The sequence below is a fragment of the Ovis aries genome, chromosome 1, assembly GCF_016772045.2.
Source record: "Ovis aries strain OAR_USU_Benz2616 breed Rambouillet chromosome 1, ARS-UI_Ramb_v3.0, whole genome shotgun sequence".
In the NCBI taxonomy this organism is placed as follows: domain Eukaryota; kingdom Metazoa; phylum Chordata; class Mammalia; order Artiodactyla; family Bovidae; genus Ovis; species Ovis aries.
The window spans coordinates 135852207-137005639 of NC_056054.1; the positions used below are offsets into that span (position 1 = coordinate 135852207).

The 1153433-nt window shown below is 37.0% G+C and overlaps 1 protein-coding gene and 2 pseudogenes across 2 annotated transcripts; all 3 read right to left on the reverse strand.

Annotated features, from left to right (window-relative positions):
- Nucleotides 1–130164: 130164 nt before the first annotated feature.
- On the reverse strand, nucleotides 130165–130866 carry LOC101114740 (MOB-like protein phocein; annotated as a pseudogene).
- A 66655-nt stretch (nucleotides 130867–197521) lies between these two features.
- Nucleotides 197522–804580, reverse strand: NCAM2 (neural cell adhesion molecule 2). Of its 2 annotated transcripts, XM_042230005.2 has the most exons (18): nucleotides 804344–804580; nucleotides 453244–453318; nucleotides 449115–449321; nucleotides 446770–446913; nucleotides 434899–435036; nucleotides 390429–390546; nucleotides 384455–384615; nucleotides 381825–381970; nucleotides 354544–354694; nucleotides 311287–311474; nucleotides 307073–307169; nucleotides 289365–289538; nucleotides 266863–266982; nucleotides 262178–262299; nucleotides 246512–246692; nucleotides 214267–214471; nucleotides 209704–209823; nucleotides 197522–203021 (listed from the first exon to the last, which is right to left on the reverse strand). In XM_042230005.2, exons 1-18 carry the CDS (start codon nucleotides 804396–804398, stop codon nucleotides 202910–202912), a joined length of 2514 nt encoding a protein of 837 aa, XP_042085939.1. In that variant the 5' UTR covers nucleotides 804399–804580; the 3' UTR covers nucleotides 197522–202909. The 2 variants fall into 2 exon arrangements, with proteins under 2 accessions (XP_042085939.1, XP_042085942.1); XM_042230008.2 differs by lacking the exons at nucleotides 197522–203021; nucleotides 209704–209823; nucleotides 214267–214471 and adding an exon at nucleotides 234331–240386.
- A 246794-nt stretch (nucleotides 804581–1051374) lies between these two features.
- Nucleotides 1051375–1053165, reverse strand: LOC101120215 (ribosomal protein S6 kinase beta-1-like; annotated as a pseudogene).
- Nucleotides 1053166–1153433: the final 100268 nt, after the last annotated feature.

Genomic DNA, 1153433 nt, shown 5'->3' on the forward strand with positions numbered 1-1153433 from the left:
ATAGATTAAAGATCTAAATGTAAGACCAGAAATTATAAAACTCCTAGAGGAGAACATAGGCAAAACACTCTCAGACATAAATCACAGCAGGATCCTCTATGACCCACCTCCCAGAATACTGGAAATAAAAGCAAAAATTAAAAAAAATGGGACCTAATTAAAATTAAAAGCTTCTGCACAACAAAGGAAAACTATAAGCAAGGTGAAAAGACAGCCTTCTGAATGGGAGAAAATAATAGCAATTGAAGCAACTGACAAACAACTAATCTCAAAAACATACAAGCAACTCCTGCAGCTCAATTCCAGAAAAATAAATGACCCAATCAAAAAATGGGCAAAAGAACTAAACAGACAGTCTCCAAAGAAGACATGCGGATGGCTAACAAACCCATGAAAAGATGCTCAACATCACTCATTATTAGAGAAATGCAAATCAAGACCACAATGAGGTACCATTTCATGCCAGTCAGAATGGCTGCGATCCAAAAGTCTACAAGCAATAGATGCTGGAGAGGGTGTGGAGAAAAGGGAACCCTCTTACACTGTTGGTGGGAATGCAAACTAGTACAGCCACTATGGAGAACAGTGTGGAGATTCCTTAAAAAATTGCAAATAGAACTGTCTTATGACCCAGCAATCCCACTGCTGGGCATACACACTGAGGAAACCAGAATTGAAAGAGACACATGTACCCCAATGTTCATCGCAGCACTGTTTATAATAGCCAGGATATGGAAGCAACCTAGATGTCCATCAGCAGATGAATGGATAAGAAAGCTGTGGTACATATACACAATGGAGTATTACTCATCCATTAAAAAGAATACATTTGAATCAGTTCTAATGAGATGGATGAAACTGGAGCCAATTATACAGAGTGAAGTAAGCCAGAAAGAAAAACACCAATACAATATACCAACACATATACATGGAATTTAGAAAGATGGTAATTATAACCCTGTATGTGAGACAGCAAAAGAGACACAGATGTATAGAAAAGACTTTTGGACTCTGTGGGAGAGGGAGAGGGTGGGATGAATTGGGAGAATGGCATTGAAACATGTATACTATCATGTAAGAAATGAATCGCCAGTCTAGGTTCGATACACGATGCTTGGGGCTGGTGCACTGGGATGACCCAGAGAGATGATATGAGGAGGGCGGTGGGAGGGGGTTCAGGATTGGGAACTCATGTACACCCATGGTGGATTCATGTCAATGTATGACAAAACCAATACAGTATTGTAAAGTAAAAAAAAAAAATAATTAATTTTAAAAAAAGATGTGAAAAGTTTCTGGATGTGTTTCAAAGGTAGATTAGATAGGATTTGCTGATGGACAAGACAGGTAACAAGAGATTTTTAAAAAGGGTGCAAGATTTGTAACATAAGGAATTAGAAGAATAAAATTACCCTACTTTTTTTTTTTCTTTAGCATCAGTGTTAGAAGGTTTTTTTTTGGACACACTAATTTTAGATATCTCTTAGCTTTCCAAGTAGAGTGGATATTGCAAATAGTCTTCCTGATATATTAACATGGATTTGGAGAGAGATTCAGGTTAGGGTTAAACACTTGGGAGTGCTCAGCGAATAGGTGGTACATCTGTATCTGTTTATTGACTATGCCAAAGCCTTTGACTGTGTGGATCTCAATAAACTTTGGAAAATTCTGAAAGAGATGGGAATACCAGACCACCTGACCAGCCTCTTGAGAAACTTGTATGCAGGTCAAAAAGCAACAGTTACAACTGCACATGGAACAACAGACTGGTTCCAAATAGGGAAAGGAGTACGTCAAGGCTGTATATTGTCACCCTGCTTATTTAACTTCTATGCAGAGTACATCATGAGAAACGCTGGGCTGGAGGAATCACAAGCTGGAATCAAGATTGCCGGGAGAAATATCAATAACCTCAGATATGCAGATAATACCACCCTTATGGCAGAAAGTGAAGAAGAACTAAAGAGCCTCTTGATGAAAGTGAAAGAGAACAGTGAAAATGTTGGCTTAAAACTCAACATTCAGAGAACTAAGATCATGCATCTGGCCCCATCACTTCAAGGAAAAAAGATGGGGAACAGTGGAAACAGTGGCTGACTTTATTTTGGGGGGCTCCAAAATCACTACAGATGGTGCTTGCAGCCATGAAATTAAAAGACACTTACTCCTTCGAACTGTGGTATTGTAGAAGACTCTTGAGTGTCCCTTGGACTGCAAGGAGTTTCAGGCAGTCCATTCTAAAGGAGATCAGTCCTGGGTGTTCATTGGAAGGACTGATGCTAAAGCTGAAGTTCCAGTACTTTGGCCACCTCGTGGGAAGTGTTGACTCATTGGAATAGAGTCTGATGCTGGGAGAGATTGGGGGCAGGAGGAGAAGGGGACAACAGAGAATGAGATGGTTGTATGGCATCGCCGACTTGATGGACATGAGTTTGAATAAACTCCGGGAGTTGGTGATAGACAGGGAGGCCTGGCATGCTGTGATTATGGGGTTGCAAAGACTCGGACACGACTGAGCAACTGAACTGTACTGAACTGAACTGAACTGAAATGATACTCACCTTGTGGGCAAATGGGTGACCTTGGTGGTCAGAGAGTATAGAAGTTCTCTTCCTGTCACTCAATTATCACAGTGAAATAGGAAATAAGGTAATTTTCTGTGAGTAAGAATGATGGAGAAGTTTAGGGACTTTTGATAAGAGGCTTGTTGTCATTTTTTGTCTCTAAGTCATATCTGACTAGGACCCCCGTGAACTGCACCACCAAGGCTTCCCTGGAGTTTACTCAAACTCACGTCCATTCAGGGATGCCATCCAACCATCTCATTCTGTCTCCTACATTATTCTCCATATCTGTGTCTCTATTTCTGCTTTGCAAATAAGATCTAGAGATATATTATTGATACTATGTATAAAAATATAACTAATGAGAACATACAATACCCCACAGAGAACTCTACTTAATCCACTGTCACCTGAATGGGAAGGAAGTCCAAAATGGAAGGGATATACATATGAGTATTAACTGATTCAATTTTCTGTCCAGTAGAAACTAACACAACACTGTAAAGCAACTATATTCAAATAAAAATTAATTTTAAATAAAATAAGATGTGCTTTCCCTCCAAATTTCCTTGAAAATTGAAATATCCCTCTTTTGCAGACTGTTTCAGTTGAAAGACGGCATAAAAGAATAAAGAGAGACACCAAACTTTCTGTCTCCTTTTTTTCAGCTCCTCCCTCATTTCACCTCAAAGACTCATTTTATGAGACTGGAAACCTAAAAGCAGCTTGCCTAGGGGTCAGGGTATAATAATTATCCTTTATTTGTACCCCTGACTCTTTTTTTTTTCTTTCTGAACACCCTTGATGATGCTAGTTCATGATAATTGAATCAAATTGAACTGTAATTTTAAATGTCACACTGAACCTAATTTAATGTAGTAATTAAAATGACATATAGCTTCATCATTTTTCACTTGTTCAATTTAGATACCCTCCTCATTCTCACTTTTACTGAATGCCTTACACTTGCCACTATGCTTAGCAGACAGGAGGACACTACTGAGAAGTTATGTGAGATTCTTTTCCTCAGGACATTTACAATGTTAATGGGGAGAGAAGAAATGTATGCTTAAGATTTTTCAAACCACTGTCAAATTTCTGTACAATAATAAAGTCTAGAGAATTACATTTTTGGTGTAGATGAGTTTAGTTTAAACAGTGTCAGTTAAATGATATCAGATGATGGAAAGGCATTCAAATGGAAAAGCCCTGCAGGCAGCTGAAAATGCGGGAATGATGCTCAGAGAATGATGAAAATGAGAGGTACCGATGAATACAATATAATACAATACCTACTGCATACAAGTGGGTGGATTTTAAAGAAGCTCATCTATATAGAGAAACAAAAAATGAGTAGGGATGAAAATGACTGAACAAATTTGAGAACTTTGAGTCTAACCATGGATGAGACCATGACTCTACACTATTTTATATGGGCTATGGTACAAATCATTTGCCTTCACTGAGAGTCTGTTTCTTCTTTAAGTAGTAAAATACAGCAAATCCATTTTGAGAAGGTATAAAATAGCTGAAAGTTGTCAAGCGATAAAACAAGTATCGACTACCAACACCATCAAAAGAGTGACAGAATATTCTGTTAAACAAATAAACATAAGTTTACTGGTGCTACTGCAATGAGAGAGTCTGTGCATTGTCTCAGAAGGGTATATTCTGGGAAGGATATTCATAGGATTTGGAGGTCCAATATAAAGTAGATTATTTCAGGTCTTTCAAAGAAGGATAGTAATTTCATTTGGGCAAAGATTGTGACATACTAATTTAAAATTAATGGACACAGTGAGGTATGGTTCTTGATAAGTACAAATGTTTTTCAATAATCAGGTGTTTGGCCAGGTTAGCAATCTATTGTCTGCTGGGAGATTCAATTGCCCAAAGGAGGTAACTGCTTGGGGGAAAATAGCTTGTAAGAACTTCCTGAATAAAAGCAAAATTGTTGATTGCTTATTTTCCCAGGTAAAAATTTCTGGACTGAATACATAAGTCATGCACCTTGCCTTTAACTCAGTAAGACTGAGTTTGAACTTCTGACCTCCAGAAATGTGAGAAAATGCATTATTTGTGTTATTGGAAGCCAGTATGTTCCCGCAAACTTGTTATAGCAGTTATAGGAATGTAAACAGCTTTCGAGCTCTTCATGCATCAGAGCGGAAACCAGATGTCCCAAAGAGAGCTTTATTTCTCTTCATGTTAGGTATACTTTCCCAATGAGTCACTTCTTTGCATCAGGTGGCCAAAATATTGGAGTTTAAGCTTCAGCTGGGAAAGATTGAAGTCAGGAAGAGAAGGGGATGACAGAGGATGAGATGGTTGGATGGCATCACTGACTTGATGGACATGAGTTTGAGCAAGCTCTGAGAGTTGGTGATGTTGCTGATGGACAGGGAAGCCTGGTGTGCTGCAGTCCATGGGGTCGCAAAGAGTCAGACATGACTGAGTGACTGAACTGAACTAAGTATACTTGGCTCTTGTAGAGGGAGGGTAGCATTTGGAACCTAGTAGGAGCATAAGAGGGATGTGTTTATTTATCTATTTATTTGCTGTGCTGGGTCTTTGTTGTCATGCAGGCTTTACTCTAGTTGCTGTGAGTGGGGGCTATTCTGTTATTGAGGGCCGTGGGCTTCTCACTGTGGTGGCTTTTCTTGGTGTTAAGCATGGGCTCTAGGGTTCATGGGCTCAGTATTTTTGGCACACATGCTCAGGACTTGCAGTTCCTGGGCTCTGAGCACTGGCTCAGTAGTTGTGGTGCACAGGTTTAGTTGCTCCAAGGCATGTGGGATCTTCCCAGACTAGGGATCGAACCCACATCTCCTTTTTTGCCAAGTGGATCCTCTTCCACTGAGCAGTCAGGGAAGTCCGATGGGAAATATTTCTACAAGGTTTTTCAACTTTCACTGCGTATATAGAATTACTCAGAGAACCAAAACAAAACGCAATAAGCAGATAGAATGCCAAAAATACCCTCACAAAATTTCAATCCCTTGGTTAGCCTATCAAATACTCATTAAGTTACTTCTGTAAAAGGAGGTGAACAGAAGAAGATGACCTTGGATTGTATAAGTGGGTCTAGTATAATTACTTGGGCCTCCTGATTGGAAGAAGAAAGAGGAGAGTCAGATGGGTGACAAGGTGGAGGGAAGAAAGGCGAGAAAGGGAAAGTCAGAGAGCTCTGAGCATGGGAAAGATGCAGTTCAGTCTTATGAACTTTGGTGACGGAGTAAATGCATCAGAAAGCAGGAAATATGGGTGGACTCTAGAATCTGGGAGCAGTCCACATTTTATAGCCTGCAAAGACACAAGCACCTCAGTTCACATCTGCACGGAATTGAATTCTGACACAACCTTCATGAGCAAGGAGTTTTTCCACAGAATTTCCAGATATGAACACATACTTGCTGCCATACTTGCATTGGCCTTGTGAGCTCTGCCAGAAGGACCAGCCAAGTCACACTATACCTGCACTTCTGATGAACAGAACCATGAGAAAATAGCTTTGTATTGTTTTAAACTGCTAAGCTTGCAGTCGTCTCTTTTAGCCACAGTAGAAAAGTAATACACAAGCAAACAAAAAACCCGACTCCCATCCCAGATCAATTCAAATAGATCTGTTGGTAGAAGCTTGGATTTTTTTTTTTTTTTTTTTTTTTTTTTTTTTTTTAGAAAACTCTCAGTTAGTTTGCTTAAATAGTGAGAACTGTGGCTAAGGTAACCAAAGAGTCCTGCCCTGGCCATGAACTTTTCTGGTTTGGACACTGTAAGTCCCTTGTCCTGGTAAAGCTCTTACTGTTGGACAGGGACATTTGGTCAACCCAAAAACCTTCCTAAGTGAAGCCAAAGCCATATAGATAACGTGAAAAAGATACTTTGAGAATTCTACCTTTTAAATATCCTGAAAATTTCTTTTCAAATAGTTTATTTCAAAATGAGTCATATAAATTTTTGTTCTCTTTTCCTGGATGATAGTCATTTCAATGCTGAACTTCTGCTTTCTTAAGCATTTCACGTGGGCGCCTGAAACCTAACTAACTGCTGCTGCTAAGTCGCTTCAGTCGTGTCCGACTCTGTGCGACCCCATAGACGGCAGCCCACCGGGCTCCGCCGTCCCTGGGATTCTCCAGACAAGAACACTGGAGTGGAGTGCCATTGCCTTCTCCAATGCATGAAAGTGAAAAGTGAAAGTGAAGTCACACAGTTGTGTCCGACTCTTCGTGACCCCATGGACTGCAGCCTACCAGGCTCCTCCGTCCATGGGATTTTCCAGGCAAGAGTACTGGAGTGGGGTGCCATTGCCTTCTCCGAAACCTAACTAAACCTTTCACCAAATATATTTTGTATCCTTTCAGAAAGTTCAGCATTGTCATTTGCACACTTTTTATCAGCCATTATGGGTTGGAATCATTTGTACCATGCTGGGCATTTCTATATATAATATCTAAAGTAAACTAAAAGTGTAGACCTCTTCATGTTGCCTTGAATCCTGGTTCATACATTTGTGAATTGTTCTTACATGATCTGAAGGAAAATAAAAATTCAGTGTTGGTAGATATGTATGGACTATTTGTACAGTATAATGTTAATATGTCCATCTTTTTTCATTTTGAGGAAACTGAACAAATTGTACTTTATCTTAAATATAAGTAGTCACTCATTTGTACTCAATTCATCCTCAAAAATCATTTTTTAAGAACAGCAGCATATCATAAAAATAATTATTTCCAGCTACCCATATCATGTGCCCCCTCAATAATATCAATTTTTATGTTTTCTATTAAAATCCTCTTCCTAGTCATAGTCAAAGAAGCAAAGCATTTATTTAACTTCATTGTAGATTTTTCAGGGGAAAAACACACACAGATCGTAATGCAAAATTACTTGATATTACTAAATATATCTTCAGCATGCAAATGACAAATATATTGATTTAAAAGTTTACATGTTTACCTACTTAAATAAAATTAGGAGAAAAGAATCATAAATTGGAGTAATTAATAGGTCAAATTGCTGATAAATGGTATAATCTAAATAAAATAAATATTAAAGAGCCAGTTGTATGGGAATGTACTGTTAGAATTTTTTCATTGAAAAAATAACTAAGGAAATATTAGAAAGTCAAGTTGTTTTTGCTAGAGCCACCATATAAAGCTTTGGCTAGAAGAATTATAGGAAGGGAGGGAAAGATGGCGGAGGAATAGGACGGGAAGACCACTTTCTCCCTCACAAATTCCTCAAAAGAACATTTCAACGCTGAGCAAACTCCACAAAACAACTTCTGTAGGCTGGCAGAGGACATCAGGCAACCAGAAAAGCAGACCATTGTCTTCAAAAACAGATTTTTAACCTTTGCTCTTAGGTATTTGTTGTCAATTTTGTACATTTAAAAACCCAAACTTCACTACCCAAGTTTACCTGAGAGCAAGATTACTGGCTTGACCACTCTCTCCGCCTCTGGACTCTCCTTTTTCCCCACCAGGTGGCCTCTGTCTCTTTTCTCCCCCATCTCTTCTCTATCCAACTCTGTGAATCTCTGGGTGTTCCAGACGGTGGAGAACACCTAAGGAACTGGTTACTGGCAGGATTTGTCTCTCTCCTTCTCATTCCTCTCTCTTATCCTCCTGGTCACCTCTGTCTACTTCCTCCCTCTCCTCTGCCCCGTATAACTCTGTAAATACCTCTGAGCGGTCCAGACTATAGAGAGCACATAAGGAAGTGACTACTGGCTAGCTTGCTCTCTCCTCTTTTTATCTCACCACATCTCATTCCAGTTACCTCTAACTACCCCCTCCATCTTCTCTTCTCCTTGTAACTCACTGAACCTCTCTGAGTATCCCTCAATGTGGAGAAACTTTTCATCTTTAACCTAGATGTTTTATCATTGGTGCTGTATAGATGGAGAAGTCTAGAGGCTACTGTAAAAATAAAACTGAAAACCAGAAGCAGGAGGCTTAAATCCAAAGCCTGAAAACATTAGAGAACTCTTGAATTCAGGGAGCATTAAGCAATAGTAGCTCATCAAATGCCTTCATACCTACACTGAAACCAAGCTCCACCCAAGGACCAACAAGTTCCAAAACAAGACATACCACACAAATTCTCCAGCAACACAGGAACACTCCCCTGAGCTTCAATATACAGGCAGCTCAAAATTATCCCCAAACCTTTGATGTCTCATAACCCATTACGGGTCACTCCACTGAACTCCAGAGAGAAGAAACCCAGCTCCACCCACCAAAACTCCAACACAAGCCTCCCTAACCAGGAAACCTTGACAAGCCACTGATAGAACCCCACCCAAAGTGAGGAAGCTCCATAATAAAGAGAACTCCACAAATTATCAGAATATAAAAAGGCCACCGCAAACGCAGCAATATAGCCAAGATGAAGAGACAGAGGAATACTCAGCAGGTAAAGGAACAGGAGAGTTGCCCACCAAACCAAACAAAAGAGGAAGAAGTAGGGAATCTACCGGAGAAGGAATTCCGAATATTGATAGTGAAAATGATCCAAAATCTTGAAATCAAAATGGAATCACAGATAAACAGCCTAGAGACAAGGATTGAGAAGATGCAAGAAAGGTTTAACAAGGACCTAGAAGAAATAAAAAAGAGTCAAAATTTAATGAATAATGCAATAAATGAGATCAGAAACACTCTGGAGGCAACAAATAGTAGAATAACGGAGGCAGAAGATAGGATTAGTGAAATAGAAGATAGAATGGTAGAAATAAATGAATCAGAGAGGAAACAAGAAAAATGAATTAAAAGAAATGAGGACAATCTCAGAGACCTCCAGGACAATATGAAACGCTCCAACATTCGAATTATAGGAGTCCCAGAAGAAGAAGACAGAAAGAAAAATCATGAGAAAATCCTTGAGGAGATAATAGTTGAAAACTTCCCTAAAATGGGGAAGGAAATAATCACCCAAGTCCAAGAAACACAGAGAGTTCCAAATAGGATAAACCCAAGGCGAAACACTCCAAGACACATATTAATCAAATTAACAAAGATCAAACACAAAGAACAAATATTAAAAGCAGCAAGGGAAAAACAACAAATAACACACAAGGGGATTCCCATAAGGATAACAGCTGATCTTTCAATAGAAACTCTTCAGGCCAGGAGGGAATGGCAAGACATACTTAAAGTGATGAAAGACAATAACCTACAGCCCAGATTACTGTACCCAGCAAGGATCTCATTCAAATACGAAGGAGAAATCAAAAGCTTTACAGACAAGCAAAAGCTGAGAGAATTCAGCACCACCAAACCAGCTCTCCAACAATTCTAAAGGATATTCTCTAGAAAGGAAACACGAAAAGGGTGTATAAACCCGAACCCCAAACAACAAAGTAAATGGTAACAGGATCATACTTATCAATAATTACCTTAAACGTAAATGGGTTGAACGCCCCAACCAAAAGACAAAGACTGGCCGAATGGATACAAAAACAAGACCCCTCTATATGCTGTTTACAAGAGACCCACCTCAAAACAGGGGACACATACAGACTGAAAGTGAAGGGCTGGAAAAAGATATACCACGCAAATAGAGACCAAAAGAAAGCAGGAGTGGCAATACTCATATCCGATAAAATAGACTTTAAAACAAAGGCTGTGAAAAGAGACAAAGAAGGCCACTACATAATGATCAAAGGAACAATCCAAGAAGAAGATATAACAATTATAAATATATATGCACCCAATATAGGAGCACCGCAATATGTAAGACAAATGCTAACAAGTATGAAAGGGGAAATCAACAATAACACAATAATAGTGGGAGACTTTAATACCCCACTCACACCTATGGACAGATCAACTAAACAGAAAATTAACAAAGAAACACAAACTTTAAATGATACATTAGATCAGTTAGACCTAATTGATATCTATAGGACATTTCACCCCAAAACAATGAATTTCACCTTTTTTTCAAATGCTCATGGAACCTTCTCCAGGATAGATCACATCCTGGGCCATAAATCTAAACTTGATAAATTCAAAAAAATCGAAATCATTCCAAGCATCTGTTCTGACCATAATGCATTAAGATTAGATCTCAATTACAGGAGAAAAACTATTAAAAATTCCAACATATGGAGGTTGAACAACACACTTCTGAATAACCAACAAATCACAGAAGAAATCAAAAAGAAATCAAAATATGCATAGAAACGAATGAAAATGAAAACACAACAACCCAAAACCTGTGGGACACTATGAAAGCAGTGCTAAGAGGAAAGTTCATAGCAATACAGGCATACCTCAAGAAACAAGAAAAAAGTCAAATAAATAACCTAACTCTACAACTAAAGCAACTAGAAAAGGAAGAATTGGAGAACCCCAGAGTTAGTAGAAGGAAAGAAAACTTAAAAATTAGGGCAGAAATAAATGCAAAAGAAACAAAAGAGACCATAGCAAAAATCAACACAGCCAAAAGCTGGTTCTTAGAAAGGATAAATAAAACTGACAAACCATTAGCCAGACTCATCAAGAAGCAAAGAGAGAAAAATCAAATCAATAAAATTAGAAATGAAAATGGAGAGATCACAACAGACAACACAGAAATACAAAGGATCATAAGAGACTACTATCAGCAGTTGTATGCCAATAAAATGGACAACATGGAAGAAATGGACAAATTCTTAGAAAAGTACAATTTTCCAAAACTGAACCAGGAAGAAATAGAAAATCTTAACAGACCCATCACAAGCACGGAAATTGAAACTGTAATCAGAAATCTTCCAGCAAACAAAAGCCCAGGACCAGATGGCTTCACAGCTGAATTCTACCAAAAATTTCGAGAAGAGCTAACACCTATCCTACTCAAACTCTTCCAGAAAATTGCAGAGGAAGGTAAACTTCCAAACTCATTCTATGAGGCCACCATCACCCTAATACCAAAACCTGACAAAGATGTCACAAAAAAAGAAAACTACAGGCCAATATCACTGATGAACAGAGATGCAAAAATCCTCAACAAAATTCTAGCAATCAGAATCCAACAACACATTAAAAAGATCATACACCATGACCAAGTGGGCTTTATCCCAGGGATGCAAGGATTCTTCAATATCCGCAAATCAATCAATGTAATTCACCACATTAACAAATTGAAAAATAAAAACCATATGATTATCTCAATAGATGCAGAGAAGGCCTTTGACAAAATTCAACATCCATTTATGATAAAAACTCTCCAGAAAGCAGGAATAGAAGGAACATACCTCAACATAATAAAAGCTATCTATGACAAACCCCCAGCAAACATTATCCTCAATGGTGAAAAATTGAAAGCATTTCCCTAAAGTCAGGAATAAGACAAGGGTGTCCACTTTCACCGCTACTATTCAACATAGTTCTGGAAGTTTTGGCCACAGCAATCAGAGCAGAAAAAGAAATAAAAGGAATCCAAATTGGAAAAGAAGAAGTAAAACTCTCACTGTTTGCAGATGACATGATCTTCTACATGGAAAACCCTAAAGACTCCACCAGAAAATTACTAGAGCTAATCAATGAATATAGTAAAGTTGCAGGATATAAAATCAACACACAGAAATCCCTTGCATTCCTATACACGAATAATGAGAAAGTAGAAAAAGAAATTAAGGAAACAATTCCATTCACCATTGCAATGAAAAGAATAAAATACTTAGGAATATATCTACCTAAAGAAACTAAAGACCTATATATAGAAAACTATAAAACACTGATGAAAGAAATCAAAGAGGACACTAATAGATGGAGAAATATACCATGTTCATGGATCGGAAGAATCAATATAGTGAAAATGAGTATACTACCCAAAGCAATTTACAAATTGAATGCAATCCTTATCAAGCTTCCAGCCACATTTTTCACAGAACTAGAACAAATAATTTCAAGATTTGTATGGAAATACAAAAAACCTCGAATAGCCAAAGCAATCTTGAGAAAGAAGAATGGAACTGGAGGAATCAACTTGCCTGACTTCAGGCTCTACTACAAAGCCACAGTCATCAAGACAGTATGGTACTGGCACAAAGACAGACATATAGATCAATGGAACAAAATAGAAAGCCCAGAGATAAATCCACACACCTATGGACACCTTATCTTTGACAAAGGAGGCAAGAATATACAATGGAGTAAAGACAATCTCTTTAACAAGTGGTGCTGGGAAAACTGGTCAACCACTTGTAAAAGAATGAAACTAGATCGCTTTCTGACACCACACACAAAAATAAACTCAAAATGGATTAAAGATCTAAATGTAAGATCAGAAACTATAAAACTCCTAGAGGAGAACATAGGCAAAACACTCTCAGACATAAATCACAGCAGGATCCTCTATGATCCACCTCCCAGAATTCTGGAAATAAAAGCAAAAATAAACAAATGGGATCTAATTAAAATTAAAAGCTTCTGCACAACAAAGGAAAATATAAGCAAGGTGAAAAGACAGCCTTCTGAATGGGAGAAAATAATAGCAAATGAAGCAACTGACAAACAACTAATCTCAAAAGTATACAAGCAACTCCTGCAGCTCAATTCCAGAAAAATAAACGACCCAATCAAAAAATGGGCCAAAGAACTAAATAGACATTTCTCCAAAGAAGACATACGAATGGCTAACGAACACATGAAAAGATGCTCAACATCACTCATTATTAGAGAAATGCAAATCAAAACCACAATGAGGTACCACTTCACACCAGTCAGAATGGCTGCGATCCAAAAATCTGCAAGCAATAAATGCTGGAGAGGGTGTGGAGAAAAGGGAACCCTCCTACACTGTTGGTGGGAATGCAAACTAGTACAGCCACTATGGAGAACAGTGTGGAGATTCCTTAAAAAATTGCAAATAGAACTACCTTATGACCCAGCAATCCCACTGCTGGGCATACACACCAAGGAAACCAGAATTGAAAGAGACACATGTACCCCAATGTTCATCGCAGCACTGTTTATAATAGCCAGGACATGGAAACAACCTAGATGTCCATCAGCAGATGAATGGATAAGAAAGCTGTGGTACATATACACATTGAAGTATTACTTAGCCATTAAAAAGAATACATTTGAATCAGTTCTGATGAGATGGATGAAACTGGAGCCAATTATACAGAGTGAAGTAAGCCAGAAAGAAAAACACCAATACAGTATACTAACACATATATATGGAATTTAGGAAGAATGCAATGACGACCCTGTATGCAAGACAAGAAAAAAGACACAGATGTGTATAACGGACTTTTGGACTCAGAGGGAGAGGGAGAGGGTGGGATGATTTGGGAGAATGGGAATTCTAACATGTATACTATCATGTAAGAATTGAATCGCCAGTCTATGTCTGACGCAGGATGCAGCATGCTTGGGGCTGGTGCATGGGGATGACCTAGAGAGATGTTATGGGGAGGGAAGTGGTAGGGGGGTTCATGTTTGAGAACGCATGTAAGAATTAAAGATTTTAAAATTTAAAAAATAAAAAACTGGAAAAAAAAAAGAAGAAGAAGAATTATAGGCACCAAAGTTAGTATACCAAAGCTTCCTTTTTCTTTGGATATACCTTAATTTATTTTTACTTCATTACATTTTGGTTAGATTTCAGCAATCAATAATATTTCACATAAAAGTCCTTAAGGCATAATATATGCATCAAAAATTGTTATACTTCTTATTAAATAGTAACTTTTTTTCAAATTTCTGTTCTATTTTTATATTTTATGCTTACTCTTTGGAAGAGTGAAACAGGAGGTTAGGACTTATATTTGTCTTAATGTTGTAGCCTTCTTCATGTATAAATAAATGATCATTTTGGCTAAATTAATTTTTAGCTCAGGGAAATATAAATATAGGGTGGATATGAATATCCTGTATTATTTTTACCAAAATCTCCCCTCTAGCCTCAATTTAGATTGAATAAATCTTGTCTTTCTAAAAACTACTTCCAAAAATACTGCAACGTTTTTTCTTGAAGAACATTTTTTATTGCACACTTAAGTACTTTATGAACATTTCAAGCATTTTTTTTCTACCTCAGGGAGAATCATATAAAGTTAATATCATCTTATCAATATTATTCACACTTCTAACCACTCTCTAAATTTAGTATTTTAGATTAAGTTGGATTTCCCATGCATGTTTCTACAATGACATGTCCAAATGAACCTGAAAATATTTGATTTGTTCATTGTGATCAGCTTGGTCAAATTGCCAGACTGAATCTAATATGAATAAATTGGACTTTGTTAACCCTATCCAGCTTCCCAGGTGGTGCAGTGGTAAAGAATCCATCTGTCAATGCATGAGATGCAGGAGGCTCGGGTTCTATCCTTGGGTCCCTAAAATCCTCTGGATGAGGGCATGGCAACCGAGTTCCTCTATTCTTGCCTGGAAAATTACATGGACAGAGGAGCCTAGTGGGCTACAGTCCATGAGATGGCAGAGTCAAACACAACTTGGTGAGCACACACACACACACACACACACACTCAAATCCTTATCCATCACTTTGGTTATCTCAAAAGCAAGGCTTGTGAAATTTGAAAACATGCAAATTTTGAGTCACCCATTGTGGTAGAGGTTTACATAGGGATACCTAGGTGTTATGTCTTTGAGAAAACCTCTCACCTTAAGTGTGGTGGAATCTGTGAGTTGAGTGAGGTGGAATCAAGTGAGTTGATCCTGCCAAGAGAATGAAAGGATGGTCACTCTTATGACTGGGACATGTTATATAAGACTCCATCCTCCAGTCTTGAAGAAGTAAATTGTCATGAAGTCTGAGTTTGATGAGATGCCATATGACAGGAAATCACATGGGTGGTCTCTGGGCACAAAAAACAGCTCCCAGCTGACAACCAGTGTAGAAAGCAAGGAGATTAACTCTACCAATAATCACATAAGCCTGGAACAGGACCCCAAGCTCTGTCTTAGAAGAGGGATCCCCACCTTCAGAGAGGAATTTAGCCTTATTGAAACTTTGATTACAGGAGTGACCCTCACAGAGGGCACACACACACATAAAACATATATACGTGCATGCTCAGTCGAGTTTGACTCTTTGAAAGCCCATGGACCTGGGTATCCTGCATTCTCAGAAGGATTCCTTACCATGTGAGCTGCTTGGGAAATGTGTGTGTGTGTGTGTGTGTGTGTGTGTGTGTGTGTGTGTGTGTGTGTGTGTGTGTGTGTGTGTATTGACCCATGTTGGATTCATGGGTCAGGAAGATCCCCTGGAGAAAGAAACGGAAATACACTCCACTATTCTTGCCTGGAGAATCCCATGGACAGAGGAACCTGGCGGGCTACAGTCCAAGGGGTTGCAAAGAATCAGATAGGACTGAGCAACTCACACATCCACTTTCATATATATATATGTCATATATATATATATAATATATATAAATATATACATATATACATATTAAATATACCTAATTCTGTAGTTGCAAAACACAGAAACCAAAATTGGGTATATTAAGCAAGCAAACAAAGTTAAGTGTATGTACTGGCACATAGAAGTCATACAGAAATTAAAGAACTGTGTCATATTACAAAAAGAAATTGAATGAAGTCAAAGGACAGACACCTAACAGAAACCAACAGACAGTCAATATTCAGTGCCCCTATTAGTATTAATCAACTCTAACTTAACAGTGTCTGTGTTGCTCAACTCAAGATCCAGAGGAGTGTAAGGTATCTTGACACTTCCCATCAGGACACTGTTCATTACATGTGTGATGGTGAAGAGGGTGGTAATTCACAAAGCTAAATTAGTATGAATACTCAGAAAAAAGAAATAAAAAGTCAAACTGAAGTGGTTTTAGCAGCTACAACAGATGTCTGCTACATGTATAATATTATATTAATGGCTTATTAGTATTTCGCTTAAGAGATTACTTATCAATCACTTTGTTCTGAACATTAGCTGCTTTCTGATTTCTGTCATTTGGTAAAGCATTGTGATTATTATACTAGTAGCTAAGACTTTTTAAGACATCTCCAATGTGCTAGTTCAATAGAATGTAAACCTGGTTGACTCCAAGATGAAGATGACGGAGTAAAAGGACATGTGCTCATCTTCTCCTGCAAGAACTCCAAAATTACAGCTCACTGCTGAACAACCACTGAAAGGAGAATGTTGGATCCTACCAAAAACCATACCCTACACCAAAGTTTCCCTTTTCAGGAGAAGCAAGATGGTAGGAGAGGTGAAATCGCATTTAGAATCAAACCTCATTTCTGCCAGAGATGCTCAGAGGCATCAAACAAAACCTTATGTGCATCAGAAACCAGTGATCCCACAGAGACTGAGCTAAACCTGTGTTGGAGTCTTCTGCAGAGGTATGGGTCAGCAGTCGCCTGCCACAGGGACAGGGGCTCTGGATGAAGTAGACCTGCGGCATAAACCCTCTAGGAGGCAGTCGCCATTAACCCCACCATAGAGCCGCCAGAACTTACACAAGACTGGGGAAATGGACTCTTGGAGGGCACAAACAAAACCTTGTGCACAACAGGACCCAGGAGAAAGGAGCAGTGACCCCACAAGAGACTGACCCAGATTTGCTCATGAGTGTCCAGGAGTCTCCTGAAGAGGCGAGGGTCAGGCGTGGCCTGCTGCAGGGTTGGGGGCACTGAGGGCAGCAGTGTGTGCCTGGGACATTTTGCAGGAGGTTGCCATTATTTTCATTACCTCGACCATAAAACTATGGTCTCAGGTCAAACAACACGGAGGGAGCACAGCCTTGACCAACAATAGAAAATTGAATTGAATTAAAGATTTACTGAGCATGGCTCTGTCCATCAGAACAGGACCCAGTTTCCCCTTGAGTCAGTCTCTCCCATCAGGAAGCTTCCATAAGCCTCTTATCACCTCCAGCAGGAGGCAGACAGAATGAAAGCCACAATCACAGAAAATTAACCAATCTTATTACATGGACCATAGCCTTGTCTAATTCAATGAAACTATGAGCCATGCTGTGTAGGGCCACCCAAGACGAACAGGCCATGGTGGAGAGTTCTGACAGAACGTGGTCCACTGGAGAAAAGAATGATAATCCACTTCAGGTTTCTTGCCTTGAGAACCCCATGAACAGTATGAAAAGGAGAAAAGATAGGACACTGAAAGAGAACTCCCCAGGTCAGTATGTGCCCAATATTCTACTTGAGATCAGTGGAGAAATAACTGCAGAGAAAATGAATAGATGGAACCAAAGCAAAAACAACACCCACTTGTGGATGTGAAAGGTGATGGAAGAAAAGTCCAATGATATAAAGAGCGATATTGAATAGAAACCTGGAATGTTAGGTCCATGAATCAAGGCAAATTGAAAGTGGTCAAACAGGAGATGGCAAGAGTGAACATCGTCATTTAATAATTTGTGACCTAAAATGGACTGGAATAGGTGAATTTAGCTCAGATGACCATTATACCTACTACTGTGGGCAAGAATCCCTTAGAAGAAATGGACCAGATATAATAGTCAAAAAAAGAGCCAAAATGCAGTATTTGGATGCTGTCTCAAAAATTACTGAATGATCTCTGTGTGTATCCAAGGCAAACCACTCAATATTATAGTAATCCAAGTCTATGCCCTGACCAGTAATGCTAAAAAGCTGAAGTTGAATGCTTCTATAGAAAACTACAAGACCTTCTAGAAATAACACACAAAGATGAAGTATTTTTCATTATAGGGGACTGAAATGCAAAGTAGGAAGTCAAGAAACACCTGGAGTAACAGGCAAAGTTGGCCTTGGAGGACAAAATGAAGCAGGTCAGAGGCTAACAGAATTGCCCAAGAGAACACATTGGTCATAGCAAACACCCTCTTCCAACAACACAAGAGAAGACTCTACACATGGACATCAGCAGATGGTCAATATCAAAATCAGATTGATTATATGCTTTGAAGCCAAAGATGGAGAAACTTTATATGGTCAGAAAAACATGACTGGGAGCTGACTGTGACTCAGATTATGACTCCTTATTGCAAAATTCAGACTTAAATGGAAGAAAGTAGGGAAAACCACTAGACCATTCAAATATGACCAAAATCAAATCCCTTACAATTATACAGTGAAAGTGACAAATAGATTCAAGATTTAAATCTGATAGACAAATGCCTAAAGACCAAAGGACAGAGGTTTGTGACATTGCACAGGAGGCAGTGACTAAGACCATCCCCTAAAAAAAGCAATGCAAAAAGGTAAAGTGGATGCCTGAGGAGGCCTTACAAATAGCTGAGAAAAGAAGAGGCTCAAAAGGCAAAGGAGAAACAGAGATATACCCATTGGAATGCAGAGTTCTGAAGAATAGCAAGGAGAGATAAGAAAGCCTTCCTCAGTGATCAATGCAAAGAAATACAGGACACAAATAGAATGGGAAAGAACAGAGATTTTTTCAAGAAAATTAGAGATATAAAGGGAACATTTCATGTATAGATGGGCACAATAAAGTACAGAAATGGTATGAATCTAACAGAAGCAGAAGATATTGAGAAGAGGTGGCAAAAATACCCACAAGAACTATACAATAATCATCTTCATGACCCAGTAAAATTGAATCAAATATCCTGGAATGGAAAGTCAAGTGAGCCTCAGGAAGCATCACTTCAAAAAAAAAAAAAAAAGCTAGTGGAGGTAATGGAAATCCAGTTGAGCTACATCAAATCCTCAAAGATGATGCTGTGAAAGTGCTGCATTCAATATGCCAGCAAATTTGGAAATCTCAGAAGTGTTCACAGGACTGTAAAAGTCTGTTTACATTCCAGTCCTAAAGAAAGGCAATGCCAAAGAATGCTCAAACTACCTCACAGTTGCACTCATCTCACTCACTAGCAAAGTAATGCTCAAAATTCTCCAACCCAGGCTTCAACAGTACATGAACCAAGCACCTCCAGATGTTCAAACTGGATTTAGAAAAGGCAGAGGAACCAGAGATCAAATTGCCAACATCCATTGGATCATCAAAAAAGTGAGAGTTCCAGAAAAACATCTAATTCTGCTTTATTGTCTATGACAAAGGCATTGAATATGTGGGTCACAATAAACTATGGTACCTCCTGAAAGAGATGTGATCACCTGACCTGCCTCCTAAGAAAACTATATGCAGGTTAGGAAGCAACAGTTAGAACTGGACATGGAACAACAGACTGGTTCCAAGTAGGAAAAGGAGTACGTCAAGGCTGTATATTGTCTCCCTGTTTATTTAACTTATATGCAGAGTACATCATGAGAAACATTGGACTGGAGGAAGCAGAAGCTGGAATCAAGATTGCTGGGAGAAATATCAATAACCTCAGATATGCAGATGACACCACACCTATGGCAGAAAGCAACAAAGAACTAAAAAGCCTCTTAATGAAACTGAAAGAGAGTGAAAAAGTTGGCTTAATACTCAACATTCAGAAAGCTAAGTTCATGGCATCCAGTCCCATCACTTCATGGAAAATAGATTGGGAAACGATGGAAACAATGACACGCTTTATTTTTATGGGCTCCAAAATCACTGCAGATGGTGACTGCAGCCATGAAATTAATACATGCTTGCTCCTTGGAAGAAAGTTATGACCAACCTAGACAGCATATTAAAAAAGCAGAGACACTGCCAACAGAGGTCCATGTAGTCAAAGCTGTGGTTTTTCCAGTAGTCGTGTATGGATAAGAAAGTTGGACTCTAAAGAAAGGCTTGCTGCTGATAAGTCGCTTCAGTCGTGTCCGACTCTGTGCAACCCCATAGACGGCAGCCCACCAGGCTCCCCCGTCCCTGGGATTCTCCAGGCAAGAGCACTGGAGTGGGTTGCCTTTTCCTTCTCCAATGCATGAAAGTGAAAAGTGAAAGTGAAGTCGGTCAGTCGTGTACGACTCTTAGCGACCCCATGGACTGCAGCCCACCAGGCTCCTCTGTCCATGGGATGTTCCAGGCAAGAGTACTGGAGTGGGGTGCCATTGCCTTCTCCGAAGAAAGGCTTAGCAACGAAAAATCGATGCTTTTTAACTGTGGTGTTGGAGAAGACTCTTGAGAGTCCTTTAGACTGCAAGGAGATCCAATCAGTCCACCCTAAAGGAAATCAGTCCTGAATATTCATTGAAAGTACTGATGCTGAAGCGGAAACTCCAATACTTTGGCTACCTGGACACAGAATGGTCTGATTTGAAAAGACCCTGATGCCGTGAAAGATTGAAGGCAGGAAGAGAAGGGGACGACAGAGGATGAGATGGTTGGATGGCATCACTGGCTCTAGGGACATGAGTTTGAGTAAGCTCCAGGAGTTGGTGATGGACAGGGAAGCCTGACATGCTGCAGTCTATGGAGTTGCAAAGAGTCAGACACAACCGAGCGACTCAACTGAATTGAACTGAAACTTTTTTTTAGCTATATGTTCATCAGAAGTTTTATATCAATTTAAACTTCAACCATTATTTCAAAGTACTAGGTATTTTCTAAACTTTTGAGACATTTCTTGTTTTGCTTCATTGCTATTGTATTTTCATTTCTTGGACCAGCAAATAGATTAAAAATTCGGATGGCTAGTCATAATAAGTTTTTCTATTATCCATTATCTGGCCTACTCATAGCTCAATTTTTCCACTAGAAAGTTATCTTTTATTTATGTATTTTAAGAGGCCTTTAAATATTTTGGTTAACTCTTTGTATCTCAGATATTAACATTGCAATTATTTCTAAGAATTTATTGTTTCCTCTTTACCATTTCTTATAGTGTATTGCATCATACAGAAGCTTTGCACTTATACATAATTAAACTGTTAAGCATTGCTTTCATAATTTCTGCCTTTTGTTACTATTTAGTTTGGTTTCTGTATGGAATCAGGTTGGTCTATGTTTTGTTTTCAGTGACTAACTGGTTGCACCTGTGTGATCCATCCACTCTAATATTATATTTGAGATATTATATTTATCATGTCTCACTTTTATTGTATATACTGGGTTAGAGAATTATCAGATACCTGAACACATATAGGATCTAGAATATTCACCGTTGAACTCCTTCCACTTCCAGAGTGTCAAAAAGAAGGCGTTTCCCCAGTGTTCAATTGCTCTCCACTGCCATGTTTGCCATTCCTTTCTACCACCATGTTGAGGTGGAGGGGAAAGCTGGTTCTTTATATCCTTGTTATCTTCTTGTGGACTTCCCTGGTGGCTTAAACAGTAAAGAGTCTGCCTGCAATGTAGGAGACCTGGGTTCAAGGCCTGGGCTGAGAAGATATCCTGGAGAAAGAAATGGGAACCCATTACAGTATTTGTAAGTGTATTAACATCAAAAGACACAAAATTACTCTTCTGCTGATCAGATTCAGCAGTTTGATGGGAAAAAGCAGTTTCTGAAGTTCTGGCAAAACAAATGAAAAGACTAGTTGCTGAAGCCCTGGCAATAAAACAATAGTTGCTAGGGTCCTGGCAATAAATACTAAGTGAAGCCTGTAGTTTATGCACCCTCTTGGGCGTACATAGATGAAACTGAACACCGTATCAAGTCTACAGATTGTTTGCTTAACTTTTCCTTAATGTAAAAAGGGCTGTGTACCATCAAGCTTAAACCCTGAGAATGGAGAAGTTGGTTTGCCCTCAAGAAATTCAACACGTTTTCCTGTTTGTCTGCTGGCAAAGTGTTCTTGACAACCATGCCATTTTCTTCAAAGGGACACTTCCACTGCCTAAAAGGAATATTGATGACCAAAACTTTACCTGAAGGCTTGACCAAGCTTCACTCAACTTTATAAAACTAATTCCAGATTGCTTTTACTTACTTCCCTGGTGGCTCAGATGGTAAAGCATCTGTCTGCAATGTGGGAGACCTGGGTTAGATCCCTGGGTTGGGAAGATTCTCTGGAGAAGGAAATGGCAACCCACTCCAGTACTCTTGCCTAGAAAATCCCATGGATGGAGGAGCCTGGTGTCCATGGGGTCCCAGAATCGGACATGACTGAGCAACTTCACTTCCAGTATTTTTGCATGGAAAATCCCATGGATGGAAGAGCTTGGCAGGCTACAGTCTATGGTGTTGCAAAGAGTTGGACATGACTGAGAGACTTCACTTTCTTTTAGTTTCCTGCCTGAAATATACAGACATTGTCACATGGTGATGTCATTGGTATTTCAAACTCAAGTGTCCCAAAATGAACTCTTGGTTCCTGAATGCTATTTCCAATCACCTGAAAAGCATTTTTATTTTCCTACAGTGATATTTTCATTTTCCAGACTTCCTGTTGAAATTGGAACTCAACATTAGATAACATGTAGTAATAACCAATTAATATTATAGTATCCACTCCAAATTCAGTCTAACTTATGTAATACCAAAACTCTTAGTGTAACTTTATTTTAAAATCCACTTCTCAATATTTAATGGTATATACAAAAGTGAATTTTTGTAGGCTGAACATTAAGTGATCAAAATTTTTCTGTTGATTTTTATTATATATTTAAAGGTAAATAGATAACAAATTTTAAATGACCATAATAGATAACATTTTGTAACTATTTATTATGATGGAATTGACTATATTTCAGTGCTTTATTCCCCTAAACTCTTATCTGAATAAAGATATGCTACAAGGAAATCTTGTGAAATAGCATATCTGTTACCTACAGCTAAGATACTGACAGAGTGCTTTCAGCATAGTAAGCTGCATTCTAGATCTGATTTGTAAAGATTTGAAAGTACTTGAACAACAACAGTCACAGACAAACCAACATATGAACTTCTTTGAATGATATTTATTTTTTAAAAATATGGATGTAATCACTTTCATTGTGCAAAAGTTATAGAAATTTGGACATTTAAACATTAATGAAGAGCTTGAATACAGTTTAGACACCATGTAATCCGAGGTATCATAAAATAAACAACTGAATTTTTGAGTTTTTCTTGATATTATAATAGAAACATAGATATATTTTTAGAAATTTATTCTTAAAAGGTAATTATAGTAAAATTGGAAATTATTCAAATCATTTCAATATATTTTTGCAAATAAGAAAAAGTATTAGGTTACCAAAATTAATAAAAAATATAAAGTTGTCATACAGTTTTTTAATGTAAAAACAAAGCTATAATATTTTACTCATAAATCTACATTAATGCCAGATACATTTTTTAAAAGAAATACCATCTAATTTCTTTCTATGAACCAATATCTGTCTTATCCTACAGTTTGGCAGATTCATTATATAAGTCAGGTTTTTCTGGTAATTAATGGTTGGCTTTGCCTTTGTGATTTCCCATAGTTATAACAGCAGTGATATTTTTTCAGACTACACTTCAGAGTCTTGCTAACAAGAATGAAGTGTTTTTTTTTTTTTTTTTTTTTTATCCCTGTGCAGTCTTTTCTTCTTTTACTCTCACACAACAGCACTTGATTTACAGTGAAAACTGTGAAACAACAAGTGAGCCAGTTTTGGAATCAGAGATCTTGATTTACGCCCTGGCACTTTTTACCTAAAAAGCGATCTCTGGTGGAAGGAGCATAGCACAGTGAATTGAACCTGGGCCTTGGAGGCAGCATGAATGCATTCAAACTCCAGTGATATCTGTTTATAGCTGCACATACTTGGCAGGTTACTTAATCTCCTTGAACTTTGGTTATTATTCTGCAAAACAGTGATTGATGTTTTATGCGCATCACTGCTCAGCATTTTACCCAGGAAAACTTTCTGTTATAAAAGACCAGACTCCCCCTAAAAAAAGTTCTCAGAAAATGTTAGGTGTTAGTCATTTCCCTCACTCTTGCACTTCAATTGCTCATTTACACCTAAATTTTCTCTATATGTATGTCACCATGCCCAGTTGCCCACTGACATCCTCTCAGGATTACAACTGCAGTCTTGTCCCCTCTAGCAAAGATGATGCTTCTTGAATTCTCATTTTCAAAAGAGAAGCATTTGCATTTCTATTTGCTACATCCTCCATAACCTTCCCCCAATTACAGCTCATATTGTGGTGTTGGAGAAGACTCTTGAGATTCCCTTGGACTGCAAGGAGATCCAACCAGTCCATTCTAAAGGAGATCAGCCCTGGGATTTCTTTGGAAGGAATGATGCTAAAGCTGAAATGCCAGTACTTTGGCCACCTCATGTGAAGAGTTGACTCATTGGAAAAGACTCTGATGCTGGGAGGGATTGAGGGCAGGAGGAGAAGGGGATGGAAGAGGGTGAGATGACTGGATGGCATCACCGACTAGATGGAAGTGAGTTTGAGTGAACTCCAGGAGTTGGTGATGGACAGGGAGGCCCGACTTGCTCTGATTCATGGGGTCACAAAGAGTCAGACACAACTGAGGGACTGAACTAACTAATTCAGTTGGTTGTACTCTCATTTCTATCCTATCAAGTTCTGTAAAGTTTTTGTTCCATACTAAATCCATAGCTATGTTTATAAGACCATGACATGATTCTGCTTTCCTGGTAGCTTAGCTGGTAAAGAATCCACCTACTATGCAGGAGACCCCAGTTTGATTCCTGGGTTAAGAAGGTCCTATGGAGAACAGATAGGCTACCACTTCAATATTCCTGAGCTTCCCTGGTGCCTCAGATGGTAAAGAAACCGCTCACAATGTGGGATACCTAGGTTCAATCCCTAGGTTGGGAAGATTCTCTGGAGGAAGGCATGGCAACCCACTCCAGTATTCTTGCCTGGAGAATCACCATGGACAGAGGAGCCTGGCTGGCTACAGTCCTGCTAATGGAAAACTCTCACTTCTTCTAGGACTATGAGTTGATTTGATGGTGAGCAGGAATTTTCCTGGTTACATTTTTGTATCCAGTGTCATAACTCCTGTGTCATCATGGAGAACATTTATGACACCAAGTTTAGGTTATATCTCAACTTTGTTTAGCCCCCACATTTCTCTGGGCTTTTCCCAGTGGCTCAGAGGTAAAGAATCTGCCTGCAATGCAGGAGTTGCGGGAGACACAGTTTCCACCTCTAGGTTGGGAAAATCCCCTGGAGGAGAGCACAGCCATCCACTCCAGTATTCTTGCCTGGAGAATCCCATGGACAGAGGAGCCTGGCAGGCTACAGCTCATGGGTGTCACAAAGAGTCTGATGGGACTGAAATAACTTAGCAAGCATGAAAGCACACATGCTTCTTTAATCAATGCCCAAGATTTCCAGAATACTCAGCCATGTATCATCTACCATTGATACTCCATTTTTACCAAGAAACCTTAATTTACACAAATTGAAACATCTGGGGATTTTATGCTCTACTTTCCTGAGTGTATCTCTTTGTCCTGTGTTGCCATTTTCATTATAAAATGTTCATTCTTTTTCTATCCTCACACTGGATCAGTTGTTTGGAGGGATATAGAAATATAGGTCAAGTAATTTCTCCAGGGATCTTGAGAGGCTTTGCTCTGCTCTCTTCTAGCCTCCGGTGTTACTGATGAAACACCTGATGAAAAATGATTGTTGTCACTACTTAAAGTATTTGGTTTTCTCTCTGGCTTGTGTAAATCTGTTGGTCACTAAGTTGTTGGAAATTTCTCAGTGCTGTATATTGACCAGGGGCTTTTGTTATTGTTTCAGTAACTATTTTGAACAATCAATAGGCCATTTCCATCAGAGGCACATATTCTTATTCAGTGTTGGGGGAAAAATCTTCTATTAATGCTTGATATTCTTTTCTCTTCTGATTTCTATTTCTCTGCTTTAGTAAATATCTTGTCTGATATTGAATCTCTTTATTTGATCCCTTCTGTCTCTTATCTTTTACTATCTATATCTCTCATCCCTTTCTCTCTCTCTTGTTTCCCGCCCCTCATCCCCCAAATCTAGGAGTCTTTATTGGCTTCCTTTTCCAACTCTTTGTTTATGTTATTGGTCATTTTAGTGAACTGAAAAAAATTTTTTGTTGTTGTTGTTTGTTGCTATTTTTCTTTACTTCTTGTTGAACAGTGCTGTCTTTGTTTCATAGATGCAGTATCTTCAATCACTCTCAAGATAGTATTAATCTTTTCTTCCCCTAATTATATTCTCTTCCTCAATTTTTTTCTAATAACACTAAATTGAAATTTCCCATTCATTCTTTCTAGTTTTTCTTTTCCATATTCTCAAATATTTATGCCTTTTGTTTACCACCTTACATTTTAGAATAAGGTTATAGGTCTGTAAGTGGATAGATAGCTGGACATTTTTCTGAGGGGCTTTTATATTTCTGGAATATTCAGGTAGGAAATAAAATAGATGGAGATAAACGCTCCATTTATAAGTTTTTAATTAACCCCTATGATTTTGGCCTCATTTTTCACAACCGAGATGTTTGGGTGGCACCACCAACTCGATGGACATGAGTTTGAGCAAACTCCAGGAGATGGTGATGGACAGGGATGCCTGGTGTACTGCAGTCCATGGTGTCACAAAGAGTCAGACATGACTGAGCGACTGAACAACAACTCACAACCGCAACACAGGGAATTTGCTTCTGCTTCATCTAGAAGTTCCCTCAATTTTATTGGCAGTATTATTTCCCTCTTCTGAACAGATTTCCCATATCTGAACATATTCAAACTATGGCTTTCTTTTCCCTTTTGTCTTTGTTTTCAGTCAATAATCTTTGACCTTCTTTTAATTTCTTTTATTTGTTTAAAATCTCTATATTATTCCCTAAGCCATACACTGATTTCACAACTCTGTTTTACTTATTCCTTTCTGTTATTTTAATAAATTTTAGAAAAATAAAATGAATGCAAGTTTTCAATGAAGCATTCAGACTTAGTTTCTGAGGATTTAGAAATGTTAAATATGAAGTTAGGCATGAGCAATGGTGGGCGGCCTCCCAGAAAAGGATGTAAACTATCTAAATCCCATTCCAGATAGCTCAGGAGAGCTCACAGATAGGCTACAAAATAACCACAGAGACTTTTCCAACTCCTGCACATGCGTCCTAGGCACACAGTTGGATACAAACTAACCACAGGGGTTTCCTCAAGTAAGCTTAGGCAGCAAGGAGCCCTTTAAGGGTTCATAAATAGTCTATACATATACACATCTGATTGTAACAGACCGAATTATGGGAAGCCATGCACAACAGAACCTGTTGTTATGCAACTTGCCCACTGTCAATTGGCCTTGAGACTATGCTTATTTGCATTCCGTTACTTGACTGGTGGTCAGTACAAGCCCTATTTTGCACAGGGCACAATCAAAGGGAGCAGACTGGAAGCCAAGACAGATCCTTACATCAACAACGCCATTGGGGTTGGCTTGCTCCCATGTCTTGGGAGTGTCTATTTAACAAAAAATTTGTCTGCTTGAGCTGCAACTGAGCTGTAACTCCTCTTATTTTAAACACTTTGGTCGGTTGTTACAATTTTTTGTTGTGATGAGACAAGAACCCAGGGAGAGGAATAAACCAACTGGATAGAAATAAAACAAAAGGGGGGGCAGGATATTTTATTTGGGTACAGAATTTTACATTTTCATGCTCTACAGTGATACTCCCTGAAAGGTGATTCCTGTTGCAACTGCCTAGAAATCTTACACAGCAGATACATGTCTGGCTCCTCCTGGCTTTTGCTATGTGTAAGGCCAGACCCCGGGGCCATGATGAGCCACCCCTCCTCTCTCCCGCCGGCGAGAAGGTCCCTAATGGAAGGATCCTCCCAGATCCCGGGGACCAAGGACAGCACATTTCACAAGCTAAAGCCGCCCCACCACAGCCACGTAGAAGGACTTATCAGCCCGCGGGACACCTCGGTCTAACAACCTATCTGAACCCCCGTTCACTAACCATACACTTTTTGGGTGATCTAGCCTAACTATCCCCCACAACGAATGCATATAAACCACTCCCCAGCACAGTTCAGGTGCAGACTTCCTCAACCTGCCTGGTTCAGGTCCAGGAACCCCACCCGGTAGCGCTTCGCCATTTAAAAGCCTATTAGACACTCTTTTGGTGTCCTGGTCGTCTTTTACCTAACATTTGGGGCCCAACATGGGGCTCGAGGCTAGGGCCCATCCCACGACAAGCAGGATTTGCGGCCCCCCTTGGGTCTGGCCTGTGCCGGACCAGGTCACCCCATCATCCCTCCAGGACCATTCAACCATCTGGCAGGATACAGGGTAAGTTCCATCGGTTGGTTTCTGGGGGTTGTTGCTCCCATGGCGACTATTCCTAGGGTTCTAGGTCCCTTTAAATCGCGGCCATGGCCGGACCCCTCCTCTGCAGGTCAGGCCTGCTATTCCTCAGTGCCAGTCAACTCGGAGACATCCGTCTTGGCTGAGTGGCCCTCTCCTCACCTCACTGGGTTGACGGCCTGTTCAGGGATGCCTGACTGGACCACTCCCAGACCCACTAATGATTGGTCCAGGACCTTCATTTCATATTCGCCATGGGGGCACCTGCCTCCAAGGCCAATGAACCCTGGTCTACAGCACTAGAATGTTTACTCGCCAACCTCAGAATTCTACATATCTCTGGAGAAATTCACTCCAAACGCTTAACCTTCCTTTGTTCTGAGGCATGGCCCTAGTGTTCTTTGGATAACGGCTCACAATGGCTGCCAACCAGAACTTTTGATTTTAACATCCTCCATGATTTAGATAATTACTGCCGGAGGATGGGAAAATGGTCTGAAATACCCTAAGTACAGGCTCTCTGGCTGTTGTGCTCCTGTCCCACCCTATGTACCTACCTGCTGTTCCCCTTCTGAAATTCTCCTAACCATGGCTCTCCCTAGCCCTACACCACCAAGGAGGCCATCAGTGGCTCACCCAGGGACAACTTAGGCAGAAACTTCTGCCCTCACAGTGCCTCCAGAAGACCTGGTGGCCCCCCACCTTACACTCCAGTCTCTGCTACTTCCTCCACCTCCCCCACCCCTGCCTCACCAATCTCCCCCACACCAACTTCCTCTCTATCGCCCTCACCAATTCCCTCCATGTCCTCCCCTCCTCCATCGTCCTCACAGCCCAGCTGTCCTGTGACTACACCTCTCACCACGCCCTTGGCTCCACCTCAATATCCACCCCTTCCTCCATGCCCACCCATTTCTGACTCACACACAAGATCTCAGACCACTCCCAATCTGCCGCCAGCTCCCCTGCTTCCTCTCTGCCAGGTGGCCAGCCCGGAGGGTTTCACCCATGTCCATGTTCCCTTTTCACTCCAAGACCTTGCCCATATCGAAGAGTGGCTAGGCTCCTACTCAGCCAACCCCTCCAACTACATCAAAAAACTTTACCCAGCTGTCTCGGTCTTACTCCCTCACTTGGCAAGATGTATTTGTCATCCTGGGGTTCACTACTACCCCAGAAGAAAGAAAGGCCATTTGGGGTGCAGCAAGAGTGGTAGCAGACCGAAGACACCTAGCCAACCCACCAGGCCCTGGCTGGCCACCTGGAACGGCTGCTATTCCAGACATAGACCCAGACTGGGACTATCAAGAGGGACAAAGAGGGAGAGCCAACATTCGATACATGGTAGAATGCCTATTGGAGGGAATAGAGACCACCTCCCTCAAGGTAGTAAACCTACTTAAACTAAATGAAGTAACCCAGGGCCCTGATGAGAACCCAGCAGCCTTTCTTAACAGACTGACAGAGGCTCTCACCACCTATACCTGGATTGCCCCAGATTCTCCGGTGGGGATCACCATCCTAGCCAGCTGTTTTATAACCCAATCAGCTTCAGACATCAGAAAAAAAAAACCCTCCAAGGCTGAGGATGTGCCTCAGACCCCCCTCTAAGACCTGGTAAAAATGGCCTTTAAGGTTTACAGTGCCCAAGAGGAAGCCACCAAATCCAGCTGCAAGGCAAGGTTTAAACAAAAAGCCGAACTCCAGGCTAACCTCCTTGAGAAACACATCCAGGCACTGGTAGCAGCCCTGCAGCTGGCCACAGGACAAAAGGTGGGTCCCCAGAAGCCACCACTGGGAGCCTGCTTCAAATGCGGTCATGAGGGCCACTGAGCCCGCCAATGCCCAAACCCCCGGCCCCCGACAATGCCATGCCCTTGATGCAAACAACCGGGACATTGGGTGAGTGATTGTCCCCGGGAGACTTAGGCCCCAGTCTTATCGGGCCGAGGTCTGGGCTCCCAAAAGGACATTTCCTCCCCACACCCCACCTTGGAACTTCTCTCCTTTGATGAAGATTGACAGCGCCCAGACTCGGGGACCCCCATAACCCAAGCCAAGCCCAGGGTAATGCTTCAAGTGGTGGGTAAGTCTATCAATTTCTTGATAGATATAGGTCCTACTTACTCGGTCCTTCCCTCCTTTGGGGGCACCTTGTATCCTTCCCAGGAATTAGTGGTAGGTATAGATGGCATGTCTTCACGACCCTGGCAGACTAGGCCACAGCCCTGTCAGCTTGATCACTTCTTGTTCGCACACTCTTTTCTGATAATCCCTTCATGCCCCCACTCCCCTGCTGGGGCAGGACATTTTAGCTGAGCTTAGGGCCACTATTCACCTACCTCTTTCACTTTCCCAGTCTCTCACTTTGACCCTATTCCTCCTCTGCTCCCCTGAGGCTCCAGTTGTCGACCCTAACATCTGGGACACTGAAATCCCTCTGGTAGCAACCCATCACACCCCCATCCTGATTAAACTACGTGATCCTTCCCACTTCCCAAGCCGCCCTCAATTCCCCATCTCTCAAACTCACCTACGTGGTCTTAAACCAATCACAGACCGTCTCTTAGGCCAGGGCCTCCTAGTCCCCACGACCTCGACCTGCAATACCCCCATTCTCCCAGTGCAGAAAACTTCTGGCAGCTACCGATTGATCCAGGACCTTCGACTGATAAATGAGGCCATAATCCTTGCTCATCCGATTGTCCCCAATCCTTGTACCTTGCTTTCTGACATCCCTAGCAGTATGACTCACTTTACTGTCATAGACCTCAAAGATGCCTTCTTCACTATTCCCTTACACTCAGACTGCCAGTTCCTCTTTGCTTTCACATGGACTGACCCAGAAGCCCGACAGTCCTTCCAGCTAACATGGACCGTCCTCCCCCACAGGTTTAGAGACAGCCCCCATTTTTTTGGCCAGGCTCTGGCCCAGGATCTGGCTACATGCCCTTTGTCCCCTAGTGTCCTCTTACAGTACGTGGATGACCTTCTGCTCTGCAGCCCCTCACAAGCTCTCTCTCAGACACATACCACAACTCTTCTTAACTTCCTTAGCTCTAAAGGATACCGAGCATCTCAACAAAAAGCCCAACTCACCCAGACCTCTGTAACTTACCTAGGTCTAAAGATTACCCTGACAACTAAGGCTGTAACTGCTGACAGACTCAGCCTTTCCGAGACCTCTGCCCACTTTCCACTGGGAAACAAATCTTGTCCTTTTTGGGGTTAACTGTATTCTTCTGGCACTGGGTCCCCAACTATGCTTCACTGGCTAAATGCCTCTACACAGCCTTAAAAGACACCCCTACTGGACCGCTCTCTTCAGAAACAGAGATCCAAAAGGCTTTCTACAACCTCCACTCAGCTTTGCTGTCCTCTTCCCCACTTTTCCTGCCCAATCCCAACCTCCCCTATCACCTGTATACTGATGAAAAGGGGGCATAGCCTTTGGAGCCCTCATACAGCCTGTGGGCCCTGAAATGCTGCCAGTGGCATATTTCTCCAAACAATAGACGCCACCACCCGGGAATGGTTCCCCTGCCTATGCGCCCTGGCAGCAGCAGCTTCTCTATATGCAGATGCAAAAAAGCTAATTCTAGATCAACCCCTAACTATATTCTCACCACACCACCTGGCTGACCTCCTGGCTTCCAAATTCCTGTCAGAACTTAGCGACTCTCGGCTCCAACAATTCCACCTGGTCTTTCCGGATAACCCTCAGGTTACTTTGGGCCTCAGATCCCAGCTAAACCCCTTATCTTCTCTCCCCCCGCTTCCAACCTATCCTTCAGGCAAAGACACAGGACCTTACTCATGCATAGAGGTCCTAGACACTCACCCAACCACCCCAAAACCTTTTTGCTACTCCACTACAAAACCCAGACCTCAAGCTATTTGTAGATGGCAGTTCAAAAGGAGACCCTAATGGTCACCAGGCTGCTGCATATGCAGTTGTGACCATTAATGACATCCTTGAGGTTTGCCCACTGCTGGAGGGAACCACCTTCCAAAAGGCAGAATTAATAGCGCTCACTAGAGCCTTACACCTGGCAAAGGGAAAATGGGTTAACATCTATACTGACTCCAAACATGCCTTTTTGATTGTACATTCGCATTCAGCTATTTGGAGAGAGAGAGGGGATTCCTCACCACCAAGGGATCATCCATCTCTAATGCCCCCCTAATCGCCAAGCTCCTGGAGGCCATCTCACAGCCCACTCAGGTAGCCATCCTACACTGCAAAGGACATCAGACAACACACAACACAGTTTTCCTAGGCAACAATAAGGCTGACCAGGTGGCCAGACAGATAGCCTTACAGCAGGGGCCTCTGCCTGTACTATTTCTTAAGAACTCCCTTACACCTAACTATTCAAAGGCCAAAATGGAGGCCCTCCTCTCACAGGAGGGTGCTTCCAAACACCCCCCAGGATGGATCACGCTTCACAACAAACTAGCCCTACCCGAAAAACAGGCAATGTCCATTATCACCCAGATCCATGACTCTTTACACATTGGGCCCTGCGCACTCTTGACCTTCCTTAGCCCTTTCTTTTCCCCATTACATCTCTGACCTACCATTCAGGCAGTCCATCATCGCTGCCTAATCTGTGCCAAGACCTCTCCTCAAGGAGGACTCAAGCCACCAAAAGAAACTCACCAGTTGAGGGGACACCTGCCAGGACAGGATTGGCAGATAGACTTTATCACATGCCTAGACATCGGACCTTCCAGTATATGATGGTCTGTGTTGACACTTTTTCTGGATAGGTAGAAGTATTCCCCACTGCCCAGGAGACACCCGATACCATCGCCAACACTCTCTTAACATGCCTCATTCCATGGTTCGGGCTCCCCAACTCCATCCAGTCTGATAACGAGCCCACCTGTGTTTCTCAAACCACTCAGCAAATAGGCGAGGCTTTAAACATTTCTTGGTACTTACATGTCCCATACAGGCCTCAGTCTTCAGGCAAGGTAGAATGGGTTAACGGCATCCTTAAGGCTCATCTGACCAGGTTAATGGCAGAACTTCGTCTCTCCTGGGTGCATCTCCTGCCAGCAGCCCTGACCCGCATACGGACAACTCCTCATGCCAAGACAGGCTTGACACCTTTTGAACTGCTGTACGATAGGCCATATCTACTGACCAACCTTCTGGATCCCTCAACCCCCACTCTGGGGACTTACTTGCTCTATTTCACCCTCCTGAGGTACCTACTCAGAGAACATGCTGACTGTGTCCTCCTTCAACCTGTCGGAGACCATAACCAGGCGATCCTGTCCCCTGCTTTGGCACCAGGAGATCAGGTCCTCCTAAAAACTTTGACACCTCAACCCCTTCAGCCCCGGTGGACTGGGCCTTTCACGGTGGTCCTCACCACCCCTATAGCAGCCAAACTGTGGGGATACAAGTCCTGGTACCACATCACACAGCTCAAGTGGGCTCCACTACATAGCCTCCCTCCTCCCAAACCCCTGAAGACTTACACCTCTAAAATCTTGGGACCTACCAAGATCACCATTACTAAGACATCCTAGCCTCCTGCCAGTGAGTGACACGCCCCATCCAATGCTTGTCTGGCCTCATCATCTGTGGCTGTTGCCAATCACAGTTCTGGCCATACTCTTCGCCATTGGACTGGCTGTCACAGCCCTCCAGGACTGGCTGCTCACACTTCGACTTTCATTGGCCCTTGCTTATCTTATTATCTGTTCACTACTCCTGGGGTGTTACTCCGTTGGGGCAGCCTGACCTGGCCATATGTCTCTCACCCTAGCCTACCTTGAAGACTTTATCTTGGCCCTACTACAGGACCTTTGGCTGGCTACCCCAATCACCGACTGTGACTCTTTCATTCAGGCAATTTCTGATCTGCACTTACAGAGGACCTTACTCCTTTTTACAGAATCCCAAATTAACTTCTTCTCTTTTATCACTCTCCTAATATCATAACTAAACATGCTCTTGTCACTATTCCTTCTGGCCATGATGGGCGGGACAACCTATACCCTGCCCCCGGGGCTGCACCGAAGGAGACCGCTGGGAAACTGGGTTCACAGCCTACACTTATGTCCACCAAGACTGTTATGCCTCACCCGCCCAGCCGTGCTCCCATGGGGATAAATGGTTTTCGATGGCTAGGAGCCTTGGGACTGCCAAATCAAGCTCAGTTTCTAACTGCTATAAACCTAGGGGCAAAGATCTCTGTTTCACCATGCAAACTCACTACGGAATGACAGACAGGAAGGGGGCCCAAGATCAGAGGCGAGAACAAATCCACCATAAGGTCCAACAGTACCTCATAAAGTTGGCGACTGAAGCCTCTGATCCACAGCATGAGCCCAACAAACTCCTAGACCAAGTTCATCAGGCCCTCAAACCCCTAGATTTTCCATCCCAAATTTTCACCAGCCTCAATGACACCTATCAGACCCTGACTGAAACCTCACCAAACCTGTCATGTTGGCTTTGTCTTCCCTTGAGACCTTGACCCTCCCTTGCCCAACCGATCCCCAGGATATGGATAAAGGCCCAAAATCTCACTCAAAATGCCACAGAAGTAACCTTGCCAATGGGGCCCTTGACCACTGAGTTACTGTACCTACCAGCCAATGCCTCTTGTGTTCTGGCCAACGACACCTCATTAACCACAGTGGCCTGTGATGGCTCAAGACAAGACCCCCATCCCCAAACCCTCCAATATGTGGAAAACCTGGGATATTCTTTCTCTGTAATCAAACCACCTTATTACAATGTTTTCCACCCAACTGGACTCAGCCGTGCACCCCAATCTTTCTTACTCCCTCTCTGACCATTCTGACACCACAGGCGATGGAAGACCAGATCCAGCCAACCTGCCACCGCCGGAGGGCATTAGCTGCAGCTCCCCAGCTCCTCAGAGGAGGTTTATTCATGGCCTTAGGACTGGGGGTGGGAGGATTGGGATCAGCCATGCAATTCTACTATAAGCTGTCCACAGACCTCAACTGAGACCTGGACAAGGTGGTGGATTCCCTAATGGCATTACAAACCCAGATAACCTCTCTGGCAGCAGTGGCTCTCCAAAATCGAAGGTCTAATGGCTGAAAAAGGGGGAACCTGTCAGTTCCTAAGGGAAGACTGTTGTTTTTTTCGTTAATGCCTTGGGGATAGTCCAAAACAAGGTCCGTGAGCTGAGAAAGAGCATCAGACTTAGGTAGGCCGAGTCAGACGGTTTCGATTTCTTGGGTTGGTGGAAGCCGTCTTGGGAAAAATGGCTTCTCCTGCTTCTCGGGCCTCTAGCAGCCTTGCTCCTCATCCTGTCGATAGGACCTTGTATTTTTCAGATCATCCTCCAGAGGATCAGGGAGCTAACCCAGATGGCTACCGGACAGATGGTGATGGTGGCCGCATACTCCAGACTCCCATCCAGAGACCCTGAGGCCCCCTAAAGGTCACCAGGATCTGGCCACAACCCTCAGCCCCAATGACGCCCCAGTTCAGCAGGAAGTAGTCAGAAGTGATAATGGCACTCCTTATCCTATCAAAAGGGTCAAAATGTAAGGCCGGACCCTGGGGACATGATGAGCCACCCCTTCTCTCTCCCGCTGGTGAGAAGATCCCTAATGGGAGGATCCTCCCAGATCCTGGGGACCAATGACAGCACATTTCACCGGCTAAAGCCGTCCCACCCCTGCCACATAGAAGGACCTATCAGCCCACGGGACACCTCGGCCTAACAACCTATCTGAACCCCTATTCACTAACCATACCCTTTTTGGGTGATCTAGCCTGACCATACCCCACAACGAACGCATATAAACCACTCCCCAGCACAGTCCAGGCACGGACTTCCTCGACCTGCATCGTTCAGGTCCGGGAACCCTGCCTGGTAGTGATTTGCCATTAAAAAGCCTGTTAGACACACTTTTGGTGTCCTGGTCATCTTTTACCTAACACTATATCTTCTGAGAGAAGTCAGACCACAATTTCCAGAGAGAAAACTCTGAGCACCATTGACTTAAAGCAAAATAAAACTAGTCCAGGGGCCTCAACTAACAGTTAAACTTGAAAATCTCTGGACATAAAGATTATTTTATTTTTTTCTGTTCAGCCAATTCTTATTGAAATACATTTGTGTCCTCCACTGCTTTGCCCAATATTTAGCTGGTTGGCACATTTTCAGAGTTCTAAATATCAAGTCAAATGGAAGGAGTAATGTTGAAAAAGGGATGTTAAATATTTCTTCTACCTCCATTCCAGTGTGCCCCAAAGACTTGTTGAAGTAAGCCTATTCGCTATTTCCAGATAAGAGCCTTTTTATTTAAGCTATCACATGCCCTGCTTTTTTGCCTCTGTTTGAAAATCTGTACTGTTTCTTATTTGAGATTATCTTACTACAAGAAGGCAGGAAACCCTTTCAGAATAAGCTTTAATTATTTACATGTTGTTTGTTGTTGTTGTTTAGTCTCTGAGTAGTGTCCAATTCTTTGCAACCCCATGGACTGTAGCCTGCCAGTTTAATCTGTCCATTGAATTTCCCAAGCAAGAATACTAGAGTGGGTTTCCATTTACTTCTCCAGGGAATCTTATCAACCTAGGGACTGAACTTGCATCTTTTGCCTTGTCAAGGGGACTCTTTACCACTGACCAACGTGGAAAGCCTGTAATTACTGATATATCCAACTCATTTAAAATGGACTCTTCTTGTAGTTTTAGTTGGCTTTGCTATTTAAAAAAAATTCTACAAATCACTCTTTTATTCCATAAATATTCTATAAAACCTCTAACCTAAATATTTTATATCAAAATGGTTTTCAAAGAACACCCCTCTTCATATCTGTGGATGTTCACAAAAGACCAAACCAGCAGTAAGCTATCAGGTAAACGCTTAAGAACACTAAACCAAAATTGCTTACAAACTTGGAAACAACAACGTGATGATTCTGAAATATGGACCCATGGTAAGCTGAAATGCTAAAACTGTATGAGGCATAAGATGGGAGGTCAAAGGAAGAAGAAGAGACTCAGTGGGTAGACAGGTGTAAATATGGAAAGTGGCAATTGGGCATCAACCTCATTCTTCCTCTCTCATAATTTAATTGATTAGCATTTGGCAACTTGATCCAATCACAAGATTATACTAAACTCTGAAACAACTTTTTGATGCTTCCTGTGCTCACCTCACCAAAGCAAAAAACAAAACAAAACAAACAAACAAAAAAAAAAACCTAGTTGTGGATGTGACTGGTGATGGAAGTAAAGTCTGATGCTATAAAAAAGCAGTATTGCATAGGAACCTGGAATGACTGGTCCATGAATCAAGACAAATTGGAAGTGGTCAAACAGGAGATGGCAAGAGTGAACATCGACATTTTAGAAATCAGTGAATTAAATGAACTAGAACGGGTGAATTTAACTCAGATGACCATTATATGTACTATTATGGGCAAGAATCCCTTAGAAGAAATGGAGTAGTCATCATAGTCAACAAAAGAGTCCAAAATGCAGTATTGGATGCAATCTCAAAAACGACAGAATAATCTGTGTTCATTTCCAAGGCAAACCATTCAGTATTACAGTAATCCAAGTCTATGCCCTGACCAGCAGTACTAAAGAAGTTGAAGTTGAATGTTTCTATGAAGATCTACAAAACCCTTTAGAACTAACACCCAGAAAAGATGTCTTTTTCATTATAGGGGATTGGAATGCAAAACTAGGAAGTCAAGAGATACCTAGAGTAACAGGCAAATTTGGCCTTGGAGTGCAAAATGGAGCAGGGCAAAGGCTAACAGAGTTTTCCAAGAGAACACACTGGTCATAGCAAATATCTTCTTCCAACAACACAAGAGAAGACTCTACACATGGACATCACCAGATGGTCAATACCAAAATCAGATTGATTATATTCTTTGAAGCCTAAGATGGATAAGCTCTATACACTCAGCAAAAAATAGACTGAGAGCTGATTATGGCTCAGATCATGAACACCTTATTGCCAAATTCAGATGTAAATTGAAGAAAGTAGGGAAAACCACCAGAACATTCCAATATGACCTAAGTCAAATCTCTTATGATTATACAGTAGAAGTCAGAAATAGATTCAAGGCATTAGATCTGAGATACAGAGTGCTTGAAGAATTATGGATGGAGGTTTGTGACATTGTACAGAAGGCAAAGATCAAGACCATCTTCAGGAAAAATAAATGCAAAAAGGCAAAATGGTTGTCTGATGGGGACTTACAAATAGCTGAGAAAATAAGAGAAGCTAAAGGGAAAGTAGAAAAGGAAAGATATACCTATTTAAATGCAGAATTCCAAAGAATACCAAGGAGAGATAAGAGAACCTTCCTCAGAGATCAATGCAAAGAAATAGAGGAAAACAAAATAATAGGAAAGAGAAGAGATCTCTCAAGAAAATTAGAGATACTAAGGGACTATTTCATGCAATGCTGGGCACAATAAAGGACAGAACTTATACGGACCTAACAGAAGCAGAAGATATTAAAAAGAGGTGGCAAGAATACACACAAGAATTATACAAAAATGATCTTCATCACCCAGATAACCACGATGGTGTGATCACTCACCTAGAGCCAAACATCCTGGAATGGGAAGTCAAGTGGGCCTTAGAAAGCATCATTATCAATAAACCTAGCGGAGATGATGGAATTCCAGTTGAGCTATTTCAAATCCTGAAAGACGATGCTGTGAAAGTGCTGCACTCAATATGCCAGCAAATATGGAAAACTCAGCAGTGGCCACAGGACTAAAAAAGGTCAGTTTTCATTCCAGTCCAAAAGAAAGGCAATGCAAAAGAATACTCAAACTATCTCACAAGTGAGCTCATCTCACATGCTACCAAAATAATGTTCAAAATTCTCCAAGCCAGGCTTCAACAGTACATGAAACATGAAATACCATATATACAGGTGTTTTTAGAAAGGGCAGAGGAACCAGAGATCAAATAGCCAACATCTGTTGGGTCATGGAAAAAGCAAAGAGTTCCAGGAAAACATATACTTCTGCTTTATTGGCTATGCCAAAATCTTTGACCATGTGGATCACAATAAGCTGTGGAAAATTCTGAAAGAGATGGGAATACTAGACCACCTGACCTGCCTCCTGAGAAAACTGTATGCAGGTCAAGAAGCAACAGTTAGAACTGGACATGGAAAAATCTCTGGTTCCTAACTGGGAAAGGACTACTTAGAGGTTGCATATTGTCACCCTGCTTATTTAACTTATATGCATATGTGAACTGTGAACTTCCAGATGTTCAAGCTGGTTTTAGAAAAGGCAGAGGAACCAGAGATCAAATTGCCAACATCCGCTGGATCATGGAAAAGCAAGAGAGTTCCAGAAAAACATCTTTTTTCTGCTTTATTAACTATGCCAAAGCCTTTGACTGTGTGGACCACAATAAATTGTGGAAAAATTCTTCAAGAGATGGGAATACAGACCACCTGACCTGCCTCTTGAGAAATCTGTATGCAGGTCAGGAAGCAGCAGTTAGAACTGGACATGGAACAACAGACTGGTTCCAAAAGGAAAAGGAGTACATCAAGGCTGTATATTGTCACCCTGCTTATTTAACTTATATGCAGAGTACATCATGAGAAATGCTGGGCTGGAAGAAACACAAGCTGGAATCAAAACTGCCAGGAGAAATATCAATAACCTCAGATATGCAGATGACACCACCCTTATGGCAGAAAGCCAAGAAGAACTAAAGAGCCTCATGATGAAAGTGAAAGAGGAGAGTGAAAAGTTGATTTAAAACTCAACATTCAGAAACGAAGATCATGGCATCAGGTCCCATCACTTCATGGGAAATACATGGGGAAACAGTGTCAGACTTTATTTTTTTAGGCTCCCAAATCACTGCAGATGGTGACTGTAGCCATGAAATTAAAAGACACTTGCTCCTTGGAAGTAAAGTTATGATCAACCTAGACAATGTATTAAAAAGCAGAGACATTATTTTGCCAACAGAATGTCTGTCTCATCAAAGGCATGGTTTTCCCAGTAGTCTTATATGGATATGAAAGTTGGACTATAAAGAAAGCTGAGCACAGAAGAATTGATGCTTTTGGACTATGGTATTGGAGAATACTCTTGGGAGATCCTTGAACTGTAAGGAGATCAACCAGTCTTCCTAAAGGAAATCAGTCCTAAATATTCGTTGGAAGGACTAATGCTGAAGCTGAAACTCCGGTACTTTTGCCACCTGATGCAATGAACTGATTCACTAGAAAAGACCCTGATGCTGGGAACAATTGAAGGCAGGAGGAGAAGGTGATCACAGAGGATGAGATGGTTGGATGCAATCACTGATTCTATGGACATGAGTTTGAGTAGACTCTAGGAGTTGGTGATGGACAAGGAAGCCCGGAGTGCTGCAGTCCATGTGGTCACAAAGAGTCGGACACGACTGAGCAACTGAACTTAACTGTGCTCACCCCTATCATCTCTTTAAAACACCTTATGTTTGAAGATCCACTTAATTTTTTCTATAGAGCCTCTTTCAATGATTTTAATGTGCAAACGCCTGTCCTCTGAAGTCCTATGCATGCGTGCATGCTAAATCATGTCCAACTTTTGGCAACTCTGTGGACTGTATAGTCTTTCAGGCTCCTCTCTCCGTGGGATTCTCCAGGCAAGAATACTGGAGTGCGGTGCCATGCCCTTTTCCAGGGGATCTTCCCAATCCAGTGATAGAACTCTGTTACATCTCCTGCATTGGCAGGTAGATTCTTATCAATTGCTCCACCTGGAAGCCCCCTGAAATCCTGTAATTCATATTAAACACAGAGTTTAACTTATCCCTTTTTTAATATGTGTCATATTTTTAGAATCATATATACTTAGTCTTCCAAATAGAAAGATAGCTTCACTAAGACAATGTCTTTTTCCACGTTTCTTTGTATTAATATATGTAACATGGAGTGCTAAATACTGAAGATTTATGGATTCATCAAATCGAAGACCTACTTCTCTTCATATCCACCGTAACAGCATGTGCTTGATAAGCTGTAGTTATTACAAATAGAGTTAAGCCTTTAAGATTTTCCATGTGTCCTGTAAACCTTTTCAATGTTCTGGTTATGTTTATGTGCAGTGCTTTCTTTCACAGAAAGTCAAAAGCTCTGCGTATACAGCCAGTTGAGGCTAAATGAGCAAAAAAGAATGCTGGCTTTGGAAACTTGTACAGAGTAGGGACAATGCATGGTGAGGCCCAAGTGAAGTTGTAGCCATGGCTTTCTGTTTCTTTCCATGCCCATTTCCGAAGAGGATGCAGGATCTTCCAGTCTTCAAGTCTAAATTCTTGTCCATTTTCACCCATTTCTGTATCTGCTTCAATGTTTCCTGCAAACCAATTCTCTATTCCCAGTTGCGTCAAGTTGTTGTATATATTGTTTCAGTGTCATATAAATGCAAAATAAAATTTACTACCTCACACATTAATTTCTTAACTTTCATCTTTCTTTTTGTTTATTTGAAGCAAAACCCTAGAATTAAAATCAAAGATATAAAACTTCAATAATATTTTAATCTTTTATTTTGTTTTTCTCAAAGAATATTCCCCACAAACTCTTTTGTGAAATATTTAATCATACACCTAAATGGAAAAAACATCCTTGATTAATAGTATTAGAAACTCTCATTTTTGTCAATTTTGATTTTTTACCTTCCCTCTCCCCCTGGCCTATGGACTGTATGGGAACATGGTTTATGATCCTTCAATTCTAAGTCTGTATATCACTTATTCCAGGGAGAACTGTCATATCCTTCAGCATTTATAACTTATGCTTGCCTGATTTTCCTGCTAATAAAAGACTACAGAGATTATTATCATAGTAGGCTCAGCTTTCCACTTTCTATATCCCATGCTGACAAAATGGTTTCGTAATTTGCATATAACCAATCAAAACAAGGGAGAAAACAGACATATCCTAAAGCAAACGAGTGAAAACTGAGCATGAGAGTAGACTATTTGTTACCTGCTTTAAAACAGGCTGCTAATTTTCATCACTAGTCTCCCTGATAGCCCAGTTGGTAAAGAACCCTCCTGCAATCCAGGAGACCCTAGTTCAATTCCTGAGTTGGGAAGATCCCCTGGAGAAGAAATAGACTACCCACTCCAGTATTCTTGGGCTTTCCTTGTAGCTCAGCTGGTAAAGAACCCACCTGCAATGCAGGAGACCCTGGTTTGATTCCTGAATTGGGAAGATCCCCTGGAGAAGAGAAAGTCTACCCACTTCAGTATTCTGGCCTAGGGAATTCTATATAGTCCATGGAGTTGCAAAGGGTTGGACATGACTAAGTGATTTTCTCTTTCACTTCAGTCTCCCTGAACACTATTTTCAGGATTATCCATTCTTGCTTATTTCACATACTCACTGACATCATATCTCTATATGGATATAAATGTTTGGGGATTCCAGTTCCCATTTTATTATACTAACATTTTTACTACCTTCCAATAATCTTTAGTCAGGATAGAACTTTCCCCAGGTGTATAAATAGAGGAAATAGCAAGTATATGGAGGGTTGGCTTTAAATGTTTCCCAAGTTCCTTATAAAAGTCTTGACATTATTTGAAAATTATATGAAGTATGTTTATATTTTTAGGCATTATTTTTCAGTAGTCTAAAGAAAGGCTATGCCAAAGAATGCTCAAACTACCGCAAAATTACACTCATCTCACATGCTAGTAAAGTAATGCTTAAAATTCTCCAAGCCAGGCTTCAGCAATATGTGAACTGTGAACTTCCAGAGGTTCAAGTTGGTTTTAGAAAAGGCAGAGGAACCAGAGATCAAATTGCCAACATCTGCTGGATCATGGAAAAATCAAGAGAGTTCCAGAAAAAACAACATCTATTTCTGCTTTATTGACTATGCCAAAGCCTTTGACTGTGTGGATCATAAGAAACTGTGGAAAATTCTGAAAGTGATGGGAATACCAGACCACCTGACCTGCCTCTTGAGAAATCTGTATGCAGGTCAGGAAGCAACATTTAAAACTGGACATGGAACAACAGACTGGTTCCAAATAGGAAAAGGAGTACGTCAAGCCTGTATATTGTCACCCTGCTTCTTTAATTTCTATGCAGATTACATTATGAGAAACGCTGGACTGGAAGAAGCACAAGCTGGAATCAAGATTGCCGGGAGAAATATCAGTAACCTCAGATACGCCGATGACACCACCCTTATGGCAGAAAGTGAAGAGGAACAAAAGCCTCTTGATGAAAGTGAAAGAGGAGAGTGAAAAAGTTGGCCTAAAGCTCAACATTCAGAAAACGAAGATCATGGCATCAGGTCCCATCACTTCATGGGAAATAGATGGGGAAACAGTGGAAACACTGTCAGACTTTATTTTGAGGGGCTACAAAATCACTGCAGATGGTGATTGCAACCATGAAATTAAAAGACGCTTACTCCTTGGAAGAAAAGTTATGACCAATTTTGTTAATGTCTGTAGAGTTTATGCTTCACTAAATTATTTAAATAACACAAAATGTTTAAAAAATGAACTCTTTCTACCTTTGACAAATGACTGATAAGTTTACTCCATGTCAGTGTCTGTCATTGATTTACTCAAAGTGATGAGCATTCACGTTTGCCAACACTAAATCCATGTATTAAATTATTTGTTAAAAGCTACTAGAAAAGAGAGGGAAAGCACTTATGGATGTTGATCATGTGCCTTTCTAACCAAGCTTGCTTGATTTGTAATTATTCCTCTTATTTGTATTATTTTTTTCACTAAGATTGAAATTTTTCTGCAAAACGTGGTTTATTTATCTCAGTGCCCTTCATGTACTTTTTATGTCACTCATCAAAATGTGATTTGCCTTGTAATATCCATATGATCTTTGCTTGTAAGAAATGAGTTGATCTGCATTGGAGGCAGATGCTTTAACCTCTGAGCCACAGGAAGCCCAGAAAAACAATAGACAGCATTTTGACTTCCCAGGTACCAAGTACTTCTTCACATTTTCAGACCACTTGTTGGCTGTTGTGTCATAGTTATGGATTTTAAATGCTGGGTCCCAGAAGCATAATGCTCTTACAACTTATATCCAAGGCCTAAATGTTTCTCAGACATCCCTGACAATGTTTTGATTCCATTGGTTTCTTTTTGGAAAAAGTAGTTACAAGATTAACTTCACTAGCTGAGATAATACATTTGTTCTGCAACCTGTAAAAAAAAAAAAAAAAAAAAAAAAAAGCAGAGATATTACTGTGCCAACTAAGGTCTGTCTAGTCAAGGCTATGGCTTTTCCTGTGGTCATGTATGGATGTGAGAGTTGGACTGTGAAGAAGACTGAGCACTGAAGAATTGATGCTTTTGAACTGTGGTATTTGAGAAGACTCTTGAGAGTCCCTTGGACTGCAAGGAGATCCAACCAGTCCATTCTGAAGGAGACCAGCCCTGGGATTTCTTTGGAAGGAATGATGCTAAAGCTGAAACTCCAGTACTTCGGCCACCTCATGTGAAGAGCTGACTCATTAGAAAAGACTCTGATGCTGGGAGGGATTGGGGGCAGGAGGAGAAGTGGACGACAGAGGATGAGATGGCTGGATGGCATCAGGGACTCGATGGATGTGAGTCTGAGTGACCTCTGGGAGCTGGTGATGGGCAGGGAGGCCTGGTGTGCTGCGATTCATGGGGTTGCAAAGAGTCGGACACGACTGAGTAACTGAACTGACCTGAACTGAAAGTCACTGCAGATGGTGACTGCAGCCATAATATTAAAAGACACACCTTGAAAGAAAAGCTATGACAAACCTAGACAACATATTGAAAAGCAGATGTGAAGAGCTGACTCATTAGAAAAGACCCTGATGCTGGGAAAGTTTGAAAGCAGGAGAAGGGGATGACAAAGGATGAGATGGCTGGATGGCATCACTGACTCAATGGATATGAGTTTGAGCAAGTTCCAAGAGATGGTGAAGGACAGGGAAGGTTTGCATGCTGCAGTCCATGGGGTTACAAGCAGTCAAACACAACTGAGTGACCAGACAACAGCAACAACAATGGGTAAGTAAAGTCATCAACAAGATTTGAATTTCAGCTTTATTGGACACTGAAAACAAATATGTGTTCTAGAAAGCAGATATTTTTACAATTATCCTTAACTGTCCAAAAAAGATTATCTTTGCACAAATTCCGTATAATTTCCTTTTATTTTTATATTCTTCTCGACCGAAAAAATGTTTATCTGAGTGTGCCAGCACCTTGTTTTATTTCCTTTTTTTTTTTTTTTTTCTTTTTGCAGTCTAGCTGTTCTGGCTACATCATTAGCTACATCAATTGGGCAAAAATGGTAATTTTATAAATAAGTTGATACTACGGAAAACCCTATACTGTAACACATCATTAGTAAATACATACTTAAGTTTCTTAGACAATTAGTAAATGCTAATAATCACATATGTTTAGATCTTTTTTTTTTTTCAAGGAAAAAAAGTCATGCCATCATTAATCTTAATTATGTAAGGATTTAAGTACATCATAAAAAACACTCAAGTGTTTTTAAATTATAATTATAAACACACAGCATCTCTCTCTCTTGCTAGAATGATCATAATTTCATAGCAACCAAGTTCTACTTTCCAATGTTTCTCCTTTGAATCACTCAAAGCAAAATTGGTACAGCAGGAAGGATTTTGTTTGTCTTTTTAACATTGTTCTCTCCTGCATTGGGTCATGTTTAATTTCTTCACACCTCTGTTTGAAAAATCAGATTCCTATTTCAAGGGTAAGAGAAAAACCCTGAAGGATTGTGTTTGTTTTCCAGCTATGTAAGACACGTTTAATCTTCAGGTTTCTACAAGTTCAACATGACAATGGAATATAAAACACAAGGATTTTAGATCTTCATAAGAATGTTGATTTCACAATTTTTTTTTGTTTTCCTTAATGACATAAAATATTTATTAAAATCAGAGTTTAATTTTTGTATTAGCCATGTGTTCCAACAAGATAGAATTTCCAGACCAAGTTTATTTTTTCATTTATTCCCCTCTCCCAAAGGCAGCTCCTGGAAAACTACTGTGCCCTTAGAAGTCAGCCTACATAATTGAAGACAAGTGGTGTAAATAATTTGCCCTGCAGAAGTAAAACTAAAAGATAGCATGTTAAATCTTTTTAGTTCCAATTACTAGCTAACACTGATATTAAATTACAGAGCTCAAGGTTTCTGAAATAAACTTAGAAGTATAGTTGGAATGCAATGCCATGTGTGAGATGTGAAATCTAAATCATTATTCTGTCAAGATATAGATTTAGTGATTGAATATGTATGTGATCAATTTTTTGCCCTGGTTGAACTTCAGCCTTATGAGAACTAAGTATTGGCTCAGATTTCTCCAAGAAATACAGTGTGAGTATTTAGGCCAGAATTAATAATCACCCTAATTTTTAACTTCTCTGAAGAGGCATTCATCTCATCTATGAATGAAACACCTTTTAACTTAAATGGGTATGAAAAGATCAGAAAAGGCATACGGGTGCACGAAAGAGGATTACAGGGGATGAAATGGCATGCTGGGTTAATTCGGTGGTCGGAATTAAGATAACTTTTCTTTTTTTATCCTTTTCAGTACTACCTTGACATATCCATGATTATTTAAAAAATAATAGAAAGGTAAGATAAAATTCCATGGATGGAGGAGCCTGGTGGGCTGCTATCCATGGGGTCGCTAAGAGTCGGACACTGAGCAATTTCACTTTCACTTTTCACTTTCATGAATTGGAGAAGGAAATGGCAACCCACTCCAGTGTTCTTGCCTGGAGAGTCCCAGGGACGGGGGAGCCTGGTGGGCTGCCATCTATGGGGTCGTACAGAGTCGGACACGACTGAAGCGACTTAGCAGCAGCAGCAGCAGCAAGATAGATGAATGAAGGTAGATTTTATATAATGGTAGCATGATTGAGCACAAGATTCATGTATAATGAAACCTACATGGATATATGTTGTTATTTATCATATACAGAGAAAATATTTGTATAATGACATTTCCAATATTCTATTTCTCTATTAGAGATTAATTAATAAAATAGTAAACTATGGATCAGTGAAAGAGAATGGTTTCTGAAGTCAAATACGGTTATGATTCATGCTGCAATTACTTGATTCATCAACATTAGCATTTTATATAACTTCTTAAGGATTTCTGAACTAAAATGTCAAAGGTATAGTTAAAATGTAATCCACATACATCCTGGACAACAGTGTAAGTTTTCAACGTAATTTAGTTGTCTTTACTGATTAACCTTCCTTTGAGGAATAACAATTGTCACTTACCATAAAAGCAGCTTGGCTAATGATTCATTCCAGAATCAGGTGCAGGGATATCCCTGGTGGTCCAGTGGTTAAGATTGCCTTCCAGTGCAGCATGTGTGAGTTTGATCCCTGGTCAAGAAGCTAAGATCCCACATGCCTTGCAGACAAAATGTCAGTATAAATAGAAGTAGTGTTGTAACAAATTAATAAAAACTTTAAAATTGGTCCACATTAAAAAAAATCTTAAGAAAAAAAAAATATATATATATATATATATATTTTAGTTGCAGAGTCCTACTGAGGGTCTCCTTTAAATGACATAAATGTACACTCTGATCCTGGACACCAGCAATCCCTACTGTGTGCCTGGTCTTAAATTAAATGTGCACATGACATGATCTTTGGCACTGGCGCTCCCAATAAAGCAGTTGCTAATATTTTGTGATCTGACCGTCTCTGAAATGGGATAACAAGCAAATAGCAAGGTGTTCTAGAAAACAAAACAAAACACTGGCTACCTTTGCACTAGACATACTTATCACATGGCTTGTATTAAGCATTGTTATGCAGAAAATTTTGTCTAAAAGATTTTGAAGGTCAATAAAACAGTAGTGTATAAAAAGATGTCTTCATTACTAAAGTAAACTGATTATATGCTTGCGAGAGCAGACGATTTGCTTACATATTGCCTGGTGTGATACTCAGCAAATGTGTGATTGAAAATCCTGGGTCAAGATTCAAAATGGAGATGATTGCTTTAGAAGAAAAATGGGATCTGGCATAATGCTTTTCTGATGGTGTTTTTAGGATTAATGAATTTCCACTGTGAGTGGCTCTGTTAGCCTTTTCACTATCAGATACAACACCTGTATTGAAGTCAAGAAATACCTGGAGTAACAGGCAAATTTGGCCTTGGAATGCGGAATGAAGCAGGGCAAAGACTAACAGAGTTTTGCCAAGAAAATGCACTGGTCATGGCAAACACCCTCTTCCAACAAAACAAGAGAAGACTCTACACATGGACATCACCAGACGGTCAACACCGAAATCAGATTGATTATATTCTTTGCAGCCAAAGATGGAGAAGCTCTATACAGTCAACAAAAACAAGACCAGGAGCTGACTGTGGCTCAGATCACTAACTCCTTATTACCAAATTCAGACTTAAATTGAAGAAAGTAGGAAAACTGCTAGACCATTCAGGTATGATCTAAATCAAATCCCTTATGATTATACAGTGGAAGTGAGAAATAGATTTAAGGGCCTAGATCTGATACATAGAGTGCCTGATGAACTATGGAATGACGTTCGTGACATTGTACAGAAGACAGGGATCAAGAGCATCCCCATGGAAAAGAAATGCAAAAAAGCAAAATGGCTCTCTGAGAAGGCCTTACAAATAGCTGTGAAAAGAAGAGAAGTGAGCAACAAAGGAGAAAAGGAAAGATATAAGCATCTGAATGCAGAATTCCAAAGAATAGCAAGAAGAGATAAGAAAGCCTTCTTCACCAATCAATGCAAAGAAATAGAGGAAAACAACAGAATGGGAAAGACTAGAGATATCTTTAAGAAAATTAGAGATACCAAGGGAACATTTCATGCAAAGATAGGTACAATAAAAGACAGAAATAGTATGGACCTAAGAGAAGCAGAAGATATTAAGAAGACGTGGCAAGAATACATGGAAGAACTGTACAATCATGACCCAGATAATCAGGATGGTGTGATCACTCATCTAGAGCCAGACATCCTGGAATGTGAAGTCAAGTGGGCCTTAGAAAGCATCACTATGAACAAAGCTAGTGGAGGTGATGGAATTCCAGGTGAGCTATTTCAGATCCTGAAAGATGATGCTGTGAAAGTGCTACACTCAATATGCCAGCAAATTTGGAAAATTGAACAGTGGCCACAGGACTAGAAAAGGTCAGTTTTCATTCCAATTCCAAACAAAGGCAATGACAAAGAATGCTCAAACTACCGCACAATTGCATTCATCTCACATGCTAGTAAAGTAATGCTCAAAATTCTCCAAGCCAGGCTTCAGCAATATGTGAACCGTGAATTTCCAGAGGTTCAAGCTGGTTTTTGAAATGGCAGAGGAACCAGAGATCAAATTGCCAACATCCGCTGGATCATGGAAAAGCAAGAGAGTTCCAGAAAAACATCTATTTCTGCTTCATTGACTATCCCAAAGCCTTTGACTGTGTGGATCACAATAAACTGCTGAAAATTCTTAGACAGATGGGAATATCAGACCACCTGACCTGCCTCTTGAGAAATCTGTATGCAGGCCAGGAAGCAACAGTTAGAACTGGACATGGAACAACACACTGGTTCCAAATAGGAAAAAGAGTACGTCAAGGATGTATATTGTCACTCTGCGTATTTATCTTATGTGCAGACTACATCATGAGAAACGCTGGACTGGAAGAAACACAAGCTGGAATCAAGATTGCCAGGAGAAATATCAATAACCTCAGATATGCAGATGACACCACCCTTATGGCAGAAAGTGAAGAGCAACTAAAAAGTCTCTTGATGAAAGTGAAAGAGGAGAGTGAAAAAGTTGGCTTAAAGCTCAACATTCAGAAAACGAAGTTCATGGCATCTGGTCCCATCACTTCATGGGAAATAGATGGGGAAACAGTGGAAACACGGTCAGACTTTATTTTTGCAGGACACCCAAATCACTGCAGATGGTGACTGCAGCCATGAAATTAAAAGACACTTACGACTTGGAAGAAAAGTTATAACCAACCTAGATAACATATTTAAAAGCAGAGGCATTACTTTGCTGACTAAGGTCCATCTAGTCAAGGCTATGGTTTTTCCAGTAGTCATGTATAGATGTGAGAGTTGGACTGTGAAGAAGGCTGAGGGCCGAAAAATTGATGCTTTTGAACTGTGGTGTTGGAGAAAACTCTTGAGAGTCCCTTGGACTGCAAGGAGATCCAATCAGTCCATTCTGAAGGAGATCAGCCCTGGGATTTCTTTGGAAGGAATGATGCTAAAGCTGAAACTTCAGTACTTTGACCACCTCATGCAAAGAGTTGACTCATTGGAAAAGACCCTTATGCTGGGAGGTATTGGGGGCAGGAGGAGAAGGGGATGACCGAGGATGAGATGGCTGGATGGCATCACTGACTCGATGGACATGAATCTGGGTGATCTCCGGGAGTTGGTAATGGGCAGGGAGGCCTGGCATGCTGCGATTCGTGGGGTCGAAACAGTCGGACATGACTGAGCTACTGAACTGAACTAAAATAAACTCATCTTTCCTGTCCTTGGTGCTTCTCACATATGCCTATGAAGTCCTGAACCTGCATCCATCATGATTCTTCTGATGCATCAACTTTGTTCCAACTTTGAGAAATCTGTATGAAGGTCAGGAAGCAACAGTTATAACTGGACATGGAACAACAGACTGGTTCCAAATAGGAAAAGGAGTACATCAAGGTTGCATATTGTCACCCTGCTTATTTAACTTATATGTAGAGTACATCATGAGAAATGCTGGCCTGGATGAAACAAAATCTGGAATCAAGATTGCCAGGAGAAATATCAATAACCTCAGATATACAGATGACAGCACCCTATGGAAGAAAGTGAAGAACTAAAGAGCCTCTTGCCAAAAGTGAAGGAGGATAGTGAAAAAGTTGGCTTAAAGCTCAACATTCAGATAACAAAGATCATGGCATCTGTTCCCAACAGTGAAGTCAGTCAGCCATGTCCGACTCTTTGTGACCCCGTGGACTATAGCTTACCAGGCTCCTCTGTCCATGGGATTTTCCAGGCAATAGCACTGGAGTAGATTGCCATTTCCTTCTCCAGGGGATCTTCCCAACCCAGGGATTGAACCCGGGTCTCCCGCATTGTAGACAGGCGCTTTACCATCTGAGCCACCAGGGAAGCCCAATACTTCATGGCAAATAAATGGAGAAACAGTGAAAACAGTGACAGATTTTATTTCTCTGGGCTCAAAAATCACTGCAGAGGATGACTGCGGCCATGAAATTAAAAGACACTTACTTCTTGGAAGAAAAGGTATGACCAACCTCCTGCTACATCACTTCAGTCGTGTCTGACTCTATGCGACCCCATACACAGCAACCCATCAGGCTCCGCCATCCCTGGGATTCTCCAGGCAAAAACACTGGAGTGGGTTGCCATTTCCTTCTCCAGTGACCAACCTAGACAGCATATTAAAAAGAAGAGACATTGCTTTTCCAATATAAGTCCATCTATTCAAGGTTTTTCCAGTAGTCATGTATGGATGTGAGAGTTGGACTATAAAGAAAGCCGAGCACCAAAGAATTGATGCTTTTAAACAGTAGTGTTGGAGAAGACTCTTGAGAGTCCCTTGGACTGCAAGGAGATCAAGCCAGTCAGTCATAAAGGAAATCAGTCCTGAATATTCAGAACTGTTGCTGAAGCTGAAGCTGTAATAATTTGGCCACCTGATGGGAAGAACTGACTCATTGGAAAAGATCCTGATGCTGGGAAAGATTGAAGGTGGGAGGAGAAGGGGACAAGAGAGGATGATACGGTTGGATGGCATCACCAACTCAATGGATATGAGTTTGAGCAAGCTCCAGGAGTTGATAGACATGGAAGCCTGGCATGCTGCAGTCCCTGGGGTCGCAAAGAGTTGGACACGACTGAGAGACTGAACTGAACTGAACTGAAGATTATGGATCTTTGGATGAAAAAAAAGTATGTGTGTGCTAAGTTGCTTAAGTTGTGTCTGACTCTATGTGACCCTGTGGACTGGGATTCTCCAGTAGCGCCCAGAGTAGCCCCCAGACTCCTCTGTCCATGGGATTCTCCAGGCAAGAATACTGGAATGGGTTGCCATGCCCTCCTCCAGGGGATCTTCCCAACCCAGGGACTGAACCCACATCTTTTATGTCTCCTAAATTGCCAGGTAGATTGATAGCTTATAGTGGACGATGTCTGATTCTTGATCTCCGAAGAAGGGGATTCAGCTTTGGGACGAGGGACCAGACTTGATCATTCAAGAGCTTTCGTGTAGCAGAGTTTTATTAAAGTGCGAAAAGGGACAAAGAATGCTTCTGACATAGACATCAGAAGGGGGGCAGAGAGTGACTCACTTGCTAGTCTTTAGCAAGGGAATTAAATACTTTTAAAATTGGTTATTACAATAAATCAAAAGAATGTCTCAAGGTTGTAAAGGTTTTACTAGACCCACTCCCATAATTTACATTTTAAGTTAACAGGATTAGCCAGAAGGTTTCAGGAAGGAGAAACTGTCCTCAAGCAAGATACATTGTTGTTATGTAATCTTTCAGTTCAGTTCATTTCAGTCACTCAGTCATATGTGACTCTTAGCGACCCCATGGACTGCAGCACGCCAGGCCTCCCTGTCCATCACTAACTCCTGGAGTTTACTCAAACTCATGTCCATTGAGTCGGTGATGCCATCTAATCTTCTCATTCTTTGTAGTCCCCTTCTCCTCTTGCCCTTCTCCTCTTTCCCAGCATCAGGGTCTTTTCAATGAGTCAGCTCCAGAGTTTAAACTGAGTTGTTTGTTGTGTAATCATCAGTTAAACAACAACAACAAAAAAAAACATTTTAAGTGACTAAGACTAAGAAATGTAGAGGAAAAAGAAAATGTTTGTCCTTTCCTCCTCCTTGAGAATTCCAGACCCCTACCTCCTCCTTGAGAGTCCCAGACCCCTTTCTCCTCCTTGGGAACCCCAGACTTCTTATCAACCTGCCTATAAATTGACTCTCCCACTAGTGCCACCTGGGAAGCCCAATGAGAGAAGCACCCCAATCCTAACCGAACCTAGTGGATAAAACAATTGACTAACATTCAAGAAAAACATCTAGCAAAATTGTCCCTCCTTCAAGTAAACAGAGCATTTGGGGATGGGGAGAAGCAGTTCTCAAAGAATAGATATAGTCAACATTTACTCTCTATTGTTAGCTCTTTTCTCAAGGAAAATGCATTTTCACCAGAACTTATCTAAACCTTCAAAAATCTAACATCTTATTGATGTTACAATAATATGGAATACAGCATCAAATTTGTGTCACCAAGTATCACTACAACATTAAATTTGTAACAAAGGAACTGCTTCCCACACCCCTTATGTTCTGCTACCAGAACACCTCTGTCAAATGATAATAAAAATCACATGCTTTATGAAGTTTTGATGACTAAATAGTTTAAATTAGGTTAAGTTCTTAGCCCAGCACAATATAAATGCTAGGTAAATCCTATTTATCATTAATAATTAGTTCATAAGACACACGGAGATTGAAAATTTAAATTATTCAGATTGCTGTGACATGGCTGTTTTCTTTAATATATGACATCATGGCCTGGATTTTTCATGATTATTGCATATCATGATTTTAATATTATTATATGATTGCTTACAGTTTCTCCTTTTCTTTCCAATAACAATCATAAAAACCATAGTCCCTTAGATATTTTAAGCACAATGGTTGTGCAAAACATCAGAATCTAGTCCCCCAAATCAGTAAGGAAGTCATATCTTAACTTTAATTTTTTAAATTGATTTATTTGACTGCATTAAAAGTCTTAGTTGTGGCACATGGGATCTTCATTACATCATGTGGGTCTTTCACTGAGAAAGCTCAGAACTTACTTTTGGCAAACATGGGCTTCAGTAGTTGTGGAGCGCTGGCTTACTTGCTCCAAGGCATGCTGGGGCTTAGTTTCCTGACGAGGGATCAAACCTGTGTCCTCTGCATGGCAAGGCAGAGTCTTAACCACTGGGCTACCAGACAAGTCCCTTAACTTTAATTTTAAGAGGAGATCTTTGACTATGATAATTCACGTATTACTTACCCCATTTGACAGATACCCATTTAAATGGAGACCTAACTTGTCTACAAATACAAAACAGGTCATGCAACAGGGAAACTACCTCTTTATTTTAGGATCAACTTTGGATCTTTCATCAGCTCTTTTGCAACTATCACTTGATGGTAAAAGAAAAAAAAAAAAAAAACAGCTGATGTTTAAAAATTGCCCTAGATGAAAAGCATTCAGGGTGGGCAAGGTGAAAATCAAGAGCTTGTGAATACATTATAGGCTGAAAGAATTTTTGGAAACTATCTCCAAGTATGTCTAATGCACAATTTCTAAAGTGAATAAAAGTTTGAAATAAGCTTTAAATAAGATGTTGAGAAGATGTAAGAAGTGCAGCTACTTTAATCTTAATCAATGCAACTTGTGATGAGGTAATGAAGAGCAGGCAATCAGTCAGAACCCAATCTACCCAAATGAAATCTCAAACAACAGCAGAGGATATATTTGTGTGTGTGTGTGTGTGTGTGTGTGTGTGTGTGTGTGTTTTACTTTAGTTTGTGTTAAGAGAAATGGGCAATGTAAGTGCTATGCAGATTTAATGTGCTAATGAAATCAATTCATCAAGTTTTAAATTATGTAGGAAATTAAAATAAGAAACTGTTCTGTACACAAAAGAGACTGCATCCCCAAGAGCATAACCAGCCTTGGTAAAGAGCAGCCACAACAAATTTTAGATAAGCTTAAAAAAAAAAAAAGTTATATATCAGCTAAATCTAAAGACTTCTCTCTCTCTCTCTCTTTTTTTTAAGTTCCCCAGTGAATCTTTGAAATTTTTACTTAAAAATTCCTCAGCATGGAAATCTGGAAGAAACAGCCAAGAGATCCATTGTGAAACTACATGGGAGCTTGTTGATGTTCTAATCAGTCATCTGCCACCTTGCTTTTGGGTGCTGTTGAGATATCTGGATACATTCAAGGGTATTTGAGAACAGACAGTTCACGAGAATTGATTTCCAAAGTAAAGAGTCCCATCTTTTATACTGAGAGCCTTTGATGGAGCTTTGGGTCCTAATTTTCTACACTCTGTAACTGCTCCAACTTGTGAAAAAAAACAAACAAACAAAAAAAAAACCTCATTCAGCTTTAAAGTTAAAGTGCTGATTGTTACAGAATATCACACATCTACAAGGCATCACTAGAGGGATGCCAGGCTCCTCTGTGAATGGGATTTCCCAGGGAAGAATACTGAAATGAGTTGACATTTCCTTTTGCAGGAGATCTTCCCAACCCAGGGATCAAACCTTTGTCTCCTGCAAGTCTCCTACATTGGCAGACAGATTCTTTACTATTCAGCCACTGGGGAATATATTTATGTATTTACACTCTCAAATGTGTTTGATTTTTAAAAAATGATGAAGACAAAGAAGATGAAAAAGACCAGGACATATATAAATATCAATTATAAAGAAGTGGTTAGGTTGAATAAACTGTTGGAGACCTCATGATCACAACAGAAATTAAAATAAGTAATTAACATTAAGCAATGAATGAAATTTTGCTTTCTCTACAGCTTATTTCTTTCTAGCCAACATTTCTATTTTAGTTGAAGTTTATAGAATACATCTGCATATACTTAAAGTGCCTAGACCAATCTCTGCCTCCTGCTCTAAGAAGGAAAGGCAATTTGAAAAGTACTGGTGTATAAATGTAGATACTCCAAAGCAAATGAAATGCAGTAGAAACACAAAGACTGGAAATACTTAGTTTCATTTCTGTAGAATTATTGTCAAACACAGACTGTCCTTAACTTAACTATGATTCCATTTACCACTTCTTCTTCTTCTTCTTTTTTTTTTTTAACTTTATGATGGAGCAAAAGCAATATGCATTCAGTATAAACTGTGTTCCAAATTTTGGATTTTGATCTTTACCCAGGTTAGCTGTGTGGAGTCCAGTCCTCTCTTGTGATGTTGAGTATCTGCAGGAGTCACAGTTCCCACTCAGCCACATAGTCATGAGGGTACACAACTAATACACTTACCACTACTTTGCAGTCAGACAACCATTCTGTTTTTTCACTTTCAGTACAGTACTCAATAAATTACATGAAATACTTAACTGTTTTTTAGTCACTAAGTCATGTCCTACTCTTTTGCAACCCCATGGACTGTAGCTCACCAGGCTCCTCTGTTCATGGGATTTTCCAGGCAAGAATACTGAAGTGGATTACCATTTTCTTCTCCAGGTGATCTTTCCCATCCAGGATGGAACACTTGTCTCCTTCTTGGCAGGAGATTCTTTACCACTGAACCACTACGGAAGCCCATGATACTTAACATTTTATTACAAAATATGCTTTGTATTAGGTGTTGATACCCAACTATATGCTAATCTCAGTATTCTGAGCTTGTTTAAGGTAGGCTAGGCTAAGTTACGGGAGAAGGTGATGGCACCCCACTCCAGTACTCTTGCCTGGAAAATCCCATGGATGGAGGAGCCTGTGGGCTGCACTCCATGGGGTCACGAAGAGTGGGACATGAGTGAACGACTTCATTTTCACTTTTCACTTTCATGCATTGGAGAAGGAAATGGTAACCCACTCCAGTGTTCTTGCCTGGAGAATCCCAGGGACGGGGGAGCCTGGTGGGCTGCCGTCTATGGGGTTGCACAGAGTTGGACACAACTGAAGCGACTTAGCAGCAGCAGCAGCCTAAACTATGATGTGGAGTAGGTTAGGTGTATTAACTGCATTTTTTATTTACTAATAATTTTAAATTAATATGTGTTTATCAGGGGCTTCCTAAGTGGTACTAATGGTAAAGAACATGCTTGCCAGTACAAGAGACATAAGATACATATGTTCGATCCCTGGGTCAGGAAGATCGCCTGGAGAAGGAAATGGCAACCCACTCCAGTATTCTTACCTGGAGAATGCCATGGACAGAGGAGCCTAGAGGTCTACAGTTCATGTCATTGCAAAGAGTCAAACATGATTGAAGCAGTTTATTGGGGCTTCCCAGGTGGAACTAGTGTTAATAAAACTGTCTGCTAATGCAAGTAAACATAAGAGATACGGGTTCATTCCCTGCATTGGGAAGATCCCCTCGAGGAGGAAATGGCAATCCACTCCTGTATTCTTGCCTGGAGAATTTCATGGATAGAGGAGCCTGGCAGGCTACAGTCCATACGGTCAGAAAGAGTCAGACATGACTGTTATGATTTAGCACGAGTTTATCAGACCTTAGTTCATGGGGTAGCAGAGTCAGACACACCTGAGAGGCTAAGCACAGCACAGCAGCACCCTATTATAAGTAGGAGGAGATCCATAGTGTTAACACAGATAAATAAATGGTGTGATTTAAATAACCTCAGTTATTTACGGTAACCACGAGTTTTAACTCTTGCCCAATAATTACACACACACACACACACACACACACACACACACACACACACACACACGCCTGCTTGCTTCTACAGTAGTAAAATAGTAAAACAATGAAAGTGATACATAAGCACATTATGAAAGAGATTTCAGTAATGTCTGACATTTATATTCAAACTTTCTTTCTAAATGATTGGTATGTTTTTTATATAATGTATGCATAGCAGGTGTTTCAACCTCTAAAAAAGAAGCTGCACTGAAGTGGAAATAAAGTAATTTTTCTGCTTCGAAAACTAGGCATATTTTTATTTAAGGGGAGAAGAGTAATTTTTGCAACCAAAGTAGAAATGCAGAGGCAACATAGGGTTTGTCTTTTAATTATTGATAATGGACCTGAGAGGTTAATTTTCCAAGGCCTAGATAGCTTGCAAGCCATTTAATCAATATTTGTATGTAAACTTTTTTTTTAAGTTTTGTTTAAAGACTGTTTTGAATGTGTTGAGGTATATAATTAAAGTTAAATATAAAAAAATAACAGATGGTTGTCTGAATCACAAACTTATCATTCATGTATTAGCCTGTAGTATTTTTTTCTTTTTGCTTCAGTTCTATTTTTATATTTTTTTTAGTGAGAAAAAAATCAGAGGTTAGTAAAATAATGTGAAACCTTAAGTTATAACCTTTTAACTGAAATGATCATTTTTATATTATTGATGAATTATGGTAGTAAGATGCATTTAGGTTTGTGAAGGACCAAAATCAACTCCTATTGTATTTGAATTCACTATGCTATTACATATGCCTAAAACTAAGATTTTAGAATCTTTCAAAAAAATAATAGAAATGTTATAAGAACTCAATTGGTTTTACCAAGCAAATAACAGAATCTTTCATTGAAGCAGGTAAACAACATGGAATTTGGGGTTTAGGAGTTAACATATTGCTATATTTGCTAGGAGCATGAAAACAAGAGAAAGTTTTAAAGCTAATAATAAAGATGATTTTAAGATTATGAATACATTAATGTCATAAATAAGAAGTAAATACAGCTTAAACCAAAAAAGTCTTGTCTCGTGTTTTTATGTTCATAAATGTTCAGTTCAGTTTCTCAGTCATGTATGACTCCTTGCAATCCTATGAACTACAGCCCTCCAGGCTTCCCAGTCCATCAACAACTCCTGGAGCTTGTTCAAACTCATGCCCATTGAGTCGGTGATGCCATCCAACCATTTCATCCTCTGTTGTCCCCTTCTCCTCCTGCCTTCTGTCTTTCCCAGCACCAGGGTCTTTTCCAATGAGTCAGTTCTTCACATCAGGTGGCCAAAGTATTGGACCTTCAGCTTCAGCATCAGTCCTTCCAATGAATATTCAAGACTGATTTCATTTAGGACGGACTGCTTTTCTCTCCTTTCATTCTAAGGGACTCCCAGGAGATTTTCTCCAACACCACATTTCGAAGCATCAATTCTTTGGTGATCAGCTTTCTTTATGGTCCAACCATTACATCTGTATATGACTACTGGCAAAACCATAGCTTTGACTAGATGGACCTTTGTTGGCAAAGTAATGTCTCTGCTTTTTAATATGCTGTCTAGGTTGGCCATAACTTCTCCAAAGAGCAAGCGTCTTTTAATTTCGTGGCTGTAGTCACCATCTACAGTGATTTTGGAGCCCCCCAAAATAAAGTTTCTCACTGTTTCGATTGTTTCCCTATTTATTTGCCATGAAGTGATGGGACCAGATGCCATGATCTTAGTTTCCTGAAGGTTGAGTTTTAGGCCAACTTTTTTACTTTCCTCGTTCACTTTCATCAAGAGACTCTTCAGTTCCTCTTTGCTTTCTGCCATAAAGGTGGTGTTGTCTGCATATCTGAGGTTATTGACATTTTTCCCAGCAATCTTGATTACAGCTTGTGCTTCATCCAGCCCCACATTTCACATGATGTACTCTGCATATAAGTTAAATAAGCTGATGCACTCTGTCCATAAATGTAGACAAGGATAAAAGATAATATAATGTTTAAGTTATTTATTTTGAATCTTTTTTTTATTAAACTTTTTATTTTTACTTTATAATACTGTATTGGTTTTGCCATATATTGACATGAATCCACCACGGATGTACATGCGATCCCAAACATGAACCCCCCCCCCGCCCACTTCCCTCCCCACAACATCCCTCTGGGTCATCCCCGTGCACCAGCCACAAGCATGCTGTATCCTTCATCGGACATAGACTGGTGATTCGATTCTTACTTGATAGTATACATGTTTCAATGCCATTCTCCCAAATCATCCCACCTTCTCCCTCTCCCTCTCCCTCCGAGTCCAAAAGTCCGCTATACACATCTGTGTCTTTTTTGCTGTCTTGCATACAGGGTCATCATTGACATCTGTCTAAATTCCATATATATGTGTTAGTATGCTGTATTGGTGTTTTTCTTTCTGGTTTACTTCACTCTGTATAATAGGCTCCAGTTTCATCCATCTCATCAGAACTGATTCAAATGTATTCTTTTTAACCACTGAGTAATACTCCATCGTGTATAGGTACCACTGTTTTCTTATCCATTCATCTGCTGATGGACATCTAGGTTGTTTCCATGTCTTGGCTATTATAAACAATGCTGTGATAAACATTGGGATACATGTGTCTCTTTCAATTCTGGTTTCCTTGGTGTGTATGCCCAGCAGGGGGATTGCTGGGTCATATGGCAATTCTATTTGCAATTTTTTAAGGAATCTCCACACTGTTCTCCATAGTGGTTGTACTAGTTTGCATTCCCACCAACAGTGTAGGAGGGTTTCCTTTTCTCCACACCCTCTCCAGCATTTATTGCTTGCAGATTTTTGGATCACAGACATTCTGACTGGTGTGAAGTGGTACCTCATTGTGGTTTTGATTTGCATTTCTCTAATAATGAGTGATGTTGAGCACCTTTTCATGTGTTTGTTAGCCATCCATATGTCTTCTTTGGAGAAATGTCTATTTAGTTCTTCGGCCCATTTTTTGATTGGGTTGTTTATTTTTTGGGAATTGAGTTGCATAAGTTGCTTGTATATTTTTGAGACTAGTTGTTTGTCAGTTGTTTCATTTGCTATTATTTTCTCCCATTCAGAAGGCTGTCTTTTCACCTTGCTTATATTTTCCTTTGTTGTGCAGAAGCTTTTAATTTTAATTAGATCCCATTTGTTTATTTTTGCTTTTATTTCCAGAATTCTGGGAGGTGCATCATAGAGGATCCTGCTGTGATTTATGTCGGAGAGTGTTTTGCCTATATTCTCCTCTAGGGGTTTTATAGTTTCTGGTCTTACATTTAGATCTTTAATCCATTTTGAGTTTATTTTTGTGTGCGGTGTCAGAAAGTGATCTAGTTTCATTCTTTTACAAGTGGTTGACCAGTTTTCCCAGCACCACTTGTTAAAGAGATTGTCTTTACTCCATTGTATATTCTTGCCTCCTTTGTCAAAGATAAGGTGTCCATATGTGTGTGGATTTATCTCTGGGCTTTCTATTTTGTTCCATTGATCTATATGTCTGTCTTTGTGCCAGTACCATACTGTTTTGATGACTGTGGCTGTGTAGTAGAGCCTGAAGTCAGGCAAGTTAATTCCTCCAGTTCCATTCTTCTTTCTCAAGATTGCTTTGGCTATTCAAGGTTTTTTTGTATTTCCATACAAATCTTTGAATTATTTGTTCTAGTTCTGTGAAAAATGTGGCTGGTAGCTTGATAGGGATTGCATTGAATTTGTAAATTGCTTTGGGTAGTATACTCATTTTCACTATATTGATTCTTCCAACCCATGAACATGAATCTTAAGATAACAGTAAACATTAGATGAAGGCAGCCTATTTCTCCTTCCTTGACTTGAAATGGTAAATCTTTGCTATAGCTTTTACTCAAAGATTAAATTTTGAGCAGAGTTTTGCCCACACTTGTATCTGCTGAGTCAGTGATGCTATCTAACCATCTCATTCTCTGTCTCCTTCTTCTCCTACTGCCCTCCTCAATCTTCCCCAGCATCAGGGTCTTTTCCAATGACCTTATGCACATAGTAGGTGACTAATCAGTCTCAAGTGAATTTCATCCCCTCCAATGTTAATAAATTTACCACAAGCTCTCACATATCTCCTCCACGTGAGCCTCACAACTCGGTAAGGACATACACCATTATTTCATTGTACAGATGAAGAAGCTGAATCTCAGAGGAGGGGAAATGACTAGATCAAGATGAGAGGCTGACCTGAGACTTGGACCCTGGTTCGAGCCACTTGAATTCAGCAAGGTTTCCCCTGAGCTGTTTATCAGGATCTTAGCTCCTTCTCCACATCTCTGAATCTGCTCTAACTATCTTCTCACAGGGAGAAGGAATTTCAAACACCCGAATGCCTGAACAAGCTGGAGATCGTACCCAGCCTCCATCATTCTGGTTAGAGTCAGAGAGACCACACAGCCAGGATTCCCTTTGGGCAGGGAAAAGTCCTTTTCCCCAGAGTCTAGGATTCGCTGGCTTAGAACCATGACCCCCACCTCACCCCCGCCTACTCTGCCTAAGCAAAGAATCTTGAAGTCCATGATAAATGTGGATGGAGTAGGGACAGGAAATAAACACAAATTCTTCATTCCCAATAGATTGTCTCACCGACAGGGAAGTGGGTTTTATACACCAAGAGCCTATTACCCCATGTGAGGGAAACGGAGAAAAGATCTCACATTTGATATTTCAACCAAAGAGCATGCGGCATGATTGCAGGAAGAAAGCTAGGGTTCCCACTATGATGATTCTCCCTAAATTAGTTTATACATTTAATATGATTCCAGTAAAAATACCAACAATTATTTTCTTTCTTTCTTTCTTTCTTTTTTTTTAACTGTGGGAGAGTCATTAGGGTAGTATTAGCTAATTGAAAATTCCGGGGGAAAAAACCATGAGCAGTGGTGGGAATGAGAAAGAAGGCTGCCAAAATCCAACAGGTATTAAGGCTTTGGGAAAAAAAAAAAAAAGCACCAAATTAGATGTAAAGCAAAGCATCCATGAGATGAGTATGTTCATATAGTCTATTCTCTTTATTCACGACAGTTATGTTTTATGAAATTGCATATGTGCATACTTAATCACTCAGTCATGTTCTACTCTTTGTGATCCCATGAAATACTATAATCCACCAGGCTCCTCTATACACGGAATCCTCTAGGCAAAAATATTGGAATGGGTAGCCATTCCCTTCTCCAGGGGATCTTCCTGACTCAGGGATCAAACCCAAGTCTGTTGCACTGCAGGCAGTTTCGTTACTGTTTGTGTCACTTACGAAGTCACTATTTAGCAAATATTGCTCATTGCTTCCAGAGAAAATGCAGATTCAGGTTGCTGTGAGACTCTGTCACAACATTTTCATCAACCTTGTATATAACCTTGTTTTATGCATATTTCTGTTTAAAGACACTTCATTTAATATACATTGCTGACTCATTAACACTGAACTCAGGGCTAAGAGCCACATACTTCATGCCAGAATAAAGCTTATCTAACACACATATTTTCTCAAGACGGCACATCACAGTCTTCTTGCACTTAGGAAAATTAGACAGCACTTTAATACTACATTTACGGGTGATTTTAAACAGATAAATCAATGACACAAACAAAAGATGCATAAAATGCATCACTAAATAGACCTCAAAAGGACACTTCTTTAAAGTATGAGAGTTGAAACTAGAAACCAGCAAGTACCCTTCTTCCATATCAGCTGGGAAGGTGGATTTTAGACAACTCTTTTTTTTTTTTTTTTTTTAACTGCTCTGAACATGTTTGAAAGTGCTCAGAATATGGGTTTGGGTGTTACATATCAATTTTAGCAAGAAGGCAAGTTGTAAATACACAACTTATAGACAATGAGGATTGACTGTATCTCTCCCTCTATGCCACCAGTCTCTGATAGTAGAGCTCCAAATGTCACTGAACCAAATAAGTCTTCCCACCCACTTCTGGAGTAAAGCCAATCTCCTGACATCATGAGGTGGTAGTGAAAGACAGTGCAGTGGTTATTTCAAGGTCAAGCAAGGAGCATGGTTGGCTAATGCTCAAAAGACCCAAACTCCTGGATGTATTTCAGAAACGTGTTTTTAAAAGCAATGTGAGGGGAAAAGCTGCAGGTTGTGTGCTCATCTTGTGCAGAAATCTCTGACTGGTTGATGGTGATGTCTTAGGGGTTAACATCACCAACCATCAGGATCCAGTTAGTCTAGGGGTTATGAGTTGGTCTAGGGTTATAACTGAATAATGACCACATATATTCAGTTACTTCTCCATCTGGTGGAGGTTTCAATATTTGCAAAACAACTCAAGAACATACTTCTGACACAGTTGTTTTTTTTTTTTTTTTTTTTTTTTTTTTTTTTTTTTTTTTTTTTTTTTATGTCTTACAGATAGGAACCAACGAATCTGCCTCTACTATATGACTGATCTATTGTTAAAATGTTACCAGTTCTCTTGGCCCAAAGGCTAACTTTTGTTACTACATGTTCACATTCTTCTTATCATTTGTGACCCAGGGGAGTCCTGGGAGAGTAGTTTTTTCTACAAACAAGAGGCAAGTGGAGGGCATGGTGTGAGTGGAAGGGGAGGTGTCTGTTTCAGAAAGTTTCCCATGGGGTCCCCGCTCAGTTCCACAATGATACTAGCCAGATAGTGTTTATGTGAATTTCAAAGCACTTGAAAGATTTCACAGTTTTAGAAAGTGAAAAACATGGGAAATCCCAGGGACAGAGGAGCCTGCAGGGTTATAGCCCATGGGATGGCAAAAAGCTGGACACAATTTAGGAACTAGAAAACAACAGTAATATCATTGATAAAGTTTAAAAACCATTAACAACAAAAACTAAGGTATATATCTATAAATGTTTTTCATATCTAAATTAGATAGGAAGTTTTATATATATATGTATATATATATATATATATATATATTTCTTTTTGTTTTTGTTTTTATTAGAGGTCAAGAAATGGAACGATTATGGAACAACCGACCTAAAACTTGTACTTCTGGCCCATAGCAGGTCTGTGGGTGAAATCAATAATTATGGTATTAAATTGGGGCTACCATTTCTACCTGACTGGTAGTAAATCTATTTGGTAGAGACCATCAAGGAGACTGCAAAAAAATACTTTTGAACTCATTATTGCACAAGTTTTCCTTTTTCAAACTGGCAAGAGCTAAAGTCATAATATACTAGAGTCCTCTGGTAGGGAAATTTCCTAAGCAAGTGCCTATTAACTTATTAAGATACCTGTGTATATTCACAGACCGCTGATTTTAAAGAGATTCTTAAAGTCCAGGTATCACTGTATAATCAGTTTTCAAAGTGACTGGTGCACCCTTAAATATGAGTATAAAACAAGTCAGGGATATTACTAAAATCTGTTAGCAGAATCTTGGGGACATGAAAATCATTTCTGAGTTATTTATAATCCTTAATAAAATTTTAGGAAATAAAGGAGCATGGGGGATTGTAAGTGGTGAATTTAAGGGGCAAAGAAAATTCCATTTGGGGATAACATAAAATACAAAGAAGCGACTGTAAAAGAAAAAATAACCTTTTTAAAAATGTTCAAAGATTCTTTGAAAAAATATCTTTTAATATTCCAAAGAGATTATGAAACATAAAATTCATAGATATGGTGGAAGGAACAAAGGAGATGAAAGTGAATGGGGGAGTTTCCAGTTAATCAAGGTAGTTTTGACCACATGTGGTGACCTCCTATCCTACTCAGTGCTGAAATACAGAAAGGAATTTTCCAAAAAGTGAAAGTCAATATGTACAAACTCTAATGGAATTTCAAATTGTTTTCTTTTTTGAAGTCAACTGACTTAGATAAAAGAAAGAGACAATCTCAGAGTGAACTGATTCCATCAAAGCCCCCAAAGATTCAACACTTGTAGGCATCAGGTAGTCTGAAAACAGGATAGAAGACAGGGGCTTCCTTCAAGCTGAGATTAAAAGAGAAATATAGAGGGCTCTGGAACTGTGCTCCCCAAACATTTTTAACATGAGGGACTGATTTTGTGGAAGATAATTTGTCCATGGACTGGAATGGGTGGAGTGAGGGGAATGGTTTCAGGATGATTTAAGTACATTACATTTATTGTGCCCTTTATTTATATTATTATTACATCAGCTCCACCTCAGATCATCAGACATTAGATCCTGGAGGTTGGTGACCCCTGTACTAGAAAGATCAAGAAAGGAAACTGAAAAGATGTCAGATATATTTGAGCATTTGGAAAATAATATTAATTCCCTGGTAGTTCAGTTCGTAAAGAATCTGCCTACAGTGCAGGAGACCTGGGTTCAATCTCTGAGCCAGAAAGATCCCCTGAAGGATGAAATGGCGATCCACTCCAGTATTCTTGCCTAGAAAATCCCATGGATAGAGGACCCCTGGTGGGCTACAGTCCATGAGGTTGCAAAAGAGATGAACACTACTTAGTGACTAAAGAAAAAAAAAAAAAAGAAAGTCGTTCAGTCGTGTCCAATTCTTTGCGACCCCATGGACTGTAGCCTACCAGGCTCTTCCGTCCATGGGATTTTCCAGGCAAGAATACTGGATTGGGTTGCCATTTCCTTCTCCAGGAGAGCTTCCTGACCCAGGGATTGAACCCAGGTCTCCCGCATTGTAGGCAGATTCTTTACCATCTGAGCCACCAAGGAAGTCACCACCACAAAAAGTGTTTGACAAGTTGGAATGAACAGATAAGTGAAACCTATATGATTAGAAAAATTGAATTTTAATTATAAGCCTATGTGACTTATTGGGGGTTAACATTGACAGAGTCTAAATATTTACATAGTCCAAGGAAATACTGGCTCATAATTAGACCACAGATTAAAATTCTACCTAAATTTTGGATAGAGGTAGGTTCAGTTCAGTTCAGTTCAGTCACTCAGTCGTGTCCAACTCTTTGTGACCCCATGAATCACATCACGCCAGGCCTCCATGTCCATCACCAAATCCCGGAGTTCACTCAGACTCACATCCATCGAGTCCCTGATGCCATCCAGCCATCTCATCCTCGGGGTTCCCCTTCTCCTCCTGCCCTCAATCCCTCCCAGAATCAGAGTCTTTTCCAATGAGTCAACTCTTCACATGAGGTGGCCAAAGTACTGGAGTTTCAGCTTTAGCATCATTCCTTCCAAAGCAGTCCCAGGGCTGATCTCCTTCAGAATGGACTGGTTGGATCTCCTTGCAGTCCAAGGGACTCTCAAGAGTCTTCTCCAACACCACAGTTCAAAAGCATCAATTCTTAGGCTCTCAGCCTTCTTCACAGTCCAACTCTCACATCCATACATGACCACAGGAAAAACCATAGCCTTGACTAGACGGACCTTAGTCAGCAAAGTAATGTCTCTGCTTTTGAATATACTGTCTAGGTTTGTCATAACTTTTCTTCCAAAGAGTAAGAGTATTTTAATTTCATGGCAGCAGTCACCATCTACAGTGATTTTAGAGCCCCCCAAAATAAAGTCTGACACTGTTTCCACTGTTGTAAGGAGCTATCCTCAAATAACTTAATAGGAGGACAACAATATCTGAAACTTACCATTTAAGATGAGATATCAGAAACACTGGCTTCCCTGGTGGCTCAGATGGTAAAACTCCCCTGAAATGCAAGAGACCTGGGATTGATTTCTGGGTTGGGAAGGTCCCCTGGAGAGGAGAATGGCTACCCAATCCAGTATTCTTGTCTGAGGAATACCATGGACAGAGGAGCCTGGAAGGTTATGGCCCACAGTGTCACAAAGAGTTGGATAGTACTAAGCGATTAATATACTTTAACACCAGAAACATATTATGCAGAAATGTGGAGTTAATATAGAAAAATAAGATGAAACATTTTAAAGATTTTTTTTTTTTTTTTTTTTTTTTTTACTGCTAGAAGCCTTGGATGGAAAGAAGCAAAAACAGAACACACAAGAGGAAAAAAAAATGTTTTTACTATAAAACTTGAATGTGTTACTGTGTTAAAATAAGGATGAAAGAAAACCAATAATGTCAGGATGGGGATTTGGGCAATTGCCTGTGATTCATGATTCATGATATCACTGACACAATTTTATAGGCCCAGTGGCAGGACAACAACCTAGTCTTCATCTATCTATCTATCTATCTATCTATGTCCTCCATTTAGGGCTTCCCCGATGACTCAGTGGTAAAAGACTCCATCTGCCAAGTAGAAGACACAGGTTCAACCCTGGGTTGGGAAGATCCCCTGGAGGAATCTCAACCTGGAGGAAATGGCAACCTACTTCAGTATTCTTGCCTGAAAAACTCAAATGACAGGGGAGCCTGGCGGGCTAGAGTCAATAGGGTCACAAAGACTGAGAAACGGCACACACACACATTCTGCATTTTACACTTCTTTCAGTTTCAGTTCTGAATTCCATTGTTTGGCTATGAGTGCCCCTAAAGCATTTTCCAGCTGCTACCACTGCTAAATTAAGTCCGTTCTATTTTGTAAAACTCTTTTTTCCTACATTAGGTCTCTGTTACATAAATTTGGACTTAAAACTTCCCACTACATATTTTTCCCTTAGCATGCGCCATCTCAAATGTCCTTTTAAAATATTTCCTCTTCATTGCATCTTAAACAGCACTCAGGTTTCTGTTCTAATCATTCCTAAAAGCCCTCTTGGACCAGTTCAATCCTCAAATGACTATCCCTCCTATGGAAATCAGGGCTCTTTCAGGGGCTTGTATCATAAATCCAATTCAAACCAGTTTAAGGATAAAAGGAACTGATTTATCAGCTGGCATCCCTGGAAAAATCTAGGAGTGGAAGAGACTCTAGGCACAGTTGGATCCAGGAATACCTCTCTCTACACCTCTCAACACTGCATTCCTTAGTCATAGAAGGCTCTCCTTAACTGAGAGGCAATGATGGGCAGAAAGATCTTCACAGGTTCATCCTACCAGCCTGTAACCCCCACAAAGACAGTTCCATTTGCATTGTTACAGCAGGAAGCAGATTTTCACATGGACTGAGGGGGGAAAAGGTGCATTCCCCAAGTTCAGTTCAGTCGCTCAGTCGTGTCCAACTCTTTGTGACTCCATGAATCGCAGCACACCAGGCCTCCCTGTCCATCACCAACTCCAAGAGTTCACTCAAACTCACGTCCATCGAGTTGGTGATGGCATCCAGCCATCTCATCCTCTGTCGACCCCTTCTCCCCCTGCCCCCAATCCCTCCCAGCATCAGAGTCTTTTCCAGTGAGTCAACTCTTTGCATGAAGTGGCCAAAGTACTATAGTTTCAGCTTCAGCATCAGTCCTTCCAAAGAACACCCAGAACTGATCTCCTTTAGAATGGACTGGTTGTATCTCCTTGCAGTCCAAGGGACTCTCAAGTCTTCTCCAACACCAAGGGAATGCTGCAAAAAACGAATTTCTACCATAGGCCCTTTGTGTGTAGATGTAGATGCCGTGTGCCCAGTTGTGTCTGACTCTTTGGGACCCTGTGGAATGTAGTACCCCAGGCTCCTCTGTCCATGGAGATTTCCCAGGCAAGAATACTGGAGCAGAATACCATTTCATCCTACAGGGGATCTTCCCAACCCAGGGATCAAACCCAAGTTTCCTGTATCTCCTGCATTGCAGGCAGACTCTTTACCTGATAAGGTCCTCCAGGCTGCTGTATTTCTGGTCTATAGCCTCTGACAGTTAGCATTTACCTTATATCGCTGTAATTACTTTGTATCCACCCACATATGTTTACGAATGCATATGTGTTTTCTCACCTAACACAGTAGGCTACATTTTATAGCTATTTTATTTTAATATTCAGTAATCAATCCAGTGATCTGTGCCTAATAAGGGTTCAATAAACATTTGTGAGTAATGCCAAATTATAGAGAAGGATGTCTAGTAATTAATGAGTATATGTTTTGCCAACTTGTATGTGATGGGGAGGTTTTTAATACATATCACATCTCAGTATAAGGATCGGTTTAAAGAAATGTTATGTACAGAAAGTCTAACCTGTTAGGCTGTGGCTCTATTCTCCTAAGAAACAAAAATGGATTTAGTTTGTCACACTGCATATACACAGGCAGAAAGTAATTCTGACCTTATGCAACCATAGTGCATGGTATTTGTGAAACCAAAAGTTTTGAAGAAACACATCATCTAATAAACGAAAATGGTGGTGACATTTTATAGCTTAAATGTGAAGTGAAAGGGCATTTCACCAACATTCATGATGTTCTAAAAACAAAGGAAATTACATTGTATAGAATGCATTAAGCAGCCAACCCGTGTTTCTCCACATTGTTGATTATTCATGAAGCCTCTGGATAGGTCTCAGCTGGCTCATACATTGCCCTGCCCTGCTCAACTCTGCACACAGTTTAGTGGCCTGCTCTCACTTGATCACATCAAAGCAGCCCCCTTCTCCCTCCAATTTGGCCTGAACCACCTCTGTGACTTCTGAAGCCTCCTCACAGCTCAAGGATCTCGGACTCTGCCTTTAGCTGAGACCCAAGTTGCTCTTCATCCTAGGCTCTGCTGTGAACCTGAACCAGGAGTTGGGCATAGGCTGAAAGCTCTTAGATTCTACGGCCTGCAGGAAAGGTATCAATAGACCTGGAGGAGACAGAAATGCAGAAGCTGTCTCACATGAGATTGATAATCAAGCTGATACATGATTGGGATAAAGTGGGAAAGAGACTGAAAGAGCAGGGAGACTGTGTGGCCATTGAGTAGAGGGACTTGGATCACCATTCATGAAGTGGCCTTGTGGCATTCAGTATGCTGTGGATGTTTGAAAAGTGTCTGGGAATTCTGGAGACTCATGACATGATGACATTAAACTTTTTAAGACTAATGGATTGCCAGCTTATGTGTCTTGGGTTTTAAAACTTACTCAGTTCAACTCATAGCCTTAGAGAATGAACTTATGATTGCCAGGGGGAATAATGGGGGGAAGAAATAGTTAGAGAATTTGCAATTGTCAACTAAAAAATACAGTCACAACCTGAAAGTAGAGTTATTTTGTTCAGTGAGAATGTTTAGAACTCCAAGCCTGGGAGACAGCATCTCAGTAGCTCTGAAAAAACTGTTCTAAGGAGGCAGGAGGGGAAGTTGGGCTTTATATGAGTTTGCAACAAAGGGAACAGGCAGTCTGAGCATTATAGATCGGGTACCAAATTAAGTAATTTAGCATTGTATGCATGAGAAGATGCAAGCCTCTGGGCTCAGTGAATTCATTGCTTTCATATATTCCTCAGCTATCTGCGGCCACATCCAGTTTCTTTGTTCACCTTAAGGAGTGGTAGATGGCTACTCCTTGTATTTCCCCAGCTCCTCTGCAATCACCATTGGGGGGTGGCAGCATCCATTGGATCCCAGTTTGGGGAGACTCTGTTCATGTTTGGAGGCCAGAAATTGCTGATGGGTTTGACAGTTATAGTATATTGATATGGTGGGAGATACTTCCATTTCACATGATCAGCATTGTACACACTGCTATATTGAAAATGGATAAACAACAAGGTCCTCCTGTATAGAACAGGGAATTATGCTCAATGTAATGTGGCAGTATGGATGGGAGGAGAGTTTGGGGAGAATGGATGGTCAGAAAGGGTGGTGGGAGGAGATACCCCTCATCCAAGGTAAGGAACAGCAGCCGTGCTTTACTGGAGCAGCCATGAAGAAATACCCCACACCCAAGGTAAGAGAAACCCAAGTAAGATGGTAGGTGTTGCAAGAGGGCGCCAGAGGGCAGACACACTGAAGCCATACTCACAGAAAACTAGTCATTCTAATCACACTAGGACCACAGCCTTATCTATCTCAATGAAACTAAACCATGCCCACGGGGCAACCCAAGACAGGAGGGTCATGTTGGAAAGGTCTGACAGAATGTGGTCCACTGGAGAAGGGAATGACAAACCACTTCAGTATTCTTGCCTTGAGAACCCCATGAACAGTATGAAAAGGCAAAATGGTAAGATACTGAAAGAGGTACTCCCCAGGTCAGTAGGTGCCCAATATGCTATTGGAGGTCAGTGGAGAAATATCTCCAGAAAGAATGAAGGGATGGAGCCAAAGCAAAAACAATACCCAGCTGTGGATGTGACTGGTGAGAGAAACAAGGTCTGAATCTGTAAAGGGCAATATTGCATAGGAACATGGAATGTTAGGTCCATGAATCAAAGCAAATTGGAAGTGGTCAAACAAGAGATGGCAAGGGTGAACGCTGACATTCTAGGAATCAGCGAACTAAAATGGACTGGAATGTGTGAATTTAACTTAGATGATCATTATATCTATTACTGTGGGCAGGATCCCTCAGAAGAAATGGAGTAGCCATAATGGTCAACAAAAGAGTCTGAAATGCAGTACTTGGATGCAATCTCAAAAACGACTGAATGATTTCTGTTCATCTCCACGGCAAACCATTCAATATCACAGTAATCCAAGTCTATACCCCAACCAGTAATTCAGAAGTAGCTGAAGTTGAAGGGTTCTGTGAAGACCTACAAGACCTTTTAGAACTTACACCCCCCAAAAAAATAATAAAATAAAAAAATAAAATAAAATAAAAATAAAAGAACCAACACCCAAAAAAGATGTCCTTTTCATTATAGGGGACTGGAATGCAAAAGTAGGAAGTCAAGAAACACCTGGAGTAACAGGCAAATTTGGCCTTGGAATGCAGAATGAAGCAGGGCAAAGAATAATAGACATTTGCCAAGAAAATGCACTGGTCATAGCAAACACCCTCTTCCAACAACACAAGAGAAGACTCTACACATGGACATCACCAGATGGTCAACACTGAAATCAGATTGATTATATTATTGGCAGCCAAAGATGGAGAAGCTCTATACAATCAACTAAAACAAGACCAGGAGCTGACTGTGGCTCAGATCATGAAATCCTTATTACTAAATTTAGACTTAAATTGAAGAAAGCAGGGAAAACCTCTAGACCATTCAGGTATGACCTAAATCAAATCCCTTACAGTGGAAGTGAGAAATAGATTTAAGAGCCTAGATCTGATAGATAGAGTGCCTGATGAACTATGGAATGAGGTTTGTGACATTGTACAGGAGAAAGGGATCGAGACTATCCCCATGGAAAAGAAATGAAAAAAAGCAAATGGCCGTCTTGAGAAGCCTTACAAATAGCTATGAAAAGAAGAGAAGTGAAAAGCCAAGGAGAAAAGGAAGGATATAAGCATCTGAATGCAGAGTTCCAAAGAATAGCAAGAAGAGATAAGAAAGCCTTCTTTACCGATCAATGTAAAGAAATAGAGGAAAACAACAGAATGGGAAAGACTAGAAATCTCTTTAAGAAAATTAGAGATACCAAGGGAACATTTCATGCAAAGATGGGCTCGATAAAGGACAGAAATGGTATGAACATAACAGAAACAGAGGATATTAAGAAGAGATGGCAAGAATACACAGAAGAACTGTACAAAAAGATCTTCACAACCCGGATAATCAGGATGGTGTGATCACTAATCTAGAGCCAGACATCCTGGAATGTGAAGTCAAGTGGACCTTAGAAAGCATCACTAAAAACAAAGGTAGTGGAGGTGATGGAATTCCAGTTGGACTATTTCAAATCCTGAAAGATAATGCTGTGAAAGTGCTACACTCAATATGCCAACTAATTTGGAAAACTCAGCAGTGGCCATAGGACTGGAAAAGGTCAGTTTTCATTCCAATCCCTAAGAAAGGCAATGCCAAAGAATGCTCAAACTACCGCACAATTGCACTCATCTCACACGCTAGTAAAGTAATGCTCAAAATTCTCCAAGCCAGGCTTCAGCAATATGTGAACCATGAACTTCCAGATGTTCAAGCTGGTTTTAGAAAAGGCAGAGGAACCAGAGATCAAATTGCCAACATCTGCTGGATCATGGAAATAGCAAGAGAGTTCTAGAAAAACATCTATTTCTGCTTTATTGACTATGCCAGGCCTTTGACTGTGGATCACAATAAACTGTTGAAAATTCTGAAAGAGATGGGAATACCAGACCACCTGACCTGACTCTTGAGAAATCTGTATGCAGGCAAGGAAGCAACAGTTGGAACAACAGACTGGTTCCAAATAGGAAAAGGAGTACGTCAAGGCTGTATATTTTCACCCTGCTAATTAAACTTACATGCAAAGTACATCATGAGAAACGCTGGACTGGAAGAAACACAAGCTGGAATCACGATTGCCGGGAGAAATATCAATAACCTCTGATATGAAGATGGCACCACCCTTATGGCAGAAAGTGAAGAGGAGCTAAAAAGCCTCTTGATGAAAGTGAAAGAGGATCGTGAAAAAGTTGGCTTAAAGCTCAACATTCAGAACATGAAGATCATGGCATCTGGTCCCATCACTTCTGGGAAATAGATGGGGAAACAGTGGAAACACTGTCAGACTTTATTTGGGGGGGCTCTAAAATCATTGCAGATGGTGATTGCAGCCATGAAATTAAAAGGCGCTTACTCCTTGGAAGAAAAGCTATGAGCAACCTTGATAGTATATTCAAAAGCAAAGACATTACTTTGCTAACTAAAGTCCGTCTAGTCAAGGCTTCCCCTGGAGAAGCAAATGGCAACTCACTCCAGTATTCTTGCCTGGAAAATCCCATGGACAGAGGAGCCTGGTAGGTTACAGTCCATGGAGTCGCAAAGAGTCGGACATGACTGAGCGACTTCACTCACTCACTCACAGTCAACGCTATAGTTTTTCCAGTAGTCATGTATGGATGTGAGAGTTGGACTGTGAAGAAGGCTGAGCACAGAAGAATTGATGCTTTTGAACTATGGTGTTGGAAAAGACTCTTGAGAGTCCCTTGGACTGCAAGGAGATCCAACCAGTCCATTCTGAAGGAGATCAGCCCTGGGATTTCTTTGGAAGGAATGATGCTAAAGCTGAAACTCCAGTACTTTGGCCACCTCATGTTAAGAGTTGACTCATTGGAAAAGACTCTGATGCTGGGAGGAACTGAGGGCAGGAGGAATTAGGGGCAGGTGGAGAAGGGGACGACCGAGGATGAGATGGCTGGACGGCATCACTGATTCGGTGGATGTGAGTCTGAGTGACCTCCAGAATTTGGTGATGGACAGGGAGGCCTGGCTTGCTGCGATTTTTGGGGTTGCAAAGAATTGAATATGGCTGAGCCACTGAACTGAACTGAACTGAACTGAACTGGTTGCATGTATATGAATGGCTGAGTCCCTTTGCATTCCACTTAAAACTATCACAACATTGTTAATCAACTATATTGCAATTTAAAAGTCATACAAAACATTAACATAGGAATACTTATTAATATAATTGCTTTTGTTATTATTTAGTTGCTAAATCATGTACAACTCTAAGCGACCCCATGGACTATAGCCCTCCAGGCTCTCTGTTCATGGGATTTTCTAGACAAAAATCCTGGAATGGGTTGCCATTTTCTACTGCAGGGGATCTTCCTAACCCAGGGATTAAATCCATGTCTCCTGGACTAGGAGGCACAGTCTTTACCACTGAGCCACCAGAGCACCCCAATAATTGCTTGAACTTAAAAACAAATAAATAAAATTTTCTCAGTTCAAATATCTAGTACAGCACACATCCAAGATATAAACTACATAAACTGAAATTCTTTGGGTTCCTCAGTATGGGCATTTCTAGCTTATATGTTTCTGGTATTCATGAGTTTCCTATTTACACTCTACTGTTCAAAGTGAGAGTTGTCATTTCTTTAAGTTTTTGTTGGAGTATAGTTGATTTACAATGTTGTGTTAGTTTCAGGTGTACAGCAAAATGAATCAGTGACACATATACATAAATTCACTCCTTTTTTCCCAAGATTCTTCTTGCATGTAGGCTGTTACAAAGCATTGAATAGAGTTCCCTGTGCTCTACAATAAGTGCTTATTAGCAATATGTTTTATATGTTGTTGTTGTTGTTCAGTCACCACATCTGACTCTTCAAGACCCCATGGACTGCAGCATGCCCAGAGTTTGCTCAAATTCATGTCCATTGAATCAGTGATTTTATATGCAGGAGTGTTTATATGTCAATTCCAATCTCCCAATTTACGCCTCCCTTATCCTCTGGCAGATTTAAATTTGTTTTTTATACCTTTAACTTTACTCTGCTTTGTAGATAAGTTCATGTGTACCCTTTTTTAGATTCTGCATATAATACCTGTAATTTGAATCAGTTCATGAAGTGGATGAAACTGGAGCCTATTATACAGAGTGAAGTAAGCCAGAAAGAAAAATACCAATACAGTATACTAATGTATATATATGGAATTTAGAAAGATGGTAATGATAACCCTGTATGCGAGACACAGATAGCAAAAGAGACACAGATGTATAGAACAGTCTTTTGGACTCTGTGGGAGAGGGCAAGGGTGGAATGATTTGGGAGAATGGCATTGAAACATGTATGATATCATCTAAGAAATGAATCGCCAGTCCAGGTTCGATGCAAGATACAGGATGCTTGGAGCTGGTGCACTGGGATGACCCAGAGGGATGGTACAGGGAGGGAGGTGGGAGGGGGGTTCAGGATGAGGAACATGCATACACCCATGGCAGATTCATGTTGATGTATGGCAAAACCAATACAATATTTTAAAGTAATTAGTCTCCAATTAAAAAAAATAAATTTAAATTTAAAAAATTACTTAGATATAAACCTAACAAAAGATGTGAAAGGAAGACCTATAGACTGAAAATTATAAAGCACAGTTTAGAGAAATTAAGTAATACTTAAATAAATGGAGAGATAAACGTGTTCCTAGATATGAAGATTCAATATTAAGATGTCAGTCTTCCCCAAATTTATACATGGATTCAATGCAATTCCAAATAATATTCTTATGAACTTTGTTTTTTAATAAAATTACAAGATAATTCTAAAATTCACATGGAAATGTAGTTTTTACAATGCTTTTTGAGAGTATATACTTCATATAAGTAAAAGACTTTATTAAGATGTTTAGTGTTTAAAACTGGCACACTTATGACCAATTTTCCAACATTTCCAGGCCATTTATGATGCACAGTTAACCTCCAAGCTGGGAAATAAAGAACTGTATTTTATTTTCTTTATCTACAGATTCTGAAATGAGTCTATTATAGTGGTGGTGGTGGTTTAGTAGCTAAGTCATGTCTGACTCTTGCAACCCCATGGATTGTAGCCTGCCAGGCTCCTCTGTCCATGGGATTCTCCAGGCAAGAATACTGGAGTGGGCTGCCATTTCCTTCTCCAAGGGATCTTCCCATCCCAGGGACTGAACCCAGGTCTTCTACATTGCAGGTGAGTCTATTATATGAATTTGTAAACTACTTTTGACAATTTTTATGCCTATATTTGTGTTATCTTCTATTTTACAAATGTTTAAAATACGTCTATTTTCTTAATAATACATCAATTCTTTTCCTTCATTTTCTAAAAGTAACCCACGATGTCACTATAACACATATCTAACTGAAAGCCTACTATACACAAGTGTGTGTCCACATTTTTCACTGCATGATTTGCCTTAAGTTGTATGTTCTTCTAAGGTGCTATACAGAATCATTTAAATACATTTTTATTCTTGTGAAATCATGCACATAAGAATAAAAAATATATGAAACACTAAATAAAAAAGTATAAATCTCAAAAAAAACCTTGTAATTTTGAACATGAAAAGGTGTCTTTAGACAAAATCTGTACCAAAAAATAGATGTTTCTAGGAAAAAGGTCTGACCCTATGATTCTATAGAAGTTATTTGGATGCTCCCTTGTTTCTTCAAGTGGAGAGGATCTAAGAATCTCTCTTCAGTTGACCTCATAGATTAAATATGGATAAACCATTAAGATTATAGAATTTTTTTAAAAAAGCTTTAGTGATGATAAATCTCTAGATAAGGAGTTGGTGATTGACAGGGAGGCCTGGCATGCTGCAATTCATGGAGTCACAAAGAGTTGGACACGACTGAGTGACTGAACTGAACTGAACGATAAATCTTAAGGGTACACCACCACTAACAGCAGCTAACATATTGATACTCTTTATATGACAAATACTAGTCTTAGCAAATGATGCCTTCAAACTGATTCAGGCTTACTTTATGAAATAAATATGATAACCCACATTTCACACTTAATGAAATTGAAATTGGAAGAGGTTAAGTAAGTTTAAAAAAAATAAACTTTTTTGAGCAATTTTAGAGTCACAGAAAAATTTTGCAAGAAATATAGAGAGTTCACATATACCCCCATACACCAAATGTCCATAATTCACCCTTGGTATTGTAAATTATAAGGATTTTGAAAACTGTATAAAACCAGGCACACATCATTGAAGTATTATAGAATGGCACAGCTGCACTGCAATGAAAATCCTATGTATTCTGCTTATTCAACCCTCCCTCCTCTCAGGTCCCTAGCAACAATTAATCTTTTTACCTCCTCCATCAGTTCAGTTCAGTTCAGTTCAGCTCAGTCGCTCAGTAGTGTCTGACTGTTTGCAACCCCATGAATCGCAGCACTCCAGGCCTCCTTGTCCATCACCAAATACTGGAGTTCACTCAGACTCACACCCATCAAGTCCCTGATGCCATCCAGCCATCTCATCCTCGGGCGTCCCCTTCTCCTCCTGCTCCCAATCCCTCCCAGGATCAGAGTCTTTTCCAATGAGTCAACTCTTCACATGAGGTGGCCAAAGTACTGGAGCTTCAGCTTTAGCATCATTCCTTCCAAAGAAATCCCAGGGATGATCTCCTTTAGAATGGACTGGTTGGATCTCCTTGCAGTCCAAGGGACTCTCAAGAGTCTTTTCCAACTCTACAGTTCAAAAGCATTAATTCTTCTGTGCTCAGCCTTCTTCACAGTCCAACTCTCACATCCATACATGACCACAGGAAAAACTATAGCCTTGACTAGACAGAACTCAGTCGCAAAGTAATGTCTCTGCTTTTGAATATGCTATCTAAGATGGTCATAACTTTTCTTCCAAGGAGTAAGCATCTTTTAATTTCATGGCTGCAGTCATCATCTGCAATGAATTTGGAGCCCCCCAAAATAAAGTCTGACACTGTTTCTACTGTTTCCCCATGACACTGTTTCTACTGTTTCCCCATCTATTTCCCATGAAGTGATGGGACCGGATGCCATGATCTTAGTTTTCTGAATGTTGAGCTTTAAGTCAACTTTTCGCTCTCCTCTTTCACTTTCATCAAGAGGCTTTTTAGCTCCTCTTCACTTTCTGCCATAAGGGTGGTGTCATCAGCATATCTGAGGTTATTGATATTTCTCCCGGCAATCTTGATTCCAGCTTGTGTTTCTTCCAGTCTAGCGTTTCTCATGATGTATTCTGCATAGAAGTTAATAAGCAAGGTGACAATATACAGCCTTGACGCACTCCTTTTCCTATTTGGAACCAGTCTGTTGTTCCATGTCCAGTTCTAACTGTTGCTTCCTGACCTGCATACAGATTTCTCAAGGGGCAGGTTAGGTGGTCTGGTATTCCCATTTCTTTCAGAATTTTACACAGTTTGTTGTGATCCATTTTGCCTTTTTAGAATGTCATATAACTGGAATCATATGTATGTGGCCTTTACAGATTGGCTTCTTTCAGTGAGTAAAATTAATTTACGTTTCCTCCAAGTGTATTCATGACTTTATAGCTAATTTCTTTTCAACACTGCATAAAATTTCATTGTCTGAATGTACTACAGGGTATTTGTCCACCCCTCTACAGAAGGACATCCTGCTTTCTTTCAAGTTTTGACAATTATGAATAAAGTTGCTACAAATATTTATGTTTAGGCTTTTGTGTGGACATAAGCTTTCAATTCATTTGAGTAGGTAAACACCAAGGAGCTTGATTGCTGGATCATATAATAAGAGTACACTTAGCTTTGTAAGAAACTGCTGAACTGTCTTCCAAAGTAGCTGTACCACTTTTTGTCCCCACCAGCAATGAAATAGAGTTCTTGTTGTTAAATAACAGCTTAACTTACCCAATTTCACAAGCTAATACATGGCTGATGTAGTACATGAATCCGGCATTTGGTATTTGGTTGACTGGCCTCAGATATTAAAGGAAAAACAAAACAAAACAAGGTATAGATATATTACCTTTAACTCCCACCCCCTTCCCCAATACACATATATACAATACAGGACAAACTTACTCAAGCTCAGAGCTTAATGACAATTTCAGAAATTACTCCCTTGCCCAGTTGGAATAGACTAGAAAACCCTATAATTGTATCACAAGAACAAGATAAGAGATATTCCTTACAGAATGTCACTAAACCAATGTCACTATACTCTACAGTATCATGTCCAATATATATGCAAATTCACTGCAGATGGTGACTGCAGCCATGAAATGAGATGACATTTGCTTCTTGGCAGGAGAGCTATGACAAACCTAGACAGCGTGTTAAAAAGTAGAGACACTATTCTTCTTGGACAAAGGTCCAAGTACTCAAGACAACGGTCTTCCCAGTAGTCATGTATGGTTGTGAGAACTGGACCATAATGAAGGTGGAGCACTGAAGAATTGATGCCTTTTAACTGTGGTGCTAGAGAAGACTCTCAAGAGTTCTTTGGACATCAAGGAGATCAAACCAGTCAATCTTAAGAGAAATCAACACTGAACATCCATTGGAAGGACTGGTGCTGAGCTGAAATGCCAATATTTTGGCCATCCGATGCAAAAAGCTGACTCATTGGATAAGTCCCTGATCCTGGAAAAGATTGAGGGCAGAAGGAGAAGAAGGCATCAGAGGATGAGATATCTGGATACCAGCACTGATGCAATGGACATGAACTCGAGCAAACTTCGGGAGATGGTGAGGGACAGAGAGGCCTGGCATGCTGTAGTCCATGAGGCTGCAAAGAGTCGGGCATGACGGGGACTGAACAACAACAAAATATATGAAAATACTTAGGAAATAAAATTACAGCTTCAAAAACTTCTGCTAATCACGTAAAGTAGGGCTTTTATGATTTTATTAGTAATCAAGGAGGAACTTGAGATGAACTGACTTAAAGAAAGAGCTTGAACGTGCTAAATGTCCATTGATAGATGAATGAATAAAGATGTGACATGTATATACAATGGAATATTAGTTAGCCATAAAAAGAAAAATAATGTCATTTGTAGCAACATGAATGAACAACAATAAGGACAATAACCAATACGGTTGTTGATTATCATACCAAGTAAAGGAAGCTTGACAGAGAAAGACAAATATCATGTGATATTACTTAGAAGTGGTATGTTAAAATGGAACAAATAAGAACTTTTTATAAAACGGAAATATACTCTCAGACATAGAAAACAAACTTATAGTTACCAAAGGGAAAAAGGGAGGAGAGATAAATTAGAAATTTGGGATTAAGAGATGCACACTATAATATATAAAATAGATAACAATGACTTACTATATAGCACAGGCATACTAAGTCACTTTAGTCATAACTGACTCTATGCAACCCAATGGACTGTAGCCCACCAGTCTCCTGTGTCCATGGGATTTGCCAAGCAAGAATACTGGAGTGGGTTGCCATGCCCTCCACCAGGGAATCTTTTCAACTCAGGGATTGAACACATGGCTCCTGCATTGCAGATGGATTCTTTACCACTGAGCCACTGGGGAAGCAGGACCTGTATTCAGTATCTTGTAATAACTTATATTCTTTGCAACCAAAGATGGAGAAGCTCTATACAGTCAGCAAAAACAAGACCAGGAGCTGACTGTGGCTTTGATCATAAACTCCTTATTGCAAAATTGAAGAAAGTGGAGAAAACCACTAGATCATTCAGGTATGACCTAAATCAAATCCCTTATGACTATACAGTGGAAGTGAGAAGTAGATTTAAGGGACTAGAACTGATAGACAGAGTGCCTGATGAACTATGGATGGAGGCTCATGACATTGTACAGGAGACAGGGATCAAGACCATCCCCAACAAAAAGAAGTGCAAAAAAACCAAAATGGCTGTCTGAGGAGGCCTTACAGATAGCTGTGAAAAGACGGAAAGCAAAAAGCAAAGGAGAAAAGGAAAGATATAACCATTTGAATGCAGAGCTCCGAAGAGTAGCAAGGACAGATAAGAAAACCTTCCTCAGCGATCAATGCAAAGAAATAGAGGAAAACAATAGAATGGGAAAGACTAAAGATCTCTTCAAGAAAATTAGAGATACCAAGGGAACATTTCATGCAAAGATGGGCTCAATAAAGGACAGAAATGGTAGGGACATAACAGAAGCAGAAGATATTAAGAAGACGTGGCAAGAATACATAGAGGAACTATTAAAAAAAAGAAGAAGAAGAAGAAGAAGATCTTCACAACCCAGATAATCATGATGTTCTGATGACTCAACTAGAGCCAGACATCCTGGAATGTGAAGTCAAGTGGGCTTTAGGAAGCATCACTATGAACAAAGCCAGTGGAGGTGATGGAATTACAGTTGAGCTACTTTAAACCCAGAAAGATGATGCTGTGAAAGTGCTACACTCAATATGCCAGCAAATATGAAAAACTCAGCAGTGGCCACAGGACTAGAAAAGGTCAGTTTTCATTCCAATCCCAAAGAAAGGCAATGCCAAAGAATGCTCAAACTACTGCACAATTGCACTCATCTTAACATGCTAGTAAAGTACTGCTTAAAATTCTCCAAGCTAGGCTTCAACAATTTGTGAAACGTGAACTTCCAGATGTTCAAGCTGGTTTTAGAAAAGGCAGAGGAACCAGAGATCAAATTGCCAACATCTGCTGGATCATCAAAAAAGGAAGAGAGTTCCAGAAAAACATCTATTTCTGCTTTATTGACTATGCCAAAGCCTTTGACTGTGTGGATCACAATAAACTATTGAAAATTCTGAAAGAGATGGGCATACCAGACCACTTGACCTGCCTCTTGAGAAATCTGTATGCAGGTCAGGAAGCAACAGTTAGAACTGGACATGGAATAACAGACTGGTTCCAAATAGGAAAAGGAGTACGTCAAGGTTGCATACTGTTACCATGTTTATTTAACTTATATACAGAGTACATCATGAGAAACGCTGGGCTGGAAGAAGCACAAACTGGAATCAAGATTGCTGGGAGAAATATTAATAACCTCACATATGCAGATGACACCACCCTTATGGCAGAAAAGGAAGAAGAACTAAAGAGCCTCTTGATGAAAGTGAAAGAAGAGAGTGAAAAAGGTAGCTTAAATCTCAATATTCAGAAAACTAAGATCATGGCATCCGGTCCCATCACTTCATGGCAGATTGATGAGGAAACAGTGGTTGACTTTATTTTTTGAGACTCCAAAATCACTGCAGATTGTGACTGCAGCAATGAAATTAAAAGATGCTTACTCCTTGGAGGGAAAGTTATGACCAACCTAGATAGCATATTAAAAACCAACGAAAAAAATAAAATACTTAGGAATATATCTACCTAAAGAAACTAAAGACCTATATATAGAAGATCAATGGAACAAAATAGAAAGCCAGAGATAAATCCACACATATATGGACACCTTATCTTTGACAAAGGAGGCAAGAATATACAATGGAGTAAAGACAATCTCTTTAACAAGTGGTGCTGGGAAAACTGGTCAACCACTTGTAAAAGAATGAAACTAGATCACTTTCTAATACCGCACACAAAAATAAACTCAAAATGGATTAAAGATCTAAATGTAAGATCAGAAACTATAAAACTCCTAGAGGAGAACATAGGCAAAACACTCTCAGACATAAATCACAGCAGGATCCTCTATGATCCACCTCCCAGAATTCTGGAAATAAAAGCAAAAATAAACAAATGGGATCTAATTAAAATTAAAAGCTTCTGCACAACAAAGGAAAATATAAGCAAGGTGAAAAGACAGCCTTCTGAATGGGAGAAAATAATAGCAAATGAAGCAACTGACAAACAACTAATCTCAAAAATATACAAGCAACTCATGCAGCTCAATTCCAGAAAAATAAACGACCCAATCAAAAAATGGGCCAAAGAACTAAATAGACATTTCTCCAAAGAAGACATACTGATGGCTAACAAACACATGAAAAGATGCTCAACATCACTCATTATCAGAGAGATGCAAATCAAAACCACAATGAGGTACCACTTCACACCAGTCAGAATGGCTGCGATCCAAAAATCTGCAAGCAATAAATGCTGGAGAGGGTGTGGAGCAAAGGGAACCCTCCTACACTGTTGGTGGGAATGCAAACTAGTACAGCCACTATGGAGAACAGTGTGGAGATTCCTTAAAACATTGCAAATAGAACTACCTTATGACCCAGCAATCCCACTTCTGGGCGTACACACCGAGGAAACCAGAATTGAAAGAGACACATGTACCCCAATGTTCATCGCAGCACTGTTTATAATAGCCAGGACATGGAAACAACCTAGATGTCCATCAGCAGATGAATGGATAAGAAAACAGTGGTACATATACACAATGGAGTATTACTCAGCCGTTAAAAAGAATTCATTTGAATCAGTTCTGATGAGATGGATGAAACTGGAGCTAATTATACAGAGTGAAGTAAGCCAGAAAGAAAAACACCAATACAGTATACTAACACATATATATGGAATTTAGGAAGATGGCAATGACGACCCTGTATGCAAGACACAGATGTGTATAACGGACTTTTGGACTCAGAGGGAGAGGGAGAGGGTGGGATGATTTGGGAGAATGGCATTCTAACATGTATACTATCATGTAAGAATTGAATCGCCAATCTATGTCTGATGCAGGGTGCAGCATGCTTGGGGCTGGTGCATGGGGATGACCCAGAGAGATGTTGTGGCGAGGGAGGTGGGAGGGGGGTTCATGTTTGGGAACGCATGTAAGAATTAAAGATTTTAAAATTTAAAAAAAAAAAAAAAAACAAACCAAAGACATTACTCTGCCAACAAAGGTCCATCTAGTCAAAGCTATGGTTTTTTCCAGTGGTTATGTATGGATGTGAGAGTTGGGCTATAAAGAAAGCTGAGCACAGAAGAATTGATGCTTTCGAACTGCGGTGTTGGAGAAGACTCTTGAGAGTCCCTTGGACTGTAAAGAAATCCAGATAGTCCATTCTAAAGGAGATCAATCCTGGGTGTTCACTGGAAGGACTGATGTTGAGGCTGAAACTCCAATACTTTGGCCATTTGATGCAAAGAGCTGACTCATTGAAAAAGACCCTGATGCTGGGAAAGATTGAGGGCAGGAGGAGAAGGGGATAACAGAGGATGGGATGGTTCGATAGCATAATCAACTCAATGCACATGGGTTTAGGTGGGCTCCAGGAGGTGTTGATGGACAGGGAGATCTGGCGTGCTGTGGTTCATGGGGTCACAAAGAGTCAGACATGACTGAGAGACTGAACTGAACTGAACTGAACTGAATAACTTACAATGGAAAAGTATTTATTTATGTATATATAAATACATTTTTATATAGTAAAATGTTAGATGCATGTACAGTGAATGAACTAAGCTGACCTATAATAGAAAGGAGTCTGTGCGTGTGCGTGTGGTATGTGCATTTATATGTATAACTGAATCACTTTGCTGTACACCTGAAACATTGTAATCAACTCAGCTTCAATAAAGAAAAAAGAAAGTTTTAAATATCTAACACTGATTTATGATTTTGAAAGAAAAACAGATTAGAAGGAATAACTAGAAACATTCAGATTGCCTTTCTTTGGTCTACGCAGAACTGTGCCAAAAAAGTGTTTTTGAATATATGCACCATCATAAATATTTTATAAAGCCTTTTCACTCACTTTTTTTTTCATTTTTTGTTTTTATACTTTTGACTTGTTAACAATATAGCCCATGACAATTGAGGAAGAACTATAAAAATGGTTCTTGTCTTCTCACCTCTCTTCATTTTCCCAACATGGAAATATAGATAAATTTTCAAGGGAAAAAATAAGTATATGTCTGTTATGATGTTTAAGAACACAATAAATTCCAAAGGTAACCCCATTGGACCTCCACTCACCAATAATCGTGTACTCCAATACAGAAAATAACTAATATTTGGAGGGCTCTTTGAAAACTGACTTAATATAATATGATTGTTGATGTCTCTTTGCCGTTTCTAGCTTGTGCTAGATAATTGAGCTCTATGGCAACTTCTCACTCTCTGTAAGAACTGAGAAATAAAAGACAATGTCTCATTCCCAGGATTTCTTTCTCACACTAGAAAGTTGGCTTGGGCCTATTCTTGTTTGGGCTTTCCTGGTGGCATAGTGGTAAAACATCCACCTGCCAGTGGAGAAGATGCAAGAGACACAAGTTTGATCCCTGGGTCAGGAAGATCCCCTGAATGAGAAAATGGCAACCCACTCCAGTATTCTCGGTGAGATAATCCCATGGACAGAGGAGCCTGCCAGGCTATATTCCATGGGGTCACAAACAGTTTGACATGACTGAGTTCACACAAACATACACACATACAATTTCTGGTTTATACCTTTCCTCCCAGCATTTATCCTGGATTTTTCACCTTTTAATAAAGCAGTGTTATTAGTGGTTGCATTAAATAAGAGAAGGACTTCCCTGGTGGCTCAGATGGTAAAGCATCTGTCTACAATGCAGGGGACCCAGGTTCGATCCCTGGGTCAGGAAGATCCCCTGGAGAAAGAAATGGAAATCCACTCCAGTACTATTTCCTGGAAAATCCCATGGACAGAGGAGCTTGGTAGACTACAGTCCATGGGGTCGCAAAGAGTCAGACACAACTGAGCGACTTCACTAAATAAGAGAAGGAGGTTTTGGTAGAATGTCACTAGCATTCCAATTCATTCCGAATTCTCCTTTAGTGATATAAGGTCTATGTACAGTGAATGATCAAAGTTAACCAATAGCTGAATTTCATCATGACCAGCAATGACCTATCACTCTTCCCATAAGTTTCCAGTGGCAAGACACATAAGGCTTCCTTTTTAAGCCAGAGAGTTGCACAATTGCTTATAAATTATAAAATTGCACCATATAGATTTAAATAGACAAAGAAGACTTTCTTCAGGACTATTGCAATAGGGGAGAGAGATTGAGCTCAACTCCACTGAAAACAATAGGCAGGAATGTTTCTAAGCATTCGCAAACGTGACAAAGTACTGGAGGGAATTAAGGAGCAGGTGGCATCTGTGGCTGCTAATTGTCTGTTATTGCAAGTTAGGATCCTATTCTCCCACAGAGACTGAGAGGCAGGGGCACTGTCTTTCTTGATGATTACGTTTCAAAGGAATGGCTCCCAGGTCTTTGGCAAAATATTCCTAGGCTGTGAAACTGGCAAGAGTCTATGAGAAGATTTACATCTCAAAGAGGCTGGGATAGAATTACAACAGAAAGTAAAGTAAATGCTTTAAGAAGAGGTAGGTCAAAGGCTTAAAGTCAGGAAGAAACCCTGCGGAAAGATTAGTCAAACTGACACAAACATTAACTCCATGTTTGTCAAAATAAAAGTGCAGTTAGACATGAGTAACCAGGAATGGCCAATGCCCTTTAGTCTGTGTCACTAGAGGGAAAAGTGTGCATTGCTACTTCCTTACCTGGCTACTTGGTATCAGAGCTAATTTTACTGTTGCTTATGGCCCAGATGGTGACCTGCACCAAGGTACCAGGCCATCAGTCGTGAGGTCAGTAAGAAGCATGACAAAGTGTGGGAAATAGAGATTGAATAGTCCTGACATAGAGCATATACAGAGCAATTCATATACTCGATATAAATGTTGATGTTCAATGAAAGTTTGATTTCTGAATTTCCATGTCTCAAAAAAGTTAAAAGCAAATTTGTAACTTGTACCAAATATCTGTTGACATTTTCCATTTACCATAGGCAAGTGATGAAACTATGGGCTTTGAAAAAAACAAAACAACAAAACTGGAAGGCAAAAATTTACTAGAGAATCACAAACAGCTCTTCAAAACTGAGTTAGCTATTTTGAGAAGTTATAGCTGAAGATGTCAATACACCACTACAGACTGTAATTTACTTACGTTATGAAGCATGATATTTTATTTCAACTAAATGCTGGTTCTTAAATAGCTAAGTCCACTTATAGCCAATTCCAGGCTTTCCTAAACATACATAAAGAATGAGGATAGGATTTATGTTTTTAATTGGGTAAATTTACTTTTACTTTCCAGTGTTACACATTCGAGAAAATGTAGAATTTTATATTGCCTAATTTAATTTTTAAATTAAAAATGCAAATAAAAAGAATATGTCAAATCTTGAACTGCAAATATTTTACCAAAGAAAGATATTCTTTTCAAGAAAAATATAGTAACTTTGAAAATATTGGGGCTGAAATAGATACTCACTTTAATATCAGAAACAAAAATTTCAGCACATTTGCTTTACTCAGAAGTTACCCATTACATCAGCAACTCTAGCTACAGTTTTTCTCAGTTGAAAACGGAATGATCTGCAGAGAATAACCATACATCAGTTAGATTTTCCTGCATAATAGAAAGCCACCTTAAGTAAACAGTAGTTTAAAATAGTAGTTATTTTGTTTAGCTTGAGATTCTGCCTTTGGCAGACTTAGCTAATTTCTTTGAGATGTGCTCATACAGTTGTTGTCAGCTAATGAAGTAGCTCAGACTTCCCAGGTGTCTCAGTGATAAACAATCTGCCTGCCAATGCAAGAGATGTGGGCTCTGTTCCTAGGTCAGGAAGATGCCCTGGAGAAGGAAATGGCAATCTACTCTAGGTTTCTTGCCTGGAAATTCCATGGACAGAGGAGCCTGGTGGGCAATAGTCCACAGAGTTACAAAAGAGACACAACTTAGTGATTAAAATAACGACAGCAATGAAGTGGTTGAGGCTAGACAACCTATGACAGCCTCCCCCACATGTTTGTAAGTTGCCTCAGTGTCAGCTGGACTAATGAGGATGAGGCTGTCACTTGTCCACATCATCCAACAAACTAGCTTGGGCTCATTAAAATGGTCTCTAAAATAATTTCCTGTCTCAATCCATTCAGGTGCTATAAAAAATACCACAGATGTTACATATTTGAAGAATGCTTTGAGTATATATATATATATATATTTTTTAAGTGGGAAAAGTAATAGCAAACAAAATTAAATATATATTTGAATAAAGTTCAAATATGCATTTGAAAAAAATGAATGTTTGTAAACAGGAACGTTTACATCTGAAAGGGGACCCATACATAGATAGATAGATATAATCCATTAATAGAATATATCATAATATATTAATATGATATACTAAGTATAAAACAAACTATATTAATATGCAATTATTAGATGTTGTAATAAGAGATAATCTCTTATAACTACATGATGGTGGAGTCAAAGGATGTGCATTCATCCTCTCCTGCAAGAACTCCAAAATTACAACTTGCTACTGAACAACCATGTAAAGGGGAACGTTGGATCCCACCAAGAAAAGATATCCCAAGTCCAAGAGCAAAGGAGAAGCCCCAGCAAGATGGTAAGAGTGGCAAAATCAAGAAACCCCATACCTACCAGAGATGCTTAGAGGCCTCATATAAAACCTTGTACACCCAGAGACCCCACAGAGACTGACCCAGACCTGTGTTGGAGTCTTCGGCAAAGATACAGGTCAGCAGTATCCTGCCACGGGGCAGGGTCTCCGGGTGCAGCAGACCCGTAGCATAAGCCCTCTTGGAAGAGGTTGCCATTAATCCCACCATAGAGCCACCAAGCAGATGACCCACAAACTGCAGAACAATTTTACCAATTAAGTTCTCACACTGTTAAGAAAGTTCTAGGACCCACAACAGATTTCCCAACCTGGGAATCTGGCAAAGGGACTGAGATGGTGGTTTCATCACTAAGTTGTATCCGAATCTTGCAACCCCAGGGACTGTAGCCTGCCAGGATCCTCTGTCCATGGGATTCTCCAGGCAAGAATACTGGAGTGGGTTGTCATTTCCTTCTCCAAGGGATTTTCCCTAACCCAAATCAAACCCAGGTCTCCTGCATTACAGAGAGATTCTTTACTGATTGAGCTATGAGGAAAGCCAACATCTCTTTGGAAATCCATAATATATCAATTCTGGCTGAAGCCCATAACCCTTGGGTAGTATAATCCAAGTTCATTGGAAAACTTCATTCTTCCCAGATACAACTACAAATATACAGATTTTCCTTTGTTTTAATACACAAAGGGGGTTATCTCTAGAGTGTGGCCCTGGAATCCAGACCAGACAATTTGTTCACACCAGAACCCAGAAGAAAGGAGCAGTAACCCCACAAAAGACTGATCCAGACTGGCCCATGAGTGTCCAGAAGTCTCTGGCAGAGTCATGGGTCAATGGTGGCCTGCTTCAGGGTTGGGGGCACTGAGTGTGGCAGTGTGTGCATGGGACTTTTTGAAAAAGATTGCTGTTGTCTTCATTACCTCTACCATAGTTTGGTCTCAGGTCAAACAACAGGGAGAGAAAACAATCCTGCCCATCAAAAGAAAATTGGATTAATGACTACTGAACATGGCTCTGCCCATCAGAACAAGACACAGTTTCCCATACAGTAAGTCTCTCCCAACAGAAAGCATCCATAAGCCTCTTATCCTTATCCACTGAGGTCCGACAGAATGAAAACCACAATCACAGAAAACTAAACAAACTGATCATATGGGCCACAGCCTTGTGTAACTCAATGAAACTATGAGCCATGCAGGGCCACCCAATTCAGACAGGTCATGGTGGAGAGTTCTGACAAGATGTGGTCCACTGGAGAAAGGAATGGCAAACCACTTCAATATTCTTACCTTGAGAACCCCATGAACAGTATGAAAGGCAAAAAGATAGGACACTGAAAGATGAACTCCCCAGGTCATAGGTGCCCATTATGCTCCTGGAGAAAAGTGGAGAAATAACTCCTGAAAGAATGACAAGACCCAGCCAAAGCCAAAACAATGCCCAATTGTGGATGCGACTGGTAATGGAAGTAGTCAAATGCTATCAGAGCAATATTGCATAGGAACCTGGAATGTTAGGTCCATGAATCAAGGTAAATTAGAAGTGGGCAAACAGAAGATGGCAAGAGTGAACATCGAGATTTTAGGAATCAATGAACTAAAAGGGACTGGAATGGGCAATTTCATTCAGATAAGACTTATGTCTACTACTGTGGGCAAGAATCACTTCGAAGAAATGGAGTAGAGCTCATGGTCAATGATAGAAACTGAAACAGTACTTGGATGCAACCTCAAAAACGACAGAATGATCTCTGTTTGTTTCCAAGGCAAACTATTCAATATCAGAGTAATCCAAATCTACGCCCAAACTAGTAATGCTGAAGAACCTGCAGTTCTATGAAGATCAACAAGATCTTCTAGAACTAGCATCCAGAAACAGATATCCTTTTCATCATAGAGGACTGGGATGAAAATGTAGGAAGTCAAGAGATACGTGGGGTAACAGGCAAATTTGGCCTTGGAGTACAAAATGAAGCAGGGCAAAAGCTAATAGTTTTCTCAAGAGAATGCACTGGTCAGAGCAAACACTCTCTTCCAACAACACAAGAGAAGACTCTATACATGCACATCACCAGATGATCAATACCAAAATCAGATTGATAATATTCTTTGAAGCCAAAGATGGAGAAGCTCTATACAGTAAGCAAAAACAAGATCAGGAAGTGACTATGGCTCAGATCATGAACATCTTATTGCCAAATTCAGACTTAAAGTGAAGAAAGTAGGGAAAACCACTTGACCATTCAGGTATGCCCTAAATCAAATCCCTTACAATTATACAGTGGAAGTGACAAATATATTCAAATAATTAGATCTGTTAGAGTGCCTGAAGAACTATGGGCAGAGGTTCATGACATTGTATAGGAGAGTGATCAAGACCATCCTCAAGAAAAAGAAATGCAAAAAGGCAAAATGGTTGCCTAAGGAGGCCTTACAAATAGCTGAGAAAAGAAGAGAAGCTAAAGGCAAAGGAGAAATGGAAAGATATACCCATTTGGATGCAGAGTTCCAAAGAATAGCAAGGAGAGTTAAGAAAGCCTACCTCAGTGATCAATGCAAAGTAGAGGAAAACAACAGAATGGGAAAGACTAGAGATCTTTTCAAGAAAATTAGAGATACCAAGGGAATATTTCATGCAAATATAGACACAATAAAGGACAGTAATTGTATGGACCTAAAAGAAGTAGAAGATATTAAGAAGTGGTGGCAAGAATACACAGAAGAACTGTACAAAAAATATCTTCATGACCCAGATAACCACCATGGTGTGATCACTCACCTAGACACAGGCATCTGGAATTCAAAGTCAAGTGGCCCTTAGGAAGCATCACTATGAACAAAGCTAGTGGAGGTGATGGAATTCCAGTTGAGCTATTTCAAATCTAAAAGATGGTGCTATGAAAGTGCTGCACTCAATACGCCAACAAATTTGGAAAACTCAGCAGTGGCCATAGGACTGGAAAAGGTCCGTTTTCATTCCGATCCCAAAGAAAGGCAATGCCAAAAATTGCTCAACCTACTGCACAATTGCTCTCATCTCACATGCTAGCAAAGTAATGCTCAAAATTCTCCAAGCCAGGCTTCAACAGAATGTGAACCATGAACTTCCAGATGTTCAAGCTGGTTTTAGAAGACGCAGAGGAACCAAATGGCCAACATTGTTGGATCACCGAAAAAGCAAGAGATGTTCACAAAGCATCTACTTCTGTGCTATTAACTACACAAAACCTTTAACTAACTTGTAGCCCTATACATGACTGAGGTATTAGAACCCATCACTGCTTGAAAAAACAAAACAAAACAAAAAAAGCTAAGGTCATGGCCTCTGGTCACACCATTTCATGGCAAATAGAAGGAGAAAAAGTGGAAATAGTGACAGATTTTATTTTCTTGGGCTCCAAAATTTCTGTGGACTGTGACTGCAGCCATGGAATTAAAAGAGGTCTGCTCCTTGGAAGAAAAGCTATGACAAACCTAGAAAACATATTAAAAAACAAAGACATCATTTTGCCAACAAAGGTATGTATAGCCAAAGCTATAGTTTTTCTAGTAGCCCTGAACAGATATGAAATCTGGACTAAAGAAGGCTGAGCGCTGAAGAACTGATGCTTTAAAATTGTGGTGCTGGAGAAGACTCTTGAGAGTCCCTTGGAGAGTATGGAGAGCACCAGTAAATCCTAAAGGTAATAAATCCTGAATATTCATTGGACTGATACTAAACACAGACTGATACTGAAGTTGAAGCTCAAAAACCTTGGCCACTGGATGTGAAGAGCCAACTAACTCATTGGAAAAGACCCTGATCATGGGAAAGACTGAAGCCAAAAGGAAAAGTGGTGGCAGAGGAAGAGATAGTTAGATAGTAACACCAACTCAATGGATTTGAATCTGTGAAAACTCCAGGAGATAGTGGAGGACAGGGGAACCTGGTGTGATGCAGTCCACAGGATCCCAAAGAATTGGACAAGACTTAGCAATTAAACAACAAACAACAAAACAGCAACTGGTATTCCAGGAAATAAATTTGAGATATCATCAAAATGCTGTACCTCTAGTTAATAAATAATGAAATTTGATAGTAAACCATGAACTTTGAAGTACACCATTGAATCCACTTTAGATCCTTTTGAATATTTTTCCACATAAAATATATAGTCAATCATTTAGACTCAAGTATAAATTGAAAGAGTTACAACAAAGTTGAACTGTGACTTAGATAACCAAGCTGACCACATTGGAAAAGTGCTCTCCATGTATTGTATTGTCTTTAAAAATGGGTATTTAGAATATTGATCAAGTGACAGCTTGTGAAAATTTATGCATATCTCTGTATTGAAATTATAACAGCTAGGCTCCTGACTGAAAGTAATGAGGGTTTCCAAGAGGTCTGTGTTGTTCCTTCTCTATATACCCTTGTCAGTTTCATAGTCTTTCATATGAGTCAGAAAAGACAAGACCGGGAGCTGGCTGTGGCTCAGATCATGCCACATTATTATTGCCAAATTCAGACCTAAATTGAAGAAAGTAGGGAAAACCACTAGACCATTCAGGTATGACCTAATCCCTTACAATTATACAGTGGAAGTGAGAAATAGATTTAAGGGACTAGATCAGATAGACAGAGTGCCCGATGAACTATGGATGGACATTTGTGACACTGTACAGGATACAGGCATCAAGCCCATCCCCAAGAAAAAGAAATGCAAGAAAGAAAAATGGCTGTCTGAGGATGCCTTACAAATATCTGTGAAAAGAAGAGAAGCAAAAGGCGAAGGAGAAAAGGAAAGATATAAGCATCTGAATGCAGAGTTCCAAAGAATAGCAAGGAGAGATAAGACAGCTTTCCTCAGTGATCAGTACAAAGAAAGAGAGGGAAACAATAAAATGGGGAAGACTAAACACCTCTTCAAGAAAGTTATAGATCAAGGGAACATTTCATGGAAAGATGGGCTCAATAAAGGACAGAAATGGTATAGACCTAACACAAGAAGATATTAAGAAGAGGTGGCAAGAATATACAGAAGAACTGTACAAAAAAGATCTTTATGATCCAGATAATCACAATGGTGTGATCACTAACCTAGAGCCAAACATCCTCGAATTTGAAGTCAAGAGGGCCTTAGGAAGCATCACTAAAAACAAAGCTAGTGGAGGTGATGGAATTACAGTTGAGCTACTTCATATCCTAAAAGATGATGCTATGAAAGGGCTGCACTCAATATGCCAGCAAATTTGGAAAACTCAGCCAGCAGTGGCCACAGGACTGGAAAAGGTCAGTTTTCATTCCAATTCCTAAGAAAGGCAACAAATGCTCAACCTACCACAAAATTGCACTCGTCTCACACGCTGTTAAAGTAATGCACAAAATTATCCAGCCAGGCTTCAGCAATATGTGAACCGTGAAATTCCAGATGTTCAAGCTGGTTTTAGAAAAGGCAGAAGAACCAGAGATCAAATTGCCAACATCCGCTGGATCATGGAAAAAGCAAGAGAGTTCCAGGAAAACATCTATTTCTGCTTTATTGACTATGCCAAAGCCTTTGACTGTGTGGATCAAAATAAATTGTGGAAAATTCTAAAAGAGTTTGGAATACAAGACCACCTGACCTTCCTCTTGAGAAATCTGTATGCAGGTCAGGAAGCAACAGTTAGAACTGGACATGGAACAACAGACTGGCTCCAAATTGGAAAGGGAGTACGTCAAGGCTGTACATCGTCACCCTGCTTATTTAACTTCTATGCAGAGCACATCATGAGAAATGCTGGGCTGGAGGAAGCACAGGCTGGCATCAAGATTGCCAGGAGAAATATCAATAATCTCAGATATGCAGATGACACCACCCTTATGGCAGAAAGGGAAGAGGAACTAAACAGCCTCTTGATGAAAGTGAAAGAGGAGAGTGAAAAAGTTGGCTTAAAGCTCAACATTCAGAAAGCTGAGATCATGGCATCCAATCCCATCACTTCATGGCAAATAGATGGGGAAATAGTGGAAACAGTGGCTGACTTTATTTTGGGGGGCTCCAAAATCACTGCAGATGTTGACTGCAACTAGGAAATTTAAATTACTCCTTGAAAGGAAAGTTATGACCAACCTAGACAGTATATTCAAAAGCAGAGGCATTACTTTGCCAACAAAGGTCCATCTAGTCAAGGATATGGGAAAAGCAAATGCTACTCCAATATTCTTGCCTGGAGAATCCTGTGGAGAGTGGAGCCTGGAGGGCTTCAGTCCATAAGGTAGCACAGAATTGGACACACCTGAAGTGACTTAGCATGCATGAGTGCATTGGAGAAGAAAATGGCAACCCACTACAGTATTCTTGCCTGGAGAAACCCATGGACAGAGGAGCCTGGTGGGCTGCCATCTATGGGGTTCCAAAGAGTCAGACACGACTGAAGTGACTTAGCAGCAGCAGTCAAGGCTATGGTTTTTCCAGTAGTCATGTATGGATGTGAGAGTTGGACTATAAAGCACTGAAGAATTGATGCTTTTGAACTGTGGTGTTGGAGAAGACTCTTGAGAGTCCCTTCGACTACAGAGATCCAACCAGTCCATCCTAAAGGAGATCAGTCCTGAATATTCATTGGAAGGACTAATGTTGAAACTGAAACTCCAATACTCTGATCACTTGATGCAAAGAGCTGACTCATTTGAAAAGACCCTGATGTTGGGAAAGATTGAGGGCAGAAGGAAAAGGGGATGACAGAGAATGAGATGGTTGGATGGCACCACCAACTCAATGGACATGGGTTTGGGTGGACTCTGGGAGTTGGTGATGGACAGGAAGGCCTGGCATGCTGTGGTCCATGGGTCGCAAAGAGTCGGATATGACTGAGTGACTGAACTGAACTGAACTGAACTGATGTGGTTTCTGTACATAAAATTCACACCTTGGACTTATGTAACGAAATAGTGATTCCTAAGCTCAGTTTGAATGCTGAACTATGTTTATCAATATTCCGAGACAGTTTATGATGGAATAGTTTGTTGAGCTCCTGTTAATGGTCTTGTGTCTGAACCATTTGTAATTACAATAAAGTGAAATACGTCTGTATTATACACCCAGTTGTAATCAAACATTTTTTATAAAACATTCAGAAAACGAAGATCATGGCATCTAGTCCCATCACTTCATGGGAAATAGATGGGGAAACAGTGGAAACAGTGTCAGACTGTATTTTTGGGGGCTCCAAAATCACTGCAGATGGTGACTGCAGCCATGAAATTAAAAGACTCTTACTCCTTGGAAGAAAAGTTATGACCAACCTAAATAGTATATTCAAAAGCAGAGACATTACTTCGCCAACAAAGGTCTGTCTAGTCAAGGCTATGGTTTTTCCCGTGTCATGTATGGATGTGAGAGTTGGACTGTGAAGAAGGCTGAGCACTGAAGAATTGATGTTTTTAAACTGTGGTGTTGGAGAAGACTCTTGAGAGTCCCTTGGACTGCAAGGAGATCCAACTAGTCCATTCTGAAGGAGATCAGCCCTGGGATTTCTTTGGAAGGAATGATGCTAAAGCTGAAACTCCAGTACTTTGGCCACCTCATGCGAAGAGTTGACTCATTGGAAAAGACTCTGATGCTGGGAGGGATTGAGGGCAGGAGGAGAAGGGGACGACCGAGGATAAGATGGCTGGATGGCATCACTGACTCAATGGATGTGAATTTGAGTGAACTCTGGGAGTTGGTCATGGACAGGGAGGCCTGGCATGCTGCAATTCATAGGGTCACAAAGAGTCGGATATGACTGAGCAACTGAACTGAACTGAACATAAGGTCACAGCAATAGCTTAAAGACATTAAGAAATGTACCATATTTCTTCAACAAATTCAAAACTACCGTAAAAATATTTTAGAGTCTGTAAATTCCCCAATTTTATATTTACTTTCTATTATATTCTATATTTATGTATAAAGATAAAATTATTTAAAATTCTAACAGCGAATAGATATTATACTTCTTGTTAGCCTGTTGTGTTTTACGAAGCTTTTAACATTGACCCAGAACAGTACAGTTCTTAAGCTCCATTCAGTTCAGGTGTTTCTTTAGTCCTCTAAATGAAATGTTCCTGTTTTGAATATTAAGAAACTTTCATTTATCTGCAATTATTCCAATAACTTTGTCCTTTGTTGTGATTTTCAAACTGTTTTGTTGATATGTGAGCTCTTTAGTGTTGCTTCACTGTTTTCAAACCACCTTCCCCATCTCCATGCCCAGAAAAAAGTAGATTTTCCCTCTGTCCGCCCACATTTGTACAAGATCAGTTCCAGTTTTAATGGTTTCAGAGAGAACTGGACTTCTGCATAACTCTTTACTAAGGGGCAAAAAAAAAAAAAAAGATGTGAGTTTATACTGCTAAAACCGGGTTTGCAATACAATTTTCTAGAATATAGCATGTCAACTGCTAATGCAGGGAATTGGAAATATAGAAAATTTACCTAGTTTATTTACACTTGTCATCATTAAGAGTCAAAACCTCTTGACTTACTGTCAACTGCAAAGCCACAGTCATTACATAATGAAATTACAAGGCACCCTTTTTCAAAAATTGCTTATAATTTCAAAACAGTGGCAGCATAAAAATAACATAAAAACATGAGCTGTGTGTGCTGTGCTAAGTCATTTCAGTTGTGTCCAACTCTTTGTGACCCTATGGACTGTAGCCCACCAGGCTCTTCTGCCCATAGGATTCTTCAGGTAAAAGTACTAGAGTGGAATGTCATTTCTTACTCCAGGGGATCTTCCTAACCCAGAAATTGAATCGGCATCTCTTGTGTCTTCTGCTCTGGCAATTGGGTTCTTTATCACTAGCACCACTTGGGAAGCCATCAAAACATGAGCAAGGCCCTCTAAAAGTTTGCACAAGTTGCAGACCCATGAAGCCCATCTGCCTTGACCAGAAGGAGAACGCTTGCATATTGGTATTTTAAATTATTATTATTTGAAACTGTTTAAAATAGTCTTTTCCAGCTAGGATGAATTATAGAAGTCTTTGGTAAACAAATAAAATCAGTCATTCAAGTATAGTTCTTTATTGAGACCTGTGCCCCTGCAACTCACGCAGGAAGATATGAACCACATCATGCGTCTTGGAGCGCCAGCACAGCACGATGTTGACAATAAACTGGAAGGAGAAAGAGGTCATTTATCAGCCAGCTTTGGCAAATTGCCTCTTTAAAATTCTCAGTTCCTTAGCTGCAATAAATATCCATGTTTTCAACCTCTAGAATTGTAAAAGAGAGTTGTAGCCCATTTGGAGGTGACTTCTTTGTTAAAAGTAAGATGACTCATAGATAGCCCTAACAGGAATAAAACCCCAGCTACTAAAATGAGCAGGATGATCATTGCTTGTTCTAGAAGGATAGAAGGATCACCCTGTTAGGAAGCAACTGTGTCAATAGGGACTTTAATTAAACTGAAGTCATTCTAGTTTAGTAGATATTCAGCTAGGGAAATCATTGCCAAAGGAAGCTTTTGAACATGCTTGAAAACTAGAAAGGGTGTAAAAAAACTTAACTAGGGCTTCTGGGTAGGTGGTATTCAACATTGTTTTCTCTGTCCCTGTAGGTAATATAGTGTCTGTAATAAATAAGACATTACACATATATGGTCTTATAAAACAAATAGAAAATATGACATATTTAAGTATTGTAGCTTTTCTTAACTGTCATTTTTAAATCAAAGGATATATGTATGTACTATTATCAAAGTATAATTATAACTAAACAGAGTTCAAATCATGAAAGTTTTCGACTCCCACACCAGTTTCTATGAGCAGTAAATTAATATTGTGGAACAGTATTCAATTAACTCACAAATTTTACGCAATTATTATATTCAAGACATTTTGAAGGAAATATAAAATGGCTAAAGCTATGGTCTCTGATATCAAGGAACAAACACTATTTGTAGGTGAGATAGTGAGATATCCTTTGATTTAAAAATAACAGTTAAGAAAGGCTATTATATGTAAGTACATCATATTTTCTATTTATTTTATGACTATAATATGTACATGTATATAATTTATTATTTATTACAGACTCTAAATTAGTTACAAGAACACAGAAAACTAGTGTTTAATACCACCTATGCAGAAACCCAAGTTAAGCTTTTGTACACTCTTCCTATTTAATAAGCACATTCAGAATCTTTCTTTGGCAATGAATATTAGTGAAAATATGAGGTTAATATCAGTGTATATAACTGTTGTAAATGCACTTGAATATTATTCAAGTAACAGCAACCATGTCATGTCATGGCAGAGAACATATGGAATTGCTGAAGAATTCACCATGAAAGGAGAATCCAGGTATGCTTCACAATGAATTAGGTGTTGGAAAGTAAAGATAATTTAGACCTAGGAAAGGAAAATCAAATTCTAAATACAGAGAAAAGAGAACAGCTCTGTAAAGGCACAGATACAACAATGTTTGACACATACAGAAATTATACACCCAGCTTTAAGGACCAAGGCAGCTTTGCTATAGGCATGTATGAGTTATTACAAGTTGTATCTTGTTATTCCTTTCTTAGTCTCTCACAGTTGTTGTATGGTGCATTCTGTATGAAAAGACTTAAAGAAATTTATGGAGAAGGGAAAAAAGGTAATCAGTTCATAATACGGATCACTCTGTGATGAGCATAGGCGTTTTTAATTCAATTTATATTGTTTAAATCTGAATCTCTCTTTAGCAGATATCCAAGGGGTAAAGGTCATTTAGCATGGTGTAGTTAGCTACAATGACATTTTAAATTATTCATTAATCAAATCATTTAAGATGCTTTAAAATATGTTCTTTGACAGTTATATGGTTTCATAAATGCTTTCACTCTTGTAAAATCTTATTGTTCCATTTATTCATTCTCCAGTGCCATTCTAAAACAATATGATGAGACCTGAGGAAGAATCACTTAAGAGTTGGTTCTGGAAGTTCAAACACATTGCTTCTGGGTAGATAGGGTTTTGTTTAATTTGTTTGTTTATACTGAGTTATCGTAACATATTCTATGAGAACTGAATAAAACCTCCAAGATTTAAGAGATTGGAAGGAAAGTTATGACCAACCTAGATAGCATATTAAAAAGCAGGGACATTACTTTGCCAGCAAAGGTCCATCTAGTCAAGGCTATGGTTTTTCCAGTGGTCATGTATGGATGTGAGAGTTAGATTGTGAAAATAGCTGAGTGCTGAAGAATTGATGCTTTTTAACTGTGGTGTTGGAGAAGACTCTTGAGAGTCCCTTGGACTGCAAGGAGTCTAACCAGTTCATTCTAAAGGAGATCAGCCCTGGGTGTTCATTGGAAGGACTAATGCTAAAGCTGAAACTCCAATACTTTGGCCACCTCATGTGAAGAGTTGACTCATTGGAAAACATTCTGATGCTGGGAGGGATTGGGGGCAGGAGGAGAAGGGGATGACAGAGGATGAGATGGCTGGATAGCATCACCGACTATATGGACATGAATTTGAGTGAACTCCAGGAGTTGGTGATGGACAAGGGAGGCCTGGCATGCTGTGATTCACAGGGTTGCAAAAGAGTCAGACAAGACTGAGCAACTGAACTGAACTGAACTGAATACAACTTTTGGACACTGATCAACTTTTAAATATTCAAGTGTGAAATTTGGACTCACCTTCATGATTCAGCTTGTTTGTACCTTGGAAATTCAAATTAATTTTAATGTTTAGTTATGTTAAGTAAATCTTTTCCATAAAGGGGATTATTGGGTTTTTTTGTTTGTTTGTTTCTTTGTTTTGTTTTGTTTTTACTAGTAAAGCCAGTTATGAATGAAATTCCCTGAAATGGAGGCTTGAGTTATAATACCGTTAATTCAATGAGGGTGGGAAGAAAATAGAAATTTAAGATTTTAGTTTGAACAGCTCTTGAGATTTTCTTTAATAAAGATAAGGGAAACTGAAAGAGAAGTGAATTAAAAATAGAGAGAATATGGTGGCTCAGAAGGTAAAGAATCCACCTGCATAGCGGGAGACCTGGATTTGATCCCTGGGTTGGGAAGATCCCCTGGAGGAGGACATGGCAACCCACTCCAGTATTCTTGCCTAGAGAATCCCATGGACAGAGGAGCCTGATGGGCTACAGTCCATGGGGTTGCAATGAGTCAGACAGGACTGGAAGACTAAGCACACACAAAATGAGATCGCAATTGTCATTCCATGGCTAAATTGTATCTGACTCTTTGCAACCCCATGGACTGCAGCATGCAAGACTTCTGTGTCCTCCACTATCTCCTGGAGTTTACTCAAACTCATGTCCATTGAGTCAGTGATGCCATCCAACCATCTTATTCTTTGCCACCCACTTCTCCCTGAAGACACAGTAGCACATATTGAATTTAAATTTCTTAGGGACATCAAGTTGGAAATATTAAAAAGGAAACGTTTGAAAAGGATTATGAATAGTTTTTAAATGAGTATGTGATATGAATAAACAAGTAAATGAATAACTATACCTTTAGATTTCTGGACAGATTTTATAACCTTCAGTATGAAGACAGAGTTGAGACTATGAGATTAGATCATCAAGTAGATCATGAAAAGAAATATGAGAGGACTAACAAAATTGAACCTGAAGAATATCAGCAAATTCTATGTGTGAGAAGAATAAGAGCAATTGATCCTGAGAATGAACAGCCAGAAAAAAAGGAGGAGAATCAAAGTAAAGGATGCTTCAGGAACTAAGAGGCATCAAATAATATGAGAATACAAAGTCACTGAGCTTAGTCCTTGCATACTTGATCTCAAAGTATCTTTAGAATACTGAAATAAAAGAAAAATCATTTTATTTGGATGCATAATTAAGCAAAATATTTTTGTGAAATTAAAAAACAACAGTGTATATGCTATCTCATATTGGTTAATTGGGGCTTTTACTAACTAAGTTTATTTTCATCTTCTTGTGCTCTATCCATCCACATCTATTTTTTCTTAGCCAAACCTAACCACTATTCCCAGCTGCCAGTGGTACAAGTCCTGGTTTAAATTTGAGAGCTGACTTATAGCTAAAAATGAACAGAGACTTGGGAAAATGTTTAACTTTAAGCACATGTAAGGAACTGGAATTTAATTTTAAACTATGAACCACAAATATTTATGTTTCCATAGTGTATAACACCCCAGGGAGACTAAGAGAATCGTATAATTAATGGCTATGGTCCTTAAACACAGCTATCCTATGGCTGCTGTCATTGGAATTGCCAGGAAAGTTTTGACTAAACACTGAGTCTGTAAATTCAAACAGACAAATCCAATTAGATGAGGCTATGGAAAATGTGCTGACAAGGAGAAATCTGTACACATTATGGGTTTAAGTTTTCAGTTCACCACTCTGGAGTGACGTAGATCAATTTTGTTGCCAAGCCTAAATTCCCTTATATGTGATACCCAGGATAATACCTTACCCACCAACCTCACACAGTTGCTGAAAAGCAAAATGTGTGGTATTATTTCAGTATATTGGGAGCATCTCTGGTGTGAAAACAGGCTCCTAAATTTATATCTGTGTACCATGATTATCAAAAAAGCTTAATATGTTTTTTATTTTATTTATTTATGATTTATATCTCATTTTTTAATTTTTTAATTTTTTTAAAATTTAAATTGAAAATCACTCAGCTGTGTCTGACTCTGTAACCCCATGGACTACATAGTCCATGGAAATGTCTAGATCAGAATGCTGGAGTGGGTAGCCTTTCCCTTCTCCAGGGGATCTTTCCAACTCAGGGATCAAACACAGGACTTCCGCCTTGCAGGTGGATTCTTTACCCGCTGAACCACAAGGGTGTGTGGTAAACTATTTTCTGTATCATAATGTAACAAGCTTACCATTTCTAGGACAAAACAAAAACAAAAACAAGTTGAGACAATCCTGGTTAAAAGTTTCTTTTGCAAGACAACATGATGGAATATGAAGATTCAAGCCCTAATTGTCTCACAGAAACATCAAAAAATAACCATAGTCTCACTGTACTAACCTTACAGGAAAACAGTTAAAAGTGAAAGTCGATCAGTCCTGTCCAACTCTTTGTGACCTCATGGACTAGTTCATGGGATTCTCCAGGCCAGAACATTGGAGTGTGTTGCCTTTCCCTTCTTCAGGAGATCTTCCCAACCCAAGGATCAAACCCAGGTCTCCCACACAGCAGGCAGATACTTTACTAGCTGAGCCACAGAGGTCTATAACAGTTAAGGCTTCTCAGGTGGCTTGGTGGTAAAGAATCTCCCTGCAAATGCAAAAGACACAGGAGACAATAGCAAACTTTGTATCATTCCTACTAACCTTGAAAGTGAAGTTACTCAGTCCTGTCCCACTCTTTGTGACCCCCTGGATGATACAGTCCATGGAATTCTCCTGGCCAGAATACTGGAGTGGGTAGCCTTTCCCTTCTCCAGAGGATCTTCTGAACCCAGGGATTGAACTCAGGTCTCCCGCATTGCAGGCAGATTCTTTACCAGATAAGCCACAAAGGAAGCCCAACTCACCTTGCCTCACAAATATTTACACACCAATGTTCACAGGAGCATTATTTTCAATAGCCAAAAAAAGTGGAAACAGCCTTAATGTCCATGAATAGATGAATAGATAAACCAGTGTGATATAGACATACTATTGAATATTTACCGTTAAAAATCAACACAATTCTGATCTATGTTTCAACATGGATATACCTTGAAAACATACCAAGTGAGTTAAGACAGATACAAATGACAATTATTGTATGATTCCACTTACAAGATACCAAGAACAGCCAAATTCAAAGAGAACAAAAGTACAATGAGGGTCTCCCTGGTGGCTCATTGGTAAAGAATCAGCTTACCAATACAGGGGACTTGGGTTCAATCCCTGGCCCAGGAAGATTCCACATGCAGAGGCAACTAAACCCTGGCACCACAACTACAGGGTACGTGCCTTTAGTCTGTGAGCCTTAAGAGGAGCCATCGCAATGAGAAGCTTATGCACCGCAATTAGAAAGTAGCCCCACTCCATTTGCCACAACCAGAGAAAGCAGGCATGCAGTAATGAAAACCCAGCACAACCAAAATAGGACAAAAAAAGTACAGTGGGGTTACCAGGGCCTGCCAGAAGAGGGAATGAGGAGTTACTGTTCAATGGGAACAGACCTTCAGTTTGGAATGAAAATTTTCTCAAGGTGGATAGTGGGGAGGTAAATGCACAATGCAAGTGCACTTAATGAGACTTAATTGTATAAATGTCTAGAATTATGTATATGTTATCACACAAAAACCTCTCTAGTTTACTTTTTCTTTTAAACTGTTAGTGCTCCCTCATTGAACAGTAGAAGTTTATCATGTAGACCTATTAATAATAAGAGGGAAAAAGTCACCAGTCATTTTTAATTCACTGAGTGGGTATTAATATTTGGCTCAGCAGTAAAGAATCTGCCTGCAAATGCAGGAGATGCAGGTCGATCCCTGAGTTGGGAAGATTGCGCAGAGAAGGAAATGGCAACCCACTTCAGTATTCTTGCTTGGGAAATTCCATGGAAAGAGAAGCCTGGTGGGCTACAGATCACAGGGTTGCAAAGAGTCAGACACAGACTTAGCAACTAAACAAGAGTAAAAGGAATTTTAACATTTCCCATTACATTCTGTTAGGGAAAATAAAACTGCAAAAGTATATAAATGCTTTATTTTGTTTTCAATAAAAATGGCTCATGAGTATCATAGAAAATATTAATTAGCTGTTATCTTTTGGCTTTATAAATTAATATTTATGAAATATCCAAACACAAAACATTTTATTCTAAATATTTTTAAGTTCAAATTAGAAATATTATCATATTTGAAATTTAGCATATTTTAAGTTTTTCAGTGTATTTCCAAATACTGGATACATTTTCTTAACAGTGGAAATTCATTCTTACTATAACTGCAAGTAATAAATGTTTCAAGCCAAAACAACTTATAATAATTGAAAGCTGTTCAAATATTTTAGTATAATTTTTAATGCTACAACCATGGCCGAATAGGAAACATGGACCTCAGATGATTAAGCAAAATGAAAATTATATATATGATTAAGTCATAACTCAGGAAGTTATTAGTGTTTTTAAATATTTTATTACCCAGGTTGCTCAGAATTTATTTAAACAGATTTCAATGATTAGAACATTCATTTCAACAAACTTGCTTTTGAAAACTGTTTAGACTGGAAAGTGGGCTTCCTTCGTTGCACAGCTGGTAAAGACTCTGCCTGCAATGCGGGAGACCTGGGTTCAATCCCTGGGTTGGGAAAATTCCCTGGAGAAGAGAAAGACTACCCACTCCAGTATTCTGGCCCAGAGAATTCCATGGACTGTATATTCCATGGGGTCACAAAGAGTCAAACACGACTGAATGACTTTCACTAGACTGAAAATTAGCATTTATAATATCATGGATATATTGCCATAAAAGTGAGTAGACATAATTGACTGAAAATACATTTAAAGTTTTTAAACAATAAATCAAAATATAACAGAAAATGGCTTAAAAAGCTTATGGCAAATTAAAGAACACTAATTTCCTCTGTCAGTTAAAAATTACCATAAAATTTGTTGTTATTTAGTCATTAAGTTGACTCTTTTGTGACCCCACAGCCTATAGCCCACCAGGCTCCTCTGTCCCTGAGATTTCCCAGGCAAGAATCCTGGAGTGGGTTGCCATTTCCTCCTTCAGGGGATCTTCCTGACCCAGAGATCAAACGGGAGTTTCTTGCCTTGACAGGTGGATTCTTTACCACTGAATCACCAAGGAAACCCTTACCATTAAATAAAAGCCTACAAATAATGAGTATTCTTTATTGACTGCTTCATCATTTTGATCAACTTGTTTTCAGCCAAATTATTTTCTACAAATTTAGTTTCCACTGATTCTCTTGGAGTTGGTAGTTGTGCAGAAGAGTCTAGACATTTTAACAGCTAGTGGTGGTGATGGTTGAAGATGAGCTATTTCATAAGTCAGAGTTTTTCTTTTTGAGAGGTAATTTCTAAGATTAAATTTTGTGAGATGCTTGGAGTTATTTTAAGGACTTAAAGATCTGAACCCACCTTCATGAAGTCAGGACAGAACTCAAGGAATGAAAAAACATAGGATTTTTTTTCAAATGGGGTTTGAAACCTTAAACTTATGAGTAGCAGTACATTTAGTGTACTGTGAATATGTCCATGAATCTTCTAACCTAAAGCCATGGCCCAAAGGACACAAATTCTGTCACTTCATGCTTTCCTCCCTCTTCAGATGATCTGAGGCATAAATCTTCATCTATTCTGTACCACATCAAATGAACACTGTGGTTTTTCTGTTGTTGAATTCCAGGTTTTGTTTCAAGCTCAGTCTAGTTCTTGTTCCTCCCCTTCCCCCAGCCCTTCCCTCTCTCTGTCTCTCTCCATCTCTTTCACCCCGCCCAACCTCTCTCTCTCTCACACACACACATGTACATGTACATTTCTTTACCTGACCCTCCACCATGTTTTCTGTCCAACCCGAGGACAGCTGAAGAGAGGTACCCAAACTACTGATATCTCTATTTCACTCTAGAAGTAAAGGATTTTCTTTTCAAGAACAATAGCTAAGTAGACCTTGGCTAAGACACAAACAGGAAAGTTAAGGTCCAGAATTTACAGAAGTTATGCCAGGCTCCTCTGTCTACCGGATTCTCCAGGCAAGAATATTTGAGTGATTTGCCATGCTGTGCTCTCCTCCAGGGGCTCTTCCCAGCACAGGGACTGAACCCATGTCTCTTACATCTCTTGCACTAGCAGGTGGGTTCGTACCACAAGCACCACCTGGGAAGCCAAGGATTAAGCATAGGCTGGTATAAACTACAAACTTCATTTTCTGAGGTGGTAAGTATTCTGTTGATTCTGTACCATTCCATTAGAGTGATGTTTACTGTATTTATTTCTTTTGTTTCTCTCTTCTCTGTTCCAAAATGGAATTATCAGGTCAATAAAACTTCAGATACTGTCAGGGAGCAGTTAACAGGAGGCTTCCTGTGTGCTGTTTTGGATCTGTCAGGAACCCTCTGTTCCTTATTAATTCCTGAATATTCAGGAATTATGAGGAGAGGCAAGCCTCTCCCAGGGCTGAGGGATACAGGCATTTCCTTCCTTAGTTTTTCAGTACGATGTTAAGTACCCTCTTCCTTCTTGTGAACCATATGGTAAAAGTGATTGTTTACAACTCTCTCTCTTTAATATGGATTACCTATGTTTTGTAAGTCTGGAATTTTAATCTTTATCTTTGCTGAAAATAACTGCAGTATATATGCCTGCCCACACCATGTTGATTAAAATGCCTTTGCTCCATCAGAGCTTTGGTCCCTGTGTCTTTCTTGCTTTCTCTCCCTCTCTCTCTTTTTCAGGCTGATCCCCTGGAGTGCAGAGGCTCTCTGACTTCACTTTCCTGCCCTGGCTTCCAAGACCCTCTCAAGAAGGTGCTGTGAGCCCTCACCCCATCGAGAGGGCACCTGAGGCCTCTGTAAACAAAGTAAGCCCCATGCCAGGAGCTTTATTGGCTTTCTCCATAAACCAAGGAATATCAGCCTCTTTCTCTCTCCTTTACTGTCTTATCGGTTGATTCCGGACCACCAGGTTCCAGTCCATTAAAGGACCTCAACAAAATACCACCAGGAACTCTTAGGAAAAATTTTCTAAGGCATCAGTTCAGTAGGTTCAGTCACTCAGTCATGTCCGACTCTTTCTGACCCCACGGACTGCAGCAGGCCAGCCCTCATGTCCACCACAAACCCCCGGAGTTTACCCAAACTCATTCCCATTGAGTCTGTGATGCCATCCAAACATCTTATCCTCTGTCATTCCCTTCTCCTCCTGCCCTCAACCTTTCCCAGCATCAGGGTCTTTTCCAATGAATTAGTTCTTCACATCAAGTGGCCAAAGTATTGGAGTTTCAGCTTCAACATCAGTCCTTCCAATGAATATTCAGGACTGATCTCCTTTAAGATGGACTAGTTGGATCTCCTTGCAGTACAAGGGACTCTCAAGAGTGTTCTCCAACACCACAGTTCAAAAGCGTGAATTCTTCAGCACTCAGCCTTCTTTATTTTTTTTTTTTTAGTTTTTTATTTTTAAATTTTAAAATCTTTAATTCTTACATGCATTCCCAAACATGAAAGTCCAGCTCTTACATCCATACATGACTACTGGAAAAACCATAGCTTTGACTAAGTGGACCTTTGCTGGCAAAGTAATGTTTCTCCTTTTCAATATGGTATCTAGGTTGGGCATAACTTTTCTTCCAAGGAATAATCGTCTTTCAATTTCATGGCTGCAGTTACCATCTGTAGTGATTTTGGAGCCCAAAAAAGTAAAGTCAGCAACTGTTTCCACTGTTTCCCCATCTATTTTCCATGAAGTGATCTTAGTGTTCAGAATGTTGAGCTGTAAGCCAACTTCTTTACTTTCCTCTTTTACATCTCTGTATAAGTTTAAGGCATACAGCATGATGGTTTGATTTACAAATATTGTGAAATGATTATCACAATAGTTGCAGCTAGAATCCATCTTCTCAAATAGATGCATTAAGCAAAAAGAAGAAAAATTCCTCCTTGTAATGAAAACTCTTAGTATTCACTCTCTTAACAACTTTCCTATATATTATACAGTAGTGTTTGCTATGGTCATCATGTTGTGTATTACTATTCCTTAGTACTTATTAATCTTATACCTAGAAATTTGTAACTTTTGACCACTTCATCCCACTCCCTTTTCCCCAACCCTCTAACCTTGGTAATCACAAGTCTGATACCTTTACAAATGCCACTGTATGTGGGCTGTTGATTGACATATGTAGTTTTCTGTGTGCTCTGGTGAGGCCCCCTGGTTGGACAGGCTGAAGACTTTGTTCAGTGATGAGCTGGACTATCAGTGATTCCCCACCTAGGTATAGAAGGATAAGCAGCTCCAAAGCTGGGAAAACTCTATTCTCATTGTCTTAACTCAAGCTGACCCACACCTCAAGGTCCTGGAGTGAAACTAATTTTCAGAGCAGAGTCAGCGTCCCTGACTTTGTTCCAAAAAGTGTTAGCTCTGTCTACCCATCTCTCCCAGGTGGTGCTGCCAAAGCAAGATCACAGGTGACTGGTTGGATGCCTGGGTCAAGAAGATCCCCTGTAGGAGGAAATGGCAACCCACTCTAGTATTCTTGCTTGGGAAATCCCATGGACAGAGGAGCCTGGTGGGCTATGGCCCATGAGGTCACAAAGAGTCAGACACAACTGAGCAATGGAGCATGCATGCACCCACCTCTCAGTGTGAGTGCTGATGGCTGCATAGGGTTGTCCCCACTCTTCTGGTCAGACAGACACTCTCCATAGCAGGTGGGGGCACATATCAGCCTTCTTGACTAGGTGGGAGGGAGAAAGGCTTCTCTGGGATAGTCTCATTTTCCCAAACAGGCTTTTCAGATGGAAGAGGCCAGGTGCTACCCTCAGTTCTTAATTAACCCTCCTTTCTGTGTGTGTAGCTCAGGAACATTCCATGCCAGCCCTGACTTTGCTCCAGGATCCATTCGGCTCTGCATGCCCACCACTTGGTACCACTGGTTAGTGCAGCTGGTTACCAGAAGGGGTTAGAAGACATTCCCCACAACAAATGAAGCTATGCTGCAGCTCCTGGCCTGGCTTTAGTGCCAGCAAAACTCATCAGAGCATCAGAATTAGGCAGATCTGCACCTCATGAAGTCTCCTGGTCAGAATGTGCTCTTGTTCTGTAAATGAACAAAGCCACTGGCCAGGACATGGGCATTGCAGGTGTGAACTTTGTCTGTCAAATACCTGTGCTGATTTTTGCAAGCCCTTTCTTCTTTCTCCATCATAGTCAGATTCCTAGTGGTTGAGTCCCAATATTCCCCAGTAATTCCAGTGGTGTGAGATCAGAGTATGGACTCCAGCCAAGTGATCCACAGTGTTGCAAAATCTGGTTGTTCCCCTGGGATCTCTTTTCCTACTGGAGAAGCAGGAGGCTTGGGGAGACCTCTCCATATGGTGCAATGCTGGCCTAGGGGAAGACAATGAGGTCAACATGTAACCAGCCCTCTTACCTTCTAAGTGCAGTCTGTCTGGGTCCCTGAGTTGTAACAGGGTACCTCAGCCTCACCCTCACATCCTAGGATTCTCTCACTGATGTCTTGTTTTTGCACAATTGTTAGTTGTTCTTCTGAAGGGTAGAAAAATCAGGAAGGAACAAGTACATCACCATTGTGGTAATGTCACGAATCCATAAACATTTGACGATCTAACCATATCAACCAAAATATTGAAGAATAGAAAAACCTAGGTATTTATATACACACAGTTTGTTTAAAATAAAAAAGAAAATTTTCAATTGTCCTATATGAGTAGGTGGTTTAAAATATATTGCTTATTCATTTATCTAGTCAGTAAAATGAACATCATTATTAAACCAGTAAATGAATAACAGTAAGAGGAGATATAACTTTCATGTCTATATATTTACTGAAAAACAGCTACCACTTATAGCACCTGAACATTACTAAGATTATATGCTATCCCATTTAATGCCATTTCAAAATAATTCTATAGAATTTGTAAGTTCCTAATGACATTAATTAATTTTTTTTTTTTTTTGGCTCCAAAGTCACTGTAGATGGTGACGGCAGCCAAGAAATTAAAATTACTTTTGCTCCTTGGAAGAAAAGCTATAACAACTTAGATAGCATATTAAAAAGCAGAGACATTACTTTGCCAACAAGGGTTCATACAGTCAAAGCTATGGTTTTTCCAGTAGTCATGTATGGATGTGAGACTTGGACCATAAAGAAAACTGACAGTGAAGAACTGATGCTTTTAAACTGGTGTTGGAGACCCTTGAGAGCCCTTTGGACAGCAAGAAGCTCAAACAAGTCAATCCTAAATGAAATCAGTCCTGAATATTCATTGGAAGGACTGACACTGAAGCTCCAATACTTTGGCCAACAGATGCAAAGAACTGACACATTTGAAAAGACCCTGACGCTGGGAAAGATTGAAGCCAGGAGGAGAAGGGGATGACAGAGGATGAGACGGTTGTATGGCATCACTGATTGATTAATATGAGTTTGAGCAGGCTCCAGGATTTGGTGATGGACAGGGGAGGCTGGCGTGATGCAGTTCATGGGGTCACAAAGAGTCAGACATGACTGAGAGACTGAACTGAATTGAATGACATTAATAATAATAGATATTATAATGCATCTTATAAGAAGATGGTAATTAAATGTACAGGATATTTTAAATATAATTTTAGATATCATGAAATCTGGGTCCAGTAACTGGCTTTGAACCTTTCTTTTGGCATGATGTTAATTAAGCCTGTAACAAGCTTACATGTAATTTAATTTAAATTACCAGATCTATTTGAATTGTGCTAGAATAAGAGTCTTTATTTGGGTTGCCTATGGTTGCCACAGAATTCTATGTTTTCTGCCAGTTCTAGTTACCTTTCTGGAGATAGTGGCACTTTTGTGTCTTTCATGAACTAGAGACTACTTGAAAACATGTTTTGAAAAGCCACTCAAGGACTATGGCCATACAATTGAGTCTGGAGTGGAATTTCAGTGGCCTTTCACACTACACTTCCTATTCAGTCACTTTACACTCTTCTCAGGCTCTATGGATCTATTTTGTTATGTGCAGAGAAAAGGTAGTAAGTAATCTATTCCACATATTTTGTTAAAAATAATAATATCATAAGTATGGATTAGGATGGACTGCAAATTCCTAGGACACTTACCTACAGATGGAGAGGGATGGGATTCTTCTTAACTATTCCTTCAATAGCTTGACATTTTCTATAAATTGAGTTTTATTGTCTTGCTTTGGCTAGTACAACAAAATTTCAACCTTAACATCCAATTCTCTGATTCTTCTGATGTTTTATAATCTTGTGATTCAGTAGGTTTGACAATAAAGGGCTTTCACTTTTATTTCTGAAATTCAGAATGCTCTAAGCACTAAAATAGTTTTAGAGCTCATTTAGAAACCAAATTTGATCCAAAGTGAGTGAATTTTGTAGTCTTATTATACTGTATTTAATATAAATGTTTGTTTTGTTTAAAAATAATGTATTATCCTGGAACTTGCTAGAACTACAAAATGTATTCTTTATGCATTCTAATAACACCCTAAAGTCTGAAAAAATCTTTATTTTACAATCTGGTACTAAAATTTTGATAATAGTTTGTGGAACTCTTGGTTACTTCCCCCTTCATGGATCACAGCCTTGTCATGTTAAAGGGCCTTGTGCAACTCAGTGAGGCTATGAACCATACCATGTAGGGCCACCCAAGGTGGACAGGTCATAGAGGAGAATTCTGACAAAATATGGCCCACTGACAGAAAGCAAAGAGAAACTAAAGAGCCTCTTGATGAGGATGAAAAGGAGAGTGAAAAAGCTGACTTAAAATTCAACATTCAAAAACTAAGACCTTGGCATCCCATGCCATCACTTAATGGCATACAGAGGGAAGAAAACTAGAACCAGTTATAGATTTTATTTCCTTGGGCTCCAAAATCACTACAGACAGTGATTGCAGTCATAAAATTAAAAGATGCTTGTTCTTTGGAAGGATAACTATGACAAAATTATATAGTGTATGAAAACGCAGAAACATCACTACTGAAAAAGGTCCATATAGTCAAAGCTATGGTTTTTCTAGTGGTCATGTACAGATGTCAAAGTTGAACCATAAAGAAGGCTGAGCACTGAAGAATTGATGCTTTTGAACCATGGTGTTGGAGAAGACTCCTGAGAGTCCCTCAGACTGCAAGAAGATCAAACCCATCCATCCTAAAGGAAAACAATCCTGAATATTCATTGGAAGTACTGTTGCTGAAGCTGAAACTCCACTACTTGGCCACCTTATGTGAAGAGCAGATTCATTGGGAAAGATCCTGAACTTGGGAAAGACTGAAGGCAGTAGGAGCAGGCAACGACAGAGGATGAGATGAATGGATAACACCACCAACTCAATGGACATGAACCTGGGCAAACTCTGGAAGATAGAGAAAGACAGGGAAGCCTGGCATGCTGTCATCTATGGGGTCACAAAGCATCAAACACGATTTAGCAACTGAACAACATTGGTTGTTGGTTTTTACCTCTGTGACTGTTTAAGCTAAAATTTATCTCTTTCATCTGTTATTATTTTACTTATTTTTCTGGTTAAACTTTCTCTGTGTGTCTCAGTGGAATCCTTTCCTGAATCAATTCTCTGATGTCTGCACCCCTGCCCCTGAATGCATTAGCTGTTGCTGTATCACTAACATGGAATTCTGGTTGGGGTGGAGGGGGGCAGTGGCAGCGGGGTAAAGCAGAAGTCTTTTATTATCATTTGTGTATCTGTAAATTGATCGGGTGCTCAGCAGATTTAACATGGTCTCTGCTTCTCACTGTAGCTCTGTAAGTAAGATGAGGAGGCCCATATTCTGCCTGCAGTGTACGAGACAACTCAGTTCCCTGGTCCTTCATCTTCCTTGAGGAACTTGCAGGAAGATCTCCTATGGTCTTCTCAGGTTGATGCAGAAGTGCAAAAAGCAAAGACTTACAAATAACCTAGAGGTATGGAGGAAGCAGGTATTAGAAGGAGATTAAAGTAGAAATGACAGCAGCACATGATTGAGTCTGATTGATTTTTAAATATTAAATTTCTGCTTTTGTGTTCCATCCCATATACCCTTATATCTTTTGGAGTGTACAGGAATTCATAATGGCTTGGATGGCCACTGGTTCTGGGAAAATGAGCACTGAAAATTATCACATAAATTAAAAGACTGAATAGCATACACACTAAGTTTCTTCAGTTCAGTTCAGTCGCTCAGTCGTGTCCGACTTTTTGCGACCCCACGAATCGCAGCACTCCAGGCCTCCCTGTCCATCACCAACTGCTGGAGCTCACTCAGACTCACGTCCATCGAGTCCGTGATGTCATCCAGCCATCTCATCCTCTGTTGTCCACTTTTCCTACTGCCCCCAATCCCTCCCGCCCCCAATCCCTCCCAGCACCAGAGCCTTTTCCAATGAGTCAACTCTTCTCATGAGGTGGCCAAACTACTGGAGTTTCAGCTTTAGCATCATTCCTTCCAAAGAAATCCCAGGGATAATCTCCTTCAGAATGGACTGGTTGGATCTCCTTGCAGTCCAAGGGACTCTCAAGAGTCTTCTCCAACACCACAGTTCAAAAGCATCAATTCTTCGGCCCTCAGCCTTCTTCACAGTCCAACTCTCACATCCATACATGACCACTGTAAAAATCATAGCCTTGACTAGACCGACCTTAGTCGGCAAAGTAACATCTCTGCTTTTGAATATACTATCTAGGTTGGTCATAACCTTTCTTCCAAGGAGTAAGCGTCTTTTAATTTCATGGCTGCAGTCACCATCTGCAGTGATTTTGGAGCCCAAAAAAATACAGTCTGACACTGTTTTTACTGTTTCCCCATCTATTTCCCATGAAGTGATGGGACCGGATGCCATGATCTTCGTTTTCTGAATGTTGAGCTTTAAGCCAACTTTTTCACTCTCCTCTTTCACTTTCGTTAAGAGGCTTTTTAGTTCCTCTTCACTTTCTGCCATAAGGGTGGTGTCATCTGCATATCTGAGGTTATTGATATTTCTCCAGGCAATCTTGATTCCAGCTTGTGTTTCTTCTAGTCCAGCAATTGTCATGATGTACTCTGCATATAAGTTAAATAAGCAGGGTGCCAATATACAGTGATAATAAGGATGACAATAAGTTGCTTCAGTTCTGTCCAACTCTGTGCGATGCTGTGGACTGTAGCTTGTCAGGCTTCTCTGTCTATGGGATTCTCCAGGCAACAATACTGAAGCGGGTTGCCATTCCCTACTCCAGGGGATCTTCCTGACCCAGGGATCAAAGCCACATCTTTTACGTCTGCTGAATTGGCAGGGGAGTTATTTACTACTAGCACTACCTGGGAAGCCCCCAAATCAATGTTACCCTATTATAATCAATCCCCACTATTGGAAATAAAGACATAATCAGATTTTCTCTATCTAAATACACACTTTCTAATATGACCATTGTAAATACTTCTCCCAAGTTTACACAATGGAAATTTATTTTTCATTAAAATTCTTCCAAGTAAGAAACAAGTATTGATTGCATTCTGAGGGTCAGTTTCATATATCATAGGCAAATTGCATATAAGAACACAGTCATTGAGCATATATAATACAGTTTTTAATTTTAAATATCCCATTGTTTCCCTCTATTTTAAATGCATTTCAATACTTTATTTGCTTAAAGCCTACTCAAAGATTTGCAATTTTTCAGTCGTATGAAATTTAATTTTTGCATTTGGAAGTGCAAAGTAATAAACACTTTCAATTAGAATTATTCAGAAACTGTATGTAATAATTATTTAGTATGGAAAAATCTGCAATTGGTTTCAAGTGATTTAAGAATTACTTTTTCACGTTTTGAAAAATGAAGTCTCATTTCATTTCACAGGGTTTCAAAATCTGTATTTCTTCAAATGAAATTCCCCAAATTATCAACTGGAGCATTTGTTAAAGGTGGAGATACCCACTCTCTTCTCTAGCCTTCTGGAGAGGGAATTATAATTCCCTGGTGTTCCCTGGAAACTGGGGTTCTTCAGCGTTTTGAGTAATTTAGTGGTTCTTAATTGAATTAATGCTAGAGGGCTCTGGAAGCTACATAATTCAAACTGTTTTTGCTTAAAGCTACACATTTGCTGGGTGAAATAAATGTACCATTGTTGTTTCAAATAAAACAAATGCTAATTAAATCAAAGAAAGACTGCATAATGATTTTATCTTTATGAAAATTACCTTTCTCCAAATGTATTTATAATTGCAATAATAGTAAAATGAGACTTAAAGTTAAATAATCAATTCTGCCATCATAATACATAATACAGCTGTGTCTACAAAAGTTGTCAATCATTCAGAGAAGTTTTGCTTATTTGTCAGCAATTCATCCAAATTGGGCTAAACCATAAAGATGTTAAGAAGAACTATGTGAATAAAGAAACCTCTTTTTATCTTAATATTTTTTACTTTTTATAGATAAAACATCTCTATAGCAAAATATGAGAATGAAAACTCACTGAAGTTCAGTAATTAAGTTGAAACCTCTGATAATTTTTTTTTTTTATGTAAAACTATAATGTTAACTCAGAAAAGGCATCAAGTGTTCAGCTCTCTGATTTGGAACAGTAGATAAGATTAAAAATGTTAGTGAAGTAATTGAGCTGATACTTTTCCATTTAGGGCACATGGATTAGTGATTTCCACAAATGGCAAAATGATTAAGAACAATTGTATAAAGAAAATGTCAAGAAAATGGGGTTAACCTACAGTATAGCCCTTAGGGACAGCTATAAATAATGGTTTCTGCTGCTCAGTTAATTACAGTGAAGCATGACCATCAATTTTTGTTTTTACCATCTTTTCAGGAGAAAATCAAAAGCAATCCTTTTCCTCTTAATTCCCCTCCTTATTTTCTTTTCCACTTGAAACAGCAAAAAAAAAAAAAAAAGTATCAGAAAATCTTTAATAATTGTCACATATGACATTAAAGTTTTATTATGATTTTTTGGGGGGTTGCCAATGTTATTGCAGTGTGGATATTATGCATTCTCATCCCTTTTTACTAGAATCACAGAATAAAATACTTCTAAGTTAAAGAAGAAGAATATCCATATTAATCTTTGTCAAACAGCTTATATAAAATTAAAGGGGCTATTTTCTGGTATGAATTGTAGTTGAATGAATATTCTCTTTTTTCTGTCTTCAGGAACTTCCTTTTTTCCTTAACTGAAGTCCACCTCCTGACCCCAAGCCTACTGAAATCCTGCAACAAAAAGTGACTACCAGTGAAATGCACAAACAGAGGCAATGGAGCTCAGGGAATGTGTTTAAGGTTACAAGACATCTCTGATCCTTCAGTGAGGACTCAGTGACCTGGAAATTTGGTTTCACTTATGTTTTGCTTGAGCGCTTTGCAGGTGGAGCAGTGGTGAAGAATCTGCCTGCCAATCCAGGAGACACAGATTCAATCCTGGGTCAGGAAAATCCCCTGGAGGAGGAAATGGCAACCCACTCCAGTATTCTTGCCTGGGAAATCCCATGGACAGAGGACCCTGGTGGGGCTATACTGTTCATGGGGCTGCATAGAGTTGGATATCACCGAGGAACTGGGCACACACTCATTTTTTGCTTGCTCTATAGAAACTTATACTAAGTAAAGAGAAATTGAGATGTAACTAAAGAAGTTTATTAACTTTGGAGATATCTCTTTTTTCCTGTAATTTATTTTTTGAAAAGATATATTAGTATTAACTGTGCTGTTTTCATATGGCTTCTAAGGTAAAAAAAACTGAACAACTCACTGAAATTAAGCAGTTTAGAGACTTCAGTACTAGAATATCTTGTATTACAATGGTTATGTGTTAGGACATGACAGAAGTAACTAATCTGAGATAAAGGTCACGTAAAACACACATCTTCTCAGATGTACAGTGATAAGAGGTGGAGATGCATTGTCAAACATGTGATGCCTTCTGTTCTTATTGGAGAAACTGGGATGTGCTGGAGTTGTAAATAACAGCTTGGCACAAAATCTTAAAGAATCCAACTCATTCCTTTCAAAAATCAGCACAGACTGGAAAGGTGACTTTAACAACTTTAAAATATCTTTTGTGTTGAACTTCATTATGTTAAATTTTTTTAGTTCCTACTTTACATAATGATTAACAGAAATAGTCTCAGCAAAATTAATTGGAAGACTTCCTTCCTTTAAAAGTAGTAAACATCAGCTGCAAGTCTAACAATTGGGCAATAACAGCTTTCAAAGGGAAAATGATAAACAACTGAGACTTGGGGGCCGGCTGCAAAGACAAAGTGAATTTACTGGCAGCAGGTTGAGTCCAAGACTGGCTGTGAATGTGAGGAGCAGAATGTGTCCTATGAGCATACTCAGCATTCATAGCAGATGCATTACACTCTAGGACTCATCCCCTTCCCTTTTGTATCTAACAAACAAGTGACTGAAAGAATTTTATAGTATGGAAAACTCTTAAAGGAAGGAAGGAAGGAAGAAGAAAATGGAACATGAGTGATTGACCACTACAGTCCCAATTATTTCTCCAGAAAAAAATAAATAAATGGGTTTACTTGGGATCAGCAAAGAAATGGAACTCAGGGTCTACATGCATGGCAAGCCACATGTCATTCTCCAGTGAGGTAAAGAGAAGAATTCTTGTAGAGAAGGCAAAAAGAAGTTGGGAGGGCATGGTAAACAAAGACTGCATTGAAGAGTTGAGAGTTTGAAGCATAGTAGATTTTCAATGGCTGAACTGGAACAATATCATCAGCTGAACTCTTGGTAGGAATGAAGGATCTTCTTCCTTTGGGGCTCTGCTACTGTATTAGGGAGCACTTCTCAGGTGGGGCTAACAGTAAAGAACCCACCTGTCAATACAGGAAATGTAAGACTTGGATTCAATCCCCGGATCGGGATGATCTCCTGGAGGAGGGCATGGCAACCCACTCCAGCATTCTTGCCTAGAGAATCCCTAGGACAGAGCAGCCTGGAAGGCTGCAGTCCATAGGGTCACACAGAGTCTGACATGACTGAAGTGACTTACTACACAGGCATTGTCTTAGGGTGAGAGAACTCCCCCTCCTGGCCTCTTGACTCTATTTTAGTTGACATTTCTGTTTATTAATTTTCACAAAAGAAAGGGAGAATGCAAGAAGGAAAGGAAGGAAAGACAGGTGTCATGTGTGTGTGTTAGTTGCTTACTCATATCCGACTCTTTGCAGCCCCATAGACTGTAGCCCACCGGGCCCCTCCATCCATGGGATTCTCCAGGCAAGATCACCGGAGTGGGTTGTCATTTCCTTCTCCAAAAGGAACTATAGAAAGAAAGAAAGTGAAGTCGCTCAGTAGTGTCTGACTCTTTGCGACCCCATGGACTGTAGCCTACCAGGCTCCTCCATCCATGGAATTTTCCAGGCAAGAGTACTGGAGTGGGTTGCCATTTCCTTCTCCAACAGATGTCATAATTAAGCATAAATGTCCTGTGGCATAGACTTGAGTTGGGACTCTGGAGTTGGAAACTCTTTGCCCCAAGGACAAGCCACTTAATTATTCTGTAAAGTTTCTCATTTTAAATGAGACTGACTGAATATCTCTACATTTTAAAAAATTGAACATTCTTTACTATCCTTCAGTTCTACTCCCAATGCTTTCCCTATCTTGCTATCTAGGCTCAGAGATGAGAGACTAACCCTCTTTAGATGTTGCTTTCTTCTTCTGTAATCAAGGGTTGAGTAACCAGTTATCAAGACTTTCAGATCATCAGAATCACTTGCAGTACTGATTAGAAATACTGAGTCCTTAACCCAAGGCTACTTTGAAACAGTATTTGGGAAGTCAGGAAAAGCTTGTGATTCAACTTTTTCTTTGGATACAAATTCCAGTCTCCACATGGCAACATTAGAATCCCGGCAGAAAAGATGCTCATTTTAACCATGTATTTGTGATATTTATCTCAAATCTATTCAACCTTGATCTGCTAAAGTGATACCAATGGTTCATCTTTAACAAATACTGCAAGTAATTTCAAGGAGGTTTAAGGAATAGAAAACACTTGGTTTGATGTCTTCTTAGTCATAATCATGGCAAAAAGATAATTTCCAGAGTACTCAATGTTGTGATATTTTGGAGTGGCATTTGTCTTTAGCAAATAAGGGTGATGCTCTCAGAGATTTTAAGTGGTTGAGTTGGGCTAACACCAGATGCTCATAAAACTGACCTTTTCCTTCTTCTCTGCTGTTTGTAGATGAGACAGTTAAGGTGGGGAGAAAGAAAAAAAGAATGCTTAAAATTATTGAGGCCATTAGGTGGTCATTATTATAGTTTCAAATATCAATATTTCTGGTTATTCTTCTGGAACATAGTAGGATTGTCTTTTTCTGGATGAAATTAAGTAGGGTCACATGATTTGCTTTAGACAAAGTAATCAGAAATGGCATGAGCGTATGTGTGTGTGTGTTTTCTGTCCTGAGATTTGAGGAGTCAGTATTCTTTTCTGTCCTTTTTTTTTTTTTTTTTTTTTTTGGCCATTTAACTAGACTTTTAGGATCTTAGTAGCTTTACTAGGGATAGAAGCTGGGCCCCATAAGTGTAAGTGCAAGGTCCTAACCACTGGACTGCCTGGGAGTCCCCAAGTGTTCTTTTCAATTCTAATTGGTAACAAGATGACAAGCCAGGGCTAGTACTTTCTGTTGTCTTTACCACATGTAGTAACTGAGGGCTTCTCTAGAGGAAAAATGCCTCATGCAAGCTCAAAATTTTTGAACCTCAGCTCTCTGGTACCATGTCTGACAATACCTTAGTGGACTTCAATCATTATGCACATGTTGATGTTTGGAAATTTCACTGTATGAAGTCAGAAAAATGCACAAATATACTCACAGAGAGAATGTATTTACAAAGTGCCACCAGATATGCTTGCTTTGTCCAGAGTAAGCATGAAATAGAATATGGGTTTTCTTCTCTCAGTTATTTATTCATTAATTCCATAATATTTATTGTGTTGCATCTTTCAGCTTCTTGAACTTGTTGCTGAACTAAGACTCCTTGCCTCAGGGAGCTTATGTTCTAGTGGAGAGAGACACCCAATAAATAGTAAGTCTAATAGCAATACGTGAACCGTGAACTCCCTGATGTTCAAGCTGGTCCCATCACTTCATTTGAAATAGATGGGGAAACAGTGGAAACAGTGTCAGACTTTATTTGGGGGGGCTCCAAAATCACTGCAGATGGTGACTGCAGCCATGAAATTAAAAGACTCTTACTCCTTGGAAGAAAAGTTATGACCAACCTAGATAGTATATTGAAAAGCAGAGACATTACTTTGCCGACTAAGGTCCCTCTAGTCAAGGCTATGGTTTTTCCTGTGGTCATGTATGCATGTGAGAGTTGGACTGTGAAGAAGGCTGAGCGCCGAAGAATTGATGCTTTTGAACTGTGGTGTTGGAGAAGACTCTTGAGAGTCCCTTGGACTGTAAGGAGATCCAATCAGTCCATTCTGAAGGAGATCAACCCTGGGATTTCTTTGGAAGGAATGATGCTAAAGCTGAAACTCCAGTAGTTTGGCCACCTCATGAGAAGAGTTGACTCATTGGAAAAGACTCTGATGCTGGGAGGGAGTGGGGGCAGGAGGAGAAGGGGACGCCCAAGGATGAGATAGCTGTATGGCATCACGGACTCGATGGACGTGAGTCTGAGTGAACTCCAGGAGATGGTGATGGACAGGGAGGAATCGCGTGCTGCGATTCATGGGGTAGCAAAAAGTCAGACACGACTGAGTGACTGAACTGAACTGAATCAGTAAATTGTGTAGCATGTTGAAACTGACAAGTGCTATTAAAAAATGGGAAAAGTGAAACAGAATTAGGGGGAAAGAGTAGCATGATCTGTAGTTGGAGAGCAAGTAGCAGCATTAAATTACTAGTTTAGGTAGATTCCTTTGAGAAAAAGTGATCTGAGACAAGACAAGAAGGAGCTGAGGGAATTAGGTGAGCACAAGTCTTTTAGAAATAGTGTTCCCAACAGAAAGGGCATCTAAAACAGATGCCCTACAGTATTCTGCATTTCTGATCAGTAGATTAGCAAGAGATAAGGTCAGGGAATTAACAGTGGGTCTTAAGGCCCTTGTATGAAGTCTATTTCTTACTTTGATTGAAATGAGACTTGATTGCAAACTTTTAAACAGAAAAATGACATGATCTGACTTAAATGTTTGAAGAATTAATGGCAGGTTTCAAAATAATATGCAATATAGAAGGAAAGGGAAGGAACAGGGAGACCATTTGTCATGCAATTGCAGTAATGCAGACAAGAGATTATGGTGGCTCAGGACAAGAAGGTAATGGTGGACCAGGGTTAGGCAAGTCTCACTTTCCTTCCTCTATGCCTTGGAAGAAAAAATGAAAGATGAGAAAATAAAAGTAATGACCGATATGCAATCCATATTTTTTTAATAATAAAAATGTTTTTGATCTGGAAAGTTTTAGAGAGAAATAAAACACCTATTAGTCCACCTGTGTGATAAACTATTCCAGAATCAAATGAAGTATTGCATACCACTATTCAATGACAGTCCCCTACCACTGCACCTAGAAGAAGCCATTTTGGTATTTACAGATACATGCACAAACCATACATAAGCTTAATTCATCTATTTTTAGATTTTATATGTGATATCCTACTACATAGTAAGCAGATAAATATTAGATATCATTTTTTTAAATATTTTAATTTTTTAGAATTGTCCATGTTTTTAATGCAACTCTAGTTCCTTTGTTTTAGTTACACTCTTTTATTCCATTGTATGAATATAATTTATCGATTTTGGTGATCATGGAATTTTAGAAAATGGAATTCAAGGAAATGAGCATTAAAATAGTAAAACCACAATACATCCTTGGTAACATGTTTTGTGAAATGTTTTCAAAATTAAAATGTTTAAAAATTTAGCAATAATTAAAATCTAGCAATACTAAGCAGAGCATTAAGTTATGGTAATTATCAAAACTACTGGGTAGAAATTTTAAAGTGGTACCACTACTTAAGGCCAAATTTTGTATAATTTATAAAATCAAAGATTTACATACTATAACTCTCTCTATATATATGTATAATATATATTTGGTTTTATATAGTACCAACATTGTTAAACTCAAAGAATCCAAATTATCCCCTGTCCTCAAACTGTGACAGATTATTCAAGCAAACCAGTGACAGAACAGGTCATAGGGTATGCACATGATGCACATGCTCTAAAGCCAGCTTCTGGGCAGGGCTAACAGTGCTGTGGTGTCAGCATGTCTAGTAGTATTCTTTCAAACTTAAAATAGAAATACCATATGAACTGCAGCCTCACTCCTGGCCATAGGCCGAGAGAAAACAATAGTTTGAAAAGATATGTGCACCCTAGTGTTCATTGCAGCACTGTTTACAAATTGATAGAACATGAAAGGAAACTAAATGTGTTCCAGCAGAGGAATGGATACTGAAGATGTGACACTATACACAATGGAATACTACTCAGCCACCAAAAGGAACAAAATAATGCCATGACATTTATAGTTCATGTTATTTTGAAACCTGCCATTAGTTTTTCAAACATTTAAGCCAGATCATGTCATTTTTCTGTTTAAAAGTTTGCAATCAGCTCCCCAAATGGATTGTCGTAATGAGTGAAGTAAGTCAAACAGAAAGACAAATATCATGTGAACTTATTTGCAAAACTGACATAGAATTACAGACATGGAAAACAAACTTAGATTAAAGGGAAAAACTGGGGTGGGTAAACTGGGAGATTGGGACTGACATATACATATTACTGTATGTAGATAATTAATAAGAACCTACTCTATAGCACAGGGAACTTTACTCAATATCCCCTAATGGCTTTTATGAGGAAAAAACATCTAAGAAAAAAGAAAGAGTGACTATATGAATATGCATAACTAATTCACTTTGCTATATACTTGAACCTAACACAACATTGTAAATCAACTATACTCCACTAAAAATTAGCAACAAAAGAAAAGAAAAAAAAAAAAAGCCTAATGTGCTGAGGTAAAAGATTCTTACTTGTTCAAAGGTTCCCTCTTTCAAAAGAGAGATGGTCAACTCTGGGACAAGAGACCTTGGGCAGGCCTAGTGCTACTTCCTGTCCCCAGGGAGGTGGTTCACAGGAGTCTCCCTTCAGAGAAGGGAGAGATTTGCAGGAGTTGCTCTTCCAGTTCTTCCTGCCTCCTACCAGAACTGAATTCAGCCAACAGCTCCTTAACAGAGGAGCATATGCAGAGAGTGTAGATATGCCTGAGATGGATGGCACACTCCCACTGGGCCAGCTGGTTCTGATGAGAAAACAAGAGAGCAACAGGATGGGTAAGGTGCCCTTCACCAACAGCCATGGGGCAGACATGCTAGGGGTCATCAGATCTTCAAACTAGACTTCCAGGAAGTCAGGCAAGGATCACTTCAATTCAATTCAGTCACTCAGTCATGTCCTACTCTTTGCGACCCCATGGATCGCAGCACACCAGGCCTCCTTGTCCATCACCAACTCCTGGAGTTCACTCAGACTCACGTCCATCGAGTCCGTGATGCCATCCAGCCATCTCACCCTCTATTGTCCCCTTCTCCTCCTGCCCCCAATCCCTCCCAGCATCAGAGTCTTTTCCAATGAGTCAACACTTCACATGAGGTGGCCAAAGTACTGGAGTTTCAGCTTTAGCATCATTCTTTCCAAAGAAATTCCAGGGATGATCTCCTTCAGAATGGACTGGTTGGATCTTCTTGCGGTCCAAGGGATACTCAAGAGTCTTCTCCAACACCACAGTTCAAAAGCATAAATTCTTCAGTGCTTAGCTTTCTTCATAGTCCAACTCTCTCTCCATACATGACCACCAGAAAAACCATAGCCTTGACTAGACAGATCTTTGTTGGTAAAGTAATGTCTCTGCTTTTCAATATGCTATCTAGGTTGGTCATAACTTTTCTTCCAATGAGTAAGCGTTTTTTAATTTCATGGCTGCAGTAACCATCTGCAATGATTTTGGAGTCCAAAATAATAAAGTCTGACACTGTTTCTACTGTTTCCCCATCTATTTCCCATGAAGTGATGACTAGCAGATATCTATATCTATCTATCTATCTATCTTTCTATCTATCTATCTGTATACAATTAAACTTTCACACAGAAGCACATGAAGAAATATACAATATTGTCCACTGAAGCTTCTTTATTATAGCAAACCATTAAAACTCTCCTAAATATCCTTTGACAGAAGATTCCATCTACAATAACTTTAATAATGGAAGCTTAAGATGGAAATATGGACAAAAGCTATACATCACAGGGAGAAGAAACAGTAAGGAAAGGCATAAAACTAAAAAAAAAAAAAAATAGAGAATATCTTGAAAGAATCCATGTCAGTTAGAATGTGAGATTTATAAAGGATATAATATGTGCTATATCTGTGAAAGGCTGATTAACATCAAATCATGGAAGGCTTTGCAGAGCATGGACAAAAATGCATGCTTTTGTATATGGAGTTGTTTTGTTATTCTGTCACTAAGTCATTTCTGACTCTTTGTGACACCATGGAATGCAGTAAGGCAGGCTTCCCTGTCTTTCACCATCTCCTGGAGTTTGCTCAAACCCATGTCTATTGAGTCAGTGATGCCATCCAGCCATCTCATCCTCTGTCACCCCCTTCTGGTCCTGCGATATATGGAGTTCAGTTCAGTTCAGTCACTCTGCCGTGTCTGAATCATTGCAATCCAATGAACCACAGCACACCAGGCCTCCCGGTCCATCACCAACTCACTGAGTTCACCCAAACTCATGTCCATTGAGTCGGTGATGCCATCGAACCATCTCATCCTATGTCATCCCCTTCTCCTCCTACCCTCAATCTTTCCCAGCATCAGGGTCTTTTCAAGTGAGTCAGCTCTTCGCATCAGGTAGCCAAAGTATTGGAGTTTCAGCTTCAACATCAGTCCTACCAATGAACACCCAGGATTGATCTCTTTTAGGATGGACTGGTTGGATCTCCTTGCAGTCCAGGGGACTCTCAAGAGTCTTCTCCAACACCACAGTTCAAAAGCATTAACTCTTCGGTGCTCAGCTTTCTTTATAGTCCAAGTCTCACATCCATACATGACCACTGGAAAAACCATAGCCTTAACTAGAAGGACTTTTGTTGACAAAGTAATGTCTCTGCTTTTCAATATGCTGTCTAGTTTGGTCATAATTTTCCTTCCAAGGAGTATATATCTTTTAAAATCATGGCTACAATCACCATCTACAGTGATTTTGGAGCCCAGGAAAATAAAGTCAGCCACTGTTTCCACTGTTTCCCCCTCTATTTCCCATGAAGTGATGGGACCGGATGCCATGATCTTCGTTTTCTGAATGTTGAGCTTTAAGCCAACTTTTTCACTCTCCTCTTTCACTTTCATCAAGAGGCTCTTTAGTTCTTCTTCTCTTTCTGCCATAAGGGTGGTGTCATTTGCATATCTGAGGTTATTGATATTTCTCCTGGCAATCTTGTTACCAGCTTGTGCTTCCTGCAGCCCACTGTTTCTCATGATATATACTGCATATCAGTTTAATAAGCATGGTGACAATATACAACCTTGACATACTCCTTTTCCTATTTGAAACAAGTCTGTTTTTCCATGTCCAGTTCTAAATGTTGCATCCTGACCTGTATACAGATTTCTCAAGAGGCAGGTCAGGTGGTCTGGTATTCTCATCTTTTTCAGAATTTTCCACAGTTTATTGTGGTCGACACAGTCAAAGGTTTTGGCATAGTTAATAAAGCAGAAATATATGTTTTTCTGGAACTCTCTTGCTTTTTTGATGATCCAGTGGATGTTGGCAACTTGATCTCTGGTTCTTCTGCTTTTGCTAAAATCAGCTTGAATATCTGGAAGTTCATGGTTCACGTACTGCTGAAGCCTGGCTTGGAGAATTTTGAGCGTTACTTTACTAGCATGTGAGATGAGTGCAATTGTGCGGTAGTTTGAGCATTCTTTGGCATTGCCTTTCTTTGGGATTGGAATGAAAACTGACCTTTTTCAGTCCTGTGGCCACTGCTGAGTTTTCCAAGTTTGCTGGCATATTGAATGTAGCACTTTCAAAGCATCATCTTTCAGGATCTGAAATAGCTCAACTGGAATTCCATCACTTCTACTAGCTTTGTTTGTAGTGGTGCTTCCTAAGGCCCACTTGACTTCACATTCCAGGATGTCTGGCTCTAAGCGAGTGATCACACCATTGTGTGATCTATCCATATATGGAGAGTGAGTAATAAAAGCAGTGAGTCCATAAAAATCACAGACAAAATTAAGGCATATCTATTCATATCTTAAAGCAAGAAGAGCCATAATATACACTAGTGAACAAGTACATTTGTAATGTAGTGTCACTTTAAGAGCACTAGTGTATTAACACATATATATGGAATCCAGAAACTAGTACTGATGATCCAATTTGCAGGGCAAGAATAGATATGCAGACCTAGAGAACAGACTTCTGAACACAACGGGGAAGGTAGGGTGGGACGAATTGAGAGTGTAGTGTTGACATATATACACTACCATGTGTAAAACAGGCCACTATTGGGAAGCTGCTGTACAGCACCAGAAGCTCAGCTCCGCGTTCTGTGATGACCTAGAGTGTTTGGATGAGGGCTGGTCTGGGAGGGAGAATCAAGAGGAAGGGATGTATGTATACATACAGCTTATTCACGCTGTTGTACAGTGGAAACTAGCACAGTATTGTAAAGAAATTGTAGTCCAATTTTGAAAAAATGCACTAGTATAAACCCAAGCTCCCTGGAAAGAAAGCTATTACAAAACTAGTCACCGTATTATAAAGCACAGATATCACTTTGCCAACAAAGGTCTGTACAGTCAAAACTATGGTTTTCTCTGTCGTGTACGGATGGGAAACTTAGACCATGAAAAAGGCTGAGCATTGATACTTTTTTTTTTTTTTCAAGAAAAAAAATTTTATTTCCCCATTAACACCAAGTCATATTATTCAAAATGTGTTTCAGAATACTTAGCCAGATCACCAAATCCCAGCCACTGCCTTAATTCAAATGTTCACTAATATAGTCAAGCAGCAGAAATCCGCTGAGACTTTTATACAGACAGACAAGCTACATTGCTATATATAATTTACTAACTTGGTTTAGTTTCTCGATATTTAGCAAGTTTGTGTAACAATTACTATTCCCATTGGTTCATAGTTACATTAATATAAAAACATAATTTCAAAGCTAATATTCCTTTCACTGTGAATATATAACTTCTTAAAGATAGTGTGGATTGGGACAAAATAATGACAGGCTGCTTAAATAGCATTGTTCAAAGCCAGATACCCTGGCATGATCAGAAAGCATAAATAGATATACAAACTCTCAGGATGCCACTATTTTCCACGTTTTTGCAACACATACTTATAGTATGGTATGAATTATTTCCTCCAACTTGAAAAAAATAAGATTACTACATTTTAATCTTCATTTCAAAATAACTCATTCAAATGAAAAAGAAGTTCATTTGTTAATTCTGTTCAAAAGATGGATTTAAATGTTTTCTTCACTACATGTACAAATTTTTTTTAACCTAAGTGTCTCATTACAACCAGTTCAGCAATAACACCTCTAGTGCTTTGTTAGAAAACTGCTTTCAGTAGGTACGATTGTAAAATCTATGGTTGAATCCTTCTTAAGACACTGAATTATAACCAGGTCCAAAAAATGTATGAGCATTCAACAATGCCTTTGAAACCTGTGAATTACTGCAAAAAAATTTTACATGTCCATATAATTTAAACATAAACTTTGTGGAGAAGGGGTGTAAAATAAATACTATAGTATTTTTCAACTCTATTTAAGTGCTGCCTAAATGGTTAGATGTGAAGATTAATATTACTAACATTATTAGTCAAACTATTTCAAAGACTGTTTTCCAAGTAGTGAGAACAAATTTGCAAAGCAAAGATAAGTAAGAGCCTATGCCAATGCATTTTTTCCTGTAGTGTAATGTAATTGCTAATATGAGGTATAATCTGTAAGCAATTAATACAAATATAAATAGGTATAAGTCACCACTAAATCACAGTCTGGTGAAAAGCTTCTCAGGTATGTAGTTTGAGGAGGGAGTTAAGGGACATGGAGAGAAGGGAAGGACAGGGCAGGTTTCCACTGGGAACATCATTTACACTCTTTATCATTATCACTATCTTGTATGTAACCATCTACTAATGCAGAAAGGTAAATCTTTTCTAAGTATGCTGGTCTAGAATATACTTTGTATAGCATAGTAAGATTACTTAAGTTTTACTGATGCTTTATTTGCATTTGTACTTGGATATACACATAATTATATGTATATCAAAAACTATAAACAGAATTTAAAAACACTTTTATCTCATTTTAGAAAACTTATTTAGATAGAACTATGTGCTATAGAATTTACTAGACTATCTAAACTCAGGTATAAAACCAAAGGAAAATATTACTATGTCTTTAGTATAAATGGTTTGTGTGAAACCTCAAGCTCACTCATCTTTTTATAGATGTGTTTATTTGATGAGGATTGTGATCCAATGATTGTTTAGCAGCAATTTTACCAAACTGTAAATTCTTTTATTAACAGGCATTATAAACATAATACTAATCTTATTTAAAAACCATGAGTGCCATACCAGTGAATATACAGCTCATGAATAACTTAAAAAGTATTTTCCATTTTAAAAGGCAACACTCAGCATACAGAAACCTATACTAAACAAAGAAGCTATAATATGGATACATGATTGATGTGTCTAAAATGATATATATATACAGTACACAATTAATGTGATCAGTACATTTTTTTTCTATATGATTCCCTTCATGCTTCACTTTCCCCAGAAACTGAATTCTGAACTTCTTCTAAAATTGGTATAATCAGGTTATCCTTGGACATCAAATTATATTTCATCACAAATTTAGTAAACTGATGACACAAAAATATTTCATTTTCATAGTCATCAAATATCTGCCAGTGATAAAAATAAGCATGTGAAAATATTCTGTAAATCCTACGGCATACTGATCCTAGTTTTGCTACAGATGATTCCTTTATGCTAACTCTGCTGGGAAAATATTTACTGCTATTCAGAAAACATGCAGCACCATCAAGTGTGTGTCTAGTGTAGTCTATAGCAGGACACTCTTTCGGTGTTTTATGAGCTGCACAAAGAAAAATTCACTGTTCAGTTGCCGTCATCTGAGTGCATGTATCTGGATGGCATTCACTCTGAAGTTTGACAGCAAGTCCGTCTAGCTCAAGACAGAATTGCCTTAAATGTTCATAATTCCATACACCTTCATCTTGGCCTTCAGGTGGTTCAAGAATTTTGTAAATATTGGAACAATCTGCTCTTATGTTCTGTTGAATATACTGCTGAACAGCAAGTGTACCGTCCATTTCATCAAAGGATTCATCAGGCCAATTATATAAATCCTGAGCCTTGGTACCCGGCCGGTTGTGCCTCAGCACAGCCGTCCCCTCCGCCATGACCATAGTGCCAGAGTCTGGACGGCTGGAGTCAGTACCCGGATGTAGGGGACTGCTGCCTGCCAGAATTGATACTTTTGAATTGCGGTGCTGGAAAAGACTCTTGAGAGTCCCCTAGACTTAAAGGAGATCAAATCAGTCAATCCTAAAAGGAAATCAACCGTGAATAGTCATTGGAAGGACTGATGCTGAAGCTGACGCTCCAAACTTTGGACCCTGATACAAAACCCGACTTATTGGAAAAGACCCTGAGGCTGGGAATGACTGAACACAAAAGCAGACAATGGTACCAGAGGATGAGACGCTTAGATAGTATCACTTACTGAGTGGACATAAATTTGAGCAAACTCTGGGAGAAAGTAGAGGACAGAGGAGTGTGGCGTGCCACAGTACATGAGGTTGCAAAGAGTCGGACACGACTTAGTGACTAAACAACAAGAAATAAAACCAAGAGGGTCTTAGTACTAAGTTTTATGCAATGATCTACCAGGTAAAAGAAATGAAAGTGAATGTCACTCAGTTGAGTCCGATTCTTTGCGATCCCCTGGACTATACAGTCTATGAAATTCTTCAGGCGAGAGTACTGGAGTGGGTAGCCTTTCTCTTCTCCAGGGGATCTTCCCAATCAGGGATCGAACCCAGGTCTTTCGCATTGCAGGCAGATTCTTTACCAGCTGAGTCACAAGGGAAGCCCAAAAGAAATGAAAGTAATTTTAAAGGAGCACATGGCCAGTGCAGTGGATGAGAGGATGATATCTTAGACAGCAATGGCTAAAATCCTGGGGCTTCTGACCTTTGTGATGGACTTTGCTCATGGTGTGATACACATATATTTGCAGCTTGATAGTCTCCCCTGCTTAGAAAAAAGTAGAGGAGACATCTGCTGAAATCATGAATACCTTGTTTACCAAACTCAGTAACAAGAAAAGTCTGCTATAGCTCAGCTGCTATTGTCCTGCCCTAATTAGAAAATAATATCTGATTTCATGGGAAATCAAGAAAACAATGGCTTGAAATACCGAAATGGAAAGCCTCCATCAAGAGTGATTTCAAGCACGATTGTTCGAGCCCTCTCTATTTCATTTGAGTAACAAAAGGGTCATAATCAGAGAAGTGGATATGGATTTTATTTTCTTGGAAACAAAGTAGTTAAGATCTGAATGAAAATATTATGCCAACACTAAGCTTCATCAAAAACAGTATTAAACATTGGGAAACATCTGTTAACATATTCCCAATATGTTTAAAATATTTTCTTTGACATTTAGCCAAATATGTCTTTTGCTGATTTTTTATTTTTTGCAAGTTAGATCAGAGCCAATATTCATATGATCAACAAATATGTTCCCATATGCTTTACAAAATGCTTCATTTTTTAGTAGAATGTAATATGAATTTAATAGTATTAAACATGACTTAAGAAGGCATAAATCACTATCATGACTATTGTTAAAAGTCATTTATCAAGCTTGCATCCACAGAGTTGCTCTCTTGTTGTTGGTGTTGTTGAGTTGCTAAGTTGTGTCTAACTTTTTGTAACTCTATGGATTGTATCAGGCCAGTCCTCCCTGTCCCTCACCATCTCCCAAGATTCACCCAATTTCATGCCCATTGAATAGGTGATGCCATCCAAGCATCTCATCCTCTGCTGCCCTCTTCTCCTCCTGCCTTCAGTCTTTCCCAGCGTCAGGGTCTTTTCCAATCAATTGGTTGTTCCAATGCCCTGTTGTGTACTGCATGAGTTGTAGTACACTTTAACGATTGAAGATTAATGACCATACAACTAACAAGCAAACAAAGAAGGAAGCTCTTTTGGCCAGGAAAAAAAAACATATATATATATGTATGTATATATATATATATATACACATACATATATATATATATAAAGGTAATGAGACTAAAGGTTAAGAAATCAATAAAGTCTAATTGAAAGTCAATGTGCTTTATACAACAATTAAATTCAAGTTCCACCAACTTCTAATGTGTTTGGTATCACTTTCCTTTTTGTCAAGGGAGAGAAGCAGGCCAAAGGAGTAGAAGATTCAAATATAGATATCTTTGACTTAAAACTTCACACCAATGTCAAAATATATCAGTCTAGAGGTGTTTGAAGCTATCTGCACATCTGAGTCCTTTGGTCGTGGAGACTAATCTTGCAACAACTCCCTCTTACATTTGAGACTTTAAACCAACACCTTCCCAAATCCATTCCCTTCCCTTACCAAATTTACATTCTTACAATGTCGGTTCCACATGCAGATTGCTGAATTTGTTGTTCATTCACCAAGTTGTGTCTGACTCTTTGCAACCTCATAGACTGTGGCATGCCATGATACTCTGTCCTCCACTATCTCTTGAAGTTTGCTCAAATTCATGTTCATTGAGTTGGTGATGTTGTATAACGATTTCATCCTCTGACACCACCTTCTCCTTTTGTGCTCAATCTTTCCAGCATCAAGGTCTTTTCTAATGAGGGGACTCTTCACATCAGGTGGCCAAAGGATTGAAGCTTCAGCTTCAGCATCAGTCCTTCCAATGAATATTCAGGGTTAGTTTCCTTTAGGATTGATTGATTTGATCTCCTTGCTGCCCAAGACACTCTCAAGAGTCTTCTCCAGCACCACAATTTGAAAGCATTTATTCTTCGGCACTCAGCCTTCTTTATGGTCCAACTCTCACACCCATACATGACTATTGGAAAAACTATAGCTTTGACTATACAGATCTTTGCAGCAAAGTGAAGTCTCTACTTTTTTATACTCTGTCTAGTTTTTTTTTTTTTTTGCATGTTTTTGTAGTTTTTTTAAAATTTAATTTAATTTTTAAATATAACTTTATAAATTAAAATAAATAAATTTATATTAAAATTAAATTAAATTAAATTTTAAAAACTACAAAAAATGCAAAAACAAACAAATAAATTTATATTAAAAATTAAATTAAATTTTTAAAACTACAAAAAAATGCAAAACCAAAAAAAAACTAGACAGAGTATGAAAAAGTAGAGACCTCACTTTGCTGTCAAAGATCTGTATAGTCAAAGCTATAGTTTTTCCAGTAGTCATGTATGGGTGTGAGAGTTGGACCATAAAGATGGCTGAGTGCCGAAGAATAAATGCTTTCAAATTGTGGTGCTGGAGAAGACTCTTGAGAGTGTCTTGGGCAGCAAGGAGATCAAATCAATCAATCCTTTGGCCACCTGATGTGAAGAGTCACTCACATATTAAAATTTATTTATTTTAATATGGCTTCCCTGGTGGCTCAGAGGTTAAAGCATCTGCCTGCGATTTGGGAGACCTGGGTTTGATCCCTGGGTCGGGAAGATCCCCTGGAGAAGGAAATGGCAACCCACTTGAGTACTCTTGCCTGGAGAATTCCAGGGACGGAGGAGCCTGGTGGGCTATAGTCCATGGGGTCACAAAGAGTCAGACACGACTGAACGGGCTTCACTTTCACTTTTGCTTTCATTTATTTTAATTGTAGGCTTTCCACCAAAGGAGCAAAGGTCTTTTACTTTCATGGCTGCAGTCACCTTCTGCATTGATGTGGGAGCCCAAGAAAATAAAATCTGTCACTGCTTGGCCCTTTCCCCTTTTGTTTGTCATGAAATGATGGGACTGGATGCCATAATTTTAGTTTTATAAATAATGTTGAATTTCAAGCCAGATACAGCCAAAATTTTGCAAAATGTAGCTATAGCATAGGACAAGCAATTTAGCAGGTTTCAAGCACCAATGATTGATTCTAATGCAAGGTGACCTATGAGTCAAGTTTGGAAAACACTTTTTTCTCAGAAGACTTCTTTGATTTCTCAAGCCTAGCAAAACCATACTTTTTTATATTCACATATCACACTCTCTGAATATTTATTTATCATCTCCATCACATTATTACTGTGACAATCCATTGACTCATCAGTCCCCTTGACCGAGTTTCAATATTCTTAAAGCAAAGATGTATGTTATTAGTCTTTGCTGACTCAGAAGTTAATTCAGTTCTTGGGATACAGTAGATGATGAATAACTGTCTGAATGAATGAATGATAAATGCCATATACAAATGCCATTGATAAATGGCTGGTTGACAGAATGAGTGAATGTTTCTATCAATTTTACCAGTCAGGTTCTGTGTTATAGACTCAACTCATTGGTTGAATGAGAAGCGTAATTAATTAAAAGTATGTTAGATGGCAAGAGAGTTACAGAAAAACATATAATTCTACTTTATTGACTATGCCAAAGTCTTTGACTATGTGGGTCACAATAAACTGTGGAAAAGTCTGAAACAGACGGGCATACCAGACCACCTGACCTGCTTCTTGAAAAACGTGTATGCAGGTCAAGAAGCAACAGTTAGAAATGAACATGGAACAACAGACTGGTTCCAAATAGGGAAAAGAGTACTTCAAGGCTGTATATTGTCACCCTGCTTATTTAACTTATATGCAGGGTACATCATGAGAAACGCTGGGCTGGAGGAAGCACAAGTTGGAATCAAGATTGCCGGGAGAAATATCAATAACCTCAGATATGCAGATGACACCACCGTTATGACAGAAAGGGAAGAAGAACTAAAGAGCCTCTTGATGAAAGTGAAAGTGGAGAGTGAAAAAGTTGGCTTAAAGCTCAACATTCAGAAAACGAAGATCATGGCATCTGGTCCCATCACTTCATGGCAAATAGATGGGAAACAGGGGAAACAGTGGCTGACTTTATTTTCCTGGGTTCCAAAATCACTGCAGATGGTGATTGCAGCCATGAAATTAAAAGATGTTTTCTCCTTAGAAGGAAAGTTATGACCAATCTAGACAGCATATTGAAAAGCAGAGACATTACTTTGCCAACAAAGGTCCGTCTAGTCAAGGCTACAGTTTTTCCAGTAGTCATGTATGGATGTGAGACTTGGACTATAAAGAAAGCTGAGTGCCAAAGAATTGATGCTTTTGAACTGTGGTGTTGGAGAAGACTCTTGAGAGTCCCCTGGACTGCAAGGAGATCCAACCAGTCCATCATAAAGGAGATCAATCCTGGCTGTTCATTGGAGGGACTGATGTTGAAGCGAAACTCCAATACTTTGGCCACCTGATGAGCAAAGTTGACTCATTGGAAAAGACCCTGATGCTGGGAAAGATTGAGGGCTGTAGGAGAAGGGGACAACAGAGGATGAGATGGCTGGATGGCATCACCGACTTGATGGACATGGGTTTGGGTGGACTCCGGGAGTTCATGATGAACAGGGAGGCTTGGAGTGCTGCGTTTCACGGGGTTGCAAAGAGTTGGACATGACTGAGTGACTGAACTGAACTGAACTGAACTGATGGCATGTAGAATTGTTCTGAAGTCTCAAAAAAGGACTGATGCTCTGCATCTAAGAAAAAGATGTGAAAAAAAAAATTTCTTTGAAACCACTGTTGATGTTATTACCTCTACAAATTAGCATTTAGTACAAGGAACTTGACTGCTCTGTGATCCCAACTGTCCCACACAAATGCTGCTTCGGAGTCAGGAATTTGACCTTTAATATTGTTGTAATACTAACATTTAAGACAAGTCTACATTGCTTGGTCCGGCAAGAGAATGACTTCAGTTTTGTGTTATCATCTGATTGGGGAAACATTAGGCTGCATGCCCACAACCTGACTGCAAGAAAGGCTGGGACATTGAATTATTTCTCTTCTATGTTGAATAGCATAATAGCTTAAACAAACATAAGAAGGCTAATCAGAGATGATAGGCATGTAACACACATCCACTGTATCAATCAAAAATTTTCACACCTAATATGTATGACATTGCATCAGAATGGAGGTGGGCGGGAGAATCCTCTTTACATTGAAAAGCTCAGGATCCACTCCGCTCAGTAATTGCAGTGGGTTTAAGTGGGTTTGCAGTGTTGAATTTTAGAACATCTATATATTAATGAATTGACACATTTGGATAATCATAAGATGAAATAAATCCTCCAAAACTTTTTGATTAACTTTAGGAAATAAATTTGAGTGGCAAGTTGGTATATAAGGGTAAAGCTCTTTCTTGTCTCCTGATAGTATTCATAAAAAGGTGAAAATAAAAACTTGGAAAGTGACAATAAAATTTTATTGCTAGAATGAACTTATTGGTATGGAAATAAAAGTCATCTGAAAGTTATTTAAAAGGAAGAAGATTGGAATACCATATCTTCACAAGGACAAGAAAATACTAAAACCTAACAGAGAGTGTAACATCCACAGAGCTTTTCTGGATAAAATTTAAAATGTAGCCACAGCAATGATACAAAGTTTCATATACCATATTTTAGTTCACACACATCAATATGTTATATGTTAAATTGATATGTAATACATTCCTAAATATCTATAACCAATACTCATGAAGGTAAGAAGATTCACCATTTGCTGAAATATTTTTTCTATTTTTTATTGTAGTAAAATCCACATAGCACTTACTATTTTAAGCACAAAGTTTATTGGCATTAATTACATTCATAGTTATGCAAATAGTCCCTATCCATCTCCAGAACTTTTTTATCCTTCACAATTGAAACTCCCTTCATTAAACACTAACTCCCATTCTCTTCTCCCTGCAGTCCCTGATAACCACCATTCTACTTCCCTTCTCTATGAATTTGACTATTCCAGACAACCTCATATAGATGGAATCATACAATAGTTTTCATTTTGTGACTGGCTTATTTCACTTGGCATAATGTGTTCAAAATTCATTCCTGTTGTAGTATGTGTCCTGAGTTGAAATCTCTCTGAGAAAATCCATGCCAATTTTCCTAGAAGCCACGGAAATATTCAAAATAAAAGGTATGCTTCATTCTCAACAAAGCTGCAAGTCATGCTGACATATATATGCTTTCTGAACCTCATATAAAACCACCTTGTATCATTCTGTCCCTCAAATAATTACAAACTATGTATAATAATAATAAGTGCATATGTGAAATTGGACTTCCCCGGTGGCTCAGCAGATAAAGAATCCATCTGCAATGCAGGAGACACAGGAGATACGTGTTTAATCCCTGGATGGGGAAGATCCCCAATTATGTCATCAAATGATTTAAAACTGTGTTTAATAAGAATAAGTTTAAACTTTTCATAATTAGAATTTAAAACAATCTCATCTTTGTTGGTCCCACATTTGTATTAATCAACAAAGTCTCTTGCTTCTGCTATTATATTTTTACTTTCTCCATTTTCAGTCTCCTCAATCATCTCCATATAGCAGCCATAGTAACCTTTTAAAAATAAACTGAATTATGTCACAGACACTATGGAAAACTGTACAGAGATTTCTCAAGAAATTAAAACTAGAGCTCCATATGATCCAGCAATTTCATTTCTGGGTATTTCCCCCCGAAATAAGAAAATTAATTTAACAAGTTATGTGTATAGCAATGTTCACTGCAGCACTATTTCTTATAGCCAAGATGTGGAAACAACCTGCATCCACGGACAGACAAATGGGTAAAGAAGTGGATATATATATATTTATGTAACCACACTTCTCTCTTTCTCTCTCTCTCTCTCTCTATATATATATATATATAACCAAATGTTAGTCAAAATAATTAATGAAATCTTGCCATTTGTGACAACATTCATGGCCTAGGGGTTATTATGCTAAGTGAAATAAGTTAGGAAGAAAAATATATATGATCTTGCCTATATGTGAAATGTAAAGAAGTCAAACAAAAGAACATAATAGACTCATACATATAGAGACGAAATTGGTAGTTGCCAGAGGAGTGGGCATGAGGGGTTGAGGAAGCAAATAAAGAGGATATAGAGGTACAAACATCCTATATGAAATAAATAAGCTATAGGGATGTAATATACATCATAAGGAACATGGTCTATAATATTATAATGTCTGTATGGGCACACATGGTTACTAGACTTATAATGGTAATCATTTTACAATATATGCAAATGTCAAATCAGGTACTATACATGAAACTAACAAAATGTTGTATGTCAGCTATACTTCAATTTAAAAAAAGAATAATTTTACCCATTAACTTAATATCTAAGTGCATCTATATCCTCTTGGAATAACACAGAACTTCTTACCTTGATCTTCAGGGCTCTATATGAACTAGCATCTTCTCCCCTCCCCAGATTTATCTCTTGACTCAGTTCATTCACTTCCCTCCAGTAGCCCTTCAGGGATGCAAGCCTTCACTCATCTCTCAGACTTTGCCCTTCTATTTCCCTGGCATGCTCATTCTTAAATTCTACCTAAATTCCTATCCCTCTTTGTTTCTTTACAGAGCACCTGGTTGTTCTTTTCCATTACTGTATTTATTGCAATTTCACATTTCTTACTTGTTTATTAGTTAAAAATATGTGCCAGGCACCATGTCGTTTTTGTTTATTACCATATAGCCAGGACTTAGCATGGAGCCTGGAAGACAGCAGACACTCCGTGAACACTGATTAAATGGATGAGTGAGTGATGTCATGCAATGAAGTTGAAGGATAATTTTTCTTTACCACATGTATCTGACAATAAGTGAATAAAATCTCATGTAGTTACTGAAACTTCTGGGGTTGTCTCAGGCTGCAGATCCCTTTAACTTACTCACATGTGAAGCCAAGAGGTGTGCATTCCTCATTACCCTTGCCTTAAAGTTGTTTACAGTCACGGGTAATGATTTTCTTATTGTGCAGAAAGTTGCTACCATTGGAAATCAGGTTTAGACGTTTCCATGGCTCTGTTTTATGCCCTAAAGTAAAACCATGAGTCAAATAAGTAGCCTGATATTTAACAGTAGAAGGAAGAATATAAGAGGGAAAAAAAAAAAAAGATTCATGTTAAAAAAGATCAGATAAAGTCTTTTGTTTTGTTTAAGAAACAACAATTTCAACGAATTTGGTTCCAATTCTGACTCTTAACTGCTTTGTAAAAGTTAAGAGTATTTTGTGACTTTGCTGCCTCCAATATTAAATGAAATTGCAAGTCTTACTGGAGCTACCTTCTTATATTGCTGATCATTTTTTTTTTTAACTGCACATTTTAAAGCACTTTACAAATACATTATGATATTAGCGGTAGCAAATCCACCAGTCAAAGCAGGAGGTGCAGGTTTAATCCCTAGTCTCTGAAGATCTCACATTCTGGGAGCAACTAAACCCATGCACCGTCACTACTGAGCTTGTTCTGTAGAGCCCTGGAACTGCAATTACTAAAGCCCACATGCCTAGAGGCCATGCTCTGCAACAAGAGAAGCAATGACAAGAAGCTTGTATACCACAACTAGAGAATAGATCCCACTTGCTGCAACTAGAGAAAAAGCCCCACAGCAATGAAGACCACCACAGCCAATAAATAAATAAATAAATAAAATACAGCAGAGAAGGCAATGGCATCCCACTCCAGTACTCTTGCCTGGGAAATCCTATGGACAGGGGAGCTGGGTAGGCTAAAGTCCATGGGGCCGCTAAGAGTTGGACACAACTGAATGACTTCACTTTCACTTTCCACTTTCATGCATTGGAGAAGGAACTGGCAATCCACTCCAGTGTTCTTGCCTGGAGAATCCCAGGGACAGAGGAGCTTGGTGGGCTTCCGTCTATGGGGTCGCACAGAGTTGGACACGACTGATGTGACTTAGCAGCAGCAGCTGCAGGAAATTTACAGAAAGAATGCATACATGTGAATTTTTAAAGGGTAACACTGTCAAATGAGGAAACCTTTATAGGTTTATTAAAGAGGTAAATAGGTTAATTCATTGATTTTGCTGTTAAATTATCTCAGATAGTAGCTGACAGTAGTGGCCACATTGTTTTTTACATGCTCTATTTCACAATATAATTCCCAGTTTTCCATTCTACTGAGAATTATGCGGACTGTTTTTCATTAAAATCATGGCATATTTTGATTTTCCACTTAAGTTTTCCAGGGAGAGCATGGCTCTGAGACCAGCCGTTTATGCTGCACTCCCCCTTGAGAAGCACCACTATTAATTGGAACAAAAATGTTTCAACAGCAAATGTCACTGAATCTCTCAGGATGTTTTAAGCTTCTGCAGCAATGAGAAAAAACAAAGCAAGTCATGGCTGCTTTATCTGGAAGACCTATGGAAATAAGAGGAATCTTCAATTTTGCCAACATGTTACAAACAGCCTGAGCACTTTGAATTCACCCATTAATAGCATTTACTTCATGTCTTTTATGATGTGTCAGGTGTTTAGCCTAGTTAGAAGGATACAAAGATGAGCAAGTAATCCATCCCTGTGGAAAATACTGTCCACAGAGAAGAAAGACCATACTAAGTCAAAGGACAATGTGATAAGTGGCAAAGGGGAGAATACAAAGTGTTGTTTGCACACCAGAGGGGATAAATCTGCTTTAAGGAATTAGGACACATGGACTAGTTAGCTATTGCTGTAAACTGATCACTCCAAAGTTTATGGCTTAAATCAACAAGGATTATTTAGCTCTCAAGTTTGCAAAACAGCTAGCAAGTGGCCTTGTCACATGTCTGTGGTAGGATATGCTAATCTTGGCTGGGCTACTACATACTCAAGGTCTCAACTGAAAAACTGAGCTGCCTCAGTCCTATCTGGTCCATGTGGTCACTCACCCTTCAGACAGTAAGCCCAGACTTGTTTACATGGTTGTCATATAAGGGGACAAAAAGAATCAGAAATATGAAAGAACTCTTAAAACCTAGACGTGGAACAGAGATTGTATCACATTCACTGTGCTGTGCTTAGTTTCTCAGTAGTGTCTGATTCTTTGCAGCTCCATGGACTATGGCCCTTCAAGCCCCTCTGTCCATGGGATTCTCTAGGCAAGAATATTGGAGTGGGTTGCCATGCCCTCCTCCAGGGGATCCTCCCAACCCAGGGACAACATCCTATTAACCCAAGCACATTTCAGGCCCAGCTCAGACCGGAAAGGGTAGAAAAATGGACTATCTCTTGATGCAAAGAGATGCAGAGACATGCAGCAAAGGAGCATGGATACAAGGAAGGCAATAATTACTGCCATCCTTGCAAAAAATATGCTAAAACAGATACTAAATACCAAGTGATTTTGACCTGTGTCTTGAAATTAGCCTATGAATTAAAGGAGGGAAGGACATTCGTTGATGTAACTAAGGATAGGGGATATTTTCTGAGTTTAATGTTTTCTAGAGTCTTTCAATTCTTCACCATGCCAGCACCATTAAGACTATAATTATAGAGGCTTCCCTGGTGGCTCAGATGGTAAAGAATCCCCCGGCCATGCAGGACACCCAGATTCAATCCCTGGGCCAGGAAGATCCCCTGGAGAAGGAACTGGTAACCCACTCTAGTATTCTTGTCTGGGAAATCCCATGGATAGAGTAGCCTGGCCAGCTACAGTTCATGGGGTCACAAAGAGTCAGATACGACTGAGTGACTTTCACTTTCATATATAATTATTTTGCTAGAAAATGTTGATAAACTAGACATTATTTTTAGCCCAGACTTGTTTACATGGTTATCACAAAAGGGGCAAAAATAATCAGAAATATGAAAGAACTCTTGAAACCTAAACATGGAACTGACATCGCATCATATCCGCCGTGCTGCACTGAGTTGCTAAGTACTGTCTGACTCTTTGAAACCCCATGGACTGTAGCCCTCTAGGCTCCTCTGTCCATGGGGATTCTCCAGGCAAGAATACTCTAGAGGGTTTCCATGCCCTACTCCAAGGGATCTTCCTAACCCAGGAGTTGAACCCACATCTCCTGTGTCTCCTGCCTTGTCAGGTGGGGGTCTTTACCACTAGCACCACCTGGGAAGCCCCACTATCTTATCGCTTGCAGTCAAAGTAAAGATCTGCTGACCTAGATCTCACAATGGCTACTTTACTAATACCATCTATTTTCCAATCCCTCACCACAAAACTCTTCTCTGTAAGAGCTGAAGGGATTCCTGTGCAAAAACTTGACTCCTTCTGTTTACTCAATTACTGACAAATTCATTCAAGGTCATTGTTTTTTGTTTATATTATTCAAGGCTTTGATAACCCACCCAACATCTTTCTAGAAATTCAAATTATTACATAGCCTAAAGTTGATTTTTCAAGATACAATACACACCTTAGCACTGCTAGTATTAGCATTAGATGGATGGTAAGAAAGTTAGAATGGAACACTGAATGAGATTATTAGAAAAGTAAATTCAAGATAACTTGCAAAGGGCCTTGTTTAACACTCTAAGAAATTTTTCCTTCTTTCTGGAAAAAAAAGTTTAATATTATTACCATCTATGTGAATACAAAGATGAAATGTTATCTGACAATGGAATAAAATTCACAATCTCTTGAAATTCAGAAGGAAAAAAAAAAGCAATATTATAGCATCAGAGACCTGACAGTTTGTTTTAAAAATATAACTAGAAGTGTTGATGAATGGCGTCTACAATGTAGATAATATCCAAGTCTGAATAAGATAATCAGGAAGTAAAATATAGCAGTGAAAATGGACACAAGGAAAGATTGCATAAGTATGTGCTCTTACTTTCTTATAACATGAAGGAATTTCATAAAACCGAAATAACACATATGTATGCCTTAGTTCAATTTATACGTATTTAAAAGCTGTCACATCAAAACTTTCCAAATTATATTTAATTCGGTATTTTCATTCAAGTGTAAGATGACAGCAAAGCTTATATTCATGATTTATATCTTATAGAAATTATTTACAATTATATAAATTGTCATTCAAATAAAATTTGTACCTGATATGACAAAAATGGTCTAAATTACTGCTTATGACTTTTTATTTTACATATTTGTTTTCTGTTATTGAAGATCAAAGTGAAAGTGAAGTTGCTCAGTCATGTCCGACTCTTTGTGACCCCGTGGACTGTAGCCCTCTAGGCTCCTCCATCCATGGGATTCTCCAGGCAAGAATACTGGAGTGGGTTGCCATTTCCTTCTCCAAAGTAAACATCTAATTGTATTATATTAACAAAGATACAATTTATTATTATGAATTTAAAAAAAAAATCTTGGTTAATTTGTCTGTCACGTATTGCAATGTTATAATTAGTCAATTTAAATTGAGGAATGAATAAGAATAGTTTTTATACTTTGAAACACAGCAGTCAATAAATGTTTTTTTATACAAAACTACAGAGATTGTATATAGTTTATAAAGTAGAAAAAATTCTAAACTAAAACAAACATGCATAAATTTATTTTAATATCACAAATAAATATTTTATAATAATCTATATTCATTAAATAAATATAATATTAGAATTATAATGGATAATATGATACCACACATTTTAAAGTATATATATATAATATCCTAAAGATTTATAATTGTCTTACTTTAATATTATATCAATATATTATGTCAAACTAGTTTTCAACAAAAATAAACTAACTTAAAGTAAAATGAAAAAGAATAACATCCTTGGAACTAAAAATTTCTGGGCAACAGTTAGTTTTCCAGCAGATTCAAATATCATTGGGTTTTATAAATTCGTTCTAAAAAAGAAAAACTTAGGAATTCTCTACTTTAAACTTTCATAAGGTAGAGCATATTTAAGCATAATACATCATTTTCAGAAATAAGACTTTAACTTTGGGACAAAGAAACTAATTAAAAACTAGAATAATTGATTACAAATAACTTTAAGAAAGTGAAATATATGTCAGTGGGAAGGGGATAGATTAAACAAGGAACATGACTAGCATACATCAGTACTTGAAAGTGTGAATATACAGAAAGGTTAGTTAGGTTCACTTAGAAAATGAAAAACTACCATCAGAATGCACAACTAAGTCAATGATTTACTAAATAAATGTTTCTTTAACATCTATTATGTGGTAGTCTTGGACTTATTTTCTCACTGAAGAGGCAGATAAGCTTTACTCCTCTAGGTAATAAGTGCCCTGAAATGTAATTCTTTAAATGATGGAGAAGTAGTATTAATAGGACCACCTCAAGCTAACTCACATGTAACTGAAGTATTTAAACATAAATTAGGAGTTAGCCATAACTGAAACAAATGAAAACAATAGTTTTGCTTTGCCAACATAAAATATAATAGAATCAATGTATTGATTAAGAAAATTAATATGATTCCCTTTCAAAGACTTTTCTAGCTTAACTAATACTTTTCTAGCTCAACTAAATCCAGGAATTATTTTATATCTAAATTAAGAATAATATTTATAGATATTTGTATTTGTTAAAATATAAAATTTACGGAAGGAATTTTGTGATTTCACTTAAAACCTCATTTTATTTTTATTTATTATTATTATTATTATTATTTTACTTTACAATATTATATTGGTTTTGCCACACATCAACATGAATCTGCCATGGGTGTACACGTGTTCGCAATCCCGAACCCCCCTCCCGCCTTCCCACCCCACACGATCCCTCCAGGTCATCCCAGTGCACCAGCCCCTAGCATCCTGCACCCTGCATCGAACCTAGACTGGTGATTTGTTTCTTACATGATATTATACATGTTTCTATGCCATTCTCCCAAATCATCCCACCTCTCCCTCTCCCACAGAGTACAAAAGACTGTTCTATACATCTGTGTCTCTTTTGCTGTCTCACATACAGGATTATCATTAATAGCTTGGTTGAAGCATCTTAAAAGTTAAACTAATTAGTAATTGGAGTTACTCTCAGTCCCCATTGCACATCTAGAATGTAAAAGTTTAAATATTGGCTCATCTGTCTTCTCTACTGGGTATTCACTTCAAGAAGTCTCTGTAAACTATAAGTTGTCAGAGAGATTGCTACACCAATTGACAGTAAATGCTATTGAATATATTCATGAATGATTACAGAAATGAATGAGCGAATAAACTATGACCTCTGTCCTATATAGCCAGGAAAAGGAAGGCCTCTAACATCTTTAAACAGCACAGTATCAATATACCTATGCTTTACTGCAATAACACTTCCCTAGTTTTTAAAAAGCAAATTATGCAAAATTCCCCAAGGTGGACAAATGCACAGTGTCATATGGTTGTTGTTGCTTAGTTGGAAAGTCGAGACCAACTCTTTTGTTACCCTATGGACTATAGCTTGTCAGGCCCCTATGTTCATGGGATTTCCCAAGCAAGAATACTGGAGCAGGTTGCCATTTCCATCTTCAGGGGATCTTCCTGATGCAAGGACTGAACCCAAATTTCCTGCATTGGAAAGTGGATTATTTACCACTGAACCACCAGGGAATATGTATACATATGAAAATCAGAGTGTAAGTCGCTCAGTCATGTCTGACTCTTTGTGACCCAATGTACTATACAGTCCATGGAATTCTCCAGGCCAGAATAATGGAGTGGGTAGCCGTTGGCTTCTCCAGGGGATCTTCACATCCCAGGGATCGAACCCAGGTCTCCCGCACTGAGGGCAGATTCTTTATCAGTTGAGCCACTAGGGAAGCCCAAGAGTACTGGAATGGGTAGCCTATCCCTTCTCCAGAGGATCTTCCTGACCCAGGAATTGAACCGGGCTCTCCTGCATTGTGGGTGGATTCTTTACCAGCTGAGCTACCAGGGATGCTGCTGGTAGCTATACACATATAGTTTCCCAGGTCCCAGGACTCACTTCCCAGGGGGTCACAAAGATCCCCTGGAGGAAGGCAAGGCAAGCCAATCCAGGGTTCTTGCCTGCAGAATCCCATGGACAGAGAAGCCTAGAGGGCTGGCAGCACATGGGATTCCAAAGAACTGGACACTACAGAAGTGACTTAGCATACATATATGTATGTGTGTATCTATCTATCTATATATATCTATATCTATATCTATATATCTATATATATATATATATATATATATTTGCCAAAGACTACTAAAATAAAAAGAATAAACCTTTCATGCAGTAAGAATTCAAGATAGCCACTGTATGGCAGAAGGTTAAAAGGCAGGAGACTACTTCACACTTTTTCTTACACTGTTACAGGTCCTCATTCTATACATGGATAAAAGCCAAGCTAACTTCAGTCATGTCCTAATTTGTCAAGTAATTTTTAGATCCACAGAGAAAGAAGGCACTGTTACTTACAAATACACGAACTTTAAAAGATTGGATAGTAATATATATTATTGAAGGATATAAAATTTGGCAATGTGAGAAGCACCAGGAAATTAAGCCAAATACATATGGATTTAAAAAGACATTTATATATAAATATATGACTTCTCAGGTGGCACTAGTGGTATAGAATCCACCTTCCAATGCAGGAAACCCAGGAGATGCCCGTTCAATCCTGGTGTTGGGAAGATCAGCTGGAGGAGAAAATGGCAACCCACTCCAGTATTCTTGCTTGAAGAATCCTGTGGACAGAGGGACCTGGTGAGCTACAGTCCATGGGGTCACAATGAGTTGTACAGGACTGAAACAATGCAGCATGCACAAGCACAGACACACAGACACACACACAGACACACACACACAGACACACACACACACATATATAAAACATGGAAGGCAGAATAAACAAGGTCAACTATGCATCTGAAGGTGTATTGAAGGACATTCTTTGAAAACAAGTCAGCTAAATACTATAAAACTTACATTTATTGAAAAAAAGATTCATACATATCTGAAAAGAAGAAAATCCATGATATTTGTTCAAAGGGATAAGCGAGTTTAACATTAAGGAAAATAGAGTATTTGTTAGTGGAAATTTATATTGTTGGAATCTGTAACATAAAATTCTACTGATTGTGGAAGGATGAAAATATTATTCATCATTCTTTCCTTTCAGTTCAGTTCAGTTCAGTTGCTCAGTCGTGTCTGACTCTTTGCAACCCCATGAATTATAGCATGCCAGGCCTCCCTGTCCATCACCAACTCCCGGAGTTCCCTCAGACTCACGTCCATCGAGTCAGTGATGCCATCCAGCCATCTCATCCTCGGTCGTCCCCTTCTCCTCCTGCCCCCAATCCCTCCCAGCACCAGAGCCTTTTCCAATGAGTCAACTCTTTGCATGAGGTGGCCGAAGTACTGGGGTTTCAGCTTTAGCATCATTCCTTCCAAAGAAATCCCAGGGCTGGTCTCCTTCAGAATGGACTGGTTGGGTCTCCTTGCAGTCCAAGGGACTCTCAAGAGTCTTCTCCAACACCACAGTTAAGTTCCACATGCTTATAGCACATTTTGATTAAGCTGTAATAACATTAGATTTGGACTGAATTACAGTCTTCCAACACTGACTTTCAGGGGCTCTAGCTTGCAGACAACAGAGTGTGGGATTTCTCAGCTTCAATAATTGTGTGAATCAATTCCTTGTAATAAATTTCTTCTGAGGTATGTATCCTATTGGTTCTTTTTCTCTAGACAACCCTGACTAATACAAGGAGTGATCATTATGCCACTTCCATTGATTCTGGTTATTCCATCTAGTTCTTCTAATAGAAGACCACAATCCCTAAATTCATATTTTAATTTCTTTCTTTTAGTCTCAAAAATTTTGACTTACAGGGATCCAAAAAGTATCTTTTAAAAGCAAGTTTAATTAGATAAATTTTATATAACATATAAATCATCCACTTAAAGGCTATAAGTTAATGTTTTTAACATATCACAGTTATACAGTTATCACAACGATCTAATTTTAAGATATATTTGTCACTCCAAGGAGCTTCTCAGTTGGCATTAGTGGTAAAGAACCTGCTTGCCAATGCAGGAGACACAAGAGATGAAGGTCTGACCCCTGGGTTGGGCAGGTGCCCCAGAGAAGAACATGGCAACCCACTCCAGTATTCTTGCCTGGAGAACCCCATGGACAGAGGAGACTGCCAGGCTCTAGTCCATTGGGTCGCAAAGAGTAGGACACAACTGAATGACTGAGCACACACTCCTTGTCACTCCAGTATGAAACCTCATATGTGTTAGCAGTTGCTCCCTGTCTTCTGTCCATCTTCTACAAACTCCTAGCCCTGGGAAATCACCAGTCTACTTTCTCTATATATATGTTTGCCTATTCTGGACATTTCAGATTAATTATACCCTATAATGTCATCTGTTGTGTCTGGATTTTTTTTCACTTAGCATAATATTTCAGGGTTTATTCTTATTGAAGACTCTATTTGTACTTTATTTCTTTTTGTTGATAAATGATACCTTTGTATGGCTAGATCACATTTTATTTATCCATTTGTAAATTAATAAAATTTAGATTGTTTCAACTTTTGGGCCTTTGTGCATAATGCTGCTGTAAGCATTCATGTGGCCTTCCCTGGTGGCTCAAATCGTAGCAATGTGCTAGCAGTCTGCTAGCAATGTGATCGACCCAGATTTGATTCCTGGGTCTGGCAGATTTCTTGGAGAAGGGAATGATTACCCACTCCAGTGTTCTTGCCTGAAGAGTTCCATGCACAGAGGAGCCTGGTGGGCTTCAATCCATGGAGTCATAAAAAGCCAAACACAACTGAGCAACTAGCACTATCAAACCCCAAACTTTCATGTAGAAGTTTTTGTGTGGATATATGATCATGTCTCTTGTTATTGCCTTGGAGTGAAATTGAGAGGCAGTAACTATGCTTAACCACTCGAGGAAATATCGAAATGTTTTCTAAAACAGTCTGATTTCTAAAGTTTTCTCTTTTCTTTTTACATTCCCACAAGGAGTGAATGAGGATAATAATTTTTCCAGATATTCACTGCTGCTGCTGCTGCTAAACTGTGTCAGTCGTGTCTGACTCTGTGCGACCCCATAGACGGCAGCCCTCTAGGCTCTGCCGTCCCTGAGATTCTCCAGGCAAGAACACTGGAGTGGGTTGCCATTTCCTTTTCCAATGCATGAAAATGAGAAGTGAAAATGAAGTTGCTCAGTCATGTACGACTCTTTGCGACCCCATGAACTGCAGCCTACCAGGCTCCTCCATCCATGGGATATTCCAGGTGAGAGTACTGGAGTCGGGTGCCATTGCCTTCTCCAAGATATTCACTAAACCTTGTTATTATCTACCTTTGACTAAAAGCTTCTTAGAAGACATAAAACACCATTTCAAGGAGCCTTTAATTTACACTTCCTTATTTACTAATAATGGTTTGTGTTTATTAGCTAGTTGTACACCTTCTTTGGAGAAATTTCTATTCTGATTTTTTGTTCATTTTTAATTGGATTATTTCTACTATTGAGTTGTACTTTTTATATTCTAGATATAAATCTTGTATCAGATCATGAATTTTAAATGATTACTCCTGTTTTGTGGGTTACCTTGATAGTATTCTTGTAGCACAAAAATTAGTAACTATAATGTAACACAATTTTATATTTTTTTCTCTTGTCACTTTGTGCTTTTGGTGTCATATCTAACAAACCATTGCTTAACTCAAAGTCATGAACATTTACTATTAAGCTTTTCTCTAAGATCTGTAGCTTCCATCACAATAAGCTTTGGGTGGAGGGGTAGGTTGTGATCAAATGCCACAGACACTGTCTATTTTAACTATGACATAACAGATTTTCTTGAATAATTGTTTTCCATTTGGTGTCTGCCCTTAGCATCATTTCTGGTGACTTTGAATTGTTTATGATTTTCACCTGTTAGATGATTGTTTAGCTGAGAGTGTGGACTGAGTTCCTCACATAGCAGTTCTGGAAGTTCCATCCCCTAAAAAGATACAAATTTAAATGAACTTGATAAATTTTTCACTACCCTTCTATAATCTCAGGATCATAACATTCTTAAAGATACTTAAAATTATATCCATTCGATTTCAGGATAACTTGATATGTTATTAATGGTCCATTATGGTAATCAATAGGGTGATTTCAAATCAGTAAAGTTAGACAATGCTTTCTGTTTCATTTACATTTGCTAATTTTTATGTTCTTTCTTCGGAGAAGGCAATGGCACCCCACTCCAGTACTCTTGCCTGAAAAAGCCCATGGACTGAGGAACCTGGTAGGCTGCAGTCCATGAGGTCGCTAGTAGTCGGACATGACTGAGTGACTTCACTTTCACTTTTCACTTTCATGCATTGGAAAAGGAAATGGCAACCCACTCCAGTGTTCTTGCCTGGAGAATCCCAGGGACAGGGGAGCCTGGTCGGCTGCCGTCTATGGGGTCACACAGAGTTGGACAAGACTGAAGTGACTTAGCAGCAGCAGCAGCATGTTCTTTCTTGACACAATAAATTAGTCAGTGACAATAAAAAATTAATTAGCAATATTTAGCAGAATGAATTCTAATATCTTCAACTTCATGAACATGTTGGTTAATAGTTTTGTAAGTGTGTTTCCTTATGGACTCAAGATCTTTTCATAGTCACTGTAAGTTAAATAAGTTCAATCAATATTTTCATCTAAAATAGTCTCCACTTGGCCTATATGATAATCTGTTAATTTAATCTCTGAGTCTTCCATATGATCCAACTAAATTTGAGTTGTTTTTTTCTCTGACACAGAAATTTATTTTAAGCTTACTTTGAACATTTAAACTCCAAATATGATGAATCCATTTCTCTAAGGGACCATGATTCCATTTAGTGGAAAAATAGTATTGAAGAATAAGAATCTATACACTTGGATAAATCATGGGGTTAAAATTTCTCCTGGGACTTTACAATGAATATGGCTAGAAAAATATGATTTTAATTTTATTTTATTTTATAAATTAAAAGGACACATACTACAAGTAAAAGGACACAATTCTGCTTAAATTCTTGATTCTTTACTTGCACTTCTCCTCAAAGTCAGTTTAAAATAGATGACCAAGAGTAAGAGGCAGTTTTTCCTCTGAGTCTACTTAATAAGCAAAATAATTTTTTGTGTGTGTTGTAAAAGTTCACCAGCCAATATAATTCCAGTGAAACTCAAAGAAATAAAAGGCTGAAAAAATGAAAAATGAAAAAAAAAAGAGCTTAACCAGTTGCAGATTTCCAAAATGCCTAGCACAAACTGCTAAATAAATCAATGTAGTTCTTAAAGAATTCTTAACAATCAGAATTATTAAACTGCAGTATATTTCTTCATGATGAGTGTACAATCTGTGTCCAATATCCTTCTGAGTTATTGAAGCTTCTCCTGAGAAAATATGACTAAAGACATTTACAAATATTAAAAAAGAACAATGTGTTCAAAAGCAAAGGCTCGGATAAAGTATTGGACAGAGAGTGTTTATCAGCCGTTAATATCTATGACTAGCATTTCAGTTTAAATCAAGAAAATTTATCTGGAAAAAAGAACACTTTAAAAATCAAATTACATTGGAATTATTTACTCCAAATATTCATATAAAATATATATCACTGAAATGAAGATTTGCAGTAGCACAGGAAATAATTATTACTGTGATTGCTCTTTCTTATACTTGCATTTTGTAATAAAATTTGCCTCAATTGTTGTCTGATGGAGGCTGCAACAGATGTGCTCCTGAAGGTTCTTAAAACATATGAGGTTCCTGGGGGTTAATTTCTGCTTCCATGGAAACTACCCCGGTGTGCCCCAGTTTTAAATGATTTCCTGCAGTCTGACACCTGGAGGCACCTGCTCAAAGAAACATTTTTCTTTGGGCTGGAGCAACATACAAAAGGAGAAAAAAGTTTCATGTTTGTCTTCCCTTGCATTGAATATGCCAGTTAACATTTTCAATTTTGAGGAAATGATTTCTTTGGAATATATTGAGGTATGATTTTTTTAAAGTCATTTACATGCTTAGCAGACCTAGTAGTTTATGAACATCTCTTGTGACATGTTAGAGATAAGCTCTGCCCACTGATAAAATAATCACCAGTGGGTCATTTGTTCAATGATTAATTTGTTTGGCAAGTGTTAAAAATTTGATAGGTTTACAGGATAAGAAGAAATGAAGACACAGATGCTGACTCTAAGAATCTAGCAATCCATTTGGAAAACAGATCTATAAAAATCTAAGACAACCTGGGAAGTTCAATGAGAACTAAATATACCAGGTAATTTGTGGGTGTGAGTGTTCAGAAATTATACATTATCAAGCACGGAGAGGAACCAAGCCTGGAGACCTCTTTAGGGCAAGTTAGGGGCTAAAGGAGCAGTGAGAGAGTGAATAAGACATGGAGAAGAGAAAAATTTTTTCTATCTAGATAAGTGTAGGATTTGACAAATTATCTGGAATTGTAGAAATAGAAACTACAACTGAGGGAGTTTAAAAGATGCCTGAAGATACTAATAAAATGGAGGGTCACATAGTTGTATATTATGACATTTAGCTCATATTTTGTAGGTGAAGGGGAGTCCTGAAAGCTTTACAGCAGAAAAAAAAAAATACTGAGATTCCAATTTTTTTGAAAATGGCTCTGTGATGGGAACTCTGAAAGTAAAGGATAGAGGGATTTCCCTGGTCGTCCAGAAGTTAAGCCATTGAAGCCAAAGCAAGGGGAGTGAGTTTGATCCCTGGTCAGGGAAGTAAGATCCCACATGCCTCACAGCCAAAAAACCAAAACAGAAAATCACACAGAAACACTACTGTAACAAGTTCAATGAAGATTATAAATATGGTCCACATCAAAAAAAGATTTAAAGAAAAATAATGAAGGGGATAGAGAGGGGGGCTACTGTAGGGTTTTAGAGCAGTAAACACGAAAGCTTGAAACAACATAATGAATAGAGGAATGCAGAGGAGAAAAATGTAAACCTCTACATTAAAAAAAAAGATTTGGTCATGATTTGTAGTATGGCAGAAATATCAATTAACACCATTAGTTCTCCCAGAACTAATGTTCTATTAGATCACCAGCAATTCCAACAACTGAAAGACCAGTACTGTATTGGATAGGATGAGTTTGAGATGCCTGGGGGTTACCCAGGTAGAGGTGACCAATAGGAAGTTTTGTATCAGAGTCTGACATATAAGGATGCTACAGAGTTAGACAAACAGACTTAGGGCTCCCCCACTTATAGGGAGTTACTAAATTAAAGCAACACAGTAACTCAACATAAATGAGTAGACAAAATGATAATGAGTGTGTATAGGATCCAGAGAATGTTAAAATAGCCATTCTGCTCCTCCTATGGATGAAGTTAGTACAAACAAGTAAAACAGGTCTCAAACTTGTGATGAAAAAATATGGAATTGCTGAGAGTTCAGTGGCAACAAGAGGTCTTGGGATTATCATAGTTTATAAATAATGCATAGCATATATATGAAAATCATGTCTTTCTTTTTCCATTCTACCTTTAATCTCATTCACAGAAGTGATTTATGTTAATGGTATTGGTTTTCATTAACTTAGGTGGATAATTTTATGACTACTCTTCCATTTCTTAAAGGTTAATATATAACCTTTAGTAAGGATACACTAACATCCCTCAATAAAAGATGATCAAATTAGCACCTGAGTCTATTTTTCTGCTTCCAATTTTTATGCTTCATGTTCTCAAAGAGTAAGTTATTTATATATTTTCCTAAAATTATAATCAAGAGTCTGTTCCCATCAATAGATTGTTTTAAACAGTAAAAACATATCACTGACATCACAATACTGGAATTATATAAATATTTATTACTTTAAAATCAAACTATATGATTAGATCCATAGGAACAGAAACAAAAGCTTCAAACTTATATCACTTAGAGGAAAATATTTCAAATATATTTAAAATAGATCCAGATTCACTTTATGAGTTATGGAATGGTGACACAAATCAGAGCAATTAACTCACTATTTAATTCATTGCTTTTATTATTTTCCCACATCACACTTCTGCTTTTTAATGTTTACTCTGAATTGACATGTTTTTCAGTCCTGCCTAGAAAAGAATAACTGTTTCTTTCAGTGTTCTGTGCCACAGTTAATCCAGCAGTCTAGTGTCTACTTATTCCTATTTTACTCAAAATTTCAAAAAATCTGGGTCAGCATCCTCACAAAAGGATAAAAGCCAATGCTCTTCTACAGTATCTTACTGGGCTGCAGAGGCTGGAAATTTAAAAACAACAAAATCAACAAAAATATAAATTGTCTAAATTCCCTTGCAATTTGGGGTCTACATGTTTTTATGTCAGCTGATTGGGCAAAAAAGGCTGGTTCTCAAGCCTTCATTTTGCCGATGTGAGTTGTGGCATGGCTATACTTGCTCTAATACTTTAGTTCATATGATGGTCTCAAAATCCTTGGATCATAGCAAGGGAGTGTGTGCCTGGGGTCAGTACATCAAGGCTGTGTTTTGTCACCCTGCTTATTTAACTTATATGCAGAGTACATCATGAGAAACGCTGGGCTGGAGAAAGAAGAAGCTGGAATCAAGATTGCTGGGAGAAAAATCAATAACCTCAGATATGCAGATGACACCACCCTTATGGCAGAAAGGGAAGAAGAGTTAAAGAGCCTCTTGATGAAAGTGAAAGAAGAGAATGAAAAAGTTGGCTTAAAGCTCAACATTCAGAAAACGAAGATCATGGCATCTGGTCCCATCTCTTCATGGCAAATAGATAGGGAAACAGCGGAAACTGTGGCTAATTTTATTTTTCTGGGCTCCAAAATCACTGCGGATGGTGATTGCAGCCATGAAATTAAAAGACACTTACTCCTTGGAAGGAAAGTTATGACCAACCTAGACAGCATATTAAAAAGCAGAGACATTATTTTACCAACAAAGGTCCATCTAGTCAAGGCTATGGTTTTTCCAATAGTCATGTATGGATGTGAGAGTTGGACTATAAAGAAAGCTGAGCATCAAAGAATTGATGCTTTTGAACTGTGGTGCTGGAGAAGACCCTTGAGAGTCCCTTGGACTGCAATAGGATCCAACTAGTCCATTCTAAAGGAGATCGGTCCTGGGTGTTCATTGGTAGGACTGATGTTGAAGCTGAAATTCCAATATTTGGCCACCTGATGCCGAGAGCCGACTCATTTGAAAAGACCCTGATGATGGGAAAAATTGAGGGCATGAGGAGAAGGGAATGACAGATGATGAAATGGGTGGATGGCATCACCAACACAATGGACATGGGTTTGGGTGGACTCTGGGAGTTGGTGATGGACAGGGAGGCCTGGTGTGCTGCAGTTCATGGGGTTGCAGAGCCAGACATGACTGAGAGACAGAACTGAACTGAACTGAATTGAATATCTCATCTATAAATATTCATGTATTTTATTAACAATTATGAAACATGTAGAGCTAAAAGTGTACATATTACTATGAATAGCTATACCTTTTTAATGTTTCTTTTGCATAATATGGATTTAATATTTATTTATTAAAATATATGTACCATATATTTCTCACTATGAAATCAATGTTGAAGCTCTGATAGAATTTAATAGGGAAATAGTAAACTTATATATACACAGTCTGATACTAGTGACTTATACTCCATGCTAAATTTGACACTTCAGACTATTAAGACTATGTTCCATTGTCAATTTATTCATCATTTAAATACAGTATCTGGACAGTTGCTGGAGGCATATTCAATACCCAAGACTGTTTTAATTAAATGTTAATGATTAATTTTGTCTAAAAAATTATGTCAGAATACTGATTTGAAAGACATAATTTGGTTAAAATATTTCACTGGATATTGTCAATGCTGTTTTTAGGAAAACATCACCTACTCTATAGTATGTTTGTTTATTTTTCCTTGTTTTCACCGACATGAAATTTGGGTTTAGAGAATACAGGTCAACATAAAAATCTTACCACGTGATAGAGTCCTTGTATTGTACATAATTTCACACTTAATATTAATTTTTAGGTATACACAAAAACATATCTTAACAAGTTTCAGAAATTGTAATAAGGGAATTAGAGACATAACAAAAGATTTTACAAGAACTTTGAATAGAAGCTAATTCTTATTAATGATTTTCTCTGGTTCACAGTACTCCAGTTTCAAGGTTGAGCATGACAAGCTGATTAAATAAGGCTCACACATTAATATGACACATGAACACACACATGCAAACACAAAATGAAGTGGCTTCTAAGAGGCTCAATTTTCTATAAAGATTAACTCCTTTATGTTAAAATTGTATTTCTTAAGTTTAATGAAATCCTATTTCTAAATGTTATGCTGGAAAAAGACTGCTTCAAGAAGAATGTGTATGTGTGTGTGTGTGTGTGTGTGTGTGTGCATGCTCAGTTGTGTCTGACTCTTTGTGATTCCATGAACTGTATCCTGCCAGGTTCCTTTGTCTATGGAATTTTCTAAGCAAGAATATTGGAACAGGTTTCCATTTCCTCTCCAAGGCATCTTCCCAACCCAGAGATTGAACCCACATTTTTTGCATCTCCTGCACTGGCAGGCATGTTCTTTACCAGCTGAGCCACCAACTTGTACTTAAAGGGATATGTGTGTGTGTGTTCAGTTGCTAAGTCATGTCCGACTCATTGCTATCCCATGAACTGTAGCCCACCAGGCTCCTCTGTCCATGAGATTTTCCAGCCAAGAATACTGGAGTGGGTTGCCATTTCCAACTCCAGAGGATCTTCTTGAACCAGGGATTGAAACTGTGTCTCCATGTCTCCTGCATTGGCAGGTGTGTGCTTTACCACTGAGCCACCTGAGAAGTCCATTCAAAGGGATGTAAAACTTAGTAAATGAAGATATTGTAAAGTCCGTGTCAAATAAGCAAAGCCACATTTAACATCGTTAATGTTTATTTCTCCAGTTTGGGTATGGTAAAAGCTATGTGGAGTAGGAGACCTGGAGATAGATAGAAGCTTATCAGGAAGGATATTACTAAAGATGGAATGCTTCAATTAAAATTTTTCTGCATTAGACTTGCTTAGTCTTTGTACAGTTACAGCCTCAAACTATTCATGAATAAAAGAATGGCTGAAATCATGCCATATGTAGGAACACATCTATGTCCCAACAAAGATTACAACTACTTAGGTTCCACGTCAGAAAAATACATTAAATATATTGATACAGAAAGGAACAAGAGCAGGTGTGTGTGTGTGTCTGTGTGTCTGTGTGTGTGGACTGTGAAAATGAGTATAATTGGGCAGGAAGGTGAAAAGGGGAGAATGTCTGAGTGACTCCACAATGTGCTATTATACTCACAGATTCATTAGAAGGCACATAATATACTTGTCAAAATGAACTAAAAAATTCCTCTCGGCCCCCAGGATGCTTTAATGACACATGATATTGGTGAAGCAGTTGTGGTCTTAACTAAGAAGAGTTTCTCTATCCAGCGTAACCAGTTTACCATTGGATCATCATCAAAATGAAGGATGTTAATCAAGCAGAGTTATTATATTGAATACTGGTTTCCATCTGATTATACACAATTAAATAAAACCACACATGGCATTTTCCTACCAAAATCACGAAAAGACGCCATTTCCAGAATAATGCACATTTAAAGGTCACATATCCTCTGAAAGAAGAATGCATAATTTAAATCTGCCTGGGAGCAGCTGGAACTTGCCCTCTAGCTATGTAAACATATTTTCATTTTAATATTTACTCAAGTATTCATTATGCATGGTTAATCCCACATTTAATCTCTTTCCTCCTTAAAATTGCCCATGCCATTTCTGAAAATACTGAGTGATTCTATTTTGAAGGATGTTTGGGATTTATAAAAACTATTACTATTGAAAGAGAGTAAAGAGAAAAAACTGTTGTACTTAGTGATTGAACTTTTGTAGTTTTTAATTTTCATACTTGGGCCTGTATTAGTTCAGTTAGTGTGTATGTACCATAGCTACACAGTACATGCTTTATGTCAAGATATATTCCAAAAGATTAATAACCTTTCACTTTTCTTTAGATTTTTTTTCAGTTGATGATCTTCCAATCCTTGTGGGAAATTTTGCATACATAGCACCAAGTGAAACAGAATAATATTGTGGTGGTGGTGGTGGTTGTTCAGTCGCCAAGCCGTGTCTGACTCTTTCTGACCCCCTTGGGCTGCAGCACATCAGGCTTCACTGTCCCTTACCACCTCCCAGAGTTTGCCCAAGCTCATATCCATTGAATCAGTGATGTCATCCAACCATTTCATCTTCTGTCACCCTCTTCTTCTCCCTTCAACCTTTTCCAACATCAGGGTCTTTCCCAATGTGTTGTCTCTTCGCATCAGGTGGCCAAGTATTGGAGATTCAGTTTTAGCATCAGTCCTTCCAGTGAATATTCAGGGTTGATTTCCTTTTAGTATTGAAGGGTTTGATCTCTTTGTTGTCCAAGGGACTCTCAAGAGCCTACTCCAGCACCACAGTTCAAAAGCATCAATTCTTTGGGGTCTGCTTTCTTTATGGTACATGCAATTAAACTGACAGCTAAAGGAGAAAACTCAGTATCATAAACGTACAATGACCTAAAAAAGCTATTGAACTAAACTCTATTGAGCACTTACTATGAAGCAGAGTATCTGCTATGCAATTTCTGTAAGATAATCCTATTTAAACTCGGCAGTACTTTTTTGAGATCAGGTTTTAATACCCCTATTTCAAGGGACTGAAGAAACTGGAACTTGGAAGGTCTAACATGTGTCTGTGAACACACAGCTAAAATACAGAGCAATAAAGGCTTTCTACTACAAGGATATCTAACCAGTCCATTCTAAAGGAGATCAGCCCTGGATGCTCTTTGGAAGGAATGATGCTAAAGCTGAAACTCCAGTACTTTGGCCAGGTGAAGAGTTGACTCATTGGAAAAGACTCTGATGCTGGGAAGGATTGGGGGCAGGAGGAGAAGGGGACGACAGAGGATGAGATGGCTGGATGGCATCACCAACTCAATGGACGTGAGTTTGAGTGAACTCTGGGAGTTGGTGATGGACAGGGAAGCCTGGCATGCTGCAATTCATGGGGTCGCAAAGAGTCAGACACAACTGAGCGACGGAACTGAACTGAACTGAATTCACCAGATCTGCCCTCTCTGCCTGGGAAGATTCCCAAGATTTTGCAGAAGTTCTTGAGAATGTATGACTGTTTTGACTAATGGGCTATGAGGCAAAGTAGCTCGTGTCAGTTTTACTGGAAGTTACCACATTTTCTTTCACTGGTGCTGTAGCCACTGATACAATAAGATGATATAGCAGGGCTATATATAGCCCTCTAACCCTGAGCTGTAGTAGACTGCTGTGAAGATCCACAGGGCTGGAACTTCAGAGTACACTGGTTAAGCCGCAGTCTAGTGTGTCTGACTTGACTAAAATATAAAAAGGAAATTAGTACCTTTTCCTGGTATCAGTAAATAACAAAGAGAAAAGTCATCTTACAGAATGAGCTTTCTTTTTCTTTTTTTTAAATACAGCATCCCATGTGCTGTGCTCAGTCGCTTCAGTCATGTCCAACTCTTTGTGACCTATGGACTGTAGCCCTCCAGGCTCCTCTGTCCATGAGATTCTCCAGGCAAGAATACTGGAGTGGGCTGCTGTACCCTCCTCCAGGTGAGCTTCCCAACCCAAGGATCAAATCCATATCTCCAGTGTCTCCTGCATTTCAAACAGTTTCTTTATCCACTGAGCCACCTGGGAAGCATGCAACATTTCATGGTAGAGTAAAAACTATCTTCTCATAGAAATTTAAGCTTGAATTAATTTAAATAACAAAATTTAAATTTTATGTACAAAAAAGGTCTTAATGACCTGGATAACCATGATGGTGTGGTCACTCAACTAGAGCCAGACATACAGGAGTGTGAAGTCAAATGGGCTTTAGGAAGCATTACCATGAACACAGCTAGTATAGTTGATAGAATTCCAGCTGAGTTACTTCAAATCCTAAAAGATGATGCTGGTAGAGTGCACAGTCAATATACCAGCAGATTTGGGATACTCAGCAATGGCCACAGGACTGGAAAATATGTTTTCATTCCAATCTCAAAGAAGTGTAATGCCAAAAAATGTTCAAGTTCAGTGGAGTTCAGTCACTCAGTCATGTCCGACTCTTTGCAACCCCATGAATTGCAGCACGCCAGGCCTCCCTCTCCATCACCAACTCCTAGAGTTCACTGAAACTGCTGTCCATTGAGTAGGTGATGCCATCCAGCCATCTCATCCTGTGTTGTCCCCTTCTCCTCCTGCCCCCAACCCCTCCCAGCATCAGACTCTTTTCCAATGAGTCTACACTTCACATGAGGCGGCCAACGTATTGGCGTTTCAGCTTCAGCATCATTCCCTCCAAAGAACACCCAGGACTGATCTCCTTTAGAATGGACTGGTTGGATCTCCTTGCAGTCCAAGGGACTCTCAAGAGTCTTCTCCCACAACACAGTGCAAAAGTATCAATTCTTGACCACTCAGTTTTCTTCACAGTCCAACTCTCACTCCATACATGACTACTGGAAAAACCATAACCTTGACTAGACGGACCTTAGTCCTCAAAGTAATGTCTCTGCTTTTGAATATGCTAACTAGGTTGGCCATAACTTTCCTTCCAAGGAGTAAGCATCTTTTAATTTCATGGCTGCAACCACAATCTGCAGTGATTTTGGAGACCAAAAAAATAAAGTCTGACACTGTTTCCACTCTTTCCCCATCTATTTCCCATGAAGTGATGGGACTGGATGCCATGATCTTAGTTATCTGAATGTTGAGCTTTAATCCAACTTATTCACTCTCCTCTTTCACTTTCATCAAGAGGCGTTTTAGTTCTTCTTCCCTTTCTGCCATAAGGGTGGTGTCACCTGCATATCTGAGGTTGTTGATGTTTCTCCTGGCAATCTTGATTCCAGCTTGTGCTTCTTCCAGCTCAGCATTTCTCATGATGTACTCTGCATATAAGTTAAATAAGCAGGGTGACAATATACAGCCTTGAGTTACTGCTTTTCCTATTTGGAACCAGTCTGTTGTTCCATGTCCAGTTCTAACTGTTGCTTCCTGACCTGCATACAGGTTTCTCAAGAGGCAGGTCAAGTGGTCTGGTATGCCCATCTCTTTCAGAATTTTCCACAGTTTATTGTGATCCACACAGTCAAAGGCTTTGGCATAGTCAATAAAGCAGAAATAGATGTTTTTCTGGAACTCTCTTGCTTTTTCGATGATCCAGCAGATGTTGGCAATTTGATCTCTGATTCCTCTGCCTTTTCTAAAACCAGCTTGAACATCAAGAAGTTCAAGGTTCACATATTGCTGAAGCCTGGCTTGGAGAATTTTAAGCAGTACTTTACTAGCATGTGAGATGAGTGCAATTGTGCAGTAGTTTGAGCATTCTTTGTTATTGCCTTTCTTTGGGATTGGAATGAAAACTGACCTTTTCCAGTCCTGTGGCCACTGCTGAGTTTTCCAAATTTGTTGGCATATTGAGTGCAGCACTTTCATAGCATCATCTTTCGGGATTTGAAATAGCTCCAGAATTCCATCACCTCCACTAGCTTTGTTTGTGTGATGCTTTCTAAGGCCCACTTGACTTCACATTTCAGGATGTCTGGCTCTAGGTGAGTGATTACACCATCGTGATTATCTGGGTCATGAAACTCTTTTTTGCACAGTTCTTCTATGTATTCTTGTCATCTCTTCTTAATATCTTCTGCTTCTGTTAGGTCCAAACTATTTCTGTCTTTTATCAAGCTCATCTTTGCATGAAATATGTCCTTAGTATCTCTAATTTTCTTGAAGAGATCTCTAGTCTTTCCATTCTGTGGTTTCCTCTATTTCTTTGCGTTGATTGCTGAAGAAGGCTTTCTTATCTCTCTTTGCTATTCTTTGGAACGCTGCATTGAGACGCTTATATCTTTCCTTTTCTCCTTTGCTTTTGGCCTCTCTTTTTTTCACAGCTATTTGTAAGGCCTCTCCAGACAGCCGTTTTACTTTTTTGCATTTAATTTCCATGGGGATGGTCTTGATCCCTGTCTCCTGTACAATGTCATGAACCTTTGTCCATAGTTCATCAGGCACTCTGTCTATCAGATCTAGTCCCATAAATCTATTTCTCATTTCCAATGTATAATCATAAAGAATTTGATTTAGGTCATACATGAATGGTCTAGCAGTTTTCCCTGCTTTCTTCAATTTAAGTCTGAATTTGGCAATAAGGAGTTCATGATCTGGGCCACAGTCATCTCCTGGTCTTGTTTTTGCTGACTGTATAGAGCTTCTCCATCTTTGGCTGCAAAGAATATAATCAATCTGATTTCAGTGTTGACCATCTGGTGATGTCCATGTGTAAAGTCTTCTCTTGTGTTGTTGGAAGAGGGTGTTTGCTATGACCAGTGCGTTCTCTTGGCTAAACTCTATTAGCCTTCACCCTGCTTCATTCTGTATTCCAAGGCCGAATTTTCCCATTACCCCAGGTGTTTCTTGACTTCCTACTTTTGCATTCCAGTCCCCTATAATGAAAAGGACATCTTTTCTGGGTGTTAGTTCTGAAAGGTCTTGTAGGTCTTCGTAGAAAAGTTCAACTTCAGCTTCTTCGGCATTACTGGTTGGGGCATAGGCTTGGATTACTGTGATATTGAATGGTTTGCCTTGGAAATGAACAGAGATCATTCTGTTGTTTCTGAGATTGCATCCAAGTACTGCATTTTGGACTCTTTTGTTGAGCATTATGGCTACTCCATTTCTTCTAAAGGATTTCTGCCCACAGTATTAGATATGATGGTTATCCGAGTTAAATTCACCCATTCCAGTCCATTTTAGTTCACTGATTCCTCGAATGTCGACGTTCACTCTTGCCATCTCCTGTTTGACCACTTCCAATTTGCCTTGATTTAGGGACCTAACATTCCAGGTTCTTATGTAATATTGCTCATTACACCATCAGACCTTGCTTCTATTCCCAGTCACATCCACAACTGGGTACTGTTTTTGCTTTGGCTCCATCCCTTCATTCTTTCTGGAGTTATTTCTCCACTGATCTCCAGTAGCATATTGGGCACCTACCAACCCAGGGAGTTCCCCTTTACTGCTGCTGCTGCTGCTGCTAAGTTGCTTCAGTCGTGTCCGACTCTTCATGACCCCATGGACTGCAGCCTACCAGGCTCCTCTGTCCATGGGATTTTCCAGGCAAGAGTACTGGAGTGGGGTGCCATTGCCTTCTCCAGTTCCCCTTTAAGTATCCTATCATTTTATCTTTTCATACTGTTCATGGGGTTCTCAAGGCAACAATACTGAAGTGTTTTGCCATTCTCTTCTCTAGTGGACCCCATTCTGTCAGACCTCTCCACCATGATCTGACCGTCTTGGGTGGTCCCACATGGCATGGCTTAGTTTCATTGAGTTAGACAAGGCTGTGGTCCATGTGATTAGGTTGACTAGTTTTCTGTGATTATGAGTTCAGTATGTCTGCACTCTGATGCCTCATGCAACACCTACTGTCTTATGTAGGTTTCTTTTACCTTGGATGTGTGGTATCTCTTCACAGCTGCTGCAGCAAAGCACAGCCGCTGCTCCTATCTTGGACAAGAGGCATCTCCTCACCGCCACCCCTCCTGACCTTGAATGTGGAATGGATCCTCTCAGCCCCCCTGCACCTGCGCAGCCACTGCTCCTTGGACGTGGGGTTCAAAGAATGTCAAACTACTGATCAATTGTGTTTATTTAACATTCTAGCAAGATACTGATCTGAATCTTTCAAGCTAGGTTTCAACAGTACATGAACTGAGAACTTCCAGATGTATAAGCTAGATATAAAAGAGGCAGAGGGACGAGAAATTTATTTGTCAACATGTTGGATCATAGAAAATGCAAGGAAATTCCCACAAGACATCTATTTCTGCTTCATTGACTATGCTAAAGCCTTTGACTATGTGGATCACATAAAACTGTGGATAATTCTTAAAGAGACGGAATACCAGATCACTTTACCTGCCTCCTTAGAAGATCAAAAAGCAACAGTTAGAATCAGATAAGGAACATCGGACTGTTTCAAAATCGGGAAAGGAGTACGTTGAGGCTATATATTGTCACCTGCTTATATAAATTCTATGCAGAGTACGTCATGCGAAATGAGGGGCTGGATGAATCACAGACTAGAATCAAAATTGCCTGGAGAAATGTCAACAACCTCAGATATGCAGATAATACCACCCTAATGGCATAAATCAAAGATGAACTAAAGAACCTCTTGATGAAGGTAAAAGAGGACAGTGAAAATGCTGACTTAAAACTCAACATTCAAAAAACTAAGACCATGGTATTGGTCCCATCACATCATGCAAATAGATGGAGAAAAAATGGAAACAATGGCAGATTTTATTTTCTTGGTCTCCACAATCATTGAAGATGGTGACTGCGGCCATAAAATTAAAAGACACTTGCTTCTTGATAGAAAAGCTATGACAAACATAGACAGCATATTAAAAAGCAGAGACATCGCTTTGCTGACAAAGATCTGTATAGTCAAAGATATGGTTTTTCCAGTAGTCATGTACAGATGTGAGAGCAGGACTATAAAGAATGTTGAGAGTGGAAGAATTGATGCTTTTGAACTGATGCTAGAGAAGACTCTTGAGAGTCCATTGGACAGCAAGGAGATCAAACCAGTCAATCCTCAATGGAATAAACTGTGACTATCCATTGGAAGGACTGATGCTAAAGCTGAAGCTCCACTACCAATGGCCACCTGATGCAAAGAGCCAACTCATTGGAAAAGACCCTGATGCTGGGAAAGGATTGAGGGCAGGAAGAAAGGGGGCAACAGAGGATGCGATGGTTGGATGGCATCATCAACTGAATGGACGTGAATTTGAGCCAACTTCAGGAGACAATCAAGGACTCAGAACCCTGGCATGCTTCAGTCCATGGGGTCTCAGAGTCAGATGTGACTGAAGCTACTTAGCATACACACATGCACAAGTGTTCAATAATCATACATGGCTAGGGGGTCCTATAATTGAATGGCACAGAACATTCCCAGTATCACTGACAATGTAAAATAGTATGAGAGGCTGATTCTTTATTTACTCTATCATTCTAAATACAGGTAGTCACTCCATTGCTAGGTGGACATTGAAATAGATGGCCTCTGAAATTCTCTTGAGCCATAAATCCTTTGAAAAAGTACTATGTACAATCACTAAATAAAGCTGTCTGGGGAAAAAAAAAAGAAAATTATTTGGGTTCTCTTTCCAAACATTTCCTTGGCTTTTTGAAAATATATATTTAAACATTGAATATCACTATGTGATATCTACTTTTGCTGGGAAATGCTGAAATTTATCGAGTTTCCCAAGTAATACAAAATTACAAATAACTACTCATGTTGGTGGTGCACATGTGCTCAGATGCACTCATTCTACTTTCTGTCCACTGGCATCTCTGCTAATAGAATTTCACTGCAGGTGGAAAGAAAAGATGGCAAGCAGACATAGCTCTTTTTAATTAAAGCAAAATCTCAAAAGATTTGTTTCTTATTACTGCTCCTAAATCTAAGTAGGGGACTTTCTTTTTCTTCATGTGATAGAAGAAGGGAAAACAAATTGAACACGGAAAAGACAACATAAATGGAGAATGAGAAACTTTCTGAGCTAAAGCAAAAACAAATAAGACATGAGTACTTTTGTAACACTGAGCCACTTTGAGAAGCTATCTTAGCCAAAGAATCAAGGTTTTTAAACTTTCTTCTTTATCCAGTTTTCTGTCTCAGTTACAAGCTAAGAAATAAACTTGAAGAAATTAATATCTTAAGAAAGCTCTGAAAAAAAATTTCTCAGTGTTGCAGCTTCAAGTTTTACAAGTGTCCATCTTTATCAAGAAAAACTGGACTCTTATGAAATCCATTTAAGTAATACCTGGGGAAATACCAGCAGCTCTTTCCTTCTCAATCCATGAGAGTGTAAATGAGGAAAAAATGAGCACTGGATCCCACTTTTATTCTATGATCAAATATAGTCTTGTACCATACATGATAGCTGTATTTTTTTTCTCCTGACTAGTCTTATTATTTTTAATTAGAAACCAATGTTGCATTGGTTTCTACCATACAACAACTTGAATCAATCATATTTATACATATGCCCCTTCCTCTTGAAACTCCCTCTCACCCTCCATCCCATCCCACTGCTCTAGGTTGTCATGAAGAACAGGCTTGAACTCTCCTCTTGGTGTTACACAGCACCTTCCTACTAGCTAGTAATTTTGCATATGGTAATATATGAATTTCAGTGCTATTCTCTCAAATCTTCCCACCCTTTCCTTACCCCACTGTATGCACAAGTCTGTTCTCTATGTCCGAGTCTCTGTTCCTGCCCTGAAAACAGGTTCACAAATACCGTTTTTTCTAGATTCCATTTTTATGTGTTAATATACTATATTTGTTTTTCTCTTTCTGACAACTTTACTCTGTATAACAGGATCTGCGTTCAAACACCTCACTAGAACCAACTTAAATTAATTCTTTTTTATGACTAAGTAATATTTAATTGCATATATGTATCAAAACTTTTTTATCCATTCATCTGTCACTTAACATCTAGATTGCTTCCATGTCTGGATATTGTAAATAGTGCTTCAATGAACATTGGGATACATGTGTCTTTTTGAACTATAGTTTTTTTCAGGGTATATGCCTAGTACTGGGATTACTGGGTCATATGGTAATTTTGACATAGGCAAAAGAGCAGAAATAGATGTTTCTCTGGAACTGTCTGCTTTTTCTATGATCCAGCGGATGTTGGCAATTTGATCACTGGTTCCTCTGCATTTTCTAAAACCAGCTTGAACATCAGGAAGTTCAAGGTTCACATATTGCTGAAGCCTGGCTTGGAGAATTTTAAGCACTGTTTTCCTAGCATGTGAGATGAGTGCAACTGTGCAGCAGTTTGAGCATTCTTTGGCATTACCTTACTTTGGGATTGGAATGAAAACTGACCTTTTCCAGTCCTGTGGCCACTGCTGAGTTTTCCAAATTTGCTGGCATATTGAGTGTAGCACTTTCACAGCATCATCCTTCAGGATGTGAAATAGCTCAACTGGAATTCTATCACCTCCACTAGCTTTGTTTGTAGTGATGCTTTCTAAGGGCCACTTGACTTCACATTCCAGGATGTCTGGCTCTAGGTGAGTGATCACACCATCATGATTATCTGGATCGTGAATGTCTTTTTTGTACAGTTCTTCTGTGTATTCTTGCAACCTCTTCTTAATACTTTCTATTTCTGTTAGGTCCATACCATTTCTGTCCTTTATCGAGCCCATCTTTGCATGAAATGTTCCCTTGGTATCTCTAATTTTCTCAAAGAGATCTCTAGTCTTTCCCATTCTGTTGTTTTCCTCTATTTCTTTGCATTTGTCTCTGAGGAAGGCTTTCTTATCTCTTCCAGCTATTCTTTGGAACTCTGCATTCAGATGCTTATATCTTTCCTTTTCTCCTTTGCATATAGGTTTCACTTGAGAAACCTATATGCAGATCAGGAAGCAACAGTTAGAACTGGACAAGGAACAGACTGGTTCCAAATAAGAAAAGGAATATGTCAAGGCTGCATATTGTCACCCTGCTCATTTAATTTATATGCAGAGTACATCATGAGATTAAATGCTGGGCTGGAAGAAGCACAAGCTGGAATCAAGATTGCTGGGGGAAATACCAATAACCTCAGATATGCAGATGACACCACCTTTATGGCAGAAAGTAAAGAGAAACTAAAAAGCCTCTTGATGAAAATGAAAGAGGAGAGTAAAAAGTTGGCTTAAAACTCAAGATTCAGAAAACTAACATCATGGCATCTGGTCCCATTGAAGTGAAGTGAAATGAAGTCACTCAGTCATGTCCGACTCTTTGCGACCCCGGGGACTGTAGCCTACCAGGCTCCTCAGTCCACGGAATTCTCCAGGCTGGAATGTTGGAGTGGATTGCCATTTCCTTCTCCAGGGAATCTTCCCAACCCAGAGATCGAACCTGGGTCTTCCACGTTACAGGCAGATGCTTTACCATCTGAGCCACCAAGGAAGCTTCTGGTCCCATTACTTCATGGCAAATAGATGGAGACAGTGGAAACAGTGTCAGACTTTATCTTTTTGGGGACTCCAAAATCACTGCAGATGGTGATTGCAGTAATGAAATTAAAAGACACTACTCCTTTGAAGGAAAGTTATGACCAACCTAGATAGCATATTGAAAAGCAAAGACATTACTTTGCCAACAAAGGTCCATCTAGTCCAGGCTATGGTTTTTCCAGTGGTCATGTATGGATGTGAGAGTTGGACTGTGAAGAAAGCTGAGCACTGAAGAATTGATGCTTTTGAACTGTGGTGTTGGAGAAGAATCTTAAGAGTCCCTTGGACTGCAAGGAGATCTAACCAGTCCATTCTAAAGGAGATCAGTCCTGGGTGTTCATTGGAAGGACTGATGCTGAAGCTGAAATACTTGGGCCACCTGATGCAAAGAGTTGACTCATTGGAAAAGACCTTGAGGCTTGGAGGGATTGGGTGGGGGAGAAGAAGGGGACAACAGAGGATGAGATGACTGGATGGATATGGAGATGACTCTATGGATATGAGTCTGAGTGAACTTTGGGAGTTGGTGATGGACAGGGAGGCCTGGTGTGCTGCGATTCATGGTGTCTCAAAGAGTCGGACACGACTGAGCAACGGAACTGAACTGAACTAAACTGAATATAAACGAGGACGTGAAGCACTTTTTCATGTGTTTATTGACCATCTATATGTCTTCTTTGGAGAAATGTCTCAAGGAAGATGTACAGCTGGCCAATAAACACATGAAAACATGTTCAAGGTGATCCATTCCTGACCCCTGATCAGTGATGCGCCAAGGGAGAGGGGCAATGGGAAAAATCTGTCCTGTCTCAAGGAGATTTTAATCACTGACTTTGTTTGGAACTGTCCATATATAATGATAGAAATAACACATTTTAACTGGCTTTCTTATATATATTTTTTATTCCCTATGGAAAACTTGTCCCCTAATTGTCTGCACAACAGGCATATCACTCACCAACCCACCCACATCAGTGGCACATGTATTGGGCTATATCTATGGAGAAGTTCAAATATTTACATTTCTTATAGCAAATCTATGATCTTATGAAAATTAATAGCATTTTCCTTTTATAATAAGACTCTTCTTTTTCTATTTAAGTTTGTGAAATAACTTCTTTCCATTCTTTAAATAACTTTCAATTTAGTATCATGTTGCTGCTATCATTGTTGTTCAGTCAATAAGTGATGTCTTACTGCATCCCCATGGATTGCAGCATGTCATAGTCCCCTCTCCTTCACTATTTTCTGGAGTTTGCTCAAATTCATATCCTTTGAGTCATTGATGCTTATTTAACCATCCCATCCTCTCCCATCCCCTTCTCCTTTTGCCTTCAGTCTTTCCCAGCATCAGGGTCTTTGCAAATGAGTCAGCTCCTCAAATCAAGTGGCCAAATTATTGGAGTTTCAGCTTCAGCATCAGTCCTTTAAATGGCTATTCAGGGTTGATTTCCTTTAAGATTGACTGGTTTGGTCTCCTTCCAATCCAAAGGACACTTGAGCGTCTTCTCCAGTACAATTCAAAAGCACCAAATTTTTGGTGCTCACTCTTCTTCCTGGTCAAACTGTCACATTCATATATGACCACTAGAAAAACCACACCTTTGGACCTTTGGCAACAAAAAATGGTGTCTCTGCTTTTTAATATCCTGTCTAGGTTTGTCATAGCTTTCCTGGCAAGCAGCAATTGTCTTTTAATTTCATGGCTGCATTTGCCACCACAGTGATTTTGGAGCCCAAGAATTTAGTGTTATATATCCTATGAAATACTTTTCTTTTTTTTTTTTTGATCTATTCAGTACTTCCTTAGTTATTTTTTGTGTGTTTATCCTAATATTCTTTTGGGTATAGTTGGTATAAAATATGCTAGAAAAAGTAAGGATACATTATTTTATGAGCCAGTGTCAATAAATTTTAAAGAAATTAATTTTTTTAATTAAAAAAAAAACCTAATAGCAGGCTGAGGATGAAATGAAAATAAAACTAGACCAAAACCTTTGAAATGCTAATGTTTACCCTGAGGCTGTTTAAAAACACCATGTTAAGTAATACAGGTAAAAAATAGTTGATAATACTCCAACAGAATATATATGAAATTCAGAAGAGATGAAATTTTATTCAAGTCAATTATTTTTATGAGAAAAAATAGATTAGAGGGAAAACTAAGGATGGAAAATATATAACAGTAATTCACTTTAAATTGAAAAGGTCAGAGGTAGGAATGTTCAATTATTTTCCATTAAATACAAGATATCAAATTGACTGCCATTGAGATCAAGTAATATCTCATCTTTTTTTTTTCCTGCTTTACTTGAGCTTTATCATTGCATCCACACCATTTCAGATTCATTATTATAGTTCCCAATCTATCAATCCTAAGTAAAATGAGAAGTGCAATCAAAACAGTCACCGATATAGACTTCCTGATTCATAAACTTTTTGAATGAAGGAGAACAACTCAGAAAGCACCATGTTGCATTCTATGAAAATGGAAAAAATGGGTCTAATGATTAACCACAAGGTGAAAAAATTATTCAATAGGTGAATAATCAAAAGTTTGTGATAAACAATCACTTTCTTCTCAACTGCATGTTTTCCTTGCCCTCTCTTTCTACCCTGTCAGGAATTCACAATTCTATTAATCATAGTACACCCATAAAGCAGAGATTTGAATACACTTTATAATTTCAGTCATCTTCTTCGAGGTTCAGCGCACACACAAAAAATTATAAACTAGAACACTATAGACCACAGAAAAGAAATAAATACTGAGGCGTATAGAATTACTGAGTTAACTTTTTTGAGATGTTATTGCTGATATAATCAATGGCACTTGGAAAGATTTTGATCACTTTATCTTAGGAATTTAATATAATATTGGCAACTGTTTGATGGCTGGTGCATAATGTGGAACTGCATTTATTAAGTACTGAAATAAATATTCCTGAGTATATATCAAAATAGATAATAGGAGAAACTGAGCAGCAGAATATAGTGATCCAGAGAATAAAGAACATGATATTTGCTAGAACTGATTTTAAATTCTAGCTTGGCAGATTATTTCTGTGTAATGCTGTAATACATTTAACTCTTCCAAGTGCTCGTTTCAGAATCAGGAGACTTGAGTTCGATCCCTGGGTCAGGAAGATCCCTTGGAGACGGAAACTGCACCAACTCCAGCAATCTTGCCTAGAGAATTCTATGACAGAGGAACCTTGTGGGCTACAGTCCACGGGGTCTCAAGAGTCTGATTCAACTCAGCAACTAAACCACCACCAACAGTGTGAAGATATCATTATGTCTCATAGGATTTTACTGAGCATTGAACTTACTACTGTACACAAAGTGCCCCTTATATGTTTCTAAAATGTTTTAGGAAGCTGTACATTTTTGGCATATATGAGTTATTGTTTTGGAAATGTGCAGCAATCTTAAAAAAAAAAGAGTATCAAGACAGTTTTCATCAGATAGATATAAAGTTCATAATCAAAACATGGTCTTGGGATTTTTGTATTTGCAGCTGTGTATGAGCCCCTGTGTAGCAAGTAAAAGTACAATCATATTATATTTTACTGTTTAAGTAGATTTCATTGTAGTTTAAATTCAGAAGGAAAAAAAAGTGGAAAATGTAAGAGGTCTACATTACCTAAAAGTGCAAACAAGTATAGGCATAATGATCTAAAACAAAGCAAAATAAACCAAAATAATATAAATAAACAAAAAAGCAAGATGCAAAACATTTACCTTTCAAGTAGACTTTTACCCAACTGTGGTTCTTTTACTTAGTAACTTGTAACCATTCTTTTGCATACATACTCAGTCACTTCTCTGTCCATGGGATCCTCTCCAGGCAAGAATATTGGAGCGGGTTGCCATGTCCTCCTTCAGAGGATCTTCCAGACCCAGGGATCAAACACTTGTCATCTTTGTCTCCTGCACTGCAGGTGGATTCTTTACCACTGCACCACCAGGGAAGCACCATTCTTCTGTAGAAGAAGTAAATGATGGATTTCCATGGAGGTCTAGTGGTTAATACTCCACCCTTTCACTGGATGGAGCATGGGTTCCATTCTTGTTTAGAGAACTAAGATCCCATGTGTGGCATGGATGGAAACAAAAGGTAGTAAATAATGTATAATCACTGCATTTGATGAATTAAGACCTTTTTAATATAGTTCTTCTGTGTATTCTTGCCATCTCTTCTTAATCTCTTCTGCTTCTGTTAGGTCCTCGCTGTTTGCCTTTCTGTTCTCTGGAGCTTTGCATTCATTATTCTTTCTCCTTTGCCTTTTGTGTTTCTTTCTCCCTCATCTATTTGAAAGGCCTCCTCAGATAGCCACTTTGCCTTCTTGCATTTATTTTTTTTCCGTTGGGATGGTTTTGGTTATTGCCTTCTGTATGATGTTACAGACCTCCATCCAGAGTTTTTCAGGCATTCTGTCTACCAGATATAATCCCTTGAATCTATTTGTCACCTCCACTGTATAGTTATAAGGAATTTGATTTGTCATACCTGAATGGTCTAGTGTTTTTCACTACTTTCTTCAACTTAAGCCTGAAGAAGGATAATATCACTGAGTCAAATTTTATTGACATTGCAATTTTGCTTGTAATTAATGCATTTGTTTGGTCTTATATATAGGAGGACTTCCCTGGTGGCTCAGACGGTTGTGTCTGCCTACAATGTGGGAGACCAGGGTTCAATAAGAAACTTAAACCTTCACATTATTATTCATTGAATATACATGGCTATGCAAATAATATTGAATAAAATGTTAACATTAATCTTCAAAATTTTGGTGTATAGACAAATCATCTTCTAATAATATTTGAGGTAATTACATAATATCATAATTGATTTTCACCACATTGAAAAGCTATGTAAAGTGAGGATATTAAATGGTTATATTTGTTAGTTTTTGTTTATTTTTTATTTTTTAAAATATAAATTTATTTAATTGGAGGTTAATTACTTTACAATATTGTATTGGCTTTGCCATACATCAACATGAATCCACCACAGGTATACATGTGTTCCCCATCCTGAATCCCCCACCCTCCTCCCTCCCCATACCATCCCTCTGGGGCATCCCAGTGCACCAGCCCCAAACATCCAGTATCATGCATCGAACCTGGATTGGTGATTCATTTCATATATGATATTATACATGTTTCAATGCCATTCTCCCAAATCATCTCACCCTCTCCCTCTCCCACAGAGTCCAAAAGACTGTTCTATACATCTGTGTCTCTTTTGTTGTGTCACATACAGGGTTATCGTTACCATCTTCCTAAATTCCATATATATGTGTTAGTATACTGTATTGGTGTTTTTCTTTCTGGCTTACTTCACTCTGTATAATAGGCTCCAGTTTCATCCATCTCATTAGAACTGATTCTAATGTATTCTTTTTAATGGCTGAGTAATACTCCATTGTGCATATGTACCACAGCTTCCTTATCCATTCATCTGCTGATGGACATCTAGGTTGCTTCCATGTCCTGACTATTAGAAACAGTGCTGCGATGAACATTGGGGTACACATGTCTCTTTCAATTCTGGTTTCTCGGTGTGTATGCCCAGAGTGGGATTGCTGGGTCATAAGGCAGGTCTATTTCCAGTTTTTTAAGGAATCTCCACACTGTTCTTCATAGTGGCTGTACTAGTTTGCATTCCCACCAACAGTGTAAGAGGGTCCCCTTTTCTCCACACCCTCTCCAGCATTTATTGCTTGTAGACTTCTGGATCACAGCCATTCTGACTGGAGTGAAATGGTACCTCATTGTGGTTTTGATTTGCTTTTAATCAAATGAGTGATGTTGAGCATCTTTTCATGTGTTTGTTAGCCATCTGTATGTCTTCTTTGGAGAAATGTCTATTTAGTTCTTTGGCCCATTTTTTGATTGGGTCGTTTATTGTTTAGATTGACCTCTCTGTCATCAGCAATGTTTTTCTCACATTATGTTTCTGTGGCATAAAGTTGAAGAAGAAAAAAGAAGGATACTTTCCCTTTTTATAAATAAAAATAATATTTATAACATTTCCCTTATCTTTTGAATAATTGGGTAGAAGGACAAAGAGATACTGTATAATAATAAGATATTTATTGTATATTCTGATTATAAAAACAGGAAGGAAGCTAAATGGGTCCATTTTACAATTGTCGTGTGAAATGTGCTTACAATTTAGGTAAAGTACACAATAACAGGCAGGAAAGAAGATTTTGAGGGAGATAAAAACAGAGATGTTAAAAATAGAGAAGACAGACAGCAAAGGACTGGTCAAGATTTGTCTAATAAAATAAAATTAGAGGAGAGAGAAAGAGGAATATGTGAGGAAGGAAGCCAGAGGGACCAAAGGGAAGGAAAAGAATAATCTATTTATTTATTCTTTACTTCACTCAGTAATGTAGCATGTGATCTACTACTTTACCAAGAACATATGGAGGACTCCCATCATAGTCCAGTGGTTGAGAATCCACCAGGCAATGCAAAGGACATACATTTGATCCCTGGTCTGGGAAGATTCCACATGCCTGAGGGCATTTAAGCCTGAGCTCTAGACCTGTGCTCCACGACAAAAGTCCCTGTAATGAGAAGCCTGAGCAATGCAACTAGAGAGTATACTACAAGTGGAGAAAGCGCTTGGGCAATAAAGAAGACCCAGCATAGCCAAAAATAAATAAATGTATACAAATCATTTTTATAAAAAGGAACATACCAAGCTCTGGTGCCACCTCTGATTCAGATGTTGGGCATGTAATAGGGAAGACACTGAACACTTTGCTTAGTCTAGTAGAAGAGATAAAAATAGTGAACAAATGTGCTTAAACATATCATTAGTTTTTGTAGCTCTAAAAGAAAACAGGGCTCATACTCTTGTAACTACTGCTCAATGAATGTAAGTTTGCACCATCAGGTATGAAAAGAATGTATAGAAAACTAAGCCTTAGAGTTTATCTACCTTTATTCTGTAATCACACAGTAAAGTAGTTTATTATTTTCTGCACTTACATCTTGAGATTTTTTTTTTGTTGTTTTTTAGTTTAGGTTTTTTTTTTTTTTTCAGTTTAGGGCAGAAACAGATGTGTTAATGATTTCACTGGAGATAAAATGTATTGCACATGCTAATATTCTTTTGCATTTTCCTTTGAATCATTCAAATTATAGTACTGAGCATTATACAAAGGGCTTAGGATAGCTGTTTTTATTATATGTCAGAGTTTATACTTAAACTACAATTTTAGTTGCTTTTTCTTGGAGATGGTGATTTATGCCACCACTTCTGAAAATTTATTTGGGATTAATTATAATATAACTTTTATGGTCATTTTATTATCAAATTAAATATTATGATCTAGTTTGATCTTTGTGGAGATATTATCCAATAAAAATCTTGAGATGAACAATAATGTGAGTGTATTTAATACCACAGAGCCATTCACTTTAAATGGTTAAAATGGTAAATTTAGCTTTACGTATATTTTGCCACAATATTAAAGAAAAGACAAAAGAAATCCTAATATATGAGAATGTAAAGAGAAGATTACTGTATATACTATATGAGAACGTAAAGAGAAGATTTCTGTATAAATTCCCTGATTTTAGCTTTCTTTCCTAATCTCTTAGAGTCATGGTCCTCTATTATGTCTAGGACACATTTAAGAATCTCTCTGGGCAAATAATGTTTTCTTTGTGTACATGAGCAAGCATATACAATTTCATTAAATAAAGATTTCTTGTGGAAGACAAAACAAATCATCAATCAGACAAAAACTATGTCATTCAAAATGAACAACTCCTCTTTTTATCCAAGTTATTTTATTCAAGGAATCAGAACCAGATAAATTTTTTTTAAAAAGGGATATAATTCAAAAAGATATATGCACCCTATGTTCATGCAGGCTACTTACAATAGCCAGGAAGTTACCTCTATGTCCATCAGCAGAGGAATGGATGAGGAAGATGTGGTACATACGCACAGCGGACTATTACTCAGCCATAGGCTTCCCAGATGGGTCAGTGTTAAAGAACCCACCTGCCAATGTAGGAAATGTAAGAGACATAGATTCGATCTCGGGGTCAGGAAGCTGTCCTGGAGGAGGAAATGGCAACCTACTCCAGTATTCTTACCTGCAAAATCCCATGGACAGAGGAACCTAGTGGGTATTAATCCATGATGTTACAAAGAGTCGCACACTACTGAGCAACTAAGCATGTATCCATTAGTCAGCCATAAAAACAAACAAAATTATGCCATTTGCACAGGCTGTCATATAGAGTAACGAAAGTCAGGGGGAGAAAAACAAATGTATACTACTGCATATACATGGAATCTATAAAAGTGATACAGATAATCTTATTTGCAATGCAGAAATAGAGACATAAACATAGAGAACAAACATGTGGATACCCAGGGGGAAAGGCTGGAACCTGGGAGTGAGATGAATCGGGAGAGTTCTGAGCCAGGCCATCCAGAATGGAAAGGAGATTTACAGATAGAAAGGAGATGAACATTTTGGCCACAAGCAAGGGCTTCCCTGGTGGCTCAGATTGTAAAAATCTGCCTGCAATGTGGAGATGCAGGTTCAAACCCTGGATAGGTAAGATCCCCTGGAGAAGGAAGTGGCAATCCACTCCAGTACTTTTGTCTAGAGAATTCCATGGATAGAGGAGCTTGATGGGCTACAGTCCACAAGGCTGCAGAGTCAGACACAACTGAGTGACTAACAGTTTCACTTATTTTCAAGATTGTGAGAGGATCTTTGGGTTAGGCCATGAGAACAGTGATTCCCTCATGAATGGAACATATAGTGATGAGGACAAGGAGCTCAGAAGAGACTGGAAGGGGATTAAACAGCTTTGCATGTATTAACCTGTGGTGTGTGGAACTGGTCCTGCGGGCTACCACGGAAAGGATGAAAATGGACAGGCTGAACTATGAAGGTTATTGTCCTTGAAATTGGATCTCTTCCAAATGAGCTCACTGTTGGCACTAGAAATAATGTACTTGGTTTGCTATTGAGCACATCTGCAGGATAAGCACTATGGGCAATGTGAGTGTGCTCATTCAGTTTCTCCATAGAGTAAAAGCCTGTCTCTGGGCTTAAGAATGTTCTGGCTGAGTGACAGTATGGAGACATATAAAGTGTAAGAACACAACAGGTATTTGATTTTACTGGTGACCTTCTAATCCACAAGCAATATCCATTTGAAAGCATATAACTGGAGCCAGGAAGCAGCTATACGATAATTTTTAAAACATCTTTTTGTTCTTTTAGAATTGCAAATCCAGAAAGGCTAAGAATTCAAGCAGCATAATTATCTTTTAAATATTTCAATTTTGGTATAATGTATGTTGAGGCAAAAAAAATGTTATGGTTCATAATACAAGTATACTCTCCCTCAACTTCAATCCTATCTTAGGATGTCCTTTATTTAGAGTAAAAAAAAAAAAAAATTAATAGTAAAACCTTAATGACTCATCCCATGTTCATGATCATTTGTGGCCATTATAGCATAGGTCACTCCCAGCTTCCATCATTATCAGAATGTTAAAGACACTGCTGGGGGCTTCTCATTGCCATTTGCTTAACATCCATTTATTATTTACCACTAGGGACATCACAGATGGCCCAATATCCTTCCAATATTCTTTAATGAAGAATGATCATTATTTTTATGGGTCCTCCTAGGGTACCCTATCTGTGAGTAAATAGCTACTGGAAGAGAAATTGTATTTGGTGAGTGGTTAGCAATTGACCACACCTCACAAAGAAATCTGTGAAGTTAAACAGACTATCCAGACTCTTTAAACTTTAATTTACCAGGGAAGATTGGAGATAATGAGTTAGAGTATAGAGATAAGGTGTACAGATAAATAAATGTGAAAGCACTTTGTTACATTACTTAGGACTATTTAGGATACAGATGACAAAAGACCTTACTCAAATTGGCTTATGCTAAGGAATGTGTTGCCTTCTACAACTGAAAATTCCTAAGAAAAGAATGACTTTAAGGTCATTAAATTTGTTTTCTCTTCACTTGAGTCTGTTTCTCTGGGTTACTTCCTTTTCAGACATAAAACTTCATGTGGTTGCAAGGTTGCTGCCTGGCTTTTGGGGATAACATCCACATTTAATAGGAAAGAGTACTTACCCTGATGCGTGCAGGTGTGCTAAGTCACTTCAAACATGTCTGACTCTTTGAAACCCTGTGAACTTTAGTTCACCAGGCTCCTCTGTCTATGGGATTCTCCAGGCAAGAATATTGGAGTAGGTTACCATTTGCTTTTCCAGAGTATCTTCCGAAGGATCGAAACCGTGTTTCTTATGTCTCCTACACTGTTGGTGAGAATGTAAATTGGTAACAGACACTGTAGAGAACAGTGTGGAGGTTCCTTAAAAAATTGAAAACAGAGCTGCCATATGATCCAACAATCCCACTCCCAGACATACATTCAGAAAAAATATGGATTCAAAAAGACACATTCACTCCAACATTCATTGTCATGCTATTTAGAAAATTCAAAACATGGAAGTAAGCTAAAAGTGCAACAAAGGAATGGATAAAATATATATATATATATATATATATATATGTGTATATATACATATATATATATACATATATATAAATATAAATGACTGTTAAACAATAAAATGAATGAAATAATGCCTTTTGCAGCAATATGGATGAACCTAGAGATAATCATATTAAATGGAGTGAATCACAGAAAAATAAATGTCATATGATATCATCTATATGTGGAATCTAAAAAAGTGAAACCAATGAAGTTATTTACAAAACAGAAGTAGACTCATAGAGAAAACACAAAATTATGGTTACCAAAGGGATAATGGTATGGGGGGGGGGTAAATTAGGAGTTTGGGATTAACTATATATACATTACTGTGTGTATATGTATATAGTACAAATATATGAATCAAAGTATCCAGTATGCTACTGGAGAAGAGCAGAGGTCAATGGCTTATAGCTCCAGAAAGAATAAAGCAATTGGGCCAAAGCACTACTGTATATAAAATAGGTAATCAGCAAGGTCCTATTATGTAACACAGAGAATTATATTCATTATCTTATAATTACTTAAAATTGAAAGAATCTGTAAAAAAAAAAAAAATACATATATGCATAACTGAGGCCCTTCCCTGGTAGCTCAGCTGGTAAAGAATCTGGCTACAATGCAGGAGACCTCAGTTTGATTCCTGGGTCGAGAAGACTCCCTGGAGTAGGGATAGGCTACCTACTCCAGTATTCCTGGGCTTCCCTGGTGGCTAAGATAGCAAAGAATCTACCTTCAGCATGGGAGACCCGGGTTCAGTCCGTGAGTTGGAAATATCCCATGGAGAAGGGAACGACAACCCACTCCAGTATTCATGACTGGAGAATCCCCATGAACCGAGGAACCTGGCAAGCTAGAGTCCATGATGTTGCAAAGAGTCAGACACAACTGAGCGACTAAGCACAGCACAGCATGCATAAGTGAATCATATTTACGTATGACTGAAATTAACATAACACTGTACATTATGTATACTTCAATCTTAAAAAGTTTAATAAAATAAATATTATAAAGATATAGATTTTTCACTAATATTTTGATCTAGGCCCAAGAAAACTCTTAAAGCATGATGTTCTTAAGAGAATCTTTTTTCCTTAAACTTCACACACAATGCATATTATAATTTCCAGTTCTGCTTTTTAAAGTATAGTATTTAAATAAACGCAAAATAATCTGATGGTGCAATTCTTATTTGTAAACATTTTTCCCTATAATTTTACTGTTGTCACCCATACTTGTGTCAATGATTTTTTTTTTTTTAAGACACTCATAGAGCATGGTTGTCTTCTTTTCCTAAAGCATATGCAAAGTACTCCCTCCTGAAATCACAGCCTTATCATGGTCAAGGGGCTTGTGTAATTCAGTGAAGCTGTGAGCCGTATCGTGTAGGGCCACCCAAGATGGAGGTCATAGTGAAGAGTTCTGACAAAACATGGTCCACTGGAGGTCAGTTCAGTTCAGTCAATCAGTCATGCCCAATTCTTTGCTACTCCATGGACTGCCTCACGCCAGGCTTCGCTGTCCATCATCAACTCCTGGAGCTTCCTCATACTCATGATCATTGAGTCGGTTGTGCCATCCAACCATCTCATCCTCTGTCATCCCCTTCTCCCACCTCAATCCTTCCCAGCATCAGGGTCTTTTCAAATGAGTCAGCTCTTTGCATCAGGGTGCCAAAGTATTGGAGTTTCAGCTTCAGCATCGATCCTTTCAATGAATATGCAGGACTGATTTCCTTTAAGATGGACTGGTTGAATCTCCTTGCTACCCAAGGGACTCTCAAGAGTCTTCTCCAACACCACAGTTCAAAAGAATTAATTCTTTAGCACTCAGTTTTCTTTATAGGACTATAAAGACACTCTCACATCCATACATGACTATTGGGAAATCCATAAGATTGACAAGACAGACCTTTGTTGGCAAAGTAATGTCTCTGCTTTCTAATATGCTGTCTAGGTTGGTCATAACTTTTCTTCCAAGGAGCAAGCATTTTTTTTTTTAATTTCATGGCTGTAGTCACCATCTGCTGTGATTTTGGAACCCAAAACAATAAAGTCTGTCACTGCTTCCATTGTTTCCCCATCTATTTACCATATAGTGATGGGACCAGATGTCATGATCTTAGTTTTATGAATGTTGAGTTTTAAGCCAGCTTTTTCACTCTCTAGCTTTTTTCACTTTCATCAAGAGGCTCTTTAGTTCTTCTTCACTTTCTGCCATAAGAGTGGTGTCATACGTATATCTGAGGTTTTTGATATTTCTACCGGCAATATCTGGGAGACTGCCCCTGGAGGTAGGAATGGCAAACCACTCCAGCATTCTTGCCACGAGAACCCCATGAACAGTATGAAAAGGCAAAAAGATATGATACCAGAAAATGAGCTCCCCAGGTCACAAGGTGTCCAGTATGCTACTGGAGAAGAGTGGAGAGCAATGGCTTATAGCTCCAGAAAGAATAAAACAATTGGGTCAAAGCAGAAATGACACTCAGTTGTGGCTGTGTCTGGTGGTGAAAGTAAAGTCCATTGCCATAAAGAACAATATTCCATAGGAACTGGGAATGGGAAGTCCATGAATCAACATAAATTGGATGCAGTGAAGCAGGAGGTTGCAAGAGTGAACACTGACATTTTAGGAATCAGTGAAGTAAAATGGACTGGAAAGGATGAATTTAATTTAGATGATCATTATATTTACTACTGTGGACTAGAATCCCTTAGAAGAAATGGAGTAGCCCTTATAATCAACAAAATAGTCCAAAATGCAGTTCTGGGGTGGAATGTCAAAAATGACAGAATAATCTGGGTTGGTTTCCAAGGTAAATTGTTCAATATCTCAGTAATCCCAGTCTGTATGTGGGTCAAGAAGCAACAGTTAGAACAGGATATGCAGCAACTGATTGGTTTAAAATTGGGAAAGGAGTACAACAAAGCTCTATATTTTCATGCTGTTTATTTAATTTATATGCAGAGTACATCTTGCAAAATGCCAGGATGGATGGAATCAAGCTAGAATCAAGATTGCCAGGGGAAATGTTAAAAGCTCAGATATGCAGATGTACCACTCTAATGGCATAAAGTGAAGAGGAATTAAAGAGCCTCTTGATGGATGAAAGAGGGGAGTGAAGACTGGAGAAGATTTTTGAGATGCCCTTGGACTGCAAGATCAATCCAGTCAATCCTAATAGAAATCAACCCTTATTATTCATTGGAAGGGTTGATGCTGAAGCTCCAATTCTTTGGCCACCTGGTTTCAAGAGCCAACTCCTTTGAAAAGATGATGCTGGGAAAGATTGAAGGCAAAAGGAGAAGGGGGTGGCAGAGGATGAAATGGTTAGATAGTATCCCAGACTCAATGGACATGAATTTGAGCAAACTCCGGGAGATTGTGAAGGACAGGAGAGCCTGGCATGCTGCAGTCCGTGGGACTGCAAAGAGTTGGACACAACTTCAGTTCATTTCACTTCAGTCTCTCAGTTGTATCTGATTCTTTGTGACCCCATGGACTGCAGCACCCCCGACTTCCCTGTCCATCACCAACTCCCAGAGCTTCCTCAAATTCATGTCCATTTGAGTCAGTGATGCCATTCAACCATCTCATGCTCTGTCACCCCCTTCTCCTTCCACTTTCAATCATTTCCAGCTCAGAGTCTTTTCAAATGAGTCAGTTCTTCACATCAGGTGGCCAAAGTATTGGAGCTTCAACTTCAGCATCAGTCCTTCCAACGAATATTCAGGACGGATTATCTTTAGGATGGACTGGACTCCTTGATGTCCATGGGACTCTCAAGAGTCTTCTACAGCATCACAGTTCAAAAGCATAAATTTTACAGTGCTCAGCTTTCTTTATAGTCCAACTCTCACATCCATACATGACTACTGGAAAAACCATAACTTTGACTAGATGGACATTTGGTGGCAATGTCTCTGCTTTTTAATATGTTACACTGGTCATAACATTTCTTCCAAGGAGCAAACGTCTTTTAATTTCATGGCTGCAGTCACCATCTGCAGTGATTTGGGAGCCCAAAAACATAACTTAGCAACTCCTAAGTTATTTTTCCCTTCAATCTTTCCCAGCATCAGGGTCTTTTTCAGGGAGCTGGCTCTTTGAACCAGGTGGCCAAAGAACTGGAGCTTCAGCATCAATCCTTTTGATGAATATTCAGACACAATTTAGTGATTGTAAAACAACAATCCAAAGTAAGTAGATTTCATGTTTATTTTCCTTCAAGTTATATAACTATATAACTTATAGTTATGTGTTTCATTTTGTAGTGAGAATGTGTAAAATCAAATTTCTTAGCAAATTTGTGGTATATAATACACATAGTACTGTTGACCATAACCATAATTCTCTGAGTTAGACTTCCATAACTTATTTATATTCTGATTACAAGTTTGCATGCTTTGACCAACATATTCTCACTTTCCCCAAGCCTTTATAACATCATTCTACTCTCTTGTTTCTAAAAGTTCAGCTTTTGTAGATTCTATATATAACTGAAGTTACATTATCTGTCTTTTTGTCTTATTTCATTTAGCCTAATGCTCTAAAGGTCTATCCATGTAATTTTCAAATGGCAAAATACCCTTTTTCATAACTGAATAATATTTCTTTCTGTGTGTACACATCTGTGTGTGTACACATGCAATCACCGATTGGCAGATGCTTAGGTCGTTTCCATATTTTGGTTTTTTCAACTCAATGACAAAGCCAAAAATCTGACTAAAGAACAGCATCGGAAATGAACAGACATTTCTCTGGTGGAGACATGCAAATGGCCAAAAGGTACATGAAAGATGTTCAACATCACTAACAATCAAGAAATTGCAAATCAAAACCAAAATGAGATATTATCTCACATCCATTAGCATGGCTGTCATCAAGAAGAGAAGAGATAACAAATATTAGCAAGAATATGGAGAAGAAGGAAGTCTTGTGCCCTCGCTGTTGGTGGAACGTAAATTGATTCTGCCACTGTGGAAAAGAGTAAAAGATTTCTTAGAAAATTAAAAATGAAACTACCTTATGATCAGCAATTCCACTTCTGAGTATATATACAAAGGGAATGAAAATGGTATTGAAAAGATAGCTTCACTCTCGTGTAGTGTTATTCACAATAGTTCATTTATTTCATCAGTAGCTAAGGTAATGACTGTCTTAATATTAGACAAAGCAGGTTTTAGAGAAGAGTTTTACCAAGGGTAAGTAGGGTCTTTTCATAATGATAAAGGGGAAAATTCATCTATAAGACTTAATAAACCTAAACATTTCTATATCTAATAACGAGCTTCAAAACAAAAGCAGCAAAAACTGATAAGACTACAAGAAAAAAATAGTTAAATTCACGACTATGGTTAGAGATTTTAACATTATTCTCTGAATAATTGATAGAACCAGGAGACAGAAAATCACTAAAGATATAGAACACTCAAATAGCATTATCAACCAAATTGACATAATTCACATTCATAGAACACATCACAAAACTACAGCAGAAAACACATTCTTTTAAAATTTAAATGAAACATTTGCAAAGATAGATGATATTCTGGGTTGTAAGGCAAGTTTCAGTAAATTGAAAAGTATTCAAGTTATACAAAATGTGTTTTTTGAATCTATTTTGTTTATTCATTCTCCTGTTAACATAAAATTAAAAACCACAGATATTTCTCAATTTATAAGGTATAGGATATTTAAAGATCTAGGTAAGTGATAAAATGGCTAATTTTAAATCCCCAAGAACATGGATTATTTTAAATATATGTCTTTAGATCAGTGACTTATGAATGCTTGTGTGGGTGTATGCTAAGTTGCTTCAGTCCTGTTCGACTCTTTGTGACCCTGTGGACTGTAGCCCACCTAACTCCTCTGTCTATGGGATCCTAGGCAAGAATACTGAATTGGGTTGCCATGCTCTTCTCCAAGGAAATCTTCCCAACCTAGGAATTGAACCTGTGTCTCCTGCAACTCATGCATTGCAGGTAGATTCTTTACTGCCGAGCCACCGGGGAAGCCCAGCTTATAAATAACCTCTGCTAAATAGGAGGAGATGGAATAGTGGTAATAAGAAAAATAAAGAATTTTCCCCGTTTAAAAATTACTGATTTTCTATTTAAAAGTAATCAGTAAATCAGAAAGGGAAAAACAAATGTCATATATTAATGCATATACATGGATTCTAGAAAAACAGCGCAGATGAATCTATTTTCAAGATAGGAATAGAGATGCAGATATAGAGAATGGACATGTAGACAAGGTGAATTGGAAGAGTAACATTGACATATACATACTACCATGTGTAAAACAGGTAGTGAGTGGGAAGTTGCTCTGTAACATAGGGAGCTCACTTTCATACTCTGTGAAGACCCAGAGGGGTGAGATGGGGAGGCAGAGGGAGGCTCAAGAAGGAGGGGGTATATGTATAAATAAAGCTGATTATGTTGTGCAGTAGAAACTAACACAACATTGCAAAGCAAGGATACTCCAACAAAAAAATAAAAATAACAAACAAAAGTAATCAGAATTTCATATACTCATAGACTGAAGAATTAGACTCAATGTTCCTTACCACTGTGGAGTGAAATCAAGGTAAGTGATTATCCAAATAAGTTTTACTTGACAGTGATACTTTTTTCTCTGACTTTTAAAATTGCAGAACTTTAATGTTTTTTCTATAATGCTATTCCTTATATTTATTATATGCACATATTTTACCCTTATAATACTTAAGTATATCAAAATTAATTATATTTTTAAATTGTATAGTGATTCTTATAATATTGCTTTATCACCAAGTCCATTGTATGTATTAAACTAGTCATGCTCTAAGATTAATTTTAAACTTTATCAATCTACATCAATATGTAATGCTTTAATGAAGAAAATGGAATGAGTAATTGATTTGAATTTGAATTTTGTTTCTGTGACTTTCCAGATTTATAAACCAATAAAAGTAATTTCATCATTCTCCTTATCAGAATTTTAGTTATAAAAATAATAGGAATGAATGATAACATATCTTATATAAATGTGCATTATTTTATATTACTATAATTACTTTTTATATTCTATGATTTTCTAATTGTGGAAACTCTATCTATTGTGACTTTTATATATTTGACCCATTTCACTACTTGGGCGGATTCTGTTTTATTTGTTGCCGTTAATAAAACATACTTTTTGGTGAAATAGTCTCACATTGACTCAGTTCAGTTCAGTCACTCAGTTGTGTCTGACTCTTTGCAGCCCCATGGACTGCAGCACGCCAGGCCTCCCTGTCCATCACCAACTCCAGGAGTTCACTCACGCTCACATCCGTCCAGTCAGTGATGTCATCCAGGCATCTCAGCCTCTGTTATCCCCTTTTCCTCCTGCCCCCAATCCCTCCCAGCATCAGGGTCTTTTCCAATGAGTCAGCTGTTTGCATCAGGTGGTCAAAGTATTGGAGTTTCAGCTTCAAAATCAGTCCTACCAATAAACATTTAGGATTGATCCTTAGGATGCTGGTTGAATCTCCTTGCAGTCCAAGGATTCTCAAGAGTCTTCTCCAATACCTCAGTTCAAAAGCATTAATTTTACAGTGCTCAGCTTTCTTTGCAGTCCAACTCTCACAACCATACATGACTACTGCAAAAACCACAGCTTGAATAAATGGACCTTTGTTGGAAAAATAATGCTGCTGTGTTTTAATATGCTGTCTAGATTGGTCATAAGTTTCCTTCCAAGGAGCAAGCATCTTTTAATTTCATGGCTGCAGTTAACATATGCAGTGATTTTGGAGCCCCCCAAAATAAAGTCTGCCACTGTTTCCCCATCTATTTGCCATAAAGTGATGGGATCCGATGCCATGATCTTAGTTTTCTGAATGTTGAGCTTTAAGCCAAAATTTTTACTCTCCTTTCTCACTCTCATCAAGAGGTTCTTTAGTTCTTCTTCACTTTCTGCCATAAGGGTGGTGTCATTTGCTTATCTGAGGTTATTGATATTTCTCCCAGCAATCTTAATTCCAGCGTGTGCTTCATCCAGTCCTCGGTAGTCAGAAAATTTTCAAGCTGTTGTCTATATTAACAAGAGTTATGAAAGCAAAGGATTGATAAATATTTGCACATTGGAACTCATGCTCTGAAATACCTCCTTTTGAAAGCTATTCACCACATTCTAAAGACCTTTGAATTTTACTGCAGAATAACTTGAGGTAATATGGTAAAAAGCCTAGTGGATGAGAGATCATCATCCACAATACAGTTTCTTGCAATTCCATTTTATTGCAAGTGTTTAGCTGACCTCCAGATATCAATGAGGCAGAAACAAAACAAAAAAACTCTGCCAAGTCAACATACAAAATTCAGTTCAGTTCAGTTCAGTCGCTAGTCATGTCCGACTCTTTGGACCCCATAAATCACAGCACGCCAGGCCTCCCTGTCCATCACCAAATCCCGGAGTTCACTCAGACTCATGTCCATCGAGTCAGTGATGCCATCCAGCCATCTCAGCCTGTTGTCTCCTTCTCCTCCTGCCCCCAATCCCTCCCAGCATCAGAGTCTTTTCCAATGAGTCAACTCTTCACATCAGGTGGCCAAAGTACTGGAGTTTCAGCTTTAGCATCATTCTTTCCAAAGAAATCCCAGGGATGATCTCCTTCAGAATGGACTGGCTGGATCTCCTTGCAGTCCAAGGGACTCTCTCGAGTCTTCTCCAACACCACAGTTCAAAAGCATCAATTCTTCAGTGCTCAGCCTTCTTCACAGTCCAACTCTCACATCCATACATGACTACTGGAAAAACCATACCCTTGACTAGATGGACCTTAGTCAGCAAAGTAATGTCTCTGCTTTTGAATAGGCTATCTAGGTTGGTCATAACTTTTCTTCCATGTAGTAAGAATCTTTTAATTTCATGGCTGCAGTCATCATCTGCAGTGATTTTGGAGCTCAAAAAGATAAAGTCTGACACTGTTTCCGCTGTTTCCCCATCTATTTCCCATGAAGTGATGGGACCAGATGCCATGATCTTTGTTTTCTGAATGTTGAGCTTTAAGCCAGCTTTTCACTATACACTTTTATTTTCATCAAGAGACTTTTTTGTTCCTCTTCACTTTCTGCCATACAAAATGATAATATGATAAAATAGGACATTATATTTTGCAATGGTTTCTTACATAGATTGCTTAGCAGAATAGCGGTTCCTAAAGTATACCCAGATTCTAATCTCCAAAACATTCAAATATATTGCCTTACAATACCTTACATTAAAAAAAAAAAAGAAAGAAAGAAAGAAAGAAACTTTGCAGACTTAATTAAAAACCATGAGGAGGAGATATTATGTTGGATTCTCCAAATGGATCTAATGAGGCTGAAAGTTGTGAGTCAGAGGAGGATGTATGTTGACAGAAGCAGAGGCCCAAGTAGTGCAATTGCCGGCTTTTGCAACGTTTATGCTATGGACTGAATATCTGTAGTCCCTAAAAATTCATGAGTTGAAATCTAATCCGTAATGTGATGGTACTTGGAAGTGAAGCCTTTGGGGTATAGAGTTAGATTAGATCATGAATATGGGGCTGTCATAATGAGATTAGTGCCCTCCTAAAAAAGATGAGAAACAGGAAAAAACTCTCTCCCCCTTTCACCAAGGAAAGATCATGTGAAAATACGACTGAGAAGAAGGTCTTCAACATGAACCCAACCGTATTCATATGTTGATGTTAGGGTTCTATTAGGGAACCTCCCACCTTGGCCAGGCCTGTTTGCATGAGTTGTATCACAACAGGAGGACCTGATAAGGAACATGATGCTGCCCTGGAAAAGTAACCAGAATTCAGGACTGACCTAAAGAAGATGACTAATCTCCCTGAGTCTTTCTTATTGGAAACCATCTTGGCTAAGAGATGCATGCAGTGCCAGGGAAGACCCTGAGTCAGACTACTAGTCAAGCAATGTAATTGGTCAGAGACAATCCAGAAACTAACCATAAAATCTGGGATTTCAAGCCAGGTCACAGAGCAGTTCTCCTGGGTTCCCTAACCCTACTGCACTCTACCCAATCACTCCTACTTAATAAAGCCTTTTGCTTTGTCAGCATGTGTGTCTCATCAGACAATTCATTTCCAAGTGTTTTTGACTTTAGCCCAATGAGGTCCATGTCAGAGTCTGACTTCAAGAATTGTAAAATAATAATTTGTGATTTGTATGCGACTAACTTCTTATCCTTTCTTTGAGCAGCAATAGGAAACTAATACCAACAAAACACAGAAAAGGGGAAACAGAAAGTTATACACCACAAATGAAATACCATTGTAACTAAAAACCCCAAATTTCTGTCTTGGCTTTCTGACTTGGTAGCAGATAGAGGCCTGCATGAAGGTAAGGAGACTGCTGGTGAAGTCTACTAGAATAGTGAGGAAATTTCTACTAGAGACTATAGACAAAGAAAACCACATTTTGTATAGGCAGAACACTTAGAAAATGTGTTGCCTGTGATAAATCAGAAAACAGAAAATGTAACAAGTTGAGTCTATGAATCTCTCAGATTCATGGGCAGCATATTGAAGTGGTAATTGTCTTTTTTTTCTTCTCAGGTATAATAATTTGTTGCAAGAGAGAGACATGATAAAGAAATTTTAGAGCAATATTTAGAGGGGTATTTTTCTTTCACACAATTTTTTCTCTCACTTCCATACTTTCCAGCTGTCAAAAGTTTCTCAGAGTAATACATAACATAAGGATAAAGATCAAAATCAGAGCATTACTAGCAAAACGTTGTCCTGAGATGAAAAGTCAAATCAAGGGCAACCAGTCTTTAGGTAACAGAAATTTAAGGAAGTGTTGTATAAAGTTTCTTAATTGGACAAGTGAGCTTTTAAGAATCTTAAGAGAATTTGTAATTCATCCCATTTTGCATCACATTATAAAGATGGACCATCTTAAAGAGATTTGTAAGTGGGAATTTTGTGTTATGTGGTGGATTACAATTTAACATATATAAAAATCACTGTTTTTAAAGGACTTGTATCAAATTGAACTTAATGGAATTCGACAGTGTAAATGCAAATAGATTTCTGCTGCTGCTGCTGCTAAGTCACTTCAGTCCTGTCTGACTCTGCAACCCATAGACGGCAGCCCACCAGGCTCCCCCGTCCCTGGGATTCTCCAGGCAAGAACACTGGAGTGGGTTGCCATTTCCTTCTCCAATACATGAAAATGAAAAGTGAAAGGGAAGTCTTTCAGTCGTGTCTGACTCTTCACGACCCCATGGACTGCAGCCTACCAGGCTCCTCCACCCATGGGATTTTCCAGCCAAGAGTACTGGAGTGGGGTGCCATTGCCTTCGCAGAAATAGATTTCTAGGGCTAAATAAATCTAGTCAGGAAGCAGGCCGAGAAATTTACTCATGCAATCACACATCATTTACTATAGAAAAACAAAGATAGCAAAAATCACCCTAAGAGTCCTTGAGAAATACAATATTAGTAACCACTCCCAGGGAGTAGAAACAGGTCTTACTGAAGGAAAATCTTCTATAGTGGCCAAAGAGGAGGATTACATTTCTTTCTGAATTTACCATGAGGTTAGGTCAGGACCTAAACCCATGTTAAGTATATGATGAAAATACATTTATTACACCTTACCTACCAAATATCATATCTTAGTCTAGCCTACCTTGCTGCTGCTGCTGTTTAGTCATTAAGTTATATCTAAATCTTTGTGACCCCAGGGACTATAGCCCTCCAGGCTCCTCTGTCTATGGGATTTCCCAGGCAAGAATACTGGAGTAGGTTTCTATTTTCTTCTCCAAGGGATCTTCCCTACGTAGGGATTGAACCCATGTCTCCTGCTTGGCAGGAAGATTCTTTGTTACTGAGTTTCCCAGGAATCCTTAATCTACCTTAAATGTGCTTAAAATGTTTACATGAGCCTGTGTGCCAGCATGTGTGCTAAGTCGCTTCAGTTGTGTCCAACTCTGTGTGAGCCTAGGGACCATAGCCCACCAAGCTCTTCTGTCCAGGGGATTCTCCAGGCCAGAATACTAGAGTGGGATGCCATGCCCTTCTCCAAGGGATCTTCCCAACCTAGGGATGGATCCCATGACTTTTATGCCTCCTTCACTGGCAGGCATGTTCTTTACCACCTGGGGAGCCCTTGCATGAGCCTACACTTGGGTAAAGTCATTCAATACATCATGGTTTGTCTCTAAAGGTTATGAAATAGCTGACTAACACAGTGCTGAAATATGGCAGCTAGAGAGATAATCATTTTTTTGTTTCTTTCATTCTGTGTGGTAGCCTAAAGAACTTCATAAACATCATCTCAGTAAATCCTTACATTGACTCTTGGAGATAAATTTTACTTAGTTTGACATTACTATTTTATTGATGAGAAAGTCAAGTCCTAAATTTTCATATAAATTGCTCAGCGTGAGCGATAGATGGTAAGAATTGGGAAGTAGACCCAGATATATTCTAATTCCAATATCTGGATTCTTATTTGTTTTCTATTATTACTTCAATGATCTAAGTTCTATTCCAATTGTCATTTAATGGAAAACTATTTTCTCATCTTTTTTTTCCCCCTCCTGGTGAGTGAAAACGTGAATTTCTTGATTTTTGTGTTAGTGAAAATTAAATTTATGCTTTTAAGAAGGTGGTTCTTTTAGAATTGGTAAAGGAGTTTCACACAGTCTAACTTGATTATAAAGCCTTTATGACTCCCATTGAGTGTTCCAGAGTATATTTTTCACCCCTGTTTACAAAGTTTGGTTCCTTGCTTACAAATAAATTGACTATTTTTTTTCTCCCAATCAATGCATCAAAGTTTATTTAAATAAAACTGAAACTTCCTTCTAAAACTTGCCATTTATAAAAGACTATTCCAAGAGAATTTGCAATGACTTGATCTCCAAATGTGATAGTATAAAATGTTTTGGATACACTTTAGTAATACTCATTATTCTGCATATTCTTTTTTGAGTCTTGCCATTTAGTCTCAGACACTGATCATGCTTATGATAAACAACAGGAAGATAAAGTGACCACAGATTTGCCATGGCAAAGTAGCTTAATTTCATAACTGCATGAAATTAAGAGCCATGCCATGCAGGGTCACCCAAGATGGACAGATCTTAGTGAAAAGTTCTGATGAAACATGGTTCACTGGAGAAGGAAATGGCAACTTACTCCAGTATTCTTGCCTGGAGAACCAGAATGTGTCTGGTGTTGAAAGTAAAGTCTGATGCTATAAAAACAATATTGAGATTGTTATTTCCAGCATAAGAACCTGTAATATTATGTCTGTGAATCAAGGTATATTGGACATAGTCAAGCAGGAATAGCAAAAGTGAACATTAACATCTTAGGAATCAGTGAACCAAAATGGACAAGAATGAGTGAATTTATTTCAGATGACCATTCTGTCTACTCCTGTGGATGAGAATCCCTTAGAGAAATAGAATAGCCCTCTTTGTTAGCAAAAGAGTCCAAAATGCAGTGTTTGTGTGCAATTTCAAAAATGATAGAATGATCTTGGTTCATTTCCATGGCAAACTACTCAATATCACTGTAATCCAAGTTATGCTCCAACCACTGATGCTGAAAAAGCTGAAGTTCAGCAGTTCTACAAGGACCAACAACACCTTCTAAAACTAATCTTTCTCCCTCTGAAAAAGATATCATTTTCATCATAGGGGATTGGAATGAAAAAGTAGAAAGTCAAGAGACATTTGGAATAACAGACAAGTTTGGCCTTGGAGTACAAAATGAAGCAGGGAAAAACTAACAGAGTTTTAACAAGAGAACATGTTGGTCATAGCAAATCCTCTTTTCCAACAGCGTAAGATTCTACACATGGACTTCACTAGATGGCCAATACCAAATTCAGTTTGATTATTTCCTTTGCAGCTAAAGATGGAAAATTCTATTCAGGAAGCAAAAACAAGACCTAGAGATGACTGTGACTCAGATTATGAGCTCCTTATTGCAAAACCCAGGCTTAAATTGAACAAAGAAGGGAAAACTGCTAGTCCATTCAGGTATGATCTAAATCAAACCCCTAATGGTTATAAAGTGAAGGTGATAAATAAATTCTAGGGATTAGATCTGATAAACAAGTTGCCTGAAGAACTATGAATGGAAGTTCATAACACTGTACAGGAGGAAGTGACCAAAACCATCCTAAAGGAAAAGCAATGCAATAAGGCAAAGTGGTTGTCTGAGCCTTAACAAATAGCTGAAGAAGGGAGAAAAGCAAAAGGCAAGGGAGAAAGGGGAAAATATACTCAACTGAATGCAGAGTTCCAGAGAATAGCAAGAAGAGGTAAGAAAGACTTCTTAAATAAACAATGCATGGAAGAACGGAAAAAAAGAAAGAGAATGGGAAAGACTACAGATCTTGTCAAGAAAATTAGAGATCAAAGGAACATTTCATGCAAGGATGGGCATTATAAAGGAAAGAAACAATAAAGACCTAAGAGGAATGGAAAAAAATTAAGAAGAGATGGAAAGGATATTTAGAACTCAAAAAAAAGTCCTAATGACCGGGATAACCACAATGATGTGGTCACTCACCTCGAGTCAGACATCCTGGGGTGTGAAGTCAAATGGGCCTTAGGAAGCATTACTACAAACAAAGCTAATGGAGGTGGACGAATTCCATTTCATCTACTTAAAACCATAAAGATGAGGCTGTTGAAGAGCTGCACTTAAAATGTCAGAAAATTCAGAAAACACAGCATAGACTGGAAAAGGTCAGTTTTCATTCCAATTCTAAAGAAGAGCAATGCCAAAGAATGCTCAAATTACCATATTCTTTTTATTTAATTTAAGGGAAACAGTGGAAACAGTGTCAGACTTTATCTTTTTGGGCTCCAAAATCACTGCAGATGGTGACTGCAGCCATGAAATTAAAAGACGCTTACTCCTTGGAAGAAAAGTTATGACCAACCTAGACAGCATATTTAAAAGCAGAGACATTACTTTGCCAACAAAGGTCCGTTTAGTTAAGGCTATGGTTTTTCCAGTGGTCATGTGTAGATGCGAGAGTTGAAGTGTGATGATAGCTGAGCGCCGAAGAATTGATGCTTTTGAGCTGTGGTGTTGGAGAAGACTCTTGAGAGTCCCTTGGACTGCAAGGAGATCCAACCAGTCCATTCTGAAGGAGATCAGCCCTGGGATTTCTTTGGAAAGAATGATGCTAAAGCTGAAACTCCAGTACTTTGGCCACCTCATGCGAAGAGTTGACTCATTGGAAAAGACTCCGATGCTGGGAGGGATTGGGGGCAGGAGGAGAAGGGGACGACAGAGGATGAGATGGCTGGATGGCATAATCCAACTCGATGGACGTAAGAGTGCAAAAGGTGACTTAACACTCACCATTAAGGAATCTTAGATCATTGCATTCAGTCCCATCACTTCATTGCAAATAGATAGGGGGAAAGTGGAAGCAGTGATTGATTGTCTTTACTGGGGCTCCAAAATCACTGGGGATAGTGACAGTAGCCATGCCATTAAGAGACACTTGATCCTTGGAAGAAAAGCTGTGACAAACCTAGACAGCATATTAGAAAGCAGAGACATTGCTTTGTCTACAAAGGTCCATATAGTCAAAGCTATGGTTTATCCAGTGGTCATATACAGATGTTAGAGTTGCACCATAAAGAAGGCTGAGCACTTAAGAATTGATGTTTTCAACCCTGGTTCTGGAGAAGACACTTGAGAGTCCCTTGAAATGCAAGGAGATCAAACAAGTCAATACTAAAAGAAATTAATCCTGAATATTTATTGGAAGGACTGATGCTCAAGCTGAAGCTCCAATACATAGACCACCTGATGGGAAGAGATGACTCATTGGAAAAGACCCTGATGCTAGGAAAGATTGAAGACAGAAAGAGTAGGGGGCAACAAAGGATGAGATGGTTGGATAGCATCATCGAGTAAATGGACATGAGTTTAAGCAAATTTGGGAGATACTGAAAGACAGAGAAGCCTCAAATTCTAAAAGACACCACTGCTAAAGTGCTGCACTCAATATGCAAGGGAATTTGGAAGACTCAGTAGTGGCCACAGAATTGGAAAAGGTCAGTTTTCATTTCAATCCCAAAGAAAGGCAATGCCAAAAAACGTCCAAACTACCACACAATTGCACTCATCTCACACTCTAAAAAAGTAGTGCTCAAAATTCTCCAAGATAGGCTTCACCAGAATGTGAGCTGAGAAATTCCAGATGTTCAAGCTGGATTTAGAAAAGGCAGAGGAACCAGTGATCAAATTGTCAACATCCATTGAATCATAGAAAAAGCAAGAAAATTCCAGAAAAAAAAATCTATTTCTGCTTTATTGACTATGCCAAAGCATTTTACTGTGTGGATCCCAACAAACTAGAAAATTCTTAAAGAGATGGGAATACCAGACCACCTTACCTGCCTCTTGAGAAATCTGTATGCAGGTCAAGAAGCAACTTCTGAATGGGAGAAAATAATAGCAAATGAAGCAACTGACAAACAACTAATCTCAAAAATATACAAGCAACTTATGCAGCTCAATTCCAGAAAAATAAACGACCCAATCAAAAAATGGGCCAAAGAACTAAATAGACATTTCTCCAAAGAAGACATACAGATGGCTAACAAACACATGAAAAGATGCTCAACGTCACTCATTATCAGAGAAATGCAAATCAAGACCACAATGAGATACCACTTCACACCAGTCAGAATGGCTGCGATCCAAAAGTCTGCAAGAAATAAATGCTGGAGAGGGTGTGGAGAAAAGGGAACCCTCTTACACTGTTGGTGGGAATGCAAACTAGTACAGCCACTATGGAGAACAGTGTGGAGATTCCTTAAAAAATTGCAAATAGACCTGCCTTATGACCCAGCAATCCCACTGTTGGGCAAACACACTGAGGAAAGCAGAATAGAAAGAGACACATGTACCCCAAAGTTCATGGCAGCACTGTTTATAATAGCCAGGACATGGAAACAACCTAGATGTCCATCAGCAGATGAATGGATAAGAAAGCTGTGGGACATATACACAATGGAGTATTACTCAGCTATTAAAAAGAATACATTTGAATCAGTTCTGATGAGATGGATGAAACTGGAGCCTATTATACAGAGTGAAGTAAGCCAGAAAGAAAAACACCAATACAGTATACTAACACATATATATGGAATTTAGAAAGATAGTAATGATGACCCTGTATGTGAGACAGCAAAAGAGACACAGATGTATAGAGCAGACTTTTGGACTCAGAGGGAGAGGGAGAGGGTGGGATGGTTTGGGAGAATGGCATTGAAACATGTATACTATCATGTAAGAAATGAATTGCCAGTCTATGTTCGATGCAAGATGCAGGATGCTTGGGGGCTGGTGCACGGGGATGATCTGGAGGGATGATGTGGGGTGGGAGGTGGGAGGGGGGGTTCATGTTTGGGAACTCATGTACACCCGTGGCAGATTCATGTCAATGTATGGCAAAACCAATACAGTATTGTAAAGTAAAATAAAGTAAAAATAAAAAGTAAAAAGTAAAATAAAATAAAAAGCAGCGCGAAAAAAAGAAACAATACAAAATTTAAATGTTCCCATTTTTTCACCCTTCAAAGCTTATGTAATGCTACTTTTATTATATATACATATATATGTATATGTATGTGTGTGTGTGTGTGTGTGTGTGTGTGTATGTTTAACCAATTTGTAAAGCTTATATTGAAAATTATCCCTTGTGAAAGTTTGGTCTTTTTTTTTCATTTTAAGAATGAATTAAATTTAGTTTTAAAAAGAAAATTAAAGAAAATACTTTGTTAAAACTTGTGAGCAATGATTAACTTTTTTTATAACTCACAAAGTCCTAAAAAAATGATCAACATGAGAAATAAAATCGTGACATGAACTGGAACCCTTATCTCTAAGGTGACTTTTTACCAAGTACATATCAAATTTCTATGTGCCTCAGAAGTACTGTGATGACTTGTTAAAAAGACAGGCTTCTGGGCCCCTCTCCCAGATTATTCTGATTTTTTAGGGTCATGGTGGGGTCCAAAAGTTTACATTTTTAATATGTTCCCAGGTGGTGTCAATGCTACTGGTCTAGGGACCATGGTTTGAGATTCACTGCTCTTACCAAGTGTTTATTCATTACATTCTCTGACTGGACAAGGCATAGAAGCCAAAAGATTGACTCAGGATAAGGCAAGATGACAGAAAGCATTTTCTTCTTTTGAATGTATAGAGATAGGTCTGGGAACCTCTTTCAAAAAAAAAAATGTGTAAAGTCATAAGCTCATTCATTGCAAGATACTATTCAAAATAAACATAAATGCAACACTTTATTAAAGTAAAAGTATTTTTACTATTAATATACAAATGGTGAAGAGTGACAATTTTGATATACTGTAAGCCATACTTTCAATGTCTTTCATAAATACAAAACTTCAACATTTGCAGTATAATTTTTACAGTTTAGACATATATACACAGCATTTCATAGGGACATACTCTATTGAAACAAAAAGAAAACTTTGTGGTCGCTAACTTAACAATATAGAATTTGAATGGTATATATAAGTTAAAGAAAATAAAAGGCAGCATGTTTTAATGCATACTGAACACAGCATAGAATTCACATACCAAAAAATAAGATTCTTTTTTAAACTTTATTTCTAAGTTTACAGATGCCTAACAGAGTTTAGAGGCAAATGCTCAACCATGAGCATCCCTTCAAAACTTGGAATAGATACGTTTTCTCTTTAACAGTACCATTTATTTTACACAATGCCTGTTTTTCTCTAAAATAACTCCTATTTGCAAAGTTGAATCATAGGTTCTACTTATATTAACTCTCTTCTGTGGGTTTCTGTAAGTTTGCTCCTTCACATCACTATTATTGGCCTTAATTTTTATCTGTACAGTCTTCCTTGTCCTTGCTCCAACACCTCACATGACGGTCCTTCTTACCTACTCCTGGTGTCAGAGCTCAGTTTGCCTTTCTGAATTCTTTCAGTTCTTTGTTTCATCTGATTTCCAATGTTTGGTTGTGATTGAAATGCTCCAATAGTCAATACTTCATTTTTCCAAGGAAGGCTAAGACCAGATGCTAAAAGATATATGCTTTAATTTTAGGAAAACGATTAAAATAAGTGGCAATATTAACTTTGTATGGGCAATTTTTATATTAACTATTAAGAACATCATGTGGTTAAAATCCTGAAAATATTTAAGAAATTACAGTAGTGGTACCAACTAATGTAGTTAAGGTATCAGTAAAATCCTATAGTGAATAATAAAATATTTTTCTAAGGATATTAAATATGTTTACTAAATAAATATTAAATGTTGCATATGAGTCTAAGAGAAGAAATTATTAGCATTCTGTGTAATGTTGTTAAATAGCTGCATCTAATGGGAAAATACAATTTTTAAAAAGGAAGAAGAGGAACTTGGAAGGAAATCATATTTGTTCAGCAATTGCTACGTATAGGCTCAGTTACATGTGTAATCATTCCATCTCAACATTATTAAGCCTGTAAGTAGAAGACATTTTTGAGAGATTTTCACTTTAGGATTGAAGTGTTTCATTTCTGTGAGCCTTCCACAGTTGAATTTTGGCATATGCTAACACATCCATATGCGATTTCAGTGTGAAAGACAATGCAATAATGATTCAAAGGGTTAATATCAAGATGCAAATATTTTCTTTCTAAAGATGAATAATGCAATCCATCTTATTTAAAAAGTGTAATTTCATCTACTTATAAAGTCTGTTGAATAAGCTCTTTGGATATGATTATGAAAAAGAACCCATGAGGTATTGAAATTGAGCATTTACATTATTCTTCATGAAAAACAACATTGCAAATTTAATATGTAATTGTAATATGCTATTTCAGTATTTCCTAAAATTAAGAAATTGAGATTGTTCTTTCTACCAATTCAGTTGTAGATATTTTCATCAATGATTATCTTATCATCAACAATGAAGGATGATTTATGATCCCCAGTCAAATATATAACAGGAATAATGTAGACCCAAGTGACACCATAATAATTTACCCTATTTTAAATAGAAGTCTGTTGTCTTTGTTTCACAACTAGTAAAACTCAATTTCAACAATATCTAGAATGTATTTATTGTCTAGAACAATGATACAGAACAATCTAAGTATGTTTTATGTGTGTATTAAAAGAATTGCTTTAACAGGAGTGGAACTAAGTTGCACAGAATAATTTGTTTTACTGAGATTTTGTATTCAAGGTGAAGTAGCCTGAACTGAGCTTATTCACTAAATATAGATAAGACAGTATCATTCAAGTGTCATAGATATAAGCAAAATATATCAATAGAGATTGCAGTTCTTTTTTCTTTTAATAAAGTTCATGTTAATCCAAAGGCACAAATACCTCTTAATTATTTAAAATAAGAAGCATAAACTTAAGGTATGAATATAAAGTTACAATTAATTGTTGGCATTCAAATAAATAATTTGATTAATAAAAATCTTCTATTTATATAAATGTTTAATTCAAAGACCAAGATTCATGTAAACGTTTCTGGATCACATAGCCTTTGAAAAAATGCTTTTGTAGGTATTAGTAGTAAAAAATGAAGGAAAAAATGAAAAGCATTACATTAATATTAATGTGAGATGTTAGAATCAATTGAATGGCCATAAGTCAATCCACAAAAATAATAAATAAATCTTTAGAAATTAAAAATTTTAAATTTCTTTGCAGATCATTATAAAGTACATTGACACATTAATTTTTGCCAGTTTTAAAAACAAAATACATGCTAAAATGCTAATATTACTTTTCTCTCTTATATGTCATTGAATATAGATTGTCATTGCCTAATTGCACATAACCTATCAAGAAATACCAGATTTTTAAGAGATATTTTTGCTTCTTTGTTTAAAATATCACAGCATTCCAATTATTTAACACTACCTATATTCAGTTCAATCTTTTGACATTTTTACTAACATTTAAGAGTGCTCTCAGACATTAAAAATAATGTTTATACAGATGTATGGATATGTTTAGTTGAGAAAAAGAATGAAAAATAAACAGATCATTTCAGGTCTACTCATATTTTAAAATTTACTACAAACCAGCTCTCATTTTGAAACTTTTACAAGTAGGGTCATTTGGAGTATTCCATTGAAATGCTTAAAAAAAAAAGAAAGGAAAAATAAAGGTTTATCACAGTATAACCTTGCTGTCGCAGGGCATGGATTTCAAGGACAAGAGATAAGGATCACTCAGACAATTGAAACAATGCACTTGAAACAGTCTGTTTACAATTAGTTTCAGATTATCTGTTAACTTCAGATCATCACTCCACATTGATGGCAAAAAATTTAACAGCCTACATATTTATATATAATGTACTTATATATATATATAAAATAAGCATTTAATCAAACTGCTTTATGGTGAAAAGTCCAAAGAAATGACAGAATCGGAACTTTCAGACTGAGGAAACAAAAATATGTGTTCTTTATTATGATTTCTCTGCTCTTGAAGTATAGCACAGATATCACAAGCATAAACATGCTAAACTGCTTTCTTAGTTTTTCTAATTCTTTCACTGTGTTTACTTTAATACCATGTAGCCCTACCCTGGAAAAATGAGCATCCATGCCGATTGCTTCATGGACACTCTGCTAAGCCCAGTTACTCTGCACAAACTAATTCAAGTATTTTTTTTTTTCTTAGTTTTATCACATTGATACAAAAGGGAAATCAAAAGAAAAAGAAAGTAAAATAAAGCAAAGAGATGATCAGAAAAGCATAACTTAAACAGCAACAGTCAAATTCATCAAGAGATGAGTTGGATAATTCCTACTCAAATTCTTAGGTAGGCACAGGAAGATTTTTTTCTTAAGGATGTGCCTGAAAGGATAGCAAGGAGAGATTCCTGCATCGTATAACCCTGTACACTACGGCAAGGACACGGTGGAGAATTAGTGCCTGAACATGCAAATGGGCACCTTCTGTCCTCTAATAACTACAGTTTTGGAGAGTTAGTTGTCTCTCCTAAGTTGACAGTTTTAAGCACTTTGTAAATAAAAGTGTTCATGAGTGATGTTAGTATTACACTTAATATTTGTCAAATGATCCCCGTAGAGAAATACCCTAAAATAGCAGTATCACTCTCCACTGTTAAGACTTTCCTCCAATGTTCTATTGGTCTGCATTTCCTAACCTATTATATTTAAGCTTCACCACCTGAAACACGAAAGGTTATGAATGTGATGGGGCCTAAAGAAACCTTTGGCTCTCTAGGGTAAGAAATAACCTAAAACTTGCTCCCATTTGGTATGTCTACTTATAATCATAAATACATATTTTTAACCTCATATATAAGTGAGAAGTATGTTTCAGCCTTTTACCTCTGGGAGCTTGCATAGCTTGGAAGTTAATATTTATTTATTCTGGTATATATTACTAATAAGTAATATTAGAAAATTTGCGTTGATTATCTAAGGAATTTCTTGAACCAAAATTGTTTATCAAAATCTTAAAATGACTTCTAGCTACCACATCCAGAATAAAAACACATAGTGGCAATTTAATCACTTATCACGGACACTTTTATGGCAATGTTTAAATGTTAATTTCTCCATAATTTAACCACTAAGGATTTTAAGTTCCATTAGCCAATTACATATAATGGTTGGCCTATAACACTTGGAAAATGAATTTTTAAAGAGAGATTATCTAAAATAATGGGAAAAATGTATCTGAGATTATGATTTGAAGTATTTAAACACTAAAGACATTTTTTGATTAAAATTAGTTTAAAAAGTAAAAGATAACCACATATATCACATTTATAAATATATCAAGACAACATTGATATTGTTCCCATTTCAGTTTACTTTATTTGAAGCTGAGGGCAGAAATCAATATTATTTCACTTGTAATACATTTTCATTGTGTGTAATCCATTATGAGTGAATGTGGCATCTATAAGAGATAGAGATTTATGGAATCTTTCTAATCTAATTTTACATACAACTAATATTCGTTCAAATGGGTAACAATTTTGATCTGGCACTTCAGTCTATTAAAAATCAACATTGAAGTAGCACTGTAATTATAACTTAAAAATAATTTTCCAAAGTGTCTCTCAATATTTAACATCTGCTAAAGATAACTAGCTCCTTCAAGCCTAAATTCCCTGAAGTTCTCTGGATGAAAAGTGTAATCTTAAGTATTTTCATCTTAAACTGAAATCCACTTTAATAATCTATATGCCCAAAATTGTACTAAAAAACATGCAGGGCTTTTTTATACATTTAGCTCATAAAGCTTTTGTTTTGCTTTTTCTTAAGCTCTTATTTGTGGAGAGGTTGTGGTAGGAAATACACTTCTGAAGAAATAGAGCATTTCACCTATATAATAAATTGCAGTACTTCAATCATAGAGTCAATTGAATACACAAGAGTTGGTGCCAGTCAGGTCTCTATTGAAATTCATAACAAAATAAGCAACAACAGTACAACAATAACAACAAAAGGAAATGGACCATGGGCAGGAATATTGGATCTTATGTATACGTGTACAAGCTATTCCAAGCTAGAAGTTTCCCAAGAAATTAAGGTCAGTGGAATAGTTTTGGTCATAGGGTCACTGCAATCCAAATGCTCTTTGTAGCATTCATCATTCAAGACTGTAATCTTCCTGTTACGCTTTGCTGTCGTCTTCTTTTGATTGAATGATGTCATTAGAAACCTTAATTTCTATCGTTTCTGGATTTAGGACTTCTTTCCCATTTTCTTCTTTTAAAGGCAATTTTCTGGAAGAGAATATAAAAATAATAGACAATTGGCTAAGGCACTTTAAGTGATATCCTTAAACATATAAGTTGTTTTGTAGAAGGAAATGGAGTACAATTAGGTGGCTCAGATGGTAAAGAATCTGCCTGCAATGTGGGAGACTGGGATTCAATCCCTGGGTTGAGATGACTCCCTGGAGAAGGGAATGGTAACCCACTCCAGCATTCTTGCCTAGAGAATTCCAGGGACAGAGGAGTCTGGTAGGCTACAATGCATGGTGTCACAAACAGTGGACATGACTAAATGACTAACACACACACACATATTAGAATGAATTTTTTTAAAAAGTCAGGTTTGCTAAAGTAATAATTAAGTTACAAATAGAATTCACCTCTGTGACTTTAACCTCACCATTGTATGGAATAATGATACTGTGCTAGTTCCTCTGGGATGTATTTGCAATTTATATATATATATCTGAATGAGAAGAGAAAGCCACTGTCTTCTGAAAGTCAAAGCTATTACATGAAAACCAAACAATCAAAAGTAAGTCATTTCATTGCTGGAAGTGAAGTATCATCTATCTTAAAACTATTAGGTCAGGCTCTCTTTTATGATTATTATAAATAGTGCATTTAGAATTCTTCTTGTCTGTTTTCTCCAAGAACTGAAAATATCAATCATAAAGGAGTATAAAAACAATGAGCTATTTCTAGCAGCAAAATATACAGAAATTTAGAGCTTAAACAGGAGTGCAGCAAGATGTTTAATATCAATATATCTCTAACAGAAGTATTTATTACACTTGTAATTAATCAGTGTTTTCAACTAACTCTTGGATGGTGTATTTTTGTATATATATATTTATTCATTAGTTATGTTTATGTTAAATTATATTTTTAAAGATTACTGATAATTTTGTTATTTTTATGTTGAGTATTTTTTTTCTTTAATTGAGAATCAGAATAATTATTAAATTATCTTGCTTTGATTTTGTTTTGTTTTCTTTCAAAATATAGCCCTGTTCTATATAAGGGCATTTTCCTAGCCAGTTTTCATACACACCACTATATCATAGTAAGTGTTAACTAACAGGTAGGAAGTTGCTTTGTTGTATAATATTTTGCTTATTGAAAAGATTTCTGATTTCTGAAGGGGAGTGTACAGAACCCACCCTAAAAAGCTGCCTCAAGAGTCAACTTCAAATTAGAGTGAAATAATCCCTAACTGAAGTCATTAAAAAGGGCCTGAAGATTTAAACCAAAATTAAAGCTTCAGAGCAGTACTACCTGTGTCTAAATATTATTATTATTATTTTGCCCCTTGAGTGAAGATAAAGGGGGTTTATAAAAAAGTCATTTTCTTTAGCTGTGACAACACTCAGCCTTTGACTTAGAGACGCCTAAATCAAATTTCTCTCCAAGAGAATACTAGCTAGTAAAGAAAAATGATTTTTTTTTTAAACAATAAAATGTAAATGTCATTTTGGAGAGCAACATTTAAAGAATAAAGTGATCACCCTGATTTTGGCAGTATCAAATATTTTCAATTGTTATTGTTATTCAATCAACAAGTCATGTCCAACTCTTCACAACCCCATGGACTACAGCATGTCAGGCTTTCCTGTCCATCACCATCTCCTGGAGTTTGCCCAAGTTGCCGTCATTTGCCGGGGGCCAGCGTGAGGAACTCCGCCCATGGCAAAGGTCATGAGGAAGGAGGCTTGACATACGCAAAGGCGTGATCAAGCCTCAGGAAACCCCCTGTTCCCGAGCATCTACCCCAAAACCAGAATCTGTTTTATGCTCTCACCTACACTTCTGACTTTACGGGGGGCTCTCCCCATAACCATTTCTCTCGGAGAAGGAGTAAACGTGCAGCTCCAAGGCAATAAAAATTCCTGGGCGTGACAGGAGTGTTTCAGCTTACAGACTCCTCTGAAGGTTATCTAGCCTGCCTGTATAGGTTCGTCCGGCCACATGTGATTGTTTACAGCCTCCCAATCTGAGAGGCATGAGATGTTTTAGACTTACTAAAGGCAAATTCTTTTGGGGAGTTAGAAATTATTAGTATAGTGGGTTGGTTAGGAATTATATTGGTGAAGGATTTTTCATTTGTTGTGTCAATAATTGCTGCTAATTCCCTCCCCTGGGTGGGACAAGGATGTCTCAGGTCAAACCTCTTTGCTGACAGACTAGCTTGTGTGACAGGATTATCCATACTCCTGCCACATGATTGTTTACTACCTCTCAACCATGAACAGCACAGAGAGTTTTGGAGTATTTTGAGAGTCTTAATTAGCATAGGGCTTTTCCTTCTTTTGAGTCAATGATTGCTGCCAGGCTTCCATATCCTTAGGCACCTGGGAATATATTAATCAATGTATCTGGAATATAGAAAAGGAAATATAGTAGTTTTTGATGTTAGCAATACTAGACTTTTTGAGTTAATGGATTTTCACTTTTGTAATAGATCACTGTACTTTGTTATAAATCACTGTGTCCTTGCTATGTAAAAATGTAACTTGATCACTATCTTAAGACTAAATAGATCTTAAGGGGAACATTGGTGGAAGGATTTTCGTTTGTTGGGCTGATGTTTGCTGCTAAATCTCCATACTCCCTGCCCTTATAATGAATATAACTAGCATATAGGAGAAATAAGCATTAACATTTAAGATTAATCATGCTAACCTTGGGTTGAAAAAATTCCTTTCTTGATTCTAACTCACTACACCCTCACCCTATAGGAATGTAACTTTATTTGGAGGATGGTGCCTGGTTTAAGAAAAAACACCCTTGGAAGAAATAAGTTTTTTGGTTATCAGAAAGAAAGGATCATAAAATCCCTAAGGCCTTTTTATGTGAAGCACCTGATTTTGATAAAGGTCAGGACTGCTGACCCCCGCGTGACTCTGTGTTCATCCCTTTATGTAACAAAAGGTATATAAGCAAACCCAAAAATAAAGAAATCGGATCAGTTTCCAGAAAGACTGATACCCCCATGTCGTTCTTTCTTGCTCCTCGTTTTTCTGGCTGAATTCCCATCTGGAACATGGATGCTATTCCACGTAATCCAAGTTATTCAGCCTCTTTTTCTCCACTAATCTTCCTACTACACTATCCATTTCTAATCTTTCTATATATCTGTAATTAAATATGTATTTTTCCAAGGACGCAGACTCCATCCCCACCTTCGAATCACCCTGGATCCACCAGGGCTGGACCCCGGCAGTCATTGAATCGGTGATGCCATCCAACCATCAAATATTTTCAATTGTTATTGTTATTCAATCAACAAGTCGTGTCCAACTCTTCAAACTCCTTGGACTACAGCATGTCAGGCTTTCCTGTCCATCACCATCTCCTGGAGTTTGCCCAAGTTGCCATCATTGAATTGGTGATGCCATCCAACCATCTCATCCTCTGTCATCCTCTTCTCCTTCTGTCTTCAGTTTTTGCCAACATCAGAGTCTTTTCCAATAAGTCAGCTGTTGGCATTAGGTGGCCAAAGTATTGAGGGTTCAACTTCAACATCAGTTCTTCCAATGAATATTTAGGGTTGGTTTCCTTTAGGAGTGACTGGATTTATCTCCTTGCTGTCCAAGGACTCTCCAGAGTCTTCTCCAGCAACACAGTTGGAAAGCATCAATTTTTCAGTACTCTGCCTTCTTTACTGTCCAGTTCTCACATCCGTATATGACTACTGGAAAGACCATTGCTTGACTATCTTCACCTTTGTTGGCAAAACGATGTCTCTAATTTTTAACACACTGTCTAGGTTTGTCATAGCTTTCCTATGAAGTTAGAAGCAATTGTCTAATTGCTTAGATATTTGCAGTGGTTTTAGAGCACAAAAGACAAAATCTGTCACTGCTTCCACCTTTTCCCCTTCTATTTGCCATGAAGTGATGAGACCAGATGCCATGACCTTAGTTTTGTTTTGTTTTGTTTTTTCAATAATGAGTTTTAAGCTGACTCTTTTACTCTACTCCTTCACCCTCATCTGGAGACTCTTTCGGCTTTCTGTCATTAAAGTGGTATCCCAGCAATCAAACTGAGTTTCATCCAGCCCAGCATTTTGCATGATTGTATACTGCATGTAAGTTAAATAAGCAGGTGACAACCGCCTTGATGTACTGTTTCCCCAGTTTTGAACCAGTTTGTTGTTCCATGTCTGTTGTACCTTCCCCCTTGATTTTCACTTCTCTTTTTCTTCAGCTTTCTGTAGAGCCTGCTCAGACAACCACTTCGCCTTCTTGCATTTCTTTTTCTTTGGAATGGTTTTGTTTGCTGCCTCCTGTACAATATTACAAACCTCTGTCCAAAGTTCTTCAGGCACTCTGTTTACTAGATCTAATCCTTTGAATCTATTCATCACCCCCATTGTATATTCATAGGGGATTTAATTTAAGCTATACCTGACTGGCCTAGTAGTTTTCCCTACTTTCTTTAGTTTAAGCCTGAATTTTGCTATGAGGAGCTGATGATCTGAGCCACAGTCAACTCTAGGTCTTGTTTTTGCTGACTATATTCAGCTACTCCATCTTCAGCTAAAGAATGTAATTATTCTGATTTCACATTGACCATTTGGTGAGGTCCATGTGTATAGTTGTCTCTTGTGTGGTTGTAAAAGGGTGTTTGCTATAATCAGTTCTGTTATATATAGCTGTATATAGTTCTGTTATATATTTTGTTCTCTTGGCAGAATTCTGTTAGCCTTTGCTCTGCTTCATTTTTTACTCCAAGGTCAAACATCACAGATATTTCTTGACTTCCTACTTTTGCCTTCTAATCCCCTATGATGAATAGCACATCTTTTTTTGGTGTCAGTTCTAGGAAGTCTCCCAGGTCTTCTAGAACTGATTAACTTCAGCTTCTTTGGCATCAGTGGTTGGGGCATAAACTTGGATTACTATGATGTTGAATGGTTTGCCTTGGTAACAAACCAAGGCTATTCTGTCATTTTTGAGGTAATACCAAGAACTGCATTTTTCATTATTTTGTTTATTATAAGGGCTACTCCATTTATTCCTTTGGATTCTTGCCCACAGGTGTAGATGTGATGGTCACCTGAATTAAATTCGCCCATTCCTGTCCATTTTACTTCACTGATTCCTAAGATAATGTTTATTTTTCCCCTGTCCTGCTCGACCATGACCAATTTGACTTGCATGGACCTAACATTCCAGGTTCATATGCAATACGGTTCTTTGTGGCATCAGATTTTCTGGAGCTGTTAGTAGCTGTCCTCCAGTCTCCCCAGCAGTACACTGGACACCTTACGACCTGGGGGGTTATCTTTCAGTGTCATACTTTTTTGCCTCTTATACAGTCCATGGGGTTCCCATGCTAGTATATTGGAGTGGTTTGCCATTCCTTCCAGTGGATCAAGTTTTGTCAGAACATTTCACTATGACTGGTCCATCTTGGGTGGCCCTACATGGTGTGGCTCATATTTTCATTGAGTTATGCAAGCCCCTTCATCACGGCAAGGGAAATATATTCAGTTGAATACCACTGTTATTACTTTCTAATAATACCTTTGTTTCTAAACATTTTAACCTTTATATTCATGAACATCATCTTTGCACATGTCCACTTTTGTGGGTTTAGCTGAAGTATTAATCATGGTTTTAATCAAGTTCTGATGGGTGCAGAATTAAGTAAATAACATAACTTTGAATGGAGACCAAGCATCATTGAAATATAGATTATTTAACAGCATCTCTTCTTCTTGACAAATATACATTTAAAAAATAGACTTGTGTTTATTTCACACTATTAATTTCTATTTTACAACTGTGTATTCATAGTCAGAGCAGTAACTAATTTCTTGACATATTTTTATTTCAGTAAAATCAATCACATTTTGAAAGCACCACTTTCTTAAACAGCAAGACCAGTTCAGGAAAGTCCAAATATGAACCATACTTCCATTATTTTGATATATTTGCATAAATTTATTAATATTTATTTATTTATTTATTTTAATGGGTGCATGTGTGTTCCCCATCCTGAACTCCCCCTCCCACCACCTTCCTCATCCCATCCCTCTGGGTGATCCCAGTGCACCAGCCCCAGGCATCTTGTATCATGCATTGAAGTTGGACTGGCGATTTGTTTCACATATGATAATATACATGTTTCAATGCCAATACAAATTTTATGTGAAATATCTCAATTTTGATATTCACATGTACTTTCATTGAAGAAGAAACATAATTTTTAAAATGTTATAACACATATATATGGAATTTAGAAAGATGGTAATGATAACCCTTAATGCGAGACAGCAAAAGAGACACAGATGTAAGGAACAGACTTTTGGACTCTGTGGGAGAGGGAGAGGGTGGGATGATTTGGGAGAATGGCATTGAAACGTGTATACTATCGTGTAAGAGACGAATCGCTAGTCTAGTTTTGATACAGGATACAGGATGCCTGGGGCTGGTGCACTGCGATGACCCAGAGAGATGATATGGGGAGGGTGGTGGGAGGGGGGTTCAGGGTTGGGAACTCATGTACACCTGTGGTGGATTCATGTCAATGTATGGCAAAACCAATACAGTATTGTAAAGTAAAAAAATAAAATTTAAATTAATAAAAGGTTATTTGTCAATACATGCTATTGATAATGATAATGTGATAGTCAGTTTACAAATATTTATCCAAAAATAATTAAGGATTTCAAGATACATACTCAGGTTCTGTTAGTGGTGTGGTTTCATTTGGCTCATTTACTGGGCTCCCATCTTCATGATTAGTAATTCTTTCATCCTCTGTTCTCATCTCCACTATTGGTTCTTTTGATCCATCTTTCCTAGAAAAATAAAGAAAAATAAAATCTTACCTATAAAATGCAAGAGTGGATGCATTATGGAACATAGCTAAAAATCTCCACAAAATCTCATCACCCTTTAAATAAATCCAATGCGGCTAGAATGGAATATTTACTAAGAATCTTGTTCCCATTGAAATTTATCTAGCCAAATATTGTTCAAAAAAAAAAAATGGAAAGAAGAAATTCCATTTTGTCCAGAATTATTTTCAACAAAACTGTGTTAAATATTCCACAAAATAATTCAAATTTAAAATTTGATCATTCACTTCTGGGAAATAAATAAAAATATTTTGACACATAAAATTCATGACATGAGGTATCTGGGTATAATTCCCTTTTCCCATGTGGTAACAAAGGGGGCTGGATTTGGGTATCCCTGTTCACGCATGTTGAAAAGCAAATTACACACACACGGGGGTGCAGTTGGTAAAGAATCCACCTGCCAATGCAGGAGACAAAAGAGCCATGGCTTTGATCCCTGGGTCTGGAAGGAACCCTTGAGAAAGGAACACTCCAGTGTTCTTGCCTGGAGAATTCCATGGACAGAGTCTGGCCGGCCCTAGTCCATGGGGTTACAGAGCCAGACACAACCGAGCACACATGCACTAGAACACACACTCATATACACACACTGCTAGTCACCTGCTATTGTTTTTTATATTTTATTGCTTTATTTTTTTTTTACAACTTGCTTATATAAATCTGATTAGGTAAATTCTCTTCTAAAAAGTGAACATTTACACAAAACTTTCTTATTTATTTACCTATTTGATTTTTTAAAAAGCAAAATGTGTTTCCCATCAGAGTAACAAGCCAATACCAGGGACTAGTTTGTTTTTCCTTACATTTATATCTCTGAAACTTAGATGTGCATGTGCTAAGTTGCTTCAGTCGTGTCTGCCTCTTTGCAACCCTATGTTCAGTAGCCTGCCAGGCTCCTCTGTCCATGGGATTCTCCAGGCAAGAATACTGGAGTGGGTTGCCATTCCCTTCTGCAAGGGATCTTCCTGACCCAGGGATCGAATCTGTGTCTCTTATATTTGCATTGGCAAGAGCATTCTTTACCACTAGCGCCAAAGTGCCTGGTTATCTAGGTGTTCAATAGTATTTGCTATTGCAAATCAATGCTTGGGTAAATGAGAGTATGCATGTAGTTTGAGAAAATAGTAATCATTAGCCAGTTTATAAGATAAACTGAGAATTTAAGATAAATGCTAATTTACAATAAAAGCCAAATAATGGAATATTCTAGTTTACACAAATGCTATCTTGCATACTATCGACTTTCTCATTTTTTCTGCAATATAAAATTCTTCAAATAAAGATGCTCTAAGTGTGTAGTTAATGTGTTTTGTAATGAATATACTCAGTCTTATAACTTCTGATCACATCAAAAGACTAGTCTAAGAATGCTTGAGATCATGTTTAGAAAATATTACATATTCAATAAATCAAATTAATTATATCCTATCTGTCATTGAGATTTTCTATATATTTTTCAGTTGAAACAATGACTTTTTGAAAAATTTAAAAACTTTTTCCCTAATGCAGGGAAAATCATGATTTTAAAAGCTATGATGGACAACAAGAATGGAATGAACCATGTGCTTTCATCTTTCCAAGACTTTAAGATTAATCGATCTCAGCAGGAATTACAAACAGAAGTGTTGGTGGATAAACCACCAATTAATAAAGTCAAACAGAAGCAAACGACAGAGCTGGGATAGATCTGCTTGTTTTGCACGTGGTCACCAACATCCTTCTAGACAAGTAAGACAAAACAAGAGGTTCTTTCTGATTTCTCTCTTGCTATCACCTCAAAGTCAAATCAGCTCCCAGTAGTTGGCTATACCTCATCTATATCTGGATGGTATACTCGTTCATATGTCTATATTCTACTATCTTGGTACAGAAGACCATCTCTTTCCACCTGAAATATTTAAAGATTCTCCTATCTATTCTCCTTGACTTTATATCTTTCCTTTACACCTACCAACCTTCCAGTAATCCATTCTTCAAAGCAACTAAATAAATCTTTACAAAATAATTAAAAAACTAATTCACTTTCTATTTAAAAAATATTTAACCCAACAAGATTTAATCCCTTTGTACTCAGATAATTCTCCTAACTAATATTGGTACCAGTGTCTTTACCTGTCTTACTCCACTCAGATCTACTTCGTGCTTAACATAGCTCATTCCTGCCTTAACAGCCTCTGTACTATTGTTGCACCTGATTAGAATGCTCTTCCTCTTGATCATTATATTTGTGACTCTTGATCACTCACTCTTCAGTTTAGTTTCACCTCCAGCTAGAGGTCTTTAGTGACTGAAACTCTAGTAGCAGTATACCATTCTGTTTTTCTTTATTTTTTAGTGCTGTCACTAAAAATAGTTTCAATTTTAGCATTTATTATCTGTATTCTTACATCAAAATGTGAATTCCATGTGAATAAAATTCTTGTGTTTTGTTCACCACTTTATCCCTAGGTTGTATGGCAGTGCTTGTTACCTAATACTTGTTCCATTTAGTTAATAGTAGAGCAGTGGCACCCCACTCCAGTACTCTTGCCTGGAAAATTCCATGGACGGATCAGCCTGCTGGGCTGCAGTCCATGGGGTTACTAAGGGTCGAACACGACTGAGCGACTTCACTTTCACTTTTCACTTTCATGCATTGGAGAAGGAAATGGCAACCCACTCCAGTGTTCTTGCCTGGAGAATCCCAGGGACGGGGGAGCCTGGTGGGCTGCCACCCATGGGGTCGCACAGAGTCGGACACGACTGAAGCGACTTAGCAGCAGCAGCAGCAGAGCAAGAATGAGTATATACAAAATTCAGTTTTGAGTCATGTGTGCATATATATGTATCATGTGTATATAATATATGTATAATTATGTTAAATAGTATGTTGTTTTCTGTATATGGGAAAATGAACTAAAGTTAAATTTGGTGATACATTTCTTTAGTTAATCAGGCAATTTAAAAGTACAGCAAGTTATGAGAAAGTGTATGTTTCTATGAGGATAGCAAGAGATAGTGAATAGGAATAGATCTCATTGTATTCAATATGTCATATGTTCATTATTCTTTCAAGCATTAAAATAGTCTAATTTCATTTTGTTCTTTGCTATCCACTCTGTCCAACAACTAAGCAGGTGACACTTTGGGATATTTAAACTAATTTTTTAACTGAAAATGTGTACTATTCATTTTATTATCCCTTTCAGTTCAGTTCAGTTCAGTCGCTCAGTCGTGTCCGACTCTGTGACCCCATGAATCGCAGCACGCCAGGCCTCCCTGTCCATCACCAACTCCCGGAGTTCACTTGGACTCGCGTCCATCGAGTCAGTGATGCCATCCAGCCATCTCATCCTCGGTTGTCCCCTTCTTCTCCTGTCCCCAATCCCTCCCAGCATCAAAGTCTTCTCCAATGAGTCAACTCTTCCCATGAGGTGGCCAAAGTACTGGAGTTTCAGCTTTAGCATCATTCCTTCCAAAGAAATCCAGGGTTGATCTCCTTCCGAATGGACTGGTTGGCTCTCCTTGCAGTCCAAGGGACTCTCAAAAGTCTTCTCCAACACCACAAAAGGTGAAAATATTCCTTACATAATATCTATAATAAATGGTCATAGATGAAATGCCTGCTGCTGCTGCTGCTAAGTCGCTTCAGTCATGTCCAACTCTGTGCGACCCCAAAGAGGGAAGCCCACCAGGCTCCCCCGTCCCTGGGATTCTCCAGGCAAGAACACTGGAGTGGGTTGCCATTTCCTTCTCCAGTGCATGAAAGTGAAAGTGAAGTCACTCAGTCGTGTTTGACTCTTAGTGACCCCATGGACTGCAGCTTACCAGGCTCCTCCATCCATGGGATTTTCCAGGCAAGAGTACAGGAGTGGGGTGCCACTGCCTTCTCCAAGATGAAATGCCTAGTAAGTGTGAAATGGGTTTGGAGATTAAAAGTAAAACAAAGCAGTGCAGCCATGCAAAAATGAATTCTCCTCTATCCTTAAGTCTAAGAAATAATGCATGAAACCATAAAATGCCTAAATATATGAATCAAGAATGAATTGAAATGACTCAACAATAAAATGAAATGAATCACTGACAAATAGAACACCATGAATGAATTCTAAAACATTATGTTGAATGAAAGAAGCCAGACACATATCAAGTTTTATAAGAGCTAAAAGTTATCTATGGTGAAAAAAATCAGAATAGTAGTTGCATGGGAGAGAGGGAGTTACCTGGAATAGTGTGGTCTTGTCTGGGTAGGAACATGAGAGAACTTTTGAAGTTGATGCTAATATGGAACATTTTTTTGCATATCACTCAGAGTTTTACATAAAGAAAATGTAAATTTTGAACTCCTTGTAGTGATATAAAAAGTCTTTCATTACTGTGACACAGATGTCTGATACTCACAGGTATGCAGCTTTTCCTTCTTCAAGTTCTTTACTTTTACCACTGGAGCCACTTTTCTTCCCACACATTCTCCTGGTGATACACATCAATAACCCACACTGTCGAATAAAGAAGCAGCTGACATCTGTTACCACCAGGATTAGCAAGAGTGCGGCGACTCCCAGACCAATGACTGCTCCAAGCCCAAGACCATTAAAAAGGGTGTCTTAAAAATAAAAGAAAATAATTGTATTAAACCTCAAGTTAGAAAAGATTATACCGTTATTTTTAAAAAGAAATCATCTTATCTGAGAAATATTCAACTTAAGAGACAAGAAAATATCTTTACTAGCACACGTCAATTTCATGAGCTATTGTCTGGTTTTCAAACAATGTTTTAAGCAACTGACATGTTAGAATTTGAAATATCCTTTACAAATTTTCTTCAGAAAAAACACTCTAACTCTAGTTTACAGTATACTTCTTGATTACCTTTGGGGAAGATAATGAATATTTTATTATAACCCTAATTGTACTCTACAAGAAAGTTAGAGTCATTTTTAAGATCATCACTTTGTTCAAAGAAAAAAAAATGTAATCAATACTCCTGTAAGAGATGTGTTAAATAGATGTTCTATTTGGAATAATGTTAGTTTTAAGACTTAGTCTTGAAATGATGCTATAGCACTTTGCTTTGACAGAGGATACACTTTAAAATATCAGCCTGGAAATATTTCAAAAATCATCATTTTTATCAGAATGCAACTGCTTTTCAATGTGTTAGTTTCTGCTGTACAACAATGTGAATCAGTCATATGTGTACATACATCCTGTCCTTTTTGAGCCTCCCTCCCACTACCCCTGTCTGGCCCCTCTACGTCATCACAGAACAGAGCTAAGCTCCCTGTGCTATACAGCAACTTCCCACTGGCTACGTGCTAATATTTTACACGTGGTAGTGTGGATATGTCAGTGGTACTCTCTCAATTTGTTCCATCCTCTCCTCCATCCTTCTGTGTCCACAAGTTCATTCTCTACATCTACATCTCTATTCCTGTTCTGCATCATTTTAGAATAAAATATTTACTTGTATTTTTCCAGTTAATAGTTTAACAAATCACATTAGACCAGAGGCAAACTTTAACAGAGTTGTGAGCTTTCTGAAGTCATATCCATGATGGACTCAATGGACATGAGTTTGAGTAAGCTCTGGGAGTTGGTGATGGACAGGGAAGCCAGGCATGCTGCAGTCCATGGGGTCACAAAGAGTTGAACATGACTGAGCAACTGAACTGACTGGCTGAAGTCATATCATGAAAAGGTAGGGAAAGATGGGAGGCACTTTTTCATGACATGTGGTTGGAGGAAATTCCACAAGTCATACACAAAGGATTCATGAAAGAGGTGATAGAGAATAGGGTGGAATAGACTGACTAACAGAGTAGAAATAGCAAGAGGGATAATGCAGCAAAAATGAATCAAATATTATATGCCTGTAGTTGAATATGAAGGGCAATTCCTCAACTATAACAATGCAGATAGGAAAGAGAGCATAACGGAAAGATAGAAGATTAAACTGGAGATATGTGTTATCTAGAGGTAAAAAACAGAAGCATATGACAGTTACATAAAATTGTTCAAAATGACCATGATGATGTTAAAATTTGCCTATATAACATTATAAACATAATTATCATTTTAAATGATAAAATACATTTACCACTCAGTATCACAATAGCATGCTCAATCTGTGAGTGGTGTGCAATTCAAGTGACAGATACAGAAGCAAATTTGGGTTTTGAGAAAACTACTTCTGAAAAAAATATATATGCAAAATAAAGATTTTCTAAGTCATATTTTTAAAGTTAGGTCTAATATATTTTAACCACAATTGAAGAAATTGTGATCCAAAGGAACTGATATAAGAGTTCTTATGTTGAATTTTCTACTAACAGGCCAGTCTTGAATATATCACACCTGTCTGAATACTAGTTTATTTTTCTGAATTTCATATCTAAATTTTTTTTTCAGGAAATACATATTATTTATATATCCATAACAGGCTTGCCTTGTGGCTCAGTGGTATACTATAGAATCTGCCTGCCAATTCAGGAGACACAGGTTTGATCCCTGGGTTGGGGAGATTCCCTGGAGGAGGAAATGGCAACCCACTCCACTGCTCTTTCCTGGGAAATCCCATGGACAAAGGAGTCTCGAGGATTACAGTTAATGAGGTCACAAAAGAGGGATACTTAGTAACTAAACAATAACAACATATTTCTTAACACTCCCAGAGTTTGCAGGTAGAGTCATAAAAATCCTTCTGTGACATGGTGCCTGGCACTTACTCAGGCGACCTCATGGTTCACCTGTGTTGCTGCTGCTGCTGCTCCTGAGTCGCTTCAGTTGTGTCCGACTCTGTGTGACCCCATAGACAGCAGCCCACCAGGCTTCCCCGTCCCTGGGATTCTCCAGGCAAGAACACTGGAGTGGGTTGGATTTCCTTCTCCAGTGCATGAAAGTGAAAAGTGCAAGTGAAGTCTCTCAGTCGTGTTTGACTCTTAGTGACCCCATGGACTGCAACCCACCAGGCTCCTCCATCCACGGGATTCTCCAGGCAAGAGTTCTGGAGTGGGTGCCATCACCTGTGCTAGAACACAGATATTCCTGTACAGCATCCTGTGTTGTTGCAAATAAGAATTCTTTAACCACAGAATCAACAAACCTGAAACTCACATGCCTTTAAAAATTGTCATTTTGATTACAATTATTTTATTTCCCATAATTAGAAACAGGCAATAGAAACACAGTGTTGGAGGAAAAAAAATTTTCATGCCTTTTCAGAATCTCCTTCCCCCATCGAAGTTTACATGCTATTTAGATGGTTTTAGTGTAGAAAAATTGCCTAGTGCGAATCCAGAGACATTATTAACTTTGAGGGAACTATTCTCTTATCATATGAACCCACTTTAAGGAAAAACTAGAGAAACAAAATATTTTTCAGCCATGGGAATTTGGTATTTTTTTCATGTAAAGTTTCAATATACAAATGGACAATGAGATTCCAAATATTATTTTAAAATTTTCAAAGATGTATCTGTATGCACTATTAAAAAACCTAGTACCTCATGCTAGAAAAATAATGTAACAAGAAAACTAGGTTTTGTTTCAGCACTTTAAACAATTATATTTTTCTTTCATTATTCCTTTTCAAATATAAATGATCCTCACCAGAATCTACTGTTACAATAAAGACATTTCCTTATGAGAGATCTTTGATTTTATGTAAAGCAAAAATATGTTTTTCAGTGTTAATTTTAATTACTTTGGATTTGCCTCACATGATTCAACCACCAAAGTTCAGACAAGAAGAGTAAAAAAATAACGATTTGATTGAGTGTAAGCCCCTGTGGATATAGTGACTCAAATGGACATTTGAACTTCAATTACTTCTTTCCTACTTCATTTAGATTCCTCTCACATGCATACCTAGTCAAAGTTTTAGGCAATGAATCCCACAGCTCAATGATGATATATCTGGTCAATGACATAAATCCCCATTTACTATTTTTAAAATGTGAAGACTTTTGCTTTGTTAGAAAAGGCACTGAATCTGGCATCAGAAAATCCTGCTTCCATCACTTACTCCTCCATATCCTTTGTTGAGTCAGTTAACTTTTCTCTAAGGCTGAGATGCCTCTTTATTGAAAATGGGGACACTTTGGAAAACAATCTCTACAAACTAAGCCATGAAGTTGTTGGAAAGACTTGTGAATATAATAATGTATTTAAATCACAAGGTAAAAATTTAACAAGTATCATTATTATTATCACAAAATTCTGTGGAAATGCAGTTTTGGTGAAAAAATTGACTGTTTGAAATTAAATTAGTTCAATAAATATATTTCTTCATCAGCAAACTTCAGAATCTCTTGTTAAGCATTGATTATTCTTCTGAGAATACAGTCACTGTTTTGAAATGACTTAGTTTTAGCTAGTTAGCTTTTAAATGATAAATATTTTATTTGTGACCTTTTTAGTATTAAACCAGTATATTGATCTGCTTAATTCCTGAGTTCAAAAAAGTGCTTAGAAACATTATATTTATAAAGCATCTTACAGTGGGGGAATAGTGACCTTAAGAGTTATTACTTTTTTCCTAGAGAAATGAAGTTATACCTTTTTAACTAATGATTACAAAGTTGGATGACTACGTAAAGTTACTTTTTAAGAAAAACTAAATATATATTTTGTCACTGCAAGGAATAGGCATGGATATCAAATAGGTTTATGTAATAAATATTTAATTACATTCTTTGGTGAAAGCTTTTTTTAGCTTAACAATATATTTCAGTTCAGTTTAGTTCAGTCGCTCAGTTGTGTCTGACTTTTTGCAACCCCATGAATCGCAGCATGCCAGGCCTCCCTGTCCATCACCAACAATATATTTAAATGTTTATATTTTCTCATATTCCATGAAGTTAAGCTATAATAATTATGAAAGCTAAATTTCCTTATATTTTCCTTCTTTCTTTTGCTACCAACTTGGTCTATTGTAGAAGTTCACTTATTTCTCTGGACTTCTCACAGAGTCATTACCATATATAGCATTGCATCAGTAGGATTTGGGGACTAGGAATGATTTATGTCCTTAGCAACATACAAAAAATCTTTATAAGTAAATTATGGTTTTAATTACTTAATACATTGAAACTAAGCATGACAATCATTTAAAGGATTTTAAAGATATCTTTTCTTTTTAGCTTCCCAGAATACTTACATATGTGCTTTATGACTTAAGTTTTATTTAACTCCATTACGAAAACAAAAATATTTTCAGGTTTCCACATTACAAGATAACCCTTAATATTCGATCTGTAGAACTGAAGACTATTTATTTAGCCAGAAGGCATGGCAACCCACTCCAATATTCTTGCCTGGAGAATCCATGGACAGAGGAGCCTGGCAGGCGACAGTCCATAGGGTCTCGAAGAGTCGCACAGAACTGAAGCAACTTAGTGCATATATATATATATATATATATATATATATATATATATATATGCCACACTGCATGGCTTCTGGGATCCTAGTTCCTGAACCAGGGATTGAACCCAAACCATGGCAATGAAAGCACCGAATCCTAATGACTAGACCAATAGGAAACTTCTCAGTTTTATGTTTTTTTTAATACCTTGTTTAAGTCAAGATTTTACTCAGCATTAAATGGGAAAAGGAAATGGCAAGCTACTCCAATATTCTTGTCTGGAGAATCCTGTGGACAGAGGAGGTTGGAGGGCTGCTGTCCATTGGGTGGCACAGAGTCGGACACGACTTAAAATGCATGCATGCATTGGAAAAGGAGATGGCAACCCACTCCAATATTCTTGTCTGGAGAATCCCAGGGACAGAGGAGCCTGATGGGCTGCCATCTCTGGGGTCGCAGAGTCAGACACAACTGAAGTGACTTAGCAGCAGCAGCAGCAGCATCAAATAGTCAAAAGATAGTAATAAAACTAGTGAATAAATTAAAATGTGTAATTTGCTTGCATAAACATGTCAATATTCATTTTTTCTATGCTACTAGTAGAAAAACAACTATTTAAAAGTGGTAAAAAAATGCAAATAATTATTTCTTGCTTTTCTGTATTTTTCTTGAATCCTTGTTTTCAGATTTTTTTTTTTTTTGGTGTTCTTTTATATTTCTCTTTGAAAAGGGATTTCATGTTAGAATTAATAACATATAAATAATTTAGGTGTCAAAAATTCAAACATCTATTAGTACATACATATTTTATTATTGGAAGCAAATATGAGAATCAGCCTAAGAGAAGTTTTAAACAACCCTCCAAGCTGCACCCCCCATACTGTGAAAGCTAGAAATTGCCTAACTAAACCAATATGTAGCCCAAGAGCTTATGTAATTGCAATTTAATAGTCATCAAAATATAAAATCAAAACACTTAAATATGGGGAAAAAATCACAGCTGTCATATGCATGATTTTTTCATATTTCTGTTGCAGAAATTAGCTTACTGCTAAAAGCACTTAAATAATTTTCCATGAAATATTGTTTGATGCTAATACTTAAAAAAAAACAGTACATTTTATTTATAAAAGTACCATTGCGTTTAGATTCTTAAGTAGTTCAGTTTTTTATTTAACTCTCTATAGGTTGAGAATTACTTTTAGATTAGAAATTTGTGATAAAAATATAGAGAAAAAACTAAAAAAAATTTAAATGGTGATTAATTTAAATTTAAATGGTCCTAAATGGAGATTTGGTTGTTGCACCCAGAATAGTGGTAACTATTTTCATAAATGATAGTGCTAAATATACCCTGAGGTAGGAAATGGCAATCCACTTCAGTATTTTTGCCTGAAAAATCCATGGACAGAGGAGCCTGGTGGGCTACAGTCCATGGGATTGCAAAGAGACAAATATGACTGTGCAACTGAGCACACACACATTGATAAATACAGTTGAGTGTACAAAAGACTACAAGGAAAATGTTTGTTGTTCATCATGACCTTGAACAAATACTAATCTCTTCTACAATAGAGGTAGGTCTATTTGTCTCCTGTTTACACATTCTTCCTTCATTTTGCCTAGTGCATCATTTTCATATATCAAATGATTTATGGAAAACCTGTGTATAAATCTATACGCACATATGTTTCATCCTATGTGGAAAGAGAAGGAGCAGCCTGCTTTCTACATTTGAGCTCCTTCTAACCTGTCTTGGGGGACTTCCCTGGTAGTCCAGTGGTTAATACTCTGAGCTTCTATTGCTGTGGGGAAAGTCCCATCCCTGGCTTGGGAGCTAAGATCCTGAATCTTAGAAGAAAACAAACAAAGAAAACAAACAAAGAAAACAAGCTGTGTTGGTCAGCAACTCAGCTAATTTAAAATCAGACTTCTGGATTATTTGTAGACTTTTGTGTCTATATAGTTTCATTTTTTTTTTTTTTAAAGAACTATTAATTCACTTAGACTTCACAAACCTTCACTGAGTGCTTCAAAATTAGTTCAGCATTAGAGGGGTTTCCTGATATGTACTAAAAGGGATTAAAACTAACGTAAGTCTTTAGGCTTAACATACATTGATTGAAGTTCAGTTTTATTTATGAAGCATAAGTTTCCCTAATTTAATTTCATTCATTGGATTCTGTAAAACACAACAAAGGACCCAAAGGTAAGATTTTTAGATTAAGAAGGACCTAGAGTAATCTTCATGCATTATAAAAGGTACACTCTGGGGTAATATATATTTTAAATTAAAATCTATTAGATGAAAACATAGGCAGAGCATTCATTGACATAATTCACAGAAAGATTCTCTTTGACCCACCTCCTAGAGTAATGGGAATAAAAACAAAAGTAAACTAATGGGACCTAATTGAATTTAAAAGCTTTCGCACAGCAAAGGAAACTGTAAATGAGATGAAAAGATAACTCTGAGAATGGAAGAAAATAATAGCAAAAGAAGCAACTGACAAAGGATTAATCTCCAAAATAAACAAGGAGCTCATTATCAGAAAAACAAACAACCTAGTCAAAAAATATGTGGAAGATCTAGACTGACATTTCTCAAAAGAAGAAAAACAGATGGTCAACAAACATGAAAAGATGAGCAACATTGTTTATTAATAAAGAAAATCTAAACAAAATTACAATGAGGTATCATCTACACCAGTGAGAATGGCCATAATAGAAACATCTATCTATCTATCTATCTATCTATCTATCTATCTATAGATATATATATATATATATAAAATGCTGGAGAACCTGTGGAGAAAGGGGCTTCCCTGGTGGCTTAGTGGTAAAGAATCTATCTGCCAGTGCAGGAACCACAGGTAAGATGCCTGAGACAGGAAGATCTCCTGGAGAAGGAAATGGCAACTTACTCTAGTATTCTTGTCTGGGAAATCCCATGGACAGAGGAACCTGGCATGCTACCGTCCATGGAGTTGCAGAGTTGGACACAACTTAGCCACTAAACAACAATGCTTGCACTGTAGGTGGAAATGTAAATTGATACAGCCACTATGGAGAACAGTATGGAGGCTCCTTTAAAAACTAAAAATAAAACTACCATATGATCCAGCAATTCCATTACCAGGCATATACCCTGAGAAAACCATAATTCAAAAAGACACATGCACACCAATGCCCATTGCAGCACTACTGACAATAACCAGGACATGGAAGCAACCTAGATGTCCATTGGCAGAGGAATGAATGAAGAAGTTGTGATATATATATATATATATATATATATGTATATACATATATATATATATATAATGGAATATTCAGTTCAGTTCAGTTGCTCAGTCGTGTCCGACTCTTTGCGACCCCATGAATCGCAGCACACCAGGCCTCCCTGTCCATCACCATCTCCTGGAGTTCACTCAAACTCACGTCCATTGAGTCAGATGATGCCATCCAGCCATCTCATCCTCTGTCGTCCCCTTTTCCTCCTGCCCCCAATTCCCCCCCAGCATCAGAGTCTTTTCCAATGAACCAACTCTTCACATGAGGTGGCCAAAGTACTGGAGTTTCAGCTTTAGCATCATTCCTTCCAAAGAACACCCAGGGCTGATCTCCTTCAGAATGGACTGGTTGGATCTCCTTGTGGTCCAAGGGACTCTCAAGAGTCTTACTCAGTCATAAAAGGAACAAATGTGAGTCAGTTGAAATGAGGTGGATGAACCTAGAGCCTGTTACACAGAGTGAAGTGAGAAAGAGAAAAGCAAATATTTCATGTTAACACATATATATGAAGTCTAGGAAAATGGTGCTGATGATCCTATTTTCAGGGCAGGAATAGTCACAGATGTAGGGAATGGACTTGTGGACAGAGCAGGGGATGAAGAGAGTGGGAAGAATGGAGAGAGCAGCACTGAAATATATACATTACCATGTGTAAAATAGACAGATGGTGGGAAGTTGTGGTATAGCATTGGGAGAACAGCCTGGTGCTCTGTGACAACCTAGAGGGGTGAGATGGGAGTGGATGGGAAGGAGGCTCCAGAGAGAGGATATATGTATACTTCTGGCTGCTTCACACTGTCAAATGGCAGAAACAACACAGCACTGTAAAGCAATTATCCTACAGTTAAAAGTAAAAAACTTTACAAAGCATACCTAATATTCTAATTAAAAAGTGAACTTAAGATTTCATATAGTTTCTTGCTCTGTTATTTAGATTGTTGCTTTCCAAAATCACTTGTCATTCATATACCTGGAAATTGATCTTAAATTGATTATTTGGTGTTCTGTGATATTTTTCCAGGATCCCTCAAAATCAACAAAGGGTAGGAAAATATAGCAAAAAGAGCTAAAGTATAGAAACAAGATTAAGGTCTAGACTATGTCAACAGAAAAAAAAAAGTATTTTTAAAAGACTTAAAAATGTTGATAAACTGTATAGCTTTATCAACAGTGGCGATATTGAAAATGAAGTATGATCACAGTATTGCCCACTATAGATTAAGCTGAAACCTTTACATTTTTAACATAATCCACTCAAGAAAGATAATAATCTTTTCAATCCTGAGGAGTTGGGTAGAGAAAAGTTGTATTTATAAGACAATTTCCTATTGGGAATACCTAACTTGCTAAAGAGAACTTAAATTAGATATGTTTTGTCTTTAGGTTTGATAGTTTTCTCTCAGTTATATTCAATGAGGAATCAGGCATATTCATAGAAAATACCATTATTATGTACTTTAGATTTTTAGAAAAATGATTCCAAGTATCTACTTTTGTATATTTGAGACATGACTTCTGCAAGTGTAATCACAAGTAGAAAAAACAATGAAGACTCTTATTCAAGCATGTTATAAAATTCACTATTAAAGGGTAAACTTTTGAAACGACTGATATAACAAACTAAGAACAATGTCCCACTCTTTTTTCATTTCTCCACATACCACAGTTTTCTTCTATGTCATGACCATGGGTTTCCTGTATTCATACTGACTGTTGTTAATCCCTGAACTGATGGATCCATTCCATTTAATGTTTCTTAATTTTTTAATTGGAGGAAAATTGTTTTAGATGCTGTGTTTGTTTTTGCCATATAATTGATCCATTCAATTTGAATTCACATTTGATAAACCTGTTTGGAGGGGTGAATTTGCCTTTAGAATCGGACCCCATTCCTGCCAGGGACACTCAGAGGGCTCAGGCAGGTGTTGTGTGCCTGGGACCTGGGAACCCCATGGAAACTGGGACAGAACTGTGCTTGAGAGTCTCCTGTGGAGGTATGGGTCAGTGGAGGACTGCGGCAAGGATAGGGCAACATGAGAAATGCTGGGCTGGATGAAGCACAAGCTGGAATCAAGGTTGCAGAGAGAAATATCAATAACCTTAGATATGCAGATGACACCATCCATATGGCAGAAAGCACAGAACTAAAGAGCCTCTTGAAAGTTAAAGAGGAAAGTGAAAAAGTTGGCTTAGAGCTCAACATTCATAAAACTAAGATCATGGCATCCAGTCCCATCACTTCATGGCAAATAGATGGGGAAACAGTGGAAACAGTGACATACTTTATTTTGGGGGCTCCCAAATCACTGCAGATGGTGACTGCAGCCATGAAATTAAAAGACGCTTACTCCTTGGAAGGAAAGTTATAACCAACCTAGTCAGCATATTAAAAAGCAGAGACATTAGTTTGCCAACAAAGGTCTGTCTCGTCAAGGCTATGGTTTTCCCAGTATTCATGTATGGATGTGAGAGTTGAACTTAAAGAAAGCTGAGCTCCAAAGAATTGATGCTTTTGAGCTATGGTGTTGGAGACGACTCTTGAGAGTCCCTTGGATTGCAAGTAGATCCAACCAGTCCATCCTAAAGGAAATCAATCCTGAATATTCATTGGAAAGACTGATGTTGCAGCTGAAACTCCAATACTTTGGCTACCTTATGGGAAGAACTGACTCATTTGAAAGGACCCTGATGCTGGAAAGATTGAAGGCTGGAGGAGAAGAGGACAACAGAGGATGACATGGCTGGATGGCATCACCAACTCAATGGACATGAGTTTGAGTAACTCCAGGAGTTGGTGATAGACAGGGAGGCCTGGTGTGCTGCAGTCCATGGGGTCACAAAGAGTCAGACACAACTGAGGAACTGAACTGAACTGAACTGAAGCCTGTTTGAGACAAATGTTTGAAATTCGGAGGTTTTTAATGTCTGATCAATTTGTCTTTAATTGTATTAAATAAAAAGAAAGAAAGAATCACTGCAAACTATAACAGCAAGGGTGACTAAACATATCAATTTCTATTAATCCAAAATGTTTTAAAAATTCAAACAAACTCAAGAGCTACTACGATTGGAATTTATACTCTCTCTCCAATCCAAGCCACATTTTTCGTTGCTTCTCCATACAAACAGAGGACTTGCCAGGTAGCTCAGTTGGTGAAGAAACTGCCTGCAATGCTGGAGACCTGTGTTCAATCCCTGGATTAGGAAGATCCCAGGGAGTAGGGAATTGCAACCCACTCCAGTATTTTTGCCTGGAGAATCACATGGACAGAGGAGGTTCGCAAGCTATATAGTTCATGGGGTCGCAAAGAGTCAGACATGACTGAGTGACTAACACACACACACACGACCAGAGAAAAATTGAATATCTCCTCCTGTGACACGTGCTTTTATTTTAAAATAACTTTATAACATATTCATCTTTTGAGAAAAATGTAATGTACATTTACAAAATATAAAAATACAAGAAATTGAATTTATAGAAAATAAACATTGATGGAAATTATTTTCATCTCCACCATTTTGTGGCCAACACACTACAAATGGAAATATCTCAGTCACACTTTTATTCTATTTAATTATTAATGAAATATCGACAATAATTTCCATATAACCTAGCTAAAATGTTCTTTGATAATCATATATGAAGGAACTTTGGGAATTCCAAAACACTGTAGAAATATTACTTTACAAACCTGATGGCTCAGATGGTAAAGTATGTGCCTGTACTGCACGAGACCCAGGTTTGAACCCTGGGTCAGGAAGATCCCCTGGAGAAGGAAATGGCAACCCACTTCAGTATTCTTGCCTGGGAAATCTCAGGGAGAGAGGAGCCTGATGGGCTACAGTCCATGGGGTCACAAAGAGTTGGATATGACTGAGTGAATAACACAAATGACCACTTTGTTTACAGCAAACTTATTACTCATCACTTGTTTATAGTATCTTCTTTTTTTTTTAAATTCATGTTGATCTGTGGCAAAACCAATACAATGTTGCAAAGTAAAATAATAATAATAATAATAATAAAAGTATCTTCTTTTAAAAAATTAGGATTTCTCTTCTTTTACCCCAATCTTCCTAGATTTCAGCAAGTATAAGTACTTTAATATTGCTAGCATACATGAAGTATGGTGCATAAAATAACTGTAAATAAATGTTTATATTTTACATGTATTTTTTACTATTTTTGATAAACTATTCATTAGGCCTAAGGTTTCGGTATATTTTCATTCTTCCAGTTACAGATGTGCATATCACTGTGACTAAAACTTAAGAAGTTTTTTAGTTTAATATTATTTTTAAATTTTTTCATTATTTGTATAATAAATTTACCATTTTGATCATTGCCTTACTTCTATATGTCAAATTAAAATCTTTCCCAGTCTTTGAAAGTCTGATGTCAAAATTAAAAAAAAATAAAGATAATTATTGATAATGCTCTTATTGACAGTGTTATCTGACAGATATCTGTTATTGACAGATAACACTGAACTCTGCTCAGTTTGTGAACAAATATATATATATATATAATATATATTGTATAGATATATGCATATTTCCTAGATGGCACAGTGGTAAAGAATCAGCCTACCAATGCCAGAGACACAAGAGGCATGGGTTCAATCCCTGAGTCAGGAAGATATCGTGGAGGAGGAAATGGCAACCCCCTACAGTATTCTTGCCTAAGAAATATGTATTCTCTTCATTTTTGTCTACTTTAGCTCACCATTAGTTTTGAGGTTCTGAATTACATTTACTGTTATTTTTATAGTTAAGGTTATTTTGCACAATATTTTAAACATGTAAATATCCATTTAAATAAAATAATAAGATTAAATCTCTTAAAAGTTCATTTTAATATGAAGTGGATCAAAGTTTCCTTCATTTTAAATTATGACTATACTTTCTTTGTGTTCTAATCATTTACTCTGTAATATCAGTTCTTTTTGGACAATTCTTGTTAATAGTATTTATGAGATAAAGTAATTACATCATTCAGCTTTTTGACAAAATGTGGTCATTAGCAACTTTTTCAGTTCAGTTCAATTCAGTTCAGTCGCTCAGTCATATCAATCCCTTTGCCACCCCCCACCCCCCGCCCACCCCGCCATGGACTGCAACATGCCAGGCTTCCCTTTCCATCAGCAATCCTGGAGCTTACTCAAACTCATGTCCGTGGAGTGCCCTTAAATGTTCACTTTATTCTGATATTCAATTGCTTATTGAACTAGTTGTACAAAACCTGTGTGGGTACAGTGTTCTATCTTACATGTTTTCCAGGGTATGATTTAAAGGAAAAACGTATATAAGGTTATATCTGTGCTGGCTGTGAAGAGAGTATTATCATCAGTGAAGATAAACATGCAGTCTTTTATAAAGGATTGCATTTCAGGCAAATAATATTGGAATTTTAAAAGGGTAAAATCTTAAAAATATCTTAAAAATAAAAACTGTTAGAAACTTGAAAAATGTACATACTTGTATGTAATTACACCAATTTTTAAGTGTTTTGGGACATGTCTGAGGGATTTTTAGCTTTTAGGATCACACAGAGGTAATTAGATGTGTTTTAAATGAACACATATTGAGTTCATTGGAGCTCTTTATATATCTAGAAACATACTATAAAAGTCATGCTGGAGGTCAGTAGTTACATGGAAGTTTATATTGCATGGGATTTTCTAGCTTTCTGGTTCTTTGATAAAACCCTTTGTAGTATTCCTCATTAAGTTAGGAATTGAAAATTTTCAGATTTTAAATGATATAAGCAAAATTCACCAATAATCTTTCAACATTACTCAAACATATCAATAAAGCCCTGTGCCATTGTTTACATATGTTTTAAAAGGAAAAGGAAAGTGAAGTTGCTCAGTTGTTTCCGATTCTTTGCCTACACACCTTTGTGCATGGGATTTTCCAGGCAAGAGTACTGGAGTGGGTTTCCTTTGCCTTCTCCGGGGGATCTTCCTGACCCAGGGATCAAACCCGGGTCTCCTGCATTGCAGGCAGACTGTTTACCTTCTGAGCCACCAAGGAAGTTCTCATAGGTTTTAAGTCTTCAGGTTATTTTTGGTACATCTTAAAAAGGTAGTCTTGTCTTTCTTGGGTGTAATCAGTTAAGCAATAATGATGTAGACAACTTATTACCTACAAGTAAATTTATTTTCATACAATATTTTGGAGGGGAAGATTGTATTTTACTATTCTTAATACTGTCTATTTTCTAGTCGTTTTGATTTTTCTGTCAAAATGATATTACATGTATAATGATTTTTTAGATGCATAAATATAATGCTAATCTACAATTTCCTTTCAAGTCCCTATTCTCTACTAATAGGAGAGGTTTGGAAGAAGATAGTATCAAGAGGTAGCACTGATAAATCAGACGTATTTTTTAAACTAAGTAACTGATTTGAGGCAAGAAAAAGCAGTTAATTGAGGATAATTGGTTTAGTAATGGAAAGGAAATTATAAATATACTTTACTATGCAAATTAATTAAAATTTGTAAAACCCTACACTCTTTTCTAAAAGTATATATGTTTATTTATGTATACATGTAAATATATATTTATATATTATATATATGTACATTTACAAAGTAGGATTGTGAATGGCATGCTTTTTCAAAATATTTTCTAGTCCTTTATATCATACAAGTTATGGTTTAGCCAAGTAATAAATTGGTCAAAGACATATGATCATCCTATGTGATAGTCATATGACATGATTATCATAATGCTATTAAAGAATTCTATCAAATTGTTGTGAGACTAAAATAAGAAAAAGGCAAAGGACTCTCTTCACTGGGAGTTATTAGTGTATTGATAGGGGTGAGTGAAAATGCTTTTCTAGTGGTGTAACATACTGTGACCTGCGAAAATAGGTGGAAGAAGCATGTAAGCTGATGGTTAGTAGTCAAGGAAGGCATGATAGAGAAGATAACTTCTGACATGACACTGTGATGATGAGCCCATTTCAGTCAGAACATAATATGAGCAAAGAAGGAGATATATGAAAATATACAGTATAACCTGAAGTTAGCAGATATTTATGGATATTAGGGATTTGATATTGGGGGTAATTGGTGGAAGATACTGATTAAGTGATAAACTATGAGGTTAAAAAATGAACCTTTCAATTGAATAGATAAATGAATAAATAAATCAACTAAAACAAAATAATCACCACCACCACCAAAACCTAACTGATCTTTTCTTAAAAGATGGTAGGAAGAGACTAGAAACACATAGACAAGGAAATAGAGCCTGTTGCAATGGTTGCGGGGGGTGGCTAGTAGAGGCTTGGGCTACAGCGCTAAAATGTCCATCCAGCCTTCCCTCTCTCTTATTCCATACCTTTTTCTATAGTGCATATATACATGTCAATACCTGCCTGATGTTTGGATTAAAGAAGCTAGAAGATAGTCAGTCTCATATTGCGATTAGTGATTTAATTCACATTAGATAATGTAGGGACTTCCTACATTATCTGTAGGGACCTCCCTGGTGGTCCAGTGGTTATGACTTCATCTTCCAATGCAGAAGGTACAGGAAGCTAAGGCCCCACATGCCTCATAGCCGACAAAGATAAATAGATAAAACAGAATCACTATTGTAACAAATTTAATAAATACTTTAAAAATGGTCTACATCAAAAAATATAAAAAGTAGACACTGTATAAGATAAATTAAACTATATTTTGTATTATATATGTATATACCTACATATATACCATGAATTATAATTAGTATGGGCTTCCCTAGTGGTTCAGATGGTAAACAGTTTGCCTGTATACTTATTCTATATACTTTTAATTAGAATGACATTTCAAGTGATGCATAATTTTGACCAATTTTTAAATATCTATCCAATCTCCCTTAAGGTTTTAGTATCTATCTTTTCTAAATTTAAAACAATTCTGTGTAAAAAGTGAATAATCTAAAATACAAAAAGTATTCTTCTTCTATGAGAATGCTGATGGAAACATCAAATTTTATGAGTTAAGGTAACATGTTTTAATGTAAGAAAGGAAATTAAAGAATAAAATAATTGCATTAATTTTGAAAAAAAAAAAAAACTTGGCTAAAAGAAATAGTAGATACCAGCATTTTTCTGATAAATATTTCAAATAACTAAAAACTTAGTAATGAATATTTTATAATTGTTGAAAACCTGGTACAAATATAAATCATGGGAAATTGTGAAATATCTAAAGCATTTGCATAGCAGAATATCTATGCTCCTATCTACACTGACATTTCAAACTGCTAATTATGTTGGAAGGAGACCACCGGCCACAAAATCCTGTCTAAAAAATGGATAGTAATATAAAATATTTTTCTATATGATAATTATTCAAAGTGCTATATTTGAAGTTTATTCTTACCTCACACACTCTATAATTTCTTCATATTCAGTTTAAATCTTATGGTATATGTTCAATTTACTTTCATGGAATTAATTTTGTTATTTCACATAAGACAGTGAAGCTTTTATTGGTTAGTAGAAAAGGGAGCTTCTTAGAATGATATCAATATGATCAAAACAGATATTGATCTGTTAAAAAAAAGTGTTAAAAAAAGTGAGTAGTTTAAATTTTAGGTCCTTGGTTCACTCATTAAATGGCCAATTTCATTGTTTCTTTTAATATTAAGAGTATTCCCTATATTTAAAACAAGGAGATTAAATTTTCTTTACACAAACAAAATATATTTTTTTCTTAAAGACTATATTACAAAATTGAAGTACATTTGTACAAGAATAAACTAGAGCTTCCCAGGTGACTCAGGGGTAAAGAATCCACTTGCCAAGAAGTAGATAGAGATTTGATCCTTGCATTGGGAAGATTCCCTGTAGAAGGAAATGGCAACTCACTCCAGTATTCTTGGCTGGGAGATCCTATGAACAGAGGAGCCTGGCAGACTAAATAGTTCTTGGGGTAGCAAGTAGTTGGACATGACTTAGTAACTAAAGAGCAGGAGCATCAATATAAAACTACACTTGATGATTTACAAATTGTTTATTGAAATTCCAGACAGTTTAACCTATTTATTATAAAATTCTTAAATATACATACTTTTGAATTTTCTAAATTTATAAAACAATAAATGCAAAATGTGAACAAATATATGAATGATATTATCATTTTTAAGGAATTTATAACCTATTAATTTTACAAAATTTCCATTTTCACATGTATTTTAATGTGTCTTAGAGACTTCCTTTTCTGCATCAGGGTTAAAAAAAAAAACAAACTAAGCTACATTATTAAAAGGAAACATTCTAAACATGTAGGGCCAGTTATTATTGCACACTGCATCTGAATGACTATATTGTATACCATCAACTATAAAACAGAAGTGTAGGTTTTCACTAAGAAAAATAGAGACAAACGTTATTTATTTCATTTGGTGTAAGGATAAAACATGGAACATCCAGGCAATGGAATATCATTCAATACTACAAAGAAATGAACATGAAAAGATACAGAGGCACATGAAAAGATATAGGAGGAATTTTAGAGGTACATTACTAAGTGAGATAAGCCAATCTGAAAAGATTACTTACTGTATGATTCCATCTATATGACACTACAGAAAACGCAAAACTATGAACATCAGTGGTTGTCAGGGATTAGCAGAGAGACAGGAGTGAGAAGGCAGGCAGAGGACAGAAGATTTTTAGGGCACTGGAACTATTTTGTATGATACCATAATGGTGAATACATGTCATTATATATTCATCAAAACCTATAGAATCTGCAAAACCAAGAGTAACACTTAATACAAACTCTGGATAAAAAATGATGTCTCAATGTAGGTTCATTGATGGTAACAAAGGTACCACTCTGCATGATTATAGTGGAGGAGGCTATGCATATATCAAGATAAGAGGTATATAAGAACTTGGTACATTACTCTCAATTTTGGTGCAAAGTTGAAACTATCCTAGAAAACAAAGTATATTTAAGAGCTGGAAAAAAGTTAATATTTTAAAATCTTAATGGGAATGGTTAATAGGCCTGAATCAACTGAGAATGTCTATAATTACATTTATGTCCTTTAATAACTACCAAAATGTGACATACTAAGTTATGAGTAACACACAGGCAAGTCAATCATTTTCAATTTCCTATGTTTGTATGAGGAAATCTATATAAACCATACTGAATAGTGTTGTAGAGAAATATTTCTCTTTCCTTAAGTAAACTTTCCTTCATATCTGAGCCATTTGATGGAAGAGTAAGTCTCAGGATAGTATATGAAAATCCAATTAATTGTTATTCTGTTTTCCATCAATAAGTACCAAAAAGCATACTATTTTTCTTGTAATTTTTCAAGAGCATCAGTGAATTTTGCATTTAGTCCTTCAGGTAATGTACATATCCAGTTCAGCGTGATGAAATTATATAGAAGCAAAGGTAAATGGAAATTTGTCATTCAGAGATTCTTCAAACCAAAAATGCTAGTTTGAAGAAATAATTTTTAGCTCTGTTTTAACCACATTTAAACAAATAAAATATTATATTCTAATATGATTTTTAAAATAATTTTTCTCTTGTAATAATAAATGAGAAATCAGTAAAGAAGCAAGCATATAGCCAATGTGCAAATTATGTATTGAAGTTGCTTATTTAGATTTTAAAAATGAAAAGGATAGATGTTGAAATGGAAATATCTATTTTAGTTTTAATTAGACAGTAAAAATATTATTTTATATAAAGATAATATTATTTATTTCTACCAAAAATATAAATAAGTCATTTTAAAAATGTTTTAGACAATGTATAAAAATCAGAAAATAATAAAATTTAACTTGATATGCTAAGACTAAATACACCATGTGAGTTTATTACACTGATCATGAGAATAAATGAAGCTTTATGTATAAGTTGAAGTGAGAAATATAACAGCAGCTTAAGAGAAGTACCAGGACTACTGGAAGGCATGGTGGTCAGTTAATACACAGCCTTTCCTTTGCCAGAAAATTTTTCCTATGGTCCAATCAAGAAGTCAAAGGAAGCAGGTCAAATCTAGAAGATCATATAAGTAACAGACAAGAGATTTAGATATACCTCCTTTCAGTGTAATTTGATAAAACAAACAAACAAGGAAAACAGAATATGAGTAACCCTCAGATTGTTGCTATAATAAGATAATGGTGTTTGATTAGAATGCTAGAATATATTTGCTTAAATATTTTTAGATTCCTTAGTGGCCCCCCAAAATAAAGTAACATAAATCTAACCAGGTAATATAAAATTACTGTGACAGTCGCTATGAAAATGTTCAAATACCCCCAGATACTTCCCATTTGATACCATATCATTTTTAAGGAGCTTCGGGAAAAACAAAAACAAGAACAGAAAAAAAAAAATCAGCTTACCTCTTTCTGTCTCCCAATATATAAAACTTCTATAACTATTTCATCAACTGAAAGAAGTTAAGCATTGTAACAAAATATAGATATTATAATTTTCATTTTAAAACATATGAAACATTTTAATGAGTGGTCTTTAAGACATATATTTGGGAGAAGGCTGTTCTGGATAAAGGAAGATTAAGCATGCCTTAAAATAATGCAAATCTTGAAAATGAGTATTTTCCTTTTTGTAATTTCTACACTATTTAATTTTTAACTGGCAATCCAACAACTGACTGTTTGTAAGAGAGAAATATATATGCATGTGTTACCATACATTTATTACTTTGAGATATTGAATCTGATCAAGTTAGAAATGAAAACACACAAGACAGAAAAGGTTTGTACCAGTAATAAAGAAAACACATATAGCAAAGGTTTTCCTCAGTTTTCTTTATTACGACAATGGAGACACAGAAGTACAGAAAATAAAATGACATTTAATATACTATGAAACTCATGCATAGGATTACACATAGTGCTGGATATTATGTCACAGGTTTTAAATAAGAGATGATATTGAGGATAATACATATATAACATACATTTTATTTTAAGAAAATAAGCTATGATGAAAACAAATGCAATTAAAATGATCAGAAATAGTCACTTTAAAACAGAACTGTTATATATAAAATCAATGTTAAGATGTGAGATAAAAATATTCTTGAAAGAAGTTCATGAATTATGGATATTCTTTAAAAACAGTCATTTTTAATTTCTTACTTTTGAGGGGAAAAAAGGATTTACCAGAGATTTATTTCACAGTGCCCATTTAGTACATAGATAAATATTGCATAATTTAAAAGTTATGTTATCTCTGAATATTACGGTTTATAACTATATTTCCATTCCTTAAAAATGGAGTGATAAAGAATAACTAAATTCAATTTGAACATACATAAATAAAGAAATTTTACAATGTACCTAGGCTTAATACAACCAATATTAGATTAGTTCATACTTAAAATTTAATTACAGTTGAATGAGTATATCTTTAAAAAGTAGGTGGAATAATAGTCTACAACAAAGACACGAGGACATCAGTTGCAATTCAAATCACCTCAGATTCACTACTAGCACTTTTGAACATATGTGTTTTTCCTAGCTATTTTGTTTTTCAATTTTGCTAACTAGTAGTTAAAAACTAATATTCTAGAATAATCCACTCTTTCTGTAACATTTAAGGACAGGTATTTTAGGCTTCCAATTACTTAGTTAATAACCATGAAGGAGGGGAGGATGACTACCAGAGATCCTTATCTGATTCATAATCTTGGGTAAGATAAAGAAACTAAAGGTGTTTGGAAAATAAAGCATTGACATGAGATTCTCATCTCTGATTTATTTCAGAACAATGAAATTAGATTGAATCCATTCTCCTACCAAAATACTGAGATGCTATTTACTTTTAAATCATTATGTGTTATAGCAAATCTTTTAGTACCACATAGTAAAAAGAGATACTACATATATCAGCATAAATCATATGACTGATTCATGTTGATGTATGGCAGAAACCAACAAAATATTTAAAGTAATTATCTTTCAACTAGAAATAAATAATTAAAAAAATTAAAGATGTTAACTCTAGAAAATTACTCTAGTTTAGATGGTGGCTGGGCAGAAAATATGTTAATTAGATGTTTGAAACTTTTTCCCTTTAGTTAAGACCTAATATTTAGTGTTAATATCTTCTGAATTCTAAGATTATCAAGTATTAATAGTGATTAAATACTACTTCATTTTAATGACATAATCAGCTGATTTAAATATAGGCTTTTTACCAATTTCAATTTATATTGAAATTATTTCAGGGTAATTTGTAGAATATTCATATCTCCAATCATTTGAAAATAAATGTAATCTACCCATTCAATGCATTAACTTTGTTTAAGGTTTTATGACATATATACATACCACAAATTCTGAAATTTAAAATTTAACAGCAATTAACAGAAAAGGAACAGAAGGACTGCATCTTACTTATACATGGCCAGAAATTGAGAGGGAAAAAGAGAGAGTAGGAAGGAAGGGAGGAAGGGAGAGAGAGAGAATAGTATAAAGAAAAATTAAGAAGGAAGAATGAAAGGAAATAAAACCAAGTAAGTAAAAGCTTACTTGATTTGTACTTATTCAAAAGTGGGTTAAAGGATACTACATTATGTCTCATAGATTTGAGCCATAATAAAATACGTAAAATGACAAATTTAGGTATGAACTTTTCATCTAGTATCTTTATTCAGTGAATGGAATTCTAATATATAAGGGCTATGAAATATGTAAATGATAATATTTAATTTAGGTAATGTCCTAAAAGGTTATTTATTTAAAACTCTTAATGCTGTTAATATCATAATCAAAAACAAATAGTTGGAGAGTTTTAGATAATTTTATGATTAGAGATGTTGCTTAACTACTACAAACTGAAAATATATACAATATTAGTTATTTTTGAAAGGTAGATACAAACATTTTTACCCTACTGCATTAGTGATGCAAATATTCATCTTGAATTGTTAAAATCATTTGTAATCTAAAAACTGCATTGTTTTATTCTTAGTGTAGGTATATCATGAATAAAAAGAATGCTTTTCATATATCTGAAAGTACCCATCCAGATCTAAAAGTTCTTGGCCTAATTCCTCCTCAAATATTTTATTTTGTCAATATAAATGAAAAATCATAAATCCACCTGTCCAGATTAAAAAAACATTGTAGAATTTTCCTTACTTAAATGATAATTTAAATTAAATGTAATTAATGGGGATTATTAAATAGAAAATATGAGTTGTATAATCATCTCCAAATTGTATAACCTATGAACTACTATGCATACTTGTAATTTTAATTGTTAATTTTAAAAGAAATGCTGAATGCCCAGTCAAAATTATGTGCAATTTGTGCAATTATTTTTACATAACTAACATATACATGTTAATCCAATCTCTAGAATTTATTTATTTATTTACATTGTTAAACCCTTGAGATACTTTAAGCTAATAAAAAAAATTTAAGAAAAATGAAGTCGTTAAGAATTTCAATTGTGTTCATATCTACGAGCAAAGAACGCACACAAGTATATAAGTACACTTGCATAATAATGTGGCTATAGGGTTTATAAAATGTTTTTATTCTCAATGAATAGTAGTATTAGAACAGAAAAGCCAAAAATGAAAATTAACTTAAGGCTCTCCCATGTAAGACAATATTTTTCATAGGAAAGGTTTTATTGCTGCCTCCTAGGCATAATCTGTTAACATATTTAAAATGTAGTTTGATGGGCCTTACAGCTATCAGATAAATAATTAGAGCTTGAATTGGGGTTGAGAGAGCAGTAGGGATAAATCATAAATGGTAAAAGAAGATAAACTTGGAAAGGGTTGGAAGAAGAAAAATGATTTCAAGTTTATACAAAAAATTAATCAGGAGGCTCTATGTGCAAATAATGGTAACTATGCATAAGCAAATCAACCTAACTTTATAACTGGTATAATATGGTCTAAACAAACTGTTAAAATGATCTAACATTTGATGATACAATACATACAACAATGAACATAGGTACATATTTCTGATTATATATAATGAATAACATAAAACTCACCTTACACACAAGCTCATATTTATACATTTAGGCACATAATTTTATTTAAAAATCCACTGGATTTAAAAAAAATTGGATGATGCTAGGAGAATTTTTATATCTTGTTTACCAATAACACATTTCCTTAGATCTACAGCAGATTCCAATTAGATGAAACATACTGTCAGTTAGACTTGATGGTTGTACATAACAAAGGTAAAACTCAAGTAATAAAAAATATAATTCAGCAACATTTACATTTATTACAATGCAAAATAACAATCTGACAAGGTAATTTATACTCTCTAAGGTTTCACTTTTTGAAATGCAACAGCTGTATTGCTTATAGTTTTGTGCTCTCCTATTTCTTATAGACATAAGGCAAAGCACAGGGTTTATATTTTAAGATGTCTTGAGAATATTTTTTAACTTACACAAGTCTTAGAACTGTAAAATAACTGTTCATCTAAGAATAGAAACTTGGCCAAATAATAAATACCTTATTAATTTCAGGATTAATATCTTGACTTGGACTTAGATATTTAAAAAACATAAATGAACAACTCAAGTGTAAGTAATTCTGCTAAGATATTAGAATTTTAATTTTAGTTTTTTTTCTGACCTGTCCAAATATCAGTTTAAGTATCATGTAAGCTAGACTGAGTGTTCTTCATATCACTGTTGGTGACTTTGAATTATAGATTATAAAATTTAAAAAAAAATCAACTCTGTTATCTTACTAAAGACATATTACATGTTCTCCACAAAAGTATTTTGTAATCAGGTACTATATCAAGATAAATTTTATGACTTTATTATGGAAATATTTATAATATTGGCAAGATCCAGTCAGGTTATAACAAATGGAAAAATTTGTTCATGCAAGTGTTACTGGAACTCCTTTCTTTCCTAGCACTTGCTACATATCAGTAGTCAACACATCTGCAAGTCTTATCCAAATCCATGGAATGTAAGATGCAATCATGGAGTGTAGTATAAAATTATAGTTAGTTTTTCAATACACAGAAACACTGGTTATTTTAATTTTAAAAACTAGAACATTTCCAATAAATAGGTTAAATTCCAACAATGCATGCATTGGTAGGAGGATATACCTTTGTCTCAGCAGGGGAGAAGGAAGTGTGTTTAACTTGTAAATGGGTCACTTCTGCATTCTTAAGGTTTGCTGTTAGCTCAGAAGAAAGAAATACAGCAGGGGACAGTGAAGAGTTTGGAAAGATAAATTACAGAAAACAGACTACCAACAGTTGGTCCACTTTTGCATCTTATATAATAGGATCCTGTAAGTATTTCACTGAAGACATAAAAACAATAAATACAACAAAACAAATTGTTTTTGATGAATGAATCTCAAAGCCCAGAAATCATCATTTGATTTACCATGTGAGCCATTGTCATTCTTGTTAATATATGTAAATTTGATTTCCCCCTAATTGTCTTGAATACTTAGTAAGAATTCCTTGCCAGAGTGTAGCTGGGAGTAAAAAACACAAAATACTTTTTTTCTCATTTTGTAGTGAATGAAATGTGAAAATCAAAATCATTGCTCATGCTACTTCATCAAATCCAGCCTCCTCTCAGTGCTGGAATCTAGTAACATGTCCTCATCTCAATTTCATCTTCAGGAAAGTAGTGGCTAAAACATTTTTTCCCCTCTGATCTTGCAAAGAAACTGACTCAGGTTTTCAGGAAAAAGTAAGATTTTATGTTAGAACATGAATACTTGATGTTACCTCAAAACATAATTCAAACCTAGTACACAGGTTTTAAAATAAAATCTACTTTAACTTACTATTTACTTTGGGACAAATGCAGAAAGGTAGTTTTATTTAATGAAAACTAAAAGTCTAGATTTTTGGTATTCAAATTGAAGAAATGAATCTGGTTCACTTTAATTCCTTATGATATTTTATGTCAATAAGAGGAAAATCAAGCAGCACATAGGACATACACATTTAATGTAATAAAAGCTATCAGGTTTATGTGTTATATAAATAGTAAACACTATGAAATATTATGTTTATAAAGTTCTAAACCCTACATTTAAAGGAATAACAATCAAGTCGATATGAAAGAGCCACAATTCTACATCACAAAATTTCTATTTATATAATATTTGGCCATGGATATTGAGTTATATTTGTAAAATAATCAAATGAAAGAAGATTAGATATAGCAAATGCTTAAGTTCCAAATGGACTTCTGCGGTGGCTCAGACAGATGGTAAAGAGTTCCCTTGCAAAGCAAGAGACCAGGGTTCGATCGCTGGGTCAAAAAGACCTCTTGGAGAAGGGAATGGCTACCCACTCCAGTATTCTTGCCTGGAAAATTTCATGGACAGAGTCTGGTGGGCTATACAGATCATGGGGTCACAAAGAGTCAGACACAGCTGAGTGACTAGCACTTTCATTTTTAAGTTCAAATGAAAGTGACATGATCTTTAACAAGGCCAACTTTAGAAATTAAAAAAAGTTGAGAATGAAACAAATTACTCTGTGAACTAGTACTTGAAAGAAACAATCTTGGTTCAATGTCCTCCTGTGATTTCCTGACAAATTGTATACTTTAAAGGTCAACAATTTGGGGTAGGGAAAAAAGGGTCACTATTCGTGGGTAAGGATACATGCATATTTAGTCGGACGTTAGAAAATACTTTATTGCAACTTTAGATTAGCCTTGTAAGTTTTCAGGGCAAAAAAAGGAAATATGATATAGCAACATTAAAACATGAAAGACAAACTTATGACTATAATGAAAGAAAACGCAGCAGCATTCAGCTGCCATGACTGGCTTCCATTTTCGCCTTTATTCTCTTCACAGCATTTATCTGTATGATGAAAATTATTTTTGAAAGTAGAACAAGAAAAAAATAATTAAGGAAAAAGAGTAGAGTTACAAACATGAAAATAAAGGAAAAGAAAAAAGTGACAGTAGGAAAGAAAAAAGGAGAAAATAATTAATACAAGATGTACACAAAGCTACTACCAATTACCTACAAAAAAATATTTTGATACAAGGCAAAGAACAAAAAAATCTAGTATAAAATACTTCTAAATATTTGTCACATATTAAAAATATAACTGAGGCTCAATATTAATAATGTTTATTTCACATAACATAGACATTAGTCGTATCATTGATTTCTCCAATGTGAACATTGTAGATATTTTTTACTGAAGATACAATGACTAGTCCAGTCAATCCACGGTGTCCCTGGTAAATTCACACTAGTACTTAAATATGAACCTCATCATATTCTGTAATGTTTGCTAATAGTACTTTTTTGCTGTAATATTTTCTTAGAAAACACATTTAATAAGAAGAGTTATATTTTAATAATGAATGAAGTACCAAGAAATATAATTAAAAGTATAAGTTCATGCAAAGAAAATTTGAAAAATAGAAGTGAGGAACATTAATTCAACTGGCCATAGGTACACATGACATATATGTTACTGTTGCTCATTTAAAATAATTTTGAGAAACAAGGATAATGAAAATAACTTATAGAAATTTATTTTTATATTATATGCAAAACCAAATAAATATTGTCTTGAACGTATCATTAGTATTTAGACTTGGCTGAGATTTCCACATTGTTAAAATGAAGTTCTTACCCATTAACTGAACTTCAATCTCACCATTATTTTAGAATTTCTTTTTATTCTAAAACAATCATAACCTTAAGAAAACATTTTAGTATTTGCCATAAACTTGAATATTTCATTTTCTGTTCATGTTATTTGGAGATGAAATATATACTAGTCTTGTTGAAAGTAGAGTTGAATGCCATTAAATAATTTCACTCTATAGTTTATTATATATATAATCAAAAAGTTGATTATAATAAAAACTAACTGAAGAAATGTTGGCAATATATTTATTGGTGATGATTTATGTCACTTCTCTATATGGATGGAATTATGTGTCACCAAATTATATTGAGTCAATGTAAATATTAAACAGGTCTTCAATTCATAGTAACAAGAAAAGAAAAATGAAGCAGTTGCTAAAGGGTACTAAGGTGGTTTTTGGTTTTGGGAATTTTTGGTTAAACAAAAAATATTAATCATGGTGTAAAGCCAAAGGAAATTGTGAAAAATATTTTCAGAGTAATTTTATTACTAAGAATTTTTAAGGCATTAGATTATAGCCATTCTAGCACATTAGGAATATTTTTAGCCATTGAAATTACTGAGGAAATCAATAAATATCATTTTATCAGTCTCTAGTTCCATAGAAGGTTTTGTAGTCAGTTTTACAAGAGTAATTTGTCATCACTACCAAATATTTTCAATGTTTATAAAATAAACTGAGATAGAATTATGCAATATGAATATCCCAAATTGATTGTGGTTGTTATTTTGCACACTTTTTATGTGAATCAAGGAACACAGCATTCAAAATAAACGCATATTTAATAAGTCAGAATAGGAAAATATCACTAATCATGAAACATTAAAAATATCTGAACCATAAGCTATGGACTGATGCAGTGTCCACTAAAATACATACATAGAAAAGCCACTATTATGAATAGAATGTATTACATATGGATGTAAGGTAAGCCTATTGTTTAAAAATAGTCCCTCAGTCCAACAAATAAATATACTGTAGATTTAGCTTGTTGCTTTACTCAAAGAGTTAAATATATCTGAATGTACATAAACAATGGGTTTTTTAATTCAAAGTCTGTACAGTTTATTTTGACAGTCTATAATGCATGCTATTTAAAATACAAATTAAAACTGAATAAAATTCTAAATTTCATATATTTTCCAGATAAATAAGACAAGATTTGCTAGTTTATTATATATAACTGATTTTAAATGTTTGAATTTATAATGTGTATTTTAAAATTGAATAAGAAATTATATGAGTAATTATACTGAAAGTATATAAATACATTTTTCCCTATTTTGCTGACACATAATTTTAACTCTACAGTATTTCGTGGGTTTAAAGGCTCCCTAGTCTACCATCAACCATCACAGCTTCTAAAATTGCCCCAAGAATTGTCCTAGGGCTAAATCAAACAATTCTTGAAAAATAAGGGTATATCTTTTATCTGTCTTTCCATGAGACCTTAGTAGTCTCTGGATTCAGTAACAAAAATTATACATTATTTTGTGAGATATTTATAGATAAAATAAATATTTTATTGCTTCCCCTTTTCCAGTAAGCTGCTGTATCAGCTGTACAGTTTAGAGCGCATGAATTCTATCTCCTACCTTCTCAGATGGTTTTGTCTGTACATCTGTGACTTTCCTTGACTGACTGATCTCTTTCATCAGCTGTATAACATGCTCTAGCCTTTTTTATCATAAAAGTCCTAACACTGATATTTTCCCCACTCTACTCACCTTCATAAAAAAACTTCTTGAAACCCTTAAATTAACATGGAGTCTATACCTGCTAACTTTCCACAAGATCCTCAGCCCATTCCCACCTAATTTCTCTCCCCAAAATTTCAGCACAGCTGTAAACAGACTTCACATTTCTTTCAACTGAATTTTGTTAACCTTTCAGTAGCTTCTGGAGGGACAAATGTGATTGATAACTTTTCTTCTGGAAATATGACTCTCTCTTAACTTCCAAGATATTACAGCCTTGTGTTTTTCCAAGAACTCTATGACATCTTAGTCTCATTGGGGGTGGGGTGGGGCTGCTTTCCTCTTCATGTATATTACAGTTCCCTGAGATGCAGCTATTAACACTCTATTATTCTACAATAACTCAACAACCACCCTGTGAATACCAATGCTGTACCAGTCACCCTTCTAGGTACTGGGAAGCACTTATGAGTATCATAGACCAGTTATTTTTCATAAGGTATAGATATTACTCACTGTATGGTTTTATCCCCACACAGGCCTAAATACCTGTCACTCTTAAGGCTGACAACATCACAGTGCATATTTCCAAGTCATGGCTGTCTTCTCATCTCCATACACACATAACTAACATCTATTTGACATTTTTAAGTTAATGAATAACGAACTGATCTTATGTTTGATTTTTATTCTAAAAATCCTGCTCTGTTTATAAGATTCTTTACTTGCAGAAATGATAACAACGTTAGAGTTGTCCAAGCAAGAAACTCAAAAGTCATCAATATCTACTGAATCCACTGTTTTAAATAGGCAGGTTAGTCCACATCTACAGTGTGCCTGGAATTTATTCAATGTTTTCTCTCTCTCTCTCTCTTTTTTTTTTTTTTTACTGTAACCACATTTTTTTTTAAAGTATTCATGTTCATCCATCTCTTGCCTCTACCAAGATGAACAAGATTAATCTGTGTAAAATGTTCATATGCTCATATAATTTCTCTGCTTCAGATGATTTCTTATGACTTTCAGGATCTGTTTTATTTATATGGTTTTTAGAAGATTTTGGATTATATAGGTCACAGATACCTCTGAATTCTTATTTTTGTTCACACACTTCCAGGTTCTTTTCCAGCCATGCTTTTGCTAGGTCTTAAAGCAAATCAATATTTTTTTTTCCCCCCTCAAAAACTTCTTTCTTTCCTTTGAAGGCTCACTCCATACAAGTTTCTTTCAGAAAGTCACTTTCCAAGGGAATCCTTTATTAACCCCCATCTAACTCTATACACTAGCTAAACTTGCCAGAGACTTTCCTGGCAGCATATTGCACCAGCATATCTTAGTTGTAATTACTTGGTGGTTATTCTAATTCTTGATTTATGTCTATCTTCCTTCTGTATTGTACAGTCTTTGAGTACAGGAGCCAGTTTCATACTTTTCACAGATAATTTCTCTGTACACATCACAATACTTTTCACAAAGCAAGACCCTAATAAATACCTGGAATGAATGAATGAATAAATCTTAATCTCATTGCAGAACCAGAAGAAACTAGTGTAGAGGTTAGGAAATATGCATCAAGAGAAGCTAAATGACATGAGCAAAGTTCAAACTATAAATTGTTTTCCTTCTAGGCAGTGCTTGCAAACTGACTTTCCAAAATCGAAATAAAAATTTTTATAGTAAATGCATTATAGCATACTTTACTTGTTTCTCTGCGTACATATATACGTTACATATATATACACACACACACACACATATATATATATACACATATATATATATTCTGTCTTTATTTACTTTTTGGATTATACTTACTATTCATTTTATTTACAACAGTGTCTTATAAAATAGCATAGCAAGAACTCTGGGAGTATAATGTAACCTGCCTGAAATCTTTTTTTTTCTTTTTTTACAGTTTGTGTTTTATCTATAAAATATAACTAAAACACTGCCTTTCATTTCATAAAATATTCATTTTAATCTTGATAAAAGTAATTATTCTCCCCAAGTATATGAGCTAAATTAAAAACGTACAGGGATGAATTTCACTCTTGCAATCTTCCTTTGAAGATTCTAACTCAGATTAAGAATCATATTTATATCATGGTCTGATATCTTCATAGAGGATAATTACTACAAATGTAATTCCTTTTAACTGTAGTAGCAGTTATTGATGTTTAAAACTCACAGAAACAACAAACTTGATAGTTCATTCAACCATTATTCTTATTTAGGTGTATCGTCTTAAAGGACATAGAATTTGTCATATGGTTTAAAGCAGCTCTGATCTTAAACAAATACTTTAACTTCTCAAAACTGTATCTGTAAAATTAGGATAGCTCTTCCTTGCTCAACTCAGATTCAGGAATAAAATGAAGTCATAAATGCAGAAGTACTTTATAAATTATAAAAAGTGCCACTACAATATAAGATATCCAGCTATCCATATTATTTCTAGATACTTCCAACTTTCTAATTTCAAGTTATAATTGGAAATACTTGTTAATTATGTAATACAAAGCTATGATATAAATAAATGTTAAACTAAGCAATAGTAGTTACTTTTTAATAGATTATTGACTAAATCTTTCAATTGAAAAATGATGTATAACAAATCCATACCAATGAAATTCATATTAATTTGAAATTGCGAGAGTATTGAATAACATGATTGAACTGACAAATTTTATGTTTTCCAGTCTCAAAAATATTAGGCAATAATACTGATACTCGATTATAATATGACTTAAATAAGTCATGTTTATGAATATACAGTTCTGATGTCTCATTGATATATAAAAATATATGTGTATATATACATGTATGTATAGAATTTACCATTAAATATTAAATATAATATGTAAAAGAACAATTAATATTAAAATATGACCAATATGACAATTCATTGACAGAGTTAACTGACTTAGTCAGGACAAATTCTCCACCTCTATAGCATGTATCTGAAAAAAAAAATTGATATACCTTCTACAGATTTTGATAACATCACTAACATAAAATGATGTAAGCACTATTAACTATTAAAAGTAGTCACCAGTGTGCTGAGCCTGCCAGTGATGAGTGGCCTGAAACATTTTGAGCTTCTTTGAAACTCTATTCACTGTCCTTTCTAAGGGGTATCTGTGGTTGTTTCTGCCTCATTGTGTGATAGAGTTTATCTTTCCAAACACAACTTGCTTGGTCAGGCATGAATAGGCTCATCATTATCTTTGGCTGTATCTCTAAGTGGAGGACTGGGCCCCTGTATTTGGCAGAGAAGTTTTCTCCTTTGTAAAAGCTTTTTCTGGGCTCAAATAATATTTTTCATGTTGATTTTCAACAGTTTCTTTTACCCTCTAACCTCCCCTTCTGCTCATTCTCTCTCTACCACTTCAACCACTAAAGTCTAAAATTTTCAAAGTGCATTTACAAATGAACCAATCTTTCTAGCAACAGTAATTGAGAAATTGTAATTAAGACATGTAAATAACCATGACTAAAACATAGAATGTTACTTCCTGCTATAAAATTATGTTTTCAATATCAAGAAAAAAATCCAGAAGTGTTATAAAAGATACTATCATATTTCCTTTTAGCCTATGAAGGCACATGGTTTGCTTACCTTTAATAATGTTGGGCTTAGGAGGCATGCTGAATTCATAGACTGTTGGTTCTGAATATCCCAATCTATTGGCAGCTGTAATTTGAACTTCATATCCCATTGTCCACTGTAGATGCTCCAAAATAATGTGGTCTTTATTTCCTTGCACTTTTTTCTCTAGCCACTGATCTTCTTTATCTTTCTGCAAAGTCGATACAAACATATTTTGTAAATATCCATGCACTAAAGTTGTGATCATTAAAAAAATAATTTATCTTGAAATGGAGTGAGTGAGTTTAATAAAATCAAAAAAGGTTATTTCCTCTTTCACTGAGATAAATTAAACTGTATATAGATGAAGTTGTTTCTAAGGTTTTTCCCCACTAAATATTTAATGCTTTTTAAATTTGCTGAAGAGTGTTGATTCATAATTAATACTTGACTATTCAAATGATAATTTACCTCCATTAAGAGTTTTTAAAATTTCACATATACTGATTGCTATTTATTCACTTTGTTGATTATTAATAATTATATAAATAGGAACTATAAAATACTATATATAGAAAAAGCTTAATATGTCCATTTAAATAATTACCAGATGCTATTGTTTGGGGCACATGGGAGGAGGTGTATTAAAAATAAAATTTGGATTTTTTAAATAGATTAAAATTTTAACCATCATTTTTAATACTATGTTTTAGACTTATAATGAAACAACATGTGACAAAAATTATTACCCTTAAATAGATTATTAGAATAAGAAAATAAAAAATAATATCCTATTCTTGAACATTCTACACTTAAATCCTGAATCTTTTTCTAAAATAAATGTTTTGGACATATTTGAATTACCGTTTATTTGAAAAAAATACTATGACTATAGTCACAAATAATTGAAATAATATATGGATTAAGCTATCTTTAACAATGCATTCAGTTGTGCCGTGTGTTAACAATCTGAACACAGGTTAAGTGTTGAAACGGTAATCTCTCTGCTACTCTCCCTCACCTCTATTACAGAAACAAGGAGAGCAGCTGCCTCTGTTTACTTTCATGAGGAAATATAAGGAAAACTGAGTGATTATGCATTCCAGGGCATTAAGAATCATTACCACTTAACAACTAGTTAATTAGCATTAAAGAGAAAGTAGTTCTCTAGCGTGTGTGTCACTCAGTTGTTCCGACTCTTTGCAACTCTTGGCCTGTATTCTGTCAGGCTCCTCTTTCCATGGAATTTTCCAAGCAAGAATACTGGAGTGGGTGGCCATTTCCTTCTCTGGTGATCTTCTCAACCCAAGGATAGAACCCACATCGCTTGCATCTCCTGCATTGGCAGGCAGATTCTTTACCACTAGCGCCACTTGGGAAGCCCTATTTCTATAATAGCTATACAGAGTTGAAATGATATTTTCTGAAATCACATATCTAATAATCCATTACTGCAAGTGAAAATCTCAATTTACCAGAATTGCAATTATAAATACACTGTAACCTAGCCACAATGATAGATAGATATATAGACAGAGTAACAGATCCATTGATTGATCCTTTTTTAACCTCACAGCTCAATCATTATTTAATTTTGAGCCAATATTTTACAATATTTATTTGACTAGAAAAAATAATAACATTTTCTACATTTATGGTGAAAACTGAGGATTTATTATCTAAAATCAAATTTTGGAAGTTAAATTCATTATTGCATTAAATTGACAGTATCAATGATACAAATATGAAGTATCCTTCAAAGGGAGATAAGACTTCATTACAGCTTTAGTACCATTCAAAGATTCTCTTTTCTTTATAATTGTTTTTGGTTCTGCAGAACTTTTATTATAAAGGAAATCATCTGGTCTCTTTTATTGTTTCATCTAAAACAGGAGATATTACTCCCCTCCCCACAGTGAGGCCAATGACTTTGGACAAGCACTTAGAATTATCATATAAACAAGGGGTATGTTCCTTTGCTTTTAAGACTTATAAATCAATTAGACTAGGCTGGTGTCCAGTGTTATAAAGTGTATTGGAAAAGCCATTGGAAAACAACAATTTGGGCCAGAAAACTTTGCAACTCATCTAAGCCACTAAATGACTAGTAAATTTAAGGAAGGATCCTAGGTGCATTTTTTAAGTGTTTGGGACAACTGTATCACTAGCCATGATTACCCCAACATCTGCTTTCTTCATCATTCATTTGTCAATTATTCAGTCTTTAGTACGGTAATGAGACTGTTCTAGAAATATGAAGACAATAGTTAGCAAGAATGTTCAGCACTTATTTCAGACTTTACAAACCAGCACAGAAGGAGGACATGAAGTCTGAAAAACAAGAAGGTGTTTTGTGAGTATATATTAATAACAGGAAGGATTAAGAGAGTCCAGGAACCAGGAAGGTTTTCTCAGGGGAGGTAATGTCAACTGAATAGGAAATAAGAAATTCCAGTTCCATTTTTCTTTTCATTCTTCCTCATTGAGTTAATGAAGATGTGATTCCTTCACAGAAGTTTTAAAATTGCAAAAATAGGCACAACGATTAAAAACCTCAGAAATATGCAGAACCACTTGGAGATGCAAAAATAGCCACTTTACGTTTATTGTTATAAGTATTGACAAAAAAAAAGAAGCCTACAAAAATCTCCACTTAAAAGTAACTTTAGATCATATATGACACATGACTTATAAACACAAACATACATATACAGCACATAAAATACATATAAAATATTTGATATATTATAAATTGTATGTATACACAATTCAGAGAGGACAAGGTGAGAAATAGGAAGACTAAAGAATTAGATAAGGATAAAGGTTACACAAAGCAGTAGAGAGTAGCCCCAGTGGGCATCCTCTTACCCAATAATTCAGTACAAATTCTATTTAACTGTGAAATACTGGTGAAAGTGAGTATTTGTGTGGAAATTTGGAGTTGAATTTTGTTTTGGATTTGAATGGAGATGTAGGAGAAAGAGCCAGAAAATAAGCCAGAAGCTGATATCTTGATTACCCCAAGATACCATTCATTATTCAGAAGGATGAATAGGCTTCATGTCCTTTAGGTAATCTTCCAAAAATATTTCTGAAAACTGAGCGTTTGAAGTGAAACTTCCAGATCATTCCAAGACAGGCTGATAGACTTTTAAATCACCAATCACTTAACTCTCAATTGTTGAGGTTCTTAATATGATGAATTAAAAGCCCTTCCATCATTTTAGATAGTTGGACTGATGGCCTAAAGGAACCAAAAGGAGCTCTAATATTTTCCCCAATTTAAATTAATTTCATTTTTCATTCACCATTAGACAACGAGTGTTTTTAATCCCTTAATTGTTATTCATAGGGAATACAGAAAAAATAAAGTGGGTGTTACCAAATACTCCCCTAGGCATCAAAATCTCATTTATGCATTTGTAGAGTGCCTGATTTACAGAATTTAAATGCCTAGGGAACAATTTAAGATAATCTAGTTGCAAACGTTCCCTTAGGTAATTTAATGTGATGATTTGCTGAATAGAGCTATTATTAATAAGCCAATTAAAAGTTGAAGGGCAGCTACTAAAAAAAATGGTCATTTACTTTGATATAGCTTCTCTTAAGCAATCTTTTTTGTCAAAACATAGGCAGCAGGGCCATATGACAATTAAGGAGACACTTTAAAAGTGATTATAAAATCATAATATCAGTAAATAGATATCAGTTGTAACTTCTCCCTTTTCATTTTCTAATTTTATTGATTTGAGTCCTCTCCCCTCTCCCCCTTTATTTTGGATGAGTATGGCCAAAGATTTATTGATTTCACTTATCTTCTCAAGGAACTGGCTTTTAGTTTCATTGGTCTTGGTTATTGTTTTCTTATCTCTATTTCATTTATTTCTGCCCTGATCTTTATGATTTCTTTCCTTCTACTAACTTTGGGTTTGTTTATTCTACTTTCTTTAATTACTTTAGGAGTAAGGTTAAATTGCTTAATTGAGAGATTTCTTTTTTCCTAAGGTAAGATTGTGTTGCAATAAACTTCCCTCTTAGAACTACTTTTGCTGTGTCAAATAAATTTTAGATACCCAACTGACTGCAGAATTTTAAAGAACAGCAAGGAGAGATAACAAAACCTTCTTAATGAACCATGCAAAGAAACAGAGGAAAAAAATAAGAATGGGAAAGACTTGAATCTCTTCAAGAAAATTGGAAATACCAAGGGAATATTCTGTAAGAATGAAAGATTTTAAAATTAAAAAAATAAATAACTAAAAAAAAATAAAAAATAAATAGAACTGTAAAAAAAAAAAAAAAAAGGACAGAAACGACAAGGACCTAACAGAGGAAGAAGAGATTAAGAAGTGGTGGCAAGGATATACAGAACTATACCAAAAAGGTATTAATGATCCAGATAACCATGATGGTGTGGTCACTCACCTAAGCCAGACAATCCTGGCAGTGAAGTCAAGTGGGCCTTAGAAAGCATCACTATGGACAAAGTTAATGTAGGTGATGCAATACCAGCTGAGCTATTTCAAATCCTAAAAGATGATGCTGGTGAAGTGGTGCACTCAAAATACCAGCAAATATGGAAATCTCAGCAGTGGCCAAAGGATTGGAAAAAATCAGTTTTCATTTTAATTCCAAAGAAGGGCAATCAGAGAACATTCAAACTACTGCACAATTGTGCTCATTACACATAATAACAAGGTAATGCTCAAAATCCCTCAAGCTAGGCTTCAACAGTATGTAAATCAAAGGGGGGTTCAGGATGGGGAACACGTGTACACCCATGCCAGATTCATGTTGATGTATGGCAAAACCAATATAATATTGTAAAGTAATTAGCCTCCAATTAAAATAAATAAATTTATATTAAAAAATAAAAAAAAAAGAAATTCCAGATGCACAAGCTGGATTTAGAAAAGGGAGAGGAACTAGAGATCAAATTGCCAACATTCTTTGGATCACAGAAAAAGCAAGGGAATTCCAGAAAAATACCTACTTCTGCTTCATTGGCATGCTAAAACCTTTGACTGTGTGGATCACATAAACTGTGAACATTTTTAAAGAGATGGGAATACCAGGCCACCTAACCTGCCTCCCGAGAAACCTGTATGCAGGTCAAGAAGCAACAGTTAGAACTGGACATGGAAAAACAGATTGGTTCCAAATAGAAGAAGGTGTACATCAAGGCTGTATATTGTCACCCTGTTTATTTAAATTCTATGCAGAGTGTATCACGCAAAATGCTGGGCTGGATGACTCACAAGCTGGAATCAAGACTGCAGAGAAATATCAATAACCTCAGATAGGCAGGTGATACCACCCTTAAGTGAAGAAGAACTAAAAAGCTTCTTTTTTTTTTTAACCATTTATCATTTATTATTATTTTTTTTTCACTTTACAATATTGTATTGGTTTTGCCATACATCAACATGAATCCATGAAAGTGAAAGAGGAAAGTGAAAAAGTTGGCTTAAAGCTCAACATTCAGAAAACTAAGATCATGGCATCTGGTCCCATCACTTCATGGCAAATAGATGGGGAAACAGTGAAAACAATGGTTGACTATCTTTCTGGGCTCCAAAATCACTGCAGATGGTGACTGCAGCCATGAAATTAAGAGACGTTTACTCCTTGGAAGGAAAGTTATGACCAACCTAGACAGCATATTAAAAAGCAGACATTACTTTGTTAACAAAGGTTCATCTAGTCAAGGCTATAGTTTTCCAGTAGTCATGTATGGATGTGAGAGTTGGACTATAAAGAAAGCTGAGTGCTGAAAGATTGATGCTTTTGACACGTGGTGTTGGAGAAGACTCTTGAGAATCCCTTGGACTGCAAGGAGATCAAACCAGTCCATCCTAAAGGAAATCAGTCCTGGGTGTTCATTGGAAGGACTGATGTTGAAGCTGAAACTCTAATACCTTGGCCACCTGATGTGAAGGGCTGACTCATTTGAAAAGACCCTGATGCTGGGAAAGATTGAGGGCAGGAGGAGAAGGGGACAACAAAGGATGAGATGGTTTGATGGCATCACTGACTCAGTGGACATTAGTTTGGGTAAACTCTGGGAGTTGGTGATGGACAGGGAGGCCTGGCATGCTGCACTTCATGGGATCACAAAGAATCAGACATGACTGAGGACTGAACTGAACTGATGGTTTTTCCAGCAGTCATGAACGATGTGAGGGTTGGATTATAAAGGACGCTGAATGTTGAAGAATTGATGTTTTTGAATTGTGGTGCTGGAGAAGACTCTTGAAAGTACCTTGGACTGCAAGGAGATCAAACCAGTCAATCCTAAAGGAAATCAACCCTGAATATTCACTGGAAGGAATGATGCCAAAGCTGAAGCTCCAATACTTTGGCCACCTGACACAAAGTGTTGACTCACTGGAAAACACCCTGATGGTGGGAAAGATTGAGGGTGAGGGGAGAAAGGGATGACAAATGATGGTATGATTGGATGGCATCACTGACTCAATGGACATGAGTTTGAGCAAACTCTGGGAGATCGTAAAGAACAGGAAAACCATGGTGTTTCAAAGAATTGGACACCACTTAGCGATTGAATAACAACATAGATTTTGTATAGTCATGTTTCATTGTAATTTCTTTCTAATTAATTGTTTATTTATTTCTTCTTTCTTACAAGGAAGCATCACCTCACACTGGTCAGAATGGCCATCATTAAAAAAAAAAAAATCTACAAACAATGAACACTTGAGAGGGTGTGGAGAAAAGAGAGCTCACCTACACTTTCAGTAGGAATGTAAATTGGTAAAGCCAATTGGGAGAACAGTAAAAAGATCCTTAAAAAACTAAAAATACAGCTACCCTATCATCCATCAATCCCCCTTCTGAGCATATATCAGAAGAAACACATGCTTTGAAAAGATACATGCACCTTAAAGTTCACCACAGCACTATTCAAAATATCCAGGACATAGAAGCAACCTAAACATCCATCAACAGAGAATAAAGATTTGGTGTGTGTGCTCACTCTCTCAATTGTGTCTGTCTGTTTCCTACCCCATGGACTGTAGCCTGTTAGGCTCTTCTTTCCATGCAATTTCCCAGGCAAGAATACGGGAGTGAGTTGCCATTTCCTATTCCAGAGGATCTTGTCTACCTAGGGATTGAACCCACATGCCTTGTGTATCCTGCATTGTGCCACCTGGGAAGCTCAAAGATGTGGTACATATGCACAGTGGAATATCACTCAGCGATAAAAGAGAATGAACTAATGTCATTGCAGCAACATGGACGGACTTGGATATCACCATACTGAGTGAATAGTTCAGATAGAAAAAGAGACATCTCCTATGATATTGCTTATATATGGAATCTAAAAGATAGTACAAATGAATCTATTTAAAAAACAGTAAGTCACTGATGAAAACAAACTTACGGTTATGAGGGCCATAAAGGAGGAGAGAGGGATAAATTGGGAGATGGGATTGACATACAGGCACTACTACATATAAAACATATAATAAGAACCTACTGTAGAGCACAAGGAACTCTACTCAACTCTCTGTAAAAATATTAGTATTTAGGGAAAGATTTGCCGTCATCTGTATAGAGAGCAGATTGAAGGAGACATAGAGGGTCTTGGCTTTATTATTTATGGACTTGACTTGTTATTCTTTGACTGTTTTTATTCATAATGAGAAATCCACTAAGCTTCTTTTGAAAGTATCAGAATGTATATTGTCAATATCATCTTAAATAAAGGCTGAATAATTATGAAAGGGAAGGACAACAGGTGAGGTGAGCTCCTACTAACGATTAATGTTAAACTCCCTGTGATTCCAATGCGTTTCCATTTAAAATTTTGTGTTCTTGTGCAAGGCACCTTCTGACTCCTGGACTTCCTGGTACTTGTATGACTTTATAGAAGGCTCAAAATTCTCTGAAGCTCTGCTTGGTACTCTGAATGTGAGTGGTGATTTAGCAATCTGGATAATTTATAAACACACATACACACCTACACACACACAGACACAGACACAAACACACACATTCCACTGTGACTGGGAAAGATGTAAGGTTTAGAAGTTTTTAGGAGTTTTAGGTTCTAACCCCCTTTTAAGTATTATTATAGCTGATTTAAACTGCTTTTCTTTCAGGTACTGAAGCTTGGTGAATTTTTGTATATTGGACTCTATGTATTTCTACTCTCCATCATTCAGGTACGTCTTGAGGGAAAAATAAGTTCTAATTTTTCCTATTCATCACCTTCTGTGTTTTCACATTCGAAGAAAATTCACACAGTAAAAGTTTTTTACCCTTATATTTAGTATTTCTTGTATTTATTAATCTAGATACAGGATCATTTATAATAGCATGACATAGACCAACTTATACATTGAGTCGTCAATATACATATTCATTCAGACAATTAGTCTATTTGATGCTATCACTACAAGGATGATTACAAATCATTATTTTCACTAGCAGCAAAGAAAAAAATACTCAAAAAAGTTTAGGACTTCTTTGGGGAGAAATATCAATAACCTCTGATATGCAGATGACACCACCCTTATGGCAGAGAGTGAAGAGGAGCTAAAGAGCCTCTTGATGAAAGTGAAACGGGAGAGTGAAAAAGTTGGCTTAAAGCTCAACATTCAGAAAACGAAGCTCATGGCATCCGGTCCCATCACTTCATGGGAAATAGACGGGAAACAGTGGAAACAGTGTCAGACTTTATTTCTCTGGGATCCAAAATCACTGCAGATGGTGACTGCAGCCATGAAATTAAAAGATACTTACTCCTTAGAAGGAAAGTTATGACCAACCTAGATAGCATATTGAAAAGCAGAGACATTACTTTGCAAACAAAGGCCCATCTAGTCAAGGCTATGGTTTTTCCAGCGGTCATGTATGGATGTGAGAGTTGGACTGTGAAGAAAGCTGAGAGCTGAAGAATTGATGCTTTTGAACTGTGGTGTTGGAGAAGACTCTTGAGAGTCCCTTGGACTGCAAGGAGATCTAACCAGTCCATTCAAAAGGAGATCAGTCCTGGGTGTTCATTGAAAGGAGCGATGCTAAAGCTGAAACTCCAGTACTTTGGCCACCTCATGTGAAGAGTTGGCTCATTGGAAAAACTTTGATTCTGGGAGGGATTGGGCATAGGAGGAGAAGGGGATGACAGAGGATGAGATGGCTGAATGGAATCACCCACTCAATGGGCATGAGTTTGAGTAAACTCTGGGATTTGGTGATGGACAGGGAGGCCTGGTGTGCTGTGATTCATGGGGTTGCAAAGAGTCAGACATGACTGAGTGACTGAACTGGAACTGGAACTGGAATGTCCATAGCTTTTCAATGGTTGAAAATATTTCAAACGTAACTGGATGGCTTTAAATAAATGTCAGTATGCACACCTAAATATAATTAAACCTACAAATTAGTTACTACCAAATTATTTATAATTGATTATAAAATAAGTTCTCTGAACAATAAAATCTCAATTCTACTTATTATTTTAATACTTTTTCAAAGTTATCTTTTTTCCCCCTATGGCCATTGAGATACTTAGTCAGGATTAAGAAGGTCAATTATGACCTAGAAACATATGCTACAGCATTGTTGCTAGTCCCTAAAGTATATTCCTCAAAACTGATGTTATGTTACGAATTTTATATAGCCATTCTTAGATCAGGCAATTTTTAAATTTACCAAAATTAAGTGATAGTTAGGATATGATACCTATCATCCAGTTAGAAAAGTGAAAAACTGATGAAAGCATATAAAAAAAACTTACCTAATTATGTAGAGTTTTATTGACACTGCAATATGAAGTAGATAAAAATATTCTGTACTTGAAATGACTACTTTAATTTTTCTATACACATTATGACATTAATGTTTGTCTTCATTTTCCAAATACATTGTTTAATCTCACTGACTTATTAGAGATGTTAATTTTCACAAAGGGTCCATGGAAACATCTAATTCTGTTTTTATTTCTCTAGTTCTGTTCTCATAAATTCTGTCTTCTTAATAGGCCACTGAACAAAGTTGTGTGGTGAGTAGCCACAACTTTCTCCAGGAAATCATCCCAATCCAGTGTTTGAACCCAACCTAGTCTCCTGCATTGCAGGCAGATTCTTACCATCTGAACCACCAGGGAAGCCCCTCTATCTACTAGAGGACAATATATAATGTTTCTTGATTCATTATCTATAGGAAGTTAAACATTCTCTATATTACAATATTATTGGTCTTCCTGTTCCAGTTAAAGGCAGGTGTAAATATTCAGATATGATGTCTGCTATAAGTCAACACTCACATAAGGTATGTATTATATGCATTTTGTTGTTCCTAGATTATAAAACATATAGTCCTGTGCACAGGAGAGTTGAAAGATAGGGTCAAAGAAGCAGTCAAGTAAAAATCATAAATATGTTCCTTACTTTCTGAATTTACCAATTTAATTTCCCTATAGGCGGTCCAATTAAAAAATCTATTGCATATAGCTTAATAAAATTTCAAATTGTTCAACTGCTCTTTACTCCACTGTGGAATTCATTCATTTTGAGGAACTAATATTAATAGATGAAATGGCTTAGAATCATACAAAGAAAAGAGATAATTAAGCTATTTTTGAAATAGTTATTATTTCAGTATAAGTGCAAATGTCAAGGCAAATACTGCTACACATTTAGTGACCTAATTTTGAACATGTAAGTTTTTAACATGAAAAGTGACCTATGGAGAAAGAAAATGTGGAAAAAATTATTTCTTCCCAAGTTGGGATATTATTTAACCACATGAATATAACTTTATACCAGATTTTAGAATTTTCAATTGGACCTGCAGAGTATGATTGTATGCAGGACGGAGGAGGTGGTAAAGGGAAGGGAAGAAAAACATAGTGATATGGAGATTATATTAGTGTTTTGGAGTGCAAGGCATGTGTGCATGGTCAGTCACTACTGAGTCCTGTCTGACTCTTTGCGACCCCATGGACTGTAGCTCACCAGGCTCCTCTATCCATGGGGCTCTCCAGGCAAGAATACTGGAGTGGATTGCCATTTCCTTCTCCAGGGGATCGTCTCAGCCCAGGGATCAAAACTTCACATCTCTCGGGTTTCCTTCATCGGCAGGTAGATTCTTTACCTCTGCGTCACCTGGGAAACCCATAGAAGGCATACCACTAAATGATTTGGTAAAGATGAAGGGAAAGAGAATGGCTGTTTTTGGAGGCAAAGTAGATAGGTAAGCTGAGTTAAAATGGGAGAGTGGTTGAGGAGACAATATAATCTCTGCAGGCATATTTAAACTCAGCCTTTACTGTCGCAAAATTGTCTCTGACTATAGACTCACGTTTTGTTCGCACTGATACTCATGACTAAGCCATTCAAATTCTGTAAGTTTCAGTTTGTCCATTTAAAACTGTCAGAAAATGTCATTTTATATATGATTATATATTTTTCTGCTTTTTTTTTGACCTAAAAGTTAGCAATAACTTCCTTGTAATACAAAGGGTGTGAGGAATTACTGTTACAAATCTTACCATAAAAGCCCAATTTCCTTAATAAAGCAGTGTTGTCTGCTAAAATACCTGTAGGCTTTAGTGTAGTAACCCAGTGACTGATTATTAGTCAATTATTGCTTTGTTAAAATTATGCTAACAATCATTTCAATTATGATCTTTAAAAAGAGATCTATGAATTTTGGTAGTTATAAACAGCTGGATAATGCAAATTAAGAGTAAGTATATGGTGATGAAAGGTATGGCTAGGAGCAATGAGATGGAATTGAGGAAGAACTAAAACTTTCATTTATTGTCAAAGTAAACTCACATATTGAGTAAATAGGCAAAAGCAGGGCATTGCTAATACTAGGTTGGTTGGGGATAGGTGGGGAAACAAACGTTAAACAATGGAAGCTAGAGATTTACTACTGAAAGAGAAAACAAAACAAAACTTGTGCTTGTTCAAATCTTAATCTGAGTTACATCAACTACGTATAAAGGTAAAATACCCTGATTACTACTGTAAATTTGAATCTCTAAAAATTTTCTAGTCTTATTATACTTAATACTATACTTACTGTGTCCATGTATGTTTTGCACATAACTTCTCACAGAACTAATTCTAATCTTCCTTAAGGAAATGACAATACATTTTGGCAGCATTTTAAACGGCAATTTATGTTTTCAAATATATACATATATTTTCCTTTGAATGTCTATTTCCATTTTGTGAATCTTATTGGCTCTAAACAGATATAGTAATACTCTAATGAACATTTTTGGTTTCAAATACTTGCAATAGAGTGAGTGGGGTTGGGAGACGCAACACATACTGTAATGGGTGGTTGAGTTCTGGATAGCCCACTGTAATGCATCCAAAGTGCCAATAGTGTGTCTTTTTAGATATATAGGATTCACAACAGACAGCATTGCTATAGATTAAATTATGTATACCCCATCATATTAATATGTTAAAGTTCTAACCTCCCATGTGATTCTATTAAGAGATGTAGCCTTTAAAGAGGTAATTACGCTTACATGAGGTTCTTAGGATGGAGTCCTAATCCAAAACGACTTATATTTGCATAAAAAGAGGAAGAAGTACTTTCATAAAAAGAGGAAGAGATGTGTGCACACAGAAAAAAAGGCCATGTGAAGACACAACAAGTAGGTAGCCATCTACAAGCCAAGCAGATAGGCCTCAGGAGAAACGAATCTGCTGACACTTTGATCTTGTACTTCCAGACTTCGTAACTGTGAGAAAACACATTTGTGTTGCTAAAGCCACTTGGTCTGCATCATTTTGTTATGATAGCCCTAGCAGATTAATACAGCCTTTATAATGAGAAAGATAATTAACAGTATGTTGACAATGCCAATGTTTAGCTGACCCACCTCCCAGATATAATACTTTTCATTTATTGATGGTCATGAGCCATATTCTATCTAATGAGACATAATTCTAATTCTGCTTGATGTAGCTTTTGAAAACTGTGTAGAGTCTGCTGGAAAAACAAATTCATCTTAAACAGCTTGTTGCTCCTTTTCATCCTTTCGCTCTCTTCATGTTCTAAATGGAGATGTGTGGGCAACATCTTAGTACACAATATAATCTATATGAAGACAAAAGCCAGCATGCTAAGGATGAAAGAACATAAGGGAAAGCAATTTGCACGTTTGACTGTATAGCTGAACAAAATCATAGCATTCGAAAAATATACATGCTATGTAATATAAAACTACTAATAGAGGAAGAAAAGATATAATCTGAAGTCACATTTGCTATCATCAGTCAGAATTAATGATTCTGGTTAAACTCAATAAAACATTTGTGCTTTTTCGAGTATCAACTCTTTAGATAGCCAAGCATAGCTTTTAGTTTTAGGTAGAAATTATACATACACAGAGTACTTTAAACATATTTTTACAACTTACTGAATTTCTGAGTTTGCCATGGGATTTTATTGAGGTTATCTATAAGTTCTTACCATCCATCTGTATTTTTCATCATAAATTTTGGGGGGCACAATGGTAGGCTACAATCTGCATTCATGTTCTTTTATCCCAGTTTAATTCCACTAATTTAAGCCTGTGACCCTTACATACAGACTTTCACTTTCAAAGAGTTTCCAGATTGCCAAGTAAGAATAACCAAAAAACTGGATTTGACTACTAAGATACCATTAGAATCAGAGAGAAACTAGTGAGCCACTCAGAGTTGTTTTGGAATGGGGGCACGGAGCTTCCATAGCAGATTAGCCATAAGACACACATAGCTGTTCATCATCCCCAGTATGAAACCTACAACAGAGAGAGGTCCTGGGAAGGGGATATCAATCAGAAATTTAAAAGCTTGAACTGAAGTCTAAACTTAAATATTGACATAAGCCACTCAAAATTAAACTCCCTTTTTTCCTACCTTTCAAAATTTAGATGTTTGAATTTAAAAGCAACAATATTATAACTTAGAAAATTGTGGATTTGTGGGAAAACAGTTAAAAATTCATCTACCTACTGCTGCTGCTAAGTCACTTCAGTCGTGTCCGACTCTGTGTGACCCCATAGATGGCAGCCCACCATGCTCCCCCCTCACTGGGATTCTCCAGGCAAGAACACTGGAGTGAGTACTATCAAGGAGCAATTGCACTGTTTTTAAAATATAATGTACTTGGAAAGTAGTAATAAGTTCAGTAAACATAAGCATGAAATTGAGACATTATGGGGCTAATCATAAACATTACTAACAGAAGGCAGAAAATTAAATTATAAATAATACACTCACTTAAATTTCCAAAGTATGCCTGATGTAGCAAAAAAGGGGGGATAATTTTCAACCTGTTTTGTAAGGGCACCATTACACTGACAACACAAAGCAAATACAAAAATGTCATCATGCCAACTAGGAAGCTAGATAAACTTTTAAATTTCGTGTAACACTTCAAAAATTACAAGAAATGAGCAGGTGATATAAATATAAAAGGATGTATATGAATTAAAAATGATAGTAGCATATGCATTTGAATAGGAAATAGGCTTAGGGGAACTTATTAAACACACTAAAGTGAATTTTGAAAGGGCGAAAAGGAAAACAAATAAATAGAATTGATATGCTATTATGGGGATAATCATGTTGCTGTTTAGTCGCTAAGTCATGTCTGACTTTTTGCAACCCCATGAACTGTAGCCCACCAGGCTCCACTGTCCATGAGATTCTCCAGGCAAGAATACTGGAGTAGGTTGCCATTTCCTTCAGGGGATCTTCCCAACCCAGGGATTGAATCTGCATCTCCTGCCTTAGATAGATTCTTTACCACTGAGCCAGGGATAATAATAACCATTAGTAAATAAACTTCACATAATTTAATATAAAATTGTGTTCCACCTTTCAACATATTCCACACTAAATACTCAATGCTTCTTATGGTAAAGCTGTTAACAGAAATCACCTCTAGTGAACTTCGGTATTATTTTTCAGATGAAGGTAGAGTCCATCAGGTGACTTTTCCATCACTCTGTAAAACAAGAGATCCTTCATTCCCTATATAGATGACAAGTCCCATGGCAGCTTTGAGTTGTCCAAAATCCCATATTAGTTAGTGCTAACTAAACTTGAAGAAATCTATTCCCTCTTTCTCAAGTTAAATGTGGCCATTATTTGCTAAATGCTGATTAGAGTGATTTATTTTTTACAATCCATTTAAATAGTAAGGGTACTTTGAGTTAATAAAATTTTAGTAATTCATAAAATTTAATTATGAAGTAATTTTGAGGTATAAATCCTACCTGAAGTAACTAAAGTTGAAAAAATAGCTTAGTGTGAAGTTACTAAAATCAAGTAGAATGGAAGGTGAAATATTCTGCTAAACTCAGAAAGAAAGGGAAAAATTATATCTCATTTCTGAAAAGTAGCTAAGATTAAAAAAATCACAATATGAATACCATGGCAAGAAATGAACAACATGAGATTTAGAAACCACATGAACACCATGTTATTTTGATTACCTATGCTTAGGTTTTATGAAAATAAGCAAACATTCTATAATATGTAATGATGAATTTCAGAAATGGAAAATTAGCATTTGAATTCCTATGAGAACTGTATACATTGTTTAAGAACAATGTATTTAATATGTATTTACTTCTGATATATCTATGAATTCATGAAAATTTAATGCAATTTGAAAATATCACAAAATTATAATAAACAGGGTACTTACACTTCTATATTTCACGATGTATTCTAAAATAGGGGCTCCGCCATCATCCTGTTTGGTGATACTTAGCTTAAAGCTCTTCCCACTGCTTGGCTGTCCATGTATGGATGGAGGACTCGGTTCACCTATATAAGCAATATAACATTCTTGATATTGGCACACATTTCATAGATGTAGAGATACTGTATTTTAATAAAAAAATACAGTCATATAACAAAATGTATAATATCATCCTGTGTTTACCATTTTCTATTTGTCCTTTGTTGTAATATAACTTTTGGCTCTCTTTTATCCATCCAAGAAACACCAACATTCATAAATCTAGAAGTATCATGCGAAAATTGTGAAATCTCAGAATCATATATATCATTTATACTGATGGGCAAAGGCTCTAAGAATAGAACTCACCGCATTACACAAGCCTTAAGCTTTATTTCTTGTATTGATAGCATACTATCATTTATTTTTCTAATATAAGTTTAATTTGTAAACATTTGTAAATATGTATTAACATAAACATATTAAGTCATAAAGCTATCTAAAATATATACCTACCAGAAATATAATAAATTAGCAATTTTTCATCTCTTCTAATGGACATTTTTAAGCTAGCTATTAATTTGAATAAATAAATTTTATGGTATCCAAACTATACATGGATTTCAAAGTTTTTTTTAAATTCTCACTTTATGAAAATACTAACTTTGGTGTTATTCTTCACACAAAGATGGTCTTATAATAAATATAATATGTTTAATATGAACAGAGTTCCACAGAAGTGGAAAAGGATCAGCATTAGTGTGAATATATAATGAAATGAGATGATTTATATGCTGTTAACATACTATGTTTTCTGTATATAAATTTAAGCTTCTATAAAAAAAGTACAAACATCTTAAAAGGATTCAATAAGAGAATATGAGAAAGACTAAATATGAAGAGTGGAGTTGCTGAGGATTATAAGCAGAGAAAGGATAGCTCTGTTAAAATGAGGTTAAGTCATTCTAGGGTAATTTTAGTCAGGAGGTAGGGTTTTGAGTCAAGATCTATTTGCAGAGGTCCTGGTGAAAAAGAGACACTGAAAAAGACTCTGGCATCAGGAATGGAGAATAAACAACATATCTGACATTTTATGATAACCAACAGAAAAGACTTGGTCATAAATTAAGACAATTATTGCAGTCAATTTGACTGCCCTAACATAAATATATAATAAGCAGAGGATTGCATAGATTGTCGTCCCAAACACTCTCCCAATAACATGAGAAGACTCTACACATGGACATCACCAGATGGTCAATACCGAAATCAGATTTATTATATTCTTTACAGCCAAAGATGGAGAAACTCTATACAGTCAGCAAAAGCAAGACCAGGAGCTGACTGTGGCTCAGATCATGAACTCCTTATTGCTAAATTCAGACTGAAATGGAAGAAAGTAGGGAGAACCACTAGACCATTCAGGTATGAACTAAATCAAATCCCTTATGATCATACAGTAGAAGTGACAAGTAGATACAAGGGATTAGATCTAATAGACAGAGTGCCTGAAGAACTATGGAGGGAGGTTTGTGACATTGTACAGGAGGCAGGGATCAAGACCATCCTCAAGAAAAAGATAGTAAAAAAGCCAAATGGTTGTCTGAGGAGATCTTACAAATAGCTGAGGAAACAAGACAAGCAAAAGGCAAAGGAGAAAAAAAAAAGATATACCCATTTGAATGCAGAGCTCCAAAGAATAGCAAGAAGAGATAAGAAAGCCTTCTTCAGTGATCACTGCAAGAAATAGAGGAAAACAATAGGATGAGAAAGACTAGAGATCTCTTCAAGAAAATTAGAGATATGAAGAGAACTTTTCATCTAAAGATGGACATAATAAAGGACAGACATGGTATAGACCTAACAGAAGCAGAAAATGTTAAGAAGAGGGGGCAAGAATACACAGAAGGACTATACAAAAAAGATCTTCATGACGCAGATAACCATGATGGTGTGATCACTCACCTAGAGCCAGACATCCTGGAATGTGAAGTCAAGTGGGCCTTAGGAAGCATGAATTCAAACAAAGCTAGTGGAGGTGATGGAATTCCAGTTGAGCCATTTCAAATCCTAAAAGATGATGCTGTGAACATGCTGCATTCAATATGCCAGCAAATTTGGAAAACTCAGCAGTGGCCACAGGACTGGAAAAGGTCAGTTTTCATTCCAATCCCAAAGAAAGGCAAACCCAAAGAATGTTCAAACTACCGCACAATTGCACTCATGTTACACACATAGCAAAGTAATGCTCAAAATTCTCCAAGCCAGACTTCAACAGTATGTGAACCAGGAAATTCCAGATGTTCAATCTGGATTTAGAAAAGGCAGAGGAACCAGAGATCAAATTGCCAACATCAGTTAGATCATCAAAAAAGTGAGAGACTTCCACAAAAACATCTACTTATGCTTTATTTACTACCCCAAGTTCTTTGACTCTGTGGATCATGACAAACTGTGGAAAATTCTAAAACAGATGGGCATACCAGACCACCTGACCTGCTTCCTTTGAAATCTATATACAGGTCAAGAAGCAAGAGTTAGAACTGGACATGGAACAATAGACTGGTTCTAAATTGAGAAAGGATTATGTCTAGACTGTATATTGTCACCCTGCTTATTTAACTTATATGCAGAGTACATCATGAGAAATGCTGGACTGGATGAAGCACAAGCTGGAATCAAGATTGCCAGGAGAAATGTCAATAACCTCAGATATGCAGATGAGACCACCCTCATGGCAGAAAGTGAAGAAGAACTAAAGACCCTCTGGATGAAAGTCAAAGAGGAGAGTGAAAAAGTTGGCTTAAAGCTCAACATTCAGAAAACTAAGATCATGGCATCTGGTCCCAACACTTCGTGGGGAAACAATGAAAACAGTGAGAGACCTTATTTTGGGGGGCTCCAAAATCACTGCAGATGGTGACTGAAGCCATGAAATTAAAAGACATTTGTTCCTTGGAAGAAAAGCCATGAACAACCTAGACAGAATTTTAAAAAGCAGAGACATTACTTTGCCAGCAAGGTCCATCTTGTCAAAGCTATAGTTTTTCCGGTAGTCATGTATGGATGTGAGAAGAATTGATGCTTTTGAACTGTGGTGTTGAAAAAGACTTTTGAGAATCCCTTGGACTGCAAAGAGATCCAAGCAATCCATCCTAAAGAAAATCAATCCTGAATATTCATCGGAAGGACCAATGCTGAAGCTGAAACTCCAATACTTTGGCCACCTGATGTGAGGAACTGACTCATTGGTAAAGATCCTGATGCTGGGAAAGATTGAAGGCAGGAGAAGATAGGGATGACAGAGGATGAGATGGTGGATGGCATCACCGCCTCAATGGACATGAGCATGAGACAGCTCGGGAGTTGGTGATGGATATGGAAGCCTGATGTACAGCAGTCCAAAGGGTCACACAGAGTCTGACACAACTGAGCAACTGAACTGAACTGATGCATAGATTATATAATGGTGTTTGCTCTGTCACACTCAATTTTCTCATATTTTTTAACAGTTTATTCAACATAAAGGAAATCTATACTATTTTTTAAATTTTTATTTTTAATTTATTTTGCTTTACAATACTGTATTGGTTTTGCCATACATTGACATGAATCCGTCCCGGGTGTACATGAGTTCCCAATCCTGAACCCCCCCTCCCACCTCCCTCCCCATATCATCTCTCTGGATCATCCCCATGCACCAGCCCCAAGCGTCCTGTATCCGGTATCGAACCTAGACTGGCGATTCATTTCTTACATGACAGTATACATGTTTCAATGCCATTCTCCCAAATCATCCCACCCTCTCCCTCTCCCACAGAGTCCAAAAGACTGTTCTATACATCTGTGTCTCTTTTGCTGTCTCGCATAGAGGGTTATCATTACCATCTTTCTGAATTCCATATATATGTGTTAGTATACTATATTGGTGTTTTTCTTTCTGGCTTACTTCACTCTGTATAATAGGCTCCAGTTTCATCCACCTCATTAGAACTGATTCAAATGTATTCTTTTTAATGGCTGAGTAATACTCCATTGTGTGTATGTACCACAGCTTTCTTATCTATTCATCTGCTGATGGACATCTAGGTTGTTTCCATGTCCTGGCTATTAGAAACAGTGCTGCGATGAACATTGGGGTACACGTGTCTCTTTAAGTGCAGTTAAACACTCCAAAACAGGATAGTAATAAGAAGGGGGATTCAGCAGTTATTCTTTTCCTGCGGTCACCATTGCAATGAATTAATTTAGTGGTGCCTTTTTCTCATACTTAGGGTCTATGTAATCCATGGAATACAGGCAATGGTAATGCTTCAGCAAAACAGAATGTTAAATTTATTGCACAGATACTTTTTTACTCTCTCTTTGAATATAGACTGAGCACTACAATCTAATTAATCAGACTGAAAAAGTAAGACACTTTCCTGATGGGAACAAATTTACTGTATATATTGCAGTGTGCCTTTTTCTCCTTGCTTCAGAACAAAGTTACTTTTTGTAAGTCTGACATGCCACCATCTTCAGCAGCCACTTCAACAAAGACATAATTCACTTTCTCAAAGTGTTGAAATGTCTCCCTGTATTTTAGTATCCCATTTAAGTTTGCAAGGAAGAGAATGACAACAGAGAGCAAAACACAGATTACTTACGGACTGGTAATGTTTGGAAAATTTCTATTTTACTATAGTCTCCTTGTCCTTTTCCATTTACAGCTGCAACCCTGATTTCATATGTTGTATTTGGTTCCAGATTGCTCAAAACAACCATTGCTAAAAGAAAAAAAGATATGTCTATGATTAATACATTTTAATAAGTAAAACAAATCAAACTATTATAAAGTTGAGTGGAACAGTATCACTGAATTAATTTTTCCACGAAATATCTGAATAGCGTAAGAGCTATACATAAATGGAAAATGATTTGTGGGCAATTGTCTTCTTCATCTCTATTTTAACTTTTTACCCAGATGCAATAACTTTCAAAGAAGAAAATTAATAGTTCCTTTCATGATACTTACATTCACAAAGTAGAAAATAAAAGATATTTTCTTTCATTTTTTCAATATTCAAGAATAAAAAGGATTTAAATAAAACATCTTTACTGAATGCGCCTCAAATATTTTGTCTATCCTAATGAAAGCTAAGATGTGTATTTATTGATCTATATCTTGTACTTTCATGTTCAGTTCAGTTCAGTTCAGTCACTCAGTCATGTCCGACTCTTTGCAACCCCATGAATCGCAGCACGCCAGGCCTCCCTGTCCATCACCAACTCCCGGAGTTCACTCAGACTCGCGTCCATTGAGTCAGTGATGCCATCCAGGCATCTCATCCTCTGTCGTCCCCTTCTTCTTCTGCCCCAAATCCCTCCCAGCATCAAAGTCTTTTCCAATGAGTCAACTCTTTGCATGAGGTGGCCAAAGTATCGGAGTTTCAGCTTTAGCATCATTCCTTCCAAAAAATCCCAGGGTTGATCTCCTTCAGAATGGACTGGTTGGATCTCCTGGCAGTCCAAGGGACTCTCACGAGCCTTCTCCTTGCTTGGGGCTGGTGCACGGTGATGACCCAGAGAGATGTTATGGAGAGGGAAGTGCGGGGGGGGGTTCATGTTTGGGAATGCATGTACACCCATGGTGGATTCATGTCAATGTATGGCAAAACCAATACAGTATTGTAAAGTAAAATAAAGTAAAAATAAATAAATAAATATTTTTTTTTTAAAAGTCTTCTCCAACACCACAGTGCAAAAGCATCAATTCTTCAGTGCTCAGCCTTCTACACAGTCCAAGTCTCACATCCATACATGATTACTGGAAAAACCATAGCCTTGACTAGACGGACCTTAGTCGGCAAAGTGATGTCTCTGCTTTTCAATATGCTATCTAGGTTGGTCATCACTTTTCTTCCAAGGAGTAAGCGTCTTTTAATATCATGGCTGCAATCACCATCTGCAGTGATTTTGGAGCCCAAAAATATAAAGTCTGGCACTGTTTCCCCATCTGTTTCCCTTGAAGTGATGGGACCAGATGCCATGATCTTCGTTTTCTGAATGTTGAGCTTTAAGCCAACTTTTTCACTCTCCTCTTTTACTTTCATCAAGAGGCTTTTTAGTTCCTCTTCACTTTCTGCCATAAGGGTGGTGTCATCTGCAATCTGAGGTTATTGATATTTCTCCCGGCAATCTTGATTCCAGCTTGTGTTTCTTCCAGTCCAGCATTTCTCATGTTAGGATGTTTCAAATCATAATACACCCACTCCCAGCAAACCTCATGTTATAGCAGAAATCCGCAGAGGAATGCTGCATCATTCATAGTCCTGGATTGTAAATATTTCTTGTGAATAAGTCATTGAAACTAATATTCTCTTTGAACCTCAGACTGACTTTCTCCAACCTCTTATACATAAGCCACAATAAAATATTCAATATCAATCAATGAATATATAGGTGAGTGGTATAGAGTTTATTGGAGATATGAAATTCAATATTTAGAAGTCTGATCTCCAGTATAAGATATTTGAGTCATGTCAAAGAAGTGTCATTCAGCCGATGGTTATAAAAGTGGCTCATTTGCTTGATAACCTCAAATCAAATCAAATTATTTTAATGCTAGCTTGAAGCCTGTCATCTCTCATATTTTTCTCTGAATTTCTTCTTGAGTATTTACCATACCAGCCCTGGATACAACACAACACAAAGGAGAAGAAAGAATCTGAAAAAGTACAGGCATATAAAATTTTATCAGAAATATTCCCTGGGTCATGACAGTCCTTTTAATTTGCCAGAAGGTTTTAAATACATTTGCAGATTTCAAAATTTTGCATCTTTACAAATACCTTTGGTGGAACTAATAAAATTCCATAGTTGCCTCTATCCTTACTGCTTTTGCTAAACAGAGTAAACATTAAAAAGCAGATGTGGAAATGCCTTGATGACCAATCAAAAGGAAGTTATGTCTGGTTTACATAATAACTTAAAGTCAAATGTGCAGTCAAATGTGCTCAGTCACTCGGTTGTGTCTGACTCTTTGTGACCCCATGGACTGTAGCCTGCCAGCCTCCTTTGTCCATGGGATTTTTCCATGGGATTTTCCTGGTAAGAATACAGGAGTGGGTTGCTGTTTTCTCGTCCCCACTCAGGGCTTGTACCGGCATCTCCTGTGTCTCCTGCATTGCAGGTGGGTTCTTCACTATTATGCCAGTGGGAAAACCTCAAAGTCAAATGATCAATTCATAATAGAAAATATAATCAATCATAAAAGATTAAATCATGAGTAATCAGGCACATATCTGTAAGACTATTAACATGAACAATGACTGAAGATGAGACAAAATGAATAAAATCCCAATATAGTTTATTAACCTGTTTTTGATAATTACATTATAATATATATTCACTAGATGACATTTTTCATTTTAGGTTGAATGAATATACTTAGAGAATTTGATACTTCTTGTGCTCCCTTCTTTTCTGCAATATTATCATATATACTAGATAAGGGTTAATGGCAAAAATATGGTTAAGATATCAACCAGACAGATATTAATCCAGTATAGATGTTTTAAAATCATTCAAAAGAATACATTTTCCATAATGAAATTTCCATTTTTATTTCTCATTTTCTCTACTGGGTAAGAAAACTGCACTTGCTTTAGAGAGCACACAGCCTTGTGAAAACCTCAGATGAAAACACACAGTGTCAAAGTTAAAGGAGGCCAACTGAGAAAAACCGGATTAGCAGGGGAATCCAACTGATTAGAAGCTGCAAGGATAAATTGGAAAGTCAGCCTTGAATTCAGTTACTTCCGAAAGGATTTTTTAGGAAACCCAAACACAGTTGGCTGGTGAGCTGGCTTCAGAGAAATATCAGCCCAAGAAAAAGAATTCATTTGCAATAAAGAAATGGTTAGTGGGAGATGAAACTGGTCATGGAAATGGAAAAGGACTCAAACTAAGAGTTAGGCAGCTGAAATGCTAAGAACTTCGAGTCCCACTGAGTTTAAGAGAGAAAGCTTCTGCTCAAGATCTGCATAAGAAGGAATTTAAAAGTTAAAATTGTGTCATATTTTATCATTTAATAAGCTAAAATATAGCAAATTTAAAATCAAAGTGGGACTTCCCCAGTGGCTCAGTTGAAAAATAATCTGCCTGCAATGCAGGAGACCCAAGTTCCATCCCTGGGTGAGGAAGATACCCTGGAGAAGGGAATGGTGACCCATTCCAGTATTCTACCTGGAGAATTCCATGACAGATCTGGCAGGCTACAGTCCATGAGACTGCAAATAGTTGGACATGACTGAGCAACTAACACGTTCAAAATCAAAATCAAAGTAAGCTAGACCTGCAGAGATTAATGCTTTATAAAAGTGAGTTTAGTTTTCAGGGGTTGTAACAAAAATGCATGGGCCCTTGGACAATCAGTAATGTCACAGAGTAGTTTGTGTTTGTAGCATGGAGACTTATGAGAGACTAGTGCAGAAACTAGCCAGGTTGTAATAACATTTGTAGTAAGACATTTAGTGATGCAGGCTTTAGATGCATGAAAGAAGTCCCATGGCTCTGGATATGATTCCACCACTGACTGAGGTTCAACCAAGTCTTAGGGCTGAGTTTTTCATCTCAACTTCTAAATCAAAACACTTTTATTAAGTTTTATAGAGACAAAAGTATAAAAAATTAGTTGAAAGTAGGTGTAGATTGGACTTCCCAGGTGGCTCAGATGGTAAAGAATCTGCCTGCATTGCAGGAGACCCAGATTTGATCCCTGGTGGGAAAGACCCCTGGCTAAGGGGATGCTACCCACTCTATTCCATTGTTGCCTGGAGAACACCATGGACAGAGGAGCCTGGTGGGCTACAGTCATAGTGATACTTATAAACATTTACACATATAATCTATATACAGAGTATACTACACAAGAATATAGGAAAGTTTGCCATAGATGCTTTTACTGCTACAGACAACTTTGGTATGCAATGTGTTCTCCATATTCTATGATGTAAAGATGCAGCCACTTACCATTGTTTTATTTATTTATTTTTGGCTGCACTCCACGGCAAGAGGATCTTAATTCCCTGGCCAGCAATCCAACCCATACCACCTGCAGGGGAAGCATGGAGTCTTAACCACTGGACCACCAGGGAATTCCTTTACCATTGTTTTAAAATCACAAGTTTAACTAACACAGCTGTGAGGGACTGGTAATGCTTATATTCAATTGTTTGTCTTTATACAAACAAGAAAAGCAACAGAATTTAAATCACACAATTTTAATTCCAAATGCAATTTGTCATTTCTTCAGAAGCCTGGAGGTCAGACTATTCATCTTTGTAGATTAAAAATGAATAACAATAGTGTTATCAAAGAATCAGAGCATATCAAATTAAGGAAAAAGCTGATATTACTTGGATTAAATACTTGAAGCCCATCTCCTACTACCCACCCCATAACTACACACATTAAAAAAAGGTACCCTACATGAATGATCTGAATGATTTGAGTAAAAGCTCTTTGTGGCTTGGATTGTCAGCATTCCTCTTCCTCTCATATTTCATAGAGATCGTGAGGCACTTTGAGTACCTCTCTACTTCTGCCATAGGGAGACTCATTTCTTGAATCACAGAATGATCAATTCACAATTGATTTTATCCATGTTGCTCTTATTAATATTTTTGTTTTCTGTGCTAAGACTCTTTTCTAATAACTGAATTTCACAGCAGAGCAATTTGAGGAGGAGAGAAGCAACAAGGGTACAATGATGGTGAGCAGTTATTACAACACTGGGCTAAAGGTAAAGCAGAGGGGGAGGCCTTTTATAGAGGACTTTGCAAATTATAGGGGAGCGACATGGAAGTAAACCGGTTAAAGCCAGTTTTGTCAAGTTTATATACAACAAGTCAGTCTGTTTTTGAGTTCTGACTCTAAAGGTTTTGGTACAATAACCCTTATTATGAGGCTTATTAACATTGTGTGAACATAAGGATTACTGTGTGAAACTGAAAGAACTCCATAAGTTGGGGCTCATTTAAAGAGAGGGAAAGGTAAGGATTCAGGGGAGGCAAAGCCTGTGTCTGTAATTTGACTTGTCTTTCTTAAATGAGAGGATATATATGTTAAATTGTCCATAATTTACTGACGTATTATCAAACATAAGGTTTCTGAATACACAAGGTAGGGCTTGAAAGCAAACCACCACTTGAAATACAAAGACCTTGTACTCTATAATAGAGCCCCTCAAATTATGAAGTTAGTTAATGAAAGACTTTCTTTTCCCCAGTGTGTCCATACAATAGAATAACAGAACCACAAACTAAGGTGTGGGATGGGTTCTTTCTCTATAATTTATTCAAAATTCAAACTCAAAAATTAGGTGAAAGTAGGTCTAGATTACAAACCACTAAAAGTTCTCTAAGGACAAATGGCAAACATTTAAGTCTTTCATAGTTATATTCATGCTGATTTAGAACCATAATGCAATTCTTCTGAAAATTATAAACAACCATGAATTCTCCTTTGACATGGCAACAAGGGCAAGTTCTATAAAAACGCTGGTTTCTCTCACTAATGTAATGTTTCTGATTGATTTAAATATAACTGTATTTTATAAATGGCCATTTTGTTATCTGGCTATAAATGTAAGGAGTTCAGCAAATACATGGCAATAATGTATTGAGATACACTAAAAAACAGTGACATTTTAACTGACAAATGAAAGGAAAATAGAACTTTTTAAACATTATTTTTACAAGTATGGAAATGATATTACTAGAGAGAAAAATTTGATTTGTAGTCTCTAAGAAGAGAATTGAGTTTTATTAAAAGAAGTTGAACAAAATATATTTTGTTTAGAAAATGGATTGTCAGTTCCTCCCTTTGGCTGTCAAGAGAAGCAGAGGCTATTGAATATTTACAACTCTCAGAGTGAGGTAAATTACATGTTAATATTTACAAACTAATTAGGTTTAGCAAAAGTCTAAAGTTAGATGAAAATTTAACCTTACTCTCTTCACTCTCTTAAACCCCAGATCTCTCCATGGGTTTTTTGTCCATGGGTCATTCAATGTAGAGATAAGGACTCCCTTGGTGTAGAACTGCTGTATCATCCATCTAACATAGAATTGTTCAGGTTATCACAAACTTGGAAAACATCAGATAGCCTGAACAATCACAAAGCTTGTCTAGGATAGAACTGATCATTCCAAATTTCACCTGCTCTTAATCTCCTCAGATAAATCTGTAAATATAATGAAATCCCCAGAGTTCCTCATCTGAGATTCAACTTTTGTTGTGTAAACAGTTAAAATAAGAAACAAGACAAGATAGCTTTTTTTGGAGAGAGAAAATTGTCTTACTCCTTTCTGCAGAAGTTTACAACAGGTTTGAATAAAAATAAAAGTAATGTTTTAACATTTATTTCCATAATGCCTAATTTTGACCTCAGTTATTCTTTACATACATGAAAATAATACATTGGGATTATTCACTATTAATGCAAAATGTCTTCAAGTTTTCTTAAGTGGTTTATGCAAATACTCATCTCAGTTCAACTATATTTTCATGTATTCTTGAAAGTATACATTTCATTTTTGCACAAATTATATAGTCTTTAAAGATTCCGTCAGTAGCAAAAGAATATGATCTCACTTTTTAAAACTATCTTAAAGATTTTTACAGATCATAATATATAAGTTGTTTAAATACATCCTATGGGCTTCCCAGGTGACACAGCAGAGTCAAAAGAACCTATCTGTCAATACAAGAGACAAAGATGTGGGTTTGATCCCTGGTTCGGGAAGATTCCCTGGTGTAGGAAATGGCAACCTACTCCAAAATTCTTACTTGGGAAATTCCATGGACAGAGTAGTCTGGTGGGCTATGGGGTTGCAAAGAGTTGGACATGACTGAGCATGCACAGATATAAATATATATACTATTAATATAAATAAGTATAGGGATATATTATTTATAATAAATAATTCAAATGAATATATTCCTTGATGAAGAGTAGAAAGAAAAAGTAAATAATCATGTACTATTTGTGTTGGGCTTTAACTAAAACAATATATTGATGACACTATTTTAAAACCACAGCTCATCATTTCTGAATTTATTTAAGTTTCTTCTTTCCTGTACTGCTTTTCATGTTCTTTTTCACTGTGAGCATAAACGATGCATAAAAACAATAAAACAATTTAACAATTGTCTTGAATTAAATAGCTTCTCCTTGAAATATACTTTTTGCTAAAACCTTGTTTAAAATAAAGAATAATTTCACCAAAATTATTTTCATAAACTATTCATAATTTTTACATTTAAAATATAATACTTCTTACCACGTAGAAATTATTCATCTAATGGAGTTTGACTGATTTTCTTTAGGATCCACTTAGTATATAAATGATGATAGATAAATAATTACCAAAATTTATCTTCTATAATCTAAAGTAATAGTTTTTTATAAAATACCCATTAGAAGTATCTTGAATAACTAAAAGTAATCAGAATATTATTTTTTTCATTCACAAATATGCTAATTTCCCAAAATATCTGAACAAAATTACGTTTTTATGTTATAAACTTTTTTGTTTTTCTCCTTTTTTGCGGGGGGAAGGATTTAGGAGCTGAAGTTAAAGCTTTTGTAACTAAATGTCCCTCTCTGCACCATGGCTATAAAAACTCAAAGCCACATTTTAGCTATTTAACCTCTTAATAAATGTTATTAAGTCTGTCTAGTCAAAGCTATGTTTTTTCCAGTAGTCATATATGGATGTGAGAGTTGGACTATAAAGAAAGCTGAGTGCCTAAAAATTGATGCTTTTGAACTGTGGTGTTGGAGAAGATTCTTGAGAGTCCCTTGGACTACAAGGAGATCCAACCAGCCAATCCAAAAGGAAATCAGTCCTGAATATTCATTGGAAGGACTGATGCTGAAGCTGAAGCTCCAATATTTTGGCCACCTGATGCAAAGAACTGACAAACTGGAAAAGACTCTGATCCTGGGAAAGACTAGGTAGGAGGAGAAGGGGACAACAGAGGAAGAGATGGTTGGATGGCATCACCAACTCAATGGACATGAGTTTGAGCAAGCTCTAGGAGTTGTTGATGAACAGGGAAGCCTGGTGTGCTGCAGTCCATGGGGTCTCAAAGAGTTGGACACAACTGAGTGACTGAACTGAATCGAATAACAATTATACATATTTTTTATGTTATCAATTATGCCTTCTACTTTGGATTCTGAATGCTTTACTGAGAGAAGCTTTCTATTGTAAGATTCTTATGGCCAGAACACATAGCACACATATTGTATGCATTGTCTCTTGCCCTCACAGAGCCTACATATTTCAAATGCATAATGAGAAGGCAATAAAGAGTTTTTGAATTGACATTTTAAAACATATGCTAAATAAAAGCTTACTTAAAAACTGATCCTAAACAGACATTTTCTAAATCTACACTTGTTATCCTTGATCCCTAGTTTATTCAATTTATTCTTGCATTACTGAACATTTAAAGAACATTTTACTTCCTCAAATAAAATGGTTTGTTTTTTCAAAGAATCCACCACTCAAATTCTATTTGATGATATATGATTGTATACCTAGACAAGTCCAGATCTGTTGTATCCTTCATTTCACAGATAAATAAATGCGGGCTCAGAGGATCAAACAGTCAAGAAGTAGCAAAGTGTGGATTCTATCTTAAAGCTTTGCATTGTCCCACGCAATCTCAGACTGTAAAATCAGAGTTCAGAAAATCACTGCAACCAAGGAATCCAAAAAGTCCTCATAAACTCAAAAGTGAGGAAAATGTATCCTCTCTCAAAGACATGGGGCTCCCCTGATAACTCAACTGGTAAAAAATCCACCTGTAATGCAGGAGACCCCAGTTCGATTCCTGGGTCGGGAAGATTCACTGGAGAAGGGATAGGGTACCCACTCCAGTATCCTTGGGCTTCCCCTGTGGCTCAGCTTGTAAAGAATCCACCTGCAATGTGGGAGACCTGGGTTCAATTCCTGGGTTGGGAAGATCACCTGGAAAAGGGAAAGGCTACCCACTCCAGTATTCTGGTCTGGAAAATTCCATGAACAATGTAGTCCATGGGGTCACAAAGAATCAGACACGACTGACTGACTTTCACTTTCACTCAAAGACATTAATTACATATAAAAGTAAAAACTATACAAAGAGTAATTCTGCATATACTTTTCTTCCAAGATTTAAGCTATTAGAAGGCATAACATTTCTCAGAATATTTTACTTAGTTATGTATTTCTAGGACTTTCAAATGTGGACCTAGTGTTAAAGAACCCTCCTGCCAATGCAGGAGATGTAAGATGTGGGTCCAATCCCTAGGTCAGGAAAATTCCCTGAAGGAGGGCAAGAAAACCCTCTCCAGTATTCTTGCCTGGAGAATCCCATGGACAGAGGAGCCTGGTGGGCTACAGCCCATAGTTTTGCAGACAGTTGGACACAACTGAGGCGACTTTGCATACAGACATGCATGTATTTCTGGATCCTCACTAGAATAAACAATGTAAATCCATACTGATGATCTTCACATATTCTCAGCACTGTAAGATGGACACAACTCAGTGATTTTTCCTATAGTTCACAGGAACACATTGCGATTACAGTAAGATGCAATAATGAAAGATTCAGAATAAAGTCAGATTGAACAATCTGATTATTAAGAGTTCTTAAGTTTCTCACTGCAGGAAAAAAGACATTTCCTTCTGCCTATGGTGCATTTTGGGCAACTTGTTCTTTCAGTTTTATGTATTTTTAAAACACTAAATTAGTTTAGTTTATATACCATATATATAACCTTATATACCAAGGTTCCTAGACACATTTCCAAATGAGGAATGAACTGATCTTACTCTATCATTTATATTCTTATTTATCCACACACCAAACCACAAGACAATCCAGAAATTCCCCCCAGAAAGTGAGCGAGATTCTGAATCTATTCACCATGTGCAGCTTGGGGAGTTTGTCTCCCCCAGAGTTTTTAGTTTTTCTAAATTCTTTATTCCTCCATATTCAAGGAAGTTATATACTATTATTTTAAACTCATATTAATATTCAAAGTTTTTCCTAGAGAGGCTTTGCTTTTCTCCACACTGAATTCAGATATCCCCTTCATTTCTAATCAATTGCTTGCTATTTTTGAATTGTGTACATTTCTTTTTGAATTATGGCTTGCTCAGGATATGTTCCTTAGTACGATTGCTGGCTCATACAGAATTTTTAGTTTTTAAAGGAACCTCCACAATGTTCTCCATAGTTGTATCCATAGTAGTTGTATCAATTTACATTCTCACCAACAGTGCAAGAGAATTCCCTTTGTTCCACACCCTCACCAATGTTTATTGTTTGTAGATTTTTTGAAGATGGCCATTCAGACAAGTGTATGACCATACCTCATTGTAGCTTTGCTCTGCATTTCTCTAATAATGAGAAACGTTGAGCATCTTTTCATGTGTTTGTTGGCCATTTGTATATTTTATTTGGAGAAATGTCTGTTTAGGTCCTCCACCCATTTTTGACTGGGTTACTTGCTGTTTTTGGGTTGTTTTTTTTTTTTTAATAGGAAGCTGCATGAGGTTGTTGTATATTTTGGAGATTAATCCTTTGCCAGTTACTTCATTTGCAAATATTACTCCCATTCTGAGGGTTGTCCTTTCATCTTCTTTGTGGGTTCCTTTGCTGTACAAAGCTTTTAAGTTTAATTAGGTCTTATTTGTTTATATTTTCATTACTGTGGGAAATGGGTCAAAAAGGATCTTGCTGTGATTTATGCCAAAGAATATTCTGCTTGTTTTCTTGTAAGAGTTTTATAGTGGTTGCCTCACATTTAGATCTTTAATCCATTTTGAAATTAGTTTTGTGTAAGGTGTTAGGAAGTGTTCTAATTTCATTCTTTTACAGGTAGCTGTCCAGTTTTCCCAGAACCACTTGCTAAAGAAATTTTGTTTTCTCCATTGAATATTTTTGCCTCCTTTGTCATAGATTAACTGACCATAAATGTGTGGGTTTATTTTTGAGGTCTCTACCCTATTCCATTGGTTTTTATATCTGTTTCATGCCAGTACCATAGCGTTTTGATTACTGATGGTTTCTCATAAAACTAAAACTAGAAATTCCATATGATCCAGCATCCATTCCTAGGAATATGGCAGAAAAAAACCCCAAAACTATAATTAGAAAAGATACATGCACTTCAATATTCATAGCAGCATTATTTACAGTTGCCAAGATATGGAAGCAACATAAGTGTTCATTAACAGGTGAATGGATAAAGAAGATGTGGTGCACACACACACACACACACACACACACACTGAAATACTACTCAGTCATAAAAAATGAAAACTTGCTATATACAGCATCATGGGTGGACTTGGAGGGTATTATGCTGATTGAAATATGTCAGACAGAGAAAGGCAAATATTGCATGATAGCACTGATAGTGGAAGACAAAAATCACAACATGCTAGTGAATACAATAAAAGAGGCACAGCCCCACAGATATAAAGAACAGCTAGTGGTTATCAGTGGGGAGAAGGAAGGGTGAGGAGCAATAAAGGGATAGGTGATTAAGAAGTATAAAATATTTTGTATAAAAAATACATTACACAACACGAGGAATATAGCTAATATTTAATAGCATGTATTAATGATTTATAACCTTTAAAAGTCATGAATCACTACATTGTATACCTGTAAAATATAATGTTACACATAAGTTATAGACCCAGAGATAAATTCATGCACCTATGGACACCTTATCTTTGACAAAGGAGGCAAGAACATACAATGGAGAAAAGACAATCTCTTTAACAAGTGGTGCTGGGAAAACTGGTCAACCACCAATGAAACTAGATCACTTTCTAACACCACACACAAAAATAAACTCAAAATGGATTAAACATCTAAATGTAAGACCAGAAACTATAAGACTCCTAGAGGAGAACATAGGCAAAACACTCTCTGACATAAATTACAGCAGTATCCTCTATGACCCACCTCCCAGAATATTGGAAATAAAAGCAAAAATAAACAAATGGGACCTAATTAAAATCAAAAGCTTCTTCACAACAAAGGAAACTATAAGCAAGGTGAAAAGACAGCCTTCAGAATGGGAGAAAATAATAGCAAATGAAGCAACTGACAAAGAATTAATCTCAAAAATATACAAGCAACTCCTGCAGCTCAATTCCAGAAAAATAAATGACCCAATCAAAAAATGGGCCAGAGACTAAACAGACATTTCTCCAAAGAAGACATTCAGATGGCTAACAAACACATGAAAAGATGCTCAACGTCACTCATTATCAGAGAAATGCAAATCAAAACCACAATAAGGTACCATTTCACGCCAGTCAGAATGTCTGTGATACAAAAGTCTACAAGCAATAAATGCTGGAGAGGGTGTGGAGAAAAGGGAACCCTCTTACACTGTTGGTGGGAATGCAAACTAGTACAGCCACTATGGAGAACAGTGTGGAGATTCCTTGAAAAACTGGAAATAGAACTATCTTCTGACCCAGCAATCCCACTGCTGGGCATACACACCAAGGAAACCAGAATTGAAAGAGACACATGTACCCCAATGTTCGTCGCAGCACTGTTTCTAATAGCCAGGACATGGAAGCAACCTAGATGAATGGATAAGAAAGCAGTGGTACATGTACACAATGGAGTATTACTCAGCCATTAAAAAGAATACATTAGAATCAGTTCTAATGAGGTGGATGAAACTGTAGCCTATTATACAGAGTGAAGTAAGCCAGAAAGGAAAACGCCAATACAGTATACTAACACATATATATGGAATTTAGAAAGATGGTAATGATAATCCTGTATGCAAGACAGCAAAAGAGACACAGATGTAGAGACCAGTCTTTTGGACTCTGTGGGAGAGGGAGAGGGTGGGATGATTTGCGAGAATGGCATTGAAACATGTATAATATCATATATGAAATGAATTTCCAGTCCAGGTTCGATGCAAGATACAGGATGCTCAGGGTTGGTACACTGGGATGACCCAGAGGGATGGTACGGGGAGGGGGTTTCAGGATGGGGAACATGTGTACACCCGTGGCAGATTCATGTTGATGTATGGCAAAACCAATACAATACTGTAAAGTAATTAGCCTCCAATTAAAATAAATACATTTATATTAAAAAAATATAATAAAATAAAAAGTTCTTTTCATGTGTTTCTGTGTCAAATCAGGGATCAGTTGTGGAAATCAAGATCTTTCATGTTGATGTGTGGCAAAACGAATACATAATTGTAAAGTAAAAAATAATAATAATAAATAAATAAATAAAAATTAAACAAACAAACAAAAAAAGATTTTTGGCAAAATATTACAAGTGAAAGCAGCTTTGTGAAATACATTCCTTTCTCTGCCATGTGAAAAACATGCTGACCCTTGACATGGCAAAATCACCAGATTATGCACAGGCGTGATCTATCACTAAGATTTCCTTGCTTCTCTAATGATAAGTGAGGCAATAGCAGCAGCACATGTCATTCAGTGGTTTAATGATGCCTTTGTATGAAGAGGCATCTTCATATATGATATGAAGGCATCTTCACATATGGGAGGAAAATTAGGAATAATTAAAACCACTTTTTAAGGCTTCCTTGATAGCTCAGTTGGTAAAAAATCCGCCTGCAGTGCAGGAGACTTGGTTTGATCCTTGGGATGGACAGATTCCCTGGAGAAGGGAAAGGGTACCCACTCCAGTATTCTGGCCTGGAGAATTCCATGGATTGTATAGTCCATGGGGTCGCAAAGAGTCGGACACGACCGAGTGACTTTCACTTGACTTCACTTCTAGCCCACTTTTTAGAGGAAGGTAAACAACTACCTCAATTTTCTCAATAGTCTACTATGGCTATACTTTAAATATGTCTAATATTTTAAAATCCTATAATATATATTTTAAAAATATTAGTAGGTACCATGACAATTTATTAATATAAATGGAATTAGGTTTTATAGGATGGATAAGTACATAGCATTAGTTGTCAGAAGAGCCTGTGTAGTCAACAGAAACTGCAAAGCAAGATGAAACAACCAACTTGCTTAAGTGGTTTTATTTATTATAATTCATTTTCATGAAAAGTGAAAGTGTTAGTTGCTCAGTTTTGTCTGACATTTTGCGACCCCACAGGCAATAGCCCACCAAGCCGCTTTGTCCATGGAATTCTCCAGACAAGAATACTGGAATGGGTTGCCATTTCCTTCTCCAGGGAATCTTCCCAACCCAGGGATCGAACCCAGGTCTTCCACATTGCAGACAAGCTCCTTACCATCTGAGCCACACTGGCAGATGTTTAGAAATAGTTAATAACATAATTTTATTTTATTATAAACAAACAGTAATTACATGATGCATTAATTCATCTTAGGTGATATGGAATATTGATAGGTTCACACATTAGGGTATACAAGTTCTCAAATGTGTGGTCAAGATGGAAAGATGATTCATGTCTTAATATTTATATTATGAGGTAATTAGCTGGCAGGCAGAGACTGGTATAAGCTAGACTTATTAAAGATATGCAAAAGAATATAAAATATTTCTACTAAAAGATAATGAAATAAATTTGTACAAATAAGTTCAAGTTTATATTGGTATGTGAAGGATGGACAAAAAAGAGTGAAATTCAAGCATGACCAAAGAAAGTAGAATGTGTGGACAAGTGGACAAGTGGACAAGTAGAACAAGTGGACTGGTTTTGATGTGCCAAGTGTTTGTTTGCGGGAATGTTATGTGATTAAGAAGAAAAGACACAAAAAGCACACATAAACACCTAATACATATTTGCATATGTATATATGTATACATAGTATTATTGATCATTTACTAAATATGATTATTTGAATTATGTTTTATATCATTCGTTTGGAGAAATGGAATTATTTTTCAGATTACTTTTATGCACCCTAATGACTGATCTTTTACATATCTTGGAATGTGAGCATCCTATTTTAATGTCACTGATATATGCAATAGTGAGTTTTTAAAATGACATTGACAAAAATCAAAGCAGAACACTATTAGTTCAAATGTTAATCAGACCTTGATGTAGAAAACTGGAGGACATAAGATAGCACCAGTAACACAAAATAAGAACATTATCTCCATGGTCCACAGATGATATTAAATTGCTGAGAAGCAGAGCAGTGTCAGTCTCTGAAATCACTTCTAATGATAGTCCAAGGTGTTCATCCTCCTTAGGAGGATGGTACTATAGAAGAAGGCATTAGAACCTTTCCAACAAAAGAATCTTGAGCCATTTAGTTTACAAAAGTAAAGGTCTATACTCTCTTTAAACTATCAGTATATTTATAAACAATAATAGAAAAATACTGTTCATTATATTTTAATAATAAAAATCAAATAATTTTAACAGAGTGAAATATTTTGGTGCATGATTTCAAAAAGTTTAGGGGAACAAAATTTAGATGTCTTCTGAAGGCCCCAATCGTTTAAGTTCACTATCCAAATAATCATGATGCTTAGGCCACAGGGATTGCTCACTGAATTAATAAGAATTTGTAAGCCATATTCCAGTGAAGACTTTATTTACACTGCATTCTAACATATCCAGAAGACTGTATGTTTGAGCAGAAATTGGTTCTATTTTTTTTAAGTTTCTAGGCTCTATGGATACTTTCATCAGCCTGTGGATTAAATTCCTATAAAATATTCATGAAATATTCATGTTTCTTTTCTCACTCCCCACATTTTTTCTGTATATATTAATTCCATTTCTTCATAATCTTTATTTCTGTGATTCATAAAATTATAACCACACACAAAAGCTCATTAATTTTACATAAAAAATTTAAAAAACTTATTTGTATAAAAACTCTCTCATTACAGTAGAGACAAGGCTGAGTACAGAATTTTGTATGAATTTGTCTCTTCATCCTGACATACGTGAGGAAATTTCTAGCAGACAAGGAATTTTACTTAACACTGCTATTTCACGCAATTTTCCTCTTAGCTTAGTTCCCTCTAAACTTTGTTCTACATAGTTTAAATTCATTAAGATTGCAATTATATATAAATTTGTAATTTAGTTTGAGTTCTTTTTATAAGCACAATGGAAATCGTCCAAGATATTCTTGTTTTGAATTTTAACATACAGAAGTCTTTCCACTACATGCAAATTAGAACAGATTTCCTTTCAGTTAAAATATGAAATTACTGTGAATTACTTTTTTCTTTCTTTCTTTGCAATTCATAAGAGTTTACTGCACTTGCATGTAACATAGACAGATGGTTTTTGCAGTCAGTTTCTCTTATGCCTTTCACCACTGAAATATAGCCATTTAGAAATGATAGCCACTTTTCTTTAGGTATATTTATGTTGGAAAGAGTAGAATTATAAAAAGTATTTCCTGAAGAGAATCTTAAAAAAGTATTGGAGCTTTTTAAGTTTTAAAAATCTGCAACAGTTTGCTGCTGCTGCTGCTAAGTCACTTCAGTCGTGTCTGACTCTGTGCGACTCCGTAGACAGCAGGCCACCAGGCTCCCCCGTCCCTGGGATTCTCCAGGCAAGAACACTGGAGTGGGTTGCCATTTCCTTCTCCAATGCATGAAAGTGAAAAGTGAAAGTGAAGACGCTCAGTCGTATCCAACTCTTAGTGACCCCATGGACTGTAGCCTACCAGGCTCCTCTGTCCATGGGATTTTCCAGGCAAGAGTACTGGAGTGGGTTGCCACTGCTAGAGCTAACACTAATGCTCATTTTAAATAATTTCTAAAATTGTGAAATTGAATAGTATACGTGGAGGGAAATCAAGTTTTGCTCAGGCAATTGCAAGTAATACAGATTCAAAGAAGCACTGGAATAAAAACTGTAAAGTGTAATTTGGAATGATGTCAAAATATATTTTAGCTATTGAGAAACTAGAAGATTATTTAAGCAAAAACAAGCAAACAAACCAAAGAACCCCTTTAGATCCATTTCTCACAAGTGGTAGGCAAAGAAGTTTGTTGAGAAATGGTATATTACAGCATTTCAAACATGAACTAGCTATCATAGATTCATGTCACTGGATCACACGAACCCTTTACTCAATGATTATGAAAGATATCTGTTAACATATCATAAAAGAAAAGAAAATATATAGTAATATGAATTTCAAGAACATACACAGAAACGAAAAAAACACAAAGATAAGAGGGAAAAAAGGAAATTCATTTTTAAAGTTAAAATAAACCACTGTGTATATGGTTTGAAAGAAGCAGAGACAGAAAAGACCTAAAAGTATGCTCACATTATATTCAGGGATATATTCTGAGGTGCTCCAAAAATATATATATATATAAAGGGAAGTTTTTAAGTAGCAAAAACATATTAATGATTTCGTTATTTTTAATGGTACCACAACATAACATAGAAAATTCCTCATAAATTTAGGAATGTGACAATTTAGATAACATCATAATATGGCAAAATGCATTTGAAGAAATACGTGTATGGGATTAATTTTGTTGAATTATTATGTTCATTCTCATTATTTTTATCCTATATTTTAAATAATCATTGGTATTTTAAAATACTAACAAAAGCAGAGAGGTTTCATACTCAACAATGACCATGGAAGAAATTTTTATATTTAATAGCATTAATAAAATGTTTCCACTAACGATAACTATGGGTTTTACATTCAGATTGAAAGATGCCTAATCTGTACATTTTCATTAAAAATTAATTGACAATTTAACAGAATCATGGCCTCTTACAATATTATGTATGCTGCAGACATAGCATTATACATATACAATATGTTCCTCCATCACCAATGAAGAATCCAGCTGTTGAACAAACTAATCACAGGGCTGAGAAGCCCTGTCTTTGTAAACAACACCAAGTGGTTTTTTCTCTCACTTTTTAGTATACACATCTAGACAAGGATCACCAAATATTTGAGAAAAGTTTCCAGTGTGAATGACAGAGAATAAAATAAATAAAAACAACAACAAAATAAGTCTACGAGAAAACCAGGCAGCAGAAACAACTTTGACAACAGACTACCATGAAGGATTTAGAAATTTTAAAATTGATAACAAACTAAAAAATATAAATGCTAAAGTGAAAAAAATATATAGTAGGACAGTACTAATCTTCAATCTACTTCAATTTAAGCTTCTATTCAAAACAGTTTGCTAATCTATCAGACGTAGATTTATATGTTATAAATCCAAACAAATACTTCAAACAAAACAATTTTGGAAATTATGTTTATTAAATGCTACTTTTCAAAGAAGAAAATGGCTTTTTCTACCATATAAATTGATTTTTTCTTTCAAATTTTAATTAAAACAGATCTTTCACTAACACTAAAACCTGTATAAAAAGCTTTGAATTATATGTAACATGAAGCATGCACATAATCTTAACTGTAATGTTTACAAACTAAATACTTTAATGTTAAAATTGCCATCAATAAATTAAAATATACACAATGAAATTGCATCCTGCAAAGCCACATTTAAAGTTCAATGGAACTATGCAATGAAAGGATTGAAAAATCCAACCAGGTATTTATCTTAAAATTATAGTCAATTATTATATCCCTTGATTAGTGAAAAAGGCAATAACTTGCAAAAGTAAAAGTTTCAATGAATTTTTATTTAGAACATGCTCTTATGTTCAAATAAAACTTATCTCCCTTATTTTCAGTAACAAAGGGAAATTCTACTATAAGCTTAGACCTAAATAAAGCAAAGTGTATAATAATTTTGGTTTACACTGGAAGGACTTCTGTGTGTGAGTCTAGCTGTGATTTTATGTGTGTTTCTAAACATTTCACAAATCAATAGAAATAGATTATGCTATTTGAGAGAATTATTTTCTTCTCTGTTAAAAAGAGCTTGATATTTTAAAATATTAATTTTTCATTTTCAGCTTGAAGACTGAAAATTGAGTAGCAAGTTTGCAAGATTATTATTTTCTCTTCATTTGTGCCCAATGAGGTATATGTAACACAAAATGTTAAATGATATGGTAATGAGTATGTCATGTAGCCCTCCCAGTCAAAAAGTCTTACTCCACCTGTAATACATGATTTTCACCCAAAATTAAATATTAGGATGACTCACACTCCATATCTGAATAGTTCAGTTTTTGATATCTGATTTGCTCATAATTCTGTTTCGAAAATTAGTTTTGTGTCACAGCAATGATTGGGATGATCAGTAAGGGTTTAGTTAAGCCTTGAAGAAGAATATAATAGGTCCAGTCTTCAATTGCCCTCTAAGCCAGATGCAGAGTGAGCAACTGAAATTCACAGAAGATTAATTAATAAGTCATTTAGAATCACAATCTACTAACAGGAAATTTCCTACTGAATGACATTACAATCAAGCAAGAGCTGATATTTATGTCTAGGTGACTTCCCTGGTGGCTCAGATGGTAAAGCATCTGCCTACAAAGCAGGAGACCCAGGTTCGATCCCCAAGTTGGGAAGATCCTCTGGAGAAGGAAATGGCAACCCACTCCAGTATTTTGCCTGGAAAATCCCATGGACGGAGGAGCACTGTAGGCTACAGTCCATGGGATTGCAAAGAGTCGGACACGACTGAGCGACTTCACTTCCACTTTCACGATGATATTGGCAATTGGAATCAGATACATGAATAGTATATAATGTATTGTAGATACACGGAAATGTAACTAAACAGACACTAAACTAATGTAAATTAGAAGAAAACCACTCTGAGGGCAAAAAGATGCAGTAGCTGAAATGTTCATGACCATATGTACCTACCTTTATACAGATAAACCTAAATCAATCTTCTAAGAAATGCCTCAAAGGCAATGAGTACGATTGTGTTCATAAAAATCTCAAAGTTTAAGATGAATGATTAGCGCAAATTATAAAACAAATATACAGTAATATCATTTTTTCATTATTCAAAAATATGAGTCCCTTAAAACATCTTCAAAGTAGATAAATACTTTACAATGGAAAACAATTTAAAAAATAATGCTAAATAAGATTGCAAATTCTGAGGTTTGTGTATACACATATTCATAACTTTACATAGATACATACATTACAGATTTTATTACGTCTCATAATTCAACAAAATTTTGAGGTCTATGAAATGAAATCAGCCTTTTAAATTTTATTTTAAATAGATACATGATAAAGAGGATATTATAGTAAGTATGGACATTTCAGCTAAGACGCCTGGGTGTAACTCAGACAGAAGATAGTTAGGGTTTGCCACAGGTGCAGACACGACTGAGTGACTGTCACTCATGCCTATATTAAAATATAAATGCAATATAATGTAAGAAATATACAGGTCCTTTCTTGCCACTCATTCTGGGGAAGAGAGAATTTTGCTTGAAATCACGTCCAAAGCAGGTGTGATTGTGAGAGGATATTGTAGATTGGCCACGGTATAAAAATAATTCTGGGCATTTTTAGAAGCACCTAAACTTGTCTAGTGATGAAAATGTGAGCAAGATTGAAGTATCCCTTTTAAAATAAACTGTAGCGACTCAATGAAATATGTGTGCTTAAGGCAGAATGTTTAAGTCTAAACTATCTCGTATATTCTAAAAGTCAAATTATTGATGCAAACTTTATAGCAAACATAACCATCATTATGCATCCCACATTTCATATTTCTATTAGTATAAAGCATTTGCTATTCTGATCTTATGCTATTTTATATCTTTACCATATCTTTATGAAAATGGTACATCTCCTTGCTAAAGGAAGAACAAATGCCAGACACATATTCTAGATTGCTAGGGTTGGTAATCCCAGTGGGATTACCCAGCTTGTGGAGGGTCTGGCAATGTAAATATTCTGCCAAGTGCAATTTCTATGATGTCCAGACTTGACATTTCTTGTCTTCATATCTGTGCCAACTCAACACAGGTGAGTCTAGAGTGATTTTATCTGTTCTGTCTCCATTGTTTACTAGGACACCGTCACAGGAAGGTTCATACCTTTTATAGAAACCTTAAACCATACATGTTAGGGTCAAGGCAGAGCCAGCAGAGGGAAACTATTCAACAATACTTTCTTTACTATTTTACACTATCTTTTAGGGCCACAAGATGTTATTCTATGTCCCAGTTGTATGTATGTGTATAAGTCCCTCAGTCGTGTCTGAGTCTGCGACCCCATGGACTGTTGCCTGCCAGGCCCAACTGTCCATGGAATTCTCCAGGCAAGAACACTGGAGTGGATTGCCGTTCTATTCTTCAGGGCATCTTCCCCATTGAGGATTGGAACCTGGGTCTCCTGCATTGCAGGCAGATTCTTTACTATCTGAGCCACCAGGGAAGCACTATATCCCAATTAACAGAGGCCCAGTCTGTTAATTTACTATTGTTTCCTATTTAGTTTCTTCTCCTAATAATGGCAGAAATATCACACATTCACATGATGAAATTCTACATAAGTGGAAAGAAGTGTTGTAAACTGTTTCAATTTCTCAGATTTAGCTAATTCTATTAATCAAAATGTCATGACTCTCAGGAAAAATCTGAGTTTTTCAAACATAATTTTGAAGTAAATGTTAGCATGCGAGGTCAAGTTGTATAGGTGCCTTCATAAGTATATATGCAAGGCATCTATATTTTACAGTATGACTTCCATACCTACTTGTGAAAGAAATATTAATAAATGAAATTTGATAACTGATAATATTCAGCTTTCAAGTGTAACATGTCACCAATTTCTTTTCCAACACCCAAATTTTAAATACAAACTTTTTCCCCTTGGAATTAAACTTTGGTGATTTTTCTCAATTCTTATTTTTTAAATCTTAGTTTTGGCCATACCACGCAGCTCATGAAATCTTAGTTCCCCAACAAGTGACTGAACTCCAGGCTATGGCAGTGGAAGTGTTGAGTCCTAACCACTGGACCTCTGGAGAATTCCTAAAACTCTTTAAACTTTACTAAAGATGGAAAATTTTCTACTCTTTATTAATAAATTCTGAAGAAGAACAGGACAGTGGGAAAGTCTCCCCATCCTATCTCATTAAAATAAAAATAGCACATTGAAGGGAAAATTAAAAGCTAATCATACAGGTATATTGAAGATGAGCTTGGATTAACCAACATGCTTTGAAATCATTGACTCACTTTGAACTCCATGGGAGCGTACTATTTTCCAGGTTTCTGATGCCACTTCTTTGACATCCACTTGATAGTGATTAATAGGCACACCTCCATGGGAGTCCGGCTTGCTGAAAGAAACCTTGGCTGTGGTCTGTGACAGCTCTATAATCTTCACTCCATAGGGACTTGATGGAACATCTACAAAGGAATAAAAACAAAGGAAATATAACCCAGGTAATGTGGATGGCCATTATCAAGATTTATGGTGCTCTGAGAACTAGGAATAAAGGAAAATTGCTGCCTCTCTGACTTAATATATTTGAATTACAAAGCTTACACAAACCACTGAATGATCTCTTCAAATTATAGGAAAGTACACACTAATTCATGTTTATTACTGTAGAAAATAGTCAATTCAATACCAAATTTCATTTATTAAGGGAATAGTTTTACTTCTGTCTTTACTATCCAATATAAGCATTTTATTTCCATTCAAGAAAAACAAGTTCATGAGTGTGTGTGCGTGTGTGTGTGTGTGTGTGAGAGAGAGAGAGACAAGACAGGTGAAAGTAAAATATAAGAAAACTAGATTTTATTGAATTATTAACATAAATAATTATCTTCAGTGAAAATGTGAGATTTATTTTTGTTTATAAAAATTATATTAAATAATTGGGCAAATTTTAGAGAAATTATCATTATGAAATAAATAAAACTAAACATGGATGATTTAAGGTTTTGAGGGGTCTGAAACAGTTGAAACTAACCTTAACGAAATGATACACTTGAGTGACTTGGACAGTAATGCAAAAAAAAAAAAAAAAGAAAAGCAAACACTCATATGTGCCAGTGACTCTTCTAGATTATCCCATATCAGTTTTTTTATCCTGTATCATTTAACAACAGGGATTGTTCTAGATCCTTTGTTTCAAAAATTCTATTGAAGTGTAGGTGATTTACAGTGTTGTGTTTAATTTCTGCTATACAGTAAAGTGATTCAGTTATAAAAAAAGAAAACTTTAAACTATCTTTTAAAATTTCCCTTATGGCTGTACTAGTTTGCATTCCCACCAACAGTGTAGGAGGGTTCCCTTTTCTCCACACCCTCTCCAGCATTTATTACTTGCAGATTTTTGGATCGCAGCCATTCTGACTGGTGTGAAGTGGTACCTCATTGTGGTTTTGATTTGCATTTCTCTAATAATGAGTGATGTTGAGCATCTTTTCATGTGTTTGTTAGCCATCCGTATGTCTTCTTTGGAGAAATGTCTATTTAGTTCTTTGGCCCATTTTTTGATTGGGTCGTTTATTTTTCTGGAATTGAGCTGCAGAAGTTGCTTGTATATTTTTGAGATTAGTTGTTTGTCAGTTGCTTCATTTGCTATTATTTTCTCCCATTCAGAAGGCTGTCTTTTCACCTTGCTTATATTTTCCTTTGTTGTGCAGAAGCTTTTAATTTTAATTAGATCCCATTTGTTTATTTTTGCTTTTATTTCCAGAATTCTGGGAGGTGGATCATAGAGGATCCTGCTGTGATTTATGTCTGAGAGTGTTTTGCCTATGTTCTCCTCTAGGAGTTTTATAGTTTCTGATCTTACATTTAGATCTTTAATCCATTTTGAGTTTATTTTTGTGTGCGGTGTTAGAAAGTGATCTAGTTTCATTCTTTTACAAGTGGTTGACCAGTTTTCCCAGCACCACTTGTTAAAGAGATTGTCTTTACTCCATTGTATATTCTTGCCTAAAAAATTGCAAATAGAACTACCTTATGACCCAGCAATCCCACTTCTGGGCATACACACCAAGGAAACCAGAATTGAAAGAGACACATGTACCCCAATGTTCATCGCAGCACTGTTTATAATAGCCAGGACATGGAAACAACCTAGATGTCCATCAGCAGATGAATGGATAAGAAAGCTGTGGTACATATACACAATGGAGTATTACTCAGCAGTTAAAAAGAATTCATTTGAATCAGTTCTGATGAGATGGATGAAACTGGAGCCGATTATACAGAGTGAAGTAAGCCAGAAAGAAAAACACCAATACAGTATACTAACACATATATATGGAATTTAGGAAGATGGCAATGACGACCCTGTATGCAAAACAGGGAAAGAGACACAGATGTGTATAACGGACATTTGGACTCAGAGGGAGAGGGAGAGGGTGGGATGATTTGGGAGAATGACATTCTAACATGTATACTATCATGTGAATTGAATCGCCAGTCTATGTCTGACGCAGGATGCAGCATGCTTGGGGCTGGTGCATGGGGATGACCCAGAAAGATGTTATGGGGAGGGAGGTGGGAGGGGGGTTCATGTTTGGGAATGCATGTAAGAATTAAAGATTTTAAAATTTAAAAAATAAAAAACTAAAATTAAAAAAAAATTTCCCTTATGAATCATTTAATTAAAATAATGTTACATATTTAAGTTTTAATCCTTTAGTTCAGGTATTTACATTTGAATCCCTGCAATTAAAAGAAACAGTTACAAAATCTTTTATCTGTGTGCTTTTTTAAAATTTTTTTTAATTTTTATTTTTACTTAATTTTATTTATTTATTTATTTATTTAGTTTTACAGTGTTTTTTTTTTAATTTTTATTTATTTATTTATTTATTTTTAGTTTTTTATTTTTTAAATTTTAAAATCTTTAATTCTTACATGCGTTCCCAAACATGAACCCCCCTCCCACCTCCCTCCCCATAACATCTCTCTGGGTCATCCCCATGCACCAGCCCCAAGCATGCTGCATCCTGCGTCAGACATAGACTGGCGATTCAATTCACATGATAGTATACATGTTAGAATGTCATTCTCCCAAATCATCCCACCCTTTCCCTCTCCCTCTGAGTCCAAATGTCCGTTATACACATCTGTGTCTCTTTCCCTGTCTTGCATACAGGGTCGTCATTGCCATCTTCCTAAATTCCATATATATGTGTTAGTATACTGTACTGGTGTTTTTCTTTTTGGCTTACTTCACTCTGTATAATTGGCTCCAGTTTCATCCATCTCATCAGAACTGATTCAAATGAATTCTTTTTAACGGCTGAGTAATACTCCATTGTGTATATGTACCACAGCTTTCTTATCCATTCATCTGCTGATGGACATCTAGGTTGTTTCCATGTCCTGGCTATTATAAACAGTGCTGCGATGAACATTGGGGTACATGTGTCTCTTTCAATTCTGGTTTCCTTGGTGTGTATGCCCAGAAGTGGGATTGCTGGGTCATAAGGTAGTTCTATTTGCAATTTTTTAAGGAATCTCCACACTGTTCTCCATAGTGGCTGTACTAGTTTGCATTCCCACCAACAGTGTAGGAGGGTTCCTTTACTTAATTTTAATTTACAATACTGTATTGGTTTTGCCATACATTGACATGAATCCACCACGGGTGTACATGCGTTCCCAAACATGAACCCCCCCTCCCACCTCCCTCCCCATAACATCTTCCTGGGTCATCCCCGTGCACCAGCCCCAAGCATGCTGTATCCTGAATCGGACATAGACTGGCGATTCGTTTCCTACATGATAGTATACATCTGTGTGCTTTTGTAATAATCCTTTACTCATATTACTTCAAACTCAAGAAGATACCCTTGAGCAGATACTTTAGGGTGAAACTTCACTTTATTTTCTAGTACACAAAGCCTTGTAAAGAATTATCTGAAAGGCCAAACAAGCAACAGGAGAGTGTAAAAGAGCAAAAAGTTTTGATGAGGAAATCAATGAAACCTCTGCTCTGAAAACATGAGCAATTAGAGACATGTTAAACATTAAAGGAATTTCTCTCTGTCCCTTCTGTCTCTCAGTCTCCATCTTTCTTCAATATCACATTTGAAAAAAAATCATAAAGATTAGAAATATATACAATTTAGGTAAATTATATATAGGTATTTTATGAATATGTAAATTAAGTGCATAGTTCCATCTCAGGAATCAACTTTACAAAAAGAAAATCACTTGATTGAAAATAATGCAGTAAATATAAATTTTTGTTTCAGTATAATCAAACATTCATATAAAAGTCTCTAATGGCTGTCGAGAGTCAAATGTGCCTTATTTGCTAGAGTTAAAAGGGAGCACTATAGATCACATAAAACTACGTCTTACAAATGACACTGGACAAGAGCCATGAGGTCAGGTTTATGGCCTTTTGGATATTAATATTGTAACAAAATGCAACAGTGTACATTTCAGCTCTAATTAGTGATTGCAAATTATTTGACAGTCCTATGAAGTGCATTATACTAAAACTCTAAGGTTCAGGAATAAATATGCAGAATATGGATACATTCCAATATAATTTTGCAGGGCTTCCCTGGTGGCTTAGATGGTAAAGCAAAGTTTCTTTAATTGCTAGATTATAACCAAAGTTTCTTTTCATCTGCAGATTTGATCTAAAGTTTGCAGAAGAGGGAAAACACACACACATTGATTGTTCCACATAAGACTGACCGCATGTTGAGTGACTCTGTAACATTAGGATTAAATTGGGAATCACAGCAATAACATTTAGTTTGATGACACATTTCAAAAGAAAAGGCTTTAAGTACTAGTGGAGGCTGGAAGAGCTTCCCAGGTGGTTCAGAGGTAAAGAATCTGCCTGCCAATGCAGAAGGCGTAGGTTTGTTCCCTGAGTCAGGAAGATCCCCTGGAGTAGGAAATGGTAATCTGCTCCAGTATTCTTGCCTGGAAAATCCCATGGACAGAGGAGCCTGGTGGGATACTGCCCAGAGGTCACAAAGAGTTGGACATAACTGAGAGACTGAGCACACATGCAGAGAGAGAGGAGGGATACTTCTGGGCTCCCACCTTTGACCCTATGGTATGTTCACAGTTTGGGGTTCTTACGCTAAGTACAGAAGTATGCACCATTTGCTAAGCTGTATACTCTGACATGGTACACCAACTGAACCTTTAATCTTAACATAAATGTACCATCACAAAAGTAGAGGTGAGTGGGTATCTTTTCTGTCTATTCTCAGACCTCTTGACTCTTAGCTTGGTTTTCATTTATATTTATTTTTTGTTGGCCTCTTCTTTCTGTTACCTGACTAAAAAGAAAAGTGTGCTTGTAATTTGAAGCTCTAAAATCTTTTTTTAGATAAAATCTGATTTTATATGTCCAACCACCTACTGACTACTAAATTACGAATTTCTTGAGGAAAGGGAAAAATTATTTGCTATACACAATTTATACATGCAAGCATATATACATACATATATACACAGATATACTGTTGAAAAAAGTGATGGGCTATACTCAGGCCTCAGGAAATATATGATAAATTACAATTTTCATCAATTAAAAATATGATACAGAGGTACAGACTTTGGCCAAGTAAATAGTGCCTGACATCTAAACTAACACCTCTAATTCTTCTCTCCACTTTCTCAATTGTTTCATAATCACATTTATTCTTGATCCTACCTCTGATATGCACATCAGCATTAGTCACAAAGTTATTTTTATTTTATTTCAATTCTTGAGAAAATTCTGGGAGATGGTGAAGGGCAGGGAAGCCTGGCGTGCTACAGTCCTTGGTGTCTCAAAGACTCAGATAACACTTAGTGACTGAACAACAAAATCTTTTCATTTCTGCTTGCACTGTGAACTCCAAAGCCCATGCCCCATATGCTTCTTCCTGAAATGCCATTAGTGGCTCTCAGCTTCCTCTTCTATTGGACAGCCCACCAAGTTTGAATCCATATGGCATGGAAATGCAAAATCAATACTTCTAAAGCACCACTCTGATCATGTTACTTTCCTGAGGAGATATTCAGGAGCTTCCTCCTCTTTACAACCTCAAACTTATGCTTTTCTGTCTGGCTTTCTAAATCCTGAAATATTTTTGAGAATAGTTGTTTGTCAGTTGCTTCATTTGCTATTATTTTCTCCAGTTCTGAAGGCTGTCTTTTCACCTTGCTTATAGTTTCCTTTGTTGTGCAGAAGCTTTTAAGTTTAATTAGGTCCCATTTATTTATTTTTGCTTTTATTTCCAATATTCTGGGAGGTGGGTCATAGAGGATCCTGCTGTGATTTATGTCAGAGAGTGTTTTGCCTATGTTCTCCTCTAGGAGTTTTATAGTTTCTGGTCTTACATTTAGATCTTTAATCCATTTTGAGTTTATTTTTGTGTGCAGTGTTAGAAAGTGATCTAGTTTCATTCATTTACAAGTGGTTGACCAGTTTTCTCAGCACCACTTGTTAAAGAGATTGTCTTTAATCTATTGTATATTCTTGCCTCCTTTGTCAAAGATAAGGTGTCCATAGGTGTGTGGATTTATCTCTGGGCTTTCTATTTTGTTCCATTGATCTATATTTCTGTCTTTGTGCCAGTACCATACTGTCTTGATGACTGTGGCTTTGTAGTAGAGCCTGAAGTCAGGCAGGTTGATTCCTCCAGTTCCATTCTTCTTTCTCAAGATTGCTTTAGCTATTTGAGTTTTTTTTTTTTTTTTTTTTTATTTCCATACAAATTGTGAAATTATTTGTTCTAGCACTGGGAAAAATACCATTGGTAGCTTGATAGGAATTGGATTGAATCTATAGATTGCTTTGAAAAGATGCTCAACATTACTCATTATCAGAGAAATGCAAATCAAAACCACAGTGAGGTACCATTTCACGCCAGTTAGAATGGTTGTGATACAAAAGTCTACAAGCAATAAATACTGGAGATGGTGTGGAGAAAAGAGAACCCTCTTAAACTGTTGGTGGGAATGCAAACTAGTAGAGCCACTATGGAGAACAGTGTGGAAATTCATTAAAAAACTGGAAATAGAACTGCCTTCTGACCCAGCAATCCCACTGCTGGGCATACACACTGAGGAAACCAGAATTGAAAGAGACACATGTACCCCAATGTTCATTGCAGCACTGTTTATAATAGCCAGGACATGGAAAAAATCTAGATGTCCATCAGCTGATGAATGGATAAGAAAGCAGTGGTACATACACACAATGGAGTATTACTCAGCCATTAAAAGAATATATTAGAATCAGTTCTAATGAGGTGGATGAAACCAGAGCCGATTATACAGAGTGAAGTAAGCCAGAAAGAAAAACAGCAATACAGTATACTAACACATATATATGGAATTTAGAAAGATGGTAATGATAACCCTGTATGTGAGACAGCAAAAGAGACACAGATGTATAGAACAGTCTTTTGGACTCTGTAGGAGAGGGAGAGGGTGGGATGATTTGGGAGAATAGCATTGAAACATGTATACTATCATATACGAAACGAATCGCCAGTGCAGGTTCGATGCATGATACTGGATGCTTGTGGCTAGTGCACTGAGACGACCCTCTAGAGGGATGGTACTGGAAGGGAGGAGGGAGGTGGGGTTCGGGATGGGGAACACGTGTATAACCTGTGGTGGATTCATGGTGATATATGGCAAAACCAATACAATATTGTTAAGTAATTAACCTCCAATTAAAATAAATAAATTTATATTAAAAAAGAAAAGATCCTGAAATATCTAACCTCATTGGGTGTATTCAAGCAGATCATATTTTAAAAAATGATCAAACACAACCCACTGTTTCAAATAGGGAATGTGGATGTTGAATTTCATCCACAATACTCCTATCACTGTTAGCGTAGTTTTGTAAATTAGTTCTTAGATCCTTCCATCTCAATAACTAAAGAATGCCACCTATCACTGAATGAATAAAAAGGATAATTGTACAAACACTTTATTTATATTTACTTTTCCTTTTCATCTCTTCTAGTACCAACATAGAATTGGGTGAAGCGCCAGGATATATATCATCAGAATTTATAAGTCCAAAGTCTGGTCTTTTGTCAGCTGCAACCTTGGACATGTCTGTTAATCTTTTCCACAGTCAGTATTTTTCTCCCCAAAATGGAGATTAGAATAACGTCCACACTAGGGATGTTACTTGCATTAAGCAATAAAAAACATGTAAACCAGAACTTGAAATATATTAATAATAAGCCCTTAGTAAATATTAGTCATCATAGTTTTGCCATCCTTCCCTGATAACCACATTCTTACTATCACTTTATTTTGTATCCACTGACATCTTTCAATATTCAGTCAAGTGGTAGGTAAAAGATACAATACTGAGATTCAGCTTAGAAATTTTTGCTGTTATTTTGTATCCACTGACATCTTTCAATATTCAGTCAAGTGGTAGGTAAAAGATACAATACTGAGATTCAGCTTAGAAATTTTTGCTGTGTATAGTAGCAAAGAGTTGGTGTCACAGTCCAGGAGTCACACAGGGACCGTCTGTGAAGTTGATGTATGATTCTAGGCAAATAAAACTCATTTAGTATCAGTTTTATTTTAAACAAAATATTAATAATAACAGCATTAAAGTTGCTGTTGTGCAGGTAAATTAATGGGGATATACATCACAGGGTATTTACAAATATCATTCCACTTACCCTTTCTTTAAAACAGCTCTCAGTGTCTAAATAACACTGACGTAAATTTTGATATTTATGCATATGTCTAAAGTCACATGGTTTGATGGCTTGATGGTTTGATCAAAGTATAAAGGAGAAAACATAAAAAATCTTTCTTGGTAATCATTTATATGTTGTAACAGGTAAAGGAATAATAAGAGGAGTTGCTTCTCTGAATTTAATTCTGATAAAATAAAACAATACAATTAAATAAAAAGGAACTAGTAAGTAAAGTGAGAGTATAAACAACCTGGTTAATAACAAAGAGGGCAATAAGCAGATATATATGTGCATGCATATCTATATACACATATATAGATATACATGCACATATATACATACAGATATGTATAGATATACATACACATAGATATTTGGAAACAAATTCAAAACAATACATCAAATATTATGTTCCCCTGCCTAACAACAAAACAGCATCCTAAAATGAATATACTCCCTATAAAACAGAATCTTGAAAGCACATGCCCCAAGATATTCATGAGGAGGAAAAGAAGAATATAATGTACTTACAAAGGATATCTTAGATAAGTAAATGTTTTAAAAACATTTTCAACTTGATGATGAATCATGAGATTAAAAAACAGTATTTCTTCAGGAGTCAGGATAATGTAGGGGCTTATAGAAATCATCCTGTTTGTTCACTCAAATTGTACCCTATCACTTCTGGATTCATGGGCGTCCAACCTCTGATTTTTCCAAGGCCAGACCCTTCATCTCGGAATGCTATTACTTTTACTTTTCTGCAGAACACTGTCATCAGGGAGCTCTTCTCTTCCTTTTATTTTTCTTCCTTTTATTTTTCTCTTCCTTTTATTTTCCTCTCTTTTTCTCTGTCCTGTTACGATGAATTAAAAAGATCTCTCAATGGACAAATTTTCTGCAGTTCTACTCTCTTCTCAGACAACAAGCTCTTCATCAGCTTCCCTACCACAAAACTTAGCTGCTTTGAGTTTCTACCCCAACATCTTTACTTCTGAAACTTTGGTTTCCTGGATTGCTGGGAAGATGGCAATTAAGATACAGTGGTTCAGAGACATTGACTCATCTCTTTCCCCAGCAGTGAGGGGAAACTCACTTAGATCAATCAGAACAATTTGGTATTTGTCAATCTTGTAAGATTTTTTAGATATTTTTTTCTAAATATTTGTAATCAATCTTTCTAAAATGGTGTTTGAATCCTTATCTCAAATACTTTCTAACGATACCCCTCCTCCATTTCTTTCACTATGCTATTCCTCTTCACCAAAAAAAAAAAAAAAATGGAAGGCTAAAACCTTTATTCCCTAGGTTCATTTGCTGCTATGGTTGTTATCATTATAGAGGCATTTAGGATGAGTGGCACATCTTCGTGGTTTAACATGCTGAACCAGTGTGAGTGCCATTCCTATTCTTCTGAGCAGGTGCATGTGGATAAGAGGACATACAGATGTGGATTACAGAAGAACCTGGACTCCTTACTCCACAGTCTATTCAATTTCTGGTGCCAGGGGCTGTGAAATCAATAGAAGGGTAGCTTGACTGCAGAGTTTCTTGACCTCTGATGAGCAGTTGTAGAGTTGACTTTGGACCTCACTTGAGGTATATTAAGACCTTGAAGTCATGCCTTCCCTCTCCCCTGCTTCTCAAATAATTTTATAACCATCCATGTCTCCATATTAAAGTATTAACTCCTGGTTTATTTATCAGTCTCTATCTGACAAAAGTCCCAAATGTTAAGGGAATTCTTATATAAAGAATTGAGTTTCCTAGATTTAGTAAGACCCTGCCATGCAGACTGTATATATCAACTGCACTCACCTCAAGGATAATGCTGAAATGGGTTTCATCTGATTCGGCTCTGAGTGGCCACATTATTTACAATAAATTTTATATATTTTTCCTATTTCAAGTGTGAGGTTAATCTAACATTATACCCAATCTATAGCACATCTGAAACTGCAAATTCCTAATTTCTTTATCCATCTTGTTTGCTTCAAATGCCAAATAAAATCATTATTCTATTGATCTTTTAACATCATTTGATCACATATGTTTAAAATTTTCTCCTCACAGGTAGTGACACTAAACTTCTGAATAATTGTTTTCAATTTTATTTGCTAATTTACTTCCTAAAAATATTATTTTTTTACTTTACAATATTGTATTGGTTTTGCCACACATCAACATGAATCTGCCACAGGTGTACACATGTTCCCAATCCCAAACCCCCTCCCTCGTCCCTCTTCCCTCCCCGTACCATCCCTCTGGGTCATCCCAGTGCACCAGCCCCAAGCAACCTGTACCCTGCATCGAACATAAACTGGAGATTTGTTTCTTATATGATATTATACACGTTTCAATGCCATTCTCCCAAATCATCCCACCCTCTCCCTCTCCCGCAGAGTCCAAAAGATTGTTCTATACATCTGTGTCTCTTTTGTTGTCTCACATACAGGGTTATTGTTACCATCTTTCTAAATTCCATATATATGCGTTAGTATACTGTATTGGTATTTTTCTTTCTGGCTTACTTCACTCTGTATAATCGATTACAGTTTCATCCACCTCATTAGAACTGATTCAAATGTATTTTTTTAATGGCTGAGTAATATTCCATTGTGTATATATACCACAGCTAACTGTCAGTTAAACTACAGCCTGGAGGGCTGCAGTCCATGGGGTTGCAAAGAGTCAAACACGACAGAGCAACTAAGCACATACACACAACTATGACTCATAAGCAAATCAAGCGAAGCATTTTGAACCCTTTATACATTCAATAATTCATCTAAGTCTACGATAAGCCAGATAATTTTCGAAGACAAAAGTTTACCATATAGTATAGGAAAAAAGAGAAAGATGTAGATTTTTCAGGCTAGATATCCCAAAACTGATTATGTAAGAGAAACTTACATATTAAATATTACATATTCAGCTCAGTTCAGTTCAGTGCAGTCGCTCAGTCATGTCCGACTCTGCGACCCCATGAATTGCAGCACACCAGGCCTCTCTGTTCATCACCATCTCCCAGAGTTCACTCAAACTCATGTCCATTGAGTCGGTCATGCCATCCAGCCATCTCATTCTGTCGTCCCCTTTTCCTCCTGCCCCAATCCCTCCCAGCATCAGAGTCTTTTCCAATGAGTCAACTCTTTGCATGAGGTGGCCAAAGTACTGGAGTTTCAGCTTTAGCATCATTCTTGCCAAAGAACACCCAGGGCTGATCTCTTTCAGAATGGACTGGTTGGAACTCCTTGCAGTCCATGGGACTCTCAAGAGTCTTCTCCAACACCACAGTTCAAAAGCATCAATTCTTAGGCACTCAGCTTTCTTCACAGTCCAACTCACATCCATACATGACCACTGGAAAAACCATACCCTTGACTAGACGGACATTAGTTGGCAAAGTAATGTCTTTGCTTTTGAATATGCTATCTAGGTTGGTCATAACTTTTCTTCCAAAGAGTAAGCGTCTTTTAATTTCATGGCTGCAGTCACCATCTGCAGTGATTTTGGAGCCCAAAAAGATAAAGTCTGACACTTTTTCCACTGTTTCCCCATCTATTTCCCATGAAGTGACGGGACCAGATGCCATGATTTTAGTTTTCTGAATGTTGAGATTTAAGCCAACTTTTTCACTCTCCTCTTTCACTTTCATCAAGAGGCTTTTTTGGTTCTTCTTCACTTTCTGCCATAAGGGTGGTGTCATCTGCATATCTGAGGTTATTGATATTTCTCCCGGTAATCTTCATTCCAGCTTGTGCTTCTTCCAGTCCAGCGTTTCATGGCATCTGGTCATATCACTTCATGGCAAATAGATGGGGAAACAGTGAAAACAGTGGCTACTTTACTTTTCTGGGCTCTAAAATCACTGAATATGGTGATTGCAGCCATGAAATTAAAAGACGCTTACTCCTTGGTAGGAAAGTTATGACCAACATACATAGCCTATTCAAAAGCAGAGACATTACTTTGCCAACAAAGGTCCGTTTAGTCAAGGCTATAGTTTTCCAGTGGTCATGTATGGATTTGAGAGCTCTTCTGTGAAGAAAGGTGAGCACTGAAGAATTGATGCTTTTGAACTGTGGTTTTGGAGAAGACTCTTGAGAGTCCCTTGGACTGTAAGGAGATCCAACCAGTCCATCCTAAAGGAGATCAGTCCTTGGTGTTCATTGAAAGGACTGATGTTGAAGCTGAATCTCCAATACTTTGGCCACCTGATGTGAAGAGCTGACTCATTTGAAAAGACCCTGATGCTGGGAAAGATTATGGCAGGAGGAAAAGGGGACGACAGAAGATGAGATAGTTGGATGGTGTCACCGACTCAATGGACATGGGTTTGGGTGGACTCTGGGAATTGGTGATGGACAATGAGGCCTGGCATGCTGCAGTTCATGCAGTCACAATGAGTCAGACACGACTGAGAGACTGAGCTGAAGAGAAACTTAGTTTTATATTTAGCTGAAGAAAGTGTGTTTTCCAACAAACTGATTTCAAGCTGCTTTCACATTTTATGGAACAAAGGTCTAGATAAAATGTAGTCTAGGTACAAGGGCAAGTAGATTGACTATAATTACATATCAACAGAATTCTGTCCAATTGATCCAACTTAACCTGTAAGAAGGTATCTATTCTTGAAAATGACTTGAATCGACTGAACCATGACATAGATGAAAATACAAATGACTGCTTCATGGTATTTGTGAATTAAATGAATCTGAGAAAGAAAGCAAAATACTGGATTTGAGAAGATCTCAGTAGGTTAAAAGGATGAGCTCAAATGGACAAGATGAAATTTAATAGGGATAAGTACAGAGTCCTGAACTGAGGTTAAACCAAATCAGTTGTTAAGCATAGCACAGAAGATCTCAGTAGGTCTCCTAGTATTAGCTTGTGTGATAAAAGGAGGTAGGAAAAGTCTTGAAGGAATAAAGTGGCAAATCAAGTGAAATTTATGAATTGTTTTATAAAATACAATGTCCATAATAACATTGGAGTATTACTCAGCCATTAAAAAGAATACATTTGAATCAGTTCTAATGAGATGGATGAAACTGGAGCTGATTATACAGAGCGAAGTAAGCCAGAAAGAAAAACACCAATACAGCCTACTAACACATATATGTGGAATTTAGAAAGATGGCAATGATGACCCTGTATGCAAGACAGCAAAAGAGACACAGATGTGTAGAGCGGAGTTTTGGACTCAGAGGGAGAGGAAGAGGGTAGGATGATTTGGGAGAATGGCATTGAAACATGTATACTATCATGTAAGAAACGAATCGCCAGTCTATGTCCGATGCAGGATACAGGATGCTTGTGGCTGGTGCACAGGGATGACCCAGAGAGATGTTATAGGAAGGGAGGTGGGAGGGGGGTTCATGTTTGGGAACGCATGTACACCCATGGTGGATTCATGTCAATGTATGGCAAAACCAATACACTATTGTAAAGTAAAATGAAGTAAAAATAAAAATTTAAAATTAAAAAAAATACAATGTCCATAATAAATAAGATTGTTATCCCATTATCAGATACTACTGTGCATTCATCATCTATGATGTCCTAGAATTAGCCAGTTTTAAAAAGAGACCTAGCTACTCTCAGCTGCTGTTATTTTTCAGTTGCTAAGTCATGTCCAAATCTTTGTGACCCCAAGGATTGCAGCTCACCAGGCTTCCCTGTCCACTATTTCCTGGAGTTTGCTCAAATTCATGGCCATTGAGTCAGTGACTCTACATAATTATCTCATATCTGCTACCATTTCCATCATTTGCCTTCAGTCTTTCCCAGAATAAGGGTCTTTTTCCATTGAGTGCAGTCTTCGCATCAGGTGACCAAAGTATTGGAGCTTTAGCTTCAGCATCAGTCCTTACAATGTATATTTTGGGTTGATTTCCTTTAGGATTGCCTGGTTTGATCTCCTTGCTGTCCAAGGGATTCTCAAGAGTTTCTCCAGCACCACAATTCAAAAGTATCAAATTTTGGTGCTCAGCCTTCTTTATGGTCTAACTCTCACATTCGTACTTGACTACTGGAAAAACCATAGCTTTGACTACACTCATAGTGAAGAATGTTACTTAGAAACTAAGAACTGGCTGCTAAGTGTGCTGTTTTGTTATTGGGATGTTGTAGCTCTCAAGTTCTCTCAGTGTGTAGAATTATCTTAAAAATTCTTTTCTAAATCACATTCCTGGCAAAACGAAGCTCCCTGTAGAAGCGATTGAACACACACACATCCCTCCACTTCTTTTCTCTATCCAGCTATGTACACAAGACCAGAGTACCCCCAATACTCAATCATCAGCTCTGGATCATTCTAATTTTTGCATTTACTGATCTCTTCCACAAAGGTGACATAATTATATTGGTTTTATTAGCCATGCTAGGTTAGTCACACTAACCCTACAAACTGTAGAAATTAATCATTCATCACTGCCCCCATTGTTTTATTGAAAACTCTCCATATTCTGATCAAGCTCCCATAGTCTTCTCTAGGTTGCTGTCTCTGTCTTACAACAGGCACATACTTTCACTGAGCCTGAGCTCCAACACCTCACACTGAACAAATGAAAACCATTTAACTCCATTCACTACATTCAGTGTCAAACATCATATGCTGGGTTGCCATGCCCTACCCCATCCACATAAAAATACCCACTTTGCTCAGATGTGAAAAATGTAAGTGAAAGTGTTAGTCACTCAGTTGTGTCTGACTCTGCGACCCCATGGACTGTAGCCCACCAGGCTCCTCCTTCCATGGAACTCTCCAGGCAAGAAAACTGCAGTGGATTGTCTCCATTTCCTTTCAGGGGATATTCCCAACCCAGGGGTTGAACCTGGGTCTCCTGCATTGCAGGCAAATTGATTATCATCTGAGCCACCAGGGAAGCCAGATGTAGGACTAAATTATTCAGGAGGGGGAAAAAAAGAAGGAAGGAAAGGAAGAATAGAGAATATATATTTGAAATAAAAAATGTAGCTTTTTCTTTTCTCACTGTATATGTAGTACAAAATTTCACCCTAATTTGCCTGCTTTATCATTTTTTAGGAGCAAAGTAATATGTTACAGGGTAAAATACAGTAAGTCAAATGATCTTGATGTTTTACCTGGTCAAATTGGCCAATGAAATATTAAACTGTGGTATTAAAAATATTTTGAAATATTTCAACTTCTATATAATGTTTCTCATAATATTTTATTTAAAATCAAATTATACATTCAGTGTTTGAACTCTGTAGGAAAGACTAAACATTATAAGCATTACATAAAGGAATCTCATCAAAGGAATTATATTTATTAATGTTGATACATAGATGTATGTTTCCTATCCAAGACACAGTGTCCAATTCATTTTTATATGTTCATAATAATTTCTGTTGAATGAATCTTTTTCTGACACAAAGTTTTAGCATCTTTTCATCACAAAATTTTGGAATATGAGGATAACTGGAGCATTTGAATTATATTTCCAATAACATAATAACTCATCATGAATACATATTTTCTAATTTTATCTTGTTAGTTGCTCAGTCAGGTTTGACTCAATATGATTCCATGCTTTTTAATTATAGTTGGAAAGAGGGAAACTCACTAATTTCATATCTTCATTAGAAGGATATGTATAAAATATAACGAAAATATTACTGTGAGTAATATGACATATGAAATTACATAGATATTATGTAATGAATTAAATAAGACGTTAAATCTCATCAGCATAATGTTTTATATTTCATAGTTTCTTGAATTATGAATTTCCAAAAAATAAAAAAAAATTTTAAAAGGTCATTTATCAAGTTCTACCTTATAGAAAATGGGGTCATTTTTCAAAAAAGCAATATATAATAGTATATCAATGTTAATATATTTATATTATATTAACTATAATATATATAGCAATCATATGTCTAGCTATTATTTATAAACAGTTTCTACAAGGACAATTGCCTAATTTTCTAAAGCTTGGAATTAACGTGAGTAGTGGATGCTTCTCATTACTACAATTAATACTTAAATTTATTATAAATGAATTTGATGTGATTTAACACATTTCATTTTCCAGAATTTAGTTTGCTTGTACAAAGATTTATTCATATGACTAACTGCATGCAGTCTATTTCCAATGATTTTCACTGAGATTAGTTTTCTAATGACTTCCTGGTAGACAGTACACATTGGTTTATATTCTCCCTTATTTCAAAATTTACTGTCTCTTTTCCTTTCTATCTTAACTCCCTCTAATCTTAACTTTTTCCTTATCATTTCTTTCCCTAAAACTTTTCCACAGAATCCTTCTCTTCCTTTATCCATAATGTAGTAAAATAAAACTTGAATTGGAGAAGAGCAGGTTTTCCAGTTACATAATAATTTGATTATTATTAGCTTCATAACTTTTAAATTTCCCTTTTGATCTTCACAACTAATGACTTTCAGATATATTTATGTATCAAAAGAAATACTTCGTTAATGATATAAAATTGCAGTTATATATAATTTAATTTTTATTTGAAAAAGTTTTAAAATATTTTCATGGAGGTTATTTATTCTATTAAAATATAATGTTACAGTGATTTTCTGATATTTCCCTACCTGGAACTAGAAGATAATAAATTATATTTACATCATCTGAATTTTACAAATTATAAAAATGGATATTTCCAGATTTCTAATCAGTCTTGTACTAATGGCAAAATCTATATGTGTTTACATATACACACAAATATAAATATATATAATATAAATACAAATAAAAACATAGCTAGATTTCTAGTTAAGGTAAACTTTAACCTGTACGATATTTTACCTATATATTTTAAACTTTAAGGGAAGAACTGGAATGTTTTTATATATACAAAATTAAACATATTTCAGCAAGTTACATAACTCTAAATTTTAACAATAAAGTTACTATTTTTCTTTCAATTTTAGAATTTAAAACATTAATTTTAATTTCTTTAAAGATATATTTATTGCTAGTTTTTGACAAGACTGTTACTTTATGTGAATATAGTTTGATTTCTTAAGACATATGTTTCCTAACACTTTTGTATATAAAGTTGGGGAAATCAGAATCAGAATGAAAATTAATCTTGATTAGTGAATACGATCTAAGTCCTCACTGTATCATATAGAACTGTTACAATTTTTTAAGCATTAGTTCTGTCTTTGTCATAGTAACCTGTATCAGGATTATGAAAATATAAAAATTATTTACTGCAGGAAATATTTTATGAGACATCAGAAATTACTACATTATACTTACCAGCCAAAGCAAGAATATACTCTTGAAATCTTGTTCCTATACGATTAGTAGCTGTGCAATTATATCGTCCAAAGTCATTATCAGATGTAGGTGCAATCTAAAATAATTATAATAATAAAAGTTTCACAATTTTAGAACAATATCACAGATGTTTTAAAATAGTCTCTAGCATCACTGTCATCTTCATATATATAGTTACTGACAACAACTTGCCATAACTCTTTTTATGTATCAAGTAAGCATTCTCTCTTTTTAAGATACAAGCCATAGTTTTGTACCATCCATGTGTGTCCATGCGCTTAGGTGCTCAGTCCTGTTCAACTCTTTGTGACCCCATGGGCTCTAACCCACCATAGGACCAGGTAAATTACAGTTAGTCTATCAATTTATTAAGTAGATAAATACTACCATTTTGTTACATATATTCAAGTGAAAAATCATCAGATATTTATATATATAAAGTTCAGAAAATAGTACAGTTTGAAAAATATGTATTCTGCAAATGCTACAAACGACTTTGAAAATAGGAATCTTGTAACAAAAGCATTGTTAACTCTGTTTTCTACCTTGCTGTCTTCGATCAGGCAACTTTAAAGTTTAAGAAAGGTTCAAAATACCACAGCTTTCTCTTCCTCTTATGATTTTATTAAGCATAAAATATTAAGAAAGGGTGAGGATCTATTTAAAATAAAAATCTTTCAGGAAGGTATTTTTCAAGAAAATATTTCCCTGTGTACCAATCCCTGTTAGCAGGTACATTATCTTGATATCTAATAACATATCTTGCCCCTATTGCTGTTCAATTCCTATCATTTTCTTTCAGTTTAGGTGGAAAATAGTTGACCTCAGTCCTTACACACTTGAAATCCATAATTAAGTTAACCTTCTGGGATTCTATGTTGAACAGTGGGACCAACCCTGTAATTCTAATGTACCAAAATTCTGAAGTATCAATTCAGAAAAGAGATTTGGTGATCGTAAAGATATAATTTTCAATTCCAGGAACTATTATTAAGAGAGAATAAGCGTACAATAGAGTTGCTGTTAATTTCAAGTCTATCTCAAAAGGGGAAAATGGTTTTGTGATAATGGGAGGCTATTAACTAAAAGTGCAATTTGGAGGCCCATTGAAGATGATAATTCTGAAAGGGTACAAAAAGCAGTGTCATTCATCTTCTAGTCAGGTGTCCATCTAGGAATAGATCATAGCTTTAAGGACTAGAAGCTTTAACAGCTCATATATAAGTACTTTTAAGTGACTAAAATATTCATTTTTCATACATTCAGGTTATAATAAACTAGGTTAATTTAACTAGAAAATAATTTTACTACTCAGAAAGTTTACAAGGCTCAGTTCAGCTTTGATTTTATGTTCCTGGGAGTTCACTTATCAAAAGACAAAGGCTTTGTAATTCTAGCTGAAATAAGTAATTTCTTTATCATGCTCTATGATTAACAAATAGAGAAACTATCCTTAGTAGCACAGTCTATTAAAAAATCACAGATCAGACAACTGGAAATCATGTCCCCTCCAGCCTATTTAGTGTAGTCAAGGAAAGCAGTAGAGTCCAATAAGTGCTTTTTAAAAGTTCAATGCCAACAAAGTGAAATAATAGATAATTTTATCAAAATGTATAATAATATATAACAAAGGTATATAATTCATGTTTATTTAATATATATTCATATTAACTATGTTTAATGTATAAAATGTTACTTATATTTATTCAATAAGTACTAGAAATATCTACTTAGGATACTACTTCTTTATATTTTAATATGCAGTTAAAATAATTTAACTTTACTTCAGATGTTGGGCCTTGATAGAATATAATAAAATATCAAGTGTAGTTTTGAACACCAAAATATAAACTGAGAGAACAATGTTAATAAAGGAATTTGTAAGCTCTTTCCTAAACACTAAAGGGCAGAATATTATTCTAGTCTACCTATTAGAAACTTTCTGAATCAAATTTTCTCATATATTAAAAAGCTGTCCTATTACCTCAGGGGAATACCTAGGGAAAACAAATGACCAAATATGTAAGGCCTTGAGAAATACATTTATTGGCAAGAACCAAAAGGATTTATAGAATGTTTTGTTATTTTTAAAAATTCACATTAAAAAATGAACATATGTATATAATCAAAGTAAAAATTTGTTAATTCAAGGAATCTACTATTAACCAGATTATTATTAATTGTAAAATTTATTTTCATTTTTATATGTTCTTAAGTATTAGCAATTATGTAACTACTATAATAATTTATAGAGAAAAATCATTATAATGTACATCCTAAGGAACTATGTATGCTACTAATTCAAAATTAGTAACATTATTACTGCTTCTTCTTATTGTTGTTATTGTTATTTTGGTTTAGTGTTTTAAGTTGTTTTTGTTACACATCTGTATCATCTATTCAGGATTTAAACTTAATTTTTGAAAACAGTATACACATAGAAAGTTTATGCTCAAGGTCAGTGCCCTAAGAAACAGATTCCTTGGCTATGTCTGAACAAAAATTGCTTAGTTTTCACTTTTGCATTGAAAGAAATGGCATTCTGGCAGAAATGACATGAGAACTTTATATTAATAAAATATTTAAATATCAATTTATAAATTGTTGCTCATATCAACTATGGAGAATTATGAGCTATTTCAGAAACTGAAAAGTGGCAAGATGAAGTAAAGCTGAAATTACAGATTAGTCTGTCATTTAAACATGAACGTAAATCTACCTGTTATGGACTGAATCATGGCTATTGACAAAAATCAAGTTCTGAAACCCTAATCTCTAATGTGACTATATTTGGAGGTAGGGACTTTAAGAAGGCAAAGGAGATCACAAGAGTGGGGCCTGGTATCCTTATAAGAAGAAAAGACACTGGAGCATTTTCTCTTCTTTCTCTGCCTACACTGAGGGAAGGTTATATGAGTAACAGTGAGAAGACACCCATCTGCAAACCAAGGAGAGACTTGCAATAAACCAGTCCTTCTGGCACCTAGCTATTGGACTTTTAGCTTCCAGAAATGTGTGAAAAAATAGTTTCTATATTTTAAGCCACCCAGTCTATGTTATTTTGTTATGGCAGCCCTATCACACTAATACACTGTCCGAAACCTAACCTCAGTTTTCTACTATGGTTAAATATTAAAAATTGCAGTTGAATCTGGTCAAAAGTCTTTGTGAAACTGAGTTCTCTGTCAGTTTTCCAATAAATACTTCTAATACAGATACCAAAAAAAAAATGTATTTGAAATAGATTTAGACAAAGTGTTCTGATAATCAGTCAATTATCCAAATGTTTGGTGGAAGTAATATTGAAATCACTCCATCAAACAAATGTTTTACTAAGTCAAGTTACTAGGTAAAAGAGTTAACAGGGCACCAGTGAGAACACTTTTAAGTTAATGCAATAAAGATATCAAATGTTATTGTAAAACAAGCATTATTAAAATTTATATATATTGAACTAGTAGAGAAAATATAGCATCTTTCTAGCTAAGCGTGCCATTTAAGAAAGATTCTCAATTGTTATGAAAGCATCATAAATTAGAAGGACTGATGACCATTGTCATAGACTTAGATAAACGTTGGAAATTGATATACAAACATAATCTACAATTAATAAATAAAAGATACTGTATTCAAACATAATTTAAAGGCCAGGTACTCAGCAGTATAAAAACAATTATCTTCAATCTTAATGTAAAATATAAAATGAAATGAGGCAATGAACAAGCAAATGTGGTTTATTTAGGAACTTGTACATATGTTGCCAGCAGATAGCATTTATATATGCCAGTCTAGGAAGCAGGACGATGTAATCACAAACTCAATGCCTAGTAGCAACACTGAAATTTAACTTTTGGCCCTCAATAACTGACAAACTATTCATTCTCCCTACTTTTTCCTGATACAATTGTTTTTTTTTCAAATATAAATTCATGAAAAATAATGACTTTTGCTATATAGCCATATATCTAGATAATTAGCCCATAAAGTAAATAGTGAGACACTAACCATTAATCGACAATGACCCAAATGCATAAAATTTCTCTTTAAGCAAATAAATATATACAATATGGTATATGTATATTATAGGATAGAATTATAAATAATAATTTATATATCAAGATATTTAAATATATTCTAAAATAGTAGATAACTGCCAAAATAATACAATTTGTTGATATATAATGAAGACTTACCTCTAATATTATTTTTCTCCCTGTACTATATGTCTTTAAATTAGTAGTGTTTTTAGCTGGCAAGACTAATTTCTCTCTTCTCCAATGGACTGACGCTGGTGGATTCGATTTCACATCACAGCTTATATTTATTGGATTTCCTTCCCAAGAGTAATAAATTGTTTGATTTGATATAAACTTGGGAGCATCTGTAAAGCAATATAATATAATATTATAGACCTTTTCTTTAAGATAGTCATTTAATTAGTATAAACAATAGTAATCATTATTGACTACAAAGAAAGCCATAGTAATTCTAATTGCATGTATTTAATATGTGATATCAGAATTCATGAAAAGATATCATTTGATTGATCCATCAAATCATTTTAATATAAAGTATTCAAAGTTGGCCAATTATTAAAATATGAAATATTAACACACAGTTTTTTGCTTTTAATAATCTGACAAAAATTTCCATCCAATAAGTTAATGGCTCTCTACATATGTGAAATATATTTCTGAAACAACTTTCATTATAAGTGGGAGTTTTGGATAAAACTTAATAAAATCTATAGTCATATCATTTTTCAGCTTTGGCTTAGTTATACAATTTCTCCTATAAAAAACATAAAGCAGACATAAAATTTAAATTGAAATGGCAATGTCACAACAAATATTTCCTAAAATGTCTTTTCCAGTATTAAATAAGCAGGTATGTTTTAAATTAATCAACAATAGTTAATTTGAATCTTAGCTCCTATAATGCTATTTCAATTTTCAGGCCCCTACACCAGACCACTATAATTATAGGTGAAAGAAACAGGAAAAAAATTATATTATTTCATTGTAAAAACCTAATTGCAAAACCTAGTTGTGCTACATAGACATGTTTTTGTTTTGTTCCATTCTAGAAGTATGATGGAGTCCAAATGCCAATCAACTATGACTTTTCTGAGTCTCAATAGATTGACTGTATAATTGAAAGGATTCATACTAACAATTTTTCATAAAAAACATAATCCTAAAATAAGTGCTAAGATTATGGCATCCAGTTCCATAGCTTCATGGTAAATTGATGGTGAAACAATGGAAACAGTGACAGACTTTATTTTCCTGGGCTCCAAAATCACTGCAGATGGTAACTGCAGCCACAAAAGGGACATTTGCTCCTTTGAAGAAAAACTATGACAACCTAGATAGCATATTAAAAAGAAGAGACATTACTTTACCAACAAAGGTCTGTATAGTCAATAATACGTTTTTTTTCCAGTAGTAATATATGGATGTGAGTTGGACCATAAAGAAAACAGAGCACCAAAGAATTGATGCTTTTGAACCATGATGTTGGAGAAGACTCTTGAGAGTCCCTTAGACAGCAAAGGGATCAAACCAGTCAATCCTAAAGGAAATTAGTACTGAATATTCATTTGAAGGACTGATACTGAAGCTGAAGCACCAATACTTTGGCCACCTGAAGCAAAGAACTGACTCACTGGAGAAGACCTCGATGCTGGGAAAGATTTAGAGCAGGGGGAGAAGGGGATGACAGAATCTGAGATGGTTGGATGGCTTCACTGACTTGATGGACATGACTTTGAGTAAGCTCCAGAAGTTAGTGATGGACAGGGAAGCCTGGTGTGCTGCAGCTCATGGGGTTGCAAAGAGTTGGATTTGACTGAGAAACTAAACTGAACTGAAACAGATGCTAGCTAAAATGCTGCTGATATATTTGTTGTTGTTGTTTCTGGTATTTAAACTGATTATTCTTGTTACTAATATTAACTACTTAGAACTTATTATTCATGATAAGTTATTAATTGAAAATTGTACAAATTAAAAGTTTTGCTTTACTACTCAAATTATTTAATAATGACCTGCTCCCAATTTTGTTATATCAACAGATTATATATCAGATATGTGATGTAAGAATTACAATTTCTGGTACAACTGCACAGATAATTATTTAAATATTCTTGTCCTATCTATGTTTTACTGTATGTTTTTAATGCCAACATCATATATAAGGATGAAATTCTTATCGAATACTTTCTATATGACAGTAAGCTTATACATTTTATTTTATTTACTTTTTTAAATAACCTATGAGGAAGGTGTTATTCTGTTATTAAGAATGAGGGCAGTGGAGTAAGGGCTATCAAGCTTATTCTAGTACTAAGTTGTAGGTATGGGATGATCTGGGGTAATTTTAACCAGGGTCAGTTGAATTTCTATTCAACCCAGGAACAGATTTATAATATCAAGTACTAGAAACATTTTGGTTATGTAGACTTTATCATACGTTACTGAAGAGAAAAAAAAATGGGACAATTCCTCAGGAACACAAAAGCCTTAAGATTCTGCAGTGCACTCTTAAATATCTCTCCAGAGATAAGAAGTATAAGCATTATCAAATGTTAATATAAAGGACTTTTAGCACATTGTTTTAATAACAAAGTTCAAAACAACTTAATGGCTCTCAAAAGAGGACTGGATAAATAATGACTCATATTGGCATTTTGCTAAATATTACAGACATATCTGCTTGTGGTTTTCCCTCCCCTTGCAATGTGCCTGCCCTTCCCTCTACCTGGCTGCCTTCAAAACTAAGCTCACACTAACTTAACATTGCTTTTCCACAACATTCAGTTGTGGGTTAGGTTCACTACTTTGTGTTCCCACAGATTCTATACTTTCCCTCATTTTGGTAGTAGGAAATTGAATTGTTAGGAAGGAAGTTACGCATGAGCAATGAGGGATGGCCTGGCTGAAGATGATGCATGTTGGTCTCTGAAACCCACCCCAGACACACCCAAGAGAATGCACAGGTATGCTACAAAACAACCAGAGATAATTCTCCAACTCCTGCATGTGGACCCTAGGCACACAGTGGATGCAACCTAATCACAAAGGCTTCTCCAAGTAACCTTTCATAGCAAGGAGCCCATTAAGGGTTCATAAATATTCTACATCTGATTATAACAGACTGAGCAGGCCTTCCCTGGTGGCTCAGATGGTAAAGAATCTTTCAGCAATGTGGGAGACCCAGGTTTGATCCCTGGCTTGGAAAGATCCCCTGGAGGAGAGAATGGCGACCCACTCCAGTGTTCTTGCCTGGAGAATCCCATGGACAGAAGAGCCTGTAGGGCTACAGTTCATGGGGTCACAAAGAGTCAGACATGACTGAGCAACTAACACGTAACAGATGAATATGGGAAGACATAGACAACAGAGCCTGCTGTTATATAACTTGCAATTTTATCAATCGGTCTTGAGCATATGCCCATTTGTATTCCCTATCATTGATTGGTAGTGGGTACAAGCCCTATTTTGCACAGGGCATAACCAAAAGGAGGAGACTAGAAGTATAAAAAGAGGGGAGCCAAGAGGGAAAAGAGGAGGACTCCTTTGGGGCAAGCATGCTCGTATATGCTGGAAGTGTCTGTCTAATAAAAGATCTGTCTGTTTGAGCTGAAGTGAGCTGTAATCTGTATGTTGTTTTAAAACCTTTAGTCTGGCATTTCACATTTTGTTGCAATGAGGCAAGAACCAATAAACAGAAATTAACTGACCTGACAGAATGACCTATATGATTACTTCTCTACCAAGTGGTCTAAATCTTTTGGGTTTAACAGACAAAGAATATATGGTGTTTATATATATATATACATATAAAACTCAGCCTTAAAAGAGAATGAAATGTTGCCATCTGTAACAACTTGGATGAACCTAGAGGATATTGTGCTAAGTGAACTAAGTCAGTCAGAGAAAGACAAATACTATGTGACTTCACTTACATGTGAAATCTGAGAAAGAAAATGAACAAACATAACAAAAATAGAAATAGGCTCATAGATACAGAAAACAATTTGTCAGTTGTTGCAGGGAGGAGGTTGGAGAGATGGGCAAAATAGGGGGAGGAGATCAAAAGAACGTACTTCCAGTTATAATAAGTATCAGGGGTGTAATATATGGATGGCCTTTGGAATATAGGCAATAATTTACTAATAATTTATATGGGATAGCTAGAATTATCCTGGTGATCATTTCCTAATGCATAAAAATGACAAATCACTATGCTGTACAGTGAAACTAATAAAATGTAGGTCAATTTTACTTTAATAAAAAAGATTTGTCTTGGTCACGCCAACATACCTGATGGCTTATAAAATGTAAGATGCTTACTTGGTTCTCAAAAACTACACACCAAATTTACTGGATATTGTCAGTAAATTTAACCCAATGGTTCAGTTAAAATGAACATAAGGTATTTTGAAGGAGAGAGGGAAAAAAATTTTTTTTTCATGACCTGGGAAGATTCAGTGAAAAATCTAAGAATATATTTGGGGTGTAACTGTAAGAGAAGACAAGCTTCCTGATATTTAAAGTCAAAAGCTAAGTCTATATCCATTTCTATATCTATCTCTATCTATAAAATATTTTATTACTTGTTAATATATATGAAATATAATCTCTTTGTAATTATAATATTCTAGGGAGAGGTTTATAAATAGTATATTTGTATGTACATATAGCCCAATATGAAAATCGCAGATTAATATAACTATTAACACCTGACTTACAGTCTACTCCATCCAAAATATAGCATCTGTGTGTATGTATATTATATTATTATAATTTAGCCATAAACTTTGGGCATGATTTGACTACCTTATAAAAGTGAGCAATTGCCACTAATTGCTTGCCTGATGATCTCAGTGGGAATTTAATTTGGAATTACTGATGCTGAATGCAAACGTGCTACAGGAAATATATGCTATGCTAAAAGCCACATTTTAAAATGTATTTGAGGTATGAGGCAGGAAAATATTGATAAATCCTATCTATAATAAAACAGAAACTAAATCCCTGTACATTGTATGTTATGCAAATGTCAAGACAGTAGCAAGGCAGCAGTATTCACTGGCATAGGACTGGCATGTTAATGAAATTGAACAGTTGGTATGGGGCAGCTTTCTGAAAAAGGATGTGACTGGCTGAGGCAACACATGAAGACATTAGGCTAAAATATTTAGCCATATCTCATGATGATAATCAAATAAAAAATTTTAATTTTCAGAAAATTAGGGCTTTCACATCATGAAAGGCTTCAAATGTTGTACAGAGGAAATGACTTATGACAGCTAAAAAATTAGAGGAAGCGAAGGGAATATTTCATGAGTAGAACTGTGGAAAGATGAGACTTGATAATTTACAGACAAATAGAAAAAAAGACAGGAATGGACCAATTTTCACCTTGAAGTTGCATTCTTTGCATTTTGTGTTAATTCATGACTACATGAAATGTAAAATTCTGGAAGCATCTCTTAAGGCATTGTATGTTCCCTCAATCATATTAACATTTGAATTAAAATATTTTACAAACGATAATGAATAGAAATACTTCATCAGAAGAATACAGTTTTCATTTGAGCAGAGTTGACAAGAAAAATAAGAGAAACCTGAATAGTGACAAATTGAAATATGTCATTCATTGGATAGGAAGGTAAAGACTTTCTTTCAATGAGAAGCAAGGGAAGTGACAAAAGTGCCCTCCTTGCTAAAGCTTTAGTCAGACTTACATAGAACCCACTTATATGATCTTTGTTCTTAGCTCTGTCTCTGATTTACCTTTAAAAGGGAGTGCTGCTAAGTCAGTTTAGTGAGACTCCTTCCACCCTTGATAGCTGATTACTTTCAATATCTGGTCAGGTTCCTTAATGTATATGTCTATAGCCTGCTTTTAGAAGAACCTTATTAGGTCAGTTTAGCAAGAATTGTATTCTCCTTGAAATTTAATCAAGTTCTTCTCAATAATTTTTGATCCATTGACTCCTGTCACTCTGCTTCATTGGCTATAAATCCCTACTTGTCCTTGTACTCAGAGTTCTGTTTAATCTTCCTCCTTCATTGCAACAGTCTTGACCTGTACTGCAAGAGTTTTGAATAAAGTTTTCCTTACAATTTCTAGCAAGTGTCAGAATAATTTATCTTTGAAAAAAAGAAAGCATACTCTCAAGAAAGGTAATTAAAAAAGATAACTACTTTCTTCTTTTTAAGAGGCGATGACAAAGACAGATCTGAAGCAAACAGACATTGATCTGTTTTCTGTAATTTTGTACATATAAAGTGTTACAGTTATAAGTATTTTTTAAATGAATCACATGCAAAAAGTATACCCAGTCAAACATTCAGACAAGGAAAGATGGAAGATTTATACCCAACTTTGTGAATTCACCAAGTTGTCATTGCAAGAAAAGAGATGCTTGTATGCATAATATCTAAATGTGAACCAAGCTAAACTTGCAACACTTTTGTGCATAGGATCACTATAAATTCTGCAGAATTGGGACAGATCTTATGGAATCTAGTATCCGGAAATGAACATAAGAATCATCTGCAAATCTTTATTCTATATATGAGAAACCTTGTTCTGGGGTACTGGGGAGCATGATGGAAGAGTCAAGACCACAATCTCTACGTGTGTGCTCAGTCATGTTAGTCATGTCCGACTCCGTGTGATCCCATTGACTGCAGCCCACCAAACTCATTCTTCCACAGCATTTTCCAGGCAAGAATACTGGAATGGGTTCAGTTCAATTCAATTCAGTCACTCAGTCATGTCTGACTCTTTGCGACCCATGAATCGCAGCACACCAGGTCTCCCTGTCCATCACTATCTTCCAGAGTTCACTCAGACTCACGTCCATCGAGACCGTGATGCCATCCAGCCATCTCATCCTGGGTCGTCCCCTTCTCTTCCTGCCCCCAATCCCTCTCAGAATCAAGTCATTTCCAATGAGTCAACTTTTCACATGAGGTGGCCAAAGTACTGGAGTTTCAGCTTTAGCATCATTCCTTCCAAAGAAATCCTAGGGTTGATCTCCTTCAGAATGGACTGGTTGGGTCTCCTTGCAGTCCAAGGGACTCTCAAGAGTCTTCTCCAACACCACAGTTCAAAAGCATCAATTCTTCAGCGCTCAGCCTTCTTCACAGTCCAACTCTCACATCCATACATGACCAAAGGAAAAACCATAGTCTTGACTAGACGGACATTAGTTGGCAAAGTAATGTCTCTGCTTTTGAATATATTATCTAGGTTGGTCATAACTTTCCTTCCAAGGAGTAAGCGTCTTTTAATTTCATGGCTGCAGTCACCATCTGCAGTGATTTTGGAGCCCAAAAAAATAAAGTCTGACACTCTTTCTACTGTTTCCTCATCTATTTCCCATGAAGTGATGGGACCAGATGCCATGATCTTCGTTTTCGAATGTTGAGCTTTAAGCCAACTTTTTCACTCTCCTCTTTCACTTTCATCAGGAGGCTTTTTAGCTCCTCTTCACTTTCTGCCATAAGGGTGGTGTCATCTGCATATCTGAGGTTATTGATATTTCTCCCGCCAATCTTGATTCCAGCTTGTGTTTCTTCCAGTCCAGCGTTTCTCCTGATGTACTCTGCATATAAGTTAAATAAGCAGGGTGACAATATACAGCCTTGACATACTCCTTTTCCTATTTGGAACCAGTCTGTTGTTCCATGTCCAGTTCTAACTGTTGCTTCCTGACCTGCATACAGATTTCTCAAGAGGCAGGTCAGGTGGTCTGTATTCCCATCTCTTTCAGAATTTTCCACAGTTTATTGTGATCCACACAGTCAAAGGCTTTGGCATAGTCAATAAAGTAGAAAGAGATGTTTTTTTCTGGAACTCTTTTGCTTTCCCATGATCCAGCAGATGTTGGCAATTTGATCTCTTGTTCCTCTGCTTTTTCTAAAACCAGCTTGAACATCAGGAAGTTCACGGTTCACGTATTGCTGAAGTCTGGCTTGGAGAAATTTGAGCATTACTTTACTAGCATGTGAGATGAGTGCAATTATGCGGTAGTTTGAGCATTCTTTTGCATTGCCTTTCTTTGGAATTGGAATGAAAACTGACCTTTTCCAGTCCTGCGGCCACTGCTGAGTTTTCCAAATTTGCTGGCATATTGAGTGCAGCACTTTCACAGCATCATCTTTCAGGATTTAAAACATCTACCAGAATTTCATCACCTCCACTAGTTTTGCTTGTAGTGATGCCTTCTAAGGCCCACTTGACTTCACATGCCAAGATGTCTGGCTCTAGATTAGTGATAACATCATCATGATTATCTGGGTCATGAAGATCTTTTTTGTACAGTTCTGTGTATTCTTGCCACCTCTTCTTAATATCTTCTGCTTCTGTTAGGTCCATAGCAATTCTGTCCTTTATCGAGCCCATCTTTGCATGAAATGTTCCCTTGGTATCTCTAATTTTCTTGAAGAGATCTCTAGTCTTTACCATTCTGTTGTTTTCCTCAATTTCTTTGCATTGATCACTGAAGAAGGCTTTCTTATCTCTTCTTGCTATTCTTTGGAACTCTGCATTCAGATGCTTATATCTTTTCTTTTCTCCTTTGCTGTTCACCTCTCTTCTTTTCACAGCTATTTGTAAGGCCTCCCCAGACAGCCTTTTTGCTTTTTTGCATTTCTTTTCCATGGGGATGTTCTTGATCCCCGTCTCCTGTACAATGTCACGAACTTCTGTCCATAGTTCATCAGGCATTCTATCTATGAGATCTAGGCCCTTAAATCTATTTCTCACTTCCACTGTATAATCATAAGGGATTTGATTTAGGTCATACTTGAACGGTCTAGCGGTTTTCCCTGCTTTCTTCAATTTAAGTCTGAATTTGGCAATAAGGAGTTCATGATCTGAGCCACAGTCAGCTCCTGGTCTTGTTTTTGTTGACTGTACAGAGCTTCTCCATCTTTGGCTGCAAAGAATATAATCAAACTGATTTTGGTGTCGACCAGCTGGTGATGTCCATGTGTAGAGTCTTCTCTCGTGTTGTTGGAAAAGGGTGTTTGCTATGACTAGTGCATTTTCTTGGTAAAACTTTATGAGTCTTTGCCCTGCTTCATTCCGCATTCCAAGGCCAAATTTGCCTGTTACTCCAGGTGTTTCTTGACGTCCTACTTTAGCATTCCTGTCCTCTATAATGAAAAGGACATCTTTTCTGGGTGTTCTAAAAGATCTTGTAGCTCTTCATAAGACAGTTCAACTTCAGTTTGTTCACCGTTACTGGTTGGGGCATAGACTTGGATAACTGTGATATTGAGTGGTTTGCCTTGGAGACGAACAGAGATCATTCTGTTGTTTGAGATTGCATCCAAGTACTGCGGTTCCAACTCTTTTGTTGATCATGATGGGTACTCCATTTCTTCTGAGGAATTCCTGCCCGCAGGCGGGCTCGCGGCCCGGCTCACTAAGCGCAGGCGGCTGCGGCCCGGCTCACTAAGCGCAGGCGGCTGCGGGCCGGCTCACTAAGCGCAGGCGGCTGCGGGCCGGCTCACTAAGCGCAGGCGGCTGCGGCCCGGCTCACTAAGCGCAGGCGGCTGCGGCCCGGCTCACTAAGCGCAGGCGGCTGCGGCCCGGCTCACTAAGCGCAGGCGGCTGCGGGCCGGCTCACTAAGCGCAGGCGGCTGCGGGCCGGCTCACTAAGCGCAGGCGGCTGCGGGCCGGCTCACTAAGCGCAGGCGGCTGCGGGCCGGCTCACTAAGCGCAGGCGGCTGCGGGCCGGCTCACTAAGCGCAGGCGGCTGCGGGCCGGCTCACTAAGCGTGGCCGAGAGGAGCTACCCCACGTCTGAGGTCAGGGGCAGCGGCCTAGAGTACCAGGCTGTGATGGCGCAGGAACGGCTGAGAGGAGCTACCCTGCATCTGAGGTCAGCGGTGGCGGCTGGGAGGAGCTACCCCACGTCTGAGGTCAGGGGCGATGGCCGAGTCTGAGGTCAGCGTGGTGGCGTCAAGGAGCTACCCTGCGTCCGAGGCCAGGGGCGACTGGGAGAAGCCACAAGCCACCTTGTGCCCGAGGCCAGGGGCGGTGACCTTGAGGAGCCACCCATGCCCGAGGCCAGGGCCGGGGGCGGGAGGAGCAACCCGAGGAGCGGTGGCTGCACAGGCACAGGAGGGCCTAGAGGAGCTATCCCACGTTGAAGGTCAGGAACGGTGGTGGTACGGAGATACCCCTCGTCCAAGGTAAGGAGCAGTGGCTGTGGTTTGCTAGAGCAGCCGTGAAGAGATATCCCATGCCAAGGTACGAGAAACCCAAGTAAGATGGTAAGTGTTGCAAGAGGGCATCAGAGGGCAGACAAACTGAAACCATACTCACAGAAAACTAGTCAATCTAATCACACTAGGACCACAGCCTTGTCTAACTCAATGAAACCAAGCCATGCCTGCCGGGCAACCCAAGATGGGCGGGTGATGGTGGAGAGGCCTGACAGAACGTGGTCCACTGGAAAAGGGAATGGCAAGCCACTTCAATATTCTTGCTTGAGAACTCCATGAACAGTATAAAAAGGCAAAATGATAGGATACCAAAAGAGGAACTCCCCAGGTCATTAGGTGCCCAATATGCTACTGGAGATCAGTGGAGAAATATCTCCAGAAAGAATGAAGGGAAGGAACCAAAGCAAAAACACTATCCAGTTTTGCATGTGACTGGTGATAGAAGCAAGATCTGATGCTGTAAAGAGCAATATTGCATAGGAACCTGGAATGTCAGGTCCCTGAATCAAGGCAAATTGGAAGTGGTCAAACCAGAGATGGCAAGGGTGAACGTCGACATTCTAGGAATCAGTGAACTAAGATGGACTGGAATGGGTGAATTTAACTCAGATGACCATTACATTTGGAGTGGGTTGCCATTTCCTTATCCGGGGGATCTTCCTGACCCAGGGATTGAACCTGGGTCTCCTACATTGTAGGCAGATGCTTTACCATCTGAGCGACCAGGGAAGCCCAGACCACAATCTTTGGGTTTTTATATTCCTTTCATGAAACAAGACTTCTATGCCAATTACTATATTATCAATGATGAATATATTATCAGAGATTAGTTTCTATTTATCATTAACAATGTTACTCAACACTGGAATTCATGTTTGAAGTGATAATACCAAGTAATAACCAAGGAAGCATTTTATTATGTCTTTTATATGTATTTAAGCAATAAAATAAATATACAGATCAGAATGATTTTAGTGAAAATCATGGCATATTAGTACCTTCACTTATTTTTAGGTAATGCCAAGAATGTGAGATCATTAAAATGAGCACTTTTCCAATTTCCATGCTGATGGACATGAAGCTAACATGTAAGAAGAAATATATTCTGAGGAATGCCAGTCATTTCCCCACTATGGATTTTATGGCTAGAATGTTTTAGCAAACTACTCTTGAATAAATAGTTATTAGATAAAAACTCAGGAAATTCATCTGAAAAATATCAACACCCTCAGATATGCAGATGATACCACTTCAATGGAAGAAATGCAAAGGAACTAAAGAGTCTTGATGAGTGTGAAAGAGGACACTGAAAAAGTTGGCTTAAAACTCAACATTCAAAAACCTAAGATCATAGCATCTGGTCCCATCACCTCATGGCAAACAGATGGGGAAAAATTGAAACAGTGACAGATGTTATATTCTTGGGCTCCCAAATCACTGTGAACAGTCACTGTAGCCATGAAATTAAAAGACTCTTGCTCCCTGGAAGGAAACTCTGACAAACCTAGACAACTTATTAAAAAGCAGGGACATCTCTTTGCCAACAAAGGTCTATATAGTCAAAGCTATGGTTTTTCCAGTAGTCACGAATGGATGTGAGAGTTGGACTATAAAGAAAGCTGAATGCTGAACAGTTAAAGCTTTTTTGAATTGTGCTGGAGAAGATTCTTGAGATTTCATTAGACAGCAAGGAGATCAAATCCATCAATCCCTAAAGGGAATCAGTCCTTAATATTCATTGGAAGGACTGATGCTGAGGCTGAAGCCCCAGTACTTTGACCAACTGATGCAAAGAGTCTACTTATTCAAAAAGACCCTGATACTGGAAAAGATTGAAGGCAGGAGGAGAAGGGGACAACAGAGGATGAGATGGTAGGATGGCATCACCTCCGTGATAGACATGAGTTTAAGCAAACTCCAGAGACTGTGAACAACAGGAAACCTGGTGTACTGAAGTTCATGGGTTTGCAAGATTTGGACAAAACTTAGCGAGTGGAGAACAATAACAATTATATACTTCATAAAATTAATTTGGCTACTGCTTATATACAGATGTTTATTTCAAAGTTAATTTTAAGATAGTGCTGTGTAGCTTTCTTGTAAGAAATGTATGAATATGCTAACTCACAGTGTGTGCATGCTATGTTGCTTCAGTCATATTCAGCTCTGTGAAACCCTACAGACTGTAATCTGCCAGGCTCCTCTGTCCATAGAACTTTATATATAGGAATACTGGAGTGGAATTCCATGCCTTCCTTCAGTGGATCTTAGCAACCTAGGTATTGAATGGAGTAGCTTATGTCTCCTACATTAGCGGGCAGATTCTTTATCACTAGTGACACATAGGAAGGCCAACTCACAGTACTTTGCTCTAACCTTGACAGGTTAGTTCTTGCATTAAAAAAAAAAAAAAAAAAGCCCAAAATAAGTGGAAGTTACCAGCAGACATCTCAATAAAGAACAAATTTCATTCCCAAATGGGAATATTTACTAATACCTTAAAATACAATTGCCTTTTAAAACACTTCTTAATTTTATTTTCAAGGCTGTATATTGTCACCCTGCTTATTTAACTTCTATGCAGAGTACATCTTGAGAAACACTGGGCTGGAAGAAGCACAAGCTGGAATCAAGATTGCTGGGAGAAATACCAATAACCTCAGATATGCAGATGACAACACCCTTATGGCAGAAAGTGAAGAAAAACTAAAAAGCTTCATGATGAAAGTGAAAGAGGAGAGTGAAAAAGTTGGCTTAAAGCTCAATATTCAGAAAATGAAGATCATGGCATCTGGTCCCATCACTTCATGGGAAATAGATGGGGAAACAGTGGGAACAGTGTCAGACTTTATTTTTTTGCACTCCAAAATCACTGCAGATGGTGACTGCAGCCATGAAATTAAAAGACGCTTACTCCTTGGAAGGAAAGTTATGACCAACCTAGACAGCCTATTCAAAAGCAGAGACATTACTTTGCCAACAAAGGTCCATCTAGTCAAGGCTATGGTTTTCCAGTAGTCATGTATGGATGTTGGAGTTAAATTGTGAAGAAAGCTGAGCAACAGAGAATTGATGCTTTTGAACTGTGGTGTTGGAGAAGACTCTTGAGTGTCCCTTGGACTGAAAGGAGATCCATTCTAAAGGAGATCAGTCCTGGGTGTTCTTTGGAAGGAATGATGCTGAAGCTGAAACTCCAATAATCTGGCCACCACATGCAAAGAGTTGACTCATTGGAAAAGACTCTGATGCTGGGAGGGATTGGGGGCAGGAAGAGAAGGAGACGACAGAGGATGAGATGGCTGGATAGCATCACCAACTCTATAGACATGTTTGGGTGAACTCTGGGAGCTGGTGATAGACAGGGAGGCCTGGTGTGCTGCAACCCATGGAGTCGCAAAGAGTCAGAAATGACTGAGCAACTGAACTGAACTGAATTTTATTTTCATTTAAAATGTATTTACCATATAATTTTTATATCAGAAAAATTCACAGGAATTTCCCAAATAGAGCTTAGTGTTCAACTCCCTAATATGATACTGATAAATTAACTCACTTGTTATCACTTTCCAAATAATTGTTGAAACATTATGATATGAAAATATATTACATTGCTTCCATCATTGCTTTTTCTAACATGTACTGGGGGTTGCCAATTTGAGTATGTGTCCTCATATTTGAACCTGATATCACAGTTTATAGATATCATGCCATATTTCATATGTATTTTTCCTGTATATATACTACCTCTAATAAAAAATATTCTAGAATATAATGAAGACTAAGGGGATTTTGTTAATAAAAACATCATACATAGGTTATAGCTATGTACTATACTAAACATAACTGCCAATACTAAATATAACTGCCAAAAATATCTTCCATATTCTAAAAATGTCAAATATGAATACTGATATGTTTGCCATTCTGTTCTTTCTCAACAGTGAAATTTTAATTTTGATTCTTTCATGTGTGTGTGCTGCTAAGTCACTTCAGTCGTGTCCGACTCTGTGTGACCCCATAGACGGCAGCCCACCAGGCTCTCCCGTCCCTGGGATTCTCCAGGCAAGAAAACCGGAGTGGGTTGCCATTTCCTTCTCCAATGTATGAAAGTGAAAAGTGAAAGTGAAGTCGTTCAGTCGTGTCTGACCCTCAGTGACCCCATGGACTGCAGCCTTCCAGGCTCCTCCGTCCATGGGATTTTCCAGGCAAGAGTACTGGAGTGGGGTGCCATTGCTTTCTCCAGTGAAAGGGTATGCTGCTAAGTCTCTTCAGTCGTGTCTGACTTTGTGCGACCCCATAGTCGGAAACCCACCAGGCTCCCCTGTCCCTGGGATTCTCCAGGCAAGAACACCGGAGTGGGTTGCCGTGTGTGTGTGTGTGTATATATATATATATGTTCATGTATGTGAATATATTGTTCAGTCATAAGTCATGTCCTGTTGAGATCCCATGGACTGCAGCACACCCTGTTTCCCTATTCTTTACTGTTTTCTGGAGTTTGTTCAAACTCATGTCCATTGAATTGATGATGGCATCCAGTCATCTCATTTTTTGCCACCACCTTCTCCTTGTCTTTCGCAGCATCAGGGTCTTTTCCAGTAAGTTGGCTCTTTGCATATATGAATATATATTCACTCTTATGTGTCTTCCTTGGTGGCTCAGAGAGTAAAGCATCTGCCTGAAATGCAGGAGACCTGGATTCGATCCCTGGGTTGGGAAGATTGCTTGGAGAAGGAAATGGCAACCCACTCTAGTACTCTTGCCTGGAGAATCCCATGGCTAGAGGAGCGCGGTAGGCTACAGAGACAACGGAGCAACTTCACTTCCACTTTCACTCTCTCCTGGACACATATATACATCACTTTAGTTGGACACGACTCAGTGACTTCACTTTCATTTTTCACTTTCATGCATTGGAGAAGGAAATGGCAACCCATTCCAGTGTTCTTGCCTGGAGAATCCCAGGGATGACAGAGCCTGGTGGGCTACTGTATATGGGGTTGCACAGAGTCGGACATGACTGAAGCGACTTAGCAGCAGCAGCAGCAGCAGCAGGGAAATTTTCAGTTTTATTATCAAGAAACAGTAGGTATTCAAAATTTAATTGTAAGAAAGCTTAATTTCAATTAAAAATTGAGTCACTGCACAATAAGTAATATGCTTTATAGTTTAAAAAAATCAGTAGTGTACTTTTTCTTATGTTCTCAAGAGAACAATGCTCATCTTTAATTTTGACAGCATTGTGTCACCATATATTATACTTGATCCCTTAAATAATGTCCCTATTTTTATTTAAATGTCTAGACTAGATGTTATCTCTAAAGTGAAAGTGAAGTCGCTCAGTCGTGTCCGACTGTTTGCTTTCACTAAATGCAATTCCGTTTTGCTACAAAACTTACTCCTACAAAATCAGTTTAAAGTTTAGTATACTTTATAGAATGTTCAAAATAATTTGCACTTTGTTTGTGCTTTGGTTTTATTTGGTGTGATATTTTAACTATCAGTCATTTCAAACTGCCATGGTAAGGTGCCTTGCAAAAAGAAACATTAAAATTTTTCTAAATATTAATGATAGAACCGATTGCACATCACTAGTCAGAATAATATAATAGTTTATAGCTACTGATACTAAGCCATTAGCAAATGTTGGAGGTAGTTGCTTAGGTAGAAAAGTTCTGTCCCCTGGCTATTCCCAAGATCATATTTTGAGCTTGTTGTAGAAAGGAATCAGATGCCTAAGGCTTCCTCTTAAAGATTCTGAATGTTCACCTCTGGGAAGGGTAGCCACTGCACTAATTATACAGAATTATTACTGTGTGTCTGCTTTATGATAAGCAATTTTTAAATGGGGGAATTCTTGCCAACAGGGAATCCTTTCTAGTGGCTCAGGCAGATGCAAAACCAAATAATTCTACCACAAGGCTCTGCGATTGAACAACAAAATACCTGAAGGCAAAACACAGTTCAGCAGAAAGTAGAATAGGTAAGCTTTCTGTCTCAAAAGGTATTAGCAATGACAGCAGTTACGAAGTACAGGGGATTCACATGGAAAGATTCCCCAAAGAGGATGAACTTTAACCTCTAATATTTGCAAGCATATCAAGTTCATAGAGCACAGTGCTTGTCAAAAGTTTTACAAAAAGAATCTGGACATACATACACACAATAGTGGAAGAATTATTTACACTGGAACACAGAATTTTACGGTTGTTGTTTACAAGCAAAATATTGTACTGGAATCCTTTAAGCTAGGCTTCAACAGTACATGAACCGAGAACTTCCAGATATACAAGCTGAATTTAGAAAAAGTAGAGGAATTAGAGGTCAAATTGCCAGTATCTATTGGATCACAGAAAAAGCAAGAACATTATAGGAAGAAGAAGAAGAAAAAAAAAAAACACACCTATTTGTGCTTCATGGACTAAATGAAAGCCTCTGTGTGAACTAAAATAAACTGTGGAAAATTCTTACAGAGAAGGGAATACCAGACTACTTAACCTACTTCCTGAGAAACCTGTATACAGGTCAAGAAGCAACTGTTAGAACTGGACATGGAAAAATGAACTGGTTCAAAATTAAAAAAGGAGTGTGTCAAGGCTGCATGTTGTCCCCCTGCTTATTTAATGTATATGCAGAGTACATCATGAAAAATGCTGCGCTGGATGAATCATACACTGGAATCAAGATTGGTGGGAGAAATACCAATAAACTCAGATATGCAGATGACACCACCCTTACGGCAGAAAGTGAAGAGGAACTAAAACACCTCCTGATGAAGCTGAAAGGAAAGTAAGTAAGCTGGCTTAAAACTCAACATTCTAAAAAAACTAAGATCATCACATCCAGCTCCATCACTTCATGGCAGGTGGGTGGGAAAACAATCACAACAGTGAAATTTTATTTTTGGGGGGGCTCCAAAATTAGTACAGACAGCGACTGCAGCCATGAAATTAAAAAACACTTGCACCTTGGGAAAAAAAGCTGTGACAAAACTAGACAGTGTATTAAAAGAAGAGATCCTTTAACAAATAAAGGTCTGTATAGTCAAAGCTATCGTTTTTCCAGTAGTTACGTACGGCTGTGAGAGTTGAGCCATAAAGAAGGCTGAGCACCAAAGAACTGATGCTTTTGAACTATGATCCTGGATAAGACTCTTGAGAGTCCCTTGGATAGCAAGGAGATCAAACCAGTCAATCCTAAAGGAAATCAACACTGAATATTCTTTTGAAGGAATGATGCTGAAGCTGAAGCTCCAGTACTTTGGCCACCTGACACGAAGTGCAGAATCTTGGAAAAGACCCTGTTGCTGGGAGAGATTGAGGGCAGGAGGAGAAGGGAGCAACAGAGGGTGAGATGGTTGGATGGCATCTGACTCGATGGACATGAGTTTCAACAAACTCCGGGAGATAGTGAAGAACAGGGAAGCCTGGCATGCTGCCATTCATGGGGCTCAAAGGGTCTGACACAACTGAATGACTGAGAAACAACAAACAACCGTATTGGAAATAGCTTCAGGCTTGCCATTGAATTGAATTTCCAATTCTGCCAGATAGCAAAGACGTAACCTTCATTTTCTGTTTATTAATTTGGACTTTGGGTTTTCTTTTGTACTTTATTTATAGAATTATTGAATTGAACTGGTTTCCTTAATCTCTGAGAGTTCACAAACATAGAAAACATGAACCTAGGACAAATTTTTAAAAGGTAGAGGAGAGTTTTAATATTTAACACATATTGGTAAATATTACCTTTGACAGTGAACCATATAAAAGCTAACATTTGCTTTTGGCTAGAATTTTATAAAATTCTTCCCTGGTGGCTCAGATGGTAAAGTGCCTGCCTTCAATGTGGGAGACATGGGTTTGATCCCTGAGTTGGGAAGATCCCCTGTAGAAGGAATTGGCAACCTACTCCAGTACTCTTGCCTGGAAAATCCCTGGGACAGAGGAGCCTGGTAGACTACAGTCCAGGGGGCAGCAGAGTCAGACACGACTGAGCGAATTCACTTGGTTATGCTAACTATTCTTGTTTTTAAAAGCCTCTGGTAGTTTAATATATACATATTAAACATGTATTTATATATATGTACTCACATATATACATTATATAGAGAAATTACATTGAATATAAGTAATAGTCATGAATATGTAATGAAAATGAAGACTAATCTTGCTTTTATAAATATTATTTTCATAAGTCAATATCTTAAAATCACAAAATTCACAAGAGAAAACTAACACAAGAGGTCCTAGGTGGCAATGGCAATGATATTGAAAAATAGATTATCTTTAGGCTTTCATAGATTAATAAAAATCTGCATTTTAATTCGCAGACTGTAAGAAGGAGATTTTTGTAAAACTGGATATAAAAGGAATACAGATTTTTTAAAAATCAAGAAACTATGTTCTCCTAGATATCATCACAATGAAAAGATGTAAGGACACATTATTTGGATTTAATTAAATGGCAGCTGTATAGGTCAGAGTATTTTGACAGTGCTTATATCCATTAACTTCAGTTGCTCAGTCACGTCTCTTTGAGACCCCATGGACTGCAGCATGCTGGGTTTCCCTGTCCATCATCAACTTCCGGAGCTTGCTCAAATTCATGTCCATCAAGCCGGTGATGCCATCCAACCACCTCATTCTCTGTTGTCCATTGCATCGACTGAATCTCTGATTTAAATTTGCCAGCCTAAGAAGAAACTGCAAAACTTGCCAGGATCTGAATTTGTTAACTTCCTCAAAGTTGGAATTAGATAACTCATATCCTAGGCATAACAGGAGGCATCAAAGCAATTTTTAAGACTGCTTCAGACTTGATGTTGAGTTACTCCTGTTTTGATGACTGCCCTGTCTTTTCATTCCTTTCTTTTCCTTTCATTTACTCTCCTCTCCTTTCCTTTCTTTCCATTTGCATTCGTCTCCTTCACCTCTTTCTCTGCTTCTCTCTCTCCTCTTACTGGCTTCTTTTGTGGCTCAGCTGGTAAAGAATCTGCCTGCAATGCAGAAGACCTGGGTTTCTATCCCTGGGTTGGGAAGATACTCTGGAAAATGGAAAGGCTACCCACTCCAGTATTAGCTGAACACACAATACAGTCATCACTGTACCTGACAATTACTTGCTTAACACAAGAATTTCACTTTCTCTGTCATTTTCTCTCAGTCTCTGAAGTCTTTTTTTTTTTTTCCTGAACATGTTTTTTTTTTGGTGATTGGTACCTGTGACCTGATTTTAGTCTCACTTCTTGCTGAATGAGACTAAATCTTGCTAGCTGGATTCTTGAATTCTGCCTGCTCTTGGGAAAGCCAGAGCTCTTGAGAAAGCCAGAGCTGATCACAAAACACAACCCAGATTATGAGAACTGAAATATAAAAAGCTTTATCTTGAATTTTGAAAGGCTCGTGATTAATTGAGTTTCCCATAGTTCGGTTGGTATAAAATTCGCCTGCAATGCAGGTGAAAGTGAAAGTGAAGTCGCTCAGTCGTGTCCGACTCTTTGCGACCCCATGGACCCCTACCAGGCTTTTCCGTCCATGGGATTTTCCAGGCAAGAGTACTGGAGTTGGTTGCCATTTCCTTCTGCAGGGGATCTTCCCGACCCAGGGATCGAACCCAGGTCTTGTGCATTGCAGGCAGATGCTTTTATCTCTGAGCCACCAGGGAATCAATGCAGGTGACCCCAGTTCAATTCCTGGGTTGGAGAAGGGAAAGGCTACCCACTCCAGTACTCTGGCCTGGAGAATTCCATGGACTCTATAGTCCATGGGGTTGCAAAGAGTTGGACATGACTAAGCAACTTTCACTTTCACTTCATGATTAATAAAATAGGGCAACTCACTATACAACCTCACTATATGTAATTCTTTCCATTTTGTGAATAAAAAGCTTATTAGGGTAAGCTTTAAAAACAATGAAAAACAAATTAAGTCTTAAAATCGTATTGTTAGCATAATATGTATTGTCCTGGTAAAACAACAAAATTACTATTGCCAGTATGTGTGGTTCTTAAAATATTAAATCAAATATTAAATTAAATTAAAATTTGAAAATTTTATATCACGAATATTAGATTTTAAGAACCACACATACTAACAACAACAATTTTATTGTGTAATAGAATATTCTATTTCAAAAGCTTTCCTCACCATAAATCTAAGTATATAAAGATATCATTTTCTTCCCTTCATGCCACTATTTTATCCCAGGTCAAGGCCATATTCATTACCTAGTGAATTTTAGAAGCCCTGTTCTAACTGGCTTACTGGCCTACTAGCTTCTATTTCAAGATAATGTTACTATGCTACTTAAACCTTTCCAAAAGTTCTCATCATACCCCTTAAGTCAAAAACTTCTTGATGATGTACAAAGTTCAACATTAGCTGGCCTGTACCTACTTCTGTGACCTTGTATCCATCAGGTTAACTGTATCCCTTAAACTCTAACCATTCATAGCTCTTTCAGGCTTTCAGCCTTTTGTATTATCAGTCCCATCTGTCTAATCACTTTCTTATATATTTCATCTCAATGCAGTTGCATGCCTTCATTCTACATAATTAAAATGTAAGTTCCATGACAGTAAAGATGATGTTGGTTTTTGCTGTACAGCACCTGAATTTATATCTGACACTCAGTAGGTACTCAGTAAGTAATAGTTAATTGAATTAATTAAAACCTAGGACATATATGTATTTTTAGACAGTAGCACTCCATTTAACAAAGGAAGAAGGTGTTTGCTTGGCTTTCCTAAAATCACAGAACTTAGTACTTCAATCCTCTTTTAAGTCTATAGTAATGCATTGCTTTTCACAGATTCTTATTGTCTATTTTGTGAAGAGGTCAGCCCTTTAAGTAAGCTAAGAATTAACTGCACATTTTTTTGTGTGTGATAAGTAATATAAATGCTTCTTAAGAATAATCTAAAATACCTTGACTTTTTTTTTCAGTGATTGAATTTTCTCATTTGATTTATGCTGAGGGAAACTACCAAGGGAATTAAAACTAATATATCCTTTGGCACATGTAGAGGATAATTCAATTAATAATTTCATATATCTGGTTCTACTGTATGTTCACTCAATGGAAAATCAGCTATGGCAATTAACTGGATTCAATTCATGGTATCATGGGAATTCTAATGGCTCCATGGAATACTAAATTAGATGTGTGCTTATTGCAACTAACCATAGCACTGGGTGTGCATTTGCTGTGCTCAATTTGAGCAGTCAAGTTATGCATAAATCTCAGCATATTTTATAACTCTGGAGTCATAAGCATCATTTATATTGAGATACCTGTGTCTTTTTAGAATATGCTGTGTTCTAATTTGACTGTTGTGTCAAAGGAGTCGGACACAACTGAGCAATAAACAACAACAGTGATTGAACATAAGAAAATTTTGATCATAAGTGAGATGAATTAATCCTCTTTCTACTATTGTTATTCTTTCTTTTGTCCAAATCTGTCTCTTCCTTAAATCATACATACAAATATTAATAAGTATTGTACTGCCTGTGGCTGGTCTGTTCCCTATTGCTGCTTTATATAATTGACATCTCCAGAAAAGGCTACACCATTTTATATTATATTATTATTATGCACAATTTCACATATAAATTTAGGATAGAAGCTTAAGTGAATCTCATAAGAATTTCTGAGTGATCAAAGGAAGGAAGACTGGTCATACAGATATAGCAGTGTTAAAGTTGTTTACAAATAACAATGATAGTAATCTCCTCAGTGTCTGATTTAGCATTAGCACATTCTGTAACTTATGTAATTTGTGTTTATTTATGTCAAACAAATTTAAAGTTTGTCAACATTACTAGAATTGAAAAGAAAACTATCAAGTTAAATACAAACTCTTTATCTGGTGACGTACTTTGATGTCTAGTTTGTTGAGTTTATATGTGGTTAAAAATAGCTCAAAAATGTAATTCACTTCTTAAACTCTCCAGGTCTATCAAACCCTTGACTTTAAAAAAACTAAAAGCAAATGAAAGCATTTCCACTTTTATATGTTAAGACCTTGAACTTGAATTCTAGAATGCTGCTCATCTGATATATAATGAAATAACTGGGTCAAGAAAATAGAAAACAAAGAAAACTCAGTATTGTTGCCAGCATCATCATCACCATTCTAATAAAAACAGTGAAATAATGATGATGATAATGGTTAAAATGGTACATATGACTGGCCACTCATTATTTTAAGTATGTTATATAAAAAGCAAATTTAACTGCAATAACATCACATTATGTCGCAAGGAGATCCAACCAGTCCATTCTGAAGGAGATCAGCCCTGGGATTTCTTTGGAAGGAATGATGCTAAAGCTGAAACTCCAGTACTTTGGCCACCTCATGCAAAGAGTTGACTCATTGGAAAAGACTCTGATGCTGGGAGGGATTGGGGGCAGGAGGAGAAGGGGACAACAGAGGGTGAGATGGCTGGATGGCATCACCAACTCTATAGACATGAGTTTGGGTGAACTCCGGGAGCTGGTGATGGACAGGGAGGCCTGGCGGGCTGCGATTCATGGGGTCACAAAGGGTCGGACACGACTGAGCGACTGAACTGAACTAAACTGAATGTCTCATTATTATCATCATTCAACCTTTGTATTTATCCCCTTTTAACTGAAATACTGAAAAGTTAGGAATTATATAATCCTTTTCTACACCCATTTAAGTCTCTTAATTGAAAACTGAGAATTGGTAACAAGTTGTCATATATCTATAACTTTTGAACAACCACAGTATTATTTAATAAGACCTAGATCACAAAGATCACAATTTTTTTCTGATTAACTACTGTTTATACATTTTATATTTTAACGTGTACTTAATTAGAATATTTTTTACTTAAAGAGATGTAAACTATTATTAAAATATAAGATTTTTTTTTACTTAATAGAGCAAAACAACTTGAGCCAGATAGAATAAATAAAGCAATTCAAATTATGATTAGAATTAAAGCCTATGTGATATATTTAAGAGCATTTGAATCATAGTGAATAAAACCAAAAAATATATAGCTTCTCTGAAAATAATATTTTATTTTATGAGTTTCTCCTTTTAGACAGTATTTTTTGACCTAACAAAATGTCTGTACTCTTTTTTTTTAATCTAGCATATTTTAAGTATTAGTAACTATTAGTTTAGTCCATGAATATACCAATAAATATAAAACGTCTGTACTATACTATTATGCACAGATTTACATTATACATTGTTGAGTTTTATAATAATATTAATGCTTTTTAATTAATTGAAAAGTATATAGAAGCAAGAACCCATTGTAAACTACAGCCTGTAAGAAAAATACCATAGGTAACAAAATTTAATCAAGAAAGAATTTTTGTAACTTTATGCTTATTTTAAAAAATATTGTCAGTTTAATTAAATAAGCAACCACATAGTCTTTCAGTCACTAACAATTCTAATTTACCAAATGAACAAATCTATGAAAGTGATTTTGATTTCTCAGAATAGAATTCCAAATATAGATAAAAACATGGTAAAGATTTTAGGATATCTATTACATGCAAAAACATTTTTTGGGATTTTCCCAAGAGCTTCTGAAAAATCAGAAATATGTGTTTCTTTTTTTCTTCAGAAAAAGAAAGTCACTAGAAACAATTAAGTTTGTCTCTGTGGATATTTTATTATAGCAGAAAGGTTTTTACTTGTCCTAAGAAGGAATAGCTAGTTGTGCAAAATCAAAACATTTTAAATAAAATTTTACATAAGTGTATATATACTCTAATGAAAATTTTTACTTGGTTTATTAGGGTATGATCTGGAATTTTTACATATCTAATTCTTATTTTTGAGTAAAGATCTAAAAATATATCTTTTTATGATAATTAAGCAAGCATAATGAGAAATATTGCTCAGGAAGATAAAAATGTTTAAATCAATTGTTTTAGCCTTTAGAGTATTTGAAACAAAAATTAATCATTTTATAAACTATGAGAAAAATACAGACAAACAGAAAAGTATGAAAAATAGCTTGTCTTTCATGGTATTGGGCTGATTGCATTGACAATTACTCTTTTTTACCTCAAAAGGGCAGACAGACTAAAAACCTCCATCAGAGGACAGACAGCCTGAAAACCACAATCACAGAAAACTAACCAATCTAATTACATGGACCACAGCCTTGTTAACTCAATGAAACTATGACCATGCCATGTAGGGCCATCCAAGATGGAAGGGTCATGGTGGAGAGATCTGACAACACGTGGTCCACTGGAGAAGTGAATGGCAAATAAGTTCTGTATTCTTGCCTGGAGAGCCCCATGAACAGTATGAAAAGGTAAAAAGATACAACACAGGAGGAAGAACTCCACAGGTTGGTAGGTGCACAATATCTGCTACTGGAGGTCAGTGGAGAAATAATTCCAGAAAGAATGAAGAAACGGAACCAAAGGATAAAAAACACTGAATTGTGGATATGATTGGTGATGAAAGCAAGCTCTGATGCTGTAAAGAGCAATATTTCATAGGAAACTGGAATGTTAGGTCCATGAATCAAGGCAAACTGGAAGTGGTCAAACAGGAGATGGAAAGAGTGAACATCGACATTTTAGGAATCAGAGATCTAAAAAGGAGTGCAATAGATGAATTTAACTCAGATGACGATTGTATCTACTACTATATCTATTCTTGTGGGCAAGAATCCCTTAGAAGAGATGGAGTAACCATCATAGTCAACAAAAGAGTTCGAAATGCAGTACTTGAATGCAGTTTCAAAAACTACAGAATAATCTCTGTTCGTTTCCAAGGCAAAGCATTCAATATCACGGTAATGCATCTAAGCCTAAAAGATGATGCTGAGAAAGTGCTGCACTCAATATGTTAAAATTTTGAAAACTCAGCAGTGGCCACAGGACTGGAAAAGGTCAGTTTTCATTCCAATCCCAAAAAAAGGTAATGCCAAAGAATGCTCAAATGACTGCACAATTGCACTCATCTTACATGCTAGTAAAGTAATGCTCAAAATTCTCCAACCCAGGCTTCAGCAGTACATAAACCATGAACTTCCAGATGTTCAAGCTGGTTTTAGAAAAGGCAGAGGAACCAGAGATCAAATTGCCAACGTCCCCTGGATCATCAAAAAAGCTAGACAGTTCCATAAAAACATCTACTTCTGCTTTATTGACTATGCCAAAGCCTTCAATAGTGTGGATCACAATAAACTGTGGAAGATTCTGAAAGAGATGGGAATACAGGACCAACTGACATGCCTCTTGAGAAACTCGTATGCAGGTCAGTAAGCAACAGTTAGAACTGGATATGAAATGACAGACTGGTTCCAAATTGGCAAAGGAGTATGTCAAGGCTGTATATTGTCACCCTGCTTATTTAACTTATATGCAGAGTACATCATGAGAAACGCTGGGCTGGAGGAAGCACAAGCTGGAATCAAGATTGCCATGAGAACTATCAATAACCTCAGATATGCAGATAACACAACCCTTATGGCAGAAAGTGAAGAATAACTAAAGAGCCTCTAGACCAAAGTGAAAGAGGAGACTGAAAAAGTTGGCTTAAAACTCAGCATTCAGAAAACTAAGATCATGGCATCTGGTCCCAACACTTCATGGGAAATAGATGGGGAAACAGTGGAAACAATGGCTGACTTTATTTTTCTGGGCTCCAAAATCACTGCAGATGGTGATTGCAGCCATGAAATTAAAAGACACTTACTCCTTGGAAGGAAAGTTATGACCAACCTAAACAGCATATTAAAAAGCTGTCTAAAAATGTTGACATTACCTTGTCAACAGAGGTCTATCTAGTGAAAGCTATGGTTTTTCCATTAGTCATATATGAATGTGAGAGTTGGATTATAAAGAAAGCTGAGCACTGAAAATTTGATGCTTTTGAACTGTGGTGTTGGAGAAAACTGTTGAGAGTCCCTTGGACTGTATGGAGATCCAACCAATCCATGCTAAAGGAGATCAGTCCTGGGTGTTCATTGGAAGGACTGATGTTGAAAAGCTGAAACTCCAATACTTTGGTCACCTGGTGAGAAGAGTTGACTCATTGCAAAAGACCCTGATTTGGGGAAAGATTGAGGGTAGGAGGAGAAGGGGATGACAGAGGATGAGATTGTTGGATGGTAACACTGACTCAGTGGACATGAGTTTGGGTGGACTCCAGGAGTTGGTGATGGACAGGGAGGCCTGGCATGCTGAGGTTCATGGGATCACAAAGAGTCAGATGACTGAGTGACTGAATTGACTGAATCCAGTCTATGAACCAATCTGTAATGCTGCATGAGATGAAGTTGAATGGTTCTGTTAGGACCTACAAGTTCTTCTAGAACTAACACCCAAAAAAGATTTCCTTTTCATTATAGGGGATTGGAATGCAATGTAGGAAGTTAGGAAATACATAGAGTAACAGGCCAATTTGGCCTTGGTGTACAGAATGAAGCAGGGCAAAGGCTAATAGTTTTGCCAAGAGAAAGCACTGGTCATAGAAAATACCCTTTCCCAACAACACAAGAGAAGACTCTAAACATGGACATCACCAGATGGACAACATTGAACCCAGATGGATTATATTGTTTGCAGCGAGAGCTGCAGTCAGCAAATACCATCTGTAAAAACAAGACTGGGAGCTGACTGGGGCACAGACAATGAACTCTTTATGGCCAAGTGAGACATAAATGAAGAATGCAGGGAAAACCACTAGACCATTTAGGTATGACCTAAATCAAATTCCTTAGGACTATACAGTGAAAGTCAGAAACAGATTTAAGGGACTAGATCTGATAGACAGAGTGCCTGAAGAACTATGGACAGAGGTTCGTGAAACTGTATGGGAGACAGGGATCAAGACTATCCCCAAGAGAAAAGAAATACACAAAGGAAAATGACTGTCTAAGGAGGCCTTACAAATAGCTGTGAAAAGAAGAGAGGCAAAAAGCAAAGGAGAAAAGGAAAAATATACCCATTTGAATGCAGAGTTCCAAAGAACAGCAAGGAGAGATAAGAAAGCTGTGCTGAGTGATCAATGCAAAGACATAGAGAACAATAGAAGGGGAAAGGCTAGGGAGCTCTTCAAGAAAATTAGAGATACTAAGGGAATATTTCATGCAAAGATGGGCCAATAAAGGACAGAAATCATATGGACCTAAGAGAAGCAGAAGATATTAAGAAGAGGTGGCAAAAATACACAGAAGAACTATGCAAAACAGATCTTAGCAACCCAGATAATCAAGATGGTGTGATCACTCACCTAGAGCCAGACATCCTGGAGTGTGAAGTCAAGTGGGCCTTAGGAAGCATCACTACAAAGTTAGTGGAGGTGATGGAATTCTACTTGAGCTATTTCAAATCCTAAAAGATGATGCTGTGAAAGTGCTGCACTCAATATGCCAGCAAATTTGGAAAACTCAGCAGTGGCCATAGGACTGGAAAAGGTCAGTTTTCATTTCAATCCCAAAGAAAGGCAATGCCAAACAATGCTCAAACTACCACACAATTGCCCTTATATCACACGCTAGCAAAGTAATGCTCAAAATTCTCCAAGTCAGGCTTCAACAATATGTGAACCATGAACTTCCAGATGTTCAAATTGGTTTTAGAAAAGGCAGAGGAATCAGAGATCAAATTGCCAACATCCGCTAGATCATCATAAAAGCAAAAGAGTTCCAGGAAAACATCTATTTCTGCTTTGTTGACTATGCCAAAGCCTTTGACTGTGTGGATCACAGAAAACTGTGGAAAATTCTGAAAGTGATGGGAATACAAAACCACCTGACCTGCTTCTTGAGAAACCTGTATGTAGGTCAGGAAGCAACAGTTAGAACTGGATGTGGAACAACAGACTGGTTCCAAATAGGAAAGGAGTACTTCAAGGCTATATATTGTCACCCTGCTTATTCAAATTCTATGCAGAGTACATAATAAGAAATGCTGGGCTGGATGAAGCACAGGATGGATCAAGACTGCCAGGAGATAAATCAATAACCTCAGATATGCAAATGACATCACCCTTAATGCAGAAAGTGAAGAAGAACTAAATAGCCTCTTAATGATAGTGAAAGGAGACTGAAAAAGTTGGCTTAAAGCTCAACATTCAGAAAACTAAGATCATGGCCTCTGGTCCTATCCCTTTAGGGCAAATAGATGGGGAAACAGTGGAAATAGTGGTAGACTTTATTTTGGGGGCTCCAAAATCACCACAGATGGTGATTTCAGCCATGAAATTAAAAGATGCTTACTCCTTAGAAGAAAAGTTCTGATCAAACTAGAGAGCATATTAAAAAGCAGAGACATTACTTTGCCAACAGAGGTCCATCTAGTTAAGGCTATGGTTTTTCCAGTAGTCATGTATGGATGTGAGTTGGACTATAAAGAAAGCTGAGCTTTGAAGAATTGATGCTTTTGAATGGTGGTGTTGGAGAAGATTCTTGAGTGTCCCTTGGATTGAAAGGAGATCCAACCAGTGCATCCTAAAGGAAATCAGTCCTGAACAATCATTCGAAGGACTGATGTTGAAGCTGAATCTACAATTTTGCGCCACCTGATGTGAAGAACTGACTCATTTGAAAAGATCCTGTTGCTGGGAAAGATTGACGGCGGGAGAAAGGGACAACAGAGGATGAGATGATTGGATGGCATTAGTGACTTAATGGCGGAGAAGGCAAAAGCATCCCACTCCAGTACTCTTGCCTGGAAAATCCCATGGACGGAGGAGCCTGGTAGGCTGTAGTCCATGGGGTTGCTGAGGGTCGGACACGACTGAGTCACTTCACTTTCACTTTTCACTTTTATGCATTGGAGAAGGAAATGGCAACCCACTCCAGTGTTCTTGCCTGGAGAATCCCAGGGACAGGGAAGCCTGGTAGGCTGCCATCTATGGGGTCGCACAGAGTCGGACACGACTGAAGTGACTTAGCAGTTACTTAATGGACATGAGTTTGAGTAAATTCTGGGAGTTGTTGATGGACAGGCAGGCCTGGCATGCTGCAGTCCATGGGGTTGCAAAGAGTCAGACACAACTTCTTGACTGAACCGAACTGAACTGGACCTCAAAAGATATTTTAGTAGGCCTAAGTAAACAAAATGTCCCTAAACAAAGAGGATTGTCATTGAATTATTAATATTTCTATATAACAAGAACTCTTTGAAATTCCACTTATGAAGTATTTTAAGATAACTATAGTGCTAATAATAGTCATTTAAAGAGGTTATTTACTGTTACTAAGACTTCATCACAGGGGCAGAAACAGTTTGACAGTAATACTAAAGGAGTGTATGATCCCCTGGTGGCTCAGACGGTAAAATGTCTGCCAACAATGTGGGTGATCCGGGTTCAATCCCTGAGTTGGGAAGATCCTCTGGAGAAGGAAATGGTAACCCACTCCAGTACTCTTGCCTGGAAAATCCCATGGACGGGAGAGTCTGGTAGGCTACAGTCCACAGGGTCGCAAAGAGTCGGACACGACTGAGCGACTTCACTAAAGCAGAGGGGACATTTTACTCAAGATGACCATATAAATATATCCCACAAAATAAAGGGGCATGTTTGAATAAATAGAGTAAGTCAAATGAGCCATATAGCTTTTAAAATTATATAGATACTGAATCATTATTATCTGATTCTCAGGTTCCACTTCTTTAAGATATCATGATAATTTCACTTTTCTGAGAGGATTTTTCTCTATTACTGCTCAGTTGTATAATCGCTATGATACATATTTAACTATATGTGCATTAAATTATGTCAGGTTTTCTAAGCAGTTTCAAATAAGTAGATCCCAGCTTCCTAGACATTTTGCAAAATTTTGTGCTCTTTTAATCTTTTCACATCTTAGGAAAACAATGTTAATACATTGCTTCTAGTGTTATATAATAATTATTATGAAACCAAGCAATTATTATGATGTTTCTTAAATGAAGATACACAAATATTATTTCCTTCTTTAATGTCTTTAGAACAATCTATTATAAATTATATTTTTTCTTATTCCATATGTGATAATTACATAAGCAGGTCTAACACAACTTAGAGAAATGTGTTAACATACCTATTCTCAAAACAGAAATATTGTTTTAAAATTAACTACCTGAAATTTCATTCATAGGCATGAACCTCTGATATAGCTTGTTTGACTCAGCCAGTATTCTCTCCGGAAGCCCTCCAGGTATAACAGGAGTGCATTTCCCTGATGGATGGATGTTAGTTAGGATTAACCACATGACTTTTTCAATGTGAGAGGAGCAAATGCCTGAAACTTACTTTTTTTATTGAGTTGTGCTCTTTTGCTTCTGCCATCACCATGGTATAGTTTCCTCCCTGTAGTTGCCACCTCTTGAATCTGGTTTCAGGTGTTACTGGACCCTAACATGGAGTTAAGCATCGCTGCTTGCAGTAGTGCCCCCTATTCAGGATCAGCTGGTTCCAGTTGAGCAAGAGAATTATTAATTCATGTCACTGAGTTTTGGAGTGTTTACTATGTATATGTATTGTGACATTAGCTGATGATGTATCTAACCACATGGCTTTTTTTTTTTTTCTTTCTCCTGAGCCATTTTTGTTGATTCTCATATATTTTGCTACTTGGTTTTGTTTATCACTGGTTTCCATTGCTAGAATGTAAGGTCCATAGAGTCTATTTTTTTGTTCATTATAATTCTACATTCTCAACACCTGTAAAAGTGCTTGGTGTGTAGTACGTGCCTGATAAATATTATTGAATGAAAGAACGTAATTAAAATTTGAACTTTAGTATGCTTAAACTTAGGCTTCCTTGGTGGCTCAGTGGCAAAGAATCCACCTGATTAGGCAGAAGATCAGGGTTCAGTCCTTAGTTTGGGAAGATACCTTGGAGGAATGAAATGGCCAATATTCTTCCCTGGGAAATCCCATGGACAGATGAGCCTGCCCAGCTACTGTCCATAGGGCTCAAAAGGGACAGACACACTCATCAAGTAAACAACAATGATTAAATTCATAAAATAATAAATTTAGAGCAAATTCATCCTATTTACACAAGAAAAAACTGAAGCTTTGGTAATTTAAATCACTTAACAAATGTCCTAGGATTAGACCTAGTAGATCCATTAAAATCTAAGAATAGCTCCTATTACTATGACTTTAAATATTATTCTAGCAAAGTCCAATATATTAAAAAGAAAAATTGCTAGCAAGTTTACACCATCACCTCTTTTTTGGGTGTTAGTTCTAAAAGGCATTGTAGGTCTTCATAGAACCGTTCAGCTTCAGCTTCTTCAGGATTACTGGTTGGGGCATAGACTTGGATCACCGTGATACTGAATGGTTTGCCTTGGAACCGAACAGAGATCATTCTGTCATTTTTGAGATTACATCCAAGTACTGCCTTTCAGACTCTTTTTGTTGACCATGATGGCTACTCCATCTCTTCTAAGGGATTCCTGCCCACAGTAGAAGATATAATGGTCATCTGAGTTAAATTCACTCATTCCAGTCCATTTTAGTTCACTGATTCCTAGAATGTTGACGTTCACTCTTGTCATCTCCTGTTTGACCACTTCCAATTTGCCTTGATTCATGGACCTAACATTCCAGGTTCCTATGCAATATTGCTCTTTACAGCATTGGACCTTGCTTCTATCACCAGTCACATCCACAACTGGGTATTGTTTTTGCTTTGGCTCCACCCTTTCATTCTTTCTGGAAATATTTCTCCACTGACCTCTTGTTTTGAAGGACAAAAAGATGTCCTTCTTGTTATAGGGGACTGAAATGCAAAACTAGGAAGTCAAGAAACACTTGGAGTAACAGAAAAATTTGGCCTTGGGATACGGAATGAAACAGGGCAAAGGCTAATACAGTTTTACCAAGAGAATGCACTGGTCATACAAACACCATCTTCCAACAACACAAGAGAAAACTCTACACATGGACATCACCAGATGGTCAACACCAAAATCAGAATGATTATATTCTTTGCAGCCCAAGATGGAGAATCTCTATACAGTCAGCAAAAACAAGACTGGGACCTGACTGTGGCTCAGATCATGAACTCCTTATTGCCAAATTCAGACTTAAATTGAAGAAAGGATGGAAAACCACTAGACCATTCAGCTATGACCTAAATCAAACCCCTTATGATTATATAGTTTAAGTGAGAAATAGATTTAAGGAACTAGATCTGATAGAGTGCCTGATGACACTCAGAGTCTGTGACACTGTACAGGAGACAGGGATAAAGACCATCCCTTGGAAAAGAAATGCAAAAAAGTAAAATGGCTGTCTGAGGAGGCCTTACAAACAGCTGTGAAAAGAAGAGAAGTGAATATTGTAAAGTAATTAACCTCCAATTAAATAAATTTATATAAAAAAAGAAAAGGAGAAAAGGAAAGATATTCCATTTGAATGCAGAGTGCAAAAGAATAGCAAGGAGAGATAAGAAAGCCTGCCTCATCAATCAAAGTAAAGAAATAAGAGGAAAACAATAGAATGGGAAAAACTAGAGATCTCTTCAAGAAAATTGGAGATACCAAGGGAACATTTCATTGAAAAATGAGCTCAATAAAGGACAGAAATGGTATGGACCTAACAGAAGCAGAAGATATTAAGAGGAGGTGGCAAGAACACACAGAAAAACTGTAAAAAAAAGATCTTCATGACTAAGATAATCATGATGGTGTGGTCACTCACCTAGAGCCAGACATCCTGGAATATGAAGTCAAATGGGCCTTAGAAAGCATTACTACAAACAAAGCTAGTGGAGGTGATGGAATTCCAGTTGAGCTATTTCAAATCCTAAAATATAATGCTGTGAAAGTGCTGCACTCAATATGCCAGCAAATTCGGAAAACTCAGCAGTGGCCACAGGACTGGAAAAGGTCAGTTTTCATTCCAATCCCAAAGAAAGACAATGCCAAAGAATGCTCAAACTACCACACAATTGCACTCATCTCACACGCTAGTAAAGTAAACCTCAAAATTCTCCAAACCAGGCTTCAACAATACATGAACCGTGAACTTCCTGATGTTCAAGCTGGTTTTAGAAAAGGCAGAGGAACCAGAGCTCAAATTGTCAACATCCGCTGGATCATCGAAAAAGCAAGAGAGTTCCAAAAAAACATCTATTTCTGCTTTATTGACTATGCCAAAGCCTTTGACTGTGTGGATCACAATAAACTGTGGAAAATTCTTCAAGACATGGGAATACCAGACCACCTGACCTGCCTCTTGAGAAACCTATATGCAGGTCAGGAAGCAACAGTTAGAAGTGGACATGGAATAACAGACTGGTTCCAAATAGGAAAAGAAGTATGTCAAGGATGTATATTGTCACCCTGCTTATTTAACTTATATTCAGTGTCATCATGAGAAATGTTGGGCTGGAAGAAGCACAAGTTGGAATCAAGATTGCCAGTAGAAATATCAATAACCTCAGATATGCAGATGACACCACCCTTACGGCAGAAAGTGAAGAGGAACTCAAAAGCCTCTTGATGAAAGTGAAAGAGGAGAGTGAAAAAGTTGGCTTAAAGCTCAACATTCAGAAAACGAAGTTCATGGCATCTGGTTCCATCACTTCATGGGAAATAGATGGAGAAACAATGGAAACAATGGCTGACTTTATTTTTCTGGGCTCCCAAATCACTGCAGATGGTGAATGCAGCCATGAAATTAAAAGACGCTTACTCCTTGGAAGGAAAGTTATGACCAACCTAGAGAACATATTAAAAAGCAGAGATATCACTTTGCCAACAAAGGTCCGTCTAGTCAAGGCTATGGTTTTTACAGTGGTCATGTATGGATGTGAGAGTTGGACTGTGAAGAAAGCTGAGCGCCGAAGAATTGATGCTTTTGAACTGTGGTGTTGGAGAAGACTCTTGAGAGTCCCTTGGACTGCAAGGAGATCCAACCAGTCCATCCTAAAGGAGATCAGTCCTGGATATTCATTGGAAGGACTGATGCTGAGGCTGAAACTCCAGTACTTTGGCCACCTCATGCGAAGAGTTGACTCACTGAAAAATAGCCAATGCTGGGAGGGATTCTGAACAGGAGGAGAAGGTGATGACAGAGGATGAGATGGCTGGATGGCATCACCGACTTGATGCACATGAGTTTGCGTGAACTCTGGGATTTGGTGATGAACAAGGAGGCCTGACGTGCTGCAATTCATGGGGTTGCAAAGAGTTGGACACGACTGCGTGACTGACCTGAACTTACACCATCACATACTGTGAGCTGGCTTAATATCAACCATACTTGGATAGTAGAAAAACAAATGCTTGTCCTTGCATTTGCTCTACTGAAATTCAACCCCAAAATTCTGATTTAGGGCCACAGAATTCTGGCTGATTCAATTCAAATTGTTGGACTTGTATTTTTTCAAGAATTAGGTACCTTAACTTTGATGATCATGCTATTCTAGACTGAGGTATTTATTATTAAGATATAATAAATCCAAGAATACAAACCTACTAGCACCACACCCTAAGAAGGAGGAGGTGGGGGGGCACTGTTATGGACTGAAGATCAGTGTTTCCATAAAATTCACATATTCCAATGTGATGGGATTAGGAAGTGTGTCTTTGGAGAGGTGATTAGAAATAGATGAGGTCATAGGTTGGAGCTCCTGTACCCCAAAGAGTTAGGAGAGAGATTTTTCCTCTTGTTCTACTCTCCATCATAGGAGGATAGAACCAGAAGACAGTGATCTGCATTTGGAAAAGGTCCTCACCAGAGCCCAACCATGCTGGCTCCCTGATCTTGGATTTCCAGTCTCCAGAACTGTGAGAAACTGATTTCTGTTTCTCATAAGTCACCCGGTCTATGGCACTTTATTATAGCAGTTCAAACAGACTAAGCCAGGCTGTAAGCAGTCTACCACAAGGTCTTGCCCTATTTTTCAGGATCTTCAGGATGACAAAACCCAGTGATACCCAGTGAAGGATTGGAAAGATGTGATCTTAAGGTAAAGCCTGGTCCTGTAAAGTTCTATCCGCAATGTGGTTTTCTCTGTCAAACACACAAAGTTCATTCCTATGAATGAATTTTGTGTCTCCTCCAAATGGGCATGTTGATCCCTAATCCTCCATGTGATAGTGCTTAAAGGTGGGGTCTTTACAGTAACTAATTTTAGATGAAGTCATAAGAGTAGAACCCCCATCATGGGATTAATGCCCTTAAAGAAAGATGATGAGAGGGGAGGTGTCTCTTTTTCTGTATGAAGGAAAGGCCATGTGATGATAACGTGCAAAAGAGCGCTCACCAGGAACTCGACCATTATGGGCTTTCTAGCTTCCAGATCGTGAGAAATAAAAGTTTCTGCTAAAGCCACCCAGCTTAAGATATTTCATTATAGCTGCACAAACTAGGACATTCACTGTACCAGGAGAACTGAGATCACTGAGACAAGTTCTTCATTCCAAGGAAGGGCAGAAAAATGTGATGAAGGTAGAATTTGATATTTCTGGACCATTAACTTAAGCAGGTGCCAAGAGGTAGCGATAAATCCAGTAGCTACACAAAATGACTATTTCATTTGTTTGTTTGATATTTGTTCATATCTAAGATGTATCTTTTCAAGGGTCAAATATTTTCTAAAATTCTTTAACAACTTTTTATCATCATAATTTCTAAAGTATATTTTCACAAGATTTAATCTGCATCAATTATATCTGTCAGAAATAGATACAAACGTGATAAAACTAGAATAAGTTATGGTATCTGTACACATAAAGAATGCTAGATATTTAAAGTTTTCACAGAGGGTCCATGTAAAGTCTGGGTTAAAAAATACAGATGACCAGTAAAATGATTTTTTTCACCTTTCTTTCTCTTCTTATTTTCTTATCTTCTGGCTGTAGGCATAAACTTTATATTTCTTTCAGATGTTGTCACTGAAATTCTGATGTTGGGTATAAAATCTAAGTAGTTGCTGGCATTAGAACCAAATTACTTCTATAAGTGAGCCATCTTCTTTAAAGTTTGAACAATTTAAATGTATTATGGTGAGCACACAGGGTAGGTTCATAAGACAAGATTTTAATCACAGATATAAAATGCCTGTCTGCTATACACAAGGAGCTTTTGTAATTTCTATTTGCTTATTGAGATGCTATCTTTAAATGTAAAAGTCATGGTCACACCTTACCTACTTCATCCAGTACATGTAACAGAGAATACTACCAGAATTAGTTATTTTGAGTGATTGCAAATCTTGAGGAAATAATTGTGATACAATAAATGGAATAGATATGGAAGTAATATAAGTCTGTATTAAAAGATTAATTAATCTCTCTATATCCTTAAGAGTCTTCTGATATAGCTAACAAATTTTATACAGGAGAAAATACATTTAAATATTGCTATTATCTCTAACAAGAAATAAAATCAGGTGCAGAGAGCTCAATGATAATAAAATACAAATAAAAAAGTCAATATTTTGTAACAGGCATTGTTACCATGTAACTGTTAAATTAAATTTGTCACACAAAATAATTAAATCTAATTAACAGATAATACATAATGAGTACCTAGTCACAAAATTTAATGATACTCTAATTGTAATCAAACATGTTATGTAATTGGTGCTTATTGTGTTCAGCTACATATCACACGCCTGTTATCTCCTGTGTTTTATAAATTGGAACTCTAGTTTAACTCTTGCTTCTTAGAAAGGGTAATGCCTTTGGAATATTGAAAATGAACTGGTAGGATGCCAAGGAGTCTGCTTAAACTGAAACACAAAAGAGGTTTTGAGCAACAACAAAAAAAAGATGTAATCTATACACCTTCTAAGTTTAGTATTACTATAATAAATGTGGTTGGTATCAAATTATAAATGGCTCAATTCTTTTCCACTCATTCTTACAATATTACAATTTAGTTTCTTGAATCACATAGTAATGACTATTTTGGTAAAATGTTTGTGACAATGTATAATTTCTTTGTAATGTTTATAATTGTATACTGTTTTGAATCAAAGATGGAGACTGGAAATATTCTTCTTATTTCTAAAATGTAAATATTTATTCACATTAATAACTTCTGATGGCATTACAGTCCTTTGAATTATATTAAAGAGCTTCTCGATGAGGGTGAAAAAAACTAAGATCACGGCATCCTGTCCCATCACTTCTTGACAAATAGAAGGGGAAAAGGTGGAAGCAGTGACATATATTATTTTCTTGGGCTTCAAAATCACTGCAGATAGTGATTGCACCCTTGAAATTAGACACTTGCTATTTGGAAGGAAAGCTATGACAAATCCAGACAGAATTTTGAAAAGCTTTGCTGACAAAGGTCTGTCTAGTCAAAGCTATGGTTTTTACAGTAGTCATGTACAGATGTGAGTGTTGAACCATAAAGAAGGCTGAGCGCTGAAGAATTCATGCTTTTGAACTGTGCTGTTTGAGAAGACTCTTGAGAGTTCCTAAGACAGCATGGAGATCAAATCAGTCAATTCCAAAGGAAATCAACCCTGAATATTCATTGGAAGGACTCATGCTGAAGTTGAAACTTCAATTATCTGGCTACCTAATGCAAAGAGTCAACTCACTGGAAAAGACCCTGACACTGGGAAAGATGGAAGGCAAAAGGAGAAGTAGGTGGCAGAGAATGAAATGATTAGATAGCATCACCAACCCAATCGACATGAAATTGAACAAACTCCAGGAAGTAGTGAAGGACAGAGGAGCCTGGTGTGCTGCAGTCCACGCGGTTGCAAAGAGTCGGACATAACCTGGCAACTGAACCACAACAGACAAATGACAATTTAATGGCATTTACTATGTTCCTGAAAAGTGAAAGTGAAGTCGCTCAGTCGTGTCCGACTCTTTGGGACCCCGTGGACTGCAGCCAACCAGGCTTCTCCGTCCATGGGATTCTCCAGTCAAGAATACTGGAATGGGTTACCATTTCCTTCTCTGGGGATCTTCCCAACCCAGGGACTGAACCCCGGTCTCCTGCATTGGAGGCAGATGCTTTAACCTCTGAGCCAACAGGGAAGTTTCTACTACATGAAAAAAATATGAACTTTAGCAATTAATGACATAAGGTGAATAATTATTTTATTTTCTATCTAAGTATAAATTTATCTTTTACTAGAATATGCATTTTTGCTAAGTTGCTTCAGTCATGTCCGACTCTTTGAGATCCTATGGACTGTGGCCCATGAGGCGGCTCCTCTGTCCTTGGGATTCTCCAGGCAAGAATAGTAGAGTGGGTTGCCATGCTCTCCTCCAGGGGATCTTCTCCACCCAGGTATTGAACTTGAGTCTCTTTTGCATCTCATTCAGTCTCCTGAAGTGGCAGGTGGGTTCTTACAACTAGTGCCACCTGGAAAGCCCCTACTAGAATATAACTAACCATAAATAAATTTTAAATATATAACTAACCATAAATAAATTTTCACCATAATATTCATCCATTTTAAAACATTTTTTTTCAGGATTCAGTTTTAATAAATTATACTAAGTACCTAGAGGGTAATAATCTCATATGCCTGCCACAGAGTAGAGGTTGGGCACATACATGGGCACATTTATATATTGCTATGAACCTAAAATTCTTAAATGTATCATAAATTTTCAAAAGTGAGCTGGACTTTTAACATTGTGGAATTAAAGAGTAAATTTTATTGTGAAAAATAGAACATTTGAGTAAAGCATATAAAGAAATACTATAAGAATCTGGGTTAATCAAAGAGGAATCTAGACTTCCAGAGATTTTCAACTCATGTGTAATAGATATTTAGAAGAAACTGATCATGGGAAGAAAACAAGAGGCCCCGGCTTAGATATAGGATGTGTATGTTAAATCCACAAGCAAAAGACCTCTCATTTGAAGACTGAGAAAAAGAAAATATGTCAATAGAATGCATGACTCAAGTTTGATAGTGTGTTTATTAATCTTAAGTATAAATATTTTCATTTGCTTTACATGAAATTCAGCCTTAATCAGAAGAATTATTCCCTTGCCAGGCTCCTCTGTCCATGGGATTCCCCAGGCAAGAATACTCAAATGGGTTGCCATTTCCTTCTCCAGGGGATCTTCCTGACCCAGGGATAGATCCCAAGTCTCTTATATCTCCTGCATTGGAAGGTGGGTTCTTTACCACTAGCACCACCTGGGAAGCCCTTGTAGGTAAAAGAAACTATTAAAAATCTGAATATCTAACTCTAAACCTCAGCTAAAGCCATTTATTGATTTAAAACACAGTGCAGAGCTTACTGAATCTCAGTTCCCTGACCAGGTATTGACCCAAGGCCATGGTGCTCCAAACCACTAGACCCCATCTCACAATTTAGAATTTGAAATAATTCACATACCTAGAACTTACTATATCTTTCAGGTAGATTTCGTATGAGTACAGATAAAAATATCAAATTAAATAAAATTGACTACATAGAAGATTGATACACTGAATTAGAAAAAGGAACTTAACTTCTTCTTAGGCCTTTGCAATTGAACAATCTTTTATCATGGTAATGGTTTATTTAAAGCTGTGTGTGTGTGTGTGTGTGTGTGTGTGTGTGTGTGTGTGTATCTGAGTTGTTCAGTCATGTTCCACTCTGCAACCCCATGGACTGTAGCCCTGCCAGGCTCCTTTTTCCATGGAATTCTCTTTCCAGGCAAGAATACTGGAGTGGGTTGTCATTCTCTTCTGTAGGGGATCTTCCCCACTCAGGGATCGAATCCAGGTCTCCCACATTACAGGCAGATTCTTTACCAGCTGAGCCAATATGATTATAAAAAGTAAGAGTAAAATTTGACAAAAAAATTATGAATGGAAGAAATAAATTAAAAATTGCTGTCTGGGCATGCCAATGATAGCCCAACTCCCCTACTGGTAATAATTAAAAAGACTGGAAATGGCACAAATCAAACAAAACAATAACAACAGCACTACCCTAAGGCTTCTATAGAGGGAGCAAAACAAAACTGGGGTTGTGGAGGGGAATGAAAACTAGTTTCATTGTTGTTTTTTTTTGTTTGTTTTGTTTTGTTTTTTTTTCCAGCCTTATTGCTATGTCTAGAGGGAAGGTGTTAGATAAGGAGTTTCAAAGCGATTCTGGACATAAAACACATCCAGAAATATAGAGGTACTCTGGAAAGAAGCCAATACAGATTGAATAGTATGGGGATTATCCTAGACAAGAGTCAGAGAGGAGATGCCATAATTCTGGGTATAAAACCACAGGATACTCAGCCTAAACTCTGAGCTCTACACACTTAGAACAGATACGCAATGCATAGCAAAGACATTAAGAAATCAACTGAGATTTGAATAACTGATTACAGGAGACAACACGGAACTCAGGGGTGACTATCTACTTAAAACACTTTTTTCCAGATGGTTGTTGAGATCCACAGTCTGCACAGGACAATATTTATAGTATCCATGACAAAATGCCATATTTCTCAACATTCCATGAACCAGGAGAATATGAACAATTCTAAAGGGAAAAGACAATTATCATATGCACACTCCAAGATACCTCAAATGTTACAACTATTAAATATTTATTTTAGAGCAGCATTTAACTATGTCCAATGAGGTAAACAAAAATATATACAGAATAAAAGTTATATAGGAAATCTCAGCAGAGAAACAAAAAATACAAAATAGAAAAAAAATATTTTTAGAGCTAAAAAATTGATATCTTAAATAAAACAAAAAATTCACTGAATGGACTCAGTAGCAGTAAGGAGATTATCAGCAGAGAATCAGTTAACTTTAAAAGCAAACAACAGATATTGTCTAATCTAAAGAATAGTGAAACATAAGATTCATAACACTGAACAATGTCTCAGATATCTTTGAGTCAAAAAGTCTATATGTTTGTAGTTAAAAGTCCTAGAGATGAGAAAGAGATTAGAACAGAATAAATATTTATAGATTTTAAACTGTCAAATATATTGACAAATGCAAATTTACAGATTCAAGAAATTCAGTATACCTCAAACAGGATAAACGCAAAGAAAACCACATTTAGACATATCCTAGTCAAAATTATAAGCAACAAGATGAAGAAAATAAATTGAACTCAGCTTTAGAAAAATGACACATGGCATAAAAGTGATAAATAAATCAAATTGCCATGGATTTATCATCAGAATCCAAGGAGGCTAGAAGACAGAGGAACCTCATCTTTAAAGAAATGACAACCCAGAATTCCCTCCCTCTCTATCATTCCTGAAAAAAATCATCAGGAATGATAGAGAGGGAGAACATTTTCAGATGAAAATAATAATAATAATAAATAATAGATGATATCCCCAACAGTCATGCTCTACAATAAATGGGAAAAAAATATCCTTAGACTGGAGGACAATAATATTAGAGGAAAATCTGGATCTGTAAGGATAGAGGAAGACAAAAAAGAAATTATAAAAACATGAGTAAATAATATTTCTCCCTTTCAAGTTCCTTAATATATCTATAATTTATTAAAATAATTTCTGGTGAGAGTCTCAATTAAAATGAATATGGATATAATGCATATGACATCAAACATTTTTTTAAAAGATCAGTGTGGAGTACTTGTAAAGGCATCTGTATTGTTGCAAAGCTTTTACATTTAATATAAAGTGTCAGATTATTAACTCTGAGAGAGCCTGAATAGCTACTTGTACATAAGACAAAATACACCTAGTCAGGAATTAGTGGAGAAAATGAATCATTCATGAGGAAGACATACATTAGAGAGAGAAAAATGATCCACCAAAGATAAGCACAGCCTGAACCTTTGAGCACATTAATTCACATGGGCCAAGGAACTGTGCAGCTGTGACTAAATTAAGGATGTTGGGTTGAGAATATTATCCTGGGTTATCCAATGTGGGTCCAACGAAATGGCAGGCAAGTCAAAGATAGAGACAGTGTGAGGAAGGAAGCAGAATCAAAGTCACGTGATGGAATATGGGACTCATTCTACCATTACTGGCTTTGAAGATGGAAGGAGATTGCAAGTTAAGAAAAGTGGGCATATTCTAGAAACTGTAGAGCCTCCACAAAGAAATACAACCCTACAAATACTTGATTTTATCCCAGTAAGAATAATTTCTGACCTATAATATCAAGAGTTTAAAATAATATATGTTATTGTTTACAGCAAGTAAATTCATGTTCACTGGTTATATCAACAACAGGACACTAAGAAGATACAGACTATAAATGTATATTATGTCACTGAGCCTCAAAATACACAAAATGCAAAAATAATTAAAGAGAGAGAAAAAAGTTCACAAATATGATAGAGGATTTTAACAACCATCACTCTAATAGAACAAATTTGGTGAATACATAGAAGATTTAAAGAACATACATGTGTTTTAAGTACATATTATGTATTCACTAGACAGATAATATGCCGGGACATTAAACAAACCTCAGTAAATACAACAATAATCAAAATCATATAGAGAATATTTTTTGAAGCAAAACGGAATTATAAATTAGTAACAGTAAAATATCTAGGGGAATGCTAAATATCTGAAGGCTAAACATATTCTCACAAATAATATTGACCAATGATGAAATAATCTATAAAATATAAATTATTTTCAACTGAAAGCCAAGAGAAACACAATAAATCACTATTTGTGGGATGCAGTTAAAGTACTGCTTAGAGAACAATTCCAGAAAAAGCTGAATAAACTGATATGTAAGCTTTTAAAAGTAAAGGAGGACTGCACCTGTGATCAAAAACAACTTGAATTTGGTTTACAATCAGTCATTGCAAAACAGAGTATCCTAAATACTGTATTTTAAATATTATACAATAATTTATGAGGATGTGAAATAATTCAACAAAATTTGAATGAGAAATGAAATTCTCACTACATACACGAAACACAGGACCAATAATATTAAGAATAAACAGATAAAAATCTAAGGAGATGTTGATCAATTACTGATAACTAACATAGTTCTGTTTACATTGTGATTTAGGCTAAACGTTCCATTAAAAAGTAACAATTTTTACTGTAAGCAGTATCAAGACTATTACATACAGTCAAATCTATATTGTGAAATCTCCCATAACCTCCACTAGATGTCTCTAATAACTTGACTTTGGCTACATTCCTTCTAATGTTATATAGGAAATACTGCAACATGAACTACACCTGTGTTTTGATTTTCCTACAAAACTTAATGTTTTTCAAAGAAGAAAAAAGTTGTCTTAATACACAACTGAAAAAATTAAAATAACTTACATTCAATATCAAGGTACATGCTCTTTTGGTGCCCTCCAATTCTACTTGCAGCTTCACAGTCGTATCTCCCTGAATCTGACAAGTCCACATCTTTAATGTGCAGTGAAGAACTTCCATGCTGCCCTTTGACTTCGATACGTCCGTCTGGGCTCTGTTCATATTGATTTGGGAAAAAAGGAAGATTTTATGCTTATTTTGTGTAAAATGATGATGAAACATATTGCATTTATCATTGATATAACATTTCAAAATAAACTCTTAACTGTATTCAGTTTTTTACTTCAAAAAAGCACTGTTCCCATATTTATACTTTACTGGTTTTAGCTTATCCATTTTAGGGACACTGACATGCACATAATAAAAACATGTTTTATCAACCTTTATATTTAGCATGCTCTTTGCTTTTTAGACTTTCACTTGCTTTTTATAAAGCTTGTATGTTCTTCTAGGGACTTCCCAGGTGGCGCAAGGATTTTGTTGTTGGCTTTCCGTTGTGTTCTTTGCAAACAGCAAAATGACAACAATGCGTATTTAATTCTGGCTACAGCTTACCAGCAAAAATACCTCTGCCGTACTTTAGTTTCTTATTTTACCACATAAGGAGAATGTACCAAGATGTATGACAATTAAAGAATATAAAAGGAATTTATAGTTTTTATTTTTGAATGAATGCAACAGTATTGCTTATAAACATAATTGGTACCATATGCATCACAGATACACGAATAAAAGCACTGTATTCTTAGGAAGTCATTGGAAACAATATGGAAAGATTACTCACATACTCGACAAGTATGACTCAAGTCAAGCAATTACTTATAATCCTATAGTCTATAGATTGTATTTCAAATAAGAATTATTGTGTGTAACATAATTAGCATATCCAGAATTGTTTTCTTAAATCATGTAAATACCTTAATAACACACATATTAAAACAGAGGTAGCTTATTCAGTCAATTTTACTTTGTACTGTCAAGATATACAGTGGACTTTTAACACTTCATAATTCATTGAAGATATCTGCTCTATCATTCTACCATTATCAAATTGATTCTTTTTAATATTTAAGGCTTTAGTGTTCAATAGAATATTGTATGTCATTCAATTGAAATATGTATCTTATATACACAGTATAATGGTTGTATATTTTTGTATATGACAGATTCAAATAAATTTCAATATGTGTTTACTTTGCATTATTAAAATGATGTTTAGTCATTTTTCTTTATTAATATCAAAAGACTATACTTTTTCATGGCTTGTGGGATCTTGTTTCTTCCACTGGGGATCAAACCCAGAGCCACAGAAGTGAAAGCCTGCTTCTTTATCACCAGATCACCAGGGAAGTCCTTCACTGGACTCCTTTAAAGGCCTTTTCAAACATGTTGATTGGGGCACAATATGGTTACTTTTTTTACTTTGTAATTCTATATGTGAATGCAATCATTAAATAATCCCATTAATTACTGATAATTTATTATTTGAGAAATAGTCATCAAAAATAAAGAAATAAGCAAAAGCATATTAGGGATGCAACTTAGGCCAAAATTTCTTAGTCAAAAATATGTTCCCCACCTTCCAAGTATTGCTAAAGAAATAGTACGGTGAAGTTTTCAATCTGAAGGGCATTCTATTCTGCTAATTTTTAAGATGTTCAGCTGCTAAACCCATTTACTTAATTAAAAGAAAATGCAAGTATTCATGGAAGTTAAAAATCAGAATGAATGAATAATTGGCCAAAGGAAAATGGCCAATTGTTATACAAGGTGCTGTTTCCTAACTAGAAAAATATCCTTTGGCCTTTATTGCACCTCTATTCTTTGTTAATTCCCTGGTAGCTCATTTGGTAAAGTGTGTCTTTAGTGCAGGAGACTTGGGTTCAATCCCTAGGTTGGGAAGATCCCCTGGAGAAGGGCATGGCAACCCATTCCAGTTTTCTTGCCTGGAGAATGCCCACGGACAGAAGAGCCTAGTGGCCTACAGTCCATGCGGTCACACAAGTCGGACACGACTTAGCAACTAAACCACCACCACCATTCATTGCTAAATTCTTTTGAATTTGCCTTCCTTTCTTTTGTGCTGACTTCCCTTGGCTTTCAGGACACCCACATGATCCTGATTTTTCTCCCAGTTTTAGTTGTAGCCTCCTTTGTTTTGGATTTGATTACAGCCTCCTCACTTCCTTGAGGTCTCTGTATTCTGGCCTGGACTCTAGAGCTTTTTCATTTGAGCACTCTTAGCCCTGACCACATCTACGCAGAGATCGCTAGTCACTCTTTCTCCCTCAGGGTCCTTCTTTCCCTGGAGCTTCAGAAATAAGATACATCACATGCAGGGAAAGTCCATTTGATACAGATCTCAAACCAGCATGTGTAGATGAATGTATCACACCCACCCAGCATCACCTGCCCTCTCCCAGGTATCTTTCTTTCTATGAATGATATTAATACTAATTATTTTCCATGCCTCATGCTATACCATGTTTTAATTCTTGCATCAGTTGCTGAACCTTCATTCATCTATTTATATTCTAAGTAATGATACATCTCAGTTTAACATCTTGCTTGACATTACATTTCCAATTTTCAGGAACTGTGTTCCCCTAGACATATCTGCTTTCTCCCTCTCCATTCAGAGTTTCAGTTGTGCTGCTGAGTTGGAAGGATATTGACAGGCGTCTCTTGATTTCAGAGAAAACAATCACACTCAGGAAAGAATGTGACCAAAAAAACCTCCCTGACTCTGCAAAATTCTACAACATTATGTTATTTCCTATGTTTCTTTTAGCAGAAAAATCATTCCAGCTGCAGAAATTATTTCTTGTGAAACTTAAAATAAGGCTCTTTTTAAAAAGCAAACTTTTATTTCTCGTAACTACTTTATGATGGTTTCACCACCAGAAATTTTCTATAATTACACATAATATTATATTGCCTCCACCAACTCCTTAGCCTGATGTTGATGGACTTCCATATGGCATTATCTTTCTGTTTAAGGACACCTTACAATTTGGGTATTAGTAATTTGGGTTCTAATCAATTTGAACTACTTATATTGCGATGAATATCCTGTGCTGTCTTTCTCTAAGCATCTTTCACATATCTGTCTCTAATCTTTCCCCCTTTAGCTCTTCCATGTGGCAGAATTCTACCATCACTCTTTCCATTTCTTAGCCAAATATAAATTTATATTCATAATCCCTCATTGACTACTGTGTGTGTGTGTGTGTGTATAATAATCTTTGAAATCAGTGCATTTCTTAGGACACATTGTTTATTCTGGTTTTATCTGAAACTTTGGATTTTATCCTGCAGGTTGATATTTCAGTTGTACAAATGCAAAACATTTTAATGACACTTCATATGAAACTCACCTGGACTAGCATCTATGACAGAATTGATACATTCTAATTTGTATAAGGCAAATTAACTAATAGTGAAATATACATATAATTGTATAAAGGAAATGTAATTCTTCAGCTATTCTTTACTATGGACGAAAAATTTTGTACTCAATATATTTATTAGAATGTAGATAAGATACATTATTAATAATGTAAAACATCCTTCTTTCATTAGGGAAAATATGGTCTTTCTGCACATTAAAAAGTAAATTTACCCACCTTAAAAATAAACAGGTCCTTTCGTTATCACCTGTTATAAATGATATAGCTTTGACTTGTGGATAACTATTCATGTAAATTAGCATGCTATTAATATTGGTAAAAATGGTAGCATTTAAAATACTAAGGCAGCCAGTATGCCCTATCTTTTTTGTTTCTCATACTCATGTGTTAAACTGTTTTAGAATCATTGACATTTTAGAGAAAATTGGGGATCCTGTCACTTAGTTACTCAACATTTTTATCTATGTTTGCAATTGTTTTACAATAAGCAACAGTATATCTGAAATTAACAGAAATTTAGGAAGAATATAATTTGTTCTATTTCTGGAAGGAGTGTGATTCCCTGAGAAATAAGTCATTTTCAGAGCTGGCATTGTCTCTGTAATAATGCACAATATGCATTTGACTAGAAGACCAAAGTCATTTCTTCTCATTTCATATACCAAAGGGCATCTGTCTCTCTGTGCTACAAAAATATATTATACTTTTATGAAAGAAAATTCATTTATATCTTGGCTTTGATTCACCACCTACAGAAGATTCATTTAAGACATCAGATATTTGACTAAGACAAGTTAATTGGTATATTAGCTGTTCATGTAGTATTTTCAGTTTCTATCACTGCATTAAGATGATTGGAAAGTAAAGTGTCTGACTGTACATTATTCTTTCAATCTTTTACAAAAAGATACTCTCAGAAATTTGACTTGATATTATATCTTTTGCCTTTCTGAAGGTCAACTTAAGAACTGCTTGCTTGTATAGTATTTCAGTATTTTTATAAAATGATAATTCATAGTGCTTATTGTCCTTTCATTGACCTCTTAATCAAATATCTATGTGAAAACTATTATCTTGAGTTTAGTACAAAATAAATATTTTGTTGTATATTTTAACTGTTTTACATTTTAAATTACATAACATATATCATGGTTGCTATGCTAATGCTAAGTCACTTCAGTCGTGTCTGACTCTGTGCGACCCCAGAAGGCAGCCCACCAGGCTCCTCCATCCCTGGGATTTTCCAGGCAAGAACACTGTAGTGGGTTGCCATTTCCTTCTCCAGTGCAGGAAAGTGAAAAGTGAAAGTGAAGTCGCTCAGTCGTGCCCAACCCTCAGCAACCCCATGGACTGCAGCCCACCAGGCTCCTCCGTCCATGGGATTTTCCAGGTAAGAGTACTGGAGCGGGGTGCCATTGCCTTCTCCGCTATCATGGTTACTTTGTAGCTTTACTTGACTAGATTTCACTGCCAAATTTAGAATTCAGTTGCAGCAAACAATACATCTGAGTTGGTCAGAATTCCCTTCTTTCTTCCTCACATTTAGCCTTTGAATGTTTTTAGGGTCATTGACACTTTTGGCCTTTTGCAAAATGGTGGTTCATGTCAGTTACTCAACATTTTTTTGTATGTGTGCAATTGTTCTACAATAAGTGTCCAGGCACTGAGGATACAAGCTGAGCAAAACAGAATAATTTCCACCTTTAGTAGAATTTAACTTTAACTGATAAGACAGATATCATTTTAAAAGTAAAATACAAATAAAATGAAAAATACCACAGGTTCACTGTGGGGATGTTATCAAAGGGGTGGGTTAGAGTCAGAGGTATATTCCTTGAGACACTGAAGTGTGGAATGGAATCTGGAAATGGTGAAAGAGGCAGCGGTGTAGAGAGAATTCAGTGCTGTAGAGAGAATATGGCATGAGAAGGCTTCTGGAAAAACTGAGAGAAGACAGCAGGTGTAGAGAAAAGGCTGAGAGCACATGGGATCCCCTGACATTGGAGGCTGACAGAGAACCTGTGGAGCACCCAAGACACACAGATGCACAACAAGTTTTTACCTTTTGGTTACATACTATTTTTTCTCATTATATGATATGCATTTTTTCGGGGGTGGGTGGATTTTTTATTATATATTCTGTTTGTATTATTTTTAATTGCATTCCATTGCATCTCTATTGCATGTAAATTAAATTAAATTTCAAATATGTAGAGGTAGCAGCAAGACATAACTGTTAAATGCATAAGAAAGAAAGACTCTTTCCAAAGGTCATTGGAATTAATTTATGCAAACTAACTTCTCAAAATCATAGGATTCCTATGTTTACTCTTAGTATTAAGGTCTCTTTCCTCTGGGCTTGATCCAACCTTCCTAATTTTATTCCTATTTTCATATCATGAAATAAATTTATGTACATTTACCCTTCCTCTAAGGAGGGTAAACTGATGAAATAAAGAGTAATATGTCCAGGAAAATTTAACTTATAGTTTCTTCACTGGTCATAGAGGTCAAAGGCCTTGTTGGTTTTATACAAATATAAACTCTGTGTTACTATTCAATGGCTTTAAATCTGTGGGTACTAATAATTATTTATCACATTTCCAAAATTTATATATTACTTAAAGTTATATTAAGTATTCCAACTGTATTTCTATATCACTGTTATTTATTATGGTTATTCATTGTGACTGGAGTTCTAAGCAAATAAATTAGAATAAAAGAAATGTGCTTGTAGTATAGCTGATCATACTCTGGCAATGCTTTTGCTTACTCTGAATGACAAGATACCTACTTTTATCAAATCCAAAGATAACACAACAACATATTTGATGGCAAGATTTTTCAGAAAATTCAGGACATAGGAATTCAGGACAAGCCATAAGTGTGGGGCTAGTGCAGAAAGCCAGTAGGAAAATCCCACAGATTCAAGCTACTGATCCATGTAAAATTTCATTGCTTTCTACAAGGTTAACAAACTATGAAAAACAGGATGATCACTACTGTTTTTGATAATCATTGCTTTTTCCAATTTTTTCTGTATATCCTTCATAATGGAAAAGAGCAAAGTAACAACAACTGCTTATTAAAAAATGAGTAAGGGATAAAGAAGCCAAGAAGATATTAAAATCTAAAAGTTATATCCTATTTGAGCTAAATTTTAGTTTCAGGGCACACAACACTGCAAAGATAGAAAGAAGATCTAAAAGAATGAGGCACATTATACACTGAAATCCTTCCTATTCAACAATTTATTATAAGATGGTCAGAGATATTGTAATGGTTTATGTACATAATTGAACTTGTGAACATTGATATCACATGCTTACACTGTACTGCTCTGAAAGTAATGTAATAACTAAAATGTGAACTCCTTTATTGCAAGGATTTGAATAAATGAAAAGTTTGTTTTAAAGTTTTTTAAATTCAGATTTTAAAATGTTTTTCTCTGTAACATAAACTTAACCAATTAGAAAACAGATCAAACGCAATACTAAAAATACTATAATTGGAATAGCATAATATTGATAATGATTGAAGCTGCAATAGAATGTGAGATTTCATTATACCATTCTCCCATCTTTGTTTCAAATTTGCATCACACAATTTATCACGGAAATTTTCAAACAACATAACCAAGATGGAATGTGTCCCTTTATTTTTGTCAGTTGTTAGAACATACAAAGCAAATCAGAACCCAAATTAAAGTCCAGAGCATACTGTTGCAGACTAGTCACAAATCCACAGATTTCTGTATTGAAAGCCAGTGAGGTTTTGCTGTAATTATTTTGCAGTATTTATCACAGTGCAGCTTGGCTTACACACAGTACATAACTTTTGCTGCTTTCCCCTAGGTCTGATTAGAATTAAACTTGAGGATGAGATGGCTGGATGGCATCACCGACTCGATGCACACGAGTACGCGTGAACTCCAGGAGTTGGTGATGGACAGGGAGGCCTGGTGTGCTGTGATTCACGGGGTCGCAAAGAGTCAGACTTGACTGAGCGACTGAACTGACTGACTGACTGAAGTTTGCGTAGGCTCAGTGCAAGACATGTGATTAATGTTATTACAATCAGTGATGTAGTTAGTGACCAGTGTCTAAGTGGTATGGCAATCTTGTTCAAATTATAGACAAATGAAAGATCTTTGAAAAGCAATATCCAACAGGAAAAAGTACAATAATGTTAAGTGAGATGTTTTAAAAGTGCCTGACGCATAATATATATTCAATAAATTTAAAAATAGTCATTATCCTCTCCCAATAGCATATCTTTATGTAAATCCCTACAACATGCTCAATAATGGAAAAACTTCAGTATGAAGAAATACAAAATATTTGGGGAACATTATTTCTGCTCTATCTAATGAGACAAATGAGGACCCTGTACTGAGCATTCTTTGGCCACAACTCACTGGAAGCATGAAAAAGACACATGACTGCTCTCAGTGTACATAGGTCTTTTTCCTGCCTGTTTCATTTGAATAAATTGTATTTTTCTCTTTGATTTTACTAGACATTTCTTCTGCAGTATCTAATCTTCTGTTAATCCAATCTAATCTTTATGTTTTTTTTTAATCTCTAGAATTTTGATTTATTCTTTTATGCTGTTATGTTTCTCTGTATTATGTTCATGCTTTCCAGCTACCTTGTATACATATGCAGTATATGTATTAAAAGAAAAAGGATATGTGAATGTTCCTATCTACTAATACTGTCAACTTTGTCAATGGATCTGTTTCTTTTGATTGATTTAGCTTTTTTCCCCTAATATGGGTTATATTTTCATGTACTTTGTATACCTCATGATTTTTATTAGATGTCACACACTGTGAATTTTATGCTTTGAGTGATATAAGTATTATAGAAATTTAGTGATATGATACATTATATATATAAATATATATATGATCTCTTTCATGAGATATTATTAAATTATTTGAAAACAATTTTATTCTTATGAGACTTTTAAACTTTGCTAGGCAAGCTGGGGACAGTCTTTAAAGACTAATTCGATTACATTACTAAAGCAACCCACTCCAGGATTCCCGTGGTTCTTTCTGTGGCCTTGCAGTTTCCTCATGTACACACACACACACACACACACACTTATCAGTATTCAGCTGAAGACTCTTGGGGAAAGCGCTGAAGATCTCTGGAGCTCTCTCTGTGTAAATTTCTTCTCCACAGAGCTCCCTCTCTCTGGTACCCCATTCTGTGATTTCTAGCACCCTTAATTATTCAAACTCAAAGTCAACACTGGCTCCTCAACTAGGAGAAAAGAGCCAGACTCTTCATCCTTGTGCAGCAGCCTGGAAACTCTTGACATAGAATACTTGTACAGTCACAGGGCTCATGTCATTTGTTTCTCTTCTCCCATGGATCAATATGTAATCCATCACGATATAAATTTTGTCTGTTGTCATTGTTAAAAGTCAGAGTATAAATCAAGGCTTTCTTCATCCAATATGCCTGGAAATATGAATTCTAACAAGTATTTTAAATTGTCACTAGTCCCACACTTAACATCAGAAAATGCAAGGAATATACCACTAGTGACAACATTTTGTCACATATATGCAAATTCTTATGGTATACAACACATTGCTATTTACAGCATTGTTTTTACCAGCCATACATCACAGAGTAGAATACTACTTGGCAATGTGTGTGTACATTTTTCCTTCTTTTAAAAACTCATATCATTTCAAATATATATTAAATATATACATCACTGTATATATAAGAAATACTATAAAAATAATGTGTACAATTACTGTCATATGCATTGGCAGTGTTATAGCAAATATACACTCTGTTTTAATGCACAGCTATGCTGAACGACTCATATATTTTACTTCAGTGCCTCATAACTACATTTTAGGTAGGAGGCTCAAGAAGATAAAAAGTATTTCTCAGCTCTGTGCTGAACTCTTCTCAGTTGTATTAGAGTATAACAATTATGGAATTAATGAAATCACTTTATTAGAAACGCTATATATAATACATGCACACAAATACTAAAAACTAATAAGTATAAACAAAAATATCAAAAACAGTTTCATCAAATCCTTTCAGTAAATAGACACAGAAGCAAGATACCTCTTACAGATGACTAAAAATTAAAATTTTGTATAGCATACATGAACTTTGGATTTAATTTGTTTGTTTTGTGATAAAGTATCTCTTCATAAAGAAAAGACAAATTAAAAAAATTATGTATATACAAACTCAACTATTTATGATTGCTAGAAGCCTTCAATTAAAAGAGAAGATACTCTCTAGAAAGGATCTAAGTTATCAAGATAATAAAATAATGCATAGCAGAAAGGGAGTTGCAAATGGTAACAAAATTTATTTCTTTACCAAAGGCAAAAAGATGTATTAAGACAGTGTCAAAGTATGGAATGAATGAATTAATGCTACAACCCTAAACCATAGAAAGGAAAAGATACAACATGGACTTTGTCAGAAACATTAACAGACTATTATATTTCTATATTATATTCTTTTATTAAAAAAGAAAATTATGTCTCACACAGGTCTGTGATGAATATTTACATTGATATATATCAAAATTAGATGATAAAAATTTACAGATGTTATCATTAAAGGGGAGCATGGTGGAAACAGAGAGACAAGAAGCAGAGATGATCTGGGAAATTATATTACCTTTACTACAAGAAACAAAAGTGGCACCCCTCAAGAAGTTTCTGTGTGCTGGGATATGCAGATATGGAATGTTTAGTAAACAATTTTATTACAGGGCAGATTGTTGTAAATATTATAAGAAGGTATTGGAATAGTATAATACAATGTGATATCTCAAGGTGCTGATCAGAACAGCAGTTAGACTTGTTTTATCTGACACAGAAAGAGGAGATCCAACTCTTTATGGTATACATAGGAAAAGTGTGCCATTTAATTGCTTGCTAACCTCCTGCCTCTATAAAATTAGTCTATGGAAATTCCTTAATTATCACCTTTTCTATCACTTGGCCACAGAGTATATTTTAGTTTAAATAAGCAAATGATGTATGAAGTAATCAGAATATTATATCAGTTTATTCAAATGTTTGGTGGCTGAGAGGTTAAAGTGTCTGCCTGCAATGCAGGAGACCAGGGTTTGATCCCTGGATTGGGAAGATCCCCTGGAGAAGGAAATGGCAACCCACTCCAATATTCTTGCCTGGAGAATCTCATGGACAGAGGAGAATGGTGGGCTACAGTCCATGGGGTCGCAAAGAGTCGGACATGACTGAGTGACTTCACTTTCACTTTCGCTTATTCAAATGTTTATCACTTTGTATGCTACTATTACTTTAGCATTCTGTTTTTCCTTTAAAATTTTTGCCCCAATAGATTCACAGCTCCTATGACTTGGCTAGATGCAGTGAACTTCAGAATTGAATGCAAGTATTCATATAGTAAGTCAGTTCTACTATTCTGTACATAGTTTAATTTCTTATCCAGTTTCAGATTTTGTAATTAAAAGAATAGTGTTCTACAATTTATACTTAGTTTACCTGAAGAACTCAGCAATTAATCTAGACATCAGTTCAGTTCAGTCACTCAGTCGTGTCCGACTCTGTGATACCCAGAGTTAAAAACCAATAGGCTTATCATAGAGACTTCAGTTTGGCAGTTAAGGACTCTCTCAGCAAACTCAAACATATTGCATACCACAATTAGTACATCAAAGACTTGTGATAGCTTTCTCTACATTTACAACTCACAGTGTACATTCGAAGTTGTAGATGGATAAAGTACATACACTATTGAAAATCTTCCAGCACCCCAGGATTGATGGAGGAAAAGTGAAGAAATCTTACTAGGATTAAATTAATTGATTTTAATAGTAGGACTTGAGGAAAAAATGAAGGCAATAGAGATTTGAAGAGTGACCTATCATGTTGGGGGCTTCCCAGGTAGCTCAGAAGGTAAAAAAAAAAAAAAAAATTCAGCCTACAATATGGGAGACCCAGGTTCGATCTCTGCGTCAGGATATACCCTGAAGAAAGGAATGGCAACCCACTCTAGTATTCTTGCCTAAAGAATTCCATTGACAGAGGAGCCTGATGGGCTGCAGTCTAAGTGATCGCAAAGAGTCAGACATGAGTGAGCAACTAACACACACATATGCTATCATGTAGAGCAGTGTAGGTAATAAAAGGGTTTTCCAAATGATATCAGAAGCTATTGGAGGCTTCTGAACAACAGAGTGATATTATCCAGCTTATTTCCAGTGGACCAATTTCACTATTTTAATAAGAATAACAAGGGGCAAGGGTGAATGCATTAAAACCTTTATAAAGTTTTTTGCAATAATCTTGGCAAATAATTTGGAGGAGGGCATGACAACCCACTCTGGTATTGCCTGAAGAATCTCATGGACAGAGAAATATGGTGGGCTATGGTTCACAGGGTCAGAGAGACATCTGAAGTGATTTAACATGAATGCAGGCAAATAATTATGCTGGCTTGGAGCAGGGCAGTAACAGTTGGGTTTTGAGAAATGATCACAATTTTAATATATTTAAAATAAGAATAACAGGACTGACAAAATTTGAATGTATGTATTATAATAAATAAAAGTCAAAAGATTACACAAAAAATTTTAGACTAGAATACTAGAAGGAAGGAATCACCATTTAATGAGATTGGGATGACCAAGGAAAATACAGAACTAGAGACAATGTACGGAGCTGGGTCGGGTAGTTATTTAATGTGCAAATGTAGCTACTTGGTAGACGACTGGATACAGACAACTAGGGTTTAGTTGAAAGGCTCCTGCTTAAAATTTGGATTTTTTTGAATCCAGTTGGTAACTAAAGGCATGAGACAAAATGAATAAGTCAAGGGAATAAATAGTTATATGAGATAGGAATCCAATAACAAACCCCAATTTAGAGCCCTAGATAATTTAGAGGTCAATTAGAAGACCAAGACTGATGAGTGAAAAAACAGGAAAGTATACCATAAGCCAGAGCTTCCCAGGTGGCACTAGAGGTAAAGAACCCGTGACTCAATGCAGGAGACAGGAGACGCAGGTTCAATCCCTGTATCTGGAAGATCCCCTGGAGGAAGGCATGGCAACCCATTCCAGTATTTTTGCCTGGAGAATGTCATGGACAGAGGATCCTGGCAGGATATAGTCCATAGGGTTGCAAAGAGTTGGATACAACTGAAGCAACTTTGCATGCATGCATGAATACCATAAGTCAAAGTCTATGCAACAAGCAGAAAGGATTATTTAATTGGATCAATGCTTCTCTTAGGTAAACAAGTAAAATTAGGTTTCCTAATTTGTGACAAAATTTAGAGAAGTGAATGTTATTAGTAACAAGCTTTCCAAAGAGCTTTTGTGGAGTCACATGATCAAAGCCAGACTAGACTATATTCAAGAGGTAATTCTAGGAAGAATTTAGAGAGAACAGGATTAAACAACCTTTTCAAGAGATTTTCTATCAATAGAGGCTCAGCTCAGATGAGATCTGGAAGCCAAATATGATAGTTACTGGGTTGGCTAAAAAGTTTGCTCAGGTTTTTTATAACATCTTACAGAAAAATTCAAAACAACTTTCTGGCCAATCCAATATCTGTCTGTCTACATATATATACAGACTTAAAATATATACTCATATATGAAGGGTGGGCTTCCCTAGTAGCTCAGATGATAAAGCGTCTGCCTCCAATATAGGTGACCCAGGTTTGATCCCTGGGTCTGGAAGATCGCCTGGAGAAAGAACTGGCAACCCTCTCCAGTATTCTTGCCTGGAAAATCCCAAGAACAGAGGAGCTTGGCAGGCCACAGTCAATGCAGTCACAAAGAGTGGGACACGACTGAGTGACTAACACTTTCACTTTCATATGAAGGATATATGTACCGTTACCGAAACTGTGCATTTCATACCCATGACTCATTTATTTTGGAACTGGAAGTTTGCAGCTCTTAATGTCCCTATTTATTTATTCCCCACACACCAAATCCCCTGTTCATTCTCTATATCTTTAAGTCTGTCTCTGCTTTGTTATGTTTGCTCATTTGAATTGTTTTTTAGATTCCACATATAGGTGAATTAGTAGTTTTGTCTTTCTACGTCTGAATTATTTCTGTTAGCATAATGCCCTCTAGGACCATACATGGTGGCAGGATTTCATTCTTTTTTTAATGACTGAAAAATATATATATGTCATGTCTTCTTTATCTATGTATAGACTGATGGACACTTAGGGTGCCTCTGTACCTTGGCTCTTGTAAATAAAGGTGCAATTAAGCTAGGGATGTTTATATCTTTTTGAATTGCTATTTACATTTTCTCACCATCAAAGAGTCAGACATGATTAGCAACTAAACAACTACTATTACATTTTCTGTGAATGAATACTCAGTAGTGGAATTGTATATCATGTCATATATCATATAGTAGTTACATTTTTAGGTTTCTGAGGATTCTACACAGATTTCCATAGTGGATGCACCAATTTACATTCACACCAACAGTGTACAAGGGCTCCCTTTTCTATACATCTTCGCCAACACTTGATATTTGTTGCTTTTTGATAATAGCCATTCCAAAAGGTGTGAGGTTATGTGTCACTGTGGTTTTGATTTGGATTTCTCTGATGATTGGTTATGTTGAGCATCTTTTCATATGCCCGTTTACCATCTGCATAGGAGTACGTCAAGACTATATATTGTAACCCTACTTATTTAATTTTTATACAGAGTACATCATGAAAAATGTCAGGCAGGATGAATCACAAGCTGGAATCAAGATGGCTAGGAGAAATATCAACAACCTCAGATATGCAGATAATACCACTCTAAAAGCAGAAAGGGAGGAGGAACTAAAGATCCCCTTGATGAGGGTGAGAGGAGTGAAAAAGCTAGCTTAAAACCCATTATTCAAAAAACTAAGATCATGGCATCCAGTCCCATTACTTCATGGTAAACAGGTGGGGAAAAATGGAAACAGTGACAGATTTTATTTTGGGGAGCTCGAAAATCACTGTGGACATTGACTGCAGCCATGAAATTAAAAGGCATTTGCTCCTTGGAAGAAAAGCCATGACAAACATAGATGGCTTATTACAAAACAGAGATACTTCTTTGCCAACAAAAGTCTGTAAAGTCAAAGCTAGGGTTTTTCCAGTAGTAATGTACAAATGTGAGAAGTGGACCATAAAGAAGGTGGAGATTGAAGAATAGATGCTTTCAAACTATGATGCTGAAGAAGACTCTTTAGAGTTCCTTGGACTGTGAGGAGATCAAATCAGCCAATCGTAAAGGAAATGAACCCTGAATATTCATTGGAGGACTGATGCTAAATCTTAAGCTCCAATCTTCTGGCGACATGACACTAAGAGCTGACTCATTGGAAAACACTTTGATGCTGGGAAAAAATGAAGGCAAAAGGAGAAGAGGGCAGGAGAGGATGACATGGTTGGGTAGCATCACCAACTCAGTGGACATGAATTTGAGCAAACTCTGGGAGATAGTGAAGGACAGGGAAGCCTGGTGTGCTGCAGTCCATGGGGTCACAAAGAGTTGGACATGACTTTGTGACTGAACAGCAATATGTTTTTTCCCAGCAGTAAAGTACAAATGTGAAAGTTGGACCATATAAAAGGCCAAGTACTGAAGAATTGAAGCTTTCTAATTGTGGTGCTGGAGAAGACTCTTTAGAATCCCTTGGACTTCAAGGAGATCAAATCAGTCAATCAAAGGAAAGTAACCTTGAACATTCATTGGAAGTATTGATGTTGAAGCTGAATCGCCAATAATTTGGCCACCTGCTGAGAAGAGCTGACTCATTGGAAAAGAGCCTGATGCTGGGAATGATTGAGGGCAGAAGTAGATGGCAGAAAATGAGGCAGTTGGATAGCATCACCGATTCAATGGACAGGGTGCTCTGAAGTTGATGTTGGCCCACTATAGGGTGGTGTTGGATCCAAGGGTGGCTGTATAACTAGGTAATACCTTAATATGGGTACAGATTATAACTGGATTTATTGTGGAGATAAACTGCTGAGTCACAATCCTGTATAACAGAACCTCACATAGTATGAAAGGTCAAATATTAATATATTTTAAAAATAAGAAAATTCACAGAAAAAGAGTTCATATTTAGATTCGTAGTTACCAGAGGCAGTGGTGGATTAAGGCAGTCAAAAGACAAACTTCCAGTTATGAAGTAAACAAGTATTAAGAATGTATGATACAACATGATAAATATAATTAATACTACTATAAGTTATATATGCTATATATAACATATATATTTATACATATATAAATTTATATTTAAATGAATATATATGAATATAGTTATATATATATATATATACATATATATATATATATATATAGAGAGAGAGAGAGAGCGCACACATCGCTGACTCAATGGACAAAATTTGAGCAAACTCCAAGAGACAGTGGAGGATAGAGGAACCTGGCAGGCTATAGTCTATGGGGTCACAAATAGCTGAACGCAACAACGGAACAACAATCAAATGCTATATGTGAACATCGAGAGTGCAGTTCTATCAGTTCTCATCACAAGGAAACATTTTTTCAATTTCTTTAATTTTATTTATATCTGAGATATTGGATGTTCCCTAAACTTACTGTGATAATTACTTCATGATGTACACAAGCCAAATAATTATGCTGTATATCTTAAACTTACACAGTGTTTTATGGCAATTATGCCTCAATAAAACTAGAAGAAAAAATAAAATTGGAAATACAGGAAAAAAGATATGCAAGAATGTTTATATCCATTTCATGTAGAATATATATCATAGATATATTCTATGTATAAATTATATCATTTAATCTACATACTATATTCTATAATATATATGTGTGAGCTGCTCAGTCATGTCCAACTCTTTCAGAACCCATGGACTCTAACCAGCTGGGCTCCCCTGTCCATGGAATTCTCTAGCAAAGAATACTGGAGTGGGTAGTCATTGTCTTCTCCAGGAGATCTTCCCAACCAAGGGAACGAATTTGGTCTCCCACTTTGTGGGCAGATTATTTACCATCTGAGCTACCAGGGAATAATGCATATTAAAGTAACAATGAAATAGTTTTCAATGTTGATGGGAAAAATAAGGTGGTGAGTAAAAAAAAAAAAAGTTGGGAAAAGATAAATTATTGTGCTAATATCTATGGTATGTTAGAGAGGCTGGAACTACTATCTACATTAAAAACTTGAATATTACATTCATGGTAATGTAAAGGTTCACCTACACATGATGTAGATGCAATCATAGGAACTGGTTACAGTGTTCTTTTGATTGTTTTTATTAGGAAATGAGGAACCAGTTTAACAGCTGAGCTTTCTTAGGACAGAGGAAGTTTGTGAACTTGAGCGTGGAGGAAATATATGAGGTAGTTGCCAAGAAAATATGGGCTGAGTACTGAAAAACAGACACAGCATGCATTAAGCTATGGGTCACAGTTTTAAAGGGAGATCATTCAGAATGATTCCAGCTAAGTTTAGCTGTCCTCCAATACGTGTGGTATAGGCACTGAGGTTACTTAAAGGATGACTGGTATTTTTCTGGAAATAGTTTTCAAAGAAAAAAAAAAGATTGAGGAATGTATATATGGTAATGATTATAACAGACAATGAAATTTAAGCTGGGGAATAAAAGAAGTGAATAGAGTGGGTGATTTGAGCCAGGGAAAAGATGATAGAATCCATAGATATTAAGACTACATCATTTCTATGTATTTGATAGACTATAAATATGATTTTCTTACCATCAAATATGAATTTAAAAAAATTAGGCATCCAAGAATGAAGAGCTTGGAAAGTTGGATAAGAACTTCTATGGGTTAAAAAACAACAGCAATGATGGTGCTTTAAGACACAGATCATGACAGTATATAATAGCCAAGGAAGAGTCTCCTAACAGGGATTTTTCCCTCAGTAAACACAACTACTTGATATATGACTCAACATAGTTATTACTGAAGATCTTGAATATATTTTATTTAAATTTATTATTTGCTAATCCATGACTCAAAAGTAATGATGGGATTATAATAACTGTGCTAAAGTACTTTTCATTAATATATATTCAATTTTACAAATTAATTATGTGACTAGCATTTTTTTATACATTTGTTTTTGCTTCATGCTTAAAATTGACAATACAAATTTATCAAATGTATTTTTTGCAAGTTCCTTACTAGAATGTTTACTGAAATATTTTCAGATATCTATGTCTAATTGTCCAAATGTAAAGCAATTCATTCAAATTTATTTCATTTTGTTCTTGAACTTACTATCTTCCACTAAAATATTTCATAAATAAATCAAAGTTACATTTACTGGGAAATTTGTTATTTTTGTTGTCTATGGATATTCACTGAAATCTACATATTTCTTTGTTACTAGATTATTTTATATTTTCCTCAATGGTATAGATTCTTTCAAAAGATAAAGTAAATAACACATGAAATTTAAAACAGAATATGGCATTCACAAGAAAACATAATAATATTTTCTGTTATAAAGACAAAGAGAACTAACTTTCAGTATGTAAATAATTTTTTCCCAGAATAATCATGGTAAAATTGTTAACTAATATATTATCCTATGAAAAATATAAGTTTCTTTCTGCTAGAAATACTTATATATATTTTAAAGTAGCCATTCATTAATAAATACTTAAAAAAAAGAAAAATGATATTTTATTTTTTAATTGTTTCCTAGAATTTCCTCAAAAAAAATTTTTTAATTACATGTTGGACTTATGACTAGTCATCTTGCATACTTTTTGTTTGAGGTGTGAGCTGGAAAAGAAACTTCAGAAAGTTGTAAATGATTGAAAACCCACTTCTCAACAAGCTCAGAAGCATCCCAGGAAGATTTCCAATATGCCTAATTATATTCTACTATCTACATCAGATGGGGAAAAGAAGTATCCATTTGCCTACTGCCCAGCAGGGATCTACAATACTGCTCTCAGAGCACTACAATGAAAAAATGCATTAGGATGATTTTTAAAATGTCACTCAAATATAAAATCCTTCAAAAAAGCCCATTATCTGTGGAAAGACAAAAAAATACAGGCATTAAAATCTGCAGGTGCCAGAAGCAAGCTCTTTAGCATTCTTCTCTACAATCAGAAACTTTTCTTTTTCCAATGTAAAGACATTACCAAAGTAATCTTAGCTTTTCTTATAATTGAGTTGTACAGATGAGCTATATGGAAGGAAACTGCAAACACATTGCCTCATAGCTTAAGTTATTATAAAATCATAAACTGAAGAATTAGTAAATATCTGAATTTTAAAAAGTATTAGCATGGAAATAAAAAGTATATCTTAAAATATATGATTATCTACTGACTCAAGAGAAAGATGTACAGAATAGTGAAATGCTAAAGATTTATTTTATCCATCATGGAACTTAAAAATGAATCAACTTACCTAAAGTCACAGAGTAGGTAAATGGCAAATCCAGAAACTGAAATAATCACTGTTGCAACTACCATAATTTCAATTAAATAAGTCATTTTATTTGAAATGGGGATACAATTCAAATATATTTGAAATTCATGAGCTATACAAACAAATTATTTTCATATTTCTTATTCTATATATAGCTGTATTGGATATCTAGATTACATGAATTTCAGTGTTGGTGTGTATTTCCATGTGTGTGTATGGGGGGGTTGTGATGAAAGAAATATAGTCAGTTGAAAGGTAGAGGTTCTCCACAGGGTGCCCACACAAGAGCAATTTTGGGGAGTTTCAAAATAAAGCTCTCTAATCACTGTCAGGGATGCTGTAAAAATACTTAGGAACTGGAGTTCCTGGTCACAGCAAACACCTTCTTCCAAGACACAAGAGACTACTCTACACATGGACATCACCAGATGGTTAATACTGAATTCAAATTAATTATATTCTTGGCAGATGAAGATGGATAAGCTTTATACAGTCAGCAAAAACAAGACTGGGAGCTGACTGTGGCTCAGATTATGAACTCCTTATTGAAAAATTCAGACTTAAATTGAAGAAAGGAGGGGAAAACCACTAGGTCATTCATGTATGACCTAATATAAATCTCTTATGATTATACACTGGAAGTGAAAAATAGATTCCAGGGATTAGATCTGATAGAGTGCCAGAAGAACTATGGATGGAGCTTCATGACATTGCAAGGAGGTGGTGATCAAAACAATCCCCAAGAAAAAGAAATGGAAAAAGACAAAGTGGTTGTCTGAATAGGCCTTACAAATAGCTGAGAAAAGAAGAGAAACAAAAGGCAAAGGAGAAAAGGAAAGATATACCCATTTGAATGCAGAGTTCCAAAGAATAGCAAGGAGAGATAAAAAAGCCTTCCTCCGTGATCAATGCAAAGAAATAGAGGAAAACAATAGAATGGCAAAGACTAGAGATCTCTTCAAGAAAATTAGAGATACCAAGGAAACATTTCATGCAAAGATGGGCACAATGAAGGACAGAAATGGTATGGACCTAACAGAAGAAGAAGATATTAAAAAGAGGTGATAAGAATACCCATAAGAACTATACAAAAAAGATCTTCATGACCCAGATAAGCACCATGGTATGATCACTCGCGTAGAGTCAGATATCCTGGAGTGTGAAATCAAGTGAGGAAGCATCACTATGAACAAAGCTAGTGGAGGTGATGGAATTCCAGTTGAGCTATTTCAAATCCTAAAAGATGATGCTGTGAAACTGCTGAACTCAATATGCCAGCAAATTTGGAAACCTCAACAGTGGCCACAGGATTGGAAAAGGTCAGTTTTTATTCCAACCTCAAAGAAGTGAAAGTGAAGTCACTCAGTCATGTCCAACTCTTTGCCACCCCATGGACTATAGCCTACCAAGCTCCACCATCCATGGGATTTTCCAGGAAAGAGTAGTGGAGTGGGTTGCCATTTCCTTTTCCAGAGGAGCTTCCCAACCCAGGGATTGAACCCAGTCTCCCACATTGTAGGCAGACACTTTTACCATCTAAGCTACCAGGGAAGTCCAAAGAAAGGCAATGCCAAAGAATGTTCAAACTACTGCAGAAATGCACTCATCTCACACACTAGCAAAGTAATGCTCAAAATTCTCCAAGCAAGGCTTCAACAGTACATGAACTGAGAACTTCCAGATATTCCAGCTGGTTTTAGGAATGGCAGAGGAACCAGAGATCAAATTGCCAACTTAACGCTGGAACATCGAAAAAGCAAGAGAATTCCAGAAAAAGCATCTACTTCTGCTTCACTGGCTATGCTAAAGCCTTTGACTGTGTGGATCACAACAAATTATGGAAGATTCTTAAAGAGATGGGAATACCAGATCACCTTACCTGCCTCCTGAGAAACCTGTATGCAAGTTAAGAAGCAATAGTTTAAACATGACATGGAACAATGAACTGGTTCCAAACTGGGAAAGGAGTACAACGACAAGGCTGTGCATTGTCATCATGCTTAAATGCAGAATACATCATGAGAAATGTCAGGCTGGATGAAGCACAAGCTGGAATCAAGATTGCTGGGAGAAATATCAATAACCTCAGATGCAGATGCCACCGCCTTTATAGCAGAAAGCGAAGAGGGACTAAAGAGCCTCTTGATGAAGGTGAAAGAAGAGAGTGGAAAAAGCTGTCTTAAAATTCAACAGTCCAAAAACAAAAATGGCATCCAATCCCATCACTTCATGGGAAAGAGATGGAGAAACAATGGAAACAGTGACAGACTTTATTTTCTTGGGCTCCAAAATCATTGCAGATGGTGACTGCAGCATGAAATTAAAACACACTTGCCTCTTGGAAGATAAGCCATGACAAACCTAGGCAGCATATTAAAAAACAAAACATCACTTCACTAAAAGTCCATATAGTCAAAGCTATAATTTTTCCAGTAGTCAGATGTGGATGTGAGAGCTGGACTATAAAGAAGGCTGAGCACCAAAGGCTGAACTTTTGAAGTGGGGGTTTGCAGAAGACTCTTGAAAGTCCCTTGGATTTCAAAGGAATCAAACCAGTCAACCCTAAAGGAAATCATTCCTGAATATTCATTTGAAGGACTGATGTTGAAGCTGAAGCTCCAATATTTTGGACACCTGATGTGAAGAGCTGACTCATTAGAAAAGACTGGAATGCTGGGCAAGATCAAAGGCTAGAAGAGAAGGGGATGACAGAGGATGATATGGTTGGATGGTATCACCGACTCAATGGACATGAATTTCAGCAAGCTCTGGGTGATGGTGAAGTATAGGGAAGCCTGGTGAGCTGCAGTCCATGGGGCCACAAAGAGTGAGACAAGACTGAATAATATGGCATAGTTCAAAGTCTGAAAGAGAGACTTAGACATTTTCCAGGAAGAAAGGTTCAGACAGGTACACATGTATACATCTCTTTATGTGATTCTGATGTACAACCTTGGTTCAGTACCTCTCACCCTTTCCCCTGATTATTAACTCAAATTTAAATATCACAACAAGGAAGAATATCAGGGTAAAAAATATTATTTAAGATTTTCTTATATAATGTAATGTCAAATGAAAGAATTTTCTTTTAGACATTGATAATCATACAAACTGTGATACAGAAATTCATGGGAATGGAATTCTATCACTTGGAATTTAACACATTTCATTATCTATAATCCCTGATTCTTGGAAAGTCTCTGCAATTTTGTAACTTCCATTCACTCTTTTGTCATACAGTAAGCAATAGGTCTAGTTCAACCAGACATGGCTGTCTTTAAAATATTTGAACAACCATATCATGATTGTTTTTTTCCAATTATTTAGTAAAACATTTTTGCTGGTTTTATCTGTCCCTAGTTGTTGTTATTGTTGCTTTTTATCAATCTTAATATCAGGCACTAAGAATTGCCTATAATTACACACTAGAATGCATCGTCAGGATTTGGTAAAGAAATATAACTAAAATTTCTTATAAACATATTGGTACAAAAATTTTGCAAATTATAATTACTTACAAGGTACATTAAAAATACTTATGAACTGTTTGTTATTATTAAAGATGATGCTATAAATGTTACCATATTTCAGTTTTTCATTTCACTGCAGGTTTTATAATAAAGTGCAGATATTTAAAACACTGCTCTCTTTCTTAAATCAGTAATTGTGGATTTCGCAGTCTCATTTTGTAAATTCTATTTAAAGAGATAAAAGAAGTTGAAAATCTTAAGTTGTTTTCTATAATACAAAGGTGTTGCAGATTATACCATTAACTTTTTTTGTTTCTTTTTAAATCAGTATAAGCAGTTTTCATCAACCTAAACAAATTTAAAGGAGGTAGTCTGAACATGATATATTTTCTAAAATGCACCAGTGAAGAGGCCTGTCAGAAGAATAAGCTGAACTAAGTCTGTGATAGCACAGAAAAATATGCCAAAGCTATGTCTGGAGGCTGTAGAAGTCCACTTATATACTTAAAATTTCTATTTTGATGTGAAATTTCACATTTCAAAATTGCATATTCATAAGTGAAACACTACTAATTTTAAATATGCCTTGATTCCTCTCCTGAATAGTATGCACTATGAAGCAGAAAGTATTTTTTTTTACACTGCTGTATTCTTTGTGCATAGGATAGTACATGGAAACATAAAAGCCCTCAATAAAAGATGCTGATGGTTCTTAAAAGAACTTGCGTAAATGGTACAAGAAACATTAGCAATGGAAATTTCTGTTAGTTTAAAGATTATTTTACTGTTTACATTTTATTAAATGTAATTTTCAAGAACTCATATTTGCTTTAGAATGAAAAAATGAGGAAATACAAAAAGGCTAATATAATCTTCATATTTTATATAAATAAAAAATTAAGAATTTTTAGTAGATATTTTCAAATAATGTAAAAAACTCACTCCATTATCCTTTGCCATCCATTAAAAGTGGTTTATATAAATAAATCATTTAAAACCATTCTAGAAGTTTCCTTAGGTCCAAAGATGTACCTACTCAAAAAATAATATCCTAGAGTATAAAATAATAATGAACACAATAGTAAAATTATCAATGTCTTTATGCTAAGAATTTAATTTGTTATAAAATTTAAAACATATTATTCAAGTGGTTGTAGCAAAGAACTGTCTCTCTTTACGGTTTCTAGAAATCCCTTTTCTCTTGGTATTTTATTCTGCAAGAACATTTGAAGCATGGTACAGATCATAGTGCCTCAATTCATGGAGAAAAATACTTGCCACTTTTCTACAATCAAATTAGAAGCACTTTGGTACAACTATGACTTCTGCATATAAGTATAAAGATAACTGTTAAAGTGTATATTTATACTTTGTATTGTTTATTTTTAATCTTAAATGAGAGTTTAAATACATCAATTTATTTGAAGGAATAGAAAGCAATCTGGACTTAAAGAACTGAAGTTAACAGTGAATCAGTAAGTAGGGTTGTTTTCTTTGAAACAGAATAAAACACAGTTTTCAAATAAGTGCAAAAGAACAGATAATCCTATTATTTTAATCACAAAGTTTGAGCTGATCTAAACACAGGCTATGGAACAAAATAGAAAGCCCAGAGATAAATCCACACACATATGGACACCTTATCTTTGACAAAGGAGGCAAGAATATACAATGGAGTAAAGACAATCTCTTTAACAAGTGGTGCTGGGAAAACTGGTCAACCACCTGTAAAAGAATGAAACTAGATCACTTTCTAACACCGCACACAAAAATAAACTCAAAATGGATTAAAGATCTAAATGTAAGATCAGAAACTATAAAACTCCTAGAGGAGAACATAGGCAAAACACTCTCAGACATAAATCACAGCAGGATCCTCTATGATCCACCTCCCAGAATGCTGGAAATAAAAGCAAAAATAAACAAATGGGATCTAATTAAAATTAAAAGCTTCTGCACAACAAAGGAAAATATAAGCAAGGTGAAAAGACAGCCTTCTGAATGGGAGAAAATAATAGCAAATGAAGCAACTGACAAACAACTAATCTCGAAAATATACAAGCAACTTCTGCAGCTCAACTCCAGAAAAATAAACGACCCAATCAAAAAATGGGCCAAAGAACTAAATAGACATTTCTCCAAAGAAGACATACGGATGGCTAACAAACACATGAAAAGATGCTCAACATCACTCATTATTAGAGAAATGCAAATCAAAACCACAATGAGGTACCACTTCACACCAGTCAGAATGGCTGCGATCCAAAAATCTGCAAGCAATAAATGCTGGAGAGGGTGTGGAGAAAAGGGAACCCTCCTACACTGTTGGTGGGAATGCAAACTAGTACAGTGGAGAACAGTGTGGAGATTCCTTAAAAAATTGCAAATAGAACTACCTTATGACCCAACAATCCCACTTCTGGGCATACACACCGAGGAAACCAGAATTGAAAGAGACACATGTACCCCAATGTTCATCGCAGCACTGTTTATAATAGCCAGGACATGGAAACAACCTAGATGTCCATCAGCAGATGAATGGATAAGAAAGCAGTGGTACATATACACAATGGAGTATTACTCAGCCGTTAAAAAGAATTCATTTGAATCAATTCTGATGAGATGGATGAAACTGGAGCCGATTATACAGAGTGAAGTAAGCCAGAAAGAAAAACACCAATACAGTATACTAACACATATATATGGAATTTAGGAAGATGGCAATGACGACCCTGTATGCAAGACAGGGAAAGAGACACAGATGTGTATAATGGACTTTTGGACTCAGAGGGAGAGGGAGAGGGTGGGATGATTTGGGAGAATGACATTCTAACATGTATACTATCATGTGAATTGAATCGCCAGTCTATGTCTGACGCAGGATGCAGCATGCTTGGGGCTGGTGCATGGGGATGACCCAGAAAGATGTTATGGGGAGGGATGTGGGAGGGGGGTTCATGTTTGGGAATGCATGTAAGAATTAAAGATTTTAAAATTTAAAAAATAAAAAACTAAAAAAAATAAATAAATAAATAAACACAGGCTATGATCAGCATTTCATATTTTACTTCAGCAAAATAAAAATAGGTTATTTTTGAAGTTAAATCACTATTTTTTTCCTAATTTAATACAAATTTAAGTTTATTTTGGCCACATTTGCAGGCATGTGAGATCTTAGGTACTGACCAGGTATCAAACTCACACACACTTCATTGGAAGCCCAGAATCTTAACTACCAGTCAGGGAAATTCCACTATATTTATTGAGTTTATTGACATCATTTTGAAGGATCATTTGGTGTCAAGGACTGAAATTAAATGAGTTTTTGCTACTAAGATTTGTGAACTTTCTACCTATTAATTAATAATGTAGTATATTTATTTACTAGAGGGAAGTGATTGACCTCACAAATAGAAATATCTCCCCAAGGCAGGGATCAAATCCAGGTCTCCCAAATTGCAGGCAGATACTTTACCAGCTGAGCCACAAGGGAAGCCCAAGAATACTAGAGTGGGTAGCCTATCCCTTCTCCAGCAGATCTTCCTAACCCAGGAATAGAACTGGGGTCTCCTGCATTGCAGGTGGATTCTTTACCAACTGAGCTATAAGGCAAGCAAATTAAAAGAGTTTTTGTTACTAAGATTTGTGAACTTTCTACCCATTAATTAACAATGTAGCATATTTATTTACTGTAGGGAAGTGCTTGACCTCACAAATAGAAGAAAGGCAAATAGGGTTTGTTCTCAAAATTTCATAGCCAAACTTTGTATCATGTTAAATTGATGCAAGTTTAAAATAAGTGTTTTAAAACTACGGTGTAGGTACCAGTAAAGGTGTACATGCTAAGTACGAAATAGCATGTTCAAAAAATGTTTGATACAGGATACAGGATGCTTGGGGCTGGTGCACGGGGATGATCCAGAGAGATGATATGGGGTGGGAGGTGGGAGGGGGGTTCAGAATTGGGAACTCATGTACACCCGTGGCTGATTCATGTCAATGTATGGCAAAACCAATACAGTATTGTAAAGTAAAATATAAAATAAAATAAGCAGAGACATTCCTTTGCCAACAAAGGTCTGTCTAGTCAAGGCTATGGTTTTTCCTGTGGTCATGTGTGGATGTGAGAGTTGGACTGTGAAGAAGGCTGAGCGCCAAAGAATTGATGCTTTGAACTGTGGTGTTGGAGAAGACTCTTGAGAGTCGACTGGACTGTAAGGAGTTCCAACCAGTCCATTCTGAAGGAGATCAGCCCTGGGATTTCTTTGGAAGGAATGATGCTAAAGCTGAAACTCCAGTACTTTGGCCACCTCATGCGAAGAGTTGACTCATTGGAAAAGACTCTGATGCTGGGAGGGATTGGGGGCAGGAGGAGAAGGGGACAACAGAGAATGAGATGGCTGGATGGCATCACCGACTAGATGGACATGAATTTGAGTGAACTCCAGGAGTTGGTGATGGACAGGGAGGCCTGGCGTGCTGCAATTCATGGGGTCGCAAAGAGTCAGACATGACTGAGTGACTGAACTGAACTGAATGCACAAAGAAAATATGAAAGAGTTAAGAGTTAAATGACAACCAGGATTTTGTGAATTTAAATTATTTTCATTTTCATAGTACAAGGTAGAGGAATTGAAATTGCAGTAAGGTATTTTATGGATTCAGTGTTTACCAAAAGTTTGTATGTAGGAAAATTTAACAATTTAAAATTTTGTCTTAACGAGAAACTTATTTAATATTAAAATTAGACATTTTTCTCACGAATTTATTTTTAGGTTGACTGTGATAGTTGTCTTTTCAAAAATAAATCATTCTTGCATTTCTACAAGTTACTTGGTGAAATGGAGATCAATATGAGATTTAATTATATATAAAACACTGCAAATACAATGCTTTTGAAAATCACTGTATATTAAATTGCTGTTACCTTATCACCTTCAGAAAAAGTAATGCCATCCACTGCTCTTTTCCAGGTGATTGCTGGAATAGGCTCCCCTTCTGCTTCACATATCAGTGTGACTTGACCATTCTCATATGTAGTCTCATTTTTAAGTTGTATTATGTGAGGCTGTACTGTAAAAAATATATACATTACTCAATCTGTATTAAAAGAAAAAATTATTATTCATAGTGGGCATTTGAGTACACAATAGCACAGTATTAAATTGTTAACTTTGCAGTTGTTATAGTGCCATGCTTGCTTTATAAGACTGCCAGGAGAACTGCAAATTATAGGAGAAATAGCTTTACAAATAATGTTCATAGATTACAATTATAAAAATAATTTGAAGTGGTTTAGAAACCAATAGGCAAAAAGAATTCTTTCCAAGATTTTGCTAATTAAAGATATTTAATTTTTTCCTCTTAAAGCTACAAAATTAAAATGTCCTCTTAAAACCACAAATGTACTATGTATGTGTGTCTGTGTATGACATTTGCTTTTGTAGTGATTATCTCTTAAACTTTCAAAACAATATCACAAAATGGGGGGAAATAGTGACTGTACCCTTAATATATAGTAAGTATAACTATGTACAATACTTAAAAAACTTAACAAGTAAATATATATACATACTAGTTATCTTTATTATTATGGTTGATTTATTTTGCCCCTAGATTGCCTTAATATTATTAGACATAATAGATAATTATTTCTTTATAGTTATTATAGCTATAAAACCAAACCCTCATGTTTACTAAGATCAATTATATTAATATTAAAAACATGTCCCTTAACAAATTTACATATGCCAAAGAGCTTTAAAATTTTAAACTCTGTATTGTCAGTATTTCTTAGGCTTTTATTTGTTTGAACATAAAAGTGATAAAAGCACATGTTACTTCAGAGCAAGTAACAGGTTTTTTTTAAAATCATTAAGTGTAATCAGTTATGAAATATATGTATGTTGTTCTTAATCTTAGAAAATTAAATTCTTGATATCAAAAACAGGACATATATAATTTTATAAATTCAATGTTTATTCCATTTACTTTAATGGTTTTAGCTTTATTTCCATTATATATGAATGATTTTGTACCAAACACAATATCAATCTGTTCACTGTTACTATGCAAAGTAATTACAACAGTCAAGTAGCATATCATTTTTCCTTCATTATTTTCTATTTAAAAGGTAAAAAAAAAATATTAGAAGCCTTTTGCCTTTGTTCTTACTCAGTGTCACTTAAATTTTAATAATTTACTAAACAGTATTTCATATAAGCTCATTGAGATCGATTAAGATTATCCTTTGAAATTATCTCAAAGTCTATCATTTCTAATTATTAATTTAGTTTATACTAAGTCACATTTAGCATTGTATATTTTAAAAAGAATATTTTCTTAAGTGGGAAATACTACTTGAATAAATTATATGTTTTCTATAATTTTAATAAGTTTAAGAATTATTAGAAATAACATACTCTTTATTCTATGTGAACAATTTTCTCCTTGTTCATAGCTTTGCTGATTTCTCATTATTAAAGATATTTGTGTAATCACATCTAAGCATGACCCTTCTGAGCAACTTTCCAACATCATGATCTCCAAAATAACAGCCCTTTTTAGATTGATCTAGTTTCACATTCTTCTTAGAACATCTTATCATTCTAATTTTACTTTAACATATTTTGGTATATTCTTTACTGTCTGTCCTACTAAACTAGAATATAGGCTTCATGAAAATCTCCCTGGTACAGGAAATATTTCTATTACAGCTATTCAAGGACCAACTGGCCAAGGGTATGTCCACAGGTGTATACCATTCATTTTTTGGTCTAAACAGTATTGCTGCATCTGTCAAATGCAAAAACGGGTCCCTTCTACTCTTCAAAATATTCCTTCCTTCCTGCCCCTCTCATTGTTCAGAAAGTGTTGTGATAACAACATTGCTAAAAATGGAGAAAACACACTAAATATCAGTAATGCATATAAATCTTCATGTTTGTGTTTTAAAGAGAATAATCATATTCTAAATACCCACCACCAAAATCTTTTCCTTGTACAAATATAATATAAGCTAAATCAATAATTAAAAATAAATACATTGATTATTGTACTTTCTATAAGTTCCATAAAGAAAGGAATATGGCTCTAATGTGGAAGATATTTATATTGCATGTCCTTTTAATAAAATGAAAAGGGAATATTTAATCATGGTTACAGGTCAATATTCCTAATTACAGCCTTTTGAATGAACTCTCGAAGTATATTAAAAGTATAACTGAACCCAACATGTGTCATTTAAACATTTATGAAGAATAACCCACAGATAAAATAGATTTCGTTATGTACAATTTTAATGAATTTTCTTCCAGCCTCTGCTATGAGTTCATCAAGTATTTTATAAAAGTTTACATTGTAATCTCATATAATTCTTAAATAAATCTATCTGGTAGCTGCAATTTTAAAATATATTTTAGAGGAGAAAAAACTAAAACATAGGTTTAGAAATTAATTTAATTATAAGTAGCTCGTATAAGCGACAGAGACTTTCCCAGTTTGTCTCAGACCTTCCTCTAGAGATTACAGGTTTAACTACTGTGCTATAATACTTACCAAAGACTTGGAGAAGCACCTGTTTTTCATCTTCTCCTGCCTTATTTGTGGCCTTGCAGACATAAGGGCCCCCATCACTATTGATTATGTTCCTGACAGTGAGTTCTGTATTGCTTCCTCTCAATGAGTACTTTTCATTTTCTTCAATGAACTTGCCATTCCTAAAGAAGAAAACAGAGGTTGATCTTCATAAATTTGAGTTCATTTTTCAGGAGCAGGTCACACTTCGCATTTTGGCCTATAATGGTCAATCACTTCATGGCTACTGTCATTGATACATAAAGCTATATTCCAATTAAACTTATACATTTATTAGCTCAAGAAAATTTAATGCATAAGTAGTAACATTATACTTGAAAGTTGCTTTGACTTTAGAGTCAAGAATAACATTTGAGTTGTGTTGAAATCTTGGGCAAAAAGCACTCTCTTTCATTTCATAGTTGATTATTAGCAAAAATAAAAATAAAAAAGCTTTATTCTGGTTAGTCAACACTTATCTATGAAGTATATTTATTTACTAAGTTACAGGGACACAATAGACTTCCCCAGTGGCTCAGGGGTAAAGAATCTGCTTTCAGTGCAGGAGATGCACGCTCGATCCCTACATTGGGAAGATCCCCAGGAGAAGGAAATGACAATCAACTTTCACTGCACTATTCTTGTCTGGAATATCCCATGAACAGTGGAGACTGGTGGGCTACAGTCCAAGGGGTTGCAAAGCAATCAGACATGACTTAGTGACTAACCAACAACAAGTATAAAAATTTAGGATCTCCCTTTAGGTGTTACTTCCTTGGTGGTTCAGACGATAAGTAGTCTGCCTGCAATGCAGGAGACCTGGGCTCAAATCCCTGAGTTGGGAAGATCTCCTGGAGAAGGAAAGGCTACCCACTCCAGTATTCTTGTCTAGAGAATCCCATGAACGGAGGAGCCTGGCAAGTTACAGTCCATTGCATCACAAAGAGTCGGGCATGACTGAGCAACTTCACTTTGGGAGTAGGGAGATTTACCTGTCCATATGAGTTTAAACTAAAAAGGGAATGTATAAAAGGATTATTAAAATATTTCCTAGAAAGAAACAATATTTTTCTGATATTCTAAATGATCTTTTCAGTGAATTCTAGTTCTGCTTTCTAGAAAGTACTGCCATATATCTTAATCTTTATTTTCTATGACACAAAAACATCAATTTTTCTAGTTTTTATTGACATGTCTAAATATACCACAAAATCTGCAAAATATTCACAAGTGGTATACAACATTGGGCAAATACTAAATGGCAAATGTATACAGTACTCTGCAATTTTATGCTTTTTCATAAATTTCAGTAATCAAACATTTTCAAGCATGAATAATGACAAGATTTCAGCATTTTTGTCTAGAATTTTATGTACAGATAGCACTTTCACCCCAATTCTTAATCTAGTCGATAAAGAAGTATTCATTTGTATCATCATCATTTAGAAGTTTTAGCAATTTGTGGCTTAAGACTCACTTTCTTTCTCTTATCAACCTGGATAAATACAATTAGCCCGTACATGTGCACTCTCCCTCCCATTCTCATTCACAGATGAGAGAACTAAACATTTAAGTATGATTTCCCCACCCCTCAATCCACAGATGAAAAGGCTTAGGTTTACACAGTATTATAAACAGCACGTTAACTAAATTCTAGTGTTTTTTATGATAAAGGGATTTTTCTCTACTTTATGTGAAATACTGTTCTAAAGGTTTGAAATATAGCAGATGAGTGGGACAAAGCCACTTATCTTGAAGAATTCATAATCTGACTGGCAGTAATAGAGGGTAATACAGATCCCATCAGTGCATTTATTCATAACTTTGTGTGTGTGCTGGGAGGTGTGAGGGACTTATTATAATAGAAGAAAAAGAAAAAGATGATGGCTGGAATACTCTGGGAATTTTCTTGGGGAAAATTCCATGATCTAGGCTTTGACATGAATGGGTAGGTCTTAAAGAATTTAAAGCAGTCAATTTGTAAAGATTAGGGCTCTCAGGGCCAGTGCACTGGGATAACTCTGAGGAATGGGATGGGCAGGGAGGTGGGAGGGGGGTTCAGGATGGGGGACACATGTACACCCATGGCTGACTCATGTCAATGTATGGCAAAAATCACTACAATATTATAAAGTAATTAGCCTCCAATTAAAATAAATTAATTAATTTTTAAAAAGAGATCATATTTCCTTAAAGAGTTCAATCTAAAAATTTATTAAAGAATAATAATTCAGGCAATGGTTCTAATTGTGTCTCTCCCAATAAACCTATTATATAGAAAGTAGTCACTGTTATCCAAAGTGCATTTCTGTAAAATGTCTATGTCTGGAAAAAAACAAACAAACTCCCAGTGGATTCTGAAAGATTATTTCATGGGCACATCCTCTGAAACTCTGACTGCTTCTCAAAATGCCACTTTTTCAGGCAAAAGAAAGAAGGGGTAAAGATTAGGGGCTAAATGGCAGTGATAAAGAAGGGAGAATCATTCTACTTTTGACTGTAATGGAGTAACAAGAACCATAGTTACCTTCTCATTATAAACAACATGAACATTTGACGCAGAGGTTAAATAACATTTTCAGCCTTGGTCAACAGGTAGCATATGACAGTGACCTCTGAAGATCACCAAAACTTACTACCTGAAGACAGTTTCTAAGAAAGAGGCTGTTCAGAGAAGAGGAACCCAAACAGAGCCAGACAGGGTCTCTGAAGCGTAGTGGAAGAGAGAGTTCTCAGCTGGGGGAAGTTAAAGTGACTAGAATTTACAGGTTTAAAAAAAAAAAAAAAAGAAGAAGAAAAATGTGAGAAGGCGGCACAAGAGAGGAGTGAAGAATTTGTAGAGGTTTCCCAATCAATCTTCTTAAAAATTTTTATTGGAATGTAGTTGATTTACAATGTCGTGCTACAGTGTATGCAAGTAAGGCCTCCCCAGACTAAGGTAAGAACCACTGGAATAAAAAAGGCACAGTAATACCAGGAGCTTACCAAAGACCAGGAAGAATTTGCATTCCTACCATCCAGAGTAGAAAGACCTCCTAAAACACAAGGTATTAAATTGCCTCCTTACAAGAATATTGCTTTAGTAATGAAGCCAAATTAATCTTATACTGAAAGGTTGTATCCATCTAAAAGAACTTAAAAGCAAATCTCAAGAAGATCAACTTCTCCCAAGTCACTTAACTCCATCCAAAGCTAAAGTAAAAAAAGAAAAGAAAAGAAGAGAAAATATCCAGCACTTGAAAACATAAAACTCTCTACCTGGCACCCGATATAAATTGACAGGATGGTAAACAGGTAGGAAAATATGACCTATAATAAGTAAAAAAAAAAAATCAACAAGTATAAAAGATTCAGAAAAGACACAGATGATACAATTAGTAGACAAGATCATTTAAATAGCTTTTAAATACATTCTATATATAGAAGGAAGACATATATGAGCATGGTAAGAGTGGAATGGAAAACAAACAAAAAAGGCCTCCAGCAAACTTACAGACATAAAAAGTAGAATGATGAAAAACACTCTGGTGGGATTAAGAGCATATTAGACATTACAAGAGGGTTCATTCTAAGGACTGCAAGGTTGTTTTAATATTTGAAAATCCATGGAATACACCAATTAGAACAGCTAACAATAAAAATCCATATGGTATTCTCAGAAGAAGAAACATTGGAGTGGAAATGAAGAAAGTGATATTTAGAGTTTCTATTTTTATTTCCACTTTGGTTTTTATGTCGCCAAGTGCTTCTGGTTCTCTTTGTGAAAAATTTTATTTTTCTTCAATCAGTTCAGTTCAGTTCATTTCAGGCGCTCAGTTGTGTCCGACTCTTTGTGACCCCATGAATTGCAGCACACCAGGCCTCCCTGTCCGTCACCAACTTCAATGCTTGATCTTAAATTACCTTCTTTACTGACTTCACTCACACTTCTTGGAGATAGTATCACTATGCAATAGGCAGTCTGGATTTTTCTCTCTGTGCTGCTGCCCTAAGGCTTTTTACAATTTTTTTCACAAAAACAACATGTATGTGAAAGTGTTAGTCACTCAGTCATGTCCAACTCTTTGCAACCCCATGGACTCTTCTGTCCCTCCAGGCTCTTCTGTCCATGGGATAAGGATACTGGATTGGGTTGCCATGCCCTCCTCTAGGGGATCTTCCCAACATAGGGATCGAACCCGTGTCTCTTGTGGTTCCTACATTCCAGGTGGATTCCTTACCGTTGAACTACCAGGGAAGCCCAAACATTTCTATATACACAGATAAATATGTTGCAGTAAAAACTTCCCTCTGATACCAATTTTACCTCCTTTAAGAATACTACCATGTATTCCAATTCTCCCACTGTATAATATATATCCAGCAATTAGAATATTTATTTTATTCAATTCAAATGTTGAGAGTAATACCATATGAAAAAAAATGGAGATGCAAAACTATGGAGTTAAGTTATTCAATTATAGTAGCTTCTGATTCATTCTAGACTGCATAATTATTATATTTTCACATACATATGAGAATTTTGAACTAATGTTAAACTTAAGAAAAAAATCTAAACCAAAAGGCAGTCTCTCCAGAAAGATAAAATGATGAGAATAAGATTCTAAAATGATATTTGTTCATTGTAATGAAGGATCCGAGAGCTTTTCCTTGCTGTGGTTAGATCTAATATTGACTGTTAAAAAATTAGAAACCATTAGAAACCAGAAGTCTCTGAGAAACATGATAATTATCTGGGGTGAATATATTAACATTTGATGTAGAATCACTTTAAAAATATCAACAGTGTGTCTGAAAGGAATATTGTCTGCAAAGAAAATCTAAAAACACCTGTCTGAAGAAATATCTTGTTTATTGCTATCTGCTATTTTAAATGGTTAAATAAAGATTTGAAACCTGAAGATAATATCAGTAAATGCTCAGAAAGTAATGAAAAATAGTTTTGAATTTCAATTATTCTCCTTAAAATCTTTTTTTTTAAATCTATTCCTTCTTATGGGCACTTTTGTCAACTTGAATATATTTTTCTAATTATTTTCTTGAAGCTATTCTATAGTATATGATTTATAACATGATATTTATAGATTTGCTTCAGTAGTGACCTTAATTAATAGCTAATACATGTTTAAAAGACTCCATTTTTAAACTTTCATTGTCTCCATTTTAACAGTGTGAGTCACAACCTAAAAGAATGGAATATTTTCATATCTGTTCAATGTTAACTGAAATCAAATAGAATTTAAAAATTCAGAAAATATATAAAAGTGAATTGTAAAACAACAGATTTAGAAAAGATAATTTATTCATTTGAACTTATTTACATAACATTAAATTTATTATAATTTAGTTCTAGAAAATTACATTTATCTGTCATAATATGGTATGCAAACAAAACATACAATTATGTTTGTGTGGGTTAATCACTCAGTTGTGTCTGACGCTTTGCAATCGCATGGACTGTTGTCCACCAGGCTCCTCTGTCCATGGGATTCTCCAGGCAAGAGTACTAGAGTTGGTAATCATTCCCTTCTTCAGGGATCTTCCCGACCCAGGGATCGAACCCAGGTCTTCCACATTGCAGGCCGACTCTTTACTGTCTGAGCTATCAGGGGCATACAACAGTGGCATCTTACTAGATTTCCCACTTCTTGGTACTCTCTAGTAGTAACACTAAAATGGCTGAATCAGTTACAGGGCTCCTGGATCCATTTTAGGCAGAAACATGCCTGTTAGATAGACTGACCAGAGCTATGAATGCAGCCTTTGACTTGTATTAAATCACTATGTTGCTCTCTTCAACAATTTAACCAACTGAACTGGAAACAGAAACCTCATCATTTTTTAAATGAAATTCAAAAATAATGGTTTCCTTCCAGACAAAATGATAAGATTCTAAGTGTTTTCCTGGAAGCCTGACCATGGACACAAGGCAGGGGAGTGTGGGTACATAACCTACCTGTACCAGGAGATGGTGGGCTCAGGAGAGCCTGAGGCCCTGCAGGAAAATGTCATTTCTTCTCCTCTCTCCGCTGTGGCATTAAAGGATTTCTGAGGCATTGTGATCACTGGTGGCACTGAAAAACAGATGAAGGTACATTAAATAGAGATGAAAAATAGTTTACCAACATCATTGAGACTGTTTCAACATTGCCTTTTTTTTTTAAAGCTAAGCTTTAAAATTTGATAGCTCACCTCTGTACTTAAATCAAGAGAACTGACTTGACTGCATAGAAAAATGACTTTAAAATCACTAATCTGCCTTCTAATGTACAATAATTAGATAATTCATTGTAATGCTGTTTTACTACTTTTAATCTATCAAATAAGACTAAAAATAAATTAGATATTTTAGAAAAAAATAAACATATGTATTTATATATACACATGCTTTTATGAATTATTACTTACAAAAAGACAGACAATACCACCCTGGCTTACATCAATACTGTAATCTACTTGGAGCATAAATGGATTTCCTATTTGGGTTCTCATTGGTGTATGTAATTCTATAAGCAATCATTCACAGCTTCAAGACAGGGCTTTCAAATTAAGTGTCAAACCATAATGTTCCCTCTGATTAACCACACTTAATTTCTTTAAACAACTATAGAACATTTTATGAAGAGAGACTGCTTAATCCATAGAGAGTATGAAATAGATTTTCATGAACAATTCAATTTTAAAATTAAGCTTCCCCAATTTCTAACTAATTACATTGCAAAAACTGTATATGTTGCACATTTTGAACATGTTGAACCTGTTACTGAAATGCATTGTTTGAAGTAAACAAATCAATGCCATCCATAACAGAAGCTAAGTTTCAAAGTAAAACATAAATTTTTATTTAATGTACACTTTCATGATTTTCAATTGAACATGGTGAAACATTTCTAAAATTAATTATTTAATATGTTTGATTTTTACTATCCAAACAACCTGACCAGACAGGCATTTAGATGTGTGATGATAATTACATATTTCTACAATAGCATTCAGGTCATCATTGATGCTACATTATTATAACTGATGACAGGGATAGGAACTGTTACATATCTTAGTAATTATGCACATTAAATCAAATTTCTGTCTTTATGAGTTTAAATACAAGGTACATGACCTGACATGCTGTCTGTAAACTAACATAAAAATTACTAGCATTAAAATAAGATGGATTTTTTTTTTCAGATGTTAACTCTGCATTTTAAGTCATTGAGATTTAACTTTTTGTATCCTGTTTTCTTCTCTTATAATTATAGGAGAAAACAGTTTAATCAACGTTAAATGCTTTTCCTTTTGTTATTTATAAATGTAACAGCAAGGACACTATATTTTTATTATAACAATAAAGATTTTTAGCCCTTAAAGAATTATGATGAAAATGAACTATTTAACACAAATTCTCTCTGTAGGAAAATATTTATGTAGATAGAAACATTTTCAAATGGAGAATCATATTTTAGTTCTTGTCCAGTTACTGTTACTAATCTAAATAAGTTATTCTTTATCATAACCTTCTTCTCTATAAAGTCAACTGTATATGCTGAATGATCTCTCAGAATTAACAAATCTTAATCTCTGTGTTTTATGATACAGTAGCTTCATTAATGGTATATGTGTTCTTATTTGTAGTGCAGATTAGCAGAAAAATATTAACATTGCATATTTAGATATTTTGAGGTACTCTGAAGAATAATTCTAGAACCATTTGGAAGGAAAACATGCAATAAAATCTGCAGAGGTTTTTACTAGCTCAGATGCCAAGATACTCCAGCAGTTTGTTAGCTCCTGTTTAGACTGATCAGCATTTTTATGTATATTTACTTATGCTTCTGAATTCACTGTTGAGCTGGATTAAGTACTTTTAAAAGAGAAAACAAGTATATTTCATATGAATTTACGTTTTTCTTGCAAGGTCAGCACCTACACTATTTTAACTTTTTTAAAATGTCTTTTTTGGTATAGGGCTACATATGAAAAATTCAGTTTTAATAACTTTACCAAGATTTATATTCTGTATCTGTCAAGTACCTGGAGAAGGGCATGGCAACCCACTCCAGTATTCAGGTCTGGAGAATTCCATGGACAGAGGAACCGGGCAAGCCCTGTTCTTGGGGTTGCAAAGAGTCGGACACAACTAGGTGACAAATACAAACATGCATCCATTAAGTAGTCAATTATTCCTAAGTTTCTCCTTTCATACTTTAGCTTCAAGAAACATTGGAATGTGTAGAGAAATAACTCTATAACTTATGTACATGTAGACTTTGATTCACCTTAACATTACAGTTTTCCTCATTCGCTACTTATGTATCAAAGATATCATTAATTTGATATCTCAATTCCCTTTCATCAACAGAAGAATCTAGCTAGTCTAGTCCACTCTTCTTCTGTGTCTTGCAGTCTTTGTCTCCACCCACTTTCCCTCAAGTACTTTTGGAAGATAACGGATATGGTATTAACTGTGAAATACTTGTATAGTCCTAGTTAACCAATACAATAATTCCTCCAATTTTATTCAGGATAAGGATAACAAACCTCATTCTACCATATGTCAGGATACCAACTCTTTTCTAAATTATTATTTGGATATGTCCTAAATATATATTAAAAGTATATTCACAGGTACATGCTCCATCTGGCAGAGGACTAGTATCTTAAGACTCAGCCTTTTATAAATTACTTTTTCTTGTTTATAATTTTTAAGGTTCTGTGACTTAGACACTCACACAAGAGAGTACTTGGGGAAGACAGCAGAGGAGGAAGCAATAGGCATCTGTCTGCACACCTACACAACTGCAGGATCTTTCTGATGTAACTATCTGGGAACTGCCAGGTCTACATATGCTTGCAACTTCTAGACAAAGACATGGAAGGTAATTCTTGGTTCAGTTCAGGTCAGTTCAGTCGCTCAGTCATGTCCAACTCTTTGCGACCCCATGAATCACAGCACACCAGGCCTCCCTGTCCATCAACAACTCCCTGAGTTCACTCAAACTCATGTTCATCGAGTTGGTGATGCCATCCAGCCATCTCATCCTCCCCAATCCCTCCCAGCATCAGAGTCTTTTCCAATGAATGAACTCTTCGCATGAGGTGGCCAAAGTACTGGAGTTTCAGCTTTAGCATCATTCTTTCCAAAAGAAATCCCAGGGCTGATCTCCTTTAGAATGGATTGGTTGGATCTCCTTGCAGTCCAAGGGGACTCTCAAGAGTCTTCAACACCACAGTTCAAAAGCATCAATTCTTCGGCGCTCAGCTTTCTTCACAATCCAACTCTCACATCCATACATAACCACAGGAAAAACCATAGCCTTGACTAGACGGACCTTTGTGTTGGCAAAGTAATGTCTCTGCTTTTAAATATGCTATCTAGATTGGTCATAACTTTTCTTCCAAGGAGCAAGGGTCTTTTAATTTCATGGCTGCAATCACCATCTGCAGTGATTCTGGGGCCCCAAAAAAATAAAGTCTGACACTGTTTCCACTGTTTCCCCATCTATTTCCCATGAAGTGATGGGACCAGATGCCATGATCTTCATTTTCTGAATGTTGAGCTTTAACCTAACTTTTTCTCTCTCCTCTTTCACTTTCATCAAGAGGCTTTTTAGCTCCTCTTCACTTTCTGCCATAAGGGTGTCATCTGCATATCTGAGGTTATTGATATTTCTCCCGGCAATCTTGATTCCAACTTATGCTTCTTCCAGTCCAGTGTTTCTCATGATGTACTCTGCATATAAGTTAAACAAGCAGGGTGACAATATACAGCCTTGACGTACTCCTTTTCCTATTTGGAACCAGTCTGTTGTTCCATGTCCAGTTCTAACTGTTGCTTCCTGACCTGCATATAGGTTTCTCAAGAGGCAGATCAGGTGGTCTGGTATTCCCATCTCTTGAAGAATCTTCCACAGTTTATTGTGATCCACACAGTCACCACTGATCAATTTCTGTTGTACGCGCACAGAAGCAGCTACCTATCACCCTTCCCATCTGAGGCAGGCAGCTGTACACACATTTCTGGCATAAGTTGCACATAAAAAGCCAGGATAGGAAAAAAAGAAAATCAAGGATCTGTGCACTAATCCCTGACTGAGACTTTTGATCACAGAGGTGAAGATAATAAAGAGGCAGTGGCCATTGTTGTTAAACCTCCCACATCGGTTGTGGAATCCTGGGATTAATTAACTGGCATCCTTTAATTCTTCCCTTTTCTTTTCTTTTTTTTTTAAAAAATCCCTTTGCAGTGGGTGCTAATTCACTTCATTTCAGTTCAGTTCAGTCACTTAGTCATGTCCAACTCTTTGTGACCCCATGAACCTCAGCACACCAGGCCTCCCTGTCCATCACCAACTCCTGGAGTTTACCCAAACTCATGTCCATTAAATCGGTGATTCCATTCAACCATCTCATCTTCTGTTGTCCCCTTCTGTTCCTGTCCTCAAACTTTCCCAGAATCAGGGTCTTTTCAGATGAGTCAGCCCTTCGCATGAGGTGGCCAAAGTACTGGAGTTTCAGCTTCAACATCAGTCCTTCCAGTGAACACCCAGGACTGATCTCTCCTTTAGGATGGACTGGTAAGATCCTGCAGTCCAAGGGACTCTGAAGAATCTTCCCCAGCACCACAGTTCAAAAGCATCAATTCTTCGGCACTTAGCTTTCTTTATAGTCCAACTCACATCCATACATGACTACTGGAAAAACCATAGCCTTGACTAGACAGACCTTTGTTGACAAAGTAATTTTTCTGCTTTTTAATATGCTGTCCAAGTTGGTCATATGCAACTCTTTGTTACACTATTGACAGTAGCCCTCCAGGCTCCACAGTCTATGAGATTCTCCAAGCAAAAATACTAGAGTGGATTGTCGTGCCCTCCTCCAGGGGATCTTCCCATGTCTCTTATGCTTCTGGCATTGGCAGGCAGGTTCTTTACCACAAGCATCACCTGGCCAGATAGTAAAGACTGGGACAATCAAAAACAACTCCATATAATGGACATATTAGAAAGTGACCATGCATGTTGGTGGCTTAGATGGTAAAAAATCTGCTTGCAATGCAGGAGACCCATGTTCAATCCCTGGGTGGGGAAGATCCCCTGGAAAAGGAAATGGCAACCCACTCCAGTATTCTTGCCTGGAGAATTCCGAGGACAGAGAAGCCTGGAGGGCTATAATCCATTGGGTCATAAAAAGTTGGACACGAATGAGTAAGTAACACTTTCAAGCATGTTCCGGGAAAGGTGCAGGTTTAGAAAATACCAGAGGTTACCTTAAATTTATCTCAGTTTGATCTTTGTTTGATCAGAGACACACTTTGATAATAATAACAATGAAGAAATCAGTCACAGTAAACCCTGTGATTGAGAAAGAATCTGATTTCCATGTGCTGTGTTAAGTCACTTCAGTCATGTCTGACTCTTTGTGACTCAATGGATTGTAGCTCGCCAGACTTCTCTGTCCATGAGATTCTTCAGGCAAGAGTACAGGAGTGGTTTGCCATGCCCTTCTCCAGGGGACCTTCCCAGACCATAGATTGAATCCACATCTCTTACATTTCCTGTGTTGGCAGGCAGGTTTTTTACCACTAGTTCCACCATAGTAAACACTTATTATATTCAAACGTCCAATTTTCAGCAAAAATATCACAAGGCATGCAAAGAAACAAGAAAGTATGGCACATTAAAAGGAAAAAGTAAATCAATAGAAATTGTCCCTGAAAAAGACCTGAGGGCAGATATATTAATAAAGACTTTCAAATAACCATCTTAATAATGCTCAAACAACTAAAAGAAGAATTGGAGAAACTCAAGAAAGCAATGAATGAAGAAAATGGAAATACCTATATATAGAAAACCTTTTAAAAATTGACTAAAAGAAATACTGAAACTTAAAATGACAATCACTGAAATAAAAGATTCAACAGAGGGATTCACAGGCAAATGGGAGCAAACAGAAGAATCAGTGAATATGAAATAAGGTAATGAAAGTTCTTGGATATGAGCAACATAAACACAAAAGATTGAAGAAAAGTGATTACAACTGAAGAGACTGGTGGGATATAACCAAGTAGACCAACAATCACATGGTAGGAGTCTCAGAAGGGAAGTGGGAGAAAAAAGGACACACTGAATAATTGAAAGAATTATGGCTTAAAACTTTAGCCATGAGTATAAAACTAAAATGAATTCAAAGAGGACCCAGACAAGATACATTATAATGGAATTTTCAAAAGGCAAAGAGAAAATCTTAGAAAGCAGTAAGAGAGGAGCGACTCATCACATACAAGGGATCCTGAATAATTATTAGCAGATTTTGCATCTAAAACTTTGGAGGACAGGTGACAGTGGGTGGATATATTTTAAGTGCTAAAAGGAAAAAAAAAATCTGTTAACCAAGAAATCTAGATCCTGGAAAACTGTCTTTCAACAGTGAGGAGAAATCAAGACATTCCAGATAAGTAAAAGCTGAGGGAGTTTTTTACTACTAGACCTGCCTTACAAGAAATGCTTAAGGGATAAAGCCCACTTGGTCATGGTGTATGATCTTTTTAATGTGTTGTTGGATTCTGATTGCTAGAATTTTGTTGAGGACTTTTGCATCTATGTTCATCAGTGATATCGGCCTGTAGTTTCCTTTTTTTGTGGCATCTTTGTCAGGTTTTGGTATTAGGGTGATGGTGGCCTCATAGAATGAATTTGGAAGTTTGCCTTCCTCTGCAATTTTCTGGAAGAGTTTGAGTAGGATAGGTGTTAGCTCTTCTCGAAATTTTTGGTAGAATTCAGCTGTGAAGCCGTCTGGACCTGGGCTTTTGTTTGCTGGAAGATTTCTGATTACAGTTTCAATTTCCGTGCTTGTGATGGGTCTGTTAAGATTTTCTATTTCTTCCTGGTTCAGTTTTGGAAAGTTTTACTTTTCTAAGAATTTGTCCATTTCTTCCACGTTGTCCATTTTATTGGCATATAACTGCTGATAGTAGTCTCTTATGATCTTTTGTATTTCTGTGTTGTCTGTTGTGATCTCTCCATTTTCATTTCTAATTTTATTGATTTGATTTTTCTCTCTTTGTTTCTTGATGAGTCTGGCTAATGGTTTGTCAATTTTATTTATCCTTTCAAAGAACCAGCTTTGGGCTTTGTTGATTTTTGCTATGGTCTCTTTGTTTCTTTTGCATTTATTTCTGCCCTAATTTTTAAGATTTTTTTCCTTACACTAGCTCTGGGGTTCTCCATTTCTTCCTTTTCTAGTTGCTTTAGGTGTAGAGTTAGGTTATTTATTTGACTTTTTTCTTGTTTCTTGAGGTATGCCTGTATTGATATGAACTTTCCTCTTAGTACTGCTTTTATAGTGTCCCACAGGTTTTGGGTTGTTGTGTTTTAATTTTCATTTATTTCTATGCATATTTTGACTTCTTTTTTGATTTCTTCTGTGATTTGTTGGTTATTCAGAAGTGTGTTGTTCAGCCTCCATATGTTGGAATTTTTAATAGTGTTTCTCCTGTAATTGAGATCTAATCTTAATGCATTATCGTCAGAAAAGATGCTTGGAATGATTTCAATTTTTTGAATTTATCAAGGTTAGATTTATGGCCCAGGATGTGATCTATCCTGGAAAAGTTTCCATGAGCACTTGAGAAAAAGGTGAAATTCATTGTTTTGGGTTGAAATATCCTATAGATATCAATTAGGTCTAACCAGTCTAATGTATCATTTAAAGTTTGCATTTCTTTGTTAATTTTCTGTTTAGTTGATCTGTCCATAGGTGTGAGGGGTATTAAAGTCTCCCACTATTATTGTGTTATTGTTAATTTCCCCTTTCATACTTGTTAGCATTTGTCTTACATATTGCGGTGCTCCTATGTTGGGAGCACCAACAAAATACATTTATAATTTTTATATCTTCTTCTTTGGGCTTTATCCCAGGGATGCAAGGATTCTTCAATATCCACAAATCAACCAATGTAATTCACAACATTAACAAATTGAAAAATAAAAGCCATATGATTATCTCAATAGATGCAGAGAAGGCCTTTGACAAAATTCAACATCGATTTATGATACAAACTCTCCAGAAAGCAGGAATAGAAGGAACATACCTCAACATAATAAGAGCTATATATGACAAACCCACAGCAAACATTATCCTCAATGGTGAAAAATTGAAAGCATTTCCCTAAAGTCAGGAACAAGACAAGGGTGCCCACTTTCACCGCTACTATTCAACATAGTTATGGAAGTTTTGGCGACAGCAATCAGAGCAGAAAAAGAAATAAAAAGAATCCAAATTGGAAAAGAAGTAAAACTCTCACTGTTTGCAGATGACATGATCCTTTACATAGAAAACCCTAAAGACTCCACCAGAAAATTACTAGAGCTAATCAATGAATATAGTAAAGTTGCAGGATATAAAATCAACACACAGAAATCCCTTACATTCCTATACACTAATAATGAGAAAGTAGAAAAAGAAATTAAGGAAACAATTCCATTCACCATTGCATTGAAAAGAATACAATACCTAGGAATGTATCTACCTAAAGAAACTAAAGACCTATATATAGAAAACTATAAAACACTGATGAAAGAAATCAAAGAGGACGCTAATAGATAGAGAAATATACCGTGTTCATGGATCGGAAGAATCAGTATAGTGAAAATGAGTACTACCAAAGCAATCTACAGATTCAATGCAATCCCTATCAAGCTACTAGCAGTATTTTTCACAGAACTAGAATAAATAATTTCACAATTTGTATGGAAACACAAAAAACCTCGAATAGCCAAAGCAATCTTGAGAAAGAAGAATGGAACTGGAGGAATCAACTTGCCTGACTTCAGGCTCTACTACAAAGCCACAGTCATCAAGACAGTATGGTACTGGCACAAAGACAGAAATATAGATCAATGGAACAAAATAGAAAGCCCAGAGATAAATCCACACACCTATGGACACCTTATCTTTGACAAAGGAGGCAAGAATATACAATGAAGTAAAGACAATCTCTTTAACAAGTGGTGCTGGGAAAACTGGTCAACCACTTGTAAATGAATGAAACTAGATCACTTTCTAACACCGCACACAAAAATAAACTCAAAATGGATTAAAGATCTAAATGTAAGACCAGAAACTATACAACTCCTAGAGGAGAACATAGGCAAAACACTCTCTGACATAAATCACAGCAGGATCCTCTATGATCCACCTCCCAGAATTCTGGAAATAAAAGCAAAAATAAACCAATGGGATCTAATTAAAATTAAAAGCTTCTGCACAACAAAGGAAACTATAAGCAAGGTGAAAAGACAGCCTTCTGAATGGGAGAAAATAGTAGCAAATGAAGCAACTGACAAACAACTAACCTCAAAAATATACAAGCAACTTATGCAGCTCAATTCCAGAAAAATAAACAACCCAATCAAAAAATGGGCCAAAGAACTAAGTAGACATTTCTCCAAAGAAGACATACAGATGGCTAACAAACACATGAAAAGATGCTCAACATCAGTCATTATTAGGGAAATGCAAATCAAGACCACAATGAGGTACCACTTCACACCAGTCCTAATGGCTGTGATCCAAAAGTCTGCAAGCAATAAATGCTGGAGAGGGTGTGGAGAAAAGGGAACCCTCTTACACTGTTGGTGGGAATGCAAACTGGTACAGCCACTATGGAGAACAGTGTGGAGACTCCTTAAAAAATTGCAAATAGAACTGCCTTATGACCCAGCAATCCCACTGCTGGGCATACACACTGAGGAAATCAGAATAGAAAGAGACACATGTACTCCAATGTTCATTGCAGCACTGTTTATAATAGCCAGGACATGGAAACAACCTAGATGTCCATCAGCAGATGAATGGATAAGAAAGCTCTGGTACATATACACAATGGAGTATTACTCAGCCATTAAAAAGAATACATTTGAATCAGTTCTAATGAGATGGATGAAACTGGAGTCGATTATACAAAGTGAAGTAAGCCAGAAAGAAAAACACCAATACAGCATACTAACACATATATATGGAATTTAGAAAGATGGTAATGATGACCCTGTATGTGAGACAGCAAAAGAGACACAGATGTGTAGAGCGGACTTTTGGCCTCAGAGGGAGATGGTGGGATGATTTGGGAGAATGGAATTGAAACATGTATACTATCATGTAAGAAACTAATTGTCAGTCTATGTCTGATGCAGGATACAGGATACTTGGGGCTGGTGATCCAGAGAGATGATACGGGGTGGGAGGTGGAAGGGGGGTTCATGTTTGGGAACTCATGTACACCTGTGGTGGATTCATGTCAATGTATGGCAAAACCAATACAGTATTGTAAAGTAAAATAAAATAAAAGTTAAAATTAAAAAAAAAAAAAGAAAGAAATGCTTAAGGGAATCCTTCAAGCTGAAACAAAAGGACACTAGAAAGCAATTTAAAGGCATATGACAAAATGAAGAACTCAATATAAGTAAACATATGGGCAATAAAAAGGCCAGTACTACTCTAATGGAAGTTTATAACTGTACTTTTCTTTTCTGTAAGACTTAAGAGACTAATACATTTTTAAAAAATATTAATATAATTTTAACAGTGTTTTATAATTGGACTTTTTCAGTTCCCCTTTTGGGACACAAAAGATATAATTTTTGATACCAACAACCAAAAACAATAGAGTTAAGCTGTAAAGGAGCAGAATTTTATGGTATTGAAGTTAAGCTAGCTAAATTTAAGTTAGAGTGTTATAACTTTAGGACATTAAGTGCAGCACCACCAATAACCATAAAGAAAACAGATACAAAATATATACTAAAGGAAATGAGAAAGTCATTTTAAAATTTCCCTGCAAAAAACAATTAAACAAGAAGACAGTAATGTAGGAAACAAGATAAAAAATTTATAAGACATTCAGGAAACAAATAAAAAAGACAAAATTACTTCCATCCCCATCAATAATTATTTTAAATATAAATGTATTAAACTCTCCAATAAACATACAGAGATTGACAGAATGGCTAAAAACTGATAAAGTTATGTCCAAACTATAAGAGATTCAGTGTCAATGTGAAGACACAAATAGACTGTCAACAGAGATAGACATGACAGCCATAAAGAGCAGGGGTGACTACCCAAATAAACAAAATAGACTTTAAACAAATTCTCTTTCTAAGAATTTGTCCATTTCTTCCCAGTTATCCATTTTTTTGGCATATAGCTGCTCATAGTAGTCTCTTATGATCATTTGTATTTCTGTGTTATCTGTTGTAACATTTACTTTTTCATTTCTACTTTTATTAATTTGAGTCTTCTTTTTCTTGATGAGGCTAGTTAACGATTTCTGAATTTTGTTTATCTTCTCAAAGTACCATCTTTTAATTTTATTGATCTTTGCTATGTCTCCTTCATTTCCTTTTCATGTATTTCTGCTTTTATTTTCATGATTTCTTTCCTTCTACTACCTTTTTTATGTTGTTGTTCTTTTTGTTCTACTTGCTTTATGTGTAAAGTTAGGTTGTGTAATTGATGGCTCTCTTGTTTCTTAACGTAAGCTTGTATTGATATGAACTTCAATCTTAGTACTACTTTTACTGTATCTCATAGGTTTTGAGTTTTCATTGTCATTTGTTTCTAGGCATATTGTGATTTCCTTCTTAATTTCTTCAGTGAACCCGTTGGTTATTTAGAGGTGTGCTGTTTAGCCTCCATCTGTTTGTGTTTTTTATAGTTTTTCCCCCTCCAGTTGATATCTAACCTTACAGCATTGTGATCAGAAGAGATGCTTGAAGTGATTTAAATTTTAAAAAAATTTACTAAGGCTTGATTTGTGGCCCAAGATCTGATCTATCCTGAAGAATGTTTCATGTGCACTTGAGAATAAATTAAATCTATTGTTTATAGGTGAAATGCCCTTTGACAAAATTCAACATACATGTTTGATAAAATCTCTCTAGAAAGTAGGTATTGAAGGGACATACTTCAACATAATAAAGGCTGTATATGACAAAGCCACAGCAAACATTTTTATCAATGGTAAAGAACTGAAAGCATTTCCTCTAAAATCAGGAACAAGATAAGGGTGTCCACACTCACAATTATTACTGAACAGTTTTGGAAGTCCTAGCCTCAGCAAACAGGAAAAAAGAAAACAGCAATCCAGATAGGAAAAGGAGAAGTAAAACCCATGCTGTTTGCAGATTCTCTACACAGAAAACACTAAATATGCCATCAGAAAATTATTAGAGCTAATCAATGAGTATAGTTAAGTGACAGAATATAAAATTAATACACAGGAATCCCTTGCATCCATACACACTAGCAATGATAAAATCAAAAAGAGAAATTAAGGAAACAATCACATTCACCATTGCAAAAAAAAGAATAAAATAATTAGCTATAAATTTACATAAAGAGACAAAAGACCTGTGTGCAGGAAACTATAAGACACTGATTAAAAAATCAAAAATGACATAAACAGATAGAGAGATATACTATGTTTTTGAATTGGAAGAATCAATATAGTGAAGATGACTACACTACCCAAAGCAACCTGTACGTTCAATGCAAACCCTATAAAACCACCAATGGTATTTTTTCACAGAACTAGAATAAATAACTTAAAAATTTGTATGGAAGCACAAAAGATCTTGTATAGCCAGAGTAATCTTGATAAAGAAGAATAGAACTATTGGAATCAACCTTCCTGATTTCAGATGATACTACAAAGCTACTCATCAAGACAGTATGGTACTGGCACAAAGACCGAAATATAGACCAATGGAACAAGATAGAGAGTCCAGAGATAAATCCATGCACCTAAAGACAACTTATCCTAGACAAAGGAAGCAAAAACATACAATGGAGAAAGACAGTCCCTTCAACAAGTTATGCTGAGAAAACTGGTCAACATGTAAAACAACAAAAACAGAACACTTCCTAACAACATACACCAAAATAAATTCAAAATGGATTAAAGTCCTAAACATAAAACCAGAAACTATAAACCTCTTGGAGAAAAACAAAGGCAGAATAAATCAGAGCAAGATCCAATATGAGACTCTCAGAGTAACAGAAATAAAAACAAATGGGACCTAATTAAACTTAAAAGTGTTTGTAAATGAATAAAACTAAAAGCAAAGTGAAAAGAAAATCCTCAGAATAGGATAACATAATAGCAAATAAAACAACTGACAAAGAATTTTCCTCCAAAACATATAAGTTCATGCAGCTCAATACCAGAAAAACAAAGAAACAAATAAAAAAGTGGGCAGGAAACCCACACAGACATTTCTTCAAGGAAAACATAAACACATGCCAAGATGGTCAGCATCACTCACTATTCAGTTCAGTTCAGTCGCTCAGTCATGTCCGACTCTTTGCGACTCCATGAATTGCAGCACGCCAGGCCTCCCTGTCCATCATCAACTCCCAGAGTTCACCCAAACTCATGTCCATCGAGACGGTGATGCCATCCAGCCATCTCATCCTCTGTCGTCTCCTTCTCCTCCTGCCCCAATCCCTCCCAGCATTCTCTAGTAGCATATTGGGCACCTACTGACCTGGGGAGTTCCTCTTTCAGTATCCTATCATTTTGCCTTTTCATACTGTTCATGGGGTTCTCAAGGCAAGAATACTGAAGTGGTTTGCCATTCCCTTCTCCAGTGGACCACATTCTGTCAGACCTCTCCACCATGACCTGCCCGTCTTGGGTTTCCCCACGGGCATGGCTTAGTTTCATTGAGTTAGACAAGGCTGTGATCCTAGTGTGATTAGATTGACAAGTTTTCTGTGAGTATGGTTTCAGTGTGTCTGCCCAGAGAAATGCAAATCAAAACTACAATGAGGTCTTATCGTACACTGGGCAGAATGGCCATCATGAAAAAAGTCTGCAAACAATAAATGCTGGAGAGTGTGTGGAAAAAAGAGAATACTCATATTTGTGGGAATGCAAACTGATTAAAGCACTATGGAGAACAGTATGGAGATTCTTAAAAAACTAGAAATAAAAATACCATATGACACATCAATCCCACTACTGGGCATATGCCCTGAGGAAACATAATTGAAAAAGACCCATGTATCCAGTGTTCATTGCAGCACTATTTACAATAGCTAGGACAAAGAGGCAACCAATGACGGATGAATGGATAAGGAAGCTGAGGTACATATACACAATGGAATATTACTCTGCTATAAAAAGGAATACATTTGAGTCAGTTCTAATTAGGCAGATGAACCTAGAGCCTGTTATACAGAGTGATGTAAGTTAGAAAGATAAAGACAAATATTGTATAGTAAGTCATGTATATGGAATCTAGAAAGGCAGTATCAGTGATCTACGGGTAGGGTAGCAAAGGACACAGACATAAAGAAGAGACTTCTGAATACAGTGGGGGAAGGAAAGGGTGCTATGACTTGAGAGAATAGCACTGAAACATAAAAAATTACTATATGTAACATAGACAACCAGTGGTAGATTGGTGTATGAGGCAGAGAACCCTAAGCCATTGCTCTGTGACAACCTAAAGAAATGGGGTGGAGAGAGGGGTGGGAGGGGGATTCAAGAGGGAGGGGACACATATATACATATTCTTGATTGATGTTGATGTATGGCGAAAACCATCACAATATTATAAAGAGACTATCCCCCAGTATGGACCTAACAGAAAAAGAAGATATTAAGAAGAGGTGGCAAGAATACACAGAACTATATGATAAAGGCCTTAATGACCCAGATAACCATGATGGTGTCATCAGAGCATAAAATCAAGTGTGCCTTAGGAAGCATCACTATGAACAGAGCTAGTGGATATAATGGAATTCCAGTTGACATGTTGCAAATCCAAAAAGATAATGCTGTGAAAGTGCTACACTGAATATCCCAGCAAATTTGGAAATCTCAGTAGTGACCACAAGACTGGACAAGATCAGCTTCATTCCAATCCCAAGATGGGAACTGTCAAAGAATGCTCAAACTCCCACACAACTGTACTCATTTCACATGCTTGCAAAGTAATGCTTAAAATCCTTCAAGTTACAATTCAACAGTACCTGGACTGAGAACTTCTAGATGTACAATATGGATTTAGAAAAGGCAGAGGTACGAGAGATCAAATTTCCAACATTCATTGGATCATAGAAAAAGCAAGGGAACTCCAGAAATATACCTACTTCTGCTTCATAGACTATGCTGAAGCCTTTGACTATGTGGATCACAACAAACTGGAAAATTCTTAAAGAGATGGGAATACCAGACTAACTTATTTGTCTCCTGAGAAACCTGTATGCAAGCCAAGAAGCAACAGTTAGAACTGGATATGGAACAACAGACTGGTTCAAAATTGGGAAAGGAGTATGTCAAGGCTGTATGTTGTCACCCTGCTTATTTAACTTATGCGCATTTTATCCAAAAATAAGATTGAACACATTTCTCAAGAGCATACAGGACATTTTCCAGGATAGCCCATATGTTATACCACAAAATAATCTTAAACTAAGAGAACAGAACAACAACAACAAAAAAAAACCCTCAATCCAAGCTAGCAGAAGACAGTTAATAATAACGATTAGATTAAAATTAAAAAAAAAAAAACAGAATACAAAAATAGATAATATTAATGAAATCAAAAGTTGGTTGACTATTAAAATCAACAAAATTGAGAAAATTTTAGCTTAGATGAACTAGTAAAAAAAGATAAAACTCAAAAGATTAAGATCAGAAATGAAAATGATATTCTAAAGGATTAAAAAAGGGCTTTAAGAGAAGACTATAAAGAAATGTATGCCAACATACTGAATACCCTTGGAAGAAATAGACAAATTTGTAGAAACACAGCATATAAAAAACAAATCATGAGGAAGTTGGTAATTGAGCACACATATATCTAGAAATGTAATTGAATCAGTAATGAAAACTATTCTGACTAAGTAAAGCCCTAGGCCTTCTGGCTTTACTGATGAGTACTAACAAATATTTTAAAAAGAACACCAGTTGAAAGTGAAAGAGGAAAGTAAAAAATTTGGCTTAAATCTCAACATTCAGTAAACTAAGATCATGGCATCCAGTCCCATCACTTCATGCCAAAGAGATGGAGAAACAGTGGAAACAGTGACAGGAGGCTGTCACTGTTTGGGGGCTCCAAAATCACTGCAGATAGTGATGGCAGCCATGAAGTTAAAAGATGCTTACTCCTTGAAAGGAATGTTATGGCCAACCTAGAGAGCATATTAAAAAGCAGAGACATTACTTCCCAACAAAGGTCCATCTAGTCAAGGCTATGCTTTTTCCAGTAGTCATGTATGGATGAGAGTTGAACTATAAAGAAAGCTAAGTGCCAAATAATTGATGCTGTTGAATTGTGGTGTTGGAAAAGACCCTTGAGAGTCCCTTGGACATCAAGGAGATACAACCAGTCCATCCTAAAGGAAAACAGTCCTGAGTGTTTATTGGAAAGACTGATGTTGAAGCTGAAACTGCAATACTTTGGCCACCTGGTGAAAAACGCTGACTCATTTGAAAAGACCCTGATGCTGGGAAAGATTAAAGGCAGGAGAAGGAGATGACAGAGTGCCAGGGTCCAGCCCCGGTGGATCCAGGGAATTCGAAGGGTGGACGACGTTGGCTTGAGAAAAACTTATTTATTGATTGATATAAGATTAGATTAGGAAGAAATAGTGTAGTAGGAGAATTAAGTGGAGGAAGAGGGCTGAACAGCTTGGATTACGCAGAAGATCAATAAAATTCCAGACAAAGAATTTGTACCATCTACATTGGGCGCTCGCTTGAATATCTAAGGGTGCCTCGCCTTAGGCTCCCTTTCGCGCCAGTCTTAACAGCCAGGGCAAGTAAGTAGACTTGGCAAGCCTCCACGCCTCAGATGGAAATTCAGCCTGAAATTAAAGTAAAGAGCAGAGGGAGGGAAAGGGAGAGAAAAAGAGAGAGAGAGACATGGGGGAAACCAGTCCAGCGACTGGCTCCATCCTCTATTGTTCAGAAGGCCTTTTATACTTTTGATAAAACATGGAGATCAATGGGTAACACAAAGTTATGCAGCGTTAGCAGTCCAGACTCTTATCAAAACCAGGGTTTTCTCTCTGCATACCTAATTGTATACACAAGTCTTAGGTAATTCACATCATCTTCCAGCCAAAAGGGCCAATTAACATTTTACAGCCTTTTTTCTGATAAGGGTTTGTCAACCAGAAGACTTATTTGTGTTGATCTTCCCAAGGTCTGGTGCCACTCTCAGAAAGCACTAAATAAAGTTACATTCTTACACAGCAAAGATATAACAACTTATAACAAGTAGAGGGAGTACAGTGATTTACAGCAAAAGAGAAGCAATTAACTCAAAAGTCTAGTGTTGCTAACATCAAAACTACTATGTATCTTTTTCTACATCCTGCTTACATTGAGTAACATCCTTCCAGGTGCCTAAAAGATAAAGCATATGGAGGTCTGGCAGCAGTCATTGAGTCAACAGTGAAAACCCTCTACCAATATAATGCTTAACTCTTTAGAAAAGGCTCTGTATCTTTAAGATGCTTTTAAGCTTTATCCATCTCGTGGTTGGGGGGCTGTAAGCAATTCACAAGCTGTAAGAGGTCTGGGGAACCTGTTAGGCAAGCGAGAGAGCTATCAGAGGGGTTTTAACTGAAACATCCCTTTCAAATGCAGAAGACTAAAGCCCTTAGTTGACTTTTTCCAGAGAATATTAGAAAAGTGGAAAAGCAGAGCACAAAAGCCGGCAGATTCTTATTTTTGAGGGGGTGGATGCTCAGGAAATTCCAGGGGGAAAACCTGAGGTCTGATTAGCCTTGCCATCAGAGCTCTTGCCGCATGACCTTGTCACGGGTGGAATTCCTCACGCTAGCTTAATATGAATATTAAGACAAAGAGGCTTACAGAAAATAAGGAGTATCTCTTAAGACATATGGATTGTAAAGATCTTTAAGATGATTCAACTTCTACAATCCAATTAAATATTGGTAAAATATTGACTCTAAGTTAAAGCGAAGTGAATGTCGCTCAGTGGTGTCTGATACTTTGCAATCCCATGGACTATACAGTCCAAGGAATTCTCCTGGCCAGAATACTGGGGTGGGTAGCCTTTCTCTTTTCTAGGGGATCTTTCCAACCCAGGGATTGAACCTGGGTATCCCCACATTGCAGGCGCATTCTTTACCAGCTGAGCTACAAGGGAAGCCCAAGAATACTGGTGTGGGTAGCCTATCCCTTCTCTAGCAGATCTTCCTGATGCAGGAATCGAACTGGGATCCCCTGCATTGCAGGTGGATTCTTTACCAACTGACCTGGAATATCACATTCACAAGAGAAAGCACAATCACACAAAGCAAAGAAAAAAATTATAGATACAAGCACAACAGATAATATAGGAAACCAAAAAATATTCACAAAACCCAGAAGGTGGCAGAGAATGGGCTACAGAAGAATGGAAAACAGAAAGAACAAACTGAAAATAAACCAAAAACAAAAATTAAGTGTAACTGGTCTAATCTCATGAATCAAATAACGTATACTATCTGAATGAATAAAGTAATCATCTCTATATTCTCTATAAGAAAAACACTTAAATATAATAATATAGGCAGATTAAAAATAAAATAATGGATAAATATATACAACCAAACACTAGCCCAAAGAAAGTTGGAGTGGCTATAAATATCAAAGAAAGTACATATAGTAGCAAATAAAATTCCAGTATCAAAGGGGGATATTTCATAGTGATAAAAGAGTTGATTTATCAAAAAAAAAAAAAAAGAAAAAGAAAAGAAAGAGACAATCTTCCATATGTATTCACCCCACAAAAGAGCTGTAAAATATATGAAGCAAAAAATGACAGAATGGAAATAAGAATTAGATGAATTCACAATCACACTTTGTGACTTCTAATCTAAGAAACTAGAAAAAGAATACAATAAACTCATACCAAGGAAAAGGAAAATAATTCTACAAATAAGAATGGGTATCAATAAAACAAAAAAAAAAAAAAAAGAAAAAAATGGAGAATTTAAAGACACCAACAAATATTCTTTCCCAAAATTCAATATAATTAATAAACCATAGGAAGACCAGCAGGATAAAAGAAGAGATGACACCAACTGCCAATATCAGAAATCAAAAAAGGTATTTCACTACAGATGCAACAGTCGACTAAAGGATTTTTTTTTTAAAGGAGTAATACAGACAGCTCTACGTACACAAATTCAACAATGTTGAAGAGATGGAATACTTCCTTGAAAAATTACAAATTACTGAAACTAACTCAAGATGAAACAGTTATCTCAAATATTTTTGTAAACACTAAAAGTACATAATATGTGGTTAAAAGCCTTCTAGAAACATCTATAGAACTGGATGGCTTATCCAGTGAACTTTATGAAAAATTTAAAGAAAAAATACAATTTGTACACAATCTCTTTAAAAAACACACGAGGGAATATTTCTTGACTAATTTTATGAGGGTGGGATTATAAGGATAAATTAATAAAAGACAGTGTAGGAAAAGAAAACCATAATAAACAAAGCAATAACACTCATTTAAGAAAGCACAAATGGTTCACTGAAATTTTAGAAAAAAGTCCTGCAATATGTGTATACAAAGAAAATACATGACCACCAAGTGGAGTTTATTCTGTGAAATGTAAAAGTGGCACAATACTAAAAAAAAAAAAAATCAATGAACAAAATTACTTTAAGAGTTTAAAGAAGAAAAAACATTCAATAATGTGAAGTGATACTGAGAAAACATTTACCAAAATTCAACATCCATTCAAGATAATTACTCTTCACAAACCATGAATGGAAAATATTTCTTTATCCTGATAAATGATATCTTGCCAAAAACTTCCAGTGCTTACTCCTTGGAAGGAAAGTTATGACCAACCTAGACAGCATATTAAAATACAGAGACATTACCTTGTCAACAAGGGTCCACCTAGTCAAGGCTATGGTTTTTCCAGTAGTCATGTATGTATGTGAGAGTTGGACTATAAAGAAAGCTGAGTGCTGAAGAATTGATGGTTTTGAACTGTCCTGTTGGAGAAGACTCTTTAGAGTCCCTTGGACTACAAAGAGATACAACCAGTCCATCCTAAAGTAGATCAGTCCTGGGTGTTCATTGGAGGGACTGTTGAAGCTGAAACTCCAAAATTTGGGCACCTGATGCGAAAAGCTGGATCATTTGAAAAGATTATGATACTGGGAAAGATTGAGAACAGGAGGAGAAGGGGATGACAGAGGATAACATGGTTGGATGGCATCGCCAACTCAATGGACATGGGTTTGGGTGAACTCTGGAAGTTGGTGATAGACAGGGAGGCCTGGCATGCTGCAGTTCATGGTGTTGCAAAGAGTCGGACATGACTGGAGTGACTGAACTGAACTGAACAGATCACATGCAAGTAAAAGAGTGAATATTGTATTTCTAGAACTGGGAACAAGTAAGGAAGTCCTCACTCAATACCCCGATAAAACACCATCCTGGAAGGTTATTACAGTAAGATAAAGACATAAGAATAACAAGCATAAAGTTAGAAAGGAATAAATAACTTTAGCAACATTTGCAGATGCCTTGTTGTTTTTACTGAAAATCTAAGAATCTAAAAGAAATTCCTAGAAATGAAAATTTTATGCAACATAGTCACAGAATATACAAAAAGATGCCGAAAACAGCACTATTTCTATATGCATACTTTCAAGAAACACTAAAATCAAAACTCTTTAAAAAAATCAATAGTTCCCAAAACATAATGCTTAGAACACGTTTAATCAAACAAAACTCATGTACTAGTCAGAATATTGAAAACTACCAAAAGTCAAATGAGGAAGCAAATACACATAATACATTAATAAATGGAGAGATATACCCTGTTCATATACTTGTATAAAAAAAAGTTTCAAATTTTCCAAATTTGATATCAAGGCTAAAGAATTTTAACTAACGTCTTACCAGTATATTGTTTCGTAGACTACCATGTTCTAAAGTTTAAACAGAAGGAAAATAAATTATAATTTCCAAAATGTTTTTGTAAAACATGAGTAAAGTCATAGAAATCCTACCAACTGATTTTGAGATATGGGTAAATTTATGATATTTAGGGCAGTGTGATAGTATTACAGGGGTAGACACATAGATTAGTGGAATGAAGAAGTCCAGAAATAGATGCTTACAAACAGGAAAAGGAGTATGTCAAGGCTGTATTGTCAGCAGCTGCGTTAGGCATTACTGACAAAGTGGAGGCATGGCCCAAACCCCTTCTCCTCATCTCGCAGGCATGGTCCCAGGATGAAGGAGTTAGGCCTTGTGATTCTGACTTGTTCTTTCCTTTCTTCAGTTGAGTTGGCTGGGAAGAATGTTAAGGTGCTTGCGAGAGGCATGAGAAAGCACAAAGCCTTCTGCCCTTGTGCCCAGAAAGTAATCTATAAAGTAACCACTGACATTTGTTCAAGGATCTTTACAGAGAATGTTCCAGGATTAGCATGTAGGCTGCAGCTTCAGGCCATGGGAAGGATTGTTATCTGAGACCTGTTTGTGAGGGAAATATTTATGGCAAAAGAAGTTTGCTGAGTTTAGGGTTTAGGAATAATTAAGAATAGCTAGAAGCTTTTTTAGGAGATGGTGATCTTAAGATGCTAGGGGCAAACAGGATTTAGAAAGATAAGAAATAAACTGAGGAATGTAGCATGAGTTACAATGTAATCACAAGTTAAGTATAGGACACTTATAGTATCTATAAGAAATAGATGATAGATAGTAAAGCCGATTCTGAGAGAATCGCTGAAGGAGGAACTCTGTAGGACAACAATGATTTCTGGAGACAGTAAATCTGGGTGGGGGAAACTGAAAATGTCTAACCTCTGACCTAATCCTTTTGTCAAAGTATAAAAGAGAACCTGAAGCTTTAATAAACATGTAGTTCCATACCATGAGTCAGAGGCTACATCATCATCTGCCAACACTGCTCAGCCCTTTAGGCTGATTCCCTGGCTTCTGGAGCTGGACTCTGGCACTGTATATTGTCACCCTGCTTATTTAACTTACATGCAGAGTAAATCATGAGAAACGCTGGGCTGGAGGAAGCACGAGCTGGAATCAAGACTGCTGGGAGAAATACTAATAAATTCAGATATGCAGATAACACCATGCTTATGGCAGGCAGTGAAGAAGAACTAAAGAGCCTCTTGATGAAAGTGAAATAGGAAAGGGAAAAGTCTTTAAGCTCAACATTCAGAAAACAAAGATCACGGCATTTGGTTCCATCATTTCATGGCAAATAGATGGAGAAACAGTGGGAACAGTGACAGACTTTATTTTGGGGGGCTCCAAAATCACTGCAGATGGTGATTGCAGCCATAAAATTAAAAGATGCTTACTCCTTGGAAGGAAAGTTATGACCAAACTAGATAATATATTCAAAAGCAGAGACATTACTTTGCCAACAAAGGTCCGTCTAGGTCAACGCTATGGTTTTTCCATGTGTGGATGTGAGAGTTGGAGTATAAAGAAACCTGAGTGCCAATGAATTGATGGTTTTGCACTGTAGTGTTGGATAAAACTCTTGAGAGTCCTTTGGACAGCAAGGAGATCCAACCAGTCCATGCTAAAGGAGATCAATCCTGAGTGTTCATTGGAAGGACTGATGTTGAAGCTGAAACTCCAATTCTTTGGCCACCTGATGCGAAAGGCTGACTCATTTGAAAGATCCTTATGCTGAGAAAGATTGAAGGAGGGAGAAGGGGATGACAGAGGATGAGATGGTTGGATGGCTTCACTGACTCAATGGACATGAGTTTCAGTAAACTACGAGAGTTGGTGATGGACAGGGAGGCCTGGCATGCTGCCATGGTCCATGGGGTCACAAAGAGTTGGACACTACTGAGCAACTGAACTGAACTGAACTGAACAATACAACTATGCTTTGAAAGGTTTTTTTTTTTTTTTTTTAAGTGTGAAGGCAATTTAATGGAGAAAGGATAGTCCTCTAATGATTTTTCAACAATTGGTTAAATCAGCACTTTCCTTTAACTCAGATGGTAAATAATCTGCCTGCAATCTCTGCATCAGGGAGGACTTTTGAAGAAGGGAATGGCAATCCACTTCAGTATTCTTGCCTGGAGAATCCTTTGGACAGAGGAGCCTGGAGGGCTATAGTCCATGAGGTCACAAAGAGTTGGATATAGCTGAGAGATTATTACTACTACTACTATATAAACAGGTGAACTGGAGCATAGAACTTAATTTTTATACTAAAGTTAATCCCAAATAGATCAAAGACCTAAAGTTATAACATAAAAGTATAAAACGTTTAGAAGAAACTTGAAAGAAAAGTCTTTGTAACTTGGGGTCAGAAGATGATGTCTTATACATGGCAACAAAGACAGATGTTTTTGAATCTTGTAACTGAGACCTGGTGCAGTTAAAATAAAAAAGAACAAATATTTTAAAACTACTCCAAAATCTACATAAGGCAGAAATAGAAGAAAAGGTGAACCAAGCACAGATAAGAAAAACATAAAACAAATAACAAGACTTAAATCTAACTAAATCAATAAGATAATTCATGTAAATTATTTAAATATTTCAATACAAAAGCAGTTGCGACTTTGGCATAAGTTCTCTTGGAGGTAGTTGTCATCATTAATCCCACCACAGAGCCACCAAGCAGATGACCCACAAACTGGAGAGCAATTATACCAAAGAAGTTCTTGCACTGCTGTGACAGTTCTAGGACCTACAGCAGCTTTCCCAACCCTGGGATCCAGAAAACGGACTAAGAACTCCCATGAAATTTGACGTTGAAGGCCAGTGGGATTTGATTAAAGAACTTCCACAGAACCGGGAAACAGACTCTTGGAGGGCACAGAAAAACCCTGTGTATGTACTAGGGCCCAGGAGAAAGGAGCAGTGACCCCACAAGAGACTGAGCCAGACATGTGTGAGTGTCCAGGAGTCTCCGGTGGAGATGTGAGTTGAAAGTGACCTGCTGAGTGGTCAGAGCCACTAACTACAACAGTCACGGGAAGCCCAGCATGCTGGCGTATGTCCTCTGGAAGGAGGTTTCCATCATGGCCATTACCCCTACCATAGTTTGGCCTCAGGCCGAACTACAGGGAGGGAACACAGCCCTTCCCAACAATAGAAAATTAGATTAAGGATTTACTCAGCATGGTCCTGTCCATCAGAACAAGATCCAAATTCCCCCACAGCCAGTCCCTCCTTCAAGAAGCTTCCAGAAGTTTCCTATCCTTCAGAGGGCACACAAAATGAAAACCACAATTACAGAAAATGAACTAAACTGATCACATCGTTCACAGTCTTGTTTAACTCAATGAAACTATCAGACATGCCATGGAGGGCCACCCAAGATTGATGAGTTGTGGTGGAGAGTTCTGACAAAACCTGGTCTACAGGAGAAGCAAATGGCAAACCACTTCAGTATTCTTGCCTTGAGAACCTCATGAAGAGTATGAAAATGCAAAAAGACATGACACTGAAAGATGAATTCCCCAGGTCGACAGGTGCTCAATATGCTACTGAAGAAGAAAGGAGAATAAGCTCCAGAAAGAATGAAGAGGCTGAGCCAAAGTGAAAAATATGCCCCGTTGTGGATGTGACTGGTGATGGAAGTAAAGTTGATGCTGTAAAAAACAATACTACATAGGAACCTGGAATGTTAGGTCCATGAATCCAAGGTATATTGAAAGTGGTCAAACAATAGACAGAAAGAGTGAACATCAACATTTTAGGAATCAGTGAACCAAAAAGGACTGGAAAGGATGTATTTATTTCATACGACCATTATATCTACTGCTGTGGACAAGAATCCCTTAGAAGAAATGGAGTAGCCATCATAGTCAACAAGAGAGTCCAAAATTCAGTACTTGGTTGCAATCTTAAAACGACAGAATGATCTCTGTTCATTTCCAAGGCTAACCATTCAATATCACTGTAATCCAAGACTATGACCCAATCAGTAATGCTGAAGAAGCTGAACAGTTTCATGAAGACCTAGAAGACCTTCTAGAAATAATACCAAAAAAAGATGTTCTTTTCATCAAAGGGGACAGGAATGCAAAATTCAGAAATCAACAGACACATAGAGTATAGGTAAGTTTGGCCTTGGAGTACAAAATTAAGCAGGATAAAAGGTAACTGAATTTTGCCAAGAGAATGTATTGGTCACAGCAAATACCCTCTTCCAACAACATAAAAGATTACTCTACACATGGACATCACCAGATGGTCATTACCAAAATCAGACTGATGATATTCTTTGCAGCCAACAATGGAGAAACTCTGTACAGTCAGCAAAAATAAGACGGGAAGCTGGCTGTGACTCAGATCATGAACTCCTTATTGCAAATTGAATAAAGTAGCAAAGACCTACTTCAGATATGACCTAAATCAAATCCCTTACAATTATACAGTGGAAATGACAAATAGATTAAAGGGATTAGATAAGATAAAGTGCTGGAAGATCTATGGACAGAGGTTCATAACATTGTACAGGAAGTGGTGATCAAAACCATTACCAAGAAGAAATACACAAAGGCATAATGGTTGTCTGAAGAGGCCTTACAAATAGCTGTGTAAAGAATAGATTCAAAAGGCAAAGGAGAAAAAGAATGATATACCTACCTGAATGCAGTGTTCCAAAGAATAGCAAGAAGAGAAAAGAAAGCCTTCCTAAGTAAAAAATGAAAAGAAATGGAGGAAATTAAAAGAATGGGAAAGACTAGAGAACTCTTCAAGAAAATTAGAGATACCAAGGTAACATTTCATGCAAAGATGAGCATAATTAAGGACAAAAACGATATGGATGTAACAGAAGCAAAATAAAAAGAGATGGCAAAATTAAGCAAAATTAAGAGATGGCAAGAATAAACAGAAGAACTATACAAAAAAGATAATAATGACACAGATATTCGTGATGGTGAGATCACACCTGGAGCCAGACATCCTGGAATGCAAAGTCAAGCGGGCTATAGGAAGCATCACTACAAACAAAGCTAGTAGAGGAGATAGAATTCCTGTTGAGCTATTTCAAATCCTAAAAGATGATGCTGTGAAAGTGCTGAACTCAATATGCCAGCAAATTTGGAAAACTTAGCATTGGCCATGGGACTAGAAAAGGTCAGTTTTCATTCCAATCCCTAAGAAAGGCAATGCCAAAAACTGTTCAAACTATTGCACAATTGTACTCATCTCACACACTAGCAAAGTGATGCTCAAAATTCTCCAGGGCAGGTTTCAACAGTATGTACACTGTGAATTTCCAGATGTTCAAGCTGGATTCAGAAAAAGCAAAGGAATCAGAGATCAAATTGGCAACATTCGTTGAATCATCGGAAAAGCAAGAGAGTTCCAGAAAAACATCTATTTCTGCTTTATTGACTATACCAAAGCCTTTGACTGTGTGTATCACAACACAGTGGAAAATTCTTCAAGAGATGGGGATACCAGACTACCTTACCTGACTCCATAGAAATCTGTATGCAGGTCAAGAATCAACAGTTAGAACTGGACATGGAACAACAGACTGCTTCCAAATAGGGAAAGGAGTACGTCATGGCTATATATTGTCACCCTGCTTATTTAACTTATATGAAGAGTACATCATGTGAAATGCAGGAGACCTTGGTTCAATCCATGGTTTAGAAAGATCCCCTGGAGAAGGGTAAGGCTACCCACTCCAGTAATCAGGCCTGGAGAAATCCATGGACTGTATTGTTCATGGGGTCACAAAGAGTCAGACAAGGCTGAGTGATTTTCACTATCAGGACTCCCATGGTGGGAGAATGGACATGCATTAAAGCAAGAGAAGTAATTCTAATTCTCTTTTTAATGCATTTACTCATTTGTGTGTGTGTGTGTGTGTGTGTGTGTGTGTATGTGTGTAGGTATGTGTGTGTATTATAATTATCCAGTAAACAGTTCAGAAATGTATAGAAAAGATGGCCAGCAAATTAAGCGAGTTAATAGAGATGTCATGAGGTATTATAATAAAATCAAGGTAGCTATTGGGAGGTTAATTAAAAGTAAGATTTTAGGCATTTGGAAAGCTTACCTGAAGATTCAGTAAAGAGCAGGTATAAACAGATATAAATACATTGAAAAATGTTGAATAGAAACCAGTAGTACATCAATGTTTGGTCGATAAGTGAAGTCAGTGATTGGAAAGAGGATATGAAGTCATGGAGCAATATTTCTCTCAAATTATCAACCGGACCTACTTGCGAATTAACCCACATTCTCATCCAATTTTGATTCATTTCTTCCAGGCTCAGCATAAAATATATCCTCTTTATGTTCAAGGTAAATCTTTCTTACAAATATTCTAACAGTGCAGTCACTTCCTCTGTTCTTTAACTCAACTTTGCAATTTTTTCTATTTAGTAGTTGATTCGAATAAGCTGAGGTAATAGGTGCTGTTCCTTCAATACTCTTCTTATTCAAGTGACTGTACATGAACATTTATTCATTAAGTCATTGCAGCCTGAATGTTACCCAAACCACGCAAAGGCTATTGTTTACCATAATGTCTTCTGTAAACTTAAATTGCCAAATCCATCATATATATTTCAGTTCAGTCCTTATTGATCACTTCTGCTTACATTTACTACTTTGGAAGCCTAGAATCCACATTAAAATCTTTGAATTAAGCCTTTATTGCTCTTATATCTGTGATACACTTGGAAACACAGTACTTTGTTTCAAACACTACTTGCCTATATATTCCTCTGCATTTCTTTATGTTTTAGCACAGGCTCTACTTACCACTGATTTTAACTCATCCCCTCTCCCTGCCTCCATCCTTCTGTTTTTAGGTTTCCTGCTTCTAAATGGCAGCTCATCAAGGTCCATAGCCCTCCATGATCTGGTCCCTTCTGCTTAGCATCTACATCTCCACCTAAATTCCAAACTACTGATTAATACCACCATCACTCTCTCCCCAAGATATCAAATCCAGTAACAGTTAAACTCTTAGTTCCTTCACATCCTAAACTCTTTGTTTTGCCAGGTGATATTTTGTCTGTAATATATTTCCTCTATTTGTTCCACAAAATAATACTTTTAAATAATTAAATGTACTTATTTTTAATTGAAGAATAATTGGTCTACAATATTGTATTGATTTCTGCTAATCATCAATACAAATTAGCCATAAGTATACCTATATCCCCTTCCTCTTGAGCCTCCCTCCCATCTCCCACCCCTCTAGGTTGTCACAGAGCCCTGGTTTGAGTTCCCTGAGTCACACAGCAAATTCCCACTTGCTACATATTTTGCATATGGTAGTTTTTCATCAACAGATTTCTTGAGCTACAGTAGGTGCCCTTCTTATAAAACAGGCTGTTAAAAATGCACTTATTGGAGAGAACAAGATGGTGGAGGACTAGGTGGATGTGGAGTACATCTGTCTCCATTAATACACCAGGAATACACCTTCAGACACAGAAGTGCATGCAGAACACCAGCTGAGAGTGGACAGGAGTACCTGCCCAGGAGTAAAGAATATACAGAACCATGCAAAACTCAGTAGTAGGAAGGAACTAGAGAGAAAAACAGGAGTGTTACTAGACTGGACATGCTCTTGGTGGGTGGGGGAACTGGAGCAGGGGTCTGATCCCCACACTGGGGTAATTGTCTGAGTCAGAGGAGAAACAGTCAAGGCTGAAAGTGAAACAGTTGATCTTTAGCAGCCTACATCGAATGAGAATCAAGACAGTCCTTGTCATAGCCATACATACCCCTGACAGGGACACAGGTGCCCTAGAAGGCACAGTGGTTGGGAGCTGGAGCTTAGGGATTGTGGAGCAATCCGAGGGCGAGGGCTGCTGTTGACTGTGGAGAGAGGGACTGAGAGGATGTGAGGGAGGAGACTGCGGTGGGAAATGCCTGTGGAGGAAAGCCAGGCAGCCATAGAAGAAGGTGATGCTGCTGAGTCATCTGCAGGGGGGTGGCACCATCACTATAACTTCTTCTCTCCCCACATGCCAGCATCAGCAGCAGCTGAACAGTAGAAAGCCTGGCCCATCAAGCGCCTGATGAACAGAACTACAGAGTAGGACTGCAGCCAGTGAGCCCCTTTAATGCCTGATGAGCTGAACAACAGAGAAGGACCCCAGGCAACGGAGCCCTCTAAGTGCCTGAACAGGTGGAGCTACGGAGAAAGACTAACCAAAGAGGCTTTCTGATTACCAGCTACCAGAGGCTAAAAAAAAAAAAAAAAAAAAAAAGACTCTAATAGGGCCGTAACTCCAGAGCCTAAGGCTGTCCATGTCCCTGTGCACTTGGTGCAGCCAGGGTCCCCGCAACCCAAGCAGCTGCATCACCTTCATGCTCAACCCTCACAGGGGCAGAGCTGCCACAGTGAGGAAAAAAAAAAAAAAAAGTTTTGCACCTATGCATACGGGGTCACTTTGGTCATATCTACCTCTTTGTGACCCTGCGGATTGTTGCCTGCCAGGCTTCTCTGTCATGGGGGTTTGCCAGGCAAGAATACTGGAGCGTACTGGCCAATACTGGTTGTCATACCCTTCTAAAGCACTATATTTACCACCTCCCAATCTGCCAACTCTCCTGAGTACCTGGTGCTGCCAGAACCACTGTGACCCAAGCAGCTGCATCACCTCCACAACCAGCCCTCACTGGGGCAGACCCAAGTCCTCCAGGGAAGCCTCAGGAGCAAACCACAGTGGCCGACCCCACATGCAGAAGTGGAAATGAAACTACAATTAAAACCCAGGGGCAGTGAATATAAAGAAGACCTCAAACCTTCCCACCAGTTGTACAAGCTGCAGATTAAATCCACAAGATCAACTAGGCAGACTCTGTGTATTCGAAATATATAAAAGGACAGTGAGAGCTCCCAAAAATAAAACAGACTAGTTTTGATAGCTGTGGACAATGGAGGCTAGAACACACAGGAATTGACCAGATTAGAATCTGAGCTGCCCACACAGAAGGTCCAGAGTCCAGCACAGTGTTCGAAGGCATTTTAGGAAGTTGAGGTGAACTGTGACTCCCAGCAAGGAAAGGATCCTGACAGCAGTGATTCAAGAAAAACATTTATTATTCTTATGGTTTGACTTGTTCTGAAGTTCCTTTGGAATTTTTTTTCTTTTCTTTTCTATTTATCCCCCCCCCCACACACACACACATACCCTGATTGTAGTTGTCAATTTTATTGTAACTATGAGGTCTAATTAGGCTTTTCAGTTTTATTTTTTAATCAAACTTTTCATTGTTATAAATTTCTGCCTCTACTTTGGGCTTTTGCAGTTCTGTGAAGCTTTCCGTTTTTTTTGCTTCTTTCCTCTTCTTCTTCTTCTTCTTTTTTTTCCCTCTCTCTTTATTTAAACCTATTATTTTTTTCAATATTTATACCTTTTTTGGCTTTTCCTACTGTTCTTTTCCCCTTGCAGTTAATTTTAATGTATATAAATCTTCTTTATCTACCCTTCTTTTGCATATCTATTAATTATTTCTTCTCTTTATTTCCTTTCTTCTCAACATATTTGTTACTTTTGTTTTCATTGCTTTATTCCCCAGTTGGCACCTTGCTTTAGTTTTGTTTTCCAGTTTGTGCTTTAGTTAGTTTTGTTCTTAGCTGGTAGGTATATTTTTTGGTTTCCTTTGTTCATGGGGTCCTATTGTACCTTATTTTTGTTGCACTGTGTTGGTTTTGCTTATGGATGTATATGTATATGTGTATATCCCATTATTTTAATTGATATTTGCCTGATTTTGTAACTGCCATTCATCTGGGTTTCATCTTTAGCTTCTCGTTTTTGGGTATGTGTTTTAATCTCACTTAATGCCATAACAAACCACTTGTGGAATCTTCCTTCCTGACCAGAGATCAAGACCTGAGCCTTTGGAGTGGGAACATTGACTCCAAGATCCTAGACTACCAGAGAAATAGCCCTAGGGAGTATCAAATAGTGAGAACTCACACAAAGGATACCACTGGAATAAAAGACCCAGCATCACCTAACCACCAGCAGCACCCTGTATCTAAGCAACAAATAAAACAAAAATACAAACCCAATCATCAACAGACAAGATTACCACCTCACTCAGCCTTGCCCATCAGAGGAAAAACAAAACAAAAACAAATAAACAAAAGTAGCATAAATCTCACCCTATATGAAGTTTACACAAACCACTGCACCAACCTTAGGGGTGTAGAAACTAAAAGGAAGAAAGAATTCAACCTTGAAGCCTAAGAAAAGGAAACCTAAAACACAATAAGTTTAAAAAAATAATGAAAAGGCAGAGAAACACTGCACAATTGAAGGAACAAACTAGAAATATAGAAGTCCAAATAAATGAAGAGGATATAGGCAAACTACCTGAAAAAGAATTCAGAATAACGATAGTAAAGATGATCAAAAACGTTGAAAACAGAATGAAGAAAATGTACAAATCAATTAACAAAGACCTAGAAGAATTAAAGAATAAACATACAGAGACAAACAACAAAATTACTGAAATTAAAAAAAAAAAAAAACTCTAGAAGGAATCAATAACAGAATATCTGAAGCAGAAGAACGATTCAGTGAGCTGGAAGGTAAAATGGTGGCAATAACTTCTGAAAAGTAGAGTAAAGTAAAAGGAATGAAAAGAACAGAGGATAGTCTCAGAGACCTCTGGGATAATATCAAACACTCCAACATTAGAATTATAGACGTCCCAGAAGAGAAAGAGAAAAAGAAATGTTATAAGAAAAATTTTGAATAGATTATGCCTGAAATTTTCCCCAACATGGAAATGGAAATAGTCAATCAAGTCCAAGAGCCACAAAGAGTCTCACACGGGATAAACCCAAGGAGAAACAAATCAAGACACATACTAATCAAGCAAACAAAGATTAAACAGAAAGAAAGAACATTAAATGCAGCAAGGGAAAAGCAACAAGTAATATACAAGGGAAATCCCATACAGTTAACAACTGATCTTTCAGCAGAAACTTTGCAGGCCATGGGGAATGGCAGGATATATTTAAAGTACCGAAAGGGGAAAATCTACAACCAAGATTACTGTACCCAGCAAGAATCTCATTCAAAACGGATGGAGAAATCAAAAGCTTTTCAGACAGGCAAAAATTAAGAGAACTCAGTAACAACAAACCAGCTTTACAACATATGTTAAAAGGGCATATTGTTAAGAAATACAAGAGAAGAAAAAGATCTAAAAAATCAAACCCTGAACAATTAAGAAAATGGCCATAGGAGCATATATATCAATAATTACTTTAAATGTAAATGGATTAAATGCTCCAACCAAAAGACACAGATTGGCTGAATGGATACAAAAACTAGACAAATATGTATACTGTCTACAAGAAATACATTTCATACCTAAAGACACATACAGACTGAAAGTAAGAGGATGGAAACATATATTCCATTCAAATGGAAAGCAAAAGAAAGCTGGAGTATCAATCCTTGTATCAGACAAAATAGATTTTAAAATAAAGAATATTACAAGAGATAAGGAGGGATACTACATAATGATCAAGGATCAATCCAAGAGGAAGACATAGTAATTGTAAATATCTATGCACCCAACATAGGAGCACCTCAATACATAAGACAAACACTAACAGACATAAAAAGAGAAATTGACAGTAACACAATAATAGTAATAGACTCACCCCACTCACAGCAATGGACAGATCATCAAAATGGAAAATTAATAAGGAAAACAAGTCTTAAATGATACACTAGATGAAATGGTTCTCATTGATATCTTCAGGACATTCCAATGCAGAAGAACACACCTTCTCAAGTGCATATAGAACATTCTCCAGGACAGACCATATCATGGCTCACAAATCAAACCTCAGTAAATGTAAGAAAATTGAAATTGTATCAAGCATCTTCTCCAACTACAACACTATGAGACTATATATCAACTACATGAAAAAAACTGTAAGAAACACAAACACATGGAAATTAAACAATATATTTCTAAATAACCAATAGGTTACTGAAGAAATCAAAAGGGAAATAAAAAAAATTTTAAAAACAAATGACAATTAAAACATGATAACTCAAAACCTATATGATACAGCAAAAGCAGCTCTAAGAGGGAAGTATACAGAATACAAGCCTACCTCAAGAAACAAGAAAAATATAATAGACAACCCAATTTTACACCTAAAACAACTGGAAAAAGAAAAACAAAAACCCCCCAAAATTAGAAGAAGGAAATAAATCATAAAGATCAGAGCAAAAATAAGAGAAAAAGCAATGGAAGAAACAATAGTAAAGATTAATAAAACGAAAAGCTGATTCTTTGAGAAGACAAAATTGACAAACCTTTAGCCACACTCATCAAGGAAAAAAGAGAGAAGAATCAGATCAAGAAAATTAGAAGTTAAAAAGGAGAGGTTACAACAGACAACACAGAAATACAAAGGCTTATAAGAGATTATTATGAACAACTATATGGCAATAAAATGGATAACCTGAAGAAATGGACAGATTCTTAGAAAAGTTCAGTCTTCGAAGCCTGAACCAGGAAGAAATAGAAATTATGAACAACCCAATTGCAAGCACTGAAATTGATGCTGTGATCAAAAATCTCCCAAAAAACTAAAGCTCAGGATCAGATGGCTTCACAGGAAAATTCTATCAAACATTTAGAGAAGAGCTAATGCCTATCTTTCTAAAACTCTTTCAAAAAATTGCAGAGAAAGGAACACTTTCAAACTCATTCTATGAGGCCACCATCGCCTGATACCAAAACCAAAACTACACACAAAAAAGAAAACTACAGGCCAATACCACCGACAACCATAGATGCAAAAATCCTCAACAAAATTTTAGCAAACAATTCAGCAACACATCAAAAACTCATACACCATGATCAAGTTGGGTTTGTTCAAAGAATGCAAGGAATCTTCAGTATACACAAATCAATCAGTGTGATATACCATGTTAACACATTGAAAGATAAAAACTATATGATAATCTCAATAGATGCAGAAAAAGCCTTTGATAAAATTCAGCACCTATTTATGATTAAAACTCTTCGAAAAATGGTCATAGAAGGGACCTAACTCAACATAGTAAAGGCCATATATGATACCGCAGCTGCTGCCAACTCACTTCAGTCATGTCTGACTCTGTGCGACCCCACAGGTGGCAGCCTGCCAGGCTCCCCCATCCCTGGGATTCTCCAGGCAAGAACACTGGAGTGGGTTGCCATTTCCTTCTCCAGTGCATGAAAGTGAAAAGCGAAAGTAAAGTCATTCAGTCATGTCTGACTCTTAGCAGCCCCATGGACTGCAGCCTACCAGGCTCCTCCATCCATGCGATTTTCCAGGCAAGAGTACTGGAGTGGGTTACCACTGCCTTCTCCCATATACGATAACCACTGCCTTCTCCCATATATGATAAACCTACAGCAAACATTATTCTCAATGTTGAAAACTGAAAGCACTCCCTCTAAGATCAGGAGCAAGACAAGGGTGTCCATTTTTATCACTATTATTCAACATAGTTTTGGAAGTCCTAGCTATAGGAATCAGAGAAGAAAAAGAAATAAAATGAAACCAGACCAGAAAAAAAAAAAAATTAAAGCTCTCACTGTTTGCGGATGACGAGATACTGTACATAGAAAATCCTAAAGATGCTATCAGAAAATTACTAGAGCTAATCAGTGAATTTAGCAAAGTCACAGGATACAAAATCAATGCACAGAAATCACTTGCATGTCTATATACTAACAATCAGAATACATGGAAGAACTGTACAAAAGAGATCTTCACGACCCAGATAATCATGATGAAGTAACCACTAATTCAGAGCCAGAAATCTTGGAATGTGAAGTCAAGTGAGCCTTAGAAAGCATCACTACGAGCAAAGCTAGTGGAGGTGACGGAATTCCAGTTGAGCTGTTTCAAATCCTGAAAGATGATGATGTGAAAGTGCTGCACTCAATATGCCAGCAAATTTGGAAAACTCAGCAGTGGCCGCAGGACTGCAAAAGGTCAGTTTTCATCCCAATTCCAAAGAAAGGCAATGCAAAAGAATGCTTAAACTACCGCACAATTGCACTCATCTCACATGCTAGTAAAGTAATGCTCAAAATTATCCAAGCCAGGCTTCAGCAGCACATGAACTGTGAACTCCCTGATGTTCAAGCTGGTTTTAGAAAAGGCAGAGGAACTAGAGATCAAATTGCCAACATCCGCTGGATCATCGAAAAAGCAACAGAGTTCCAGAAAAACATCTATTTCTGCTTTACTGACTATGCCAAAGCCTTTGACTGTGTGGATCACAGTAAACTGTGGAAAATTCTGAGAGAGATGGGAATACCAGACCATCTGACCTGCCTCTTGAGAAATTTGTATGCAGGTCAGGAAGCAACAGTTAGAACTGGACATGGAACAACAGACTGATTCCAAATACGAAAAGGAGTATGTCAAGGCTGTATATTGTCACCCTGCTTATTTAACTTATATGCAGAGTACATCATGAGAAACGCTGGACTGGAAGAAACACAAGGTGGAATCAAGATTGCCAGGAGAAATATCAATAACCTCAGATATGCAGATGACACCACCCTAATGGCAGAAAGTGAAGAGGAACTAAAAAGCCTCTTGATGAAAGTGAAAGAGGAGAGTAAAAAAGTTGGCTTTTAAGCTCAACATTCAGAAAACGAAGATCATGGCATCTGGTCCCATCACTTCATGGGAAGATTCGGAAACAGTGGAAACAGTGTCAGACTTTATTTTTGGGGGCTCCAAAATCACTGCAGATGGTGACTGCAGCCATAAAATTAAAAGATGCTTGCTCCTTGGAAGAAAAGTTATGACCAACCTAGATAGTATATTCAAAAGCAGAGACATTACTTTGCTGACTAAGGTCCGTGTAGTCAAGGCTATGGTTTTTCCTTTGGTCATGTGTGGATGTGAGAGTTGGACTGTGAAGAAGGCTGAGGGCTGAAGAATTGTTGCTTTTGAACTGTGGTGTTGGAGAAGACTCCTGAGAGTCCATTGAACTGCAAGGAGATCCAGCCAGTCCATTCTGAAGATCAACCCTGGGATTTCTTTGGAAGGAATGATGCTAAAGCTGAAACTCCAGTACTTTGGCCACCTCATGAGAAGAGTTGACTCATTGGAAGAAACTCTGATGCTGGGAGGGATTGGGAGCAGGAGGAGAAGGGGACGACCAAGGATGAGATGGCTGGATGGCATCATGGACTTGATGGACGTGAGTCAGTGAACTCCGGGAGATGGTTATGGACAGGGAGGCCTGGTGTGCTATGATTCTTGGGGTCGCAAAGAGTTGGACATGACTGAGCGACTGAACTGAACTGAACTGAACTGAACACTCAGAAAGAGAAATCAAGGAATCGATCCCATTCACCATTGCAACAAAAGAATTAAATATCTAGCAATAAACTTATCTAAGGAGACAAAATAATTGTACACAGAAAATTATAAGGCACTGATGAAAGAAATAAAAGATGACATAAACAGATGAAGAGATAACCCATGTTTCTGGATAGGAAGAATCAATATTGTGAAAATGACTATACTACTAAATGCAACCTACAGATTCAATGCGATCCCTACCAAATTACCAATGGCATTTTTCACAGAAGTGAAACAAAAAATTTTACAATTCAGATGGAAATACAAAAGACCCCGAATAGCCAAAGCAGTCTTGAGAAAGAAGAATGGAGCTGGAGGAATCAACCTTCCTGACTTCAGATTGTACTACAAAGCTACAGTCATCAAGACAGTATGGTACTGGCACAAAAACAGAAATATAGACCAAAGAAAAAAGACAGAAAGCCCAAAAATAAACCCATACACCTATGGGTATCTTATTTTTGACAAAAGAGGCAAGGATATACAATGGCGGGAAAAACAGTCTCTTAAATAAATGGTGCTGGGAAAATTGGAAAGCTACATGTAAAAGAATGAAATTAGGACACTTCTTAACACCATACACAAAGATATGCATTATAGATCTGAATGTTAGACCAGAATCTATAAAACTCTTAAAGGAAAACATAGGCAGAGCATTTGATGACATAAATCAAAGTAAGATCCTCTATGACCCACCTCCTAGAGTAATGGCAATAAAAACAAAAGTAAACAAGTGGGACCATATTAAACTTCAAAGCTTTTGCACAGCAAAGGAAACTATAAGCAAGGTGAAAAGATATCACACAGAATGGGAGAAAATAATAGTAAATGAAACAGCTGCCAAAGAATTAATTTCCAAAATATACAAGGAGCTCATACAACTCAATCAAAAGTGAGGAAAAGACCTAAATAGACATTTCTCCAAAGAAGACATGCAGATGGTTAACAAACACAAGAAAAGATGCTAAATATCACTCATTATTAGAGAAATGCAAATGAAAACTGCAATGAGATATCACCTCACAGCAATCAGAATGGCCATCATCAAAAAGTCTACAAACAATAAATGCTGGAGAGGGTGTGGAGAAAAGGGAATGCTCTTGTATTATTTGTAGGAATGTAAACTGATCCAGCCACTATGAAAGACGGTATAGAGATTCCTTAAAAAACTAGGAATAAAACCACCATATGATCCAGGAATCCCACTCGTAGGCATATACCCTGAGGTAACCAAAATTGAAAAAGACACATGTATTCCATTGTTCTTTGCAGCACTATTTACAATAGCTAGAACATAGAAGCAACCTAGATGTCCATAGATAGATGAATGGATAAAAAAGTTGTCATACATATACACAATGGTATGTTTGTCATAGAAAGGAATGAATTTGAGTCAGTTCTAAAGAAGTGGATGAACCTAGAGCCTATTATACAGAGTGGAGTAAGTTAGAAAGAGAAATATAAATATAATATACTAATGCATATATACAGAATCTAGAAAAATGGCACCAAAGAATTTATTTTCAGGGCAGCAGTGGAGAAACAGACATAGAAAATAGACTTATAGACATGGGGAGAGGGGAGGAGAGGGTGAGATGTGTGGAGAGAGCAACAAGGAAACTTACATTACCATATATAAAATAGATAGCTCACAGGAATTTGCTGTATGGCTCAAGAAACTCAAACAGGGGCTCTGTATCAACCTAGAGGGGTGGGATGGGGAGGGAGATGGGAGGGAAGTTCAAAAAGGAGGGGATATATGTATAACTACAGCTGCCGCTGCTGCTACTAAGTCGCTTCAGTCATGTCTGACTCTGTGCCACCCTATAGACGGCAGCCCACCACGCTCCCCCATCCCTGGGATTCTCCAGGCAAGAACTATGGCTGAAGTTTGACAGAAAAAGCCAATTCATGTTGAGGTTTGACAGTAAACAACAAAATTCTGTAAACCGATTATCCTTTAATTAAAAAATCAATAAATGTTTTAAAATGTACTTATTATATGCTTTTGAATTCAGCAGCTCCATAAATAATAAGGAACCTTACGAAAGTTGATTATTTTAAATTTTTGAGATAAATTTATAAGTGCCTTGAGGGAAATACTGCTCTATTAGATCTGTTAGTATTCTAAGCATAACAAAGTATGAAAAATCTAGCCAGCACATCTCCTTTAAATGTTGAATAAATATATAAAGACAATATAAAATAACACTGAAACTACAGTCAAAAATATTCAGTTGAATTACCCATATATTAATATGTTAATTTAAAAATCTATTGGAGATGATCACCATTGGGGAGTCTAAGATGTCTGATGTGTACTCAGGGAAGTAATTTCAGACGTACATCTAGGTCAGACAGTATTTAAATTGCTTAAGGAGGAAAAAGCCACCGACATTGCATATGTCTGCTTTTCTGTGATAACAGAAGACTTTAAAATCTCAGGGCTTAACAATGTGCTTTATTTCTGATCTATGGTATGTGTTTGCACCTGCAGATCAGCTGTGACTCAGCTTCACACATCTTCATGATGCTGTAGGTAAATAAGTCCCTATTACAGTCATGCTAGCTGCAGGGCTTCCCTTGTGGCTCAGCTGGTAAAGAATCTACCTACAATGCGGGAGACCTGGGTTCAATCCCTGGGTTGGGAAGATCCCCTGGAAAAAGGAAAGGCTATCTACTCCAATATTCTGACCTGGAGAATTCCATGGACTGTGTGGTCCATGGGGTTGCAAAGAGTCAGACAGGACTGAGCAACTTTCACTTTCACTTAGCTTCATGGCAGGAGGAAAGCCCAAGAGAAGTAACATGTGATTCATCTTGAAGCTTGATTTCAGTACAGTGTATATTACATTTACTTGTATTCCCATAGCGAGAGAAAGTCACATCATCAGTTGGGTTTAGCTGCTTAAACCTTCTACTGGAAGCATCACACTTCACGTGGCAATGAGCAGTGGTGTAAAACCTCTTAAAGGGAGGCGAGATAAATACTTGTGAAAAACTATACATAGGCACTGCAAAATATAGTAAAAACTTCATAGAGGGAGTTAAGAAAAAAAAAAGATCCTTAATATCTGGTGTTGCTGAAAAGGAGTACGTCAAGGCTATATATTGTCACCCTGCTTATTTAACTTATATGCAGAGTACATCATGAGAAACGCTGGACTGGAAGAAGCACAAGCTGGAATCAAGATTGCTGGGAGAAATATCAATAACCTCAGATATGCAGATGACACCACCCTAATGGCAGAAAGTGAAGAGGAGCTAAAGGGCCTCTTGATGAAAGTGAAGGAGGAGAGTGAAAAAGTTGGCCTGAAGCTCAATATTCAGAAAATGAAGATCATGGCATCTGGTCCCATCACTTCATGGGAAATAGATTCGGAAACAGTGGAAACAGTGTCAGTCTTTATTTTTTGGTGCTCCAAAATCACTGCAGATGGTGACTGCAGCCATAAAATTAAAAGATACTTGCTCCTTGGAAGAAAAGTTATGACCAACCTAGATAGTATATTCAAAAGCAGAGACATTACTTTGCTGACTAAGGTCCATCTAGTCAAGGCTATGGTTTTTCCTGTGGTCGTGTGTGGATGTGAGAGTTGGACTGTGAAGAAGGCTGAGCACTGAAGAATTGATGCTTTTGAACTGTGGTGTTGGAGAAGACTCTTGAGAGTCCCTTGGACTGCAAGGATATCCAGCCAGTCCATTCTGAAGGAGATCAACCCTGGGATTTCTTTGGAAGGAATGATGCTAAAGCTGAAACTCTAGTACTTTGGCCACCTCATGAGAAGAGTTGACTCATTGGAAGAAACTCTGATGCTGGGAGGGATTGGGGGCAGGAGGAGAAGGGGACGTCCGAGGATGAGATGGCTGGATGGCATCACGGACTCGATGGACGTGAGTCTGAGTGAACTCCGGGAGATGGTGATGGACAGGGAGGCCTGGCGTGCTGCGATTCATGGGGTCGCAAAGAGTCAGACACGACTGAGCAACTGAACTGAACTGAATTGTTAATGTGTTGGAAGAGGAAAAAATGCAAGGGAAAATCTGCAAAGAGTCAACATCAGAGCAAAGAGAAGACCTTCTTCCGGAACCAGGACTTGGCAAGAAATCAGTGAATGTGAAGAAACTGTTGACTGGAATATTTGGTTGGAACTTCAATATACTTTAAGGTAAAAGGTCCTCAATGAATTTTATCAAGGATAAAATAATTTTACCAAGGATAAAAATTAGTAGCAAATAAGAGAGAGGCATGCATTATAAATTGGAGAGAAAAAGTATATAATTCATCAAATACTATAATTGAACAAAAATAAGATAATGTGAATAAAATTAGGAATAATCTTTATTTTATTACTAATTTATGCAACTTCAAAGTTTTGATTGAAACAACTTCAAGGGATTTTATAACAGGTAAATAATATACATGTTTCAATGCCATTCTCCCAGGGGATTCATGCTGATGTGTGGCAAAACCAATACAATATTGTAAAGTAAAGCAAAAAAATAATAATAATAAATTAATTAATTAAAAATGAATAAATAATAAAGGATAGTTTTAGAGAGGGCTCAAGCTTTAAAAGGAGCTGGTAAGCAGGGCAGAGTCAATATGACTGGAGAAGAATGATTTTTCTGACTGTATAAAAAGGCAAAATGTGAGAGAAAAGCACAGTCATCTCGTGGCATTAGTCAATGCATTCCCTTGAAAGGGTCCAACTGAATCATCCAGGAGCTAAATAAATCAATGGTTGATTTTGTGAACCCTTATTTTGGAAAACAGTGGTTCCGGTAATTCTAAGATATGGGAGCTTGTGGCCATAACAGGGAAATATGACTAATAAGAAGAATTGGAGATAAAGTGATGTTCAAGCAAAGAAGGTCAGATTAGTATGTGAGAAGAAAAGTAGGATGTGGAAGAAGGGTGATTAATTTGGAGAAGGTCAGTGTGATGCAGTCACAAAAGGACATTACATACATGATTGATGTGAACTGCACAAAAGAACACGTGTATTCTTTTGTGTCCAGTATTTACATCTTTACGAGACCTGGACTAATAAGTGTAGATAAAGAAATAAACATTCTAGTTTGAATGTAGATCATGATGGACTTGATGATTCAAACTTTGTTAACTGGACCCACTCGTACCCAAAGAATCCTTCCTTTAAAATAAATGCCATCACATTAAAACTATTACAGATAATTTAATGTGGAAATAGAACATTCGTAAATGTATTAAAAGAAATTACAACAGCAGAATAGACAATAAAAGCTTAATATGCTACATCTTCCAGATGACATTTCCTTTTGATTGTAAGTCTCAAAATAGTGTTTTAATATAAAAATATATGCATATTACATATGTGCACAGTTTCTCAGACATGTCCAACTCTTAGCAGCCCCATGGACTGTATGTAGCCTGCCAGGCTTCTCTGTCCATGGGATTTTCCAGGCAAGAATACTGATGTGGATTTCCATTTCCTACTCTAGAAATTTACATAAACATACATATATAACATGGGCTTCCCAGGTGGCTTATTGGTTAAAAAAAAAAAAAAAAAAAACACCTGCCAACACAGAAGCTGCAGGAGATGTAGGTTCAGTCCTTGGGTCTGGAAGATCCCCTGGAAGAGGAAAGGGCAACCCAACTCCAGTATTTTTGCTGGGATAACTCCATGGACATAGGAGTCAGGTGGGCTATAGTCCGTGGTGTCATAAAGAGTCAGACACAACTAAGTCTCAGCATATACACACAAATATATAACATACAATCATAGTACATATTTATATAGTGTTTCCTATAAACTTAGTCCTTTAAAAAATTTACATGTCTTAATGTTATAACCCCCATTTTCATAAGAATATACTGAGCACAAGGTCTTGCCCATGACAAAAAACACAAAATTTCCTACCTTAAATTCTTTCAGAAACAAAGCACAGTAGACAGTTAAGTCAACTAATTAAGAAACTAAATAGCCACTTAAGTTACCTTTGCTGATTGCATATAATAAAGAGAGAAAGGTATTAGAAATGCTCATAAATAAAAATATGAAAATATAGATATATATTAATATAGAGAGATACAAACATAGTACACATCTACATATTTAAACATATTCTTCATCTTCACTAAAATCTTCCTCAAAACCTCCACTGACTATAGTAGTCACAATAAATAATAGATTTTGCACATTAAAAAAAAGGCTCTGAATATCTTCTCTTGAAAGGCCTGGCACTTTGGCCTCATCCTAGAGCATGTGCAGTTTCTACCTACTTCCCTAGTTTCTGCTTGGTCTGTTCCATTATTTTATCCATGAAATTGAAAGTGAAAATGCCAGTCACTCAGTTGTGTTTGACTCTTTGTGACTGCATGGACTGAAGCCTGCCAGGCCCCTCTGTTCATGGAATTCTCCAGGCAAGAATACTGGAGTGGGTAGCCATTCCCTTCTCCAGGAGATCTTTCCAACCCAGGAAGGGAATCTAGGTCTCCTAAATATCAATTAATTACAGACTTACAGAAGAAGAGAAAAAATCAGTGATTTAATATTCTTTTTATCTTTCAGCATGAAATCTGTGGTTAAACTACTTTCACTCCAGGAAAGGAAAAACCAAATAACTCTTTTTGATCTACTCCTGGTGTTGTTTCCAAATCTCTTAAAAAAAAAAAAAAAAAGTGGAGAGATAGCTCATGGTGGAAGGGGCATAGGATAAGGAAGAAGACATTGATTAATTTTTCAGTCTCTCAGTTTTGTCCATTCCAAAAGGAATAAGTTACATTTTGGTTATAGATTATGTGATTATGGTTGTTTCTAACTCAGTTTAAAAGACCTGAATTTGTTCAGAACAAATCAAAGTACATTTGTGTAGTGTTACTAATAGAATTTCCATTTAGCTAAAGCACAGGTTACCCAGACTGAATGATTAGGGAAGGTAGTTGATGATCAGCTTCCTATAGGAAGCATAGACACAGCTTCCTATACCATAAAGAATGTTTCTGATTTTGTCTTGAAAGTAAAGGGAAATACTGATAATAAATATTTGAAGGTTGGTAAGATAGAAAAGTTGAAATTGTAAGATTAAGAACAGAGAAAACAAATAGCGGTCACTCAAGAAAAATTAAAAAAAATAATTGGAAAGGGCAGCACTCTTATGGAAAGCATGATAGGAAAAGTAGTGTATATTTTATAGATGTTAAAGAAATACAGTGTGTACCTTGGTGACCCATTAGAATCTCAAAGTGGAGATAATTAGGATAACATTAACATATTACTGGCCTCACAGAATAGTATGTTAATGCAAGCAGGCCGTGTAGTAAAAAGAAGCCAAATTTGGAGGAAGAGATGTCATCTTGATGTCAAAAATTTAGTTATTAATGTCCATTAAGATCCCAAAGGGTAACAATGCATTTACTTATACATTAGGGAAAACCTGTAAATACTGTCAATTGGATTAGTTTAAGCATGTAACCCCTGTAATTTAGAATCAAAATCTAGTATCACACTTTACTATATTTCATTTGACATTCTTTCAACAACTTTAAAACCAGCAAAAGGCAACTACTCCCTTATAGACTCTTTGTAAAAGAGGATAACAATATTAAGTAAGTCACAGATCTTGCCCTTAAGGGGCTTTCCAAGTGACACTAGTGGTAAAGAACCTGCCTGCCAGTGAAGGAGACATAAGAGACGAGAGTTCAATCCCTAGGTTGGGAAGATCCCTTAGAGGAAGGCATGCCAACCCACAATCTATTCCAGTATTCTTGTCTAGAGAATCTCTTGTCTAGAGAATCTCATGGTTAGAGATGACTGGAGGGCTACAGTCCATAGGGTTGCAAACAGTCAGGCACAACTGAAGTGACTTAGCATGCATGCTTGCCCTTGAGGCTATAGTGCAGCAACAGATGCTATATTATAGGTGATGCAACTTCCTCCAGGGATAGCAGAGGTTTATCAGTCTTAAGTGCTGTGTTGCTCTTTTAATAAACACATTGCTAAATGCAACAATAAAATACATACAAATTATTCTCTGCTTACCATTAACAATAACAATGATATCACGGAAGTCAATTTCTCCCCTAGCCTCCACTCTTCCTTCACACCTGTATATACCTTCATCACTTTTATTGATGTTGAGAATCTGCAGATTATTGTTGGCTAACATAGCGAACCGATCTGGAAAGAAAGCAAAGAGGAGGAAACGATATCAGTAAAAGTCCAGCATGCTCTAAATTGTTAAGTATTAAAATATGGCACTTGTCTGACACTATCCAACTTTTCATCAACAAACAAATTTCAATTTGAAAGTAAAATGTAATTTCATGACTTCGATTTTTCCACTCTACAACTGCCTTGTTACACCTTTTTGTGAAAATACATTCAAGAGTTTATTTCCACATAAAATGGTTAAGCTATTATTTTCCCCTTGGTACTCTGAATGCAGATAAGATACACAAAATAACAAAGCTGAGGGATTAGATATTACAGACAAGAAGATATTCTGACTGCAAATATATATCAACTTGGGGATGGAAATGGGTTAGAGAATTGATTGAATATCCTTCCTCACACAATAATTAAACCAATAATTGCACATACCCTGAGAGGAAGCTAAATATGTAATAATATTCAAGTCAGGTAGAGGACATATAAAATGATCATATCTCAGATTTATTTGAAAGATTTTTTTCTAAATACAAGATAATCCATTTTAGGAAGGAATAGATTAGACTTCATTACTTTTATCTTAAGATTCCATTTTATGAGTGAGGGTATGCACATGCATATGTACAAAAATAGCTGTTACGGGGCATGCATTAGGTGATTGCTTGAAGTATTCTGGCTAGCCTAAGCAGCATCTCAGCCTGACCATATTTTCCATAATGCCTAGTCTTAAGTTTTTACTCATCATAATTTTGCTGCAGTCTTAAGAACTTTTCCCTTGTTATCAAGTAGAGAACATTATTCTATTCTATTCTATTTTGAAACATGTTATAAAGGCAATATCTTAAATTTCAGTAATTAATTCATCCATAGATAACATCAGACATGATGTTTGCTAAGTACTGTATTTGAGCACATTGGTGGATAAGAGAAACACATCCTTGACCCTCTTGGACCTTTTGGTAAAGCAGAAATACCTTTAAGATACCAACCTATGGATATCTACTGTTAAAGAGTACTTCTGGGGGGCTCTTCCAGTATTTATTACTCTTCCCCTATTTTCTGGGTTAATAGAAATGTTAGGACAAACAAAGAAGTCACATGAGAATGCAGTTTCCCAGCCTCCCTCAACCTGGATCACTGAATGAATGCAATGGGTACAATGCTTGTCTCTCATCCTACAACCCATTGGATTTCACATGAGTAAGAACTGCTGTGATACGAAACAATTCATATTTGGGGTTCATTTTTCATAGCAATTCCTTAAGTCATAGTAGAAGTTTGGGATTTAAATACAAATAAGGAAATTATTAGACTATATTAAAACAGGTAAGAATGTGGTAATTGATTGTCTAAAAGACAGGTAATAAGGAATGAAAATTTGGAGATTCTGAAGCTGCCTCAGAGACAAAATACCAATTATTAAGCTACATATACATAATTTTCAGCTCAGAAGGTATAAACTTTCCCAAAATATCTATTTCATCTTTTGTTTGACCTTGAAATGACATACAAAAACGTTTATACTGATGCTTTTTCCTGGGAAATTTTCTCACCAAAGAAGAGACTGGAGAGAAAGGCAATCAGCAGGAAATACGACTTATAGTAAGGACTTGAGGAACTCAGAACTCCTAAAACTTCATGACATTCCAAAGAAAATTAAAAAAAAAAATATTATATTCAAGTGTGTTGCTGGAAATTAGAATGAGACCTATACAAAGTAGATGTTAATGACCCAGACAACCACAATGGTGTGATCACTCACCTTGAGCCAGACATCCTGGAATGTGAAGTCAAGCGGGCCTTAGGAAGTATCACTATGAACAAAGCTAGTGGAGATGATGGAATTCCAGTTGAGCTATTTCATATCCTAAAAGATGATGTTGTGAAACTGCTGCACTCAACATGTCAGCAAATTTGGAAAAGTCAGCAGTGGCCACAGGAATGGAAAAGGTCAGTTTTCATTTCAATCCCAAAGAAAGGCAATGACAAAGAATGCTCAAACTACCACACAACTGCACTCATCTCACACGCTAGCAAAGTAAAGCTCAAAATTCTCAAACAGAGGCTTCAACAGTATGTGAACTGTGAACTCCCAGATGTTCAAGCTGGATTTAGAAAAGGGAGAGGGACAAGAGATCAAATTGCCATCATCTGCTGGATCATAGGAAAAGGAAGAGAATTTCAGAAAAACATCTACTTCTGCTTCACTGACTAGGCTAAAGGCTTTGACTGTGTGGATCACAATAAACTATGGAAAATTCTTAAAGAGATGGGAATACCAGACCACCTTACCTGGCTCCATAAAATCTGTATGCCAGTTAAGCAACAGTTAGAACCAGGCATGGAACGATGGACTGGTTCCAAATAGGGAAAGGAGTATGTCAAGGCTGTATACTGTCACCCTGCTTATTTAACTTACATGAGAGTATATCAAGCAAAATGCTGAGCTGGATGAAGCACAAGCTAGAATTAAGATTGTGGGAGAAATATTAATAACCTCAGATACGCAGAATGACACCACCCTTATGGCAGAAAGCAACAAGGAACTAAAGAACCTCTTAACTAAAGTGAAAGAGGAGAGTGCAAAAGCTGGTCTACAACTCAACATTCAAAAAACTAAGATCATGGCATCTGGTCCCATCACTTCACGCCACATAGTTGGGGAAACAATGGAAACAGTGTCACACTTTATTTTCTTGGGCTCCAAAATCACTGCAGATGGTGACTGCAGCCATAAAATTAAAAGACATTTGCTCCTTGGAAGAAAAGCTATGACCAACCTAGACAGCATAGTAAAAGGCAGAGCCATTACTTTGCCAAGAAAGGTCCATCTAGTCAAAGCTATGGTTTCTCCAGTAGTTATGTATGGATGTAAGAGTTGGACCATAAAGAAAGCTGAGTGCCACAGAATTGATGCTTTTGAACTGTAGAGTTGGAGAAGACTCTTTGAGAGTCCCTTGGACTGCAAGGAGATCAGACCATTCAATCCTAAAGGAAATCAGTCCTGACTATTCATTGGAAGGACTGATGATGAAGCTAAAGCTCCAATACTATGATCATCTGATGTAAAGAGCCTACTCATTAGAAAAGAGCCTGATGCTGGGAAAGATTGATGGCAGGAGGAGGAAGGGATGGCAGAGGATGAGATGGTTGGATGACATTATCTACTAGATGGACGTGAGTCTGAGAAAGCTCCATTTAGTGATGGAATGGGAAGCCTGGCATGCTGCAGTCCATGTGGTCATAAAGAGTCAGACACGACTGAGTGACTGAACTGAACTGAACAAAAGATGTTTGAAGAAAGCACTACTTGAGTCATTCATGTGTAACTGGATATCAGGAGTATTTAACTATTAAAGACGATCTATTTGTTTCATTTACAGACTTCCAAACATTCATTAATGCAGAAAGGAAATAAAGGAAATCATAATATTCAATAAGGTCTCTGCTTGATGTTTCTTTAAGCAGGTTATTTTATAAGTCCCCTTTTCTTCTCATTCTACAGCAACTGAATGGTTTGCCACATCTACATTTATGCCTTCAATCAATATTTTGATGATTCACAGTTTTTCTTCAGACCAGATGATTCCTATGATTCCAGAATTGTTTGAGTCATCTAGATATATACACTTAGAAGAAATGTAAATAATTCAGTTTCAGTATGTGAAAAATTTGGGTATCTCCACCTAAAATTACTCCCCATCTCTGTCTTTAGAGATTTTTACATTGAGCTAGATGCCCAAGGCAAATTCTTTGAATCATCTTTGATTTCCCCAGTACCCTCAATCTGCATACCCAATTAAATCCATATCCTATCACTTCTCCCTTTACCACTCCTTAGTCTAAAATTTCCTTTTCCCTCAGCAATTATTTCATTCAGATTTGAACAACTCTCATTGCTTGAAGCTTTGCCTTGATTCTCATCCATTTTCCTCACTGAAGCACTAAATGTCCTTCTCAATACATATTAGCTCATGTCACTGTCTTAATTAAAACCCTCTAGTGATGTCACCTTTTTATAAATTCTAAAAGCCTCAATAGAGATGTCAAGGCCATGTTGAAATGGCTCAAACTTCTCTTCCAGATTTCTTTCCTATTAGTCTTTACTTACAAATCCTAGTTGTATTTATCTATTATAAGTATTCTCGTTGCACTTATTTGTAGTTTAGTTATAATGAACTTAATTCAGTTCTGGAACATGCCACTCATGCTTTCACCTCTGAGCTACTGCATATGTGTTCTCTCCATTTGAAAAGTCCCCACCAGTCTTTAGTTGTTTAATACCTTTTCATCTTTAAAGGTTGCTTTTTACTGTCAGCAGGCATTTTGAATACTTCCCTCTGCCCTAACTGATTCAAGTGCTCTTTCCTTATCCTCTATCACCATACTTTCCTTATCATATACTTCAACAATCTTGTTTTCACAATTTATCCACTGATACTTTTATAAGAGCACTAAAATATTAAGGGCACTAGACTAGTTCATCTTTTTAACTATGAATCACCATCACTTAGGACAATAGATGAAACATAATAGGTGGAAAATTACTGTTGGATGACTTTTTATTAATATACTGGGAGTAGATTTCATATTTTTTTTCTGAGCAAGGTGATTTTATCCATGGCTTTTGATGCAAAAATGGTATTTTATTAGAGAATGTTCAAAGCATATAGGAAGTTTCAGAGATAGCTTTTGGAATGGCTAAGATTGAATGGGCAACTCTGACAGCATACTTTTCCATCAGGATTGACACTAAAAGTCAAGATATTCAACTTTCTAAAAAATGTGACACTATCACTTTAAAACCTAAATGCTTGGATTTTCTAGCATATGGATTTCTTTCAACAAACAACATGGAACACCTTCACTTCAAGTAGTCTGTGGGAGTATTACTTCTGCATATTTGTCAAAAGGCTGCTATCAAAAGCATGGTTAATAAATCAACATTTCCAAACCTTCATTGTTTCATATGGAGCATTTACACTTTACTCCTGTGGCATGTTAAGGCTTCAGAAAGTTATCTGGACATATTGCATTATTCTAAATCCTCATATATGTTCCATACATGATTATAAACCTAAATTTATTTCATTGGTTTTGTTAAAAGAATCACACATATATAAAAATCTGAAGAATATTACTTCTTATAAATTCACTATAAATGTAAAAATTGTTCAATAATGAAATATGTGGCAAGTTTCTTAAATATTAAAAGATTAGAAAAGTGTGTCCATCTTCACCATTCCCCTACATCCTTTCATCCCAAAGTAATACCAAATTTTATAACTCTAAAAAAAAATTCTACATTACTTTCCATGAAACTCAGTGTTAAGTTTCTATGTTTAACTCATTCCCAAGATATAGCAAATCAATGAGAAGGAACAAGAAAAATATACATCATTTACTGAGTTAAATAATATTACTGAGTTAAATATATTTACTGATATAAAGTTAAATTTCTTCATTCACTTAACAAATATTTACATGTCTGTTTTATTTAAAATTGTAAACATTGTTCAAAATGCATTTAATAGGGGAGATATATATGTGTGTGTATACATATATATATATATATATATACTTATGGACCATAGAGAAGGTTGGGCACCAACGAATTGATGCTTTCTAAGTGCGATGCTGGACAAGACTCTTGAGAGTCCCTTGGACAGCAAGGAGATCCAACGAGTCAATCCTACAGGAAATCAACCCTGAGTATTTATTAGAAGGACTGACGCTAAAGCTGAAGCTCCAATACTTTGGCCACCTGATGCAAAAAGCCAACTCACTGGAAAAGACCCTGATGTTGGGAAAGACTGAAGGCACGAGAAGGGGACAATAGAGGATGAGATGGTTGCATGGCATTACCAACGCAATGGACATGAGATTTAGCAAACTCTGGGAGAGAGTGAAGGACGGGAAAGTCTGTCATGCTGCAATCCATGGGGTACAAAGAATCAGACATGACTTAATGACTGAATAACAATGGTGGCTGATTCACATTGTGTGTAAGGCAGAAACCAACATAACAGCGTAAAGCAATTACCCTCCAATTAAAAAATATTTCAAAAATGTTTTAATTTAAATTTATTTAAATTAAAAAAGGATATAATAATTTATTAAGAATATGAATTATGTAGAGAGCAGTTAGAAAAGCTGTTCAAAGCTTTCAGTTCAGTCAGTTCAGTCACTCAATCCTGTCTGGCTCTTTGCGACCCCAGGGACTGTAGCACACCAGGCCTCCCTGTCCATCACCAACTCCCAGAACCTATTTAAGCTTATGTCCATCATGTCAGTGATGCCATCCAACCATCTCATCCTCTGTCATCCCTTTTTCCTACTACCTTCAATCTTTCCAAGCATCAGGGTCTTTTCTACTGAGTCAGTTCTTTGCATCAGGTTGGCAATGTATTGGGATTTCAGCTTCAGCATCAGTCCTTCCAATGAACAGTCAGGAGTGATCTCCTTTAGGATTGACTGGCTGTATCTCCTTGCAGTCCAAGGGACTCTCAAGAGTCTTCTCCAACACCACAGTTCAAAAGCCAAGGAAAGTGTGGAGCCATGATGGAATTCCAGCCTCACATCATTTCACCATGGGGTACTGGGAAAATGTATAAGCATAGCATAGAGGCATCAGCCCTCCATCCGTAGTATACTTGACCATCAATCTTTGCTTTGAGGCTTTCCCCTTATGTGTATTAAAAAAAAAACAAAACTCATTTTCAAAACCTTTTATAATTAAAATGTACCATATAAATATGTATACTTGAAGCCTAAGGTTAACTAATCTGAAAATGTTTAGACAATGTCATTTAACTGCTATAAAAGTATTACTTTCTTTATTATTGAGGGGGAAAAAAAGCAGAAAATATAGAGTTTACTCATGCAATTTCATTAGTAAAATCTAAAGCAGTCTGAGGTCAGAGGTGATGGCCGGGGGGAGATACCTCACGCCCTAGGCCAGGGAGAGCGGCCAGGAGGAGCCACCCTTAGTCCGAGGCTGGGGGCAGTGCCCAAGGTCAGGGAGGCGACCGGGAGGAGCAACCCCATGCCCAAGGAGTGGTGACTGCAGGGCGTGGGAGGGCCTAGAGGAGCCATCCCATGCTGAAGGTCAGGAAGGGCGGCGGGAGGAGGTGCCCTTCATCCAAGGTAAGGAGCGGTGGCTGTGCTTTGCTGGAGCAGCTGTGAAGAGATACCCCATGGCCAAAAAAGAGAAACCCAAGTAAAATGGTAGGTGTTGCAAGAGGGCATCAGAGAGCAGGCACACTGAAACCATACTCACAGAAATCTAGTCAATCTAATCACACTAGGACCACAGCCTTGTCTAACTCAATGAGACTAAGCCATGCCCGAGGGGCAACCCAAGACAGGCGGGTCATGGTGGAGAAGTCTGATAGAATGTGGTCCACTGGAGAAGGGAATGGCAAACCACTTCAGTGTTCTTGCCTTGAGAATTGCATGAACAGTATGAAAAGGCAAAATGATAGGATACTGAAAGAGATACTCCCCAGGTCAGTAGGTGCCCAGTATGCTACTGGAGGTCAGTGGAGAAATAAATCCAGAAAGAATGAAGGGATAGAGCCAAAGCAAAAACAATACCCAGCTGTGGATGTGACTGGCGATAGAAGCAAGGTCCGATACTGTAAAGAGCAATATTGCATAGGAACCTGGAAGCAAATTGGAAGTGGTCAAACAGGACATGGCAAGAGTGAACGTCGACATTCTAGGAATCACCGAACTAAAATGGACTGGAATGGGTGAATTTAACTCAGATGACCATTATATCTACTACTGCAGGCAGGAATCCCTCAGAAGAAATGGAGTAGCCATCATGGTCAACAAGAGTCCGAAATGCAGTACTTGGATGCAATCTCAAAAACGACAGAATGATCTCTGTTTGTTTCCAAGGCAAACCATTCAATATCACAGTTATCCAAGTCTATGCCCCAACCAGTAACACTGAAGAAGCTGAAGTTGAATGGTTCTATGAAGACCTACAAGACCTTGTATAACTAACACCCACAGAAGATGTCCTGTTCATTATAGGGGACAGGAATGCAAAAGTAGGAAGTCAAGAAACACCTGGAGTAACAGGCAAATTTGGTCTTGGAATGTGGAATGAAGCAGGGCAAAGACTAACAGAGTTTTGTCAAGATAATGCAGTGGTCATAGCAAACACCCTCTTCCAACAACACGAGAGAAGACTCTACACATGGACATCATCAGATGGTCAACACTGAAATCAGATTGATTATATTCTCTGCAGCCAAAGATGAAGAAGCTCTATATAGTCAACAAAAACAAGACCAGGAGCTGACTGTGGCTCAGATCATGAACTCCTTATTACCAAATTCAGACTGAAATTGAAGGAAGCAGGGAAAGCCGCTAGACCATTCAAGTATGACCTAAATCAAATCCCTTATGATTATACAGTGGAAGTGGGAAATAGATTTAAGGGAAGATCTGATAGATAGAGTGCCTGATGAACTTTGGAATGAGGTTAGTGACACTGTACAGGAGACAGGGATCAAGACCATCTCCATGGAAAAGAAAGGCAAAAAAGCAAAATGGCTGTGTGGGGAAGCCTTACAAATAGCTGTGAAAAGAAGAGAAGTGAAAAGCCAAAGAGAAAAGGAAAGATATAAACATCTGAATGCAGAGTTCCAAAGAATAACAGTAAGGGATAAGAAAGCCTTCTTCAGCAATCAATGCAAAGAAATAGAGGAAAACAACAGTATGGGAAAGACTAGAGATCTCTTCAAGAAAATTAGAGATATCAAAGGAAACATTTCATGCAAAGATGGGCTTGATAAAGGACAGAAATGGTATGGACCTAATAGAAGCAGAAGATATTAAGAAGAGACGGCAAGAATACACAGAAGAACTGTACAAAAAGGATCTTCATGACCCGAATAATCACGATGGTGTGATCACGATGGTGTCTGCTTTGCCAGACATCTTGGAATGTGAAGTCAAGTGGGCCTTAGAAAGCATCACTACGAACAAAGCTAGTGGAGGTGATGGAATTCCAGTTGAGCTGTTTCAAATCCTGAAAGATGATGCTGTGAAAGTGCTGCACTCAATATGCCAGCAAATTTGGAAAACTCAGCAGTGGCCACAGGACTGGAAAAGGTCAGTTTTCATTCCAATCCCAAAGAAAGGCAATGCCAAAGAATGCTCAAAAGAATGCACAATTGCACTCATCTCACATGCTAGTAAATTAATGCTCAAAATTCTCCAAGCTAGGATTCAGCAATATGTGAACTGTGAACTTCCTGATGTTCAAGCTGGTTTTAGAAAAGGCAGAGGAACCAGAGATCAAATTGCCAACATCCTCTGGATCATGGAAAAGGCAAGAGAGTTCCAGAAAAAACATCTATTTCTGCTTTATTGACTATGCCAAAGCCTTTGACTGTGTGGATCACAAGAAACTGTGGAAAATTCTTCAAGAGATGGGAATACCAGACCAGCTGACCTGCCTCTTGAGAAATCTGTATGCAGGTCAGGAAGCAACAGTTAGAACTGGACATGAAACAACAGACTGGTTCCAAATAGGAAAAGGAGTACGTCAAGGCTGTATATTGTCACCCTGCTTATTTAACTTATATGCAGAGTACATCATGAGAAATGCTGGACTGGGGGAATTGCAAGCTGGAATCAAGATTGCTGGGAGAAATATCAATAACCTCAGATATGCAGATGACACCACCCTAATGGCAGAAAGTGAAGAGGAACTAAAAAGCCTCTTGATGAAAGTGAAAGAGGAGAGTGAAAAAGTTGGCTTAAAGCTCAACATTCAGAAAACGAATATCATGGCATCCGGTCCCATCACTTCATGGGAAATAGATGGAGAAACAGTGGAAACAGTGTCAGATTTTATTTTGGGGGGCTCCAAAATCACTGCGGATGGTGACTGCAGCCATGAAATTAAAAGACACTTACTCCTTGGAAGAAAAGTTATGACCAACCTAGATAGCATATTCAAAAGCAGAGACATTACTTTGTCAACTAATGTCCGTCTAGTCAAGGCTATGGTTTTTCCTGTGGTCATGTATGGATGTTCAGAGTTGGACTGTGAGGAAGGCTGAGCACCAAAGAATTGATGCTTTTGAACTGTGGTTCTGGAGAAGAGTCTTGAGAGTCCCTTCGCCTGCTAGGAGATCCAACCAGTCCATTCGGAAGGAGATCAACCCTGGCATTTCTTTGGAAGGAATGATGCTAAAGCTGAAACTCCAGTACTTTGGCCACCTCATGCAAAGAGTTGACTCATTGGAAAAGATTTTGATGCTGGAAGGGATTGGGGGCAGGAGAAGAAGGGGACGACCGAGGATGAGATGGCTGGATGGCATCACTGACTGGAGGGACGCGAGTCTGTGTGACCTCTGGGAGTTGGTGGTGGACAGGGAGGCCTGGTGTGCTGCAATTCATGGGGTCGCAAAGAGTCGGACACGACTGAGCCACTGAACTGAACTGAACTAAACTGAGCTGAAAGCAGTTATCTGAAAATAAACATATGTCTAATTGACTTATGACAATAGAAAAAAGTTTTAGTCAGTAACTAACAAGCAGTGAAAATGGCACACCCATAAAAATTCTCTAAAATTAAAAAATAAATTGACAATAGTAATCATGAAATATTCTCTGTACATATTCAAAACCAGAAACTATCTACTTTCTCTCCTTTATGCTGTAGAAGTTTCATTCCTTAGAATCATAAAACAAAGACATCCAAGATAGAAAGTACTGAATATTTTAAAAGATTCAATTATTTTGTACCTCTCTGCAATGCAGGTGCAATGAAAAATATTCTAAATTGAAAATACTCCCAATTCACAATGGTAAAATAGCATAATGTAAGCAAATTATGCATTCAATTCCAGATGTCATATTATTCTGGAATTTTAGCTCAGTCTGAATCATAATCATGAAGACAATTGGAATGAATGTACTTTTCTTACAATTATCCACATGTATCTTACCATAATATTTAGAATATGTAGGTGTCTTTGAAAGAACAGTGCCAGAAAAACTAATAGGACCCATTTAGATATATTTTCAGCTTACATATAATTAGCCTGTGGGATCAAGTCTGAATTATAAAATATATAATTTTAATAGATCAGGATAGATTCCTTTATTTATTCAGTATCTTTGAACTTGGGCTTTCCTGGTGCTCAGATGGAAAGGAATCTGCCTGCAATGCAGGAGATCCCTGTTCGATTGAGGAAGATCCTCACTCAGGGAATGGCAACCCACTATCTCGTATTCTTGCCTGGAGAAATCCATGGATGGAGAAGCCTGGCAGACTAAAGTCCATGGGTCACAAATAGTTGGACACAACTGAGTGACTATCAATTTCACATTCTTGAACTGTTTATATATAAATTTTTCTTGACTAGAGCAGGGGTCAGGAAACTTTTTCTGTCATCTCCAGAAAGTAACTATTGTGGGCCAAGCCATCTGTGTCACAGTTGTTCAACTTTGTACCAAAGTAGCCATAGACCATATGTAATGATTGGGTTTGGCTGCACCTCCATAACACCTTAATAAAACAGCAGAGGGGTTGAATTGAGCCTAGGGCCATAGTTTGCCAACCCCTAGTTTAGAGCTCTGATGTTCCCTAAACAGTTGTTTGATACTTAGGGTCAATCCAATTGCTATGTTTACTCAAGCAGATTCAGTCTTCTTTAAAAAAATTGCAATATTGTTAGAACATATAACTTAGGGAGTTACCAAAATACTAACTGTCGGATATAGCGGTGACTTCCTCATTATGATATAACCAGCTGACGACAGGTGCGGGTGAGCTGCTGACTCGGCAAACTACTTCTGCATTCTCCCCTTGTTTGAACTCTTGAGGAGATACCACTTCTCTGAAAGTGAGTTTTTCTGTATAAGAAAGTAAAATAAACCAAAGAAGTATTATTGCTCATTCCCCTCAATAACATATTTCAGAATCCTTGTTTATGGATGCTGTGATAAAATAATTAGGTAAATTTAGATCACTTAAAATTTTACCAGACCATCTGATTCTCCTACCCGATAAATTCCCACCTCACTGAGAATAAAGTCCAAAGTCTTTATATTGCTATACAAGGTCCTGTATGAATTGGAGTCTACCTCATAATTTTTTTTAAAATAATTTTATTATGATAAATATATACAATATAAAATTTACCATCTTAACCCTTCTTAAGGGCATAGTTCAGTGGTATTCTCTTTTATTATTTTTTTTGCATATAATTTTTTTTATTTTTTTAATTTTAAAATCTTTGATTCTTACATGCATTCCCAAACATGAACCCCCCTCCCACCTCCCTCCCCATAACATCTCTCTGGTTTATAATAGCCAGGACATGAAAACAACCTAGATGTCCATCAGCAGATGAATGGATAAGAAAGCCGTGGTACATATACACAATGGAGTATTACTCAGCCGTTAAAAATAATTCATTTGAATCAGTTCTGATGAGATGGATGAAACTGGAGCCGATTATACCTCATAATTTTTGATCCTGATTTTTCTTCTCTCCTCCTAATCTCTACTCCAGGGAGTTCCTTGAACCCTCCAGATTTGTTCTCACTCTTGGGCATTTGCACTCTCTTAAATTCCAACAAATTTTTTGCCCAGTCTCCACATACAAAATAGGATTCTATAGCATATATATCTAGCATTTATACATTAGTTTTAGCTTCCTTTTTGTCTTCGGTTTCTACCTACTAAAATGTTAGCACCAAGTGGGCAGTGACATTTTCTGTTTTAGTCACTAATGAGTCTTTAAGAATTAGAATATTGTTTGCCATATAGTAGACATCCATAAGTGTATCAAATGAAGGCATGGATGTGGATATTTATGCTTAATAAGAAATTTTCACAAAGGTAATTCACTGTTCTTGCTAAGAAAAAAAAATTACCTTTACAAATAAAACACCAGGAATTTTCCTTTGTATCATTTCAAATGACCCTTCTTTCCAGATACTAGTCTATGAAATTATGTTTTCCATTTAGTTTTTTGTAATTTATGAAATTACTACAGCAAATGGGCATATAAAGAAGTAAAACATCCTTCTCTGAGGAGTTTAGAAGCTAAGAGGAGGGAGGAAAAAAGGTCAAATCAGGACAAACGACAACAATGTTCCAATAGATTGTTGTCATCTTAAGAGGAAGTATTGCTCTGGCACTCTTTTGGCTCTTTGTTCAACACAGCTGTAAAGAAGACATAACTTATGCACTAGCATTGTAAAACTTTTATAGTTTTTCACTGGTATAAACGCTAACTACCACAAATTAATTGCACGGTAATATTCTAGGCACATTGTGCATGAATTAATGTAGTCCTCAAAGCAACTCTATGTATGATGTAAGTACTACTATTATACCCATTTTATAAATGGAAATTGAAAACAGAGAGGGTATCCAATTGCTCAGGACCACAGAAATAAGTGATGGAACCTGGTTTCAAAACCAGGGAATCAATGATCTTCAGTTTTTTTAAGGATTCCTAAAAATAGGAATGAGGAATTAATCAATTTCAAGTCATAAAATGAGGTGTAAGTGTAGAAAACCTTGTTAATGAAAACACCTGGAGCTAAGAATCTGGTGGGAAATTATTCTTATTTATATGAGTTTTCAACTTTTTCTCTGTCTAAAGTCTATCAACTGATCCTTCCCCAGTTCTCATTCTAGACTGGTCACTGCTATCACACAGGATATTTTCTCTAGTCATGAGCTTTTAAAGTGAAAAAAGCATTCCAAATAAGTTCTGTAACACTAAATAAACTGTTGTCTATTACCTAACAGATTGTTAATGGAATCGGAAAACTAAAACTTTTTCATCTCTATTATTTACCCAATAGAATTGGCTCCATCTATATATTTATAATCCACTGCAACATTTTATCTATCTTATTTTAGAGATGTACTATGGTAAAATATAAATAAGCTGATATCTGTAAAAGTCTTATTATTACATTGTCCAGCACAAAGTTAGTTCTCAATGGGTACTAGCTTCTATTGTTAAGTGTATTTCAATTTGAATTTTTATAATAATTTATAATTTCAATCAATAAAACATAAATACATGACTTACGGTAAATTTCCAAAACGACTGTAGCTTCTTGTGTCTGTCCTTTGGCATCTGTTGCTTGGCAACGATATATCCCTGCATCTTCTATATTTGCATTGTAGATGGTTAATCTTGATCTAATACCTTCCTTTTGCACTGATACCCTCTGTGTTGAAATTATCTTCTCCCCTTGAGGATTATACCAATCTATACTTTCAGGTTCACCAATTGCTGCAGAGAGCCATAGAAAAGAAATGCTTGAAAATATGTTTCAAGTGTTTGTTTTGATATTGGCATTTACTATTATGTAACAACTTTAACAATGTAGAAAAAAAATGTAAACAGAAGACTCAAAATCTGAAAATCTTACAAAATTGAAAGTAAACACAAATGCTAGCACACATGTTCATCCTTATTTATCCAACACTGAGAATTAAATCTCGTCTGAGTAAGCAAAACCCATAGGAAATGGGTTTTCCAGTATGGTATTTAAGCTATGATAAGAGTAAATTTGGGGCTTCCCAGATGGCTCAGTGCTAAAGAATCTACCTGCAATGGAGGAGTCAAGGTTCAGTGACTGGATCAGGAAGATTCCCTGGAGAAGGGCATGGCAACCCACTCCAGTATTCTTGCCTAGAGAATCCTATGGACAGAGAAGCATGGCGAGCTACAGCCCATAGGGTTGTAAACAGTTGGACACTACTGAAGCTACTTAGCACTTACATAGTGTAAACTTTACCACAATGATCTATGGATTATTATTATCATAACAAGTACTGAAACTGGCTTGGCAACTGAGTCCAAATAACAGTTCATTTGATAGACATGTGTGTGCCTGTTTGCATCTGACTCTTTAAGACCCCATGGACTGTAGCCCACCAGGCTCCTCTGTTTGTGGTATTTCCCGGGCAAGAATAATGGAGTGTGTTGTCATTTCCTTCTCCAGGGGTCCTTCCCAACCCAGTAACTGAACCTGCATCTCTTGTGTCTCCTGCATTGGCAGGCAGATTGTTTACCCACTGAGCCATCTCCAGTAGACATAATCTAAATTGAAACACGATTATGAACATGCTTTCATCTGCTCAATTCTTTCTGATAGAGTCAGGAAATAGCACTCTCCCCACCATACAGCAGAGCTCATAAAAATGTAAATCTTCTATAAAATAAACTTTGGCTTTTGTTAACAGAATTTTGAATTAATCTCTCAAGTTGTTAAACTTGTATAGATAAGGCCAATGACTATTTTTCAAATGAATCTCTAATCTTCTCTTTTCCCAACTGAAATGAGTAATTTCATCAGTTGATTCTAAAACTGCTAACCATTTAATCATATGATAATTAGAATGTATTGAAACGATACTTATGGTGGTAGGCAATTACAGCCAAATCATTACAGGGTAAACATTTATTTAAGTTTTCCAATTCAGAATCTAGGTTATTATCCTCTTCATAAAAGCTGAAGCTTCCCATGTTTACTTTTAGACACCAAAAGGATGTATTTCACCTAATTGCTTGTGAGATAATTTGTGGAAGCAGCATGCACTATTAACTCAAAAGTATTGGGGAAAAATGCATAAAGTTAACTAACATCTTTTGGGAACTTTTTGAAGAAAATTGTTCCCTCTCATTCTCTTTTTCCCCAAAAAATGGCTTTAGAAACAAATTATCTTTCTTCCTATATCAAATTGGATATGATGAAGAAAAAAGTATGAAAGAAGTTTAGTTAAATTTTGAATAATCTTAGTTATGTTATATTCAGTTTTTCTAAATAGAACCATAAAACCATAGTAGTTACAGGGTAACTCATTTGGGGGAGGTACTTGCTTTAATTCCCTCTTCTTCCATCATGAATTGACAAAGGAATCATTTAAATGGGTATTTCTTTAAATTTGAGAAATACAAAATCCTCATTTTATACAGTGAATTATATAGGATATTTCTGTGAAATATTTTGAACATTTTAATTCTTAATGATATGGAAAAAATCATTATCATGGAGAGTTTATTCTGGATTTTCATAGTACAATCATAATTCTTTCTTTTTTTGGCAAATCCAATAAATAGTGATTCCCAATAAAAATGTCCATGTTATATTGCTGATAATACTGGGCTAGTGGGAAAATTAATAAATAGAACTAAATTTCTTTTCCTGAAAAGGTAACATAAAAATTCATACATGTGACACATTTGTGCTCATTTCTGTGAGGATATGACTGAGCTCTGCTGAGTCTTGGGACCTGGGACCCTTTCACTGAAATGCTTGCACCTGAAAAAATGTCTCCTAGAGTAACAGAATACAAAGAAACTATAAGGGACTAAAAGTAACTACAAGCACGTGCAGTTGCAGCAAATTGCGAACAAGATGCATAAAGACCAAATTCCAACTGCTACTTTTGAGGGAGTAAAAGCAGGGCACTACACATGACACCTGCATAGTGTATGACCTAGGCTACCTCTCTACAGTGACCCAGAAATTCACACCTACCCTCAAACCATTTAAAGGACCAGCTCACCCCACCTCAGAGAGCAAGCAAGGAAACTGTCACTCGTTTTCATATCCTAGTGTGTAGCAGAATTCGGGATAAAGCCCTGTTTGAATTTCTCATCTGGCCTCTTACCAATTTCTATTGACTAGAGTCAAAAAACCCAGTTCCATAACATGAGCACCTTCTAGTTCAATCTGAAGACATAGTTTTAGATGTCTCAGTGCAGGAAATTTTAGAATCATATCAATATATCACCACTGTGATAGAAAAATATATACAAGTGTTCTGATTTGTATAGGTTTCCCACATCTTTATTTTTAGATTTTTGCTTTACTAGTGCATTTAAGGTAAATAAGGTTTCTTCCAGGACAACAGTACAGCTCTTGGTTAATTTTCATTATATAAAAGGAAAAAAAAGAGTGCTTTATTAGTTTGCCTACTACTAAGAGCCAAACAGTAACACTGGATGACGTTAATTCATATTCTTAAATTATCTGTTAATTTAACTTATGAATTATCTATAGAAGCAATACATCATATGATTTATATTATAAAGATAATGCAAATCCAAGAAAATAATACAATGGATTGTATTTTTAAGTTCATAAAGATGATGCAAATCCAAGAATATAATAAAATTTGATTTTATTTTCAAATTCATTTTTTTAAACAATTTCATTTTTCTGTGGTTTTGTGATACAGCTGAGCTGGATGTGTGCATGTGTGCATTTGTGCATATAAAGTATGGATAAAGTTTAGAAACAAAGAGTTATATTTTTATGCCAAAGCTGTGTTGATATTAAAAAAAAAAAAAGATACTGAACCAATCTCTCCCTTACTTTCTGTTTTCCCATTTGCAAATATACAACAACATGTATCAACAGACCTATCAATTTAGACCTTTAAGAAGGCAAATTTATGAAGAACCAAGGCCTTTATTAGAGATTCATATGAATTGATAAGATTTTTAGATACTTTATTATAATTGCTTATATTTTTATTAATTGCAATAGTGAATTACATAAGTCATGCTATTCTCAAGACAACTTTTATAATGCATTTTGTCAGAAATACATATTCAATTCAGTTTTATAATTGCTAAATTATAATCATGAAAGAAAACAATTTTAAAATGTATTAAAACACAATTTGGCACTACATGAATATTTTAAAACTTTATATATGAAGTCCTTTATGCATGAAAATTAGTATTATCTATCTAAATAGCTGTGTTCATTTGTGAGTTTTACATATTGAATAAAAATTTGTTGCTTAAGTAGAACCATATAATTTCCCATAGGCATTATGATATATTTCTAAACAAAATGATTCAATTATAACATATAAATTTATTCTAATATTACTATTTAGAGGGAAATATTTACATTTATTTAAAAGTTATCATGCATACATTATATTTTCTAAGTTATCTTCAAAACAGTTTGTTTGACAGTCAAGATTAGTAACTGGAAAGTAATAAATAAAATTCATAGTGCTTAATATGTAAAATGTGCTTATTAACAATTTTCCAACCATTATAAGTCCAATGATAATATACAATTTTATTTCTAGAGAACTGATATTTTAACTATTAAATTACTCAGTATATTATATAACTAACTGAAGAATGAAACAAGCTATCTGAAAATATTTGTAGAAATACATACCTGTACATGTGAAGAATTTAGATTCACCCACACTAAGCTCTACTTTGCTAAGTGAAATTGTCACTTGAAGAAGAGCTGAAAGAAAATATTTGAGTAAAATTAATTTTCCTTTTAGACATGAATGCTAAAATATTAACACATCATGTCTATATCACATGATCTAAACAGCAATTATTTATCCTTTCATGCTTTTATTACCTGCAAAGAGAAATGAAAGTTTACAAAACACAATCTAACAAATTATACCCATTATATCACTATGCACTTTACAACCAGGGCAAATAGAAGACATATTCAGGCTCTGTTGAAATTTTGAGAAAATTCATACTCAGACAACTGTTCCATATTCACAGGCTAGGCCTTACGTGTGCTACCAGATTGGGCAACAGCTAGAGAAAATTTTTGCTCAAAATTTGGAAACTTGCTTAAAAAGAGTACACCCTACACTGCTATTACAATAATTAAAACTATAAGTGAAGTACTTTTTGACTAACTGCTAAAATATTTCCATGAAAGAAAACAAACATGTGGAAGAGAGGGGATACTAAATAAAGAGAGGGGAATAAGCTTTTTCCTTTCTTTCCCCCCACAAAATAAATAAGTTAATTGAAGTAACCAGAGAAATGGTAATAAAATAGAGAAGATATTCAAAAAGTTTATTGTCAGATTTGGAATAAAACATGTATGCTATCATGTAAGAAACGAATCGCCAGTCTACGTTAGACACAGGATAAAGGAGGCTTGGGGCTGGTGCACAGGGATGATCCAGAGAGATGATATGGGGCGGGAAGTGGGAGGGGGGTTCAGGACTGGGAACTCATGTACACCCATGGCTGATTCAAGTCAATGTATGGCAAAACCAATACAGTATTATAAAGCAAAATAAAGTCAAAATAAAAATTAAAAAAAAAGATATAGGTAGCAAGTAATCACATGAAAAGGGGCTTGACCTCATTAGTCATTGGGAAAATGCAAATCAAAACTACAATGAGAAACGACACACACACACACACACACAAAAAAAAGCTGAATATTCTAAGATCAGAAGATAATTAAAATTATGCTTTAACATAAATTATAAGATTTATGTTTATAATAATATGTCAAGACAGTGTGACCATGCCCTAAAACACTGTTCCACCATCCTTTGCTCCCAGAAATGCATAGCTAACCTTTTCAGAAAAAGAACTGACTCCAAAAAGATCCTGATGCTGGGGAAGATTGAAAGATTGAGGGCAGAAGGAGAAGGGGGTGACAGAGAATAAAATGGTTGGATGGCATCACTGACTGGATGGACATTTTGAACAAACTCCAGCAGTTGGTGATGGACAGGGAAGCCTATTGTGCTGCAGTCCATGGGGTCCCAGAGTCAGACGCAACTGAACTGAACTGAACTGAACTGAACCTTTTCAGGAAAGTAATGGTGCTTCAAGGAAAAAAATAATAATAATAATGAAGAAAACTTTGAAAATTAGAGTATAAGCCTACATTGGGGATTTGTGGATCATAGTAACTGAAAGGCTCAAAGATTGCAGAGGATGGATCCAAGCTTGCTGAGAAGAGGGGATGCTACAGAACATCACCAAACACTGGACCAGAATAAGATTCACCCTTAGTGTTAAGAAGGGTATAGAATAAACTAGCCCACTGGCAAAAGGAAACGACCAGGATAGTTGGCTCTTTTGGCCTGTGTAAAGGAAAAATGTTTCTCCTTAAAGAGGTTAACCATGGTTCTACCATATCCTAGATTTGGAATTTTGAAATTGTAAATACATGTTCTTTGGGAAACCCCAAGCTGAAAATTAACTTATAAAGCTGTTTCATATATAGGGCTCAGGGCTACAAGGCAGAAACAAACACAAAATCCCTTCATAATCAGTCCCGACTCCAGAAGATTTTCATAAATGAACCTCTCTTCAAACTTAATTCACACTATGACATTATAAAATACATGGTGAAATAAGGTACTATGAGCATGAGTTAGTTGAAATAACCTAGAGGATAAATATATCCATGAAATTTAAGAAAAAATATATTAGACTAAGGATGTAACTAACATACCTATGTTGACAATGTTTAAAGAAAATGTGAAATCAAAAATATGAGAAAGGAAGAAAATATTTATCAGCCAAAACTTGTCATACATGTTATTTAAACTCTTTAAAATAATTCCTTGTATGTCCCATACATGATTGATGAATCCTTTTTCTGGAAAACTACCTGAGAAACAGGATGGGCTACATAGCTCTCTTCTCTCCTGTCAGTCTTGGTCCATTTTTATTAATAATTTCATCAACACTCAGAGAGTACTTATATGATAGGTGCTCAAAAAGTGTTCTAGTAAGTCTAATATTTCAGAGAGAAACATGTTAAGAAGAACAAAGAATCAGAATAGGAAGAAAATTGGAAGAACCAAGGAAGTGTGTTAGTCATTCAGTCAAGTCTGACTCTCTGTGATCCCATGACCTGTAGCTGGCAAGGTTCCTCTGTCCCTGGGATTTCCCAGGCAAGAATACTGGAGTGCCATTTCCTTCTTCAAGGGATCTTTCAGACCCAGTGTTCGAATGCAGGTACCCTGCATTGGAGGTGGATACTTTACTGTCTGAGCCACCAGGGAAGCCCCGAATGAAGGAACAAGAGAGTATCTATTATAAACATTGTCAATTCTAGTGAGAATTGACAGAAGAAGACTTTTTCTTTGGAGAATTAACTAATCCCCAATGAGGACAATAGAATCAAACTGTAGACAAAGTTAAGGAATTTGAGATTGGCCTCTTAAGAAATTATATCTGTAGAAATGTGTAGAGTTTGAGGGGATCCACAATTCTGGACATGGGACTTTACAAACTGGGAAAGGTTTACTCATACCTATGGATAGAGATAGAAAAAAAGGTGATATGATTGGAAGAAGGGAATTGTAATTTTTCTTATTCTCTTTTCACTACTTATACTTGCTCCTTTTAGATATCATCTTATTTCATGACACCAATTTCCTTTTCTCTTTGGTTCTCCAGTCTATGCTTTCCCGTAGTTGAAACTTACAATTTCTAATTCTCAACAAGCATTCAGTTGAATAGCATATTTTAATTTTAAATTCTCCATGTTCAAAATGAACACTTAACCCTTGCATCAACAATTGCTAACTGTTGACTATTCAATTTTTGGTCATCACCAATCAATTGTAAAGTCTTAGATATATAACCTCTGAAATATTACTTGTATGCATTCTTGTTTATTTCCAACACTGTTTCCCTAATGCATGCACTCACTTATTTGTAACCTGAGATATGTCTTCTAATCTGAGAGAGTGATGTATCAAATTCTGTATTTCTTTTTCTGACATATCTCTTCAATGTTTCTCCCCATGAGAATTTCCTCAGGTTGCTGCAAGTGTACATTTCAAAAACTGTTTAATTTCACCTGCCTACTCAAAAATCTCCAAAGTGCATTTGTTTTATTCAGTTAATTAGTTATCGTGTACATTTTAATTGAAAGAAAACTAATTTTTCCAAGTTTATTTCCAACTGTTCCTAAATACTTTTGCAGCTGTAGACAACTACAATTAACCATCCTCCATTTCCCCACTGACTCACACTTCCTCACCAGTGTACTTTTGTGCAAACTATTTCCTTTGCCATCTCCCTTTCTCTAATCTCCACATGGCTGGCAACATTCTATCTTCAAAATAAAACTAAAGTATCAATAACTTTTCAAGATATTCTTAGATAGTTCCATTTATAACATCAACAAATAAATGTCTTTGATCCAGAAGCATGTTCACTAAACGAAGGAAATGTATATTGTTGATAATGATATGTGTGTTGGAGAAGATTCTTGAGAGTTCCTTGGACTGTAAGGGGATCCAACCAGTCCATCCTAAAGATCAGTCCTGGGTGTTCATTGGAAGGACTGATGTTGGAGCTGAAACTCCAATACTTTGGCCACCTCATGCAAAGAGCTAACTCATTGGAAAAGACCCTGATGCTGGGAAAGATTGAGGGCAGGAGGAGAAGGGGACGACAGAGGATGAGATGTTTGGATGGCATCACCAACTCAATGGACATGGGTTTAGGTGGACTCCAGGAGTTGGTGATGGACAAGGAGGCCTGAAGTGCTACGGTTCATGCGGTTGCAGAGTCAGACATGACTGAGCAACTGAACTGAGTATGTGTGTTAATTGCTCAGTTGTGTCTGACTCTTGTGACCCCAAGGATTGTAGCCAGCCAGGCTCCTCTGTCCATGGGATTTTCCAAGGAAGAATATTGGAGTGGATTGCCATTTCCTCCTCCAGGGGATCTTCCCAACCCTGGGATCGAACCTTCATCTCCTGTGTCTCTTGCATTGCAGGCATATTCTTTACCCACTGAGCCATCAAGGAACTCTTCTCTACTATATTTAAATGTAAACTTATAGAAGGGAAAGCTCATCACTCTCACTTATATTTCTCCTAAAGTGATAATATATATAAATGCATGGCAGAATAATGAAAATACATTTCACCAAGAGTTTATCCTACACTGGGTACAGAACACTGACAGTACTGACAATGTAAAATTTTCGAATCACTTCACCAACTTAAATTGAGTTTAAAGATATTAGAATTTTTGAGAAATGCCAATTCTTACTTAAGCAATTTCCAGTTTGATCTTTGGAGCTTACAGAAAAGACAAAACTTGAAAGATGCAGCCATTTTAAAAGCCAAACAATACACAATGGAGTATTACTCAGCCGTAAAAAAGAATTCATTTGAATCAGTTCTGATGAGATGGATGAAACTGGAGCCGATTATACAGAGTGAAGTAAGCCAGAAAGAAAAACACCAATACAGTATACTAACACATATATATGGAATTTAGGAAGATGGCAATGACGACCCTGTATGCAAGACAGGAAAGAGACACAGATGTGTATAACGGACCTTTGGACTCAGAGGGAGAGGGAGAGGGTGGGATGATTGGGGAGAATGACATTCTAACATGTATACTATCATGTAAGAATTGAATCGCCAGTCTATGTCTGACGCAGGATGCAGCATGCTTGGGGCTGGTGCATGGGGATGACCCAGAGAGATGTTATGGGGAGGGAGGTGGGAGGGGGGTTCATGCTTGGGAACGCATGTAAGAATTAAAGATATTAAAATTAAAAAAATTAAAAACTAAAAAAAATAAAAAATAAAAAAAAATAAATTTAAAAAAAAAAAAGCCAAACACATGTAGGCATTTAAAAAGTTCTGAACAATTTTACACAGATTTGCTAATGGGTATAATAAATAACATATTCATTGCAATAAAATGTAATTAATCTTGAAATTGATTCGTTAATTTATATTAAAACACATGGTTAATTTTCATTCTATACAAACTATCAATTCATCCATTAATCAAGACCATATTTTTATGGACATTTTGGTGACTGGGCACATTGGCTATAAATCAGGGAATAAAAGTATATAATAAAAAGACAACACATAATTCTCTAGTTTAATAAATTTCTGAAAGGCTGAAAGTGAAAGTGAAGTTGCTCAGTCGTGTCCGACTCTTTGTGACCCCATGGACTGTAGCCTACCAGGCTCCTCCATCCATGGGATTCTCCAGGCAGGAATACTGGAGTGGGTTGCCATTTCCTTCTCCAGGGGATCTTCCTGACCCAGGGATCGAACCCAGGTCCCCCACATTGCAGGCAGATGCTTTAACCTCTGAACCACCAGGGAATCCTGAAAGGCTAGATTTACTCTAATTGACCCCCACAGATACATTAAAACATGTGCAGATTAGGAAAAAGCTTGAAGAACTAAAAATTAAGGTCATGCCTTAATCATTGTTCTAGATTGCCAGGAGCCACCACGGGATATCCCACCCATGACAAAAGTCATGTGGAAGAGAACTGTTAAGCAAGGCTTCAGAACTCAAGGGGTTCCCTAGGCTTTGGAGCATTTACCCCCAAACCAGAATCTGTCTGTTTCACTATTCCATGACTTTCACCAACTCCTCTGACATTAACAGGGGGCTATTCCTGACCACCTTTCTCTGGAAAAAATTAACTTAGGGCTATAGCTAATAAGTCTCTTGGACATGAGAAAAATATTTCAAATCAAACTGCTCTGTTAGCATTATAGCTTGCTTGGCAGGTATATCCAGACTCTCGCAGCTATGCATATGATTATTTACAGCCTCCCAACTGTGAGAGGCACAGAAAGCCTAAAACATAGAGCCTTTCAAAGGGTTAAAAGTTATTAGAGTAGTGTTAATGTAGGATTTCATTATTGGGCCAATGCTTGTTGCTAAGTTCCCATATCTCTTATCCACTGTGCACGTGGGAGTGCATTAGTTAACATAGTTAGAAAATAAGAAAAACAAGTGTAGCCTTAAAATTAACCACATCAGACTTTTGAGCTAATTGGTTCTTTCTTGTAACTCACTACACCTTTGCTCCGAGAAAAATGTAACTTATTTAATACTTTTTGAGGCTGACATAGATTAAACATATAAGAAAAAACATTTCAAGGAAAAATAGGTTTTTTGGTTAAACAGCCTTTATCAAAAGAGGGTCATAAAATGTTCACAGGCCTTCAAGGCCAAAAGACAACGTACACAATATTGTTTTTGAGAAAGGTTTGCGAAGTAATCCTGGTTTTGATAAAGACAAAACAGATGTAATGTTTGGGCTGACTCTGTATGACTTTGCATCTTTCATTTCCCTCCATGTATAAGACAAGGTATAAAAGTACCTTTTAAAAATAAAGCTATTGGGCCTTGCTTGAAGAAGCTTGGTCACCCCGTGTTTTTCTTTTTTTTGCTCTTTTTTTCTCTTACTTGCTTTTTCAGACTGCTCCCTTGGAGCATAGAGGCTCCCTGCGTTCACTTATCTGCCCGGGTTTCTAAGACCTGAACGGGAAGACGTTCTGCGTCTTCACTCCCTCGGGAGACTGGGAAGGCACCTTTGGCCTCCGCGAACAGGGCAAACTTCTTGTCTCGAAGTTTTATTGGCTTTCTATGTAAACCAAGAAATATCAGCCTCTTTCTCTCTTCTATTTTCTTATCGACAACAATCTTTCCTTCTCTCTTTCTAAATCATCCGCTGACGCCATTTTTCCTTCAGGTTCCCCTGGATCCTGCGGGGGCTGGACCCCGACACTAGATATTCAACATCATTTTTGGTGACCATTCTTGACCTATGGTTACCTCCCCCAGAGGAAGATACAAATGGTACAAAATGACCTTCCCCAGAGTCTTTGCACCTAAATGCCAGAAGAAAATGAAATAATCTTCTAATGACAATGTTGTGTTCAGAGAAAACTGGTCAGGATTGATATATTTATATCTATCCAGTTAACTTCACCTTCATTTCTGGTATTTCAATTTAGGCACTAAAAATAAATAAATAATGAGAGTTGATAGCGAAATAGGGTCTTTATGTCATTCGAAAAAAAAAAAAAACCACTAAATATTTGAAATTAAAATATTTGTTTAGGTTTGAGTGGAATTTGAGTAATAAAATGGCATTCACTGATGCTGAAAAATCCAATCTGGATATTTTACTCTTCTTATGTATTGGGAATAGGTGTAATACCTTTGAAGAAATTGAGAAAGGTATAATGTTACATAGATTGATTCACTTGATATAAGCAACATTATTGAGTAAATGACAGAATTACTTAACAATCAATCATAATTTTGTATTAAAATTGGTATTGGATAGTCAGAATGCCAGTGTTCACATGAGAGTCTCATTTAAAGTAAGAAAACATTTTATACTCACAGCCTGAAGAATGCATTCATGACAAATATGTCTTTTTTGAACTACCCTCAAATAAGGAAATGCAGTACTATCTTAAATGTAGAATTGGGTAAACTAAAAATTATTTGCCAAAATCAGTAAGTATTTATTGAATACATGCATTTTGAAAATCACTCTTTTAAGATGCTTCGGTACATAAAATAATGTCATAGTTTCTAATGTCAAAGTATTTCTACTTTATTTGGTAAGGCAAAAATGCTACATAAAAAGAAGAATGGTAAAACAAGATGATGTGTATCAATTATGGCCATTATGACATTTATGGTAAAGAAGGATGCATAGGACAATAAAACTGGGGGTGGCGGGGAAAGCTGGAGTAGATATTGTAATAGAAGGACAGAAAGAGGATAGCCACTCCAAGTAAGAAATACATGTTGGTGGACATTCCAGTTAAGGCAAAAATGTTCAAGGGGTATTCAGGGAATAATTGTTGTTGTTCAGTCACTAAGTTGTGTCTCACTCTTTGCCACCCCATGGACTGCAGCATACCAGGCTTCCCTGTCCTTCACTATTTCCTGGAGTTTGTTCAAATTCATTTCCGTTGTGTTGGAGACGCTATCCAACCATCTCATCTTCTGTTGCCTCTTTCTCCTCTTTCCTTAAATCTTTCCAAGCATCAGTGTCTTTCCAAATAGTATATCAATATAGATGAAGTTGATCTCATGTAGAATTATGGTCATATATTATAATTGGAGAAATAATTTTGAAAGTACATTAGAGGATCTCAAAAGCCATGATAAAAATTCTGGACATATTTTTGTCATTATTTGTAAATAGAAACAAAATTGGCATTTAGTAAAGATTAGTCAGAAGATAGAATAATTGACAACTGAATTTCAAGGAAAAGCACTTTACGGTATATTATGATGAATATTGCGTTGACTGTTGGTAAAGAACACAGAAAGGTAGGAAAGGATGGAACAACAACAAAGAAATCAAAATAAGAATTACCTCCCGATCAACTAGAACATTACTGAAAATGGAAAAAAAGTAAAAATGTTAAGGTTTTCTACTTCAGTGAAACAAGCATCAACAACATGAAAAAGAATTTCAGGAGAAGAACTAATGGAAGGGAAAATATGGAGAAATAATTTTTATCATAAATGAAAATTACTCCTCAAAATAGAACCTAGACAACATTTTAGGAAAAATTAATGTTATCATAACAAAGTTTAAGTGAATATTTGCAATTTAAGTAAGCATGCATATTAAATAGCAGATATTCAAAGAAAATTTTCTCAGTTTACAGAAGTAAAATATAATGAAGTCATTGGCATTTCTAAGATCCATCAAGGGACCAAGAGAGCCTGTTGCAATTTGATACAATATTTAACAGTGACATTTAAATGGCCAGTTTATTACCTGCTGAAATTTTAAAACTGACAATTTACTCTCCCACATGCCTGACACAAAGCACAGTTAGATTCACTCAAAATTCTAACAGAGAGGCACAGATAACTTAAGGCACTGATTTATCTTAGAAGGATGACTTGTATCATTTTCAAGCAAGCAATTTTTTCCCCAAGCTTTCACATCAAGGGGCTTCCCTCATAGCTCAATTGGTAAAGAATCCGCCTGCAATGCAGGATACCCCAGTTCAATTCCTGGATTGGGAAGATCCACTGGAGAAGGAATAGGCTATCCACTCCAGTATTCTTGTGCTTCCCTTGTGGCTCAGCTGGTAAGAATCCACCTGCAGTGTGGGAAACCTGGGTTCAGTCCCTGCGTTGGGAAGATCCCCTGGAAAAGGGAAAGGCTACTAACTCCAGTATTCTGGCCTGGAGAATCCATGGACTTTATAGTCCATGGAGTAGCAAAGAGTCAGACACAACTGAGCGACTTTCACTTTAACTTTCCACATCAAGGGAGTTAACAGAACTAAGATATCTAATAACTATATAATCTTTCAAAGAGTCTTATTCTTATGATTTAAAAGAAGGAACATTTAAATTATTGATTAAATCAAATGAAAATGATTTCCTCATTTTTCATTAAAATCATTTTTAAATTGTATCCACTTTGAGCATTATGCCTATAACTTATTAATTATTTACTTTTTATTACTGAATTTTCATGTCAATATATTAAAGCCATCTATGTATGATCTTGTTGATTCACTTAAATTGCTACAATGTTTGTGAAAACTCAGAACTTTTGGAACACTTAAAAGAGAAATATTCTATCATCAAACATTTTAGGAATTTTGATGGCTGTGAACATTTGATCAAAACTTTTTTTTTTTTGATAAATGTTTCACCTAAGTTTACCAAGACAAAGGTAAACACTTTAGTGTAATTCCTTTCCATCACTGTGCTTTTTTCATATTTGAGCTCAAGTGTCTTCAATATTCCTATATTAATTTAGTAAAATAAATATCTCCGTTGTTAGATCATGTGAATCTTTTTAAGAGCAACTGGTCAACCTGCTTAATGATTCTTTTTCTATTGACTTCTTCCTGTTAAGCTATAGACACTACAGTTTTCATTCTAAAAAAAAAAAAACAATAAATGAAAAAAAAATAAGAGAGTCAAATATAAAAAGAAAGCCCTTCTTGTCTCTCAGATTACTATGGTATATTCTACTTTGTTTCATTACATTAATTTTCCAAGAAAGGAAAAAAGAAAATAAAATAAAGAAAAACAATCAAGGTCGCCATTTTTTATTCTAAGACAAGTTACTTTTTACTTCATATTCAACTAATAAGCTTGCTGTTCCTAAGGTCAAACATAAACTTCTAATTTTCAAATCCAGTAACAATTTTCAGATTTCATTTTTTATTTGATTTAATAAAGGATGAGATACTGCTATGTGTGTGTGTTTTTTTTTCTTCTGTCCTATTCTTTGATCCCTTATTTTTGGCTCACTTTACTGATTATGGTACTTCTATCTCAGTCTTTTTGGTTATTACACTGCTTTTTACCATATATGCCTTAAATATTTGGTTTCTGAGTTATCTCTTATTTTATTTTCTTGGAATTCTGTATACCTTCTTCAGCTGTGAGTATATTGCTTACTATGTATGGAACACTAGTTTAAGCAGTGTACCTAAAATACCCCCACTTAATCCTTAAACAGTTCTATTAAGTTGATATTCATTCCTATTATAAAGTAGAGGCAAAGGATGGTGACACGGCTTACTCAAGGTCACTCATCCAATATATATGGTGAAGTCAATTTGAATCCAATGTCTGTGATCTGAACTACTTCCTATACCTTTCATATATTAAAAAAAAATGCCCAGTATAATTGAGCCTATTATAAGCCCTCAAACAAATATCAGCTTCTTATCTCCCACCATTCTGTCTTCTATATATTGATTATAGATAAAATTTGTATGTATATGTATTATTTCCCTATTATCAATTTTAAGGTATAGAAACACATTTGCTACTAACTATTATACTTCTTTACTTAAAAAAACATATTTATCAAAGGCAGCATTTTAATCTCAGGATATACTGTCTTATGTCATACATTATCTCTACTGTAAGTTTTGCTATTTTTATCTACTGAATCTATCTACTGAAGACTCTCAAGAGTCTTCTCCAACACCACAGTTCAAAAGAACTGATGCTTTTGAACTGTGATGTTGGAGAAGACTCTTAAGAGTCCCTTGGACTGCAAGTAGATCCAACCAGTCTACCTAAAGGAGCTCAGTCCTGAGTGTTCATTGGAAGGACTAATGTTGAAGCTGAAACTCCAATACTTTGGCCACCTGATGCGAAGAGCTGACTCATTGGAAAGGCTCTAATGCTGGGAAAGCTTGAGGGCAGGAGGAGAAGGGGACGACAGAGGATGAGATAGTTGGATGGCATCACTGACTCAGTGGACATGGGTTTGGGTAGACTCTGGCAGTTCGTGATGGATAGGGAGGCCTGGTGTGTTGCAGTTCATGGGGTCACAAAGAGTCAGACACGACTGAGTGACTGAACTGAACTGAACTATAAGTTTTGCTATTTTTATCCACTGAATCTATTTTGCCAGAAAAAAAAGAAAATAAACAAACAAAGAGAGATATCCAAGATCCTCTTATCCTTGCCACTCATAAACAGAAAATTGAACCAGTTCAACTCACTCTTCCTTTAATTATCTCCCAAATCTGCTTCTGTTTTGCATCCTCACTGCTTTAGTTTTAATGTCTTACCACTGCTAGCTTAGTCTAGTGAGTAGTCTGTGGCTACATTCCACGTTGCAATGGTTGTTTTTATTTGATTCTGGTCCCATCCCTGAAAATCCTGATTCACTATATCTGGTGTAGGGCCTAAGATTTTCTATTTTAAGTAGCCTCCATGTGCTTACCATTGTTATGGTGAATGTAGGTCCAAGTCCAAAACCACTGACCTCAATTAGGAACTTGCTTATAATATAGGATATTCAATTTTATCTCATACTGAATGAACCATAATCTATAAAATGAGAAAACTGTTCCATGTGTACATTAAGATATGGTCAATACTGGATTGTGAAAATCCAACATGTTTAATCTTCCTGTTGAGTAGGATAAAATCCAAACTCTTTCACACTTGTCATGTAAGTTATTTAACAAGCTGTACATGATCTAATTTTATTCAATTTTATTTTCTGACAGTTTCCAAGTACAGGATCAAAACCAAATCAAAACAAAACACACACAATAGGCAACCATCAAGAAATTTTGTAAATAGGGTCTATTTTCCTATTTATATATTTATTTCTAAATTATTCTTCTTATTCAATAGAGCCCTTCTTCTTCGTAATTGTAATAGGGCAATCTTATTACTTTCCATCAAAACCTTATTTGAGTGCTCCTCCAGGAGCAAATCAAACTTTTCATTGCCTGCTCAAATCTTATAGTATTTCCTCTTAGAGCACCTAAAATATTTTACTGGAATGTATTAATAAGAATTTTATAATTATTAGTAAGTATAAATTCTTCATATGCAGCTATATAAATATAACTTGAACAAGAGACTATAAAAACACTATATTCCCTTATAACAAAGACATTATATTCCTTTATTCAAGTTAACGTATTGCTATTTTATTTAAAATGAATGTAAAACCAAGGAAGGCTGTTGTGAGTTTCTGTACCATTCCCCAGTAGCAATTAACATATACTCAATTTTTTTTCATACATCTATTTCTCCAGGGGACTATATGTCACAAGAGAAATCCATTACAATTACTGGGAAATAAAAATAGAATCCGTGTAATGAAGACTAACTTTTTTCCTTTGTGTTTTATTCTAGTTTCACCTGCTCATAGGATGCCCTTTGTAGAGGTCATGCACCTGGCACTTCAGATAGGAATTCCCCATGTGAAGTTTCTGCACCCAACACTTTAGCTTCCATGATCCTGTGCAGAAATGTTGCCCCCAACACTTTGATCTAGAACGCCCTGAGCAACATAGGTGTGCCCAATAGACAAGAACACCACTCTTCTCCCCTAATGACAAGAATCCTACAAAGCATCCCTGCCAATGAACTTTTGGGAAGAGTGTATACTCTAAAGCAGGAGTCCCCAACCCACTGGTCCACAGCATTTTAGGAACCAAGCCACACAGCAGGAACTGACTGGTGTGGAAATAAGTAAAGCTTCATCTGCCACTCTCCATCATTCCCCCATGGCTCACACTACTGCCATCAAGAAGGAACTCTTGCTGGGGACAACTCATTGGAGGTTTGGGGGAGAGGACTGGTAACAAATTTTTGATGACTCAGGTGGGACTGACTGTGGCTCTTCTCCCTGCACCCACCCTCTAGACTCCAGACATGCTCAGGCCTCAGAGGGAGGATGGCTAAGGCTTTGGCACTTGGATGCCTCCTATTTTGGTCACTGAAGAATCCACTAATAGTTCAGTGCTTATTCCAAATTTCCCAAACCAGCAATCTTACTTGTGTCAAATCCTATAGTATTTGCATACCAACAAATCACTCTCTTTCCTCGGTAGTTCTAAATTAAATCATTTTACGATCAGAACTGCAATGTCAAAGACAAAAGAAATGGGGTGACATTCCTTGTCTAGGTTTTTATGCCTTCTTATATCAGAATGCAGGGCTTGAAAAGGGACATGGTCTCTCCTCCACTGAGATGATAGCAAAGACTAAGCCTCTACCAGTCGTTGACCTGCTCCCTTTCTGGTATGAAGGGAGTTCCTTTCATACCAGCCCCCTTCTCCCAGAATGCAGTCCAGAAAGTACATGAAGTGGGAATAATTACCAGCCAGTGTCCAACAACCTACGGAAAATATTCCCCTTAAGGTAGGTCCCTGATAGAGAAGGGCTCATCCACATACCTATCCCATTTACCACTTCTGATTTGTATGCCCAGAAAAGTCATATTGAGGTGTTGAGGGAAGAAAAGCGTATCTGCATCTGATTAGAGGAAACTTTCATAAACATGACCCCACCTGGGCTGAGATTCAGAGCCTCCTAAATGCACTGCTAACAGGGGAAGAAAAGGTCATAACATTTTGAAATGCCCAAGGGGAAACAGACAAAAAGAACAGAAACAATGAAGGCCATGCCATTTACAGACCAGAGAATCAAGCAGTCCCAGATAACGAACCCAACTGGGACCACCTAGACAATGGATAAAGGGAAAGAAGACAGAGGTTGGCTTATTACAAAGACACTGTCTAAAGGGAATCTAGGCAGCAGGGGAAAAAAAAATCCTGCTAATTGGAAAAAGAAAAAGGAAATCAATCAGGAGCCAATGGAAAACCCTTCAGTATTCCTAGAAAGCTAAAGAAATGCCTCTGAATCTATACCACTGACCTTTAGTCATTGGAAGGGAATGCCATCCTGAAGTCCTATGTTATTTCCAAAATATTAAAGACAAACTTCAGAAACGAAATTCAATCAGACACTCCTATCTTTTGCCTGGTGGAGGTCACCTACCAAGTGTTTAACAGCTGAGACATAGAGGAGAAAAAGTCAGAGGATAAAAATTAGAGGCAAGCCTGCCTACTGGCAGTTGATGGTTGGCATGGGAATCTGAACTAACCACCCACAGAGACTCTCATCTACAGTGAGGGACCCTCAATTCCCATCAAGGAATAGCCAGTCAAGGAAACTATGACCCAATCAGAGTGTCACATGTAAACAAGAGGGACACTGGAAGGAAGAATTCCCTCATCACCCACAAAGGGGAATGGAAACAGCAGATTCTAGCCACTATCCTTAAAGTCATATGTGCCATGTGCTCAGTCATTTCCGGCTCTTTGCGACCCCCATGGACTGTCACCTGCCAGGATCCTCTGTCCACTGAATTTTCCAGGCAAGAATACTGCAGTGGATTGCCATTTCCTACTCCAGGGAATCTTCTCTAAGAGTGATCACACCAGAGTCTCCTGGATCTCCTGCATTGCAGGTGGATTCTTTACCTGCTGAACCATGGGAGAAGCCCCAAAGTAGGATGGTCCTCAAAGTCAGATGGTCCAAATAGATGGAGAATAATTGGACCAAGAGGCTCCTGAGTTAGCACTCCAACTGACCCCCCAAAGAGCCCAGAATGACATTTGACATAGAGAGAAAATCTGTCAAATTCTTAGTCAACTTAGTCAACACTGGTGCCACTTACTTGGTTATCAACAACAGATCAGACAAACTCTGTTACAAGCGTTGTGAGCCATTAGGAAGCAAATTAGATGAACACATCCTCACCCATTCCTTCCCATATGTTCCCTAATGCCCTATACCCCTGCTAGAAGGGCTATATTATATAAATTGGAAGTTAATATTCACCTATTGGGAGATAAACTAAAGATTGGTGTTCCCCTAGACATGGGACACAAGATGATAATGTTAATGGCCAAGGACAAACCTCTCAGGACAAAGCAAGTTGATCTCACAGGAGTAAATCCCAAAGTCTGAGTCTAGGGATGGGTAGGAAAAACTATGGAAGCTCTTGTGATAGTCCATGGAGTATCTCTATGATAGTCTATTTAAAACCTGGACATATGACCCAAGAGAAAACAGTACACTGTCCATTGAGAGGCTTTACTGATCGCTGCCCCTGTTATACAGGGCCTAATTAATTGACCAGGGTCTTATTAGACCATGCCAATCATCCAATAAAACCCTCATTTGCCCCATAGAAAAACCCAATGGGGTATACTGGATGATACTGGACCACAAGGCAGTCAATTAAGCTACCAAAATATACATTCAGTAGTTCCCAATCATTATACCCTGCTGGCCTCTCTACTGTCCACCAGGACCTGGTGTTCTGTATTAAGTTTAAAACATGCTTTTTTCTATAGTTAATTAACAACACTGTTGCAAAGTCCTGCCACAAAGGTTCAAAAACTCACTCACTGTCTTTGAGGAAATTTTTAGCTAAAGATGACCTAAAACTGAGTTCCCTCACCCAGTATGTAGATGAAATTATGACCATCAATCTCACTAAGGAGATCTCTGACAAAAATGCTGTAACTGCTCTGAACCACCTAGCTAATGAAGGATATAGGGTGGCCAAGAAAAAGACCCAAACACTACAAACTAGGATGATCCATGAAGGTTTCATTTCCACAGAAGGTCAGAGAAGCCTAACCCAAGAAAGGAATATCTTTTCAGGCTCACACCTCCTAAAGCTAGCAGACAGGATTTCCAGGGGATGGCTGAGTTTTGACACATCTGGAACCCTAACTATGATCTAATAGTTAGGTCGCTATAGGAAAAGTTGAAAGGAAAGGATGATGATCCTTTTTGAATGAAATTCCAAATGTGAAAGGACCTTACAAGAATTTTTTAAAAAAAAAAGCCATTAATTTCAGTTATTCTGCAGATCAAAACTAAAATGAGGTATCATTTCACATTTGTCAGGATGACCATCATCAAAAAGATCTACAAACAATAAATGCTAGAGAGGGTGTGGAGAAAAGGGAACCCCCTCGCACTGTTGGTAGGAATTTAAATTGATCCAACCACTATGGAGAACACTATGGAGGTTCCTTACAAAAACTAAGAATTAAACTATCGTATGACCCAGCAACCCCACTACTGGGCAAATATCCTGAGAAAATCACAGTTAAAAAAGAAACATGTATCCCAATGTTTACTGTAGCACTATTTACAATAGCTAGGACATAGAATCAACATAGATCTCCACTGACAGATGATCATATAAATAAGATGTGGTACATATATACCATTACTCAGATATAAAAAGGAAGGAAATTGGGTCATTTGTAGTGATGTGGGTTTATACCCAGTATGTCATACAGAGTAAAGTAGGTCAGAAAGACAACAACAAACATCATGCATATTAATACATGTATTTGAAATTTAGAAAAATGGTACTGGTCAACCTTATTTACAGGACAGGAACAGAGATGGAGAGAATGGACCTGTGGACATGGCAGAAAGGAAAGGGAGCAGTGTCGACATATATATTCTACTATGTTTAAAATAGATAGCTAGTTAGAAGTTGCTGTACAGTACAGGGAGCTCAGTCAGTGCTCTGTGAGAATCTAAGGGGTGGGGTGGGTGTGGGGTGGGAGGGAGGCTCAAGAGGGAAGGCATATATATACATGGCACCCCACTCCAGTACTCTTGCCTGGAAAATCCCATGGATGGAGAAGCCTCATAGGCTGCAGTCCATGGGGTCGCTAAGATTCAGATACTACTGGACGACTTCACTTTCACTTTTCACTTTCATGCACTGGAGGATATGGCACCCCACTCCAGTGTTCTTGCCTGGAGAATCCCAGCGACAGGGGAGCCTGGTGGGCTGCAGTCTATGGGTTCGCACAGAGTTGGACAGGACTGAAGTGACTTAGCAGCATAGCAGATTCACGTTGTTATTTGGCAGAAACTAATATAAAATTGTAAAGCAATTATAGTCCAATTTAAAAAAAATAAATAAATTTAAAAGCCATTACTTCAGGTCCCTTCCCTGGCCCTCCCATATTTAGCTTAATCCTTTGACCAAAAAAATCACCAAAATGTGACCAGGAAGACAGAGCCCCAGCACTGAACCTCCACGTCAGGGCACTCTTTTCTATAGGCAAAGATCACAAATATATTCATTTTTAGAAAAAAAAAAAGGCATCTGATCATTACTCTAGCTAATATTTGGCCCATGCACCCTAAATTGTCTGATGAACTTTGTCTCCAAAAAGCTTGACAAATGGTGGTTGCTCATTTAGGGTTGCACAGAGTTGGACACAACTTAAGTGACTTAGCAGCAGCAGCAGCAGAAATACAAACATCTAGGGCTGAGGTCTGCTGATAATGAAAGCATCAAATGGCACCTGGGGAGAACTTCCATTCCTATACCTGGTGTTATGACGACCCCTGAAATCAACAGGGAACAGTTACAGAAGAGGAACTTTCATCCCTTAAGAATGAGGAACAGGACAAAAGACAGAAGGGATCTGTCCATGGAAAAGCCCATTAACAATTCCCAGGGAATAAAAGCAGAATCTGGGTAATAAAACCAAGTCTAACCTTTCTCTCTCTCTCTCTCTTTTTTTTTTTTCCTTTGTGCTTAGTTATAGTTTCTCTTGCTTATAGTGCCTTGCATACAGAGGGCTCGCCCCTCGCCTTTCAGACCAGAGTTCTTTCTGCTATAAGGACTGACCTCTCAGCTCAGGAACCAGATTTAAAACCTGCCCAGGACTTTCAATCCAAGATGGCAGCAGTGGGTTTTGTATAAGGACTCTGTGCCTGGCACTGTGATCTGGGGTCTGAGCTGTCCACGGCTGAAATGGCCTCAGGAGATTTCCATCCCCTCCTCTCACTGGTGAGATCTCTACAAAGCAGCTCCACCAACAGCCTGTGGGGAGAGCCAGTGCTCTAGTGTGCTAAGTGCTTGCTAAGTCACTTCAGTAGTGCCTGACTCTATGCAACCCTATGCATCATAGCCCACCAGGCTCCTCCGTCTATGGGATTGTCCAGGCAAGAATTCTGGAGTGGATTGCCATGCCCTCCTCCAGGGGTCCAATCTGTGTCTCTTAGGTCTCCTGCACTGGCAGGAAGCTTCTTTACCACTGGTGCAACGCAGGAAGCCCCGGATGCTCTAAAGCAGGTATCTAATGTCTGATGCTCTGAAGTGGAGCTGATGTAATAAAAACAGAAATAGAGTGCACAGTAAATGTAACACACTTGAGTCACCCTGAATACATACCCCTCGACCCTGTCTATGGAAAAATTTCCTTCCACAAAATCAGCCCCTGGTGCCAGTAAGATTGGGGACAGCTTCTCTAGAGCACAAGTCCACACCACTCCATTCTCTGATCAGAGAATAAAATGCTCCCCTTTACATCTGAACCAAAATCAATCTTCTAGTGGGGCAAGTAACATGAGGCAGAAAGAGCCTTGCTAGGCACTGACTTGGGAAAGCGGACAACATATATACTCTCAGAAAAAGAGAACATGTCTTATCCATCTTTGTCCATCCACCCAGCATAGGATCTGGAAGATGGTCCATGCTTAAAATATATGTGCATAAATGAAGTGATACCACGGCAAACAAACAAAAAACGCTGAAAAATTTCTTATTCATATCACTCCATGAATGTTTCTGTTGCTTGAATCCAATAAAGAGCAACTTTAAGTTCGTGTTATTCTCAGTAGTCTATTTTTATTTTTGAGAATGTATATCTTGCTAAATTTATTTTTAAAATTTGTATATATTAGATTAGAGATATATTAAGTGACTTTAGAATAAAAAGTTCTGTTACCATGCATTGTTTAATAATGCATTGTTCATGTATTGTTTGCTTCGAATTCAAACACACTTTTCACATATAAATATAAAAATGCATAAAATGTCATCCAAATGACTGCTACTCAAAAACTAACAGTTTTTCAAAAGAGGCTATGTGAATGAAAATAAAGGGCAAATATGGTAAAAAGAAAGAAGCAACAAAAATTGAAGATGAGAAGCAACAAATATGTCAAAAAATGATGAGCTTGGGAAGACCAAAATGGTGGAGCAAAATATTTATGATCAATGCAGTCTCATCTGTCCCTGAACCATAGTGCTGGATGAAAATCAATTTCCTACATATTAAAAATCTCCCACATATCAAGAACTTTAAAACCTGGGCTTACTAAGAAATTAAAGTGAGTACATAAAAACAGGATAATGAAGTGAAGTTTATGCTGATTTGAATATAATTTTGTTTTGAAAACAAAAAAAAATCATTTTTTCTTAAAGTACATTGTTTGGAATTAAATAGCATGCCATAAGTTAGGAAGGAGATATAGAATTTAAAACTCCAAACAATTTAGATAATTTTATTGCATAGAAATGCTCAGTAAAATAATATATTAATAAAAATAGAATAACTGTACATGACACTTTAACAGTTATAACACAGGAAGCAATAAGACCACTTGTCCCGTATTTTAAAATCAGTCCTTTTCATTAATTCATTTAAAGTAAATGAACATAGAAAATATCCTTTTATGTCAATCAGCCTGGAGGATGTTCTCTGAGTGATGAGTGAAGCAATTTGTGCTCACATGTTAGTGAGGCCTGCAGTCCATAATAAGACCAGGAAGAGCTCACTCATCACTTATTTTGAGTGTGACACTTAATTAAAACTAAAATATTGTGAAGTGGTAGCTAAGTCCAAGTTCTACATCCAATCCAAGTTTATTTCAACAGACACTCACTTAGACATGTAAGTTATTAGCTGCCTGATGAAACCAGCAAAGAACATCAGGCAAATTTTGAATCACTGCTAACATTATGCATTAATAAATTAAATTATGGGAGAGTGTTTGCACTGGAATTAGTTCCTATGTCTCTGGATGCCTACATAAGGGCTTTGTCTACTCCAAGTGTGTGAAGTTTCTCTCCAGTTTAAGGCTAGCTTAAATCTTATTCATAAGCCTGACAAATCAGAATTCAAACATCTGTTATACAACAGTTCAGCCAGAATATTTTGCCTCCCTGAGTGATACTATAGCAAGAACTATTCAAACATTACCTTGTTTGCCAGCCTACCTTGATATACATTGTCAGAAAATGTGAAACCCATCAGCCTATTGCAAATGCTACTATGAAATAGTGCAGAAAAAAATGAAAAAAAAAAAAAAAACCTTCCTCAGTTTTAGGAACAAAAATGTTTTAAAGCAGAAGCACTAAAATGAGAAGCCAATGAAAGATATCACCCTTAATGTGAGAGGATACCAATTTCCTCTGCGTAGTGCAAATCATAAAACTCCTAGAACATGTGCACATTATGTAATGAGTCCAAAATATTTCTACACGCTTCTTTGAAGTAATCCATTTTGAAAAAACAGTACAAGGCATGAGCCATATTTTTGTTTTTAAAATTTTCAATAGCACCTGGTAACAATGAATTACAAGAATAAGATTGATGTTTATAATTCAAAGATATATGCAATGATTTATTCATTGAGTTGTTCACTCAGTAAACATGTATGGAAATACTAAGTCGATTTGCTTGAACACATACATAAAGTTTGCTGTTATATAACTACATTGATAATATTTCACAAGGCTGAAATATTTCCACTTTCATGAAATAAGAGGTTGATATATTTAAAAAGCCAACAGCAGTCCTATTTCTTAGGCTTCCAAGTCCATTGTAGCATAACTATATTTTATGGCCAGGGGCATTTATACTTAGTTTAATACTAAATACTACAAAAATAAGCATATTTTACAAGAGATGTATATAGAGAGATATGAAGGTAATACTGGAGAAATTTTAAAAGGGCAAATTAGTTTTGATGGTTAAATATAGATAAAATCTTTCTTCCTCCAGTAAAAGCATTTTGGGATCTGAGAATCTTATATTATTATATCCTAAAGGTGCCGATAGTATTTCTATTGCAGCAATCCCAGGTTATAGGTGAGAAGAGGAACCAGAAGGTTTATGTGTTTCTGATCTTCAGGATAATTCAGAGGTGGATTTATGCTTTGACTACTAATCTCAAGCCTGAACTAACCTGGGATTAAACCTGGGTTTCCCATACTGCAGGTAGACCTTTACCATCTGACCCACCAGGGAAGCCCATGCATGCTAAGTTGCATCAGTCATATCTCAACTCTGTGCGACCCTATGGACTATAATCTGCCAGGCTCCTCTGTCTGTGGGATTCTCCACACGAGAGTATTGGAGTGGATTGCCATGCCCTCCTCCATGGGATCTTCCTGACCCAAGAATGGAACCTGCACCTCTTATGTCTCCTGCATTGGCAGCTGGGTTCTTTACCACTAGTGCCATCTGATTTTAGATCTCCAAAATTCTTGTGCTATTCTGTTGAAGAATTTGAGGGTAGGAGCATGTTGGTTCAGTTCAGTTCAGTTCAGTCGCTCAGTCATGTCTGACTCTTTGCAACCCCATGAATTGCAGCATGCCAGGCCTCCCTGTGCATCACCATCTCCCAGAGTTCACTCAAACTCATGTCCATCGAGTCGGTGATGCCATCCAGCCATCTCATCCTCTGTCGTCCCCTTCTCCTCCTGCCCCCAATCCCTCCCAACATTGGAGTCTTTTCCAATGAGTCAACTTTTTGCATGAGTCTATGGTTTTCCATAATATCTGGAAGTTTACGTCCACCAAATATGTGTGAGGATAGCTGGCTCATAAAAATCAACAGTTATGTACTCTCTCTGTTATATCTCTTGTTCCGGAATTCTTTTTTTTTTTTTTTATTTTCTGTACCATACCATTTAGTCTAGTAAAAATTTTTAAGATAGTGTTAGGTTTCTCATGTCCTTACAGCCTCAGATAGCTAACAAACTGCTATAATTACAGCTCAAAGATTCCCAAGGCCACATTGCCTGGCTGCAGAAATTCCTGAAGTTTCTGTCTCCCACACAGAACAGGGGATAAAATCATGTGAACCGTTTACCTCACTCTCTACTTCTCTGGCAGAAGGGAGTGTTTGGATGTCAGTTCTGTGATTACTCCAGCGACGAGCTTTTGTTGCTAATCTCCAGAGAAATTTGGTTGCATTCCAACTCAATCCATCACTTAATTTTACAAGCCAAAGTACTTGCAGTTTAATTGCAATCCCAGGCAAGTGTTTTCTTTTTTCATGACTTGTTTAACTAAAAGACTGAAACAGTGCAAAGTTCTCTTCTTACATACACAAAGCTTATAATAATGACCTGCAGGACTGGCCATCTTAAATCACCACAGAGCTCCACTCTACTTTAGCAGCTTGATTAAAAAGATGAATGGTTGCAGGTTCAATTCAGGAAAGTCAAGGAAAGGAACATATAATGACCTCTTCAAAGATGGCCTTGACAAAGAACACAGGACTATTCCTTGTCTAGTTTTAATGAATACACACCACTCAAGGTCACTACCCTTTCTGTAATGTTTCCTGGAGCTTGACTTGCAAGGTATTAGAGTCTCAACTGGATGATGATTATGGGTATATCTAATGCACAAGCATGACTTCTAAATGTTCTTTAACAAGTTAGTACTTAAATCTCTAGGCTAGCAACTACTGAATATATACTTGAAAAATGTTGTAAATTTTTCTTTTTTTTTTTTAAATTTTAAAATCTTTAATTCTTACATGCATTCCCAAACATGAACCCCCCTCCCACCTCCCTCCCCAGAACATCTTTCTGGGTCATCCCCATGCACCAGCCCCAAGCATGCTGCATCCTGCGTCAGACATAGACTGGCGATTCAATTCACATGATAGTATACATGTTAGAATGTCATTCTCCCAAATCATCCCACCCTCTCCCTCTCCCTCTGAGTCCAAAAGTCCGTTATACACAGCTGTGTCTCTTTCCCTGTCTTGCATACAGGGTCGTCATTGCCATCTTCCTAAATTCCATATATATGTGTTAGTATACTGTATTGGTGTTTTTCTTTCTGGCTTACTTCACTCTGTATAATCGGCTCCAGTTTCATCCATCTCATCAGAACTGATTCAAATGAATTCTTTTTAACGGCTGAGTAATACTCCATTGTGTATATGTACCACAGCTTTCTTATCCATTCATCTGCTAATGGACATCTAGGTTGTTTCCATGTCCTGGCTATTATAAACAGTGCTGCAATGAACATTGGGGTACATGTGTCTCTTTCAATTCTGGTTTCCTCGGTGTGTATGCCCAGAAGTGGGATTGCTGGGTCATAAGGTAGTTCTATTTGCAATTTTTAAGGAATCTCCACACTGTTCTCCATAGTGGCTGTACTAGTTTGCATTCCCACCAACAGTGTAGGAGGGTTCCCTTTTCTCCACACCCTCTCCAGCATTTATTGCTTGCAGATTTTTGGATCGCAGCCATTCTGACTGGTGTGAAGTGGTACCTCATTGTGGTTTTGATTTGCATTTCTCTAATAATGAGTGATGTTGAGCATCTTTTCATGTGTTTGTTAGCCATCCGTATTGGGAAAACTGGTCAACCACTTGTAAAAGAATGAAACTAGATCACTTTCTAACACCGCACACAAAAATAAACTCAAAATGGATTAAAGATCTAAATGTAAGATCAGAAACTATAAAACTCCTAGAGGAGAACATAGGCAAAACACTCTCAGACATAAATCACAGCAGGATCCTCTATGATCCACCTCCCAGAATGCTGGAAATAAAAGCAAAAATAAACAAATGGGATCTAATTAAAATTAAAAGCTTCTGCACAACAAAGGAAAATATAAGCAAGGTGAAAAGACAGCCATCTGAATGGGAGAAAATAATAGCAAATGAAGCAACTGACAAACAACTAATCTCAAAAATATACAAGCAACTTCTGCAGCTCAACTCCAGAAAAATAAACGACCCAATCAAAAAATGGGCCAAAGAACTAAATAGACATTTCTCCAAAGAAGACATACGGATGGCTAAATTTTTCTTTAGATTAGACTTTGGTGAGCCTCTAGTCTCTGCGTTTGGATGTATAGTCCTTGAGGAATGCACCTCATTATATACAGGTGGAACTTTACAACAACAACATGTGAAGAAAGGATTCTGTCTCAGTATCCTAATGTGGGAGACTCCAATAACCAAGGATATCCAACCGTTCATTTTGTTTGCGAGATCTCTGCAGTCCATCATCAACATTATGCCATCCAGGTAAAATAATTTACCTCAATATGCAAGGAAAAGGACTAGTGTGGTTCCCAGTAACATCTATTGTGTTCTAATATTTGAAAATATTATTTCTGTCTCCCCCCGCCCCGCCATATTAAGCTACCTTTAGGTGAACTGAATGTGTTTGTGCCCCCTCCAATATTTATATGTTGAAATCCTAATTCCCAATAAGACGGTAGTAGGAAGCAGGGCCTTTGGTGATCAATCAGGTCATGAGAGTGGCACCTTCCTGATGGCATTAGTGACCATAGAAAAGGCAGCCCAAATAATTCTCTTACTTTCTTTCCATCATATGAAGATACATCAAATAGGCAGTATGCAATCTGGAAGAGAGACCTCATCAGACCAGATCAGGCTGGAATCCTGATCTTGGACTTTCAGCGTCTAAAACAATAAGGAATAAACATTTCTTGTTTAAGCCACCCAGTGTCCAGTACTTTGTTACAGTAGCTGGAACTAAGACATACCCTAACCCAGTGAACCTACACTACTGAAAGTATGGCTTCAAACATGGGCTGAGGTAGGGCCATACAGTTATATTAAGGAAGCAGTTACCCCAATGTCAATCATTACCATGTTTAAGGGCAACGTTTTCAATGAAACAATATTCTGGGGGAAAGGCAATTGCTGAAGGAGTCTGGCATCTTGGAATATCTAGGCTTCATTGCCAGAGCCTGGAGTAGGCAGGGTATAGCTCAGCCTACGCAAATGCAATGGGCACCACATACATGTATGGGAACCAGCTAAATGGTAAGGACCATTCTAGTTAGTAGGATTACCTCTGAAGAAATGAAACAAGAGATCACTGCCTTTGTAAAGTTTACATTCTAGAAAGAGTGACAGGCAGCTGAACTTGTAAAATAAGTAAATTATATATTAGAATGTTATTGGTGCTATGGAAAAATGGGAATGCATAACATATTATCAAAAATACCTTGACAGAGTGTTAGAGTCAAATACTTCCAAAGGCTTCTTGTCATATAAGCTGAAACACCATAGGTTAAAGGATATGACATAATGGTAGCAGTGGATTACTCCCTCCCAGACACAGGGCTGAAATGAAGATGCAGATGTAAGTGGTGATATCTTAGGGCGTTCACATCATAGTGAAGGCTTGTTTGATTAAAACAGCCATCTTTAGATCCTAGGAGGGAAAGTTGTTAGCAAAGAATACCAGCAGCTATCTTCAGTCTCTTTAATAATTAGGGCACACTTCACAAAAAGGTCTTAGACCTATAGTAAGCTATGGTGGGTTGTAATATAGACATGCATCTGATATCAGTTCTAAGACTAAGACCAGTCCCAAAAGGCATAAGGGTATATTACAACCTCAGCTTTAAAATGACTATAGGATACAAATTTTTCCACTGTGTGCTAGCCATGTTGTCAATATCATTCTGATAGCTTGGAGTTTGTTCTATCCAATATTTCACCAAACTTTTCTTGAAATGTCTATTATAACACACACACACACACACACACACACACACACACACACAAACTCTTACCAAAGGAGAGACTGAAGGCACACAGGTTGGGAATAACATCTGTCTCTTTACATATCAGATATACAAACCAACCTTGTCACAGATGCAGGATCTATCACTCTGACTCAGGAGAAATCACAGAAATGGTCCTCTTATTCTAACACCCTGCACACACTTCGTGTGTGTTTACCCTGCTTTAGAGATAACTTGCTCTTAACTCCAAACAGACAGCTGAAGAAGTGAAGTATATCACATAGTAGAAAAGGGCAAACTTCAGCAAATGGCATGGTCAGAAAGTTATAGTCCAGATTGATTGGTTATGTTACAGTCTTTAAAATCAACCTCTTTCCAAAAGACCCTCCAGACGAAGGGACGTGAGGGAAAAGATATCACAATTGGTTAACATGCCATTTTCTGACCATGGATACCCACGACCTAGCTGGCAAATAAAAATTCAAGCCACAAAAACAGCCTCAGTTACAATAGGCAATTGGCCTAGATTCTTAAGACATAGTTAAGAGTTATTGGGAGTCTAGGCTGTAGCATCAGTCTCAAGCAAGAAAACCTAGCTAATAAGAAAATAAAACACAATAAAAAAGGAAATAACATTTTGGACTACTATGATTTTCAGACTCCTGCAGTTGAACCCTTTTCTTGACACAAGCTTTTGATCAGTGCTTTTGGTATGACTAAACTTTATATTCTTCTTTTTGATTCTTTGCCTTGGGCATCCTGCCAAAGTTTTGGATTTTATAATCCCAATATGTTTTAAAATTTCTTATATCTTCACATGAGAATCAATATATTTCTCTGAGGTATGGTGTCAAAACTTGCACTCATAACTACTAATAACTCTCACAAATCTCAGCCAATGGCCTAGAATCCCAGTACCTAAGCTCATTGCTTGATATCTACAAGTTCAAGATACTGTCATTAAGTTTTAATAATTTACTGGTATAAAAACACAGTAGCTTTCTAAAGATTGGTTGTTTTTAGGATGATTTTTTTAATGGTATTTATTAAAGACTTACCATGTAAAGAATAAATTGTTAAGATTGCTTAAAAAAAAAAAAACAGCTTGAGCTTGAATTAAGTAATTGGTATTAGTTCATCCACCTCACCATTATTAAGTGAAGGATACATCATAAAATGAAATATTCACACTTTATTAGGATCCTTTGTAAAACAATAGCATGAACAGATTCTGTGTTTCTGGTCATTCTCTTTGAAAGCAAAATTAAGTTTTAAAAAGAGGAAGAAAATGATGAGATGATACTTAAACTAATTTATCTGAGAACATGAGACATAACCAGCCATATTAATATTCAGGAAAGAAAATAAAGGGAAGGAGGGGGAAAAAAGGGCACAATCAAAGTATGATATCAGTAAAAAGAAGTTCATATTAATATTAACAGTATTGTGGACTGATTATAGAAGAAGCAGTGCAATAATCTAGTTATTCAGCAATCAGAACTGCAGAGAAGGAAAAAAATGCCCCTGCTGCTAAGTCACTTCAGTCATGTCCGACTCTGTGTGACCCCACAGACGGCAGCCCACCAGGCTCTGCCGTCCCTGGGATTCTCCAGGCAAGAACACTGGAATGGGTTGCCATTTCCTTCTTCATTGCGTGAAAGTGCAAAGTGAAAGTGAAGTCGCTCAGTCGCGTCCTACTCGTAGTGACCCCATGGATTGCAGCCTACCAGGCTCCTCCATCCATGGGATTTTCCAGGCAAGAGTGCTAGAGTGGCTTGCCATTGCCTTCTCGAAAAATGCCCCTAGAACATGGAAAAATTAGAATCAAGAATACAAAGAATGGGGTGGAAAGGTCAGTTTTTTCCAGTGGTTTTGGACATTAGGAGATTTGACAATTTAGAGCCAGACTGTGTTAATACTTCTTATGCCATAAATAGGTTGACGATCTATATACATACGTGTATGTGATACAGACTAAGTAGAAGTCTTGGACCTGGCTTAGCAGCAGGAAAACAATATTCCTGCAGGGAGAGAAAATGGGAAAGAAAGGGAGGAAAGGAATGGGAAAGAGAAGAAAAAGGAAGAGAAAAGCTTTGGAAGTTTGACAGCAGATGACTTCATTTCATTTTAATTTTGGCTACTAGTTACCCAGTATAATTTCATAAGTGTTTATGAACACAAAGTGTACAGGAATGGGAATTTGTATTTGTTACACTGCTTGATACAAAACACATGATATTTAAGTTATTAAGCAAAATTATTTATGTCACTCTTTTTTGTTTTGTGTTGGATCTTATTTATTTATTTTAAATTTTTCCTGTGTTAATTCTTGGGCGTGGGGTAGCTCTTCTTGGCCACCACCCCTGACCTCGTGCATGGGGTAGCTCCTCTCGGCACTCTATTCAGAAGGTACAAAATGCACGAGCAGGTAACTATGGGTCAAATGGGCTCTAAGTCCGGCGGGCTGAGAGGAGCTGCCCCAGAGCAGGGCTGCACTTTGCTGGAGACTCATGAAGAGATACTCCACATCTAAGGTAAGAGAGACCCAAGTGAGATGGTAGTCATGAGAGAGGGTATCAGAGAGCAGACAGACAAACCACAATCACAGACAATTAGTCAATCTGATCACATGGACCACAGCCTTGTCTAACTAAATGAAAGTAAGCCATGCTGTGTGGGGCCACCCAAGACGGACGGGTCATGGTGGAGAGGCCTGACAGAATGTAGTCCACTGGAGATGGGAATGGCAAACCACTTCAGCATTCTTGCCTTGAGAACCCCATGAGCAGTATGAAAATGAAAAAGATAGGACACTGAAAGATGAACTCCCCAGGTCAGTAGGTGCCCAATATGCTACTGGAGATCAGTGGATAAATAACTCCAGAAAGAATGAAGGGATCGAGCTAAGGCAAAAACAATACTGAGTTGCAGATGGGATTGGTGATAGAAGCAAGGTATGATGCTGTAAAGAGCAATATTGCATAGGAACCTGGAATGTTAGGTCCATGAATCAAGGCAAATTGGAAGTGGTCAAACAGGAGATGACAAGAGTGAGCATCAAAATTCTAGGAATCAGTGAACTAAGATGGACTGGAATTGGTGAATTTAAGTAGGATAACCATTATATCTACTACTAATTCTAGGAGGCATGAATCCCTTAGAAAAAATGGAGTAGCCATCGTAGTCGACAAAAGAGTCCAAAATGCACTACTTGGATGCAACCTCAAAAATGACAGAATGATCTCTGTTCATTTCCAAGGCAAATCATTTAATATCACAGTTATCCAAGTCTATGCCTCAACCAGTAATGCTGAAGAAGCTGAAGTGGAACAGTTCTATGAAGACCTACAGGACCTTCTAGAAATAACACCCCCAAAAGATGTCCTTTTCATTATAGGGGACTGGAATGTAAAAGTCGGAAGTCAAGAAACAAATGGAGTAATAGGCAAATTTGGCCTTGGAGTACAGAATGAATCAGGGCAAAGGCTAATAGAGTTCTGCCAGGAGAACTCACTGGTCATAGCAAACACCCTCTTCCAAAAACACAAGAGAAGACTCTACACATGGACATCACCAGCTGGTCAACACTGAAATAGACTGATTACATTCTTTGCAGCCAAAGATGGAGAAGCTCTATACAGTCAGCAAAAACAAGACCAGGAGCTGACTGTGGCTCGAATCATGAACTCCTTATTGCCAAATTCAAATTGAAATTGAAGAAAGTAGGGAAAACCACTAGACCATTCATGTATAACCTAAATCAAATACCTTATAACTATACAGTGGAAGTGAGAAATAGATTTAAGGAACTAAATCTGATAGACAGAGTGCCTGATAAACTATGGACGGAGGTTCATGACATTGCACAGGAGACAAGAATCAAGACTATACAAAAGAAAAAGAAATGCAAAAAAAAAAAGCAAAATGGCTGTCTGAGGAGGGCTTACAAATAGCTGTGAAAAGAAGAGAAGTGAAAAGCAAAGGAGAAAAGGAAAGGTATACCCATTTGAATGCAGAGGTTCAAAGAATAGCAAGGAGAGATAAGAAAGCCTCCCTCAGTGATCAATGCAAAGAAATAGAGAAAAAAAAATAGAATGGGAAAGACTACAGATCTCTTCAAGAAAATTAGAGATAGTGATAGTGAAAAGGAGAGTGAAAAGTTGGCTTAAAACTCAACATGCAGAAAACAAAGATCATGGCATCTGGTCCCATCACTTCATGAAAATAGATGTGGAAACAGTTGAAACACTGGCTGACTTTATTTTTCTAGGCTCCAAAATCACTGCAGATGGTGACTGCAGCCATAAAATTAAAAGACACTTACTCCTTGGGAGGAAAGCTATGACCAACCTAGGCAGCATATTTAAAAGCAGAGACATTACTTTGCCAACAAAGGTCTGTCTAGTAGAGGCTACATTTTTTCCAGTGGTCATGTATGGATGTGAGAATTGGACTATAAAGAAACCTGAGAGCAGAAGAATTGATGCTTTTGAACTGTGGTGTTGGAGAAGACTCTTGCAAGTCCCTTGGACTGCAAGGAGATCCAAACAGTCCATCCTAAAGGAAATCAGTCCTGAGTGTTCTTTGGAAGGAATGATGTTGAAGCTGAAACTCCATACTTTGGCCACCTGATGCGAAGAGCTGACTCATTGGAAAAGACCCTGATGCTGGGAAAGGTTGAGGGCAGGAGGAGAAGAGGACAACAGAAGATGAGATGGTTGGATGGCATCACCAACTCAACAGACATGGGTTTGGGTGGACTCCGGGTGTTGGTGATGGACAGGAAGGCCTGGCGTGCTGCACCTCACAGGGTCACAAAGAGTCGGACACAACTGAGCGACGGAACTAAAATGAACTGAACTGAACTATGTAACTCTCTTTAGTTTGTTTCAGTCTCTTCTATAATCCGAGGCTTCCTTTCTGTTTTTTTTCTCTAAATAATATATTTAGATAGCAGGCAAAGCAAAGACAGAGTCAAAGGATGATATATTTATCTTTTTAAGAATATTTCTAAGCTAATGTATGTTAGAGAGAGTTAGCACTTAGCTTGTTTTTTTAACAATTTTCTTTTTATTTAGTCCAAATTTTCTTTTTTAAAAAATATAAATTGATTTATTTTAATTGGAGGTTAATTACTTTACAGAAAGCTTTATTGAGTGACATATAATTTTAAAAAATCACAGTGCATTAATTATTTTTCCCATGAGATGGCATAGTTGAGACAGGTGTTCAAAAGAATCATGTACTTGGCTTAATCTAATTCTGCACCTGTGGAAAACATATTATTTCATAAGCAATAAGAAATTACTATTATGTAATATTAGGATAACTCTAGAGAAGTATCTAGGATCAAACCTTTGTGTAAATGAAATACAACTGTATCAGAAAGGGAATTTATTATTTTTATATCTAAAATAATCCTAATTATTATACTGGATAAAATTGAATATACTTAATAACATTCACAGATTAAGTGAAAAATTGAAGTTGAAATTTTCTATCAGAGATTACAAATAGATACTCTACGGTAGAGAATGGCCATTAGAAATGTTTTGTTTGAGGTGGATGAAACTGGAGCCTATTATACAGAGTGAAGTAAGCCAGAAAGAAAAATACCAATACAGTATACCAACACATATATATGGAATTTAGAAAGATGGTAATGATAACCCTCTATGTGAGATAGCAAAAGAGACACAGATGTATAGAACGGACTCTTAGACTCTGTGGGAGAGGGAGAGGGGGGGATGATTTGGGAGAATGGCATTGAAACATGTATATTATCAGGTAAGAAATGAATCGCCAGTTTAGGTTTGATACAGGATACAGGATGCTTGGGGCTGGTGCACAGGGATGATCCAGAGAGATGATATGGGGTAGGATGTGGGAGGAGGGTTCAGGATTGAGAACCCATGTACACCCATGGCTGATTCATGTCAATGTATGGCAAAACCAATACAGTATCGTAAAGCAAAATAAAGTAAAAATAAAAATTTAAAAAAAAAGAAATGTTATGTTTGGTCCACCATACCATTAAAAAATGAATCTGAATGTCTTGGGAGAGGTCATTCATACTCAGGTTTTCAAGATTTCTATCTTTCTTCACTCATGTTTCATAGCAGGGTCTGTATAATCATTAAACTTCCTGACCCATGTGTTTTTTTTATGTTAATACAATGTCTGCTTATTTCTTTTTCTTTGTTAGAAACAAAAATGTGAGAAAGAAAATGATGGATCATTACTTGCATATATTTTAAATAATTCTTTGCATCAAATGAAAACATAAAATGTGGCATATGCCATCACATTATATACAAAAATAAGTGGATTTTTTTTTCCAATTTGCTAATGAGAAGTAGCAGTAAAACTCCAGGGTAAAGTAAAAGTCTCCCTGGGCAGTATGCAGTGATCAGGGCCAAAGTACTTGTATCAAAATTGCTGAAAATAAAATTTTTCCTAGCATCCATTTAGATTTTTGGCAATTCAAAGTCTACTTCCTTCCTTTATAAGCTTTGTCTTGCCCAATTAGCTTTCAATGGTGCTTGAAATTCCCACTTGAAATGCCTTATGTTGACCTGTCCATTTTAATCAAGTTAAATACTACCTGGGAGGAAGATATATTAGCTATCACTTAGGCACAAATTAGTCTATGTGAACCTATTACTGCACATTATCAACTAACACAAAAGAGAGCCTTCAGACACTGGTTCTTAAAATCATTCAAATGCTGGGTCATGGAGAGGCATGGTACATTTGGTAGAAAACCATACAATATTAATCTTTACTCTTAAAACCATCAAATATATATGGTTGTGTCAAATCCATATTGTTTTATTCTGCAATCCAATGCAAGTAACAGGAATCATAGACAAATAATAGGAAAATTTTCAAGTATGAACTTTTGCCCAATTTGAATTTTAACAATTGCTATAATATTTTACCTATAGAAAACAATTAATTATTATTTTCTTCAAATACACTACATTATAGTCCTTAAGAATGGGGGATAAAATAAATCTGTAAATTGAGTGTTAAAGTACTCTATTTTTTTGTCCCTACTAAACTATCTTTTGTAAGACAGATCACCATTTAGGTAAAAATTAATCCATAAGCAAAGAAAATACAAATTTATCAAATGTATGTGTTGGCTGTAGGATACATCTGAATTTGAGAAGTGTGAAAAATGTTCATAATACAACTGAAGATGAAGCTACTAATGAACAGTTCTGATTATTTGTCATGGTTGGCCAAATAAGAAGGGGGCTGAGGTGAGTAATTTTTTAGTATCTTGGAAATATAGAAGCTCTTCTGAACCACCATTCTATGAAAGAATTAAGCACTGGTGCCCTAAGGCATTGTATGCAATATATTAACTTCTTTCTTAAGCATCAAGAATGGTATTAGCTAGATACCATGCTTGAGAGAATTACTCAAATAATATTGTACAAAATTTTATTCTCTTGCGGAATCCCAGTTGAAAAATATGGCGTACTGGGTTACTAAAGAAAGTATTAGTCTCAGATGTAGAATAAAATCTACATTTAAAAAAAATTACCTCCTAAGTAAAATTATTCTATCAGTTTCATTTATTATTACTATTCTTTACCACATATTTGGGAAAGATAAAGGGAGATAGAAGATTTTGAGAAAATAAAGGCTTTCTCAGAAATGACCATTATCTGACCTTCTATTCACAGACTCAATCAACCCAGTAGATAGCTAGGCATTTATATTAGTTTCTGAAAAGGCTTCATTTTCCAAGTAGACTATATGTTACCATCTAAGATGAAATACAGTTTGATCAAAGTCTTAATTTCTTTTTTTTCCTGCTTATTTTTTAGTATAAATTTATTTAATTGGAGGCTAGTTACTTTTCAATACTGTATTGGCTTTGCCGTACATCACCATGAATCCGCCATGGGTGTACACGTGTTCCCCATCCTGAATCCCCCTCCACCCCCTCCCCATCCCATCCCTCTGGGTCATCCCAGTGCACCAGCCCCAAGCATCTTGGATCATGCATCGAACCTGAACTGGCGATTCGTTTCACCTATGATAATATACATGTTTCAATGCCATTCTCCCAAATCATCCCACCCTTGCCCTCTCCTACAGAGTCCAAAAGACTGTTCTATGCGTCTGTGTCTCTTTTGCTGTCTTGCATACAGGGTTATCGTTACCATCTTTCAAATTCCATATATATGTGTTAGTATAGTGTATCGGTGTTTTCCTTTCTGGCTTACTTCACTCTGTATAATAGAGAAAACAACATTCTGGTAGATGAAGTAAGCCATCACCTTAGGGGACTCTATATATTTGTAAGAGAGCAAACATGACAACAGACCCTGTGAATCAAGGAACGTTTAGAAGAACACTGAAAGATTACCAAGGGAAAATGTAAAGTTACAAAAAGCAAAATAATATTCTTTAGATGGTGAAAGGATACTGACAACTAACACATTAAACGGAAAGAAAGCAAAGTGACTTAGCGATCTAATTTCAGTTATAATTACACATCTCTTTAGTCTAAGAAAGACTGCTGTTTTATGAGATGTAAAGTCAAAACTCAGGGAAGAACAAAGCATACAGACCAGAAAATCAGTTAAACTCTCACCTCCTGAGGATTTACACTCTAAAATGAAAATAATATTGCCTTTCTTCACCGCAGGGAACTCCATACACACAAGACAAATGATAATTTCTATTTAATTGCATTAACAAAAGATTTCTCTCAATACAGGTGCCTTTTCCTTTTCATTACTTCATTCTGTCATCCCTCTATTTATTCCCTCCACAATTTGAGGACTGTAAAGTCAGTTTAAACACATATTTAAAAAAATAAGAGAGAGATGGTGAGTGGGGATACCTATTGTGAAGTAATAAGCATTAGCAGAACAAATTTGTCCTCAAAGTTAATCAAATTGAACTGGACAATCGAAGAAAAAAAGTGTGAATAAGAATGAATTTGCATTTATCCTACTTTATACTTTAATACTGTAATTATATGGCAGTATGAATCTACATAGAGCTAGCACTGGTTATGATAAACAATATGATTACATAGTTACTCATTCCATTTAATGCAGAGTTGCTCAGGGGATAAAAAAATAATTTATCAGAAATTACAGGGTAGTTATATTTCACTTTCACAGTAATTATTTTAGGAATACCTAGATAGATTTTCATTCATCAAAAGCACAGTTAGTGAAATGCAGATTTTCCAGAATGAAACAGATTTTAACTTTTAAGTTAAACTGAAAGATTCATTTTCAATTTTCTTCCTGTCTGTAACAAGTTCCTCAAACTCTGATACAGTGGTAGAACAATGAAAAGTGACCATTATACAAAGATTGGTCATATACTAGATAAGTGGCCTTAAAATAAAACTCCCTAAACTCAAATAAAGTTTGTATCCATTGTACTCCAACAGATAGAAGTCAAGACATGCATCTTTCAATTCAATAAAATTTTAATGCATGTGTTTGATGTTTAATCAATGACATTAACAAATACTGTAGCAATTTTGTAGTGTGGAAGATAAAATACAAGACAGGAGAATTCAATCACAGAATTGCTAACTTTAGGCAGACAAGCTAAAGTGGTTCACATGGAGGATAACAATGATGGTGTCACTAAATGTACAAGCTATTAAACATACTGGAAATATCAGTCAACGCAAGACATCCACCAAAAGTTTTTAAAAAGGGTATTTCTGAAATTAAAAAAAAAAAAGAAACAAATACTGAGTAAGAAACTTAAGTTGGACAAATAACTTTTTATGGATTCATTCTGTTCCTTGTAATTCAATATAATTATTGTGAGTATCCCAAAAAGGGTAGGAAATATCAAACAGGTGACAAGAAAAATCTTGCAGATTTATGTGAAATCAGTGCAAAAAATTAAGTTTATGTTACAACTAATTTATATAAGGACTTTGCTTGTGGCTCAGCCGGTAAAGAATAGACTTTCAACGTGGGAGACTTGGGTTCGATCCCTGGGTTGGGAAGATTCCCTGGAGAAGGGAAAGGCTACCCACTCCAGTATCTTGGCCTGGAGAATTCCTGAACAGTATAGTCCATGGGTTGTCAAAGAGTTAGATATGACTGAATGACTTTTACTGAATTTATATAAAAGGACAGCTTCCTTCATTATATACATATATGAATTTATTATAGATTATGCAGAGTACATCATGAAAAATGCCAGGCTGGATTAAACACAAGCTGGAATCAAGATTTCCGGGGGAAACATCAAAAACCTCAGATATGCAGATGACACCAAACTTATGGTAGAAAGTGAAGAAGAACTAAAGAGCCTCTTGATGAAAGTAAATGAGGAGAGTGAAAAAGTTGGCTTAAAATTAAACACTCAGAAAACTAAGATCATGGAATCTGGTCCCATCACTTCATGGGAAGCGTGGAGAATAATAGATGGGGAAACAGTGGAAACAGTGACAGACTTTATTTTTCTGGACTCCAAAATCACTGCAGATGGTGATTGCAGCCATGAAATTAAAAGACACTTGCTCCTTGGAAGAAAAGTTATGACCAATCTAGACAGCATATTAAAAAGCAGAGACATTACTTTGCCAACAAAGGTCTGTCTAGTGAAAGCTACGGTTTTTCCAGTAATCATGTATGGATGTGAGAGTCGGACTATAAAGAAAGTTGAGCACCAAAGAATTGACGCTTTTGAACTGTGGTGTTAGAGAAGACTCGAGAATCCCTTGGACAGCAAGGAGATCCAACCAGGCTATCCTAAAGAAAATCAGTTCTGAATATTCATTGGAAGGACTGATGCTAAATCTGAAACTCCAATACTTTGGCCACCTGATGCTGGAAAAGATTGAAGGCAGGAGGAGAAGGGAACAAAAAAGCATGAGATGGTTGTATGGCATCCCTGACTCAATGGGAATGAGTTTGAGTAAACTCTGGAAGTTGGTGATGGACAGGGAAGCCTGGCATGCTGCAGTCCATGGGGTCAGAAAGAGTTAGAAATGACTGAGCAACTGAATGGAACTGAACTGAATTATATATCTTTCTATTTACAAAGCTATTTGTATCTTTCCATATTTCTACTTCTCTCATCAATCATGCATCTATTTATCCCTCATTTTCTATACTATTGTTTCATATCAAATTATCCAAACAAAATATCTTAATATGATAGATATTTAACCAAAATTTTCTAGGATTAAGAATTAATGAGGGATTTAGCTGGGTCATTTTGACCAAGGTATATCTTGATGTTGTTATCAGGATGTCACTTGGATGATTCACTTCCAAAATCACTTAACCACATGGCTGGAGGCAGGAAATCCCAATTACTGGTAACATGAAGTCCTTCACAGGCTACTTGTGTGCCCCTACACTGTGGCAGCTAACTTCCCCAAAATGAGGGATCTCAGAGAAAGTAAGTGAAGAGGAAGCCTAAGTGCCTTTTTGTCATCTAGTTTCCAAAATAGCACAGTATCTTTTCAGCTTTATTCTGCTTGCTAGAAGTGAGTCATTAAGTATAAACCACTTTAAAAGAGAGAGTATTTTGCTCCATCACTTAAAAGAACTATTAAAAATGTATGGGCATATTTAAAAGTCAGCACATCCACCATCTGCCTACTCAAATATCACCTCCTACCTTCTACCTACTTACCATTCTTCCTTTCTTATGTCTCTCAAACTATCCACTATTTACCTATCTTATTATCTTCTTGTCTTTATATCTTTCATCTACCATCCCCCTAAATTCCTTTAGGAAGAAAGTAAATGAGGGTCTCATAGGAAAGAAATGTGAGAAATGTGTTCAGTTCCTCAGTTCAGTTCAGTTCAGTCGCTCAGTCGTGTCTGACTCTTTGCGACCCCATGAATTGCAGCATGCCAGGCCTCCCTGTCTATCAACTCCCAGAGTTCACCCAAACTCATGTACATCGAGTCGGTGATACCATCCAGCCATCTCATCCTCTGTTGTCCCCTTCTCTTGCCCTCAATCCCTCCCAGCATCAGAGTCTTTTCCAATGAGTCAACTCTTCGCATGAGGTAGCCAAAGTATTGGAGTTTCAGCTTTAGCATCAGTCCTTCCAAAGAACACCCAGGGCTGATCTCCTTTAGACTGGACTGGTTGGATCTCCTTGTAGTCCAAGGGACTCTCAAGAGTCTTCTCCAACACCACAGTTCAAAAGCATCAATTCTTCGGCACTCAGCTTTCTTCACAGTCTAACTCTCACATCCATACATGACCACTGGAAAAACCATAGCCTTGACTAGATGGACCTTTGTTCCCAAAGTAATGTCTCTGCTTTTGAATATGCTATCTAGGTTGGTCATAACTGTCCTCCCGAGGAGTAAGTGTCTTTTAATTTCATGGCTGCAATCACCATCTGCAGTGATTTTGGAGCCCAAAAAAACTGTTTCCAGTGTTTCCCCACCTATTTCCCATTAAGTGATGGGACCAGATGCCATGATCTTAGTTTTCTGAAATTTGAGCTTTAAGCCAACATTTTTACTCTCCTCTTTCAATTTCATCAAGAGGCCTTTTTGATCCTCTTCATTTTCTGCCATATGGGTGGTCTCATCTGCATATCTGAGGTTATTGTCAGCAATCTTAATTCCAGCTCATGCTTCTTCTAGCCGAGTCTCAGTTGTGTCCAACTTCTTGTGGCTTCATGGACTGTGGCCCACAAAGCTCATTTGTCCATGAAATTTACCAGGAAGGAATACTGGGGTGGGATGCCATTTTCTACTCCAGGAGATCTTTACCATCCAGGGATTAAACTCATCTCTTCTGTCTCCTGCATTGACAGGTGGAATCTTTACCACTAGTGTCACAATAAAAGTATAAAATAAATAATCTATGATCCCTGATATGTGCAACATAATTTTAAGAAAGTGGTAAAGTGAAACACTAAGCACATATTTAAAGAAGCAATGTCTGGTAATCTGGAACAAAGGAAAGAGATAATGTGACCAATTAATCTTCATGTCTTTTCCTAACAATCTTAATAAAGAAATGGCATATCCAGGCACTGTAACTTTGTCATTCTTATATCTCTCTGGGTGACGAAGCAACATCTAACGAACACCCAAAAACAGGGAATAATGTACAATTATGTTAAAGGACTGGACATGCATGGAACAACAAACTTCTTCCAAATAGGAAAAGGAGTATGTCAAGGTTGTATATTGTCACCCTGCTTATGTAACTTATATGCAGAGTATATTATAAGAAATGGTGGGTTGGAGTAAGTACAAGCTGGAATCAAGGTTGCCAGGAGAAATATCTATAACCTCAGATATGCAGATGACACCAACCTTATGGCAGAAAGTGAAGAAGAACTAAAGAGGCTCTTGATGAAAGTGAAAGAGGAGAGTGAAAAAGTTGGCTTAAAGTGCAAAATTCAGAAAACTAAGATCATGGCATCTCGTCTCATCACTTCATGGCAAATAGATGGGTAAACAGTGGAAACAGTGGCTGACTTTATTTTTCTGGGCTCCAAAATCACTACAGATGGTGATTGCAGCCATGAAATTAAAAGATGCTTACTCCTTGGAAGGAAAGTTATGACGAACCTAGACAGCATATTAAAAAGCAGAGACATTACTTTGCCAAAAAATATCTGTCTAGTGAAGGCTACGGTTTTTCCAGTGGTCATGTATGGATGTGAGAGTTGGACTATAAAGTAAGCTGAGCACCAAAGAATTTATGCTTTTGAACTGTGGTGTTGGAGAAGACTCTTGAGAGTCCCTTGGACTGCAAGGAGATCCTACCAGTCCATTCTAAAGGAGATCAGCCCTGGGTGTTCTTTGGAAGGACTGATGCTAAAGCTGAAACTCCAATACTTTGGCCACCTCATGAGAAGAATTGACTCATTGGAAAAGACTCTGATGCTGGGAGGGATTGGGGGCAGGAGGAGAAGGGGACAACAGAGGATGAGATGGCTGGATGGCATCACTGACTCGATGGACGTGAGTCTGGGTGAACTCCGGATGTTGGTGATGGACAGGAAGGCCTGTCATGCTCTGGTTCATGGGGTTGCTAACAGTCGGACATGACTGAGCAACTGAACAGAACTGAATGTTAAAGGAAAAGGCACATTCGTGTTTTCAAATAACTTAGAAAAAATAAAACAACATGATGGTTCAGACATTTAATATGCACTATTTCTACGAGGTGTACTTTCCTAAGAGACTGAGTATTCTCAAATTATTTTAAATGGACACTGCAGAATTTTGATGACTTCTTGCTCTGCTTGTCACTAAAGACACAAATTACTTGTCATGGATTCAACTGAAAAAAGAGAAGTTGGGGAAACAGTTAATAAATAAATTTCACAGATATCACACTGAAATACTATGTAGAGTGTGTCCTTTGTGACATTTAAATATAACATTGGGATTTTATATGGAGGATATATGTAAATTTAATTTCAATATTTTCCAGCATCAGGGTCTTTCCCAATGAGTTTGCACTTCGCATAGGTGACCAAACTAGTAAAACTTTTGTTTCAGCATCAATCCTTCCAGTGAATATTCAAGGTTGATTTCCTTTAGGATTGACTGGCTTGATCTCCTTGTTGTCCTAGGGACTCCCAAGAGTATTCTCCAGCACTATAGTTCGAAAGTATCAAATCTTTGGTGCTCAGCCTTTTTTATTGTTCAGGTCTCACAACCAAACATGACTACTGGAAAAATCATAGCTTTAACTACACGGACATTGTAAGCATAGCAATATCTCTGCTTTTTAATATGCTGTCTAAATTTGTCATTGTTTTCTTCCAAGGAGCATGTGTCTTTTAATTTCAGGGCTGCAGTCAACATGCAAGTGATTTTGAAGCCCAAGAAAATTAAGTCTGTCCTGTTTCCAATTGATTCCTCATCTATTTGCCATGTAATGATGGGACTGGGTACCGTGATCTTAATTTTGAATACTGATTTTTAAGACAACATTTTCATTCCTCTCTTTCACCTTCATCAATAGGCTCTTTAGTTCCTTTTTACTTTTTGCCATAAGGGTGGTGTCATCTGCATATCTGCGGTTAATATTTCTCCCAGCAATCTTGATTCCAGCTTGTGGTTCATCCAGTCCAGCATTTCATGTGATGTAATCTGCATAGAAGCTAAATAGTCCAAATGACAATATACAGCCTTGACATACTCCGCTCCAAATTTGGAATCAGTCTGTTGTTCCATGTCCAGTACCAACTGTTGCTTCTTGACCTAAATACAGGTTTCACAGGAAGGAGGTAAGGTGGTCTGGTATTCCCATCTCTTTATGAATTTTCCACAGTTTGCTGTGATATACACAGTCAAAGGCTTTAGTGTACCCAATGAAGCAGAATTAAATGTTTTTTTTTCTGGGATTCTCTAGCTTTTTTGATGATCCAGTGGATGTTGGCAACTTGATCTCTGGTTCCTTTGCCTTTTCTAAATCCAGTTTGTACATGTGGAAGTTCTCAGTTCTGGTACTGTTTTTTGAAGCCTAGCTTTAAGGATTGTGAGCATTAATTTGCTAGCATGTGAAATGAATGCAATTGTGTGGTAATTTGAACATTCTTTGGCATTATCTCTCTTTGGGATTGGAATGAATACTGGCCTTCTTCAGTCCTGTGGCAACCAGTGAACTTTCTAAATTTACTGCCATTTTGAATGAAGCACTTTAATAGCATTATCTTTTAGGATTTGAAATAGTTCAGCTGGAATTCCATCACCTCCTCTAGCTTTGTTTATAGTGATGGCTTCCAAGGGCTCACTTGACTTCACACTCCAAGATATCTGGCTCTAGGTGAGTAATCACACCATCGCGGTTTTTTGGGACATTAAGATATTTTTTGTATGGTTCTTCTGTGTATTTTTGCCACCTCTTGTTAATATTGTCTGCTTCTGTTAGGTCCATACCATTTCTATCCTTTATTGAGTCCATCTTTGCATGAAATGTTCCCTTAGTATCTCTAATTTTCTTGAAGAGATCTCTAGCCTTTCCCATTCTACTGTTTTCCTCCATTTCTTTGAATTGTTCACCTTTTTATATCTCTTTGTTATTCTTTGGAACTCTGCATTCAGATGAGTCTATCTTTTCTTTTCTCTGTTGCCTCCTTTAGCTCCTCTTCATTTATCAGCTATTTGTAAAGCCTCCTCAGACAATCATTTTCCTTTTTTCCATTTCTTTTTCATGGGGATGGTTTTGATCAACACGTCCTGTACAGCGTTATGAACCTCCACCCGCAGATCTTCGGGCACTTTGTCTATCAGATATAATCCCTTGGATCTATTTGTTACTTCCACTGTATAATTGTAACAGATTTGATTTAGGTCATACCAAAATGGCCTAGTGGTGTTCCTTACATTCAGTGTAAGTCTGAATTTGGCAATAAGGAGTTCATGATCTGAGACACAATCAACTCCTGGTCTTGTTTTTGCTGACTGTACAGAGTTTCTCCATCTTCAGTACAAATAATATAATCAATCTGATTTTGGTACTGACCATTTGGTGATGTCCATGTGTAGTCACCTCTTGTGCTGTTGGAAGAGGGTGTTTGCTATAGCCAGTGCTTTCTCTTGGCAAAACTCTGTTAGCCTTTGCCCTGCCTCATTTTGTACTCCAAGGTCAAACTTCCCTGGTACTCCGTGTATCTCTTGATTTCCTACTTTTGCATTCCAGTTCCCTATGGTGAAAAGGACTTGTTTTTGTTTTGTTTTTGTTTTTGTTTTGGTGTTAGTTCTAGAAGATCTTATAGGTCTTCACAGAACCATTCAACTTCAGCTTCTTCAGCATTAGTGGTTGGGCATATTCTTGGATTACTGTGATATTTAATGGTTTGTCTTGGAAACAAACAGAGATCATTCTGTCATTTTTGAGATTGCAACCAAGTACTGCATTTTGGACTCTTTTGTTGACTATGAGGGATACTCCATTTCTTCTAAGGGATTCTTGCCCACAGTAGTAGATATAATTGCCATCTGAATTAAATTCACCCATTTCGGTCCATTTTAGTTCACTGATTCCTAAAATGTTGCTGTTCACTCTTGCCATCTCCTGTTTGAGCACTTTCAATTTACCTTCATTCCTGGACCTAACATTACAGGTTCCTATGCAACATCGTTCTTTACAGCACTGAAATTTACTTTCACCACAGACACATCCACAAATGGGCATTAATTCCACTTTGGTTCAGCCTTTTCATTCCTTCTGGAGCTATTTGTCTGCTCTTCTCCAGAAGCATGTTGGACATCTACCAACCTGGGGCATTCATCTTTCAGTCTTTCAGTATGGTATCTTTTTGCCTTTTCATACTATTCATGGCAGAACAGAAGGACATGTGCTCATCCTCTCCTGTGAGAACACTAAAATTTCAACTAGCTGCTGAAGAACCATTGACAGGAGAATGTTGGAACCCACCAAAAAATAAAATAAATAAGATACGCCATGACCAAAGGCAAAGAGGAAGCCACAACAAGAAAATAGGAGGAACACAATCATGTTTAAAATCAAACTCATACCTGCCAGGGACTCTTGGAGGGCACAAACAAAACCTTGTCTGTATAGGACTGAGGGAAGGAAGCAGTGACCCCCACAAGAGACTGAGCCAGAACTGCCTTTGAGTGAGGGTCTCCTATGGAGTCATGAGTTAGCAGTGGCCTGCTGCAGGGGCAGAAGTTCTGGCAACAGCAGTCCTAGGAGGCACAGCAGATGGCATAAGTCCTACTGAAGGAGGTCGCCATTAGCCCCAGTATAGAGCCACCAGGAGGGCGACTCACAAAGTAGAAAACAATTATACCAATGAAGTTCTCACACTGTTGTGAAAGTTTTAGGCTCCACAACTGATGTCACAACCTGGGCATCCTGAAAAGGGACTGAGTATCCCCAAGGAATCTGACTTTGAAGGTCAGCAGGATTTGATTAAAGAACTTCTACAAGGACTGGAGAAACAAAGACTCTTGGAAGGCACAATCAAAACCCCGTGCACACCAGAACCCAGAGAAAGGAACTGTAATCCCACAAGAGACTGAGCTAGACTTGCCTAGGTGTGCTTGGGACTCTCTGGTGGAGGCCTGGGTCTACAGTGGTCTGCCGTGGGGTCAGGGGCACTGATTACAGCAGTTCTGGAAGGCCTGGCTTGCTGGGATAAGTCCTCTGGAAGGAGGTCAGCATTACTTCCATTACCCTTACCATAGGGGAAAACAGCCCCACCCATCAGAAGAAAATTGTATTAAAGACTTACTGAGCATAGCCATGCCCACCAGAAAAAGATCTAGTTTTCCTCACAGCCAGTTCCTCCCACCAGGAAGCTTTCACAAGCGTCTTATCCTCATTCATCAGAGGGCAGACAGAATGAAAATCATAGTCACACAAAACTAATCAAACTGATCACATGGACCACAACCTTGCCTAACTCAATGAAACTATGAGCCATGACATGCAGGGCCACCCAAGACAGACAGGTCATGGTGGAGAGTTCTGACAAAACGTAGTCCACTGGAGAAGTGAATGGGAAACTACTTCAGCATTCTTGACTTGAGAACACCATGAACAGTATGAAAAGTCAAAGCTAGCCAACCATAATACAGAGAACAGCTTTGAAAACTCGACAGTAAAATAAATCCTCATTAGTTGGTTAGCTCAAGCATGTCTGTACTTCTTAAAACCCCAAAAGGGTAATATAGCACCAAACACATTTCCATTAGTAGTATTTGAACCTCTTCTAAACTTTATGAGCTATAATATTTCTCCTACAAAGAATTAATAGCATTTTATGATTTTTTAAAAAGGTGTAACTCTGTTTCTCAAATGGCCTGGAACATACGTATATGTTCTAAATGATTTCTTCTTGTGGTTCTAAGACTTTTGCTATATTGAGAGAAATACTGAATTTCTAGGATTTTGAATTTCATACAATCATTGCCTGAACTGACAGTAAATATTTCCTTTAAAAACAACAACAACAACAACAAAAAAAAACCTTGGAAACATCTGATTAATGGGTTTTCTGTTATCTCTTTTAAGAGTCCCTGCTTTATCTCTAAAATATCTCTGTGTATGAAGCAGTAATTTAACTATTTATGATATCTTAGCTGATAGTTCGTTTAGTATTATTGCCTTATTTATTTAAATAAGAGAGTTTGAAATACACAGGGAAAATTATCTTTCTGCATATGTTGTCTTGAGTCCTTTCTTCTGCTGTTCTCATTTCTTTCCTGATTGCCAAAGCATCGTTCACTTCCTATACACTTCTAGATGGTGATTCCAAAAGCCTCAAACTCTTACTTAAATATCAGAAACAATAATCAGTAAGATCTGTTGATATATTTCTGACATATTGTTCTTATATTCCTGTCACCCAATATAGTTCCAGTATTCAATGGGTACACAACAATTGTACTATAATGACTGAGTGAATGAATGAATTTCTACAGTCTTTTTCTGAGATCCATTATTTTAATATTTTTTACATCTTCATTTAATGATATTAGCTTTCAAGCTCTCAATCTAGATTTTAAAACAGCCCTTAGTTTTACAATTAGCAACATTTTTTCTTCATTCTTTGCACCATCAATTAATGTAGACACTAACCAAGTAATGAAGTCAGTGTTGGAAACCTCAGGGCCAAATTTTATTGATCACAAATTTATTGATCAAATGTATTGATCAACATACCCTAAGCAGATACTGATCAACATGATGCTCTCAGGTATATAAGTTTTTCTACCAATACACAGATTATGTTTGAAAAATTAAAACAGAATCTTTACTTCAGTTCTTTAAATTACCTGGAATAAACCCTTTACAACCTGGCGCATGCTTCACATGAATGAATTTGGCAAGATTTCCCAGACAGCTTGTCATTAGAGACCTAGCCACCATCTGCCCTACTGCAGTGGGGTAAAGCACTTGTAATGTGAACTGAATAAATCTAGGTTACAGCTTGAATTCCCTCACATCCCTGATGAACTGAGCCAAATTAATTAGCATACATGCATTTTAATTCCCAAAGTTATACAATATTCAAAGTCACATCTATATGCTATATATGTCATAGGAGTACTTAATAGTTTAAGTAAATAGGACCAACATACATAAACAGTGAAAATACTACACAATCTTTTATCATCATTTAGAATGGCATAGTTAAGGTCTTTTCTCATGGAAAAATCATGAGAAACCTATGACTATTTTATAAACTGTTTTATAAACAATTTCCAAAAGCACAAGATATTTTTTAAATGCCACTTTTTGCCGTTGTCATTGTTTTTTCTGACATTTTAAATGTTAGGTGACATTTTGTAACCAAAGTTATTTGGGACACACAATAGTCCAAAGTGTATTTTGTATTTATTGATAATACTATTCAGAGAATATTATTCTTATCAAAATACTTTCATATCCTTTATTATAGTTTGTTTTCATCAAATAACTATAATATTGTTACATAAGACACCTAGTCCCAGGAATTTTAACTGTATCATGATGATATTATGAAATTTATTTGGTACTTACTTGTGCCATTCAAAAATTTTTATAAACATTAACTCAACTAATCAGCATGACCCTATGAAATCAATATAATTATCCCCGTTTTAAAGATAAGAATCAGTTCACAAAGGATAGATATCATGCCCCAGTTCACTATAAACCCTTAGTAAGTCATGCTATTTTCCTTGACTTAAGGTCATAGTTGATCTGAAGTGGTATGTAGATTCCCTGATACATCACAGGATTGATGGGAAAATATGACATAGTAGATATAAAGATATAAGTTGATAAACTATTATAAATAGCACAATTTTCCAGAAGAATAAATTGTCAGGCAAACAAGTTGGGTGGTTTCTCCAGAGACAACTGGATAATTAGTGACAGAATCAGAATCTGAATTCAATTTGAGTACTCCCACCACACCGATCTGGCTCTCAGGTAAAGTAGAAAAAGAAAACAGCCTTTCCAATGGCTGCCTAAGCAACAGTGTAGGAAAAAAATCTATTTTTCCAGGGTGAAGAGGAGGGATTCATGTGGAATGCAGAAAATATCAAATTAATCTGTTTTGCATGCTAATATTATTTTAGTTAAAACATCTTAAGGTTTGGGGAATTGACATTTATGCTTTTGAACATTACTTTTTAAGTTTGCATGCCACCATCAATGGGAATAGTTTAAATTCATGAATGGCTGTTAAGAAATCTATTGGGCACTTGATACATTCTCTTATAAAACAGTTTTAATTTTGATCTTGCCTTTAATCTTTCCTTAGTAAAGGCATTTTTGCAACATTAAAAATATATTAAGAAAATATTTCAGAAAATGGTGTCCATTTCCTTTGTTGTGGCCGCACCTTGAGGACTGCAGAATGTTAGTTACCTGACCAGGGTTAGAACCCATGAACCTTACATGGACAGAGTCAACCACTTGGCCACCAGGGAAGTCCCAGAAGATGGTGCTGTAATCTTAACAAATGCCTTGCACAAATATTGTTCTGTTGTGTTTCCTATTGCAAAAAGCCACTTCTTTTAGGAAAACCAAAAGATTTATGGTTATATCTCAAAATGCTAAATAGTTATTTTCTCAAAAAATATATTTATTTCAAACATTTTGTGTGTTTTTTATGTCTGCATGTGTCTGTGTGACAAACAAATACAGCTAAAATTTTTCTTAAGGTAATTGCTGTTTGCAAGGGGAAAAATGTGAGCATACATAACATAATTGCTATTGTTGCTGCTGTTTAGTTGCTAATTCATGCCTGACTCTTTGCGACCCCATGGACTGATTCCCTGGAGGAGGAAGTGGCAACCCACTCCATTATTCTTGCCTGGGAAATCCTATGGACAGAGGAGCCTAGCAGACTACAGCCCATGGGGTTGCAAAGAATCTGACCAGACTTAGCGATTATCACTCACTACTATATATGTAGGCTTCCCAGGTGGCGCCAGTGGTAAAGAACCTGCCTGCTGATGTAGGAGGCTTAGGAGATACTGACTCAATCTCTGTTGGGAAGATCCCCTGGAGAAGGGCATGGCAACTCAGTCCAATATTCTTCCCTGAAAAATTCTGTGGACAGAGGGCTAAGGGCCACAGTCCACTGGGTCGCAAAAAGAGGGACAATACTGAAGTGGCTTAGTACACATGCATATATATACACACACACACACACACATATATATACATATACACACATATATATACGCATATATGTATACACACACACACACAAACACATACCTATATATGCTTTAAAGGTCTCTCTGACCTTAATCTATAAAATGCTGTTCCACAACATGCATCTAAATTAAATTAGATGGTCTGTGTGATACTAGCAAATTCAGTGCTTAAAATCAGAAAGTTTTACACTTTACTAACACCACCCTAATGCTGAACAATCACAATACTGAACCATTACAAAGAATATCTAATGATTTCTTCAAAGGAAGATAATTAATTTTTATGAACATTAGCTGCTTGAAAAGCGTAATATCCTACATGGATTATGAGCAACACTGTTGCATACCATTTTCTCCCTCAAACACATTTTCTGCCTCTTAAAATATTTCTGCTCCAGATGTCTCTCTGGATGAGCATCGCCTGAAGATAGCTGTGGTGGCATGCTCTCTCCCTGTTCATACAGAAACATTTTATTCTTTTTAAAAAAAAATATGGGTTGCAAATGCCTAAGGGAAAAATTCATCACCAGCCCTTTGAGTATTGGGTTTGCCCAACATCTGAATTTTCAGTTTGCATAAATGTTTAATTTGAAAAATAAACATTCTAGAGGCAAAGAAAAAGGAGATGAGAAAGCTCTCTGTCCCTCTCTGTCTTGTACAATGCCAAACCCTGAGATGACTGGTCAATAAATGCTGTCAACATTAGGAAATAGTCTCATATGAAGGAAATTGGGAATCTAATTTCACTTATTTTCACTGTATCTAGAGATTACAAATGCTCCCATTATCTGTTGTAATGACCCACCATTGGGAATTGCTCTTAGAAGATCATGCCATGCGATTGAAGCCTTTATCAGTATTATAATATGAGAAGCTGCTACTTTGTAGCCCTAGGAAATTGAAGTAAACAACTCTCTGAATTTCCAGTGGATTATGTTAGGGGAAAATGGCCATCTTATTACAAGTCTTTACAAGAAAGAATATTGCCTTCATGTTTGTACTAAAACAATAAAGCTTCAAATTTTGCATATTTTACCCTCTTGAAAAGGGCTTAGATGTAAGCATGAGTTAAGAAATGCTAATGTCAAGAGGGAAAAATACTGAAATGCCTCCATTTTATTCAATTGAAAACAGAAACTGCCTCCTAAAATTAAATTTACGGTTTGAAACGAAAGTAGTTATGATTCTAAACATTTCTATGATTTCACCTCGCTCTGCTTTCTTATTTTCATATATGATGATACAGTCCTCTCCTATAGTGTCTTCATATAACAAATAAATTCTACTCCAAAATTAAATGCTATTTCAAAATTTCTGATAAACACTTTCAGAAGAACACTCGGCTAAGAAAAAACTGAATTTAAATATTTTGACAGGAAAATATGATGTAAACCAAGCAGTTTTCTTATGTTTTGTCCCAACGATGAATTTTTATTGCTGATTTCTATCTACACTGAATGAAGGTAACTGATATCTATTCTGTAAATTTATCATAGTAATGTGGTTTTTAGTTTTAAGGAATAAAATGCATTGAAAACATATTTCAAAGGATTTTATTCAAATAGAAGTTTTTTCAAAGGCCCTGTTGTGTTCTTTTTGTATCTGTAATTAAGCATTTAAGAATGTCTAAAACTAAATATGAATACTGCTTTTAAAAAACCCACTTAAACCATAACTATATTGCATGCTTTGATGAATAAAGTTTATTTTTTCATTAATGCTCTTCATTAGGATAATATAAAAAAGCGTGTTAGTTGCTCAGTCATATCTGACTTTTTGTGACCCCATGAACTGTAGCTTGTCAGGTTTCTCTGCCCATGGAATTCTCCAGGCAAGAATACAGGAGTGGGTAGTCATTTCCTTCTCCAAGCAATCTTTCTAATCTTGGGATCGAACCCTGGTCTCCTACACTACAAGTGAATTATTTATCATCTGATAACCTAGGGGAAACAGTACAGCAAATTGAATTTACCTTTAACTAAAATTTCTTAAAAGGCAAGTCTCAAATTAATTTGGAGAACAGTAAACCTTGAACTGACAGCTGCCCCAAAAGAACATGGGCTTTGATGAGGAGGAAAAAATGTATATAAAATAGATGCTGTTAATCTGGGAGACAAATTTTACTTAAATACAAGCTTAGGGCTGTGAATTTAGCTAAAAGATCATTTAAATGGAGACTTGTTCAGAGGTTGGGAAGTTGATTTTAACAAGAATTGAAAATTCTACTTTGAGTTGAAATGTTAGAAAGAGAGCAGTCACAATGTTCAAATTATGCCATCATTTGCTATGGAATATTTAAATATGCTGAGAGTTTTAGGTTCTACCTTATTTATTGCCACAGAGAGTAGCCAGGGTAGAACTTTTCTTCAGAAGATAAAATTATATGAAACCTTAAAAAATGTGAAACCACAGTGACAGTATGAGCTGATCCCTCAGGGGTCCCTGCAGGATTAAACCCTCTCCTAAATGGGCTTCCTGACTAATGAAAGGATTATGGAATTAGGCAGTCATGCCCATTACAGCTGTATTATTTCTGCTCATTCTCCTGAAATTCCAACTATGTGCCCCCAGAAATAGGATTAAATATCATTCAGCAATGAATGACTCAGAAAGCAGAGAAACCAGGGTTTGAAATATAAATAATGAATAGGAGTCTCACGTTAATAGGTTTGTTCTTAAGGAAAACAAAACAAAAAGTAGAGAATCACTAAAAATGGACAAATAGCATACAGAAATTGTGTTAAAACAAGATTGTCTGCTTAACTCTAATTTTCTATCCTAAAAACTTCCAACTCTGGCAAAGTGCCTAAGTTAAAGATTCTGTTGCTATTCTGATATTATGCATGATAGGGAAACATGAAGGCTCCAGATTTCTTAAACGTGCACACACACAGACACAGTGAAATGATGCCTGTGGATATTACTTTATTATTATGTATGTGTTATTAGTTTATCAGACATATTGTGACCAAAACAATCTTGAATAAAGCATCTTATAAACACTACAGTGCCATAGCTAAAATCCAAAATTCTGGAGTTTAATAGACTTTATTTTGAAAATGCTTACAAAAGTAGAAAACAATTGCCTTTCAATAGTTTATATCAGTAATTACATTATATGAGAACGGTACCCAGATAAAATTTGATCTTAGTTGCTGTAAAGAAATAAGCAAGTTTCATAAGTGAAGATAAAGCTAAGTATAAATATAAAAATATAATAAATTATTTTGAAAATCTCATTTATCAAAATTGACAGTTTTATGTATTAATGGTGCTAATATTTTAGATATTAAAAATCTCTGAAAAGTATATTTTTATAAAGGATCATTGCGGAAACAGAGAGTCATCTTCACTTTATATTTTAATTGACTTAGCAACTGCTTGTTTTTCATTTATCTAAATAAATCTTCATATTTTAGATCCTTTATGTCTACTGACTTTATTGAAATTCTCTCTCATGGGAAAGAGAACCCATGAAGTTGCTTAATATCTATCTTCAAATGAATACTAGGAATCATAAAAGGGAACTGAGTTCAATCTCATTTTCTTTTACTTACAAATTGTTATGAGGAAATCATTATGTAAGAAAAGTATGTTTGTTGTTTAAGAGAATTGTTGTTGTTGTTGTTGCTCATTCGCTAAGTCATTTCCAACTGTTTGTGACCCCATGGACTGTAGCACACCAGGCTCTTCCCAAAGATGGCTCAAATTCATGTCCATTGTCTCCCAAAGATGGCTCAAATTCATGTCCATTGGGTCAGTGATGCTATCATCTCATCCTCTGCTGCCCTCTTCTTTTCCCTTCAATCTTTTCAGCATCAGGGTCTTTTCCAGTGAGTCAGTTCTATACATCAGGAGGCCACAGTACTGGAGCTTCAGCCTCAGCATCAGTCTTTCCAATGAATATTCAGGGTTGATTTCCTTTAGGGTTGACTCCTCTGATCTCCCTGCTATCCAAGAGTCTTCTCCAGGACCACAATTTGAAAGCATCAATTCTTTGGTGCTTAGCCTTCTTTATGGTCCAGCTCTCACATCCACATGGGACTACTGGAAAAATAATAGTTTTGACTACATGTATATTTTTCAGTTTTGTTTAGTTTTAGAGGATAATTCTTTTAAAAGCAAGCACTCTTTCATAGTGTTTAATTTGCACAAATTTGATCATGATTTTGTGAAATCAATATACAAATCCCTTTCACATTTACAAGGAAACATTGATAGCTGTGAAAAAAATCAATCATTCAAGTCTTTAAGAGGAGCATAGCATATCTTTCATCTAATGCATTTATTGATTAAAATACATTTATCGATGGCTATGAATTTCTCACAATGGACTATTGAAAGATGATACAATTCATGCTCTCCAAATTCAATGATTCAGTAGAGAATATGTTCCTAAATATCTAGACTATATATGACCATGATCAACGCCAAAAGAGAATGGTAATATCTCTCCAGGTTTCAAAGACAGAGAAAACTTTACTTTCATTGGGGGGGGTGGGGGGGGGGGGCGGTGGTATGGGACAATAAAGGAAGCTTCATGGAGGAAACAGGATTTCATCACAGCAAGTTACAATGAGGACAGTGAACAAAGTCCAAGAGAAAGCAACATTCACAGTATTTCTGTTCATGTTGATTTGATATGTTAAGAATGGTGATAGTTGTTGGATTTCTTTCTTTTTTTTTTAAACATAGACCATTTTTAAAGTCTTCATTGAATTTGTTACAATATTGCTTCTGTTTCATATTTTGTTTTTTTGGCCATGAAGCATGTAGTATCTTGAAACTTCCCAACCAGGGACTGAACTCACACCCTCTGCATTGGAAAGCTAAGTCTTAACCACTGGACTGCCTGGGAATTCCCAGATGCTTAATTTCTTTTAAGCATTCATTAACTTGATAAGTGCAGATTATGAGCCTTTGAGATCTCAGAAAAGAAAATAATTATAAAGCCTTATAATAAGTATATTACTGCACATGTACACACACAATAATAGAAATTGTTTGAAGACATATAACAAAGGGACTTGATTTAATCCAGTAAATACAGAGTTTGGTGATGGCTGGTCCTCAGAGGTATGACCCTCTGAACTGAGATCTGAATGTAGAGTAGAAATGAACTAAGCAAATAAACAGTTGTGGGGAGACAGAGGAGTGAATTTTCTGCTCAAATCTAGAATCTGAGCTACTGGACAAAGCTGTATCTACATCAAGTATAATTTATAATTATGTGAGTTCATAAATTCCATTAATCATATAACCAGTTTTATTTGAATTTTCTGTTACATTCAGTATAAAGGTCCTAATTAACTTAGAAGTATACCGACCACTTGACTCACTTCTTTTTAATTTACAATTTTAGATCTCTCTGGAGAGTGTCACAATTAATTAATTTAATGTAAGAGAATTTTTAGAAATAATCAAATGGTCTAGGTGCATCTAATGATGTAATTTTTCAATATCCAGCAATTTAATTTACAAATAAAATAATAATTAATTTAAATATTATTCAATCAGAGAAGAAGTGAATAAATCTTGGACTTAATTCTCTTGAAAACTTCTTGAATATTTCAATCCTAGGTACTTCTTACTTGTCAAAACTGAACTACAGAAATATTAATATTTCATTAGGGCTTCCCTGGTAAATCAGATGGTAAAGAATCTGCCCACAATGTAGGAGACCTGGGTTTGACCTGTGGGTCAGGAAAATCCCCTGGAGAAGGAAATGGCAACCCACTCCAGTATTCTTGCCTAGAGAATCCCATGAACAGAGGAGCCTGGTGGGCTACAGTCCATGGGGTTGCAAAGAGTCAGACACTATTGAGCGACTAAGCACAATATTTCATTAAGTTCTTACAAAAACATAATTGGTAAAAATAATAATAATAATAATAAAGCTTTGTTTATGTCTGTTACCAAAGCAGTTCAATACTTCATCTCTTTTCCTGTGTACCTGTCATAATATTACCTAAGACAAATGATTGAATAATTGGTGTCCCATTTTGATTTGATATCCTATTTTAACTTACTAGATGGATATGTGGAAATACTTGGAAACTATTTTGCTATAAAGTTTTACTTTTAAAATTGAAATTCACTATAGAAGTTAATAAACATAGAAATTATAAAAATACAATATGGAACTAACATATCATTAGCTGCTGTTTACTTATTTTGTGTGTGCTTGTGTGTGTGTGTGTGTGTGTGTGTGTGTGTGTTAGTCACTCAGTTGTGTCCGACTCTTTGCGATTCCATGGACTGTAGCCTATCATGTTCCTCTGTGCATGGGATTCTCTAGGCAAGAATACTGGAGTGGGTTGCATTCCCTTCTTCAAATTTACTTATTACTGAATTTCTATTTGAATTGGAAAACAACTGGCTGAGCAATTTATCATTCATTTAAATTCTCAGCTGAGTAATAGCAATAATGAACTGTTGGTCAGACATTTCCTGTAAGGTAGTAACTGTATAGATCAAGGATTTTTAACTCTGCTTAAAAGCTCCTACTACTTCGACACTCATTAAGATTTAGATAAACCTTGGGCTAACAGGTCAAGGGAAAAAATGCACATATATTTCACACCACAGATAATGTGCAAATGAGAAATGTCATCACTGGACAGAGTTATTATAAAGTTGAAAATCAGCATCTTCACAGACTGTTTTAACAGAAAAATTTTTCCTTAGGGTGAAAAACACTTCAGTGCTTTCTAGGAAAAAATAAATCATTCATATTCAAATTCAAATTTCTTACATATACATATGCTCATTTAAACAATATGTCATTTCATATCTTTTGTTCTTACGTAAAGACTTCCATGATCCTGCCTCGAAATTGTTTAATATTTCCATTCAGTTCAGTTCAGTTCAGTCGCTCAGTCATGTCCGACTCTCTGCGACCCCATGAATCACAGCACACCAGGCCTCCCTGTCCATAACCATCTCCCGGAGTTCACTCAAACTCATGTCCATTGAATCAGTGATGCCATCCAGCCATCTCATCCTCGGTCATCCCCTTTTCCTCTTGCCCCCACTCCCTCCCAGCATCAGAGGCTTTTCCAATGAGTCAACTCTTCGCATGAGGTGGCCAAAGTACTGGAGTTTCAGCTTTAGCATCATTCCCTCCAAAGAACACCCAGGGCTGATCTCCTTTAGAATGGACTGGTTGGATCTGCTTGTAGTCCAAGGGAATCTCAAGAGTCATCTCCAACACCACAGTTCAAAAGCATCAGTTCTTTGACACTCAGATTTTTACAGTTCAGCTCTCAAATCCATACATGACTACTGGAAAAACCATAGCTTTGACTAGATAGACCTTTGTTGGCAAAGTAATGTCTCTGCTTTTGAATATGCTGTCTAGGTTGGTCATAGATTTTCTTAAAGGAGCAAGCATCTTTTAATTTCATGGCTGCAGTCACCATCTGCAGTGACTTCGGAGCCCAGAAAAATAAAGTCAGCCACTTTTTCCACTGTTTCCCCATCTATTTCCCATGAAGTGATGGGACCAGATACCATGATCTTCGTTTTCTGAATGTTGGGTTTTAAGTCAACTTTTTCACTTTCCTCTTTCACTTTCATCAAGAGGCTCTTTAACTCTTCTTCAGTTTCTACCATAAGGGTGGTGTCATCTGCATATCTGAGGTTATTGATATTTCTCCTGGCAATCTTGATTCCAGCTTGTGCTTCTTCCAGCCCAGCGTTTCTCATGATGTACTCTACATGTAAGTTAAATAAGCAGGGTGACACTATACAGCCTTGATGTACTCCTTTTCCTATTTGGAACCAGTCTGTTGTTCCATGTCCAGTTCTAACTGTTGCTTCCTGACCTGTTTCTTTCTCCTATCATTATACATTTTAGCCCATTTTCTTATTGCTTGTTTTCCTTGTTATACTGCAGATTTCATGAGAGCAGGACCCTTATCTTGTTCCTTCACTAATCATGGTAACTACTGGACAAGGTGTTAATAAATGCACAGATAATTACTGTAGGAAAGCCCAATATACATTTTATTCAAATGGTAATTTTTAATTTTTCCAATATTAATAAATTTGCTTTAGACTAATATTAGTAAAACATCTATGACTACTTTATAGAACTACTCAATATTCCTTCACTAAGGTTTGCATATCAATGTAATATTAATAATTAGCAGGAAAATGTTATGAAGTAATATGAAAGAGTGAATACCTCATTCTATAAAATAGTAAACCTACACATAAAATTAATCAGAAAATGTGTATATGAAAATTATGAATCTATATACTATTACAGTGTATACTTTCCATTACTCGACATAGAAATTATAACTTATTTTAGAAGGCTGGGTGTGTATATAGAAAATAATATTCAGTATGGTCACCAGATTTAACTTCTATTACTGAATACCAAAAAAAAAAAAAAAGCATTTTTTACTTTTGGTTGCTATTTCTACATTGCAAAAAGAATATGTATCATGATTCAAGTTAATAATTTCATGAAAAAAGTAGAACACATAACTTCTTGCAGTGTTACATTTTATTCTCATCCATGGATGGTAATGTCAAAACTTTATTTGTAAGCACAAAGCACATTGAGACAATTGCACTTTAATTTAAGTTCATCTGATATCAGTATTATGATAATAAAAAGAAAACCCTAATATACTGATTTTTATCCAAACAATAAAATTACTTTCATATTGATCATTTCAAGAATTAATCTGATTAAAATATCTATGTAGAAATAAGTGAAGTGAAAGTCACTCAGTTGTGTCTGACTCTTTGCAACCCCATGGACAATACAGTTCATGCAATTCTCCAGGCCAGAATACTGGATTGGGTAGTCTTTCCCTTCTCCAGGGTATTTTCCAAACCCAGGGATTGATGCCATGTTAAAGGAGGTAGACAAAAGTACTTTTTGACCAATAAAATAAAAATTTTGAAATCAAATCCTGGTAACTCAATTTTGAATGCAATTAAGCTGAAACAAAATATAAACTGGAATTTCTATGAAAAACAAAATGATAGAATACCTTTTGTTATTGAAGTTATCAGTAGGAAGTTTCTATAGAAGAGAAAGTCAGCTTTCTTCCTGACTGTGAGCAATTTGTCATGGGATTACACAGATCATAAGGGAGAAGGTATTAAAACCAAAACTAAGTATAAAGACTTCTCTAGTGGCACAGTGGATAAGAATTCAGGTGTCAATGCAGGGGACACCATTTGATCCCTGGTCCAGGAAGATCCCACAGGCTATGAAGCCAGTCAGTAAGCCTGAGTGCCACAGCTACTGAGGCCCACGCTCCCAAATAAGAGAAACCACCCCACCGACCACAATAAGTTAACGCATCACAATGATGAGTAGAACCAACTCCCTGCAACTAGAGAAAGCTCACATGCCACCAACAAAGACCCAATGAAGTCAAATAAATCATAAATTAAGAAATAAATAATAAAATGAATAAATAAATCTAAGCAGGCCTGTTTAAAAAACAAAAAAATAGTCTAGAAGGAAGTCATGGAAAAAACCAAATACTTCTCAGACTTAACTGAGACCAGAAAAAACTAATTCCCAGAAAAGAAAGTTAGCTAATATTTTAGCATTAGCAACTAAATAGATCTTTATACCTAATAGGAAAAGTAAGGATATAAGAACTTTCAGAATAATACCATAAATCCTCAGAGTATGGTAGTTTTCAGGTATCTAAGAATCAACATATGTGATAAAACTTTATCATCAAAGATACCAAAGGCTTTTGGAATGCTTTAAGTCCAAGTTGAATACAAAACATGAGTTAGTTGATTGTAAGATTAGTGACGAAAAGGATCTTATGGGAGATTGAAATAATCACCTAGTCATGATTTTAAAAGTTAAAATCTCTTTTAAAATCTTTGAAAACTAATGCTTACACTTCATTTAAAAAAATGCAACCTGCAACATGGGAGTAAATATGTGCAAACCACATATCAGATAAAGGGTTAATATCCAAAATATACAAGGAATTTATATAACTCAATAGCAAAAACATATACACACAAGTAATAAAACAATTGAAAAAAAATGACCAAAAGACTTAAGGCATTTTTCCAAAGACCAACAGATACATGAAAAAGTGCTCAGCATTATTAATCACCAAGGAAATATGAAATATTGCCTCACATTTATAAAGATGTATATTTTCATTAAGACAAGAGAGAAGAAATGTTGGTGAGGATATGGAGAAAAGGGAACACTTATACAGTGTTGGTGAGAATACAAACTGAGACAGCTACTATGGAAAATATTCTGAAGGTTCCTCAAGAGATTAAAAATGAAACTGCAATATGAACCAGCAATTTCACTTCTGAACACATACCCACAAGAAATAAAATACGTGTTTCAAAGATACATGTGCACTTCCATGTTCATAGCTGTATTATTCACAATAGCCAAGATATGGAAACATTCTAAGTGTCCCTAGATGAATGAATGGAAAAATAAATATTTGAGATATACACATAGTTAGATAGATATACACTTGTGAATATATCTATAGGTACACAATTGGAATATTATTCATTCTTTAAAAAGAAGGAGAGCCTGACATTTATGACAACATGGATGACCTGGAGTGTATTACACTAAATGAAATAAGCCAGACAGAGAAAGACATACATTATTGATCTTATTTTATGTGAAATCCTACACAAACCAGACTCAGAGAAACAGAGTAGAATCGTGGTTACCAGGGACTGGAAGTAAGAGAAATGGGATGGAGGTGGTAAGAACCTACAAGCTTTCACATATAAGAAAAATAAGATCTGAGGATCTAATATATAACATGGCAGCAAGAGCTGATATTGCTCTAATTTAATTGAACTTTTTTAAGATAGTAAAACTTAAATATCCTCAAAAAAGGTAAATGTATGAGGTGATGAGGAAATTAACTCAATGGAGTTAATTGATATTCCTTGGATAGTATATATCAAATAATCACTTTGTATACTTTAAATACCTTACAATTTTGCCAATTATACTCCAGCAAATCTGGGGGGAAATATGCATGTAATATATGCTTAAATATATAATAATTATTAGTCCTGTTAATGGATATCATTCTCCCCATAACAAATTCAATTTGCCTAACATTATTGATGGAGAAGGCAAAGGCACCCCACTCCAGTATGCTTGCCTGGAAAATCCCATGGATGGAGGAGCCTGGTAGGCTGCAGTCCATGGGGTCACTAAGAGTCGGACATGACTGAGCGACTTCACTTTGACTTTTCACTTTCATGTATTGGAGAAGGAAATAGCAATCCACTCCAGTATTCTTGCCTAGAGAATCCCAGGGATGGGGAAGCCTGGTGGGCTGCCATCTGTGGGGTTGCACAGAGTCGGACACGACTGAAGAGACTTAGCAGCAGCAGCAGCAACATAATTGATTAGATTTTCAAAACATCTAGACTCCATTTACCAGAAAAGCAAACAACCCTTCAGGTATCAAACATATGACTGCTACCAAGTGGCAGTTAAGTGGCAAACATTGCTGTTAGGATCAGACATAAGAATTACTGACTGAGTCTTCTAACAGGAGATATGAAAGTTCTTAGTTCAGACACTTTAGAGTGCGAATCTTAATTTTATAATTAATAGATTTCTTGTTCTTAATTCATTAATCTCAGCTTATTTCCCAGTGATAACTTAAATATGAGTGTGTATATATTTCCTTTAATCATTTTTCACATTTATGCCACGTAATTTGAGTGTAATAAAAATTTTAATTTTCATGAGTGGTTTGTATTTAAGTAATGATAGTATTGCTTGGGCTTCCCTGGTGGCTCAGACTGTAAACAATTTGCCTGTAATGCAGGACACCTGGATTCAACCCCTGGGTTGGAAAGATCTCTGAAGAAGGGAATTCCAACTCACTACCCTATTCTTGCCTGGAGAATTCCATGGACCGAGGAGCCTGATGGGCTACAGTATCAGTTCAGTTCAGTAGCACAGCTGTGTCTGATTCTTTGTGACCCCACGGACTTCAGCACACCAGGGTTCCCTGTCCATAACTAACTCCCGAAGCCTACTCAAACTCATGTCCATCATGTCAGTGATACCATCCAACCATCTCATCCTCTGTCGACCTCTTCTCCTCCTGCCTTCAATATTTCCCAGCATCAGGGTCTTTTCAAATGAGTCACTTCTTTACATCAGGTGGCCAAACTTTTGGAGTTTCAGCTTCAAACATCAGTTCTTCCAATGAATATTCAGGACTGATTTCCTTTAGGATAGATTGGTTGTATCTCCTTGCAGTTCAAGGGACTCTCAAGAGTCTTCTCCAACACCACAGTTCAAAAGCATCAATTCTTCAGCACTTAGCTTTCTTTATAGTCAGGATTTTCCTGACCCAAGTATTAAACTGAACCTGCTTCTCCTTCATTGGCAGGTGGATTCTTCACCACTACCACCATCAGGAAAGCCCATGAATCAAGTAGCATCATAGAATTTAGTGCAAGGGAAGTGGTGAAATAATTGAAAACTATACAATTGAAAACTATACAATTATCTTTAAGTTTAAGCATATAGTAAGAATGAAGTAGATATCCATAGTCATATTTTGGAGTCCCTTGGGCATCAAGGAGATCAAACCAGTCAATTCTAAAGGAAATCAACCCTGAATATTCATTGGAAAGACTGATGCTAAAGCTGAAGCTCCAATCCTTTGGCCACCTGATGCGAAGAGCTGACTCAATGGATGAAACTCTGATGTTGAGAGATTGTGGGCAGAGGAGAAGGGAGTTACAGAGGATAAGATGGTCGGATGGCACTACTGACTCAATGGACATGAGTTCAAGCAAATTCTGAGAGACAGGGAAGGACAGAGAAGCCTGCTGCAGTCCATGCAGTTGCAGAGTTGGACACGACTTTACAACAAGAAAATTCCCGAAGAAGCTTAAAAACTGAAAGCTCTGAGGGGAACAGTCAATTACAAGTGAACAAATGAACAAAGTTGGTTTTCATAGCAATATAAGAACAGTCATCACTATACTCAGTCTGTGTTGTTTATGTAGGCATAGAAATACATTTAAAATGTGTATGAAGATGTTAAATGTTAATTATATCCCTCCCAATAAGGTTAGATACTTAAAGCAACAGACAGTAGTTTTTTTTTTTTTGGTTCTATTTTGTGTTTCTTTGTTTTTTGAAGTCTTCACCCACTAATAGATGGAAAAGAATCATGCAAAGATATAGATATCATTTTGGTTGAAAACAATATGAATCTCATAATATCAATAAATGATATATTTTCTTGATAGTTCCTCAATCAAAACAATTCTATATGAGACTGACTTCAGTGGATAAATGTTTTTAAGTTTTCAGAAACATGTGTTAAGCAAATATTCTCCTAAATTTTGCTCTTTTAATAACAGCAATAGTTAAGCCACGAAAAAATGCATAAAACATTGTAGTTATTAATTAGTAATAGTTCATAATAATATACATTCATGCTATAGTATAGCATCACAGTAAAAATAACCCAAGTCTTTGGCATATATACTTCATTTTATAGTCTGCTATTTTCCCCAAAAGCAAATAGCTCAAACTGTTTTCCCAGGAAGTAGATGCTAATGATACATATATTCTTGTAAGTTTTTTGTCAGAACTTTGCCCATTAAATCATAAAGGAAAGAACTGTCATATAAATTATAAAGTAGATCAATTTACTAAGCAATACTTTGGATGTTCCATGAACATCTCTTTTTTATGAAAAGTTCTGTTAAATTTACTGCCCCTTAGTCTACTAAATCAGCTCCATAGCTGCAAAAGTTAGGGAACCAGGTACTCTTAGCATTGTACTTTTACATTTTTCTTAGTGCTTACCAATATACCACTTCTAGGTTTTTAGCAACGATTAATTTCCAGTCACTTCTCTTGCCATCATTCTTAACTGCTTGGCAATTTTATGAGTGTGTCAAAATTCTAACATCCAGAACACATTGGAGTAATGTCCTCAAAAATTATTCTATAATTGCACAAATTATTACCACATATCTCTCTCATTTATTTTGCTGTAATGAAATGTCTTCTGTTCACCTACAACTACGGACATAAAGTTTGGAAGCATGCCCTGTCCATGGCTCTGATCTTCACAGGTCATAACAGGAATGTAATTGAACCAAAAGCTAAATACATTGTATGCACTATGTATGTTCACCTCTCCAAACAAAGCTTTCATTGAAGCTGTGATTTTCTTATTTTCTGGTTCTGACATCACTTGGAAATGCTTTAGAGTATAATAAATTTCAATTGTGATAAAATTATTAAAGATAGACTATAGCAAAATATCACAAAAAGCGTTAGCTGCTCAGTCATGTCTGACTCTGTGACCCCATGGATTGTAGCCCACCAGGCTTCTCTGTCCATGAAATTCTCCAGGCAAGAATACTGGAGCGGGTAACCATTTCCTTCTCCAGGGGATCTTGCTGACTCAGGGATTGAAGCCTGGTCTCCTGTATTGTAGGCAGATTCTTTACTATTGGCCATCATGGAAGCACCCATAGGACTATATTTGCAACACATGTTTTACAAGGATGAATAGGACAAATCTGGTATATTTTTCAAGAGTGAGATAAAGGGAGAGTTGGAAAGAAAGGAATAGCTGGGAAAGAAGAAATATCACAGAATAATATTTTTATTTTTAGGATCAAAAGACATTGTGATTCAGTGGCTCTTAAATATCTTTAGGTCTCAGGCTTGATTTCATGATCTAGTAGATAGCTCAGCTGGTAAAGAATCCGCCTGCAATGCAGGAGACCCCAGTTCAATTCCTGGGTCAGGAAGATCCGCAGAGAAGGGATAGGTTACCCACTCCAGTATTATTGGGCTTCTCTAATGGGTCATATTGTAAAGAATCCACCTGCAATGCTGCAGACCTGGGTTTATTGCCTTGGTTGCAGAGATCCCCTGGAGAAGGGACCAGTGACTGATGCCAGCATTGTCGCCTTCAGAATTCCATGGGATATAGTCTATGGTATCTCAAAGAATTGGACACAACTAAGCAACTTTCACTTTCAGAGTCATAAATGAAACAAATAACAGAGACAGAGACAGAGGGGATGAGAGAGACAGAAAGGGATAGAGAGAGAATTGTTTTAAAAATCTTTTAAAAGATATATAGATGAAATAACCATAAAGGATATTCTAATTTATTAATTTTCACCATTACTATTATCACTGTTAATATTTTGCCAAATAATGGCATTTAATGACAACAAATAAAGACCAATTAATTCACTCTTATCTAGCACTTCATGGCACTTAGACAAATTAACTAAAATCTGTGCTTTAGTTTGTGTGTTAAACCACCTCAGTCATGTCTGACTCTTTGCAACCCTATGGACTGTAGCCCTCTAGGCTCCTCTGTCCATGGGATTCTCCAGGCAAGAAAACTGGAGTGGGTTCCCATTACAGATTATTCATTAGTAAACAGGGGCAATAATAATTACATAATACTTATATATATATATATATATATATATATATATATATGTTTCAAATAAATCACTATATATCTAAAGCTCATAGAACAGTTTCCTAGCACATAATACATACTCAACAGTATTAGACAAATCAGTTTCTGCTATTGTTATACAGACTTTGGTTTCATTTCCAAAACCCCGACCACGTGGTTATTCAGATAATAAAAATACACTGATTGGTAAACACATCTGGGATAGTTTATTTAATTTGGGGGCATTAAAAATCCTTATGACTTTTATATCCTCAGTCCAATAACAATGACTAATATGAGAATGAATTCACTAAGTATTTACTGAGCTAGTTGGAATAGATTTGTATACATTATGAAGAAATGATATTCAGATGCAGAGTAAAAGAGATAATGAGATAAGAGCTTTGCTCTAGAGACAGACTATCAGAATGCTATTGCCAGATGTACCACTTCACAGCTACATGCCCTTGGGCGAGTTACTTGACACTTTTGACTCTCATTTGTAGGAGCTGCAACGTAGGGTTTTATGAGGATTAAATAAATATGTACATGCAAATTATTTAGAAATGCCCATAGTATATAAATCCTGGAGAAGGAAATGGCAACCCACTCCAGTATCCTCGCCTGGAAAATCCCATGGACACAGGAGCCTGATAGGCTACAGTCCATGGGGCTGCAAAGAGTCGGACACAACTGAGCAACTTCACTTTCTTTCTTTTTTAGTACAGAAAGGGCTTCCCTTGTGGCTCACCTGGTAAAGAATCCATCTGCAATGCAGGAGACCTGGGTTTGATGTCTGCGTTGGGAAGATCCCCCGGAGAAGGGACAGGCTACCCACTCCAGTATTCTGGCCTGGAGAATTCCATGGTCTTTATAGTCCACGGGGTCACAAAGAGTTGGACATGACTGAGCTACTCTCACATAGTACAGAAAATCTAATAAAAATTTATTTACTAATATTATAATGCTTAAAATGTCATCTAATCAATTTTTAAAATAAAAATGATAGCTTCTTACAATTGTTTTATACTTCATTATCTATTACCAATGGTATTTGAGGTATAATTTTGACATGAACAAAGTCACAACATATATGGAAATATGTCTATATGTTTAAGTTGTTAGAATTTATATTAACTGACCTAGCTAATGAAACATAGGTCATTAAGACAGTAAAATAATTATGCATTTGAGAATGCATTAAAGTATACTTCACTATTTTAAAATTAACTTGGCCATTAACTTGGTCCTTCAGTTGTGTCCAAATCTCTGGGACACCAAGGACTATAGACTTCATGGAATTCTCTAGGCCAGAATACTGAAGTGGGTAGCCTATCCCTTGTCTAGCAGATCTTCCTAATCCAGGAATAGAACCAGGGTCTCCTGTATTGTGAGCAGATTCTTTACCAGCTGAACTATCAGGGAAGCCCAAATAATATCTAATATTTAAAATACACACAAAAAAGTTTAAAACTTATTTTAACTTAGGATGAAAACTTACTTGTATTAAGCTTAAAGTATACTAATGGAATGCTTCAAGTATAAAGTAAGGAATAAAAATATGAAACATAGTTCTGACTCAGTATATATTATCCATATTATTCTCTTTAAAAAAAAAACAACAATGTACTAGTATTCTAGTAGATACAATTTTGTTTATCACTATCTCTTCTCTTTTTGTCCTTCTCTGGATGAAAAATTATCCCAAAGATAAGGTTCCTGTGAATTTTAAATCATTATAACTGGGCTCAAACACATCTTTATTAATCAAAATAGGAACCATTATTATCAACATATGTTTACAAATGAGAATAAATTTATTTCTGTAGTGAAAAAATCCATGCTTTAGGATTCAAAGAATTTTTATAAATCATTTTATGCCTCTTGCTAGTTGTGGAAGTGTTTTCCCTTCAAAAAGTTGCCAGCATGCTTAAAGAAATGCTAGTCAGTTGACGAGAGGTCATGTGAACATGGAGGATGAGGAAAACTTCTGTAGCCCAATTCATTAAACTTTTAAAGTGTTGGTTGTGTGAGATGAGGTTGAGAATTGTTGTGGAGAACTGGGTCTTTTCTTGACCAATGTCAGCTGCAGGAGTTGCAATTTTTGGTGCATCTCATCGATTTGCTGAGCATACTTCTCAGATGTAATGGTTTCACTGGGATTCAGAATGTGGTAGTGAATTAGACAGGCAGCAGACCACCAAACAGTGACCAGGACCATTTTTTGGTGCAAGTTTGGCTTTAGGAAGTGCTTGGAACGTCTTCTCAGTCCAACCACTGAGTTGGTGATTGCCTGTTGTCTATAAAACCCACTTTTTGTAGCACATCACAATCTGATTGAGAATGGTTCATTGTTATTGCATAGAATAAGAGAAGATGACACTTCAAAATGACTTTTTTTTTTTGATGTGCTGTCAGCTCATGAGACACCCACTTATTGAGCATTTCACCTTTCCAATTTGCTTCAAATGCCAAATGACCTTAGAATAGTCAACACTGAGTTCTTTGGCAACTTCCCGTGTAGTTGAAAGAGGATCAGCTTCAGTGATCTTCTCCACTGGTCATTGTCAAGTTTTGATGGCCTGCTACTACACTCCTCATCTTCAAGGGTCTTATCTCCTTTGCAAAACATGATGAACCACTCATCTGCACTCTATATTTGTTAGCAGTTTCTGGGTCAAATGCATGGTTGATGTTGGGAGTTGCCTCCACTGCTTCATGGCTCATTTTGAACTCAAGAAAACTGCTTGAATTCACTTTTTGTCTAACATCATTTCCCTGGTCTAAAATAAATGTAAAATAAACAGTAAGTAATGAGTCATTAGCAAAATAACTAAGTGAGAAATGTGCATTAAAAAGATGTATACATAACCACATTTATTTAAGAGTATATTTCTTAATATACCCAGAGCATGCTTGGGGCTGGTGCATGGGGATAACCCAGAGAGATGTTATGGGGAGGGAGGTGGGAGGGGGGTTCATGTTTGGGAATGCATGTAAGAATTAAAGATTTTAAAATTTAAAAAATAAAAAAAAATAAATAAATAAAAATTAAAAATTAAAAAAAAAAGAGTATATTTCTATATCAAGGGACTTTCCTGATGGCTATAGAGGTAACAAACTCCCCTGTCAATGCATGAGACATAAGAGACATGGATTCAGTCCCTAGGTTAGGAAGATTCCCTGCAGGAAGGCATGACAATCCACTCCAGTATTCTTGCCTTGATAATCCCCATGGACAGAAGAGCCTGGCAGGTTAGAGTCCATAGGATCACAAATAGATGAACATGATGGAATCAACTAAGCACAAATGCACAAATTTCCATATCAAACAGCAAATTTCAGCAACACAAAACCACAATTACTTTCAGTTAAGTTCAGTCACTCAGTCGAGTCTGACTCTGCGACCCCATGGACTGCAGCATGACAGGCCTCAATGTCCATCACCAACTCCCGAAGCCTACTCAAACTCATGTCCATTGAGTCAGTGATGCCATCTAGCCATCTCATCCTTTGTTGTCCTCTTCTTCTTTCACCTTGAATCTTTCCAAGCATCAGGCTCTTTTCAAATGAGTCAGTTCTTCACATCAGGTGGCCAAAGTAGTATAGTTTCGGCTTCAGCATTAGTCTTTCCAGTGAATGTTCAGAACTGATTTCCTGTAGGATGGACTGGTTGGATCTCCTTGCAGTCCAAGGGACTCTCAAGGTTCTTCTCCAACACCACAGTTCAAAAGCATCAGTTCTTTGGTTCTCAGCTTTCTTTACAATCCAACTCTCAAATCCATACATGACTACTGGAAAAACCATATCTTTGACTAGACGGACCTTTGTTGGCAAAGTAATGTCTCTCCTTTTTAATATGCTATCGAGGTTGGTCATAACTTTTCTTCCAAGGAGCAAGTGTCTTTGAATTTCATGGCTGGAGTCACCATCTGCTGTGATTTTGGAGCCCCCAAATAAAGTCTGACACCATTTCCCCTCTATTTGCCATGAGGTGATGGGACCAGATGCCATGATCTTAGTTTTCTGAATGCTGAATTTTAAGCCAACTTTTTCCCTCTCCTCTTTCACTTTCATCAAGAGGCTCTTTAGTTCTTCTTTGCATTCTGCCATAAGGGTGGTGTCATCTGCATATCTGAGATTGCTGGTTTTCCTCCTGGCAATCTTGATTCCACCTTGTGCTTCATCTAGCCCAGTGTTTCTAATGATGTACTCTGCATATAAATTAAATAAGCAGGGTGACAATATACAGCCTTGACGTATTTCTTTTCCTATTTGGAACCATTCTGTTGTTCCATGTCCAGTTCTAACTGAGGCTTCCAGACCTGCATGCAAATTTCTCAAGAGGCAGGCCAGGTGGTCTGGTATTCCCATCTCTTTCAGAATTTTCCACAGTTTGTTGTAGTCCACACAGTCAAAGGCTTTGGCATAGTCAATAAAGCAGAAGTAAATAACATTGAGGGAACACAGCCCTACTCATCAACAGAAAATTGGATTAAAGATTATTGAACATGGCCCTGCCCATCAGAACAATTTCCGCCTGGCCCCATTTCCCCCTCAGTCAGTCTCTCCCATCAGGAAGCTTCCATAAGCCTCTTACCCTTCTCCATCAGACAGCAGACAGACTGAAAACCACAATGACAGGAAACTAACCAACCTGATCACATGGAACACAGCCTTGTCTAACTCAGTGAAACTGTGAACCATGGTCTGTAGGGCCACCCAAGATGGATGGGTCATAGTGGAGAGTTCTGACAAAATGTGGTTCATTGGAGAAGGGGATTGCAAACCACTTCAGCATTCTTGCCTTGAGAACCCCATGTAATTATTTTTGCACCAGCCTAATACAAAGACTTGCACAGTTTGATAGTTGATGTGGTCCTGACCCTTGTCCTAAGTTTGGGGAGCACAACATGATCTGTGTTTAACCTCCTGTTGACTTTCTCTGTCCCAGGTGACTTCTGAAGGGCAAGGCCTGTATAATGGACAGCCAAGCAGAGAGCTCTTTCAGCCACTGGCTGGCTAGGGTGGCAATATATTACTTGGAAGTTTTCTAAAGTTTTGGGCATAAAAGATAAAGATGTCATTGGATAGTTTATTCTGGATAGAAAGTGCAAAGTTATTTTTAAAACTATCATTGCAATGGATAAAGGGTGTTCTAGGGTTTGTGAATTCATATGAAAATGTCCAAATCTATCTGACAAAAAACTATAGCTCTGACACGGAATTATGAGATTGTCATGTCTAAAGTGATTGAACTATAGTTTTCAAAGTTCCAAATGTTCTATGGTTTATTTTTTTTCAAATATACATTTTATTTTGTCTTTGAGCAGGCTTTTATTTCTGAATTACAATAACAAATATAGATATGTCCAGATGGTCCTAGGCAAATTCACAGTAAGTTCATCAGGGCATTTCTTTCTTGTTATTCTCAAGGTTAGATGGAGTTTTATATATCTTTATTTCTGGAATACATACAGTATCCTGCTGCTACTGCTAAGTCGCTTCAATCGTATACAACTCTGTGTGACCCATAGATGGCAGCCCACCAGGCTGCCCTGTTCCTGAGATTCTCAAGGCAAGAATAGTGGAGTAGGTTGCCATTTCCTTTACCAATGCATGAAAGTGAAAAGTGAAAGTGGAGTCGTTCAGTTGTGTCTGACTCTCTGCGACACCATGGACTGCAGCCTACCAGGTTCCTCTGTCCATGGGATTTTCTAGGCAAGAGTTCTGAAGTGGGGTGCCATTGCCTTCTCCGACATACAGTATACCAGGTAGCATTTAGTTTGCAAAACTTCCTGTCCTAAAATTCTCATGTTCTCTTACTTCTTGAACTTTGAAGTTAAAATTATATTTGGAATTTCTAGTGTGTTATTCTAAACTGTATTTACAAAGTATTAAGCCTTCAGTTCAGTTCAGTTGCTCAGTCGTGTCCGACTCTTTGCAACCCCATGAATCACAGCACCCCAAGCCTCCCTGTCCATCACCAACTCCTGGAGTTCACTCAGACTCACGTCCATCGAGTCAGTGATGCCATCCAGCCATCTCATCCTCTGTCGTCCCCTTCTCCTCCTGCCCTCAATCCCTCCCAGCATCAGAGTCTTCTCCAATGAGTCAACTCTTCACATGAGCTGGCCAAAGTAATGGAGTGTCAGCTTTAGCATCAGTCCTTCCAAAGAACATCCAGGACTAATCTCCTTTAGAATGGACTGGTTGTATCTCCTTGCAGTCCAAGGGACTCTCAAAAGTCTTTTCCAACACCACATTTCAAAAGCATCGATTCTTCGGCACTCAGCTTTCTTCACAGCCCAACTCTCACATCCATACATGACTACTGGAAAAACCATAGCCTTGACTAGACGGATCTTTGTTGGCAAAGTAATGTCTCTGCTTTTCAATATGCTAATTAGGTTGGTCATAACTTCCCTTCCAATGAGTAAGCGTCTTTTAATTTCATGGCTTCAATCACCATCTGCAGTGATTTTGGAGCCCTAGGCCATGTATATTAACATGTCTTATGGACACCTGTTTTTCAGTTTCTCTCTGTGTTATCTATTAGAAAATCCTAAAAGTATATTAAATGTCACTATGAATGTATCCCTATAAATTATCAAGTGCTATGACCTTATTAGGAGTCAAGATTGGAATATTGTTTTAGAAGCTAACCATATTGGAGACTCACTTCAATTTGATTTGCCATATATTTTATAATTTTAATTTTAAATGAATTTATGGCAAAAAATTAAAAATTAAACAGAATATATTACAAAAAGGGATTTTAAAGAAAATAAGTAGAGTTACTGATAGTATCAGTGTTATAATATGCATAAGTATTCTGACATTGTAATAATATATTGTTTAAAATCATTTTAGTTAACTAATACACTAAAGTAAAAAGGGCCAACTATGACTTCAACTTACAATGTGAGCATGAGTGACTTTATAAACATTCCTAAATGTGAATTTCATCAACTTCAGAATAAGTAATGCATGCAAGATTCAGTTCAGTTCAGTTGCTCAGTCGTGTCCGACTCTTTGCAACCCCATGAATCGCAGCACACCAGGCCTCCCTGTCCATCACCAACTCCCGGAGTTCACTCAGACTCACGTCCATCAAGTCAGTGATGCAATCCAGGCATCTCATCCTCTGTCGTTCCCTTCTCCTCCTGCCCCCAATCCCTCTCAGCATCAGAGCCTTCTCCAATGAGTCAACTCTTCGCATGAGGTGGCCAAAGTACTGGATTTTCAGCTTCAGCATCTTTGAATATGCCAAAGCCTTTGACTGTGTGGATCACAATAAACTGTGGAACATTCTGAAAGAGATGGGAATATCAGACCACCTGACCTGACTCTTGAGAAACTTATATGCAGGTCAGGAAGCAACAGTTAGAACTGGACATGGAACAACAGACTGGTTCCAAATAGGAAAAGGAGTACGTCAAGGCTGTATATTGTCACCCTGCTTATTTAACTTACATGCAGAGTACAACATGAGAAACGCTGGACTGGAAGAAGCACAAGCTGGAATCAAGATTGCCGGGAGAAATATCAATAACCTCAGATATGCAGATGACACCACCCTTATGGCAGAAAGTGAAGAGGAACTCAAAAGCCTCTTGATGAAAGTGAAAGTGGAGAGTGGAAAAACTGGCTTAAAGCTCAACATTCAGAAAACGAAGATCATGGCTTCTGGTCCCATCACTTCATGGGAAACAGATGGGGAAACAGTGAAACAGTGACAGAATTTATTATTTTGGGCTCCAGAATCACTGCAGATGGTGATTGCAGCCATGAAATTGAAAGACACTTACTCATTGGAAGAAAAGTTATGACCAACCTAGACAGCATATTTATAAGCAGAGACATTACTTTGCCAACAAAGGTCCATCTAGTCAAGGCTATGGTTTTTCCAGTGGTCATATATGGATGTGAGAGTTGGACTGTGAAGAAAGCTGAGCACTGAAGCATTGATGCTTTTGAACTGTGGTGTTGGAGAAGACTTTTGAGAGTCCCTTGGACTGCAAGGAGATCCAACCAGTCCATTCTGAAGGAGATCAGCCCTGGGATTTCTTTGGAGAGAATGATGCTGAAGCTGAAACTCCAGTACTTTTGATTAGTGTAAGTAATTTCCAGAATTGTTTAAATGCTTTCCCCTGTTGTGTAAAGGAGCTGGCCTTTCATAGATTCCACTACAATAATGAACAAGAGTTCTTCTTATATTTCTATCATAGTTGATAAAGATATTTATATTCCTATCACTTTAATTTAAAGATAATAAGCAAGGAACTTTCTATTTCATCATCAGCTTTAATCACTTTAAATGTCTTTAAGAGAAATTACATTATTGATAATATTTTCATATATAAGATTCAAATTTATTAATTTTCCAAGAAGCTTCTCAAGATAAGGGTGTCTTTCCAGGTTCAGTCTTTGACTACTATTCATATATTAAATATAGAACTTTTCTAAATGCTGTATCTGTATAAATGCTAACCTTATTTTCACTTTGGGGGTTTAATTAAAAATTAAAACATAAAATGAGGGCTGTTCAGTAAATTTTATGAGTAAAGCTACATGTGCTGTGCTAAGTCTCTTCAGTCACGTCCAACTCTTTGTGAGCCTATGGACTGTAGCCTGCTAGGCTCCTCTGCCTTGAGATTCTCCAGGCAAGAATACCATTTCATTCTCCAGAGGATCTTCCTGATCGAAGGATCGAACCTCCTGTGTCCCCAGCATCTCTTAAGTCTCCTGCCCTGGCATACAGGTACTTTACCACTAGCGATATACACAATAGGTAAAATTACATATGACCTCTAAAACATATTTAGCACATATTTATACATGTTTCTTCAAATACTCCATGTATTTTTACCATAAACTATTTACAGTAGTTCCTTGGTGAAGTACATTTTTTAAAAAATATGAACAATAAAAGAACAATATCTAAATATTTGCTTATAGACTGCCCAGAATATGTTTAAACATTACATATTGCAGGTACAACTAAGCCATCTTAAGCACAATAAAATCTGAAGTTGAATAGGAAGGGGTCACATTCTATGCCAGTCACAGTGAGTAGGATTACTTTTCTCTTTTGGAGAAATTCATTTCCTATTCACAGATGAATACAAATGTGAAAAGCCCATCCTCATGTCTTTAAAGGCTTTGCAGTATCTGATAACACCCATGGGCGGGGGAATTTTGTCTTTGACTTTCTGGGCTGACTCTCAAATTGTTGCACATTTGTGTGCCTGGATTGAAAACTCAGTGTTAGTGGCTTCATAAGAAAAGAACTTCCAGAGCTACTCTGATAATAGATGTTCTAGGGAGCTCTGAACCTGTCACTCCTCCAACCCTGTCATGCACTGTGTTCAGTGATTGCTTTCTCATTCTCATGGATTATATTTCAGATCCCTCCAATTGTGTTTGAAATGTGATGACTGCAAATGCTTTCTCTGCCTTATTTTCATTTCTAGATTATACTTTATTCTCCTTAAGCTTGTCACTTTATCTTTATTTACATTGTATTTAGTTTGGCAGTGTTTTGAGATAAAGAATTGGCTTCTGAATCTTATTAATAAAACTGTTTTCCCTCTCAAATACAATGCTTCACTCAAACTATAGTCTGAAAGGAACTTTCAAAGCAATGCTCTTTCCAAGGTATTGGCACAATTTGCTATATATCATATAACATTGCATGGCACATTAATTCAAACTGTATGTTTTCCTGTTTCATAAATTCTTTAGAAGCACTGCATGGCTCACAAAAATATAATACCTGTCCTCTTTAGGTTGGCCAGCTGAAGGCATGTATGCTTGACTTGAGAAAAAGAAGGACAATATCATCCTCTCCAATTCTTAACCATTTCCTTTTTATGTCTAAAATTGTGATCTTGGCTGACAGAGGAGAAAATAAGTATATCATTTTAGAGAATATAATTTGATTATCTTAATTTAACAGTGAAGTATTGATCATGTCTAATAGTTTTCATTGATCTAAGATGAAAAAAATGAGAACAATAAAATAATTTTTAAACTAGTAAATGTTACTGAATCTGTCTTTACTGCATATATAGCTTTATAATTCTAGAAATTTGCTAACTCATTTTCTATATTGTTTATAAAATAATAAAAAAAAATCATGTATGAGGTTATATAAAGGTGACTGAAAAGAAAATGGTCTAAACAAGGCAGTTTAGTGATCAGTATGAGAGCTAAGAGTGCACGTGATTATGTATATATGTGTATTATGTACAGTGAAAGGGCAATTAAGTTAAATCAAGGAAAGGTATGATGGGCAATAGCATCTATCTAGAAGGATATCTTATAATTGTATTAATTTAATTAGGGTGAAGAATTTAATCTAGTTTTAAAGTTTGACTTCTGGTCAAATTTAATCTGAATTTAATCGGGTCTTAAAGTTTGACTGAAAGATGAACTCGCCAGGTCGGTAGGTGCCCCGTATTCTACTGGAGATCAGTGGAGAAATAACTCCAGAAAGAATGAAGAGACAGAGCCAAAGCAAAAACAACACCCAGTTGTGGATGTGACTGTGATGGAAGCAAGGTTTGATGCTCTAAGAGCAATATTGCATAGGAACCTGGAATGTCAGGTCCATGAATCAAGGCAAACTGGAGGTGGTCAAACAAGAGATGGCAAGAGTGAACGTTCACATTCTAGGAATCAGCAAACTAAAATGGACTGGAATGGGTGAATTTACTTCAGATTATCATTATATCTACTACTGTGGGCAGGAATCACTCAGAAAAAAATGGAGTAGCCATCATGGTCAACAAAAGAATCCAAAATGCAGTACTTGGATGCAATCTCAAAAATGACAGAATGATCTCTGTACGTCTCCAAGGCAAACCAGTCAGTATCACGGTAATCCAAATCTATGCCCCAACCAGTAATGCTGAAGAAACTGAAGTTGAACAGTTCTATGAAGACCTTCAAGACCTTTTAGAACTAACACCCAAAAAAGATGTCCTTTTCATTATAGGGGACTGGGATGCAAAAGTAGGAGGTCAAGAAACACCTGGAGTAACAGGCAAATTTGGCGTTGGAATACAGAGTGAAGCAGGGCAAAGGCTAATAGAGTTTTGCCAAGATAGCGCACTGGACATAGCAAACACTCTCTTCCAACAACACAAGAGAAGACTCTACACATGGACATCACCAGATGGTCAAAACCAAAATTAGATTAATTATATTCTTTGCAGTCAAAGACGGAGAAGCTCCATACAGTCAGCAAAAACAAGACCAGGAGCTGATGGTGGCTCAGATCATGAACTCCTTATTGAAAAATTCAGACTTAAATTGAAGAAAGTAGGGAAAAACACTAGACCATTCAGGTATGATCTAAATCAAACCCCTTATAATTATACAGTGGAGGTGAGAAATAGATTTACGGGACTAGATCTGATAGAACGCCTGAAGAACTATGGGTGGAGGTTTGTGACACTGTACAGGAGACAAGCATCAAGAGCATCCCCAAGAAAAAGAAATGGAAAAGAAGCACAATGGCTGTCTGAGGAAGACTTAAAATAGCTATGAAAAGAAGAGAAGTGAGAAGCAAAAGAGAAAGCTAAGTGAAGCTAAGTCACTTCAGTCGTGTCCAACTCTGTGCGACCCCATAGATGGCAGCCTACCAGACTCCCCGTCCTTGGGATTCTCCAGGGAAGAACACTGGAGTGGGTTGCCATTTCCTTCTCCAATGCATGAAAGTGAAAAGTGAAAGTTTGCTCAGTTGTGTCCGACCCTCAGTGACCCCATGGACTGCAGCCTACCAGGCTCCTCCATCCATGGGGTTTTCCAGGCAAGAGTACTGGAGTGGGTTGCCATTGCAAAGGAAAGATATACCCATTCGAATGTAGAGTTGCAAAAAATAGCAAGGAGAGATAAGAAAGTCTTCCTCAGTGATCAGTTCAAAGAAATAGACGAAAACAATAGAATGGGAAAGATTAGAGACCTCATCAGGAAAATACCAAGGGAGCATTTCACGCAAAGATGGGCTCGATAAAGGACAGAAATGGTATGGACCTAACAGAAGCAGAACATATTAAGAAGAGGTGGCAAGAATACACAGAAGAACTGTACAAAAAATATCTTTACGACCCAGATAATCATGATGGTGTGATAACTCACCTAGAGCCAGACTTCCTGGAATGTGAAGTCAAGTGGGCCTTAGAAAGCATCACTATGAACAAAGTTAGTAGAGGTGAAAGAATTCCAGTTGAGCTATTTCAAATCCTAAAAGACAATGCTGTGAAAGTGCTGCACTCAGTATGCCAGCACTGGAAAACTCAGCAGTGGCCACAGGACTGGAAAAGGTCAGTTTTCATTCCAATCCTAAAGAAAGGCAATGACAAAGAATGCTCAAACTTCCACACAATTGCACTCATCTCACACTCTAGTAAAGTAATGCTCAAAATTCTCCAAGACAGGCTTCACCAATAGGTGGACTGTGAACTTCCAGATGTTCAAGTTGGTTTTAGAAAAGGCAGAGGAACTAGAGATCAAATTGGCAACATCTGCTGTATCATTGAAAAAGCAAGAGAGTTCCAAAAAGCATTTATTTCTTTTTTATTGACTATGCCAAAGCCTTTGACTGTGCGGATCACAATAAACTGTGGAAAAATCCGAAAGAGTTAGGAATACCAGACTACCTGACCTGCCTCTTGAGAAATCTGTATGCAGGTCAGGAAGTATGAGTTAGAACAGGACATGGAACAACAGACTGGTCCAAAATAGGAAAGTAGTGCATCAAGGCTGTATATTGTCACCCTACTTATTTAACTTATATGCAGAATACATCATGAGAAATACTGGCGGGATGAAGCACAAGCTGAGTCAATATTGCTGGGAGAAATATCAATAATCTCTGATATGCAGATGATGACACCCTTTTATGGCAGAAAGTGGAGAAGAACTAAGGAGACTCCTGATAAAAGTGAAAGAGGAGAGTGAAAAAGTTGGCTTAAACCTCAACATTCAGAAAACGAAGATCATGGCATCTGGTCCCATCACTTCATGGGAAACAGATGGGGAGGCAGTGGAAACAGTGGCTGACTTCATTTTTGGGGCTCCAAAATCACTGCAGATCGTGACCACAGCCATGAAATTAAAAGACGCTTACTCCTTGGATGGTTGAAACTGGAGCCAATTACACACAGTGAAGTAAGCCAGAAAGAAAAACACCAATACAGTATACTAACACATATATATGGAATTTAGAAAGATGGCAATGATGACCCCGTATGCAAGACAGCAAAAGAGACACAGATGAGTAGAGCGTACTTTTGGACTCAGAGGGAGAGGGAGAGGGTGGGATGATTTGGGAGAATGGCTTGAAACATGTATACTATCATGTAAAAAATGAATCGCCAGTCTATGTCTGATGCAGGATACAGCATGCTTGGGGCTGGTGCATGGGGATGACCCAGAGAGATGTTATGGGGAGGGAGGTAGGAAGGGGGTTCATGTTTGGGAACGCACGTACACCCGTGGTGGATTCATGTCAATGTATGGCAAAACCAATACAGTATTGTAAAGTAAAATAAAGTAAAATAAAAAATTAAAAAAAAATAAAAGTAAAAAAATAAAAATAAAAGACGCTTACTCCTTGGAAGGAAAGTTATGACCAACCTAGACAGCATATTAAAAAGCAGAGACGTTACTTTGCCAACAAAGTCCATCTATTCAAAGCTCTGTTTTTTCCAGTAGTCTTGTATGGATCCAAGAGTTGTACCACAAGGAAAGCTGAGCACTGAAGCACTGATGCTTTTGAACTGTGGTGTTGGAGAAGACTCTTGAGAGTCCCTTGGACTGCAAGGAAGTCCAACCAGTCCATCCAAAGGAGATCAGTCCTGAGTGTTCATTAGAAGGACTGATGTTGAACATGAAACTCCAATACTTTAGCCACCTGATACAAAGAGCTGACTCATTTGAAAAGACCCTGATGCTGAGAAAGATTGAGGGAAACAGGAGAAGGGGACAACAGAAGATGAGATGGTTGGATGGTAACACCGACTCAAAGGACATGAGTTTGAGTAAACTCCAGGAGTTGGTGATGGACAGGGAGGCCTGTCATGCTGCTGTCAATGGGGTCACAAAGAGTCGGACATGACTGAGCAGCTGAACTGATTGAAAGTTTGACTTCAAGCAGAACAGACAAAATAGATAGTCTATCAAGAAGATAAGTTTTAGAAGGATCCTCAAAGAAATGTGTCATCTTCATAGATAAATTAGTTTTTTATATAACCAGCGATAGGTACTGACTGAGTCTATTCCTAGGCAGGTTGATTAGAAATCTGGTAGTCCCTGAGAAGAGAGGGGTGGGGTTCTCAAGGAGGAGATAGGGGTCTTCTCAAGGAGGAGGAAAGGACACACTATTTTATTTTTTTTTTCTTTTACTCTATATTCCTTAGTCTTAGTCGCCTAAATTTTTTTTTTTTTTAAAGACCTGAACTGATGATTTCACCACAAACAGCTCAGTTTAAACTCTGTACTAGAGACTGTATAACAACAATGTATTCTGCTTGAGGGTAGTTTCTCCTTCCTGAAAACCTTCTGACTAATCTTGATATCTTAGGATGTATACTATGAGAGCAGATCTGGTAGGATCTTTCTATTGTTAAGTTCTAATCCTGTTATCCTAAAATGTAAATTGTGAGGATGGCCATCCAGCCATCTCATCCTCGGTCGTCCCCTTCTCCTCCTGCCCCCAATCCCTCCCAGCATCAGAGTCTTTTCCAATGAGTCAACTCTTCGCATGAGGTGGCCAAAGTACTGGAGTTTCAGCTTTAGCATCATTCCTTCCAAAGAAATCCCAGGGCTGATCTCCTTCAGAATGGACTGGTTGGATCTCCTTGCAGTCCAAGGGACTCTCAAGAGTCTTCTCCAACACCACAGTTCAAAAGCATCAATTCTTCGGTGCTCAGCTTTCTTCACAGTCCAACTCTCACATCCATACATGACTACTGGAAAAACCATAGCCTTGTCTAGACGGACCTTAGTTGGCAAAGTAATGTCTCTGCTTTTGAATATGCTCTCTAGGTTGGTCATTACTTTTCTTCCAAGGAGTTACTTTAAAAATAAGCCAAAATGAGTAGAAAAACTAAAATATAAAAAGAGAATAGTACAAAGTTGAAAATAAAATCACTAAATATAATAGGAGATCAAATATATGAAAAGCCAGTTGACAATTCACTATAGTAAGACTATATCAAAATAAATATCACATAGGCATCCCATAGTCCAATGAACACTACATAAAATTATCACAATGTTTAAATGAGACAATAATTTTTAGATATGCTTAGTGAGCTGAAATCATACTAAGTGGTTTCTCACCAAGCTGATAGGGTGTCCTTCACCCAGATTATATTGATACTTACTTTCTATACCTATGGAGTATTCCAAAATGACCTTTTCTTTAGTATTTGTCTTTATTTTATACTTCCTAACTAATAAATTACAAAAGAATATATGATTTTTACCAACAATTCTGTAGTAATATTAAACATGTTGACCAATTTCCATCTGTATATATTATTTTCCCAAAATATGTTAATCAAAATTGAATTTAATTTTGTTCTCACACATGTTCAATGATATAAAGGATTCAATTTTGACTTGCAGCATCCACAATCACATAAGCTAGTTCCTTAAAATAAATCTTTCATTATATATAAATGAAAAATTATATAAAATGATTCATTATATATATATAATTTCATATTTTTTTCATATAATGAAAGATTTATTTTAAGGAACTAGCTTATGTGATTGTGGGAGCTGCAAGTCAAAATTGAATCCTTAGATGAAAGTTAATAGATGATATATAAATGAAAGAGACTTATTTTAAGAAATTAGCTCATGAGAAGAGCTGACTCATTGGAAAAGACCCAGAAGCTGGGGAAGATTGAGGGCAGGAGGAGAAGGGGACGACAGAGGATGAGATGATTGGATGGCATCACTGACATGAGTTTGAGCAAGCTCCAGGAGATGGTGAAGGACAGGGAACCTTGTCATGCTGCAGTTCACAGGGTAGCAAAGGGTTGGACACAACTAAGTGACTTAACAACAACAATATAATACATATACATATATATATATAATACATATATCCTGTTGATTCTGTGTCTGTAAATATATTATATGTGTGTATGTATTTACTATGATGTTCACAATTTTGGTTCTTAGTAGAAACATATATCTTAAAATATATTTTATAATACATATTTTTTAAAATACCCAACATTTCATGTATCACTTGAAAAATAGTTACGTTTCTGAAAGAGAAGAGCAGAAGTAATGAAAATTACAGAGACTAACAGCCAGGGTTCACCTGGATCAATAAAGCATCATAAGAAGTCAAGTCTCTCAGTCGTGTCCAACTGTTTGCGACCCCATGGACTATAGCCTACCATGCTCCTCTGCCCATGGGATTTTCCAGGCAAGAGTACTGGAGTGGGTTGCCATATACCACTGCCCCAACCCCCCACCCCACCGGGGGTCGGGGGGAAGTGTAGAAAAAGAGTGAGAAGGCAAATTAAAAAGTACATAATGTTGTCTTTGAATTTTTTCAGAAAATGAAATGGGTCTGACTGATGGGGAAACTCCTCGCAGAGGAAGAATAATAAAATTTGTCCAGCTCACCTGATAAAATATGCTCTTAAAAGGTTAATATTCTTCCAATCCTCCAGAAATTTTGAACAGACTTAAGAATAAAGAAGAAATTTAAAGGCAGAAGAGAATGTCCACAACACATAGAGATACTGTATAAATATTTCCAGAATCACCATATTCCCTTTGAAGACATGAATCTATAATCATTTTCCAACATAAAGCAGGTTATAGTTCTCTCATTTTATTTCCTCCTGTTATTTTAGTTCAGTTCAGTTCAGTCGCTCAGTCATGTCCGACTCTTTGCGACCCCATGAATCGCAGCACGCCAGGCCTCCTTGTCCATACACCAACTCCCAGAGTTCACTCAGACTCACGTCCATCGAGTCAGTGATGCCATCCAGCCATCTCATCCTCGGTTGTCCCCTTCTCCTCCTGCCCTCAATCCCTCCCAGCATCAGAGGCTTTTCCAATGAGGCAACTCTTTGCATGAGGTGGCCAAAGTACTGGAGTTTCAGCTTTAGCATCAGTCCTTCCAATGAACACCCAGGGCTGATCTCCTTTAGAATGGACTGGTTGGATCTCCTTAGAGTCCAAGGGACTCTCAAGAGTCTTCCCCAACACCACAGTTCAAAAGCATCAATTTTTCGGTGCTCAGCCATCTTCACAGTCCAACTCTCACATCCATACATGACCACAGAAAAAACCATAGCCTTGAGTAGATGGACCTTAGTCGGCAAAGTAATGTCTCAGCTTTTGAATATGCTATCTAGGTTGGTCATAACTTTTCTTCCAAGGAGTAAGCGTCTTTTAATTTCATGGCTGCAATCACCATCTGCAGTGATTTTGGAGCCAAAAAAAAAATAATGTCTGACACTGTTTCCACTGTTTCCCATTCTATTTCCCAAGAAGTGATGGGATTGGATGCCATGATCTTCGTTTTCTGAATGTTGAGCTTTAAGCCAACTTTTTCACTCTCCTCTTGCACTTTCATCAAGAGGCTTTTGAGTTCCTCTTCACTTTCTGCCATAAGGTTGGTGTCATCTGCATATCTGAGGGTATTGATATTTCTCCCGGCAATCTTGATTCCAGCTTGTGCTTCTTCCAGTCCAGCGTTTCTCATGATGTACTCTGCATATAAGTTAAATAAGCAGGGTGACAATATACATCCTTGACGTACTCCTTTTCCTATTTGGAACCAGTCTGTTGTTCCATGTCCAGTTCTAACTGTTGCTTCCTGACCTGCATACAGATTGCTCAAGAGGCAGGTCAGGTGGTCTGGTATTCCCATTTCTCTCAGAATGTTCCAGAGTTTATCGTGATCCACACAGTCAAAGGCTTTGGCATAGTTAATAAAGCAGAAATAGATGTTTTTCTGGAACTCTCTTGCTTTTTCCATGATCCAGCGGATGTTGGCAATTTGATCTCTGGTTCCTCTGCCTTTTCTAAAACCAGCTTGAACATCAGGAAGTTCATGGTTCATGTATTGCTGAAGCCTGGCTTGGAGAATTTTGAGCATTACTTTACTAGCATATGAGATGAGTGCAATTGTGCAGTAGCTAGAGCATTCTTTGGCGGCTGCATGGGCGCAGGAGTCCCTAGAGAGGTTATCCCACGTTGAAGGTCAGGAAGGACAGTGGTGATGAGATACCCCTCATCCAAGGTAAGGAACAGCGGCTGCACTTTGCTGGAGCAGCTGTGAACTGATACTACACACCCAAGATAAGAAAACCCAAGTAAGATGGTAGGCGTTGTAAGAGGGCATCAAAGGGCAGACACACTGAAACCATACTCACAGAAAACTAGTCATTCTAATCACACTAGGACCACAGCCGTCTATCTCAATGTCTATCTCAATGATACAAAGCCATGCCCGCGGGGCAACCCAACACGGGTGGGTCATGGTTGAGAGGTCTGACAGAATGTGGTCCACTGGAGAAGGGAATGGCACACCACTTCAGTATTCTTGCCTTGAGAACCCCATGAACAGTATGAAAAGGCAAAATGATAGGATACTGAAAGAGGAACTCCCCAGGTCAGTAGCTGCCCAGTATGCTACTGGAGATCAGTGGAGAAATAACTCCAGAAAGAGTGAAGGGATGGAGCCAAAGCAAAAACAATACCCAGCTATGGATGTGACTAGTGATAGAAGCAAGGTCCAATGCTGTAAAGAGCAATATTGCATAAGAATCTGGAATGTCAGGTCCATGAATCAAGGCAAATTGGAAGTGGTCAAACAAGAGATGGCAAGAGTGAACGTCGACATTCTATGAATCAGCGAACTAAAATGGACTGGAATGGGTGAATTTAACTCAGATGACCATTATATCTACTACTGCAGGCAGGAATCCCTCAGAAGAAATGGAGTAGCCATCATGGTCAACAAAAGAGTCTGAAATGCAGTACTTGGATGCAATCTCAAAAACGACAGAATGATCTCTGTACGTCTCCAAGGCAAACCAGTCAATATCACGGTAATCCAAGTTTATGCCCCAACCAGTAACGCTGAAGAAGCTGAAGTTGAACAGTTCTATGAAGACCTGCAAGACCTTTTAGAACTAACGCCCAAAAAAGATGTCCTTTTCATTATAGGGGACTGGAATGCAAAAGTAGGAAGTCAAGAAACACCTGAAGTAACAAGCAAATTTGGCCTCGGAATATGGAATGAAGCAGGGCAAAGACTAATAGAGTTTTGCCAAGAAAATGCACTGGTCATAGCAAACACCCTCTTCCAACAACACAAGAGAAGACTCTACACATGGACATCACCAGATGGTCAACACCGAAATCAGATTGATTGTATTCTTTGCAGCCAAAGATGGAGAAGCTATTTTAGTAGCCATTGAGAAAAGCGAGTCAGCTCTCAGAGTCTTATCTTGTTCTAGTTCCTCAAGTAATATGTGAGCTCTAAAAATTATGATATCATTGTTTATTTCATCGGTTGTGGTCATTAGAGTTTCACCATCTGAGTATGATATACAGGCAGTGTCTTACAGATAAATTTTTTGCATTGAAGAATCACCTGGAGAACTTTTTCTTTTAAAAAATAGCTTATTGTCAGTGATTCCACTTGAGTTGGTCTGGGAGGAGGCTTAAATACTGGTTTTTAAAAGACCCCTTGAAGATTAGAAACCTTGATGTGATTTATACTGGTCCATTTAGATCATCTCTTGAAATTACTGGGAAGTTACTGTTTCTTTCACCACCATCTAACTATAGCTCTCCTTTGAGATAAAGACTATGTGTGAAGATGAATGCTGACTTTGAAAGGGAAGTAGTGATCTTTGCACTTAGTCATAATAGCAAACACACCAGTTGGTTTTTGTAATCTGTATTGAATTCTGGAGAGCAAGTTAAGTGAAAAGGTACAGTGCAAGAGAAATGTCATGTTCCAGTACATATCTGTAAAATGTGTCTGTGTACTTAGTCCTGTTGACTATTTGTGACCCCATGGGCTGTAGCCTGTCAGATTCCTCTGTCCGTGGGATTTCCCACACAAGAATACTGGAGTCAGTAGCCATTTCCTATATTCAGAGGATCTGTCCAACCCAGAGATCAAACCCATGTCTCTTGCATCTCCTGTATTGACAGCTGGATTTTTTGCCACTATGCCACCTGGGAAACCATATCTCTAAGGTATAGTCACAAATTACCAAAAGGATTTATTTTATAAACAATTAAAAAAAGAATTCAAACTTTTTTTCCCTTAGTATATAGTATGGGTTGGCTTCATGGCAACCCACTCCAGTATTCTTACCTGGGAAATCCCATGGACAGAGAAGCCTGGCGGGTTAGAGTCCATGGTGTCTCAAAAGATTTGGACACTACTTAGCGATTAAACAACAACAAAAATATACTGTGCGTACATGGTGGTATAATGCTTTGGAGATTCTCCTGAGCAACATAGAACTGACAGTATTATTTAACCACTCAAAATACATTTCTTTTCTCAATATGGAAGTTAGAGCTTATAGCTGAAATAAAAATTTTATAAATATGAGCCTTTTTCTTCATATATCTATTACCCAGTTCTTCATAAACTATAGAGATAATTCTGTTACTACTCAACTGGCAGGTTGAAGGTAGTTCACCTATGGCAAACACATTAACCCTGAGTATCAGAGAATGATAGATCAGCATTTTATTGCAAATACAAAAGCAAAATCTAACACTTCACTCCAGACTATGTATATCAGTACTTACATTTCAACAAGATGAGAAGGTAACTACTATACATATTTTATCTTGAGATACATAGGGAGTTATTTCAAAGGAATGAGATGGTTGGATGGCATTGCCAACTGAATGGACATGAGTCTGAGTGAACACCAGGAGTTGGTGATGGACAGGGAGGCCTGACGTGCTGCAGTCCATGGGGTCTCAAAGAGTTGGACACAACTGAGTGACTTAATGGAACTGAACATTGAATGGAAGTGGATTTGGGAGCTAGAGTAGAATAGAATCAAAGAAAGGATAAAATCATATGACATCATATGATAAGAAGTGAAGTTGTTTGAAGGGACTAGAACAAATATTTTAAATGGAGTAGAACAAAATTTATAACATGAAGCTGCTTCTGCTTCTGCTGCTGCTAAGTTGCTTCAGTCATGCCTGACTCTTTGTGACCCCATAGATGGCAGCCCACCAGGCTTCACCATCCCTGGGATTCTCCAGGCAAGAACACATGAAGCTACTCACTTTTATATTAGATTTTTATTTGCTGCCATAGAAAATTATCACAAATGTAGTGGTTTTAAACAAGATGAATTTACTGTCTGTAAGTAAGATTTCTGATTGAGGCCTTACTGTTGTTGTTTAGTAGCTAAGTCATGTTCCACTCTTTTGCAACTCCACAGAGTGTTGCCCACCAGGTTCCTCATCCATGGGATTTCCCAGGCAGGAATACAGGAATGGGTTACCATTTACTTCTCCAGGGCATCTTCCCGACCCAGGGACTGAACTCATGTCTCCTGCATTGGTAGGCAGATTCTTTACCACTGAGCCACCTTGGAAGCCCGACGCAGGTCTTACTGGGCTAAAGGACTGTGTTTCTGAAAGCTCTAGGGGAGAATCCATTTTCTTACCTTTCCCACTTCTTCCTTCATTTTCAGAGCAGCAAAAATGTGTGTCTTCCTGCTTTTCTTCTGTGGTCACATCTCCTTCTGAGTAATTTAAGGATCCCAATGATCATATCAGACTTCCAAGGTGGTGCTAGTGGTAAAGAACCTGTCTGCCAATGCTGGAGACATAAGAGACTCAGATTTGATCACTGCATCAGGAGGATCCCCAAGAGGAGAGCATGGCAACCCACTCCAGGATACTTGCCTGGAGAATCCTAAGGACAGAGGTATCTGGCAGGCTACACTCCATGGGGTTGCAAAGAGTCAGACATGACTGAAGTGACTTAGCATACATGCACAGTGATTATATCAGGCATTCCCAATTATCATCAAGGATAATCTTCCTATTTTAAGGTCAGATGATTAACAACCTAAATTCCATCTTCAACTTTATTTTCCCTTTGCCATGTAGCATAACATATTCATAGGTTCCAAGGACAGAGACATCTCTTGAGGTGGGAATGGTCATTATTCTGCTTAATATGACCATGAATTTAACCACTTCCTGGTGCCTCAGATGGTAAAGAATCTGCCTGCAATGCGAGAGGCCCAGGTTCTATCCCTGGGTTGGGAAGATCCCCTGGAGAAGGAAATGGCAACCCACTCCAGTAGTCTTCCCTGAAAATTCCATGGATGGAGAAGCCTTGTAGGCTATATAGTCCATGGGGTTGCAAAGAGTTGGACATGACTGAGTGACTACAGTTCACTTGATTCCAGTGAATCAAACAGCTGTTATCTGCTGCCTCTTAGAGGAGCAGGAAAAGTGTCCTCTTCTCTTGTGTCCCCTAGAGAAGTCATTTATCTTGGTTCCCAGCAGGACCAAGTTGCAGAATTAAAATCTACAGATATATGCTAACAGGTCTTCCATTTAGAGGCTACTATTTAAAAATTCTCATCTTATCACAGCTGCTGTTTGCAAATAGGCATGATTTGCTTATGAACTATCCAAACAAACGATGTCATCTTTTTTAAGATACTATGTAATCTAATTTAGTGGCCATTATAGTGGCCAAAACATCAAAAAGGAAACCATCATGATACTGATTTGGGGTAAACCACTTACAATCTTTGTGTTTCCATGGCTCAACTATAACAAGTAGCTTTTAACAGAAACTACAAAGGTCCGGTGCAACCCCACTCTTTAAAAGTTTATGGTATATGCTATCAAACACAAATTTCCTATAAAGATCTTCAATCATTTTCCTTACACATCAATGAATCTAATGCTCTGCAATTTTGAAATACTGACAGGCTGGAGTATGTCTGGGAAAGGCAAGCAAATTATAACTTAGTTCATAAAAACAACACCCCACATGATTCTTACAGTGATTCACTGTTTTTTGAATTTTCCCGTAAACCTCTGTAAATATCTTTATTTTTAAAACTACTGGGATGACCCAGAGAGATGATATGGGGAGGGAGGTGGGAGAGGGGTTCAGGATTAGGAACTCATGTACACCCGTGGCAGATTCAAGTCAATGTATGGCAAAACCAATACAGTATTGTAAAGTAAAATTAAAAAAAATAAAATAAAGTAGACACAAAAATTAAATAAATAAATAAAAACAGATCTTAAAGGAAAAAAAAAAAACTACACTAGATAGTTTAGGTAGAATTAAGATAACTTTGTGTCCTTCTTTTAAACACAAACTAAGTGATGCAGTAAGTGGGCAATGCAGCAGGGCAGCCAATCTACAGACTAGAGTTGGGCCACATATGCAGTTGATTTCCACACAACATCTAGCCCCTGAATATCCTTCCAAAGTGCAAATCCACAATTTGAAAATCTAGACAGCAGTGAACTGGAACCCCAAGAGGGCTTTCTGAAAGTATAAGGTGTTGGACACTTCTAAAGTAAGGAATAACTCTGTTATTACTACCCTTTCAATTTCTGCACATGGACTACTCTTGGTTCAGCATACTTATCATGCTTGTAAGCACACAGAGATCCCACCTAAGAGAATATTCTAAGTGTATTTGTACAATGTATTAGGTTTATATTGATGCTATTAGTAACAAATGACTACTAACTTAGGGGCTTAACTAGCACTCATGTACTATCTCACAGTGTCTGTGCTTCAGAAATATTAGCAAAACAGAAGAGATTTGGGTTTTGACATGAGTCCAAAGTCAAGGTGCTCTCAAGCCTATGCTCCATTCTGGAGGTTCTATGGTTGTTCACAGAATTCAGTTCTATGCGGTTGTGGGACTAACTTTCCATTTTCTTTCTGGCTTTCTGCCCAGGGTTGCTGTCTTCTTCTAGATGCCACTTGCATTCCTTGGCTTTGGTTCCTTTCTTCCAAATTCCATGCCAGCAAGTAAGGTTGAATCTTTCCAAGTTTGAATCTCTGACCTCTCCTTGTGCCAAATCTCTTCTCTGTCTTCCTTTTCTGTTGCATCTCTCTGACATTTTTATCTTCCTCTGCTGCTCTTAAAGGTCAATGTGATTATACTGGATCCAGGATAATCTACTTATTTAAGGTCAGTTGATATGTACTCTTAATTTCATCTGCAAAATCCTTTCCCAGCAGTACGTAAGTACATAGACTCGTATTTGATTGAATAACCACAGGATGGAAATCTTGAGGTATCACTTTCAGAATTCTTCCTACCACACATAGGAATTAAATTTAAGATTTTATTTTCATTTTTACAGTGCCTCATAAACTCACTTTTGCAACAGAAACATGATAAAATAAATCAGAGAAATAAAACTGTACACCTAAATACTGATTTGTTATTGGTAGTATATACTCAGTTGGATGTTTTTATATCTATGCTCAGCAGGATGCTTGCTTTCCACGTTTCTGTGCACAGACTTTGCACTCTAGGGTGTGTGCATAGACTTAGAGAACTGTATATAATTTAACTCAGCATTCAGTTCAGTTCAGTAACCCAGTCATGTCTGACTCTTTGCAGTTCCATGAACTGCAGCACGCCAGGCTTCCCTGTCCACCACCAAATACCGAAGCCTACTCAAACTCATGTCCGCCACATCAGTGACACCATCCAACCATCTCATCCTCTGCTATCCCCTTCTCCTTCTGCCCTCAATCTTTCCCAGCATCAGGGTCTTTTCCAATGAATCAGTTCTTCGCATCAGGTGGCCAAAGTATTGGAGTTTCAGCTTCAACATCAGTCCTTCCAATGAATATTCAGGAGTTATTTTCTTTAGGATTGACTAAAGGAAAGTTATTTCCTCTAGGATTGACCCATTTTCCCCAAGGGTTGCTTATCAACGTCCTAGTGGCATGTTACTTTATTATTATTGTCACTGGTTGTCAGATATATTGTTCGCCACATCTTTAACTCTTGCCTGTCTGTATTTACACCTTCTGGTAGCAGATGCTGTATTTTCTACCTAGAAGAAAATCACCGGGTATCCTCAGCATTTCCCCTTTGCTATTGATACTCTCTATATGCTCAATCATCACATTGATTTTCCTTCTAACTTTAGAACAACAGTTTTACTGGGGTATGATTTCTGCTTGTAAAGATTATCATGAGCCTTATGCTCACAGATTAAATTTCAGTCAATGTTTTGATTGAATTACTGTTCCCACCAGTTGACACTTGCTGAACACTTTTGGATTTATTTATTGGATTTATTTATGTATTATTTATTTATTTATTCTAATTTGGCTCTTCTGGCTCAGGTCTCTGTTTTCCAGGCTTTTCCTATATGTACCCAATTGAAGAAGGTTTGAAGTAAGCCTTGTTCACATTTCTAGTTCTCTAGTTCTACCAGTTTTCAGCAGTCATGTGTTAAAAGGACCAGTCTAACTTTCTCCTTGCTCCCTCACATGGATTAACCCAGAAAGGACAAGTGTAATAAAACTGATAAATGAGTGATAAAGAACTGGGCAACTGTGACTCATCCCCTAGCTAAGGATAGTGCATTCTTTTTATTTTTTGTTGGGCTGGGTCTTTGTTGCTACTCCCAGGCTTTCTCTCTAGTTGTGGCGATCGGGCGTGCCTCTTTGTTTCAGTGCATGGGTTTCTCATTGCGGAGCACGGGCTCTAGGGCACAGGGGCTTCAGTAGTCGTGGCTCCAGGCTCTAGAGCACGGGCTTAGCAGCTGTGGCACACGGGCCTCGTTGCTCCACAGCACACGGGATCCTCCTGGACCAGGGATTGAACCCGTGTCTCCCTGCATTGATAGGTGGATTCTTATCCACTGTGCCACCAGGGAAGTCCAGGATAATGCATTCTGTTATATTTTCCAGTCCTACAGAAATCCTACTGGGGCAAGTCTGTAGTTTGGGATGGACAAGTTCATCTAGGAGAACAAATATTAGGAAGCCAGGTTGTGGTCACATATAGAGGTCATGTCCTCCAAATCAGTTTCAGTAGTAATAAAGCTAAAGTTTTGTTCTCCATCTGCTTGACTCCATGATTATTTTCAGTTGGTTTGTAACTCACAGGGAAAGAAAAACAGTGATAAATTATGACTCCTCAAAACCTAGCAGTATCTGACATATGCTCTGATTTTTATTCACCTCCTCTGCCACATACTCCATTTATTCAATTTGTACTCCTGTTATTATTTTTTTTCCCCTCCCAGGTGTTACAAAGTCCCACTGCCTGATAGCTAAATGTCTGATTTTTTGATCCCCTGATATTTTCCTGATGATTAGCACAATGCCTGGCACACAGTCAAAATTCACTAGATATACTTCTATTACCTCCATTAAAACTGAAAGTCAATGTTGTCTTGGGTATAGCCTGCCTGAGAAATGGACACTGTCTGCTTATGTTATCAAATAAATTATTTTATTAGCCTTCTACCTTAGCTTAGTTTGAAATTTAGTTCCTTTCCTTCTAAACCATTTTAATTTCTTTCCATTTAACTGACCATGTGAAAAGAGGAAGGATTCTTTATCAAACAACTCTAAATATATGTATGTATATGTACATATATATATATATATATATGTATTTTTTAAAAAGTAATCCTCTTACATTTTTTTATCCTGTGTTCTTGGAAGCACCTCCTTATAGTGCTGTTGCTCTAATGTGAGTTTATCTCTATGGCTCTGTTCCATATGGCACCGACAAAATCATTTTACTCTGAAAGTTCTTACAGCATGCATTACTCTTTGTTTAAAAAAATCAACACATATAAATATAAAGAATATTAGGCAAATAACTTCATTAGATTCATGAAGTTTCTTTCGAAATAGTATCTTAGTATATCCTTAACTTCTGAGATTGGTTCTATTCTACACTCTACACCAGTTCACCAAGCCACCATCATTCCCTCATCACAGCTTTATTTTTTTAAGGCTTTAATCATCACAAGTATAATGATCAGTAAAATTTCAGTACTAGCTTTTCACCTTCAATGTTTCTTAGACTTAAATATATTCAGAAGACTTCTGAAATCAGCGTGTTTCCAGAATTACATCATTCCTCCTGCCAGGAGTTTGTTTTAATGCTACTTCAAGCTAAAATTAATTACATGAAAGTTTAAGTCCCTCCAATAAGCTGATCCTAATTTGGTTTATCCTTCTCTCTGTGTATCTGTTAGCTTTATTTGAGGCAGTCATGGCTTTGTTGATCCTAGGTTTAAAGCCTGATTGTAGGCATTTTTCCTTCCTCAGCATGCCTTGTGCCAAATGCATATCTTGTGTTTTCTCAAGAAATAACACTCTCTGGGAATTTCTCAGGAGTTAAAAATAATCATTTGGATTAGGGGAGAAGAAACTCAGATCTTAAGGCAATGTAGTTAAATAGCCAATCATCCCAGTATCCATATTAAATATGTGACTTTACTCATATTAACTTTATTCAAATTAACTTTTCACTAAGTGTTGCATAATTTAATAAGTACTTTACACAAATGAGATATTGTGGAAAGAAAATTGGAGCTAGACATTTTAAAAAACTGAAATTACTAAAAAAATGTAAAATATGGGTAATTATCATACATATTTCAACAATCTGGACCCCACAAACATTTCTCATGAATGCTTTACTTGGAAAGACTGTAATTCTCAAAAATTCTAAAGTTACATAAAAATAAGAGGAAAACACACAAAAAATTCCACCCACATAGCAACATGATCTTTACTTCCTACACATCTTTAGTGCATGTAAAATTCATTCACAGAAGAAAGGAAAATAAATACTTAGAATCAGATCTGATGTATCCTAGAAGGTGGAGCTTAAAGTATAAAGTAATTTTTCAAATAATGTCTTTAAAATGAATCTAAAGATTTCAAGGCCATATGTGTATTTAGTGGTAGATGTCAAAATGTTATTGTCAATTACTCATTTCTGTTGATCTGAATTATCAAGAGGTTTATTTGTAGACTATCTGAAATGTCCTTCATGCGATTAGCCCTAATGTGTATGCTTACATTATGCAGATTTTTTAAAAATAAAAGATACCAAAGAGTAGGATATGTGCTCTTTGATTGCACTTGGGATTCAGCTAGCTATTTTGTGTTTTCAGTTTATGTTCTATATGTACACTGACTGACAATTTAACATCATAAGCAGCCACACTTATGTGAAACCTGAACCTTTACAGGATGTTTTTTAAATGGGAATGAGTTTACAGAGAACTCTGGACAGAGAATAATAAAATTCTTCTTAGGTAAAAGGTATAAAAATGCCATAATGTGAGCAACATCTCAAGATGTCCCTAACAGCATGACTTCCAATGTTTTTATCTTAAAAGTTCTTTATAAAGTAAGCATTACTCAAAGAGCTTGAGCAATAGGGCTTCCTAGTATATTATATAATGAGATTATGAACTATATATGTTTTAATTTATGAGGCAACAATATTGAAATATTATTTATTAAGCAGTTGAAGACAGAATTGTTTGCCAAAAATTGTGACTTTAAAGTAACTACATTTCTCTGATAATGAGTGATGCTGAGCATCTTTTCATGTGTTTGTTAGCCATCTATCTGTATGTCTTCTTTGGAGAAATGTCTGTTTAGTTCTTTGGCCTATTTTTTGATTGGGTCATTTATTTTTCTGGAATTGAGCTGCAGGAGTTGCTTGTATATTTTTGAGATTAGTTGTTTGTCAGTTGCTTCATTTGCTATTATTTTCTCCCATTCTGAAGGCTGTCTTTTCACCTTGCTTATAGTTTCCTTTGTTATGCAGAAGCTTTTAATTTTAATTAGGTCCCATTTGTTTAATTTTGCTTTTAGTTCCAATATTCTGGGAGGTGCGTCATAGAGGATCCTGCTGTGATATATGTCGGAGAGTATTTGCCTATGTTCTCCTCCAGGAGTTTTATAGTGTCTGGTCTTACATTTAGATCTTTAATCCATTTTGAGTTTATTTTTGTGTGCGGTGTTAGAAAGTGTTCTAGTTTCATTCTTTAACAAGTGGTTGACCCATTTTCCCAGCACCACTTGTTAAAGAGATTGTCTTTTCTCCATTGCATATTGTTGCCTCCTTTGTCAAAGATAAGGCGGCCATAGGTGCACGGATTTACCTCTGGGTTTTCTATTTTGTTTCATTGATCTATATTTCTGTCTTTGTGCCAGTACCATACTGTCTTGATGACTGCAGCTTTGTAGTAGAGCCTGAAGTCAGGCATGAAAAGATGCTCAACATCACTCATTATCAGAGAAATTCAAATGAAAACCACAATGAGTACCTCATTTCATGCCAGTCAGAATGGCTGCTATCCAAAAGTCTACAAGCAATAAATGTTGGAGAGGGTGTGGAGAAAAGGGAACCCTCTTATACTGTTGGTGGGAATGCAAACTAGTACAGCCACTATGGAAAACAGTGTGGAGATTCCTTAAAAAACTGGAAATAGAACTGTGTTATTTTTTTGGGTTCCAAAATCACTGCAGATGGTGATTGCAGCCATGAAATTAAAAGACACTTACTCCTTGGAAGAAAAGTTATGACCAACCTAGATAGTATATTCAAAAGCAGAGACATTAATTTGCCAACTAAGGTCCATCTAGTCAAGTCTATGGTTTTTCCTGTGGTCATGTATGGATGTGAGAGTTGGACTGTGAAGAAGGCTGAGCGCCAAAGACTTGATGCGTTTGAACTGTGGTGTTGGAGAAGACTCTTGAGGGTCCCGTGGACTGCAAGGAGATCCAACCAGTCCATTCTGAAGGAGATCAGCCCTGGGATTTCTTTGGAAGGAATGATGCTAAAGCTGAAGCTCCAGTACTTTGGCCACCTTATGTGAAGAGTTGACTCATTGGAAAAGACTCTGATGCTGGGAGAGATTGGGGGCAGGAGGAAAAGGGGACGACCCAGGATGAGATGGCTGATGGCATCACTGACTCGATGGACGTGAGTCTGAGTGAACTCCGGGAGATGGTGATGGACAGGGAGGTCTGGCGTGCTGCAATTCATGGGGTCACAAAGAGTCGGGCATGACTGAGCAACTGAACTGAACTGATGACCCAGCAATCCCACTGCTGGGCTTACACACTGAAGAAGCCAGAATTGAAAGAGACACGTGTACCCCAATGTTCATCACAACACTGTTTATAATAGCCAGGATATGGAAGCAACGTAGATGTCCATCAACAGATGAATGGATAAGCCGAGGTACATGGACACAATGGAGTATTACTCAGCCATTAAAAAGAATACATTTGAATCAGTTCTAATGAGGTGGATGAAACTGGAGCCGATTTGACACAGTGAAGTAAGCCAGAAAGAAAAACACCAATACAGTATACTAAGGCATGTATATGGAATTTAGATAAATGGTAACGATAACCCTGTATGTGAGACAGCAAAAGAGACACAGATGTATAGAACAGTCTTTTGGACTCTGTGGGAGAGGGAGAGGGTGGGATGACTTGGGAGAATGGCATTGAAACATGTATAATATCATATATGAAATAAATCGCCAGTCCAGGTTTGATGCATGATACAGGATGCCTGGGGCTGGGATGACCCAGAGGGATGGTACGGGGAGGGAGGAGGGAGGGGGGTTCAGGATGGGGAACATGTGTATACCCATGGTGGATTTATGTTGATGTATGGCAAAACCAATACCATATTGTAAAGTAGTTAGCTTCCAATTAAAAGAAATAAATTTATAAAAAATAAAATAAAATAATTACAATTCTAACTTAACCTTCTGTCAGTAATTGGCAATTTAAACTTAGCACTAAATTCACCTGTTAGATATACTAAATCCATACCACTGATATTAGAATAATGCTAGCCTTACTATTTTGCTGTATCTGACATGAAAATATTTAGGAAATCTAAAAGTCATGAATAAACAAGTTAACAAGGCAGGACATAAGTCATTACAAAGTCACATGTGCTAGAAATTTAATCATTTATTCATTCATGAGTCTATTTAGTTATCTACAATTTTAAGCTGAGATTTTGAGATTGTTAAAGATTCACATGAAGATATAAGGACTAATACAGAGACATCCTATGTACACACTACCTAATTTTCTCCAATGATACCATTTTTAAAAACCATTACTCAGTTTCACAACCAGGATATTGTCTTTGATAGGTACTACCTGTCTTATTCAGATATCCTCAGTTTAGCTTCTTCTCATTTTTGTCTGTGTGCGTATGTGTGTTTATTAAACTCTCTACAACTCTGTCATCTCTGTAGGTATAAATATTCACCACCACAAGAATCTGTCCTCTTGCCTTTTATAGGCTTTATGTGTATATAAGTTTTCATTTATCTGGAACACATGACCAAGTGTGCAATTGTTGATCTGAATTGGGTCACATGAGTGACTGCACGTTTGGTTTTATAAGAAACTACAAAACTAATTTTGAGAGTGGCTGTATCATTTTCAAATCCCCACCAACAATATACAATTTTCCCAGTTCCTCTGAATCTTCACCAGTATCTAGTGTAAAGAATTGAGACTCAGAGTTTAAGAGGACTTAACAAGGCTCTATACTTAGCGGTTTCTAATCTAGCCAGACCAGCAATCTTTCAGGTTGCATTTATATTATGAGAACTATGGAGCAAAGGAAGTCCATTTTCAGAGAGAGAAGACAATGAAAGGAACATAAGAGAAGCAGTGACTGCTGGAGAGAGGAAACTAACTACACGTCAGTCTTGGGCCTGACGACTCTTCCTGAAGATGTGTGCCCTGACATTTCTGTGACATGGATTCTATGAGATATTTCAGTATATTTTCCCCCTCTTTACCTAGTTAGTTGTTATAGCCAAAAATAACACAACACAAACATTTCTTCCTAATACACTAGGTGGCAAAGACTGTAACTGGGTTATGGAACCTAAATTAAGGCTATTTCCTAAGATACATTGAAACTGCCAAAGTGCCGACCACTCTAGGTCAGATTTGAACTGTGCTCAAATCTTGTTACATTCTTAACATATGTACATCACCTATGGTTGCAGTAATGATTAAATAAGTTTTTTCCTAAAGGATTTAGCACAATTCCTGCTGAGAATAAAAGTATATAATTTCTAATCATGAAAATACTTTTCAAGAAATCAGATTTGTTATTGTTAAGCAAGAAATTTTCATGGATTTTGGATGAAACTGTCCATCAGCTAAGTCTATATTTGGGGAAAAGATGGTGTTGGCCTTGGAGCTTAATCCCTAAAAGGTATCATCTTTAAAGTAGTTTTTAATATTTATCTAGATCAGAGCTTAAGATTATTAAGATTTATTTAGCGGTTAATGAAGGGATGATGGGAAAGAACTGCTTGTAGCAATTCCTAATATTACTAACCAGTGTGTTGTGTTTGTGTGTCTGTCTGGTAAAGTGAAAGTGTCCATCGCTCAGTTATGTCCAACACTTTGCAATCCCATGAACTATAGCTGCCCAGGCTCCTCTGTCAGTGGGATTCTCCAGCCCAGAATACTGGAGTGGGTTGCCATTCTTTTCTCCAGGAGATCTTACCAATCCAGGAATCAAACCCAGATCTCCCACCTTGTAGGCAGATTCTTTACCATCTGAGCACCAGGGAAGGCCCATGTCTGGGGAGAAAAATAAAAATGTCTTGTACCTCTTCCATATAGAAGGCTCCTAAGTGATCATTTTGGTGGTTTCTCTTCACTCCCTACCATCCTCACTCTCCCTCTTCCCTCACTTACCCCAATACTAATAATGACTTATTAAAGGATCCCCTTCAACTATAAAATATGTTCTCCCTCTAGGGTAATTCTCATAAATAAGATGCCTTCTGCATCATTGCCTTCCAATGATATTCTGACAATCCTTACAGATTACAGCACTGGGCAACTGTCCTAATGATTTATCCTATAATCTCTCTCTGGTTGCCATTTTTGAAGATAGAACACTTCCTTCTGTTTCCAGCCAACAAAGAGACCCTGCTTATTGATTAACAGAGACAAACTTGTCCCCACAAATCAAAGCTCCTCATTCATGGTACACCTGGCATAACTCTGGAAAGAGAAGACAGACTTCTTTCACCTATTCTCATATTGAATTTTTAAGAAGTCATATTTAATGAAGGATTTTCACATATCAATCATGGCCTGGTACTCTTAAGTTTCTCACTATTTGAAAAAGTGTTAAAGAACCTGTCAGCTTTTAGGACTTATGTGATTAAAGCTTCAAGTTATGAGCATCAAGTGATATGACATCTTAGAATTATCACAGTTTGTAAATAATGCTTTTTTCTCTTTTTTATTTTTTAAATTATGAAAGTATAAGAACACATTTACATGAGATTTGGAACATATAGAACAAAGCTATATGTAGTTCTGCCATATATTACAATTATTTCTAAGTAGAATAATTAAGACTTTTAGTTGGAATTTTAATATCAAACTCTCAAAAATTAATAAAATGAATATACAGAAAAGTAGAAGGGTACAGTCTACCTGAAAAGCACCATGAACCAATTCAACATAATTAAGACTTATTTTTTTATTTTTATTTTTACTTTATTTTGCTTTACAACACTGTATTGGTTTTGCCATACGTTGACATGAATCAGCCACGGGTGTACATGAGTTCCCAATCCTGAACCCCCCTCCTACCTCCTACCCCATATCATCTCTCTGGATCATCCCCATGCACCAGCCCCAAGCATCCTGTATCCTGTATTGAACGTAGACTGGCGATTCGTTTCTTACCTGATAGTTTACATGTTTAAATGCAATTTTCACACAACAGCAGGATACAAATTTTATTCAAGTTCCCATAGACTATAAAGCAGGAGATACTGGATCATATCCAGGGATATAAAACAAAGTGCAAAATTCAGGATCTAAAGGTAATGAAATCATACAGAGTCTGTTCTCTTATCACTGTGGGATTATGTAAATCAATATTTAAAGATACTTGAAAATAACCCACATATTTTCAAGTTCAATGTAATATTTACCAAGAGAGATCTTTGACTTAGCCATTGAAAGCCTCAATAAAGTTAGAAGACTGAAAAAACATGGAGAGTGACTGCAGAGAAGAAAATAAATACTATGCTGAAAAACAAACAAACAAACCAAAAATAGGGTATTGGCATATGATACAATAGTATCAACTAAAATACTGATTTTGTTCAAATTTCACAAAATTTTATGCTGAAAATCATGTCCATTATCTGCTTTCATTTCTTATTCAAGATTCCATATTGTATTTAGTTTCAATGAGCAGCTTCAGCTGTATGCAACAAATTCTGATACATTCTCTTTTCATTTTTGTTCTGTTACAAATATTTTCTGATTTTCCTTGTCATGACTTCTTAGATACACCCATCATTTAAAATTGGACATGTAATTTCCAAATACACAGGGTTTTTAAAGTATATTTGACATGAATTTCTCATTTAATACTGCATTTTAAATTTTCATGTTTCTCATTTATTACCTAATTTAAGGACAGTAAGTACAAACAAGCAATGTTCAGCAAATGATGACATTCTCACCAAGTTAGTCTGTTTCCCTAATGAAATTCCACAAGGTAAAATGTACTTCCTTGGATACATGGGAAGAAGTTAATTGTAGGGTCAAGTTTGACCTAACATAACATTTCTACAATTTTTTAGCAGAAGGAACAGCTGATGGTCTATGTCCACATCTAAACAAACAACAGTGACATGAGTTCTTGTATTTATAAGTGAAAATTAACATGGATAAACAAGGACCCACTGTATAGCACATGGAACTCTGTCCAATGTTATGTGGCAGCCTGGATGGGAGGGAAGGTTGGGGGAGAATGGATACATGTATATACGTGTGGCTGAGTCCCTCTGCAGTTCACCTGAATCTACCACGACATTGCACAGGCTGTAGCCCAATACAAATTTTTTTTTTTTTTTTTAAGGCCAAAAAACAGCACTTCCATTTTCTCAGATAATGTTGAGAAATTTCAGAGGACATGGTCTAAACAGGTTTCTCAGGACCTTCTCTCCCACCTTTGGCCATAATATAATGTTGCTTTGGAGGGCACTAAGAAAGAAGTGTGGCCAGCACCAGTTTTGGAGCATTGCAGACCTCCACTGTCTGCCATTGCTCTTTTTCTTCCAGCTTCCATTGAAGGGACTCTATCAGACCTCGGTATTTCATCTTCTGTGTGGGACACACATTCATTTAATTTTTCAACACAGAGCAGAGAGCCAGAGCTTTTATGATAACAGGCTATAGAAAATGAAATTAAAAGACAGACAACCTCTGCAATGACCTCATACATTTGCAGATGGATTCACTTCCATGGCTGGCTGCCTGCTTCATGTGACAAAGACCATTTCCCCCATCATCTAATGTATCATCATGCTTTAAAATGCAAGCTAAACCTATTATGGGAATCAATTCGTAATCCTTGCCCATTATCATTTCATGCTCTCAAATGTATCTCAATAGGATATTGAGAGTGGAAATGTCAAGGTGTCAGCAAAGCAATCACATGGAAGCACCACACCAATAGATGTCAGAGTTGGCATTATTTTTATATATCAACCCCAGGTCTCCTACATTGCAGGCAGAGTCTTTCCCAGAGTCTTTACTAACAGTCTGAGCCACCAGGGAAATTCACATTAAACCACAACCATAAGTGTGACATTCCAGATTTAAAAAACAAAAAAAAACAACAAAAAAAAACTGTTCAACTCTTTCTTATTGAGTATAAATCATATACTTGAATTTCAACAAGATTTATATTAGTAAACATACATACAGTGAAAGTAAGTGTATTTATAAATTTCAGTTCAATTCAGTTGCTTAGTCGTGTCTGACTCTTTGCGACCCCATGGACTGCAGCATACCAGGCCTCCCTGTCTATCACAAACTCCCAGAGTCTACTCAAACTCATGTCCATTGAGTCGGTGATGCCCTCCAACCATCTCATCCTTTGTCGTCCCCTTCTCCTCCCACCTTTAGTTTTTCCCAGCATCAGGGTCTTTTAAAATGAGTCAGTTCTTCGCATCAGGTGGCAAAGTATTGGAGTTTCAGCTTCAGCATCAGTTCTTCCAATGAATATTCAAAACTGATTTCCTTTAGGATAGACTGCTTGGATCTTCCAGCAGTCCAAGGGACTCTCAAGAGTCTTCTCCAACACCATAGTTCAAAAAACATCAATTCTTCAGCACTCAGCTTTCTTTATAGTCCAACTCTCACATCCATACATGACCACTGGAAAAACCATAGCCTTGACTAGATGGACCTTTGTTGACAAAGTAATATCTCTGCTTTTGAATATGCTGTCTAGGTTGGTCATAACTTTCCTTCCATGGCATAAGCATCTTTTAATTTCATGACTGCAGTCATCATATGCAGTGATTTTGGAGCCCCCCAAAATAAAGTCGGCTGCTGTTTCCACTGTTTCCAAATCTATTTTCCATGAAGTGATGGGACCAAATGTCATGAACTTAGTTTTCTAAATGTAGAGCTTTAAGCCAACTTTTTCACTTTCCTCTTTCACTTTCATCAAGAGGCTCCTCAGTTCCTCTTCACTTTTTGCCATAAGGGTGGTGTCATCTGCATATCTGAGGTTATTGATATTTCTCCTGCAATCTTTATTCCAGCTTGTGCTTTATCCAGCCCAGAGTTTCTCATGATGTACTCTCCATATAAGTTAAATAAGCAGACAACAATATAGTCTTGACGTACTCATTTCCCTATTTGGAACCAGTCTGTTGTTCCATGTCCAGTTCTAACTGTTGCTTCCTGATCTGCATACAGGTTTCTCAAGAAGCAGGTCAGGTGGTCTGGTATTCCGATCTCTTTCAGAATTTTCCACCGTTTGTTAAGACCCACACAGTTAAAGGCTTTGGCATAGTCAATAAAGCAGAAATAGATATTTTTCTGAAACTCTCTTGCTTTTTCCAAGATCCAGTGGATGTTGGCAATTTGATCTCTGGTTCCTCTGCCTTCTCTAAAACCAGCTTGAACATTTGGAAGTTCATGGTTCATATATTGTTGAAGGCTGGCCTGGAGAATTTTGAGCATTACTTTACTAGCATGTGAGAAGAGTGCAATTGTGCGGTAGTTTGAGTATTCTTTGGCATTGCCTTTCTTTGGGATTGGAATGAAAACTGACATTTTCCTGTCCTGTGGCAACTGCTGAGTTTTGCAAATTTGCTGGCATATTGAGTGTAGCACTTTCACAGCATCATCTTTTAGGATTTGAAATAGCACAATTGAAATTCCATCACTTCGAGGAGGTTCGTTCATAGTGAAGCTGCCTAAGGACTACTTGACTTTGCATTCCAGGATGTCTTGCTCTAGGTGAACGATCATACCATCATGATTATATGGGTCCTGAAGATCTTTTTTGTATAGTTCTTCTGTGTATTCTTGCCACCTCTTAATATCTTCTGCTTCGTCTGTCTACAATGTGGGAGACCTGGGTTCAGTCCCTGGATCAGGAAGTTCCCTGGAGAAGGAAATGGCAACCCACTCCAGTACACTTGCCTAGAAAATCCCATGGACAGAGGAGCCTGGTGTCCATGGGGTCGCAAAGAGTTGGACACGACTGAGCGACTTCACTTTCACTTTCACTTTCTGTGTATTCTTGCCACCTCTTCTTAATATCTTCTGCTTCTGTTAGATAATTTTAGTTGAATATAAAATCTTACTGGGCATGAGATGAAATGGTTGCATGAGAAAACTTATGTTGGGAATTTTAAGAGTCTGAATAGTTACTTATTAATGTACAGTTATCTTTGTCCATAAACTAAGAACATGACAAAATTATATAAGATTTTTTTCCCTTAAGGTCTCTTCTATAACAATCTCTACATAGACACTATGGCTTGTCAAGCACTTGTACTATTTTATAATAAAAATGACATATTGTCAAATACATCTATTAAATAAAAGCTGAAATCTAAATGCATTTTACAATACAATATTGTAAAGTAATTAACCTCAATTAAAATAAATAAATTTATATTAAAAATAAAAATAAAATCAACTCTGATTTCAAATTATTAATAAAGTCTCTTCCCATAAAAAAATACAAAAAATGAAGTTAAAAAAATGTTAAGTATTTTACCGTTGTGCATGCTCAGTTGCTAACTTCTGTCTGACTCTGAGACCCCAAAGACTGTAGCCATCGAGGGGATGCCCTCTGTCCATAGGATTTTTCAGGCAAGAATACTGGGGATACTACTCCAGGGGATCTCCCTAACCTAAGGAGATGTCTCTTTTGACTCCTGCATCGACAGGAAGATGGATGGATTCTTTACCACTAGAGCCACCTGGGAAGCCACATTTTACCCAAGGCCATCCTAATTAAAAGATGAACTAGAAATAAATGAAATTTAGTAAATATCTGCCTGACTGGGCTCTTAATGTTGCAAAGTCTTCCAATTGGTATTAATATTACAACGGAGATATCAATTCCAGCCTTCCATCCTGCCTAGTACAGATTGCATTTTATTAGTCTAAAGACACAAATGATTTGAAGTGATAATTAAAATATTTCTTTAGTCAGTCCTATTTTATTCCTTGTCAACTGATTCAAGATCACATGCCATTGTCCAGTATTACATTCCACACTTTAAATATTTTTCTAATTTATTTTATACCTATAAAATATTTATGGCTGTTTATATTTTCAATATACCTTGGGAAGTTCTAGCAATTAATTGTAATTAACTTCAAATAGGCTTATGATATAACACAACATTTCCATTAATTCAGTAACTCAAATTCACAGGTACAAAAATTTCTAATGTAAGAGAGTTATTTCATAATTCAGATGCATATTTTTGCTTATTTTTCTTGGAAAAATGAGAGTCATAACTTTCTTAAGGAACACATTAAATAGCAAAGCTAACCTGATATATTATGGATTTTGGTTTAATTCTTCTTGACAAAGGATATGAAAAAGAAGAGATCAGGGACTTCCCTGGCTAAGACTCTGTGCTCCCCATGTAAGGGGCACAGGTTCAAGCCCTGTCCAGGGAGCTAGATTCCACCAGTGTTAGTCACTCAATTGTGTCTGACTCTTTGTATCCCCATGAACTGTAGCCCACTAGGTTCCTCTGCCCATGCAGTTCTCCAGGCAAGAATACTGGAGTGGGTTGCTATTTCCTTTTCCAGGGGATCTTCCCAACCCAGGGATTGAACCTGGGTTTCCCCTACTGCAGGCGGAGTCTTTACCACCTGAGCTACAAGGAAGCCCAAATGCCACAACTAAAAGATCTTGTATGCCTCAGTGAAGACCCAATACAGCCAAATAAATAAATAATAAAATACTAAAAAAAGAAGAGACAAAGAGACTACAGGTTGGGTATCTCCTTGGTGACATGCAGTTTTCTTTTAACTGTAATGCTTCTGCAGTCAACCAATTTCGATGCACATGTTATTCAATCGTCTATTATTTACTACTTGTATTTATAGGATGTGCTCAATAAATAATTGCCTACACAGCAGATAGTATTTCAATTGTTTTTCCAAGTCGATGATGATTATTTGGGGTTATATTTCACTTAGTTTTTTAGGCTAATAAAATTAATTAGTATTATATGAATGTGTGTCAGCTAATTATAAAAAAGTTGATCAGAGGTGTCCTTATAACCATGGGGGGGAAAAACTTAACATTTTTGTATAAATTATGTGCATATAATTAATAAAGTTGATATATTAAGTTCTGTTTTGATAACATTTAAAATACATACTCTAAATGTAAATAGCCCTTTTAAGTCATTATAAAATGTTGTACATCATAGTTATTTTCTATTTATAATTTACTCAGGAATAATTTCGGAGAAGGCAACGGCACCTGACTCTGGAGGAGCCTGGTAGGCTGCAGTCCATGGTCCCTAAGAGTCAGACATTACTGAGCAACTTCACTTTCACTTTTTTATTTCATGCATTGGAGAAGGAAATGGCAACCCACTGCAGTGTTCTTGCCTGGAGAATCCCAGGGACTGTGGAGCCTAATGGGCTGCCGTCTATGGGGTCGCACAGAGTCAGACACGACTGAAGCAACTTAGCAGCAGCAGCAGGAATAATTTAGGAGAAGGCAGTGGCACCCCATTCCAGTATTCTTGCCTGTAAAATCCCATAGACAGAGGAGACTAGTGGGCTGCAGTCCATGGGGTCGCTAAGAGTCTGACACGACTGAGCGACTTCACTTTCACTTTTCACTTTAATGCATTGGAGAAGGAAATGGCAACCCATTCCAGTGTTCTTGCCTGGAGAATCCCAGGGACGGGGGAGCCTGGTGGGCTGCCGTCTATGGGGTAGCACAGAGTCGAACACGACTGAAGTGACATAGCAGCAGCAGCAGCAGCAGCTTTCTACCATTGCTGCTGCTGCTGCTAAGTCGCTTCAGTCGTGTCCGACTCCCTGCGGCCCCAGAGACTGCAGCCCACCAGGCACCCCCGTCCTTAGGACTCTCCAGGCAAGAACACTGGAGTGGGTTGCCATTTCCTTCTCCAATGCATGCAAGTGAAAAGTGAAAGAGAAGTCCCTCAGTAGTGTCCGACTCCTAGCGACCCCATGGACTGCAGCCTACCAGGCTCCTCTGTCCATGGGATTTGCCAGGCAAGAGTACTGGAGTGGGCTGCCATTGCCTTCTCCATTATGTGCTTCTCAATTTCATACTGCCTGAAGCACTTTTATGCTATTCTTGACTTTGGAATAGGTATCTGGAATGGGTACCTGAATAAATCTACTTAAGCCATAGCTCAAATGCACACTGCTGGTTATAGTTATTTGTGGATTCATAAGGACCTTGTATCCCGCTCCTACTTTTTAGGTTCTCATTGAGTTTCCATACACAAGCTCTACTTGAAAATCTAGTTTATATAACTGGGCTCTGGTTTTGCTCCCTTGTGCTAGAACGCCAGCCTTGATACCCTGCTTATAGCATGATGGATTCAGTAGAATGGCTTTAATTTTCATCAGCCCTGAATTTCCACTCCTGAGCCACTGTCCTAGTACACAGTCATAGGAAAACTGGGCAAACACACAGAGGTCTGATATAGATAACACTCTGTTGCTTCTTGACTGCCCAAACTCACACCTTCTCCAATAAATAGGGCAACTGTGTTTTAACAAAATATTGTATTTTAACATATTATCATTCACTTGTGAGTATCATTCACATGGAACAATATGCTATGTGATGTATGCATGCAAACCAATATGACTGTATGATCCATATATGTGTTTATTTCTGTTTCCTCAATTTTACTTTTAAGAAAATTTTACAGGGGAATTTATTTTCATTACAAAGAAACATTTACATGCCACTTCCAATGTCCTTAACCAGTAGGGTTCTGATATTCTATAAAACATGATTTACTTTATAGAAAGTCAGTATACACACAATTTGATTACAAAGCTGTTTGCACTGTGCTGACTTTTGCTTTCATTGGATTCATAATGACTGCATAATAAAATCCAAATCCTCTTAATTAGCACAGAGTCCTTCTCAGTTATTTATATTCCTAGCAGACTCACACAATAAATTGTTTTATTTTGTTTTATTTTCCATTTTAGAGGTCTTAATGTCCTTGTGCTCTCCCTTGCTCTGCGTTTGCCTAACAGACATGTCTTCCTTCTCTAAGGTAAAGCTCAAATGGCAGCATTTTAGTAAAGCTTTCCATCACTCCTCTGAGAAAAATTAACTGCCTCACAACCGTAGAGTCTGTGTGTGGATTTTAGTATAGCATACTATAGTATGATTATAAAGGAAAATACCTTCAAGCTCCTCTGTTAGTAAATTAAAATCTTTAAAAACATATACATATTAAATCTAGAGTTTACAAATTAAATACAATGAAAATCAAAATATGAAATTCAAATAACAAGAATAATTTAATATGCTGTTAAATCAACGCTCACAGTGCTCTCAGAGTACTTACTATATTAGTCCAAGTTCCTTTGAATCATAAGAAGTCATTTGTCCTAGAACTTTTCCTTGTCAAATTGCAAAATCCAAGTTTACCTCATTAAATTGTTTGCCTCATTAAAATTAAACACTATTTGAACTTTATTTGAAAGAAAAGATCCTTATTTGTTTTAAAAATTAATAATAATCACAGTATCTGTATTTTTTTCAATTTTCTAAAGACAGTTGTGAAACTCTGAGAAGTGTCCATTCATATGATTTTGGATTATTGGATAGAAATGAATACCTTGTATATTCTTTTCATTCATGTACAAATTATTCCATCATAATTTTAATAAGATATTACTTGATATCTATAATAAATCTGAGTTAACTGTAAATGTTAGAGATACCAAGCCAAGCAGTACTCTATATAAGCAATACTCAGTTATGTCAATGAATTCTAGTGCTTTTATCCTTTTCTTTAATAATCATTTCAAAGATAATTACATTATCACCAGTTTTGGTTAGTTAATGTTAATTGCTTAGTTTTGTCCAACTCTTTGCAACCCAGTGGACTGTATCCAACCAGGCTCCTCTGTCCATGTGATTTCCCAGACAAGAATACTGAAGTGGGTTGCCATTCCCTTCTCCACGTTATGTGCTGAGAAACTAAGATATAAATTTTAAATAGGCTGGATTCCAAATTGTGAAAAATCAAAAAAATTATTAAGCATGACATTTATGTTGCAAAAGTATATAGTAGCACCTATAACATGAAGTTATTTACAAAATCAGTATTTTAGAAATGGATTATTAAAAAATCTTTTATATCATAAGAGTTTACTGAAGATATCATTTCTGATGTGATTGAATGGTCAAACTTAGTAAGTTTATATGAGATTTTGCCATGCTTAAGGGATCTGTCTGTAAGGTTATATCAGCACTATGGAGCATAATTAGCATAGCATAATTAGGTGAATCAGCTATAAAGAGGCCTGACTTTTACACTGTTTTTTGTGTGTATGTGTTAGTTACTCAATCATGTCCAACTCTGCAATCCCACAAGCTGTAGCCTACCAGACTTTTGTCTATGGGATTCTCTGGGCAAGAATACTAGAGTGGGTTACCATTCCCTACTCCAGGGTATCTTCCCCACCCAGGGATCGAACCTAGGTCTCCTGAGTTGCAGGCAGATTCTTTACTATATGAGCCACCTGGGAATTCTGTAATTTAAATAGTTGTTGAATGAAGGGTTTTAGTAAAAAAAGAAAAAAAGAAGCTCCTAATGCCTGATATTCAGCTTTATACTATGAAATATCTTTCCTGTCAAGAAATAAAATTGAGTTTATTAATGTATAAGAATTTGCAACTATGATAGGAAATTATATGCATTATTATTTAAAACAATATAAATATGATAATCATCATTGTATATCATCTCTACTAAACACTCATAATTCATCAATCAACAGTTGTCATTCATCTACTATGTCTAAGAAAGCATGGTAAGTATTTTAGGTGACACTGAGCAGGAAGTCAGCTAGCTATGAGCAGAGGAAAGGGGGGACATGGGTCAGGTGGCAGGAAACCATTCATCTTTTGAATGAGAGGGTCCCTTGGGCAGACAAAGAAAAGCAGGAACCTCTGGGATGACAGGAAGCCACACACCTTTTTGTGACAGAGGTCCCAGAGGCAGACAAAGCAACGTGGGAAAAGGTGGGAATCTCTTATGTGCAAATGTAAATTTTTGCTCCTTCTGTCTTCAGTAGAGCAAAACTAACCTTGCAAATAAGAAGTACTCATCAGGCTCTGATGCCATGACGCTCTGATATAGACTAAATGACAAAAATCTCTCCTCCTATCAGAAAGTCAGGAAGGTGGATCTGGGATGAAAATCAGGAAAATCAACTCAAAACCCCTCCCTCCTCAATGAATATTCTACCCAATCATGTTCACACCCTCATAACCAGCTGGCCAAAGACTCAGGGCAAGTGCTCACTGAGCCTGCCTGCTCTACTTGAGAAAGTGTGTATCTGTGTGTATTAGTTGCTCAGTCGTGTTCCATTCTATGTGACCCTATGGACTGTAGCCTGCCAGACTCTTCTGTCCATGGAATTCTCCAGGTAGGAATACTTGAGTGGGTTGGCATTTCCTTCTCCAGGGGACCTTTCCGATCCAGGGATCAGACCCAGGTCTCCTGAATCTCAGGCAGACTCTTTACTGTTCGAGCCACCAGGGAAGCCTGAGAGAGAATGTAAGGTTGCTTAATAAATTTTGCTTATTTTGCTTTCTTGAACTCTGTGTCTTCTCTCTAAATTCTTTCCAAGATGAGACAAGAATCTAGTCTTGGTAACAACATGAAATTGGATAAGAGGCTAAGAATACTCTTAAAGTTTCATAAAACTTTAAACTTTATTTAAAGACCAAGGACTCTATTCCTTTGGGGTATAAAATATAAATATAGGTCAAAAATATAAATATAGGCAATAAACAGTGTTAACTGCATTTCATTTTTTTCTATTTAAATGAAAACAGATAGGCTTTATAACATCATTTATTCAAAATTCTCTAAACTTGAAACAAAAAGCAGTATCTCAAGAATTTCGTGAAGATCAGATTAACATGAGAAATGTAAAAGACTTTATGTTGAGACATAACCCAGCATATACTGATTAAGCTGGTCTGCCATGTTGTCTAGGCACTACTGTATATTAAAATATAATTTTAAAGGCCCATAGTTAATTCTGACATGCTGAGTATTTTACAATGCTCAGTTGTAAACCCCTAAAGACAGTTTTATGTGTAAATTGTGATTTAAAAGTCTGAAAGTATATACAGAAAATAAACTAATGTACAGTTTTAATATCAAAATATATTTGTTTCATCAGCATGTGAAATATTATAAAATTCACATTATTAATGGTAGTTTATGTGAACAAGAAACATATTTTCCCATCAGAATTTTAGTGCATGTTTGTACATATACCATTATATATATATGTATGTATATATACACACACATACATGAACATATACATATATACACAATTTTTGTTGAAATAATAATCAAATATCTTACATGTCTTACAAAGAATGATACATGTGCCTATAAAGCAGAAATTCAGAATTAAACATAGGGGATAAAAGAAAGATGAAATGCAGAGGGAACTATTACCAGAGGATAAGTTCCATATTAATGTAGAAATTGTAGTCAGGAGAGCTATAGTGGTGCCTTGCTGTGCATGACACCCAAAAAACCAATTAAGAAAAATATTTGCCAGATGGCTACATGCAATGATATGAATAAATTGGCAACAAGCCAATTTTTCTAAAATCTTTTGCTATTAGAGAGCAGAAGTATCAGCAGTTTTATAAAGGTTATTTCCAAAAAATGTGGACCGTTTCATTTCAGTCTATGTAAATATTCATGGTAGAACCTATGGGGTCCATTTTAACCTTATTTCCAAGGTTAGATGACTTTCTCAGAGTATTGGCTAGATTCCAAATGTGTTTGTCAGTGTGGCCTTCATTCCAGCCTTAAAAATATTATACTAGATTTGAAAATGTATTTCAGGAAAAAAAAAAAAAAAAGAGCAAAACAAGCTACCAAAGAAATCCCTTTGTCTTAATTGATTAGTATAAATTAGGTAACACAAGGTTATAGAGAATATACTTACTATCATATATAGCAAAGCTACTGGAAGTCTCAAAGATAAAATAGGCCCACAAAAATACTTTCAGTAACAACTATTGAGGCACCAAAAATATCCACTGTATATTGTTGCCTTGGCTTTCTAGAAATAAATGTCATGCTTAGATGTTAGTTGTAGATGTCAAGGTCAGAGCTTAAAGCTGCAATCCTAAGAACCAAGGAATACCACAATAGAATCACTTTTAAATGACTGTTCTGTCCAATAAGTACACACATATCAAAACTGAAGATGGCGTATATGTAGTAACTAGAAGTCAAAGTAACCAGGTACATCAGGAGATAATTGTTGCCACTCAATTAACAGTACTGAATGAATGAATGAATGAATGACATCCAGTGTTAAACAAAACATGGGAAATATTATGTTGATTAGATTCATGTTGATGTATGGTAAAACCAGTACAATATTGTAAAGTAATTAACCTCCAATTAAAATAAATAAATTTATATTAAAAAAAGAAACATAAACTAACTTTAAAATATAAGTAAATTGATTTTAAATCAATGTGGTCCAAAGTAAATGCTTAGTGGATCTAAATTCTAAGTAAGCCTCTATGTTTATACTATGTAATAATAAATATATAATACATAAATTACATATTTATTGACCAATTATATCACAGTGATATAATAATCAATTTCTCAATATCAGCATATTTTCTGAAATGAGGGAATTCTTAAATTTTATTTAACTACTGAGAAATAGGCCAAGCAATAGTCAGTTGTGAAATTTTTACACTGTGCCTAGCTTAGGTTTTCTATAGAAAAACAATATCACTTCAAGTTTTTTATTTCTTCACTCATCAAGTATCAATTGAGCATCTACTATATGTTAGGAAAGGCTCTAGACCTACAGATTCAGGAATGAGTAACACAAAATTTGTACCCTATAGGAAATCACATTACTAGGCATCTTACTCACAATTTAAAACTTTACTTATTCAGAAGCCAGTACACATGTATATGAGATTATAAATATCCTGAAAGAACTTAAGATAGGCAAAATGTTGTTGTTGTTCCGTTGCTAAGTCATCCGACTCTTTGTGACCCCCATGGACTGCAGCATGCCATTATCCTCTGCCCTTCACTACTTCCCGGAATATGCTCTGATTCATGTCCATTGAGTCGGTGATGCTATAGAAAGAACCATCTCATCCTGCCATTAAACCCATCTGTGAAAAGTTTGTGCAGTTGACTCTTATAAGCTTTCAGAAAATTATTCCAGAGTATAGAAGTTAATTTTTCAGATTTCCTAGGCGAAATATGCAAGAACAAGAAACAAATAAGAAGATCTAGAGCTAGGTATTAATGAGTAAGAGAAAAAAATCAGACAAAATAATGATCATATCCATAAAGAGCCAATTAATTTAAAAAACAATTACCTTTATACAGAAGGTTTTAATCCTTTTCTATTTTGAAAAATTTTTTTACTGACTCATTTGAGTTTTATAAGACATAAGTCTTATAAATATATCATAAATAAGATTATAATTATAATCTTATCAATATCTTATCAATGTCTTAAAATTATATTTTAAATAAAATATAAATACAAAATATATAATATGTATAACACATTATACAGCTATGTATTTACATTAAGTATAAAATAGTTAAATAAATATAATACAAAATTATAAGAGTCCCAATTATAACAATTACATTTAAATACAGTTCAATTCATAAAATCATTGGTTCAGTAGCTGCTGTAACTGGAGACAACTGTTATTCATAATGAGCATCAAAGAAGTAAACATTTAAATCCCACATGCTCTGATAAAAAAGGTGGAAAAGTATACTTTGTACAAAATTTAGCTCTCTCAAACTGATGGAGAGCTACTGCCCTCAACCTATGGAAACAGACAATCTGAGGCCAGGTGTATATCGTCAAGGGATTAAAATTGAATTTAGGGTGAAGAACAACTGCCTTACATTAACTACTTCCTTGCATCTGCTGAGAAGATTTTAAAAATGTATATTAGAAACAACTGCAGTGAAGTACACTTTGTATGCAGTTTAAGGATCACAGATAGCCATTTAGTGACATTTAAACTCTTTCAGTCTTCTAGCTTGTCTCTTTCTTCTGGATAATGCTCTTCTTTCCATTAATTGTTGACCTTTTTATGTCAGAAAAAAGTCTGTGGTCATTTGTTGTTCCTGAGCCATATTTAGAGTAGCTGAGCTAGGATTCTTCATTTGTAAATACTTAGAAGCTTCTTAGTTCTATAATTCTAGTCTTCACCAGCTAGTCACAGAAAATAGCATTTGTCTCCTTAAGAGGCAGGCATGCTCAGTTGCATAGTCATGTCTTTGGGATCCTATGAACTGTGGTCTGCTAGGTTCCTCTGTCCATGGAGAAGGCAATGGCACCCCACTCCAGTACTCTTGCCTGGAAAATCCCATGGATGGAGGAGCCTGGTAGGCTGCAGTCCATGGGGTCGCCAAGAGTCGGACACGACTGAACAGCTTCACTTTCACTTTTCACTTTCATACATTGGAGAAGGAAATGGCAGCCCACTCCAGTGTTCTTGCTTGGAGAATCCCAGGGACGGGGGAGCCTGGTAGGCTGCCGTCTATGGGGTCGCACAGAGTCGGACACGACTGAAGTGACTTAGCAGTAGCAGTAGCAGGTTCCTCTGTCCATGGGATTTCCATGGGTTGCCATTTCCTTCTCCAGGGGATCTTCCTAACCCCAGGGATCAAACCCGCGTCTCCTGCATTGGCAGGCAGATTCTCTACCATTGAGCCTTCTGGGAAGTCCATTCCTTGCTAATTCAAGACCATGGTCTTGTGTGGGGTGTCTTGTCTTTAGCTGCTAATCAACAATTTCAGTCAGCTCAAAAAGCAAGTTCCTTGGAACCAGATGCAATAATCACATTCATAGCCTCACTTCTCACATCTCTTAATACCAACTCATAAAATAAACTGTAGATGTGTAAGGCAAAGAAATGGAACAAAAATGGGGAAACTGTTTTACTGTGGAGATGGAGTTAATTATCTGCACTTTTAGTATCAGCAAGTATCAGTAAGTTTTCTCTCTCATTATATTCCATATTCATTATATTATTCCAAAAAAAACTGCTTAGAAGATAAAATACACATTAAAATCATAAATATGTATTTTTCAATCAACTACTCACAACTAGACATTGATACAGTTGGAAGATAAAAAGATAAAAGTCGACAGACATAATCACCACATCCAAAAATGTATAGTCTACAATTAGCAGAGTATAAGATAAGAACACACACACACACACATTTAAAACACTGCTTTCATTTTTCAAAGATGGAACCAAAATGTGGTTAAGGGGGTTGAGGTTCAAAGAAGTGAAGAACTACAATAATTTGAAAATTGTTTTAGAACAATCGTGTTTTGAGTCTTGTCACTAATTTATCTAAACATAGCAGATAGCATTTTAAGTTAAACAGCAAATACAATTTTAAAAGATGTAATCTGCCTTTGTAAAATGCTTTATTGTTTTCTATCTTTTTATCTCTCAGGACTAGAAAACATAATTAGCTCAAAGAACTACTAATGAAAGGCAATGAAGATTTGAATGTTCTTACTGGTATGGTATTGTTTTATGTGGAATTCTCAGAATCTACCCTTGAGATTTGATTGACTACATGAGTCATGCCACTTCTGAGAACCATCATGCAGTGTTTCCTGGTATGAAGCAAGCGTTGACTCAAAAGAAGTTCATTTCATTGTTATACAAATCAAAGCACCCCTTTTCAAGTACATTTTCTATTTCTTTTTTCATGGCACTGTTTCTAAGGGTTAAGCCAGGATTTCATAGGGACAGTGGATCTGTCAGCTAAGCTAGTCCAGTCTCAATTTTGTTTTGGTTTGTAAATCTCTTTCCTCTTTTTAAGTCTGCTTCCTTTAAAAAAGTTGAGACATTTTCTTATTACAAACTCTTCAAACTGTAGAAATAGTCTTGATGCAATTGTAAAGAAATAATATTTGTAATATGAATACCAATAAATTTATGATAAGTTGAATTATCATACTGTAATTTTCCCTTTCAATGGTCATTTATTAGAATATATAAGTCACTCATGCAGTATTCAAAGTTAGAGATTCCAGATTCTAACCTTTGAAGTGCTTGGTCTAACCAAAGACATTAAAGACATGACATATATAGCTCACATACATAAGCATTTTATAGGTATTTTAGACAGCTATATAAAAAGGAAACAAAATTTGCATGATGCAGGTTTTACAACACAATCTGAAAGTATAAAGTGAATATACTTTACCCTATTTTATAGAAAACAGTCTTTATGTATATGTGCATTTCCTGTATAGATAATCTTATTTTATTATTATCTTGTTCTCTATTGAGGTCATGAAATAACGTCATCCACAGCTTGTTAAGTCCATCTTTTGAATGAAGTCCATCTTGATCACTAAGATCAAAGTTAGTGGAATGTTAATTTTCTATTGATGTTTGCATCCATTTTGTTTTGCCCCTGAGATGATGGCAAAAACAATTTTTAATGCTTCATTCTAGTCTCTAATATTTACATTCATTAAAAAATTATGTATCAAGTATATGTTGTATACCAAGCACTGTGCTACAGATTTGGGATACATTGCATATTAATATATAAGAGAAGCACAGGCAAGTTTTACATTAGGCAGGAACCCTGACAAACACCATGTCTTTTTCTGCTCCAATATCCTTGGACCAGTAACTATTATTAACAGACCTTGAGAAGAAAATCTTAAGGACAAGAGTCAGAGTGGTAAAAACAATTTTCTTTCCTTTGCTAGCCTTGGATACCCAACATTTGATTTTATTAAGTGAATCAGCAGGTTTCCTTACAACTTCCAAAGCATTTTAATCCATCCTCCTATAAGGTCATTTCCTCTTCATGGTATGAAAGTGCCAATTCAATACATTTTTGATATAAATTTCTTCCCAGTAAAATACATTTTGGTCAAATTGAAAGAAAATATCTTCTTTTGTTGTATTCTGTATGGTTATTCTAAATCAAAGTAAAAGGAAAATAAACTTATACTAATTTTAATTGCATTAAAACACAAATACAATAAACAGTATTAGACATTTTTGAAAATAGACTTATCAAGGGGAATATATATTAAACAGTTAAATGTATTCCCTTGGGGTAGATGGGAAGCAGCTAAAGAAAATGTCTAAGGAATAGAGACTCAGAAGTAGGATATAAGTTAATTTTCTATTGATGTTTGCATTCATTTTGATTATATGATATATGGACACAGGGGAGGAAGGGGAGGGTAAGACGAATTGCGAGATTGGGATCGACACATATACACTACCACACATAAAAGAGATAGTAGATGGGAACCTGCTATATAGCACAGGGAACTCAGCTCAAGGCTCTCTCATGACCTAGGTGTGTGGGAAGGGGTGGGGAATGAGATGGAGATCTCAGAGGGAGGGAATATATGTATACATATAGCTGATTCACTTCACTGTACAGCAGAAACTAATACAACATTGTAAAGCAATTATACTTTAAAAAAAAAGAATGTGTGTATATATATATATATATATATATATAAAATTAATAAAGTGTTGTATTACTTCCCATAGTCCTAATAAGTGTCATATAAAACAGGTGAAATGGCTAGTATTGATATTAACAGAGGAAAAAAACCAAGGCATGGAAAGTATCAGTTATATCTCCAGTCACAACAACCTTCAGACCCAATTTTTTGTCACATATTGCGCAGTGCTTTCCATATCTCCATGCCTACTGATATTTGGGCTTCCCTTGTGGCTCAACTGTACAAAAAATCTGTATAAAAAGGAGCTTCACAACACAGATAGTCATAATGGTGTGATCACTTTCATAGAGCCAGACATTCTGGAATGTGAATTCAAGTGGGCCTTAGAAAGCATCACTACGAACACAGCTAGTGGAAGTGATGGAATTCCAGTTGAGCTATTTCAAATCCTGAAAGATGATCCTGTGAGAGTGCTGCACTCAATATGTCAGCAAATTTGGAAAACTCAGCAGTGGTCACAGGACTAGAACAGGTCAGTTTTCATTCCAATCCCAAAGAAAGGCAATGCCAAAGAATGCTCAAACTACCACACAATTGCACTCATCTCACATGCTAGTAAAGTAATGCTCAAAATTCTCCAAGCTAGGCTTCAGCAATACATGAACCATGAACTTCCAGACGTTCAAGATGGTTTTAGAAAAGGCAGAGGAACCAGAGATCAAATTTCCAACATCTGCTGGATCATGGAAAAAGCAAGAGAGTTCCAGAAAAACATCTATTTCTGCTTTATTGACTATGCCAAAGCCTTTGACTGTGTGGATCACAATAAACTGTGGAACATTCTGAAAGAATGGGAATACCAGACCACCTGACCTGCCTCCGGAGAAATCTGTATGCAGGTCAGGAAGCATCAGTTAGAACTGGACATGGAACAACAGACTGGTTCCAAATAGGAAAAGGAGTCCGTCAAGGCTGTATGTTGTTACCCTGCTTATTTAACTTATATGCAGAGTACAGCATGATAAACGTTGGGTTGGAAGAAGCACAAGCTGGAATCAAGATTGCTGGGAGAAATATCAATAACCTCAGATATGCAGATGACACCACCCTTATGGCAGAAAGTGAAGAGGAACTGAAAAGTCTCTTGATGAAAGTGCAAGAGGAGAGTGAAAAAGTTGGCTTACAGCTCAACATTCAGAAAACGAAGATCATGGAAACTGGTCCCATCACTTCATGGGAAATAGATGGGGAAAGAGTGGAAACAGTGTCAGACTTTATTTTGGGGGGCTCCAAAATCACTGAAGATGGTGATTGCAGCCATGAAATTAAAAGACACATTCCTTGGAAGCAAAGTTATGACCAGCCTAAATAGCATATTGAAAAGCAGAGATATTATTTTGCAAACAAAGGCCCCTCTAGTTAAGGCTGTGGTTTTTCCAGTGGTCAGGTATGGATGTGAGAGTTGGATTGTGAAGAAAGCTGAGCACTGAAGAATTGATGCTTTTGAACTGTGGTGTTGGAGAAGACTCTTGAGAGTCCCTTGGACTGTAAGGAGATCCAACTACTTCATTCTAAAAGAGATCAGTCCTGGGTGTTTATTGGAAGGAATGATGCAAAAGCTGAAACTCCAATACTTTGGCCACCTCATGTGAAGAGTTGAGTCATTGGAAAAGACCCTGATGCTGGGAGGGATTGGGGGCGAGGAGAAGGGGATGACAGAGGATGAGATGGCTGGATTGCATCACCGTCTCAATGGACATGAGTTTGAGTGAACTCCAAGAGTTGGTGATGGACAGGGAGGCTGGCGTGCTGTGATTCATGGGGTTGCAAAGAGTCAGATGCGACTGAACTGAATCGAACTGAACGGAACTATGGCTCAACTGGTAAAGAATCCACCTGCAATGCAGGATACCCCAGCTCGATCCCTGGTTTGGGAAGATCCTCTAGAGAAGGAAAACGCTACCCAGTCCAGTATTCTGGCCTGGAGAATTCCATGGACTGTATAGTCCATGGGGTAACAAAGAATCGGACATGACTGAGCGATTTTCATTGATATTTCAGGGCCATGTTAGCTAAACAGAGCTTTTAGTTTTCTTCCAGCATTTTCCTAGCAAGTTCCTCAGATAAGTCTACTTTGAATTTCCTACTGATCTTAATCATTTCTATACTGACAACTGTTTAGCCATGGAGTTGGAAGGAACTTGGCAAAGTGTATCCTTATTGTGAAAAAGTGAAGAAATCATTTCATTAGAACTGGTACAGTCATATTTAGGTTAGAAAATGTAATATTTTAATCAGTGTTTGAGCTTTGAAATCCCTGAATATTGCTTTATATCTAGTCTCCTTCCTCTCCCCCCACCATGACTTTAATCTTTGAAGATTTAGCAATAACAATTCTTTCCTTTGGGTTCTAAAACACATTTATTTTTTCTCACCACATTTTGTTTTGAATGAATTTTATTAGATGGGGCCTGGGCTGTCCAGTTTCTGGTCCCCATAGTACCACTGCCCTACTCGCTATTACTTGATACCTAAGTAATTCTACCAATAAAAATTCATTTGATAAGATACCCACTTGGCTCCTACTATAGGCTGAGCGCATAAAAGGCGCATATTGAAATTCTAGTGCCCAGTGTGATTGTGTTAGATGATGAGGCCTTTGGGAGGTGAATAGGTCATCAGGCTAGGGTATTCATGGGTGAAATTACAGTCCACAAATGAGAACCCACAGAGCTCCCTGCCTTTCTGCCATGTGAGGATATAAGGAGAAGCTGGCCCTCCCCACCATGGTGGCACCTTGTTCTTGGACCTCCAGTTCCAAAACTATGACCAATGATTTTTTTATGTGTATAAGCCATCCAATCTATGATCTTTTGTTACAGTGGATCAAACAGACTAAAACAACTCCTATAGAATTTGATTTGTGAATCTTGTGTCTAGATGGTAAATTTGTTGAGCTCCATACTTCTGATGGATTCTCTGTGAAGCTTGGATTCTCTGTGAAGATGATTCCAAGAGTTATTTAGTGCTTAGGAGTCAACACCTTTGGAAAGGAATTGAGGATTGCTGGATTGGGTTGGAGGAGGACGGAAGTCAGGTGCAAGACAGGATGAAGGCCAAATGGGTTCAGCAATCTTTAAAGGGAGCTGTGGAATTAAAATGTCCTGTCACAGTTATCTTGTAGTGGGCTGAAAAGCTCAGGTCTTTTATTCCCACCTCAATTAGTCATCAGATGTAGGTTGCCTTTTGCAGGAGACGAGCCTCTGTAACTAAAGCAAACCCTAAGTAGAGTGACAGCTGAAGTCTATCTCCTGACAAAACCCCCAGAAGCAAGAGCAGTATGTCCTTTCTTGAGGGGGATCTGCGTTCATCAGAGGACACAACCTGACTCAAGCCACAGTGTTGGTTAGAATTTAGATCAACGAGGTTCACAAAAATTTCACATTCTGATCCAGCATAAGATGATAGGGATGTTAATTATATAATTTAGAAATCAGATTATTTTCATAACTTGAAGTCAGATATTAATCAATCCTATCAAAACTTTTAAGTCTCTCCATCCCCATCCCAGGTATAAAAAGGTCAATTTATCTCACACAGTTTTATTTCACATTCAGTCACTTCCTTGGTAGGTTTGGCATATCTGAAGGTATGCAACTGAGAAAATATTATTGGAGCCTGACTGATATTTCATATTCACACTTTCAATTGTTTATTACAGTTACAGCAATAATATCTACAATACTGCACATACTGTTAAAATTCATGTTGAAGAGTAAGTTGATCAAACACACTTCAGAATGATTTTTATTCACTGTATTTTTTATAATTTTATATGAAACAGAAAATGTCTTCCAGATTTTTGATCTTGATTTTTATGTTGTCTATAAAAATCTAGTTCTTGTTAATGATGTATTCTTGATCTTGTTTTTATGGTGTCTATAAAATCTAGCCCTTATTAATGATGTTGTATTAGTGCTAAATTTTAGAATAGCATGCTTTTGAGATGATTTACTACAGAGTCCCATGACATAATAGAAACAAAAATAGTTATTTTGAAAAGAAAAGATGCACAGTCTCCCTTAATTTTTCTACACTTTTCTTTAGACTGATTTTTAACAGAATATGTAGGGTTCTCATGCAGGTGCTTCTGTATAGATCTGTAAGAATAAAATAAACACCTGCAACATTTTCTGTAGAAAAATTTTACTTGAAGGCATAAACATGAAATACTTTTAAGTTCAGATTTATTCTTTTGTCTTTTATTAAATACATTGTCACTACAGTGATATAGTTACATATAGTTCTACTGAACACATATACCTTCTAAATATAATTTCCTTGTGATTTTATTTGTTTTCCTACTGAAATGCGACAATAAAAATGCAGGATGTTTGCTAACAATCTCCATTTCGTCACTGTCTCAGTGGTTGCAGTAAAACTTATTCCCTCACTTTAAACTTACAATAACATCTCTGCCCCTTGAATTACCATCAAGTAGATCTTGAGTCTCAGTTTTGTTATCTTCTAATTATTTACATTCTAAAATATTGAAATCTATTGTATATAAACTTGTATTTCTTAGTTTAATCTTGTAAATTCTCAATGCCCTACCAGTAAGATTTACTACTGCTACTGGGCTCTAGAGAAACACATGATTATATGATAGAGTGGTTAGGATGCTACTGGATTTGCCAATCACTATCTAAATTACGATTCTTTGGCATTGCTTTTCTTTGGGATTGGAATGAAACTGACCTTTTCTAGTCCTGTGGCCACTGCTGAGTTTTCCGAATTTACTGACATATTAAGTGCACCACTTTCACAGCACCATCTTTCAGGATTTGAAATAGCTCAACTGGAATTCCATCACTTCCACTAGCTTTGTTCATAGTGATGCTCTAAGGCCCACTTGGCTTCACATTCCAGGATGTCTAGCTCTAGGTCACTGATCACACCATCATGATTATCTGGGTCATGAAGATCTTTTCTGTACAGTTCTTCTGTGTATTCTTGCCACCTTTTAATATTTTATGCTTCTGTTAGGTCCATACCATTTCTGTCCTTTATCAAGCACATCTTTGCATGAAATGTTCCCTTGGCATCTCTAATTTTCTTGAAGAGGTCTCTAGTCTTTCCCATTCTGTTGTTTTCTCTATTTTTTTTTTTTTGCATCGATTGCTGAGGAAGGCTTTCTTTCATTCTTTTTTAAAAATATATATATATATATATATATTTTATTTATTATTATTTTTTACTTTACAACATTTTATTGGTTTTGCCACACATCAACATGAATCTGCAATGGGTGTACACATGTTCCCAATCCTGAACCAATGTCCATCAGCAGATGAATGGATAAGAAAGCTGTGGTACATACACACAATGGAGTATTACTCAGCCATTAAAAAGAATACATTTGAATCAGTTCTAATGAGGTGGATGAAACTGAGGAAGGCTTTCTTATCTCTCCTTGCTATTCTTTGGAACTCTGCATTCAGATGCTTATATCTTTCCATTTCTCCTTTGCTTTTCACTTCTCTTCTTTTCACAGCTATTTGTAAGGCCTTCTCTTGATCCCTGTCTCCTGTACAAAGTCACGAACCTCTGTCCATAGTTCATCAGGCACTGTGTCTATCAGATCTAGTCCCTTAAATCTATTTCTCACTTCCATAGCATAATCATAAGGGATTTGATTTAGGTCATTCCTGAATGGTCTAGTGTTTTTCCCTACTTTCTTCAATTTAAGTCTGAATTTGGTAATAAGAAGTTCATGATCTGAGCCACAGTTAGCTCCTCATCTTGTTTTTGCTGACTGTATATAGAGCTTCTCCATATTTGGCTGCAAAGAATATAATCAATCTGATTTCAGTGTTGACCAACTAAAAAGCCTCTTGATGAAAGTGAAAGAGGAGAGTGAAAAAATTGGTTTAAAGCTCAACATTCAGAAAACTAATATGGCATCTGGTTCCATCACTTCATGGGAAATAAATTGGGAAGCAGTGGAAACAGTGTCAGACTTTATTTTTGGGGGCTCCAAAATCACTGCAGATGGTGATTGCAGCCATGATATTAAAAGACACTTACTCCTTAGAAGGAAAGTTATGACCAACCTAGATAGCATATTCAAAAGCAGAGACATTACTTTGTGAACAAAGGTTCATCTAGTCAAGGCTATGTTTTTTCCAGTGGTCATGTATGGATGTGAGAGTTGGACTGTGAAGAAAGCTGAGCATCAAAGAATTGATGCTTTTGAACTGTGGTGTTGGAGAAAACTCCTGAGAGTCCGTTGGACTACAAGGAGATCCAACCAGTCCATTCTAAAGGAGATCAGTCCTGGGTGTTCATTGGAAGGACTGATGCTGAAGCTGAAACTCCAATACTTTGGAAACCTCATGCGAAGAGTTGACTCATTGGAAAGACCCTGATGCTGGGAGGGATTGGGGGCAGGAGGAGAAGGGGATGACAGAGGATTAGATGGCTGGATGGCATCACCGACTCAATGAACGTGAGTCTGAGTGAACTCCAGGAGTTGGTGATGGACAGGGAGGCCTGGCGTGCTGCTATTCATGGGGTTGCAAAGAGTCAGAAATGACTGAGCAACTGAACTGAACTGATCTAAATTACTTTCAGCAAGTTAACTAAAATTTTTGTTTCCCTGTATCAGTTTTCTCATCACTAAAATGGGAGAGAAACATACTCATTATGAAAGTTAATAAGTTAATAGATACAAAGACTTTAATTCTGGTCTTAGTACATTATCAGAACTCAACAATTATGATTTTAAATGGTGCCACATGTATACATATCATACACACATATATTAACACATACAAAAAGTCACTCTAGCCTGGAATGCTTTTCTAATAAAGAAATAACAAACAATATAGTATGTAGAAGAAAACCATGCTTGTGCTTCTGTATTCATATTCTAGTTAAAATCATGGTTTCAATAAAAGAAATAAATCACTGTGATTATCTAAAGTGAGAATTAGTCCAAGTGAACTGACTGAAGCTATCTCAAGTGTGACAATTAAATGTGAGATGTTTTTATTACCATGTATTATTTTTTATCTCCTTCTTAAATTTGTTTTTCTAAAATTACCATCTCATATGAAAGAGAAACATGTATCATATGTCATATATAATTTATTATTAATAAAGAATTATCACTAGAAAAATTAGACATTTTAAGTTCAATAACAGTACTTAATTGTGACAACTATATTTCTCTTTAAATTTTAAATTATACCTCAAGAATTTCAGTCTATTGAAAACTTCTAAATAGAACTGTGATATTAACTGTCATGAAAATAAAAAGGACTGTATCCATCTGTTCCACTTATTGTAAGCTGTTCTTTGAAGTTTCTCAGTATTTTTTTCACTTTCATGGCCACAGTTATCCTCAGGACAGACTGTATTTCACTTAACTTTTCTGCTAGTGATGGATTTTAAAAAAAGGCTTATCTCTCTCTTTTTCTTAGCATGACTCAAACAGGTCAGATTTTACAGGGAATTTTATTGTAAACACAAAGGAAAGAAAGCTAAATAATCAATCCATTAATTTGTCTAAATGAAACTTAAGTGTTCATTATGGATATTGACAAGCTTGGACATAAATGATACAGAGATATTTCTGTTAGGATGGCCTAGGATGAAACAGAGAGATGAGGATAGAATTAGTATTTTAGTTAGCTTATGTAATCAAGAAAAGAAGCTTAAGTTTAAGACCAGTATCTATTTAATACAGAACTAAATATTTTAAATAGGAAAACTCCTCTGAAGAATAAACAGAAATACTCCATTATTTATAAACACATAAAATATTTCTTGTATTTTTCTTAAAGCTGTTACCTTGGTCGGACAAGGCTTGGTCAGACATGACAGCAACTGAACAACAACAACCTTGGTCTAGTCTACTGCTCCGATAGACTCACAATATTAAGATATATAGATAAAACTTTAGGGCAGTTTGCAAACAACTGGCCCTGTCCAAAATGTCTATAAGACATCAGGTCTTCTAAATATCCTTGCTGTTTTCAGGACCATTTGATCTTGTCCATGAAGACATGGACAAGACATTTTAAAAGGTCCATGAAGATATCTGGTCCATGCCAAAAGGCACTTGATTATTAAGACCTTTCAGAAACTATTTGGCATAGGCAAAATATGCTCATGGACATTTTTGATAGGAACAAATTTCAAGAATCTTTAGGTGTGGTTCAAAAATGTCTTGTGGACCAATGTCTCATCAATGTTTTAGAAAGGACTAAATATCCTGCAAAGCATTGAAGCTACTGTTCGGCTCTTAAACTCTTCCCTTTCAAGTCTCCTCATTAGATTTTTATTGTTGGTATCAACATGAAATCTCATTACGTGTACCTCCCAGGATATAAGTATCTCTTGTTCATTCTGGGATTTCTCACTTGCACCATAATTTCAACCCTCCAGGGATCATTCTGTCATATTCTAATACCTCCTGTCTTCAAAACTATCCTGTGAGCCCCTATTCTCCTTCAGCAAACATTCCAGTTCTCTGCATCTCATACAGATAAACTTTCATAAGAAATGTTTATATTTACCATCTCTACTTCTTCCTCCATCTCTCTCTCTCTTCCTTTTTTCCCTACTGAAGTATAGTTTACAATATTGTGTTAGTTGCAGGTATACAGCAGAGTGATTCCACTATATATATATATATATATATATATATATATATATATACATACACACACACATAAATATATATGTATTCAGATTATTTTCTATTCTAAGTTATTACTAGATATTTAATATACCTCCTTCCCTGGTGGCTCAGAGGGTAATGTGTCTGCTTGCATTGCAGGAGACCTGGGTTTGATCCCTGGGTTGAGAAGATTCCCTGGAGAAGGAAATGGCACCCCATTCCAGTACTCTTGCCTGGAAAATCCCATCGATAGAGAAGCCTGGTAGGCTACAGTCCATGGGGTCGCAAAGAGTTGGATATGACTGAGCAACTTCATTTTGACTTTTGTTCTATATACTTAATACATGCTACTTATCTTTTTTATGTATAGTTTTTATCGCTCACCTTATATTCTTTTTTTTTTTGTTTGTTTTGTTTTGGGTTTCTTTTTTGTCTTTTTTAAAAATTTTTTTAATTTTATTTTTTTTTAGTTTTTTATTTTTTTAAATTTTAATATCTTTAATTCTTACATGCGTTCCCAAACATGAACCCCCCTCCCACCTCCCTCCCATAACATCTCTCTGGGTCATCCCCATGCACCAGCCCCAAGCATGCTGCATCCTGCGTCAGACATAGACTGGCGATTCAATTCTTACATGATAGTATACATGTTAGAATGTCATTCTCCCAAATCATCCCACCCTCTCCCTCTCCCTCTGAGTCCAAAGGTCCGTTATACACATCTGTGTCTCTTTCCCTGTCTTGCATACAGGGTCGTCATTGCCATCTTCCTAAATTCCATATATATGTGTTAGTATACTGTATTGGTGTTTTTCTTTCTGGCTTACTTCTTTATCCTTCCCCCGCCTCCCTTTCCCTGAAAAGACAACCTATGGAATGAGAGAAAATATTTGCAAATGATGCAAATAGAAAGGAGTTCATATCCAACATATACAAACAGATTATTCAACTTTATATATAAAGCCCAGTCAAACAACAGGCAAAAGATCTAAATAGACAGTTCACAAAGAAGACATACTGATGACCAACAGGCACATGAAAAAATGCTCAGCATCACTAATTATTAGAGAATGCAGATCGAAACCACAATGAGGTATCACCTCATACCAGTCAGAATGGCCATCATTAAAGAGTTTACAAATAATAAATTCTGCAGAGGTTATAGAGAAAAACAAACTCTTACACTGTTGATGGGAATGTAAATTAGTGTAACCACCTTAGAAAACAGTAAGGAGATTCTCTATAATACTAAAACTAGAGCTACCATATCATCTAGCAATCCCACTCCTGGACACATACCCAGAAAAGATGAACACTTTTAATTTGAAAAGATACGTGCACCCCAATATTCATAGCAACACTATTTACAATAGCCAAGATATGGGAAAAAGTCAAAAGCCCATCATTAGACAACTGATTTAGGAAGATATATATATATATATGAATATTACACAGCCATAAAAATAATGAACTATTGGCCATTTGCAGCAACATGGATAGACTTATAGAATATTATATTAAATGAAGTAAGAGAAAGACAAATATCACATGCTATCACTTATAGGTAGTATATAAAAATTAATACAAATGAATCTATACACAAAACAGAAACAAACTCACAGACCATTCTCATTTCTGATTCACTACTAAATCCCATTCAGCTTCAATTAACCTACTCCATTGCAATGAATAGGCTCTGTCAGGTTTTTCGGTAACCTCACGTTTTACATCATACATGACATATCAGTGGCATTTTATGACCGTCAGCACCACTTCTTATTGGAAATGGTCTCTGCTGATCTGTTGAGAGCATGCTGATGATTTCCATCTAATTTCACTTGTTTTTTTCTCAGTCTTATTGGGTTCTTCCCTTCTCCTTAGCTTTTATTTATTTATTTATTTATTTATTTATTTTACTTTATTTTACTTTACAATACTGTATTGGTTTTGCCATACATTGACCTGAATCCACCACGGGTGTATACAAGCTCCCAATCCTGAATCCCCTCCCACCTCCCACCCCATATCATCTCTCTGGATCATCCCCATGCACCAGCCCCAAGCATCCTGTATCCTGTATCGAACATAAACTGGCACTTTGTTTCTTACATGATAGTATGTACGTTTCAATGCCATTCTCCCAAATCATCCCACCCTCTCCCTCTCCCTCTGAGTCCAAAAGTCCGTTCTATACATCTGTGTCTCTTTTGCTGTCTCGCATACAGGGTCATCATTACCATCTTTCTAAATTCCATATATATGTGTCAATGCAATCCCTATCAAGCTACCAGTGATATTTTCCACAGAACTAGAACAAATAATTTCAAAATTTGTATGGAAATACAAAAAACCTCGAATAGCCAAAGCAATCTTGAGAAAGAAGAATGGAACTGGAGGAATCAACTTGCCTGACTTCAGGCTCTACTACAAAGCCACAGTCATCAAGACAGTATGGTACTGGCACAAAGACAGAAATATAGATCAATGGAACAAAATAGAAAGCCCAGAGATAAATCCACACACCTATGGACACCTTATTTTTGACAATGGAGTAAAGACAATCTCCTTAACAAGTGGTGCTGGGAAAACTGGTCAACCACTTGTAAAAGAATGAAACTAGATCACTTTCTAACACCACACACAAAAATAAACTCAAAATGGATTAAAGATCTAAACATAAGACCAGAAACTATAAACCTCCTAGAGGAGAACATAGGCAAAACACTCTCTGACATAAATCACAGCGGGATCCTCTATGATCCACCTCCCAGAATACTGGAAATAAAAGCAAAAATAAACAAATGGGATCTAATTAAAATTAAAAGCTCCTTAGCTTTTAAAATCAGTCAATCTCTTCAACTTTCCCCAGAAGAACTCATCTGTGCTTCCACATGCTCACAATTCTCAAGTGTAAGATTATGAATGGTCTGTTTGCATACCAGGTTGTAAATGTCATGAGGATGATGCTAACCTATTTGTTTACATTTGTATCTCCAATGCCTGATTTTATGCCCTCTGCACACCAGTAACACAGTAAATACTGAGAAGTATTAATAAAAACAATTTTAAAATAATGAAAATAAATGCCAATTTACACAGATACATATAAAGTATCTCTGCTAAATCCTACCAAAAACAAGAGAAATTGGTAATTTTTAGAAGATATTTCATCACACATTTGTTTAAATAAAGAACATGCTATGAGGATTAAGGTACACATAAAATGACTAATCCAAAATAAAACAGAATCTTATCCTAAGAAACAAATCTATAAATACATAATTATAAAACTTTTAGCTGTTTCTGAGAATACATCTACATGCTTGAATATGAAGAGGTCACAACAGAACTGAAGAACATTAAGAACAGAAGTTAAAGAAATCCATCATTGGTCTTCAAGCCTGTAATCAGAACATCATTACAAGCCAAATGAGTATAATTTGTCACTTTGAAAATTCTCAAGTTGAGAATTAGGTCATTTCAAATACCAGTTTTCACAGGGCAAACAGGTCATACAGTCCACCTGTCTGTATATTTCTCCCAAATAACTTTCAAAGCAGTTGACTCTCTGTAAACTATCACTCATTACTAAAGGGACCTCCTGACACTTCCCTTCACTCAGCCTCCATTTTTATGTCACTTTTTCTTTTAAATCTAAGGATACAGTTATTTGTAAATAACTTTTTAGAGCATAGTTTAACAGTTTCTAATAATTTTGTAAATATGCATAACTTTTGACCTAACATGGTCAGGAATAAGACATCCAGCTCACCAGAACTCCCATTTATAACAAAATTAGTACTAATAAATAATTTTATGGAACTTTACATGTGATGATATTTTTCAACTCATTCATTTCTTAAAGGAGCCCCATCATTTAGGTACTATTATTATACAAATTTTATAGACAAGCAAACTAAGGCCCCAAAAAGTTATTGATAAATAAATCACCAGAGCCATACCTTTGGTAGAGGGTAGAGCTAGAACTTGACCTCAGTCAACCTTGATCTAGAGTCTGGTCTCCTAACCTCCTATACTAGACTGTCTCAAGACAAACACATACACATATACACACACAACACACACACATGCACACAATCATTGAATTCAGACAGTGGAAGAAAATCATGATGTTTTATTTATTTTTTGATGATTCTTTTTTTTTTAATTTTTATTTTTACTTTACAATTCTGTATTGGTTTTGCCATACATTGACATGAATCCACCATGGGTGTACATGTAATCCCAAACATGAACCCCCGTCCCACCTCCCTCCCCACAACATCCGTCTGGGTCATCCCCGTGCACCAGCCCCAAGCATGCTGTATCCTGCATCAGACATAGACTGGTGATTCGATTCTTACATGATAGTATACATGTTTCAATGCCATTCTCCCAAATCATCCCACCCTCTCCCTCTCCCTCTGAGTCCAAAAGTCCGCTGTACACATCTGTGTCTTTTTTCCTGTCTTGCATACAGGGTCGTCATTGCCATCTTCCTAAATTCCATATATATATGTTAGTATACTGTATTGGTGTTTTTCTTTCTGGCTTACTTCACTCTGTATAATTGGCTCCAGTTTCATCCATCTCATCAGAACTGATTCAAATGTATTCTTTTTAATGTCTGAGTAATACTCCATTGTGTGTATGTACCACAGCTTGCTTATCCATTCATCTGCTGATGGGCATCTAGGTTGTTTCCATGTCCTGGCTATTATAAACAGTGCTGCGATGAACACTGGGGTACATATGTCTCTTTCAATTCTGGTTTGCTCGGTGTGGATGCCCAGCAGTGGGATTGCTGGGTCATATGGCAGTTCTATAATCTTAAATAGGAATGTGGACTTAGTCCTGCTACCAAGTGTATTGTTAATATTAATAGTAAATTCTTATCAATTAACAGAAAAATGGATAAATAGTATTCAAGGTTTAATTTGGAGAAGGAAATGGTAATCTACTCCAGTGTTTCTGCCTGGAGAATTCCATGGATGGAGGAGCCTGGCAGGTTGCAGTCCATGGGTTTCACAGGGTCAAACATGAATAAGTGATTAACACTCACTCACTCAAGGTTTAATTTTAAGAGCAAATTTTGAAAATATACCCCACTGCCTCATTTCAAATATGTTTGGTGAGGAAATTTCTTCTCTTGTCCCTGGATAAAACCTTGGGGGTCGGAGATGGCAGGGTAGATAAGAGAGGCAAACTGTCTTGTCATTTGATTGGTAATACTTGAAGATTAGTTTCTGGAACTGGGAGACATCTCATTTGTTCACAGCACACTATTTGGAGACATCTCCTAAGTTTCAGTAAATTTTCAGTACATTCAGTAAATTTTCCAATTTGTGCTTGTTCTCATCTTAATACCAAGGAATCCAAGGATCTCTTTCCACCTTCTGTTTGGTGAATTTCATTCCTCAATTGAATAGAGTCTATATCAATCCTTCTTTTCTCCAGTACAACTCTTCTAGATTAACCAAACCTGGTCAGTATTAACACATAAGCGTTTTTCTCTTGTATAATTCTGGAAATTGACAATGACTGCATTATAGCAGCAACTTTGTTCCATCACCAAAATAAGCAACTTGCCCATCTCTCTTCCTATAGACTAGTTAGGAACTAAGTAGACACGATTTTGATGGTGTTCCCCTGACTGCAGGCAATTCACCTCTAAGCAGTTCTATAAAAGACTGACAGAGAAGACATCAACACATACACTCCTTTGGCTCAGACAACAGTAAATTCCCAGGACATTTTCCAAAGAAATTTACTTTGCAAATACCCTTGTACCACAACACTGAACAATTCATCACTTTTATATTCTAGTGGGTGAAGAATCAAGAGTAATTGAAAAGTAAACAGTTATAAAATAACTGTTTTGAAATGTGAATCTTACCTAATTTTGGTTTAGGACACCTCTTAAATCTTAAGGCTTCAGACAAATCTGAAAATTTTAACCTGCAATTACTAATCCTTGACACTTACAGTTCCACAGATTTTAAGCTTTATCTAGAAGTAAAGGAGTTTTATATTTTCAATCAGTATTAACTTCAAAGCCAGTCCTTAAGACATGACCCATTTTTATTCTTATTTTTATCATATATTTAAAACTCCTTTTATGTATGGCAAAACCAATACAGTATTGTAAAGTAAAATAAAAAAAAAATGACTATTCGATTGCAAAACAGTGGGGGTGGAGGTGGTGATGGGGTGCTTAAAACAAATGAGCAATAGCCTGTCTTCATTTAAAACTTTTGATATTTTGTTCATGGATTTTTTGGCATTAATTATGATTCTTTAAAAATTGCATTAAAATATCACTTGAGTACTACCAAAAAAAAAAAAAACTGGTACTCCAATAGGGGACAGTTGAAAAAATTTTGGAACTGAGTGATTTTAATAGCCTTGATAAGATTCAAAATACACAGTCTGATTACTCCCTGTGAAATTAAAGACAAACCCTAAGCCTGCTGAACTTTAATATCTCATTTATACAATAAAGGAGTTATACTAGATAAATGCTAATATTTTATTGGGTCCAACACTGTATAATCTAAAATGCACATGTGTTCTGCTGAATTGTTGGGATCCCTGGAGGTTTCATGTAAATTTCTGGGCTGACTTCCAAGACACCTGTCCCATTTTAATCAGCCTTCTTTTTTATACTTTGTATACCATGGGACCCCACATAAAATCACACTTGACAAGGAGGTTGTGTGTTTTGAAGCTTGCTGTTTGTTTTTTGTTTTTTGAAAACTACTGCTCAAGGGACATTGACTGTATCAAGTTCTTTATGCGTTGTTTTTCAAGTGGAGAAAACCATACATTGTTAGGCGAAATCTTTCATCTGTCATCATGTGTCTCTTGTGATCCACAGAACCCATATGGTATGAGGTCATCAGTTCTGTCCTCTCCTGAAAGTCACTGACTTTATTAACTCTTCCCTTTGGCTAAATACATAAATATGGGTACTGCTTCATGATGGGAAAATCCAAAGTCCTTAGGACTTTACGTATCAGTCACTTGTCTTAATCCAGAGTTTTGCTTGATTTTTAATGGAATATCTCTAATCAAAATTATAGTTTGCTTTCTTTTCTAAACAAGAGTTTCTTTTGGAGAGAAACATAATTAAACAGGAGTACTGGGCTGCTTTTCTTATAAACTACAGGAAGTTATAGAAAATTTTAAATTTTACATATTATGAAATATCCCATTTTACATTTTAACGTACATTTTAAAAGAACTTAATAGGTAGTAATTATACCTTTAATTAGACTTCCCTGTAGCTCAAACAGTAAAGAATCTGCCTGCCATGCAGGAGACCAGGGTTTGATTCCTGGATTGGGAAGTTCCTCTGGAGAAGGGAATGGCAATCCACTCCAGTATTCTTGCCTGGAGAATTCCATGGACAGAGAAGCCTGGTGGGCTACAGTCCATGGGGTCACAAAGAGTTGGACACAACTGAGTGACTAACACACACAATTATACCTTTATACCATCATTAAACATGAAAAACAATGCCCTCCAAATTTTGTTCTGATTTCTATAGATTACTGGTTTGATAAAACCCACAACTATATACTGTCAATTAACAACTATACTAGCCAATATTTGAAGAGATATTTCCTGCATATTTTGCTTTTTAAAAAAATTATTATAAGTTCAGGGCTCACTTCCCAGTCCCTTATTATAACCAAACTGTAAGGTTATAATCACTTCATTTTAACCCTGTAAAGCACTCAAAAATAGTTATGTAATTAAATATATAACATTTTTGCAAAAGTATTTATTATTAATAACAGTGAAAATTATATGGATCACATGTATTTAAAGTAATGAAGTTGTCTAGAAATAAAATTTTATAAAGTCTGAAAGGTCAGAAATATTATTTATCTGACCTTGTTGACATGGTCCCCCCGCTATGGATTTCAAGCCCCATGACAATTTGATGCGATACACTAAGGTTCATTCACCAGAGAATCAGATTTAATGAATACCCAAGACACAACAATTATATGAACTCATATGGTATAGTCTCAAGAAAAGAATAAAGCATTAATAACTAGAACCACTTGTGTCATTACCTTGTATTTGCTTGATTTATGCCATGTATTGAGTGACTTCACTTTCACTTTTCACTTTCATGCACTGGAGAAGGAAATGGCAACCCACTCCAGTGTTCTTGCCTGGTGAATCCCAGGGACAGGGAAGCCTGGTGGGCTGCCATCTATGGGGTCACACAGAGTCGGACATGATTGAAGCGACTTAGCAGCAACAGCAGCAGCAGCAGCAGCAATATATACTACTAATATATGTTATTTAGTAATACTAAATAATTTATTTAGAAATAAATAAAAATAATTTGACCCCTTATTTAACATTTATACCATTTTTAAAATGAGACAATAAATGATATATCCTTTTGTTGTTCAGTTGCTGTTGTGTCCGACTCTTTGCTGCTCCATAGACTGCAGCACACCAGGCTTCCCTGTCCTTACACATTTTCCATATTTTAATGATAGTAACATCTAGTTTTTAAACTATTATTTAACTTAATAAGTCACACACATATGTATATATGCATTTTATTGAGAATGTTATGCTGCTAAATTCTGAAAAATATATTGGGATGAACTATAACACAAGGATTATTGTACATTTGAGACAATAGAAATAGTTGAATTTCTAGGAAAGACTTTGCAACCAGAGGGGTCTAGTCATAATATTATTTATGTGCATAATTATCACAGTTAAGAAGCTCTTAAATTGTCATTTGTTCTTTAAAACTTACATTTAAATGTCACTATGTCTTTATAAGGCTGTCACATATCTCTTTAAAGAGACAATATGTTTTTCTAGGATTAGCTGTTTCTGGACAATTCTGCAGACAAGATATATAAATAAGAAATAGGCAATTCTGTGATGCATGAAAAGCAAGTAATAACTCTACTACTTGAATTAATTAACATGGTTTACCCTGTGAAAGGACAGTGATAAGACTACATTTAACAATCAGGAGCACATTTATTTTCTAATATTAATTGTTTTAAAAATGTAATAATCTTAATTTCATTTAGTACTTCTTATAATTTCTTTATTATATAATGGAAAATTACCTGAGTTAGTTACTAAGACACTGAAATTGAGATTAAAAATAAGCACGGAAATTTCTCAAAGAAAACTTACTTTCCACAATTCAGAATCAGCTCCAAAAAGTCAGTATTCTTATTTGCCCACTAACTGAATTCTCACTTTTGAGCCTTTAAAACACAGTGTAAGTCACCTATATTTCAGTACAATTTTTTTCATTTTATATACACATAAGTTATAACCAACCTAGATAGCATATTCAAAAGCAGAGACATTACTTTGCCAACTAAGGTCCATCTAGTCAAGGCTATGGTTTTTCCAGTGGTCATGTATGGATGCGAGAGTTGGACTGTGAAGATGGCTGAGCACTGAAGAATTGATGCTTTTGAACTGTGGTGTTGGAGAAGACTCTTGTGAGTCCCTTGGACTGCAAGGAGATCCAGCCAGTCCATTCTGAAGGAGATCAGCCCTGGGTGTTCTTCGGAAGGAATGATGCTAAAGCTGAAACTCCAGTACTTTGGCCACCTCATGGGAAGAGTTAACTCATTGGAAAAGACTCTGATGCTGGGAGGGATTGGGGGCAGGAGGAGAAGGGACGACCAAGGATGAGATGGCTGGATGGCATCACTGACTCGATGGACGTGAGTCTGAGTGAACTCTAGGAGTTGGTGATGGACAGGGAGGCCTGGCATGCTGCGATTCATGGGGTCGCAAAGAGTCGGACACCACTGAGTGACTGAACTGAACTGAACTGAACTGAAGATTTATATATTCCAAGTTTAAGAAATCTATTAGAAGAAAAAAGCAGGGTAATTGCAGACCTAGAATAAATTCTATACTTCCTTCTGGGACATGTAAATGGCTAAAACTCCTATTGATCATTATAGTATTAGTTCAAATATCACAAATATAAAAGCAAAGACATAGCTGATTTTCAACTTACAAAAATATTGATGTTTTAAAGCATCTAGAAATATGTTTTACCTTTTGCAGTAATTATAAATTCCATCATTTTGTCAAATGAGAGTTTAAAAAGTTAAAAAAAACTTATTTTTTAAAGAAAATGCAGAAAGAAAAAAAGTTACTCTATATTTCATATTTTTGGAGTTTCACCTAGGGTTCCTGCAGAATTTTGGATTTTCCTTTTTACATTTTATTAAAGTAAAATAGACATGGAGAGAAAAAGACATGCATTGTAAAGCTTGTTGTTGTTGTTTAGTTGCTAAGTCACATCTGGCTCTTTTGCGACCCCCATGGATTGTTGCCTGCCAGGTTCCTTTGCCCATGGGATAGTCCAAGCAAGAATACTGGAATGGGTTGCCATTTCCTTTTCCAGGGGATCTTCCTGAACCAAGGATCAAACCCATGTCTTCTGCATTAGCAGGCGGATTCTTTACCACTGACTGAGCCACCAGGGAAGCCCAATGTAAAGCTACCTTTCTTTGAATTTTCACAAATGAAAATAGCAACTAGAGCCTAGATCAAGCAGACAACGGCATCTGTACCCCAGAAACATCCTTGTATTTTCTTGAAGTCACTATCTTTCCAAACCACCAAGACCACCATGAGCTTGCTTTCTAAAATAAGAGAGTTTGGGTTGTATTTTCACTGCATATTGCTGTAATTGTATGCTATCCACTTTTATTTTGTCTCATTCTTTTTCTTCCATGTGGTATATGGAAAATTCACCTATATTATCTATGTGACTCTAAATCTTTTTATCTCATTGCTGTGATTATTTTGTAACTAGACTACAATGTGTTTTTTTTTTTCCATTTGAATGTTAATTTGTGACAACATAGTTTCTAATTTGGAGGTGATCTGAACAGTGCTGCTATGAGCATATTTTTTTGCATTTCTATTGTCAATATACACAAAAACAGAAAAATTGGAGAAAAGTACAATGCAAGTAAAATTTCAGAAGATAAGGCCAAACAACTTTTCAAAGTGACTGCATGGCAAACTTTTAAGGAGAAAAGAAAATGATAAACATTAACAACTATATACTCATAAGGAATTGGTAAATATAAAGGAAAAGGTAATTTTTCTATAAGCAGAAATATTCTCGAAGGAAGATAGCTATTTTAAGAGTCAAAAAGATAAGCCTGAAATTGAGTATAAGGAGAAAATTAGTCAAGGATGAGGTTGCTGAGTAAATATCTGTATAGACAATGACTAATGAGCGAATGGCTCAGATGTAAAGCTGCTTGCAGTGAAGAGACATGAGTTCGATCCCTGAGTCAGGAAGATTCCCTGGGAGAAGGGAATGGCTATTCACTCCAGTTTTCTTGCCTGGAGAATTCCATGGACAGAGGAGCCTGTCAGGCTATAGTACATGGTGTTGCAAAGTCAAACATGACTGAGCGATTAACACTCACATGAGCAAGTGATAGATAAGTTTCAGACCCTCCAATGTGAGTCTTTGTGACCTCCCATTTGTTCTCAAAAATAAAAGCATATATCAAAACCACATCTAGGGCACGTTAGATGAATCTGATTTTCAGACATGCACTTTTACTGTTTTATATGAATAAATCTAAAACCAAAAGCATAATGGTGAATATTGGGATGCATGAATATGTTAAGTGTTAAACTTCACCACTGTAGATAAAGCCATCATTTTAACTCGCTCTATGGTACTATTGCATTTCTGGAAAATGCTTCATCCTTTTACACATGCATATTACTATCTTCCTACTGAGAATATGGTGTCACTTGTCCACATTGACTAAATTAGCACTGACTCCTTTATCACCTCTGACAAATACATCCATAAGTGTAATCTATTTACAGTTATCCCTCTTGCTCTAAATCATAAGCTCCTTTTATAGAAATAGGCTACAGAAGTGCTAAAATGATAGTATCTACTGAAGTTTCCCAAATAATACTTTTTCTTTGCTCTTCCTAGAAAAAGCCTAGGCTTCTCAATATTGATGCATTTTATTAGAAGTACCTAAGAACAAGGAACAATTTCTTTAAATATCAAGACTCTTAATTTATTTACTAGAATGAAAAAAAAAGGGGGCAAGAAATTGGGACATGGCATAAGGTCATGGTTATTTGAATGTTAACTCTTCCCAATATATAATCACCCAAAATTTATGTTGATATAGAACTCTCAGTTATTTATTCTCAACAATGGCTGTATATTAGAATCACCTGGAAGCTCTAAAAAATACATTCATGCCGAGGTATGCATCCAGGACAGACTAAATCTTAATCTTAAGGAGGAGCCCATACATCAGCTTTTTAACCATTCTTTCTGTGATTCTTAGAGGCAGCCCATTTTGAGAACCATGATGACATCACCCTTTCAAGTGCCAAGAGTTATCCTACAGTAAAGCAAAGAATGTTCATGACTCTTTCAACTTAGTAAAGAATGACTTTGTTTTCCTTCTCTCTTTTTTATTCACAAATCCCAACTTTAAAAATCCCTTTAACATATCAAGTCATTAGCATTTCCCATATATCACAGAAACTGATTTCCATGTTTTATTGTTTTCTCTCTACTAAGTTAAATTACCTCTCTTAAAATTATTTTAAAATACAACTAAAATAACTGTCCAATAATACAGTAAAATCCCTCCAGAGCACAAACATAAATAAATAAATAAATAAATAAAAAAAACACTGAAAGACCTTCTCCTTGTAATATTTTATCGGTATATAAGTATTAGTGAATATCCTTCTCCTTCCTCATAATTTGATATCATAGCTAATTAATACTCTGGCAAATTCCTGTTATGATTATGAACTTTAAAACATAGTGATCAACATGCAATTTTATATCTCTATTAAACTGCTGCACCATCAACATGAAAATGTGAGTTTATAGAGTTGGTGGGATATACTAACGTATTTTACTCTTTTGCTATTTTGGTAATTTAGTCTCCTTACTTTAAACTGGACTCGGACATCTAAGTCATCTTGGTCAGTAAAGCATTAGATACAATCAGCTAAGAATACGACATGGCCTAGAATAAGGACATTCAGATCATCTACATTTGATTGATATGAAATTCTCAAAACAGAATCGTCCAGATTCCATTCTCTGAAGTTTTGAAATTTTACTTATACCCTTCCCATAAAAGTTGCTGCACAGTAAAGACAGATCTGTATGCTTCTTTGTCTCACAGACAATAACAGCAATGTCTCCGTTACTCACAGTTATGTAGCAGGCAGCTTAACACTAGGACTAAGAGACTGGCTTCTGAAGTCAAACCACAAGCATTTTCATCCTGGTTTCATAATTTATCAGTTGTATGATGCAGGCAAATTATTTAACCTTGGTATTCCTGCAACTGGAAGTTATAAATTGATGCCTGTCTCATAAGTTTGGAGTATAGGTGACATAAAATAATTTCTAAGAAATAAATGTACCATGCCCTAAGATACAGTAACTTCTCAAGAATTGTTACCTATTATTCCTATTATTAGCATCTAGTATACCATGGAAGGGCTTCCCTGGTGGCTCAGAGGTTAAACAGTCTATCTGGAATGCAGGAGACCTGGGTTTGATCCCTGGGTCAGGAAGATCCCCTGGAGAAGGAAATGGCAACCCACTCCAGTACTCTTGCCTGGAGAATCCCATGGATGGAGGAACCTGGTAGGCTACAGTCCACGGGGTTTCAAAGAGTCGGACACGACTGAGCGACTTCACTTTCACTTTCACTTTCATACCATGGAAAAATGCACAGTTGATGCTGGCTGGATGAGCTGTCATCTATATTGCACTATTTAATATAAATATTATAAAAATACATTTAAAATCTTATTTTAAAGATTATAAAAATATATCTACTTCATCTAGATAATTTCACAGAAGAGCAAATGTTCTGTAAAATGAGTAAGTGACTAAAGTGATTTGGACAAGGGATACATATACATCTTAATAGGAATAATACTGCCCAGCCTGTAAAGTTGTCAAGTGCCAATCTCTATCAGAATCATAACTAAAGTGTATTTTTACAAAGATATTGGCTTTCCAGTACATTAGGAGTATGATGGCAATTGTGTGTGAAGTAATATTCTAAATTGAACAGCTAAAATAAAATTGGGTTGGTGAAGATTGCTAATATAAATTTTATCAAAGCCAATTCAACTAGAGCAAAGGACTAATGAATATTTTAAAACAGAGACACGACAAAATTTATAGATGTTATTTGGGATCATGAAACACATTAATGACTGGTATAATGGCAATGAATATTGAAGCTGAAGCTATTGTCTCTACAATCGAAGACCAGAGAAAAACTATAGGGATTATTGTTATCTGAAAACATGTATTCTGGCTTATGATGAAAATAGCTGTCACACTAAATCTTAATCAAATGCTAAAACATTTTTAAACCATCCAAAGACTTCACGTTAAAGATATTTGTTTCTTATATTTGTTGAGATGTGTCAAAGAACAAACTAACAGGTATTTTCTATTGCAGTTGGGAACTTCAAGTTATCATAAAATTACTAAATAATGCTCTAGAAGAATCAACATGGGAAGGTATACATCAACACTAGTTAAGATATGCATGTTAAATGAGAATTCATCAGTATGAATGCTGAGTTATCATTTCCTTAATAAATGCTGGCTTCATTTATTCATTCATTCAAAAAGATTTCTAAGTATATACTCTGTATCAGTAGCTACTCTAGGTGCTGGAATACAGTTACAAAAATTAATAAAATGAAAAAATATCCCCTGTAATCACCATGATTACCTCTAATAGGATAGGGAGAGAGCAGACTGATAACTTAAAACAATATACAGTCTTTCTGATGGTGATAAATATTATGCAAAAACATTCTGGAAGGAGATAAGAAATACCAAAAGACTGAGAAGATTTTCATAGAGAAGATAACATTTCAGTAAAACTCAGAGGGATGTATGTAGAAGTGAAGTGGTGACACTTTCTAGAGAAAAACATTCCAGTAGAAATCTTAGGGCAAAGGTCCTAATGTAGACATGAATTTAACTGATGAACAGTTGTCCTAAAAGGGCATGTGGCTATTACATTCATCAGCAAACTCACAAGCATGTAGTTTTTAAATTATTTTATTTTTACTCATTGCAATGCACAATGCAATAAGGTTTGAGAAGGTTTAGAGGAGTACGAAAACATTAGTTATCATCAATTAAATATTTCAGCATTAATTGCCTATCCCACTTGTCCTACTAAAATATCTTATGAGAATAGAAAGTTTTCTTTTCCCAGAATGGGTTTTTACTTGCACGAAATGCTCACACTATGTGCTACAAGTGGGTAAGTCTGTGAAGTGATATATTCAACTGCTGCCTATTTACAGAAGAGCCTTTATACTGTGTCCTATATTTAAAAAAACACAGCATGAAATTAGAAATCAGATTAGAAGAATTTTCCTTCTATCAGCACATTCCGTATTACATTGAAATTCAACACTAGGGAATATCTAAGAAAAGCATGCAAAACTGAGTTTGTATCTTTATGCAATATAACTCAGTGTTGTTGTTGGGTTTTTTTCCTAATGTATAAATGTATAGTTTATCAGTGAGTTGGGTTTGAGGTTATAGCCTGTTTTTAGCAAATATGAAGCTGAAGTATCCAGAAACAGAAGACATGTAAAAGAAAAATGTTGCTTTCACATACTTGATATGATAGCAAAACACAACATTCTTTTAAAGCAAATACATGCATATACTCACATTCTAAGAAAGATAGCTTTAATAGCTTTATAATAAGAGAATGTTCCTAAATTATCCACAGCGTTGCTACAGTTTGAGACCTGAGACACATATGAATTTCATGTCACCTTTTTCTTCCTTCCTAAGACAGCAGCTTCCTATTTTCTGTTTTTATACTATTTTGAAGTGTTTTATAACAAGCCACAGTGAATACATTAATCTTTTGTGAAGCAAGGGGAGAATTAATGAATAAACAAATGAGCAACACCAAAAAGATTTTCAATACAGCAAGCAATTAATTGATATTTGTTAAATAAGCTAATTGTATATATTTACAGTCAAAGGGAAGCAAATCTACTTTACCTCCCTTTTTACGATTTCAGCCCACAAACTCCTTTGAAACATTAACTGTGGCAAGAGTTTCTCTGCATATCCTCAAGGTCTCAGTCTTAAGAGCTGCACAGTTTTTGTCATCACCCATGGAATAGTCCTTGTTAGAACCTAACAAAGAAATCCAAGTAGTGATGAAAGTGTTAGTCACTCAGTTGTGTCTGACTCTTTGCGACCCCAGGGACTGAAGCTGTCCAGGTTCCTCTGTCCATGGGATTTTTCAGACAAGAATACTGAAGTGGGTTGCCATTCCCTTCTCCAGGAGATCTTTCTGACCCAGGGATTAAACCCAGGTCTCCTGCATTGCAGGTGAATTCTTTACTGTCTGAGCCACCAGGAAAGCCCTTTATCTAGTGATTAAGTAATGATGAGAGGAAGCCAATGTGGAAAGTAAATCAAGTACCTATCCAAAGTTCTAACTGACATCTCAGCAGTAGCTGAGTCATCAACAGTCAAGAATTTAAATATGGCCATTTTGGACCTTGCAGGAATCCCAGTGCTCCACTTAACAGTGAAAATAATTCCCAATCGACCAACATAATTATAAGGAATAATAACTTGCTTTTCTTATTAGCTCTAAAGTTTAGTCTTATTTTTATACGAATAGATCCCTGAAACAACAGAGGAATGAATGGTCCCTCTTTAGGAGACCTTGTGCTGCTTCCAAGGCATAGGTCTGACACTGAAGTTTACACCAGAGTTGCTTCCCTGGTAGCTCACATGGTAAAGAATCCACCCCCAATGCAGCAGACCCTGGTTCGATTCCTGGGTCAGGAAGATCCCCTGGAGAAAGGATAGGCTACCCACTCCAGTATTTTCTGGTTTCCCTGGTGGCAAAGCAGGTAAAGAATCCACCTCCAATGCGGGAGACCTGGGTTCAATCCCTGGGTTGGAAAGATCCCCTGGAGAAGGGAAAGGCTACCCACTCCAGTATTCTGGCCTAGAGAATTCCATGGACTATATAGTCCATGGGTTGCAAAGAGTCAGATACAACTGAGAGACGTTCACTAGTACATAATATTCAACATTTGCACAAGCAAAACTGACTATAAAACATTATATACGCCTCATGAAAATGATATGTATAATAACAAGAGTTATTTATTTCTAGAGTGAAGTAAATTCACTTTCTGGTTGCAATAAAATAGTCCATATATAACATCATAAGTTGAAACCATAAGGATGATTTTTTGACAAATGTTACACATAAAAGAAGACCACAACTGTTGGGATTCATTAAAGTTAACATCCATAGCATGTTGGGAGAATGTCATTGTTGAACTGACTGAAATTTCTCATTAGTATTTCCATATCATATTTTTTTTTGTAAGGCAAAGGAGTTCATGAGGGGAAGAAAACAGAAATTTACATGACAAATTAAGTCTATTTTAGATATATGTAATTTTATACTGCTTTCAAATTAGTCTTAGAAATCTATCAAGCAAACTATCAGAAAACATTAACTTAATAGTACAATTAGCAACTGTAATTTCCAAGTAACCATGTAAAAATATCAACTCAAGATGCTAATGATTGTTTCAAGCTAAGACACAAAAACTCTAAGTTTACTGAAGAAAAAGACATGACAAGCCTTTCTTTCATGGAAATAGTCATAAGAATTTAGAGGAAACTCAGAAAAGCATTTGCCATGGTGCGAATTAGCCCTTCAAGACTGAGCAACGCTCAAATACTGTGGTCTCTTACCTATGAATCTGTACTCACCAATTCTAAGACTGCTAGTAAATATTTATCAGGTACACACTGCTGCTGCTAAGTCGCTTCAGTTGTGTCCGACTCTATGTGACCCCATACCTCGGAAAAGGCAATGGCAACCCATGCCAGTACTCTTGCCTGGAAAATCCCATGGGCAGAGGAGCCTGGTAGGCTGCAGTCCATGGGGTCGCTAAGAGTTGGACACGACTGAGCGACCTCATTTTCATTTTTCACTTTCATGCATTGGAGAAGGAAATGGCAACCCACTCCAGTGTTCTTGCCTGGAGAATCCCAGGGACGGGGGAGCCTGGTGGGCTGCCGTCTATGGGGTAGCACTTGCTGTAAATTTTCACTCAGTTTTATGCAAACATTGGACCCTGATCCTCAGCCACAATGCCTGGTCTCTTTAAGTCTGAGCTGTAAGCATAAGATAACTATTTCACAAGTAGTGACAATAGTTAACATTTTTGAAAGAAATTTTAAATATTAGAAATATGTGATTTGAAACAAAATGAGATAGCATCACCAACTCAATGGACATGAATTTGAGCAAACTCCATTAGATAGTGAAGGACAGGGAAGCCTGATATGTTGCAGTTCATGGGCTCACAAAGAGTTAGATTTAGTGACTGAACAACAACTATAATATCCTCTACTTAAGTGATGTCTACTATTGTCAAAGAATTAAGTAAAACCAGATAGAGTTTAAAACAAGTAAATTATATGATATAATGTAGGTGAAGGTGGACTATAAATCCTAACATAATTTGTAAAGATACATTTGGAAATTGCAGAGTAGGAAGTCAGAAAACATGTCTAATTCATCTTTTAAAACCTCAGTGACTGTCTTACACTATGTTCTTTATTTATTATAGTATCTTACCTTTAAGTTCTTTCATAGAAAATGTCTATCTCTCTGACAAAATATTTAAATAGTTGAAGTTTTGCTAAACTTGTAGAACTTCAAAACATATACAAAAATTGAAATTGTATAGGGAATGAATGGAGTAATCAGAAATTAACTGAATACATGTAAATCTTTAAATTAAAATGAAAATAAAACAGTGTTTACTATATTTGACATTGGGCATCAACTGTACTAGTCCTTGGCTCTCTTTCCCTTCATATCCTTCTCTCTCACTTTCTCAAAATATTCAGGGTTCATAAACAAATTCAGAGTTATAATTGTTTCACCAGAGATGAAAATAAAGGTGGAATAATTCATCTAGACTAGTTGCTGTGGCAAAGAAAAGTTCATGAGACTCATTTGTCATCATAAAAAGAAAGCAGCAATAATATCCCTTTTATTACATCATTTACTTGCTAATATCCTGATGTTCAAATCAATAAGATCCAAAAGACTGATTTTCAACTTAAATTATTAACTTCAATACAATAATATTAAAGTTGTTGCTCAATTCCTTATCTATTAAAATAAGACATAAACATATATATGTTTTCCCAAAATATATGCCAGGTATCAAGCAAAATTCCTGTTTTTAAATTATAAACATTCTTATAAGTAATATTATCCATGGCAAATGCAATTGTACAAACAAGATGAAGTACAATCCATTCCACTGAGGGGGAAATGTCCCATTCATTGTTGGAAGGGAAAAGGGAGGAAGGAAGGAAGAAAGACAAGATGGGAAGGCATAAGAGAGAGGAAGAAACAGAGAAATGGAGAAAGAGAGATAGAGAGATAGAGAAATAAAAAGAAAAGAGTATATGTTAATATGTTATATTAAAAATGTTATGCTACTGTATGTTATGAGTTTCTCTGCTGGCTCAGATAGAAAAGAATCTGCCTGCAATGAAAGAGATCCAGGTATGATCCCTGGGTCAGGAAGATCTAGAGAATGGATTGGCTACCCACTCCAGTATTCTTGTCTGGAAAATTCCATGGACAGAAGAGTCTGGAGAGCTACAGCCCATGGGGGTCACAAAGAGTCAGACGTGACTGAGTGACTTCCATACAATGTTTGTTAGAGAAATAAGTTCTTCATAAAAAAGTAGTATATGGTTTTCTGTCATGTTATTGGCTTTAAATATGTTCTCTTTCTCCTCCTCTAAACATGACTGCTTATATTTTGATAATTTAAATTTTTTCTGTTCTTAAATAAGGACAATAGGCCCCAAATTGAGTGACTAATGCTATGCCCTAAGTCATCAGTGACATGATTGCAGATTTGGCTCTTCCAGAAATGGAATCTTAGACCAGGAGTCACCTCATCAACACCAGGTAGGTAACTAGCCTGACAGATCCCATCCACCTGCTAAAGTATCCTTGCAAAAAACAACCCACTTTTTTAACTTAGTATAACCTTATTTCTGCTATTTTCCACCTATAAAAATCTTTTACTTTGTACAGCTCCTAAGAGCTTCTCTCTACCTGCTAGATTGGATGCTTCTCGGCTCAAACGGAGTTTTGTTCAAACACTTAAAATTGTTAATATGTTTCAGTTTATCTTCTAGCGCTATATCATATTATCAAAATGCATCAAGTATCCATTTACATTTTCATAGAAAAAATCTAGAGTCAATATTTCTAAAGACCAGACTGATATTACTTATGAATTTATTAGAAAACCAAATTAGCAAATGGATGTGAAAGACAGATGGTTAATAATGAAATTCAATTATGATTATCCATCACCATTAGAAGAATATTTCAACTACATATAAATGCTTGAAATGACAGTACCATTTCTTAATATTTATGGTTACAGAACTTTCTCTGAATTATTCTGATGATAACTTTTAGTCATATAAACTGGAAATGGCAGTGGAGTAATCAATAGAGAACTATAAGGTACGATTAATTTTATCTAAGAGTTCTAGTCAAATTATTCAGAAAAAATTAACAAAGTAATACAAATAGACCAGTTCTTCAAAATCAAATAATTCACAGGTATTTGCTCTTAACTGCAAAAACTGAGCTTTTCTGAATGACTTCACAGCTACCTCAATGATTTTTTTTAAGAATACCATCTACTGCCTAAACATGCTATATGTTCTTGGAATTTAAGGGAAAGTTAACTCACTTATTTCTGGTTTAAACCAGACTTTCTATAACACAAGTAATTAATTTTCTAGAAGATAAGTAGAAAAAGAAAAAAACAAAATTTAAACAAATAAAATGGGATATTCTGATTATCAGATGGAAATGTTGGGCTATCCATCATAGCAATCAGTCAAAAAATCATTAGGATGCCTACCGTGGTACCATGGTGTTGTTGTTTAGCCAGTACATAGTGCTGGACTCTTCTGAGACTGCATGGACATTTAGCCCTCCAGATGCTTCTGTCCATGAGATTTTCCCAGCAAGAATGCCAGAGTGAGTTACCATTTCCTTTTCCATGCGGTGTTTCTGCCTCAGGGATCAAATCCACATTTCCTGCATTGGCAGGCAAATTCTTTTTTTTTTTTTAATTTATATTTATTTATTTTAATTGGAGGCTAATTACTTTACAATATTGTATTGGTTTTGCCATATATCAACATGAATCCACCACGGGTGTACACGTGTTCCCCATCCTGAACCCCCCACCCTCCTCCCTCCCTGTACCATCCTTCTGGGTCATCCCAGTGCACCAGCCCCAAGCATCCTGGATCATGCATTGAACCTGGACTGGTGATTCTTTTCTTATATGATATTATATGTTTCAACGCCATTCTCCTAAGTCATCCCACCCTCTCCGTCTCCCACAGAGTCCAAAAGACTGTTCTATACATCTGTGTCTCTTTTGCTCTCTCGCATACAGGGTTATTGTTACCATCTTTCTAAATTCCATATATATGCATTAGTATACTGTATTGCTGTTTGTTTGTTTTTTTTTTTTTTTTTGCTTGCTTCACTGTGTCAAATCGGCTCCAGTTTCATCCACCTCATTAGAACTGATTCTAATGTATTCTTTTTAATGGCTGAGTAATATTCCATTGTGTATATGTACCACTGCTTTCTTATCCATTCATCTGCTGATGAACATCTAGGTTGCTTCCATGTCCTGGCTATTAGAAACAGTGCTGCGATGAACATTGGGGTACACGTGTCTCTTTCAATTCTGGTTTCCTTGGTGTGTATGCCCAGCAGTGGGATTGCTGGGTCATAAGGCAGGTCTATTTCCAGTTTTTTAAGGAATCTCCACACTGTTCTCCATAGTGGCTGTACTAGTTTGCATTCCCACCAACAGTGTAAGAGGGTTCCCTTTTCTCCACACCCTCTCTAGCATTTATTGCTTGCAGACTTTTGGATCTCAGCCATTCTGATTATTGTGAAATGGTACCTCATTGTGGTTTTGATTTGCATTTCTCTGATAATGAGTAACGTTGAGCATTTTTTCATGTGTTTATTAGCCATCTGTATGTCTTCTTTGGAGAAATGTCTATTTAGTTCTTTGGCCCATTTTTTGACTGGGTCGTTTATTTTTCTGGAATTGAGCTGCAGGAGTTGCTTATATATTTTTGAGATTAGTTGCTTGTCAGTTGCTTCATTTGCTATTATTTTCTCCCATTCAGAAGGCTGTCTTTTCACCTTGCTTATAGTTTCCTTTGTTATGCAGAAGCTTTTAAGTTTAATTAGGTACCATTTTTTTTAAATGTTTGTTAGTGTATTTATTATGAATTTCTAACATTAAAAATCTCACATTAATGGATAAAAGTTTTATTAATTTGTATCATATCATAGATTCTCTGAATTAGAGATCAAAATCATTTTATTTTTTTTATTTTTTATTTTTTTTAATTTTTTAAATTTTAAAATCTTTAATTCTTACATGCATTCCCAAACATGAACCCCCTCCCACCTCCCTCCCCGTAACATCTTTCTGGGTCATCCCCATGCACCAGCCCCAAGCATGCTGCATCCTGCGTCAGACATAGACTGGCGATTCAATTCACATGATAGTATACATGTTAGAATGTCATTCTCCCAAATCATTCCACCCTCTCCTCTCCCTCTGAGTCCAAAAGTCCGTTATACATCTGTGTCTCTTTCCTGTCTTGCATACAGGGTCGTCATTACCATCTTCCTAAATTCCATATATATGTGTTAGTATACTGTATTGGTGTTTTTTCTGGCTTACTTCACTCTGTATAATCGGCTCCAGTTTCATCCATCTCAACAGAACTGATTCAAATGAATTCTTTTTAACTGCTGAGTAATACTCCATTGTGTATATGTACCAAAGCTTTCTTATCCATTCATCTGCTGATGGACATCTAGGTTGTTTCCATGTCCTGGCTATTATAAACAGTGCTGCGATGAACATTGGGGTACATGTGTCTCTTTCAATTCTGGTTTCCTCGGTGTGTATGCCCAGAAGTGGGATTGCTGGGTCATAAGGTAGTTCTATTTGCAATTTTTAAGGAATCTCCACACTGTTCTCCATAGTGGCTGTACTAGTTTGCATTCCCACCAACAGTGTAGGAGGGTTCCCTTTTCTCCACACCCTCTCCAACATTTATTGCTTGCATATTTTTGGATCGCAGCCATTCTGACTGGTGTGAAGTGGTACCTCATTGTGGTTTTGATTTGCATTTCTCTAATAATGAGTGATGTTGAGCATCTTTTCATGTGTTTGTTAGCCATCCGTATGTCTTCTTTGGAGAAATGTCGATTTAGTTCTTTGGCCCATTTTTTGATTGGGTCGTTTATTTTTCTGGAGTTGAGCTGCAGAAGTTGCTTGTATATTTTTGAGATTAGTTGTTTGTCAGTTGCTTCATTTGCTATTATTTTCTCCCATTCAGAAGGCTGTCTTTTCACCTTGCTTATATTTTCCTTTGTTGTGCAGAAGCTTTTAATTTTAATTAGATCCCATTTATTTATTTTTGCTTTTATTTCTAGTATTCTGGGAGGTGGGTCATAAAGGATCCTGCTGTGATTTATGTCGGAGTGTGTTTCTTTACCACTGAGCAGCCAGGGAAGCCCACAGCACTTCACAAACACCCTCTAAGGTGATCTTCTCTGAGATAATGCACTGTTACTATTCCTAGGCAGAGTGCAATTGTAAGCAGTTCCTTTGCCCTTTTCTGTTTACCTATTTATGCATTTTCTTGGGCTCCCAAATCACTGTGGACAATGACTGCAGTCATGAAATTAAAAGATGCTAGCTACTTGGAAGAAAAGCTATGACCAACCTAGACAGTCTATTAAAAAGCAAAGACAACATTTTGCTGACAAAGGTCCATACAGTCAAAGCTATGGTTTTTCCAGTAGTCATGTATGGATGTGAGATTTGAACCATAAAGAAAGCTGAGCACCAAATAACTTATGCTTTTTAACTGTGGTGCTGGGGAAGACTCCTGAGAGTCCTTTGGATTGCAAGAAGATCAAACCAGTTAATCCTAAAGAAAATCAGTCCTGAATATTCACTGGAAGAACTGATGCTGAAGCTGAAGCTCCAATACTTTGACCACCTGATGCAAAGAGCCAACTCATTTGAAGAGACCCTGATGCTGGGAAAGATTGAAGGCAGGAGGAGAAGGGGATGACAGAGGCTGAGATGGTTGGATGGCATCACCGATTCAATGGACATAAGTTTGAGCAAACTCTGGGAAATGGTGAATGACAGGGAAGTCTGGTGTGCTGCACTCCATGGGGTCATAAATAATTGGACACAACTGAGTGACTGAACAACAAGTTCTCCTTAAACCTTAATTATAAAAATTAGATCACTAGCTGACATTTCCCTAACACCTAACTTTACTAAATGCATACTATACCTTGCCTAACTTGTTGATTCTTTTCCTAGATTAAAAGAAGCAGAAATGAAGAATTAATTAATTAAAGAATGACTAGCACTCTACCCCGACAGCCCCCTTAGCAATCCTGTAGGCAGACCACATGGGTGAGATAAACATCTGAAGAAAGATGATGAGTCAGCCAGCTGGCATACGTCGGAAAATGATGCAGAACCTAACCTTCTGCTTTAGGGATTCACTGAAATTATATTCCCATTTTCCCTTTAAAAACTGTTATGGCTGAACAGAATCTTCATAGTCGGTTTTGAGACACCTTCTCCCCGGATTGCTGGTCTTCTGATCAAAGCAACTTTCCTTTCTACCAATTCTTGGCTCTCAAATATTGACTTCTGAGCAGTGAGTAGCCAAAACTGAGTTTGGTAACACTGACTCATCTTTTATGTTAGTCCCAACAATGAATCCTTCAGCAGGTTTTTCATTCCTTCATCACTACTGCCAGAGCAAACTGAAAATCTCTTTATTTCCTGCCATCTTTATTGCTATCACTCTGATTTTTCAAACCTGCCATCAGCCCCCCAACCCTCACACCTGTATTGCTATATTTGTACCTTAACTAGTCCCCTAATTTCTATTCATGCTTCTCCCATTTATTCTCCCTATGCTAATCAAAGTTTCATATAGTCAAAGCTATGATTTTCCCAGTAGTCACATAATAAGACTTGGACCATAAAAAAGATTGAGCATCAAAGAACTGATGCTTTCAAATTGTAGTGCTGCAGAAGACTCTTGAGAGTCCTTTGGGCAGCAAGGATATTAAACCGGTCAATCCTAAAGGAAATCAACCTTGAATATTCATTGGAAGGGGTGATGCTGAAGCTGAGGCTCCAATACTTTGGCCACCTGATGCAAAGAACCGACTCACTGGAAAAGACCCTGATGCTGGGAAAGACTGAAGGCAGGAGGAGAAGGGGGAGACAGAGGATGAGATGATTTGATGGCATCATTTCCCCAATGGACATGAGTTTGAAAAAACTCCAGGAGACTGGGAAGGACAGGAACCCTGGCATGCTACAGTCCATGGAGTCATAAACACTCTGATATGACTTAGCAACTGAACAACAGCAAAACAACAATGCTAATCAAACACATCTATAAATGTAAACCACATGTTGTTTTTCTGCTTTAAGCAATCCAACAGCTTCCAAAATGGGGGTAAAGGAAAGGAATGAAAAGAAAGAAAAGAAAAATTCCAACCTTTTATTTCCTATGTTTTGCAAGAGCCTTTTCAATTTTCTATTAAACTTTTCATTATGTTTCAGAAATAAATTTCTTTTACACCCTGAATTGTCTTTCTTGAATTAGGGCATTATGATTAGAGTCCCACTCTATCTATCTTATATCAACTTTTGGTATGACTAATTCAGGTCACTCTTAACCTTTAGGCTTCAGTTCAATGTCTGCCTCCTCAGCTAGACTTTACCTGGTCGTTCTATTTAAAGATGACTTTCCTTTCTCTTGCACTACTGTTTAATCTGTTTCACAACATCTTTCTCCATAATGAGAATTATGCTCTGAAATAAATCATAAGTACTTTATTGATATATTTTATCATATCTCTTCTACCTAAACTGTTTTGTCTCTAAACACAGTGATCTGTTTACTATTTTACTGCCAATCATCTTATGGAATTCCTTATATCTAGGATATACTCAATAAATATTTGAATACATTGAATTAAAAAATGAAGTTATGCTTTTTACCTTTCAGAAATATAGTCTTATAGGAAGTTCATTATCAGTCAGATAGCTCTAGTCATGTAGAAGAAATTATGACCATCCTTGCCTGACCCTAGATGTCAATATAAGGTTGCCAGATTAAATATAGAACACCCAGCTAAATAAAAACTGATTAAAATATAAATTTCTTCCAAACATCACGTGTGTGTGTGTGCTAAGTGGCTTCAGTCCTGTCCAACTCTTTATGACTCTATGGACTGTAGCCCACCAGGCTCCTCTGTCCATGGGATTCTCCAGGCAAGAATACTGGAACGCATTGCCATGCCCTCCTCCAGGGGAACTTTCTGACCCAGGGATCAAACCCATGTCTCTTCTGTCTCCCGCATTGTCAGGCGGGTTCTTTACTGATAATGCCACCTGGGAAGCCATAAATATTACATAGGATATACCTACACTAAGAAATTATTACTTGTTTACCTGAAACTTAAAGTTAATTACTTATCCAGTATTTTTATTTTCTCAGTATGGCAATCCAATGACAGAACCTATCGTATACTGTACACAAGGGTTAGATGACTGACTCTTTAAGGAAAAGCTTTGTTGGAACCTCTAATTTTCAAAATTGCATGTCAATTCTAGGTCTGGTAACTCTTAAAGCCTACAGATATGCTACTTATCAGCCATGTGTATCCTTATGAAATAGAACATGACTGAACAGACCTCTGCTTAATTTTCATCAGAAGTTTGGTTGATAAAAAATAAAATGTATAACAAATAGTTTGAAAGGTATCTGGGATATTTACTTATCCAAGCATACTAATTATTATTCCAAGGATTCAGAAAAATGCAGGACTAAATATACCAGAATGTAAGTGTAACTGTGTCAAACTGCTTTGGCCTCTTACAAAAGAATTTTCATAGTGTTGTCTTTGGTGTTTTGTTCTTAATTTATCTAAGGAAACCTAAAGAAACAGTTAAAGTCAACTTATTCTTCGGGTCACCCTCTACTGAATCTCTTAATAGTCACTAAATGAAGGTCCATACAATTCATTACTTATGAACTCACTGCCATGGTACTCATCTAACTGAACACTAGGCTCACTGCCATTGACAACCTTGGAAACTGAAAAAAAAAAATTAATATGTCTCTAAGCAGGTTTGTATTACTCTGAAACATTGCTACTCTGAAACATAATACTGTATAACTTCTCATTACACTGTCATATTTAATTCATTGATTTTTGTCCACATTCATTCCATTGAGTAGCAAAGAATGAGCACCTAAGTACAAACAATTCTCCTCTGGAATATATTTCTTTATCAACAGAGAAATTTTGCTGTATGTTAATAAATGCAAAATACAAAATGCCATCATTTTTATAATTCATTTGTGTAACTTTTAAATCCCCTCTCTGCTCCAGGCATTGTGTTACATTAATTATTCATATTACTCTGCACTCTCAAATCCCCACACAAGAAAGCAAACTGAAGATACATTCTACAATGCAGCAGTTATGCACTATTACTGAGTCTCATAAATAATATTACTGGGAAAAAATCAAAGGCAGCAAAGTTTAACTAGAAGTGAATTAAACAAATATACTTCATCTTATTGTTTATTTCTTCTTTATAAAATATGCATTTGGAAAATAATCTGTTATGAGATATATATGAAGAAACTTCAAATGACTAGAAACATTAAGAAAAATCTCAGCCAATAGCATATTTGATAACAGTGTCAGTCTACAGTTTTCAGTTAGATAAATATTTTAAATGTCATATATTCCTCTACTAAAGTATTAATGAATTGCCTGCAGCTCTAGATGAAATTGATGGGGTCATTTAGTTAGTGAGAGGAAACACTTTACCCACTTAAATGTTGAAACACTTTTAAACCAGTACACTTGCTTCTCCTGTATAATTATACCAGACTTTATTAATGGCAGCCAACTGATTATATATTTATACCTAACTACAATTGTGCATTATGCAATGGACATGTGAAGTATATACTAAAAAGGAATGGATTTATTTGTATCCTTTTACAGATTTTTTCCATGCTTACAGATAAATATTACTAGGAATAAAGAGCTTAAAAAACATTCTTATTTTAAAAATTCTCTAAATATTAAAACTAAGTTAGACCCAAATGACACAAATTATCTAAGAATATTATTGGGCAAATTTGTAAAACATCACAAATTATTATGATAGTCTTAAAGAAGAGCTGCTGTCTAAAGAATTTATTTTTAAATTTTAGCCTGAGGCTCCACTATGTAGATTCCTGTTATTTTTTCCTCCCAATTTACCAAACTGATGACTCTGTCACTATTCTTTCAGAAAACAACTAGAAACAAATGCAAGCTTGCAAAAAAAAGTTTAAATAGGGCACTATGCTAGAATAGAAAATAAAATATTTGGTGAACAAAAAATAAATAAAAATATCAAAACCCCACAGTTTAGTTGTGTTTATTAGCTTACTGGAGAATAAATGACATAAATCTGATCATTTGCTTACAATAATTAGACTTTTTAAAACTATGAGTAGAAGTTCTTGAAATATAGTGTATAGACCTATTAGTACACTAATTAGGATAATTCCATTTATCCCACAGCTACCAAAACAATATTCTTCTGATTGACACTGAACTTTCTGTTGATCCACATTAGCATTCTCAGGTAAAATAGTTTATGTCACATTTGAATTCAATCAACTCTACACAAAATGTAAGCTACAAAAATATTTCTGAGAGAGTCTTTGTTTTGTTTCTCTTTACCTGTCAATCTTCTTGGATGTCCACTGATCTATGATACGATAGAATTAAGTATACTCTTAAAATTCAAGAATTGTGTCAAGTGAAATTCAAGTGCGACCACAAGAGGCAATAGGAGAAGTTGGAAAGCAATATCGTACCACTCTAGAGAGAAGACTGCTACTGCTAAGTCACTTCAGTCGTGTCCGACTCTGTGCGACCACATAGATGGCAGCCCACCAGGCTCTGCCATCCCTGGGATTCTCCAGGCAAGAACAGTGGAGTGGGTTTCCATTTCCTTTTCCAATGCTTGAAAGTGAAAAATTAAAGTGAAGTCATTCAGTCGTGCCCAACTCTTCAGGACCCCATGGACTGCAGCCCACCAGGCTCCTCTGTCCAGGGATTTTCCAGGCAAGAGTACTGGAGTGGGTTGCCATTGCCTTCTCCCAAGAGAGAGAGAGAAGTCTACTGATACCTAAACCCAGCATTTTCTTTCTGTGTGAGTTTGAGCAATTTACTTTACCTCTCAGAGCCTCATAACTTCCTTAATACCAAAAATGGATAAAATGTACCCTACCAAAGAGGAATATTTGAGGATAAAGTAAGATTATTCATGTGATGTCTCTTACTAACAGTGTTTGCAGATTGTTCACTACAGTTTTTTATTACTGTTTTACTATTACTAATGCCTCACCATTTAGATCCCCTGGAGAAGGAAATGGCAATCCACTCCAGGAATATTGCCTGGAAAATCCCATGGACAGAGGAGCCAGGTAGGCTACAGTTTATGGGGTTGCAAAGAGTCGGACACGACTGAGCAACTTCACTTCACCATTTACTAGGCATTGCAGTAGAGGCATTTTTAATTTGAAATACTTCCCTGAGAGAGCATACTATGAGTATTTGTCTCCCTCCAGTTTAAAATCCTTTTCAAGCAGTAACAATCTCATGATCATTACTGACTGCAGTTTCTCAGCCAATGTTTAATGCATGGTAATTAATCATACCAGAGGCCGAAAGTGTTCCATTATAAATGTATTACCACACCCTTATCTAATTGACCATGTAATCTATTATAATATCAAAGATTAAAGCTGAAACATGTGTTCAAGAACACTTAAATTAAAAGGCAGATGGTTGAAACTGATCTTATAAGATTTTTTAAATGCATAAACTATATTTTAGAACACTTTTAGGTTCACAGAAAAAGTGAGTGGAAAGTATGGAAAGTTCCCATATACCCTTTATTCTGACACACATACAACCTCCCCCAATGTCAATGTCCTCCACCACAGCAGTATATTTGTGTTATATCAATGAACCTATATTGACACATCATCACCCAAAGTTCACAGTTTTCATTACAGTTCACTCTTGGTGTCTGACAAATATATAACATATATCACCATTTTAATACTATATGAAGGAATTTCACTGCCTTAAAAATTCTCAGCGGTCTGCCTATCTGTCCTTTTTTCCCCTTAAACCCTGGAAACTACTGATAATCTTGCAGCGTTCATAGATTTTTTTTCCAGATTATCATGTAATTGGAATAACTATAGTATGCAGCCTTTTCTGATTGTTTTCTTTCACTTAATAATATTCATTTAAGTTCCTCCACATCTTAAATAGTTCACTTATTTTTAGCACTGAATAATATTCCATTGTGTGGATGTACCACAATTTACTTATCCTTTTACCTACTGAAAGAGATTAATTGCTTTTAATGGGCAGTTATGAATAAAGCTGCTATAAAAAATCTATCTGCAAAGTTTTTGTGTAGACACAAAGTTTCAATTCCTTGGGTAAGCATCAAGGTGTATGACTGCTAGATCACAGTGCAAGGCTATGCTTAGTTCAGCTTGGCAAAAAGTTACCAAAGCAATTCCAAGGTGCCTGTGGCATTTTGCATTCCCACTAGCAATGAATGAGAATTCCAGTTGCTCCATATCCTCACCAGAATTTGGTATTGTCTGTATTTTAGATCTAACCAATCTAAAAGATGTGCAGTAGTATCTCATTTTAATTCTCAATTTTCTAGTGACATATGAAGTTGGATGCATTTTCATACACTTATTTTGTATACATATACCTTCTGTGTTAATGTTTTATTCATGCCTCTGTCCATTATTTTTTAATCAGGTTGTTAATTTTCTTATGATTGAATTTTAAGAGTTCTCTGTGTATTTAGAAAACATTCCTTTGCCAACTATGTCTTTTACAAATAGATTCTCCCAGTTTGTGGCTTATATACTCATTTTCTTGACAGTGTCTTTCATGGAGCAAAAGTTCTTAAAATTTTAGTGGTTTAGTTCATAAATTCTTTCCTTCAAAGAATTATGCCCTTGCTCTTGAATCTAAATTTTCATGGTCATACCCAAAGTCACATAAACTTTCTTCTACTTTGTCTTCTAGGAGTTTTATAGTTTTGCATTTTCCATAATACATTTAAGTCTATGATCTATTTTGAGTTAATGCTTTGAAGGGTATAAGGTCTATATCTAGATTCATTTTGTGTGCAAGCTTGCATGTGTGTGTGTATGTGTGTGTGAGCATGTGTGTACATGTTGATATCTGGTTTTTGTTTCAACACTTGTGGTAAAGGCTCCCTTTGCTCAATTGCACTATCTTTGCTTCTATGTCAAAGAACAGTAGACTCTATGTGGATCTATTTTTGGTCTCTGTATGTTGTTCCACTGGTCTATTAATATTTTTATATCCTTGCACTAATACCACACTATCGATTACTGTAGCTTTATGGTAAGCCTTGGAAGTTGGGTTGCATCAGTCCTCCAACTTTATTCTTTCCCTTCAACTGAGTTGATTATTCCAGATCACTTTGGGAAGAAATATTGATAAAATTTAAGCTTACCATTATAAAAATAGAATATCTCCACTTAAATAGTTTTTCTTTGATATCTTCTACTTGACAAACATGTACAGAAAATCTACAGTTAACAGCATACTAAATGGTGAGAAACCTGAGACTTCCCCACTAAGTTTTCTGTAGATTTTTTTTATCAAGTTGAAAAAATTTCTTCTATTACTAGTTTTCTGAGTTTTTAATTATGAGTGAGTGTTGATTTTTGTCAAATACTTTCTGCATTTATTAATATGACTGTGTGAGTGTTTTTCTATAGCCAGTGATGTGATAAATTGCATTAATTGATTTTTAATATAATGTTAAAATGTTGAATCAGCTTTAAATATTAAGGATAAGTTCTATTTAGTCATGAAATATAATTCTGTTTATACACTATTGGATTCAATTTGTTACTATTTAATTGATAATTTTTTACATCTATGTAATGGCAGATATTGGTTTATAGTTGTATTTTCCTGTAATGACTTTGTTTGGTTTTAGAAATGGAGGCCTAAGAGTATGAGTTAGGAGGCACTGCCTCTGATTGTACATCCTGGAAGAGATTGCTGAGAAATGGTGTATTTGCTTCCTTAAATGTTTGGTAGAATTCAGCAGTGAACCTATCTAGCCTTGTTGCTTTCTGCTCTGGAACTTTATTAAATATTGATTCAATCTATTTAATATACACATGCCTATTCAGTTTGTCTATTTCTTCTAGTAGGAGTTTGGGCAGACTGTGTCTTTCAAGGAATTTGCCCACTTAATGTTTCAAAATTGTGACTACAGAATTATTCATAGTATTCTTTTATTGTCCTTTTCATCCCTATGGGATCTATAGTGAGGATTCATCTTTCATGTCTGATATTAGTAACTTTGTTTTCTCTCTTTTCTCCTCAGTTTTACTAGAGGCTTATCAAGTTTTGATTTCTAAAATAAAAAACAGCTTTCAGTTTCGCTCATTTTAATTGATTTCCAATTTTCAATCTCTTTGGTTTATGCTCTTTTATTATTTCTCTTCTTCTTATAACATTAATCTATTATTCTTTTTCTAGATTTCAAAAATAAATGTTCATAAAAATTTTAAGGATAATATATTAAAAGCTTGGTATCTTTCTTTCAAATTACTCAACTGAAAAAATATTCACTTGTCTTGTGAAATTAAATCCTAGCTCCTTTGAGATATGTTTTCTCCGTTACAAAATCTATACCTAAACATGGTTTGTTCTTTTCCGATAATGTAAATTATTTTTTGATAATATAAATAAAGCATTACAAATTTCAAAAGAAGAGTGAGAGAGAGAATACCATTTCTGTCTTAGGTAAAACTGGCAGGCCTCCCTGGAAACTAGACAAGAATATGCATTTTAATTCCCACTCACCTGTTCATAAGCCTCCTTTCCCATCTTATCCCACTACACCCCCCCCCCCAAATTGAAAAACATTTCTCAAGATATTAGTTGTATATGAAAAAAGAAAGAAAATATAAGAGTAAAACTAAAAACATCAGTGAAGTATAAGACAACAATTAGAGCCGAGTAATTCACAGGTTGGGCTTTCCTGGTGTCTCAGTAGTAAAGAACTGGCCTGCCAATGTAGGAGATGCGGCAGGATCTTCCTTGGGTTGGGAAGACCCTTGGCAAAGAAAATGAAAACCCACTCCATTATTCTTGCCTGGAGAATCCCATGGACAGAGGAAGGTGGCAGGCTACAGTCCACGGGGTTGGACACAACTTACCACTGAGCATGCGTGCGTGCACACACACACGCACACACACACACACACACAGACTTCATAGGTAATCACAAATATTTTTTACACAGATATCAATACAATTTGATGAGATAGAACTCAAGACTGAATATTGCAAATAACTAGAAAGATTCTATTCTAAGCAGCAAAATTTTTAAAAGGGAGGCAATATGGTGAAGGATAAACAACTACTTCAAAATAATGAAGCATTTAAGGGAAAGCAATAAAATACAATTTTGCTATGTGCATTATGAAATGAAGAAACCTGACTAGGTGCAAAATATCAAAGAACATTACAAAAAGACACAAACTAATGTTAATAGAAGAAGATCAAGTTGTCTAACTCCAATGCTACTATCCAGAAGATGGAGAAGGAAAGGGAAGCCCGGTATGCTGTATTCCATGGGGTCGCAAAAATTCAGACACAACTTAGCAACTGAACAACAATGACAACGTTACCACACTGAATACATGGGTTAACGTAGTACATCTTTCTTATCCTCAACTCCTAATCTCTCTTGCTCTTCTATATTTTCTACTTTACTTACATCTATAATATATAATTTGCTTGTTTGTTATATTTAATTTTAGCCTTTCTGAAACAGAATATAAGATCTGTGAGGACAGATCTTTCACTGATATATCTCAAGGATATCCATGTGCTCTGAATTTTACCTCCAAAATTTAATTCAGTCATGTCTTATCATGTCTTATTATCTTGCTAACCATCATCCTATGAAGAATACTGCAACCAACTTCCATTTACTGTCTCTTCTTTCCTACCATGCCTGATTCCTTACTCATAAAAATTTTTAAAGCTGTGCAAAATCTGACTCTGTCCATTTCTTAAATTGCATCTCCTGCCTCACTCAACCTTGACTATTTTGTGTCCTCATTTAACTTTCTGTAATACCCTGAATATTCAGGACTTTCCCCTGTTTCATACTGATTACTCCTTTACCTGGAGTACCTGCCATTCTATGCTTTTTATGGCTATCACCTTTTCATTCTTTAGGCTTTATTTAAATGTCACTCACTCAGAGCCTTCTTTGACCAATCTCTCTAAAGCTGAGTCATTGTACTTTGATTAGGTTATTAACCTTATGTCAAAATTCCTTCAACCGTCAATTAGAGGTACAAATAGTAGTTACCTGGTCAGCGAAAGGTTAACTCTGCAGTCCTGGGTGGTTCAAACTCTGCATATTTCAAAGAAAGGCCTCCCAGCACAATTATATGAGATCCCCCAAAAGATGAAACCATATGTTTACCAATATAACCTCTGATTTTAGAATCTGATGAAAACCTACAACCATGAGTTATATTCTGGGAAATATTTTGGTCACACAGTATGATGATAAGCTGGACAAATGTGCTGATAACTAAGTGAATTCCAGTAATATATCAGTATTTTTCACTCTTGTTTTTCCAATTACATCTATTACAAAAGACATCACTTGAGAAGAAACTTCTATAAACAGAAATCCACTATGCCACTGGACTGAAGTAGCTTACAATTCTTGATAGAAAAGTTACCATGTAATCAAAAATCTTGCTGACCAAATTTTTAGAGAGGTTCCTGTTCACATGGACAAATAAGTACCTACATACCCACAGTATGCTGCCTGTGCACAAATACATAACATTTTTGTTTCTGGGGATGAATGCTATTAAACAGTATTGAGAAAGACAATGGGTAAAGAGAACTGAAAAAGGTAATGGGTTTTTCATGGCAGTAGGCAATACAGTGGCTTTCCTGATAACTTCCCTGGTGGCTCATGCCTGCAGAATAGGAGACCCGAGTTCAGTTCCTGAGTTGGGAAGATCCTCTGAAGAAGGAAATGGCAACCTACTCCAGTATTCTTGCCTGGACAATCCCATGGACAGAGGAGCCTGGCAGGCTATAGTCCATGGGGTCACAAAGAATTGGACACAAATGAGCAACTAGCACTGGAGGCAGTATGGAGTGGATCCTAAATGCCCTAGGGAACAGACAAGGAAGGTTACAGGCGGTCTTCAGGCACATACAAGCTAAATTATGTCCAGGTGTGATCATCCCCAGCCACTCTTGGTATAAACTTGTGACCAAGCAGAGTGACTGGTTTTGTTGTCCTTGACCTGGAACCTGGAAATGACTAAATCATGGCCAAGATGCTGCGTCTTATATATATGGCATATGCACAAAGGTTTATCTAGCAAATATGTCCTATAATCAGTACTGATTTCTTGTATAAAGGAAAATATAAATACTATACTAAATGCTGATGCTCAGAAAGATGATTGTTTTGCTGTAAGAGAACCTAAGCCAGAGCCAGGCTGGTGGACTGAGGTGTAAAAGTTTAACTCAGCAGACCAGGATTCTCTAACCCTTCAAATCCCAGAGAAAAAGCTTGGCTGATCCTTGAAAGAGAATCTTCTATGCTTTGGAATAATCTGTCCCAGAAGAGGATTTTTAAATAATCTTTCCCAAAGAAGCCTTTGCCCACAGGGTACCAGTTTGGACAAGCCATTCAATTTATAATGAATGGTCTGTATTTGGTCTGGGAAGGGACTGGGTTCTGAGAGGCTGAGGTCAGTCATGAGGGTGCTACATGCCTATGGGAATGACTCCAGTGAGAATCCAGGACACCAATGCTTGGATGAACTTCCCACATTAATCCTTTGCATGCGTTGCCACACATCATTGCTGGAACAATTATGTTTGTTCACATGTGACAGCAATGGAAGGAGACACTTTGAAGCTTATACAGGCTTCTCCTGGACTTTGTCCAGTGCATCATTCCTCTTTGCCGACTTTGATCCATATCCTTTCACTATAATGAACTGTATTAAGAGCTTTTCTGAGTTCCCTGAGTCCCTTTAGTGAATTATCAGGCCTGAGGGTGGTTGAAAGGAAGCACAAAACACTCACTAACAAAGTTACAAGAATTAAATAAAATAGTGCATAAAGAGTACTTAAAATAGCACCTGGCCCACGATAAAAACTCAGTGATTTTACTCAGTTGTTACCATTTCAAATCTTTCTCTATTGTATTCAGATAATTTAATATAATCTACAATCACAGTGTTTATCTGGGAAACGTCTGGTCCTCCCATTGCAGTGGAGGGACACGATGGCAGGGTTTTGTCTGTTTGACTCACATTTTATTCCTCAATTTGACCCCTCACATCTCACATAATGCCAGGCACAGTCATCAATTAATATTTCTTCAAAAGTGAACTAGTACATATAAGCATGGATAAGAAGCAAAGGGACTGTGATTAAATTAGCTTGAGAAATAGTTCTAGAAGAGTTTAAGTTTTATTTAAATCTCTGGATGAAAGTTAGATTGGAAGGTTCTCATTTGATTTTATAGCACCCTCCAAGTTAGTACTAGAAACAGTAAAAACAGTACTAGAACAGTTAAAAAAATTATAAAATACAGATTTAGGCCTAATTTTTAAAGAGCACTTTCTGCCATCTTACCACAGATGAATAGTCTCTGGGGACTGTGCATCTCATTCGAGATGTTCAGGCAGTATTTCTACTTTTTTAAATACAGTTATTTTAAGGGGACTTGAGTCATTAAATGTGTTTTATAGCTTTGAGACTTCCTTGATTCTCCCAGATACTGTTTCAAAAAGCCAACTATAGTTTTCCCTAGAACTTTGTAGTCTTCTATAAAATATTAATATTTTCAGGAGTTTTTTTCAACTTCAAATCAAAATATAGAATACTCGACCATAAGATATGTGGAGTTAGAAAAAGAAATCTCAATACTATAAACTAGAGAACTGCATGACTGATAAGACTCAACTTGCCTAGGGGACTCCAGCATGCTAGCTTATCCATTTCTGATTGTATTTGGTGCCACCTGGTGGCCAATGTCCACTCTAACTTAAATATAAATAGAGGCTTTTTTGGGTACTGGGGTATTGGCTGACATTTCCAGTATGCCTGCAGTGAATTCAGGAATCATGCCTTATTCATTACATTAGTCCAATCCAAGGAGATTGGCCAGGAGGAAAGTGGGATCATCAGGACTCCAGGCAATAATTAAGAGCTAGATTACAAAATGCCGGGAGCAGAACGTCAGCTTGATAGCTCAGTACTACCATTTACTAGATGTGAAATCTTTTGTTTCCCTAAATTTGTCTGCCCTCAGTTTATGTGGAACATAGAAGCAACAGCATTCAATTTTGTATATTTGTAGTTATAAAATATACAATCCATAGAAAGTCCTTATAAGCATTCTTGACACTTAGCAAACCAAAAGGAGGTTATTATTCTCACGTCAGTAACTGTATATAGACGCTAAAAATATACTAATATTTAATACACATATATAAAGCAACATACATATTAACGAGGAAAATAAAGTATAACAATGAAATGTTTTGAATAAGTAATATTGTAAGCAAAGAAAAAACACAGCAAACTAACATTACGTGAAGATGTTGGGCTTTTGTGTGTTTTGCTTTTGAGAATTATGTGTGTGTGAAAGAAAGTAATACCTTAAAGTATCACTTTTCAAGACAAAATGTCTTTAAGAGAGCACAATGCTGATTAACCCAAAACATTCAGCACAGTAAAGAGAGTCAGAGAGCCAGGCTGTGTTCTTAGCAGTGAAGAAGCTTTATTCTCTTTTCTACCTTCTGAAGTCTTCTGCATTCTCCACTCTTTAGCAAACTACCTTTGAAGTACTTCAATCATGCTCTCTCCTACAGGTAATCACTGACCTCGATTTTAGCATTCCCTACTGAAAATAATGCATTGATCTATTTATCTTTATTTTTACTGAAGTGTAAGCTTCTTCAGAGAAATTGTCAAGTTTCTTAGTCTGTATTCCTGACATCATTAATTCAATGCCATACATCAAGGACAGAAATATATGATTACATAAATGTCTCTTTTTACTTCAACACTACTATTTAGGAAAGGGGATGAAAGACTATGCTAATTGGCCACTTCATTATTTTAAGCACAAGGACTGAGTAAGCAACTGGGGCATCCCTTTTTTACCTATTCATAAAAGCAGTCTAATCTTTTCACAGAAACTGCCAAATTTCTTCCAAGCGACAAACTTAAACTACTTATTCATGATACTTTTTGACAGATTAAACATCAGCCTGGTTTCTTTATAAATAAAGGATATATTTCAGATCAGTGTTGATGTTAGAGACATGTAGGAATAACGATTATTTGCTTCCCAGGGCTTTGGGTAATCTGACAGGATTTTTACAGGCTTTCGTCTATATCTTGGTACATGCCAATCATAACCAAGAAATTTTTTTCTTCTTTTTATGCCTGTAATCATTTAAGTCCGTTTGTCAAATGTAAGACTAGGAGAGAGTAATGCCAAATTGGGCCATTTTCACTAAATGTGAAGAGTGAAAATTATATGAACTTGAGAGGGCCTTTCTTTTTCATACAGAGTTTTGGCTGATCTAAATGTACCTCAATCCCCATAACTACCTATAGTCATATGTAAATTGCAACATTTCATGCTAGTAATTTACTGGTATTTAAACAAAGTTTTAAGCACAAGTGCTCATGAAAATTTACAACCTGGTAAATCAGCAAACATTTATCTCTATGTTTTATGTATATTTTTAAGACACATGACCCATTTTATTTTTCTATTTCACAAGAAGAATATTTTCCTTAATTTACATGTAGAGTTGTCATTCATTATATGTTCTGAAATCATGTCCTAGAATTGTATTTTTTGAAAATATTACATTTCAAATGTATTACTGATGAATATCTGGGTGAAATAAATCATTTTCTGAATTTACTTCTGATTTGGACGCAGGGTAAAAATGAAATATTTCAAAATCATCATAACCCATCATGCTATTTCATGAACAAAATTATTCCAAAATTAACTAAGTTATACCCATGTACTGCATAATTCCAATTGTTATACATATGGCTTCAAATTCAAATATGAAACAAATGGTGGCTGTTGCATAATAAAAATTTCACTAGCCTTTATCCGCGGTTACTGGGAGGGAGATTCTAACTCCTTGCAATTTTACAAGCAATAGGAATATCTTTATTATTCATGAGTTCCTAAGATCATATCTGATAGTTTATGCTCATAAACTCACTCATAAGCCCCTAAAACTGAAGGATGGATGATGTTCATGCCAAAATCACCAACCATGTGAACAGAGGTCCAGGACTTTGAGCCAGCCCAACCTCCAAGGAATGCCTGGCTGAATATCGTGTTCAGTGACATTGCCAATGATTAATCAATCATGCCTATATAAGACACTCCAATAAAAATGGTGGACCTCCCTTCAGTGGAGCTTCCCAGTCAGAGAACATCCCGATGTGGTAGGAGGGTGGCAAGCCCTGTTTGCACTGGAAGAGAGCACCAAATCTCCCAGAACTCCTCCACCTGTCTCCATGAAGCGCTTCTGGAGTGGCACTTGACAACAAGGATGTAACCATTTCATAGAGTTCTCTTCTTAGTTCTGTAGGTAATTCTAGCAAATTATTCAAACCTCAGGGAGTCATGAGAACACTTGAATTTGAATCCATTTGGTTAGAAGTGTGGGTGGCTCGGGCACCCTACCAGCAGCTGGAGTCTGAAGTGATGGCAGAATTGTGGGCATCCTACCACCTCTAGTTGATTCATGTCAGAATTAAATTCCAGTGCACCAAGCAGGATGGAAACAAAAGAGCAGACAATAATTGAAAACTCTATGTCGTAAATATATATTTTACACAGTGCAGGTAAATTTTTACTCCACTCATGGTCCAGACAGTAAAGAATCTGCCAGCAACACGGGAGACCCTGGTTAAATCCCCTGGTCAGAAAGATAACCTAGAGAACGGAAAGGCTACCCACTCCAGTATTCTTGCCTGAGAATCCCATGGAGAGAGGAGCCTGGCAGACTATACTCCATAGGGTCACAAAGAGTCAGACTCGACTGAGCAACCAACACTTTCACACTTTCACACATACATATACATATATTATATATATACACAGTGACCCTAAAGAAAAAAAAAATAATTCCATTGCATCCAAAGTTACTAACTTGATCAAGACTCCTCATATATGTGTAAAAGTCGCTTCAGTCATGTCAGACTCTTTGCGACCCTATGGACTATAGCCCTCCAGGCTCCTCTATCCATGGGATTCTCCAGGCAAAAACACTGGAATGGATTGCCATGTTCCCCTCCAGGGGATTGAACCTATGTCTCTTAGGTCTCCTGCATTGACAGGCAGGTTCTTCATCACTAGCTCCACCTAAGCCCAGAGATTCTTCAGTTACTAATTACAAAATACAAAATAATTTTAAAATAATATTTAAAGCATAGTCAGTCAGTTCAGTCACTCAGTAGTGTCTGACTCTTTGTGACCCCAGGAATTGCAGCATGCCAGGCCTCCCTGTCCATCACCAACTCCCAGAGTTCACCCAGACTCACCTCCATGGAGTCCGTGATGCCATCCAGCCATCTCATCCTCTGTCGTCCCCTTCTCCGCCTGCCCCCAATCCCTCCCAGGATCAGAGTCTTTTCCAGAGTCAACTCTTCGCATGAGGTGGCCAAAGTACTGGAGCTTCAGCTTTAGCATCATTCCTTCCAAAGAAATCCCAGGGCTGATCTCCTTCAGAATGGACTGGTTGGATCTCCTTGCAGTCCAAGGGACTCTCAAGAGTCTTCTCCAACACCACAGTTCAAAAGCATCAATTCTTTGGCGCTCAGCTTTCTTCACAGTCCAACTCTCACATCCATACATGACCACTGGAAAAACCATAGCCTTGACTAGACGGACCTTTGTTGGCAAAGGAATGTCTTTGCTTTTGAATATGCTATCTAGGTTGGTCTTAACTTTCCTTCCAAGGAGTAGGGGTCTCTTAATTTCATGGCTGCAATCAGCATCTGCAGTGATTTTGCAAAACCAATCAAATTAAATACCGTATTGGGACAAATGTGTTTTGTATTTGTGATACAGACCTAGAATATTGCTTGGTTTGTACTACCACAAAATCTCTGTTCATTGGCCTTCCCTTGGCCTGAGGTATCAATTATCAATCATTCACTGGTGTACCTCTATTTCTCTTGTTCTTTTAATTAGGCTAGGGCCTGCATGTTTATATTTGGTCCTTACAGTAAAAGATAGATACAGAGATAGATACATAGATACGCACTCCAATCACTCAGATCACTCACCATTCCCCATTTCTAAGACTGTCATAAATCCACAAAGTGGGCTAACATTTGAAATAAACTTTCTATCAATCATTCAGTTGTGAATGTAATAAAAACAGCTTGCAATAAACTACTTTAAAATTTAGACATTGTTAGTTAAGCATTTTATTCATATTTGTTGAACAAACAAATGAAATGTATATAAGTAAAAAATGCAGTAAGCATCTTTAAGCACTTTATTACTAACTTAGGCCTTTTTCCTATGTTAAGATTATTGATCTTTTATTCCATATCTACACAGTTCCATTGTCAGATGCTACAATTCTGTTTTCTATGATCTAGCCCCATTTTGTTTTAAATGATCCATTTTAAATGATTCCATGCATGTATATGGTGATGTTGCAAAGGTATCAACCAGTATTTCAGGGACTTCTTTGTTACAGTATGAAGTAATGCTATGCATTTGTAACTGAAATCTTTTTATTCAATAACTCAAACTGAATCAATTTTTTCCAATATTTCTCAGTGTTTCAGTATATCAAGACTATAATTATTTAAATTAATAACTGAGGCAAAATGTTACTCCAAATATAAACTAAACATAATGATGCTGGAGTCTTGTTCTCATACTTCACAGTGTATGTGGAACGCATATATTTTATATAATAAAATACTGTTATTTATTCTTCAAATTGTCTAGGAAGTTCTAGAGATTTTACTTAAATATATAATACTCCAATATGGAGCTTAAAAAGAGAGATTAAAAAATAAATATTAAGAAATTAAGAAATGTTTGCACAGATGAGGTTTATTCAACTTACTGATAATGAGAATGGTGTATAGCCCCTAAATCTTTTCACCTTTAAATTTTGTCCAACTAATTGTAACACTCTTTTGAATGTCTACATAAAGATTTTTGAAAATGCTATAATATTTTAGAATCCTGCATCAGAAAAAATGAAATAGACATTATTAAATTTGTTTCAGCTATTCTGAAACACAAATACTCATTAGAAAGCAAATTCTGTAAAATTCTTGCCTACGATAACCACAGATTTGAAAACAAATTTGCTACCAGGAAAAGATATTTATATCAAATTTTGTATCATGCAAGTAGATGGACTGGTGATGTGCTCTGCTATGCTTAGTCTTTCAGTTGTGTCTGACTGTTTGCAACTCCATGGACTGTAGCCCCCCAGGCTCCTCTGTCCATGGGGATTCTCCAGGCAAGAAAACTGGAGTGAGTTGCCATGCCCTCCTCCAGGGGATCTTCCCTCCCAGGGACTGAAGCCAGGTCTCCTGCATTACAGGCAGATTCTTTACTGTCTGAGCCCCCAGGGAAGCTCAGATTTGTGATATTACTAAGTAAAAGCTACTGTTTCTGTAGGCGTATTTTAAGTTTTCATACACTGTCCATTTTTTTTCCTTTCTTTCAAATGTAGACACTAAATATTCACATTGTAAAAATTAAAGTATATATATAATTTACTCATAAAAATGTTCACTATGCATGTAGTTAATGGCTTAACAAGAAATGTTAAGTCGTTTATTTAGGGAACACAAAGGCATAATATATTGGAGTACAGGATAACCACAAACTGACTTTTCCCAGTTGTTCCTTACTTCAGTAATAATAAATGTTTGCCTTTTAGAAGGTCTTTCATCTTTTATATATATCACTCAACCAATTATCCAGTCTGACTCCAATGTCAGAATTCAGTATTACTATATAATTTTACTATATGATAAAATATTTGTATTGTAAAAGTTAAGTAGAATATCATAACACATGTACACACAATATATACACTATTCATCTCTATGTATGTATATAAAATGATGCAAATTAGTTTTAAATAAAATTAAGTTTAGATTAACATAGAAGAAAATCTAAATTACATTCAGCACACTTAGCACACATTGCATTTCATATATTTTATCCATTGTTCTAAATGCATTATTATATTTAATTCTCAGGCCAATAAGGGAGGCTTGTCTGTATATTATAGTTATGCCTAGCATAGTTCAATAGACTTTTTTAAAGCATCAAATTACATGAAAAATTACTGAGATTACACTTCCAAAATTTAAATGGCTAATAAGATCAGAGGTGAGATTTAAATCTAGATCAAGCTGAGTTCAGAGTCTAGAACTTTGTCATAAATGGTGCCCCTCTATTAGATGCAAGTGTCTTATGACAGAGAAAGGTACACATCAAGATTCTATTTCTACAACTAGAGAAAGAAATTGCTATAAAGGATATTTAATTTAGCTGAAAACCAAACAACAAGAATGACAATGGAATTAAATCTTGAAGTTCAAAGACTTCACAGTTTTGCTTGGAGTGGGTCCTTATAACCTTCACCTGGCCTGGTACAAATAGAAACTGTGTACTAAAATATTTCTGTCTTGCAGCTGCAAGTACAGGCAGCTGTACTTTGCATGTTTTATGAAGATCTTTTTAAAAAGATGACTCCATATAAAGAAGTTCTTACTGTAGAGATTTTATAACAGGGCACATGTTATAAAGTGCAATGCACTTAATTCTCATCCTTGATTTACTTAATAACGTCCAAATATGATGATAATACAGATATGGTGATACATGATTACTTTCTAAAATGTTAAACATAGAATTGCTTTACAATCATAAACCTGGTATCCTAAAGCCTACCAACTCTGCTGTACCTAAAACAATTTTTGAAGGTTACAAAAGCAGCATTTTCACCAATTCTTAAAGTTACTGCAATCCATAACAGTGTGTGTAAAATATGAAGACTAAAACCCACCTTGTGATAGCCAGGGGAAAAAAACATCCAAAGCCACTGCATAGACATAACAAGGTGTTCATATGTCCTACCAATGTGGAAGCTAATTTTAGTTCAGATTCAAGCAGTGAATTATTACTCTTCCTGTCAAAATTCAGGGCAAGATGTAACTCCTGTCTATTAATATGTAGTAGAGGGCAACACATCAGTTGAGTGAAAGATACAGTCAGGAATCCACAGAGGAATAGAGAAGCCATTCCCAGAGAATAAGTAACACAAGGCAGGCATGTTACACAGTCTATTAGAGAAAAGTTTTTTTTTGTCGTGGTTGTTGTTAATTAAATCTAGGAATATAGCTGCTCCTCTGTAGTGAATTCAACAACTGTGGGTACAGAAATTTGGAATATCAGTGATAATTTGAATTTTCATGCAAAGAAGAGATATCAGGCCACCATGAGTGATGATGAAGTGATATTAAGTCCTTATTAGAAAAGATGCAATTTTCTTAGCCAAACTTGCCTCAGATTTTCTCCAGTATCTTTGTTGCAACCGCATCCTATTTGATACAGTTATAACAGGTTTCTGGAAGAAATTTTTCATTCCTTTGTAAAAGTTCAGTTATTCTCAATTTACTTTTCCTAGTTTCCTAAAAATGTCAGTAAAAGAATACCATCTACATAGCATGAAATATATCTATAACTATAGCTTTATTCTCGGACAGCTTAGTCAGTAAATCATCTGCCTGAAATGCAGGAGACCCGGGTTCAATTGCTGGGTCGGGAAGATCCCCTAGAGAAGGAAATGACAATCCACGCCAGTATTCTTGCCTGGAGAATCCCATGGACAGAGGAGCCTGCAGGGCAACAGACCACGGAGTTGCAAGGGTCGGACATGACTTAGCGACTAAACCACCACCATAGCTTTATAGAAACTTGTACCTAAATTTATGTATCTAACTCGTCTATTTAGCTATAGCTGACTTCCATAGTTATGACTTGGTGTTTATACTAAGCAAAGACTTCCACTGCTAAATGACTTGGAATCACTTTCAAAGGATTATTAAGTAATTACTGACCAGATTTATCATACTTGTATTATCATATATACTGTACAAAAGGTGAAGTCGCTCAGTTGTGTCCGACTCTTTGTGACCCCGTGGACTGTAGCCTACTAAGCTTCTCCGTCCATGGGATTCTCCAGGCAAGAATACTGGAGTGGGTTACCATTTCCTTCTCCAGAGGATCTTCCCAACCCAGGGATTGAACCCAGGTCTCCCGCATTGGAGGCAGAAGCTTTAACCTCTGAGCCACTACGGAAGCCCTCATATACTCTACATATTCAGACCAAATATAGAAGGAAAACATTTGTTATAATTTAATGTGACAATAGTGTTGCTTTCATTAAAGGGGTGTGTGTGTGTCCAAAATAATGAGAGAAATAACACAGGACCAGCATATCACAGTATACAAGTCCATTTTTTACATTCTTATGTATGGGTGCCTGAGAAGACTGAAGGAGACCAAATACAGGTTGGAGAGACCTCTGAAAATTTTCCAGATACTGAGACAAGGGCAGGAAGTGGAGTATACTGATAACTACCAGCTCAAGCATAAATGACCTACTTTACAGATAGAAATAAAAGTTTAAGTTGGTGGCTGCACATACCAAGGGCTTTCCAAGTGGCACAGTGGTAAAGAATCCACCTGCCAAGACACAGGTTCAATCTCTTGGTCAGGAAGATACTCTGGAGGAGGAAATGGCAACCCACTCTAGTATTCTTGCCTGGGAAATCCCACGGAGAGAGGAGCCTGGCAGGCTGCAGTCCATGGAATCACAAAGAGTCAGGCATGATTGGGCACACATAAGCACATAACAAATTAAACTAGACTGATTACTTAATATTTTAAACTATTTTTAGAGGGTGTGTATCAAGTTTTTCTTGGTAATTCATGCATCTTCTCTTGGGACTAAAATATTATGAAGAAAAGCTTCCATGGTTATATATAAAAGAATCAATTCCTGACTTAATTTGGGAGGAATATAATCAAATTAAATTGTGTTGCAATTATAAGACTTGTTTTTAAGTAATCTGAAATTGGTCAGCATAGTTTATATATTATAATATTTTCTGCTAAAATTCTACTGATTTAAAGATTTTATTTCAAAAAAGAGCTAATGTCATATATTAAAGCCAAAGCAAACTTCCAGATTTTATCGTATCATTAATAAAACATGTATTTAATCAGGAGTTTAACATAGAGTAAAATTCAACATGAAAATAATAGTGATGTGATAAATAATGTAGGTTAGCTAACATAAGACCAGATTGTTCTGTACTAAGTTTCTTTAAAGAGAAAAGAAGGCCTGAAAAACCCACAAGACATAGACAAACATATAAATAATTTTAACATTTTAATGAGTTGCTATTAAAATGTCAAAATTTAAATGAATACAATTTTAAATATATGTAATTTAAAAAATTACATTTCGATACTGACATTAAGCAAACTCAAAAATCAGAGTGTGTGGAGTAGGAAATGGGGTATCATTCATTGACTGTTGGGAAGGCTCAAATGGTAAACAAATTCTGAAGTACCTTTTCCTTAAAGCACTATTTTACAGTTAGATCACATCCATTGTTTCTCCTCCTAAGGCTGCATTCATTCTCGGTTTGCTATTTTGGTTCATGGCATCACTATAGTAAAGAACCAAACCTTAGTTTCAAAATTGAATCTGTTCCCTTCTCTTGACGCCATACTTGAAGCAGTTGCCAATGCTATCGATTTTACCAAGACAAGGGTGTATCTTGAATCTTTCCATATAATTTTTATTTTCATTATCATAGTGAAAGATCCCCATCCACAACATATATTTCCAGATAATTGTATAACTTTTATATCTAATCTTTTTCCAGCTACCTAAATCACTGTTAGCTCTAAGGTACCTGTTTTGGGTCTTCTAACTCTGTATGTCATTCGACAGCAATTTTATACAAGTAGCAGTGCTTCCCAGGTGGCACAATAATAAAGAATCTGCCTGCCAATGCAGGAGATCCAGGAGACATGGGTTCAACCCCTGGGTCAGGAAGATCCTCCAGAGAAGGGAATGGAAATCCACTCCAGTATTCTTGCCTGAAAAATGCCATGGACAGAGGAGCCTGGAGGGCTACAGTCCCTGGGGTAGCAAAGAGTCAGACACAACTGAGCAACTAACACTTCTTTTAAGTGACACACTTCAATTTTTAATATCATAGAAGTTATTAAATACATACAAAATTTAGAAAATGTGGCTTCAAGAATGATCGATATTCTTCCAACTTTGTTTTATCATCTTCCTCTATTTTAGATGATATGGGGTAGGAGGTGGAAGGGGGGTTCAGGATTGGGAACTCATGTATACCCATGGCGGATTCATGTCAATGTATGGCAAAACCAATACAGTAATGTAAAGTAAAATAAAGCAGAAACAAAAATTTTAAAAAATAAATTAAAAAATAAAGAAAATACAGATATTATCTCACTTGATCTATAAATTCATTATGCATCACTTACTAACACAGATCTCTTTTCTAATGGAATCACTATGTCATCCTTATACTTAATTCAGTTAAAATAATCTTTAAAAATATATACTATGCCAGTCATATTTGATTTCCCTGAAAAATATCTTTTAGAGTTGGTTTTTGCAAATCATGATAAAAACAGCATTCATATACTGCACTGTTGTCAAAATGCATAAAAATATTACTAACAATTTATATACAAATATAGGTCAAATAGGTATGCTAGGTAAAATGAGTCATTTTATTTATAAAATCCCCCACATTAAATTGACTAATTTCTTCTTTACAGCATTATTTACCTTGTTATCGGATGTCCTAAACTTTCTCTTATCTGGTATCCCAAAGCTAATTGTGTATTAGACATATCTTTCTGAACTTGATGTAGTGAAGTCACTCAGTCGTGTCCGACTTTTTGCGACCCCATGGACTGTAGTCTACCAGGCTCCTCTGTCCATGGGATTTTCCAGGCAATAGTCCTGGAGTGGGTTGCCATTTCCTTCTCCAGGGGATCTTCCCAACCCAGGGCTCGAACCCAGGTCTCCCGCATTGTAGACAGACGCTTTACCGTCTGAGCCACCAGGGAACCCAGGCATCTCCAACCTTACATGCTAAAAGTTATATAACCTCTTCCTCTGTCTTGTGATGCATTGTATAATCTACATCTCAGTTAAAAGCATAACTAGATATTTAGGTAAGAACAATATAAACTGATAACACACTTTGAACATTCCACACTGCATACTCCCACACATCTATTTGAATATTATATCTTGATCTCACTATGGTAATAGCTTCCCATTAGCTTGTCTCCTCTCTCTTTACACCACTATCAGAAATATCTGATCCTATAAGTTTATTGCTGATAACTTTTGATGAGTTGAATATACTTTTTGCAATCATCACAAGATTATTCAATAGCCTTCAGATTGTTCCCCAATTACATTTATACTCACTTCTATGTTTTCAAGTTTCCAAATTTCTGTGTCTTTGTTCCTTGGTCTCTTATGCCTACAATGTGGCTCTACATTGTTCATGTGTGGTCATGTCTTATGAAGCTCAAGATGTTTTCTTCTCAACTTGAAATTGATTTCTTACTCCTCCATACTTGAATTTAATTATTTATATTTATGAGACTAAATAGTTCATATTTATTCTATTATAATACTTTGGACAAACCCTCAAATTACACCTATAAAGAAGTCCATGGCGAATAAACATGACAGTGTAGTAAATGCACACATGCAGGAAGCATGGAATAATGTGGCAGCAAGTAAAATGTACATGTGGGCAAACAGGTACCAGAGACCTTACTGAGAAAAAAAGAAGAAACTAAAATGACATCTAAACTAAGATCGGAAGTAGTTACACAAAATGACAAGGGGATGGTGTTCCGGAATGAAAGAATAAGATTCTATAAAGGATTCCAATAAGAAATAAGTTGTTAAAAGAGAAAAGATAGTAGAGTTTCAATTGCTGGACATGACAGTGTAGTTGGTTCCAGAAAGGTCCTCTCACATCTAATAAATTAAAAACAGAAAAACATATTTTTAAAATTGGCAACAGCCATAGAGCACATTTATCCTTGAGAGATGTGAAATAATTCAGTTCAGTTCAGTCCCTCAGTCATGTTTGACTCTGTGACCCAATGGACTGCAGCACACCAGGCTTCCCTGTCCATCACCAGTTCCTGGAGCTTACACAAACTCATGTCTGTCGAGTTGGTGATGCCATCCAACCATCTTGTCCTCTGTCCTCCCCTTCTCTCATCTTCAATCTTTCCTAGCATCAGGGTCTTTTTTCCAATGAGTCATTTATTTGCATCAGGTGGATAAAGTATCGGAGTTTCAGCTTCAGCATCAGTCCTACCAATAAATATTCAGGACTGATTCCCTTTAGGATTGACTGGTTTGATCTCCTTGCAGTCAAAGGCACTCTCAAGAGTCTTCTCCAACACCACAGTTCAAAGCATCAGTTCTTCTGTGCTCAGCTTTCTTTATAGTCCAACACTCACATCTATATATGGCTACTGGAAAAACCATAGCTTTGGCTAGATGGACCTTAGCTGGCAAAGTAATGTCTCTGCTTTTTAATATGCTGTCTACGTTGGTCACTGCTTTTCTTCCAAGGAGCAAGCGTCTTTGAATTTCATGGCTGTAGTCACCATCTGGAGTGATTTCGGAGCCCCCGATATAGGTCTCTTACACTGCAGGCAGATTCTTTACCAGCTGAGCCACAAGGGAAGCCCAAGAATAATGGAGTGGGTAACCTATCCCTTCTCCAGTGGATCTTCCCAACCCAGGAATTGAACCAGGGTCTCCTGGATTGCAGGCAGATTCTTTATAAATTGAGTTGTGAGGAAAGCCCTGTGAAATAATTAGATAAGGCTTAAGATCACCCTAACTTTCTGCCTTAAGGCATATAATAGGCACCAGTAATGGGTGTGGGCAGAGTACAATGGATTCTATGATCCATGGAAATAAAATTCAAGCCCAAAGGATTTAAGATGAATAAAATTCATGTCAGAGTATTAGGGAAGAGGCTATATGGATGAGGAGCACTAGCAGTCTACATTAGTCCTGTTGAGTCTTATGTTGAATATTAAGGTAGTTTTTCAGAGGAAAAGAACCACCACTGGAAAATGATAATCCTAAAAATCATGACTCACAAAGCTGACAGATTTCCATTTTCGAATGAGGGTAGAATAGAAATATTTGTTCAATATGTGAGTTATTTGGTAGGGACTTTAGAAAGGCCAAAATTTTGAAGTTGAGCTATGCTAGTTTTAAAGTCCTGCCTCCTCAAAGATTCCCTCCTAAAATGTGTTAAAATGAGGCTTAAACAGATCAACTTAATCCTCAGATAAATCACTTGTCATCACAGCAAAACACAATTCTTTAGAGGAAAACACCAACATTCAGAAATTCAATAATATTCAAAATGACCAGTGAAAATGCCCACAAAAAATATTAGAAAATATTAATGAAATATTATAAATAAAATAGACACAAATAACAAATAAAACAGATTTACCATACATGTTCAAGGATTTAAAGGCAAATATGGATTATAATAAACAGATAAGTGGAATCACAAAAAAACAATCAAGAAAACAAATGACTGTGGCTTTGTAGTAGAGCCTGAAGTCAGGCAAGTTGATTCCTCCAGTTCCATTCTTCTTTCTCAAGATTGCTTTGGCTATTCGAGGTTTTTGTATTTCCATACAAATCTTGAAATTATTTGTTCTAGTTCTGTGAAAAATGTGGCTGGTAGTTTGATAGGGATTGCATTGAATTTGTAAATTGCTTTGGGTAGTATACTCATTTTCACTATATTGATTCTTCCAATCCATGAACATGGTATATTTCTCCATCTATTAGTGTCCTCTTTGATTTCTTTCATCAGTGTTTTATAGTTTTCTATATATAGGTCTTTAGTTTCTTTAGGTAGATATATTCCTAAGTATTTTATTCTTTTCGTTGCAATGGTGAATGGAATTGTTTCCTTAATTTCTTTTTCTCCTTTCTCATTATTCGTGTATAGGAATGCAAGGGATTTCTGTGTGTTGATTTTATATCCTGCAACTTTACTATATTCATTGATGAGCTCTAGTAATTTTCTGGTGGAGTCTTTAGGGTTTTCCATGTAGAGGATCATGTCATCTGCAAACAGTGAGAGTTTTACTTCTTCTTTTCCAATTTGGATTCCTTTTATTTCTTTTTCTGCTCTGATTGCTGTGGCCAAAACTTCCAGAACTATGTTGAATAGTAGCGGTGGCCACAGTCATCAAGACAGTATGGTACTGGCACAAAGACAGACATATAGATCAATGGAACAAAATAGAAAGCCCAGAGATAAATCCACACACATATGGACACCTTATCTTTGACAAAGGAGGCAAGAATATACAATGGAGTAAAGACAATCTCTTTAACAAGTGGTGCTGGGAAAACTGGTCAACCACTTGTAAAAGAATGAAACTAGATCACTTTCTAACACCGTACACAAAAATAAACTCAAAATGGATTAAAGATCTAAATGTAAGATCAGAAACTATAAAACTCCTAGAGGAGAACATAGGCAAAACACTCTCAGACATAAATCACAGCAGGATCCTCTATGATCCACCTCCCAGAATGCTGGAAATAAAAGCAAAAATAAACCAATGGGATCTAATTAAAATTAAAAGCTTCTGCACAACAAAGGAAAATATAAGCAAGGTGAAAAGACAGCCTTCTGAATGGGAGAAAATCATAGCAAATGAAGCAACTGACAAACAACTAATCTCAAAAATATACAAGCAACTTATGCAGCTCAATTCCAGAAAAATAAACGACCCAATCAAAAATGGGCCAAAGAACTAAATAGACATTTCTCCAAAGAAGACATACGGATGGCTAAGAAACACATGAAAAGATGCTCAACATCACTCATTATTAGAGAAATGCAAATCAAAACCACAATGAGGTACCACTTCACACCAGTCAGAATGGCTGCGATCCAAAAATCTGCAAGCAATAAATGCTGGAGAGGGTGTGGAGAAAAGGGAACCCTCCTACACTGTTGGTGGGAATGCAAACTAGTACAGCCACTATGGAGAACAGTGTGGAGATTCCTTAAAAATTGCAAATAGAACTACCTTATGACCCAGCAATCCCACTTCTGGGCATACACACCGAGGAAACCAGAATGGAAAGAGACACATGTACCCCAATGTTCATCGCAGCACTGTTTATAATAGCCAGGACATGGAAACAACCTAGATGTCCATCAGCAGATGAATGGATAAGAAAGCGGTGGTACATATACACAATGGAGTATTACTCAGCCATTAAAAAGAATTCATTTGAATCAGTTCTGATGAGATGGATGAAACTGGAGCCGATTATACAGAGTGAAGTAAGCCAGAAAGAAAAACACCAATACAGTATACTAACACATATATATGGAATTTAGGAAGATGGCAATGACGACCCTGTATGCAAGACAGGGAAAGAGACACAGATGTGTATAACGGACTTTTGGACTCAGAGGGAGAGGGAGAGGGTGGGATGATTTGGGAGAATGACATTCTAACATGTATACTATCATGTGAATTGAATCGCCAGTCTATGTCTGACGCAGGATGCAGCATGCTTGGGGCTGGTGCATGGGGATGACCCAGAAAGATGTTATGGGGAGGGAGGTGGGAGGGGGGTTCATGTTTGGGAATGCATGTAAGAATTAAAGATTTTAAAATTTAAAAAATAAAAAACTAAAATAAAAAAATAAATAAAGATAAGAGGGAAAAAAAAAAAAAAAGAAAACAAATGAAACTTTAGACCTGTAAGTTCAGTTCAGTTCAGTTCAGTTGCTCAGTTGTGTCCGACTCTTTGCGACCCCATGAATCACAGCATGCCAGGCCTCCCTGTCCACCAATCACCAAATCCCGGAGTTCACTCAGACTCACGTCCATCGAGTCAGTGATGCCATCCAGCCATCTCATCCTCGGTCGTCCCCTTCTTCTCCTGCCCCCAATCCTTCCCAGCATCAAAGTCTTTTCCAGTGAGTCAACTCCTCGCATGAGGTGGCCAAAGTACTGGAGTTTCAGCTTTAGCATCATTCCTTCCAAAGAAATCCCAGGGCTGATCTCCTTCAGAATGGACTGGTTGGATCTCTTTGCAGTCCAAGGGACTCTCAGGAGTCTTCTCCAACACCACAGTTCAAAAGCATCAATTCTTTGGCGCTCAGCTTTCTTCACAGTCCAACTCTCACATCCATACATGACCACTGGAAAAACCATAGCCTTGACTAGATGGACCTTTGTTGGCAAAGGAATGTCTTTGCTTTTGAATATGCTATCTAGGTTGGTCTTAACTTTCCTTCCAAGGAGTAAGCATCTTTTAATTTCAAGGCTGCAATCACCATCTGCAAAGATTTTGGAGCCTAAAAAAATAAAGTCTGACACTGTTTCCACTGTTTCTCCATCTATTTCCCATGGAGTGATGGGACCGCATGACACGATCTTCATTTTCTGAATGTTGAGCTTTAAGCCAACTTTTTCACTCTCCTCTTTTACTTTCGTCAAGAGCTGTAAGTGCCATAACTTAGAGCTGTAAGTACCATATCTAAAATTAAATATTCACTGCTGCTGCTGTTGCTGCTAAGTCGCTTCAGTTGTGTCAACTCTGTGCGACCCCATAGACAGCACCCCAACAGGCTCCACCATCCCTGGGATTCTCCGGGCAAGAATACTGGAGAGGGTTGCCATTTCCTTCTCCAAAGCATGAAAGTGGAAAGTGAAAGTGAAGTCGCTCAGTCGTGTCCAACTCCTGGAGACCCCATGGACTGCAGCCTACCAGGATCATCCGTCCATGGGATTTTCCAGACAAGAGTACTGGAGTGTGGTGCCATTGCCTGCTCCAAATATTCACTAAGTGAGCTTAATTAACAGCTTATTTAACAGATTAGAAACTTCAGGGGAAAAAAAAGATTACTGAACTTGAAGACATGGCAATAAAATTTTTCCACACAGAATGACCCAGAGAAAATAAACAAATGGTATGTGAGTTAACATCAAATAGTCCAATACACATAAAGTTTGAATTCCAGACAAGAGGCCACAGCATATTTGTAATAGTAGTACATTTTTTTTTTCAAATTTTATGAGAAAATATAAATCTGCTAACTCAAAAAGGTCACTAAATTCTAATCAAGATAAACATTCAAATATCATACTGAGGTACATCATAACAATATTACTGAAAATCAATGATAAAGATAAGACCATAAGAGCAGCTGGTAAAGAATCCGCCTGCAATGCGAGAGACCTGGGTTTGATCCCCAGGTTGTGAAAATCCCCTGGAGAAGGGAAAGGCTACCCACTCCAGTATTCTGGCTTAGAGAATTTCATGGATTCTATAGTCCTTAGGGTCACAAAGACTCAGACACGACTGAGTGACTTTCTCTTTCACATAAGAGTAGCTAAAGAAAGAGAGTCCCTTTATGCAAAAAGAACAGATATAAAAGAACCAATGATATTGCATCAGAAAAAATGCAAACAAGAAAACAGTGGAAACACACCTTTAAAGGGGTGAAATACCACCCCCACACCCTGCTTGAGTTCTTTTGGCTGGTCTATTAATTAAATCGATGCAAGACATACTGACAAGGAGAAAAAAATAATAATATAATAGGTGAAAGTTTCATAGAAATGGGACCAACACTGGAGCAACTAAAGCAGGCTGTTTATGTATCACTACAAACAAATAATTATTTGTGAAAACTGGTCCAAAAATATGGGATTAGTGTTTGGGGTAGCAGACTAGTGAAGAGAGGCATTAACATGACTTAACAACTTTCTTCATGAGTGCTGCATCCTTCAGACATCTATTCAATTCACATGATATACATGGAATGTCATTCTTCATATCTCTCTCTGGATTATAGCAGAATCTTCCTATAGGTATACTGTATTTTCTTACTAACTCTAGTGATAAAGAGTTTTCAGGGAGAAGAAACGTGGGTGGGAAAGGTACAGCACACTTTTTTTTTAATATATAATTTTTTTTTCTTTCATCAGTTCTTTCTCAAACCCCAAATGCAGAAAAGGATACTACTAGCAAACAACAGTACAGACTTTCCTAGCAAGAGACACAGGTTCGATCTCTGGTCTCAGAGTATCCTCCATGCTGTGGAACAACTGAGCCTGTGCACCGCAACTACTGAAGCCTGCGCATCTAAAGCCCATGCTCCACCACCAGAAAAGCCACCGCAAGGAGAATCCTAGGCACTGTAGTGACAGAATAGCCCACTTGCCAAAACTAGAGAAAGTCTGTAAAGATACAGAGCATACAAAAATAAACAAATAAGATAAACAAAGGAAACAGTCTAGTCATGAACAAGAACATGACAACTGGAAAGAAAACATTAGCAAATCAAATCTAACAATATATTAAAACAGATAAGATATCATGACCAAGTAGAATTTATCCTAGGAATAGAAATCAAGCAATATAAGTTGTTACATTCATAAAAATTGAAGAGAAAAATTATATAATCATTTGGATATATACACAAAACACATATGACAAAAATTCAACATCTATTATGATAAAATATCTCATCAAACTTAGAATAGAAGCACATCTCCACTATCTGATACAGAATATCTATATACTGCCTATGTTGAAAATTATTTCATGGTGGAAGTCTGAATGCTTTCTTGCTTTCTTGGGGACAAGACAAAGATGTCTGTTCTCATCACTTCTACTTAACACTGTCCTGGATTTCACAGTCCGTAGAATAGGTAAGAGCATAAACAAACAAAAAGAAAACTATAGATCAGTACTCTAATCCATAGATGATGTACCAAATGTACGGAAACTACATTAAAAACCATGAAAATTAATAAGTAAATATGTTTGCAGAGAATAGGTTAATATATGCAAAATAATTGTATTTATATATATCAATAAAGAATTAGAATTTTGCTATAAGAGCAATACCTTTTTCCATCCTAAAGGAAAACAGTCCTGAATATTCATTGGAAGGACTGATACTGAAGCTGAAACTCCAATACTTTGGCCACCTGATGAAAAAAACTGACTCATTGGAAAAGACCCTGATGCTGGGAGAGATTGAAGGTGGGAGAAGAAGGGGACAACAGAGGGTGTGATGGTTGGATGGCATTACCAACTCGATGGACATGACTGTGTGTAAGCTCCGGGAGATGGTGATAGACAGGGAAGCCTGGAGTGCTGCAGTCCACGGGGTTGTAAAGAGTCGACACAACTGAGTGACTGACCTGAAGAACATGAGATATTTATGGAGAAGTTAACAAAATATATGTGCAAAAATTAATAAACAAAAACCTTAATTAAATAGAGTTGAGACACCAAAAGGAGGAGCTCTCAAGATTCCACTGGATTCCTGGCAGGGACTCAGCTAATAAAGAGCTATGTACTCTTTGTTGTTTCTATAGCACTCCCATCTTCCTTTTCGTCTTTGTAAAAGGGTTCTCTTTCTTTTGCCATGCCAGAACTTACATTAGGCTTGCTATGGCTGCACACCTCAAAATGAAATTCTCTGAAAATAAAACCAATTTTTTTCTGGAGAAATACCTAGCAGTGTATTTGTTTCATGTTAACTTATATAAGACCTGAACACTGAAAAGTAGAAACATTTTCTGAATTGAATTATAAAGAAGATCTAAATTGACAAAACTTATCTACAGACTCAATGCAATCCTCCCCAAATTCCTTGCAAACATTTTTTGAAGAAACTGTCAAGAAATTTATAAATGTATATCAAAAAGGAAGACATAGAACAGAGGAAACAATTTTGAAAATAGAACAAAAACAATGTGTAATACATAATTTCAGATATTTATATTAACCTATAGAAATCAAAATAGTTTGCTGTTGGAATAATGATAGAAATGTAGACTAATGATAAATATATAGAGTCCAGAAATAGACCCCTGTATACATGATCAGGTGATTTCCACAAAAGCTCTATGATGTTAAATCTTGGAAAGACAGATTTTCAATAAATGTTGCCAGAAGAACTAGACACCTATTTGAGAAAAACAAAGGTAGCTAGCTATACATCCATTACTAGTAAAATAAATATAGTAAATATTGTAATAGATATATAACTTTAGAATCACAATAATCTTATATTCTAATAATTACTCACAGATTAGTAGAAAGTTCAAGCCAACTTTATGCAAAGATTCAAGCATCAAGTGAATATACTGGGAAGTTTAAGGAAAATTTTCAGAACTATTAATAACTATGACAACTTAAGCGCATGTGAATACTTCTTACTGAAGTTACTGAAAAAGCTGCCCACAAAGAAAACTGCAGGGCAGAATTCTTCTTTACTTTCAAAGATTCTAAAGGAAAAATGAAGGTCTTTTCATATTAAATGTAGTACATTTGCCTTCATTTAGGTTTGTTGAAAAATCTCCATTTTTAATACTATATTTTCCTTTATAGAATAAACAAAAATTTTCAGGTAATCTAATTAGAATGAAAATAAAAAGAAGCATCTCCCCAGTGAAGCTATTTGATAATCTGCTTCTTGCCAAAATATGATGTCTATCATCTCTGTATAACAATATTTAAAATAGGTGTTTATTTTTGTGGTCTTAATATTTAAGCTCAACTCTTAAGAAACTTCAGTCCATATGAGGTATTTAAGATTACCACAGTATTTCAGATCCCACAGAAGACTTTAATATCTGCACAAAAGAAGCAGATTATATTTCTATCAGAAAGACAATTTAGTTCTTTAGAACATTGAATAGTCAGTACAAAGAAAAAGAAAAAAATCACTCCCCCCAAAAAACAAAACAACAAAACCACTCTAAATACAAACTAAAATAATGCTGTGATATTACCTGCAGAAATAGCTTATCTTTCTAAAATATATTTATGTGAAAAAGAATGTTTAAAACCAATACAGTATTATAAAGTAAAATAAAGTAAAAATAAATTTTTTAAAAAAATAAATAAAAATGAAGTAATAACAAAAATAAAAAAATAAAAGTGACTTTCAAGGCCAAAAAAAAAAACAAAACCATTTTATTCAGTAAAAGTATTATGACTATTTTTAATAATTGCTTATTCTTACATTTTAAAAAATATTCTAATAACATATAAGGATGGAAATTATTCATTCCTACTTTCACTTTATCCATTATTATTTTTGAAAGCTGTGGAAAAAAGTGCTTTTTGCATACATTTCCAGGCTCAACTGCTATTTAAAGATATAGCCATCTTTATTGTCTATAAGCCAGCTCCTCCGTGAAGCCTTACTGGCCCTCCTGCTTCCCGGAGGCAAATTTAATCACAATCTTCACTACTTTAGTAAACTCCTTAAGTACACTGCTGTTGTTAAATGCATAACACTCTACCTGAGTCATCGCTTATCTTTTCTACTGAACTGTGAAATCTTTCCCTTAAAAGAGTCTTACTTATTCATCCTTTTATTTTAAGTGTCTTGAATGGCTCCATGCATATTGGAGATCAGAAACCTCTTTCGGATAAATCTTTAATTTATATTCTCTTGTGCTAGTCATAATTTACTATCCATATTTCCCCTTTGTAATAATCCTCTTCAGTTCAGTTCAGTTCAGTCGCTCAGTCGTGTCCGACTCTTTGCAACCCCACAAACCTCTTACCCTTTTCTATTTTGGTGTGTTACTTTGCCGACTAAGGTCCGTCTAGTCAAGGTTATGGTTTTTCCTGTGGTCATGTATGGATGTGAGAGTTGGACTGTGAAGAAGGCTGAGCACCGAAGAATTGATGCTTTTGAACTGTGGTGTTGGAGAAGACTCTTGAGAGTCCCTTGGACTGCCAGGAGATCCAGCCAGTCCATTCTAAAGGAGATCAGCCCTGGGATTTCTTTGGAAGGAATATGCTAAAGCTGAAATTCCAGTACTTTGGCCACCTCATGCGAAGAGTTGACTCATTGGAAAAGACTCTGATGCTGGGAGGGATTGGGGGCAGGAGGAGAAGGGGACGACTGAGGATGAGATGGCTGGATAGCATCACTGACTTGATGGACACGAGTCTGAGTGACCTCCGGGAGATGGTGATGGACAGGGAGGCCTGGCGTGCTGCGATTCATGGGGTCGCAAAGAGTTGGACACGACTGAGTGACTGAACTGATCTGAACTGATAGGACTAAGCACACAGACACATAGCATACAGATTTATAATCTACCCTAAATCATTTGGGGCTTCCCAGGTAGCTCAGTGGTAAAGAATCCGCCTGCCAGTGTGGGAGAGAAAGGAGACATGGGTTTGATCCCTGAGTCAGGTAGATCCCTTGGAGGAGGGCATGGCAACTCACTACAGTATTTTTGCCTGGAGAATCCCATGGACAGAAGAGCCTGGTAGGCTATAGTCCATAGGGTCACAAAGAGTAACAGATGACTTAGCAACTACATAACAACAAAATGGTGGAGAATAGCAAAAGACTAAAATTGTATTAGATTAAAAAAATCATTATGTATGGTCATCTGTCATAAGCACTTAACACTTCACCAATATATAATTCTGTATAAAATGGACTGCATGGTTACATGGAAAGAAAACTTATCAAAACTGTTTTCATCACTGTGATTATATATATAAATTTTAGTAAGTCGATAGTTTATACTTCACTCTATATTAAATATTCAATTAAAAAATAAGTAACTTTCAAGATACTGAAAAGCTGCAAACAAAAACAAAAATTACTACTTAAAATTTTTGTGTTGTTTCCTGTGTTATATTGAAAGCCATTAAAAAATAATTTGCAATTCATATTTGCATGAGCTTCAAAGACTTCTACTTCCATTCTGCTTTTCTTCTCTATTATCAAAGGATTTCTTTTTATTCAATGATAAAGAAAGTTTGAAAGTTTTGTAGAGTAATCAAAAAATAAAATGACTTTGATGCATCAAACTGCATTTGTTATCAACTTGAATTCTCTATTAGGCTTGCATTCTTGTGGAGAGTAACATCTCTTGATGGATATTCATATCAGTAACAATAAAGTTATTCAACCCTCAGTGATCATTCTTTCTTTCAACTTAACATACGTTGGTTTGCTTTTCATATGCATGATGATCCTTGACTTTTCGAAGATAAGTTTCTCTACTGGTGACTTGTTCTCTGCCTATCTTTCACTGTATTTCCCTATATTCCATGTATTAAATGTTTCATTAATCAAGAGCTCTTAGATTTCCTATTCCTACCTCCATTGTCTACAGTTAAATCTTTGAACCTAAAAAGATGGAAGTGGGAATGAAGAAAGCACATCTTGGGCATTTGGGAGCAGGGGGTGTCTGATCAAACCATGGAGGATTTTCTTGTGTTGTACGATGATAGGACATAAGTAATTCAAAGATCTGCCACAAACTGTAATACTAAACTAAACAAAAAATATGTATATGAGAACTGAGGTTGAATAAAATGTTCAAGTAGGTTCAATTCAATTAAGGAAGAAATGCTATCTGTATACTATTGAGTCTTCCAAATCATGATCATGGTGTGTGTTTTCATGTGTTTGTGTCATACTTGATTTCTCTCAGCAATGTTCTTTGGTTAGATATGTACAGGTCTTAAAACCATTTATCAAAAATTTCTGATTTTGATTTGTTCTGCTTTTCAAATGTATAGTGCCATTATATCATAAAATATTTTTACTTTGAAATATTGAGGGGAAAAAATAGATCACAGGAAAGGACAAAAGGAGACATGGAAAAGTAGAAAATGAACACCATATCCTTGGGTAGGAAGCTTCCATATCATAAAGATGTCACTTCTCTGTGAGCTCATTTAAGCATTTACGAGAATGCCCATAAAATCAAAATTCATTTTTTCTTATTGTAAAACATGAGGATATGATCAAAATGTTTGAGAAAACAAGTACAAAAAATTATTAGCTAAAATGTCCTGAGGAAAATCAAAATAAGCGAAAAGGTGAAAAGGACTTTAAGACAGCAAATATTTAAAATACAATTCTGAAATGTGCTTTGTGTGAAAGCATAGATGGAGAAACCAAGGGGTCAAAATAGAAAAATGGCAAATTAGAAAAGTAAGGGAAAATATATTTTTAAATAAGTGGTAAGGATAATTGGGATCATATGGAAAAGACAGAAAATTGTTATCTGTTCATCACATCATACATGAGGATGAATTCCAAAATGGCTAGGGATTTAACTGTAAAAAGATTTTTGAAAATTGCATTAACAGAAGAAAACCTGGTTGCCTTTTCTATAAGTGGGAAAGAAAAAAAAATCTGCAAAGCTATAATTCAAAATCCAGAAGCAATAAGAAAAATATTAGATCAACATGATTAAAAAACTTGCATGACAAAAGCAATCACCAATAAAGTAAACAGCAAATGTCAACTGAAAGAATATTTGCAACTTAAAATATCAGAGGGTTAATGTGCTAAATAAAGACCAGTCATGGAAAATTAAAGAACATTTTCAACAATCCTAAATAAGTAAAATTCGCACTGTTTGCAGCTGACATAATCCTCTACATAGAAAACCCTAAAGTTGCCAGCAGAAAAGTACTAGAGTTAAACAATGAATATAGTAAAGTTGAAGGATATAAAATTAATACACAGAAATCCCTTGCATTCCTATATACCAACAATGAAAAATCAGAAAGAACAACTAAAGAAACAATCTCACTCACCATTGCAAAGACAAGAATAAAATACTTAGGAATGGATTTACCTAAAGAAAGAAAAGACCTGTATATAGAAAACTATAAAACACTGATGAAAGAATTCACAGATGCCACAAATAAATGGAGAAACATACCATGTTCATGGATTGGAAGAATCAATATAGTGAAAGTGAGTATACTACCTAAAACACTCTATAGATTCCATGCAACCCCCATCAAACTACCAACAGTATTCACAGAACTGGGAAAAATAGTTTCACAATTTGTATGAAACCACAAAAGACCCCGAATATCTAAAGCAATATTGAGAAAGAAGAGTGGAACTGGAGGAATCAACCTTCCTGACTTCAGACTACACTACAAAGCTACAGTCATAAAGATAGTATGGTACTGACACAAAGATAGAAATATAGATCAATGAAACAAAATAGAAAGCCCAGAGACAAATCCATGCACCTATGGGCACCTTATCTTTGACAAAGGTGACAAAAATATACAATGGAGAAAAGGCAGTCTCTTCACCAAGTGGTCCTGGGAAAAATAGTCAACCACATGTAAAAGAATGAAACTAGAATACTTTCTAACACTACACACAAAAATAAACTCAAAATGGATTAAGATCTAAATATAAGACCAGAAACTATAAAACTCTTTGAGGAAATCATAGGCAGAACACTGACATAAATCACAGCAAGATTGTCTATGACCCACCTTCCATAGTAATGGAAATAAAAACAAAAATAAATGAGACCTAATTAAAAGTGTATACACAATGAAAGAAACTATAAGCAAGGTGAAAAGACAGCCTTCAGAATTGGAGAAAATAATAGAAAACAAAACAATTGACAAAGAATTAATCTCCAAATATACAAGCAACTCATGCAGTTCAATGCCAGAAAAACAACCCAATTAAAAGTAGGCAAAAGAGCTAAGCAGACATTTCTCCAAAGAAGACATACAAATGGCTAATAAACACATGAAATGATGCTCAACATTACTGATTATTAAAGAAATGCAAATCAAAACCACAATAAAGTATCATGTCATGCCAGTCAGAATGGCCGTTATCAAAGTCTACAAACAATAAATGCTTGAGAGGGTGTGGAGAAAAGGGAATCCTCTTATACTATTGGTGGGAATGCAAACTGGTGCAGCCACTATGGAGAACAGTGTGGAAATTCCTTTAAAAAACTGATAATAGAACTGTCATGTGAGCCAGCAATCCCACTGCTGGACATCATCCCAAGGAAACCAAAATGGAAAGAGAAACATATATCCCAAAATTCATTGCAGCACTATTTACAATATCTAGGACGTGGAAGCAACCTAGATGTTGCTTCAATTTATAGATGAATGGATAAGGAAGTGTGGTACATATACACAATGGACTATTACTTGGGTATAAAAAAGGAACACATTTGAGTCAGTTCTAATGAGGTGGATGAAGCTGGAGCTTATATACAGAGTGAAGTTAGTCAGAAAGAGAAACACAGTGTTTCCTAGTTTTTTATATATAGGTCTTTATTTTCTTTAGGTAGATATATTCCTAAGTATTTTATTCTTTTTGTTGCAATGGTAAATGCAATTGTTTTCTTAATTTCTCTTTCTATTTTCTCATTATTAGTGTATAGGAATGCAAGGGATTTCTGTGTGTTGATTTTATATTCTGCAACTTTATTATATTCATTGATTTGTTCTAGTAATTTTATGGTGGGGTCTTTAAGGTTTTCTATGTAGAGGATCATGTCATCTGCAAACAGTGAGAGTTTTACTTCTTCTTTTCCAATTTGGATTCCTTTTATTTCTTTTTCTGCTCTTATTGCTGTGGCCAAAACTTCCAAAACTATGTTGAATAGTAGTGGTGAAAGTGGGCACCTTTGTCTTGTTCCTGACTTTAGGGGAAATGCTTTCAATTTTTCACCATTGAGAATAACGTTTGCTGTGGGTTTGTCATATATAGCTTTGATTATGTTAAGGTGTGTTCCTTCTATTCCTGCTTGCTGGAGAGTTTTTATCATAAATGGATGTTGAATTTTGTCAAAGGCCTTCTCTGCATGTATTGAGATAATCATATGGCTTTTATTTTTCAATTTGTTAATGTGGTGTATTACACTGACTGATTTGCGGATATTGAAGAATCCTTGCATCCCTGAGATAAAGCCCACTTGGTCATGGTGTATGATCTTTTTAATGTGTTGTTGGATTCTGTTTGCTAAATTTTGTTAAGGATTTTTGCATGTATGTTCATCAGTGATATTGGCCTGTAGTTTTATTTTTTTGTGGCTTCTTTGTCAGGTTTTGGTATTGGGGTGATGGTGGCCTCATAGAATGAGTTTGGAAGTTTACCTTCCTCTGCAATTTTCTGGAAGAGTTTGAATAGGATAGGTGTTAGCTCTTCACTAAATTTTTGGTAGAATTCAGCTGTGAAGCCATCTGGACCTGGGCTTTTGTTTGCAGGAAGATTTCTGATTACAGTTTCAATTTCCATGCTTGTGATGGGTCTATTGAGATTTTCTATTTCTTCCTGGTTCAGTTTTGGAAAGTTGTACTTTTCTAAGAATTTGTCCATTTCTTCTTCAAAGTTGTCCATTTTATTGGCATATAATTGCTGATAGTAGTCTCTTATGATCCTTTGTTTTTCTGTGATATCTGATGTGATCTCTCCATTTTCATTTCTAATTTTATTGGTTTGATTTTCCCCCCCTTTGTTTCTTGATGAGTCTGGCTAATGGTTTGTCAATTTTATTTATCCTTTCAAAGAACCAGTTTTGGCTGTGTTGATTTTTTTTATGGTCTCTTTCTTTTGCATTTATTTCTGCCCTAATTTTTAAGATTTCTTTCCTTCTACTAACCCAGGCTTAAAGCTCTACATTCAGAAAATGAAGATCATGGCATCCAGTCCCATCACTTCATGGCAAGTAGATGGGGAAATAGTGGAAACAGTGTCAGACTTTATTTTTGGGGGCTCCAAAATCACTGCAGATGGTGATTGCAGCCATGAAATTAAAAGACGCTTACTCCTTGGAAGAAAAGTTATGACCAAACTAGATAGCATATTCAAAAGCAGAGACATTACTTTGCCGACTAAGGTCTGTCTAGCTATGATTGTTCCTCTGGTCATGTACGGATGTGAGAGTTGGACTGTGAAGAAGGCTGAGCACCAAATAATTGATGCTTTTGAACTGTGGTGTTGGAGAAGACTCCTGAGAGTCCCTTGGACTGCAAGGAGGTCCAACCAGTCCATTCTGAAGGAGATCAGCCCTGGGATTTCTTTGGAAGGAATGATGCTAAAGCTGAAACTCCAGTAGTTTGGCCACCGCATGGGAAGAGTTGACTCATTGGAAAAGACTTTGATGCTGGGAGGGATTGGGGGCAGGAGGACAAGGGGATGACAGAGGATGAGATGGCTGGATGGCATCAGAGACTCGATGGACATGAGTCTGAGTGAACTGCAGGATTTGGTGATGGACAGGGAGGCCTGGCGTGCTGTGATTCATGGGGTCGCAAAGAGTCAGACACGACTGAGCAACTGAACTGAACTGAACTAACCCAGGGGTTCTTCATTTCTTCCTTTTCTAGTTGCTTTAGGTGTAGAGTTAGGTTATTTATTTGACTTTTTTCTATAAACTATAAAACACGGGTGAAAGAAATCAAAGAGCCATGTTCATGGATTGGAAGAATCAATATAGTGAAAATGAGTATACTACCAAAGCAATCTATAGATTCAATGCAATCCCTATCAAGCTATCAATGGTATTTTTCATAGAACTAGAACAAATAATTTCACAATTTGTATGGAAATACAAAGAACCTCAGATAGCCAAAGCAATCTTGAGAAAGAAGAATGGAATTGGAGGAATCAACTTGCCTTACTTTGGGATCTACTACAAAGCCACAGTCATCAAGACAGTATGGTACTGGCACAAAGACAGACATATAGATCAAAGGAACAAAATAGAGAGCCCAGAAATAAATCCACACACCTATGGACACCTTATCTTTGACAAAGGAGGCAAGAATATACAATGGAGAAAAGACAATCTCTAACAAGTGGTGCTGGGAAAACTGGTCAACCACTTGTAAAAGAATGAAACTAGAACACTTTCTAACACCATTCACAAAAATAAACTCAAAATGGATTAAAGATCTAAATGTAAGACCAGAAACTATAAAACTCCTAAAGGAGAACATAGGCAAAACACTCTCTGACATAAAACACAGCAGGATCCTCTATGACCCACGTCACAGAATATTGGAACTAAAAGCAAAAATAAACAAATGGGATCTAATTAAAATTAAAAGCTTCTTCACAACAAAGGAAACTATAAGCAAGGTGAAAAGACAACCTTCGGAATGAGAGAAAATAATAGCAAATGAAGCAACTGATAAAAAACTGATCTCAAAAATATACAAGCAACTCCTGAAGCTCAATTCCAGAAAAATAAACGACCCTATCAAAAAATTGGCCAAAGAACTAAACAGACATTTCTCCAAGGAAGACATTCAGATGGCTAACAAACACATGAAAAGATGCTCAACGTCACTCATTATCAGAGAAATGCAAATCAAAACCATAATGAGGTACCATTTCAAGCCAGTCAGAACGGCTGTAATCCAAAAGTCTACAAGCAATAAATGCTGGAGAGGGTGTGGAGAAAAGGGAACCCTCTTGCACTCTCGGTGGGAATGCAAACTAGTACAGCCACTATGGAGAACAGTGTGGAGATTCCTTAAAAAACTGGAAATAGACCTGCCTTATGACCCAGCAATCTCACTGCTCGGCATACACACTGAGGAAACCAGAACTGAAAGAGACACATGTACCCCAATGTTCACTGCAGCACTGTTTATAATAGCCAGGGCATGGAAGCAACCTAGATGTCCACTAGCAGATGAGTGGATAAGAAAGCTGTGGTACATATACACAATGGAGTATTATGCAGCCATTAAAAAGAATACATCCGAATCAGTTCTAGTGAGGTGTTTGAAACTGGAGCCTATTATACAGAGTGAAGTAAGCCAAAAACACCAATACAGTATACTAAGGCATATATATGGAATTTAGAAAGATGGTAATGATAACCCTGTATGCGAGATAGCAAAAGAGACACAGATGTATAGAACAGTCTTTTGGATTCTGTAGGAGAGGGAGAGGGTGGGATGATTTGGGAGAATGGCATTGAAACATGTGTAATATCATATATGAAATGAATCACCAGTCCAGGTTTGATGCATGATCCAGGATGCTTGGGGCTGGTGTACTTGGATGACCCAGAGGGATGGTACAGGGAGGGAGGTGGGAGGGGGCTTCAGGATGGGCAACACGTGTGGAGTGTTCATGTTGCTGTATGGCAATACCAATACAATATTGTAAAATAATTAGCCTCCAATTAAAATAAATAAATTTATAGTAAAAGAAATAAAATTACAAAATAAAAAAGAAAGAGAAACACAAATACTGCATATTAATGCATATATATGGAATTTAGAAAGGCAGCCATGATGATCCTACATGCAGGGCAGTAGAAGAGACACAGACGCAAAGAACAAACTTTTGGACTCTGGGGGTGAAGGCAACGGTGGGATGATTTGAGAGAATAGCATTGAAACATATATATTACCATTTGTAAAACATATGAACAGTGTAAGTTCGATGAATGAAGCAGGGCTCCCAAAGCCAGAGCCCTGGGACAACCTGGAGAGATAGGGTGGGGAGGGAAGTGAATGGGGAGTTCAGCATGGGGGGACACATGTATACCTGTGACTGATTCATGTTGATATCTGGCAAAAACCATCACAATATTGTAAAGTAATTATCTTGCAAATAAAACAAAATAATTTAAAAAATGAAATATAGGGCTGTGCTTAAAAAAAAAGAAAAACTAACAGTAGAAAAATGAACATACACTTCATAGAAAAAGAAATGGAAAAATTCAAAATGTGAAATACCATTTTCTCACCTCTTACATCAGCAAAAGGCCAAATTTAGCAACACAGCTAACTGGGGGAAGCTAAATATTAATCTTCACACTTTGCTGATAAGATGAAAAGTGATAAAATCATCATGAATTTGGCAATATGTGGCAAACTTTGTTAATCATTTTCCTTTGACCCAACAATACAGTACCTAGGAATATATCTAAAATATACACTGTACTTAAAAATATACATTTTTAAAAGAATATTTTTGAAAACTAAGAAATGATTGCAGCACTCTATGTCATAAAGTAGAAGCTCAAACAACAAGCAAAGAAAAAAAAAAGCAAAGCAATATTTCTGCCAATGAAGATCCAGTTGAATAAAATGTGCTACATCTATGAAATCACAGTTCTACAAAACAGTAATGAATGCTCTTGTATACAACTATGATTTGATATCCATGCATCATGAATGAAAAAAGTAGAGAGAAGAGTTATAGATATATTAATACTTGTGTACACACTTACTTATGCTACATGTATATTTATATTATACACATTCTCTCTAATTAGTTTTTTGATCTGGAAACAAACACAAAATATTTTAGACTGAGACTAAATCTGAGAGTGTTTCATGTGCATTATGCAGTAAAGCAAATGTTAATCTAATTCAGTGATTTCCAATGCTTTTGAAAAGCAGGGGGAAAGAAGTAAAGAGGTAAAATGAACACAGTATACAAATAACTTTAACATGTGAATTTTAAACAAAAACTCAGTAGAGCTCTTGACTTATTTCATCTCTATATCTGTGCATCCAGATATCTAACCATCATCTATCTATTTTTCTAATTCTGTTTTCTGAAATGCATAGAAACAAGGTTCAATACATAGTAATGGGCATAACTAGCACCCAGATTTTGCCATGCAGATACAATTTCCCATTAAAAGTAATGCTTTCATTTTTACTTTTTAATTTTTTTTATCATGAAGGGGTTTTATTTTTTATTTTTTTTTAGTTTTTATTTTTTTAATTTTAAAATCTTTAATTCTTACATGCGTTCCCAAACATGAACCCCCCTCCCACCTCCCTCCCCATAACATCTCTGTGGAATTAGAGGATAATTTATTTACAATGTTGTATTGGTTTCTGCTGTATAACAATATGAATCAGCTATAAGTATACATATATACCTTCCCTCTTGAACCTCACCCCCCAACCTACCTCTCTAGGTCATCACAGAGCTGAGTTCCCTGTGTTACACAACAGCTTCCCATTAGCTACCATTTTACACATGGTTTGCTACTCTATCAATCTGTATCACCCTCTCCTTCCTCCACTGTGTCCACAATTCCCGCTAAAAGATATTAGTTAACTTTGGAGAGACGGCTAATTTCTGGTCTGTGGCAGGAGAGAGACGATTTAAACCTGGAGTACTAATATGACAGAGAGCATGGAAGCTACCAAAGACTTCTGGGGCTGTGCCAAAAGGATTCATCTAATCTAAGAGGCTCCTATGAGTAAAATTTGAAAAAAGAATTTGAGGAAGAACAACTTGAGTGTGTTGAAATCTATAAACTTCATTTATATTTGAGCTAATAATAGTGTCTATTGTGCATTGTGCATTGATGAAGATTCTAGGGAAGCAAAATCTTTATTTAGAAAACTCTAAATAGTTTAAAAAAAGAAAAAACAACCTCTAAATAAATCTAATTGATGAGAAAGCATCAAGTCTTTATCCTGCCTTTCTCTTGCCACTGGTAACCACAGAGTTCATGAGGAATGTTTTTACTTACAAAAAGATCAGCTAGTAAGTGAGGAAAGAATGATAGAATTAATATAGCACCATTTTTAACTGCTGGTGAACTAACAGATCTAGACAAACATCACCAATAGCTGCTAACATCATGAAAAGAGACACCAGAAAACCTGTATCCTAGGGACTTTCCTGGTGGTTCAGCAGTTAAGAATCTGCCTTTCAATGGATATAATATGGGTTTGATCCCAGATCAGGGAACTAAGATCCCACATGCTGCTGGGCAATAAGCCTGTGCACTGCAACAAGAGAAGTCCATGTGCTGCAATGAAGACTCAGTGCAGCCAAAATAAGTAAATAACCTGTGCCCCCAGGTGAAGAACAGTTTACAGGAAGCAAATGAGTGTGCTAAATTGTATTGCATTATGTTTACGTGTACACACTTGTAGCCACTCTACAAATATTCTAGCAACAAAACCTGAAAAATATTTTATATAAGTTTTGAAATTATGAAATTATGAAAATTGGACGGTTCCAATTTTATCAACATCAAATAAAATAAGAATTTGCAAATATGGGAAAATACTTCCTGTTTAAGATATTGTTTCTCCCTCAATGGAAAGAATCAGCTGGCTCTGGAACCACAGATAGATAAATGGATCATTTTAATATTTACAGAGGACTTCAGGGCAGGGGACTTCTCAAAGCAGGGTAAAATTAAGATATTCCATTCTTGCTGTTCAGTGTGAACCTTCCCAGAGTACCCTCGGCACCTTAGCCACCTAGCAGTATGCAGAGACCATTAATAATAAATTAATTTGACTCCTTAAAATTGCACTAGGGATCATCCTTGAAAATGATCTGTGGATTCAGAATTATAAAATGCTAGAAATAAAAGAAAAATAGATAAAGTGGTTATTCAAGATTTTCTACATGGTAGTTTGCACAAAAGTGAGAAGAAAAAAAAAAAAGGAATACACAGTTAAAATGTAAGCTCTTACTAAGCACCTCCGAGGGTTTCTGGACTCTGGAGATTCTACCAACAAAAAGTTGTTGATGAGACTTAGACTGAAGAAAAATCCGTCAACTACAACTACATGTGATTTTTATTCCATATTTTCAAAATTACATTACATTTTGTTTGTGAACATCAGTAGGATAATGTACCTGAAGCCCCAAAGGAAAATAACACTAATGGTGGAATGAATATTATCATGTTTTTGTTAACAGTTTTTTGTTTCCTTTTTTTCCACTAAGAATCATTACTGGATATATGGCTTACTAGATGTATTTGCTGTGACCAGAGGTCCCAATGGAAGTTTTCAGATGCTCTAGCCAACACTACTGAAATAGAAACGTTTGGCTTCAATATTCAGGTATGCACAATAATTTGTTTTTATAACCCACAAAGCTGTATTTAAATTTTCAGTACCATTTATTTTTCAAAACGTGGTTCCTTATACTTATTATTTGATGACTTCTGAAATTAGTACTAAACAATAACATTATACCAATTCTAATGGCCTAAAAGTATATTTCAATATTTTCTCACTTTCTAAAGTAACCTGATGATTTAGTCTAGCCACAGGGAAATACCTTAGCTAGAAACTCGAGATAAATCTTAGAAACCATCAATATTGTTTCATATCTTAAATTCGTACAGAGAAAATTGTTCATGGTAAATACATCCTTACAATGGAAGTTACCAGTATATTTCCAACATTTAAATGTTAATATATATGTGACTATTTGGTTCTATGCATGAAAACTACAGGAAAAAAATATAAATACTAGAAAAATATAGGTATATATGTACTATTGGCAACTCTGTAAATTTATATTGTAGACTTCATTTCTGTACACATATTTTGAAACCTTCTCTTATTTCTCCTAGCATCTTCAAATTGTTAAAACAAGAATTAAAAGAAAACTACTTGATTAGTCTACATCAAATATAAAAAGAAAATGAAATAAAAACACTATAGATTGTTGCAATTATGTATATTATGCATGCATATATGTATAAATATATATATATGTATGTTTGTATACACACACACACACACACACACATGAACACACACATATGGGCTTCCCTGATGGCTCAGATGGTACAGAATCTGTCAGCAATGTGGAAGACACATGTTCAATCCCTAGATTGGGAAGATCCCCTAGAGAAGAGAATAGCAACTCACTCCAGTATTCTTGCCTGGAGAATCCCTTGGACAGAGGAGCCTAGCAGGCTACAGTACATGGGATTGCAAAGAGTAAGACATGACTGAGCAACTAACATGTTTCATACACACACACACACACACACACACACACACACACACACACACACATACATACATACATACATGGGTTCCCTAGTGGCTCAGTGGTAAAGCATCTACCTACTAATGCAGAAATGTGGGTTTGATCTCTGGATTGCGGAGATCCTCTGGAGAAGGAAATGGCAACCTACTCCAGTATTCCTGCCTAGAGAATTCCATGGACAGAGGAGCCTGGCAGGCTACAGTCCATGGGGTTGCAAAAGAGCTGGACACAGCTTAGTGACTAAACAGCAACAGTATATATATATACTTATTTAACTGTGTATCTAGTATATTAATTTCCTTCTTGTATTCTACAGACAAAAACTAAATGGGTCAAAAGGGTTATGAAAAATCATTCTAAACTTTCAGGAACAGGGGCCAAGAACTAGAGACATTAACACATCTATATTCGTTTTCTGAGGCTGCCATAAATAGTATCACAAACTTGGAGGCTTAAAACAACAGAAACGTATTCTCTCACAGTTCCTGAAGCTTGCATTCTGAAAATTTGCAGGGTCATACTCCCCCTAAGTCTCTAGGGAAGCATTTATTCTTTGTTTCTTCCAACTTTTGTTGGCTATTTATATTACTTGATTTGTAGATACATCACTTCATTCTCTGCCTCTGTGAGTCTAAACCCCTCCTCTAGCTCTTTCTTAGAAGGACACTTGTCATTGAATGGTGATAATATGAAAAAGTTGCAACCCTTACTCTTTATATCAAGATCCTTAATTCAATTATATCTATTGTTATGGCCAGGACTGTGTCCCTGTAAAGTTCATATGTGTGCGTGTGCTAAGGTGCTTCAGTGCTGTCTGACTTGTTATGACACTATGGACTGTAGCCTGCCAGGCTCCTCTGTCCATGGAATTTTCCACACAAAAATACTGGAATGGGTTGCCATGCCCTCTTCCAGGGGATCTTCTCGATCCAGGTAATGAACTTGTGTCTCCTGTGTCACTTTCATTGGCACATGGGTTCTTTACCACTAGCGCCATATGTAAAAGGCCTAATCCCTAGTCGAAGTACCTTAGTATGTTACTGTATTTGGAAGTAGGATCTTTACAAAGGTAATTAAGATAAAATGAGGCCATATGATTGGGCCCTAACATAGCCCGATTGATGCCCTTTTAAGAAGAGGAATTCTGTATGCACAGAGACACCAGGGATGTATATATACAGAGGAAAGACTTTATCAGAGAAGGTGGTCCCTGCAAACCAAGAAGAATGGCCTCAAAAGAGACCAAACCTGCTGACATCTTGATCTTGGACTTCTAGGCTACAGAACTGTGAAAAGACAAACTTCAGTGTTTGAGGTCATCTAATCTACAGTATTTTGTTTTGGCACCCTTAGCAAAATAACAAATCTGCAAAGAATGTTATTTACAGAGAAGGTAATTTTATAGGTTCTGTGGGAGGCCACAATTCATACTCATTATGCTACATAACTATTCTTTACTGTGAAAATATCCTAGCATGTACAAACTAATGAATAAGTAAGACAAAAAATTACAATGACCTCATTAGAAATGCCAAAATGTATGGCAAAACCAATACAATATTGTAAAGTAATTACCCTCCAATTAAAATAAATAAATTTAAATTAAAAAAATAAAATATTGATTCTTAAAAAAAAACAAAAACAAAAAAGAAATGCCAAAATATTTAATGGCACTTAAGTAAACAACTACAGTGTCAAATCAATGGCCAAATATGGAAACAAGAAACATCTTTTTGGCATTAACAAAATCAGTTAAAAAATTATGCTTTAAATATTGGAAATATTTTTTCAGCATTATCAAAATGTGGAAACAAAAGTATTATCTAAAATATATTACTTTTCAAGAAAAATATGTCTATGCCATTGCTAAAGAAAATTACCTGTTGGAGTCTAATGGTAATATACACAGGTCACCTTCTCCTTACAACACTGCTGAAGATTTGGGTATTGGTAATATGAAAAAGATGAAACCCTTATTTTCATATAATTCATGAAATGGTAGAGAGTACAACTAGTCAATTGATATAAATGAGTCTTCTTAATTGATTCCTACTATTTTGTAGGTAAATAAACATATTAAACAGAACATACAGCTTAAGATTTGAGCACTATTGATCATCATTATCTTCTTCACTTTACAGGAAATAAAACTAGATGTGGAAAAGAGAAGTCAAACATATCTGGCTTATTTTAATATGCCTGCATTGTGGGGGTCTTGTTTATTTTGTTTTCTACTATTACATTAAGATTTGAAAGTGCTATAATGGCAGTTTACAGAGTGGGCTGGAGAAAATTGGAATGCCTGGGTCAAGGCATACCAGTGAGGGAAATTTTGCTCTGTGTTTCATGCCAACAAATAATGGAGTCTGCTTGCTCACACTTACGGAATACAAAATACAGCTGTTTCCAAGATAAAGCTTAAACATGTGGCACAACTTGATTTTTTAAAAGCTCTGATCAGAGCTTTGAAGTGAGACAAAATATGTGTTTCTCTGTTCTAGAGAAATGGATCCTAGAGGAGATGACAATAAGCTGGCATCTGCAGAGAGCTGAGTTTAAGGAAACACTGTTATATTTGGTAAAACTATATCACACTGTCTTTGTTCTCAGATTCCATGATGGTCTATGTAGAAAATCCAAAATAAAAAATGAATCTACTGGAACTAACAAGCAATAATACCAAGGTTGTGGGACACATGGTTAGCATAAAAACATCAACTCTTTTCCTAAATGCCAGCAATGAGCAAGTGGAATTTGAAATTAAAAATAAAATACAATTTTATCAGCATGCCCCCAAACTACTTAGGTAAAATTTTAAAAATGTACAAGATCTATACAAGGAAAGATATAAAACTATAATGAATCAAATCAAAGAATAACTAAATAATTGGAGAAATATTCCATATTCATGGATAGGAGGATTCAATATTGTTAAAATGTCAGTTCTTCCCAACTTGATTTATAGTATCAGTGCAATCCTAATCAGTACACCAGCAAGTTATTATACGGACATCCACAAATTGATTCTGCAGCTCATATGGAGTTAAGACATCCAGAAGAGCCAACATGTATTTGAAGGAGAAGAACAAAATTGAAAGATTGATGATATCATACTTTAAGAGGTACTATAAAGTAAAAATAATAAGCTCAGTATGGAACTGGCAAAAGAAGAAACAAATAAATCACTGACTCAGTATAGAGAGCCTAGAAATAGATCCATATAAACTGAGAGAATTCTTTGACTATCTTTTGATAGTCTTTTCCACAAATGGTGCTGAAATAACTGGATATCCAATTGCAAAAAAAAAAAAAAAAGAACCTAGATATATACCTCATAGTCTTTTCAAAATTAAAATTCATTTGAAATGGATCATGGACCTAAATGTAAAATGCAGAATTATAAAACTCCAAGAAGATAACATAGGAGAACACCAAGGTAATCTTAGGTCTGGTGGTATCTTTTTAGATACAACATCAATGGCATGATCTATGAAAGGAAGAATAAGTAAGCTGGAATTCCTTAAAATATTAAAATTAAAAAGAGCTGCATTTTCAAAAAGTTGTCAGAAGAATGAGAAGACAATCTGGAAAACATACTGGAAAATAATATTTAGAAAGCAACAGTTAACATAGGCCTGTGATCCAAAACATAGAAAGAACTCTTGAAACTCAACAACAAATGAACAACCCAATTAAAAAATGGACCAAAGACCACAAGAGACACTTCACCAAAGAAGATACACAGATGGAAAATAAGCATAAGAAAAGATGCTCCTCAACATATGTCATCACGGAAATTAAAATTAAAACAATAATAAGACATTACTACAAAACTATTAGAATGGCCAAAATCAAGAACATTGACAACATCACATATGGGCAAGGATATAAGTCAATGGGAATTCTCATTGCTAGGAAATGGGAAATACATTACTGGTAAAAATGAATAATATTATGACCACTCTGGAAGAAAATATGGCAGTTTCATATAAAACTAAACATACTACTACCAAATGATGCAGCAAGCATGCTCTGAGATATTTACCCAAAAGAGTTGACACCTTACATCCACACACAAGTAAAACTACATATTGATATTTACAGCAGTTTTATTCATAATTTTGAGTCAATTAAGATGGTGATGGACAAGGAAGCCTGGTGTGCTGCAGTCCATGGGGGTCGCAGAGAGTCAGACATTACAGAGAGACTGAACTGACAAGATGATATTCAATAGGTGAATTAATAAATGGTTTGTTACATTTAGACATTATGATATTTCATTAAAAAGAAGTGAGCTGCTGCTGCTGCTGCTGCTGCTAAGTCGCTTCAGTTGTGTCCAACTCTGTGCGACCCCATAGATGGCAGCCCACCTATAAAAAAAGACATTGTCGTTTGCTGTTTAGTTGTTTGGTCATCACCGACTCTTTTGCGACCCTATGGACTACAGCCCACAAGGCTTCTGTGTCCATGACATTTGCCAGACAAGAATACTGGAGTGAGCTGCCATTTCCTTATAAAGGGTATCTTCCCGACTCAGGGATCAAACCCATGTCTCCGGCATTGTAGGCAGATTCTTTACAACTGAGCCACTGCGGAAGCCCTGAAACAGACATGCAGGAACCTAAAAGGGATATTATTAACTGAATGAAGGCAATCTGAAAAGGCTGTATACTGTATGATTCTAACTATGAGACATTTTGCTAATGACTAAAAAAAAAAAAAACAAAAAACAAACAAATAAAACACGTGGGGAGAATAGATCAGCTGCGTTTAGGGTTGGGAGTGGAGGTAGAAAGTGGAAGGAATACAGCACAGAAAAAAGTAAAATTACTCTGTACAATATTATTCCATGACATTATATATTTGTCCAAACTCACAGAGTATATATTAAGAGAGAACCTTAAAATGAACTGTAGGTTTCTGGTGAAAGTGATGAGTCAGTGCAGATTCATCAATTGTAACAGATATACCACTTTGATAAGCGATGCTGAGAATGGGGATGGCTACGGGTGTATGAGGGCAGATGGGATGTGAGAACTTTTTCCTTTCCATTTAACTTTTTCCTCTTGATTTTGCTATGAATCTAAAACTTGTCTAGAAAATAAAGTCTTTTAAAAACATATTTTCAACAGGTTTTGATTAAATAAGTTAATATTTTTAAAAATACCATAATGATTTGGTAATTCACATATAAGCAAAGTTATAGCACTTAGTATGGCTCAGCAGGTAAAGAATCTGCCTGCAGTGCAGGAGACACAGGAGATGGAGGTTCGATCCCTGAGTCAAGAAGATTCCTTGGTGAAGAAAATGACAACCCACTCTGGTATTTTTGTCTCGAAAACTGCATGGACAGAGGAGCCTAGCACGCCACAGTCCACAGGGTCACAAAGAATAGAGAGGACTGAGTAACTAAACACACACACAAGCAAATAAAATGAAATTATTTCCTCAGATATTATATTCAATTGAAAAGATGTCTAAAAATCTCAAATTAATATCATATTAATTCCTTTCTAGTGATTAGTTCCTACAGATTATCAATAGACAAATTGGGATTAGTAATAATTATACATATAATTACATATACATTTCCTTCTTATATGTTAAGTTGATGCTTTCATATTAATAAAAATATATGAGAGATGATAAAAGTTTGGAGTATTAAGGCATATAAACATACTGTAATCAATATTTTAGAGGGATGCTAATATTAACTAAAAATATTTTAAATAAGAGGCATTCCACTAAACATATTATTAGCCATCTTTAATAAAATCCTGTTGAATATATATGGAATTTAGAAAGATGGTAATGATAACCCTGTATGCGAGACAGCAAAAGAGACGCAGATGTACAGAACAGACTTTTTTACTCTGTGGGAGAGGGAGAGGGCAGGATGATTTGGGAGGATGGCATTGAAACATGTATAATATCATATAAGAAATGAATCGCCAGTCTAGCTTTGATGCAGGATACAGGATGCTTGGGGTTGGTGCAATGGGATAACCCAGAGGGATGGTTGGGGAGGGAGGTGGGAGGGGGGTTCAGGAGTGGGAACTTATGTACACCCGTGGCAGATTCATGTTGATGTATGGCAAAACCAATACAGTATCGTAAAGTAAAAAAAAATAATAATAATAATAAATTTTAAAAAAAATAAAATAAAATCCTATTGAAAATATTTATTTCCCCAGATGAACAGGATAACTTTTGCATGATTTCCAACAGTACAAAGCCTTGAATTACAAAGTACTAAATAATGGCAAATGATAATATCAGTATTATTCTAAGGAGCACAAAATTATAAGAAAAAAATCCAAAATTTATGTCATGCAAAATTTTGTTTAAAATTTTATTTTATGGGTACTGGTTTATGTACTATATTTAGTCCTACTGAGTAAAGAAATCTACTTAAATTAATTTTATATTTTACAGAATCCGAGAAGGGTATATACCAATGTAAATATACTTTCACTAGATTATATTAATTCAGAGAAAATTTTTCTCTATAAACAGTTTTAATGTTCCATAATACCACCCAAAATGGAACTCAAATTTTGCCTCCTTTCTCCATAGAGCTCATTCCACTCAAAATTCCCTTACTAAACTCTGTCAAGAGCAATTATTTCATTATGTTTCACTAGCCAAACATTCATTGTAAATGAAACTAATATAATATTTGTATTAGGAAAGAAAATTGGATCTAGCCAATTTTAAAAAGCATGTTAAATAAATATTACAACATTAGAAGAAGCTGAGGGATTCTCTGGCACAAACAGAATAAATAATAAAGTGAAAGCTTTGTACAGAATATTTTTTGGTTGTATTTGATATGTTATTGTTGTTTTACTAAATCATGCCTTATTCTTTTGTGACCTCAGGGACTCCTCTTCAGGCTGACACTTTTGTGTCTGACTCTTTTGTGACTCTCATCAGCCTTCTCTGTCCATGGGGTTTTCCAAGAAGAATATTGGAGGGGATTGCCATTTCCTTCACCATGGGATCTTCCCGACCGAGGGAATGAACTCCAGTCTCCTTCACTGGCAGGCAGATTCTTTACCATTGAGCTACCAGGAAAGCCCATGTAGCTGATCCACTGGTGAAAAAAGGAGTGAGGTATTAAGTCCCCTTCCTACATTTCTTTTCACCAAATCTGAAAATGAATCAACTATGAAGTTCATTCAAGACTTGTGACATCCTATGACAGCACTCCAGGTTAAATCACTAACCACATCGTGGAGTACAGAATTTAGAATGAAGAAAAGTAGAACATAAAATCAAACATGTGTTAAAGCAGAAAAATGTAGACACTATTGTTTAGTTTTCAAACAGATATGTTTTAGAGCAGTTTTAAATTCACAGCCATAGTGGGCAGAAGATAGACAGATATCCCATATATTCTCGACTCCAGTGCATGCAAAAACTCTTCCATTATGGATGTCTGTCACCAGAGTGTTAACATTTGTTACAACTGATGAACCTACACTGACACATCACTACCATTCAGAGTCCATAATTGACTTCAGGGTTCACTCTTCCTGTTACACATTCTATGGATTTGAAGAAACATATAACATATGTCCACCATTACAGTATCACACAGATAGTTTCACTGCCCTAAAATTCCTCTATGATCCACCTACTTATCCCTCCTTCCTTTCTAACCACTGTCAACCATGGATCTTTACTACATTAAATTTTATACCTTTTTCCTTAAAGTCACTTACTTGGAATCATACAGTATGCAGCCTTTTCAGATTGCCTTCTTTCAGTAATGCATGTTAGGATCCTCTATGACTTTCCATGGCCTAACAGTGCCTTTCTTTTAAAAGGTAAATAACATTTCATTGTCTGGATGTGCCACATTTATCCATTTATTCACTGGAGAATATTCTAGTTGCTTTCAAGTAATGGTAAATGTGAATAAAGCTATTACAGACATGTGTGTGTATTTTTTGTGTGGACAAAAATTGTCAACTCTTTTGCATAAAGACTCAGCCAGTTTCCAGTCAACCTAACTGACTACAGGTTGTACAAGTCCAGCCTAGATTAGTCATTGGGGACTTAGACTGGAACAACTACTTTGTCCATCCACAGAACTATAAGGAATGATAGTTTATGTTTTACCTGAGTAATTATTGGGACAGCTTTTTGCATAACATTATTGTGGAAATTCAGGACTAATGCAAGGACAAATGATGAATTGTGAAAAAAGTATTCAACATCATTTTTATTCTGCCTGTTATTAAAATTAGGGTTCTAGATTGCCTATTCCAGGAAAACTCAGGCTCTATATAGTATGTAGAGTACTTGGGTCTTTTACACAATATGGAACTATGCATCATTCCATGTTAATCATTTTACCAGATTATCTTAAATTAATTAACAATAAATATATCATGATACATTAAATTATTCCATTATGCAGGTACAATCATATGACAAAGTTCTTCTGGATAAAATGTTGACTGTAGTTTCTTTTCCTAGCCTAAAATTGTTTGCCAATTCTGGAGTATAATTTCATAGCTTCTAAGCATTACCAGAATTCCACTAATAATATTAATGGATTTTAGTTCCTCCTAAAGCCTTCTAAAGCCCAACCTGGCCAAATCCTCACCAGAATATATTGCTTATTCTTTCTTGATAACCTATATTCTTACATTTCATAGTTGTTCTTGGAAAAAGGTAGAAATAAGTTTTTCGGATCCAGCTTAATAAATGTCCTTTTCCCTTCGATCTGTTTCTGAAGCCATGTGAATCAGCAGCCCACAGCTGTGGTTTTAGCTTCCTGATTTATCATGACAAAAGCAACAGACCCATCGGTGGGTCACTTAAACAGCATGATCTGGCAGGAATTCCTGCAGGCTCAGCCTATATATAGCCTTTTCCATCATCCATACAAACACTTCGGTGAGCAAGCTATAATCCATGATAAATCTTTTTTCTTTTTCTGTCTCTACACTGGTTAGAATGGATTCTCTTTTCTTTAACTAAGAGATCTGAACTTTAAAGAAGGATCATAATTGCTTGATATCCTTGATCATATCTAGATACATATTAATTGCTTAATAAATATAGAAGACTAAACTGCATAGATTTACTACTCATAACAAGAGTCCAACTCAGTTATTCAAGATTTAATATTAATGTAAAATTATGACACACAATTTTTTTCCCTATTATTTGGCATATATTTGTTGTTCAGTCACCAAGTCATGTTCTACTTGTTACAACTCAATGGACTGCACCATGCCAGGTTTCCTTGTCCTTCACCATCTCTCAGTTTACTCAAACTCACGTCCACTGAGTCCATGATGCCATCCAGCCAACTCATCCTCTGTCAACCCTTCTCCTTCAGCCCTTAATCTTTCCCAGCTTCAGGGTCTTTTCTAGTCAGCTGGCTCTCTGCATCAAAATATTGGCTAAACTACTGGAGCTTCAGCTTTAGCATCAGTCCTTTCAATGAATATTCAGTGTTGATTTCCTTTATGATTGACTGGTTTGATCTCCTTGCTGCCTAAGGGACTCTCACAGAGCAATACCAATTTTATCCAATCTCTCCTCAATATTAATTAATGTATTCAGAATATTATAGCACTTCCTGAAATAACGTTTGAAGAATAACCCTTGAGGAAAAGAGGAAAAAAGGAAGAATCTGTGATGCTCTTTGCACTACTTAGTAGCTGTTGAAATTAACATTGTCAGAGTGTAATCATTCATTATTTTCTGAAAAGAAACTTCCATATTTGAAATGAATTTCTGAAATATTAAACATAATATTATAAATAATGATCATATAAAATATCAATGAGCTATAAAAAAATTCAACAGATATATAAAAATATAAGCTCAGTAAATTCTTGAACAATACACAAATAAAGATTAATTTTTAAACTTTCATTGCTTTTAAAAATGCCACTATGTTTTCTTTCCATGTTGGATCAAGCTGGGCTTTTTCCCCATCCTGTAGAATTTAGTTTCTTTTTATTACAGTGGCTGTCAATAAAGAGCCTCCATTGCTTGCAAATACACACACTTACCTGCCATGTGCTCTCATCTCATGCTTCCAACACCATCTTTATACCATGTCCTAGGGAGATACACACACACACACACACACACACACACACACACACACACACACACACTTCATTTTCTATCCCAAATTAATATTATTTTTTGCTTCATTGAAAATCTTTGAAGTTTAATCAATATATAGTGACTGCCAACATTTAAGTGACATCATTTTCCTTCACAACTTCTCATTTTAAATAATATTCTGGGAATTCCTGAATATATGTGTCATTATCCTTGAAAATCATTGATAAAGCTGTTAATACAACAAAATATCTGTGCTGTGCTAAGTTGCTTCAGTCATATCTGACACTTCTCAACCCCATGGACTATAGCCCACCAGGATCCTCTTTCCATGGGGATTCTCCAGGAAAGAATACTGGAGTGGGTTGCCATGCCCTTCTTCAGGGGATCTTCCCAGGCCAGGGATCAAACCTGTGTCTCTCACATCTCCTGCATTAGCAGCCAGTTTCTTTACCACTAGCACCACCTGGGAAGCCCAGCAAAATATCTATATTTAGAACATGCATTATTATCCCACCTCATAAAATAATGAAATCTAAGAACATATCTCCCATTCTCTCTAACCCACAAGGAACAAATATAGGAGGGAAAACTTAACTAAACAAGGTAGCATATTAAAACAATTATCGAAACAAAGATGGAGCTTCACTATAATCATCACTACCAACTGAGCAACAAATCAAACACTGAGGTAGCATAATAGAGAAAAATCAGTGCTTAGGGACCAAGGCAGGTTACAGTCACAATGGGATTTTGCAAAAATATAAGTCAAAGTAAAAAGACTGTTCTTGAATACAAAAAATAGTTTCTTTTAATAACCAGCTAAATATTAATGTTTTGAGATTCAAAACTTTTAATAAAATAAATATAAACATTATAATTTATATATCCATAAGCCACACTTGGAACTATTTTTCCTAAAAGTTTAGATGTAGTGTTAATAACATATCTCTAGGGAATGTCTTTTTCTTTTGTTCACAGATATTATTACCAAAGAAAAACCTGAGTTCACAAACAAATCTTTAGGCTTCCAATAAAATTGCATTATTTTTTATATTGGCTTATTAAATAGGACAATAAAATAAAATAGTTACTTTAAAACACATCTGATTAGTTTTTGTGCATTTTTATAATCTATGAATGATATTAGCAATAACAAAAATATATTAGCTGCAGAGCAATTATTACTTAATATGCAACTTAAGGCCACGAAACAATACCACAGTTCTTTTCAAATCAAATACCTAACAGAATAGCAGAAAACCCTTCATTAAAACACTAATTTCTTCTTATTGATGGGGACACGAAATAGCTGTATAACTATCATAACCACCAGAAATCTGAGCTTATAGCCAGCTAATTTAAGAAACAAGATATGAAATTAGTACCCTGGGGCTGAAAACAAGCACTTAGAATTGAGATGTGACATTAATTAAAATAAGGAAAGAACTATAATATTACTGTGAAGTAATCATTATGCTAAGGAGGACATATAAAAAGAATTAAAACTGAAGAATAATGCCCAATTATCTTGCTCTGAATGAAGTTCAAATGCAGTATCATAATCTTCCAAATGAAAAATTACAGTAGAACTTTTGAAAAGTAATCCACAGTACGCTCAAAATGAAATAAAATGAAAGACAAGGAAACAAACACAGAAAACATAAAATGAAACAATAACAAAATGAAATAAAGTGAGATGAGAATGACTAGAGGTAACCTAACATTAGTAATCACTAGTCCAAAAACTCAGTACTTCATAATAAACATTATTATTTCTTGCCAATATGGACTTATAGAAGCATTGAGGAGGGGTATTTATCCTTTTATTTTAGAAATTAGGGAGTGTGGAGAGAGTGAACATGAACTTCTCAAACAGCCTAAATCGATTTGTGCAAAAGGGATTGTTTGTTGGAGGTGCAGAGGGAGAAGGGGATAGGAATTAGTGAAAATGCTGGGAAAGAAAATAGAAGGATGAGATGGGGGAAGAAAAAGATGGAAGAAGATAGGAGGAGGAAATAAATAAAAGAAAGAATCGATGGGGGAAGAAAAAAAAAGGAAAAACAAACAAATAAACAAACCAAAAGCCTTTGCTTCAGCCTATGCACCTATCAGCATGGCTGCTGAGCAGTGCAGATGCATACAGTATGGAATAGGGCATGTCTTCCCTTGGTGAATTTGTTCCATCTACCATGTCTCTCAATTCTTGCTCTTAGCTTGTCTGAATTGGCTAAGTCTTCAAGATTCAGTTCAAATCACTCAACTTGCAGGAAGATGGGATAACCTCTCCCATTCCTGGACTATTCAGGCATTTGTTCTTCAACTTATTGTGAGACTAAATCATATGGTGCCTCCTTTATGTCTGGGTGGTTGTTTGTAATAAATAATGAGGACTTGAACTCATTTTCTATTGATGAAGCAATTCATTTATCCAGTCAAAGACACTGAGCAAGTAAAAGGAAAGTGATGGTACTTCATTTTGAAGAACATCATCACAAGAACTTTATTATTTGTTGCTGAAAGTTTTCATAGGCACTTTAATAGGTAAGCATGTTAACAAAGGAAGACTGAGGATTTTTCCCAATTTTAGCATTTCTGAGAGATTTTTTTTTCCATTTAGATTTGAAAAGTTATTCCTAAAAATTGTGCAGTTATTTCTAGTTCTATCAGTAAAATAAAAGTCATGAATACCATACAACTTAATTTCATTCATCTATTCATTAGTTCAGTCATTAAACATAATTGGGATAAGTTTTTATATGTGCCTTATATTGAATCGTGTCTTTAACTGTCAGTTAAATAGAACACAGGCTTTGTCTTCTTAGAACTTAAAATCAAGTGAAGAAAATGGCCATTAATCAAGGAAACACACACACTTAAATGTGAATTCACAAACTGAGTACTTGCAAAATGTACTCATAAAGTATGATATTCTTTGAAGTTTAAGCACCAGTTCCACTGATCTTCAATAAGTCTTCACAGGTTAAAGAAAATGATGATAGAACAGAATTTATATAACTAATAGTGCAGGTGGCTGTTTAAAGACTACGGCCTTGCAATTTTAATTTATTTATCTGATTCATTTATTTCTCAAGTATGTGTTCAATTCAGTTCAGTCCCTCAGTCGTGTCCAACTCTTTGCAACCCCATGGACTGCAGCATGCCAAGCCTCCCTGTCCATCACCAACTCCCAGAGTTTACACAAACTTATGTGTTGAGTCAGTCAGTGAAGTTATTTTTTGAGCACGCAGGAGGCTAAATGGGCCAAACAGGTACAAAGATATTAAAAAAAAAAAAAAAACTGACATAGTATTAAACAAAATGTATGAAGTGAAGTGAAGTGAACTCGCTCAGTCGTGTCCCACTCTTTGCGATCCCATGGACTGTAGCCTACCAGGCGCCTCTGTCCATGCGAATTCTCCAGGCAAGAATACTGGAGTGGGTTGCATCAAAACAACAATTACCTAACTGATGCTTAAGTGATAGGAGGAGGGCACGGCAACGCACTCCAGTATTCCTGCCTGGAGAATCCCCCTAGACAGAGAAGCCTGGTGGGCTATGGTCTCCTGCTGCTAAGTTGCTTCAGTTGTGTCCAACTCTGTGTGACCCCATGGACGGCAGCCTACCAGGCTCCTCTGTCCCTGGGATTCTCCAGGAAAGAACACTGGAGTAGGTTGCCATTTCCTTCTCCAATGCATGCATGTATGCTAAGTCGCTTCAGTCATGTCCAACTGTGTGACCTCATAGATGGCAGCCCACCAGGCTCCTCTGTCCACAGGATTCTTCAGGCAAGAATACTGGAGTGGGTTGCCGTTTCCTTCTCCAGGGCTATGTGATTGCAAAGAACTGGATACAAAAGAGCGACCAAGCACAGCACACCTTCAGGAAAATAATGTATAATTGTTGAGAAGGAGGTTTTTAGAACCATGATTATCGAAATAAGGAGAAATTGAAGCCTAATATAGGAGTATATTATAGTGATCTGGGAAAGGTCATGTCAGGAAAGATTTTCTTAAAAGACTCTGTAACCAGGAAAAGAATAATTTATTCAGGAACATTACATGAACCTATCCAAGGAGCTGGTAACAGATCTTAGTCCATAGGGCCACAAAGTTGGATGCAACTTATCAATTGAACAACAATCTATGAGAATAGCAGTTGTAACCACTAACCCGGCCATTAGAACAAGAATGGATCTAATATTCTCACTTCTAAGACAGATGTAGTTAAGAATTAAATACAGAGAGGAACTGAAAATAGAGTTAAAGTTTTTAATATTTTAATTTAACTTAACCAAGTCATGTAGAATCTGTATCCTGAGTATTTAATGGTAAGTAAACAATAAAGATGCTAAATGGTGAGTGAGCATGCAGGGGCAGACACTGAATAGCAATGCCACAAGGATAGAATAGAATTTCTCATACAGTGTCATTTTTACCTGCCATTAACTAGCAGGTATTCCCAAGCAATATCTGCTTACTTCATAGGTCGCTTACAGCAGCAGTTTAAGGGGCTCTGAAGGGCTGGAGAAACCATGCATTCAGAAGGCCTATGTGCAGTTCAACAGACAAATGACATGTCTTATGAAGGTAGTCAGGACAGATCTGTAGGTTTGCTTCTCCACATTCTGATAACCATGAGTTAATGGAAACAAGGTTTAGGGGGTCTTAGTACGCTAATGGGCTTCTCAGGTGGCTCAGTAGGTAAAGAAACTGCTTACAAGAAGGAGACACCAGAGATATGGGTTCGATTCCTGGGTTGAGAAGAACCCCTGGAGGAGGGCTGGCAACCCACTCCAGTATTCTTGCCTGGAGAATTCCATGGACAGAGGAGCCTGGAGGGCTACGGTCCATAGGGTGCAAAAAGTCGGACATGACTGAAGCGACTGAGCACAGCATTGAGCACATTCCCAAGCAAATGTAACACTGACCCAGAGGAGTCATTATTCCAGACTTCCTTCCATCTTTTTTTTTTACATTTTTCCTGCAGGGATATTTTGTTTTCAAATAAAATCAATAGACAGAATGAGTAAACAAGGTTATTAGGAAAAAAAAGAAAAAAGGCAGAGGTGCTGTTTGAATGCGTGGAAGTCCTGGGAAACCCTCTGCTCTTTTTGGCCAGCTCTTCACTGTCCCATTCTCCCTATCCCCCCAAAAGTCCTTGCTCAGAGGTTCACTGGGACAGCTCCTGATAATCCACTCTTCAATCCTCTTAGCATCACTGAGATAGGCTAAGCCACATCTTGTGCCACCCTCCTTAGATTTAAGAGTCAGCTTTTGGCACAGATGACACCTCCACTGTTGTTACTAACCTGTTCCTACAACAGAGCATTAACACTGACCCTTATAAACTAAGGGTTATATCCCAAGAGATCCATTAGCACATGACTACATTTGTATTCCCAAACAACTTTAGAAACAATCATGTAAAACCAACTACAATTTACAAACGATATTTTTAAACGTGCGATATAGAACAAATGATATATTGCTTTCAAAGCCAACATTCTGTTTAAAGAATGGAGGTTTTATATAGGATAAAGGACTTTTAAAGAATAACATAAGAAGAAGAATAAGAGAACAGATGTTTGATGTTGCTCTCAAGTTTGTATATGCCTGGAGATTCTCAAGGGAAATTTGCCATACATTTCTCTCAAAATTTAGCAGAGAATCAGGATCTTGGGGAATTAGGTGTAATCTGAAAGATATACTTAAAGGATAAATATTATGGGATTATATTATGGAACTATTTATTATAGCTTATAAATTATCATAAACTGGGAGGTGTTTGGTTCATAGGAACTCATAAACTATCTAGTTAGAATATATTATGGAAACATAGACTTTAAAAGGGAGAAAAGTGAGGGATGAAAAAAAAACATAGCAAAATTAGCTAACTTACATAAGTGATTATAACTCAACAGTAAAGTCAGAGAATGAGGTGGTACCTTTATACTGTCTCAAGTCTAAAATAAAGAAAGTAGTATAGAGCTGATGTCATATAATTTGAAGTGAAGGCTATCTAATAATATTATTATTCACAGAAAAAAAAAAACAAACTAGTATTTGCATTGACTTTCCAGAAGGTCAATCAAAGCAAAAGAGGCATTAATTTAAGACTCAAAATCAGAGATAAATAATTGGACAAAAATTCCACATCATATTCATAATGCAGTCTAATTATCACTGTTTAGGATAAATTGATTAAAAGCACACATTATATAAATTATAACGAATACTGTCAGCAGTAACTGTCAGTAGTTTCCCTGAAGTGACAAAATACCTTATTTCTGGGGTGAGGGAACAGGGAAGTCTGATAAATACTCGAATATGAATAGCAATACTTTATCAGTCCTTTTCCAAGTAAGCATAATATTTCTATTACAAACAAAAATAAAAAGCTAGTTTAGTTCACAAGCTACCTTTGTAGCTCACAAGCAAGCTACCCTTGTTTCTTCCACAAGATAATTATTCTTTGTTTGCAGCAGAAATGATTTGTACACATTATAGTTTCAACTTAGTTACACTGAATATTAAAAATGTATAATAAAGTGTGGAAATGCAAAACTATACTGTATTTTACTGCTTCTTAAAAAACATTCTTAAATTAAAATTGCCTTTCTTCTCCCTGAGATTATATGATAGGGAATAATCAAGTGACCACAAGAACAATTTCACACCATTGTTTGATTCCTGCTTAGGGGGCCAGTTTTGCCCACCTCTGCTTTGCACCACTAGTGAAAAGATCAATACACTTAAAAAGTCCAATTACTGTCTAAGTATTATTATGAATACAGCTTCTCTAACTCTCACATCCCCTGAAAATTTTAGGCCATGGATCTAGAGTATTTCCTCAATGTGACAACCACTGGATAGGTTTTCGATTTTAAAAGCTCCAATATCTGATACTAACTCAGAGCGAAGCAGTTTTGTGGAAGAATAGTCAGATGCAGGAAAATAATGTGTTCTAGGTTCAGGAACATGTATAGGAAAGCAACAGAATGCATTGTATTCTTTATAATCCTATGAAGTCAGTTCTAAGTGTAAGTAGCTTAAGGAGGTCACAAAATATATATTTTATTAATACCTGTTATTGATTCTAGTGTGTACAGATGAATCCAAGGCGACCTGTTCCATCTTTATGTCCAATCTCCTATCATAATCTGCTTTGGGCATTCTTTATGATCTTCACTATTCTTTAAGCTTGACCACTTGCTTACAGGTGATAAGGCCTGATGGTGACAGACTGATACAGCTATCTCTTCATACATTTCTTAAATGGAGTTTCTCAGGACCCATATCATCTGGCAATCAGTGTCACAGAATAACAGCCAGAGAGAAGTGCCTGCAGCCTTTGAAGTATGAGAAGGAACTGAGACATTTCAATTCACTTTGAGGTGTATTTAAGGTACATCCCAGCTGCCTGTTATGGTTCAATTTTATTTCATATAGGAAATCAGCACTATCGATAGAAGTTGTAACAGAAACAGGTAAGAGAAAAAACGAGACGGACGGGTCAGGCCTTCAGAAAAATAGTCACTTTTTTAAGCTGCTTCTTTATTCTCCATAAGCAAATATATAATTTGCTTATAATTTTCTAAATACAAAATCCAGAATTTAGGACAGAATATAAGGGGGAAAAAAGCAAAATATATTTTAGGTAAGAAAGAGGAAAACTGAGATAGTAAGGGAGAAAATAATGGCAATGTAAAAATATAACACAATGACTCATTATATAATACATCTTTTAAAAGGGCAAAAAAATCTTCAGACGTTGAAAACAGTGAATTTTGTTTTAACACAGAAAGTAAAAAGAAAATTAAATTTTTGTGTGACATGGAATTACATTACATAAAGTGATAATGTATTAAAGTTGTTCAGCTATTTAAGATATTAATAAAACAGGCTTGAAACAACTATTGTGCGATTCATTAAGTTAATGGTTCAGTAATTCACACAATAAACATTAATCTACTAAGCCAGAAGACATCTATCACACTTTATGTCCAATGATTACAGACCTCAGTTTTTGCTTTAGAAAATGCACAAGCCAATGAGAGAACAGAGAATCCCCTTAGACCACTTGAGCTCTGAGTATTGAATTCTCCATGCCTTCCTCACTTTCCTCAAACCTCAAACAGTCCTTCTCACCTCCTTACAACTGTCTGATGAATGGGCCTCTGAAGTTGCGAAACATGGGGAACATGCGTATACCTGTGGCGGATTCATGTTGATGTATGGCAAAACCAATACAATATTGTAAAGTAATTAACCTCCAATTAAAATAAATTTATATTAAAAAAAGAAATAGTAAAGTTAGAAGAAAACTTTTGCCTTCACCATCCATCCAATCTATCAGCTATCTGGTTTCTGAACCACCTACTTTGGCTCTCTCCTTGCTCCACCTCTGTATCTGATCCACCATGACCTGTACTATAATCCACAATTTCCCCCTCCTTGAATCACTTTACTCCTGGAGCAATCCTCTCTTGCTTCTCCATTTCAGTCTTCATTGCTTTTGTGAAATGATCTTCATCTTCCAGACCTCCACGTGCTGGAATGTCCTGAAACTTAGCCTGGGATCTCTTCTGCCATTCATTTTCCCTCTCACATCCAAACCCACAGCATTAAATAAGGCCTCTGTGTTTTTAATTTTTAATGTACAATTCTAGTCCAAATCTCACTATTGAAATGAGGATTTATATTTTAAAAGAGCAGTACTGTATGAACCATAAAATAAAATAGAATAATTGACACTTGCAAAAACATAATCATTACAATTTGTTATTCCCAGGTGGCTCAGTGATAATGAATCCACCTGCCAATGCAGGAGACTTGGGTTCAATCTTTGGGTCACGAAGATCCTGGAGAAGGAAATAACATGCTGCTCCACTATTCTTGCCTGGAAAACTCCATGGACAGAGGAGTCTGGTAGGCTACAGTTCATGGAATCACAAGAGCCAGCCACGACTGAGCCATTAAACAACACCAATTTTCTTTCTCAGATCAAAGCAAGCATACTCTTTTTTTTTTCCCCTTTGGAGAATAATACTTTCCTTGAAACTATAGTTTATGAATTAACTTTGTTGCCTTTTAAACAAAGCACACAAATTTTTTTTCCTGAAATAATATTTGCATTGGATTTCCTCTTTGTATAGTACTTAGATATACCCTTTTATTCAACTGAACACTTTTTTCCTAAATTTCTGATACTCTAATCAGTTCTGTGATTACTGCAGTATGTACTCAAAGAACTGAGGCTACTAGTTTAAGGTATTCCATTTGCTCCACCCATAAATATTGAGAGTCAGTATTCAGTCACATATCCTTTCCCCCATCTCAAGAACAGTGTTTGATGATACTTTGTTGTAGAAAAGATGCCATCTCCAAATAAATGTTTTAACAAAATCTTAGAATATTTTCAAAAAATAATTCACAGAAGATATTCCCCACTACTTTTATGAAAAGTTAAGAATTATAATAATTTGATGTTTTAATACCATAATTTATAAAACATGTTGGGAAATATTTTTTCATTACATTCTTGAATTTGAAGAATAACTATATGTGTGTGATATTTCATGCTTAGTATGAATTTTAGACAAGAAATATACACTCTATTTCTCCTTTACCTATCCTAACTGGTATTCTGTGTTTAGGGCAATTCTCTTTGAATTTTAAGTGAGATACTATATGTCAAATATTGTGTTAAGAGCTGGGGAATAAGGAGATGAATTCCTGTCCTCAGAAAGTTAACAAAAATGGAAAACAAAATAATACTAGGATTGAATCAATGGATTGACTATGCATTTATCTGAAAGTTCAAGCTTAATGAGTAAGCTTTCAGATGTTCAACAAGTTGTTAAAAATCTTACAGTCATTTAAAAAATAAGATGAAAGAAATAATTCAATGGAAGGAGTATTTTCACTAAATTTTAACAATCACTTTATTTCAACAAACACTAAAATAAAATAACAAGGAATAGAATGTTAGTGATTAAAAATAGAATTACTGTAATTTGCCTCTATTCAGGAAAAAAAAAAAGTTCACTTTCATCTTGTGAAAGGTAACTCATTACTTTAGAAAATATTTATATTAAAATATTTATATATATATAGGCTTCCCAGGTGGTAAAGAACCTGGCTGCCAATGGTAAAGAATTTAAGAGAAGTTGGTTTGATCCCTGGATCAGGAAGTTCCCATGGAGTAGGGCATGGCAACCTACTCCAGTATCCTTGCCTGGAGAATCCCATGGACAGAGGAGTCTGCTGGGCTATAGTCCATGGGGTCTCAAAGAGTCAGACATGACTGAAGCAATTTAACACACACACACACACACAGACACACACACACACACACACACAATGACACATTTCAAATATTTGAATTGCCTTTTTCAAGAGTTTCCAATAAGAGCAGAACCGTATTTAATTGGCCATTCAAATGATTAATCTTAAACAGTAGAATGGTATCTTACTCATACCATTCCTATCATTAGAAAGTATTTTAAAAGCTAGATGTTTTCTTTTCAATTAAATCTAATTATATATTTCAGAAATTGCAAAACGCATTCTTATCTTTTTATAGTAGCAGTGAGCCTAGCAACTAAACAGTCTTTGCATATATGTTATGTTACTTTCATACTTATTTAGTCACCAGAAGCAGATACTAAAAATAAAACTAGAAACTATAACCATAGTCAAAGACATTATTTTATTATTTCTGAAATTTAATATTTTATGTTCTAGACAGTCCTCCAAATCCAACTGAAAATAAGAAGTTTCAAGAGCTATGCCAGTAAAGAATTTTAGATCCAGGCAGAAATGTCTTTATCCCAAATTCTATGCTATCTTCACAACAAGTTAGAAATTAGATGATCCATCTACTGTGTGACTTTCAAATGTTGGCCCACTTATACAACTTAATAATTTAATTCACCTTAAAATCCACCTTTTTATAGAGTTTTTATCTCTGCTTGATAAGAAAAAAAAAGCTAGAGCACTTTATTTCATAGCTAGAGATTTTCAATTAGCATACTCATTTTTGACAACCATTTGGATAGTAGTTTGATTGCTTCAGTATAGCTTCAAAATTAAAAGTGCCATTGATGGCCAAATGTATTCTAGATTGCTGTTTTCTCAAGTTTTACAAGAGAAATTAAACTGTGAAAGTAATTCAGTTGTCTAAAAATATGGCCTGATCTTGCAGAATTCCTGAGTAAGACTTAAAGCTTGCACACAGTACATTTTAATAAATGTCCTTTGAAAAAAAAATGTATAAGCCAAATTACATTTTAAAAATATGTGATTCTGAATCAATTAAACTATTTGACTTTTCAAACATAGGGGCATTTTTTGTGAGGTAATATTAAAAAATGAACAAAAGAAGTAAACAGGATTGAAATAAACTATATAATTATTCATAGACCACAGGTGCTTTACTCAGTGAACACGTGTTTCCAATCACCATGTGCAGTGTAGGTGTTCCAAGGCCCTACAATCTATGTTGGGAACACCAAAATGTTTGTTAAAAACACAAACAAGCAATAGAACAATACTAGGTAAAACCTAAGTGGTACGTTATGAATAAGACTCTGAAGAGACCAAATTAAAGAAAATAAACAGAATGTTTACTACAACATATATATTTAAATCCTAGGAATTTACCAAGGTTGATGCAAAGTCAGTTCATACCATATCCACCAGGTAGCGCTAAAGAGATAAGGCTCAAAATATCAATTATGAACCCACTTGATGAAGAGTTTGCCTTTCTGCTGAGCATTTTCTCTAAACTGCCTTATATCCACAGTCACTTCTGTAAACTCCTTAAGACTATAGTCCTGCCTTGAAAGCTTATGTGAAGCAAATACAGTGTACTGGGACTCTGACAAAGTTATTTTTACACTGAATAAACAAAGCCAAGTTCTACTCAAAACAGAAACTAAATAGAAAACACAGCAACTGAGGGGGTTATTATGTTGGGAGAAAAACGTAGGCTGAGATCCTGGGCTGGAAAGCCCCTTTTCAAACATAATGTGGTTGTGGTGCATCAGTTGCTAAGTTGGATTCTTGTGAACCCATGAACTGTAGCCCACCAGGCTCCTCTGACCATGGGATTTTCCAGGCAAGAATACTGGAGTGGGTTATCATTTCCTTTTCCAGAGGAACTTCCCAACCCAGGGATCGAACCCGTGTCTCCTGTACTGCAGGTGGAATCTTTACTGCTGAGCCACCAGGGAGGCCCTAAGACAGAACGTCTGTCCCTAGTCAACAGTGAAATCGAAAGGGACATAATCTTACCTCGTTGTAGGTTCTGTATTTTTCTGCTCCACTACAGACTAGATTTTAATGCTGGACAAGTCATTCAACCTTTCTGAGCCTCAGCTGTCTTATTTTTTCAAATGGAAAGGATTAATCAAAGCTATCCCACGTTATGGTAAGGGTAACATGAGACACTGCATGTGAATGAAGCACAAATAAGACTAATAAATACAAAAGAAAGCCACTTTATATGGCTGTTATTGCTAGATATTTTAAGACCTCCAGTAACCCCTAAACAAGATAGATTACTATAAAATAAATATGAAAAGTAGAAGTGCCTTACTGATTTTAGATTTTACCCTTAGCCACTTTTTAAAGCAAAAATGATAAAGCAATATTACAATGGATATGATTTTCTTATTATTACTACTTCAGAACTTGAATAAACTAAGATTTACTGTGAGAATAGTTTTTGAAAAATAGTTTTTAATCCAACCAAATTGTTTTGCAAAGATTGACTCAGAACAAAAACATCATTTTAGCAATTGCTATGGAACACTTGTGAATAGCCCACGATTTATTTGAAAACTAGAGAATTTGATATCTAAACCTGTAGCAAGTATTTATCTTTTTTCTTTTTTTTCCTTCTTTATTACGTCTTGATATCTTATTTTCTCCTCAATGATAAATCCTGTTTTAATTGTTTCTTATTATTCTTACGATATTTTTTCTACTCTAATTAAAAGCAATAAAAGTTTTCTAACAGACTCAAAATTAAACACAAATAGAGTACTAAGTTTCCAAAAGTATCACTATAAATAAAATACTTAGAGGAAATGACTAGTATGATAGAGCTAATTCGTAGTTATTTGTTATAATAGAAACTTATAACATAGGCAGTATTTTACCTTTTTTTTTTTTGGCCATGCTAAGGTATGTGGGATGGCAGTTCCCCAACTAGGGACTGAACCTGCAACCCCTACTATAGACGTGCAGAGTCTTAACCACCAGGCTGCCAAAGAAGTCTAGATAAAGGTAATATTTTAAAACACTATTCTCCTCAGTTAGCTTTTTTTTTTTTTTACTTTTTACATTTCTGTGAATCATTATGGATTATTTTTACTTGCAAAAATAATATATCAGATCAAAGGCACAGTCTATAAAAGAAAGAAGGAATAAACTGGACTTCTTTAAGATTAAAATTTCTGTTCTGCCAAAGGCATTGTGAAAAGAGTAAGAAGAAAAGCCACAGACTTGGAGAAAAATCTGCAGAAGACACATCTGATAAAAGACTGTCATCCAAACTATACAAAGAAATCCTATAAGTCAACAATAAGTAAATGAATAACCCAACTGAAATATAGGGCAAACACCTTAAGAAATACTTCACCAAAGAAGATACACAGATAGAAAATAAGCATATGAGAATTTCTAGACTTCCTAGGTCACCAGGAAAATGTAAATGTTCAGTCTTGTCTCTTTGCAAACCCTATACTATAGCCTGCCCAGGTTTCTCTGTCCATGGGATTTTCCAGACAAGAATACTGGAGTGGGTTTCCATTTCTTCTTCCAGGGCATCTTCCTGACCCAGGGATCCAACCCATGTCTCCTGTGTCTCCTGTACTGGCAGGCAGATTCTTTACCACTGAGCCACCTGGGAAGCCCATACACCTGTTAGAATGATCAAAGTCAAGAACACTGACAATATCTATGCTGGAGAGGATGAATAAGAAGTGACAGGAACATACATCACTGTCTGTGGCAATACAAAAGGGAATAGTCATCTTGGAAAACATTTGGGGCTCTTTTAAAGAACTAAATCTACTGTTACAATTTGGTCCAGTAATTAAACGTCTTGATATTCATAGAAAAGAGTTAAAAACTTATGTCCACACAAAAAGTTAAACAGGAATGTTTATAGCAGCTCTACTTACAACTGCCAAAACTTGACCTTCAGCTGATGAATGGATGAACTGTGGTAAATCCAGCAAACAGAGTGTTTTTCAGTGATAAAAAGAAGTGAGCTATCAAGTCATGAAAAGTCAGGGAGGAAGCTTCAGTACATATTATTAAGTGAGAGAAGGCAAGCTGAAAAGGCTACATACTGTATGATCCCAACTATATGACAGTTCTGGAGAAGGCAATACTATGGAGACAGTAAAAATGTCAGTGGTTGCCAGTGGTTAGTGACGAGGGAGGAATAAGGAGGCAGAGCACAGAGGATTTTCAGAGCAGTGGAAATACTCTGCATGCTTATATAATGATGGGTATGACTGGGATTGAATAGGATAGTTATACACATTATACAGGTAGTTGCAGAAGTCCCAGTAAGGGCTTATAGATAGAAAGGGAAACCTAGGGAGCTCTGGGAGACCACTGCAAGTTAAGGATCACTCAAGAAACATTGCGGAATGAAGCAAGATTGCTTAACTGTAAAGCACAAGATATGCCCTAGGTCATTATGTGAAAGAAAAATGCTACCACTCTTCTGTCAATTTGCAAAAAATAAGCTTTATGACAGTCCTAGTTTGACTGCACAGGGTCAGACATTCTTTTGTCTGATAAGAGGGAGGAGCTAGTGATGTAAGTCTGACAGCTACTCAAGGAATGAAGATGAAGGTGGTCTTTTCACCCTACCCCACTTGCCTTTGATTATAAAATTGTAGCCCGCACTTAATCTTCAGGGCAGAATCCCCTTGCCTACCCACCTGCATCTCTCCCAGCATCCAATATTAATAAATATACTTGACACTCACTTTGATTCTTACTGAATTTCTTCTTTGCTGAGACACAAAGAACCCAAGCCTCAGTAAATCCACACACCAGGTCAGTGATTCTAATGAAAAGACAGTGGGTTCAAGTCCTCACCTGAGTTTTGACTGGGTTTGAGTCCTGGCACATGGGATCAAGTCCCAGTTGGAGGTGTATGGTTTCAGACAGACGTCATTAAATACTTTTCCAAACCCACAGAAGGTACAACACCAGAAGGGAATCCCTTATGTAACCTACTAATTTGGGTGATAATGACCTGTCTGTACAATAGGTTCATGAACTGTAACAAGGGTACTGTTCTGATGAGGTGTGTTGATAATGAAGGAGGGCATGTGTTAATGGGGACCAGGGATACTGTAAGTGGGAAGTCGCAGCACCTCTGCTCAATTTTGCTGTGAACCTAAAACTCATCTTAAAAAAAAAAAAAATGTCTGTTTGAGAAACATCTTAAATAATATACTGGCAAAGCACCTTTTAACAGAGAAAAATCTAAAGACAGTAAAAAATCATCTCCATATCTACTATTCAAACTATTCATAATTGCTAAACATTCTTCCAAACCGTCTATCTCCTTCTCCTCTCTCTCTCTTTTTCTCTCTTTGCTATCTCTCAAACACACACACACACACACACACACACACACACACACACACACACTCATGGGAATATGGTATGGATGTACAGTTTTACATACATGGATTCATGATAACATACCACATTGATACCCTTATTTTACCATAAGCATGATTCACTAGATATAACATGAAGATCCTATCAATTTTCCACTAATATAAATAATTTCACAATGAACAATGACTATTCATTAATATTGCAAATATCTCTTTAAGGTAAATTCCTAGAAGTTGAGTCCCTGGAACAAAATGTATGTACGTCACACACTAGCTTCAGAGAGTTGATGTCAATTTACACGCACATCTATAATTTATGAGAGTAAATAGTTTTCTAGTCTTGTAAGTGAAGAGTTGTATTGGTGTGTTAAAATATACAAGATAACAAATGTTGTTATTGCTGAATTTTGCCAATAATAATGAGATGGAGCATCTTTCCGATGGACTTTTGTAATTTGTTTTTTCATTAATTACTTGCCTTTTATTTGTCTCATTGATTTCATGCATTCATGTAAATTGAGGACATCCCGATCATTAGCATTTCTTGCAAGTTCTATCTCTGTTTGTAGCCCAGACCCCATGAACTGCAGCATGCCAGGCCTCCCTGTCCATCACCAACTCCCGGAGTTCACTCAAACTCATGTCCATCGAGTTTAATATATTGATGGGTATGACAGGGATTGAATAGGATAGTTATACACATTATAGAGGTGGTTGCAGAAGTCCCAGTAAGGGCTTATAGACAGAAAGGGAAACCTAGGGAACTCTGGGAGAGTGGTGCCATCTGTCCATCTCATCCTCTGTTGTCCCCTTTTCCTCCTGCCCCTAGTCCCTCCCAGCATCAGGGTCTTTTCCAATGAGTCAACTCTTCGCATGAGGTGGCCAAAGTATTGGAGTTTCAGCTTCAGCATCATTCCTTCCAATGAACACCCAGGACTGATCTCCTTCATGATGGACTGGTTGGGTCTCCTTGCAGTCCAAGGGACTCTCAAGAGTCTTCTCCAACACCACAGTTCAAAAGCATCAATTCTTCGGCACTCAGCTTTCTTCACAGTCCAACTCTCACATCCATACATGATCGCTGGAAAAACCATAGCATTGACTAGACAGACCTCCGTTGGCAAAGTAATGTCTCTGCTGTTGAATATGCTATCTAGGTTGGTCATAACCTTCCTTCCAAGGAGTAAGTGCCTTTCAATTTCATGGCTTCAATCACCATCTGTAGTGATTTTGGAGCCCCAAAAATAAAGCCTGACACTGTTTCCACTGTTTCCCCATCTATTTGCCATAAAGTGATGGGACCAGATGCCGTGATCTTTGTTTTCTGAATGTTGAGCTTTAAGCCAACTTTTTCACTCTTCTCTTTCACTTTCATCAAGAGGCTTTTAGTTCCTCTTCACTTTCTGCCATAAGGGTGGTGTCATCTGCATATCTGAAGTTATTGATATTTCTCCCAGCAATCTTGATTCCAGCTTGTGCTTCTTCTAGCCCAGCGTTTCTCATGATGTATTCTGCATGTAAGTTAAATAAGCAGAGTGACAATATACTGCCTTGACATACTCCTTTTCCTATTTGGAACCAGTCAGTTGTTCCATGTCCAGTTCTAACTGTTGCTTCCTAACCTGCATATAGGTTTCTCAAGAGGCAGGTCAGGTGGTCTGGTATTCCCATCTCTTTCAGAATTTTCCACAGTTTATTGTGATCCACACAGTCAAAGGTTTCCACATAGCCAATAAAATAGAAATAGATGTTTTTCTGCAGTTCTCTTGCTTTTTTGATGATCCAGCAGATGTTGGTAATTTGATCTTTGATTCCTCTGCCTTTTCTAAAACCAGCTTGAACATCTGGAAGTTCATGGTTCACGTACTGCTGAAGCCTGACTTGGAGAATTTTGAGTATTACTTTACTAGCGTGTGAGATGAGTGCAATTGTGCAGTAGTTTGAGCATTGTTTGGCATTGCCATTCTTTGGGATTGGGAAGAAAACTGACACTTTCCAGTCCTGTGGCCACTGCTGAGGTTTTCATATTTACTGGCATATTGAGTGCAGCACTTTCACAGCATCATCTTTCAAGACTTGAAATAGCTCAACTGGAATTCCATCACCTCCACTAGCTTTGTTCATAGCGATACTTCCTAAGGCCCACTTGACTTCACATTCCAGTATGTCTGGCTCTAGGTGAGTGATCACACCATCGTGATTATCTGGGGCGTGAAGCTCTTTTTTGTAGTTCTCCTGTGTAATTTTGCCTCCTCTTCTTAATATCTTCTGCTTCTGTTAGGTCCATACCATTTCTGTCCTTTATCGAGCCCATCTTTGCATGAAATGTTCCCTTGGTATCTATACTTTTCTTGAAGAGATCTCTAGTCTTTCCCATTCTGTTGTTTTCTTCTATTCTATGCATTGATGGTGTAGGAAGGCGTTCTTATCTCTCCTTGCTATTCTTTGGAACTCTGTATTTAGATGCTTATATCTTTCCTTTTCTCCTTTGCTTTTTGCCTCTCTTCTTTTCACAGCTATTTATAAGGCCTCCCCAGACAGCCATTTTGCTTTTTTCATTTCTTTTCCAGGGATGGTCTTGATCCCTGTCTCCTGTACAATGTCTAGACCCTCCGTTCATCATTCATCAGTCGCCCTATCAGATCTAGTCCCTGAAATCTATTTCTCACTTCCACTGTATAATTGTAAGGGATTTGATTTAGGTCATACCTGAATGGTCTAGTGGTTTTCCCTACTTTGTTCAATTTAAGTCTGAATTTGGCAATAAGGAGTTCATGATCTGAGCCACAGTCAGCTCCCGGTCTTGTTTTTGCTGACTGTATAGAGCTTCTCCATCTTTGGCTGCAAAGAATATAATCAATCTGATTTCAGTGTTGACCATCTGGTGATGTCCATGTATACAGTATCATAGTTTCAAGTTCTTTGATAACTTAAGTTTAATAACTTAATTCAAACTCTGCCAAGGTTTGCAAAGTCCTACATCACATCATTTTTGACCACTCTTCTTTTGTATATTCCTTATTCATTGTTATATAAAAGTATCACCAAGTATGAGCTCTTAATAAGAAGCTATTATTTCACCCCATTTCTGAGGGTCAGTAGTCTGGGAGGACCTTAGCTGAGCAGTTCTGGCTCAAGGTCTTTAAAAAGTTTCAGTCAAGCTGTTGGCTATCGTTAAAATCTCAGACTAGTGTGGGAGTAGAGGACACACTCAAGGCTCCCTCACGTGGTTGCTGGCAGGAGTACTTCGTCTTTACTTCCTCTCCATGATAGCATCTCCATGGGCTGCTCACAATATGGTTTTCCACAGAGCAAATGTTCCAAGAGAAAGAAAAAATAGTAACCGAGAAGGAAGTCACAGCGTCTTTTAAAACTTTATCTCAGAAGTAATGTACATTAGTTTTGTTGTATCTTACTGGTTATATAAACCAATCCCTGCCCAATACAGATGACACAGCAGGGGTCATCAAAGATCATCAGGGATGCTGATAATCAGGGGTCATCATCAATGGCAGCCTATTAACACCCCGTTCTAACTATATTCCAGTTGCTGGACCCTCTTTCTATGCCTTATATATCCCAAGCTATCTCTGTTCTTAGGAACTTTGCATTAGCTGTTTGTTTGCCTGGAACAATTTTCCTCAGGTCATAACATGATTTCTTCTAATGTATCATTCAGTTCTTAGTTCAAATGTTATTGTTGCTGTTGTTCAGTCACTACGTGGTGTCTGACTCCATGGACTGTAGCCTGCCAGACTTCTCTGTTCATGGGGTTTCCAGGTAAGAATAAAGGAGTGGGTTCCCATTTCTACTCCAGGGTATCTTCCTGACCCAGGAATTGAACCCGCATCTCCTACATGCATCTCCTGCATTGCAGGCAGATTCTTCACCTATGAGCCACCAGGGAAGTTCAAATGTAAGCTCCCTGAAAAATATTTTTACCACTCTAACTTTGTTTACTTATTAGATTTTTAATTATCTCTTTAGTAGAACATATGTATCAAGAGAGCACTAATGTCTAAAAGATATGGCAAAAAGTAAGGACTTCTGTAAAAGCATATACATACATACATAAATGTGCATATGTGCTAAGTCACTTCAGTCGTGTCTGACTCTGTGGGAGCCTATGGACTGTAGCTCGTCAGGTTCCTCTGTCCATGGAATTTGCTAGGCAAGAATACTGGAGTGGGTCACCATGCCCTTCTCCAGTGGATCTTCCCAACCCAGGGATTGAACTCTTAGCTCTACATCTCCTCCACTGACAGGCAGATTCTTTACCTCTAGTGCTAGGTGGGAAGCCCCACATACATATAAATATATATACACACATACACACACACACACACACACACACACACACTTATACTGGGAGAAAAAATAAGTGTTAGGAAATCTTTTAATGTAACATGTAAGGCAAATAGTTTTCTTGCTTTAATTTTTCCATTTTACATAATTTGCATTTGAGACACATATGTACACAATTTACTACCTAATACTGCATATGTGGGTGTACATATCAAATTATAATTACTGCTTGTAAAAGACTTAGTTAAGTTTCTAAGTACATGGGGAGAATGGATGATAATATTTACTGAAAACTTATTATAGCATCTCCTTAAAAAATAAAAATAAAAACTTTTCTAAATCCTTCTGTGGTTTATAGTAGTAGTATTTTCACATAAAGAAACTGAGTCGCAAAACAGTTCATTAACTTTCCCAAAGTCCCAGAAATAACATGAAAAACAGTTTTTGACCTAGATTTGGTGGATGTCATAGACATTCTCCTTTGCTGTTTCACTGCATTGTGGAAAGCATGGGTCAACACGCTGAAAATTCCACAAGCATATTTATTTTCTCAGTTGTTATCTCTCCTGTCAAGGAAATATTTCTAAAATTTAATTTTTCATTCTTAAATCTAGCTTGTTTCTCATCAAGATCCATTAATGATGAAGGAGTCATTAACACAAAAAAACTAAAATGAGGAACACTTGTCAGTGTTCATCTAATTACAAAAACTTAATTTTCCCAAGAAAGCAAAATGCATGACCATCTTCAATAGCAGCATGGCATTGTAAGACACAGGCACACATTTCTAAAAACAATATCCCATTAGCATCTAAAAGAGAACATAACCAACAAATGGAGTATGCTAGATACTTACAAAAGTGTAAAAGTATCATAGAGTATTTTTTTCTTGATAACAATTTTGAAGCTCATTTAGCTCAAGCTCTTAATTTCATGGAGAGAAATTGATGCTTTCATGTATTATTAATTTTAATATTCAATATTTTGAAATACATATTTCTCTGGGATGTATATGTATTTATCCTAATTAACTGCTATTGTACAGCCTCATTAATTATTCTGTTTGTGTATACTGGATTTTTCTAGTATTTGATGACCATTTCCTTCAAATAATCAGCCTTTTGTTAACTTTTCTGAGTTTATTTGTAGTTCCAAACAGATCAAGTAAAAGGAAAGTGTCCAATTTCAGTTTTGTTCATTTTTTAAAAATTCATGTAACAAATGGCAAACCATAAATACCATGTGAGTATTTCTTAGACTAAAATTAAAAATAAGGTGAGACTGCAGGGAAGGCTTCCTTGGAAGATTTTACCCCCAATAATAGCTGTTTTGTAAAACTTGGACTTTCTACAGCTGCTGAATTTTTGAGTTTCCTAGGAGACTGTAAGCTAGCGTCACTTTCTTAAAAACGATGAAAGCTCTCTTTAGTCTGGGTCTATGCCTTGTTGGTTCACAAGAATGAATCCTTTGATAAAAAGACTCGACTAGAATGCATGCATTAGATGATGGGACTTAAAATTATCTATGACAGAAATTATATAGAGTGGTGAAAATCACAAAAGACATCCAGATAAATACATAATTATACGTGAGATTCAGGAAACATTCTCCTTAATCAATATCTTTCAGAAAAATAGCATCATAAAGAAAATGGTGTCCTTTCCCGTTCTCTTCTCCTCTTTCTCTTTCTCTCTTACTTTCTTTCTTTTTCTCATTTTAAATAAATCCCCAAACTAAAGATAGGTTGATTCACAGAAACACCTTTATACATTCTTTCACAATACATGAATGATGGTTTCTATCGGAGTTCTTAAAACTCAGGAACATTTAATTATAAAGTCATGATATACGAGTATCTCATTTCAAGTATTTTCATTTAGTTTTTCCTTCAAAATATTATCACAGCTTTACCAACACATGACACTTGACAAATGTTCCTGAATTTCATCAAATTTTATTGTAATTGTTTTCATTCATATCTATATGTCATTAGCTAAGTACCAGAGAATCTTATAAATGCCGGTTCATCTACCTTGAAAACTCCATTAAATTTAAAGCTTACTGTACTATACTGGAAGTGCATCATACACAAACTACCACCTGAGAAATTTTATACTTTGAGGGTTTAAGAAACTAAATAACATTAAATTATTTAGTGCTCACAATCGATTAAATTGAGAGCTACAGGTGAATAGTGTTTCTAATGAAAATGTTTCTATTCTATTAAATATGTTTACAATTTTAAATGTAAAGGATGACTCAAAATCTAAATAAATATTGTGATAGGCAGGATAGTTTAGGCAAGTTGTAGTTACCTACAATCCCAAAGTGTCATATTTGTAACACAAGGTTTTGTTTTGCTTTTGCTTCATCTCCAGTGACGGTCAGCAGGGGGCGCGCTCATCATTGTCACCCAGAGACAGGATGCTAGACCCAACCCACAATCAAAGTGAAAGGAAAAGGGAAAGAAAAAAAGCTTCAATTGCCTCTTCTCACACTTCATTGGCGAAAACTTGTCACATGCCAGACTAAATTTCAGAGGCAGGCAAATACACATTCAAAAAAGGGGAGAGCTGGAAATGTTCATTTAATACCTTGGAAAATTCTCAAAGATATGGCAACAGGTAGTAGTCTTGGATAAGCTAAAAAATAAATATATGATCACATAATTAAAGATCATACATTAATTTTCCTTCTTTGCTTCTTTCAATTGTTTGTGCAAGAATCTTATTCTACTCTCCATTCCAGGCCACTTTTGTTCTGGTGCACTGTTCTGACTTTGTTTGAAAATGTTTACATGAATAACATTACATGGCAGTATTAATTAGTGAAGCGTAGATAATTTTTACCTGTCAAAAATAGTAAAAATAGTGTTTTACTATAAATCAAAATTATAAATTGGGAAATAAAACTTTATATTGTTAAGTATCTGTAACAAGAATAATCCCTAAGAAAAGCAATTTTTTAGTCCTTACTAGGGGCTTTCCATTTCCCTGTTCAATCTTCACAACACTATAAATAATATACTGCTCTCATCATTTTTCAGATTACAAAACCAAGGCATGGGCAAATTCAGAAAATTTCCCAAACAACTGGTAAACGGTGAAGATGGCATTCCTATGTGGGCAATTGGATTTCAGAGTTAGAAAACCAGGAATTATATTGAATCCACATAGGTTTGTTTGAGAACATGCATGTTTCAATAGAAGTGGGCTACCATGCACTGCTTATGCTTTTGAAAATAAAAAGTGGTATCTAAGTAATCATTATCATAGAATGAAACACGCAAGGGAAATAAAACATAGTGTCTATTTTATAATTAGCTATGATTATGTGTTCGTTAAATTTTTCATACACATTTTCCCATGTTCAATAAAAATATACTCATTGTCTATTATCTGTACATCTTATGGGTATGTTTTCCTTTGCATATTATATTTTAGGAAAAACTGCATCATGTTATTTATTTGCATAATCTAAGGTTAAAATTAGATGTGTGGGAATGCATTTTGTAAAAATTAAAAACTATATACTCAGCTTATTGTTATTCTTTTTATAATTTCTAGAAAAATGATGGTATGGTACATTACAATCACAGTGGGTCCCCATAAACCACCATGATAATATTTAGATTTCACTGAGGGCTAAGGTTAGGAATATTAGAGCATAGCCAGTAAATCAAGGTCACAGATCAAAAGAAGTCTTCATGTGAGAAAGGCTAAAGGGTGAAAAAGAATGAAGAAAAAATAAAAAGAGAAAAAGAAGGAAAAAATATAGCAGTAAGTACAACAATGCATAATTCTTTACCTGTGATGGTCAGTAGACAGAACCTGCTAGAAATCATGGCAAGTTACAGCCACAGCAAAAGAAGCTGGAATACAGGTGGCTAGAGACTACAGAGATTGTTTTTTTTGAAAGAAAAAAAAAAAAGAAAGGAATGTGGAGGGGGTGGGAAGAGAAGTGGGGGGAAGGGAGGAAGAGGGACGGGGGAAGAAGGAATGGAAAAAAATGGCAAGATAAGTGAAAGTGTCATGACAAAGTACAGCCAATCATTACAAGTAATGATGCTATAGCAGGGTGGTTGGGTGAATTTGAATAACTATTACATATTTTAGCCTGAGGGAAAAGAGGAAACAAGGACTACTACCAAACATTGCTTTGGCACTTGAAAACAGTCTAAAGCTAGCAACTTTCACATTTCTTTAGGCCTATCTCATTCGGTTCAGTTAAGTTCATTTCAGTTGCTCAGTCGTGTCCAACTCTTTGCGACCCCATGAATTGCAGCACGCCTCCCTGTCCATCATCAACTCCCGGAGTTCTCTCAAACTCACGTGCATCGAGTTGGTGATGCCATCCAGCCATCTCATCCTCTGTCGTCCCCTTTTCTCCTGCCCCCAATCCCTCCCAGCATCACAGTCTTTTCCAATGAGTCAACTCTTCACATGAGCTGGCCAAAGTACTGGAGTTTAAGCATCAGCATCATTCCTTACAAAGAACAATCACAACTGATCTCCTTTAGAATGGACTGGTTGGATCTCCTTGCAGTCCAAGGGACTCTCAAGAGCCTTCTCCAACACCACAGTTCAAAAGCATCAATTCTTTGGAGATCAGCTTTCTTTACAGTCCAACCCTCACATCCATACATGACCACTGGAAAAACCATAGCCTTGACTAGACAGACCTTTGTTGGTAAAGTAATGTCTGTGCTGTTGAATATGCCACCTGGATTGGTCATAACTTTCCTTCCAAGGAGTAAGTCTCTTTTAATTTCATGGCTGCAGTCACTATCTGCAGTGAATTTGGAGCCCCCCAAAATAAAATCTGACACTGTTTCCACTGTTTCCCATCTATTTCCCATGAAGTGATGGGACCAGATGCCATGATCTTCATTTTCTGAATGTTGAGCTTTAAGCCAACTTTTCACTCTCCTCTTTCACTTTCATCAAGAGGCTTTTTAGTTCCATTTCCCTTTCTGCCACAGGGTGTTGTCATCTGAATATCTGAGGTTATTGATATTTCTCCCAGCAATCTTTTTTTTTTAATTTTACTTTGTTTTACTTTACAATACTATATTGGTTTTGCCATACATTGAAATGAATCCGCCATGGGTGTACATGCATTCCCAATCCTGAACCCCCTCCCACCTCCCTCCCCGTATCACCTCTCTGGGTCATCCCCATGCACCAGCCCCAAGCATCCTATATCCTGTATTGAACCTAGACTGGAGATTCGTTGATTCCAGCTTGTGCTTCTTCCAGTCTAGCATTTCTCATGAGTACTCTGCATATAAGTAAATAAGCAGGGAGACAATATACAGCCTTGACTTACTCCTTTTCCTATTTGGAACCAGTCTGTTGTTCCATGTCCAGTTCTAACTGTTGCTTCCTGACCTGCATATAGGTTTCTCAAGAAGCAGGTCAGGTGGTCTGGTATTCCCATCTCTTTCAGAATTTTCCACAGTTTATTGTGATCCACACAGAATCTGTGATCACAGATTCTGCATAGTCAATAAAGTAGAAATAGATGTTTTTCTACAACTCTCTTGCTTTTTTGACGATCCAGCAGATGTTGGCAATTTGATCTCTGGTCCCTCTGCCTTCTCTAAAACCAGCTTGAACATCTGGATGTTCACAGTTCACATACTTCTGAAGCCTGACTTGGAGAATTTTGAGCATTATTTTACTAGCGTGTGAGATGAGTGCAATTGTGCGGTAGTCTGAGCATTCTTTGGCATTGCCTTTCTTTGGGATTGGAATGAAAACTGACCTTTTCCAGTCCTGTGACCACTGTTGAGTTTTCCAAATTTGCTGGCATATTGAGTGTAGCACTTTCACAGCATCATCTTTCAGGATTTGAAATAGCTCAACTGGAATTCCATCGCCTTCACTAGCTTTGTTCATAGTGATGCTTTCTAAGGCCCACTTGACTTCACATTCCAGGATGTATGGCTCTAGGTGAGTGATCACTCCATCGTGATTATCTTGGTCATAAAGATCTTTTTTGTATAGTTCTTCTTTGTATTCTTGCCACCTCTTCTTAATATCTTCTGCTTCTGTTAGGTCCATACCATTTCTATCCTTTATCGAGCCCATCTTTGCATGAAATGTTCCCTTGGTATCTCTAATTTTCTTGAAGAGATCTCTAGTCTTTCCCATTCTGTTCTTTTCTTCTATTTCTTTGCATTGATCACTGAGGAAGGCTTTCTTATCTCTTCTTGTTATTTTTTGGAACTCAGCATTCAGATGCTTTTATCTTTCCTTTTCTCCTTTGCTTATTACTCCTCCTCAAACCTAGACAGTGTATTAAAAAGCAGAGACATCACTATGCCAATAAAGGTCCTTAGAATCAAAGCTATGGCTTTTCCAGTAGCCATGTATGGATGTCATCGCTGGACAATAAAAAAGGCTGAGCACCAAAGAATTGATGCTTTCAAACTGTGGTGTTGGAGAAGACTCTCAAGAGTCCTTCAGACTGCAAGATCAAACCCATCAATCCTAAAGAAAATCAACCCTGAAGGACTGATGCTGAAGCTCTAATCCTTTGGCCATCTGATGGGAAGAGTCGACTCACTGAAAAAGACCTTGATGCTGTGAAAGACTGAGGGCTGGAGAAGAGGGTGGACAGAGGATGAGTTGGTTGGATGGCATCACAGATTCAATGGACATGAATTGAGCAAACTCCAGGAGACAGCTAAGGACAAGGAAGCCTGGCATGCTGCAGTCCATGGGGTTGGGTCGCAAAGAGTTGGACAAGACTGAGCAACTGAACAACAACAAATAATTCCTACTTTATACCTTGAATGTATTAGCTTAGCTAAACCAAGTTACCTCCAAACTGATAATCAATACAGGCTAATATATACTTCACCACCATTCAAGGTAGTGTCCACAATCTGCCTTCTATGCTCTAGGATTCTGATTACTGATCCTCAAGTTCGACTTTCTTTCTCATTCTGTTCCTTTCATTCCCCACCCTAACCCCAAACATGATCCCTACGATGAAGTCTGAAAGACTGTTATTGTTTGTTGTTTAGTAGCTACGTCCTGTCCAACTCTCTGTGATCCCAGGACTGCAGCCCGCCAGGCTGCTCTGTTCATGGGATTTCCCAGGCAAGCATACTGGAGTTGTCATTTACTTCTCCAGGGGATCTTCCTGATTAGAGTGGGTCTCACACATTGCAGGTGGATTCTTCAACAATTGAGCCACCACAGAACCCCTAGCAGGTCATTAATACATACCTACTGCCACATGAGTGAACCAAGGACTCCATGGATGGTCTCACCACCCGGGCATGGGTTCCCCATTAGAGTCTTGGTGTTTCTTTCACCAAGTACTTCCACCAAACCTCATCCCCTAGCTTTTCCTATAGCAAAACATTTCAGGCAGAAAATTATCCTTTAATCAGCCTGTTGTTAATTGTTTGCTTAAAATTAGGGCCATAGATGAGTCCACTTTAGGCCTCTGAGCAACAGTGAGTTAAAATTTTCAATATTGATGTTAATGTCAAAGGTGCTTCTTTTTGTTAATGTCTACATGCTGGAATGTGAAATCAAAGGGCCACAGGGGCATCACTATGAAGTGGAGGTGATGGAAATCCAATTGAACTATTTCAAATCATAAAAGATGATGCTGTGAAAGTGCTGCACTCAATATGCCAGCAAATTTGGAAAACTCAGCAGTGGCCACAGTGCTGAAAAAGTCAGTTTTCATTCTAATCCCAAAGAAAGACAACGCTAAAGAATGTTTGAACTACCCCACAATTGCTCTCATCTCAAACACTAGCAAAGTAATGCTCAAAATTCTCCAAGCTGGGCTTCAACAGTATGTTAACCATGAATTTCCAGATGTTCAAGCTGGATTTAGAAAAGGCAAAGGAACCAGAGGTCATCATCCTTTGTCTCATCTCAAAACTGAGAAAGTTCAAAAAAAGTATCTTCTGCTTTATTGACTCTGCCAAAGCCTTTGACTGTGTGGATCACAACAAATTGTGCAAAATTCTTCAAGAGATGGGAATGCCAGACCACCTGCCTGCCCCCTGGAAATCTGTATGCAGGTCAAAAAGCCATAGTTAGAACTGGGCATGGAACAACAGACTGGCTTCAAATCAGGTAAATAGTACATCAAGGATGTATATTGTCACCCTGCTTATTTAACTTATAGGCAGAGTACATCATAAGAAAAGCTGTACTGGATTAAGCATAAGCTGTAATCAAGATTGCTGGGAAATATCAATAACCTCAGATATGCAGATGACAACCACTCTTATGGCAAAAAGTGAAGAACTAAAAAGCCTCTTGATGAAACTGAAAGAGAAGAGCTCAACATTCAGAAAATGAAGATCATGGCATCCGGTCCCATCACTTCATGGGAAATAGATGGGAAACAGTGGAAACAGTGTCAGACTTTATTTCTGGGAGCTCCAAAATCACTGCAGATGGTTACAGCAACCATGAAATTAAAATACGTTTATTCCTTGGAAGGAAATTTATGACCAAACTAGATAGCATATTCAAAAGCAATAGCATTACTTTGCCAACAAAGGTCTGTCTAGTCAGTTCAGTCCAGTTCAATTCAATCACTCAGTCATGTCTGACTCCTGGCGACCCCATGAATCGCAGCATGCCAGGCCTCCCTGTCCATCACCAACTCCCAGAGTTCACTCAGACTTGCATCCATCGAGTCAGTGATGCCATCCAGCCATCTCATCCTCGGTCATCCCCTTCTCCTCCTGCCCCCAATCCCTCCCAGCATCAGAGTCTTTTCCAATGAGTCAACTCTTCTCATGAGGTCGCCAAAGTACTGGAGTTTCAGCTTTAGCATCATTCCTTCCAAAGAAATCTCAGGGTTGATCTCCTTCAGAATGGACTGGTTGGATCTCCTTGCAGGCCAAGGGACTCTCAAGAGTCTTCTCCAACACCACAGTTCAAAAGCATCAATTCTTCGGCACTCAGCCTTCTTCACAGTCCAACTCTCACATCCATACATGACTACTGGAAAAACCATAGCCTTGACTAGATGGACCTTAGTCGGCAAAGTAATGTCTCTGCTTTTGAATATGCTATCTAGGTTGGTCATAACTTTTCTTCCAAGGAGTAAGTGTCTTTTAATTTCATGGCTGTAATCACCATCTGCAGTGATTTTGGAGCCCAAAAAAATAAAGTCTGACAGTGTTTCCACTGTTTCTCCATCTATTTCCCATGGAGTGATGGGATCGGATGCCATGATCTTCGTTTTCTGAATGTTGAGCTTTAAGCCAACTTTTTCACTCTCCTCTTTTACTTTCATCAAGAGGCTTTTTGGTTCCTCTTCTCTTTCTGCCATAAGTGTGGTATCATCTGCATATCTGAGGTTATTGATATTTCTCCCAGCAATCTTGATTCCAGCTTGTGCTCCTTCCAGCACAGCGTTTCTCATGATGTACTCTGCCTATAAGTTAAATAAGCAGGGTGACAATATACAGCCTTGATGTACTTCTTTTCCTATTTGGAACCAGTCTGTTGTTTCATGTCCAGTAGGTTATGGTTTTTCCAGTGGTCATGTATGGATGTGAGAGTTGGACTGTGAAGAAAGCTGAGCACTGAAGAATTGATGCTTTTGAACTGTGATGTTGGAGTAGACTCTTGAGAGGCCCTTGGACTGCAAGGAGATCCAATCAGTCCATCCTAAAGGAAGTCAGTCCTGAATATTCATTGTAAGGATTGATACTGAAGCTGAAACTCCAATACTTTGGCTACCTGATGCAAAGAACAGACTCATTTGAAAAGATCCTGACACTGGGAATGATTGAAGGTGGGAGGACAAGGGAATAACAGAGGATGAGTTGGTTGGATGGCATCACTGACTCAATGGACATGAGTTTGAGCAAGCTCTGTGATTTGGTGATAGACAGGGAAGCCTGGCATCCTGTAGTCCATAGGGTCGCAAAGAGTCGGACATGTCTGAACATCTGGACTGTAATAAACTGAACTGACTGACATCCCAGTCAAATATAGTTTTACTCTTGCCTGGCAAATCCCATGGACGGAGGAGCCTGGGTGCTGCAGTCCATGGGGTCTCTAGGAGTCTGACACGACTGAGCAACCTCACTTTCAGTTTCATGCATTGGAGAAGGAAATGGCAACCCACTCCAGTGTTCTTGCCTGGGGAATCCCAGGGACAGGGGAGCCTCGTGGGCTGCCGTCTCAGGAGTTGCACAGAGTTGGACACGACTGAAGTGACTTAGCAGCAGCAGCAGCAGAGAATGTAGTACATTCCCTTTACATTTCAGTGAATATCACAGAAAATACTTTGGAATTAAATGTAACTAATTCCTCAGTCCAAATTACTGGGTCTCAGTTTACTTGTCCATAGAACGGGGATAATAATGACTATCTAATAAAGCCAATGTGAGCAATAAATATCATAATGGACTTAAAGTGTTTAGCACAATATCTAATATATGGTAACAGAGTAAAAAGTAGACTGTGCCTCTTTTGTTCTGAAATCCACTTGAGTAGTTTTAATAAAATATTATATAAGAATAAATAAGACTAATTTGATAAAGATACACAAAGAAATGTATCATATTACAAAATAGGTCACTTATGTAGATAGATACAGGGGAAAAAAGCTAATATGCCCTAACAGTTAAAAAAGATGGTGATATTATAGAAACTATAACATTGCACATCTTCAAACTTGAATTAAGTAATAATAATATCCAGGCAAATCTTTAAAAATATTAGTTCTAGGGAGAGGGTAGGGTGATTTGGGAGAATGGCATTGAAACATATATAATATCATATATGAAACGAATCTCCAGTCCAGGTTCGATGCATGATACAGGATGCTTGGGGCTGGTGCACTGGGATGACCCAGAGGGATGGTATGTAGAGGGAGGTGGGAGGGGGTTCAGGATGGAGAACACATGTACACCCGTTGCGGATTCATGTTGATGTATGGCAAAACCAATACAATATTGTAAAGTAATTAGCCTCCAATTAAAATAAATAAACTTATATTTTAAAAAAAGAAAAGAAAAAAATAAAATACACAGTAAAATATATATATATATATATATATTAGTTCTAAAAATTCATGTCCATATGACAAAAGCTAAAGAAACTACACAAACAAAAATATCAAAATGAAAATATTTAGAACAAATTTACTGCATATAAAACAAATTAAAGATACTTTATAACTATGTGATATAATATATAATTTGAATTTTATAAATTTAAACTCTGAAAGCGTATAATAGAAATCACACCATTTTTGCTATATATATAATCACTCTATGTGCATGTCTGAAAGATATTATACTAAATGAACTCAATCATTTCATTGCACTTTGCCGTAGTAGAGGAAAACCTGAAGTAGTTCACTTAATATGTACTGGAATTTTTTTGTTGGAACATATCAGATTTTAAGATGTTATAATTACAATAAAGATAAAATAAGGCATATAAATTTATATAAATGACAATGTAAATACTATTTTCTGATTATGTTTGGTGTCTGTTTATGTGAGTTCACTATAATAGATAAAATGATTAAAAAATAACATAGCTGAGATTATAATCCATTGTTATTAAAAGTATCTACTGAATCATGTATGATATTGTGCATTTAGCATTGTATGCACTGATTGCCTCCTGAAAGCATACATGTAAAATAAAGTTGCAGATTTCATAACATTCAGAAATAAAGGAATATTTTGATATAACATCATTTTTGTCAACAATTTCTCTCTAGTCTATACTTAAATTATAGTATTTAATTAGATATTATCTTGTTAGCTAAACATTTATAAAATGAAATAAAAATGACATTGGGAATTCTCATTTTATAACCTTTATGTCAGAAATATTTTATCGTGGTTGTGTTTTAGTCGCTAAGTCATGTCCGACTCTTGCGACTCCATGGACTGTAGCCCACACCAGGCTCCTCCGTCCATGGGATTCTCCAGGCAAGAACACTGGAGTGGGCTGCCATTTCCTTTTCTAGGGAGAAATATTTTATAGGCTTTAAAAAATTTTAAGACCATATTTGGCTTTTATTGATCACGTTCACCTGTACAAAGATGACAGTCTAAAACAGTCAAAATATTTCATATACTATTAATATTTTAAATTATCAAGAAAAGAAGATATTATTCTCCATGCTCATAATTGCTTTCATGTTGCAAATTCAAATAAAATAATCCATAACAACACCAAAGTTTGACTGTATATGTCATAGTGCCATCTGTCTGCTGCTGCTGCTGCTGCTGCTGCTAAGTCACGTCAGTCGTGTCTGACTCTGTGCGATCCCAGAGATGGCAGCCCACCAGGCTCCCCCGTCCCTGGGATTCTGCAGGCAAGATCACTGGAGTGGGTTGCTATTACCTTTTCTAAAGCATGAAAGTGAAAAGTGAAAGTGAAGTTGCTCAGCCGTGTCCAACTCTTAGCGACCCCATGGACTGCAGCCCACCAGCCTCCTCCGTCCATGGGATATTCCAGGCAAGAGTACTGGAGTGGGGTGCCACTGCCATCTGTCTAGCATATGATAAATACTTTGAATAATTTTCTTTACTTTAAGAATTAGGTATGTTTTAAAATTTACTTTAATTGTAATAGTTTCTTATTACTTGCAGACCTCATTGCATAGTTCAGTACCAAAATATCTTAATCTTGGGACAGAGTATGCTACTTCTCTATTTGGATAAATGTTACTACAGTGACACTCATTTCTTCTGTATACATGATTTTCAAAAAGCTGAAAATTTGTAAAATGATCGTTTAAGACCTGAAATATATTGTATTTCATAAATATTTCTCACATACTTATTGATTGTGATAATTTAGAGTTAAGGATATAGTTAAGATTAAATTCTTTCAGAAATTCCAGTTATAATAACCAGTAAGTTCAACTGGAAAGAATGATCTACTCTATTACTGAATGAGTATTTTTAGTTCATAATGACTATTAAAATGACTGAATGTACCATAAGATGAATAACAGAAGATGAATCCAGATTGCCAGAGGTTAACATCTGCTGTAGAATTATACTCATGGAAACGTATTTAGAAAGCATGGTGAACACACACCTAGTAAAGAATAATTTGATTAATTATAGACAAGATGAATTCAGACATGAGAGGTCATGCTTAACAAACCTATTACAATACTTTGAAGTTTTTACTCCCCCAATACAACTCAAACTCATTTCGTAAAGTATAGTTAGACATTAAGAAAGCTCAAGATGAAGTGTATCATCAGATATGAATAGATAAATTAAATGTCCATAGAATGGGATTTAGAATGAGTTAGGATTGGAAGGTATCTCTAAAAGAGGAAGCATCAACACCAGGATGTAACTATTTCAAACTGAAAGAAAATGCATAGCTAAAATAAAACCTCTTCCAAAGTTTCATGTTCTCATTGACTGAGATGAAAGATACATACAGTTAACTATGGATAATATGTTGTTAAAGCTATAATATCAAACTAGATACTGTGAAAATTAAAGGGACAGAAATACCAGACCACCTGATCTGCCTCTTGAGAAACCTATATGCAGGTCAGGAAGCAACAGTTAGAACTGGACATGGAACAACAGACTGGTTCCAAATAGGAAAAGGAGTATATCAAGTCTGTATATTGTCACCCTGCTTATTTAACTTATATGCAGAGTACATAATGAGAAACGCTGGACTGGAAGAAACACAAGCTGGAATCAAGATTGCTGGGAGAAATATCAATAACTTCAGATATGCAGATGACACCACCCTTATGGCAGAAAGGGAAGAGGAACCAAAAAGCCTCTTGATGAAAGTGAAAGTGGAGAGTGAAAAAGTTGGTTTAAAGCTCAACATTCATAAAATTAAGATCATGGCATCTGGTCCTATCACTTCATGCCAAATAGATGGGGAAACAGTGGAAACAGTGTCAGACTTTATTTTTCGGGGGCTCCAAAGTCACTGAAGTTGGTTACTGCAGCCATGAAATTAAAAGACACTTACTCCTTGGAGGGAAAGTTATGACCAACCTAGATAGAATATTAAAAAGCAGAGACATTACTTTGCCAACAAAGATCTGTCTAGTCAAGGCTATGTTTTTTTCCAGTAGTCATGTATGGATGTGAGAGTTGGACTGTGAAGAAAGCTGAGTGCCAAAGAATTTATGCTTTTGAACTGTGGTGTTGGAGAAGACTCTTGAGAGTCCCTTGGACTGCAAGGAGATCCAACCAGTCCATTCTGAAGACCAGCCCTGGGTGTTCATTGGAAGGGCTGATGCTAAAGCTGAAACTCCAATACTCTGGCCACCTCATGTGATGAGATGACTCATTGGAAAAGACCTTGATGCTTGGAGGGATTGGGGGCAGGAGAAGGGGACGACAGAGGATGAGATGGCTGGATGGCTTCACCGACTCATACATGAGTTTGAGTAAACTCTGGGAGTTGGTGATGGACAGGGAGGCCTGGTGTGCTGCGATTCACGGGGTCACAAAGAGTTGGACATGACTGAGGGACTGATCTGAACTGAACTGAAAAGGACATAGAAACATTACAATCATGTAATTGGAAGCCTGTATTTTTAAGAACAACTGTTTTGGATTATGATTATTCAAGCTGCAGGAGTACTGATCATTAAATAAAGCACAGACTAGAAAACTAATATATGGCCCATAACTCATGATGAAGAAAACTACATCAGATATATCTAAAAGAATTGTTTTCTCTAGATATGTGAACAATAGTGAAGTACTAACATAAAGCAGAAATACATGTAAATTTATCCTTTTTTTAACCATGGAAATCTAGTTAATCCAACTATATTTCAAAATCATTTCCATACAAAAATAGTTTGCAAAAAATATATCTAAAAAGTTATATTTTTCAGTCAATAAACTTATGACCTTATAATCTATACACTTCTCTGGTCTATAGAAGACTTACAGTTAATTTTGCACTATAATAGGAAACACAGAACAACATACATGCTTCCATGCTGGCTTAGATGGTGAAGAATTGGCCTGCAATGCAGGAGACCTGGGTTCAATCCCTGGGTTGGAACGATCCCCTGAAGGAGAACATGGGCACCCACTCCAGTATCCTTGCCTGGAGAATCCCCATAGACAGAGGAGCCCATCAGGCTACAGTCCATGGTGTCGCAAAGAGTCGGACATGGCTGAGTGACTAAGCAAAGCACACACAGCTGCTGCCGCAGCTAAGTCGCTTCAGTTGTGTTCGACTCTGTGCGACCCCATAGATGGCAGCCCACGAGGCTCCCCCGTCCCTGGGATGCTCCAGGCAAGAACACTGGAGTGGGTTGCCATTTCCTTCTCCAGTGCATGAAAGTGAAAAGTGAAAGCGAAGTTGCTCAGTCGTGTCTGACTCTTAGCGACCCCATAGACTATAGCCCAACAGACTCCCCTGCACTTATACATAAAATTCCATATAATATGTATATAATCTACTTTTATATTAAGTGTAAATCACAAAAATTTTTGATAATAATAACGTATTTAAATCATTTCTTAGTTAAGGAAACAGCTCCCTTTATTTGGCAACAATCTGAGAAAAAGATACTCTAGCTAAAGCAAGTAATAATTATTATATAATAATAATTTTAATTATATATAAAATAATAATTAAAACACTCATACAATTAATACAGTTAGCCATTAATAGAAGTAAACTGAAAAGATACAGTGTGCAAATATGTTCATGATGAAACAAAAATATGTTGGTGATGAAACTGCCTTTGTTTCAACTCCCTGTCAATAGTCCTGTATGTGTTCCTAGGAAAACATGCCTTGATTTGGCTGATGTAAACAAAGTGTAATCTAACCCAATTATACAGCAATCTGTCTAGAAAGAGTAAATGATGCTGACTGTAAGAAAGCAAAAATGCAAAAGAATTCAAATATAGAATATATTTAATAAATTATCTATAACCATGAACACTATAATAACTAAGGTAAAGTACTTAACTAAATGCTAGCTAAATATTTAAGTGCTTAATATTTTCTACCTATTTACATGTAGCTTTATACTTTCTAAAAATTATTACTTTCTCCATTTGAAAGATAAGGAAGCTGAGGAGTAAAGGTTTGAACTGCCAGGTCCAATGTCACCCAAGCATATCATGAAGCTGGGATTTGAGCCTATGCGTTCTGGCTCTTGGGCAGTGTTACCTAATAACATAAAGAGAGTCATAAGATACAATCTTAAACTCTCTGTAGTCACACTGAAAAAATTGTTTAAAAACGAAGAGGTGAAATTTCTTTTGATAATGCATTTATTTTTTAATTTATTTTTTTAAATTTTAAAACCTTTAATTCTTACATGCGTTCCCAAACATGACCCCCCCTCCCACCTCCCTCCCCATAACATCTCTCTGGGTCATCCCCATGCACCAGCCCCAAGCATGCTGTATCCTGCGTCAGACATAGACTGGCGATTTGATTCTTACATGATAGTATACATGTTAGAATGCCACTCTCCCAAATCATCCCACCCTCTCCCTCTCCCTCTGAGTCCAAAAGTCCGTTATACACATCTGTGTCTTTTTTGTTGTCTTGCATACAGGGTCGTCATTGCCATCTTCCTAAATTCCATATATATGTGTTAGTATACTGTATTGGTGTTTTTCTTTCTGGCTTCACTCTGTATAATCGGCTCCAGTTTCATCCATCTCATCAGAACTGATTCAAATGAATTCTTTTTAACGGCTGAGTAATACTCCATTGTGTATATGTACCACTGCTTTCTTATCCGTTCATCTGCTGATGGACATCTAGGTTGCTTCCATGTCCTGGCTATTATAAACAGTGCTGCGATGAACATTGGGGTACATGTGTCTCTTTCAATTCTGGTTTCCTCGGTGTGTATGCCCAGCACTGGGATTGCTGGGTCATAAGATAGTTCTATTTGCAATTTTTAAGGAATCTCCACACTGTTCTCCATAGTGGCTGTACTAGTTTGCATTCCCACCAACAGTGTAGGAGGGTTCCCTTTTCTCCACACCCTCTCCAGCATTTATTGCTTGCAGATTTTTGGATCGCAGCCATTCTGACTGGTGTGAAGTGGTACCTCATTGTGGTTTTGATTTGCATTTCTCTGATAATAAGTGATGTTGAGCATCTTTTCATGTGCTTGTTAGCCATCCGTATGTCTTCATTTAATTTAAACCGATATATCTTAATAATATTGGTTTATTATGAGCAATTATAAACCACATGAGCAATACGAAAATGACTGAGATTTTTACATTATATTTCATAGTTGTCTTCAAAGTTCAGAACATATTTTACACATACAACACACCCAAATGTGTACTAACCACACCTAAAGTGCTCAATAGCCATATGTGGGTAATGGCTATTATATTGGTATGCACTGCTGTAAAATATGTGCTTTTAGGTATAAGGCACATGGTTGGATGGCATAACCAACTCAATGGACAGGAATATGAGTAAACTCCGGGAGACAGGGAAGGACAGGGAAACCTGGCATGATGCAGTCCAACCGGCGGCAAAGAGGCAGACATGACTGAGGGACTGCACAACAGTGCCTCTCAAGGGTCTCAGTCAATGGGAACACGTACTCCCTTTCCCTCTAATTCTAGTTCTTACTCCAAGCCGATCAAGTTATCAGCTGATAGTAGAGCTGAGATTCCTATCTGCAAAAGAATGTATTATAAATCCACTGTGACAACTTTCATTCGATTCATGGTTATGTTCATGATTATCAATTCACACAATTTATTTGGCGTATTAACTACTTTTTTTGTTCTTTTAGTTAGAATGAATCAATCTCACAGGTCTGGTAAAGAATGAGGGTTATGGTATAAAAGGGTCTGGATCTACAGAGCTTCAGAATCTTCCTTGCAGACACTGGTCCTAGTTGGCTTGAAACAGCCAAATAGGCTTATTTCTGTTTACTCAACTGATAACTATTTTGTGCTCAACTTAGTGCAATATATACAGGATCATATACTGAAATCTACATGTAATTTATAATACAGAAGTTCTATAATTTAAAATATTACCCCTAAGAGAAGATATGGTGATGTCTCACTGTTTTAAAAATTGGATTTTACATGTGTACACACAAATAATAAAATAATCAACATTTATACTAAATAATGAAAATGCAAGTACCCACCCTTTGCACAGTTGAAAGTGCATGACTTTGATTATCAGAGTTTAGTTATATAATAGCAATCCCCACACCATGGTTGAGTATCTTGTTACTGTGATACATTGACTGTTGCATAAATTACATAATTTGGTCTAGTTTGCAGTTATGCAAATTACTTTATAAATAATAGATGCCTATCACAATCATTGGCCAGTAATGTCACTTCTTTCATAGTCTGTTAGTGATTGATCACTGTCAATCAGATGTTCAGTTTACACACCAAGAGCAAAGCCAATGACTGTATTGCTTCTTTGTCTCCCAGTGCTGTAATCGCATGACATTTAACAGAAATGGATAACAAACAGGAAAGATTAAGGAAGAACTCACAAGTGATAATATTGGAAGTGAAATTAAGTTAAACATAAATGGAGTTACAGAAGAAATGACTGACTTCAGGGTGTTGACATCGCCATGCTTTAAGAGGCTCTAGATTCAATACAAGCTGGAGTCAAGATTGCCCGGAGGAATATCAATAACCGCAGATATGCAGATGATACCACCTGTATGGCAGAAAGGGAAGAGGAACCAAAAAGCCTCTTGATGAAACTGGAAGAGGAGAGTGAAAAAGTTGGCTTAAAGCTCAACATTCAGAAAACGAAGATCATGGCATCTGGTCCCATCACTTCATGGGAAATAGATGGGGAAACAGTGGAAACAGTGGCAGACTTTATTTTGGGGGGGGCTCCAAAATCACTGCAGATGGTGATTGCAGCCATGAAATTAAAAGACACTTACTCCTTGGAAGAAAAGTTATGACCAACCTAGATAGCATATTCAAAAGCAGAGACATTACTTTGCCAACAAAGGTCCGTCTAGTCAAGGCTATGGTTTTTCCAGTGGTTATGTATGGATGTGAGAGTTGGACTGTGAAGAAAGCTGAGCGCCGAAGAATTAATGCTTTTGAACTCTGGTGTTGGAGAAGACTCTGGAGAGTCCCTTGGCCTGCAAGGAGATCCAATCAGTCCATTCTAAAGGAGATCAGTCTGGGTTGTTCATTGGAAGGACTGATGTTGAAGCTGAAACTCCAATACTTTGGCCGCCTCATGCAAAGAGTTGACTCACTGGAAAAGACTCTGATGCTGGGAGGGATTGGGGGCAGGAGGAGAAGGTGACGACAAAGGATGAGATGGCTGGATGGCATCACCGACTCAATGGACATGAATTTGGGTAGACTCTGGGAGCTGGGGATGGACAGGGAGACCTGGTGTGCTTCAATTTGTGAGGTCACAGAGTCGGATACAACTGAGCAACTGGACTGAACTGAACTGAACTGAGATTCAATACAAAGCTAAAATAACTTAGTTAAAGCAAAATCAGCACAAAAGAAGAAACTGATTGTGACAAAAGGAATGAAAACATTCCAGAGGAATTGATGCCAATGAAAACACCACATTAAAAAGGAAGAAGGAAAACAACAAAAACAACAACAACAAAAAACTCCTGGAGATAATTAACAATATTGAAAGAGCAAAGAATAAAATGTTGAAATCTGATCCAATCTTTAAAAGAAATATAACAATCTGCCAAGGCAAAGAAAAGATGCTTGCCTTTGATATTAACTATAAATTATACAATGATAAGGCAAGCACTGCTCAAACAATTCTGGCTAAGTGTTTTTCCAAAGAAAGAAATCATTTTAATTCTCAATATACCTAAAGTTTTAAACTACTGTATAATAAATAAATATTAGTTTTACTGTTTTTCATGTCTTTATGAATTTATGACCAAAAGTGACATGTTAGATGTTTTGACCAAATTTTCTAAATGTCACAGAACAATTCTAACTTTCCATCAACTTGTTCACACAGATTCAGCTTGTGCTGTCACTTTTATGATTTTGCCCCACTTTGAAATATGAGGACTGCCTATAGGCACTTTAAGATATTATTAACATTGGATTCAGTGAAAATATAAAAACAAATCCAAATTAAAAACTTGAAATCTTAAAAAGAAGCAAATTAAAACATTTAAAGTCAACATCTTATCTATTTTGAGATAAAGAAAATGCAAGCAACTTGGCAAGCATGCTTGTTGATAAAGATCTGTGGTATTGTTATCTCATGTATTAAATAAAATTAATATAAATAGGTAATAAGTTTTTGGTAAGATAAAGAAAAAGTGCAGGGGGAATAAAGAATCTCCACGGATATTCCCAATGGATAATTAAGATTTGTTTCTGTTGCTCACAGATGTTCTACTATTGTTGTCTTTGATATGTATCAGCCTCATTAGTTTCTTGTCTCTAACTGCTACTCATTTTAAATAGTATATCTGTGAATTTCTGATGGGAAAATGTAACATTCAACAGTCAACTCTTAATGAGTCATATTACAATATGTCAGATACTGTGCTAGATTAAAGATAAATAAATTACACCTCTCTGAAAGATACTATGGGAATGATGATCTTCTATAAAATCTGAAAAATAAAAACTAACATGATGACTTTCTTTAATACTTAAGCATTTAATATTTTCTTATTTACTGATATTTTTCTTTTTAACACTTTGCTAGTATTTATATTTTCACAGCCACACAAAATCTTTTCTTCTTGTAGAAACAGACATATTTAAAAAGTTTCTTATCATCCTCTCTTCCTTAAAAACTTGAAAAAAAACCTCTATTTTTAATTCCATGTTTAGTTTTGGGACATAAAATTCTTCATACTCCACAAATTTTTTCCTTTTCTTATGTTTTTCTAAAATGACAGAATTAACTGTATACATAGATATGTGGCTGAAAAAATATTTAGAATATTTTATATGCTTAACACAACTAATCATGAGTTATACTAGTGTTTCACCAAGAGTTTTATATATACATTCATTTATTTCTCTGTGACTAATGGTTCCCTAACGTAGCGTGATTTGCACCAAAACTAAATCCCCTCCAAATGAAAAGATTAAACCAGAACACACAAGCTTTTCAAAGGAATCTATCTATTGATTTATAATTATTAAGAATAAAGTTGCACTTTGATTTTAGAACTGGTATACATTTTATTTTTTAAAACACAGACATAACCAGAATTGACTTTATATTTCTCAAGACATGCAAAAGAACAGTAGTATTTCAGAAAAGTGAACACATTTAACTAACAAATTGTTAGTTAATAAATCTATCTAGAGAAAGCTAATGAACTAATTCCATTTTAATAGTGAATATTAATGTTCAGAGAAACTGAAATCTCCTTTAGAAGTCAACAATTATGCCTCTAACATGAACCAATATTCTTCATTATTCACTGATTAAGATGAATGTCCCTGTGGAAATTTTGCCAATTAGAAGTGTTTAATTTGAATTTTCTTAAATCTTTATAGTTAATATACCCTTTGAGAATTGTTTGTACACATGTTCACTTACATCTATACATAAGCCTTTAATACCATGCCTACTATCCTTGCAGAGAGCTACCTTGTAAAATACATGATTTTTAAAATTCAAACAAAGCACTATATTCATTCATTCCGAGAACAAATTTAGAAATGCTGAAATAAATGAAACTCATATAACGACTTTAAATGTTGGTTCATCCAAATCTCAGCTTTTGAAATACATTTGAAATTTTAAATATTAGGTTATTTAGAAGAGTTATACTTAATGATAGAGCATTTTCCTTATCTTTCAGATAACAAAAAATACCCAAAGTTTGGAATTATCATTCTATTACCCTTCTTGAAGAATCTTTTATGGTTTCTTTCCATCTTCTTCCTAAGTACATTTATTTTTCACCAATCTAATTAATTATTTCTTTGTTATTTGTATGCTTTTAAACCAATTCAATTTCTCTATAAATCACCTTCAAATGTGTGCATATATTTTTGACAATGAACATTTGAATTTCATTGTTATCTGTTAACAAATTTCAATTTTCAAGTTGTGGCTTTTTTTCAATATGCAAACTTTACAGCCAGTCACAAATCCAGGGATCATGAGGCATAAGATCTCTTCTCACAGAGTTGATAAACATAGGGGAAGGGATGTAAACAAATCTCCAAAAATAAAGATACAAAGAAAAACTACAGAATGGAATAAGAGCTTAGAGGCATTTGACCCATTTAGAGATATTTTCTTGAGAGAAACCCCTCTTTGAGGAAATTATATTATAAATGCAACAAGGAAGTAAAGAAGGCAGTAAGAACATTCTAGGCAATGAAAGTGGAAATGGTGGAATTACAAACAAAATGAAGTAAGGATAGCAATTGGGAACCTAGAGGCAACATCAGTCACAGAGACAGATACTACTGCGTGGAGCGATGGTAAAGGTGGGTCCATGAAGAAGCAAATCAAAAAAAGAGAATTATCATAGTGTTTATACTTAAACCCCAAATTAATGAAAAGTCACTAAGTTGATTATAAGCAGAATAAAGGTGGTATAACCATATTTACAATTTTAAAAAGAAGAGGGACTCTTCTAGAAGAGAGAGTGGAATGGATGGGAACAATCATGAAATGATTACAACATGAGAGTCTGGTACACAATTGAGGCTGTTAAGACAGAACCTAGTGGATGATGTCCAAGATAATTTTATTTTAAGTGATCAAATCTGCATGATTTGTTGATGGATTAAACCATCCCCATGGAAAAGAAATGCAAAAAAGCAAATGGCTGTCTGGGGAGGCCCTACAAATAGCTGTGAAAAGAAGAGAGATGAAAAGCAAAGGAGAAAAGGAAAGATATAAGCATCTGAATGCAGAGTTCCAGAGAATAGCAAGAAGATATAAGAAAGCCTTCTTCAGCGATCAATGTAAAGAAATAGAGGAAAACAACAGAATGGGAAAGACTAGAGATCTCTTCAAGAAATTAGAGATACCGAGGGAACATTTCATGCAAAGATGGGCTTGATAAAGGACAGAAATGGTCTGGACTTAACAAAAACAGAAGATATTAAGAAGAGGTTGTAAGAATACACAGAAAAACTGTACAAAAAAGATCTTCATGACCAGGATAATCACGATGGTGTGATCACTAATCTAGAGCCAGACATCTGGAATGTGAAGTCAAGTGGGCCTTAGAAAGCATCGCTATGAACAAAGCTAGTGGAGGTGATGGAATTCCAGTTGAGCTATTTCAAATCCTGAAAGATGATGCTGTGAAAGTTCTGTACTCAATAGGCCAGTAAATTTGGAAAACTCAGCAGTGGCCACAGGACTGGAAAAGGTCAGTTTTCATTCCAATCCCAAAGAAATGCAATGCCAAAGAATGCTCAAACTACCGCACAATTGCACTCATCTCACATGCTAGTAAAGTAATGCTCAAAATTCTCCAAGCCAGGCTTCAGCAATACATGAACCGTGAACTTCCTGATGTTCAAGCTGGTTTTAGAAAAGGCAGAAGAACCAGAGATCAAATTGCCAACATCTGCTGGATCATGGAAAAAGCAAGAGAGTTCCAGAAAAACATCTATTTCTGCTTTCTTGACTATGCCAAAGCCTTTGACTGTGTGGAAACAATAAACTGTGAAAAATTCTGAAAGAGATGGGAATACCAGACCAGCTGACCTGCCTCTTGAGAAATCTGTATGCAGGTCAGGAAGCAGCAGTTAGAACTGGACATGGAACAACAGACTGGTTCCAAATAGGAAAAGGAGTACGTCAAGGCTGTATATCATCACCCTGCTTATTTAACTTATACGTAGAGTACATCATGAGAAACGCTGCACTGGAAGAAACACAAGCTGGAATCAAGATCACTGGGAGAAATATCAATAACCTCAGATATGCAGATGACACCACCCTTATGGCAGAAAGGGAAGAGGAACTGAAAAGCCTCTTGATGAAAGTAAAAGTGGAGAGTGAAAAAGTTGGCCTAAAGCTCAACATTCAGAAAACTAAGATCATGACATCTGGTCCCATCACTTCATGGGAAATAGATGGGGAAACAATGGAAACAGTGGCAGACTTTATTTTGGGGGGCTCCAAAATCACTGCAGATGGTGACTGAAGCCATGAAATTAAAAGACACTTACTCCTTGGAAGAAAAGTTATGACCAACCTAGATAGTATATTCAAAAGCAGAGACATTACTTTGCCGACTAAGGTCCGTCTTGTCAAGGCTATGGTTTTTCCAGTGGTCACGTACGGATGTGAGAGTTGGACTGTGAAGAAGGCTGAGCGCCGAAGAATTGATGCGTTTGAACTGTGGTATTGGAGAAGACTCTTGAGAGTCCCTTGGACTGCAAGGAGGAGATCAACCCTGGGATTTCTTTGGAAGGAATGATGCTAAAGGTGAAACTCCAGTACTTTGGCCACTTCATGCAAAGAGTTCTCATTGGAAAAGACTCTGATGCTGCGAGGGATTGGGGACAGGAGGAGAAGGGGACAACCGAGGATGAGATGGCTGGATGGCATCACTGACTTGATGGATGTGAGTCTGAGTGAACTCCGGGAGTTGGTGATGGACAGGGAGGCCTGGCGTGCTGCGATTCATGGGGTTGCAAAGAGTCGGACATGACTGACCAACTGAACTGAACTCTGTTTAGGTAGTGGAATGAATAGCAGATGATTTCAGGATCTCTGTTTGGGTAATGCACAGATGTCAATGCAATTATTCACAGACATAAAATATCCGAAGGTTTGAGGATGGGGTTAAAACCCATAACTGGAGTGGAAGACTAGGAAGAAGCACGTAAAGCATATCTCCCTCAGACTTCTCAGATTGGTGAAGAGGAATCCCTAATTAACTCGTGTACACCAGAGGGCTGTATGGTTTCTGGTTCCTCCTTGATAACTCTATGTTCTTTTATTTTTGTTTATTTATTTACTTGCCTGAGTCTAGGCAGACCTAGGAGTGTTTGGATGAGATTCCCTAAGCTAAGACCTGGACCTATATAGGTCTCATTCCTACATTTCTCTGTACCATGATGCTCTCTTCTAACCTGTTTAAGTAATCAATCTTACATCCTCATCCAGAAGGAGGGCATGGAAACCCACTCCATTATTCTTGCTTGGAGAATTCCATGGACAGAGGAGCCTGGCAGGCTACAGTCCATGGAGTAACAAAGAGCTGGACATGACTGAAGCAACTGAACAGCTACTGATATCCTTAAGATCTTTGAACATTGTATCTCTGGGATCTTCTAGGGACCCAGGAAGTTTCAGGAGGAGGATGGCTTGATGAGCAGCTTACTCTCACTGACCAGCATAGAAATTCTTTTGTGAAACTGTACCAGATTGATTCACTAGAATTGACCTGATATGCTGATTTTGCATGACTCAAATTATTCCTACAGACAAGAGCACTGCGAAGTATTTGCCTGAGTCTCTCTTCTCCATGACACTCGCACAGTCCTAGGGGTAGACCTAGAGCCAAGACCATGGGCCAGTTTCTGATTCAGAGAAAGATCCATAAGTACATCCCAAACCAAAGCCAAAGGGAAAGAAAAATGAGAAGAGAGTTTGACTGTTAGGTTGGAATGAAAGAGACAGGTATTGAACTGAAATATTAAAACAACCGTTCCTGGAATCATGGTTAGAAACCAAGCTAGAACCCTTAAAGAAATAAGCATAGCAGACCTTGATGGCTTAAGACCTAAGCAGAAGACAAAGCTCGATCATGCTTGTCTCCTTTTTACTTGGTTTCAGACTCCTGCTGGACCAAGAGTTCTGAAGGGAGCAGCTTTCTGTGAAAAGTTGTGGGATTCCAGATCTGAGACTATGATGATTTGCTAGTTGAATGAGCTGGGCCACTATTTATTAAAATAAAATACTGTGGGTATTTTTGTTTCATTATCCATAATAACGGATACTGAACTTGATGCTTTCTAGCGTCCTTTAATCTTTACATTTCAATTTCCTATATTACGTTTGTTTCCTATTTCCTCAGTATCTTAAACTGTGGGTTCAGTAGAGCCCATCCTAATATATAATGTGACCTCAAACAGTATTTCCAAGAGGTGTTCTTACCACAGAAGATGCATTAGTCAGAACTCTGGCTGAGAATTAGAGAATAAATGTAGTTTCAGTCTAAACAAGAATTATTGGCTCATGTAACCTCATAAAGGGAAAGGTAGTGTGAAACAGAAAATTAATGGAGTGGGGACCTGTGCAAAATCAGGAATTTTATTATTCTTTTTGTTTGTTTTCCTTAAAGAAACAAATTAGATTTCCTTAAATCTATAAAATTTTTCATGTATACCTAGCACATGATCCAAACAGTAACAGGATCTTCTCTGCCATTTTCCCTTTGAAATATCTTTTTAACGATGATAGGTGGTACAATTGTGGGGAGGCGTGTGCATGTTCAGTTGTGTCTAACTCTTTGTGACTACATGGACTGTAGCCCACCAGGCTCTTATGTCCATGGGATTTCACAGGCAAGAATACTGGAGTGGGTTGCCACTTCCTACTCCAAAGGATCTTCCCAACCCAGGGACTGAAACTGTGTCTACAGTCCCTCCTTCATTGGCAGGGGGATTCTTTATCACTGAGCTTATTCTTTATCACCTTGGAAAGCTTAACACTGATTAGATGAGTTTATAGGATATGTCCATTTCTAGATTGGTGACAATGTCCACAAATATCTATCTGTCACTTGGATCCCTAACTAGGGAAGATGGAGAGGCAGTTCACAAAAGACAAGTATGCTATTCCAGAGAAGGAGAGAGTAAAGAGGAAAAATGATGTCAGCAGGCAGTTGGCAGGATCTTAGTCTATTTATTTTTTGTACCTTAACGGGAGGTGGTGGTGGATTTGTAGCTAAATTGTGTCTGACTCTTTGCTATCCTACCGACTGTAGCCTGCCAGACTCCTTGGTCCATAGAATTTTCCAGGCAAGAATACTGGAGTAGGTTGCCATTTCATTCTCCAGGGGATTTTCCACACCCAGGGACTGAATCTGGGTCTCCTGAATTCCAGACAGATTCTTTGCCAACTGAGCCACCAAGGACGCCCAAACAGTTTTTTTAGCAGAAACAACCTTGATAATGGAAGATCTGTACCTTATGCCTGCACTTAAACACTTTATTTAAGCCTTCACCCAATTCATTATCTCTATCAATTGATTTTCTTGAACATGACCAATTGTCTTCCTCATCTTCCTCTAATCCTTGTATTTCCCGTATCTCTGGACTTCATAAAGTTACAGAAAGTTATTTAAAAGTTATGACAGCTACAAGTGATATCAATTCACTGATATTCTACTCATTGCTACAAAAATCCTATGGAAGAGTTCTAACCGATGCTGTTATTTTTGCTTTTGTATTTTATGTAAATATTGAATAAAACCACATATTTATAAACAAGTAGAAATAAAGTATTATTCTCTATTATACATTAACTGACATATATCAGTTCAATAACTGAAGCATGTCAATAATATGCAATTATTAGTTACACAAAATAGATAGCTTAGGTGAGAATCAAGGAAGTCAAGGTCCTATCCCAGATTTTCCAATAATTATCCTTCCTATATACTTCCACATTTTTCCACTTTAAAGCAGAAATATTATGTCAAATAATTGATGTTCACTTAATCACATACCTCTATTAGAATTCGAAGAAATGATACTCATATTTGTGTCTTCTACTAGCAACAATGTGGGTGGGTTACCATGAGATGCCATTATTTGTAAAATGAAACAAACTATAAACACTAATGAGTATTTCTACTAAAACTAAAAGGTAAAATTAACTAAATTGCTAGTGCAATAAATTCTTCTACCCTAGTCATATATTTTGTAGTATAAAAAGGTTAAATATTCAAAATTATGTTTAATAATTAAATTAAAATTCAAAAGAAGTTATTAAAATCCATGAAATATTCTGTCATTAAAATAAGTTCAATGGTAATTTAAAACTTTCCTCTATTTAATTTTGTTTGTATACTAAATGGAAATATTTACCAGCGCTATGAGGAGTACATTTTAATTAACTCTTAGTCAAGAGACCGCCTATCAAACACTTATTCCATTTTATATAGAGCATCAGCAACCATTTCCATCATAGGCAAGTTCCTCGCCTATCACTGAAAATTCAGCACAAGAACTCACACATCCTATATACACAAATATGTCTAGGATAAAATCAGTTTTCAATTGATTCATTTGTTAATAATCAAGTATTTATTGAGTACTTAGTTTGTTAGGCCCTCTTTTATGTATTAAAAAAAGTATCTGAAAACTATTCCCTAATTAATGGAGAATACATAAATGAATACTAACTTTCTCCACATTCCTGTGTACATTATTCAAAACATCTTGTATAAAGGAAAATATTTAAAGGATCTTTTAAAAAGACATCATTTCTTGAACTTTAAGACTTAATTATAGTAATGAATTATACTGTCTATTATAAGATATTCTATTGAGAGTAGTCTTTTCAGGCCAGATAATTGTGAGGCTAACTAGCGCACTTGAGGAAAGAAGCACACAGGTTCAAATCTCTTTCTCAGAATGATGTCTGAGTAGTAATCAGAATCGTATTTATTACTTTCAACAAAAAGTTTCAAGAAGCAATTATATAAGGTCATTTGCATTGACACACTGGTTTAGGAAAGAAAATTCTTTCCTAAGGATAACTGATTTTTTTTTTCATTTTACTATGTAGCATTTTTTATTTTATTTTAAATTGCATTTTGTTCAAACCAAATAATAAATTACAGTTTACTGATTTAATTTAGAAGAGCTGATAATTAATGATTAGCATTCACAATTTAAAATAACTTTATTAAAGAAAATGTTATGAGCCCCCTGATTATAGATATTATGCTATAGACACTTTTGGAAATAAGTTAATATAGTTGTAAAATTTCCAAGATGACAGATGAGTAAATAACCTGCAGATATATGGTGTATCTGAAAACCCAGAGAATTAAAAAAAAAAGACTTTAATCATAGCTTTGATTACATATACTTATATAATAAAATCACCCTCAACTGTATACTATTATCAAACAAACCAAAAATTTATAGATAAGTAAATAGTGTCACATAATTTTTAAGCAAGAATGTAATCCATTCACACCACCTCTACTATTAAGAACCTACTGCGGATATAACATGAATAAAAGACCAAAAGCCCCTTCTTCCACAGAACCAACATTCCAGTAGTGCGAGACTGGGAATAAACAGATAAATAAAACAATTCACAGAAGTCAGATGATGGCAAACGATCTGGAGGAAAAGCATAAAAGAGGGGAGTATTGGGATGAGGAGTAGGGGTTATTGTTTCCAGTTTTCATCAGAGACCCTCTCGTGGTAAGAGAAAAAACAAAAAACAAAACTGAACAGCGCTGGGGTAGGCCTAGGGCAAGCCACACATGTACCAGAGTAGAGAACATTAAGACTCTTTCTAGGTGGCTGAATAGTCAACATGCCAGGTAACAGTACATAGATTTTAATTTAAAGAGAGAAACTGAAGTGAGAGCCTTTCAACAAGTTTGCAAAGTGCTGGCTTTTATCCCTGAGGACAATAGAAGCCTATGGAGGAACTAATGGCTTCCCCTTGGTTCTGAAAGGGTCATTGTATTCATAGCTACTCTATAAATATAATGGGCTTCCCTGGTGGCGCAGGCAGTAAAAAAGAAAAATAAAAAATCTGCCTGCAATGCAGGAGACCTGTGTTCAATCCCTGGGTCAGGAAGAACCCCCTGAGAAGGGAATGGTAACCTATTCCAGTATTCTTGCCCGGAGAATTCCATGGACAGAGGCTTCTGGAAGGCTATAGTCCATGAGATTGCAAAGAGTCAGACACAACTGAGTGACTTTCAAAACAACTATGAATATAAGACTCTGGCGATGGGGGTGATGACAGCAGGTGGCATTATAGGTAAAGCGAACTCATGGCATTTATCAAAAACTAAATCAGGCTCGGCATATCTACTGATGACAATACTTGAGTTTTTACCATGAGTGAAATGGCAACCCATTCCAGCACTCTTGCCTGGAGAATCCCATGGATGGAAGAGCCTACAGTCCGTGGGGTTACAAAGAGTCGGATACGACTAAGTGACTTCCCTTTAGTTTTACTTAGATTTGTAGATATTACTGTTTCCTGGCAATACAATATTAAGGCTGCCACAGTTACTGGCAGCATGTTTCAGAACAATTGGCAAACTGGTAGCCTCCCAGACTTAATGATACTTTCAGCTTGCATTCTTGGTACAGAAAATGTTAGAAAAAGGAAAACAATTTAAAAAAAATCTGCACTGGATAATTTTTTTTTTAATTATAACTATTGCAACTAAAAATTCACATATCTTAACTACAAAAAATTCAGGTGATCTGAGAATAGAAAGGAAAACAAAAATAAACAAGAGAGAAAAAAGCAGTGTTCCTTTCTCTCTAATGAGTATACACATATGTCCATGCTATGTGGCTTCAGTTGTATCCAACTCTGTGACCCTATGGACTATAGCCCACCAGGCTCCTCTGTCCATGAGATTCTCTAGGAAAGAATACTGAAGTGGGTTTTCATGCCCTCCTCCAGGAGATCTTCCCAACTCAGGGACTGAACCCATGTCTCCTCTGTCTCCTTCGGATTGACAGGTGGGTTCTTTACCACTGGCATCAGCTGGGAAGCCCAATGGGTACACACATCAGGCATGAAATCATGAATGGCAAACTCTGACTGAGTATATCTGGAGTATAACCTGAGACTCTATTTCAGACAAGCTTCCTGCTGAAGCTTCTGGTGCTCAGATCAGATCTGGGGTACAAAGGTGCTGAGGGTCAGGAGCAGTTTACACTCCTCCTTCAATCCTCCCATCCCTGCCCTTTCACTGTTGTTGACATTGCTGGTATTACCACACTGACACTTATTGACTTTTGAGTGTTTATTTTCTGTTTAAGAAGATGGTTAAAATATATAATAGGATGGCCATTTTAAAACTAGGAGTTGCAATTTAATGTATACAGGAGATATACTAACAAATTCAGGAGAAGAGATATTATCATGTTTTACCATTCAAATGTAATCAGTGGACTTTCAGAAACACATAGACAGACAGCTTAAATACACTGTGCAAAAAAGCAGTGATAGATCTCAGAGGAGGATGGATGGGACAGGGACACAATAACTAAAGGAAATAAACATAGAGAAAAAAAGATGGAAAAGCAGAGAACAGTTGTTTTAGATGTCGGGGTATCCATGCTTAAATCCCAGTTTCAAACAGATTCTTTCTGGCACAGCTACAGTTAGAAATCGATGTTCACAGAAATATTCAGCCTTGCTGCATTCATATCTGTAGTGAGAACATCTCAGGGAACTAACATGAAAAAAAAAAGTGGTGATTTTTAATGTGATTCTTTATGTGGCTTTGATTGCCACTAATAGCCAGCAGATGGGATAGATACTTTAGGGAGAGAAAAAGCTCATCGAAGTTTTCTGGCCAAAATAAGCAGTTACACTTGCAAATGCATCAGAACATTGAGAACTGCAAAATTCTACTAGGGAAAGTTTTATAGAAAACAAATAGGATTTGTTTTCTATAAAACAAATACGATCAGTCACATTGTGACTGATCCTGGACTGCAGTACACCAGGCCTCCCTGTCCTTCACCATCTCCCAAAGTTTCCTCAAACTCATGTATATTGAGCCGATGATGCCATCCAACCATCTCATCCTCCGTTGCCCCCGTCTCCTGATGCCCTCAATCTTTCCCAGCATCAGCATCTTTTCCAATGAATCCAGGAGTAGTTATACTTGATTCAGAGTTTTCCTCTCATCTGAAAGCTTGAGGTAACAACACTGCCATTCTGCTTTTAACATTCTCAAAATGGGAAGAATTCTAACACAATTTTTTTACAGTAACCTATCTTAAAAGGTAGGTTATTTCATTAACAGCAATTGTTCCCAAATATTTCTGTTCAGGTAATTTTCAAATCATATTTTCAAACACAGATTATATTTTCTTACAAAACATTCTTTCTCTAGTTCTAAAATCCTTATGTTGAGTGGAGAGTTTCCACTGGCCCATTTCTGCTGAAAAACAAAATAAAATGAACAGAAAACTCACAAAAGATAACACAATATGGCTAGCTATCCAAACTGTAAACACATGATCCTGGAAGTCTAAAAACCACTACCTAGGAAAGCCTCTGGCTGGAAATGGATGCGCTCAGTAAGCCATTTGGTAAAACACTGATTGTTAAAATCCTAAATATATCCTGGAGATTGAAGGCACAGAACAGTGATTAGAGCCAATACTGTATTATAAACTTCAAGGTTTCTAAGAAATTAGACCTTCATTGTTCTCACCACAAAAAAAAAAAAAAGAAAGAAAGAAAAAAGAAATGGTGATTCTAGAACATGCTTAGAGGTATTAGTTAACGTGATAGTGATAATCATATTGCAATTTATAAATGTATCAAATCAATATCTGTACAACTTAACATGACACAATGTTATATGTCAACTGAATCTCAATTAAAAAAAAAAAACAAAACCCTCCCCAAAGCTGTTACCAAAGAAAAAAATTAAACAGAATATGAATCTCCAGCATATAAGATTAACCAAAATTTATCTTCATACATTGTGACTGATCCTGGACTACAGCATGCCAGGCCTCCCTGTCCTTCACCATCTCCTGAAGTTTGCTCAAACTCATGTATATTGAGTTGATGATGCCATCCAACCATCTCATCCTCCATTGCCCCGATGTCCTGATGCCCTCAATCTTTCCCAGCATCAGGGTCTTTTCCAATGAATCCAGGGGTAGTTATATTTGATTCAGAGTTTTCCTCTCATATGAAAGATTTCCTCTCATATGAGGTAACAACACTGCCATTCTGCTTTTAACATTCGCAAAATGGGAAGAATTCCAACACAATTTTTTTCTTTGTTTATAGAAAGAAAATCTGTATTCAAAGAATAATCTTTGAAGATTATTTCATTTAATATCATGGATATTAATAGTCAAGAAATTCAATATGAATCACAATTTGGGGATAATCCAATATCTGTTATTCTGGCTTTGCATTATTTAAAATTTTATTGACACGTGTTAGGCTTGAAAAGGATGCAATGCTTTTCTGAAATGATCTGGGTGATGCACTTCCTTAATATCTGTATTGATTGCTAATCTGGCTCACGTTTAATGATTTGAAAGCTATTAATTTCATACACAATTTAAAAGCACTTTATTATTATTTAACATAGTGTCATATTTTTGCTGCAAGACAGTTACAGTTCCACATTGCTTTATGGTATCTCAACACAAAACAAAGGAGATATTTATTTCAATATAAATTTAGAGAGCTTAATAAATCTGAAGAGTGACAATAAGAATAAATTCAATGACATGACTAATTTTAATATACTAATCCTACTTAGATCGAGTCCAATGTGTTTACACAATTACTGATTGCATACAAGATCAGGTTTATGGGAAATGATACCAAACAGAGCTTCATTGTTTTGGCTCTCCAAAGGTCAAGACTGAAGCTAAATAACAGACTCTTACTCTGAATTCTAAGGCCAGAATCCAAATAGGATACATTCTTGGTACTTATGCAATGTGTGTTATTTGGTCAGTCATGTCTGATTCTTTTCAACCCCATAGACTGTAGCCCACCAGGATCCTTGGTCCATGGGCAAGAATACTGGGGTGGGTTGCCATTCCCTCCTCCAGGAGATCTTCCCAACCTGGAGACTGAACTCAGGTCTGTCTCCTGAACTGCAGGTGGATTCTTTACTGTCTGAGCCACTAGGGAAGTCACTTATGCAATAGTCTCACCATTTCCTGTCTCACTGGATTCCCAGGGCAGTCAGCACTGAGCAGAATCAGTTTCTCCCCATGGTTCCCACAGGATACAGATGGCACACACAAATGAAGATAACACCTTATTTACAAAGAGACTAATTACAAAGTTGTGAGTGAGGTATGGGGAGACCATAAAGAAGAGTTCAGGGACCAGGGCAAGTAGCAGAGGAGTTGGTGTCATCAGTTGGAACAAGAGACCGATGGAAGGAGAGGTTACGGGGTGCAGTTAGGAAAACAAGAGGCATTAGGGCAGGACACAGACCCGAGGAGGAAGACAGGGAAATAAATGATCAGACCACCTTCTCTTCCAAGTTAGGCTCTCACTGGCCCATCCCAATTGACTAAAATATATGTCAGTTTCTGGGACAAAAGCAGAGTGCGAGGAGGGTGGAGGGAATCTAAGAGGACAAAGGAAAGCTATCCAACATAAATCCTCAACGGAGTATGGAAAGCACGCTTCAATTCTTTTCTAACCTGCAATTTCCTTTCTAATGTGAGCAGTAACAACAATGGATTTAAGGAGAAAAACAACAGCAATGCATAACCTAAGGTTTAGAGACAATCTAAATTCTCATCCAATTCCTGTCATCATTCAGGGAAAACAGTTACAATGTTAGGTTTATCCCCAAAATGGTAAATATCATTATTAAAAGAATGGATTGATTTTTGTATTTGAAAAAATTAATTAAATATGAAAAAATCAATAAAACACTAGGATACGGCATTCAAGTGTAAAGATTAAATTAGAGGGAGGAAATCAAACACACTCAGGTACAAATTTAAACTGGAAAATTGTGGAAGCATAAACTGTAAAATTTTAACACAGATAAAACTGCTCTGTCACATTTTCTAGTTAAATTAACTATTCATTTTATTTAGGACTCACATTTTGGCACCACCACAGTCGCTGTTACACATCCTGTTATGGAAAATCTTTCAAAATGTCTTGCAATTTCTGAGGTGGTGACATTTTGCTACACTGAAGCACCCTCACTGTTCTTGGATGATCCTGCTCCTTAGAGCCCCTCAAAATCCACATTATGTATGCAAGCCTTGCATTATACCCAAATGAAATTGGTGTAGGAAGATGAGATAAACCTGTTCTGACCTTATAAGCTATAGCATATATTCTGAACAGTTGTCTACTGTGTGCATGCAATTTTGCCAACCATACATTTCCTTACAAGTACAATGTAAAGCGGGCAATTGTATTTACCTCTTGGTTTATAAACAGAACTTCATATCTGCAAAGTGAGTTTTTGAATCTAAAGAGAAAATATGCTTTGGGAAATTTTTCTTTCTTTTGTTTCCCTCTTCATCACTGAAGTCCTCTTCTGTTCTGCTGTGAAATTCTCTTTCATGTGTCACAGCCATTGAAAAGCATCCTCAGATATTTCAGCATCAGTGACACTAGGTGTCACTTCAATGTCCATACTTCATCCACTTATCTCATTTATGAAAAATGTATTGATAGATTACCAGCAACATTCTATTTCATTTAAAGAATACGTCCTCATGTTTTTAACTTCAGGTCATATAAGAAAGGCTTCAATGTATTCCTATCAGAAGGTCATTCTTCAAATGAATATTCAAACATCCTTTACATTTTCTTTTAAATAAGTCTAGGCACAATTAAATCTGAAGGTTTTTATTTTTATAGTTTTATGATAAGTTAATTTCCTCCTATGAATTTCTATCATAAACCGTATATACTGAGTAACAGATCTGCTCCCAGACTTAAAGCAATGAGCAGATACTAACTTACAAGAAAACGGCAACAGAAACTAGAAACTCATCTTTATTCACCATACTAGAGGTCTTCAAAACTTCAGGTACCGACAACCATATCTTCAGAAATGTACCACCACCCGAGCCCTAGGAGAAAAGGCACACCCGTGCTCTGCGTCACAGATACCCAGCTCTGCACTCATGACAGCACAATGGTGGTGAACAGGTGATGAGCAAAGAGCCCACCTGGCGCCTGGCCAGCAGCCTGAGGATTATAAGCCCAGAATCAAGTGCGAGACGTCAAACAAAATGGACATGAGAGTCTGGGCTCGAACTTGAACACAGAGGCCAATGTAAGCTGAGGAATGCAGCCAGTGGAGAAACAACTGGACCAGATGTGCAAAGGGAGAACATTCCATGACAGAGAGGGTGGAAAGAAGAGACTGCCCAGTCCTGAAAGTGACCAGATAGTAAGTTTTTCCACCTAAGTTCCTTAACAAATGCATTCGTTCAAGAAACCCCTCTTTGCACGAAGTTAAATTAAGAGACTCTCCATTCCTTGCAAATAAAAGACTTCCAGATAGAAAAGGCATAATGGTTAATAACAAAAAATAGAATAAAACAAAAATAATAGTAATACATTGATAATAACAATACATTCATTTTATAGGCTTTAACATCACTATAAATAAAATATATTTATAAATAAATTATATATTTATAAATAAATAAAATAATTTATTTTTAATAAAGAAATTCAATTTTAGGCTTTCAGAACCTATTATAGGAGTTGGTGATGGACAGAGAAGCCTGGCATGCTGCAGTCCATGGGGTCGCAAAGAGTTGGACATGGCTGGACGGAGCTGAACCTATTATAATGAAATAATTTTAACCATTGATAGAAGATAATAACTAAGGAGAGGAAGTGGAAACAGGATGGGTACACTGATTTCTCTAGTACCTATAAAAATTCCATAAGCACAATCTTCAACTGCTACATCATAAAATATTATGTATTATAGATTATACTACAATAAGAGTACATGAGTGCTAAGTTGTTTCAGTCATGTCTAGTTCTTTGCGACCCTATGGACTGTAGGCCTCCAGGTTCATCTATCCATGTGATTCTCCAGGCAAGAATACTAGAGTGGGTTGCCGTGTCCTCCTCCAGGGATCCCTGGATCCCTCCTCCTTCCCTATGCAGGGATCAAACTCACGCTTGTTATGTCTCTTGCACTGGCCGGTGAATTCTTAACCATTAATGCCATCTGCAATATTGCAGAAGCCTATATTGCAATACAAAAAATATTTAATTTACATGAGTGATGATTATCAAACATGCAAAGATACTATTTTCACTATAAGCCCAAAGCACAGAGCTTTGTAATTTCAAATACAAAAAGCAATTTACTTATCACTTGGAAAAATATTATTGAGTATCAACCATATGAAAGTGAAAGTGTTAACTGGTCAGTTGTACCTGACTCTTTGTGACACCATGGACTGTAGCTCTCCAGGCTCCTCTTCCATGAAATTCTCTAGGCAAGAATACTGGAGTGGGTAGCCATTCCCTTCTGCAAGGGATTTTTCCAACCCAGGGATCAAACCCCAGTCTGCACTGCAGGCAGATTTTTTACCATCTGAGCCACCAGAGAAGCCCATGCACTATATAGCCTGTGCTAAAAAGAAAGATGTGAAACAGTAGAGCTGGAGAGAAAGACTTAATAATCCCTGCCTTCAGAGCATGGAGAGGAAATATTAAAATATGACAATCTCCTAAGCTATGATATATATGACATGCATATATGAAATTAATTTTTTCCAAATTTTGTTTGTTTCCTTGTTTTTAATTTTTTGGCCATGTTTCAGGGCATGTGGGATCTTAATTCCCTGACCAGGGACTGAACCAGACCCCTGCACTGGAGGTATGGAGACTTAACCAATGGACTGCCAAGGAAGTTTGAAAGTAAATTATTATTAATAATATAAGGATATTATTACTACTACTTTATTGAATTATCACCATAGTTTAAGTTGGAAGAAGTTTAAAAGATTATATGCTATACAATTCCATTTATATGATAATTTTGAAAATATAACATTTTGGAAATGGAGGGCAGGTTAGTGACTGCCAGAAAGCTGGGACTGAAGGAAGGTGGGAGAGGAGTAGGTGAGGTTATAAAAGGTCTATATGAGGGATCCTTGTGGTGCTGGAACTGTTTATTTAATGTCTTAACCGTGGTGATGGATACAGCAACCCAAACAGGAGATAAAACTGTACAGAACTAACCATAACCCAGATACACACATTCAAACGAGTAACAGTAAAACCAGGAGAAATTTGACTGAGATAGGTGTGCAGACCTGACCTAAGACAGGTGTGCAAATATTCTAGTAATGACATATTATTTTATCACAGTTTTGTCAAATCTTAACAATGGGGTGAAATGGGCAAAATGTACAAGAAATTTCCCAGAATAACTTCTTATAACTACATGAAAGATTGTCAATTTTATGTATCAACTTGACAGGGTCAAGGGATATCTGGACAGTTGGTTATGCACTATTTCCAAGTGTGTGTGTGTGCACGTGTGAGTTTCTGGAAGAGTCTAGCATTTTAATTGGTGGACCGAGTAAAGCAATGGCCTTACTTCATATGAATGGGAGCCACCCAGTCCTTCAAGGGCCTGATAAAAGAGGACTGAGAAGGGCAAGAATTCACTGTCAGTCCTAGTGTTTGAGCTAGGACATCACTCTCCTTCTGCCTTCAGGGTTTCTGGTCTTAGGCCTTCAACTTGGATAGAGTCTACACCATCAGCTCTCTTAACTCTTAGGGATTCTAATACAACTGGCTCTTCTGGGTCTCTGGTTGGCAGGACCCAGATCACTGGATTTTAGCCTCATAACTGTGTGAGCCAATATCTTAAAATAAATCCCTTCCTTGATTATCTATCTATCCATCCATCCATACATTTGCTATCGGTTCTGTTTCTCAGGAAGGCCTAATTAACATGTGAATCTACAATTGTCTCAAGAAAAATTTCAACTAAATAAAAAGAAAATGGATTTTAGTGTTCACTGGGGTCTAGATTCCAAGCTTAGCTTAAACTATCTGAGCCTCAGTTTTCTGTCCTACAAAATGGAGATAATAATTACCACTTAGGGTTTGATGCATTCATTCATTCATTTATCCACTCAAATGTGTGCAAACAGAACTCAGTTCCAGTTGCTATATTAACAAGTTGAGAATAAAAATTCTATTAGTCTTAGTACTACTGCTGTTGCTACTATTAATCTCACTACTACTAATTATAATGGAGATTCTTGACCTCAAAGAATGTACAAGCCATAATAGTGACAAACTAAAAGATATTTTGTTTTGATAAACGCCCTGGTAGAAGGAAAGGGCATCTAAAGGAGCAAACAATAGCCCTCCCACTCAGAAGAGGATTGAGAGATTTCTACACTATGTTTAGATATTTATCCTCAACACTGAAACTAGCTTTTCAGAGGGAGTCAGGAGAAGTGCCAAGGATCAGAGACCCAAGAAACATGCTGAGCTGGTGAAAATCTAAGGCACCCAGTACAACTGAAACACAGAGTAGGGAATGGGAAAACTGCAGTTCTATTACAATGACACACACAATATAAACACGATCCTACGAATCAGTTCAGCAAAACCTTCGCTTGACATCAAAGACTCAGATGAGATCCTCTGCACTCTCTACAGATAAGACGCTCAGATTCTCTACAGTTCACAGCACACATAAAGCACTTTAGCTATTATCAGTGGCAGTATCAGTAGGTATAATAGCAACGGTAATAGTAGCAAGAGTAGTAATAATATTTAGTATCACTTTTAATAAGGCCTTTTTTATATACTATTTTTATATAATAAGGCCACTTTTAATAAAGCCTAATTTTTAGTGAGCTAGCGACTTTTCAAACTAAAGTTAATTACCATCAAGGTAATGAGATGAACTATTCTGTGAAACAAGACACTTAAGCACTATATATCAACGGTCCAGTGAGGATCTATATTTTATTTTAGAAAGTCAAAAATTGTGATCTATTTATCAGTACAAAGGACATTGAATTCATATGGCACTACACTCCTTATTACCATCAAAAAGCCTTTTCGATCTCCAACAGGTGTAAACCATGGGGAATTCTTAAAAAATAATACACTGCACGTTCCAGGAGCTGATAGATAGTGTAAGGATAGAAAAGTACCTAAGGGACTCCCAAATAATTCAAAAAGTAATACATGTGATGGGTACAAATCAATGTTTTATTGTGGTATTATCAATTCTGACTTAGGAAGTGTTTGGTTAAACTTTAACGCCATCTTTAAAGATAATCATTATTGTTCCAGGCAGGGGCACCAGGGAAGGGTATTCTAGGCACAAGAAAAAATAAAGTGTATGATGTTAGACACTGGATGTCTTGTTTGGCCAACAGTGAAAAGCGCTGAATGTTTGAAAAATGTGACCCAGTGTGCCCAGATAGTGAAGCAACATCTGAGGAAACAAAGGAGCATGTTCCTAATGTCAAAAACATGAGGGGCCGTCAGTATTTTTAAGGCGATAAGTCTTATTCTACTGTGAGTGTGGGGATAGACTACATCAATAGGGAATAGAAATAAAGGTGATATAAAGGGAACTATGGATTCCCAGTTGGCACAGTGGTAAAGAATCCACCTGACAAAGGAGGAGATGCAAGAGATGTGAGCTTGATCCCTGGGTCAGAAAGATTGTCTGGAGTAGGAAATAGCAACCCACTCCAGTAGGTATTCTTGCCTAGAAAATTAAGAGTTCAGAGGAGCCTGGCATGCTACACCCCATGTGGTAGCAATGAATCAGATAGGACTGAGCCACTGAGTATGCTTGCAAAAGGAAACTAAAGTAACAAGACAAAGATGAAAATAGCCTGATTGAGGAAAGAGGGCAGTGCATAGAAAACTCATAGAGCAAAAGAACAAAGCAAACCAAAGCAAAATAGACAGGTTATAGTGGTCATTTTCTCAACAATTATTGCAGTATTTTGTTTACACTCTTCAAAATGCACATCATAAGCAATCGTGAAAGCATTTGACAGTCTTATTTCCCCTCTGAATATAAACTTCTTGAGGTCAAAGAAATATTCCCATCTGGAGAATATCCATAAGTACTATCACAGCTTCTCACTTATGTTAGTGACTTGCTAAATCTATTAAATGAATGAAATTCTCTATGAATTAAGAGGAAAGGAATTTTATATCTAAAATGAAACAAGAAGTCAGAATAATGAGTTATTTACAATTCAATCTTACAGAAGAAATGGACATTTTATTCTGTACTTCTCTTCAGTTTTTACATATAAAAATCTTCATTTTCAATGCAAAAGTAACGGTCCTAGGTTACTTTTTAGGGTGTTGATTACATGTAGCATTATCATTTATACCTTGAGCCTTATTAATATGAGACTGAGAAAGAAGATTGAGAAATAGGAATTTGTTGTTTTTATTGCTGTACAGTGTCCCATAGATGATTCTTTCTCAGTGATCCTTCATTTATCTTTCAAAAGTAATTGAGAAGCTATATAAGGAAAAAATAACAATCCAAACCTAAAATCTTCAACAGAAAAAAAAAAATGTATTATTTCTTTCCTTGCTTTTTTTAGGTTTAAGTCTTCTAATGTGGAGAAACTGGGTAGAAGTAAAACATTAGGTCAATTCTGATGCTACATTTAATCTACCTTAAATGATTGTCACCTGGGTTCCAAATAATGGAATCACTAATTAATGACTAGCACTTCATCCAAAATATCTTGTCATAAAGGTTCTTGAAAAATAAGTGCTATCCCTCATTTTCCTAAATAAAAATCTGAAACTAAAAGAATTTGGGTAACTTGCTCTGAATCACAGATCTTATATACAGTGGAAAATTATTCAGCATCTTATTTGTCCAAACTCTCTACTCAACACACTGCCTCCTTTTACATGATAAACTGTCTCTGATAATAGAAAGAAATCAGCCTCAGCAATTTGACCAAGGTTGCAGTCACCTCACACTCCATGTCAATGTACTCACTCTGCGAAAAAAAAAGTCCTCTTTCAGTTCTCTGACCCATCCTGGCCAGATGAAGGAGGAAAGCTGAGAAATGGTTTGTGCCTTATGGGATTCTTGTCATTTTGCTCCAGGAAAAAGGATTAGTTGTAGCAGAATTATGCTGTTTTTCACTGGGCAAGGAAAAAATAACCAAGCAGAAACCTACAAAATTTTTCATACACGTATACTTTTTTTGTGAGGACTTCCAAACTGCATTTTGTGAATCATATGTAATATCGAATGTCAGGGAGCTTCTTTATTTTAGAACAAATAATCTTTTGAAAAAAGGAAATGAAATCAAAGTAGACTGACCCAGTTTTAAAACAAATGATGGTTAGGGATGAAACAAAAGAAGGAAGAGGGAATGGCAAGTCTCAAACTTAACTGACAGAGCTATAAAGATCTTTAAAAGAGAAAGCTAGACAAAGCAAATTGTGCACAAAGGAAAACAGTTTTAAAAAAAATTAAATGACTCTAATTTTCTCACAATTTTTTGCAAATATAAGCCTGAAGTAATTACTTAGCAAAGCATTCAAAGAGATCAGAGCTGCAACTAAAGACATCCTTTCTGTATTTTTTTTAGTAAATTATAAGGGTCCAAGTTTCATTACATGCTGCATTAAATGCATAGTCAGCTTTTTTAAAACTCCCAGAAAAGCACTAGAGAAGAATGTTTTCAGTTCATCTCTCCCTGTTATACAAATAATACTTTTATCAAACTTCTTTTGAAAATGCTCATTTTCGTGATCATATTCTTAAACTACACCATCATAAACAATAAAGTTTCTAATTTTTAAGCAAAAGTTTCATAGTTTTCCTTTAGAGAAGATTTTCTTTTTTTTTAAAGCAAGTTTCTCTCATTTTATATTTCTGTAATGATTCATCTTCAAATGGAATTTAAACACTAACTATTCCAATAGGAGACATGAACAGTTACATCAGGTGCTGCAACTTTGGCCAAAGTAGAGATTTATTGAAACTGCATGCTGAAGATTCAAGGAACTGCATGAATATCTCCTAAAACCTCTCTACCCTGCAGCAAAGATAGGCTTATGGTAAAGTCCCTGATTTCATCTAGGCATTAAGAAACACAGGTAGAATCAAAGGCACCACAGTTTGAACTGATTATGAATTAACAGTAGCTAGTAGCTATCATTGAATAAGTTCTTGCTTTTATCATTTTCTTGTCATCATGACTAATACTGACTGATGTTCAGAGGCTTTAAAAGTATTCATGTAATCCTGTGGAGTATCCACTCTCATTGACTGAATACTACCCATCAGCTACTGTGTCCAGTACATACTGGTTTTATCCATCTCAACAAACATTTCTGAAATTGGCCTCCTAGTTATCTATGTGCATACGAATCTTTCTACAGTGAGGCACTAAACCTAGCTCAGGTAACAGAATGTGGCTCTGTCACCAACTGATAAAAAGAGAACCAAGTTTCACCTGAGTAATAGCCACACAAAAAACAGGCATGACCATCAACCCAGACATGGCTCTTTAATAGTTTCCCTGAATCAATTCTGTTCCAGAAATCTCTTTAATGTGATTTTATTAAAATCAATATGGACAAGGAGAACAGAGTGAGGAAGCAAAAAGTGTTAACTCCATCTGGTCGCAGATGTGGTTCAGTTTGCCCACAATCAAACTCAGGCTTTTCACGTTCTCCACCTACCAGATCCTGGCCTGCTGGTGAACTACAGCTCCTGACTCACCAGTTAATTGACTAGGATTCTAAGATTAAATCCCAGTAATCTTTTTTTTTTTTTTTTAAGTGATCAAAATTTATTTATTTATTTATTTATTTATTTATTTTAATTTTAGTTTCTTTTTTTTTGGCTGCACCATGCGGCATGGGGGAATCTCAGTTCCCCAACCAGACCAAGGATCAAACACATGCCCCCTGCAGTGGAAGCACAGTCTTAACCACTGGACCACCACATAAATCCACATTACTCTTAATGTAGATTAAATTAGCATTCTGATACTGAATATCAAGGCATATATGCAATTTGTGTATTATCATTTATCATATAAATCAATTTAAGTAAATTTATTTAAATATATTAAGTATCTTAAATTATATATTGCATCTTTTTGTAATATCATCAAATTCACGACAATTAATTACATTTCTTCATATATCATATCTTAGGAATATGCCATACTTGGACATTTTTATAAGCAGATAAATTATTAAATGGAGTTTTAATATGATAATTTCAGCACACACTTAGGGAACTATAATTAGATCAGACCAAGGCTAACGAAACAATGTTGTAATAAAAATAATACATTAGCAACAACAAAGAACCCTCTAGGGCTAGATAACCAGGATATAGTTCTATTTCTTGCTCTGACAGAAGTTATCTGACCCTCAGCAAATCACTTATATCCTCATTCAGTTTCAAGGCCCTCTTCTACAACATAAGAAAGATGTACCTGCTTAACATACACTGTGGTCACAGAGACCAGGAACATAGGCACACATTTGACTCATTGATCATATTAAGTGGCCTATAAGTGTCTGCACGTGACAAGTTAGGCGAAGGCTACCTGGAGTGGTTCCAACAAAATGTTGCACTAATCCATCATGTGGGAGTAGTACGGAATTGCTAAAGAATAATTTCCAGAACTCAACTGGACAAGATGATTATATAGAACAGGTTTTAAGCTCCCAAATATAAACCCCTAATTACTTAAACTTGGGAATACTAAAGGTGCAGTGAAAATCAGAGACACAACTCATCTGCGGTTCATAAAATAACATGCGCAGAGACTTAGGGAAATACTGGGATATTGTATAACATTTACCACAATTTACCATGATATATTGAAATATGCATTATAAGTGAGGGATAACACAGTGAACATGCTGTAGCGCAATGTCATTAAACTTGAAAATTTTATAGTCACCCTGACTTTATTCATATAAATAAAATGTCCTCAATGTAACTTGAGGACATTATGCTAAGCAACATGACACTAACAAAGAACAAATATTGTACGATTTCACTTATATGATATATATATATATATATAATAATGAGGGATTCCCTGGTGGCCCAGACAGTAAAGAATCTGCCTGCAATGCGGGAAACCTGGGTTTGATCCCTGGGTTGGGAAGATCCCCTGGAGGAGGGTTTGGCAACCCACTCCAGCATTCTTGCTTGGAGAATCCGCATGGACTATCACCAACCAATATACAAAAAAAAAAAAAAAAAACACTTCATTAAATATTGCCATCTCAATCTTACAGTATTTTATATTCTCTTTTAGCTCTGGATTTGTAATAGTATATCATCAATCATTAAATTTCATGACTTGAAAATATTCACAGAGTATTCACAGTGGTACAAATAAAAAAACTTATAGAATTTAAAAGGGAAAGCTTGATGAATAAAAATATAAAATATGCCATCAACAGATGACTGCATATACAAAATATGCATATAAAAACATACATATAATGAATTGTATTACTCAACCTTTTAAAAGTGAAGGGAAGGACTTCCTTGGCAGTCCAGTGGTTAAGACTCTGCTTTCCCAAGCAGGGGGTGCAGGTTCAATCCCTGGTTCAGGAGCTAAGAACCCACAAGCCTTGCGCCCTCCCCCACCAAAAGAAAAAAATATATATATATAAAACAGAATCAGTACTATAACAAATTCAATGAAGATTTTTAAAAGATGGGAAAAATGCTGCTCTTTAAAAATTCTGATATATGCTACAGCATGAATGATACTTGAGGACATCATGCTAAGTGAAATAAGCCACTAAGAAAGGGCAAATATTATACAATTTCACTTATATGATGTATATATAATAGGGAGGGCTTCCCTGGTGGCTCAGACAGTAAACAATTTGCCTGCATTACAGGAAGCCTGGGTTTGATCCCTGAGTTGGGAAGATCCCTTGGAGAAGGGCCTGGAAATCCACTCCAGTGTTCTTACTTGGTGAATCCCCATGAACAGAGGAGCCTGGAGGGCTACAGTCCAAGGGGTTGCAAAGAGCTGGATATAACCGAGCAACTAAGAACATACAACAGTCAAACTTATAAAAACAGAAAATACAATGGTTGTTGCTAGTGGCTGAGAGCAAAAGGGAGTTGGGAGTTACTGCTTGATGTGTACAGAATTTCAGTTTGGGAAGATGAAGAAAGTTCTGGAGATAAATAATGGTAATGATTGCACCTCAGTATGAATAAGGCCAGTAAAGTATACACATAAAAATGGTTAAGGTGGTAAATTTTATCTTAGATATATTTACCACAATAAAATGCCATAAATAAACCTAAAAAATGTTCAATATATTTTTTACAGAGCCGTCCCTGGTGGATAAGTGATGAAGAACCCACCTACCAATGCAGGAGATATGGGTTCAATCCCAGGTCCAGAAGATCCCATGTGCCATGGAGCCCATATGCCAAAACTATTAGCCTGCGCTCTAGAGTCCAGGAGCCACAACTACTGAAGACTCCACACCCTAGAGGCCTTGCTTAGAAGAGAAGCCACCACAGTGAGAAGCCTGTGTGCTGCAACTAGAGAGTAGCCCCACTCGTGGCAACTAGAGAAAGCCTGAGCACAACAATGAAGATCCAGCAAAATAGTAAATACATTACACTTTAGCAATATACTTTGACATTTACATTAAAATGAAATAAATTCAGTATATTAAAGCAAATGTGATACCAACAAATTTTCTGTACCTTAAATTAGTAATAATGAATATTCAACTATTTAAAATTATTATTTTGCTCCAAAATCACTGTGAGTGGTGACTGCAGCCTTGAAATTAAAAGATACTTACTCCTTGGAGGAAAAACAATGACAAACCCAGGCAACATATTAAAAAGCAGAGATATTCAGTTCAGTCCAGTCACTCAGTTGTGTCTGACTCTTTGCGACCCCATGAATCGCAGCACACCAGGCCTCCCTGTCCATCACCAACTCCCGGAGTTCACTCAAACTCATGTCCATAGAGTCGGTGATGCCATCCAGCCATCTCATCCTCTGTCATCCCCTTCTCCTCCTGCCCCCAATCCCTCTCAGCATCAGAGTCTTTTCCAATGAGTCAACTCTTCACATGACGTGGCCAAAGTACTGGAGTTTCAGCTTTAGCATCATTCCCTCCAAAGAAATCCCAGGGCTGATCTCCTTCAGAATGGACTGGTTGGATCTCCTTGCAGTCCAAGGGACTCTCAAGAGTCTTCTCCAACACCACAGTTTGAAAGCATCAATTCTTCGGCACTCAGCTTTCTTCACAGTCCAACTCTCACATCCATACATGACCAATGGAAAAACCATAGCCTTCACTAGACAGACCTTTGCTGAAAAAGTTTATCTAGTCAGAGCTATGGTTTTTCCAATAGTCATGTGCAGATGTGAGAGTTGGACAGTTAAAAAAGGCTGAGCACCAAAGAACTGATGCTTTCAAACTGTTGTGCTAGAGAAGACTCTTGAGAGTCCCTTGGACAGCAAGGAGATCAAACCAGTCAATCCTTAAGGAAATCAACCATGAATATTTATTGGAAGCACTGATGCTGAAGCTCCAATACTGGCCACCTGATGCGAAGAGCCAACTCATTAGAAAAGACCCTGATGCTGGGAGAGATGGGAGGTGGGAGAAGGGGAGGACAGAGGATGAGATGTTTGGATGGCATCACTGACTCAGTACATATTTGTTTGAGTACACTCTAGGAGATGGTGAAGGACAGGGAAGTCTGCAGTTCGTGGGGTTGCAAAGAGTCATATATAACTGAGCAACTGAACAACAGCAACAACAATTGCTTCTTAATGCACAACTTGACCATATTTATCACCACTACATTTTAGATCAAAATATGTTGTTCTACTTCTCCATTCAGTCTGTAGTTGCTCACTACATAATTACTCACATTTTCTCACTTTTGCCCCATTTCATCTATCCACTCAATTTCACAGGATGTTGTTGACAGTTTCTGAAAGAGATTTTGCATTACTATTTCACATAATATTTTTTATATCTCCTATCTTCACCAGAATTACTCATAATTTTATCATATATAATATATAATCTCTATACTCTCATAACTCTTAGTACAGGACAGTTTGTTGATCAATATTATTATGATATGAATTACCAATAGGGTACCTATTTTACAGATAATTGAAACTCAGGATTTCAGGGAATGGTTACTGAAATGGACAAATACTAAAATGTTGATTAGATGGGTAAATAGAATGTAATATATATAAAGTGGTAAAATGATTCTATTTTAGCTTTGATAAAAATTTCAGAAAGCTATAGATGCTTTCCCTAGCTTACTGGTTTTACTTTTACTTAGAGGAACAAATATAGAGTAAATTTTTGTATCCTTATTCTATTAATTTTTATAGCCATGTTTTTCTTTTTCTATTACTGATATTCGATATTTGAATCTGTTTGCAATTTGATTTTTTTAAGTTCTCCTAGGTTCCATGAAATGTAATGGAATCATATTTTCTGGTACCAGGAAAATAACCTGACTGGTTCACTTTGCCAGTTGTGATTTTGTGACATTTTTAGTATTCAAAAGAACATATTTATAGACCTGAAACTATTATAACATTATTAATCAATTATATCCCAATATAAAATCAAAAGTTAAAATATAAAATAAAATCACATCAGTAGAATGATATATATATATATATATATATATATATATATACCTAGTATATGTACATAGTATATATACATAGTATATCTATAGGTATATGTATAATAATATATATATCACACATATATACATAGAATCTGTTTATGTCCCTTAATACACCCACATATAGAAACACATTCATACACTTTCCACACACACACAACTGCCAGTGTTTACAGAACATATGAAGAAGGTAATTGCAAGACAATGTGTTAAGAGCAACATTAGAAAGCTGAAAAGGAAGAAAGGTACAGGATGCCATAAAAAGAATAGTAAACTCTGCCTTAGGTTATCAGAGAATGTCCCTATGGAAGGTGTCACTGGACCATTTAGAAATCAGAAAATTTCTTCAGGTAGACACAGGAGGACTGGAAATTATTTTTAAAATCCAATCTGAATTGTCTTATTTTATATCTCTTGTCTCTACTCCTGGAAGTTTTATTTTATCACCTACCATTTTCTCAGGCCTTAACCAGTAGCAGCAACATAGACTTTACTCAGGTCCATATTTTATATCTTATATTTCATTTTGAAAATTCCTAAAACACTGTTTAAAAGAAGTGCATGTAGAAGTGTTTGAGTGGATACATAGGTCCAGTATTACCACCAGATATTATTATAGATCTCACCTGTAGCAAGGAAGTACCATTATTGTACAGGTAGGCTAAGAAAGGAAATATCTTCTTTGCAATGGGGAAGAAAATAAAACCTTTTTGGGATTTGCAATTATTACTATTGGTAAATGTTTAAATTAAGAATGGAGATAATGTTGATAGCTAACCTTAAAGGATAACTTTAACCTTAAGTGTCTCTATAATTGTCAAGGTTGAATAAATATTATATTCATATGTAATTCATATTCTCATATCCTCTTTGCTTTCAGAAAGTGATCTGACACAGCAAACAATAAAAGACACATCAGTATTGATTAAGCAGCAATAAATCACCCAAAATTTAGTTTTGTATATGAACTAGTAAATTCAATTGTTTTCAGGTAACATCAGTGCATGGGGCTTCCCAGGTATAACAGTGGCAAAGAATCTGCCTGAGAGGCAGAAAACATGGATTCCATCCCTGAGTCAGGAAGATCACCAGGAGTAGGAAATGGCAACCTGCTCCAATATTCTTGTCTGGAAAATTCTATGGACAGAGCAGCCTTGACAGGGTCCATGGGGTCACAAAGAGTTGAACACAACTGAGCGACTAAGCATGCACGACATCAGTACATAAAGCATATCACTCAAAGTATGAAAAACTCACCTGAGTTTCAAGGAGTTTCTGAACATTTTCCATAATGAATATATGATTACAACTGTATTTCTCATATTCAATATTTAGAGTATGTCTTCTGATGAAATCAGTTTTTAAAAAGTCAGGTAAATATGCATTCCTTTTGAAATTACCAAGTATATATTTCATGAAGTAATTTGGGGATGACATTTGTCCATGGAAATATGATAGTACTCTACCCTTTATTATGACCTACCTGTTTAAGCTAGTAGTGAAAATAATGATCAGTGGTATGAAAATATGTTTTATAAATACATAAATCAAAGTTACATTACAAAATAAATTATTAACAATTTAAAGAATTTTTGGTGCATCCATTAGCCAGATAATTATACAGAAAAGGATATGAAAAAAAATTGTCATTGGCTCACTGCATAAAAATATGCAATATCACAAATATCATAGGACAAACTTCAGTTATTACTTTGGAAGGAGATAATGATTTAACCTTTATTTGGTCATGCATTTTTATTTTCTGGTTAATGCACCTTTATGATGCAAACCAAGTCGTATTCACCCTTGCACCCTAACCTTGAAGCATGGTGCACTGCACCTTGACTGTCGAGCAAAAATATAATAAATCAATATCCACTATATCAAAATGAAATCTCTCAAATATTAAAAATATTTTCTATGGTTGAGCTTTAAGCTATTATTAAACCATTCAATCCCTTTTTTCCTTTCCCAACATCTTTGTTTTAGGACAAGTTCAACCCCTATGTATATTTATGTTAGCACTTAAAAAATGGGTGCCAAATACCTATTACAATACCTTTTTTTTTTTCTCTTCATAATTTCTTTTTTCTTTTTTTTTTTAATTTTTATTTTTACTTCATTTTACTTTTACAATACTGTATTGGTTTTGCCATACATTAACATGAATCCGCCATGGGTGTACATGAGTTCCCAATCATGAACCCCCCTCCCACCTCCCACCCCATATCATCTCTCTGGATCATCCCCATGCACCAGCCCCAAGCATCCTGTATCCTGTATCGAGCATAGACTGGCAATTCATTTCTTACATGATAGTATACATGTTTCAATGCCATTTCCCAAATCATCCCACCCTCTCCCTCTCCCTCAGAGTCCAAAAGTCCGTTCTACACATCTGTGTCTCTTTTGCTGTCTCGCATACAGGGTCATCATTACCATCTTTCTAAATTCCATATATATGTGTTAGTATACTGTATTGGTGTTTTTCTTTCTGGTTTACAATACCTTTTAATCTTGTAACTTTATAGGATAAGTTCTAGTTGAAAAAGCTGAAATAAAATGAGCAATCATGGAGAAAGTTATTTAAACAAATACAGTGAAATAAACAAACAAGTAAATAAATCTCATCTTTACACCGATGTCTCTCACACATCCACTGTAGGTTGGAACCACCAATTCTTTAATTCAATAAAACTGAATGCTACTTTATACATGTAAATTATGTTATACAAGTATTTTAAAGAGTATGGAGTGGGATGTGTTTACATGCTTTTGTGAAACACTCTGTTTAAACTTCTTTCACTGAACACCAAAAAGCATTCATCTTGATTACTTTCATAAAGTGTCAATTTTAAACACACTTTTGAAAATTAAAGTAAAAATAAATCACATTTATTACAACCAATCATTTTCCATTATCTTTGAGAAGGAAGTAATTGGGAATAAGCTGTCACAAATTCAAATTCTTAACTGCCAAGAGAGAAAATTTTATCTTATAAATTCTTAAATTCTCCTTTCATGCTTTCTTTACCTGCTTTTCTCCAAAATATTAAGGTTCTTGATCCAAATCAAGTCTGTGATAATCTATAATTGTTAGTGTTTTCTAATAATGATACCCTTATAAATAACAACATACAAGTTTCTAATATTTAAAACATACCCCAATAAGATTTAACTAAAGGCCAAAAAAAATCCTAAAATTTCTCAAAATATGTCAACAAATATATTACAAATTATCTTCATCATTACTTAAAGTGAATGACTTAAAATGACAAAGTGAATCAGTACTTATCTAGATGTTTACATAGGTATCATTATAACTAATAGATATCTCATTCTTCAATTAATAATCCATACTATGGGAAGTAGTTTTACCAATACAACAGGCCATGTTATTAAGATGGGTTGTAGATTTTATTCATATTGTCCTTAAAAGTTGATAGTTGTTGATCTCTGAGGAAGGTTAATACAGATAAATTTATACTTGAACAGAAGGAAACAAAATAATGACTTTTGGAGAAGTCTTTAACTACTGATACTATGTAAACTCCTGATGAAAAATGTTTACCCCACTTTAATCTTCTTGAAACTGAAGCATAACAAGTGGATAATAGAAATACAAATTTTTATCTTGCCATAATTTAGTCAAAGCACTTATGTTACGAATATTCTTTCTACCATGATGATGGGGGAGGTCTGAATATATGTAAACATATTTTGTATTAATTTATTGTATTCTAGAGAGTTAGAGAAGCATGATAAATACACCAAAATCAAGTTCCTCAGTTAGAAGATTGATTTTTTTTTTTGAGGAGCGTGAGCTTTACAAATATAGCATGATTTTGAAGACAAAGGAATTAATTTGTTTCCTTACATATCCCAAACACAATTCCACAGTCTCTACCCAATATACATAATACTAGTACCCCATTAAACCAATATTAACAAGGTGTGGTATATAAGCCCAATCCTCATTATCATATAAACATAAACACAACAAATACAAAATGTATACTAATTGTGTTTATTAAAATATAATTATTTTACAGATACAGTAATATCACTCAACTATGTCTCTTCTATATCATGAATATGTTCTCAGGTCATCTGTGGAAGTCAGCTTTTTACTTGTTTTCAAGTAATTTAAGACATTTTTATATAATTAATGTAAACAGAATCAGATTTATACAGATTAAGATTTATGCCAGTGTTTTACAAATTGCCTGCATAAAGATATTATGATGCAAAAGTGTATACAGAATGTTTTGGATTTACTTTTTGAGTAAGATCAGGGTTTAGATGTTTCTAAAGGTTTACATACATATTGAGAAGAACTGAGTGAAATATTACTGGAAAATACTCATTCTTAAGATCCCTGGATAGGAAAGATCCCCTGGAGTAGGAAATGGCACTGCACTCCAGTATCCTTGCCTGGAAAATTCCATGAATAGAGGACTCTGGCAGGCTACAGTCCATGGACCCACATGGAGCTGGACATGACTGAGCAACTGAAGAGCAGGGCCAATATCAGGGTTTGGATTTTCCTAAAGTTTTCTGCACATTTTGAGAAGAACTGAGTGAAATATTAGAAAATGTTCATCCTTAAAATGATCCCCATCATTCCAATGTCTACACATCACACACATAATATAAAATTTATACTCACAATATTCATTAACTTAGTTATCATATTTTATATGGAAATATGGAACACAGTTCCCTTTTGATATATGTTTATAAAGAGTTTATCTTTTCCTATAAAAAGTATTTTAATTAATCATTTTAATTGAATACTATTCTCCCTCTCACGCTAGCTTGGAAGGTAATTATATCTGATTATTAAATTTTACAATTATACATATCAGCTAGTAAAATACATACTGCCTAGTAAGTTTACATGTTTAATTAATTTTTGATTTCACAAATATGTTACAAAATTTACTACCAACTTGTATATGCAGATAACTCCTTTCTTGATAGTTTATATTTGAGATAAACTTAACATGATGCACATATTTTTAATGATTTCTGAAAGCAAGCAAACATTTAGACAATAATAAAAGGAAAGCCTCAATAGAGAAGATCTGTAACATATGCTGCACTTAGGCTGTGGTCCTCTCAAAGTGCTAAGATCAAATGAGCACTTTCAATCAATAACAGAGTAATTTGGATTTCCACAGAAGCATTAAAACCATCCAACAGTGTGTAAGTACATTAAACACATCACCAAATTTCATACATTTGTTACAGCTTTCAATTGAATATATATATATTCTATATATATATATATACATACATAATATCTTTAAAATATAACTGATTCCAAAATCATGCTAAATTCCTAATTATTTTTAAGTAAAAGACTCAAAACATGAGGAAAATCAACCTAAAATATATCATTAGAAAATTAATTTTACAATGTTACTTTATATCTATATTGAATTTTTTTGTACACTTAGACACTGTCAGAAGTATGACAAAAAGTTAAGCAATGCTTTAACAGCTACATTATTTCTTAGCTGACAGAAAACTATGCCACCCATAACAAGAGCAGAGCAGTGGCAATAGTAACAAAAAACAACTGTTTGAATGAGACATCTTAGAAACACATATATGTTATGGAAAAACAATGCATTTCAAGTCATGAGTACGAATAAGGTGCAATTCAAATCAGAAGTCATTTTAAAGTGTGTTATTATTTACAAATATGAACTTACAAAGTAATCTCTATTGCTAATAAAGTACATCCTAATATAAAATATTTCAGAGATTGAAATTTGAATATAAAATTGAACATTTATTGACTTGAAAATGATAAATTCATCAGCAAAAGATGAATCTTAGTATCACTCTGAATTTTTCCATCTGCATAGAAAACATCTCATGAGAAAATATTGTCCTTGTGTCCCTAATTTGAAATTCATCTACTCTTCATAGGGACACTAAAACAAGGACACTCCCTGCTCAGTAAATCTGGAGGCAGGTCATAGAGGCATCTGTTCTCCATATACCTATTTAATGAGGTCATTTGGTACACATGACATGCATTGGGGAGCTCTTAATTTTTATTAGTAACATCAATCTAGCTAAGAGTTAGTGAATTAAGATTATCTTTGAAATGAAATAGAACACTCCTTTGTCTAATTTGCTGAAATTCACTGATATATAACTTACCAATAAATGCATTCCCATCAAAATAATCAAGCAGTTTTGTGACCTTGAACAATAATTAGAACTCAACAGACTTGAAAGTATTAATATTGAATATCGCCCAGTGATAGCCATCCTCGATAACTTGGGAATCTGGGAACTGCAGTGTATACTGATTATAGAAATAACATTTCAAGCCATCATTTTTAATAACAAGTGAGATTTCATGAGTAGAAACACTGTAAAGAAGAGGCACCTATTTAAAAATGAAGAGAATTAGAAGTATTCATGCAATGTAATCATAGTTCATGATGTTTGTGGACATTGTTTAAAAGTATTCATTGTTTTAGTGGTTACCGTTTTAGGGGCTTTTGTGGTTCACAGATCAGATTCAGATGGAAGCAATAAAGCACTAGTTCTTTAAGTCTGGGGTTCATTTAATTAAAATGAAAGAAAGCCCATATGACTTGGGATTTCCAAGCTAATATTTGCATTAAAGAGAAATCAAGGAACAAAGTCCTCTTATGCTCTAATTTAATTTTCTATTATTTGGAAGTGACATGGCCCTAGAAAAGAGGTGATGGTAGAGTAATCAAGCAGTCTAATAACCAAGTTCTTATCTGATATGATGTCTAGGTTAACATATAGGAAAATACAATAAAAAATCCCACCACTACTCAAAGTTCCATTAAGTTAAAAACCATGTGTGGAGACCTGAGATTAATGTTTCTAAATATTGCGGAACATGATTCCTGATTTTAGTACCAGAAACTGTGACTGTGAATTTCTGCTAAGTCACTTCAGTCGTGTCCAACTCTGTGTGACCCCATAGACAGAAGCCCACTAGGCTCCCCCGACCCTGGGATTCTCCAGGCAAGAACACTGGAGTGGGTTGCCATTTCCTTCTCCAATGCATGAAAGTGAAAAGTGAAAGTGAAGTTGCTCAGTTGTATCCAACTCTTAGCGACCCCATGGACTGCAGCCCACCAGGCTTCTTTGTCCATGGGATTTTCCAGGCAAGAGTACTGGAGTGGGGTGCCATCGCCTTCTCTGGTGAATTTCTAGTGAACAAACAATCAAAGTGACACAAAACTACACTTCTCAGAGAAACTGCAGCCCACCAGGCTCCTCTGTCCATGGAATTTTCCAGGCAAGACTACAGGAATGGACCACCATTTCCTTCTCCAGGGGATCTTTCCGACCCAGGGATCAAACCCATGTCTCTTGTGTCTCCTTCATTGGCAGGTGGATTTTTTACCACAGTGCTGCCTAGGAAGTCCCAGAGGGTTCAGAACCTATAGTAATTCCTAGAATGGCCTAGCATGATTGGTGTCCACTTGCACATGGGTGGCAGGGTGCTCTTTGTGGAGAAAAAGGAAATAAATAATAATAAACCATAACAGGGCAGGAGGCAGAATCAATACATCAATAAAAGGAAGCAAGTGAAATTTTTAATGAGTGCTGTAATTGAGAACTTGAGAAAAGACATCTAAGTGGCTTTTAGCACAGCACATTCCATAGAGATCCTTGACCTGTTTTCTCAGAATGCCCAGAAGAAAGATCGACACCGTTCTTCAAAACACCTGAACTGGATCTCGTTTACTACACTGATGCTTAGACTGAGAATTCAAGGCTGATGAAAGTTATGTGCTTGGAGTAATGTCACAGTTTTTAACTTGTCCTTGAGGGGCTGGTATAGCCTTAGCCCTGTATGTATGTCCACCCTCAGAGTCTCCACAGTCACTATGCTGTAGCCCCAGGGTCTTTATTTCTAACAGGTACTAACATTTAAAAACTCAGGGCCTTCGTCAGTACTATTCCTTCTGCTGAGATTTGTTTTCCCCCAAGTTCTTTGCCAGGCACTTCCTAGAACCCTTCAGTTCTCAGGGAAGAGATCACTTCCTGATGTCCATCTACCTGTTATTATCTCCCTCATATCCTTTATTTTTGCCTTCTTCCTGGCTGATACCAAAACACAATTATTTGGGCAAATACCCCATGCCTGTATCCAGACCTAGCCATCCCGTGGCTTCTGCTGATACCCCAGATCCCTACCTTCATCTTCACACGGTTTTCTTTTTGTGCACCAGTCTGTCTCTAAATTTCCCCTTTTTATAAGGACCCCATTCACACTAGATTATGGCCCACCCTAATGACCTCATTTTGACTTGATCATCTCTGTGCTGTGTGCTCAGTCCCTCAGCCGTGTCCGACTCTTTTGTGACCCCATGGACTGTAGCCTGCCGGGCTCCTCTGTCCATGGGATTCTCTAGGTAAGAATACCAGAATTGGTTGCCATGCCCTCCTCCAGGGGATCTTCCAACCCAGGGATTGAACTCACATCTTTTATGTCTCCTGCACTGGCAGGTGGGTTCTTTATCACTAGTGCCACCTGGGAAGCCCTGATTATCTCTGTCAATACTTTATCTCCAAATTAAGTCACATCCCAGGGCACTTGGTTAGGATTCAACACAAGAAATTTGTAGAGATCCAAATCAATATATAGTAGCTGTGTTGGGATATCAATAGATTATGTTTCATTTCGAGATATCACATTACTTTATAGGCCATAAATTAGAATGTGCAGAATAATCAAGAAAGATGTTCCAAATAAATTAATAAAACTAAAAGATATTGCAAGTTAATATTATGCAAAGGTAAACAAGGTCATTGTCAAATAATTAGGGGGAAAATACGCTGACAGACCTATTTAATACTTATAAAAAATAAATGTCACTATATTGGGTAAAATAAGTTAAAACATAATTAAATACATTTAATTACTATGAAAACTAGGAAAAGATACTGGCTGTGGAACTAGAAAAGGAAAAGTTTTGAATTCCAACTTTACTTTTTACTAGCCTAATATCCTGCTGCTGCTGCTGCTGCTGCTAAGTCGCTTCAGTCGTGTCCGACTCTGTGCAACCCCACAGATGGCAGCCCACCAGGCTCCACCATCCTTGGGATTCTCGAGGCAAGAGTACTGGAGTGGGTTGCCATTGCCCTCTCTAGCCTAATACCCTAGGTAGAGCCAATTTTTATCTCTGAGTCTCAATATCCACATAAATAAGAATTATATCTCTTCCCCTATTCATCACAATATTCTAATCATTCAGGTATTTATTTATCTCCCTTAGCTTCCTCCCTAGTCACTATCTTGAAAGAACAGGAATGCTGCTGTTCCCATCTTCCTAATACACAACACTTAGTAGATGTTAGATGTATACTGTAGTGGGATAACAAAACTGTGTTTAAGTTGCAACTCACCATCCAAGTGTTCTTTTTTATGGTTTTATTACTGTGATTAAAATATATGTTCTATGACTATGATATTATGGATGAAGCTCCCACTTCTGTATACTTAGGGAAAAATAACAACAACAACAACAACAACAGCAACAAAACAAAGACTTGAGATGCTGACATTAACCAACTTTCTGCAGATGGAAATAATTTTGTGTTGTTGTCTAGTCGCTAAGTTGTGTCTGACTCTTTTGTGACCTGAAGGACTATAGCCTCCAGGCTCTTCTTTCCATGGACTTTCCAGGCAAGGATACTGGAGTGGATTGCCATTTCCTTTTAGAGGGGATCTTCCTGAGCCAGGGATCAAACCTGTGTCTCCTGCATTGGCAGGTGAGTTCTTTACCACTTAGCCACCTGGGAAGCCCACACTTAGAGAAACATAACAACAACAACAAAACAAATAAAGGACTTGAGACACTGACATTAATTTTAAGTCTCCCCAACTACTATCCTTCATCTTTGCTGACACTTCGCTATAAACTGATGGCCAAAAATAAAACAGATATTCTCTCTCCTTCATGACATTTCCTCACTTAAATCTCTTCTTCCTTCAAATTAAATGCTGTAATTTTTCATTTGACCACTTCTGATAACCAAGTAAACATATGAATGACAGTTCACTCCGTCATTACCTGAGAACTGGACTTTTATCTGGAATAAAGGTGCCTAGACAAGCTCTACTTTTTAAAGTTGGTTCTACCTATCCTCTCTATTGTGTCTGCTCTCCAGTGTAAAATACATAATAAATACCAGTATTGAACTAAAGTACTAGTCATATTATAGTGATATTACAGAACTTGAACATCAGAACACTTTAAATAATTATTTCTAAAGTTCCTCATAAAAATTTAACATATGGATTAACATTATTCAATAACAGCAGTCCAGACTCTGTACAAAGGCAACCTTTAACAGATAACCACTCGTCCAACCAAATTTATAATTTAAACATCCAACGAATCCCAATACTATGTAATTTCTACTATTTTGCCCCAGTACAGGTTTCAAAATAAATAGAAGCTACAAAATCGATTCTGTGATTTAATATAAGCAGTAATAACTGCCTAAACTCCAGCTCATCAATGAATGAATTAATTAAATGTTTCCATTCAGATTGTCTACTGAGATTTTCATTTTCTAAGTGTAGTAAGCTCACTCTCTCTCCTTCAAGTAAGAAAGGCATCATGAATGTTTATTCAGTTTAGTAGTATAAAATGCATATAAATAAAAATGGTCTTATTCTTTATTTTTAAAATAGGAAAAAATAAAAGCACGCCTTACAATAGAAAAAAAATAATGTGTTCAGTATCTATAACTGTGCTTGTTGTTAACAGAAGCCTACTAATAATCAACTCAAGCTTCAGCAATAAATTGAAATGACACCTATACTGCATTTTCAAGAACACTTTGAAAGAGACTGTTTAATATTTAATATGCCCTTTAACTCTCTTTTAGACTAGAAATATCAAAAAGTTTGCAGATTATGTAGATCGGTACCATTCAGGTGAACTCTTCAGCCTTCTAGACAATGTCTACAGCTGGCTTCTTTGCTCTGAATAGCTACTCTGAACTTTCACACCGTTTCAAACCTGAGAGTAAACTTACTCCCTTTACAGCCAGCATCTTTATACCTTAGAGAGAGGAGAAAGAAGCCAGCAGATAATATCCTATACATACAGACCTAATTTGACTGTGTGGATCAAAATAAACTGTGGAAAATTCTGAAAGAGATGGGAATACCAGACCACCTAACCTGCCTCTTGAGAAATCTGTATGCAGGTCAGGAAGCAACAGTTAGAACTGGACATTGAACACCAGACTGGTTCCAAATAGGAAAAGGAGTACGTCAAGGCTGTATATTGCCACCCTGCTTATTTAACTTATATGCAGAGTACAACATGAGAAATGCTGGACTAGAAGAAACACAAGCTGGAATCAAGATTGCTGGGAGAAATATCAATAACTTCAGATATGCAGATGACACCACCCTTATGGCAGGAAGTGAAGAGGAGCTAAAAAGCCTCTTGATGAAAGTGAAAGAGGAGAGCAAAAAAGTTGGCTTAAAGCTCAACATTCAGAAAACAAAGATAATGGCATCTGGTCCCATCACTTCATGGGAAATAGATGGGGAAACAGTGAAAACACTGTCAGACTTTATTTTGGGGGGCTCCAAAATTACTGCAGATGGTGACTGCAGCCATGAAATTAAAAGATGCTTACTCCTTGGAAGAAAAGTTATGACCAACCTAGATAGCATATTCAAAAGCAGAGACATTACTTTGCCGACTAAGGTCCGTCTAGTCAAGGCTATGGTTTTTCCTGTGGTCATGTGTGGATGTGAGAGTTGGACTGTGAAGAAGGCTGAGCACCAAAGAATTGATGTGTTTGAACTGTGGTGTTGGAGAAGACTCTTGAGAGTCCCTTGGACTGCAAGGAGATCCAACCAGTCCATTCTGAAGGAGATCAACCCTGGGATTTCTTTGGAAGGAATGATGCTAAAGCTGAAGCTCTAGTACTTTGGCCGCCTCATGCGAAGAGTTGACTCATTGGAAAAGACTCTGATACTGGGAGGTATCGGGGGCAGGAGAAGGGGACGACAGAGGATGAGATGGCTAGATGGCATCACTGACTCGATGGACATAAGTCTGAGTGAACTCCGGGAGATGGTGATGGACAGGGAGGCCTGGCGTGCTGCGATTCATGGGGTCGCAAAGAGTCGGACATGACTGAGCGACTGAACTGAACAGACCCAATTTGGGGCCCATCTTCAGTTGGATTCTTACATTCCCCTCAGCACTTCTAGCTGCATTTATACTGCATATATAAGAAAATCTGCCCTGGAAAACTCGCCTTCCATTTATTGGCATTCTCCACTGGGGCCTCTCTCGTACCTCAGCTGATACAGACTCTGCCCCAGTACAGGAGACCCAGGTTCAATTCCTGGGTCAGGAAGATCCCCTGGAGAAGGAAATGATAACCCACTCCAGTGTTCTTGCCTGGAGAATCCCATGGACAGAGGAGCCTGGTGGGCAATAATCCACTGGGTCCCAAGAGTCAGACATGACTTGTGACTAACCTCGCTCCCCTTTCATTTAGATTCCCCTCACTTAATGACTCCCACTTCTTGCCCTCTGCATGTTCTAGTGTTCCAGTTTGTCACATTAGTGAAGTGAGTGATGTCACTTAGTCGTGTCCGACTCTTTGCGACCCCGTGGACTGTAGCCTACCAGGCTTCTCCATCCATGGGATTCTCCAGGCAAGAATGCTGGAGTTGGTTACCATTTCCTTCTCCAGGGGATCTTCCTGACCAAACCCAGGTCTCCCCATTGGAGGCAGATGCTTTAACCTCTGAGCCATGTGGTATGCCAGAAAGCAGGCAAAAAACCTTCTTCTCCCTCCCAGTAAGAATGTGTAGCTACATATATATATGCATGCGTGCATGCACACTAAGTCCCTTCAGTCATATCTGACTCCATGCAGCCCCATGGACTGAAGACTGCCAGGCTCCTCTGTCCCTGGAATTCTCCAGGCAAGAATACTGAAGTAAGTTGCCACACACTCCTCTAGGGGATCTTTCCAACCTAGGTGTCAAACCTGCATCTCTTACATCTCTTGCATTGGCAGGTAGGTTCTTACCATTAGCACCACCTGGGAAGCCCCATATATATACCACTTTCCCCCTTTAAGCTTTGAGACATATCTCAGTATTCAAATATTTCTCACTTTATATCTTTGCTTAATATTTTGTGACAGATTCATGCTTTGTCATGAGAATATACCTTAAAATTCTTGTTTCTCATAATTTTTCAATGCCTGAAATTTTCTGCTTAAGAATGCATTTTAAATATCTGTACACAAAATTAAAGAGACAATTGAACATATATCAACTGACTTTTTTTAAAATAGTAATTTTTTTAAAGAATATGTTCCTAAATCTATAGGATTTAGACAAAGACAATACATATATTAGTGAACAGACATCATTATGCATTTATCCTTAAATTCTAGAATTAATATTAAAATGTCTTTAGTATTGGTGATTATTTTCACTGATGATATGATCAGTTTTTCATTTTCTGTAATGTGGTAAATTGAAATGTATCAAAATATTATGTATAAGAAATTTACTAAATTTATTACAATGGAATAAATATACTGATGTTAGCATTTAAACAGTAGCCGCTCATTTAGAAATACGTGCCAAGCATATACAAACACCACCCACACCCTATAATCAGATTAATTCAGATAGGTGAACGGCATATTTCACATAACGAACTACAATTATGCAGAATCTGCAAAGTTGGCATTTTCATGTTTGAAAAAACATAGTTAAAAATAATTATTCACACATTACAATGCTTTAAATTCTAGTGCAGAATTTCTCAATGTTGGCCCCACTGACAAGTTGCACTAGATAATTCTCTGTTGACCACTGTGAAACTGTACATGCAGGAAAATTAGCAGCATCCTTGGTCTTTATCCACTAGATATAGCATCACCCCCACATTCATGCACAGCTGAAAACCAGAAATATTTCTAGACAGAGCCAAACATCTTCTGGGGAAAAAACATCCCCATTGAGAACCTCTATTTTAGAGATTGAGAATGTGTATTATTTTAAAATCAAAGAGGATACTGTGCAAAACCATTTTTAACTTGTCAATAAAATGTGGCTTGTAAGAGAAATGCTATGTAAAAGATAAAGACTACATTAATACACACAGCAGGCTTTTATAGTCTAAATATAAAAAAGGTTCTTGGGTTAACATGATCCCAAGATAGTGTGATCAGTCAGCTCATTGTTTCTATTTATAAAACACTTGTCATATACAACTTATCAGACAAAGTCTAGAATGAAATATTAATTTCATTGAAAGTATGCTTTTATTTTTGTTGTTGTTGTTGTTTTCTTGTTTTAAGAACACTTATGGCAACCCACTCCAGCACTCTTGCCTGGAAAATCTCATGAATGGAGGAGCCTGGTAGACTGCAGTCCATGCAGTCGCGAAGAGTCAGACAGGACTGAGCGACTTCACTTTTACTTTTCACTTTCATTCATTGGAGAAGGAAATGGCAACCCACTCCAGTGTTCTTGCCTGGAGAATCCCAGGGACGGAGGAGCCTGGTGGGCTGCCATCTATAGGGTCGCACAGAGTTGGACACGACTGAAGCGACTTAGCAGCAGCAGCAGCAACATGAGACTTACCCTTGTAACAAATGTTTATAAGTATATAATACATAGAGTGCTGGTCACTCTAGGTGCAATGTTATACAATCTTTAGAACTGAATGCCTTAGGCTTTACTGAAACGTTATGATCCTTGATGAGTAACTTCCCATTTCTTTCCACCCCTAGTTCCTGGAACCACCATTCCTTTTTTTGATTCTAGCTAGTGAGTGAAAGTCACTCAGGTATCATGGAGTCTTTGAAAACCCATGGACAGTAGCCCACCAGATTGCTCTGTCCGTGGGGATTCTCCAGGCAAGAATACTGGAGTGGGTTGTCATGCCCTCCTCCGGGGGATCTTCCCAACACAACAATCAAATCCAGGTCTCTCACACTGCAGGCAGATTCTTTATGGTCTGAACCACCAAGGAAGTCCCTTTTTGATTCTATGTATTTGACTATTTTAGATACCTCGCATAAGTAGAACCACACAATATTTGTCTTTCCGTGACTAGCTCACTTCACTTAGAATAAATTCCTCAAAGTTCCTCCATGTTGTCACATATTGCAGAACCTGCTTCTTTATTAAGGGTAAAAACCATCCCATTGTACATTGCTGTTGAATTGCTGAGTCTTGTCCAACTCTTTGTGACCCCATGGACTGTAGTCTGTCAGGCTCCTCTGTCCATGGGGTTCTCCAGGCAAGAATACTGGAGTGGGTTGCCATTTCCTACTACAGGGGATCTGCCCAACCCAGGGATCAAACCAATGTCTCCTGCAAGTTTTCTGCATTGCAGGCAGATTCTTTTCTGCTGATCCACTGGGGAAGCCCCATGAATAGACGACATTTTCTTTATTCATTCATCTGTTAATGGGTATTTAGAATGCTTCAACTTCTTGGGAATAGCACTACAAAGAATATGTCAATGTTAATCCAAAAGTAAGTCTTCTGGATAAATACCCACAAGTGAAATTGCTGGATCATATGGTAGTTTCATGATTAATTTTTGAGTAACCTCCATATTGTTTCCCATAACAACTATACAATTTTCAACCTCACCAACAGTAAACCAAGCTTCTGATTTCTGCATATCCTTGCCCACAACTACTGTATTTTTTTTTAACAAGTAATTGTCATCCTGACTGGTGTGAAGTGATATCTGATTATGGTTTTAAATTAAACTAACCAAAATCACTTTCTCTGAAATTTTAAAACACTCTGTGTCCACACTTTTTTTTTTTTCATTCAGTATAATATCTCATCAATGTCCCCAGGTCTCTTACCTCTTCTAGATCAAATGACAGAGTACAAAGATTTTTCTCTGGCTTAAACCTAACACTTTCCCTGACTATATTTATATTTTTCTATTTCAAATAATGCACATTAGATTAAAATATAAAAATTCAAAGATGTTTATATACATAAAATAAAGGGAACATCATTATGATTCAATAAAAAAATCCAGCATGTGACATAGTGGATGAAATAGCTAATGAAAACCAACGTTTCATTAAAAGAATTAATGTCCATGCCACAGAAAGAGAGAGATACTCTCACCCACAAATATTAAACTCAGCTTTAAGTGTCGTATTTTAAGCAGCTACTGGAAACTGATGACCACAGATGGTCTTTCAAACAGGGCACTAGAAAGTCTGAAAACAGTGTAATGCAAATGAATGTGGAAACAACTGGTTGTGTGAAGTAAGAAACACAATGAACAATAAAAAACTATTTTCAAACAATGAAAAAATGGACTGTGAGAGAAAAAAAACTTTTATTTCTTTTGTTTACATGCATTGAAAAACATGGGTCAATGTACAAGTGAAATGAACAAGAGAAAAAAGATATTCTCTGTGAATTTAGATGTAAAGCTGTTTCCACAGATAACTGAATCTATATCTTACAAAACAAAAGTATTTCAAAATCCATGTAAATCTTATGCTTGGCATAACACTCTTCTGACTCTGAGGCAATTCACTGTGTGTTCTTTTTATTTTTTCTTTGAAAGTGTCAGCAAATGTTTGGTGATGCCTTAAATTGACAATAAAACATTAGTTTATTTATTACAGAGTAGATGTGTAATTAAGGTGATCTTAATATAGTACATGTGAAAACTGCTCTTAAGTGTCCATGACTACAATGAAATAACATCATACAAAACAACACACAAACACAAACACTCAGCAACTGGGCCCTGGCAATTTAAAAAACTTCTTTAATTGGGGGGAAAAAAAAAACACTACTATTTAATATTGTGGATTTTTTTTTCATTTTATTTTGGTTCCTAGTCTAAAAGCTATTTTGTGTGTGTGTGTGAGGAAGATACTTAGAAGCCACTTTTGTACATATTTTTTTGTTAAGCATAATGTAATCAATCCATGAGAGTTGCTGGCATTACTGGTCACTGGTGTAGATGGTTCTTGATGATGTGTTAAGCATTAGGTCCAACTATACAGATGTTTTAGCTGGGAGTGGGACATTCTTCTCAGGAATATCATGTTATTTCTTTCCTGGTGGCTGAATTCTAGAGGAGAGAGGAGCTGGAGTTTCTGGTCTTGGTAAGGCTTACATTTGAGGGGTATTCAATAAAGAAGGTGAGAGTCTGAGGATAGAAACTGCTGTTAAAGGACTCTAGGGGAAGGTGAGGGGCCTGACACATATAGGGGCAAAGGCAGTTGATACCCAGTTTCAGCTAATCAGTGTTGTTGTTGTTTAGTCGCTCAGTGTTGTCTGACTCTTTGCAATCCCATGAATGGCAGCGTGCCAGGCTTCCCTGTCCTTCACAATCTCCCCGGAGTTTGTTCAAACTCATGTCCATTGAGTCAGTGATACCATTCAACTCTCTCATCCTCTGTTGCCCCCTTCTCTTCCTTCCCTAATCTCTCCCAGCATCAGGGTCTTTTCCAGTGAACTGGCTCTTCACATGAAGTAGCCAATGTATCAGAGCTTAGGCTTTAGCATCAGTCCTTCCAATGAACACCCAGGACTGATCTCCTCTAGGATGGACTGGTTGGATCTCCTTGCAGTCCAAGGGGCCCTCAAGAGGCTTCTCCAACACCACATTTCAAAAGCATCATTCTTCGGAGCTGAGTCTTCCTTCTGGTCCAACTCTCACATCCATTCAAGACTACTGGAAAAACCATAGCTTTGATCATGAGACTTTTGTTGGCAAAGTGATGTCTCTGCTTTTTAATATGCTGTCTAGGTTTGTCATAGCTTTTCTTCCAAGGAGCAAGCATTTTTTTAAAATTTCATGGCTGTAATCACTATCCTCAGTGATTATTTTCTCTTCAACACTTAGGGAGAGTCTTTTTTAAATGACAATTTTAAAAATACTTTAGTTAAATGTTAGAGTGTCAATTACATGGACATGTTCCCAGGAAGGCCAGCTATGACTAGGGATAAATATGAGAAAGACTAGGCGACAATGGGCAATAAAAGTGGAGGTTATTCCTCTCAAGTTTGGAAACTTTGAGAATAATAGGTTTACATACATGATATCTCAGGCTTCCCAGGTGGTGCTAGTGGTAAACGACCTGCCGGCCAATGCAGAAGACATAAAAGAGACGACTCAGGTTCAATCCCAGGGTCGGGAAGATGCCCTGGAGGAGGGCATAGCCACTCCCTCCAGTATTCTTGCCTGGAGAATGCCATGGACAGAGGAGCCTGGTAGGCTACGGTCCATAGGGGTAGCAAAGAATTGAACACAACTGAAGTGACTTAGCTCAGCATGGAGAACATGATATCTTTAAAAAGGAATTGCCTTCTATAGTTAAATCATTTCAAGCTGTTTCACAGAATATATAAATGTTTAGCTCATTGACAAATAACTGCACCTCTTTATGACATCTCAATAGTTTCACTGTTTCTGTACAATAATCTTTCAACTTTCCTGTAACTGCTACTGTGAATACTTTGTAATATTTTCATCAATATTTAAAGGTAGAAATCTACAGTGTTTACAAAGAAAGCATTTTAACTTCTTCTAGACGTCTGCTTTTAAACCTGAATTTAGACACCTGGACCTTTCTTTCAATATTATGTCTATTATAACTTTGAGCTTCCCTGGTGACTCAGATGGCAAAGAATCTATCTGCAATGAAGGAGACCTGGGTTCAATTTCTGGGTCAGGAAGATTCCCCTGGAAAAGGGAATAGCTACCTACTCCAACATTCTTGTCTAGATAATTCCGTGGACAGAGGAGCCTGGAGGGCTACAGTTCATGGGGTCGTGTAAGTTGAATGCTGTAAGTTTTGCTCTTCAGGGTTGTTTTCCTTAAAAGGGTATTTTACAAAGGAGTAGGACCATGTATAATAAAACACCAATATTCATTCTAATCTGTTGTTAAAGAGGTAACATAAAGCCCAAAAACAGATAGGGATTAAAGAAGTAGAAAGAGTCAAGAGCTGGGTTTCTTTCCTATTACATGATTCATCTGTAGCTATTGAAAGGTATCCTTCTAAATCTGCAGGTTCCCCTTGACTTTTCCATCATGTTGTTCTTATCTATCTCTGCTTATTCTCAGTCTTAAATGATTTAAATCAAAACTACACTCCAAGTTTCTGTAGCAAGAATAGTTCAGTGAGTTAAGTGACCCTGAACAGTACTGATCTCTCCTTGTCTTTAGGGTCAGTCTTTCCTTCAGGAAAAGAAACAATAAGTCTTTTGTGATTAAGACAACACATCTCTTTGTCACTTGGCCCTCCATTGACACTTATCCACTTACTTTAGTATGTCTCTTGAGAGATTTTTTCAACTTGATGAACAAGCTAGAAGAATGAGAAACATAATCCTACATATGTAAAATAAAATGATGCCATAGATAAAAAAAGAAAAAGTCAAGTAAAATAGATTTCCTCATTAATGTCAATTGGAAATACACAATGTTCTTGCCACTTTTTCTCAAAGTCATATTCAACACAGGTTGTTAATCAAGGTGTATACTACTGGAAATTTTCATGAATAAATAGGACAGTCTGACCCCATGTTTAGATCTGATATGAATCCTGTCAGTATTCTGTACCATTTCAAATACATAAATACACACTGACTTTTGTTTTCTGATTATTTTTCTACCATGTGTACAGACAGTGGTTGATTCAGTGCAAATAAAAATGCTTAAGCCAGAATTTCTATCCCCAGAGAGAAAAGTTTATTGGATATCAAGCTATTGCTAAAATGAGGTACTTTAAGAACAGGTCAACTATTCTATCTTTTACTCATTTTATTGGACTTTTAGTCCCATGGAACTGTGTATTATACACTTAGAAGTGTGTAAGTGTTATCATAATGGTGAAACAGTGATATGAGCTAATAATTACTGAGCTTGGGATGTACCAGGCATTATATTCTCATGGATTTTATCTTTCAATTTTTACATCAAATCTGTAAATTAGTTCTCATTATTGTTATGGTTTTACAAATGAAATTAAAGTTGAGGAAGTGTAAATAACAGATCTACAGTGATGAGGTTATTAGCCTAACCCCACCTGTGGTGCTCCTGAGCTGTTTCCTAACCATTAACTTCTACCAGCACTTCCCCTAGAGCTTTCCATTTTGTTTTGAGATGTGATATGCTTTTGTACCTATAAATTACTAAGGAACTGTTCATGCTTCTGAGAGTTCATTATATCTCAAATTAATGAGCACAGAGCAAGAAGACAGTGGTCAAGCAGAATTACTTTCAAAGTATTTTAGACTTCCAATCATTATACTCTACTTAAAAAGTATTTTAAATACATTAAAACTATCATTATTTTTAGGAAAGGAAACTGTGACTGTGGTTTCCTGTTTATGACTTACTGGATAATATCTTGCTAGATCCAGAGAGATGATAAAAGTTATTTTTAAACTATCCTTCCAAGGAGTTCAGTGGGTATATCTATCTCTTTCTTTCTCTCTCTCTCTCTCTGTCTCTCTCTCATACACACACATGTACACAAACAAACATGTAAACAAACACAAACTATTTGAAAGGTTTCACAGGATGATCACACCATCAATGTCTGTGCTATGGAGATAATTTAATAGACTTTAGAAGCTCCTATGTTCTAACCTCCTTTCTCAGTTTATCCAAGCAATATCAAATATATAACAATACTCAACAGGTAACAAAACTGGTTGTCCAAAACTAAAACTTGTCAAAGAAATACATGTATTACATTCTCAGAGATGATGTCATTATGTTCCTTTTTTGTTAATGTATTTGTGACATACATTTTTCCTGTCAATGCTGAAATAAAAGAAAATGGTCCCTAGATAAGGGCTGAAGTAATAACTCCTTTATTTCTGCATTTAAAAAATTTCATTCAAGAAAGAGTTTAACTATAAAGATTTATGTGGCAGAAACAATATCACGGATTATTTCAACAAGGTGAGTAGACAAGTATCTAAAAAAGATAAGGATTAGTTTCTAGTCAGTAGTACACATTTCAATGCTTCCAGATTTCCAGGTGACAAATGGTAAAGAATTTGCCTGCTGATGCAGTAGATGCAGGAGACTTGGCTTTGATCCCTGGGTTGGCAAGATCCCCTGGAGTAGGAAGTAGAAACTCATTTCAGTATTCCTGCCAGGGGGATCCAATGGACAGAGGAACCTGATGGGCTACGGTCCATGGGTTCACAAAGACGTTGGATAAGACTGAGCACACACGCCCAGTACACATTTTGGGTTTTTTCATGGTTTTCCACATGAGAAGAGAACTCCTAGTTCTCTTCAGGGCAATGCTCAGAATCTAAATTTAGCAGGCTAATTTGTATTAAATTTTACAAAAATACATTAAGCCAATTTTTTCAATTCATTTTTCTCTCCTAAAATTTAGAATGGAGCTTAATGTGACTTCTTTTGGAATCATTTATTTGCACTTAAAATTGCTGCCATAGAGTCACTAGCTATAAACTAATCTGGAGAGAGTAACTTCTCTCATATTTTGAAACTCAGCATCAATATTTATTAAATTTACTTGTATTTTAATTTAATTCAGATGAATATTATATCTACTACTGTGGGCAAGAATCCCTTAGAGGAAATGGAGTAGCCCTCATAGTCAACAAGAGGGTCTGAAATGCAGTGATTTCATGCAATCTCAAAAACTACAGAATGACCTCTGTTCATTTCCAAGGCAAACCATTCAATATCACAATAATCAGAGTCTAGCCCCAACCACTAATGCTGAATAAGCTGAAGTTGAATGATTCCATGAAGACCAACAAGATTTTCTAGAACTAACACGAAAAAGGTGTGTGCCTCATCACAGGGAACTCGAATGCAAAAGTAGGAAGTCAAGAGATATCTGAAGTAACAGGCAAGTTTGGCCTTGGAGTACAACATAAAGCTGGGCAAAGGCTAACATGGTTTTGCCAAGAGAACACACTAGTCACAGTAAACACTCTCTTCCAACAACACAAGAGAAGACTCTACACATGGACATCACCAGATGGCCAATATATATATACCAGACTGATTATATTCTCTGCAGCCAAAGATGGAGAAGCTCCATACAGTCAGCAAGAACAAGACCAAGAGCTGACTCTGGCTCAAATCATGAGCTCCTTATTGTGAATTCAGATGACTTAAAATTGAAGAAAGTAGGGAAAACTACTAGACTATTCAGGTATGACCTAAATCAAATCCCTTACAATTATACAGTAGAAGGGACAAATAGATTCAAGATATTAGAGCTGATAGAATGCTTGAAGAACTATGGATGGAGGTTCATGACACTGTACAGGAGGCAGGGATCAAGACAATCCCCAAGAAAAAGAAATGCAAAAAGGCAAAATGGCCCTCTGAGGAGAACTTAAAAGTAGCTGATAAAATAAGAGAAGCAAAAGGCAAGGGAGAAAAGGAAAGATATATCCATCTGAATGCAGAGCTCCAAACTGTAGCAAGGAGAAAGATGAAACCCTTCTTAAGTGAACAATGCAAAGAAATAGAGGAAAACAATAGAATGGGCAAGAATAGAGATCTCTTCTAGAAAATTAGAGATATCAAGGGAACATTTCACGCAAAGATGGGCACAATAAAGACAGAAACAGTATGGACCAAATAGAAGCAGGCGATATTAAGCAGAGGTGACAAGAATTTATACAGAACTAATCAAAAAGATCTCCATGACCCAGATAACCATGATCATACGATCAGTCACCTAGAGCCAGACATCTTGGCTGAGTGTGAAGTCAAGTGGGCCATAGAAAGTACCACTATGAGCAAAGCTACGGGAGTTAGTGGAATTTCAGATGAGCTATTTCAAATCCTAAAAGATGATGATGTTAAAGTGCTGCACTCAATATGCCAGCAAATTTGGAAGACTCAGCAGTGGCCACAGGACTGGAAATGGTCAGTTTTCATTCCAATCCCAAAGAAGAGCAATGCCAATGTATGTTCAAACTATCACATAATTGCACTCATTGCTAGCAAAGTAATGCACAAAATTCTCTATGTCAAACTTTAATAATATGTGATTGAGAACTTCCAGATTTTCAAGCTGGATTTAGAAATGGTAGAGGAACCAGAGATCAAATTGTCAACATCAACTGAATTATAAAAAGCAAGAGAGTTTCAGAAAAAAAAATATCTACTTCTGCTTCATTACTACACTAAAGCCTTTGACTATGTGGATCACAATAAACTGTGGGAAATTCTTAAAGGGATGGGATATCAGACCACCCTACCTGCCTCCTGAGAAACCTATATGCAGGTACAGAAGTAACAATTAGAACCAGACACGGAAGAAAGGACTGGTTCCAAATCAGGAAAGAAGTATGTCAAGGCTGTATACTGTCACCTTGCTTACTTAACTTATATGCAAAATACATCATGTGAAATGCCAGGCTGGATGAAGCACAAGCTGGAATCAAGATTGCCAGGAAACGTATCAATAACCTCAGATATGCAGATGATATCATCTTTTTGGCAGAAAGTGAAGAGGCACTAAAGAGCCTTTTGATGAATGTGAAAGATGAGAGGGAAAATGTTGGCTTAAAATTCAACATTCAGAAAATGAAGATCATGGCATCCGGTCCCATCAGTTCATGGCAAGTAGATGGGGAAACAATGGAAACAGTGAGAGACTTGATTTTCTTGGACACCAAAATCACTGTAGATGGTGACTGCAGCCATAAAATTGAAAGATGCTTGCTCCCTGGAAGAAAAGCTATGAAAAACCTAGACAGTATATTAGAAAAGCAGAGACTTTACTTTGCCAACAAATGTCCATGTAGTCAAAGTTATGGTTTTTCCAGTAGTCATGTAGGGATGTAAGAGTTGCACCATAAAGAAAGCAGAGCACTGAAGAACTGCTGCTTTTTTTTTTTTTAAAACTTTTTATTTTTTACTTTATTTTACTTTATAATACTGTATTGGTTTTGCCATACATTGACATGAATCCACCATAGGTGTACATGTGATCCCAAACATGAACCCCCCTCCCACCTCCCTCCCCACAACATCCCTCCGGGTGCTTTTGAACTGTGGTATTGGAGAAGACTCTTTCAAGTCTCTTGGACTGCCAGAAGAGCAAACCAGTCAATCCTAAAGGAAATCAGTCCTGAATATTCATTGGAAGGACTGATGTTGAAGCTGAAACTCTAGTACTTCCACTACCTGATGTGAAGAACTGACTTATTGGAAAAGACCCTGATGCTGGGAAAGAATGAAAGCAGGAGGAGAAGGGGACGACAGAGGATGAGATGGTTGGATGGCATCACTGACTCTATGAACAAGAGTTTGAGCGAGCTCCAGGGGTTGGTGATGGATAGGGAAGCCTGGCTTGCTGCAGTCCATGGGGTTGCAGAGAGTCTGCACGACTGCAAGACTGAACAGTAGCAACAACTTCTTCTTGTGCACAAACCTGCCGGTGGAACTATCATATGCATCTAATAATTATTTGACTAAAATCATTAATCATGATCATTTGAAGTACTAACATATACTTTTCCTATATGCAATGCTGTAATACCATTTAGGTGATTGGTGGTGGTTTAGCCACTAAGTGGTGTCTGATTCTTGCGACCCCATTGACTGTAGCCTGCCAGATTCCTCTTTCCATTGGATTTTCCAGGATAGGATACTGGAGTGGTTTCCATTTCCTTCTCCAGGGGATCTTCCCAACTCAAGAATTAGGTGATTATTCTGGCAATATATCTTATCAGATATGTTTACAAATCATGCCTCTAATTTTATTATAATCATTATATGTTAGTATAAGAGTAGTACATATTTACATATTGAATCAAAGTTATAATGTTAACATTTTAATCTACAAAGTTAGATCAAGGGAATAAATTAGTGGCAAAGATTTTCAAATTAAAGTGAAAATGTTAAAATATATTTTTAAAACCAAACCATATCTCTGAGTACTGTACACCTTGTAGAGTTGGAAATGTTGATGAAAATATACTCAATGGTGAATTTATATTATGCCTAGATTTCTAGTATGTAATAGTCACAAAAATTTGTAATTCAAATTATATAATAGTGAAAATTTATAAAAAAGTTCTTCAGTAACATTTGACCAAGTGGGAATAATTTGTGGTTTATAGTGCTTATTTGATCAAAATTAGAGTTTCTAATTCTTCAGTTAAACCAATAAAAATATTAAGTTTCATTTTAGATGCTGGGTTGATCTGAGTAATTAGCTTTACCAGGAATCATCTTTTAAATTTACATGAGAATCAAGACTAAGATTTCAAATTATATGAAACTGCAGAGATAAGAAAAAGGAACAGTTTAAACCCATGGGATAAGTTACCATTGTACTTGGAGGAATTTTCAAAATAGTAAGTTTTATAATTAAAAAGGAACATAAATGTGCATATGTATGTGTGTGTGTGTGTGTGTGTGTGTATGTATACATGTATATAGGCTTCCTAGGTGGTTTTAGTAGTAAAGAAACTGCTTGCCACTGCCAGAGACATAAAGACTTGAATTTGATCCCTGGGTTGGGAAGATCCTCTAGAGGAGAGCAAGGAAACCATTTTAGTATTCTTGCCTGGAGAATCCCATGGAAAGAAGAGCCTGGTGGGCTATGGTGCAGAGGGTCACAAAAAAGAGTCAGACATGACTGAAATGACTTAGCGCACACACACACACACACACACACACACATATATACAAAAATGCATAAAAAAAGTGAGCAACAAAATACTTGAAAATACATTCAGAAGAGCAATATAAAATATTAATTTAATGAAATAGAAAACAAAAACACAAAAAGAGCATAAATATAGCCATTATTTTATATAATTTTAAATGATATATAATCAATAAAAATATTGAATCATTATACAGATATACATTAGTATATCTGAAACTAGTATAATATATTGAATTATAATATTATAATTCAACTATTCTTCAATTAAATTAAATAATAAAAGCAAGGTTTTTAAAAATAATGCATTTGTGACATAAGAGTAAAATGTACAGCATAGAAATGATATGAGAATATTGACATATATATGGTAATTACTGTTTTATAACATAATATCATACAAATAAACAGCAAAAAGTTAAACTTAGAGAAAACATTTTTTTTAATATATAAAATGCAGTCTGTAAGATTAACCTCCAGAAGTCAGAAAACTGAAGCAGGCAAAAATGTCTTAAAAAATTAATAAAAGTTAACTATTTAAAATGGTATCAGGTCCATATGCTTCGCATATGAACTTTATCAACATTTATAATTTAAGAAAAATTCAGTTTAGTTCAGTTCAGTCACTCGTCATGTCCACTCTTTGCGACCCTATAGGTGCAGCACCAGGCCTCCCTGTCCATCACCAACTCCCAGAGCTTGCTCAAACTCATGTCCATCAAGTGGGTGATGCCATCCAACCATCTCATCCTCTGCTGTCCCCTTCTCTTGCCTTCAATCTTCTCCAGCATCAGGGTCTTTTCCTAGGAGTCAGTGCTTTGAATCAGGTGGCCAAAGTACTGGAGCTTCAGCTTCAGCATCAGTCCTTCCAATGAATATTCAGGACTGATTTCCTTTAGGATTGACAGGTTGAAGCTCCTTGCAGTCAAAAGGATTCTCACACATGTACCCCAATGTTCATCGCAGCACTGTTTATAATAGCCAGGACATGGAAACAACCTAGATGTCCATCAGCAGATGAATGGATAAGAAAGCTGTGGTACATATACACAATGGAGTATTACTCAGCCGTAAAAAAGAATTCATTTGAATCAGTTCTGTTGAGATGGATGAAACTGGAGCCGATTATACAGAGTGAAGTAAGCCAGAAAGAAAAACACCAATACAGTATACTAACACATATATATGGAATTTAGGAAGATGGCAATGACGACCCTGTATGCAAGACAGGGAAAGAGACACAGATGTGTATAACGGACTTTTGGACTCAGAGGGAGAGGGAGAGGGTGGGATGATTTGGGAGAATGCCATTCTAACATGTATACTATCATGGAAGAATTGAATCGCCAGTCTATGTCTGACGCAGGATGCAGCATGCTTGGGGGCTGGTGCATGGGGATGACCGAGAAAGATGTTATGGGGAGGGAGGTGGGAGGGGGGTTCATGTTTGGGAATGCATGTAAGAATTAAAGATTTTAAAATGTAAAAAAATAAAAAAAATAAAAATAAAAATAAAAATAAAAAATAAAAAAAAAGGACTCTCAAGAATCTTCTCCAGCACCACAGTTCAAAAGCATCATCTTCATATCAAATAATTACAGAATAATATACCCTATTCACATAAGAATATATATGAAAATTTCCAAAATAAAATATTAATGGAAATAAATAAAATAAGAAAATATAAGTAAAAGTTATCAACCATACTCTCAGCTTCACTCCCAAATTTTAAACTGAAAGCTCATCTTTCCTTTAAATATTTAACTGTACAGCCATCATGCAGATATTCAGAAGCAAATTTTTAAACTCTAAATAAAGCCTATTCATAGACTTTGTTAATTCTATAAAATTAAAATAACTAGCTCTCAATGTCTTCATAACAGAACAAACAAATCATATTTTTTCACTCTTATTCAGGAAATAGTAGTCTGTTCTTAGTAAAAGAAAATATATACACAAATCCTTAAAAGATGAGAACTGGTAATGAGAACAGTATAGCATGGCAAACTACAAAAAATAAACACACAAATAAACAAAAAAGTATCCATGCAGACAAACAAAACCTTAGAACTGCCTATGTCCAGGCTTAAGAATTTTTTTACTGTCCCTTAAAAGGCCAAGACTTCTATGCTATATTGTCTAATATTATCTCCTTTTATTTTTACTCTTGAGGAAAAGAGTAAGCAAGATACTGCACAATCTTTTACTTTCTAATTATAATGGAAAACCCAGCCAGAGCCTAAATTGTATTCATTATAAAGTTTCCAACCTGCCTGAACTTGTCTAGTTGGCAGGATTACAGTGTAGGCATCAGAGATTTATTTGCCTAAGGGACTGAGAGCCTTCTGGAGAACAAATCATTCTAAGGAAGATGAAGTTTCTGGATTTAGTGGAAGGTCTGATTTTCAATGTTCACTGTTCAGACAATGCCTTAGATTCTTACTACCATAGGCCTCATGGAATCTTTAACATGCTAGAGAGATACATGCTACAAGTCACAGCTGAAACAGAACTTGTAATAAAAATTTTTGGAATGCACTGAAAAAAATAATTTAAAAAGGCATCATGCCTTTCAGTCTCCAGTTTCAAAGTTTACTGCAATCATGATTAAAAGAGTCTGTCCTTCCACTGGAGAATCAGCTTGATAGCAACCATAACGACTACTTTGAAGCTGCTTAGGTGAGCTGCTATATCTGTTACATCAGAGATCTCAGTCATGGAAAACAACACAACAGGAGTTTAGTTAGTAAATGTCTTCTGGAAACAGAGATGAGGATATTCTCATACTTTTGTGAGAATCTATAAAGTTGACTTGGAAGAAGGAAAGGGAGCAACTTAAGTTGTGAAATAGCAAATGTTACAAAATTACACAAACATTCTGCCTGTTGTTTCACACAACAGTATTTGCCCCTGTGCCAAAGCTGCAGCACTGAGCCAAAACACCTATTATGACTAATTTTATCCCCAGCTTAACACAGCCTACAAAACCTGAGTTGCAAACCATTTGGATTCTGAAATAGAATTCTTAATATGTCATTGTTTAGATCAATTTAATAAGCATTTATCAAAATTCAGGCTTCCCTGGTGGCTCAGATGGTAAAGAATCCACCTGAGAGAGGAGACCATTTGATCCCTGGGTCAGGATGATCCTGAGGAGAAGGGAATAGCAACCTACTCCAATAGTCTTGCCTGTAGAATTCCATGGACCGAGGAGTCTGGTGGACTGGGGCTATAGTCCATGGGGTGCTACAGTACTGGGTTTCCTGGAAACAGCTTTGTAGGTGGCTATTTATTAAGTAGTGCCTTTGGGATCCCAACACCTATGAAAAGGAAGGGAAAGATGCCAGATTGGAAGGGCAGAGATCAAAAGGGAAGAAATCCAATGACAGCCTCAGTCAACACATGAAAAGTTCAGGAGCCGGAAGGTGGCTTTAAAATTCTTCTGAATTCAAAATTCACTGAAGGCCATGCCTTTGTAACCCGCTTCTACTGACCACTGGCTACAGACAGATCCAGGGAAAAATTGGGACCTTTGGCATGCAACCATCTAGAGCTGAAGCAATTCCTGAAGAAGTTGAAATGTACTGTTGAGGGCCCTCAGGGCAGTTCAGACAGACGGTTCTTTCATCCACACCATACATTACAAGGGCACCAAGTAGCCTTGGGCCCAGACCACTTGGGCCGAGAGACACATATAATGTATCTTCCTGAAAAGAAAGTAAGATTGTCAACCTGATACCAAACAAATATTTGACAATTTCCATAAGAAAACTAATTTTTTGTATGGCTATCAAGTTTCCTACAATCTCAAGAAAAGAATGCTGAAGGTATCTAACAATAGCTTATGCTATTAGTGCCTATGAGTGCCAAGCACTGACTTCCGGCCAACACAGGCATACATTCACTTAATTCTCACAGTCACACAGTGATTTAGGCACTGGATTTATCTTCATTTCTTGGATCAAGAGAGTTTGGCGCCAAGAAGGCAATACCCCAACACAAAACCTATAGTCTCTTTGCTAGACTAGTGATGGGACCTGTGGGAAATTTAAAAATGAATATGACACAGTATCTGACTTTGATGTTTTTCTTTCTAGTAGGACAAACAAAAATATTACACATTTAAAATTGGAAAATAATACTAAGTGGAGCTGGTATAACATAGAGCTGGGAAAATAATAAGGAACCAAAAGGTGTCAATGTAGAAAAGAGTAAGCAATATGAACCAATATATCTTCTATGTTTTGGCCAAACTGGTGATATCAAGACACTAAAGTTCTGTTAACACTTACAGTGTCCCCACCCCTCAATCAAAAACACAATGTCATATGAGTGCCACATAATCTCAGAGTTTACTCCTCCTAAAAGCAGGGTTCTAAAAAGGCCATTTCTCCAGTGTATACTTCAGGAAATTTACACCTTTCACTTGTTTTATCCTTGTTATAAATTGGGATAATTTGTGAAATATAAATTAAGAAGTAGAACACATTAAAATGGACTCATGAGTAATAAAACCATTTTTGCATATTAGAGTACTTAATGTGAATTGGATAAACATGCACATTTTGCAAGTTCTAGCTGGTCAACTTGAGTGAAGTTATTTGATTGGTCAATTTACCTAGGACAGACTGTAGGATTACTGCGTATCTAATAATCTGGGGTAATGAATCAAGTTGTCTTTAAATGTTCCTACCCCAATGGTAATATCTCTACTTGCATGCTATGTTCATTTTTAAAAGTCAATGTATATGCTAACATTACATAATGCTAAGGGTTTTCCCTGGGTAGTTCAGCTGGTAAAGGATCCTCCTGCAATGCGGGGACTCCAGTTCGATTCCTGGGTCAGGAAGTTCCCCTGGAAAAAGGATAGGCTACCCACTCCAGTATTCTTGGGCTTCCCTGGTGGCTCAGACAGTAAAGAATCTGCCTGCAATATGGGAGACCTGGGTTTGATCCCAGGGTTGGGAAGATCCCCTGGAGGAGGGCATGGCAACCCACCCCAGTATTATTGCCTAGAGAATACCCATGGACAGAGGAGCCTGGTGGGCTACAGCCCATGGGGTCGTGAAAAGTTGGACACGACTGAGCAACTAAGCACAGCACAGCACATGTAATATTAACAATACTATTAATGAAAATCTTAACATATAAATGTCTTAGGTAAGCTGAACAGAAAGAAGTGGCACGATAGTCAGCGGCTGATCCAAGTCTCTTGCTCTTTTTATTAGGCAATTCAGAAGGGTCTTTGACATCAATTAGGAATCCATTAAAAAGAATCAAACATGTAATTAGAAGTCTAATGTAGTGGTATTTTATGGACATGAAAAATTACATTCAAATTTGATCATTATAGGGTATTTAATCTGTACTATTTAGTTGTAACAGCATATAAATAGAAATAAAGAAATCAAAATATAAATTTTTGTTTTAGCAAAATTTCCCAAATGACTATAGAGATAAATTAAGGAATAAATTATGATTAATTCAGCTCCATTACTCACAAAATGTGTTCCTTATTTAGATGTTGATTGGGGAGGGAGGGTGCAGTTTAAAGTAAAAGAATTTGACTTCACTAGCAGACATGAGAAAATTCAGAGAAAAGCTGTGATTTTTTTTACTTGGTGATAGCTGCAAAGAAATCAAGTAAAATTAAAACACATAATTAATAAAATATAGTACTTAACGGCCCATAAAAGGAAAATATTTGCACAAATGGACCACTAAAGACTTTTATTAAGGTGGATGCTAAACAACTTGCTTCTTTGAAAATTTTCCCTTAGGAGACAAAAAATTGAGAATTGTGTATATGAAATTAGTTTTAAATGATAGGCAAAAAAAAAAAAAAGAATAAAATGAAGAAAGAGCACTTTCAAATGGAAGAAGTATTTGAAAATTGCCGTTTCCTCGCTTCAGATAATGTAAACTCATTTAAAATAGCTTTCCAAATGTTTCACTACTAAAGATGTCTTTAAACTAACACACTTTTAGTGCTTTGTGACTATCTTGTAAGAAATGCATAGAATATGAGAAAACTCAGGTCAGTAAAACTGAACCCAAGATGGAAGAATCCATGTTTATATAGAGTTTATAAACCAAAAAACAAACAAACAAAAAAAAAAAAAACAAAAAAACAGAGTCATAGAATTTCCTAATCTAGTAAATAAACAGTAAAACAGGCATTAGCAAGGTAACGCGACACAAAAGAGGATTTAAAATTGCATAATATATTAAATACATGTTGATGGTTTTTGTTTCAATAACTAAATTGCTGCTATTTGTGTATCACTCTGATTTTAAAATTGTATCAATATATGTTTCTAAAATTTTAATGGAAGTTTCCTCATATTCATGTTATTATTATAACATATTTCCATTAAGCTCTATCAAGTTAGACACTTTTTTTAATCAACCACATCTATACCTTTACTTAGTATGAAATAAACAAGCATGAAAACTTGTCTATTCATTTTTGTTCCTCATTAAACATCTGCTCATTAGCCACCCCCTGGTTAATGAATACTTAGAATCACAAGGCAACCCATTAGCAAAACTAGTTGTTTTCAAGCATATTTTTCTATTTCTCAAACAACTGTTACTTCTAAAAGTATGTATTTAACCAAAATTCACTTAATAATAACAGAGAAATCACTGAAGAATTACAAGCACTGTCTTAAATACCCCAGTAAAAACTGAAATTTCCTTAGTGCATTTTTAAGAATACGGTCATTATCGTTTAAAGAAAAACCAACTGAACTATTTAATTATTAATTGCATAGTTTCTCTGACTTATACAAACCAAGTGATATCACAAACCCATTTCTGAGAAGCATCTGTATAAATTTAGGTAGATTCTCTTTTTTTAAATGGTAACTAGGAAATTGTAATAGGTGCTAGTAGTATATGCTAACAATTCTATTAGAGATTAGTTTAATAAAATAAAGCAGATGCATAGATGATGAAGAAGAAAATCACTAAACAAATGCCATTTAGAGAAACAAGTTCTCATTCTGGCCAAGAAATTATTAATTTTTCTTAAATGTTATTATTGTTTGGTTTTTGCTTATAGTTTTCCCTTGTAGTTTCTACTTTGCAAAACAGCACACCCAGAGTTTAGTAACTTTGCTTATGACTTTGTAGATAATACTTCTAATCAAACTATGAAAAAATCAGTAAAAATACATTTTCCTTCAACTGCAGTGTCAATGTAGACATGTAACTGACAAATGAGCTGCAAGCACCTCTAAGTACTGGAAAGAAGTCCAAACCAACAGATGAAGCAGTAATAGTTGCTAATAAAAATCTATACAGTATCAGATGGGAGTATGCTAATGAGTTTTCAAGGGAAGGAGAAGTAAACTATTATAAGAGCTGTTTGGGGGGGAAATATTTTATATTTCCCCATATAATCACATATGTGTGATTAATATACATTATTACATTTACATATTCATATACTTAGTCACATGTATGATCTCTCACATGTTGGGTCCAACTCTTTGTGACCCCATAGACTATAGGCAGGTAGGCTCCTCTGTCCCTGAGTCTCCAAGTAAGAACCCTGGAGTGCATATCCATTCCCTTCTCCAAGGGACTTTCCACACCTAGGGACTGAAATTGGGTCTCCTGCATTGCAGGCAGTTATTTTACCATCTGAGTCACCAAGGAAACCCCTTCATTATATTTATATATGCAATCATATATATGATTTCTCACATACAGCCAACACATGTTGGTAATACAAAATTAATTATACGTAATTCACTTGAGAAAATTTGAGATTTAATGTTTGGATTTGTGAAAAGACAATCCAATAGCATTATGAACACCTATGAAGAGGGTACACAATTGTACTCATCTTCACACTCTAGCAAAATTATGCTCAAAATTATCCAAGCCAGGTTTCAACAGTACATGAATTGTGAACTTGCAGATGTTCAAGCTATATTTAGAAAAGGCAGAGGAACCAGAGATCAAATTGCCAACATTCACTGGATCATAGGAAAAGTAAGAGAATTCCAGAAAAACAACTATTTCTGTTTTATTGACTATGCCAAAGCCTTTGACTGTGTGGATCACAATAAACTGGAAAATTCTTAAAGAGATGGGAATACCAGACCACCTTACCTGCCTCCTGAGAAATCCGTATGCAGGTCAGGAAGCAACAGTTAGAAGTGGACATGGAACAACAGACAGGTTCCAAATAGGAAAACAAGTACGTCAAGGCTGTATATTGTCACCCTGCTTGTTTAGCTTATATGCAGAGAACATCATGCAAAATTCTGGGCTACATGAAGCACAAGCTGGAATCCAGATTGCTGGGAGAAATATCAATAACCTCAGATATGCAGATGACACCACCCTTATGGCAGAAAGTGAAGAAGAACTAAAAAGTCTCTTGATGCAAAGAGGAGAGTGAAAAAGTTGGCTTAAAGCTCAACATTCGGAAAACTAAGTCATGGCATCTGGTCCCATCACTTCATGGCAAATAGATGGGGAAGCAATGGACACAGTAACAGACTTTATTTTGGGGACTCCAGAAATCACTGCAGATGGTGACTCAGCCGTAAAATTAAAAGACACTTGCTCCTTGGAAGAAAAGCTATGGCCAGCCTAGAGAGCATATTAAAAAGCAAAGACATTACTTTGCCAACAAATGTCTGTCTAGTCAAAGCTATAGTTTTTCCAGTAGTCATGTATGGGTGTGAAAGTTGGACCATAAAGAAACCTGAGTGCCAAAGAAATGATACTTTTGAACTGTGGTTTTGGAGAAGACCCTTGAGAGTCCCTTGGACTGCAAGGAGATCCAACCAGTCCATCCTAAAGGAAATCAGGACGAATATCCATTGGAAGGACTGATGTTGAAACTGAAACTCCAATACTTTGGCCACCTGATGCGAAGAAGACTCCTTGGAAAAGACCCTGATGCTGGAAAAGATTGAAGGCAGGAGGAGAAGGGGATGACAGAGGATGAGATTGTTGGATGGCATTACCGACTTGATGGACATGAGCTTGAGCAAGCTCTGGGAGTTGGTGACGGACAGGGAGGCCAGGCGTGCTGCATGGGGTCACAGTCCATGGGGTTGCAGAGTGGGACATGACTGTGCACCTGAATTGAACTGAACTGATAAACAGGGCATCTAAATTCAAGGGCTCTCCTTTAAAATTAAGTATGCATGCCTACTCAGTTGTGTCCACCTCTTTGTAACTCTGTGCACTGCAGGCTGCCAGGCCTCTCTCTTCATGGGGATTTCCCAGGCAAGAAAACTGGAGTGGGGTCCCATTTCCTTCTCCAAAATTAAGTATAACAACCACCAAAATATTCATTCTCTGCCATCTGCTTGACATTAGGGTAGGGTTAAAATACAGAAAGGTATGTAGTATTTTTCTTACCATCAGGGAACTCAATGTCAAATAAAATAATTCATAAGACATTGATACATATGATGCAGAAAGCAAAAGGTAACATCTACTGAGATTAAAGTTTTTTTCGAGAATTTTATGTGTTACATTGAATCTTTGTGCCCATCTTAAAAGTAAAGAACCATTAGACTTATCCTCCTTTTCCAGATAAAGAACTGAGTCATGAGAGATCAAATAACTTGCTGAAACTCAGACAACTAGCAAGTGGTGCCACCACAATTTAAATCTCTATAGTGTGGATTCAGCAGGTTTCAAAACTATATATCTGATATAAATCTTGCGTCTTGTATAAAATATAGGTCAGAGACAATTTTTTTGGAAGAAGACACCACTTCTGCATGGCTTCCCCTGTGGCTCAGATGGTAAGAGTCCTCTTGCAATGCAGGAGACCCAGGTTCAGTCCCTGGGTGAGGAAGATCCTCTGGAGGAGGGCATGGCATTCCACTCCAGTATTCTTGCCTGGAGAATCCCCACGGACAGAGAAGTCTGATGGGCTGCAGCCCACGGGGTCACATAGAGTCGGACACGACTGAGCAGCTAACACACACACATACACACACACACAAATACTTCTGTAGACAGAAAAGAAGGCAACGTAGCTGACATCACGTGATATATATTATCATGTTAAATTGAAAGAAGTTGAGGGCTTCAATTAATATTTCCCTTCACACAGACCTATTTCAGTTTGCAAAGAAAGTATATCTGATGACAGAAACACTGATTCATTCATTTCCAGCAATATTTCATTTCTACCCACTAAGAGGCAAGTCTTACATACTGACTTTGATTTATAATAAGTCTCTTAATATCCATAACATTCCTGTAAGGCAAGGATCACTATATTCATCTTACAAAAAGGAAACACTCATCCTAAGGTATTTCTACTGTCTCACCCTTGACTATGTTTTAAAAGACTACAACTTTTAACACGAGATTGAAGAGGCACACACCTACAGTGGATGGAGGGGGCTAGCACTTCCTCATTATGATCATAACTGGAAGTTTATATATACTAAATTTAATACCAAAATATCAATATACCAGCAGAGGAACAGGGACCATCTATTACAAATCCTGTTCTCTTTTTTTATTCAGTATATCCACAACTTTGACAAAGAAGATCAACTCCTTCTGGCATAAGTCTGAAATAAGATTATATTTTTAAAGATTGTAGTAGCTATGAAATATACCTTAAGGATATGAATAAAATTCATATTTTTGGAAGGTAAAATATAAGTTTTGTAGTGAATTTCGCATTAATAAAAATATCCTCTTTTTTCCTCTATCTACCATTCTCTGTTACACACAGAAACACACATACACACATATATAGTCTTAAAATATTTGAAAAAAATATTCTTTCTATGGCTAAAATAGTCAAGATATCAACTATCTGAAATACTGTGCACTCCAGAAAAGTGCACTGCTAAGTTCTATAACCTTTATTTTTTGGATTGCTTTCATCTTCTCAAAGATTCATACGCATATTTTATCTTTTAAATTAAAACAATCCAATAATATCTTCTAATAAAACGGCAAATTACTAACACTGTATACAATATTGTTTCTTCATGAATATTTTTTCCTCTAAAACAAATCTGCTTACTAGGTACCAGATATGGTACCATCCAACTGATTCACATTATCTTATATCTCAAAGTAATCCCATGGGTAAATATTATAATTGTTCTTATTTTATAGAGAATTAAATAACTCATCCTAGATCCTACCCTATGTTTCTAGAATTCTACATTAGCTACACTGTCCCATTGCCCTGGTTCTTAACTACTGAACTATTCTTTCCTATACAGATGCAACAACAGCTTGTGATATTGGCATGGACTTTAACAAAGCCCTCTGCAGAGGGCATGAAGCAAGGAAAGGAATAATTTAAGTTCCTTTATATCTGACTGTGTCTTCATAGACAAATATTTACATGGATGTAATTTATATTCATAAATCAGCTAAAATTTCACATTTTTAAATGTTAAAGTAATTAAACAAGGAGGCCAGTAGACTGAAGTGACTCCAATGCCGTGGAAGTGGGGGCAGTTTATTTGCTAAATTGTGCTCGACTCTTGTGACACCAAGGATTATGGCCCACCAGGCTCCTCTATTGATGGGATTTCCCAGGCAAGCATACTGGAATGTGTTGCCATTTCCTTCTCCAGGGGATCTTCCCAACCCAGGGATCAAACCTGGTCTCCTGCATTGAAGGCTGGGTCTTTACTGCCTGAGGCACCAGGGAAGAGGCCAATTCCCTGGTAGCCTTCAGCAAAGCAAACAAACAAAAAACAAAGCCAGAATCAAGGAACCCGAATCCATGAAAATAAAATGTAACAAAAACCAGTCACAGACAGCAAAGGAGGCTTTCCTAAAGAAGGCAACTGCTCTAATTATGGTCGATAAAATGATTGCTTTGCTTTGCTTCTTCATCTTCTCTACAAAATTCCTGCCCCAAGCTCCTGTTAATGGAATACTCAACCACTTTTGGTTTGGCCACTGTCCTGTTTAAATTAATGTATACTCAAATTCTTAGAAATTTTCACCTGCCTCAATATACCTTTTAACAAAAGAACACCTCCCACTTTTTAAGTCTACTGATTTAATAAGAATCAATGATAGGTATATTATGTTGACAGTACAGGTTACAATAAAATGAAACATAAATAATGATATTTGGATTTCAGGGATTGTATTTTGTTTCTCTGGCCTTCTTATAATGCTTTCAAAGAGATAAAATGTAATGGCTTCTCTAAGAAAGGACTGTTGTGGTTGAAATCTACTGATCAAGGACAGCTCTTGCAGAAAATAAGATTTACATAAAGCTTTGCATTTCATTTACCTAACCAACTCTGTTCTTCATTATTGTAGAACCTCTAATCCATTTAAGGTGCCTAACATCCACCCTGTGTAACAGTTGCTATGGGAAATGACAGGTCTGAAAAAAGTAATTCACACTTCATTTTTCAGTTGGCATGTTCCTCATTTACAAAGGGAAAATTTAAGCTCAACGAATTTAAGATACATGAAAAGAAGAATCCCTGAGATTTTTGCATATTAATATTTATTTCTAAATTTAGAAAGATGAATCTTACTTCCTTGTTAAATTTAATTCCTATAAATATAAAATGCTTGCCCTAGAAAGAGAAATGTATATCTATTAATTCCACACCACATTCTATTTATGTAGAATCAAGCTGAACAATCATTAGGCAACTTTCAAATTTTAGATTCTTAATTCTGTGTAAATAGCATAATCTTTGCCTTGTATATGTGCTATTATTTAAGAAAAATATAGCGATATGCTAAAACATTTTCCACTGTACTTAAAATTAATGAAAGTTGACACATTCCTTTAACCTGTTACAAATGAATTCTGTCCATTTCCCTCCATGTCACCCACAAGGTGAAGTGAAATTGGAAGTGTTAGTCACTCAGTCATGTCTTATTCTTTGTGACCCCACTGACTGTAGCCCACTAGGCTCCTCTGTCCATGGGATTCTCCCAGCAAGAATGCTGGATGGGGTTGCCATTTCCTTCTCCAGGAGATCTTCCCAACCCAGGGATCAAACCCAGGTCTCCTGCATGGCAGGCAGATTCTTTACTTTCTGAGCCACCAGGGAAGCCCTGCCCACAAGGTGAGTTTGTACTAAATGCAGAGCTCAAATTCAGATGTACCGGGTTTAAAGAATTTCCCTAAATGATTAACTGCAAAGTTTAACAAGATCAAAACAATCACTGGATGAAGCACAAACTGGAGTCAAGATTGCCAGAAGAAACATAAGTAACCTCAGATATGCAGATGACACCACCCTTATGGCAGAAAGTGAAGAGGAACTAAAGAGCCTCTTGATGAAAGTGAAAGAGGAGAGTGAAAAAGTTGGCTTAAAGTTCAACATTCAGAAAACTAAGGTCATGGCATCTGGTCCCATCACTTCATGGCAAATAGATGGGGAAACAGTGGAAACAATGTCAGATTTTATTTTTTGGGGCTCCAAAATCACTGCAGATGGTGACTACAGCCATGAAATTAAAAGACACTTACTCCTTGGAAGGAAAGTTATGACCAACTTAGACAGCATATTGAAAAGCAGAGACATTACTTTGCCAACAAAGGTCCATCTAGTCAACGCTATGGTTTTTCCAGTAGCCAAGTATGGATGTGAGAGTTGGACTGTAAAGAAAGCTGAGCGCCAAAGAATTGATGCTGTTGAACTGTGGTGTTGGAGAAGACTCTTGAGAGTCCCTTGGACTGCAAGGAAATTCAACCAGTCCATCCTAAAAAAGATCAGTCCTGAGTGTTCACTGGAAGGACTGATGAAGCTGAAACTCCAATATTTTGGCCACCTGATGCAAAGAGCTGACTCATTTAAAAAGACCCTGATGCTAGGAAAGATTGAAGGCAGAAGGGCAAGGGGATGACAGAGGATGAGATGGCTGGATGGCATCACCGACTCAATGGCCATGAGTTTGGGTAGACTCTAGGAGTTGGTGATGGACAGCGAGGCCTGGCATGCTGCAGCCCATGGGGATGCAAAGAGTCAGACATGACTGAGTGACTGAACTGAAACAATCACTTCTTTCCCCTCCTGCAGCTTAAATATTTGAGCGTGCGTGCACATATACACACACACAAACTAATATACTCTGAAGTCTTTCATGGAATCAGTCAAGTTCATAAATCTATAGTTTGTTGGATCTACTTTATGAGAAACTCAAATGTTCACATCTTTACAGAAACACCATTCTGCTTTGACTCCTTCAAATATTTCAGAATAAAATGTCCTTACCTAGGTTCACGTATCACTCTGTGGTGTAATCTACTGGGATAAGGAAGATGAAAATTATTTAGAAGATGAAACTGTTTTTCCTAACCTAACTCTCCTTTCAGCGCTCCCGAACTATATCTTCTGAAAATCATTCTCTATAACTGAAAAACATTTGTGTATCCATCTTCTTTTTGACATCAGCTAACCATGAAGTTGTTTTATTAAAATATTTTTCTAAGATGTAATGAGTAATAGCATCTATTTACACCACACAAAAGCTTCCCCAAGTTACTTTTTCTTGCTGTCAACATTTTCCAAAAGCCTCCTCTTACTCTCAGCCATAATAGTCTTACAGTATTCTGATAGAAAAAGAATGTTTTTTTGTGGTCTTTGTTGGTGCTCTTTTACTATCATGCACCTTTAAAAGTAATCTATCAAAACACCTTTTCAGTTGATACCTCTTTCTTAAATTTATGTCCTTTCTGAGAAAATTACATTAATTCCATGATATAGTTACTGTAGAATATTGTACTACTTCTACAGTAGATGTTTCCATAGGTTTAATGTAAAACCAAACATCGAGATGGGAAAAGCACTTGTTTTTCTGTAGATAAGAGTTCTTGGAGATAGAAACAGAGAGACAGGGAGAATGAAAGAACAGGATACTAGGACAAGATAAACCAGCTGTATAATTTTAAATAAACAGGTTAAACATTTTCTCTGGGCCATAGCATAAGAATCCCCAATAATGAAAAGGCATCAGTATCTTCAACAGCAAAATGAAGATTCAGATGTGATATCCCGCATAGCCCCTCGTCCCCTTCTCTAAAATTCTATAACTTTATAAAAATGCACTTGGCTGGCAGCTGTTAGCTTGGTAATGGGAGTAAATAACTTTGTGGTGTGACAAGAATTAAAATGGAGGACTGCAGAGAGAATTACGACGTGCTCACGAAGGTTGCCCTTAACAGTGATAACTGGCAATGTGTAGTATCCTTACTTGGTGTGAAATATCTGCAGCTACTCATCAGAGTCCCCTCTCTAGGAAGCTGTCAGAATAAAAAACAGTCCTAACTGTTTTGAAATATAATAACTCTAGTTAATATGCTTCCCTGATCTGACAAGCCCTGATTTATGATGTTAACTGAGGATTAGATATCAACAAGCAATCCTAACGTTTAGTGCTGCACTTGAGAGAGAATCACGCAAGTGACCCTCTGGCAGCTTTGGTAATTTGCATAGGTCCAAGGCACCTAGTTACAGGATGGCTAGAAAATGGTCTCATTTTAATTTTTAATGTTTCCACACATTGAAAATCAAAATGATTATTAAAATATTAAAATATGCATACATTTGAATATAGTCCTGCTTTTTTTCCCCTGAAGTTTCATGATTTTGACAAGATTTACTGCTCCCCCTGAAAAAGACACCACTTATTAATCCACTATTGTCAAAGAACAAATTTATATTAATGTACCTGCTACATCTACTTTCTTAATTAACTAAGGTATCAGAAGCTGTAAAGGATGAGGGAAGGAAACATATTTCTCTATGGAGATTATTAGTGGAATAAATAAACTTCATAGTTAGAGGTCTTAAGTTTCTCCAACTAAGAAATGCCTCCCTGGGTGGTGTGGTTGGAAAGGTGAACAGTCTAGTTAATACTCCAAGATGATATATTGAAAGAATATCTTATGATAGAAGACAGAGGTTCTGCCTTGTTAGGAGTTTTCCCGATGCTGAGCCATCCTAATTGAAACCTGCAGAGCATGGAGACTGCTTGTGCATTCAGTCTACAGTCAAAATGGGACTAAATAAATCAGTAAATTTCAAGAGTGACAGCAGAAAATCAGGATTTGGGTTTTCTTAGAAAAGAGCATTTATAGTTTTTACTTCTTTGGATAATAAAATTATTTAAAATATCTAATTAACCTATGGGTTTTCTCTTGTATATAAAATTTCAGCTAAAATAATATTTCTATAGATCTACATATATTCTTTTGGGGGCGAGAATGACTAAACCAGTCTTAGCAGGCCAATCAATTTGTTTCTTAATCTCTGTATTCTCAACAAAAATTAATTACTGTAAGCCATTAAAACATTCAGATTTGGGGTATACTGATTGGTAATTTGAAAGGAGCAGCAGGAAAATTCTTAAGATGATTATAAACAAAAGATAATTATAAACAACTCAAAGTAAACTACAAAGGTTAAAAAAAGGAGAGAAAATCTTCAATATCTTTTTCTGCCATTTTTCATAATCTTATGAACAGATAAAGCAGATTAAATTTAATAAGCTATTCCAAACAAATGACATTATTGCATTGACACATCATTAAAATGGGCATTCAGTCTATTAAATAGATAAATTTCTGCTATTGCACTGTCAAAATTATCAGAAAATTGAATCATTCTACCCCATAGTTTCCAATTTTAAGTAAACATTAACTATCAACTTTAAATAGACAATCTATAAAGAAACGATATGTTGAAATGAACCAGTCCATTCAAACCATACCTATCATTCTCTACCCACCCACTTTTAGGTTTGAATAGTTAATAGACAAAATCTATATTCAAGGATTATCTCCACCATTATGATTTCATTTATGGTAATCACAGAAACTTAACAATTAGGCTGGGAAGTAGCAAATTAGTGCTTATCTGTTGTCTCTTACTGAACATGTAGTCTAACATAGAGCCTATAAGTACAATAAATGCCTTGCATTCCTTGTTAAGAATTATATCAAAGAAAAACAACTTTAAATGAATAATCAATTACAAATTATTCAGCCTCACTCTTTTGTTTTGAAGAGTTTAAATGTCATCCATAAAATATTTTGTCTTTCTGGAAATCCTTAGCTGGATTAGTAACTTTTAGAAGAATAACAACCTGCAAAAGGATAGGGAAAAATGGACTACCACTGAAAAGTATGTTTTATAATCAATATTATTCCCTAAAAAAGACATAAATATATTTTTGACACCATGATCTCAGTAATAGTCACTTAATGCTTTATGACTTCACATACCTGAACACAATGTGGTTTCATTATGAATTTTTTTGGTAAAAACAAGAAGCCATGTGATTTTACGAATTAGAATTACTACCAGAAACAAAACCAAACAGCATTTTGCCTAGGTGTGAGCACATATTTCTAAACACGTTTTTAAGAAAAACAGATTCAGGTCTCACAAAAGCACTGATGATTTTTTTCCTAGTTACCAAAAACCATTAACCTACCTTACAACAAAAGGTAGCAGCTGTGTCTCTGACTAGTCTATTGTTTGAATAAATTAGTACTTGAACACTTCAGTGAAATAAGAGTTTGTTATAGATTCATAATTCACTGTAATTATTTTCCTTTTAAAAAACAGTAAGAGCTAATCCATATTTTAGAACTAAGGCAAAATGAAGGATGCAGATTGGAAACACTGAGAAATTTATTTTGATTTGCAGTAGTCAACACATATTATTCTTTTCCAACTGAGATAAAGTAGACAGAATTATTTGTTGATGGTATTGCAGACAATTACAATAACATTTTCAAGTGTTAATGTACAGCCACCTTGTAATTTATAGACTAATGCCAGTGGTTCTCTTGGAAAAGGATAAGCCTACATGAGAAGGAAAATCTCATGGAAAACTTTAAAATTGTGAAATACCTATTTACATATTATGCTTAAGCAAACGTAATTTGTAACTTATAAAAAATAAACGAAAAATATTTTAACTGCCATAGCTTTTTTCATTTTCTATAATCACTGGCTACAGTGTTCTGCCACTATGCAGAAATCACTTCCTCAGGAACATTATCTATGGAGTTATTCAGAATGGAACTGATTTTTTGAGAAATTAATTTAAGAGGATCAAAGCAGATATTTTTCTAACTTAGTATATTCACTATCACATTGTTATTACATCAAAGATGGTGAGGAACAATCTTTGCTAAGTTTAAAAATATCTAATCAATATTTAAACATATCAAACCACACTCACTTTAGTGTTCCTCTACTATAATACATTCACTATATTCATATCTTTGAAAAAAAATCCACCTGAATCATTGAAAGAATATATCACCACATTGAACTTGTACTTTTATAAGTAAAGGTAATGAAACTGCATGTGCATATGAGTGCTTGTGTAAAAGAAAGAGATAAAGGGAGGGAGACAGAATATTTAAGAAATGATCATAAATATTAAGGCAAAATATTCTGTAACCTTATCAAAGGCATGTTACAGAACATATGGTTCTAGTTTGCTTGCCAATTCCAACAACCATCCTTGCCTGCTTGGATATGAAGACCTACTTGAAGAGTGTTAGATGCCAAAATCTAACACTCAGCCAAAATCAAGACAATCGAGATCACACCAACAGAAGACTGTTTATTGGCAATTACATATGACAAGAATGAACCTGCATAGGTAGTAGAGTCAAAAATAAGGGCCCATTAAGCTGTGTCTTAGATTTGTGACATAGAGGCAGTCACTCGAGACTGAGTGTCCAGTGAAAAAGGAAGCAGGCCTAACCCTGTTAGCAATTAGTTGTGTTGACTCTGGGAAATTTACTAAACCTCTCCTTGTCTCATGGATAGCATGTTGCTTATTAGGATTAATATACTATCCGATCTTTAAATATTACAGGAGGTTATAAAACAACTCAATACAAAATGGCAAATTCAAAATTAGAGATGGCAGAAAACATAAACAGTAAAACCAATACATATGGTAGTTACCAGGTCTTGAAGTAGGCAATCTATTGATAAAGCAGTTTTTAAAACATCAGTTCTATTACCTCCAAGATTAATGCGGAATCAACTGGATGAAATTTTTTTGCAAAGAACAAAGTTCTATGCAGTTAAAATGTAGGGGCTTTGTATTCCACAGAAAATGAAACACTGAAAATGAAAAGACTTTATTCACCTTAATCCTTGTCAGTATCTTTTTTAGACTTATTCATAAATGCTTGACTATCAATTAAACATATTATGATGAATTCCTTGTTATACAATTTATACAGCTTGTCATGTCTGACTCTTTGCGACTCCATGGACTGCAGCCTGCCAGGCTCCTCTGTCCATGAGGATTCTCCAGGCAAGAATACTGGAGTGGGTTGCCATGGCCCCCTCCAGGGGATCTTCCAAATCCAGGGGTCAGACCCAGGTCTCCCACATTGCAGGTGAATTCTTTACCATCTGTGACACCAGGAAAGCCCAATAATATTGGAGTGGATAGCCTACCCCTTCTCCAGGGGATCTTCCTAACCCAGGAATCGAACTGGGGACTCTTGCACTGTAGGCAGATTCTTTACCAGCTGAGCTACCAGGAAAGCCCTTAAAGCCCCACTACCTCAATTTATTTCCACATTATTTAACTTTTAAACAATGTTAGTTGCTAAATTTAAACATGCTACTATTTATCTGAAACAAAGTGAAAGTGTTAGTCTCTCAGTCGTATTTGACTCTTTGCATCCCCAAAGACTGGAGCCCACCAAGCTTCTCTCTCCATGGGATTCTCCAGGCAAGAATACTGGTGTAGGTGGCCATTCGCTTCTCCAGGGGACCTTCCCAACCCAGGGACTGAACCCAGGTCTCCTGCATTGCAGGCAGATTCTTTATCATATGAGCCACAGGGAATCCCACCATTTGTGTGACTAATCAATTAATAATGAGTCAAACCCTCTGAGGTCTTCACAGAGGACAGCAATGCATTCACTAACTTATCTTCCTCACCACCACACATACTAAAAGAAAATACATTCCCAGCAGTCAGCTGGTAAAGTATATTTGGGGTAGAAAGAATGACCACCCTGAAAATGTCCACATCCTAATCCCAGAACCTGTGGATGTTCCCTTACATGGCAAAAGAGACTGTAGAAAAGACTAAGAGTCTTGAGATGGAAAGAGTAGTAATGGAGTGAGCTCACTGTAATAGCAGGGGTCCTTATAAAGGTAAAAGGGAAGTAGGTAATTCGGATGGAAATGTAATAGAACAGATGGACTGAGAGAGAGGAATGTAAAGATTCTACGCAGCTGACTTTGAGACTGGAGGAAGTGACCATGAGCCAAGGAATTACAGATGACCTTTAGGGGATGGAAAAGGAAAGCACAATGATTCTCCAATCCTCAAGACAGAACACAGCCCTGCTGACACCCCACTTTTAGCCCAGTGAGACTTCTGATCTCTAAAACCATGAGTTAATACATTTGCATAATTTGTCACTAATTCTGTGGTAATTTGTCACAACAGCAGTAGGATATTAATGTACCAATGGTCAAAGATATGGGCTTCCCTGGTGACTCAGTAAAGGATCTGCCTGCAACACAGGAGATCCAGGTTCAATCCCTGGGTCAGGAAGATGCCACTCAAGAAGGCAATGGTAGCCCACTCCAGCATGCCCTTTGAAGTCAGGCCACCCTGTCTTGAAATTTTGAAAAGTCACACAAAGATTTCTGGCATTGCTTTCATCATCTATAACATGGTTCGATAACAGTATTTACCTTATAAGGTTATGCTTAGGTTTAAGTGAGATAATATATGTCTAATGCTTTGCACAGTGTCTGGGATAGTATATGCACAAGAAACATGATTTACGTCTCAATGGACTTTTCCCCAAATATTCAATAGTATTCGTTTCTTCCCCTCCATCATGATAAGGATGGTAGGAAAGAGGAGTTGTAGTTGTATCCATAGGTACATAGAGTCAAGGCTCTGTGCATTCATATGAATACAGATTTTGAAAGTAGACGATCATGGTTTCCAAATTCCAGATTTTTTGCTCATCAATTGGATAATCCCGATCAATGAGATTCACCTTCTCTGAAGCTTAGCTTTTTAATCAGTAATTTTTACAAAATGAACATCCATCCCTCATATATTTGCTCCTAAGTTTCATTCAAAGTGTCTAACAAAACTTGTGTCTGAAGAACAGAACTGGTTGTACTTATTAAATGTGAATTTTGTCACGTTAAATTCCTACTCAGCCTTATTCATTTAAATACCCTGTATCCAAGGTACAGTACATTCACATAGATAAAGATATGGAAGCCCAGATAAATGATTTCAATACTTAATTTTAATTCTGCTTTCAAGCCAAGGGTTTGTATTATTTTTTTCTTTTTCACTAAATCATATTTGGCTAGAATATTAACCGATCATCCAAAGAATAAAGGCAAATCAGTTAACAAGTGCTCTTGAATGTTGCTGATTTTTACCTCCTGCTAAAAACTGGGATATTTTAGATATTGTCATGCCATGAATAATTATGTAAAACACCTTCTGACAGATGTTTTTAAAATACCATCGGTTTTACATGAAATTTATTGAAGATTGCAATTAAAAACATAGTAGTTTAAAATAGCAAATGCAATGCCATCAAAGTTTTATTCTCAAGGAAGATAATTATTTGTTTTCTAGTTCTGAAAGCTAGTGCTATTGTTAAATATGCATTAAATACAAATCCACTGTCCTAAGTTCTCCTGACCCTACATTTGTTTTGAGCTGACAACCTCAAAAGTTAATCGTAGACATAGATTTGGCAGGCATCCCAGCACAGAAAAAAAGGATGTATGGATTAAAACTGCTCTGCATTCTGGTCACAAACAGCACACTAGCAACATGACAACTAAGAATTTTACATCAGAAAGAATCTATTGTTCTCTGAATTGCATTAAATGCTTGTGATTAAGTCAAAGTGCACCTCGACCACTGTCACAGTTTCATCTGAAAAATATAACTATTAAAATCTGGGTAGTGTAGAAGTCAAATAGAATAAAAATGAAAACTCTAAATATTTGTGTAAAAGCACATCTTTGTTAATGAAAATTATGTTTTTTGAAATCAAAGAGTTTGAGTTTGTATTTATGGGTTATGACATTACCTATATATGGAAGTTACATTTTTACTTATTGCACTATGGTTTTAAGTCCAGACTTCAAGATAACCAAAAAAGGCTATATTTTAATTCAAGTGAGTACTCTCAGTAATTTGTTTTGTGCTTATTAAATTTTAATACTAAAACTAATTCTAAGCACTCACTTGGGTGAAAAATATAGATTATATACCTCTGATAATATATTCCATAATTTAAAAAAAATTATTACAACATTAAACAGCACACACACTAATATACACATATTGTTTTGTTTCTCTAAACTTGAATAGAATATTAAGTACAATCAGTAGACTCATACAAAAAAAAAAAACACTGACTTATGTATAACAGAATTAGTATAGACATGTCATATATATATTATGTGTTGGTACTGCAAAATATAGAAGACTATTTGGGCATTTTGTGTAAAGTGGAGGGTGCGCATCTAGCATCGTCTGCATAATGCATTGCACCGTCTCATTTTAATTCAGTTAAGGTAGTCTATGCTGCAGTTGTCTGTCCCTGATTACATGCAGGCTGCACACCAAAGTTTTCTGGCAATAACGATGAGATGCTGGAAGATTAAGTACAACTGCAACAACAAAGTGACCTCAAATATGACTCAAAATCATTTAGATTAAAGGTCTGTTTGGGAAATGTGAATCACTGTGTTTGGTTTTCACTCAAAAGACCTGGTCAGATCTTATAAAAGAATCTGATAAGTAAACACATTTCATACAAAATAAATTTTTGAACTGGATTACAATTTTAACATTATTTGTTCAATAACAGGATGAATTAAGTTGGGAGATTTGCATCATTTCTAATAAGAGCAAGAGCAACAATTTCAGTACATGTGAAAAATAGCAAAACTGCAATGCAATCAACAAGCCAATGAGCATAAGAAATATTTTAGCAAAGACCTCATTCACTCTAAAAACTTAAGATATATATACAATTCAAAGAAAAGACCATCGTAAGGAAATTGTGTAGTAATATTTAGTATCTTCACTTTGATATATTAAAATTATTAAAATAACTAGGTAAATAATATATGTAATACAAGACTTCCTCTCTGATTAATTATAAGGAAGTATGGAAGGCTCAAACAATGTGTCCATTTGTATGTAATATTGTACCTTTGATACATCTGTAATGGGAACTCACTGTAGTGCGTTAAACTGGAAAAAGTATTTTCATTCATAGTTTTTCCTTTGCAGTAAGGCAAACGAGATAAATCTATGCTCTCATTTCCACAACTGAAGAAATAATTACAAAATTGACAGCAGAAAAGTCAAATACTCTGATGAAACTATGTTTCAGTATAATTTCTTGTTTACAAATTATTTCCATGTAAGACAGTTTGGTGATAATTATATGATGGAGAAGGAAATGGCAACCCCCTGCAGTATTCTTGCCTGGAGAATCCCAAGGGCAAAAGAGCCTGGCGGGCTGTAGTCCATGGGGTCACAATGAATAGAACACAACTGAGCGAATGAACCCGCACACACACACATACTATTTGATCAGAACAGTCTACTCAAGGGCTTTCTCCAGAGAAGACTTAAAGCTCCCTGAGGGAAAAGACAAAGTTTTATTTATCTTTATAAGCCTGACTTACATCATAGTGCTTATCAAAATAACTGGTAAATAGTTGATTTTCCAAAGATGTCTTAAATAAATACAGACTTGAACTCACCTTATCTATCAATGGGAAATGTAAACTAATGCTTGTCCCAGATTGTCTGTGGTCAGTTAAAAAATTAGAACTTATTAAGAAAATAAGAAAGTTGTCAAAGTTAAACACTGCTATAGAATGAATGTCTGTGTCCTTCACCCATTAAATTCCTATGTTGAAATCCTAACCTCTGATGAGATAATATATTAGGAGGTGAGACTTTTGGGGAGTGATTAGATCCTGAAAGTGGGATACCCATTAGTCCCCTTAAAAAAGGGAGGCCAGTGAGCATCCCAGCCCTTTCTTACAGCGAGGACACAGCAAGAAAATAACTGTTTTTGATCCAGAAAGCAAGCATTCATCAGACACTGAATCTGAGGGCACCTTGATCTTGGATTTCCCAAGATTTCAAGAGAATTCTTCATTCATTCTGAGCATTTATTTGCACACTTGAAAAATCGTTTGCTCAATCTTCTCTCACCTCTTCCTTGTCTCAGACAAACCCTAGCTATGTCCAGACAACTATTCTACTTGCCTTTAACACAAAGTTAGAAAACAATCAGTCTGAACCTAGGCAACCCACTCCAGTATTCTTGCCTGGACAATCCCCATGGACAGAGGAGCCTGGAAGGCTACAGTCCACGTGGTTACAAAGAGTCAGACATGACTGAGAAACTAAAGACAGCACAGCACATGTTAAGTCCCTGTCTTCTGTCTTCACCATCCTCACCATGCTTCTGGGATAGGTCCAAAGTTACACGAACACTTTTTGAGTTCTCAGTACTCTCAGCTGGCTTCACTGGCCCAGAAGGAAACAAATATGCCTGCAATGCAGGAGACCCGAGTTCGACCCCTGGGTTGGGAAGATCCCCTGGAGAAGAGAATGGCTACCCACTCCTCTTCAAACCGATTTCTGAGCCTTAACTTGTCTACCTATCTTTTGTTAACATCCACAGTTAATTTTATATATATATATATACACACACACACACACACACACACACACACACACACACACACACACACATATAGGCTGCCTTTGAACTTACCTTTATCTTCACATCATTTGCCCTAAAGCTTCATCAATTTGCTGAACACTCTTCGGCCAAGACTTTGCCTGGACTTGTGGATAAACTCTATATTCTGCAACTCACCCGCCCTGGACCTATCTCACTCTGATTCGCAACAGCTCATACTTCCAGTATACCCCGTTTACTGGTTCCTTCCTATCAACACTGCATTCATGGCTCTGGAAGTATAGTAGCAATTATTTATTTTGCTTTTAAAATGTACCCCCTTTGTGGGAAAAATAAATATTCACAATGTAGAACAAATTTCTGGAGAATTAAATATACTAGTTTGATTCCAAGTAAAATGCACACTTTATTTAGGCTGCTGTAAAGACTTTCACCTTTAGTAACAATGCTTTCAGTATTTTAAAAGATAGAAATTGAATTTCTTCAATCAATCACAAACTATTAAAGAAAAAGTGGCACACTCAGTATCTTGGATATGTCCTTTCTCATATAAAGGTACTGTCACTTATGATATAAATCATATTAAACCCATCTACTTTTAAATTTTTTAATCTTTTCCCTTTGGAATAAAGACTACAGTGGATATTTGGATAAAATATTAGAGAGAATACTGTGGCACATTTCAAATACCTTTACAAATCACACGGAATTCTGACCTAACACTATTTAAGGTTTTTCTGCTTAAGTCAAAACATTAATTTAGACCAAGTCAAACTATTTGCTAATTGAATTGACAAATCATTTATTCTTTTAAGATAATATATATATATATATATATATATATATACACACTTAATTTTCATTTGTAAAATCAGGATGTTGATTAAAATAATTTGCAAGCCCTTCCCTTAAAAAGAAATATTCCAGGTCCCTCTGGTTTTTGTTTTTGCCTTTTTTTTTTTTACAGAAATTCTTGGAAAACACAAAATCTAACTATTTTGCTTGTTTCAGGGGAGAAATCTGTGAGTAAAAGCAAGGTGTCTCACCCCAACAGTCCTTGGTATCATAAAGAAACTGATACATTGCAGGTGGCAGCATAAAACTGTTTGATTTTCCAGCTCTTCTTAGTCTGAGACTTATTTTCACTGTGTTGTTTCAGTCGAATTCTCAGCACTTTGTGCACACCCATATAATCAAAATGCATTCACAGGCTGATATCACATTTTCTCACTTATAAAGAAATATCACATATTCTTTGTATTATTGCTTTGGGAATAACTGTATTATTGCTGATGCTAGATAGTAAACCCCTTGAGAAAATGATCCAGGGATTATACATCTTTCTCTTACCCCTAGGGTTCAATGACTGCATGAAGAAACGATTTGACAAAAATGAATGACTAAATGAAAAAGAAGCCCAAATTCTCAAGGATACATTTGTTAATTTTCCTTCTTTATTCACCACTTTAAAGTATATTTTACCACTAAAATATACTAAGTGACTAAGTGACTTTCACTTAAAAATCAGAAACACTAAATAATACTTACATCTTTGACTTATATCTATATATGTATATATGTGCAAATGATATTATAGATTAACACAACATGCTATGCACTAGACGCCTTCCAAGGATGGTTATAAGAAATAGTACTATTAAAAATTTTTCTGGGGAATTCTCTCGGGGTCCAGTGGCTAAGACTTCACACTCCCAATACAGGGGGCATGGTTTTGATCCCTGGTCGGGGAACTAAATAGTTCTGCATGCCACAATTAGGGCTTCCCAGGTGGCGCTAGTAGTAAAGAACCCGCCCGTCAATGCAAGAGACGTAAAAGATGTGGGCTTGAGCCTTGGGTTGGGAAGATCCCCCCTGGTGAAGGGAATTACAATCCACTCCAGTATTCTTGCCTGGAGAATCCAATGGACAGAGGAACCCCATAGGTGGGCCACATCCATAGGGTCGCAGAGTCAGACACATCACAACTAAGACTTGATGGAGCCAAATAAATAAATTTAAAAATAAATAAATAAATAAAAATAAATACATTTTTTAAAATTCTGGAACTTTCCTAAAACTAGTATGAAAGCTATCATCTATTAACCTGTTTAAAATTATCTGACTTAAAAAGACCACATAATAAATTAATTTTTATATGCACAGTACATCATGAGAAACACTGGGCTGGAAGAAGCACAAGCTGGAATCAAGAATGCTGGGATAAATATCAATAAGCTCAGATATGCAGATGACACCACCCTTATGGCAGAAAGTGATGAGGAACTAAAAAGCCTCTTGAAGAGAGTAAAAGTGGAGAGTGAAAAAGTTGGCTTAAAGCTCAACATTCAGAAAACCAAGATAATGGCATCTTGTCCCATCACTTCATGGCAAATAGATGGGGAGACAGTGGAAACAGTGTCAGACTTTATTTTTTGGGGCTCCAAAATCACTGCAGATGGTGACTGCAGCCATGAAATTAAAAGACGCTTACTCCTTGGAAGAAAAGTTATGACCAACCTAGATAGCGTATTCAAAAGCAGAGACATTACTTTGCCGACTAAGGTCCGTCTAGTCAAGGCTATGGTTTTTCCTGTGGTCATGTATGGATGTGACAGTTGGACTGTGAAGAAAGCTGAGCAACCAAGAATTGATGTGTTTGAACTGTGGTGTTGGAGAAGACTCTTGAGAGTCCCTTGGACTGCAAGGAGATCCAACCAGTCCATTCTGAAGGAGATCAGCCCTGGGATTTCTTTGGAAGGACTGATGGTAATGCTGAAACTCCAATACTTTGGCCACCTCATGAGAAGAGTTGACTCATTGGAAAAGACTCTGATGCTGGGAGGGATTGAGGGTAGGAAAGAAGGGGACGACAGAGGATGAGAAGGCTGGATGGCATCACCGACTCGATGGACGTGAGTTTGAGTGAACTCCAGGAGATGGTGATGGACAAGGAGGCCTGGCGTGCTGTGATTCATGGGGTCGCAAAGAGTCAGACACGATTAAGCGACTGAACTGACTGAACTGAATTGAATCTTCCCTTTGAGTCATAGTATGGTTTCTACAACTGATAACAGAAATTAAATAACTCATCTTCCCTTTATTCCATTTACCCAGTAAACTCTGAACTAAACGTAACTTTAAAGGGAACAACATAGTTAGTTTAGATTTTTATGTCATTAGCTACCCTGTTCCATAGACACATTTAGATTTTTTTTTTAATTTTAAAATCTTTAATTCTTACATGCGTTCCCAAACATGAAAGAGTACTGTGGCACATACATACTTTCACAGTATGACCACAAATAAATGCAAACATTTGAAGACAAAAAAATCTTAATCCATTCTAAAGTAAATTGAATATGTAGGAATATTTTATTTTAAATGATAAATATTTTTATGATGGTTGACTTCTATTTTAATATATATGCTTTTCACATGGTTATGTTGGTTATTCAATTTTTGTAAGATATATATTCATGTGCAAATCACTTCTGACTTTCTGATGTTTTCCGTCTTAAAATTCAACTGAAAAATGAGAAGTTGTAACATTTGTTTCATCAGGTAAAACATTAAAATTAATCAATACTAGATTACTCAGAAACTATTAATATTCTATAATATTATATGAACATACATGAACTATTTAAAATAAATGATGCTGAATTTTGTAATTATATCAAAATACATTATATATAACAATTCTTTAGACAAAAATTTTTCAGAATAAATCAAGTGGTATAAATATTAACTAATATAACAGTTTAGCATAAAATTCAAATAACATTTATCTGGATAGTGCCATTTGAAAAGTCATTCCACAGTTTTGATAACTGAAATTGATTTTGCTATAGAGCATTTAGAACCAGGAAAAAAAAAACAACCTGAATTTATTATGTAGGCTGGACATGCAAATAAGTACCTAAAGGATCAGCTTTTGAGTTTTTGACTATTACATTTAATTGCTATCTTCTCTGAAAATTTGTAAGAAATATTATTAACAGGGTGAAATGTAAATATCCCTTATTAACTTACATATAAACTATTGAGCTAATATACAGAAGGAAAAGTGAAGTCGCTCAGTAGTGTCCGACTGTTTATGACCCCGTGGACTGCAGCCCACCAGGCTCCTCCGTCCATGGGATTCTCCAGGCAACAATACTGGAGTGGGTTGCCATTTCCATCTCCAGGGGATCTTACCTATCCAGGGATCGAAGCTAGGTCTCCCGCATTGTACTCAGACACTTTAACCTCTGAGTCACCAGGGAAGCCCACAGAAGGAAAAGCACATGTTTAAATATATTTATTAAGAATACATTGTCAAAGTACTTGGAGGAAAATTTGATTATTTATGCTTCCACTAAAACTGTTCTAATCAGATAAAAGTGTATGTTCATCTTTAAAAATTTTTAAAGAGTATTTATTCCATAACTTTCACAGTAAGTATAATTTGTTTATTTATAATAGCTCCCACAGATGTTTTTTTTTTAATTTTAATATCTTTAATTCTTACATGCGTTCCCAAACATGAACCCCCCCACCTCCCTCCCCATAACATCTCTCTGGGTCATCCCCATGCACCAGCCCCAAGCATGCTGCATCCTGTGTCAGACATAGACTGGCGATTCAATTCTTACATGATAGTATACATGTTAGAATGTCATTCTCCCAAATCATCCCAAGATGTTTATTTTTTAACTCAAGTTTTTTGTTAAAGTTTTTTTTTTTTTCTGTTTCTACTCTGAATATAATAACAACATGAAAGCATCATTTATTTTGTTCAGTAACTATTTCTGAGCATCCACTATGTGCAACACAAAACATAAAACTTTTGTCTCTAACTATAGTCTGATTTAAAAGGCAAGATTAATGAAATTATATCATTTAAAATAGTTCAGAAATAATGCAGGACTGTATGAGATTACATGTCAAAATAAACAGTACTTATCCAAATTCTAGTGGTTTATACCAGACAAAGAAAGGTGGTTTGGGGCAATTAAGAAAGGCTTCAAAGAATAGTATATGTGCAAATATATATCAGTAAAGCTGGGAAAGAAGAGAAAGATTTCGAAACTGAAATAGGGTTTGAGCTTCATTTTATATGATAAACTGAAGTTAAGTGTTAAAGGAACCACTGACTGAAACTGCCCACCTTGGCCAGGCACTACAGTCACCACTGCATGACTTATTTTAAACGGGAGGTACTGGTAAGGAATAAGAACTAACAAGCCACCATCAACCGGAAGAACCTGGGAAAGGTCAAAAGCAAAGAGGAGATGCCAGTCCGTATGTCCTACCGACCTCCCAGAATCGTCCTCCTTGGAATCCATTTTGGCTGATCAAAGTGTGCGCCACCAGGAAGGACCCTGAGTCAAAGTGATTGTTCAGAGACAACCCAGAAACTAACCCTGTCACCACAAAATCCAAGACTGGGAACCATGTGGCAGAGCAGTTCTCCTGGGTTTCCTTACCCTGCTGTTCTCCACCCTAGTGCCCCTTCCCAATACAATCTTTTGCTCTGTCAGCATCTGTGTCTCCTTGGACAACTCATTTCCAAGTGTTAGACAAGAGCCCACTCAGGCCTAAAAAGGGTCTCCCTTCCTGCAACAAGTAGAGAGAATTTAAAAAGCTATCTCTAAACATTCTTCTGAGATTTCAAATGGGGGAGCAAATCAATCCTACTTTTTGTAAACACAGTAATCACTATTTAGCCAATTTTCTCTCCTCTCATGTATTTCCATTTATTTCTTACATGTCTACATATTTAAACTTTATCACCTTGCAGATCTCTAAACCATGCTGCCTGTCATTTTCCACCCAGTGAGCCAAGACAGTCATCCATTGCTTGCCTGGATGGTAAGAGTTGAGAGTCCAAAAGTCATTATCGGCTTTGACTTTCAAACAGTACTTTTTTTTTTTTTTTTCAGTGTTAATGGCAACAAAAATGGGAACTGAGAGTCAAGGCAACGGCTCTCATATATACAGAGGGTTTTTTTTTTTTTAAATTTTAAAATCTTTAATTCTTACATGCGCTCCCAAACATGAACCCCCCCTCCCACCTCCCTCCCCACAACATCTCTCTGGGTCATCCCCATGCACCAGCCCCAAGCATGCTGCACCCTGCGTCAGATATAGACTGGCGATTCAATTCTTACATGATAGTATACATGTTAGAATGCCATTCTCCCAAATCATCCCCCCCTCTCCCTCTCCCTCTGAGTCCAAAAGTCCGCTATACACATCTGTGTCCTTTTTCCTGTCTTGCATACAGGGTCGTCATTGCCATCTTCCTAAATTCCATATATATGTGTTAGTATACTGTATTGGTGTTTTTCTTTCTGGCTTACTTCACTCTGTATAATTGGCTCCAGTTTCATCCATCTCATCAAACAGTACTTTTAACTAGAGCATGGCAGAATGAGTTGAATGTTAAAATCTGAGAGTCAAAATTCAGTCTTTTTGAAAGAAAGCAAAATTTTCATGACAAGTATTACTTTAAATATCAATAGCTAAAGATTTTATAAGAAATTATCCCTAAGATGAAAAGTGAAAGTGAAGTTGCTCAGTCGTGTCCGACTCTTTGCGACCCCATGGACTATAGCCTACCAGACTCCTCCGTCCATGGGATTCTCCAGGCAAGAGTACTGGAGTGGGTTGCCATTTCCTTCTCCAGGGGATCTTCCCTACCCAGGGATTGAACCCGGGTCTCCCGCATTGTGGGCAGACGCTTTAACCTCTGAGCCACCAGGGAAGCCCAAGATGAAAAGGATGAATGCTGTAAGAACAGTTTCTTATTTCCTGAAAAAGGAAAAATGCAACTAGTTGTTGGGAAGGATGAAAGCAGGAGATTCTTAAGTATCTCTTACAGCAAGGGTCCCAAACTCCAGGGCCACAAACTGGTATTAGTCCATGGCCTGTCAGGAACTGGGCCACACAGCAGAAGGTGAGTGGTGAGCAGCGAAGCTTCATCTGTATTTACAGCTACTCCCCATCACTCGCATTACTGCCTGAGCTCTGCCTCCTGTCAGATCTGCGACGGCATAATAAATGTAATGAATCATCCAGAAAGCATCCCCTCAACCCCTCCCTGTCCATGGAAAAACTGTCTTCCATGAATCAAGTCCCTGCCAAAAAGGTTGGGGACTGCTGTCTGAGAGGGTTCCCCCTTCCTTCCCTGTGTTGTAACTTTTGGGAGGACCCAGAAGGCAACTGGGCAGCTTGTCCTTTCATCTGTTCCATCATAATCTCTACTCCCACCACCACTGACAGATTGAGAGCACCGTCTACATGCCTGGAGCACCAGAATGACTGACTGCAGCAGGGAACAAAGATGACAGAGAAGTCCAGTTGACCACAGAGGGGCCAAACTGTACCCGTCCTCCAAGTCTGACTACTGCAATGTGGACGTGCTTTAACATATGTTCTCTAATATGCAGATATTAGAGAAGAATACATTATCACCGAACCACCTTGGCTGAGGGAAGAGGGTATTGAAGGTCACTAAAGCTTACACCGAGAAACACAAATGCATAGGCTATAGATCAGGAACATAACTAGCCAGCTCATGAGAAAGGAACTGCTAATCCTCTGAGTTTAACCGGAACCCGTGGGAGAGGAGGTGAAGCCATACTCAGTACTGTGGGAAACACATGGACTGACCACACAGACCATGTGGAATGCCAACAGTATAGACACTGTGCAAAGCCCAGGTGGAAACAAGAGTTTTGCTTGAGTTAAGGATGGAGATGAGTAGAGGGTGACTTCCCCGGTGGCTCAGATGGTAAAGCGTCTGCCTACAATGTGGGAGACCTGAGTTCAATCCCTGGGTAGGTAGATCTCCTAGAGAAGGAAATGGTAACTCATTTCAATATTCTTCCCTGGAACATCCTATGGACAGAAAAACCTGGTGGGCTACAGTCCATGGGGTCACAAAAAGCTGGACACAACTGAGCAACTTCATTTTTCTGAGTAGAGGGAAAGGAAAACAAAAATGTAAGCTTATAGCTAAACCCATACAAGAAGCTGAGACAAGTTGAGAGATGAGGGGTGAAGTCCATGAGAGTAGAAAAGAGCCCTGAGAGGGAAACCCAATTTTGCACTGGATTCAAGAAAGATTGAGGGAAGGAGGAGAAGGGGGCAGCAGAGAATGAGATAGTTTGACAGCATCACTGACTCAGAGGACATAAATTTTAGCAAACTCTGGGATAGAGTGAAGGACGGAGAAACCTGGAGTGCAGCAGCTCATTGGGTCCCAAAGAATTGGACAGGGCTTAGCAACTGAACAACAACAAGTAATAAACTAAGAAATTATCTTTAATTTCTCATTCTGCCTCAGCTGTGGAGCTCTGCACCATGATGGAAAACAGCTAAGAAAGGAACACGCATCCTGGATAGCATCAAAACCTCAAATGCCAAACTTTCCAATTGCCATCTGCCATAGCAAACTGTGGGAAAACTAAACAGAATGTGGTCAATGGCAACATAATAATGGAGCTTTCCAAAAGTAATAACTGCCTCAAAAGTAAACATTCTGACATCTTCTCAGGGCACTGTTTCTCACAGAGCTAAATTCCCTTCAGAAAAATTTTGAAGAAGCTTGGTTAATAAATTATCAATATATGGACTTATACCTTTGCTCTACAGCAATATTAATAATGCCATTAATAGGACAGTTACTATAGGAGCAGCAATATTATTCCCATTTTATAGATGATAATATTAAAGAAGTGAGAAGTAAGTCTCTTGCTCAAGATTTAAATGAGCTCATCAGGAAGAGGGTGATCAGGATTTGAATTCAAGCCTGCCAGGTTTCAGACTCTGTGCTTTTAACCATCACACAGCCTCTGTGCATGCCCACAAACCAAAACAGGAATTTGGGCAAATAAAATTAGCAAAGATTCTGCTCTGACGCTAAAGGGGGCGTCAAGATATTTTGACATTTAGTTATAAGTGGTGATTGGGGCTTCGCTGAGTGTGCAACAGAGTTGGAAATAAAACACAGATGATGAGGTATTCCTTGAACACACCATCTGGGGCACACGATCTAGATTCATTAGCAGGAAACCACTACTAACTTGTGTAGGGAAAGAGTTTCACCGCAGCACTAAATAGCCACTGGCCTCAGTGCCTGGAACTGCCATGTGCTGGCAAGAATCCATTTAGTACCCAACCATTCAGCCAGAACACTTCAACAACCAATAACGTGATGTGAATTCTGAACACTCTGGAAACAATTTTGACTGGTGTCAAACCAAACCATAAGGAGCAAAAGAAAATCAAAGAGATCTTTAAAAATGAGACCATTCAGTGTCATTTATAGAACAAGGAGAGGGCCTCTCAAAATACTTCTTATTTCCATAAAACTGCAAACCAGTCAATGATAAAGATAATAGAAACTATCTAATTTGAACACTATTACTTTGCTACAAATAAGGGAGCTCAGTTGTTTTAAATACCTGCAAATATGGATATGCTTTATAGGAAAAGCATTATCAACATATCTCACAAAAAAATTTTTACATAAATGAATTTGTTCTCTACCACTGGGAACAGAAGCAGATTATCTGTTTAGTAATCCTAAAAAGGGACATGGCAATCAACCACTGAGATATAAGAGAATCTGTATCTACAGTTTTATGATCCAATCCTTACTGTGATATTACAAGATGGTTAGATAATTTTTCAGCAGCTTTGTAACATGAAATGTTTTAACTCAGTTGTGCAGTGCTATGTAAAGGAGGGGATAACACTGTTAGAAACTTAGCAGCCTTCCTCTCTTCAATTACAAATTGGGGAAAATGGAAATGAAGGATTCAAGCCTGTGCATGCATTTCAATCACAACACAGTCCCTGAGCTGGAACCAAAGCATCCATGCTCCAAATGCTAATTTTATCTATATTCAGGGAATATGTTTTCATGAAAAACATCATAAATTATGAATACTTGTGAGCTAGGAGTTTGTTTTGAAAAAAAATAAGGTGAGGGAGCTGTTTAGCTGTTCATTTTGTGAAACAAAAAGACAACAGATATTGTTTTGTAGTCTTGAGAAATTAAACACTAGCTAATTAGTCTTCAGTTATACAAACTGTGAATAATAACTCCAACGTTTTATCATGGAGTACATTTTCTTCTTTGAAGCAAAAATAAGCAAAGGAAAAAATCATTTAAAAATAGTCATGGATTTTAGCAATAATGAAAGTCATGAAAGAAATACAGTAAACATTTTGAAACAGTATGAAATAATGAGATAGTTTCCCCAAAATTTTATAGACATACCTATATGTATGTGTACACATGCATACACACACACTTTCTCCTATACACATAAATACACATATAAGTTTACCATTTGACCATTTAGAACAAACACAATGTTGGTAAGCATACCTAGCATAGGAAAAAAACAGCTAAGAAACAGTAATTATAGAGGAGGCACATAGTTTTATACCCTAAGCACCTCAATCTCTATCCTGCCTTTTAACTCACTGCATAGTCTCAGGAAGACTTCCCTGGTGGCTCAGATCGTAAAGAATCCATCTGCAATTCAGGAGACCTGGGTTCGATCCCTGGGTTGGGAAGATGCCCCAGAGGAGGTCATAGCAACCGACTCCAGTACTGTTGCCTGCAGAATCGCCATAGACAGAGGAGCCTGAAGGGCTACTCTGGGGTCGCAATGATTCAGACACGACTGAGTGACTAAGGACACAGTCTCAGGAAGACACCATCTAGAGCTCAGGATCTAATGTAGTTTACATCTTAATCTAGGTATGCACTAGATTAGAACCCTGATTAGTGAGTCTACATAATCACACACATTTCAATATTTAGCCTGTCTCAGCAGTCAATTTCCAATCAATACTCCTCTTTCACAGTTTCATCTTCTCCCTATAAAGAAGACCCTGGTCCCCCATTTGTCATCCAGCTCTTCCAGAAATCAAATGAATATTTTCCCTTGGCTTTCTTAAAGTTGAGCATGCTATTCTCTTGTATAGTTTGGAAAAAAAAAATAAGAGCAAATATATAAAATATATATATGCTTATAGACTGGCAATTCATTTCTTACATGATAGTATACATGTTTCAATGCACTCATGTACACGTGTGGTGGATTCATGTCAATGTATGGCAAAACCAATACAGTATTGTAAAAAAAAATGTATAAAGGTAACTGGTCAAATCTGATGTAAAATAATACCTGAGTTGAGAAATAAATATCAGTCATATTTAAAAATATATATATATGCTTATAAATTATGTTCATTTAAAATTATGTTTATGTTTAAAATTATGTTCATTTATATTATAAGCTGGAGGGCTAGCCAGGGTTATGCAATTAGTTTTATCCCAAATGCGTTATCCTACCCTGCCATACTTTGTTTACAGACCTTAAGCATTGTATAGATGCAGGCACTCAGGCCTTTAAATTCAAAATAAGCCTTCCTTCAAATACCACTCCGGCCACTTGATAGCCATGAGAAAGTGCAAATCACTCAGCCATGTCTGACTCTTTGCATCCCCATGGATTCTATAGTCCCTGGAATTCTCTAGACCAGAATACTGGAGTGGGTAGACTATCCCCCTTCTCCAGAAGAGGGATAACATTCCTGGGTCAGGAATATTCCCAGGAATTGAACCGGTATCTCCTGCATTGCAAGCGGACTCTTTACCAACAGAGCTATGAGGGAAGCTCTGTAGGTGAACTGTTTTGTCACTCTATCTCTTAGCTTCCTTATTTGTAAAATTTTAAAATGACAGTAAGATATGTCTAAATGATATTAAATAAGAGCAAATTTAGGAGATTGTCCAGGACACAGCCTGTTCACAAAGGAAGTTAATATTCTTACTACTGTTCTTAAACAATAGTAACATGATGAACAATGTTAAGTTTCCTTTGGCGGTGACCTGGTAATGAAAGATGACTTGCCAGCAGGCTTAGGTTCCAATCTCAACTTTGCCACTGAGCAGCTCTGTGAGTTTGACAAATCATCTAAACATTTCAAAATCTATTCATCCCTCTCTATAAAACAGAATTATCCTCACATAGAAGTTTAAAAAATTAAATTAGATCACATGTACAAACCACATAGGTACACTGTAACTGCTTAAAAGACACTGACTTTTAATGTTGTTTACATTCTTCGTCAAAGAGGCCCTTTCAAATTCCTTGTGGCAGACCCTTTTTCTACATACTGCATACCACATCCCCTCCCTCATTCTTCAGATCTTCCACTTGGCAACAGAAAGGACTTGATTAGCCAAAGGAACTATGATAATGTCATTCTCCCCACCAACTGGTTTAGGGGAGTTCATCTGAAACAATTCTAGCCAATGAAAATTGAGGGAAGTCTGCTGAGTGACATCAGGATTTTCCTTTACTATTAAAATAAGGCCACTCAAATAAGTATGTTGTCTTTTTTCCTAGCTTCAGATTTCATTATCTAAGAATATTAAACCGTTGCAGCCATATTTCTTCTAAAAAGTCAGGGAAAACCAGCCAAAACTGAAGAGAAACTCGAAATCTAAACCTTCTCCAAACCTTCCTCCAGATAGCTCCTCACATTCTTTACATGTTTATTTTCAAACCATTGTGAATGTGTTCTCTTCTTTGCTCTGAAAGCATCCTAAACTCATATAATTTCATTATGAAATTATTCAATAAATCAACCACAAATTGATGACTTATTCAATTATTAATAATTATGGTGTCTCACAATAAGAGAAGCCACTGAAAAATGTAGCTGATATTTAAATATTAATATCATATAGTTGTTAATGAATTATACTAACCCAAACAATAGAGCTGCTCTACCTTGCAACCACTCAGACCCCCAATATGTCTAAATCTTGTTGGTTCTCTACATGCACTAATCTTTTCAGTCAATAAAAGATTTACTTCTCCACTAATTGGTCTTTCCTCAGCTAGAGTCTAGCCACTCAGAAGAAATGGTCAGAAAGAATGGTAAAAACCTGAAATTAGAGCTCCTGCTAAAGCTTTCTCTCTCCCTTTAGCAATCCCATAGTACTTCAAAAGAATCATGTTTCAATCAGTGGAATGAGTAAAGTTTTCGGATCAAATATTAACTAAATTTGAATTTGAAATTCTGTACTTATTAGATGCTACTTTACTTTTATGAAATTCAGCTCCCTCTTTCAGAACTCCTAGATATGCTGTGAATATAAAAATGAGATAACTCATCTGAAAGTACCCTGCAGAGTTACTGACAGATCTTCTTTGGAGAAAGACTCTCTCCTTGACCAAACTCTCACCAGGCTCCCTGAACCCTCAGTTCAATTAGGCCTCAAACTATAAAGATCTGAACAAAACACTAATGTAATTTTAAACCACTCAAGGCCACATTTCAAGAATGTCTCTCATCCCCCTTAAAGTGCCTGCCTGAGAAAACTCAAGGCTGCCAAAAGAATTTACTGTTCGTCCCAGCCAACACCTGAAGATGGGGCCCCTGTTTCTCAGGCCCTGTAGAAGTGAACAGCCTTACTTTGATAAGAACTGGTTATTCGCAAACCCAGATGGGATTCACAGGGACCAATTTCCATCTTTTTTGTGAGTTTTGGCATTTTTTTTTTTTTTTTACTTCTCTGTCTCTATGGAGCACCCACTCAATGTTTCCCTACTCTCTCATTCTCCCTTTAAAACTTCCAGTTACCTCTGCACAAATTAAAGCTGAGTTCAGTTCATACTGGGCTCTTTATCCTATTGAATATAGTAATAAACTCTTCCCAGTACAGTATATTACTGATTAAAATCTGTCCTTACCATATTAATTAGGTCTAGATTTGGTTTTCTCTGACACTTTCTTTATTCAATTAATTCACCAAATACTTACAAATAGAAGTTGCTGAGGAAACAATGTTGCCTGTAATTCTCTGTTTTCTTGGGTCTTTCCTTCTCCGATCCTATGTAACTATGTCAGCTTTTACCCCAGCTCCTCAAAGTGTGACCCTATCACTCACTTCCCCATTTCCTTTTAGCGGATGAGTTATCCTCCCTGAAACAAAAGGATGATTGACTTGTATTATTAGTACTATATTGGCTTCCCTTTCTCAGTCAAAGCTCCCTGCATGCATTTCTGCTCAGTGGTTAGAATATATTGTGGAATCACAACCAGTAAAAGACACTTCTTAGGACCACTTCATCTCTCCAATCACATTCACAACAAGCAAGTGTTCAGAAAAGCATAGAGGGTGGCATAATATTACTCAATAACCTATGTTGAGTTTTCTGCCTAAATTGCACACCGCATATATTCCCCACAAAAGTGAAATGTATTAGCATGGGGCTTATACTGGGGCTTTGAAATAAAATGACTCATGCAGATAATCAATTAAAATGATTATAAATCATGTGAAATTTGAGAAAGGAAAGTAAAAAAATTGATGAATTATAAGCAATAGTAACATCTTTGATTGAAAACTGTTTCAAGCTAGAGACATACACAATAATGGTAACATTAGTGAGTACATGGCAGACAGATGAATAAAATGATAAAGTGACAAAGATATTCTGGAGTATCTGAATATGTATTTTGTTCTATTAATTTAAATGTTTTTATCACTGAAGTCAGATGTAGGAAACACTATAAAACCATGACAAAACATGCCTAGCAGGCAAGAGAAGAATGTTGGAGGTTAAATTAGATCTTATTTAAAAAAGAGAAAAAAATATCTAAGTACTTATGAAACAATAAGGTAAAATAGCCCTTATTTTACTTGCCTTTCTATTCATACAGTTCAGAATCGGCTTCCAATAATCATTGATTGAATAATCAACTTTTAATTAACCCCAAGGGATTATCTTGATTTTTCAGGACTTTAAATACTTCGCTCTGTTGACATATCAGACACTTACTATTGACAATATCTAATCTGTTTAATTATATCATTATCAACGTATTATATCTCCCTAATTTATTTCTATATACTGAAGACTTTGAAACTCTAACTAGATAACCATGTCCTATCTCTCAGATAAGGCTTCAGAAGAATATATCTCATAGCAAGATTTTAAAGTCTGCTTTATTCCCAGTCTAATTAACTTTCAGTATAGAAGATAAGATCAGGGATAAGGCAGCTCATTTTTGCTATTTAATTCCTCCTAAATTAAATAATCACTGTGTGATAATTATTTTATTGAAATTAATGTATTTATTGAAAGCCTATCACATGCATGGCAATGATATAAACAAATGTTTGAAATAAACACAGGAACAACAGTAATATTTCTCAACAAACCAAAGCATCATCCAAAGTCAAGGGTAAATATATATGTATATATATGCACACATATTTATTTTAAAGTATGGCATTTTGTTTTACTTCTGCTGGGTAAAATTATTCATTCAGCACACATTCACTAAGCATTTACTGTGTTCCAGGAATACACATGAATTTACAATAAACTCTCTAATCTAGTACTCTGCATTAAATGGGAAGCCAGCATGGAAAGACATTCTTGTCCTTATGGAGTTCACTTGCAAGGTCATAGTGAAGTTTGGCATGCAGAAATCAGATATAATACAAGAGTATCTTGTACTTCGACTAGTATGTAGTAGGCAACTGACATGTATTTGACGAAAGAAAGATTTCTCTGGGGATGAGATACTTGAGTTGAGTCTTAAAGAAAAATAATAGTAATTGTCCACAGAAAGATAGACAAATATGTAAAATACTGGGAATTCCAGGAATGGTGTTAGAGTGATGTGCTCACTAACAAGCAATGGGGCTGAGAGAATAGGATTGTGTAAACGAACAAAAGGCAAAACTCTCAACAGTTCTAAGTCAGAAACTTCCAAATAATTCAACTGAAAGGTAGATCTCTAATTAAAATTAACAGCATGGATCTCATAAACACAGTCCAAAAGGAACTAAGCAGCATAGCAGCATAGAACACGTACTAAGTTATTTTTGAGAATTGCTTCGTATATCAGTAAAACATACTCAGATAAAAACAGAGACCTCATAACAGAAAAATGTGCTATTCTACAGTGAAATATTTCTATCAAGTCCTGGTCTTACCATGTCTTAAATATTTCTTCAAGGATGAGCAATTTTACTTCTCTGAGGCTCATTTGCTTTTTTTCTAATCAGAAATAGTATCTCCTTCCAGGATAATTGAGGTACTTTAAATAGATAGATAAGTTAAAGTTGACAGAAAAAGTTTTTGTCAACTACTCTGCCTCAATACTTACATACATTTTGAAATATTAAATTTTATAATATAACTAATTTTTTGATAATTAAAACATTGGTATGAAGCATTATATATAATGTAAAGAACCACGTAGGGTGAAGTCAGTTATTCTATGATAAAGAAGTGAACAAGCTTTAAAATGAGTTCAGCTTCAGTTGGTTTTAGAAAGCTATAAGTGATTTATCTACACAAATAAAGTTAAAAAATCAGAAACATGTCAATATCACGGATCGGTACTTTCATAAAGAATAGGTACATATCTCATGTTATATATTAATTGAAATATGTGTATAGATTTTCTCTCCTGAATTACCCAAAGTTGTTGCTATAATATAAAGGTAAAACTTCTCAGCTGAGGCAATGCTGAACATTTTTGATGGGCCAAAAATAATAAACAGAGATAAATTAAGTGGGGAAATAAATATAATCAGAAAGCCTCATATTATAATGAGTAGAAAACTGGTTGGGAGTGGACAAGTTATGCCAACAGAAAACCTGTCCAGAAGCCCTCTCATTAGTACTTAGAACAAAGCACAATGTGCTTATTTTCTTAAATTGGGACCTATTCTATGATAATATAGGTCTTAGCCATATTCACTGGTTTCTTTTACAAGTTTGACATCCGTTTCTATTACACCATATCTGCATCCTTGAAAAATGCTGGTGTCTGCAAAACTGTGCAGTAAAAATATCAGGGCTTATGGAAAAAGACAGGATTGGAGGTCAGAAAATGTGAAACCTTTGGAAATTTAAAACCAAGCACTAACAAAAGCCATACAATCTTTATCAAAAAAAAAAAAAAAAAAGCACAGTTAAATCTCTACTAGTATTTGTATCCAATTTCTGCATCTTCTTTCAAGATATAAGCCTAAAGGGCACTAACTTAAAAATGAAAACTATGACCCAGTGTATATCCTCTAAAAAATAAGGCAACAAACATGTCATTTTAACATAGAGGAAAGTGATTTCCCAGTTTCTCCAAATGTACTCTCAATGATGCCAGATATATAATGTTGTAGAAACCAAGATGGTTCTTAAAGTCACTAAGAAACTAACACTTGCACTAAAGAAAGGCACCTGAGTTGACTTTTCATATTTACCTTAATACTCTAAGAGATTGCTAAGGCTCTCTATTTAATTGTGAGAAACCTTGCTTTTGGTTACTTAAAAATTAATGAGCTGAAGAAATAATAAGTGGATCAACACAATTCCTATCATCCTCATATTTACTAGTTGTGTACAAATTAATACGCACCAAAGAAACACACACTAATGCAGAAGGAAATTACGTTTTACCTTAAATGCATTTTATGTTCTTGGCTATAAAGTTGTGTGTCATCAGACGCAGCATATTTAAGAGCTCTAGGCAAATCAGACACTTTCAGTCTCAAACATCATCTATCAAATGTGGTTTTATCAGGATTAAATCAGATAATGAGTGAAAAGGCCCAGTACAGCTCCCTGGCATAGAGCAGACATTACAAAATATTAGTTCCCTTGGATACTAACAGAAAATTATTCAACTCTCGAGAGTTAAATATAGTTCAATACCAAATTTATTTTCTTGTTTTAGTTTAGGTCTTGGGTTTCTTTTTTTCTTTTTTCTTATTTTGTCAAGTTTTGTTTTGTTTTCCTGGAACAATACTTTTTAAAAAAATGGATAAAACAGAAAATTAAAAGTATATAAGAAAAGCAAATCTGACCCACGTGCTTTTGAAATTTCATCTAAAATTTCAGACAAACTTAATAATCCTCGAGCATAGTGATGAAGAAAGACATAAAGACAGGAGTTAAATGAAAGCAGAGAAAGATGCTGAAGAAATAATAAAGATTAGCAGTATATCTTTCACAATTTAATACTGACATTTCTGTCTAGATGTTCCACAGAATACTCAACTTAACATATAATTTAAAAAAAAATAATGGGTTACCCATAAAGGAAAATCCCAAATGAACATTTTGGCAAACCCAATACAAAGAAGTAAGAAAAACCCTTGCCCGATATCAGCAGTTTTCTTTACTCACTTACCTATTTCTATTAAGATATAACCATTCGGTCAAACAGGCTTAAAACTTCAGGGGTCACATTCCTTCCAGTTCCCCAAATCTAATGTGTTATTAAGATCCATTAATTCTTCCACAGAAATATTGTGTCCTGTCCATTTAATCCTTTTTCATTTTCCTCTGGTCCACATCACACATGGCAAGTAGACTTAAAACAAAATTTAACTCCGTGTTATTTTCCTGCCCAAACAATGCTTGACGTTCAGTTCAGTTCAGTAGCTCAGTCATGCCCGACTCTTTGCGATCCCATGAACTGCAGCACACCAGGCCTCCCTGTCCATCACCAACTCCCGGAGTCCACCCAAATTCATGTCCATTGAGTCGGTGATGCCATGGAGCCATCTCATCCTCTGTTGTCCCCTTCTCCTCCTGCCCTCAATCTTTCCCAGCATCAGGGTCTTTTCCAGTGAGTCAACTCTTTGCATCAGGTGGCCAAAGTATTGGAGTTTCAGCTTCAACATCAGTCCTTCCAATGAATACCCAGGACTCCTCTCCTTTAGGGTGGACTGGTTGGATCTCCTTGCAGTCCAAGGGACTCTCAGGAGTCTTCTCCAACACCACAGTTCAAAAGCATCAATTATTCGGCACTCAGCTTTCTTTATAGTCCAACTCTCACATCCATACATGACTACTGGAAAAACCATAGCCTTGACTAGACAGACCTTTGTTGACAAAATAATTTCTCTGCTTTTTAATATGCTGTCTAGATTGGTCATAACTTGCCTTCCAAGGAGTAAGCGTCTTTAATTTCATGGCTGCAGTCACCATCTACATTGAATGTCGAGCTTTAGTGAAACTTAGCTTTGCTGCAAGGCTTGACTGCCTCCCAGTCTCTCCAATATTTCCATAATTGAGGCCAACAACTTACCTTTCTAAATTCTTAACTAAATTGAATTATTTCTGTCCTCTGAACATTTACCTCCTTCCCTACAACTTATTCTCCTTGTATTATTTTCTCTATTTAGTCTTACTGTGTTGAGGCCCTCTCTGCTTTAGTGAGCAACAACGTGTTGTCCCAGGAAAGAGGCCAATTTACACATGCACTGAGTTCAAACCTTTGTCTCCTAGCAGTGCAGTCTTAGCTCCTTCAACTTCCACACCTCACAGACTTCAACTGACAAAGGGGAGTATGATATGATAATAATTACAAGACTGCTGTATATATTAAGCCAGGTAGCACATACAGAGTGCATACAATTGAGCCAGGCAGTTGCCAAACAATGAACAAGTTTTAGGTCTTTGGAGATCCTGAATTCCTAAGGACTTATTTAAATCATTTAATTTTTAACTAATTATATGATCAAAGTGAAAGTTGCTTGGCCGTGTCTGAATATTTGTGGTGCCATGGACTATACAGAACATGGGATTCTCCAGGCCAGAATACAGGAGTGGGTAGCCTTTCCCTTCTCCAGGAGATCTTCCCAAGCCAGGGATCGAACCCAGGTTTTCTGCATTGCAGGTGGATTCTTTACCAGCTGAGCTACAAGGGCAGCCCAATTATACTGGAGTGGGTAGCCTATCCCTTCTCCAGAGGATCTTCCCAACGTAGGAATTGAACCCAAGTCTCTTGCATTGCAGGCAGAATCTTTACCAAATGAGCTATCAGGGAAGCCAATTATATGATATCTTTGTTCATTAGTTGAACACTTTATTAATCTCTCATATGTGGATTTGGATTCTTAAATTCATATGTCTATTATCTTCTCAAATATGAGTCTTAAATTCCAAGCACCTTCCTCCCTCCCACACACCAAATTTTCATTTTCAAACAAATGCATCAAATACATTTTAAAAAAATAGGCACTGAACTAGAAGTGAGAAAAATTTAATCTTAATTTCATACTAACTAAAATTTATATAGGAAAGCCAGTTAATTCTCAATTTCTTCATCCATAAAGTAAATACTTTCTTGGATTCTTGACAGTCTTGAGTTACAAAGTAATTGAAAGCACTTTGAACAAGTGGTTTTCAATGTTATAAAATGATGAAGTTATCCACTTTGTATGGCCTCAACAAGTATTTGATATTTGATTTACTGACAAAATGGTACATAATTTAAGTATTTACTTTGAGGTGAAGAACCATTAGATAATGTTTTTTAATCTACGCAAAAGTTTGGTGTTTGGAGAACTGAAGTGAGAATTTACAGACCAGAACTCTAGTTATTAATCCCTTTATTTTTCTATTTGACTTTTAGCAAGTCACATCGTAATTATGTGCCACTTAAGACCCTTTGTGACTAATTCCAGCCTGGTATTGGTCCATATAAGGGGTTCATGATATAAAAAAGAAATACATTCCTCAAAACGATTCCCTGCCCTCTGCTGGAAATATATATTCCATCACTATGACTACAAGTAGTGCCCCCTAGAGTTGTTCATCACACAGTCTATATAATCACTCCCAGGAATGCTGCCCAATAAGATCTCTGAGACATGTAATCACCGACTGATGAATGAGTCACTCTCATTAATGAATTAGATTATCTCAGCCCCCTCAATATTTTTCTCTAATCACAGAGCAGCTTATGATGCTATTTTAAATTAATAAATGAACTGTTTTTAAGTCATAGCCAGGTTTATATGTATGCATACTGTTTAAAAATATACATAATGTCTAGCGTAGTAGGATTGACATTTTACAACACGTCTACACATATGTGTTATCACAACTGCTCCTCTTAACAGTACAGCAAGGTCAGCTAGGCAGTAATTTTTATATTTGATGTTCAAACAGGCAAATAATGGCTCTGAGAGAGTAAGCTGCTTCTTCAGTCAAGAGGCCCTCAGTGCTCTAGGTCTTCTGCTTCCAAGTCAAGTGCTTGTTCTCCTTCTCCGCTCTTTTTAAGAAACAAATTGGAACCAAGCCAATTTTCATCAATTGACCTAAGATTCTCCAAAGGTTAATCTGTTGATTGTTATGATTATAGTGAAGTGAAGTCACTCAGTTGTGTCCAATTCTTTGCGATCCCATGGACTGTAGTCCACCAGGCTCTTTGGTCCATGGGATTTTCCAGGCATGAATGCTGGAGTGGGTTTCCATTCCCTTCTCCAGGGGATCTTCCTGACCCAGGGATCGAACCCAGGTCTCCCACATTGTAAGCAGATGCTTTACCATCTGAGCTACCAGGGAAGCCCATTATGATTGTAAATACTCTCAAAAGTCCCCCATCTGCCTCTTAACTATTTAAATTCAGGCAAGTTTATTTCATTAGATCACTGTTTTTGTTCAGTCCCTAAGTCATATTCAACTCTTTGTGACCCCATGGCCTGCAGCATGCCAGGCTTATCTGTCCTCTACTATTTAATGGAGTTGCTCAAATTCATGTCCATGGAGTCAGTGATGCTATCTAGTTTCCTCTGCTGCCCCTTTCTCCTATTAGATCATAGCTTTCTAAAACATTTCCCAATGTTTGATGACTTGTTAGTGGCACAAGTGAGTGTGTGAAACTAAGGAGTGTGTTGATAACCATTTGAGATGAGCACTATTGTTATAATTGTAAATAGTTCAAAGTTATTAAAATATTTAAAAGAGTTCCATACAGCAGCACTTTTATTTGCTGAACAATTAAAGATACCTCGGTTCTGTGAAACTCAGGAATATTAAATTTAATAGCAGCACTGGTTGCATCTTAAAGTGTTCTCATACCATGTAATTTGGAACATTAAAACTATAATCTGTTAAATAGTTGGTCTATCTTCAATATAACTGGGATAGTATAAAGGACACAGGTAATTTAGACTCTAGGTCAATAAAACTTGAAACAACAACTATATTCGCTTATAAGAATATTAAAATTATTAAACTTGCATCCACCAACTCTTAGAGTATTATTTTTATTTTGGACCTAAAAAAAAAGAAAAGACAATTCAAAGTACTTTTCCATGTACACTGTTGTGAGAGATGACCCCCAAAACAGAAGAATTAAAATCATTTCCCAAATGTCAAAAGCCAGAGGAAGCAGCAAGACTAGTTCCAGGGTCTTCAGAGTGCCAACCCTGTTTGCATTCTCACACCTCCCTCTCAAAACAGGCAAAAACAAATCACGCTGTTAGCTTGGTACTGAACACTCTCTCTATGTCATTTCTCAGTCTCAGTACAAACAAGTCCCATGTTTGAAAACAGGCCATTTTATGTGCTAAATTATCTGACGTTTGAGTTTCTTCTTGGGCTGTATGAGGTTCTTCCGCCCCCTTAATTGCTTCTCTGAGAGGGCATTACTTCTGAGAGACCATTAGCCCTGAGTGTCATTGAACAGATTCATGAACACTCAGGACCCACCAACTTCCCTTCCAGTTCTCTGGGCGCCACAATTCATCACTGGACACGAAAGTGACCAAACGCTCCACTGAACTCCTTTGATATAAAGCAGAGAAAGAAATCCTGTGGTTTGTTCATTGAGGATAAGGATATTAATTTACATAGCCTATCTTCTCTACATGCAAATGAATGTGGAGGTGATGCAACTAAAATCTTACAAAGAAAAGCTGACATCAAAGCATTAGAGCCAGGTAAGTAAGAGAGGCTGTCTGCTTAACCGCCCCCACAGAAGACAGGTTTGTGGAGACCTTCCTGTAGACCTGAAACCAGTAGTCACCCTCACACCTGCCCTTTATTTTTAGCAGGTACACCTCTCTAATGAACAATGACTTACTGGCACTTCATCAGAAAGCATAATTGTAAGCAGCTGCCTGTAAGTTCAACTAACTGGACAATTCAGCCTCCTCTCCCCAATGATTTTGGCTTAGGTGAGTGTTCTAGGTATGTATCTTGTACTGGATGACAAGAGAGATCCAGTTGAACAGATACCTCTGTTCTTGCTTAATAATTTTGAACCAGAGTGCTTCTAATGTATGTATGCAAACAGTCAGTCATAGATGATTATTAATTGCACTTGGGTAATTTTTAAAAGAAGAAATTTATTTTAAACATTTAAAGTTTCAGGAAAGCAGCTCCTACATATAAATCCAAATTTACATAGATCCAAACAGCACATGCACTGTGAATCACAGGCTCAAGTTATCACTTGAGACTTAATGATGACTGAAGCTGTGACCAAGTTCTAAATACAAAGGAAAAATAATTGCAGAAGTTAGAGCTATGCAATAGTTGTTTCATTGACAATGAAATCCAGACTCGACAATTAAATCCCAATCGTACTTCATTGGATATGAATCTTGCAGTGAGAAGGAGAGGCTTTTAAAGGAGCACTTCTGCTACAATAAAAAAGCCTCTCACTACAGTAGAACAATAACCTTGTGTTGAAAGTTAGAAGCAGAACTATTAGGCCTTGTTAGCTAATTATGGTATTGGCATCCACTTAAGTTAGTCAGTTTTTCACTTCTGTCATTTCTCCTATTCTACGGCCTTGGTTCAAAACGTTGTGACTACTTAAAAGGGAATACATCATCATTGCCTTTCGTCTAACTGCACACCACTTTCCAAAGCGATAGCTTCAATCATGCTTCATAAAACCTCCTGCAAGTATATTGTTGGAAACATAAATCAGCAAGCTGTGATTTTAGTATTTCCAAGGCAAGCCTAGGGATCACTGACTGGTGGTGGCTTTTCCATGGCCCCATTTACAAAAGAATAAACAAAAGTATGAGTTATGCTAGATACATTTTTTTTTCCCAAACTGCTCCCTGTGGTGCTTCTGATACTTGCTACTGCATTCTTAATTGGAGAACAAAACACTAGCAGAGAGGAACTGGACTCCAGGATCAGGATTGCCGTTTCCAAGCATCTCTGACTTCATTAGGACACATGACACAGAAGTACCACATGTTCTGTTTCACAAAAGCTCGGGCTCTCTGCTATGCATGCATCTATACCTCCGTGAGTGCCATGCATTTTTAAATTGTACTAGATAGAGAGATCTTGAGAACGACGCTCTCTGCCTTCCCTGTTACATTACAGTGAATATAGGCTCCCTGTGAGGCATGCTTCAGTCTCTAAGCCCCTCTTTATAATCACCCTGCCTTCTGAATTCTAAATTGGTGAATAACAATTTCAAATATGTGTTACATACACAGACCCAAATTATATGTGTCTGTGTGTACTATTTAAACATTCCCTGATTTATTTTTTATCTCCCAAATTCCAACACACTTAATGTCTATGACGGTAAATTCAAAGACTCCACAACTGACACATTTTTCTTTTTCTTCTTCAAATCAGTCAAAATCTAATCCTAAATCTGCACAAACTTGCTTTCCATGATGTCCTCATTTTGCCCACAGTGTCTACACTTGGTTAATTGCAGTGGTATTTTAACTGCAATTTGGGGGGGACTGCTTCTCAGTATTCAGAAATACCTGTCTATATTACAAAAGAACAGTTAAACATAACCAGCAGCTCTCCAACAATTAAGGCAGCGTATCTGTAGGGCAGAGTGTGTAGCTTGATCGTTGCTATCAAAATGATTCAAGTAACTGGCTGGTCTAATATTAGCTTCAGATGCACAAAATTGCAATTTTGCCACGACTGGAATTTTGCATACTCTATTCTTTTAAGGGAAAATGAACAGCCTCTTAGCAAGTCACTTTACAAACTAAAGCCGTGTCCAGTGTTTGCGTTCTAATTTCTGAACATAAAAATCTGTATCCAATCGCGTTTCATCAGCAACTAACACTATAGATTTAGGGAGGAGAAGGGCAGAGAAAGGAAGGCTTCATATCCAAAATGTCAAGCCCTGCTGAAGAATGATAGAAAGACCTAGGGAGTGTGGAAGAACAGACCAACCTTAAAATGGAGTTCTACCACCCCCTGCTGGACCAAATGAAAAACTCAGAAGAGGCTAAAAAGCTTAGAACTGAATATAGTGGAGATATTTTAACTTGTGCTGTAATTTTTTTTTTCTCAAAAAAAAAATCATGTTACACTAATAACATTCTCTGCGATTATTACACATCAGAAAATTACTGCTATATATATATACGTATATATATATATATATATATATATTTTTTTTTTTTTGGAAGACTTCCACCAATGCATGTTTTAGCATTTTGGGTCCCCAATTTAAATGCCCAAACTTGTCTGGACTGTTGAAAATGCCTCCATTTATTATAAATATATTTTACGTGAATGTAAACTAAACAAAGCAATGCAAAAGCACATCTATCTCTATAAACAGAGGTAGCTTCCCCAAATTCTCTCAGGTTATTCTAGGAAGCTATTTCTGTTTTTTTTTTTCTAAACAGATAAAAATCCCACCAGTTCTCCACAAGCTAAACATCCCTTACAGGTGTAATTACAATCTGATAGCATAAAAAATGTCATCCTTGCTGTATTAACAAGGGGTGGGGGGGGGTGTGCTGAAAACGAATGACTGCAACACATTCCTAGTTTTATCCATCTGCTTTCTTACACACATCCATGGCCCCTCTCTTAGTTCTCAACATAAATAAACCATCATCGTTCACTTCTGTCAGAAATTGGGGGTCTTGGGCAAGAGAATTAAAAAAAAAAAGTCTCTAAGAACTGAATTTTCTGCACACAACAGAGATATTTCCCAACGAGTTTAATGCTGATAGTTTTTGCTGCTTCTTTAAAACATCATCGTTCCCTTGCCTTTCGCAACCTCAGACATTTAACTGGTAACACATGCCAACCTACTCATCCAATTTTTTGATAATGAAAATCAAAGAAAGCCAAGATCCTAGAGAAAGATACAGTTTTCCTGAACCTCCGGCTCACTGATGCCCATCTCCCAGCCTGTATCTTCTTCTTCAAGGGTCTCTACAGACCAGACATCATTAGGATGAAATAATAATAACAACAATAACTATAACTTTAGTCCCGTCATTTAATTCTTCCTGGAGCTCCTTCTGGCTCTCTAGGTTGGGTAGAAGGGGGTGGGAAAGTAAACGCAAGAAAAGCACCGCACTCCTACCTTGCCCGCTACTGACAAGCAACCCGAGCAGGTAGAAGGAGAGGAGGAGGCTCATGTTCAGGACGTGACACCGGTGGACAGTTCCAAAGTTATTAAGTCCAGCCCCGGAGAGAGAACCTTCCGCTGTCACGGCCGCCTCTGCTAGAGCCGTCGCCGCTCCGGGGGTGCCCCAGCCGCCCGCAGCCCGCGCGCTCCTCCTTGCAAAGTGACTGCAAGCTCCGCTCCCTGCCGCACTATATCCAGGCGGCGGCGGCGGCACCAGCACCAGCAGCAGCGGCCGCCGCGGCGGCAGCAGAGCCGGGCGGGGAGGGAGGCGGGGGCGGGGGCGCGGGGAGGGGCGGGGAGGGGAGGCGCGGCCGAGGCGTATCCCTCCGCGCCGCACGGCGATCGACCTCCGGCCGGGAGGCGCGCGGCCCCAGGATTCGTCCGCAGTCGAGCTCTCAGCCGCGAGTTCGCTTCCAGGGGCCTCCGGCTACCCCCGGTCGCAGCAATCCGGCTGGCACGAGCGCGTCCGCACGCCCAACCTGAAGGAGATCCTCAGGGGGACGGCCGGCCCTGGGCCGAGGGAGGGAGGGCAGCCTGGCGCTCTCGCCCCAGCGTGGGCAGGTGGGCGGAAGCCAACCGCTGGAACCCGTGCTGATGCTGCCAGTGGTTGCCCGGCCCCGCGCGCGCTTTTAACCGGCCAGGGCTCCGTGGGAGCCGCACAGCTAGGGGCGGACGGTGTATTCTGCAGCTCGCATTCCTTCAAGGGCTTGGGGGGGGGGGGGCGGTGGTGATATCCTTCTCCCAGGCCCTCCCTCTCAAATCTTCTGCAGGCTGCCCGCTTCCCACGCTTTCCACACTCGGCCCTAGCAGAGGGAAAGGAGCGGTCCTCTGGGGGTGTTCACCGCCTGTCTCCTAGGGCTCGAGAGAGTAGACTAGGCGGAAAGATGTGCACAGTGTCTCTTACCCACGTCGGCCCACTGCTGTCGACAGCAGATACTTTAAGGCAGAGAGATCGGGGAGGGGATGAGACATGAGAGGGGCTGCGTTCAACTGGGCTGTCAGTGTTTCCTGCGTCCTTGGAGAAGTCCAAAGTCTCCCCTGGACACACTCGGCAGACTCTGCCCTCGATCCCCGGCGCACAGCGCTGGCAAGGTCCCCGAGAGGCTGGAGATGCGGCGGGTGCTGGAAACGCACACAGATGAGTTGCGCGGGGATCTTGCTCCGGGTCACCCCCTACCATACGCACGCCTGCGTGTGCCCGACTTTATATTGAAGTGATGGAGTCGTGGCCAGCGACCACAGCTAGCGCTCCTCTCCTGAAGGTTGGGATATATCCTTCTTTCTGTTGGAAAAGTAGGGATCCTTGTCTCTGCTGGAAAAGTAGGGAAAGGTATGCAAGTTTGATAGCAGACCTGAAGCAAGAGATGCAGAAGGCAGCATACCTGGCCTCGGGGCCCTTGTCTGGTCAGAGCAACCAGCTGGAACTGACAATGGATTATGCAGTCTGTACATTATGGTGCTCAGCCTCACCCCTGACCCAGAGAGGCCCTTGGCTATATTTCTTTATCAGCGAAGACATGGAAGTGGAAGGGGTTAGAAATATTGTCGAGTTCAGAATCCAGCCACCCCCACCCCTGGCAGGATGCTAAAATGGAGATGTCATTGCTTGGAGAAGGGCAAGGGGTAAGAGTGGAAACAAGCTATTATTAACATCGGTAGTAGAGAACTCGTCCACAGCTGGTGTTCCTCAAGCAGATCACTGTAACACAGTTTTCACGTGGAGGGTTCACTTACTTGGTATCCTAGGACTGGGGTTACTGCGAAGGATGGAGGAGGGGCACAGGCTTCTGTTCACAGAGACGACGGTGGACTTTCTAACCCAAGGCCCTCTCAGCACCTCACAGCCTGAGAACCTCTTCTTCCATCGTGGTAATATTTAGGACAATATATTTAGCAAGTTATTTTACCAAGGCTCCCTTCCCTCAGTTTTTTCCTCATTCTGGGAAGCGCCAACTGTACTTGAGTAAGCTCACAGTCAGTTCTTTGCAGGAAAGGGTGGAAACAGCACATTTAGAGGTGTGAAAGACAGATGACACCTTAATTTCACCAGTTCTTGATTTCTCTACAGAATTAAAAAATGCTATACACACACACACACACACACACACACACACACTGTCATACCCACACACAAAGTCACAGAAACTGTTGAAAGGATAGTACCAGGGCTAAATAGCCTCCTCACAACAAATCCTGCAGATTTCTAGTGTGACATCTGCTGCTGCTGCTGCTAAGTCGCTTCAGTCTTGTCCGACTCTGTGCGACCCCATCGACAGCAGCCCACCAGGCTCCCCTGTCCCTGGGACTCTCCAGCAAGAACCCTGGAGTGGGTTGCCATTTTCTTCTCCAATGCGTGAAAGTGAAAGTGAAGTCGCTCAGTCCTGTCCGACTCTTCAGGACCACATGGACTGCAGCCTACCAGGCTACTCCGTCCATGGGATTTTCCAGGCAAGAGTACTGGAGTGGGGTGCCGTCGCCTTCTCTGCAGTGTGACATCAGGAGTGGCCAAGGGCCTATGACGCACACATACAGATCCACACCCAGTGTGGTACTAGTGGCAATTGGATTTTTTTCATTATTAGATTATTTTTAATCACAAGCAAAGGGTTGAACTGTGCCCGAGGAGAATTTGATCACTACCCTCTGAGGTGACTTTGACATCCAATCTTCTCAGGTTGGGGTGAAGGGAGAAGAGAATGTAGCAATGGTCCATCAGAGAAGAGTAGAAGCTTCTGTCATAAGACTGTGTACCAACTCTGTGTGTGTGTGTGTGTGTGTGTGTGTGTGTGTGTGTGTGTGTGTGTGTGTAGTGAGAAAGGGAGAGAGCACTTGTGTGTATGAAAACAATGAAGGAAATAGCACTGGCACTCAGGAATATACAACTACAGATCCTGCCCTCAAATTGCTAATATTAATAGCATTCTGGAAGAGATCAGGCCATAAATGCAACATTTGATGATATAAATCAGATTGTAAGAATGTCATAAAAACAGTGAAAATCAGCTGCTATTGTGACATAAGTGGAAGGGATCATTTCTGAATAGGGCTTTAAGAAAGGCTTCAGGAAGTTAAGAAATAATGGAGAAATTAGATAGGTCCAGACATGGGTAAAGGAGAGAATAGCTTAAGTGGAGCCTGGGGGCAAGAAAGCACACAGCTTGTGTGAACAGAGAGAAGTCTAATTTGAAGAAAGTACAGAGTGTAAGACACGAAATTTGGCCAGAGCTGGGAAAAGATTCTAGACCATATTGTGCCAAGAGAAGAAAAATGACTATTATTTATCACCCCTCAGAATGTAAGTCCAGATGTAAATGATCAAGAAGAGCCAGAATGGCTGACCCCGTTCCCCGGGGTTAAGGCCTAATGGTGAGTTGTAACTCATGTTCCCATGAAGGTTATCAAAAGAGACTCTCCTGGGATTTTTCCATGGTTAGCCTGAGTTTATGTTGCTATGAGGTCTCAATAGTGTGCCTGCATGCTAAGTCGCTTCAGTCCTGTCCAACTCTTTGTGACCCATGGACTGTAGCCTGCCAGCCTCTCTGTCCATCGGATTCTCTAGGCAAGAATACTGGAGTGGGTTGGCATGCCCTCCTTCAGGAGATCTTTCTAACCCAGGGATTGCAGGAGTCTCTTAAGTCTCTAGTTTTGGCAGGCAAGTTTTTTGCCACTAACACCACCCGGGAAGCCCGTCTCAATAGCAGGTGCTGCATATTCAGAGAAGGCCTTCCTCCACTTGTCTAAACTATGACTTAGCAGGTGCCTCTCCAGGGCTCCATCAGAAGCTCTTCCATTCCATATTACAGTGATTAAGTGATCTAGAGCCTGACATTTGCCTTGGTCAATTCCACTTCATAGCAGACTGATGGTTGAGGACAACATGTAGACAGATTGCCTTTGCCCAAAGTTCCCGTCCCCACTCCAAAGTCATGGTTCCCTCCCGTTGTGCAGACTTGGAGCACTGTTAATGAAGATGCCATATATATGTGTTAGTATACTATATACACATATATATGGAATTTAGAAAGATGGTAACGGTAACCCTGTATGCAAGACAGCAAAAGAGACACAGATATATAGAACAGTCTTTTGGACTCTGTGGGAGAGGGAGAGGGTGGGATGATTTGGGAGAATGGCATTGAAACATGTATAATATCATATAAGAAATGAATCACCAGTCTAGGTTCGATGCAGGATACAGGATGCTTGGGGCTGGTGCACTGGGATGACCCAGAGGGATGGTATGGGGAGGGAGGTAGGAGGGGGGTTCAGGATAGGGAACACGTGTACACCCGTGGCGGATTCATGTTGATGTATGGCAAAACTAATACAGTATTGTAAAGTAAAATAAAGTAAAAAAAATTTTAAAAATGAAGGTGCCAAATTACTGAGCATGATTAAGCCACGTCTAGTGGGTAGAATGTATTCATGTCAATGTATGGCAAAACCAATACAGTATTGTAAAGCAAAATAAAGTAAAAATAAAAATTTTTTTAAAAGTATGCAAAAGCATCCTCCCTGTGTATGTGACTCATAATTTACATTGAATTTACAAATTACCATAGTTTCTATGTACCTGGGGAAGTGTTTCAGAGGCTTAGTTAGAGCTTTAGTTTTCTTTTTTCTCTTTCTCATTTATAAAAATGAAAGAAAGTTGAATAGAACTCAGGGATCTATGAAAAGCCGGGTGGTAGGAAATACCAACAGGACTGGATGCATGGTTAAATGAAAGCAGATGAATTGGCTTTAAAAAAATCAATAAAATGAACATGAAGGAGTAGCAGAGATATGGAAAATGATAAGAAGCATGAAGTATGGAAATTATCTTCTTAGAGAAATTTTACCTCTTCCATCTGACATCCATCCTTGCAAAAAGCATGCAGGCACATGGTCCATACATAGAGCCTAGGCATCAGTGAATGGTGGGTTGTGGGCAGGATTTAAACATTATTTTTATCTTTTGTATTTCTCATGTTATTTTTGTTTAGTCTCTCTGTCCACAGAATTCATGTGTGTTAAGATCATACTATTGGGAAATGGGACTTTCTGGGTGTTCGTTTATAGTTTTAAAATGTCACAAATCATTATACCTATTCATTTACTTGTCTAGAAAATTGCCTGTTTTGACTTTTTTATTACCACAAAGGAAGAAAAATACCCACTGTATATATAGCCAGATAGCCTGAAACCTCTATAAAAAGATGATCACACTACTGCCTTTTCTTCACCATTAATGCCACTTTTTCTAATGATCATGTCTTTGAACAAGAATTTCAACTTTCTTGATACAAAAACACTTTAAATGTTTTACCAGGCTATTTGTGAGCTGTTGACACTAGCTGCTTTAGTGGTAGAATTTAGATTTTAACACCTTCCTTTGTAAATGTTTTACTTGCTTAGCCATTTTCTTTGAAATTAAGAAACAGAAGGGAGAGATTTATGGTCCAGAGGCACCCTAATTGTCACAGATTCTTCCTTTTTTAATTTCTTTCAAGATACATGGGGTCATTTTCCTTCATGGCTACTTCATGTTCCCTCTGGGCAAATAACTGCTCAGTTCGCGCTGAAATTGTGCAATAACTGCCTATAATTTGCCACTTGCCTGAATAATGTTTTCTTAACTGTAAGGGATATTATATATTCCTTCACCAAGACATCTCTGGCAAATATCATGATGCCTGGAGCAAAAATGTAATGAACCTATAACACATTGACTAAATAGTGACTGATGCAAACTCTAGAGCATATTCCAGATAATACGAGATCAGAAGAAGTAGTCAAACAGTGGCTAGCAGTGGACCTCTCTGATACAATAAGAACCATGATGTGAGATGCAGGGTGCCCAAGTACTGATCAATAGTCATCCTTATGTGTATGGACAATATTGACCTATATGGTGTCTGTACAAACCTTGTCATCCAGGGCAGTTATTACATACTAGATAACAATAAATTCTTGATATCTGACAAGAGATCCCATACAAGTATAGGTCTGGGAGGAATGATTAACAGAATGCATTTCTTGCAAGGCAATATAATCAGTAATTAAATTTGAAAATCTCTTATTGCATAGGATCATTTGGTTCTTTCCTTAATGGAGTTATGTACCTATTAATTTTCAAGTTAGATAAGTAATTTTATTAGAAATAGTTAAACTGCTGGTAGCAATGGGGTTCCCTCATATATCCACAAGCCATTAATACTCTGCCTAATAGTCAACCAATGTACATCGTTTGATGCATGCATCCATTTACTGTAAAGTACATTATGTGCATGCATGCTAAGTCATCCCTTCAGTCATGTCTGACTCTGTGTGACCCTATTGACTGTAGCCTGCCTGGCTCTTCTGCCCATGGGATTCTCCAGGCAAGAATGCTGGAGTAGATTGCCATGCCCTCCTCCAAGGGATCTTCCCTGACCCAGGGACCAAGCCCAAGTCTCTTACATCTCCTGCAGTAGCAGTCAGGTCCTTTGCCATTAGTGCCACCTGGGAAACCCTGTAGTACATTACTTGTGTTAAAAAAACAAAACAAACAAACAAAAAACTTATATTTCACACATACATGAGCTAACTCTCACTCAAAGAAAAATAGCAGATTTTCCTTGCTATTTACTGTCATATTTAAATAATTTGTATTACTGTCATATTTACTGTCATATTTAAATAATTACTTATTTAAGATATGTTACTGGATGACCCGCTTAAAACCAAGGAACTTAACATCTGTGGAAAACATTGACCTGAAAAGAGATAAATAGCTGGGATATGTCAAAAGTATTGGAATAGAGGAATGAAACCAAATTCTGCTTATATTTTATTATAAATAATTATTTACTAGTCTCAAATTCTTGCATTCTAGTAATACAAATTAAGAAAAAATAGAAATACCTGTACCCTATCAACCAAATAGACACCATCTCTTGAACATTTGGACATATTTTCTCCAATATTTCACACATATACTTTTCTTGATATGGCTTGAGATAATATTATTTAGTATATTTTATTTTGTTTTATATTGGAAATGTATTTTTACAAATATAAATCAAATAATTTTATTTGATTACATGAATTGCACCCTAATATAGCTAACAATTTTCCTGCACTAAGACATTAAGTATTTTTCTGTAATTTTTATTATTATGAATAACACTACAGTATAAATTACTTTGTCCGTTGAGCTTTGAACATATTGTAGATTGCATCCTTAGGCCACTAGAAGTTACATACCTGGTTTAAAAATACAACCATTTGTAGGCACTGAATTCATAAACTGTTCATAAATGCCCAAATTGTTTTCCAAAACGTATAATTTACCCTCTAATCAGGAAGTCATAAAAACATTTCCCTCACATTACCATTAACTGTTTTTTATTTTTAATTTTGTGTGAATTCCCTGAGAGTTTCTACTGTGTGGTTACTTCCTTTAATCACCTTCAACTAAAGTATGTGCTCAGTCACTCAGCCATGTCCAACTCTTTGTAACCCCATGGACTGTAACCTGACAGGCTCCTCAGTCTTTGGAATTTTCTAGGCAAGGATATTGGTGTGGGTTGCCATTTCTTTCTCCAGGATCTTCCCCAGCCAGGGATCAAACACAAGCCTTTTCTATCTCCTGCATTAGTAGGTGGATTCTTTACCACTGAGCCACCTGAGAAGCTCCTTCAATTGAAGTATCAGACTCTAAAAAAAAAAAAAAAAATGCATGTATTCATACTTAAGAAAGGTAAGATATACTGAAAGACTTCTGTTTCTTAACATCTTACGTCTTTTTAACAGTTTTCTTCCGCTCTGAAATCCAAAAATTGTCATTTCATTATTAAGATGTTGACGAATTGCAGTTGTAAGTGACCAAATGTTCTCAATTTCTCTAGTTCACCAGCATCAAACTTTTTCTTTTATTTCCACTATATATCCAACACAAATAAACAGTAGCCTAATTATCTCAATACATTTGCTACTAGGGATGTCTGAGAATGTCTGAGGAATGCTGGCATGTTACACACCAGATCATAAGAGCTAGTACATGTATGTCATTTCAACCTCATCTCTGCTCTACTCCCTGGAGGTTAACTTTTTGCCATCTTATAAATGACTACCCAAGAATATACCTTTTTTTGCTGGATCACTTCACTTCAAGCCTAAATCATAGCTGCTGGTCTTAATTTATTGGTGCTCAGTGAAGACGTTTAAAAAACAAAGCAAACTGACAACTTGAGAATTACAGGGACACAACAGAACACAAAAGAGAAATCCAGAAGTTCAAGAAATCCTTGAATAATAAATACTGCAATGCAGTGAAAGAGAGTTTAGTGAGTTTTCACAAAACTAAATATAATCTTACTATACGATCCATCAATTATGCTCTTGATATTTACTCAGAGGAATTGAAAGTTTATGTCTAAAAACCTATAAACATATTATAGTACTTATATTCAGAATTGCCCAAACTGGAAGGAACCAAGATTTCCTTCAGTAGGTGAATGGATTAACTGTGATACATTCACACAATGGAATATTATTCAGCACTAAAAGAAAATGATCTCCAAAGCCATGAAAAGATATGGTGGGGAGTTTTAACTGTGTATTACTAAGTGGAAAAAAAAAAGAGTCCCAATTCAATAAGGCTACATACTATTTAATTCCAATGATATATGGTTATGGAAAAAAAGCCACACTATTGAGATGATAAAATGATCAGCAGTTGCCAGGAGTAGTAGGGGAGAGATGAACAGGAGAAGTACAGATGATTTTCAGAGTGGTGAAAAATGCTATATTATATTATAATGATGGAGATATGTCAGAATTGTTGTTGCTGTTTTTCAATTGCTCAGTCACGTCCGACTCTTTGCGATCCCATGGACTGCAGCACACCAGTCTTCCCTGTTCTTCATCATCTCCCGGGGCTCACTCAGACTCATGTCCACTGAGTCAGTGATGTCATCCAACCATCTCATTATTTGTCATCCTCTTCTCCTCCTGCCTTCAATCTTCCTCAGCATCAGGGTCTTTTCTAATGATGGGGGTATGTCAGAATATGTTTGTTCAAAACTATTTGTTGTACCAGTATGCTGGGAAAGATTGACTGCAGGAGGACAAGGCGGCAGCAGAGGGTGAAATGATTGGAAAGCATCACTGACTCAATGGACAGGAGTTTGAGCAAAGGAGTTTGGGATAGTGATGAACAGGGATGTCTGGCATGCTGCAGTCCATGGTGTCAAAGAATCAGACACAACTGAGTGACTGAGCAATAATAATTCAATGCACAACATCAGAAGTGAATGCTCATTTAAACTATGGGCTTTGTGTGATTACTATGTGTCAGTGAAGGATTACTCTTCTTACAAAATGAACCAGGGGCTTCCCTGGTGGCTCAGATGGTAAACAATCTGCTTACAATTCAGGAGACCTGGGTTCTATCCCAGGGATAGGAAGATCCCCTGGAGAAGCCAATGGCTACCCACTCCAGTATTCTTGTCTGAAGAATCCTGTGGACAGAAGAGCCTGGCAGGCTACAGTCCATAGGGTCGCAAAGAGTCAGACACACCTGAGAGACTAATGCATACACACACGTGCACAAAAAATGTATTAATCTGGTGAGTAATATTTATAATCAGCCAGCCTCTGCATCTATGGGGGAAGAGGTACATATGCCATTTTTATTACCTTCCTCTCAGCTTTGTTGTAAATATAAATCCATTCTGAAAAAAATCATCTCCAAAAAAAAAAGGTACCAGACTAAGCACAGCATACACATCTCTCTTAGAGACTATTGGCCACTTGTCCTCCCCCACCGGAGTCCTCTTAATGTATTCGGTTTCTTTGTGTCATTAATTTTTAAGTATCAATTACCTTCCCAAGAAGAATTTCTCTAACCCAATCCATCACTGTGCTGTGCTGTCCTTAGTCACTCAGTTGTCTCCGACTCTTTGAGACCTCATGGACTGTAGCCCACCAGCACCTCTGTCCATAAGGATTCTCCAGGCAAGAATACTGGAGTGGGTTGCCAGGCCTTCCTCCAGGGGATCTTCCCAACCCAGGGATCGAACCTAGGTCTCCAGCCCTGCAGTCAGATTCTTGACCAGCTGAGCTACCAGGGAAACTCAATCCTTCACTACTGACAGTTAATTTGTACCCCCAGCAAACATCTGACCCTGTCTGAAAACAGTTTTTGTCATCATGCCTAGAAGGATGGTGCTCCTGGCACCCAGTGCACAAAGACCAGAGATGCTAGTAAGCTTCCTTCTTTGCACAGCCACACAATAATAATATAGAATGTCAGGTGAAGAGCCTGCTCTAAATTATTTTTCTCACTATGACTCTGGGAGCAACTCCCTAGAAAAGGAACAATGGTTTGCTTCTCGAAAGGCTGCCCCATTTTTCTCAGAAGTATTTTTATTTTTATTTTATTTTTACTTGATTTTACTTTACAATACTGTATTGGTTTTGCCATACATTGACATGAATCCGCCACAGGTGTATGTGAGTTCCCAATCCTGAACCCCCCTCCCACCTCCTACCCCATATCATCTCTCTGGATCATCCCTGTGCACCAGCCCCAAGCATCCTGTATCCTGTATCGTACATAGACTGGCGATTCATTTCTTACATGATAGTATACATGTTTCAGTGCCATTCTCCCAAATCATCCCACTCTCTCCCTCTCCCTCAGAGTCCAAAAGTCCATTTTATACATCTGTGTCTCTTCTGCCGTCTCACGTACAGGGTCATCATTACCATCTTTCTAAATTCCATATATATGTGTTAGTAGACTGTATTGGTGTTTTTCTTTCTGGCTTACTTCACTCTGTATAATCGGCTCCAGTTTCATCCATCTCATTAGAACTGATTCAAATGTATTCTTTTTAATGGCTGAGTAATACTCCATTGTGTATATGTACCACAGCTTTCTTATCCATTCATCTGCTGATGGACATCTGGGTTGTTTCCACGTCCTGGCTATTTTAAACAGTGCTGCAATGAACATTGGAGTACATGTGTCTCTTTCAATTCTGGTTTCTTTGGTGTGTATGCCCAGCAGGGGGATTGCTGGGTCAGAAGATAGTTCTATTTCCAGTTTTTCAAGGAATCTCCACACTGTTCTCCATAGTGGCTGTACTAGTTTGCATTCCCACCAACAGTGTAAGAGGGTTCCCTTTTCTCCACATCCTCTCTAGCATTTATTGCTTGCAGGCTTTTGGATTGCAGCCATTCTGACTGGTGTGACATGGTACCTCATTGTGGTCTTGATTTGCATTTCTCTAATAATGAGTGATGTTGAGCATCTTTTCATGTGTTTGTTAGCCATCCATATGTCTTCTTTGGAGAAATGCCTATTTAGTTCTTTGGCCCATTTTTTGATTGGGTCGTTTATTTTTCTGGAATTGAGCTGCAGGAGTCGCTTGTATATTTTTGAGATTAGTTGTTTGTCAGTTGCTTGGCAAGAATATACAATGGAGTAAAGACAATCTCCTTAACAAGTGGTGCTGGGAAAACTGGTCAACCACTTGTAAAAGAATGAAACTAGATCACTTTCTAACACCACACACAAAAATAAACTCAAAATGGATTAAAGATCTAAATGTAAGACCAGAAACTATAAAACTCCTAGAGGAGAACATAGGCAAAACACTCTGCGACATAAATCAAAGCAGGATCCTCTATGATCCACCTCCCAGAACACTGGAAATAAAAGCAAAAATAAACAAATGGGATCTAATTAAAATTAAAAGCTTCTGCACAACAAAGGAAACTATAAGCAAGGTGAAAAGAAGTATTTTTAATTGTACCCATCTTCCAGTACAAAAGGTGATATTAAAGAGTATATGATATTAACACTTTATAATGGAAAAGTAATTTTCCATGTTTGTTTTATCAACCTGAGGAATAGCCTGCCAAATGAAAACTGTTAGCCCAATATCCTTTACATAAAGTATCCTTATTTAAGTATAAACCTATAAGTGAGTGGAACAACCTATGAGAAGACCAAGCTGCCCAGTTCTATTAACAAAGTATCAATTATCTCTTTGTAAATAAATGTTTGGGAATAGCACAGTTTGGGGGCAGTTTGGAAGGCAAACCTTAAGAACCAGCTGTTGTTTTAAGCCAGTTCTGTGTATCTTCATTAAAATACATTTAATTTAATTTAATTTAATTTAATTTTTTTAAGTGAAAAAAGTAGGGTATTTTATTTTTTTAACTTACCATTCTTTTTTTTTTAAATCTTTAATTCTTACGTGTGTTCCCAAACATGAACCCCCCTCCCACCTCCCTCCCCATAACATCTCTGTGGGTCATCCCCATGCACCAGCCCCAAACATGCTGTATCCTGCGTCAGACATAGACTGGCAATTCAATTTTTACATGATAGTATACATGTTAGAATGCCATTCTCCCAAATCATCCCACCCTCTCCCTCTCCCTCTGAGTCCAAAAGTCTGTTATACACAGCTGTGTCTTTTTTCCTGTCTTGCATACAGGGTCGTCATTGCCATCTTTCTAAATTCCATATATATGTGTTAGTATACTGTATTGGTGTTTTTCTTTCTGGCTTACTTCACTCTGCCTAATTTTAAAAAGATAAATAGTGTTTCTAGAAAAGCCTAGTTTTGCTAGTCATACACTCAATTTGTGATTCAAAATGATGTCTTTCACATTTAATGTGGAAACAGCTACACATAGATGATTTCATTAGGTCAAAGATAACTTAGCAAAATGGATGAATATATGCTTCATAGCTCCATATTGAAATAGACTTATCAATGGAATCCCTCCAAGAACAAAAGCATGTCTGACTCAAGCTCAAACATGCAAAAAATTGCTAACAGCCTCCTGAAATGGCTGTTTATAAAACATTAAGATCCATTTAGCAACCTGCCAGAGTGCTAAATTAATTTCCTCAGTGGATTTTACCCCAACTAGTGAATTATTGAGCAAAAGGTTCATAGATAAGAAAAAGAATCAAGAAAAAGTAAAAACCAAGGTTGGCTTCCAGAAGAACTAATAAAAGACTGTGGGTAAAAAGCATGAAGAATTTGTTTTCTTCATTAATATATCTCCAATGCCTACTACAGCACTGGAGGATGATAAGGATTCAATAAATATCTGCTGAATGAGTGTCTAAAAGTTAAAACAATGGACAAGCCCTGATGACTTAAGGGAAAGAGAATGAAAATCAGCGTTCCTTGTATTTGTTGCCTTTTGATTAAAATCCATATCCAAGGTCAAGGCAGAATTAAATGTTCATTTAAATCATTTTTTGGAGAACTTTTACAAGAAATGTTACTTAAATAGTATTTTTTTAAGGAATTTACGTGTTTTTTTTTTTGCTTTGTTTTGTTTTATTTATTTATTTATTTTTATTTTACTTTACAATACAGTATTGGTTTTGCCATACATTGACATGAATCTGCCACGGGTGTACATGAGTTCCCAATCCTGAACCCCCCTCCCACCTGTCTCCCCATATCATCTCTCTGGGTCATCCCAGTTCACCAGCCCCAAGCATCCTGTACTTAAATAGTATTTTACATTTTACAGTTATATGACTCCTATTTCAATATACTTAATACTCTGTTGCATATTAAATAAAATAGAAGATACTGTCACATACCAACTTGCAGCCAACTAAATTATATCAGCAATCTAAGTATCTTGTGCCTGTTGAAAATATGCTCAGGTAAGCCAGCATGAGGGCTTCCCCAGTGGAGCAGTGTAAAGAACCCACATGCCACTGCAGGACACACAGGAGATGCAGGTTTGATCCCTGGGTCAGGAAGATCCCTTGGAGTCAGAAATGGCAGTACACTCCAGTTTTCTTGCCTGGAAAATTCCGTGGACCAAAGAGCCTGGAGGACTAGAGTCCATGAGGTGGCAAATAGTCAGACACCACTGGGCAGCTGGGCACACAACAAGAATAAGGGCATACATGGGGGCCTCTGATCCATCTATGAAAGCTCTCCAGACTCACCTAAAACCGCAGGATCTTCCGTGTTATTGTTGCCTCCCTTAGTGTCTCTACTCCATTTTTGGTTTTATATCCTAGTTACCCATCTCCTTTCAGCATGTTGGATTTGCAGGCCGTTTGTGTTCTGTCTTTACCAGCTTTGGTACTGACCCCATCTATTTCTTACTACTTCAGAGTGTACCTTCTGATATTTCATAATGATCTCACACCTACTACCATGATAACTGCCCCCTCCCTGGATTCTATACCAGTTTTCCCTTCCTTGCTCTCATAATTGTTTCCATAGTAACACTAATAAATGAATACTGAGACCAGATCCCAGAATTTTGAACTTAGTATTGCTCCAAACTATAGCACTTATACTGAAGGGGTCGGGTAATTCTGAAAAGACTTATAGAACTATTTAATTTATCAGAGCTAAAGCATCATTGCTTATAAACTCTTGAAGATATTTTAAAATCAAAGTATAGTTGGTTTAAAATGTCATATTAATTTCAGGTATACAGCAAAGTGATATATTTATCTATATATTACATATATATTCACATATATATGAAAAATAATACACATATACATATATATATACACATTTATATTATTTTTTCAGGTTCTTTTCTATAGTTAACTACAAAAAAAATAGCACACAGTACCCTGTGCTATACAGTAGGTCTTTTTTGCTCATCTATTTTGTATATAGTAGTATATATATGTTAATCCAACTTAAGAGGATCCCTGAAACAGAGCATCTGTATTTAAGAATCTAGTGGCATTGAGAAATCAGTGCTAATACAGGTTGTGGAGGGGGATGTATAGTGCTATAGGTGCTATAGGGAGGACCAGGATTATGGCAACATCCATGAAACCTGCCACTTAAATATACTCTTGACTGCTGCCCTTATTAAAAGAATAATTATACCTAATACATCTTGGAAATTAGCAGATGGCAATATTAAAAAGTAGTTATAAAATGTAACTTCAACATTCATTGTTCATACAGGAAAAAAATCAGTGTTCAGAAATGCAAACTTTAAGTATATTTTCTTCAAATTACAGGTGGTGTCTCAAGAAAGCATCACAGTAACACCCAAGTCTAGTAAAATTAGGTTCACTTAAAATTAGAAAGACCAAAGTGTGGTCTAATTCACTGTTTCTGTCTTAATTCTGTTTATTTGAATATATTATTCGATAGATTTGTAGGATGACGTTTTTCTTCTTTGAAATCAAAAGTCCTAATAATCATAATTATTTACAAGGCTTTTATGTCTGGATCTCCTCTTACTTACAACCAAATATACAGTAGTAAACTAAACTTTTTGTGTTCTATACCATCATCATGTATGTTCCACTAGTCCGTAACCAAATGGATGAGAGATTTTAGATATAACATATGAGTCTTACTCTCTAAATTTACAAATAAAAAAGCCTGATGCTGAGAAAGATTAAATGACCTGCCCAAATTCATTGAGCTTAAAGAGCCAAATTATAACTTGAATCCAGAGTAATATTTTTTGTGCTACAGAATGCTTAAAAATGGAAAAATGCAAGATCAATTTCCAAATCACTTACATAATATAGTTCTGTAATTTATTTCCTAAATGAAGTGTGAGAGTATTGCCTGTTAAGACATTTTTTTAAAAGTTAAATTCTATTCTAATGATTTCAGAGGAGCAGTTTTATTTATTGGTGACTCTAATGCCATTATTATATATTAATAGATTCCTCTCCTCTTAATTCAGCTTTCATCTCTAATTACTAAAGTGACTATTAGCTACCAATGCCAAAAACTGATTTAAAACTGCAAAACCAAGCCAAATCACCACAGGCTGACAATTTATTGGCTAAAATTACCAAATAACCAGTATTTCTAAATATTTCTAAATGTGTCTAATCAACAAATAGATGCTCAATAAATAACAAGTAATTGGCTCTAATCAATCTTTAAGCATAAAGCAAAGAGAGAAAATAGGAGTTAGATTTAATATAGTTAGGTAGTTCATAAAGCATTATACTAACAGTCCTTCATAATAAACATTTTTTCTGTGTTGTTTGTAACATATAGAATTACTTTCTTGATTATAGGTGCTTACTAGATGGCTATTGCAAAGAAAATTAATTTGAATAGCCTATAATTAGAATGAATAAACTCTTACCATGATAGCTATAATATAATGAATAAGAACAGCAACACAGGGTTAAACATAATTATAATATGATGTAAAATATATACCATATCTAAAGCTAGAGAACTTACTAATATTTAGATTTGTTGATGTGAGAACTTGAGTGCTTCCTGGGTGAAATCTGAAACTGGCCCTCATACAAAGAGAGCAAGGAGAGCAGGTGGTCTGAAGAAAGTGGCAGCCCACTCCAGATTGGTAAATGTCAAGCTTAATAAGTGAGGAAACTTACATATGAGGCTTACCTTGGGCAACCTGCAAGATGAGTAGATCTTTACACCAGCTCGCCAGAATCGTGAGAGTATATAGAGGCCATATCTTGTTTCAGTCATGTGTGCAATGCAGATGCTCTCAGTGACGCCTTGTTCTCTCAAGGCTGCGCCCATGAATATGGCTCCTCTGTATGAAAGGTGGACGATTGTACATTCCAAGGTTGGGAGAGGTGAGTGACCTCTGATTGACTGTCTGAGTTCAGCTCCAGGGTCAGCCAGCGGCATTATCTTCTTGAGGACCTCCTCTAACAACGTGCATTAGCAAAGTGGTCAGTTTTCAATAGCTAAAACGTGCTATGAGTCAAGTCCTTGATACACATCACCCAGTTTATTTCTCAAAAAAGTTTTATGAGGCCTGTTGTTATTCCCATGTCATAGACAAGAAGCCTGAAGACAAAGAGCTCTGGCCTCTGAACAAGGTCACAGAGTCATGAGCGGCGGTTTGGATGTGCGCATTCTTGACCACGAAGACTGGTATGTCAATCACTTTACAGTGTCTCCTTTACAAATAATCCACTCAGAAGCCAATCACTAAAGACTATTAAGACAACAAAGACAGTTTTAGAAAGGAAAAGGGAGAAAAAAATGAAAGACATCCCTACAGATTACAATTTTGATATACTTAGTTGACTTTAATGAGAAAACCATCAAATAAATTAGCGAAAATTCTAGATGTGTAACTTAGCATTAAAAAGGTTCACAATGTTAATCTGTGATCTCTGATTGTTATCAAGTTTTGAAGCATTGATTATGATATATATACTATATATATTTATGTAAAATGTATAATTTTGTTATTTTACTGGTTGTCAACAATTAGAAGTAATGTACAAATAAATAATATTCAATGTGCTGTTAAATAACTATTAACGACAGAACAACATTATATATAGAGAGATGACATTTGGTACTTTTATTTTGTGCATGTTGGATTTATTTAGACTTATAAGTATCTTAGCATTTATTTAAATGCCCGTACGTTCCCTGGTGGCTCAGACAGTAAAGCATCTGCCTGCAATGCAGGAGACTCGCTTTTGAGCCCTGGGTCGGGAAGATCCCCTGGAGAAGGGAATTGCAACCCACTCCAGTATTCTTTCCTGGAGAATTCCATGGACAGAGGAGCCTGGTGAGCTACAGTCCATGGGGTCGCAAAGAGTAGGACATGACTGAGTGACTAACACACATACACGTCATAACATTTATAACTTTTATTATATGGCATAATAAATTGTACACATAAAAAAAGAAAAATAACTTGCTCCTTAGTTACCAAAAAAAGGTGTTCTTATGAACAACTTAAAAGCACAAAAATGCTTAGAAGAGTTTCTTAAAATATTCTGGTGGAAGGAGGAGGGAAGAAGCACTTATTTATACTCTGTAGGTCTGAGTGTTTGTAGGAAATTTTCTTCTTGCAACATTTTGGGTAATTTTCTGAAGTGTTCGTGAGCCAAATTACTGATCTTCATGAAGATGAGTAATTACCCAAACAGAATGCTTCCTTGTGAATACTGCAAACACAATTAAAGCAGCACTAACATAAATTCTGCTCGAGCGTACCACCATGTTCCTTTTGTTCTTCAGTGGGTAAAGAAATTTTGAACATGGTCACAGAATGTACTATGGGTACTATATTAGTTCTTACATCTTTAGAAAGCAGTTTCATTCAAGATACATCTGGCTTGATAAAATAAAATAGCAGAAGACTAGCTGCTACATAGTATCACCTTAAATCTTCAATCATGCTCAGAGATGACCACTGTGTTAAGGAAAGCTGTCGGGATTTGTGATGTTTGATTTACCTCTCTAGTTTGGATCATAATTATGCCCTCTGGGTGGGAAATGTGACAAAACATTGTTTTCTGACAGCACCTGGTGCACGGTTAGATGTTCACTAAATGTTGAATGAGAATCTACAGAAATCAATTTCATACTAGCCAAATAAGGCTTTATGCCATGGAATTATTATTCTTATCTCCAGGAATTATTTTTTAAAAAATGCCAACTTAGCACAGGACGGACTATAGCTTGAGACCATTCTGTTCTACATGAGAATGCCATGAGTCTCCAGAGTTCATTTTCTGTCTGTACTAGACAGGAAATAAGCAGTGAACTCTGAAATGAATGAAGAGCAAATAGATGAGGGAAAAGGCACTGTCCACATGCCATACTTTTTCGGTGTGTCCTCTGAAATGTCTGGCATGGATGTTCGAGAAGCAGATGCAACCCTTTAGGCAATCTGTGTGCCATGAGCTAGCCTCTGATAGCATGTTGACGATGAGAGTACATCAGGCGCATGCCCCAGGATCATTAAGACTTTATAGCTGCAAGGCTTTTCAGCAGAACTCATCCGAGCCTTTAGGCTTAAATAAGAAGCCCAGAGTATTAAGTGACATGCTGAGAGTCATGCATATGACTTAGGCCTTCTTCACTATGCTGAGCTCTGCTGTGCTGTGCTTAGTTGCTCAGGTGTGTCCCACCCTTTGGGATCCTGTGGTCTGTAGCCAGCCCTCTAGTCTCCCCTGTCTATAGGGATTCTCCAGGCAAGAATACTGGAGTGGGTTGCCATGCCCTCCTTCAAGTGATCTTCCCAACCCGGTGACTGAACCCAGGTCTCCCACATTGCAGGCTGATTCTTTACCGTCTGATCCTCTAGAGAAGCCCATGAATACTGGAGTGTGCAGACTATCCCTTCTCCAGGGGATTTTCTGACACAGGAAGTGAAATGGGTCTCCTGCATTGCAGGCAGATTCTTTACCAGCTGAGCTAACAGGGACGCCCTTTCACCATGCTACCCTCTCTCAAACCAAAACGAACAAACATATATTTCTGTCACTGGCATAAAAAGAAAGCTCTGTGCTTAAAATGATATTTTATACACAACTCTTATCTCTGTCTATATTTACATGTAGCTAGATGGGTGGAACCTCAAACAAATACTGCTACAGCACTGTTAAGGGTGGAAATTAATATAGTGATATTATTTGTCACTAGATCCTGTTCCATTATTTGTTAGAAAAGCTGGTATTTTGTTGTGACATCCATGCACCTGTCTTTTCAAATCCTTTGCTAGTTTGAACACTTTTTCAAAGCAATTTCTACCCTGCATTCTTCCCAGTGGGGTTTTGATTGCCCATCCAAGACTCGTAATTGATTCAGTTCTTCAAACCCATTACTCTGATATATGAAATATCGGAATGATAGTAGCATTGGGTCCATCAACAGCTGCATTTCAACACGTATATCTTTCAGCAATGGATCCAGAGCAGAGTAGTTTGATCTATACTACAAAAGCATGATGGTCAGTGAGTCTTTTTTTTTTTCCAGTAAAACCATGATGTAAATGAAATAATATAATTTTAAAACATTGGCGATCATACACACTTAAAATCTTTCCTTGTGTATTATTTGCTATGTATGATAAATCCTCTACAACTTGAGCTGATTGCTGGATTATAGGTAACACTTTGGAACAAAAAAATGAACATGATTGTATAGTTTGGAATCATATATGAGTTTTTAGAATTCCATGGAGAAGCAAGTTTATGTACTTAGAAATTAAAAACGCCTTTCAGTTTACCACTCATGTGACTTATATAACATTCTGGACCTTGCCATATGCCATTTTGAAATAAAAATTGTTAGAATAATTACCAGTGCATATATTATTACCTCTATCCTATATACATATTGTGTTATGCATATGCCATCACTTATTAATACCTGAAGGTTTATGAAACTTAATAAACATTATTTTACCATCATTTTGCACTTTTTTCCCTTAAACTTAGAGAAAATGCATTGACAGAGTTTATATAAATATTTCTACTTCTACCCTGAAATATGTTTGTGTATGATAAAAAAGCAGTTAGTTTTGGCTAAATAATTAAACTAAAAATGCCAAGCAATATTATAATGACAGACAAATTACTAAATGTACTACAACTAAATATAGTGCATTTTTAATTCATAGACTGTTTTTTCAGAAAAGCAAAAAATAAGTGCCACATTTATGTCTAGATGGACTTGAACATGATTAAGGACCTTTGCCTTCTACCAAAATGGTGGTTTCTTGCTAATAGTCATGGAAATCTATTTATGTATGCATGTTCCTGTCTCTTACACCTGGACATGTGGTAAGTATTGTTAAGTTGGTATGTTTCATATGCCTTTGGCGATTCAGCATAGTAGTCTAGAAAAAGAGCAGAACTTATTAATTAGTGATCCGTGAAAGATGAATAAATTACTTTTCCTTCCCTGAGAACCCAATGCCCCATATAACTTCCTTAGTCTGAAAAAATGCAAAACTTGAGTCAGGTACATCATGTTGCTTACTGCAGTGTTAGACTTCAAATGAATATGTGCAAGTTAGAGATTAGAGTTTGCAGCTCTAATAGAGAAGTATTGTTTTGTTTTTTGGTTTTTATTATAAAAAGGTAAAACTTTTTGACCAGCTAGGCTTTCCAAAGCTCTCTCTTTTTAAAAATCTCTCAGTATAATCTCCCTGTCACCTGGAGCATCTCAGACTTCATCCTGATGCTGAAAAGAGCTCCACTTTGTTCATTATGTACTGCTATTCCTAGAAAGGTATGGTGACTGGAGTCTTAGGAAGAGGAAGCACCAAAGTAGATATTCCACTCAAGTTTATTCTTCCCACTAGGAGATCTGGGGGCATCCCTAGTGGCTCAGATGGTAAAGAATCTGCCTGCAATGCAGGAGACTTGGTTTGATCCTTGGGTCAGGAAGATCCCTTGGCAGAGGAAATGGCTACCAACTCCAGCATTCTTGCCTGGAGAATTCCATGGACAGAAGAGCCTGGCAGATTATAGTTCATGGGGTTGCAAAGAGTTGGACATAACAGCAACTAACACATAGGAGACCTGAAGATAATTTTCTCACTAGTTGACCTAAGAAGCAAACACATTTTATTGAGAGAACTTGTATTTTTTTCATAGATAACTATATATTCTCAAAGGAATAAAATGCATTCTCCTTATTTGTTTTCTTTGTTTGTTTTGTTTTATTTTAGCAGAGTTTCTTTAATGTACCTAAGAACTACAATATTGGCATTGTTTTACTAAGGAACTTTAGATTTCTGTCTTGGCAAAGCATATTTTAATATTTTGCAGAAGTTGACACAAGTTCAGATTCTGTGTTTTTTTGGCCTTTTTAAAAAATTTTTTAAACTTTACCCACCTTGGTTAGAAGACTTGTGAATTATTTCTGTTATATGAAATAGCTTTGCATACATTTAACTCTTTTAAAATGGCAATCAAGTACGTTATCCAGCATCATGTGATATAGTTACAGGTGGCCCAGGGGTGAAGAATCCACCTGCCAATGCAGTAGACATGAGTTCAATCCCTGGGTCTGGAAGATCCCCTGGAGAAGGAAGTGGCAACCCACTCCAGTATTCTTGCCTGGGAAATCCCGTACACAGAGGTGCTTGGTGGGCTACAGTCCATAGGATTATGAAGGGGTCGGATACAATTTAGCGACTAAACAAAAATGTGCTTATCTATAGAGCACGTTGGAGGAGGGAATGGCAACCCATTCCAGTATTCTCGCCTGGAAAGTTCCATGGACAGAGGAACCTGGTGGGCTATGGTCCATGGGATCACAAAGAGTTGGACACAACTGAGCAATAAACACACACACACATAGAGCATATGTCTTTATTAGAGTCTATTGTACTTTGGGATCACTAGCCTGAGACCAGATTGGTCAATTCAGAACAAAAGAGCAGGGTTTTGATAAGTTACTCGAAGGTCTTATCTAAGGGGCACATTTGAAGAAGGCACTGGGAGGTAGGGGAGACTGTTGATCATGAAGACTGTTAAGGAATCATGCCTGTGTGCATGCTTAGTCACTCAGTTGTGTCCTACTCTTTATGACCTCATGAACTGTATCCTGCCAAGCTCCCTTGGTCACAGAATTCTCCAGGAAAGAATACAGGAGTGGGTTGCCATGCTCTCCTCCAGGGGATCTTCCCAACCCAGGGACTGAACCCAGGTCCTCCTGCATTGCAGGTAGATTCTTTACTGTCTGAGCCACCAGGGAAGCCCAAGAATATTGGAGTGGGTAGCAGATCCCTTATCCAGGGGATCTTCCTGACCCGGGAATCAAACCAAGGTCTCCCTTGTTGCAGGTGGATTCTTTACCAGCAAAGCTATCAGGGAAGTCCATTAAAGAATCATACTTTAGTTCTGACAACACGTTGCTGTCTAGTACAGATGCTAAGATGAGGGGTGAGTATAAGTTTATGGTCACTGCAGGCTACTTGGCTAAACAAAATTTATAACAAGGCAGAAGTACCATGAAGTAGTTTGGCTAATCTCTAGTCAGTTATCATCTGTTGTTTTTATTTTTCTAATCTTTTCTTTTATTTACTTTCTACTCTGAAGTTGGATTATTATGAAAGCTAAGCATAGCCAGATTCTTACAAAAGAATTCTATTTAATTGTAGATAATTATATTTTTATTCAAAATAGATATTTTTCTTTCTGAATATTTTATCCAACTTTGATTATTTACTTTTAAAATAGCTCTGCATGTGTAATAATCACATATGAGAATTATCAGTGATTAGTCTTATATTGTAATATGTATTTTATATGTATAATTTATATGAATATTAGTATTCTATATAAGGGTTCACTTCCCAGGTGGCACAGTGGTAAAGAATCCACCTGCCAATGCAAGAGACTCAAGAGACGGGGGTTCAGTCCCTGGGTCAGAAGATCCCCTGGAATAGGAAATAGCAACTCCTTCCGGTATTCTTGCCTGGAGAATACAAGGAACAGAGGAGCCTGGCAGGTTACAGCCCATGGGTTTGCAAAGAATCAGACACAACTGAGTGACTGAGCATACATACACATATAAGGGCACATCATGCATGTAAATATACAATCATGTAAATACATAATTTCTATTAAATATATATTTATAACTATATGCTACATACATATGTAGCAGAAAGTCCTAACACTGTATAACTGGTAAGTTAAGATAATAAGCATTTCTTGAATATTAAATATATGGGCATATGTCTTTATGGAAACAGGGAAAGGAATTAAACAACATAGTCTAATAACAGGCAATTTACTAGGTGGATTTTTTTTAACTTTTTATTTTGTATTCGGGGAGAAGGAAATGGCAACCCACTCCAGTATTCTTGTCTGGAGAATCCCATAGACCGAGGAGCCTGGTGGGCTACAGTCCATGCGGTCGCAAAGAGTCGTACATGACTGAGCGACTTACTTCACTTCACTTCTATAGGCTCCAGGAGTTGGTGATGGACAGGGAGGCCTGGCATGCTGCAATTCATAGGGTCGCAAAGAGTCAGACATGACTGAGCGACTGAATTGAACTGAACTGATAGCCAATTAGCAATGCCATGACAGTTTCAGGTGAACAGCAAAGACTCAGCCATGCATATATCCACTCTCTTCTAAATTCCCCTCCCATTCAGGCTGCCACATAACACAGTAGAGTTCCATGTGCTAAACAGTAGGTCCTTGTTGGTTATCTGGGCATTTTTTAATTAAAAACTTTTTAAATATTAAAGATTGAGCAAAATGTATTTCCACATCTAAGACTTGGGATAGCAAATCCTGTTGAAATGTTCATGACTGATCCTACAACATTAATATAACAAAGTCAAGTAGGTTTAAAAGTACTCATTCACATCAGAGAACTTAAAGAAATAATCAAAATAAAACACTAGGATATAGAGTGTCTTCCACGTAATTATAAGCTGTCACCTCTTTGTAACCTTTCTTAAATCACATAATAGGCTTTTACAAAGTTTATAAAACTTGTGATTTTTTTAATCTCCTGAAATTTTCTTTCCACTTAAATGAAGGCTTTTGAGGTGAAACAAACATGGTTAAACACAATGTGTTCTTTTTGGATATATAGCTTTAATTTAATGTTATTGATAGTGATACTAATGAGCTCACCTATTAAATACAAATTTTAGCATCAACTCTTAATGATAAGCAACCCATTTTTACAGAGTTTAGAGATTTGACTCAAAAATTCAAAGGACTATTCCAAAATTACGTTTGTCTTATCTCATTTCTAGCAAACAACAGTCTCTGGATATTAAATGTCTATCATAAGAATGCCTGTCTCCTTGTTCCAAATTAACTTAAAAGTCATGCTCACTTCTTATGGAAGGCTATGTAAAAATGCAAGCTATTGTTGCTGTTTTATAGAAGTTTTTATTATAAAAGTTGATATTTTAAAACTGAATTTTTTTTCTGTCTATTTTAGCTACTGCAAAAGGGACTAGACAGACACCAGAGGGAGCTCAAGTTACCGAACCCTTTTCTCAGGAGCAAAGGTGACATCAGTTAGGGAATATGGAATCTGCATGTACAGCCTGCTATATTTAAAGTAGATAACCAACACGGACTTACTGTATAGTTATGGAATTGTCCTCAAGATTAGGTAGCATACTGGATACAAGGGGAGTTTGGGGCAGAATAGATACTTGTATATGGATGGCTCAGGCGCTTTTCTATGAAACTATGAAACCTGAAACTATGACAACATTGTTAATTCCCTCGACTCCAATATAAAATAAAAAAGTTAAAAATATAAAGTGATATCATTTGTCGTCCTATTTAGAAGCAGTACAGTTAATATTCAGAATCAACCCAACACACCTAAGAATAGAAGAAAAAGCAAATAGCTTAACTTACTGAGGTTTACATAACAAATATAAACTGCAACATAGACATTCACCATTTAATACTAAGAATTGTTTTAAATTACTTTATTTCTAATAGAATGCAAAACAACATGAGCAATTCTTAAACAACTTGGAATCTAGAGAGAGTGAAGGGTGAGGCGAGAGAGAATGTAGAATCCTGTAGGATTTGAAGTTCAGTGTGGTTGGGATGCAAGGTCTACCATGGCCTGGTTGTAAGAACATACAAATATGTTGTATTCACAGTCTGGCATTCTGCTTTATTATTTTATAGATGATGAAATTGCTCTCTAAGCTATTTTTCACTTCTGCCTCCTAACTTCTCAGATTTTATTTTTCCCCAAAAAAGAGTGCATGTAAAAGAAACAATATCTAGCACTAAGGCAATTCACCTTTTATTGGGGCCTTCAGCGATAACAAAATAGAGATTGCAATATTTCACCATGCTCATAATTTAGTGGTACAGAGGCACTTTGGAACAAGCACACCAGGCAAAAGACAAGGAGCTCCTGTGTTTGGGTTGATGTTGTGTGGTTATGGTTCAGATATCGGGAGCTGCAGTCTTTGAACAACAAAAAAGAATTTCTAAATTCCCTCTTACAGTTTCTTAAAATTGCTTATTGATTTAATGTTTTCAAAATAATTCAAATGTCACATCATATGAAAATAATATTCTATTTGTAGTGAATGTTTAATCCTCTCTGGCTTTGTTGTTTTTTATGTTTTTGTTTTGCTTTTTTTTTTTTTTGGTATGTTCTGTCAGAACAAATGGACAGTGTATTTCTTAATGGTGGAGAAAAAAGAAAAAAAAAAAAAAGACCTCTGGCTTATTTACAATTAATCTAGACATTAGGCTCTGAGAATCTCTTTTGGAAATCAATATTCCAAGTTCTTAAGTTTTAATTACTACTGTTAAATCCTCATTTAAAAATTATTTTGCAAATGATTTTTAAACTTCATACATTACTTGAATAGACCTTTCAAAAATCAATTTTGTGATATTTATAACGCATATTTCGATTCTTCATTTTCCATTCTGGTCTTTCAGCCCCTGATAAAATGTATCTTAATTATTGAAAGCCCCCTTTTACCTCCACCATTTTCCCCTTGTAATGTGGTTTCTTTCAATATTTTCTTCCTTAGCATCACTATTTTTCTCTTCCTTCTAAAATAAGTTTCGATAACAAAAGGAATGTATATACCAGCTACCACACTGGATATCATATTAAACCCAAGTGGTCACAATCTTGGGAATATTTTCATTTGTCTAATGTGTTGTGCTAAGTCACGTCCATTGTGTCCGACTCTTGGTGACCTTATGGACTGTAGCCCACCAGGCTTCTCTGTCCATAATATTCTCCAGGGAAGAATACGGGAGTGGATTGCCATGCCCTCCTCCAGGGGATCTTCCTGACCCAGGGATCAAACTCACTTCTTTTAACATCGCCTGCATTAGTATGCAGATTCTTTACCATTATCACCACCTGGGAAGCCCTCATTTCTCTAATCAGTTCACTTCAGTTGCTCAGTCATGTCCAACTCTTTGTGACCCCATGGACTGAAATACACCAGGCTTCCCTGCCCATCACCAACTCCCAGAGTTTACTCAAACTCATGTCCATCAAGTTGGTGATGCCATCCATCCAGCCATCTCATCCTCTGTCGTTCCCTTCTCCTCCCATCTTCAATCTTTCCCAGCATCAGGGCTTTTCCAGTGAGTCAGTTCTTCACATCAGGTGGCCAAAGTATTGGAGTTTCAGCTTCAACATCAGTCCTTCTAATGAATATTCCGGACTGATTTCCTTTAGGATGGACTGGTTTGATATCGTTGCTGTCCAAGAGACTCTCAAGAGTCTTCTCCAACACCACAGTTCAAAAGCATCAATTCTTTGGTATTCAGCTTTCTTTTTGAGCCAACTTTCAAATCCATACACGACCACTGGAAAAACCATAGGCTTGACTAGATGGACCTTTGTTGGCAAAGTAATGTCTCTGATTTTAAATATGCTGTCTAGGTTTGTCATAACTTCTCTTCCAAGGAGTAAGCATCTTTTGATTTTATGGCTGCAGCCACCATTTGTAGTGATTTTGGAGCCCAAAAGAAAAATGGGAAGAGGAGCTCTTTATACGTGAAGATGTTACTCCTTGACTCTATATGACATTTTATTGTGGACAAATATTTGTCTTTCTGGAAGAAGCAATACTTTATTAAAAAAATTGTACACTCACTATCAATATGTCTAGGATATATAAAAAATGTGTTGCTCTTCTCAGAATTAGTCATTTAGGAAACATTTACTTCTGTATTTTCAGAAAAAAAAAAAAAAAGAAAAATCACCCTGGCCCTTTTTTTTGCTAACAGATATGACACTATACAAATATTTTGCTTCTTTGTTAGGCTGATGGCAAGTGGCATGGCATTTATAAGCAAAGGAGATCATCATGTATGCTGGCAACACTCACTCTTACCCATGTGATCTGGATCCCATTTCTTAGACCCTCTTATTCTCAGTTTCTTATTCTCTGTTTTGTAAAATTCTACAAATGTTATGTATCTCATTAAAATGTGGTCAGAATACAATGAGTCATCCATATGAATCACCTAGTATACTATATTTATTAGCAGCCCCTCAAGTAAATTTGAGATATCTTTAAACTATTTTCCAAATTAATAACCTACGTATATTGGAAGTGAGTTTACACTTTCCTTAAGTTTTTCCTCTGGCATATGATATTGAACTTTTAACAAGGAAGATGTTAGATAGATAGATGATAGGTAGTCAGAAAATGGATACATAGATAATACATAGGTAAATAGGTAGGTAGATGATAGATTGATAGCTACTAGGCAGATAGAGGAATTACATTAAAATCAATGATATATCATAGAAGATATTATAATCAGTCAGAAACATGTTTTACATATCTCTCTCCCACAAAAAAAAAAAAATTCTCTTGCATATTTTTGTTTTTCCTTGGTAGTAAGGGAGGGCTTCCCAGGTGGCTCAGTGGTAAAAAATCCGCCTGGAATGCAGGAGAATTGGGTTCAATCCCTGTGTTGGGAAGATCCCCTGGAGGAGGGCATGGCAAACCACTCCAGGATTCTTGCCTGGAGAATCCCATGGACAGAGGAGCCTGGTGGGACTGCAATCCATAGGGTCACAAAGATTCAAACATGACTGAAGTGACTGAGCGTGCAGGCATACACTCAAGGGAACAAAGATGTCTTTGTAGCTAAATCCATTGGCGACATACATTTGATGTTGACTTGAACCCTGAGTTTCTATTAAGTATCTGTAACTAGAGTCCACTTATCATATCCCAGCCTCCACTGTCCTGGCTCCTCATCTCACTGTGTCTCACGGACAACAGTGTTGCCAGAATTCTGGAGTTTCTTTCTGTTATACTGAAGCTTGTGTTAGGGGTGTTGTTCAGCAAAAACAAAAACCCACAAGTGCCTCAAAAGAGTTTCCCTTTGTACTAAACTCCCTTTGAGTAGGAAACAAAAGCCCTCACGTGGGACTTTCATCACACAAAATCCACAGTGACATACTAGGTCCTAGCCCTGCTTTGAGCCTATTAGCACAGGTACCACATAACCAGTTTGACATATGAATATTCCTTTTTAGCTCAAAGCACTTCTCCCTCAAAATTCATCAGCATTTTCTGATAACTTGTTTGGGATTTAAAACTGCATCCATAAAATTCAGTGGAATTCTCAAAATCATATGTCACAAACTTGATAAAAAGGATTACTCAATCCTGTTGGCATGTTAATTTAAATACACAATGAATAAATATGTCCTTTAAGCATCCAGAGTGTTGCAAATATAACCTAAATTAAAAAAATCTTCATCTTTTAAAATGTGAGCTGGAAAGAATCCTAGGCACATAGTGGGTATGCAATAAATATAGAAAAATCACTGATACTAGTTGTAATGCTATGAAAAATCATACTTATTCACCATCACTCAGATACAAGAAAGCAGGAACAAAAATTTAATCTAATTTTTAAAATTTATTCAGATTCCACTTTTATTAACCACTGTACATACTTAGGAAAAGTTTCAAAGACTCTGAACTGTTTACATCAAGCTAGCAGTTAGCCAGTTAGCGTCTCCATAATTTGAATGAGATTTTGATAATACTCTGTATTTTTTAAATATTGTGGAAAAATTATTCGTACATTCCAACGATCTTTCAGAAGGTCTGACAAACTCGGAGTGAAGAGGCATTTCTCTGTCCTCATGACATTTGGGAGGTGCATTGGCTACATACTGATGTAGACAGAGCATTCAATTACGCGGAGGGAGCTGGGTACCCTCTGCATGGCCTGTGCTTTGGAGTCTTCTCAGCTCCTGTTCTTTCCATCATTCAGACAGAGCAGGTGGTTTCCATGGGCAGCGAAACCCTAGGGGAAGCAAGATCATTCAGTGACTGCTGATTCTATGAGCCACTGCAGTCCTCCATGATCTGAACTTCTGTGCTTCCTCTCAGGATAAAAATTCCATGCCTATTTACTCCTGAATTGGAGATGGCTTGTTTTCCAAAAAGATTCTCTTTTTTTTTTTTTTTAAATTTTTTCCACCTTGGAAAAGTTCAGCCAGCTTCTTATGTGTTGGTGAAAAAAAGCAACTCATTTGGATGCTATCATTACTCCTGAATTAACTGATATTTTAAGACTGTGAGTCATAATAGAATAAATAAATGAATTTTTTTCTTCTTAATTTATTTTGTGGGTTTTATTATGCTTTCTAATTTACCTGCATGGAATGGTTTGTCAAAAAAATAGCTAACTTGTTGAAACTAACACCCAGTGTAGCCAAATAAATAAATATTTATTTTTAAAAAATCAGCTAATTTATTTCTCCATGTAAAAGATAGAATTTATTTTCAATTGTTTTAACTGATAAACACTTACTCCAAAAGAGACTGTTCACTAAAATCTTGTTTATCAGAAGGCATGGGGCACAACCAGAACATATATAATCCAAGTGGTGAATAATATTAATATCTTTATTTTTAATTAAATTTAGCTTTTAATTTACAGTTTGAAGATATAGCCTAATTTAATTTAGCTTTTATTTATTTATGTCTTATAAAATGAAGCTATTTTTAATAGTTGTTATAAGATTTATAAACATTATGAAATTTTATGCCACATTTAATGTGTTAGACACATATCAGTTCAGTTCAATCACTCAGTCATGTCCGACTCTTTGTAACCTGTGAATATCAGCATGCCAGGCTTCCCTGTCCAAAACCAACTCCTGGTGCTTGTTCAAACTCATGTCTATCAAGTTGGTGATGCCATCCAACCATCTCATCCTCTGTCGTCCCCTTCTCCTCCTGCCTCAAATCTTGCTCAGCATCAGGGTCTTTCCCAGTGAGTCAATTCTTTGCATCAGGTGGCCAAAATATTGGAGCTTCAACTTCAGCATCAGTCCTTCCAATGAATATTCACTGTTGATTTTCTTTAGGATTGACTGATTTGATCTCCTTGCAGTCCAAGGAACTCTCGAGAGTCTTCTCCAACATCACAGTTCAAAAGCATCAATTCTTTAGCACTCAGCTTTCTTTATGGTCCAAATCTCACATCCATACATAACTACTGGAAAAACTGTAGCTTTGGCTATAAAGACCTTTGTTGGCAAAGTAATGTCATATATATACATATATATATATATATGTATATATATGCATTTATTTGCATCTTCTTGAAACATTTTCCAATAACATTACAACTTTTCTCAATCACTTTTTCTCCCTCCTATCCCAATAAAGAAAGCTTTACTCAATAATATTTTAACAATACTTTCTATGCTTCCCTATGCAACAACTTTAGTAGGAATATATATATATATATATATATATATATATATATATATATATATATACACTCAAACCTAAAAAACGAATGATGAAGGGGTTTCCCTGGCAGCTTAGTGGTGAAGAATCTACCTGCCAATGCAGGAGACTCAGGTTCAGTCCTTGACCTGGGAAGATCCCACATGCCTTGGAGCAACTAAGCCCATGCACCACAGCTATCAAGCCTGTGCTCTAGAGCGTGGGAGCTACAACTACTGAGCCCACCTACTGCAACTACTGAAGCCTGGGCGCCCTAGGGCCCATGCTCTGCAACAAGAAAAGCCACTGCAATGAGAAGGCCAAACACTGCCACAATCTAGAGAGTAGCAGGTTATATACTACATTTGTATCATTTCTATAATTATATATTCTATATAATACTTTATATAGGATATGTGTATTATAGTACCTTTGTTATATAGTTGTCTAGTGGCTTTGACTCCAATATTTTGGCCACTTCATGCGAAGAGTTGACTCATTGGAAAAGACCCTGATGTTAGGAGGGATTGGGGGCAGGAGGAGAAGGGGACGACAGAGGATGAGATGGCTGGATGGCATCACCGACTCAATGGACATGAGCTTGGATGAACTCCAGGAGTTGGTAATGGGCAGGGAGGCCTGGCATGTTGCGGTTCATGGGGTCACAAAGAGTCAGACATGACTGAGTGACTGAACTGAACTGAACTGAGTGGCTTTGAAGGAAATTTGAAACCATGTCAAATATTCATCCACAGGTTCTCTCAGCCATAGACATGTTTAGAATTCTTAGCTAATATTTAAAACTAAGTCCAAAATCTTCCAATACTAGTGACTGAACTTAATATGTTTCCCATTGAAGTGATTTCCACCTTAAAATGATGGGCCTGAACATAAATATGCTACATCTCTGGGGCTTCCTCTGAGGTTTTTTCATTCTACAATCCAGTGTTTGAAGCTGATGATGAGTGGTCACTTGATATATCTGGGAAATGCATGACTGAAAAAAATATATATGTCACTAGGTTAGAGAACATCAAAAATTGTGAAAAAGATGTAAAGGATTGAGTTTAACAAAAAATTGAATTTGCCATCGTTATCTTTATAAATACAATTCTGTGCCAATGAAATGGTCCAAGTTTTAAATCTAAAATGGAGTTTACATATTTCTTAGTATAATTTCTCTGTCATTTCATGATTACAGTGTGTGTACTGAGAACTTTAATTTTTTTCGGTTTCCAAACAAACATGCAAATAATTATACATGTTTCTCAAATGTCTCCTTTTCATAGAAATATGGAAAATTCAGTTTAAATTTAAGCATCACAGACTTTAGAAGAAAAATTAATGTGGAACAAATTTAAGTATATAGGGACATAATCCTTGATGATAAGCTTGAACTATGGGATAAATTAATAAAAAAAAAACTAAGAATGTTTAAAAAATTAAACTTTATCAAAAACATAGCCAATCATAGGACAAAAGCGAAGAGGATTTGCTGAAAAGAGTATGTGGATTGCAAAAATAATTTAAAAATGAAAACATTTTATTTTTTAAGAATTAAGTATGTGGTATGAGTTATGGCTGTCATCTATAGACTAAGGCTGAAGATCAACAGCATATAAGTAAACACAGGGAAAATTCTTAAAATAAAGACTCACACTGTGTTAAGTGTTGAGATTCATTAAAATGTAAAAGTTGAAAACACAACAGAAAATGCATAGGATAATGAAAATTTTAATGGTATCATTTGCCAAGAAAGTCATCCAAGATGAAAGGATTTTGCAAAAGTCTGGGTGTCCTTCCATGTGAGATAGCCTCTGTGTGAGGTTCAGATGGTAAACAGGATTATAAATTGAAAGACTGTTAGGTTTTGTGATGCTTAAGTCTGCTTTCTAAAATGTGCACCCAGATCTTATGGGAACCATGACATATCCTGAATTATACCTGTCAAAGATGCAATATCACCCTGGGTACCAAATTTTATTCACTGTGACGGGTGTCTGTTTAGACCCTGGAGTCATCCTCTGGTCATTAACTTTATGTAGATATCAGAGCTCCCATGCCTGTGGGATCTCAAGGACATATTATACTTTCATTCAGATCATCAGAGAGCTCAAAAATGCCATTGAAAATTAATCAGTGGTGACACCCAATAACTTAATAATTTATTTTGAAAATGATTTCACTCTGGGTAACACAGTGTAACCTTCTCTATTCTACCCTTTGGCCAAAAGCTTGGGGGTTCTTCAATGCATTAGCAGGAGAGGCTAAGGCAAGTGCCCTTCTGAAAATGTTCTCTGCCTGATAGTCAAGCAGGTCCCTATTCACATTGTGAAAACATGGAGGATGAGAACAGACCTGGGTGATTTAGGTTCAGGGAAGATTTCATGGCATGGAAAGGTTCACCTTTCCATCATTGGTTTCTCATGAAGAATTCACACATTTAAAGTTTTCAGAAATTTGTCAATTCTATGTTCATAAAGGCTTAGTAGCAATAATAATTGATTATACTCTCTGTGTTATGTATAAATTTATAAGAAACATTATGGCACTTCTCTCCCAGAATGTCTTTTTTTTTTTTTTTTCAATTTAAACAATGTCTTTTTTTTTTTTTTAATGTGTCTTTTTCTTTTTTTTAACTGCAGTGAATGTACTGCATATCTACAATGGCTAAATAACTGCCCAAGATTTTTGAATCTTAACTTTGTCAAACTGCATATCAACTATTCATATGTGTATAACAGGGTGTTATCAAAAGAGAGATTAAACACAATGCCCTTTTATAAGAGCGTTTAAAATGCCAGCTTCTCCTTAAAGTGTCTGAAGCTGGCTAGATTTAGGGAACAAGTAATTAAAATAATACTTAATTTATGGGGATACAGGTATTTTTTTAACTTTATGGTAGTTTCTGTGTTTTTATGTGGATTACTTATTGAATTGTCATAACAAATATTTAAAAGCAAGGACTGTTTTAATTTTCATTTTACATATGAGGAGTCTATGTCTTACAAGTATTGAATGTTTTGCACAGAGTCACACAGATATTAAATTGTGGAAGCAAGATTCTGTGGACTGTATTCTTCACTACAATTCCACAGTGTATAATAATAAAATTAACAGATGATTTCAGCACAAGTGAATGTCCATAATGGGCTCTCAGTCCAAGAAGAAGATCCCGTAGTTTCATGTTAACTGAACATCAATTAGTGAAGTGATTATCCCCATTAATACAAAACTTTATTTGCATAATCTAAAGAAGTTGAAGTTATACATACACAAACTTTAGCTTTTCTTTTTCTCTTATAAACAAAGATGTTAAACTTTTTATGATCATGTGAATTGCTTTTAAGTCAAACCAAGCTTTTACAAGTCAGGAAATTAAAATTCATGAGGAACAGCATTCACATGTTTAAAAGAAATTGTATTGTTGTTGTTCAGTTACTCAGTCATGTCCAACTCTTTGTGACCCCCTGGACTGCAGCACACCAGGCTTCCCTATCCTTCACCAACTCCCAGAGCTTGCTCAAATTCATGTCCATTGAGTTGGTGATGCCATTCAACCTTCTCTTCCTCTGTCGTCCCCTTTTCTGCCTGCCTTTAATCTTGTCCAGCATTGGGGTTTTTTCTAATGAGTCAATTCTTGGCATGACGTGGCCAAAGTATTGGAGCTTCAACTTCAGCATCAGTCTTTCTAATGAACATTCAGGATTGATTAGGATTGATTGGTTTGATCTCCTGGCAGACCAAGGGATTCTCAAGAGTCTTCTTTCACACCACAGTTTAAAGCATAAATTCTTAGGCTCTCGCCTTTCTTTTGGAGAAAACTCTTGAGAGTCCCTTGCACTGCAAGGAGATCCAACTAGTCCATTCTAAAGGAGATCAGTCCTGAGTATTCACTGGAAGGACTGATGTTGAAGCTGAAACTCCAATACTTTGGCCACCTGATGTGAAGAATTGACTCACTGAAAAAGACTCTGATACTGGGGGGGATTGGGGGTAGGAGGAGAAGGGGATGACAGAGAATGAGATGGCTGGATGGCATCACCGACTCGATGGACATGAGTTTGAGTGAACTCTGGGAATTGGTGATGGACAGGAAGGCCGGGTGTGCTGCGATTCATGGGGTCGCAGAGTCAGACACGATTGAGTGACTGAACTGAACTGAACAGCTTTCTTTATTGTCCAACGCTCACATCCATACATGACTACTGGAAAAACCATCACTTTAACTACATGGACCTTTGTCAGGAAAGTAATGTCTTTACCTTTTAATACACTGTCTAGATTTGTTGCAGATAAGTATTACATATACGAAGGCACAAATCTGAAGTCGCCATTGACTTTCTCCCTACTGTCTTCTCACTCATTATGAACTCAAACTCTGCAATTTTGCAGGCTGTGAACTAGGGGGCCTGGACCCTAGAATCTCCCCAGATATTCAAAGGTCTCTTGCTTGTAAACAATAAAGTTCAGTGTTGCAACGGGATGCTTAAAGAGATGCCAGGATTATAAATTGGGTGTTGGAATTGACATATACACCCTACCATATATAATCAATAAGAACCTACTGTATAGCACAGGGAACGCTACACAATACTCTGTAATGACCTATATCAAAAAAATCTTAATAAAAGGAGTGGCTATAGGTGACTGTGTGTGTTTATATATGTATATATACACACACAACTGATTCACTTTGCTGTATACCTGAAGCTAATACAGCATTGTAAATCAACTACTCACTTACAGTAAAAAAAGAGAGAACCCAAGATTGAGTATGCTCTTAGCCACAGCTACATATAACCTCAAATTTTGGATTTGCCTACAGTTCATATTGTCTTCCAGGTCTGGAGGAATGTGATCTTAGATCTTGCTCCTTCAGCACCATTCTTTAAGAATCAGATGAAACTGCGTGAGACCAGCATTCTGTCTGCCCTCACTGACTTGATGAACATGAGTTTGAGCAAGCTCCGGGAGTTGGTGATGGACAGGGAAACTTGGCGTGCTGCTGTCCATGGGGTCGCAAAGAGTGGGACACGACTGAGTGACCAAACTGAACCGAACTGAGACTAGCATTGATAAGTCCATTATCCTAGGTTGAACCAGACTCCATCAGGATGCCCTGTAAGCTAAGAGAATCACTTCCTCATGGCCCACCTCTTACTCAGTGAGGTCACAATAAGTTGCCATAGCTTATCATTTAGAAAGCTCCTTGCTTGAAGATTTTCTGGAGTTGCATTGTTAGTCGACCTCTCCTAATGAAAAAATAAAATACAGTTAAAATGCTGGTTAATTAGTATCTGACTTGGACATATAACAGGGCAAAATTTGATCTGTAATATATTAGCAGCTGTTTTGACTAATACATATGTATGTTAAGTTGGGAGTTACTGTTATTACCAAGCATCACTACTTAAGTCATAGAGTAAAATTTTGTACTCCAATGGACAATTATGCAGGGTTATACTTCTGAGTTATATTATTCTAGTCTTCTATTCTCTTTGAACTGTTTTACAACAGTAACTTGTAATTAATTGATTAATATGAAAATGCCCGACTGATAGTTCATTTTCTCCCACCATATAGAAAAATCCAACTTTGCCCCCATGCACATATTTATTTGAATATTCTTGATCTATAAATGGGTCTACCTTTTGTATTCTCTTTTGAATCAACATAACATTTCCTGGGCCCTTCATTAAATAAGTTAAATAAAATTCTTAAAAACTATTCATTCTTATATATTTTTCCTGAAATTATTCTGCCTTTTTCTGATATTATCAGTTTTTTGCCACTTTTTTTTAAATTGAAGAATAATTGCTTTACAGAATTTTGTGGTTTCCTGTCATACATCATCTTTTAACACAACTGACTGAAGGCCTCCTATGCTGTTTAACAACCCATATAAAAGGGCTTCTCAGGTGGCGCTAGTGGTAAAGAACCTACCTGCCAATGCAGGAGACACAAGAGACATGGGTTTGATCCTTGGGTCAGGGAGATCCTCGGGAGGAGGGCAAAGCAATACACTCCAGTATTCTTGCCTGGAGAATTCCATGGACAGAGGAGCCTGGTGGGCTACGGACAATAGGGTCAAAGAGTCAGACACGACAGAAGCGACTTAGTATGCATGCTCTCAAGCTATATAAAAAGTATATTTAAATGAAATAATACGCATGAAAATACTTTGCCAATTATGAAACCCTTTAAAAATAGAGTTATTACAATAAAGATTAGGAGATATAAGAATATATAATTGGAGAAACATCTAGTATTTTCAGTAGGAAGAAAATAAAACTGTTTATTTTTTGTCAGAATAAATTCAGATATTCTGAAAATAATAGGAAACGCTGATCAGAGTTGAGAAACCAGGACATTCAGAGAGTGATGAATTGTTTAAAGAAAATCAGCCTGGATCAAAGGAAGACAACAATACCTGACAAACCTGATAGTATTTGGCTTGATAAAATAATACAGTTGTCAGAGGAAATTGGGGACATAATTTTCCTACAGCACAAATCGTTCCCTAAATGACCAGACAGAAAACTAAATCTACAAGGTCAACCGTTATGGAAAGACATGGAAGACAGCTACTTGGATAAAAAACTGTCTTGAAGAATGAAGACAAATTACAACAAGAGAAGAAAAGCCTCAATATGGATAGAAGTGACAAGTGTGATGTATCAAAGGCCCACATTAGTTCCAGTTGTAGAAAGTCAGACAACAGTGATGCGAAAGACAGACTACTCAAGAAGGTAAACGGTATTCATTTGAAAAATGAAAACAAACAAACAAAAAAACCCTTGAGTCCAAAGTCAGGAATTTATTCCAGGATTAAAGTCACAAACTTTTAAAGCTTAGGCAAGACTGTGTTGGACATCATCAATGTAGTGACTTAAATGTTATTCATTGCGACAAGACTAGGGCAATTAAGCCACTGACAAGAAAAGAAAAGAATTTCAAATTCTTCAAAGTTACAACATGTTAAAAGGAAAAATTGCTTGTGTAGGTAGTGTCTGTGTGTGGTGTGATGTGCTTCTTTGAGCACATGTGCTCATGCACACATACAAGGAAATAATCTCTTTGCCTTTTCTAGTGTCCTTTACTTTTTCACCTAAACCAGAAGAGCTTGAAGCATGTCATCATCTCAAGTAGCAAGAAAAGTTGCCTATTTATTTTAGTTTATCAGACATATGAATAAAAAATAGTGCTGAAATCCTCATGAATGAAACAGTGAGCAGCCAAATAAAAATTGCTTGCAATATCAGTGTCTGGGATTTTGAAGAGGGAATTTCTGAGTATAGAAATGACTTTAGTTAGCTGCTTATCATTCTACTTCACACGGTTTGATAACTAAATGGTGAAGAGATAAGCTAAAACGAATAAAGAAAAATTTCTATTCTTCTCTTTCATAAGAAGGAGGAGGTGGAGGGTTAAAAAAAAAAACCTGTTAGGGAGAATATTCCACAATTCTTTCAAATGAACTTATTTCACTTTTCCAAGTTTAAGTTTAATAAATAAATATTATGGAAGTATAATGAAGCATGGAAGAAAAGACTTAAAGAATTGATATTTGATATTTAGCTGACTATACATGTAATGTCAGTTTCATGAGTTCTTGTATTTGTTTGTTTTCTTTAAAATGAAAGAAAAGGAAATGTTTACTGAGTGGCAGCCTTGTATTAGTCACTCCTCTAGCCGAAGAATTGATGCTTTTGAACTGTGGTGTTGGAGAAGACTCTTGAGAGTCCCTTGGACTGCAAGGAGATCCAACTGGTCCATTCTAAAGGAGATCAGTTCTGGGTGTTCATTGGAAGGACTGATGCTAAAGCTGAAACTCCAATACTTTGGCCACCTCACGTGACGAGTTGATTCATTGGAAAAGATTCTGATGTTGGGAGGGATTGGGAGCAGGAGGAAAAGGAGACGACAGAGGATGAGATGGTTGGAGTGCATCATCGACTCGATGGACATGAGTTTGAGTGAACTCCGGGAGTTGGTGATAGACAGGGAGGCCTGGCGTGCTGTGATCATAGGGTCGCAAAGAGTCAGACAACGACTGAGTGATTGAACTGAACTAGTCATTTTTTAAAAACCATAAGCCATCTCAGTTTTTAGAAAATACTATTGGTAACCCAGATTAAAATACATAGTGTATTTCATGCACATATAGAAAAATGAAGCCTATGATTTTTATATGTAATAATGTAAATATGTCTCACGTTTTTATTTTTATATAGCACACTGCACAATATACAATATCAATGAGTAGAAATTTATATGATTAAGATTTTAAAAACTAAGATTCTGTATGAGAATATTAAAGTTTTATTACCTGATAACTGAATGGAAATGATATATGTTGTGTGTTTTTTAACCTCTTTTTTTTCCTAACCAGACCAGCAGTGAGTATGCGAACTTCCTGCAGTGATAGAGATGTTATATAATTGGTGTTTTCCAATACTAGCCACTAGCCACACTTAGTTATTAAATACTTGAAAAGTAGCCAGTGCAGCTGAGGAACTGATTTTTACATTTTAGTTAATTTTCAAAATTTTAAATTTAAAATAACCACATGTAACTAGCAGCTACTATATTGCACAATACATGTCTAGACAATTGTATTTTTTCCCCAAGTTACGGATATATACAAATATATATGTGTATACATATCTGTTGGAGAAGAAAACGGCAACCCACTTCAGTATTCTTGCCTGGAAAACCCTACAAACGGAGGAGCTTGGTGGGCTACAGTCCACAGAGGCATAAAGAGTCGGACGCGACTGAGATTGAACACTCATACATATTTGTGCGTGCTTTTGTGCTAAGTTGCTTCAGCCATGTCCGACTCTTTGCGACCCTATGGATGGCAACCCTGCCAGGCTCCTTTGTCCATGGGATTCTCCAGGCAAGAATACTGGAGTGGGTTGCCATTTCCTCCCCCAGGGGATCTTTCCATCCCAGGGATGGAAACTGCATCTCGTACATCTCCTGAATTGCAAGTGGATTCTTTGTTGCTGAGCTACTGGGTATGTGTATATATATACATATATATATATACACACACATATATAATTTGTGCTTTGATAAAGCCATCCACATAGAGATGAGATAAACACCCATGGATACCTTCATGACATTCAGGAAGTGATTAGATTCTTAATATCTAGGTTATCAAAAACAATTTTACTCCCTATATACAAAGTCTCACGTTTTTTCTCATGCTAATTTCTTTAAAATGACAAATCATCTAAAAATGTTTATTAGTTCCTTTGATGAAATCTGTACACATGGAAACAAAAGGACATGACTTAAGCTTAAGTGAATGTAGAAAATATAAGAAAGGAAAGATCAAATCACTAAAGTTGTTAATATCACACTGTTTGCAAAGCTTGTTGTCTCTCTTCCTTCCATAGTTTAGCCCAACTTAAATTCATTGAATATATTCTAATGGATATCACCCTGCTTGTTTCTAGGCAGAGATACAAATATTAATGAGAAATACTTCCTTTCTAGTGTACTTATCCTGTAAAATGTACTTTAATCTTTCCTCTTGTTTTATTTCTAACTCAGTTTTACTGGTATTTAATTCTGGTGATAAAATATAGGATATGTGTAACTCAAAAAAAAATATAACTTCTCTTAAGATAGAGGGCACACACAGATGGTTCACGTAAACACTGGAAAATAAGTTAAGTGTGTAGAATATTTTTGGGTTTATTAAAAACTTTTATGTATCAGACTTGTTTTGAAACTCATAACTTAGTGAGTCAGGTAAAGCTTTAGCCAGTGAAAAAACTTAGACTCAAAGGAATTAACTGATGATTGGCTAAGCAAGGGCTTGAACTCCCTTGTCCTGATTTTTAAATCTAGGATTCATTTCACTGCACAGAAAATAGCTAACCCAGAAGTTATAGCACTATCACTACACTAGAGGGCCTTTGTTAGAATGATGTTGAATTATTGCACACTGACCTCAAAGGCACTTGACAATATTGAGATAAACTGTGCCATGTGAAAATAAATATTAATGATTCTAATGGAAAATGCATTTTTAAAATCAATGAAGATTAGCTTTATGGGATGACCTGGAGGTTCTAGACATTTACAAGTCCCCAAAGACTTGTTTTAAAACATTATCTCTAAATATTATGTATAAATCACCATACATATGCTTTCAGGTTGACTTGAATGATTTTAAGATGGTGTAACTTATTCACAATAAATATGAATATTTTCAATAAAAGTATTTGAGTAAACAAAATTAAGTCTAGGGAGCTAATCCTCTGGTTTATGGGTTCAAGGAAAGCTCCAGTGTGTTAAGGAAAACATTATCAGGACCAGAAGTCAGAGAGATGGTAATTTTCTGTGAATCTGAGCTCTTGTTTCACTAGCACAAACATAAGGAATTTGCACAGAGAAGCGTTTCTCAAAGCATGTTGTGTAGTACAGTAACATTTAGGCCAAAGAATTGATGTCTTTGAACTGCGGTGCTGGGGAAGACTCTAGAAAGTCCCTCTGACAATAAGGAGATCAAATCAGTCAATCTTAGGGATACTTAAGAATACTTGTTGGAAGGACTGATGCTGAAGTAGAAGCTCCAGCATTTTGGTCATCTGATGATATCAGTAAACTCATTGGAAAAGTCCCTGATGCTGGGAAATATAGAGGACAGAAGGAGAAAAGGGCATCAGATGATGAGATAGCTGGATGGCATGACTAATGCAATGGGCATGAACTTGAGCAGACTTTGGGAAATGGTGAGGTACAGGGGGGCCTGGCGTGCTGCAGTCTATGCGGTTGATGAGTCAGACATGACTGGGCAACTGAATAACAACAACATTTAGATTGTTGATTATTTTTTTATTAAAAAAATACTATAATAACCATGGGGTCATATCAATTTGAATGGTATCACTTACTTAAGGATATCTTTGATCCCTTAAAATGTTAATGCAAATGACAGAGATGTCAAAGTAAACCACAGGATATATGTTACTCTGGTTAAAGCAGATATTGTTCAGAAAAAATATCACAATAGGGGGAAAGAGACCTCAACATTGAACTAAGCTGCAATCCCAATTCAACATGAACAAATAGAAATTTATAATCAAGAAGCAGGGTTTGGGTCAGTGGATGGACGACTTACTAAGAAGAAACTTCAAGGGTAAGGAGAGATTCGGACTTCCCTCATAGCTTTGTTGGTAAAGAATCTGCCTGCAGTATAGGAGGAAAAGAATAGAATAGGAGAGACTTGAGATTTCTTCAAGAAAATTAGATATATCAAGGGAATATTTCATGCAAAGATGGGCACAAATAAAGGACCTAACAGAAGCAGAAGATATTAAGAAGAGGTGGCATGAATCCACCACGTGGTGGATTCATGTCAATGTATGGCAAAACCAATACAGTATTATAAAGTAAAAATAAAAAGTAAAAAAAAAAAAAAAAAACAAAAAAACAAAGTGAAGGGAATAATAAACTCCCAGCACCCACCTTCAAAAAAAAAAATAAATAAAAATAAAAACTGACTTAAAAAAAAAAAAGAAGAGTTGGCAAGAATACACAGAAGAACTATACGAAAACGGTCTTCACGACCTAGATGATCATGATGGTGTGATCACTCACCTGGAGCCAGACATCCTGGAATGTGAAGTCAAGTGGGCCTTAGGAAGCATCACTACAAAGAAAGCTAGTGGAGGTGATGGAATTCCAGTTGAGCTGTTTCAAATCCTTAAAGATACTGCTGCTAAAGTCCTGTACACAATATGCCAGCAAATTTGGAAAACTCAGCAGTGGCCACAGGACTGAAAGAGGTCAGCTTTCATTCCAATACCAAAGAAAGGCAATGCCAAAGAATGCCCAAACTACTGCACAATTGCACTCATCTCAAACAATAGCAAAGTAATGCTCAAAATTCTCCAAGCCAGGCTTCAATAGTGCGTGAACAGTGAATTTCCAGGTGTTCAAGCTGGATTTAGAAAAGGCAGAGGAACCAGAGAGCACATTGCCAACATCCACTGGGTCATCAAAATAGCAAGAGAGTTCCAGAAAAGATCTATTTCTGCTTTATTGACTACACCAAAGCCTTTGACTGTGTGGGTCATGACAGACTGTGGAAATTTCTTCGAGATGGGAATACCAGACCACCTGACTTGCCTCTTGATAAATCCGTATGCAGGTCAGGAAGCAACAGTTACAACTGGACATGGAGCAACAGACTGGTTCCAAATTGGGAAAGGAATATGTCAAGGCTGTATATTGTCACCCTGCTTATTTAACTTATATGCAAAGTACATCATGAGAAATGCTGGGCTGGATGAAGCAGAAGCTGGAATCCAAATTGCTGGGAGAAATATCAATAACCTCAGATATGCAGATGACATTCACCCTTATGACCGAAAGCAAAAAAGAACTAAAGAGCCTCTTGATGAAAGTGAAAGAGGAGAGTGAAAAAACAGGCTTAAGACTCAACATTCAGAAAACTAAGATCATGGCATCCGGTCCCATCACTTCACGGCAAATAGCTGGGGAAACAGTGGAAACAGTGACAAATTTTATTTTGGGGGGATCCAAAATCACTGCAGATGGTGACTGCAGCCATGAAATTAAAAGATGCTTGCTCCTTGGAAAAAAAAATATGAGCAACCTAGACAGCATATTAAAATACACAGACATTACTTTGCCAACAAAGATTGGTCTAGTCAAGGCTATGGTTTTTCCAGTAGTGATGTATGGATGTGAGAGTTGGACTATAAGGAAAGCTGAGTGTCGAAGAATTGATGCTGTGTGTTGGAGAAGACTCTTGAGAGTCCATAGAACTCAAGGAGATCCAACCAGTCCATCCTAAAGGAAATCAGTCCTCATTATTCATTGGAAGGACTGATGCTGAAGCTGAAACTCCAGGACTTTGGCCATCTGATGAGAAGAACTGACTCATTTGAAAAGACCCTGATGCTGGGAAATATTGAAGGTGGGAAGAGAAGGGGATGACAGAGGATGAGATGAGATGATTGGATGGCATCATCGACTTGATGAACATGAGTATGAGAAAGCTCCGTAGTCATTGATGGTCAGGGAAGCCTGGCAAGCTGCAGTCTATGGGGTCACAAAGCGTTGGACAAGCTGAATGACTGAACTGAACTGAACCTGCACATCTACAGGGATAACATCTTACTCTTCATCTGTTATTAAATACACATTTCCTTGTGACAAATTTAAATGTATCTAGAAAGTTACTAAAGGAAAATCCTTTGTGGCAAGAAATGCTAACTCACATATTTTATTATATGTAAAAGTTCAAGCAATTTAGTTTTTTGTTTGTTTCTCTAAAATAACAAAATACAAGTAGGCTTACAGATTATGAAAAATGCAAACTTGTAGGACTGGATGCAAATCCTACCTTCAAATTCCAGGGGTTTCCAGGAACTGAGGAAATAAGACCTATATTGTGAGAGGAATTCTATTTTTTTTCAACACTTCATTTTTCTAGAGAGAATAAAAATTTCTTGTCCCAAGTTAACTAATATTTAGAACAAATAAAGAGAATTCATATAGGTTAAAAATTAGGACGATTAGTGAAACAGGTGCTGCAGGTACAAGTTAGTATGCTGCTGCTGCTGCTGCTGTTGCTGCTGCTGCTAAGTTGCTTCAGTCGTGTCCGACTCTGTGTGACCCCATACATGGCAGCCCACCAGGCTCCCCCGTCTCTGGGATGCTTCAGGCAAGAACACTGGAGTGGGTTGCCATGTCCTTCTCCAATGCATGAAAGTGGAAAGTGAAAAGTGAAAGTGAAGATGCTCAGTTGTGTCCGACTCTTAGTGACTCCATAAACTGCAGCCTACCAGGCTCCTCCATCCATGGGATTTTCCAAAATAGAGTACTAGGGTGGGTTGCCATTGCCGTCTCCACAAGTCAGTATGAATCTGCAGAATTTCCTAACATTTATTAGCACTGGTAATGTCATTGATCATGTGATGGGAATAATATCTCTTGCTAATATGTGAGCTGACCAAATGTCATTTTCATGGAACAACAAAAAATCTGTGTAGTTTTATTTAAAGCATGAAAACAGAAACTTTTTTTTCATGTCTTTTATGATGACATATGTGAAGTTTTGCTTGCCAGTCTTTATGTTGTGCATATACAGAAGAGTAGATAATGTAGTAGGGAAGAATGAATAAAAGAGAGGGTTTATGTAAAAATAAATCTTTACCAGGATACTTACTAGTTATCTTTATTTAAAAAAAAAATCAGTGTAAGCTTTGGTCTCACAAAATAAATTTTGCAATGCCACTGATATATTATAGATTTTAATTGCCATTTTGACTATAATGGTTTTGTCTTAGAGGAGTTATAAGAAAATGAGGCAATTCCTGTAAAAAGGAAATAAATTGAATTTTTGAAGCATGATCATTTTTTCAAGTTGAAAGAGACTGAAGCTTTCCATGTAAATGTGTTGGCAAAATTTTCATCATCCTTATGGTCTTTGTGGTCTTTTCAAATTTAACTAATAAGTGAATCAATGTCATGTGAAAATAAATTGAATTCTCTTTCATAGTCAGTGTAAGCTTCAATATTTTCACTATAAGATACTGTTTATCACTTTGCCGTGGGAAGCCGTTTATAATTTGTAAAGGAATAAGAAAATGACTTTTACTAATTCACTTATTATTCCAGTAACAGATACACTATCATACTTTTAGCATAATAAAGTTTCAAAGTACAAACTTAATTTTTAAGGAAAGGTCTTAAGGAATATTATATTACCTGAATGTTTAAGGCAACTTTTCTATATACTTATAACAAGAGCAAGAGAGATAATTCTCAGACTCAGGGACTAAAAATGAGAAATAAAATTAGAACCTGACACAAAGGCAAATACAATCAAGTTTTAAGGTAAAAAGAATTTGAATATTGAATCATTTTTATTTCAGCTTGTTGGGAAAGTCAGCTACAAACCTCACTCTGGCAGATATTGTGAGATCCTACAATTATTAGTAATGATTGCATGGTCTGTAGCTACTTTTTTATTAAAAAAAAAAACTTTAAAAAAAAAGCTACATAAAATATCATAATACAAAGAGTCAATTTTCCAATAAAAATTTATGGAAAATAAACATCTACCACCACCACAACTATTAAAGAGAGCATCTCTCTGCTATTCTTGCATTGCAAAATTTGGAATCTCCACTGTAGATAAGGTAAGGATGATCACTCATGTAATTTAAACAAGATAAGCTCACTCTGACCAGTAAGACATATGCAATCAGAAATTTACAATATTTGATTGAAGTACATACTGTATGTGAATTAATTATTTTAAAGGAATAGGAAAATTGTTCCAATTGAAAACACTACTGGCTAAATCAATAGGAATGGCAAATATTTCACTAAATAAGAAGTATTCAATACTGATGGGTGTTAAGAACAATAACTTGAACAAAGGAAAGTAAGAAACTATTTTGGGGAGCTCAGAATTTATAAGACACCAAGAAATGAAGGTAAGAATTTTAAAATATTTATTATTTACTTATCTAGATCTTTTTAGCTAATTTTAAACTTCAGAAGCTAATTAGATGTTTGCTATACTTGGGTTTCAAAAGAAATACATTTCTTGGGCCTTATTCTTTGTCTGTCTTTGCATCTTTTTCTGACAATGATTTTTCTAGTAAAAATAACTGTTTCTCTTCCAAGCTTCTGGAAGAGGAAAGTTTGATCTGTGATCACTGATTTTGAACAGTAATCATTAAATGTAAAAGCACTTGTGAACTGAAAAAAATGTCCTGGAAACAAAATTATATTAAAAACATAAATGATCAATTAATGGAATAAAATCATTGGCTAATTTTCAGAGAGAATTATCTTGTACAAGTAATAATAAATCAGGAATACATGTTGTAATCATTAGTTTCATTATCAGAATTTTTAAATATCTCTATAAACTAACTAGTTTGTAAAGAAAAATGGAAAAAATACTATTTTAGTACAAAAGAATGAAGGAAGAAGATTAAGAAGAATAGAGATGAGTTAAAAAATAGAAAAGAAGGCATAAATGCCAAATATGTCATTAATTTATAAGCTAAATGTGAATCACTCAGAATAAAGGTCCAAGATGATCAGACCTGATTAAAAATTAATATACCCACAAGTTTACAAGTGCTTCATATCTAATGAAGTACATAGAACTATTTAAGTAAAAGGGTGGAAAATGATTTATTATGGAAAATGACTTATTATGGAAAATGATATACTCTAATCAACTTTGTATCTGTATGTAAACAAGGTACTATAAAGACCAAGAGGTGCTTATTTCAGCTAAAAAAAGTGTTTAACATATAAAGATCAATACTCTTTCTTTAATAATATCACCCCAACAGGTACAGAAAATCTATAAGAAAATTCAACACACATTCATGATACAAATTCTTAGTAAACTAAGGATAGAAGGAACTTCCCCTAACTTGTTAAGGGTACACACACACACACACACACACAAACTATTTCCTTTTTCCTAAAATTACTTGGTGGATTTAGATCCAAATGTAAACAAAAGTTTTTGAGAATATAGAAAAAAGTCTATGAGAAAACTTTTTCTGATATTCAATAAGCAGTGCGTGCTAAGTTGCTTCAGTCATGTCTGACCCTCTGCGACCCTATGGACTGTAACCCACCAGGCTCCTCTGTCCACGGGATTCTTCAGGCAAGAATACTGGAGTGAGTTGCCATTTCCTTCTCTAGGAGATCTTCTCTACCCAAGGACTGAACCTGCATCACTTAGGTTTCCTGCTTTGGCAAGCAGATCCTTTACCACTAGTGCCACCTGGAAATCTTCAATAGGCAGAGGACATTTAAATAAAAAATACACTAGGGTACATGTGTCTCTTTCAATTCTGGTTTCCTCGGTGTGTATGCCCAGCAGTGGGATTGCTGGGTCATAAGGCAGTTCTATTTGCAATTTTTAAGGAATCTCCACACTGTTCTCCATAGTGGCTGTACTAGTTTGCATTCCCACCAACAGTGTAGGAGGGTTCCCTTTTCTCCACACCCTCTCCAGCATTTATTGCTTGTAGACTTTTAGATTGCAGCCATTCTGACTGGCATGGAATGGTACCTCATTGTGGTTTTGATTTGCATTTCTCTGATAATCAGTGATGTTGAGCATCTTTTCTGTGGCAGATTCCTGTTGATGTATGGCAAAACCAATATAATATTGTAAAGTAATTAACCTCCAATTAAAATAAATAAATTTATATTAAAAAATAAAAATAAAAAGCACAAAGTGATAAATTTGAAATAAACAGGGAAAGTGCTTGCATTAAAATTTTGTCAACTTAAGGTTACTCAAAAGTCAACTTTCAAAGAGTGAAAATGAAAGCCATTTAGTGAGAGAAGGTATTCACAATACATATATACAATATATGTATGAAAGTGAAAGTGAAGTTGCTCAGGTGTGTCCGACTCTTTGCGACCCCATGGACTGTAGCCTACCAGGCTCCTCTGTCCATAGGATTTTCCAGGCAATAATACTGGAGTGGATTGCCATTTCCTTCTCCAGGAGATCTTCCCAACCCAAGGATCGAACCCAGGTCTCCTGCATTGTAGACAGACGCTTTACCATCTGAGCCACCAGGGAAGCCATACACACAATATATATGTATGCACATATACAATATAGGTGCATATCCCATACAATAGTGTACATATCCAAAATGCATGAAGAACTCCAACAAGTCAATGAGGAAGATGCCTTAAGAATTTGTACTCCTTTTTAGAAAATTGTTTGCCATCACCTACTAAAGCAACATTAAAATGTGCAAATTTTATGTTCCAACAGTTTCACTCCCAGATAAACACCAGAAATGCACTTATGTTCACAAAAGACATGTAAAATAAAATTATTGCCTAGCAACCCAATATTGGGAGGAACCCAAAATTCTCAGTTGTCAATTGGATCAATTGTTGGGTAGTCATACAATGAAATACAATAAAGCAGTGAGAATGCATGCAAGATTGCCATGTGGAAATAAATGAATTTTCTCAATATAATGTTGAATGAACTAAGCTTAACCTGAAAAGTATACAATGAATAACTTTAATTATATAAAGTTAAAAATATGCAAAATTCCTGTCTGGTATTAATCAGGAGCATTATCTTGTGTATCAGAGTGTAGTGGTGGGACAGGGACATGGAGAATGTTCCTGTAATTCTGGAAATGTGCTGTTTGATGTGACTGGTTGTTACATGGGTGTGGGATTAGAGTTCTGTTTCTGTGTAATAAATTCCCAAAAGCTTAGTGGCTTAAAACAAGATAGATTTGTTATCACAGTGTCTGTGGTTCAGGAGTCCAGGCATGGCTCAGCTGGGTCCACATTCAAGGTCTTGCAAGGCTGCAGTCTAGGTGGGAGGGGGCTGTGCTCCTTCCCTGAGAGTTCATGGTCCTCTTCCTTGGTAATATGGATGTTGGCAGCACTCAGTTCCTTGGAGAAAGAGTACTGAGTCTTTGCTTTCTTGTTGGCTGTTTGCTGGGGGCTGTTTTTAGCTCCTAGAGGCTGTCTGCAGGTCTTCCATAAACCCTGTCACTATGTGATTGACTTTTGAAGCAGTAGGAAAATGGCAACCCACTCCAGTGATCTTGCTTGGCGAATCCCAGGGATGGAGGAGCCTGGTAGGCTGCCATCTATGGGGTCGCACAGAGTCGGACATGACTGAAGAGATTTAGCAGCAGCAGCAGCAGGAAAATCTCTCTGACTTCAAGTCTCTCCCTTAAGGAAAGGTCTGGAACTTTTATGAAGAGTCATTTGTTTAGGTAACTTTACCTAGATAATCTTCTGGATGAACTCAAAGTAAACTTTTTTGGGATTTAGTAACATCAGTTTTGACACATTACAGTGACTTAAATAAAGGAGTGGATCTCATCAAATTCACAAGTTTTGCTCACACTCAAGGGGTGGAAATTATCAATACAACTACATTCACTAGAAGTGGGGAATTTTTGAATCCATTTTTTATTCTTTCCATAGATGTGTTCACTGTGAAAATTCATCAAGTTGTATGTTTATGATATATGTTGTTCAGTCACTAAGTCATGCCCAACTCTGTAATCCCATGAACTGTAGCCTGGCAGGTTCCACAGTTCATGGGATTTCCCAGGCAAGAATATTGGACTGGGTTGCCATTTTCTTCTTCAGAGGATCTTCCCGACCCAGGAATCAAACCTGCATCTACAGCACTGGCAGGTGAATTCTTTATCACTGAGCCACTAAGGAAATCCTAATATATGCACATTTTTGTCTACATTTTTACCTTAAAGATACAAAAATAAGATAAAAAGGAAATGTACTAGTTGAGCAAGGTAGAAGATGAAGATAAAGAATAAAACAAATGTCAAAGGATAACTGTAGTTATATATTCATAGAATATATTACTTATATATTCATCAAGAGATATTAAAATACGATGCTGTGAAAGTGCTGCACTGAATATGCCAGCAAATTTGAAAAACTCAACAGTGGCCACAGGACTGAAAAAGGTCAGATTTCATTCCTATACCAAAGAAAGGCAATGCCAAAGAATGCTCAAACTACTGCACAATTGAACTCATCTCACACGCTAGTAAAGTAATGCTCAAAATTCTCCAAGCCAGGGTTCAAAAGTACATGAACCGTGAACTTCCAGATATTCAAGCTGGATTTAGAAAAGACAGTGGAACCAGAGATCAAATTGCCAGCATCCACTGGATCATCGATAAAGCAAGAGAGTTCCAGAAAATCATCTACTTCTGCTTTATTGACTACACCAAAGCTTTTGACTGTGTAGATCATGACAAATTGGAAAATTCTTCAAGAGATGGGAATACCAGACCACCTGACTTGCCTCTTGAGAAATCCTTTAGTAGGTCACGAAGCAACAGTTACAACTAGACATGGAGCAATAGACTGGTTCCAAATTGGGAAAGGAGTATGTCAAGGCTGTATATTGTCTCCCTGCTGATTTAACTTATATGCAGTGTATACCATGAGAAACGCTGGGCTGGATGAAGTACAATCTGGAATCAAGATTGCTGGGAGAATATCAATAACCTGATATGCAGATGACATTCACCATTATGGCAGAAAGTGAAAAAAAAAAAAACAAAAACCTAAAGAGCCTCTTGATGAAAGTGAAAGAGGAGAGTGAAAAAGCTGGCTTAAAACTCAACATTCAGAAAACTAAGATCATGGCATTGGGTCCCATCACTTCATGACAAATAGCTGGGGAAACAGAGGAAACAGTGACAGACTTTATTTTTGGAGGTTCCAAAATCACTGCAGATGGTGACTGCAGCTATGAAATTAAAAGATGCTTGCTCCTTGGAAGAAAATCTATGAGCAACCTAGACAGCATATTAAAAACAGAAACATTACTTTGCAAACAAAGTTTCATCTAGTCTAAGCGATGGTTTTTCCAGTAGTGATGCATGGATGTGAGAGTTGGACTATAAAGAAAGCTGAGCACTGAAAAATTGATGCTTTTGAACTGTGGTGTTGGAGAATACTCTTGCCAGTCCCTTTGACAGCAAGGAGATCCAAGCAGTCCATCCTGAAGGAAATCAGTCCTGAATATTCATTGGAAGGACCGATGTTGAAGCTAAAACACCAATACTTTGGCTACTTGATGTGAAGAACTGATTCATTTGAAAAGACCCTGATGCTGGGAAAAATTGAAGGCCAAAGGAGACGGGGACGACAGAGGATGAGATGGCTGGATGGCATCATTGACTCAACGAACATGAGTTTGAGTATACTCCGCGAGTTGGTGATGGACAGGGAGGTCTACCGTGGCGGTTCACGTGGATACAAATAGTTGGACATGACTGAGTGACTGAACTGAAATTAACTGAAGAAACATTACATAGTAGATGCTAAAATGTGGTGACCAAATTTTGAGAGAATTTTTTAACAGTCAGAATTATACTGATTGCTTTCTTTTAAAATAGAAAGCAATCTCAGTTCAAGAGGGGAAAAAAATGTACAAGAATGCATATACATATATTTGAATGAGCAGATATTAACCACTGATTATTCTCAAAGGAAACAAAAGAGTAGGAAGACTCAAAACAGCAAATTGGAAACAACTGGAAAGAGTTCCCCAGAGAACCTAGTTAAACTGGGGTTTCAAGAAAAGACATTTAATTTGTCTGAAATGATTCACTGATAGTCCTCCCAATGACAGATTTAGTGAGATGTTGAAAGAATAAACTGATTTGAAAGAACTTTCATAGGTAATGTCTGGAAAGGCAGATGGAAATTTAGAAAGTAGTTCATAATTCTATTTTAAAATGCCAAAGTTCTTTTGTACCATTTTTTTAGATTCCACATATAAGGGATATTATATCATATTTGTCTTTCTCTTTCTGATTCACTTCACTATGTACGACAATCTCTAGGTCCATCCACATCTCTGTAGATGGCACTATCTCATTCCTTTGTAATGCTGAGTAATATTCCATTGTAAATATGCACCACATTTTTTTATTCATATTTGCAAGGCCGAAATATAATCACAAATGTAGAAAACTAACTTACAATTACCAAGGTGGAAGCGAGAGTGGGTGGAATTGGGAGATTGGGATTGACATATATTCATTACTATATATAAAATAGATAACTAATGGGAATCTACTGTATATCACAGGGAGATAAATCCTCTATGGTGAGATAAGTGAGAAGGAAATTAAAAAGGGAGTGGATATATGTGTACATAAAATTGATTCATTGTGCTGTATAGCAGAAACAGAGCGTTGTAAAGCAACAATGCCGCAATAAAAATTTTAAAGGGAAAAACACAAAAATTAGAAGAAATTACATTTAGTTTTCTTGAAAAATTACAAATAAACTCTTTACTCTTTAAGCTAGTGATCCTGATTGTTGCCAATTGAATTCATGAATGAAAGTATATCATTTCACTCAATGTATAATAAATAATCTATATATACTATCTATAAAAATGCAAAAGTTAAAAAAATGGAAAAAAAAACAAAAAGAAAAAACCTCTAACAACTGAAAAGTGACAACTTAAACTATGGCATACCTGTAGAATGAAATACTATATAGTAAATTTTGGAAATAATACTTTTGCAGTCATATGTTATCATAGAAAGAGAGATAGTAGACATCTATAGATTTAAGAATTTTAATCAAGAAAAAAGATAAATTCCACACAATAAAAGGGAAACATTTTTATTTTCTATTTCTATTTTTTTGATATTTTAAAACCATCAGTATCATTTGAGGGAGAAAGAAATAACTGTATAAAACAGAAAACTTCATGCATGCTAGGATAAATTGTACAATCCTTAGAAATTGAGAAAAGAGAACAAAAAGTGAATCAGAGAATAGGCTGAACACCCATTGTCAATAACCAACAAGGACATTACTCTGGTCTTCAGCAAAGAAAAGGGTAAGAATAGGTCTCCAGTCCATCATTTAGTTATTGAGACTATGTCTATTAACATTTAAATTTATTTGCATGTCCAATAGGAAAAATTCTTTCAATTTCTAGCTATTTTTAAACTTGAAAATGCTTCCTTCATAAATATCTGGACTCTGTCTCTCGCCAGCCCTAACAAGTGAGAAAAGTGAAGCAATCTTTTGGACACTTGTGTTTTTAAATGACATTTTCCAAATTGTACAAATTAATTAAAAATATTTCAACATATTTTATGCCATTTTATACCTTACATGTTTGTGCATTGTGACAATTTAGATCATATTGCTATTTCTTGAAAGTGATTCTGTCTTTAATATTTTAATAGAAGAATAGACCATTGTCATTTTAATTTTCTACTTTCATCTTCCTTCCTAATATTAGGGTCACATTCCCACAAATTCTGTTATCTCAGCACCCTGCACGTATGATGAATCCACTGTTCACAAAGGGATTTCTCACAATGTCTCAAAGGAGGGCTTAACCATTCCTTTGAAAGATAATGCAGTCAAAGATTATTTTTCACTTTTCCTGAGCTTTATTTTATTTCCCTTCCTCTTGCTATGAAGCATTGCAGATGAAATGAATCTGCATATGTAAAATGTCAGATGCAGAATTCTGCTTAAATTAGTAGTGATATTGTGGACTGAAGGAGAAGTGTGGTTCTCAGTATATGGATAAAAGTGATTAATTATCTAGCTAATCAAGGGATGTATTAAAGTCTGCATAAGCTTAAATCTGTTTGGGAATTGCTGTAGCTTTTGATACTTTTGCATACATAAGTATTAAAAATAAGGAACTTTCATCAAATCCCTATCATTTAATAGGCATCAGGAAATAGAAAAGTGAATAAAGACCCATCAGAAAATTTAACTCAAACTGAAACAGCTTAAGTCAGCATAATCATAGATATTTTTTTAATTTGCTAAAAATAATGATTTTCATGGAGCCAATTCTTTTTGCAGGAAGAAACAGTTCAAACAGATAAGTAGGATTTCTTCTTCTTCTTCTTCTTCTTCTTCTTCTTTTTTTTTTTTTAGCTCAAATCAACTCAAGAATTAAATAGGAACTGACTAAAATCAAAATGATGCTTCTTTCCTCAAATCAGAACCATTTGATTGATTAGGGACAGGCAATATGTTATAAAATCTTTCATCTTTATGTCACTACACTATCAAGATTAGTCATGACTAAATGTTGTTTTCCTCTTTTTCTTTGCATTGATCACTGAGGAAGTCTTACTTAACTCTCCTTGCTATTCGTTGGAACTCTGCATTCAAATGGGTATATCTTTCCTTGTCTCCTTTGCCTTTAGCTTCTCTTCTTTTCTCAGCTATTCATAAGGCCTCCTCAGGCAACCATTTTGCATTTTTGCATTTCTTTTTCTTGGGGATGATCTTGATCACTGTCTCCTGTACAATTTCACAAACCTCCTTCCATAGTTCTTCAGGCACTCTGTCTATCAGATCTAATCCCTGGAATCTATTTGTCACTTCCACTGTATAATCATAAAGATTTGATTTAGGTCATACCTGAATAGTCTAGTGGTTTTCCATACTTTCTTCAATTTAAGTAATAAGGAGTTCATGATCTGACCCACAATCAGCTCCCAGTCTTGTTTTTGCTGACCGTATAGAGTTTCTCTATCTTTAGCTGCAATGAATATAATCATTCTGATCTCATTATTGACCATCTGGTGATGTCCATGTGTAGAGTCTTCTCTTGTGTTGTTGGAAGAGAGTGTTTTCTATGACCAGTGCATTCTCTTGGCAGAACTCTGTTAGCCTTTGCCCTGTTTCATTTTGTACTCCAAAGCCAAATTTGCTTGTTACTCCAGGAATCTCTTGACTTCCTACTTTTGCATTCCAGTTCCCTATGATGAAAAAGACATCTTTTGGGGGTGTTAGTTCTAGAAGTTTTTGTAGATCTCCGTTGAACCATTCAACTTCAGCTTCTTTAGCATTACTGGTTGGAGCATAGACTTGGATTACTGTGATGTTGAATGGTTTGCCTTGTAAACGAACAGAGATCACACTGTCATTTTTGAGACTGCATCCAAGTACTGCATTTCAGACTCTCTTGTTGACTATGATGGCTCCTCCATTTCTTCTAAGGGATTCTTGCACACAGTAGTAGATATAATGGTCATCTGAATTAAATTCGCCCTTTCCAGCCCATTTCAGTTCACTGGTTCTTAAAAGTCAGTGTTCACACTTCCCATCTTCAGTTTAACCACTTCTAATTTACCTTGATTCATGGACCTAATATTCTAGATTCCTATGTAATATTGCTCTTTACAGCATCGAACTTTACTTCCATCACCAGTCACACCCTCAACTGGGTGTTGTTTTTGTTTTGGTTCCGTCTCCTCATTCTTTCTGGAGTTATTTCCCCACATTTCTCCAGTAGCATATTGGGCACTTACCGGTCCAGGGAGTTCATCTTTCAGTGTCATATTTTGAATATTCAGTCTTGAATATTCGTTGGAAGGACTGATGCTGAAGCTGAAACTGCAATACTTTGTCCACCTGATGCAAAGAACTGACTCACTGGAAAAGACCCTGATGCTAGGAAGCATTGAAGGCATGAGGAGAAGGGGATGACAGAGGATGAAATGACTGGATGGCATTGCCAACTCAATGGACATGAATTTGAGCAAGCTCCAGGAGTTGGTGATGAATAGAGAAGCCTGGCATTCTGCTGCCCTTTGGGTTGCAAAGATTCGGACATGACTGAGTGACTGACCTGAACTAAAATGTTGTTATAATTTGATGGGTATTAAGTGACTCATGAGAATTTGCTAGTGGTCTGATTCAAGTCCTGTAAGGCAAACTCCCATATCTCAAACCCATGCTCAGGACAGTTATTAATTTAATGCATCAGGCTTTACTAAATAGGTCTTTAGGGTGAACGGTCTCTCCTCAATAAAGTAACTCCTACAAAAGTTAAATTACGAATGTATGCCCCTGAACATCTTCTTTCATGAATAAACACATCACTCTATGATTTGCCTTGATTTTAATAGTATTTAAAAAGTAATTTTTGTTTAAAAATTCAAATAAAATGGAGTTAGTGCATTATTAAAAGAAATAGATGAATGTTTCCATTAACTTTTTTTTCAGGCCAGGATTATAAAATAGCCTAGTGGGAAATTTGCCACCATTTATTCTTCAGCTAAAAGTATCAGGGCAAGCTAAGTATCTTGACATATCCATTTAACCTCTGCTTCGTATCTAAAAGCCGAACATTTATCAACCTCCACAGCCTTGGCTCTTTGAATTGCTCAGAGTGAGCATCTGTATTCTAACATATGCTGTGGGTAACTACTAAGATATTTTAGCCAGTTTGGCTTAGCAGCTGTTCTGTAAAAGTGTGATGAGTAATTTAATAAGCAGCTCTCCTTGACTCTGATACTCTTCCCTCAGTGTATGCCAAACTCAGCCTGAAATGCAGATTAAAAAGCGTTCACTGCTTATGAGACATGAAAACAGAATAATGATTTATACAGAGGACCATCTTCCAGGCGCAGACAAGTGCTCACTGTCCCACACAAGTCATCACTGCCACTGTAAAGAGAACAGATGGCTTTGCACACACCACTAACAAGGAGGAATTCTGCATGGATAGCATGGAATTTTGCTACTTTTCTGAACACATCTTGCTATAACCGAGTAATAAAAAGAACTTGCCAAATTGTAACAAATATGAACTTCAGTCTGGCTCTTAAGAAAATGAAATTGAAATTAAAAAAATATTTTAAGAAACGGGCAAGGGCAAACTACAGCATTTGTCATTTCCTGTATTAAACCAGAGATACTCTCATAATACAAAACTAAAGCAAATGCTTTGGTGCATTTGAAAATTCAGACAGTAAAGTTATCAATACAAGACAAAATTCTCAGTTAAATAATATTATGCCCAATATTTGTTCATGCTGCTGCTGCTGCTGCAGCTAAGTCGCTTCAGTCATGTCTGACTCTGTGTGACCCCATAGACGGCAGCCCACCAGGCTCCCCCATCCCTGGAGTGCTAGTTATATATTTCGGAAAGTATTTTTTAAAAGGAGAACAATAGACAAAATTCTGGTTAGTAATATTTATTTTTTGATGTTTAACATAAAAATTACATGTAACAATTATTCAGGGAATGTATTCCTTAACAGTTTCCCAACAGACAGTCCTTTCATATGGATGTATCAATTTCTACTATGTTATTACCATACAGAATATGCATTTTGGGGTTTATAATACTTTCTGAAATTTATAAATAAGTATTTTTATTCTCAAAGCGTATTTATTTGCCATTGGATCCTAGAAAAATGAGTTCAGGTGACATAAACAATTGTGTATTGATTTGGCAAAGCATCTTAAACCTCCATTGGAAAAACAATCACCCAAAATTTTGCAATAGGAAATAGTCCATTGTAATGTTTCTTTTCTACATGGTTCAAAAGAAGGTTGGGCATTATAGTTATGGCTAAAACTTTGGCATTTGGCTGAGTCTGCAGTCTTAGCTGTCATATCTTCTGGCCCCTGACTACACAAAATGTAGCATAGGCAATGGTAGCTCTGGAATCCTCTAGGAATTTTGTAGAAATAGGTACTTTCAGAACTCAACAATATCTACAAGATCAGCACCTACATTTTACAAAAATATCCAGCTGATTTAAATGCATATTATGATTTCAGAAGCACTTCTTTAGCCCTGCAGTTCTCAAGCTTTAGTCCACACTAGAAGATTCTGAGGTGCTTTGAAATATTAGCCATAACTGGGAAGCAAGCCAGGCCGATTACATCAATCTGTGAAATAAGTGTGAACAATATAGTTCAGAAAACCCTGATCCTTTCAAGAATACATTCTAATAGTTTCCCTGCTAAGTGCACATAAGTCCATATGCATAGCATAGCCAAAAATATTGGTATTGAACAATACCAATAAATGAAGTTAATGCTCACATTTCAAAAGCCAAACAGCTTTGTTGAAAATATGAAGCATTGTTTGATTTGGGTCATGATGTCTTTTTATTGAACAAAGAACTCGCAGGAGCTCTCTATTTTCTGACTGCTTAACAATAAAAAGAAACCCAGTTTCAAAGGCACAGATTTATCTGTATGACATTGTTTCTGCAGTCCATATTTTTGTCAATATATGAAAACATGTTTTTTCCTCTCTTTTTGCCATTGCTCAGCTGTAGGTCATTATAAAGTAAACACAGAGAAGACTTCATGAACCTGGGTAAGAAAGCCAACCAGAAACCTATAACAAAGACAAAACCTTATCAACAGCCCGGGAACTGAAGAGGAGTCCTGAAATACATTTGACAAAATCTGAAGTAACTTTATTTTTAACTCCAGATACATGGTACAGATTCATAGCGGTCTAAACTTGGGTGCCTAATAAAATGAATATGCCATCTGCTATGAAAACATGTCTTCTATTTGAAATCCAACTACAATTGTTCATGTAAAATTAGGTAAGCTGTAGATCAATTTGGTGCATTCTGGAATGTTGGTGAAGGAAACATTTAAAATATGAGAGTCATTGCATATGAAGCTATGTGTATATGTGTATGAATGTATATGTATGTGTAAGTGTATATATACATTTATATATGTATATATATGTATATTAATATATATAGAAAGAACATTTTACCTTCAACTTAGAACAGAAATTATATAATGGATGCAACTGTCTATACATTAGCCTTTAATGTGTGTGTACAGAACTACCAATCATTCTTTTCTCACTTCAATCATGGCTTATACAACCTAAAGCCATTTTACCATTTTAGACTGATTAATTTTTCTAGTTGGAATTTTTCCTATTAAAAACAAACAAACAACAATTTTTAAGCATCACCTGTGCTGCTGAAACCTTCCAGACCAGGTCTTATTTTCAGTCCTGACAACTTCAAGAGCCCTGCCAGCACCTCTTCAAGGTAATAATAGAGTGTCTTGTCACCTGGAGCCTTCACTGACCTGCTCTTCATTTCAGACAACACCAATAGTCCACATGAGTGCCATTTCTCCTTTTCTGGGTCCTAGGCAATATGTAGTGATTTAATTTCTGGTTGTAAATATAACCTTCCCTGGTGTGAATGCCCCCTTCTTGTAGATAAACTGAAGAAGTGTAGTCACATTAGAGTGGGCAGGGTCAGGCAAATTGCTGACAGGAGTCCCTTCGACCCTGCTACAGCACATTGGCTAAGAGCTGACAAAGCTTTCCAACCCCAGAATTTATTTATTCCCTTGTCAGGAAGTGTTGATTTAGCACAGGACCAAACTTCCTCAGGTATCGTTAAATAGGTTTGAGGCATAAGATGGAAAGATGATGGATACTTGAACTATCGATGCCAGATTTGCATCATGTATTTGTGACAGAAAAGGCCCTTGGTGTTTAGCATCAGGTAACTTTTAAGTAGTTAGACAAAAGTATAGTGGTGAAGCTCAAGGACCCAGAAAAAACATGTGATTTACTGTGTCTCCCACATTATAAAAGAGAAGACGATTTGACTTCAGATTATTATAGAATCTGATATTGTAAATGATAGCATTGGTCAAAGCAATGACTCTCTGGATGACTAATACTAAAATGATAACACAAAAATAAGATGATGGCTGTGGTCTTTGTCAATATAGTTAAATTTATTACATTAGAGAACATTTGTGGCAAGATGCCAAACTCCTCAAAGCCATCTCTTTCTAGGACACACTGCATCTATATCCTAGCTTTGTTTCTGGAGCAAGACAGGTATCTACTGAATATTTACGGAACAATGTGTTCCTAGGTGTTACTATTATGTACTCTACATCAGTTTTAGACAGGTCCTTCAAATAAAATTAGTATGTTTATTATCTCCTAGACTTTAAGAGGACATAGGGAGTGAAAATCTTTGGACTTCTGTAAGGAACTGCAGAGTTCAGTTGTGTAGTGTGTCAGTATCGTACTTGGTATCATAAATGATGCTAGTTCTCAACTGACCCACCAAAAAGAAAACAAAGTGCCTGAGTTCACAAACAGCGTTTAATCAACTGTCAGCCTGGCAGGCTGTCCTTGACAACTTGTATTTTAATATTCAATATTATTGCAGGCAAATGCAAGACTTTAATATGGGTAACCATAGATAAATCCCAATGCTTTCACAAAGGACTGAACTACAAAGAAAAGGGAAAAACTGGTGGTAAATTATAGAAGCTAAAACCAAACAGAAGAAACTAGTAAATGAGAGGACAAAACAAGAGACTATATAGTACTTAAAATCATTTTTCGATCCTTTACTCTTAAAAGCATAGCTCCAAAGAATACATATTATTTTAGCTCATAATACTTGTTGTTCTGCATACACATTGATACAAATATAGTTCTGGTCAAAATGTTTATGATCTGTCAGAATCAATTTTTTTTTCAAATCCCACTTAAATGTCTGTGGTGAATAAAATAGGTTAACAGTATCCCCAAGGGAAAAAGAATTGCATTTTTCACTTGAAAACCCATTTCACAATCTTTGACGAAATGTTACTATTAGAATTTTGGGTGAAACCTAAACTCTTACACAAATCTGTAAAGAGCAGTAAATACTATGTTACAGGTGGCTTTCTACTCGTCAATTCAAGTTTCTTGGCTTAATATTGTGATGAACAGAATACAAAATGTTCTAGCTTTCAGCCCAGTCAGTTTGGAAAATCTGGATGCCTCTATTTCTAAATGTCATGTGGGCTGTGTGCATGTGCACGTGTGTGTGTGTGTGTGTGTGAGAGAGAAAGCAAAACAAATACTTTGTAACTATACTCTGATGTTTCTGTGTAGCTACTCAGCATACCCTTAGTGATTGAGTTAATGAAGTATGTACTGTGGTAAACTTTAAGATGTCTCTGCTCTGTTGACTGTTACTTCGATTCTCCTTGAAGTCTACAAGAGAGTCTCCTCTTCAAGTCTAGAGAGTCACCCTATCACACACATTTTTTTGCTAAGAGGTTTTATTGCCTCTTACTCAAGATCCTTCCTGAAGAATTTGATGAGTAAAAGAAATGCCAAAAGAAGACGAGTTAAAGTCTGTTACAATACCCACATCTTTATCATATCTCAGATGCTTAAGACATCAGTGTGATAATGCATTTTCTCTGAAGTTCACTTTTACTAGAAAATAAAGTAGGGCTTTGACAATAGTTTAATCAGAGTGAGTGCTTTTGGAAAACAATTGATTAACATTACACTTAGTCTTGCTTCTGAAAACTATACTTTCAGAGTTTCCTTGAACTGGATTTTATATTCTTTCATATCACAACATGACACAATTTTACAGGTTTTGTGCTTATTTATATATTTATTTGAGATTTTGTATATTTCTGAGATGATTTATACATTTCTCACCACTTCTATTGCATCTAAGAATATTTTCTACTTATCTTTGGTAAGTTCTAGCAATGAAAATCATGTGTATGAATTTTAATTCAGGAAATGGAATGATCACTCCAAGATAGTAATCAATTCTATGAACTTGACTTAGTAACACATCTTTCTCCCTTTGAGACTAGAGCTTGAATGATGGTGGGAGACTGCTGAGTGATGTAGGCGGACTTGACAGTCAGCATTTTGCATGCTGCTTGTTTGCACTGATCTGTTTAGAAATGTCTGCTGCTAAGTAAGCACCTTTCCATCCCTTTCTACACTCTTTCCTGTGACCCCAGGGTAATCCCTTTAGGAACATTCTAGGTTAGATTTTCCCAGTGAAAACTATTGAAAAGCCATTGTTTCTCAGTGGGTTCTGCAAACTGACAGGGAAATGTGACCACGTTAAGATGTGACATTTTCCTGTTTGTCTTCAGATAAGTGGGTTTTCATTTTAGTTCTACAGGAAGTTGAGATAATAAGCCATAGTGTCTATAAGATATTGGGACCTCTAGCTTTTCTAAAATATTGTATAAGTTAAATGTTTTCTGCATTATAATCCCTCCTGTTAAATATAGCCAAAATATGTTTTCTTTGCTGACCTACACAGTTTTAATATTACATGTAATATTGAAATCTACTACTCTTCTTTAGTGTTAATATTAATATGTTTGCTACCTGATTCTCCAACTTAGTACCCACATTTCTATGACTGGCTGTGGTATCTCTACAAATGGAAAATCATCACATGCTAGTAATATAATGCTTAAATTCAGTCCTTCCAGCTGGAATTTTAGCAGTGGAGCCAATATCCGTTGTGAGAGTCCAAAATGAGTAAATCAATATGCACAGTTTTAAAGGAAATGGCTAAAAACTTCTTTCATGACGCTTGAGCATGCTTTTCTTATTTAAACAGCATTTCATTTATATAATTCTGGCTGGAAAGATGGAATTTAAGTGGATGTATGGCAGAAACCAGCACAAAGTTGTAAAGCAATTATTCTCTAATTAAAAATAAATGAATTTTAAAAAACGGAGGGTTAACTGCTTTGAGGAGGATATTTTCCGTTAGTGTGCTCTTAGTTTGCTGTTAGTTTTTCTGTTAGTTCTGTTCCATCTTTCCTGAAAGAGGGAGCATTACTCCCTCTTGCAGGCCAAGGTTAAAGGGAGAGGATTTCCCCAGACCTCCATCAGTTCTACCAGCACTGAGATCACTGTCATGGCCCATGGGCTTCTGTAGGGCAGAGTGATGAGAGTACTAAAACCCCAGGACTGACCTGACACTTCAGAGTATTCGAGCAAAGGGTATGGGTTTTCCATGATTCAGATGTTTGTTTGCCATGTTGGGGAGAACAAGGAGAACAATCTGGTGAGCAATTGTTCTGTGTCATGTCCAAGAAGACTGCCCAGATGGCTGGGGCGATCTCAGCCAAAAGAAGCTGCAGGTAATGACCAAATGCCAAGAGCGAAAGAAACCATTGCAAGCAAGTGGTCACCTTTATTAAGGATGTGGAGATGCCTCCATCCAAAATGAGATATTTGTATAAAAATCTGGCATGAGTCAGTGAACTTCAATAAAACCAAGTTTGTTTGTTGTTGTTTTTAATTAGGGAATTGTGCCATATTAGTATTTCTCAACTCTAGGGACATATTAGAATCACATGCAAAACTTAAAACAAGGTGAAACAAAAAACACCAAAACAACAAAAACAATGAAGGCAGACCCCAGCTCCATGAAAACAAACACACAAAAATAAGATACCTACAGGAGACAGGATCCAAAGAAGTCCATTAAAAAAAAAAAAAAAAAAGCCAGATCCAGAGAAAGTGAATTCAGTGACAGGAAAACTATCCAGTTAGTTTTCATGAAGGAGAAAGTAGGGAGGAAAATCATTGCAAAGAAGATGAACATAAAATGCTGACTGTCCAGTCTACCGACATCACTCAGCAGTCACCCACGATCAATCTAGCTGTAGCCTCAGAGGGAGATTTTTTTTTTTTTGTCTAAATCAAGTTCATAGTATTGATTATTATCTTGGAGTGAATATTCCATTTCCTGAATTAAGATATGCTAAGACAATGAGAAGCCATATGTGTGTCTATTATGAGAGAAAAGAAAAGCCACGGAATATATAGGAATTTCCATGCAGGAGCAAGTTAGATTACACCCATGAATACTGCTTGAAGGAATGATGGGAGACACGATTGAGTTAGAGTTTGGGTCACCATTCATGTGTCACAAGGTACAACTTAATTACATCTTTTGTATCCATGATGACAAATACCAGCACACTGACAAAAGATTGGGCAAGTAAAAATACAGACAATTACCAGAATTCTCTGTTACATCTTAATTAATCCATTTGCTTTTTCTTCATAAGAGAATTTAATCAGTTATATTTAAGAGGAGCTACTCTCTCAAAGCACATTGGACAATTTCTCTCAATGTCACCTTGTAAGGAGCAACTCCCTGGACAGTGGGCTAATAAAATGAAACCTAAGTTTTTAAACGGAGAAAAATAAGCCAGTAGCAATGGAATCAGACAACTCTGTGTAATGATTGGTTCAATAATTAACTTTTTAGAGTTTCATTTTCCTGAACTGAAACTAATATGGGGAGATGAGAGAGAGACAGAGAGAGACATAGAAAGAGAGCTAGAGAGAATACCAATATCTATCTCATCAGGCATTATTACAAGAGTTACCATTAGGTGAAATTCTCAAGATTAAGATAAAGTTTAAATTATTTCTTCATCTTCATATAGAAGTCAACTGCCAATGAAGTTTCATCCTATTTAAATTGCACAGTTCATTTTCTGCTGCAATTTAGCATTTAGATAAGAATAGACCCCATCCACTCCTAAATGCAGGGAAAATAAGATATTTTAAATATTATAACTGGATATTGAATTCATGGATGAGATTTGGACTACAGATCATTTCATATTTTGTAAAAAGAATGGCAATATTAAAAATGAAGTTATCCTCAAGCTTAAATTGAACATAAATTAATAATTTTAATGTGTCAAAGAATTTTCCTCCTGATCTTAAAGCTGTGATTCCCTGTAGGCATGTCACATTAATACATCAATGCCTACTAGGTTTGATATCAAGAGCTACTCTTTCCACTGTCTCCTAATTACTGAGGATGCATCCCTCTTATTTTCTTTTCCCTAAACAAACAGATCTGGGAACCTTTAAAAATTCTTCTCTATTGAGTAATAATTAATATGCAGTATGATGTCACCTTCAGATAGACAACATACTGATTTGATAGCTTCATATATTATTAAATAAACACTGCAATAAGACCAGTTGCCACTCATCACCATAAAAAGTTGTTGAAATATTATTGACTATATTCTCTGTGTGTACATTATATTCCCATGACTTATTTATTTCATACCTGGAAGGATGAAATAGGTGAAGGACACTAAGTGTGAACGATCTACATTTTTCTCCCCAATTAGAAGCAAGAGAAGTCACTAAATGCCAAAAACCTTAAAAAGGCTGCATTTAAAACAGAATTTATACTTACAAGCCCCGAACCCCTTTCTTGAAACTTTGATGGGGAAAAAAAAAAATCCTGCTTAGAACTCAGCTGAATGACTTAATGCCTCCTTAGAAAGCTATTGATTAATTCACACAATGTAGTATTCTTTTAATCTTGAAGGTTCCACTGAAATCACCATTTCTCTTTGCCTAGCTGAAGCAGCATTTTGAGAGTGGGTGGGTGTGAACATTGATTTTTAGGAACTGACACCTGAGGTCAGCTTTTAATTTTTCTTACTTTGATCTTCTACTATTAGAATATAATCCATAGCCTCAGGGGTTGAGATTGGGTAAAGGGCTTTGCAGAGATAAGATATATCTTCTAAAGTGCACAGTACTGGCTTGTTTTATCAGTGAGTTGGGGGGTGCTCCAGTATGAACTTACAGCAGGTTCCTAAGAGTGCATTTGGCTTTCAGTTTCCTCAATTTAAAATAAATAGGCTTTTCATTCAGTCATTATAGAGTATATATTTGGTTACCATTGATTGGGGATGCAAAAGCAAAGCAAGAGAACTCTGGGAGAGGCACACAACTAAAATACCGTGGAAGTTCCTCAGCTGAAGATCTCAGTATTGCTGGCACAAACAATGAGTTTAGAATCACAGAACAGGGATGAACTTCTTGCTTATTTAGCTGTTCATTTATTTAGCCCTTCAGAGAATTCTTTCTGTGTTTACTGCTTAACAGACACAGAGGGAAGAAAGGAGGCCACCTTGAGGAATAAGGGAAAAATCCTTCCAGGGCAGTCTCAAAATAGTGGCCTCCTGGTTCTCTTTCTTAATCTGAAAACTAGGGGATAATCATCAGACTTCTCATTTCTTAGATTGATTATAAGGATTCAATCAGGTGATTGCTATAAAATGCTCCCTGCACTATCAAGCATTCTGCATATTAGGTGTCTATTCTTTTAGTGGTGAAGGAGACCGTAAATTATTCGCTGAATGATCAATGTTTGAGGGGCTTGCCGACTTTTACCTTCCACATATCAAGCTCTATATACTTTATGTGGGCATCAATATCTGAAAATAATATTGGTCCATTAGACTCAACATTTTCATAATTTGGCACTAACATAAAATCTTGGCCCAGGGTTAAGCAGTTTGCATCTACTCAGAACCATCTGAACATCAGTGAGCATTGATTACATGGGGATGTTAATATATGATATCTGTTTTTCTCTTTCTGAATTACTTTACTCTGTATGATGCTCTTTACGCCCATCCACATCTCTGAAAATGTCACGTATATACAATGAATATTACTCAACCGTAAAAGGAATGAAACCTTATCCCTTTATTTTCAATGGCAGGGTGGCAAGTGCCCAAGTGGCCATAAAACCAAGCAAGTGGAAGGAGTTTCCATCTCTAACTTACCCCTGGAAGGATAGTGGCCCAGGAGAATTTTAGGACCATGTTCAAACATCCATATTGGACTGAAAAATAAATTTAAATGATGTTAATCCACTGATACTTGGGACTGTTTGTTATACTAGCTCATCTATCTGACAAATTTAATTTTCTGTTTGAATCATAATGTAATCTGGAAACAAGTTGTATGTGAGTATGAGTGTGTGTGCTTGTGTATATAAAAAACGGGTCAAATTATATAAATGTCCTGTTGATTGTGAAACACTAAGAAAATGGGGTTTTGTTCCCATTTTTGTAGTTCATTTTATAAGAACAACACACATTATAAGCAAAAAAATCCTCTATTTGATTTATTTTTAAAAGAAAGTTAAGTCAACATGGATTTTGTTCAGCTTTTTCACCATTTATATCTATGAATGTAAAAGTCACTCATTCATGTTCAACTCTTTATAACCCCATGGATTATACAGTCCATGGAATTCCCCAGGCCAGAATACTGGAGTGGATAGCCTTTCCCTTCTCCAGGGAATCTTCCTGACCCAGGGACCAAACCCAGGTCTCCTGCATTGTAGGCAGACGCTTTAACCTCTGAGCTACCAGGGAAGCCCACAGATATAGATGTAGATAAGCTGGAAAAGAATCTTCCTGCAACGCAGGAGACCTGAGTTCAATCCTTGGGTTGGAAAGATCCCCTAGAGAAGGGAAAGGCTACCCACTCCAGTATTCTGGCCTGGAAAATTCCATGGACTGTATAATCCATGGGGTTACAAAGAGTTGAACATGAATAAGTGACTTTTACATTCATAGATATAAATGGTGAAAAAGCTGAACAAAATCCATGTTGACTTAACTTTCTTTTAAAAATAAATCAAATAGAGGATTTTTTTGCTTATAATGTGTGTTGTTCTTATAAAATGAACTACAAAAATGGGAACAAAACCCCATTTTCTTAGTGTTTCACAATCAACAGGACATTTATACTCACATACAACTTGTTTCCAGATTACATTATGACTCAAACAGAAAATTAAATTTGTCAGATAGATGAGCTAGTATAACAAACAGTCCCAAGTATCAGTGGATTAACATCATTTAAATTTATTTTCAGTCCAATTCCAGGGTAAGTTAGAGATGGAAACTCCTTCCACTTGCTTGGTTTTATGGCCACTTGGGCACTTGCCACCCTGCCATTGAAAATAAAGGGATAAGGTTTCATTCCTTTTACGGTTGAGTAATATTCATTGTATATATGTGACATTTTCAGAGATGTGGAAAAGAGAAAAACAGATATCATATATTAACACCTATATGGGATCTAGAAAAATGGTGCAGATGAACCTATTTGCAAAGAAAAAATAAAAACACAGATGTAGAGAACAAACATTTGGATACCAAGAGGGGAAGAAGAAATGGGTTGAATTGGGAGATTGGGATTGACAAATACACACTATTACATGTAAAATCTACTTCCCTGATGGCTCAGACAGTAAAGAATCTGCCTGCAATGAAGGAGGCCCAGGTTCGATCCCTGGGCTGGGAAAATAAATAACTGATAAGAACCTAATGTATAGCACAGGGAACTCTACTCAATGCTCTGTGGTGACCTAAATGGGAAGGAAATCCGGAAAAGAAGGGATATATGAATATGTACCAGTATGGTTAATTCATTTTATTATACAGCAGAAAATAGCACAACATTGTAAAGAAAATGTACCCCAATAATTTAAAAAAATAATAAAAGAATAAAATGGAAGCACGTGTGATGTTTTAGGCCCGGGAGTGGAAGTACAATATGGCACTTCTGCCATATTCCACTGCCCATAACTCACCACTGGGCCCCATCTGGTTAACAGAGGATTGGTGAAAAGCAGCTCCCTCAATGTTCCCAGGAGAAAATTGAAATAGTTCAATCAGATTACAGCATTGTGTTTTTGGAGGCCCACTACTATGACTGTATAAGGAATTTTAGAAAAGCACATACTCTGTCATTACAAGTAACTGAGATGTTCTCAAATGAACACTTCACATTTGCTTACCATGTACTTATAAAAGTGAGGGAAGAAAAAACTAGAATTTGTGATTATGAGATTCCTTTGCCAGATGTTAATCCTAGACTTTAACAAGAAGTGGGCAGTTTGGATTACTAAAGATAAATTGCTACATTTCCCTTTATTCACTATTTTTGGTAGAGTCCACAAGATAATAATATTCTCTAAATAACTTTCCATCTATTCTTAATCTTGAAAACAAGAAATGTATACCAGAACTCAGGTGTTTTCATATAACTAATCTAATCTCATTTTGTTTTACTGAAATTGAAAAAATACAACTGCATAGAAAATATTTTTCCTTTTCAGCCATAACAAATTCAAATGAACATAACATCCAAGCTGTTCAGTGGTGATTCTTCTTCTGCCATGGTGAATAAAATACATTTCATTGTGATCTGAGTAAAATTTCATGGCGTGAAGCATATTATACAATAAACACACACACTTAAATTTTGTTGAGTCTTTTTAAAGTTGTTATAGATTTCTGCACCTGAGATGTTCTATAAAAAGCCAGTATAGCACATCACTTATAACTTCACATTTATCTTAAAGTTCATTACTTATGACCTGCTGGGCATGTGAGGAAGGTTTATATATATTTGCTGTAAAAGATGATTTTAAGTTTGTGTTAGGATGAAATATATTTATTAAAATACCTCTCTCATCTCTACATCAAAATTAATGACATTACATAACATCAGGTTATCTATATCTGCCTCTACTTCACATATAATGTAGTAATATCTATGCTTTTGAAAAGACTGTTGCCATGACAGATAACTATTTGGCCAATGATGTTTGAATATTTAATCAAGGATGTGCCATGTATAACAGACATGCATCTGATATCATTGTGATAGCACTGTGATGGCAGATTCATTATTACCAAGGACTTTCATTAAAAACTTGGCAGAAATCAGTTTAACATATTTTCTTTTAGCTTGTTGGCTTTATGTTTATCACAGAGAAATTCTAATTTTCCTCAACTAGCATGTCTGTTAATCTAGTCAAGAAATTAGAACTTACTCCATGTTAAAACAGAAGTGCGTATAATTAAGGGTTGACATGTAAATAACAATTTCTAATTATTACCATGTGTTAGTGGCTCGGTTGTTTCCAACTCTTTTGCGACCCCCCAGTCACAAAAACCTCCCAGGATGCTCTATTCATGGAATTCTCAAGGCAAGAACACTTGAGTGGGTTGGCATTTCCTTCTCTGGGGAGTCATCCTGACCCAGGATAGAACCTGGGTCTCCTGTGTTGCAGGCAAATTCTTTGCCATTTGAGGAAAGCCCTAAATTACCATAATTTTATTTTAAAAATACATTCTCCAATAAGCTAGATGTCACTTTATATGTTAGAACTGTATCAGTACAATATATTTCCTCTTTGTTTTTATGTAATTTCTAGCTCAGTAAAACAGTGCAAAGCTTTAGTCCCCACAATCCTCCACTGAGACATCCTATTGAAGTTCAACGACTGTCCAAATAATCTAATTCTCAATCATTCCTTGCATTGATCATCATGTTTCTTTAGTCTTTCTCTTTCTGAAATAATTCCTCGGGGCTTCTTTGATCTTCTTAGCCTTAAATTTTTGAAGAATATAGGCCAATCATTTTGTAAAATGTTACTCAAGTGGAGTTTGTCTGATGTTCCCTTATGATCAGATTACAGTATGTGTTTTGGCAAGAATATCATAGAAGGGATGCTGTGTCCTCATTGCATGTCAGTCTATCAATTTCCTGGGGATACTGACATTGATCACTTAGTTGAGAATATGTGCTAGCTTTGTATAGTGTAACATTACTCTTTCCCATTTTATAATCAATACACATTCTGCTGGGAAGTGCTTTCAGACTATGCAAATATCCCATCACCCATCTAACTTTTACATACTAGTTTTAGTATCCATTGATGTTTGACTTGATTGTTACTACAGTGATTGATGAATGGAGATTTGCTACTTCAAGCATTTCTTTGACACATTAATTACCATTCAATTTCCAGGAAGAAATTTCCCTCTTTCTACATTTATACTTAATTTGTCTATTTATATTGGTATAGACTAATTGATTCCTATTTTATTTAAAGGAAGCAATTTATTATTATGAATATGTTGATTATTATTACTATGTACATACATAAACTTAGAGGGAGAGTAGGATGGAGAGTTGCTCACAAATTGTGAATTTGGGGCAATTTGTGAATTTTAGGAAATAATATCTCCCTGGAAGAATAAATCGGAAAAAAAATAATTTTGAAAAGTCTTTAATGGTATTGTACTTCCTATTTTAACCACTAAATAATTTATTTTGATAATCCCATGTTTACCTTATTCTAACCATTCAAAAAGACTCAAGAATGAGAACCCAAGGAGCAAAAGTTCTGAATTTTCTAAGGCAAAACTGGCATATACTTCTACCACGTGGAATATGTCAGTAACATGAGTTAATATACACCTGATAATCTGTGAGGGCTCATTAAAATAGTAATATTCATATACCTGTCTCCATGACAAGATGATTAGTGTCCCTATACTCTTCTCCCACCACTCTGTATTGCATAGAATTTCACATCTAAGTAGAATCATTTGTAAAACCTTAGCCATGAAACAGTTTTCTATAAACATATGACACCAAATGTCTTGTAATCACCATAGTGCAGGAATGCTACTTCTTGACTTAGCCAAATTCTACATAAATGAAGGAGTCTGTAGAACCAGTCTGAATTTCCACTTTGATGAACTGAGATAATTACCAATATTCCATGCCCAAATGAAATGCTGAGTATCCACAAACAGTTGTATAAAATGTAGCTATGCATAAGAACTAAAATTAATCATTCAGTGTGCATTTAAGCTCTTTATTTTCCAGTCTTATTCATTTTGGCCACTGACTTTACTAAATCTCTTTAAAGAGATTTTCATATATACTCTTAAATACTTTCTAACTAAAGTTTAATACTTGACATATTTGAATCACAGAGATTTCAGAGGATATTTTAAGTAAAAATTGAACTGCCTATTAAGAAAATTTAAAAAATGAAGTTTATTTCTATATTTTATGGTGCTATATTTCAAATTGAACACTAAGTTGTACTGGTAATATATTTTATAATCAAAACTAAAGGTTAATTAGAAATTTTTATTTCACTATGGTTCATTTTATTTTATTGATTAAACAAATAAGAAATCCTCATTTTAAAGAATTATTTTTTTAAACCAATACAGTATTGTAAAGTAAAATAGAGCAAAATAAAAAAAAAGAAAGAAAAAGCAAAATAAAGTCCTCTAAAAAAAAAGAATTACTTTTGGCAGATTCTTAGAGGAGAAAGGAAAATTTATTTTGCAAATGTGGGAATGGATATTACATCAATTGTTTACTGTAAAGAGAATCTCACGAAAAAGCAACAGCCATTCAGAGGGAAGAAAAGACAATTTGGAAAGTTGTAGAATTTGAATGAGAAAGCAGCACACAGTGATAATCCTAGCCTTGTACCAGAATAAGGTTCAGTTCAGTTCAGTTGCTCAGTCGTGTCCGACTCTTTGCGACCCCATGAATCGCAGCACGCCAGGCCTCCCTGTCCATCACCAACTCCCGGAGTTCACTCAGACTCACGTCCATCAAGTCAATGATCACATCCAGCCATCTCATCCTCGGTTGTCCCCTTCTCCTCCTGCCCTCAATCCCTCCCAGCATCAGAGTCTTTTCCAATGAGTCAACTCTTCACATTAGATGGCCAAAGTCCTGGAGTTTCAGCTTTAGCATCATTCCTTCCAAAGAAATCCCAGGGCTGATCTCCTTCAGAATGGACTGGTTGGATCTCCTTGCAGTCCAAGGGACTCTAGTATCAGAACATTTTCATTTTGTCTCTATCCTCAATAGTTTTGAAAATAACTCAATGAGTATTAAAGTATGAAATTTAAGGTAAGGACTTACATAAATATTCACAAACATAAACTGGATTGCTTTTGAATTCCACATGACCAGAAATGTGTTATACATTCTTTGATGAGAGAATATTCTTCATAGATCACAGAAGGAAAGTTTCCAAGAACTTAATCTGAATATCTACTCAAATTTATGTCAAGATAATTTTATACACATATTTTTGGAAATGGAATCTTTATAAAGATGATGTGGTATGTTGTTGTGTTACAACATGTGAACTGGAGAGCGTATTTTTTAATAGTCATTGTTGACAGATACAGAGGAAAGTTTGTTATACACACACAGTTGACTGTACACACAGTATGGTGGTAGTCATGGTTTGGTCGCTAAGTCATGTTCAACTCTTGGATCTCTGCCAGGCTTCTTTGTCCATGGGATTTCCCAGTCAAGAATATTGGAGTGAGTTCCCATTTTCTTCTCCAGTAGACGCAGTATACTAGAGTGTATCTTTTTTCTTTTAGTTTCTTCATTTGTTAAAAAATACTTAAAATGTAAAGTTTTTGGCACATTCACATATATAAACCAGAAGGCTTATGGACTATCTAGTGTTTTGGAGCTCTCAGCTGGCTAGTTTGTTTCTGCCATAATACTGCTGATTATTCATTTATTTTCTTTCTATACGTGTCCAGCTAAAGAAAAATATTAAGTGTGTTTATGGTGTGGATGTGTGTATGACATATTTACTTCTACATGACATACATATACACTGAATGATATATGGAATATAAGTGTTGATATCCCATGATATTAGATATGCATAAATTATGACTTAGAACAGAGGCCAATTAATTACACTTGACAGTATACTAGTGTTTTAATTTTCTATAAATTTGCATTATATAGAATGTTTTACAAATATTCAGCATGTTGCTGTTGCCATTCAATCACCAAGCCGTGTCTTACTCCCTGTGATCCATGGACTGTGGTCCACTCGACTTCCCTGTCCCTTACCAAAACCCAGAGTTTGCCCAAGTTCATGTCCATTGAATCAGTGATGCAATCCAACCATCTCCTTCTCTGTCTTCTTCTTTTCCTTCTGTACATTTTTGTTATTTTTATGTACTATACTTTTTTATTCCTGAACTAAAATTACTTAAAGTGTATAAATTTAAATTTATTTATCGTATATTTATTATTAAGTTTTACTTATATTGTAGTGAAAAAATGTTTGATACTTTATATCATGATCTTCTTTTAGGCATACTTGGTTCGATCATTGGGGAATCCCATTCTTCCATGCCAAAAATTGGTGTATGTGCTGGATACTGATAGCTTACTAAGCTTATTACTGTTAACTATGCACATATATTAAAACTGCCTTTGTATGGAACTCCTTCAAGAATACAGAAATTTACCCACTGTTCTTCTCTAGCCTGAGCTATTTTAAAACAATATCTAAAAGAAATGCATTTCCTTCTATAATGCTTCCAATAATTAGAGCTTAATATTTCAGTCTAACCTGTATCTCTTGCCCATATCTTCAACAATTATCATACTTATTACTTCCAATTTGCCCCCTTTTCCCCAATGTATCTTTTCTGATCTTTTCTGGAGTGATTGTAATTCAATTAATCTACAAACTTCTAGTACTTTACCTTGAATTTTAATAGCTTAAATGTTTTATTTGCTGAAAAATAATTGATGGTTGTAAGAATTCTCAACAAAGCACACCCTCCAGCTGTCCAAAGGAAATTCTCACAGATAATACTTTAAAAAAGTGTCTTGTCTAATGTGTATATTAATTTACAAAAAAATAAGAATGATCATTATAATAATATGTCTGGCATATAACCGGTATTCAAGAAGTATTTGTCAAGTAGAAAAATATAAACTAGACTCCACTTTAAAAAAAAAAAAAAAGCTTTCACTTTTAGTTGTTAAGACGCTAGGTCCATTGACTTTGATCGATGTATGTTTGCATGTGTTCAGTTGTGTCCTACTCTTTGTGACCCCGTGGACTGTAGCCCACCAGGCTCCTCTGCCTATGGAATTCTCCAGGAAAGAATAGTTGAGTGGGTTGACATTTCCTTCTCCAAGGGATCTTCTCCACCCAAGGATCTAACTCAAGTCTCTTAGTCTCCTGCGTTGGAAGGCAGATTCTTGACCACTAGTACCACCTGGGAAGCCCATATTGATGTATATCGATATAGTGTTTTTATTACCACTCTTCGATGGAGAAATTCAATTTGGAGAGCTAAATATAGACTTAGTCATATATCTGGCAAAATTACATGGACTCATAACCTATGGACTTCCATCACATTAGTTCCTTTCATGTGTGTGTGTGCTCAGTCACTCAGTTGTGTCCGCCTCTTTGCAACCCATGGACTGTAGCTCACCAGACTTTTCTGTCCATGGGATTTCCCAGGCACAAATACTAGAGTGGCTTCCCATTTTCTCCTCCAGAGGATCTTCCAGACTCAGGAATAGAACTTGAGTCTCCTGTGGCTCCTGCATTGGCAGGCAAATTCTTGACCACAGAGCCAACAAGGAAGCCCAGTGCTTTCATAATATTTATCTTTTCATACAAAAGCTGCATGTTTAGAAAATAAAGCCTGAATAGAGTATGGAATGACCAATAATCAAACTCATGCCCCCTGCAATAGAAGAGGGGAATCTTAACCACTAGACCATAAGGGAAGCCCCTACCTTGGATGTTTAATGATACAGAAGAATGCTCATGAAAATAAGTTACTGACAAAGGACTTTATACATTCAAGCTTAAGTTCAAAAAAGTTCATATGTTAAAAAAAATCCATGTTTTCTGAGAAAAGGATGCAATATATATATTAGCATATATAATAGCATATATATATATGCTAAGAAGCTTAGAACTCAATTTACAAAATGAATCACAGAAAGAAATCCTAGGGAAGTTACCTCTGTTACTTTCAAGTGTGCCCTTGAAACAATGTAATTATGAAGCATGTTTTGTTTTCAGCTTTCACCACATCCAGTTGATTCCCATCTGATACGGATTTTGAGTTCCTTTTTATCTTTACTCTACAAATAAATCAGTGATGTGAAGAGAACCTTATCATAGGAGAAAATATTTTCACAGCTGCCTGACTTTCAGTAATTAACACTTGCTTCTCAGTATACAAAGTACTGGGCTCACACATGCACACGGTTATAAAATATTTCTTAGGTGAATAATAAATATAATTTTCCTAACACGTTTCATCCCCAATTGGTATACTTTACATTAAAGTCACATGGTGTGGAAAGCAAAGAACACATCTCCCAAAACAACTACAGATCTTGCTTGACTTACAATGAGGTTACATCCCTATAAAACCCATTGTAAGTTGGAAAGATCCTAAGTTGAAAATGCATTCAATATGTCTAATCTACTAAACATCATACCTTAGCCTAGCCCACCTTAAGTGCTCTCAGTACAGTTATATTAGCCAGCAGGTAAGCGAAATCATCTCATCATTTAACACAAAGCCTATTTTATACTAAAACATTGAATATCTCAGACAATTTATTGAATGCTGTGCTGAAAGTTAAAAAAGATAATAGTTATATGGATTTTAAATGGTTGTAAGTAGTATTCTGGGCTTCCCCAATGGCTTACTGGTAAAGAATCTGCCTTCAATGCAGGAGATGCAGGGGATAGGGTTCAATCTTTGGTTTGGGAAGATCCCATGGAGTAAGAAATGGCAACCCACTCAAGTACTCTTCTGTGAAAAATCCCAGGGACAAAGGAGTCTAGTGGGCTATAGTCCAAAGGGTCAGAAAGAGTAGGACACAACTAAACCCACAAGGTCTAATGTATATATAGGTTATTTACCCTTGAGGTCCTGTGACTGACTAGGAGTCATGGTTCCCTGACTGCAAGTTGCTGGCTTGGGAAAAGGTCAAAACTCAAAATACACTGTATACTACATTTTTATAATATTTACATACATTTCTTGACTTCTCATTGTTTTAATTTGCCTATCTGCTCTCTTACTATCACATTTTCCTAGTAATTTTTATTATGGAAATATTTATTCATATCTTATTAAGGATTTGATGTCATTATAAGTTGATGTTATCTCTTAAATACCTGTTTATAATAATACTATGTTATATGTTGTATGTAATGTATAAGTGGCATATATTCCTCTATTAAATATATTATTTACCAAATATAAAGCAATTTTGCATTCCTGAGGGTGAAAAAATAATAATTTGTAATTTTTTTATTACTCTAAGGTTTCTGGTTTATGTTTACTAATAGGTGATATTCTTGCTTGTAAATTAATAAGATTAACTTATTGTTTTTCTTTTATTGCATCATCTTTGAAGATGTGTATGCTATGCAAGCTTTAAAAAATATTTCTTTTCATTTTCTGGAACAAGTTTAATATGTGTGGAAACTTCTGTTTCTTAAAATTAAATTATCCATTATACTATCTGGGCTTTGGAATTTTTGAGCATTTTTGGACAAATTTCTCTCTCTTTTTCAATGTTTGCTTGTTTAATGATTTTATATGCACCAGGATTATTTACTGTAATGTATGTTCATGCAAAATTGTCTACTTCATTTAAGACTTCAAATTTATATTCATAGGTCTGAGCATTTTTACAGTTTTGAGCAAAGTTATTCCTAGGTTTCTTTGAAAACCTAATGAATATTTTCCTTGAATCTTTACGTTGTATATTATTCCTTATTTCTGATTACCAAACCTGCTTTTGCAATAAAGACTTCAAGATCTGAGCCAAAGCTCCCAGTCTTGTTTTTGCTGACTGTATAGAACTACTCCAAGAATAGTTGGAACCAGACATGGAACAGACCAGTTTGAAATTGGGAAAGGAGTACAACAAGGCTGTATATTGTCACCCTGATTATTTAACTTATATGCAGAGTACATCATGAGAAATGCTGGTCTGGATGAAGCACAAGCTGGAATCAAGACTGCCATGAGAAATATCAATAACCTCAGATATGCAGATGACACCACCCTTGCTGCAGAAAACAAAGAGGAACTAAAGAGTCTCTTGAATTGAAAGAGGGGAGTGAAAAAACTGGCTTAAAACTCAACATTCAGAAGGCAAAGATCATGGCATCTGGTCCCATCTCTCCATGGAAAATAGATGGGGAAACAATGCATACAGCGACAGACTTTATTTTCTTGGGCTCAAAAATCACTGAGGTGACTGCAGCCATGAAATTAAAAGATACTTACTACCTGGAAGAAAAGCTATGACCACACTAAACAGCATATTAAAAAGCAGAGACATTATTTTGCCAACAAGGGACCATCTAGCCAAAGCGATGGTTTTCCCAGTAGTCGTGTATGTGTGTGAGAGTTGGACCATAAAGAAAGCTGAGTGCCAAAGAATTGATGTTTTGGAAGTGTGGTGCTAGAGAAGACCCTTGAGAGTCCCTTGGTCTGCAAGGAGATCCAAATAGTCAATTCTAAAGGAAATCAGTCCTGAATATTCACTGGAAGGACTGATGCTGAGCTGAAGCCCTGATACTTTGGCCACCTGATAAGAAGAACTAACCCTTTGGAAAAGACTCTGATGCTGGGAAAGATTTAAGGCAAGAGGAGAAGGGGACAACAGAGGATATGATGGTTGGATAGCATCACCGACTCGATGGTCATGAGTTTGAGCAAACTCCAGGAGTTGATGGACAGGGAAGCCTGACATGCTGCAGTTCATGAAGTCGCAGAGTCGAACATGTCTGACCAACTGAACTGAAATTAAAACTGCTTATTTCACCTTTCCCATTATATTGAGGTAGAGTTGACATAGAGCATAATGATATGATTTACATCATGAATTATTACCACAGTAAGTTTAGTGAATATCTATCATCTCATATAAGTAATAAAATTGGAATATTAATAAAGAATGTTTTGTCCTTGGAATGAGAATGCTTGGAATTTATTTTAATATTTTATTCAGAGAATTGACTTGAAGATTCTATCACCAAGTCTTATAGTATTTTGCTGCTAATCCAGTAATTATTGTTATCTAATTTTTGTTCCATATTCTTTCATTATTTTGTGCTCTTTCCCTAAGCTTTTGAGCTATAAAAACTCAGAATTATCATTGGAGTCTTGATAATTGCTTAATTGTATTCTGGGTTAAATTACAGTTTGGATTTCCATTCAACTCAAGAGTTGTTTGTAGAGAAGTTTCCTTGATCTTGTTGATAGGATTTTTTTTTTAATTTTCATTTGTAGCATCCTTTTTACTTTTGGTTTGCTATCTATGTCTAGTTTCATTCTATTGAGATTGAAAAATAGTTTTTGTACTATTTCTTCTCTTTGGAATTCATTAAACTTTCTTTGTGGGGAAGTAGATAATCATTGTTTGAATGTTGCATCTATAAGGTAATCACTGATTAAATGTTCCATGCACAAAAATTATTTAATTAAAAAAAGAATGCATTATCACTTCATGACAAATAGATGGGAAAACAAAGGAAACAGTGAGAGACTTTATTTTCTTGGGCTACAAAATCACTGCAGATAGTGAGTGCTGCCACGAAACTAAAATATGCTAGCTCCTTGGAAGAAAAGCTATGACAGACCTAGACAGGAAATTCAAAAACAGAGACATTACTTTGCCAACAAAGGTCTGTCTGGCCAAAGCTATGGTTTCTCCAGTGGTCATGTATGGGTGTGAGAGCTGAACCATAACGGAGGCTGAGCACTGAAGAATGGAAGACTCTTGGGAGTCCCTTGGACTGCAAGATCAAACAAATCAATCCTGAAGGAAATCTGTCTTGAATATTCATTGGGAGGACTGATGCTGAAGCTGAAACTCCAATACTTTGGCCACCTGATGTGAAGAGCTGACTTATTAAAAAAGACCCTGATGCTCGGAAAGATTGAGAGAAGGAGAAGGGGACGACAGAGGATGATATGGTTGGATGGCATCACCGACTCAATGGTCATGAGTTTGAGCAAGCTCCAGGCATCGGTGATGGACAGGGAGGCCTGGTGTGCTGGAGTCCATGGTGTTGCAAAGACTTCCACACGACTGAGTGACTTGAACTGATGTTGGAATTAGATTTCTGTACACAGAGTCGGACACGACTGAAGTGAGTTAGCAGCAGCAGCGGCTGTTAAGTGCCTGTATATTCTTCCCTATCTCTCTTGGTTTGACTTTAAATGATGAAAGTGAAGTGGCTCTGCCGTGTCTGACTCTTTGCAATGCCATGGACTGTAGCTTACCAGGCTTCTCCACCCATGGCATTTTTCAGGCAAGAATACTGGAGTGGGTTGCCATTTCCTTCTCCAGGGGATCTTCTCCACCCAAGGATAGAACCCAGGTCTCTTGCATTGCAGACAGATGCTTTACCCTCTGAGCCACCAGAGAAGCTGGGACTATATTAAAGTGTTTCTTCCTATTCTCTATCTCCAAATTTTTTTCATTTTTGTCCCATGTGGTATTTGTCATGGATGCAGATGCTATGGTATTTTGATGTTTAATGTAGGCTTTTGTATAATATGATACTTTGATATAAATTTTAAGTGTTTGAGTAAACCTTTATTTTTCAAAACTGTTTTTTTTTTTTTCCCTTTGATTATTCAGAATAGTTCCCAGAACCACCCCCATCAACTCCACCAAATGTGGAAGGTATTGTCCTCTTTATTTTTTTGGTAATAAGCTGGATGTATAGTGATGTATCATTGTGAATTCAATTTTCATTTCCTTGACCATAAGAAGTTCAACATACCATTTGACATCATTGTTATTTGGTTTCACAGTTTCTGATTTTTTTCCCATACATCTTTCTTTTTATATGCTGACTTAGATTTATTTTTGTAATTGAGTTGCACTTTTTTAAACAGTAGAAATAGTAATCTTTTATTTGATAACAAAGTTTCAAACATTCTTTCTATTTATTTTTGTATCCTAAATTTTTTCTTCTGTTTTACAAAAGACAAATTTTATACAGCCAACTCTGATTTCTTTTACAGCCTAGTGGTTTTCTGTGTTGATTAGAAAAGCAAAACATTATGTGACATGTATGATTTCCTAATTTTGTCTCTAGAAATTGGACCTCTATTTCTACAATATAACAAAAAAATTAAAATTAAGCTAACTATTTTATTTTTGCCCCCTCATGGGTACTTGGTCTATTCATTGCATTTTGTTATTGTCCCATATAAATTTCAAAATCATCTTACCAAATACTATATGAGCCATCAGTTCAGTTCAGTTCAGTCACTCAGTCGTTTCTGACTCTTTGCAACCCCATGAATTGCAGCACGCCAGGCCTCCCTGTCCATTACTAACTCCCAGAGTTCACTCAGACTCACGTCCATTGAGTCAGTGATGCCATCCAGCCATCTCATCCTCTGTCATCCCCTTCTCCTCCAGCCCCCAATCCCTTCCAGCATCAGAGTCTTTTCCAATGAGTCACCTCTTTGCATGAGGTGGGCAAAGTACTGTAGTTTCAGCTTTAGCATCATTCCTTCCAAAGAAATCCCAGGGTTGATCTCCTTTAGAATGGACTGGTTGGATCTCCTTGCAGTCCAAGGGACTCTCAAGAGTCTTCTCCAATACCACAGTTCAAAAGCATCAATTCTTCAGTGCTCAGCCTTCTTCACAGTCCAACTCTCACATCCATACATGACCACTGGAAAAACCAGAGCGTTGATGAGATGGACGTTAGTCGGCAAAGTAATATCTCTGCGTTTGAATATGCTATCTATGTTGGTCATAACTTTTCTTCCAAGGAGTAAGCGTCTTTTAATTTCATGGCTGCAGTCACCATCTGCAGTGATTTTGGAGCTCAAAAACATAAAGTCTGACACTGTTCTCACTGTTTCCCCAACTATTTTCCATGAAGTGATGGGACCGGATGCCATCATCTTAGTTTTCTGAATGTTGAGCTTTAAGCCAACTTTTTCACTCTCCTCTTTCACTTTCATCAAGATGCTTTTTAGTTCCTCTTCACTTTCTGCCATAAGGGTGGTGTCATCTGCATATCTGAGGTTATTGATATTTCTCCTGGCAATCTGGATTCCAGCTTGTGTTTCTTCCAGTCCAGCGTTTCTCATGATGTACTCTGCATATAAGTTCAATAAACATGGTAACAATATATAGCCTTGATGTACTCCTTTTCCTATTTGGAACCAGTGTGTTGTTCCATGTCCAGTTCTAACTGTTGCTTCTTAATCTGCATACAGATTTCTCAAGAGGCAGGTCAGCTGGTCTGGTATTCTCATCTCTTTCAGAATTTTCCACAGTTTATTGTGACCCACACAGTCAAAGGCTTTGGCATAGTCAATAAAGCAGAAATGGATGTTTTTCTGGAACTCTCTTGTTTTTTTGATGATCCAGAGGATGTTGGCAGTTTGATTTCTGTTTCCTCTGCCTTTTCTAAAACCAGCTTGAACATCAGGAAGTTCACAGTTCATGTATTGCTGAAGCCTGGCTTGGAGAATTTTGAGCACTACTTTAGTAGCATGTGAGATGAGTGCAATTGTGTGGTAGTTTGAGCATTCTTTGTCATTGCCTTTCTTTGAGATTGGAATGAAAACTGACCTTTTCCAGTCCTGTGGACACTGCTAAGTTTTCCAAATTTACTGGCATATTGAGTGCAGCACTTTCACAGTGTCATCTTTCAGGATTTGAAGTACTTCATCTGGAATTCCATCACCTCCACTAGCTTTGTTCATAGTAATACTCCTAAGGCCCCCTTGACTTTACATTCCAGGATGTCTGGCTCTAGGTGATTGATCACACCATGGTGATTATCTGGGTCGTGAAGATCTTTCTTGTACAGTTCTGTGTATTCTTGCCACCTCTTCTTAATATCTTCTGCTTCTCTTAGGTCCATACCATTTCTGTACTTTATCGGGCCCATCTTTGTATGAAATGTTCCCTTGGTATCTCTGATTTTCTTGAAAAGATCTCTAGTCTTTCCCATTCTATTTTTTCCTCTATTTCTTTGCATTGATTGCTGAGGAAGGCTTTCTTATCTCTCCTTGCTATTCTTTGGAACTCTGCATTCAAATGGGTTTATCTTTCCTTTTCTCCTCTGTTTTTCACTTCTCTTGTTTTCATAGCTATTTGTAAGCCTTCCCCACACAGCCATTTTGCACTATTGCATTTCTTTTTCTTGGGGATGGTCTTGATTCCTGTCTCCTGTACAATGTCATGAACCTCCATCCATAGTTCATCAGGCAGTCTATCTATCAGATCTAGTTCCTTAAATCTATTTCTCACTTCCACTTTATAGTCATATGGGATTTGATTTAGGTCATACATGAATGGTCTAGTGGTTTTTTCCACTTTCTTCAATTTCAGTCTGAATTTGGCAATAAAGATTTCATGATCCAAGCCACAGTCAGCTCCCAGTTTTGTTTATGTTGACTGTATAGAGTTTCTCCATCTTTGGCTGCAAAGAATATAATCAATCTTATTTTGCTGTCAACCATCTGGTGGTGTCCATGTGTAGAGTCTTCTCTTGTGTTGTTGCAAGAAGGTGTTTGCTATGACCAGTGTGGTCTCTTGGCAGAATTCTTTTAGTCTTTTCCCTGCTTCATTCTATACTCCAAGGCCAAATTAGCCTGTTAATCCAGGTATTTCTTGACTTCCTTCTTTTGCATTCCAGTCCCCTATAATGAAAAGGATATCTTTTGGCGGTGTTAGCTCTAGAAGGTCTTTTAGGTCTTCATAGAACTGTTCATCTTCAGCTTCTTTAGAAGTACTGGTCAGGGCATAGACTTAGATTACCATGATATTGAATGGTTTGCCTTGGAAATTAACAGAGATCATTCTTTCGTTTTCGAGATTGCATCTAAGTACCGCATTTCAGACTCTTTTGTTGACTCTGATGGTTACTCCATTTCTTCTAAGGGATTCCTACCCACAGTAGTAGATATAATGGTAATCTGAGTTAAATTCACCCATTCCAGTCCATCTTAGTGGAATAAGGTCCACTGATTCCTAGAATGTCGATGTTCACTCTTGTCGTCTCCTGTTTGACCACTTCCAGTTTGCCTTGGTCACGGGCCTAACATTTCAGGTTCCTATGAAACATTGCTCTTTACAACACCAAACCCTGCTTCCATCACCAGTCCCATTCACAACTAGGTGTTGTTTTCACTTTCACTCCATCCCTTAATTCTTTATGGAGTTATTTCTCCACTGATCTCCAATAGCATATTGGGTACCTGAACTACTGACTTGGGGCGTTCCTCTTTCAGTGTCCTATCTTTTTGCCTTTTCATACTGTTCATGGGGTTCTCAAGGCAAGAATACTGAAGTGGTATGGCATTCCCTTCTGCAGTGGGCCACATTCTGTCACATTTTTTTCTATAGCCTCACGATATTTAATCTTTTAGTCAGAAATTTAATCCGTGTAATATATTGTGAATTCTGACCTATCTTGATTACTTCTAACATCTAGTTACATGTTCTCCCTTTGTCCAGCTTTCAGTCTCATTTTGGCCCACTTTTTCTTCATACTTTCTTTGGCAATGACTGAATTTTATCATCCCCAACATTTTCTTCCCCCTTTCCTTTTCTGCTAGATCGCTGATTCCTTGTTATTTTATGATATGTCATTAACAGTCATAAAATTATTTTATATAATTACACCTCTAGTAGTACAAGAATCTTCCATTCTCTTCCAAAATATATATTACTTTTGCCAGATTTTTTTGGGGTAAGTTATTTCCTTTGCCTTTACAGTGTGGCTCAGAACTAGCTGGTGAGAAGGACATAGTTTGTTGGGATGTACAGTAAGTTGTTCAATTTGATTTAGCTGGCAATTACATTTTCAGGATCTCTTCCCAAGACTATTTGCACAACTGCAAATGCTGGCAAAAGCTCCAATTCTCCAGCAAATGAGGCATAAGGAATCAACTATCACCAATTCCCTCATTTCTCTATGATACCCACATCTACGCCTACTTTTCCAGGGTTCCAGGTGGAGCAGTGGTGAAGAATCCACCTGTCAATGCAGGAGATTCAGGTTTGTTCCCTCGGTCAGGAAGTCCCCTGAAGTAGGAAATGACAATCCACTCCTGCATTCTTGCCTGGAGAATCCCCAGGGACAGAGGAGCCTGGCAGGCTACTCTCCATGGAGTTGCAAAGAGTTAGACATGACAGAGCATAAACACACCACAGATCTTTGCAGATCATGAACTCTCAATATTCTACTGTTTTAGATTCTACCCTTCCCAAGATTTCTTCCATAATTTTCTCCCACTGCATTTTCAGAAATACCTTTTTAAAAAAATTCTAAAGGTGCAAAATAGATACCGCATATATAAGTGAGTTGGAGACAGCAGAGATTTTAGTCCAAAAATCCAGCCAGAAAATTTTCTGTTTAACTGATGCCTTTAAATTTGCATATTATAGACATTATAATTTATTTACTGAAGAAGACATGGTACATATGTACAATGGAATGATACTCAACCATAATAGGGAATGAAGTTGGATTATTTAGAGATGTGGATGGACCTAAAGCCAGTCATACAGACTGAAGTAAGTCAGAAAGAGAAAAGCAAATATTCTATATTATCACATGTATGTGGAATCTAGAAAAATGACACAAATGAACCTATTTTCAAGGCAGGAATAGAGACACAGACATACAGAACAGATGTGTGGACGTGGAAGAGGAAAGAAGTGGAGGGTGGGACGAATTGGGAGATTAGGATTGACACACATATGCCACCAAGTGTAAAACAGGTAGGTATTGTGAATCTGCTGAATAGCACAGAAAGCTAGTTTGGTGCTCTGTGATGACCTCAATGGCTGGGTGATGGGGTGGGTAGGAGGGAGGTCCAAGAGGAGGCAGGTATATGTGTGTCTGCCTGCTAAGTCATTTCAGTCATGTCTGGCTCTGTTCAACCCTATGAACTGTAAGCCCACTGGGATCCTCTGTCCATGGGATTCTCCAGGCAAGAATACTGGAGTGGCTTGGCATGCCCTCCTCCTGGTGAATGTATACATATAGCTGATTCACTTCATTGTTCAGCAGAAACTAACACCACATTGTAAACAATTATGCTAAAAAAAAAAGAAACAAAACAAAAAAACTCAAATAGAACTAGCTCAAATTCCACTTCCAATTTGCTTTCTTTTGACCATGCCATTTCCTTCTTATTTTTTTTAAAATTTATATCTATTTATTTTTAAATTGAAGGATAATTTACAGAATTGTGTTGGTATTTCTAAGTCTTAGTTCTTTCTGTACAACAGACCTAAATGGAGCCTCACTGGTCTGTAAGGTAATAAGATATTCAGAACACTGAGCAGGAGATGTGACCCTAAGGAGAGTTCAAGAACTTATGAATACTATTGTTCTTTTTTTTCCTTTTTGCAACTTCATTAATTTATGTATTTTAAAAAGTGCATCCTAACTATTGCTTCTCTGGAGAAGGCAATGGCACCCCACTGCAGTACTCTTGCCTGGAAAACCCACGGATGGAGGAGCCTGGAAGGCTGCAGTCCATGGGATCGCTGAGGGTCAGACACGACTGAGCGACTTCACTTTCACTTTTCACTTTCATGCATTGGAGAAGGGAATGGCAACCCACTCCAGTGTTCTTGCCTGGAGAATCCCAGGGACAGTGGAACCTGCTGGGCTGCCATCTCTGGGGTCGCACAGAGTCGGACACGACAGAATCAACTTAGCAGCAGCAGCAGCAGCAGCAGCAGCAGCAGCAGCAGCAGCAGCAGCAGCAGCAGTAGCTTTTGCTTCTCTATCATTGGGTCTATAATTTGTTTTACGTTCTTGACATAAGTGCCTTCATATTATCTTTTAAAAGTTTTTAATGTTGAAATACTTTAAAGATAAGAGTTTTTCTATGGCACAGCATTGACTACACTGCTAATTTGCAATTGGTAATATTTTAATTTTTGCCATTTAAAAAAAAATTATTTGTTTTAGAGAAGTTTTAGATTCACAGCAAAATTAAGCAGAAACTACAGATTTCCCATATATCCCATCTTCACAAATGCATAATTCACCCATTACAATCTCTCATCAGGATGATACATTTGTGGCAATTGTTGAATCTAATTTAAACATAGTTATACACAGTTCATAGTTTACATTAGGGTTCACTTTCACTGTTGGTGTTGTACACTGCTTTTTTTTTTTTTTTGGTTATCCATAATTGTAATTTTTGCACCATGTTACAGGAAGGTGATATTACAGCAAATTTGGAAAACTCAGCAGTGGACACAGGACTAGGAAAGGTCAGTTTTCATTCCAATCCCAAAGAAAGGCAATGCCAAAGAATGCTCAAACTACTGCACAATTGCACTCATCTCAAATACTAGCAAAATAATGCTCAAAATCCTCCAACCAGGCTTCAACAGTACATGAACCATGAACTTGCAGATTTTCAAACTGGATTTAGAAAAGGCAGAGGAACAAGAGATTAAATTGACAACATCTAGAAAAATCTAGAGAGTTCCAGAAAAACATCTACTACTGCTTTATTGACTATGCCAAAGCCTTTGGCTGTGTGGATCACCACAAACTGGTTAATTCTTCAAGAGATGGGAATACTACACCACCTCGTCTGCTTCCTGAGAAATGTGTATGCAGGTCAAGAAGCAACAGTTATTTCCAGACATGGAAAACAGACTGGTTCCAAATCGGGAAAGGAGTACATCAAGGCTGTATATTGTCACCCTGCTTATTTAACTTATATGCAGAATACATCATACGAAAAGCCAGACTGGATGAAGCACAAGCTGGAATTAAGATGGCTGGGAGAAATATCAATAATCTCAGATACACAGATGACATTCACTCTTATGGCAGAAAGCAAAGAACTAAAGGGCCTCTTGATGAATTTGAAAGAGGAGAGTGAAAAAGCTGGCTTAAAACTCAACATTCAAAAAACAAAGATCAGGGCATCCAGTCCCATCACTTCATGGCAAATAGATGGGGAAACAATGGAAATAGGACAGACTTTATTTTCTTGGTCTCCAAAATCACTGCAGATGGTGAATGCAGCCATGAAATAAAATGATGCTGGCTCCTTGAAAGAAAAGCTATGACAAACCTACACAGCATATTAAAAAGCAGAGACTACTTTGTCAGCAACGGTCCATCTAGTCAAATCTATGGTTTTTCCAGTAGTCATGTATGCACGTGAGAGTTGGGCCATAAAGAAAGCTGAGTGCTGAGGAATTGATGTTTTTGAACTGTGGTATTGGAGAAGACTTTTTTTTTTTTTTTTTTTGAGAATCCCTTGGACTGCAACGAGATCAAACCAGTCAATCCTGAAGTAAATCAGTCCTAAATATGTATTGTTAGGACTGATACTGAGGCTGAAACTCCACTCTTTTGGCCTCCTGATACAAAGAACTGACTCATTGGAAAAGAACCTGGTGCTGAAGAAAATTGAAGGCAGGAGGAGAAGGGGACAACAGAGTATGAGATGGTTGGATGGCATCACTGATTTGATGGACGAGTTTGATCTAGCTCTGGGAGTTGGTGATAGGGAAGCCTGGCATGCTGTAGTCCATGTGGTCACAAAGAATCAGACATAATTGAGTGACAGCTGAACAGGAAGGTGATAAAGCATTATAGTTTATTAATTTTACCAATTCCACATTACAGTTGAAATCACAAGGATAGCTTAGAATTCAGTTCTCAGATTCATAGCAGCTTTATTTATTTTAATATAGGTTGGAACATCAATTAAATCTCCAATCATTTTGGATTTGTTTGAAAAGGTCATTTAAATTATCAATTAAAATTATAGTTATTGCTCATTAAATAGAACTGGATAAATATTAAAATAATAAATAATTATTTATTAATTTGAAATTACATTGTAAGATATATTCAAGCCTTTATCAGTGTTATAATAGATTTCATATTCTTAAATAAAATTAAATATTTGTATATTTTAGTGAATTATATGTATGAATGTGCATGTGTGAGCTTATAATATTATAAAAGAATCAATTGAAAGCTGGAATAGAGAATGCAGAGCTAGCCATTTTATTTCTCACAAGCATTCTAAAGTTGCCCTTGGTCACCTCTGACGGATTATTGGACTCTGTGGAATAGAAAAATAACTATTTTAATATTGCAAAATATGATAAATATACATGATATAGTATCCCATTTTAAAACATTCAGTTCAGTTCAGCTCAGTTGCTCAGTCATGTCCAACTCTTTGAAAACCCATGAATCGCAGCACGCCAGGCTTCCCTGTCCATCACCAACTCCCGGAGTTCACTCAAACTCGTGTCCCTTGAGTCGGTGATGCCATCCAGCCATCTCTTCCTCTGTCATCCCCTTCTCCTCCTGCCCCCAAACCCTCCCAGCATCAGAGTCTTTTCCAATGAGTCAACTCTTCCCATTAGGTGGCCGAAGTACTGGAGTTTCAGCTTTAGCATCATTACTTTCAAAGAACACCCAGGACTGATCTCCTCTAGAATAGACTGGCTGGATCTCCTTGCAGTCCAAGGGACTCTCAAGATTCTTCTCCAATACCACAGTTCAAAAGCATCAATTCTTCGGCGCTCAGCCTTCTTCACAGTCCAACTCTCAAATCCATACATGACCACAGGAAAAAACATATCCTTGATTAGACGGACCTTTGTTGGCAAAGTAATGTCTCTGCTTTTGAATATGCTACCTAGGTTTGTCATAACTTTTCTTCCAAGGAGTAAGCGTCTTTTAATTTCATGGCTGCAGTCACCATCTGCAGTGATTTTGGAGCCCAAAAACATAAAGTCTGACACTGTTTCCACTGTTTCCCCATCTATTTCCCACAAAGTGATGGGACCGGATGCCATGATCTCCGTTTTCTGAATGTTGAGCTTAAGGCAACTTTTTCACTCTCCTCTTTCACTTTCATCGAGAGGCTTTTTAGTTCTTCTTCACTTTCTGCCCTAAGGGTGGTGTCATCTGCATATCTGAGGTTATTGATAGTTCTCCCGGCAATCTTGATTCCAGCTTGTGTTTCTTCCAGTCCAGTGTTTCTCATGATGTACTCTGCATATAGGTTAAATAAACAGGGTGACAATATACAGCCTTGATGTACTCATTTTCCTATTTGGAACCAGTCTGTTGTTCCATGTCCAGTTCTAACTGTTGCTTCCTAACCTGCATATAGGTTTCTCAAGAGGCAGGTTAGGTGGTCTGGTATTACATATAAAGTATATATATATATATATATATATATATATATATATATATGATAAAACCATAATAATTTTAGGAGACTGTACATTATTATATTAAAGTTTATAGAAATATTTTTAAGTGAATATGCCCAACTGATATAGTCCTCTCTTCAACCCAAACAGAGGGAACATTGATTTTTACTCTGAGTTCTGTTTTATGTTTTTTTTTTTCTATTTTATTTTATTCATTTTATTTTTATTTTTTATTTTTTCACTTATTTTACTTTACAATACTGTATTGGTTTTGCCATACATCAACATGAATCCACCACGGGTGTATGTGTGTTCCCAATCCTGAACCCCCCTCCCACCTCCCTCCCCATACCATCTCTCTGGGTCATCCCAGTGCACCAGCCCCAAGCATCCTGTATCCTGCATTGAACCTAGACTGGTGATTCATTTCTTATATGGTATTATACATGTTTCTATGCCATTCTCCCAAATCATCCCACCATCTCCCTCTCCCTCTCCCACAGAGTCCAAAAGACTGTTCTATACATCTGTGTCTCTTTTGCTATCTCACATACAGGGTTATTGTTGCCATCCTTCTAAATTCCATATATATGTGTTAGTATACTGTATTGGTGTTTTCTTTCTGGCTTACTTCACTCCATATAATTGGCTCCAGTTTCATCCACCTCATTAGAACTGATTCAAATGTATTCTTTTTAATGGCTTAGTAATACTCCATTGTGTATATGTACCACAGCTTTCTTATCCATTCATCTGTTGATGGACATCTAGGTTGCTTCCATGTTCTAGTGGCAAGGCACCAGAAAATGTGGGGTCTTAGCCCCCTGGCCAGGATCTAACCTACACTCCCTGCATTGGAAGGCAACCTTAACCACTGGACTGCCAGATAAGTCCCCTGAATTCAGAATTCTGTAGACCTTTTGTGAATGACCCTAGGCTCTAATAAAGCCCTGGCAATGCCCCTTCATATACACACTTCGTGTATGTTGTTAAAATTTGGCTCAAGATACAGAAAATCCTACAATATAATATATGTCTTTTTGAAGCTACTATAGTGTGGGAAGTATTCCTACATTAAGAAGAGCACTTTTAGTTAAACTTACTCTTTAAATCATAATGTATGCAATAAATAACACACATAACATATAAGCATAATGTATAACATCATAATGGGATTATTGTACAAGTGAAATTTACATGGATATCTGCAACTTAGTGACATTTATTTATAGCTTACTTTCAGAAAAATAAACTGATGCTTTTTTTCAATGTAGACACCTAACTTGCTAATTTTCAAATGGATTCATTAAGAAAAACTTTGTTCCTTTTCCTGCAAATAGTATAGATTATTAGGAATTGCAATATTAATGGACTTAGACTGTTTGAACTTATGTCTTATGAGAAAATTGGAAAGCATAAAAATGACAAATAACTGTTTTGTATTGAATATCCCTTCTGCCAAAAATTGAACTTAATTTGACTCTGTGTATACTAATCAAACATTATTTGCTGCTACAGAGAAAATTGATTTAAAAAAGGCATATGGTATATTCTAAAAAATGACAGTTAATTTTTCCAATGATTTATTGTGTACTTAGGACCATATCTGACATAAAATTAAGCAACTACATGATAAGTGATTAAATGTGTTAATAAATGAATAAATAAAATAAAAGCATTTAATATAGCCATAATATATTTTATGATCATCTGATATAGCATTTTTCTCAAATCCCATGGAAGGTATACAAAAACTTATTAATTTACCCTCTCTCTCCCTCTTTTTCTCACATTCGTGTATATGCATGAAATCCCATTCACCTAAATACACAATCTTATACAGTCCTCAATAAAAAATAATGCTTTAACTGTACATTTTGAGAACAATGGACACACCCAAATCCCTTCCTTCCTCCGAATGCAGCATTTCTTGGGGATGCCGGGGGAGTTAGGATTGAGAAGACTGGAAGAACTACTGTCACTTTAACTTTTAAATCTCTAAACTCTCCTAGAATTCATTGCCCTCATCATTTGTTTGATTCTTCAAATATATACAGCTTCAAGCTGGTATGAAATATTTTATTTATATTAGACATATATCCTTTTCTAAAAGAGAAAATGAACCTATTGAGTGGGATGTAACACCATCTTTCACTTAGTGGTTACATAATTTGCTTGTTTTAAGTCTTGGAAATGCAAGAAAAGCTACTTCCTAAGCCAAAGTCAGGAGCAAACCAGCCCATGACTCATGTACAGAATTATGAAATTCTCATCTCGTCTCTTACAGCTATGTTTCTTTTCCTGACATGTGGATGGTACTTAAAATTCTTCCAAAACTCTCTAGCTTTGTGTGTAAATGTGTCTTGAACTACTTAGCACACTGCAGAGACATCTTTGGGCTCCAGTCTAAACTTTTATCTTCCATTCTAAAATCTAAGACCTTTGCAATTGGATTTTTTAAGTAACTCCTATTAACAACAAAACATTGTTGCAATGACTATGACTATTTAGGTTTCTTTGTGCTGTTTCCAATTGTAAAGAATATATAGGTATTTCATCTGTTATATTTCAGCAATAACTGTACTATCAAGACCACACTGAAGCATCCCATCTCTGTGCCCATCCATCTTTCTAAAATATTAAAAATGTGAATTATGAAACACATCCGGCCCTAAATATTTTGAGTAAAGGACTGAAAATCTGTAGTATTTATTGAGTGCATCCCTCACGCCATGCTTTCTCAAAACAGTACATGGGCAAGAAATTGATATAAAATTAATGCAGGGACTTTACTGGTGGTCCAGTGGTTAAGAATCTGCCTGCCAGTGCAAGGGATACAGGTTCAGGCCCTGGTCCAGGGAGATTTCACATGCTGAGGGGCAACAAAACTTATGGGGCCACAACAACTGAAGACTGCACACACAATTACAGAGTGGTCCTCTCTCACTGCAACTAGAGAAAGAAGCAATGAAGACCCAGAATGGCTAAAAATCTTTTTTAAAAAGAATACAGAGTTCTTAAAAAATATAACAAAAAAATGTATAATAAATTGTGCTTCAGTAATTCCTGGATGATGTGTTTGCACCTCCCCTATAGAAAACAGAAAGTAAATTTTCAGATTCTGTAGTTTAATGAGAATTCTAGTAATAAAAGCATTCTTCTAAATAACTCAAATTATCTAGAGTATGTTTCTGTGGTGCAGAGAGAATATGCAGTGTGAAAAAATAATCCATATAATATTTCCTGCATCTTGTATCTGTTTTCATATTGGTAATTCATTTTGAGAGTTGGCACAGTTTATTAATATTTAGTGCACCTAATTCAGTGTTTGCACATTGATGTGAAACTACATATTTCAGAAATAAATTTAAATGACAGTTTAAAACCAAAATAAAAAATTTTAAAAGATACAGTGAAGATAATTTTATAATGCCTATTGAATAGAGACTACTGAAAAATAATCTTTCCATAGCTAACATGTAAATGTTTTTATTCATATAACTAGATCCAACAAGTCAATCTATTGCAGTTCTAGCTTACAAGTTTTTTTGTCAGTATATCCAAATCTTCAATATTTATTGTGTCATTTATGCCCTTTTCATTATTCTTTGCAAGGCACATGACATCCTTGAAAAGAGGGTGGGTAAGGTGGAGGGAAAGAGAGAAAGATATTATATTCATTGTTTAATAAATATTGTCTTTTTATTTGATGTAAAATTGAATGACTGTATATGATGGACTTTGAAAAGTCAGTGAAGAGACGGTGTTAATACAAAGATAATTTATTTTTTTATTTTTCCTGTTTTTTTTTTCCCTCTTTTAAACCATATAGAATAATTTGAAGAAACAGAAAACCAGAACCTTATAAACTGAGGTGCATTTTCAGCAAAACTAGAAGGCAGAGAATGTCCTCAGGATAAACACTGAATGTAAGTCATGACACACCAGCTTAAAGTAGCAGAGCCTGTGGGAAGGCAGAAGCTGTGACCAAAGCATAAAGAAAGAAGGGGAAGGGTCTGGGCCCTTTAGAGAGGCACATCTCAGAAAAATAAAAAGCAAAGACATATCCCCTGAAGCAAAGAGCTTTACCCAAAGGTGGAACTGCTGAGAATAGGGCCAAGTTGAACTAGAGTAGGAACACTGGGCAAGGTAGAGAGAAAAGGCTCATAAAGGGCCTAGGTAATCTGAATAAGGAAAATTCCAGATTATACTATGTGAGTTATCCAACCTGAAATATAAGCATGGTCTGTGCTTAGGAGTCAGTAGCCAGTGAAGTCACGGGCAACTCAGGGCTAGACTTAGAGGCCATCCTTAACCAACTTAGGTGTGGAGAGAAAGAAGAACTAAGACTGTAGAACTATAATAATTTATTGACACAGTCAAACAGAGGAGCAACAGTGAGGGAGCCATTAATTTGCACATTCTGAAGTCTACCTGGTCTCTTCTAACTCCAAACATCCAAACTTTTCCAAACATCCAACAAATAAAAGAACAACTAAAAGCTAGCCAATTGAAACATGAATTTTTGAACGGGAATTGTTACAGCATCCACATACAAGAATTACAAGAAGTTTGAGGGTGGGGAAACAGCCAAATATTCCCACAAATGAAATGACGATAACAACAAAATCACAAACTGGAGGGAAGTTAGAGGATTTGGCCTAGGTAGAGATGAACTGGGCTTCCAGATGGTGCTAGTGGTCAGCAACTCAGATGTCTGATCACTGGGTCGGGCAGATACCCTAGAGGAAGACATGGCAACCCAAACTAGTATTCCTGCCTGGAGAATCCCATGGACAGAGGAGTCTGGCAGGCTATGGTTCATAGAGATGAATTAGAGAATACTGAAGTAGAAATTGAGAGAGATATGGACCTTTCCCTTGAAGAATATGAATGAACAAGAGCAACTAAAATAGGATTGCTGGGTGACAGGAAAAGCCCGCTTGTGTTTTATGATTATTAACTGGAAATGAGATAAGTTAGCCTTATTTGTGATAAAAGTACGTTTTTCTCAAGTCCAAGGATTGAGTCAAAAAATTGCATAATATTTCCTGTAAAATAAGTCATGTTTGGACTATGAAATGAAACAAAGTCTAAATTTTTAGAGCATTTGATCATTATCACTTACAGTTAAAGGACAACACAATAAAAACTATTCTTTTCAAGACTTAATTGTATTATTAAGCCTTCAAAATGTGAAAACCTCATTATCTTGAAAACAAATTGTAATTAGAAAAAGCTACATTTTTGGTATAAACTATAGTAAGAGGCAGCATAAAACAGAAAAAAATAAGTAAAATTATATTAGACTAAAAGTAATTTTATTACTGTGATAAAAACACAAAGAGTATTCTTTTGTTAATAAAATAACAACACTCCTTTAAGAAATATTTTCATCGCTATAAATATAAAATATTAAGAATATTAGCAAGAAAGAACATTGTCTCATGTTTTTTTCTAACTAGTGAAAAATCTGAAGTTGTTTTTTACTGGAAAATAATTTATTTTATGCTTTAAATTACTGAGGAAAGAAAGATATGTAATAAAGGTAAATTCATGTCTAGTATAATTTTGATAACATTTTCATTGTCTTATTATTGCTGTCTATGAAAATTTCTCCTTTATCAAATACTAAATACATTTTTGCAATTTGGCTTTTTTGCAGATCAATAACATTTTCTTGCAAAATATATCTCACCTTCTACTGACAGTGTTATCGAGCCCTTGAAGATATAGGATGTAGGAAAAGTGATGATTAAGCTCTAGAAATTAGGGCCTTTGGGAAAAGCAATAACAGATATATTTGTCAATGTGTAGGGTAAAGAGAATTACAAGAAAACACTATGTCCAGATTTGCAACCAGCTTTTCAGATGATCCAAGATAATTCAAAGCACATGTATTTCTGGAGAAAAAAATGATGCCCTTGGTTGTGAACAAGGGAATTAAGTGAATTCTGAGTATGTTTTGTGAGAATCTCAGATCCACTATAGGAGAATGAATTCTACAAGCTAATGCCAAGAATTTGAAGATTACTTCCTGTCATTCTCTAACTCTCTAAGGCTTTATGAGGTAACCTTTCTAACACTTTGAAATTGAAACCAGACCTACATACAGAATGTATAGGCATATACAACATGTTATAAATTTCTCCCTCACTCAGTCTCCACTTTGCCACTCAGTCCCAGGTTAAGAGGCTATTTAGTTGTGTTTGGCTTATAGATAATGTGGCCAGTATTCCTTTTTTGTCAGTACAGTATTGTTTCAATCTGTGCCCCAGCATAATTATTAATAGCATCCATTTTAACTCTAAGAGTATTTTGGTTTCAATAATAAATTGCAGAACTAACCTCCAAGCAGAGGGTGTAGGGGTCTACTTTTTACCTTGGTTTTTTCTTATCTAGAGATGAGAACAGAGGTCTCGTATCATTTTGAGACAGTTGTGTTGTTTAGTCGGTTAGTCCTGCCTGACTCTTTGTGACCTCAGGGACTGCAGAACGCTAGGCTTCCCTGTCTATCAGCAACTCCCAGAGCCTGCTCAAACTCATGTCCATCAAGTCAGTGATGCCATCCAACCATCTCTTCCTCTATCATCCCCTTCTCCTCCCACCTTCAATCTGTCCCAGCATCAGGATCTTTTCTAATGAGTCAGCTCTTTGCATCAGGTGGCCAAAGTGTTGGAGCTTCAGCTTCAGCATCAGTCCTTCCAATGAATATTCAGGATTGATTTCCTTTAGGATTGACTGGTTTGACCTTGCTCTCCAGGGGACTCTCAAGAGTCTTCTCCAATACCACAGTTCAAAAACAACAATTCTTTGGATCTCAGCCTTCTTTTTCTAAGACAATACTTCTCATCATATAAATACAATACCGCAGGCTTCCCTGGTTCCTCACGGGTAAAGAATTTGCCTACCAATGCAGAAGATGTGGGTTCAGTCCCTGGGTTTGAAAGTTCCCCCGGAGGAGGAAATGATAACCCACTTCAAAATTCTTGCCTGGGAATTCCCTTGGACACTAAGAGCCTGGTGGGCTACAGTCCATAGGGCTACAAAGAGTCAGACATGGCTTAGTAACTGAACAACAACAACAGACAATACTTTACAAATGACAGTACATTTGCTACCCAAAGGATATTTGGCAATTTCTGGAGGGTTTTTTTTTTTTCATTGTCAAAAGTTGGGAGTGAGGCTGTTGCTATTTTCATCAAGTGGGAAAACAGCAGGAATGTGGCTAAAGATTCTATGGTGCTCAGGTCAACTCCTTGAGCAAAGGAGTTATCTGGCCTAAACATCAACTGTGCTTAGGTTAAGAAGGCTGTTTTAAAGGAATGGATGTTATACTAACTACAGCAGCCCCTCTCTGCCATCAGGATGAAGACACTTCCTTGTGCCTGCTTGCCTGCTAGTGCCTGTCCCTTAGAGCAAAGTCAGTTTTTGCTGGTTCCTTTCTCCCAACCCTGCCCACCAGGACTGGTTACAAAAATGGGCAGGGCCTAAGGGAAAGTGAAAATGCAAGACCTATTGTTCAAAAATCATCACATCAAAACCCATCATCAAGATAGCAACAACAAAGTATGAAACCAAGGTCAGAATCCTATCTAACTTCCTAGGTTGTACACCATACATCGGGCCCTAATGCCCCATCAGCAGATTAATTTATAACAATGTAATTTTATAAAGATCTACTCACATGGTTAATGCCTAATTTTCTTTGATGTCACTGTAGTGTTTTCTAGAGAGACAAACTTGTAAATTTAAGACATGCTGCTGACTGGGTCAACTTAAGCAGTTTTATATTATTTTTTTTTATTTAAAAAAGGGCTGAAACATTTTAAGAACTAAAAACACTCATGTGAGTGTTCCTTCTGCTTTTAAAGAGAGGAAAACTCATAAATATTTAGCCCCCCAAATACCTAATAAACCAACAGATGCTTGCTTCATTATCTTATCTGGTCCATCAAGGTTAGAGCATCTCAAACAGATCCATTAAGTAGCTCCACTGGGCTGTTGTTAGAATACTGAGACTTGGAAATAACTGATACATTCAATCTCCTTCATATCCCAAAGCATATCTATATTAGATAGTAGATTCAACTTTCTTTTACTATCTATAATATTAAGGCTTAAGAAGTTGGGTGATGGTACCATTAACTTTTTTTTTTTTTTTTTTAATCTTCAAGGTATTTCCAACCAGGTGATAGTGATGCTTGCCATCACTATCATCTATTTAAAAATGTTAAGGATGTATTTCTCAAATGTATTGTTTTATCTACATTTATTCCTTCTCCCACTTACATTATACCCACACAACCTCTAATCATAAGCAGTGATCTCTTTATAAATCAACTTTCTTTACATTTGGCTTCAGAGATTTTCAGCCTTACCACTAAATCATAATTTGGTCACAGAGCAAAAGACATGTATTCAGCTATTTCCATAGCAGAAATCCACAGAGATTTGAGATATAGTTTTGATTTAAAAATTATATAAGCATCTGAGCACAGTGACTAGGTTTTTGAAGGGAGGCAAGTTTCCACATTCTATGCAACTTTTCTCTCTGAAAAGGTAAGAAGCATCTTCATTTTTTATTATTTTAAGTGGTGGTTCTCTACCTCTTGGGTTGAATAATTATGGGCAGCTTCTTCCATACACTGAAGGATGTTGATCAGCATCTTTGGCTACTATTTATTAAATGACAGTAACACTTTCCCAGCTGTGAAAACTGAAAATATCAGGGGAAAATGTCCCCTGGAGGAAAAAAAAAAATCGGCCCTGGTGGAGAACCACTGCTTTAAAACAAATTTAAAGCAAATATATTAGATTTTCAGGTTGAATTTTCCTCTATAGTTTCCAAAAGAGCTCTATGAATTTTCATGCAATGATCTAGAAAGCTACACAGACAAAGCACATTAGACAAAGGAAATCAAGATTCTATTTTATTGATAGAATAACAAACCTTCCCCAACACAATGGATGTGATGGTTTTTTAAATTAAATTTAAACAGAAAACGATGGGGCCTGGTCTTGTGCCTTGCCATGTTAATCTCGAATATCACTTCTATTGTCATTGTACTAATCTCACAAATTGTACTAAGGTCAAAATGTGCTCTTATTCACCAAAACAGGGGAACAAAGACAGCATTGTCTTTGGAGCTGAACATTTGTTGGTTTCTCACACATATTCACATAATCATGTCACTTTAGGCTGTCTCTACTTAATACGACCATCTGAACAAAGGAAAAAAAGACCTGCGTAAAAGATGAACATAACTATTTTCACTGCTTTTTTTTTTTTTTTTTTTTTTTTTTACTGTCTACTCACACAGATTCCCTGGGTCTTTTATGATTATGATTGTCCTTACTTTCAGAGGGTGAAGCAATCACATCTACTTGAATAGTAGGTAAAGAATGAAGCAACTGCTTATTTGAATGGATTTCATGTAATCAATTAACTCAAAAATGGATTTAGACATATTTTGGTGATGGTTAAATTACATACATCTATGAAGAGAGCCATGTTTCTTATTTTTTTAAGTCCTTATAATTAGCCTTTATCTAACATCTCCCTGTTTTTGGTCATTTCAGATAAATTAAATTAACCTAAGCCTGAATTCCAGAAAATTCAAAAGTACATATGTCCACACTGGAAAACGTGGACTAGAGCAATACAAATGATTATAGATTTAACACTATTTCTATATGTTGTCCACTAGTGGAAACTATAAAAGTGATTAAGAAAGAATAGTTGCTTCAACAGGAGACTAATAAGCTTAGTGAACTAATAAAATTAGATTATAGAAGGTTGAAAGTTTTCTGTTTAAAGACTCAATTGCATTAAAAAATTATTTTATTATTATTTTTAGTTGATTGCTTTGTTGCCCCCCCCAACCACCTAAGCTAATTGAGAAGTGACATGCTTAAACTATTAAAGTGCTCTATCTTATTTTAATGCATGATTATTTATTTTCATCATACTTTAATTAAAATTTGAGGGAGGTAACATTAATTTACTAAGCATTATTAATATTTTTCTAAGCACAAACTTTGCTATTAAAAGAGGTCTATTTATATTACAGGGAGGGTCTGGAGTAAGATTTAGTAAAATGTTGGCTTTCCAGAATTACTGAAAGAAGATCATGAAGTTCTGCTGAAAAAGGGACTTCTTTAAAGTCTCATAATCAAATAGCAACTAGAAATGCCTCCACTTTCTAATCTGAAATAAAAAAGGATTAGAGTATGCAAATATGAAAAACCCCTAGCATGAAGAATTCTGAGTCACTCTTAGTATTATAGTCCTACCACTTAAAATTGAATTATTTCAGAAAAATATTGCAATCAAGACATAAAATATAATAGACAATCAATATGCAGAATGCCAGCAAAACATCATATAAACTATGCATTTTTCCTTGTTAAAGTCTTATGTAGGCCATGAATTATGCAAAACAACCAAGAGATCCTATTAAAAAGGTGATATATCTTCAGGATCCTAAGACATGAAAGACCATTTGAGCTTTCCTTTCAAGGTTATTACAGAGTTATCAGAAATACTCAGAGTCTGAAAGTTTTAAATGGAAGTAGGATAGTGAGCATACATCACAAGTTACAGATTGGTAAAAGAAAAATGCTACAGAAAATAACAATTTTTGATGAAACAATCAAAATTGTTTATTTAGTTGTTGTTCAGTTGCTCAGTCATGTCCGAATCTTTGCAACCCCATGGACTGCAGCACACCAGGCTTCTCTGTCCTTCAATATCTTCTGGAGTTTGCTCAAACTCATGTCCACTGAGTCAGTGATACTATCCAACCATCTCATCCTCCTGCCTCTAACCTTTCACAGCATCAGAGTCTTTTCCAATGAATCGACTTTGCATCAGGTGGCCAAAATATTGGAACGTCAGCTTCATCATCAGTCCTTCCAATGAATATTCAGGACTGATTTCCTTTAGGATTGACTGGTTTCATCTCCATGCTCTCCATGGGACTCTCAAGAGTCTTCTCCAGCACTGCAGTTCAAAAGCATCAGTTCTTCAGCACTCAGCTTTATGATCCAACTCTCATGTCCATACATGAATACTGGGAAAGCCATAGCTTTGACTAGACGGACATTTGTCGGCAAGGTGATGTCTCTGCTTTTTATACACTGCCTAGGTTTTTCATAGCTTTCCTTCCAAGGAGGAAGTGTCTTTTAATTTCATGGCTGCAGTCACCATCTACAGTGATTTTGAAGCCCCCCAAAATAAAATCTTTCACTGTTTCCATTGTTTCCCCATCTATTTGCCCTGAAGTGATGGTACCAGCTGCCATGATCTTCATTTTCTGAATGCTGAGTTTTAAGCCAGCTTTTTCTGTCTCCTCTTTTACCTTAATCAAGAGGCTCCTTAGTTCCTTTTGGCTTTTTTGCCTTTAGGGTGGTGTCATCTGTATGTCCGAGGTTGCTGACATTTCTCTCAGCAATCTTAATTCCACTTTGTGATTGATCCAGCCTGGCATTCCGCATAATGTACTCTGCACAAAAACTACATAAGCAGGGTGCCAAAATGCAGCCTTGATTGTACTCCCTTCCCAATTTTGATCCAGTCCATTGTCTGGTTTTAATTCTTGCTTCTTGTCCTGCATGTAGGTTTCTCAGGAGGCAGGTAAGGTGGTCTGGTATTCTTTTCAAGACTTTTCTAGTTTATTGTGAGCCACACAAGGCTTTAGTGTCTTCAGAGAAACAGAAGTAGATGTTTTTCCCAGAATTCTCTTGCCTTTTCTATGATCCAATGGATGTTGACAATTTGACTCCTGATTCCTCTGTCTTTCCTAAATTCAGCTTGTACATCTGAAATTTATTGAGTAGGCTATTAATTTACTCAAAATCACAAGTTGTGATGTAGCCTGAGTACAGCAGTGATGTCACTGGTTATAGCCTGTTCTTTGAAGGCATTCCCATTAATATGCATAACATATGACCTGGTAAGAATTTGTATTTACTCTTGTGACAAAATTCATTGTATTTCTTAGATGTGTCACTTAATGCTTTAAAGTATGATTGCCAAGTTATCAAAATTATTAATAATAAAACTGTCACTGAAGCATGACTAGGAGACCCCGATTAATTATAAGAAATCTTGGAAATGTAGGTTCAGATTGTTAATGGGCAAGATTGTGGTTTTAACACGTAAAGCTTGTGCCTTGTTGGTAAGCGACCCAAACTCTTGGATCAGATGAGAAAAATCTGCGTAGTCAGCTAATTTCTTTCTTCACATCATCCTCATCGGTTTATTAGTTTCACCCTTAATAATCAAAATATATTGGCAACACTAAGGTGATGAATTTCAGTCAGAAGTGTCTATGGACGCAAGAGAGGAGATAATCTGGTTAGTCAGTAAAAGAAATGACCAAACACATTTGGTGCATTTAAGCAATACAATTTTTACCCCCAAGATGTCTAGTTTCAATAATCTATTATGTGTTGTATGGGCTTTCCAGGTGGCACAGTGGAAAAAATTCCACCTGCCAATGCAGGCGATACAAGAGATAAAGTTTTGATCCCTGGGTCAAGAAGATTCCCTGCAGAAGCAAACAGCAACCCACTCCACTATTTCTTGTGGAGCCTTGGAGGCTGCAGTTTGGGATTTCAGGGAGTCAGAGATGACTGACCATGCACATTATATCTTGTATTTATGCAAGCACAAAAGAGTTTCCATTTGTATAAATCCAGAGTAGTAACTATAGCACTTACAATGAAATACAGGATTAGAAGGAAACAAAACATAGCATTATATGTGAAAATGTTGTTTCAAACCCTTGGAAACACTTGACTTAATTGAATCAGCTTGGAAATAAAGTTCCTTGGTATCCACAAAGTATTGGTACCAGGACTCCAGAGAGTACAAAAGCTTATGCTCAAGTCTCTTACATAAAATTCTATAATAGTTGCATATAACCTGTGAACATTCTCCTGCATACTTGAAATCATGTCTAAATTACTTATAGTACCTAACTCAATGTAAAAGGAATGTAAATAATTGCAGGTGTGCAGCAAATTCAGTTTTAATTTTCAGAATTGTATGGAATTTCTTTTCTGAGATATTTTGTGTCTGTGGTTGGTTGAATCTATGAATATGAAACCCGTGATTCAGAGGACCAACCGCACATACAGTCTAGAGGATCCACATCATCCCCCCTTACAATCTCCAGAAACTTCCATGCTGTGTGTTTCCATGAGTGATCTTCAACTGCCTTATTCCTCATCTTAGCCCAAGTTTTCACTGAAAATAGTGAAAGAGGTAGCAAAAGAAGGCTGTTACTCCACCAATGTTCAGTCATCCTGGAGTCAGTAAAGCTGTTGTTTAAGGCAAGTATTTTGGATCCATATATAGCTATAACTTCACTCCAGTTGAGCAGCTCAACTTATCTAAGTCTAGTTGTCTTCTCTTTGTGGTGCTAGTGGTGGAAAATCTGCTTGCCAATGCAGCAGAAGTAAGAGACACAGGTCCAATCCTTGGGTCAGGAAGATCCCCTTGGAGGAGGAAATGGCTACCCACTCCAGTATTCTTGCCTGGAAAATCCCACGGACAGATGAGCCTGGTAGGTTACAGTTCATAGTGTCACAAAGAGTCAGACACGACTGAAACAGCTTAGTATGCACACTTTACAACAGAGCATAGGTTGGGTTTAATAGCAGGATAGGTACGGTTTGTTATGATGCCTGCTGTCCCCATGATTTCAGTGGTTCTGCTTTCTATCACATGGCATCTACTCCTGCAGGCTGCACTTACAGTCTCCACTTACAGTCTCCAAGTTAATGATAGGATTCACCAATGGGAGGCAGAGATAGGGGGACTTTGCAGCTGGAAGAAAGGAGAAGCCAGAGTATCTCTAGCCTCTCTCTATTAGTTTGCTTGAGCTCCTATAACAAAATACCACTGACTGGTCAACTTAAACAGCAGAAAGTGTCAGTCACTCAGGTATGTCTGAATTTTTGAGACCCCTTTGGACTATATCCTGCCAGGTTCTCCTGTGCAAGGAATTCTCCAGGCAAGAATACTGGAGTGGGCTGCCATGCCCTTCTCCAGGGCATCTTGCTGACCCAGGGATCAAACCTGAGTCTCCTGCATTTCAGGCAGTGTTTTTATCATCTGAGCCACCAGGAAGCCCACAGGAGACCTTTGTTTACTCACAGGTCTGGAGGATACAAGTTCAAGATCAAGGTATCAGCACGTTTATTTTCTCTGAAGGCTTTCTCCCTGGCTTGCACTTGGCTGTCTTCCTAGTGTTTTATCATATGACCTTTCGTCTGTGTGCATGCATCTCTACTGTCTCTTTTGTGTCTCCAAGTTTATTCTTTTTATAAGGATGAGACAGGTTGTGACCTGGGACCCTTTGCTGCAGTGCTGCAGTGTTTGCACCTAGACATACCTTTCCTCGAGCAACAAAACACAAAGAAACTATATGTGATTAAAAAACAAAAACAAAAACAAAACTGTGTGTGTGAGCAGTTGGGGTAAATTCTGAACAAAAAACACAAAGAGACCTGAAAACCTGGCTGCCACTTTTGCAGAACTGGGAGGAAAATCAGGGGTTTCAGGAGCCAAACTAGGGTTCTGCACATACCTCTTGCACACAATACCATGTAAAGGGTTGGCAAAACACCTAAGCCATACCTCCAGCCTGACCCCTGAATGCACCCCTACCCTGACCCCATATGAAGAACAAGCTAGTCCCACCTCAGCAAGAAAAAATAATAATAAATAAAAGTCACTCAGTCATGTCTGACTCTTTGTGACCCCATGGACTCTATAGTCCATAGAATTCTCCAGGCCAGAATCCTGGAGTGGGAAGCCTTTCCCTTCTCCAGGGCATCTTCCCAACCCAGGGATCAAACCCAGGTCTCCAGCACTGCAGGTGGATTCTTTACCAGCTGAGCCACAAGGGAAGCCCAAGAATACTGGAGTGGGTAGTCCATCCCTTCTCCAGCAGATCTTCCTGACCCAGGGTCTCCTGCTTTGCAGGCTGATTCTTTACCAATTAAGCTGTGAGGGAAGCCCTGTTATTTGTTCTCATTCCTTGCCTCTGATCTGTTTCTATTGATTAGGGAGGCCAAGAACTCTGGTAGGTAACAAGGACACTGGTCATATTGGATTAGGGCCCATGTACATGACCTCATAATCATTTCTTTCAAGGCCTTATCTCCAGGTGCAGTCACACTGGGACATACTGGGAATCAGGACTCTGACATATGAATTCTAGCTGGGGACACAATTCAGCTGGCAACACCTCTGTCTCTGGTGGTTTCCCTAACGACACCTGAGTATCCTCCATGATTTCATCTTTCCACAGATGTGTCTGGAGCTCCCCAGGCTGTGTCTCTAGCTACTACTAGATAGATTCTAAGTTGCTTCAGCTTTTCTGAAGTGTCCAAGACCACTTGGGCAAGCCCCGTTGCTCTCATTTTTTGTCTCCACTGGAAATAGGAACAGGTTTCTTCTGTTGCAAACTAGGATGCCTTACCTTCTTTTGTTTAGTTACTGAGCTCTGCATCTGTAACCAGTTTCCTGGATTAAATTCTCTTGGTTTTAAATCCAAGATGGACTCTCTTTTCTTGTAAAATAAAGAGTAAATTAAACTGATACAGGAAGAGTAAATCAATCAACGCTTGAAAAGTCAGGGTAACAGAGATCATTGTGTAGTAAACACCTTGCATGTGTTTAAATAAGTGAACAATGCATCTTTATTCTGTGAATGTTATTCTCTGAACAACTTCTTTGACTCACAGGAGATTATAAACAGTTTCAAAGATGCTCTACTCAGGCTCTTTGCTTTTTTATTCTTCTCTTTCATTGTTGTCCCTGAAAAGTGAAGATTTGAAGTAGAACTTGGGAGTTTGGGTAGATACGTAAAGCTTCACTTTTTAAAAAAGGCAAAGAATTTCATGTTTGGGAACGCATATACACCCGTGGTGGATTCATGTCAATGTATGGCAAAAGCAATACAGTATTGTAAAGTAAAATAGAGTAAAAACAAAAATTAAAAAAAGAAAAGGCAAAGAATGAACGGAACAGGTTTTCAGGACCAAGTTATAGTCTTAGTTCTCAAACCATGATTTTCCCAAACATGAATTCAGAAACAAAGCGGCATCAAACCAGGAAAACATAATGTGACAAATATTATGTTGTTGTTTAGTTGCTAAGTCATGTCCAGCTCTTTGTGATCTCCCTAGAACTGTAGCCTGCCAGGCTCCTCTGACCATGGGAATTCCAAGGCAAGAATACTGGAGTTGATTGCCATTTCTTTATACCTTTATAATTATGTCCCATTGAGTAGGCAGACTCATTCTCTTCCGGCGTGAAAAACAAATCAACAGTGCTGCGATGAACATTGGGGTACATGTGTCTCTTTCAATTCTGGTTGAATAGCCAGGACATGGAAACAACCTAGATGTCCATCAGCAGATGAATGGATAAGAAAGCTGTGGTACATATACACAATGGAGTATTACTCAGCCGTTAAAAAGAATTCATTTGAATCAGTTCTGATGAGATGGATGAAACTGGAGCCGATTATACAGAGTGAAGTAAGCCAGAAAGAAAAACACCAATACAGTATACTAACACATGTACATGGAATTTAGAAAGATGGCAATGATGACCCTGTATGCAAGGCAGCAAAAAAGACACAGATGTGTATAATGGACTTTTGGACTCAGAGGGAGAGGGAGAGGGTGGGATGATTTGGGAGAATGGCATTCTAACATGTATACTATCATGTAAGAATCGAATCGCCAGTCTATGTATGACGCAGGATACAGCATGCTTGGGGCTGGTGTTGGAGATGACCCAGAGAGATGTTATGGGGAGGGAGGTGGGAGAGGGGTTCATGTTTGGGAACGCATGTAAGAATTAAAGAGTTTAAAATTAAAATAAAATAAAATAAAATAAAATAAACAATAAAAAAGATGATATATGAGGAAAAAAAAGAAAAACAAATCAACAAACAAGCAAACAAAATCCTTATATTATTGCTTGTATGATTATGAACTTTAGCTTGAAAGTGAACATCCCTCAGTCATTTCGGACTCTTTGCAACCCCATGGACTATACAGTCCATGGAATTCTGGAGTCAGAATACTGGAGTGGGTTGCCATGCTCTCCTTCAGGGGATCTTCCCAATCCAGGGATTAAACCCAGGTGTTCCACATTGCAGGCGGATTCTTTACCAGCTGAGCCACAAGGGAAACCCAAGAATACTGGAGTGGGTGGCCTATCTCTTCTCCAGTGGATCTTCCTGACCCAGGAATTGAACTGGGGTCTCTCTCATTGCAGGAGGATTCTTTACCAACAGAGCTATCTGGAAATATAGCCTACCTTCCACAAATAAGTCTTTTGCTTTATTGTCAAGCTTTTTGGAGAAGTGATCTATTTTCACCCTTCCTCTTCTCTTATCAATTATTCCAACTTCAACTCCATGAATTTAGGTTTCTTCCCTTGACATCTTAGTCTAACTGTTCTTGCAATGATTTGGGGATTATCCCCATGAATATTTTGCCAACATCATGTGCTTCGATTTCTCAATAACCTCTCATGTTCTCAACCACTGAATTAGTACTTTTTCGTATGTTTTTCTCCCATATATTTGTATTCATCTTCTCAGTCCATTTAGAGGCTTCTTTTTTACTGGTCTTCTGGAAAATGTTATCCCCTGGATTACTCATTATAGCTTGATGTGTAAGACTTTACTTATAGCCATGGCATTATTTAATTTCTCTATGTAAAAACTCACAAATACCTATGTCTAAAGCTGGTCTTTCCCTCAGGCATTGCTTGTTGTCCATATAATTAACTGTATGTGAAATATTTCCCAATGAAATACCTTCAGGCAGGTCATATATTTAGATATCTAGGTGAACTCATCACTTTCTTCCCAAATATGTCCCCAGAGCTATGAATAGTTCCACAATCCAATTTTTTTTCTAAACCTAAAATCATCAATACTCTCTCCATCTAAGTATAGACACATATTTATAGCCTTTAGATAGATAAACTCTCCTCTCCCCCATTAACATCGCTGAAAATTTTGCTCGTATTCTCATCCCTTTTTATTTTGCAATTTACAAATTCCCCTCTCATCTCTGTGCCCCATGAATTGTCCACTTTCTGCCTGGAGCGGCTACTGCCACCCCAAACCATGTTTCATGCAGCTGTGGAATGTTCTTTTACAAATGTAAATGTTATTAGTTCTTCTCTACTCAAAACAATTCCCGTAGCTCCCAAATGACTCCAGGATGAAATGCGTGTTCTTACCATGGCTATAAACCTCATTAGGACTTGGTTTCTTACAATTCCAAGCTTAGTTCATCATTTCATGATTCATATTTTGCTCTCTAGCCATACAAACAGCACTAGCCTGGAAATAAATAAATGTAATCATAAGCTCTCCATTCAAAAACTTAACTCCTGATTTTCTCTCTGTCTGGTGCCCCCTAAGGTCTCTTCTTTGCCCTGTTCACTCCAGTCAGTGTTTTTGTTTATTTGTTCATGTGTTTTATAAATTTGGTTTGAACACATCCACTGTTAAACAGATTGATTACCCAGTCAGGATACATTGCAAAGATGGAAAGCAGAGAGCAGGGCATCACCTACTACATTTGATTGCTGTACTCAGTTCTTAGAGCGAGCTCTGTCTTGCCTCCTGTCTTAGAGTCCGAAAAGCTAAATTTCTTCCCCAGTTTCCCTTGTGACTGGGGCTATGGTCATTTTGCGATGTTGTCAATCAGACAGAATCTCAAAAATTCTGAATTTGTAGCTGATTTATGAAAAGAGAAAATGCTACCACATTATACTACATGAGCCATCCATTTGCAATGAATGATCCAGCAGAGGAGGTGTGGTTCTTAGAAAGAGTTATGGAAGCATTGGTTTCCTCATCCTTAGGTGGAAGCGGTTAAGGTATTTCTGGAAACAACAGCTGCAACAATGGCTTATTGATTCCTCAACTTTCTGATTCTGGTGCAGAAACACAAATTTCCAGAAGTCTTAACTGGACCTTAGAACATGCTGCCTTGGAGTTACCAGTGCTGTGTCAGCTCTGTTCCATATCTTAAACCCCATTCTGTTTAAAATAGCTAGACACCTTCCCAACAGTTCTATCAGATAAATTATTTCCATTATGTAGATGAAGAAACTGAGTAACAGAAAGTAGATTTTCTGTGGTTACACAGAGAATAAGTAGTTAATCCAAGAAGTGAACATAGGCATTCCCTCCCAAATTCTGCCTAAATCTCTACCATCAAGAATCTCTTCTATGTTGGCAAATTTGTCAGTCTTCAGTCTGGCAAACACAGGGACGACTTTATTTATTAGAGTGTTTTGGACCCATTCACTTTTGCTGGTAAATTTTTATTAAATGAGTTCACATTGGAAGGCCATTTCTTAACAAAAAAGAGGTATATTTCTCACAAAGATAGAGATGTTTATCTAGGTCTAACTAGGACCTTTTTTTTTTTTTTTTTTTCTAAATCCTGTAAGAGCCCTATAAGGCAAGTCAGTCATAGTTAAAATATGTTTGGTCAGCCTGAAATAATAATTAAAAAAATAAAGGAATGAAAATGATGGTAGCTTCCATATTCATAAAGGGTGTGGTCTTGAATACAGGAGTGGATTCTTGGCAGTTAACTACCTTTAACTCCTTGCATAATTCTTAATGATATAGTTAAATTTAGCTGCAGAACTAGAATAATTCCAAAAACTTGGCTAAGACCCCCATTCTCATGGACTGCTTTTTGATTAAAACTGTATGTATTTAATTTTACAATTCCCTTGTATCTTATTGCTTTTTCCATTGTCTAATCTCTCTTCTGAGTAGCCCACTTCTTCTTTAGACCTGATACTTAAATTCAGTAAATTGTCGCTATGTCTTCAGGCTTTGGAACCATTGTTTCTTTGTGAACTCATTTATCACTCAAAAGGTAACGTTGTTTACCTTACCTTAAATTTCTTAGGAAAACCTCAGTGTCACCTCTCTTATCCCAGTACAAACACTGTTCTGCCCTTAATTCTAATCATCCCTTACACATCTTTCCAATTACAGTGAAAGCCCCAGGGGAGTAGAGATTGTGCCATATTCATCTTAGTAAACTTAGTTTGTAGCACAGCACAGGGTAAGATTGAAAAACATCCAACATATTATTCTGAATGAAATGATAATTTATTCGAAGGGACTCTGCTAATTGCAAAATGCCTCCTGGCTTAAGATATTATGAAGTTTCTTGTTCAAAACATACCTTTAGAATTTAAAGATAATTTAAACTTTGTATGCCAAAGAGCGAATCATTAGAAAAATTTTTATGTTCTTTATTTTGTATCCATTTTCATAGCGCTAGCTCCTAAGAACTCAATATGGTGAATTATCATTTTGAGCTCTGAGATAAGAGGAAAAAGATAAATGCATATTATTTCAGCACTTCACACTTCAAAATTGCTCCTAAAATGCATTCTGAAAATATGAATACTCAATTGCCTTATTTGGCATATCTATGGATGAACAAACTAAGGAAAATATAAGATTGATTTAAAATATCTCTACTGGGGTAATAACTTATTTTCACTATTGTATCATAAATATGCCATGGCAATCTTATTAACTGATTCAATCTAATTAGTGTCAAAGGCAAGGTGCTTGTCCTGAATGAAATATTGCCTTCAACAATAACTATTAGGGCCAAGATAAATGTAATGAGATACATTTTTCAAAGAAATGCTTTCATTGTAAGAACTTGTGAAAAAAAATTTTATGGGACTCCATGTTAGTTTAATCCAACCACTATTCCCTGAGAATTTATCATGAATTCAATGCACTAAGTTCTAGTCAAGTACAAGTGAATTAAAAGCAAGTGCATCAAAAAGTTTAGAGTAGAAAACTTACAAATTCAAATAGCAAATTCTAAGTACATAAGACAAATGCAATGATAAAAGTTTCAAAGATTTTGTGGAAGAGAATGATAGTTAACCTTACCTTGAGGACTGGAGTTGAGATAGTGGCAAGAAGTATGGAGACTCCCTTGTTATGATGATACTAGAGTTAAATGCTAAAGAATGTATTCAAGAGAATGGGAAGGGGAAAAGTCTTTTTTCAGACCAAGAGACTTGAGAAGCTGCAGATACATGAAACAACTTGGTGAATCTGGGAATTAAAAGCAGGTCATCCAATTTGGAAAATAAACTAGGAAACGGCGACTCCTGGAAAATTATATCCTTTTTTGGTGGCAGAAAGCATCCATATCATGAAATTCCTTGTCTGCAAGGATTAAGAGTGGTTGATGAAAGCTTCCAAAATTATCACTACAGATACAGGGTTCCATACAAAAGAACTATTCTATGTATGTGCTGTGCCTATCCGACTCTTTGTGACCTTTCTGACCATAGCCCACCAGGTTCCTCTGTCCATGGAATTTTCCAGGCAAGAATACCAGAGCAAGTTGTCATTTCCTACTCCAGGGTATGTTCTTGACCCAGAGATGGAAACTGCAATCTTTTGTGTTGCCTGCATTGGCAAGTGAATTCTTTACCACTGTGCCACCTGGGAAGCCATTCTATGCATGTGGTTGCCTAATTATGTCATGGAAGCATTTAGTCATAGAGACCTAAGAGTATAGTTAGAACTTAATTTTAATTAACTATCTAATGTGAATTCACTTCGATATTTAAATTATATTGAATTTCTTAAAGTATGAGAGACAATACTTGAAACTGAATAGTGCAGATTTAGCTGAAATTTCTGCATCCGTCATTAGGCAGGCTTTCACTAGTGGACTACATTTGCATCCTATTATTTTATAAAATGTGTCTTTTGGAAACTGGTCAAAACTTTAATTGGTCTAGCATCCAGGCTATCAGGCAAAAACTAGATAAGTAGGATTACAGGTTATATGGTAAAGTGGAAAGATCTATCTAGTTCACTCTAGGTAAAACAAAACTCACATGAAATATTGCAGTTGCCCCCATATATTGCCAACTCTTTTGTACACTTCTCCCCAGAGTTTTTTTTTTTTTCCAAACTTCAGTGACATACTGTCTTCAAAATAGTAGTTTTATTCTTTACTTGGAGCTTCCCTGGTGGCTTAGTGGTAAATAATCTGTCTACCAATGAAGGAGATGCAGGTTCAATCCCTGGGTCTGGAAGATACCCTGGAAAAGGAAATAGCAACCCACTCCAGTATTCTTGCCTGGAAAATCCTATGGACAGAGGAGCCTTGTGGTCTACAGTCGATGTGGTCCGACAGAGTTGGACGTGACTTAGCAATTTTATTACACATATGAATCCTCTACTTATATTCTCATTTTGGAAACTTTCCATGGATTAGGACTGCATTTTGTTTTATGGTCACAGGATGTGTTGGACCTCAGTTTCCTAACCAGGTATCAAACCCATGTGCCCTGCATTAGAATCTCTGAGTCTTAACCCCTGGACTGCCTGGGGCATCCCAAGACTGCATTTAAGATGAAAAATTATATTTTAAAGATGGCTTATCAGGCCCTACATATTCCATTTCCTTTAAGAATCTGTAGCCTCACATTTTGCTCCCAGGAACTCTTTGCTCCTTAAGTCAGTCCTGTTGTCCTGTTTCCATTTGTTGCATCACTAAACCATTGTATGAAAAGTTATGTCTACTCAATATTTTGTTATATCTCTCCCCAAGCTCCATTCCTCTTTCACGAAATTCACTTGTAATCAACTTTCGGATTTCAATTCACTGGTCACTTACCCAGAGAAACCTCCACCAACCTCTTTACTGGTCCGACCATGTTTAGAATATGCCTCAAAGCAACATTTAACTCCCTTTCCAAGCATTTACTATGGTTTAGGTGTTATAGTTTATTATTATTATGCTATTATTATCATTTGAAAAATGTCCAATAATTGTATTCCTTATCATAGAATAATAATGTCTAACACAGACATTTCAATAATGTCTATATTATCATTTGAAGAGTTATACTTCTAGATATTATGTTCTTTGAGGAAAGGGACCAGAAATATTTTTCACAATTGCATCTCCATGGCAAAGCCTAATATGTAATAGCTATAATCAATAGTTAAACTCAAGATTTAAACTAAGTGATGAAAGTATTAGGATTTTAAACTGATGACTGGTAAGGGGTTCCCTTACTTATGTCTGTGATGTAAAATGCTTGTAGAATGGTAGATACTGAAGGAATAAATTTGAGCTGTATTTTTAGGAAATATTTTGTGTCTTAACCTTTCACCACTAAAATAAATGGTGATATGAAGATGGTATTCTTTCTCTAACCTCATGTTTAGTTAGCTTTTAAGGGCATTCCTAGAACTTATTCTGTGCTTTATATAGTTGGAAGAGCAAAGAAAATGAGATTCTAACTCACATTTGAGAAATGTCATGGTGGATGGCATCAGAAAAGAGGGTTAAAACTTGGAAGAAACTACTGACTAACAGAGGACCAAAGATGCATGTTCCCTGAAATCAGATGAAGCACTCCCTAGAGGGAAGTTAGCCCAAGAGACAGTCAGCCAGTGTTACAGGACCCTCCAGGTGGAAGCTGTGGCCTCTCCACAAGGAGGATGTGCTGAAAATCTGGAGTGTGTGAAAAAAAGAAAATCCAAGTCCAAATCAGGACACTCAAGAACTCAGTAAAGAACTCACAAAATTATCCATGAAAGAATAAGCTTTAAACATATACTACTCAAGAGACTGCAAATCTGTCTTACATAGAACCATTCAGTTAACTCTTTCTGATTTCTTCACCTTTTATCCCTCCAGCTTCTTTGTTCCTAAGGGAGGCATTGAATAAAGCAGCAGAAAAAGAAACAGAAATTGGTGACTGATGATTGCAAGTCCATACAATTTCTGTCCTTTATTGAGCCCGTCTTTCCATGAAATGTTCCCTTGGTATCTCTGATTTTCTTGAAGAGATCTCTAGTCTTTCCTATTCTATTGTTTTCCTCTATTTCTTTGCACTGATTGCTGAAGAAGCCTTTCTTATCTCTCCTTGCTATTCTTTCAAACTCTGCATTCAAATGGATATATCTTCCTTTTTCTCCTTTGCTTTTTGCTCCTCTTCTTTACACAGCTATTTGTAAGGCCTCCTCAGACAGCCATTTTGCATTTTTGCATTTCTTTTTATTGGGAATGGTCTTGATTGCTGTCTCCTGTGCAATGTTATGAACCTCCATCCATAGTTCATCAGGCACTATGTCTATCAGATCTAGTCCCATAAATCTATTTCTCTCTTCCACTGTATAATCATAAGGAATTTGATTTAGGTCATACCTGAATGGTCTAGTGGTTTTCCCCACTTTCTTTAATTTAAGTCTGAATTTGGCAATAAGGGGTTCACGATCTGAGCCATAGTCAGCTCCCAGTCTTATTGTTGCTGACTGTATAGAGCTTCTCCATCTTTGGCTGCAAAGAATATGATCAATCCGATTTTGGTGTTGACCATCTGGTGATGTCCATGTGTAGAATCTTCTCTTGTGTTGTTGGAAGAGGGTGTTTGCTATGACCAGTGCATTCTCTTAGCAAAACTCTATTAGCCTTTGCCCTGCTTCATTCTGTACTCCAAGGCCAAATCTTCCTTTTACTCCGGGTATTTCTTGACTTCCCACTTTTGCATTCCAGTCCCCTGTAATGGAAAATACATCTTTTTGGGGTGTATTTCTAAAAGGTCCTGTAGGTCTTCATAGAACTGGTTAACTTCAGCTTCTTTAGCGTTACTGGTTGGGGCATAGGCTTAGATTACCGTAATATGGATTGCCTTCAAAATGAACAGAGATCATTCTGTCGTTTTTGAGATTGCATCCAAGTACTGCATTTTGGACTCTTGTTGACGATGATGGCTACTCCATTACTTCTAAGGGATTCCTGGCAACAGTAGTAGATATAATGGTCATCTGAGTTAAATTCACCCATTCCAGTTCATTTTAGTTCGCCGATTCCTAGAATGTCAACGTTCACTCTTACCAACTCCTGTTTGACCACTTACAATTTTCCTTGATTCATGGACCTAACATTACAGGTTCGAATGTAATGTTGCTCTTTAAAACATCGGAACTTGCTTCTATCACCAGTCACATCCACAAATGGGTATTGTTTTTGCTTTAGCTCCATCCCTTCTTTCTTTCTGGATTTATTTCTCCACTGATCTCCAGTAGCATATTGGGCACCTACCAACCTGGCGAGTTCATCTTTCAGTGTCTTATCTTTTTACCTTTCCGTAAAATGGTATGGACCTATCAGAAGTAGAATATATTAAAAAGAGGTGGCAAGAATACACAGAAGAACTATACAAAAAAGATTTCATGACCCAGATAATCACAACGGTGTGATCACTCACCTAGAGCCAGACATACTGGAATGTGAAATCACGTGGGCCTTGGAAAGTATCACCACTAACAACAAAGCTAATGAAAGTGATGGAATACCAGTTGAGCTATTTAAAATCCTGAAAGATGATACTGTGAAAGCACTGCAGTCAATATGCCAGAAAATTTGGAAAATTCAGCAGAGGTCACAGGACTGGAAAAGGTCAGTTTTCATACCAATCCCAAAGAAAGGCAATGACAAGGAATGCTCAAACTACTGCACAATTGCACTCATCTCACACGTTAGTAAAGTAATGCTCAAAATTCTCCAAGCCAGGCTTCAGCAATACTTGAACTGTGAACTTCCAGATGGTCAAGCTGGTTTTGGAAAAGCCAGAGGAACCAGAGATCAAATTGCCAACATCCTCTGGATCATTGGAAAAGCAAGAGAGTTCCAGAAAAAATATCTATTTCTGCTTTATTGACTATGCCAAAGCCTTTGACTATGTGGATCACAATAAACTGTGGAACATTCTGAAGTAGATGGGAATACCAGACCACCAACCTGCTTCTTGAGAAATCGGTATGTAGGTCAGGAAGCAACAGTTAGAACTGGACATGGAACAACAGACTGGTTCCTCATAAGAAAAGGAATACATCAAGGCTGTATATTGTCACCCTGCTTATTGAACTTATATGCAGAGTACATCATGAGAAATGCTGAGCTGGAGGAACCACAAGCTGGAATCCAGATTGCCAGGAGAAATAGCAATGACCTCAGATATACAGATGACATCACCCTTATGGCAGAAAGTGAAGAAGAACGAAAGAGTTTCTTGACGAAAATGAAAGAGAAGAGTGAAAAAGTTGGCTTAAAGCTCAACATTCAGAAAACTAAGATCATGGCATCTGGTCCCATTACTTCGTGGGAAATAGATGGAGAAACAGTGGAAACAGTGTCAGGCTTTATTTTATTTTATTTTATTTTTGGCTCCAAAATCACTGCAGATGGTGACTGCAGCCATGAAATTAAAAGACGCTTACTCCTTGGAAGGAAAGTTATGACCAACCTAGATAGCATATTGAAAAGCAGAGACATTACTTTGTCAACAAATGTCCGTCTAGTCAAGGCTATGGTTTTTCCAGTGGTCATGTATGGATATGAGAGTTGGACTTTAAAGAAAGTTGAGCAACAAAGAATTGATGCTTTTGAACTGTGGTGTTGGAGAAAACTTCTGAGAGTCCATTGGATTGCAAGGAAATCCAACCAGTCTATCCTAAAGGAGATCAGTCCTGGGTGTTCATTGAAAGGACTGATGTTGAAGCTGAAACTCCAATACTCTGGCCACCTGATATGAAGAGCTGACTCATTTGAAAAGACCCTGATGCTGGAAAAAATTGAGGGCAGGAGGGAAAGTGGTCAGCAGGGGATGAGATGGTTTGATGACATCACCAACTCAATGGATATGAGTCTGGCTAAGCTCTGGGAGTTGGTGATGGACAGGGAGGCCTGGTGTGCTGTTGTTCATGGGGTTGAAAAGATTCTGACATGACTCAGTGACTGAACTTAAGTGAACTGAATTGGAAGTCAAAGACCATAGTTCTACCCTGTAATAGCAAGCCATTACAGCTGGCTGTAGCTGGGGGAAAAGAAAAGAAATATTATAATTGAAAGACACTTGAGAGTTACTTTATTGGATATTTTTCATCACTGAATTAACACTATAATTTCATTATAAAATGAGTATTGGATTTTCTGTTATTTAATACTGATACAAAATGTCATGGAATCATTGTAGCTTTTCAAGTGGGATTAAGGGGGAGGACTATCTCCAATACTTTTGGCCACCTGATGTGAAGAGCTAATTCATTGGAAAAGACCCTGATACTGGGAAAGATTGAAGGCAGAAGGAGAAGAAGGTAACAGAGGATGAGATGTTTGGATCACATCACCATTTCAATGAATATGAACTTGGGCAAACTCCAGAGGATAATGAGAGACAGGGAGGCTTGGTGTGCCGTAGTCCATTAGGTCACAAAGAGTTGGACGTGACTTGGCAACTGAACAACAATCCACATTGAGATAGTTTTAAAAAACAGGATAAAAATGTAGTTAATTTTATAATTATACCTAATGAGGACTACCAATGTGATATACCTGTTGCATAACACTTATTGATCATTCATGGAATGAGTGAGTTGCATTTTCATCTTACCTTTTTACTAATAAGCTCTATGACCTCATGAAATGTCTGGTAAAATGGGCCTCAAGTATAAAGATAAGAAATTCTGCTGAAGCTCATACTCAATTTCTAGTCCTGAGTGTCTAATGGGGATCAAACCTGGTCTCCTGCCTTTCAGGCAGATTCTTTACTGTCTGAGCCACCAGGGAAGCCCAAGTATCTACTATCCTTCAGTCATCATAATTGCTTAATAAGTCACTTTTTAGACAGTTCAAAATACTTAAATGCTCCCAAATAATAATATTTTGAATTTTTAATAAAGAGATTCTAAATGACTATATATGTATATATAACTGGCAATCATGGTGCTAAACATGTAGCTGAAAAGACAAAATATAGATAATTCCAATGTATTTTATAAATGTAATGATAGAGCATGGAATCTAAGAATATCATATGAGATGTATTTAGCTTCATTAAAATATAGGTGATGGCTCTGTCTATGTGCTGAGTGCTCAGTAGCTAAGTCATGTCCAACTCTTTGCCACCCTATAGACTGTAGCCCACCAGTCCCCTCTGTCCATAAGATACTTCAGGCAAGAAAACTGGAGTGGGTTGCCATGCCCTTCTCTAGGGAATCTTCCTGACCCAAGGATCAAACTCGCATCTCCTGTGACTCCTGCATTGCAGGTGGATTCTTTATGGCTGGGCCACTGGGGAAGCTGATTCTGTGCATGAACAAGCTTAAAACCAGAACTAAACTCAGGATATCAAAAACTTCAAAGTCACCCTATATTTGCAACAAATAAATTACTTAATCTATTTAAAATTAAGAAGGTCCTGTTTCAGCAACCAGTCTTATAAAATACTTTTTTCTTGGTTTCATGAATTGCTTTGTTTGTGTAGGCAATTGTATTAATAGCTTAATAACATTTTTCCTACTATCATTGAATGATTGACCAATTTAATCTTCAAGAACATGGATTCAATCCACAAAGGAAGGGCATGGGGTGAAACGCCTAATTAGTTGTACAAGGCAGTGTTTTTCCAGTACATAGGGAATAAAACAAACTTTGTTCTTGCATTTACTCCTGAGAAAGTAAAATCATTTAGAATCTTTCTTGTTGCTTCAAATTACATAATCTGAATAGTTTTATTTGGGGGTATTCTTATCACATTTTAATTAATCTTATTTAAATGTATAAGATTGACATTATAAAACATCAGCTATGAGAACAGAGATAAACTGTTAAGTAGTTTGTATCATGAGTGAATTTTATTAAAACTATTTGTGACAAAATAATCCAACAAGATTAAACTTTGAACAATGCAATATAGTTGCTATCTTAGGAAAATAATATGAGAACAGATTTTCAGTGGGAGAAAACAACCTGGAATATTACAGTGCTGCTGCTGCTGCTAAGTCGCTTCAGTCGTGTCCAACTCTGTGCAACCCCAGAGATGGCAGCCCACAAGGCTCCCCCATCCTGGGGATTCTCCAGGCAAGAACACTGGAGAGGGTTGCCATTTCCTTCTTCAATGCATGAAGGTGAAAACTGAAAGTGAAGTCGCTCAGTCGTGTCCGCTCAGTCGCGACCCCATGGACTGCAGCCTACCAGGCTCCTCCGTCCATGGCATTTTCCAGGCAAGAGTACTGGAGTGGGTTGGGTATCTTCTAGAAGATACCTAATAGTCATAGACAGTGAATTAGACTAATTGTGAATGTTAAAATTATAAAGCCTTTAGACATTCATGTTTTGAAATTTCTATTCACTTTTATTTTGAAATATTTAAACTTTTGAGTTCAACTCCATGAACCTTTTTAGAGCTAAGAAATGCAAGTCACAAATCTCTTATTAAAAACCTAGTAATTCACAGTCAATGGACATGAGTTTGAGCAAGCTTCGGGAGGTAGTGATGGACAGAGAAGCCTGGTGTGTTGCTATCCATGGGGTCGCAAAGAGTCCGACGTGACTGAGCAACTGAACTGAGCTGAATTCACACAGGTCTTTCTTTGAATCAAATGAAGTTAACCATTCAAACTGAGAAAAAAAAAAAGACATGCGAAGTTCGAACGGTCAGTTTTACTTTAACATGGTTTAAAACATTTTTTATTTGAAACAGAACTTCCTTTTTAACAACAGTAAGATTAAGGATAGTAGTTTTAAAAAAGTGGTAAAATTAAGGACAGTCAATTAACATCGGAAATTATTTACAATATTTTAGAATATTTACCTTTAAGCACTTTAGATATATGAGCAACATTTTGAATGATACATATCATATTCAACATACTTTTGGATACAGATTAAAATTTTGTTTAACTATATAGAGCACTATTCTCATTGAAATTTTAGAATTAGAGTAATAAGTAAAAATTTTAAGAAGTTTGGCAACTGAAGAATCAAAAGGAAATACATACGATTTTGGTTTTGTAATACACTCAGTTGGTACTGGGTAATCTAGGAAAAATTAAGCCTAAGTAAAATAGTATATAAAAGAAATTAATATGGCAGATAATATTGGTAAGATAAAGGTTTGGTCCAAATGAATGCTTCTTTATCCAACATATTCTTTCTTGACAGAGTCCATCTATATATTAATTTTTTAATAATATAACATACATGACACAGGGTACTTTAAGATCTCCCTTTAACATGTTTTATGAGGGTCTGTGTAACTCCCTGAACATTGATCAAAGTGTAAATACAAGATGGATGCCATTTAATAAATGGTCATATATTTAGGCTCCACTAGAGCTTACAATTCCTTTAATGAAAACATCTGGTAGGGTTTTAAATTAGTATATCATTACATGAGCACTCATTGGATGTGGGAAAGTCTCAGATTTCTTTCAGTTTGCTGTATAACCTGCCAGCATCCAGAAAGTGCAGCAAGAATATATGACCAATTTAATTTCTGTATTAGTTAAATTAACTTTATTGGACATTTTCTGTGTGAGACGTTCCTGATGGGAAAACTTACTACAACACTAATACACACTAATATTAAGACTGGAATTGTTGAATCTTTCAAAATATGTTTAATTTGACCACTACAACTGCCCTTTCAAGTAGATCTGGAAGAAAAATGATGCTCAGAGAAATTAAGTGAAGTGAAAGTCGCCAGTCATGTCCCACTGTTTGTGACCCCATGGATTATACAGTCCATAGAATTCTCCAGTCCAGAATACGGGAGTGGGTAGGCAGTCCCTTCTCCAGGGATCTTCCCAACCCCAGGATCAAACCTAGGTTTCCTGATTGGCAGGCAGATTCTTTGCCACTGAGCCACCTGGGAAGACCAAGGTCTCATAAAATATCACAAAGCTATGCACTTACTTTTACTTGGCTTACCCTTTCATTTCCCTTGCCAACAAATAAAACTGTTTGCAGATATTAAACATGCTTTAAAGTGCTACACTTTCCTTGCAAGAAGACATGATTTGTGAGAATTTATTATTGCTTTGTGGCTTCCCTTGTGGCTCAGATGGTAAGGAATCTGCCTGCAATGAAGGAGACCTGGGTTCAATCTCTGGGTTGGGAAGATCCCCTGGAAGAAGAAATGGCAACCCACTACAGTATTCTTGCCTGGAGAATCCCCATGGACAGAGGAGTCTGGCAGGCTACAGTCCATAGGGTTGCAAACAGTAGGACATGACTGAGCGACTAATCTCAGCACATATTATTGCTTTGGTAATTCACCTTCATTACAGCCCCCTGGGATTCTCACATCATGGTATTCAGACACCGATAAGGGCCTTCGCAAAATGGCATCAAGCTGACTGATGTAACCAATAGGATGTGGTTGAAATTAAGGTTGTGACTTCAAGGCAAGACCATCAAAGATACGCGACATCTATCGAACCACTCTCTTCGAAAGAATGTAGCTGCAATGTTATAAATCATTTCCAACACTCCTAAGCATGAGTCCATGCATGTGGTAAGTCATTTCAGTCATGTTGGATTCTGTGATCCCATTGACTGTAGCCAGCCAGGCCCTCTGTCAATGGGATTCTCCAGGCAAGAACACTGGAGTGGGTTGCCATGTCCTTCTCCAAGGGGATCTTCCTGATATGGAAGAACCCACGTCTCTTATGTCTCCTGCATTGATAAGTGGGTATTTTACCATGAATGTCACCTGGGAAGACCATCGATAAGTGGGTATTTTACCATTAATGTCACCTGGGAAGACCAAGGACAGGTCCATGTGGTAAAACTCTGAGGACTCCTGCCAATAGCCAGATCAATTTGCCAATTCTGGGAGTAAGTTCAATGTGAAAACCGATTCTCCAATCATAGCCAAGCCTTCAGATGACCGCAGGCACAGGTATAATCTTAACAACTGTATGAGAGATGCAGACAGAGAGCCACTTCAGTATTCTTGCCTTGAGAACCACATGAACAGTATGAAAAGGCAAAATGATAGGATACTGAAAGAGGAACTCCCCAGGTTAGCAGGTGCCCAATATGCTACTGCAGATCACTGGAGAAATAACTCCAGAAAGAATGAAGGAAGGAAGCCAAAACAAAAACAATACCCAGTTGTGGATGTGACTGGTGATAGAAGCAAGGTCTGATGCTGTAAACAGCAATATTGCATAGGAACCTGGAGTGTTAGGTCCATGAATCAAGGCAAATTGGAAGTGGTCAAACAGGAGATGGCAATAGTGAACGTTGACAATCTAGGAATCAGCGAACTAAAATGGACTGGAATGGGTGAATTTAACTCAGATGACCATTATATCTACTACTGTGGGCAGGAATCCCTTAGATGGAATGAAGTAGCCATCATGATCAACAAAAGAGTCCGAAATGCAGTATTTGGATGCAATCTCAAAAACGACAGAATGATCTCTGTTCATTCCCAAGGCAAACCTTTCAAATTCACGGTAATCCAAGTCTATGCCCCAACAGTAATGCTGAAGAAGCTGAAGTTGAATGGTTCTATGAACCTATAAGACCTTTTAGAACTAACGCCCAAAAAAGATGTCCTTTTCATTATAGGGGACTGGAATGCAAAAGTAGGAAGTGAAGAAACACCTGGAGTAACAGGCAAATTTGGCCTTGTAATACGGAATGAGGCAAGGCAAAGACCAATAGAGTTTTGCCAAGAGAACACACTGGTCATAGCAAACACCCTCTTCTAACAACACAAGAGAAGACTCTACACATGGCTATCACCAGATGGTCAACACCAAAATCAGATTGATTATATTCTTTGCAGCCAAAGATGGAGAAGCTCTATAAAGTTAGTAAAAAACAAGACTGGGAGCTGACTGTGGCTCAGATTATGAACTCCTTATAGCCAAATTCAGACATAAATTGAAGAAAGTAGGGAAAACCACTAGATCATTCAGGTATGAGCTAGATCAAATCCCTTATGATTATACAGTGGAAGTGAGAAGTAGATTTAAGGGACTAGATCTGATAGAGTGCCTGATGAACTATGGAATGAGGTTTGTGACACTGTACAGGGGACAGGGATCAAGACCATCCCCATGGAAAAAAAATGCAAAAAAGCAAAATGGCTGTCTGGGGAGGCCTTACTATCTGTGAAAAGTAGAGAACTGAAAAGCAAAGGAGAAAAGGAAAGATATAAACATCTCAATGCAGAGTTCCAAAGAATAACAAGAAGAGATAAGAAACCCTTCCTCAGCGATCAATTCAAAGAAATAAAGGACAGCAACAGAATGGGAAAGACTAGAGATCTCTTCAGGAAAATTAGAGATACCAAGGGAATATTTCATGCCAAGATGGGCTCGATAAAGGGCAGAAATCGTATGGACCTAACTGAAGCAGAAGATATTAAGAAGAGGTGGCAAGCATACACAGAAGAACTGTACAAGAAAGATCTTCATAACCAAGATAATCATGATGGTGTGATCACTCACCTAGAGCCAGACATCTTGGAATGTGAAGTTAAGTGGGCCTTAGAAAGCATCAATATGAACCAAGCTAAAGAGGTGATGGAATTCCAGTTGAGCTATTTCAAATCTTGAAAAATGATGCTGTGAAAGGGCTGCACTCAATATGCCAGCAAATTTAGAAAACTCAGCAGGGGCCACAGGACTGGAAAAGGTCAGTTTTCATTCCAATTCCAAAGAAAGGCAATGCCAAGGAATGCTCAAACTACTGCACAATTTTACTCATCTCAGTTCAGTTCAGTCACTCAGTCATGTCCTACTCTTTGCGACCCCATGAATCGCAGCACGCCAGGCCTCCCTGTCCATCACCAACTCCTGGAGTTCACTCAGACTCATGTCCATTGAGTCTGTGATGCCATCCAGCCATCTCATCTTCTGTCGTCCCTTCTCCTCCTGCCCTGATCCCTCCCAGCATCAGAGTCTTTTCCAATGAGTCTACACTTCGCATGAGGTGGCCAAAGTACTGGAGCTTCAGCTTTAGTATCATTACTTCCAAAGAAATCCCAGGCCTGATCTCCTTCAAGATGGACTGGTTGGACCTCCTTGCAGTCCAAGCAACTCTCAAGAGTCTTCTCCAACACCACAGTTCAAAAGCATCAATTCTTCGGGTCTCAGCCTTCTTCACAGTCCAACTCTCACATCCATACATGACCACTGGAAAAGCCATAGGCTTGACTAGACGGACCTTAGTCGGCAAAGTAATGTCTCTGCTTTTGAATATACTATCTAGGTTGGTCATAACTTTTCTTCCAAGGAGTAAGCGTCTTTTAATTTCATGGCTGCAGCCACCATCTGCAGTGATTTTGGAGCCCCCCAAAATAAAGTCTGACACTGTTTCTACTGTTTCCCATCTATTTCCCATGAAGTGATGGGATCGGATGCCATGATCTTCGTTTTCTGAATGTTGAGCTTTAAGCCAACTTTTTCGCTCTCCTCTTTCAATTTCATCAAGAGGCTTTCTAGCTCCTCTTCACTTTCTGCCATAAGGGTGGTGTCATCTGCATATCTCAGGTTATTGATATTTCTCCCGGCAATCTTGATTCCAGCTTGTGTTTCTTCCAGTCCAGCGTTTCTCATGATGTACTCTGCATATAAGTTAAATAAGCAGGGTGACAGTATATAGCCTTGACACACTCCTTTTCCTATTTGGAACCAGTGTGTTGTTCTATGTCCAGTTCTAACTGTTGCTTCGTGGCACACACTAGTAAAGTAATGCTCAAAATTCTCCAAGCCAGGCTTCAGCAATATGTGAACCGTGAACTTCCTGATGTTCAAGCTGGTTTTAGAAAAGGCAGAGGAACCAGAGATCAAATTGCCAACATCCTCTGGATCACAGAAAAAGCAAGAGAGTTCCAGAAGAACATCTATTTCTGCTGTATTAACTATGCCAGAACCTTTGACTGTGTGGATCACAATCACTGCGGAAAATTCTGAAAGAGATGGGAACACCATACCACCTGACTGGCCTCTTGAGAAACCTATATGCTGGTCAGGAAGCAACAGTTAGAATGGGACATGGAACAACAGACTGGTTCCAAATAGGAAAAGGAGTACATCAAGCCTGTATATCATTACCCTGCTTTTTGAACTTACATGCAGAGTACATCATGAGAAATGCTGGGCTGGAAGAAGCACAAGCTGGAATCAAGATTGCTGGGAGAAATATCAATGACCTCAGATATGCAGATGACAGCACCCTTATGGCAGAAAGTGAAGAGGAACACAAAAGCCTCTTGATGAAAGTGAAAGAGAAGAGTGAAAAAGTTGTCTTAAAGCTCAACATTCAGAAAACGAAGATCATGGCATCCGATCCCATCACTTCATGGGAAATAGATGGGGAAACAGTGGAAACAGTGTCAGACTTTATTTTGGGGGGCTCCAAAATCACTGCAGATGGTGGCTGCAGCCATGAAATTAAAACACACTTACTCCTTGGAAGGAAAGTTATGACCAACCTAGATAGTATATTCAAAAGCAGAGACATTACTTTGCCAAGAAGGATCCGTCTAGTCAAGGCTATGGCTTTTCCAGTGGTCATGTATGGATGTGAGAGTTGGACTGTGAAGAAAGCTGAGTGCCAAAGAATTGATGCTTTTCAACTGTGGGTGTTGGAGAAGACTCTTGAGAGTTGCTTGGACTGCAAGGAGATCCAACCAGTCCATTCTAGAGGAGATAAGTCCTGGGTGTTCTTTGGAAGTAATGATGCTAAAGCTGAAACACCAGTACTTTGACCACCTCTTGTGAAGAGTTCATTGGAAAAGACTCTGATGCTGGGAGCGATTGGGGTCAGGAGGAGAAGGGGATGACAGAGGATGAGATGGCTGGATGGCATCACTGACTCGATGGATGTGAGTTTGAGTGAACATTGGGGGTTGGCGATGGACAGGGAGGCCTGGTGTGCTGCAATTCATGGGGTCGCAAAGAGTCGGACATGACTGAGTGACTGAACTGAACTGATATATATTTTTATTTTGAGGGTCACATTTCCGTTCCGTATATTTATGGGAAAAAAGCAGCTTAATTTATAGATGTTTATTAAAAAAAAAAAAACAAGAACAAAAACAAAAACTACTCACCTCAAAAAAACACATAAATTCTTCAAGAGAAAAAATAGTGAAAGTCAATAATGTTTTTTTCTAAATCCATGATATTTATTTTCTCAGAAATAGTTTTGAAAGTCTATCATGTACAGATAGAGGAAGTAATATATGCATCCCTTCCCTTGTGTAGATTACATTCCAGAAGGAAGAAAAATAGAAAATGAACATTGAAGTAATCAGATTATGGTAAGTGTTGGAGAAAAATAAAACTTCTGACAGGGGAAAAAGCTCTGAGTGACATGACTGGTTTGTTTTAGTAGAATCCTAAAGCCTGATGTGAAGATCCAGCTCATTGGAAAAGATCCTGATGCTGGGAACATTTGAAGGCAAAAGGAGAAGAGGGCAGCAGAGAATAAGATGTTTTGATATCATCACTGACTCAATCGACATAAATTTGAGCAAATTCCAGGACTTCCCACATGGTGCTAAGTGGTGAAAAAACCTACCTGCCAATACAGAAGACCTTAGAGATGCAAGTTTGGTCCCTGGGTCAGGAAGATACCCTGGAGGAAGTCATAACAACCCACTCTAGTATTCTTGCTTGGAGAATCCCATGGACAGAGGAACCTGGCAGTCTATAGTCCGTGGGATTGCAAAGACATGATTTAGTGACTGAACAATAACAACAAAACAAAATCAAGGCTGACAAAGGCAGTAGGCACATTACAGGCAACTTCCATTGCTAATACAGTTACAATGGAGGCTGAAATATACAACCCTGTTGTCTAGGAATTCAGCACGGCACCTGAATTTTTCATTTTAACATTTCTAGTTGAAAATGTGAGGCAAGTATCACCAATTGTTGGATTCATTCATGTGTCTATAGTCTAGTCATAAGATGTCAGATCGAAAATTGTGAATATTCTGTGCTTTTACCCTACCTGAAAACTAGCAAGTTAGTCTGCCATAGAAAGTCAAGACGAAGTTGCCATGATGAGGCCATTCTGTTGAATGCTGAGACAGTAGCTCCTATGTTGAATGCACACATTTCAAGGCTAATAAAAGGCATATGCTTCCTTGGTCAGAGACAAAAACCATTTATCACTCTTGTATTAGTGCCCTATACATTAATTCAGGGCTTCTCAGCTGGCTCAGTGGTAGAGAATTTACCTGCCAAGCAGGAGACACGGGTTTGATCCCTGGGTTGAGAAGATGGAAATGGCAAACCACTCCAATATTCTTGCCTGGAAAATCCCATGTACAGAAGAACCTGGAAGGCTTCAGTCCATGGGGTCTCAAAGAGTCAGACAGTACTTTGCGAGTAAACCACGAAAACCACACATCAGTCCCCACAAGACAATACAATGAGAACTAGAGATTATGTGTACATGCAGTGGGGTACTTTGCAGGAGATAAAGCTCAAAATTAGGAAAACCCTAATCTTCTGTAGGGTTGCTCATAACTGTCTATCCTCTCCTCCAGAGAGAGAGAAAGCAACAAGATTGATATTTTAACTGTGGAATGTAAGCAAATATCTCTGAGGGTGAAGGGGAAGCCATCTCTACATTTATTATCCTGGGATATAAAGACATCCCCACCCAAACATAGGGGAAAAAGCCACTTAAATATTCTTAAATCCTCCATATACAAAAATTGGCTGTAAATGCTTTTGCTCAGGGGACTCCAGCTTTGTGGGAATGCCAAAAAAAAAAAAATCTATAGAAAAATGTCTCTCAACACAAGGAAGCCTAATAAAAATAATATCCTGTTTCAGATTTGATAGTGGGTTTCAGTCTCTTCTTCAAAAGACAAAATATTTTGCAAATATATAAGAAAAGGGAATAGTTGGATGAATGTGTGTGTGTTCCTTCATGCTAAGTCACTTCAGTTGTGTCAGATTCTTTGGACCCTATGTACTGCAGGTGGCCAGTTTCCTCTGTCCACGGGATTTTTCAAGCAAGAACACTGGAGTGGATAGCCATCCCTTTCCCCAGGGGATCTTTACAATCCAGAGATCAAACTCAAGTCTCTGGCATTACAAATGGATTCTTTACCGCTGAGCCCCTGGGGAAGCCCCAGTTGGATGGAAAAGAGAAATGCTAAATGTCTGCTAAAATTGACCTCAAAGGTGGCAAATTCATTGGGCCCATAATGTGGACAGAAACTTGATTTCTGCTCATGTCTTCATTCTTCCACCTTGGTTAACTTCAACCTTCAGCTGTTAAAAATATAGTTAACAGTAGTTCCAGGAGTCATATAAAAAAATCAGTGTCAACAAAGATCACAGCAACAACCACAATAGTAAAAATGCATTTTAAAACAGGAGAGACACTATGTTTTCCTGTGTCTCTATTTTGTGATTGAGGAAACCTGAACTAGAAGTTTTCTGTCAGAATTTACTTTGAGTTCTGCTGTCTAGAATCGGATCACATGCCTGTCTCTGACTCTATCGCTAGTGTAAAGAGTATGAACTGACCAGAAGTGGCTTAATCAATTCAAGTAGATATGGAAATGACCACCAGAGGGTGCAGCGGGAATGGCAACTGGCCTGGATTAGACAATGATCCTGAAATAACAGGTCGCATAAGAATTAGATGCTAATAGTTGATGGGAGTAAAGAAAGTTTTCCAGGAGAAAGTCCAACATTGTGAAAAAGTGAGGCAGGTAGAGTTTTTCCAAGAACAGAAAGTAGTTCAGCTTAACTGGAACTTTAATTTCAAGAATGTAGTTTCCAGAAATAAGACCAAAGAAGTAAATAAGGTTTAATCATGAACAGTCATGTATTAAGAATGTTTAAACTTTCCTTAGGGATATGTTTATATAAATTTTATACACCATCTCCAGCAAAATTGATTCTATAATTCCATACAACACATATCATACATTAACATTAATTTGAAGATTTGGAACTACTTTCATAAAATTTATTTATACTTATTTCTTGAAATTTTGGTCTTCTGTCTCCAAAACTGAGAATAAGTTTTCATTATCGCATACTATCTTACAAGAGACTAAAATTCAAGGTAGACCAATGTTTACAGGTAATGAGGGAATATAATTTATTAATCAGAGTAAAACAAAAATGTTGGAAGGGATAAAATCTCAATAGTTCTTCAGTAAATCTGTACCCTTAAGGATAAAACATTGTAATCTTGGTGATATGTTCAAGATTTTTTTTGTAAACTACTCTGATAATGAGCTACTTTGATGTTTATTTTCATAAGTAATAAACATATGACATGCTTAGTCCAGATTATGAGAAAGTTTGCTCTTCCTACATTTTAATCTCATTGCAATGCTATATGACAGTATGCTCTGTGATAGATCTGATGTCACTGAAAATTTCAAAATGGAAAATGTATTTCAGAACCACCCCTGAATCAAAATGAGTAAGTGAATAATCTTAAAACACACAGAGTTAAATTAAAAGTTACTTTAATTAGAGTTTGAAACAAAATAGGAAAAGGAATAATAAATTTAAAGCACCACAGAAATACATGCATAGGCATTCTTTACCTTCTAAAGTAAGATACACTTGCAATTGAACACACTAGACAATGAGAATGTATTATGACTTAGTGCTTCTTGAAAGGAAGTTGTTATTAATACTTTATCTGATTATAGGAGGTTTGGTTATTGCATGTTTCTCATTTACTGTGGTCCTGCCAAATGGTGGTCAGTTCAGTTCACTTCATTCGCTCAGTTGTGTCCGACTCTTTGTGAACCCATGAACCGCAGCACGCCAGGCCTCTCTGTCCATCACCAACTCCCAGAGTCCACTGAAACCCATGTCCATTGAGTTGGTGATGCCATCTAACCATCTCATCCTCTGTCATCCCCTTCTCCTCCTGCCTTCAATGTTCCCCAACATCAGGGTCTTTTCAAATGAGTCAGCTCTTCACATTAGGTGGCCAAAGTATTGGAGTTTCAGCTTCAACATCAGTCCTACCAATGAACATCCGGAACTGATCTCTTTAGAATGGACTGGTTGGATCTCCTTGCAGTCCAAGGGACTCTCAAGAGTCTTCTCCAACACCACAGGTCAAAAGCATCAATCCTTCAGCACTCAGCTTTCTTTACAGTCCAACTCTAACATCCTTATATGACCACTGGGAAAACCATAGCCTTGACTAGACGGACATTTGTTGACAAAGTAATGTCTCTGCTTTTCAATATGCTATGTAGGTTGGTCATAACTTTCCTTCCAAGGAGAAAGTCTCTTTTAATTTCATGGGTGCAATCATCATCTGCAGTGATTTTGGAGCCTAGAAAACTAAAGTCAGCCAGTGTTTCCACTGTTTTCCTATCTATTTGCCATGAAGTGATGGGACAAGATGCCATGATCTTCGTTTTCTGAATGTTGAGCTTTAAGCCAACTTTTTCACTCCCCTCTTTCACTTTCATCAAGAAGCTCTTTCCTTCTTTCTGACATAAGGGTGGTGTCATCTGCATATCTGAGGTCATTGATATTTCTCCTGTCAATCTGGATTCCAGCTTGTGGTTCCTCCAGTCCAACGTTTCTCATGATGTACTCTGCATGTAAGTTCAATAAGCAAGGTGACAATATACAGCCTTGATGTACTCCTTTTCCTATTTGGAACCAGTCTGTTGTTCCATGTCCAGTTCTAACTGTTGCTTCCTGACCTGCATACAGGTTTCTCAAGAGGTAAGTCAGGTGGTCTGGTATTCTCATCTCTTTCAGAATTTCCCACACTTTATTGTGATCCACACAGTCAAAGGCTTTGGCACAGTCAATACAGAAATACGTTGTTTTTTTTTTTTTTCTCTATAACTCTCTTGCTTTTTTGATGATCCAGAGGATGTTGGCAATTTGATCTCTGGTTCCTCTGCCTTTTCTAAAACCAGCTTGAACATCTGGAAGTTCACAGTTCACGTATTGCTGAAGCCTAGCTTGGAGAATTCTAAGCATTACTTTATTAGTGTGTAAATAGTACTTATCTAATGGTTCAGTGGAAATGAATCCGTCTGACAATGCAGGAGATCCAGGTTTGATTCCTTGTCTGGAAAGATCCCCTGGAGAAAGAAATGGCAACCCACTTTAATATCCTTGCCTACAAAACCACATGGAATAAAGAGTCTGCTGCTGCTGCTAAGTCACTTCAGTCGTGTCTGACTCTGTGCAACCCCAGAGACAGCAGCCCACCAGGCTCTGCCATCCCTGGGATTCTCCAGGCCAGAACACTGGAGTGGATTGCCATTTCCTTCTCCAATGCATGAAAGTGAAAACTGAAAGTGAAGTCGCTCAGTTGTGTCCGGCTCTTCGTGACACCATGGACTGCAGCCTACCAGGCTCCTCCGTCTATGAGATTTTCCAGGCAAGAGTACTGGAGAGTCTGGCAGACTACAATTCATGAGGTTTCAAAGAGTCTGACATGAATTAGCGACTGAACAACAACAAAAACAGCATAAAGATATGAAGGAGTAATATATGAAGAAACATAAGCAACTCGTTATAGAATAGTCAAAAAGCCTAACATAATAGGTATACACAATAGGCCTGACATAATGGAATACATCGTAGAAAAAGGTAGTTACTGTTGGGAACCAAAACATCTTACTGTGGATTAGAAAGAAAAGCAGATTTCCTTTGGGAAGTTCCTTATCCTTCCGTGTTTGAGAAAGGTGTCATAAAACTGCAGATTATGGGCTAAAAAGACAATGAGCTTTTGTTTTGTTTTGTTTCCCAAATGAAAGTCAATTCTGTGGATTTTGGAGAATTTTTTATCTTAAAAAGATCTGCTCAGTGAGCACTTTAGTATTAATTGATTTAATTAGTCCCTAAGGAGCAGAAAGATCCTTTAATTTCTTGGGTTTAAGGAATTAACATGAACACACTAAATCCTGATCGTTTACCATTGGTTGGCCTGTCCTGCTCACTTTAGTATTATGGAAATTAAATATTCACAACAGATACTCCAAATAAGAATAAGAAAATATTTTTGAACTGCATTATTTAGAACCAAGTGTAGGAAAATTAGAAGGTAAAGTATACCTCCAGAGGTGTCACAGGAGCTGAAAATATGCTGCTATTACAGTACCATACCCTCTTCCTGTTTCATTTGGCATCGGTAGTGAGTGTTGGAGACTATTGGGGGGAGACAGAGAGCAGAGATGGGGCCCAGGAAATTGTTCTAAGGCATTAAAATAAAATGAAGTTAAACTAGAAAGTATTGAGAACATTTTACTAACATATTTCACCAAAATTGAAGGGGCTTTTCTTCCCTTTCAAAATGAGCATCAGACATGAAAAATGACAACTAGATTATTATGCATATTTCTAGAAATGAAACTAAGCAGTTCTGCTATTTTATTTTGTGGCTTTTATTTCTTTGATGGCTTCATAATACAATCAACACTTTCATAATTTTTTTCTGCTATTCCACCTTTACTTCTGAAACTAAAGTTGTAGGGTTAAACTTTGCATTTTCTTTCTTATAGAACCTTCTAAAAAGGTATTTTTACATGTTCTTTTGTAACAGATATTGTGTACAACATTTAAAACATAAATGTTTGGTTCAAAACAAGACCTAGCTTATTTTCTACTTGCTATATATTAAACAAACATGGTACAATAAAAACAAAAAATGAAAGAAAGAATGAATCTAATAATGAAACTAATCTTTTGAAGTAGAGTATGGCAGATAGGTGGCAAGGCAAAACTGGATTAGGAGGTAAAGAAAATATTCATGGCAAGTAAGGAAAATAATTCATTTTTCTTTCCTATCCATATCCAGCTCTCACTCTCAATTTCTCACAGAAAGATGCTGAAAATAGCATTTATGCTTAAGTGTTTAAAGCATATTAACTCCCTGTGTCCCTGAGGAAAGTACATAGAGGTTGTTCAGCAATGTTCAGCTTGTTTCAATATATGGAAAGTGGAATATTGCATAGATGCATAGAACCAGTGAAAAAAGATGTCATGAGAATTTTAAAACCTTGTGTGTTTTATCTCTTATTTCCCTCCCTTTGAAAAGTTCCATTCAATTACCCATTCCTTTTTCTTAGCACATATGTTCTCAATTTACACTGTATCAATTTGCATTTATTTGTAGATTGCTGTTGGTAAAACATTTCTTAATGTTGTGTGAATGTACATTTATTTTTCTGTCTTTCCACAACTGGATTGAAATTTCATGCGGGACAAGCACTTAATTGACTCTCTCTGCCCCTAAGCTAGGACAAGTGCTCAATAAAAGTTTACTGAAAAAGGAAACTCTTTTTTCAAAATCACTCTTTACCACTAAACACAGAAACCATAAAAGAAAAGATTGACTGATTGGACCTTATAAACATTTTAAATCCTGGGCATTAAATACTGATGAATAGGCGGAATTGAAAAGTAAGCAAAAACTAGGAAAATATAGGCAGTATTTATGACATACAAAGCTTTAATCTTTAAAAAAAAAAGGAGTTAAATTGAATTAACAGTAAAAAGACAATTGTTACCTCACTTCAGTGATATCCAGCTCTTTGCAACCCCATGGACTGTAGCCCACTAGGCTCCTCTGCCCATGGGATTCTCCAGGCAGATACTGGAGTGGGTTGCCATTTCCTCCTCCAGGGGATCTTTCTGATCTAGGGATTGAATCTATGTCTCTTATAAGTGGAAAGGGGTGGTGATCATGCAACTTGCAGTGGAGATGACTCATGGATATGTAGATAGATAAATACATACATACATGTGTACACGGACAGATATGTAAAATATGATAAATACATGGACACAATGACTAGCTTCAGAGAATATGATTTAAACTAATGTAAAACTTGTGTTTACTTCTTAAATTGACCTAGAGACTAGGGATAATAATATTCAGTATGTTTGTGGTAGAATCAAGACCTCTTTTAGACCTATAGGAAGGATGCCAATTCTACACTTCTGGAAGGAATTTTCACCATCTGAATTTTATATTTAGATATATATTCAAACGTTGGCCCATAATTCCACATAATTCTACATAAATTCAACAAAGACTTTATCATAAGAAAACACTGAGTCTACTTAATAATATAAACTTGGAGATAATTATATTTGTTACCTTAAAAGGGTAGTGTGTGTGTGCTAGTCACTTAGTCGTGCCCAACTCTGTGATCCCATGGACTGTAGCCCTCCAGGCTCCTCTGTCCATGGGATTCTCCAGGCAAGAATACTGGAGTAGATTGCCATTTCCTTCTCCAGGGTAAAAGGGTAGAGTTTTCAGAAATGAGTGATAAGCCTAAAAAGAGATAGGATTTATCAACAGATTGCAGACTGGCAGACTGGCATATAGTGTAAATATTGCATATGATAGGCTTGTATTTCATTTAAATGTGGAATATATATTCTATCAAAATAACTAATTTTCCTAATTTAAATGTTTATTCAAATAACTACTTCACAATATTTCTTTTACTTGTAATTTAGACCTTGCTAACTTTAGACCTCAGACCTTGTATGCTAACAAAAATTATTATTTAAAGGCAATCTAGATGAATTAGGAAATAATTAATCATCTAAGAAGATCAGAGTGTGTACACTGCCACACTGCTATGACTTCCCTTGTAGCTCACTCGGTAAAGAATCCGCCTGCAATTCAGGAATCCGCCTTCAATTAAGGAAACCCAGGTTTGATTCGTGAGTCGGGGAGATTCTCTGGAGAAGGAAATGGCAACCCATTCCAGTATTCTTGCCTGGAACATCCCAAGGACAGAGGAGCCTGGCGGACTACAATCCCCCAGGTTGCAAGAGTCAGACATGATTTAGTGACTAAACCACTACCACCGCTATATTTAAAATGGATAACAGCAAGGACCTACTATATGTGATATGGAACTCTGCTCAATGTTATGTGGCAGCCTGGATGGGAGGAGGGTTTGGGGAGAATGTTTGTGCTCAGTGGTGTCCAACTCTTTGAGACCCTTCCGTCCATAGCCCTCTGTCCATGAGATTTTTCAGGCAAGAATACTGGTGTGGGTTGCTATTACCATGAGATCTTCCTGACCCACTGATCGAACAGTGTCTCTGGTGTATCCTACACTGCAGGCTTATTCTTTACCACTGAACCATCAGGAAAGCCCTTTGGGGAGAATGGATATGTGTATATGTATATGTATATGTATATGTATATGTATATGTATATGTATGACTGAGTCCCTCCCCTTTTCACCTGAAACTATCACAACATTGTTTGTTAATCTGCTATAACCCAGTACAAAATAAAAAGCTTAGGAAATAAAGATTAGCTTGTGTAATATTGCTCATATTTCTGGCTATTTCTACTTTTTTTTTTTTAGAAAACTGTTTGAAATTGTTTTAATCTCAACCAATTTCAGAAATTAAATGATATCAAATGCAGTGTGTGTAAATATGTATATGTGTTTGTGTGTGTGTGTGTGTATATTTGAGACAATAACTAATAACTGATGATAATTCTTAGGGTAACTATATTACATATTATTACATATTATTCCATATTAGCTAGTAATAATATTGCAGTAAGTTAAACACTGATATAAAACTGGTGCTTTAGCAGTCTTCAGCACAACAGACAGAAACAACTTTTCTAAATGGTAAGTAATTGGTCAGCAACTGCCCTAGGAACATAGGAGTAGTATAAATAGGTCTCTTTAGGGATAATTACCCTTAGTGGATTAGAGACAATGGTGCCAACTGCATGTTGTGTTTATTATTGCTTTTCCTGGTCTAGCATATTTTCAAAATATTTTCATGCCATAAAAGCTGTTTGCTTTGCTTGTGGTTATAGTATCAACAAAAAGAAACTGGACAGAGGTATGCAATTTGTCAGCTATATTTTTCCAAATGCAAAGATAGTAAAATGACAAAAATAGCAATCATTTGAAGTAGCATATATATATAACACTTTAAAAAATTAAAGTGCCTCACACAGAGCAGAATGACTGAGGCCAACTCAAGTGAGTGGTTCCAGGGTGACTGAAGAATATCTCCTGAAAAGACGAATGGTACGTTCGTTTTAAGAAAAATATTATGGCTGGTCATAATACTTAACTTGTATATTTATGGACAGGATGAACTTAAAAGCAAATCTAAAAGTCTGATTTTTTTTTTTTTTTTACGCAGTGGCTCTTCTCCTTACTCGCTTACCCTGACTGCCAGTAGTGATTTTCCACCTATAGTTCTGAGTAGATTTATGGCTATATATTTGTTTGTTTGTTTCAGTTTTTGTTCTCCTTGGGCAGGATGCTCACATTTTCAACTGCAGTTGAAATGTCTCTTGAAGGTTAATAGGAACAATTGAATAACTGTGAATAACTTATCTGCTAGAGGTAAAAGAAAGGTTCTCTTACCAATTGTAGTTTTCAACAATGGCTCATCCTCAAACTCCAAAAACTTTGCCTGATGGATTACCTTTACAGCCCAGGATAAACTGCAGCCTTCCTGAGGTTTCTGAGCTTCTGTGGTAGCACCTTCGGCAGATTAAAAAAAAAGCGGGGTTGCAGGGGAGGGGCGGGGATTCAGCATTGTAACATTCTGGAAGAGGCAGAACTATAGAGGCAGTACGAAGATTATGCATGAGTGCTCAGTTGCTGCAGTCGTGCCTGACTCTGTGAGACCCCAGGGACTGTAGCCTGCCAGGCTCCTCTGTCCATAGGATTCTCCAGGCAAGAATATTGGAGTGGTTTGCAATGCCCTCCTCCAGGAGATCTTCCCACCTCAGGCGTCAAACCGGCCAGTATCACTTTCATCTCCTGCCTTGGCAGATGGGTTCTTTACCACTAGTGCCACCAGATGTGGACAAGTATTCTGCAGATGGGGTCAGGGAGAGAAGAAAGGGATAAATACGCAGAGCAGAGAGGATTTTCAGGGCAGTGAAACTCTGGTTTGATACAATAATGGTGGATACATGTCATGATACATTTGTCAAAATCCATCGAATGTATAGTACAAAATACAATGTCAACTATGGCTGTTGTTGTTATTTAACCATTAAGTTCTGTCTGACTTTTTTATGACCCCATGGACTGCAGCCCACCAGGCTCCTCTGCCCATGGGATTCTCCAAGCAAGAAGACCAGAGTGGGTTGCCATTTCCTTCTCCAGGGGATCTTTGAAATCTTACAATATATAATGTGAACTATGGACTTTATTTAAAAATGTGTCAATATTGGTTCCTCAGTTGTAATAAATATTCTACACTCATGGAATGGTGGTGACAGTGTCTGTACAAGGGCATCTGTTACATGGCTCACATCCGCTTTGTCTCACAATAAATTTTCTCCGCGCTGACAATGCTTCCTCATGATGATGGCAAGGTATAATTTCTGAAGAAATAAAAAAAGGAATGATAACAGAATAATCTATATTAGCCACAGCTGCAACTGGTACTGAGACTAAAAATAATATTCATCTTATTCTTCCTCTACATTTTAGTCAGGTCTATGTTGTTCCTCTCATGAAATAACCTAGACCTTCATTACAAAGGGGTGAGACCCTGGTTACCACACTCTTTTCAAACTATGCTTACTTATAACTTTTACCCGGCATAGATGTGTCAAGAAGTAACCCAAACTATCAACTAGGGTCCAACCATACTCCTTCCAGTTCCTATTGTATAGCAATTACCCACACTACATGAAAATTGAGTCAATTATTCCCGTAAGGATGGTGCTTGTTGGTTTACTGTCTGCTGGAGGGCAAAAGTCCAAATAGCACTTTAAAGCTAGATTTCATGAAACCCTACAAATGTTTCAGTTAACCTAAGAAGGGCTTGTCTAGGAGATTCTGCTTGGTCAGGCCCTGAAGTTGGAGCTTAGGTTCAAGTGTTCTCTCAATGTGTTCATTCTGCAAACCAAGATAAAGAAACAATGCCTAATATAAAAACATGACAGGTGAGACAAAACGTGCAAGCACATTAAAGATCTCCAGCACCATCAAATATTCTTATATTTTTGCAAGCTAAAATGCTTATGCATTGGCCAAAGTCAGTCTCAAGTCCCATCCCAATTGGGCAGAGTGCTAAACTCATCTACAATTGGTGTAGGAGGAAATTAATACTTGCTGGGCAAAATTTATCCAAATTATTTCAGACTCTCCTAGAATTGTTAGATGATTAAATTAATGTTTTAATCACTTAGAGCATCTTCTGGCCCAAATACACACTATGTAAAAATTTGCTAAATAAAAATTCATAAAGAAGCTAGTAATCACTTAAGAAATCAAATAATTTATCCAGTAATATATAATCCTAGTATTAAAATAAAGAGTGAAAATACTGCTGTAGCTCTTCAAGCCATCAGAAATAACTAACCAAATGATAACTCATAGAACTTGATAGAAAAAGAAAACCATATCTGAATGTAAAATGATTATTATATCATGGTAGGAAGGAACTCTTTTAAGAATACTGAATGCTTACATTCATTTTTCTTAAATCAAAATGCTTAAGACCGCAATATTCTTCAAATTCAGCTCAGCTTCCCTATAAGAAGTAAGTTCATTATAGAAAAATATTGAGCCAAAATGTTCTAATGCAGCAAGGTGAATATCCCAATTAAAAAAGCAATTGTCTGTATGAGAGAGTGTTTGCACAGAATCCAAAATACAAGTCTGTACTGCTGTTACTAACGCTGAGAGCAGTGTATCAAAAGCATCATTTATGTTTCAAGGTAATATTTAGTGTTTATCTTTGGTATTCAAAGTTAATATGTTGAAATAATAAATGGAATTAAGGTAATTTTCAAATCTTGAACTCATCCTGTCATGACAGCATTTAATTGTAAACTGTATCCTTTAGATACTAGTGTATATGATAGTGTTTTATTCTTTTTAATCAGTTCTATAGAGCCTGTTACTCCATCCATATTTATAAACTGTTTCATATTTATAAACAAAATCTCTAGCTGTCTGAGACAAGGGTCACAAGTGACTTTCTAATGTGCAATCACTCATAATTACTATGTGTGACAAAAACAATGAGACTTCAGAAACCCAGAACAATTTCATTTTTCTGTAGGTTTGAAATTAAACTAGAACTACTAAAGCAATCTGCATCTAAGCCCTTTTGACTATTATTTCTCACTGCATAATCCAACTCCCTAACTGAAAGTCATACTCTCAAATGACATTTAGAACACAAAAAAGCAGCAGAAATACAACCAGCAGGGAGTCAGTGGTGAACTCTGTATGCAGTTAAGTGCTACTCTTAAACAATGAGAAGAAGAAGCATCTTCCAAAAGCAAAGTAACAAACTGACACTGATCTTCAGAGATCACAATATCAGAAAATAGGTTTAGAATTTAGCCTAAGATTTTAGCAACTGCGACTTCTATGATATATTATGACATTATATTCTATTGCAACAAATCTCATGGACTCCCTCGGTGGTTCAGTTGGTAAAGAATTCAGCTGCAATGCAGGAGACCCAGGTTCAGTCCCTGGGTGAGGAAGAGCCCCTGGAGATGGAAATGTCAACCCACTCCAGTATTTTTGCCTGGACCATCTGAAGGACAAAGGAACATGGTGGGCTGTGTACAGTCCATGGGGATGCAAAGAGTTGGACATGACTTAGCATCTAAGCACACAAATCTCATGATAGACCATATACTATTTAAAATACTTTGCACAAATTTATTAGACAAATGCATTATTCTTTTTTAAAAAATGAAGACACAAGTGTAGAGAACTCCTCAGTGATTACCAGGGGGGAGAGGGGAGGTGGGAGGGACAATATAGAGTTAGATAAGTAAGAGGTAAAAACTAATAAGTATAAAATAAGCTATGAAGATATATTGTACAACATGAGGAATATAGCCAATATTTTATAATTACTATAAAAGGAGAATAACTTTTAAATATTTTGAATCACTATAATGTATACTTGTAACTTCTGTAATATTTTACAGTAACTATACTTCAATTAAAAAATATTTAGATTTTGATGCTCCATTTCTCTCTATCTTCTCATATGTATCATGATAAGAATAGAAAGCTCTTAATCAAATGCTAATTATTCTTCTATATTTTTAACTAAGACAAATATGAAAGGTGATGATTTCTGGTTTTTTTTTTCCTTAATATTAAGCTCTAAATAAGGAAAACAAGAAAATTGCTTTGCCTAGAAAATATCTGGACCCAGTCACATTCATATCTGGCTATTCTTTCTCAACCTCAGAGTCATGGAGAGAATATTTGTTTTTCTCTTGGTTATTATTATATGTATAAACATATCACTAGACATTATGTCAATTCAGTACTCCAGCATTGTGATGATATTGGATTCCTTATTTTGCTCCATTTTATTTTATTTTATTTTTTTTTTATTTAACCTTATTTTTATTGCCTTTCTCCCAGACTTTCTGGTTTTCAATAACATCCACATGATCACTCAGTTTATTAATTTATTATATATATGACACACATAAAAGGCTTAATACTACCATCAACAATATGATTGCTGAAAAATGGTTTAAGATTTTTCCACACTTCTCTTTGAGCTAAGGGATATACTTTCAAATTATTGTGTTTTATTTGAAATAGTTCCTATGTCACTTCCACCAACTGGAAAGACAGACTCATTTATTTCATTTTGCTCTTGATGTTTAGCATTTATTTTTCTAATTTCAATTTTGTTTTTTAACTATATAAAATATTTACACAGCTCCAAAACCAAATCCACAAAAGCAACTGATATCCATGGAAATTTAATGTCTTTCTGTCTCTTTCATATTATTCCCTCATAATTCTTTTATTATGGTGATTATTATTGTGTGATTTAAACAAGCATATCCTGGCACATAAATAGTAGAATAAAATCCACACTTTTTTTCAGTTTGGTCTTTTTGCTTAATATATTCTAGATACTATTTCTTAGTAGTATGTAGCTATATTAATCATTCTTACTATAGGTGTATAGATTCCCATTGTGTTCATGCACCATAGTTTATGCAATCTATTCATTATTATTATTATGAGTTGAATTGTGCCCTCACACACAAAAAAGGATATTTTTAAGTCCTAACCCCTGGTACCCATGAATGGGACCTTCCTTATTTAGAAATAGAGTCTTTGCAGATGTATTTTAAAATCTGTTACAAGATTGAAAAGAGGTATGAGGTGTTGTGATATTATTGGGTATGAAATGAAGTCACATAAACTAATTTTGAAAATGAGTTGTTCAGGTAAAATACTATCTGCTGAATAACTGCTTTAAATCAGTAACCAATGGCTTGAGAAAAAACATGAATAGAGACTAGAAAATTTACTATCAGGCACACCAACACATGCACACACATAAACATGTTCTTATACAAAACATATGTGTCATATGTCATATATATGGAAATATATGCATTTAGAATTGATATATAAATATCAATTGTATGACACATACTGTATAATGTTATGAATAGTACTGTATGTATCCACACCACCCTTATGGCAGAAAGTAAAGAAGAACTAAAGAGCCTCTTGATGAAAGTGAAAGAGGAGAGTGAAAATGTTGGCTTAAACCTCAACATTCAGAAAACTAAGATCATGGCATCCAGTCCCATCACTTCATGACAAATAGATGGGGAAACAGAGGAAACAGTGTCAGACTTAATTTTTTGGGGCTCCAAAATCACTGCAGATGGTGACTGCAGCAATGAAAGTAAAAGACGCTTACTCCTTGGAAGGAAAGTTATGATCAAACTAGATAGCATATTGAAAAGCAGAGACATTAATTTGCCAAGAAAGTTCCGTCTAGTCAAGGCTATGGTTTTTCCAGTGGTCAAGTATGGATGTGAGAGTTGGACTATAAAGAAAGTTGAGTGCCGAAGAATTGATGCTTTTGAACTGTGGTATTGAAGAAGACTCTTGAGAGTCCCTTGGACTGCAAGGAGATCCAACCAGTCCATCCTAAAGATCTGTCCTGGGTGTTCATTGGAAGGACTGATGTTGAAGCTGAAACTCCAATACTCTGGCCTCCTGACGCGAAGAGCTAGCTCATTTGAAAAGACCCTGATGCTGGGAAAGATTGAGGGCAGGAGGAGAAGGGGACAACAGAGGATGAGATGGTTGGATGGCATCACCGACTCGATGGACGTGGGTTTGGGTGGACTCCGGGAGTTGATGATGGACAGGGAGGCCTGGAGTGCTGCGGTTCATGGGGTTGCAAAGAGTCGGACACGACTGAGTGACTGAACTGAACTGAACAACCATGAGCAGGAAACAAAAATCCAAATGCTCTGTGATGAGCTGAATGGTGTCTCATTCTTAAAAGTATGCTAAAGCGCTCACCCCTAGCACCTTAGAATGTGACTTTATTTGAAAACAGGTCTTTACAGAGGTAATTTAAGTTAAAATCATGGCTTTAGTGTAGGACCTATTCCAATATGTCTGCCATACTTATGAAAAAGAGAAATTTGTTCATGGGGACGACTACACACAGATGGGAGACAAAATGAAGCAACACAAGGAGAAGTTGACCATGTGACTGTACGTACCTAAAAGAAAAAAAGAACAAGAGTTACCTCTAGAACTGTAAGGCAATGTCTGTTGTTTTAGGCTTTGATAATGTAGTCCTAGAAAATTAATATACCTTTATGGGCATTAAAAAAAAAAAAAGAACTCTACCAATGAAAATGATTTTATGGATCAAGTTTAGCCCTTGAGACTTTGTTTTGTCTCCTTAAGCAAGATGAATTTTAATCAAATTTGTGGTAAACACAAATGAAATTGCTACTTAATATTATAGACATGAGCTTTAAGATTTAGAATTATCTCAATACCCTGGAAACATGGGTTGAAACAAACAGCTATCATCTTAATGAGGATACATGAAGTATAAAAATGCACAAACTCCAACTGATGTTAAAAATTGTGGAGTGTTTCCTAGTCACAAGTATGAGGCAACAAGGACATACATTGCTCAAAAAAATTTTTTTTAACACAATTTTAGAAGACTGCATTAAAGTATTATAATCATAAGAACTATTATTATTCCAGGCTGTATGGAAGAGTATATGGAAATCACATCTAATTAGAAATGTCGCATTTTAATGGGGATTATACAGACTCTAGTTATCAGGGGAAAAGCTATTGTTATAATAGCAGCAAGCACTGAAATGAGTTAACTGACTTTACATTTTAGTGTAAACCTAGCTGCCTCCTATATATATATATATACATATATAAATATGCATATGAAAATGAAAGTGAAAGTGAAGTCACTCAGTCGTGTCTGACTCTTTGTGATACCGTGGACTGTAGCCCACCAGGCTTCTCCGTCCATGGGATTCTCCAGGCAAGAATACTGGAGTGGGTTGCCATTTCCTTCTCCAGGGGATCTTCCCAACCCAGGGATCGAACCCAGGTCTCCTGCATTGCAGGCAGAGGCTTTAACCTCTGAGCCATCAGGGAATAATATGTGTATATATACACACACACACACACACACACACACATATATATATGTGTGTGTGTAATTTAATGGAGAAGGCAATGTCACCCCACTCCAGTACTCTTGCCTGGAAAATCCCATGGATGGAGAAGCCTGGTAGGCTGCAGTCCATGGGGTCGCTAAGAGTGGGACACGACTAAGCAACTTCACTTTCCCTTTTCACTTTCATGCATTGGAGAAGGAAATGGCAACCCACTCCAGTGTTCTTGCCTGGAGAATCCCAGGGATAGAGGAACCTGGTAGGAGGCCGTCTATGGGGTCACACAGAGTCGGACACTACTGAAGTGACTTAGCAGCAATAGCATATGTAATTTAAAACAATTCATGTGTCTGCTTGAACTCAGTATAATATAATATATCAAATGAGAGGTTTATATGATGTGTTTGTTCCCTAGAGTCATTGGAGCTATAAGATGCATCCATTTATTCATTCATATAATAGATGTTGACTGGAAACCTACTATGCATGCAGCATGCTAAGTTGCTTCAGTGGTGTCTGACTCTTTGCCACCCTGTGGACTACAGCCCACGAGGCTCCTCTGTCCATGGGCTTCTCCAGGCAAGAATACTGGAGGGGATTGCCATGCCATCCTCCAGGGGTGGAGGAGGCAGGTGGATTCTTTACTAGGACCACCTGGCAAGCCCCATACCTATTGTGAGTTAAGATCAATATAAGATCTTTCTGAAAGTGAAAAATAAAAATTGAATGCTGCTGCTGCTGCGTCATTTCAGCCGTGTCTGATTCTGTGTGACCCCATAGACGGCAGCCCACCAGGGTCCCCCGTTCCTGGGATTCTCCAGGCAAGAACACTGGAGTGGGTTGCCATATCCTTCTTCAATGCATGAAAGTGAAAAGGGAAAGTGAAGTTGCTCAGTCGTGTCTGACCCTTCGCGACCCCATGGACTGCAGCCTACCAGGCTTCTCCATCCATGGGATTTTCCAGGCAAGAGTACTGGAATGGGTCTTTCCTAGCTGCTGCCAAATGTTCAAGTTTCTAATCAGCTGTATGGGGAATTTGAAAGGGACCTTCCTAAAAGCCTGAAGAAGCTGTTCAGTCTCTTCTTTGCAGTCTCCCTCCTGGCTTCTCCAACAGCAAAGCCAAGTCTCCAGCCTCTTTCTGGAAGGAGCTTGTCCACATATATAGTATCCTCTTGTGGCTGCCACTAGAGGGACTGGCTCTCAAATCACCTAGCTTTAGGTGCTGAAGGAGCTCAGTAACCATTAGTTTCTAAGTATGACACAAAATAAAGAGGCTATTATATTAGATCACATGCATTTCCAGAAAGTATTCCCCTGGCATAGCACACAATGAGTAAGCAAACACCCAGTTCCAGTTTCTTCCTGATAGGAGCTACATTGGCTATCTCACGTTCTGGTTTTCCCCGGTGCTGCCTGAATGTTGGGCTTCCAATTAACCCACATTAGCAAGCTGAAGGAGAAAGCAGTTAGTAATCCGCTGAGACCCTGAGCATCAGGTATATAAGCATTGTCTGAGCTTCTGGGACACTGACGCATCTTGGCAGACACTGAGCTAAGAGCAAAGATGGTGATGTGGACAACCACAAAGGTAAAGATTTGAAAGGCACCCAGGAACTCCAGCCAGATGCATTGATGAGATTTGTCCCATACACAAGGCTACTCTGTCAATACTACAAGAGGTGACTCCTTTCTGTAATGCACAGAAACCATCAAAGAATGTCAAGGAGAATAAACAAGGGGGCATGCATCAAGAAAAAAAAGAAGAACAATATGACTATTTAGAAACCTACCTTAATGAAATGGAGATAAATTATTTACTCACTAAAGAATGAAAAATAAAATTTATGAGGATGTCCACAGAGGTCAAGAGAACAATGCATGAAAAACAGAATTTCAATAAAGAGACCGAAAATACAAAAAAGGAAGCCTCAAACAATAATCATAAAGTTGAGAAAACAAGAACTTACTTAATTGAAAAAATCAGTGAGGAGACCAGATTAAGCAGAATAAAGGCTCAGTGTACTCATACACAAGGCTGTGGAAACCTTTTTATCCTATTGTTAACATGATGGAAGAGCAGCAGATGTCCCATTTTTTGTTTTGTTCTACTATCGAAAATCAAAATATGTTGATCAAATAAAATAAATCAGTTTTAAGAAGCTTCATAACTGTTACCTATATCTTGCCCCTTTATCATCTATTCATTAGTATATTTAGACTTCTCTGTTATTTTAAATAATATGCAAAAATTCTTTAAACAAATCATGTGTACGTAAGAGAACGCCTCTGATAGGAATATCTTTTTATCAGTGTGTTGCTAAAGGCTATGGTTTTTCCAATGGTCATGTATGGATGTGAGAGTTGGATTGTGAAGAAAGCTGTGCACCAAATAATTGATGCTGTTAAACTGTGGTGTTGGAGAAGACTCTTGAGAGTCCCTTGGACTGCAAGGAGATCCAACCAGTCCATTCTGAAGGAGATCAGCCCTGGGTGTTCTTTGGAAGGAATCATGCTGAAGCTGAAACTCCAGTACTTTGGCCACCTCATGCGAAGAGTTGACTCATTGGAAAAGACTCTGATGCTGGGAGGGATTGGGGGCAGGAGGAAACGGGATGACAGAGGATGAGATGGCTGGATTGCATCACCGACTCTATGGACATGGGTGTGAGTGAACTCCGGGAGATGGTGATGGACAGGGAGGCGTGGCGTGCTGCGATTCATGCGGTCGCAGAGTCAGACCGGACTGAACTGAACTGAACTGAACTGAACTGAACGGCCTTCATGAAAATTACAAGATCTTTTAAATGGGCCATAGAAGGCTATATGATGCAAAGAGTCAATTCATTGAAAAAAACCCTGATGCTGGCAAAGGAGAGGAGGCAGGAGAAGAAAGGCAGGAGGAGAAGGGGATGACAGAGGATGAGACGGTTGGCTGGTATCACGGATTCAACAGATGAATTTGAGAAAACTCCAAGAGATTGTGAAGGACAGGAAAACCTGATGTACTGCAGTCCACGGGGTCACAAAAAGTCAGACATGACTGAACAACTGAACAGCAAAAAGCTGTTTATTTTCTTGTTTCAAACATCAACCAGAAGATATTCTCTTACCACTCTATGTATGTTGCATCGTCTAATCATTCTGTAAATTTTTAGGTCTTGCTAGAATTCTCTTTATTTTCCAGTTTCATGTTTCCGTATATAATGTCCCACTGTCTGGAGTGCCCTGTATGTCATCTCATACCCTTCCCCAACATGTTAACATGTGCAGATGTATATGTATACGTGTATGCACACATGCACACACACACACAATAATTTAAGCTAGATTTTCCCAGAAGCTGTCCCTGAAAAAAAGATTTGAGTATGAGTAGTTTATTTGTGTTCCCAAGAGATAATAAAACACCTGGGATGTAGTAGATGTTGTATCCCATGTGTTTATGAACCAAAGAATGATAGCCTATGATAAAATAATAAATTAATAATATTTGAATAGTCTGCTTACACCACTAAAGTGTTTTTATATTCAACAGCTGGACTCAATTTCCACCTTTTCACTGAAAAATACTAATAAATGACAAACAAAAATGTAGACTTAACATTTTTAAATTCCTAGCTCTGCAGTTCTGTTCAAGAAACCTGAAGCAAGCTTGTAAAAGAGGAAAGTATTTAACATTAGTTTTCATACTCTACAGAATTGATTTTACAAAACCAGCTGGCTCCTATCTCTACATAGTCCCAAGTTGTCTAATACAGAAACTCATCTCTTTAAGACTGTAGTGTGTGCTCTCAATTTCCATTTAAATTGCAGAAGATATTGTATCTTCTAACCCAGTGGCTGAGTTCTGATTTTCTGTGAATCTCATTCTCTGGCATTTTCACTCTTCATCTTGATTTCTACTTAGCATGTATATGTTCTGTGCTGTGCTGTGCTTAGTTGCTCAGTCGTGTCTGACTCTTTGCAACTCATCTGTCCATGGGGATTCTCCAGGCAAGAATACTGAAGTGGGTTGCCATGTCCTCCTCCAGGGGATCTTCCCAACCCAGGTATCAAACCCAGGTCTCCTGCATTGCAGGCAGATTCTTTACCAACTGAGATATCAGGGAAGCCCTATCGTGTATTGCTGACCCCAAATGATTGACTGTAAAGGCCAAAGGGAACTTGGGAGACTATACTGCTTAAATTTTTTGTTTCTCTAAGAAACTGAGAAAGGATTAGTTTGCCCACAAGTCACTCAGCAGAAGAGGGGTGATATTAAAAATATATATTACTTGAATGGGTGGGCATCAACCAGACATAGGGGAACATCAAATAATTAGAATAGTCATTGGTCACTGAGCACAGCCAAACTAATACATGGAAAATAAACACCCTTCCTTCTGCAGAAACTGTGCCACATCTCAGCAGCTTGCTATGCTGCAAGTTATGTACCAGCACAACTGGTTCTCTGCCTACTTCTCTTGTGGATACTTGTATAATAACTGGTGTCTTTAACATGAGGCATTCACTATTTCATAATTTTCTTTTTTTCAGAATGTATGTTATGGGGTATAATTGATTTACAATGTTACACATTCTTTTTCATATTCTTTTTCATTATTATCAGAGGATATTTGTATAGTTTCCTGTGCTGCACAGAAGTACCTTACCTACAGTAAGACCTTATCTGTTTTATATATGATAAAATAATTATATATAGTAGTTTGCATCTGTTAGTCCCAAACTCAAAATTCATTCTTCCCCAACATACCTCCCCTTTGGCAATGAGAAACCTGTTCTCTATGAGTCTATCTCTTTTTCATAGATAAGTTCATTTGCACCATATTTTAGATTCCATGTATAAGTGATAGTGATTATTATATTGCATTTCTCTTTCTCTTTCTAACTTCTTTGACTTAGTATGATAATCGCAAGGTCTATCCATGTTGCTGTAGATAATATTATTCCATTCGTTTTATGGCCAAGTAGTATTCCACTGTGTAATGTACTATCTCTTTTTTATCCATCCACCTGTTGATGGACATTTGTGTTGTTTCCATGTCTTGTGTTGGCTGTTGTGAATAGTGCTTCTATAAACGTAGGGGTACATTATACTTTTTTTCTTAGAGAACAACCTAAAGGGTAAGAATCACCAGTATAGAAGTTTACATATGTAAGTTGAAAGTGGGGTAGTGAGTAGCGTGAAAAGATATTTATTCAGAGCTTGCATCTCTCTGGCTCATTTCCAAACTGCAAAGAACATTCCAAACAAAATCTAATAGGTCTTTAAAGTAGAAATAAAAGCAAAAGGAAAAAAAAAAGAATGAAACAAGTGTCTAGAGAAAGAAAAGTAAGCTACTGACATTGTGTGTTCTTAACCAAATTAAGAAACCAGTGCATCTTTATTTTTATCTTGCCTGTTTTCCACTGATACAGTCTTATTGATTTGTTGTGCCCATTGATAGAGACTGCCATTTTCTAAGAGCTTTTTTTTTCAATAAAAGGAAGAAGATGTATAAAAAATGCACAATCAAACTGAGTATATAATGACATGCATGCTCAAATCAAGAATATATATGAAATAATGAATAGCAGTGAAAATGGTTGCCGTATATCAATAACGGGAGGTAAGCACAATTTCTGAAATTCTTTAAAATGATAACAAAATAAAACTATGTTTCAGCTGCTTGAAATACCTCTGAAAATTTCTGAGAAATGAGATTCGCTATGTTCTTAACCTTGGTCCAAACATCTTTCAACAGTTTAAAATTTGTTTTTAAAAATAAGGAAGATACATCACAGCCTATTTTTGCATTAATGCTATGAGTTTTAGCTTGAAACTTAATGTGTAATTCTTTATTTTAATGCACCAATATTATTTTTTGAGAGGATCATTTTGGAGCTCTCAGTGGAACATTAATTTTCATAGAGTTCTATATTATCACATTTGTTAGCAGGAAATTCAGCCCAATGTAGCTTGGAAATAGTTATTATTTTCTGACTGGAAATAAGGGTGGTTGTATTTAGAAATGATTCCTTCCCAATAGTGATTCTTCATCTTAGGGACCCTAATTTCAGACTCAGAATGCTGGCACCTTGTTTTCTCTAAGAGGTTTACATGGAAAGTTTAAACTTTGATGTTGTTTGATTGCATCTTCATTTAGGTTAATATAGTTCCACATATTGATTCTATTCAAATTAATAAAAGTAATTATTTTTAAGTTTATGTAAAAATTTATGCACATATACACAAGCATTATGTAAACTGCATTTTTCTGACTAATAAAAGTGAAATGATTAGATGTGTTCAATTGTGTCCAACCCTTGTGACCCCAGGACTATAGCCGGCCAGGCTCCTCTGTCCTTGAGATTTACCAGGTAGGAATACTGGAGTGAGTTGCCATTCCCTTCTCCAGGGCATCTTCCTGACCCATGGAGAAATGATTTGCTAGGAGGCTACTAAAATGTTTAAGACATCATAATAAGACAAGCCTTGAATTGATAGACATTCTTTTCATTTGCAATCAATATCCTTAGTTATAGGACTGGCTCTTTGAGATCAGAGAGATCTTAAATGGTTTTACTATCACTTTGATTCTCCTGCACCAGGCACCCAGGCTTGCAAATTGACAGATTTTCAACAATAGTATCATGATTGAAATTACTGAGGTAGTTTAACAAGCAGGACTCTTCTGTGAATTAGAGACAGCACATCCTAAATGTTCACACAGTGATGTGATTTGTAGTAGAGGCTATTATTATTAATAATAGTGAGATGCATACTATATTATAGAAATCTTGTTACTACTCCAATACATGTAAAAAGCCTGAGACTACTCCACAGAGAAGTCCTAAATATATAGTATGATAGAGAATTATATTTAATAGTGGATAATATGGTATGAAGTTTGTGCAAAATGTATCAGCATTTTCAGAAGAATGGTGTGTATCATTGAAGGATTCTTAGAATATTTATTTTTCATTACTATGCATATTAAAGTGTAACCATGTAGAACAATAATCAATAGCATGGTGGCATCCATATTTTTAATTCTTGCCAGGATGACTGGAAATGTCTTTTATTTAATATTGTACAGAAGTTAATAATGGATGATATGCATAAATATGCTCATCTGGGAATTATATTTAGCTTGTACTTGAATTTCAACATAATCAAGAAGCTTAGCTTTGCAAAACACATGATTTCTCTAAGAATGTTGCATAGAAAAATGTCTCACTCTTCTTAAACACCATCTTGGAGGGGCTGGGATGTAAGACAAGCATGAAAGTACTCAGGAAAAAAATGCTTAGCATAGTGATCATCCTTTTTCTTATTTGCCCATATCAATTTTTACCACAAAGTTTATATTTTTTGTGTTTCAGACATTTCTTGTGTTTTTAATCTGCAAAATGAAAAATAATGAAAAGTAAAAACATGAAAATGAATTTGGGATTAAGATAAGAGCCTTTAATGGATTACGTATAAACAGGACTCATAGAATGTGTCCATTCAAGGTCTGTCAAAGGTCTGTCAGCTTTTGGGAATGATTAGCACATTGTCTACACATTTACAATATGAAACAACACTGACAATTTAATGTTTAAGCTCAAAAACACCCTAAAACACCCTTCAGAGTTGGTGGGAAAGTGGGAGACAATAAAAGATAAATGGAAGACTAGATAAAGTGTGACTATAAACTGCAAAATGGACTTATATAAATATAAATGAACTTAATTTTTAAGAGAAATGATGTCACACATACATGCACACACACAAACTCACACAAAAGGCTTCTGGTAAAAGACAAAAACCTGGAATCAATAGCTCATAGACAAATGCATGATTACTAATTGAGCAAACTTCCTGAAGTTTTCACACCAAGTTAACTTTTGAAAACTGTAAGGTAAAGCAAATTATTTTTCTTTATCTTTTAGAATATTTATAAACACATACACACAGAGAGAAATACACATATATAGGTATGTAGACACATTTCTACATAGCGAATGTATACCTTTTTATCCAAGATATCCCGCTTAGATACTAATTTCTTAGTCTTCAGTTGTACCCTAAATTTCATCCTTGAGCTAAGTTATATGACTGAGCATGAAAGACAGGGTTTGTAATAGGGAACCTGACAGAACTTTAATTATCCTGCTATTATCTGAGTGCTCCTGTAGTTAATTCTCTCATATACCAATAACAAAAGTAACAACAGCTTGTAACCTGCAGCTAACACATTTTTAGTAACTCCTTCTACAATTTTGATATTTCATTACAGATTTTGACACCTTATTTTGCCTGACTCTTTTTTCTGTACTCAGTCTTGTTTTATTTCAATACTTTGGAAGGAATATTTTCTATTTGATTTATATTAGTCCCTCTCTTTCTTCTCCAATGGGAACACAATGTTTTTAGTTAGCACAATGCATTGTCTTTTTGCTCAGCAAGTTGCATCTTCAGATGGGATCCTCCTGTCAATCCAGTTTGTTGTGTTTATGTCACATGATTACAATTTGAAAACTTTTGAGATAACCAACTATCTCTGACATGTTCCAATAATAGTATCATTTCTAATATTTTTAATAGTGAATACTTGACCTAATCAAAACACTAATAAATACAAAATATTGACTAGAACTCTTAAAAATCTCTTTCAAAGTAGTTTCAAACTTACAAATTTCAAGTGCATATTATGTCTGTATCACAGTCTGACCCACTGATAAAGCAGTCATGTAGCATTTTAATAAACATGGACCTAGTGCAAATTTGATTAGTTAAAAATAGAAGCAAGACTTCATGTAAATTTACGCAATGATTTAGAAGGCAGCATTTGATGTGGGCCACAAATAACTATTTTGGTTTAGTTATGGAAGTTATGGGGGCTTCACAGGTGGTTGACTGGTAAAGAATCCACCCACTAATGCAGGAGCCACAGGAGACACAGATTCAATCCCTGGATCCGGAAGATCCACTGGAAGAGGAAAAGGCAAGCCAATTCCGTACTCTTGCCCGGGGAAATCCCATGGACAGAGGAGTCTTCTGGGCTACAGTCATGGGGTCACAAAGAGTTGGACAGGACTGAGTGAGCACACACACACCTGAAATTTACACATATAAAGATGGTCTCATATATGCGTATTTAAAGATCCCTACCTTATTAGCAATTTATATACTAACTCATTAACCTTCACAACTCTGACATACCATTCATCATTCAGTCTAGTTTCTTGTTATTTCCAGGAGAGTGCCTCATTTCCAAGCCTTAATGTAATGCTTAAAGCCTGCAATCTGGTCCTTTCTCTCTTTCTGGTCCGTTTCTGAATGTCTGCCTAGCCAAACTCACACAAAGGTCATATTTGAACCTCTTTCCCTTGCTGTGTTTAATTTACTTGGTGAGGAAAAGCATAGAGTAAGTAACAGATTTATTAAAATCAACTGTGTAAAACTCAAACACCTCCTATTCTAAGATGCGTTTCTTACCTCAATAAAGAAAGTGGAATTTTCCTGCTTTGTTATTCATTCCACTGAGATGACCTGCTAAATCTATGCTCCTGGAATTTTTATCATGGCTTCATCAGGGAGCAGCTGTGGAACCCTGAACGGATTGCTTTACTCATCTTGTCTCAGCTTCTTCCTCATAAATTTGGGTTTTGACCACATTGTAGGTTTATAATCTCTTACCTAATTCTGAAATCCAAAGTGAAAGTGTTAGTTGCTCAGTAGTGTCCGATTCTTTGAGACCCCATGGACTGTAACCTGCCAGGCTACTCTGTCCATAGGATTCTCCAGTCAAGAATACTGGAGTGGGTTGTCATTCCCTTCTCCAAGGAGTATTTCCAACCCAGGAACTAAACCTATGTCTGCACTGGCAGGCAGATTCTTTACCACTAGTGCCACCTGGGAAGACCCTGGAATGCAAAGCTCTTTGAAAAATGATAGCTTAAAGGAAAAAAGAAATTAACGAAAAGGTTAACTCAGATGGGTGCAAATTCAAGGTGACCTAAGCTCGTTCAGAAGCAAAAGCTGACCTAAATTAACCTTATAAACTTTATCACTTTTAGATTATGCAGGTTTTACTGCAGAAGTATTTTAGTGAAGGTTGTTCTTCCAGGTCCCCTGGACATGTTTAAAAATTATTTTTGCATCATCAGTAGCGCTGTGTAAATAAAAGCTTTAGAAATCAATAAACTGCAGCCTTTAACAATTAGGTGGGGACAGTACCAGCCCAGCCTAATTGTGTCTACACAACAGATGCCTTCCATCTATTCCTGCCCTGCATTTTCCAGGACGTGTACACTACATTTAAAATGAATGCCCAGACTAGGTAGTCACTGTATTGGTAAATAGGACTTAATAACAAAGGACAGAATATCTAAGAGTATTTAACCAGAAGTTTTCTACTTAAGGATAAATATCACATACAGGAAGTGATATTCTCCATCAAAAGGCTTTTTGAGTAGGAGAGGAAAAAAAAGTGAGCAGAAATAAGTAAATTAGAACAAATATTAGGAAGTTCCAAGTTGAGGTTAGTTTTGAAATCCATCCTTTTCTCAAATGTGGAATGTGAATTTCACTACAACTCTGATTAAAACCTTCTCTTTTAAGTCCTTAAGAGTTGTTTGTCTCATGTTAAAACCTTCTCTGTTTTCTCTTGTGAAAAAAAAGAAAAAAAGGAAAATGCCATCTGGCATTTATATTGAGCCCATCCATGTTACCACATATCAGTAAACCCCTAAGTGGGGTGTAGGAGAAGTCTAAAGTGGATTACACCAGAATTGAAAAAGACACATGTACCCCAATGTTCATCACAGCACTGTTTACAATAGACAGGACATGGAAGCAATCTAGATGTCCATAGGCAGACGAATGGATAAGAAAGCTGTGGTACATGTACACAATGTACAGCTATTAAAAAGAATGTATTTGAATCAGTTTTAATGAGGTGGATGAAACTGGAGCCTATTATACAGAGTGAAGTAAGCCAGAAAGAAAAACACCAATACAGTATACTAACACAATATATGGAATTTGGAAAGATGTTAATGATGACCTTATATACGAGACAGCATGAGAGACACAGGTGAAAAGAATAGTCTTTTGGACTCTGTGGGAGAAGATGAGGGTGGGGTGATTTGAGAGAATAGCATTGAAACATGAGTGAATGAGTGAAGCCGCTCAGTCGTGTCAGACTCTTTGCGACCCCATGGACTGTAACCTACCAGGCTCCTCCATCCATGGGATTTTCCAGGCAATAATACTGGAGCGGGTTGCCATTTCCTTCTCCAGGGGATCTTCCCGACCCAGGGATTGAACCCAGGTCTACCACCTTGCAGGCAAACGCTTTAACCTCTGAGCCACCAGGGAAGCTCATCATTGAAACATGTATATTATCATATGTGAAACAGATCACCAGTCCAGGTTCGATGCATGAGACTGGGTGCTCGGGGCTGGTGCACTGGGATGACCTAGAGGGATGGGATAGGGAGGGAGGTGGGAAGGGGGTTCAGGATGGGGAACACATGTATACCCATGGCTGATTCATATCCATGTATGGCAAAAACACTACAATATTGTAAAGTAATTAGCCTCCAATTAAAGTAAACATATTAATTTTTTAAAAAGTGGGTTGCAATTTTACAAGAATAAATATATAGCATGCATGCATGTCTGCTAAGTTGCTTCTGTTGTGTCTGACTCTTTGCAAGCCTATGAACCATAGCTTACCAGGCTCCTCTGTGCATGGGATTCTCCAGTCAAGAATACTAAAATGGGTTGCCATGCCCTCCTCTAGTTGCTCTTAGCATATGGCATTTTAAAAGCTTGGGGACTGTGGGGCAGTTGTACATTCAAACTTTTTATCCAAAGATTTGAGGGCTTAGTTCCATAACTAGAGAAGTCCTAAATGCAGAAGTAGATGGGATGGAAAACATTGAACCTAAGAACCCTGTACCTCTTAAGAATCCACAATTGAAGGCACCCAGCATCATGGGTAAGCTCCAATATACTTATAAGAAAAAAAAATATATAGCAGGTAGATTCATCTTCTTGTTGTTTAGTCACTGGGTTATGTCTGACTCTTTTGGGACTCCATAGACTATAGCTCACCAGGCTCCTTTGTCTGTGGGATTTCCTAGGCAAGAATACTGTGAGTTGCCATTTCCTTCTCCAGGGGATCTACCCCACCCAGGGATTGAATCCACTCTGCCTCCATTAGCAGGTGGAATCTTTACACTGAGCCACCTGGAAAGCCCATTCATCAGCTTGTTTTTGTTGTTCGGTCCCTAAGTCATGTCTGACTATTTGCTTCCCTGTGGACTCTAGCATACCAGTCTTCCCTGTCCTTCACTGTTTCCCAGAGTTTGCTCAAATTCACGCCCATTGAGTCAGTGATGCTATCTAACCATCTCATTCTCTGCTGCTCTCTCTTCCTTTTCCCTTCAATCTTTCCCAGAATCAAGGTCTTTTCCAATATTTTGGCTCTTCATATTAGGTGGCCACAGTGTTGAAGCTTCAGCATAAGTCTTCCCAGTGAATATTCAGGGTTTATTTCCTGTAAGATTGACTGGTTTGATCTCCTTGAGGTCCAAAGGAGTCTCAAGAGTCTTCTCCATCACCACAGTTAGAAAGCATCAAATGTTTCATGCTCAGCCTTCTTTAAGGTCAGACTCTCATATCTGTACATAACTACTGGAAAAAAACATAGCTTTGACTATCAGGACCTTTGCTGGCAAAGTGGTGTCTCTGCTTTTTAATACACTGTCTAGGTTTGTCAAATTTTCCTTCCAAGGAACAAGTGTCTTGATTTTTTAATTTCATCTGCTTAAGCTGCCATTAAAAAATACTACAGACTGTGGCCTTAAGAACAAAAATTTACTTTCTGGCAGTTATCTAGAGGGTGGAAGTTCAAGATCAAGATGCCTTCAAGGTTAGTTTGGTGGGGAGGGGGCTCTGTACCTGGTTTGTAGATGGCTACCTTCTCATTGTGCCCTCACTTAGCTTCTCTGAGTACACAGAGAGAGAAGGATTTCTGTTGTCTCTTCCTCTTCTTACAAGGACAAAGTCCTACTGGATTAAATTTCCAACCTCATGACCTTGCTGATCTCTTCAGTTCAGTTCAGTTCAGTCGCTCAGCCGTGTCCGACTCTTTTCGACCCCATGAATCGCAGCACGCCAAGCCTCCCTGTCCATCACCAACTCCCGGAGTTCACTCAGGTTCACGTCCATCGAGTCCGTGATGCCATCCAGCCATCTCTTCTGCTCCTGCCCCCAATCCCTCCCAGAATCAGAGGCTTTTCCAATGAGTTAACTCTTCACATGAGGCGGCCAAAGTACTGGAGCTTCAGTTTTAGCATCATTCCTTCCAAAGGAATCCCAGGATTGATCTCCTTCAGAATGGACCGGTTGGATCTCCTTGCAGTCCAAGGGACTCTCAAGAGTCTTCTCCAACACCACAGTTCAAAAGCATCAATTCTTCAGTGCTCAGCTTTCTTCACAGTCCAACTCTCACATCCATACATGACCACTGGAAAACCATAGCCTTGACTAGATGGACCTTAGTGGGCCGTTCAAATGTCTCTGCTTTTGAATATGCTATATAGATTGGTCATCACTTTTCTTCCAAGGAGTAAGCGTCTTTTAATTTCATGGCTGCAATCACCATCTGCAGTGATTTTGGAGCCCCCAAAATAAAAGTCTGACACTGTTTCCACTGTTTCTCCATCTATTTCCCATGGAGTGATGGGACCAGATGCCATGATCTTAGTTTTCTGAATGTTGAGCTTTATGCCAACTTTTTCACTCTCCTCTTTTACTTTCATCAAGAGGCTTTTAGCTCCTCTTCACTTTTTTGCCATAAGGGTGGTGTCATCTGCATATCTGAGGTTATTGATATTTCTCCTGGAAATCTCGATTCCAGCTTGTGTTTCTTCCAGTCCAGCGTTTTTCATGATGTACTCTGCATATAAGTTAAATAGGCAGGATGACAATATACAGCCTTGACATACTCCTTTTCCTATTTGGAACCAGTCTGTTGTTCCATGTCCAGTTCTAACTGTCATATAGTAGAAGCTGTCCTAAACTTTCCTCACACTAAACATTTCTCAGTCAGTAGCCTAATTGCCTATGAATTCCTTCTGTTAACTAATCCTCACATAATTCTTTTACATTCTCCAAACCAGGCTTCAGTAATATGTGAACCGTGAACTTCCGGATGTTCAAGGTGGCTTTAGAAAAGGCAGAGGAACCAGAGATCAAATTGCCAACATCCTCTGGATCATCAAAAAAGCAAGAGAGTTCCAGAAAAACATCTATTTCCGCTTTATTGACTATGCCAAAGCCTTTCAGTGTGGATCAAAATAAACTGTGAAAAATTCTGAGAGAGATGGGAATATCAGACCACCTGACCTGTCTCTTGAGAAACCTGTATGCAGGTCAGGTAGCACCAGTTAGAATTGGACATGGAACAACAGACTGGTTCCAAATAGGAAAAGGAGTACATCAAGGCTGTATATTGTCACCCTGGTTATTTAACTTATATGCAGAGTACATCATGAGAAACGCTGGGCTGGATGAAGCACAAGCTGGAATCAAGATTGCCTGGAGAAATATCAATAACCTCAGATATGCAGATGACAACAGCCTTATGGCAGAAAGTGGAGAACTAAAAAGCCTCTTGATGAAAGTGAAAGAGGGGAGTGAAAAATTTGTCTTAAAGCTCAACATTCAGAAAACTAAGATCATGGCATCTGGTCCCATCACTTCATGGAAAATAGATGGGGAAACACTGGAATCAGTGAGAGACTTAATTTTTTGAAGCTCCAAAATCACTGCAGATGGTGATTACAGCCATGAAATTAAAAGACGCTGACTCCTTGGAAGTAAAGTTATGGCCAACCTAGACAGCATATTAAAAAGCAGAGACATTACTTTGCTGACAAATGTCCATCTAGTCAAGGCTATGATTTTTTGAGTAGTCATGTATAGATGTGAGAGTTGGACTAAGAATTTATGCTTTTGACCTGTGGTGTTGTAGAAGACTCTTGAGAGTCCCTTGGACTGCAAAGAGATCCAGCCAGTCCATCCTAAGGGAAATCAGTCCTGGGCATGCATTGGAAAGACTGATGTAAAAGCTAAAACTCCAATACTTTGGCCACATAATGGCCAAAGAGCTGACTCATTGGAAAATACCCTGATGCTGGGAAAGATTGAAGGCAGGAGGAGAAGGGGATGTCAGAGGATGAGATGGTTACCTGGCATCACTGATTCAATGGACATGAGGTTGGGTGGGCTCCGGGAGTTGGTGTTGGACAGGGAGGCCTGGCGTGCTGCAGCTCATGGGGTCAGAAAGAGTCGGACATGATTGAGCGACTAAACTGAACTGAACTTTCTCCCCTCCAACATCCTCCATCACCTACAAATCCCTTGTGACTGCTTAACCCTGAAACACTGATTCCTTGTGATTATATACCGGAAATTCCATTGAGTAAGGTGACATCTTATGGTTCACTGATGGTTCATGTTTAAAAGGTGACAATGGCAAATATTGTGCAGGGTATGCTATTACGATTCCTTTTGATGTTGTTGAGGCCATGCCTTTACCTTTGGCGACCTCAGCCCAAGGGCTGAATTATACACTTTACGGGGGTTTGCACTTTAGTACAGTACCAAGCTGCCAATATAGCTACTGATATTAGGTAGACTTTCAGAGCAGTTCATGATTTTGGAATGTTAGGGAAAAAATGTGGCTTCATTACTTTCAGCTAAAATAAAATTTAAAATGACCCCTCTATTCAGGAATTGTTTGAGGCCACACTTTAACCTGTTGCTTTAACTACGTTAAGATTCTGAGTCATTCTAAGCTTGATTCTCTGGAAACTATGTAAAATCATCTGGATGATATTTTCACAAAGAATGTTGCCCTTAAAGGAATAGGAGCCAGACCCTTGTCATAGTCCAAAGGGTATTTTCCCAAATAATAACTTAGAAAAATTGGCTAGCAAGCTCCAACGATAGGCCTCAGAAAAGGAAAAATGAGATTGGGAATTCATCAATTATTGTTTTGATGGAAAAAAAAAAAAAAGAAGGGCACTTGTCTGGACAAAATAGCATTTAGAATCTTACTGGAGACTCTAAAATCCCCACTGATTACTGCTGTGCATGCATTAAAGCATTGGTCTCCTGACAAAATGATCACCTTCATTAATCAGTATTGGTGGGGAAACATTAATAAAGTCACAAAATGTGCCTACCTTACTTGTTCCGCTTGTCCAACTACAACCCAAGTAGCCTTCTTCTTTCAACCCAAGTAGTGCTCCCAGACATTTTAAACTGCCTAATGGACCATTCAAGTTCTGGCAAATGGATTTCACATAGCTTCTTCTGTCTAGTGGATACTAATATGTTTTACTTATGGTCTGTATGTTTTCACACTGGACTAAAGCCTTCCCTGGAACACAAGCGATTGCTTCTTCTGTGACTAAAGCCTTTGTGGGAAAGATTATCCCTTACCTGGGGAAGTTCTCAATGAACATCAAAGTGATCCAGGAATCCACTTTACAAGTGCTTTGACAAGTCTGTGATGTTTGGCTGGTTTTATAACACTTCCACTGTACATACCACCCTCAATTCTCTGGTTTAGTCAAATGCCCTAAAAGAATTATTAAGACTCAATTGGCAAAAATTGTAGAAGCCTCCCAAACATCTTGGCCAACAGCATTGCCATTGATCCTTTTAAATCTCAGAACCATCCCTTTTGGAACTCATAATTCTCACCCTTCATAGTTGTGGGATGCCCTGTGCACTTGTCTCTGGCTTCTTTTGGCACACAATAGACAAAAGGAGAAGTGTTCCAATATTGCCAAGGCCTAGTTGTGTCCATTAAAAATATCTGTGCTTTTGTAGATCAATCTTTTCATCATGACTCTTGGGAGACAAAGATTAAATAGCATCACACTCTATAATCTCAATATTTCATCTATTGGAAAAGATATTCCCTGATGACTTTCATCAACCTCACTAAAAAGGCCCCATTCAGGTACTTTTAACCAACCCTTGCTCTGCCAAGTTCCAAAGAATAAACTCTTGGATTCAATGTGACACACCTGAGGAAAGTGTGGAGCCATGACTGGACCTATATAGCATATGATGATCTGAAAACAAATATTTTCAAGAAATGAGGCAGATGATATCTGATGAGACAGCTTTCTCAAGATATCCAGACTAGGCTTATTGAAAGTCTGTCACAAAACCTTTGATGATGACATAATTCTTCAGATGATATCCAGTGTCTATGATCTTGATGATATATGCAGTTTAGAAAAAATGTCCCTAAGAGCTCTTCCTTCCAACCTTCCTTCTTACCAGAATTTGACCTTAAAATGTTTCCAATCAGTGCTTTCCCTTTAGCAAGTGACATTGTACCTAAGAAATTTCCTTCCTTGTATCAAGGGACAAAAGGACTCAAACTAGAAAACATGACTCTTAATCAGAGATGCTTTCAGAGAAAGATCTTCATCAAAAGGGGGAAACATAAAAATTAATAAACAAAAACCTCAGCCAAATTGAGGTAGGAGACCAAAAGGGGGAGCTCTTAGGTCCTGTCACAATAGCAGAATCCAACAGGAAGAAGAAAGACTCCTTTTCTTCCCTGTCAAGGACTCAGTCAATGAAAAGCCATGTACACCTCAATTTTTGTTTCCATTCTGTGAAAGTGTTTTCCGTCCTTTGCTCTATAGGAACTTGCACCAGGCATAACACAGTTGTTGACCCTGAACTGCAGTTCTCTGTTGATCCTAAGTAAACCCATCTTCACTGAGGAAATATCTGGCAGCCCATTTATTTCAGGTTGATGATAGGAAGTGTAAAAGATCATTTTAGAAAATACGCCTAGCATTGAAATTGGTAACTCTTACAAAGATGGTTGACTATCACTGCTTTCTAAGATTTAATTCATAAAAGATCACACAGACATAGTTAGAAGCATAGGGTTTTAGACTACTGACTATAGAACAATCGAATGATAACATTCTGAATTCAACTTATAGTGATATTCCCTATTCTCTTTAAGTAATTCTTAGTGGAAACAGACTACAAGCTTAAAAAAAAAAATCAGATAATTTTAAAACCTTTGCCAGACACCATGGAGACCGATACACCTACTTATCTCTCAGCATATATTCTCTGTTTCTTTCTTTTTAACTGATGAATCTCCCATTTAGAGTTTAAACTCAACACAGATCCAGAGCCTCCGTTTCACAACTTTCCTTGCAGTTATGAGCAGTCTCATAAATGAATTCAGGCCAGCTGCTGCTGGACAGAAATGACATGTTCACTTTCAGGCCTTGACTTTAAAATATCATGTATGAGTACAATACTGTGATTTATAATAAAAAAAAATGTATTTGATCTTTGTCCCCGTTCTTGGCACAGAGCTCTTAAAACACTTAAAATTTCCTAAGTGAGGAGAGCAATCAAAGTGTCTCTTGTTATATTAATGAGATGACTTTGGACCCCACACTCAAGGAAGGGGGCTGGTTGCCAGGAAAACCGACCAAGTGTTTGGCTGTATGCTCAGTTGCTTAATTGTGTCTGACTCTTTGTGACCCCGTGGATTATAACCCACCAGGCTCCTCTGTCCATGGCATCTTTCAGGCAAGAATACTGTGCTAGATCACTATTTCCTACTCCATGGGATCTTCCCAACCCAGGGATCAAACCTGCATTTCCTGAGTCTCCTGCATTGGCAGGCAGATTAGTACTCTACCACCTGGTAAGCCCTGGTGATCAGAGCGTTGGACTTTCTGTCCTATGCTCCTGACCTCTAGTGAAGAAAGAGAGGCTGGAGGCTGAATCAATTCCAGTGACTGATGATTCAATCAATCATGCCTGTGTAATGAAGCCTGCATAAAACCCAAAAGGATGGGGTTTAGAGAGCTTCTGGGTTGATGAACACATGAATGTTCTGGGAGAGTGGCCTGTTTGGAGACCGCATGGAGGTTCCTTATCCTTTCTTTTGCTGTGCATCTCTTCTGTGTGGCTGTTATGAGTTATATCCTTTTATAATAAACCATAACACAGTAAGTGAAATGTTTCTCTCAGTTCTATGAGCTGCTGTAGCAAGTTAATCAGACCCATGAATGAGGCTATAGAAATCTGCAGTCTATATCCAGTAGGTCAGAAGCACAGGTGACATCCTGGATTTATGATTGTTTCTCAGATGGGTATGGGCAGTCCCATGGGACTGAGTCTTTAACTTGTGGGATCTGATGCTATTATCAAGTAGACAGAAGGAGGATTAAGTTGAATCATGAAATATTCAGCAGGTGTCTGAGAATTGCTTGGTTGGATAGGGGAAAAAAAAACCCAAATAAACCCAGGCATTGAAAATGGGCACGGAATATTAAATAGGTGAAACATTATCTCTTTTCCTTGCTGTGGGCTGGCATGAGAACATGATTGGATTCATTCTAAGTGATACAGAAGAGGAGCATGGCTTATGTAATGAAGGAACAACAAGCTGAATCTCTGGTATTTCAACAACAGGCTGAACTCCCCTTTGTGGAGCAGTGCTGAAGTATGAACCATTTTTTTAATCAACAACTAGAATTTTATTTTGACCAGATTAACCTTCAGTCTATCTTATATACTCAGTTATATTTATTGGCATTTTAGCACAAATATCCAAATGTTTGCATGCGGTAAACAAATCATGCCTTTACCTTTGTGGTTTAATTTTGTAAGTCCAACATAAGATGAAACATGGTCTTAATTCCAAAAATGAGGCCCAAGGAGACACACACACAAACATATGGAAAGAATACAAGTTAACTATTTTTATTTGCATAGAGGAATTTTACTTCACTGAATACATCAAATAATAATTTTCTCTGCTCAATCTATCTGTAAGACAACTTTACTCTCCCATAGTCATGAGGCACAGGGCACTAGGAGAGATCTCCTTTACAATGGGTTTTTTGGAGATCTGATTTGTACATTAATTTACAGGATAGGCTTTCTGAAATTCAAATTGTAATATAAGTTTTGAACAGCATTTTAACCTTCTTGAGGCATCAGAAAATAAGTGCTTATGAGAACCAAAAGCTTGGCCCCTCCAGAGGTGCTGTATCAACCATCCTACTCATACTCATTCTCTTCATTTTCCTGTTCACATAAAATTTGAAGGGAACAAAATCTCAATTACTGATGCACAACAGTGATATATGCATGCAAGCACTGAGCCACACTTAAAAACTAGAATCTCAATATCTACGATGAGTTAAAAAAGGCATTGGATTGCAAAGGGAAATTTTTTCTGTTTCATTAATTTTACAGTGAATGGCAATTCCTCACATATTTCATCCAACTGAATAAATCTGTTCATTAGTCCCCAAATAATAATTCTTATAATGCTTATCCAGGTAAGTACTCAATTTTTATGTGCAGTCATGGTGCATTTTAAAAATTTATTTAAAAATTTAAAAATGAGTTTCAACCATATCACTGATATCTTCTGTCTCTTGGAGGCCTTACAAAAAATAAGAACATGCTAGGTAACCTGATTTAACAAGAACAAGTGAATATTTAGTTTAGAATAAATATGTGTATGTGGTGTTATACACAAACACATATCCATGCATATATTAATATATGTATATGAATGCAACTATATATGGATATGTATTTATATAAATGTATATTTTACCTATGCAACTGATAATATACAAAGTTATCTATCTATACATATAGAAATAGGTATCTATCTACACATACACCTATTAAATATTATCAATTACATGGGCTGTGCAACAACATTCATAGCAGAAAAAAGTATTATTATTAATCCTAAAATTCTAAGCTTCTTCTAAATGTCAAGTATTGTGATAGGCTACTAGTGTTCCTGATATAAAATAAATAACTTTCATCTTCAAATAATTTATTTTAATTTTAGAGGGCATTTAATTTTAATTCACAAGTGTAAAATATGTTTATAACTCAGTGTAATAACTGTTATCATAGTGATAAATCCTGGACATTTAGGAAATTTTCAGTAAGAGGCGCTTAACCAGGTCTCATGTGGGAGAAAGAGGAAGAGGTAAGATTTTTAAAGTGGATAAGTTTGAGATTGTCTTGAATTGCAAAAAGAGAGAGAAATACACACCCTACCTATTTCAACCTATTAAGAAACGTCTGTGCAGAAGACAGAGCAAAGATGGGTTCCATGTAGATTAACATGTGTGTTGACTACTATGTTAATGAGGTCATGGTCATTAGGGGGACCAGATGTCCCTACTCAATACCTAGGATCCCTCAATTTCCATCTTTACAACAAGTTTTGATCTTACAGAAAGTCATGATAATTAAAAAAGATGGTAACGATAACCCTGTATTCGAGACAGCAAAAGAGACACCGATGTATAGAACAGATTTTGGACTCTGTGGGAGAGGGAGAGGTGGGATGATTTGGGAGAATGGCATTGAAACCTGTATAATATCATGTAAGAAATAAATCACCAGTCTAGGTTTGATGCAGGATACAGGATACTTGGGGCTGGTGCACTGGGATGACCCAGAGAGATGGCATGGGGAGGGAGGAGGGAGGGGGATTCACGATTGGGAACTCATGTACACCCGTGGCAGATTCATGTTGATGTATGGCAAAACCAATACAGTATTGTAAAGTAAAATAAAGTAAAATAAAAAAAAGAAGATATTTTTGCATCTAAAAAATTTGAAAAAAATTCACTTTAAACTGATTTGATAAGGAACTGGAGTGTGGAGAATGGGATAAAGTTTTTAATAAGAAGTAATATTCTCAATAAATATTTTTCTTGTTCATGTATCATAATTATAGTTGTATGTGTATAAAGAGATAGATATGTTTTTTACTTTGAAGAGAAGATGCTAGACTCCAAGAGAAGAAATATATGCATATATGATTTTATATACAAATACATATGCATGCATACATTAATATATGTATATGAACATAACTATACATGGATATATATTTTTGTATAATTTATATATGTTAGTAAAATTTACATTTTTAACATTTTCCTATGAATTTTGTTTTCTGCTCTTCTTCACTTCCTAGTGTATAAAATATAGAGACATGATTTTGTAAATATTTATGCTGAGAGTGTTCACTGAAGTTCACTACAAACTATGAATACAATTTCCACTTTAAATTGTGAAGTATTTTCTTAAGTATGATTTTCCAGAAGTCTGTTTTCCCATTCATAAGTTTTGCTTTCAATTGCATTCCAGGGAATTGCCCCTTCACCCTAAAAATTTGATTGCTCTTAAACAGAATTTAAGTTTTATATTTATGGATTGGATGTCATACGGCAAAGTACTATAACTAAAATGAGCAGTTTTCAATTTAATTGCTCATATTTGTAAATAGTATTTGTCTTTCAATTTAACCCACATGTAGCAAATTGCCTTTTAATGGTCTACCTTACTACAAACAGGTGTAGTGTGCAGAGTTACAGAGATTTTAATAGCTTCGCCTGTGGCATCTTTCTGCACAAAATGAATTGCACTGCTGTCAAATGTTTTTCAGTTACATACTGCAGATATCTAGATTTTCTATGAACCTAAATATTTGAAAATAAGAGTCATATACATAACATTATTACCTCCATCAAAACAGCAACCAATGCTATGCTTAAAAATAAAATGCTTTTCAGTTTAATGTCAAAATAAGATCATATGCAGGGCGTGTTCTTTAGAGAAGTTAAGTGTCCAGGCTGTTTGGCCACTCTAGGCATATTCTTTGTTGTTGTTTAGTCCCTAAGTCATGTCCAACTCTATGCAACCTTATGGACTGTAGTCCGCCAGGCTCCTCTATTCATGGGATTTCCCAGTCAAGCATACTGAAGTGGCTTGCCATTTCCTTCTCTAGGGGATATTCTGAACCCAGGAATCAAACCTATGTCTCTCGTATTGGCAAGCAGATTCTTTTACCACTGAGCCACCAGGGAAGCCCCAGGCACATTCTACCACTTTTGCTTTTTTTGAATTTTATTTCTGTAACTAACAGTGCTTGACTATCAGTTGAATACTCTGAACGATAAGGAGAGGCACTAACATAGTGATATCAGTTAGTTTAGTTCAGTTCAGTTGCTCAGTCGTGTCCGACTCTTTGCCACCCTGTGAATCGCAGCACGCCAGGTCCAAAAGTCTCGGTGCAGATTTAAGCTTTGATGGCTTCAAGGAATAAACAATATAATCTTAAAAATGTAAAGAATGGTATTTAAATGTTTTTGAATGTTCATTTTCTTTCATTAATTTTAATAACAATATTATTATTGTTTTGTTTGGGGCCCTCAGATTTGAGGATAGTGACATTGACCAAAATATACAAAACTTTATAAAGCACTTCTATTTCAAAATCCAAAACTTTCTGTTTTTATCTTTCACAATCTATAAACCTAGTGAAAGTCATTCAGTCATGTCCTACTCTTTGCGGCCCCATGGACTATACATTCCATGGAATTTTCCAGGACAGAATACTGGAGTGAGTAGCCTTTCCCTTTTCCAGGGCATCTTCCCAACCCAGAGATTGAACTCAGGTCTTCTGCATTGCAGGTGGATTCTTTACCAGCTGAGCCACAAGGGAAGCCTGATTATTAGTAGACTTGGACCTTAATTCTGCTACTACATGTGGAAATTTGGAGAAAATACCAGTTATCTCTGATGGAGAGAAAAAAAAAAAAAACTAGTAATACTGCCATGCAGGGTTTCTATGATAATTTGTAAAAATATATATGCAATTTTTACAATGAGGTCTGAATTTTTGTGGATGCTACTTAATTCTAGGCATTATAATTACTTTCGCAAATTAATCATTTGGTTTTCTTTTATTGAAACACAATAGATGAATAAGACCATGTACGGAGATAGTAACATGTAAGTGAAACCCAAAATGAAAAGTATTATTCAATTAACATGACACTTCTAATTATAAACCACACTAAGTTTTCTTAAGAATAGTCCACCTTTTGATAAGCAAAATACTGCTGAGGGAATCAGTTTAATTTCCAATGTTCTCCTCATTGCAACTAAATATAGTACAGAAAGGTGATTAGAATCCTGGTTTGTGAGAGCAGGCAAATTAAACTGCGTTTTTTTCATGTAACACTGAATAATTATGTGTTTATGGACAAATGTCTTAGTCCACAATCACCAAATTTCTTTCCTCATTTGTAGCATATGGGCACTTCAAACCTAACCTCAAACCTGCATGCAATCCAGACCTTTGTAATTTGGAAGAAATTGTTTCAGTCAGTCTAAGCCACATTCAGTCTGAAGTCCAAGGCCCTTCTCAGGGTTTCCAAAGATTCCCAGAATCTGATTTGACTTGTTTCTTTCTGTTCCAAAAAATAAACTTTTTTTTTTTTTTTTTGCCACCAGAACATTAACACTCAGAAAGCATGGAATTTTTCTGTCCTATTGGCTGTTGTATTCCAGTGTCCCAAACTCTGTAAATCAATGGTACAATTTTTGTTGCATGATTTAATTAACAGACTAACTCTTTTTATTTAAACTTCTTGCTGTTCAAAATAAAAATAATCATTACAGAGGTTCTCAACTTTTAACCGTATAACTGGCAAAGGATATAAAATCATATTGTCTTCTTCCTATCACCAGAGATTCAGTAGCTCAGGGATTTATTTTCTCACTGTTATGGTTTGTCCTCCCACCTCTTAGAAGGCTGGAAAAGGAAATAGCTACTCACTCCAGTATTCTTGCCTGGAAAATTTCATGGACAGAGGAGCCTGATGAGCTACAAAGTCCATGCAGTTGCAGGGAGTCAGACATGACTGAGCACACACACACACACACACACACACACACACACACACACGCACGCTCTTAGAATGCAAGAATATGTGCAGTATTTTTTAGTACAACAAGAAAAAAAACCCTTTTGTCTTCCTTTAGATTGTTGTATAAAAAATGTGTGTGAGTTGGGGAATATTTCATATAAAATGGTGAACACATTGCTTGGATATATACAAAGTTCTCAATAAAAATTATTTCCCATAAAACAGATGGAGTTATGTAAACAAGAAACTTTTGTTGTGTAGAAATATAAGAATTTAAGTCAGCCTTCAACAGTATGAGAAACGTGAATTTCCAGATGTTCAAGTTGGATTAGAAAAGACAGAGGAACCAGAGATTAAATTGCCAACATCTGTTGGATCATCGAAAAAGCAAGAGTTCCAGAAAAAAACATCTATTTCTGCTTTATTGACTATGGCAAAGCCTTTGACTGTGTGCATCAAAACAACTATGGAAAATTCTTCAAGAGATGGAAATATCAGACCACCTTACCTGTCTCCTGAGAAATTTGAATGCAGGTCAAATGGCAACAGCTAGAACTGGAAATGGAACACAGACTGGTTCCAAATCGGGAAAGGAGTATGTCAAGGCTGTATATTGTCACCCTGCTTATTTAACTTGTATGCAGATTACATCATGAGAAGTGCTGGACTGGATGAAACACAAGCTGGAATTAAGATTGGCAGGAGAAATATCAATCAGTTCAGTTCAGTTCAGTTGCTCAGTCATCACCGACTCTGCCACCCTATGAACCACAGCATGCCAGGGCTCCCTGTCCATCACCAACTCCTGGAGTTTACCCAAACTCATGTCAATTGAGTCGGTGATGCCATCTAACCATCTAATCCTCTGCCGTCCCCTTTTCCTCCTGCCTTCAAATTTTTCTAACATCAGGGTCTTTTCCAATGAGTCAGTTCTTCTCATCAGGTGGCCAAAATATTGGAGTTTCAGTTTCAAAATCAGTCCTTCCAATGAACACCCAGGATTGATTTCTTTTTTTTTTTTTCTTCACAACAGAGTGTTCTCAATCCTGAACCCCCCTCCCACCTCCCTCCCCATAACAATACAATATTGTAAAGAAAAAAAATAAAAAAACAAAACACACAACTGAGTGACTAAACACACACACAATTTCTACAAAACCTACTTTATACAATTTTATAGAGTTTTACATTTTTCTGATGGACTGGTTGGATCTCCTTGCAGTACAAGGGACTGTCAAGAGTCTTCTCCAAAACCACAGTTCAAAAGCATCAATTCTTCGGCACTCAGTTTTCTTTATAGTCCAACTCTCACATACATACATGACCACTGCAAAAACCATAGCCTTGAGTAGCTGCACCTTTGTTGGCAAAGTAATGCCTCTCCTTTTTAAGATGCTGTCTAGGTTGGTCATAACTTCCTTTCCAAGGAGCAAGGGTCTTTTAATTTTATGGCTGCAGTCACCATCTGCAAAGATTTTGGAGGCCAAAAAGTAAAGTCAGCCATTGTTTCCACTGTTTCCCCGTCTATTTCCCATGAACTGATGGGACCGGATGCCGTGATCTTAGTTTTCTGAATGTTGAGTCTTAAGCCTGCTCTTTCACTCTCCTCTTTCACTTTCATCAAGAGGCTCTTTAGTTCTTCTTCACTTTCTGCCATAACGGTGGTGTCAGCTGTATATTTGAGGTTATTGATAATTCTCCAGGCAATCTTGATTCCAGCTTGTGCTTCATTCAGCCTAGCGTATTTCATGATGTAATCTGCATATAAGTTAAATAAGCAGGTGACAATATACAGCCTTGATGTACTCCTTTTCCTACTTGGAACCAGTCTGTTGTTTCACATCTAGTTCTAACTGCTGCTTCCTGACCTGCACACAGGTTTCTTAAGAGGCAGGTGAGGTGGTCTGGTACTCCCATCTCTTTCAGAATTTTCCACAGTTTATTGTGATCCACACAGTCAATGGCTTTGGCATAGCCAATGAAGCAGAAATAGATGTTTTTCTGGAACTCTCTTGCAACCCCAGATATACAGATGAAACCACCCTTATGGCAGAAAGTAAAGAAGAACTAAAGAGCCTCTCGATGAAAGTGAAAGAGGAGAGTAAAAAAGTAGACTTAAATCTCAACATTCAGAAAATAAAGATCATGGCATCTGGTCCTATCACTTCATGGTAAATAGATGGGGAAATAGTGGAAAGAGTGACAGGCTTTATTTTCTGGGGCTCCAAAATCACTGCAGATTGTGACTGCAGCCAAGAAATTAAAAGACCCTTGCTCCTTGGAAATAAAGTTATGACCAACCTAGAAAGCATATTAAAAAGGAGAGGCATTACTTTGTCAAAAAAGGTGCAGCTACTCAAAGCTATGGTTTTTCCAGTGGTCATGTATGGATGTGAGAGTTGGACTATAAAGAAAGCTGAGTGCCGAAGAATTGATGCTTTTGAACTGTGGTGTTAGAGAAGCCTCTTGAGAGTCCCTTGGACTGCAAAGAGGTCTAATCAGTCCATCCCAAAGGAAATAAGTCCTGAATATTCACTGGAAGAACTGATGCTAAAGCTGAAACTCCAGTAATTTGGCCAGCTGATGTGAAAAGCTGATTCATTTGATAAGACCCTGATGCTGGAAAGATTGAATGTGGGAGGAGAAGGGGATGACAGAGGATGAGATGGTTGAATGGCATCACTGACTCAATGGACATTATTTTGAGTAAACTCTGGGAGTTGGTGCTGGGCAGGAAGCCTGGTGTGTTGCAGTCCATGGGGTCACAAAGAGTCGGGCATGACTGAGTGACTGATTTTGGTTTCACCCTCTGGTGACGCCCATGTGTAGAATCTTCTCTTGTGTTGTTGGAAGAGGGTATTTGCTACGACCAGTGCATTCTCTTGGCAAAACTCTATTAGCCTTTGCCCTGCTTCATTCTGCAGTCCAAGGCCAAACTTGCCTGTTACTCCAGGTGTATCTTGACTTTCTACTTTTGCATTCCAGTCCACTATAATGAAAAGGACATCTTTTTTGGGTATCAGTTCCAAAAGGTCTTGTAGGTCTTCATAGAACCATTCAACTTCAGCTTCTTCAGCATTACTGGTTGGGGCATAGGCTTAGATTACCGTGAATTTGAGTGGTTTGACTTGGAAACGAACAGAGATCATTCTGTCGCTGTTGAGATTGCATCCAAGTACTGCATTTTGGACTCTTTTGTTGATTACAATTACTACTCCATTTCTTCTGAGGGATTCCTGCCTGCAGTAGTAGATATAATGGTCATCTGAGCTAAATCCACCCATTCCAGTCTATTTTAGTTTGCTGATTCCTAGAATGTCGATGTTCACTCTTGCCATCTCCTGTTTGACCACTTACAATTTGCTTTGATTCATGGACCTGACATTCCAAGTTCCTATGCAGTATTCCTCTTTACAGCATTGGACCTTCTATCACCAGTCACATCCACAGCTGGGTATTGTTTTTGCTTTGGCTCCATCTCATTGTTTCTGGAGTTATTTCTCCACTGATCTCCAGTAGCATATTGGGCACCTACTGGGGAGTTCCCCTTTCAGTATCCTGTCATTTTGCCTTTTCATACTGTTCATGTGGTTCTCAAGGCAAGAATACTGAAGTGGTTTGCCATTACCTGCTCCAGTGGACCACATTCTGTTCAGACCTCTCCACCATGACGCTCCCATCTTGGGTGGCCCCACATTGCATGGCTTAGTTTCATTGAGTTAGACAAGGCTGTGGTCCATGTGATCAGATTGGCTAGTTTTCTGTGATTATGGTTTCAGTGTGTCTGCCCTCTGATGCCCTCTTGCAACACCTACTGTCTTACTTGGGTTTGTCTTACCTTGGACATGGGGTATCTCTTCACAGATGCTCCACCAAAGTGCAGCTGCTGCTCCTTATCTTGGATGAGAGGTATCTCCTCACAGCTGCCCCTCCTGACCTTGAACATGGAGTAGCTCTTCACGGATCTCCTGCACCCACTCAGCCTCTGCTCCTTGGACGTGTGGTTGCTCCTCTCGGCCACCACTCCTGACCTCGGGTGTGGGGAAGCTCGTCTCAGCCACCACCTCTGACCTCAGAGGTCCAGGAGCCCCTCTCGGCTGCTTCTGTGCCTATGCAGCCTGACACTCTGGGTCACTGTCCCTGACCTTGGGCAAGGTGTAGCTCCTTTCTGCCATGCTTCTGCATGGTCCATCGCAGCCAAAGATGGAGAAGCTCTATACAATCATCAAAAACAAGACAGGGAGCTGACTGTGGCTCAGACCATGAATTTCTTATTGCCAAATTCAGACTTAAATTTGAAGTAAGTAGGGGAAACCATTAGACCATTCAGGTATGACTTAAATCATATCATTTATGATTATAGAGTGGAAGTGAAAAATAGATTTATGGGATTGATCTGAAAGACAGAGTGCCTGATGAACTGTAGACAGGTTCATGACTTTTTTGTACAGGAGACAGGGATCAAGACCATTCCCAGGGAAAATAAATGCAAAAAAGCAAAATGGCTGTCTGGGGAGGACTTACAAATAGCTGTGAAAAGAAGAGAAGCAAAAAGCCAAAGAGAAAAGGAAAGATATAAACATCTGAATGCAGAGTTCCAAATAATAGCAAGGAGAGATAAGAAAGCCTTCCTCAGCGATCAATGCAAAGAAATAGAGGAAAACAACAGAATAGGAAAGACTAGAGATCTCTTCAAGAAAATTAGAGATACCAAGGGAACATTTCATGCAAAGATGGGCTTGATAAAGGACAGAAATGGTCTGGACCTAACAGAAGAAGAAGATATTAAGAAGAGGTGGCAAGAATACATAGAAGAACTGTACAAAAAAAGATCTTCATAACCAAGATAATCACGATGGTGTGATCACTCACCTAGAGCCTAACATCCTGTATTGTGAAGTCAAGTGGGCCTTAGAAAGCATCACTACAAACAAAGCTAGTGAAGGTGATGGAATTCCAGTTAAGCTATTTCAAATCCTGGTAGATGATGCTGTGAAAGTGCTGCATTCAATATGCCAGCATATTTGGAAAACTCAGCAGTGGCCACAGGACTGGAAAAGGTCAGTATCATTCCAATCCCAAAGAAAGGCAATGCCAAAGAATGTTCAAACTACTGCACGATTGCACTCATCTCACATGCTGGTAAGTAATGCTCAAAATTCTCTAATCCGGGCTTCAACAGTACATGAACCATGAACTTCCAGATGTTCAACCTGGTTTTAGAAAAGGCAGAGGAACCAGAGATCAAATTGCCAACATCTGCTGGATCATGGAAAAAGCAAGAGAGTTCCAGAAAAACATCTATTTCTGCTTTCTTGACTATGCCAAAGCCTTTGACTGTGTGGATCACAATAAACTGTGGAAAATTCTGAAAGACATGGAAATACCAGACCACCTGACCTCCCTCTTGAGAAATCTCTATGCAGGTCAGGTAGCAACAATTAGAACCGGACATGTAACAACAGACTGGTTCCAAATAGGAAAAGGAGTATGTCAAGGCTGTATATTGTCACCCTGCTTGTTTAACTTCAATGCAGTGTACATCATAAGAAACGCTGGGCTGGAAGAAGCACAAGTTGAAATCAATTTTGCCGGGAGAAATATCAATAACCTCAAATGTGCAGATGACACCACCCTTATGGCAGAAAGAGAAGAGGAACTAAAAAGCCTCTTGATGAAAGTGAAAGAGGAGAGTGAAAAAGTTGGCTTCAAGTTCCACATTCAGAAAACGAAGATCATGGCATCTGGTCCCATCACTTCATGGGAAATAGATGGGGAAACAGTGCAAACAGTGTCAGACTTTATTTTGGGGGCTTTAAAATCACTGCAGATGGTGATTGTGGCCATGAAATTAAAAGATGCCTACTCCTTGGAAGGAAAGTTATGACCAACTTAGGTAGCATATTCAAAGGCTGAGATATTACTTTGCCAAGAAAGGTCCTTCTAGTCAAGGCTATGGTTTTTCCAGTGGTCATGTATGGATGTGAGAATTGGACTATGAAGAAAGCTCAGGGCCGAAGAATTGATGCTTTTGAACTGTGATGTTGGAGAAAACTCTTGAAAGTCCCTTGGACTGCAGGGAGATCCAACCAGTCCATCCTAAAGGAGATTAGTCGAGGGTCTTCATTGAAAGGACTGATCCTGAAGCTGAAACTCCAATACTTTGGCTATCTCATGAGAGGAGTTGACTCTTTGGAAAAAATCATGATTCTGGGAGGGATTGGGGGCTGGAGGAGAAGGGGATGACCAAGGATGAGACGGCTGGATGGCATCACTGACTCAATGAACATGAGTTTCAGTAGACTCTGGGACTTGGTGATGGACAGGGTGGCCTGGTGTGCTGTGTTTTTCATAGGGTAGCAGAGTTGGATACAGCTGAGTGACTGAACTGAACTGAACTGACTGAGTTCAGGAGATAAGCTGACATTTCATAAATGAGGGAACTAAGAATTTGAGATTTTTTAACTTGCCAATAAACATATAGTTTGTCAGAAATAGAATCAAGACTGAAAATCAAGCTGAACTATTCTGTCAATGACCAATGACTATAAAAGTTGGTAAATGCTCACTCAATCTGGTGCTGATCATAACAAAGATGGATAACCATGCACAGGATGCCAGTGAACTGGAACTAGAGAAGTATGTTTCTTTAAACTATTTCCTAGAACTCTTTTTTGCTTTTGAGAAGGCAGAAGAATATAGGGTTACTCTTTATAAAATATATTTAAAATATTCACATACAAATTACACTATCTCCCAACCCTGTATAATACATGTAGAAAGTTTCTCAACCTTTATTCTGTTTTTTTCTCTTTTTTTTTTAACTTCAAAGTCAAAGCTGAATGTAGTTTTTGATATGAAGGAATCATATTGGAATATGGAAAGATTGGACTGATGTTTAAAAAACGATTTCCTCATCTCACATCCTTTTAGGACAGACTTCTTTGGGACTGGGTAATTATTTGTTGTGGGATGTGTTCAGTGCATTGTAGGTTGTTTTGTGACACCTCTGGACTCCACCCATTAGATAACAGTAGCACCACCTCAATTGTGACAACAGAAAATTTCTCCAAAATGTTGGCCAATGTCCTTTGGAAAACAAAATGGTGAACAAATGCTTTTTGATGATCAATCAAGATGTAATTCTAGGGTGACATTCATAATTAGGTGTATGTCAGAATAATCAGAAAAGCTTGTTCAAACCTCCCTAGCTGGGCTCCACATTGGGACATGCTGATTACACAGCTCTGCTCTGGGTCCAGTAGTAACTTTTGTACTAAATCCCCATGTGATTGGGTACACACAAAGATGGATAAACACCACCATGGAGAACAGAGACCATGCAGATTTGCTATTACAGGGACACAAAAATAGCCTCTCTGTAGTAAAAGCTTCACAAAAAGTCTGGCATGGTTGCTCCATATTATTAAGGACCCATAAATTTGGGAGATATGTGAGTCACCAAAGGAGTCTGGGACTATTGATGTACACATTAATGAGGACAAAGAGAAAATATAATCTAACTTGTCCACTCTCAGACATCCTGTTTCAAGCTGGACCCAATACGGTGACATGGAGTCCCTGTCTAGGTATGAGGTCACAATAGGTCAGCCAAGGATTCACATTTAGGGCTTTATTCCCTTTCAGTAAGCACATAGGCAGAATGGCAGAGTGATTAAGAGCTTGAGACTTCACTGTATTTGATTTCGGGCTGTACCATCTCCCTAGCTGAATAGTCTTCTATAAATTGTTTTTATTTCTTTCTAAACATAAGTTTTCTCATTTATTCATATAGTTATCTATAGTTAACAGAAAAATGTTCCCCCAAATAGATTGACATCTGATCCCCATGACTTGAGACTATGTAACTTTAATGGTAAAATAAACTTTGGGCGTGTTAGTAAGAATCTCAAGATGAGAGATTATACTGGATTATTTGGGTGGGTTCAATGCAATTACCTTTGAGCTTCCATGGTGGCTCAGTGATAAAGACCATGCCTGCTAATACAGGAGACATAAGAGACTTGGGTTCAATTCCTGGGTTTGGACAATCCCCCAGAGAAGGAGATGGCAGTCCACTCCAGTGTTCTTGTCTGGGAAATCTGTGGACAGAGGATCCTGGAGGGCTAGATAGTCCAGTGGGTTGCAGAGTCAGACATGACTGAAGCGAAAGAGCTTGCATGCACAATAGAATTGTACGCATTCTTAGAAAAGGGAGATTTGACTAGAAAAGAGGAGAGAGTGATGTGACACTAGAGACGGATATCAGAGTGATGCAGCCAGAAGCCAAGGAATGCCAGTGCCCTGTAGAAGTTGCGAGAAACAAAGAAGGAATTCTCTTTTAAAGCCTCCAGAAGGACCTGGCCTTGCTGACATCTTGATTTTAACCTCATATAACTCACTTAAAATTTATCTCTCTAGAACCACAGAGAATAAATTTGTGTGGTTTTAGGCATTTAAGAACACGGTTATTTGTTAGAGCCACAACAAGGAACTAATACATTATTTCCAGGGTAGCAATGCAGATTGAGTTAATACATGCAAAGCATTTAGAAGATTCTACCACACAAAAAGTCAGTGTGTTTAGTCTTATTATCTACTCTACACTGTTTGCATTTAAATCACAACTTTGTTCTAAATAAGCTATTTTTATTAACATATTCAATAATGGTTTCTCAATTAACATATGAATGATTTGTAGGACAGTGACTGTCCTACATGTTCCAGTAGCTCTAGAGGTTCTAAGATTGGGAAGACCTTGACCCAAATTTTAATTTTTAGTTTTTAATTTTACAGAAAAACCTGAACAAACTTTTTGGCCAATCTGATATTATGCCCACCTTTCACTTAAATTGAGATTATTTCCCTGTGAGGTAATAGGATTTAAAAGCTGCAGGGCACACATGACCAAAAATCTAAATTTATTGATGAAACTTATAGTTTATCCTCTTGGGTTCCTAATTCCGAACCATAAGATTTATTTCTATGTGTAGATTCTTATCATTTTGCTGAAAAATGTAGCTGTTTAGAAAGTTATATTAACCTTTTCTGTCTTAAAATTTATAGCGCTTCTTATCTTTCAAAAACAAAGATAGCCATGTAAACAAATTACACATATTATAAATAAAAACCAAAATAACTCCCTGCCCTCCTCTCTTTATACAAAGAAGATCTCTAGATTTTCGATCTTTGAAATACTAAAACTTTTAGGTACATAAAAGAGTTTAGCTAACAACTTTATCATATATTCAATAAAAACCTTTTGCATACAGTATTCTTTTCGCATCAGATGTATGAGGCAGGTAAGGGATGCACTACATCGTGCGAAATGCGGGGCTGGATGAAGCACAAGCTGGAATCAAGATTGCCAGGAGAAATATCAATAACCTCAGATATGCAGATGATACCACCCTTATGGCAGAAAGAGAAGAGGAACTAAAAGCCTCTTGATGAAAGTGAAAGAGGAGAGCGAAAAAGTTGGCTTCAAACTCAACATTCAGAAAACTAAGATCTTGGCATCCAGTCCCATCACTTCATGGCAAATAGATGGGGAAACAATGGAAACAGTGAGAGATATTATTTTTGGGGAGGGCTCCAAAATCACTGCAGATTGTGACTGCAGCCATGAAATTAAAAGATGCTTGCTCCTTGGAAGAAAAGATATGACCAACCTAGACAGCATATTAAAAATCAGAGACATTACTTTGCCAACAAAGGTCCATCTAGTCAAAGCTATGGTTTTTTCCAGTAGTCACGTATGGATGTGAGAGTTGGACTATAAAGAAAGCTGAGTGCTGAAGAACTGATGCTTTTTAACTGTGGTGTTGGAGAAGACTTTTGAGAGTCCCTTGGACAGCAAGAAGATCCAGCCAGTCAATCCTAAAGGAAATCAATCCTGAATATTCATTGGAAAGACTGATGCTGAAGCTGAAACTCCAATACTTTGGCCACCTGATGTGAAGAACTGACTCATTGGAAAAGACCCTGATGCTGGGAAAGATTGAAGGTCGGAGGAGAAGGGGATGATAGAGGATGAGATGTTTGGATGGCATTACCGACTCAATGGACACGGGTTTGAGTAAGCTCAGGGAGTTGAAGCCTAGCATGCTACAGTCCATGGGGTTGCAAAGAGACAGACACATCTGAGCAACTGAACTGAACTGAAGGGATACAGTTACTATTGTTCCCATTTTATACATAAGAAAATTGAAGCAAAAAAAAAAAAAAAGAAAATTGAGGCAAAAATATTTGCTTTAATAATTTGCCTTGTGTTACCTTCTTATTCAATTGTAGAGAAAAAGGTAATACAGTCAATCTTCTGGCTGCTAATTTAGCATTTTAAACATTTCTCAGTATAATTTGTTAGATTTTTTTAGGGCCACAAGGAAGAGGCATATTGGGATAACATGGGTTTAGTGCAAGGAAACACAGATGGAATGTAGAAGAAGATGCATGGTTTTAGAGGTACCTTCAATAGTTTCCAACCTCAATATACAACCTCAATATACAGGATAAGAAGGGATTTCACAAACCCCCAGTGAAGCTCTTTAACATTTTGTTTACCCACCAATCACACCATTTGCCTTACATATGTGCTTTATACAAAGAATCCCCAACATTTTTTTTTGGTGGTACTTGTTATAATCTCTATATTCTCCTAGCAACAACCCCAGAGAACTCTGATATGATGATGCTCAGGCCATAGCTTCACCTCTGGCTTGTGTCTGTCCCTTGGACAATCGTTTGTGGCCTTGGCAGAAGACAGCATTGTTTTCAGAATTCTCCTTCTGTTAGACCTCTAAGGAAGGGCAGTATCCAAGGGTGACATTGCGTAGGTCCACTGTGCCATGCAGTGCAGGCACCAAGGATGAAAGTGTACTTACTTCAGTCTGCTCAGACCTTAACTGCTTTACAGCATGCCGCTGATTTATGGTACATAAATACTCTCATACTTAGATCAAGGGAAAATGAACAAGATTGTATTCTGTTATAGAACGTGAATTATTTGTCATTTAAAATATGATTAAGCTGTGTATTTTTAAACCCTTTTATACCAGAAAAATGAACTTTAAAAATAAGGTGAAAATACTCTTAATATTCCATAAGGATATCATAAAATTTAATGCATAACCTTTCTGACTTTTTAATAACTATGTCATGTCTACTGCCGGTAATTATCAGATAAAATGAAGACCTTACTTAACCTTCTTAGTATAATCACGGAAACAAAGTGACACCTAAGTCAGCAGGTCTATTATTTGATAGTTCACAGCCTCACATTTCTTAGAGCAATCCTCTAGGGGAAATTTGATGTTCCTTTTTTTGTTGGTTTCCACTTTTTGATTTAATCATAACAATGTACATCAGAAGGATTTTGCACTTTTTAAGAGAAATATTAAATATTCATAGAGTTTTCCTCATTTATAAAGGATGAGTCAATATTTTGCCATGACAGTTTCACAGAATGAAAGATATTGCTTTAACTAATCAAACATGATCACCCCCATCAAGTGCCCACAATTCAGAATTTGGCCCCATTTATCTCATCAGTTCTCACACATTATTCTCTCCCTTCCTGGTAGTAGTCCTCTAAAAATATTATACAGAAGCCTGGATTCTGGTTGTTAATGCATGCTCTGGGAAAATCTGCCATCAATTATTATTTTCCTCTCCTTTTTTCTCCCCTCTCTTTTATACTGAATCCCTCACTCCATTGCCTTCCTATTCTAAATTGAAGAACAAAATTATCCTTTGACTTTCTCTGTTTCTCAAGGGACACACCTCCTACGTCATTTATAGAAGTGACCGTTAAGTCTCAGCCATGGGGTAAACACTGGACTATATGAGTGCCACTTATCCTGCTTTATTCCATTTTACCTGAAATTTGGTTTATTTTAAAATTTACCTGAAAAAAGAAAAGGGCAAATCTTCTTGATTTTTTTTTTTCTGGTTTAGATGATCCTTAGCATGCCTGCCATATTATCTGAGCTTTTGAGTTTCCATCATGAAATGAAGTATCACCAGATGCATATTTAGTTTGTATAAAACTCTTTCTGACCCTTTGGGCAGTAGCCTACCAGGCTCCTCTGTCCATGGGATTTCCCAGGAAAGAATACTAGAGAGGGTTCCCATTTCCTCCTCCAGAGGATCTTTCCAACCCAGGGATCAAACTCATGCCTCCTACAGCTCTTGCTTTACAAGTGGATTCTTTGCCCACTGTGCCATATGGGTTTCCATGCTTAATAAAAGTATCCACAATCAGACTATACTTTGATATTGAGTTATATGTGCAAAAAAAATCTGAAGCTTCATTTCCTCCATGTATGCATTTGAGTCAGGGCAGCCCTGTGTAAAGAGTTTGGACACTGGGGAAGAAAGATGCTTCTGTTCATATCCGTCCTTTGATGATGTTCTAGTTGCATGGCATCAAGCAAGTTCCTTAAGATTTCAGAGGTTACATTTGTATCTCAAAGATAATGTCTACAGTTTAACTCAGGAAACATGACTTTAAAACAGAGGCAGAGTATAATCCTAGTTGAGTGAGTATCAGTTTAAGTAAGGTTGGCTTAAGGACAGTTTGCTTAAGTGAGAACTGTAGATCTAAGGAGTTTGGGTATAAAATAACACTTTTGAATCTCTTGTGAGACTTCTCACTGTTTTAGAGTTCACATTCACATGAAATATTTTTAATTATAAATGGCATAAGTGATATAAAGAAACCAAAAGTTCATCATTTCATTTTTTTGATTTTTTTTTCTTTTTTAAAAAAAATTATTGTTGTTATTATTATTGTCTATAAAATTAACATTTGGCATCAGTTTCATACTAAATATGTTTTTGCATTTGGGCATTTCCTAGTTCCAAGGAATTAGACTTATTTATCTGCTTGAATTATCCCACCATCATCCTTTTTTCAACTAAAAGCAGTTTTGAAACATTTAATGATATTTTTTTGACAATAAACATCTAAATAGAAACCAAACTTTCTTTAGACACTTTTGTATTCAGTATTGTTGCAAAAGATAATAGTATATTGAAGTATAATTTGCCTTTTCTCTTTATTTTGTCTTTTCTCCTTTAATGAATTCTTGGAGGACTTTTAAGGATGCCTGAATATGTGAATATGTGTACGTGCTAACTGAGAACATGCTGTATTAAACTCGAATTTAAATTTTTATTTCATTTTTAACACTAACATAATACACTGCTGTAAGAAAAGAGAGTTAACTATTTTCATCATTCCAAATAATGAATGTACACAAGTTTTGCTAGAAGTAGTTTCTAAATTACAGACTTCTTGAATTGAAGGAAAATTTGTTAATTAACAAATGTAACTCCTTAGTTCTATAGACTGAAATATTATAACCTAGAGAATTAGAATTCCTCAGAATCAAACACTATTCTAGATGCAGTTTGAATTCTGAACATTTCATCTTTTTATGTCTCTCTCTCTCTTTCCCTCATCTCAATTCTTTCCCCCACCTTTTTTTTTTTTTTTTTACCAATTTTGCTCCAATATTTTTACATGTTCTTCCACCATAAATAATTTATTTCCCCTAGAGAACAATATTTACTTTCTGCTGTTTGAGTACATTTCAAGATTTAAGAAAACTCCATTCTCATCAAAAGTACTTAATGAATGCAATCTTCCAAGTTGCTTTAATGCTAGCAGTCTAAAACTGACAGTAATCAGATTTAATGTTACTCAGAAAGAAGGGGGGCTCTAAAATTTAGATTGCTGCTCTTGTAGATTTTAAAATTGCTGTCTCTGCTGCCAAGAAGTTTTAGATTTCAGATGATTTACCTTTGAGAACAACTGAGGATCAATAAGCGGGCTGAAGGAGAAGAGAATGGATAAAATATGGAGAAAAAAAATCTGAATGAAACATTATAGAAAAACGAAAAGATATGTGGCATGAGAAAAAATAAATCATGAACTGAATAAAGAGAGAGGATTCATATAGGAAACGAATCGCCAGTCTAGGTTTGATGCAGGATACAGGATGCTTGGGGTTGGTGCACTGAGATGACCCAGAGAGATGGTATGGGGAGGGAGGTGGGAGGGGGATTCAGGATTGGGAAAACGTGTACACCTGTGGTGGATTCATCTTGATGTATGGCAAAACCAATACAATATTGTAAAGTAAAAAAAGAAATAAGTAAATAAAATATAAATGTCAAAGGTAAGAGATCTGCCCTTTTGAATTAAAAAAAAATAAAGAAAGGCAAACACGACTCAAGGAACAACTCACATATTTTCTTCACCATTAAAAAAACAAAAAGTCATGACATTTTCAGGCAGGTTAGGAAGTGAACACATCTTCCAATATAATGCAAGCATATTTACCATCCTCATAGCAGAATCAGTAAAGAAATAAACAACTGTATCCAGAGAGTGGTAGGTAGTTCCTTATGCTTCAGTATTGCATGTTTTCAAGGCACACTCCCAACAACTTTCTCAGAAGGACCATTTCAAAGGTTTTTTTTTTTTTTTTTTTAAAGAAAATCTCAAAGGTGGGCGTATCTCCACCTTTCATAATGTGTGCCTTCTACTAATAGCATCTTCCTCAGAAACCTTTCCAGACCAGCAATGTTCTGGTACTTAATGTTCTGCTTCCAGAATTTAGCTTCTGCATGAACACCATGTACAAGCCCCTGTGCCCTTGTTTTTGAAGTAAAAGGCTGACTCAAGAATTAATGATTGGGTAATGTGAAGATGTAGAGACAAAGAATAGCTGTTGGGGCAAGGAATGGGTAACTATTTTGACTATAATTCTGCCACATAGTAAAATTCCCAAACTCCCAGTTCCTTGAAAGATATGTACACAAAGCCTGAAACACATTGCTAAGTTGTTTTTTACAGGAAGTAGACCACCACAAGATGAACACTGCTGACCACAAGAACATTGACCCCAAGAGTGGTTGAAACCAGAAGATTGTTGATGCTTGAAACTTCATCTTGGTGCCAGCCAATCCGAGACTCCTCCACCAGCTGATCACACCCTGCTCCTTAAACACTATAAAACTCCTCACCACCTCCATGGGTCAAAAGGTCTTCAGAGCACTAGCTCACTATGGCCCCTTTTGCCTGCCAAAGTAACAAAAGTTTTTCCTTTTTACTTCACCCAAAATTTTGTCTCTGAGTTTCTATTTGGTATTGGTGAAAAGAGGCCAAGCTTTGGCAACAGTACCCTTCCTTTACATTATATTAGCCTTTATTTGAATCAAAGATAATAATATAATGGTTCATTATACAATTTTATAAGTTGGAACCATGCTGAGGTTCAATCACCTGCTCAATTACGTTGGAAAGTTTTGTAAATATGGTAACTGTTGGTGTATTGTGAGTGGAGGAAATGAACACTCATAAACAGCTCATGGATAAGTCAGTACACTTTTCTGAAGGACGTTTGTCATATATTAAAACATTTACATCAAATTTATGTGTAGCTAGCTAGGTAAGCTCATGCTTTGGATCTGTATGTGTGTTTAGCCACTCAGTCATGTATGACTGTTTGTAACCCCATGGGCTATAGCCTCCCAGGCTCCTGTGCCCGTGGAGATACCCCAGGCAAGAATATTGGAGTGGGTTGCCGTGCCCTCCTTCAGAGGATCTTCCCTACTCAGGGATGGAACCCAGGTCTTCCACACTCCCGGCAGATTCTTTACCATCTGAGCCATTGGATCTGTCTAATGCTACCGTATATGCACAGAATGATAGAGAAAATTAACATGAGACTATTAAAAAATATCATCATTGGACTTCAAGATAGACATTCCCAGAGTTTAGGGACAGGACCAAAATGTACAAGTATGTGTAGGGTTTAGAGATGAACACAAGCTTGTCTTTCAAAGTTGGCATTGGCAGTCAGGAAGGGACCCAGGGAGCTTAGCTTGCTGGGTGAGATGGGTGGGGGTGGGTTCAGGAGGAAGGGGATATATGTATACATTTGGTTGATTCAATTCCTTGTACAGCAAAAACTAAAGCAACATTGCAAAGCAACTAGAGATGGTAAAAGTTATGCCTGCAATGCAGGATAGGGTTGATCCCTGGGTCAGGAAGAGTCCCTGGAGAGGGGAATGGATATACATTATTTTTGCCTGGAGAATTCCATGGACAGAGGAGCCTGGTTGACTATAGTCCATGGGGTCACACACAGTAGGACATGACTAAGCACCTAACACAAACCAATTATACCCAATTTGAAAAAGAAAGAGAGAGACTGTCCTGGGAGGAGACAAAAATAAGTTTAAGTTCAGGAAGTTCTGTAAAGAGAACAACTTGGTAACAATTGCATTTCCTTTTTTCTAGTTTTTCTACAGGTATCTTTAATTGGGTTTATTTCATGGATCAAGTGTAACATGTTAAAGTGAAAGCAGTAAAACTACCTCTCTTTTTTCTTTTTCTGGGAAATGACAGTTGGGATGCTGTTTATATTAGCTAAAAACTGCCAGACTTTGTAATTTTTTTTTTATTAGACCAATATGTTTTATGTATTTTTTTTTTAATTTACAATAAAATTTCAACCTGGTGCGACACCTTTAGTGAGCTTTTCTGTTATTTTATTAACAAAAATAAAATAGATGAAGCAAAACAAAGTCCACACTTATGTCTGAATGTTTAAATTATCACCTCTGACAATGTCTCCCTCAAAAAATTAAAAAATAAAAATGAATAATTTTAGCTCAGTTCAGTCGCTCAGTTATGTCCAACTCTCTGCGACCCCATGAATTGTAGCACACCAGGCCTCCCTGTCTATCACCAACTCCCAGAGTTCACTCAGACTCATGTCCATCAAGTCTGTGATGCCATCCAGCCATCTCATCCTCTGTCGTCCCCTTCTTCTCCTGGCCTCAATCCCTCCCAGCATCAGAGTCTTTTCCAGTGAGTCAACTCTTCGCTTCAGGTGGCCAAAGTACTGGAGTTTCAGCTTTAGCATCATTCCTTCCAAAGAACACCCAGGACTGATCGCCTTTAGAATGGACTGGTTGGATCTCCTTGCAGTCCAAGGGACTCTCAAGAGTCTTCTCCAACACCACAGTTCAAAAGCATTCATTCTTCGGCGCTCAGCTTTCTTCACAGTCCAACTTTCATATCCATGCATGATCACTGGAAAAATCATAGCCTTGAGTAGACAGACCTTTGTTGGCAAAGTAATGTCTCTGCTTTTGAATATCCTATCTAGGTTGGTCATAACTTTCCTTCCAAGGAGTAAGCGTCTTTTAATTTCATGGCTGCAATCACCATCTGCAGTGATTTTGGAGCCCCAAACGTAAAGTCTGACACTGTTTCCACTGTTTCCCCATCTATTTCTCATGAACTGATGCGACCAGATGCCATGATCTTCGTTTTCTGAATGTTGAGCTTTACACCAACTTTTTCACTCTCCACTTTCTCTTTCATCAAGAGGCTTTTAGTTCCTCTTCACTTTCTGCCATAAGGGTGGTGTCATCTGCATATCTGAGGTTATTGATATTTCTCCTGGCAATCTTGATTCCAGCTTGTGCTTCTTCCAGCCCAGCGTTTCTCATGATGTACTCTGCATAGAAGTTAAATAAGCAGGGTGCACGGGGGATGACCCAGAGAGATGTTATGGGGAGGGAGGTGGGAGGGGGGTTCATGTTTGGGAACGCATGTACACCCGTGGTGGATTCATTTCAATGTATGGCAAAACCAATACAGTATTGTAAAGTAAAATAAAGTAAAAATTAAAAAAATATAAAATTAACTACTGGAAACTTAAAAAAAATAAAATAATTACCATTAAAAAATAAATAAATAAATAAATAAGCAGGGTGAGTCTAGTAATTCATAATAGACTACATAAGCACTCTAAGATATGAATAGCAATAGGTTTATAGGCAATGTCTGTATAGAACCCTAGATTAGTGATTTCAGAGATTCACAAATAATGTGCCGATATACCCACTGTGGGACTTTCCAAGTGGCACAGTGGTTAAGGATCTGCCTGCCAATGCAGGAGACACAGGTTTGATTACTGAGTAGGGAAGATCCCCAGGAGCAGGAAATGGCAACCCACTCTAGTATTATTTCCTGGGAAATCCCATGAACAGAGGAGTCTGGCAGGTTATAGTCCATGGGTGGCAAAGAAAGACAGGACTGAGCAGCTAAACAGTAACAATATCAACTATTCCCTTTCATCTCTCACTGAATTATTATTTATTGCCTGGTTTAATGAGCCTGAAAGCACACTAAACTTAACTCTTAAGGAATCTTTATGGTTCCAGTTTATGAAATATCATCCACATTTGATTCAAGTTAAAGCACTTAAATGCAATCCTTCTCTAAAGGAATACCTCTTGAAGACAACGTGTGCTTTATTGAGATGTTAAATTTCACTAATAATGAATTGAAGATGTTTGTTACAAAAAGTGAAAATCTTTTAAAAGTGAATATGTCCTAGGGAGCAACAAGTAAAGAAATATTTTTATGTCATTTTAGGTAATATTTTAAGGAACCTAAAATTCTGGTAGAATGATGGACAGGCTATATTTAAATTATAGAGAAAGTACATTTAGAGTAAATCACAAAAGTGTTCCTAGCCACACATTGTAATTTTTCTCTCATTATTTTTTATGATAATTCACATTAGTTCATCAGCATAGTCAGTGTTTCATTTCTCCAAATTGCTGCTACATAATTTATGAAAAAAAAGTGAAACAAATTGGAAGGTGGTTTAGATAATCTTTATCAAGCTTAACCCATTGAAATAGTGACATTAATGTTTTTAAACTGTATTTAATGGCAGTAAGGTACACATACAATCTAAAGAGAAAAATAATTGCACAGGATTTCTAATGAAAAACAGTGGGTTTTTTGCCATTCACCCCCTGTTTTCCACTCTTCTAAATTTTTCTTTCAATTAACAAATAATTTTTTAATTTACTCCTTCAAGGCTGAATTATGTGATTATATTTTGACTTTTTAGGTTTAAACATTATTGTAATTTCCCAACATAGGAGATGAAGATTTAACTCTCTTTGCTTCCTTCCTCATCACCTACTTAAATGCCCTCACCACCTACTTAAAAGCTCTCATCCTCCCCATTCAGTTACATAGCAGTTTTGGTTTAATGTTTAAGTGTTAGAAGCTCAGTTGTGTCTGACTCTACAACCGCATGGACTGTAGCCCACCAGGCTCCTCTGTCTATGGATTTCTCCAGCAAAGAATACTGGAATGGGTTGCCATTCTTTTCTCCAGGGGGTCATCTTGACCCAGGAATCAAACCCAAGTCTCTTGCATGGCTTTACCATCTAAGACCCTGGGGAAGTTTTGGTTAGATGAATGCTTATTCCATAAAAATAATGCAAATGCAATACATACCTAGCAATGAGGTAAACTGTGATTATTTTTATTTTTCACTAGATTTTTTTCTTTTTAGTCTTATAATTCCAATTTGCTCTTTTTTTTGTTGCTGGCTTGGTTTATCTGCTGAGTTATCAATGGACACTTTCTACCATACTAATTCATATATAAAGCTCTTCTAAAAACATGGAGGTCCATTAAGTATTCCATTAACTTATTGCAAGAGTGTTGTTTTATCTTTTATATAGTAAGTTTTTTTTTTCATGGTTGTAGTATAATCTTTTAACTCCATGTTATTATTAATGGCAGTATGTTTTTAAACTTTCCTACTCTATATAATTTCTACTCTCCTGATTTATTCTCTTCCTATTAAAGGCTTCCCTCAGATATCTGGTAATCTTTTATTATCTGCTCCTATTTAAAGTGGAGACCGGAAAGCTGACTTTAAACTTTGGGCTCTTGGCTGCAACTTGTCTCCTGTGATGTGGTTGGCCTATTTATCTAGGAGAACTTAGCTATTCAGCTCTTTGTGTCTTTTGGCCTCATTAGATATCCCCACGGAGAATCTGGCAATTTCCTATCTGCAGAGAAAAAAAAATATATTTCCCAGCAGTTAGAGAATCATGTAGAACTCTGTCTGGATAGCTCAGAAAATAAAATACTTAATTAGATACTTCATCCTGCTGTGTCAATAGAGCTAATTAGGAGACAGAGATCACATAGTAATTTGAACAGACAATGTGATATACAAAGAATTATTAACTATAAAGGGTAAAGAAAATTCTAAAGAATATCTTTTGACAGAGGGAGAATCCCAAAGAAAGGGACATGGTTGGAAAGGAGGTCCCATTGTCAAGGCTGAAGTTCAGATCTCACTGGAGAGGGTGTACTTACATCCCTTCTGGGTAATGGTGAAGTTCATGTGGTCTACATCAAAGCTAGTTCACAGATGCTGGGCCAACAGAAAACATACCTCTGGGAAGTAGGTGCTGAGGCTGGTAGACAGAGGAACCACAGTCAGTTCTGGCAAGTTAGTTTACATTACTTCTGGGTACAGGTGAGCAAGAAACTAAGGCCCAGAGAGTCAAAGAGGAGTCAAATACTCCTCTAAGGTACAGAAGGGTAACGCAATGAAAATGGCCCTTTGGCACTGCTACAATGTATTCTCTTGGCATCTACCTGAGGGGATGTTGCTGAAACTTACTGGAATGCTATTCACTGTGGTGCTGCCAAAACTTGATTGGCCATGATCATCACTGGGTGTCTGCCTTATGAGAGACACTGATAAATGTAATAGAAAAAAAAAAGAAGAAGAAGAAGAAGAAGAAGAAGAAGAACCTCAGGATCAGAAAGAAGTTCTTTCTCTTCCAGTGTCCCCACTATGCCCTCTACTAATAATCTGAAATTGTGCCTGCTGCAAAGGATGAATATTAATAGAGTTCAGCTTCATTGTAATAAGGCTTGAAGTGTAGATTCAGCACTGAAAGCAATGAATTAAAAACTGGCACACTTAGTCTTGATGGTCTTTATTTTTTTAATTTACTTATTTTAATTACTTTATAATATTGTATTGATTTTGCCATATATCAACATGAATCCACCATGGGTATACACGTGTTCCCCACCCTGAACCCCTCTCCTACCTCCCTCTCCATAGTGGTATCTACTGTGTTGCTAATTTTCTGAGTCCAGAGACCTTCTGTTTCCTTATTCTCCAGAAAACTACAAGCATCTGCTAGGTGAGGAAGCAGTGTCCCCTGGAGTGGGACACACTACTGCACTGAGTAGAGATAGTTCTGGCTGCTTCTTGAACAAACTTTCTGCATATTTCATTATCTTAGAACTCCCCAAACCACCAACATTTTAGCTCTGTTGATGTAGTACCTCAGCCACTTGAGGATTTGCAACATACATTTATTTGATTCATATTTTCCCATATTTTTGTCTTACAATTCATTTTTCCTAGTTTTTTTAAATCATATGCTCAAGTCCAGTTTCACAATGTTCAGGTCAAAACACAAAATGAAGTGAGAATCCTTGCCCCTAAATCATTAAAAATGTCAATATAGTGACAGCAGCCCATTAAACCAACTGCACGACATGACTATGTGTGGGCACCTGCATGACTGCACTCACTGGCCATTCATTGAGCTGACCCTGCATTGACTAACCCTCCCTCTGTTTTCAAAATTCAAGATTTTCTTTTTTTTTCTCCCCTCTTTCAAATGTTTCATGTCATTATAACATTATGGCTTTAAAAAGTAAATTGCTAAATATTCTTTTTTTCTTGAGATCCCAAATGAGGTGAGACTAAATATATTTGTCTATTCTGCTGTCTTTACCTGAAACTTTTGTTTTTACATGCCTAATGTAATGAAGGGTTAGCTGTTTCTCACTTCTACTGAAACTTGTGAGTTCTGATTTCATATATAGAGGCATGGAAATATAAATTTAAAATTTTATATTAAAAATTTAAGGAAAATATCAATCATTCATACCATGAATTTGACAACAGATACTTCCCTTAATTTATCTTCCTACATAAGTGTCTGATAAATCCTGGTAAAAAGAATGAAAGAGAAGTATGAAGTTCTATTTTGCTTCAATTTCACTATTAATTTTCTCTCTCCTTTCCCCTCTCTCTGCCTTCTTCCTTCGTCATCTCTTTTACTTCCTTCCTTTTTTCTTTCTTTCCTTTCTTCCTGCATCCCTTCCTATTTTCTTTTTTATTTCTTATCTTTGTTTCATTCTTAGATACTGACCACAGTGAAAAACACTTAATAGTAAGGAAGTACATATTTTAGAAAATGGAATTCAAGAAATCTGTGTACTTAAACTCATATATGCAATACATAACACTCCATTTTATTTCTAAATTCAATTTCCATTTTGAGTTATCTATTTTTCCAAGTTATTGGAAATATGTAATCTCAGTAATTCTGAAGTTTTTCTCCATTCTTAAATCTTTTCTAACTTTGCTTTCTAAGTATTTTACCTTAGATTAAACTCATTGACTTAATATATAAATTATAAAACCTCAGTAGTTTATAATGTAAACACTTGTCCATGGAAAGTTAAAATGAATGTTCTTCATTGGTAGACAGTTCAACTCCAAGTGATGATTAAAGGCTTGAGTTCCTTCAGTATTTTTGGATCCACCGTCTTTAAAATCTATCTTCCAAGGCCATGATGGAAGGGATGCAGGACATGGATGAGAGTCTGTAGGAAGTTTATAGTTGTGCATTATATCACATCTTATTCTACTAGCTAGAATTTAACCTCCTCACTGCAAGAGAAGATGGGAAACAAACTTTTTGCCCAGAATGAAGAGAAAATATATTTGATGGTTAGTAAGCAATTTACCTTTATACATGGACATCACCAGATGGCCAATACTGAAATCAAATTGATGATATTCTTTATAGCCAAAGATAGAGGAGCTATATACAGTCAGGAAAAAAAATAAAAAAACAACATCTGGAGTTGACTGTGGCTCAGGTCATCAGCTTTTCATAGCAAAATTCAGTCTGAAACTAAAGAAAGTGGGGAAAACCACTAGGCCAGCCAAATATGACTTAAATCAAATCCCTTATGAATATTCAGTAGAGGTAACACATAGATTCAAGGGATTTGATCTTGTAAAAATTGTGCCTGAAGAACTATGGATGGAGGTCTGTAAGTATTGTACAGGAGGAAGTGAACAGAATCATTCCAAAGAAAAAGAAAAACAAGAAGGCAAAGTGGTTATCTGAGGAGGCCTTACAAATATCTAAAGAAAGAAGAGAAGCAAAAAGAGAGAAAGGGAAAAGTGCATCCAGCTAAATGCAGATTTCTGAAGAACAACATGGAGAGAGAAGGCTTTCTTCCATGAACAGTGTATAAAACTAGAAGAAAACAACAGAAGGGGAAAGACTAGAGATATCTTTAGGACAATTGAAGATATCAAGGGAATATTTTGCCCAAAGATGGGCACAATAAAGAAAGTAAATGGCCAAGACCTAGGGACACTGGAGAGATCAAGAAGAGATGGGAAGAATACATAGAAGAACTGTACAAAAAAGATCCAAATGAACCAGATTACTACGATGGTCAGTCATCAGAGCCAGACAATCTGGATAACAAAGTCAAGTGAGCCTTAGGAAGCACTGCTGTTAATAAAGCTAGGGTCTATGATGAAATTCCAATAGAAATATTCAAAATCCTAAAGGATAATGCCATTGAGGTGTTGCATTCAATATGTCAGCAAATCTGGAAGACCCAGAAGTGGCCACAAGACTGGAAAAGCTCAATCCTCATCCCAATTCCCAAGAAGAGTAGTACCAAAGAATGTGCTAACCATCGGACAATTGCACTCATCTCCCATGCTAGTAAGATCATGCTTAAAATCAGGCTTTATGCAAACCAAGAACTTCCAGATGTCCAAGCTGGGTTTAGAAAAGGAAAAGGAATCAGAGATCAAATTGTCAACATTTACTGGATCATAGAAAAATCAAGGGCATTCCAGAAAAACATCTACTTCTGTTTCATAGAAGCCACCAAGCCTTTTACTATGTGGATCATAATAAACTGTGGAAAGCTCTTAAAGAAATGAGAATACAAGACCATCTTACATGTTTCCTGAGAAACCTGTATATAGGTCAAGAAGCAACAGTTAGAACACTGTATGGAACAACTGATTGGTTCTGGATTGGGAAAGGAGTATGACAGGGCTGTCTGCTGTCACCCTGTTTAATCTATATCTTAAGCACATCATGAGAAACGCTGCACTGGATAAGAATCTGAACTCAAATCAAGATAAGCAGGAGAAACATCAACAACCTCAGATACATGGATGATACCACTCTAACGGCAGAAAGCAAAGAGAAACTAGATCTCTTCATAAGAGTGAGGGAGGAGAGTGAAAGAGCTGACTTAAAACTAAATATTAAAAAAAAAAAAAAAAAAAACAAACCCAAACCTAAGATTTTGGCATCTGGCCCCATTACTTCATGGCAAATAGAGGGGAGAAAGGTGGAAGTAATGACAGATTTCCTCTTCTTGGACTCTAAAATCACTGCAGATGGTGACTGCAGCCATGAAATCAGAAGATGATTGCTTCTTGGTAGGAAAGCTATGATAAACCTAGACAGTGTGTTGAAAAGCAGAGACTACTCTGCCGACAAAGGTCCATACAGTCAAGGCTATGGTCTTCTCAGTGATCACATACAGTTGTAAGAACTGGACTGTTAGGAAGGCAGAGCACTGAAGAATGGATGCCTTTGACCTGAGATGCAGGAGAAGACTTCTGAGAATCCCTTGGATAGCAAGGAGATCAAACCAGTCAATCTTAAGGGAAATCAACCTGGAATATTGTTGGAAGGACTGATGCTGAAGCTGAAGCTCCAGTATTTTTTTCATCTGATGCAAACAGTGGATTCACTGGAAAAGTCTCTGATGCTGGGAAAGATTTAGGGCAGAAGGAGAAGAGGGCAGAAGAGGATGAGATAGCTGGATGGCATCACCGATGCAATGGGCATGAACTTGGGCAAACTTCAGGAGACAGTGAGGGACAGGGAGGCCTGGTGTGCTGCAAAGAGTGGGACACAACTGGGCAACTGAATAACAACAACTAGCAATCTACTACATCAGAATTTTAGAAAAAGTTCTTTGATCTTATTTGGTAAGAAACTAATTGCCTACAACTGCTCAATTTTAAATAATTCTTGGTGGATTTGTAGTATTTATTGATTCAAGTTTATAAAGTGATATTATCTAGAAATAAGGCAATCTTATTACTATTTTTCTTAAATATATAGTTCACATCAAAATAAATTATTACCTTATCAATGGAACTTTGAGTATGCACACAATGTTATGATAAAGTCAATTTTATGTTAAACACTTTCTCTCAATACTGTGACACATACTTTAACGGAAGTCACTGGGTTGAATGAGAAAAATAAATGGCAAACCTTATTCCACTGCTTCTTAGCCACTTCTTTACCAAACCCATTCATTTTCTCATAAAGAGAAAATTGATGTTGAGTATCTAGTTGCTATAGGTCTGATGAATTGATTTATTTCCATGAACATCCATCAATGCTCATGTGGTATAAAGCTTTGAGTGGCTAACATCATTGGCAAACCAAAGAGAAAATGGTATTGTTGGAAGGAACAGAAGCACTAGTGCCTAGGAACCTATCAAATAAAAATGAGAATTAATGAGACAGTAAATTGAGAATTCCTAGAAATCACATCTCCATGATTTTGTATTAAGGCAAGTGAAGTTAGTGTCAGTCACAGCTTCTTCAGCAAAGAAAAGGGAACCTGCCCTGTTAGCTATTTCTGACCAGTGTGGTTGAATTTCTGCTTCTCATTAGAGAAAGAGCACTGCGGTTTCCCTTAATGTTCCAGGTGACTGAATATTTCATCTTTTAAAGAAAAAGAGGTAACTAACATTGTGCAAAAATCTCATTGCATATTGGATGTTGTAGAGGCAAAATTAGATTGGAAAACCATACTTTTCAAAATCTGAATTGTAAAGTTTTGCAAAAAGAAAAAGAAGATTCTTCATCTGCGAAAATAAACCAGCATAAAGGTACTAAATCCTAGTTGAGGTATTAAAATTTTAACAAGTTTTTTTTTTTCACCCAAAATTAAATACTGAAGTAATCAAAAGCTGAAAAAATATATTTTATATTTTCTCTTCTATGAGTACACTATTAGAGTAATCCTCAAATTTTATTGGACCATATAACTATACAGTGATAATCTAAAGATGTTATCTGTTCTGATGGCTCTAGACTTGGCCTTAATAGGAATCGATTTTATTATTTTGGATGTATATTATGGAACCACTTGAACTTTAATGATTCTTTTAAGTAGAGGAATCATTAAATTGTCATACTGTATTGATCATTGTCTGGGGTCTCTGTTTCTCCTTACTCTCTTTTAATGAAAATTGCATACATAATTTTGGAAATATCTCTTCAATCACCTGATTCAAGAATTGCTGATCTAAGAATCCCCAATGATCTCCTCTTGCCTAAAACATTAATATATTTGAAGTCTTCATAATTAACTGTTATTCATCAATATATTTAACAGATGTCAGACTGGTGTCCTTATTGATCCACAAGCACAATACATTTATCCCTGTAGTCATGGTTTTGCTTATCCATTTGCAGAACCAAAAATGCCCTAATTACTTTTTCCTGAGGGTTTAAATGTATTCCTTCCAAGTCATGGTTACATTTCTATAGGTTTTACAAGCATTCCAAGGCTTCTACAAGTCACAACCTTCTATTCATCATTTTTGCCTCTGTTGCACTCAATTGTTCTCCAATGATTTTTATGCTTTATTCCCACTCTTAGATATCTTATTATAACAGAACATTATTATGTTGCTGAATATTAAAAGTTAGGGCACAGAAAATAACATGATATATTTAAGAGTGCATGCAAGTTGTTGGAGATCATTTAAATTGATAAGACTTTCTGCAGGGAAAATTTGACAATTTCTATCTTGAGATGTATAATATCCATGAAACCATCAATTCCTGAAAAATCATCCTATTTTTCTGCATACTCTTAAACATCTGAAACTCAGAACATGTAAGTGAATCTCATTAAGCATAATCCCTCTTATATAGCAAATGCTTACTTTTCAAAATATGTGATAGCTTATAAAAATTAGTAAAGAACAGAACAGCAATGTGGCTTTTACATTTGGCAAGTATGTAACCCGATAGTTCATAGAAAAGCAAGTAAAAATGACTCAGACTTCGTTTTTAAAAAATAGCTTAATCTCAAACTTTTGGCAAAAGCCTATTTATTTCCATAGAATTCAGTGAATTCTTGCTTTTCCTCACTAGAGGAAATATGCTAGTATTTCATATATATATATGAAATATATATATATATATTTATAAATATATATATATATATTTATAAAGTTTCTTATGTCAACCTAGATAGCATATTAAAAAGCAGAGACATTACTTTGCCAACAAAGGTCCGTCTAGTCAGGGCTATGGTTTTCCAGTGGTCATGTATGGATGTGAGAGTTGGACTGTGAAGAAAGCTGAGTGCCAAAGAATTGATGCTTTTGAACTGTGGTGTTGGAGAAGACTCTTGAGAGTCCCTTGGGCTGCAAGGAGATCCAATCAGTCCATTCTATAAGAGATCAGTCTTGGGTGTTCTTTGGAAGGACTGATGCTGAGGCTGAAACTCCAATACTTCGGCCACCTCATGCGAAGAGTTGACTCATTGGAAAAGACCCTGATGTGGGGAGGGATTGGGGGCAGGAGGAGAAGGGGATGACAGAGGATGAGATGGCTGGATGGCATCACTGACTCGATGGACATGAGTTTGAGTGAACTCCGGGAGATGGTGATGGACAGGGAGGCCTGGTGTGCTCCAATTCATGGGATCTCAAAGAGTTGGACCCAACTGAGCAATTGAACTGAACTGAACTGAACTGTATATCAAAAGATGAATTCTTGGGTAAAAATGTAATAACGGTAGATATCTACCCACCCCAACAAAGATCAATATTCTGTCAAAACACAAACATACAAACAAACAAAAAAGACAGCAAATATAACAAATGCCATTGTCATTTTCTATGAATGTGACTTCGGACAAATAGCATATCTTTTATCCACTTTATCATCTGTATACTTCACATAGTTCTATTAAAAATCCAACAAAAAAATAAGGTAAAAGTTTTAGGTAGAGTGTTTAGAAAAAGTCCCAAGAGATGACAAGCGTTCAACAAATGTTAGCAATCACTATTCCCACAACTCTTAGCCTGGATGTTACTATTGTTGCTACTTATTAAAATGTAAATAGACCTAAACAAAATGGTTAACAGCAAGGGCCCTGGAGTCAGACTGCCCAGTTTGATATTTTCATTATAACATTTTTTTTTAGTTGAAATGTTGTACTCTGTCCTTTCCTTAAGATTTCATCATTAATATTTTTCCAAACTCTTTGCTGGGCTTTGTAGGAGGTATTTTATATCAATTTATGCATGTAAGCATGCTGAGTCATGTCTGACTCTTTGAACCCCTTGGACTGTAGCCCACCAGTTTCTTTGTCTATGAGATTTCCCAAGCAAGAAAACTGGAATGGGTTACCATTTCCTCCTCCAGGGGATCTTCTTAATTCAAGGATAAAACCCACATCATCTGTCTCCTGCATTCTAGGCAGATTCTTTACCACTGAATCACTGGATAAGCCCATTTTATATCAATACTTACCTTTAAAAAAATCACATGAGCATTTCTAAAGGAAATATGCACTGACTTGCCATCAGCTTAAAATCATGTTGCTGTTCAGTATAATAGTAAAATGAATAATGTTCTTCTGGAAATGTGGGTGTATAGATCCAAGGACATAATATAGTTAGAAGAAACATATTTTTGTTGCATTTTCTGTTCCCTTACTTGGAATAAATTGTCATTTGATATTCTAATTATGCTGAGACATAGATTCCACTGAAAGTAAAACAAACAAACAAATAAATGTCATCAACCCTACATATATGCATTGAAGATTCTTCTCCCCAGCATCTTTATGACAATTACAGAGTAAATGGAACCAGATTCTTATTAGTATCAACATCAGAATACAGTCTATCCTATAGTTAGAAAGGGAAAAAGAGCTGAGATGTAACCCTATAATACAAACATTGTAGGGTAGTGCAGGGACAGCAGATACTTATAGAAAAGGCTACTATGTTGTCAGGAAGTGATGAACAAGTCTCTAATTTTAAAAACAAATAGTTTATGAGTGCCCAATGTTACCAGTATTGTTCAGGGCTGTGCTGATGCTCTGTAGTAATTTACACTACCTGAAGAGATTAGTTAACCAGTTATAGCCCGGCCATTCTATTTTATATACATGCCCATTGTTACAGCTCACATTTCATCAGTTTTCAAATGTCCTATGAGAATTTAATGCAGATAATTTATATTAATTGACATATGTATTACTTTCTGGCCATTTCCTAATATATTTTATTGTATTTACCAGCCTTAGTCTTTTAATTTCAACAATGAATAAAACTTATGACTACCTGTTTGATTGAATTAGCATTCTCTCAAAAAAATCATCGTTATTCAAATTGTTGCAGTGACCACAGACAAGACGTCACTCAAAGTCTATCTCTCAATAAATTGTACACCCTGGCTAAGCACTGAAAACAGCAAGTACAATAACATCATTGCCTTTGTTCAGATTTGTCAAAGAAAATTACACCAATGTTAAATGGACAAGGATGAGTTTATTCAAGACTACTGCAATAAGGGAGACAGGCCATTACTGAGTCTGAATTCAGTCCTGCTAACACAAAGAAGGACAGAGTTTTTAAGACGTGGGATGAACTAGTCGAAAAGTCCTAAAGGGTTTGGGAGGGTTGATCAGTTGTCTATGTAAAGTACACTGAGTTGTTTATGGAGTTAATGATTAGGGTCAACTGGCATGAAATATTTTTCCTTGTGATTAGGCTATCTGGTTTGTGTAAGGTTCAGGGTAAGAGGAAGGGAATCTGACAGCAAGAAGGAATTGGTTTAAACTTTAGTCAAGCTGAGGGGAACATTAAGGCCATCTTTGTCAATGCCATTCATCCTAAGGTACCCTTAGAGACAGTAGCAAAGCTTTTCTAGAAGAAAATTAAAGGTATATCTATGGTATACTTGTACTCTTCCAGAAGCTCTACAGCAGTGACTTCAAAAACACTGTTTTTTCCATATGGAGCAAGATATTTTGAAAGCTTATAGTAATTAGAGTCTTTGAAACAGTGCCAGTTCCACGTCTTTCTTGGATTAGTCATCAGAGGTGTTATTGGGTTCCCTAAGGCAGATGGTATACCTGGTGAAGTGATGGATTTGAAAGATGTTATTACTTACACCAAGATAATGTTTTCACAAACTGGCACTCAAGATAATGCCATTATATGTAGTTAAAACCAAAATCACTTTCAGGTGAAAAACAACAATAGAAAAAAAACAAAACAAAACAAATGAACAAACAACAGCAGAAATGGAAGAAACAAGAGCTAGAAGCTTATTAACTCAAAGGCTTGTACAGAAAAATACAGTTGAGAGAACCACAACAGTCAGTGTTTGGTTGGGTACTTTGGAGTTGTGCTGTTTAAGGCATTGTTATACCTATTTGGCTTCACTGAAAAAGGGTGGAAGTAAAGAAGAGAAACGATGTTATCACTTGCCAAAGGGGTATTTATTGGACTAAAACTTCCCTCTCTAAGCTACTGATGCAGTAAAAAAAAAAAAAAAGAGAGGTAACAAATTAGAAAATAGGGAAGTAAGGGGTAAAAAAGAATCCATATAATTTGAGAAGTCGGAGGGTTTCATGCTTTGAAATATGATACCTACTGGCATCAATTATGGACGAAGTAGGCGCCTTAAAATTTGCAATGAAGCTTTAAGAACTCCCCAAGATTACGGCTTAGAATTCTAATTGATTCAATCTGAATGGTAAGACACTCATATTTTCAAACTGACTTCATCACTATGAATACAAATAGGCAGTAGATAATGCAGTTTTTCTTATAATTTGAGAACCATGTAGATGGTGAAGAAGGCCCCTGGCACTTTTCAAATAAACTGGCAACCATCTTTTAGTTTCACAAGTTCTAGAAAATATTTTCTTGCATTTGTCTTAATGAAACACAAAGTAGATATTTTGGAAATTCCAAGTGTTTATGACATGCATATGTACTGTGCTTAGTCTCAGTAATGTCCAACTCTTTGCCACCCATGGACTGTAGCCTTCCAGGATCTTCTGTCCATGGGGATTCCCAAGGCAAGAATACTGGAATGGGTTGCCATGCCCTCCTCCAGGTGATCTTCCTAATCCAGGTATCGAACCCATGTCTCCTGCATTGCAGGTAGATTCCTTGCTATCTGAGTCACCAGGGAAGCCGATTTTTTTTCTTCTACATTTGGTAGTGGTAAAACTATCAACAGTAAAATCAGGAAGTGTTATCAGTATCACACTTGTTTTGTTTTGCTTTTGCTTTGCTGCCACAGTATTGCATGATCTCATGGCTAGGGTACCCCACTCCAGTACTCTTGCCTGGAAAATCCCATGGATGGAGGAGCCTGGAAGGCTGCAGTCCATGGAGTCACTGGGGGTTGGACACAACTGAGCGACTTCCCTTTCACTTTTCACTTTCATGTGTTGGAGAAGGAAATGGCAACCCACTCCAGTGTTCTTGCCTGGAGAATCCCAGGGACGGGGGAGCCTGGTAGGCTGCCGTCTATGGGGTCGCACAGAGTCAGACATGACTGAAGCAACTTAGCAGCAGCAGCAGCAGCAGCATGGCTAGGGTTTCCCTGTGCTAATCACTCCTAAAGAAATATGTGGATACTGACAGAAGTGTACTTTAACACAGTATTCATTTACATAAGTACTCCACTATGTCAGTGTGATTGTGCAAAAGATAATTAAGACCTTAATTTCATGTAAATCATTACTTTTTTTTTTTTTTTACTAAAAGTAATGTTTTGAAGTTGGAAACAATTTGGATTCACCTGTGTTTCTGAAAGAAGTTTCAATCTGAAAAGTTCTGAAATAATAATGTTTGAATACTTCCTTAAATACACAATTCAGTGCTTAAAAGTTTGCTCTTCTGGAGCTTGTAATATAAAAAGACTTATCAGAAAATGATCACCTTGCTGATGCATAGCAAGGGGACATCAAGCTTGGAGAGAAGCAGATTGACTGTAACAGTGTTGCACATAATACTAGAACCAATAGAAAATCAGGGGTGGGCTCTGCTGTTGGGTTTACACATTTTGCATGTGTGCTCAGTGACTTCAGCCATGTCTGACTCTTTGCAATCCAGTGGAATGTAGCCCGCCAGGCTCCTCTGTTCACAGGATTATTCTGTCAAATAAACTCGAGTCGGTTGCCATTTTCTCGTCCAGGGATTCTTCCAGAACCAGGTATCAAACCCGGGTCTCCTGTGGCTCCTGCACTGCAGGCAGATGCTTTACCACTGAGCCACCAGGGAAGCCACATTTATACATTTTAGATACATTTATATTTATGGGAACCAAGAAAGTTTTCCTTAGAAATTCTTTTTTTTTTTTTTAATTTCTTATTTATTTATTTATTTATTTATTTTTTAATTTTAAAATCTTTAATTCTTACATGCATTCCCAAACATGAACCCCCCTCCCACCTCCCTCCCCATAACAACTTTCTGGGTCATCCCCATGCACCAGCCCCAAGCATGCTGCATCCTGCGTCAGACATAGACTGGCGATTCAATTCACATGATAGTATACATGTTAGAATGTGATTCTCCCAAATCATCCCACCCTCTCCCTCTCCCTCTGAGTCCAAAAGTCCGTTATACACATCTGTGTCTCTTTCCCTGTCTTGTATACAGGGTCGTCATTGCCATCTTCCTAAATTCCATATATATGTGTTAGTATACTGTATTGGTGTTTTTCTTTCTGGCTTACTTCACTCTGTATAATCGGCTCCAGTTTCATCCATCTCATCAGAACTGATTCAAATGAAAGATCACAGCTTCTATATATCCATGTGCTTTATTTTTTTAAATTAACAGTTACAATAAAAATGCATTAATATGCTTAACAGTTCTCTCCCTGTATGGCATTTAGTTAGTAAGCATGTGCTAATTCATGTAACTTATTATCCTTAGAATCCTTTGTCTGTGGTTCCAACTTTCAGAAGAATTGGTGTTGATTATACCAGTAGATGGTTGGATGGCATCACTGACTCAATGGACATGAGTTTGAGCGAACCCTGGGAGATGATGAAGGACAGGGAATCCCAGCATGTTGCAGTCCACAGGATTGCAAAAAGTCATGACTTAGCAACAGAACAACAAGTGGTATTTAAAATGTCCGTTCAAAATTTTATGGCTTGAAACAGCTCATCTTTTAATAACTAAGTCAATAAAACCAACTTAATTTAAATAGCGATGCTGGTTTTTAGGCCTGTGGAGTCATTACAATGAGTAATTCATAATTAGTATTTTATTGATGTCCATGCATCATGTTGCTGAGCATCATCAAGAACCTGTGATGATTGATGGTAATTTGATAAACATTCAGAACTATTGCATTATGTGCCTTCCAATTATATCTGAAGTTAATGAATATATATTTAAATCGTGGAGATGAATTTAAAGGATAGCTCAAATCTAATTATAAGACAGTCTTTTTTTCCCCTAATATTCTAATTATAACTTTCCTACTTATCAACTTTTAGATGAAATGAGGCTTATCTAAAATATGAAATTTGAATATTGGTCATATGTAACAATCTCTTTTCTAAAATGTTTTTTTATGTTGTTAAGCAGCTCGGTAGTGTCTGATTCTTTGCAACTCCATGGACTACAGCATGCCAGGCTTCCCTGTCCATCACCAACTCCCAGGGTTTGCTCAAATTCATGTCCATCGAGTCAGTGATGCCATCCAACCATCTCATCCTCTGTAATCCCCTTCTTCTCCTGGCTTCAATCTTTCCCAGTATCAGAGTCTTTTCTAATGAGTCAGCTCTTTGTGTTAGGTGGCCAAAATACTGGAATTTCAGCTTCAGCGTCAGTCCTTCCAATGAATATTCAGGGTTGATTTCCTTTAGAATTGACTGCTGTAGTCCGAGGGACTCACAAGGGTCTTCTCCAGCATGACAGTTCAAAAGCATCAATTCTTCAGTGCTCAGCTTCCCTTATGGTCCAACGCTTAAAGCCATACATGACTACTGGAAAAACCATTGCTTTGAGTAGAAGGACATTTGTTGGCAAAGTAATGTCTCTGCTTCTGAACACGATGTCTAGGTTGGCCATAGCTTCTCTTCCAAGAAGCAAGTGTCTTTTAATTTCATGGCTGCAGTCACTGTCAACAGTGATTTTGGAGCCCAAGAAAATAAAGTCTGTCACTGTTTCCAATGTTTCCCCACCTATTTGGCATGAAGTGATGGGACTGGATGCCATGGTCTTAGTTTTTTGAATGTTGAGCTTTAAGCCAGCTCTTTTCATTCTCTCCTCTTTCACCTTTAAGAGGCTTTTTAGTTTGTTTTTGTTTTCTATCCTAAGGGTGCTGTCAGGTACATATCTGAGGTTGTTGGTATTATTCCCAGCAATCTTGATTTCAGCCTTTGCTTCATTCAGCCCAACATTTCTCATGATGTATTCTGAATATAAGTTAAATAAGCTGGGTGACAATAACACCCTTGACATATTCCATCCCCAATTTTGAACCAGTCTGTTTTTCCATGTCCAGTTCTGACTGTTGCTTCTTGACCTGCATGCAGGCTTCACAGGAGGCTGGTGAGATGGTCTGGTATTCCCATCTCTTGAAGACTTCTACACAGTTTGTGATCCACACAGTCAAAGGCTTTAGCATAGTCAATGAAGCAAAAGAAGATGTTTTCTGGAATTCTCTTGCTTTTACTATGATTCAAAGGATGTTGGCAATTTAATCTCTGATTCCTCTGCCCTTTCTAAATCCAGCTTGAACATCTGGAAGTTCTAGTTCACGTACTGTTAACGCCTAGCTTGGAGAATTTTGAGCATTACTTTACACCTAGCATGTAAAATGGTAGTGATTCATTCAAAATAGTAGTCAATGTAATTTTTGCACAATGTGATGAAAGAAAAAAAAAAAAACCAAACCAACAACTATAAAGAATATTTTAGATGAAGCTAAGAGGAAAAAAATGCCCATAAATGTGATGACTAGAAAAACCTTTAAATGATTTAATTAACTTTGCCTATGAGTTTCCCAGATGGCTCTGCTGGTAAAGAACTGGCCTGCCAATGCAGGAGACAGAAGAGATGTGGGTTCGATCCCAGGGTCAGGAAGATCTCCTGAGAAGTGCACCACAACCTATACCATTATTCTTGCCTGGAGAATCCCATGCACAAAGTAGCCTGGTGAGCTATAGTCCATGGAGTGGCAAAGAGTCGGACATGACTGAAGTGACTTAGCAGGGAAATTTTCCTGTGTTTATTTTAAAACCCTTATAGAAGTTATGTTAAAACTTTATACGCTCAGTTTATAAATTAAAATAATTACAATAGTAAAAATCAATATTTTCATAGATTAAAAATCCCTTATCAGTCAAGTCTATAAATACCTTCTTTCTTATAGATGAGGCTGGAGAAGGAAGAAAGGGTCATCCTTAGTCGGCACCATTTAAACCTAATTAGCAGAGTGTATTTTTGAATAGTCATTTTAATAAAGAATTAACTGGAAAGAAATATGCAAATATTTTCAATATGAATGAATCTGGAAATCTTGAAATGTCATTTCAATTTGAAATGACAATGTCTACAGAATGCAGGTGATGTATGTTTTCAGGATACTGTCCATAGGGCTTTAAAATCATCAATGTTAGTTACAGCTATCAGCTCATTGGTCACCCAAACATGTAGAGGATATCCTTGCCCTTGAACTCCTCCTGCTGTCTCCTTCTTCTGGCTAAATCTCTGAGATTGAAGGGTCACTGATCAGTCTTCACAGTCTTGAAAATACAGGGACTACTGCGCCCAGAGGAGGGAGAAAAACTAAAATGAGAAAGGATAAGAGAGAAAGTGAATAAGAAGGGGAAGCAATAGAAGACTGAAAATAAAATTCTCAGGGAACTAATCTTTATAAAAGTTTAAAAAAAGAGTTGTTTTATAGTGTACAAATAGAACCAAGAGTCATCAGTTACTAACTAGCCTTTACTAATTTCCTAAATTTATTTTAATCTACAATCAGGTTGTGGGCCTGGAAATTGGGGAATATGGATTCTTAACCATATTATTTAGGTATTATAAACAACTATTAAAAACAGGCCATTGAACTTTCTCCAAAATTAGGAGTTTCAGTAGATAAGCTTAAAGCTCCTCACTAACTTCAAAAGTCGGTGCTTATGAAAATGCCTATGCAGCTATCACTCACTAAATACCATGGCTTATGTTTAGAATAGGCTTCCCTGGTGACCCACTGGTAAAGAATTTGCCTGCCAAACAGAAGATGCCTGTTACATCCCTGGGTCAGGAAGATCCCCTGCAGAAAAAAATCACAACCCACTCCACATTCTTCTCTGGAAAATCCCATGGACAGAGGAGCCTAGTGGACTACAGTCCAATTCAGTTCAGTCCAGTCGCTCAGTTGTGTCTGACTCTTCGCCACCCCATGAATGGCAGCACGCCAGGCCTCCCTGTCCATCACCAACTCCCGGAGTTTACTCAGACTCATTTCCATTAAGTCGGTGATGCTATCCAAGCATCTCATCCTCTGTCATCCCCGTCTCCTCCTGCCTTCAATCTTTCCCACCTTCAGGGTCTTTTCAAATGAGCCAGCTCTTCGCGTCTGGTGGCAAAAGTATTGGAGTTTCAGTCCAAGGGGTTACAAAAGAATTGGATATGACAGCAACTAAACCACAGCAATATGTTTAGAGTAGTTTGTTACTCTTGCACTTATAAATCTTAATTAAGGAATATACTTCAAAGAATATACTCCAAATAGTGTCAAAAAGAGAAAAAAACCACAACTTTATGACCTTTGCATCACGGATTTTGGTGTGCACTATGAGTGGTTGCATATTATAAATTAATTAACTATTTTTAATATTTAAAAATACAGTTACATCTTGTATTAGTGTCCTAGGTGTACCTGTAACAAATTACCACAAATGGGGTGACCTAAAACAAAATATATCTCTTCCTTCACAATTTATGAGACCAGAGGTCTGAAAGCAAGGTGTTGGCAAGGTTGGTTCATGTCAGAACCATACCCTATAGCATGTCACAACCTTCACCCCATAAGATTGTTATAAGAATTAAATAGGAATAGAGCAATAAGTGTGTAGAGCAATTGCCTGGAAATACAACACACATTTTTGTTAAAATAAAAATAATATGAAAGCATTTTATAATTTATTAAACAGCTATAGACTAAATGCCTATTACACGTCAGCTGATGTTCTAGGTGGTGAGCCTAGGGCAGTTGTTAAAAGAATACAGACTGTAAAACCAGGTTTGTATCTATTGATTATAAGGGCAGCATAACTAGGCTGCAACAGTACATTGACCAAGTACTTCAAGATGTTCAAACTGGATTTGGAGAAGGCAGAGGAACCAGAGATCAAATTGCCAATATTCACTGGATCACAGAAAAAGCAAGAGAATTGCATGAAAACATCTACTTCTACTTCATTGACTACCCTAAAACCTTTGACTGTGTGGTCATGACAAACTGGAAAATTCAAGAGATTGGAATACCAGACCACCTTACCTACCTCCTGAGAATCCTGGATGCAAATCAAGAAGCATCAGTTAGAACTAGATATGGAAAAGTGGACTGGTTAAAGATTGGGAAAGGAGTACATCCAGGCTGTATATTGTCACCCTGCTTATTTAACTTAGATTCAGAGTACACATCATGTAAAATTCCAGGCTGGAATCAAGATTGCCAGGAATAATACCAACAACCTCACATACCCAGATGACCACCCTTATGCCCGAGAGCAAAGAGGAACTAAAGAGCCTCTTGATGATGGTGAAAGAAGAGAGTGATAAAGTTGGCTTAAAACTAAACATTCATAAAGCTAAAATCATGTCATCCAGTCCCATCACTTCATGGCAAATAGATAGGGAAACAATGGAAATAGTGACAGACTTTATTTTCTTGGGGTCCAAAATCACTGTGGACAGTGACTATAACCATGAAATTAAAAGATGCTTGCTCCTTGGAAGAGAAGCTATGGCCAACATATATAGCATATAAAAAAAACAGAGACATTAATCTGCCAAAAAAGGTCTGTGTAGTCAAAGGTATAGTTTTTCCAGTAGTCATATATGGATGTGAAAGTTGGACTATAAAGAAAGCTGAGCACTGAAGAATTGGTGCTTTTGAACTTGTGACATTGGAGAAGACTCTTGAGACTCCCTTGGCCTGCAAGGGAATTCAACCAGTCAATCTTAAAGAAAATTAAGCTTGAATATTCATTGGAAGGACTGATCCTGAAGCTCCACTACTTTGGCCATCTGATGCGAAGAGCTGACTCATTAGAAAAGACCCTGATGCTGGGAAAGGTTGAAGGCATGCAAAGAAAGGGATGATAGAGGATAAGATGGTTGGATGGCATCACCAACTCAATGGCCATGAATTTGAGCAAGGCTCTGGGAGATGGTGAAGGACAGGGAAGCCTGGTGTGCTACAATCCAAAGGGTCTCAAAGAGTCAGACATGACTGAGTGTTTGAATAACAAACTAGATGTAACATGAAGAAACTATCTGAACAAACCTTTAATTGCATCACATTTGGCAATTTGTATCTTCACAGTTTGATTTCAGTGAGATTTAGAGAAATGGAAAAGAACCTTCAAAGTTATGCCTATGCTCTAAAACTTTTAAAGTTTATTGAAACCTTTCATCACAAGTCTCACAAATGTTTGCCAGATCTAAGAGCCTCCGGATCAGGTATGCTAGAAGCCAGAAAATTTAGACGAAGTAAGCACAAGCAGGAAGACCTACATATCAGACCTAAGTTTTAAGTTAAAGTTCCAGGCAACATTTTAAAGTCTTCATGGTTCCTCTCTTTCCTGTAATTTCATGCTGTTAGGTAGCTGACTTCAATCACTACCAGTCACTGCTCACTTAAAAACTGAGTCTGCTGTTCATTCTAAGTGAACTTCATATGAGATATTAACTATATCTGAATATTAAGATTTCTTATATTTATTGAGTAAATAGCTTCATAAAATTGGTTGTGGTAATGATATGAATGATTTTGGTAATGATAACACTGATGGAAAAAGGAACTTCTAAAATTGTTATTTTTATTATTGGTATGATGTATTATTACTATTATCATTATTATTTTTATTATCACTTCAACATATGGCAGTGACCAATTTGATCTATGCATTAACTCAGCGCCACATTTAAATCAGTTTCAATACCCCCAAATTCATAAATTATTATTATTTTAACCCTTTTTATAAACTTTATGTTACCATCAAAATGTCCATCCATTCATCCTAGATAGTAAGTGGTTTCTTCACTTCCATGTACAAATTTCCTATAATTGCTATTTCTTTAAGGTTCTCCAATTTAACAGGGTTTTGAAACGGTGCTCTGGTTTTTCAAATGGAAATTCCTTAATACGCCAAATGTTTCTATGATATGTGAATAATAGGCAGGCTGCTCATCTCTTGATAGAGAATTCTTGCATTTGTTGCAGAGAAAATGCCAAATGCCTCCATAACCACTAGGGACATTCTATCATGCTGGAAAATCCAACCAATGAATCCATAAGAAATCCCTTTAGAAAGACCTGTGTAAAGAAAATTATGCTTCTACCACGCCACCATGAGGAGACTGACTGTATGTCATAATTCTAGGTTACGTATTCAGTCCTGTATCAAAGATTTCAATGAATTTGTAGACAGAAGGCTTGTGACAAGAAAGTAATAGAAACCATTCTCTTTGTGATTTAGACTTATGCAAAATATTTCAATACTATAGAGAAACTGAAAAATGTTTAAGTGCAAGCACTTACCATAACTTCCATTAGAGGCTACATTATTGAGAAGTTTTGCTAATAATATATTTGGAAGTAGCTGTTTAAAAGCAATACCTGTATTTATGTAATCCAAAATTATGACTATAATGCAGTATCTAGAAAATCCTCTTATTACTCTAATTGCTAGTTGTGAGGTAAATGTGTTTAAGAGCACTATTGTTTCATCTTTTTCTATTTTATTATACTAAAAAAAATTAAACTTTTATTTCAAAAGCCTGGGAAACAGTTCTGTTTTTTTCTATGCCTGTTATATTCTCTGTAGGAAAACTTGTAATAAAAGTAATAAATTAGCACTAAAACAATTATATGATTTTGTAGGACTCAGAGTGTTTTTAATGTGTCGAGAAAATAAATTTAAATGATATTAAAAAAAAAACTCGAAATGTACTCTAATTTTATCATCTGGATGAAAGCCTGAGAAAAACATGAATGCCTTATGTGCAAGTGGGCCATGATCTCTCACATTGCTCAACTATCGTCTGACATAACGGGTGCAAGGAGCTTCCTTGCAAGAGCTGGCCCCTGGAGGATGTCTGATTATTTAATCCAGTGATGAAAGTGATTGTGTCATCCTTAATGCTAGGGAATGATGTTTCCCACATAGAGTGGGAGCTTTGAAGTCGTAGGATTTCAGTCCTGAAGTTTCCATGTGTCAGTTCTGAAAACTAAATGTAGATAAAAACGACAGCTGCACTAGAATCTCCAGGAATAGCCTGAGTCAGTAGCAAATGAACAGACATTCTGTTGGACATATTGATTTAGTTTGTAATTTTCCTGTTGCTTGTTAAAAACCAGAATGTACTCAGATCCTTCGTTTCTGTATCTCATAATATGCCATTGATCTTTTCACGAAAAAGCAGTTGTTCAGAATATCTCTCCACTCAAGCTTTTGCATGAGGCATTGTTGGTTTCAAAAGCAAAGCTTAATAGAGATTTATGGATAGTTTTATTGGATGGACATTTGAATGAACGGAAGGCAATGAATAGGAAATTATTCCTACCAGGTTTCCAGGGTATTGTAATACAAATGTGAATCTGACCAAGATGAGTTGGGAATTGCTACCTGTAAATCCAGTCTTGTTACTTGTGAGTAATGTACTCCTTTCATTCCACTGCTTTTGAAACTTTCATGCTCATGGATACTACTCTTGCTATAAAGAGTCCCTAGTTCCTCTGTGTTGCTTAAAAATAGCCTTTATCAGAAAAAAGAATAATTATAGAAAGGTAACAAGAGGAAGTAAAAGAAAACTTCAGAAAATAAATAATATAAAGGAGGTGCCATTGCAATTTATAAATGAGAAAAAAGTTAGTATTTCCTGAGTGAATACTATGTGCACTGAGCTTCCCAGGAGGCTCAGTATTAAAGGATTTGCCTGCCAATGCAGGAGTTGCAGGAAATGTAGGTTTGATTTCTGGGTCAGGAATATCCCCTGGAGGAGGAAATGGCAACCTACTCCAAGATGGTTGCTTGGAAAATCTCAGGGACAGAGGAAGCTGGAGAACTACAGTCCATGGAGTTGTAAAGACTTGGACATGATTGAGAGACTGAGCGGACACGCAAGCACTATGTGTACTATATGTGTGGGAATGAGGATGGGGAGCACAAATATGGGTAACAGATTTCCAGTGTTGCCAAAATTTAAACCATGAATTTAAGCAAATATTAAAAATTCAAACTGGAGATTTAAATTGGGGGGAAAAAAGCACAAAGAATGCAAAAAGGATGTGAGGTTACAATTACCCTGACAGTTAAGAGAGTTAGACACATGAGCATAAAAGTGTCCGTAAAAAGCCTACAAGAGAGGATATGGACACTAGATGAAAAATGACAGGGTTGAGAGGGAGGCAGGTGTTTGGTGAGACAGAGCATTTCAGACAGATGAAATATTATATACAAGAATACAGAGCAGAGAGTCCAGATCAAGGCTCTGTGGTGACCAGATGAGCAGGATGGGAGAGTGGGAGGGAGGTTCAAGAGGGAGGAGATATATGTGTGTTTTCCCCTTCTATTTGCCATGAATCAGCTTATAAGGACCATAAAGAAGGCTGAGTGCCAAAGACTTGATGCTTTCAAACTGTGCTGGAAAAGATTCTTAAGAGTCCCTTGGACTGCAAGGAGATCAAACGAGTCAATCCTAAAGGAAATCAACCTTCAATATTCATTGGAAGAACTATTGCTAAAGCTGAAGCTCCAAAACTTTGGCTACCAGATGGGAAGAGCTGACTTATTGGAAAAGACCCTGATGCTGGGAAAGACTGAAGGCAGAAGGCAGAGGAGAAGGGGATGGCAGGGGGTGAGATAGTCAGATAGCATCACTGGCTCAGTAGACATGAATCTGAGCAAACTCTGGGAGATGGTAGAGGACAGAGGAGTGCTGCATTCCATGGGGTTGCAAACAGCTGGACATGACTTAGACACTGAATAACAACAACCGCATATCTGACTCTCTTTGTGGTATAGCAGAAACTAAAATGACATTGTAAAGCAATTATACTTCAAGAAAAAAAAATAACCACTTTGGAGATAATAGACATGTTAAACACGAACAAATTTTTGTATAGTAAGTATACCTCCAATAAAAGACTACATCATGTATGATACCATTTATACAAAATGTTCAGAAAAGGCATATATATGTGCATGCTAAGTTGTTTCAGTAATGTCTATGTCTGTACCACCCTATGGATTGCAGCCTGCCAGGTTCCTCTGTCCATGGGATTTCCCAGACAACAATATTGGAGTGGGTTACCATGCCTTGCTACAGGGGTTCTTCTTGACCCAGGGATCAAGCCATGTCTCTTACAACTCCTACCTCCAATAAAGCTGGAAAAATACAATAGAAAGGAAATGTATCATTAAGAAATAATAGTAAAACAAGATTTACTCTAAAAGGAGAAATAAGATGAATAGAAATGCTTGGGAAACCTTCAATATCCTACCTTGGCTTCAAAGAAATGTTTAAGAAACATTTGGGAAAATCAATAGCTAGGCAATATTACTGTGATAATATGAGATCTCTTTGAGAGAGAAGATCAAATCTCAAGCTCATACTTTTTGAAATATACAGGGCCTTTGTCCAAAATAATGCCCTGTGATTACTCAGATTAAGAAAACTTTTCATAAATCTCCTTTATTTTGGCAAAAAAGTAATTGCACAGTTCAGTAAAAATTACTACTTGTGATGAACTGAAAACTATATCTCTATTTGTGCTTCTTCAGTTGTTAATTTTGAACATGAGGAAAAGAAGCAAACTTTTGCCAGGGTCAGTGTGTTCACACACACTGAATATTATCCAATCAAATCCTCTTAGATTTCCACCACTCTGGGAGAGATAGAGGAGAGAGAACATGGCTTCCATCCTTTTCTGTAACCTTTTAAAATTAGTTCTCAAATGAGGCATAAATTTAACATTTTAAGTATTTTAACATTAAATTAGCTGCTGTTCCTATGTTTGATAAGTTAATTTTTGATAAATTTGCATATTTAGGTAGTTAGATTTAGAATTCCTATTACAGGCCTCGAACTGGTATAAGTCTGAACTGACATATTATAAATTCTCACAGCTATACTGGGAGTATTTTTAAAGATTAAGCAAATCCATACAATTTCTTCTTGTCCTATAACTCATGTTAGCTATTAGCTGTTTATCCAATGAATAAAACTTCTAGATATTTTAAGAAATGATCCATTTATAAAAGGAATGTGAATTGTTAAAGCTGAATTTAAAGAAAATAAATTTTTCTACATTCCATGTGTCAGTTAAAAATCTGAAAAATATGAGACTTGTGAGTTTTCATTGAACTAATATTCTTACAGAATGGTTTAGAGATCTTTCTGATGGGGTATACTGACTTTATATTTTTGTCAGTAGCCACAATATCTGACTCTTTGGATTGAAAATAAAAATAAAACAACAAAAAAAACTTAAATATTGTTATAAAAGGATGCACTCTATGTTAAGAGGTATTAAATACACAATTAAGGGGAAAAATATCTGAGTTAGATATCTTAGGTTTCAGTGTTTTTGCCATTGTTGTTTTGGTTTTTCTAATGTGCAAGCTGAATCCACACAAAATGTGTAGATATGTGCTACAGATTGTATCAGTCTAATTTTTCCAGGGCCAGTGTCCATAGCTCTTTGGGTAGCAAGAAATGTAAACAGTCTAAAACTGCTGCTGAAGCAGTATTAGACATTGTAAATGGACTGAACTTTATATGTAATTCATCTCATAATGAGGACAGATGTAAACCAACATGTGGCATTACCCATGTGACGTTTCCTCCATTCCCCACATAGACTGGGGAAGAACTCAGTGTTCCAGAGATGTTGGGACATCTGAAGATGGCCATAGTGTTAGGTATGAAGTTGTCCATGTGTATATCAGAGAACTAAGACATTCAGAGTATCAGGAGAGGCAGGCTGTAGGAGAGAACCTTCCTCCTGAGACAGGTCTGTCTGTCCTGGGTGGTCAGTCTATATTGTAAGCCTTCCTCGGCTATCAGTTTTTCTGGAATGGATAATATCTCTGAGCTGTTAGTCTCTCCAGAGAGGCTTCTCTTTCCAGATTTTGAGTAGGGAGAATAGAGTTCTCAAAAAACAGACATTGTTCAGAGGGTGAGAAATAGAATAACCCTTAAGTTTTTCCCACCGCTTATACTAGACCTGGAAACAAACTGTTTGTTTCGGCTTGAGTTTGACTATGAGTTGAAAGTATGTGAAAAGAGTAATTGATAGGAAACTTAAAAAGTCCTAGTCTCAAAGAGGGGGGATCTGTTCTTTATTCCAGCTCTGCCAAAGACCAATAACTATCTTCTCCCCAACATGCAAGGAGTGGGGAGGCTGATAAGAAACACAGCCTAGATGACATGGATTCTGTCTTACCCCCACCCCAGCCAGCCCTTCACTCACAGTCCTTTATGTTTTACCACCCCTTAAATCCCTATCTTTTCTCCCAGGATCTTTGCATAATAAGGGCTGATGTGATGCAGAGAGCTAATTGATTGTGCTAATTGGTTGTATGGCTTGAGCTGCCTGTCATACCTTAGTGTCTATGTGAATTCGGGTAATTTAATTATCCAAACTAACTGCATTTCCTCTTGAGTAAAAAGGAATTAATAGGAGAATGAATCTATATCACAGTTTCTCATAAAAATTAAATAAGAAAGATCCATGTAACAAAGTGTCTGTCACACAATTAGAGCTGTCAATAAAATTAACTCTGCAGTTCTTAACCAGGAAATGCTTAGGCTTGTTTCCTAACCAGGGACTTCCTTGGTGGCTTGGCGGTAAACAATCCACCTGCCAATGCAGAAGATGCAAGTTTGATCCCTGGTCTGGGAAGACACTGTTTTCTCAGAGAGATTAACTGAGGATGCAGTGTGTGTTAACTACTAGGCTAAGATGTCAGGAATTACCAGTGAGCCACCGTGTTAATGGTTTTCACTTTCATGGAGATTACTTACTATCCAGGAGGAGAGACAGACAATGAACCAATAAACCAACCACATACATGTAAATTTTTGACTGACCTTAATGCAATAATGAAAAGTGCATAGCACTGTGTAGACATGTAACTTGGGAATCTAAGCCGAACTAGGTCATCAGGAGACTTCCATAAGGAAATATCCTTTGGGCAGTATAACATAAACATTGCAAGTGTATAATCAGGGGCCAGACTGCCTGGATTGAAATCACGATTTTGCTACATATTAGCAGAGTGGCTTGGGTAGTTGCTTAGTCTCATTGACCCTCAGGTTCCTCATTCATCAATGCAGAGAATGATGGTGTTGGCCAATGGGGTTATAATGAGTATCTAAGGAGTCAATATTTGTAAATTACTTTGGACTGGCATAGAGTAGACACTATAAGCACTACTATTATTAATAATCTGAGTGGTATAATTATTAGATGCTGTGATTTGTAGATTACTATGGGTTAAGTAGTAAAAAGAAGACTTGAGGTGGGAGAGAGGGAACAATTTCCTAGGGAATGGAGAGCAAAGGAAGTGTTGCAGGAAGAGGGATGAAAAGGGAGAGAATGACAGATGGTGTCACAGGCCAGCATTAAGGACTCCTTGTCTGGTTACTGCAGAGAGCAAGAGTAGAGGAGGATGGAGAGGAAGCCACCGAAATGGTTCAGATGATTAAAAAAAAAATCTGGCTATTATAAACAGTGTTGCAATGCATGATACTGGATGCCTGGGGCTGGTGCACTGAGTCAACCCAGAGGGATGGTATGGGGAGGGAGGGGGATTCAGGTTGGGGAACACGTGTATACCTGTGGTGGATTCATGTTGATGTATGGAAAAACCAATACAATATTGTAAAGTAATTAGCCTTCAAATAAAATAAATAAATTTATATTAAAAAATCTGACTCTATGAAAGCAGTGGTTGAAAGAGGTACTGAATTAATTTACTTGTTTTATCCTCACATGAATTAGGTGTGGGGAAAAGAATATGAAATGGGATACTTTCAGTCTATATCACAAAACCTCTCTTAATTCTTAATCTCACTTCTAATTAAATAGTTTATATGGAAAGAAATTCTAGGACTCTAAGGAGGGGATAAAAAGAAGAAAAACAAAAAACAAAAAACATGAGATGAAAGAATCCTGAGTCCCTCAGGGACTACGTGGAGCAAACTCTTGTTCCATCTCCCTGTTGATGAGGAATGATAACTGAGGTCAAATAAGGGTGCAAGAGGGCAGTAACCTTACCTACCCTGAATCACCAAGCAGTGGAATCCTACTCTCCTCCTCCCACTGGTCTAGTTCCCATAGATCCTGTCTACCTGTTATAGCATCTTTACTTTGGAAATGATTAATGTAACTGAGTTCTTACTTGTCCCTTCAACATTAGACTTTCTATCTTATGAAAGTAAAAGTGTTAGTCACTCAGTCAGGTCCAACTCTTTGTGACCCCATGGATTGCAGCCCTCCAGGCTCCTCTGTCCCTGGCATTTCCCAGTCAAGAATACTGGAGTGGGTTGCCATTCCCTTTTCCAGGGGATCTTTCTGACCCAGGGATCAAACCCAGGTCTCCTGCACTGCAGGTGGGTTCTTTACCATCTGAGCCACCAGGGTATCCCTAGAAAATTAAACTCTCGGACATATATAAATATATTCTATTTATGTATTTATTAGTTAGCTATTTTTAACTGTTGCTGTGGCCTTGTAGTAAGGTATCAAATTTAAATTACAGTTTTGAAAATTAAGCATGTTAATACAACAGGTTGAGAAATACCAGTTTATACCTTACCTTGACTTATCAACTATTAACATCTTGTTATTCACTCACACTGATAGAGAGGGGAATATAGATATAGATTTATTTATATATATATACACATACATATATATATAGATTTATTTATATATATATACACACACACATATATATATATATGTATATGTATGTATATATATATATATACACACACACACATATATATATATATGAGTGACCATCAGGATACTACCTCCCTAAATATTTGGTATGATTTTCCCAAATACAAAAATAGCTTCTTTTCATAACAGAATAGCAGTATCACACTTAAAAATTAAGAGTCCATGAGTAATTTTTATTCAGTTTTCTTCAAAATGCTCTTTATGTTTTTCCTGCCCTCTTCTCCTAAGAGGAATTCAAGCCAGTTTCAGGCATTGGATGTGTCTGTTGCCTCTTCCATGTCTCCCACCCACCTCTATCCATTGTAACATGGAATTTGTAAATAAGTTTCAGCTGAATCCTCTGACAGAGTCATGTTATATGACAAAGTGTTAAGTAGAGCATTGGGGTAATAGAAACCTGGGTTCTGAATTATACCACTTTGTGGCTGTATGACATTTGTCAATTCATTTAATCTCTAGAATTCACTACTTTCTTCACCATAAAATGAGGATAATCATCATAGTGATAAAAACAATGCCTAACCCATAGGCTAGTTATGAAGAGTAAACTATATAAGAAATGAAACAAGTTAATCCAACATTGAATTTAAGTAACACAAGATATAAAACTAATGAGGAGGATGAAGATGTGAATATTGCACACATGCATGTTTCAGTCGTGTTCAACTGTTTGCAACCTTATGGAGTATAGCCAGCCAGGCCCCTCTGTCCATGGGATTTTCCAGGCAAGAATCCTGGAATACAAGATTGCTGCTGCTGCTGCCAAGTCACTTCAGTCGTGTCCGACTCTGTGCGACCCCATAAACGACAGCCCATCAGCCTCCCCTGTCCCTGGGATTCTCCAGGCAAGAACACTGGAGTGGGTTGCCATTTCCTTCTCCAATGCATGAAAGTGAAAAGTGAAAGTGAAGATGCTCAGTCGTGTCTGACTCTTAGCAACCCCATGGGTCGCTGCAGCCCACCAGGCTCCTCCACCCATGGGATTCGCCAAGCAACAGTACTGGAGTGGGGTGCCATTGCCTTCTCCGATTACTGGTTGCCATTTCCTTCTCCAGGGGATCTTCCTGATTCAGGGATCGAACTCCCATCTCCTGATTTGCAGGCAAAGTTTTTACTGCTGAGCCATTGGGGAAGCCCGAGGATGATATTATGGTTAGTGTAACTGTCATTTTGGGCATGACTGTTGAGGCCCTGATGTTTTCCTCCTCTGATAAGGTACTAGTTTACACAGATAGTTGTTTTATTCTTCTTATCTCAGCATATCACATAGCTTTACTTTCAGAAGTGTCCCAATTTGAACAATGATTTATATTATGTTCCCTACAGCATGCGGGGAAACAGTTCCCTCAATAAAGCCTTATTTTCTGCCTGCTAAAAAGGAACTCTGGCTTAATTTGCCCAATGCCTTCCTCTCTCAGTCTGACTCCCAACATGTCACATCACTGATAGAGCAGGCTTGACAACGTCCCCATACTTCCCCACCCACACATACTTTCTTTTTTTTTTTTTTCTCCTCAGTAAGAGGATCCTTTGTCAAGAGAGTCCAGGTTTATCTTTTTTTTTTAATCTTTACTGATTTGTTTATTCATTTCATTATTATTTGTCATCTTTATTGCTGTATCACAGATCACTTAATATAATCATTTCGAACACTTTTATTTAACAAGGTTCTTATAAATTCCTGTGGACATGTTCCTAACCAGCTCTCCAGTAACTATTCTCACTCCTCCGCAAACATTTACATTTTCCGTCTGCCTCCCCCTTCTCCAGGCATTCTCAGTCAAGTGAAGAAAGAACATTATGTAGACAAAAGAATAAAATTCTAAAAACAGCAACAATATAAAGCAGACCTGTACACCACCACAGTGACTAAGGAAGCACCCTGAACTTGGTCCAACTCAGGCTTAAAACGTCCCCATGTCCATGTGACTAGCATGGCCTCTGGTGGCTGATTCAGAGGTTCCAGTCAAATCTTGTTTTAAACTACATAGCTTCCCTGTCTCTCATAGCTAACTCTCAAAAGCTTTCTAGAGCAAAAATAGCAACTCCTGTTTGTGTAATTATCTTGTTCCAGGAAATTGAGAGCACCCATATGATGCTCCAGTTTCCCATAAGCTTTAAGGATTACTGTTGCGTTTTCATTTCTCTGTCTTTTCCTTATGTGCTTAGATGGTGGTGCTAAAATTAAGAGTAGGGGCAAAATGAGAAGTCACAATAGTAACATAAATGCTTATTCTTAGATCTTATTTGCTATAAGGAAAGATCTTATCTCCTTCCTGTCAAGAAAAGCTATAATTAATATGTGACATTCTTAATAATTATTCTTAGGATAAGATACAAGTTAGGATAACCTACAAGTCCAAGTTTAGGAGCTGTACTTTTTTCCAGTCTTCCCCAGTGTACACTTGGTGTTGTCTGGCTGGGCAATGCATTGGGGAGCATTTATGGCAGGGTTGCCGCCATGACTCCCACTATCATAATCCATTTGCCTCACTTGTAGCCCTCCCTGTAGCCTATCCCTGCTTTCTCACTGCTGCTGCTGCTGCTAAGTCACTTCAGTCGTGTCCAACTCTGTGTGACCCCATAGAGGGCAGCCCACCAGGCTCCCCCATCCCTGGAATTCTCCAGGCAAGAACACTGGAGTGGGTTGCCATTTCCTTCTCCAATGCATGAAAGTGAAAAGTGAAAGGAAAGTCGCTCAGTCATGTCTGACTCTTCATGACCCCATGGACTGCAGCCCACCAGGCTCCTCTGCCCATGAGGTTTTCCAGGCATGAGTACTGGAGTGGGGTGCCATCGCCTTTCTCACTGCAGAGACCTAAATTTCCTATCCCTCACTCAAATATACCTATCTAGTACCTATTATTTTAGGAATGAGACAATAATGATATGGTTATTATAGTTGGAGAAGACTCTTAAGATTCCCATAGACTGCAAGGAGGCCAAACCAGTCAATCCTAAAGGAAATCAACCCTGAATATCCTTGGGAAGAACTGATGCTGAAGTTGAAGCTCCAATACTTTGGCCTGATGTGAAGAGCCAACTCATTGTAAAAAAACTCTGATGCTAGGAAAGATTGAAGGCAAAAAGAGAAGGGGATTGCAGAGGATGAGATGATTTGGTGGCATCACTGATTCAATGGACATGAACTTGAGCACACTGCCGGATATAATGAAGGACAGAGCTGCCTGGTGTGCCATAGTCCATGATGTCACAAAGCATCAGACATGACTTAGCAACTGAACAACAATATTATAGTTAGATAGGTAAATAATATTGGGGAACCAGGAATTCTTTTTCCATTAATTATAATGGAATAATGTCAATACATCAGGAAATAACAAATTAATTCATATTTTAGTCAACATATATATTTATTCACCATTAATGGACATATACAGCCAAATAATTTGATTTATTGTGTCAGCACAGAAACACTGAACATTTAGTTTATTGCTTTATTTGAACTGCATCCAAATTTAAATGGGCAAATCACATAACATATCAGGATTTTATTTTTTTTTTTTTCCTGTAAAATGAGATCACTGGACTTAGAAACTTCCTTTGACTTGGCTTTACTAGAAGGTAAACCTAAACAGTCACATGTATTCACTTAACTTTTTGTTTGCAACAGATTGTGTCAATTTTAATCAAGGAAAAAAATAGGAAATGTTATTATTTGGGAGCATGAACATAATGTTGGAGACAAAATTTTTGCCTGCACAGTAACTTAATTACATATTTAAACTTACCTTAAGAATATACAGCCTTATAATTTGTTATTGCCTAATAATTACCTGATCTAAAATTGCAATACAACCTTAATTTAAAAATTACTGCAGCAATTTAATTTTCAATGGGAAGGATAATTAATGGAAGACAGAATCTTTCCTAATATCCTGTCATATATTCTGAACATTTCTGTTCAGTTTTATCCAGTTAGAATCAGTAAATAAAATTTCAAGGAAATTAAAGTTGATCATTTCTTCTATTCAACTATGTTCAATATATGTGTAGTTCAACAAAAGAGTTAAAAAGAAGGCTAGACAAATGTCAATAGCTGTTTTTTAAAGAGCAAATAAGAGGCTTGACAAAATAAGACATAGGAAAATGAATTTCTTGACAGGAGAGGTTGTTAAATATCTGAAAGAGCTCCTAACAGTTTGTAGAACAGGAAGACTTTAAAAACAGGAGACATCTTTCTATCTACCCTATAGGTGAAGGTTTGGGTGAGGTTATGACTAAAGGAAAAAACAATAAATCTGATGAATACAAATGGAATTTGCTAGCCCTGTGGGTTTGAGATTTATTTTGGAGGCTATGATAAAAATCAGATTTAAAAGTCATACCTCATTGTAAAAGCCAAGCAGAGAAAAATTTGATTTTGAGACATTTTTGAACAAAGAAAATGAAAGGAAATGATTGTCTACTTCACATTAATACAGTCTGTACTGTACACAAAACAAAAGAGGTTTACATTCTTATAATCCCTGTAAAAGGGAATTATATGTGGGGAAAAGTTCAAGTCTATGTTGCTGGGAGATAAAAGTAGGAACTGGTGAGAGAATTCCTCTGATAAAAACAGTCTTTGTTTAGTAGAATGTTTTGTTGGTCCATTTTGGTTATAGAACGTTAACACACAGAATGTCCCCCTAGTGGGCCAGGGGGCAGGAAAGTATATAGATTGTGAGGAAGAAATTTGTGAAGAGGACTGTAAACAAACAAAAATAAATAAATAAATAAATAAAGGGAGGGGTGGAGGGGAAAAGTAAATCACAACAATTTATATCCCCAGGACCCGGACAAGCAGGTGCTCTGCCTCAGCCCTGGCCTCAGACTCCTGGGCCTTCCTTGAAATGTTATAAGGCCCCTGCCAGTGCTCAAGACATGCCAGGTCTGCAGTTGTCTCTGTGCAACACTGTGAGTCCTGAGAAGGTTCTTTTTGGGTCTAAAGTCTTTTCATTCCCCTAATAGACTCATTGACCCTTTCAGAACCCCCTAAGTGATGTCAACCAGATGTCCAGAGGAGCTCCAGGGCTCAGATCTATGGGGTCATGTGGATTCTTGTGCATGATTGGGTTTCAGAAAGGTGGCACAGTTTAGCAATGACTCACTGATCTCAATTATTTTCCCCCAGGATCACTAGAGATGAAGTCACCCATTCTAGATGACTCTGATCATACAGGTGACTCTCTTAATGCAGGGTTTAGGACCAATGACTTTCAAGTCCTGAAATTTGGCTTGAGCTATGAGCTAGAGGGGGGCTTCTCAGGTGGCACTAATAGTAAAGAACTCACCTGCTAATGCAGGAGATATAAGAGACTTGGGTTTGATCCCTGGGTGGGGTAGACCCCTTGGGGAGGGCATGGCACCCCCCTCCAATATTCTTGCCTGGAGAATCCCATGGACAGAGGAGCCTGTCAGGGTATAGTCCATAGGGTTGCAAAGAGTTAGACATGACTGAAGTGACTTAGCATGCATGCAAGCACATGAGTGAGAGTGAGGGCAGGTGTTCAGGAGTCCTGCCTCCTGTCTACAGTACTGGAGAGCTTCAGGGATGGTAGGAGACATTCCTTACCCTGTGTGCCACCCTCTGTGGGCACCCAGGCAGTCATCTCACTGCAGCTGCAAGCTCTTGGCCACAGATTCTCCAGTATTCCAAAGATGGATACATTTATGTCCTCTGAATTTTTGAGACCACTGATGCAATGCAAAGCAGACCTTACATATGATAGACAAGCTCTGCTATCCTATCCTCCCCATCGGTGGTGACAGGTAAAAAAACAGATATGTGGTGAATATTGAAAGAGATCAAATTCAAGTAATATATTGACTATAGGCTATAGCAGCATTCCTCAACCTCTGAGCCATGGAGCTGTATTTCCTGTCAGATCAGCAGTGGCATTAGATTAGAAATAAAGTGCACAAAAATGTAACGGACTTAAACCATCATGAAACCATCTCCCCGAACCCTGGTCCATGGAAAAACCATCTTCCATGAAATGGATTCCTGGTACCAAAAAGGTTGGAGATCTGTTTTCAAGGGTTCAAGAGGAGATACATATGAAAAATGTGCTGTTGTGCTATTTAGATCAACTGCTATAGAATCCAGAAAAGTACATCTAAAAGTGAGTGCCTGTGTGTGTATGCTTAGTCATGTCTGACTTTTTTGCCACCCATGGACTGTAGTCCACCAGGCTCGTCTGTCTTTGGGATTTCTGAGGCAGCAATACTAGAGTGGGTTGCCATTACTTCCTCCAAAGGATCTTCCTCACCCAGGGATTGAACCAGCATCTCCGGCATAGCCTGTATTGGCAGGCAGATTCCGTACCACTATGCCACCTGTGAAGCCCACAGTATATTTAACATGCCCCGAAATAAACTATCTTTTACATTTTCCTGCATAATTTCGTTGAGACTTCTCTTTGTGGTCATCCCCAAAGCCTATAACAATTTTTGAAGGAATCATTCATGCCAGTGTTCGTAGATGGCACAAGGACTTACGCAGTGGTGTGTGTAATGATGAAACCAATATTAAGTAAATTGATTCAGGGACTGTAGTTGTAAGAGGAGATATATTGTCCCAATATAAATTACACCTAAAGAGTCACAGGAATGTGGGGAATGCTGTTGCATTTTCTTACTACCATTTTCTTTTTATTTATTTATTTTATTTTAATTTTTATTTTTACTTTATTTTACTTTACAACACTGTATTGGTTTTGCCATACATTGACATGAATCAAGCACGGGTGTACATGAGTTCCCAAACATGAACCCCTCTCCCACCTCCCTCCCCACAAAATCTCTCTGGGTCATCCCCGTGCACCAGCCCCAAGCATCCTGTATCCTGCATCAAACATAGACTGGTGATTCGTTTCTTACATGATAGTATACATGTTTTCAGTGCCATTCTCCCAAATCATCCCACCCTCTCCCTCACCGTCAGAGTACAAAAGTCCACTCTACACATCTGTGTCTCTTTTGCTGTCTCGCATACAGGGTCATCATTACCATCTTTCTAAATTCCATATATATGTGTTAGTATACTGTATTGGTGTTTTTCTTTCTGGCTTACTTCACTCTGTATAATTGGCTCCAGTTTCATCCATCTCATCAGAACTGATTCAAATGTCTTCTTTTTAATGGCCGAGTAATATTCCATTGTGTATATGTACCACAGCTTTCTTATCCATTCATCTGCTGATGGACATCTAGGTTTTTCCCATGTCCTGGCTATTATAAAGAGTGCTGCGATGAACATTGGGGTACATGTGTCTCTTTCAATTCTGGTTTCCTCGGTGTGTATGCCCAGCAGTGGGAATGCTGGATCATAAGGCTGTTCTATTTGCAATTTTTTAAGGAATCTCCACACTGTTCTCTGTAGTGGCTCTACTAGTTTGCATTCCCACCAACAGTGCAAGAGGGTTCCCTTTTCTCCACACCCTCTCCAGCATTTATTGCTTGCAGATTTTTGGATCACAGCCATTCTGACTGGTGTGAAGTGGTATCTCATTGTGGTCTTGATTTGCATTTCTCTGATAATGAGTGATGTTGAGCATCTTTTCATGTGTTTGTTAGCCATCCATATGCCTTCTTTGGAGAAATGTCTGTTTAGTTCTTTGGACCATTTTTTGATTAGGTCGTTTATTTTTCTGGAATTGAGCTGCAGGAGTTGCTTGTATATTTTTGAGATAATTTGTTTGTCAGTTGCTTCATTTGCTATTATTTTCTCCCATTCAGAAGGCTGTCTTTTCACCTTGGTTATATTTTCCTTTGTTGTGCAGAAGCTTTTAAATTTAATTAGATCCCATTTGTTTATTTTTGCTTTTATTTCCAGAATTCTGGGAGGTGGATCATAGAGGATCCTGCTGTGATTTATGTCTGAGAGTGTTTTGCCTATGTTCTCCTCTAGGAGTTTTATAGTTTCTGGTCTTACGTTTAGATCTTTAATCCATTTTGAGTTTATTTTTGTGTGTGGTGTTAGAAAGTGATCTAGTTTCATTCTTTTACAAGTGGTTGACCAGTTTTCTCAGCACCACTTGTTAAAGAGATTGTCTTTACTCTATTGTAAATTTTTGTCTCCTTTGTCAAAGATAAGGTGTCCATATGTGTGTGGATTTATCTCTGGGCTTTCTATTTTGTTCCATTGATCTATATTTCTGTCTTTGGGCCAGTACCATACTGTCTTGCTGACTATGGCTTTGTAGTAGAGCCTGAAGTCAAGCAAGTTGATTCCTCCATTTCCATTCTTCTTTCTCAAGATTGCTTTGGCTATTCGAGGTTTTTTGTATTTCCATACAAATCTTGAAATTATTTGTTCTAGTTCTGTGAAAAATACAGTTGGTAGCTTGATAGGGATTGCATTGAATCTATAGATTGCTTTGGGTAGTGTGCTCATTTTCACTATATTGATTCTTCTGATCCATGAACATTGTATATTTCTCCATCTATTAGTGTCCTCTTTGATTTCTTTCATCAGTGTTTTATAATTTTCTATATATAGGTCTTTAGTTTCTTTAGGTAGATATATTCCCAAATATTTTATTCTTTTTGTTGCAATGGTGAATGGAATTGTTTCCTTAATTTCTTTTTTGACTTTCTCATTATTAGTGTATAAGAATGCAAGGGATTTCTGTGTGTTGATTTTATATCCTGCAACTTTACTATATTTATTGATTAGCTCTAGTAATTTTCTGGTGGAGTCTTTAGGGTTTTCTATGTAGAGGATCATGTCATCTGCAAACAGTGAGAGTTTTACTTCTTCTTTTCCAATTTGTTTTCCTTTTATTTCTTTTTCTGCTCTGATTGCTGTGGCCAAAACTTCCAGAACTGTGTTGAATAGTAGCTGTGAAAGTGGGCACCTTTGTCTTGTTTCTGACTTTAGGGGAAATGCTTTCAATTTTTCACCATTGAGGATAATGTTTGCTGTGGGTTTGTCATATATAGCTTTTATTATGTTGAGGTATGTTCCTTCTATTCCTGCTTTCTGGAGAGTTTTTATCATAAATCGATGTTGAATTTTGTCAAAGGCCTTCTCTGCATCTATTGAGATAATCATATGGCTTTTATTTTTCAATTTGTTAATGTAGTGAATTGCATTGATTGATTTGCAGATATTGAGGAATCCTTGCATCCCTGGGATACAGCCCACTTGGTCACGGTGTATGATCTTTTTAATGTGTTGTTGGATTCTGATTGCTAGAATTTTGTTGAGGATTTTTGCATCTATGTTCATCAGTGATATTGGCCTGTAGTTTTCTTTTTGTGTAGCATCTTTGTCAGGTTTTGGTATTAGGGTGATGGTGGCTTCATAGAACGAGTCTGGAAGTTAACTTTCCTCTGCAATTTTCTGGACGAGTTTGAGTAGGATAGGTGTTAGCTCTTCTCGAAATTTTTGGTAGAATTCAGCTTTGAAGCCGTCTGGACCTGGGCTTTTGTTTGCTGGAAGATTTCTGATGACAGTTTCAATTTCCGTGCTTGTGATGGGTCTGTTAAAATTTTCTATTTCTTCCTGGTTCAGTTTCAGAAAGTTGTACTTTTCTAAGAATTTGTCCATTTTTTTCCATGTTGTCCATTTTATTGGCATATAATTGCTGATAGTAGTCTTTTATGATCCTTTGTATTTCTGTGTTGTCTGTTGTGATCTCTCCACTTTCATTTCTAATTTTATTGATTTGATTTTTCTCTCTTTGTTTCTTGATGAGTCTGGCTAATGGTTTGTCAATTTTATTTATCCTTTCAAAGAACCAGCTTTTGGCTTTGTTGATTTTTGCTATGGTCTCTTTTGTTTCTTTTACATTTATTTCTGCCCTAATTTTTAAGATTTCTTTCCTTCTACTAACTCTGGGGTTCTCCATTTCTTCCTTTTCTAGTTGCTTTAGGTGTAGAGTTAGGTTATTTATTTGACTTTTTTCTTGTTTTTTGAGGTATGCCTGTATTGCTATGAACTTTCCTCTTAGCATTGCTTTTATAGTGTCCCACAGGTTTTGGGTTGTTGTGATTCTAATTGTGGATATAAAGCCAGGCACTGTGGTAGACAGGATTCTCTTGCTCTTGTGTTATCCCTTCCCTTTTGAGTGTAGGTGGAATCTTTGAAACTATGGAGATATCAATTCTGCGATGGGGTTCAGTTATTTGGTGAAAGGGAAATTGTCCTGGGTAAGCTTGACACAACAGGTGAGTCCTTTAAAAACTGTATGTTTTATCAGGCTGGATGAAGAAGACAACCTCAGAGAGCAGTGCTTTGGCTATCCAGGAAGAAAGCAAACGTCTATTTTGTAAATTGTTTATGGGAGCCAAGTGGCAATGAATCCATCTAGGTAGTCTCTTAGAGCTAAGAGCATTTTGTAGCCAACAGTTGTGGCAGGAAAAAAAGAGATCTCAGTCCTACAACCACAAAGAAATGATTCTGCCATCATCATTTATCAGTGAACCTGGAAAAGGTCCCTGGGCCCACAGGGATGAAAACCACAGTTCCTGCCCAAACCTTTATTTCAGCCCATCTAGATCTTCAGCAGGGATTCCGTGGTGGCCCAGTAGTAAAGAACACACCTGCTAATGAAGGAGATGTAGGTTCCATCCCTGAGTCAGGAAGAGCCCCTAGAGAAAGAAATGGCAATCCATTCTAGTATTCTTGTCTAGAGAATCTCGTGGACAGAGGAGACTTGGACATGACTGAGCAACTGAGCACACATATACAATCCAGTCATACTGTCCCTTGACCTCTGACCTTTGGAAATTGAGAGATAAAAATTTGAGTTGTTTGAAGTTGCTAAGTTTGTGTGGCAATTCTGCAGCAATAGAAGACGAACACTCTCAGAAATAGCACAATGACAATAAAGTCTATGAAGCGATGATTCCTGGCCTTGAACAGGAAAAGATGGTGCCTAGATGCTAAAACAAATCTTCAAGTGTTCTCTTTAGTCATTGAACAAATATCCATGTCCCTCATCTCTATGGTTATTATAATCATTCATCAATAAATCACTATACTTTACCTTGGCCAGTGGCTCAGCTGGTAAAGCATCCACCCACAATGCGGGAGACCTGGGTTTGATCCCTGGGTTGGGAAGATACCCTGGAGAAGAAACGATTACCCACTCCAGTGTTCTGGCCTGGAGAATTCCATGGACTATATAGTCCATGGGGTCGCAAAAGAGGCAGACATGACTGAGCGACTTTCACTTCACTTTAACATATGTTTAAAAAATCACATTGTTCATATTGACAAGGTCTCTGTCAAAAATATTTGCACACGTCCATACATACCCAGGTGGCTTAGACAGTAAAGAATCTGCCTGCATTGCAGGAGACCTGAGTTTGATCTCTGGGTTGGGAAGATCCCCTCAAGGATCCAGTTTTCTTAGACGGAGAATCCCATGGTCAGAGGAGCCTAGTTAGCTATAGTCCGTGGGTCATGAAGAGTCAAACAGGACTGAACGATTGGGCAAACAATGCATACCCTATGAATGTCACTGCACCCTGAACATGTTTCTTGCTCTGATGATACATCTTTGCATTAAGACACAATTTAAGTTGAGTTTTACGTTACTTGCAGGTAAAGGTATATTAAAAGATAAACCAATATTATTTAAATTAAGGTATTATAGATGATTTAACTCTCAATTTTCCTGTGATGAATATTCAATCAGTGATCAACAATATTTTCTTCAGATTTTTTCAATCTAGTTATATAGAACAGTAGAATGTAGATATTAAATTATCTTTTATATACATCAAAATAAATATGCTAAACATATTTTCAGAATGTGGAAGATTAATAAAAAAACTTTGCAGTTCATTGTGTGTTTATACATGTATGTAACATAATGTACTCATATACTTATATAAATCCAGTTATTCTTAATAGCTAGTTGTATGAATTACTTTAAAATTTCACATTCATCACATCTATAGTTCTGTATATTTTATAAATACATGTAAAACACTGACAGACTATAAAATATTCCTAAATGCTTACTTTTCATAAATGAGAATTTTAATCAGTGATATATTTTCCACACACATTTTCAATAATGAACATTTTCAAATTCTACTTTCAAAATAATATAAGCATAAGCAAATATATGTATATATATGGTCTCTATAGCACAAGTCTCTGAGATATTGCCTCATATTTATTATTAAAACATTTACATATTGAAGAAAACATTCTAAAATAAAATTGCTACTTATATTTGTGAGAGCCCTTTGTCTTCATAGTAAGAGTCAAAAAGTATGGAAAATGTCTTTTTTTTTTTTTATGTGTTACTTACCTTTATAACTGACATGTAAGTTCTTTCTTATCAACAGCCCCAGATACCAGGCTCAAAACTGCATCCTTCCACAGTCCAATGACTACCAGTATTTTTCCAATCTTTATTCCATTGATTGATATTTGTTTATCAGCATTTGTTAGCTTGTTTATTTATTAACTGACTTGACCAGGCATTTACCTGGCCAAGTGAGACATCTGTGAGATATCTGGAGAATGTTTATACAGTTCTTAATTACTAAGGAGCTTAAAGTGAGCCTAAAATATACTTTGTGCTATGTCATATATTTTAATTCATATTTAATTTTTTTAAATTAGATATAAATTATATATCACTAAAATTTCTTCAGTGATCCTGCTAGAGTTTATCCTATCCTAAATATGCATGATACAACTAATGTATTTGGAAAACTTCAGATCAGGCCTCCATGATTGTTATGATATGATGAGTACCATCCAAAGCAAAGGAGTATACAACACAGTGCAATAAATTTAGGTACAGATAAAAACAACAATGATGTAAGTCAACAGGATAGAATTTCCTTAGGAAATATATGATTATGAGCTCTAGTCACACTTTAGAAGATAAGTGCTGTGAATGAACACGTGGAAATCATCACAAATGTTCTCTGATAAAGATGGGAAGTTGCCTTTAATCATGGAAGGAGTATGGAGACATGCAGAAGAGAAGACATTCCAAATGGACAGATTGTCATGGTAAAGGACCAGTCATGGAAATGCATATGAGAGATTGTGAGACAGTCAACAGATCACTGAAAAGGATGGGAGGCTAGTGTCAGAAAGCAGGCTGAAGCTAGGCCTGGGGTTTTGACTTGTAGGATCTAGCATGAATGCCTTCTTTAGAGATGGATTCTTTCAAAAGCTTGAAATGCTCAAACTTTCTGGCCACAGAGGTGCCTCTTGAGATACAGCAACAACCAAATATATCCAGGGAGACATTATAGGGGAACCAAAATAATGAAATGAAGATGTGGTCAATATCAGATTTATTGATTCAAAAGCTTAACCATACTCATGACTCAGCTTTCAACATTATCAGAATGTTTTCCCATTCAGTAGAACATACATATGTGCTTCACTTGTTTTTAAGAGGAGACTTGAGTTTAAACAGACTTATTCACTTTTACAATATCAGGAATAACTTGATATGCAAGCAACTTGCTGTATGTTCCCAAGTTCAAATTGCTTGTGTCACCTTTTCCTTTACTAGTTAGGTAAAATAGGCTTAAATCAACTATCAGTGTATGGTGGGTATGGGGAAAAATACTGTATTTCCAACGTCCCTAGAGATTCCCAAGGATTTGAAAGAAGACTTGCCTACACATTTTTCCCAAGTGCCTCAATCTCTACACTTATACATTTGTTTCTCTCTCTCCCTCCAGGATTTTTTTCCTCTTGTACCTATAGTCTGTTTCCTATTTAATGCCACTCTCCAGAAGTTACTTTTTCTTTATTGTGTCATTTTCTGTAAGCCATTTGCTTTCAAGGACCATGGACTCAAGGCTGTGTATATGCCAGACTTCAGTGAACATTGAGAGCAGTCAAAGAATTTCACAGAAGTTTGGCAAAGCAACAATCTAATGCTAAATATTTAAGAATGTGTTCTTAAAAGTACCTCAAACATTTCTGTCTCCAAAAGATTCTCCCTGATCATCACTTTAATTCAAGTCACAATTTCCCACCACTACCACTACCTGATGTTGTTCAGTTGCTCAGTTGTGTTCAACTCTTTGCGACCCTGTGGACTGCAGCATGCCAGGCTTCTCCGTCCTTCACCATGTCCTGAAGTTTGCTCAGTCATGTCCCTTGAGTCAGTCATGCCATACAACCATCTCGTCCTCTGTCATTCCCTTTTCCTTCTGCCTTCAATCTAACCCAGCATCATGCTACTAATAATCAACATATATGGAGCCATAGACTAGTAGCGATAACAATACAATAAAAAACAATTATTGACATTCTATTTGGATCATTAATATCCACATCATACTAGTGATATAAGTGCTTGGATATCTCCGTTTTGAAGAGAGGACAGTTCCAGTTCCAGTTCCAGTTCCAGTTCAGTCCCTCAGTCGTGTCCGACTCTTTGCGACCCCATGAATCGCAGCATGCCAGGCCTCCCTGCCCATCACTATCTCCCAGAGTTCACTCACATTCACCTCCATCGAGTCCATGATGTCATCCAGCCATCTCATCCTGGGTCGTCCACTTCTCTTCCTGCCCCCAATCCCTCCCAGCATCAGAGGCTTTTCCAATGAATCAACTCGTCCCATGAGGTGGCCAAAGTACTGGAGCTTCAGCTTTAGCACCATTCCTTCCAAAGAAATCCCAGGGTTGATCTCCTTCAGAATGGACTGGTTGGATCTCCTTGCAGTCCAAGGGACTCTCAAGAGTCTTCTCCAACACCACAGTTCAAAAGCATCAATACTTCGGCACTCAGCCTTCTTCACAGTCCAACTCTCACATCCACACGTGACCACAGGAAAAAAAAAAATAGCCTTGACTAGATGGACTTTAGTCGGCAAAGTAATGTCTCTGTTTTTGAATATGCTATCAAGGTTGGGCATAACTTTTCTTCCAAGGGGTAAGTATCTTTTAATTTCATGGCTGCAGTCACCATCTGCAGTGATTTTGGAGCCCCAAAAACTAAAGTCAGCCACTGTTTCCACTGTTTCCCCATCTATTTCCCATGAAGTGATGGGACCGGATGCCATGATCTTTGTTTTCTGAATGTTGAGCTTTAAGCCAACTTTTTCACTCTCCTCTTTCACTTTCATCAAGAGGCTTATTAGCTCTTCTTCACTTTCTGGCATAAAGGTGGGTGGTGTCATCTGCACATCTGAGGTTATTGATATTTCTCCCGGAAATCTTGATTCCAGCTTGTGTTTCTTCCAGTCCAGCGTTTCTCATGATGTAGTCTGCATAGAAGTTAAATAAGCAGGGTGACAATGTACAGCCTTGACATACTCCTTTTCCTATTTGGAACCAGTCTGTTGTTCCATGTCCAGTTCTAACTGTTGCTTCCTGACCTGCATACAAATTTCTTAAGAGGCAGGTTAGGTGGTCTGGTATTCCCATCTCTCTCAGAATTTTCCACAGTTTATTGTGATCCACACAGTCAAAGGCTTTGGCATAGTCAATAAAGCAGAAATAGATGTTTTTTCTGGAACTTTCTTGCTTTTTCCATGATCCAGCATATGTTGGCAATTTGATTCTGGTTCCTCTGCCTTTTCTAAAACCAGCTTGAACATCAGGACATTCACAGTTCACGTATTGTTGAAGCCTGGCCTGGGGAATTTTGAGCATTACTTTACTAGCATGTGAGATGAGTGCAATTGTGCGGTAGTTGGAGCATTCTTTGGCATTGCCTTTGTTTGGGATTGGAATGAAAACTGTCCTTTTCCAGTCCTGTGGCCACTGCTGAGTTTTCCAAATTAGCTGGCATATTGAGTGCAGCACTTTCACAGCATCATCTTGATGCTGTGGATTTGAAACAGCTCAACTGGAATTCTGTCACCTCCACTAGCTTTGTGTGTAGTGATGCTTTCTAAGGCCCACTTGACTTCACATTCCAGATGTCTGGCTCTAGATTAGTGATCACATCATCATGATTATCTGGGTCGTGAGGATTTTTTGGTACAGTTCTTCCATGTATTCTTGCCACCTCTTCTTAATATCTTCTGCTTCTGTTAGGTCCATACCATTTCTGTCCTTTATCGAGCCCATCTTTGTATGAAATGTTCCACAAAGAAGTACAAAGAGATGACTTTTTCCAAAATCTCATTACAAGGGACCACAAAATCTCATTACAATGAGTGGAAATTAGAAAGCAAATTTCAGATCATGCTATTGTATTGACCACACTGCACAGTTATACCATGTTTCTGGGCAGGGCTTACTCAAGAGTATATGTTGCTGCTGCTGCTAAATCACTTCAGTCATGTCCGACTCTGTGAGACCCCATAGACATCAGCCCACCAGGTCCCCCCATCCCTGGGATTCTCTGGTCAGGAACACTGGAGTGGGTTGCCATTTCCTTCTCCAATGCATGAAAGTGAAACGTGAAAGTGGAGTCGCTCAGTTGTGTCCAACTCTTTGTGACCCCATGGACTGCAGCCTACCAGGCTCCTCCATCCATGGGAGTTTCCAGGCAAGAGTACTGGAGTGGGTTGCCATATGGCTGTAAGCAAATATCTTTGGTGTATGTACATATAAGCAATTAGATATTTTTAATGTGTTAAAAATGCATGGGGGTTTCCTAGGATGTGCTAGTTGTAAAGAACCTGCCTGCCAATGCAGGAGATATAAGAAATGTAGGTTTAATTCCTGGGTTGGGAAGATCCCCTGAAAGAGGACATGGCAACTCACTCCAGTATTCTTGCCTTCAGCATCTCATAGATAGAGGAGCCTAGTGGGCTACAGTCGACAAGGTCACAAAGAGTCAGACACAGCTGAAGTGACTTAGCATAGCATGATACAAAAATGCATGGACCCATGCAGGATAGAGTGATTGATTAATGAGGATTTAAAATAATGAATAGGAAGATTCTTTGTATCGTGCTAAACTATCTTTTCCTATTCAGGCCCAGGGACCTTCTATTCTTTTTTTTTTTTTTTTTTTTTTTTAACTATCAAATGTGGCATTTTTTGCTAATTCTATTACTCCCATCATTTGAAAAAGGTAGCTATATCACCATTACACATAATGACAGGAATTTTCTCAGGTTGTCTGAATTGAAACAACGTGAACATTTTTGGCTTTTTGGTGCCTTAAAACTACTTAATGCTGTGTCACGCACTGTGCCACAATGGATACTGACTTCAAATGACTCCCTCAAATGTTGTGATGTGCCTCATTCATAATGACCACAAATGCAGTCTTATTCAGAGCATGCAGGAAAATTTGAATGATAAATAGTCTTCTGGTGATGTTGAATTTACCATTGGGAGTACACAGTGTAAATGGACAAGCTATTCTCTTGGACAAATTAGACAATAGCAGCATTTGTAAACTATAACCTCTTTTGACGTGGACATATGCTACTTTTCTGCAAATCATGGAGGAAAGGGATGAAGACTAGATGAGGGGACTAGAACACTAGAAAAATAGTCCCATTTATCCAAGCAATGCCCATTCCTTATCTAGCTCAGCATGTGACATACCTGGAAAAGCATGACACCATATTAATCAGAGGCAATGTAGGGATTGGGGACAGTAGGAGAAGGGGACGACAGAGGATGAGATGGCTGGATGGCATCATCGACTCAATGGACATGAGTTTGAGTGAACTCCTGGAGTTGGTGATGGACAGGGAGGCCTAGAGTGCTGTGATTCATGGGGTCGCAAAGAGTCGGACACGACTAAGCAACTGAACTGAACTGAACTGAACTAAACATAGATGACATTGTTTGGAAGAGCTTGTTGATGTTTCAGAGTGACAAGAACTGCCTGACAGGGGTCAGAGAGCCTGTGGTGGGAATGACTGAATGGTCCTCAGTGACAGTGTTGGGTGAGCTTAGGCTAAAGGGTGTCTGCTGCTTCTTCAGCCACCCTTGAGTGTCCTGTGTGTGTGTCACTTAGTCATGTTCAACTCTTTTCAATCCCATGGAATGTAGCCCGCCAGGCTACTCTGTCCATGGAATTCTCCAGGCAGGAATACTGGAGTGAGTTGCCACTTCCATCTCAGAGGATCTTCCTGACCCAGGGGTTAAACCCAGGTCTCCTGCATTGCAGGCAGAATCTTTGCCATCTGAGCTATAGGAAAGTTCCATGGGTTCTCTAGTCGAAGGCAGCATTTCAGTTGGAATGAGTAAAAACAATTTCAGCATTTCAGTTTTTATGAATGAGTAAAACCGGTCACCTAAACTTACACATGCAATGCAAGCCCCAGGGTCAGTGGTGAATAACCAGTAACCCAGAGCCTTACATTCTCTCCATTAGTGACAGTCACACAAAACCAGCAACATCCTGCATCAAGGAAGAGACACTGAGGTTAGGAAACAAAGCTCCCAATAAAGTTCCCTAAGGAGACTTAAGACTATTTTTCATAGCCTCAGACTTTCACTATCATCTGATATATGATTGTTAAAAACAAAGAAGATAACTAATAAAGAAAAATCCAACCTGAAAAAATAATGCCTCAAAATTATATTGAACATATTCCATCATAAAAATGTGTTAAAATCATTGCCTAATTACAATAATAAATAGTTAAATTGATAACAGTTGAGTAAGAAATAAATGAATGAATACAGGCGCCAGGATTCAAAACAGTTTTCTAACTTCTACTCCAAATCTATTTGAAGAAATCCATGTTGCACACATCAGTAATTCTTCTAATGCTCATTGACAAAGAACAATATATAATTTAGTCTTTCTACTAATTCTAATGGACCCTGTCTTCCCTCAACTGTTTACCACATTCCCCATATTTCAGTTATACAGTAAACAATTATTCTATGCTATGTCAATATATTTGCTATTTTTATTTACCACAATAAAATGTCACTTCTTTCTTCAGATGTAAATTTGCCATTAATGAATGCTTTTGTCCTTACATCTACCATCATTGTACTCCGTTGTGGGTGAAGTAGGGCTTCCCAGGTGGCTCTAGTAGATTCTTTAACAGTAGCAGGAGATGTAAGAGACACAGATTTGATCCCCGGATGGGGAAGATCCCCTGGAGGAGGGCATGGCAATCCACTCCAGTGTTCTTGCCTGGAAAAATCCCATAATCAGAGGAGCCTGGTGGGCTACAGTCCATAGGGTGGTGCAGAGTGGGACATGACTGAAGAAACTTAGCAGGTAGAACATGGGTGGGGTAATGGAGGAGGAAACTACGATCTCTGAGGCTGTTTTTGATGTTAACAAAGATAAACACTTGGTGAATATCAGGGTTTTATTTTTTACTGTTCCACTTAAGAGTTACTTCTACTGGCAATGAGACAATGTCTTGAATTCTATTTAAACAGAATACAGGTCTTCTAAATTCATATCATTTTTTTAAGATAGTGTATAGCTGTTGATATTAGATAAATTTTCTGCTCAAAACAAGATTTGTTTCTTTTTTTTTATCAATCATTTCCCCCCTAAATATTGAGTTCAATGGCCAAAAGAGAAAATACTTCAAGAAGATCCCGCTCATTAATAAATAAGAGTCATCTTCAATAAATAAAGTATATCATCTACTGAAATAATATTAAAATGTCTAAAGGATTTTGGGAGAAATTATGTCTTAATCATCGTTTAGCTAAGACACTATCTTGACACCTGATAAGCACATAATGAGCTCTGGATCATGGCTGATGAATGACCAGGTTTGCCTGGAAAATCCCATGGACGGAGGAGCCTGGTAGGCTGCAGAGCATGGGGTCACTAGGAGTTGGACATGACTGAGGGACTTCACTTTCACTTTCATGCATAGGAGAAGGAAATGGCAACCCACTCCAGTATTCTTGCCTAGAGAATCCCAGGGATGGAGGAGCCTGATGGGTTGCCATCTATGGGGTCACACAGAGTCGGACACGACTGAAGCAACTTAGCAGCAGCAGCATGTCTTCTTTTAGCTAATACACTATCTTGGCACATGGTAAGCACATAATGAGCAATGGATCATGGCTGCTGAATGACCAGGTAAACAAAAGGTTCATATGGCTTCTGTAATACTTTGCATTTTTTGTTTTAAATATAACTTTTCTTGGCAAAAAATAAAATCCTTGTAATTATATGTTTTCCTTTTTTTCTCTTCTTTTTTCTCTTCCTCTTTATTTTTTCTCCTTTCTCCCTCCCTCCCTTCCTTCCTTTTTTTCTCTCTTTCTTTTATTAAAGCTTTTGTGCTGATTTCCTTTAAGCCCATATATCATTACGGAAAGTTGAGAAGAAAATAACATTAGTGTGTTTAATTGAGGAAAACTAGGAGTTGATTTCTATAATCTATAAACCTGAAGCTGTGTAAAAAATTGAGGTTTTTTTCTAATATTTTGGAAACTCTAAAATATAAATTTTAGGTATGTATGTGTGAGTGCTCTGTTGTTCAGTTGTGTCCAACTATTTGCAGCCCCATGGACTGTAGCTTGCCAGGTTCCTCTGTCCAAGGCTCCTCCAGGCAAGAATACTGGAGTGGGTTACCATTCTCTACTCCAGGGGATCTTCCCAACCCAAGCATCAAACCAACCTCTCTTGTGTTGCCTACCTCAAGCCAAATCGCATAGAGAAGGAGCACTAGAACTGCAGATACATTTCAAAAGGCATATTGTTCTGCTTACAGTAAGCATATTCAGTAGTTCTCATGCTTATCATTTTATGAAAATTAAAATAACTTCCTAACTCAATACAATGTAGGTATGTTGCAGACACTTTTAGTAATCTTCTCAGCAAAAAGTTTTTCATCATACTATTCTTTGATTTAGACAATAGCAAGTCTCAGGCCCAGGAGTGGTAGATGTCCCCATTCTCTTTGCCAGTGTTTGGGCATGCCATGGCATTTTATTAGAATATGTTATATTTAACTTATATGCAGAGTACATCATGAGAAACACTGGGCTGGAAGAAGCACAATCTGGAATCAAGATTGCTGGGAGAAATATCAATAACTTCAGATATGCAGATGACACCACCTTTATGGCAGAAAGTGAAGAGGAATTAAAAAGCCTATTGATGAAAGTAAAAGAGGAGAGTGAAAAAATTGGCTTAAAGCTTAACATTCAGAAAACAAAGATCATGGCATCTGGTCCCATCGCTTCATGGGAAATAGACAGGGAAACAGTGGCAACAGTGTCAGACTTTATTTTTGGGGGCTCCAAAATCACTGCAGATGGTGATTGCAGCCATGAATTTAAAAGACGCTTACTCCTCAGAAAGAAAGTTATGACCAATCTAGATAGCATATTGAAAAGCCGAGATATCACTCTGCCAACAAAGGTCCATCTAGTCAAGGCTATGGTTTTTCCTGTGGTCATGTATGGATGTGAGATTTGGACTGTGAAGAAAGCCGAGCACCGAAGAATTGATGTTTTTGAACTGTGGTGTTGGAGAAGACTCATGAGAGTCCCTTAGACTGCAAGGAGATCCAACCAGTCCATCCTAAAGGAGGTCAGTCCTGGGTGTTCATTGGAAGGACTGATGCTGAAGCTGAAACTCCAATACTTTGGCCACCTCATGCGAAGAGTTGACTCATTGAAAAGACCCTGATGCTGTGAGGGACTGAGGGCAGGAGGAGAAGGGGACGACCGAGGATGAGATAATTGTATGGCATTACCGACTTGATGGTTGTGAGTTTGAGTGAACTCTGGGAGTTGGTGATAGACAGGGAGGCCTGGCGTGCTGTGATTCATGGGGTTGCAAAGAGTCAGACACGACTGAGTGACTGAACTGAACTGAACCTGCGGGTGTGCAGCCCTCCTGTATCCATGAGGTATTCCAGAACTACACGAGGAATAACAGAGCAGAAAGAGTAAATGGACTCAGGTGTTTAACGATATCACTGTTTAGTAAATTGACTAATAAAAAACCACCCTTTCCTGGACTATACTATTTACTCGGAACAATAAATCGTATTATCTAGTTTTTTTTTTTAATTTTTTTATAATTTATATCTACAACTATCTTCATTGATGAAAAGCATATCTAGTAAGAAAACTGATTATTCCTATTGCTGAATGGAATATGAATGGTTTACTAATAACTGATGGGTGAGTCCAATTATGCAGTAAAACAGACTGATTTCAGACTGATTTATCATCTATACATTCATATAAAATCCATTAAACATGTATTATGTGTTACACATTATTTGAAATACCGTAAATCACAAAGGGTTATGAAGAAAATGATCTTCACCCAAAAGCATGATTATGTGAGGTTGTAAAATTATACTGTGTTTGAACTATGGGTAAACTTGCAAAGAACTTGTACATTTATTCTCTGCAAATGAATTCTTTGCAAGCTTTGTCTACATCCAGTTATTTGATGGAGTTGAATATTCAGTCAATTTATTTTTCAGATAGCATCTTGTTTCCTCACCTGTAGCTTGGGAAATCTACAAGCATTTTTTGAAGAATAACAAAGAATGAACATTCTGAAGTGAAAAATCTATCAAAGTCTATTCTGAAGGATATATATTTAAGGAAAAATAAGAGAAACCAGATTGAATCCACTCAGTTATCCAGGAATATACCAATTGTCTATAGAATTTAATACTGGAGATATTATTACTTATGACTCCAGAGATCTGGGTTAGTTTTGAAATAGCTGTGTAGTTTTTATTGAATAATCACTTCTCTAGGTAGTCTTAATTTTACTCAAATCGAATCAGAGAATTAGAGTCATAATAAGTGATCTGGTCCCTTGGAAATCTGTCTTTCATTGAGGAAAGTTATAAAAAGAGATAATTGGAAATCGCTAGGGTATTTTGAGGACATGTGCCTCTACATCATAAGAAACTTCTTAGAGGCATTTCACCCAGATATTAGTACCAGGAAAGCAAACAAGCAAGCAAATAAACAAATTTGACTCACCCTAGACAAATGGTTTCTTTTTAGCTTGAAGAATTAAGAATCTTAATATCAAACATATGTACTCTTTCGATTTGACCACCAGGAACTTAATGAGATAAATCTGAAACCTCTGTCTCCTTAGCTTGCCCCCACCACCCTGTCAGCTTTATTAAGATATAATTGACATATACCATTGCGTAAGCCATAAAGCTGATGATCTGATACACTTACATATTGCAAAATGTTTACCAGAATAAAGTAGTTAATTAACAGTTCCTTCACTGCACATAATTATCATTTCTGTGTTGTTGTTACAGTGAAACATTAAAGGTCTACTGTCATAGCAATATTTAAGTACAGAACACAGTATTATTAATTATAGTCATCATGCTACAGCTTATTCACCTAAAAGTTTGCATTATTTTAATAGTGAGATAATGGTTTTATTTTGAAGATAATTTTTCTTATAAATATTCACCATCTTCCACCTTTAAGTGTTCATAGTGCCTTCTAAAGATATTTTTATTACTTATTTAGACAATTTTTAAAGAAATATTGATGATGAAGTTTATGGTAATAACTCAATAAAATTAAAGAAATAAAAAATTTATCACCCTTTCTTTATAGTCTTTCCCAGGCTTCAATAATGTATGTACAGTTAGGAACCTTATTTTCTATCCAATAAAATATTTTTTTCAAATTTACATAAAAATTTAAACATCACCTAAATAAGATATAGGCTATTAGAAATTTCTTGAACCATTGTTCAACATTTAAAGAGTCTAGTGCAAAGTTATACAGCTTATCAGGATCTCAATAAACATCTAAGAAAAACCAATGAAAGTAGAAGATTTGAACTGTAGCCATAGAGCAGATCTGGCTTAAAGTTTTGTTTGACCCACATCAGTGTGACAAACCAGTTTTGTAATTAACTGCGCATATGTCTGTTTGTGTCTGTGTGACATTTCACTGCAAAAACATGCAAATTTCAGGCTTCTAAAAATCAAAACAAGAAAAAAAAAAAAGAAAAACTGGGAGTTCTGACAAAACTAGGTTTGCATTCCTATATGTCAATAATCACTCTGAGCTCAGTGAAAAACTACACTCTTTAATCTGGTGTTTAGGTCGGTTTGTCACAGTCCCCACCACTCTTAATAGATTATCATTGGTTAAAAGAGTCTGTGATTGGCTCCACATAGAGACACTGGAATAGGAAAAAAAAAAAAAAAAAGACATATTATCTCCTCTGTGCTGTAGGTACTTTCTATATCACTTGCAGGAGCCCTTCCATTCCTTAGGGAGCCTCCCATCCACGCATCTGCCTTAAGTTGTTAATAGACTTACCCTTGAATTTACATGTTCAGACCCCAAACACAATTTTTTTCTGGTCTTGGCACAGCTAACATGGTTAGCAATGAGTAACATTCATTTGTCTCAAGCAGGATTTATGAAGATATTCTTGTCTATTTGAATATAGCCATTTTTACATCATATGATTAAACTTACTACACACAACAGGCAAAATAAGAAAGACATCCATATAGTTTAATAAATGTTTGCATTCTTTGACCATCATCTCCCTGTTTCCTCCACCTCTCAGCCCTGGCAACCCTCATTTTAACTTCCTTTTGATCATTGTCAGTTAAGTACTCCTGGCTTTATGTTACCCCTGACATTCATTATCTTCCTTTACACCTCAGCTTCTTCATTTGTATATTCTAAAATCATGAACTGTTTCTATTTTTGCTAGTATTTGTGAGTTGAGAGCAGATAAATGTCTGAATTTTCTCAACTATAAGCCAAGAAAACATGCATAGATGAGCTGTGTAGCATCTTTGAATTGTTAATGTTGCATTTATCTGTTTCTTTCTTCATTTAATTTGATGTTAATAAGTGGTGACATTAATTATTGATATTGATATTTCAAAGGAAGTTACTTTAATCTCTAGTCTTAAAACAATGGCATAAGTCAAAGAAAATCATTTGAAATAAAAAGATTAGCTGTTCTAATCCAAACTTGTCATTAATAAAGTTAATTAAGAAAATATCTAGTTAAAAAATCTATAAGCATATATTGTATTAGCATTAGCTTTACTTTCTTGTCTCTAAAACTAATGGCTATTGCATCCCAGTATATTTATTTTTCTAAGTATAGTGATATTTTATAAAAGGTAATAATTACAACTTGTCATCATCTGATATTTCTAATGGCACACTTTTAAAGAATTATTTAGGCATGGGCAATTTCATTTCCTTAATCATGTTCATCTATCAGTGAGGCATGCAATACTATGTATCTCCTACTGTTTTAAAGGAGAATATTGTTTTTAAATGTGTTCCACATGGATAAAATGTAATATCATTTTGCGACTAAAATACAGACAAATAAAACTAGATTCTGGAAATTGTCCAATACAAAATTAAACTGCAGAAATCTATCTGGAGATTTTCTTCCACATCTTTATTCCTCTTCACTGTCCCTTGGAACCCATTTCAAATATGGATATCAGGTTCCATAAAATAGGGAAATGCATTGGTCCAAATGTGTAAAGTAACATTTAAGTTGAAAAATTCAAATAGCATATTTCAAATCTCTTTTGACTTTTAGTGAGAGGACTAAGAATGGGAATTAGAAAGAACTGGTATTTTATGTAACACAAATCCTATTGCTTTTGAATGAACTTTTTTCCCCATAGACCAAAACCAGAGTGGGTGATTAGTTTAGGTTCGTGGAAATTGGAACATCTGGCACAACATTCCTCTTACCCAGCTATTCCCCCTTGTCTGTGGCTGAAACGCTTAGGTAAACTTTGGCATGAGAGTCTATCATTTGATGTACCCTCTCTTTCCTTCCTTATTTGCCAATTAGTCTGTCATCTCAATTTCCACTTAATCCTCATGAAAATAACATTTTGCCATGTGCTCAGTCACGGTCATGCCCAACTCTTTGCGACCCCATGGACTGCAGCCCACCAGTCTCCTCTGTCCATAGAATTTTCCAGGCAAAAATACTATAGTGGATTGTCATTTCCTTCTCAAGGGGATCTTCCTGACCCAGGGACTGAACCAGCAACTCCTGCATTGCAGGTGGATTCTCTACTCACTGAGCCATCAGGAAAGCCCCAACACTTTGTAACTTGTAGAACATTTTTATAGACTCCCCATAGGGTCTTCAGTTTGAAGTATTTGAAGATTTTAATGATTCTGATTTAAAATATTTTTGTGTAATTTTAAAAAAGTTTCTTAACACCCGTATTATGGTTATCTTGATTTTTGCTTAATACTAATACTGTCACTTAATAGAAATGACTCAAATGTACTTTAATCTCTCTTTTAAATTATATCCTGAATCATGACAATATCATTCAGAGTTTGTGGGGTAGTTGACCCCTTTAGTAAGGCAGTGGGTTTGAAATGCATGTTTAGACCAAAAAAAAAAAAAGGAGAGAGAGAGATTTCAAAGCAATATTCTGCAATTAAAAAAAATAAAAGGCTCTATGATAAACTAAAATAGAAAATAATACTAAAAAAGAATGTAAATGTATATATAACTGAGTCAATATGTTGTATAACATGAATAAGCAACACTGTAAGTCCAGCTTCTCAGATCACCCAGTGGTAAAGAATCTGCCTGCCAGTGCAGGAGATACAAGATATATGGGTTCAATCCCTTGGTCAGGAAGATCCCCTGGAGAAGGAAATGGCAGCCCACTCCAGTGTTCTTACCTGGAGAATCCCATGGACAGAGGTGCCTGGTGGGCTACAGCCCATGGGATCACAGAGTCATAAATGACTGAGTGAGCACACAGCACACAAATCAAGTATACATCAATACAAAATAAACACATAAAATAATTTCAAACTCCTAAAGAATCAGTCTGAAGGAAAATGAATTTCAACGCGGATTGAAGCCTATGCCAATCAGGTGGGCTAAGTGATGTTTGTTCTTCATTAAAGGATTACATGACATGACCAAAATAATGCCTTTGCCTTCTAGTGAGGATTAAGAGGAGAGAAAAAAAAAAGAAGAAGAAGAAGGAAACAGGGGGAAGATAAATGACCAAAATTTCTGTTTCTCCTTCCACATCCTGGTCTGCTGTTAATAAGCTGAGCTGAGGATGAAGGCATGGGGACTGTGACTCTATGGCACAACTATGTACACGGATGTGATAACTGTTCACTGCAGTCCTGCAGGCAGGCATAGCTTCAGGCATAGACCTAGGTGCAGGGTGCTGCAGACTGTCAGGACTTCATCAGTTCAGTTCAGCCACTCAATGGTGTCCGACTCTGCGACCCCATGAATTGCAGCACGCCAGTACTCCCTGTCCGTCACCAACTCCCAGAGTTCACTCAGACTCATGTCCATTGAGTCAGTGATGCCATCCAGCTATCTCATCCTCTGTCATCCCCTTCTCCTCCTGCCCCCAATCCCTCCCGGCATCAGAGGCTTTTCCAATGAGTCAACTCTTCCCATGAGGTGGCCAAAGTACTGGAGTTTCAGCTTTAGCATCATTCCTTCCAAAGAACACCCAGGGCTGATCTCCTTTAGAATGGACTGGTTGGATCTCCTTCCTTGCAGTCCAAGGGACTCTCAAGAGTCTTCTCCAACACCACAGTTCAAAAGCATCAATTCTTTGGCGCTCAGCTTTCTTCACAGTCCAACACTCACATTCATACATGACCACTTGAAAAACCATAGCCTTGATTAGATGGACCTTAGTTGGCAAAGTAATGTCTCTGCTTTTGAATATGCTATCTAGGTTGGGCATAAATTTTCTTCCAAGGAGTAAGTGGGCAGGGACAAAGACATAAGTTCTGCAGCACCCCTGCCTGTTTTCACAGGAGAAAAGTTTATTGGAACAGACACATCTGTCATGTTACCTATTGTCTATGTCTGTTTTTGAGCTTCAGTGGCTGAGCTGAGTTTGTTGCAACAGAAATCAAACACTTACAAGGCTAAAATATTTACTCTTTTTCCCTTTAAGAAAATGTTTGCCAACCCCAGGTCTAGAGTTTCAACAGGGCACAGATGAGGCCTAATATATGGGTCCTAAGCAAGCATTTGGAGAACAGTGTATGTTACAACAGCCTCCAAGGAATACAAACTGGAGGAGCCATGTCCATGGGACCTCCATTGTCTCAGAAACAGGAATATGAAACAGGCTCCTACTGGCTTCCTAGGGCCAATTATTCACAGCTCTTCCTATACATTAGTAATTCAAGAGGCAGTCATTGGAGTGTTTACACAGTGGAAATTGGCAAGTGCCACCAATCAGAGCAGGAACATGTGCATTCATTCATTCATTTAAATTCCAAGTAGCTTATTTTAAAAAATTTACCAGTATAGCACTGCTCAAAATATTGAAGAGTCAGAATTCACTGCCAGTATTTTGAGATTATATAGGGTCTCACATCTACCCCAAAATCCATCTTAGAGCTGTGCTGAAAGGAATGAACAAATATTCAAGTGGCTAATTGTTTTTATGCTTATAATAAGAATTATCTATGGTTTTAACTATTAAACTGGCCTAGTTTTAAAAGCAGATTAGCTTAAAATCTCCTGACTAATTTGATTATTCATTCACTTACTCATTCATTCATTTATGCATTCCTATATTTGTGTATCGGAGAAGGCAATGGAAACCCACTCCATTACTCTTGCCTAGAAAATCCCATGGGTGGAGGAGCCCTGTAGACTGCAGTCCATAGAGTCGCTAGGAGTCAGACACAACTGAGCAACTTCCCTTTCACTTTTTAATTTCATGCATTGCAGAAGGAAATGGCAACCCATTCCAGTGTTCTTGCCTGGAGAATCCCAGGGACGGGGCAGCCTGGTTGGCTGCCCTCTATGGGGTCACACAGAGTTGGACACGACTGAAGTGACATAGCAGCAACAGCAGCATATTTGTGTATTTCTGTTACCTGGTAGGTCAGCTCCTTAGCAAAATGAAATGAGTTAACAAATTTGTTTCTATAGTGTAGTTTTTAGTGTAAGAAAATTTCCAAATATACACGTGTATATATGCATATATATATTAAATGGAAATATTATATATAGGTAGATTTTGTATCATTTTAAATGCCATGAATGTTTCTCATAAGACTAAATACTCTTGAAAACATTAAAAAAAAAAAAAACAAGCAAATACTCTTGAAAACATTAAAAAAAAAACAAGCCCATAAATTGTCTTTCACTTTCTCTTTTTACATTAGTAAATATTATTTTTCTTTGATATTTTAAATTTTCACACAGGAAAAAAAAATAGGGGTCTTCATCACCATCTAGATACTGAGAGGCTGTCTTCTAAACTATAGTTCTCAGTAAGGTGTCAGTAAAGTCTCAGAACATGACTTGCATCTTTTAGGCTGTTTGCATGTATACCATCAATTTACACGTTTCTTTCATCTTTAATTCCATATTGCTGGAAAAAGCTTAACCGCGTTTTCTTGCTAATTTTTCTTAGCTGCAAGTATTACAGGTGATTTCATACTTGAGGTAACGAAAAGATAACTCTTTTCCATACAGTCAGAGCGTGACAGTGATTCAGAAGTTACACTATACCCTTAACACTACCAGTTTCAAGTCATCAGCATGAAAATCCTTGATAACGTTGAAAGATGTTGTTAGGAATCAATTGATCAATGTGCCTCCCTCCTTATTAGATGCTCTATCCTGTCTGACTCTTTATGACACCATGGACTGTAGCCCACCAGGTTTCTCTGTCCAAGGGATTATCAAGGCAAGAATACTGGAATAGGTTGCCATTTCTTGCTCCTGGGGATATTTCCCAACCAGGGTTTGAATTTGGGTCTTCTGCATTGCAGGCAGAAGAGTTTTGAAATACTATTTCACTTCAGTTCCTTTGCATTGCTGATTGATTTTTTAAAATCCATGTTTATTTTTCCTGTCTGAAGTATTTTATGTAATGATACTAACTCTTCAAGGCTATCTTCCTGTTTTACCTCGAAGGATACTCATATCTCCCCTTCCCACTTTTTTGTCCTAAATTCATTAAAAGCATTGCTCTGTCATAGATTCACGTGCAGGTGCTCTGGTGCCGGGGTCCAGCCCCAGTGGATCCAGGGTGATTCGAAGGTAGGGCGACAGAGTTGGCATCGTTGGAAATAACTTATTTAATTACAGATACAGAGGGATTAGAAGATTAGCAGAGAAAAAGAGGCTGAATAACTTGGTTCACATGGGATACTGATCACCACCTACGTAGGCCGTAGGCGTCTTCCCCGTTCTCCTGAAGGAGAGGAGGCACTGAGGCCCCCCCGGACTGATCTTAGAAATCCAGGCAAAATTAATAGGCTTGGTGGGTACCCATGCATTAGATGGGAATTCAGCCAGAAAAACGGGAGCAAGAAAGAAGTGACATGGGGGAACCAGTCTTTCCGGAAACTGATCCGATTTCTTTATTTTTGGGTTTGCTTATATACCTTTTGTTACATATAGGGATGAATACAGAGTCATGCGGGGGTCAGCAGTCCTGACCTTTATCAAAATCAGGTGCTTCACATAAATGTATAAAAAAGGTCTTAGGAATATTACATCATCTTCTGGCCATGATTGAGACCTGCTGACATTTTATGATCCTTTCTTTCTGATAACCAAAAACTTATTTCTTCCAAGGGTGTTTTTTCTTAAACCAGGCACCACCCTCCAGGTAAAGTTACATTCCTATAGGGTGAGGGTGTAGTGAGTTACAATCAAGAAAGGAATTTATTTAACCCACGTTTAACATGATTAATCTTAAAGGTTAATACTTATTTCTCCTATATGCTTAAAGGTTAATACTTATTTCTCCTATGTGTTATATTCATTATAAGGGCAGGGAATATGGAGATTTAGCAGCAAACATCAGCCCAACAAATGAAAACCCTTCACCAATGTTCCCCTTAAGATCTATTTAGTCTTAAGATAGTGATAAAGTTACATTTTTACCTAGCAAGGACACAGTGACTTGTAACAAAGTACAGTGATTTATAACAAAAGAGAAAATTCATTAACTCAAAAAGTCTAGTATTGCTAACCTTAAAAACTACTATATTTCCTTTTCTATATTCCAAATACATTGGTTAATATATTCCCAGGTGCCTAAGGATATGGAGGCCTGGCGGCAATCATTGACTCAACAAGAAGAAAAAGCCCTATGCTAATTAAGACTTTCAAAATACTCCAAAACTCTCTGTGCTGTTTATGGTTGAGAGGTAGTAAACAATCATGTGCATAGTGGCAGGAGTATGGATAATCCTGTCACACAAGCTAGTCTGTCAGCAGAGAGGTTTGACCTGAGACATCCTTGTCCCACCCAGGGGAGGGAATTAGCAGCAATTATTGACACAACAAATGAAAAACCCTTCACCAATATAATTCCTAACCAACCCACTATACTAATAAATTCTAACTCCCCAAAAGAATTTGCCTTTAGTAAGTCTAAAACATCTCGTGCCTCTCAGATTGGGAGGCTGTAAACAATCACATGTGGCCGGACGAACCTATACAGGTGGGCTAGATAACCTTCAGAGGAGTCCGTAAGCTGAAACACTCTTGTCACGCCCAAGAATTTTTATTGCCTTGGAGCTGCACGTTTACTCCTTCTCCGAGAGAAGTGGTTATGGGGGAGAGCCCCCCGTAAAGTCAGAGGTGTAAGTGAGAGCATAAAACAGACTCTGGTTTTGGGGTTAGATGCTCGGGAACAATGGGTTTCCTGAGGCTTGATCACGCCTTTGCGTATGCCAAGCCTCCTTCCTCATGACCTTTGCCATGGGCGGAGTTCCTCACGCTGGCCCCTGGCACTCTGGTTGTTTGAATATCATGGGAAAAACTTGGCTTTGTAATGTGTGGCAGTTTGGAGGTCATTTTGGAAGTGGTGGTTCCTCACTGGTGGTCACACTCATCTGCTCTATTCTACTTGTTTCTATTGACTATTCCACAGGCGGCTGAGGATTTGCCATGCTAGATGTAGCACGTCTTCCCTCCAAATCCCCAGAAATTTGATGGGGCAGATGGGTGTCCGTGGGTTGCCAATACTTCAAGGTGTCTGGATTTTTAATTCAGAGGAAAATTTTCTTCCATGTTTTCAAGGACAGATGGAGCCACATATGCAAAACATGCCTCATTTCTAGGAGGCTGGCAATCTCACTGAACTTGGAATCACTTGGGCTGTCAACAGGTAGGTGTTCGGTGTGTAAACTTTGATTCACATCCTCTTCAGATTGCAACAGCAATTTAAAGGCAGGGGGTGGGGGTGCACTGGGGTGGGATGGGGTGGGATAGGGTGGGGGGGTGGAGCTCCTCCTTACAGTCAGCAATTCTTGCCCAGTTAATGCATATGAAGAATGGATGAACTTGAACTTCTCTAGCATCTCCAAGACCAGCTCCAAGACAAGAAGCAGCATTTCTTTTCAATGGGTTTTTAATCAGATCTCTGGCTTCTTGTGTGAGGTAAGAAGGCAAATTGAGTTTACACTGGAGGACATATCTTTTTCTTCTCCCAAGTTAAGGAGGTGCTCCAGTCAACATGTCCTATATTAATACTCCGCAACTCCACTAATCCTCGGCTCTACTATGGCCACTTCTCATCAATATTTCAGGGGTCACCTATACCGCTGTCTGTCTATACTACTAATGTGTCTGTGACTGTTCCACCATGAATACATTAACTGAACAGTTCAAATTCTTAGTTGCCATGACCTTGTGAATAAGTATTTCTCTGGCTTCAGGTGTCTGTAGATAGTCACTTTTTGATGTAAATGTCCAAAAGCCATGGGATTTCTGCCAGTAAAGCAGGTTGTGTGTTACATAAATATTTCCTTTTTTTTCTTTTTTTTCCCCCCCAAATTGTTTTCACCTATTACACTCTCACTAGAGTATATGAGAGTTCACTTTGTTCCATATCCATGCCCAACATGTTTTTGGAGAAGGAAAGGATGGAGATATAATTTATATACAGTAAAATTTACCTTCTATTAGTTTAATGAATACATATAGTCATATACTAACCACCATGAGAAGGCAATGGCTCCCCACTCTAGTACTCTTGCCTGGAAAATCCCACTGCATAAATAATTCTCCTCTGCTGAGATACTCAAGGATGAAGTAGAATTCTCCACCAGTCAAAAAAGCATAAATTAAATCCACAATGAAGGCATACTTTACTTTCTCCAGAATATTCCATCCTGATTTTTGTATGAGCTGTATCTTTAGCACCTTTTTTTGTTGTTGTTGTTACTCTCATTGTCTTCTTAAGCACCTTCATGGCAAATATTTTCTGGGTTTTTGTTTCTGTTACTTTTCATTTCTGAAAAACCTTTCATATGTCCCTATAACAAGTACTAATGTAACTCAAAACATCCCGGCTAGAATTGTTCTGGCCCTCTGCCCACAGTAGTTTCTGAGATTTCAAGTTTCTCACAACACTCCATGCCAAGGGCATATGGTCCAACCACCCCATAGTTCATGCTTTCATTTAACTGATCTCTCTCCTTTAGCTCATCCTCAGAGCCTATATCCTCTGGCTGGTCCAGGCAATTTCAGACACTCCTGACATGTTCCCAGTTTCCCTGTTTCAGAAGTCTGGTGCTGGGTAGAAGCCATCCTAGCTCCTTTATGACCTCAAGGGCTGAGCCCTCCACCTCTGTAGCCATTACGAGCTATATGGCGTATCTATCTATCTATCTATCTATCTATCTATCTATATTTATACCATCTATCCCTTCCCAAGAGAAGGTAAAGTTAACACAGAGACTAATGAACAGACTAGGCAGAAAACAGGCTCAGTCCATGATCCCTACTTGAAATGACTACATGACAACATACGTTCTGAATAGAAAAAAGCACAAACATAGCACTTTGCAAGGGAATGTTTTGGCTTTCAATGGGAAACAGGGTGGCTCAGATGGTAAAGAATCCAGCTGCAATGCAGGAGACCTGGGTTTGACCCCTGGGTTGGGAAGATCCCCTGGAGAAGGGAATGACAACCCACTCCAGTATTGTTGCCTGGAGAATTCCATGGACAGAGGAGCCTTGTGTGATTCAGTTCATGAGGTTGAGTTGGACACGACTGAGCAACCAACACTTTCACTTTCTTTATGGGAGATAGGAAGAAGGTGGAAAGTAAGACAGTCTGCAAGCAATCCTACACTCCATCCTACCTACGTCCTCTGTCCCAGAAATCCATGCTTCTCCAGATCCTGTTAAGAATTCACCAAACTGTTACTCAAATTAAAATAAAATAGCTACAGATGAGACATTTTCAGAACACGAATTTTGTCATTTACTTAAAAATCTCTAAAGTAAAGAATATGAGTGTATCTAATTGCCCACCAGAAGCAAAAAATCATCACTGCCAATTTTGAGAAATGCAAACATTTTTAGCAAAATTCGTGTTTGGATGCTTACTTCATCTGAAAGTTGTAACTACTTAAAAAGTATTTATGAAAATGTATTGACATACACCTTTATAATTCCTCTATTTCTTTATGCTCAGTTCAGTTCAGTCCCTCAGTTGTGTCTGATTCTTTGTGATCCCATGGATTGCAGCATTCCAGGCTTCTTTGTCCATCACCAACTCCCAGAGCTTACTCAAACTCTTGTCCATCGAGTCAGTGATACCATCCAATCATCTAATTCTGTCTTCCCCTTCTCCTCCTGCCTTCAACCTTTCCCAGAATCAGAATCTTTTCCACTGAGTCAGTTCTTCGCATCAGGTGGCCAAAGTATTGGAATTTTAGCTTTGGGATCAGTCCTGCAAATGAATATTCAAGACTGATCTCCTTTAGGATGGACTGGTTGAATCTCCTTGCAGTTCTAAGGAACTCTCAAGTGTCTTCTTCAACACCACAGTTTAGAAGCATCAATTCTTTGCCCCTCAGCTTTCTTTAAGCTCCAACTCTCACATACATATGTGAATACTGGAAAAATCATAGCTTTGACTAGATGGACCTTTGTTGGCAAAGTAATGTTTCTGCTTTTTAATATGCTGTCTGGTTTGGTCATAGCTTTTCTTCCAGGGAGCAAGCGTCTTTTGATGCTTGCAGTCATGGCTGCAGCCATCATTTGCAGTGATTTTGGAGCACCCCAAAATAAAGTCTCTTACTGCTTTTATTATTTCCCCATATATTTGCCATGAAGTGATGGGACCAGATGCCATGGCCTTTGTTTTCTGAATGTTGAGTTTCAAGCCAACTTTTTCACTCTCCTCTTTCACTTTCATCAAGAGGCTCTTTAGTTCCTCTTCTATGTTTCTTTACATAAGATTATTGAAAGGAGAGAAACAAGATATGTGATATTTATGTGTGTGACCTGTTGAGACAGACACCAGTTTTGAAATCTGCCCTGAAGCCTTATCAGCTGTATCCCTGAGCTTATTTGATCCCACAGGGCTGTAGTTTTCTCATCTGTAGAAAAGATTAATGATGATTCCTACTCCATAGGCTTATCCAAATGACACAGGTTACTATATATCATGTATACAAAACAGTACTTTCATAACAGGATTACTCAGTATCTATAAAAACAGATTTTTATATCTTGATATATATATATATATATTACCAAATCATCTTTTACAAATGAGACATGTTTTCATCACTTGCTTCATCCAATGAAATATGAAAGACTAATTTTCCAACATTCTTAACATCTCTTATATATTCATTTTTATCCTTTTTTGACATGGTAGGAAGTACTACTATGCTCAAATTTGTAATTCTTGATTATTACTAACTTTCTTCTGACAGTTTTTTCTTTATATTATTTTTCTCTTTCTGCTCTTCACCCATTTAGGGATTATTTATATGTGTTTTAAAAATAATCCAGTAAAAACTTTCTAAATTAGTAATCATGCATAAGCATTCATAAAAGACAAATATTTTGAAAATATTTTCTTCTACAATTTTTTCTGATGCTTTATTTTTGTCATGAAGTTTGTACTTTTTTGTACTTTTTATTTATGATCTCCTTTCCTTTGCACTATTGCTTTTATGCTTTGATATAATCTTATCTCAAAGTAAAAGAAAACATTCTCATGTCTAGTTTATAGTTTCATTTTTTCACAATTAATTACTTTGGTGTTCTGGAATGATTGTTTTCTAAATAGTTAACCTAGTATCAAGAGTCTCCTGAAATTTTATGTATTCATTATCATTTGTTTCTGTCTTATTTTAACTGTACCATTAAATTGTCTATCACTTGTGTCAGTTCTAGAGGCAAAATTGATCTTTTTTCATTTTTGAAACTTTATACAATGTAAATTGAAAACTGTACGGGAGTAATTTTTTCCCCTTTTTCTTTCCACCTACTTTCATATTCCTTCCTTGCAACAAGATTCTGAGTATGTTTCCTAATCTTGTCCATTCTGATCTTATCTAAAGTCTTCTGGAGGATTTCCTGAAAGGTATATATCTTCGTGATTAAAAAGAAAGAAAAAAAATGACTAAGAGAAAATCACCTTTTTATTTCTTAGATTGGACCTGGTTGTGTGAGTATGTGATGCCTGATCTATAGGATTGTTGTGAACACGAGAATACTATGAAGATGACCTAGAATGGTTAGGAAGTTCAGTTACATTCAATATAACCCTTGAACCAACTGCTCCAGATACTTTTTTAAATGTTTTTGTTTTTTAATGAATGCTCTTTTTAAAAGATTTTTTTTCAATGCAGGTCATTTTATTGAACTTGTTACACTATTGCTTCTGTTTTATGTTTATTGTTTGGTCAGGAGGCATGAACCATGGATCAAACTTGCATGCCCTGAAATGGAAGGCAGTCTTAACTGCTGGACTGCCAGGGAAGTCCCCAGACATCTTTTGATACTGGATAATTAAAGTAAATAATAATAATATATCTTGTTTCTAAAACATTCTAGCTGTCATATTTTCTCTAGAGATATCACTGCATTGATATGTCTTTATTAATTCAGTGATGAATTTGATTTTCTTTTCCTGATTCCTACTAAATAGAAACCTAACGTCAACACTCAGTTCCTCTGAATCTCTCCCCTATTTTTCTTTCAGCCTCATCTGGCCACTTATCAACGGAGCTACATATTCAGGTTCCCTTGCTTTTCCCAAGATGATAGTTCCTTATCCTATTCAATCAATCCTAGCTAGAACATCTTTGCTACTCATGCCCTTATATTGAAATTCTTTCTTGTCTTCAAGCAATCATGAGTTTCAAGAATCATGAACATGCCTTCTCTTGTCACAACCAAAATATGATGCCTCTTTACTCTGAACACCAACAACAGTTGGCTTATATTATTGAAATGGCAAGTTTCACATGAGAATTAAAACCATTTACAGCCCCACAGCTTGTTTTTTACACTGACATGAATTTAATATTCTATTGCCTGCAATTAACGTGAATTGAATACTCCAGAAAAAAATTATCCATGGAAATGAAGTTATAGTAACTTTATTCATTTCTTTAGGAACTTACTAAATATCTGTTTATCTGTACAATGGATGAGTCTACTTACCCATAGCTCCTCCTCAGAATAATAATGCTCTATTTAGCTGAACAAATAAATCTTTACTTTTCAAGATTCACTTAAAACCTTTCTCTCCCTTTGCCCACCAATCCTCAATTATTACAGAACAAATTTTGCCCAGTCCCAAACAGCGTTGGGGAGCAGAATTAAAAACAGTCTCCCAACCTAGAAATTATTTCCACAGAGGTATTGAGTAAACATTAATTAAACCAGAGTGTGATGTTCATTACAAGCAATCTGCTAAGAGATTTCAAAGACAAAAATAAGTCTCACATTTTTACACAAGCATGCAGATATGACCTATTACTTACAGGTTTTCAAGGTAAGTGTAAGTAGTCCTCAAGTCAGAGAATTGACAGCACCATTTATCACACATAGTTCATTTTAGCTTTGACTTATTACGCTGATCTCCATCTGTGTGAATTAATTAGCTTTATTCAAAAGACAAACAAACTTATCATATCTTTATGATAGGAAGTAGTTTAGCACCTCAGAGTGAAATGCCCACAGAAATAGGCTCCTATCTTCCCGAAGAGACTGGGAGTTAGGGGTGCTATCTCTCTTGATGATTACATTTCAAAGAAACAATCTTCAAGTCTTTGAGAAAGACATCCCTAGGCTATACACCAACAAAATGCCAATCTAGTCTTCAAAAGGATTTATATACATTTCAAAGAGAAGAAGGTACTTAAAATTATAAATTTCTAAAGTGACTCCTCAAAGAAAAAGGAGAAAAATGAAATCTCCGAAACCTTCTGAATATATTGCCATTGATGTCTCCTTTCTGAGACCCTCAGAAGACTGTTAATACAAGGGCTCCCCACTACTGAAGTAATATATTTGGCTTTGGTTTATCCATAGGTTATCATGGAGGTGACATTTTCGAGGACCTAGCAAAAGACACCTATTATCTTATTATGATTTTTGAATCTACTACATATCTTCTACTAGACTATAAGCTACTAGAGTGTAAAAAAAAAAACTATGTAAATGTATGTTTTCTTTTTCTTTTATCTATGGCTAGTAGAAGATCCTATATTCATTTGAGTCTCCACTGAAACATCACATTTTCTTTCATGGTTTCAACAGTATCTCATCCATTTTATGATGCAAGTAGGACAAAATTAACTGGTTCTCCTCCTCAGATAATTTATATAATTCTCTCTTACTCTGAACATAATTTAATGTAAGAATACCATTTGTCCTTTAATATAAACAGAAAAAATGACTGAAACCACCAATTACAAAATGCCTGCCATAAAAATTAGTATTATTTTATAATATCAGTGGTAGAATATAGGCAAATGGCACTATTTAAACATACAGAAATTACTAGGTTTCCTAATGGATTGTTACAGTTACTTCTTATTCATTAATGTGTCTCTTCTTATTCTGATCCTCCTGATTTTTGGCTGACTCTCCATTTGTTAAAAGAATATGTTTTTTAAAAAGCACTTCAGAGATGCATAAATGAGATGCTTTCTGAAAATGATCTCCCCAAAGAGATCTGCTTTGAGAGAAATTTTAAGCCCTTTCATTTCTAATTAACCCCCTACTGGGGTATTGTACAGTTGCTCAATCATCATATAAGCCACAAATTTCTTTTCTTTAAACATTCCATAGACCAATGGCTCCTGCTGTGATTAGACAAAGGCAAGATGCCAATACAGTGTTAGCTATGACCTTTCTTCCCTCTACCAGAGGCATCAGGCAGTAGCTACTTCAAGATTGCCAACGAAATAGCAACACTCAAAATGGTAATAAAAAGTTCTGTTATAATTAGGGAGAAAAAACTGATACTGCACTTTCTTATTTGATACTTTAATTTAACTTGCAGGAAACCTGCTGAAAGTGCTGAAAAACATGTTAGGGAGTTTATTTGACCTTTATGTTGCAGCTACCAAATATCTGTCTAGATGGACAATTAAAGTGGGCAAATAAATAGCTTGCATTCAATGAAAATATCATTCTCAAGTGGAGTAAGACATTTACATAATTCTAAAAATACTTGGGAGAGTTAATAACATTTCTTTTCTATGTACTAGACCTTCTTCTGGGTCATGCCTGTTTTTGTAATTCTAGAGTTTAGTATTCTTTTCCTTTCAACCATGGACACTGTTTTCTCCAATTCAGATAACTACTCTCAGCTGAATTAATTACACATGCTATTCTTCCCAGGTTTAAATAAATAAGAAGGAATTGACAAACATAACATTCTATCTCACAACATATTTTTGAAGATTGTTGCTCAATCATGTTCAACTTTTTGCAACTCCATGGACTACAGCACACCAGGCTTCCCTGTCCTTCACCATCTCCTGGAGCTTGCTCAAACTCATGTCCATTGAATTGGAAATGTCATCCAACCATCTCTTCCTCTGTCATCCCCTTCTCCTTCTGCCTTCCATCCTTCCCAGCATCAGATTATTTTCAAATGAGTCAGCTCTTTACATCAGGTGGCCAAAATATTGGAGCTTCAGCAACAGTCCTTCCAATGAATATTCAGGGTTGAATTCCTTTAGGGTTGACTGGTTTGATCTCCTCGTACTCCAAGGGACTCTCAAGAGTCTTCTCCAACACCACAGTTAAAAATCATCAATTCTTTGGTATTCAGGTTTCTTTATGGTCCAATGCTCACATCCATACATGGCTACTGGAAAAACAATAGCTTTGACTATATAGACCTTTGTTGGCAAAGTAATGTCTCTGCTCTTTAATACGTTGTCTAAATTGGTCATGGCTTTTCTTCCAAGGAGCAAGTGTCTTTTAATTTCAAGACTGCAGTCACTGTCCACAGTGATTTTGGAGCCCAAGAGAAGAAAGTTTTTCACTATTTCCATTGTTTTCCCATTTATTTGTTTTAAAGATAAATGCACAGAATATACAATCAGCTCATCCAACTCAATAGCGGAAAAACGAACAACCCAAGCAAAAAGTGGGCCAAAGAACTAAAGAGACATTTCTCCAAAGAAGACATATAGATGTCTAATAAAAATATGAAAAAGTACTCATTACTTATTATTAGATAAATGCAAATCAAAAATCACAATGAGGTGTCATCTCATGTTGGTCAGAATCAGTTCAGTTGGCTGGAGCGACCGTAAGTAGATATCCCATGTCCAAGGGCAGAGAAGCCTCAGTAAGATGGTAGGAGGGGCAGAACTGCATTTAGATCAAACTCCAGACCCACCAGAGATGCTCAGAGGGCTCAAACATACATGGTGCACTCCAGGACCCAGAGACCCCATCAAGACTGAGACAGAACTGTGTTTGAGTGTCTCCTGCACAGGTACATGTCAGCCGTGGACTGCTGCAGGGGTGGGGGCTCTGGGTGCAGTAGACCTGGGTATGGCATAAGACCTTTTGGAGGAGGTCACCATCAACCCCAGCATAGAGCCACCAGAACTTACACCGGACTGGGAAATAGACTCTGGGAAGGCACAAATAGAACGTTGTGTGTATCAGGATGCAAGAGAAAGAAGCAGTGACCCCAGAAAACACTGACCCAGACTTGCCTGTGAATGTCCAGGAGTCTCCAGTGGAGGCATGGGTCAGCGGTGGCCTGCTGAAGGTTGGGGGCACTGAGTGTAGCAGTGCTTGCATGGGACCTTTTGAAAGAGGTCAACATTATCTAAAATTACCTCCACAAGAGTTTGTCCTCAAGGTCAAATAACTGGGATGGAACACAGCCCTGCCCATCAACAGAAAACTGGATTAAAGATTTACTGAGCATGGCCCCGCACATCAGAACGAGACCCAGTTTCCCCTCAATCAGTTTCTCCCATCAGGAAGCTTCCATAACTCTCTTCTCCTTCTCCATCATAAGGCAGACAGAATGAAAACCACAATCACAGAAAACTAACCAGTCTGACCACATGGACCACAGCCTTTAACTCAGTGAAACTATGAGCCATGCCATGTAGGGCCACCCAAGATAGACAGATCATGGTGGAGAGTTCTGACAAAATGTGGTCCACTGGAGAAGGGAATGGCAAACCACTTCAGTATTCTTACCTTGAAAACCCCATGAACAGCATGAAAAGGCAAAAAGATAAGACACTGAAAAATGATCTCCCAAGGTTTTAATATGCTACCACTCAGAATGACTGCCGTCAAAAAATCTGCAAACAATAGATGCTGGAGAGAGTGTAGAGAAAAGAGAGCCCTGCTACACTGGTGGTGGGAATGCAAACTAGTACAGCCACTATGGAGAACAGGGTGGAGATTCCCAGAGGGATGGTATCGGGAGGGAGTAGGGAGGGGGTTTCAGGATGGGGAACACATATATACCTGTGGCAGATTCATGCTGATGTATGGCAAAACCAATACAATATTGTAAAGTAATAAGCCTCTAATTAAAATCAATAAATTTATATAAAAACTGGAAATAGAACTGCCATCAGTTCAGTTCAGTTCAGTTCAGTTCAGTTGTTCAGTCATGTCCATCTCTTTGCAGCCCCATGGACTGCAGTAAACCAGGGCTCCCTGTCCATCACCAACTCCTGGAGCTTACTCAAACTCATGCCATCCAGTTGGTGATGCCATCCAACCATCTCATCCTCTGTTATTCGCTTCTCCTCCCTCCTCAGTCATTCCCAGCATCAGGGTCTTTTCAAATGAATCAGTTCTTCAGATCAGGTGGCCAAAGTATTGGAGTTTTAGCTTCAGCATCAGTCCTTCCAATGAATATTCAGGACTGTTTTCCTTTAGGACGGACTGGTTGGATCTTCTTGCAGTCCAAGGGACTCTCAAGAGTCTTCTCCAACATCACACTTCAAAAGCATCTACTCTTTGGCGCTCAGTTTTCTTGATGGTCTGAATCTCATATCCAACCATGACTACTGGAAAAACCATAGCTTTAATTAGATGGACATTTGCCAGCAAAGTAATGTCTCTGCTTTTTAATATGCTGTCTAGTTTGGTCATAACTTTTCTTCCAAGGATCAAGCACCTTTTAATTTCATGGCTACAGTTACCATCTGCAGTGATTTCAGAGCCCCCCAAAATAAAACCTGTCACTGTTTCCATTGTTTCCCCATTTATCTATCTATCTCCCCCATCCTGAATGCTCCTCCCACTTTCCTCCCAGCCCCATCCCTCTGGGTTGTCCCAGAGAACTGACTTTGAGTGCCCTGCTTCATGCATCCATCTTTCACTAGTAATCTATTTTACATATGGTAATATATATGTTTCAATGCTATTCTCTGAAATCATCTGACCCTTGCCTTTTCTCACATGGCCCAAAAGCCTATCATTGTTTCATCTGGTCATCTATTTTACATATGGTCATCTATTTTACATATGGTTAGATATATCATTTCTCGTTGTTTCCCCATCTATCCCCATCCCCATCTAGAACTGCTGTATAACCCAGCAATCCCACTGCTGGCCATACACACAGAGGAAACCAGAACTGAAAGAGATACGTGTACCCCAGTGTTCATTGCAGCACTGTTTACAATAGCTAGGACATGAAAGCAACCTAGATGTTCATTGGCAGACGAATGGATAAGGAAGCTGTGAAACATACACAATGGAACATTACTCAGCTATAAGGAGGAACACATTTGAGTCAGTTCTAATGAGATGGATGAAACTGGAGCCTATTATACAGAGTGAAGTGAATCAGAAAGAGAAACTGATTTCAGAAATCAGAAAGAAAAGTGTATTAATGCATATGTATTGAATTTAGAATGACAGTACTGATGATCCTACATGCAAGGCAGCAAATGAGACACAGATGTAAAGAACAGACTTTTGGACTATGTGAGAGAAGGCGAGGGTCAGATGACTTGAGAGAATAGCATTGAAACATATATATTACCATATGTAAAAGAGATGACTAGGGAAAGTTCTATGCATGAAGCAGGGTACTCAAAGCCGGTTCTCTGGGACAACCTAGAGGGATGGGGTAGGTAGGGACATAGGAGGAGGACTCAGGATGAGGGGGATCATGTATACCCATGGCTGATTCATGTTGATATATGGCAAAAACATATATTGTAAAGTAATTATCTTCCAATTAAAATAAATTAATTAATTAAAAAATGTCTTCCTTAAAAAAGAATAAATTCAGAAATTAAGATTAGAATATAAATATTATAAAGGAACATATACTCTTTTTTGAGTGAGTTTGTAATGGGGCAGCTAAGCTAGTCTGAGACTTCAGAAAAAGTTTCACAAGAAAAATGGCTTAAGTCTTGAGACATGAAGATTAGATTGACATTGGATAGACAAAAAAGAGGTGAAAGAATGGTGTTGCAGCACTTAGGAGGTCTGTGATGCCTGAAAAGTTTAAGGAACCAAAATAACATCAAAGGGACTGGGTACCTGGTGTGGAATTCTTCTGGAAAGTAATCCAAGAACAAATTTAAAGGCATTCTGAGGTTATATGGAGCCTATAATATTTCCTACAACCAAGGACAAACTTTAAAGGGTCTCAAAATAGTACTTGAAAAGTCCTGAAGTATTTGACATATGTTTTAATAAGGCTATAATTTTAAAATTTATAAGCATCCAGACACTAAATAGAAATAACAATACTTGGAGTTCCATATATTTCCTTCTAGGAGAAAAAAGGACAGGAGTGAACAGATATTAGGGAGACACAGAACAGAATTCTGTTAGTCATACATCTAGTTTCCTGGAAACATATCTGTTTTGAGCCAAGGGCAGGCATTTGTAGGAGGTCTCCCAAAAACTTTAATATCACTTTGTTAGGCTACTATGAAATGTAAATCTTATAGTACAAAGTCAATTAAACCAATTAGGTTATATTTCCAACTTTCAACGTTTAGATAGATGTTCTAAAATTACTTTTAATGCATAGCTACATAAATATGAGATTTAATATCCAGATAGTATGATTGGCTTTCAAATGTGGCTTGCTAAGCCAATCTCAAGTTTACAGTGCACAAGAATGAAAATATAAAAGGCTTGTTTTTCTGTAAAGTAACATCTTAATCCAAGAAATTTATGCTATTCAGTTAGGATTAAATACAAAATAAAACTCAATTGAATCAACAAATCACTGGATTATTGAATTGAACCACATTGTCAAATGCTTTAATATCTGTTAAGGTTAACACTCTACCTTATGCCAATAAATAAAATTCCATTATTTGGAAGATGAGTCCATCACCTAATGGCATAGGGACTTCATAGGTTAAATAAAAACAAACACATTTCACTATTGTAGACCACCTGTCATCCATGAAATATTTTTTTAATGAATTAAACTGAAAATCATATTTTTTTCCATAAAGGAATCAAGAAAAATTGCTTCAATATTCATCTGTTTTCTGAAATGAACTCATGTTCCCCAAACTTTGACTCTGATGACATTGGGATTAAAAGAAATGTCATTGAAGGCTGTTGCCAGGCAACCACAAGGCATTAGGTCACATAGTTCAAAGGCAACTTTCTCAGTAGCTGACAGTGGTATTCTCTTACAGAAAAAGATACTATTACTTCAATTGTTATACAATTAAAATCCAGTTAAACAATAGAGATAACTGAAATGGTGCTTTTTGCCAATTTCTACATTTAGATTATTATTGTGACTAATTCCTAAGAGTGCAAATTCAGAGCCAATAAAAGCTTAAATAAATTTTACATTAACAAATTAAGAGTTAAATATGTTTCAAGAAACCATAATAGGAAAGTGAGAACCCTGAAAATAGACTTGCTTTTCTAGGTCTTATCTTGTGACAATTAGGAGCATTCTGAGAGGAAAGCATTTTCAACATACACACAAACCACAGAGACAACAGAAGGTAGAAACATATGACCATAGCACAGGCTGTCTGTATTAATCCACTATGCCATTCCTGAAGTCTCAGAGACGGTGCATCTGAACAATGTGCTCAGAGTTTTAGTCCACTTCTTATTATTTCTCATCATTTAACCTTTTTTCCATAGTCAAAATAATTCCTTATTCTTTCTCCAACAAGTCCATTTTATTCCTGCTTCTATATCTTTGGAATTGCTCTGACCTTTACTTCAGAGATATTTTGTTTCATCCTCTTGTTATCCAGATGCCAAGTTTCCAAAATATGGCTAAATCCTACCTGTAAATATGAATTTTTCCTTATTTCTTTATTGCCATCAGTTCAGTTCAGTTCAGTCGCTCAATCGTGTCCGACCCTTTGCGATCCCATGAATTGCAACACACCAGGCCTCCCTGTCCATCACCGACTCCCGGAGTTCACTTGGACTCATGTCCATCGAGTCAGTGATGCCATCCAGCCATCTCATCCTCTGTCGTCCCCTTCTCCTCCTGCCTCCAATCCCTCTCAGCATCTGAGTCTTTTCCAATGAGTCAACTCTTCGCATGAGGTAGCCAAAGTACTGGAGTTTCAGCTTTAGCATCATTCCTTCCAAAGAAATCCCAGGGCTGATCTCCTTTAGAATGGACTGGCTGGATCTCCTTGCAGTCCAAGGGACTCTCAAGAATCTTCTCCAACACCACAGTTCAAAAGCATCAATTATTTGGGGCTCAGCCTTCTTCACAGTCCAACTCTCACATCCATACATGACCACAGGAAAAACCATCGCCTTGACTAGACGGACCTTAGTCGGTAAAATAATGTCTATGCATTTGAATATACTATCTAGGTTGATCATAACTTTTCTTCCAAGGAGTAAGCGTCTTTAATTTCGTGGCTGCAATCACCACAGGAAACATTCATTTTTTACTATAGTAAAATCAACTCTAGGGTTGGCAGAAGGTAGGCTACAGGTCAGATTTGGGTTAATTGAAATCTGCTGAGTTTGGCTGGATTTGACTGAACTCAGATTAGCCCCCTGCATCATCTAGCTCCAGAAAACACTGTGAAGGATTAACCAACATCTGGGATATGTTGTTTTTAAGGAAGAGTTTGAAATAAATTACATAGATGTACCCAAAGATTTGGTTTGAACTGTTATCTTGTATGACATGTCTACTCTCAGCTTATTGGCTAAGACAAACCACTTCCACATGTCTTACATTGAAGCAGAAAGTATTCTCCACTTTCTGGAATATAGGACTGTATAATACTCTTAGAGGGGAGAGAGCAGATAATTCAAACAATAACACCAGTTACTTCAATCTGCACTCTTGATGGGATATAACTGGCTTTCCTCCTGCATGAAAAAGGCACTCAATACATCCCCTAGGAATAAAGCAAGTGCCTTTAATTAAGGCATAAAATACAAAGTCCCACATCTCATGATCTCAATCAGATCCAGATGTAGCTCCTTTCGATTTAGAAACATATGAGCAAATAATACAAGAATATTCTTCATCCACACCAAATATTTTATGGTGAAACAGGAGTACTCTAAGAAAATAAACATATCCAGCCATACAGAGAAAAAGAAGAGACACTTGGAGTCCTGACTGAATGGCAGTTAATGGTCCTCCATAAAGGTCCTCCTCAGTAAAGGTCCTCCATAAAGGTCCTCTTCAGTAAAGGTCCTCCATCATGGAATTTAGGGAATACTCCCTGATTAACCCCCAGTTTAATTCACTCATCTGTTGGTTACTGATCACCAATCCATGTTTCTCATAATTTAGACGTTGCCTTCCTGGAGTCTCTGTCACCCTCCTTGGTCACCTCGGAAAGGCACCTGGGAGAATCTGAGCATGGTGGAAGCTGAGTAACTTTCTGTGTCTGTCATTGAACAATTAAGAAGCTAAGGATTGTTTCGCATTTTAGTCTTTTTTTTAAACCAAGCTGGTGGCACTTTTGGAGGCACAATTTTCAGACACCTGACTTTTCGCTATGTGATTTCAGCCATCTCTTGTTCCAATAGTCACACCCACAATTCTTTTTGAGACCTATCTCTTGTCTAGACCTCTCGGTAGCTATTTTGACCTCAACAGTCCTTTAGGGGAACCACAATTTTTGTCTCTTTTCTCTGCTCATAAGTCAGTGAGAAGTCTTAGCAACTCCTCTTAGCAAACAGCTTGATGATCACCTCCCGCCTAACTTGTGCCTTGATTTGATGTTTCTCTTAAGACTTTGTCTTCATTGGCTTTTGCAACACAGACCTTTACTCAAGTTTATGTTTGAGGACTGCAATTGAATCCATCTTTCAAACCTGTAAGTCCTGAATTTTGAGAATTCTTTGTCTGTTTCATCTTTTAGTGCCAATAGCCTATTTTTTTTTCTTAGACTCATCCCTTTTCTGTGGTACCATGCAAAACACAGCTAATAACCAGTTTGCTTGTGTGCTTGTTTGCTCACTTGTGTCCAGCTCTTTGCAACCCTATGGACTGTAGCCCACCAGGTTCCTCTGTCCATGGGATTTTCCAGGCAAGAATACTGAGATAGGTTGCCATTTCATCCTCCAAGGGATCTTCCTGACCCAGGATTTGACCCACATCTCCTGCATCTCCTGAACTGGCAGGCTGATTCTTCACCACTGAGCCATCTGATAAGCCCAATAATCAGTGTGAGTGAGTGAGTGAGTGAGTGATAGTCGCTCAGTCGTGTCTGACTCTTTGCGACCCCATGGACTATAGCCTGCCAGGCTCCTCTGTCCATGGAATTCCCCAGGCAATTCCCCACTGGAGTGGGTTGCCATTTCCTTCTCCAAATAACCAGTGTAGGGGGCACAAATTCATTTTATACACTACCTAACTTTAAAATAGTTTATAGATTTAGCAAAATTTCAGCAGGAATAACTTTGGATTGTTATTTATCTAAGCTTTACTAATGATGCCCACACTGCCTGACACTGGGCCCAAAGTCAGTAGCACCCTATTTTAGTTTTATATATGCTATAGCAGCACTCTGACTCTGGTAATAATTACTCTATAAGTCCTGGGAAAAACAACAGGGTCAAAATATCAGAACTTTACAGTATTCATGTCTTGTCCATATTTCAGTAAGGGCAGGAAGTTGGCAGCTGTTCTGCCCTGCTCCCCATGTTTTCTAGCCTGGAACTGAATAAAGCAGCCTCTATCTGGGACTTGGTATCCTTGGAGGAGGAAATAGCAACCCACTCCAGTACTCTTGCTGGGGAAACCCCATGGATAGAGGAGTCTGGAAGGTTACAGTCCATGGGGTCACAGAGTCAGACACCACTGAGCGACTTCACTTCTACTTCATTTCCTGGAATAGAAACTGAAAGTGAAGTCGCTCAATCGTGTCTGACTCTTTGCGACCCCATGGACTGCAGCTCACCAGGCTCCTCCATCCATGGGATTTCCCAAGCAAGAATACTGGAATGGGCTGCCATTTCCTTTTCCAGGAGATCTTTCGACCCAGAGATTGAACCCCGGTCTCCTGCATTGTAGGCAGATGCTTTACCATCTGAGCCATCAGGGAAGTTCCTGGAATAGATAGTACCCAAATAAGAGAGAGACTGAGCCAGACCATGGAGTAATACTTAAGCTTTGGTTTTTGACATAATAAATGACATTCTAACATGTATACTATCATGTGAATTGAATCGCCAGTCTATGTCTGACGCAGGATGCAGCATGCTTGGGGCTGGTGCATGGGGATGACCCAGAAAGATGTTATGGGGAGGGAGGTGGGAGGGGGGTTCATGTTTGGGAATGCATGTAAGAATTAAAGATTTTAAAATTTAAAAAATAAAAAACTAAAAAAAAAAATATATCACATTTACTCACATTCCACTGGTCAAAGCATATTTCATGATTAAGTTCAAAAAAAATGTGAGGCATAATTTCTCTCAATAGAAATACTGAGTAACTCTTGATAATGAATAGGGATCTATGAAACAGTTATGAAGAGCAATGACTAGCTGGACAACAATCTATTTTATTACTGATCCCTTTAATATTATTTCGTTTACTCCTTGGAATTTTAGATTTTATTTAATGTAAATCTTGTTTCAGGCTAGTAAATGTTAGTTTCCTAATAGATTATAACCAATTTGATTCAAATTCTTTATCTTCCTTAACTTTTAGTACATTTTTGAGGATACAATATTTATTCCTTGACCAGGAAGTCACATCAGCCCACCCATGCTTGTCAGTTCAGTTCAGTTCAGTCACTCAGTCATGTCCGATCCTTTGCAACCCCATGATCACAGCACGCCAGGCCTCCCTGTCCATTACCAGCTCCCAGAGTTCACTCAAACTCACGACCATCGAGTCAGTGATGCCATCCAGCCATCTCATCCTCTGTCGTCAACTTCTTCTCCTGCCCCCAATCCCTCCCAGCATCAGGGTCTTTTCAATGAGTCTACTCTTTGCATGAGGTGGCCAAAGTATCGGAGTTTCAGCTTCAGCATCAGTCCTTCCAATGAACACTCAGGACTGACCTCCTTTAGGATGGACTGGTTGGATCTCCTTGCAGTCTAAGGGACTCTCATGAGTCTTCTCCAACACCACAGTTCAAAAGCATCAATTCTTCAGCACTCAGCTTTCTTCACAGTCCAACTCACATCCATACATGACCACTGGAAAAACCAAAGCCTTGACTAGACGGACCTTTGTTGGCAGAGTGATATCTCTGCTTTTCAATATGCTATCTAGATTGGTCATAACTTTCCTTCCAAGGAGTAAGCGTCTTTTAATTTCATGGCTGCAGTCACCATCTGCAGTGATTTTGGAGCCTCAAAAAATAAAGTCTAACACTGTTTCCACTGTTTCTCCATCTATTTCTCATGAAGTGATGGGACCAGATGCCATGATCTTCGTTTTCTGAATGTTGAGCTTTAAGCCAACTTTTTCACTCTCCTCTTTCACTTTCATCAAGAGGCTTTTTAGCTCCTCTTCACTTTCTGCCATAAGGGTGGTGTCATCTGCATATCTGAGGTTATTGATATTTCTCCCGGCAATCTTGATTCCAGCTTTTGTTTCTTCCAGTCCAGAGTTTCTCACGATGTATTCTGCATATAAGTTAAATAAGCAGGGTGACAATAGTGAATCAGCTATATGTGTGTGTGTGTGTGTGTGTGTGTGTATCCTCTCCTTCCTAAGCCTCCCTCACACCTCCCACACCCCACCCATCTAGGTCATCAGAGAGCACCAATCAGCTTCTTGTGCAATACAGCAGCTTCCTACTAGCTATCTATTTTATAAATGGTAATGTATATATGACAATGCTACTGTCTCAATAAATTACAACTAAAAATAGTCTATTTTTATTTTAGGGAATATAAAGTATATTCAATAAATTACTTGAAAAATGTAAATAGCAAGGAAAATATCTGTGAGAATTCATGGAAAGAAAATATAAAATATTTCCTGTATCCACACTGCCCGATTTTACCCTCAATGTCAAATGTATGCATTTCTATTACATTAGTTTGGGATTAAAGAAATGTTTTGAGCTGCAGGAAAGTCAGTTAGAGAGATTATGAGTCAAAGGTTCTCTGAACAGTTCTACTGCTCTTGGTAATCTTCTAGAACTCCTGAAGTTTTTAGGGTTTGGGGAATTTTGCAGATTTTTCAAAGACAGTTTGCATTCTAACTCATATGTATGTGAATTTGCCACATGCAATACAATACTATTAGTAAACATTTCCATATTGATTCAAATAAATTATTATTTACATAATTTCATGCAGCAAATATTTTGATTATATATAGATAAAGTGAATATGCTTCATACTTTAATTATCTAGAAAAAGAGCTTTATAACACAAAATATAAATGATAGACAATTTGTTTAATATGGAACTGAAGTATTACAAAATGTAGGACCCAGGAGATCTGGCCTAGAGTTACCTCCACACATTACAAGGTAAAATTTACTTGAGGAATTTATTTCTCGGGTGTATTTTGAAAGATGAGTAAAAGTTCAGTAGCAAGAACAGAGTAAGTATTCTAAGGATTAGGAAGTTTCATAACATAAAGAAAAAGAAGTCTAAAATATCATAATGGATTCTGCAAACTATAGCTAATTTGAATTACTAGAAAATAAAGAATAAATTGAGATATAAAACAAATAAGTTTGGAAAGCACGGGAAAACAAAGATCATGATGGGTTTGTCATACCATGTTTTGGAACTTAAGATCAACCATGTGAAAAGCAGTGTTAAATACACATACTTTCTATTTTTCAAAATGTAACTGTTTAGAGCAATGATGTATGATGATATAGTTTTAGCCATAGTCTAATTATTGATAGATTTTTTTTGTTGCTAAGTCAATGGGAATAAAAATATTAGTGTAATCTTTACTAAAGAATCTGAGTATGCAAGAATTTAAGGAATTTTAAGTCAGTAATCAGTCATATGATCAATGGTCAATCATTGCCAAATAACCCCAAATTTGACTATATTGGTTTAAAAATTTTCCAAATAATTCTTGAAATTATAAACTTGTCCTCCAAACCTTAAGGATATCATTGGTTTTTAAGTAAAACCTTTCTCTTAGTGTCATCAGCTGTATTTGACTCTGAAGCAGACATAAAGGAGAGAAACTTTATAAATCACATATGTCCCAAGGAGTTTTTCTCATCCAAATCAGCCAATCACTTTGAAATTGTGACATTATTATCAGCAAATTGCTCAGCAATGCTTAAAACCATTATTTCACTGAGTTGAAGGCATTTTAGCCACAGTGAATTAGTACCTAATCTGAACCTGCCTGTAGTACAATCAAGTCTAGTGTGGAGGCTAGCCAATCTCTTAAACAAGCTCAGCAAAGTAGTTTCCTCTGCAGTTCCAAGTTCATTAGGTTCAGAGCTCTTGTCTCAGAAGAAACAAATTGTAATCATGTCAACCATAGTTTGAGTGTAATTTATTAACTAACAAATTCATCTGACGTGCCACCTTAATAAAATCTTCCACACTTAAAATAAATGTTCATAATCATCTTTAAATCTTCCCTATGATGATTTTTAAGAGCATTGATGTCACAGTATCTCTCCCTTTTAATATTTCTTCACATATAGCAGAAAATATCATTAACAAACATAGCACTCAGACTTACATAATGCAAAATACAGTAGAAGTTGGTACATAGAGGCCCCCCCCCGTTTTATTTTTTGCTATCTGAGCTGTTTATGAATGGAGCCCCCAAACTCTATGTTATTTATTTAAAGGTAGTCAAGATCTACCTGACTAGAAAAACTAGTTCATCAGGCAAAACACATCTCTTAGAAATAGGAAGTAAGACCATAGGGATAACACGGATTAAATTCCTCTAAGGAATGTGGTTAGCTAATCTCACCTTGGCCTTGGAAGCATAGAGAGCTTGCCCAGTGATCTCTTATTGCTAAGTAAAACCTCCCTGTGGCCTGATTTTTAGAAAATCAAAATAGAAAGTAAGCAGAAAGTGACTTGAAACTAAGTTCTTATAAAGCCAAGATGATTGTTATTCAGTGTTTTGTTCTTTTACTATTAGTTTTAGAAATACTTCCTTGAGGTTCATTTCTGTACATGAATAAAACATATCCCTTTTGTATTATTTATAGGGGAAGCTTTAAACCTTTAATTTTAAGATAACATACTACTTCTTTTTCAAGTCTACCACAAAACGTTGAGTTTTTTAATAAGTTCCTTAATTCAAAACATTTTATCTTTAAAGATCTTTATAATTGGTCATATGAAATGTACAGTAGATATGTTTATTGTATAAACATCTACAAATTGGAATTTAGAGAAAGCATTCTGGTGATCTAATTGATAGGAAGTTCATTAGAAATAAAGATGGGAACAGTGATGCTTTTAAATTACAGAAATCTAACAAACACTTTTGTGATAAATTAAGTGATTTAAAAACTTTATTTCTTCAAGTTACCATTTACTGGGTCAGAAACCAATTGTATCACTCTCTTCTTTAATAAATTTTCATCCTAATACCTTAGTTGAATAGATCTATTTTTTAAAATAATTATCTACTTAACAATTCAGCTACACAAAACATAAAAACCTCATCACTATAACAAAACTTTAGGAATGGAATCATATGCAAAATTCCAGCAATTTATCTAGTCCAACATCTAATTATGTACATACCCATCATTTATTTCCCAGAAATGAATGTCAAGCTAATTAAGACTTTTATTATGTTCTTCATCCATATATTAGTAGGAAAGAAAATAAGCTGGAATTTCTCAGGGGGCTTCCCTGGTGGCTGTGTGGTAAAGAACCTGCCTGCCAGTACAGGAGGTGTGGTTCAATCCTTGGGGAGGATCACCTGGATAAGGAAATGGCAATCCACTCCAGTATTCTTGCCTGGGAAATTCCGTGGGCAGAGGAGTTCGGGAGCTACAGTGCACGGGGTCTCAAAAGAGTCAGACACAAATTAGCAACTAAGTAACAACAGATTTCTGAGTAAATTTAAAGGTTACTCTACATGGGGTACTAATTGTATTCCAAGATTTTATTATCCAAATGTATTTCTGCTGTATTGCAAATAATTTAAACAATTGTCAGTACTATCCTACTACTCACAAGATTGCTCGCAGAAATATCAGTAACCTCAGATATGTAGATGACACCACCCTTATGGCAGAAAGTGAAGAGGAGCTAAAAAGCCTCTTGATGAAAGTGAAAGAGGAGAGTGAAAAAGTTGGCTTAAAGCTCAACATTCAGAAAACGAAGATCATGGCATCTGGTCCCATCACTTCATGAGAAATAGACGGGGAAACAGTGGGAACAGTGTCAGACTTTATTTGGGGGGGTTCCAAAATCACTGCAGATGCTGATTGCAGCCATGAAATTAAAAGACGCTTACTCCTTGGAAGGAAAGTTATGACCAATCTAGATAGCATATTGAAAAGCAGAGATATCACTCTGCCAACAAAGGTCCGTCTAGTCAAGGCTTTGGTTTTTCCAGTGGTCATGTATGGATGTGAGAATTGTACTGTGAAGAAAGCCGAGCGCCAAAGAATTGATGCTTTTGAACTGTGGTGTTGGAGAAGACTCTTGAGAGTCCCTTAGACTGCAAGGAGATCCAACCAGTCCATCCTAAAGGAGGTCAGTCCTGAGTGTTCATTGGAAGGACTGATGCTGAAGCTGAAACTCCGATACTTTGGCCGCCTCATGCAAAGAGTAGACTCATTGAAAAGACCCTGATGCTGGGAGGGATTGGGGGCAGGAGGAGAAAGGGATGACAGAAGCTGAGATGGCTGGATGACATCATGGACTCGATGGTCATGAGTTTGAGTGAACTCTGGGAGTTGGTGATGGACACGGAGGCCTGGTGTGCTGCGATTCATGGGATCGCAGGAGTCGGACACGACTGAGCGACTGAACTGAACACACTTGTGACTTCTTCCACACTCACAATGTTGAAAATTATATAGATTAGATGGAGCCAATATGTTCTTTGTGCTCTGGGCAAGTGTCTTCTCTCTCTCCACAGTCACCACTGCAATAAGCCTTGGAGAGCATGGACACAAATTTCATTTTGCACTTTGACCATCAGGAATCATCAGATTCCCAGAAAGCCTAGTTTGTGCTTCATTCTCTGGAAACACATCACAGTATGGATCTGTACATTGCTTGAAGTGAAGTGTTAGTCTCTCAGCTGTGTCCAACTCTTTTAGTTCAGCTCAGTCCCTCAGTCATGTCCAACTCTGAGACCACGATCTGCAGCACACTAGGCTTCCCTGTCCATCACCAACTACTGCAGCTTGTACAAACTCATGCCTATTGAGTCAGTGATGCCATCCAACCATCTCATTCTCTGTTGTTTCCTTCTCCTTCTGCCTTCAATCTTTGTGACCCCATGGACTGCAGTTTAAATTAAACAATTAAAACATTTTTCCTCTCCTCATTTCCTTACTTCTTTCCTGCAAATGACACCTCACTTTCACCTGAAATGACTTTTTTTGTGCAGCTCTCAGTAAAACAAACCTGAAAAGTGAAAGTGTTAGTTGCTCAGTAGTGTCCTACTCTCTGTGACTCTTCGGACAATAGCCAGCCAGGATCCTTCATCCATGGAATTCTCCACACAAGAATAACGGAATAAGTATCAAACCTGAAGTTGGACTACACCTGTCTTACTACTCATTTCCTCAAGCTGACCCTACCCCCTCTACCTCATTTCTGCTTTGAAACCCATTTTATCTGATTTCACTACCTGTTCTTCATTCTTTTCCCACTTATTTACTGATTCTGTGACCATCTACCCTTTATTTTTTACCTCCCTCACTTTTTACTTCCCTCACTTAAACTCACTCCTACACTGAAGCTATCTATCACACATTGCCCTTGATGTCAGGATACACAAAGATGCTTCTTCCACTTTTGTGTGGCAAGCACTAGTGTTGTTATTAAATATTCTGGCGGTCTCCTGGTCAGATAGTACCACACTTCCCAGTTCTCTTATTGTTAGGTGGGGCCATTTGCCCAATTCTCCTCAATTAGCTCTGAGTAGAAGTGATTTAAGCATCCTTTGACATTGAAGCATTTAATCAAATGGAGACACGCCAGAGGCTGAATCTACCCAGCAACCCTCCACTGCCTCTGATGGTGATGAAGCTGCAACATGAACAAGACATAAACTTGAGTTGCTGTGTATTATTTATTTTCTGCAACATAACCTAGGTTTTCCTAAATGATACATCTAGCCTCTCCATTCTGTGCACTCTAATAGCAAAAGGACTATCTTGGTTAAATTGTATTATTAATAGCTATTATAACTAAAACCATGTGACTTAAAAAGAATAATCTGTCTTTCTAGCTGGCCTAACTTTAAACTCAGGACTACTAATCACATGTGACCCCATATGGCTGCCCTGAATTCCTGCCACATTTTCTTAGTCCATTTAACCTCCCACAATAAAGCAACTATTGTGAAGCTTTCCCTCTGTCCTCAAACATCAACTATATTTTATAAATTATAACAGTACTAGAAAAAATTATGTTAATTCCTTGAAAGTGGATATTAACCATAGTCAGTAAACAGTTTCCACAAAGACTTAATAAATATTTTTGAGATATAGAAATGTGAAACTTAAAACACACACTCCTCAGATTCTTCCATTATTTTCTGACTTGATTTCTGCATTGTATTTTTTTTTCAAATTTAAAATGACTAGTATTTGTTAAGTACCTGCTGAATGCCAGGAAATGTGTTACATTCTTTATAAGTTATATATCATTTAATTTTCAACACGATTCTACTACATACTACTAGCATTCTCCTTTTGAGATAAGAAAACAAAATCAAAAATATGAAATACTTCATCTCAAATTCACATGAGTCAGTAGTTGATGTGGGATATGTAGAGGCATTGATTGTGGATTCCAGGGACCATGGGTCTAACCACTACATACCTTGCCTTCCACAAAATATTGGAGAGAGTCTAAACAGTTTGATTCAGAAACAGGAGGAATAAGCAAAGTTATTTTGTTTCCTGAGGTTCTAAAATTAATAGCTGCTATGTTGATTTTTATCCAGGAACATTACTTGCAGACATAAGTTCATTTGATAGTGTTTGTTCAGCTACTGGGGCTACAAAGGAAAAGGGACTGCTGCACTGGATTTATTTCTAGTAGTCAACCAATTTTTATTATAACTATAATGATATTTTGAATAATGAATATATATTTGGAGGTTTAAGTATGTCTTATTTTTCTCCAACTTTGCCACTTCCTATTTGACTTCAATTTATCTTGATTTCTTTTATTACAAAATACAAAATAGTAATTCTAAACAGCATTGCTGAGTTATAGTGAGAATTAGGGAGATGATATCTGTGTGAGGGGCTGTGCCACATGTTGCCTTATTGGAGCCTTAGTTGAATTTGGGACTTGCTGGCTAGGCCAGCCAATGTGATTAGATTGGCTCCTGAGAACTACCAAATGGATTTCTGGGCAAACATAACCCATTAATCATTATCAAATGCTTAATATTTTTTTAAACTTGTATCCAAATACTTCTCCATATTTACAGTCACAAATCCTAATGCAATATAGAAAAAAGACATGTAAATCCATCTGACAGAATGGTGGTGAGTATAGAATGCCAAAAAATACACACTAAAAAAAAAAGATAATGAGATAATTTAGAGAAAAAAATATGTCTGCTAATGAGAAAAGACCCTGTATGGGGCTCAGATTGAACAGGATCTTCATGGTAGAGTGGACCAGCCATTTTGGGTAGAATGTAAAGTTGTTCATTAAATTCTCAATATTATCATTTGGTGATCCTGGAAAGATGACTACAATAACAGAACTGAATCATTGGGGGCACAAATAGTTCTGCTTTGTAACCTCTTTTTACACAATTCAGACAAGCCCAAGGGAATATGTTTTCCTATTTTCCTAAGAGAGAAGTAAAAACCACAGAAGCAGTCAGAAATGATGATGAACTCAGAGGAGTGACTGCCAAGGGAATGACTTCCCTAAGGTGGTCAGAGGTCAATAAGCCTGGTCAAGGAAAACAGCGTTCACACAGCAGACCACAGCAGGTGGACTGGTGCAGAATAGGAGGAACACAGACAAAAAGGCACAGAGACGCTAAGGGAAAACTAGGTCAGTGATGTATAGGCCACTAGGCAGTAATTTAGAATTTTGTGAGATACTTTGCTTTGGGGATTCCTAGGGTCACAACAGAATAATAGCTAAAGGCTTTTATTTTTGGTGGGTTATGTCTTATGAGCCAAAACATTGGAGACAAACTGCTAAAATCCATTTTCTATGATCCTTTAACTAATACATTTTATGGTACTTTTGCTTACACCAAGTAAAATATCTGATCAATATCGTTAATATCAAACATTGGTCTCTTCCCTGACGATTGTATAACTCATTCAATAAAAATATGAAAATGGTTTCAGAGTACCAATTTTTAATAAAATAGAAGATTTTATATTGTAAAGAGCTATATTTTTACATGGAAAGCAGAAATATATTTTGGCTGTTTAATGTAACCTCTACTTTTTTTCCCCCCACTAAAAGCCAGAGTTCTGTTCAGCTAAGCAAACTAAATAAATTTCCACAATGTTTTTGTAAAGCCCTGTTTGCTTACAGTTAGCCCAAATGTGCTAAAAAACCACCAATGTTCTACCTTCTTTTGTTGCAAGTAAACTTGCCCTAGAAAGTGAATTTAGGGATTATTATATTTTTCCATTACAAGCTGTTTGTGTAAACCTTTCCACATTGTCAAAATAAAAACGTTATTGAAGGAAAGTGAAATAGAAAAAGACTAAAAAAAAATAAATAAATAAAGTTGATAGATTAGCTCAGCTTTTCCCAGAAGACATTTTTTTATTCTCTTATGCTTGGTAGTTTCTTATCTCAGTGGACTATACCTCTGCTTTTTATCAATTACCTGAGGGGCACTTCTCTGCAAATACTTTCAATTCTATAGAGTCCTCTGGCAGACCTCCCTATTACCTTTGGCTCTTTATCTCTGGATTCTATCAGACACTTTCAAGAGAACTATTCTGTAACCAACTCTCCAAACCCGAGCACTAGACTGTTTCAGATCTTTTTCCTGTGAAATAGCTAAGGATCCCAAGATACCTATTTGAAAAGCAAGCACCATTTTGTAAAGGCAGGAAACTCTCTTCAATTCACTCATGATAAGAAATCTTTCTATAAAATTGTGTTTTTATTAATTTGTATTTTTTTATTTTGCAAAATTCTTAAGGGGTTATCTATCTATCTATATCTACATATATATCTGTATTTACAGACAGCGACAAGACAGAGACATAGAGACACAGAGACAGGTTATCTATTCATTGTTGAAAACTAAATTTTTAAATACCATTTTGTCTACTGTTAAAAATGAATAGCATTAGAAAGGTGTATAGTTCTGTTAAGCAGAGGTTTTAAATCGATGTCTTCAGTCAATCCAGAGCTACATGGATATAAGTAATCCATGAACTGAGATTAAAAAAAAAATTACATATTTGCTTTAATCAGTCTCATACTGACATTTAACCTTTTGTTTTCTTTTAATGAGAAATGTGGATAATAAATCACATCAGCACTTTGTTACCCATAGAAATCGTACATGTTTTCCTTATCCTATTCCATTTGAGATATTGTGCTGTAGATGTATTTTACATTGATCACTATTTTGTAGTCATAATTATTAGATCGTCTCTGTTAAAATATATTATTAGTGTATTTAATAATGATGTATTGATTTATAGAAGGGCTTTTTTGTGGAATTTATATTATTTCTTCCTATTTTTAAAATTTGCTGCCAGTGAGTCTGGAGTTATCTTTCCTAGAAATACTTTTAATAATTACCTTAATTTTTGTAATAGATTTAGTACTATTCAGACACAGCTATTTCTTCCTGACTGACTTCTCGAATACTTTGTCTTTCAATTAATTTGCCATTCTACCTTAGTTCTCAAATTTCAGTTCAGTTCAGTTCAGTTCAATTCAGTCACTCAGTCATGTCTGACTCGTTGCGACCCCATGAATCGCAGCATGCCAGGACTGCCTGTCCATCATCAACTCCCAGAGTTCACTCAGACTTATGTTCATCGAGTCTGTGATGCCATCCAGCCATCTCATCCTCGGTCGTCCCCTTCTCCTCCTGCCCCCAATTCCTCCCAGCATCAGAGTCTTTTCCAATGAATCAACTCTTCCCATGAGGTGGCCAAAGTATTGGAGTTTCAGCTTTAGCATCATTCCTTCCAAAGAAATCCCAGGGCTGACTTCCTTCAGAAAGGACTGGTTGGATCTCCTTGCAGTCTAAGGGACTCTCAAGAGTCTTCTCCAACACCACAGTTCAAAAGCATCAATTCTTTGGCACTCAGCCTTCTTCACAGTCCAACTCTCACATCCATACATGACCACAGGAAAAACCATAGCCTTGACTAGATGGAACTGAGTCGACAAAGTAATGTCTCTGCTTTTGAATATGCTATCCAGGTTGGTCATAACTTTTCTTCCAAGGAGTAAGTGTCTTTTAATTTCATGGCTGCAGTCACCATCTGCAGTGATTTTGGAGCCCCCAAAATAAAGTCTGACAATGTTTCCACTGTTTCCCATCTATTTCCCATGAAGTGATGGGACCAGATGCCATAATCTTAGTTTTCTGAATGTTGAGCTTTAAGCTAACTTTTTCACTCTCCTCTTTCACTTTCATCAAGAGGCCTTTTAGTTCCTCTTCCCTCTCTGCCATAAGGGTGGTGTCATCTGCATATTTGAGGATATTGATATTTCTCCTGGCAATCTTGATTCGAGCTTGTGTTTCTTCCAGTCCAGCGTTTCTCATGATGTATTCTGCATGTAAGTTAAATAAGCAGGGTGACAATATACAGACTTGATGTACTCCTTTTCCTATTTGGAACCAGGCTGTTGTTCCATGTCCAGTTCTAACTGTTGCTTCCTGACCTGCATACAGATTTCCCAATAGGCAGGTCAGGTGGTCTGGGATTCCCATCTCTCTCAGAATTTTCCACAGTTTATTGTGATCCACACAGTTAAAGGCTTTGGCATAGTCATTAAAGCAGAAATAGATGTTTTTCTGGAACTCTCTTGCTTTTTCAATGATCCAGCGGATGTTGGTAATTTGATCTCTTGTTCCTCTGCCTTTTCTAAAACCAGCTTGAACATCAGGATGTTCACGGTTCACGTATTGCTGAAGCCTGGCTTGGAAAATTTTGAGCATTACTTTACTAGCATGTGAGATGAGTGCAATTGTGCAGTAGTTTGAGCATTCTTTGGCATTTCCTTTCTTTGGGATTGAAATGAAAACTGACCTTTTCCCGTCCTGTGGCCACTGCTGAGTTTTCCAAATTTGCTGGCACTTTCACAGCATCATCATTCAGGATTTGAAATAGCTCCACTGGAATTCCATCACCTCCACTAGCTTTGTTCATAGTGATGCTTTCTAAGGCCCACTTGACTTCACATCCAGGATGTCTGGCTCTAGATGAGTGATCACACCATCGTGATTATCTGGTTTGTGAAGATCTTTTTTTGTACAGTTCTTCTGTGTATTCTTGCCACCTCTTCTTAGTATCTTCTGCTTCTCTTAGGTCCATACCATTTCTGTCCTTTATTGAGCCCATCTTTGCATGAAATATTCCCTTGGCATCTCTAATTTTCTTAAAGAGATCTCTAGTCTTTCCCATTCTGTTGTTTTCCACTATTTCTTTGCATTGATTGCTGAAGAAGGCTTTTTTATCTCTTCTTGCTATTCTTTGGATCTCTGCATTCAGATGCTTTTATCTTTCCTTTTCTCCTTTGCTTTTCACTTCTCTTCTTTCCACAGCTATTTGTAAGGCCTCCCCAGACAGCCATTCTGCTTTTTTTCATTTCTTTTCCATGGGGATGGTCTTGAACCCTGTCTCCTGTACAATGTCATGAACCTCATTCCATAGTTCATCAGGCACTCTATCTATCAGATCTAGGCCCTTAAATCTACTTCTCACTTCCACTGTATAATCATAAGGGGTTTGATTTAGGTCATACCTGAATGATCTAGCGGTTTTCTCTACTTTCTTCAATTTAAGTCTGAATTTGGTAATAAGGAGTTCATGATCTGAGCCACAGTCAGCTCCTGGTCTTGTTTTTGTTGACTGTCTAGCCCAAATGATGAAGAAAAGGGAGAATACACAACTCAGAAATCACCAATATCAGGTATGAAAGAGTAGCCCTTACTACAGATCATCAAGATATCCAAAAGATAAAAGTAGGCTATTAGAATATTTGTATGGTCCAGGACCTACTTTTATGTTTTGGATATCTTGATGATCTGTAGTAAGGGCTACTATTTCATACCTGATATTGGTGATTTCTGAATTGTGTATTCTCCTTTTTCTTCATCTTTTGGGCTAGATGCTTGGGGCTGGTGCACTGGGATGACTCAGAGGGATGGTGTGGAGTTGGGAGGTGGGAGGAGGGTTCGGGATTGGGGACACGTGTACACCTGTGGTGGATTCATTTTGAGGTGTGGCAAAACCAATACAATATTATAAAGTTAAAAAAATAATTAATTAAAAAAGACTAATCAATTTGATTGATTTAAAAAAACACATCTTTTTGTTTTATTTTTTATATTATTTTTGTTTCCAATAATTTATTTCTTCTTTTTTATTATTTTAATATTTCAACTAGATTTGTATTCAAAGCCTCTTGTTTTTGAAGCTTCTTAGTGAAAGTTGAAGTCACTCAGTCATGTCTGACTCTTTGCAACCCCATGGACTGTAGCCTGTCAGGCTCCTATGCCCATGAGGATTCTACAGGCAAGAATACTGGAGTGGGTTGCCATGCCCTCCTCCTGGGGATCTCCCCAACCTGGGGATAGAACCAGTGTCTCCTGCATGTCAGGCAGATTCTTTACCAGCTGAGTCACCAGGGAAGCCCTCAAGTTTCATAAGGTGGGCATAAAAATACTTTATTTGAAGCCTTACTGTATAGCCTTTTAGACTATTAATTTCTCTGTAAGCAATAATCTATTAGTTTCCCACATATTTGGTACAGATATGTTATTATTTTCATTGAAACAATATAGTGTTTTATTCCTTTTGTGACTTCCTTTTAGAATCATGTCATTTGATAATGATTGGCTCAATTTCTAAAATATTCAGTATTTTCCAGATCTTTGTTTTTGATACCAATTTTAATTCTATTAAAGAGTACTCTTTGGGTAGTATACTCATTTTCGCTATATTGATTCTTCCAATCCATGAACATGGTATATTTCTCCACCTATTAGTGTCCTCTTTGATTTCTTTCACCAGTGTTTTATAGTTTTCTATATACAGGTCTTTAGTTTCTTTAGGTAGATATATTTATAAGCATTTTATTCTTTTCATTGCATTGGTCAATGGAATTCTTTCCTTAATTTCTTTTTCTATTTTCTCATTATTTTTGAATAGGTGAAAATGAGTATACTACCCAAAGCAATCTATAGATTCAATGCAATCCCTATCAAGCTACCAACTGTATTTTTCACAGAGTTAGAACAAATAATTTCACAATTTGTATGGAAAAACAAAAAAAACCTTGAATAGCCAAAGTAATCTTGAGAAAGAAGAATGGAACTGGAGGAATCAACCTGCCTGACTTCAGGCTCTACTACAAAGCCACAGTCATCAAGACAGTATGGTACTGGCACAAAGACAGAAATATAGATCAATGGAACAAAATAGGAAGCCCAGAGATAAATCCATGCACCTAGGAACACCTTATCTTCGACAAAGGAGGCAAGAATATACAACGGAGAAAAGACAATCTCTTTAACAAGTGGTGCTGGGAAAACTGGTCAACCACTTGTAAAAGAATGAAACTAGAACACTTTCTAACACCATTCACAAAAATAAACTCAAAATGGATTAAAGGTCTAAACGTAAGACCAGAAACTATAAAACTCTTAAAGGAGAACATAGGCAAAACACTCTCTGACATAAATCACAGAACTCTTACAGTTAATTTTAATAATTCTGAAAACATCAAGTGCTGACAGGGATTCAGAACAACTGGGATACTCATGCATGTGGTGTTGGAGAAGACTCTGGAGAGTCTCTTGGACTGCAAGGAGGTCCAACCAGTCCATCCTAAAGGAGATCAGTCCTGAGTGTTCATTGGAAGGACTGATGTTGAAGCTGAAACTCCAATACTTTGGCCACCTGATGCCAAGAGCAGACTGATGAAAAGACCCTGATGCTGGGGAAGATCAAGAGTAGGAGGAGAATGGGATGACAGAGGATGAGATGGTTGGATGCATCACTGCCTCGATCGACATGGGTTTGGGTAGGCTCTGGGAGTTGGTGATGGACAGGGAGGCCTGGTGTGCTGCGATGCATGGGGTGGCAAAGAGTTAGACATGACTGAGTGACTGAACTGAACTGAACTGACCTGTAAGAAAGCAAAATGTCTCAGTCACCTATGGACACCTTATCTTTGACAAAGGAGGCAAGAATATACAATGGATTAAAGATAATCTCTTTAACAAGTGGTGCTTGGAAAACTGGTCAACCACTTGTAAAAGAATGAAACTAGAACACTTCGTAACACCACACACAAAAATAAACTCAAAATGGATTAAAAATTTAAACATAAGACCAGAAGCTATAAAACTCCTAGAGGAGAACATAGGCAAAATACTCTCTGACATAAATCACGGTAGGATCCTCTATGACTCACCTCCCAGAATACTGGAAATAAAAGCAAAAATAAACTAATGGGATCTAATGAAAATTAAAAGCTTCTGCACAACAAAGGAAAATATAAGCAAGGTGAAAAGACAGCCTTCAGAATGGGAGAAAATATTAGCAAATGAAGCAACTGACAAACAACTAATCTCAAAAATATACAAGCAACTTATGCAGCTCAATTCCAAAAAAAATAAACGACCCAATCAAAAAATGGGCCAAAGAACTAAATAGACATTTCTCCAAAGAAGACATAGAGAAGGCTATCAAACACATGAAAAGATGCTCAACATCACTCATTATCAGAGAAATGCAAATCAAGACCACAATGAGGTACCATTTCACACCAGTCAGAATGGGTGCTATCCAAAAGTCTACAAGCAATAAATGCTGGAGAGGGTGTGGAGAACAGGGAACCCTCTTACACTTTTGGTGGGAATGCAAACTAGTACACCCACTATGGAGAACAGTGTGGAGATTCCTTAAAAAACTGGAAATAGAACTGCCTTATGGCCCAGGAATCCCACTGCTGGGCATATACACTGAGGAAACCAGAACTGGAAGAGACACGTGTACCCCAGTGTTCATCGCAGCACTATTTATAATAGCCAGGACATGGAAGCAACCAGATGTCCATCAGCAGACGAATGGATAAGAAAGCAGTGGTACATACACACAATGGAGTATTACTCAGCCATTAAAAAGAATACATTTGAATCAGTTCTAATGAGGTGGAGCCTATTATACACAGTGAAGTAAGACAAAAGGAAAAACACCAATACAGTATACTAACACATATATATGGAAATTAAAAAGATGGCAACGATAACCCTGTATGTGAGGCAGCAAAGGAGACACTGATGTATAGAACAGTCTTTCGGACTCTGGGAGAGGGAGAGGGTGAGATGATTTGGGAGAATGGCATTGAAACATGTATATATAATATCATATCTGAAATGAATCGCCAGTCCAGGTTTGATTCCTGATACTGAATGCCTGGGGCTGGTGCCCTGGGATGACCCAGAGGGATGGTATGGCAGGACCAATACAATATTGTAAAGTAATTAACCTCCAATTAAAATAAATAAATTTAATAATAACAATAAAAGAATACTCTTTGATGTGATTTTAATTATTTTGCAAATATTGAGACTTTTAAAAAATGTTTGGTCAAGTATACATCTGTCTTGTTGAATGTGATTCTGTGAACCTAGAAATCATTTACATTCTAACATTGTTGGTGAGTATTTTATAAATGTTAATTAGGCCAAATTGGTTGAGAGTTTTGTTCAGATCTTCTACATTTTTACTGATGTTTTGAAAAAGAATCTTTAAGTCTTCAACTATAACTGTACATTTTTTTCATTTCTAATTTCAGTTCCATCAGTTCCTATATTTTAAAGTTCTCTTGTCAGCTACAGCACACGCTGAAGACTGTTATCTCTTATTGGTCTCTTGACCTGTTTATGTAACATCTCTATTCCCTGCTAGTAACATTTCTTATTCAAATACTTAAGTTGTCAACTATCAATTTAATCCCTCCAGTTTTCTTGTGTTTGATGTTTGCATGGCATACACTTGATTTTTGGCTTTGTGCTTTTTTTCTCTATATGTGTCTTTGTATCTAATGTGGCTTTCTTACTCTGATCTGACCATAAATGTCTTTAATTGCTAGTTTTAGATAATATACATTTAGTACAATTTTTCTTAAATTTAGATCAAATCTATCCTTACTAATTTCTTAATAAATCTACCCTTACTAATTTATTTTTACATAGTTAGATAAATTTACCTTAATAACTTTTTTCTATTTGTTTTATTATTTACTTTCTTTGACCTCTTTTTATTTATTTACTTAGCTTGACTCTGGATGAATTGTGCATTCATTTTTAAATTACATTTTATTCTTCACTATTGACTCATTATTTGTACCTGATTTTTTCACACTAGATGAATTGAATCAAATGGTTAATAATCTGCCTGCAATCCAGGAAACCTGGATTCAATCCCCGAGTTGGGATTATAACCCTGGAAGAGGAAACAGCAACCCACTCCAATATTCTTGTCTGGAAAATCCCATGGACAGAGGAGCCTGGTGGGTTACATTCCACGGGGTAGCAAAGAGTTGGACATGACTGAGGCAATTTCACTTCATTTCTTCTTCATTGCTTTTATTACTTGTAAAAAGAAAATTTGTGATTTTCTTAGGATTTAAATAGTATTTTTTAAAATATTAGAGTTTTTCTACAAATAACACTATATCCATTTACCTTTAGTAAACATATAGCTCTACACTTCTAATCTCAATCACCAAAATTTTTGTGCTATTATAGTAAAGCATTTTACTTTGATCTGTGCTATAATGCAGAGCACATTACTACCATTCACTTTTGAAACATAAACTATCTTTGTAACATGTTGGATCAGGTAATTTCTTGATGTCCAGGCTGTCCTGTTTATTGCCTTTTCATACTGCAAAAAACAAAAAAAAAACAAAACCCAAAGAAGATGCTGTTTCAGTGCTGCAGTCAATATGTCAGCAAATTTGGAAAACTCAGCAGTGGCTACAGGACAGGACAAGGTCAGTTTTCATTCCAATCCTAAAGAAGGACAAAGAATGTTCAAACTACTGCACAATTGCACTCATCTCACATGCTAGCAAAGTAATGCTCAAAATTCTCCAAGTCAGGCTTCGACAGCCTGTGAAACGTGAACTTCCAGATGTTCAAGCTGGATTTAGAAAATGCAGAGGAACCAGAGATCAAATTGTCAACATCTACTGGATCATAGAAGAAGCAAGGGAATTCGACAAAAATATCTACTTCTGCTATATTGATTATGTCAAAGCCTTTGACTGTGTAGATCACAACAAACTGTGGAAAATTCTTCATGGGAATACTAGACCACCTGACCTTCCTCCTGAGAAATCTGCATGCAGATCAAGAAGCAACAGTTAGAACTGGACATGGAACAACAAACTGGTTCCAAATCAGGACAGGAATAATTTAAGGTGATGTGTTGTCACCCTGCTCACTTAACTTATATGCAGAGTACATCATGTGAAGTGCCTGACTGGATGAAGCACAAGCTGGAATCAAGATTGCTGAGAGAAATATCAATAACCACAGATAACGCAGACGATATCACCCTCATGGCAGAAAGAAGAGGCAGTAAAGAGCCTCTTGATGAAAGTGAAGGAGGAGAGTTAAAAAAGTTAGCTTAAAACTCAACATTCAAAAAGCTAAGATCATGGCATCCAGTCCCATAACTTCTTGGCAAATAGATGGGGAAACAATGGAAACAATGAGAGACTTTATTTTCTTGGGCTCCAAAAATCACTGCAGATGGTGACTGCAGGCATGAAATTAAAAGGCACTTGCTTATAGAAAATCTATAACCAACCTAGACAGCATATTAAAAAGCAGAGACATTACTTTGCCAGCAAAAGTCTGTCTAGCCAAAGCTGTGGTTTTTCCAGTAGTCATGTTTGGAGATGAGATTTGGACCATCAAGAAAGCTGAGCATCAAAGAATTGATGCTTTTGAACTATGATGTTGGAGAAGACTCTTGAGAGTCCCCTGGACTGTAAGGAGATCCAACCAGTCAATTCTAAAGGAAATCAGTCCTGAATATTCATTGGAAGGACTGATGTTGAAGCTGAAACTCCAATACTTTGGCCACCTGATGTGAAGACTCATTTGTGACTCAGATGTGACTCATTTGAAAAGATCCTGATGCTGGGAAGGAATGAGGGCCTGAGAAGGGGACGACAGAGGATGAGATGGTGAGATGGCTTCATGGCATCCTGGACTTGATGGACTTGAGTTTGAGGAAGCTCTGGGAGTTGGTGATGGACAGGGAAGCCTGGTGTGCTGCAGTCCATGGGGTCACAAAAAGACATGACTGAAGGACTGAACTGAACAGTCTTATTTTATAGTATGTTTAGCAAGATCTCCTGTCTCTATCTAATACATTGTGCTATCACTGTCCTAGTTATAAACATTATAAAAAGTCTCCAGAAATTGCCAAATGGGCCCTGGGGAGTAAAATTGCCCTTGGTTTAGGACCTCTGCTTTAACATAAGGAGAACAATTATTTGTATATATACTTTAATTATAACAGTTTTCAGAGCCCTTCATATTTTGTGTATAGATGTACTTTTTATCCAGCCTTATATTCTTGTTCATGCCTTCTCTCTCATCCGTCTGGAATTTGAATTATATGTATGTTAAAATGTGTATTCTTGTCCCACAGCACTGTATGTAGAAGAGTTTCCATTCCACACTAACATTTCCATTTCACCTTTTCTGTGTCTATTGAAATTCCTCATCTGTTTTTCACATTCCAGTAGGCAATTTACTGTATTAATCACAGTTGTTATAAATTATCTTTCTGTGTATTACTACATAGGGTTCATCTCTGAGTCTGGTCCTGTTGATTGCCTTGTCTTTGGTAATATGTTTTTTTTTCCCCCTTATTTCTTTCATGAGTTTTACATTTTGTGATTGACTCTCTAAATGTTTAATACTGGACAGTGGAAATTGAATTACAGGTTCAAGGAAACCTTTAAATTTATAATTTGGATTTTTACTGTTGTCTAATTGGGGGTGATGCTCTTTCCACCTTTCCATATCCAAAGCAGATGTTGAACCAGAAAATCATTTTGACAGTACTAGTGTCAGGTTCTGATTTATATCTTTGTTAAAAGATAACTCTTGCTGCTTTATGGATGGAGACTGTCAAGTAAAAACTGAAGAAATAAGTCAGCAGGATAGTGCAATAGTTAAGACAATGGTTCAGTATGTAAAAAGTCATCAAATTCATGGTGTAATTTAAGGAACTGAGAGTATTTTCTCATAGATTAATGTTGCTTGCATGAGAGTGGAGTAAAGAAAATTTCCAGGCAAATATCTTGGCTAATTAGATGGACTGTGGTAACATTTACTGAGAGAGAAGATAATGGTTAAAGAGCAAATACATCCCAAGGACAGGGAGAGAGGAAAAGTGAGTCATCCATTCATTAATTCATCAAATAATTGTTACAATTTTATTTTATTTAACTGGTTAGGGGTCACCTAGGTGAATTAGAAATATCATCCTTATCTTGAAAGCATGGATGTTGTAGGACTATAAGCATTAAACCTCAATTCAGTGTGACAAAGGCAGACCAGAGTCAGTATATTACAACAAGCAGGAGGAATGCTGATCTTAATTAGAATCTGAATATTGTTCCTACAACATATAAGGAATCAAACTACAAAATTAAAAATGCTCATTCAAGTACTAAAAAATGTAACTGCCAAATTAAAGAGGTTTATATTTCTCTGCTTCATGTTTTCCATACCACCTGATTGTCAAAGATTTAAATATCTTAGTGCTAACACATGTCTTTTCCTTATCTGGCCTCTTTTTACTTATATACTTCAACACTACAAGATTTTATCCCTTTCCCTTTTCTACACTTTTTCATATGATATAATGTCTAGTTGAAGTGGCTCCTCTTCCTACATCCCAAATTTCAATGACCATCTGGTAAAATACGACTCAAAATAATCAACTCAATTTTGATCTCCTCGAGGCTTTCTTACAACACTGCAGCAAAGATTGGCATACTTTCCTCTCTGTCTTCTTTTAGTTTTTTATACTGATTTCATAACCCCTTTTCTTTGTATATTAGCATTTCCTTCTTATGTTAAGTGAATTCCCTAGATTATTTGGAATTTAAAGGAAATATTGAATTTGATGCACTTGGTACAATCAATATTAATTACTCTACAGGCTTCCTACAGTCTCATCTGTATGAATATGTGTGTGCCTTCATGGAAGGGAATGAAAGTGTTGGCAAGTAGGGGAGATATATTTGTAAGGAAAGGAAAAGAAAACAGGGAACATGAAGATAAGCCTGAATTTCTTGAGGTAAGCAAAAAATGTGTTGATTTTTCTATTTCTAGAGTTGGACACAGAACATGATTCTCTAAGAAGGCTATTGTTGACTTTCACAGCTCCTACTACTGCCGAGACAAAATATTATCTCTCTACCAATTATCAATTTATAATTGTCAGTTTTTATTTTATAATATTTATATATCACTAGAATAAGGGTCTATGTAGAGAAGGACAAGGTACTTTTACAGCAATAATGCATTTTCCTATTGGTATGTCATCAATATTCAATTCTGCACAGTCAATAAGACTTTCCATGACTTTACTATTTGATTTAAAGTGGGAAATGTGTTACCATCTTCCCATATCACCTAGACCACAGTAGTAAAATAGAAACTTTTAAAAGAAAAGTCTAATGCTATTTTAATATGTGAAAATTATACTACAAAATCTATAAGCAAGATTCTTCAGGAAATTTAAAATCCTGAATGAAGATATGTATATATAAACAGATAAACATACAAACATATACATTTGTACATACATATATTTAGTCAAAGATATATATTTGAACAATTTTCAACTATAATTTCCTAAAATATTTCCAAAGATACTTTCTGAGACTTAAATAATTATTTAATCTAGTTGAATCTGATAGTTGCAGAAAGCCTGCCCAGACTTTTCTTTAGTCATCATTCTGATAGTTCCCAAGTTTAAGAGAAAAATGTTTCTATCAATTACTAGAAAATTATAATATTGTATCATCTTAATGATATTGAGTTTTCCTTTGAAAAATTGATGATTTGATGATTTGAGCTGATTTTTAAACTTGCATCTTCAAAATTAATTTTAGAAATAGGAACTGAAGAATATTAAATTAATGACTTTTTTATTGTAATTATGTATATGTGCGGAGAAGGCAATGGCACCCCACTCTAGTACTCTTGCCTGGAAAATCCCATGGATGGAGGAGCCTGGTAGGCTTCAGTGTATGGGGTCACTAAGAGTCGGACACGACTGAGTGACTTCACTTTCACTTTTCACTTTCATGCATTGGAGAAGGAAATGGCAACCCACTCCAGTGTTCTTGCCTAGAGAATCCCAGGGATGGGGGAGCCTGGTGGACTGCTGTCTCTGGGGTTGCACAGAGCCGGACCCGACTGAAGCAAATTAGCAGCAGCAGCAGCATGCCCAGAGTGGGGTTGCTGGATAATATGGTAGCTCTACTTTTAGTTTTTTTAAGGAATATATATACTGTACATAGTGACTGTACCAATGTACATTCCGATCAACAGTGTAGAAGGACTTCTTTCTCTCCCTACCCTCTCCAGCATTTATTCTTTGTAGATTTTTTGATGATAGCCATTCTAAACAGCGTTAGCTGATGTACCATTGTAGTTTTGATAGTAATGAATATAAAAACCAAAATAAATGAATGGGCCCTAATTCAACTTAACAGTCTTTGCACAGCAAAGAAAACAGTCATCATCAAAATGAAAAGAAAACCCACAGAATGGGAGAAAATATTTGCCAACAAAGCAACCAACATGGAATTAATCTCCAAATATACAAACAGCTTATCCAGCTCAGTGTATTAAACAAACCACCCAATCAAAAAGTGGGCAGAACAGCTAAATAGACATTTTTTCAAAGAAGACATACAGGTAGCCAATAGGCACCTGAAAATATGTTCGACATCACTAATTATTAGAGAAATGTAAATTAAATCTACAAATCTTTATTGAACAAGTTATTCTACATTTATTTGTTGTCCTAGGGTTTCTCTAAATGATTTTAAGTCAATATTTATTATTTTCTTGGCTATGAAACAATGGGGGGTTTTCAAGGATTTTCAGTGATTAGTTTTGATTACTTTTGGGAAAAGTTCTGTGTGCTTGTGTGTGTATGTGAGTGTGTCTGGGTGTATGTATAGGGAGAGAAAGACAGGGATAAGAGACAAAGAGACAGAGACTAAGAGAATATACATGCTAGCCTGGGCTGAGTTCAAGGATTCATTTATAATGGACATACTTTTTTGATATATTATATATTTTCAAATTTAATAGACACTGGAATTTTAGAAGCCTCTGACTCTGACACTCATAACCATAATGATTCATCACTTGATAGGAGGGGATTGTTATTGTATTTTTTCTTCCTTTCTGTGTGGAGGTCATGGCTAACATGAGAGTGTTCATTGTTTAAAATGAAAGGAAACAAAATGATAATTTGCTGTCAAATCAGGTAAGTATATTACTATATTCTCTTTTGTGAGAGTTGTCATTAACTTGAATATGGGGATGGGTAAGGGAAATTTTAAAATTAACAAACATTTATTGTCAATGAGATAAAATTACATCAGATGCTCATTATTGAAAAAGAATTATTGATCCACTCCCACTCAGCTGTGTTAGTGTTTTTTTTTTTTCCCATGGGAATCTTGTGCATTATGTTTTTTGTAGGCGTAGGTTTTTCTTTACATGACATAGACATCTTTTAGCAATATTTTGATATCCATGTGACAGAAAAGTATGTGTAATAGGAGGATTATGCATGTATTTATTTAAAATCATCACCGGCAACAAATCTTCAGGGAAATGTAGTTTCCACAGGGCATTAACCTTGTTCATGGTGTCATACTGCATGGTAAATTTTGTCCTTTTGCTGAAATAAACTGCTATTGAAATACCATTTTCATGATTCTCAATTTTTCAGATTTATGCAGGTGTTGTACTGCATGAGAAAACCTGCATTTAGTATGCGAACTGGAATTGCCAAAGGAGAATGGCTGCTCTCCTGCTAACTTTAAATAAGTCATGTCACAAGTCCCATGTAAACCTTATAAAATATTAACACTGGGAGACATTGAAACAGATCAGGACTACTATGATCCTGGGAAAATATATTCTAAATGTATATCTAAACTAAATAAAACAAAAACAAGAAAAAAAGTTTTACTTTTCAAGCCAGGTTTATGACATATATTCCTAAAGTTTGTATGATTACTATGAAGGTAACTCAAACAGCAAAGAAAAGCAGGAAACTGGTGTGTTTTCCAGAAACTTATGCTATACTTTGCTTCCCTGTAACCAGAGACCCATAAAAGTTCAGACATGAAAATGTTCCTAAATTAAAATAACACCAATACAGTATACTAACGTATATATATGGAATTTAGAAAGATGGTAATGATAACCCTGTATGCGAGACAGCAAAAGAGACAGAGATGTATAGAACAGTCTTTTGGATTCTGTGGGAGAGGGAGAGGGTGTGATGATTTGGGAGAATGGCATTGAAACATGTATAATATCATAAAAGAAACGAATCGCCAGTCTAGGTTCGATGCAGGGTGCAGGATGCTTGGGGCTGGTATACTGGGGTGACCCGGAGGGATGGTGTGGGAGGGGAGGTGGGAGGGGGGTTCGGGATTGGGAACACGTGTATACCCATGGTGGATTCATGTTGATGTGTGGCAAAAATAATATAATATTGTAAAGTAAATAATAATAATAAATAAAATAAATTTAAAAAATGGAATGGCATAAATAACAAACTTTTATTGTAGGCTTTTTCTTTTCTTCCCCTTTATTTGAGCATTGAAGCTTATTTTCAAACACATTAATTACTGGGATTTATACAAAAATTCTTATGTTTATGATAGTGTAACTGTCTTTTTAAAGAAGATACTTATTATAATTTAATAAAAAATAGTTCATGGAATAAGCCATACAGGCACAATTAGTTGTTTTTATTTTTGTTTGTTTTCTAGAACGAAAGGGACACATTGTCCAAAAAATGAATAAATAAGATAAAACCATAACTCAGTATCAAGTTCTAGACTGTTCTCTCTGCTAGTTAGTAGAAGAAAGGGGGAAATAAGTGAAGTTATGGGGAATTCTGTTTTATTGACTAAATCTGATGTTCAGGAGAAAGATGAAAGAGAAAAAGACTCTTAAGTGTTAGCCTTATAATTTAAAGGTGGTTAATATGTGTATACACATGCTAAGTCCCTTCAGTCATGTCTGACTCTGTGAGACCTTATGGACTGTAGTCTGCCAGGCTCCTCTGTCCATCGGATTCTCCAGGCAAGAATATTGGAGTGGACTGCCATACCCTCTTCCAGGGGATCAACCACACGCAGGGAACAGATCCCGATCTCTTATGTCTCCTGCATTGGCAGTTGGGTTCTTTACCACTAGTGACACCTGGAAAGCTCAAAGGTGTTGAACTCTCTGTGATAAATTTATTTTTTTGCTCATGTGGATGGTTTTCTTAGACAGAAATATTTTTCTACTTCCATCTTCCTGGTTCCACACTAGATTATTCTCCCAGTTTATGTTTTTGCTCCAGTTTAGTGACACCTTACCTAGAAAAACCTCCATCACCTGGGGGTGGTTTAGTAGCTAAGCTGTGTCCAACTCTTGCAATCAGCCTGCCATTGGAGTGGGTTGCCATTTCCTTCAGCAGGGAATCTTCCTGACCAAGGAATCGAACCCAGGTCTCTTGCAGTGCAGGTAGATTCTTTACCTACTGAGATACAAGGGAAGCCCTTACCTAGAAACACAACAGTTAAGGAACAGTTCAGTTGCTCAGTCCTGTGTGACTCTTTGTGACCCCATGGACTGCAGCATGCAAAGCTTCCCTGTCCATCATCAACAGCCGGAGCTTACTCAAACTCATGCCCTCAAGTCAGTGATGCCATCCAACCATCTCATCCTCTGTTTTCCCCTTCTCCTCCTCTTCAATCTTTCCCCAAATCAGGGTCTTTTCCAATGAGTCAGTTCTTCACATCAGGTGGCCAAAGTATTGGAGTTTCAGCTTCAGCATCAATCTTTCCAATGAATATTCAGAATTGATTTCCTTTAGGATTGACTGGCTGGATGTCCTTGCTGTCCAAGGGACTCTCAAGACACTCTGATTCTGACAAATTCCTCATAACCATAATGATTTATCCCTTGATAGCAGGGGGTTGTTATTGTAGTTTTTCTTCCTTTCTGTGTGGAGGTCAGGGCTAACGTGAGAGTGTTCATTGTTTAAAATGAAAGGAAACAAAATGACAATTTGCTGTCAATTCAGGTAAGTAGGATGGACTGGTTAGATCTCCTTGCAGTCCCAGGGACTCTCAAGAGTCTTCTCCAACACCACAGTTCAAAAACATCAATTCTTCAGCATTCAGCTTTCTTTATAGTCCAAGTCTCACAGGAAAAAAACACAGCTTTGACTAGATGGACCTTTGTTGGCAAAATAATGTCTCTGTTTTTTAATATGCTATTTAGGTTGGTCATAGCTTTTCTTCCAAGGACCGCGTGTCTTTTAATTTCATGGCTGCAGTCACCATCTTCAGTGATTTTGGAGCTCCCCAAAATAAGGTCTCTCACTGTTTCCATTGTTTTCCCATCTATTTATCATGAAGTGATTGGACTGGATGCCATGATCTTAGTTTTCTGAAAGTTGAGTTTTAATAGAACTTTTTCACTTTCCTCTGTCACTTTCATCAAGAGGTTTTTTAGTTCTTCTTTGCTTTCTGCTGTAAGGGTGGTGTTTTTTGCATATCTGAGATTATTGATATTTCTCCCAGCAGTCTTGATTCCAGCTTGTGTTTCATCCAGCCTGGCATTTTGCATGAGGTACTCTACATATAAGTAAATAAGCAGCATGACAATATACAGCCTTGACATACTCCTTTCCCCATTTGGAACCAGTCCATCATTCCATGTCCAGTTCTAACTGTTGCTTCTTGACCTGCATACAGATTTCTCAGGAGGCAGATAAGGTTGTCTGATATTTCCATCTCTTTAAGAATTTTCCACAGTTTGTTGTGATCCACACCGTCAAAGGCTTTGACGTAGTCAATATAGCAGAAGTAGATGCGTTTTTTTGGAACTCTCTTGCTTTTTCAGTGATCGAATGGATGTTGGCAATTTGATCTCTGGTTCCTCTGTGTTTTCTAAATTCAGCTTGAACATCTGGAAGTTCATGGTTTAAGTACTGTTGAAGCCTGATTTGGAGAATAATGGGCATTACTTTGCTAGCATGTGAAATGTGTGCAATTGTGTGGTAATTTGAATATTTTTTGTCATTGCCTTTATTTGGGATTGGCATGAAAACCAATTCCAATTTACCTAGAAAACCGGTTCTTTTTTTCCAAGTTTGAATAAAACCTTCATTGTAAATCAGCAATTCTATGTGAATATCTCTGTGATTGTACTTTCACATCTTATTAAAGTGATCTAAGTGTCTGTCTTCCCCAGAAGATGGGAGAGTAGCATTTAGTTTTTATTTTCATTTTGGAATCTTCTTGTTTTCTATATGTTTCTCTTATATAAGAGTCTCAAAAGATGATAAAATTGTAAACAAAGTCTACATCAACACTCTAGATTCAATACAGATAGTTACACTGAATCATAACTAAAATAAAATAAAGTGAGCATCCCTGGAGAATATATATTTGAAAATGTCCCTACCCTATGTTAAGTTTAGAGCACATATTGAGATAACAATTTATAAATTCATAAATCCACTAAAAAATAGAAATGGAGAATTAGAGCAATTGCAGGCATTTTTTCCCATAACTACATACTTTTTCCATTACAACAGATGCAACTTATACAACTTATTAATGAAATAGTTTTACATGAATTATCATAAGTGTTTCATGCTAGTGAAGATATAACATTAGGAGAGGTTTATAGAGCAAAATGAAGTAACTGAAATTTTTGATGATTAGAAATTGCTGACATTCAATGTATAAAGTTATTCTCAGAATTCACCTTTTAGGAATGATTCATATCAACACAACACAGACACAAAGCAGAGACAGAGGAATTTGTGATATTAAAATTATCATCAGTAGGGATTGTGAGATATGTAGAATATGACTTCTGAGTGACACGATGACTGTGGGACATGGCTTTGCCTTTTTTAAAATTTAAAACATCTACTTTTCCCTGACTATCCACTCTTGCTCTTTTCCACCAAGGTACAATATTCTCAGTCTCAACTGAAGTACAAAGTACTCAGAAATCATACTTTATTGGCAGTACTTCTATAAGGGCTAGCTTTCTGTCAATTTTTTGAGAATTGACTTTTGTTTTGTATTATTTGCCTAGACATGTTTTCATCCCAAGTTAAAAAAAAAAAGACTTTTATACTAAAATCTGAAAATCAAACATGCTCAGAGTAGATTTTAATCAATATGCATATTTAGATTAACTCATCTTTCTTGAAAGGCCTGTGCATGCAGAGTTGCTTCAGTCATGTCCCACTCTTTGCAAACCCATGAACTGTAGCTTGCCAGACTCCTCTGTTCATGGAATTCTCCAGGCAAGATTATTGGAGTGGGTTGCCATGCCCTCCTTCAGGGGATCTTCCCAACCCAGGGATCAAATCTGTGTCTCCTGGGTCTTCTGCTGGGCAGGAGTAGTCTTTACTCACTGGGCCACCTGGGAGAGCCTTATCTGCAAATTAAAATTTCTTATCTTTTACTTAACCCCTTATTTTACATTACACAATAAGAAATGATTGTATACCTATGGCTATTCATGTTGATGTTTGACAGAAAATAAAATTCTGTAAAGGAAAACAAACAAACAAAAGAGCTCTGATTGTTATGAATTGTTTTTAGCATCCTTTCTGGAAGTAGCATTGCAGCCCACAAATGTTTTTAACTTAATGTTTAAAATATTTATACTTATATAATATTTATTTAATTAGGAATAAAAATAGCTTTTTAAAAAGTCTACAAATGACATTTTTTCCATTTGAGAATATGTATCATTAAAAAATAACCACCTTTATGCTTAGTCAAATTTGAGTCATTAAGGATATTCAGTTTCATGTTTAGACATACTCACCCAATTCTACTGAATATATATTCTTAGTCTTGAAAATGTCATATATGTATTTACAGAATAAAGCTGGACTTTCCAGCCTCTACTTATTGTCTTCACTTGAAACTGGCTATTTTTACTGGAGTTTGCAGCATAGAAATGAACAACACTCTTATTCTTAAGTTTTCCCATTTTACCTTTGAAACTGATAACATTATTCAACCATGCATACAGATTTTTATACTATTTGGCATATTCGTTCTAGAGCTATAAAAATCTGCTCTTTGCATAATGAGACTTCCTTTAATATCCATTTGAAAACCCACAGATTTTTCAGATAGGTGAGTAACTGAGGGTAATTTATCGCTTCAAGAACACCCAGTACACTTACATTGGCCTGTGTATATGTGTATGTGTGTATAACTGATTTTCAGTCTAGTAGTCTGCTATTGTTAAGCTGTCTCAAATATCTTCCTGAATAGATATTTATTGCAGAGGTCTAGTTTTCAAGAATTTCCCACAGAGCTGTAAGCTAAACTGTACTAAGTACCTTTATTCAAATATTTAAATTGTGTTAACATTTAAAATATATAAAAATCATTTTGAGAATGTTTTCTGTGTTAAGTAACATTTTATAAAAAGAAAATATTTTTTACATAAATTTTACCCTTTATGCATATAAAGTTCATTGGATCCTCTGGATAAAGACAAAGGACTCAATTCTGGTAGAATTTATATTTTAAGATATTTATAGTGAAAATATTTCTGTTATCAGAATATGTTTAATAAAGCAAATTTAAAACATAGATATTCTTTAAGACTTTATAAGGTCCGTCTAGTCAAGGCTATGGTTTTTCCTGTGGTCATGTGAGAGTTGGACTGTGAAGAAGGCTGAGGGCTGAAGAATTGATGCTTTTGAACTGTGGTGTTGGAGAAGACTCTTGAGAGTCCCTTGGACTGCAAGGAGATCCAAACAGTCCATTCTGAAGGAGATCAGCCCTGGGATTTCTTTGGAAGGAATGATGCTAAAGCTGAAGCTCCAGTACTTTGGCCACCTCATGCGAAGAGCTGACTCATTGGAAGACTCTGATGCTGGGAGGAAATGGGGGCTGGAGAAGAGGACGACCCAGGATGAGATGGCTGGATGGCATCACGGACTCGATGGACGTGAGTCTGAGTGAACTCCAGAAGATGGTGATGGACAGGGAGGCCTGGTGCGCTGCGATTCATGGAGTCGCAAAGAGTTGGACACGACTGAGTGACTGAACTGAACTGAAGACTTTATCCTTATAAGACACTTCTTCATCTGTTCCCCAGTAACCTTTTTCTCTTCACCTTCTTACTTCTTTTTTTTTTTTATACTTACATTCCAAAATTTTGAGTATTTAGTGCTGTTCAACATGCAATGTCCCTTTATTTCTCTGTGTACTGTAATATACTGATTCCTGTGACTTGAATGCTCTGTTTTCAGTTGACCTTTCCTCTCTGATAATGCAAGTTTTAATACCTATGAGATGTAATCTTAGTGGTACCTTTTCCAGCTGCCTCAGATACAACAATTAGGATTCAAGGATGGAAAAGAAACATTAAACACTCAAGTTTCCAAGGAAAGGGCCATCAAATCATACAACGATTAGTCAAAAATATTTCTAAAAATGATCACTCTAGATCTGTTACTCCAAACCCATCACCCCTGCTGCTGCGAAGTCACTTCAGTCATGTCTGACTGTGTGACCCCACAGATGGCAGCCCACCAGGCTCCTCCATCCCTTTTCCCATTTATTTTTCTTAGACTGCAGAAAAGAGTAAATGGGGAATCAGGTTACTTAAGGATTTCTGCCTAATTCCTTTCTTACTCTCAAGCAAAAACTTGAGATGCATACTAAATTGTTTCAGTCCTGTCCAATACTTTATAACAAACACCATGGACTGTAGCCCACCAGGCTCCTCTGTCCATGGAGCCTGGACAGAATATGGAGTGGGTTGCCATTTTTTCCTCCAGGGGATCTTCCTGAGCCAGGGATTGAACCTGCCGCTCTTAGGTCTTCTGCATTGGCATGTGGGTTATTTACCACTAAAGAAGCCTGAGATAATCACCCTTTGGTATTGAGGTGTCTACAAATAGGGAAATAAAATCCTGGTCCCTGGCAACATGCTTGATAAACTGGGGTTTATCAAGGTCTTGGTTAAATTCCTTTAACCAAGGTGGAGAGAGCATGGAAAGGGTGTCTGTAGGAGAATGTCATGTGCATCACCTGTTTTGTGGCCATTCTTATGACCAGAGTCCAGTGCCTGCTTCTTTGCTGGAGGTATTTAAGCATGAAATTTTGTCTGAAGTAGCCTAAGCCATTGGAATGAGAAGGAATCATCATTAAACTTAGAGTTGTTAATGGTCTGTAAAAGGAGAAAGCAGAGGATCTTAGGAAGTCTCTGTGAATTTTCTTATTTAAGATAATACTCAAACATATTTCCTGGTGGATGTATTGATGTTAAAAAATATTTTCTTATAGAAATATGAATATTTTAAAATATTTTGGTGAGTGTATTCCCATATATTTTCCTGAACTTATTAAAAATGCATTTTCTTAATATATTAGAATTGTATCAACAGATATATTCATATATTCCAATGATGGCTTCCCAGGTGGTGCTAATGTTTAAGAAACCATCTGCCAATGCAGGAAATATGAGACATTGATTCAATCCCTGAGTTGGGAAGATCCTCTGGAGAGGGAAATGGAAACACACTCTGGTATTCTTGCCTGGAAAATATCATGGACAGTAGAACCTTATGGCCTATGCTCTGTAGGGTTGGGAAGAATTGGACACAACTGAAACAATTAGCACACGCCAATGATGTATTTTAAGTACATTTATTGAATTTATATAGAATAATATATATTTCAACTTTACAATTATGATGAATATATTCTTTGTATGTATTCTTTGTCTTTGGATGCAGAAGCAGAGTACTAGAACAGAGACTAATTAACAATACTTAAAATGCTATATTTTAAAAAAGAGAGAAAACTGGATATTAGAAATTAAGAGAGTAAAAGTTTTCCTAGAATCAAATCTTGCCCCCATCTCACATTCAAAGAGTTTGGAGTTATAAGCTTGGCAAAAAGCCAGCTCCATTTTCTTATCTACTCCACACTCCAAGTACAAGCCTGCATAGTTTTGAGGGAGGGCAGGAGACAGAATTTGAGTCAAGGCTGAGATTGGTATTTTCTTTTCAGGCTTTAATCACTATGTTAAGAAGAAGGACAAGGGGGCAACTTTTTCTCATACAGTGAGAAAGAGTTTCAGAAAGTGTAAAAACTCAGTGCTTATCTATTCCCTTGTTTTGTGATTTAGTCATACTGCTTTCTTTCTCGCAGTTTTAGTTACATAATTGGACCATTAATTCCATCCTAGCTAGACACATTTGACATATGTTTGGTGCTCCGATTCCTTTTAAAAAATCTTTTATTGGTACATTTTTTTCTAGACAAACTTCCTTTCTGGCAATTAGTTTTTTTCTTTATGAACCTCCAATTCTCTTTGTTTACTGTCACAACTAGCATCATTATCATATTGCATTCTAATAATTAATAATTGAAAGTTTTTGCTCTTACAATGTCATCTATTAGACTGCTGTTACAGCACCTTTATTATCCTGGTCTCCTCACTCCCCAGCACAGTCGCTGGCATTTATTAACTCACTTCAAACTGCCAATGTTGTCTGCTTGCTGTGTTCTAGGCACTTGGTAATACAGAAGTTAAAAAGGAAAGCACCTCTTACAAAGTAGAGTGAAGAAGACAGGCAAATCTATAGAAAACTTTAATATACATATGCCTAATGTATATGGTTGTCTAGAAGAAAGGTTTGCTTAGACAAGTGTCAATAACCCAATTTCGGCATGCACATTTCTCATATTTCTTGTAAAACTAAAACACACTTGTATCTTGACTATAAATACCAGTTATAAGTTGCAAAGTAAAAGGATATATTCACTTTTCAGGTTAGGGATTGGATGGCATTTTCTGTAAAAGAAGGAATGGATAGTAAGTATCTTAGGATTTGAAGGTCACCCAGGCTCTGTTGACTCTATTGACTTTATGGGGTGGCAGTCAGACATGACTGAGTGACTAAGCACACAGCCTCGATTAAAACTTCTCAACTCTGCCCCTGTAGTGTGAAAGCAGATACAGATCATACATAGGAAATGGATCAGGCTATGTGCCAATAAAACTATAAAAACAGGTAAAACACTCATCCCTGTTTTAGGCAAAGATGTTAGTATGTTGGTGTTCAGTTGCTAAGTCATGTCCAACTCTTTGCAATCCCATGGACTGCATCATGTCAGGCTCCTCTGTCCTCCAATATCTCCTGGAATTTGCTCAAATTCATGTCCATTCAGTCCGTGATACTATCTAACGGTCTCATTCTCTGTCACCCCCTTCTCCTCCTGCCTTCTATCTTTCCTACCATCAGGGTCTTTTCCAACCAGTTGGCTCTTCACATCAGGTGGCCAAAGTATTGGAGCTTCAGTTTCATCATCTTTCCTTTCAATGAATATTCAGGGCTGATTTCCTTTAAGACTGACAGGTTTGTATCTATGAGTGGATAAATATGATTTGCAGAATGATCTAAAAATAGCTGGATATTAATGGTAAGTATTGCGGAAGTTTAAGGAAATAATGAGATGGTTAGATGGCATCAACAACTCAATGGACATGAGTTTGAACAAACTCCAAGAGATGGTAAAGGACAGGGCAGCCTGTCCTTTGGGTTCCAAAGAGTCGAACATGACTGAGCTATGCAACAGCAACACAAAAAGAAGTAATGAGACAAGTTTCATAGGGATGGAAGAATAGGACAAGCTTTATTGGTATTATTGTTGTTACTTCGAGCAGTTTGGACTTTTGCCACTCAAAGTAAGGAAGGGTAGGTAAAAGGTTAGTAATTATGATGTCTGAGGCAGAATCACCTAAGAGAATTTTAAGATAAGTAACTTTTAATACTATGTATATTCCCTAGTGGCTCAGATGGTAAAGCATCTGCCTGCAATGAGGGAGACCTGAGTTTGATCTCTGGGTCAGGAAGATCCCTTGGAGAAGGGAATGGCAACCCACTCTAGTACTCTTGCCTGGAAAATTCCATGGACTGAGGAGCCTGATAGGCTACAGTCCATGGGGTCACAAAGAGTCAGACACGACTGAGTGACTTCACTTTAACTTTTCATATAATAGTGAGAAAAGGAATGGGATAGATAGATTTGGGAGGGCAAGTTTTACAATTTCTGTCTAGTTAAGCTCTTCCAATTGAAAACCACCATAATGTGTGCCAGGCTGACAGTGAGGAGTTTTAGACAGGATTATGGAACAGTCATACTTTCTTTCAGGTGTATCATTATTCAGATCTTAAAAAAAATTTTGTTTAAGGCGGTCAAATGGAGAAAGAAAAATTATGAGATGGTTCAAATGAAAGATACAATCTTTATAGGGTCCTGATAGCAATGATGTTGAGCACAAGCAAAAATTATTGCTTTGAAGACAAATTTTATTGAGTGGGTAATTAATAATAAGCAGGGAAGACCAAAACAACACTGCATAGCCTCTGTATTTTAATTGGAGTTAATTATTAGATATTCAAGAGGTAAAAATTCAGGAATAGAGCAAACTGGATATGTGTACAGCAAACTCGATTACTTCATCATTGAAAATTCTGATTATTTTCATATCAATTAGACCAGGTAAAAATGAATGAATAAGAGCATAAATGCCTCTCAACCCCAAAATACATGGTTTTCTTAATCATTTTCTGACAGAACTGCATGCTTGATTTTCCTGTGAACTCTTGATCCTTCAAGTAAAAGTAAGGTTGATGACACTTGTAATCTTTCTTGGTTTTGGTTTGTTGGCTTATTTTGGCTGTGCTGGGTCTTTGTTGCTGTGTGGGCTTTTCTCTAGTTGCAGAATGGGTGCTACTTTCTAGTTATGGTGTCCATTCTCAATTCTCATTCTCATTGTGGTGGCTTCTCTTGTTGCAGATCACAGGCTCTAGGACTTCAGTAGTTGGGACACTTGGACCCAGTAGTTGCAGTTCCTGGGCTCTAGATCACAAGCTCAATAGTTGCAAGGTACAGGCTTTGTTACTTTGAGGCAGGAGGGATCTTCCCATATCAGGGATCAAACCCAGGTCTCATGCATTGGCAGGTGGGTACTTTACCATTCAGCCACTAGAGAAGCTTGACATTTGTCATCTTTTAAATAAATTATAGACTTCACTTGGGGCAGTGTCTGTGTTGAATGAATGAATGAATCAATCATTTTCCATGCAAAGATAAATGTTGCATCACTTCTAAATTATGGCATGGTTTTCTCTCTTAGGAGAGAAAGAGACTGAGAGAAAGGGAGGGAGGGAAGGTGGTAGAGAGAGAGAAGAGAGAGAGAAGAGGGAGCACTATAGGGTAATGAATCAAAGAGGTTTGAAGAACAACTTTAACCATATTCCCATGTGGCTAATTGTAAATATTCAAGGCCAGAAATTTGACAATAAGTTTAATAAATCTTGTGATTTTTGTACATAACTATTTTGACATATGCCTCTAGGTTGATGCCACTAAAACATTTGGTTTCTTCCTTCCTTCCCATGGCAGCTCACAGCTATTCAGTGCTAAGTATGACAAGAGTGATCGGTAGAGGGTCTTTCAAAGGATTTAGAGCCATCACAGAGGGAAAAGTGAGAAGGAAGTGCCATTTGTAACATCCAAAGAAGATCAATATCCCCATTAAGAATTGAGAGTTGAACATCACTTATCAGTGTTTCCTATTTAGTTTCATATATCACTTGAAATTTATTGAGACTTCAAGCACAAAGTGGGATAGGGTGAGATGAAAAGTCTGACCACCTTACGTATCCGTTCTAGAATGAGTTTCCAGTGAGGATAACTAAGGTCACAATTCATCTTGATTTTTCTTTATAGTTATTATCTTGGGGGCATGCAAATCATTCAAGAGCTTATGTTGTACTTATTAGCAGCAGGCCTAATACTTACATTTTACAATATTGCTTGAAAGCATGGTATGTACTGGGAATGACTCAGAAGTCACAGGATAATGTCAGAGATTAATCAGTATGGGTAAACTTTTTTCAGTCTCTACATCACCAGTCATTGAAAGCAGAAGAAAAGTTGAATATTCGCATGCTATATATTACCATTGCTTTTCACGGGATTTAGATAATTGGGCATTTATCACATCCTTTTTTGCTTTAATACATTTATTTTGAATATTTTTTTAAAAGTTATCCATATACACAATAGTGAGGTCAGTTGAATTATATTTATTTCTATCCATTTTATGGGGCTTCCCTGGTGGCTTAGCAGGTAAAGAATCTGCTTACAATGCAGGAGACATAGGAGACAAGGGTTTGATCCCTGGTTTGGGAAGATCTCTGGAAAAAGAAATGACAACCCACTCCAGTTTTCTTGCCTGGGAAATTCCATGGACAAAGGAGCCTGATGGGCTCCTTTTACATATTTATTAACACTAATTTACAAGTAACAGAAATTTATACACAGTTTTGAAAACTCTTTGTGTAAGTTAATATTATGTTAACTGAAAATTCAGGGAGTCAGTTTAATATAGGCTTGAATCTATAAATCTAGGGATACACGATAAGTTATAAGGAAAGTAAAGAAAATATACAGCACAAGGTAAAGCATATGATGAATTTAGCTGGGATGTCAGGGTTCAAATTCCTGACATCTCAAGCACAGAACATGAGTAAGTAATAAGCTCAGTAATTTATCTTACCTCTCTCTGCCCTAGGTTACTCATTTATATAATCGGCTACTTTTTTGCTAATGTAGATTTAATGAGTCATTATATATAAATCACTTAGAAAGCTATATGGTACATATTAAGCAATGAATAAATGCTAGCTATCTTTACCTATTAATATCCTTCACTCATTAGAAGTAATTTTGAAAAAAAAAAAAACAACAACAACTACGTTTTCTATATTTCTTCCATTGTTTTCCACGGCATACAAATGTAACAGAGCTTATAAAAGTTACCAGGGTATGAACAGATATTAAATTTTAAATTTAGTGCTCTAATATTGAAAAAGTTAGGTTTCAGAAAGAAATTAGCCGAGGCTGTGTTCATGCAAACTTTCATATAATGATTGGTATTGCTATTCAAAATAAATAATCGACATATGTGCTTGGCTAATACAGTCTTTCAGGATTTGAAACAGCTCAACTGGAATTCCATCACCTCCACTAGCTTTGTTCTTAGTGATGCTTTCTAAGGCCCACTTGACTTCACATTCCAAGATGACTGGCTCTAGATTAGTGATCACATCATTGTGATTATCTGGGTCATGAAGATCTTTTTGTACAGTTTTTCCGTGTATTCTTGCCACCTCTTCTTAATATCTTCTGCTTCTGTTAGGTCCAGACCATATCTGTCCTTTATCGAGCCCATCTTTGCATGAAATGTTCCCTCAGTATCTCTAATTTTCTTGAAGAGATCTCTAGTCTTTCCCATTCTGTTGTTTTCAGCTATTTCTTTGCATTGATCGCTGAAGAAAGCTTTTTTTATCTCTTCTTGCTATTCTTTGGAACTTTGCATTCAGATGCTTATATCTTTCCTTTTCTCCTTTGCTTTTCATCTCTCTTCTTTTCACAGCTATTTGTAAGGCCTCCTCAGACAGCCATTTTGCTTTTTTGCATTTCTTTTCCATGGGGATGGTCTTGAACCCTGTCTCCTGTACAATGTCATGAACCTCATTCTATAGTTCATCAGGCTCTCTATCTATCAGATCTAGACTGTTAAATCTATTTCTCACTTCCACTGTATAATCATAAGGGATTTGATTTAGGTCATACCTGAATGGTCTAGTGGTGCATCACTACAAACAAAGCTAGTGGAGGTGATGGAATTCCAGTTGAGCTGTTTCAAATCCTGAAAGATGATGCTGTGAAAGTGCTGCAATCAATATGTCAGCAAGTTTGGAAAACTCAGCAGTCGCCACAGGACTGGAAAAGGTAAGTTTTCATTCCAATCCCAAAGAAAGGCAATGCCAAAGAATGCTCCAACTACCACACAATTGCACTCATCTCACATACTAGTAAAGTAATGTTCAAAATTCTCCAAGCCAGACTTCAGCAATACGTGAACCATGAACATCCTGATGTTCAAGCTGGTTTTAGAAAAGACAGAGGAACCAGAGATCAAATTGCCAACATCCGCTGGATCATGGAAAAAGCAAGAGAGTTCCAGAAAAACATCTACTTCTGCTTCATTGACTATGCCAAAGCCTTTGACTGTGTGGATCACAATAAGCTGTGGAAAATTCTGAAAGAGATGGGAATACCAGGCCACCTAACCTGCCTCTTGAGAAATCTGTATGCAGATCAGGAAGCAACAGTTCGAACTGGACATGGAACAACAGCCTGGTTCCAGATAGGAAAAGGAGTACGTCAAGGCTGTATATTGTCACCCTGCTTATTTAACTTATATGCAGATTACAACATGAGAAACGCTGGACTGGAAGAAGCACAAGTTGGAATCAAGATTGCCAGGAGAAATATCAATAACCTCAGATATGCAGATGATACCACCCTTATGGCAGAAAGTGAAGAGGAACTAAAAGGCCTCTTGATGAAAGTGAAAGAGGAGAGTGAAAAAGTTGGCTTAAATCTCAACATTCAGAAAATGAAGATCATGGCATCTGGTCCCATCACTTCATAGGAAATAGATGGGGAAACAGTAGAACGTGTCAGACTTCATTTTTTTGGGCTCCAAAATCACTGCAGATGGTGACTGCATCCATGAAATTAAAAGACGCTTACTCCTTGGAAGAAAAGTTATGACCAAGCTAGATAGTATATTCAAAAGCAGAGACATTACTTTGCCGACTAAGGTCCATCTAGTCAAGGCTATGGTTTTCCCAGTGGTCATGTATGGATGTGAGAGTTGGACTGTGCAGAAGACTGAGCGCCAAAGAATTGATGCTTTTGAACTGTGGTGTTGGAGAAGACTCTTGAGAGTCCCTTGGACTGCAAGGAGATCCAACCAGTCCATTCTGAAGGAGATCAGCCCTGGGATTTCTTTGGAAGGAATGATGCTAAAACTGAAGCTCCAGTACTTTGGCCACCTCATGCGAAGAGTTGACTCATTGGAAAAGACTCTGATGCTGGGGGGAATTGGGGGCAGGAGGAGAAGGGGACGACCGAGGATGAGATGGCTGGATGGCATCACTGACTTGATGCCCGTGAGTCTGCGTGAACTCAGGGAGTTGGTGATGGACAGGAAGGCCTGGCGTGCTGCGATTCATGGGGTCGCAAAGAGTCGGACACGACTGAGCAACTGACCTGAACTGAACTGAATACAGTCTTAAGTCTTTATATTGGAATTGAGATCTTTATATTGTCTCATTATACATTTATAATAATCATTGTGTTTTAAAAGCTAGAAATATCTATTACATATCCAGCCAGATAAGTATTTAGGTACATGGATACTTATAATTAAATACATGTTTGGAAGCTACTGCCTTCAGTTCAACCTAAAAAACATATACATTCTCTAACTCTCTCTCTGTCTCTATCTCTGTCATATCTATCTATCTATTTATCTATATACATAAAGTTGTTGTTCAGTTACTATGTCCAACTTTTTGTGACCCCATGGACTGTAGCCTGCCAGGCTCTTCTTTCCATGGGATTTTTCAAGCAAGAATGCTGAAGTGGGTTACCATCTTCATTTCCAGGGTATCTTCCCAAATCAGAGATCAAATTCGCATCTTCTGCATTGATAGGTAGATTCTTTACCACTGAGCCACCAGGGAAGCCTACATCTATGATTCAGTTCAGTTCAGTCACTCAGTCGTGTCCGACTCTTTGCAACCCCATGAATCACAGCACGCCAGGCCTCCCTGTCCATCACCAACTCCCTGAGTCCACTCAGACTCACATCCATCGAGTCAGCGATGCCATCCAGCTGTCGCATCCTATGTCGTCCCCTTCTCCTCCTGCCCCCAAATCCTCCCAGCATCAGAGTCTTTTCCAATGAGTCAACTCTTCGCATGAGGTGGCCAAAGTACTGGAGTTTCAGCTTTAGTATCATTCCTTCCAAAGAAATCCCAGGGCTGATCTCCTTCAGAATGGACTGGTTGGATCTCCTTGCAGTCCAAGGGACTCTCAAGAGTCTTCTCCAACACCACAGTTCAAAAGCATCAATTCTTTGGCGCTCTGCCTTCTTCACAGTCCAACTCTCACATCCATACATGACCACTGGGAAAACCATAGCCTTGACTAGATGGACCTTAGTCGGCAAAGTAATGTCTCTGCTTTTGAATATACTATCTAGCTTGGTCATAACTTTTCTTCCAAGGAGTAAGTATCTTTTAATTTCATGGCTGCAGTCACCATCTGCAGTGATTTTGGAGCCCCAAAAAATAAAGTCTGACATTGTTTCCACTGTTTCCCCATCTATTTCCCATGAAGTGATGAGACCAGATGCCATGATCTTCATTTTCTGAATGTTGAGATTTAAGCCAACTTTTTCACTCTCCTCTTTCACTTTCATCAAGAGGCTTTTAGCTCCTCTTCACTTTCTGCCATAAGGGTGATGTCATCTGCATATCTGAGGTTATTGATATTTCTCCCGGCAATCTTGATTCCAACTTTTGCTTCTTCCAGTCCAGCGTTTCTCATGATGTACTCTGTATATAAGTTAAATAAGCAGGGTGACAATATACAGCCTTGACACTCATTTTCCTATCTGGAACCAGACTGTTGTTCCATGTCCAGTTCGAACTGTTTCTTCCTGATCTGCATACAGATTTCTCAAGAGGCAGGTCAGGTGGTCTGGTATTCCTATCTCTTGGAGAATTTTCCAAAATTTATTGTGATTCACACAGTCAAAGGCTTTGGCATAGTCAATAAAGCAGAAATAGATGTTTTTCTGGAACTCTCTTGCTTTTTCAATGATCCAGCGGATGTTGGCAATTTGATCTCTGGTTCCTCTGCCTTTTCTAAAACCAGCTTGAACATCAGGAAGTTCACGGTTCACATATTGCTGAAGTCTGGCTTGGAGAATTTTGAACATTACTTTACTAGCTTATGAGATGAGTGCAATTGTGTGGTAGTTGGAGCATTCTTTGGCATTGCCTTTCTTTGGGATTGGAATGAAAACTTACCTTTTCCAGTCCTGTGGCCACTGCTGAGTTTTCCAAATTTGCTGGCATATTGTTTGTAGCACTTTCAAAGCATCATCTTTCAGGATTTGAAACAGCTCAACTGGAATTCCATCACCTCCACTAGCTTTGTTCGTAGTGTTGCTTTCTAAGGCCCACTTGACTTCACATTCCAGGATGTCTGGCTCTAGATGAGTGATCACACCATTGTGATTATCCGGGTCGTGAAGATCTTTTTTGTAGAGTTCTTCTATGTATTCTTGCCACCTCTTCTTAATATCTTCTGCTTCTGTTAGGTCCACACCATTTCTGTCCTTTATCGAGCCCATCTTTGCATGAAATGTTCCCTCGGTATCTCTAATTTTCTTGAAGAGATCTCTAGTCTTTCCCATTCTGTTGTTTTCCTCTATTTCTTTGCATTGATCGCTGAAGAAGGCTTTCTTATCTCTTCTTGCTATTCTTTGGAACTCTGCGTTCAGATGCTTATATCTTTCCTTTTATCCTTTGCTTTTTGCCTCTCTTCTTTTCACAGCTAGTTGTAAGGCCTCCCCAGACAGCCATTTTGCTTTTGCATTTCTTTTCCATGGGGATGGTCTTGAACCCTGTCTCCTGTACAATGTCATGAACCTCATTCCATAGTTCATCAGGCACTCTATCTATCAGATCTAGACTGTTAATTCTATTTCTCACTTCCACTGTATAATCATTAGGGGTTTGATTTAGGTCATACCTGAATGGTCTAGCAATTTTCCCTACTTTCTTCAATTTGAGTCTGAATTTGGTAATAAGGAGAATGGCAAACCATTGGTAATTTGGTAATAAGGGAATGGCAAACCACTTCAGTATTCTTGCCTTGAGAACCCCATGAACAGTATGAAAAGGCAAAATGATAGGATACTGAAAGAGGAACTCCCCAGGTCAGTAAATGACCAATATGCTACTGGAGATCAGTGGAGAAATAACTCCAAAAAGAATGAAGAGATGGAGCCAAAACAAAAACAATACCGAGTTGTGGATGTGACTGGTGATAGAAGGAAGGTCCGATGCTGTAAAGAGCAATATTGCATAGGAACCTGGAATGTCAGGTCCATGAATCAGGGCAAATTGGAAGTGGTCAAACAAGAAATGGCAAGAGTTAATGTCAACATTCTAGGAATCAGTGAACTAAAATGGACTGGAATGGGTGAATTTAACTCAGATGACCATTATATCTACTGCTGCGGGCAGGAATCCCTCAGAAGGAATGGAGTAGCCATCATGGTCAACAAGAGAGTCCAAAATGCAGTACTTGGATGCAATCTCAAAAATGACAGAATGATCTCTGTTCGTTTCCAAGGCAAACCATTCAGTATCACAGTTATCCAAGTCTATGCCCCAAACAGTAATGCTGAAGAAGCTGAACAGTTTTATGAAGACCTACAAGACCTTTTAGAACTAACACCCAAATAAAGATGTCCTTTTCATTATAGGGGATGTGAAGTGAAATTGCTCAGTCGTGTCCAACTCTTTGTGACCCCATGGACCCCTACCAGGCTCCTCTGTCCATGAGATTTTCCAGGCAGTAGTACTGGAGTGGATTGCCATTTCCTTCTCCAGGGGATCTTCCCATCCCAGGGCTCGAACACCGGTCTCCATCATTGTAGACAGACATTTTACAGTCTGAGCCACCAGGGAAGCCCTCATTATAGGGGACTGGAATGCAAAAGTAGGAAGTCAAGAAACACCTGGAGTAACAGGCAAATTTGGCCTTGGAATGTGGAATGAAGCAGGGCAAAGACTAATAGAGTTTTGCCAAGAAAATGCACTGGTCATAGCAAACACCCTCTTCCAACAACACAAGAGAAGACTCTACACATGGACATCACCAGATGGTCTACAGCGAAATAAGATTGATTATATTCTTTGCAGCCAAAGATGGAGAAGCTCTATACAGTCAACAAAAACAAGACCAGGAGCTGACTGTGGCTCAGATTATGAACTCCTTACTACCAAATTCCCTTCTTCATTGAACCACATTCTGTCAGACCTCTCCACCATGACCCACCCGTCTTGGGTTGCCCCACGGGCATGGCTTAGTTTCATTGAGTTCAACAAGGCTGTGGTCCTAGTGTGATTAGATTGACTAGTTTTCTGTGAGTGTGGTTTCAGTGTATCTGCCCGCTGATGCCCTCTTGCTACACCTACCATCTTTCTTGGCTTTTCTTACCTTGGGTGTGGGGTATCTCTTCACAACTGCTCCAACAAAACGCAGCCACTGCTCCTTACCTTGGATGAGGGGTATCTCCGAACCACCACCCTTCCTGACCTTCAACATGGGATGGCTCCTCTAGGCCCTCCTGTGCCCCCCCAGCCACAGCTCCTTGGACGTGGTGTGGTTCCTCTGGCCGTCGCCCCTGGACTCGGGCATGGGGTGGCTCCTCCCAGCCACCACCCCTGGCCTCGGAAGCAGGGTGGTTCCTCCCGGCCACCGCCCCTGAACTCAAATGTGGGGTAGTTCCTCTCGGCTGTTCCTGCACCATTGCAGCCTGGCACTCTCAGCCGCTGCCCCTGTCCTCAGACATGGGGTAACTCCTCTTGGCCGCCACCCTTCAGACATGGGGTCCTCCAGGATTCTTTCCCTGCCTCGGACGTCGGGTAGCTCCTCTCGCCTGCGCTTAGTGCGCCGGTCGGGTCGCAGCCGCCTGCACTTAGTGCGTGGGTCAGGGTTGGACAAAAAGTTCATTTTGTTTTTTTGTAACATCTTATGGAAAAAAAAATGTGTGTGTTATACATATGCATACACACATACATATATATGAAGCTAAATACATATATATATGTATTCATATGCTTATAGTATGTACATAGATGTGTAAAGCTAAGTGTATGTATCTGTATATATATATGCACATATATATAATATATATTTGATAGATCACTATCTTAACTATGCCTCAATATTCAGGGATAATACAATAAAAAATTACTGAACACATCTTGTTTGAAGACCAAGAAATAATCTATAATTTCCCAAATTAAAATGAAAACATCTGTTTATTTCCTGTTTCAACACTGAGGTCCCCACAGCAGGTGTATTATTCTTACTATGCTTAAAATTCTACAGATAAGGTGACATGTAGTTTACTGCCTTCTTTCTTCTCAGTGTTGGCTTTATTTCCTTGATTCTTTGCAATGTGACTGGACATACCTCCTGGAATATGTCAGACGAAATAAACAGACCTCTCAGCAGGTTTTGCTTGACAATGACAGAGTTGTAGCCATCATTTTCTGGAGACTGGGGAATCATCTTTGTCTGTGGATGTGAATGAAGGGCGTTACTTTGATATTAGATTATTTTAAGATCTCTTTCTGACTTACCAACCTTCCCAGAAGAAGCCCTCTTCTTTCTGGCTCATCCCAAAGATGGACCTATAACTCTTCTCTCACCGACTTTGCATTATTTCTACTCAGGTAACAAGACAGGGAAGCGACCCAGAGACTGAAATGTACAGTGTGGCCTTTCTTGTAGTTCATTTAAATAGGCCCCTCTCTGAAGTATTTCTCATATTATTAGAAGTATATGAAGAGAAAGGTTTCCATGGATTTTTAATTTTCTTTTTCTTTTTTTTTTTTTTTTAAGGGATAAAAGGAACCTGGTCCAACGAGAACATACACCATGTGAAGTCTTTTGTTCCAGTGTACAGTTTAGGAATGCTCATGAGGATGGGTTTAGACTACACATCCAGAAATTTAGTCTGACAGATTTATAATTGAATAGCAAACTATATTTTTGGCTTCTCTTCAGTAAAGATCATGAAAAATATTGCTAGATCATTAAAACACCTTTGCAATAATTTAAGTGCTTACAGCTTTATACTAGTGTAGCTCAGTTACTATTCTCGTGTAAAAGCATTTCTCTCATGTAGAAAATTGGATGACTGTGGTTTTATAGGAGATTTGTAATTATTAATATCTATGCCAATAATAGATCAACAGTGCATCTGTTAATATATATGGAAAGAAAATGCATATAGACAGATGTATAAAACTGGAAAATAAATATATAACAAAAGATATGTATATTGAAAAGACAGTATATATATGCACATCAAACAATACAGTACATACATGCACATTAAACATGAAACAGTTTTAGTGACCATAGTATTTATTTATTTAAAATTGGCAACATTAGTGGCAACTGAAAATGGCAATAAAGCAGCCAACAGGCAAGCAGTTTCAACAAAAGTCTAAAAATAAACACCATGTACAAAGTATGTTTCTTTCTGCTTTTAATCTTAAATGGCAGAAATTAGCACACTTAAGTAACCATCTGTTTTCTTCAAGCAGAAATCATTCTAATTCCTCACTTTCTTATCCAAAGAACAGCTGTCAGCCAGGAGGGCAGAGCTGAAATGTATTGCTCACATTACATGATGCATGAAACAAACTCCACTACTCCTTAAGACTCAGAACTTTGTCTCTTATAAAGTGGCCTTTGTTTCATCTGGTTGATCATCACCCCTTGCCTTTCTCCTCTGCTGTGCTTTTTCTTTTTTCATTTATTTATCTCTTTGCTGATAATAATCAAAACTGTGAATGACTATGTTCTCTCTCAGTTATAATTATCTCAAAAAACATTTTAATGATGAATCATTGACTTATAAAAAATCCTTGCAGAGTTTTTTATAAAATTTTTATTATTAAGATATCATTTCATCTATTTTATTGATGTATTTATATATCAATATGATATGTACAGTCAATTAATTTTTTATAAATTGAACATATCCTCAGAACCATAATCCATAACAAGAATACAAATATTTCTAGCATTCCAGAAGCTTCCATCACATTCCATTTAGTCACTATCTGCCTGTTTGAAATATAACCACTATGTATTTTAAAGCTATAGGTTCATTTTCAGGCTAGCATTTTGCCGCATTTTTAGTTTTGGTTTGTGGGTTTCATTGTTATCTGTGATTTAGCTTTTTTCTTAGCTCTATCTGGATAATATATCATTAGATTGAGTTAAAACCTACACATGGTTGAATATACAAATGTGCACATATTAAGTGTACAATTGGATAAATGTGACCAATAGAGACAGAATCTTCTAAGGTAATTTTTGTGCCCTCTTCTAGTCTGCATTTACCACAAAGGCTATTCTGAGTTCTGTAACTTTAAATTTATCTGGCCTGGCTTTAGCCTTTCATATAAGTAAGATGATACAGTATGCATGCAGTTTTTTGTTTGGCTTCTTTTTCAATCAACATATCATATTAAAATTCATACACACTGTTTCCTAAGTCACAGGTGCCACTTAGCCGATGGAGTAAGATGGTTCGTGAAGCAATAGCCTTAGCAAAATAAGCCTGAATATAGAAAGCAAAGTGTGACGCAAAGACAGAGTGGCTTAATAATAGCACAAAAAAAGTGCCGACTATGAAGGCTGTTGTAACAATTGATAGTGCACGATCAAGAATGCAGACAGTGGAAGAGAAAATCAGGTACAGAGTAAACAAATGCAAAGTAATTTATGACTTCAAAATAGTTAAACTTAGAGCACAAGCCAGCTGAAAATAAACAAGGAAATTGGTGAATGAATGAATGGATGAAATGAGATGAAATAAAATCACCAGAGTGAGACACTGAGATAATTGATATGAAGGTCTGGAAGTATTTCCACCAACTACAGGGATAATTGAACCTGACTGAGAAAGGTAATTATAGACTGACTTACACTTTACTGAAGAAATTGAGCTTACTTATCAACAGAAACATAGAAACTTCATTAGTCTAACCCAGAGACCCATGGCTCTACTAACTGGAAAACTGGATAGCTACTATTATGCTGGACAGCTGATACATTTTGAAGAGGCTTTTGTACTGTTGCCCATAGTTTTATAGCCATTTGGGGATTGCGATTGTAAGAAATCAATGCAGCAGGGAGTCAGAAAGACGGAAAGTGGTATAGAAGTATACAGCATTACAACCTAGAAGCATTTTCATCCTAAATAAAGCATTTTCAGCAGGGTAGATATGAGAATATTCCTGGAAATAGCACATTCTCAACATCTTGTTGTTCTTTATTTTAGATTATCAGAAAACCTAACAATGATCTTAGTTGGAGCTCAGTATAGGAAACCTATGTTCTATGAATGCAGTCAGCTTATGGGAATAGGTTTATGTATTCCAAAACCAACTTTCAAGTTTACATATGAAGAGGAGATATAGCCAGTTATCATGCAAAATGTGTGTCCAGGTAAAGGATATTTCCACACCTTGATTAATAAAAATAATAAATATAAATATTTTTTCTTGCTCAATCTGTAATAAAGAAATTAAAGGAAAAAAAGAAAGCCTTTATTGAAATTCTAGAAAATTAAGGAAATATTACCATAAAGATGCAAGAGGAAAGCAAATGTCTGAAAATTATCTACTGCAAAAACCCATAGACAAAAGTAGCCTTTGTGTAAAAAGGGTTAGTAAGCAGATAGAGCTTACTGTATGATTATTATTCAGTCGCTAAGTCATGTTCAACTTTTTGTGACTCTATGGACTGTAGCATACCAGGTTTCCCTGTCCTTTACTCTCTCCCTGAGTTTGCTCAAACTCATGTTCCTTGAGTCAGTGACACTATCTAACCCTCTCATCCTCTGTCACTTTCTTCTCCTCCTGCCTTCGATCTTTCCCAGCATCAGGATTTTTTTCCAGTAAGTTGGCTTTTTGCATCAGGTAGTCAAAGTATTGGAGCTTCAGCTTCAGCATCAGTCTTTCCAATGAATATTCAGAGTTCATTTCTTTTTGGATTGACAGTTTGATCTCCTTGTTGTATGATAGAGTCATACTGTATGTTAGAGGCATGTATTCTTTATATTGAGTATGGAATCACGTAAAGGTCTTTGATTTGATAGGCATACTGCCTTCTGGGGAATGACATCCCATTTTCAAAGAATGTTAGTTATATCCAGATTAATGATTCAAGTATACATTATCCATTGCTTCAATCAGGTCACCAGATCCTGAGTGATGCAGTACAAGCTCTAACCAATTGATCCCATGGTTGTGTGACCATGTATATGCTAGAAAGTGGATCCCTTGTCCCAAAGGGTGTTAGCTGAGATCCACGTCATTGGATTAAAAAATTTGCAAATGTCCAAGTAGTGGTGCTTGTTGAGGGTCTGAGGGCATGAAAGACAAACTCATAGTCAGAATATGTGTCCGTTTCTGTGACATCAAGCTGCTGGCCATTTTGATATGGAAAGAGACTAAGCCAGAAAACTTACCAGTGAGTGGCTGGATTGTCTCCTTGAAGAATAGTGCCATACTGGGGCCTCAGCAATGTTCTTTATTTCTAGCAGACGGGACATTTGACAATAACAGTAGCTGGGCCAGCCGTGGTAAACAAAGGTCCATTCTGTCAGGCCCATGCCTATTCTCTGGCCATTGCTATAGTGAACACTCCTGTCCTGTGCCTACTGTATTGGTACTGGGGTGGCCAGTGGTAGATATCATCCTACCTGGTAGGATCAGTGTATTAGCTCACTCAGCCCAATAAGCATGATCTTACCAATAAAATGGATAAATGTGATCCTCTGTAAGAATGAAATGGTCTAGCTTTGTCTTCAGGCAGTGTTATGACAGAGGTGTGAAAGTTAATATAACCCTGTGGCCAAACTCCAAATAGATGCAGTTTGTGTAGCAGGATGTTTCTTCTGGATTAACACTCTGAGATGCAGTTTGTAGCAGGATGTTTCAACCCTGGATTGTTGAGCTGTCCCCAGCGAAGGATGTTGACTCTTTTGATTACCCCAAATGGATTGTACCCTGACCAGGCTATTCTGTCCATTTTGAAGGAAAGGAGAGGAATACTGGAGTGTGTTGCCATTTCCTTCTCAAGGGGATCATCCCAACCCAGGGATCAAACCTGCATCGCCTGCATTAGCAGGCAAATTCTTTACCACTGAGCTACAAGGAAACCCAAGATATTAATTAAGTATCAGTGTTTTTGAAAGGAAAGGAGAGGAAGTAGACTTGTAAAGAGGGACAAATTGAACAGAAATTCAGGCTAAGCTTTGGCAAATGTTCAAGCAAATACTGCTTATGAAGTTTGCCTGCCTTTAGGCTGTTATGGCCAGGCATTTACACTCAGCTCTACTCCATCAGCAGAGGTGGCTTGTTCCAGAAGAATGATGACCTGGAACAAGACAGTTGAGGCTGACTATGAATGAGGTGACAGCTGGAGGCTGAATGGCAATTTTCTTCCCTGAAGGTGAACAGTATGTTCTACTTATAGTATGATCTAATTGTTATCCACAACAGAAGCCTATAATTTTAGGAAAGAAAGTATTTGAAAATTGGGCAGGTACCCAAAAATGTCTTTGAAATAGGAGTAAAACAAAAATCAGGTAAGATGAGATAAAAAGGAAGACGGTAAAGTAAGACAGGATGGCAAAACTTCATAAGTAAATGAATTCAAAAAGAGAATTGGCTGAGAATATAAAATTATAGGGGACACTCATGCACACTACCTGAATTTAAAGTCAAAAGAGATGAATGAAAAATCAGTTCAGTTCAGTTCAGTTCAGTTCAATTCATTTCAGTTGCTCAGTTGTGTCTGACTCTTTGCAGCCTCATGAATCGCAGCACGCCAGGCCTCCCTGTCCATCACCATCTCCCTGAGAGAAGGAAGCTTACAACATAAGTCTCATATTTTAATTGGCAGGACTTTTAATTTCATAGTAAAATTAAAATAACGGTATGTTGCACCCTTGATGGAGATATTGAACTGATAAAGCTGAGTAAATGAAGAAAGAACTGTATTTTCAAAAAGAAATAAAGAGCTAAAATGAAAAAGACTGAATTTTCAATCTGGAGACAGATTAAAACGGATCTTTGCAGTGAGAAAAGACCAGTGTCTAGAATCTAAGCTTCATGAAGTCAGGAACTTTGTTTACTGCAATATTCACAGCTTCAAGAATATTGCCAGGCACTTAGTAGAAACAAATGGGAATTTTCAATTAATTGAATAAATCCTGATACAGGTCATATTATAAAAATAGAGAAAAATTATACATGATGCCAAGTAGTTTAACTTATGGTTTAGAGCTAGACTGTCCAGGCTTGAAATGCTGTTCTGCCATTGTGGGAGACGTTTGTGAAAACTACTTACAAATAAGTATAACAAATCATCATCCCCTCCATTACACATGGCAGGATGACCTATTGCCATATTTGCAGTTAAACAGGGCCTTATGACTGGTTCTGGTGCATATGTCTGGCTAGCGTATGTCACTCTGAGTCTTTTAATAGCCAGTATAATTTCTGTGCTTTCTTCTCTGACAGTTTTGGGTATAGAAGCACAGGGCAAGTCATCAGATCAAGCAGCTGAGCCAACGCAAGGAGTATCGTTGCCTTGAGACAGTGTCTAACTATACATCTGAGTTTTATTAAAAATAACCTTTTGTGGATTACAGGAGCTGTTAACTGCAACATAATGTAGCCATTCTGAATAACAGGGTGTTTAATCAGAGCAACATTATGTAAGAAAATTATTCTGCTATGACTCAGTTTTATTAATCTTTAAAATAGCTAATAATTTCACCTATTTCTAGATTTTTCAAGGGTTAAATAGGATCATGTAAAGTAGTTCTGAAAGTTCCTAGCTGATAGTCAGAATTAATTAACATAAAAGAAAATAAAAAAGGGAAGGAAAGTTTCCACATGGGAGAAAAATTGTGTTAATCATACTTTTAGGATATGAGAACTGGACATGGAAAAACAGACTGATTTCAAATAGGAAAAGGACTATGCCAAGGCTGTATGTTTTTACCCTGCTTATTTAACTTACATGAAGAGTACATCATGAGAAACACTGGGCTGGTTGAAGCACAAGCTGGAATCAAGATTGCCAGGAGAAATATCAATAACCTCAGATATGCAGATGACACCACCCTTATGGCAGAAAGTAAAGAAGAACTAAAGAGCCTCTTGATGAAAGTGAAAGAGGAGAGTGAGAAAGTTGTCTTAAAGCTCAACCTTCAGAAAACGAAGATCATAGCATCTGGTCCCATCACTTCATGGCAAATAAATGGAGAAACAGTGGAAACAGTGGCAGACTTTACTTTTGGGGGCTCCAAAAACACTGTAGATGGCGACTGCAGCCATAAAATTAAACGATGCTTACTCCTTGGAAGAAAAGTTGTGACCAACCTAGACTGAATATTGTAAAGCTCCTTTAGGCAAGGCTATGGTTTTTTTCAGTGGTCATGTATGATGTGAGAGTTGGACTATAAAGAAAGCTGAGCACCGAAGAACTGATGCTTTTGAACTGTGGTGTTGGAGAAGACTCCTGAGAGTTTGTGGACTGCAAGGAGATTCAACCAGTCCATTCTAAAGGAAATCAGTCTTTAGTGTTCATTGGAAGGACTGATGTTGAACCTTAAACTCCAATAGTTTGGCCATGTGATGTGAAGAGCTGACTCATTTGAAAAGACCCTGATGCTGGAAAAGACTGAGGGCAGGAGGAGAAGGGAATGACATAGGATGAGATGGTTGGATGGCATCACCAACTCAATGGACATGAGTTTGAGTAAAGTCCGGGTGTTGGTGATGGACAGGGAGGCCTGGTGTGCTGCAGTCCACTGGGTCACAAAGAGTTGGACATGACTGAGTGACTTAACTGACTGACTGAAGTAAGGTATTCACATTTAAAAAGGAAATGATCTTCTCCCTTGGGAATTTTATAACTAGTAAAATTTTCATACATAAAGACAGTAAAATATTCTTATATATTAGAGTATAGACATCATAGACACTTTGAAAAAATTACTTGAAGATAGATTTTAGACAAAAGCAAAATGATGACCAAGATTAATAATTAAAGATTGAGAGAACTATGATAAAAATCACTTGCCTAGACTTCTCTTACCTGGTTTGAATCTGCCGCCAATAAATCTAGTTAGCTGGAATCTTATAACTGTGCCTGAACTCCACGTCTGCAGGGTAAACCTGAGCCCTTCCTGAGCTTACACACAATTTCTTGTTCTTCTTCTCTTACCCTCCCTAGTCCTTCTTCAAGGAATTAATAGTATGAAGAGACTAAAGATATATTTCTGAGTGGCTATCAGTACTATGTGAAACTATTTTTGACTAGGAGGAGCTCAGGAGGCTAAACATGTTTTATATGTATGGTAAGTTGAATAATGGCTTCCTGAGATGTTTCTGTCCTTATCCTCAGAATAGGTGATGAACTGTAGCCTGCCAGGCTCCTTTGTCCCTAGAAATTCCCAGGCAAGTATAACCAACTTCAATGAGTTTCCATTTCCTTCTCCAGGGGATCTTCGCAACCCGTGAATCAAACCCATGTCTCCTGCAGGGGCAGGTGGATTGTTTACCACTCAGCACCCAGAATCTCACCCAGAAGCCCACCCAGAATCCGTGACTGTTACCTTAAATTACAAAAGAGACTTCACAGATGTTAACAGGTTGAAAATTCTGAGATGGGAAAATTATCCTGGACTACATAAGTGGGCCCACTGTAATCACAATGGTCTATATATAAGGGACACAAGAGGAGTTCAAGTCAGACAGAAGGTGATGTAACTACTGAAGCAGAGAGACACAAAATGAGATTTGCAGATGCTACAGTTTCAGCTTTGAAATCAGAGGAAGAGGGCCATGAGCCAAAGACTGTAGGTGGCCTCTCAAAGCTGGGAAGGGTGAGGAAATGAAATCTCTCCTAGAGCCTCAGATCACATAGTCCTGCTCACCCATTATAGACTTCCAGAACAAATATGTGTTGGTTTAAGCCACTGAATTTGTTGGAATTTGTTGCAGTCGCAATAAGAAACAAAGACATATTATGAAAATTAATTTTTGCAAAGTCATGTTTAAATAATTGATTTTTGAGCTTGTTGGCTGTTATCAATATTTTGAATCATTGGAATATTTTTGAACATCCAATTGTCAGAATATAAGTTATATGATACTTTTTGCCTTTTATTCTCTAAGCATGGAACAAAAAATAATGGAATGATTTGTCTAAAAGAATATATTTTTCGTTTTGTTCTTAAATTCATTTGTTTTCTCATCTTTATGAGCAAAATTAATTACACATAATAAACATGTTTATATTTCTTTAAATTATATGCATGTGTGACTGAAAGGTTGTTGTTGAATCACGACGCTAGGATTCTTGGCCCCCGGAGGAGAAAAATTCAATCTGGGGCCAGAGATGAGGCTTGATCTCTCAGAGATTTTGTGTAATAAAGTTTTATTAAAGTACAAAGGAGATAAAGAAAGCTTCTGACATAGGCATCAGAAGGGGGTAGAAAGAGTACCCGCTTGTTAGTGTTAGCAATGAAGTTATATACTTTCCAGTAAATCCAAAGAATGTCTGGAGGTTGTAAAGACCTCACCGGACCTACTCCCATAATTTACATTTTAAGATAACAGAATTAGCCAGAAGGTTTAATCCAGAGACTGTCCTCAGGCAGAATACATTGTTGTTATATAATCCTAAGGAATGTAGAAAAGAAAAAAAGTTTGTCCTTTCTTCCTCCTTGAGAATTCCAGACCCCTCTCTCCTTGAGGACCCCTAGACTTCTTATCAACCTGTCTAGGAAATGACTCTCTCATGACTATACAACTTATATTTGCATAATGTAATAAACAAACATATTTAAAAGACTGAAGATGAAAATAAAATAGAAGAGACAGAATAAAGGTGTACATCAAACAGCATCCTTGAGCATCTCACCAGACTGCATTGTAGACCCCCCCAGCAATCTTGCTCTCCACATTAAAAACTGCTATATTAGATAACCAATACAGATCACTTCCCACTATTAAATCGTTTTCTTCTTTTTCTATTGTGAGCTGTTAATGCCAAATATAGTACAGATTTAGTTAGATGCTATGGGGTATGATATTGAATAAGCAATGTGACTAATCCTCATTGTGTATTCCCAAGCTGAAGCTTAGTACTCTATTTTAATGTCTCTTGAACACTATTGCTTATTAAAACTGTCTATTTCTGCAGTGTTTCAGTGAAAGGTATTATGATGCAATGTATTTTCTTTCTCAACTTGCAGAGGTGAGGAACTAAAATTATATGATCATTTGACTAATGATGATCATTTGGCTCATGACATTAATTTATCTGTGTGAATATATACATACATATATATACACACACACACACACACATTAAAATCACATGCTATTATGGCAGGAAATAAGATTCAGTTTCTCACATTTTGCAAAATCAAATAATATACATGTCACAACTAAAAAGACATTTTGTTGAATGAGTCTATTTTAATCTCAGTATGATGGTGCCAATCTCCTATTTTTTTCATATTAGAGTGAAATGGAGAACAGAGCTTTTCTAATTCTAAAATATCCTGGGCTTCTTTCAAAGTTTCTGGCCTCCAGTCATCTAAAGTGACCTAAACTATCATTACAATTGCCATGATTTACATAAAAGAGAAAAAAAGAACTCATAGATACCATCATTAATGAGATGGCTGCAACTATCTGCCCACATTGAATAATTTAAGTGTAAAATGACTTAAAAAGAACTGTGGTGTTTTGAAATTTAAAACATCTGCTAAAATTTGTTTTGCACAAAAGATCCTAGTAACCTCTCACAGAATGACCAAATTCCTGTCAATAACATTTAAGGTCAGTGAGATCAAAGAGAGAAATAACAGGCAATCTACACTAATGTATCTTTGTCTTCAACCATAACTTTTTGTTTTTTTTTCTTAAAATAAGTTATTTTACTGCTCCAAAATCACATTATGTCTACAGAATACATAAGTTCCATCTTGTAATCAAACCGATACACAGAAATCACTCCTCTTGCATCAGAATCAGAGAGATGTTGATTAGCACAAAGTACTATTTATCTAGTGGCTTCCCTGATATCTGAATGGTAAAGAAATCACCTGCCAATGCCGGAGACATGAGTTTGATCCCTGGGTTGGGAAGATCCCATGGAGAAGGAAACAGAAACCCATTCCAGTATTCTTGCCTGGGAAATCCCATGGACAGAGGAGCCTGGTAGGCTACAGTCCATGGGATCAGAAAAGAATTGCACATGACTTCACGATTAAACAATAAAACTATACCTAGCTGTTACAAAAAGTAGGGTTTTTCTAAAAATGATCATGAATCTTGACCGTGGGTTGTGAGAAAAATGATACAAGCGAATTGGATGGAGATTGGAATCACCACATTGTCCTGACAACCTCATGTATATTCTGCATAGATCCCTGGGGAAAGACTTGAAGAACTGCTGTCTGAGTCTTAGAGGATTATTCTGTGATCCCCTCTGAACAAGAGATGGTGGGAGGTTTACGAGGTACTACCTCAGGTCATCTCACTCTCCTGTGGAAATGAGAGACTCATTCAATATCCGAGATGCCCCTTCTTCCAGACAACTCTTGAAAGCACTTAGAAGCCAAGCCAGACAGCCTGACACTCAAATCTGGAAATTGCATGTGTTTCTCTGTGGATCAGATTGCATATTCTAAGAAGGTCCCTTCACTAGATAGCATATTCATCTTTTGGGTCCCAAATCATCCCTCACATGCCCTCTGCAGGATGATAGAATGGGCAAAACACATATATATATATATATTTTTTTCCTTTGCTGAATCTTGGCTTCTAAAATTCTCCTTTTTCTGAGTCTATTCCATGAAAGTTAGTGAAATTTTTCTGACATCTAATGTATGAAAGGTAGTAACCCTGATGAGACGGATAATTTGGAACACAAATATATAAGGAAACATGCTAAAATGGATTGAATTGTATCCTTCCAAAATTCATATGTTAAAGCTCTGTGAAATGAAAATATCTCCTGCCATGTTAATAAACAATAAATATCACAGCCATCAGCGATTTCTGGTTTCTACACGCTAGTAAAGTAATGCTCAAAATTCTCCAAGCCAGGCTTCAGCAATACCTGAACTGTGACCTTCCAAATGTTCAAGCTGGTTTTAGAAAAGGCAGAGGAATCAGAGATCAAATTGCCAACGTTTGCTACATCATGGAAAAAGCAAGAGAGTTCCAGAAAAAACATCTATTTCTGCTTTATTAACTATGCCAAAGTCTTTGACTGTGTGGATCACAATACACTGTGGAAAATTCTGAACGACATGGAAATACCAGACCACCTGACCTGCCTCTTGAGAAACCTGTATGCAGATCAGGAAGCAACAGTTAGAACTGGACATGGAAAAATTGACTGGTTCCAAATAGGAAAAGAAGTACGTCAGGGCTGTATATTGACGCCCTGCTTATTTAACTTATATGCAGAGTACATCATGAGAAACGCTGGACTGGAAGAAGCACAAGCTGGAATCAAGATCACCGGGAGAAATATTGATAACCTCAGATATGCAGATGACACCACCCTTATGGCAGAAAATGAAGAAGAACTAAAGAGCCTCTTAATGAAAGTGAAAGAGGGTAAAAAAGTTGGCTTAAAGCTCAACATTCAGAAAACTAAGATCGTGGCTTCTGGTCCCATCACTTCATGGCAAATAGACAGGGAAACAGTGGAAACAATGAAAAACTTTATTTTGGGGGGTTCCAAAATCACTGCAGATGGTGATTGCAGCCATGAAATTAAAAGATGCTTATTCCTTGGAAGGAAATTGTGACCAACCTAGACAGCATATTAAAAAGCAGAGACATTACTTTGTCCACAAAGGTCCGTCTAATCAAGGCTATGGTTTTCCAGTTGTCATGTATGGATGTGAGAGTTGGACTATAAGGAAAGCTGAGTGCCAAAAATTGATGCTTTTGAACTGTGGTATTGGAGAATACTCTTAAGAGTCACTTGGACTGCAAGGAGTTCCAACCAGTCCATCCTAAAGGAGAACAGTCCTGGGTGTTCAATGGAAGGACAGATGTTGAAGCTGAAAGTCCAATACTTTGGGTACCTGATGCAAACAGCTGACTCTTTGAAAAGACCCTGATGCTGGGAAAGATTGAGGGCAGGAGGAGAAGGGGACAACAGAGGATGAGATGGTTGAATGACATCACTGACTCAATGGTTATGAATTTGGGTAGGCTCCAAGGTTTGGACACAACTGAGTGGCTGTACTGAACTGAAAAGTGAGTGAAGGCTCCCGGAACTTTGATCCAGCAGATGCTGCCACCTCCTATGGTGATGGCTGGAGACCTGGGGGAATGCAAGAAGCAGTATGTACCACTCCTTAGAATGAACAAAGAAACAGGATTTGCCCCCAGATAGTTGAGTTAGTCACTTAGTTGTGCCTGACTCTTCTGACCCCATGGATTTTAAACTGCTATGCTCCTCTGTACATGGAATTCTCCAGGCAAGAATACTGGAGGGGGTTGCCATTTCCTTATCCAGGGGATCTTCCCAACCCAAGGATCAAACCCAGGTCTCCTGCATTGCAGGCAGATTCTTTACCATCTGAGCCACCAGGCAAGCCCCAGATAGCTGAGGTGCATATGAAAGGAATGAATTCAGTGAACCCAGAGACTTGCATGTTCCCATACACAGAATGCTAAATTCCTTAACTTGATACTTGATCTTTGATGTTCAGACTGCCTACTTGCTCTGTTGCAAATTTGTACACAGCCTGACTTTTGCTTCTGCCTCATTGGAGCAGTTTTCTCAGAGCTACTGTGATGCTGTCTCCCAGGCTCGGAGTCTTATTCATTCCCACTGAAAAAATGACTCTCTACTTTCAGGTTGTGACTATATGTTTTAGTCAACAGCTCTGTAACTAAGTAGCTCAGGATATGACAGTATTTATAGATAGGGACTTCAGAGAGGTAATTAAGATGAAGTGAAGCCATGGAGGTGGGCCCTAATACAACCTGACCAGTGTTCATCTCAGAAGAGAAAATTTGGACGCACAAGGACATACCAAAGGTGCATGTGCACAGAGGATCATCATAAAGAGAGAGACCTCAAAAGAAATTAAACATGGAAGCACCTTGACCTTAATTTTCTGGCCTTTAGAATGGTGAGAAAATGAGTTTCTATTGTTTAAGCCACCCAGTCTGTGGTACTGTGTTACAGTGGTCCTAGCAAACTAAAAGTGTGAGTTGCTCAGTTATGCCCAACTCTTAGTGATACTATGCACTGTAGCCCACCATGCTCCTCTGTCCATGGGATTCTCCGGGCAAGAAGAGTGGAGTGGCTTGTCATTCCCTTCTTCGGGGGATCTTCTTGACCCAGGGTCTAACCCAGGCCTCTGTCACGGCAGGCAGATTCTTGACCAACTAAGCCATCAGGGAAGCCCATCAAACTAATACTCATGCTAAATAGGAAAGAGCGTGATGGAGGGTGGAATTATTCATGTATGGAATGAGAGGCATCATTTTTATGGGAGTTATTTATGTGATAGTTGCCAACATCCATTAATTTTTATACTTAGATGACCCAGCTTACATGGTGTAGGAGACCCCAGGAGCTAGAAATGTTATGCATTACTGTTGTTGATGCTTTTTTAGTTTAGAGACTTGCTGCTTTAGCTCAATTGCTGACTCTGCTATACCACTTCAGCCCTTGAAAATAATACATGTAATTTTCAATTTCTGGACCATCTGAAATCTGATACTGGTAGGCTTTTGTCACAAAAACCACTTAACAATAAATGATTTTCAAGGTATTCAGTGGATCTTTCATGCTTTTTACCATTTATAGACATCTGGTATATTTGCATATTAGAAACGTCTCTTCCAAAATTGATGTATTGGCCAAAAATTTTTTTGGGATTTTCCATAGGATATTACAGAAAAGCTGAAATGAACTTTTTGGCCAACCCAATAAAACATTTTCTGACTGCCATCTTAGTTCTTTTTTGTTCACATATCTTAGGAAGGATGTTTTGTCTCTGAATGTGACTGTAACCAGAATGGGATAATACATTCTCAATTACTTCCTGGATAATGATCAAGATGAACATCTTGGAGATTATATATACCTATTTCAGGCTCCTACCTCCACCATTCTTAAATATTATGCTTCATTCTTTCCTGTAAAGGCAACTTCAGGTCAATCTGATTAGTATACACCCCGAGTGGCATCCTGAAGGGAGTCTAGGAAATAAGCCTTGTTGTTGCTCAGTGTCTAAGTCACGTCTGACTCTTTGTAACCCCATGGACTTGAGTATGCCAAGTTCCTCTGTCCTTCACTGTCTCCCAGACTCTGCTCAAATTCATGTACATTGAGTTGGTGATGCTATCTAACCATCCCATCCTCTGCCGCCCACTTCTCCTTTGTCCTTCAATCTTTCCCAGCATAAGGCTCTTTTCCAGTGAGTCAGTTCTTAGCATCAGGAGGCCAAAGTTTTGGGGGTTCAGCTTCAGAATCAGTCCTTTCAAAGAATATTCAGGGTTGATTTCCTTTAGGAGGGAATAATGCTATACTCATTTTAAGTTAAGTTAGCTAGATTACCATGTTAAATAAGCATAGTCTTAGACCATAAAGATAATGACCATTTGGCTGAATTCATTACCATGCCATGCAGGTGAAAGTGAGGAACATAGTAGATCTTTATAAGTTCAATAAAAATGTCCTTGTGTACTAAGCCAATTATTCAAACTAAACTGGGGACTTTGGACTACAGTTCTTGGCTGAAAACCAGGTATTAACCTGCCTCCTTTTCAGAAACATGGTGACTTGCTCATTAGATATGGTTATAAGTGATCTTCAAGTGTTTAAGAAAATACTCCTCTGGCCTTAGAAGACTTTCAGATTATCCTCAGTTCAGTGGTATGCTTTGAATTTAGATGTTCCATAGAATTATTTCCCCAATTTTATTTATTTATTTAAAATCTTTTTATTTTATACTGGAGTACAGTTGATTAACAATGTTGTGTTAATTCCAGGAGTATAGCAAAGTGATTTGGTTATATATATTCATGTATTCTTTTTAAAGTTCCTTTCCCATTTAGGTTACTACAGAATATTGAACAGAGTCCCCTAAGCTGCACAGTAGGTCCTTGTTGGTTACCTATTTTAAATATGATAATATTTTCAGTCCTAAACTCTCAAACTATCCCTCTCCTCACACATTCTCCACTGGTTACCATAAATTCATGCTCTAAGTAGGGGAATTCCTCCTAAAATTAATTGTTTGCACAGAGATGGAGTCTGGTAATTAGTACTAAGTCCTGGGGCACTGGATCCATGTCTCATGGAATGACGAATTTAGAAACCAAAAAACAGAACATGCCTTTCTAAGGTAGACCATGATAGTTTATGGGATTTGTTCAGCCAGTAGAGACCAGCATGCAAGGACACGTTTGAAATCTGCAGGAAGGGCTCATCCTGCTGCTTGGACTCATGTAACAGCCTAGGTTAAATGCAGAAGGAGAATAATGGAAGAGATTTGGTCCTAACCACTGTCTGTCAAGTTAACCAAAATAGTCAGTGGAGATGTGTTCTTATAAGGACATTTCCCAGAAGCCAGAATTGTGAAAAATGAAGGGCAGGTATTAATGGGAGACAGTCTTCTATAAGTCTCTTATTGTCCTGCATATCTTGATCAAGATTACTTTCAATGATGTTTACACAACAAAGAGCCTTGAAAGCTAGAAATATCTCCTTTCAACACAAAGGGCAGATCTATTCATAGCCCAATACAGTAAAATAGTGTCTCTGTCTGGAACGAAAGGGAAATCAAGCTTAGTATCTGTGATCAAAGATTAGGTTTCCTAAACTCAGAGTTTCTCTCCTATTAAAGATTTCACTCACGTGCAGGCTTTATCTGGCCATCTTTGCCATGCCCCAAGGGAATTGCAGCTTGAGGAACTTTGTTCAAGAAAATGCTGATATTCTGGCTCCTGGAATTGCTGTGATTAATAAAATTATTTGACTCAGGAGTGTCATGCCTTCTGCTAGCATCCATAAAACAGTGGCAGGCTCACCTGTTAGCTTGCAAGGAGATTAAAATCTAAGACTCTTCACACTACTTGACACTCTGAGACATGCTGTGAGTATAGATATCCCACTTTGCATTTTAGACATGGAAGAAAAGAAAGAAATGATTAATAAGCCAAAATAGATGATATCTAGTCTAACATTAACCCAAGTAGAAAATTAAAAGTAACATGCTTAAAACTCCCTATGAATAAATCTGTCTTTGAGCACCCCCCGCCCCGGTTATTATTCTTTGTTTGACACTTTTATATAAAAGAACCATTTAATTAATTTAGTTCAAGGCATGGAGAAAAGAATATCCCCTGTTTTTTGGGAAATAAGTCTGTAAGAAATTGAGTAAAAGCTTTATTGAATAATACAACAGAAAGAGTAGAAATTCTACCCATATGAAGGACTCTGGTCACTACTGCAAAGAGAAAAAACTCCCAAACATCTGCTTCTAATACAGATTCTTCTCCTAATATGTGAGCTTCCCTGGTGGCTCAGTCAGTAGAGAATCCGCCTGCAATGCAGGAGACCTAGGTTCTATCCCTGGGTGGGGAAGATACCCTGGAGAAGGGAATGACTACTCATTCCAGTATTCTTGCCTGGAGAATCCCCGTGGACAGAAAAGCCTGGTGGGCTACAGTTCATGGGTTGCAAACAGTAGGACACAACTTAGTGACTGCACCACTACCTTCATCTAATATGAAAGTCCACATTTTCATGACTGATTCATACTGGTACACTGATATGACTACAGACACATGAAATACACTGTATGAGTTGGTTGAAGCTGCTGTCTCATACCCGTTAAGTATCATCTGTTTGGACTGGGGATCCTTGCTCCAAGTTGGTGTAATGGATCTCGTAACCATCCACAGTTAGGCACCTCTTCTCTTCCCCAGAGTCCAGCATGTCATGGAGCCTGTAGGACCCTAGTCCAGGGAATTAGCCAACATCCTCTTGATTAATCATAGCCCTTGCTATCTCAGTTATTAAATACTTTGAAGAGACAACAGATTCATTTATTGAAATCTCAATTAATTTATCCAAAACCAATATCTTTATCTTCCCTCCAAAATGTGGCCCTGCTCCTTTGTATTCTGCTTCAGAGAGATTCACCATTAAGCTGTGAGCTCACTGTGAAATAAATCTTTCATGTTTCTCTTTCTTTTCCACATCCAAATACTCTCTATTCTATTGTTCTCTCTGTAATATATTTTTTACTTTCTCATCTCGTTTATAACTAATTTATTTCTCTCTGCTTGTTGCTTCCCAGATGGCGCTAGTGGTAAAGAACCCATCTGCCAGTGCTGGAAACATAAGAGACATGGATTTGATCCCTGAGTCCAGAAGATGGCCTGGAGAAGGGCATGACGACCCACCCCAATACTCTTGCTGGGAGAACCCCATGGGCAGAGGAGCCTGGAGGGCTACAGTGCATAGCATCACAGAGTCAGACACAAGTGAGTGCCAAACAAACAAACAAAAAAAGCCAGCAGAAACTGGCTCATGAGTTCTTTTAAATGCTTAAAAAGTATGTTATTTGGCTTTATTTGGCATTAGCTTTAAACTTGTGTCTATATCAAACTGAATGGGTTTGAAATAAAACTATAAAGTGGATTTTGAATTACTAGCCATCTCAGGCTTCAACCAGAGCTATTTTTTATCTGCATAGGGAGGGGGGAATTCCAATTATATATTTAAGTTTCAAGGCCAACTGTTTATGTTTTCGTAATACTTCTTCACAGGGAATACTTTGGAAGTTCCATGTGGGTGAAAATAAGATGCAGACATCTTTGGAAACCTTCAACTGTTCATTCAGATAATATTTGGGCAAACAAGTACAGTCATAGTAGATTATAAAAACTTTTTCCATCTATGTGTGTTGTGTTCAGTTCAGTTCAGTCACTCAATTGTGTCCGACTCTTTGCAAACCCAAGGACAGCAGCATATCAGGCCTCCCTGTCAATCACCAACACACAGAGCCTACTCAAACTCATGTCCCTTGAGTTCGTGATGCCATCCAACCATCTCATCCTCTGTCGTCCCCTTCTCCTCCCACCTTCAATCTTTCCCAACATCAGGGTCTTTTCTAATAAGTCAGTTCTTCACATCAGGTGGCTAAGTATCGTAGTTTCAGCTTCAGCATCAGTCCTTCCAATAGAATATTCAGGGCTGATTTCCTCTAGGATGGACTGGTTGAACCTCCTTGCAGTTGCAAGGGATGCTCAAGAGTCCTTTCCAATACCACAGTTCAAAAACATCAGTTATCTGGGGCTCAACTTTATAATCCAACTCACATCCATACATGACTACTAAAAAAAACATTGCTTTAAGTAGATGGACCTTTGTTGGCAAAGTAATGTCTCTGCTTTTTAATATGCTATCTAGGTTGACATAAGAAACTTTATATATATGTATGAAACCAACCAGTCTATTGTTCCATGTCTAGTTCTAACTGTTGATTCTTGACCTGCATATGAGCATATATATAAACACACACACAGACACACACACACAAATATACATATATATATATATAAACATATATATATATATATATATATAAATTAAGGTGGAAGAAACTGTTTTCTTGTGAATTTCTAAGCTATATCAGTGCTATAATCCAATGATTACTATAGTATTATTCAAATGTTATGGTACTAGGCATTTTTATTTTTTGCTTTCCTGGCAGATATATGTTGTCATACTGGCTTAGGAGAAAAAAAAATTACCCATATTATTCCAAAAAAGAGACCCTCTTCTGTGTTTCAGCTCTCTGTCTAGTTATCCAAATGTTACACTCTTTTCAATTGTTTATTTCTCTGTCTTATAATTTAAAAAAAGGACTTAGTTTCATCCATTTTTCTTAGTGTAAGAGAATGCTCTTGGTATTTAAAATCTTGCTATTTGGTTTTGTTCAGTCAGAGCACACACCAGAATGTACATGGACTCCAGGAAATCAGTCCATTTTCTTTCAGTTTGGAAGTACATTCAAATCCAGTTGCCCTGGCTGTGTCTCTGGATCTGAAGAAGCAAATAGCTTCCACAGTGAATTATTTCTCGCCTTAGAAATGAATGTCAATAACTATTTAATCTGCCGCAAATGCTGGGAAGATTAACTTTCTCCTCTCTGAAAATAGCATCCTCATCTTAAACAATTGGATTAACAACATTTCTAGGCAAAATGATGTCATAACCTCTGACTTCACATGGTTTAGAAACTTGGGATCAGGTGAATTTTCCTTCAGTTTCCTTCTAAATGAATATCTTGATTCCAGAAAATGACACTTAAAAAAAAATGATTGTCATTATTCCAGAAACTGCCATTAAGCTATGTTAACATTAAATGATATTATGTGGCATAGACACTGGATTTTGAGCCTAAACTTCCTGACCATTGCAGGTAACTCACATAATGTATACATATGTTGCTCATTGTGGGGAATTTTTTCTTGTTTTTCTGCGTCAAAGATCTGGGGAAGAGAAGAACTTGTTCCCCAAGTTCCCCAAAAAACTTGGGGAACAGAAGAAGGCTCCTTAAAGTAATAATTAGGTCTCAGTCTTTCCATCCATGTTTGTTTTCGATCTTTGCTACTATTTTTCTGATGTCCTATTACCACCATTAGGGTTGTGTTCTTCTGTATTTAATATTTTTCTTAATTAAAAAAACTCTCAGATATATCTTTTGCTTAATTAAAATTTCACTAATAAACTCCAAGCATGTGATAGAATAATGTCCAAGCTTATGGTTTTACAAATGAAATGCACACTCCTTCACATATTATTTGCCAGTTGCTCCTCACAATCTCTGTTGTAGTTTGATCTGCAATATTCTCCATTCAATCAGCACACCAAACACACTCCAGTTGACAAGATGTGGACTGAATGATGATTACTAAGATGCTTAAAGACCACACAACTGTATTTAGGGCAGGATTCACAAATATCTCTCTACATTTGCTAGGTAGGGAACTTAAGTGGGTGAAGCTACTAAGATGAAGATATCTGTCCCAAAACTGGAGGCTGTAGGTTGCAGAGAAAATGCTGTTGAAGGTTACAGCATTGGTTTTCGTCAAATTTCCAATAGTTCAAAAGCATTAACATTACCATTTTATATAATATCTCTCAGTTTAAAAATGCTGACTTAATACTTGTTAACAACATTCAGAAAAGGAAGATCATGGCATCTGGTCCCATCACTTCATGGGAAACAGATGGGGAAACAATGTCAGACTTTATTTTTTTAGGCTCCAAAATCACTGCAGATGGTGACTGCAGCTATGAAATTAAAAGTTATGACCAACCTAGATTGCATATTCAAAAGCAGAGACATTACTTTGCCAACTAAGGTCTGTCTAGTCAAGGCTATGGTTTTTCCTGTGGTCATGTATGGATGTGAGAGTTGGACTGTGAAGAAGGCTGAGTGCCGAAGAATTGATGCTTTTGAACTATGGTGTTGGAGAAGACTCTTGAGAGTACCTTGAACTGCAAGGAGATCCAACCAGTCCATTCTTAAGGAGATCAACCCTGGGATTTCTTTGGAAGGAATGCTAAAGCTGAAGCTCCAGTACTTTGGCCACCTCATGCAAAGAGTTGACTCATTGGAAAAGACTCTGATGCTGGGAGGGATTGAGGGCAGGAGGAGAAGGGGACGACAGTGGATGAGATGGCTGGATGGCATCACGGACTCGATGGACATGAGTCTGAGTGAACTCCAGGAGATGGTGATGGACAGGGAGGCCTGGCGTGCTGCGATTCATGGGGTCGCAAAGAGTCGGACACGATTCAGTGACTGAACTGAACTGAACTGAACCCCAAATAAAATCTAAGAATATTTGGTAAGGGAAAAAGTTCACAATAAGAATCATCTTCTGTGATTTATAGGATAACAAGACAGATAGCACATATAAAGTTGTCTTTTTTTTAATATTGAAAGCTAAGTACAGATTTTATCAAAATATCATGTTCCTTTAATACTTAATTATATACATTCACAAAATGCTATTTGTTAGATTTAAAAATAATATTTATATATGAAAGAAATGTTTTTCCACTTTATTGCATTAACTGGAAAGACTTATTTAAAAAAAATAAAAATTGTTAATGGACTATTCTGGAAAGCTGCCCAAGATGTGTGTTTAGTATAAACTTATGTAATAAATGGATTGTTGTCATCCATTTAAGATTATTTCAATGACTAAGACATAGATCTCTCACCTGAATCTTCCCCAGAATGGATACAATTTAGAATAATGTGAGGCAATATTAAAAATTCATTGAAATGAAATTCATTTGGAATTATTTTGACTTCAATTATCAGCATATCTCTTCACAGATGATAGAAAAATCACTCAAAAATAGGGGGAAAAAAGGTTCTGAAGATCACAACACAAACTGACATATGTAGAATACTCACTCAACAACAACAGAATTTATTTTGTTTGTAAGTGCATATCTAAAGTTCATCAAAAACAACCATGTGGTGAATTATAACAAAGCTTCAACAAAATTTAAAATATTTAAACAAGTTGAAATATTAAAATATTTGAAGTAATTCAAATTATTTTCTCTAATTATGGTATTAAAATGGAAATCAGTAATAAAATTATACTAGGAAAAAGTGTACCACCTGAAAATTAAATAATACATTTCTAAACGATTCATAGATCAAGAAATGAATCAGCATAGATAACAGAAAATTACTGAACTGAATTATAATAAAATATAACAGATCCAAACTTGTGGGATATAGTTTAAGCAATGTTTAAAGAAAAAAAATAGACATATGCATATATGAAAAAAAAGGATGGGTGAATTAAAAAAAATCAACTTTCTATTTCAAGGATGAGAGTGGAAAAAAGAAGGGAATACTAAAAATGAAAACAAATGAAGAACATTTTAAAAATACTGTAGAATAGAGAAAAAGACAAAGTCAAAATCTAGAATTTTGAAAAGGCTGAATTTTTTTAATTTGTTAATGCTTAACAAGATTGATCAAGGCAAAAAAGATAAAAAATAAAATAACAAAAATAAAAATGGAAAAGATGGCATAAATATAGATCTGTAATACAAATAACTAAAGATCATTGTGAATAACTTTGAAGAAGGGAAATATAATTTAGGTACAATGAACAAATGTCCACAGATTACAGTTTACTGAAGTTAAGAGGTGATATATGAAATCTTACTATTGAAGCATCTGTTAAAGAAATTAACTTTGTTATTTTAAAAAAGTTTCCACAGGAGACTCCAGTACCAGATGCTTTTAATAGTTAATTTTTATAATTATTAAAAAAATAATAACTCTAATCTTGCTCAAAATTTCTGGAAAAAAAAATTTGAAAGTGACCTTTACTTTTATGAGGCTGATAGAACAATGAATCCTAAATATGGTCAGGAAGAATCAAGATAGAAAAAAAAAAAAAATCAACACAAGCCATATAGAAGCACTTAACTAAAATTCAACACACTTTCATGAAAAATCTTTCAGTAAGCTAGGACAAAAAGTAATTTTTTTTTAAACAACAAGAAATATCTACAGAAACATAGAAGGTAAATATATTTGGTGATTAAAAAATAAAAGTTGAAAACTTGTAGAGGGTGAAGAGGAAAAAGATACTCACTATTTCCACTTTTATATTTTTATGAAGAGTCTGAACATTGCAGTAAGGCAAGGGTAAAAGAGAGGTAAAAAATGGGTAAAAAAATTTCTTATGATGATAAGAAATGAAGGTAAAGAACTATCAGTAACATTGTCATTTTCTTAAAGATAACATGACAACTAAAAATTCAAATATTCTATAAACCATATTATTAAATTAATGAATGTGCTATCACCAAATTCAAGGTCAATATGAAAAAAATGTTCTATAGAAATAGAACAACACAATTGGAAATTTAAGAAGTCATATCACTTAAACAGCAATGAAAATATCACATATGACAAAAGTTAGTAAGAATCTAACACTAAAACCTAAAAAATATTATTCAAAAAATTATTGATGACCAACTAAATAGCATGTTTGTTTATAGAGACTCCATATTGTAAATAGGTCAAATTTATTTATATGTTTGAAATATCAATCAATATATTCATAGCTTCCTTTCCCCCTCAGAAGTTAATAAATAGATTACAAAGTCATGTGGATATACAAAGAGATGAGTTGGGGAAAAAAAATATAGAGCCAAAAAGAAAGGCAAAATAACCTCCTAGTAAAAGAACAATCTTAGCAATATTACATAGTACTAAATATAACACTATAATAAACTACAAAGCTATACTTACATATTGTGTTCAGATAAAAGAATAAAAGAAGAAAACAATATGAACAAGATATAGATTCTGTATGGTGTGCATGTGTGGTCAGTCATAAACGACTCTTTGCCACCCCATGGACTATAGCCCACCAAGCTCCTCTGTCCCTCTGTCCATGGAATTTTTCAGGCAAAAATGCTAAAGTGTGTTGTCATTTCCTTCTCCAGAGGATCTTCCCCACCCAGGGATCAAACCTGCATTTCCCACTTTGACAGATGGATTCTTTACCACTGGGCCACCTGGGAAGCTACATCAAAATATATGATCTTTAATTAACAATGGTGATAATGTCAGTGAAACGTGGAAATGATTGTGGTCTCAATACATGTCAATTCAACATCTACTGGGTTGGCCAAAAGAGTTCATTTGGATTTTCCGTTCCATCTTACGGAAAAATCCTCAATGAATATTTTGGCCAATCCAATATTTATGAAAAGCAAATTTCTTCATTGGCATCTCACAATTATATATAAAAATAAAATCCAAATGGGTTATAGATGTAACTATGAAAGAAAAATATTTATAACGGTTTGAGAAGGAGAAATCAAGAAATAATTTTTCAATATTGGAGCAGATAATAATTTTTTAAGACAGGATGCAAAACTTGCAAAAATGACAAATTAAGCTATATTAAAATTAAGAACCTTGGTGCATCAAAAAGCACCACTAAGAGAGTGAAAATTTAAACTATAAAGTGAAAAAGATATTCATAATTCATATATGCATAAAGATCTCCTAGCCAAAATAATTAACTCATTTCTGCAAATCAAAGAAAACCAGACAATCAGATTATTTTAACAGGTAAAAGACTTAATATTTTGTAAAAGACAAGGTTCAAAAGGCCATTGAATATTAGAAATATGATTCACATTAGTCATCAGGGAAATGCACATTAAAGCCACAAGTTGATACTACTTTTCAACTAAATGGCTAAATTGAAAAATACAGACAGAATCAAATATCAGCGAGGATGTGGAGCAACATGAACTGAAATACAGTACTAATATGGGTGTATATTTGAAACCATTTAAGGTAACTTTACTGCAGTATGACTATAATCTCTATCTTATATATGTTTACATGTTCCACATGATTATGTTATATGTATGGAGCCCAGATACCACAAATGAAGGGCTCCATCTTTCAAGACTGCCCCTACTTCAGACACTAGATATAAATGGGTTTCCCAGGTGACTCACACTACTATCTGGCCAATCACAGTTTGGAGGATTTCCATGACCTATTCCTCAGGTTTGACAATTCTCTACAGCAACTTAAAGGACTCAGGAAAGTGCTCTACTTACAATTATTCAGTTCAGTTCAGTCACTCAGTCATGTCTGACTCTTTGTGACCCCATGGACTGCAGCACACCAGGCTTCCCTGCCCATCACCAACTCCCAGAGCTTACTCAAACTTATGTCCATTGAATCGGTGATGCCATCCAACCATTTCATCCTCTGCCGTTCCCTTTTCCTCCTGCCTTCAATCATTACCAGCATCAGGGTCTTTTCAAATAAGTCAGTTCTTCGTAACAGGTGGCCAGAGAATTGGTGTTTCAGCTTCAGCATCAGTCCTTCTCCAACATCACAGTTTAAAAGCATCAATTCTTCAGCACTCAGCTTTCTTTATAGTCCAACTCTCACATTCATACATGACTACTGGAAAAACCAAAGCTTTGACTAGATGGACCTTTGTTGGAAAAGTAATGTCTCTGTTTTTTGTTAGGCTGTCTAGGTTGGTCATAACTTTTCATCCGAGGAGCAAAAATCCTTTAATTTCATGGCTACAGTCACCATCTGCAGTGATTTTGGAGCCCCCCAAACTAGAATCTTACAATTATTGGTTTATTATAAAAGATACAACTCAGGAACAGCCAATGGAAGCGTTCTATAGGACACAGTTTGGGGTTCGAGGGTGCAGAGCTTTCATTTAGCACTACACCTTCTCAGCATATTGATATTCGCCAACCCAAAATCTCTCCAAATCTCATTTATAACTCAATGTCTAGTCCTCCTACTCTTTCCAGAGGTCAGAGGGTCAGGTGGAAATTTCCAAGTCTCCAATCATCTGATTGCCGGGTGACCAGCCCAAATCCAGAAATGACTGAGGGCTCCAACCGTAGTTAATCCCTATGGCATAAACTCAAGTGGTGTAAAGGGCTTTTTATTAATAATGTTAAATGCTTCTACCTCTCAGAGAATTCTGAGAGTTTTAGAGGCTGTGTGTGTGGAAAATCCCATGGACAGAGGAGCCTGGCAAGTTGCAGTTCATGGGGTCTCAAAGACTCCAGTACAACTGAGTGACTTCACTTCTCTTCTTCTGTAGAAGCTGTGTTAGGGATCAAGGAGAAAATACAAAATTTTAAATACCATGGAGCCCTAGAAAGATCATTCTATATGTATGAAATGCTGCAAAACTCTCCTGAAACTTACACTTCTCTCAGTGTCCTTAGATTATCCCTGATTCATATTTCAGTATTAAATCATTTGTTAGAACACATTAGAACAGAGAATCAAATGTAAGAGAACATCTTTTTTGTCCACTGCCCACAGTCTTCATTCACAGTCTTCCTCATGAAACATCCTTGAGGCTAAGGTTCCCTGTCTTTGGGCATTGTAATACCTTAATGTATCTATTTATTAGTGAAAATAATGCCATTCCAAGACCAAGGTAATAAGAATATAAAAGTTTATAAATTGTCATCAGAACGGCATTTTTCTGATGACAATTTATAAACTTTTAAATTCTGTGTCACAACTTTCAAACTCCTCACTGTGTTCTGGGCCAGTTTTCTACATGCATCTGTGATGGTTGTAGAAGGTGAAGTTAGCAGTGTTCCAATTCCTGCTTGTTTTACTGTGGCCACCAACACAACAGTCTGTTTTGCTCTCTGGCTGTCTGCTTTACTCATTTAATGTGATATCCTTGTGCAGGAAATGCAAGAGATGCAGGTTCAACTCCTGGGTCAGGAAGATCCCCTGGAGAAGGAAATGGCAATTCATTCCAGTGTTCTTGCATGGAAAATTCCATGGACAGAGGAGCCCTACATGCTACAGTCTATGGGGTTGCAAAGAGTTGGACATGACTGAGCACACACAGTTACACACACATTTTAAACTCATGCTGTGAAAAGATGTGTGTGTGTGTGTGTGTGTGTTTGTGTGTGTGTGTGTGTGTGTAGGTTAGGTAGGCAGGGTGGGTCTTTGTATTTTATGACTTTTACCTTTTCCACTCGGATTATTCTAACAATGATGGAGAATCTTCATGGGAAGGAAGCTCTCAGGCTCCTCGAAAGTCCTGGGTTGAGGCTAAAATAACCCAGATTTATTTATCAAGTAAGGTGAGTCCCTTATGTTTTACGTTTATGGACCCCTGCGGAGAAGCACTGAGAAGGCAATAGCACCCCACTCCAGTACTCTTGCCTGGAAAATCCCATGGACAGAGGAGCCTGGAATGCTGCAGTCCATGGGGTCACTGAGGGTTGGACACAACTGAGCGACTTCACTTTCACTTTTCACTTTCATGCATTGGAGAAGGAAATGGCAACCCACTCCAGTGTTCTTGCCTGGAGAATCCCAGGGATGGCGGAGCCTAGTGGGCTGCCGTCTGTGGGGTCACATAGAGTTGGACACGACTGAAGTAGCTTGGCAGCAAGGTGAGTCCCAATTACATGTCCTTTGTTATTGTCTAGCTTTCTCAGTCTCATCCTTTGGTCTTCCTCTGCAATGACTTTTGAAAATAATATTTTTGTGTTATTACAAAGCTAAAATTCTTTTCAACTTCTTATGCCAGATGGTCTCACAGTCCACATATGTCTCACCTGCAGTTTTTCTCCTGTCAAACTCTTCATCAAATGCCAGTAACCAATCAAGTTCTAGTAATATTGCAGTCTTTAGTTTTACCCCAGGCACCTCCTCAGAGGTACCTCCCCAAAGCCTACATTAACTGTTACTGTTTTTCAAACTCTCAGAAATTTGATATTAGAATGCTCCTTTCTTATATTCAGTACATTCAAAGTTTCATCTTTCAACAGTTGCCTTTCTTCCCCTGCAGAATTCCTTAGTTTTCTCTACCTGATACAACTCAGATTGGGCTACAGGCAGAAAAGAGTTAACCCAGCAGGCCTTTGATTGCTATTCTTCAAAAAGCCCATTTGCAAGATCTGCCTTTGTCTGTCATCTGAGATTTAGAAAGGGTTCTGTCATTCCCCAAACTATTAAAAATGGCTTAATATGCCTAGACTGTCCGTACAAATGGTAAGGTTTATGCTGAACACTTGTTTTCTTCTGGGACTCTGGGATTTTGGAATTGTTAACAGAGGGTGCTTACAGACCAACTTCCAGTTGAAATCCTGGGCACTGAGACCCTAATGAATTTCCCTGGTAGGCAGCCTTTTACATATGTGGTCACAGCACATTGCTGGAGGAATTAAGCACATATTGTGTGACTCAACTGGAAGAGGACTCTCTGAAGCTTGTACCTAATTTCCTCTGAAAAGACATTGAATTGGTTAGCTTGTACTGCCATGACAAAATACCACAGAATGAGTAACTTAAATAATGGAAAATTACTATAATTCTGAAGGTTGGAAATCACAGAGGAGGGTGGCAGCAATATTGGGTCTTGGTGAGAACTCTCTTTACAGCTTGCAGTTGGACACCATCTCATTATAGCTACGCATGGGTGAGAAATTCAAAATATACAGATTGAGATATATAGATTTAGACATAAAGAGCTGTCTGGTATTTCTTCTTATAAGGGCACAAATTCCATCAGACCAGATTCCACTCTCATGAACTCATTTAATCTTAATCCCCTCCCAAACCCCTAATTCCAGACACCGTAGTATTGGGAGCTAGGGCATCAACATATGAATTTGGGGAGAATACAAATATTCAGTCTATAGCAGTTTCCATACACTATTTTCCTTTGCTAATTTTGCTTTATCCTTTTACTGTAATGAATTATAACTTTGAGTATGACTATATGTTGAGTCCTTCTAGTATATAGCAACCAAAGACTATATATCAATGATGCCAAAACAGTATATAAATACATACTTGCCCCTTGAACACCATGTGTTTAACTGCACAGGTCAAGTTACACATTTTTTTTTCCAGTAAATACATAGTTGACTTTCCATATCCATGAGTTTTACATCCACAGATTCAACCAACTGTAAATCATGTACTATTTTTAGGATCTGTGGTTGGTTGAATCTATGGATGTTGAATCTGCATATGAAGGGCTGATGATGGGACCTGAATATCTGTTGATTTTGGTATTGGTCCTGGAAAACCAATCCTTCCCAGATATGATTGGACTAATGACTGTGTGTGTATATACATATATGTATTATATATATAATATATTATCAAAATATATAATTATACATTATATAATATACACTTATAGATTATATAATACAAAATTTAATTATAATATAAAAGTATGCATATATTTTATATTATGTAATATATATAAATTATATATTATATAGCATACTATATATTATATATATAATGGGCTTCCTGGTGGTCGGATGTTAAAGTGTCTGCCTGCATCTGCCTGCAATGTGGGAGACCTAGGTTCAATTCCTGGGTCAGGAAGATCCCCTGGAGAAGGAAACTGCAACCCACTCTAGTATTCTTGCCTGGAGAATCCCATGGACAGAGAAGCCTGATGGGCTGCAGTCCATGGGGTCTCAAAGAGTCAAACATGACTGAGTGACTTCACTTTCACTTTCATACTATATATATATTTATCATATATAGCAAACTAAGAAACTAGGTCCTAGAGTTCATGGGGTCGCAGACAGTCAGACACACCTGAGCATGCAAGCATGTATACACACACACACACACACACACACACACACACACACATAATGTTCCTATCATATGTATATATGTATATATCATATGTATTATATGCACATATGCATATACATATATGTATTATATGCATATATATCACATATACATATACTTATCATATTTGTATACCTGTCAGGTACATTATACACATATTTATAATATAAAATATCACATATCTGTGAAAAATATGAGGCAAATGAGCCAAGTTCTATTAGTAGACTCTTTACTCACTTCAGTCATGATCCTTACATTAGAGATTCAATCAGAATTTTATACACAAGTCAATGAAAAGATTGGTTAGTTTCTTTTGACTTACAGTGCCTGCCTTCCTCTTTTGCTTTCAACTGTAGTGTGTCTGATGGAAGAGAATGTGCCTAACCTCTCCACTTCTCCTGAGTTTTGAGGTATAGAGCTTTCTGGGTTGATTCATTTGCAAACCTCCTGATAGATTTTCTGAAACAAATTCCTTTCTAAAAGGGTTTAGTCCTTCTCAAAAACAAAGCAAAATGCTAAACTTTTTAATAACAGTGCAAAATATTGACTGAATCCCCAAAGTGAGGGATAGTCTGTGAAATTCTAAAGGCAGGTTCTAAAAACTCATGTTATCAGGACTTGCTCAGCAACAGTTGACTACAGGTTCTCTGCTTCTTATCCAGCAACCACTTTTGTCTAATATACAATTGAAAAATGAGATTTGTGAGAAGGGGACTTTTTCTTTAAAGTCAGTAGTATTCATTGTTATGCATTTAACCTTTCTGTAACTTCAAGACATTTGTGTATAGTGGGATTGAATTACGAGAATTTTGATGTATCTGTGGATGTCAGATACTCATTGGTAAATGTAGATCTAGAGTTTCTATGGAACAAGATCAGAGCAAAATGAGAGTTTGGAAGCATGGGACAATTTGAACTCTTGGAACTGAGCCTGACTCCCAGGTAAATCTAAAGGTGAGAGGCAGCTTGAAGCTATCTCTTGATGATAGTAAAACCTCATTTCTAGGCTCCAAGGAGAGCCCCCTTTGTTTCCAAAGTTTGATTTCGCCAAAATGAGCCCTTTTCTTAATGAAATGGCCAACTCATACAAGGAAACTAAACTAGACATATTTTGACCTTTTCCAAGTAGACCAGCTGTCAAAGTGAGGGAAACAACATAAATAAATAAATAAATAAATAAATAAATGTTTGTATATAGTTAACTTCTGTCATAAGAAATCCCAAGATGAGCTGGTGTATGTATCCCAAGATGAACTGTTGTATGTGATCATCTAGGATGATCTTTGGGCAGGAGGGAAAGCATCAGAAGGCCACACATGAGAGAAACATACTTCTGACTTGGAGGGACACAAACAGAGTTATCAATGGCTTCCATCAAGCAAGATTTTTTGTTTCATACAAATATCTTTCCCCATCCAAATTTGTCTAGTATATTTGAAATTGCTAGATGTAAAGTGTTTTGAAATTTAATCAAATACCTTTTGCTTTTCCCATGGAACCCATCTTCCTTATGCTGACATATATTTTTGTACCAGATAATACACTCATTCCTGATTATAGACAAGACAAAATGGAACAATAAATATGGATAAATTCTGTTCTTGAAATTCATTAGTTGTTAGAAAATATTTATTTTTTTTCATACAATGCTTAAATCTCCTTTAACTGATATGCTTGTTTGTATTATTTCTTTGGGGCTTCACTGGTGGCTCAGCAATAAAGAATCTGCCTGCTAATGCAGGAGAAACAAGAGATGCACTTTTATCCTGGGGTCATGAAGATACCCTGGAGTAAGAAACGACAATCTGTTCCAGTATTCTTATCTGAAAATTCCATAGACAGAAGAGCTAGGGGGGCTATAGTCCATGAGGCCACAAAGAGCTAGAAATGGCTGGACACAACAGAAACGTACAAATCAGTTCAGTTCAGTTCAGTTCAGTTCAGTCTCTCAGTCATGTCCAGCTCTTTGCAATCCCATGAATCACAGCATGCCAGGCATCCCTGTCCATCCCCAACTCCCAGAGTTCACTCAAACTCATGTGCATAGAGTCAGAGATGCCATCCAGCCATCTCATCCTCTGTCGTCCCCGTCTCCTCCTGCCCCCAACCCTTCTCAAAATCAGGGTCTTTTCCAATGAGTCAACTCTTTGCATGAGGGGGCCAACGTATTGGAGTTTCAGCTTCAGGATCAGTCCTTCCATGAACAACCAGGACTGGTCTCTTTAAGATGGACTGGTTGGATCTCCTTGCAAACCAAGAGATTCTCAAGAGTCTTCTCCAACACCACAGTTCAAAAGCATCAATTCTTCGGTGCTAAGCTTTCTTCACAGTCCAAACCTTATATCCATACATGACCACTGGAAAAACCATAGCCTTGACTAGATGGACCTTTGTTGGCAAAGTAATGTCTGTGCTTTTTAATAGGTTATCTAGGTTGGTCATAACTTTCCTTCCAGGAAGTAAGCATCTTTTAATTTCATGGCTGCAATCACCATCTTCAGTGATTTTGGAGACCCAAAAAATAAAGTCTGACACTGTTTCCACTGTTTCCCATCTATTTCCCATAAAGTGATGAACAATATGAAAAGGCAAAATGATACGATACTGATAGAGGAACTCCCCGGGTCGGTAGGTGCCCAATGTGTTACTGCAGATCAGTGGAGAAATAACTCCAGAGAGAATGAAGGGATGGAGCCAAAGAAAAAACAGTACTCAGTTGTGGGTGTGACTGGTGATAAAAGCAAGGTCCAATGCTGTTAAGAGCAATATTGCATAGGAACCTAGAATGTCAGGTCCAGGAATCAAGGCAAATTGGAAGAGGTCAAACAGGAGATGGCAAGAGTGAACATCGACTTTCTAGGAATCAGCGAACTAAAATGGACTGGAATGGGTGAGTTTAACTCAGATGACCATTATATCTACTTCTGTGGGCAGGAATCTCTTAGAAGAAGTGGAGTAGCCATCATGGCCACCAAAAGAGTTCAAAATGCAGCAGTTGGAGGCAATCTCAAAAACATCAGAATGATCTCTGTTTGTTTCCAAGGCAAACCATTCAATATCACAGTAATCCAAATCTATACCCCGACCAGTAATGCTGAATAAGCTGAAGTTGAATGGTTCTGTGAAGACCTACAAGACCTTTTAGAACTAACACCCAAAAAATATGTCCTTTTCTTATAGGGGAATGGAATGAAAAAGTAGGAAGTCAAGAAACACCTGGGGTAACAGGCAAATTTGGCCTTGGAATACCGAATGAAGCATGGCAAAGATTAATAGCGTTTTGCCAAGAGAGCACACTCGTCATAGCAAACACCCTCTTCCAACAACACAAGAGAAGACTCTACACATGGACATCATCAGATGGTCAACACCGAAATCAGATTGGTTATATTCTTTGCAGCCAAAGATGGAGGAACTCTATACAGTCAGCAAAAACAAGACAGGGAGCTGACTGTGCCTCAGATCATAAACTCCTTATTGTCAAATTCAGACTTAAATTGAAGAAAGTGGGGGAAACCACTAGACAATTCAGGTATGACCTAAATCAAATCCCTTATGATTACACAGTGGAACTGAGAAATAGATTTAAGGGCGTAGATCTGATAGATAGACTGCCAGATGATCTATGGACTGAGGTTCATGACATTGTACAAGAGACAGGGATCAAGACCTTCCTTATGGAAAAAAAAATGCAAAAAAGCAAAATGGCTGTCTGGGGAGGCCTTACAAATAGCTGTGAAAAGAAGAGAAGTGAAAAGCAAAGGAGAAAAGGAAAGATATAAGCATCTGAATGCAGAGTTCCAAAGAATAGCAAGGAGAAATAAGAAAGACTTCCGCAGCAATCAATGCAAAGAAATATAGGAAAACAACAGAATGTGAAACACTAGAGATCTCTTCAAGAAAAATTAGATATCAAGGGAGCATTTCATGCCAAGATGGGCTCAATAAAGGACAGAAATGGTATGAACCTAACAGAAGCAGAAGATATTAAGAAGAGGTGGCAAACATACACAGAAGAACTCCACAAAAAAGATCTTCACAGCCCAGATAATCACGATGGTGTGATCACTCACTAGAGCCAAACATCCTGGAATGTGAAGTCAAGTGGGCCTTAGAAAGCAACACTACAAACAAAGCTAGTGGAGGTGGTGGAATTCCAGTTGAGCTATTTCAAATCCTGGAAGATGATGCAGTGAAAGTGCTGTACTTAATATGCCAGCAAATTGGGAAAATTCAGCAGTGGCCACAGGACTAGAAAAGGTCAGTTTTCACTCCAATCCCAAAGAAAGGCAATGGCAAAGAATCTCAAACTACTGCACAATTGCACTCATCTCACACAATAGTAAGAAATGCTCAAAATTCTCCAAGCCAGGCTTCAGTAATATGTGAACCGTGAACTTCCAGATGTTTAAGCTGGTTTTAAAAAGGCAGAGGAACCAGAGATCAAATTGCCAACATCCGGTGGATCATGGAAAAGCAAGAGTTCCAGAAAAACATCTATTTATGCTTTATTGACTATACCAAAGCCTTTGACTTTGTGGATCACATTACACTGTGGAAAATTCTGAAAGAGATGGGAATACCAGACCACCTGACCTGTCTCTTGAGAAATTTGTATGCAGGTCAGGAAGCAACAGTTAGAACTGGACATGGAACAGCAGACTGGTTCCAAATAGGAAAAGGAATATGTCAAGGCTGTATATTGTCCCCCTGCTTATTTAACTTATATGTAGAATGCATCATGAGAAACGCTGGTCTGGAAGAAGCACAAGCTGGAATCAAGATTGCCAGGAGAAATATGAATAACCTCAGATATGCAGATGACACCACCCTTATAGCAGAATGTGAAGAGGAACTAAAGAGACTTTTGATGAAATTGAAAGAAGAAAATGAAAAAGTTGACTTAAACCTCAACATTCAGAAAATGAAGATCATGGCATCTGGTCCCATCACTTCACGGGAAATAGATGGGGAAACAATGGAAACAGTGTCAGACTTTATTTTTGGGGGTTCCAAAATCACCGCAGATGTTGATTGCAGCCATGAAATTAAAAGATGCTTACTCCTTGGAAGGAAAGATATGACCAACCTAGATAGCATATTCAAAAGCAGAGACATTACTTTGCTGACTAAGGTCCGTCCAATCAAGGCTATGGTTTTTCCAGTAGTCATGTATGGATGTGAGAGTTGGACTGTGAAGAAAGCTGAGCGCCGAAGAATTGATGCTTTTGAACTGTGGTGTTGGAGAAGACTCTTGAGAGCCGCTTGGACTGCAAGGAGATCCAACGAGTCCATCCTAAAAGAGATCAGTCCTGGATGTTCTTTGAAAAGACTGATGCTAAAGCTGAAACTCCCATACTTTGGCCCCCTCATATGAAGAGTTGACTCATTGGAAAAGACTCTGATGCTCGGAGGGATTGGGAGCAGAAGTAGAAGGGGACGACAGAGGATGAGATGGCTGGATGGCATCACAACTCGATGGACATGAGTTTGGGTGAACCCTGGTAGTTGGTGATGGACAGGGATGCCTGGCGTGCTGCAATTCATGGGATCACAAGAGTTGGATAAGACTGAGTGACTGCATGTAAGAATTAAGGATTTAAAATTAAAATAAATAAATAAATAAATTATAATAGGAAAAAAAAAAAAAAAAAGACTGAGTGACTGAACTGAGCTGACTGACGGGACCGGATGCCATGATCTTATTTTTCTGAATGTTGAACTCAAACACACATTATTTCTACATCACACATATTATTTCTACAATGCCCTAAATGAAAATTAAAAATTTTTGAAAGGAATCTGGGATTCATTTAATCTTAGATTAAAATCCCTCAGAATTAATTAATGTTATTAAATTCTTACTCCAATATCTTTACAATATGCATAACACACCAGGGGAAAAAAGACAGCAATATATAAAATATCTTCATTAGAGGTAAAGTTCTCAGACTAAAACACCTTATTTCAGGAAAAAGTGCAGTATCCTGGAATGTGTAGTCAAGTGGGCCTTGGAAAGCATCGCTGTGAACAAAGTTAATGGAGGTGATGGAATTAGAGTTGAGCTGTTTCAAATTCTCAAAGATCATTTTTTGAAAGTGATGCACTCAATATACCAGCAAATTTGGAAAACTCAGCAGTGGTCACAGGACTGGAAAAGGTCAGTTTTCATTCCAATTCCAAAGAAAGGCAATGCAAAAGAATGCTCAAACTACCGCACAATTGCACTCATCTCACATGCTAGTAAAGCAATGCTCAAAATTCTCCAAGCCAGGCTTCAGCGATATGTGAAACGTCAACTTCCTGATGTTCAAGCTGGTTTTAGAAAAGGCAGAAGAACCAGAGATCAAATTGCCAACATCCTCCAGATCATGAAAAAAGCAAGAGAGTTCCAGAAAAACATCTATTTCTGCTTTATTGATTATGCCAAAGCCTTTGGCTGTGTGGATCACAATAAACTGTGGAAAATTCTGAAAGAGATGGGAATACCAGACCACCTGACCTGCCTCTTGAGAAATCTGTATGCAGGCCAGGAAGCAACAGTTAGAACTGGACATGGAACAACAGACTTGTTCCAAATAGGAAAACGAGTGTCAAGGCTGTATATTGCCACTTTGCTTATTTAACTTATATGCAGAGTACATCATGAGAAACGCTGGCCTGGAAGAAACACAAGCTGGAATCAAGATTGCCAGGAGAAATATCAATAACCTCAGATATGCAGATGATACCACTCTTACGGCAGAAAGTGAAGGGGAACTAAAAATCCTCTTAATGAAAGTGAAAGTGGAGAGTGAAACAGTTGGCCTAAAGCTCATCATTCAGAAAACGAAGATCATGGCATTCGATCCCATCACTTCATGGGAAATAGATGGGAAAACAATGGAAACATTGTCAGACTTTATTTTTTTGGGCTCCAAAATCACTGCAGATGGTGATTGCAGCCATGAAATTAAAAGACGCTTACTCCTTGGAAGAAAAGTTATGACCAACCTTGATAGTATATTCAAAAGCAGAGGCATTACTTTGCCGACTAAGGTCTGTCTAGTCAAGGCTATAGTTTTTCCTGTGGTCATGCATGGATGTGAGAGTTGGACTGTGAAGAAGGCTGAGCGCTGAAGAACTGATGCTTTAGAACTGTGGTGTTGGAGAAGACTCTTGAGAGTCCCTTGGACTGCAAGGAGATCCAACCAGTCCATTCTAAAGGAGAACAGGCCTGGGATTTCTTTGGAAGGAATGATGCTAAAGCTGAAACTTCAGTACTTTGGCCACTTCATGCAAAGAGTTGACTCATTGGAAAAGACTCTGATCCTGGGAGGGATTGGGGGCAGGAGGAGAAGGGGACTACAGAGGATGAGATGGTTGGATGGCATCACTGACTTGATGGACGTGAGTCTGAGTGAACTCCGGGATTTGGTGATGGACAGGGAGGCCTGGTGTGCTGCGATTCATGGGGTTCCAAAGAGTCGGACACGACTGAGTTACTGAACTGAACTGAAGCTGCTATATGTGGTTTTCCTCCCTGTTTTCATAGCATGTAATTTCCTGAAACAATTGTTTTTTCTGTAAATTACTTAAGCATAAGGCACTTATTGTTTTTACCTGAGGCTTTATTTGAATGCAAATGAGGCCATTTACTTTTCTACCCTCCCTCTCACCAACACCATATCAGTTGGCATCCTCTGAAGCAGCAACTAGTCTCTCATTTAGGCCAATAAGAGAATCACCTGAGGACAGCTTGTCTCCAGAACAAGTGAGGTCACTCAGCTGTTACAGAGTGTTGAGAAATCCCAGTTTATCAAAGGGAAAGCAAATTTCCCTTGGGTCAGGGTGTACAGCCCCACCATCATGGTGAATTACAAGCGATGATCTGATATCAAGAAGTTTAGCCTTTCCTATAACAGTCAGCAAAGGTGAGGCAAGTTTAATATCCACCAGTGACTGGCAAAATATAAATGCCAGAACTTCCATTGATTGAGGCACTTCTCAAAGAAAATTGTATAGATATGAATCCACAGAGAGGTCAACTTTCTCATTTTTATGTTATTTTTCTGACTTAGAAAAGTGTAATGACAGTGCAATCTTACATCAGTATATTGCTCTCTCATACCAATGATAAAGCAGCTGTGTGTTCATTCATGAATTCTCAGGGGGAGTACATAAGTGTGATCACTCATATACTTAGCTGTATGCTCCAAGGCAAAACCATTTGCCACATTTGGCTGTTGGTGATTGGGAGACGGCAGCTCCACAGCCAGAGCAGAGGGTTAGGGTATATGATGGAAGGTAAATGCCTTTCCTCTCAACTGCCAATGTGCTCCTTGGACAAAGAGTGGGATCTAAATTTTGACTCTGTTGCTTATTTGTACCTTACCTTGGGCAAGTTTTTGAAATGGCACTTGTCTTTATTTGTCTTACCTTAAAACTGGGCATTGTTTTGAATATCTGTTGAAAAATAATCTCATAGAAAATTCTAAAGAGGGAGGTTCAAAAGGGAAGAGACAAGTGCACCTATGGCTGATTCATGTTGATGTATGGCAGAAACTAACACAGTATTATAAAGCGATTATCCTTCAATTAAAGATAAAGTTAAAAAAAAACTGAGTAATTAAACAGCTTTCATTGTACTTGTGACAAATATAAATATCATTCCTGTCACATAGAAAACAATAAGTTGCAGTAATATATATGCTTGTTTACAAAGACCTAATTACTATGGTGGATATCAAAAGGGTAGTCTTACCAAGTGAAGAAGCCAAAGTAGGAATATAATTATCATATCAAAAAGTGATTAAGTAGTGAATGCACTTGTGTGAATACCTGAATGAGAAAATTGAGAACCCTAGAAGATGACTAATTCCTCTCCATTGAGATTTTGTAGAAAAGTATAAGTAATCTGGTATGTCTTTCTCCTTAAACATTCTATATACTTCTCCCAGAAACTCTGAGTTGGACAATAATTTTCCTGTAAATAGTTAATAGTACCTAGTCACAAAGCTTTTTAAAAATCATTTAGATGCCATCTTTGAATCTCTAAGGCATTTTATTTTTTATTATTATTATTTTTTAATTTTAAAATCTTTAATTCTTACATGCATTCCCAAACATGAACCCCCTCCTCCCAAAGCATGCAGTCAGACATAGACTGACGATTCAATTCACATGATAGTATGCATGTTAGAATGCCATTCTCCCAAATCATCCCACCCCCTCCCTCTCCCTCTGAATCCAAAAGTCTGTTATACACATCTGTGTCTCTTTCCCTGTCTTGCATACAGGGTCGTCATTGCCATCTTCCTAAATTCCAGTATACTGTATTGGTGTTTTTCTTTCTGGCTTACTTCACTCTGTATAATCGGCTCCAGTTTCATCCATCTCATCAGAACTGATTCAAATGAATTCTTTTAACGGCTGAGTAATACTCCATTGTGTATATGTACCACAGCTTTCTTATCCATTCATCTGCTGATGGACATCTAGGTTCTGTCCATGTCCTGGCTATTATAAACAGTGCTGCGATGAACATTGGGGTACATGTGTCTCTTTCAATTCTGGTTTCTCGGTGTGTATGCCCAGAAGTGGGATTGCTGGGTCATAAGGTAATTCTATTTGCAATTTTTTAAGGAATCTCCACATTGTTCTCCATAGTGGCTGTACTAGTTTGCATTCCCACCAAGAGTGTAGGAGGGTTCCCTTTTCTCCACACCCTCTCCAGCATTTATTGCTTGCAGATTTTTGGATCGCAGCCATTCTGACTGGTGTGAAGTGGTACCTCATTGTGGTTTTGATTTGCATTTCTCTAATAATGAGTGATGTTGAGCATCTTTTCATGTGTTTGTTAGCCATCCGTATGTCTTCTTTGGAGAAATTTCTGTTTAGTTCTTTGGCCCATTTTTTGATTGGGTCGTTTATTTTTTGGAATTGAGCTGCATAAGTTGCTTGTATATTTTTGAGATTAGTTGTTTGTCAGTTGCTTCATTTGCTATTATATTCTCCCATTCAGAAAGCTGTCTTTTCACCTTGCTTATATTTTCCTTGGTTGTGCAGAAGCTTTTAAATTTAATTAGATCCCATTTGTTTATTTTTGCTTTTATTTCCAGCATTCTGGGAGGTGGATCATAGAGGATCCTGCTGTGATTTATGTCTGAGAGTGTTTTGCCTATGTTCTCCTCTAGGAGTTTTATAGTTTCTGATCTTACATTTAGATCTTTAATCCATTTTGAGTTTATTTTTGTGTGCGGTGTTAGAAAGTGATCTAGTTTCATTCTTTTACAAGTGATTGACCAGTTTTCCCAGCACCACTTGTTAAAGAGATTGTCTTTACTCCATTGTATATTCTTGCCTCCTTTGTCGAAGATAAGGTGTCCATATGTGTGTGGATTTATCTCTGGGCTTTCTATTTTGTTCCATTGATCTATATGTCTG

Coding starts and splice junctions, on each gene's coding strand:
- NCAM2 (XM_042230005.2), bottom strand. CDS start 804,398: ATGAGCCTCCTCCTCTCCTTCTACCTGCTCGGGTTGCTTGTCAGTAGC. Junction 311,475..354,543: donor CATGTACCTTGATATTGAAT/GTAAGTTATTTT, acceptor ATTGCTTTACAG/ATGCTCCCAAGTTTATATCA. Junction 214,472..246,511: donor TAAGCCCAACATTATTAAAG/GTAAGCAAACCA, acceptor TTTATTTTTAAG/ACACCCTTTTTAATGGTCTT.